The sequence below is a fragment of the Triturus cristatus genome, chromosome 7, assembly GCF_964204655.1.
Source record: "Triturus cristatus chromosome 7, aTriCri1.1, whole genome shotgun sequence".
Taxonomy (NCBI): domain Eukaryota; kingdom Metazoa; phylum Chordata; class Amphibia; order Caudata; family Salamandridae; genus Triturus; species Triturus cristatus.
Genome location: NC_140590.1, coordinates 1,873,476,750 through 1,874,630,182, shown reverse-complemented (window position 1 = coordinate 1,874,630,182; position 1,153,433 = coordinate 1,873,476,750). Strand labels below are relative to the sequence as shown.

General features: G+C 48.6%; 2 protein-coding genes, 1 long non-coding RNA gene and 3 pseudogenes across 4 annotated transcripts in view; 5 read left to right on the top strand and 1 right to left on the bottom strand.

The window, feature by feature from the left end:
* Window positions 1–205,341: 205,341 nt before the first annotated feature.
* LOC146813565 (uncharacterized) lies at window positions 205,342–689,567 on the bottom strand. The gene is made up of 3 exons (XR_014966997.1): window positions 689,477–689,567; window positions 578,397–578,441; window positions 205,342–206,016 (listed from the first exon to the last, which is right to left on the bottom strand). It is a non-coding gene; the product is annotated as an uncharacterized LOC146813565 (long non-coding RNA).
* LOC146813568 (18S ribosomal RNA) lies at window positions 467,729–469,503 on the top strand (annotated as a pseudogene).
* Window positions 470,586–472,303, top strand: LOC146813567 (28S ribosomal RNA; annotated as a pseudogene).
* Window positions 474,337–684,956, top strand: LOC146813566 (zinc-binding protein A33-like). The gene is made up of 5 exons (XM_085620340.1): window positions 474,337–474,422; window positions 483,496–483,591; window positions 514,378–514,509; window positions 518,579–518,722; window positions 684,258–684,956. The coding sequence occupies exons 1-5, from the start codon at window positions 474,365–474,367 to the stop codon at window positions 684,755–684,757; spliced, it is 930 nt and encodes a 309-aa protein (XP_085476466.1). The 5' UTR covers window positions 474,337–474,364; the 3' UTR covers window positions 684,758–684,956.
* A 128-nt stretch (window positions 689,568–689,695) lies between the features above and the next one.
* On the top strand, window positions 689,696–1,053,366 carry LOC146813564 (butyrophilin subfamily 2 member A2-like; annotated as a pseudogene). The gene is made up of 7 exons (XR_014966043.1): window positions 689,696–689,784; window positions 972,825–972,920; window positions 973,145–973,298; window positions 976,872–976,967; window positions 991,056–991,187; window positions 994,036–994,179; window positions 1,052,853–1,053,366. The product of XR_014966043.1 is annotated as a butyrophilin subfamily 2 member A2-like (transcript).
* Window positions 1,053,367–1,115,853: 62,487 nt separating this feature from the next.
* LOC146813561 (uncharacterized) overlaps window positions 1,115,854–1,153,433 on the top strand; it is a 467,883-nt gene continuing 430,303 nt past the window's right edge. Inside the window, exons 1-2 of the mRNA XM_085615444.1 lie at window positions 1,115,854–1,115,907; window positions 1,116,812–1,116,863. Coding sequence (XP_085471570.1) covers window positions 1,115,854–1,115,907; window positions 1,116,812–1,116,863 — 106 coding nt within the window. The remainder of the gene's footprint in view (window positions 1,115,908–1,116,811; window positions 1,116,864–1,153,433) is intronic.

Genomic DNA, 1,153,433 nt, shown 5'->3' with positions numbered 1-1,153,433 from the left:
TGTCCTGGGGATGGGATCTGTAATATTTGTTTTTTAAGCTAATTTCTATGTTTTTTTTAACTAGTAGTAACGTTTGAAGAGTGATGGACAAAGTGGGTGGGGCCTCTGACCATCTTTCAGGAATCCTACTGTATCGGACTTCCTGGAGGTAATAGGGGTGAGTGACTGGTTGTGTGAATGTCTGTATCAGTCTGACAGTCGGTGTCTAAGTGGCTGTATGGGTGTGTGATTGAGTACATAACTGGCTATATGGGTGAGTGATTGGTTGTCTGAGTAGCTGTGTGGGTGGGTGAGGGGGTATGTGATTGCTTGTATGGATGAGTGAGTAAGTCAGTGGCTGTATGGGTTAGTAAGGGTGTATGTGAGGGGCTGTATGGGTGAACGAGTGTATGTATGGCTGTGTGTTTAAGTGAGTGGATGTGTCATATGGGTCAGTAACTGGGTATGTGAAAGGCAGTATAGGTGAGTGATGTGGAATATTAGTGACTGTATGGTTGAGTGAGTGAATATGAGAGTGGAGGTATGGGTGAGTGTGTGCCTGTGTCAGTGACAGTATAGGTGTGTGAATACATGTTAGTATGAGTGAGTAGGTGAGTGTGTATCTGTATGGGTGAGTAAGTGGTTGTGTGATTGACTGTATGGGTGAGTGACTAGGTGTGTGAGCAGCTCTATGGGTGACTGACTCAGTGTATGAGTGCCTGTCTGGGTAAGTGAGTGGATGTGTGTGTAGATCCATGAATCAGTGAGTAGGTGTGTTAGTATTGGTATGGGTCTGTGAATGGTTGTTTGGGAGTGTGTGTATGAAAGGTTCTATGGGGTGTGAGTGGGTATTTCAGTGATTCTGCGGATTTTATCATGTGTAATGTCATTAGTGATATCATATGAGATGTCATGAATGATATCACTAACCATATCATGAGTGATATAATATGTGAAGTCATAGGCAGTGCATTGTGGGGGCACGAGTTATATGCTGAATATCACTGGCTTTGTACGAGTGTAACCTGAGCCTAACTTTATTGTCACCTTTAGCCTTTGTTTTTTGCAGTGAATTTCTACTTTTTTTATTCCATTTCCTAACTACCACGTCCCTGTAATCTTTGTTTTTTTCATTGAATTTCTAAGGTTTTTTTAATGCTAATTCCTAACTATAACGTCCCTGTAAGTTTTCAGTGAATTTCTATGGTTTTTTAACTAGTAGTCATGTTTGCAGAGTGGTAGAGAAAGGGGGCAGGACCTCGGACCAGCTCTCAGCAATCCCACTGTCTGTGACTTTTAAGAGGTAACAGAAGGGATTCCTGGCCCCCAAGGACCCTCAGCATCCAAGGGGGCTTCATCCTCCAACTAGCAGGGCACCAGGAGGCATGTTTGCAGAGTGGTGGAGAAAGGGGGCGTGGCCCCTGAAAACCTTTCAGCAACCCCTCAGTGTGGGACTTACTGGAGGTAACAGGAGAGGTAGTTGGGCCCCGAAGGACCCTTGAGAGCCAGGGGGACTGCATCCCCCAACCATCAGTGCACCAGTAGCAGCATTTGCAGAGTGGTGGAGAAAGGTGGCCTTTGAAGTCCTCTCAGCAATCCCGCTGTAAGGGTCTTGTTGGCCCCCGAGAAACCTCAGCATTAAAAGGAACTTCATCTCTCAACTAGTTGTGTGTCTTGCCTGTAGCTTTTTCTTTTTTTTTATTATTATAGAGGAAGGGGGGCTTTGTATTTCCCCCCTTCCCTGGGCTGATTTTTTGCCCCAGGAACCCCATCCCTCGGGGTCAGGTATTTTTAGAATGGGGAGAGGGCTCTGCGGCCTCCCTCCTTGGGCCAATTACGACTCCGGGGACCCCGTCCCCTGGGACCTTGTGTCATGCCTGCGCTGGCCCCAAAGCAAGATGCAGCAGGAACGAAGCAGGGAATGTATGAAAAGGACTTGAGGCATTAAACGAACACTTCACATTCTAGTGTGTGGGAGACTCTACTACGTCCGGTGTCATAACTCACCACTTCCGGGTCATTGATTTTGGGAATCTTGGCGTTCTGTGTCAGTTGGTATTTTTCTGCTTATCTCTGCTTACGATATCCATTTTTGTGTTGTGTCCTCGGCCACACTCCTGAACACCTGGATGAAGCAAACAGGAAAGGAATTATTACTTGTTTGCTATGGTAACTGAGTGTTATGCACTGAGATGTAAAGATATTGGTTATTTGTTGTACTGAATGTTGTTCTCACGCTGTTAGAGATACAATTTCCTGATAGTGCCTGTGCCTAACCTGTAAATCACTGGAAAAGCATGTCAGTATCTCTTGCAATTAAGGAGGCATTACATAGCCTGCATATTGTTTGCATGCCCATTGTTTTAATGTAAAGAATCAACCAAGAAGTTAGTTGCACTACAGTAGGACTCTTTGGATTTTTTTGTTGTTGTTTACTTTTTGGGCTATTATATTTTTCTAGTTAGTTCCGAGATAGGTGGGTGCTATACAGTACGTTTCTTTCATTTCTCTGACTACCTGGTACTCTGTATGGACAAGTTTTCCAATATTTTGTCTTCTATAGATGATGCCCAAGTTCCTTTTTTTCACGGTGATTAACTGCAAAGTGGAAGAGTGGAGTTTAACAGGTAAGTAAGGTTCTAACCTACAGTAGTAGATGTACTGGCAAATAGATCACTGTGTAAGCATTATTCACATAATCAACATTTGTTATTATTTCTTTTCCACACAGGGAACACATCTAATTGCTTGTTCATTACCTTCTGAGCTGCGCAGTGGGCCCGAAACCCCATTTACAGTGTGGAAGATGTGTGAAATGTGATGAAAGAGTATGAGCCTTTTGTACAACAGCATGCCCTTAAGCATATGTCTGCTACTCTGATTAGTATTTGGGAGCAATGTTTCAAAGATGCGGCACCACAGATTTTATTTGATATTTAATATCATGTGTATGTTAGTAATATGGAGCCTGACCACGTTTTTAGCAGTATTACAACACTGATTGCTTATCGGTGTAGGCTACTTGAGAAGAGCCCTACGTCGGTATCTCAGTTTCCAATGCAGGAGGTTCATCCCATATATCATCCCAAAATACCAGTGCTAACGGATCATCACGGTGTTATCACTAGGCCAGGTGTGGCGGCTCATTTTCAGGAACAATGGGTTTATAATCCATGGAAAAGGAGTGAAGTCTGGTCTCTTAGCAATCAGTTGCCTGATCCTAGGAAAGATCCTACTGCGTATATTAAAGTATTGACTGAAGCTGCCTCTTCAACGGTAATGGCTCTTGTGGATATTGAAATGTTCTCTGGTTTGCTGGTTCCAGTTAATATTTGGAGGCAAGTGCACACACAAAATCATGTTACGGAACTGGGTGGTACATGGGATCAAATAAAAGTATGGGATCAGGAAGGAAGCCCGGTGATAAGCCTAGAGCAGAGATACTTGCTTTGCCAGGCCGCACTATCACGTATATGCATTCTCTTATTCCACCGAGGAATGTTGATTGGGACAAGTTAGCGGCTTGTCACCAGAAGAAAGATGAGAGTGTGTCTGATTTTTATTTTTTCACTCGGTTTGAAGATGTGTTCCTGGATTATACTGGGCAGGATTTGTCTGTTGAGGGAGGTGTCCGGTGGTTTCGAATTTGCTTCCTGAGGTTGTGACTTGATTGCAGGCTTTCAAAAGCACTTGGTCCACCTCTGCCCTTCAGTTATTCTGAATATGGCACAGTATTATGAGCATAGGAAGAATGAGGACAAGGAGAGGACAGAGAAGAAGCAAAAGGATTTGAAGACAAAGGTGTTGTTAAAGTAGGCTTCCAGAGAGAATGGTAGAGGGTGGGGTGGTTCGGCCTGACAGCTTCCACGCACTATTAGGCAGTCTGGCACTGCACCTCTGGGTCCGAATCAGTGTGCATACTGTAAAGAGGAGGGACACTGGCGTAGCGAGTGTCCCATGTTATTGCAGAAGGTAGCGGTCCCCAGCGGATGAGACTGCTGTGGGTGTGGTCATGGAGCTGGTGGGGCTGATAGGTCTCAGAACACGTCAGATTTGCAGGGTCATTCTGATAATAATTACTTTGATGACCCTGGGGGCGGACAATATTACCATGATGATTTTGACACAGATGAGGTGACAGGAATGTCTTACAGCTAGGATAGCCCAGGACAGAGTGAGAGACCAGTTCCGATACCTGTAGATCAGCAAGGTCCTTATGTTACTGTGGATTTGCATGGTTCGGCTAAGGAATGTTTGGTGGAGCCAGGTGCAACAAACAGTTCTATTTCTCGTTCTTTGGTCCCTGGGGTGGCTCTGTCTGTCCATAATAATTTTTCTGTGGGCTTCTCTGGTGTACTGGTTGTAAGCCCCATCTCAAGACTTTGACTATTGGTCCTTTCACTGTGGATTTGCCATTCTGTTTGACATCTAATTGCAGAGAAAATTTGATGGGTTTGGATTTGTTAAAGAAATTGCATGCTACAATTTATTGTTCCCCAGCAGGTGTTTACATGACAATGGCTCCGGATGTGGTACACGCTAAACAGTGTCTGTCCAAAGATGATCCCCCTTCCTGTTGAATTTAAAGCTGTGCCAAACATTCTGTGGGCAACAGACAACACAGATGTGGGACTATTACAGATGTCGCCGGTTTCGACCCAAGTTAAAGACAATGCTATTTTGCCTCACATTCCTCAGTATAAAACACCGCAGGCAGGAGAGCGAGTCTTATTGCAAATTGTACAGGATTTGATTGAGAAAAGAGTTGTTGAGGAGACGACTGCTAATATTTGTAATAGTCCTATTATCCCCATTCTTAAACGGGCACCTTCGGGTTCCTCTGATGATCATGCAGATGTTTATCGTTTTGTGATTGATTTGCGCGAAGTTAATAACATTGTGGTTCCCGTGTTTCCTGAGGTCCCGGACATTACTACTCTTTTGACAATGATTCATTCCACTGATAAATTCTTTTCTGTCATTGACTTTAAAAATGCATTCTTCAGTGTTCCTATCCATCCCGGCAGTAGGTATTTGTTTGGTTTTACACTAGCTGGCAGAAGTTTTAGATTCGGTTGAGCTCTTCAGGGCTTTACTAAGAGTCCAAGCACCTATAGTCGAGCTCTAAAGAGCCAATTGAATTCCCTTTTGCTTCCTACAGGTAATGTACTGGTTCAGTTCGTGATGACCTCCTTATCGCCTCTGACACAGAACAAGGTTGCAGGGATAGTACAATTAAATTAATGTTGCATTTGGCACAGCACGTACATAAAGTGTCCCTTTGCAAATTTCAGTATTGTTAACAGGAGGTCAACTATTTAGGTCACCTACTGTCAAAGGAGGGTAGGAAATTGACCCCTGAGAGCATCACTACCATTGTCCCGCAGACTCAGAAAGATGTGCGTCCTACTGTAGGCAGTAGATACCGAACTACTCCTTACTAATCAAACCCTTGCTTGCACTAACCACTAAAGATGTGCATGAGCCCTTGTCTTGGACGCCTGTGTGTCAGCAGTCTTTTGAGAAATTAAACGTTGCACTTTGTTTAGCTCCTGTGTTTGGCACACCCAATATGACAAGCCATTTGTGTTGTACGTCCATGAGTCGGCTGGTTGTGCGCTTTCTGTTTTGTTTCAAATTCTGTTTATTGATTTTTATGATTGAACAGAAATGCATCACATAAGCAACAATTGTCAAAAAAGGCCAAGAGTTACAGATATCCCATGTGAGTTACAGCTTGGTCGCAAGTTCTGTGGCGAGAAAACATTTTGATATTGACATTTGCAATTTGTTGCAGTTAGCGGTTCACAAGTTGCTATCAATTCACCCTCTAGAGCGAGGAACTTATAAAGGAAACTTACTGTACCTAACATAAAAACTCAACAGCACTTTGGTGTCATGGTGTAAAGAATAGTAGGGTGCACATGAGGGTTGAGCGCCTAAGTCCCTGATAGGGCATCATTCCAGCTGCCCGCATTCACCTATAATTCTGTAGTCTTATATATGGAACAGGTTAAGGCCCTTAGCCTTGGGGAGCATTCCGACAACGGAAGACCTTCCGATAAGTAACTCAACAGCAGGGACCATATGTATTCGAAACCTTTCCTGGTATCATCCATTATATCTGCCATGAGCTCGAGCACCAGTGCCCTCCACAACCTCGCATGCCTTTGAGTCAGCGATGGTGCCTCTTGCTTTTTCCATGCGGCAGCGACTGCCAATTTAGCTGCCCCCAAGCATAGCCACATAACAGATCGATCACTCTGCATCTGGTGTTTCAGAGTTGGGTCTCTTGCCCCCAGCAAAGTATGTTCCAGGGTTTGGGAAATTGGGTAGCCTAAAATGAGCTTGATTTGGGACAGGATCTTCTTCCAAAAGGGTTGAATGAATGGGCAGTCCCACCAGATATGCCAGAAGTCACCCAGTAAACCGCATCCCCGCCAACATCCATCTAATGTGTTGGGGACGATCTGGTTATATAAGTAACAGTTGTACATAATTTTATAATGCTCCTCCCTTAAATGCATCGAGCAGTTGAATTTCATTATGTTGTTATATACACACTCCCATTGTTTGCCCCTAGCGGAGTGCCCATCAGTGCATCCCAAAAGGCTTTATATTGTGGGGTGGACCGGGGGCTTAGAGCTTGTATGAGAGCGTATAGAAAGGAAATGCATCCGTTGGTGGTAGATCCCGACTGGGCAAACTTCTCTATGGGGAGCAAGTCTCTGGTAGCGGCCCGCCGCACCAGAGGTTGTATCACCCAATGTTTAAGCTGCAGGTAATGGAACTTCTCTTTAGCGGTCAGTGCAAATTGTTTCACGCAGTCTTGAAAGGTGAGGATCTCTCCCTTATGAAATAGATGGGAAATCATAAGACACCCTCCCTTCCGCCAAGCCTCGAAGGGTCCCTCGTGAAGTGCAGGGGGGAATGCAGCATTAAAATGTATGGGTGTGTGTGGGGATGGGAAGGTGGTCAACTGTAGCTTCTTAGTGAGAGTGTCCCAGACCCTTAGTGAGGTGGAGGTGGGTGTGCTGATATATGCATTGGGTGGTCTGTCATGTTTGGGCTTACATAATAGATCCCATATGGTGCGGCCGGTGATCTGCCTGTCCTTATGCAGCCAATGTTTCTCAGAGGCGCGCAGTGACCATTCTGTGATTACTAGTAACTGAGCCGCCTTATAATATCCCTGGAAGTCTGGCGAGGCCAGACCTCCCTCCCGGCGTGGCCAAGTGAGCAGGCAATAGGGCAAGCGGGCCCTCTTACCCTGCCAGATAGTGATTCCTTGTCGCAGCTCTCTGAAGAGACCTTGTTCTAATGGAATGGGTAGCCCCGGGAAGAGATAAAGCAGGTGAGGGAGCGCGTTCATCTTAATGGCATTTATCCTGCCCAGCTAGGAGATATGTGCAGCGCTCCATCTGCCCAAGTCACTCTTTGAATGTTGCATAAGTGGAGGAAAGTTGGCCTTGTAGAGTTCTGAAATGTAGGGGGTGAGCTTAACTCCCAGAGAGGTAATCTCTTTAGTTGTGCAGGAGAAAGGTGAAGCTCTCTCCACCTGCTGCCACTGCCACGCAGACAGGGTCAGATTAAGTAACAAGGATTTGACCAGGTTAATTTTAAATCCAGCGGCCCGTTCTCACAGGGCAAGTTCCCCCTGGATAGCCGGAAGGGTGGACGTTGGCTCTGTAATCGGAAGAAGTACGTCATCAGCGAAGAGCGTTATCTTGTGCTCATCAGAGCCAAATCTTACCCCTGTTATGTCTGGGTTATTCCTAACTTTATGCGCTAATGGTTCTATACTTGAAGCAAAAAGGAGGGGGGACAACGGGCACACCTGCCTCGTCCCACGAGCCAAGTTAAAAAAGTGGGAAGCAACACCATCGACCAAGACCCGGGATCTAGGGGAGTGATAACTGACATGTATCATCCCTACGAAAGTCTCAGGAAAACCAAAGAGTCGAAGGACTCAGAACAAGAAGGTCCACTCAACGCGGTCAAATGCTTTCTCCATGTCAAGTGAGAGAAGAGCCGCCGGGATGTTCTTCCTCCGAGCCTTCTCTATTATGTGGATGATGCGTTGCAGGTTATCATGGGTCTGCTGCCCCTTGATGAAGCCTTATTGATCTGGGTCAATAAGGCCTGGGAGCACTGATTCGAGGCACGTGGCCAAGATTTTTGCGTAGAGATTCAGAAGCACGATCGGGCAGTACGAGGAACAGGCTGTAGGATCCTTGCCCGGTTTGGGAATCACTGCCACAATCGCCTCCCCCATAGAAGGGGTGACCTGTTGTCTAGAAGCGATGATATTAAATAAGGTAGTTAAAAAGGGGGCAAGTTATGGCGCAAAGGTACGGTAAAAATGTGCTGTGAACCCAGCTGGCCCGTTGCTTTCTGTAATTTAAGTGCGTCAATCGCCTTTTGTACCTCCTCAGGGGTAATGGATTGGGCCAGTTCCTCATTAGCGGTCTCCGGAACCTGGGGGAGATCTAAGGAGTCAAGGTAACTCGTTTGCTCCTGCACCTGTGGGTGTTCCGAGGTGTAGAGATTATGGTAGAAGTTTTCAAAGGCATACGCTTTCCCCTCTTCTGTTTTGTGGGAGACGGCCTCGTCATCTACAATAGGTTTTATGTATTCCCTTTCCTGTTTGGCCCATAGTTGGCATGCAATAAGGGATCCCACTTGGTTTTCTCCCTTGTAGCCCCTGGCTTGTAAGCGTAAAATAGTTTTTTACGCCCTTTTGGTGTAAATGGCCTCCAGTTTTCCTTTAAGGGACGTAACTTTCCACTGCGCTGGGGCCGATGGGCTAGTCTTGTGTGTAAGTTCTGCAGACTGCAGTTCCCTTTCTAACATGAGACGCTCCTCTCATAGCTGAATTTTCAGGGTAGTAGCCAATTCAATGCATTTCCCCCAGACTACCGCTTTAAAAGCGTCCCAGTTGGTGGCATAGGAGGTAAGCGCGGGATCATTCTGCTCAAAAAAATTCTTAATGGTTTGCCTAAGTTCATCGCGCAGCAGTCGATCCCTACATAGAAAGTTGGGAAGTACCAGCGCACATGCCTGGGGCGAGGGTTCGGCCAGGTAAGGGTCATCTCTAGAGGGGCATGATCGGACAGACAGATTGAATGCAAGTGTGTTTGCAGTATCATGGGGAGCAGAGATTGGCTTACAAATATGTAATCAATGCGGGAGTATGTTCTATGTGAGTGGGAGAAGAAGGAGTAGTCGCGCACAGTGGGATTACTGTCCCTCCTCACTACTACCAGACCCAGGAGTTGGAGCTGCGCTCTAAGTGCCTTGCCGAAGATCCCACCTGCCGCCCTATGTGGGTTAGACGTGTCCAGCCCCTGATCCCATATGAGGTTAAAATCCCCTAAGATAAGAATGTCCCCCCTTGCAAAGTTCTCTAAGGTCATAAGAAAGGAGAATATAAAATCCTGTTGTCCCATGTTGGGTGCCTAAATGACTGCAAATGTACATAGCCGGCCCCTCAGTACCCCTTTGCCCATAATGTATCTCCCTGTTTTGTCAGTTTTGGTATCCTGCACCTGAAACGGAACCCCCGAGTGGAAAAGCACTGCCACCCCGTTCTGTTTGGAAGCGTGGGAGGATCTAAAGATAAGAGGGTATGCCGTATGCTTCAGACGGCGTTTCCCAGTTTTTTTGAGGTGCGTCTCTTGAAGGGCCGCCACTTGGACATTAATAATCAATTAAATATTTCGAGAGGCATTGACGCTTATTAGGGGAGTTGAGACCCCGGACGTTCCATGTTAGAGCCCTGACTGCCATGTGTAATTTGTAGTGACTCTGCCCCCATCCACGGGCCTTCTGCGCTGACTGTGTCCCCGTGTGTCCCCCCTACCCTCCAAGAAAAAATGTTAAAAAAGCACCATGACATCGAACTAACTTAACAAAAAAAAGAAACAATAAGAACGAGTGTAGAGGATCCCCAACATAGAGGGAAGCCTCTGTATTTGAACACATTCAAGGAACGTAACCAATTCCGTTCTGCCAGCCCCTAGAACATCAACTGTTAAGGCATCTGCATAGGAAAATTCTATAATCCATTGTGACTGCCACAATTCAGAGCACCCCAAATATAGTTACATAGAACCATCAGTTTCGGCTACTCCATAGGTGTCCAGGTGCGTGCAAATCGTTTGCTTCATTCACCCTCCCAAGATGCTCTCTTTACCGTAATACTGGAGGTCAACGAATCACTCTATGTAGACCCCGTTCCGCCCTTACACTTGGTTCTCAAAGACTTAAGTACCTGACTCAGGGCCACCTAGAGTGAAAACAAAATAAGCAGGCCATAAAATCCCCATAGTCTCTTAGAATGCAAGTCTTCCGCTCCATCCAACTCTCCATCTACGCCTCAAGCCCTCCAAAATGAAAGCCATCGCCCTTTGGGATCCACTGTACACGGGAATCAGTCCAGAGTTTTCATGTTCTGTTTGCCCACTCTTCGCCACTGGCCTCCTCCATGTCGGTCCGGCTGTCGATCACCCCCAGAGTCCCTTGAAGATGCTGCGAGCTCCAGGCCTAGCAGGTCTCCTCCGACAACTCCTCACAATGGTGATGCTTGTTGTTCCATTGGAAAGGTGGGTGCCTGAAGTTACCATGTTTGAGGACACGCTTGAGAATGTGAAATAGATACAACGTGAGGCTACAATAGAAGAATTAGCAATATAGCAAGAAACTATAGCATGCTTGGACAATGAGGGGTGTTGAACTGATAAGTCAGGGAAACAGATGGATGTTGCCAGATGCATATGTTCTTCCTCTGGTTATGATGGCCCATGGCGGTACAAAGGGGGTGGTGATGGACGGAGCATCAGAACCAATCAAACACTCACACCCAGTCAACAGATCTGGGTATGATCCATCACCTTTCTTTAGCCCACTCTGCCACCCCAGTTCAGACATGGCCATATGCAAATCAGTCTGACCCTGTGCCTCATGGGAACAGTCCAGCCCGAACTGCCAAGCCATGCCTTCCCTGGACCGGAAACAAGCTTCCTAGGACCGTTTTCTGGCACTTCAGCCGTCTTCAGCCAGGCTTGCTTGAATCCAGTGGCAAAGTGAGCAAGGGACTCACGTCTGAGCATACCCTGCCAACTTAAGGTGAACAAAGCGGTACAAAAGGGGGTGGTGATGGACGGAGCATCAGAACCAATCAAACACTCACACCCAGTCAACAGATCTGGATATGATCCATCACCGTTCGTTAGCCCACTCTGCCACCCCAGTTCAGACATGGCCATATGCAAATCAGTCTAACCCTGTGCCTCATTGGAACAGTCCAGCCCGAACTGCCAAGCCATGCCTTCCCTGGACCGGAAACAAGCTTCCTAGGACCGGTTTCTGGCATTTCAGCCGTCTTCAGCCAGGCTTGCTTGAATCCAGTGGCAAAGTGAGCAAGGGACTCACGTCTGAGCATACCCTGCCAACTTATGGCGAACAAAGCGGTACAAAAGGGGGTGGTGATGGACGGAGCATCAGAACCAATCAAACACTCACACCCAGTCAACAGATCTGGGTATGATCCATCACCGTTCTTTAGCCCACTCTGCCACCCCAGTTCAGACATGGCCATATGCAAATCAGTCTGACCGTGTGCCTCATGGGAACAGTCCAGCCCGAACTGCCAAGCCATGCCTTCCCTGGACCGGAAACAAGCTTCCTAGGCTAGGACCGGTTTCTGGCATTTCAGCCGTCTTCATCCAGGCTTGCTTGAATCCAGTGGCAAAGTGAGCAAGGGACTCACGTCTGAGCAGGACTGTTCCCATGAGGCACAGGGTCAGACTGATTTGCATATGGCCATGTCTGAACTGGGGTGGCAGAGTGGGCTAAAGAACGGTGATGGATCATACCCAGATCTGTTGACTGGGTGTGAGTGTTTGATTGGTTCTGATGCTCCGTCCTATGAACAATGGGTGAGGGATGGCATTGGGGACTATGAGTGTGAGAAGGTGCCTCGTTTTGTCTCCTTCAGCGATGCCAGGCTCACTTGGACCCAAACGTATGCAGAAAACGATGAAGTATTGAATGCAGCAGTTCCACCAGAAATATGAGCTCTTCAGGAGCCCCTTTTCACTGACCAGGTACAATGTGCATCCTCGGTTGAGGAACGTGCACAAAGGGAGAAGGCAGATTAGATAGGGATGGACTGTGTAAGTCAGGTGTACTTTGCCATAGTGCCAACGGAATTAGTCTAGGGTGATGTGAGACTTGTGCACTGTTTTGAACATTGCACATTATCCTGACCGATGTGGGACAGAGCTCCACCGCCGGTGCTCAAGAGCACCAACATATTGACGAACAACAGGAGCTTGTACCAGTGAGACTCTGACGGACACTGGGAACACTTACCTTTACTATTACATTCCTCCCTCGCTTAATTATGCATCCCTTTGGTCAGCCTGTTGATGAGGAGGAACAACTATTTGCACCACCGCGTTTAACAAGGGGTTGCTCAACAAACAGCAAAATAATTTGTATATAAATTATTTTGATTGCAATAGCAGCAGTATTTGGAATATCCTAGTTCCTAGAGGAGAAATTTCCTGTATATTCCTTGGTGGGTACAACTCCTACTCCACTTGAACACGTTTTTGTTACTCTAGCCCCACACAAAGAAGCACATAGGCAGTCCTACGCAGGCAATGTATTTGTACAAATGTTGCATCATGCTCATAATTAACCCTGGGCGTAGTTCGCGAAGTAGCACTTCGCGAAGCTACGCAAAGTGCAGTTCACACTACGAGAGCTACGCGTAGCACTTCGCGAACTGCGTAGTACCTTGTTCGCACTGTGCCAGATGTCGTTTTCAATGATTGCACAGTGCGGACAAGCAACCGGCACTGTGCAATCATTGAAAATGGCATCTTGCACAGTGCGAGCTGTAGTTTTCTGCTGCTCGAGTAGACTTTTACTCGAGCGGAAGCTTTCTCAACGCGAACTGGTAGTTTCTCATCGCGAGCGGTCGCGAGCATACGCGACCACTCGCAATGAGAAACCTGACCTCCTCGCGTTGGGAATCTCACCAGGAGGTTTATTTTCCATGCTCGCGATCGCCAACTTGATGTTGCTGATCGCGAACAAGGAAAAAGTCTCGCCGGGATGTCATTTTGCTTGCTCGCGGTTGCCAACTTGACGTTGAGGACCGCGAGCAAGCAAAAAATGACCGCAGCACTACGCAACACTACGCTACGCGTGCTCGCACTGTGCTACGTACAGTTCGCTTAGTGTGAAGTAGCGCAAACTTCGCAAACTACGCGAGCGTAGCGTAGTGCTTTGCCCAGGCTTACTCATAATGTGTCCAATACAATGTATTTTGGGGTTTGTGGGTTGCTCCTGTCAGTCACTCATAACAGCGACAACCTGTTGTCTATGCCACTGTCATATATTGGCAGCTGCAAGGGTTGGTTTGAATTGTTTCGGCTGGTGTATTTCCAATCCCAACTTCCTACTTGGAGTCTGACAATCACTGATTCTGTCACTGCGAATGAATATTTACGCATCTACCAAGGGTTTAACCCCATAGGACCGGCAGGACAAGGGACTCTAGGGACACAGTCCTCAAAGTCATGTTGGAAAATGTATCATAAAGTAAAGGATAATGATTTGTTTTGAATGGAAATGTCTGATTTCCAGTGGTTTAACATTTCTGAATATTTTCAAGCCTTTTGAGGTAGAAATATTACCAAAGATAAACCAAAACCTGTGCCAGTGGTTAATACGACAGCTGGGTTTTGTGTCCAGGGGACAGGGGGAAAAAGGGTGAAGGAGAGTAAGTGTAATTTCACCTACAAACTAAATACGACTAATAGTCCGCTTTTGATCCTACCATATGTCACAAGTTCAGGTCTGTCTCCCGAGAGGATGGTCAATCACATGTTATCTCTCTTTCCTTTGCCCCCTGTATATGTTGGCCCGTCTAATTATCACAAAACTCATCGGGTGCTACATAGAAGTACATTCATGACCCGTGTCAAAAGGGTTGTTGACACAAAGGATATAGATCAGACAGACACCACCGCACAGCAATTTGGGGATGCTCTGAATGGCCTACTACCTTTTTTTGGCCCCATGGATAATAACCTCCAAATTTTTCACTTGACTAGAGTTGGTCAAGCCGTTATCAATACAACAGCTGGAATACTGACAAATGTTACTGCTGAGCTCCAGGCTTCGAGATTAGTCACTTTGCAGAACCGGATGGTGTTAGACGTCATCCTTGAGGACCGGGGAGGGGCATGTCGTATCATAGGCAGCAGCTGTTGTGTTTACATACCTGATAACGCTCCCAATGTTTATTCAGCCATACAAAAGCTACAAAGATTGTCAGCTGAAATACACCAAGAGACAGGTGATTGGACAATGTCGGGGTGGTTTTGGAACACGTGAACATCCTGGGGTTGGAAGATTCTCACTTTCTTTGCTGTGACTGCCGGTATCTTCTTTACATGTTGTCTCTGCATACAATGTCTTCCAGCTTGTTGCTCCTATTGTGTTAATATTCTCACCCCCAAACAGAGAACGTTGATTAATGATACTAATGCTGCGATTATGATGCAAAAGGACATTGATGCATTGATGCAGATTGATGAAAGTATTTTTGAGACTACATATTTCCTTGCAGCCTCCATTCCTGATACTGAATATAAGTAGAGCTCCTAACACTGATGTTCCTTTGTTCTTGAAATGCTATATTTTCTTTGATCACTACACAAAATAGTTAGCTCCTGCTAAAAGGAGGATCTGTTGAAATGAAAATGCTTTATTCTCTTTGCTTGCACACTATTCTATGTAAAATTAACATTCGCTGCACCATTTTATGTTTGGCCGCCATTTTGAACCATGATCGAAACTAATCTTTGCTTTTTGAGAAACGGCTTCTGGTTTTGTTTCTCCAAGGTTGGGCCTTGCTTTGCTAATGAATACACTATTCTTATTAACACATACCTTTCCCACTAGATAGAGGCCTTCTCCCACTAGTCTAGTGGTGGGCACGGACTGAGTAACCTTCAGTAGGAGATAGCGTGTGCCCAGCCACAGAATCAAAACCTATCCTTCTGTACTTCTTTGTTTAGCTGCATCTGCCTGGAAAATTCCATTGTGGCCGTGGCTTCATTGGTTCTGAATTATACATAATTTATCTCTATGTTTGCTGAGGCCAGCCCTCTGTAGCACCCCTAAGAGACTGGGCAAACTGGGCTCTGCTCGAGTATACCTGAATAAATATATCTTGGTTTGGATTCTCTAGTGTCTGACCGACTCATCATTTGGTATGGAAGGCTAAGAGGTGGTCATGAGTGATCCGGATGACCCTAAGTGGGTCACTCCCTCCGTGTGACTGTGTATCCAAGTATGATTAGGTGTCTGAGTTGCACTACGGATGTTTAAGTGGTTCTGTGGGTGAGTGAGTGGGTTTGTGAGTGGCTGTATTGGTGTATTTGTAGGTGTGTGAGTGGCTCTATGGGTGAGTGAGTGTGTGTATGGGTGTATGAGTGAATGAGCGATTGAGTCAGAGCTGTATGGGTGAGTGAGTGGGTATTTGAGAGGCTGCATAGGTGAGTGATGGGATGTGAGTGGGTGTATGGGTGAATGATCACATGCATAAGTGGTATATGGGTGAGTGAGTGGGTGTTTGAGTGACTGTATAAGTGTGTCAGAGAATGTCACTGTGCCTCAATGTGTGTGTGTGTGCTTGTGTCAGTGACTGTACAGGGGAGTGAGTACATGAGTTAGTATCAGTGTGAGTAAGTGAGTGTGTGTTTGAGTAACTGTATGGGTGAGTGAGCTGCTGTGTAAGTGACTGTATTGGTGAGTCAGTAGGCATGTGAGTAGCTATATGTGTGAGTGACTGACTCATTATGTGATTGGATGTGTGGTTGTATGAGGGGGTATATAAGGGTCTATATGTATGTATGACTGGATGTATGAGTGGCTGTATGGGTCCGTGATTAGTTGTGTGATTAGCACTATGGGTCTGTGAGTGGGTATGTGACTTATTTTATGGGTCTCTGAATGCGTATGTGAGTGGTTGTGTGGGAGTGGGAGTGGGTATATGAGAGGGTTTATGGGGCTATGAGTAGATATGTGAGTGGCACTATGGGTCTTTGAGAGGGTGTGTGAGTACTGTTATGGGTCTCTGAATGGGTATGTGAGTGGTTGAGCAGAAGTGGGTATATGAGAGGTTTCGAGGGGTTGTGAATGGGTGGGTGAGTGATTCTGTAGATGATGATGTCATCGATGATGCCATCAGTGATACCATTTCAGATGTTATCAGTGATGTCACTGACTATGTCATCAGTTGTATAATATGTGAGGTCATAAGCAGTGCATTGCTGGGGCATAGGTTATAGTTAGCTTAGGTAACTATAACTACTGAAATTCAATTGTTGTGTATGAGTGAAATCTGAGGCAATCTATAACATCCTTGTAACTTTTGTTTTTTTCAGTGAATTTCTATGTTTTAATTTTTTTTTATTTCCTAACTGTAACCTGTAAACTTTGAAAATGGATGTGTGAGTGGCTGTATAGGTCAGTGACTGGGTGTATGAGAAGCTGTATGGGTCTATGAGTGAGTGTGGGGGTGGCTATATGGGTGTGTGTGGGTCTGTGAGAGGTGCTATGGGTATGTGAGTGGGTGTGTGAGTACCTATGTGGGTCTGTGACTAGGACTGTGAGCGGCAGTGTGGACCTGTGAATGGGTATATGAGTGGCTGTGTGGATCTGTGAGTAGTTGTGAGAGTGCCTGTGTATGTCTATCAGTAGCTATGTGAGTGCTGCTATGGGTCTGTGGATGTGTGGGTGTCTGTATGGGTCTGTGAGTGCATGTGTTTGAGTGGTGGTGTAGATTTTGGGCATTTCCATACTTTGGCCTTTTAAAAGGGAAAAACATTCACTCTGCTCTTGCAAGGATCACAGTTACCCAAGTTCAGATTGCTTTGCAAATGATTAACGATGCATTCACCTCTAATAATAATTTCAGATAATTTTTTAATGTTGAGTATTATAGCAAACGTATTTGCTTTGCATTCCCAAGGTCAAGAAGTTAAGATCATGTGTCCTTTACTCAAGAGGAAGTTCACCTGCTATGTTTTTATGTGTAAGTGCTTCTCGCTGAGGTTTAATTGATCCGAATTGAGGATCACGGCTATAATGGAACTTTTTTTGAAGAAGAAGAATAGTCAAATTTTTGCCAAAAAGATGTCCACCCAACTGCGGTATTTTCTACTGGCAAATTAGCAAATGCTTTCCCATTCTGTAAATGCCAAGTGCATAGTGCACTCTCCAGCTGCGTGATAGGCCCCCCATTTGCGTATTTCTCTGTGCCTCTTCTTGCTATTTGTGTCAGTGGGTTATTAACTTAACCCCTTCAGTGCCCGCCCCTTTCCCCGCCCTGTGCCGGCCGTTGCATTAGCGGGCGGGGTCTATGACGAGCTGGACTCGTCATGGGCACAGCGCTACCGCGGCCCATGACGAGTCCAGCTCGTCATGGGCACTGAAGAGGTTAATGCAGCACAGATAGAAGTTGCAAAATGTCATTTTTTTATTGATTGTTCATGTGCAGGAAAGTCACCTTCCTGAACATAAACAATCAATGGCCTTTGCTGTCTCTATGTGTGCTGCACAAGGCAACACACATGAAAACAGCAAAAAAGGGGAGAAATGTAACATTTCTTCTCGCTGCGCCGGTTTAAGACCAGGTTTCCCCTGGTGTTCATTCTGGCGCTGCCCCATATTTACGCGACACTTGTAAATATGGGACAGCAGCAAAATCAATGGGTGTTGCGGTGGAACGCCCACCACACCACCCATTGCCCTCCCCTTTCATGCTCAGTGTAGCGTGAAAGGGTGCCTTATTTACAAGGAAGCGTTCAGCCACGTTAAGTGGCCTAACGCTGCCTTGTAAATAAGGTGAAGCCCATATCGCCAGCACAACGTGCAAAAATGTGACGTTTTGGTGGCGATAGGGGTTTGTAATTATGCCCCAAACTGTGTGAATGTCTGTATGGGTAAGTAAGATCATGTAGTAGTAGATGTATTTGTAAGTGAGACGGTGTGTAAGTAACTGTGTCAATGGCTTAGTGAGTGGTTGAAGGGAGGAGTCTCTGGGTGTATGAGTTGTGTAATCTGTGTATGTGTGAATGTGTCAGTGGCGGCACAAGACTCTACCGTGGTGTATAGTTCTACAGTGTAAATTTGCTGAACTACACTGCAAGTTATAATTACAAAATTAATTAAACAAAGTGGTGGCAAACAGTACCAAGTGCTTTTTATGTATAAAAACACTCTCTACTGGTATATCTAAGGAATATCTCTGTTGTTGAACAAGTCTTTTGAGACTTCTAAACACGTACAACTACAGCCACTACTGAAAAATAGAAAGAACATAAATATATGGTAGTATTTTATTTTTAAAATTACAGAAACATAACAATACACATTTCTTATACTGTAACAATAAATCACAATATAGTAAAACATTTCATTTTCCCTTTTTTATACTGTTCTCAGCTTTCATAATTCTCCACCATAAACAAGGGTTTGTATGAAACATCATCTTTGAGCAGAGGGGAAAAAAAACAATAGATTGTAAAAGAAAAAAACTGCACAGTATTTCAATCAATCAGGGATTCTATAGTGCGCTACTCACCCGTGAGGGACTTAAGGTGCTGGTTGCAATTTGAGCAGATCCGTGGACATCCGAAGAGGCAGGTTTCGAGATCCTTTCTGAATAGGTGCGGTGTCGGGCTTCGTCAGAAGCGTTGGGAGGAGTTTGTTCCAGGTCTTGGCTGCGAGGTAACAGAAGGATCTGCCACCTGCTCTGGTCCTGTGGATGCGGAGGACCGTGGCTAGGGCCAGGTCAGCAGAGAGGAGGTTTATCTTGGAGGCATGGAAGGAGATTCGTTCGTTGAGGTATTGGGGTCCGGTTTGTGGAAGGCTTTGTAGGCGTGTTTGAGCAGTTTGAAGGGTATTCTTTTTTCGACAGAGAGCCAGTTTCAATATGCAGCTTGTTGTCATGAAGTTCCAGCCTTCAGTTCTTGTCATGAAGTGTCAGTGTTCAGTTCTTGTGGCGCAGATGATACTGGCGCCCTTGGGGGTTCTGTTCCTTGGGGGTAGGGAATGAGTTGGCGACTAGGTCCTTCCTAGTCAGGTTGGGCAGAGATTCCCTGTGTCCTCCTACTGCTGGGCAAGATCAGTGGGTTTCACAGGATCCCTCACTCACTTAAGAGGCAGCACCTAAGCCCTGTCACTCTCAGAGGCATAAGTCCCTGGCTAGGCCCTACTGCCTAAAACTCCTGCGTGGATTCTCCAGCTCTGCTTTACCCCACTGGCCAACTAACTAGAAAAAGTTCCCTCCCTCACTTAAGTAGCCCTAGGTCAGGTGACCTCTAGCCAAGGCAGCAAAAGTAAAACCACACCTCCCTTCTAGAAGGTTCCAGCACATTCCAGGAGCTTCCCCATTCTACCTATGGGACAAAAAGGCGGGCTGGTGTCGCAACATTGTTGTGGGGTTCCAGCCAGCTCCTGGCAGCTAGGGTGCTACTAATAAAGACCACTCTGCAGTAGCAGGGGTCTGTAGCAGCCATCTTGGGAGAAATAAAAAAACGAAAAAATTCAGGGAAAAAGGGCCAAGTCCAACACAACCCCCTTCCAGCCAAAAGCCAGGGTAGACCGATCAATGCCTTGATGGGCTTCCCTGCTTGGGGCGAGAAAAGGTGGACGCAGGCCCGCAACGGCAGGAGCACTCGCAGGTTCTCCTCCGCTCTGGAACCCGATGGTTCCCTCTCAATCCTCCCTGGACCAACGAAACCACCCCACTGGGGCTCCCTAGCTGGTTGTGGCCAGGACCGGCCCCTAGGCCATCCAGATGTCTCTGGCCCTAGTGGTCTCGCAGAGTGGGGGGCAGTAGCCCCAGGCCTGTAGTGCCCTTTGACCACTCCTGTCCTCCTCCTTGCAGTCCCAAACTGCCACTGGTCCTTCCACCTGGGGTCCGCACCCTTGGCTGACCAGCCTTCAGGGGCGAGGCTCTCCTCCCCCTGCCTCTCCTTCTGGGGTTCCTCACCCTCCTCCTCAGTCCAGGGCCTTGACCCTCCAACTGGTTCCCCAACCTAGGGTCTAAACCCTTAGGCTGAGCCGGTGCCCGAGGCGAGACCTTCCTCCCTCTGCACCCCCTCCCAGAGTTCCACACCCTCCCAACGGGAAAAGTACCCCTGGAAGTCACTTCTGGGGGGACACTGTTAACAGGTGCCCCACCCGCCAGGTCAGGCAACCCCTGAGCCCGGCACCCCAGCCCAGGATCTAAACCCTGAAACTGGGCCAACCCCAGAACCTCAGGAGCTCTGATGTTAGATGCCCCGGGTCCTCCTGACACTAGGGGCTCCCCTTCCCCGGGCGGCACATCGGGACAGCCTAGGCTCCCAACCTGGGGCTCACTTACGGAACTCTCCAGGCCCTGAGACTGTGGTTGGGGCACCTCGGGAAACCTCCCCGTCTCACTCCTTCCTATGGATAGGTCATGAGTCCCTACAACCCTCTCTCCCTGGGACCTAGCTGGGCTATCTGCCACCTCTCCCACCTCGCTGGGTTGGAAGAGCCCTGCACCACCCCCTTCAGGGTCACCCACCAATGCCTCCTCAGACACCCTGGTGATGCCTTCATGGGGTAAATAAAATTTTAGCTCCTGTGGAGCTTTTGGTATGCTGTCACCATTGTCTTCACTGGACACATTCATCTGGAGGGCATGCAGCTCCAACTCCTTCAGCCGAAGCTCTTGCGCCATCCTCTTTTCCTCCATTGCCCATCTCTTGTTTTCCCTTTCTCTCTCTCTCTCATGTTCCAATTTGGCCAGTTCCCATTTTTTCTCTTGTTCCAACTTGGCCAGCTCCCACTTTAACTGCTTCTCCTCCCTCCTGTCCTCGTACTCTTCTAGAGACGCGCTCCTCCTAGACACTGTCCTACTACTGGCCCCAGAACATCTCCCTGGGGGCACATTTTCAGACACATCTACATTTAGTATGTCTAGTACTTCTTGGGCGCTCTCCTCCTGAGGTGCATCTGGCGCCTCCTGTCCCTCATCCTCTCTCCCTTCTGTGTGGGCCTCTACCCATGCCCTTAAGGCGGTACGGAGTTCCGTTCCTTTGGCCTTCCGCACCCCAGGCACCCCCATCCCCTGCCCGAATTCTCTCAGTTGCTTTACAGTGTACCCCTCGAGGTCGGCTAACCGGAATTCCATCATGACAGGTGGGGACCTAGATACTAAGGAAGAAATATTCTTGGATATGGGTGACAGTTACCAGCTAACCAGGATTCTTTTACACTCTCAGCCTGGACAGTGGAATCAATACATGCAGCAATAAATGGTTTCAGAGCTTTCAAAACAATAGGCGTTTAATTGTGGCGCCCTCCGCCTCACGGAAGGGTGCTGTATGGTCACAGGTCCTAATATCCCACCGCTCGCCAACAATGTAAGACCTGGGGTCTCCAGGCCCTAAGGGGGTAACGTGACACGAGCGGCTGGGCAACCAAAGGCTTATGTGTTAAGCGACCATACAACACACACATCCTCTGAGGCAGTAAACGCACACAATAAGAGACGCCACACAGTAACGTGAATGCAAATTAATCAGATTTATCTAATCAAAGGAGCACGCACAGTATCTTATAGGGCAATGTATCCTAACTTGTACACATTTAACATTATAGGCGATGCCTCTTAACTTGTACCCATTAACATTTGTATTTCCGCATCTTATTACGATTACCTCAGCAACCCCTGAGGAATGACCTTTACTAGTGCTGCGGGATACCCTATGACGCTAAGGCGTCGCTCTTACACGGAGCGCCTTGCGCTTGAGGCCTCAACTGGAGAATGGAGCGCTCGAGAGCACAAACTGAGGGTACACGCTATTTGGACTTAGCACTCATTGGGCACTTGTGAATACACATTAAGGATCAGCGCTACTTAAACATAGAACGCATTGAGCACTTGTGAATACACATTTAAGGATCAGCGCTACTTAAACATAGAACGCATTGAGTACTTGTGAATACACATTAGGGATCAGCGCTACTTAAACATAGAACACATTGAGCACTTGTGAATACAAATGCAGGCTCAGCGCTACTTAGGCATAGAAGGCATTGAGCACCGGTGAATACAAATGCAGGCTCAGAGCTACTTAGGCATAGAAGGCATTGAGCACCGGTGAATACAAATGCAGGCTCAGCTCTACTTAGGCATAGAATGCATTGAGCACCGGTGAATACAAATGCAGGCTCAGCGGTACTTAGGCATAGAAGGCATTGAGCACCGGTGAATACAAATGCAGGCTCAGCGCTACTTAGGCATAGAAGGCATTGAGCACCGGTGAATACAAATGCAGGCTCAGCGCTACTTAGGCATAGAAGGCATTGAGCACCGGTGAATACAAATGCAGGCTCAGCGCTACTTAGGCATAGAAGGCATTGAGCACCGGTGAATACAAATGCAGGCTCAGCTCTACTTAGGCATAGAATGCATTGAGCACCGGTGAATACAAATGCAGGCTCAGCGCTACTTAGGCATAGAACGCATTGAGCACCGGTGAATACAAAGGAAGGCTCAGCGCTACTTAGACTTAGAACGCATTGAGCACTGGGAGTCACACGGACGGCAGTCCTCAGTTACAGGCAATCCCACGGAGGGGGGACTCATCAGTACGGAGGGAAATCCCACGGAGGGGGAACTCACAGTACGGAGGGAAATCCCACGGAGGGGGAACTCACAGTACGAAGGGAAATCCCACGGAGGGGGTACTCACAGTTTCTGCATGCGGTGTCGCTCCCACTTGGCAGGGGGCGCACCGGGCCTTCCCAAGACTTCCGGGGAGCGGGGGGGGCGAGTCTCAGGCTGCCACACGGCCGCGCTACCTCCCAGCCCCCGGGGGTTACCTTTTTCTCGTCACTCGGCTCCGCTCCGGGCCCTTCGGCAGATACGCGCAACGGCGCGGGAAACGTCACGAATCCTCTCTCCTCCTCCTCACGCTGCGACGGCAGCGGCGGGGCCCCGGGCTTCTCCGCGGGCCCCGATTCGGCCCTGACACGTCCCTGAGGCCTACGGGCCGCGGCGGTGATCACGCTGCTGGTCCTCGCACCAGGGGGGTCACAAATTAAGCGGGAGCTCGGCCAGCTCCGCGCTCGACGACAGATCAATACAGGGGATTCCAGGCCAGGTTGGGAAGCACGGGAAACACAACGCTAGTACTTGGTTGATCCCCAGCAGTCAGGCAATCAATCTTCACAGAACGTTTCAATATGCAGCTTGTTGTCATGAAGTTCCAGCCTTCAGTTCTTGTCATGAAGTGTCAGTATTCAGTTCTTGTGGCGCAGATGATACTGGCGCCCTTGGGGGTTCTGTTCCTTGGGGGTAGGGAATGAGTTGGCGACTAGGTCCTTCCTAGTCAGGCTGGGCAGAGATTCCCTGGGTCCTCCTACTGCTGGGCCAGATCAGTGGGTTTCACAGGATCCCTCACTCACTTAAGAGGCAGCACCTAAGCCCTGTCACTCTCAGAGGCATAAGTCCCTGGCTAGGCCCTACCGCCTAAAACTCCTGCGTGGATTCTTCCAGCTCTGCTTTAACCCAACTGGCCAACTAACTAGAAAAAGTTCCCTCCCTCACTTAAGTAGCCCTAGGTCAGGTGACCTCTAGCCAAGGCGGCAAAAGTAAAACCACACCTCCCTTCTAGAAGGTTCCAGCACATTCCAGGAGCTTCCCCATTCTACCTATGGGACAAAAAGGCGGGCTGGTGTCGCAACATTGTTGTGGGGTTCCAGCCAGCTCCTGGCAGCTAGGGTGCTACTAATAAAGACCACTCTGCAGTAGCAGGGGTCTGTAGCAGCCATCTTGGGAGAAATAAAAAAACGAAAAAATTCAGGGAAAAGGGGCCAAGTCCAACAATGTCTAAAAAACAAATTAACCAATTTCAAGAAACACTGTACACCCCCTTTGTATGCAGAATTCTTCCTTAGAACTTTGGTTGAATAAAGAAAACATAGGTGTTTGGTAGTTTGAAAGAAAGTTTTGGTTTGATTTTCAGGTTCCTGCCATTGCATTCTGTCCGTCCAGTTTCGCTGTTTAAATAGACAATGTAGTGTCCAGAGATTTTATTCATTCTGTTGGGCCTGTTCCATGCCCGGCCGCATGTGCAGCAGGGGTGGACCAGCACCAGAATAAAGCTGGCTGATGCGGGCATAATAAGGCCTCGTCTTCTAGTGGTCACGTGCGTTTCTTCCGACCACATCCAATTTCTGTCTGAGCGATATGATAAAACACCAGATAACCCTAGCCAACTTAGCCCATATGACAGGGAATTTACAGAAAGAGACTCAAACCCTTACTCTTAGGGTAGATACTATACAGCAGAGCACCGTTACCAATACTACTGCAGGGAGTAATACGCGGGATCCGCTTCTGGGGGGGGAGGTCCACTTATCCAAGTTGCCACCCCTCCTGCTGTACCCATAGCCCCTCCTGAACGATTTACGAGGATCCCACAAAATTTGCTACGTTTATCAATCAAGGCCAGTTGCATTTCATATGCAAGGCCACGTGCTTCCCTACAGAGCGGACTAAAATGGCATTTGTTTTATCCTACCTGGGTGGTACTGCTGCCATGTGGTCAATTCCTGCGGTAAAATATAAACAAGGCACTAAATACCTTAAAACAAATGTATGACATTACAAAGCGTACTAATACTACACGTGCCATTGCAACGCGGATATTACAACGCCAATGCCATTACAACTAACTACCATCACAACTCAAACTTTTACCACCTATATGCCTTTACCACGCATGCCATTGCAAAGGCTTACGTAGTAAAGGCATACATTTGGTAAAAGTGGTGAAGGTAGGAAAATAACTAAATATAAATATATAGTAACGGTCAGTAATTTCAGGCAGCGGGGAGAGGAGAAGGGGATTAAAAAACCCATCGGAGTATGCTGAGCAGGCAAAGGGTGTATTCAGCGTAAATATTTCTTTAACAAGCGGACGCATTTGTAAAAGACGAGTGCTCGAGAATGGATACCTTGATACAGCAACGTGAGGAAACCGCTGACTCCGTATTTAGCGAAAGGAGTGATACAGCGGCTATTCCAAAATCTGGAGTGGATTCAGCAGTGAAAGAGTCAAACGACAATATTCAAGCGCTGAAGAAAAAGATAGAGAAACTACATCGCAATGAGATCTCAAAGTGGTGGGAGGTAAAGTCATTAAACAGATACCTGGATGTGGGGAGAGTTCCTCGAGGACTGCGAGTATTGACAGCCCCCACGTATGAAAACCCTGACCCGGAGATGCTCAAGGAGTGGGCGGCGAATAACGCGCATGCATCAGAAAACATGATGAAAATTTTGATTAAATACGCAGTAAAAGATCGGGAAAAGATATTAATAGAAATTGTTACCTTGGAAGCGGACTTACTCAAATGCATGGGAGAGGAGGACGTAAATAAATTTAAGTCTGACCTCAATATTCGCCTTACAAAATATGAGCAACTAATAACAGCACGAAAAGCCACTAAATTTCGACGGGATAGACAAGATTATTTGCTTGGTCAAATCTATACATTTGCTCGTCGTTTTGACACTATTCGACTGTCTAAGGTGAATACATCAGTGAACAGGTGGGTGTCTCCACATTGTATTCCACATGTTTGGCAGTTGTTTGTCTTCCTACCCTCCAGTGGGTATACAAACAACTGCCAAACATGTGGAATGCAATACAATGTGGAGACACCCACCGAGGGTAGAAATCAATATGTCTCAACATAAAAATGAAATACTCACTAAAAGGCTTGACATTAAAGGACAGACAAAATTTGTGACTGTTGGGGTCAAAACACTGAAGATGGAGTTTACAATGCCCACCAGAGGACTCAACACCAATCACTGGCCGGAATAGTGATAACACTTTCACAATCGCCCACCAGAGGGCTTTACTTGAAAGACTGTTGAAATGGATCAACACATCGATGGTGGATCGTAAAGACAATGAAGCCACAAAATTAAGAATGGATTTTGCAAAATCGACTAAACATATCATTTACAAAGATAACGGAAAATTATTCTGAGTTTAATGATAATTTTGAAAACACGAACATTGTGGACTACATGTCCCATAATTCAGAGGGCAAAAGCTTGGGCGGCACCAGGAAATGTTGTCAGAGGACTTCCTTCAATTAACTTTATTTAAAAACAATGTTTGTTCTAACATTGTGAAATGACAACCGTGAGCAAGGTATAGGAGTATACCGAAACGCGTCGGTGATTACTTTGTTGGATTAATGGTTTTGCGAATCTTTGAAAGACGAAAGAATAAACGAACAAGCATCTAAAAGCTGTTGGAGTGCGACCTTTCTTCCCAATCGGGAGTTGTGTGGTGAATATTGGCGGTTTGGTTCGACCGCGAGGTAACGCACCCGCCGAGTAGCGCCCGAGGCAAGGCACAAAGGAACCACCTTGGATGATATATATATATATAATTAACTTGTATATATACATATTAACATATATGTATGCATGTAAAGATATATGTTCAAATTTTATTAACATGAATTTTCTTTCTGTACTCTTCACTGTGTGTCTGAACCGTACATCCCTTTTCTCTGAAATGCATTGACTCTATGCAAAGAAATGAATGGATTCATTGCTAGTCCCATTCCCCTGTAAATCTTATATGAATTTCCTCACGTCCAGGCTTAGTTTTCGGTCCTTGGTGATCTGCCCATTTAGGGCGCGATTTTGTATAGTTTACAGTACTTTCGTTGGTTCTCTTGCCTAAAGGCTATACTTAAGTCAGCAGGTTATCATTTGGTATAGATACCAAGCGGGAAGATGAATCGTCATCTAGATAGAATATAGGTATTTAACCTTGCTACAAACCGCTAAGCTATATAGAACTGATTTAGTAGATGGGAGTAACTTCTAGGAATTTTCCTAAGAGTATATATCGTAAGATAAACCCATCGTTATAAAAGTATATAGATGTACATACAGAGTATATGTATTTTTTTGACCACTTGTAAATATTTGTATTTAACGACATTCAAATTTTAAGTACTGATAAAAGGACAGTGATTGTATTTGGAGCGAGTTTTAAGATGGCCGCCATGTATTCTGCATTATGCAGTAACTTCACGAGCCCTTCTTCTGTTTTGATGTATTTTCTTTTAACCTATCGAATCACGTTTATCACTTTAAATATGTGTCATGCACTTGGGGTCACTGACATCGAAAAAGGCAGATTGACGGGCAGATTTACGAAACGCGTCTGTCAGTGCGGGGGCTTCTGTGCACCGAAGAAAACAACTTGCAACAAGGACCTGCAAGTGCTCCTCTATCTATGCCGTGAAAACTGCTGTGCGTGTGGACTTATATATATACAAATATGTATATATATAATATATTCACTGAAAAATCCATAGGTTTCAGGGGTGTTATAGTTAGCTGGACATTTCCCTTGTACAAAACCCTAGAAATTCCCCTGTTATAGTTAGTTCACCTAACTATAACTCGTGCCCCCGCAATGCACTGCTGATGACGTCACATATTACATCACTCATGACATGGTCAGTGACATCACTGATGACATCACTGATGACATCTCAAATGACATCACTGATGACGTCATCGATGTGATAAATTAGTGCATCTTCTCACACCCTAATAAAACCTTTGATACACCGACTCAAAATTTCAGATGGCCATTTTGACAACCATAGATACTCCAATACCAATAACAACTCACCCACTCATTGACTATTAGGTCTACATACATGTCCACTCACTCACCTCTACAGTCACTCATACTTACAGTCACTCTGTGCATTTATACACCTATATAGACACTCACACACCGCCAATCATCAATTGAGGTACTGACACATCTAGTCAGTCATGCAAATAATTAATCACAGTCCAATTTACTCACATATACAGTTAAACACGCTCAAGTTCACTTACTCATAAAAATACTAACAAATTCTGTGTCTTCCTGCAGAAAAAACAAACAGCACATGACACAGATATCCTTGCACTATGGCGCATACAGCCACTCCCGCAATCACACACTCTCACATATAGATAGTTATATACTCTTACACATATATACACCGCGTTTCACATATGTAGTTAGTGACACATGTATAACTGAGATATACATTCAATCACTAACACACCCATACATACACTCACCCAACCATACAGTCCATCACAGATGCACTTTTAAAACCATGCACCCAGTGAATCACCCACTCACACATCTAGTCACAGAGTCACACACACCCTACCCACACAAACACTCAGGCACCCATACAGATACTCAGACAACCAATCAATAACCCATATAGACACTCATATAGCTATTCACAAAACCATGCAGCCACTTATACACCAACACACAGACACATACAGACATTCACACAGTTTAGTCACTAGTCTGCAGTAAGATACATTTAATGACTCACTTATAGAGTCAGTTACGCACCTAGAAAATCATCCATTCACACACTTGTACACCCACTTATTCTTCAACAGGCCTTTCCCTATATCTATTAAACATATTAAAACTGTTCAGAAACACATACTCAATGGATGATGTCATCAGTGATGTCATTTGAGATGTCATCAGTGATGTCATCAGTGATGTCACTGACCATGTCATGAGTGATGTAATATGTGACGTCATCAGCAGTGCATTGCGGGGGCGCGAGTTATAGTTAGCTGAACTAACTATAACAGGGGAATTTCTAGGGTTTTGTATGAGGGAAATGTCCAGTTAACTGTAACACCCCTGAAACCTATGGTTTTTTCATTAAAAAAAATATATATATATATATATATATATATTGTCCAACAAAGTGCCCGTGAGCTTCTAAGAAGGCACTCGACAACGCCCCAGCCATCCGGCTTGAAGTACAGCACGCCTTGGATTCTCCGAGTTTTCTTTACTTTCGCCGACGCGTTTCAAGGCACTGAGGCCCCTTCTTCCTGGGCAACTAACAAACGGTACTGACGCTCACACAGATGATTTTCCGGTTTTTAATACCCACATGACCCTGCAGAGGCACATTACATCACATGTCCCTGCAATGCCTGATGGTACATGTAGTTACCGCTGTGCGAGAAACATTTTTCCTTGTAGTAAGTTCAGTGATCGTTTGTAATTAATAGCATTATCAATCCTTTAGTAGGAAACAGATCATCTTTGACGGGCTGAATAACGGAGCGATGTGCTGAATGGAATTGAGCAGTTCCTTTCCATAGCCTCTCTAAATTGCGAGATGGTGCCTCCTCCACGGCAAGGGCCAGCCGTGACTTAATTGTCCAACAAAGTGCCCGTGAGCTTCTAAGAAGGCACTCGACAACGCCCCAGCCATCCGGCTTGAAGTACAGCACGCCTTGGATTCTCCGAGTTTTCTTTACTTTCGCCGACGCGTTTCAAGGCACTGAGGCCCCTTCTTCCTGGGCAGCTAACAAACGGTACTGACGCTCACACAGATGATTTTCCGGTTTTTAATACCCACATGACCCTGCAGAGGCACATTACATCACATGTCCCTGCAATGCCTGATGGTACATGTAGTTACCGCTGTGCGAGAAACATTTTTCCTTGTAGTAAGTTCAGTGATCGTTTGTAATTAATAGCATTATCAATCCTTTAGTAGGAAACAGATCATCTTTGACGGGCTGAATAACGGAGCGATGTGCTGAATGGAATTGAGCAGTTCCTTTCCATAGCCTCTCTAAATTGCGAGATGGTGCCTCCTCCACGGCAATCACGCACTGAATGCAACGCCCACTGAGGGTTGAAATTGAGGCTGGATCAGCGCCATCTGCTTAACGTGCAAACAGATCCATGATTAAGAGGCAGGGGCCTTGAAACGCGTCGGATCAAGAAACAAACATGAATGTTGCAGTTTGCTTTCCATATGAATAAATCGGAGGATTTCATTTGAAGTGAGTGCGTTCTTAATGCTGTGGGCAATTTGAGTTAACATTTAATGCACGGCGGCCCGGCCGTGGAGAACTGCACCATCCCCAGAGTCACGAGTGGGAGGCTGTAAATAGGAACTGTGCCTATTTGCTTAGTGCTTCAAATGAGGATTTAATAACGCTGCAAACACATGGCCTACTACGAGGTTTTTTTAAAACATACACGGAAAGCAGAGCCCACTGGAGGGTGAAATTAACTAACTGAGCTTGACTTCAAGTACCAGCCTGCTCTGTCTGCAATCAAGCACTGAATGCAACGCCCACTGAGGGTTGAAATTGAGGCTGGATCAGCGCCATCTGCTTAACGTGCAAACAGATCCATGATTAAGAGGCAGGGGCCTTGAAACGCGTCGGATCAAGAAACAAACATGAATGTTGCAGTTTGCTTTCCATATGAATAAATCGGAGGATTTCATTTGAAGTGAGTGCGTTCTTAATGCTGTGGGCAATTTGAGTTAACATTTAATGCACGGCGGCCCGGCCGTGGAGAACTGCACCATCCCCAGAGTCACGAGTGGGAGGCTGTAAATAGGAACTGTGCCTATTTGCTTAGTGCTTCAAATGAGGATTTAATAACGCTGCAAACACATGGCCTACTACGAGGTTTTTTTAAAACATACACGGAAAGCAGAGCCCACTGGAGGGTGAAATTAACTAACTGAGCTTGACTTCAAGTACCAGCCTGCTCTGTCTGCAATCACGCACTGAATGCAACGCCCACTGAGGGTTGAAATTGAGGCTGGATCAGCGCCATCTGCTTAACATGCAAACAGATCCATGATTAAGAGGCAGGGGCCTTGAAACGCGTCGGATCAAGAAACAAACATGAATGTTGCAGTTTGCTTTCCATATGAATAAATCGGAGGATTTCATTTGAAGTGAGTGCGTTCTTAATGCTGTGGGCAATTTGAGTTAACATTTAATGCACGGCGGCCCGGCCGTGGAGAACTGCACCATCCCCAGAGTCACGAGTGGGAGGCTGTAAATAGGAACTGTGCCTATTTGCTTAGTGCTTCAAATGAGGATTTAATAACGCTGCAAACACATGGCCTACTACGAGGTTTTTTTAAAACATACACGGAAAGCAGAGCCCACTGGAGGGTGAAATTAACTAACTGAGCTTGACTTCAAGTACCAGCCTGCTCTGTCTGCAATCACGCACTGAATGCAACGCCCACTGAGGGTTGAAATTGAGGCTGGATCAGCGCCATCTGCTTAACGTGCAAACAGATCCATGATTAAGAGGCAGGGGCCTTGAAACGCGTCGGATCAAGAAACAAACATGAATGTTGCAGTTTGCTTTCCATATGAATAAATCGGAGGATTTCATTTGAAGTGAGTGCGTTCTTAATGCTGTGGGCAATTTGAGTTAACATTTAATGCACGGCGGCCCGGCCGTGGAGAACTGCACCATCCCCAGAGTCACGAGTGGGAGGCTGTAAATAGGAACTGTGCCTATTTGCTTAGTGCTTCAAATGAGGATTTAATAACGCTGCAAACACATGGCCTACTACGAGGTTTTTTTAAAACATACACGGAAAGCAGAGCCCACTGGAGGGTGAAATTAACTAACTGAGCTTGACTTCAAGTACCAGCCTGCTCTGTCTGCAATCACGCACTGAATGCAACGCCCACTGAGGGTTGAAATTGAGGCTGGATCAGCGCCATCTGCTTAACGTGCAAACAGATCCATGATTAAGAGGCAGGGGCCTTGAAACGCGTCGGATCAAGAAACAAACATGAATGTTGCAGTTTGCTTTCCATATGAATAAATCGGAGGATTTCATTTGAAGTGAGTGCGTTCTTAATGCTGTGGGCAATTTGAGTTAACATTTAATGCACGGCGGCCCGGCCGTGGAGAACTGCACCATCCCCAGAGTCACGAGTGGGAGGCTGTAAATAGGAACTGTGCCTATTTGCTTAGTGCTTCAAATGAGGATTTAATAACGCTGCAAACACATGGCCTACTACGAGGTTTTTTTAAAACATACACGGAAAGCAGAGCCCACTGGAGGGTGAAATTAACTAACTGAGCTTGACTTCAAGTACCAGCCTGCTCTGTCTGCAATCACGCACTGAATGCAACGCCCACTGAGGGTTGAAATTGAGGCTGGATCAGCGCCATCTGCTTAACGTGCAAACAGATCCATGATTAAGAGGCAGGGGCCTTGAAACGCGTCGGATCAAGAAACAAACATGAATGTTGCAGTTTGCTTTCCATATGAATAAATCGGAGGATTTCATTTGAAGTGAGTGCGTTCTTAATGCTGTGGGCAATTTGAGTTAACATTTAATGCACGGCGGCCCGGCCGTGGAGAACTGCACCATCCCCAGAGTCACGAGTGGGAGGCTGTAAATAGGAACTGTGCCTATTTGCTTAGTGCTTCAAATGAGGATTTAATAACGCTGCAAACACATGGCCTACTACGAGGTTTTTTTAAAACATACACGGAAAGCAGAGCCCACTGGAGGGTGAAATTAACTAACTGAGCTTGACTTCAAGTACCAGCCTGCTCTGTCTGCAATCACGCACTGAATGCAACGCCCACTGAGGGTTGAAATTGAGGCTGGATCAGCGCCATCTGCTTAACGTGCAAACAGATCCATGATTAAGAGGCAGGGGCCTTGAAACGCGTCGGATCAAGAAACAAACATGAATGTTGCAGTTTGCTTTCCATATGAATAAATCGGAGGATTTCATTTGAAGTGAGTGCGTTCTTAATGCTGTGGGCAATTTGAGTTAACATTTAATGCACGGCGGCCCGGCCGTGGAGAACTGCACCATCCCCAGAGTCACGAGTGGGAGGCTGTAAATAGGAACTGTGCCTATTTGCTTAGTGCTTCAAATGAGGATTTAATAACGCTGCAAACACATGGCCTACTACGAGGTTTTTTTAAAACATACACGGAAAGCAGAGCCCACTGGAGGGTGAAATTAACTAACTGAGCTTGACTTCAAGTACCAGCCTGCTCTGTCTGCAATCACGCACTGAATGCAACGCCCACTGAGGGTTGAAATTGAGGCTGGATCAGCGCCATCTGCTTAACGTGCAAACAGATCCATGATTAAGAGGCAGGGGCCTTGAAACGCGTCGGATCAAGAAACAAACATGAATGTTGCAGTTTGCTTTCCATATGAATAAATCGGAGGATTTCATTTGAAGTGAGTGCGTTCTTAATGCTGTGGGCAATTTGAGTTAACATTTAATGCACGGCGGCCCGGCCGTGGAGAACTGCACCATCCCCAGAGTCACGAGTGGGAGGCTGTAAATAGGAACTGTGCCTATTTGCTTAGTGCTTCAAATGAGGATTTAATAACGCTGCAAACACATGGCCTACTACGAGGTTTTTTTAAAACATACACGGAAAGCAGAGCCCACTGGAGGGTGAAATTAACTAACTGAGCTTGACTTCAAGTACCAGCCTGCTCTGTCTGCAATCACGCACTGAATGCAACGCCCACTGAGGGTTGAAATTGAGGCTGGATCAGCGCCATCTGCTTAACGTGCAAACAGATCCATGATTAAGAGGCAGGGGCCTTGAAACGCGTCGGATCAAGAAACAAACATGAATGTTGCAGTTTGCTTTCCATATGAATAAATCGGAGGATTTCATTTGAAGTGAGTGCGTTCTTAATGCTGTGGGCAATTTGAGTTAACATTTAATGCACGGCGGCCCGGCCGTGGAGAACTGCACCATCCCCAGAGTCACGAGTGGGAGGCTGTAAATAGGAACTGTGCCTATTTGCTTAGTGCTTCAAATGAGGATTTAATAACGCTGCAAACACATGGCCTACTACGAGGTTTTTTTAAAACATACACGGAAAGCAGAGCCCACTGGAGGGTGAAATTAACTAACTGAGCTTGACTTCAAGTACCAGCCTGCTCTGTCTGCAATCACGCACTGAATGCAACGCCCACTGAGGGTTGAAATTGAGGCTGGATCAGCGCCATCTGCTTAACGTGCAAACAGATCCATGATTAAGAGGCAGGGGCCTTGAAACGCGTCGGATCAAGAAACAAACATGAATGTTGCAGTTTGCTTTCCATATGAATAAATCGGAGGATTTCATTTGAAGTGAGTGCGTTCTTAATGCTGTGGGCAATTTGAGTTAACATTTAATGCACGGCGGCCCGGCCGTGGAGAACTGCACCATCCCCAGAGTCACGAGTGGGAGGCTGTAAATAGGAACTGTGCCTATTTGCTTAGTGCTTCAAATGAGGATTTAATAACGCTGCAAACACATGGCCTACTACGAGGTTTTTTTAAAACATACACGGAAAGCAGAGCCCACTGGAGGGTGAAATTAACTAACTGAGCTTGACTTCAAGTACCAGCCTGCTCTGTCTGCAATCACGCACTGAATGCAACGCCCACTGAGGGTTGAAATTGAGGCTGGATCAGCGCCATCTGCTTAACGTGCAAACAGATCCATGATTAAGAGGCAGGGGCCTTGAAACGCGTCGGATCAAGAAACAAACATGAATGTTGCAGTTTGCTTTCCATATGAATAAATCGGAGGATTTCATTTGAAGTGAGTGCGTTCTTAATGCTGTGGGCAATTTGAGTTAACATTTAATGCACGGCGGCCCGGCCGTGGAGAACTGCACCATCCCCAGAGTCACGAGTGGGAGGCTGTAAATAGGAACTGTGCCTATTTGCTTAGTGCTTCAAATGAGGATTTAATAACGCTGCAAACACATGGCCTACTACGAGGTTTTTTTAAAACATACACGGAAAGCAGAGCCCACTGGAGGGTGAAATTAACTAACTGAGCTTGACTTCAAGTACCAGCCTGCTCTGTCTGCAATCACGCACTGAATGCAACGCCCACTGAGGGTTGAAATTGAGGCTGGATCAGCGCCATCTGCTTAACGTGCAAACAGATCCATGATTAAGAGGCAGGGGCCTTGAAACGCGTCGGATCAAGAAACAAACATGAATGTTGCAGTTTGCTTTCCATATGAATAAATCGGAGGATTTCATTTGAAGTGAGTGCGTTCTTAATGCTGTGGGCAATTTGAGTTAACATTTAATGCACGGCGGCCCGGCCGTGGAGAACTGCACCATCCCCAGAGTCACGAGTGGGAGGCTGTAAATAGGAACTGTGCCTATTTGCTTAGTGCTTCAAATGAGGATTTAATAACGCTGCAAACACATGGCCTACTACGAGGTTTTTTTAAAACATACACGGAAAGCAGAGCCCACTGGAGGGTGAAATTAACTAACTGAGCTTGACTTCAAGTACCAGCCTGCTCTGTCTGCAATCACGCACTGAATGCAACGCCCACTGAGGGTTGAAATTGAGGCTGGATCAGCGCCATCTGCTTAACGTGCAAACAGATCCATGATTAAGAGGCAGGGGCCTTGAAACGCGTCGGATCAAGAAACAAACATGAATGTTGCAGTTTGCTTTCCATATGAATAAATCGGAGGATTTCATTTGAAGTGAGTGCGTTCTTAATGCTGTGGGCAATTTGAGTTAACATTTAATGCACGGCGGCCCGGCCGTGGAGAACTGCACCATCCCCAGAGTCACGAGTGGGAGGCTGTAAATAGGAACTGTGCCTATTTGCTTAGTGCTTCAAATGAGGATTTAATAACGCTGCAAACACATGGCCTACTACGAGGTTTTTTTAAAACATACACGGAAAGCAGAGCCCACTGGAGGGTGAAATTAACTAACTGAGCTTGACTTCAAGTACCAGCCTGCTCTGTCTGCAATCACGCACTGAATGCAATGCCCACTGAGGGTTGAAATTGAGGCTGGATCAGCGCCATCTGCTTAACGTGCAAACAGATCCATGATTAAGAGGCAGGGGCCTTGAAACGCGTCGGATCAAGAAACAAACATGAATGTTGCAGTTTGCTTTCCATATGAATAAATCGGAGGATTTCATTTGAAGTGAGTGCGTTCTTAATGCTGTGGGCAATTTGAGTTAACATTTAATGCACGGCGGCCCGGCCGTGGAGAACTGCACCATCCCCAGAGTCACGAGTGGGAGGCTGTAAATAGGAACTGTGCCTATTTGCTTAGTGCTTCAAATGAGGATTTAATAACGCTGCAAACACATGGCCTACTACGAGGTTTTTTGAAAACATACACGGAAAGCAGAGCCCACTGGAGGGTGAAATTAACTAACTGAGCTTGACTTCAAGTACCAGCCTGCTCTGTCTGCAATCACGCACTGAATGCAACGCCCACTGAGGGTTGAAATTGAGGCTGGATCAGCGCCATCTGCTTAACGTGCAAACAGATCTATGATTAAGAGGCAGGGGCCTTGAAACGCGTCGGATCAAGAAACAAACATGAATGTTGCAGTTTGCTTTCCATATGAATAAATCGGAGGATTTCATTTGAAGTGAGTGCGTTCTTAATGCTGTGGGCAATTTGAGTTAACATATATATATATATATATATATATATATATATATTCAATGAAAAAACCAAAGGTTTCACACATGTTATAGTTAGCTGGACATTTCACTCGTAAAAACACCAATGATATTCCCCCGTTATAGTTAGTTCAGCTAACTATAACTCGCGCACCTGCAATGCACTGCTGATGACGTCACATATTACATCACTCATGACATGGTCAGTGACATCACTCATGACATCACTGATGACATCTCAAATGACATCACTGATGACATCATCCAGTGAATGTGTGTTTTTCTGAAAATTAAATATGTTTTATATATGTATATCTCAAGGTCGATGGAAGAATAAATGGTTATATAAGTGTCTAAATGGATGATTTGTTTTTGAAAAATTGATTGTGTAACTGACTGATTAAGTGTATCTTAGTGAATACATGGCTTAGTGAGTAATGTTTAAATATGTAAATATCTGTATTAGTTTCTCACTTTGTGTATAAGTGGCTGCATGGGTTGGTGAGTAGCTACATGGGTGTCTGTAAAGGTGTTAGTTGGTTTTTTGAGTATCAGTCTGAGTGTCTGCATGGTTCGGTGGGGGGTATTACGTAGTGCATAGGTGCATGAATGAGTGACTCACTGTTTGTATGTGTTGAAGACAGCATGTGTGCAGGACTCTATGGGTGGATGAGTGTGTGTACGGGTGTGTTAGTGAGTGAATGACTGTCTCAATAGTGTCTTTATGAGTAACTACATATGTTTTAAACTAGTATATGTGACTATTGGTGTATATAAGTGAGTATATGTGAGAGAGAGAGATTGAAAGAGTTCCTGTATGAATAAGTATGTGGTTCTATAAGTGATTGTTTAATAGTCTAAGTATGTGTAAGTTTCCGTAGAAGTAAGTGTGGTGGTGTGTGTATAACTGTATATGCAAGTAAATGTATGTTTGATTCTTTATTAGCATGAGTGACTATGTGAGTGAGTAACTCTATGGATGAGTGGCATTGTGTAACAGGATGTATAGGTGCATGAGTACAGATGATGAGTGAGTACATGTATGAGTGACTGTATAGGACTGTTGGTGAAGGAGTGGATGTGTATGTGGATCTTAGAATTACTGAAGAGGTTGTTGTAACTGGTATTGGTATGTCCATTGTTTTGAACATTTTAGTCTCTATTTTTGAATGTGTGTATCAAAGGATATATTAGGGTGAGAGGAGGTCTGCCACTCTATCACAAGGATGATGTCATCAGTGATGTCATCAGTGATGTCATTTGAGATGTCATCAGTGATGTCTTGAGTGATGTCACTGACCATGTCATGAGTGATGTAATATGTGACGTCATCAGCAGTGCATTGCGGGCGCGCGAGTTATAGTTAGCTGAACTAACTATAACGGGGGAATTTCATTTGTTTTTTACGAGTGAAATGTCCAGCTAACTATAACATGTGTGAAACCTTTGGTTTTTTCATTGAATTTCTAAGGTTTTGTAAATGCTAATTCCTAACTATAACATGTGTGAAACCCATGGTTTTTTCAGTGAATTTGCAAGGTTTTTTAAATGCTAATTCTTATATTTACCTTTTTTTTTTTTGCAATGTTTTTTACATATTTGTTTAAAAAATGTATATCCTCTTTAAAGACTATGGTTAAATTTTAAAAATTCTACAATATATTTTTTATTTTTACCTTTTTTTTAAACTAAACAGGTAAGATTTAGTAGTATAACATAGTGAATCTTTTTTTCCCTTTTTTTTTTTATTAGTATTTTTTTAACGTGCGCGTACGGTAAGCGTACATCTTGCTTTTAGTACGTTAGATTTCTACGCTGTTTGCGTTCAGTTACGCAATTTGCGTAGACGTGCGTTACGCGCACTCGGCGCGTAACGCGTACGCTGCACGCGCATGTGACGCGGAAGTGAAGGGGCGTGCCTGTTTTGCGCATGCGCGCGTGCGCGTGTCTTTTTTACGCGCATGCGTACTTTTACTGTAAGCGCTCCGTAAGCGCACCGTAAGCGTAACGTACGCGCACGTTGGGTCATGTGATCAAGAAACAACACTTTTGATTGGTTTTTACTACTTTCAGTTCTAGAACTCTCCTACACCACACCCATTCCCCTCATTTCTGCTGGTGATGCCTTTGGAGAAGGAGCTGAGTTGTCTTTGTGATACGATGGCAGAACAGCAGACCTCTTCAGAGAGTGAGGCTAGCAGCACTACCTTGAGGCAGAGAAGGAGGAAACAAAAGAGCTCTTTCATATGGGAGTATTTTTCTTTTCCAGAGGGCAAGAAAAAGGTAAATGCACCTTTAGTGACTTGTAAGCTGTGTGACCGTGTACTTTCAAGAGGGAATCCTAACAAGAAGTATTCCTTTGGGAATCACACTATGTTGAGACACCTTCATGATGTACACGGTAGGACATATGCTCGACATACTGGAGGAAACCCTTCAGTAAGTCAACCAAGCACATCCACAGCAGCTCAGCCTAGTCCATCATCTGCAAGGCCGAGTCCATCTTCGGCAGGTCAGCTGAGCCCTTCATCTGTGGGGGGAGCATCTCCTTTTTCTGGTCCTCTGGAAACTAACCCTCGGTTTGCGAGGGTTACAATGCCGTGTGCCCATTGTCATGGTCTAATTTGTCATAGGGAGACCAGTGTTGCCCTAGTTAACAATAAAATAGACCAGCACATTTGTCCTACCGACTAATATTCCCATTCTTTCTTTCCTCTGTCCCTGTACGAACACAACGGCTCTTTTAAGAGCCAACCTTACCTTTCAACTTTTTTGTATATATTTTTTTAAACTTTTTACGGTACACGTATTTTTTTTTTTTTTTTTTTTTTTAAAAACACTAAAAATCAATTATCACATTACAAGGTCCTTGAGAGATTACAATGAAAAACTGAAAATGTGATTTTGGAGAAGTGGAAAAAAGGGACCATGAAATTTCTGACTTACCATACCCACTCAAAAAATTATTTATTAATTAAAATTTAATTTTAATTGCTATAAAAATGGTTCAAGTTTTCGAAAATTTTCTTTCTCAATCTGAAAAAAACGAAAAAAGTATTAATATTTAATAAAACATTTTATAATACAGTACACATATTTACATATTTTCCAAAAACAATTTTTTGCCTTTTTTTTGCTGTTTTTTCAGAATATATTGCATTTCACTATAAATCGTGAAAGCAATTGCATTCATCACTTAATAGCGGGCAAAAAATAAATGACAATCTCAAAGATTGTTTAAAAAAAGCCCAGAATCTCTTCTCATTTAAACATAACATTATCGAAATGCAAAATATTATTCATTAAAAATATCATCTAATAACAAAAACTATTTCTAAAAAATACCGTCTGACAATTTTCTTACAGAAGCATAATCTCAAAAATAATATATCTCAAATAAATCCACAATACATCTAGTTTCCTTTCTTTTAGGCCAAATGTTAATTTTTGAAATTATTTTTTGATTAAATTTCCAACGATAATCCAATTTGAAAGCACACTTACTACTCTTTTTTTTGGCCAAGTGATAAGTACTTTTACATTTTTTCCACAGGATAAGCAGCTGGCTGTGTGCTAAGAGTCTGCTTCTGCAGAAAAAAATAGCTCCCCCTTTCCATCTAATGCAAATGTAAAATCACCAGAGCAATACGCAATAAATCTCTGCCTGTAATTCCTCTTTCCACACAGAGTCATGTTTTCATATTAGTCAGAAAACGAAATTTCTTTGCCAATTTGAAAGCACACTAACTACTCTTTTTTTTTGGCAAGTGATAACTACTTTTACAGTCTGTCACATTTTGAATCCACTTTTCAGATTCTTAAAAAAGCACATGTCCAAACAGCTTTTTCAGACCAGCAACATGTGTAACCTGGGTGACTGACTACACTCCAGCAAGGGCAACCAGCCTTAGTGATGCTAAATGTATTTGCATTACTGACTGCAACCTCAAACCCCACTCGGTTGTGAATACTGTGCATGATACCACAGGATAAGCAGCTGGCTGTGTGCTAAGAGTCTGCTTCTGCATAAAAAAATAGCTCCCCCTTTCCATCTAATGCAAATGTAAAATCACCAGAGCAATACGCAATAAATCTCTGCCTGTAATTCCTCTTTCCACACAGAGTCATGTTTTCATATTAGTCAGAAAACGAAATTTCTTTGCCAATTTGAAAGCACACTAACTACTCTTTTTTTTTGGCAAGTGATAACTACTTTTACAGTCTGTCACATTTTGAATCCACTTTTCAGATTCTTAAAAAAGCACATGTCCAAACAGCTTTTTCAGACCAGCAACATGTGTAACCTGGGTGACTGACTACACTCCAGCAAGGGCAACCAGCCTTAGTGATGCTAAATGTATTTGCATTACTGACTGCAACCTCAAACCCCACTCGGTTGTGAATACTGTGTATGATACCACAGGATAAGCAGCTGGCTGTGTGCTAAGAGTCTGCTTCTGCATAAAAAAATAGCTCCCCCTTTCCATCTAATGCAAATGTAAAATCACCAGAGCAATACGCAATAAATATCAGCCTGTAATTCCTCTTTCCACACAGACTCATGTTTTCATATTAGTCAGAAAACAAAATTTCTTTGCCAATTTAAAAGCACACTTACTACTCTTTTTTTTTGCCAAGTGATAAGTACTTTTACAGTCTGACACATTTTGAATCCACTTTTCAGATTCTTATAAAAGCACATGTCCAAACAGCTTTCTGAGACCAGCAACATGTGTAACCTGGGTGACTGACTACACTCCAGCAAGGGCAACCAGCCTTAGTGATGCTAAATGTATTTGCATTACTGACTGCAACCTCAAACCCCACTCGGTTGTGAATACTGTGCATGATACCACAGGATAAGCAGCTGGCTGTGTGCTAAGAGTCTGCTTCTGCAGAAAAAATAGCTCCCCCTTTCCATCTAATGCAAATGTAAAATCACCAGAGCAATACGCAATAAATCTCTGTCTATAATTCCTCTTTGCACACAGAGTCATGTTTTCATATTAGTCAGAAAACGAAATTTCTTTGCCAATTGGAAAGCACACCTACTACTCTTTTTTTTGGCCAAGTGATAAGTACTTTTACAGTCTGTCACATTTTGAATCCACTTTTCAGATTCTGAAAACAGCACATGTCCAAACAGCTTTCTGAGACCAGCAACATGTGTAACCTGGGTGACTGACTACACTCCAGCAAGGGCAACCAGCCTTAGTGATGCTAAATGTATTTCCATTACTGACTGGAACCTCAAACCCTAAAAGTATTCCTTATTTATACCAGTACACCTTAATTTATCGTAAAAACATAGTCCATATTATTTTACATGTTCCTCACATTTAAATTTCTCCCAAAACACAAAATAATAAACACAACTTCAACAAAAGGAATTCCAATTCTATTATTCATTTCTTAATTTACCATATACATCCCCTCTCAAACTCTTAACTCACCTTTAAAATTAGTTAGTTGTGAAAGAAATGTGGCACTCAAACAGCAGATTATCAGAGCCAGGATCTCTGTTCTGTACACCTCTCTCCTCTCAGCAGAACCAGATAATGGCAAAGTTTCCCTCTCTTTTTCCACACATATACATGTAAGTTTCAAATCTCAGTGCTTCCCCCTTTTTTTCAAATGTAATCACACATTTCTATTGGTTGAAAACCAACCCTTTTCCAAAAGTACCCTTCCCCCAACTTGACTTCTGCCTAGTACCCTTCCCCCAACTTGACTTCTGCCTGCTACCATAGCAACAGCTCTTGAAACACTGCTGTGTAGAGTTAGGTCAGAAGTTCACCAAACAATGTTTCATTTCCAAAGAGCAGGAGTGCTTGACTTTTCAAACCTAACAGCAAATTCATAGTACTGTTCTTTGGTAACACATTTTTCTGTACCAATACAAAACATGCTTCTATAAATTTACACATACAGCCTAGTTTTTATTGTAGAATGGTATGAAACAGCCAATCAGTTCTTTTTTTAAAAAAAAAATATGTATGCCTCCATTTCCAAACTGTCTTTCATTTCTTTTTCCCATTCTACTGAAATACACCTCCTGAGTGCATCCAGATCTCCTTAGAAGATGTTCACAGTGTGGATTGTAGGACACAGCTATGTCTTCTGGAGTGAAAAGTATGCAGAGAAAACAGGTATGGTGAGAGACCTTGCTTTGCCAAATGTAGACATTAAATGGATTGGTCAGAGAGGGTTAAAGTGGCACCAATTGATGCCATTGGTGAAATCCTTCATGCAAATCCAACACCCTGACCTCATAATAGTGCACTGTGGTGGCAATGACCTAGGCACTTTGACTGGGGTAGGTCTGGAAATGCTTATGAAGGAGACCTTTGCACAACTGTTTTCACTTTTTCCTAAAACTGCCTTTGTGTATTCTAACATATGCCAAAGGCAAAAATGGAACTGGTCCAATCATTTTTGTCCGGTGATTGACAAAGCAAGGAAGCACGTCAACAAATCTGTTTCTGCTTTCCTCCGTGACTATGGTATGGGTTCCATTTACCACAACAACTTGTGTTACGACATGCAAGACATTTATAGAGGAGATGGTGTACACTTCAATGATGAAGGGAACAGAGTCTTCCTCTTGAACCTTAGACTCTGCATTGGTACTTACTTGTAGGTACCACTAAAAAATCACTTAATAAACACAACGGCTCTTTTTAGAGCCCCCTAATATCTAAACACTTAAATCTGCATTTCATTTCATTTTTTATTTTTTTTTTCTACAGTACGCGTACGGTAAGCTTACCGTACGCGTACCCCGCGATTTTTTTTAAAATTAATAAATGTTTTTTTTGTACTTTTCTGTCCTTCTTTGACCCCCTTTCAAATGTTATGGGGTCTGTAACTCTATTCCTTGCCCCCTTTTCAAGTTATCACCCTTTTTTTTCTGAGTAAAACACACAAAATGGCGGCCGCCGCTTCCTGGTTTCGACCGATTCGAATGTTTACTAAGATCTAACAGCCAATCAGAATCGCGCTCGCGCACGTCACCGTACGCGTACGGTAAGCGCACCGTAAGCGCACCGTAAGCTGGCTCAGATATATATATTGATTTAAAGGCTATTTTCTCAGAATCTACTGAACAGATTTACACCAAACCTACAAAAGGCACTTCCTTGACCTGAGGACTACCTCTCTGCCAAATTTCATTTAACTCTGTTCAGCCGTTCGGGCTGTAGCTGTGTCTAAAGGTCCTATGGAAAAATGCATGGGAAAAACGCGTTTTGGGACCCCCCTTTTATCTCAGCCCCCGCTTGACGAATCCCCCCGAGACTTTCAGGGTAGGAGCGGAGCGCAGCGCCCCACCTATTTTGAAAATTTGGCGAGGATTCGTCGACCGGCGCCAAAGTTATTCAAAATAGAATGTTGCGGTTTTCCTATGGAAACAGGGTCCTAACTATAACTACCTACTGGCGACCGCCAGTAGGTAATATATTTATTTATTTATTTAAAATATATTTTTTTTAAACCCCCATCACACCCAAAAACCCAAACCAACCTTAATCCCTAAAATTACCCTTGCCACCCCAAAATCCAAACCCACCTAAACCCTAAAAATAACTTTCCCACCCTAAACCCACCCTAAACCCTAAAATTGCCCTTCCCACCCAAAAACCCAAACCCACACTAAACTCTAAAATTACACGTCCTACCCAAAAACCCAAACCACTGTAAACCCTAAAATTACCCTTCCCACCCAAAAGCCCAAACCCACACTAATCCCTAAAATTACCCTTCCCATCCAAAAACCCCAACTCACCCTAAACCCTAAAATTAACCTTCCCACCCAAACCTACCCTCAACCCTAAAATTACCCTTCCAACCCCAAAACCCAAACCCACCCTAAACCCTAAAATTAACCTTCCTACCCAAAAACCCAAACCCACCCTAAACCCTAAAATTGCCCTTCCTACCCAAAAACCCAAACCCAACTAAACCCTAAAATTATCTTTCTCACCCAAAAAACCTGACCAAGCCTAAACGTTAAAATAACCCTTCCCAACCAAAAACTCAGACTCACCCTAAACCCTAAAATTTCCCTCTCGCCCAAAAACCCAAACCCACCCAGACCCTTAAATGACTCTTCTTACCCAAAAACCCAAACCCACCCTAAACCCTCAAATTACTCTTCCCACCCAAAAACCCAACCCACCCTAAACCTTCAAATTACTCTTCCCACCCTAAAACCCAAACCTGCCCTAAACCCTAAAATTACCCTTCCTACTCAAAAACCCAAACCCATCCTAAACCCTAAAATTACCAGGTAAGCAAGGAGAAGAGGCCACTACGGGGAAAACAAGGAATCCTTCATTAAAAACAGCATGTGCATAATGCATTTCGGCCAGAATGGCCTTCCTCAGATGCGGCTGCTCCTTGAATGTAGCTCCGCCCCCACCTTAATATGTCCTGCAACAACCTCATTGGAGGAAAAATTAATGACCCCTAGTCACCTGGTCACACTGCCACTGCAATCCATAGTGGACTCCATTACCCAGAAATCAGTGTTTCTGGCTCGATGTTGCGTGGGGAAAAGTAGCAGTAAAAAGGTGCGTTCCTACCCAAAAACCCAAACCCAACTAAACCCTAAAATTATCTTTCCCACCCAAAAACCCTGACCAAGCCTAAACGTTAAAATAACCCTTCCCAACCAAAAACTCAGACTCACCCTAAACCCTAAACTTACCCTCTCGCCCAACAACCCAAACCCACCCAGACCCTTAAATGACTCTTCTTACCCAAAAACCCAAACCCACCCTAAACCCTCAAATTACTCTTCCCACCCAAAAACCCAACCCACCCTAAACCTTCAAATTACTCTTCCCACCCTAAAACCCAAACCTGCCCTAAACCCTAAAATTACCCTTCCTACTCAAAAACCCAAACCCATCCTAAACCCTAAAATGACCATATATATATACATACATATATATATATTATCTACTGGCGGTCGCCAGTAGATAGTTATAGTTAGGACAGAGTTTCCATAGGAAATCTCAAAATTCTATTTTGAATACCTTTGGCGCCGGTTGACGAATCCTCACAAAATTTTCAAAACTGATGGGGCGCTCCGCTCCGCTCGTACCCTGAAAGTCTCGGGGTGATTCGTCAAGCGGGGGGCGAGAAAAAGGGGGGTCCCAAAACGCCTTTTCCCCATGGATTTTTCCATAGGGACTTTAGTCGCAGCTACAGCCCGAACGGCTGAACAGAATTACGTGAAATTTGGCAGAGAGGTAGCCATAAGGTCAAGGAAGTGCCTTTTGCAGGTCTGGTGTAAATATGTTCAGTATTTTCTGAGAAAATAGCATTTAAATCAATATAAATATCTATACGCGCGCACCGTGCGCGCTGGGTGCGCGCACCCTGCCGTGCGCGGGCGCAATTCTGATTGGTTGTCAGATCTTAGTAAACATTCGAATCGGTCGAAACCAGGAAGTGGCGTCCGCCATTTTGTCTCTCGCACTCTGAGGGGGTGAAAAACAAAGGTGGAGAACGTGAAAAGGGGGCAGGCTGGACAGTTCCTGACCCCCTAGCATTTGTCAGGGGATCCCAGAAGGACCCCCAAGGGCCAAAAAAAGATTTTATTTTTTTTGCGAAAAATCGCGGAGTGCACGCAACGTGCGCGCACGGAGTAAACGGAAAAAATTCCGCGAACTTCGCACACCGTGCTAGCACAGTACGAACTGTGCAAAGTGGGCGCGGGGTGCGAGAAGCGCACCGTGCGCACACGGTGCGCGCACGGGAACATTTTTTGGGAAAAAAAAAATATTAATAAATACATAACTTAGCATTTAAAAAACCGTACAAATTCACTGAAAAAACCATAGGTTTCACACACGTTATAGTTAGGAATTAGCATTTCAAAAACCTTGCAAATTCACTTAAAAAACCATAGGTTTCACACATGTTATAGTTAGCAGGACATTTCACTCGTGAAAAACCAATAAAATTCCCCCGTTATAGTTAGTGCAGGCAACTATAACTCACGCGACCGCAATCCTCTGCTGATGACGTCAGATATTACATCACTGATGACATATGTGTCTTTCTGAAAAAAAAAAAATTGTAATATATGTATAGCTAAAAACTAATGGAAGAAGACATGGGTAAATAAGTCTCTAAATACAGTGATGTAATATCTGACGTCATCAGCAGAGGATTGCGGTCGCGTGAGTTATAGTTGCCTGCACTAACTATAACGGGGGAATTTCATTGGTTTTTCACGAGTGAAATGTCCTGCTAACTATAACATGTGTGAAACCTATGGTTTTTTAAGTGAATATATATATATATATTATCTACTGGCGGTCACCAGTAGATAGTTATAGTTAGGACCGAGTTTCCATAGGAAATCTCAAAATTCTATTTTGAATAACTTTGGCGCCGGTTGACGAATCCTCGCAAAATTTTCAAAACTAATGGGGCGCTCCGCTCCGCTCATACCCTGAAAGTCTCGGGGTGATTCGTCAAGCGGGGGCCGAGAAAAAGGGGGGTCCCAAAACGCGTTTTCTCCATGGATTTTTCCATAGGATCTTTAGTCGCAGCTATAGCCCGAACGGCTGAACAGAAGTATGTGAAATTTGGCAGAGAGATAGCCATAGGGTCAAGGAAGTGCCTTTTGCAGGTCTGGTGTAAATCTGTTCAGTATTTTCTGAGAAAATAGCATTTAAAAGCATATCAATATCTATAAGCGCGCAGCGTGCGCGCACTCTGCAAGCCCTGTACGCGCACCCTGCCGTGCGCGAGCGTAATTTTGATTGGTGGATAGATGTCAGTAAACATTCGAATCGGTCGAAATCAGGAAGTGTCGGCTGCCATTTTGTCTCTCGCAGTCTGAGGGGGTGAAAAACAAAAGTGGAGAATGTGAAAAGGGGGCAGAGTAGGGAGTTCTTGACCCCCTAGCCATTGTCAGGGGGTCACAGTAGGACCTCGAAGGGCAAACAAAAAAATTTTAATTTAAAAAAAATATCGCGGGGTGCGCGCACTCTGCGCGCACCCGAAAAAAAAACCTTTAAAAAAAAGTTTTTAAAAACAAGTTTAAGTGTTTAGATATTAGGTGGCTCTAAAAAGATTCCTTGTGTTTATTGAGTGTTTTTCGGTATCTACAAGTAAGTACCGATGCATAGTCTAAAGTTCTAGAGGAAGACTCTGTTCCCTTCATCATTGAAGTGTACACCGTCTCCTCTATAAATGTCTTGTATGTTGTAACGCAAGTTGTTGTGGTATATAGAACCCATACCATAGTCTCTGAGGAAAGCAGAAACAGACTTATTGACGTGCTTCCTTGCTTTGTCAATCTGTGGACAAAATTGGTTGGACCAGTTCCACTTTTGCCTTTGGCATATATTAGAAAATACAAAGGCAGTTTGTGGAAAAAGTGACATCAATTGCACAAAGGTGTCCTTAATAGGCATTTCCAGACCTACCCCAGTTAAAGTGCCTAGGTCATTTCCACCACAGTGCACAATAATAAGGTTAGGCTGTGGGAGATGTAGAAAGGATTTTACCAAGGGCATTAATTGGTGCCACTTTAACCCTCTCTGACCAATCCATTTAGTGTCTACATTTGGCAAAGCAAGGTCACTCACCATACCTCTTTTTTCTGCATACTTTTCACTCCAGAAGACATAGCTATGACCTACAATCCACACTGTGAACATCTTCCAAGGAGATCTGGATGCACTCAGGAGGTGTCTTTCAGTAGAATGGCAATATGAAAAGAAAGAAAGTTGAAAAATGGAGGCAAACATACTTTTTTTTAATTAAAAGAACTCATTGGTTGATTCAAACCATTTTACAGTTAAAACTAGGCTGCATGTTTACATTTTTACAAGCATGTTTTGTATTGGTTCAAAACAAAAAAAATGTGTACCCACAGAACATTAGTTTGGATTTGCTGTTAGGTTTGAAAAGTCAAGCACTCTTGCTCTTTGGATCTGAAACATTGTGTGCTGAACTTCTGACCTCTCTGCTCACACCAGTGTTCCATGACCTGTTGAAATGCTAGGAGGTAGAAGTTATGTTGGGGGTAGGGATCATTTGGAAAGGGTTAAAATTTTCAACCAATAGAAATGTGTGTTTCCATTTGAAAAAATGTGGGAAGGAATTTGACTTGAAGTTAACATGTATATGTGTGAAAAAAGAGAGGGAAACGGTGCCATTTACTGGTTCTGGTGAGAGGAGAGAGGTGTACAGCTCAGAGATTCTGGTCTGCTAAACTGCTGTGTATGTGCCACATTTCTTTCTCAACTAACTAATTTTAAAGGTGAGTTTTGAGTTTGAGAGGGGATGTATGTGGTGAATTTTGATATAAATAATAGAAATTTGATTCTTCTTTTAAAGTTGTGTTTTACTTTTTATGTTTTGGGAGATATTTAACTGTCTTGAACATGTAAAATATTATGGAGTATGTCTTCACCATAAGTTAAGGTGTACTGGTATCACTGAGGAATACTGTTTTGTGCCTAGAATCAAACCATGAGTCTGTGTACAGACAGAAATTGTTGTCAGAGATTTAATTTGTGTTGCTGTTGAAAAGTAAGACTTGCAGTTGTAGAAAAAGGACAGCTTCTTTTTAACTGTGATGGTTAGCATTCAGTAGAAATCCTTCTTGAACTGTGATGGTTAGCATTTAGCAGAAATCACTTTCAAAGAAATGAGAGGCAAATGCAAACACATTTGAAATTACCATGGTAGATTTTCATTCTACTTTAAAAGTTGAGTATTACATTTTATGTTGTGGAAGATATGTATCTGCCTTGAACTTGTAAGATATTGTGGAGTATGTTTTCCCCATAATTTAAGGTGTGCTGGTATTACCAAGGAACACTGTTTTGTGCCTAAAATCACACCATGAGTCTGTGTGCACACAGGAATTGTTGTCTGAGATTTAATTTGTGAAGTTGTTGTTGCACTCCCAGGAAAGGGGCAGCCTGTTTTCTTCAACTGTGATGGATAGCAGTCAGCACAAATCAATATTGCACAAATGAGAGGCAAATGCTAACACGTTTGAAATCAACAGGGTAGATTTTCCTTCCAACCTTGCAATTGCAGAGGTAGTTGTCACATGTTCAAAACTCAAATTAACCCTTACCACACATGCACTGTTACATACATCTCTGCAGTCTTCATGCAGTTGTGGAAGTCTCCTTGCTCATCTCTCTTGCACCAGACAATACACAGTCTCCAGAAACACACTCTTTGCACACACGCAGCAGCTTCTCCTACACTCCCATGTGTACTACTCAGGTCTGTGTTGTGTGTCAGATAGCAGTGTGTAACGCAAACATATTGAACGTCACCAAGGCTCATTTCCTTTGCTCTAGTCTAATCACTCACCCAGGTTCCACATGCTCATGGTATGAAGTAGCTGTTAGGACATGTGCTCTTTTCTGCCTCTCTAAACTATAAGGAAAATGTGTCAGGCTGTTACAGTAATTATCACTTGCTCTACCACAGTAGTAAATGTGCTTTGAAATTGCCAATCAAATACTGTTTTCTGCCTAGAATCACACCATGAAGCTGTGTGCACACAGGAATTGTTGCCAGAGATTTAATTTGTGTTGCAGTTGTTCTGTAAAACTTGCACTTGCAGGAAAGGGGCAGCTTGTTTTCTTCAACTGTGATGGTTAGCACTCAGCAGAAATCACTATCTCACAAATGAGAGGCAAATGCAAACACATTTGAAATTATCATGGTAGATATTCATTCTACTTTAAAAGTGGTGTATTACATTTTATGTTGTGGAAGATATGTATCTGCCTTGAACTTGTAAGATATTATGGAGTATGTCTTCCCCATAATTTAGGTGTGCTGGTATTACCCAGGAACACTGTTTTGTGCCTAAAATCACACCATGAGTCTGTGTGCACACAGGAATTGTTGTCTGAGATTTATTTTGTGAAGTTGTTGTTCTGTAAGACTTGCACTCCCAGGAAAGGGGCAGCCTGGTTTCTTAAACTGTGATGGATAGCAGTCAGCAGAAATCAGTATTGCACAAATGAGAGGCAAATGCTAACACGTTTGAAATCAACAGGGTAGATTTTCCTTCCAATCTTGCAATTGCAGAGGTAGTTGTCACATGTTCAAAACTCAAATTAACCCTTACCACACATGCACTGTTACATACATCTCTGCAGTCTTCATGCAGTTGTGGAAGTCTCCTTGCTCATCTCTCTTGCACCAGACAATACACAGTCTCCAGAAACACACTCTTTGCACACACGCAGCAGCTTCTCCTACACTCCCATGTGTGCTACTCAGGTCTGTGTTGTGTTTCAGATAGCAGTGTGTAACGCAAACATATTGAACGTCACCAAGGCTCATTTCCTTTGCTCTAGTTTAATCACTCACCCAGGTTCCCCATGCTCATGGTATGAAGTAGCTGTTAGGACATGTGCTCTTTTCTGCCTCTGTAAACTATAAGGAAAATGTGTCAGGCTGTTACAGAAATTATCACTTGCTCTACCACAGTAGTAAATGTGCTTTGAAATTGCCAATCAAATACTGTTTTCTGCCTAGAATCACACCATGAGGCTGCGTGCACACAGGAATTGTTGCCAGAGATTTAATTTGTGTTGCAGTTGTTCTGTAAAACTTGCACTTGCAGGAAAGGGACAGCTTGTTTTCTTCAACTGTGATGGTTAGCACTCAGCAGAAATCACTATCTCACAAATGAGAGGCAAATGCAAACACATTTGAAATTATCATGGTAGATATTCATTGTACTTTAAAAGTGGTGTCTTACATTTTATGTTGTGGAAGATATGTATCTGCCTTGAACTTGTAAGATATTATGGAGTATGTCTTCCCCATAATTTAAGGTGTGCTGGTATTACCCAGGAACACTGTTTTGTGCCTAAAATCACACCATGAGTCTGTGAGCACACAGGATTTGTTGTCTGAGATTTAATTTGTGAAGTTGTTGTTCTGTAAGACTTGCACTCCCAGGAAAGGGGCAGCCTGTTTTCTTCAACTGTGATGGATAGCAGTCAGCAGAAATCAGTATTGCACAAATGAGAGGCAAATGCTAACACGTTTGAAATCAACAGGGTAGATTTTCCTTCCAATCTTGCAAATGCTGAGGTAGTCACCAAGGCTGATTTCCTTTGCTCTAGTCTAATCACTCACCCTGTAACACATGCTGATAGTCTCAAGAAGCTGTTAGGACATGTGCTCTTTTCTGCCTCTCTAAATGATAAGGAACATGTGTCAGGCTGTCACAGTAATTATCATTTGATCCACCACAGTAGTAAATGTGCATAGAAATTGCCAAAGAAAATATCGCTTTCTGCCTAGAATCACACCATGAGTCTGTGTGCACAAAGGAATTGTTGCCAGAGATTTAATTTGTGTTGCAGTTGTTCTGTAAAACTTGCACTTGCAGGAAAGGGGCAGCTTGTTTTCTTCAACTGTGATGGTTAGCACTGAGCAGAAATCACTATCTCACAAATGAGAGGCAAATGCTAGCACATTTGAAACCAACAGGGTAGATTTTCCTTTCAAACTTGCAATGGGAGAGGTAGTTGTCACATGTTCAAAACTCAAATTAACCCTTACCATAAATGCACTGTTACATACATCTCTGCAGTCTTCATGCAGTTGTACAAGTCTCCATGCAGATCTCTCTTGCAACAGACAATACACAGTCTCCACAAACACACTCTTTGCACACACGCAGCAGCTTCTCCTACACTCCTATGCGTAGTACTCAGCTCTGTGTGGTGTTTCAGATAGCAGTGTGTAACGCAAACATACTGAACGTCACCAAGGCTTATTTCCTTTGCTCTAGTCTAATCACTCACCCTGTAACACATGCTTATAGTCTCAAGAAGCTGTTAGGACATGTGCTCTTTTCTTCCTCTCTAAATGATAAGGAAAATGTGTCAGGCTGTCACGGTAATTATCACTTGCTCCACCACAGTAGTAAATGTGCATTGAAACTGCCAAAGAAAATATCGCTTTCTGCCTAGAATCACACCATGAGTCTGTGTGCACACAGGAATTGTTGTCAGGGATTTAATTAATGTTTCTCTTGTTTTGTAAGACATGCACTCATAGGAAAGGGTCAGCTCATATGATAGGATTTGAAAAGCTGAAAAAAAAATTATAATGAATTATAATTACAAAAAGTTATTTTTTTTTTTAGTTTCTTGCAGGTATTGCTGAGCAACAGTGAAAAAATAAAAAAATGCCTTTAAAGACAAGAAAGAGAAAAGAAAAGCAACAACAACTATATTTGAACACAACTGGTAAAAAAAAAAAATAGGAGGAGAAGCCTGTGATTGCAAAAAGAAAAAGTCTTCTGGTAAGCAAACTAAGGATTTTTTTAAAAATATCTTCAAAAAACAAAAAATGCTAAAAATATATGCACTTCAAACAGTGTTTCAAGTACAAAGCAACAACAGAGTCGACAGCAAAAACAAAAAGCTAATGTACAATCAGAAGTAAGTAAGAGTGACTTAACACGAAAATTTGATTTTAAAAACATTCTTTGGAAAATGTTTCAGAGAAGAGTGATGTTAAATTTGCTAAAGGATGTGAAACAATATAAGAAGAAAACCAAACTTATTAAGAAAAAGAAATTTATTGAAACCATTGTTACTAAGGCTTTGGAAATAAAAGGAAAACTTTTCATTTTAATTTTGAACAGGGTGCGTAGATTAGATAAATCAGTCAATGCAATGAAGTCACAAAGCAAAAGGAAAAGAGAAGTGAAAAACAGTAACTTTTGTAAACTGTTCTTAGGAGAATGGAAGCATAGTTCAAGTACTGAGCCACTTTTTAATGAAGAGAGTTATCTTCAAAGTAATAGTTTGTTGCATGCAGTTGACACCAATGGTAGAGCATATGAAGTTAGAGATGGTTGTGTGATGGAAAAGGAGAAAATGGTTCCAAGAAATGAGGAAGAAGTGATGGCTGCTGAGGTTATGGGGAGACGTCCTAAAGCCCCAGTGTACACTTGGAATTGTAGTAGTATTTGTACTGTGCGTCAGGAATCTATTGATAAATTACGTGACTTTCTAAGAGAATATAGTAAAAAGAGTGTTAAACAGAAGATTAAGGTGCTTCAAAGACTAGATCCATGCAGAGTGAGAGAAAATACTGGTTTGCAAGGACATTCTCTGGCTTGTCTATCTAGGAAAGTTTGTCAAAGTGTTTTTCACCATTTTAGGATGCTGGCAGTACATCATACTGAAATGAGAAAGTTGGTGAGAACATTGTATTTTGCTAAAAGTCCTGCAGTAAAGTTAAATGAGTTGAATAATGCTCTGTTCCGTGGATCTGTATCAGATGTAGTGAAGGTTACTGATGAGATTCAGTTTTGTTACTTTGGTCCAGAACAAGAAAGTGCAGAAAAGGACACAGTTATTGAGGAAAATGTGGAAGAGAATGTAGAACTCACTGTTAGTAAAAATTTTGAAGATGAAATGACAAAATTTACTATCATCTCTAATGAAAGACCAAATATTACTTGTATTTGTTGCCGGAGAAGCCATTATAAAATTCAAACAAGTTATGTTGATCTGTATAAAAAAAGTGAAAATGAAGATAATTATAAGTGGAAGGATTTTGCAACATATATATTTCTTGAAAATTGTTTTGAATTGGGTGAAGATCAGCATATTTGTAAATACTGTTATAATAAGTTAGAAGAAAATAGAATGCCGGCTAGAGCTGTACATAATAATTTAGAATTGGTTGCTATTCCTGCCGAACTTTCTGATTTAAATGCGAATGAGTCTATACTCATTCAATGTGTTAATCCGTTCCAGACTATAGTACGTATGGAGCCCAAAACCGGTAAATTACCTCCTTCAGATTTACTGAGAGGTTTAAAAGGAAGAGTTGTGTATTTGCCATTGGATTTGAAAAAAAATATGGAAACTATTGATGCAGATACTTTGGAAACTGAACCATTAGTTATTCTGGTTAATGGTGTACCTACAAAGAATAAGAAAATTTGGCAGGAGCTGGTAGATGTACGGAAAGTACAAAGAGCAAATTTATATTTGAAAAGGAATAATAAATGGTATGAATTAATTTATATAGGTGAAGATGAAGAAGATTTACAAGAAGACACAGAAAAACCAACTGGGCAAATTGAAAAAGTGGACAAGTCAAAAGAAGAAGAAATTTATGAACATTTCAGCATACATCCTCTTCATTCAAAAGAAGTTATGGCAAACACTATTGATCTGTTTCAGATGAAGAAAGCAAAAGGAACTCCCGTGAGTGTATGGGAGGAGAGCTTGGAAGCTCGATGTTTTCCCCAGCTGTTTCCTACAGGAAAAGGTGGACGATACGATGAACTACCAGTACAGATTCCAGCTTCTGAGTATCGGACTACAAGATTATATGCAGAAGATTCAAGATTTCGTCAAAGTATTCCTTATTTGTTCCATCTTTTATTTGAAAGCGACTTGTCTGCACTATCTTATGCAGTAAATCACATTTTAAAAAGTGGAGTACATCTACATAATGGTGCCAATTACGATCCGGCAAAAAAAATTCCCGTACGACTCGTATCCGGTCTTTTTACCGTACGAATCGTACAAGTGCCATACAAACTGGCAATCACGATTCGCATGGGAAAAAGTCCATACGAACCGCATTGGGAATGATTCCCCACATGTCCTCGGGTCGGAAAATGTGTCCGACACGTCCTCGGACGATTTACCATACAAATGTGAAAAGTCAAGTCCGACCGAGGAATCACGATCCATCCCGTGCGTCCGATGTGACAACCGTATGGAAAAAACACCGTCCGCACCGAACTCCCATAGCAACCATGGAGACATGTGCCCGCATACGCGCCCAACACTCCCCCCAGCCCCCGTACGTCTGAGACGTACCCCCGTGTATGTACACCCCCACCCGTGTATGTACACCCCTGTACGTTTGAGTCATACCCCCACCCGTGTACGTGTCCTACCCCCGTGTATGTACACCCCCACCCGTGTATGTACACCCCTGTACGTTCGAGTCGTACCCCCACCCGTGTATGTGTTGTACCCCGTGTATGTACACCCCTGTACGTTCGAGTCGTACCCCCACCCGTGTACGTGTCATACCCCTGTGTATGTACACCCCTGTACGTTCGAATCGTACCCCCACCCCTGTACCTGTCGTACCCCCATGTATGTACACCCCTGTACGTTCGAGTCGTACCCCCACCCCTGTACGTGTCCTACCCCTGTGTATGTACACCCCTGTACGTTCGAATCGTACCCCCACCCCTGTACGTGTCCTACCCCGTGTATGTACACCCCTGTACGTGTCCTACCCCCGTGTATGTACACCCCTGTACGTTCGAGTCGTACCCCCACCCGTGTACGTGTCCTACCCCCGTGTATGTACACCCCTGTACGTTCGAGTCGTATCCCCACCCCTGTACGTGTCGTGCCCCCGTGAATGTACACCCCTGTACGTTCGAGTCGTACCCCCACACCTGTACGTGTCGTAGCCCCGTGTATGTACACCCCTGTACGTTTGAGTCGTACCCCCACCCCTGTACATGTCATACCACTGTGTATGTACACCCCTGTACATTCGAGTCATACCCCCACCTCTGTACGTGTCCTACCCCCGTGTATGTACACCCCTGTACGTGTCGTACCACCGTGTATGTACACCCCTGTATGTTCGAGTCGTACCCCCACCCGTGTACGTGTCCTACCCCCGTGTATGTACACCCCTGTACGTTCGAGTCGTACCCCCACCCCTGTACGTGTCGTACCACCGTGTATGTACACCCCTGTACATTCGAGTCGTACCCCCACCCCTGTACGTGTCCTACCCCCGTGTATGTACACCCCTGTACGTGTCGTACCACCGTGTATGTACACCCCTGTACGTTCGAGTTGTACCCCCACCCCTGTACGTGTCCTACCCCCGTGTATGTACACCCCTGTACGTGCCGTACCACCGTGTATGTACACCCCTGTACGTTCGAGTCGTACCCCCACCCCTGTACGTGTCGTACCCCTGTGTATGTACACCCCTGTACGTTCGAGTCCTACCCCCACCCCTGGACGTGTCGTACCACCATGTATGTACACCCGTGTATGTGTCGTACCCCCCGTGTATGTACACCCGTGTACGTCAGAGTCGCACCCCCACCACAACCTCCTAAGTACGGAGCGCACCCCAGGCCCCAACATCACAACCGCATGTACGAGTCGTACCAAGCCACACACAAGGACAGCACTGTACAACCAAATGGCCCATGTACACACCGTACACACGCTAAAAACGCACGTACACAACCAGGACAAAACAAAACAACACAAGAATACACCATTCGAATGGCACAAAGCCACTAAACATGTCCGACAACCACTAAAACAACACATTCACTGACCTGCAACTGCCAAAAACAAACAGAGGCCCAAAACACCACCACTCCTTATAACACACCCACCCAAACTTCAAACACAGCCACACCCACCAATGGACCAATAAAAAGGGCCCACACACACAAACCATGAGCCTTTGCAACAGACTCACTGCTGCCAGACCCCACAGACAACCTACAGCACCATACTACAAGCTTCACCACACCTTACACTTGCACACCTTCACACAACCACCTTCACAAACAACCCCCTCATCACATTCACACACACACACACACACCTGCACAACCACACCCACACACCCACAACCATCCACACACACCCCCCACCATCAACACCCACACCCCTTACCATGCCCACTAACAAGAATCCAAAGTTCAGTAACCGAGAGTTGGAGGTCCTTGTCGATGAAATCCTCAGAGTCGAGCCACACCTCTTTGGAACATTGGTCAGACAGACCAGCATTTCAGAAAAAACAGCCATGTGGCAGACCATCGTCGATGCTGTCAATGCTGTCAATGCTGTTGCGGACACCAGAAGGAACAAGCAGGAATGCCAAGCCAGGTGGTACGATTTGCGGAGGAGGGTCCGAGTCAAGATGACGGACGAACACAACCAGGCCAACGTCACTGGAGGAGGGCCGTCCCGCAGACCCGTACACTACCATCCCTGGGAGGAGAGGGTGATGGCCATACTGCCGGTGGAGGCAGTCGAAGGATTAGGAGGACTCCGAGACCCGGGTGAGTACACAAACAACGCACCTCACATGGGGGGAACGTCATCCACAACCAAACCCACAAACAGGCACGCAACCACCCCAAGCTATCGCATGACTCAACCACACTCCATGAACACGCACATGCCACTGGCGCCACCATGCCCCATGCACCCAGCTGGACAATGTCAAGTCACAGGCCACAGAAGACACCAACACATGACACGATAAGCCGGATGGCGGGAGGGTGGGCCTAAAAAATCACATAGTGCAACTCAGAAGCAGACAACAATGCCCTCTACCCATATGGCCTAGGTCACAGCCAGACTAACACTGTGTCCCCACACAGGAAAGACTCGCCAGCAAATGGCGGACGCCTTGCATTAACACATGGGGGTGAAGGCACGTTTTTGCACATTACAGCAGCTAATGAACAGCCAACACTGTGAAAGAGTGGCAGCACACACCACCACTGCAGCAGCGCAGACACACACACTACACCCAATGGGTGCCTGGAGATCACAAACAAACTCACAGCAACAAGCCAAGGGCCATTCAAACATCTGCTAACAGTCTGTGCCCAGGAAGCTGGCCTTAGGTGACAGAGGGTGACACACAGAGGGAGGGACAGGGGGACACAGAGGGAGGGAGACACAGGGAGACGGACAGAGGGAGGAGGCTGACACACAGAGGGAGGGACAGGGGGACAGAGAGGGAGGGAGAGGGGGACAGAGAGGGAGGGAGACACAGGGAGAGCAAATCAGCCTTGTGGTGTGTGGGAATGTTCGCTCGTCAGCAGGTGGACTGCGTGCATGTAGACAAGGGTGGCCAGTGCCAGAACCCCCCCTCTTCGCCATGGCAAAACACAGGGCCATGCCACAACCTGTGCACGAGCACAACGACAGCTACCTGCATTATATAAGTGTGTGGATCCATTCCATGTGCACATGTACAGTGCTACACGGACGGCGCCAATGCATGGCTCGCCACACCTGCCCACTCCACTGCTGACTGCAGTCACACTTGACGCAGCAAGTAAGACTGTGCCACACATAGTTAAAGGCGCCAAAGTGGTGCCCAAGGGACACACCCATGCACAAGTGCACTGTGAGTGGAATGCAAGACAGATCCTAATTCCACGAGGAAATGTTCCAACTTTGACACTGATGAAACATGGATGTTGCAGGGACCAAAATTAACATTGTCTCTCTCACACATAGGTCAACCTCGTGGTTCACCCCCCAACACTGGGGGGGAAGACTCACAGGACCCGGCTCTGCGGGAGGCCGATCCCACCGGCAGCGACGACTCTCACCACTCTGTGGACGACCCCGACCAACCTGGCCCCTCTGGTGTCCAACGACCTGCAGCACCTGCGTCAGGTACAACGGGGCCAACCACCACCCCCACTCCTGCCACATCCCAGGAGACACCCAGGATCCCTGCCCCACCACCACAAAGCAGCCAGGCTGGCCAGGAGGGACACGGTGTCCCGGGCACCCAGGAGGAGGCAGGCAACAACGCCAAGGCGACCCCTCAGGGGTCCCGGAGACCCGATGTGCCCACAACGGCAGGCCAGGTGCAAGTGGGCAGGGGTGGTGGGAGTGGAGGACGGCGGAGGCGCCAGCCTGACCAGTTGGCTGCGGAACCGGTATATTCCCATGTAAGAAACATCCTGGACGCATACCGGCAGGATACCACGGGCCTGGCCCAGGTTGTGTCCGTCCTCGAGGGGATCAAGACCCAGCAGGCCCAGCAACATGCAGAGCTACATGCCTGTCTACTGCAACACCAACGGAGGATGGAGGACGGACAGGCTGAGCTCGTGACGGTGTACACGGGAATTCACGATACACTCCGTCGGATGGCCGACAACATGGGCAACCCTCCCTGTGCCAGAAGGCGTAGAACATCACCACCCACAGGGAGGGATCAGGAGGAGGAGGAGGAAACATCCGATGGAGCATCCCAAACATCGTCACGGCCTGCTTCTGAGGGTCCCCGCAGGAGGGCGGGTCATCCACGGAAAAGACCGTGAGGGTCGGCGCTACAGCACCATCTCCCAGGACACCTGGCCTGGCACCTGGCCCACTGGAGCAACAGCAGCACAGCATCAAAAGACATTCTCTGCCACATGGCCTTGCTGGTCTGACCAATGTTGACAAAGACTGTGGCATGGACTCTGAGGATTTACAATGGCAAGGACACCAACTCCCCTACTGAACTTTGGATTCCAAACAGCCGGAAAGCCCCTCATACCCCCCCCCCACTAAAATAAAAAGTCACACCATGAAGAGAAGATGCCTGCTGGTTGCATTATTACCTTACATGTGTCTTGTAAAGTCTAAACATGCCTGAGTTCTCTTTTGACTTCAACCATCCACACCCTGGGGCCTGAGTCTGCCACAGGACACACGGGTCACAGTGTATTAGGCAAGACAGACATGGAGCACCATACACACCCGTGATGGGCCCAACCAGCTGAGGGGGTGGCCGCACAACCGTGCTGACAGACATATTGAGTACAGCAACAGTCATGCGCAGAGGTCAGGGATCATGTCCAGTGTCCTGGGGGGCACCCAGGTATGTGTAGACAGGTGGCAGAACCATGTCCTGCAAGCTTGAGTCCGGTGGATGCAGATAATGGGTGCCTGGCCAACGTTGGATGCATGGGGATGGCACATGTCACAATACCCACACACTCATGGACATCATGCACAATACACAGTCTCATCCAACACACAGCTTGCATCTTGCTACTCGACACATAGACACATAGCCACTATCAGTGAAAACCATGCCAGACATGCTGGATGCACTGTGGCAACACACCAGCATTGACTGACAAGAGGCACCTTGGAGGCATAGGGACACCTTTATTAGTCATGTTTTCGGGATTGCAGAGGTAACTTGAAGTACACATGAACACTTCATGTGGAGTAACATGTGGGTCCAACACTGGCACCCCCCTTCTGCAGCACAAATGCGTGATAGCCATGGAACTGGCACACAAGTGTTGGCTAACAGCTAAACACCCACAGCTGCTCACGGAGAGCCTGCCACACACCATTGATCCGCTGATGTGGAAGTCCCACAGCATGTCAAGCCAATGCAAACCGTATGTGTCAGAGGGCAGTGTTACACACATTGATGCCATCATCACAATCCACTATCCCATCACTGATGATTGTCAACCGGTCAGACCATCTATTCAGGTGTACCCAGCTGCATGTCATGTGTACCATGGTGATGCAACATGGCTGCAGAGGAACCAAACTTCGACAGGGGCAGTGTGCATACATCTTGAACAACTGCCACACCCAATACACCCCTGATGCATCCCTTACCCTAAGGAGACTTCCAAACGTGTCCGTGCCTGTAATGCTGAGTCAGCACACGATGACGTGTCCATGAGGAATAGCAGTGCCACAACAATGCAACCAGCAGACGGCATGCGCAAGTACCTGGGGTAGAGAAACACACAAGAAGTCAGCCAGAAAAATCACAGCCACTTGCATGTTCATTTACTCGACACATGTATGGATGACAACATGCTAGGTCACAATTATGACTGGGGAAATACAACCATCACTGGCACCATCACTCCAGTGACACACCCACACACACCTCTGACTCACGTGCCATACATGCAGGTGGAGACACACACCACAACACATGCCACACGGGGACCAATGCGTGCACACTCAGACACTGGTACACACCACTAAGTAAAGAAGTCACGTATGAGCCGAGTCCGAATGTCCCCTTGCGGCCCCACATCCTCCACATCACTAGCCCCATTGCCAAGCCCTTTGTGGAAATGTGGATTTTCCTGATCAGTTATGTCCCCTATCTTGGACCCCAACGGTTCTATGTGCATGTCACAAGTACATGTATGTTCCCTCCAGTTCCAGTTTCGAAGACGCAAATACATGTGCGTCCACCATCAACATGTCCTCTGTCAGATCCGCCATCAATGGGCTGGATATTCGATTCCTAAGTATGAAAGGCCACCGACTTTATATGGCTAAGTTACTCCATTTTTACAGTTCAGGCAGAATAGGCCCGATTCTGTCCTCAAAGCCTTTCCCTGTCTCTGTCTCTGACAGCTTCAGCTTGAGCTCGCATCTGTATCCATGAACTTTGTCCTACTCCCTGTGCAGCTAACGGTGCCTGCCTCGGCCGGTTTCGCCTGCCTGCCAAGAAGCTGTATTTCACCTTCGAATTATCTACTTTGCTCTTCAGCCGATGCATTCCTGTCTAGTAGTTTGAGTAAACATTTCCTTTAGCTCCCAAGCGAAGGGCTCGGCCTTTCCTGACTCATGCAAGTAATTCATAGCCCTGTTGCCATGGAAAGTTTTCTGCCCCTCGCATCTCATATAGACACTTAGACGCTTGAACACGCACTCACAGTCAGTATAGAATAGATTCTGTCCGAGAGTCCTTCCTTGTGGATAACATAGTTCTTTAAACATAAGATGTTAGATATGATTTGGGATTAGGTTGACTTGACCCCCCAGACTTTTTGTCTCCACATGTAGAGCTAAATGTCAAGCCCCCTTCACCCCCTAGTTGCACGTCACTTACACGTCATGCTGCTGCGAGCGCATCTATGTCAAGTATTATCTTATAGATCCACCTATGTATAATAATCATAGCCAATCATGTTTCTTTTTGCTCCCTATTACGCCCAGTTTCGGTTACGTATTTACTGTATCTTTTCTCTTATCAATTGTTACGCCTTCTATATTGGTTTCATTGTAATGTATGACCTATAAAAGTTACTTCTTGTCAATAAAGTATCGTACTTCACTTCCTGAACCCCCGTGGTGACGGAACCTGAAGGCCGCGACTCGAGTCGGCCATTTTGGAATAAAGCCCATTCAGAAACCTCTTATACCACGGATTCTGCCTCTTATTATTCTGAGCTATTTTATTTTATTTTAGATTCCGTATGAAATTCAGTCTAGGTAAAAGAATATTTACCACATAATGGCGCCCGAACAGGGACACTTTCTCATCTCACGCGCCGGCGGTGCGTTGCAGGCCCGGTCTCCTGCCACAGCTGGACGGACCATAACGCGTACCAGCAGGATTTTCCTGTAGCTCCCTCCGGTCAAGCGGGGGCGACTGAGGCTGCGATCAACCCAGACGAGGCGGTGAGAAGCGCGAAGTATCCCGACCAGAGCCTAGCTGAGAGAGCAAGATCCGAGGTATACAGAGGCCCACCAGGTTTTCGAAGTCCCGATGTCCAGAGGGTCCGCTGTCCGCAGTCATCGAGTCCAGTCCATTCTCCGAGGCCTTCCGTTTCAAGGAGCTACTCGGTGAGTACCATCGCCGGGGAGGCGTGTTGACGCGCACATAGGTTGTGCCGGTCAAGACGGATTTGGGTACACAAATCCGGTCTGCACTGTTTAGCAGTGTATATGTACTGTTTAGCAGTATATCAAGTATTCCGAAGTATCTAGTTGTTGTCAAGAATTCTGCTTGGTGATTAGTTATGCAGACTGTCATCATTGTTGGTCATTTTTTAATAATGTTTTACGTTCAATGTTTAATGTGTTAAAATGTCCTGCATATTGTGGTATGAATGATTGTTCATTATTGTGTTTTTCGTATTAAGTGTGTTCAAGACCAGGTATCAGATCAATTGTCAATATGCCGCTCTTTTCGAAGTTAAGACAGATTACTACTAGAAAAGGGGTGCTTGAAGAAGCAGTTCCTATTCCTCCTAGGGACACTCCAGGGCATTTTATGTATCACAAGCATGGCTTAGATGCCATATTATTTCTTGATTTATGGGTAGATTATACCAAGGGATTGCCAGAAAGTCAAAGGTGGCCCGCAGCGGGAACCTGGGATGCAGAGTGCATCATGAAAGTCGAGGAGGAGTTATGGAAAAGAAAAGTCAGACAGTCACAGAAAGACGCTGTTGAGTTATGGCGTAAAGAATCTCATAGACGTACAGAAAAGGCACGTAGACAAGAAGAGAGGAGTAAAGAAAGTTCAAATAAAGTTCAAGAAAATCTATTAATTGAGGAAGGTATCCGAGTACAAGCAGAACAAACAGAGAGACAAAGAAACGCCCTTATAAAAGGAATGTATCCCCTCTTGGCCGAAGGATTGCCTAAAGCTACTACGGCCATACCAAAAGACTTGCCACCCCCATTATTTCCAATTAAGGTACATCCTAAAGGACATCCCAGAACCGCAGAAGATGTTTTTCTTTCCTCATATCTAGATGACGCAGCTCCCGAGTATGCTAACCCCGCACCACATAGACCGTCTGGCGGAGCGGTTCAACGTCAGGATCAGGTATCTGTCCCCGTGCAACAGCAAGTCCCGACACAAGCTTCGGCAAGCACATCTGTTTCCGCATCTGTCTCCGCAATAGATTCTACAGTGGTGTCCACACCTATAGTTGCTGTGTCACGTTCGACGAATCCATTCACACCCGACGCCCCAGACGGGGCCACGGGAGGTGCTAGCAATACTTCTACGCCACCTAGAATAAATAAACTTGTTTTTCAAGAGTCAGCGCATTCACGTACACCCAAATTCGTAAGTGAACGTGTGCTTAAGGAACTTCTTATAGATTGTAGATATGACCCGGTGGTCGGTAAAGAGGACGAAATGGTCCTGGCATCATTACGCATCAGACGAGCCGCAGGGTATTTAGCGAAGTTACCAGGAATGACTACGCATCTAGATAAGATATATCATTTTGTTCAAACAGGGCGAGATCCAGAATGTATTAATAGAGCTATGGAATTCCAGAAAGTAGAGATACAGGGGGAACTGTTACGTTTCCTCATAAACTGTGTGATCAGAAATCAAGACCGACCGGGGGTAGACCCGAATGCAATGCTTATTCTTACAAGATGGAGCCAGAATATATCAGAAGGGAGACACGATAAGCAAAACTGTATAATAGCCATGTGCCGAAAAATCCGTAAAGAAATAGAACGTATTCATGAAGAAAGATTGGAAACAGACGAGTTCGAGCAAGATGAAGTGTCCGAATCAGGGGATTCCGTAAGACAGTCAGAGACCATAGCCTATGTAGGTAGAGGAAGATCCTGTAATAATACTAGATGCTTTTCTGATCCCATACACTCTGTATGTCCAAATAATAGCAGAACGTATCCGACGCCTATAATAAATCTGAAGTCTCCTGAACATTTGTTTCAAGCCGCAGATAAAATACTCCGAGAACGAAGGGGTTACCACCTCCTCGATTCCATGGATGAGCAAGAATTAGCCAGATCAGCCGTCCACTGGATTGACAGTCCTGAAAAATACGGTGATGAGACCGTAGCACACACGTTTTTTAACCTCAGTCCAGATGAACAACGCTTAGCTGGAATCTATATGATTCAGCAGCTCCTTATATTATATAAGAGCCAACATGCTGATCCTGGTCCTTTACCTGATATATTAACGGAACTACTCGCGAACAGATGGAGAGGTTCTAGTAACAAGTTAATTAAAGAAATATTAGTGTCACGTAAACAGTACGTCCTTTTTGTAAGTCCGGATTCTTTCTCGCTGCCCAGCAAGGAAAGAACGCCGTATTATATGGATAGACAAAATCCCTTACGAGAAGTGCACCCAATAAAAGGCGAAGACAATCGGTTTCACCGTGTATTTGTATACACACCCATAACAAAAATTGAATTGTTAGAAATGAAGAAAGTAGTACCCAGTCATGACAAAGACCCAGCGGGTTTTCACCGAGAAATTAAAGACATGTTACTGATGGGAGAGTATACCTATCCTGATATTATGACGATATTAAAGGTACTAATGCCTGCTGGCATTTATGAAAAACTGAAAGAAAAAGAGTGGGAAGTGGGAGACCAAAAGATAGATTGGACAGCATTAGAAGCAGAAGAAAAGGCCCGAACTGCAGGTTCAGGGCTCGGGGATAAAGTTAAAGCATTACCAGGTTTACTAGTACAAGTACTGCCACGTTTATTAACTACGAAAAAGGAAGATTGGGGTGCAATCTCAGCCTGTAAACAAAAGCATGATGAAGACACAAGTGATTATTATGCCCGATTTGAAAAATGTTTTGGTATAAATAGTGGTATAAAAACAAGTAGTGAGTCGTATCCACATTTATTTGTGACAAAATTAGTAGAAAATGCATTGCCTCCAGTGAAGAATAGAATATTGAAATTCGAGAGTACCTGGCAAAGTAACACTCCGTCACAAATGCTACAAATGTTACAGTATCATCACAATAGAATTAGAGATGAACAAGAACACGAACAAAGACGTATGAAAGATACAAAAATGAAAATGCTAGTTTCTCAGACAGTACCAGCGGATGGTCACAAAAAGGGTGTGACGCATTCCGGAGAATCAGCAGTTCCTGTAAAAGGAACGTGCAATTACTGTAAACAACTAGGCCATTATGTACACGATTGTCAAGTCCTGAAGCGTAATATAGCTATAGGTATTGCAAAGGAAAGACCACGACCACTCAGACAGGATCAGAATGAACAAGGAGCTATGCAACATGGACAGTCCATGCCAGCTCAGCAACAGTCTATGCCAGCCTCACAACAACCCATACAGTTTGTGCCAGCTGCACCACCGTTGCCTGCTACTGCCACACAAACCACAACACGACAAATGTATCAGACTGCACAGTATGAATATCCTGAGTATCAGCGTTACGCATGAACTAGCCTAGAGAGGGAAGTTGACTTACCCCTTATTGAGATTCCTGTAGATCAAGAAGGACCTTATGTACATAGTGAATTATTAGGTCAAGATAGAAAATTCTTACTTGATACAGGGGCAAGTCGAACAACAATAAAGCGTAGTGAAGTTCCAGGGGCACCCCTCTCAGGCTCTCAAAATGTTTCCCTTGGTTTTTCAGGAAAGCCTATCGTTAATGAGGTATCACAGCCACTTCCACTTACGATTGGTCCCCTGACACGAACTACTGATTTATTACTTACCAAATCCTGTCCAGAAAACTTGTTAGGTATCAAGACTTTAAAAGCCCTAGGGGCTATTATCTGTTGTTCTCCGGAAGGAGTAAGATTGTTTTTACGTGATTTTAAAGGTCATTATGTATCCAGAGACATGGATCACCGATTACAGACTTTACCAGCACATCTATGGGCACAAGGCCCTACTGATGTTGGTTGCATGAACATTACACCATACCGAGTCACATTAAAGGCAGGGGTGGTACTACCACGAATGCGACAATACAAGTTACCGCAAGATGCTGTAGTGGCTTTGCTGAAAATCATTGATGAGCTAATTGCCCAAGGAGTAGTTGTAGAAACAGACTCCAATGTATGTAATTCACCGATAATTCCGATTCTTAAACGAACTGATCCTACTGCTCCGCCAGTATATCGATTGGTTATTGATTTGCGTGAACTAAACAAGTGCATTGTGCCACAATTTCCTGTGGTCCCCGATATCTCATCATTATTGACAGCAATTGATTCCGAAGCAACATTCTTTACTGTAATTGATCTCAAGAATGCCTTTTTCAGCGTCCCCATAGATCCGGAAAGCCAATATTTGTTCGGATTCAGTTTAAATGGGCGCACTTTTAAATTCTCACGCGCTCCCCAAGGATTCACAGAAAGCCCCATCATCTACAGCCAAGCACTGAAACGAGAACTTGACAGTATCCACATGCCAGTCAATACTGCACTGCTTCAATACGTCGATGATCTGCTGATCACCGCCCGAAGCGAACCCGAATGTGAAAAGGCTTCTCTGACAGTTTTACATTTTCTAGCCGATAAGGGGCACAAGGTGTCTCCTTCTAAGCTGCAATTCTGTGTCCAGCGAGTTATTTATCTTGGTCACTCGCTGTCCAAGGAGGGAAGGCAGCTTACACCAGATCGCATCCAGTTAATTGCTAACATGTCAATACCCCAGACACAAAAGGAGGTACGGGCTTTCATAGGCCTCACCTCATATTGTAGGCAGTGGATCCCTCAATATGCATTCCTAGCAAAACCACTCATTCAGTTGACAACACAGGAGGCGGCCACATCGACTGTCCTCCCTTGGACTCAAGAACATACACAAGCTTTTGAAAGCTTAAAGAAAGCTTTATGTCAAGCACCTGTTTTAGCAACACCATGTTACAGCAAACATTTTACACTTTTTGTTACAGAACGCGAAGGTACTGCCTTGTCAGTACTCACTCAGGAACAAGCAGGATCACGCAAGCCATGTGCTTATTTCTCCAGTACATTAGATCCCGTAGCTCAGGCTTTGCCTGCGTGCCTGAAATCAGTGGCAGCAACAGCTTTAGCAATCAGACAAAGCGATGCCATAGTGTTAGGACATCCATTGACAGTACAAGTACCACATGCAGTAGAAGTTCTTGTGAACCGAACGCAAACACAACACCTGACCATAGCAAGACTTACCGGTTATGAACTGACATTGTTTCAGCCACACATAGAGATCCGACGTTGTAATACATTGAATCCTGCTACACTGTTACCTGTAATTGGAACAGACCCACTAGCTCATGATTGTGTTGAAATTATTGAAATAAAGACGAAACCTAGACAAGACTTGACAGACGTTCCATTGTTAGATCCAGACCTGACGTTGTATGTAGACGGATCGTGCATGAGAACAAGTACAGGAGGTTTAGTGGCCGCGTATGCAGTCACAACAGACACTGAAGTTATTGAAACAAACTGTATAGATACTTTGTCAGCCCAAGCAGCAGAACTTATTGCTCTAACACAAGCCTGTATTCAAGCCACAAATAAGAAAGTTAACATATACACTGATTCACGTTATGCATTTGGAGTCGTACATGACTTCGGGGTGCTTTGGCGAGAGAGGGGTTATTTAACTTCTCATGGGACCCATATTCAGCATGGGTCTCTCATTCATGCTTTGTTAGACGCAATCCATCTGCCCACTGCTATATCGATTATGAAATGTAAAGCACACACGAAGGTTACTGATATCATTTCTCAAGGCAATGATTTAGCTGACAGAACAGCTAAACAGACTGCTCAGACTCGCACATCCGACATGACAAAGCCAATAGTTCAGACACCAACACAGTGTATGACAATTAAGGATCCCGCACTTGACGTAATTGACATACAGTCACATGCCACAGCAGAAGAAATAAAGAAATGGACTGAACTAGGAGGGATCCAGACAGATCAGGGATGGATGACGAAGGAGAAATCTGTATGGTTTCTTCCTGACTCCATGGTCCAAGCCATTATAGCTACAATTCACAGTCCGGCGCATTTAGGAGAGAAAGCTATGCTAGATAGCATTCAACACATTTGGTTCAATAAACATTTACGAGCAGCAGCTAAACAAAAAGTCCGTACCTGTATGATATGTTGTCAGTTCAACCCAGGAAAAAGTGTTCCCGTAGAGCAGGGTGGATTTCAGACTCCTGATCATCCTTTTGAAGCCCTCCAGATGGATTATATCCAGATGGAACGATGTCGAGGATTCAAATATGTTCTTGTAGTTGTCTGCGCTCTCTCCCGATGGACTGAGGCGTACCCAGTATCAGATTACACTGCCCCGACCACTGCCAAGCAGTTAGTTCGAGAATTCTTCCCACGGTACGGTTTACCACGTGTTGTATATTCAGATAACGGCCAGCCTTTCTCATCTGAATTAATGAAACATGTTTCACTTTTGTTGGGATATCAGTGGAAGTTCCACTGTGTCCGACACCCCGAGGCAGCAGGTCTCGTGGAGCGACATAATCAAATTTTGAAAATCAGATTGTCTAAAATATGTCAGGAGAAAGGTGTTGACTGGATAGTAGCCTTACCAGTTGCACTATTTTACATGAGAATGGTAGCACACTCTCGAACAGGGCTATCCCCGTATGAGGTGATCTTCGGCAGACCACCGAATATGTGGGGGACGCCTATACCACGTAAAATAACTGATGTTGATTGTAATATGCTGACAGATTACTTGGCTTCCTTGATGTCTGCACTACAATCTTGTCGTTCACAGGTAGCTGCAGCCTTTCCTGACAACACTGAGGTGAAACCACATGACGTAATCCCGGGTGATTATGTCTTCGTAAGGAACTTTGACAGAAAGACTCAACTGGAGCCCAGGTGGAGGACACCCAAGCTAGTCCTGTTGACCACAAGAACAGCCGTGAAGATCGAGGGCCGCAAGGGATGGATTCATTCAAGCCACATCAAGAAATTTCATGGACTATCCTCGGATATAGACACTGTGCCCTGCACTCCCTCACAGACTGATTCAAAACTTCCCTTTGTTGAACCGAATGACTCTCAGAACTATAAATTAAAGCTTAGGCCCAAACAGTCGAGCAATTTGATTGTTTAAGTCCTCTCCAAGGTGAAGCGGTTGAATTGTCTCTGACATGTATCCCTTGGACCTGAGTAGAGAAAATACCCGGAAAATGTTGAAACGACAGGCGTATTGTAAATCACTGCGTAGCTACTGTATGGGGACATTATTAATTCTGTTTTTATTGAGTCTTTTAATAATTATTACGAGTATGATTTTGCACATATATTACCCTATTTCTAGACATGTTTATAATGTTGCTGCTGAACATTCTTTTAGTGACCTACCGCCACATGAATTATCCTATAGACTTGCGCTGCGTAATAACACTTTCATTAGTATGTTACATCATTCCCATCAGACTAGTAATGCCACCAATTGTTGGGTGTGTGGCCGACTCCCTCCCTATCAGAATAACCAAGGAGTTCTGCCTTTCTTCCCCCACCCATTCACACATAATGGCTCCTGTGGAGCATGGTTTAGTTTACTAAATTCCATAGACTCAGACACAGCAGTTTATCAACAACATTGGATATGGGGAAATCTGAATCTAGTTTTACTCAAAGTCTGTTACCCAGATAAGGAGGGTCACCCCAGTAGAACAGGAACTGATCTAGAAAATGAAGTGTATAGATTAGGTAATTTTACACCTAATCTTATGATTCTGAATGTCAAATCCGAAGTTGAACTAATTCTGCCCACTATGTCAGTATTTCCAGTTAAGGGTGAATTATGTGTAAGGAAAGTTGGTTCCATACATATGGGCCATAGCAAATGCGTTACTACAGTAGAATATAGTGATCAAGGTAAATCTTCATTTAGAGCTTCTCGCCATTCCTACTTTATATGTGGTCAGACCGCATATATGCGTCTGCCTCTAGATTGGGATGGTACCTGTTACATAGCATTCCTTTTGCCACCTGTTTTCCTAGCTCCTCCTGATTATTATCGAAATGTTCATTTAGTACACACTAGAGAGCGAAGAGATCTCCCAGTTGTCGATTATACTGAGACGGCATGGGACAAGTATGTAGATTTCAATAAAGGTATCTTTCCCTATATAGGTACAATATCAAATAGTAAGCTGATACGTAGACTAACCAAGACTCTTGAAGCTGTAGTGAATGAGACTATAGCCGCCCTAGGCAATCTGACAGAGGAGCAATCGGTGATGAGAATTGTTGTTCTTCAGAATCGTCTTGTCCTTGACGTCATCCTGGCCGATAGGGGCGGAGCTTGTAGGGTCATCGGATCCAGCTGCTGCATATTCATACCAGAAAATTCGCCATCTGTATATAAAGCTATAACACGCCTTCATAAGATTGTGAGCCAGATACACGAGAATCCAGGCACTTGGACGTGGTCCGGGTGGTTTTGGAGTGTGATATCAGCCTGGGGATGGAGTGTTCTGTCCTTCCTAGGTATTGGCCTTCTTATACTATTCAGTTGCTGCTTATGCCTGCAATGTGGACCAGCGATTTGTGGTCTGTGTGCCACATCGTGTATTCCATATCAAGGTTTTCGTTCAAAATCCCGGAAGAAGAAAGAAGAAGAAATGATGCTCCATGAGCAAATCGATGGAATAATGAAGATCGATATCTCTTGAAGGGCAAGTAGGGGACAAGGAGGGAATGTGGAAATGTGGATTTTCCTGATCAGTTATGTCCCCTATCTTGGACCCCAACGGTTCTATGTGCATGTCACAAGTACATGTATGTTCCCTCCAGTTCCAGTTTCGAAGACGCAAATACATGTGCGTCCACCATCAACATGTCCTCTGTCAGATCCGCCATCAATGGGCTGGATATTCGATTCCTAAGTATGAAAGGCCACCGACTTTATATGGCTAAGTTACTCCATTTTTACAGTTCAGGCAGAATAGGCCCGATTCTGTCCTCAAAGCCTTTCCCTGTCTCTGTCTCTGACAGCTTCAGCTTGAGCTCGCATCTGTATCCATGAACTTTGTCCTACTCCCTGTGCAGCTAACGGTGCCTGCCTCGGCCGGTTTCGCCTGCCTGCCAAGAAGCTGTATTTCACCTTCGAATTATCTACTTTGCTCTTCAGCCGATGCATTCTTGTCTAGTAGTTTGAGTAAACATTTCCTTTAGCTCCCAAGCGAAGGGCTCGGCCTTTCCTGACTCATGCAAGTAATTCATAGCCCTGTTGCCATGGAAAGTTTTCTGCCCCTCGCATCTCATATAGACACTTAGACGCTTGAACACGCACTCACAGTCAGTATAGAATAGATTCTGTCCGAGAGTCCTTCCTTGTGGATAACATAGTTCTTTAAACATAAGATGTTAGATATGATTTGGGATTAGGTTGACTTGACCCCCCAGACTTTTTGTCTCCACATGTAGAGCTAAATGTCAAGCCCCCTTCACCCCCTAGTTGCACGTCACTTACACGTCATGCTGCTGCGCGCGCATCTATGTCAAGTATTATCTTATAGATCCACCTATGTATAATAATCATAGCCAATCATGTTTCTTTTTGCTCCCTATTACGCCCAGTTTCGGTTACGTATTTACTGTATCTTTTCTCTTATCAATTGTTACGCCTTCTATATTGGTTTCATTGTAATGTATGACCTATAAAAGTTACTTCCTGTCAATAAAGTATCGTACTTCACTTCCTGAACCCCCGTGGTGACGGAACCTGAAGGCCGCGACTCGAGTCGGCCATTTTGGAATAAAGCCCATTCAGAAACCTCTTATACCACGGATTCTGCCTCTTATTATTCTGAGCTATTTTATTTTATTTTAGATTCCGTATGAAATTCAGTCTAGGTAAAAGAATATTTACCACACCTTCATCCTCCACGGGTGGATGGTCCTGGTCATCTTGATCCAGGATGAGTGGCACAGCTTTCTCAACTGCCATGTTGTGCAGCATGCAGCAGACCATGAAGATTTTGCAGTCCTTCGCCGGGGCATATGGGAGGGCGCCGCCGGTCTTGTGGAGGCACCTGAATCGGCTCTTCAGCAGGCCAAACGTCCTCTCTATCACTCGCCTTGTCCGGCCATGGGCGGTGTTGTAGCGGAGCTGGGCCGGCGTGATGGGGTTGCGGAGAGGTGTGATCAGCCATGGCATGTTGGGATAGCCAGCGTCCCCTACATGGGAAGCACATGGACATCGTTAGAACAGGAGAAACGGTCGTGCTGTAAGTCTACGCTAAATACAGGACAGACAGAATGTACCCACCAACAACACATGCTCGTTCGTTGCGCAGCTGCGTCATCATTTCGGGCATCCTGCTACGCCTCATGATGTAGGCATCGTGTGCTGATCCTGGAAAACGAGCACAGACATGTGAAATCACCATGTTGGACAGACACACCACAAGGGCATTGATGGAGTGGTAGTGCTTGCGATTCCTGTACGCTACCTCCTGTGCCTGTGGTGGTACCAAAGCCACATGTGTCCCATCTATGGACCCAATGACATGGAGCATCCCTCCCAGGGCATAGAATCCACGCTTGACCACTGTCAACATTTCTGGGGTTGGGAAATGGATGAAGTCATCCAGGTGAATCAACATGGCCTCTAAGAAATCATGCAGCACACGGCAGAACATGCTCTGGGACATGCCACCAACATGAGCTATGGTATATTGAAAGGTACCCGTGGCAAGAAAATGTAGGGCTGCCATTACCTTCAGCTTGGGTGTCAGTGCCGTAGGATACCTGTGCAGCGGTTGCAGGTGTGGTGCCAGTCTCGCCGTCAACTCCAGAATCAACGGTTGGGGGAAGCGGTAGCACCGGATACTGTCATTCTCCCGCATGGCAGCTAAGTCCGGAATTGGTCGGGCAAGAGGTGGCGCTCTTCAGTAATTTGGAAGTGACAAGGAAGAGTGAGTGCACCACAACAACAATTAATTTGTACTGTGCACATGTTAATCTGTCAATACACATATGCCACATACAGAGTCAGGTATGTGCTACATGCCCTGGACGCATATGGCTGCCAGGTGACACTCCTACCAAGACCCAGCTACACACGGAGATTGTGCACCTTCACATGCCATGGCATGGGAATAGCTGTGTCCCAGTGCAAGTGAACAGCCAGACGCAAGACAGGAGTGACATACACCCACACATCAGCAGAAGTAGGATGCCGATTGCAGAGACTGGTAGCGGAACACTAGAGCCACAGGTCACATGACATTACACTAGGACAGCCCACACACCTTGCCATGAAGGTGCACATGTCATGACTCACCACACATTCATTGAGAGGATGCAGACATGTCCTTGTTTCGCTACTCCGTGTCACATGCATACATACGCACCTCACATCCGATACCACATGTGGCATGGTGTGTGGAACAGTGTGCAATGTCTATCTACACACAGACACATGTTGGTTGCTGCAACAGCTGCAGCTTTTGAGGGTGCTCCAACATCAACCTAATGGGAACCCCCCCACACATACATGACATAGTCACATCGTGCACCGTGGGTAGTGACATGTCAGGTGTGGTAACCCCTGTACTGGGCCTCAGGGGACACTTGCGTGTGTTGTTGTCCGTGCCATGCCAGTGACGCTCATCCCAAGTATGCAATACGACATGCACACATGTCAAAGGAGTCAAGGGCATGCCTGGCACACATTGCACCGTCACACATTACATCTGTACACATCTCATCATACATCTGGTGCCTTCTCGACTCAGGAGTAGTGTTCCACATCACAGCCTGTCACACCTGTGCCCCACACATGTAGTACTGCACAGACAATGCCTTGATGTCCATCCATGGACAAGTATGTCCGCCCTATTCCTTCCTGTGTGCTGCGTGTCACCACTGTGATGTGTGAAAACCGCCGTACTGCTGCTAAGAGGGCCTGTGTACGTTCCCATATCACTATGGGAGTGCTGCCGTATGTGTACCCATCGTGATGGTGAGCGTACAGGCATGTGTACGGTCCGTACCACTACGAGTACGCATAAGCAAGAACACCCATAGTGGTACGGGCCGTACACGCGCCTGTACGCTCCCTATCACTATGGGTGTCCTCGCGTATGCGTACTCGTAGTGGTACGGGCCGTACATGCGCCTGTACGCTCCCTATCACTATGGGTGTCCTCGCGTATGCGTACTCGTAGTGGTACGGGCCGTACGCGCGCCTGTACGGTCCCTATCACTATGGGTGTCCTCGCGTATGCGTACACGTAGTGGTACGGCCCGTACACGCGCCTGTACGCTCACTACCACTACGTATTTGGGATGCCCTAGGGCCCCGGAACGCACCGTACCTGTGTGTAAAGCTCCAAATTACATAGGGGACACATGAGGGACGAGTATTAAGGCCTACATGCATGCTGGTTGTCATGGAGACCAAGTTAAAATTGTGAATTTTTTCTGGAAGGTGCACAGCAGAAGTCAGTTGGAATGAATCTACTTTGTTGCAATGTGTTTGTGGGGCTGACATCATGCAGGAGAAAAAAACAGATTAAGAACCCACAGACTGCTAGGTTTGAAGGGATTGGAGGAAACATAGGATGCAAATGTGAGTGACCAATCACTCTGTACTCCTGTGCATGAGATGGGCCAGCAAGGCAGATATAAGGCAGCCAGGTCCCATGAGGGAGCACTTGCCTGCACATCTCTGTATTCCACGACCCAGCTGCTGCTACTGATTCCCTGGAACCATGTCAAGGGCTGTGGAGAGGTCACAGCCATTCACCATGGAGGAGAACATGGCTTTGCTGGATGTGATCCTCCCACGGTACCCCATGCTGTATGGGCGACCAGGTTATCAGGTGAGTGCAGTGTCCACTGGCACAGACTGTGTCCCTTTTTTGTGACTGTGACTTCTGCCATTGTGTCCAGGTGTGACACACATGCTATGTACTGTGGGGGGGGCCCAGGGGGGGGGGGGATGCCTGATGTCTCCCAGCAGTGCCCAGAGACAGGAGGGGTGGGTGCCTATCACTCCCAGCAGTGCCCAGAGACAGGATGGGTGTGTGCAGAGTCCTCCCAGCAGTGCCCAGGCATGAGAGGGGTGTGTGCAGAGTCCTCCCAGCAGTGCCCAGAGACAGGAGGGGTGTGTGCCTATCACTCCCAGCAGTGCCCAGAGACAGGAGGGGTGGGTGCCTATCACTCCCAGCAGTGCCCAGAGACAGGAGGGGTGTGTGCAGAGTCCTCCCAGCAGTGCCCAGACACAGGAGGGGTGGGTGCAGAGTCCTCCCAGCTGTGCCCAGGCATGAGAGGGGTGTGTGCAGAGTCCTCCCAGCAGTGCCCAGGCATGAGAGGGGTGTGTGCAGAGTCCTCCCAGCAGTGCCCAGAGACAGGAGGGGTGGGTGCCTATCACTCCCAGCAGTGCCCAGAGACAGGAGGGGTGGGTGCCTATCACTCCCAGCAGTGCCCAGAGACAGGAGGGGTGTGTGCAGAGTCCTCCCAGCAGTGCCCAGGCATGAGAGGGGTGTGTGCAGAGTCCTCCCAGCAGTGCCCAGAGACAGGAGGGGTGTGTGCCTATCACTCCCAGCAGTGCCCAGAGACAGGAGGGGTGGGTGCCTATCACTCCCAGCAGTGCCCAGAGACAGGAGGGGTGTGTGCAGAGTCCTCCCAGCAGTGCCCAGACACAGGAGGGGTGGGTGCAGAGTCCTCCCAGCAGTGCCCAGACACAGGAGGGGTGTGTGCAGAGTCCTCCCAGCAGTGCCCAGAGAAAGGAGAGGTGTGTGCAGAGTCCTCCCAGCAGTGCCCAGACACAGGAGGGGTGGGTGCAGAGTCCTCCCAGCAGTGCCCAGAGACAGGAGGGGTGGGTGTGATGCACAGTGTGAGCCTGGATCATTGATTGTGTAGTTGCCCTCATTCCACCTGTTCCTTTCAATGGCACGTACTGCTTTTGGCCTTCCCCAGAGGATCATGTCCCTATGACAAAGGTGCAATGCGTTGGATGCATACTATGCCTTGTTGTAAACAGCAAATGTGTTCTGTTGGAAGGCGGACCCCGAGGAGTCGGCGAGACCACCAAGGGGGGGCCCTCACACTGTACGAAGTAGCCGAGCGCTGCCGAGAAGTCTCATGAGAGATCCTTCTCCTATCACGTACTAGCACAGTAACACCACCACACAGGACTCAAGGAGGTTGTCTTACGACAAGCAATTCTTTATCGGCAATAAAAAGGTTACGAGGTCAATATTTACACGAAGGGATCGAGAGATCCACCAAAAGTCTCAGAGTCTCTTTGGAAGGGTAGGGGTAGCGGGACAGTCTTTGGCAGGAGTGCGGTACGAGGGTACCTGGGGCCCAGTTCTTATCCTCAAGCTGGAGGACCTCCGGATCTCGGAGGGGTCGAGCCGCGACAGCGTCAGCAGGGCTCCGGCTTACAGTTCGGGGAGAGCCGCGATCCAATCAGCAGGGCTCTCAAGATGGTTTCTGCTCAGCTCGAGCCGCGACGTCGTCAGCAGGGCTCCGAGGGAGGTTTCAGCGATGTTGGGCCGCGACAGCGTCAGCAGGGCTCCGATGTTCCAGGTGGTTCAAAGTGTTCACAAGAAGGAGCCGCGACGCAGTCAGCAGGGCTCGTGATGGTTCCGACAAGAGTTCTTCTCCGTAGGGTCAGCCGCGATTCAATCAGCAGAGCTCTCGACTCCGGGATACAACTGCCGATCTGTGGCGGGGTCGCCCCAGATATAGGTCTGGAGCCCTTTGATGTCCGGACCCAGGCGCCCGGGGGGGGGCGGAGAGGCCGGGTGGAGGTGGCCAGACGCCCAGCAGGAGAGGCGCCAGGCCCAAGGGAGTTGCAGGGCGATCACACCTCGAGAGGGGAGGACAGTTGGGGGTCCCATCGATACTGTCCTCCGCCGGGGGCGATGAATGGTTCCTGCGGCACCCCCTGGCCAGTTCGTGGTGCCTCGATGTCGGGGCTTCGCTGGGGTCGAGGCCGGGTTTAGCGGGGTCGCACTGGCTGGTGCACAGAGTCACGTGGATGCCAACAAGATGGCGGAGCCACAAGGGGTATGCGACTTCGTGCAGCTCTGGATGAAGGGCCTCGGTGCAGTTCAGAAGGGTGGCCCGTGAAGGCCGGGGCGGGGAACGGGCACAATCCACGGGGTTAAGGACCACGCCACGAGGCCGGGTCCAACAGGCGTCCCCCCCAGCCGAAGGCATGGAGAGTCACCCATCTCCTTGGGGATTCTCCTCGTCAAGGCGGAAGAAGCGGGACAGGCCGTCGGCGTTGGCGTGGTCATTGCCGGGCCGGTGTTCAACGTCAAAGTCCATCCCTTGTAGCGAGATGGACCACCGCAGCAGCTTGGGGTTCTCGCCCCGCATTTGCATTAACCACCGCAGGGGCCGGTGGTCGGTCTGGACCCGGAAGTGGGTACCAAAGAGGTAGGGCCGGAGCTTCTTGAGGGCCCACACTACAGCGAAGGCCTCACGCTCAATGGTGCTCCATCGTTGCTCTCGGGGCAGTAGCCGTCGGCTGATGAAGGCCACTGGTCGGTCGAGCCCCTTTTCATCGGCTTGGGACAGGACGGCCCCGATCCCATACTCGGAGGCGTCCGTCTGCACCACGAACTCCTTATTGTAGTCAGGGGCCTGCAGCACCGGGGCAGTACACATTGCTGTCTTTAGGGTGTCGAAGGCTGCTTGGCAGCGGGGTGTCCAGTGCACCTTCTTGGGTTGCTTTTTGGACGTTAGCTCTGTGAGGGGGCCAACAATGCTCCCATAGTCCCGGATAAACCGCCGGTAGTATCCGGTGAGACCCAGGAAGGCCCGGACAGCGGTCTGGGTAGTGGGGGGTTCCCAGGCCTGGATGGCATCTATTTTCGGTTGGAGAGGGGCCACCTGCCCGCTCCCCACTTGATGGCCCAGGTAGGTCACGGATCCGTGGCCGATCTGGCATTTGCTGGCCTTGATTGTGAGCCCGGCCCGCTGGAGGGCGGCCAGGACGGCTTTAATGTGAAGGAGGTGCTCTGCCCAGTGGTTGCTGTACACGGCAATGTCATCTAGGTAGGCCGCGCTGAAGGCCTCAAGCCCGGCCAAAACCTTGTTCACCAGTCTTTGGAAGGTGGCCGGGGCGTTCTTCATTCCGAAGGGCATCACCCGAAAGTGGTAATGCCCATCCGGGGTCGAAAAGGCGGATCTTTCTTGGGCGCCGGGGGTGAGCTGGATTTGCCAGTACCCGGCGGTGAGGTCCAGCGTGCTCAAGTAGCGAGCGGCCCCTAGGCGGTCGATGAGTTCGTCGGCCCGGGGTATAGGGTGGGCGTCCGTCTTGGTCACTGCATTCAGGGCTCGGTAGTCCACGCAGAATCGCAACTCTGGGGGGTGGCCGGGAGCTGCGGCCTTGGGCACCAGGACGACAGGGCTGGCCCACGGGCTGTCGGAGGGTTCGATGACCCCCAGGGCCAGCATCTTCGTTACTTCGGCCTGGATGCAGGCCCGCACTCGGTCGGGTACCCGGTAGGCTCTGTGTCGCACGGGGGGGCTCTCCCCGGTGTCGACGTCGTGGACGCACCACTGGGTCACCCCCGGGGTGAGGGAGAAGAGGGCTGCGTAGTCCCGCAGCAGTTGCTGGCAGTCGTTGCGCTGTTCCGGAGTCAGGGAAGAGGCGAGTTGGACACCTTCGATCGATCCATCATGGACGTTGGACTGCAAGAGGTCGGGCAGGGGCTCGGAGTCGTCCTCGCCCCCCTCGTCGGTCGCCAGTAGCAGGCTCAGTTCGGTCCGGGCAAAGTGGGGTTTTAGCCTGTTAGCATGCAGGACCCGGAGGGGGTTCCGGGGGGACTCCAGGTCGACCAGGTAGGTGACGGGACTTTTCTTCTCCACTACCTTGAAGGGCCCGGTCCACTTGTCCTGGAGGGCGCCGGGTTCAACCGGGGCCATGACCCATACTTTCTGACCTGGCTCGAATTCTATGGTAGAGGAGTTCCGATCGTACCACCGCTTCATGTCCTCCTGGCTGGCCTCGAGGTTGGCTTCGGCCATGGCTCGGAACTTGCGGGTCTGGTTTCGGAGGGTCAGGAGGTATCGGTAGACGTCAGGAGGGGCGCCTTGGGGCTTCATCTCCCAGCCCTCCTTGACCAGGCTGAGCGGTCCGCGGACCGGGTGTCCATACAATAGTTCAAATGGGCTGAACCCCAGGGACTTCTGCGGGACCTCCCGATAGGCAAACAGGAGGCAGGACATCCCATCTCCGCCTGAGGGGCTCTTCCAGGCCCTGGATTATTCCCTTTAATGTTCTGTTGAACCGCTCAACCAGTCCGTTCCCCTGAGGGTGATAGGGGGTCGTGAACTTGTATGTGACCCCGCACTGCTGCCACAGGGACCGCATGTATCTTGAAATAAAGTTCATGCCTCGGTCGCTCACCACTTCGCGGGGAAATCCCACTCGGGAGAAGATCCCCATTAAGGCCTGGCCTACCACGGGGGCCGTTATAGTTCTTAGCGGGACCGCCTCCGGGTACCTGGTGGCGTGGTCCACGAGGACCAGGATGAAGCGGTGGCCCAGGGCGGTCCGGGGGTCCAGGGGCCCCACAATATCGATTCCGACCCGTTCGAACGGGGTGCTGACGGCTGGAAAGGGCTGGAGGGGGGCCTTGATCCGACCCCCCGTCTTCCCGCTGGCTTGGCAGGTCTGGCAGGACCGGCAGTGGTTGTCCACGTCTCTCCGCATCCGGGGCCAGTAGAAGTGGGTCACCAGATGGCTGTACGTTTTGTCTTGCCCCAAGTGTCCGGCGAGGGGCACATCATGTGCCAGGTTGAGCAGGAACTCCCGGAAGCGGAGGGGGACCACCAACACTCGGCTGGCCCCGAGTTCTGCCACTTTTTGCTCACTGTATAGCAGGCCCTCGGCCCAGTAGACCCAGTGGGTGCCGGTCTGGTCCCCGTTGGTTTGGGCGGACGCTTGTTGGCGGACCCCTTCGAGAGTGGGGCAGGACTGCTGCTCTTGTTGGAACTGCTCCCGGGTGGGGCCCCCTTCGTGTCGCCATTGTGTCAGCTCTGGTAGGGCGCACGGGGAAGCCATCTCTTCGGGGGAGGATTCACTAGGTCCAGGGTCGGTGTCCGCCTCCTCCTCGCTGCTGGCGGGAGGGGGTGTGAGCCCCTCGGGCTGGGCGGCCCCGGAGGCCAAGGATGAGCGGGGGGGCCCGGGCAGTCATGGACCGGGTGATGGCGCAGGCCCAGTCAGCCAGTCCCAGCATTCGGAGGTGCTCTCGTCGCTCTACTTGAGCCCAGGGGGAACTCTCCAAGTCGTTCCCCAGGAGGCAGTCGACAGGGGCGTCGTCTCGTACTGTCACCTTCAGCAGGCCCGTCACCCCTCCCCACTCGAAGGGGACCAGGGCCATCTGGCACAGGCTTTCACTGTTGTCGGCCGTCCGGACGGGGCACAGCACATTCGGTAGAATCTGTTCCGGGGTCACCAGGTGGCAGCGGACATCGGTGACACTGGCGCCGGTGTCACGAAGGGCTTCGGCCCGTTGTCCATTGACCGTGACCTGCTGCCGGTACTTCTGGGTGTTGCTTGGGATGGGGGTGCAGGGTACCATTTCTCGGCTACCCAGGTAGACCAGGGACATGGCTGCCGGCTCCCATTCAGTGGTCCCTCGGTCGAGGGTCTCCTCTTCCTCTTCTCCTTCTCCCAGGGCGGCGGCCGCCAGCTGTCGGGGTGGGGGCCCGCTGGCCCCGTTTCTTCGGTTCAGGGGGCAGACCGGATCGCTGGCATAGTGTCCGGTTTGTTGGCAGCCGTAGCACGTTACTGGTGGCCGTGGTCCGGGTCTGGCCGGGGGCGCCCCCCTTCGGGCTAGGCTCGGGGAGAGTTGTTGCTGTGGTGGCCCTCGAGGGGGGCTCCTGGGGGCCCCGGCGGGAGGGTCTCGGTTCCTGTTCGGCCCTCCCCCTCCACCGCGCTGGCGGGGGGGTCCGGTGGGGTTCCTCTGGTACTCCCCCATTGAGTTCCGGGGGACCCGGGAGTTGACCCATCGATCGGCCTCGACGGCGAGTTTTCGCGGGTCGGTCATTTTGCTGTCGAGGAGGTGCTGTCTCAGTTCCACGAAGCAATTGTTGGAGAGATGTTCCCACACGATGAGGTCGACCAGCTGCCCGTAGGTGGTTACTTTGCTCCCTTTGATCCACCCTTCTAGGGCCCGACTGAAAAAGTCCACATATTCCACCCATGTGGTACCCGGGATTTTCTTGCAGTCTCTGAACCGCTGGCGGTACATTTCCGCGGTTAGCCCGTAGCGGGTGAGCAGGGCCTCCTTCATGTGATCGTAGGAGGTCATCACCTCCTCCGGCAGCTGGAGCAGCATGTCTCGACCCTCACGCAGGAACCGCCCCCACAGGCCCGCGCCCCAGTCTTTTCGGGGCACCCAATGAGAGGTCATGACCACCTCGTAGGCCTTGAACCATTGTTGGATGTCGTCATTCTTGTAATACTCCTTGACGACCTCTTTCGGGATATGTACCTTGGTCTCGGAAGGCGGTAGAGTGTCTCTAGTACTGGGGGTGTTGGTCCCTCCATTCTTGGCCTTGATCTCGAGCTCCTTGAGACTGCGCTCGTGCTCAAGGGTCAGTTTCTTTTCCTCCAACTCCCGGTGTCGTCTCTTCTCCTCTATCTCCTCTTGAAGCCGTAGCTGCTCTAGGGCCAGTTTCTTTTCTGCCAGCTGGAGTTCGCCGTCCAGCCGCAGTCGTGCGAGCTCTAGCTCGTGGTTCCGGACCTTCTCCCGCTCTCGTATTTCTTCTTCGGAGAGGCCGGTTTCTAGGCTCTTTCTTCCTCCGGTTGCCGGAGTCAGTGCGGTTGATGTGGTCTCAGTCAGGGGCAAGGGACCTTCTTCCTGGGAGGGGCCTGCCCCGGCCTCCAGCCATGACCTCAGAGCTTTCTGCATCTCCTCTTTGGTACCTAGGCCGGTGGTTGCAATGCCTTTGTCTTTGCAGAACTGTTTTAACTCTTTCTGCGTATATTCCTCCAGCCGTTCGGGCTGGAACTCCATTGTCGCGTTGTTTTCCTGGCTGCTCATGATACTGTTCGTTTGGATGGGTAGTTAGTGGGTACTGGCTGGTACGTACTGCGTTCGGCTCTGATCCCGTCGCTGGCCACCAAATGTTGGAAGGCGGACCCCGAGGAGTCGGCGAGACCACCAAGGGGGGGCCCTCACACTGTACGAAGTAGCCGAGCGCTGCTGAGAAGTCTCATGAGAGATCCTTCTCCTATCACGTACTAGCACAGTAACACCACCACACAGGACTCAAGGAGGTTGTCTTACGACAAGCAATTCTTTATCGGCAATAAAAAGGTTACGAGGTCAATATTTACACGAAGGGATCGAGGTATCCACCAAAAGTCTCAGAGTCTCTTTGGAAGGGTAGGGGTAGCGGGACAGTCTTTGGCAGGAGTGCGGTACGAGGGTACCTGGGGCCCAGTTCTTATCCTCAAGCTGGAGGACCTCCGGATCTCGGAGGGGTCGAGCCGCGACAGCGTCAGCAGGGCTCCGGCGTACAGTTCGGGGAGAGCCGCGATCCAATCAGCAGGGCTCTCAAGATGGTTTCTGCTCAGCTCGAGCCGTGACGTCGTCAGCAGGGCTCCGAGGGAGGTTTCAGCGAGGTTGGGCCGCGACAGCGTCAGCAGGGCTCCGATGTTCCAGGTGGTTCAAAGTGTTCACAAGAAGGAGCCGCGACGCAGTCAGCAGGGCTCGTGATGGTTCCGACAAGAGTTCTTCTCCGTAGGGTCAGCCGCAATTCAATCAGCAGGGCTCTCGACTCCGGGATACAACTGCCGATCTGTGGCGGGGTCGCCCCAGATATAGGTCTGGAGCCCTTTGATGTCCGGACCCAGGCGCCCGGGGGGGGCGGAGAGGCCGGGTGGAGGTGGCCAGACGCCCAGCAGGAGAGGCGCCAGGCCCAAGGGAGTTGCAGGGCGATCACACCTCGAGAGGGGAGGACAGTTGGGGGTCTCATCGATACTGTCCTCCGCCGGGGGCGATGAATGGTTCCTGCGGCACCCCCTGGCCAGTTCGTGGTGCCTCGATGTCGGGGCTTCGCTGGGTCGAGGCCGGGTTGAGCGGGGTCGCACTGGCTGGTGCACAGAGTCACGTGGATGCCAACAAGATGGCGGAGCCACGAGGGGTATGCGACTTCGTGCAGCTCTGGATGAAGGGCCTCGGTGCAGTTCAGAAGGGTGGCCCGTGAAGGCCGGGGCGGGGAACGGGCACAATCCACGGGGTTAAGGACCACGCCACGAGGCCGGGTCCAACATGTTCTAATCTGTGTCCCCGTGACATGTGCAAGGTGTATTGATGTAGTGTCACTTGTTCATCCTCACAGGTAGACGCCTCTGCCAAGGAGCAGATATGGCTGGACGCCGTCAGCGCCGTGAGGAGTGCGGATGGATGGAGGCGGCGCCTGTCCCAGGTGAGGAAACGCTGGCAGGATATCCGGTGCTGGACGCAGAGGATCGCACGGGTCCTGCTGGGGGACTCACCTGAGAGCCATAAGAACCGCGGGCGCCGCCGTCTCTCCCACATCCACAAGCGTGTGCTGGCGGTGGTCTTTCCAGACTTGGACAGGCGCCTACAGGAGATGCAGCAGCCGGAAGGGGGTAGGTACGTGTGTGTTTGTTGTGTTTCACCAGCATTTGTAAGTGCACTGTTCCATGGATACACTGCCAGGGTTTATGGTGTTGTGCAGATCCTGTTACCCACAGTATTGCAGTGCTCTCCTGCCTCCCTTCCCCTCCTTGCAATGTGTTCCCTGGTCTGTGTGTAGCCACTCCATCACAAGGTTATGTAGCCTGACACCTTCTCCACGTGTACTATGCCTGCAGCATCATGTGTGGGGGTGGTGTGTAACAGGTTTTGGGACCTTGCCTGTGCCCTGTCCAGTTCTGGACTTGTGGGTTCCATGTCAGTTGGCACTAATGCTGAGTCCAGACATGGGAGTTAATCTCTCAAGTGCGAGGCCTTCCAGCAGGCATGTCCCATGTGGTGGCCTGTGACATGATGTGCATGAGTGTGCGTTACGCATAGTGCAGGGATGTTAGCGTGTGTTGCAGTCATTCCCATTCAGGAGCATGGAGTTGTGTGGCCACTACTGTCCCCAGGGGCATCTTTTCCTAGGTATCATGTGTGTAATCCGAGAATGTCGACAATCTCTGTGTCTACAGCATAGGTTGTGCTCTGTGCCATTGTCCCCTGTCACCATGTATATTGACGTGAGATGTATTACAAGTGTCCACTGTCCAGCCTGACCTGATTTTCCAAGTACATACTCACGGTGGCCATTGCCTGTGTGTCTTGTTACAATCATCTGATGATGCCCATTTGTACATGATTATTTGGACAGGCGCACCTTGGGTATTTTGTGTGCACTATTGAAATTTTGCATCCCATGTGTATTTCACCCAGACTAAGAGATGTAAGTGCTTCCTGTGTCTCCACAGATTTGTCTCATGTAGGGGGTGGGTGGTGCGGGCATGGCCTACATGTCAAGACCTGTAATCTCCTTGCTAGGACTGGCCAGTGTGTGATGTTTGTCTGGACATACACTCAAGGTGCAGTGTGCCAGTCAGGGTGGGCATGTTATCAGTATTACCTATGCTGCATGTGCCTCTAGTTCCTGGATGTGGTCCCTGCTCATCCCTATTGCCTGCCACGCTGTGTGGTGCAGATGCAGTGCTGGATTGTCCCCAGGGCCTTGCTCCTGAGTCAAAATTCCATGTCATCTCATTTGCTATTGTGTCATGCTCTCCATAGTTTTTCAGTGGCATGGTGGGTCAAACAACTGTGTCTTGCATGCCCTACATATGTACCTTGTTTTGTAGATGTAACTCTTCTTTTGTTTCAGGCTATGCACTGTAACCTAAGTAGATTGGACTCATGTGACATATGTATACAGGTGTATGATTTATTCTGTCTCTTCACCCTGCCCACAGCATCGTCGGGGGACACGGAGGGAGACATGGACACAGACGGCGCGGAGGGACCGAGCACCAGTGCCAGCGGTGACATCGTGGCTGGCACATCGAGTGGGACAGAGGCGGAGGAGAGTGAAGCCGGGGACCTGTCGACTGGCACAACAGAGTATGAAGCTGACGGGTCCGAGGATGATCTCTCCGAGTGGGCGGTGGCTGCACCACCATCTGACTGCAGCACTACATCTCGCACTGCCCCCTCCATTGGCATCAGCTGCCTCCCACGTGCTCGTGTCCCTTCCCAGCGTGCCCAGTCACCGCATGTCTCCTTCATGCCAGGCACCGCACCCCCTGCCCCTGTCTCCACTGCTGCCGCCAATGCAGAGTCTGTGGACATCCAGCGGCAGTTGCAGATTGGTCAGGCTGCGATCCTTAATGTCCTCCATAGCCACAGCCAGGTCCTCAACAACATGGAGGCATACTTGGAGGGCATTCATTCATCGCAGGCTGACCAACGCAACTTGCTGAGGTCCATAGACTCTACACTGACTGCAGCAGTGGGTCTCCTGCAGCGCTGCGTCCCACCCCCTACCCCTGCCCCTTCCACACCTCCCACTCCCATGCCTGTCCCACATACACCCAGACGTAAGCATGCACCCACCACAACAGACACAGGCACTACACCAGCAGGGAAGGTCCGCCGCACACCTCCTGACACGCACACACAGGGTGCAGTAGGCACACCCACTGGGTCGGGGGGCAAACGTGTGACACGCAGCCAGAGTGGGAGTCCGCATTCCACCAAATCCACTCCCTCCAAATCCCCTCCCCTCAGCTGGCCAGGTCTCCCCCAAAGACTCCTTCATGGCCGCTCTGTCCCTGAGCCCCACAGTGACACCACCCCGCAAGCGGTCAAGGAAGTCCCCGGTCATGGTGGTTCAGTCCCCCCCTGTCCACACCCTCCCCCAGTGGCACTGCGACCCATCCCTCTGACCCCCCCCCCCCCCCCTCCTTGGGGCCTGTGGTCCCTTCGGGTGCAGGGGAGTCCCTGGAGGACCTTGCTAAGGTGTGCAGCGAGATCCTGGCCTCCGCCTTTGGCCCTGCCCCACCCCCTGTGGTGGAGTCCTCCATCCCTGCACCCACGTCGCCTACCCTTCGCCCTCCTGTCCCTGCGGTGCCTGTCCCTTCCCCCCCACATGATGCCCTCACCCCTGTGGAAGTCGACGGAGTCTAACTGTGCAGGCAAGCTAGGGGACACGCATCCCACTGTGTCCCCCATCCAGCTGTGACTCATGGACTGCCCTATGGGCTTTGTAAATATTGAACTTTCTACGAACGCACTATTTAGGATCATGCTGATTAAAGCCATTTTTGTTTCCTTTGAACACTACTGCTTTTCTGATGTTGATGTTGGTGGGGCTGCTATATGATTTGGGGTGGTAATCATGTGTTGGGTGTGTGGGAAATGTAGTAGTGTGCTGGTCATAGGGGGGAGCCTGGTATCTGTGTGCCATGCCACGGTGTTAGCTATGTTTCTCTGTTCATGTAAGCAGTTACTGCATGGTGAAATTGTCCCAAGGTGTATTCCTTCCTCTGTGTACCCTGCCATCTTCCCTGCAGGGTGTTCCCAATATGTGGTGCTGAGCTGTGTCTACATCAGCTGGGGGTGTGACGGACTCCTTCAACTTTGCACATGCATGCTGAGCGATGTCTCCACCTGCATCATTCGTGGCATCCCTGGTAGTCATTGTACTTGTGTATGTGGACTATTGACATGACTTCATGTGGACATGTTTTCTTTTCGGCGCTATGCATGCGTATACTCCCAGCCTCGCACACATGTGGTACATGTACTGCAGGGTCTTTGTGCACCTGACTGACATTTGTGGGCATGGTATCTGTGGCTACTCCACCCTTTGCGTTCCATGGGCACTGCTGGGAGTGTTAGGCACCCACCCCTCCTGTCTCTGGGCACTGCTGGGAGGACTCTGCACACACCCCTCCTGCGTCTGGGCACTGCTGGGAGGACTCTGCACCCACCCCTCCTGTGTCTGGGCACTGCTGGGAGGACCCTGCACCCACCCCTCATATGTCTGGGCACTGCTTGTAGTGATAGGCACCCACCCCTCATATGTCTGGGCACTGCTGGGAGGACTCTGCACCCACCCTTCCTGCGTCTGGGGACTTCTGGGAGTGATAGGCACCCACCCCTCCTGTCTCTGGGCACTGCTGGGAGGACTCTGCACCCACCCCTCCTGTCTCTGGGCACTGCTGGGAGTGATAGGCACCCACCCCTCCTGTGTCTGGGCACTGCTGGGAGGACTCTGCACACACCCCTCTTATGACTGGGCACTGCTGGGAGGACTCTGCACACACCCCTCCTGTCTCTGGGCACTGCTGGGAGGACTCTGCACACACCCCTCCTGCGTCTGGGCACTGCTGGGAGGACTCTGCACACACCCCTCCTGTCTCTGGGCACTGCTGGGAGGACTCTGCACACACCCCTCCTGCGTCTGGGCACTGCTGGGAGGACTCTGCACACACCCCTCCTGTGTCTGGGCACTGCTGGGAGGACTCTGCACCCACCCTTCCTGTGTCTGGGCACTGCTGGGAGGACTCTGCATCCACCCCTCCTATGTCTGGGCACTGCTGGGAGGACTCTGCACCCACCCTTCCTGCGTCTGGGGACTTCTGGGAGTGATAGGCACCCACCCCTCCTGTCTCTGGGCACTGCTGGGAGGACTCTGCACCCACCCCTCCTGTCTCTGGGCACTGCTGGGAGTGATAGGCACCCACCCCTCCTGTGTCTGGGCACTGCTGGGAGGACTCTGCACACACCCCTCTTATGACTGGGCACTGCTGGGAGGACTCTGCACACACCCCTCCTGTCTCTGGGCACTGCTGGGAGGACTCTGCACACTCCCCTCCCATGCCTGGCCACTGCTGTGAGGACTCTGCACCCACCCCTCCTGTCTCTGGGCACTGCTGGGAGGACTCTGCACCCACCTCTCCTATTTCACAATATGTACGCTCATCACATACACGGATGTGGGTTCGCTCTATGCATACGCGGGTGAGGGTACGGGTCGTACATACATGGTTGGGGTGGGGGGTACGCTCCTTGCATACGCGGGTGGGGGTACGTGTCGTACTTACACTGTTGGCATGGGGGGTACGCTCCATACGTACGCGGGTGGGGGTACGTGTCGTACTTACACTGTTGGGGTGGGGGGTACGCTCCATACGTACGCTGGTGGGGGTACGTGTCGTACTTACACTGTTGGCATGGGGGTACGCTCCATACGTACGCGGGTGGGGGTACGTGTCATACTTACACTGTTGGGGTGGGGGGTACGCTCCATGCATTCGAGGTGGGGGTACGTGTCGTACTTACACTGTTGGCATGGGGGTACGCTCCTTGCATACGCGGGTGGGGGTACGTGTCGTACTTACACTGTTGGGGTGGGGGGTACGCTCCTTGCATACGCGGGTGGGGGTACGGGTCATACATACACGGTTGGGGTGGGGGGTACGCTCCTTGCATATGCGGGTGGGGGTACGTGTCGTACTTACACTGTTGGCATGGGGGGTACGCTCCTTGCATACGCGGGTGGGGGTACGTGTCATACTTACACTGTTGGCATGGGGGTACGCTCCTTGCATACGCGGGTGGGGGTACGTGTCGTACTTACACTGTTGGGGGGGGTACGCTCCTTGCATACGCGGGTGGGGGTACGGGTCGTACATACACGGTTGGGGTGGGGGGTACGCTCCTTGCATACGCGGGTGGGGGTACGTGTTGTACTTACACTGTTGGCATGGGGGTACGCTCCTTGCATACGTGGGTGGGGGTACGTGTCGTACTTACACTGTTGGGGTGGGGGTACGCTCCAGACGTGCGCGGGTGGGGGTACGTGTCGTACTTACACTGTTGGGGTGGGGGGTACGCTCCATACGTATGCAGGTGAGGGTACGGGTCGTACTTACACTGTTGGGGTGGGGGGTAGGCTCTGTACGTACGCGGATGGGGGTACGATCCGTACGTACACTGTTGGGGTGGGGGTACGCTCCATGCATACGCGGGTGAGGGTACGGGTCGTACTTACACTGTTGGGGTGGGGGTACGCTCCATACGTACGTGGGTGTGGGTACGGTCCGTACATACACTGTTGGGGTGGGGGTACGCTCCATGCATATGCGGGTGGGGGTACGATCCGTACATGTCCGTACCCACGCTCTGGAATGCTTGTGCGGGCCGTCCCCAGGCCTTTGCCACGTGGGTACGAGCCGTCCCGCCATTGTTGGGGTGACGTAGGTGTGGACGTGGTACGACTCATACCCACGCTCTTAAGGTGTGGGTACGGGACGTACCTGTATGGTTGTGTTGCCGGTTCGCGTCATGTAGAACTTCCGTTGTGGCGGTCGCTGGCTTGGCTGGACATGCCCCAACCCCCTCGTAGTGACCAGGGCCTGAGGGTCAGGTATGTCCAGGGCATGTGTGCTGTGTGACTTGGGTGGGGGTTATGTGTCCTGCCCCTGCCCCCCCACCTTTGCCCATGGGTGTTGTTCTGACCTTCTGCGGCGTCTGCGTCGTAACCTGTAGAGGAGGTCAACTGCTATGAGGGCTGGGATGACACGTAGGTTCGGGTCCATGTCTGTCCGTCGCGTACGGGTACTCCTTGTTCGCGTCGTTCTGTCTGTCTGTCGCGTACTGGTACTCCTTGTTCGCGTCGTCCTGATTTCCCGGCAGTTTTTGGCAGCCGGAAAATATTCACTGTGCGGGATAACGTCGGTGCGAATCGTAATTCCTGGTTCGTGAATGGCAGGCTGCGTGCGTCCCGACGTCAGGTCGGCGCTTTCCCGGATCACATTTTTATGTTTATTTTGGTCGGTCGGGGTTCTGTACGATTCGTACGGAAATTGTATTTCCGTGCGAATCGTAATTCCATGTTGGTATATTTTGACGGCCGGGTACGCGTCGGACGGAGAATATGCTCCGTCCGACGGTTCGTACCCAGTTTTTACAGGATCGTGATCGGCATAAATGTGTCTGCTAAGGACTTTATGAACAAAGTACAGCAGCGAGATGATCATTTGGAATCACAATTGATCAATCTGATGGCTTGTCAGCGTGGGACAAATGAATATTGGTACCGACGCCATGGAGAATTGAAATGTATGTTGCGGAATTTAGGAACTCCTACATGGTTCCTTACCCTAAGCTGTGCCGAGTACGCTTGGGATGATTTACTGGATTTTCTGCGAGAGGCAAATTCCAACATTAAAAACATCCAATACAAGACAGCAAGTGAATTGTGCTCATTGGATCCGGTTAATGTTTGCAGATATTTCAATCATAGATTTGAGGCTATGATGTCCTTCATCTGCAATAAAAAAAAAACACCTCTTGGAGAAGTTGTGGATTTCTTTTGGAGAAAAGAGTACCAAGCAAGAGGTGCTCCTCATATTCATATGCTGCTGTGGATCAAGGATGCCCCAAAATTTGGAACAGATTCTGATGATGCAGTTTTAAGTTTCATTGAAGAATATGCAACATGTGCTATACCTTAAAGCACAGAAGAGAAAAAGTTAAAAGAGCAAGTTTTACGTTTCCAAAGTCATCGGTGTGGAAAATACTGTCGGCGAAAGTACAAGAGCAAAGATAAATTCTACACAAAATGTCGATTTGGATTTCCAAGACCTGTTCTTTCAAAAGGAAGAGTCAATAGTTTTATGTCAGCTGTGCGACATACTATTACAAGAAAATCTCCCAAAAATACGTACAACCTAAGAAGAAAAGAAGAGTCAAAATATATAAATGACTACAACCCAGTCATTTTATCCATGTGGAATGCTAACATGGATACTCAGTATGTGGCGGACAATTCTATTGCTGTTGCTCGGTATGTCACATCGTACATCACTAAATCTGAGAAAACGGAATTGAAGGAAATGTGGAAGAGATTTCTCATGAGAAGACTGTCAGTAAGAAGCTATACAGTTTCAGTTTAAAGATGTTATCGCATTGAGAAATTGGATCCTACGAATGCTCAGATAGGTTATCATCTGCAAGTCTGTACTCGAAATCCAGAAGAATAATTTGGGTATGTTAGACCTGGCACCTTGGCGTGAGTCTCCCTTCCTCTTTTTGTCGCTGTGCCTCATGTGTTTTTATGGTGTTGGCCGCTCAGCGCGCCGTGCCACTGCCAACCAGTGTCGCGGTGCGAGTGCTCCCTATGTAAATTGTATATGTTGGTTGGATTCCATGATTGGATTGTTTGATTTACTGTCAGACCCCAGTAAAGTGCGCCGGGGGCGCCAGGGCATGTAAATGCGAACACCGCTGGTGGGCTTGCAGCACTGGTTGTGCCACCCACAGAAGCGGCCGGTAAAATATGTCTGAGGTCTGCCATCGCAGAACCTGCGTGCAGTCTGGTACTGACATGCTGACCGGCAAGTGCCCACACTTGCCAGTCCCTAAAACCTTCCCTTAGCTGCATGTTAGTCACCCCTCTGGTAGGCCCACGGGCAGGGTGCGTTGTAAGCCTAAGGTAGGACAAGCCTGGATGCGTGGCATGTCCTAGTAGTGAATTACCGCCATCTTGTTGTTCACTACTGCAAGGCTACCCTGTTCTCATAGGCCAGTATGGGCGGCCTGGATTATTACACCCTATGATCCTAACCGACCCAGGGAACATGGTAGAAGATCGAGTTTAGTATGCCTGAACTCGGAATAATAAGGTACATCTTTTCACAAGGTTTATTTTAATATTCCGGGTTTGCAAATGCCGCTTTTAGAAAGTTGGCCTTTGCTTGCCTAAACCTTTCAGCCGCCTCTGCGTGATGTGTATCTGATGTCTGGCTGGTATGAGTGACAGGGCTGGGGGAACCCAGATGGGCAGGGCTAGGTAGCCTGGTAATGAATAGGACGATCGACAGGTAGATGGGTGGGAGGAGTGCTCCTAGGCTCTGAATAGGACAGTGCTCTGCTACCTCAATGCCGGCTCCGCCCCCTGTGGAGCGTCTGATGACTCTGCCCTGCACTCTGAAAGAAGAAGCCTGCATCGCGTAAACAAAGTGCTCAGAAACCGGACTGAACTAGGCAAGGGCCCCCCTGGCCTGGGAGAACAAAAGATTTGCTGTATAAATGGAGGAGCCCTGCTCCTGAGAAACTAGATCCGCTTTTGACCAAGAAGAATCTCTGCCTGAGGAGGAGGCACCGGGAAAGCTGTAGGAGGAAGACTGTCCCTATCCTGGGGGATTGGCCTGCAGTGGTGACCTTGCTGCCAAAGGAGAGAAGAGAAACTGTTGCTGAAGACTTTCACTTTACTTTTACTTTCAAGACTTGTGCTTTTCCAAAACGATCTCCAAGGGCTTGGAACTGAGCTTGCCCCCTGAACTGAGCCCCGGGACCATTGGGCTCTACCTGATCTTCACTCGCCTGCTGCTGGACTATGGTGTCCTTTCCCTCGCCGGAGCTGTGACCCTCGTGCCCCAGTCCCTCCTTGAGCCGTGACCAGGACTGCTTAGCCGCCCCCGCCTTGGGAAGAGCCTCGCTCGATTGGAGCCGCTCCCCCTACGCTGTGCTGGGCTGCCCCGTCACCTCGCTCGTTGGAGGCTCGCTGTGCACCTTCACCCTCCCGCCGGAATCGGCGTTTGTGAGCATCTCCAAGCCTCGGACGGCCCGGACGTATCTGCGTGCCCGGCTGCCCCGCTTTGTTCACCCGCCACCTGCAACACCCCGCTCTTGTCGTGAGCCTGAAGATCAGACACCCTCGTGAAGTGTGGGAGCCCCGGACGCCGCCTCGCTCTTCTGTCGAAGAGCCGCTGAAATCCCGCACCCGCCTTTGCATCAAGAAACAAGGTACTGTACTTACGAACTCGACCGCGAGCTCGCATCGGATCCAGGGTCCGCAACGTTCTTATTTCCCTGTCATCTGCTATGTGCTCCCTGGGCGCTGCCTCAGCACGAAGTGCGCTGAGGCCTACAGTTACCTTGTGCCCGCCTAAAGAACTTTCCGTAAAACAAAGAGAACTTGACCGTATTTCCAAGAATTGTGGCCCCATCAGTTCAACGTTACTGGGCCTTGTATTTGAATCTGCTGAATCTACATAAAAGCTTATTTTTATATACTTCCTGATTGGTGTCCGTTTGTGGTGCATGCAGGGGGTTTACTGTATGTGTAATTGCATTTGCTTAACCGTGTACGCCTGAGACTTAGCCTAGACTGCTCGCGCCACGCACCTAGAGGGTGAGCAGGGGTTATTCTGGGGAGTCATCCTTCGCCCTGACAAGAAGTAAAGGGTCCCTGCTTGTTGTGGGTTCACACCTGCGTCAACCAGAGCCCCCTCATTTCTAACATTGGTGGCAGCGGTGGGATTTACGGATTTGCATTTGTGGTTTGCGTATAGTGAATCACTGATCACCACGTAGTGAGAGCAGACCAGTAACACAGCCACAAGACTAGAATTTGTTTTTGTTTTGCCAAGAATCTCCGTTGTTAGAACCATGCCTGGTTCACTTCCCGCCGAAAGGGCAGCTTCTATAATCTCTGGATTTGAGGACATAGATTGGGAAGAAAGCGCACTTCGGAATTATAGCAATGAAGAATTGAAAGGTTTTTGCTCCAAGTTCAGAATTGCCCAAACTGGATTGAAAAACAAGACCCAATTCGTGAAGGCGCTGAGGGCCTGGTATGAGTCAAAGGCACCAGAGAATCAGGTGGAAGTGGTGCCACCAGAAAGTGTCCATGAGTTTGGCAGAGGCCTGTCGCCAGAAGAATTGGCAGACAGGGCAGCAACCCTGGCACACGAGGTGGAGATGGCAAAACTTCATGGGCAGATGGATATGGAAAAACAAAGACTAGCCATGGAAGAAAAGAAACTACAATTAGAGCATGACATGAAGCTGAGGGAGCTGGAGCTGAAAGCAAAAAGTTTGGAGCTTAATCCCTCTGGTGGCAGCACACCGCCAGTACCGGCGGAACCAAGAGTTTATATTCCCAAGGATGTAGTGAAGGAGTTCTTCAAGAATGACGACATCGGGCAGTGGTTCAGAGCCTACGAGGTAGCCATGTCTTCCCACCGGGTCCCTGAGAAAGATTGGGGAGCGGGGTTGTGGGGACAGTTCCTGAGTGAAGGGCGGGACACACTGTTAGATTTACCTGCTGAGGTTCATAATTCTTATGCCCATTTGAAGGAAGCATTGATGGCTAGGTATGGGTTGATCCCTGAGTTATATAGACAGAGGTTTAGGGGTTGCACTAAGATTCCCAATAGTACGTATGTGGAATATGTGACTTTCTTTTGCAGAGCGCTGGATGGTTGGGTAAAGGGTAGTAAGGTGAATGATTATCAAGGGCTTCTTGATTTAATGGCATGGGAGCACTTGTCCAGTAATTGTTTTCCTGAGCTACGCCAGCACCTGATCGATAGTAGGCTGACTAACCCTAGGAAGCTTGCTGAGGAGGCGGACCGCTGGGTCAGTACCAGGGTCCACAAGGGTACCGTGGGAGATTCCGCCAAAGGTGGGCAGGGTCCCCAGCAGAAGAGTGGGGGGGACAGGGGTAAACAGAAGCAGTTCCAAAAAGGGCCCCAAAATAGTCCCCAAGGGAACCAAGGGAAGGGTTCTCAGCCTCCCCCACCCCAGAAACCGACCGGGGCCCCGACAGGTCCTCCTGTTCAAAAGGGGCCCGTAAGATGTTACAGGTGTAACAATTTGGGGCATTTTGCCTCTGATGTAAAGTGTCCATTGTTTGGTAAACCAGCACCCACTGGTGCTCCATCCCGGCAGGTGACTAGTGTAGCCTTGGGGGAGGAGAGGGATGTCCAAGGTGGGTGGGGTCCCGCAGAGATGTCCCTGGTCTCGCTAGGAGACCGTGAAGTGGTCCCTCCAACCCAGCTGCCTGAGAACACTAAGAAGTACAGGCAGTGGGTGACCATAAATGGCCATAGAGTGGAAGCTCTTAGAGATACAGGAGCCAGTGTGACAGCTGTCAGGTGTCACCTGGTGTCTCAGGAGCAGGTGGTCCCCAATGCATTCTATCCCGTTGTTGCCGCTGACAACACAGAGAGACACTGCAAGGTGGCTCAGGTTCCCTTTGAGTGGGGGGGGTCTCTGGTACTCTTCAGGTAGCTGTGAGGCCCGCCATGCCTGTAGACTGTTTGTTAGGGAACGATTTGGAGAGCTCACCTTGGGCTAAGGTGGAGCGGAGTGCTCACCTGGAGATGTTGGGTATGCCGGATTGGGCGTGTGTCACCACACGGTCCATGGCAGCCAGTAGAGGTACTCAAGAGGTCCTGGAGCCTGAGAGGGAGGCCCAGGAACCGGCCTCAGAGAGAAGGAGCAAGGGGCGCGGGAAGCTGGCCCCTGAAGTTCCCACGGTCCAGGAGGAAGCAGACCTTGAGGGGGATGCCCTGGAGCCTACAGGGGAGCAGATAGCTGAACTGGGAGACCTGCCGGAGCTGACCCATTGGCAGCAGGAAGGGGGTCCCACCAGGGAGGACTTTTGCAAGGCACAGAAGGAGTGCCCTTCTCTCGTGGGTATGCGGCAGCAGGCTGCAGACCAGGCCGCAGGTGATCAGTCAGGATCACATTTCGTTTACTGGGAGAACGACCTCCTATATACAGAGCCTAAGGTTGCTGAGCCTGGGTCAGCCCGTGCGCTGGTGGTACCCCAGGACTTCAGAGCCTTCCTACTGGGGCTGGCTCACGATGTGCCATTGGCAGGGCATTTGGGGCAGGACAAGACCTTTGAAAGGCTTGTCACCCACTTTTATTGGCCTCAAATGCGCAGGAGTTCAGATACTCACTGCAGGACATGCCAGACTTGCCAGGCAAGTGGAAAGAGTGGAAGGAAGCAGAAGGCTCCACTCCAGCCATTCCCTGTGGTCGGTACCCCATTCCAGCGAGTGGGGATTGACATTGTAGGGCCACTGGACCCCAGGACAGCGATGGGCAATAGGTTCATCCTGGTCCTGGTGGACCATGCCACCCGGTACCCGGAAGCTATTCCTCTAAGGACAGTGACGGCCCCCGTGGTGGGACGGGCACTGATGGGAATTTTCTCCCGAGTGGGATTCCCTCTAGAAGTGGTGTCTGACCGAGGTACCAATTTCATGTCCAAGTACATGAAATCTCTTTGGCAAGAGTGTGGTGTAACCTACAAGTTCACCACCCCTTACCACCCCCAAGGAAACGGGTTGGTTGAGAGATTCAACCGAACCCTCAAAGGCATGATAATGGGCCTAGAAGGAGCCATGAGGCGTAAGTGGGACGTCCTCTTACCATGCCTTCTCTTCGCTTACCGTGAGGTGCCACAGAAGTCTCTGGGGTTCAGTCCCTTTGAGCTTCTGTATGGCCACCCAGTCAGAGGACCTCTAAGTCTGGTCAAAGAAGGCTGGGAGCAATCTCCCAGGAAGCCTCCCCAGAATGTATATAGTTACATGCTGGCCTTCAGGAATCAGACTAGGCGATTCAGGCAACTTGCTGAGGCAAATCTGGAAGCCAGCCAGGAGGAGATGAAGCGGTGGTACGACCAGAATGCCACTCTGGTAGAGCTTCAGCCTGGACAGAAAGTATGGGTCTTGGCCCCCGTGGAGCCGTGTGCGCTCCAGGATAAGTGGACCGGTCCCTTTGAGGTGGTGGAGCGCAAGAGTCCTGTTACCTACGTGGTGGACCTGAAGTCTCCTAGGAACCCCTTAAGGGTCCTACACGTCAACCGCCTCAAGCCCCACTTGGAGAGGTCCCAAGTGGGCATGCTCTTGGCAACAGATGCTGGAATGGAAGAGGAGACAGAACCTCTTCCTGACCTCCTGTCAGCCAAGGAGCAAGATGGGTCAGTGGATGGTGTCATCCTCTCTTCCACCCTGACCCCTGAGCAACAGAATGATTGTCGCCAGTTGCTGGGACAGTTTTCTGACCTGTTTTCCCTGGTCCCTGGTGTCACTGATTGGTGCGTCCATGATGTGGACACTGGGGATAGTCCACCTGTGCGGCACAAGGCCTACAGGGTGACTGACAGGGTGAGGACATGCATCAAGGAGGAGGTCTCCAAGATGTTTGCACTCGGGGTAATTGAGTCTTCTAGCAGTCCTTGGGACAGCCCCGTGGTCTTGGTCCCAAAGGCTGCAGCGCCGGGAGCCACACCCGAACTCCGGTTCTGTGTGGACTACAGAGGACTCAATTCGGTCACTAGGACTGACGCCCACCCCATCCCCAGAGCTGATGAGCTCATCGATCGGCTAGGGGCTGCCAACTACCTCAGCACGTTTGATTTAACGTCTGGGTATTGGCAGATCGCCTTGACCGAGGGGGCCAAAGAGAGGTCAGCATTTTCCACCCCAGATGGGCACTACCAGTTCCGGGTTATGCCATTTGGGATGAAGAATGCCCCTGCCACCTTCCAGAGATTGGTCAACCAGGTGTTGGCTGGGCTGGATTCGTTCAGTGCAGCCTACCTGGATGACATCGCAGTGTTCAGCTCCACTTGGGAGGAACACTTGCGTCACCTCTGGGAAGTGTTGATGGCGCTGCGCAAGGCAGGCCTCACGATCAAGGCGAGTAAGTGCCAGATCGGGCAGGGTTCCGTGGTGTACTTGGGACACCAAGTTGGGAGTGGCCAGGTGGCACCCCTTCAGCCCAAGATAGAAACCATCCTGAATTGGGAGGCGCCCAAAACCCAGACGGAGGTGAGAGCCTTCCTAGGTCTCACCGGGTACTACAGGAGGTTTGTCAAGGGGTATGGCAACATGGTTGCCCCCTTGACAGCGCTGACTTCGAAGAAGCAGCCCAGGAAAGTGATTTGGACTGACACCTGTCAGAAAGCTTTTGAGGCCTTGAAAACTGCTATGTGCACGGCGCCCGTGCTCTTGGCTCCCAACTTCTCCAAAGAGTTTATCGTGCAGACAGACGCTTCAGAGCATGGTGTGGGGGCTGTTCTTTCACAGATTAATGAGGAGGGCCTAGATCAACCCGTAGCCTTTCTTAGCAGGAGGTTACTTCCACGGGAACAAAGGTGGAGTGCTATTGAGCGTGAGGCATTTGCTGTGGTCTGGGCGCTGAAGAAGCTAAGACCCTACTTGTTTGGGTCTCACTTCCGGGTTCAGACGGACCACAGGCCCCTCAGATGGTTGATGCATATGAGGGGTGAGAATCCAAAGCTGTTGAGGTGGTCCATTTCCCTACAGGATATGGATTTCACGGTGGAACATCGCCGTGGTACAGATCACGCCAATGCTGACGGTCTGTCCAGATTTTTCCGCCTTAGTGATGAGGAACTCCCTGGGGTAGGGTAGTTCTCCCCACTTTTCAGCTGGAGGGGACACGTGTTAGACCTGGCACCTTGGCGTGAGTCTCCCTTCCTCTTTTTGTCGCTGTGCCTCATGTGTTTTTATGGTGTTGGCCGCTCAGCGCGCTGTGCCACTGCCAACCAGTGTCGCGGTGCGAGTGCTCCCTATGTAAATTGTATATGTTGGTTGGATTCCATGATTGGATTGTTTGATTTACTGTCAGACCCCAGTAAAGTGCGCCGGGGGCGCCAGGGCATGTAAATGCGAACACCGCTGGTGGGCTTGCAGCACTGGTTGTGCCACCCACAGAAGCGGCCGGTAAAATATGTCTGAGGTCTCCCATCGCAGAACCTGCGTGCAGTCTGGTACTGACATGCTGACCGGCAAGTGCCCACACTTGCCAGTCCCTAAAACCTTCCCTTAGCTGCATGTTAGTCACCCCTCTGGTAGGCCCACGGGCAGGGTGCGTTGTAAGCCTAAGGTAGGACAAGCCTGGATGCGTGGCATGTCCTAGTAGTGAATTACCGCCATCTTGTTGTTCACTACTGCAAGGCTACCCTGTTCTCATAGGCCAGTATGGGCGGCCTGGATTATTACACCCTATGATCCTAACCGACCCAGGGAACATGGTAGAAGATCGAGTTTAGTATGCCTGAACTCGGAATAATAAGGTACATCTTTTCGCAAGGTTTATTTTAATATTCCGGGTTTGCAAATGCCGCTTTTAGAAAGTTGGCCTTTGCTTGCCTAAACCTTTCAGCCGCCTCTGCGTGATGTGTATCTGATGTCTGGCTGGTATGAGTGACAGGGCTGGGGGAACCCAGATGGGCAGGGCTAGGTAGCCTGGTAATGAATAGGACGATCGACAGGTAGATGGGTGGGAGGAGTGCTCCTAGGCTCTGAATAGGACAGTGCTCTGCTACCTCAATGCCGGCTCCGCCCCCTGTGGAGCGTCTGATGACTCTGCCCTGCACTCTGAAAGAAGAAGCCTGCATCGCGTAAACAAAGTGCTCAGAAACCGGACTGAACTAGGCAAGGGCCCCCCTGGCCTGGGAGAACAAAAGATCTGCTGTATAAATGGAGGAGCCCTGCTCCTGAGAAACTAGATCCGCTTTTGACCAAGAAGAATCTCTGCCTGAGGAGGAGGCACCGGGGAAGCTGTAGGAGGAAGACTGTCCCTATCCTGGGGGATTGGCCTGCAGTGGTGACCTTGCTGCCAAAGGAGAGAAGAGAAACTGTTGCTGAAGACTTTCACTTTACTTTTACTTTCAAGACTTGTGCTTTTCCAAAACGATCTCCAAGGGCTTGGAACTGAGCTTGCCCCCTGAACTGAGCCCCGGGACCATTGGGCTCTACCTGATCTTCACTCGGCTGCTGCTGGACTGTGGTGTCCTTTCCCTCGCCGGAGCTGTGACCCTCGTGCCCCAGTCCCTCCTTGAGCCGTGACCAGGACTGCTTAGCCGCCCCCGCCTTGGGAAGAGCCTCGCTCGATTGGAGCCGCTCCCCCTACGCTGTGCTGGGCTGCCCCGACACCTCGCTCGTTGGAGGCTCGCTGTGCACCTTCACCCTCCCGCCGGAATCGGCGTTTGTGAGCATCTCCAAGCCTCGGACGGCCCGGACGTATCTGCGTGCCCGGCTGCCCCGCTTTGTTCACCCGCCACCTGCAACACCCCGCTCTTGTCGTGAGCCTGAAGATCAGACACCCTCGTGAAGTGTGGGAGCCCCGGACGCCGCCTCGCTCTTCTGTCGAAGAGCCGCTGAAATCCCGCACCCGCCTTTGCGTCAAGAAACAAGGTACTGTACTTACGAACTCGACCGCGAGCTCGCATCGGATCCAGGGTCCGCAACGTTCTTATTTCCCTGTCATCTGCTGTGTGCTCCCTGGGCGCTGCCTCAGCACGAAGTGCGCTGAGGCCTACCGTTACCTTGTGCCCGCCTAAAGAACTTTCCGTAAAACAAAGAGAACTTGACCGTATTTCCAAGAATTGTGGCCCCATCAGTTCAACGTTACTGGGCCTTGTATTTGAATCTGCTGAATCTACATAAAAGCTTATTTTTATATACTTCCTGATTGGTGTCCGTTTGTGGTGCATGCAGGGGGTTTACTGTATGTGTAATTGCATTTGCTTAACCGTGTACGCCTGAGACTTAGCCTAGACTGCTCGCGCCACGCACCTAGAGGGTGAGCAGGGGTTATTCTGGGGAGTCATCCTTCGCCCTGACAAGAAGTAAAGGGTCCCTGCTTGTTGTGGGTTCACACCTGCGTCAACCAGAGCCCCCTCATTTCTAACAGGGTAAGTTTAGGCCTTGCAGAAATGCGAAATCGAGTACTGAAATCTGTTGGAGAAATTGAATATTTGGCAGAGAACGACCCGGAAAGTTCAGATATTTTGAAATCAAACATGTTGGACACGGAGGAGGAGCCTAGCGCGCAACCAAGATGGCCGCGTAGGTGCGAGGCTCCCGAGGACCTCCGCGACCTCCTACGACTATCCTTCAATTATCCTGTCTTAGATGAGGGGACTGTGTTGGTGAGCCTGAGCTGAGGTGGCATCCGTTCTCCGCTTCCAAATCGGACCTCGGACACCGGCGTGAGCACCGACCAAGGTTTGCGGCCTTCTCCTTGCCGAACCCCGGATTTGCGCTGTGGGGCGATCCAGGGACAAAGTGAACAACAGCGGCGGGCAGGGCTTGGCGACTCGCGTGCCCTGCACTTTCACTTTCGCTTTCGCACCCCCCTTGCTGTTCCGGCGAGGTTGGGTCGCGGGGCTTTGTGTGTTGGTGTGGCCTCGCTGGGAGAACCTGCCTGCCTGCCGGCTGTGATCTGTCCCGCAGCCTTGTGGTGCCCCCCCCGGGTCCTGTGAACCGGCTTGCCTGCCCCTCACACCGTGGCTGGTGCGACCGGGGGACTGGGACCATGTCCACGAAGCAAGATGGCGATCGGGCAAAGATAAAATCGACCCGGCGTGGCACAGCCCAGCAGTCCAACAGCATGGACCGCTATACCCCCCAGAAGGGGTCTCCCGAGGTGCCACGCAGATCCCCTGAGAGCCCTGCTGATGCTCCTGATCTACCCACGGACCTGACTCTGCGGGATGTCATGGGCGCCATTGCTGAGATGAAGGCCTCGGTGGGCCAGCGTTTTGATACACTGGCGCAGAAGATTGACTCGGTCCTCGTGGATGTTGGCCTGGTGAGGGCCGATCTTTCCAAGACCAATGACCGAGTAGATTCTTTGGCCCACACCGCATCGGGCCTTGTGACGGATGTGGCGGCCTTACAAACGGAGGTGCGCCGGCTTACTCAGGCAAGCGCGCTGATGGATCGTCGCCTGGAGGACTCCGAGAGTCGGGCCCGGAGGAACAACATTCGCATCATCGGGGTGCCTGAGGGACGTGAGGAGGCGGCGGCGGACCTCTTCGTGGAAGACCTGATCGTCACCCATCTCCAGCCAAAGGGGCTGAGTAAATTTTTCGCGGTGGAGAGGGCCCACAGGGTTCCCGGGGGAAGGCCTAAGGTCGGTGCCCCTCCGAGACCTCTCATTGCCCGGATTTTCAATTTTCGGGACAGAGACGCTATCCTGCAATCCTCCAGGCTGCAGGGACCGGTTAGACTTGACAATATGGATGTTAATTTTTATCCTGATTTCACCCCAGCGGTCCAAAAACAGAGATTGAGCTTTCTCGGTGTCAAACGCCGTCTTCGGGACCTTAACCTCAAATACGCCATGCTTTTCCCAGCTAAGCTGCGAGTGGAGGTAGAGGGTCGCACGCACTTTTTTGATCGTCCCGAAGCGGCCGGGGACTGGCTGGACACTCTGTCTGGGGATCGGGATCGGGGGGGCGGGGGGGGAGCGGTTGGGGGAGAGGGCACGCCGGGACTGAGGGACTCATATTAGGCCTCGCTCGGGACGATAATGATGCCATGTTTGACCATGCGTTTGTTTGTGTAAGGTCCCCTCTTATGGAGGTTGAGTAGGGTCTCTTGGGGGTTCTCCCTCCTCCTCTGGGGGTTTAGTTAGTTTAACTATCTATGGGGCGACAGGCACACTGCACGTTGGGGGGCTGTTCGGGCTCATGCAGGGGTGCAGGGAGGGGGGAGTTTTGTTGGGGTGGGTGGGTAGGGATGGGGTGTTGTTCGTTTTTCTCACAAGGCAAACTTATTTTTGTGCTGGTTCTCAGGTGCTCTCGGGGGGACGAATCATGGCTTCGGTGTATGATGGGGGTAGGGAATTAACTTTGTTATCTTGGAACGTAAATGGACTGGGGGACAGGATCAAACGAGGTGTGGTCCTGCAGTTTCTGAAGCGACTTTCGCCTGATGTAGTCTTTCTGCAGGAGACACACCTTATAGGTAATTCCTTTTGTGCCATGAATCGGCGTGGCTACCGCCTAGTGGCCCATTCGGGCTTCACGTCGGGCTCTAGGGGTGTGGGCATCATGGTGAAGAATTCACTCCCGTTGGAAATTGATGAGGTGCTCCACGATGATAGGGGACGCTACACTGTCTTGGTGGGGAGAATGGAGGGCAAAGTGATCGTCTTAATGTCAGTGTACGTCCCACCGGGGCTGCAGTCGACCACCTATGCAGACCTGGGGCGCCTCCTCCTTGGCCTTCCGGGGGGGCTCCTGATAGTGGGGGGAGATTTCAATGCGGTGGTTTCGGGGACTGTAGATCGTCACCCTCCTAGGGACCTCCCCCGGGCACAGGCATGGCTCTCCGGCCTCTTGGACACACTGGGATTGGTGGACTGCTGGCGCTTAAAACATCCCACGCAGCTGCAGTACACTTTCCACTCCGGGGCCCATGGTAGTCTCTCACGGCTTGATTATGTCCTTGTCCCGGCGGCCCATGTTGGGAGGGTGGGAGAGGTTCGCCACTGGGCACAGGGTATCTCGGACCACTCCCCGCTCCTGCTACATTTTGATGTCTTTCCGAGGGGTGAGGGTAGGATAGCCCCGATCAATTCCTGGTATCTGCGTGACCCCACCATTCGTGCTGACTTGATTAAATCCCTGCAGCGATACTTTGATGAGAATGTGGGGTCTGTGCCTTCGGCTGTCTCCCTGTGGGAGGCCTTCAAGACGGTACTTAGAGGGGAGGCCCTATCCCTTATTTCCCATGCCCGGAGGCGCGAGCGGGAGGAGGTGACCCGGGTGGAGGCGGAAATAGCCGAGTTGGAGGGTGATCTAGACGGTGGGGTGACGGATGCTGCACTGCATGTCCTCCAACTCAAGCAAGCGGCCTATAGAGCCCTCGTCACGGAGGCGGCCAAGGGCCTCAGTAGAGAACAACAGGGGCAACTGTATGATGTGGGTGATAAGGCTGGTAAATTGATAGCGTGGTTGGACAAAAAGAAGAGAGCGAATCGTGTGGTCCCGCTGATTGAGAGAGAGGATGGTGTGTGTGTAACTGAGCCAGAAGAAATTGTCTCCTGTTTCGCGGATTATTTCCGCGAGGTGTATTCCCCGGTCTCTTCCTGTTCAGAAGAGGATTCCCGTGCTCTGCTCAGAGATATCGCGCTGCCATCCCTTTCCGGGGAGGACAGGGTGTCGCTGGACGCTGCCCCCACCTCCGACGAAATCGCCCTCGCCATACGCTCGGTCGCTTCTGGCAAGGCCATGGGCCCGAATGGTATCCCTATCGAGTTGTACAAGTTGCGACCAGATACCCTGGCGCCCCACCTTCGTGCAATGTTCCTGGTGGCCCACTCGTTGGGCTCCCTCCCGCTGGACCAGCGTCTGGCTACAATCGTGGTGATCCACAAGGAAGGGAGACCTCGGGACCGGGTGACATCCTATCGTCCCATCTCGCTACTGAATGCGGAGCCCAAAATTCTCGCCAAGGTACTGGCCAATCGACTGGTCGGCGTGGTGGGCGATTTGGTTCATCAGGACCAGTCCGGCTTTATTCCCCATCGCAATACGGCCCTTAATTTGCGGCGTTTGCATGGGGTGCTCGCACGTGTCCCATTCATACGCGAGCCGGCCATTTTGGCGTCCTTAGACGCCACCATGGCGTTTGATACGCTTGAGTGGCCATACATTTGGGCGATGCTAGAGAAGTTTGGATTTGGCCCGGGGTTCATCAGTTGGGTCAAATTGTTATATTCGGGCCCATTGGCGCAGGTGGTGGTGAACGGGAGAGTGTCGGCCCCGTTCGAGCTGGGCCGGGGCACGCGACAGGGCTGTCCCTTGTCGCCGCTCCTGTTCGCGCTGGCCTTGGAGCCCCTGGCGGAGTGGCTGCGGTGGCACCCTTCTATCCGGGGTCTCCGCTGGACCCCCGAGTATGATGACCGCGTGTCCCTGTACGCTGACGACATCCTCTTGTACCTAGCCTCCCCGCGTAAATCACTGATAGTCCTGGTTGATGTTTTACGCTCATTCGGTCGCAACTCTGGCCTTGTCATCAACTGGGCTAAATCATGTGTGTATGTGCTCTCTGGGGAGGCTCCCGTTCTCCCGCGGGGCTGTCCGATTCAGATCGCCTCGCGGGGGTTCAGGTACTTGGGCGTCTTCATTACTCTGGACCCGGAGGCCCGCTACGAACGGAACTTGCTTCCCCCCCTCCAGCGCCTGAAGGAGGACGTCGCGCGCTGGCGGCGCCTGCCGCTCTCGCCGCTCGGCCGGGCGGCATTGTTCAAGATGATGTCGTTGCCACGCTTCCTGTATGCTTTGCAGAACACAATGGACTTAGTCCCGGCGCGCTACTTTCGTGAGGTGGAGAGTCTGCAACGCCGTCTGTTCTGGGACGGGAGGCCGCGTATTGCCCTGGCGAAGTTGACGCTCCCGTGGTATGACGGGGGGATTGCCCTCCCGGACATTAAACGGTACTATTGGGCCTCCCAGCTAGCTGCAATTAACCATGGCTTATATGGGCCCGCCTTGAACCCGGCATTCGAAATGGACAAGACGCTCCTGCCAGGTGGTGACTATAATCGAGCGCTTTATTCTAGCGCGCCCGACGCCCGTCTGACGGGGCCTACGCGTGTCATGGTGCAAGTGTGGCACGCGGCCAATGCTGCGATGGGGTGGAAAGACCGTCTGACCCGGGCGTCACCACTATACGCGTCTGAGCGGTTGGGCTCCTTATGGACCTCAAAGGGCTTTGAGAAATGGGACCTCATAGGCATTAGTAAAGTGGGGGATCTCTGGACGAAGGGAGGATTTAAAACGTTTGCAACGCTGCAGACGGAGTTTAAGTTGCAGGGCAGCGAATACTTTCGGTATTTGCAGGTCCGTCATGCGCTGGGCTCCGTCTTTTCGGAAGTTGCCTCCATCCCGGAATCTTCCCCCCTAGAGGATAGAATGCTGGATGGACACGTCCCGGACAGTACGATCTCCCTGATATACAAAAAGCTGATTAACGACCGCTCGGGCCTGTTGACTCCCCTTCGTGCGGCTTGGGTTGCCGACGGGCTGGAGTTGGACGACGAGGACTGGACCTACGCGGTAGCCTCCCCGAAGGAGGTGGCCATACCGGCTCGCCTCCGATTCGTCCAACTCAAGATACTCCACCGGGTTTACATGACGGGGCCGAAGCTTCTGCGTATGGGCTATGCTGAAGATGGGTTGTGTAAGCGTGGGTGTGGTGCTTTGGGGACCTTTCTGCATATCTTGTGGGAATGCCCGGAGGTGGAGCGATTCTGGCGTGGTGTGCATGAGGTCCTGCGAGTGGTTACGCATGTGGCGCTGCTGCCTGAAGCGAGGAGATGCCTGTTGAATGTGTGGGAACCGACTGATTATTCGGTGCCGCAGACGTGGTGGGTGACTCTGGGATATATGATAGCCAAGCGTGATATTGCTCAACTGTGGGGATCCCAGAGACCCCCGACGGTCTCGGCCTGGAAAGAACACATGGACTGGTGTATGTTTCGAGAAAAGGTGGTGTATATGGCGAGGGGTAAGCCTGGGACATGGGTGAAAGTATGGGGCCCTTGGAACGCCTACCGCGGGGGCATCTGTGCACCACCGTTGCTGCCTGCTGCCTCCCCAGCCCCGTCCCCTTAACCGACTCATCCCCCTGGTGCCGGGTATTGGGTTCCCCCAGTCCTTGTTCTGCTCTCTTCCCCCTCTTTAGACGCTGCTGGATAGCTGGGGTCCCCCCGCCAGGGGAGCACGTGCTGCTATTTTCGATTGTGGGTTGCCTTGTGGGTGTGGTGTTCTTTGTTGTTCGTACTTAAAAATGAAACCGTATAGTGGGGTCTGGCTGATGCGGCATTTGACGTTGTTCCCTCCTGAGCATGTTCCACTACAGCATCACGTTTATTATAATTGTATGTCGTATGCTCATGTCACTCCTAGCGGCCGGCCGGAAGGTTGTAGGCCCATACTTTTATATTCTTGAGATCTGTAATAAACGGTTTCAAAAAAAAAAAAAAAAAAAAAAAACCATGTTGGACACGTATTACCCAAAAAGAAGTCGTCATCTTGAGAACGTGTGTCTCTATGAAGTGCTGCAGAACTACATTTTTTCACGGAAAGCCACAGAAGACATCAACAATGGAAAATATAAAGTCATTGGTGAGGAAGGATGTTTGGTGAAGCAAACAAAAGGAAGTTTGATTAATCACAGGAAGCTGAGTTGTGACACTACTGAGAAAAAGGAATTTTACTACTTGGCACTTTTACAGCTGTTTAAACCATGGCGTTAAGAGGACGAACTACTTGGAGAATTTCATAGCTATGAAGATTCCTTTAATGCATGTAAAGATACGATTGAATGCAGTACTTTCACAAATTACGTACAAATGTTAAATGAAGACATTGAACAGGAAACTACAATTGCAGCTGAAGTAGCTAGAGACAGTTCTCAAGACAGCCAAATTTCTGGAACGCTCAGTCAAGATCCCCTAGGACAACCAATCGTAGAAAATGAAGCTGCAATAGCCATGACTGAAGTTGAAACAGCTATGAATCAAGCTCAGGAAGATTTAATAGACTTAATAAATTTGGAACAACAACTGAATGAAGAACAAAAACAAATTTATGAAGACGTCACAAAAGAAATTGATCATGGATTACTACATGAAAATAAAGAGTGCACATGCACATCATTTGAACCAATCAGGATGTATGTGAGTGGACAAGCTGGAACTGGAAAAAGTTTCTTAATAAAAGTCATAAGAAGCTACCTACAGCAAAAAACAGATTCAACTTTGTCTTGTGTTGTTACTGCTCCAACTGGGTTAGCGGCATATAACATAAAAGGAATTACCTTACATCGCTTGCTAATGTTACCAGTGGAGCATGAGAACAAAATAGAATATCACAAGCTAACAGGTGAAGCATGCTTTGAAGTTTTAAGAGTGTTGAAGAAGATGCAACTTCTTAATATTGATGAGGTAAGCATGGTATCAAACTTAATGCTTGCCTTTGTGCATTTAAGAATGCAGCAAATTCTAAAGAGAGACTATGACGTATTATTTGGAGGAAAACACGTCATAGTTTTTGAGGCTCTTCTACAGCTTACTCCAGTTAAAGGACAACCAGTGTTTAATACTGTGACACATGAAGACACGAAGAAGTCATTAGCAAGCATTCGTAATGCGAATATTTGGTCGTTCTTTGAGTACAAAGAACTTACTGCCAATATGAGGCAAGCAAACAATGAAGATTATGCAAGTATTCTGAAAGATATCAGAATTGGACTACTCACAGAAGTTGGCAGAAAAGCATTACAGAGTCGGTTGCTGGAGGAAGGTCCTACCCAAGTCTATGGGTTTAGAACTACAGGAAACGCTCCCTCTACTCACGGGAGACTCCGATCAAGATGCATCAGCCTTTGATAATTGGATTACCACAGCTTTCGATAAAGTAGCCCCCTTGAACACCGTGAAATCGGTTAGAAATAAACCGACAGCTCCCTGGTTTTCGCTAGAACTCCGTCAGGAGAAAAGCCTCTGTAAACGTCTAGAGCGGCTATGGCGGAAAAAGTATGACGCCAAGGCTAAAGGCACATACAGAATGGCACTAAAAAGATTCCACAAACTAAAACGTAATGCCCTGAAGGAATACTTCGCGTATCAAATTAAAGCTTCTGACAATTCGTCAAGAGACGTTTTCAAGATCGTGAAGGGCTTCTTGAAGCCACAAGCCTTAAAAAGTACGATTGCTCCTTCAGTTAGCCTATGTGAAGATCTTGCTACTTTTTTTCAGACAAAAATCCAAACCATTTATGCCACGTTCCCTAAAACAACTATCCCGCGGCCATTGGTGGAGACCTCTCCGACAGATCAGCATGTGGAGTGCTGGTCGGAGTTCCGCCCTTTGAGCCCAGGTATTTCTCTGTCAGAGCTGTGCAAAGTTAAGTCTGGCTCCCCAGCGGCCCTTGTCCTCCTAAGTTTTTTTAAATCCTTGCCCCCAGGCTGAACCCCTTACTTAACCCTATCTGGAATTCCTCCTTGAAAACAGGCACCTACCCTACCAAGTGCAGACCCAGCAGACTTAAAGAATTTCAGGCCGATCTCGCTTCTCTCAGTACAAGCTAAAGTACTCGAGAAGGAAGTTCAAATACAGCTGGGAGAATTCTTGGAGTCTCATAAACTTCTATACGATTCACAATCAGGTTTCAGATCGGGCTATAGTACCGAGACGGCCTTGCTGGAAGTGGAAGAAACTGTAAGGGAGGCGGTGGATCAAGGTAACTGTGCGATGCTAGTACTGCTGGACCTGTCCGCAGCATTTGATACGGTGTCGCACCAGATCCTTATAGAAAGATTAGCTGCATTGGGAGTGACCGGAACCACCTTAGAATGGTTCCGCTCCTTTTTGGAGGGACGATCCCAGAAAGTGCTCCTTCACCCGTATGTGTCCTCCTCTAGCCCTTTGATATCCGGAGTTCCGCAAGGCTCAGCCCTGAGTCCCTCCCTTTTTAATGTTTGTTTGGCTACTCTGGCCCCTATAATTGAACAACTAGGGGTAAAGGTTATCTCCTATGCTGATGATACTCAGCTTGTGTTTTCCTTTAGGGAACACTCAGAGGTTTCATTCATTAACTTCAAGCGATGTCTACTGAAAGTGGCCTCTTGGATGACTGACAACTGTATGAAGTTAAATGCAGAAAAAACGGAGATACTCTTTTTTAATCAACCATCTCCCCCCAGGTCAGAACTCTGGTGGCCTCCTGAACTGAACCCCCCCCCCGTGCCGGCAACCTCAGCCAGAAATCTGGGATTTAAATTTGATGCCAATCTGTCAGGCAAATCCCAGATAGGCCAGGTCTCCTCCGCGTGTTTTTGGAAGCTAAAAGCCCGGAGACGATTTTTGAAGCTAATGCCGATCGGCTGTAGAAAGTCAGTAGTCCATGCATTAGTCATCTCTCAGCTGGACTATGCAAACAGTCTATAGCTTGGTCTGCCAGTGTATCTTATTAGAAAGTTGCAGATCTTAAAAAATGCGGCAGCAAGATTCATTAGGAATGTCCCTTTTCGCCAGCACATCACTCCGCATCTTCGGAGCCTACATTGGCTGCAGGTAAAAAGGCGGATAGAGTTTAAGGCACTAACCCTGGCCTACAGAGCTTCTCGAGGCTCGGGTCCAATATACCTTAAGAAAAGACTCCAGAAATATCACCAAACTAGGGCACTTCGGTCAAATCATCAAGAGCTACTGGTAATTCCACACTTTAAGAAAGCTAGGATTGGTGGCCGGGCTTTCTCGGTAAGAACAACAGCATTGTGGAACTCTATGCCTGAACATCTGCGGAAGTCCACATCAGAACGTGTTTTCAGGAAAGCCCTGAAAACATGGTTGTTCGACCGGAGCTAGCACTCTCCAGTGCCTCGACTATACTTCTGCTCATGCTGCTAGCGCCGGGACAACTCAGTTGGAGGTAGCTGTGCGCTCTACAAATAACAGTAATAATAATAATAATATACACACACTCACCCACCCATACAGCCCCTCACATATGCACTCTTGAACCCATGTACCCAGTGAATCACCCACTCACACATTCATGCAAGGAGTCACACACACCCCACTCACCCACACAGACACTGAGGCGCCCATTCAGGTACTCAGACAACCAATCAAAAACCCAGATGTAGACACTCATATAGCTACTCACCAACCCAAGCAGCCACTTACACACCAACTGACAGACTGATACAGACATTCATATATATATGATATAACAACAAAGCAACCAACAGCTGACCTTGGTCAAGCACTTAAATTCCATTAATCATATATATCAAAGCGAGTGCAACGTCTCCCAGTATCTGCTGTTGGAAGATACTAGTTTAACATAAAAGTCCACAAAGAAAGGAAGGTGCACTCTATCAAAAGTCATACAAGACCGAAACTTGTGCTTCAGATAAATTTTCTTCTTTTTATTTGAAGATGCTTGATAAAACACAGGCACACAGCCAACGCGTTTCGTTCCCTAGTGCCTTGGGAACTTCATCAGGGCTGTAATAATTATTTAAAAACTCACATAAATACACATGTATAATACATATATATATCACAATACACAATAAGCAAATAAATAGACACCAACAACAAAAAACTGAAAAAAATCAAAAAAAGTCAAATAGAGAGATTAGCCCAGAGTCAATACAAAAAACAACAAGGAATAAACATGTGACCACAAAATCAAAATCTTGTTAAGATCAAAATATATATACAATATACCACATGTAAAGACAAACACATAAATATTACTTTTTATAAAAGGATGTAGCACATAGCCACAGGGAGAGAAAAGAAAAGAGAGAAAAAGAAGAGAAAAAGAAAGAGGCCTTGTTACAAAGTCATCCTGTGCCCCCAACTTTTTGCTGACTGGTACTGGTGGTAACTGACTGACTAACCAGGCCCAGAGCCGGTGCTATGCTGAAAAACACTTAGAATACAGTGATAACACCTACATACACTAGGGTACACTATGGGTTGGGGTATCCCTGTGATTGGCATGACCCCCCTGTAAGGCTCTAGTACATATTAGGGCAGGGGGATTAAAACTACCTCTAACTCAGTTGTGCAGAAAGAGGCAAGAGTAGTGCAGAAAGAAGCAACAGAGGTGCAGAAAGAGGCAAGAGAGGTGTAGAAAGAAACAAGTGAAGTGCAAAAAGAGGCAAGAGAGGTAAAGAAAGAGGCAAGAGAGGTACAGAAAGAGGCAGGAGGGTTGCAGAAAGAGGTAGGAGAGGTACACAAAGAGGCAAGAGAGGTACAGAAAGAGGCAGAAGGGGTGCACAAAGGAGGAAGAGAAGTGCAGAAAGAGGTAAGAGAATTGCTGAAAGAAGCAACAGAGATTTAGAAAGAAGCAAGAGAAGTCCAGAACGAACCAACACAGGTGCTGAAAGAGGCACGAAGGGTACAGAAAGAGCAAGGGAAGTGCAGAAAGAGGCAGAGGTACAGAAAGAGGCAAGAGAGGTGTAGAAAGAGAAAAGATGGGTGAATAAAGAGGCAATACAAGTGCAGAAAGAAGCAACAGAGGTGCAGAAAGAAGCAAGAGCAGTGCAGAAAGAACCAACATATGTGCTGAAAGAGGCGCAAAAGGTCCAGAAAGAGCAAGAGAAGTGCAGAAAGAGGCAACAGAGGTACATAAAGAGGCAAGAGAGGTGCAGAGAGAGAAAAGAGGGGTACAGAAAGGGGCAAGAGATCTGTGGGAAAAAGCAATAGAGGTGCTGAAAGAGGCAAGTGAGATGCAGAAAAAGGCAAGAGATTTGCAGAAAAAAGTAACAGAGGTGCTGATCGAGGCCAGTGATGTGCAGAAAGAAGCAAGAGAGGTACAGAAAGAGGCAAGAAGGGTGCAGAAAAAGGAGAGAGAAGTGCAGAAAGAAGCAAAAGAGATGCTCAAAGAGGCAAGAGGGATGCAGAAAGAGCTAAGAGCAGTGAGGAAAGAAGCAACAGAGGTGCAGAAGGATGCACGAGGGGTGCAGAAAGAAGGAAGAGAAGTGCAGAAAGAAGCAACAGAGGTGCTGAAAGAGGCACAAAGGGGGCAGAAAGAGGCAAGAGAAGTGCAGAAAGAAGCACCAGAGGTACAGAAAGAGGCAGGAGTGGTGCAGAAAGAAGTAAGAGAAGTGCAGAAAGAGAAAAGAGAATTGCTGAAAGAAGCAATACAGGTGTAAAAAGAAGCAAGAGAAGTCCAGAAAGAGGCAAGTAAGGAGCACAAAGAAGGAAGAGCAGTGGAGAAAGAACCAACAGAGGTTCAAAAAGAGGCACGAGGGGTGCAGAAAAAGATAGGAGGGGTGCACAAAGAGGCAAGAGAAGTACAGAAAGAGACAGTAGGGGTGCAGAAAGAAGGAAGAGAAGGGCAGAATGAAGTAACAGATGTGCTGAAAGAGGTGCGAAGGGTGTAGAAAGAGCAAGAGAAGGGTAGAAAGAGACAACAGAGGTACAGAAAGAGGCAAGAGAGGTGCAGAAAGAGGTAACAGAGGTACATAAAGAGGCAAGAGAGATGCAGAAACAGGCAGGAAAGGTGCAGAAAGAGGGAACAGTGTGCAGAAAGAAGCAAGAGAGGTGCAGAAAGAGGCAAGAGAGGTGCAGAAAGAGAAAAGAGGGGTGCTGAAAGAGGCGCTAAGGATGCAGAAAGAGACAATATAAGTGCAGAAAGAAGCAACAGTGGTGCAGAAAGAGGCAAGAGGGGTACAGAAAGAACCAAGAGAAGTGCAGAAAGAAGCAACAGAGGTGCAGAAGGAAGCATGAGGGGTGCAGAAAGAAGGAAGAGAAGTGCAGAAAGAATCAACAGAGGTGCTGAAAGAGGTGCAAAGGGTGCTGAAAGAGCAAGAGAAGGGTAGAAAGAGACAACAGAGGTACAGAAAGAGGCAAGAGAGGTGCAGACAGAGGCACAAAGGGTGTAGGAAGAGACAAAACAGTTGAAGAAAGAAGGAACAGAGGTACAGATCAGGCAAGAGTGGTGCAGAAAAAGGGAAGAGAAGTGCAGATAGAGGCACGAGAGTTGCAGAAAGAGGGAAGAAGGGTGCAGAAACATACAAAAGGGATGCAGAAAGAGGCAAGAAAAGAGCAGAAAGAAGCAAATGAGGTGTAGAAAGAGGCAACAGACGTTCAGAAAGAGGCAAGAGAGGTACAGAAAGTACAAGAGATTTACAAAAAGAGGCAAGAGAAGTGCAGAGAAGGAAAGAAATGTGCAGAAAGAAGCAACAGAAATGCAGAAAGAGGCAAGAGAGGAGCAGAAGAAAGCAAGAGTGGCTTGCACACCATTAGCACCAATTTAACACCCACATTTAGAAATACATAACAGGTGACCATTCTAGGTTTGCAAAGGGCCTTCCACCACGCTGTAACAGTTGTCGCTCTATTTTTGGTAACGTTTGAGCCGTTTGAGCTAGAAACAAGGCTTTTTTTTGTTTAAATCTGCAGATTAGGGAGCAGATGATGAATTATGTGGCTAATGCAGAAAATGTATATTTGTGTGAAAGTCGGTGCAGCCAAACAGTCACATAATTCCAGTGGCCCTGCTCATACCTCTGACTAGGTCCACAAGTGCTCCTCAGTGATTCCTTCTTTTTTTTGTCTCACTGAGTTCATAGTTGAGCTTCTATGGAAATGAGGAAGATTAAACCTGAGGCTACCACTCCACAACACAGACTAACATACCACATAATTACTCTCCATAACACATAATCCCACTCTACATAATTCCTATACACTAAATACCACATACTTTCTATCCACATAATTTCACTGTACAACATACTACATAATTCCACTACACACAACATACATCCACTCCACTCCAAAAAACATTAGTAAAAAACTTTTGCATTTACAATGCCAATAGCTCTAATTCTCGCGAATGAAAAATCTATTACATTGCAAACACTTCTTTAACTAATAGTCGCGTTTGCAGAGTGGTGGAGAAAGTGTGCTGGGCCTCCAACCAGCGCTCAGGAATTCTGCTGCATATGACTTACAGGAGGTGCCAGGAGGGCTTCTTGGCCCCCAAAGTCCCACAGGAGTAAATTGGACTTCATCCCCATCCCGTAGTCTGCCAGGAGGCGCGTTTGCAGAGTGGTGGAGAAAGAAGGGCATGGCCTCCAAAGACGTCTTAGCAATACCACTGTGTGGGTCTTACTGGAGGTAACAAGAGGGGTAGTGGGCCCCCAAGGACATCCTTGGGGACCAACTACCCCTCCTATCACCTCCAGTAAGTCCCACACAGCAGGGTTGCTAAATTCTCATAGCAGGACATGCCCCCTTTGCCCACCACTCTTGGATTGGGATGAAAGTCCCCTTCACTGCTGGGGGTCCTTTAGGGGCCAACTAGCCTACCTCTTACCTCCAGTAAGCCCCACACAGTGGGATTGCTGAGAGGTGGACAAAGGCCACGCCCCCTTTTCCCACCACTCTGCAAACGTGCCCCCTGGTGTCGTCTAGTTGGGGAATTAAGTCCCCTTGATATTGAGGGTCCCTGGGGGCCAACTAGCCCACCAGGTTCCTCCAGTAAGCCCCACACAGTAGGATTGCTGAGAGGTGGACAAAAGCCACGCCCCCTTTTCCCACCACTCTGCAAACGTGCCCCCTGGTATCTTCTAGTTGGGGAATTAAGTCCCCTTGATATTGAAGGTCCCTGGGGGCCAACTAGCCCACCAGGTACCTCCAGTAAGTGCCACATACCTGGATTGCTGAGAGTGGTCTGTGGCCATGCCCCTTTTTACACCACTCTGCAAACACTGCTTCTGGCGCACTGCTGTTCGAGGATGAAGTCCACTTGTGTCCTCAGGTCCTCAGGACACAAGAGGACCTCATCGCCCCACCGGCAGTGCGCAAAGAAGCGTATTTGCAGAGTTGTGTAAAAAGGGCCTTGGCCTCTGATCATCTCTCTGCAATCCAGCTGTTTGACGCTTACTGGAAGTACCTGGTGGGCTAGTTGGCCTCCAGGGACCCTCAGTATTCAAGAGGACTTAATTCCCCAACTTAGAACGTGACAGGGGTGTGTTAGCAGAGACATGCAGAGAGGGGGCAGGGCCTCCGGCGAGTTGCCGTTTAAATTTTTTTTTTATTTTCTTCAAGTGGCCCCTTTTCCTGGGCCACTTTTGGCCTGGCAGCCTTGTTTTTTTTTTAATTTTGGGGCAAGGGGTCACGTGGCCCTCCTCCAGAGACCAACTATGGCCCCAGGGACCTCATCCCCGGGGCCTGGCCAGTCTTTTTAAAAAAAAAAATTTGGGAGGGGGCCTCATGGCATTCAATAAACTAAGCTCCAGGGGTGCGGGTGCCCCCACGTGCCCCTGCTAATTAATTAGGCATTCAAACAATCAATCATAGCATTTGTAAAGCGCACTACTTACCCGTGAGGGTCTCAAGGCGCTGGGGGGTGGGGGGTGGGGAAAGCTGCTACTGCTTGAAAGGCCAGGTCTTGAGGAGTCTTCTGAAGATCAGCAGGTCTTGGGTCTGCGTAGGTGGATGGGGAGGGTGTTCCAGGTCTTGGCGATGAGGTGGGAGAACAATCTGCCGCCGGAGGTCACTCTTGTGGTGCGGGGGACTGTGGCGAGGGCGAGGTCGGTGGAGCGGAGCTGGCGGGTGGGGGTGTAGAAGCTGAGTCGTCTGTTGAGGTATGCTGGTCCGGTGTTGTGGAGTGCCTTGTGTGCGTGGGTGAGGAGCTTGAAGGTTATCCTCTTGTTGACGGGGAGCAAGTGCAGGTCTCTCAGGTGGGGTGCGATGTAACTGTGGCGAGGGATGTCGAGGATCAGGCGTGCAGAGGCATTCTGGATGCGTTGAAACCGTTTCAGGAGTTTGGCCGAGGCGCCTGCGTAGAGGGCGTTTCCGTAGTCCAACCTGCTGCTGACAAGGGCATTGGTGACCGTTCTTCTCGTTTCGGTGGCGATCCACTTGTAGATCTTGCAGAGCATGCAGAGGTTGTTGAAGCAGGAGGATGAGACGGCGTTGACTTGCTTAGTCATGGAGAGGGTGGATAAGAGGATGACCCCTAGGTTGCGTGCATGGTCAGTGGGTGTTGGAGCTGTTCCCAGTGCAGTCAGCCACCAGGAGTTGTTCCAGGCCCAAGGGGTGGATCAGAGGATGAGGACCTCCATTTTGTCCGAGTTCAGCTTCAGTCAGCTGTTCCTCATCCATTCGGCGATACCTTCATTCCTTTGTGGAGGTTGGTTTAGGTGGTATGGGGGTCCTTGGTGAGGGAGAAGATCAGCTGGGTGTCATCGGCATAGGAGATGATGTTGAGGTCGTGCAGTCAGGCGACGTGGGCGATCGGTGCCATGTAGATGTTGAACAGCGTTGGGAGGGATGAGCCCTGGGGGACGCCGCAGATGATCTCGGTGGCTTCGGAGCGGAAGGGGGAGACGCGGACGCTCTGTGTTCTGCCGGAGAGGAAGGATGTCGTCCAGTCCAGGGCCATCTCTTGGATCCCGGCGTCATGGAGGTATGTGCGTAGTGTGCAGTGGCAGACCGTGTCGAAGGCGGCTGACAGGTCCAGGAGGATGAGGGCCGCAGTTTCTCCGTTGTCTAGTAGGGTCCTGATGTCATCGGTGGCGGCGATGAGGGCAGTTTCGGTGCTGTGGTTGATGCGGAACCCGGACTGAGATGGGTCCAAGATGCTGTTCTCCTCGAGGTAGTGGGTCAGTTGTTTGTTGACGGTCTTCTCGAAGACCTTCGCCGGGAATGGAAGCAGGGAGATGGGCCGGAAGTTCTTGAGGTTCTTGGGTTCCGCCTTGGGTTTCTTGAGTAAGGCGCTGATCTCGGCATGCTTCCAGCTCTCCAGGAAGGTCGCTGTCTCGAAGGAGATGTTGATGGCTTTCCAGAGATGGGGTGCGATGGCGGTGCTGGCTTTGTTGAAGATGTGGTGGGGGCATAAGTCTGATGGATATCCGGAGAGGATGGTGTTCATGATCTTGATGGTGTCGTCATCGTTGATGTTGGTCCAGGAGAGCAGGTGGTTGGTGCGGATGGTGGTCGTGGGGGTGGAGGTCTCAGTGGTTGTCGGTGCGGTCGTGGTGTTGAAGCTGTCGTGGGTGTCCGTGATCTTGCGATGGAAGAAGGTGGCCAGTGAGTCGCACAGGTCTTGCGAAGGTGGGAATTCCTTGGTGTTGGAGCTGTTTTTTTTTTTAAATCGCGTTAAGCGCTTAGGATCCACGCAGCCCTGGGGACCGCCACCCCCGGGGCCTTAATATACATAGGTGGGGGGACCGCCACCCCCGGGGCTTTGTGATAATATATGCTGGGGGGCTCACTGCCCCCCCCCCGCAGCCCCGGGGACAGCCACCCCCCGGGGGCTTGAGCCCCTCCCACATGCCCCAGAGCTGCGTTGCAGAGTATTGTAAAAAGGGGCGTGGCCTCTGAACACCTCTGCAACGCAGCTCTCTGGCGCATACTGGAGGTACCAGGTGGGCTAGTTGGCCCCCAGGTACCCTCAGTATTAAGGAGGAATTAATCCCCCAAATTCAAATGCGCCACAGGGCGTGTTTGCAGACATGTCACCTCAGGCCACGCCCCCTTCCTTCACCATTGTGCAAACACGCCCGTGGGGAGTTGTACGTTGGGGAATTAATTCTCTTTCAATACTGAGGGTCCCTGAGGGCCAACTAGCCCACCAGGTACCTCCAGTATGCGCCACGGAGCTGCGTTGCAGACAGGTGTTCAGAGACCATGCCCCTTTTTACACCTCTCTGCAACACAGCTCTGTGGCGCTTACTGCAGGTACCTAGTGGGCTAGTTGGACCCAAGGGACACTCGGGATTCAAGGGGACTTAATCTCCCAAATTAAAATGGACACAGGGCACGTTTACACAGTGGTGAAGGGAGGGGATGGGGCCCGAGGTGACGATGTGAAAACACACCCTGTGGCGCGTTTTAAGTTTGGGAAATAATTCCCCTTCAATCCTGAGGGCCCCTGAGGGCCAACTAGCCCACCAGGTGCTTCCAGTAAGCACCACTGCGCTGTGTTTCAGAGATGTGGCCCAGGTCGTGCCCCTTTTTACACCTCTCTGCAACGCAGCTGTGTGGCGCTTACTGGAGGTACCTAGTGGGCTAGTTTGCTAGTTGGACCCAAGGGACACTCAGGATTCAAGGGGACTTAATCTCCCAAATTAAAACGGACACAGGGCACGTTCACACAGTGGTGAAGGCAGGGGATGGGGCCCGAGGTGACATGTGAAAACACGCCCTGTGGTGCATTTTAAGATGGGGAAATAATTTGCCTTCAATCCTGATGGCCCCTGGGGGCCAACTAGTCCACCAGGTGCTTCCAGTAAGCGCCATTGCGCTGCGTTACAGAGAGGTGGTCCAGGACGTGCCACTTTTTACACCTTTCTGCAACGCAGCTCTGTGGGGCTAACTGGAGATACCTGGTGAGCTAGTTGGACCCAAGGGACACTCAGGATTCAAGGGGACTTTATGCCCCAAATTAAAACAGCCACAGGGCGTGTTTGCACATGTCAGGTTAGCCCCCCCCCTCCCTTCAACAGTGTGCAAACGCGCCCTGTGGCACGTTTTAAGAGGTAGTTTTAATCCCCCTGCCCTATTATGCACTAGGGGATTACAGAGGAGGTCATTCTAATCCCAGGGATACCCCAATGCATAGCGTTCCCTAGTGTATGTAGGTGTTTTAATTGTATTATAAGTGTCTTTTAGCATAGCACTGGCTCTAGGACTGGTTAGTCATAGTCAGTTACCACCAGTACCCTTCTGAAAAAATTGAAAAAACTGCACCAAAACCCAACCACTTATAAATTAACCCCTTAGCACATGGCCTGCTTCAAATGCCTATCCACTATGCATGCAGTCCTCTAACCACCTACACACTTGTTTTTCACACCTTCAATTCCCCAGTCAGTATACATACACTGTAGCAGACACCCTGTCACTCCCCTTGCACTCCTCCAGTGACCCATTCAGCACCATGTACTAATCGATTCACTGCGCCAAAACCCAAACACTTATAAATTCACCCGAGCACTCTCCTTGCAGTACTCTAATCATTCAGTCAGTACCCAAATAATCATCTAGTGACCCTGACAAAAAACAAAATTTCAGTTTCAATATTTTAAAAAACATTTTTATTTCCATTTATATTAAAAATATATAATGTAATTTAAAAAATAAAATATGTAAAAATAAACAGTTAAAAAACTGTAGAAAATCAGTATAAAAAATACATATAACTATTATTACATTTAAAAAATATCAATTAAAAAACCTTTGGAATCTACTGAAAAAAACATGGGTTTCAGGGCTGTTATAGTTACCTGGACATTTCACTCGCACAAAACCATTGAAATTCCTCCATTACAGTTAGTTCAGCTAACTATAACTCGCGCACCCACAATCCACTGCTGATGATGTCACATATTACATCATTCATGACACGGTCAGTGACTGTCGCGTACCCGCGGGTTTCCTCTCCTCGGAATGACGCTGATGCTATATGGGTTCCACCTCCCATCTGCCCCTCGTCCGGAGGACGTGTTACACACGCGGACGGAGGAGGCAGGTGAGTGAGGGAAGTGAGACAGGAACGGTGGGACGGAAACCTAAAAGGAAACAAACACACAATGAGTGATAGTCGACTGACTCGAACTCCCCTACCGTGTTTCCCCCTAAGTGTGAGTCGCTTACCTGCTGTCTCCTCCCACCTACTGAGGTGCGGGCGGTGAAGTGACTGGGCGTTTGTTTAGGCTAAGTATCTCCAATACTGGAGTCCGGTAAGTTCCGCTTAGCGGGGACAAACCCCAGGGGGGATGAGTGCTCGGTGAGTGAGGTGAGCTGGACCAAGAGGCCTCTGGTAGTTCCCAAGAGCCTGTCTTCCAGCTCACTGAACGACGCCCAATTGGCGCGGTGAGATGTGAAGGTAGGTGAAGGCGCTTCTACTGCCAAGCTCCGAATCCTTGAGCCGAGGAGCGCAACACCTACCGACCGTGAAAGCCCGGAAATCCTTGGGCAGGTCTGCGAACAAGAATTACCTCTTTGGCTGCTTCGCCGGAAATCCTTGGGCGTGGTGGTCTCTTGGCGCTATGCCTCTTCTCTCGGAGGATCCGAGAGGCGTGGAGAGCCAAGGCGGAAGTACCCGTTCCGGTACTCCACTGGTGACGAAGGGCACCGTAGGGAGGTGCCTCCACTCCGGTCTCTCAGGGGAGATGGGAGCCAGGAACAGGAAACCTTTCCCCGGCCGGTTCCGAGGGACGTTGGCGGTCGCCGGGAAAGGCGGAGATTCAACAGGGGTCGAGAGGTCGTATCTCTGTAGACGGGTGACAGTACGGGTTCGCCGTGAACTCTTCCTGTCGTAGCTCTTCAGGATACGTCCGGGAATAATCGGCCAGGACGTGAAGGAGAGGACGTGTAGTTATACTCTCGGGACACGCCCACAACGTGACTCGTGGACTGCCGGGGTACCTGGGACTTGTAGTTCTTCCAGGTTTCTGGCGGGATCGCCACTCGTGCAGATATCCAGCCGGATCGTGACAGCACATCCCCTCTCACCCCTGAAGGGGTGCGACGAGTGGAGGGCCAGGTCTGTCCGGACACCGGCGATGGAAGGCCGCCACCAGACGGTCTGCGTGGAGTGCCGTCGCGGGCTCCCAGGAATTTTCTTCCGGCCCATACCCCTTCCAGGCCAGGAGATACCAGAGTTGTCCTCGCACCTTCTTGGAGTCCAACACCCATTGAACCACGTACTCCCGCTCGTGGCGGACCCACACAGGGGCCGGGCGCCGCCTGCTGGGGCCAAGGGAGGGTTTGAGCAAGGAGACGTGGAACACCGGGTGGATGCGCAAACGCGCCGGGAGTTTTAGTTGGACGGCCACAGGGTTCACGTGCCGGACAACCGGGTAAGGTCCTATAAATTTAGGGTTAAAGACGCTAGGGCGTCTGAAGCGGATGTGTTTTGTGGACAGCCATACTCTCTCTCCCTTGTGATACACTGGGTTGGGTCTACGATGTTTATCTGCCTGGTGTTTGTATCTGGCCTTGGCTACCAAAAGTGTTTTGCGGGCCTGGGTGAGAGATGCACGTATAGTGGATAGTCTGTCTTGTACGTCAGGGACGCTGAGGTTGGTGTGGGGGAGCACGAAGGGTGTGAACCTAGGATGGAACCCCGCAGAAAGAAAGAACGGGGTGTGTTGTGTAGAGGTATGCATGGAATCGTTATAGGCCACCTCCGCGACCCACAACCAGTCTACCCAAGCGTTGGATGCCTGGTCCACATAACACCGGAGGTACTGCTTAAGTGTCTGGTTGAGCCTCTCGGTCTGTCCATCGGTTTGGGGATGGAAGCTGGTGGATAAGGAGGATTGGATTCCCAGTTCGGCACACCATACCTTCCAAAACCGTGCTGTAAACTGAGATCCCCTCTCCGACACGATACCAAGCGGCAGGCCGTGTAGCCGGACGACATTGAGCAACAGAAGTTTCGCAAGGGCTCCAGCGGTTGGGAGTTGTTCACAGGCCAGGAAGTGACCCATCTTGGTCAGGTAGTCGACCACTACCACGATGGCGGTGCAGTTCTGGTCTTTAGGCAAACCCACGATGAAATCCACCGAAATCCTCTCCCAGGGGTTACAGGGGGTAGGTAGCGGATGCAAGAGACCCTGCTGTTTGCGATGATCGGCCTTCATCTGGGAGCACACGGTGCAATGGCTGACCCAGCGCAAAATGTCCGGCCTGACCGAGGGCCACCAGAAGTGTCGAAGAACTTTCTCGAGAGTCTTTGTTCCTCCCATGTGCCCGGCGCTAGGAAGCTCGTGACACCAACGAAAAACGAGCTGTCGCAACTTGAGAGAGGGAACCAGAACCTGTGTGCCTCGCATGGGGATACCGCCTTGTAGGCGCCAGTCCTGGTGCCTCTTCATCCAGGCTACCCAGGTAAACGTGGAGATCCCTCGTTTGACGTCGTGTAGGAAGGACTCAGTTACCGTTAGTCCTATGACTTGTCCGGGAGACAGGATCGCTTGCTTGGGCTCCACCGCCGGGAGCCGGTGCACTTCTTGACGTGACAAGGCGTCCGCCTTCAGGTTTTGCGAACCGGGGAGGTAGGTCACGAGGAAATGATATTCGGCAAAAAAGAGCATCCATCGTCTCTGCCGTGGAGTAAGGTGTCTCGCTGATCGCAGAAACTGGAGATTTCTTTGGTCGGTGAAGACGGTGACTTGGTGTTGTGCCCCCAGTAGCCAGTGTCGCCATTCTAGGAACGCTTTTCGTATGGCGAGGAGTTCTTTTTCGGAAACCGCGTAGTTCTGTTCGGCGGTGCTCAGCTTCCGGGACATGTAGGCCACTGGGTGAAGAATGCCTGTCTCTGGATGTCGCTGAGAAAGAACCGCCCCTACGGCGATGTCAGAGGCGTCGGTTTCCACTGAGAAGGGAAGGTCGGGGTTGGCGTGTCGCAGGATGGGAGCGGACGTGAAGGCATCCTTAAGTTGGTCGAAGGACCTTTGGGCTTCGTTCGTCCAGAGGAACGGTACGTTCTTTCGTGTCAACCTGGTGAGCGGTGACACCATCTGGGAAAAGTGGTGTATGAACCGGCGGTAAAAGTTCGCAAAGCCAAGGAAGCTCTGGATCTCCTTGATGGTTCGAGGGGGTGGCCACTGTTGTACCGCCTGGACCTTTCGGGTGGACATCACCTGTCCGGTGGGAGTTAGATGGACTCCGAGGAACTCCACGGTGGTCACATGGAACTCACACTTTGTGAGTTTGCAGTACAGTCTGTGGTTCCGCAAGGCTTGTAACACTCGCCTCACATGGACGACATGGTCTTCTTGGTTGTTGGAGAAGATCAGGATGTCGTCGATGTAAACCACGACGAACCTATCCAGAAAGTCTCGTAGAACCTCATTGAGGAAGAACTGGAAGGCCGCCGGGGCGTTACAAAGACCAAAGGGCATCACCAAGTATTCATAAAGCCCGAACCGGGTTCTAAATGCGGTCTTCCACTCGTCGCCCTCCTTCATTCTGACCAGGTGGTATGCCCCTCGGAGGTCCAACTTAGTATACAAACGGGCCTCTCGCACTTGTTCCAACAAGACCGGGATCAAGGGCAACGGGTACCTGTTTTTGATCGTCAAGGCGTTGAGGGCGCGATAGTCAATACAACAGCGTAGTTCGCCACTAGTCTTTGGTACGAAGAAGAGGGGCGACGCGGCCGGGGACCGTGAGGGACGTATGTACCCCAACTTCAAGTATGTGTCCAGATACTCTCGCAGGTGGGTGGTCTCCGGCCCGGTGAGGGCGTAGATGCGTCCACACGGGATCACCGCACCAGGTACCAGGTCAATGCGGCAGTCGTACTCTCGATGCGGGGGTAGTTCTTCTGCCTTTTGGACGCTGAACACATCTTGATAGGACGTGTACCAGGTGGGAAGCGTAACATCCTTCTCTGCGGCGGTGGCGATGTGTTGGGCCAGAGACGGACCCGCGAGTTGTGGATGGGCCGTTTGGATACAGTGGAGGTTACAGAAAGTAGAGTTGAACGATATGGTATTGGTGGACCATTCTATGGTTGGTTCGTGTTTCCGTAACCAGGGTAACCCTAGAATGAGTCGGCATCGCGGGGCTTGAATGATGTTGAACTGCAGCCACTCTCCATGGTCGTTTCCTATGGATACCCAAAGAGACGGGGTCTCATATCTTATGGGCCCCGACTCCAGTTCTTTTCCATCCACCGCGTATACTAACTCCGGAGGCTCCTTGCGTGTAAGCGGGATTCCGAGCCGGTCGGCTTCATCTTTATCCATAAAACACCCCGTGGCTCCGGAGTCGATCATAGCTCGTATGGATCTGTTCCGTTGGTTGATGACAGCAGTTAGCGAGATGAAGAAGTGATCCGGTTCTTGGCCTAGGGTGGATTCCATTGAAGGGATGAAGTGTGGGCTTGAAGGCTTCCCTCCTTGGTCCGTCAAGCTCTGTCGTTTCCCGGTACCTTTTCTTCGATGGCGAGGGCGGTTTGTCCGGACCGCGGTCTGTTCGTTTTGGGCCTGACTGGGCATTCACGGAGGAAGTGTCCTTTCTTGCCGCAGTACAGACAGAGTCCCTGTTTGCGGCGATGGTCGCGTTCACTTAGGGTCAACGAGGCCCTCACGGTCCCAATTTCCATGGGTTCCGATTTGGAACTCGCGTGGTCAGGAGGTCGGGTGTTGTCATAGGAGCCGGGCGTCTTCTCTCTTCCTCTGTGATCCCCTTTTCGTTCACGGAGACGATGCTCCAACCTGGAGGCCAGTTCCATCATCGCAACACAGGTCTGGGGTTGTGGGTCGATCTGGGCAATGACATCTTTCAGCTCATCGGTGAGCCCTTGATAAAAGATAGCCGACTGCTTGGTTTCCGGCCAGTCGGTTTCTGCCACCAACCAACGAAAGCTGTTCCTATAGCCCAGAAAGTCATTTGGTTTTTGCCGGAGGGTCAGCAGGTCGCGATCCGCCGCAAAGGTGTCGGCTCTGCGATCGAAGGTGTCTTCGAATGCGTTGCGGAAAGCGTCCCAATCATATAGGAGGGCTTCGTCCCTGCGGACGATGGGCACGGCCCATTGAGCCGCGTCTCCTGCCAGGTAAGAAATTAAGAAGGCCACCCGGGCCTGATTGGTAAGAAACAGCTTCGGTTTACAGTGGAAGAGTAGCATTACTTGAGTCATGAACACTTGGACCTTATGTACGTCTCCATGAAACCTTTCAGGGGGGGCCAACGGGACCTGGACGGGCATTTCTACCACTACCTGAGGGGATTGTGAGGGAAACGGGGCCCCGGCATCGAAGGGGTTTCGTTGGAATCTATCCATACGTGTATGCAAGGCGGCCGTTTCCGACCGGGAAGCGGCTAAGTCCGCCTGCATCAGGGCTAGTGAGGCTAACACTTCTTCTAACGTAGCCATGATCAGCGTGATCGGGAGGAGATATTTTCGTGGGCCGATTATTCTGTCGCGTACCCGCGGGTTTCCTCTCCTCGGAATGACGCTGATGCTATATGGGTTCCACCTCCCATCTGCCCCTCGTCCGGAGGACGTGTTACACACGCGGACGGAGGAGGCAGGTGAGTGAGGGAAGTGAGACAGGAACGGTGGGACGGAAACCTAAAAGGAAACAAACACACAATGAGTGATAGTCGACTGACTCGAACTCCCCTACCGTGTTTCCCCCTAAGTGTGAGTCGCTTACCTGCTGTCTCCTCCCACCTACTGAGGTGCGGGCGGTGAAGTGACTGGGCGTTTGTTTAGGCTAAGTATCTCCAATACTGGAGTCCGGTAAGTTCCGCTTAGCGGGGACAAACCCCAGGGGGGATGAGTGCTCGGTGAGTGAGGTGAGCTGGACCAAGAGGCCTCTGGTAGTTCCCAAGAGCCTGTCTTCCAGCTCACTGAACGACGCCCAATTGGCGCGGTGAGATGTGAAGGTAGGTGAAGGCGCTTCTACTGCCAAGCTCCGAATCCTTGAGCCGAGGAGCGCAACACCTACCGACCGTGAAAGCCCGGAAATCCTTGGGCAGGTCTGCGAACAAGAATTACCTCTTTGGCTGCTTCGCCGGAAATCCTTGGGCGTGGTGGTCTCTTGGCGCTATGCCTCTTCTCTCGGAGGATCCGAGAGGCGTGGAGAGCCAAGGCGGAAGTACCCGTTCCGGTACTCCACTGGTGACGAAGGGCACCGTAGGGAGGTGCCTCCACTCCGGTCTCTCAGGGGAGACGGGAGCCAGGAACAGGAAACCTTTCCCCGGCCGGTTCCGAGGGACGTTGGCGGTCGCCGGGAAAGGCGGAGATTCAACAGGGGTCGAGAGGTCGTATCTCTGTAGACGGGTGACAGTACGGGTTCGCCGTGAACTCTTCCTGTCGTAGCTCTTCAGGATACGTCCGGGAATAATCGGCCAGGACGTGAAGGAGAGGACGTGTAGTTATACTCTCGGGACACGCCCACAACGTGACTCGTGGACTGCCGGGGTACCTGGGACTTGTAGTTCTTCCAGGTTTCTGGCGGGATCGCCACTCGTGCAGATATCCAGCCGGATCGTGACAGTGACATCACTGATGACATCTCAAATGACATCACTGATGACATCATCCACGTGACAATCAGATACACCTCATCATACACTAGTATAACCTTTCATCACTCACTGTAAAATACAGAGTACCATATTTGAATCCATTGACACACGAATAAAAGTTTCTAAAAACCCACTCAGTGATTCCTAGATCTACACACACATCTAATCACTTACCTATAGATTCACTCATACATGCTGTCAATGATCAATAGAACACTATCAAATTTACTTATACAATTATAGACATTACACACCAGCACACATACTATTCACTTATGCAGTCATCCTACTCACTTATGCAAACAATGGTTCATACTTACATTTAGTCAGCTACACACTTATACAAACACCACTTCATTTATTCATATAGATACTAACTAATATGTAGTGTGTTATAAAATCACTATTAGAAGTATACAGTTATCCATACAGTCACTCACACAATCACTGAGTCTTATGTATACTTATTTATATGCAACAACTGTCACACACACTGCCTTTCATTTTTCTAGTTTGTTGGACATGTACCATTGAGAGATATATTTCCTCATCACCACACCCATTAAGATATTCACTCACCCAAACAACTGTTAGAACATGCAGTCTTAACCTCATATACCTACTGAATCAACTATTCACACATCTTTGGGCAGTCACACACCCTCCACCGAACCACACACACATTCACGCTCCCATACAAATACTCAGTTAACTAATCAATAACTAATATAGACTTTCACGTAGCTAGTAACCAACTGGTGCAGCAGTTTACACAACAACTGACAAAGTGATACAAATATTCACACAGTTTAGTCACTATCCAATATATTTAGTGAGACACTATAAATTAGTCAAGTAAACAGTCATTCACACTGCTACTAAATCCTCCATCCAGATATTTATATATCCGCTCATTCTTCCATGCAGATTGCTATATATATAAAACATATTTAAATAACGAACCAAACCACATTCACTGGATGATGTCATCAGTGATGTCATCAGTGATGTCATCAGAGATGTCATTGACCATGTCATGAATGATGTAATATGTGACTTCATCAGCAGGGGATTGCGGGCGCGCGAGTTATGGTTAGCAGAACTAACTATAACGGAGGAATTTCAATTGTTTGTACGAGTGAAATGTCCAGCTAAGTACAACAGCCCTGAAACCTATGTTTTTTTCAGTGAATTTCTATGGTTTTTTAAATGCTAATTCCTAACTATAACATGTCTGAAACCTATGCTTTTTTCAGTGAAAAAAAAAAAAATATATATATATATATATATATATATATTCACTTAAAAAACCATAGGTTTCACACATGTTATAGTTAGCTGGACATTTCACTCGTAAAAAACCAATGAAATTCCCCCGTTATAGTTAGTGCAGGCAACTATAACTCACGCGACCGCAATCCTCTGCTGATGACGTCAGATATTACATCACTGTATTTAGACACTTATTTACCCATGTATTCTTCCATTAATCTTTAGCTATACATATTTTACAAATATTTATTTTACAGAAAGACACATATGTCATCAGTGAAGCAATATCTGACGTCATCAGCAGAGGATTGCGGTCGCGTGAGTTATAATTGCCTGCACTAACTATAACGGGGGAATTTCATTGGTTTTTTACGAGTGAAATGTCCAGCTAACTATAACATGTGTGAAACCTATGGTTTTTTTAAGTGAATTTGCAAGGTTTTTTAAATGCTAATTCGTAACTATAACGTGTGTGAAACCTATGGTTTTTTCAGTGAATTTCAAAGGTTTTTTGAATGCTAATTTATGTATGTATTTTTTATTTTTTTTATGGGATTTTTAGCGTGTGCGCAACGTGCGCGCACCGTGCGCTTGCGCGCACAGTGCGCTAACCTCGCGATTTTTTTTCCGTTAAAATTTTTTTTTACAAATTTTTACGTGTTTTTTAGCGTGCGCGCACGGTGCGCGCACCCCGCGATTTTTTGACAAAGAAATAAAATCTTTTTTTGGCCCTTGGGGGTCCTTCTGGGACCCCCTGAGAAAGGCTAGGGGGTCAGGAACTGTCCACCCTGCCCCCTTTTCAAGTTCTCCACCTTTGTTTTTCACCCCCTCAGACTGCGAGAGACAAAATGGCGTCCGACACTTCCTGGTTTCGACCGATTCGAATGTTTACCGACATCTAACAACCAATCAGAATTGCGCTCGCGCACGTCACAGTGCGCGCACGGTGCACGCGTATAGATATTGATATGGTTTTAAATGCTATTTTCTCAGGAAATACTGAACAGATTTAAATGAGACCTTCAAAAGGCACTTCCTTGACCTGAGGACTACTTCTCTGCCAAATTTCAAGTAATTCTGTTCAGCTGTTCGGGCTGTTCCTTCGACTAAAGGTCCTATGGAAAAATGCATGGGGAAAACACGTTTTGGGACCCCCCTTTTTTCTCGGCCCCTGCTTGACGAATCACCCCGAGACTTTCAGGGTAGGAGCTGAACGGAGCGCCCCATTTGTTTTGAAAATTTCGCGAAGATTCGTCAACCGGCGTTAAAGTTATTCAAAATAGAATTTTGAGATTTCCTATGGAAACTAGGTTGTAACTATAACTATCTACTGGCGACCGCCAGTAGATAATATATATATATATTCACTGAAAAATCCATAGGTTTCAGGGGTGTTATAGTTAGCTGGACTTTTCACTCGTACAAAACCATTGAAATTCCCCCGTTATGGTTAGTTCAGCTAACTATAACTCGCGCGCCCGCAATGCACTGCTGATGACGTCACTTATTACATCACTCATGACATGGTCAGTGACATCACTCATGACATCACTGATGACATCTCAAATGACATCACTGATGACATCTTCTTTGTGATAAAGTGGCAGACCTCCTCTCCCCCTAATATAACCTTTGATACACACATTCAAAAATAGAAACTAAAATTTTCAAAACAATGGACATACCAATATCAGTTACAACAACCTATTCAGTAATTCTAAGATCCACATACACATCCACTCATTCACCAACAGCCCTATACAGTCACTCATACATGTACTCACTCATCATATGTACTCATACACCTATACATCCTGTTACACTCATCCATAGAGTTACTCACACACATAGTCACTCATGCTAATAAAGAATCAAACATCCATTTACTTGCATCTACAGTTATACACACACCACCACACTTACTTCTACAGAAACGTACACATACTATGGTGCCAATTACGATCCGGTAAAAAAATTCCCCGTGCGACTCGTATCCGGTCTTTTTACCGTACGAATCGTACAAGTGCCGTATGAACTGGCAATCACGATTCGCATGGTAAAAAGTCCATACGAACCGCATCGGGAATGATTTCCCACACGTCCTCGGGTCGGAAAATGTGTCCGACACGTCCTCGGACGATTTACCGTACAAATGTGAAAGGTGAAGTCCGACCGAGGAATCACGATCCATCCCGTGCGTCCGATGTCACAACCGTATGGAAAAAACACCGTCCGCACCGAACACCCATAGCAACCATGGAGACATGTGCCCGCATACGCGCCCAACACACCCCCCGCCCCCGTTGTTGTAAATTGAAACAGCGATGTGATTAAGCATTTACTAAATACATTAATTCCTCTGTTATAGATCGTGTTTTCTCTGTTATGTTGACCGAAGCTTGGACTCCATTTTGTATTGTCATGCTTCCACGTGTTCCCCACGAGAAGAGTCCAACCTCTGTGTTAGTTGCTCTTGCAATCTGCCTAGTAACAGTCTATAAATAGCTCCTTTGTCTATCTGGCGCATGCCCAGACTTGACCACATCTGTTATCAGTTAGCCTTGCTTGACCATGTTTTCACGGGCTCAAGGAGTGCGTTGGCTCCGCCCATATATTGATTCAGTATCGAAAATGACCATAAATGGTAATGTTCTTCGTCTTCATGTTGTATCCACCCACTCATGAGCCCCTCTACTGTGTATAAAAGGGGACCATGTACGAAAGTTCTTTGTGCTACTCTATGCAATACTGAAGAGTGTTGTGTGGATTGTAGGACCACCCTTAAGGGTTAATAAATGCTGTCTTTGTACTTTGCAGTTTCCGTGCCAACTTCCTTATAGATTCCATTACAGGAGAGCGAACCCTTGTGTCCTGCGGGCCTAGCTGGGGCCTGTATTCATCAATTGGCGCCCGTCACGTGGGGCTCATCGGCGACTCGGATGCTCGAAGGACTGGTCGCGACGAAGGTGAGGAATTGGGCCGGGGACGTGATCACTGCCAGCGGCGTCTTAGCCCTGGCATCCCAAGGTTTTTCTTCCTTCCCTTCCGAGCTGACCGTCTGGGTGGCGCCGGTCCTCGACTGAGACCTCTTCTGTCGGTCTTGCCGTGAAAGCCGTTTGGGCGATTGTGGAGCTTGGCAGTTGGAATCTGGACTCTTGATTGGTAAGAACCGGTGTACGGTACTTGCTCCGAGTTTTTGAAGCCTGATCTGGCTATTTGAGTTTGATTTGTGATGACTAGTCATATTTGGAATTTGTCTTTGTGAATATATATGCGTTGCAACACATATAGGCAGGTAATGTGGAGAGATTTCTCCAGAGCTGTGTAACTTTGAACGGCGCAACGATTAAGTGCCATTTTTTCTATAATATTGCATATTTTGCATTATTTCTGAGCATGCCTGCTTTCAGCGCACTCCGTAAGTGGTGCTGCTGTTTCGGAAACCGGTTGAACCTCGAGGAATCTGCTCCAGCTCCCCCAGAGGGGACTCCTAATAGGGATATGTATGTGAAGCATGGTCTTTCTTCCATAATGTACAGCACAGTATGGAGGAAATATACAAAAAAGGATCCTGAGTTGCGATGGCCTTTGTATGGATCGTTTGATATACGTAAGATTGAGTATGTGGAACAGTGTATGTGTAAGCGGCGTGCTCGTCAGGATATGTTTGAGTGTGTGCGGTTGTGGGTGAAGGAGGTGCGTGAGCGAGAGAAACGTGAGAAAGCGCTGTTTGATAAAGAGCAACGGAAGAATGATCATGTGCGAGCACAGGAAGCGAAGCGACGGGAGGATAGAGAGCAGACGGACAGGCAAGAGAAGGAGCGTAGGCTACAAGTTTCGGGTCAATACGTCGTTCGGCAGCCACTTTATCCTGTCCTTAATAATCTTGATGATGATTTTTCTTTACTAGATCGCCCTCCGCCCCCTTATGTCGGCGCATCTGCTCCGAGGCCGCAAGATTCTGGCCCGGGTCCGGGTAAGGTAGATACGCGGTCCATGTTATCAGCCGACCAAATGGCTGAGCTTCGGCAAATTTCCTTCCGTGCACTTAACGGCAAGATATCCATGGAGGACTTATTCCATACTTGGGGGCCGTGGCAGGAGAGAGATAAATTGTATTTTCTGGGTCATTTCGCGGATGAAGTGATTGATGCTTTCCGGAAACGTTCTGGTGTTTTTGAGCCCGACGAAATATCATCGGATGCTAAAGCATTGCGTAATGGTGTTTTCTCTTTTTCTAAGGCTCCAGATACGGTTCGGCGGCTGTTCGCCTTGCGGGACGAGGTGCTGGTCTATAAAGAGAAAGCGCGCCAGCGAGCAGGGAAGGAGAAGCAGTCGGATTCGTGCACAACAGAGGGCCACTCATCCACCTCCCAGTCATATAAGGATGACATAGTGCATGTTAAACCAATGCGAGAGGCAGCGCCTTTGTATGTTCCTCCTAAAGGAGCGGGGACTAGCTCGGACATTACCTCCGCCGATGCTAAGGGATATTTCGTGTATAATTGGGTTTACACTCCGTGGCATAGGGCTGATGTTATGGCATTGAAGAATGCGCTGCCCGACCCCCGTAAGAATCCAGCGGCCTTCTATGAAGAAGTCGAGGGGGCCTTGAATTCTTGCGTCATGACGTTAGCAGACATAGATTTGTTCTTTGGGCTTATTCTACCACCAGACATGTGGCGATCTGTGCGGAAGGTAGATGATGTTACCACTTTTAAGGCTCGATGGTCTGAACTGGAGGATGAGGATAGGGAGAGGAAGCCTGCGCAGAAACCGCCCCAGAATATTTTAGATCTCCCTGCTGCTATTGTGACTAAGTTGAAGACAATTATCCCCCCTAAAAAGATTGACTGGAATATGTTAGCTGCATGTAAACAGAAAGTTGATGAGTCAGTTGCGGACTTCTTTACGTGCTTTGAGGAGACGTTTCATGATTTTAGTGGCCAGTCGCTTACCGACGATACGGGACGCCACCTTTTTGCGGATAAATATGTAGCTAATCTGCTGCCGGCAGTTGCGGCCCGTCTAAAAGCGAGTGAAAGTTCTTGGTCCTCCGCTACACCGACGGCCCTCCTGACTATCGCCCAGTATTATGAGCGTCAGGAGCAAGAAGCAAAGGGCCAGGAGGAAAAGAAATCGAAAGATTTGAAAACAAAGGTGATGTTGGCGCAAGTCTATGGCCCGCCTCGACGGGGTAGTAATAGAGGTAGGGGAGGATCTTATGGTCCTCCCTCGGGCCGGTCTGATTTGAATAGGAATCAATGTGCGTATTGTAAGCAATCGGGTCATTGGGCTAGGGACTGCCCGGTGTTGCATGCATCGCGCCAGGGGCATACCCACGGTGGCCCGCGAGGTAGAGGGGGTTTCTCGAACTTTCGAGGGAATTCTAACGAACAGGCTCGTCTTGAGTCTGCTGGGCAGCACCGAGATAGATCAAATGTTTTCGATCGCCAGCATCAGTATCAAGCATCAGGAATTGACCGGTCGGGGTACCATGATTCTCAGCATGCATAGGATTGCGTTGGATGGGGGTTAGAATCAGTTGAGGTGCCGGTCGATCAGAAGGGCCCTTATGTATCGGCTGAGGTTTTGGGCTCTACTGATCAGTTTCTAGTGGATACTGGAGCGACACGTAGTGCGCTATCTAAGCAATTGGTTCCGGGGGCTCCCCCATCCGGCTTAATGGTCACATCGGTAGGGTTTGACGGTACACTCTCCCGAAGCCCTCTTTCACAGCCCCTCATGTTTAAGGTTGATTCTTTTTCTGCACCCTGTCCATTTCTGCTTGCCCCGTACACACCAGACAATATTATGGGTCTTGATATGTTAAAACACTTTAGGGCTACTATCCGCTGTTCCCCTGCTGGTGTGCGAGTAATATTGAATGACAATTACCCTCGATCTGAACGTATGTGTACGATGTCAGAGGATGCGCTGTTAGCTACCCTCCCTCATGCTTTGTGGGCAACTTCGGACACTGATGTGGGACAAATGGTGATTCCGCCGGTCCACATTAGCGTCCAGGAAGGGGCGGTGTTACCACGCCTCCCACAGTACCGTATTTCCCAGGAGGGCGAGGAGGCTCTCATACAGATAGTGCAGGATTTGATAACGGTTGGGGTAGTTGAGGAAGTCCCCTACAACATTTGTAACAGTCCGATTCTTCCCATACTGAAAAAGGATACGGATGCCAGAGTTTATCGGTTTATAATTGATTTGAGAGAAGTGAACAAGATCGTGATACCTCAATACCCAGTGGTTTCCGATATCACGACGTTGCTTACCTTGGTCCCGCCTACGGCGACCATGTTCTCAGTGATTGATTTGAAAAATGCCTTCTTTTCCATTCCCATTCACCCTGATAGCCGATATCTTTTTGGGTTTACATTGAATAATAGATCTTATCGTTTCTGTAGGATTCCCCAGGGCTATACAGAAAGCCCTAGCATTTACAGTCAGGCTTTGAAACGGCAATTGGATTCCTTTGTCCTGCTCGAGGGTGTCGCCCTCATTCAATATGTCGATGATATCTTACTGGCGGCTGACACCCTGGAGTTATGTGAAAAAAGTACGTTATCCTTACTTTCCTTTCTAGCGTCCCGTAATCATAAGGTATCTAGGAAGAAATTACAATTCTGTAGACCAAAGGTGACTTATCTGGGTCACCTTTTGTCTAAGGAGGGACGTGCACTCACACCGGATCGTATCCAAGTAATTTTGGATACACCGAGACCGTCCACACAGAAGGATGTGCGTGCATTTTTGGGCCTTGTTTCTTTTTGTAGACAGTGGATATTGGGGTTTTCGCACATAGCTAAGCCATTGTTAGCCCTCTTGACAAAGGACACGCCTATCCCAATCCCTTGGTCAGATGAGTGCGATACTGCTTTTCAGCAACTACGACAGGCCCTTTGTTCAGCACCAGTGTTAGGTACCCCTGATTATGCAAAACCCTTTTCGTTGTATGTGCATGAGAAAGATGGATGTGCATTGTCAGTTTTAGTGCAGATGCACGGTGATAAGCAGCGCCCTTGTGCATATTTTTCGGCTGTACTTGATCCTGTCGCCCGAGCATTACCAGGGTGTTTTCGCTCGGTTGCGGCGACAGCTGTGTCAATACGCCAAAGCGAGGGAATTGTGTTATCTCATAAGCTGTTGGTATTAGTTCCCCATGCTGTTGATGCCCTGCTTAATCAAACAAAGACGCAGCATTTGACCAGTGCCCGTTTAACGGGATATGAGTTGACGCTTTTGGCTCCTCATATTACGTTGAAAAGGTGTGTAACGTTGAACCCGGCAACATTGTTGCCATACCCCGAAACCCAGCCGGAGGCGCGGAAAGTGCATGATTGTATTCTTGTGACTGAGGAACAAACAAAGGGTCGTATTGACCTCCAGGATACGCCCTTTCCAGATGTAGATGGAGAACTGTGGGTGGATGGATCCTGTCTGAAGCTACCAGATGGTACGGCTTCAGCAGCATATGCAATTACCACATTACAAACGATAGTGGAGACAGCACGCATACCACAGAAATCAGCCCAAGCAGCGGAACTGATAGCATTAACACGAGCATGTGAGCTCAGTACAGGACTATGTGTGAATGTTTATACAGATAGTCGCTATGCCTTCGGAGTAGCGCATGACTTCGGCCTACTCTGGAAGGAGAGAGGGTTTTTAACGTCACATGGAGTGCAGATAATGCATGGAGAGTTAGTTCATAACCTTTTAACTGCATTGACATACCCAAAGAAAATTGCCATCGTTAAGTGTAGCGCCCATAGGAAAGTGGTTGATAAAGTTGGAGAAGGGAATGCGTTAGCGGATCGAGTAGCACGGGAGACTGCGATGCAGCCCGGTACTACCGCCATGTATGTAGTGAAGTCACAGGTGGAGAGATGGCATGATGCGAAGGAGGAAGTGCGAGAAATGCAAAGGACCGCTTCTGACAAAGAGCGGGAACAATGGGCTAGCGAGGGAGAACTGGATGACGAGGGTTGCTGGAGAAATAAGCAGATGGATAGATGGAAATTACCCACGGCCTTTGTACAACCTATGGTTCAGATGGCACATGGGCTAGCACATGTTGGAGCTTCCGCAATTGTGAAATTGCTTACCCAAGTCTGGGAGCATCCAGAGATTGCTAGCACAGCAAAGAGGGTGGTGCAGACCTGTATGATCTGCCTGAGGTATAACCCAGGAAAGGGTACTCGAACTCCAGCAGGAGGATTTGTGACACCCACTGCACCCTTTGAGGTTCTGCAGATGGATTACATCCAGCTGGAGCGCTGTAACAATCTGAAGTATGTTCTAGTAGTGGTTTGCGCCTTCAGCAAATGGGTTGAGGCGTACCCTACGAAAGACAATACTGCGATGACTACTGCGAAGCTGCTGCTGAAGGAGTTTTTCCCCCGATATGGCGTTTGTAGACTTCTGTGGAGTGATAATGGCCCTCACTTTGTAGCGGATGTTATGAAGTATGTCTTGAAGGGTCTAGGCATCACTCAGAAGTTCCACGCCGTGTTTCACCCTCAGTCTGCAGGCCTAGTTGAGAAGTATAATGGTACACTGAAGCTTAAGATCGCCAAAATTCAAGCTTCGACGTCTTTGACTTGGCCAGACGCTCTGCCACTGGCGTTATTGTCAATCAGATCAGTACCGCACTCTCGAACTGGCCTTACGCCATACGAGGTCGTCTTTGGACGCCCAATGAATATTTGGGGTCCACCAAGACCTAAGGCTGTGTATGATGTACCTTGTGTAATGATGAGCGATTATCTGGCACAGTTAACGGATAACTTGGTTTCTATCCATCAACAGGTCCGAGAGGCGCTCCCTGATCGGTCTACCGGCGAAGGACATGGTCTCCGGCCCGGTGACCATGTCATGGTGAAAGTCTTCGACAGAACGAACAGTTTGGAGCCGAGATGGGTGGGCCCTGAGCAGGTCCTCCTCGCAACGAGGACGGCTGTGCGAGTCTCCAACAGAAAGAATTGGATCCACTCCCTGCACTGTAGGAAGGTGCCGCCCGGATTGGTGGAACCTGCCGTGCTGACCGATCAACGAGAAATTTTGGCTGCAGAGACAGGCCCTGCTGCGGAGCCAAACGCCATTGAGGAGCTCTTTCCGGACCACGCGACTCCTGGAGGAAGGCGATATCATCTTCGACCAAGGAAGTGAGTTTTCCAGTAGCGGGACATACTGTCAGAACGGCCCTTGGGTTAGTGAAACGGAGAGCCGATGAGGCAAGGGGGGGGATCAGCCCTGCATTAGTGTAGCGACACCCGTCTTGGCCCGCTGGTGAAGAAATCAACCGCTGCCCAAGGGGAAGAGTTCTGACAGACTTTTAGTTTCAGGAAGATATTGGGTTTTATTTTTACTTTGATATGGAGAAAAAGAAAATCCTTTGTGCATTAGGGTTCATGTTGACAGTAGCCATTGTTGGGATAACCACATGGTTCGTGGAGGATGTAACTCCCGCTCGGAAGATTCTTGTGTTGAGAACTCCGGTGCCTGAGGAGCACTACTTTTATACATTACCGTATCAAGAGTTGAAGCATCGACAATCTTACTTGAATAACACTTTCATCCAGATGCTGCATCATACCCACGTTGCTACGAACGCTACGAACTGTTGGATATGTGGGATGATGCCAGCTCATCAGAAGAGAGGAGGAACGCCATTTATACCACTTCCTTTCTCTCATAATGGCTCTTGTAGAGCATGGTATACTTTGCTTTTTGCCACTCGGAAACCGACAGTGGGACGATTGCTGTTTAGACTTAATAAAGAATGCCATCAAGACAAGAATGGGTATCCACATTCGAATGGGACAATTTGGGAGTGGGAAGAGTACCGACCTGACAATGAATCCATTCCCTACATCTTTACGAACACAAGAGACACTGTGGGAAAAGATAAATTTGTGATTCAAGTAGCACAAGCTCAAGCGGATCTGTGTGTTCAGAGTGTGGGTTTCATCCCTGTTGGTGTCAGTGATTGCATCACTGTTTTGAATATTGATGGGTTGAACAATAGTACCTTCTTAGCATCCCATAATACGTACTTTGTGTGTGGAAATAAAGGTTATTACCGTCTGCCAGCTGGGTGGTCTGGGGTATGTTATGTATCATTTCTATTACCTCCTGTATTCCTAGCTCCCGCATCTTATCATAAGGATTTGAAATTATTAAATAATGTGACTGTAAATAGGTATAAACGTACTTTATCGATTGATGATGTAGATCAGACTGACACCAGTCTGCAACAGTATATTGATTTTAACTTAGGACTGTTTTTCTTTGTTGGAGCTGCCCTGAACAGTAGGAAAATCCGAAGATTAACAAGAGTGGTAGAAGCTGTGACAAATCAGACTGCTGCTGCTCTTGGGAATCTTACGGAGGAATTGCAGATCACTAGAATTGTTACATTGCAGAATCGCATGGTATTAGACGTTATGCTAGCTGACAGAGGAGGAGCATGTAAAATTATTGGAAGTAGCTGTTGTGTGTTTATTCCTGATCATACGCCGTCAGTTTATAATGCCATCAATAAACTGCATAAACTTGCAGCTGAGATCCATACAGAAAACGGCACTTGGTCTTTTTCTGGATGGTTTTGGGCGTTAATTACCGCCTGGGGATGGAAGGTTCTAACTGGTCTCTGCATTATTGTAGCGGTTCTGTTTTCATGCTGTATTTGTATCCAATGTGGTCCCTTGCTCTGCTCATTATGTGTATCATTCTGTATCCCTGATAAGAAAGTTATTGCTGATGTTGCCCACCAAAAACGTTTAACTAAAGAAGTTGAAGAAATGATGACAATTGACATATATGATGATTATCCTAACAAACCGGATGTCTTCAGTAAATGCTGAAAGGGTCGTCTGTTGTAAATTGAAACAGCGATGTGATTAAGCATTTACTAAAGACATTAATTCCTCTGTTATAGATCGTGTTTTCTCTGTTATGTTGACCGAAGCTTGGACTCCATTTTGTATTGTCATGCTTCCACGTGTTCCCCACGAGAAGAGTCCAACCTCTGTGTTAGTTGCTCTTGCAATCTGCCTAGTAACAGTCTATAAATAGCTCCTTTGTCTATCTGGCGCATGCCCAGACTTGACCACATCTGTTATCAGTTAGCCTTGCTTGACCATGTTTTCACGGGCTCAAGGAGTGCGTTGGCTCTGCCCATATATTGATTCAGTATCGAAAATGACCATAAATGGTAATGTTCTTCGTCTTCATGTTGTATCCACCCACTCATGAGCCCCTCTACTGTGTATAAAAGGGGACCATGTACGAAAGTTCTTTGTGCTACTCTATGCAATACTGAAGAGTGTTGTGTGGATTGTAGGACCACCCTTAAGGGTTAATAAATGCTGTCTTTGTACTTTGCAGTTTCCGTGCCAACTTCCTTATAGATTCCATTACAGGAGAGCGAACCCTTGTGTCCTGCGGGCCTAGCTGGGGCCTGTATTCATCACCGTACGTCCGAGACGTACCCCCCGTGTATGTACACCCCCACCCGTGTATGTACACCCCAGTACGTTCGAGTCGTACCCCTACCCCTGTACGTGTCGTACCACTGTCTATGTACACCCCAGTACGTTCGATTCGTACCCCCACCCCTGTACGTGTCCGACCCCCATGTATGTACACCCCAGTACGTTCGAGTCGAACCCCCACCCCTGTACGTGTCGTACCACCGTCTATGTACACCCCAGTACGTTCGATTCGTACCCCCACCCCTGTACGTGTCCGACCCCCATGTATGTACACCCCAGTACGTTCGAGTCGTACCCCCACCCCTGTACATGTCCGACCCCCATGTATGTACACCCCAGTACGTTCGAGTCGAACCCCCACCCCTGTACGTGTCGTACCACCGTCTATGTACACCCCAGTACGTTCGAGTCGTACCCCCACCCCTGTACGTGTCGTACCACCGTCAATGTACACCCCAGTACGTTCGAGTCGTACCCCCACCCCTGTACGTGTCGTACCACTGTCTATGTACACCCCAGTACGTTCGATTCGTACCCCCACCCCTGTACGTGTCCGACCCCCATGTATGTACACCCCAGTACGTTCGAGTCGAACCCCCACCCCTGTACGTGTCGTACCACCATCTATGTACACCCCAGTACGTTCGATTCGTACCCCCACCCCTGTACGTGTCGTACCAATGTCTATGTACACCCCAGTACGTTCGAGTCGTACCCCCACCCCTGTACGTGTCGTACCACCGTCTATGTACACCCCAGTACGTTCCTGTCGCACCCCCAACACAACCTCCTAAGTACGGAGCGCACCCCAGGCCCCAACATCACAACAGCATGTACGAGTCGTACCAAACCACACACAAGGACAGCACCGTACAACCAAATGGCCCATGTACACACCGTACACACGCTCAAAACGCACGTACACAACCAGGACAAAACAAAACAACACAAGAATACACTATTCGAATGGCACATAGCCACTAAACATGGCCAACAAACACTAAAAAAACACATTCACTGACCTGCAACTGCCAAAAACAAACAGAGGCCCAAAACACCACCACTCCTTATAACACACCCACCCAAACTTCAAACACAGCCACACTCACCCATGGACCAATAAAAAGGGCCCACACACACACACCATGAGCCTTTGCAACAGACTCACTGCTGCCAGACACCACAGAACCATACTACAAGCCTCACCACACCTTACACTTGCACACCTTCACACAACCACCTCCACAAACACCCCCTCATCACATTCACACACACACACACCTGCACAACCACACCCACACACCCACAACCATCCACACACACCCCCCACCATCCACACCCACACCTCTCACCATGCCCACTAACAAGAATCCAAAGTTCAGTAACCGAGAGTTGGAGGTCCTTGTTGATGAAATCCTCAGAGTCGAGCCACAGCTCTTTGGAACATTGGTCAGACAGACCAGCATTGCAGCAAAAACAGCCATGTGGCAGACCATCGTCGATGCTGTGAATGCTGTTGCGGACACCAGAAGGACCAGGCAGGAATGCCAAGCCAGGTGGTACGATCTGCGGAGGAGGGTCCGAGCCAAGATGCTGGAGGAACACAACCAGGCCAACGCCACTGGAGGAGGGCCCTCCCGCAGACCCGTACACTACCAGCCCTGGGAGGAGAGGGTGATGGCCATACAGCCGGTGGAGGCAGTCAAAGGATTAGGAGGACTCCGAGACCCGGGTGAGTACACGAACAACGCACCTCACATGGGGGGGACCTCATCCACAACCAAAATCACTAACAGGCACGCAACCACCCCAACCTATCGCATGACTCAACCACACTCCATGAACACGCACATGCCACTGGCACCACCATGCCCCATGCACCCAGCTGGACAATGTCAAGTCACAGGCCGCAGAAGACACCAACACATGACACGGTAACCCGGATGGCGGGAGGGTGGGCCCCAAAAATCACATAGTGCAACTCAGAAGCAGACAACAATGCCCTCTGCCCATATGGCCCAGGACACAGCCAGACAAACAGTGTGTCCCCACACAGGAAAGACTCGCCAGCAAATGGCGGACGCCTTGCATCAACACATGGGGGTGAAGGCACTGTTTTGCACATGACAGCAGCTAATGAACAGCCAACACTGTGAAAGAGTGGCAGCACACACAACCACAGCAGCAGCGCACACACAGACACTACACCCAATGGGTGCCTGGAGATCAGAAACAAACTCACAGCAACAAGCCAAGGGCCATTCAAAGGACTGGAAAAAGTGTGTGTCTAGGAAGCTGGGCTGAGGTGACAGAGGGTGACACACAGAGGGAGGGAGAGGGGGACAGAGAGGGAGGGAGAGGGGGACAGAGAGGGAGGGAGAGGGGGACAGAGAGGGAGGGAGACACAGGGACACGGACAGAAGGAGGAGGCTGACACACGGAGGGAGGGAGAGGGGGACAGAGAGGGAGGGAGACACAGGAAGACGGACAGAGGGAGGAGGCTGACACACAGAGGGAGGGAGAGGGGGACAGAGAGGGAGGGAGAGGGGGACAGAGAGGGAGGGAGACACAGGGACACGGACAGAGGGAGGAGGCTGACACACGGAGGGAGGGAGAGGGGGACAGAGAGGGAGGGAGACACAGGAAGACGGACAGAGGGAGGAGGCTGACACACAGAGGGAGGCAGAGGGGGACAGAGAGGGAGGGAGAGGGGGACAGAGAGGGAGGGAGACACAGGGAGAGCAAATCAGCCGTGTGGTGTGTGGGAATGTCTGCTCGTCAGCAGGTAGACTGCGTGCATGTAGCCAAGGGTGGCCAGTGCCAGAACCCCCCCTCTTCACCATGGCAAAACACAGGGCCATGTCACAACCTGTTCACGAGCACAACGACAGCTACCTGCATTATATAAGTGTGTGGATCCACTCCATGTGCACATGTACAGTGCTACACGGAAGGCGCCAATGCATGGCTCGCCACACCTGCCCACTCCACTGCTGACTGCAGTCACACTTGACGCAGCAAGTAAGACTGTGCCACACATAGTTAAAGGGGCCAAAGTGGTGCCCAAGGGACACACCCATGCACAAGTGCACTGTGAGTGGAATGCAAGACAGATCCTAATTCCAAGAGGAAAAGTGCCAACTTTGAAACTGATGAAACATGGATGTTGCATGGACCAAAATTAACATTGTCTCTCTCACACACAGGTCAACGTCGTGGTTCACCCCCCAACACTGGGGGGGGAAGACTCACAGGACCGGATCTGCGGGAGCCCGATCCCACCGGCAGCGACGACTCTCACCACTCTGTGGACGACCCCGACCGACCTGGCCCCTCTGGTGTCCAACCACCTGCAGCACCTGCGTCAGGTACAACTGTGCCAACCACCACCCCCACTCCTGCCACATCCCAGGAGACACCCAGGATCCCTGCCCCACCACCACAATGCAGCCAGGCCGGCCAGGAGGGACACGGTGTCCCGGGCACCCAGGAGGAGGCAGGCGACAACGCCAATGCCACCCCTCAGGGGTCCCGGAGACCCGATGTACCCACAAGGGCAGGCCAGGTGCAAGTGGGCAGGGGTGGTGGGAGTGGAGGACGGCGGAGGCGCGAGCCTGACCAGTTGGCTGGGGAACCGGTATTTGCCCATGTCCGTAACATCATGGACACATACCGACAGGACACCACGGGCATGGCCCAGGTTGTGTCCATCCTCGAGGGGATCAAGACCCAGCAGGCCCAGCAACATGCCTGTCTACTGCAACACCAACGGAGGATGGAGGACAGACAGGCTGAGCAAGTGACGGTGTTCCAGGGGATTCACGATACACTCCGTCGGATGGCCGACAACATGGGCAACCCTCCCTGTGCCAGACGGCGTAGAACATCACCACCCACAGGGAGGGATCAGGAGGAGGAGGAGACATCCGACGGAGCATCCCAAACATCGTCACGGCCTGCTGCTAAGGGTCCCCGCAGGAGGCCGGGTCGTCCACAGAAAGGACCGTGAGGGTCGGTGCTACATCACCATCTCCCAGGACACCTGGCCTGGCACCTGGCCCACTGGAGCAACAGCATCACAGCATCAAGTGACATTCTCTGCCACATGGCCCTGCTGGTCACTGTCTGACCAATGTTGACAAAGACTGTGGCATGGACTATGAGGATTTCCAATGGCAAGGACACCAACTCCCCTACTGAACTTTGGATTCCAAACTCCCGGAAAGCCCCTCACTTTATCCCCCCCCCCCAAAATAAAAATTCACACCATGAAGAGAAGATGCCTGCTGGTTGCATTATTACCTTACATGTGTGTTGTAAAGTCTAAACATGCCTGAGCTCTCTTTTGACTCCAACCATCCACACCCTGGGGCCTGAGTCTTGCACAGGACACACGGGTCACAGTGTATTAGGCAAGACAGACATGGAGCACCATACACACCCGTGATGGGCCCAACCAGCTGAGGGGGTGGCCACACAACCGTGCTGACAGACACATTGAGTACAGCAACAGTCATGCGCAGAGGTCAAGGATCATGTCCAGTGTCCTGGGGGACACCCAGGTATGTGTAGACAGGTGGCAGAACCATATCCTGCAAGCTTGAGTCCGGTGGATGCAGAGAATGGGGGCCTGGCCAACGTTGGATGCATGGGGATGGCACATGTCACAATACCCACACAGTCATGGACATCATGCCCAATACACAGTCTCAGCCCACACACACAGCTTGCATCTTGCTACTCGACACATCGACACATAGCCACTATCAGGGAAAACCATGCCAGACATGCTGGATGCACCGTGGCAACACACCAGCATTGACTGAGAAGAGGCACCTTGGAGGCATAGGGACACCTTTATTAGACATGTTTTCGGGATTGCAGAGGCAACTTGAAGTACACATGAACACATCTTGTGGAGTAACATGTGGGTCCAACACTGGCACCCCCCTTCTGCAGCACAAATGCGTGTTAGCCATGGAACTGGCACACAATTGTCGGCTAACAGCTAAACACCCACAGCTGCTCACAGAGAGACTGCCATACACCATTGATCCGCTGATGTGGAAGTCCCACACCATGTCAAGCCAATGCTAACCGTATGTGTCCGAGGGCAGTGTCACACACATTGATGCCATCATCACAATCCACTATCCCATCACTGATGACTGTCAACCAGGCAGACCATCTATTCAGGTGTACACAGCTGCATGTCGTGTCCCATGGTGATGCTACATGGCTGCAGAGGAACCAAACATCGGCAGGGGCAGTGTGCATACATCGTGAACAACTGCCACACCCAATACACCCCTGATGCATCCCTTACCCTATGGAGACTTCCAAACGTGTCCGTGCCTGTAACGCTGAGTCAGCCCACGATGACGTGTCCATGAGGAATAGCAGTGCCACAACAATGCAACCAGCAGACGGCATGCGCAAGTACCTGGGGAAGAGAGACACACAAGAAGTCAGCCACAAAAAGCACAGCCACTTGCATGTGCATTTACTCGACACATGTATGGATGACAACATGCTAGGTCACAATTATGACTGGGGAAATACAACTATCACTGCCACCATCACTCCAGTGACACACCCACACACACCTCTGACTCACGTGCCATACATGCAGGTGGAGACACACATCACAACACATGCCACACGGGGACCAATGCGTGCACACTCAGACACTGGTACTCACCACTAAGCAAAGAAGTCGCGTATGAGCCAAGTCCGGATGTCCTCTTGCGGCTCCACATCCTCCACATCACTAGCCCCATTGCCAAGCCCTTCATCCTCCACGGGTGGATGGTCCTCGTCATGTTGATCCAGGATGAGTGGCACAGCTTTCTCAACTGCCATGTTGTGCAGCATGCAGCAGACCATGAAGATTTTGCAGACCTTCGCAGGGGCATATGGGAGCGCGCCGCCGGTCTTGTGGAGGCACCGAAATCGGCTCTTCAGCAGGCCAAACGTCCTCTCTATCACTCACCTTGTCCGGCCATGTGCGGTGTTGTAGCGGAGCTGGGCCGGCGTGATGGGGTTGCGGAGAGGTGTGAGCAGCCATGGCATGTTGGGATAGCCAGCGTCCCCTACATGGGAAGCACATGGACATCGTTAGAAGTGGTGAAGCGGTCGTGCTGGTAGGCTATGCAAAATACAGGACAGACAGACTGTACCCACCAACAACACATGCTCTTTCGTTGCGCAGCTGCATCATCATTTCAGGCATCCTGCTATGCCTCATGATGTAGGCATCGTGTGCTGATCCTGGAAAACGAGCACAGACATGTGAAATCACCATGTTGGACTGACACACCACAAGGGCATTGATGGAGTGGTAGTGGTTCCGATTGCGGTATGCCACCTCCCGTGCGTGTGGTGGTACCAAAGCTACATGTGTCCCATCTATGGACCCAATGACATGGGGCATCCCTCCCAGGGCATAGAATCCACGCTTGACCGCAGTCAACTGTTCAGGGGTTGGGAACTTGATGAAGTCATCCAGGTGAATCAACATGGCCTCTAAGAAATCATGCAGCACACGGCAGAACATGCTCTGGGACATGCCACCAACATGAGCTATGGTATATTGAAAGGTACCCGTGGCAAGAAAATGTAGGGCAGCCATTACCTTCAGCTGGGGTGTCAGTGCCGTAGGATACCTGTGCTGCGGTTGCAGGTGTGGTGCCAGTCTCGCCGTCAACTCCAGAATCAACGGTTGGGGGAAGCGGTAGCACCGGATGCTGTCATTCTCCCGCGTGGCAGCCAATTCCGGAATTGGTCGGGCAAGAGGCGGCGCTCTGCAGTAATTTGGAAGTGAAAAGGAAGAGTGAGTGCACTACGACAACAATTCATATGTACTGAGCACATGTTAATCTGTCAATACACATATGCTACATATGGAGTCAGGTATGTGCTACATGCCCAGGACACGTATGGATGCAAGGTGACACTCCTACCAAGACCCAGCTACACACTGAGATTGAGAACCTCCCCATGCCATGCCATGGGAATAGCTGTGTCCCAGTGCAAGTGAACAGCCAGACGCAAGACAGGAGTGACATACGCCCACACATCAGCAGAAGTAGGATGCCGATTGCAGAGGCTGGTAGCGGAACACTAGAGCCACAGGTCACATGACATTACACTAGGACAGCCCACACACCTTGCCATGAAGGTGCACATGTCATGACTCACCACACATTCATTGTGAGGATGCAGACCTCATGTGGCATGGTGTGCGGAACAGTGTGCAATGTCAATCTACACACAGACACATGTTGGTTGCTGCAACAGCTGCAGCTTTTGAGGGTGCTCCAACATCAACCTGATGGGAAGCCCCCACACATACATGACATAGTCACTTTGTGCACCGTGGGTAGTGACAAGTCAGGTGTGGTAACCCCTGTACCGGGCATCAGGGGACACTTCCGTGTGTTGGTGTCCGTGCCATGCCAGTGACGCTCACCCCAAGTGTGCAGTACGACATGCACACATGTCAAAGGAGTCAAGGGCATGCCTGGCACACATTGCACCGTCACACAGTACATCTGTACACATCTCATCATACATCTGGTGCCTTCTCGACTCAGGAGTAATGTTCCACATCACAGCCCGTCACACCTGTGCCCCACACATGTAGTAATGCACAGACTATGCCTTGATGTCCATTCATGGACAAGTATGTCCATCCATGGACAAGTATGTCCGCCCTATCCCTACCTGTGTGCCGCCTGTCACCACTGTGATGTGTGAAAACCGCCGTACTGCTACTAAGAGGGCCTGTGTACATTCCCATATCACTATGGAGTGCTGCCGTATGTGTACCCATCGTGATGGCGAGCGTACAGGCATGTGTACGGCCCGTACCACTACGAGTACGCATACGCAAGAACACCCATAGTGGTAGGGAGCGTACAGGCATGTGTACGGCCCGTACCACTATGAGTACGCATACGCGTGGACACCCATAGTGATAGGGAGCGTACAGGCATGTGTACGGCCCGTACCACTACGAGTACGCATACGCAAGAACTCCCATAGTGGTAGGGCCGTACGCACGCCTGTACGCTCCCTATCACTATGGGTGTCCTCGCGTATGCGTACTCGTAGTGGTACGGGCCGTACACACGCCTGTACGCTCCCTATCACTATGGGTGTCCTCGCGTATGCGTACTCGTAGTGGTACGGGCCGTACACACGCCTGTACGCTCACTATCACTATGGGTGTCCTCGCGTATGCGTACTCGTAGTGGTACGGGCCGTACACACGCCTGTACGCTCACTATCACTACGTGTACGCATACGCGAGGACACCCATAGTGATAGTGAACGTAGGCACGCGTGTACGGGCCGTTGCAATGCATTTGGGGTGCCCTAGGGCCCCGGAACGCACCGTACCTGTGTGTGAAGCTCCAAATTACATAGGGGACACATGAGGGACAAGTATTAAGGCCTACATGCATGCTGGTTGTCATGGAGACCAAGTTCAAATTTTGAATTTGTTCTGGAAGGTGCACAGCAGAAGTCAGTTGGAATTAATCTACTTTGTTGCAATGTGTTTGTGGGGCTGACATCATGCAGGAGAATAAAACCGATAGAGAACCCACAGACTGCTATGTTTGAAGGGATTGGAGGAAACATAGGATGCAAATGTGAGTGACCAATCACTCTGTACTCCTGTGCATGAGATGGGCCAGCAAGGCAGATATAAGGCAGCCAGGTCCCATGAGGGAGCACTTGCCTGCACATCTTTGTATTCCACGACCCAGCTGCTGCTACTGATTCCCTGGAACCATGTCAAGGGCTGTGGAGAGGTCACAGCCATTCACCCTGGAGGAGAACATGGCTTTGGTGGATATGATCCTCCCACGGTACCCCATGCTGTATGGGCGACCAGGTTATCAGGTGAGTGCAGTGTCCACTGGCACAGACTGTGTCCCTTTTTAGTGACTGTGAATTCTGCCATTGTGTCCAGGTGTGACACACATGCCATGTACTGTAGGGGGGGTCCCAGGGGGGGGGGAATGCCTGATGTCTCCCAGCAGTGCCCTGAGACAGGAGGGGTGGGGGCCTATCACTCCCAGCAGTGCCCTGAGAGAGGAGGGGTGGGTGCCTATCACTCCCAGCAGTGCCCTGAGACAGGAGGGGTGGGTGCCTATCACTCCCAGCAGTGCCCTGAGACAGGAGGGGTGGGGGCCTATCACTCCCAGCAGTGCCCAGAGACAGGAGGGGTGTGTGCAGAGTCCTCCCAGCAGTGCCCTGAGACAGGAGGGGTGGGTGCAGAGTCCTCCCAGCAGTGCCCTGAGACAGGAGGGGTGGGGGCCTATCACTCCCAGCAGTGCCCTGAGACAGGAGGGGTGGGTGCCTATCACTCCCAGCAGTGCCCTGAGACAGGAGGGGTGGGGTCCTATCACTCCCAGCAGTGCCCTGAGACAGGAGGGGTGGGTGCAGAGTCCTCCCAGCAGTGCCCTGAGACAGGAGGGGTGGGTGCAGAGTCCTCCCAGCAGTGCCCTGAGACAGGAGGGGTGGGTGCAGAGTCCTCCCAGCAGTGCCCTGAGACAGGAGGGGTGGGTGTGATGCACAGTGTGAGCCTGGCTCATTGATTGTGTAGTTGCCCTCATTCCACCTGTGTCCTTTCAATGGCACGTACTGCTTTTGTCCTTCCCCCACAGGATCATGTCCCTATGACAAAGTTGCAATGCGTTGGATGCACACTATGCCTTGTTGTAAACAGCAAATGTGTTCTAATCTGTGTCCCCGTGACATGTGCAAGGTGTATTGATGTAGTGTCACTTGTTCATCCTCACAGGTAGACGCCTCTGCCAAGGAGCAGATATGGCTGGACGCCGTCAGCGCCGTGAGGAGTGCGGATGGTCGGAGGCGGCACCTGTCCCAGGTGAGGAAACGCTGGCAGGATATCCGGTGCTGGACGCGGAGGATCGCACGGGTCCTGCTGGGGGACTCACCTGAGAGCCACAAGAACCGCGGGCGCCGCCGTCTCTCCCACATCCAGAAACGTGTGCTGGCGGTGGTCTTTCTTGACTGTTGGAAAGGCGTTCGCCGGAGGGGGGTTCGATACACGTCTTGCCCACCCCTTTGACCCACCTCTCCCAAGTAGGCCGAACCAGGCGCGCACACCCTGAGCTTACACTACGAACAGAGTGACACCACACGTATTCTTTGTAGGACGATAGGTTCTTTTATCGAAGGTTTCAAGGGATCTTTATGATCCAAGGTGCAAGTAGTACATCAGCGGCACAAGATACTACAAATCGGTGGTAAGGGAATGGGGGTAGCGGGACAGTCTTTGAAGGTAGTGTCTCTGCAAAGTACCCTGCGGATAGCTCACAATCCTCGAGCTGGAGGGTGTTGTTTCTCTGGGCGATCTCTTGCCAATTCGTCCTCGAGGGGAGCGCCGCGAGTCACTCAGCAGGCACAGGTAGTCGGAGTTCGGGAGCCGCGATCTCGTCAGCAGGGCTCATATGGTTCAAGGGTTGGGGGCCGCGAGTCACTCAGCAGGCCCAGGTGGTTCAGAGTTCGGGAGCCGCGATCTCGTCAGCAGGGCTCAGATGGTTCAATGGCTGGGGGCCGCGAGTCACTCAGCAGGCCCAGGTGGTTCGGTATTCGGGAGCCGCGACAGCGTCAGCAGGCTTCGATGGTTCCAGGTCTTCTCTCCCATTCGTTCCTCCGGCACCCCCTATTATACTCCCCCTGCCCTTTGAAGTCCGGGGTCCTCGCAGAGAGGGGCCTTTGGTGACTGCGGGGGTTCGGCGGGATTTCCTGCCGCTCGTGTCTTTAGTCTTTTCAGGTGGGTCTGGGAGGGTCCCCAGACGCTCGACAGGCGAGGCGCCTGCTCCCCAGGGGCCTGGTGGCCGATCGAGTCCTCCCGGGGGAAGGCGATCCGAGGTGTGACTGGGCTGGCGCCTCTTGGTCTGGCTCGGGGGTTCCCGCTCCCTCGGTTGGACATGCGTGGTAGGGTGTCGAGTCTGTCGGGGACTCGGGCCGGCCCTCGGGTCTGTGTGGCTGGGGCGGCCGGAGTCGGAGATGCCGTGTCTTGGTGGTGGTTGCAGGTGGCGGGATGTTTGGGAGGGCATACGCCGTGAGGCCGGTCTCACACGCGTCCCCCCCAGCTGAAAGGCATGGAGAACTACCCATCCACTGGGGGGTTCTCCTCGCTGAAGCGGAAGAACCGGGACAGGCCGTCGGCGTTGGCATGATCCGCCCCGGGGCGATGCTCGACAGTGAAGTCCATCCCTTGGAGGGAGATTGACCATCGTAATAGCTTGGGGTTCTCTCCCCTCATCTGCATCAGCCACCGCAAGGGCCGGTGGTCCGTCTGCACTCGGAAGTGGGTTCCGAACAAGTAGGGCCGTCGTTTCTTGAGGGCCCAGACTACGGCGAAGGTCTCTCGTTCTATGGTACTCCAACGCTGTTCTCGAGGCAGCAGCCTTCAGCTGATGAAGGCTATGGGCTGATCTATGCCCTTGTCGTTGAACGGCGAGAGGACGGCTCCGATGCCGTGTTCGGATGCGTCGGTCTGGACCACAAACTCTTGGTAGTAGTCGGGGGCCTTGAGTACTGGGGCGGTGCACATGGCGGTTTTCAAGGCGTCGAACGCCTGTTGGCACGGGGGGGTCCACTGCACCTTCTTCAGGAGATTTTTGGAGGTCAACTCCGTGAGAGGCCCTGCGAGGCTACCATAGTCTTTAATGAACCTCCGGTAGTATCCTGTGAGGCCCAGGAAGGCCCGGACTTCCGTCTGAGTGGTGGGGGGCTCCCAGGACTTGATGGCGTCGATCTTTGGTTGGAGGGGGGGCGACCTGCCCACTGCCCACCTGATGCCCCAGGTAGACCACGGAGCCTTGCCCGAGCTGGCATTTGCTGGCCTTCACTGTTAGGCTGGCTTGGCGCAGGGCCAGCAGTACTTGCCGGAGGTGTTGGAGATGCTCGTGCCATTGAGAGCTGAATACGGCTATGTCGTCAAGGTACGCTGCACTGAACTCCTCGAGTCCGGCCAGGACCTTGTTTACCAACCGCTGGAAAGTGGCCGGGGCATTTTTCATCCCGAACGGCATGACCCTGAAGCGGTAGTGTCCATCTGGTGTTGAGAAGGCGGAGCGCTCTTTCGCTCCCTCCGTGAGCGCAATCTGCCAGTAACCGCAGGTCAGGTCGAAGGTGCTGAGGAAACGTGCGGCCCCAAGGCGGTCGATGAGCTCGTCTGCGCGGGGAATAGGGTGAGCGTCCGCTCGGGTGACCGCATTGAGCCCCCGGTAGTCCACACAGAATCTTAGTTCGGGGGCGACCCCAGGGGCGGCCGCTTTCGGGACCAGGACTACCGGGCTGGCCCAGGGGCTATCGGAGGGTTCGATCACCCCAAGGGTTAACATCTTCTGTACCTCGGTCTTGATGCAGGTGCGGACCCGGTCAAGCACCCGGTAGGCTCGGTGTCTCACAGGTGGGCTGTCGCCGGTGTTCACGTCGTGGACACACCAGTCCGTGACCCTTGGGATGAGGGAGAAGAGGTCTGCGAATTGTCTGAGCAGCTGGCGACAGTCGTCGGACTGTTGGGGAGTGAGGGTGGTCGACAGTTTCACTCCCTCCACGGATCCATCCAGGTCTTTAGCGCACAGGGGGTCGGGCAGGGGTTCAGTGTCTTCTTCCGCCCCATCATCGGTGGCCAGTAGCAAACTCAACTCCGTTCTCACAAAGTGGGGCTTGAGACGGTTCACGTGGAGAACCCGGAGGGGGTTCCGTGGGGACGGTACATTGATCAGGTACGTGACCTGACTCTTCCGCTCGATCACCGTGAAGGGGCCAGTCCATTTGTCCTGTAGGGCGCAGGGTTTCACCGGGGCCATGACCCAAACCTGCTGGCCCGGCTGGAACTCGACCAGAGTTGCGTTCTGGTCATACCAGCGCTTCATTTCTTCTTGGCTGGCCTCGAGGTTAGCCTCCGCGAGTTCTCTGAACTTCCGGGTCTGGTTGCGGAGCGCCAGGATGTAGCGGAACACATCAGGGGGGGTCCCCCGGGGGCTTGTCTCCCAGCCCTCTTTGACCAGGCTCAGGGGCCCCTGGACGGGGTGTCCGTATAGTAGTTCGAATGGGCTGAACCCCAGGGACTTTTGGGGAACTTCCCGGTACGCGAACAGGAGGCAAGGGAGGAGGACGTCCCATCTTCGGCGCAGGGGCTCCTCGAGGCCCAGGATCATCCCCTTCAGGGTTCGGTTGAAGCGTTCCACCAGGCCGTTGCCCTGGGGGTGGTAGGGGGTCGTGAACTTATATGTTACTCCGCACTGCTGCCACAGGGACTTCATGTAGCGGGATATGAAGTTAGTGCCGCGATCACTCACAACCTCGCGAGGGAATCCGACACGGGAGAAGATCCCCATGAGAGCCCGGCCCACCACGGGAGCCGTCACGGTGCGGAGGGGAATGGCCTCGGGGTAGCGGGTGGCATGGTCCACCAGGACGAGGATGAATCTGTGGCCCTGGGCGGTCTTCGGATCCAGGGGTCCCACGATGTCGATGCCGACCTGCTCAAACGGGGTACTCACAACGGGAAAGGGTTGTAATGGGGCCTTGCGCTTTCCGCCACTTTTCCCACTGCCCTGGCACGTGAGGCAGGACTTACAGTGGATTTCTACATTCGCTCGCATCTTGGGCCAATAGAAGTGGGTAACTAATCGCTGATATGTCTTGTCTTGGCCTAAGTGTCCTGCCAAGGGTACATCGTGGGCCAGGCCCAGGAGGAGGCTTCGGAAGCGCAGGGGTACCACCAGTACTCGGGCTGCGCCTAGCTCGGCTGACTTTTGTTCGCTGTATAGGAGGCCATTGTCCCAATAGACCCAGTGGGTTCCGGTCCGGTCACAGGCGGTCTGGGCTTCGGCTTGTTGTCGGAGTCCCACGAGGGAAGGGCAGGTGGCCTGTTCCTGGCAGAACTCTTCACGGGAGGGACCTCCCTCACAGCGCCACTGGGCCATCTCGGGCAGTTCTCCGAGCTCAGTCAGTGCCTCAGGGGCGGAAGGTCCCGGCCCTTCTCCCGGGTTAGTGTCTTCTTCTCCCTCCGAAGGAGGGTTGTCCGTTTCTGGTAGGGTGTCCCGGTTCTCGGGGACAGTGTTCGGTGGGAGGGCCTCACCGCCCTCGGAGAGAGGCAATCACGCAGTCATGGAGCGCGTGGTGGAGCAGACCCATTCGGGTAGGCCCATCATCCCGAGATGGGCTCTTCGTTCCACTTGCCCCCACGGGGAACTCTCAAGGTCGTTGCCCAGGAGGCAGTCTACGGGCTGTGATGTTCGGACGGCTACCTTCAATTCTCCGGAGACTCCTCCCCACTCGAAAGGCACCAGAGCCATCTGGCAGAGGCTCTCGGAATTGTCGGAGGATATGACCGGACAGAGGGCACCGGGTAGGATCTGGTCTTCAGAGATTAGGTTGCGGTGGACTGCGGTGACACTTGCCCCGGTATCGCGGAGGCCCTCGACTCGGTGGCCGTTGATGGTCACCTGCTGTCGGTACTTCTTTGTGTTGGCGGGCAAGGGTGTCCCGGGGACCATTTCTCGATCACCAAGGGAGACCAGGGCCATGGCAGCTGGTTCCCACTCTTCGGAGTCTTCTATCTCTTCCCCTATGGCCACGGAGGCCATCTGCCGGGCCGGGGGGTTGGTCGTTGCGGTTCGTTGATACTGGGGACACTGGGGGTCATTGCCGTAGTGTCCGGGCTATTGGCAGCGGAAGCAGGTGATCCTGGTTTGAGGCCCTAGCCGCCCCGGGGCTCCGGTGCTGGCCGGGGACGGGGCTGGACCTGCCGCTGGTGGGCTGCTGGGAGGGCTGTGCGGGGGCCCCCCTGGGAAGTCTCTCGGTCGGCTGTGGTTTCCTCCGCCCCTCTGGCGGGGGGGTCCTTGACTGTGGCGACCGTAGTCCCCCACGGGGCCTCGGGCGGCCCGGGTGTTCACCCAACGGTCAGCCTCGGCGGCCAGCTTTCGAGGGTCGGTGAGCTTACTGTCCAAGAGATATTGGCGCAGTTCTACAAAGCAATTGGCCGCTAAATGTTCCCAGGCGATCAGATCAAACATCTCTTCGAAGGTGGAGACCTTGCTGCCCTTGATCCACCAGTCCAAGGCCCGGCTGTAAAAGTTCACGTATTCTACCCATGGGGTGCCCGGTATCTTTTTGCAATCTCGGAACCGTTGCCGGTACATCTCGGGGGTGAGTCCATACCGGCCCACGAGGGCTTCTTTCATATGGCTGTAGGAGTTCATGACCGTGGAGGGCAGATCCAGCAGGGTATCTCTTCCTTCGCTTAAGAACCGGCCCCGTAGGCCAGCCCCCCAATCCTTCTGCGGGACTCGGTGAGAGGTCATGGCGACCTCGTAGGCCTTAAACCACTGCTGGATATCGTCGTTTTTGTAATACTCTTTTACCACATCCTTGGGGATGTGGACTTTGGCTTCCACGGTGGGAGCGGATGATAGATTCCCGGAAGGTTGTGACTTTTCGCTTTTAGCCCTCAACTCGATCTCTTTCAGGCTGCGTTCATGTTCCAGCTGGAGTTTATTTTCGTCGTGCTCTCTTTGGCGTCTTTTTTCCTCGAGTTCCCCTTGTAGCCGTAACTGCTCGACGGCTAACTTTTTCTCGGCCAGTTTTATTTCTCCCTCGATTTTCAGCTTGGCCAGTTCAAGTTCGTGGTTGCGGCTTCTCTCTCGGTCTGCCAGTTCCTCGGGGGACAGGTTCCCCTCTGGCCCGTTGTTTCTCACCGGGATGCTTTGTGGTTCATGGGCGGAGTCTCCTTCCGTTTGGGTCGGGGGCGCCCCCGTCTCGACCCAGGTCTTCAATACTTTCTGGAAGTCTTCCTTTGTGCTTAATCCGTTGGTAGCGATTCCAAGGTCTTTGCAAAATTGTTTTAATTCTCTATGCATATAATAGTCCAATTGATCCTCTCGGAACGGTGAGCTCATTTCGGTACCTGCGGCACCCAGGGAGGTTTCTCCTTCCATCTCTGTTTGGTAGTGCGTCAGTCGTTCACTGCACGCTCTCTTTCGGTGTCGGCTCGGATCCCGTCGTCTGCCACCAAATGTTGGAAAGGCGTTCGCCGGAGGGGGGTTCGATACACGTCTTGCCCACCCCTTTGACCCACCTCTCCCAAGTAGGCCGAACCAGGCGCGCACCCCCTGAGCTTACACTACGAACAGAGTGACACCACACGTATTCTTTGTAGGACGATAGGTTCTTTTATCGAAGGTTTCAAGGGATCTTTATGATCCAAGGTGCAAGTAGTACATCAGCGGCACAAGATACTACAAATCGGTGGTAAGGGAATGGGGGTAGCGGGACAGTCTTTGAAGGTAGTGTCTCTGCAAAGTACCCTGCGGATAGCTCACAATCCTCGAGCTGGAGGGTGTTGTTTCTCTGGGCGATCTCTTGCCAATTCGTCCTCGAGGGGAGCGCCGCGAGTCACTCAGCAGGCACAGGTAGTCAGAGTTCGGGAGCCGCGATCTCGTCAGCAGGGCTCAGATGGTTCAAGGGTTGGGGGCCGCGAGTCACTCAGCAGGCCCAGGTGGTTCAGAGTTCGGGAGCCGCGATCTCGTCAGCAGGGCTCAGATGGTTCAATGGCTGGGGGCCGCGAGTCACTCAGCAGGCCCAGGTGGTTCGGTATTCGGGAGCCGCGACAGCGTCAGCAGGCTTCGATGGTTCCAGGTCTTCTCTCCCATTCGTTCCTCCGGCACCCCCTATTATACTCCCCTGCCCTTTGAAGTCCGGGGTCCTCGCAGAGAGGGGCCTTTGGTGACTGCTGGGGTTCGGAGGGATTTCCTGCCGCTCGTGTCTTTAGTCTTTTCAGGTGGGTCTGGGAGCGTCCCCAGACGCTCGGCAGGCGAGGCGCCTGCTCCCCAGGGGCCTGGTGGCCGATCGAGTCCTCCCGGGGGAAGGCGATCAGAGGTGTGACTGGGCTGGCGCCTCTTGGTCTGGCTCGGGGGTTCCCGCTCCCTCGGTTGGACATGCGTGGTAGGGTGTCGAGTCTGTCGGGGACTCGGGCCGGCCCTCGGGTCTGTGTGGCTGGGGCGGCCGGAGTCGGAGATGCCGTGTCTTGGTGGTGGTTGCAGGTGGCGGGATGTTCGGGAGGGCATACGCCGTGAGGCCGGTCTCACACTGACTTGGACAGGCGTCTACAGGACATGCAGCAGCCGGAAGGGGGTAGGTACATGTGTGTGTTTGTTGTGTTTCACCAGCATTTGTAAGTGCACTGTTCCATGGATACACTTCCAGGGTTTATGGTGCTGTGCAGATCCTGTTCCCCACAGTATTGCAGTGCTCTCCTGCCTCCCTTCCCCTCCTTGCAATGTGTTCCCTGGTCTGTGTGTAGTCACTCCATCACAAGGTTATGTAGCCTGACACCTTCTCCAAGTGTACAATGCCTGCAGCATCATGTGTGGGGGTGGTGTGTAACAGGTTTTGTGACCTTGCCTGTGCCCTGTCCAGTTCTGGACTTGTGGGTTCCATGTCAGTTGGCACTAATGCTGAGTCCAGACATGGGAGTTAATCTCTCGAGTGCCAGGCCTTCCAGCAGGCATGTCCCATGTGGTGGCCTGTGACATGATGTGCATGAGTGTGCGTTAGGCATAGTGCAGGGATGTTAGCGTGTGTTGCAGTCATTCCCATTCAGGAGCATGGAGTTGTGTGGCCACTACTGTCCCCAGGGGCATCTTTTCCTAGGTATCATGTGTGTAATCCGAGAATGTCGACAATCTCTGTGTCTACAGCATAGGTTGTGCTCTGTGCCATTGTCCCCTGGCACCATGTTTCTTGACGTGAGATGTATTACAAGTGTCCACTGTCCAGCCTGACCTGATTTTCAAAGTACATACTCACGGTGGCCATTGCCTGTGTGTCTTGTTGCAATCATCTGATGATGCCCATTTGTAGATTATTATTAGGACAGGCGCACCTTGGGTATTTGGTGTGCAATCTTGAATTGTTGCATCCCATGTGTATTTCACCCAGACTAAGAGATGTAAGTGCTTCCTGTGTCTCCACAGATTTGTCTCATGTAGGGGGTGGGTGGGCGGGCATGGCCTACATGTCAAGAACTGTCATCTCCTGGCTCGGACTGGCCAGTGTGTGATGTTTGTCTGGACATACACTCAAGGTGCAACGTGCCAGTCAGGGTGGGCATGTTCTCAGTATTACCTATGCTGCATGTGCCTCTAGTTCCTGGCTTTGGTCCCTGCTCATCCCAATTTCCTGCCACGCTGTGTGGTGCAGATGCAGTGCTGTATTGTCCCCAGGGCCTTGCTCCTCAGTCAGAATACAGTGTAATCTAATTTGCTATTGTGTCATGCTCTCCATAGTTTTTCCATGGCATGGTGGGTCACACAACTGTGTCTTGCAGGGCCTACGTATGTACCTTGTTTTGTAGTTGTAACTCATCCTTTGTTTCAGGCTATGCACTGTAACCTACGTAGATTTGACTCATGTGACATATGTATACAGGTGTATGATTAATTTCTGTCTCTTCACCCTGCCCACAGCATCGTCGGGGGACACGGAGGGAGACATGGACACAGACGGCGCGGAGGGACCGAGCACCAGTGCCAGCGGTGACATCGGGGCTGGCACTTCGAGTGGGACTGAGGCGGAGGAGAGTGAACCCGGGGACCTGTCGACTGGCACAACAGAGTATGAAGCTGACGGGTCCGAGGATGATCTCTCCGAGTGGGCGGTGGCTGCACCACCATCTGACAGCAGCCCTACATCTGGCACCGCCCCCTCCATTGGCATCAGCCGCCTCCCACGTGCTCGTGTCCCTTCCCAACGTGCCCGGTCACCACATGTCTCCTTCCTGCCAGGCACCGCACCCCCTGCCCCTGTCTCCACTGCTGCCGCCAATGCTGAGTCTGGACTCTGTGGACATCCAGCGGCAGTTGCAGATTGGTCAGGCTGCGATCCTTAATGTCCTTCATGCCCACAGCCAGGTCCTCAACAACATGGAGGCATACTTGGAGGGCATTCATTCATCGCAGGCTGACCAACGCAACTTGCTGAGGTCCATAGACTCCACACTGACTGCAGCAGTGGGTCTCCTGCAGCGCTACGTCCCACCCCCTACCCCTGCTCCTTCCACAATTCCCACTCCCATGCCTGTCCCACATACACCCAGACGTAAGCATGCACCCACCACAACAGACACAGGCACTACACCAGCAGGGAAGGTCCGCCGCACACCTCCTGACACGCACACACAGGGTGCAGTAGGCACACCCACTGGGTCGGGGGGCAAACATGTGACACGCAGCCAGAGTGGGAGTCCGCATTCCACCCAATCCACTCCCTCCAAATCCCCTCCCCTCAGCTCTCCTGGCCACATCTCCCCCAAAGACTCCTTCATGGCCGCTCTGTCCCTGAGCCCCACAGTGACGCCACCACGCAAGCGGTCAAGGAAGTCCTCGGTCAGGGTGGTTGAGTCCCCCCCTGTCCACACCCTCCCCCAGTGGCGCTGCGACCCATCCCTCTGACCCCCCCCCCCTCCTTGGGGCCTGTGGTTCCTTCGGGTGCAGGGGAGTCCCTGGAGGACCTTGCTAAGGTGTGCAGCGAGATCCTGGCCTCCGCCTTTGGCCCTGCCCCACCCCCTGTGGTGGAGTCCTCCATCCCTGCACCCACAACGCCTACCCTTCACCCTCCTGTCCCTGCGGTGCCTGTTTCTTCCCCCCCCACATGATGCCCTCACCCCTGTGGAAGACAACGGATTGTAACTGTGCAGGCAAGCTAGGGGACACGCATCCCACTGTGTCCCCCATCCAGCTGGGTCTCCTGGACTGCCCTATGGCCTTTGTTAATATTGGACTTACGTCATACTAGTTTTTTGCTCATGCTGAATAAAGCTATTTATTTTTTGCCCTTGGAACACTCCTGCATTGCTGGCATTGCTGTTGGTGGGGCTGCTACATGGTTGTGGGTGTTGGTCATGTGTTGGTTGTGTGGGAAATGTAGTAGTGTGCTGCTCATAGGGGGGACCCTGGGATCTGTGTGCCATCACACGGTGTTAGCTACCTTTCTCCATTCATGTAAGCAGTTGCTGCATGTTGCAATTGTCCCAAGGTGTATTCCTTCCTCTGTGTACCCTGACTTCTTCCCTGCAGGGTGTCCCCTGACTTTGGCACAGAGCTGTGTGTCCATTAGCTGGGTGTGTGACGTAGTCCTTCACCTTTGCACATGCATGCTGCGCGATGTCTCCACCTGCATCATTCGTGGCATCCTTGCTAGTCATTGTACTTGTGTATGTGGCCTATTGACATGACTTCCTGTGTACATGTTTTCTTTTCTGCGCTATGCATGCGTATACTCCCAGCCTCGCACACATGTGGTACATGTACTGCAGGGTCTTTGTGCACCTGACTGACATTTGTGGGCATGGTATCTGTGACTACTCCACCCTTTGCGTTCCATGGGCACTGCTGGGAGTGATGGGCACCCACCCCTCCTGTCTCTGGGCACTGCTGGGAGTGATAGGCCCCCACCCCTCCTGTCTCAGGGCACTGCTGGGAGGACTCTGCACCCACCCCTCCTGTCTCAGGGCACTGCTGGGAGGACTCTGCACACACCCCTCCTGTGTCTGGGCACTGCTGGGAGGACTCTGCACACACCACTCTTGTGACTGGGCACTGCTGGGAGGACTCTGCACCCACCCCTCCTGTGTCTGGGCACTGCTGGGAGTGATAGGCCCCCACCCCTACTGTCTCAGGGCACTGCTGGGAGTGATAGGCACCCACCCCTCCTGTCTCAGGGCACTGCTGGGAGTGATAGGCCCCCACCCCTCCTGTCTCAGGACACTGCTGGGAGGACTCTGCACCCACCCCTCCTGTCTCAGGGCACTGCTGGGAGGACTCTGCACACACCCCTCCTGCCTCTGGGCACTGCTGGGAGGACTCTGCACCCACCCCTCCTGTCTCTGGGAACTGCTGGGAGGACTCTGCACACACCCCTCCTGCCTCTGGGCACTGCTGGGAGGACTCTGCACACACCCCTCCTGTCTCTGGGCACTGCTGGGAGTGATAGGCCCCCACCCCTACTGTCTCAGGGCACTGCTGGGAGTGATAGGCACCCACCCCTCCTGTCTCAGGGCACTGCTGGGAGTGATAGGCCCCCACCCCTCCTGTCTCAGGGCACTGCAGGGAGGACTCTGCACCCACCCCTCCTGTCTCAGGGCACTGCTGGGAGGACTCTGCACACACCCCTCTTGCCTCTGGGCACTGCTGGGAGGACTCTGCACACACCCCTCCTGTGTCTGGGCACTGCTGGGAGGACTCTGCACACACCCCTCCTGCCTCTGGGCACTGCTGGGAGGACTCTGCACACACCCCTCCTGTGTCTGGGCACTGCTGGGAGGACTCTGCACACACCCCTCCTGCCTCTGGGCACTGCTGGGAGGACTCTGCACACACCCCTCCTGTGTCTGGGCACTGCTGGGAGGACTCTGCACACACAACTCTTGTGACTGGGAACTGCTGGGAGGACTCTGCACCCACCCCTCCTGTCTCTGGCACTGCTGGGAGTGATAGGCCCCCACCCCTACTGTCTCAGGGCACTGCTGGGAGTGATAGGCACCCACCCCTCCTGTCTCAGGGCACTGCTGGGAGTGATAGGCCCCCACCCCTCCTGTCTCAGGGCACTGCTGGGAGGACTCTGCACCCACCCCTCCTGTCTCAGGGCACTGCTGGGAGGACTCTGCACACACCCCTCCTGCCTCTGGGCACTGCTGGGAGGACTCTGCACACACCCCTCCTGTGTCTGGGCACTGCTGGGAGGACTCTGCACACACCCCTCCTGTCTCTGGGCACTGCTGGGAGTGATAGGCCCCCACCCCTACTGTCTCAGGGCACTGCTGGGAGTGATAGGCACCCACCCCTCCTGTCTCAGGGCACTGCTGGGAGTGATAGGCCCCCACCCCTCCTGTCTCAGGGCACTGCTGGGCGGACTCTGCACCCACCCCTTCTGTCTCAGGGCACTGCTGGGAGGACTCTGCACACACCCCTCCTGCCTCTGGGCACTGCTCGGAGGACTCTGCACACACCCCTCCTGTGTCTGGGCACTGCTGGGAGGACTCTGCACACACCCCTCCTGCCTCTGGGCACTGCTGGGAGGACTCTGCACACACCCCTCCTGTGTCTGGGCACTGCTGGGAGGACTCTGCACACACCCCTCCTGCCTCTGGGCACTGCTGGGAGGACTCTGCACACACCCCTCCTGTGTCTGGGCACTGCTGGGAGGACTCTGCACACACCCCTCCTGCCTCTGGGCACTGTTGGGAGGACTCTGCACACACCCCTCCTGTGTCTGGGCACTGCTGGGAGTGATAGGCCCCCACCCCTCCTGTGTCTGGGCACTGCTGGGAGGACTCTGCACCCACCCCTCCTGTGTCTGGGCACTGCTGGGGGTGATAGGCCCCCACCCCTCCTGTGTCTGGGCACTGCTGGGAGGACTCTGCACCCACCCCTCCTGTCTCAGGGCACTGCTGGGAGGACTCTGCACCCACCTCTCCAATTTCACAATATGTACGCTCATGACATACACGGATGTGGGTACGCTCCATGCATTCGAGGTGGGGGTACGTGTCGTACTTACACTGTTGGGGTGGGGCTACGCTCCATGCATTCGAGGTGAGGGTACGTGTCTTACATACACTGTTGGGGTGGGGGTACGCTCCATACGTACGCGGGTGGGGGTACGGGTCGTACTTACAATGTTGGGGTGGGGGTACGCTCCATACGTATGCGGGTGGGGGTACGTGTCGTACTTACACTGTTGGGGTGGGGGTACGCTCCATACATACGCGGGTGTGGGTACGGGTCGTACTTACACTGTTGGGGTGGGGGTACGCTCCATACGTACGCGGGTGGGGGTACGGGTCGTACTTCCACTGTTGGGGTGGGGGTACGCTCCATACGTACGCGGGTGGGGGTACGGGTCGTACTTACACTGTTGGGGTGGGGGTACGCTCCATACGTACGCGGGTGTGGGTACGGGTCGTACTTACACTGTTGGGGTGGGTGTACGCTCCATGCATTAGGGGTGGGGGTAGGGTCCGTACATATCCGTCCCCACGCTATGTGATGCTTGTGCGGCCCGTACCCAGGCCTTTGCCACGTGGGTACGAGCCGTCCCGCCATTGTTGGGGTGACGTGGGTGTGGCCGTGGTACGACTCGTACCCACGCTCTTCAGGCGTGGGTACGGGACGTACCTGTCTGGTTGTGTTGCCGGTTCGCGTCGTGACGGACTTCCGTTGTGGCGGTCGCTGGCTTAGCTGGACACGCCCCAACCCCCTCGTAGTGACCAGGGCATGGGAGTCAGGTATGTCCAGGGCATGTGTGCTGTGTGACTTTGGTGGGGGGTTTGTGGCCTGCCCTGGTCCTGCCACCCCCACCCCACCCCACTTTCCCCCCTCCCTTAGTTGTTCTGACCTTCTGCGGCGTCTGCGTCCGAACCTGTAGAGGAGGTCGACTGCTATGAGGGCCGGGATGACACGTAGGTTCGGGTCCATGTCTGTCCGTTGCGTACGGGTCCTCCTTGTTCGCGTCGTCCTGTCTGTCCGTCGCGTACTGGTCCTCCTTGATCGCGTCGTCCTGTCTGTCCATCGCGTACTGGTACTCCTTGTTCGCGTCGTCCTGTCTGTCCGTCGCGTAAAGGTCCTCCTTGTTTGCGTCGTCTTGTCTGTCCGTCGCGTACTGGTAGTCCTTGTTCGCGTCGTCCTGATTTCCCGGCAGTTTTTGGCAGCCGGAAAATATTCACCGTGCGGGATGACGTCGGTGCGAATCGTAATTCCTGGTTCGTGAATGGCAGGCTGCGAGCGTCCCGACGTCAGGTCGGCGCTTTCCCGGATCGCATTTGTAGGTTTATTTTGTTCGGTCGGGGTTTTTTACGATTCATACGGAAATGGTGTTCCCGTGCGAATCGTAATTCCATGTTTGTAAATTTTGACGACCGGGTACGCGTCGGACGGAGAATATGCTCCGTCCGACGGTTCGTACCCGGTTTTTACAGGATCGTAATTGGCACCTTAGTCTTTTAAACAATCACTTATAGAAACACATACTTATTCATACAGGAACTCTTTCAATCTCTCACTCTCACATATACTCACTTATATACACCAATAGTCACATATACTAGTTTAAAACATATGTAGTTACTCATAAAGACACTATTGAGACAGTCATTCACTCACTAACACACCCATGCACACACTCATCCACACATACAGTCCTGCACACATGCTGTCTTCAACACATACAAACAGTGTCACTCATTCATGCACTTATGCACTACGTAATACCCCCCACCGAACCATACAGACACTCAGACACTCATACTGATACTCAAAATCCCAACTAATAACCTATATAGACACTCATGTAGCTACTCACCAACCCATGCAGCCACTTATACACAAAGTGAGAGACTGATACAGATATTTACATATTTAAACATCACTCACTAAGCCATGTATTCTCTAAGATACACTTAATCAGTCAGTTTTACAATCAATTTTTCAAAAACAAATCATCCATTTAGACACTTATATACCCATTTATTCTTCCATCGACCTTGAGATATACATATATAAAACATATGTAATTTTCAGAAAAACACACATTCACTGGATGATGTCATCAGTGATGTCATCAGTGATGTCACTGACCATGTCATGAGTGATGTAATATGTGACGTCATCAGCAGTGCATTGCGGGCGCGCGAGTTATAGTTAGCTGAACTAACTATAACGGGGGAATTTCAATGGTTTTGTACGAGTGAAAAGTCCAGCTAACTATATCGCCCCTGAAACCTATGGTTTTTTCAGTGACTTTCTAAGGTTTTTTAAATGCTAATTCCTAGCTATAACGTGCCTGAAACCTCTGTTTTTTCCAGTGAATATATATATATGCAGGAACTTCGTCACACCATCAAAACTTTCAGAAAGGACGAAGCGGACCCAATATTTCAGTGCAAACGTGTTTTAATCCAAGAGTGTGTCATGCACCGCCATGACACGTTTCAGCCTCAGAAAGGCCTTGATCACAATATATATATATTCACAATGATCTCCTTCTTTACTAAGTAGAACAGGGGACACTGCGGGGTTACCAGGACACCAATTATATAAATGACGGCATAACGCGTTTCGGCGAAAAAGCCGTTATCAAATGCCTAGCACCTAAGGTTACTGGCCACTGTCATTTTAAGTGTGTTCCTTCATTCCCATTGGTGGGAGGATAACTGACCCCAATTCTCTACGAGACCATTGACGTATAATTTGCGTTGGTTAACATGTGTTATTTTCATTACATTGGTGAGCTAATGGGGAATGTCAAGCTTCGAATAAAAGTTCCTGTCTCACCAATAACAGATTACCACCAAATTCACATTACCACCAATATCACATTACCACCAATATGAATAGCACCACCAATATCACCAACATGAATGCCACCACCAATATCACCAACATGAATACCACCACCAATATCACAAACATGAATACCACCACCAATATCACATTACCACCAATATCACATTACCACCTGTTAGACCTGGCACCTTGGCGTGAGTCTCCCTTCCTCTTTTTTGTCGCTGTGCCTCATGTGTTTTTACGGTGTTGGCCGCTCAGAGCGCTGTGCCACTGCCAACCAGTGCCACAGTGCAAGTGCTCCCTATGTAAAATGTATATGTTGGTTGGATTCCATGATTGGCTTAGTTTGGTTTACTGTTGGACCCCAGTAACGCGCACCAGGAGTGCCGGGGCGTGTAAATACAAACACCGCTGGTGGGCTCGCAGCACTGGTTGTGCCACCCACAGAAGCGGCCTGGTAAAATGTAGCTAGGTCTGCCACTGCAGAACCTGCGTGCAGTCCGGCACTGTCATGCTGACTGCGCAAGTGCCCACACTTGCAAGTCCCTAAAACCTTCCCTTAACTCCATGTTAGCCACCCCATTGGCAAGCCCACGGGCAGGGTGCATTGTAGTATAAGGAGGACAAGCCCTGATGTGTGTGGCATGTCCTGATAGTGAATTACCGCCCTTATCGTTTTCACTATTGCAAGGCTACCCTGTTCTCATAGGCCAGAATGGGCGGTTGGGATTGTTACATCCTATGATCCTAACCGACCCAGGGAACATGGTAGAAGATCGAGTTTAGTATGCCTGAACTCGGGATAAGGTACATCTTTTCGTAAGGTTTATTTTAATATCCTGCGTTTGCAAATGCCACTTTTAGAAAGTTGGCCTTTGCTTGCCTAAACCAATTCAGCCCGCCTCTGCGTGATGTGTATCTGCTGTCTGGCTTGCGTGAGTGACAGGGCTAGGGAAACCCAGATGGGCAGGGCCAGGTGCCTGGTGGTGAATGGAGAGATCGACAGGTAGATGGGTGGGAGGAGTACTCCTGGACTCAGAATAGGACAGTGCTCTGCCACCACAGTGCCGGCTCCGCCCCCTGTGGAGCGTCTGATGGCTCTGCCCTGCACCCTGAAAGAAGCAGCCCACATCACGTCAACAAAGTGCTCTAGAACTGGACTGAACTAGGCAAGGGCCCCCCTGGCCTGGGAGAACAAAAGATTTGTGGTAAAAATGTAGGAGCCCTGCTCCTAAGAAACTAGATCCGCTTTTGACCAAGAAAAATCTCTGCTTGAGGAAGAGGCACCGGGAAAGCTGTAAGGAGGAAGACTGTCCCTATCCTGGGGGACTGGCCTGCAGTGGTGACCTTGCTGCCAAAGGAGAGAAGAGGAACCTTTGCTGAGAACTTTGCTTATTTTACTTTCAAGAAACTTGTGCTTTTTCAAAACGATCTCCAAGGGCTTGGAAGCGAGCTTGCCGCCTGAACTGAGCTCCAGGACCATTGGGTTCAACCTGACCTTCACTCGCCTGCCGCTGGACTGTGGTGTTCCTTCCCTCGCCGGAGCCGTGACTCTTGTGCTCCCCCCAGCCCCTTCTTGAGCCGTGACCTGACTGCTTAACCGCTCCTGCCTTGGGAAAAGCCTCGCTCGATCTGAGCCGCTCTCCCGACGCCGTGCTGGGCTGCCCGTCACTTCACTCGCCGGAGGCTCGCTGTGCACTGTCACCCCTCCTGTCGGAATCGGCGTTGTGAGCATCTTCCAGCCTCGGACGGCCCGGACGCAGACTGCGTGCCCGGCTGCCCCGCTTTGCTCACTTGCCACCTGCAAACACCCCGCTCTTGCCGTGAGCCTGAAGGACCAGACCCCCAACGTGAAGTGTAGGAGCCCCGGACGCCGCCTCACCCTTCTGATGAAGAGCCGCTGAAATCCCACACCCGCCTTCACGTCAAGACATAAGGTACTGTACCTACGAACTCAACCGCGAGCTCGCATCCGATCCAGGGTCCGCAACGTTCTGATTTCCCTGTCGTCTGCCGCGTGCTTCCCGGTTGCCGTCTCAGCGCGGAGTGCGCTGAGGCCCACAGTACACCTGTGTAACCGCCTAAGAACTTTCCGTAACAAAGAGAACTTTACCGTATTTATAGAAATTGTGGCCCCACCGTGTTCCGTTACTGGGCCTTGTACTGAATGTGCTGAAACTACATAAAGAACCGTATTTTTATATTCAACCTGATTGGTGTCCGTTTGTGGTGCATGCAAGAGGTTTACTGTATGTGTAATTGCATTTGCTTAACCGTGTACGCCTAAGGTTTAGCCTGGACTGCTCGCGCCACGCACCTAGAGGGTGAGCAGGGGTTATTCTGGGGAGTCATCCTTCGCCCTGACAAGAAGTAAAGGGTCCCTGCTTGTCGCTGGCACTTGCCTGCGCCAACCAGAGCCCCCTCATTTCTAACACCACCAATATGAATAGCACCTCCAATATACATTACCACCAATATCACATTACCACCAATATGAATAGCACCACCCATGCCACATTACTACTAACATGAATACCACCACAAGTGGGGAATCTGTTACCGTCAACACTAGGCACTGACAAAGCAAATTGTCTGTTTTATCTTTAATGTTCTATTTCATGAACCATCATTTCTGCATGGGCGTGTTGTCGTGCATTTATCTGGTAAACATTGACTTACTGGCTTTGCCAATGCTTGTTTTAAAGGTCACTGTTTAAGTGAAGCCACTCCTTATAAGGTAGAAGTTGCCAAATCAGTGGAGAGTTTGAATATCCAGTTTCAATGTTTTAGGGGCTTTCAGAATAGTTGGAAGGATGTAGTGAGCTCCAACATCCCACGAGCAGCCTTTTGTGGTATCAGCTAAGGGCCTGAGTTTAATCTTATAAAAAGGTGCGATAATTCCTCACTGAATGACTGAAACCCTTGCACCTTCTCAAGCTCCCTCCCCCTCCCTCCTTCCTCCCTCCCCACTCCCTTCCCCTCTCGCCCCTCGGTGCTGAAAGGCCATATCCTGGACCTCACCCACATTCAGAGCACATGATCTTCCACTGAGATAGAAGCATCCGGAGATGGCTTCTGCAAAGATATTCATCAGAACACCAGTAAATAAAGACCACAAGCTTCCTGATGACAATCACACATGAACCTCCTGAAGCCTCAGCACATTCCACGCAGTGCCATCTGCACATCTCTGGCTGTGGGCACAGGGTGGAGGGAGGAGAACAGCAGACCCTGAGGATGGCAGCAGGAGAGACGAGTGAAGCCTCCCCTTGTGATCTCTCAGTCACTCCATCCCTCCTTCACACCTCACTCCCTTCCTCCATCAGCACATTTCACCCAGTGCCACCTGCACATCTCTGGCTGTGGTGGGCACAGGGTGGAGGGAGGAGAAATCCAGACCCTGAGGGTGGCACCAGGAGAGGCTTGAGTGAAGCCTCCCCTCGTGATCTGTCAGTCACTCCCTCCCTCCTTCATCCCTCACACCCTCCCTCTCTGCACATCTCTGGCTGAGGGCACAGGGTGGAGGGAGGAGAACAGCAGACCCAGAGGCTGGCACCAGGAGAGGCTTGAGTGAAGCCTCCCCTCGTGATATGACAGTCACCTTTGAAGGTGGAGTCTTTACCTCTATAAAGGACCGCCCCCCTCCAGGGGTGAAGGTCTGTGACAGTACCAGTTCTCAGACCATGACAAATACAGTCTGGGGTGCAGGCTGTACCCGCCCTTCTGAAAAGCACCCGAGCCCCAGCTCTGCAGGAGACCTTCCAGAGACCTGTGTTGTGCTTCAGGGGCTCACACTGGTGCCTGACTCCCCTCCTCTCTCTTGGCAGTGCCATGGGGTTCAAGGGATATGTGCGTGCACAAGATCACACACTGTCATGTGTATCCCAATGCTCACCTGTTATGGCACACAGTCTCATCTGCAGGAACAAATCTCAGGGGTCGTCTGTATCATCTCCAACAGAGCACAACAGAAGTGCAGACAATGAACAATGATGAACCAACCACCTGCTTTTCCTGTTATAAAACTTTAAAAAAAACAATAGGGCAACAATCAACCTCTAACCAAATATCCCCAAAAGTGAACAGTTCACATGCCACGTTCCTCTCCATGTCATCAATGAACAAGAACTGACCACCTTCCTCTCACTGGGCATGAACAATGAACAGAACAAGGGCCCCTTTCCTCTCAGCATGATGAATGCAGGGCCGGCTTTAGGTTGGTGTGACCTGTGCAGCCACAATGGGCACTGACCTGGGGGGGGCACTGACCTCATGGGGGGTGCTGTGTTTAGCAATAACTTATGATTTAAAAGCACCTGCTGTAGAGTTCCCTGTGTATTGAGCTTTCAGGCAGCAATTAAAATGTCAAGATAGCTCTTGTGATTAATGTTCCTGCTAGAGAGAGGGATGGGAGTTTTGTCTAGTGGCAGTTTTGACTCACCATAAAGTAGTGCAGAGGGTTAATATTAGGCTTGGGTGGAGAACTCCGCTCCGCTCGCAGTTTCCCGAACTCCGTGTTATGCGGAGCTCACGGGGTTCCCAAAAACTCTGCTTCGCGTTGAGGAGAGGAGGTTTTTTTCCCCTCTCGTGTTCGTCAACGTCAAGTTGGCGAGCGCGAGCGAGGAAAATCCATCTCCGTGAGTTTCCTCATTCGCAATTGTCAACATCAAGTTGGCGAGCGCGAGCGTGGAAAATAAACATCCTGGCAAGATTTCTCAATGCGGGGTGGTCAGATTTCTCATTGCCAGTGGCCGAGTATGCTTGCAACAGCTCGCAATGAGAAACTTCTTGTTCACGTTGGAAAAGCTGCCGCTCGAGTAAAAAGCTACTCAAGTGGCAGAAAAGGGAAAGAAGGGACCACTGGTACTGTGCAAGGTTCCGTTTGCGATGATTGCACAGTGCGGACAAGCATCCGCACTGTGCAATCACTGCGAACGGCATTTTTCTATGGAACTCCGCTGCTTATCGAGCTACGCGTAGTGCGGTGGAGGTTTTTTGCCGCGTAGTGCAACTCCGCGAACTCCGCCCAGGGTTAGTAATTATGCCTGCTGCTAGGAACAGATCTGTATTTTCTGTGGATGGCTGAGTGGATTAGTAAACCAAGCCTTTACCAGCGATTTAAAGTAAATGAAATGTATGTGAGAAAGGGGCTGTGGAGAGTTGAGGGGCACTTATGCCAGGTGTTAGTGAGGGAATCTGAGGAGGAGGTCATGGGGAGAAAGGGGGGACAAAAAAGATTGTTGCATCGGGCACCACCAGCACTAACACCAGCCCTGGATGAATAAATAGTGCACAAGCTGCCTTCTGCTCACTCAGTGTAAACTATGAACAGTGCACAGACCACTTTCCTGTTCAAGTGAACAACAAACAATGTGAAGGCCACTTTCCATCCAACATTAAGAATAAAAAGAGCCCAGACCACCTTCCTCTCAGTGTGTGACTACGCCCTCCGCTCTACGCTCTTGACGCTCTATGTCAGCCCTCCAACACAAAGGACCACAAGGTGCTCTCGCTCCTGCTGTCACTCCGTCCATTCTCCGCGCACTGGCGGGTCGGATTTCACTACCTGCCACTTCCTACTGAGTGGACCAGATCTTTTACCAGCATTGCCATGGCTCTGGCTCCACTGCTGCCTGAACCGACTGAACAGAGAAAGAGCCGCGGGTACAGATGAGGTGGAGTAAGCAGCGTGGAGTGCGCTGCATCGAGTGTGGTGTGGTGTGCAGCAGGTAGCATGATGCACACAGGAGATAAGGCTTAGCACCGGGGAGGTCTCCAGGTTGAGCAGAAGCGGCCAGCGGTAGGTTGGTGCTGCTTTCTCTCTCTGTGGAGGCCCTGCCCTGCCCTATTCTGCCCTATGGTTTTACTGCCCCCAAGCCAAATTATCTTGCAGTGCTAGACCGGGACCAGGTCTTACATTTGTCATCTAAAGCTGCGTCCTCTTGTTAGTCCTCCACTTCCCGCTTCCTGCATCAGGGATATTTAGGGGGCCCAGTGGCCTTGGGAGCCTTGGCCATTTGCCAGCTACCCCAGCTCCCTTAACCCCCTTAATCTCAGGCTAGTCACTGTACCCTTGGCAGCGTCAGAAGGAGACCAGAAGGACTGGGGAAGGAAGTAGAAAAGAAAAGCAAAGAAAAGCAGAGAAGTGCAGGTCTATTGCCAAGCTGGTCCTGGCCCCCGGTAACAGCCAGGCCAGCCTATAGAGCTGCTGTTGACCTTTTGATATTTGCATTTGGAACTTGGCTGTGGCCACAGCAGCAAATGCAATGATTCTAGTCCTTACCGTAGCCGTGGCCCGTGCAGGTAAGAGCAGAGGGGCCAGGTTGGGGGGGGGGGGGATTTGACGGATGACCACGAGGGAAAATTAGATAAAAAAATAATTAATTTTCCCTTGTCATTGTCTGTCGAAATCCCCTCTCACCCAACCTCACCATTCTTACCTGCACGGGCCGTGTCTGTCTTAACCTTACATTTCTCACTGGGATAGTTACGCTGCTGCAGGTACAGCCTTGCGGGCAGGCAGCAGTTTTTTCCCGTAAGCCCCTGCTACGCATTTTTACCCGTTCTTAGCTCTATTTATACTCACAGCAGGACCATAGCAGGAGCAAAGCTGTGGTGTGGCTCGCTTTCCTGTTGCTACGGTATTTGTTCCAGGCTTCACAGCGGCACGGAAAAGGCAAGCAGTCTACCATGTTTGCGACCTTATGTTGTCGTGTAGTTCCTATAACCTTATATAGGATCTGCATGTTTAGACAACATACACTGCGGGCTTGGTGTCCAAACTGATTCTGGACACCCCCAGTTCTTGGCAACTATTCGAACATGACAGCCCTGTCCCATCAGAGATCATGGACACAATACTATTTTTTGCTCAGTAACTCATGTTCACTTTGTCTCGGAGAGATTGATACACAGAATAAACAGTGGGGACATTCTTCAATGAGTATTTATTGAACCAGCGTCATTCTAGTGTAAAATAGGTCTGCTGAAAAACCATTAGACAGTAACAGATATAAATTATTATAAGCACGAAGAGCGAAAGGATGGTAGATTCCTACCAAAGTGCTAAAACGATAAATACAGGCAAGTATAAAATACATGACAGTAATAAAAGCGTACTCCTACGATGCGACCCAAACTAGATTCACCTACGTGTACCTGGCATGTATGTAGGTGTGGAGCCAAGAATCCCTCTAGGATAAAGGCAACCCCATTACCTAAAGTGAGAGACTGTGGGACCCCATCTTGGTCTCGAGATAGACACCCCACAAAGGATGTCAGACCACTGAGAGCTGGAGTCTCTGCAGGCGGGAACCTCAGCGTCTCACGTCAGTGTGTCGACATGGAAGCCCTTTTCTGCTCTCTTCACCTTAGCAAGGGATAGTGTATATTTACCCAAAGTAATACCCCCTGGGAATATACCTTGTTGTGTCATGTTGGACTGGGATGACGGAAGGAATGACCCTTATACATATAGTTATTATGCAGGAGAAGGCAGGCCAGGTGTCCAGCTGTGATTCCAAGAATCCTCATGCATAATGAATGAGGCTTAAGCTTTTCAGTGAAAACCCCATGTCCTCTAGTCATTACCGTAACTAGGTAAAAGGTCAGTCCTAAGAACCGTTATGTAGTGTAATATCAGGGGAATGTAGGTGAAAGGTGCATTCAGTACCTGGGCCGATATTGCTGTACCTTTAAAGAACATAACAATGTAAGGCCCTGTGACCACTGCGACTAGTGCCACCAACCGAACCATCATGTCCCCCTAGAGCCTAGAAAAGGGGGCCAACTCGTTGTTTGCGACCCAAACAACTAATTGGGTAAGTAAATCATTATACCATGAGGTCAGGTTGTCCAAGGGGTTCTTTACAGCCACAGTCACAGTCACAAAAAAGGCAGAAAACTCAAGCCCAAAAGGATACATCACTCGGTAAGGAGATGGAACTTGAGGAAACGCTGGCCCATACTGAGGCAACGTCAAGTACGGAACATGGGAAAATGGTACCGAATCAAGCGTCTATGACTGTTCCCGACATTGGGGCACAGAATTCCCAGTCCCGTATTATGGATTATTTTAAATAATCAGATAAAGTTCATTGTGAGGGTGGGATGTCTTTATCCACACCTGCCCTAGTAACTTAATGCTCACCGCCATTAGTTCAGGCTGTATGTGATGGTGCATTATTTCGAGGAGATGAGACGAGAGATTGTTTGCAACAGTCTGCCGATAATGCTATCTCATGTTTAAAAGCTACTGCTGTAAAAGATATTCCATAAAAGAGGGTACCCTCAAGTAACAGTGGTTAAAGCACAAGTTCATTTCGAGCCAGTTCTTGAAGTTCGTCAATTAAACAAGTCAAGAGTTTCAATAATGTTGTCGACTGAAAAGATCCGTCCCCTATAGGCAGAAGGCAAAGCTCAGGTTGCAACTGATCATTATAGGGATACAAGTGAATGCGACGACTGTCCTGAGTTTGGACGATATGCAATTAAATCATAGTTTTTCCATATCTCCTATATCTAAGAACGTGAGAGTCTGCGAGAATCTTGCAGAGTCTAGAAATCAGTCACTTACCCAAAAAACTGGTATGAATCCATTTAGTCCTGTAATATGATTGTAATCAATTTTCTGATTCACAACTAACTTTAATTCCTCAAAAATTCAAACTTAGAAGCTCTGACCAGGTACTTAAGAAGACTGATCGAGTCGATAACTCTTTGAGATCTGCAGATCTTTTGTTTTTGGATAAATATGATGTACCCACACTAGCGGAAGAGTGTCCCCCCAAACATCAAAGTTCGGAAGATAACGGAGTAGGTCAAAATTTGCCAGGTATAATGGATGCAATAACAACAGCGTTAAATTTTCATTCTAACTAGCTTGATATACCGGTGGATCTAGTAAATACCCTCTTAGTATATGTGGTGGGATAGATGCAAAGTTACACAATCTAACCAACCTGGTGGTGAGCGCCCAGTCTGATGTTGATAGCCAACTAATTAAATGTAGGTGTTTGCATATTTTAGATTACGTGTTGGAACACACGATTATAGCAGGGTCTCTTACTGAAGAAGTTTAGAAACTGGCTGTGCAACCAAATTCACAATTACCTTAAGCTCCCCATACTGGTTTTGGGTTTCATCAATGTAATCTCCCCGCCAGAGGCACTGATAAACCAGGCCGAGCAAAGGGCGGCCTCTTACGCATTATTTCTACCGAATGAAGACGAAGAGTGGAAGCAATTGATTTGCAGGTGGAATGGTTGAATGGTTGAATGTGCTCGATGACATTACAGCTGCTGTACGATGAGAATATTGAAAGTTTATTTAAGTGCGAGGAAAAATAAGATGATCCAGCTGTTTATCCTGAGAAACATCATAAGGTCATTAGCAATTCAGTATCCACATGCCGGTGTGATCACGTCAGGTGACTTTAACTTACATCTGGTCGCTTTTAACTCATGAGGTCGGATGAGGAAGAGTATTGCTAAGATGTGCTGCACCGTCTCGGGCTAACCTTCTTAAAGGAAAAATCTTTGTGCAAATCAAGGCTACTTCCATCTCCTAAACTCTTCAAGCACGGTTCAAAAATCGATTAAACTTTTATCTCAGATAAACTGGGCTCAACAATTGTTGAATATAAAGTGACTCCTTGACTCAAAAGTGACCATAACCCTCAGATATTAACACTACAACTGCCAAATGTAATGAGCTTCTAAGTATGGTTCATTCTTCATATAACTTGAAAAGGCTGGTATGGCACTCAGATAAACAAGTCGAAGTAATGAAGTTTGCTGAAGCCGTAATTAAGGATAGAGACCGGGGCCAGGCGGGGTAGGTTCAGTGCTAGATAGGTGGAACTATATCACCTCATCCTTGGTGGGAACATTTCCAGCACAAAATCGAAGAAAAACGAATCCAACACTAACCTCCCCTAATAAATGGTATTAATTTCAGTTACTCAAAGTAAAACGATCCCTTAATACAGCTGTATGGGAAGTTTTTCCCATAGACACCGGCAATCTTACTATGGTCTTAAGGATAATTTGGTGTCACTAAAAAGGTCATATAGACGAGAAACATGGTTGGCCACATCGCGTTATCAAATGGGGCTCTGGCATAGATTATTACATGCCTCTGAACTAAATAATATAAAAAGAATTTGGGAGATCATGAATGATCTCCAAAGGGGAGGCGATAGGGCTTACCATATAAATATTATGGAGGATGATTGGGTAAGGTTTGTTACCAGCTTGTATGGTGCGTGCGATTCAGATGCAAATACCATTGCGCGAAAATCAGTCCCTCAAATATAGAGAAAGTGATCTGACCCGGCGATTGATTTGGATTCTATAAGCAGTACTGAAATAACCACTCTCTTGTCCCGCATTCGATCAAATGGGACTCCTTGTCCAAACGGGAATCCTAAAGCCATATTCCGTGCCAATATTGACATGTGGAACAAAGTGTTGACTCCAGTGTCTGAGGAGGTGTTGGCGTTGAATACCGCTCTGTGTCCTGGCCAGGTAGCATTGTGCAGCCAATTTTCAAAAGCGGCCCAGTCGATAACCCTGCCAATTACCGGCTAATTGTCCTAGCTGATGTAGATGCTAAGGTCTTTGCCTTCCATCTACTTATCGACTTGGAAAAATGGCAGCGTTGCAATGTAAAATTCCAATTAACCTCACAGGTTTTCATAAAGGCCAATCTACCACTACCAATGTGCTGGCCCTCACTTTACTTGCTGCGGGCACTGTTTTCAAAAAGCCAAACCCATAAATTTGTTTTAAAGATTTAAAAGCTGCTGATTGTTTGATTCAGTTCCTCGAGCTCTGCTATGGAAACAACGGGTTGGATTGGCCATTCCACGAAAACCGTGGGGTGCTTTAATTCTCCTCTATACCAACACTTGGGGCCAGGTCGAGTTAAGTGACGGTCTTACTCGGTCTCAAAACATTAACACTTATAACAGTTTTTAACAAAGCTGTGTACTTGCACCTTTTCTTTTCAATCTTTTTATGTCAGACCTCCTACAGCACCTTGAACCGGTCAATGCCCATCCTCCGAAACCTGCTGAGGTGCATCTTATTTACAATATGATGATACCATTTTGTTGAGTCAAACCCCCATAGGCCTACAAAGATTGGTTAATGGATTCAATGATTATATTTTAGTTCATGGCCTGGAGTTGAAGGCTAAAAAAACCTGAAATCATGAAAATCAGCCCAGCGGAAACTAAGACTGGTTCATGGAGGGCTAGAGGTGGCCAATTGAAGTAGTGAAGACATATAAATATCTGGGTATTTTATTTGACAACGGAGTCTCGTTTAAAGTCATTTTAAAGATTTAGGGGGAAAATCGTCAACTCTAAGCTACGCCTTTAAATGCTCACATAAATCACTGAGGTGCCAATCGTACAGCCGTCTCCTTAAAGCCATGAGAGCAAAATGCAGCCAACTATTACATATGGCTCGCCTATTTATTACCAGGGGGGAAGATGCAAAATGATAGGCCCTACTAGTAATTAAGGCCTATAAATCTATCTTTAGGATCCCCAGGTCAATTGGCCAAGCCGACATTAGATTGGAGTTTGGCCTCCAAAGACAGTCCATACTGTGCCAAGGGTCATTTTTGTAAAGTATGGACTCCCTGTTTTTATCTGACCCAGACTCTTTAGCTAACACCTGCTTGCCTGAAATGATTCGTTCTGTCTATACAGATGCCTGGCGATCCCGTATTTGAACATGCTCTCAGAGGTTTGAATTGCAGACATGGCTTTCAGGAATGACAATGTCCAGTTTTACACAAATAAAAAAAAAGAGATTAAAACCAACTCATTTAATGAAGATAAGACAGCTTTAGTGACAAAAACCCATGCATGGTTCCGGGTTAATTCACACCAGTCTCTGCGAACCCAACCTTATCTGAATGTCCATTTCTCAGCTCAAATGACGGAAACATGTTTTAAATTAAGACTGGGCTTAAATCCAACCAAGGAGGGCACGCCGACTTGGACACAACAATGTTCAAGTACAAAATGTAGACTGTATGGGTGGCCACGTGAAACCTTATTGCACATAGCATATGCGTGCCCTAAATTGCTTAAAACACACGGCACACCTTTAAATACTTTATTCCTTAAGGCTGGGGTGAGATTAGCTCATCAGGACCTTATTTTATGTCTATCGGGTGAGTCGATTCCATTTTTATGTCACATGATAACATTTTTAACAAATGCTGAAAAATTGCTGGTGTCTGCAACCCAAGGGTAATTTTAAAGGATTGGAAATTAAAGTACTGGGGCCTCATTTATGAAAAGTGACGCATCACTGCGTGAAAACAGTGATGCGTCACTTTTCACTGCGCCCTCCCTGCTACTCCAATGATGCATCATATTTACAGTATGACACATCATGTCGCAAGGAGTCACAGATACATCAGTATTTCTGACGTATCTGTAGGCGCAAAAGTGACGCATTGCTGGAGTGTGTCACGAAAGTGACGCAACTCCAGCAATGTGTCTTTCACATGGGGCAAGCCCCATGTGAAAGGGCCTGCATCAGTCTTACGCCTGCTGTGAGGCAGGCGCAAGATATTGACGCATTTGCACCCTAGAAGTGGCGCAGTGAACTCTCGTAGATTTCACTGCGTTACTTCTACGATGCTTACTTACGTGGGAATGCCCACCCTGCATACATTATACCTGACGCAGGAATAATGTAGCGCAGGGGTTTACAAAGTGACGCATCTACTTAGATGCGTCACTTTGTAAATATGGTGCAACAAGGTCCCGTTTTTACGCCGCTGATGCGTCACAAAAAGTGATGCACCGGCGGCGCAAAAGTGACGCAAGGACTCATAAATTAGCCCCTTTGTTTTTAAGTTACTGACGCCTTGAATGATCATGTTTTTAAGTTACTATGGTAATCAGGTCTAAAGAATAAATGAAAACACAGAAACACTTTTATTGCTAATTTGCACACAGGCGGCCTTCTCACCCAGTGTGAACAATGAACAGTGTAAAGGCTGCTTTCGTCTCAACCCGTGTGTGAGAAGTTGGCCTGGCATATGCTGTCCACTAGTTCTAGTGGGCACCTTGCACCAATCCAAACAACCCTTATTGGTGATAGGTTAAATACAACCTTTATTGAAAGCTATCCTAGTGGTAGCTATGGAGAGCAGCCTTCAGGCTAAGTCTTGAAGGAATGTAAAGCAGCTTGGTTTACCAGATTACAACCTGATGAACAACTAAATGAAAGGAGAACCACACAAGGTATATATAAAATATATGTATGTATTACTAAACACTCACTACTAATCTCTTTTTGAGATTAGAGTGCAAGATACACAAAGTTAAAGCACCAAACGACAATAATATAGCACAATATACAATGGGCCCCGGGGGGGACCAAACTATATATTAAGAAAGTGGTATAAGAACCATGACTTGACTAAACACAAGGCTTAGAGCCTGTAGAATTGCTGGGACCCCAAGGAACCACCCAAGGGAGTGACACAGGGGACCCACGGGGAACGTGTGCAGTGTGAGAACACAGCCGCAAGCTCCTTTAGCTTCTATGGGGAAATTCGCGGTTGAAATTTTAAAGTTAAAGGACACTTAGGAGAGGACTTTGAGCAAACCCCTTTAGACTTAGGGGGTCTAGGGCCAACATCCACGGGAGCACTGGAGTACTCAAGTTACCTCACCCAGGGAAGCCGGGTGCATAGGTGTCAAATGATGTCGGGAATCGCTGTTGATTTCAATGGCGATGTGCTGCAAAGTGCTGCTGCCGTGCAAAGCAAAAGTGTTCGGTGTGATCCAAGCCAGGATCGAAGATGTGAAGAACCTGAAAGCAGAGGGGGCAGAGTCTGGGTCACTTGCCAGTGACCAGGGGCAGGATAGACGAATGCCCAGCGATGTCGGCTGTTTCAGGGATGAAGAGATGAAGCTTGACTCTACAGCCACGAGAACCAGGAGGCATCGACAATGACCAGGAGCTGGATTTGAGCTGTCCCAGAAAGGATGTGGAGTGCTGCGGTGTCGGCGTTTGGATTGAGCCCAACAAGCCTTAGCAACAGCAACCCAAGCAGGAAGAGAAAATATGCTTTGGTGCGGACCAGCAAGGTCCAGGGGACTCCCCAAGCAATGTAGAGTCAGAGCACGTCTGGAAAAACCAAGTAAGCCCAATCAGAGTTATTGTTGCCTTCACAGGGACCCACCAGTCGACGGACTAGGGATCGTGAAGGGATCTCAAGTGAAACACAAAGATCCAGCTCACGGGAAAACATGTGGAGTGTAGGTGGGCAATCTTCAGTGCAAATGGTGCTCGGGGTTAGGGCTACAAGTAACCCAAAGCTCAGCCTCAGAGGTTGCCTCAAAGCTGATGCTTCTGCAAATGGTTGCGGTGTCCAGGGGTTCGGATTGCACGGTCTTCCATGAGGGATACGGGCCTCGGAGTTGCTGAGTGCACAGATCCACCTCAGAGACCACAGAAACCCACCTCCTGCGTTGCAAAAAAGAGTCCGGCGGGAGCTTCGGAGATGCAATCCAGTCAGATGCGTCTTAGGTGCCTGACAAGCAGGGGAGTAACTCCTTTACTCCAAGGGGGATTGTTCAGGCATCTAGCACCTTGTAGATCATCGAAGTTCCAGGATTATGTATCAGAGTTTCATCCAGGTAAATCTAAACTTCTGTAGTCAGGGGTTCCTATCTTATACCCAAGGAAGGGGTGGGGATCCACCTATGGGAGGGTCAGGAAAGAGGGGGTGGCTACACCTATTTCCTTTGTCCAGTTTCATTAAAGAGCAGGGGCTGGTAGCCCCTGCAACCGGTTTGAGCTGGACTATGCACAGGGACACCAAATGTGCCCCCAGTGCTGACTTCAAAGCACGCTTGGAGTCAATCAATCAATCAATCAATGCATTTGTAAAGCGCGCTACTCACCCAGAAGGGTCTCAAGGCGCTGGGGGGGAGGGGTCCGCTACTGCTCGAATAGCCAGGTCTTGAGTTGCTTTCTGAAGGAGAGATGGTCCTGGGTCGTTCGAAGGCGGATGGGGCGGGAATTCCATGTCTTGGCGGCCAGGTAGGAGAAGGATCTTCCTCCGGCGGTGGCTCTGTGAATGCGTGGTACGGCGGCGAGGGCGAGGCTGGACGAACGAAGCTGGCGAGTGGGTGTGTAGAAAGTCAGGCGGTTGTTGAGGTACTTGGGGCCCAAGTCGTGGAGGGCCTTGTGTGCGTGGGTGAGGAGTCTGAACGTGATCCTCTTGCTGATGGGGAGCCAGTGTAGGTCTCTCAGGTGGCCGGAGATGTGGTTGTGTCGGGGGATGTCCAGGATGAGTCGTGCGGAGGCGTTCTGTATACGCTGGAGTCTTTTCTGTAGTTTGGCTGTGGTTCCGGCATAGAGGGTGTTTCCGTAGTCCAGGCGGCTGGTGACGAGTGCCTGGGTGACCGTTTTCCTGGTGTCGGTGGGGATCCAGCGGAAGATCTTACGGAGCATGCGCAGGGTGTTAAAGCATGATGAAGAGACGGCGTTGACTTGTCTGGTCATCGAGAGGGAGGAGTCCAGGATGAAGCCCAGGTTGCATGCGTGGTCCGTTGGCTTGGGAGTGGTGCCCAGGGCAGGGGGCCACCAGGAGTCGTCCCAGGCGGAGGGGGCTGATCCTAGGATGAGGACTTCCGTCTTGTCTGAGTTCAGTTTCAGGCGGCTGTTCTTCATCCACTCAATGACATCTTTCATCCCTTCATGTAGGCTGGCTCTGGCAGTGGCGGGGTCGTTGGTGAGGGAGAGGATCAGCTGAGTGTCGTCGGCGTAGGAGATGATGTTGAGGTTGTGTTGGCGTGCGATGGCACTCATGTAGACGTTGAAGAGGGTCGGGCTGAGTGATGATCCTTGTGGTAAGCCGCAGATGACTTCAGAGGCCTTCGATCTGAACGGGGGGAGGCGGACTCTCTGGGTTCTGCCGGCGAGGAACGAGATGATCCACTCCAGTGCCTTCTCTCGGATGCCGGCGTCGCTGAGGCGCTGTACTAGGGTGCGGTGGCAGACAGTGTCAAATGCCGCGGAGAGGTCCAGGAGGATGAGGGCCGCTGTTTCCCCGTTGTCGAGCAGGGATCTGATGTCATCGGTGGCTGCGATTAGGGCGGTCTCGGTGCTGTGGTTGGCCCGGAAACCGGACTGCGAGGGGTCGAGGGAGCCGTTTGTCTTGAGGAAGGCGGTGAGCTGTCTGTTGACTGTCTTCTCAATGACTTTGGCAGGGAAAGGGAGGAGCGAGATGGGGCGGAAGTTCTTGAGGTCGATGGGGTCCGCTGTTGGTTTCTTCAGTAGGGCGCTGAGCTCTGCGTGCTTCCAGCTCTCCGGCAAGGTGGCTGAGGTGAAGGAGACGTTGATGATGTCCCGGAGTTGGGGTGTGATGATGGAGTCGGCCTTGTTGAATACGTGGTGGGGGCAGGGGTCGGTTGGTGATCCAGAGTGGATGGTGTTCATCATGCGGGTGGTGTCTTCGGTGCTGACCGGGGTCCAGTTGCAGATGGTGGTGGTTGGTGGTGTATGTTCGGTGGTTGGTTGCATGGTTGGTGCGCCGAAGCTGTTGTGAATGTCGGCGATCTTGCGGTGGAAGAATGTGGCGAGTGAGTCGCAGAGGTCTTGCCAGGGGGTGACGTCGTTGTTTCCGGAGCTGGGGTTGGAGAGCTCTTTGACGATGCTGAAGAGCTCCTTGCTGTTGTGGGTGTTGTTTTCCAGTCATTCTTTGAATGTTGATCTTTTGGTGGCGCGGATCAGCTGGTGGTGTATGCGGGTGGCGTTCTTGAAGGCCGTCGTGTTTTCTGTGGTTTGGTCGTGGCGCCAGGCTTTCTCAAGGGTGCGGCAGATCGTTTTTGAGTTCGTCTGTAAACCAAGAGGTTTTCTTGCTGCCAGGTCTGCAGGGGAGAGTCTTCAGTGGTGCGAGGTCATCGGCGCAGTCGGTGAGCCACTGTGTGAAGCTGCGGGCTGCTGCGTCAGGGTCCGTTGCGCTGGCGGGAGTGTTCCGTCTGAGGAAGGTGGTGAGCTGGTCAGCGGTGATCTTGCTCCAGCTTCTGCGGGGAACCTGTTGAGGGTGGTTGTGGGTCGTGGTTCTCTCGAAGTTGAAGTGGACGCAGCTGTGGTCTGTCCAGTGCAGTCCGGTGGAGTGGCTGAAGGAGATGTGTATGCTGGAGGAGAAGATGGGGCCAAGCGTGTGGCCGGCGTTGTGGGTGGGGGTGTTCACCAGTTGCTTGAGTCCGAGGTTGGCGACGTTGCCCAGCAGGGAGGTGGTGTTGCTGTCGTTCTTGTTCTCCAGGTGGAAGTTGAGGTCCCCTAGAAGGATGTAGTCTGAGGAGGAGAGGGCGTGCCGGCTGACGAAGTCTGCGATGGTTTCGCTGAATTGTGTGCGTGGTCCCAGGGGTCTGTAAACGAGGGTGCCTCTGAGGGTGGTCTTGGGGTCGGTGTGTATCTGGAAGTGAAGGTGTTCGGCGGTGGTGAGGGTGTCGTCGGAGTTGGTCGTGATTCGGATGGTGTTTCTGTGGACGATGGCGATGCCTCCTCCTACTCGGTTGGCGCGGTCCTTCTGGGTGATCTTGTAGCCCTTCGGAATGGCTATGGCGATGTCGGGAGCTGAGGAGGCGTTTGTCCAGGTTTCTGTGAGGAAGGCGACGTCTGGTGTTGTTGTGTTGAGAAGGTTCCAGAGTTCAACAGCGTGCCTGTGGATGGAGCGGGTGTTGAGCAGGATGCACTTAAGGTGATCGTTGCTGAAGCCTGGCTTGGTGGATCCGGTGTCGGAACGGGTGCAGGTGAAGTTGCAGGCGTGGCAGGTGAATGCTCCATGGGTGCGTTTCGGGTTGGCTTGGTAGCAGGCTGGCCGTCGGCCGGTGTTGAGTACACGGAGGGTGGCAGCGTCGTATCTCTGTCGGGTAGGCTAGCTCCGGCGAGGTCCAGGGGTCCTGGCGCTGGGCGCGGGCCGGCTGCGGACGGGACCAGACGAGCTTGCCTTAGGCGCCCCTTTGGCGCGCCGGTGGTGCGTCCGCTGCGCGCGCCAGCGGCGCGCCCGCTGCGCGCGGCCACTGCGCGGCCTCCATTTGAGGGGGAGAGGGAGGGAGGAGCAGCTGGGAGGTGGGAGCGGGGCGGGCAATGGGGTGTAAGGGGGCGGAGCTACCGGGACGCGGCAGCGGGAAACGGGCGTGAGGAGGGTAACGCGGCGAAACGAGGGAACAAAAGTAAAAGGGGGCACAAATCAGGGCAAACAATACCAAAGGACACAGGCACTCGGGGCACAAAATGAAATAAGGACACAGGCACTCGGGGCACAAAATGAAATACGGACACAGGCACTCGGGGCACAAAATGAAACAAAGGACATTGGCACTCGGCTCACAGAAGGTGTGCACCCACCCAGCCCCAATACACTAAAGCCTGCCTGGGAGGTGGTCACACCTCTCTGTGACAGGAAACCTATTGTCCATCCTCCCCTGCCGGGGTTTCGTCCAGCAGCAGGGAGGCAGACTCATGTCTGTGTCTGGCAGCATCCATTTTGTGATGCCAGGGCTACGCAAGTTGGTACCGGGTATACCGGTTGTGCCATGTTGCTCCCTCTAGAAGAGTGGGATCATACTCCCATACCAGTTACTGGTGTGGGGGAATGATTCCAAGGTGTTTGACACAAACATAACATGTTTCCATGCAGCCATCCCAAAGTTAGCATTTACCGTGAGGTTATAGTGTACTTAAGAGTATATGGTTTGGCTGCATCACAAACAACCCCGGAATAAAGATTCCGAAAGCTAAAGAGGGGCTCTGCACATGCATGGGCATCCTCTCACATAAAACCCAGCACCCTTCCTTCAGGATTGTTAAGGCCTGCCATAGGGGTGACTGATAGGTATATATGTGCAGTGATATGGAGAGACCTAGGGAACCTATATCTCAGTAAGGGGTGCATACACCACCTTACCCAGGCTGCAGTAGCAGACCTGTTGTTTCATTTTAAAAGGCTTCCCAGGGGTGGCATAATACATGCTGCAGCACCTGGTAGGCCTCGGGGGTACCTAAGCCCTGGGTACATAGTATACCATATACTAGGGACTCGCAAGGGTACGCCAGAATCAAATGTGGAGTGTACCTAAAGTACATGAATCAATTTAGACTAGAAAGCAGATAGACTGGGGTCCTGAATAGCAGGGCCACAGTCTGGCTAAGTCGAAAAACAGTGAAGCAGATCCTACTCTCCTACACAGCCCTCGCCCAAATGCAGGGACATTAAACTAACCTTGACCAGTTGAGTCTTCATGTTCTAAGTGGAAATACCTAGAGAGTCCATCTGCATTGGCATGGTTACTCCCAGGTCTATGTTCCACTGTAAAGTCCATCCCCATTACCATTGTGTAGGGACCTCCCCCAGCAAGTCTCTGTTGGGCAAAGGCAAACATGGGACCCAAAGGTTCCAAACGTGCCTAGCCCCTCCAGTGTTCCAACCAAAGGGACCCAACCCCCAGATGTAGGCAGCCAGAGGTTGACCCTTAGAGCAAAGTACAACTCAGTCATGGAAAGTAAGGCATCCATGGTGACAGGTAATCTGAGGAAGCTGAGGCCAACTTTATTAATACCTCACTTCTCTACTCAGACACCTCACCAGCCTTCTACTTTGTCAAAACACACCACAGGTAGTAATTCCCCATGGTGGAGATCCTCTAATGCCCTTAGGGTGAGGAATAGCTTAGTGGACCATTAGACAGGGGGCAACCATGCTAGTGCAGGTACTTCCTTATATGGCCACTTAGTCAATAAAGGCTCAACTGGCCAAGGTTAGCCTTATCTCCTTTCGTTTTTTTGGGGGAGGGGGGTTATGTAGGAAGGTGGGATCTGACTATATGGTTGCCCCCACTTTTTGCCTGGTGTTTTGCTGGTTTATGACTTAGTTGGACTGGGATCCTGCTATTCAGGGCCCCAGTCTATCTGCTTTCTCTGTAAAATGGTTTCCATGTACATTAGGTACATTTCTAATTGGATTCTGGAGTGCCTTATAAGCCCATAGTATATGGTATACTATGTACCTAGGGCATAGATACCTCAGAGGCCTACCAGGGGCTGCAGCATGTATAGTGCCACCTCTGAGAAGCACTCCAAAATGACACCACAGGTCTGCTACTGCAAACTGGGTAAGGGTGTGCTTGCACCCCTTACTGTGGTATAGGCTACCTATATCACTACCTTGTACGGACAAATATAAACCTATAAGCCACTCCTATGGCAGGCCTTGACAACCCTGAACCCCTCTGCAGCTTTCGGAAATACTTCCTTATGGCTGTTCTGTGATACAGCCATACCATATACTCTTAAGTGCCTTATAACCTCGCGGTAAATGCTAACTTTGGAATGGATGCATCAAAACATATCGTGTTTGGTGTCAAATGCTTTGGAATACTACCCCCCGCCAGTCCTGGCGGCGGGGGTAGCATTCCACCCGTCTAGAGGGAAAGACACGTTCACACTGGCTTAACCCGGTTGAATCCTTTCAAAGTCCTGGCATCACAAAATGGATGCCACTGCCACAGACACAGGTCTGGCCTCCTGCTGCTAGGGGAAACTCCGGCAGGGGAGGCCTGGACAATAGGTTTCCTGTCACAGGGAGGTGTAACCACCTCCCCAGACAGGCAGATGTGTATTGGGGCAGGGTGGGTGCATTCAGAGAATGCTTTTGAGACACTGCCTGGGACACACAAGGTGTCCCTGTGCATAGCCCAGTTCAAACCAGTTGCAGGGGCACTCAGACCCTGCTCTGGCACAAAACTGGACAATGGGGAAGGGGTGTAACCACCCCCACCCCAGGCCCACCCATAGATGGAGCCTTAGAGTTAGTCCATCCCCTAAACTTAGTATAAGTATAGGAATCCAGTCCCTAGGACTTTAGATTACCCTGGACGAACCTCTGAAACATATATCCTGGACCTTCGACTTTCTATCCCGACTAGAAGACAAAAGAAATCTCCCTTGGGGTCAAGGAGTGACTCCCCTGCTTGGCAGGCACCAAAGAAGCAACTGACCAGTCTGCATTACTGAAGCTCCCGCCGGATGCCAAAGTCTGTGCATCCCCAGAGGTGGATTTTCCGACTTCCCTGAGGCTCCCCTGAGTCCACAGCAAAGCTGAGGCCTGTGGCTATCATGTGTGTTGTGGAACTGTGACCCCTGGACACAGTGAACTTTTGCAGCAACACTACCTTCCTAGTCATCCTAGAAGGTGTGCTTTTGGCTCCGAGTAGCCCCAGTCTTGAGCACCTTCTGCTCCAAAGATTGTAGGCCTCCACTCCACGAGTGACCCGTGGGCCAGCTTCCAGTGCGACCGCTCGAGGCTCCTTCGCGATCACTAGCCTGTTAGCTAGCAGGTCCCTACGAAGGCAATTCCACTTCTGTTAGGGCTTTTCTGGTTGCTCCAGACATGCTCTTACTTAGCCTCACTGGGTGAGTCCATCAGACCTTGCTGGTCTGCACCGCAGTCCTTTCTCTGATTTCCTGTGACTTGCCGTTGCCAAGGCTTGTTGGTTCTTTCCTGGTCACCAACACTGCAGCACTCGACAGGATTTGTGGGACAGCTCGAAACCAGCTCATGGACTTCGTTGACACCTCCTGGACCTCGTGGCTGAAGGGTCAAGACACCAGTGAACTCACCTGAAGCACCCGACATCTGTGGGCATTGGTCCATCCTGCCCTAGGTCACTGGCAAGTGACCCAGACTCTGTCCCCTCTGCTTTCAGGTTCCTTACATCCCAGATTCAGGATTGGATCTCTCTGGACACTTATTCTCTTCACGGCAGCAGCAGTTCTTTGCAGGCTTCCATTGAAATCGACGACGCGACGCGACCCGACACCAAAAGACACCTATGCACCCGGCTTCCCTGAGTGAGGTAACTCGAGTACTCCGGTACTCTCGTGGGTGCTAGCCTTAGAACTTCCTAAGTCCAAGAGGGTTTGGTCCTGACTCGATTAGAAGTGTCCCTAATCTTTAAAATTCCAACCGCGACATTCCCCGTAGAAAGTAATAGGAACCCGCGGTTGTGTTTCCACACTGCATACAGTTCCCGTGGGTCCACTGTGTTCCTACCTTGGGTGGTTCCGTGGGGTCCCAGCGATTCTAGAGGCAATAGGCCTAGTGCCTATTCTAGTTGTGGTTCTTATACCACTTTTTTAGTATATGGTTTGGTACCCCCCTAGGGCTCAAACGTGTATTTGTCCTTTTACTGAAGCTTAATCACTTGTATCTTTAGTACTTCGAACTCCAGTGTCATAAAGAGACTAGAGGGGTGTGATTAACCTTAAATACATATATTTTGAATATATACCTGGTGTGGTTGTCCTTTCATTTGATCATTCAAGAGATTTTAGACTGGTAAAACAAGCTGCTTTACAATTCCTTCAAGACTTAGCCTGAAGGCTGCTCTCCATAGCTACCACTAGGATAGCTTTGAATAAAGGTTGTCTTTAACCTATCACCATAAGGGGTTGTTTGGACTGATACAAGGTGCCCACCAGAACTAGTGGACAGCAAATATCAGGCCACCTTCTCACATTGAGAACGAAAGAATTTGAAGCAGATCTCATAAGCTTCCTGTCATCAGCTATTCTGCCTTATTATTAAGAACACAACAATTAAAAAGCAATCAAATACCGCCTAACTTTATCATTAGTCCAGTGCCCTTCACAATCAAGAGTTTTTAACAGTCAAGAGTTTATTCCAATCTAGACTTACCTAACTACACACCTCCAATGTGCAAAAGGGTCCGCTGTCTCACTGCGCCTCTGAAAACACCTTCTACCGTTCAGTCAAGCTACGCTCCTGTGTGGGCTGTGAATTAAAGAACATGTAGCAGTGACTTTTGAAATGCGCGCTAGGTCCTGTTTAAGTGCATTATAATTGTAGGAAAAAATCCCACCTAAGTGTAGCAATGGCGGCCTGTACTGCTTGGTATTTCCTTCCACTTTTACTTATCGATTCTTTAGTTCTGATCTGTGAACAAAATTGAAAAGGGCAATGTTACTACGCCTAACCCTCACAGGTGGGAACCTATTGACTGCCCATTATGTTTCGTTTATCTGGCTGATTCTTTTTATTTAAATTATTATTTTTTATATTTTTCTATTGTATCAAGTACTTGAAACCCCTTACACGCACGATCCAGCGTTTAAGGCCATCAGTGACTCCCTCTTTACTTATAGAACCTCAACATTTGTAGTATCTCACTATTCAGATGTGAAAACGCCACTCACCAATAGACCGATTCGTTCGTGTTTGTCCTTAATTCGGTTTGCTGATAAATTCTCCCCTGACATGTATTCTAAAATCAAAGCCCAAGTGTCAGCAAATGATCTGTACTTTGAATGTTCACTCTCCGCCTCGTTCCATTCAAATTAAAAAGCACCACTCACCATTATTTAAAAGAAATGTTCACCTCTCTGTCTCATTTCAGCTTGATTTCGTTATGCACTGCAAAAAGAAATTAAAATACAAAATTACTGTGTAATGCCCCCTCAAACCATTTCTCATTATTTCCAAGATGTGGCGCAGCCCTTGCAGACGCTCCTGTCAGAGCATCTCTTGTGTTCACACTCAGCGCGCCCGCTAAACCCCGCCTTCCTATAACTGTGGCTCCACCAATCATCCTCCTGGTGCTATTATCATATCAACCAATCACCAAATAAAGTTTCAAGTCTGTTGACAGGCTGTCGCATGTCCCCTCAGTGGTCCGCTCTCACAGCCAGCCAATAGAAAGCTCGCCTTCCGTTTATGTACTTTTCACAGTATTCCGCCAATCAGCATTCCTGACGCTTAGCTCCCTCTCTGGTCCGAGGCCTTCCTTGAAAAACACCAATGCATATCAGCCAATCGCTGCTCGTTTCTGTCTCCAACCAACTCCCAACTCGAATCATTATTAAAACAAACGCCGATACCACCAACACTCCCCTCTAGAGGGCGCGCTGATCCAAGTTTAAACTTAATAAAGCGAGAAAGGATGGGTCAAATGGACCTGACTCTTACATCATCAGCTTGAATATAGAAAAGGGGTTCTCCCCTCTGATATGTCCCGATCCTAAGCTGGCATTCTTTAATGAATGACCCCCCCTTGCTCAACCTGACCTCTGAATTCTGTGTGCGGTCATAGATCATTATTGATGCGTAGGAATGTCATAAGTGATGAACCATAACTGTAAACTATACCGTGGACCCTCTAAGCGCGCTTTACAAATGCAGTGATTGATTGATTGATTGATTAGATGTCCCCATTGTGCCTATTACACACCCTTGCACGGTACCCAACCCCAACCAAAGCCCCGCCTGCTATTCAGAAAAAGTAATTCCACTATTAAGTATTTGTTGCTCTCGACTGCTAAATACAACAAGCATTTCTAAGCATGGCCTATTGTTATGTTGCCGTCCTCGAGACTGTATCTATGCGTCAATATAAACCAATATAAAGACGCCGTTCCTGCATCTTGGGCTCAGTTAAATTCCACCATTCCAATGGTAAAACAAACTTAAACAAGCACTGGCAATGCAATAGGTCTCGCTTTTGCAAACGTTTGAGCCATTGGCATTGTAAATGACAAACCCTTCATCCATGTGTTGGTTTTAAAAACAGATAAATAAATGGCATTGTCATTTACAATGCCAATAGTTTAAACTCTGGCATTGTAAATGACAATGCCTTTTAACCATGTTTTTAAAAAAGAAACATAAATATAACGCATTGGCATTTACAATACCAATACCGATAGCTCAAACTTGTGTAAATACTCGTGTAAATACCAAAAATACTCGATCTCTGATCAGCAATCGATGATTCAGCTTTTGAAACTTAAAAACATATGTTGTATTAGAAACACCTTAAACAAATCTAATGCAAAAATTTCCCTTTTGAAAATATGTCGTCCATACATAAATAGTATTTTATAGGATAAGCAATTAATGCACACATATATGCACAGTCAGTGAAGCACTAGATATACAGGGGCTTCCAGTGCAGAGAAAAACACACAGTCCTGTTTCCCCAGTTCGCAACCTCTAACAACCACCAACAACAGACATAGTAGAATTATTTGTTATGTCTGCTGCGGCTTTGAACTGCTCAGTGAAATATCTCACTCGATTATGTAGGTCACTAAACCTACAACAAGTGCTCCTTTAAATGTCCAGTAATTTATATGCATGGATACAGCTGAAGTACACTGTCCCGTCCTACACAACCACTGCCCCTCAAGCTGTGGCAAGTAGAATTTGTGCATTTTTATATAGCACCAACTTTAAATGGGCACGCATAAAAGATTATGAGTGACACTATCTTACGAGCAAAATCAAGCAATATAGACAAGGGAAACATATATAAATAATAGAAATTACACCTATTTGAGCAACAAGAAACTCTAAGATATTAAAACTGCTGTAAGCAAGCACCAGGAATGCAAGGGCACTAACCTTGGCTGCTGCCTGCAACCAGAAACACCCCTGGACACAGAGTTTCACGTTCCCGCTTCCATTCATGAACTCCTTGCCTCGGAAGATTTAAGTGATTCCCTCTGACAAATGCGACCAAATAAATGCTCTGTTAAAAACCAAATCTGTTTAGGGGCGGGAAGGGCCAAAGGCGTGGAATCTATGCACGTGGTGGTGGAAGCATCGGCTAAAAAAGCAAAAAGAATTGCGAACTGATTATTAAGAAATGTCCCGGGAGGACGTCCTGTTATTAGTCCACATTATAATAACTGCATCATAATCGTCAATTTTTGTCCCATCTACAGAATCACAGGAATTCTGCAGCTGAGGAGGACTAAATTATGAGGCAGGGTAGACTAAATACTGTGTGACGATAAAAGCCTGTTTATGCAGCGTTATGCGGCATCTTTTGTGATAAAACTGCTTCATTGTTTTGCACTTTTTACACTGTCTGTGGAAAGTGTTCACCCCATTATGCAGAAAATGGCAGAATTCCTTAATTCCAGAGTCCCTACCGAACTCGCACTACTGGGGAAGCTGAGCTTGATTTTAGAGTGTTTGGGCAAGGCCACTCCTTGATTCTTATGCTAGGAAGATAGTGATTTCAGGGTGCTTTGACTGGACCTCTTTCGTGGACCTGCATGAGAAATTTTTGCAATTCTAGGGCCCTCTGGTAAGCCACAGGGTGGTGAGTGGGCCTATGCTAGCCATAGGAAGGGTTGCTTGGGTCTGTAGTTTCTGTTCGGGCCCAGTGTGACAGTAGGGTGTATGAGGCCTGTGCCCAGTGGGGAAGGGGTGAGGAGTATGGGGATGTGCCACCCCTCCCCGGCTCTGTACCTTTATAGTGCACCCGCAGGTTGTTCTGAGAGAGGCCGATGTAGTTGAAATTGTCCTTGGGGCTCCAGGCTCGGGGCAGCGGCATATCCTGTTCATCCACGGCCGGGTAGAGGCGTAGGAGCCTGCGCTGCAGTTCCTTCTCCTGCTAGTTCAGGGCCGAGTCTCCGTGCAGGTGTGCGGGCAGCGGGGGGTCCGGTGGCTGTCGGGGCGGGGGGCTCTGGGCCCACGGCCGGGGGAGGCGGTGGAGGCGGGGGTGGAGTGGGGTGCAGCAGCAGCCGAGCTCGGGGATGAGAGCAGCGAAGAGGAAGAGGACGAGGACGACGAGAAGACGGTGCCCGCAACCGGCGGCGGGGGCTGAGGCCCGGACAAGCTGCGCTGGGCCCGGGGTGTGGTTTCACGAAAGAGCCGAGGCTGCGTGAGGAGAGCAGGGCCCTGGCTGGCTGTTGTGCCGAGAGGAGGCGTACGCTGATCCCGGCTCAGGTGCCGCAAGCGTACTGCACTGCGGCCTCTACTGCCTCTGCCAGCCTCGCACTGTCAGGTTGCAGAACTCCTCAGGATCCGGGTGATGTTATATAGGTCCACCTCCTGATCTCCCCGGACTCCAACCAAGGGTTACAGAGCCCAGAGGTGATCAGGTGAGGGAAAGGATAGGGGGAAGGGTCAGCAGGGACAAGATTCTGAAACGACAAAACATACATAAAGCAGACAGTAACAGTCTACACTCATTAGGTCTCACTAGTCAATGTGGTACTTCTATTGCTGCGGGCATTGCCCTCTCTTTCTGAGAGCCCACTCTCCATGGTACACCAAACCAGACTCCCCACAGTTAATCATAGAGCCTTCACTGTATCATAAACTTAGACCTTAGTGCACGTCCCCCTCCTTACTATTCAAGCTTAGATCTTACATCAGACCTTAGTTACTAGAGGAATTGTTCCCTTCCCTAGGTTATTGGTGAAAATCATGTCAACCTAAAAGGCTTCCACGGTGGAGTCACCGCCGCCTGGATTCCCTACGGTGTAGCGCTCCTTCACCCTGTGAGTCTCAACACGCTAGGTTTCTGTTCCAGGCTTTCCTTAGCAAAGTGCCTCTTTATACCAGCTCCAATGTCTCGCTCCTCTAGGAGTATAATAACCAAAAAGTCACGCTCCCTCAGCGCTGCCACTCACGATAAGCTCCTCCGAGCTAGAAACCACCAACGCGTTATCTCACGCGCCGTCAGCCTAGTTAAGCTCCTCTGAGCTTTGAAATATTAACGCGCTCCTTCAAGCGCGAACAGAACTGTTAGGATTCTCCGAGCTTTTACCTGTCCATGCGCTCTCCCCAACGCGCTTCGTAAAAGCTCGTCCGAGCCTCGTCACAGGTTGGAAGGGAAGGCGGTTAAGGATATCCCCGATGGACGAACAGGCGTAGGGAAGATGAGATCAGCCGAGCTCCGCTACTACCTTTCCTCTGCTTCCTCCCTTGTACTACGTCGACTCTGACTACTCTCCCTGCCTGGTCGCCAAGCTCCGAGGGACAGGGAAAGATAGAGTCCTCCAATACGATATCTTAATTACACAGCTCCTGCAGTCTGCTCCGTTCCCGCCTGGACGCCTCGCTCCAAATGACGGCGAACGGATTCAAGGTTTCAAAATAACACACGCCTTCTGCCGTGCTCGACGCCCTCTTATAGACGCCCACTTCCTGGTTCTAGGGAGGCTGGGGCTTGTAGTTCTTTAGACGTTAGGTAGGCGCCTTTGATCTTGAATCCTCACACGCACAGCGCAGACCCGCCGGTCCCACAGCGTCGCAGGCAGGCTCAGTGCAGGCAGCACATGTAGCAGCGTCTCCAGCACAGGCACAAACTACTGCCTCTGGCAGAGTGACTCCAGCACGCAGGCCGCTCCCCCACTTCCCGTACCACAGTCACCATGCAGCCGTGTCTGTTAGCTATCACAACATACAATGAGTGATGTCGGCTGCCCTGTGACGGGCAGCTGAGAAAGGCGAACCCAGGGCTGCTCAGCTGCTCCCTGGGCCCGGCTCTTGTTTTCCTCCTCTGAATCTCTCTAGTTCTCCTCCTCCTGGCTGGATCCGGTGTTGTTGTTATACAATTACCCTCCCCACACTGCCTATGCTCTGTTTTTACCCCCACCCTTCACATCATTTCCTCATGATTCGCCATCCCCCAACTGGGGTCAACTGAAACGCATTTGTATGCTTTCCACCAAGCTAGTTTTTCATTTCCTACTTTACTTTCTTTGTATGTTTTTTTCATGCCATTACAGTACCTCCCCTTTCTAACAAGCGCACGACGTATTCGCTGGGCTTTTTCTGCCGTTCCACTTGGACGGCCTCGCCTGCGAAAAGGTTTCTTGTCTTTATGGGGCCATGTGTTTTTTGCCCCATAAAGATAAGAAACCTTTTGCGACGAACGCAAAGCAGGCCAGGCCGTCCAAATGGGGCGGCTCAGAAAGACAAACAAATACGTCACCGGCACCTCTTTTCCAATGGCTGGCCACCGTTTAGCATAAATGGTGACACCAGCCAATGGAAAAAAGGGGCGGGGCTTAATTCCCCTTACAGAAAATACCCACATCTCATTAAATCTTGCCAGCGAGACTGCACATGCACGTGGCCTACGCTAGGCGAGACCTAAAAAGGGACCCCTATTCATGATTATTTTAGTCCGCACTATTGAATCCACCCTCATTTTAAAACCCTTCCTGTTAGAATCCGGGGTCTCTGGTTGGCGCAGGTATGCATTTGCGACAAGCAGGGACCCTTTCCTCTAAGTCAGGGCAAAGGATCACCTCTTTAAAAATAACCCATGCTCACCCTCTAGGTAACGTGGCACGAGCAGTCAGGCTAGATTTCCAGAGGGCATAAGGTTAAGCGTTCAAGTTGTCCCACACAATAATCACCACCCCCCCACACAAAAGACACAAGGCTGTATTTATCAAAAATAGAAGTCTTTATATAAAAGGTTTTCTTTCAGGCAGGTTGCACAAATACAGTTCTCTTGGTGAATCTTAATCCAGTTACTCTTTAAATGCTTAAGGGCATTCCACAGGTTTCAAAATGGCACAGTTCTCTTTAAAATCAGGTTCTTAGGGTTTCTGGGCACTTCGTAGCGCCTTTGTGATGCTCTGGGTAAGGTTTTTACAGTACCTTGCCGTTTCTTACGCTTTCCGCGTGAGCCGGAGTACGCTTGCCGAGTCTCACGCTTCTCGCGTGAGCACCGGCAATATCTTCCACCGCTTTACGGTCCGTACAGTCTCAGGGACGCGCCGCACCCGGACGGAAGCACCGGTACGGTACGCACCAGCCCAGTACGGTTCCTCACAGTACGTCGGCAGGTAGGTACAGTTCCAAAGCAAGTACGTTGCAAGGCCAGTACGTGTCACAGGCAGTACGGGTCGGACCCAGTATGTTTAACAGGCAGTACGGTTTGAACCCAGTGTGGTCAATGGCACGTACGACTCAAACTAAGTACGTTCGAAGGCAGTACGTTTCAAGGTAATTACGGTTCAGATACCGTACGTTCCAAAGGCGGTACGTTTCAAGGCCAGTACGTGTCACAGGCAGTACATTTTGAACCCAGCATGTACAAAGAAAGTACGGCCCAAAGCAAGTACGGCTCGTACTTTTACCGCGATCGGCACAGTACCTTTCAGCTTCACGGGGAAGGTTCGTGGCGGCCTCGCGGTCCAGTCCAGGGGTGTCCCACGTCGCGCCGGCGTCCCAAGTGTCCAGGGGACGGCGGAGCTTTGGGGGGCGCTGGAGCAGGATGCAGGTTGCCACGAAGGGGGACAAAAACAGGAGGGCAGCCTCGGGGTGAGATCACAGCGCCGCACACTGTTAGCTTCGGCCGGGGACGTGAACCAGGGCACTTTAGTCCTGGGCAGCAGCCTCTACAACCCGGCGGGGGTCACAAGGGCTCGGCGCTCAAGCACGGAGATCTCCACCTTACTTTGCGAGCTACGGCTTGAGGGGGCAGCTGCTTACTTTGCTCGGGCTGACAGGCCTTTACGTTGCTCACAGCCACTCCAGAAGCAGAAGTCGCGTTGCTCAGTGAGATCAGGGGATGCACAGGTTCTCCGGGGTCAGCTGGCAGAATCACTCCTAGGCACTTCTCCCCTTCTTCAGGAAAGGTAGCGCCCACTGTTCCTGGGGCGCAGATCAGGAGGCAAGTTCACCAGCAAGCCCTTGGAGATTGTTTAAAAGCACAAGTTGATGCAAAGTCTTTTCCTTAAGTCTTTTCCTCTCCTTCTTGCAGCAAGGCACCCACTGCAGGCCAGTCTCTCAGGCAGTGGGACAGTATTCCTCCTTCAGCTTCTCCAGGTCCTTCTCTTCAGGCAGAGTTTCTTCTTGGCGCAAACAGGATCTGATTTCTTAGGAGCCAGGCTCCTACTTTTATAGCACAATTCTTTTGTTCTTGAGCGCCAGGGGGCCTGGGCCTGGCTCAGTCCAGTTCTGGAGCACTTTGTTATGGTGACTCTGGTCTTTCCTTTCAGCAGCAGGGCAGAGACATCAGCCGCTACACAGGGGGCGGAGCCTGCTTTGTGGTGGCAGAGCACAGGTCTATTCAAGAGTCAAGGTGTACTCCTCCCACCCATCCTGGTGTAATTTCTCTACCCACCACCTGGCAGCCAGCCTGTCTCTTGGAATTCCCCAGCCCTGCTCCTTCCCTGTTACTAGGCAGAACACACACACCCAGCGCAGAGGCGGACTGAATGGCCAGATCAGTAAATACTAACTTTCTAAAAGTAGTATTTACAAACGCAGGATATTAAAATAAACTTTACTAAAAGAAGTATTTTATTATTCTGAGTTCAGGCATACTAAACATGACTTTCTACCATGCTCTATGAGTCCACTGGGATTACAGCGTGTAGTAATTCCAGCAGCCCATTCTGGCCTATGGAGAGCAGGTAGCTTTCAATAGTGAAAAACGAAAATGGCTGTAATTCACTATTAAGACATGCCACACACATCAGGGCTTGTCCTACCTTATGCCTACAATGCACCCTGCCCTTGGGCCTACCAGAGGGGTGACTAATATGTAGTTAAGGGAAGGTTTAGGGACTGGCAAGTGGGTGCACTTGCGCAGTCAGCGCTACAGTACCAGACTGCACGCAGGTTCTGCAGTGGCAGACCTTAGACACATTTTACTAGGCCGCTTCTGTGGGTGGCACAACCAGTGCTGCAAGCCCACCAGCGGTATTTGTATTTACAAGCCCTGGCACTCCTGGTGCACTTTACTAGGGGCTGAGAGTAAACCAAATAAACCAATCATGGACACCAATCAATGTATACATTTTACCATAGGGAGAGCATATGCACCTTAGCACTGGTCAGCAGTGGTAAGGTGCCCAGAGTCATAAAACAGCCAACAACAGGTCAGAAAATATACCGGAGGAAGGCAAAAAGTTCAGGGATGACCCCACAAAAAAGGCCAGGTCCAACACAACCCCCTTCCAGCCAAAACGCAGGGCAGACCAATCACCACCGTGATGGTCTTCCCTGCTTGGGGCGAAAGAACAAGGACCTGGCCCGCAACTGCAGGGGCAGACTCCAGTTCTACGCCAATCTGATCCAATTGGACTCCCTCTGTCCATACTCTCAGGGCCCACCAAGCCAATCCATGGGGAACCCTTCTCCTCACCTGTGGACACCACCTGTGCAGCACCTAACCCTAACTGGCTCCCAGGTGTGTCCCAACAGACAGACAGCAAAATGCTACAGCGGCCACTGACAGTAGTCAGGGATGAGACCCAGGCCGTATGCCTTTCAGGGCTCTCAAACCTCTGTGGCGCCAGGGAGCGGGGGGCAGTAGCCCCAGGTGTTTGGCACCCTTTGTCAATTCTCCCCCTTGTCAGGTCGGGTATGACATCCTGGCACTGACCCACCAGCCCCAGGACTTTACCCGGCGTCTGGACCAAAGACTGGGGTGGCCTCTTCCACACCCGGTCCTCCTCCTTGGGGCTCTGTACCCTCCCACATGGAGTGGTACCCCCTTCCAGAATTGCCAGGGCACCTGAGTCAGGGTTTTGGGCACCTGGGGGCACGCAGCCCCACACTCACTCCATCTCCACTGAGACAGGACGTGATCCCCTACACCCCTCCCACTACCATGGGACCTAGCTGGGCTACTCTGCACCACTTCCACCACTCTGGGTTGGAAGATACCTGAGCCACTCCCCACGGGGTCACTCCCCAATGCCTCTCCAGACCCTCTGGAATCCACCAAAAGGTCTGCCTCCAATGTGAGTTCCCTGCTGTCAGAGAACTCACCCTCCAACAGGTGTTGGCCTAGCTCTGGAAAACAGGGACTTAAAATATGCTCTCCCACAATTGGATCACACAGCCCCCTAGCAGGGTTAACCAAACTATCCTTCACCTGACCATCCAGTGCCTCACACACATACTCCACACCACTCTCCTGAGACTGGCAAGACAGTATCTGACTGTCTCTGTCACACAACCCACACTCTTCCGGGTGGTCTTCACACTCACCCACCAGGACTTCAATTTTGGGGGAACCCCTCTCCCTGCGCCTCTCATCTAGAGTCAGTAGAGTGTCCCTCCCGCCACTAGGACCATGAACCCCTACGCCAGTTACCATATTCCCTTCAGGGATACTGCGCACTACTGGAGCTACCTCATGCCCTTGAACCTCCTGGTGTATGTTAACCCCCTCCTTCAAGTAAGGTGCCACATCTCTGGGTGTGCGTACTACTCTCTCAGCACTAGAAAATTCAATACTGATGCCACCATCTGAGCTGGAATCCTCCTCCCACTCAGAAAAGCTCAATCTCTGAGCTACGCACATTTCTGGCTGCTGGGCTGAGACACTCGTGGCCTCAAGCCTCTCGAGCTCCATATCATATTTCTTCATTAGGAAGTCATGCTCCATTTGCATTTTTCTTTCTTCAAGGGCCATTTTCTTTTCTTCCAGAGCCAGCTTCTTGCTTTCTAGCTCCAATTGGCTTTTTATTTCCAGCTCTGCCAACAACACTTCTTGATCCCTAGTGGCCTGTCTGTCTGCCAGCTCCTCTGGCGACAGGCCTCTGCCAAAACTGCGAACGCTTTCCGCTGGTTTCAATGGTGTAACTTCCTTAGTTGCACCCCTTGATTCAATCCAGGCTCTCAGCGCCTTGTAGAGATCTGATCTGTTCTTGCATCCTGCATGTGGAACCTTGAGCTTCCTGCAGAAGTACTTGAGTTCAGTTCTCTTGTAGCTATCCAGTTTTGACGCATCCCATTTAACCTCTCCAGCCTCAGCAGCTTCAGACGCGGTCTTCTCTATGCTGTTTGGGCCAGGCATGACTCCAAGCACAAGGGATCTTCTTTACTTGGCAAGAGAAATTAAATCATAAAAAGTTCTGTGGCTTAAGCTTCTGGACTGTCCACTGCGCAATGGTTAGTAATCACTGCGCAGACACCAAGAATGCAAATCCGTAAATCCCACCGCTGCCACCAATGTTAGAATCCAGGGTCTCTGGTTGGCGCAGGTATGCACTTGCGACAAGCAGGGACCCTTTCCTCTAAGTCAGGGCAAAGGATCACCTCTTCAAAAATAACCCCTGCTCACCCTCTAGGTAACGTGGCGCGAGCAGTCAGGCTAGATTTCAAGAGGGCATAAGGTTAAGCGTTCAAGTTGTCCCACACAATAATCACCACCCCACCACACAAAAGACACAAGGCTGTATTTATCAAAAATAGAAGTCTTTATATAAAAGGTTTTCTTTCAGGCAGGTTGCACAAATACAGTTCTCTTGGTGAATCTTAATCCAGTTACTCTTTAAATGCTTAAGGGCAGTCCACAGGTTTCAAAATGGCACAGTTCTCTTTAAAATCAGGTTCTTAGGGTTTCTGGGCACTTCGTTGCGCCTTTGTGATGCTCTGGGTAAGGTTTTTACAGTACCTTGCCGTTTCTTACGCTTCCCGCGTGAGCCGGAGTACGCTTGCCGAGTCTCACGCTTCTCGCGTGAGCACCGGCAATTTCTTCCACCGCTGTACGGTCCGTACAGTCTCAGGGACGCGCCGCACTCGGACGGAAGCACCGGTACGGTGCGCACCAGCCCAGTACGGTTCCTCACAGTACGTCGGCAGGCAGGTACAGTTCCAAAGCAAGTACGTTGCAAGGCCAGTACGTGTCACAGGCAGTACGGGTCGGACCCAGTATGTTTAACAGGCAGTACGGTTCGAACCCAGTGTGGTCAATGGTACGTACGACTCAGACTAAGTATGTTCGAAGGCAGTACGTTTCAAGGTAATTACGGTTCAGATACCATACGTTCCAAAGGCGGTACGTTTCAAGGCCAGTACGTGTCACAGGCAGTACGTTTCGAACCCAGCATGTACAAAGAAAGTACGGCCCAAAGCAAGTACGGCTCGTACTTTTACCGCGATCGGCACAGTACCTTTCAGCTTCACGGGGAAGGTTTGTGGCGGCCTCGCGGTCCAGTCCAGGGGTGTCCCACGTCACGCCGGCGTCCCAAGTGTCCAGGGGACGGCGGAGCTTCGGGGGGCGCTCGGGCAGGATGCAGGTTGCCACGAAGGGGGACAAAAGCAGGAGGGCAGCCTCGGGGTGAGATCACAGCGCCGCACGCTGTTAGCTTCGGCCAGGGACGTGAACCAGGGCACTTTAGTCCTGGGCAGCAGCCTCTACAACCCGGCGGGGGTCACAGGGACTCGGCGCTCAGGCACGGAGATCTCCATCTTACTTTGCGAGCTACGGCTCGAGGGGGCAGCTGCTTACTTTGCTCAGGCTGACAGGCCTTTACGTTGCTCACAGCCACTCCAGAAGCAGAAGTCGCGTTGCTCAGTGAGTTCAGGGGATGCACAGGTTCTCCGGGGTCAGCTTGCAGAATCACTCCTAGGCACTTCTCCTCTTCTTCAGGAAAGGTAGCGCCCACTGTTCCTGGGGCGCAGATCAGGAGGCAAGTTCACCAGCAAGCCCTTGGAAATTGTTTAAAAGCACAAGTTGATGCAAAGTCTTTTCCTTAAGTCTTTTCCTCTCCTTCTTGCAGCAAGGTACCCACTGCAGGCCAGTCTCTCAGGCAGTGGGACAGTATTCCTCCTTCAGCTTCTCCAGGTCCTTCTCTTCAGGCAGAGTTTCTTCTTGGCGCAAACAGGATCTGATTTCTTAGGAGCCAGGCTCCTACTTTTATAGCACAATTCTTTTGTTCTTGAGCGCCAGGGGGCCTGGGCCTGGCTCAGTCCAGTTCTGGAGCACTTTGTTATGGTGACTCTGGTCTTTCCTTTCAGCAGCAGGGCAGAGACATCAGCCGCTACACAGGGGGCGGAGCCTGCTTTGTGGTGGCAGAGCACAGGTCTATTCAAGAGTCAAGGTGTACTCCTCCCACCCATCCTGGTGTAATTTCTCTACCCACCACCTGGCAGCCAGCCTGTCTCCTGGAATTCCCCAGCCCTGCTCCTTCCCTGTTACTAGGCAGAACACACACACACAGCGCAGAGGCGGACTGAAATGGCCAGATCAGTAAATACTAACTTTCTAAAAGTAGTATTTACAAACGCAGGATATTAAAATAAACTTTACTAAAAGAAGTATTTTATTATTCTGAGTTCAGGCATACTAAACATGACTTTCTACCATGCTCTATGAGTCCACTGGGATTACAGCGTGTAGTAATTCCAGGAGCCCATTCTGGCCTATGGAGAGCAGGTAGCCTTCAATAGTGAAAAACGAAAATGGCTGTAATTCACTATTAAGACATGCCACACACATGAGGGCATGTCCTACCTTATGCCTACAATGCACCCTGCCCTTGGGCCTACCAGAGGGGTGACTAATATGTAGTTAAGGGAAGGTGTAGGGACTGGAAAGTGGGTGCACTTGCGCAGTCAGCGCGACAGTACCAGACTGCACGCAGGTTCTACAGTGGCAGACCCTAGACACATTTTACTAGGCCGCTTCTGTGGGTGGCACAACCAGTGCTGCAAGCCCACCAGCGGTATTTGTATTTACAAGCCCTGGCACTCCTGGTGCACTTTACTAGGGGCTGACAGTAAACCAAATAAACCAATCATGGACACCAATCAATGTATACATTTTACCATAGGGAGAGCATATGCACCTTAGCACTGGTCAGCAGTGGTAAGGTGCCCAGGGTCATAAAACAGCCAACAACAGGTCAGAAAAAATACAGGAGGAAGGCAAAAAGTTTAGGGAGGACCCCACAAAAGGGGCCAGGTCCAACACTTACATTCACTTCATACACATTAGTGTGTGCAGCCTCCATCGCTACCTATACTTATTCTCTGTCTTTCACAACAGGAGATGTTTCATCCAGGCTACTTGGAATCTGTCCCCAGATCACTATTATTTGCCACTATCCAACAGGCATCAGTCGCAATCTAGGTCCCACCTAAAGAAAGTAATGTAATTCATTCTTGCTATTCAGTCCCTCTGTTACTGTCCTCCATCTACTGATTTTAGCCTCTTGTTGTCTCAGTACACGTTCCCAGTCACCTCCACTAACTTGCGGCATATTTCTTTGCAAATCGTGAAACCTGAAACATGTTCTCTTGCTATTGGCTGATACTGACCCTCATCATTCAATTGTGATAACACAACCCTGCCCCCAACTCAGATGCATCTGTTTGGACCTTTAATTGCTTGGAGTAATCAGTACTTTGCAGAATGGGAGCAGTGCACATGGCCTGCTTCAGGAAATCAAATGCCTTTTGACAGCTAACTGTCCACTGAACTTTCTTTGGCATTCTTTTAGAAGTGAGGTCATTTAAAGGGGTCACTATGGATCCACATACTTTCAAAAACCTCATATAGTACCCAGTCAGGCCTAAAAAGGCTCTCACCTGTGTCTGGGTGGTTGGAGCAACCCTTTCCATGATGGTCTGGATCTTGCTCTGCAATGGTTGAACCTGGCCTCCACTTACAAGGTGGCCCAGGTACACAATCTGACTCTGCCCTATCTGGCACTTAGTAGCCTTGATAGTTAGGCCTGCTTTTTGCAGGGCCTCCAAAACATTCCTCAGATGGACCAGTTGATCCTCCCAGGTAGAGCTAAAGACAGCAATATCATCTAGATATGCTGTACTGTAGGTTTCCAGACCTGTAAGGACTTTTTTCAACAACCTTTGAAAAGTGGCAGGTGCATTTTTCAAACCAAAGGGCATCACCACAAATTGGTAGTGCCCACCTGGAGTAGAAAATGCTGTCTTTGGCTTTGCATCATCAGCTAGTCTGATCTGCCCGTAGCCAGCTGTCAAGTCAAATGTGCTCAGAAACTTGGCTGAGGTCAAAGTATCTATTAGCTCATCTGCCTTTGGAACTGGATGGGCATCAGTCCCAGTGACTGCATTGAGACCCCCGTAGTTCAAACAAAACCTCATTCCTCTCTTTCCATCTTTGGTGTGAGGTTTTGGTACAAGGACTACTGGATTAGCCTAAGGGCTATCTGAGGGTTCAATAACTCCCAAATCCAACATCTTCTGGACTTCATGATCGGGTTGCCTGTAAACCTTATTTTCAACAGGGAGACTGTCCCCAGTGTCCACTTTATGAGTGCACCAGGTAGTCAGTCTGACTTGGAGTCAGTGAGAACATATGTCTGTAATGGCTTAGAACTTTTCTGCAGTCAGTTTGTTGCTGGACAGTGAGGCTGCCTGACAAGGCTACACCATCTACTGATCCATCATCAGGGTTCTGTGAGAGGAGGTCAGGGAGTGAAGAACCAGACCTTATGGGCCTGGCGGCGAAGGACACGCCTTAATCTCCTGGGTTCACCTGCTTTGTCGAACAGAGACATGGGACACTCCGTTAGGTGTAGAAGATCAGGTTTATTAGCTGCAGCTAAGTACAGTGGTCCCAGAAGTACACTCGGTATGTTCTTAGGAGACTGCCACTTTACTTTGTGGCGCACAATCTGTTATATCACACATATTCACCAAGAACACTCCCAATGCATACAGGGTTAACCAATGAGAAGAATGTGAAAACAAGATATTAAGTAACTCAAAGTCTCTCTTCCAACTGTGTTTGTCACCCTTCCCCACAAGTTAAGCAGTGGTAGTGTTTATAATTCGACTTGCAGGTGGCAGGACACATTTGTATGCCTAGGAGGACAGTGGTGAAATGAGAGAATATGAGTAAAGAATAGCGAAGGCCAGAAGATAAGATAAAGTCAGAAAAGAATGGTGCGAACCAACAGATAGTTGAGACAGGGATCAGTCAAACCAGACGAGGATTAGTGGAGTAGGCCAGACCCTGACACCAGTTACATAAACAGAGGCAGGAGGATTTTCGACACGTCGCAGTTGGAAAGGCAAAAACACTTCGTTCGCCGTGCTGCCTGAGTGAGGGCAACACAAAATTGCGGCGGGACACACAATGGTGGCTGAATACAAATGAAATCGGAAAACTGAATTACCTCAGACCCTCCTTTTGCCATTACTCAGGCAAAACGCACAGACTCATTTTAATCTGAGTCGACGTCAATGGCCATGAGGTCATTAAGCTATTGCTGCAACATCATTTTAATGTTCTCCGTTTTCCATGACACAGGCCTTGGGACACACATAGTGGCACAAAGACCACAGATGGCGGGGCCACACTGCATACAGAGACAACAGGAAAAAATGATGGCCAAAACCACTCCAAGGAAGGTTAATACCTTCCATCCCCATTTGGACAGTAATCCCCAAAACCATTCCAATAAAGACTAATCTCCTTCGTCCTGATAAATCGACTCGGAGATCACATGTAATTTGGAGATGGCTTGGTATACCGTAGGGGCATCGTCAGGTATATAAATGCAACGGCTAGATCCGATCAATTTACAGACTCCACCACGATCTGCAAGAATAACATCCAGAGCAATCCGGTTCTGCAATATCATGAGACGATCCGCCTGAAGTTCAGCTGTGAGATTACTCAAGGCTCCCACAGTGAAATCTATGGTAGTCTCAACAACACGAACCAATTGTCTCATGTTTCTACTGTTGGCCATTGGGCCCCAGAAAGGGAGAAATCCTTTAAGGAAATCACCTCCCTCTTGTCTTGCCGTGTCTTTAGAATCAATAATCCCTCTGCCATATCTGTTTCTGTGATGACCTGAAGAAGCAGTGTATGTAGGCGGGAGAAGAAAGGCTATATAGCACGTTCCTGAAAAATCCATCGGTAGCCACGTGTAGGCTCTATTGTGGCAGACAAAATACGTGCCCTGGGATGGCACTAACGGTGGCGAATTCTGAGATGTGTAAATGTATGTATGGGAACAAAAACTCTTTCCTTGTCTAGTGTCAGTAGTCTGGCCATTCATTTGTAAACAAAAGTTGGCACAGTCCAAATTGGTGGAGATTTTCCCTGTTTAACCCTATCTGTAAGGCTAGTAGCGTAGCGAGTTACGTTCCAACCATCGTATGTCCGTTTCTCATCAACAGGAACCATTCTATTCTCCACAATTCTAGCCATAGCCACTATTCATTTTATCAGAGAACTATGACTAAAATCTGGTCCACTACCATATGAACCAACAGGACGTCTAAATCGGGTCTGATATGCATTTGAAAACATCACAAAATAGGCCCAAGCAGAACCTTCATAAGAAAATTAAAGGGCTAAATATGGCATCCCTTTGTCTGTGGTATGAGGCATAAGTCCACACACCCAACAGTCGGTTGTGTTGACTACCAATTGGTGTTGGTGCAACAACTGGACAAATGAATTGTTAAAATATTCTGTTCTCCTGATTAGTTCATGTTGGGGAAGCGTATATAATTGATGTGGGGAGATAGTAGAATGAAGAGGCAAGGAAATAGAAGTAGGGACAGATTTGTGCTGCATAGTATGAACAATCCTACCTACACAAGCCAATAAGGTACTCAAAAACATAAAAACACACAATGTTATGCCACATCGACTGTACAATAAATTACAATATTTCTTTCTCATCTTTTACTTCTTATTGTTCTTTCCCAATGTGACATCCATCCTCTAAAATTGTTGCTCACGGCAATCTTCCTTACTCACTCGGCTGTGATTATTAGCCGTCCTATGACACTGCAAGTCCTGGGGGCCTAGCCACTATACAGGTCACGAACCAAGACTCCTACCGTGACCCTGCAACCTGGACAGATGATACATGTCACAAAAGAGATGAAAAAGCTCAGGTGTCCTTGACCAGTCTAGGCCTTAAATTATATTGAGTTCTGTTCAGTACAGTTTGGTCCTGAAATAGGGTCTGTGGATCTGTAGTGTTCAGTCGGAGATGTGCCGGTACGGCTTCTTGTAAAACGTCGTCATCTTCTTTCTCTGACCGAGCTCCATCCCGGTGTGCACTACTGAAAGGTACAAACTGGGGGACCCTTTCACCTTCAAAATCACCTACACCCTTACGGACCCACTGGTCAAAAGGCAAGGGCAAGGGCACCTTTTTGCAGTGCACGCCATGGATCCAGTTATTTTTCCCTTCGACTTTCACTGCTGTACGTGTCACCAGAAGAACTTGTTGAGGCGTCTTCCAACGAGGTTCCAAATTTCTCGTCCTCTGAAAATTTTTCACACAGACCCAGTCTCCAGGTTGGATAGAATGACCTGGGTCTGTGGAGGCTTCTGGTAGAGCGTTTTGAACCTGTTGGTGGAGAACACGCAATTTAGTGGTGAGGTCATGTAAGTAGTCAATCAGCATTGGATACTGTATGTCAGAATACTTTTTAGGGCGAGGGACTCCCCAAACATTAGCCGGGCGCCCAAAAACAACCTCGTATGGGCTGAGTCCCAAACGAGAATGTACAGCTGTTCTAGTGGATAGGAGAGCCAAGGGTAAAGCATTGGGCCAGGCAAGACTCGTGCTGGCCTGTACCTTTGCAAGCTTAAGTTTGAGAGTGCCGTTATAGCACTCTACCAAACCCACTGATTGAGGATGGTTTGCCGCATGGAATTTCTGCCTAATACCAAGACCGGCACACAACTTTTTCATAATTTGGCCCACAAATTCACTTCCATTGTCACTCCAGACAATGCGTGGCAAACCAATCCTGGGGTAGAACACTTTCAGAATAACTTTGGCAGTGGACAAAGCAGTGTTGTCTTTCATGGGGTAGGCCTCTATCCATCTGGAGAAGGCACACACCACCACCAGAACATATTTGAGATTGTTGCATCGTTCCATGTGAATATAGTCAATTTGCAACACCTCAAAAGGGTATGTTGGGGGAGCAAAATGACCTGCTGGAGTTGGGGTTCCCTTTCCTGGATTATGCATCAAGCAAACGATACAATGCTTCACTAAATTATCTGCACATTTTGGAATCCCTTCGTTCAGCCACACTGGAGCCAGAAGCTTACATATTCCTTTCACACTGATGTGGGCTGGACCATGCGCCATAGCAATTACAGGCAGTACATAGGCATCTGGTAACAGCCAACGCTGATGTTCTGACAATTCTATCCAACATTCCATCGCATCTAACATTCCTGTACTCTCTTTCCACTTACTCAACTCCTTCTCTGTAGCCTCTCCTTGAATCAATCTCACACTTTCTATTGTGTCCTCACACATCCCTCTTTCCCTGACCCAATTCGCAGGGCCCGCAACATACATGCGACTTGTAGCATCCCTGGCTGTTTCTTTTGCTACCTCATCCGCAAAGGCATTCCCGCGACCAACATCATCAGTAATCCTCTTATGCGCACTACACTTTACGATTGATATCTGGGTAGGCAAAACAAGTGACTCAAGAAGGTCAGTTACCAATTGACCATGCTGTATTTTAGTACCGTGGGAGGTAAAGAATCCTCTTTCCCTCCACAAACGACAGAAACTATGTGCCACACCAAACGTATACTTGCTGTCGGTATACACATTCACTCTCTTTCCCTTAGATAACACACACGCTCTGGTCAAAGCTATCAGGTCAGCTGCCTGAGCTGAATTATGTCTGATGCGTGCTGTCTCCACGATTGTATGCAAGGTGGTAACAGCATAAGCTGAAGTTGTCTCACCATTAGGGAGTTTAAAACAAGAACCATGCACCCATAGGATCCCATCCGGGTCCACTAGTGGTGTATCTTTCAAATCAATTCTACCTTTTGTCTCCTCCTCAGTACGGAGAAAACAATTATGTTGTTCCTGAATACCTTTCTCCTCTGGAAGAGGTAACAATGTAGCTGGATTTAAAGTGTTACATCGTTTGATGTGCACATGACTAGCCAAGAGCGTCAGCTCATACCCAGACAAGCGAGCACTTGTAAGATGCTGCGTTTTCGTCCTATTTAGCAAGGTATCCACTGCATGTGGTACCATAACAACGAGAGTGTTATCTAGCACCACTCTAGCAGACTGACGAATAGAAATTGCTGCTGCTGCTGTAGCTTTAAGACAACGAGGCAATGCCTTGGCTACTGGGTCTAACGTAGCCGAAAAATAGGCACATGGCCGCTGTTTGTCTCCAAATCGTTGTGTTAAGACTGACAACGCACAACCCTCTCTTTCATGGACATAGAGCGTGAAGGGCTTACTGTAATCCGGAGTACCCAACACAGGAGCAGAGCACAGAGCAGTATGTAAATCAGTAAAACTCTTCTGACATTCGTCAGTTCAAGGAAGGGGTTGGGGTGTGTCTTTCAAAGTGAGTGCCAACAAAGGTTTGGCCAACAAAGACAAATTTGGAATCCACTGTCTACAATAAGAGGTAAAGCCCAGAAAGGCACGCACTTCTCTTTGTGTGGATGGCACAGACATTTGTGCAATTGCTTGGATACGTTCCGGGGTCAATCGCCTTCCCTCCTTCGACAAGAGATGACCTAAATAGGTAACCTCTTGGCGGGCATATTGTAGTTTAGAAGGTGAAACCTTATGATGAAGATCAGATAAGTGACGCAACAGTGCAACAGTCACATTCTTGCAAATATCCTCTGAATCAGCAGCAATCAATAAATCATCCACATACTGAATAAGGGTAGCGCCTGGCGGCAAAGGAAAAGCATCAAGCTGACATTTCAGAGCTTGACTATAAATGGAGGGGCTTTCACAATAGCCTTGGGGTGCGCGCTTGAACCGGAAGCTTCGGCCTCCTAAAGAGAAGCCAAAAATATCCCTACTCACTTCAGAAATGGGGATGCTGAAGAAAGCATTTTTCAGATCAATAACAGAAAACCACGCTGCCGAGGCAGGTATCATGGTTAACAGGGCAGTTATATCTGGAACAACAGGAAACTGTGGTACAACAATTTTATTAACCTCCCGAAGATCAATCACAAAGAGATAAACAGGAGGCTGAGAAAGATCAGTGTGTTTAAGAACAGGAAGAACAGGACTATTGCATACATTTCCTCTTGTCTACTCAACAACACCCTTCTGAACCAAATCATAAATAATAGCCAAAAGCGCGCTTTCACCATCATTGGAAATTTTGTATTGAGGGATGCGTTGCAATTTAGCATTGGGCTTGAGGGTAACAACATAGGGTGGGCTCTCAAGACAACCAACATCATTTGGACCCGTAGCCCAAAGTGTTGCAGGGAGAGAGAGCAATTCAGGTGGAAATTGATCTTTAGCCAAATACATTAGAGAAGTCAGTTTCTGCCCCAAAGCGAGATGTACACCAGAAGGAGAACAATATACCGTGGCATGCATTCTTTTCAATAAATCCAAACCCAATAGATTTTCGCCGCAACCAGTCGTTAAAAGAAGCGGAGCCTCCAAATCATAAGAACCAATTGAAATAGGCAGAGGACAAGAGACCGGGCTACGAACTGGGGCACCAGAAAATCCTACGGATACATTCGTTAAGCCAGACAAAGGTGCCCCAGGGAGTTTGGAATGAATGATAGAACTTCTCATCGCACCAGTATCTAAAAGAAATGGCTCTGAAACACCCATTGTAGTGACATTAACATAAGGCCCTTTCTGATCTACTGGAATCAATACAACTCCCTCACTTTGTCTATGGCTGTCCTAGTTAGCGTGAAGATCTTCATTCTCACCTTCAACATAGTAGTCATCATTGTAATACTGTGTGGACTGAGTATTTTGCTGATCAAAGTAGTTCATAGAATTTGGAGGTGGAGGGGAACGCTGTGTTTGAGGCAACATACCTCGACCTCTACCCCTGGGCACTAACTGGAAACCACCACGACCTCGTGGAGTGGATGGTCCTCCATTACGCTGTAATAAAACCGGGCAGCCATTCTTAAAATGACCTTCCTCCCTACAATAGGCACATTGGTTAGGGCCTAACATAGGCCCCTGAATAAAGGGCTCAGGCTTTTGAAACACCCTCTGAAACTCGGGAGGCTGTGGAAACTGGCGCTGAGCAGAGCGAGGAGGATAAGCTTGTTGCAGAAGAACCTTTGTTTTTAATTCTTTAGTCTTTTTCTCTTGCTTATCTTTTTCCTCTTTGTCCCTGTTTTCGTAATATTGAGCAGTAGCCAATATCTGAGCAGAAGAAGAAACAGCCCATGAGCTTTCAGAGTCTTTCAATTTATGTGACAACTCGGGAAGTAAATTAAATACGAATTTATCTACAAATAATCGCTGTCCACCCTCCGTAGTCATATCCTGACCACTGTGATCAATAAACGTCTCCTCAAAACGAGTGAAGAAATCGGAGACCCTCTCATCTTTCTTTTGTTTACACGCAGATAATTTATCCCAATTAACTCGTAAGGCGGGCATCATTGTTTTCATTAAAGTAATAATCCTACCAGGGATGTTTTAAAAACAAAACATCAGGCTTAGCACCACCCACTTGGGCTCTATCCGCGGCAATTATAACAGCCCAGGTACCACCCAATTCTTGAGCGTGATCCTCTCTACGAATCCGAGCCCATAACGCTTGTGGGACTACGTTTCCCATCAACATGTCAATATCGGCTAAATTCATAATACAGGCATCAACAGTCTGGGACAATTCCTTATAGTAGCCAGCAGGATTTTTACGGGGATCCGGTAAAGACTGTTTGAGAGCTAAAACATCAGATCTCTTCCAGGGGACATGTACCCATATACGCTGGAAGTGAGCGGGAATAGCTGGATTATTACCTGCTTGTGCAACCTCTTCCCTCCATATCGGAGGAACCTCTCTCATTGGTTAATGTTTCAATGTCAGCCGAACAGCAGGATCAGAATCAAGAAAAATTTGTGAAGGAAATAAGGACCTAGTAACAAGTGTCCTTACGGCGTCCTTAACCTTAGAACCCACAATGAGTCCTTTATCGAAATTAGCCTGAACATCTAACAGACCCTGGGGGACTATACCCAAATCCATATCCTCCCATCCTTTAACAAGAGTGTCACACATAACATTAAAAACATATCTCTGCGTGGGCACATCCCACTGATGAAAGGTGGTCATGATATCATTCACACTATACTTGGGACCCTTCTGGATCCATTTGCGAGCGAGAGAGTCCAACGCCACCCGTTCGTCGGAACCTGGAAGTTGACTACGAGACTGTCTTCAAGAAAAAGCCAGAGACATGTTCAAAGTCCCAAGAAAAGGGGACAAAAAACCAGAGACAGTATCTGTGATTCGTTTGCGCACAGTAGGAGAATTGGACATAAGGACAGGGGACAAGGTATTAGGCGATACAGGAGAAGAACTGGCAGTTATAAGGGGAGCCGAAGGCAAAGGGGATTGAGGTTCAGGAGATGGAGGCAAAGGAATCAGTGGCAGAGGAGGTGGGAGGGGCAATACTGGAAGGGGCAAATGTGGAAGAACCGGAACAGGTGGGGGGACAACAGGCAACTGAACAGGTCGTAACAACGGGGGTGCATTAGCACCTTGTACATAGGGTGGAGGCAATCTCAATAGGTGAGACATCAAAGGGTCTTCCTTCAGATCCTTACTTTCATCAGAAGGGGGAGTAGGCAACACCGGATAGCATCTATCTATCGCCATACGATGCTGTCTCTCTGAAATTTCCATTGCATGATCAATCTCATTATCTTTAAACTGCTGGGCAGCCTGTATAATCGACATACTTTGTGCTTTCTTCTCTCGTTTTGCCTGCTTAATTTCTTTTTGTTTAGCTTCCTTACGCCAGAGGCGGAAAGAGTCAAACATTGCCGGCCGGGCTTTTCTTTTGAACAATATCGCTTCCAAATTGTCTAATATGTCAGGCTCAAAGCTACCATTCTGTGGCCACTGCAGAACACCATCATTTTTCGTGTATCGGATCCATGCCTCGTTAAAGGCAATGGGGCCAACACCATGTTTTGAATAGAGCTCCAACCGGAGGAATCGGACAAGAGTCCTCCAGCCGGGAATCCCTATCACAACCAAAGCAACAGAACTTCCTAAACTTACTCAGACCAGGCATCATTATTTCACTGGACTGTTCACAAACATCAAGGGGTTAAATCAAATAATACAGCACAAACGTACTCACCCCTTGGCTTCGGCTTTTGCAATAGCCGAATCAAAGACCCAAATCAAAACAAAATAGTGGGAGCTACCCACCAATACTTAACTAAGTGTCTTCTTACGCCAACAGAGGCCCGTCTAACGTCTCGCGATACCAAACATTATCAAAGGGAACAAAGCAGGGTGCAGTCAGGGCAGCAGTCGTCAGCAGCTGTCAGAAAGGAGAAACCGCTCTGAAAAAGACATTCGGACCATTTCGACATACAGGGGTCGCTTGACGTGGTTCGCGATTCCTCCGGAATTTTCTTTGCGGGGCTCCTCACGACCCTCGGGCAGAACTGCTACCTCTGAAGAAGCCCCACGTTGGGCTCCAAATTGAAGAACCAGACCTTATGGGCCTGGTGGCACAGGGCACGCCTTCATCTCCTGGGTTCACCTGCTTTGTCGAACAGAGACACGGGACACTCCGTTAGGCGTAGTGTGGTAAATATTTCGTTACCGGTACTATTTTTTATGCGGTAAAGTCTATTAAGAACAACTCAGTAAAATGAGAGGCAGAATCCGTGGTATTAGAGGTTTTAAAAGGGCTTTATTCCTATACAAAGGAATACAATTCGAATTGTAGGCATTCTATTCCATCACCACGAAAGTTCAGGAAGGAAGGGCATATATTATTGACAGGTAATCATTTTTATAGAAAAGGCATTACAGTAAAACAAATGCAGTAGGCGTATCAACTGATAAGACAAAATAAAATATGCATGCGTAACTAGAATAGGCGTAACTAGAAAACGTCATTATACATGATGTCACAAGTGGGTGGATCCATAAGAGAATCCTGCAATGTCAGCAGAAATATTTTGGCAGAGATGCGTGCGCAGCCGCATGACGTGTGATTGACGTGCAACTAGAGGGAGAAGGGGACTTGACATTTAGCTCTACATGTGGAGACAGAAGTCTGGGGTTATGTCAACCTAATCCCAAATCATATCTAATATCCTATGTTTAAAGAACTGTGTTATCCAAAAAGAGAGGTCTCTTAGGATAGAATCTTATTCTATACTGACTATACTGACTGTTAGTGCGTGTACAAGCGTCTAAGTGTCTACACTAAATGCGAGGGGGTAGGAATATTCCATGGTAACAGGGCTATGAATTACTTGCATGAGGACAGCGAGGCCTGGCCCTTTGCACGGTAGCTGGAGGAATGTTTACCTAAACAGCTAGACAGGAATGCATCGGATGAGGGGCGGAGGAGATAATCTTGAAGGTGAAATATAGTTTTTGGCAGGCAACGGGCTGGATCAGGCACTGTTAGCCGCGCAGGGAGTAAGACAAAGTTCATGGTCACAGATGCAGGCTCAGACTGGAGCTTTCAGAGGCAGAAGGCAGGAAAAGGCTTGATGACAGAATTCGGGCCTACTCGCCTGAATCTGTAAAATGTGGAAAGTGAACCACATAAAGTCGGTGGCCTTTCATACTTAAAAAAGGAATATCTGACCCATTCATGGTGGATCTGAAAGAGGACATGTTGACGGTGGACGCACATATACTTGCGTCTTCAAAACTGGAGCAGGAGGGAACATACATGTACTTATAGCATGCACATGGAGCCGTTGGGGTCTACGATAGGGGACATAACTGATCACAAAATTCATATTTCCTCATTCCCTCCTTGTCCCCTTCGGACCCTTAGGAGATATCGATCTTCATCAATCCATCGATCTGTTCATATAGCATCATTTGTTCTTCTTTCTTCTTCCGGGATCTTGAACGAAAACTTGGATGTGGGATACACGAGGTGGCACACAGACCACAAATCGCTGGCCCACATTGTAGACATAAGCAGCAACTGAATAGTATGAGAAAGCCAATACCTAGGAAGGAGAGCATTCTCCATCCCCAGGCTGACAACACGCCCCAGAACCAACCGGACCAAGTCCAGGTGCCTGGACTCTGGTGTATCTGGCTTACGATCTTATGAAGGCGGGTTATGGCTTTATATACTGACGGCGAATTTTCTGGTATGAAAATGCAACAACTTGATCCGATGACCCTACAAGCTCCGCCCCTATCGGCCAGGATGACGTCAAGGACAAGACGATTTTGAAGCACAACAATCCGCATAGCAGACTGCTCTTCTGTTAAATTGCCTAAGGCGGAAATAGTTTCATTCACTACTGCTTCAAGGGTTCTGGTTAATCTACGTATCAGCTTACTATAAGTGACTGTACCTATATAGGGAAAGAAACCTTTATTGAAATCTGTGTATTTTTCCCATGCTGTTTCAGTGTAATCGACAATTGGGAGATCTCTCTGCTGTCTATTGTGTACTAAATGGGTATTTCTATGATAATCAGGAGGAGCTAGGAAAACAGGTGGTAGAAGGAATGCTATGTAACAGGTACCATCCCAATCTAAAGGTAGGCGTATATATGCGGTCTGGCCACATATAAAGTAGGAATGACGAGAAGCTCTAAATGTAGACTTGCCTTGATCACTGAATTTTATTAGAGTGGTGCATTTATTATGGCCCATGTGTATGGAGCCATTCTTTCTTATACATAGTTCCCCTTTTACTGGGAATACGGACATGGCGGGCAAGATTGGTGTAGCCTCTGATTCAACGTTCAGGATCATAAGGTTAAGTGTAAAATTACCTAATCCATATACTTCATTTTCTAGATCAGTTCCTGTTCTTTTGGGAAGTCCCTCCTTGTTAGGGTAGCAGACTTTAAGCAAAACTAAGTTCAGGTTTCCCCATACCCAGTTGTCTTGATAAACTGCGGAATCCGAATCTAGGGAATTAATCAAACTAAACCATGCTCCACAGGAGCCATTGTGTGTGAACGGATAGGGAAAGAGGGGCAAAACTCCCTTATAGTTCTGATAGGGAGGGAGTCGGCCACATATCCAACAATTTGTGGCATTGCTGGTTTGATGGGAATGATGTAGCATACTAATGAATGTGTTGTTGCGCAGCGCAAATCTATAGGACAATTCATGTGGAGGTAATTCACTAAAAGAATGTTCTGCAGTTATATTGTAAGCACGCTTAGGAATAGGGTAATACATGTGCAATAGGATGCTGACAATGATGATTAGAAGACTTAGAAAAAACAAAATTAATAATGTTACTGTGCAGTGACTACGAAATGATTTACAATACGCATGCTTCTTGAGCTGTATTTGATGATTTTTTTCTCTATTCCGGTCTAGAGGATACATGTCAGAGACAAATTCAACCGATTCACCTTGGAGAGGACTTAAACAATCAAATTGTCTGACTTACTAGACCTCAATTTTAGTTTATACAGTTCTGGTTTTGTTAATTCAGCCAAGGGGAGCTTTGAGTCTGTCTGTGAGGGAATACAGGGTTGAGTCTCTACGCTGGATGGTAGTCCATAAAATTTCTTGATATGACTCGAGTGCAACCACCCTTTCCTTCCCTCGATCTTCACAGCTGTCCTTGTGGTGAGTAGAACCAACTTCGGTGACTTCCACCTAGGATCCAGTTGGGTCTTCCGGTCAAAATTCCTGACCAACACCAAGTCCCCAGGAACCACGTCATGGGGTTTTACCTCAGTATTGTCGGGAAAAGCTGCGGATACCTGTGAACGACAAGATTGTAGTGCAGACATCAAGGAAGCCAGATAATCTATCAGCATATTACAGTCAACATCAGTGATTTTACGAGGTATAGGCGTCCCCCACATATTTGGTGGTCTACCGAAGATCCCCTCATACGGGGATAGCCCTGTTCGAGAATGTGCTACCATTCTCATGTAAAAGAGCGCAACTGGTAAGGCTACTATCCAATCGACTCCTTTCTCTCTACATATTTTGGACAATCTAATTTTCAGAGTTTGATTATGACGTTCCACGAGACCTGCCGCCTCAGGATGTCGGACACAATGGAATTTCCATTTGTAGCCTAATAGAAGGGAAACGTGTTTCATTAGTTCGGACGAGAACGGCTGGCCGTTATCTGAGTAGACAACACGTGGTAAACCGTACCGTGGGAAGAATTCTCGAACTAACTGTTTGGCAGTAGTCGGGGCAGTGTAATCTGAAACCGGGTAGGCTTCGGTCCAACGGGAAAGAGCACAGACAACTACGAGAACATATTTGAATCCTCGACATCGTTCCATCTGGATATAATCCATCTGGAGGACTTCAAAAGGGTGATCAGGAGGCTGAAATCCACCCTGTTCTACGGGAATGCTTTTACCTGGGTTAAACTGACAACATATCATACAGGTACGAACTTTTTGTTTAGCTGCGGCTCGCAAGTGTTTGTTGAACCAAATGTGTTGAATGCTGTCTAGCATAGCTTTTTCTCCTAGGTGCGCTGGACTATGTATAGTGTTAATGATGACTTGGACCATTGAGTCGGGAAGAAACCATATAGATTTTTCCTTCGTCATCCATCCTTGATCTGTTTGGATCCCTCCTAATTCAGTCCATTTCTTTATTTCGTCTGGTGTAGCATGTGTCTGTATGTCAATTACATCAAGGGCGGGATCCTTAACTGTCATGCAATGTGTTGGTGTCGGGACTATTGTCGTTGTCATGTCAGTTGTGTGAGTCTGATTCTGAGCAGTCTGTTTAGCTGTTCTGTCAGCTAGGTCATTACCCTGAGAAATGATATCGGTAACCTTTGTGTGGGCTTTGCATTTCATAATCGATATTGCAGTAGGTAGATGAATCGCGTCTAATAGGGCTTGAATGAGGGGTCCGTGTTGGATGTGGGCACCGTGAGACGTTAGATAACCTCTCTCTCGCCACAGTACGCCGAAGTCATGGACGACTCCGAATGCATAACGTGAATCTGTGTATATGTTAACTTTTTTATTTGTGGCTTGAATACAGGCTTGTGTCAGAGCGGTGAGCTCTGCTGCTTGAGCTGACAAAGTGTTAATACAATTTGTTTCAATGACTTCAGTGTCTGTTGTGACTGCGTAAGCGGCCACTAACTCTCCTGTACTTGTTCTCATACATGACCCTTCTACATATAATGTCAAGTCTGGATCTGACAAAGGGATGTCTGTCAAGTCTTGTCTGGGTTTCGTCGTGATAGTAATAACTTCGACACAATCATGTGCCAATGGATCTGTTCCGCCTACTGGTAACAGTGTGGCAGGATTTAACGTATTACAACGTCTGATTTCTATGTGTGGCTGAAACAATGTTAATTCGTAACCGGTGAGTCTTGCTATAGTCAAGTGTTGTGTTTGTGTGCGGTTCAAGAGGACCTCTACTGCGTGTGGTACTTGTACTGTCAATTGATGTCCTAACACTATGGCATCGCTTTGTCTGATTGCTAAAGCTGTTGCTGCCACTGATTTCAGGCACGCTGGAAGAGCCTGAGCTACTGGATCTAATGTACTAGAGAAATAAGCACATGGTTTGTGTGATCCTGCTTGTTCCTGAGTGAGTACTGACAAAGCAGTACCTTCGCGTTCTGTAACAAAGAGTGTAAACTGTTTGCTGTAACATGGTGTTGCTAGGACAGGTGCTTGGCATAAAGCTTTCTTTAAGCTTTCAAAGGCATGTGTATGTTCTGGAGTCCAAGGGAGGACAGTCGATGTGGCTGCCTCCTGTGTTGTCAACTGGATGAGTGGTTTTGCTAGAAATGCATATTGAGGGATCCACTGCCTACAGTATGAAGTGAGGCCTATAAAAGCCCGCACCTCCTTTTGTGTCTTGGGTGGTGGCATGTTAGCAATTAACTGGATGCGATCGGGTGTAAGCTGCCTTCCCTCCTTGGACAGCGAGTGCCCAAGGTAGACAACTCGCGGGACACAAAATTGCAGCTTAGAAGGGGACACCTTGTGCCCCTTGTCAGCCAGAAATTTCAAAACCGTCAGTGACGCTATTTCACATTCAGGTTCGCTTCGGGCGGTGATCAGCAGATCATCGACATATTGAAGCAAGGCAGTGTTAGCTGGCATGTGTATACTGTCAAGTTCTCGTTTCAGTGCTTGGCTATAGATGCTGGGGCTTTCTGTAAATCCTTGAGGTGCGCGTGTGAATTTAAAACTTCGTCCATTTAAACTAAAACCGAACAAATATTGACTTTCCGGATCGATTGGGACACTAAAGAAAGCATTCTTGAGATCAATTACAGTGAAAAACGTTGCTTCTGAGTCAATAGCTGTGAGTAATGAGGAGATATCTGGGACCACAGGGTATTGTGGTACAATACATTTATTTAATTCGCGCAGATCAATAACTAATCGATATACTGGTGGTGCTTTTGGATCCGTTCTTTTAAGGATCGGAATTATCGGGGAATTACATACATTGGAGTCAGTTTCCACAACCACTCCTTGGGCAATAAGCTCGTCAATGATTTGCAGTAAAGCCACTACAGCATCTGGAGGTAACTTGTATTGTCGCATTCGTGGTAGTACCACTCCTGTCTTAAGTGTGACTCGATATGGTGTAATGTTCATGCAACCAACATCAGTGGGGCCTTGTGCCCATAAATGTGTAGGTAAATTCTGCAGTCGGTGATCCATGTCTCTGGATACGTAGTGACCTTTAAAGTCACGTAAAAATAGTCGTACTCCTTCCGGAGAACAACATATTATGGCTCCTAGAGCTTTCAATGTTTTTATACCTAACAGGTTTTCTGGACATGATTTAGTAAGCAATAAATCTGTAGTACGTGTTAATGGACCGACTGTAAGTGGAAGAGGTTGTGTTACGTCATTTATTATAGGTTTTCCTGAGAATCCAAGGGAAATATTTTGTGAGCCTGAGAGGGGTGCCCCTGGAACTTCACTGCGTCTTATAGTTGTTCTGCTTGCCCCTGTATCAAGTAAAAACTTTCTGTCTTCCCCTAATAGTTCACTATGTACATAAGGTCCCTCTTGGTCTACAGGAACCTCTATAAGGGGTAAGCCAACTTCCCTCTCTAGGCTATCTCATGAGTATCGCTGATAATCGGGATAATCTGTTTGTGCGTACTGATACATCTGTTGTGTTGTTGCTTGAGTTGCAGCAATAGGCTGCGCTTGTGGTGGTGCTACGATCTGTTGTGGAGCTGCCTGTTGCGGAGCTAATTGTTGCGGAGCTAACCTAGGTTGTGCCTGCTGAGGCATTAGTTGTTGATTCTGATCCTGTCTAGGTGGACGTGGTCTCTCATGCGTTCTACCTGTGGCAATATTATGTTTCAGGACTGGACAATCGTGTATATAATGACCTGGTTGTTTACAATAGTTGCATGTCCCTTTCGCAGGACTTGCGGAATCACCCTTTTGATGACTATCGGCTGGAACTGACTGTGCAACAAGCATTTTCATTTTTGTATCTTTCATACGTCTTTGTTCGTGTTCTTGTTCTTCTCTAATTCTATTGTGGTGATATTGCAACATCTGTAGCATCTGTGATGGGGTATTACCTTGCCAGGTACTTTCGAATTTCAATACTCTATTCTTGACTTGTAGCAGAGAATATTCAACTAATTTTGTCACAAACAGATGTGGATATGACTCACTACTGGCTTTTATGCCACTATTTATACTAAAACATTTTTCAAATCGGGAATAGAAATCACTAGTGTCTTCATCTGGTTTTTGTTTACAGGCTGAGATTGCACCCCAGTCTTCCTTTTTCGTAGTTAATAAACGTGGCAGTACCTGTATTAGTAATCCTGCTAGTGCTGTAGTCTTTTCCCCAAGCCCTGCTCCTGCAGCTCGGGCCTTTTCTTCGTTTTCTAATGCTGTCCAATCTATCTTTTGGTCTCCCACCTCCCATTCTTTTTCTTTGAGTTTCTCATAAACACCGGCGGGTAATAGGACTTTCAATATTTTCATAATATCGGGGTAGGTATACTCTCCCATGAGTAACATGTCTTTTATCTCACGGTGGAAACCTGCTGGGTCCTTGTCATGGCTGGGTACTACTTTCTTCATTTCTAATAATTCCAGTTTGGTTATAGGCGTGTACACAAACACGCGTGTAAAATTATCACCGGCACCTCTAATTGGGTGTACTTCGCGTAACGGATTCTGTCTATCTATGTGATACATTTTTCTTCCCATGATGGGAACTGGAACGTGTTCTGGGCATACGAAATTTAAATATTGGTTTCGGGATTCTAGAATTTCCTTAATCAAATCAGTACCTGACCCTCTCCATATATTCGTGAGTAGTTCTGTCAATATGTCAGGTAAGGGTCCTGGATCGGAGTGTTGGCTTTTATATAATATAAGGAGGTGTTGAATCATGTATATACTAGCTAAACGCTGTTCATATGGGTCTAGATTCAGAAACGTGTGTGCAAGTACATCATCATTGTATTCGCCGGGACTGTCAGCCCATTGTACTGCTGACCTGGCTAATTCTTGTTCGTCCATGGAATCAAGCACGTGGTATCCCCTTCGATCTCGGAGTAATTTATCAGCGGCTTGGAATAAGTGTTCAGGGGATTTTGTATTTAGCATAGGGTTTGGAAGATGTCTATTACATTCTGGACGTATTGGACGTATTGGGTCGTTAAAACCTCTGGTATTATTATGGGATCTTCCTCTACCTACATAAGCTATTGTATCTACTTGGTCTGATTCTTGCTCCCCCTCCTCTCTGTTTAGGTCAGTGGCGTCTACCTCTAATCTTTCTTCGTGCATTCGTTCTACTTCTTTGCGGATCTTTCGGTACATAGCTACTATACATAACTGTTTATCATGTCTCCCTTCTGATATATTCTGGCCCCAAGTGACAAGTTTTTGCATTTCTTCCGGATTTACCCCAGGCCGGTCTTGATTTCTGATTACACAGTTTATGAGGAAACGTAACAGTTGTCCCTGTACCTCCGCTTTCTGGTACTCCATGGCTCTGCTAATACTTTCAGGACCTCGTCCTGACTGGACAAAGTGATATATATTTTCTAAATGTGTAGCCATTCCTGGTAGCTTCGTTAAATATATTGCAGCTCGTCGAATACGTAATGATGACAGCAGCATTTCGTCCCGTTTACCGGGCACAGGATCATATCTACAATCTACTAGAAGTTCCTTAAGCATGTCGGGAGTTGCTAGTTTGGGCGTACGTTGGTGTGCTAATTCTCTAAGGGAAAATTTATTTCCTCTGGGTGGCGTAGAAAAAATGTCTGTCGTACCTCCTGTAGCACCGTCTGGGGTGCTGGACGTGAAAGGATTTGTTGAAGGTGAGACAGCAACCGTCGTTGCGGGAAAAGCTGTAGAAACAGATGTGTTTGTCGGAATGTGTGTCGGAGCTTGTTATTGTGGAGGTACAGACGGAGAATCTTGGCGATGAGCATCATCGGTAAGCGGTCTATGTGGTGCGGTATTTGCATACTCGGGAGCTGCGTCATCTAAATAAGAGGAAAGGAAAACATCTTCTGCGGTTCTGGGATGCCCCTTGGGATGTGCTTTTATCGGAAACAATGGAGGTGGCAAGTCTTTTGGTATTTCCGGAGTAGCCTTAGGTAACCCTTCGGCCAGAAGTGGATACATACAATTCATAAGGGCGTTTCTTTGTCTGTCTACTTGTTCTGATTTTACTCGGGTACCTTCCTCAAGTAATAGATTTTCTCGGGTTTTATTTGAATTCTCTCTACCTTTCTCTTCCTGTCTGAGTGCTTTTTCTGTACGTCTATATGATTCTTTACGCCATAATTCAATGGCATCTTTCTGTGACTGTCTGGCTTTCTTTTTCCATAATTCTTCTTCTACTCTCATGATGCAATCTGCATCCCAGGTCCCCGCTGCGGGCCATCTCTGACTCTCTGGTAATTCTTTGGTGTAGTCCACCCATAAATCAAGAAATAATACGGCATCTAGGCCATGCTTATGATACATAAAGTACCCTGGAGTGTCCCTAGGTGGGATGGGAACAGCTTCTTCGAGTACACCTTTTCTAGTTTTGATCTGTCTTAGTTTCGAAAAGAGCGGCATTTTTAGACCTTATTACTAGAACACACTTTATACAAAAAAAACACAATAATGAACAGTCATTCACACCACAGTATATAGAACGTATTTCAAAACATTTAACACTTAACAGTTTTACGAACAATGATAACTAATAGAAAACTAGTTACTGACATAATACTGACACTAGATAATACTTATTTATATTAATTTATATGCAAAACATACTATATATACTGCTAAACAGTACAGATACACTGCTAAAACAGTGCAGACCGGATTTGTGTACCCAAACCCGTCTTGACCGGCACAGACTATGTGCACGTTAAATGCCTCCCCGGTAATGGTACTCACCGGGTAGCTCGGAACGGAAGGCCTCGGAACGGAACTGAAACTGGACCGGACTGGACTCGACTCGACTGGACTCGGAACTTCGGAACCTGGTGGGTCTCTGTATACCTCGGATCTTGCTCTCTCAGCTAGGCTCTGGTCGGGATACTTCGCACTTCTCACCGCCTCGTCTGGGTGTTGATCGCAGCCTCAGTCGTCCCCGCTTGGCCGGAGGGAGATACAGGAAATCCTGCGGGTACGCGTTTTTGTCCGTTCAGCTGTGGCAGGAGACCGGGCCTGCAACGCACCGCCGGCGCGTGAGATGAGAAAGTGTCCCTATTCGGGCGCCAATTTATGTGGTAAATATTTCGTTACCGGTACTATTTTTTATGCGGTAAAGTCTATTAAGAACAACTCAGTAAAATGAGAGGCAGAATCCGTGGTATTAGAGGTTTTAAAAGGGCTTTATTCCTATACAAAGGAATACAATTCGAATTGTAGGCATTCTATTCCATCACCACGAAAGTTCAGGAAGGAAGGGCATATATTATTGACAGGTAATCATTTTTATAGAAAAGGCATTACAGTAAAACAAATGCAGTAGGCGTATCAACTGATAAGACAAAATAAAATATGCATGCGTAACTAGAATAGGCGTAACTAGAAAACGTCATTATACATGATGTCACAAGTGGGTGGATCCATAAGAGAATCCTGCAATGTCAGCAGAAATATTTTGGCAGAGATGCGTGCGCAGCCGCATGACGTGTGATTGACGTGCAACTAGAGGGAGAAGGGGACTTGACATTTAGCTCTACATGTGGAGACAGAAGTCTGGGGTTATGTCAACCTAATCCCAAATCATATCTAATATCCTATGTTTAAAGAACTGTGTTATCCAAAAAGAGAGGTCTCTTAGGATAGAATCTTATTCTATACTGACTATACTGACTGTTAGTGCGTGTACAAGCGTCTAAGTGTCTACACTAAATGCGAGGGGGTAGGAATATTCCATGGTAACAGGGCTATGAATTACTTGCATGAGGACAGCGAGGCCTGGCCCTTTGCACGGTAGCTGGAGGAATGTTTACCTAAACAGCTAGACAGGAATGCATCGGATGAGGGGCGGAGGAGATAATCTTGAAGGTGAAATATAGTTTTTGGCAGGCAACGGGCTGGATCAGGCACCGTTAGCCGCGCAGGGAGTAAGACAAAGTTCATGGTCACAGATGCAGGCTCAGACTGGAGCTTTCAGAGGCAGAAGGCAGGAAAAGGCTTGATGACAGAATTCGGGCCTACTCGCCTGAATCTGTAAAATGTGGAAAGTGAACCACATAAAGTCGGTGGCCTTTCATACTTAGAAAAGGAATATCTGACCCATTCATGGTGGATCTGAAAGAGGACATGTTGACGGTGGACGCACATATACTTGCGTGTTCAAAACTGGAGCAGGAGGGAACATACATGTACTTATAGCATGCACATGGAGCCGTTGGGGTCTACGATAGGGGACATAACTGATCACAAAATTCATATTTCCTCAGTAGAAGATCAGGTTTATTAGCTGCAGCTAAGTACAGTGGTCCCAGAAGTACACTCTGTATGTTCTTAAGAGACTGACACTTTACTTCGTGGCGCACAATCTTTTATAACACACATATTCACCAAGAACACTCCCAATGTATACAGGGTTAACCAATGAGAAGAATGTGAAAACATGATATTAAGTAACTCAACTAAGTCTCTCTTCCAACTGTGTTTGTCACCCTTCCCCTCAAGTTAATCAGTGGTAGTGTTTATAATTCGACTTGCAGGTGGCAGGACACATTTGTATGCCTCAGAGGACAGTGGTGAAATGAGAGAATACGAGTAAAGAATAGCGAAGGCCAGAGGATAAGATAAAGTCAGAAAAGAATGGTGCGAACCAACAGATAGTTGAGACAGGGATCAGTCAAACCAGACGAGGATTAGTGGAGTCGGCCAGACCCTGACACCAGTTACATAAACAGAGGCAGGAGGTTTTTCGACACGTCGCAGTGGGAAAGGCAAAAAGACTTTGTTCGCCGTGCTGCCTGAGTGAGGGCAACACAAAATGGTGGCGGGACACAAAATGGTGGCTGAATACGAATGAAATCGGAAAACTGAATTACCTCAGGAGTGGGTCACTCTCTTCCTCCTGTCCCTCATCAGTTGCCATGAGCAAGCCCATGTCTGCCCTGTCCACATATGGCTTGAGCCTGTTTACATGGAGCACCCTACGGGGGCTCCTGGCAGTTCCAAGGTCCACCAGGTAGGTAACCGCTCTCTTCTGCTCAAGTATTGTATAGGGGCCACTCCACTTGTCTTGGAGGGCTGCTGGGGCCAAAGGCTCAAACACCTATACTTTCTGCCCAGGCTGGTAAACAGTCAGTACAGCCTTTTGGTCATGCCAGGCCTTTTGCAATTCCTGGCTAGCCTCAAGGTTTTTAGTTGCCTTCTTCATGTACTCAGCCATCCGGGAACGGAGACCAAGTACATAGTCCACAATATCATGTTTAGGGGGTTTGAGAGGTAACTCCCATCCCTCCTTCACTAGACACAATGGACCCCTAACTGGATGTCCAAACAGAAGTTCAAATGGGCTGTAACCAACCCCCTTCTGTGGAACCTCTCTGTCGGCAAAGAGAAGGCAGGGCAAAAGTATGTCCCATCTGTGCCCAAGCTTTTCTGGGAGACCTTTGATCATGCCCATGAGGGTTGTGTTGAACCTTTCAACTAACCCATTGCATTGTGGGTGATATGGGGTGGAAAATGTATAATTTACTCCACACTCCTTCCACATTGCTGTTAAGTAACTAGACATGAAGTTTGCACATCTGTCTGATACCATTTCCTTAGGGAAATCCACTCTGTAAAAGATTTGAAGTAGGGCTCTGTAGGAGAGTAGGATCTGCACTTATGTTGCCCCCACTTTTTTCCTGATGTTAACACTGGTTTCTGACTATAGTCTGGCTGGGTTCCTGCTAATCAGGGCCCCAGTCTCTCTGTTCTCTCTAAACAACTTGGAGTGCATATTAGATGCACTAGTGATTGAATACTGTGGTACCTTATGAGCCCCTAGTATATGGTACCTTAGGTACCAAGGGCATAGGTACTTCACAGGCCTACCAGGGGCTGAGGCGTGTATTGTGCCACCCCTGGGAAGCAGACTAAATCTGACACCACAGGCCTGCTACTGCAGTCTGGGTGAGGTAGTGTTAGCTCTCCTCACTGAGGTATAGGTTCCCTATATCTCACCTTACACACACATAGAAACCTATCAGTCACCCCTAAGGCAGGCCCTGTCAATCTTGAGGGCAGGGTGATTGGTTTACAATGTGAGGGGGTGCCTCTGCATAAGCAGGGCCCCTCTGCAGCTGGCAGAGTCTATTTTCTGTGGCTTTTTGTGAATGCGGTTAAACCATATACTCTTAAGTGCATTATAACCTAGCGGTGAATGCTATCTTTGGGATGGCTGCATCAAAACATGTTGTGTTTGGTGTCAAATGCCTTGGAATCATACCCCCACACCAGTTACTGGCGTGGGAGTATGATCCCACCCTTCTAGAGGGATAGACTGTGGAAACATGGTAGAAATCTGAAAGAGCCTGGCATCACAAAATGGATGGAGCTTAATTTTCACCTATAAAATGTATGCATTATTATATGACAAAAAAGCAGCAGACATGATTTTTATAATGGCACGCAGATTGTGGAAAAGCAAGATTGAAAACATAGGGCTTCAGTTTGGAGGTGTTTTTATGTGAAAACATGCTTAATTAATTGAAGAGCCATGCTTATATGTGATTAATCCATATGTAATCTCACTATAGAATGCACATTAATTTAGAAAATGTATTTGTACTTTCAAAATGGCATCATGTATTTTTGCAAGAGTCGAAATGTGCTGAATTGTGTTTCACAGTGTAGAAAACCACGTGATTTTAGTTTGCCTTAGTGGACTAAAACTGAAACAGTTTGGAATGTGCTACTTTTTCCCTAGCAACTTTCAATGAACGGGCTCTGAGCTTCCTCCGACCTTCAAAATGTTGAATATTTTTGTAGCCTGTTTAAACGTGGAGAGAAGAACACACTTTTTCAATAAATCACAAGATTGAAATTTGAACAGGAACAAGCCTGATTAATGACGTATCCAGTCAGCCCATGGGGAGATGATATGTCTTGAATTTCTGATTGGACCAGCTATTAGGACTGAGCACGTGAACTTTTCCTAGAAATATGGCTTACAAGTGGGAGGAGTGCCTCCTTTTTGCCTTGCTTTTCGTCTCTCTCCAGGCCCAGTTTCTGTGCTGGACACAGAGAAAGGGAGGGGCTGCATTCTGTGAGGGCTATGGTGCAGCTTGAGACACTGACTAGCACAGCGAAGCAGAGGGAAAAAGCTGTAATGATCAGGACAGATTTAGATTTTAGGTGCTAAACTGCATTTATTTCTCTTCATGGGATATTTTTGCCATTATTAATTATTGATAAACCTTGTAAGACTTACTCTTTTTCTTAGAAACTCTTTAAGAGTTTTGACTGACAATTTGCGACACATTTCCCTTCCTATATGTGATGCTTATATGCAGACTGTAATATGTTCTGTATTAATGCTATTTTTCCTATTTTTCAATTCTGTAACCTGATTAATATTTGACTAATGAATAAAGAGTCAGAGAACCTTAATTTTTGACTTAAATAAAACCGTTTAAAATAACTCACCACTCTCATTATTGCCTCTAATATTGTTTGCATTTAATTTTTATATATATGAAAAGTCTCCTGTTTGGTGAAATACGGTCATCAAAAGATCCATAATTTTTCACCCTTTACAGCGGTAAACCCTAGGTGATGTGGTTTTGAATAGGGAAATTACCAGGTAATTACTGCGGGATCAGTTTTTGGTAGCAGAGTTAAGGTTAGTGCCTTCACCAAAAGGAGCATAAATAGTTTAATGCCTGGCGCTAGGAAATAATTGCCCAAGTTAGATAAAGTCCTGATTCCTGTGCTCAGAACCTGAAGACTGGCAAAGCAGTACTGGAAAGGTGATACAAGAAGGAGATTGCTGGAGTGGTGTGAGTATTAATAGGGTTCTGAAATGTTAATGTGCCTGCAGGTATATTTTTGAGGTATATCTTTGAGGTATGTTTTTGAGGTGTTGAAAAATAGTAAGGGTTTTGGCTGCGGATGAAAGTTTGCTCATTTTGACTTGATGTTTTTTATTTTGTTTTATTGATTGAATTGGTAATTCCATAGGACAGATTTATTGATTATTGGTTTATGTACTAACATTCTATGTGAGTCGGGTTGAGTTATATGTTGTTTGCACGGCTTCTGGGATGTAGGAAGTCGGTAAACAGTTCCGTAGTAGGGCAGAGGGAAGCGCTGCTCTCGGGAAAGACGGAATTGTTGTTGCCCTGTATGTACACAGGGAAAACGTGTAACAATTGAAGTTGCGCATCGCATTGTTTGGGTTCGATTCGGTGACATCGCCGTGTGTTGCCATTAGAGACATTTTCTGTGTGAGAGAAGTGTGTATGATAGCAAAAGTTATCTGTGAAATTCTGGTCTTAGGTACCAGGGATCCAACTAGCATTCCGATAACGTTTATCACTGGAAAGGTAATAGGTATTCTCTGAGCTTGCTAGAAGGACAAAGTAGAGGTAAGCGCTGCTTTGTTAACGTATGTCATAATTCTGTAGTAGGACAGACTGTTCGCTGTTCTCGGGAAAGACAGGATTCTGTGTGAATGTACTACATTTTCTTGTGTGAAAGTGCGTGAATGAAAAGGCATTTCGGTTAATTGCGAAACTCTGGTTTTATTTCTCAGGAGCATTGCGTTTCCAACTATGTGTCTTAATTCTGGAGAAACAGTTAATTGATGCTTGATAGAAGGGTGAAGTAGAGGGATGTGCTACTTTATCAACGGAAGTAACAATTCCGTAGTAGGGCAGACGTAAGCACTGCTCTTGGGAAAGGCGGAATTCTCGTGAGAAAGGTCTATTGCTATTCTTTGGTTAGCGAAGCGGACAATGGTGGTGTTTTTATGTTGTTACTAACAGATTTTGAGTAAAAGAGAACGTAAGAAAACGATTGTCGTAAGATTTTGTAAAGGGAGGGCTAGTAGCAGGAGGAAAACTGACTTCCCAAAGGGCCACGCTGGCACTGGACGAGACAGTGGGTGTGAAGTGAGCCCTGTTTAAAAAGAAGGGGTCTGTAGCACGAGTTAAACAGACTGAAACTGTCAATTGTGGCAGGATTGGAGAAAGTAAATTGCATTAAAATATTGCAGAAATGGAATTGTTTAAAGGTTTAAAGAAGCTGTTTGGAGGTAAAGTGAAAAATTCATTTTTTGTTGGTGATGCTCCTGAAGGAACACCTGTGCATTTTATGTCTACCAATTTGGGACAAAATTCATGTATGTGGGTTCACCAATGGTGCAAGATTACTGAAAAAGAGGGTCCTTTGAGGTTTCCAAAAGATGGTACTTTTGAATTGCAAGTTATTGACAAATTAAGGGAAGTGTTATGTGAAAGAAAGACACCATCTAGAGCTGCACAATTTGAGGCCTTAAGCATGTGGGAAAAAGCAGCAAGAGACAAAGCAAGTGAGGATAAAAAGGTAAAGCTCCAGATGCAGGAGAAGGGAATTAATGATGATAAAAAGCTTCAAATAAATAATGATTCAGGGGATGAAATAATGGATGCATTGTTAACTGAGTGTCCGCCACTTTATGTGGTTCCCATTAAAAATACTGAAAATAGTGTACCAGTAAGTACTACAGTGGCTACTGCTTCTGTTGAAAAGAGAGAAATACAGAATGAAAGAAATGTGCAGACATTTCTGATTGACCCACTACCTGTTGATTCAGCACTGACAGTGATACCTCCAGGTGTTACAGCTTTAAATGTGACTGATTCAGTGAAAAATCTACAAGCTGCAGATGTACAGATAGTGCCTAGACAAATTATGACTGTCCTAATTAATATGGTCCCTACTCAAAAGGTTCAAAGAGTTGTAGAAGGAGTAAATATGCCAGGGTTTATTTCAGAAACTCAGAATGCACAGATTATTGAACAGAAAATACCCCAGACAGTCCAAGCATTGAAAGATGGGGAAACAATGGTGTTTACAGCACCCACGGCCCAGGATAAAATGAATATATTTGAAGATGGGGTTTTTCAAACCTATTTGAGGAAGCAGCAGTAATTAAAAAGATAGAAAGCATGGGGGCACAAATTAACCCAGACCCCGAAAAAGAGAAACAGCTTAGTGTTTTAAATTCAACATTTGAGCATGAAGAAATTAACAGTCCTTGATATATAAATCATGAAAATGTGAACCAGTGTCAAGAAAAATAATTAATTTCCCTGAGTAAAGAAACAAATACATGTGCAGTAACTACACATGGTAGAGTGACCGATTTGGCTCAAAAATATGAAATTAATGTTTCAGGAAGTTTTCCATTTCAGAAAAGCTTCAGGGTACACATAAATGAAGAGGAAAATGAGACAATATGTTCTTCAGAAATGCAATTGCACATTGCAAAAACAAAATATATTTTAAATGCAATGGGTTTGAGAAATTAGGAGACAAGTGCACAAGAAAACATGAGAAGAAAAAGAAACCACCAGACATAGCAAGGAAACTGGATAAAAAAAAGAAACCACCAGATTTAGTTGAGGAAAATAATAATCAGAATGAGGGAGAAGCTTTTGCTTGCTCATTGAGAGAAATGGTGGGAGAAGTGCATGTTCATGTGCCACGGAACAAAAGTGAACTTGCAGAATTTCTGAACACATTCCCGAAATTGAGAGACAAACTTATGCTGTGGTACCCACAAGTTGATGGATTTATCGAAATTTTAAAGGAGTTGTGTATTAATTTGGAAATGATTTTTGACACTGCCATGCAAACTGAATTATGGTTTGAATCTAAAGTTGCGATGCAAAGGCCAGGTGAGGAGACAGTGAAAAATGTTTGCATGAATGCACCATTATTTTCTCTTGTTGTTGAGAAAAATGAAGCAGTGATTACTTTTCTGAAGGGCAGAGTGCCAGGTAAATATGTTAATTGGGTACAGATTAAAAGAACAAAACGGGAGCTAAAATTGGTTCATGAGTTTTGTGAAAGTGTGTGTTTAATGATTCAGCAAAACAGTGGTAGAGTATGTCCTGATGCCACTAGCATAAGATTCTTTGCGACTCAGTTGGTTATTGGTTTAATATTTTCTGATCAGATCAGTGTGCACATACAGCAAAAGCTGATAGAATGGCATCTGAAGGATGAAGGTTACTATTGTGCTGGACAGGGAATGAAGCCAAAAGAGTTTGAAGAAACACCTATGATGGTACAGAGAAGGTTTGCACAGAAACGTTTTCAGAATAAGCTGTTTGCAGAGAATAAAATTGTGGTACAGGGTGATGTTTCACAAGCAGTGGTAAAAAGTGCTCAAGGAAGATTTGGTGTTCCACAGGATGGAAATAAAGATGGTTTGGTTTGTGCAAATTCAGGTATGGCTGTTGTACTGCTGGAAAAAGTGTCCTTTTGCCATCTTTGTGACAGATTTAGCACTGGAAGAAGAAATTTAAATGTAAACGTGATGCAGGAATAGGAAATGTGCAAAAACAGAGAGAAATGCAGGTGCAAGAGGTGCCAGCTCAGCAAATGCAAATGCCAGTTCAGAAACAGGTACCAATGGCAGAAATTTTTCAAGCCCAAATGGTCCCACAGAATATGGAAAATGCTAACATTAATTTAAATAAGTTGTGCAGAGCAAATGTGAATTATTAGAAACAAGGACTGACAGAAAAACAATTGTTTTGCAAATTAAACAGCACAGATTACTATACACCAGATAATGTTAATTTTCAGATTCTTGATGAGGGTGTACATTTTAAAATGGCCCAACAAGAGACAGCTGTAGCATTGTTTTCAGAAAAGACAGCTGAAAAATTACCTTCTGATTTGAAAGCAACAATAAACACAGAAATAAGAGAGTTCACAGAGAAAAATGTCAGATTAATAAAATGTGCAGAGCATGTCTCATTCAAATTAGAATTAGATGACATGTATTCAAGAACAGCGTCAGTTGCAGGAATGTTACCAATAAAAGGATTTTTGATGGAATTGATTGGAAGTTTATGTAACTTTCTGATCACAGGTTCGCAGAAACTAAATGAAAAGAACAGATTAGAGCAGGAGATTTATAGCATAATTTTTCCATGTTGTCCTGTGGTACCGAATCCAGCCAATATATTTTGTCACATTCCATGTGCTGAAGAATGGCTTACCGTTATTGATTTTTGCCAAGTTCATGTCACAGTGCCATTGCATGAAAGCTAGTGAGGAGTACTGTCAGAAAGAAAATGAATGTCTGGGACACATAATTGGAAAGGGAGGTAGAAAGGTGTCACCACAGAGAGTGGAAATAATTTACCAGATGAATCCACCTCAAATTCAGAAAGAAGTCAGGAAGTTTTTGGGAATGGTTAGATGCTGTAGTGAGTGGTTACTAAACCTTTCCCTAGTGGCTAAGCCTTTACTGAGGCTGACACACAAGGATGTGTCTGATCCGCTTCCATTGGACAACAATTGCACAAAAATATTCCTAGAGTTGAAAGAGAAAAGGTGTCGCGCCCCGGCACTAGGAATGCAAGTTTATTTAAAAGAAAATACACGGATGTGCAGTGAGAGGGAGGGCTGCGCTCTCTCAGTGCCTGTTCAAAAACATGAAAGCGTTCAAAGGTCTGTGGCAGATTTCCCAATGACCCTTGACCCCGACGTCACAGAAATGCCCAGCTGCCTTAATTTAGTAGCTGTGGTAGGTGTCAGTCATAAAAAGAGTGAGTTCATAATAATGGCATTTCCAATTATTGTAATGGTTGCTTCCTTTGTGGAGTTATTTTGGGAAAATACTGTGACCAAGAAATGTCTAAATTCAAATGTATTTAGCTTACTGCCAGCAAATGAAATTGTTTGTGATCAAATTGAACCTAAATGTTTAAATGTCCTGAATTTCTGCCTGAAACCAAAGTTAGACTTTAATGATGAACGTCTGATTCAGCCCAACCATTTTGTAGATGGCCCATATTTGAAAGGTAACAATGACACATTAAGAGCAGCACATGCTGTGCTTCCTATACATTATGTTGTCAAAGTTTCATGGCTGTCAGCAGTTACCTCAGCCCAAAATTCGAGATTGATTGCCCTTATCATAACATGCAATATAATTTCTCAATTGAGCGTCACTGTTTTACTGGGAAAGAGAAATGCTAATTCAGTTGCACAATATTGTATCCTGTTAGTCTCAAATGTTTTATTGCAAAAGCTGATGCCCAGGTATAGATTGCCAGTTTCTCTGAAATCAGATCATAATGAGGTCTCAAAGATGATGAGTGCAGAACCACAGACTGGACAAGGAGTGGATTGTAGCTATCTGCCTGAAGTGTCAAGCATAATAAAGCAACACAAAGGCAGCACAGAGTTACACTTTGCAAAAGACTGTGTTTCAGCATCACCAAAGTTGCTTGAGTATTTACATACAAATACACTTGTGAAAACGACTAATGAAAAGACTAGCCATTGCCGTGAAGGTCTGAGTGATGTGGAGCGTGCAGTTTCTCACCAGATTGCAGCTGCTACACAAGATCTACATAATGAATGGTGCCAAAACTTTGATCTGAGAGATGCGGTGAAATGGAAAGGCCTGTTCCAAATGATCCTGGCAAAGAATGTTGTGAAATGTGGTGCCCTTCCAAATTGGGTGCTTGCCTCTCACACACGTACGGTCCTGTGTCCCCCTGATAAAACAGCTCCTCTTCAAGAAAAAATGCCAGCAGTGGTCAAAAGTCCATAGAAGAGGGTCAGTCAAGCTGTAAGGGAACACACAGAGTTTAAAGCAGCACTAGAGAAAACTGAGTTGGCACTGGAAAAGCAAAAAGTGGAAACTGACTCAGATGAAAGCAGTATCCAAAGGGTGAAAGAGTCAGATGCAGCCTCTGAAGAAGAAATTAGTGCTGTGGGCCTACGAGTGGAGGTAGGAAAAAGCTGGCTGAAAGGGAAACCACAAAGTTTACAGTGGTCCCTTGAAAAATCATTTGCACCCATAGCTGAAACATCTGAATCTGATCAAAGTGAAAATAAAAGTGAAAGGCTTGGATTGGAAAAGTGCAAGGAATTGATGGTGCTCTGTCAGAGTTTTTCAGCACCTGAGTGGTCAAAATGCATGGAAAAAGTAAAGGATGCCACACTGTTTGAGCCACCCTGAAGGCAAGCAGGTGACACGGAGCCAAAATTTGCTGAAACAATAAATGAGAACTGGCAAACTGTTCCAAGAAGCTACTTACAGAAATCTGCACAACAACATTTGAGCTTGGCCATATATGATCTGCTTACAGACCAAATTTGTGTGGCCTTAGAAATAGAGGTAACATTGTTATATGCTCAGCTTTTGTAATAACCAGTGATAAACAACATACTAATTTAGTAGGGTTTTCTTTTAGACACCTGTGTACTAAAGATGAGTAGTAATATTTTAGGTAGAGAAAAATATATATTTGACTCAACTAATGATGTGTTGTTTTTTTAAAACAAATGTAACATGTGAAATTTAGTGTGATAAATTTCAAAATCATTTAAGGTACAATGATTTGATATTCATCAAAAGGTGAATTGATGGATGTGAGAAGTTGGCCTGATGTATTATGTCACTAGTTCTAGTGTACACCTTATATCAGTCCAAATACCCTTATGGTGATTGGTTGTAAAGTCAACCTTATAGACCAGCTATCCTAGTGGTAGCATGGACAAGAGCAGTCTTAGGCTAAACTCTGAATGGCATGTGAAGCCACCTGTGATACCATATATAATCCCTTGAATACCAAATGAAAGGACACCACAACAGATATATATATAAAATAAAGTGTATTTATTCTAGTCAAACCCTCAGCACTCTTTATGAGATTAGAGGTAAGTACAACACAGTCTTATTTAAGCATACATTAAGTCACACAGGTAAGTAATACAGTTAGGCCCTAGGGGCCACGCAAACCATATACTAAGTAAGTGGTATAAGAACCACTGTCACGGAAATAGAGTAGGCCTAGGCCTAGGGAATCGCTGGGGCTACACTACACTAGCGTTAGGTATGAAGTGCGAGGCCCACGGGATTCGGGTGCAGAGTGGAGACACTCACGCGTAATGCGTAAAAGTCAATAGCAATAGTACAGTTTAGAAAACGGTAGATTTAGGACACTTCTGGAGTAGCTAGGAAGTTGAGACTTGAAAACTAGACACTAGGATAGTCACTATCCTGATGAGCACCGGAGTACCCAAGTTACCTAGCCCACAGGCTGCGGGTGCATAGGGGTGAAGATGCGTCGTTTTCGTCGTCGACTCCTATGGATGCCTGAAGAAAGATGCTGACAGGCAGTCAGTGAAGAGTGTCCGGTGGATGCCAAGGCTGGGATCAAGAAGAGAGGAAACCTGCAAGCAGAAGGGACAGAGTCAAGGTCACTAGCCAGTGACCACGTGGAACCAGGAAGGAACCAGGCGATGTCGTGAAGATTTGCAGGTGAAGGTGAAGCTTGTCGCTGCAGCCAGGAGGACCAGGAAGCGTCGAGGACGACCAGGACCAGGAGGCGAGCTGTCCCACGAAGGCTCTTGCTGTCGGTGGCGTCGAAGTTGGACTAGGACTCACCAAGCCTTGGCAAGCGGAACCCACGAAGAACGAAGGACTTGCTTCTGGTGCAGACCAGGAAGGTCTGGGGTGCTTCTTCTTTGCAGAGAAGCGGGAGCCAGTCTGGAGGAGCCAAACCAGCGCAGAAGATTTCAGGGTGCGTCATCACAGAGGCCACTAGCCAGCGGGCAAGCAACCGGACAGACGCGGCAAGCAGGAAAATGCTGAAGGGCCCCACGCAGGACTCGTGGAGTGTGGGGGGCTGATCTTCGGTGCAGATGGTGCTTGGGGTTGGGGCTTCTCAATCCCCGGTGCACAACTTCGAGGGTACCTCAGAAGCTGCGCTGTAAGTTACTAGCCACTTTTTCCAGGTAGCCGGTCCCACGTCGCTCGTCGCCTCCACGGATCTCAGCTCTGCTGCAGATGTGGATGAGGGTCGGAGAAGTCTGGAAGTCAAGGCTCTGGTCGGGCTCTGCAGTCGGTTCCTCGTAGAACGGTCGCAAAGCAAAGGGTAGTCTCTTGATGGTGCCTGTTTGCACAGGGTAGCCACTCCTTGGCTACAAGGGAGATTCTTCAGTCTTCTTCTTTCGTCGAATGTCGAAGGTCCAGAGTTTCTGTTCAGTTTTGCAGGTTCAGGATAATCTAAAGTCTTGAGGCCCAACTCCCACTCTTATACTAATCTGGGGGGCTGGGATACCTGCTAGGTCACGCCTTATGGGTGGGACCTGGGAGGGGGTGGTTACACCCACTTCCCTTTGTCCAGTTTCGCGCCAGAGCTGGGGCTGGAGTGCCCCAGCGCCGGTTTGAACTGGACTATGCAAGGAACACCTTGTGTGCCCCAGGCATGTCTCATTCCTTTCAGCCCACCCTGCCCCAATACACTAAAGGCTGTCTGGGGAGGTGCTAGCACCTCCCCAAGCAGGAAACCTATTGTCCAGGCCTCCCTGGCTGGGATCACTCCCAGCTGCAGGAGGTCAGACTTGTGTCGTGGCAGCAGCATCCATTTTGTGATGCTGAGGCTTTGGTCAGAGGCTAACAGTGAAGTATGATTTTAACATGTCTTTCCCTCTAGAAGGGGGGGATAATATCCTCATGTCCAGAAATGGCATGGGGGTATTATTCCACAGTGTTAGACACCTTACACGACATGTTTCGATAAAGCCAAACCATAGTTACCATAACCGTCTAAGATTATAAGGCACTTTAAGAGTATATGGTAGGCTATATCATAGAACAGCTATAAGGACATGGTTCCGAAAGCTGCAGACAGGCTCAGCTCATGCTAGAGCACCATCTCACATGTTACCAAGCACTCTGCCTCCAGGATTGTTAAGGCCTGCCATAGGAGTGACTGATAGGTACCCATGTGTCTATATATGAGGGTAGATATAGGCACACTATATCCAAGCAAGGGGTGATTACACGACCTTGCCCCAGCTGAGTGATCAGCCAGTTGTGTCTGATTGGAAGGCCAGACCAGGGGTGGCATAATACATGCTGCAGCCCCTGGGAGGCCTAGGGTACACCTATGCCCTGGGTACCTAGGGTACACTGTACAGGGTCCAATAAGGTGATCCTTACCAATTGGTTATGTACCTAGGGTACATGGAGTCCATTTTAAAGAGAGAGCAGACAGCCTGAGACCCTGAATGGCAGGATCTCAGGCCAACTAAGTCGAAAAACCAGCTAGACACTAGGCAAAAAGTTGGGGGTAACCATAGTCAGATATCCACCTTCCTACACAACCCCCCCCCCCCAAACGAAAGGAGATAAGGCTGGCCTTGACAAGGTAAGCCTCTATTGCCTAAGTGGCCATATAAGGAAGAACCAGCACTGGCATGGTTACCCCCTGTCTCATGGTCCACTAAGCAATCCCTTATCCTAAAGGTATCATAGGGTCTCCACCATAGGGAATCTCTACCTTTGGGGTGTCTTTGCAAAGTAAAAGGCTGGTGTTGAGATGGAGTACTGAAGTGAGTGTCCTCAAAGTGAGGCCTCAGCTTCCTCCAATCATCCTCCACCATGGATGCCTTTCTTTCTCTAACTGAGTTGCACTGTGCTCTCAGGGTCAGCCTCTGGCTACCTAAAGCTGGAGGCTGGGTCCCTTTTGTGGGCTTACTGGAGGGACAGGTCAGGTTTGGGGCCCTAAGGTCCCAGGTTTGCCTGTGCCCAACAGAATCCCTCTGGGGGAGGTCCCTAACTACCTGTAAAGGGGATCCCTCAGGAATGTTTTTACCCATCACCTGGCTAGGGCTACTAGCCAGGCAATCCTCATTCTTTTGATGGGGGGGTTCTTGTGGACAGGGGCCCTCTTGGGGTCCACTGGCCTCCCTGACCTCTGCAGCCCTGGGCTGACTGAGGCAGGGTAGAGAGAGGCAGGCTACCTGCACCAGACTGGGTCCCACCTTGGAAGGGGCCACTGACATCAGAGGCTCTGCCAGGCCAGGCCTGGCTACCTCTGGGGCAGTTCCTTCACAAGGGGTGAGGTCAGATCCCTGAGGAGGCTGACCTTTTCCTAATGTCTGGGGAGAGGGAGACTTTTCTTCCTCCCCACTACTCTCTGTTTGTGTGGAGTGATCCATAGTTTCAGGCTTCACTACACCTATGTCAGTCTGAGTATGGGCTGAGACCATTACAGCCTTGCCAACCTTTTCAGGGAGGCACTCAGTTTGGGTTTGAGCTGTGACTGTCACAGCTCTGCCAATCTCTACAGGGAAGTCTGTCTTTGCCTGGGCTGTGGCTACCACTGCCCTTCCAACCTTTCCAGGGAGGAAATCTACTTGGACAGGGGTTGTGGCTGGCACAACCCCACTACCCTTTTGTGAAAGGCCTACCATTTTAGAATGGGTGTCTTGTTCAACTTCAGCCCAAGCTGAGAGTTCTAAGTCATTCCCCAGTAAGCAGTCCACAGGCAAGGTTGGAGACACTGCCACCCTTTTAGGGCCAGTGACCCCTCCCCAGCTGAGACATACCTCTGCCATGGGATGACTGTTCTGTTTGCCATCAATGTTAGTTACCTGGTATGAGAAACCAGGCAAAAGCTGCTCAGAGGGAACTAGCCTATGGGCCACCATAGTGATGCTAGCTCCAGTGTCTCTGTAGGCCTCAGCTTTTCTACCATTGATGTAGGGCTCCTGTCTGTACCTACCCAATGTGTTGGGACAGGCAGTGAAGTTGGCAAACCCCATGCCACCATCACAGACAAGAGTAGCTGCTGTAGGGGAATTGGCTAAGCCAGGATCCCACTGTGTTCCCCAAGAAAACCCAACCAAATTTTGGGGGGCACTCCCACCACCTGGGGGATTACTGCTGACAGTAATAGGTGGTGTGACAGGAGTAGTTGGAGGAACAGTTTTGTTTTTAGCCCTTGGGCAACTGCTGTCAGTTTTCCAATGCCCAGGAGTTTTACACTCATGGCAGTAAGGCTTTTTAACTGTGGTAGAGGAGGGAGCTTGGGACCCACCACCCTGTGTGGAGTTTTGGGGCCCTGAGGAAGATTTCTCTTTTGCTTTATCCCCACCCTTCTCTTGAGGCTTGGTGGTATCTTTCTTTTGGTCACCACCCTGATTTTTAGGCCTAATCCTGGTCCTGACCCATTTATCTGCCCTCTTTCCCAATTCTTGGGGAGAGGTCAAATCTGAGTCTACCAGGTGTTGATGGAGAAGCTGGTTCTGACAATTACTAAGGATCTGCTCCCTCATAATCAAGTTGTACAATCCTGTATAGTCCTGCACCTTGCTGCCATTTAACCAACCTTCCAAAGCCTTAGTGGCACAATCCACAAAATCAGACCAGTCCTGTGTCTGTGTCTTCTGGGTGTCTCTGAACAACAACCTATATTGCTCAGTGGTTAAGCCAAACCCATCTATCAGAGCACTCTTCAGGACTTTGTAATTGTTTGCATCCTCATCACTGACTGTGAGGAGCTTGTCTCTGCCTTTGTCAGAAAAGGAGAGCCACAAGATAGCTGCCCACTGACTTTGGGGTACCTGCTGTACTTTGCAGGCCCTCTCCAAAGCAGTCATCCATTTGTGGATGTCATCCCCATTCTGATATGGGGGGACTATCTTGCTTAGGTTTCTATGGTCATAAGACCTATCCCTATCTCTAGGGATGTTGCTGCCACCAGTGGGTTCTAACCCACTTAACTTTTGTTCTCTAGCCAGAGCAAGCTTCTCTTTGGCAAGGGCAAGTTCTTCCCTCTGAATCCTCAGATTAGCTTCCCTCATTCTGGCTTCATGCTCCTTTCTCTCATGGGAAGTCATTCCCCTGTGAGAGGAAGCATTAGAGATGCTAGAGACATGGGAGTGGATGGATTCCCTTGAAGGGGATCTGTCCCTCCTGTTTCTCTCTGTAAGCCTACTTGTGGGTCTGTATGGGGGGACCCCATGCAAACTCCCATGTAAACTTAGGTTAGCCTGGCTAAGTCTTCCTACTTGGCCCTGGCTGTCTACCTCTCCATCTGAAGCCCCATCTGACTCCTCTGTGGTGGGTAGACCCTCCTCTGTACCTAGGGTACCTGCCTGAGATGCCCTAAGAGTATCATACTCCTCTAGGAGTTGTCTTAACTGAAGGAGGGTAGGGTTTGCACCCTGTTTTATTCCTCTGGAGGTACACAAGTGTCTCATCTCCTGGAATGTTAAGGTATCATATCTAGAGGGGGTCTTTTGCAGACCTGACCCTCCTGAGAGAGCATCTACTTGATCTCCTCTCAGAGACATGATCTAGTGAGGGTGTGGTGTGTGCACCTACCTACACTAGTTGTTTCTACTAAACCTCTCTAGTAGTTGTAGTCAGGGTGTGTTACTCCCTTCAACCTACAACTACTAAGTCCAGTAGGACTTAAGTATTATAATCTTATGTTATATGTACCTAGACAATATCTGTGTGATCTTTCAATTTAGTATCCCAAGATTACAATGGTATTACAACAGCAAGCTCAGATCCCAACCGCTGCTCACCAATGTGAGAAGTTGGCCTGATGTATGATGTCACTAGTTCTAGTGTACACCTTATATCAGTCCAAATACCCTTATGGTGATTGGTTGTAAAGTCAACCTTATAGACCAGCTATCCTAGTGGTAGCATGGACAAGAGCAGTCTTAGGCTAATCTCTGAATGGCATGTGAAGCCAGCTGTGATACCATATATAATCCCTTGAATACCAAATGAAAGGACACCACAACAGATATATATATAAAATAAAGTGTATTTATTCTAGTCAAACCCTCAGCACTCTTTATGAGATTAGAGGTAAGTACAACACAGTCTTATTTAAGCATACATTAAGTCACACAGGTAAGTAATACAGTTAGGCCCTAGGGGCCACGCAAACCATATACTAAGTAAGTGGTATAAGAACCACTGTCACGGAAATAGAGTAGGCCTAGGCCTAGGGAATCGCTGGGGCTACACTACACTAGCGTTAGTTAGGAAGTGGGAGGCCCACGGGATTCGGGTGCAGAGTGGAGACACTCACGCGTAACGCGTAAAAGTCAATAGCAATAGTACAGTTTAGAAAACGGTAGATTTAGGACACTTCCGGAGTAGCTAGGAAGTTGAGACTTGAAAACTAGACACTAGGATAGTCACTATCCTGATGAGCACCGGAGTACCCAAGTTACCTAGCCCACAGGCTGCGGGTGCATAGGGGTGAAGATGCGTCGTTTTCGTCGTCGACTCCTATGGATGCCTGAAGAAAGATGCTGACAGGCAGTCAGTGAAGAGTGTCCGGTGGATCCCAAGGCTGGAATCAAGAAGAGAGGAAACCTGCAAGCAGAAGGGACAGAGTCAAGGTCACTAGCCAGTGACCACGTGGAACCAGGAAGGAACCAGGCGATGTCGTGAAGATTTGCAGGTGAAGGTGAAGCTTGTCGCTGCAGCCAGGAGGACCAGGAAGCGTCGAGGACGACCAGGACCAGGAGGCGAGCTGTCCCACGAAGGCTCTTGCTGTCGGCGGCGTCGAAGTTGGACTAGGACTCACCAAGCCTTGGCAAGCGGAACCCACGAAGAACGAAGGACTTGCTTCTGGTGCAGACCAGGAAGGTCTGGGGTGCTTCTTCTTTGCAGAGAAGCGAGAGCCAGTCTGGAGGAGCCAAACCAGCGCAGAAGATTTCAGGGTGCGTCGTCACAGAGGCCACTAGCCAGCGGGCAAGCAACCAGACAGACGCGGCAAGCAGGAAAATGCTGAAGGGCCCCACGCAGGACTCGTGGAGTGTGGGGGGCTGATCTTCGGTGCAGATGGTGCTTGGGGTTGGGGCTTCTCAATCCCCGGTGCACAACTTCGAGGGTACCTCAGAAGCTGCGCTGTAAGTTACTAGCCACTTTTTCCAGGTAGCCGGTCCCACGTCGCTCGTTGCCTCCACGGATCTCAGCTCTGCTGCAGATGTGGATGAGGGTCGGAGAAGTCTGGAAGTCAAGGCTCTGGTCGGGCTCTGCAGTCGGTTCCTCGTAGAACGGTCGCAAAGCAAAGGGTAGTCTCTTGATGGTGCCTGTTTGCACAGGGTAGCCACTCCTTGGCTACAAGGGAGATTCTTCAGTCTTCTTCTTTCGTCGAATGTCGAAGGTCCAGAGTTTCTGTTCAGTTTTGCAGGTTCAGGATAATCTAAAGTCTTGAGGCCCAACTCCCACTCTTATACTAATCTGGGGGGCTGGGATACCTGCTAGGTCACGCCTTATGGGTGGGACCTGGGAGGGGGTGGTTACACCCACTTCCCTTTGTCCAGTTTCGCGCCAGAGCTGGGGCTGGAGTGCCCCAGCGCCGGTTTGAACTGGACTATGCAAGGAACACCTTGTGTGCCCCAGGCATGTCTCATTCCTTTCAGCCCACCCTGCCCCAATACACTAAAGGCTGTCTGGGGAGGTGCTAGCACCTCCCCAAGCAGGAAACCTATTGTCCAGGCCTCCCTGGCTGGGATCACTCCCAGCTGCAGGAGGTCAGACTTGTGTCGTGGCAGCAACATCCATTTTGTGATGCTGAGGCTTTGGTCATAGGCTAACAGTGAAGTATGATTTTAACATGTCTTTCCCTCTAGAAGGGGGGGATAATATCCTCATGTCCAGAAATGGCATGGGGGTATTATTCCACAGTGTTAGACACCTTACACGACATGTTTCGATAAAGCCAAACCATAGTTACCATAACCGTCTAAGATTATAAGGCACTTTAAGAGTATATGGTAGGCTATATCATAGAACAGCTATAAGGACATGGTTCCGAAAGCTGCAGACAGGCTCAGCTCATGCTAGAGCACCATCTCACATGTTACCAAGCACTCTGCCTCCAGGATTGTTAAGGCCTGCCATAGGAGTGACTGATAGGTACCCATGTGTCTATATATAAGGGTAGATATAGGCACACTATATCCAAGCAAGGGGTGATTACACGACCTTGCCCCAGCTGAGTGATCAGCCAGTTGTGTCTGATTGGAAGGCCAGACCAGGGGTGGCATAATACATGCTGCAGCCCCTGGGAGGCCTAGGGTACACCTATGCCCTGGGTACCTAGGGTACACTGTACAGGGTCCAATAAGGTGATCCTTACCAATTGGTTATGTACCTAGGGTACATGGAGTCCATTTTAAAGAGAGAACAGACAGCCTGAGACCCTGAATGGCAGGATCTCAGGCCAACTAAGTCGAAAAACCAGCTAGACACTAGGCAAAAAGTTGGGGGTAACCATTGTCAGATATCCACCTTCCTACACAACCCCCCCCCCAAACGAAAGGAGATAAGGCTGGCCTTGACAAGGTAAGCCTCTATTGCCTAAGTGGCCATATAAGGAAAAACCAGCACTGGCATGGTTACCCCCTGTCTCATGGTCCACTAAGCAATCCCTCATCCTAAAGGTATCATAGGGTCTCCACCATAGGGAATCTCTACCTTTGGGGTGTCTTTGCAAAGTAAAAGGCTGGTGTTGAGATGGAGTACTGAAGTGAGTGTCCTCAAAGTGAGGCCTCAGCTTCCTCCAATCATCCTCCACCATGGATGCCTTTCTTTCTTTCACTGAGTTGCACTGTGCTCTCAGGGTCAGCCTCTGGCTACCTAAAGCTGGAGGCTGGGTCCCTTTTGTGGGCTTACTGGAGGGACAGGTCAGGTTTGGGGCCCTAAGGTCCCAGGTTTGCCTGTGCCCAACAGAATCCCTCTGGGGGAGGTCCCTAACTACCTGTAAAGGGGATCCCTCAGGAATGTTTTTACTCATCACCTGGCTAGGGCTGCTAGCCAGGCAATCCTCATTCTTTTGATGGGGGGGTTCTTGTGGACAGGGGCCCTCTTGGGGTCCACTGGCCTCCCTGACCTCTGCAGCCCTGGGCTGACTGAGGCAGGGTAGAGAGAGGCAGGCTACCTGCACCAGACTGGGTCCCACCTTGGAAGGGGCCACTGACATCAGAGGCTCTGCCAGGCCAGGCCTGGCTACCTCTGGGGCAGTTCCTTCACAAGGGGTGAGGTCAGATCCCTGAGGAGGCTGACATTTTCCTAGTGTCTGGGGAGAGGGAGACTTTTCTTCCTCCCCACTACTCTCTGTTTGTGTGGAGTGATCCATAGTTTCAGGCTTCACTACACCTATGTCAGTCTGAGTATGGGCTGAGACCATTACAGTCTTGCCAACCTTTTCAGGGGGGCACTCAGTTTGGGTTTGAGCTGTGACTGTCACAGCTCTGCCAATCTCTACAGGGAAGTCTGTCTTTGCCTGGGCTGTGGCTACCACTGCCCTTCCAACCTTTCCAGGGAGGAAATCTACTTGGACAGGGGTTGTGGCTGGCACAACCCCACTACCCTTTTGTGAAAGGCCTACCATTTTAGAATGGGTGTCTTGTTCAACTTCAGCCCAAGCTGAGAGTTCTAAGTCATTCCCCAGTAAGCAGTCCACAGGCAAGGTTGGAGACACTGCCACCCTTTTAGGGCCAGTGACCCCTCCCCAGCTGAGACATACCTCTGCCATGGGATGACTGTTCTGTTTGCCATCAATGTTAGTTACCTGGTATGAGAAACCAGGCAAAAGCTGCTCAGAGGGAACTAGCCTATGGGCCACCATAGTGATGCTAGCTCCAGTGTCTCTGTAGGCCTCAGCTTTTCTACCATTGATGTAGGGCTCCTGTCTGTACCTACCCAATGTGTTGGGACAGGCAGTGAAGTTGGCAAACCCCATGCCACCATCACAGACAAGAGTAGCTGCTGTAGGGGAATTGGCTAAGCCAGGATCCCACTGTGTTCCCCAAGAAAACCCAACCAAATTTTGGGGGGCACTCCCACCACCTGGGGGATTACTGCTGACAGTAATAGGTGGTGTGACAGGAGTAGTTGGAGGAACAGTTTTGTTTTTAGCCCTTGGGCAACTGCTGTCAGTTTTCCAATGCCCAGGAGTTTTACACTCATGGCAGTAAGGCTTTTTAACTGTGGTAGAGGAGGGAGCTTGGGACCCACCACCCTGTGTGGAGTTTTGGGGCCCTGAGGAAGATTTCTCTTTTGCTTTATCCCCACCCTTCTCTTGAGGCTTGGTGGTATCTTTCTTTTGGTCACCACCCTGATTTTTAGGTCTAATCCTGGTCCTGACCCATTTATCTGCCCTCTTTCCCAATTCTTGGGGAGAGGTCAAATCTGAGTCTACCAGGTGTTGATGGAGAAGCTGGTTCTGACAATTACTAAGGATCTGCTCCCTCATAATCAAGTTGTACAAACCTGTATAGTCCTGCACCTTGCTGCCATTTAACCAACCTTCCAAAGCCTTAGTGGCACAATCCACAAAATCAGACCAGTCCTGTGTCTGTGTCTTCTGGGTGTCTCTGAACAACAACCTATATTGCTCAGTGGTTAAGCCAAACCCATCTATCAGAGCACTCTTCAGGACTTTGTAATTGTTTGCATTCTCATCACTGACTGTGAGGAGCTTGTCTCTGCCTTTGTCAGAAAAGGAGAGCCACAAGATAGCTGCCCACTGACTTTGGGGTACCTGCTGTACTTTGCAGGCCCTCTCCAAAGCAGTCATCCATTTGTGGATGTCATCCCCATTCTGATATGGGGGGACTATCTTGCTTAGGTTTCTATGGTCATAAGACCTATCCCTATCTTTAGGAATGTTGCTGCCACCAGTGGGTTCTAACCCACTTAACTTTTGTTCTCTAGCCAGAGCAAGCTTCTCTTTGGCAAGGGCAAGTTCTTCCCTCTGAATCCTCAGATTAGCTTCCCTCATTCTGGCTTCATGCTCCTTTCTCTCATGGGAAGTCATTCCCCTGTGAGAGGAAGCATTAGAGATGCTAGAGACATGGGAGTGGATGGATTCCCTTGAAGGGGATCTGTCCCTCCTGTTTCTCTCTGTAAGCCTACTTGTGGGTCTGTATGGGGGGACCCCATGCAAACTCCCATGTAAACTTAGGTTAGCCTGGCTAAGTCTTCCTACTTGGCCCTGGCTGTCTACCTCTCCATCTGAAGCCCCATCTGACTCCTCTGTGGTGGGTAGACCCTCCTCTGTACCTAGGGTACCTGCCTGAGATGCCCTAAGAGTATCATACTCCTCTAGGAGTTGTCTTAACTGAAGGAGGGTAGGGTTTGCACCCTGTTTTATTCCTCTGGAGGTACACAAGTGTCTCATCTCCTGGAATGTTAAGGTATCATATCTAGAGGGGGTCTTTTGCAGACCTGACCCTCCTGAGAGAGCATCTACTTGATCTCCTCTCAGAGACATGATCTAGTGAGGGTGTGGTGTGTGCACCTACCTACACTAGTTGTTTCTACTAAACCTCTCTAGTAGTTGTAGTCAGGGTGTGTTACTCCCTTCAACCTACAACTACTAAGTCCAGTAGGACTTAAGTATTATAATCTTATGTTATATGTACCTAGACAATATCTGTGTGATCTTTCAATTTAGTATCCCAAGATTACAATGGTATTACAACAGCAAGCTCAGATCCCAACCGCTGCTCACCAATGTGAGAAGTTGGCCTGATGTATAATGTCACTAGTTCTAGTGTACACCTTATATCAGTCCAAATACCCTTATGGTGATTGGTTGTAAAGTCAACCTTATAGACCAGCTATCCTAGTGTTAGCATGGACAAGAGCAGTCTTAGGCTAAACTCTGAATGGCATGTGAAGCCAGCTGTGATACCATATATAATCCCTTGAATACCAAATGAAAGGACACCACAACAGATATATATATATAAAATAAAGTGTATTTATTCTAGTCAAACTCTCAGCACTCTTTATGAGATTAGAGGTAAGTACAACACAGTCTTATTTAAGCATACATTAAGTCACACAGGTAAGTAATACAGTTAGGCCCTAGGGGCCACGCAAACCATATACTAAGTAAGTGGTATAAGAACCACTGTCACGGAAATAGAGTAGGCCTAGGCCTAGGGAATCGCTGGGGCTACACTACACTAGCGTTAGTTAGGAAGTGGGAGGCCCACGGGATTCGGGTGCAGAGTGGAGACACTCACGCGTAATGCGTAAAAGTCAATAGCAATAGTACAGTTTAGAAAACGGTAGATTTAGGACACTTCCGGAGTAGGTAGGAAGTTGAGACTTGAAAACTAGACACTAGGATAGTCACTATCCTGATGAGCACCGGAGTACCCAAGTTACCTAGCCCACAGGCTGCGGGTGCATAGGGGTGAAGATGCGTCGTTTTCGTCGTCGACTCCTATGGATGCCTGAAGAAAGATGCTGACAGGCAGTCAGTGAAGAGTGTCCGGTGGATCCCAAGGCTGGGATCAAGAAGAGAGGAAACCTGCAAGCAGAAGGGACAGAGTCAAGGTCACTAGCCAGTGACCACGTGGAACCAGGAAGGAACCAGGCGATGTCGTGAAGATTTGCAGGTGAAGGTGAAGCTTGTTGCTGCAGCCAGGAGGACCAGGAAGCGTCGAGGATGACCAGGACCAGGAGGCGAGCTGTCCCACGAAGGCTCTTGCTGTCGGCGGCGTCGAAGTTGGACTAGGACTCACCAAGCCTTGGCAAGCGGAACCCACGAAGAACGAAGGACTTGCTTCTGGTGCAGACCAGGAAGGTCTGGGGTGCTTCTTCTTTGCAGAGAAGCGGGAGCCAGTCTGGAGGAGCCAAACCAGCGCAGAAGATTTCAGGGTGCGTCGTCACAGAGGCCACTAGCCAGCGGGCAAGCAACCGGACAGACGCGGCAAGCAGGAAAATGCTGAAGGGCCCCACGCAGGACTCGTGGAGTGTGGGGGGCTGATCTTCGGTGCAGATGGTGCTTGGGGTTGGGGCTTCTCAATCCCCGGTGCACAACTTCGAGGGTACCTCAGAAGCTGCGCTGTAAGTTACTAGCCACTTTTTCCAGGTAGCCGGTCCCACGTCGCTCGTCGCCTCCACGGATCTCAGCTCTGCTGCAGATGTGGATGAGGGTCGGAGAAGTCTGGAAGTCAAGGCTCTGGTCGGGCTCTGCAGTCGGTTCCTCGTAGAACGGTCACAAAGCAAAGGGTAGTCTCTTGATGGTGCCTGTTTGCACAGGGTAGCCACTCCTTGGCTACAAGGGAGATTCTTCAGTCTTCTTCTTTCGTCGAATGTCGAAGGTCCAGAGTTTCTGTTCAGTTTTGCAGGTTCAGGATAATCTAAAGTCTTGAGGCCCAACTCCCACTCTTATACTAATCTGGGGGGCTGGGATACCTGCTAGGTCACGCCTTATGGGTGGGACCTGGGAGGGGGTGGTTACACCCACTTCCCTTTGTCCAGTTTCGCGCCAGAGCTGGGGCTGGAGTGCCCCAGCGCCGGTTTGAACTGGACTATGCAAGGAACACCTTGTGTGCCCCAGGCATGTCTCATTCCTTTCAGCCCACCCTGCCCCAATACACTAAAGGCTGTCTGGGGAGGTGCTAGCACCTCCCCAAGCAGGAAACCTATTGTCCAGGCCTCCCTGGCTGGGATCACTCCCAGCTGCAGGAGGTCAGACTTGTGTCGTGGCAGCAACATCCATTTTGTGATGCTGAGGCTTTGGTCAGAGGCTAACAGTGAAGTATGATTTTAACATGTCTTTCCCTCTAGAAGGGGGGGATAATATCCTCATGTCCAGAAATGGCATGGGGGTATTATTCCACAGTGTTAGACACCTTACACGACATGTTTCGATAAAGCCAAACCATAGTTACCATAACCGTCTAAGATTATAAGGCACTTTAAGAGTATATGGTAGGCTATATCATAGAACAGCTATAAGGACATGGTTCCGAAAGCTGCAGACAGGCTCAGCTCATGCTAGAGCACCATCTCACATGTTACCAAGCACTCTGCCTCCAGGATTGTTAAGGCCTGCCATAGGAGTGACTGATAGGTACCCATGTGTCTATATATAAGGGTAGATATAGGCACACTATATCTAAGCAAGGGGTGATTACACGACCTTGCCCCAGCTGAGTGATCAGCCAGTTGTGTCTGATTGGAAGGCCAGACCAGGGGTGGCATAATACATGCTGCAGCCCCTGGGAGGCCTAGGGTACACCTATGCCCTGGGTACCTAGGGTACACTGTACAGGGTCCAATAAGGTGATCCTTACCAATTGGTTATGTACCTAGGGTACATGGAGTCCATTTTAAAGAGAGAGCAGACAGCCTGAGACCCTGAATGGCAGGATCTCAGGCCAACTAAGTCGAAAAACCAGCTAGACACTAGGCAAAAAGTTGGGGGTAACCATAGTCAGATATCCACCTTCCTACAATGGAGCTTAGATTTCACCTATAAAATGTATGCATTATTATATGACAAAAAAGCAGCAGACATGATTTTTATAATGGCACACAGATTGCGGAAAAGCAAGATTGAAAACATAGGGCTTCAGTTTGGAGGTGTTTTTTTTTTTTTTAAACATTTTATTAACGCATACAAAAACAAAAATGCACCTTTCATCATTACATAATATTCCAACGCAGTTCCTCTGGCAGCATAGTGGCCGTGCCAGACATGCCACAAAAATCAATATTCATACACACCCCTCCCATGATAGCCACCCCCGTCTCCCCCCGCCCGCACATCCACCCCTCATCACGTCCCTCCCCAGGCCGCGAGAATGGCGCATCTTCAGTTTCAGTCACTCAGCTCGGACTCCGAGTCCGCCACAGGGGGTTCACAGATAATGCCTCTAAACGTGTTCCTTTTCCCACAGATTCGTTGCCATCGCCTGGGGCAGCCTCTGTTCGCACACACCACCCGCTCCGCTGTCATGGCACTGTCCATGTCGCAGGCCCATCTCCCGTATGAGGGGGTTGCCTGCGCCCCCCAGTATTGTGCAATGGACCTCTTCGCTAGCGCTAGCCCGATAGTCACCCAGGTTTGATCAGCCTGGGTAAGGTCAGTAGCATCCCACACATTCAATAAACACATTCGGGGTTCCAGTGTGATCACGTGACCGGTAACCTGCGAGATCGTCCCCATGACCTCCCCCCAATATGCAGCTATGTTCGGGCAATCCCATAGAGTGTGGTAGAAGGTGCCCGGCAGTCCACACCCCCGCAGGCATAGCGGGCTGCAAGCCCTCCCTATTTTGTGGAGTGTAGTTCTGGTGTAATATATCCGGTGCAGTATTTTCAGCTGCACCAGCTTTAGTTTGGACGGGATGGCCACCTCCCGGGGAGACGCTAGCGCTTCAAACCATTCTAGTTCGTCCATGGGCCCCACTGCCGCCTCCCAGTGTTGTTTGAGGAGCTCCGTGGGGTCTTTTTGATGATTCACCAGTTTACGGTAGGTCAGTGAGATAGCTTTCTTGTTGAGGTGGTCTGCAAGTAGCCGGTCCTCTAGCGGGGAGGACTCTGGTGGTGTGGTCCCTTTGGGTATAGCTTTCTGTAGTGCATGCCTGATTTGTAAGAATTTAAAGTACTCGGTCTGTCTCATCTGGTAGTCTGTTTGCAAAGTCTCAAACAGGACCACCTCGCCCCTCCTCCAGAGATCTCTGACCTTGGAGATGCCTATGCGATCCCACCCCTCAAAGTCTTTACGCAGATGACCTACACCTATCTTAGGGGAGATGCATAACTGTGTTTGTCTCGTGATCACCCCCTCCCATCCCAGCCTTCGCTGTGCCGTGCGCCAGATCTGTACTGTGTGCGCCGTAGGGCCATGCAGCCTGTTCGTCCCTGACTTAACATAGAGGGCTTGGAGGACTCCGTGGAGGCCCAGCTGCGCCCTGTCCATTCTCAAAGCGGGTTCATCTTGCGCTGCGTGCATCCAGTGATTAACTATGATAAGTTGGGACGCCCAATAATATAGACGGATGTTGGGCAGCGCGATCCCCCCATCGTACCAACTCCGCATGAGCTTGCAGAGCGCTACTCTATGAGGTTTAACCTCCCACAGCAGATAACCCACCTCTGCGTTAATAGATCGAAAGTAGGAGTCTGGGACTAGAGCGGGCGCATTTTGTAGCGCGTATAGGAAGCGAGGGAGAGCCATCATTTTGAATAACGCCGCTCTCCCCAGCAAAGTCAACGGCAGGGAGTGCCAATATTTGACATCACTTTTCAATCGTTTGAGGGGTGGCAGCAAGTTGCGTTCCAGGAAAAGCGCTGGGTCCGACGCTATGTGAATACCTAGATATTTGAAACCATCCTCCGCCCGTGGTATTAATACTCCTTCAGGGAGTTGCGGCGAAGGCCCTTGTAAGACGTAGAGCACAGACTTCGCCCAGTTAATCGAGTAGCCCGAGAAGCGACCATAGGAATCACAGATATCTAGCAATGCAGCTATGGACCGCTTTGGTTGCATCAGATAGACCAAGATATCATCCGCATAGAGGGAGATACGATCATCCCAGCTCTCTGTCCAGCGAAGCCCGGAGATAACTGGATCTTGCCGGATCCAGGCCGCCAAGGGCTCCAGAACCAGAGCGAAGAGTAGTGGGGAGAGAGGACTCCCCTGCCTAGTGCCTCGTCCCAGCGCGAAGTCTCTCGACAGTCAGCCATTCACCGTCACCTGTGCCAGAGGGTCTGTATAGAGTAGCCGTACCCACGCGCAGAACTTGGGCCCAAAACCAAAATGCACTAGTACCGCAAACAGGAAGGGCCACTCCACTCGGTCGAAAGCCATAATCGCATCCAGCGAGAGTATAACTGCATCCTCCTGGATGTGCGGTCCACTGGCCAGTATGCCGTGCAACCTTCTGATGTTCATTGCCGTGTTACGCGCCGGCATAAAACCGGACTGATCAGGATGAATAAGTGTGTGCAGATGCGACTGGATACGGTTTGCCAATAGCTTCGCCAATATCTTGGCTTCCACATTCAAGAGTGAGATAGGCCTGTAGGAGGTGCACTCGGTGGGGGGCTTACCAGGTTTCAGTATTGCGACCAGCGTCGCTACCCTGACATCTTGTGGAAGCATCCCCTCCGCCAGACTGGCCTCGTACATCTGCAGCAAGTGCGGCACTATCGTGTTTGCCTCACGTTTGAACAGCTCCACTGGGATCCCATTCGGTCCCAGTGCCTTTCCCGACTGAAGGTCGCGAATAGCGAGGGCAATCTCCTCCGCCGAGAGACTCTCTTCTAGCGTAAGCGCGTCATCCGGGGCCAGTTTCGGAAGTCGGATGTCTGCAAGGAATTTTAGATTATCCTCTACAGTGGTCGTCACTGCGGAGGTATAGACCTGCTCATAGTGGGCCGCGAAGGCCGACGCTATGTCGTCCGGGTTTGTCACCTCCTCCCCCGATGGTAGGCGCAGCCGCGCCACCCAGCGGTTGGCCTTCTCTTTTTTATCAAGCCACGCGAGCAGGCGACCCGCCTTGTCCCCCAGCTCGTATATTGTGTGTTCGCCAGGCGCAATCTGGCCGCCTCCCACTGATGGTCTCTATACGCTTGTTTCGCTAGATTGAGTGTATGAGCATTCGCCTCAGTGGGGTCTTTGGTGTGCTCTTCTTCCGCCACCCCTACTGCCACCTCCAGGGTAGCCACCTGCCGTGACGCCTCCCGCTTATGAGCTGTGATTACTGTGATTACTGCAATGGCCTGCCTGGCGTGCAACATTCCGTCCATCATCTTGTGTGTTTTTCTGTTCAAGCTATCCTGGCTGATGACGGCTGATAGCCAGAAACCGGTCCTAGGATGCTTGATTCTGGTCCAAGGAAGACATGGCTTGGCAGTTCGGGCTGGACTGTTCCCATGAGGCACAGGGTCAAGACTGATTTGCATTTGGCCATGTCTGAACTGGGGTGGTGTGGTGAGCAAAATAACGATGGATTAAACCCAGATCTGTGACTGGGCGTGAATGTTTTGCCATTGTGCAACATTCCGTCCATCATCTTGTGTGTTTTGCTGTTCACCCTATGTGGGAAGGGTATGCCCAGACGTGGGTCCCTTGCTCACTACGCCACTGGAATCAAGCTATTCTGGCTGATGACGGCTGATAGCCAGAAACCGGTCCTAGGATGCTTGATTCTGGTCCAAGGAAGACATGGCTTGGCAGTTTGGGCTGGACTGTTCCCATGAGGCACAGGGTCAAGACTGATTTGCATATGGCCATGTCTGAACTGGGGTGGTGTGGTGAGCAAAATAACGATGGATTAAACCCAGATCTGTGACTGGGGGTGAATGTTTTGCCATTGTGCAACATTCCGTCCATCATCTTGTGTGTTTTGCTGTTCACCCTATGTGGGAAGGGTATGCCCAGACGTGGGTCCCTTGCTCACTACGCCACTGGAATCAAGCTATCCTGGCTGATGACGGCTGATAGCCGGAAACCGGTCCTAGGATGCTTGATTCTGGTCCAAGAAAGACATGGCTTGGCAGTTCGGGCTGGACTGTTCCCATGAGGCACAGGGTCAAGACTGATTTGCATATGGCCGTGTCTGAACTGGGGTGGTGTGGTGAGCAAAATAACGATGGATTAAACCCAGATCTGTGACTGGGGGTGAATGTTTTGCCATTGTGCAACATTCCGTCCATCATCTTGTGTGTTTTGCTGTGCACCCTATGTGGGAAGGGTATGCCCAGATGTGGGTCCCTTGCTCACTACGCCACTGGAATCAAGCTATCCTGGCTGATGACGGCTGATAGCCAGAAACCGGTCCTAGGATGCTTGATTCTGGTCCAAGGAAGACATGGCTTGGCAGTTCGGGCTGGACTGTTCCCATGAGGCACAGGGTCAAGACTGATTTGCATATGGCCATGTCTGAACTGGGGTGGTGTGGTGAGCAAAATAACGATGGATTAAACCCAGATCTGTGACTGGGGGTGAATGTTTTGCCATTGTGCAACATTCCGTCCATCATCTTGTGTGTTTTGCTGTTCACCCTATGTGGGAAGGGTATGCCCAGACGTGGGTCCCTTGCTCACTACGCCACTGGAATCAAGCTATCCTGGCTGATGACGGCTGATAGCCGGAAACCGGTCCTAGGATGCTTGATTCTGGTCCAAGAAAGACATGGCTTGGCAGTTCGGGCTGGACTGTTCCCATGAGGCACAGGGTCAAGACTGATTTGCATATGGCCGTGTCTGAACTGGGGTGGTGTGGTGAGCAAAATAACGATGGATTAAACCCAGATCTGTGACTGGGGGTGAATGTTTTGCCATTGTGCAACATTCCGTCCATCATCTTGTGTGTTTTGCTGTGCACCCTATGTGGGAAGGGTATGCCCAGATGTGGGTCCCTTGCTCACTACGCCACTGGAATCAAGCTATCCTGGCTGATGACGGCTGATAGCCAGAAACCGGTCCTAGGATGCTTGATTCTGGTCCAAGGAAGACATGGCTTGGCAGTTCGGGCTGGACTGTTCCCATGAGGCACAGGGTCAAGACTGATTTGCATATGGCCATGTCTGAACTGGGGTGGTGTGGTGAGCAAAATAACGATGGATTAAACCCAGATCTGTGACTGGGGGTGAATGTTTTGCCATTGTGCAACATTCCGTCCATCATCTTGTGTGTTTTGCTGTTCACCCTATGTGGGAAGGGTATGCCCAGACGTGGGTCCCTTGCTCACTACGCCACTGGAATCAAGCTATCCTGGCTGATGACGGCTGATAGCCAGAAACCGGTCCTAGGATGCTTGATTCTGGTCCAAGGAAGACATGGCTTGGCAGTTCGGGCTGGACTGTTCCCATGAGGCACAGGGTCAAGACTGATTTGCATATGGCCATGTCTGAACTGGGGTGGTGTGGTGAGCAAAATAACGATGGATTAAACCCAGATCTGTGACTGGGGGTGAATGTTTTGCCATTGTGCAACATTCCGTCCATCATCTTGTGTGTTTTGCTGTTCACCCTATGTGGGAAGGGTATGCCCAGACGTGGGTCCCTTGCTCACTACGCCACTGGAATCAAGCTATCCTGGCTGATGACGGCTGATAGCCAGAAACCGGTCCTAGGATGCTTGATTCTGGTCCAAGGAAGACATGGCTTGGCAGTTCGGGCTGGACTGTTCCCATGAGGCACAGGGTCAAGACTGATTTGCATATGGCCATGTCTGAACTGGGGTGGTGTGGTGAGCAAAATAACGATGGATTAAACCCAGATCTGTGACTGGGGGTGAATGTTTTGCCATTGTGCAACATTCCGTCCATCATCTTGTGTGTTTTGCTGTTCACCCTATGTGGGAAGGGTATGCCCAGACGTGGGTCCCTTGCTCACTACGCCACTGGAATCAAGCTATCCTGGCTGATGACGGCTGATAGCCAGAAACCGGTCCTAGGATGCTTGATTCTGGTCCAAGGAAGACATGGCTTGGCAGTTCGGGCTGGACTGTTCCCATGAGGCACAGGGTCAAGACTGATTTGCATATGGCCATGTCTGAACTGGGGTGGTGTGGTGAGCAAAATAACGATGGATTAAACCCAGATCTGTGACTGGGGGTGAATGTTTTGCCATTGTGCAACATTCCGTCCATCATCTTGTGTGTTTTGCTGTTCACCCTATGTGGGAAGGGTATGCCCAGACGTGGGTCCCTTGCTCACTACGCCACTGGAATCAAGCTATCCTGGCTGATGACGGCTGATAGCCAGAAACCGGTCCTAGGATGCTTGATTCTGGTCCAAGGAAGACATGGCTTGGCAGTTCGGGCTGGACTGTTCCCATGAGGCACAGGGTCAAGACTGATTTGCATATGGCCATGTCTGAACTGGGGTGGTGTGGTGAGCAAAATAACGATGGATTAAACCCAGATCTGTGACTGGGGGTGAATGTTTTGCCATTGTGCAACATTCCGTCCATCATCTTGTGTGTTTTGCTGTTCACCCTATGTGGGAAGGGTATGCCCAGACGTGGGTCCCTTGCTCACTACGCCACTGGAATCAAGCTATCCTGGCTGATGACGGCTGATAGCCAGAAACCGGTCCTAGGATGCTTGATTCTGGTCCAAGGAAGACATGGCTTGGCAGTTCGGGCTGGACTGTTCCCATGAGGCACAGGGTCAAGACTGATTTGCATATGGCCATGTCTGAACTGGGGTGGTGTGCTGAGCAAAATAACGATGGATTAAACCCAGATCTGTGACTGGGGGTAAATGTTTTGCCATTGTACAACATTCCGTCCATCATCTTGTGTGTTTTGCTGCCCACGCAGCACTGTTTTGTAGGCCTCCCAGAGGACAATCGGCGAGGCGACCGAGTGCAAGTTTTCCGGAAAGTACCGTTTCGTAGTTGTATGCAACGTCTTTCGCACGCCAGGGACCTTAAGGTAGCCAGGCTGTATCGGTAAGGTGCGCGTCCTACCCGAGAGGCCCGAGGAATAAGTTAGCAGCATCGGGAATGGTCGGAGATGCCATTGGGGAGGTGCTTAACCTCCTGTATGCGGGTGATACACGTAGGAGAGGCAAGGAGGTAATCAATACGCGAGAGACTGTTGTGCGCGCTAGCATGATGTGTAAATTGACGGTCAGTGGGATGTCACATGCGCCAACAATCAATCAGCCCCATGGCGTCCAGGAAGCCTCGCATGGGTGTAGGGGTCACGCCAGGGCCTCTTGGGGGATGCTTATCCCAGTCCGAATCCACTATGGCGTTAAAGTCGCCCCCCACTATTAGTTCTCCTTGGGGTAGGCCCAGTATGAATTTTCTGAGGGCTGGAAAGGCTAGTGAGTGAAGCGCAGGGGGGAGGTAAACCGTGACGAAATTAAAATTACAGCCCTCCCATTGGCCCGACAGCGCTGCAAAGCGTCCCTGGTCATCTGCCCAGGTCCCAGTCACCACCAAGGGACCGCTTTCTCGGAGGAGGATCCCCACCCCTCTGGAGCCGGAGGTAAACTCGGAGTGCGCTGCCATTTTGAACCCCCATCTATCCAGCGCCTTCACGGCCGTGCCAGCCAAATGAGTCTCCTGTAGGAGAGCCACCGATGGCGTGTGTCTCTTAATATGTTGCAGGACCAGACCCCTCTTAATCTTAGTACCCAGGCCATTTACATTCCAGGACATCACTGTCAGCGGGGCGCCCGGGCCCTGACTATCACTCACTGAGACATTCGCCATTATTGCGTTGCGGTGCACGCCGTTGGTGTGTGCAAATATGTGGCAGGAGTAAACCCTGTGGTGGACACTGGATCATCAATACATTGGTGGTACGCAATCGGGCTGCGAGTGGGTTTACCCTCTTTCCAAACCTCAGGTGCATAAGAAAGAACATCAAAGCAGGGAACAATACAACAGCTCGCAAACCAGTAAAACAAATCCCCCCCCAATCACCGCCCCCCTCCCTGCTTCCCTGCTAGACTGATCCCCAACTACCCGCCTCCCCAAACGAGCAGAGTGCTTTGATCCCATAAACAGTACTTGCGTGCCGGGGGATAATGGTCCGAGAGTCCATACTGTAGTCCCCCAACCTCCAACACAGCCGTCCATCCGGCCTGCCCCAGCGAGAGGCCCTATTGATCCCGCTAGGCAGACCCCGTGTCCGTGGCACAGGCAAGGGCGGGCGAGGGCCAGCAGTTGATCGCCCCATATTTTCAGACCACCAGTCGTGTGTGACTCCCCTCAGCACCACTCCGCCTGTTCATCCACTACTCGGAGCCGTGCAGGTCCCCATTGTCTTCATTCGCGGAGGGCGAGCCCTGGCGCTCCGGCGCTGTGCCCGTGCTGTCCCCCTGCGCTGCTGTCATTTGTCGGCGATGTCGTCACGAGGCCTCATCACCCCCTGCCCGTTGCCATCCCTCAAGCCAATCGTGGGCCTCCTCCGGCGTTTCAAAGAAGCGTGTCTTACCATCCGCCACCACCCGGAGTTTCGCGGGGAAGAGCATTGCGTACGGCAGCTCCCGCTTGGGAAGTTCCTTCTTGACCTCCAGAAAGCTTCTGCGGCGCTGAACAACCGCCGCCGTGTAATCCGGAAAGAAGGAGACCTGAGAGTTCTGGACCCGCACCGGCGGTGCCACTCTTGCCGCCTGGAGGATAACATCCCGATCCCGAAAGTTAAAGATACGGGCCAGGATGGGTCTTGGCGGCGCCCCGGGTTTGGGCTTACCGCCCGGCACACGGTGCGCTCTCTCCACTGCAAAGAGGGCAGATAGTCCCCGAGGTCGTAGCTCGGACTGAATGAGGTTCTCGACGTACAGGTCCATTGCATGGGTCCCCTCACCTTCCGGGACCCCAGTAATTTGCACGTTGTTCCTTCGAGAACGACCCTCCTGATCATCGAGCTTCGCTGCCATGAGTTTGTTGTCAGTCTCCAGCTGCCCAACTCGCTGAAGCAGGGAAGCAGTGTCTTTGGTGAGAGATTTGGTCACTTGCTCCACTTCCGTCACTCTGGCGTTCATTTTTTGGAAATCCGCTCGAAGGAAGAAGACATCAGCAGAGATTGAACCCACCGTGTATTGTACACCAGCAAGAGCTGCCATAATATCCTCCAATGTCACCTTGGCCGCTCCCCCGGAGTCCGGCTTTGCGCCCTGGTGGGCTTTTCGAGTCTTTGGCAAAGGCATATTTGTCGAGTTTGGCCTGCGCGGACCCGCGTTGGCCCTTTCCCCCCATCTCCACCTAGGTCGGCTTGCAGTGCCAGGTAATCCCCGCCGCCTGCCGCCAGTCACGTACACCACCGCGGCCTGTTGGCTTTCCCCGGTCCTGGAGTGGTAAGGGAGATCGAGGCGTCCGGGTCCGCGGCTGTGCCCACACGGATATCTGTGAGCACGTGGGAAAGTGTCCTCACCAAGCCCGGCGGCGCTCCGGGTCTCTCGCCGTAGCCACTGGCGCTGTAGGGCCTGCACTTTGGGAGCCGCCCTGGACTCTCTGGGCCCGAGGGGGCACTGGGCACCCCCATGCCAACAGCAGTCAATCCTGCCCCGAATCACCGGATGAAGCTCCGCGGCACTAGGCCGTAGGGCCTGGCCCTCATCTCGCACCCGCGGCGCCCCGGGCCGTGTTGTGGAGCCCGCCCGCTCCCACTCCAGTCTCTGCCGCCAGGGGGGGGGGACGCGCCGCTCCCCGGTTCTCACTTCTGGCGTGTTTGTCTGTATGATCCTCCCTGGTCGCTCTGGTTGCTCTCCGGGTCTCGCTCACGTCCGTTGGAGCTGCCCAAATCTAGTCCCTGGCTGCCAGCGCAGGTCCAGGTCCCAGGGTCCCCCTCGCCGGCCAACACCGCTCCGGCTCCACCCACACCTCAGGCGCCCGAGCCACTGGGCCGCTCAGCTCACTGCTCGCTCCGATGGTTCTGGGGGGGTCCGCCGCTCGCACCCGCTCACCGCAATGCCGGAGTTTGGGCAGCTTCCGAGGGAGCCGGCTCCACTGCCCCCGCCAGCTCCGCCTCTAGTCACCGCACGGGCAGCGCTGCTCTCCCTGCACGCCCGCACCTCCGAGTCACCGTTGCGGACCCTCTGGTCAGGCCCCCTGATGATGTGTCGTATCACTGGCACCTCTTCCCGCACGGCAGCGGGTGCAGTCACGCCTCCCCACCGGTCTCTCGTGCACGCCTTAGGGCCGTCGGCCGGGACCTGTAAATTTAGTCCGCGGCCGCCGGCGCCGAGCCAGGCTGTCACTTGTCACCCAGCCTCCGCCTTCTCCCGGGACCCTTCGCGGACCAGGGCCAGCCCTATCGGCGCTTTCAGTCTTCCGATGCCTTTCGCTGTCTTGGGGGCCGGATAAGTGGTCGGATAAAGGGTCGGATTGCCAGGGGAAACTACGTCGCCCTCAGAGCCTCGCTAGCGCGCGGCCATTGCTGTCGGCTGCAGGCCACGCCTCCCTTGGAGGTGTTTTTATGTGAAAACATGCTTAACCCCTTCAGTGCCACACCCTTTTCCCCTCCTGTGCCCGGCGTTTTATTAGTGGGTGGGGTTCATGACGAGATAGTTTCGTCATGGGCACAGCGCAACCGTGCTCCATGACGGGACTATCTCGTCATGGGCACTGAAGAGGTTAATTAATTGAACAGCCATGCTTATATGTGATTTATCCATATGTAATCTCACTATAGAATGCACATTAATTTACAAAATGTATTTGTACTTTGAGGAAATATGAATTTTGTGATCAGTTATGTCCCCTATCGTAGACCCCAACGGCTCCATGTACATGCTATACGTACATGTATGTTCCCTCCTGCTCCAGTTTTGAAGACGCAAATATATGTGCGTCCACCGTCAACATGTCCTCTTTCAGATCCACTATGAATGGGTCAGATATTCCTTTCCTAAGTATGAAAGGCCACCGACTTTATGTGGTTCACTTTCCACATTTTACAGATTCAGGCGAGTAGGCCCGAATTCTGTCATCAAGCCTTTTCCTGCCTTCTGCCTCTGAAAGCTCCAGTCTGAGCCTGCATCTGTGACCATGAACTTTGTCTCACTCCCTGCGCGGCTAACGGTGCCTGATCCAGCCCGTCGCTTGCCAAAAACTGTATTTCACCTTCAAGATTATCTCCTCCGCCCCTCATCCGATGCATTCCTGTCTAGCAGTTTAGGTAAACATTCCTCCAGCTACCGTGCAAAGGGCCAGGCCTCGTTGTCCTCATGCAAGTAATTCATAGCCCTGTTACCATGGAATATTCCTACCCCCTCGCATCTACTGTAGACACTTAGACGCTTGTACACGCACTAACAGTCAGTATAGTCAGTATAGAATAAGATTCTATCCTAAGAGACCTCTCTTTTTGGATAACACAGTTCTTTAAACATAGGATATTAGATATGATTTGGGATTAGGTTGACATAACCCCAGACTTCTGTCTCCACATGTAGAGCTAAATGTCAAGTCCCTTTCTCCCTCTAGTTGCACGTCAATCACACGTCATGCGGCTGCGCACGCATCTCTGCCAAATATTTCTGCTGACATTGCAGGATTCTCTTATGGATCCACCCACTTATGACATCATGTATAATGACGTTTTCTAGTTACGCCTATTCTAGTTACGCATGCATATTCTATTTTGTCTTATCAGTTGATACGCCTACTGCATCTGTTTTACTGTAATGCCTTTTCTATAAAAATGATTACCTGTCAATAATATATGCCCTTCCTTCCTGAACTTTCGTGGTGATGGAATAGAACGCCTACAATTCGAATTGTATTCCTTTGTATAGGAATAAAGCCTTTTTAAACCTCTAATACCACGGATTCTGCCTCTCATTTTACTGAGTTATTCTTAATAGACTTTACCGCATAAAAAATAGTACCGGTAACGAAATATTTACCACATAAATTGGCGCCCGAACAGGGACACTTTCTCATCTCACGCGCCGGCTGTGCGTTGCAGGCCCGGTCTCCTGCCACAGCTGAACGGACAAAAACGCGTATCTGCAGGATTTCCTGTATCTCCCTCTGGCCAAGCGGGGACGACTGAGGCTGCGATCAACACCCAGACGAGGCGGTGAGAAGTGCGAAGTATCCCGACCAGAGCCTAGCTGAGAGAGCAAGATCCGAGGTATACAGAGACCCGCCAGGTTCCGAAGTTCCGAGTCCAGTCCGGTCCAGTCCAGTCCAGTTTCAGTTCCGTTCCGAGGCCTTCCGTTCCGAGCTACCCGGTGAGTACCATTACCGGGGAGGCATTTAACGTGCACATAGTCTGTGCCGGTCAAGACGGGTTTGGGTACACAAATCCGGTCTGCACTGTTTTAGCAGTGTATCTGTACTGTTTAGCAGTATATATAGTATGTTTTGCATATAAATAAATATAAATAAGTATTATCTAGTGTCAGTATTATGTCAGTAACTAGTTTTCTATTAGTTATCATTGTTCGTAAAACTGTTAAGTGTTAAATGTTTTAAATACGTTCTATATATTGTGGTGTGAATGACTGTTCATTATTGTGTTTCTATAAAGTGTGTTCCAGTAATAAGGTTTAAAAATGCCGCTCTTCTCGAAACTAAGACAGATCAAAACTAGAAAAGGTGTACTCGAAGAAGCTGTTCCCATCCCACCTAGGGACACTCCAGGGTACTTTATGTATCATAAGCATGGCCTAGATGCCGTATTATTTCTTGATTTATGGGTAGACTACACCAAAGAATTACCAGAGAGTCAGAGATGGCCCGCAGCGGGGACCTGGGATGCAGATTGCATCATGAGAGTAGAAGAAGAATTATGGAAAAAGAAAGCCAGACAGTCACAGAAAGACGCCATTGAATTATGGCGTAAAGAATCATATAGACGTACGGAAAAAGCACTCAGACAGGAAGAGAAAGGTAGGGAGAATTCAAATAAAACCCGAGAAAATCTATTACTTGAGGAAGGTACCCGAGTAAAATCAGAACAAGTAGACAGACAAAGAAACGCCCTTATGAATGGTATGTATCCACTTCTGGCCGAAGGGTTACCTAAGGCTACTCCGGAAATACCAAAAGACTTGCCACCTCCATTGTTTCCGATAAAAGCACATCCCAAGGGGCATCCTAGAACCGCAGAAGATGTTTTCCTTTACTCTTATTTAGATGACGCAGCTCCCGAGTATGCTAATACCGCACCACATAGACCGCTTGCCGATGATGCGCATCGCCAAGATTCTCCGTCTGTCCCTCCACAACAACAAGCTCTGACACACATTCCGACAAGCACATCTGTTTCTAACGCTTTTCCCGCAACGACGGTTGCTGTCTCACCTTCAACAAATCCTTTCACGTCCAGCACCCCAGACGGTGCTACAGGAGGTACGACAGACATTTTTTCTACGCCACCCAGAGGAAATAAATTTTCCCTTAGAGAATTAGCACACCAACGTACGCCCAAACTAGCAACTCCCGACATGCTCAAGGAACTTCTAGTAGATTGTAGATATGATCCTGTACCCGGTAAACGGGACGAAATGCTGCTGTCATCATTACGTATTCGACGAGCTGCAATATATTTAACGAAGCTACCAGGAATGGCTACACATTTAGAAAATATATATCACTTTGTCCAGTCAGGACGAGGTCCTGAAAGTATTAGCAGAGCTATGGAGTACCAGAAAGCGGAGGTACAGGGACAACTGTTACGTTTCCTCATAAACTGTGTAATCAGAAATCAAGACCGGCCTGGGGTAAATCCGGAAGAAATGCAAAAACTTGTCACTTGGGGCCAGAATATATCAGAAGGGAGACATGATAAACAGTTATGTATAGTAGCTATGTACCGAAAGATCCGCAAAGAAGTAGAACGAATACACGAAGAAAGATTAGAGATAGACGCCGCTGACCTAAACAGAGAGGAGGAGGAGCAAGAATCAGACCAAGTAGATACAATAGCTTATGTAGGTAGAGGAAGATCCCATAATAATACCAGAGGTTTTAACGACCCAATACGTCCAATACGTCCAGAATGTAATAGACATCTTCCAAACCCTATGCTAAATACAAAATCCCCTGAACACTTATTCCAAGCCGCTGATAAATTACTCCGAGATCGAAGGGGATACCACGTGCTTGATTCCATGGATGAACAAGAATTAGCCAGGTCAGCAGTACAATGGGCTGACAGTCCCGGCGAATACAATGACGATGTACTTGCACACACGTTTCTGAATCTAGACCCATATGAACAGCGTTTAGCTAGTATATACATGATTCAACACCTCCTTATATATATAAAAACCAACACTCCGATCCAGGACCCTTACCTGACATATTGACAGAACTACTCACGAATATATGGAGAGGGTCAGTTACTGATTTGATTAAGGAAATTCTAGAATCCCGAAACCAATATTTAAATTTCATATGCCCAGAACACGTTCCAGTTCCCATTATGGGAAGAAAGATGTATCACATAGATAGACAAATTTGTTACGCGAAGTGCACCCAATCAGAGGTGCCGGTGATAATTTTACACGCGTGTTTGTGTACACGCCTATAACTAAACTGGAATTATTAGAAATGAAGAAAGTAGTACCCAGCCATGACAAGGACCCAGCAGGTTTCCACCGTGAGATAAAAGACATGTTACTCATGGGAGAGTATACCTACCCCGACATTATGAAAATATTAAAGGTCTTATTACCTGCCGGTGTTTATGAGAAACTCAAAGAAAAGGAATGGGAGGTGGGAGACCAAAAGATAGATTGGACAGCATTAGAAAACGAAGAAAAGGCCCGAGCTGCAGGAGCAGGGCTTGGGGAAAAGACTACAGCACTAGCAGGATTACTAATACAGGTACTGCCACGTTTATTAACTACGAAAAAGGAAGACTGGGGTGCAATATCAGCCTGTAAACAAAAACCAGATGAAGACACTAGTGATTTCTATTCCCGATTTGAAAAATGTTTTAGTATAAATAGTGGCATAAAAGCCAGTAGTGAGTCATATCCACATCTGTTCGTGACAAAATTAGTTGAAAATTCTCTGCTACAAGTCAAGAATAGAGTATTGAAATTCGAAAGTACCTGGCAAGGTAATACCCCATCACAGATGCTACAGATGTTACAATATCACCACAATAGAATTAGAGAAGAACAAGAACACGAACAAAGACGTATGAAAGATACGAAAATGAAAATGCTTGTTGCACAGTCAGTTCCAGCCGATAGTCACCAAAAGGGTGATTCCGCCAGTCCTGCGAAAGGGACATGCAACTATTGTAAACAACCAGGTCATTATATACACGATTGTCCAGTCCTGAAACATAATATTGCCACAGGTAGAACACATGAGAGACCACGTCCACCTAGACAGGATCAGAATCAACAACAAATCCCTCAGCATGCACAACCTAGGTTAGCTCCGCAACAACTAGCTCCGCAACAGGCAGCCCCACAACAGATCGTAGCACCACCGCAAGCGCAGCCTGTTGCTGCAACACAAGCAACAACACAACAGATGTATCAGTACGCACAAACAGATTATCCCGATTATCAGCGATACTCATGAGATAGCCTAGAGAGGGAAGTTGGCTTACCCCTTATAGAGGTTCCTGTAGACCAAGAGGGACCTTATGTACATAGTGAACTATTAGGGGAAGACAGAAAGTTTTTACTTGATACAGGGGCAAGCAGAACAACTATAAGACGCAGTGAAGTTCCAGGGGCACCCCTCTCAGGCTCACAAAATATTTCCCTTGGATTCTCAGGAAAACCTATAATAAATGACGTAACACAACCTCTTCCACTTACAGTCGGTCCATTAACACGTACTACAGATTTATTGCTTACTAAATCATGTCCAGAAAACTTGTTAGGTATAAAAACATTGAAAGCTCTAGGAGCCATAATATGTTGTTCTCCGGAAGGAGTACGACTATTTTTACGTGACTTTAAAGGTCACTACGTATCCAGAGACATGGATCACCGACTGCAGAATTTACCTACACATTTATGGGCACAAGGCCCCACTGATGTTGGTTGCATGAACATTACACCATATCGAGTCACACTAAAGACAGGAGTGGTACTACCACGAATGCGACAATACAAGTTACCTCCAGATGCTGTAACGGCTTTACTGCAAATCATTGACGAGCTCATTGCACAAGGAGTGGTTGTCGAAACTGACTCCAATGTATGTAATTCCCCGATAATTCCGATTCTTAAAAGAACGGATCCAAAAGCTCCGCCAGTATACCGATTAGTTATTGATCTGCGCGAATTAAATAAATGTATTATACCACAATACCCTGTGGTCCCAGATATCTCCTCATTACTCACAGCTATTGACTCAGAAGCAACGTTTTTCACTGTAATTGATCTCAAGAATGCTTTCTTTAGTGTCCCAATTGATCCAGAAAGTCAATATTTATTCGGTTTTAGTTTAAATGGACGAAGTTTTAAATTCACACGCGCACCTCAAGGATTTACAGAAAGCCCCAGCATCTATAGCCAAGCACTGAAACGAGAACTTGACAGTATCCACATGCCAGTTAACACTGCCTTGCTTCAATATGTCGATGATCTGTTGATCACCGCCCGAAGCGAACATGAATGTGAAAAAGCGTCACTGACGGTTTTAAAATTTCTGGCCGACAAGGGGCACAAGGTGTCCCCTTCTAAGCTGCAATTCTGTGTCCCGCGAGTTGTTTATCTTGGGCACTCGCTGTCCAAGGAGGGAAGGCAGCTTACACCCGATCGCATCCAGTTAATTGCTAACATGCCACCACCCAAGACACAAAAGGAGGTGCGGGCTTTTATAGGCCTCACTTCATACTGTAGGCAGTGGATCCCTCAATATGCATTTCTAGCAAAACCACTCATCCAGTTGACAACACAGGAGGCAGCCACATCGACTGTCCTCCCTTGGACTCCAGAACATACACATGCCTTTGAAAGCTTAAAGAAAGCTTTATGTCAAGCACCTGTCCTAGCAACACCATGTTACAATAAACAGTTTACACTCTTTGTTACAGAACGCGAAGGTACTGCTTTGTCAGTACTCACTCAGGAACAAGCAGGATCACACAAACCATGTGCTTATTTCTCTAGTACATTAGATCCAGTAGCTCAGGCACTTCCAGCGTGCCTGAAATCAGTGGCAGCAGCAGCTTTAGCAATCAGACAAAGCGATGCCATAGTGTTAGGACATCAATTGACAGTACAAGTACCACACGCAGTAGAGGTTCTCTTGAACCGCACACAAACACAACACTTGACCATAGCGAGACTCACCGGTTACGAATTGACATTGTTTCAGCCACACATAGAAATCAGACGTTGTAATACGTTAAATCCTGCCACACTGTTACCAGTAGGCGGAACAGATCCATTGGCACATGATTGTGTCGAAGTCATTACTATCACGACGAAACCCAGACAAGACTTGACAGATATCCCTTTGACAGATCCAGACTTGACATTATATGTAGATGGGTCATGTATGAGAACAAGTACAGGAGAGTTAGTGGCCGCTTACGCAGTCACAACAGACACTGAAGTCATTGAAACAAATTGTATTAACACGTTGTCAGCTCAAGCAAGAGAGCTCATCGCTCTGACACAAGCCTGTATTCAAGCCACAAATAAAAAAGTCAACATATACACAGATTCACGTTATGCATTCGGAGTCGTCCATGATTTCGGCGTACTGTGGCGAGAGAGAGGTTATTTAACTTCTCACGGTGCCCACATCCAACACGGACCCCTCATTCAAGCCCTATTAGACGCGATTCATCTACCTACTGCAATATCGATTATGAAATGCAAAGCCCACACAAAAGTTACCGATATCATTTCTCAGGGTAATGACCTAGCTGACAGAACAGCTAAACAGACTGCTCAGAATCAGACTCACACAACTGACATGACAAAGACAATAGTCCTGACACCAACACATTGCATGACAGTTAAGGATCCCGCCCTTGATGTAATTGACATACAGACACATGCTACACCAGAGGAAATAAAGAAATGGACTGAATTAGGAGGGATCCAAACAGATCAAGGATGGATGACGAAGGAAAAATCTATATGGTTTCTTCCCGACTCAATGGTCCAAGTCATCATTAACACAATACATAGTCCAGCGCACCTAGGAGAAAAAGCTATGCTAGACAGCATTCAACACATTTGGTTCAACAAACATTTGCGAGCCGCAGCGAAACAAAAAGTTCGTACCTGTATGATATGTTGTCAGTTTAATCCAGGTAAAAGCATCCCCGTAGAACAGGGTGGATTCCAAACTCCCGATCATGCTTTTGAAGTCCTCCAGATGGATTATATCCAGATGGAACGATGTCGAGGATTCAAATATGTTCTCTTAGTTGTCTGTGCTCTTTCCCGTTGGACAGAAGCATACCCGGTTTCAGATTACACTGCCCCGACTACTGCCAAACAGTTAGTTCGAGAATTCTTCCCACGGTACGGTTTACCACGTGTTGTCTACTCAGATAACGGCCAGCCGTTCTCATCCGAACTAATGAAACACGTTTCCCTTCTATTAGGATACCAATGGAAATTCCACTGTGTCCGACATCCCGAGGCGGCAGGTCTCGTGGAACGCCATAATCAAACTCTGAAAATTAGATTGTCCAAAATATGTAGAGAGAAAGGAGTCGATTGGATAGTAGCCTTACCAGTTGCGCTCTTTTACATGAGAATGGTAGCACATTCTCGAACAGGGCTATCCCCGTATGAGGTGATCTTCGGTAGACCACCAAATATGTGGGGGACGCCTATACCTCGTAAAATCACTGATGTTGACTGTAATATGCTGACAGATTACCTGGCTTCCTTGATGTCTGCACTACAATCTTGTCGTTCACAGGTATCCGCAGCTTTTCCCGACAATACTGAGGTGAAGCCCCATGACGTGGTTCCTGGTGACCTGGTTTTGGTCAGGAATTTCGACCGGAAGACCCAACTGGATCCTAGGTGGAAGTCACCGAAGTTGGTTCTACTTACCACAAGGACCGCTGTGAAAATCGAGGGAAGGAAAGGGTGGTTGCACTCGAGTCATATCAAGAAATTTTATGGACTACCATCCAGCGTAGAGACTCAACCCTGTATTCCCTCACAAACAGACTCAAAGCTCCCTTTGGCTGAATTAACGAAACCAGAACTGTATAAACTAAAATTGAGGTCCAATAAGTCAGACAATTTGATTGTTTAAGTCCTCTCCAAGGTGAATCGGTTGAATTTGTCTCTGACATGTATCCTCTGGACCGGGATAGAGAAAGAAATAATCAAATGCTGCTCAAGAAGCATGCGTATTGTAAATCATTTCGTAGTCACTGCACAGTAACATTATTAATTTTGTTTTTTCTAAGTCTTATGATCATCATTGTCAGCATCCTATTGCACATGTATTATCCTATTCCTAAGCGTGCTTATAATATAACTGCAGAACATTCTTTTAGTGAATTACCTCCACATGAATTGTCCTATAGATTTGCGCTGCGCAATAACACTTTCATTAGTATGCTACATCATTCCCATCAAACCAGCAATGCCACAAATTGTTGGATATGTGGCCGACTCCCTCCCTATCAGAACTATAAGGGAGTTTTGCCCCTCTTTCCCTATCCGTTCACACACAATGGCTCCTGTGGAGCATGGTTTAGTTTGATCAATTCCCTAGATTCAAATTCCGCAGTTTATCAAGACAACTGGGTATGGGGAAACCTGAACTTAGTTTTGCTTAAAGTCTGCTACCCTAACAAGGAGGGACTTCCCAAAAGAACAGGAACTGATCTAGAAAATGAAGTATATGGATTAGGTAATTTTACACTTAACCTCATGATCCTGAACGTTGAATCTGAAGCTACACCAATCTTGCCTGCCATGTCAGTATTCCCAGTAAAAGGGGAATTATGTATAAGAAAGAATGGTTCCATACACATGGGCCATAGTAAATGCACCACTGTAATAAAATTCAGTGATCAAGGCAAGTCTACATTTAGAGCTTCTCGTCATTCCTACTTTATATGTGGCCAGACCGCATATATACGCCTACCTTTAGATTGGGATGGTACCTGTTACATAGCTTTCCTTCTACCACCTGTTTTCCTAGCTCCTCCTGATTATTATAGAAATACCCATTTAGTACACAATAGACAGCAGAGAGATCTCCCAATTGTTGATTACACTGAAACAGCATGGGAAAAATACACAGATTTCAATAAAGGTTTCTTTCCCTATATAGGTACAGTCACTAATAGTAAGCTGATACGTAGATTAACCAGAACCCTTGAAGCAGTAGTGAACGAAACTATTTCCGCCTTAGGCAATTTAACAGAAGAGCAGTCTGCTATGCGGATTGTTGTGCTTCAAAATCGTCTTGTCCTTGACGTCATCCTGGCCGATAGGGGCGGAGCTTGTAGGGTCATCGGATCAAGTTGTTGCATTTTCATACCAGAAAATTCGCCGTCAGTATATAAAGCCATAACCCGCCTTCATAAGATTGTAAGCCAGATACACCAGAGTCCAGGCACCTGGACTTGGTCCGGTTGGTTCTGGGGCGTGTTGTCAGCCTGGGGATGGAGAATGCTCTCCTTCCTAGGTATTGGCTTTCTCATACTATTCAGTTGCTGCTTATGTCTACAATGTGGGCCAGCGATTTGTGGTCTGTGTGCCACCTCGTGTATCCCACATCCAAGTTTTCGTTCGAGATCCCGGAAGAAGAAAGAAGAACAAATGATGCTATATGAACAGATCGATGGATTGATGAAGATCGATATCTCCTAAGGGTCCGAAGGGGACAAGGAGGGAATGAGGAAATATGAATTTTGTGATCAGTTATGTCCCCTATCGTAGACCCCAACGGCTCCATGTACATGCTATACGTACATGTATGTTCCCTCCTGCTCCAGTTTTGAAGACGCAAATATATGTGCGTCCACCGTCAACATGTCCTCTTTCAGATCCACTATGAATGGGTCAGATATTCCTTTCCTAAGTATGAAAGGCCACCGACTTTATGTGGTTCACTTTCCACATTTTACAGATTCAGGCGAGTAGGCCCGAATTCTGTCATCAAGCCTTTTCCTGCCTTCTGCCTCTGAAAGCTCCAGTCTGAGCCTGCATCTGTGACCATGAACTTTGTCTCACTCCCTGCGCGGCTAACGGTGCCTGATCCAGCCCGTCGCTTGCCAAAAACTGTATTTCACTTTCAAGATTATCTCCTCCGCCCCTCATCCGATGCATTCCTGTCTAGCAGTTTAGGTAAACATTCCTCCAGCTACCGTGCAAAGGGCCAGGCCTCGTTGTCCTCATGCAAGTAATTCATAGCCCTGTTACCATGGAATATTCCTACCCCCTCGCATCTAGTGTAGACACTTAGACGCTTGTACACGCACTAACAGTCAGTATAGTCAGTATAGAATAAGATTCTATCCTAAGAGACCTCTCTTTTTGGATAACACAGTTCTTTAAACATAGGATATTAGATATGATTTGGGATTAGGTTGACATAACCCCAGACTTCTGTCTCCACATGTAGAGCTAAATGTCAAGTCCCCTTCTCCCTCTAGTTGCACGTCAATCACACGTCATGCGGCTGCGCACGCATCTCTGCCAAATATTTCTGCTGACATTGCAGGATTCTCTTATGGATCCACCCACTTATGACATCATGTATAATGACGTTTTCTAGTTACGCCTATTCTAGTTACGCATGCATATTCTATTTTGTCTTATCAGTTGATACGCCTACTGCATCTGTTTTACTGTAATGCCTTTTCTATAAAAATGATTACCTGTCAATAATATATGCCCTTCCTTCCTGAACTTTCGTGGTGATGGAATAGAACGCCTACAATTCGAATTGTATTCCTTTGTATAGGAATAAAGCCTTTTTAAACCTCTAATACCACGGATTCTGCCTCTCATTTTACTGAGTTATTCTTAATAGACTTTACCGCATAAAAAATAGTACCGGTAACGAAATATTTACCACAACTTTCAAAATGGCATCATGTATTTTTGCAAGAGTCGAAATGTGCTGAATTGTGTTTCACAGTGTAGAAAACCACGTGATTTTAGTTTGCCTTAGTGGACTAAAACTGAAACAGTTTGGAATGTGCTACTTTTTCCCTAGCAACTTTCAATGAACGGGCTCTGAGCTTCCTCCGACCTTCAAAATGTTGAATATTTTTGTAGCCTGTTTAAACGTGGAGAGAAGAACACACTTTTTCAATAAATCACAAGATTGAAATTTGAACAGGAACAAGCCTGATTAATGACGTATCCAGTCAGCCCATGGGGAGATGATATGTCTTGAAGTTCTGATTGGACCAGCTATTAGGACTGAGCACGTGAACTTTTCCTAGAAATATGGCTTACAAGTGGGAGGAGTGCCTCCTTTTTGCCTTGCTTTTCGTCTCTCTCCAGGCCCAGTTTCTGTGCTGGACACAGAGAAAGGGAGGGGCTGCATTCTGTGGGGGCTATGGTGCAGCTTGAGACACTGACTAGCACAGCGAAGCAGAGGGAAAAAGCTGTAATGATCAGGACAGATTTAGATTTTAGGTGCTAAACTGCATTTATTTCTCTTTATGGGATATTTTTGCCATTATTAATTATTGATTAACCTTGTAAGACTTACTCTTTTTCTTAGAAACTCTTTAAGAGTTTTGACTGACAATTTGCGCCACATTTCCCTTCCTATATGTGATGCTTATATGCAGACTGTAATATGTTCTGTATTAATGCTATTTTTCCTATTTTTCAATTCTGTAACCTGATTAATATTTGACTAATGAATAAAGAGTCAGAGAACCTTAACTTTTGACTTATATAAAACCCTTTAAAATAACTCACCACTCTCATTATTGCCTCTAATATTGTTTGCATTTCATTTTTATATATATGTAAAGTCTCCTGTTTGGTGAAACACGGTCATCAAAAGATCCATCATTTTTACCCTTTACAGCGGTAAACCATAGGTGATGTGGTTTTGAATAGGGAAATTACCAGGTAATTACCGCTGGATCACTATCTTTGGGATGGCTGCATCAAAACATGTTGTGTTTGGTGTCAAATTCCTTGGAATCATACCCCCACACCAGTAACTGATGTGGGAGTATGATCCCACCCTTCTAGAGGGATAGACTGCGGAAACATGGTAGAAATCTGAAAGAGCCTGGCATCACAAAATGGATGCCACCAGCACAGACACTGGGCTGCCCTCCTGCTGCTGACTGAAACTCGCAGTGGAAGAGGCTCAACAATAGGCATCCTGTCACAGGGAGGTCTCACCACCTTCCAGACAGGATTTAGTGTATTGGGGCTGGGTGGTCGCACTCCTAGAGTGCTTTGAAGTCCTGCACTGGGGGAGCAGTAGGCTCCCTTGTGCATATGCCAGCTCAAACCGGTTCAGGGGCTACCTGCCCCTGCTCTGGCATGAAACTGTACAAAGGGAAGTGGGTGTAACCACCCACTCCCCTGACCCTCCCAGAGGAGTGGTCATAGAGCTAGTCCTGCCCTTTCCTTTAGTATAAGATAGGGAACCCTTGCCATTGCAAACTAGATATCCCTGGATGACGCTCTACAAGAAGAATCCTGGACCTTTGATGTTCCACTACCTTTGGAAGACTGAAGAATCTCCCTTGGAGTCAAGGAATTACTCCCCTGCTTGGCAGGCACCAAAACTTTGAATCAATAGTCGCAAACTTTCCTGCTCCCGCCAGAGTCCAAAGTCCCTGCAGCCCCGGAAGTGGATTTCCTGACTTCCTGACGGCCATTGTGAGTCCCCAGCAAAGCTGACGTGAGTGGATCCCACGAGTGACGAGGAACAGCAATACCCGGGTAGCGTGCACTATTGTCAAGTGCAACCCCTTCACGATGCTTTACAAACTTGTGTCTTCGGCTCCAATTTGGATTTGACGGCTACTACACAACCAACTGAGCCTCGTAGCCAAAAAGTTTATTTTTGAGAAATCCCATTGGATGAGTGATTCGGCTCTACAATGTGCGAATATTAGGCCTTCCTAGACTAACTGCTAGGTTGCCATTGTCAATTTTAAGTCCTGATGAAGACCCGCATGACGATTTAAGATCGCATATATAGGGTTGAAACGTCGACAGCACCTAGGTCCAGTTCAAGACCCGGTTTCGTAAAGATCTTGAGTTATCCTTGGAAACTGTGGCATTTTGTCTCTCTCTAATACTGGCCCGTTTTTACTTTGCATATAGAATTTCTGTATTCACTTTGTATATATTATGCACTAACTGTGTCACTTATGTCACTATGTCACTGATTCACGAATTCACTTTAATGTTTACAACTTTGGTAGCCTTGCTTCACTAAAAAGAATTATATGGGTGTCAATATAAATGATGCAATTTATATATAAAGAGTATTCTGCCACCCAACAATTCTGATTTCATCGTGATTTGTGTATTGTCACTGTTTATTTTTTCATGTGGTCCTCTTAAATATAATTTCCTTTATGATTAATTTCTTGTTGATTGATATATCTAGCTTCTTTTGATTCAATCGTAAAACAAAGTAATTGCTTGGTCATTCCCGACAGAACCATTGTACTTTATGTCATTTATACCCAGGTTCTGAGGGACACAGGGTCACCCCATTATTTATGAAACACTAGTTATAGTGGCCACCTTGCACCAGTCCATTTCGACTCTTATGGTAGATAGGTTTAAGACAACCTTTTAAAGAAAGCTATCCTAGTGGTAGCTGCGGAGAGCAGCCTTCAGGCTAAGTCTCTGAGGAATGTAAAGCAGCTTGTTTTACCTTATAATCTCTTGAATTACCAAATGAAAGGACACCACACAGGTATAGATATAAAATATATATGTATTTATTTCTAGACACACTCTACTAATCTCTTTATGAGATTAGAAGTCAGGAGCATATGCACAAATCATTGTTTCACAACAAATTAAGCACTTATATGGCTGGGGCCCTAGGGGCGTACCAGACCATATACTAAAAAAGAGGTATAAGAATGTCGACTTGCAAGGGGAAAAGGCCTAGGGCCTTTAGAATCACTGGGGTCTCACTAATCCACCCAAGGCAGGTAAGTAAAGGACCCACGGGAGACGCGTGCAGTTTGAGAACACAGCCGCGGGTTCCCCATTGATTTCAATGGAGCAAGTCGCAGTTGGATTTTTAAAGTTTTAGGGTACTTCGGGAGAGTCTACAAGCAAGCCACTTACAAGGTAAGTACTTTGAGGGCCAACACATACAGGAGCACCGGAGTGCACGAGTTACGTCACCCAGGGAAGCCGGGTGAATAGGTGTCTTTTGGTGTCGGGTCGCAGCGTCGTTTTCAATGGAAGCCGAAGAAGATTTGCTGCTTGTGAAGACTGGAGAAGTGTCAGGTGGAATCCAAGGCTGGATTCTGAAGAAGGAAGACCTGAAAGCAGAAGGGACATTGTTCACATTCATTTGCCTGTGACCCGGGGCCAGGAAGATGGATGCCCACGGTAGTCTGGTGATTTCAGGTGATTCATGGGTGTCTTGACTCTTCAGCCACGAGGTCCAGGATGTATTGACGACAAACAGGAACTGGATTGGGAGTGTACCACAATGTCTGCAGCTTACTGAGGTGTCAACAGCCGGATTGGAGCCAACAAGCCTTGGCAACAGCAAGTCTTGTGGAAAGTGAAGAAAGTCAGCGGTGCAGACCAGCAAGGTCTGAGGGACTCACCCAGCAAGGGTAAGTCAGGGCAGGGCTAGAGCAACCTCTGGAGATCTTTGGTTTGATAAGAAAGTCTTCAGGGCACCCACAAGCCAATAGGTAAGGGATCGCAAAGACACCTCATGAGGATTCACTTTACATGAGCCCACGGTCACTCGGGACAAGGTAGGCCACTGATCTTCAGTGGAAATCCTGCTGGAGCCTTGTACCATACGTGGTCCAATGCACAAATTTGTAGAACATCGTGAAGGGGTTGCACTTGACAATAGTGCACACTACCCAGGTATTGCTGTTCCTCGTCACTCGTGGGGTCCGCTCACCTCAGCTTTGCTGGGGACTCACAATGGCCATCAAGAAGTCAGGAAATCCACTTCCAGGGCTGCAGGGACTTCGGACTCTGGCAGGAGCAGGAAAGTTTGCGACTGTTGATTCAAAGTTTTGGTGCCTGCCAAGCAGGGGAGTAATTCCTTGACTCCAAGGGAGATTCTTCAGTCTTCCAAAGGTAGTGGAACATCGAAGGTCCAGGATTCTTCTTGTAAAGCATCGTCCAGGGATGTCTAGTTTGCAATGGCAAGGGTTTCCTATCTTATACTAACGGAAAGGGCGGGACTAGCTCTATGACCACTTCTCTGGGAGGGTCAGGGGAGTGGGTGGTTACACCCACTTCCCTTTGTCCAGTTTCACACCAGAGCAGGGGCAGGTAGCCCCTGAACCGGTTTGACCTGGCATATGCACAGAGGAGCCTACTGCTCCCCCAGTGCAGGACTTCAAAGCACTCTAGGAGTGCACCCACCCAGCCCCAATACACTAAATCCTGTCTGGAAGGTAGTGACACCTCCCTGTGACAGGATGCCTATTGTTGAGCCTCTTCCACTGCGAGTTTCAGTCAGCAGCAGGAGGGCAGCCCAGTGTCTGTGCTGGTGGCATCCATTGTGTGATGCCAGGCTCTTTCAGATTTCTACCATGTTTCCACAGTCTATCCCTCTAGAAGGGTGGGATCATACTCCCACACCAGTTACTGGTAAGGGGGTATGATTCCAAGGCATTTGACGCCAAACACAACATGTTTTGATGCAGCCATCCCAAAGATAGCATTCACCGCTAGGTTATAATGCACGTAAGAGTATATGGTTTAACCGCATTCACAAAAAGCCACAGAGAATAGACTCTGCCAGCTGCAGAGGGGCCCTGCTCATGCAGAGGCACCCCCTCACATTGTAAACCAATCACCCTGCCCTCAAGATTGACAGGGCCTGCCTTAGGGGTGACTGTGTGTGTGTAAGGTGAGATATAGGGAACCTATACCTCAGTGAGGAGAGCTAACACTACCTCACCCAGGCTGCAGTAGCAGGCCTGTGGTGTCAGATGTAGTCTGCTTCCCAGGGGTGGCATAATACACGCCTCAGCCCCTGGTAGGCCTGTGAAGTACCTATGCCCTTGGTACCTAAGGTACCATATACTAGGGACTCATAAGGTACCACAGTATCCAATCGCTAGTGCATCTAATATGCACTCCAAGTTGTTTAGATAAAACAGAGAGACTGGGGCCCTGATTAGCAGGGACCCAGCCAGACTATAGTCAGAAACCAGTGTTAACATCAGGAAAAAAGTGGGGGCAACATAAGTGCAGATCCTACTCTCCGACAGAGCCCTACTTCGAATCTTTTCCAGAGTGGATTTCCCTAAGGAAATGGTATCAGACAGATGTGCAAACTTCATGTCTAGTTACTTAACAGCAATGTGGAAGGAGTGTGGAGTAAATTTTACATTTTCCACCCCTTATCACCCACAATGCAATGGATTAGTTGAAAGCTTCAACAAAACCCTCATGGGCATGATCAAAGGTCTCCCAGAAAAGCTTGGGCACAGATGGGACATACTTTTGCCCTGCCTTCTCTTTGCCTACAGAGAGGTTCCACAGAAGGGTTTGGTTACAGCCCATTTGAACTTCTGTTCGGACATCCAGTTAGGGGTCCATTGTGTCTAGTGAAGGAGGGATGGGAGTTACCTCTCAAACCCCCTTACCAGGATTTTGTGGACTATGTACTTGGTCTCCGTTCCTGGATGGCTGAGTACATGAAGAAGGCAACTAAAAACCTTCAGGCTAGCCAGGAATTGCAAAAGGCCTGGCATGACCAAAAGGCTGTACTGACTGTTTACCAGCCAGGGCAGAAAGTATGGGTGTTGGAGCCTTTGGCCCCAGCAGCCCTCCAAAACAAGTGGAGTGGCCCCTATACAATACTTGAGCAGAAGGGAGCGGTTAACTACCTAGTGGGCCTTGGAACTGCCAGGAGCCCCCGTAGGGTGCTCCATGTAAACACGCTCAAGCCATATGTGGACAGGGCAGACATGGGCTTGCTCATGGCAACTGATGAGGGACAGGAGGAAGAGAGTGACCCACTCCCTGACCTCCTCTCACAGAACCCTGATGATGGATCTGTAGATGGTGTAGCCTTGGCAGGCAGCCTCACTGTCCAACAACAAACTGACTGCAGAAAAGTTCTAAGCCATTACAGACATATGTTCTCACTGACTCCAAGTCAGACTGACTACCTGGTGCACTCATAAAGTGGACACTGGGGACAGTCTCCCTGTTACAAATAAGATTTACAGGCAACCTGATCATGAAGTCCAGAAGATGTTGGATTTGGGAGTCACTGAACCCTCAGATAGCCCTTGGGCTTGTCCAGTAGTCCTTGTACCTAAACCTCACACCAAAGATGGAAAGAGAGGAATGAGGTTTTGTTTGAACTACAGGGGTCTCAATGCAGTCACTGGGACTGATGCCCATCCAGTTCCAAAGGCAGATGAGCTAATAGATACTTTGACCTCAGCCAAGTTTCTGAGCACATTTGACTTGACAGCTGGCTACGGGCAGATCAGACTAGCTGATGATGCAAAGCCAAAGACAGCCTTTTCTACTCCTAGTGGGCACTATCAATTTGTGGTAATGCCCTTTGGTTTGAAAAATGCACCTGCCACTTTTCAAAGGTTGTTGAAAAAGTCCTTACAGGTCTGGAAACCTACAGTGCAGCATATCTAGATGATATTGCTGTCTTTAGCTCTACCTAGGAGGATCAACTGGTCCACCTGAGGAATGTTTTGGAGGCCCTGCAAAAAGCTGGCCTAACTATCAAGGCTGCTAAGTGCCAGATATGGCAGAGTCAGGTTGTGTACCTGGGCCACCTTGTAAGTGGAGGCCAGGTTCAGCCTTTACAGAGCAAAATCCAAACCATCATGGAAAGGGTTGCTCCAACCACCCAGACACAGGTGAGAGCCTTTTTAGGCCTGACTGGGTACTATAAGAGGTTTTTGAAAGTATGTGGATCCATAGTGACCCCTTTAAATGACTTCACTTCTAAAAAAATGCCAAAGAAAGTTCAGTGGACAGTTAGCTGTCAAAAGGCATTTGATGACCTGAAGCAGGCCATGTGCACTGCTCCCATTCTGCAAAGTCCTGATTACTCCAAGCAATTAATAGTCCAAACAGATGCATTTGAGTTGGGGGCAGGGGCTGTGTTATCACAATTGAATGATGAGGGTCAGGATCAGCCAATAGCAAAAGAACATGTTTCAGGTTTCACGATTTGCAAAGAAATATGCCGCAAGTTAGTGGAGGTGACTGGGAACATGTACTGAGACAACAAGAGGCTAAAATCAGTAGATGGAGGACAGTAACAGAGGGACTGAATAGCAAGAATGAATTACATTACTTTCTTTAGGTGGGACCTAGATTGCGACTGATGCCTGTTGGATAGTGGGAAATAATAGTGATCTGGGGACAGATTCCAAGTAGCCTGGATGAAACATCTCCTGTTGTGAAAGACAGAGAATAAGTATAGGTAGCGATGGAGGCTGCACACGCTAATGTGTATGAAGTGAATGGAAGGGTTTGAAAATGAGGGTGGATTCAATAGTGCGGACTAAAATAATCATGAATAGGGGTCCCTTTTTAGGTCTCGCCTAGCGTTGGCCACGTGCATGTGCAGTCTCGCTGGCGAGATTTAATGAGATGTGGGTATTTTCTGTAAGGGGCATTAAGACCCGCCCCTCTTTTCCATTGGCTGGCGTCACCGTTTGTGCTAAACGGTGGCCAGCCATTGGAAAAGAGGTGCCGGTGACGTATTTGCTTGGCTTTCTGAGCCGTCCCATTTGGACGGCCTGGCCTGCTTTGCGTTCGTCGCAAAAGGTTTCTTATCTTTATGGGGCCAAACACATGGCCCCATAAACACAAGTAACCTTTTCGCAGGCGAGGCTGATGAATACAGGCCCCAGCTAGGCCCGCAGGACACAAGGGTTCGCTCTCCTGTAATGGAATCTATAAGGAAGTTGGCACGGAAACTGCAAAGTACAAAGACAGCATTTATTAACCCTTAAGGGTGGTCCTACAATCCACACAACACTCTTCAGTATTGCATAGAGTAGCACAAAGAACCTTCGTACATGGTCCCCTTTTATACACAACAGAGGGGCTCATAAGTGGGTGGATACAACATGAAGACGAAGAACATTACCATTTATGGTCATTTTCGATACTGAATCAATATGCGGGCGGAGCTAACGCACTCCTTGAGCCCGCGAAAACATGGTCAAGCAAGGCTAACTGATAACAGATGTGGTCAAGTCTGGGCATGCGCCAGATGGACAAAGGAGCTATTTATAGACTGTTACTGGGCAGATTACAAGAGCAACTAACACAGAGGTTGGACTCTTCTCGTGGGGAACACGCGGAGGCAGGACAATACAAAATGGAGTCCAAGCTTCGGTCAACATAACAGAGAAAACACGATCTATAACAGAGGAACTAATGTCTTTAGTAAATGCTTAATCACATCGTTGTTTCAATTTACAACAGACGACCCTTTCAGCATTTACTGAAGACATCCGGCTTGTTAGGATAATCATCATATATGTCAATTGTCATCATTCCTTCAACTTCTTTAGCTAAACGTTTTTGGTGGGCAACATCAGCAATAGCTTTCTTTTCAGGGATACAGAATGATACACATAATGAGCAGAGCAAGGGACCACATTGAACGCAGATACAGCACAAAAACAGAACCGCCACAATAATGCAGAGACCAGTTAGAACCTTCCATCCCCAGGCAGTAATTAACGCCCAAAACCATCCAGAAAAGGACCAAGTGCCATTTTCTGTATGGATCTCAGCTGCAATTTTGTGCAGTTTATTGATGGCATTATAAACTGATGGCGTATGATCAGGAATAAACACACAGCAGCTACTTCCAATAATTTTACATGCTCCTCCTCTGTCAGCTAGCATAACGTCTAATACCATACGATTCTGCAATGTAACAATTCTTGTGATCTGCAATTCCTCCGTAAGATTCCCAAGAGCAGCAGCAGTCTGATTTGTCACAGCTTCTACCACTCTTGTTAATCTTCGGATCTTCCTACTGTTCAGGGCAGCTCCAACAAAGAAAAACAGTCCTAAGTTAAAATCAATATACTGTTGCAGACTGGTGTCAGTCTGATCTACATCATCAATTGATAGAGTACGTTTATACCTGTTTACAGTCACATTATTCAATAATTTCAAATCCTTATGATAAGATGCAGGAGCTAGGAATACAGGAGGTAGTAGGAATGATACATAGCATACCCCAGACCACCCAGCCGGCAGACGGTAATAACCTTTATTTCCACACACAAAGTACGTATTATGGGAGGCTAAGAAGGTACTATTGTTCAACCCATCAATGTTCAAAACAGTAATGCAATCACTGACACCAACAGGGATGAAACCCACACTCTGGACACACAGGTCCGCTTGAGCTTGTGCTACTTGAATTACAAATGTATCTCTTCCCACAGTGTCTCTTGTGTTCGTAAAGATGTAGGGAATGGATTCATTGTCTGGTCGGTACTCTTCCCACTCCCAAATTGTCCCATTCGCTTGTGGATACCCATTCTTGTCTTGATGGCATTCTTTATTAAGTCTAAAAAGCAATCGTCCCACTGTCGGTTTCCGAGTGGCAAAAAGCAAAGTATAACATGCTCTACAAGAGCCATTATGAGAGAAAGGAAGTGGTATAAATGGCGTTCCTCCTTTCTTCTGATGTGCTGGCATCATCCCACATATCCAACAGTTCGTAGCATTCGTAGCAACGTGGGTATGATGCAGCATCTGGATGAAAGTGTTATTCAAGTAGGATTGTCGATGCTTCAACTCTTGATACGGTAATGTATAAAAATAGTGCTCCTCAGGCACCGGAGTTGTCAACACAAGAATCTTCCGAGCGGGAGTTACATCCTCCACGAACCATGTGGTTATCCCAACAATGGCTACTGTCAACATGAACCCTAAGGCACAAAATATTTTCTTTTTCTCCATATCAACGTGAAAAGAAAATAAAATCCAATATCTTCCTGAAACTAAAAAGTCTGTCAGAACTCTTCCCCTTGGGCAGCGGTTGATTTCTTCACCAGCGGGCCAAGACGGGTGTCGCTACACTAATGCAGGGCTGATCCCCCCCCCCTTGCCTCATTGGCTCTCCGTTTCACTAACCCAAGGGCCGTTCTGACAGTATGTCCCGGTACTGGGAAACTCACTTCCTTGGTCGAAGATGATATCGCCTTCCTCCGGGAGTCGTGTGGTCCGGAAAGAGCTCCTCAGTGGCGTTTGGCTCCGCAGCACGGCCTGTCTCTGCAGCCAAAATTTCTCGTTGATCGGTCAGCACGGCAGGTTCCACCAATCCGGGCGGCACCTTCCTACAGTGCAGAGAGTGGATCCAATTCTTTCGGTTGGAGACTCGCACAGCCGTTCTCGTGGCGAGGAGGACCTGCTCAGGGCCCACCCATCTCGGCTCCAAGCTGTTCGTTCTGTCGAAAACTTTCACCATCACGTGGTCCCCAGGCCAGAGACCATGTCCTTCACCGGTAGACCGATCAGGGAGCGCCTCTCGGACCTGTTGATGGATAGAAACCAAGTTATCCGTTAACTGTGCCAGATAATCGCTCATCATTACACAAGGTACATCATACACAGCCTTAGGTCTTGGTGGACCCCAAATATTCATTGGGCGTCCGAAAACGATTTCATAAGGCGTAAGGCCAGTTCGAGAGTGTGGTACCGATCTAATTGACAATAACGCCAGTGGCAGAGCGTCAGGCCAAGTCAAAGACGTTGAAGCTTGAATTTTAGCGATCTTAAGCTTCAGTGTACCATTATACTTCTCAACTAGGCCTGCAGACTGAGGGTGAAACACGGCGTGGAACTTCTGAGTGACGCCTAGGCCCTTCAAGACATACTTTATAACATCCGCTACAAAGTGAGGGCCATTATCACTCCACAGAAGTCTACAAACGCCATATCGGGGGAAAAACTCCTTCAGCAGCAGCTTCGCAGTAGTCATCGCAGTATTGTCTTTCGTAGGGTACGCTTCAACCCATTTGCTGAAAGCGCAGACCACTACTAGAACATACTTCAAATTATTACAGCGCTCAAGCTGGATGTAATCCATCTGCAGAACCTCAAAGGGTGCAGTGGGTGTCACAAACCCTCCTGCTGGAGTTCGAGTCCCCTTTCCTGGGTTGTACCTCAGGCAGATCATACAGGTCTGCACCACCCTCTTTGCCGTGCTAGCAATCTCTGGATGCTCCCAGACTTGGGTAAGCAATTTCACAATTGCGGAAGCTCCAACATGTGCTAGCCCATGTGCCATCTGAACCATAGGTTGTACAAAGGCCGTGGGTAATTTCCATCTATCCATCTGCTTATTTCTCCAGCAACCCTCGTCATCCAGTTCTCCCTCGCTAGCCCATTGTTCCCGCTCTTTATCAGAAGCGGTCCTTTGCATTTCCCGCACTTCCTCCTTCGCATCATGCCATCTTTCTACTTGCGACTTTACTACATACATGGCAGTAGTACCGGGTTGCATCGCAGTTTCCCGTGCTACTCGATCCGCTAACGCATTCCCTTCTCCAACTTTATCAACCACTTTCCTATGGGCGCTACACTTAACAATGGCAATTTTCTTTGGGTATGTCAATGCAGTTAAAAGATTATGAACTAACTCTCCATGCATTATCTGTACTCCATGTGACGTTAAAAACCCTCTCTCCTTCCAGAGTAGGCCAAAGTCATGCGCTACTCCGAAGGCATAGCGGCTATCTGTATAAACATTCACACATAATCCTGTACTGAGCTCACATGCTCGTGTTAATGCTATCAGTTCCGCTGCTTGAGCTGATTTCTGTGGTATGCGTGCTGTCTCCACTATCGTTTGCAATGTGGTAATCGCATATGCTGCTGAAGCCGTACCATCTGGTAGCTTCAGACAGGATCCATCCACCCACAGTTCTCCATCTACATCTGGAAAGGGCGTATCCTGGAGATCAATACGACCCTTTGTTTGTTCCTCAGTCACGAGAATACAATCATGCGCTTTCCGCGCCTCAGGCTGGGTTTCGGGGTATGGCAGCAATGTTGCCGGGTTTAGCGTTACGCACCTTTTCAACGTAATATGAGGAGCCAAAAGCGTCAGCTCATATCCCGTTAAACGGGCACTGGTCAAATGCTGCGTCTTTGTTTGATTAAGCAGGGCATCAACAGCATGGGGGACTAATACCAACAGCTTATGAGATAACACAATTCCCTCGCTTTGGCGTATTGACACAGCTGTCGCCGCAACCGAGCGAAAACACCCTGGTAATGCTCGGGCGACAGGATCAAGTACAGCCGAAAAATATGCACAAGGGCGCTGCTTATCGCCGTGCATCTGCACTAAAACTGACAATGCACATCCATCTTTCTCATGCACATACAACGAAAAGGGTTTTGCATAATCAGGGGTCCCTAACACTGGTGCTGAACAAAGGGCCTGTCGTAGTTGCTGAAAGGCAGTATCACACTCGTCTGACCAAGGGATTGGGATAGGCGTGTCCTTTGTCAAGAGGGCTAACAATGGCTTAGCTATGTGCGAAAACCCCAATATCCACTGTCTACAAAAAGAAACAAGGCCCAAAAATGCACGCACATCCTTCTGTGTGGACGGCCTCGGTGTATCCAGAATTACTTGGATACGATCCGGTGTGAGTGCACGTCCCTCCTTAGACAAAAGGTGACCCAGATAAGTCACCTTTGGTCTACAGAATTGCAATTTCTTCCTAGATACCTTATGATTGCGGGACGCTAGAAAGGAAAGTAAGGATAACGTACTTTTTTCACATAACTCCAGGGTGTCAGCCGCCAGTAAGATGTCATCAACATATTGAATGAGGGCGACACCCTCGAGCAGGACAAAGGAATCCAATTGTCGTTTCAAAGCCTGACTGTAAATGCTAGGGCTTTCTGTATAGCCCTGGGGAATCCTACAGAAACGATAAGATCTATTATTCAGTGTAAACCCAAAAAGATATCGGCTATCAGGGTGAATGGGAATGGAAAAGAAGGCATTTTTCAAATCAATCACTGAGAACATGGTCGCCGTAGGCGGGACCAAGGTAAGCAACGTCGTGATATCGGAAACCACTGGGTATTGAGGTATCACGATCTTGTTCACTTCCCTCAAATCAATTATAAACCGATAAACTCTGGCATCCGTATCCTTTTTCAGTATGGGAAGAATCGGGCTGTTACAAACGTTGTAGGGGACTTCCTCGACTACCCCAACCGTTATCAAATCCTGCACTATCTGTATGAGAGCCTCCTCGCCCTCCTGGGAAATACGGTACTGCGGGAGGCGTGGTAACACCGCCCCCTCCTGGACGCTAATGCGGACCGGCGGAATCCCCATTTGTCCCACATCAGTATCCGAAGTTGCCCACAAAGCATGAGGGAGGGTAGCTAACAGCGCATCCTCCGACATCGTACACATCCGTTCAGATCGAGGGTAATTGTCATTCAATATTACTCGCACACCAGCAGGGGAGCAGCGGATAGTAGCCCTAAAGTGCTTTAACATATCAAGACCCATACTATTGTCCGGTGTGTACGGGGCAAGCAGAAACGGACAGGCTGTGAAAGAGGGCTTCGGGAGAGTGTACCATCGAACCCTACCGATGTGACCATTAAGCCGGATGGGGGAGCCCCCGGAACCAATTGCTTAAATAGCGCACTACGTGTCGCTCCTGTATCCACTAGGAACTGATCAGTAGAGCCCAAAACCTCAGCCGGTACATAAGGGCCCTTCTGATCGACCGGCACCTCAACTGATTCTAACCCCCATCCAACGCATTCCTATGCATGCTGAGAGTCATGGTACCCCGACCGGTCAATCCCTGATGCTTGATACTGATGCTGGCGATCGAAAACATTCGATCTATCTCGGTGCTGCCCAGCAGAGTCAAAACGAGCCTGTTCATTAGAATTCCCTCGTAAGGTGGAGAAACCCCCTCTACCTCGCGGGCCACCGGGGGTATGCCCCTGACGCGATGCATGCAACACCGGGCAGTCCCTAACCCAATGACCCGATTGCTTACAATACGCACATTGATTCCTATTCAAATCAGACCGGCCCGAGGGAGGACCATAAGATCCTCCCCTACCTCGATTACTACCCCGTCGAGGCGGGCCATAGACTTGTGCCAGCATCACCTTCGTTTTCAAATCTTTCGACTTCTTTTCCTCCTGGCCCTTTGCTTCTTGCTCCTGACGCTCATAATACTGAGCGATAGTCAGGAGGGCCGTCGGTGTAGCGGCAGACCAAGAACTTTCACTCGCTTTTAGATGGGCCGCAACTGCCGGCAGCAGATTAGCTACATATTTATCCGCAAAAAGGTGGCGCCCCGTATCGTCGGTAAGCGACTGTCCACTAAAATCATGAAACGTCTCCTCAAAGCGCGTAAAGAAGTCCGCAACTGACTCATCAACTTTCTGTTTACATGCAGCTAACATATTCCAGTCAATCTTTTTAGGGGGGATAATTGTCTTCAACTTAGCCACAATAGCAGCAGGGAGATCTAAAATACTCTGCGGCGGTTTCTGCGCGGGCTTCCGCTCCCTATCCTCATCCTCCAGTTCAGACCATCGAGCCTTAAAAGTGGCAACATCATCTACCTTCCGCACAGATCGCCACATGTCTGGTGGTAGAATAAGCCCAAAGAACAAATCTATATCTGCTAAAGTCATAACGCAAGAATTCAAGGCCCCCTCAACCTCTTCATAGAAGGCCGCTGGATTCTTGCGGGGGTCGGGCAGCGCATTCTTCAATGCCATAACATCAGCCCTATGCCACGGAGTGTAAACCCAATTATACACGAAATATCCCTTAGCATCGGCGGAGGTAATGTCCGAGCTAGTCCCTGCTCCTTTAGGAGGAACATACAAAGGCGCTGCCTCTCGCATTGGTTTAACATGCACTATGTCATCCTTATCTGACTGGGAGGTGGATGAGTGGCCCTCTGCTGTGCACGAATCCGACTGCTTCTCCTTCCCTGCTCGCTGGCGCGCTTTCTCTTTATAGACCAGCACCTCGTCCCGCAAGGCGAACAGCCGCCGAATCGTATCTGGAGCCTTAGAAAAAGAAAAAACACCATTACGCAATGCTTTAGCATCCGATGATACTTCGTCGGGCTCAAAAACACCAGAACGTTTCCGGAAAGCATCAATCACTTCATCCGCGAAATGACCCAGAAAATACAATTTATCTCTCTCCTGCCACGACCCCCAAGTATGAAATAATTCCTCTATAGATATCTTGCCGTTAAGTGCACGGAAGGAAATTTGCCGAAGCTCAGCCATTTGGTCGGCTGATAACATGGACCGCGTATCTACCTTACCTGGACCCGGGCCAGAATCTTGCGGCCTCGGAGCAGATGCGCCGACATAAGGGGGCGGAGGGCGATCTAGTAAAGAAAAATCATCATCAAGATTATTAAGGACAGGATAAAGTGGCTGCCGAACAACGTATTGACCCGAAACTTGTAGCCTACGCTCCTTCTCTTGCCTGTCCGTCTGCTCTCTGTCCTCCCGACGCTTCGCTTCCTGTGCTCGCACATGATCATTTTTCCGTTGTTCTTTATCAAACAGCGCTTTCTCACGCTTCTCTCGCTCACGCACCTCCTTCACCCACAACCGCACACACTCAAGCATATCCTGACGAGCACGCCGCTTACACATACACTGTTCCACATACTCAATCTTACGTATATCAAACGATCCATACAAAGGCCATCGCAACTCAGGGTCTTTTTTAGTATATTTCCTCCATACTGTGCTGTACATTATGGAAGAAAGACCATGCTTCACGTACATATCCCTATTAGGAGTCCCCTCTGGGGGAGCTGGAGCAGATTCCTCGAGGTTCAACCGGTTTCCAAAACAGCAGCACCACTTACGGAGTGTGCTGAAAGCAGGCATGCTCAGAAATAATGCAAAATATGCAATATTATAGAAAAAATGGCACTTAATCGTTGCGCCGTTCAAAGTTACACAGCTCCGGAGAAATCTCTCCACATTACCTGCCTATATGTGTTGCAACGCATATATATTCACAAAGACAAACCCAAAATATGACTAGTCATCACAAATCAAACGCAAGTAGCCAGATCAGGCTTCAAAAACTCGGAGCAAGTACCGTACACCGGTTCTTACCAATCAAGAGTCCAGATTCCAACTGCCAAGCTCCACAATCGCCCAAACGGCTTTCACGGCAAGACCGACAGAAGAGGTCTCAGTCGAGGACCGGCGCCACCCAGACGGTCAGCTCGGAAGGGAAGGAAGAAAAACCTTGGGATGCCAGGGCTAAGACGCCGCTGGCAGTGATCACGTCCCTGGCCCAATTCCTCACCTTCGTCGCGACCAGTCCTTCGAGCATCCGAGTCGCCGATGAGCCCAACGTGGGCGCCAATTGATGAATACAGGCCCCAGCTAGGCCCGCAGGACACAAGGGTTCGCTCTCCTGTAATGGAATCTATAAGGAAGTTGGCACGGAAACTGCAAAGTACAAAGACAGCATTTATTAACCCTTAAGGGTGGTCCTACAATCCACACAACACTCTTCAGTATTGCATAGAGTAGCACAAAGAACCTTCGTACATGGTCCCCTTTTATACACAACAGAGGGGCTCATAAGTGGGTGGATACAACATGAAGACGAAGAACATTACCATTTATGGTCATTTTCGATACTGAATCAATATGCGGGCGGAGCTAACGCACTCCTTGAGCCCGCGAAAACATGGTCAAGCAAGGCTAACTGATAACAGATGTGGTCAAGTCTGGGCATGCGCCAGATGGACAAAGGAGCTATTTATAGACTGTTACTGGGCAGATTACAAGAGCAACTAACACAGAGGTTGGACTCTTCTCGTGGGGAACACGTGGAGGCAGGACAATACAAAATGGAGTCCAAGCTTCGGTCAACATAACAGAGAAAACACGATCTATAACAGAGGAACTAATGTCTTTAGTAAATGCTTAATCACATCGTTGTTTCAATTTACAACAAGGCCGTCCAAGTGGAACGGCAGAAAAAGCCCAGCGAATACGTCATGCTGTGCGCTTGTTAGAAAGGGGAGGTACTGTAATGGCATGAAAAAAACATACAAAGAAAGTAAAGTAGGAGATGAAAAACTAGCTTGGTGGAAAGCATACAAATGCGTTTCAGTTGACCCCAGTTGGGGGATGGCGAATCATGAGGAAATGATGTGAAGGGTGGGGGTAAAAACAGAGCATAGGCAGTGTGGGGAGGGTAATTGTATAACAACAACACCGGATCCAGCCAGGAGGAGGAGAACTAGAGAGATTCAGAGGAGGAAAACAAGAGCCGGGCCCAGGGAGCAGCTGAGCAGCCCCGGGTTCGCCTTTCTCAGCTGCCCGTCACAGGACAGCCGACATCACTCATTGTATGTTGTGATAGCTAACAGACACTGCTGCGTGGTGACTGTGGTACGGGAAGTGGGGGAGCAGCGGAGCAGCCTGCGCGCTGGAGTCACTCTGCCAGAGGCAGTAGTTTGTGCCTGTGCTGGAAACGCTGCTACCTGTACTGCCTGCGCTGAGCCTGCGTGCGCCGCTGTGGGGCCGGCGGGTCTGCGCTGTGCGAGGCTGGCAGTGGCAGTAGAGGCCGCAGTGCAGTACGCTTGCGGCGCCTGAGCCGGGATCAGCGTACGCCTCCTCTCGGCACAACAGCCAGCCAGGGCCCTGCTCTCCTCACGCAGCCTCGGCTCTCTCGTGAAACCACACCCCGGGCCCAGCGCAGCATGTCCGGGCCTCAGCCCCCGCCGCCGGTTGCGGGCACCGTCTTCTCGTCGTCCTCGTCCTCTTCCTCTTCGCTGCTCTCATCCCCGAGCTCGGCTGCTGCTGCACCCCACTCCACCCCCGCCTCCACAGCCTCCCCCGGCCGTGGGCCCAGAGCCCCCCGCCCCGACAGCCCCCGGACCCCCCGCTGCCCGCACACCTGCACGGAGACTCGGCCCTGAACTAGCAGGAGAAGGAACTGCAGCGCAGGCTCCAACGCCTCCACCCGGCCGTGGATGAACAGGAGATGCCGCTGCCCCGAGCCTGGAGCCCCAAGGACAATTTCAACTACATCGGCCTCTCTCAGAACAACCTGCGGGTGCACTATAAAGGTACAGAGGGGTGGCACATCCCCATACTCCTCACCCCTTCCCCACTGGGCACAGGCCTCATACACCCTACTGTCACACTGGGCCCGAACAGAAACTACAGACTCAAGTAACCCTTCCTATGGCTAGCATAGGCCCACTCACCACCCTGTGGCTTACCAGTGGGCCCTAGAATTGCAAAGATTTCTCATGCAGGTCCACGAAAGAGGTCCAGTCAAAGCACCCTGAAATCACTATCTTCCTAGCATAAGAATCAAGGAGTGGCCTTGCCCAAACACTCTAAAATCAAGCTCAGCTTCCCCAGTAGTGCGAGTTCGGTAGGGACTCTTTAATTAAGGAATTCTGCCATTTTCTGCATAATGGGGTGAACACTTTCCACAGACAGTGTAAAAAGTGCAAAACAATGAAGCAGTTTTATCACAAAAGATGCCGCATAACGCTGCATAAACAGGCTTTTATCGTCACACATTATTTAGTCTACCCTGCCTCATAATTTAGTCCTCCTCAGCTGCACAATTCCTGTGATTCTGTAGATGGGACAAAAATTGACGATTATGATGCAGTTATTATAATGTGGACTAATAACAGGACGTCCACCCGGGACATTTCTTAATAATCAGTTTGCAATTCTTTTTGCTTTTTTAGCCGATGCTTCCACCACCACGTGCATAGATTCCACGCCTTTGGCCCTTCCCGCCCCTAAACAGATTTGGTTTTTAACAGAGCATTTATTTGGTCGCATTTGTCAGAGGGAATCACTTAAATCCTCCGAGGCAAGGAGTTCATGAATGGAAGCGGGAACGTGAAACTCTGTGTCCAGGGGCATTTCTGGTTGCAGGCAGCAGCCAAGGTTAGTGCCCTTGCATTCCTGGTGCTTGCTTACAGCAGTTTTAATATCTTAGAGTTTCTTGTTGCTCAAATAGGTGTAATTTCTATTATTTATATATGTTTCCCTTGTCTATATTGCTTGATTTTGCTCGTAAGATAGTGTCACTCATAATCTTTTATGCGTGCCCATTTAAAGTTGGTGCTATATAAAAATGCACAAATTCTACTTGCCACAGCTTGAGGGACAGTGGTTGTGTAGGACGGGACAGTGTACTTCAGCTGTATCCACGCATATAAATTACAGGACATTTAAAGGAGCACTTGTTGTAGGTTTAGTGACCTACATAATCGAGTGAGATATTTCACTGAGCAGTTCAAAGCTGCAGCAGACATCACAAAATAATTCTACTATGTCTGTTGTTGGTGGTTGTTAGAGGTTGCGAACTGGGGAAACAGGACTGTGTGTTTTTCTCTGCACTGGAAGCCCCTGTATATCTAGTGCTTCACAGACTGTGCATATATGTGTGCATTAATTGCTTATCCTATAAAATACTATTTATGTATGGACGACATATTTTCAAAAGGGAAATTTTTGCATTAGATTTGTTTAAGGTGTTTCTAATACAACATATGTTTTTAAGTTTCAAAAGCTGAATCATCGATTGCTGATCAGAGATCGAGTATTTTTGGTATTTACACGAGTATTTACACAAGTTTGAGCTATCGGTATTGGTATGGTAAATGCCAATGCGTTATATTTATGTTTCTTTTTTAAAAACATGGTTAAAAGGCATTGTCATTTACAATGCCAGAGTTTAAACTATTGGCATTGTAAATGACAATGCCATTTATTTATCTGTTTTCAAAACCAACACATGGATGAAGGGTTTGTCATTTACAATGCCAATGGCTCAAACTTTTGCAAATGCGAGACCTATTGCATTGCCAGTGCTTGTTTAAGTTTGTTTTACCATTGGAATGGTGGAATTTAACTGAGCCCAAGATGCAGGAACGGCGTCTTTATATTGGTTTATATTGACGCATAGATACAGTCTCGAGGACGGCAACATAACAATAGGCCATGCTTAGAAATGCTTGTTGTATTTAGCAGTCGAGAGCAACAAATACTTAATAGTGGAATTACTTTTTCTGAATAGCAGGCGGGGCTTTGGTTGGGGTTGGGTACCGTGCAAGGGTGTGTAATAGGCACAATGGGGACATCTAATCAATCAATCAATCAATCACTGCATTTGTAAAGCGCGCTAAGAGGGTCCACGGTATAGTTTACAGTTATGGTTCATCACTTATGACATTCCTACGCATCAATAATGATCTATGACCGCACACAGAATTCAGAGGTCAGGTTGAGCAAGGGGGGGTCATTCATTAAAGAATGCCAGCTTAGGATCGGGACATATCAGAGGGGAGAACCCCTTTTCTATATTCAAGCTGATGATGTAAGAGTCAGGTCCATTTGACCCATCCTTTCTCGCTTTATTAAGTTTAAACTTGGATCAGCGCGCCCTCTAGAGGGGAGTGTTGGTGGTATCGGCGTTTGTTTTAATAATGATTCGAGTTGGGAGTTGGTTGGAGACAGAAACGAGCAGCGATTGGCTGATATGCATTGGTGTTTTTCAAGGAAGGCCTCGGACCAGAGAGGGAGCTAAGCGTCAGGAATGCTGATTGGCGGAATACTGTGAAAAGTACATAAACGGAAGGCGAGCTTTCTATTGGCTGGCTGTGAGAGCGGACCACTGAGGGGACATGCGACAGCCTGTCAACAGACTTGAAACTTTATTTGGTGATTGGTTGATATGATAATAGCACCAGGAGGATGATTGGTGGAGCCACAGTTATAGGAAGGTGGGGTTTAGCGGTCCGCGCTGAGTGTGAACACAAGAGATGCTCTGACAGGAGCGTCTGCAAGGGCTGCGCCACATCTTGGAAATAATGAGAAATGGTTTGAGGGGGCATTACACAGTAATTTTGTATTTTAATTTCTTTTTGCAGTGCATAACGAAATCAAGCTGAAATGAGACAGAGAGGTGAACATTTCTTTTAAATAATGGTGAGTGGTGCTTTTTAATTTGAATGGAACGAGGCGGAGAGTGAACATTCAAAGTACAGATCATTTGCTGACACTTGGGCTTTGATTTTAGAATACATGTCAGGGGAGAATTTATCAGCAAACCGAATTAAGGACAAACACGAACGAATCGGTCTATTGGTGAGTGGCGTTTTCACATCTGAATAGTGAGATACTACAAATGTTGAGGTTCTATAAGTAAAGAGGGAGTCACTGATGGCCTTAAACGCTGGATCGTGCGTGTAAGGGGTTTCAAGTACTTGATACAATAGAAAAATATAAAAAATAATAATTTAAATAAAAAGAATCAGCCAGATAAACGAAACATAATGGGCAGTCAATAGGTTCCCACCTGTGAGGGTTAGGCGTAGTAACATTGCCCTTTTCAATTTTGTTCACAGATCAGAACTAAAGAATCGATAAGTAAAAGTGGAAGGAAATACCAAGCAGTACAGGCCGCCATTGCTACACTTAGGTGGGATTTTTTCCTACAATTATAATGCACTTAAACAGGACCTAGCGCGCATTTCAAAAGTCACTGCTACATGTTCTTTAATTCACAGCCCACACAGGAGCGTAGCTTGACTGAACGGTAGAAGGTGTTTTCAGAGGCGCAGTGAGACAGCGGACCCTTTTGCACATTGGAGGTGTGTAGTTAGTTAAGTCTAGATTGGAATAAACTCTTGACTGTTAAAAACTCTTGATTGTGAAGAGCACTGGACTAATGATAAAGTTAGGCGGTATTTGATTGCTTTTTAATTGTTGTGTTCTTAAGAATAAGGCAGAATAGCTGATGACAGGAAGCTTATGAGATCTGCTTCAAATTCTTTCGTTCTCAATGTGAGAAGGTGGCCTGATATTTGCTGTCCACTAGTTCTGGTGGGCACCTTGTATCAGTCCAAACAACCCCTTATGGTGATAGGTTAAAGACAACCTTTATTCAAAGCTATCCTAGTGGTAGCTATGGAAAGCAGCCTTCAGGCTAAGTCTTGAAGGAATTGTAAAGCAGCTTGTTTCACCAGTCTATAATCTCTTGAATGATCAAATGAAAGGACAACCACACCAGGTATATATTCAAAATATATGTATTTAAGGTTAAACACACCCCTCTAGTCTCTTTCTGACCCTGGAGTTCGAAGTACTAAAGTTACAAGTGATTAAGCATCAGTAAAAAGACAAATACACGTTTGAGCCCTAGGGGCGTACCAAACCATATACTAACAAAGTGGTATAAGAACCACGACTAGAATAGGCACTAGACCTATTGCCTCTAGAATCGCTGGGACCCCACGGAACCACCCAAGGTAGGAACACAGTGGACCCACGGGAACTGTATGCAGTGTGGAAACACAACCGCAGGTTCCTATTACTTTCTACGGAGAATGTTGCGGTTGGAATTTTAAAGATTAGGGACACTTAGAATCGAGTCAGGACCAAACCCTCTTGGACTTAAGAAGTTCTAAGGCTAGCACCCACGAGAGTACCGGAGTACTCGAGTTACCTCACTCAGGGAAGCCGGGTGCATAGGTGTCTTTTGGTGTCGGGTCGCGTCATCGATTTCAATGCAAGCCTGCAAAGAACTGCTGCTGCCGTGAAGAGGAGAAGTGTCTGGAGAGATCCAAGCCTGGATCTAGGATGGAAGGAACCTGAAAGCAGAGGGGACAGAGTCTGGGTCACTTGCCAGTGACCTAGGGCAGGATGGACCAATGCCCACAGATGTAGGGTGCTTCAGGTGAGTTGACAGGTGTCTTGACCCTTCAGGCACAAGGTCCAGGAGGTGTCAACGAAGTTCATGAGCTGGATTAGAGCTGTTCCGCGAAGCCTGTCGAGTGGTGCGGTGTTGGTGACCAGGAAGGACCCAACAAGCCTTGGCAACGGCAAGTCACAGGAAATCAGAGAAAGGACTGCGGTGCAGACCAGCAAGGTCTGATGGACTCACCCAGTGAGGCTAAGTAAGAGCACGTCTGGAGCAACCAGAAAAGCCCCAACAGAAGTGGAATTGCCTTCGTAGGGACCTGCTAGCTAATGGGCTAGTGATCGCAAAGGAGCCTCAAGTGGTCGCACTGGAAGCTGGCCCACGGGTCACTCGTGGAGTGGAGGCCTACAATCTTCGGTGCAGAAGGTGCTCAAGACTGGGGCTACTCGAAGCCCAAAGCACACCTTCAAGGATGACTAGGAAGGTAGTGTTGCTGCAAAAGTTCACGGCGTACAGAGGTCACAGTTCCACATTACACATGATAGCCACGGGCCTCACTTTTGCTGTGGACTCAGGGTAGCCTCGGGGAAGTCGGGAAATTTACCTCTGGGGATGCACAGACTTTGGCATCCGGCGGGAGCTTCAGTAATGCAGACTGGTCAGTTGCTTCTTTGGTGCCTGCCAAGCAGGTGAGTTTCAGAGGTTCGTCCAGGGTAATCTAAAGTCCTAGGGACTGTATTCCTATACTTATACTAAGTTTAGGGGATCGACTAACTCTAAGGCTCCAGCTATGGGTGGTCCTGGGGTTGGGGTGGTTCACCCCTTCCCCTTTGTCCAGTTTCGTGCTAGATCAGGGTCTGAGTGCCCCTGCAACCGGTTTGAACTGGGCAATGCACAGGGACACCTTGTGTGTCCCAGGCAGTGTCTCAAAAGCATTCTCTGAATGCACCCACCCTGCCCCAATACACATCTGCCTGTCTGGGGAGGTGGTTACACCTCCCTGTGACAGGAAACCTATTGTCCAGGCCTCCCCTGCTGGAGTGTCGGTCAGCAGCAGGAGGCCAGACCCGTGTCTGTGGCAGTGGCATCCATTTTGTGATGCCAGGACTTTGAAAGGATTTAACCGGGTTAAGCCAGTGTGAACATGTCTTTCCCTCTAGACGGGTGGAATGCTACCCCCGCTGCCAGGACTGGTGGGGTAGTATTCCAAAGCATTTGACACCAAACACAATATGTTTTGATGCAGCCATTCCAAAGTTAGCATTTACCGCAAGGTTATAAGGCACTTAAGAGTATATGGTATGGTTGTATCACAGAACAGCCATAAGGAAGTATTTCCGAAAGCTGCAGAGGGGCTCAGCTCATGCTTGGGCACCCTCTCACATAAAACCAAGCACTCTGCCTTCAGGGTTGTCATCACCTGCCATAGGAGTGGCTTATAGGTTTATATTTGTCCGTATAAGGTAGTGATATAGGTAGCCTATACCACAGTAAGGGGTGCAAGCACACCCTTACCCAGTTTGCAGTAGCAGACCTGTGGTGTCATTTTGGAGTGCTTCCCAGGAGTGGCATAATACATGCTGCAGCCCCTGGTAGGCCTCTGAGGTATCTATGCCCTAGGTACATAGTATACCATATACTATGGGCTTATAAGGCACTCCAGAATCCAATTAGAAATGTACCTAATGTACAAGGAAACCATTTTACAGAGAAAGCAGATAGACCGGGGCCCTGAATAGCAGGATCCCAGTCCAACTAAGTCATAAACCAGCAAAACACCAGGTAAAAGTGGGGGCAACCATATAGTCAGATTCCACCTTCCTACACTCAAGTGTTTATATTTATGTTCTTCATATATATGTCTTCTCTCCATCATGATGCTCCAAATATAATAGAATGGATATAGGCAGGCTATGTCGTTTGCATCAGAATGTTCAATGTGCCGGCCATATTGGATGTCTGACTATTTGGAAGATGTAAGGAGAAACAATTTTTGATGTATATGTTTTATTTTTATAATTTCAGCCCTGATGTCCGTTTAGGATGAAACGCATTGGCTGATTTTAAATGAGATTTGAGCAGCTTGAAAAGAAAGTTTGTTGACATTTAATAAAGAAGAAGAACTTTGCATTGAATCTACTGCCTGAGGACTTTTTATTCGAAGGATTTCAATAATTGATTGGGATACAAATTGACATTTGTGGCGCTCCTTCTCTTTATAGTCTAGTTTTTTGGAAAGGTGGTTGTTGTGCGGTGGACCACGAGGAGTGAGCACCAATATTATTTGAATATACTTTACATCTTTAAATTACTAAATCAACTTGTGCGCTGGTGTGTGAAGCCCTCACCGCTGGAACTGGATAATCAGGCCCAGCCAGTAGCTTTTTTAAAATTTTTTAAAAAAAATATTTTATTTGAAATTTTAAGACAAAAAACATACAGCTGTAGTTCAAGGAGCGACATTTTGTATACGTATCAACATGGGCGATATATAGAAGGCTGGACAGAGGCATATAGAACACAGTCCTTGCAGGGGTGACCTGGACAGCGACAGACCCAGTGTAGAGCAGTATCTATAAATCGGAACCGAAGAGGCTCCCGCAGGGGGGACCGACCCTTGGGGGGGGGGGGGGTGGACCTCTCACTCCATACTCCCCACATCAACACGCTCCCATGCCAGGCCGAATGGAGACCCACAACCGAAGCGCAAACAGTACCAGCCCACCCCGGAAACATCCCCGGGCAGCTACCTTCCAGGCGACATAGTTCCCCAGCACGAGCTCACTCAGCAGCCTGACAGCCATCCGGGGCCGTCGTACCAGCAAGGAGGTAACATTGTAGTGGGGCCCATTTATCAGCGGGCCGCGACGTGGGTGGCATAAGCTCAGAGTACGTACGGATCTGATCTTGACAATAAACTAGATCTCGCATCCAGTCCTTGAATTTTGGGGCCCTGCCCCTGCCCCAGCGGCACGCCACTCTCCTTTTCGCAAGCAGAAAGGCAAGTGCGATGAATTTGCGGTGCGCCGCCTGTATAGGCTCTACATAGCCCAGCAGGGCCAGGAGAGGGGAGGGCAACAATACTGTGTTGATCATCTCTGAGAGCGCTTCAAACACCTGGCACCAATAGCGGTGAACTGCATCACACGTCCACGGCAGGTGAAGGAAGTCCGCACCTGGAGCCCGGCATCTGTCGCATCTATCATCCTCACGAAGTTGGTATCTGTAAAGTCTGGCCGGCGTGTAATAAAGCCTATGCAGGTATTTGTAATGTATAATCCTAAGGCGGCTACTGGAGGAGACGCGGCCCGTCTGCATCAAGCAGAATTGCCACTGTTTATCCGTCAACGGGGCCTGCAGCTCACAGTCCCATTTCTCCCTGGCCGCCAACTGCGGCGCCTGTGTGGAGGAGTGGACCGATCGGTATATTTTGGAGACGAGCTTAGCTGGAGAGTCTTCGCTCAGCATACGATGCAGTGGAGCCAGTTGCAGGGGTTCCCGGGGGAAGCAGGGCATGAGGGCTCTCAGCCCCTGCCGAAGGCGGAGGTACAGAAAAACATCGAGGGGAGTAGGCTGGATGTTGGAATACATGTGCTCCATGGACCGGAATATGCCGTTGTGGTATAGGTCACCCCATGTCGTCACGTGGATAGTGTGAAGTAATTTCCGGAAGCCCGTCTCCTGCAGCAGGGGCAGGCTCGGGTGGTAAACCAGAGGCAGGCGCGGTGCGTACACCATGTCCAGCCCTAGGGTGGCAGCAATTCTAGTCCACGCAGTCACCGTACTGATCAATGTTGTGGGCGTCCTATCTCTGCCCGTCACTGGGATGTACAACGCGCCTTCTATGGGAATGGGGTGTGCCAGCCAGTGTTCAGCCGCCAGCTGCGGCATATATCGAGGCTGCCGCATCCAAAAGTAGGCATAGTGCGCCTGGGCTGCCTGATAATAGAGCTCAAAGTCGGGAATGCCGAAACCTCCCTGGTCAAAGGGCTTAATCAGGATGTCCCACTGGAGCCGAGGTGCCTTACCGCCCCAGACTAATCTGATAAGTTCCGAGCGGAGTCGTCGAAAGAAAAAGGCACCGGGATAAAAGGGAATATTCAAAAAAAGGTACAGCAGCTGCGGTAAGATTACCATCTTAATCAATGAGGACCTACCAGCCAGTGAGAGAGGTAAAGTAATCCATCGAGTGATGGAATCTGTAATGCGGGACAGTGCCGTCCCATAGTTAGCCCGCATGAGTTTGTCTCTGTCTTTGTCCACACGGATGCCCAGATATTTAAAGTCCCCCTCACACCAGGCAAGGGGGAAATCAGGCACAAATCGCCCAGTGGAGTCCGTCAGGGGAAACAAACAAGACTTGCTCCAGTTGATCTGGATACCGGAAATCATGCCAAACCGAATGAATTCCCGGAGGAGCGGGTTAAGATTTTCCTTCGGGTCCCGCACGTAGAGGGTGATATCGTCGGCATTCATGGAGATTAGTATCTGCCTCTGGAAGCACCTTAACGCTTTGTCACGATGGTGTTGCCGCAGTTTGGCCGCCAGAGGCTCCATGGCCAGAGCAAATAAAAGGGGCGAAAGGGGGCAACCTTGGCTGGTGCCCCTGGTAATAGGGAAGGCAGGAGCCACCCGACCATTCACTAAAACTCTGGCCATAGGGGCGGCGTATAATAACTTAATCCACGAGATAAATACGGTCGGGAATCCCATGCGCCCCAAAACCTGGAACAGATAATCCCATTCAAGGGAGTCGAAGGCTTTCGTGGCGTCTAGGAACACGGCGGCCATGGGCAGATCTTCATGTACAGAGTTAAGGATGGAAAAGAAAGTGCGCAGATTATGGGACGTAGCCCTACCTGGCACAAAGCCGGCCTGGTCGGGCAGTATCAGGTTGGGGAGTAACAGCTTGATGCGATTGGCGATGAGCTTGGCTAAAATTTTCACATCACAATTAAGGAGGGAGAGAGGCCGGTAGGAGTTCGCAGTAACTGGCCTCCTTCCCCGGTTTGAGGAGCGACGTGATGAGGGCCATGCGCATTGAGGGGGGGAGATGACCCACCTCCAGCGCATCCTCGTAGACTTCTCTCAGCGCCGGGGCCCTAAAGTCAATATAAGTTTTGTAAAATTCAATGGGTATCCCGTCTATTCCGGCGGTCTTGCCCGACCTCATCTGCATAATGGCCTCCCTCACCTCGTCTAGCTCAAAGGGGGAGCTCAGAAATTCACTTTGCGCGTCGCCAAGCCACCCCAGGGACACATCTTCAAGGTAGTCATGTAGTTGGAGCTCTCCAACCCTAGTTGACGCATACAGCACACTATAGTGGGCCACAAACGCGTTGAGGATATGCGCGGTATCACTGTATCGAGTGCCGTCCGCCCCGACAATCTCCATGATCGTATTAGGCGGTCGTGCAAGCCTCATTGTCGCAGCCAGGGCTTTCCCTGGCCTCTCGCCCTCACCATAACTCCGTGCAACCCAGTACTTGCCTCGAAAGTTTGCCTCCCGGACGGCCTCCGCAGTATACTCCGAGATTTTTCCCCGAATACTCGCCAACGTGGCATCATCAGGACCGTCCGCCAAAGACGTCTCCAGCGTCTTAAGGTCAGCCTCCAAGGTGTGCAGGCGCGCCATAATACTCTTAAGGACCCCTGACCCCTTGGCAATGCACAGACCCCGCAGGGTCACCTTGAAAGCATCCCAAATGGTCTCAACGTCCTGCACGGAGTCCTTGTTACGCTTAAAGAAAGCCAAGCATTCCTCCCGCAGCTCCTCTTGAAAAAGGGTATCAAGGAGCATCATGGGCTGCAGTCTCCAGGCCGCCAGAGGGGGGCCGAGCTCTGCCGCCCTCAATGTGACCCGCACCGGCGCGTGGTCCGAGAAGGTTCTCGGAAGGTGTCTCGCTCCAACCAGTGCCACATGAAAGTGTGGGGTCAGGAGGACATAGTCGAGCCTGGCCCAGGAACGCGCCTGCGCCGTGAAGTGAGTACCCTCATGGCCGTCCGCGTGGAGGTGCCTCCATGCGTCAATCAGCCTGTGCTCCGCTATGAGTTCCAGAAGTGCCTCCCGGGACCGCGTATAATGATGCGAGGCCGGGTGGGACCTGTCCAACGTCGGGGCAAGCGTGACATTGAAATCTCCCCCCCATATGAGGTGCTGCGTACCCACACCGATTATATCCGCACCGAGGTCAACGAAGGAGGCAGGGTCGTCCACGTTGGGACCGTAGCAGCAGGCCAAAGTAACCATTCTATGTCCTAGTCTACCCCACATCAAGCAGTATCAGCCTTGGGCATCACTTTTCGTACCCGCTAGAACGAAGGGGGTGTTTCTTTTGGATCCCTGACATATTATCGACAGACACATTATCGAACTACCCAAATATCGCATCAAATATATCGACATCAAAAATATCGACATTGTATACTTATTTAAAAAACTACACTAATATTGACACTACAATATCGTAATACAATTATATCGATCACACAAATATCGCACACATAAATATCGCAATACTAAATATCGACATGAGTTAATAAATATGACACATGTCACAAATATCGATAACCAAAATATAGACATCAATAATATCGTTTTTTTAAAATATATCGACAATTCTAATACTAATAAAACCAATACTTTCAACAACATAAAGACAATATTTTCCCAAAACATACATTTTCAAATGAGATTCTACTTAAACATAAACATAACATTTATAGCGATCTCAATATTAAACAACATAATAAAAAAACACTGAAATAATTATCACATTGGCATTTCGAACACATTTAAATAAAATTACTACACATTATAAACAATCTTTTTATATATAATGATTTAAAACTCTCCTCCTTTAAAACTAAATATACTCTTACTTAGCATTTTCCATAAAAGGAAACCAATTAACTAAAAAAAATTCAAACCATCCAATAGAAAGGCCACATACAGAAAACAACCAATAACATTCAAGAAACAATTTGAAACCACTATATAAACCAATTAAAACAAGTCTTCTACTGTGCCTTAAACCAAAGCATTGAACGAAGAAGAAACTCTACTAAACAGAAGAAACCTACATCCTACTACTATTCTAAAAACGTAAGTAAATATTCTTTTCTAACTAAACTGCCAAATTAAACTAAAACACTAGTTTATCTTTACTCAAATAAATAACTAACTTATATATTCCATCTCTTTATGTTTCCACTACAGATATTACTCCAAACAGCGAAAGAAAATATTGAAGATTGCCAGAAAAGACTCACTAAAAAGTAAGTATACTATCAAAATACTTTATAAAATATTAATTAAATCCTACTCAAACCCCAAAACATCCTAAACCCCTAAACAAATCCATGTTCTCTTTATTAAATTTTTAAAAACCTGTATAAATTAACACCTATAGTCTATACCACTGGGCATGAGGGTAGGCTCTGTTTGCTTAGGGAGAGGTTAGGCTACTGCATCTTATTTATTAGGGAGGAGGGGCACATAGTAAGAGGGGTAGGGAACGGGGGTACATTGACATGTGGTGGGGGAGGGGGGGTAGAGAACTGGGTGGGAAGGTTGTTCATTCTCCTGAATAATTGGTCTTGATGATAAATGTGTGGTACTTCCGGGACAGGTGAAGGCGGGGGAATGTTTTTTGAGTTGTTGATTTGTAAAACAATAAAATACGTTTCAACAAAAAAAATATAGTCTATACCAAACAGCAATACCACCCCACTTAAAAAACTAAACCAACCACAACAATATATTTTCTTTAACTTTCAGAGACTACATCAACTAAACAGCATTTTGTCTACAAACAACATCTTCATTCAAATACAACCAAAAACACTTGGTAAGTATATATAAAAATAATGCTTTTTTGCTATTTTCATTAAAATATATAAAGTACTATTGCATATATTTTAATATACATTTTTTCCAGATTTCTAACACATCACGATGACAGAAGAAGCTCAATTTATAACTTCGCAGAAAGGAAAATTCCTCTTGTGTTACATGGGTTACACATACACCCAAGAAAAGCAGACGGACCGAAAAGTGAACTGGAAGTGTACTAAATATTATTCTAACAAATGCTACGGACGAGCAACAACAAGAAAAACAACTGTACTATATACAAGAGAGCATAACCATCCACCCAATCTCTCTGAAATAGAAGTCAGATCAACCCTTGAAAATATCAAAGAATTAAGCACTGGTTCACAAACTGCTACAAGTGTAATCCTAAAAGAACTATTACCTAGAGTGCCCAAAGAAGCAAGAGGCCAATTACCATCAATTGCTTCTATAAAAAGAACTATTGCTAGGACAAAAAAGCAACCACGACAACTATACCATCCCCTAAAACTTTTCAAGAGATCATCATTCCACCAGAATTAAGTATCACCCACAATAATGAACCTTTTATTTTTTTTGATAACAAAAGCACAGAAAAAAGAATCATAATGTTTGCTACTGCAAACAATATAACTAAACTGCAACAATGCCAAACATGGATGATGGATGGCACCTTTACAATATGCCCAAAACCATTCTACCAGCTTTACACAATACACGGTCAATATCACAACACTTCCATACCTTTAATTTATGCACTATTACCTAACAAACAAAACACAACATATAATGAAATGCTAGGAAAACTAAAACAAGAATCAAATGATTTTTACCCTCAAAGAATTATCATAGACTTTGAGCAAGCCATGATAAATTCCATTCTCAAACTGTACCCCCATACAGCTATCCAAGGATGTTACTTCCATCTAAACCAATGTATATGGAGACATTTACAAAAATCTTCACTAAGTGTAGAATATGCCACTAACATAAGTTTTGCACATCAAATAAAACTTCTAACAGCCCTAGCTTATGTACCAACTACAGATGTTGCAGAACATTACAATCTTTTATTAGAAAGTCCATTCTACAAACAAAATGAAGTAAAGTTATCTCCCCTCTTAGATTATTTTGAGGATACCTGGGTGGGGAGACTACACAGATCAGGCCATAGACGTCAGCCCAAGTTCCAAATACCTTGGTGGAATGTATATGTAAGTACACTCAACCAACAAGCCAAAACTAACAACGCCGTCGAAGGCTGGCATAATGCATTCCTAACTTCTACTGGGAGAACAACTCCAACACTACAAAAACTCCTAATCGCCATACAAAAGGAACAAAGTTTCCAAGAATTAAGAATGCAACAATCTGTCCTACAATTAAAACCAAAACAGTCTAGACAAACTACTCAAATGTATAATTACCTACAACAACAGGTACAGCTATACCCATCCACAAGAGGACTTGAGTACTTAAATATAATAGCTCAAACTCTCTTCTAAACCCTTTCCTAAATATTAACCCACAATTCTACTAAAACAACTATCACAACATAAATAAATCACTTTATGATATCACATATTTAATTATGTGGTCTAAAATATATAAATCAATTATATGGACATATATTTAGACAACATAATTAAACAAACCAAGTACACAACAACAATATTAAACATATAAGTTTTGGCCACCAACAATAAAAATATTTAAATGAACTTACCTGTGTAGTTGCTCCATTGGGATAATAACATTCCTTCCAAATAAATGCAGGTAGTTCAAAATCCATAGGTATCCAAAAAAAATCCCAATAAAATGTAAAAATACAACTGTTTATCGAAAACAACGTCTACGGAAATAAACGACTATCCATTAACCATAAAAATCCCGAATAATATTAAAAAGGTAAATAACCGCTCCTGGAAACCCGAACAATAAAGGAAGTGTAAAATAAACAATAGTAAACACAACTAATACACACTTCCTTTAAAACAAATAAGTTGTTTGAAACCGACGAAAATATCTTCTCCGTAAAACCTACAAAAGAGAAACAAACATTCCCACCCACCCACAAACACACAAAACGCACCTAAAAACATCACTACAAACGTTATTTAAACACTATAAAACTTTAACACACCGAAATAACAAAACACTAACAAAGCCACAAACACGGAACACAACGTAAATTATAAAACCGTATACAAACTATTACTAACACCCTAACTTCTAAAACATCAATCAATACACACTTATTACAACATTACTAGTTCCACAAAACACTTAAAACTATTTAATAATAAAGAAAATAACTCTTACCTTCTCAAACGCGAAACAGCTCCCGACCGCTACCTGGATTCGACCAAAATAACCCAAAACAACAGCGAGCGGTTACAAAATAAAAGACCCAAACAAACATAACAACTAAAAAAATACCAATAAATGCCCTAACTATTTATTTAACATTACACATTACTTTAAAAATTAGTAAAACATTAGATTAAAATACTCAAAAATAATACCTATTTTTTTTTATCAATGTGAAAATTATTTAACGTATAAAAATAAATATAATAAATAAAATATTTTTATTAATATCAATAAAACAGTAAATATTACCAAAATAAATAGATGAACATGATATAATTAATATATTGTATCTACAACATACCAAATAAAATTTTTAAAAATACATATTCTAAAATGTAAACAATTTCAATATTAAATATGTAATATAAATATTAATAATTAAAATATATTAGTCATATATTTCAAAACATACAATTTCTTATAAATTCTAATAGTCTAAACATTTTGAGAGTACACAATATAAATTTATAAATATTATACAGCTATATAAATCTGATTTTTTTATTTTTAATTATTTTGTGTGTTCATATATTCATGTCCAAAATATACATTAAACAAATATATATCCATTATAAAAAAAATTATAACTATAATACAAATGTTAAATCTTAATTATTTTATTACATGTTTATTTCAATGATTTAATTATTAGAATATGCGTAATAATCAACAAAATGTTCTCTCTAATGAATATACATTCCAACAACTATAAAATACATCTTATTTTCCTTTCTACTATTTAAAAAAAATTGGAATTTGCATTCTGATATAACTTCTATCTTTTATCCAACCAAAACTAAAATCTACAGATTTTGTGTAAATTAAATCCAATTAATGTAACTGTTCCTATTCAACTCTATATTTAATTCTAATATTTGCTATTTACCAAACTTAATTAACATACTACTCCCACTACATACTGAACTTAATTAATTTACTATTCTCACTCCAACCTATATTAAATTAGAGTATGTGCTGGACACTGAACTAAATTAATTTAGTATTCCCACTCCAGTCTATATTAAATAAAGATAAATGCTGGACACTGAACTTAATACATTAACTATTCTCACTCCAACCTATATTTAATTAGAGTATGTGCTGGACACTGAACTAAATTAATTTACTATTCCCACTCCAGTCTATATTTAATTAAGATAAGTGCTGGACACTAAACTTAATTAATTTACTATTCTCACTCCAACCTATTTTACATTAGAGTAGGTGCTGGACACTGAACTTAATTAATTAACTATTCCCACTCCAGTCTATATTTAAATAAGATAAGTGCTGGACACTGAACTTAATTAATTTACTATTCTCACTCCAACCTATATTTAATTAGAGTATTGCTGGACACAGAACTTAATTAATTTACTATTCTCACTCCAAACTATATTAAATTACAGTAGGTGCTGGACAATGAACTTAATTAATTTACTATTCCCACTCCAGTCTATATTTAATTAAGATAAGTGCTGGACACTGAACTTAATTAATTTACTATTCTCACTCCAACCTATATTACATTAGAGTAGGTGCTGGACACTGAACTAAAATAATTTACTATTCCCACTCCAGTCTATATTAAATTAAGATAAGTGCTGGACACTGAACTTAATAAATGTACTATTCTCACTCCAACCTATATTTAATTAGAGTAGGTGCTGGACACTGAACTTAATTAATTTACTATTCCCACTCCAGTCTATATTTAATTAAGATAACTGCTGGACACTGAACTTAATTAATTTACTATTCTCACTCCAACCTATATTTAATTAGAGTAGGTGCTGGACACTGAACTTAATTAATTATCTATTCCCACTCCAGTCTATATTTAATTAAGATAAGTGCTGGACACTGAACTTAATTAATTTACTATTCTCACTCCAACCTATATTTAATTAGAGTATGTGCTGGACACTGAACAGAATCAATTTACTATTCCCACTCCAGTCTATATTTACTTAAGATAAGTGCTGGACACTGAACTTAATTAATTTACTATTCTCACTCCAACCTATATTACATTAGAGTAGGTGCTGGACACTGAACTTAATTAATTAACTATTCCCACTCCAGTCTATATTTAATTAAGATAAGTGCTGGACACTGAACTGAATTAATTTACTATTCTCACTCCAACCTATATTTTATTACAGTATGTGCTGGACACAGAACTTAATTAATGTACTATTCCCACTCCAATCTATATTTAATTAGATAAGTGCTGGACACTGAACTTAATTAATTTACTATTCTCAGTCCAATCTATATTTAATTAGGGTAGATGCTGGACACTGAACTTAAATAATTTACTATTCCCACTCTAGTCTATATTTAATTAAGATAAGTGCTGGACACTGAACATAATTAATTTACTATTCTCACTCCAAACTATATTAAATTAGAGTAGGTGCTGGATACTGAACTTAATTAATTTACTATTCCCACTCCACTCTATATTTAATTAACAAAACTGCTGGACACTGTACTTAATTAATTTACTATTCTCACTCCAACCTATATTAAATTAGGGTAGGTGCTGGACACTGAACTAAATTAATTTACTATTCCCACTTCATTCTATATTAAATTAAAATAAGTGCTGGACACTGAACTTAATTAATTTCCTATTCTCACTCCAACCTATATTTAATTATAGTATGTGCTGGACACTGAACTGAATTAATTTACTATTCCCACTCCAATCTATATTTAATTAATATAAGTGCTGGACACTGAACTTAATTAATTTACTATTCTCACTCCAAACTATATTAAATTACAGTAGGTGCTGGACAATGAACTTAATTAATTTACTATTCCCACTCCACTCTATATTTAATTAAGATAAGTGCTGGACACTGAACTTAATTAATTTACTATTCTCACTCCAACCTATATTAAAATAGGGTAGGTGCTGGACACTGAACTAAATTAATTTACTATTCCCACTCCAGTCTATATAAAATTAAAATAAGTGCTGGACACTGAACTTAATTAATTTCCTATTCTCACTCCAACCTATATTTAATTATAGTATGTGCTGGACACTGAACTGAATTAATTTACTATTCCCACTCCAATCTATATTTAATTAAGATAAGTGCTGGACACTGAACTTAATTAATTTACTATTCTTACTCCAAACTATATTAAATTACAGTAGGTGCTGGACAATGAATTAATGAATTGACTATTCCCACTCCAGTCTATATTTAATTAAGATAAGTGCTGGACACTGAACTTAATTAATTTACTATTCTCACTCCAACCTATATTAAATTAGGGTAGGTGCTGGACACTGAACTAAAATAATTTACTATTCCCACTCCAGTCTATATTAAATTAAGATAAGTGCTGGACACTGAACTTAATAAATTTACTATTCTCACTCCAACCTATATTTAATTAGAGTATGTGCTGGACACTGAACTGAATTAATTTACTATTCCCACTCCAGTCTATATTTAATTAAGATAAGTGCTGGACACTGAACTTAATTAATTTACTATTCTCACTCCAACCTATATTACATTAGAGTAGGTGCTGGACAGTGAACTTAATTTATTTACTATTCCCACTCCAATCTATATTTAATTAAGATAAGTGCTGGACACTGAACTAAATTAATTTACTATTCTCACTCCAAACTATATAAAATTACAGTAAATGCTGGACAATGAACTTAATTAATTTACTATTCCCACTCCAGTCTATATTTAATTAAGATAAGTGCTGGACAGTGAACTTAATTAATTTACTATCCTGACTGAAATCTATATTTTATTATGGTATTTGTTAAATTCTAAAATATATTAAAATTTTCAAAAAATTTTTTTTTTTAAATTAAAAAATATATAAACATTTTAAATTAACTTCCCACCCTTATCCCCTATAACCCAACATTCCGCTCCTAAAATTATTTGTAAAATTCTAAATTAAAGTTACAATTTCTAAATTATTTTAATAAAAAATTAACAAATATATAAACAATTTTTAAAACACTTCCCACCCTTATCCCCTATTAACCAACATCCCACTCCTAAAATTATTAGTAAAAATCTTAATTTATTTTACAATTTCAAATTATTTTTTTTTGTTTAAATTAACAAATATATAAACATTTTTAAAACACTTCCCACCCTTATCCCCTATCAACCAACATCCCGCTCCGAAATATATTAGTAAAATTCGAAATTTAATTTACAATTTATACATATTTTTAATAAAAAATTTACAAATATATAAACATTGTTAAAACACTTCCCACCCTTATCCCCTATAAACCAACATCCCGCTCCTAAATTTTTTTCTAAAATTCTAAATTTAATTTACAATTTCTAAATTAATTAAAAAAAATTTAAAACAATATATAAACATTTTTAAAACACTTCCCACCCTTATCCCCTATAAACCAACATCCCACTCCTAACATTTTTTGTAAAATTCTAAATTGAATTTACAATTTCAAAATAAATATTTTTAAAAATTAACAAATATATAAACATTTTTAAAACACTTCCCACCTTTATCCCCTATAAACCAACATCCCGCTACTAAAATTATTTGTAAAATTCTACATTTAATTTACAATTTCTCAATTAATTTATTTTTATAATTAAACAATATATAAACATTTTTAAAACACTTCCCACCCTTATCCCCTATAAACCAACATCCCGCTCCTAAAATTATTTCTAAAATTCTAAATTTAATTTACAATTTCTAAATAAATTTTTTAAAAATTTAAATAATATATAAACAATTTTAATACACTTCCCACCCTTATCCCCTATAAACCAATATCCCGCTCCTAAAAATGTATTTTAAATTCTAAATTTAATTTACAATTTCTAAAAATGTTTTTAAAAAATTAACAAATATATAAACTTTTTAAAAACACTTCCCACCCTTATCCCCTATAAACCAACATCCCGCTCCTAAAATTATTTTTAAAATTCTACATTTAATTTACAATTTCTAAATTCTTTTTTTTTTTTTAATTAAACAATATATAAACATTTTTAAAACACTTCCCACCCTTATCCCCTATAAACCAACATCCCGCTCCTAAAATTAAATATACATTTCACATTTTAAATAAAATTTACTAATTAAATTTTACAATATATTAAAAAAATAAATTAACTTTTTTAAAACACTCCCCACCCTTATCCCCTATAACCCAACATCCCGCCCCTAAAACAATATAAATATTTCTCATATTATATAAATTTTAACTATTTATACAAACAACTTCAAAATATTTACTAAACACACAATGACGATATTTTCACATGTCGATATTATTACTAACGATATTACTTACATCGACATTTAAGTAAAAAAAAATACGATATTTTTCACATCGATATTATCTATTTCGATATTTTGTACATTCGATATTTTTGACTCGATATTTATGTCCCTCGATATTAAAAAGTCGATATATAGACTGCTCACCGTTTCTTTTAACTAACATGGCTACACCTCGAGAGTATGAGGAGTAAGAAGAAAAGGCAGAGGTGCCGATTACGATCCGGTAAAAACCGCGTACGAACCGTCGGTCGGAGCGAATTCCCCGTCCGACTCGTACCCGGTCGTAAAACTTCACAAACATGGAATTACGATTCGCACGGAAACACCATTTCCGTACGAATCGTAAAAAACACCGACCGACGAAAATACACATACGAATGTGATCCGGGAATGCTGCGACGTGACGTCGGGACGCTTTCAGGCAGCGTTTCACGAACCAGGAATTACGATTCGAACCGACAGCAGTCCGGACGGCAATATTTTCACGGCACCCAAAAAGTGCCGCAAAAGCGAAGTACGGCGCGAATCGACCAGAGTAGGTGGCCCGGTACGCGCCGACCCCCCCCCAGCCCCCGTAGGTACGCGCCGACCCCCCCCCAGCCCCGTAGGTACGCGCCGACCCCCCCTGTGTGTACACCCGTGTACGGTGCGTACCCCCCCGTGTACGTTCGAGTCGAACCCCCCCTGTGTACGTTCGAGTCGAACCCCCCCGTGTACGTTCGAGTCGTACCCCCACCCGTGTATGTACGGTGCGTACCCCCAGCGCGCACCGTACATACACGGGTGGGGGTACGACTCGAACGTACACGGGGGGTTCGACTCGAACGTACACGGGGGGGTTCGACTCGAACGTACATGGGGGGGGTACGCACCGTACATACACGGGGGGGTACGCACCGTACATACACGGGGGGGTACGCACCGTACATACACGGGTGGGGGTACGACTCGAACGTACACGGGGGGTTCGACTCAAACGTACACGGGGGGGTTCGACTCGAACGTACATGGGGGGGTTCGACTCGAACGTACACGGGGGGGTACGCACCGTACATACACGGGGGGGTACGCACCGTACATACACGGGTGGGGGTACGACTCGAACGTACACGGGGGGTTCGACTCGAACGTACACGGGGGGTTCGACTCGAACGTACATGGGGGGGGGTTCGACTCGAACGTACACGGGGGGGTACGCACCGTACATACACGGGGGGGTACGCACCGTACATACACGGGTGGGGGTACGACTCGAACGTACACGGGGGGTTCGACTCGAACGTACACGGGGGGGTTCGACTCGAACGTACACGGGGGGGCGTTCGACTCGAACGTACACGGGGGGGTACGCACCGTACATACACGGGGGGTACGCACCGTACATACACGGGTGGGGGTACGACTCGAACGTACACGGGGGGTTCGACTCGAACGTACACGGGGGGGTTCGACTCGAACGTACACGGGGGGGGGTTCGACTCGAACGTACACGGGGGGGTACGCACCGTACATACACAGGGGGGTACGCACCGTACATACACGGGTGGGGGTACGACTCAAACGTACACGGGGGTATGACTCGAACGTACACGGGGGGGTTCGACTCGAACGTACACGGGGGGGTTCGACTCGAACGTACACGGGGGGTACACACCGTACACGGGTGTACACACAGGGGGGGTCGGTGCGTACCTACGGGGGCTGGGGGGGGTCAGCGCGTACCTATGGGGGCTGGGGGGGGTCGGCGCGTACCTACGGGGGCTGGGGCGGGTCGGCGCGTACCTACGGGGGCTGGGGGGGTACGGCACGTACCGGGCACCTGTTTGGACGTCTCCATGGTTGTTATGGGAGTTCGGTGCGGACGGTCTTTTCACCATACGGTTGTACATTCGGACGCCCGGGATGGATCGTGATTCCCCGGTCGGACTTCACCTTTCACGTTTGTACGGTGAATCGTACGAGGACGTGTCGGACACATTTTCCGACCCGAGGACGTGTGGGGAAATATTCCCAGTGCGGTTCGTATGGACTTTTTACCATGCGAATCGTGATTGCCAGTTCGTACGGCACTTGTACGATTCGTACGGTAAAAAGACCCGATACGAGTCGTACGGGGACATTTTTTACCGGATCGTGATCGGCACCAGAGTACTTCGCCCATCTATTAGCAAAGGTAGGGGCAGCCCGCGCCCGGAAGTGGGTTTCCTGAAGAAACGCAATGTGTATGGCGTGGCGATCTAAGTAGGACAGGATGTGTCTACGTTTTCTAGGGTCTCCCAGTCCTCTGACATTCCACGTGAGTACGTTCAAATCAGCGTCCCCCATAACCAGGTCAACACAAAACAGGCAGGAAGTGCATCGGCCAAGGGGCTTCTCCCAGGTATCCCATATCCGCCGCGCCCGCCATATACTCCACCCACCCCGCGCCAAACCACCCCCGTTCCACAGTCTCCAACATCGGCCAGGCCAAGGCAATATCCACCTCCAACAAGTGTGCACACTTCACGTCCCACAAGGGGACCTGTACGCGACCGCACAGCAAGAGCTTGAGACATTTTCAAGTACGACAGTATCCTGAACACAGCTGCATTAAACATAACAACAACATTAAGAAACATCCCCGGACTCCCACCCACCCAGGCTGCCTGCACTAGCATAACCCCCGCACCTAGCTCAATTAACGAGCCAGGGGGAGAAGCGAAACCCCTAGTCCCACAGAACTTTGAACTGGGGCCCCACCCTATCGCCCCGAAACCAGTCCTACAACGCCCCAGAGCTAAGGAACTCCGCAGAGCCCCGAGTCCCACCACACCCCCCCCACCCACTGAAGCAACCCCAACTCGCCAGTAATGTCTACCCACCCCCCACCCATCATTGCCATCAGAAAGCTCAACTGGAGCAACTCAGTCATTGAAGTCAATGGGGTACACCCTACGGGGGTCATCCAGAGGGCACACAGATCCACCCATTACTGCCCACATCCCACCGCAGTCACAGAGGGAGGGAGAAGGGTGGTGCCTGGCATACATTACCGATCCCCGACCGGCACACGACCAGCACAGCTCGCTCAGTCTTGACGCCGCCCATCAAGAGGGCCTGCAGTGGCGGGCAACCAGGGAAAACACAGAGAAGCAGCACATTGATGTAAGGGAATAATCAAGGCGACCCACAGGCTAGCAGTCAATGTTCGTTCTCTTGGGCCGCATCTCCCTCATCAAGTCGTTCGTTTCGTATCCTCCGCAGGGATTTCAAAAAGTCCTCCACCTGCTGCGGGTTTGTGAAGAAATGTTGCTTCGCTTGATGGGTGACCCGCAGCTTCGCCGGATAAAGCAACGCATAGTCAATTTGGAGAGCTCGCAGCTTTTTTTTAACATCAACGAATTTACAACGCTGTTCCTGAACAACAGGCGTGAAGTCTGGGAAGACGGTGAAGCTGACACCTTCGCATGACAGGTTCTGGTTCATACGTGCAGCCCGCAGCGCAGCATCTCGGTCGCGGTAGTTTAGAAGCCGCGCGATGATGGGCCTAGGTGGGGCACCAGGACGCGGTCGCGGTCCGAGTGAGCGGTGCGCCCTCTCCACGATAAACTGTTTAGAGAAGGCTTCCGAGCCAATGGTGGTAATGAGAATCTTCTCCACGTATTCCTCCATGCGCCCTGTATTGGTGGACTCTGGCACACCTACCACGCGAATATTATTACGCCGGCTGCGGGCTTCTAACTCCTCATTCTTAGCAGCTATAATCCGCAGGACACTGTCCATTTTTGTTAACTGCGTAGAGTGGGAAGCAGTCGTATCCTCGTTCTCCGAGATCCGCCGCTCGGCCTCAGTGAGGCGCTCCTCATGGGCATCGATTTTCTGTGCGAATGCATCCATGCGTGAAGAAAGACGGTCCACCTTATCCACAACGGTGGCAAAGCCCTGCCTCATCTCCCGCAACATCTGTTGCATATCCATTGGCGGTGAGGCCGCGTCCACGACGGGCACCGGGGGGGGGCCGTGCGTCCCCAGCATCCTGCGCACTCCGCAGCCCGGCCTTTGCAACCGGGGCAGCAAAAGACAGCTTTGACTGTTTATTATCCTGCTTGCCCATTGCAGGCTCGTTGGAGGGGGCCGCTCCACACCCCAGAGGAGCCAAGGTCGCCCCCGCCGCAGGCAAGACAGGAACAGGAGCTCACAACGGGCAGTTCCGCCCCCGTCGGTACCGGAGCAGATGACGGGCCCACCCGGCAGCGCAGGAGCAGTCCAGGGAGGGAGCCTCTCGCCAGTCCACACCCTCACAAGAGCAGAACCGGCCAGCGCTCTGTTGCAGACCTCGGCCTCACACACTCAAGAAGGAGGCAATCCCACGACGATTCACCCCCGCAGCAGGAAGTCCAGCAGGCTAACAGCAGGGGGGCCCTCAGGCAAAAGCAAGGAACTGTGTGGGGGGTGTTAGGAGCAATCCCTGGGGGCCCCATCAGCGGTGGAGTCCTGGTCAATGCCGCACTTGGGCACCGCTACGCATCTTTCCTCAGGCACCAGTCCCACTGAAATCGCGGCCCAGCGCCACCTCCGCCAGGTCTCAGGGCCTTGTCGCAGCGTGTGTAGCAGGAGGGTCACCCACATGCCAGGGGGCCGCAGATTCGCGGGCAGCGAGTGGTCCGAAGCTCCACCGGCGGCGAGTCAGCCAGGGCACAGGTACAGCGTCGGGGGGGGAGGGGGGGCAGCCATCCAATGCTACCCCAAACAGCGCAGTCCGTCCAGGATGGGGGGGGGCGGCTCACCCCCCACGCCACGCAAAGAGACCCCTCCGACCACCAGCACAGTCCGTTCAAAGAGCACAGGACCCACGACTAGTCAGGAGCCTCACCGCCGCCTGCCGCCTCCTTCTCGCCGGCTGCCTCCTCGCTCCCCGCTCCGGAGATCTCCGCGACGTCAAGGGACAGGCCGTGGCCCAGCCGCCTCGCGGTCAGCACCGGGATCGCGTAGTTCTATATCCCGGCCGCCGCCACCACCACGCAGCAGCCGTTGTCCCGGCGTAACTTGCGGCGCCCCTCGCTAAGTCCTCGAGAGTCTCCCGGCTCCCAAACCGCTGTCGGAGCCGCCAGGGAACAGCAGCTATCTGTACATCTGGTCGCGGTCCGGCGGGCGATCAGTTACTGAGGATAATTGCAGGATATTAGGCCAGGCAGCAGGAGCCTCACGCGAGTGCGGCCATACTGTGTGCGCGCCCTCTAGCGCCCCCCCCCCAGCCAGTAGCTTTCATAAGCAGAAGGCTGACCCCTACAGAGAAACGTTGGTCAGCCATTGAGAGGGAGGCCTTTGCTGTGGTTTGGGCTCTAAAGAAGTTGAGGCCATACTTGTTTGGTACTCACTTCCTTGTTCAGACAGACCATAAGCCCCTCTTATGGCTAAAACAAATGAAGGGTGAAAACCCCAAACTGCTTAGGTGGTCCATTTCCCTCCAGGGGATGGACTTTACAGTGGAACATAGACCTGGGAGTAACCATGCCAATGCAGATGGAGTCTCTAGGTATTTCCACTTAGAACATGAAGACTCAACTGGTCAAGGTTAGTTTAATGTCCCTGCATTTGGGGGAGGGCTGTGTAGGAGAGTAGGATCTGCTTCACATGGGTACCCCCACTTTTTGCTGATGTTTCACTGTTTTTGGACTTAGCCAGACTGTGGCCCTGCTATTCAGGACCCCAGTCTATCTGCTTTCTACTCTAAATTGATTCCATGTACTTTAGGTACACTCCACATTTGATTCCGGCGTACCCTTGTGAGTCCCTAGTATATGGTATACTATGTACCCAGGGCATAGGTACCCCAGAGGCCCACCAGGGGCTGCAGCATGTATTATGCCACCCCTGGGAAGCCTTTTAAAATGACACAACAGGTCTGCTACTGCAGCCTGGGTAAGGTGGTGTATGCACCCCTTACTGAGATATAGATCCCTACGTCTCTCGATTTCACTGCACATATATACCAGGCTTTAACAATCCTGAAGGCAGGATGCTGGGTTTTATGTGAGAGGATGCCCATGCATGTGCAGAGCCCCTCTTTAGCTTTCGGAATCTTTATTCCGGGGTTGTTTGTGATGCAGCCAAACCATATACTCTTAAGTACTTTATAACCTCACGGTAAATGCTAACTTTGGGATGGCTGCATGGAAGCATGTTATGTTTGGTGTCAAACACCTTGGAATCATTCCCCCACACCAGTAACTGGTGTGGGAGTATGATCCCACCCTTCTAGAGGGAGCAACATGGCACAACCGGTATACCCGGTACCAGCTTGCGAAGCCCTGGCATCACAAAATAGAAGCTGCCAGACACAGACACGAGTCTGCCTCCCTACTGCTGGACGAAACCCCGGCAGGGGAGGATGGACAATAGGTTTCCTGTCACAGAGAGGTGTGACCACCTCCCAGACAGGCTTTAGTGTATTGGGGCTGGGTGGGTGCACTCCAAGAGTGCTTTGAAGTCAGCACTGGGGGCACATTTGGTGTCCCTGTGCATAGTCCAGCTCAAACCGGTTGCAGGGGCTACCAACCCCTGCTCTTTCATGAAACTGGACAAAGGAAATAGGTGTAGCCACCCTCTCTTTCCTGACCCTCCCATAGGTGGATCCCCACCCCTTCCTTGGGTATAAGATAGGAACCCCTGACTACAGGAGTTTAGATTTACCTGGACGAAACTCTGATACATGATCCTGGAACTTTGATGATCTACAAGGCGCTAGATGCCTGAACAATCCCCCTTGGAGTAAAGGAGTTACTCCCCTGCTTGTCAGGCACCTAAGATGCATCTGACTGGTTTGCATCTCCGAAGCTCCAGCCGCACTCTTTTTTGCAACACAGGAGGTGGGTTTCTGTGGTCTCTGAGGTGGATCTGTGCACTCAGCAACTCCGAGGCCCGTATCCCTCATATAAGACAGTGCAATCCGAACCCCTGGACACCGCAACCATTTGCAGAAGCATCAACTTTGAGGCAACCTCTGAGGCTGAGCTTTGGGTTACTTGTAGCCCTAACCCCGAGCACCATTTGCACTGAAGATTGCCCACCTACACTCCACTAGTGTTCCGTGAGCTGGCTCTTTGTGTTTTCACTCGAGATCCCTTCACGATCCCTAGTCCGTCGACTGGTGGGTCCCTGTGAAGGCAACACTAACTCTGATTGGGCTTACTTGGTTTTTACAGACGTGCCCTGACTCTCCATTGCTTGGGGAGTCCCCTGGACCTTGCTGGTCCGCACCAAAGCATATTTTCTCTTCCTGCTTGGGTTGCTGTTGCCAAGGCTTGTTGGGTTCAATCCAAACACCGACACCGCAGCACTCAACATCCTTTCTGGGACAGCTCAAATCCATCTCCTGGTCATTGTCGATGCCTCCTGGTTCTCGTGGCTGTAGAGTCAAGCTTCATCTCTTCATCCCTGAAACAGCCGACATCGCTGGGCATTCGTCTATCCTGCCCCTGGTCACTGGCAAGTGACCCAGACTCTGCCCCCTCTACTTTCAGGTTCTTCACATCTTCGATCCTGGCTTGGATCACACCAAACACTTTTGCTTTGCACGGCAGCAGCACTTTGCAGCACATCGCCATTGAAATCAACAGCGATTCCCGACATCATTTGACACCTTTGCACCCGGCTTCCCTGGGTGAGGTAACTTGAGTACTCCAGTGCTCCCGTGGGTGTTGGCCCTAGACCCCCCTAAGTCTAAAGGGGTTTGCTCAAAGTCCTCTCCTAAGTGTCCTTTAACTTTAAAATTTCAAACGCGAATTTCCCCATAGAAGCTAATGGAGCCTGCGGCTGTGTTCTCACACTGCACACGTCCCCCGTGGGTTCCCTGTGTCACTACCTTGGGTGGTTCCTTGGGGTCCTGGCGATTCTACAGGCTCTAGGCCTTGTGTTTAGCCAAGTCATGGTTCTTATACCACTTTCTTAATATGTGGTTTGGCCCCCCTGGGGCCCATTCTATATTGTGCTATATTATTGTTGTTTGGTGCTTTAACTTTGTGTATCTTGCACTCTAATCTCAAAAAGAGATTAGTAGTGAGTGTTTAGTAATAAATACATATATTTTATATACACCTTGTGTGGTTCTCCTTTCATTTAGTTATTCAAGATGTTGTAATCTGGTAAAACAAGCTGCTTTACATTCCTTCAAGACTTAGCCTGAAGGCTGCTCTCCATAGCTACCACTAGGATAGCTTTCAATAAAGGTTGTATTTAACCTATCATCAATAAGGGTTGTTTGGACTGGTGCAAGGTGCCCACTATAACTTGTGGACAGCATATGCCAGGCCAACTTCTCACACACGGGTTGAGACGAAAGCAGCCTGTACACTGTTCATTGTTCACACTGGGTGAGAAGGCCGCCTGTGTGCAAATTAGCAATAAAAGTGTTTCTGTGTTTTCATTTATTCTTTAGACCTGATTACCATAGTAACTTAAAAACATTATCATTCAAGGCGTCAGTAACCTAAAAACAAAGGGGCTCATTTATGAGTCCTTGCGTCACTTTTGCGCCGCCGGTGCATCACTTTTTGTAACGCATCAGCGGCGTAAAAACGGGACCTTGTTGCACCATATTTACAAAGTGACGCATCTAAGTAGATGCGTCACTTTGTAAACCCCTGCGCTACATTATTCCTGCGTCAGGTATAATGTATGCAGGGTGGGCATTCCCACGTAAGTAAGCATCGTAGAAGTAACGCAGTGAAATCTACGAGAGTTCACTGCGCCACTTCTAGGGTGCAAATGCGTCAATATCTTGCGCCTGCCTCACAGCAGGCGTAAGACTGATGCAGGCCCTTTCACATGGGGCTTGCCCCATGTGAAAGACACATTGCTGGAGTTGCGTCACTTTCGTGACACACTCCAGCAATGCGTCACTTTTGCGCCTACAGATACGTCAGAAATACTGATGTATCTGTGACTCCTTGCGACATGATGTGTCATACTGTAAATATGACGCATCATTGGAGTAGCAGGGAGGGCGCAGTGAAAAGTGACGCATCACTGTTTTCACGCAGTGATGCGTCACTTTTCATAAATGAGGCCCCAGTACTTTAATTTCCAATCCTTTAAAATGACCCTTGGGTTGCAGACACCAGCAATTTTTCAGCATTTGTTAAAAATGTTATCATGTGACATAAAAATGGAATCGACTCACCCGATAGACATAAAATAAGGTCCTGATGGGCTAATCTCACCCCAGCCTTAAGGAATAAAGTATTTAAAGGTGTGCCGTGTGTTTTAAGCAATTTAGGGCACGCATATGCTATGTGCAATAAGGTTTCACGTGGCCACCCATACAGTCTACATTTTGTACTTGAACATTGTTGTGTCCAAGTCGGCGTGCCCTCCTTGGTTGGATTTAAGCCCAGTCTTAATTTAAAACATGTTTCCGTCATTTGAGCTGAGAAATGGACATTCAGATAAGGTTGGGTTCGCAGAGACTGGTGTGAATTAACCCGGAACCATGCATGGGTTTTTGTCACTAAAGCTGTCTTATCTTCATTAAATGAGTTGGTTTTAATCTCTTTTTTTTTATTTGTGTAAAACTGGACATTGTCATTCCTGAAAGCCATGTCTGCAATTCAAACTTCTGAGAGCATGTTCAAATACGGGATCGCCAGGCATCTGTATAGACAGAACGAATCATTTCAGGCAAGCAGGTGTTAGCTAAAGAGTCTGGGTCAGATAAAAACAGGGAGTCCATACTTTACAAAAATGACCCTTGGCACAGTATGGACTGTCTTTGGAGGCCAAACTCCAATCTAATGTCGGCTTGGCCAATTGACCTGGGGATCCTAAAGATAGATTTATAGGCCTTAATTACTAGTAGGGCCTATCATTTTGCATCTTCCCCCCTGGTAATAAATAGGCGAGCCATATGTAATAGTTGGCTGCATTTTGCTCTCATGGCTTTAAGGAGACGGCTGTACGATTGGCACCTCAGTGATTTATGTGAGCATTTAAAGGCGTAGCTTAGAGTTGACGATTTTCCCCCTAAATCTTTAAAATGACTTTAAACGAGACTCCGTTGTCAAATAAAATACCCAGATATTTATATGTCTTCACTACTTCAATTGGCCACCTCTAGCCCTCCATGAACCAGTCTTAGTTTCCGCTGGGCTGATTTTCATGATTTCAGTTTTATTTAGCCTTCAACTCCAGGCCATGAACTAAAATATAATCATTGAATCCATTAACCAATCTTTGTAGGCCTATGGGGGTTTGACTCAACAAAATGGTATCATCATATTGTAAATAAGATGCACCTCAGCAGGTTTCGGAGGATGGGCATTGACCGGTTCAAGGTGCTGTAGGAGGTCTGACATAAAAAGATTGAAAAGAAAAGGTGCAAGTACACAGCTTTGTTAAAAACTGTTATAAGTGTTAATGTTTTGAGACCGAGTAAGACCGTCACTTAACTCGACCTGGCCCCAAGTGTTGGTATAGAGGAGAATTAAAGCACCCCACGGTTTTCGTGGAATGGCCAATCCAACCCGTTGTTTCCATAGCAGAGCTCGAGGAACTGAATCAAACAATCAGCAGCTTTTAAATCTTTAAAACAAATTTATGGGTTTGGCTTTTTGAAAACAGTGCCCGCAGCAAGTAAAGTGAGGGCCAGCACATTGGTAGTGGTAGATTGGCCTTTATGAAAACCTGTTAGGTTAATTGGAATTATACCTTGCAACGCTGCCATTTTTCCAAGTCGATAAGTAGATGGAAGGCAAAGACCTTAGCATCTACATCAGCTAGGACAATTAGCCGCTAATTGGCACGGTTATCGACTGGGCCGCTTTTGAAAATTGGCTGCACAATGCTACCTGGCCAGGACACAGAGCGGTATTCAATGCCAACACCTCATCAGACACTGGAGTCAACACTTTGTTCCATATGTCAATATTGGCACGGAATATGGCTTTAGGATTCCCGTTTGGACAAGGAGTCCCATTTGATCGAATGCGGGACAAGAGAGTGGTTATTTCAGTACTGCTTATAGAATCCAAATCAATCGCCGGGTCAGATCACTTTCTCTATATTTGAGGGACTGATTTTCGCAGAATGGTATTTGCATCTGAATCGCACGCACCATACAAGCTGGTAACAAACCTTACCCAATCATCCTCCATAATATTTATATGGTAAGCCCTATCGCCTCCCCTTTGGAGATCATTCATGATCTCCCAAATTCTTTTTATATTATTTAGTTCAGAGGCATGTAATAATCTATGCCAGAGCCCCATTTGATAACGCGATGTGGCCAACCATGTTTCTCGTCTATATGACCTTTTTAGTGACACCAAATTATCCTTAAGACCATAGTAAGATTGCCGGTATCTATGAGAAAAATTTCCCATACAGCTGTATTAAGGGATCGTTTTACTTTGAGTAACTGAAATTAATACCATTTATTAGGGGAGGTTAGTGTTGGATTCGTTTTTCTTCGATTTTGTGCTGGAAATGTTCCCACCAAGGATGAGGTGATATAGTTCCACCTATCTAGCACTGAACCTACCCCGCCTGGCCCCGGTCTCTATCCTTAATTACGGCTTCAGCAAACTTCATTATTTCGACTTGTTTATCTGAGTGCCATACCCGCCTTTTCAAGTTATATGAAGAATGAACCATACTTAGAAGCTCATTAGATTTGGGGTTACAACCTATTGGCAGTTGTAGTGTTAATATCTGAGGGTTATGGTCACTTTTGAGTCAAGGAGTCACTTTATATTCAACAATTGTTGAGCCCAGTTTATCTGAGATAAAAGTTCTTAGCAATACTCTTCCTCATCCGACCTCATGAGTTAAAAACGACCAGATGTAAGTTAAAGTCACCTGACGTGATCACACCGGCATGTGGATACTGAATTGCTAATGACCTTATGATGTTTCTCAGGATAAACAGCTGGATCATCTTATTTTTCGTCGCACTTAAATAAACTTTCAATATTCTCATCGTACAGCAGCTGTAATGTCATCGAGCACATTCAACCATTCCACCTGCAAATCAATTGCTTCCACTGTTCGTCTTCATTCGGTAGAAATAATGCGTAAGAGGCCGCCCTTTGCTTGGCCTGGTTTATCAGTGCCTCTGGCGGGGAGATTAAATTGATGAAACCCGAGCAATGGCGTGACTTGCTCTCTCCATGTATCTTGAAACATTAAAATTTCAAAAGTGATTAAAAATGAGAGTATCAGGGTTGGCCAGCAATGGGCAACCCCGTGACGTTCCAAGAACATCTTCTCAGCTGTATGTCATTTCCACTGGCCGCAGGCAAAATTCAGTCCTTCTGCCCTGAAGGCACATTTGCCAGGGTTGCTGGAAGCCGTGTCCAATCATCAAATGGCGTCACAGGTGCACACTCCTTTTAATGCGTTGCTAACTAGCAAACCTGTATGGCAAAGTGATGTATTCAATGGGCCGTCGCACCTCTGAGTAAAGGGATCGACTTTTTAATATGAACCGTGTTTTTTCTTTTTCCGCTCTTGGAACTAGTGTCTCTAAAATAGAAGGATATTTTGAAGGGGTACTTTTCTTAACCGTGATGCCCCATTCGATTAAATAAAAGCTTGAATCTAGGATTTTATTTGCTATTTCATTGGTTGTCCAAGATGCTAAAGTGGACTCACGAGATGAATTAACATTTATTTTTTTAAACTGTACCGAAAGGAGATTAGTAGATTTAATAAATGATAAATCAGAAATGGTTGAAATAAGTTTTAGGATTGATCTCCGATTCAAACTATCACATATGCTCTCAGATTCATATGAGGGGTGAAAAACTAATTTTGCGGTATTAGAAGATTGATTTTCCGGCATGACCCTTGTAAGTATCGCTGGGCCTGGTTCACTGTTGTTGGCTAGATCGTTGGTTTGATGTCCTCCAGAAGGTGGTGGTCTCTGGGTGACACCGGACCTGGTCCCATCAGCCTGGCAGGCCCCATCCATGCTCCGAATAGCGCGACCTTGCGACAAGGACATGGCTTCATTATTTATAATTGGTTCAGTTTGTATTTATAAATGACAGTCTGTATCTCTATTAATGGTGCCGTGACTCTGCTTGCTCTTTCGCCGATACTGAGTACCGCTATCGTTTTGCATAAACACAGTCTCACTTTTATCACCCACAACATCAATAATGGTTGCAGACTCTTTTTTACTGCCCCTTGGAAGGCTCTGTACCTGTCTCTTCAATAGGGAGTTCAGATGACTTGACTGAGTGGAATCAAAGGGAGTTTCTGCACCCTTGTGGGAATGATCCTGCCTTTGTAATTTCTGACCAGTCGATTTGAAGATAGAATAACAATCCCTGGGTTTGGCCAGTAAGTCTATAGTTTTCTTCGTTTTGTTCCGAGCCTTCTACAGCATTTCCTGGCCCTTTTTGCTAACGGGGGATCCCCACTAGTGCTATCACCTAAGGCTGTGGAATTTAAAACTTGACTTCTCTCTATATTAGCGTTCTGAATAAAATAGGACTTTCATCTGTTGCAGTGTCGAGGCCCCAACCTGCTTTTGACTTCCTAACTTCCAGCCTAAATCCCTAGTTATATGAAAGGGAACATCTTACGGAACGTGTTGGAGCTTTGTGCACACTAGTTACCCCTAACCCTAAACCAGTATGGGGAGCTTAAGGTAATTGTGAATTTGGTTGCACAGCCAGTTTCTTAACTTCTTCAGAAAGAGACCATGCTATAATCCTGAGTTCCAACACGTAATCTAAAATATGCAAACACCTACATTTAATTAGTTGGCTATCAACATCAGACTGGGCGCTCACCACCAGGTTGGTTAGATTGTGTAACTTTGCATCTATCCCACCACATATACTACAAGGGTATTTACTAGATCCACCGGTATATCAAGCTAGTTAGAATGAAAATTTAACGCTGTTGTTATTGCATCCATTATACCTGGCAAATTTTGACCTACTCCGTTATCTTCCGAACTTTGATGTTTGGGGGTACACTCTTCCGCTAGTGTGGGTACATCATATTTATCCAAAAACAAAAGATCTGCAGATCTCAAAGAGTTATCGACTCGATCAGTCTTCTTAAGTACCTGGTCAGAGCTTCTAAGTTTGAATTTTTGAGGAATTAAAGTTAGTTATGAATCAGTAAATTGATTACAATCACATTATAGGACTAAATGGATTCGTACCAGTGTTTTGGGTAAGTGACTGATTTCTAGACTCTGCAAGATTCTCACAGATTCTCACGTTCTTAGATATAGGAGATATGGAAAAACTATGACTTAATTGCATATCGTCCAAACTCAGGACAGTCGTCACATTCACTTGTATCCCTATAATAATCAGTTACAACCTGAGCTTTGCCTTGTGCCTATAGGGGACGGATCTTTTCAGTCTGCAACATTATTGAAACTCTTGACTTGTTTAATTGACGAACTTCAAGAACTGTCTCGAAATGAACTTGTGCTTTAACCACTGTTACTTGAGGGTACCCTCTTTCAGATGGAATATCTTTTACAGCAGTAGCTTTTAAACCTGAGATAGCATTACCGGCAGACTGTTGCAAACAATCTCTCGTCTCATCTCCTCGAAATAATGCACCATCACATACAGCCTGAACTAATGGCGGTAAGCATTAAGTTACTAGTGCAGGTGTGGATAAAGACATCCCACCCTCACATTGAACTTTATCTGATCGTTTAAAATAATCCATAATACGGGACTGGAAAATCTGTGCCCCAATGTCGGTAACAGTCATAGACGCTTGATTCGGTACCATTTTCACATGTTCCGTACTTGACGTTGCCTCAGTATGGGCCAGCGTTTCCTCAAGTTCCATCTCATTACCAAGCTTGAGTTTTCTGCCTTTTTTGTGACTGTGACTATAAAGAACCACTTGGACAACCTGACCTCATGGTATAATGATTTACTTACCCAATTAGTTGTTTGGGTCGCAAACAACGAGTTGGCCCCCTTTTCTAGGCTCTAGGGGGACATGATGGTTCGGTTGGTGGCACTAGTCGCAGTGGTCACAGGGCCTTACATTGTTATGTTCTTTAAAGGTACAGCAATATCGGCTCAGGTACTGAATGCACCTTTCACCTACATTCCCCTGATATTGCACTGCATAACGGTTCTTAGGACTGACCTTTTACCTAGTTACGGTAATGACTAGAGGACATGGGGTTTTCACTGAAAAGCTTAAGCCTCATTCATTATGCATGAGGATTCTTGGAATCACAGCTAGACACCTGGCCTACCTTCTCCTGCATAATAACTATATGTATAAGGTCATTCCTTCCGTCATCCCAGTCCAACATGACACAACAAGGTATATTCCCTGGGGGTATTACCTTGGGTATATATACACCATCCCTTGCTAAGGTGAAGAGAGCAGAAAAGGGCTTCCATGTCGAAACACTGACGTGAGACGCTGAGGTTCCCGCCTGCAGACACTCCAGCTCTCCGTGGTCTGGCATCCTTTGTGGGGTGTGGTACTGTACATGGTCCTACCCTGTCGATTTTGGTATCAGCGAACCGCAAATGACTAATGCGGTATGTATGAGGGTTTTCATCATATGTCACCGATAAATTCACCGTGTATACGATACAACATGTCGAACCCTCGGGTTCCATTTTAAAAGGGTAACCATTTTGTGGTTGCCCTCACATAGGCTGCGCTTTGAGGCCATGCCTAGGCCTAAAGGACACGCAATCTTTCTTTGACTTCTTTGTGACCTATGCAAACTGACTCTGCTGCCCGAGGTCAATCCTGCCCGGCCGGGTCCTTTTACTGCGGCCTTATGGGATTAGCATCAGGGCCCGACACATCATAAAGTCGTGTATCCCACGCGACTTCTGACTAATCCCTTTCACACCTGACTCTGTTTCCTACTTTATGGCTTGTTTTATGAGGAAGAGGTGTCCGTTTTATTGGGGTCTGCTGATATCTGATGAGGGTTCTGAGCCTCGCTGGGTAAATAATTATGTGCTGACCGAGCTGAAATGTGGGATTATCATCATGACTGTGCTCTTTCTTTGAAGCGAAAACATGTGAACGACCACTTGTAAAAGAGGGACGGTGTCCCCCAGAGCGTAATATTCTGTATATAAGAAAAGACTGGTTTTTGGTTGGGAGCAGTCTCCTGAGAACATACATCGTGTTGTACTTCTCGGACACCTGTGATTGGTCTGCAGCCAATAAATACGATCTTTGACTTCACCTAGAAGACTCTGTGTTTCTGTGGTCCAAAACAGGAAGAACTCGAAGTCTTCGGGTGTGTCCCCTGGCACCGCTGGGTTGGTTCTGAAAAACCCAGTACTTCAGGGGTCCCACAGTCTCTCACTTTAGGTAATGGGGTTGCCTTTATCCTAGAGGGATTCTTGGCTCCACACCTACATACATGCCAGGAACATGTAGGTGAATCTAGTTACGGTCGCATCGTAAGAGTACGCTTTTATTACTGTCATGTATTTTATACTTGCCTGTATTTATCCTTTTAGCACTTTGGTAGGAATCTGCCATCCTTTCGCTCTTCGTGCTTATAATAATTTATATCTGTTACTGTCTAATGGTTTTCAGCAGACGAATTTTACACTAGAATGACGCTGGTTCAATAAATACTCATTGAAAAATGTCCCCACTGTTTATTCCGTGTATCAATCTCTCCGAGACAAAGTGAACATGAGTTACTGAGCAAAAAATAGCATTGTTTCCATGATCCCTGATGGGACAGGGCTGTCATGTTCGATAGTTGCCAAGAACTATTCTCTCCCTGGTAAGAGGGGTTTCTAGTGGCACTGTGAGCTAGCAGGTATAAAGATTGACATACTCGGTGGGGGTGTCGGGAATCAGTTTGGACACCAAGCCCGCTGCGTATGTTGTCTAAACATGCAGATCCTATATAAGGTTATAGGAACTACACGACAACATAAGGTCGCAAACATGGTAGACTGCTTGCCTTTTCCGTGCCGCTGTGAAGCCTGGAACAAATACCGGATGTTAGATCTGGGGGTCTCTAGTTGGCAGAGGTATTCACCTTAGACCAAATAGGGACCCTTGCTTCTAGTCAGGGTACAGGGACACACACGGTAGATAACCCCTGCTCACCCTCTAGGTAGCTTGGCTCGAGCAGACAGGCTTATCCCCAAGGCAATGTGTAAGGTATTTGCACGTAGACACCACAATGACCCCTCCTCCGCACACCACAAACTTAGACCACACAGGTGAGTTATATCAAAAAATAATATATCTTTATCTAGTTTCCGCAGTTGAAATCAAGCATCACAGGTTTACACAATAATCGCTTTCTTGGTTGGTCGGGATCGTCGGACGATAGTCTCTAGTCTCTTGAGTGATTCGATACTCACTGAGAATGAATCAGTTTGTAGGCTCTCGATGTTTTAGGCAGCCACGTTGCTCCGGCGGTGTCACTGCGCTCGTTGCACGAGCGCTCCTCGGGCTGTTCGATGCAAGGATTCCACAACTCCCTCGACGAGCCCCCAGTGACGATGTCGACGTCACCGGCGTCAGCCACTCACTGCGCGGCTTCGTAGAGCAGGGAAATACGACTCTCGGTCGGCTTCAGGCCTCCGGGTCGCGGCAAGGCACGTGCCGATGAGCACGTCGATCTTCTTGATGCGGCAACCGGTGTCAGGCCCGGCTCGGTGCGGTACTCTCCAGCAAGACAGAGAGCAGCCAGCCCACCTCACAGGCAGATGTCGAGAAGCTTGGTAGAACAGTCCCCGATCTCGGCGGCACACAGCAGCGCAGGTGGGACACAGCAGAGTCTTGAGTTCTTGGCAACCTTTCTATCCCTGGGTTGCGAAACAGGAGGCCAGCTCTTCTCAGGCCCTTGGAGATTCAGTTGAAGACACAGCACACAGCAAAGTCTTGTTTGGTCAAGTGGATAGGGTCAGCACACAGCAAGACCCCTTCTCCTCCTCAGCTTCAGTTGCACAGCAGAACAGGTCAGCCTTTAGAGCACACAGCACGGCAATCTTCCTTTAGTTCTTCAGCGGTCCGTCTTTCAGCAGAGGTTCCTCTTGATGGTCGAATCTAAAAATCTGTTGTCAGGGGTCTTGTACTTATACCCCTAAAAGTCTTTGAAGTCTTTGTGCAAGTGGGTCCTGAGCCCGGTCTGATCCAGTTCTGGGTGTTGTTGGAGCACTTTGTTTTCCTGGTCTCTACATTCTTTTCAGAGTGAGGGGCAGAGTCGTCAGCCGCCCAGCAGGAGGTGGAGCCAGCGGAGTGGCAGGCAGGCACAGCCCTATTCAATCCCAGGTGCTATCTCCTCCCTCCACTCTCCTTGCGATTGTCGCCATTCAGCAGAGGGCTGACTCGGTCAACCTCCCGGGGGATCCCCAGCCCCTGTCACTCTCAAACCAGACAGTCAATCCACAAGCGCGCCCAGGCACGCAGAAGGGTCAGACAAGAGAACAGCTACTCTCTAAAAAGTACTGTTCTCCAACTCAGGATTTAAAAACAATCTCTCCTAAAAGATGTGTTATCAAATGCTGAGCTCAGGGATATCAAACACTCATGTCTTATCTTGTTCGTATGAGAAGATAGGCGGATAGCCATCGGCACCCGCCTCCCTCATGTTAGCCTATGGAACAAGATAGCCTTGCAGTAGTGAACACACAAAATGGCCGGTGTTCACTACCAGAACATGTTACCTGCACTAGTACATGCTCTACCTTCTACATACACTGCACCCTGCCCAGGGGGGTACCTTGGGCCTTCCATAGGGATGACTGACGTGTATGAAAAGGGAAGGGTTAGGCCCGGCCAGTGTGGACACTGGCCAGGGGGACATGGCAGTCCGGGGACTGCAGGCAGGCCTGCGGCGGCAGGCCTGAGACACTGTTTTAGGGCTACACAGGTGGGTGGCGCAATCAGCGCTGCAGACCCCCTAGTAGCATCCGTCATCACCAGCCCTGGCACACACAGTGCACTTTACTAGGGACTTCATGGTGATACAGATGTGCCAATCAGGTATATCCAATCAATGCGATATTTTACACAGGGAGCACTTACACTCTGGCACTGATTAGCAGTGACAGAGTGTCCAAAGCATCTAAACCAGCATATCGAAATCCAGCACAGCATCAAAAATCCAGGTAACAGAGGCAAAAGATAGGGGAAAAACCCACGCCAAGGATGTCAGGTCTAACACGTGTCCCCTCCAGCTGAAAGCGGGGAGAACTACCCACCCTCTTGGGAGTTCTCATCGCTAAGGCGGAAAAACCTGGACAGACCATCAGCATTGGCGTGCTCTGTACCGGGACGGTGTTCCACCGTAAAGTCCATTCCCTGTAGGGAGATGGACCACCTCAACAGTTTTGGATTCTCACCCCTCATCTGCATTAACCATCTGAGGGGCCTGTGGTCGGTCTGAACACGGAAGTGAGTCCCAAACAGGTAGGGCCTCAGCTTCTTCAGGGCCCAGACCACAGCAAAGGCTTCCCTTTCAATAGCGCTCCACCTCTGTTCCCTGGGAAGTAGCCTCCTACTAATGAAAGCTACGGGTTGGTCCCCACCCTCGTCGTCCATCTGTGAGAGTACTGCTCCCACGCCTTGCTCTGAAGCGTCTGTCTGCACTACGAACTCACTCGAAAAGTCAGGCGCTTTAAGCACCGGTGCTGTGCACATTGCAGTTTTCAGGGCATCAAAAGCAGTTTGACAGGCCTCGGTCCAATTCACTTTCCTGGGCTGATTCCTAGAGGTTAGTTCCGTTAAGGGGGCAACAATGGTGCCGTATCCCTTGATGAACCGTCTGTAATACCCGGTGAGTCCTAGAAAGGCCCTCACCTCTGTCTGCGTCTTGGGGGGTTCCCAAGCCAGAATGGTATCGATCTTCGCCTGTAGGGGCGCCACCTGGCCGCTCCCCACCTGGTGTCCCAAATACACCACTGATCCTTGCCCTATCTGGCACTTACTAGCCTTGATAGTGAGGCCTGCCTTCTGCAGCGCCCTCAACACTTCACAGAGGTGTTGCAAGTGTTCCTCCCAAGTGGAGCTGAACACAGCAATGTCATCCAGGTATGCGGCGCTGAATTGCTCCAGCTCGGTCAGTACCCGGTTGACCAGTCTCTGGAAGGTGGCAGGGGCATTTTTCAATCCAAAGGGCATGACTCGAAACTGGAAGTGCCCCTCTGGCGTTGAAAATGCCGACCTCTCCTTTGCCCCGTCAGTTAAGGCAATCTGCCAGTACCCCGAAGTCAAATCGAAGGTGCTGAGGTACCGGGCAGCTCCTAACCGATCCACGAGCTCATCAGCTCTGGGGATGGGGTGCGCGTCAGTCTTGGTGACCGCATTGAGCCCGCGGTAGTCCACGCAAAACCGAAGTTCTGACGGGCCACCGGGTGTAGCAGATTTCTTGGGAACGAGGACCACTGGGCTAGCCCAGGGACTGCTAGAGGGCTCAATTACCCCTAACGCCAACATCCTGGAAACTTCTTCCTTGATGCTGGCCCTGACCTTGTCAGCTACTCTGTAAAACTTCTGTTTCACAGGCAGGCTATCTCCAGTGTCCACATCATGGACGCACCAATTGGTGACACCTGGTGTCAGGGAGAACAGGGAGGCAAACTGACCCAACACCTGGCGACAGTCGCTCTGCTGCTCTGGGGTCAGGGTGGGCGAGAGGACCACACCATCCACTGACCCGTCTTGCTCCTTGGTTGCCAGGAGGTCTCTCTTCCCCACCGTCGTCGGTAGCCATGAGCATCGTCACTTCAGACCTCTCGAAGTGGGGTTTGAGGCGGTTTACATGCAAGACTCTAAGGGGCTGCCTAGGAGTCTTCATGTTGATCAGGTAGGTCACCTCACTCTTGCGCTCTACCACCTCATATGGCCCGGTCCACTTGTCACGGAGCGCACAGGGCTCCACCGGCGCCATTACCCACACTTTCTGCCCGGGATGAAATTCTACCAGAGTGGTATTCTGGTCGTACCATCTTTTCATCTCCTCCTGGCTGGCTTCTAGGTTCTCCTGAGCGAGCTTCCTGAAGCGCTGCGTTTGGTTGCGGATGGCCAGCACATAGCTGAACACATCCTGGGGGGTCTTCCCACGGGATTTCTCCCACCCCTCCTTCACCAGTGTGAGAGGTCCTCTAACAGGGTGGCCATACAGCAGTTACAAAAGGTACCGACGTGCTTCTTCATCTGGGGCCAGTAGAAGTGGGTGACAAGCCTGTGATAGGTCTTGTCTTGCCCCAGATGTCCTGCGAGCGGCACGTCGTGAGCCAGACCCAGTAAGAAGTTCCTGAAGCGCTCGGGTACCACCAGCACACGGGCTGCACCGGGCTCAGCCAACTTAGGCTCACTATACAGTAAGTCATCTTCCCAGTAAATCAAATGTTCCTTGGACCCTAGGCCTGCTGCCTGGTCTGCAGCCTGCTGCCGCACACCAATGAGAGAAGGGCACTCCTTCTGAGCCTGGCAGAATTCCTCCCTGGAGGGGCCACCCTCTTGCTGCCAATGGGTCAGCTCAGGCAACTCCCCCAGTTCGGCCACCTGCTCCCCTGTAGGTTCCAGGGCATCCCCCTCAGGTTCCGCTTCCTCCTGGACCGTGGGAACAGTGGGGGCCGGTTTCCCGCGCCCTCTGCCCCTTCCCCTCCTGGCAGGTTCCTGGGCCATCGTTCCAGGCTCCAGTTCTACCAATCCACCCTTACTGGCTGTCATGGCACGTGTGGATACACAGATCCACGCTGGCAGTCCTAACATCTCCAAGTGAGTTCTGTGCTCTACGTCCTTCCATGGAGAACTCTCCAGGTCGTTACCCAACAGACAATCTACCGGCAAGGCATCACTGACACAGACTTCCAAGGTACCAGAGACTCCCCCCCATGTAAAGGGAACACGCGCCATCTTGCAGAGGCGAACTGAAGTGTCAGCTGCCACTACTGGGCGGAGCACATTGGGAATTACTTGCTCTTCAGACACCCACTGACACCTGACAGATGTCACACTAGCCCCGGTGTCTCTCAGAGCCTCTATCTCCCTCCTATTGATGGTCACCTTTTGCCCGTATTTCTTAGTGTTAGCGGGTATCAAGGTATCCTGGACCATCTCTTGGTCTCCTAAAGAGACAAGGGTCATCATAGCTAATCCCGCTTCCCCACTGGAAATCAAATCCCCTCCCAAAGCTACACTAGCTAACCCTGGGACTGGAGCAGCAGCTGGTGCTGGGGGTTTATTGGGACATTTAGGGGCGATGTGCCCCACTTCCCTACAAGCATAGCAAGTAGGCGGTGGTCTGTTGCCCTTAGGGGGCCAAGACCTCTTCGGCTTGGGGGCTTGGGACTCCTTCTCCTGGGAACTGTTTTGGGGCCCTTTAGAGAACTCCTTACTGTTACCCTTGTCCTCCCCACCTTTCTGCTGGGGACCCTGTCCACCCTTGGCTGGCATACTTACCACCCCTTTGTTGACCCTGGTGCTAGTCCAGCGGTCTGCCTCTTTAGCAAGCTCGCTGGGATCAGTTAACTTGCTGTCTAAAAGATGCTGGCGCAGCTCTGGAACACATAGACTACTCAAGTGCTCCCAACTAATCAAGTGACACAACCCCACATAATCAGTAACTTTGCTGCCCTTTATCCAACCTTCCAGTGCACGCGTGTACATACTCACACACTCCACCCACGTACTCGAATCAAGTTTCTTGAAGTTCCTAAACTTCTGTCGGTACTGTTCTGGTGTAAGCCCATACCTGAGGCATAAGGCCTCCTTCATCGTGGGGTAGGTTAAGGTCCCTGCTGCTTCTAAGGGTGCTAAGACATCCCTCCCAGAGGCCTCAAAATGCTTCCACAAACCCGCTCCCCAACTTTTCTCAGGCACTTCATTCATCTTCAAGGCAAGCTCATAGGATCTAAACCACGCATAGATATCCTCACCCCTCTGATAATTCTGCACCAAATCTTTCGGTATGTATACTTTACCCGCCTGTACTGGTTGTGCGCTGCCACCATTCGGACTGGACGCCACCTGTTTGGCTTTAATGTCCAGCTCCCTCATGCTCAACTCATGAGCCAACTGGAGTTTCTTCTCTTCTAACGCAAGAGCATTCCTCCTCTCCTCCGCCTCTTTCTCACTGTCAAGGCGCAGTTTCCTTTCTTCCGCTTGAGCTTTGAGTTTAAAAAGTTCAATCTCATGGGCTCTAACCCTCTGGTTTTCCTCCAGCTCCTCTGGAGAGAGGCTCCTACTGGAATGGGTGCTGCCAGCCCTCGACGCTGGCCTATTCACTGGCAGATCATCGGATCCAAATCCGTTCTCCGGTGTGCCATCCCCTTCCGTAGTTTCCTCGGTTGCGCCATTCTTGGCCTCCCACCAGGCCCTTAGAGCTTTCTGTAGCTCCGTCCTGTTGGCGCTGCCCTTCGCTGGGCATCCAAGCTGCTTGCAGAATTGCTTTAGGTGCTCCTTCTTGTACGTGAGCAACTTTTCTACTTCAAATTGCAATTCCGACTCCTCACCTACTCCATTCAGAGACATGATGCTTCGTCGATCCTCCAAGAATAGTCTTCGCAAAAAACTTCGTGCGATGCAACTGCTTACTAGATTAGTGATGTACGAAGAATCACTGCAGGTCAAGTGCAAATACTGGTTCTAATCCGCACCGCTGACCACCAATGTTAGATCTGGGGGTCTCTAGTTGGCAGAGGTATTCACCTTAGACCAAATAGGGACCCTTGCTTCTAGTCAGGGTACAGGGACACACACGGTAGATAACCCCTGCTCACCCTCTAGGTAGCTTGGCTCGAGCAGACAGGCTTATCCCCAAGGCAATGTGTAAGGTATTTGCACGTAGACACCACAATGACCCCTCCTCCGCACACCACAAACTTAGACCACACAGGTGAGTTATATCAAAAAATAATATATCTTTATCTAGTTTCCGCAGTTGAAATCAAGCATCACAGGTTTACACAATAATCGCTTTCTTGGTTGGTCGGGATCGTCGGACGATAGTCTCTAGTCTCTTGAGTGATTCGATACTCACTGAGAATGAATCAGTTTGTAGGCTCTCGATGTTTTAGGCAGCCACGTTGCTCCGGCGGTGTCACTGCGCTCGTTGCACGAGCGCTCCTCGGGCTGTTCGATGCAAGGATTCCACAACTCCCTCGACGAGCCCCCAGTGACGATGTCGACGTCACCGGCGTCAGCCACTCACTGCGCGGCTTCGTAGAGCAGGGAAATACGACTCTCGGTCGGCTTCAGGCCTCCGGGTCGCGGCAAGGCACGTGCCGATGAGCACGTCGATCTTCTTGATGCGGCAACCGGTGTCAGGCCCGGCTCGGTGCGGTACTCTCCAGCAAGACAGAGAGCAGCCAGCCCACCTCACAGGCAGATGTCGAGAAGCTTGGTAGAACAGTCCCCGATCCCGGCGGCACACAGCAGCGCAGGTGGGACACAGCAGAGTCTTGAGTTCTTGGCAACCTTTCTATCCCTGGGTTGCGAAACAGGAGGCCAGCTCTTCTCAGGCCCTTGGAGATTCAGTTGAAGACACAGCACACAGCAAAGTCTTGTTTGGTCAAGTGGATAGGGTCAGCACACAGCAAGACCCCTTCTCCTCAGCTTCAGTTGCACAGCAGAACAGGTCAGCCTTTAGAGCACACAGCACGGCAATCTTCCTTTAGTTCTTCAGCGGTCCGTCTTTCAGCAGAGGTTCCTCTTGATGGTCGAATCTAAAAATCTGTTGTCAGGGGTCTTGTACTTATACCCCTAAAAGTCTTTGAAGTCTTTGTGCAAGTGGGTCCTGAGCCCGGTCTGATCCAGTTCTGGGTGTTGTTGGAGCACTTTGTTTTCCTGGTCTCTACATTCTTTTCAGAGTGAGGGGCAGAGTCGTCAGCCGCCCAGCAGGAGGTGGAGCCAGCGGAGTGGCAGGCAGGCACAGCCCTATTCAATCCCAGGTGCTATCTCCTCCCTCCACTCTCCTTGCGATTGTCGCCATTCAGCAGAGGGCTGACTCGGTCAACCTCCCGGGGGATCCCCAGCCCCTGTCACTCTCAAACCAGACAGTCAATCCACAAGCGCGCCCAGGCACACAGAAGGGTCAGTCAAGAGAACAGCTACTCTCTAAAAAGTACTGTTCTCCAACTCAGGATTTAAAAACAATCTCTCCTAAAAGATGTGTTATCAAATGCTGAGCTCAGGGATCTCAAACACTCATGTCTTATCTTGTTCGTATGAGAAGATAGGCGGATAGCCATCGGCACCCGCCTCCCTCATGTTAGCCTATGGAACAAGATAGCCTTGCAGTAGTGAACACACAAAATGGCCGGTGTTCACTACCAGAACATGTTACCTGCACTAGTACATGCTCTACCTTCTACATACACTGCACCCTGCCCAGGGGGGTACCTTGGGCCTTCCATAGGGATGACTGACGTGTATGAAAAGGGAAGGGTTAGGCCCGGCCAGTGTGGACACTGGCCAGGGGGACATGGCAGTCCGGGGACTGCAGGCAGGCCTGCGGCGGCAGGCCTGAGACACTGTTTTAGGGCTACACAGGTGGGTGGCGCAATCAGCGCTGCAGACCCCCTAGTAGCATCCGTCATCACCAGCCCTGGCACACACAGTGCACTTTACTAGGGACTTCATGGTGATACAGATGTGCCAATCAGGTATATCCAATCAATGCGATATTTTACACAGGGAGCACTTACACTCTGGCACTGATTAGCAGTGACAGAGTGTCCAAAGCATCTAAACCAGCATATCGAAATCCAGCACAGCATCAAAAATCCAGGTAACAGAGGCAAAAGATAGGGGAAAAACCCACGCCAAGGATGTCAGGTCTAACACCGGAGCAACAGGAAAGCGAGCCACACCACAGCTTTGCTCCTGCTATGGTCCTGCTGTGAGTATAAATAGAGCCAAGAACGGGTAAAAATGGGTAGCAGGGGCATACGGGAAAAAATTTAAAATACTGCTGCCTGCCAGCAAGGCTGTACCTGCAGCAGCGTAACTACCCCAACGAGAAATGTAAGGTTAAGGCAGCCACGGCCCGTGTAGGTAAGAATGGTGGGGCTGGATGAGGGGGGATTTCGACAGACAATGACGAGGGAAAATTCATTATTTATTTATCTAATTTTCCCTCGTGGTCATCCGTCAAATCCCCCCCCCCAACCTGGCCCCGCTGCTCTTACCTGCACGGGCCGTGGCTACGGTGAGGACTAGAATCATTACAGTTGCTGCTGTGGCCACAGCCAAGTTCCAAATGCAAATATCAAAAGGTCAACAGCAGCTCTATAGGCTGGCCTGGCTGTTACCGGGGGCCAGGGCCAGCTTGGCAATAGACCTGCACTTCTCTGCTTTTCTTTGCTTTTCTTTTCTACTTCCTTCCCCAGTCCTTCTGGTCTCCTTCTGATGCTGCCAAGGGTACAGTGACTAGCCTGAGATTAAGGGGGTTAAGGGAGCTGGGGTAGCTGGCAAATGGCCAAGGCTCCCAAGGCCACTGGGCCCCCTAAATATCCCTGATGCAGGAAGCGGGAAGTGGTGGACTAACAAGAGGATGCAGCTTTAGATGACAAATGTAAGACCTGGTCCCGGTCTAGCACTGCAAGATAATTTGGCTTGGGGGCAGTAAAACCATAGGGCAGAATAGGGCAGGGCAGGGCCTCCACAGAGAGAGAAAGCAGCACCAACCTACCGCTGGCCGCTTCTGCTCAACCTGGAGACCTCCCCGGTGCTAAGCCTTATCTCCTGTGTGCATCATGCTACCTGCTGCACACCACACCACACTCGATGCAGCGCACTCCACGCTGCTTACTCCACCTCATCTGTACCCGTGGCTCTTTCTCTGTTCAGTCGGTTCAGGCAGCAGTGGAGCCAGAGCCATGGCAATGCTGGTAAAAGATCTGGTCCACTCAGTAGGAAGTGGCAGGTAGTGAAATCCGACCCGCCAGTGCGGGGAGAATGGACGGAGTGACAGCAGGAGCGAGAGCACCTTGTGGTCCTTTGTGTTGGAGGGCTGACGTAGAGCGTCAAGAGCGTAGAGCGGAGGGCGTAGTCACACACTGAGAGGAAGGTGGTCTGGGCCCTTTTTATATTCTTAATGTTGGGTGGAAAGTGGCCTTCACATTGTTTGTTGTTCACTTGAACAGGAAAGTGGTCTGTGCACTGTTCATAGTTTACACTGAGTGAGCAGAAGGCAGCTTGTGCACTATTTATTCATCCAGGGCTGGTGTTAGCGCTGGTGGTGCCCGATGCAACAATCTTTTTTGTCGCCCCTTTCTCCCCATGACCTCCTCTTCAGATTCCCTCACTAACACCTGGCAAAAGTGCCTCTCAACTCTCCACACCCACTTTCTCACATACATTTCATTTACTTTAAAGCACTGGTAAAGGCTTGGTTTACTAATCCACTCAGCCATCCAAATAAAATTCAGATCTGTTCCTAGCAGCAGGCATATTAACTAACCCTGGGCGGAGTTTGCAGAGTTGCACTACGCGGCAAAAAACCTCCACCGCACTACACGGAGCTCCATAAGCAGCGGAGTTCTATAGAAAAATGCCGTTCGCAGTGATTGCACAGTGCGGATGCTTGTCCGCACTGTGCAATCATCGCAAACAGCACCTTGCACAGTACCAGTGGTCCCTTCTTTCCCTTTTCTGCCGCTTGAGTAGATTTTTACTTGAGCGGCACCTTTCCCAACGTGAACAAGAAGTTTCTCATGGCGAGCTGTTGCAAGCATTCTCGACCACTCGCAATGAGAAATCTGACCACCCCGCATTGAGAAATCTTGCCAGGGTGTTTATTTTCCACGCTCGAGCTCGACAACTTAATGTTGACAATTGCGAATGAGGAAATATCTCGCACGGAGATGGATTTTCCTCGCTCGCGCTCGCCAACTTGACGTTGACGAACACGAGAGGGGGAAAAAACCTCTACTCCTCAACGCGAAGCGGAGTTTTTGGGAACCCCTTGAGCTTCGCATAACACGGAGTTCGGGAAAAACTCTGCAAGTGGAGCGGAGTTCTCCACCCAGGCCTACTATTAACCCTCTGAACTACTTTATGGTGAGTCAAAACTGCTACTAGGCAAAACTCCCATCCCTCTCTCTAGCATGAACATGAATCACAAGAGCTATCTTGATGTTTTAATTGCTGTCTGAAAGCTCGATACACAGGGAACGAATGGGGGGAGAGGGGCAAGCGGGAGCAAAGGGTGGGAGGGTGGGCTCAGCAGGGGGTCGGGAGGGGGGCAGGGTGGGGTCACAGGGTGGTGTTGTGGTGGTGGGCGGAAGAGGTGACTAGACTTATTGACATAGATCTCAGTAGGAGTATCTCAAATGTATTCAAGATGTTATCAACTTGTTTTTTTTCTTTTCTTTAAGATGAATTGTAGGAACATATCTTATAAAATGCCCAAATTCTCTGTTAGACGTATTCCTCTTTATTATAATCAATGGCTGGTCCTAGATTGACATGCGCAACCTGGAATATTTGTGGATTGAACGACCCTAAGAAGCGAATATTTTTTCATAAGATGCTACAGCTGATGCAAGTGGACCTAATTTGTTTGCAGGAAACCCATATTCCCTGGAGTAGCCGTCGCCATCTCAGATTTTTGGGTTATGATCTAGTGGCTTCTACTCGACAAACCTCTACCATCAGGGGTGTCGCTATTATTCTCAAAGTCGGGGTCGGGTGGGTTAAAAGGATTAAGCAGGATAATTCAGGTAGATGGCTAATCGTAGAGTTGCTAGTTAATAATTGTCCGCTCTCTGTATGCTCGATATATGCATCTAACTTAGATGACCCGCAGGTCCTGATGGATCTAAATTTAGAATTAGCCATATGGTCACACCCATTGATTTTCTGTGGGGATCTTAATATTAATATCCCTAGTCAGTTAGACATCATAAAGCACAGTGCCTATATCGGGCGGAAGCCCAAAGTATATAAGGAGCTCCGCACTTTACTCTCTGAACATGGGTTGGTAGACCTATGGCATTTCAATCACCCAACTCAAGATGGATTTACTTTTTATTCAATACCCCACAAAAAGATGGTCCGCATTCATTTTGTGTTTATGACTACTGAAGTCTTGGGGTCTACTAAGATTCAAACCAATCCCCGGACCATATCCGATCACAATCCTATTATCTTTAGTTTTCCATGAGATCGCTTCGTTAATCAAATCAGATAATGGACCTTCGATTGGAAGCTATTACTTGATAAATCATATCAGGAACGGATGTCGGTCTGGATCCCAGAGTTCTTTGAAATCAATAGCTCCACTGCACCGGTTGGCATAGTCTGGGATACTTTTAAAGCTGCCTTGCGCGGCAAAACTAAGAGAATTGCATCCTATCGTTGGCAAACAGAACAACAGACTGTCAAAAGCAGAGTAGCAACGCTCCAACAAGCAGAGCTGGATTTAAGTACTAATATCCGCAGGGGCGAAGACGTAACAATCAGCCAGAAAGCGGTTGCCTTAGCCAAGGCTAATCTTTTGGATCCTCTCTATGAGGACATAGCAGCCAAATATTTTCAATTTCGATCTTCAATGTATGAGGTGGGTGAAAGTGCTGGAAAGGTCCTAGCAAAACGTCTACAGCAAAAGGCAGTAGCTAGCAAAATTATTAGGGTTAAGGATCAGTCAGGTACAATTCAAGACTCACCTAGGGGGGTTGTAGATACTTTTGTTGATTTTTACCGATTCTTTACACCGAGGAGTCGAATATAGTTGAGCAGCAGCAAACCCGGCTGGTGCAACTTTTTGAATCACTTGACACTCAGAAGGTCACTGCTGATCAGAACCGAATTCTTGCAGAACCCATTAGCTGGGAAGAAATTGCGGATGCTATAAAATCTCTTTCTAACGGTAAAGCAGCGGGGCCTGATCTTATTCATCTCGAATTCTATAAGACTTTCTCACATTTATTTAAGCGGCAGCTGCTAGAAGTTTTTCAACTCGCCCAGACGGGGGTTATCCCTGATTCTTGGCGGCAGTCGACAATTGTATTGTTTAAGAAGAAGGGTAAGGATGAATTAAACCCTGCATCATATCGGCCTATAGCATTAATAAACACCGATAGTAAAATTTATTCAAGGATTTTAGCTTTATGACTAGCGCAAATAATTTCTTCCTTAGTTTCCATCCGTCAGCATGGGTTCATCCCTGGCAGAGATACGACCGATCATATTAGGCAGGTTATTGCCCTCCTAGATTTTGTCACCTTGGCCCATTCTCCCCTCGGGGTGATCCTGTTAGACGCCGAGAAAGCATTCGACAGGGTCTCCTGGGAGTACCTTTGGGCCGTTCTGCATTGGAAGGGTATAGCGTCTGAATTTATTCAGGCTTTACAAACTCTGTACATATCTCCAATTGCTAAAATACGTATCTCAGGAAATGAATCTCGTTATTTTTCTATTAGCAGGGGCACCAGACAAGGATGCCCCTGCTCTCCCCTTCTATTTGCTTTATTCATTGATCCTTTTCTGTCTCTGATAGAAAAATCCCAAAATATCTCTCCAATGACTGTTCGTGGTATCGAATACAAGGCATTGGCATATGCCGATGACATAGTGGTATTAACAGACAATGTTGCTGGCTCCTTTGCGGCATTGGAGACTTTAGCAGCCCAATTTGGTTCAATCTCGGGCTATAAGTTAAATATCGCAAAGACGCAAATTTTACAAACATCGGCTGTGCCAATATCCCAGGTCCCTATTAGCGCACAGGCAACATATTTGGGCATTCAGATTTCGGCTGAAATCGAACAGATTTCCGATTTGAATTACCTTCCTGTCATTGATCTGCTTCACAATAAGTTAGAAAGACTAGACCATCTCCATCTTTCTTTATTTGGGCGCTGCAATGTCCTTAAAATGTTTGTCCTTCCTAAATTTTTATATTTATTTAGATCTATTCCACTCTTAATTTCTAATTCTACTTTAACATGAGCTCAAAGGATCTGTCAAAGGTTTTTATGGGCATATCGTAAGCCAAGAAGGGCCACCAAATGGACTTGCCTCCCGCAGGACCGTGGAGGGTGGTCAGTCCCGAATTTAGCATATTATTATTGGGCAGCTATGATACAGCAATTTGCTTTTCCACTATCAGGGGAGACTGCCGAGATATCGCCACATCTGGCGCCATCAGTAAATTCAATTGCACTAGGAGACACCACAAAAGGAATACTAACACGCATTCTCGAGCCAAGTTATTTAAAAAAAACAGATTCAAGGTGGCGTGGGCAGTTTTTACGATTTGGCAAAAAGTACAGCGCCATTTTTCTATCCCTAAGCTTAATTATTATACGCCATTAAACGCCTCTGGATTACTTCCAGTAATATTTCAAGAGGGTGTAGTCTCCATCTGGGCTTCTCAGAGTTTGAGGGATATCGGAGATTTGGCTGATTCCGGCCTGATGGCCTCTTTTCTGTCTTTAAAATATAAGTTTCAATTACAGTCCAATCATTTCTTCAAATATTTACAAATTAGAAGTTTCCTTGATAAAAAATTCTTGTTGAACCCAATCTTGTTTGATAAAATTCTAATTGTGGAATTAGTAAGAAGCAAAGCAAAAATTGGGATTTTATACCAATCTCTTTTGTCTCAACTCCCAGATGACTTACTCGATCACAATAATAACTGGGCTATTAAATTTGGCGTACCCTGTATTGATTTAAAACTCCCATTGATGCTAGCTAGGACTGCTTTGGTCTCTGGTACCCTTCGTACTCAAAGCTATATGGCCATTTTCAATCTCTATTATACGCCAGCAAAATTGGTCAGATGGGGGACCGTTAGTGGGGGTAAAGTTCATTCTGTGCAACATGTAAATTCCCATCTGCAGATTCCATTCATATGTTTTATGACTGTCCTGAGTTGTCGCTTTTTAATAATCAAATTGAAACCTTTCTTATACAGATCACTCAGTCCTCAATTAAAATCTCTGCAGAAATGGTAATTACTGGCTACCAATGTTCTACGGCCCCTGAGAGATCAAGATATATGCAGGCTTTCTTGTTTATTGCAATGGCAATGGTTAGACTCTGTATTACCTCCCTCTGGATAAATCCTGAACCTCCTACTTTTTGTCACTGGCAGGCCAGGATGTTGGCTTGGTTCAAATTAGAGACAGCTGTACAAAAGTTCAGAGGAAAGACACAACGTTTAATTGCTTCTAAGAACTGGGCTCCCTTTCAAGAATGGTTGGGAAATTAATAATCTACCTCAGTCTATGTGTTGTTTTCTATGTATATATTTGTGTATGATTCTGCTTTCAGTTTTTAATCAATAATGTATTTCAGTTGTACAATTTTCTACGGACATATGTTTGTATGATTTTTGTTTCATTGCTAATCTCTCTCCCACCACCACGGGGTGAATGTAATCAAAAAATCAAAATAAAATAAAAAAATAAATTAAAAAACACAGCAAACTCTACAGCAGGTGCTTTTAAACCATAAGTTATTGCTAAACACAGCACCCCCCATGAGGTCAGTGCCCCCCCCCCAGGTCAGTGCCCATTGTGGCTGCACAGGTCACACCAACCTAAAGCCGGCCCTGCATTCATCATGCTGAGAGGAAAGGGGCCCTTGTTCTGTTCATTGTTCATGCCCAGTGAGAGGAAGGTGGTCAGTTCTTGTTCATTGATGACATGGAGAGGAACGTGGCGTGTGAACTGTTCACCTTTGGGGATATTTCGTTAGAAGTTGATTGTTGCCCTATTGTTTTTTTAAAGTTTTATAACAGGAAAAGCAGGTGGTCGGTTCATCATTGTTCATTGTCTGTACTTCTCTTGTGCTCTGTTGGAAATGATACAGACGACCCCTGAGGTTTGTTCCTGCAGATGAGACTGTGTGCCATAACAGGTGAACATTGGGATACACATGACAGTGTGTGATCTGGTGCACCCACATATCCCTTGAACCCCATGGCACTGCCAAGAGAGAGGAGGAGAGTCAGGAACCAGTGTGAGCCCCTGAAGCACAACACAGGTCTCTGGAAGGTCTCCTGCAGAGCTGGGGCTCGGGTGCTTTTCAGAAGGGCGGGTACAAGCCGCACCCCAGACTGTGTTTGTCATGGTCTGGGAACTGGCACTGTCACAGACCTTCACCCCTGGAGGGGGGCGGTCCTTTATAGAGGTAAAGACTCCACCTTCAAAGGTGACTGTCATATCACGAGGGGAGGCTTCACTCAAGCCTCTCCTGGTGTCAGCCTCTGGGTCTGCTGTTCTCCTCCCTCCACCCTGTGCCCTCAGCCAGAGATGTGCAGAGAGGGAGGGTGTGAGGGATGAAGGAGGGAGGGAGTGACTGACAGACCACGAGGGGAGGCTTCACTCAAGCCTCTCCTGGTGCCAGCCTCCGGGTCTGCTGTTCTCCTCCTTCCACCCTGTGCCCTCAGTCAGAGATGTGCAGATGGCACTGGATGAAATGTGCTGATGGAGGGAGGGAGTGAGGGATGAAGGAGGGAGGGAGTGACTGACAAACCAGGAGGGGAGGCTTCACTCAAGCCTCTCCAGGTGCCAGCCTCCGGGTCTGCTGTTCTCCTCCTTCCACCCTGTGCCCTCAGCCAGAGATGTGCAGAGGGGGAGGAAGTGAGGGAAGAAAGAAGGAGGGAGTGACTGACAGACCACGAGGGGAGGCTTCACTCAAGCCTCTCCAGGTGCCAGCCTCTGGGTCTGCTGTTCTCCTCCCTCCACCCTGTGCCCACCACAGCCAGAGATGTGCAGGTGGCACTAGGTGAAATGTGCTGATGGAATGAGTGAGGTGTGAAGGAGGGATGGAGTGACTGACAGATCACAAGGGGAGGCTTCACTTGTCTCTCCTGCTGCCATCCTCAGGGTCTGCTGTTCTCCTCCCTTCACCCTGTGCCCACAGCCAGAGATGTGCAGATGGCACTGGGTGGAATATGCTGAGGCTGCAGAAGGTTTGTGTGTGATTGTCATCAGGAAGCTTGTGGTCTTTATTTACTGGTGTTCTGATGGATATCTTTGCAGAAGCCATCTCCGGATACTTCTATCTCATCGGAAGATCATGTTCTCTGAATGTGGGTGAGGTCCAGGATATGGCCTTTCAGCACTGCGGGGCGAGAGGGGAAGGGAGGGAGGAAGGAGGGAGGGGGAGGGAGCTCAAGAATGTGCAAGGGTTTCAGTCATTCAGTGAGGAATTATTGCACCTTTTTATGAGTTAACCTCAGGCCCTTAGCTGATACCACAAAAGGCTTCAAACTATTTTGAAAGCTCCTAAAACATTGAAACTGGATATTCAAAATCTCCACTGACTTGGCGACTTCTACCTTATAAGGAGTGGCTTCACTAAAACAGTGACCTTTAAAACAAGCATTGGCAAAGCCAGTAAGTCAATGTTTACCAGAAAAATGCACGACAACACACCCATGCAGAAATGATGATTCATGAAATAGAACATTAAAGACAAAACAGACAATTTGCTTTGTCAGTGCATAGTGTTGACGGTAACAGATTCCCCACTTGTGGTGGTATTCATGTTGGTAGAAATGTGGCATGGGTGGTGATATTCATATTTGTGGTAATTTGATAATGGTGGTGCTATTCATATTGGTGGTAATGTGATATTGGTGGTAATCTGTTATTGGTGAGACAGGAATTTTTATTCGAAGCTTGACATTCCCCATTAGCTCACCAATGTAATGAAAATAACACAAATTATACGTCAATGGTCTCTTAGAGAATTGGGGTCAGTTATCCTCCCACCAATGGGAATGAAGGAACACACTTAAAATGACAGTGGCCAGTAACCTCAGGTGCTAGGCATTTGATAGCGGCTTTTTTGCTGAAAAGCATTATGCCGTCATTTAAATAAATGGTGTCCTGGTAATCCCGCTGTCTCCCCTGTTCTACTTGGTAAAGGAGGAGATCATTGGGAATATATATATATTGTGATCAATGCCATTCTGAGGCCGAAATGCGTCATGGCGGTGCACAACACACTCTTGGATTAAAACACGTTTGCACTGAATTTATTGGGTCCGCTTCTGAAAGATTTGATGGTGTGATGAAGTTCCTGCATATATATAGATATATACATATATATATTACCTACTGGCGGTCGCCAGTAGGTAGTTATAGTTAGGACCTATTTTCCATAGGAAATCCGCAACATTCTATTTGGAATAACGTTGGCGCCGATTGACAAATCTTCGCGAAATTTTCCAAACTTTTGGCCAGCTCTGGTCTGCTCCTATCCTGAAAATTTCACGGTGATTCGTCAAGCGGGGGCCAAGAAAAAAGGGGGGTCCCAAAACGCGTTTTCCCCATGCATTTTCCCATAGGGCCTGTTGACGCAGCTACAGCCCGAACTGCTGAACGGAATTACACCAAATTTGGCAAAGAGGTAGTCCTCAGTTCAGACTCGTGCCTTTTGCTTAAATGGTGTAAATACGTTCAGTAGTTCCTGAGAAAATTAGAGTCAAAAAGATAGATATATCTGGGCTGAGCCTAACCACTCATCGTGAGATCTGATTGGATGTCATTGCTTCATCCAAGTAGTGTTGGCAGCCATCTTGGGACCAATATACATGATAGCACCTCATTAAAAAGTATTGCAGTTAATAGAAGGTTTAAAGACTTTAGTTACATTATAAATCATTTGTTGATGGTACCATACTCATTTTAGAAATTGTGGTGTGTTCTAAGGTGATTTTACCATGTGAAAAAGCCTTCTGCTGGGATATCATGAATCATGTTTGAGAGAAAACTATTTTCTCATGCTTTTCCGACAGAGGTTTGGAGGGTGATCTATAAGCTAAACTGAGAGCTTATTTTCTGTAAATTCACATCTTTCTCAGTCTTGTGAGAATGAAGTCTGACATTCTCAGCAAAACATGTACATCCAACAAGGGCAGAGACTGTCAGTTGATTCCTTTGTGTTCTACTGCAGCTTCCCAGAGTGTTAAACTAGAGCGCTAACAGTCCTACTTATGACAAACGTATTGCACACCTGAAGCCATCTTGATTGAAATAAAGTGGTAACACTTAAAACATTTAATGTAAAAAGGAACACAATGAGGGGGTTCATTTTGCCATAGAAATTATGATTAGTGCTGAAGAAAGAAAAATTAGGGCACATTTTGAGTGAATCCTCAAATCCTCTTCTATTTCATTAAAAAATTCTGATATGCAGACTGAAACATGCACTTTTAATACCAGCAGCAGACTTCCGTGGTGAGCAGCAGCTTTACTACAGTGATCTAATGAGCAACTAGAGTGCTAACATTCAGAATTTATGGCAAATATGTGACATATCTGAATACCTTCTTGATGGAATCAAAGTAAAAAACTGAAAGCATTTCCTATTGAGGAGACTGCAGGAAATGAGGAATCTTCATAACAAATAAATCTCCCAAGATGGCCACCAGAGACAAAAGAGCCCAAATGCAGCACAAATATCACCCAGATGTAGCCCACATGTAGCCCAATGACAGAAGTGTGCAAAACACTTATTTGTTGTGTATTTGCAGTTTTATATAATGCAGACTTGTCAGGTATTGGAGTGCTTTACATGAGTATTGGTTACATCACACAAGATCAAATTCATTTTGGTTGTAGACATGGGGAGATTAAGTGATTTGACCAGAATCACAGAATGTTGAGCTGAAGCAGAAACTCCAACCTCGTTCCCCAGTTGCAAAGTCTGCAGCTCTGGAAGTAACACCACATCCTCTCCCCTAGGTGAACATTTAATCAAGTGGTCAACTGGATAAAAAAACATAAAAATTACAAATAATTTAAAAGTTCTTTGTCACTATTTGAAAACTCAGAAAATATGTCCTCATTTTAGTTTTTTAGAGCTCTAACCATAATTTTGATGCAAATAAGACCCTCTCATATATGTAATTTCTAAAGGAAATGCTCTACGTATTACAGTTTTGATTACATCAAGATGACGTCAGGCGTTCCACACTTTTGTAATAAATATAGAATGTTAGCAATCTAGTTGTTCATTGGGATACTGTTGAGAGGCAGAGACCAGGGGCACGGACTCTGAAAATTGAAGGCAGGTAGGAGAGTGCAGAGGCAACAATTTGACCACACTGGGAAGGCAGGAAGGGCAGTGGCAGCACAACAGACTATGGAGGGCAGTGGAAAGGGGGGCAGGGGCAACAAACCAACAATAGAGGACTGGCAAGAGAGGCTGTGACAATATAATAGACCATTGTGGGCAGAAGGAAGAGGCAATGGTAGTACAACCATACATGCCAACAGACCCGATTCAGCCAGGAAACGTCCAATGTTTTTAAGCTCAAATGGGCTTTATTTGATCTGTCTCCTGTCTACAATCTCCTCTTTTTCAATGTAACTCAAAGGGGAAAATCAATACCCCAGTTTTATTTCAAAATCTCCCTCTTACCAAGTTCAAAATGTTCGCAAGTATGGTACATTGAATCATGGTAGGCAGGAGGAATTGGGGAAGGGACATAGACTCGGATAACAGAGGACAGGAGGGACATGGAGAGGTGCACCAAACTGACCCTACAGGGCAGGCATTGAGGTTTGCAGCAGCACAATACACCACACAGGGCATGCGGGACGGGAGTGCAGCACAACAATCCATAGAAAGCAATAGGGAGGGGACAGGACCATGCACATGGACAACAGACAACAGAGGGGAAAGAGGCAATGGTAGCTAGCTGACCATAATGGACAGACAGGAGAGAAAGCTGCAGCATAACAGACCATAAAGGGCAGGAGGGACGGATCAGGGGCATTACAATGGAACCGACAAGCCAGGAGGGAGGGAATATGGGTCTGCACATGGAAACAGAGGGCTCTGGGCAAGGGGGCAGGGCAGGAGCAGCAAGATGACCATGGAGGTCAGGCAGGATGGGCACTAGAAACAAGACACACCATGGAGAGCAACAGTGAGACTATGATGGCATACACACAGACCATGGAGGGAAGGTGGGAGGGGGTCAGGGGCAACTAGCTGACCACACAGGGAAGGTGGGAGGGGCCATGGCAGCACAGAAGACCATGCATGGCAAGCGGGAGGGTTAGTGGCAGCACAATGGCTATGATGGGCAAGAAGGAGGGTGCAGGGGCATGCACAAAGGACCATGGAGGATAGAAGGGAGGGTCAGGACCTGGGCACAGACAAGAGAGTTCAGGGGAAGGGGCCTCACAACAGACCGCGCGGGGCAGGCAGGAGGAGCAGTTGCAGCACAACAGACCAGGGAGGGCAGAAGGGTGTGGCAGTAAAATGGACCTTGGAGGACAGGAGGAAGGGGATAGGGGCATGGCATGTGGACAGGCAGGGTGGAGGTGGCAGGGACAGGTTACAGTCATCTGACAATGCTAGGCAGGTGGGAGGGGAGGAGAGTGGAAGCTCAACAGAACACTCAGAGTAGTTATGAGTGGCAGGTCCATGGAACATGGTGGGCAAAAAAATGGAGCAGGGGCATGCACAAAGACATCAAAGGGCAGGGGGAAGGAGAATAGGGGCAGCAAGCTAAGCACAGAGGCTAAGCAGGAGGTCAATGATGGGCCATAGAATTGGGCAATGGAGGGCAGGAAGAGTGGACTGGTACATCATGCTAAATGGAGGGCAGTGGCAGCACATCAGACCATGCAGAGCAGGAGGCAGGAGGCTAGTCCATGGATTCAGACAACAGAGGATAGGGAGGAGGTGGATGGGGCAGCAAGCTAACTGTTCAGAGAAGGTGGGTATTAGGAACTTTATTGTTTTTAAAATGTGTGTCTGTGTGAACTAATTAAAATATGAACAAGTATGCAGCATAATCTCACTTTTATTCAGGAAGAAGAGGACGTTTGTGACTGTGACTCCGGGCTCACTTGGCAGAAACACCCCCTGACCCTCCACCCCCCATCACAAAATGTAACGCCCGTGAAAAGGGTAGGTGGACGCAGAGTTATATAGAACATAGTCCTGAGAGCACGATTGAAAATGAAAACTAGATATAGTATAAGGTATAAACTATGCACCAAAAAGTGTGATATAAGATTAACTGGGGCGTGAAATATAATATGCAATACATTGTGCGCAATGACAGATTCATTGGAGAGCGCGAGATAGCACAAGCACTAGCGCGTGCTATGCGATATGCGCCTTGGAGTGTAATATGCACAGGGCAGTGTTGTGTAACCTAACTAGTCTCTAAAGTTGTAATATAAAATATGTGCTGGGGAGTGTAACGTTGCATATGCACTGTGACAAAGATATGGATCCCAGATTGTAATATGTATGGCATAGCGCTGTGCTTTATAACATAGGCATCGAGGAAGGCACGTTAGATGGGGCAATATAACCCGTGCGAAGGCAAGTGTGGCATGACATATTCACGGGGTGGTGTTACAGTGCACATGGGCTAGAGAGTGACATAGCATACGCACTAGCTGGTGGAATACAACACAGAGGTGTGTGGCACTCGGCAGGCACTGGTGGGTGTAACACAGCATTTGGGCTCAGCCAGGAGCACGCTGTGACTCTCAAGTGAGGTTTGTCTCCTTTCCAGAGAGTAAAATAAAAAGTATTACACATCCGTCGGTGGATGTGTGTTTTATTAACTGTGAGTGGGGTTTCTTGCATAGTTTGGTCGAATTTTTGTCGAATCCCCTTTGAATGGCTTGGTGTGCGTGTGTATTAAATGTGCCCGTCAATAGCTACCCATGTTTGTATAAATAAACGACAAGGGTGTCTACTTGGAGAGTACCCACCGGCGGGGGCGCCGGGATTAGGCACGGTAGAGCGTCAGACACATCAGAGCTTCACTAGCCGTGTAAATACATTCCACGTGGATTCATTGTATGCATAGTTGCCTTTTAATGAATATCACACAAATCTTCATGGTGATAGGTACATACGGTTTGTCCAGCATGTCCTATGTGTTTCTATAAATATATATATTTTTTTAAATAATAAAAAACAAAGGCCGGCCCCGGGGGATGGGGTCCCCGAGGCCATAAGTGGCCTGAGGAGGTGGGCAACGCAGCCCCCCTCCTAGGGCCAATAAATTAGAAAAAGAAGGGGGGCCACACAGCCCTCCCTCTTAAAAAAATAAAATAAGTAAAAGACCGGCATCGCGCCGGAGGCCGCGCCCCCTCCTTGAAGCACTCTGCAAACGCGCCCCCTGGCCAGTTGTAAGTTGGGGAATTAATTCCCCTTCAATACTGAGGGTCCCTGAGGGCCAACTAGCCCAACAGGTATCTCCAGTATGCGCCAGAGAGCTGCGTTGCAGACAGGTGTTCTGAGGCCACGCCCCTTTTTACACCTCTATGCAATGCAGCTCTGTGGCGCTTACTGGATGTACCTGGTGGGCTTCTTTGATCCTAGGGACCCTTAGGATTCAAGGGGACTTAATCTCTCAACTTAGAACGGCCACAGGGCGCGTTTACACAGTGGTGAAGGGAGGGGACGGGCCTGAGGTGACGTGTGCGAACACGCCCTATGGCACGTTTTAAGTTGGGGAAATAATTCCCCTTCAATCCTGAGGGCCCCTGGGGGCTAAATAGCCCACCAGGTGCTTCCAGTAAGTGCCAATGAGCTGCGTTGCAGAGAGGTGGTCCAGGCCATGCCACTTTTTACACCTCTCTGCAACGCAGCTCTGTGGCGCTTACTAGAGGTACCTAGTGGGCTAGTTGGACCCTAGGGATCCTCAGGATTCAAATGAACTTAATCTCCCAAATAAAAACGGCCACAGGGCGAGTTTACACAGTGGTGAAGGGAGGGGACGGGGCCTGAGTTAACGTGTGCAAACACGCCCTGTGGCGCGTTTTAAGTTGGGGAAATAATTCCCCTTCAATCCTGAGGGACCCTGGGGGCCAACTATCCCACTAGGTGCTTCCAGTAAGCGCCACTGCTCTGCGTTGCAGAGAGGTGGTCTAGGCCGTGCCCCTTTTTACATCTCTCTGCAACGCAGCTCTGTGGCGCTTACTGGAGGTACCTAGTGGTCCAGTTGGACCCTAGGGACCCTCAGGATTCATAGGGGACTTAATCTCCCATGGATGAGTGGCTTAATCTCCCAACTTAAAATGGCCACAGGGCATGTTTACACAGTGGGGAAGGGAGGGGACGGGGCCTGAGGTGACGTGTGCAAACACGCCCTGTGGAGTGTTTTAAGAGGTAGTTTTAATCCCCTGCCCTATTATATACTAGGGGCTTATAGAGGAGGTCATGCTAATCACAGGGGGACCCCAACGCATAGTGTTCCCTAGTGTATGTAGGTGTTTTCACTGTATTCTGAGTGTCTTTTAACATAGCACTGGCTCTAGGACTGGTTAGTCAGACTCAGTTACCACCAGTATCTGTCTGAAAAAGTTGAGGGTACAGGATGATTTTGCAACAAGGCTTCTTTCTGCTCTTCTGTTTGTTCTTTCTGCACGTTATCCTTCTTCCTGCACTTTTCTTCATCTTTGAGGACTGCTGTTGCTTCTTTCTGCATTTCATTTTTTTCTTTCTGTGCGTTTTTTCTTCTTTCTTCACATGCCCTATCTCTGTAGGCATATTTAGAAATTAGCATTTAAAAAACCTTCGAAACTCACTGAAAAAACCATAGGTTTCAGGCACGTTATAGTTAGGAATTAGCATTCAAAAAACCTTAGAAATTCACTGAAAAAACCATAGGTTTCAGGGGCGTTATAGTTAGCTGGACTTTTCACTCGTACAAAACCATTGAAATTCCCCCGTTATAGTTAGTTCAGCTAACTATAACTTGCACGCCGGCAATGCACTGCTGATGATGTCACATATTACATCACTCATGACATGGTCAGTGACATCACTCATGACATCACTGATGACATCTCAAATGACATCACTGATGACATCACTGATGACATCATCCTTGTGAGAGAGTGGCAGACCTCCTCTCCCCCTATTATAACCTTTGGTACACACATTCAAAAATAGAAACTAAAATTTTCAAAACAATGGACATACCAATACCAGTTACAACAACCTATTCAGTAATTCTAAGATCCACATACACATCCACTCATTCACCAACAGTCCTATACGGTCACTCATACATGTACTCATACACCTATACATCCTGTTACACAACGCCACTCATCCATAGAGTTACTCACACACATAGTCACTCATGCTAATAAAGAATCAAACATACATTTACTTGCATATACAGTTATACGCACACCACCACACTTACTTTTACAGAAACTTACACATACTTAGTCTTTTAAACAATCACTTATAGAAACACATACTTATTCATACAGGAACTCTTTCAATCTCTCACTCTCACATATACTCACTTATATACACCAATAGTCACATATACTAGTTTAAAACATATGTAGTTACTCATAAAGACACTATTGAGACAGTCATTCACTCACTAACACACCCATGCACACACTCATCCACCCACTCAAGTCCTGCACACATGCTGTCTTCAACACATACAAACAGTGAGTCACTCATTCATGCACCTATGCACTACGTAATACCCCCCACCGAACCATACAGACACTGAGACACTCATACTGATACTCAAAAAACCAACTAATAACCTATATAGACACTCATGTAGCTACTCACCAACCCATGCAGCCACTTATACACAAAGTGAGACACTGATAAAGATATTTACATATTTAAACATTACTTACTAAGCCATGATTGCAGATCTCCCGAGGCTTCGCCGGGAGCAACGGTGTTTCCTTTACTTCCCTGACGTCTTGTTTTAATTGACTTGTGCCTACCTGCGCATTTCGCTCAGCGCTCAGGAACCAGCGCCAGCAACTTCCTGGCTGCCCCTTCGCCTGCTTCACGACCCAGACAGCCAGACCGCCTCCGCTGATCGCCCCCTCCTTGCCTCGCGTGGGGAGTGGGACGGGCGGCCAGTACACCTTGGGCGGGTCTGGGCTGGGCGTGCACTACTCTGGCTCCTCCCCCCCTGGCTAACGGCTCAAAAGGCTGACAGTGGGCTACCTGCAGTGATTGCAGATCTCCCGAGGCTTCGCCGGGAGCAACGGTGTTTCCTTTACTTCCCTGACGTCTTGTTTTAATTGACTTGTGCCTACCTGCGCATTTCGCTCAGCGCTCAGGAACCAGCGCCAGCAACTTCCTGGCTGCCCCTTCGCCTGCTTCACGACCCAGACAGCCAGACCGCCTCCGCTGATCTCCCCCTCCTTGCCTCGCGTGGGGAGTGGGACGGGCGGCCAGTACACCTTGGGCGGGTCTGGGCTGGGCGTGCACTACTCTGGCTCCTCCCCCCCTGGCTAACGGCTCAAAAGGCTGACAGTGGGCTACCTGCAGTGATTGCAGATCTCCCGAGGCTTCGCCGGGAGCAACGGTGTTTCCTTTACTTCCCTGACGTCTTGTTTTAATTGACTTGTGCCTACCTGCGCATTTCGCTCAGCGCTCAGGAACCAGCGCCAGCAACTTCCTGGCTGCCCCTTCGCCTGCTTCACGACCCAGACAGCCAGACCGCCTCCGCTGATCGCCCCCTCCTTGCCTCGCGTGGGGAGTGGGACGGGCGGCCAGTACACCTTGGGCGGGTCTGGGCTGGGCGTGCACTACTCTGGCTCCTCCACCCCCTGCCACGCCCCACTCAAAACTCCCCCCATATGTGTCCCTATATAATCACTTCCCCTCACCGACGGCGCAGCGGGCGCGACGAAGGCGCGCCGAAGTTGCGCCTAAGTTAAGCCCGTCTACGCCCGTCCGCGGCCGACCGGGGCCAGGGGCACAATACCCTGCCCAAATCATTTCTTACACTCCTTCCCAGCTTCACAGGCTACAGGGTCCGTGGGTTCTATCTGCCTCCACACACTCACGGATATCCCAGCTAGATTTATCCCCTCCTTCTCACTGTTCCTGTTCATTCACTTCTCCTATCTCGGTCCCCCCTTCCACAGAAGCCGTCAATACTGCCCCAGTTAAGACCCTTAAGGCGTATTATCTGAATACCAGATCGGCGGTGGCTCATTCACATGAACTATCAGTGTTGTTAGATCATCATGCACCAGATCTTCTCCTTTTAACCGAGACATGGTTCTGTGATGACTCCCTACCCACCTTGCTAGCTACATTGCCCGCCCCCTACTATGCACTTCGGGCTGATCGTTCATCCGGCAGAACGGGGGGTGGCGTCGCGGTCATTGCCCGTTCTGATCTTCCATTTCAACTGCTCTCTCTCCCCGATATTGCCACCACAGAGTATCTTGCTATTCGAACCACGTCCACATCCCCCCCTCTCACCTGTCTTCTCATTTATCGACCTCCCCAGTCGCCTCTACGATTTCTCCCTGATTTCCAGGAGGTGTTAGCCACCCTCTCTGTCAATAACTCTTCAGTGTTATTACTGGGTGATTTTAATTTTTGGCCCTCCGACCCAGCAGAGTGTTCATCTTCTAGAGAGTTTTCAGACACACTTTTATCTCTTAATTTTGTTTCCCACGTATCTTCCCCAACTCACGTCAAGGGGCATATCTTGGACCAGATTTGGTCCTTGAACTGCCCTGTCGACTCCCTTCTTATCTCTCCTTGCACTTGGTCTGATCATCACCTGATTTCTTTTGTTCTTCCTATCAGTTCTCCAGTTAGGGCCCCCCTTCCTAATAATGTCTGGGTCCGCTCGTGGAGTAGAGTTGACCCGGCGAACTTATCAGCTCTTTTAAGTGCTTCCTATCCCGTCTTACACGGGCTTTCCACTTCGGCTCAGGTTAATAGCATTGAACAATGGCTCTCCTCAGCCAGTAAGTCCATTGCCCCCTTGAAACGTCTGACTTCCAAGCGAGAGAAAGATGCCAACCTGTGGTTTACCGATGACTTGAAAACCATCAAATTATCGGTACGCCGTGCTGAGAGGGCCTGGAGGAGAAACTATTGTCCCATCTTAAGAGCTGATTTTACCACCCTTTTAGCTCAATATAAGAATGCCATCTTGCCCGCTAAAACGGCCTATTTCTCCTCCAAGATCCTCACAGCCGAGAACCAATCTAGGGAAATTTTCTCGATTGTTCAGAACCTAGCCTTTTCAGATCGTACCACTCTTAAGCCCTCTCCTTCCCTTGCCCTTTGTCACTCTCTGAACAGCTTTTTCATTGATAAAATTGCTGCCATTAAAGCTAATATCCCTGCACCTTCCCCGTCTTTTGTTGATCCTCAGTGCCCTCCTTCCCAAGGACAATTAAACTCTCTCCCTCTTCTGACCAAGGAATCCTTCACATCCTTAATCCCCTTTGTAAAATCTGGCTCTCCCCTTGACACCTGTCCCACTCAAATACTTTGTCACATTTACATTTCTTGCCCTGATCCTCCCCTTCACTTACTAAACAGTTCACTCTCTCAGGGGGTTGTTCCCAACCCCTTGAAATCAGCTATCATTTTACCCATTTTAAAAAAACCTGGCGCAGACCCCTCGATCCCAGCCAACTTTTGCCCCATTTCTCTCCTACCATTTTTGGCTAAGGTGCTCGAGCGCCATGTCACCAGGTCTCTGAGCACCTTTGTGGAAGAAAATGGGGTATTGGCTGCCCGCCAGGCTGGTTTTCGCCCCGCACACTCTACGGAGTCCGTAGTTCTTTCGGTCCTTGACAACCTCAGGGAGGGGAGGGACACCAATCAATTCCAGGCACTGGTCCTCCTCGATCTCTCTGCCGCCTTCGACACGGTGGATCATACCATCTTACTTTCCCGTGTCGCGGCGGCGGGGATCGGGGGTACGGCCCTGGTTTGGTTGTCCTCCTTCCTGAGGGACCGCACCCAGGCAGTTCGCCTGGGTGACTTCACTGCGGACTTTCGGAAAGTTCTGGGCGGGGTCCCCCAAGGCTCCTCACTTTCACCTCTTCTGTTTAATCTTTACATTTCTCCCCTCATTTTTTCTTTACAACAAATGGAGGTCTCCGTATACAACTATGCGGATGACCTCCAACTTGTCTTTAATCTGTCCTCTTCTTCTGCCTCTATCTCTAATTTCCAGTCCACTATGATTTTCATCAGGGACTGGATGGATTTCAACCACCTGAAACTCAACCCTGATAAGACCGAGTTGGTGTTGACGGGTGGTTGTTCCAGTCCCTGGTCTTCACTCTTTTGGCCCCCTTCCCTTGGTCCCTCTCCGGTCCCCTCTACTTCGGTCAAAACCCTTGGTATTAAACTCAACTCTCACCTTACCCTTCACTCCCAGGTTAGTTTTGTGGTTTCTTCCTCTTTTCTGTCTCTTCGCACCATCCGCAGGGTCTCTCGATTTTTCACCTTTGAGGCCTTGAAGTTGATCGTCCTTGCGATGGTCATCTCCCGCCTGGATTATGGCAACACCCTATATGCAGGTATACCTGCATATAGTCTCAGGCGGTTGCAGATGATCCAAAACCAGGCGGCTCGGCTGGTCTTTAACCTTCCTAAACCTTCACATGTCACCCCCCTTCTGAAACTTTTACATTGGCTTCCGGTTCGGGAACGTATCCAATTCAAGCTTGCATCTATCACTTACCAGGCTCGATTGGGTACGGCCCCTGCATTCATTTCTTCGGAGATTATCCCCTACTTGCCAACTAGGGAGCTCCGATCTTCTTCCCAATCCCTCCTGATAGTTCCCCGGTTTCGCCGGAAAAAGTGGGGGGGCTCAAAATTTGCGACCCTTGCCCCAACCCTTTGGAACTCATTACCCCTTGATCTCAGATCCCTAACCCCATATTCCCAGTTTCGAAAGAAACTTAAAGCCTACTTCTTCAGCAAAATTTTCATCTAATCCTCTGTTACCCGACCTCCCTTCCTTGCCTATTGAGGAGATCTGCCAGTTACAGCGCCATGAAACCGCTGGTGTAAGAGCGCTATATAAGAATTTTTAAACTCAAACTCAAACTCATGTATTCACTAAGATACACTTAATCGGTCAGTTATACAATCAATTTTTCAAAAACAAATCATCCATTTAGACACTTATATACCCATTTATTCTTCCATCGACCTTGAGATATACATATATAAAACATATGTAATGAAAAACACACATTCACTGGATGATGTCATCAGTGATGTCCTTTGAGATGTCATCAGTGAGGTCATGAGTGATGTCACTGACCATGTCATGAGTGATGTAATATGTGATGTCATCAGCAGTGCACTGCGGGCGCACGTGTTATAGTTAGCTGAACTAACTATAACGGGGGAATTTCGATGGTTTTGTACGAATGAAAAGTCCAGCTAACTATAACGCCCCTGAAACCTATGGTTTTTTAGTGAATCTTTAAGGTTTTTTAAATGCTAATATTTTTAATGTGTATGCACGAGGCCTACTGGGGGGCAAAAAATCTTTAGTCGTAAAGGAACTGGAAGACATATTAGACTCTCTGCCCTTGAACACTTTACCCCTAGTAGCAGGTGACTTTAATACCTCCTTTGAGCCTTTGGGCCATGATATATCCCAGCTTACAACAGAGGAAGACGCCAGTTGGGGAATTCCAGCCCTCGAGATTGCTCCTGTGAAAAGGTGGACAGAGGCAGCAATCCAGTTAAAAGGATTGTGCATAGGCAACCACTTGAGGGCAGCCAATGGTAGAAGTGTGTCAGACAAACTCGGAATCAACACTTTTGACAATGGCCGTAGGGCGAGTCGAATAGATTACTTGCTTGTTCACGTGAAGCTCTGGCCCCATCTTAGAGATATGAAGGTCATCAATCGAACTGAGAGTGATCACCATCCACTTGCCTCACTATTTAATTTGTCCTTCTCTGGTAATTTAGCATCCCAGCAAGGCAACCTTGAGCCCGAACAATCTGTGTCTAATAACATGCGCCATTTAAAATGGGACAGGATTGTAGAAGACCCAAAAATCATGACAGCGATTAATGAAGAAGTAACTGGTGCATTACAAGTACCTGGTATAGCTGCAGAGGGCTGGAGCTCCTGCCAGACTGTGGTGGAAGTCCACAACAGGCTTTTTGAGGGCTTGAGGAAATATTTTGTTAAACCTATCTCAAAAAGAACCTCCAAGCATCATAACAAAGAGAGATGGTATAATTTTGACTGCAGGAAAGCCCGGGCTAAACTCGGCAGTGCCCTTAAGATGAAAGATCCAACACTGGTAAGATCTGCCAGGCTATATTTTAGGAAGACATTGAAAGAGGCAAAGGAAATGTGGGACAATGAAAAGTTGAAGGATCTCCTTGATGCCTGTAGGCGCAAGAATGGTAAGCAATTCTGGGATATCTATAAATGGGATAAGGGTGGCATTCCAGAGCGCCCGCAGAATAACGTGGCCCAGAATGCGTGGGTTGATAATTTTAAACCACAGTATGCCGCAACCTGTGAAGAAAATCCCTGTGATACTTTTACCCATGTTTATTACGATAAGGCAATATTTTTACCAATAGACGTAGGAAGGGCTCTAGATAAAGTGACCGGGGGTAAAGCACCTGGCATGGACGGAATTCCAGCAGATGTGTTTACTAGTGAGAGACACCTCTGGTGTAGATATATTACTCGCCTTGCTAATGCAATTGCCCAGGGAGCTGATATCCCCTCCTCGTGGAAGGGAGCAGAAATTGTCCCGGTATTCAAAAAGGGGGTGTTAGAAATGAGGGGGCCCTGGTTGACGCAGGTGTGAACCCACAACAAGCAGGGACCCTTTACTTCTTGTCAGGGCGAAGGATGACTCCCCAGAATAACCCCTGCTCACCCTCTAGGTGCGTGGCGCGAGCAGTTTAGGCTAAGTCTCAGGTGTACACGGTTAAGCAAATGCAATTACACATACAGTAAACCCCTTGCATGCACCACAAACGGACACCAGTTAGGTAGTATACAAAATAAGCTTTTATGTAGATTCAGCAGATTCAAATACAAGGCCCAGTTAAACTGATGGGGCCACAATTCTTAGGAATACGGTAAAGTTCTCTTTGTTACGGAAAGTTCTTTAGGCGGGCACAAGGTAACTGTAGGCCTCAGCGCACTTCGTGCTGAGGCGGCACCCGGGAAGCACACAGCAGATGACAGGGAAATCAGAACGTTGCGGACCCTGGATCCGATGCGAGCTCGCGGTCGAGTTCGTAAGTACAGTACCTTGTTTCTTGACGCAAAGGCGGGTGCGGGATTTCAGCGGCTCTTTGACAGAAGGGCGAGGCGGCGTCCGAGGCTCCCACACTTCACGATGGGGGTCTGATCTTCAGGCTCACGGCAAGAGCAGGGGTGTTGCAGGTGGTGGGTGAACAAAGCGGGGCAGCCGTGCATGCAGATTACGTACGGGCCGTCCGAGGCTTGGAGATGCTCACAAACGCCGATTCCGGCGGGAGGGTGAAGGTGCACAGCGTGCCTGTAACGAGCGAGGTGACAGGGGCAGCCCAGCACCGCATAGGGGGAGCGGCTCCGATCGAGCGAGGCTCTTCCCAAGGCGGGGGCGGCTAAGCAGTCCTGATCACGGCTCAGGGAGGGACTGGGGCACGAGGGTCACAGCTCCGGCGAGGGAAAGGACACCACAGTCCAGCGGCAGGCGAGTGAAGATCAGGTAGAGCCCAATGGTCCTGGGGCTCAGTTCAGGGGGCAAGCTCAGTTCCAAGCCCTTGGAGATCGTTTTGGAAAAGCACAAGTCTTGAAAGTAAAAGTAAAGTAAAGTCTTCAGCAACAGTTTCTCTTCTCCCCTTTGGCAGCAAGGTCACCACTGCAGGCCAATCCCCCAGGATAGGGACAGTCTTCCTCCTACAGCTTTCCCGGTGCCTCCTCCTCAGGCAGAGATTCTTCTTGGTCAAAAGCGGATCTAGTTTCTTAGGAGCAGGGCTCCTCCATTTATACAGCAAATCTTTTGTTCTCCCAGGCCAGGGGGTCCTTTGCCTAGTCCAGTCCGGTTTCTGAGCACTTTGTTTACGCGATGCAGGCTTCTTCTTTCAGAGTGCAGGGCAGAGTCCTCAGACGCTCCACAGGGGGCGGAGCCGGCATTGAGGGGGCAGAGCACTGTCCTATTCAGAGCCTAGGAGTACTCCTCCCACCCATCTACCTGTCGATCGTCCTATTCACCACCAGGCTACCTAGCCCTGCCCACCTGGGTTCCCCCAGCCCTGTCACTCATACCAGCCAGACATCAGATACACATCACGCAGAGGCGGGCTGAATTGTTTAGGCAAGCAAAGGCCAGCTTTCTAAAAGCGGCATTTGCAAACTCGGAATATTAAAATAAACCTTGCGAAAAGATGTACCTTATTATTCCGAGTTCAGGCATACTAAACTCGATCTTCTACCATGTTCCCTGGGTCGGTTAGGATCATAGGGTGTAACAATCCAGGCCGCCCATACTGGCCTATGAGAACAGGGTAGCCTTGCAGTAGTGAACAACAAGATGGCGGTAATTCACTACTAGGACATGCCACGCATCTAGGCTTGTCCTACCTTAGGCTCACAACGCACCCTGCCCGTGGGCCTACCAGAGGGGTGACTAACATGCAGCTAAGGGAAGGTTTCAGGGACCGGCAAGTGTGGGCACCTGCCAGTCAGCATGTCAGTACCAGACTGCACGCAGGTTCTGCGATGGCAGACCTTAGACGTATTTTACCGGCCGCTTCTGTGGGTGGCACAACCAGTGCTGCAAGTCCACCAGCGGTGTTTGCATTTACATGCCCTGGCGCTCCTGGCGCACTTTACTGGGGTCTGATAGTAAATCAAACAATCCAATCATGGAATCCAACCAACATATACAATTTACATAGGGAGCACTCGCACCGCGACACTGGTTGGCAGTGGCACAGCGCGCTGAGCGGCCAACACCATAAAAACACATGAGGCACAGCGACAAAAGAGGAAGGGAGACTCACGCCAAGGTGCCAGGTCTAACACGTGTCCCCTCCAGCTGATAAGTGGGGAGAACTACCCTACCCCAGGGAGTTCCTCATCACTAAGGCGGAAAAATCTGGACAGACCGTCAGCATTGGCGTGATCTGTACCAGGGCGATGTTCCACCGTGAAATCCATACCCTGTAGGGAAATGGACCACCTCAACAGCTTTGGATTCTCACCCCTCATATGCATCAACCATCTGAGGGGCCTGTGGTCCGTCTGAACCCGGAAGTGAGACCCAAACAAGTAGGGTCTTAGCTTCTTCAGCGCCCAGACCACAGCAAATGCCTCACGCCAAATAGCACTCCACCTCTGTTCCCGTGGAAGTAACCTCCTGCTAAGAAAGGCTACGGGTTGATCTAGGCCCTCCTCATTAATCTGTGAAAGAACAGCCCCCACACCATGCTCTGAAGCGTCTGTCTGAACGATAAACTCTTTGGAGAAGTTGGGAGGCAAGAGCACGGGCGCCGTGCACATAGCAGTTTTCAAGGCCTCAAAAGCTTTCTGACAGGTGTCAGTCCAAATCACTTTCCTGGGCTGCTTCTTCGAAGTCAGCGCTGTCAAGGGGGCAACCATGTTGCCATACCCCTTGACAAACCTCCTGTAGTACCCGGTGAGACCTAGGAAGGCTCTCACCTCCGTCTGGGGTTTGGGCGCCTCCCAATTCAGGATGGTTTCTATCTTGGGCTGAAGGGGTGCCACCTGGCCACTCCCAACTTGGTGTCCCAAGTACACCACGGAACCCTGCCCGATCTGGCACTTACTCGCCTTGATCGTGAGGCCTGCCTTGCGCAGCGCCATCAACACTTCCCAGAGGTGACGCAGGTGTTCCTCCCAAGTGGAGCTGAACACTGCGATGTCATGCAGGTAGGCTGCACTGAACGAATCCAGCCCAGCCAACACCTGGTTGACCAATCTCTGGAAGGTGGCAGGGGCATTCTTCATCCCAAAGGGCATAACCCGGAACTGGTAGTGCCCATCTGGGGTGGAAAATGCTGACCTCTCTTTGGCCCCCTCGGTCAAGGCGATCTGCCAATACCCAGACGTTAAATCAAACGTGCTGAGGTAGTTGGCAGCCCCTAGCCGATCGATGAGCTCATCAGCTCTGGGGATGGGGTGTGCGTCAGTCCTAGTGACTGAATTGAGTCCTCTGTAGTCCACACAGAACCGGAGTTCGGGTGTGGCTCCCGGCGCTGCAGCCTTTGGGACCAAGACCACGGGGCTGGCCCAAGGACTGCTAGAAGACTCAATTACCCCGAGTGCAAACATCTTGGAGACCTCCTCCTTGATGCATGTCCTCACCCTGTCAGTCACCCTGTAGGCCTTGTGCCGCACAGGTGGACTATTCCCACTGTCCACATCATGGACGCACCAATCAGTGACACCAGGGACCAGGGAAAACAGGTCAGAAAATTGTCCCAGCAACTGGCGACAATCATTCTGTTGTTCAGGGGTCAGGGTGGAAGAGAGGATGACACCATCCACTGACCCATCTTGCTCCTTGGCCGACAGGAGGTCAGGAAGAGGTTCTGTCTCCTCTTCCATTCCAGCATCTGTTGCCAAGAGCATGCCCACTTGGGACCTCTCCAAGTGGGGCTTGAGGCGGTTGACATGTAGGACCCTTAAGGGGTTCCTAGGAGACTTCAGGTCCACCACGTAGGTAACAGGACTCTTGCGCTCCACCACCTCAAAGGGACCGGTCCACTTATCCTGGAGCGCACACGGCTCCACGGGGGCCAAGACCCATACTTTCTGTCCAGGCTGAAGCTCTACCAGAGTGGCATTCTGGTCGTACCACCGCTTCATCTCCTCCTGGCTGGCTTCCAGATTTGCCTCAGCAAGTTGCCGGAATCGCCTAGTCTGATTCCTGAAGGCCAGCATGTAGCTATATACATTCTGGGGAGGTTTCCTGGGAGATTGCTCCCAGCCTTCCTTGACCAGACTTAGAGGTCCTCTGACTGGGTGACCATACAGAAGCTCAAAGGGACTGAACCCCAGAGACTTCTGTGGCACCTCACGGTAAGCAAAGAGAAGGCATGGTAAGAGGACGTCCCACTTACGCCTCATGGGTCCTTCTAGGCCCATTATCATGCCTTTGAGGGTTCGGTTGAATCTCTCAACCAACCCGTTTCCTTGGGGGTGGTAAGGTGTGGTGAACTTGTAGGTTACACCACACTCTTGCCAAAGAGATTTCATGTACTTGGACATGAAATTGGTACCTCGGTCAGACACCACCTCTAGAGGGAATCCCACTCGGGAGAAAATTCCCATCAGTGCACGTCCCACCACGGGGGCTGTCACTGTCCTCAGAGGAATAGCTTCCGGGTACCGGGTGGCGTGGTCCACCAGGACCAGGATGAACCTATTGCCCATCGCTGTCCTGGGGTCCAGTGGCCCTACAATGTCAATCCCCACTCGCTGGAATGGGGTACCGACCACAGGGAATGGCTGGAGTGGAGCCTTCTGCTTCCTTCCACTCTTTCCACTTGCCTGGCAAGTCTGGCATGTCCTGCAGTGAGTATCCGAACTCCTGCGCATTTGAGGCCAATAAAAGTGGGTGACAAGCCTTTCAAAGGTCTTGTCCTGCCCCAAATGCCCTGCCAATGGCACATCGTGAGCCAGCCCCAGTAGGAAGGCTCTGAAGTCCTGGGGTACCACCAGCGCACGGGCTGACCCAGGCTCAGCAACCTTAGGCTCTGTATATAGGAGGTCGTTCTCCCAGTAAACGAAATGTGATCCTGACTGATCACCTGCGGCCTGGTCTGCAGCCTGCTGCCGCATACCCACGAGAGAAGGGCACTCCTTCTGTGCCTTTCAAAAGTCCTCCCTGGTGGGACCCCCTTCCTGCTGCCAATGGGTCAGCTCCGGCAGGTCTCCCAGTTCAGCTATCTGTTCCCCTGTAGGCACCAGGGCATCCCCCTCAAGGTCTGCTTCCTCCTGGACCGTGGGAACTTCAGGGGCCGGCTTCCCGCGCCCCTTGCTCCTTCTCTCTGAGGCCGGTTCCTGGGCCTCCCACTCAGGCTCCAGAACCTCTTGAGTACCTCTACTGGCTGCCATGGACTGTGTGGTGACACACGCCCAATCCGGCATACCCAACATCTCCAGGTGAGCACTCCGCTCCACCTTAGCCCAAGGTGAGCTCTCCAAATCGTTCCCTAACAAACAGTCTACAGGCATGGCGGGCCTCACAGCTACCTGAAGAGTACCAGAGACCCCCCCCCACTCAAAGGGAACCTGAGCCACTTTGCAGTGTCTCTCTGTGTTGTCAGCGGCAACCACGGGGTAGAATGCATTGGGGACTGTTAGAAATGGGATTTCTGGTTGGCTAAGGCTTGCGCCAAAGTCAGGCAGAAACCACCACTCTAGTCAGGGCAAGGAAGTTACACGCCAAAGATAACCCCTGCTCACCCCCTTGGTAGCTTGGCACGAGCAGTCAGGCTTATCTCTGAGGCGATGTGTAAAGCGTTTGCGCGCGCACCCAGCAACAACACCCAAGGCCCACCACAAAGGAAACTCCACACAAGGTATTCTATAAAAATAACCTTTGTATTATACACAACACATTAGATAACAACACACACTCTACAATGTGCCAACAGGCACGGGCAGAATTTACAAGGGATTATATGTACAGGGGACAGGGCCACATGGACCACTGTCCGGAATTAGCACTTTTAGAACTTAGGAACAATACTTTAGAACATAGCACACAATCACTGTAGCACTAAAATAGAACATGTAGCGCACAACCAGTAGCTACTGGTATCAGGTAAGTACCACCTACGCAACCCTAACCACCTTAGGACAATATTGCGCAGGGAATCAGGACCTCACTAGCACCACCTGTACTAGGAGAAAACAACCACCTAAGTATCACAATACCTGTAGGGGTCTAAGCACATAAACACATGATGCATAACATTCAGAGGTGTAAAGCAAAGCACATGACGCATAACCACATTCAGAGGTGCAGGAAAGGTACAATAGCGCAAAAACTCACATTAGCCACTATCTGTGGCAGTCCCTGGGCCAACTGGCCTTGTCGGGGCAAGGACGCCCTGCGTCCCAGCAAAGTCAGGGGCAAGACTGCGCAGGAGGCGCAGTCCAGAACTCCGAGTCAGGGCGCGCCGGCGCAGGCTGCGCAAACCAGGCGCAAAAAGCACAACCTACACGTAGCAGTTGCCCACTAAGTGCTGGGCAACTGGAGAAATGCTGGGGCCAACGTTGGAGCCTCCCAGGGCTCTGAAACACTGAAATGCCCCCTGAGCCTCGTGGGCTCTGCACAGCAGGAACTGCCCCCTAGAGCCTTCTAGGCTCGAGAACGATGTGCCGCCGTCGTGGGAGTCCCCCTGGACTCTAAGCAGATGTGGGCGGCAAAGTTGGAGCGGCCCGCTGCCTTCCGGGGCCGCTCGTGTTACAAGGCAACTGCCCCTCTGGTCAATGTGGGAGCCCTTGAGGCTCTGACCTAATATTGGCCCCGTAACGTTGGAGCCTCGCTCGGGCTCTAGAACAAATGTCCCTCCTTTGTGGAAGCGCCCCCCCTTTAGTAGGTGGAGTGGGGGGGGCTGCTCAGGCGATCGACACCGGCACTAACAACACGCGTACGGAGTCCCCCAGCCCTGCTCAACTTACCGGGCTGTTGCTCTGGGGACTCCCGCGTCGTCTCCGCTTCCGCTCTCTCTGGTGCCGGCCGCACTTCGGCCGGGCCGCGTCGCGCTGCCTCGCTCTACGGTTTACCCCGGCACCACGGAGCTCTCTCCGCTCCGGTGCTGGGGCGGTCACGGCGCTGTTCCTTCCTTTTTCTCGGCGCGGGGCTTCCCTCGACCTCACGGGAGCCCCGCGTCAGTCACCACAGGTTTCCGGCTTCAGTGCAGGAGCGCGGGGTAGGCTCCCGTCCGCTTCCTGCTTGCAAGTCCCGCCCCCGTCCCAACGAAGGCTGTCTGACTTCCGGGCTTCCCCGGACCGGGCTGCAGCGGTGATCTTCCTCGTCACAAGAGGGGTGGGCTCCCTCGTAGCGGCGGTATCCGGCGGGGTGGGCACCCGCCGCACGAACAAATAAACCAGCGGGGTGGGCACCCGCAATCAAAGTCACAGCGCTTACAGCGCTATAAGGCACATCAGCGCCCCCAGTGCTATACAAAGCCCAGAAAGCGCTCCCAGGCGCTATAAGCAAAGGAAAGTCCAGTAACAAAGTCTTGCAAGGGCAGGGGGCAAGGACTGGGCCCAGGGGCCAGCTCACAGGGCCCTCCAACAGGGAGGCAGTCCCCAGTGGCGGTCTCTCCTGGCGCCCAGCAGCAGAAGGCCCCCCTCAAGTGGATCCTGGAAGAGAACAGTTTCTGTGGGGACACAGCCCCATTTTTATACAGCAAACCCCTTTGTTCTGGGTTCAGGGTGAGGGGGAAAACCAGTCGCAGCTGGTTGGGGAGCACCCTTGATGTGCTCAGCCCCTCACTCTATTCATTGGCAGGGCTAGGGTCGTCAGTCGCACCGCAGGGGGCGGGGCCAGCATTGTGTGTGGAAAACCCTGTCCTATTCAGGACCCAGGTGTACTCCTCCCACCCATCTAGCTGCTGATCTCCCCATTCACCACTGGGTGACTCATCCTGACTCTGGGGAATCCCTAGCCCGTCACATGACATGACCAGCCAATCACGCGACAGACACACTGCACACAGAAGTGCCCACTTCTAGAAGTGGCACTTCCACACTAGGTACATGCACGCCGCACACATCATCGCGCAGCATTCACTTCCACGAGTCCGCACATACCAAACTCGGGCCTGCACACCCCACGCATCAGGAACTACTAGGGACACATACATTCCCCATGCATTCCTATGTGAGGGCAGGCCTATCTCACCACATGCACTCAGAGCGCGCACGCACTTTACCCTGGGACACAGGGAAAGTGCGCAGAAACCAAAAAATCACCACACCAAGTCACCAGTAAAAAGCAAAAAAAATTCAGGGGTGAACCTGCCAGAAGGGCCAAGTCCAACACAACCCCCTTCCAGCCAAAACGCAGGGCAGACCAATCACCACCGTGATGGACTTCCCTGCTTGGGGCGATAGAACACGGACGCGGGCCCGCAACTGCAGGGACACCCTCCGGTTCTACGCCACGGTGAACCCATGGAATTCTTTCTAACACCACTGTCTGGACCAACTGGGCTACCCCACTGGTACTCCCAAGCTGTCCGCGGCCAAGACCAGGCCCTAGGCCACCCAGGTGCCACTGGTCTTTGCCTAACCATAGAGTGGGGGGTAGGAACCCCTGGCACATAGCGTCCATTCTCCACTCTTCCTGTCTGCAAGACAGGACTAGATTGCCACTGGTTCTCCAGCCTAGGGTCTACACCCTCAGGCGGACCAGGAGTCTCAGGGAAGGCTCTCCTCCCCCTACCTCTTCTCCTAGGGTTCCTCCTCCTCTGGCGAGGGGTACACCTAGAACGCCATTCCAACCCAGGGTTTAACCCCTCAGGTTGTACCGGGGGCAGAGGTGGGCTCTCCCACCCTCTGCACCCCCTTCCAGAGCCCTGCTCCCTACCAACTGGGGCGGTACCTCTGGAAGAAGAACTGGTCGGGACGCTGGTTACAGACGTCCCACCTTTCAGGTCAGGCTGATCCTGAACCTGGCCTCCCAACCTCCGGCCTAGAACCTTTGGTGGAATAATTGCCTGGCACTCCAGGACTTCTGGGGATTTCCACTCCATCCCTCTGAGGCTATCAAATGACACATATGTCGAGCGACTGTCTGTCTGGCGCTGATCTCCCGTCCCCTGTCCACCTGACAGTGCGCGGAGATCCCCCAGAACAGAAGTGGTGCCACCCTGGTCACTACACGGGATCCTAGCCCAACTGGGTAGTCCCTGACCCACAGGCTCTTCCACTGGGAAACTCATCCCCCAATCACTCCTCACACTGGACTCCTGTACCCTCCCTACCGGAGCGGTACTGCCAGACTCTAGAACCACAGGAGCCCTGGTTACAGGTGCTCCAGGTCCTCTACTCACCAGGAGATCTTCCTCAAATGGGCTAACAGGACAGCCTAGGTCCCCAACTTGGTGTTCCCTCATGGAACCATCCAAGTCCTGAGGCAGGGTTTCGTACGTCCGGGGACCCTCGGTCACCCTCTCACTCCTGCTCCACTGAGCCAGGCAGTGAGCCCCTACACCCTCCTCGCTATCCTGGGACCTAGCTGGGCTACACTGAGCCTCTTCCACCATGCTGGGCTGGAAGATACCTGACCCACTACTTTTGGAGTCACTCCCTAATGACTCTAGAGAACCTCTAGCCCTTTCCCAGCGCTCTGCTTCCTCCGCAAGCTCAAGGGGCTCAGACAATCCACACCCCAACAGGTGTTGGCGCAACCCTGGCACACAACAACTGAGCAGGTGTTCTTTGAGAACCAGATTACACAGTATATCAAAACAACTTGCTGTGGAAATCCAATCAAACATTGCATCCTCACATCCATCCACAAACTCCTCCCAAGTCTGGTGAGACAGTTTCCTACTGCCCCTGAATTTCAACCTTAACTCCTCCTCCTGGGAAACAGGTACCAGACTGGGGGAACTGGGACTGGGATTTCCTACACTGGAATCTATCTGGCTGCTACCACTGGACTCAACCCTCCCTGGGGAGTCCAGAAAATTAAAACTGCGCGCAGGGGATAGTCTACCCTCCAGAGCTACTTTGCCTCTGGTGGAGGCCCTCTCAGCCTCCTCTACCCTCTCCCGCGCCAAGACCCCCTCAGTCTCTCGCTGTTGCTTCCTGGCCTCCAGCTGCGCCATAGCCTGAGCATGCTCTAACCTGAGCTTCTCTAACGCCAGCTGGTGCTCCCTTTCTTTCCTCCTATCTTCCCACTCCTCTGGGGACAGGGAAAGGGATGAGGCGCTGCCTCCTACGCTGGACCCAGCAAGGGACGCCCTACCTATGGGGTCCTCACTCTCTACTGGCGTCCAGGTATTGTCATGCTCTACCTCCTCTTCTGAATCTTCAGGGCTCCCCACAGACCCACCACCCTCCAGGTGTGAGGCCCGGGCCCTTTCCATACTGTGCTCAAGATCCCATGGACCCTTTTGCCATAGGACCAGGTGGTCCTGAAGTTCGTACCGAGTGTCGGACTCTCTCCCTGTACAGGACCTTTCTAACTCCTGCCTCTGGCGCCAAGCTAGCTCATAGGGATCACAAGCAGGCTCCATTCTGGCGGACGTTATGGTAAAAAGATTATACAGGGGACCTAGGGGTCTGAGTTTCACACAGGAGCACACAATTCACAAAAAGATTCAGCAAGCTCTCTAACCCAGAGAACTCACACTCACTTGCCTAGTGCCACACACCATTCATCCACACACACAACCCTCCCCTCGGACTGGTAAGGCAGTTTCTACCACCCCTGATTCGTCAACCTGACCACCACGTGACACAGGTACCAACTCTGGGCGCAGGGCGGGGGACAAATGTACAGGACACTATTACGCTGCCACCACTGGATCCCACCCTCTGGTGAATCCAGAAACACAATGCACTAAGGGGGATGATCTACCCTCCCGAGCTAGGGACACCTAACTCACAGTGCACAAAACCACATTTCCAAAGAAATGACAATTAAAAACAAACTTAGAACAATAATCCCTATACCATGTGATTTATCTAAATGCAGAGTTTTGTAGTGCGGCCAGTTGCCGCTGCGGTACAGCGCAATCGCAAGTCCAAATCCCACCGCTGATCACCAATGTTAGAAATGGGATTTCTGGTTGGCTAAGGCTTGCGCCAAAGTCAGGCAGAAACCACCACTCTAGTCAGGGCAAGGAAGTTACACGCCAAAGATAACCCCTGCTCACCCCCTTGGTAGCTTGGCACGAGCAGTCAGGCTTATCTCTGAGGCGATGTGTAAAGCGTTTGCGCGCACACCCAGCAACAACACCCAAGGCCCACCACAAAGGAAACTCCACACAAGGTATTCTATAAAAATAACCTTTGTATTATACACAACACATTAGATAACAACACACACTCTACAATGTGCCAACAGGCACGGGCAGAATTTACAAGGGATTATATGTACAGGGGACAGGGCCACATGGACCACTGTCCGGAATTAGCACTTTTAGAACTTAGGAACAATACTTTAGAACATAGCACACAATCACTGTAGCACTAAAATAGAACATGTAGCGCACAACCAGTAGCTACTGGTATCAGGTAAGTACCACCTACGCAACCCTAACCACCTTAGGACAATATTGCGCAGGGAATCAGGACCTCACTAGCACCACCTGTACTAGGAGAAAACAACCACCTAAGTATCACAATACCTGTAGGGGTCTAAGCACATAAACACATGATGCATAACATTCAGAGGTGCAAAGCACATGACGCATAACCACATTCAGAGGTGCAGGAAAGGTACAATAGCGCAAAAACTCACATTAGCCACTATCTGTGGCAGTCCCTGGGCCAACTGGCCTTGTCGGGGCAAGGACGCCCTGCGTCCCAGCAAAGTCAGGGGCAAGACTGCGCAGGAGGCGCAGTCCAGAACTCCGAGTCAGGGCGCGCCGGCGCAGGCTGCGCAAACCAGGCGCACAAAGCACAACCTACACGTAGCAGTTGCCCACTAAGTGCTGGGCAACTGGAGAAATGCTGGGGCCAACGTTGGAGCCTCCCAGGGCTCTGAAACACTGAAATGCCCCCTGAGCCTCGTGGGCTCTGCACAGCAGGAACTGCCCCTAGAGCCTTCTAGGCTCGAGAACGATGTGCCGCCGTCGTGGGAGTCCCCCTGGACTCTAAGCAGATGTGGGCGGCAAAGTTGGAGCGGCCCGCTGCCTTCCGGGGCCGCTCGTGTTACAAGGCAACTGCCCCTCTGGTCAATGTGGGAGCCCTTGAGGCTCTGACCTAATATTGGCCCCGTAACGGTGGAGCCTCGCTCGGGCTCTAGAACAAATGTCCCTCCTTTGTGAAAGTGCCCCCCCTTTAGTAGGCGGAGTGGGGGGGGCTGCTCAGGCGATCGACACCGGCACTCACAACACGCGTGCGGAGTCCCCCAGCCCTGCTCAACTTACCGGGCTGTTGCTCTGGGGACTCCCGCGTCGTCTCCGCTTCCGCTCTCTCTGGTGCCGGCCGCACTTCGGCCGGGCCACGTCGCGCTGCCTCGCTCTCCGGTTTACCCCGGCACCACGGAGCTCTCTCCGCTCCGGTGCTGGGGCGGTCACGGCGCTGTTCCTTCCTTTTTCTCGGCGCGGGGCTTCCCTCGACCTCACGGGAGCCCCGCGTCAGTCAACACAGGTTTCCGGCTTCAGTGCAGGAGCGCGGGGTAGGCTCCCATCCGCTTCCTGCTTGCAAGTCCCGCCCCCGTCCCAACGAAGGCTGCCTGACTTCCGGGCTTCCCCGGACCGGGCTGCAGCGGTGATCTTCCTCGTCACAAGAGGGGTGGGCTCCCTCGTAGCGGCGGTATCCGGCGGGGTGGGCACCCGCCGCACGAACAAATAAACCAGCGGGGTGGGCACCCGCAATCAAAGTCACAGCGCTTACAGCGCTATAAGGCACATCAGCGCCCCCAGCGCTATACAAAGCCCAGAAAGCGCTCCCAGGCGCTATAAGCAAAGGAAAGTCCAGTAACAAAGTCTTGCAAGGGCAGGGGGCAAGGACTGGGCCCAGGGGCCAGCTCACAGGGCCCTCCAACAGGGAGGCAGTCCCCAGTGGCGGTCTCTCCTGGCGCCCAGCAGCAGAAGGCCCCCCTCAAGTGGATCCTGGAAGAGAACAGTTTCTGTGGGGACACAGCCCCATTTTTATACAGCAAACCCCTTTGTTCTGGGTTCAGGGTGAGGGGGAAAACCAGTCGCAGCTGGTTGGGGAGCACCCTTGATATGCTCAGCCCCTCACTCTATTCATTGGCAGGGCTAGGGTCGTCAGTCGCACCGCAGGGGGTGGGGCCAGCATTGTGTGTGGAAAACCCTGTCCTATTCAGGACCCAGGTGTACTCCTCCCACCCATCTAGCTGCTGATCTCCCCATTCACCACTGGGTGACTCATCCTGACTCTGGGGAATCCCTAGCCCGTCACATGACATGACCAGCCAATCACGCGACAGACACACTGCACACAGAAGTGCCCACTTCTAGAAGTGGCACTTCCATACTAGGTACATGCACGCCACACACATCATCGCGCAGCATTCACTCCCACGAGTCCGCACATACCAAACTCGGGCCTGCACACCCCACGCATCAGGAACTACTAGGGACACATACATTCCCCATGCATTCCTATGGGAGGGCAGGCCTATCTCACCACATGCACTCAGAGCGCGCACGCACTTTACCCTGGGACACAGGGAAAGTGCGCAGAAACCAAAAAATCACCACACCAAGTCACCAGTAAAAAGCAAAAAAAATTCAGGGGTGAACCTGCCAGAAGGGCCAAGTCCAACAGGGACCACCTGCTCTTGAGACACCAGGTGACACCTGACAGCTGTCACACTGGCTCCTGTATCTCTAAGAGCTTCCACCCTATGGCCATTTATGGTCACCCACTGTCTGTACTTCTTAGTGTTCTCAGGCAGCTGGGTTGGAGGGACCACTTCACGGTCTCCTAGCGAGACCAGGGACATTTCTGCGGGACCCCACCCACCTTGGACATCCCTCTCCTCCCCCAAGGCTACACTAGTCACCTGCCGGGGTGGAGCACCAGTGGGTGCGGGTTTACCAAACAATGGACACTTTACATCAGAGGCAAAATGCCCCAAATTGTTACACCTGTAACATCTGACGGGCCCCTTCTGAACAGGAGGACCTGTCGGGGCCCCGGTCGGTTTCTGGGGTGGGGGAGGCTGAGAACCCTTCCCGTGGTTCCCTTGGGGACTATCTTGGGGCCCTTTTTGGAACTGCTTCTGTTTACCCCTGTCCCCCCCACTCTTCTGCTGGGGACCCTGCCCACCTTTGGCGGAATCTCCCACGGTACCCTTGTGGGCCCTGGTACTGACCCAGCGGTCCGCCTCCTCAGCAAGCTTCCTCGGGTTAGTCAGCCTACAATTCTTAGGAATACGGTAAAGTTCTCTTTGTTACGGAAAGTTCTTTAGGCGGGCACAAGGTAACTGTAGGCCTCAGCGCACTTCGTGCTGAGGCGGCACCCGGGAAGCACACAGCAGATGACAGGGAAATCAGAACGTTGCGGACCCTGGATCCGATGCGAGCTCGCGGTCGAGTTCGTAAGTACAGTACCTTGTTTCTTAACGCAAAGGCGGGTGCGGGATTTCAGCGGCTCTTCGACAGAAGGGCGAGGCGGCGTCCGAGGCTCCCACACTTCACGATGGGGGTCTGATCTTCAGGCTCACGGCAAGAGCAGGGGTGTTGCAGGTGGCGGGTGAACAAAGCGGGGCAGCCGGGCACGCAGATTACGTCCGGGCCGTCCGAGGCTTGGAGATGCTCACAAACGCCGATTCCGGCGGGAGGGTGAAGGTGCACAGCGAGCCTGTAACGAGCGAGGTGACAGGGGCAGCCCAGCACAGCGTAGGGGGAGCGGCTCCGATCGAGCGAGGCTCTTCCCAAGGCGGGGGCGGCTAAGCAGTCCTGATCACGGCTCAGGGAGGGACTGGGGCACGAGGGTCACAGCTCCGGCGAGGGAAAGGACACCACAGTCCAGCGGCAGGCGAGTGAAGATCAGGTAGAGCCCAATGGTCCTGGGGCTCAGTTCAGGGGGCAAGCTCAGTTCCAAGCCCTTGGAGATCGTTTTGGAAAAGCACAAGTCTTGAAAGTAAAAGTAAAGTAAAGTCTTCAGCAACAGTTTCTCTTCTCCCCTTTGGCAGCAAGGTCACCACTGCAGGCCAATCCCCCAGGATAGGGACAGTCTTCCTCCTACAGCTTTCCCGGTGCCTCCTCCTCAGGCAGAGATTCTTCTTGGTCAAAAGCGGATCTAGTTTCTTAGGAGCAGGGCTCCTCCATTTATACAGCAAATCTTTTGTTCTCCCAGGCCAGGGGGTCCTTTGCCTAGTCCAGTCCGGTTTCTGAGCACTTTGTTTACGCGATGCAGGCTTCTTCTTTCAGAGTGCAGGGCAGAGTCCTCAGACGCTCCACAGGGGGTGGAGCCGGTTTTGAGGGGGCAGAGCACTGTCCTATTCAGAGCCTAGGAGTACTCCTCCCACCCATCTACCTGTCGATCGTCCTATTCACCACCAGGCTACCTAGCCCTGCCTACCTGGGTTTCCCCAGCCCTGTCACTCATACCAGCCAGACATCAGATACACATCACGCAGAGGCGGGCTGAATTGTTTAGGCAAGCAAAGGCCAGCTTTCTAAAAGCGGCATTTGCAAACTCGGAATATTAAAATAAACCTTGCGAAAAGATGTACCTTATTATTCCGAGTTCAGGCATACTAAACTCGATCTTCTACCATGTTCCCTGGGTCGGTTAGGATCATAGGGTGTAACAATCCAGGCCGCCCATACTGGCCTATGAGAACAGGGTAGCCTTGCAGTAGTGAACAACAAGATGGCGGTAATTCACTATTTGGACATGCCACGCATCTAGGCTTGTCCTACCTTAGGCTCACAACGCACCCTGCCCGTGGGCCTACCAGAGGGGTGACTAACATGCAGCTAAGGGAAGGTTTCAGGGACCGGCAAGTGTGGGCACCTGCCAGTCAGCATGTCAGTACCAGACTGCACGCAGGTTCTGCGATGGCAGACCTTAGACGTATTTTACCGGCCGCTTCTGTGGGTGGCACAACCAGTGCTGCAAGCCCACCAGCGGTGTTTGCATTTACATGCCCTGGCGCTCCTGGCGCACTTTACTGGGGTCTGATAGTAAATCAAACAATCCAATCATGGAATCCAACCAACATATACAATTTACATAGGGAGCACTCGCACCGCGACACTGGTTGGCAGTGGCACAGCGCGCTGAGCGGCCAACACCATAAAAACACATGAGGCACAGCGACAAAAGAGGAAGGGAGACTCACGCCAAGGTGCCAGGTCTAACAGGGGGATACATCTGTTGCGGGTAATTACAGGCCAATCAGCCTAATAGACTCGATACAGAAGATCATTGGTCGTATGTTTCTACATGAGATCTTAACATGGATAGAAGACCCGGAAATCCTTAGCCCAATGCAGGCTGGATTCCGACGTCGGACAAGTACAATTGACCAAGTTTTCCGTTTTGTTATTTTATATTTGAAGACGGTGGTCCTAGGAAAGGGTGCCCTATATGCGGTATTCGTGGACCTAAAAGCGGCTTTCGATCTGGACCCACGTAGAAAGCTCTGGCAGGTCTTGAGAGAAATGGGAATTGCACCTGAACTCCTCTCCGTAGTCATCCGTTTACATGAGGGTAATGTCGCTCGGGTCCGTTGGGGGGGTGTGGGAGAGGTGACGGTGGACTTTCCGGTTGGCAGGGGCATGCGGCAGGGGTGCGTTTTGGCGCCGACCCTGTTCTCACTCTTCGTCAACGGGGTGGCCGACTTCCTCTCGCTGACCCCCACTGACTCACCGGTATTGGCAGGGTCACGCGTCCCCATCCTCATGTTTGCGGATGACACGTTGATTATCTCCAAGACCCCAAGTGGTCTACAAAAAGCACTTGGGTGCTTTGAAGAGTTTTGCAAAGAGAGGGGCCTGGAAGTTAATACCAAAAAAACCAAGTTCATGACCTTTAATGAACATAAATCATATAAGGGAAGGATTTATATGAATAATTTACCCTTGGAGCGGGTAACTTCATTTACATACTTGGGTATTAAATTGCAGAAAGACATGCGCTGGGGTTGTCAACTAGATCGTGCCGCATTGATACATAAACAAAAATCAGGTGTTCTTCTCTCCAGATTGAAAACCTCATTCACAAAACCAATCTCCCCAGTATTAGAAGTCTATGGGATGATGGTTTTGAGTTCATGCTTATATGGGGCTGAGCTCTGGGGTTTTGGCAATCTGAACAGCCTGACGGTGCTTGAAAATGCGTTTTTACGCAAGATTGCAAATCTTCCTTCAAGCACGCCATTGCGACCTCTATTATTGGACCTTGGTAAAAAGCCACTTGAATATCTCGTGAAGCTTCGCCCAATACTTTATTGGCGCCGGCTCTGGTGTACAGGAGAACTTATCCATTACAGGAGTGGCTTTATGGATGTAATAAAATCTGATTTGTTTCACAAAATACATTGGCTGCGTGGGATCAAATCTCTCCTGGGTATCATAGGCCTGATTGAACTTTGGAATGACCCATTAAATGCTGTTTTCCATTCAAAGGAAAAGCTGAAAACAATATATTGGGAATGGGTATTCAAGGTAGAAACTACACAAGGTCTCTCTACCCATCTAACATGTCGAGTTCTCGATTTAAAAGTTCGCCCATCCCTAGAGAGGTATTGGGACATAATCGAAAAAACCCTCGATCGTAAGTTGTATTTTCAACTACGGGTGGGTACTCTACCCGTTGCTGAATTTACCTCCGGATGGGGGGGCCAACACAACAAAAACGATTAGTGCTATAGATGTGTAGAGGCATGTGAATCTGTAGGACATGTACTATTCTTTTGTCCAATGTACGTAGTACCTCGAAACATTTGGATACAGCCCATCTGCAGACTTTTCGGCATTAGGAGATATGCTATAGCTCTCCGTATTCTATGCACAGATTCTGCTCCCCCAATTTGTATAGCTGTGGCCAAGTTTTTGGGCTGGGCTTGGGGTATACGGGCAAAAGCCTTGAGGCATGATGCAAATTCCTCATAAAACATTTGCATTTTGTAGTATCTACTTTGATGTAGTTAATCCTGGTTGGTAATTAAAACAGTATGACCATCAAATTGCGCAACATTGATATACGAGTAAAATGGATTGGTTTTAGATTGGCTTAATAGCTTTTTAATTATTGCATTCGATGGTTGTCTAGTGATTTAATTGTAATTTTAATTTTTTAGATAATTTATTAACTGTTTTATGTTATGATTGTAATGTGCTTTTATGACTCAACTGTCGAATAAAGCTTGATTGAATTGAATTGAAATGCTAATTCCTAACTACAACGTGCCTGAAACCTATGGTTTTTTCAGTGAATATAAATATAAATATCTGGAAGGAGGATTTAGTAGCAGTCTGATTGACTTTTTACCTGACTATTTTATAGTGTCTCACTAAATATATTGGATAGTGACTAAACTGTGTGAAAATCTGTAAACTTTGTCAGTTGTTGTGTAAACTGCTGTACCAGTTGGTTACTAGCTATGTGAAAGTCTATATTAGTTGTTGATTAGTTAACTGAGTATTTGTATGGGAGAGTAAATGTGTGTGTGGTTCGGTAGGGGGTGTGTGACTGCCGAAAGATGTTTGAATAGTTGATTCAGTAGGTATATGAGGTTAAGACTACATGTTATAACAGTTGTTTGGGTGAGTGAATATCTTTATGGGTGTGCTGATGAGCAAATATATCTCTGAATGGTACATGTCCAACAAACTAGAAAAATAAAAGGCAGTGTATGTGACAGTTGTTGTATATAAATGAGTATACATAAGACTTAGTGATTGTATGAGTGACTGTATGGATAACTGTATGCGTGTAAAAGTGATTTTATAACACACCAAGTATGAGTTGCTATCTATATGAATAAATGAAGTGGTGTTTGTATATGTGTGTAGCTGAGTAAATGTAAGTAGGATTTGTTGTTTGCATACATGAGTAGGATGACTGCATAAGTGAATAGGATGTGTGCTGGTGTGTAATGTTGATATAGGTGTATAAGTATATTTGATAGTGTTCTATTGATCATTGACAGCATGTATGAGTGAATCTATAGGGAAGTGATTAGATGTGTGTGTAGATCTAGGAATCACTGAGTTGGTTTTTAGAAACTTGTATTGGTGTGTCAATGGATTCAAATATGGTACTCTGTATTTTACAGTGAGTGATGAAAGGTTATATTAGTGTATGATGAGGTGTATCTGATTGTCACATGGATGATTTTCAGAAAAACACATCTTCACTGGATGATGTCATCAGTGATGTCATCAGTGATGTCATTTGAGATGTCATCAGTGATGTCATTAGTGATGTCACTGACCATGTCATGAGTGATGTAATATGTGACGTCATCAGCAGTGCATTTCGGGCGCGCGAGTAATTTCAATAGTTTTGTACGAGTGAAAAGTCCAGCTAACTATAACGCCCCTGAAACCTATGGTTTTTTCAGTGAATATATATATATATATATATTGATGAGGAAATTCTGGTCAGCATGCTAGAAAGGAAACATGGAGTGATATCATTCTTATATATATATATATATATATATATATATATATATATATATATATATATATATATATTCACTGAAAAAACCATAGGTTTCACACACGTTATAGTTAGGAATTAGCATTTAAAAAACCTTGCAAATTCACTTAAAAAACCATAGGTTTCACACATGTTATAGTTAGGTGGGCATTTTCCTCATGAAAAACCAATGAAATTCCCCCGTTATAGTTAGTGCAGGCAACTATAACTCATGCGACCGTAATCCGCTGCTGATGACGTCAGATATTACATCACTGTATTTACACATTTATATACCCATGTCTTCTTCCTTTTTTTTTTAGCTATACATATATATATTTTTTTTTTTCAGAAAGACACATATGTCATCAGTGATGTAATATCTGACGTTATCAGCAGCGGATTACGGTCGCGTGAGTTATAGTTGCCTGCACTAACTATAACGGGGGAATTTCATTGGTTTTTCATGAGGAAAATGCCCACCTAACTATAACATGTGTGAAACCTATGGTTTTTTAAGTGAATTTGCAAGGTTTTTTAAATGCTAATTCCTAACTATAACGTGTGTGAAACCTATGGTTTTTTCAGTGAATTTGTACGTTTTTTTAAATGCTAAGTTACTTTACGCCGTTCGTGCCGTGCGCGCACGGTGCGCGCACGGTGGGCACGCGGTGCGCTTTGCGCACCGTGCGCCAACTTCACGCAGTTCGTACCGTGCGTGCACGGAGAACACGCGGTGCGCTTTGCGCACCTCGCGCCCACTTTACGCAGTTAGTGCCGTGCACGCACGGTGCACTTTGCGAACCGTGCACGCACTGTGGGCACGCAGTGCGCTACGCGCACCGCACGCCCATGTTACGCTTAATGGGCCATGTACGCACGGTGCACTTCACGCACCGTCCGCACAAGGAGGACACATGATACGCTTTGTTGTTAAGGGTTTTGGTATAACCTGTTATTCTTTTTGTAAGCCATGCAAACACACTGTGCTATGCGCATGGGGTGCACACGGGGGAATTGACATTGCGATTTTATTTTAAAGTATTTACACCGTGCGCGCACGCTGCGCGAACCTCGCGGGAATATTTTTTTCATTAATATAGTGTGCGCACGCTTCGCGCACTCGGCAAATTACCGAAAAAAATTACATTTTTTAAATTGCCCTTGGGGGACCTCCTGGGACCCCTTGACCCCTGCTAGGGGGTCAGGAACTGTCCAGCATGCCCCCTTTACATGTTTTTCTCCTTTGTGTTTCACCCCCCTCTCAGTGCGAGAGACAAAATGGCGGCCGACACTTCCTGGTTTCGACCGATTCGAATGTTTACTAAGATGTAACAACCAATCAGAAGTGCGCTCGCGGACGGCCGAGTGCGCGCACCCTGCGCGCACGCTGCGCGCGTATAGATATATATATTGATTTAAATGCTATTTTCTCAGAAAATACTGAACAGATTTACACCAAACCTGCAAAAGGCACCAAACGGACCTTATTGCTACCTCTCTGCCAAATTTCACGTAATTCTGTTCAGCCGTTCGGGCTGTAGCTGCGACTAAAGTCCCTATGGAAAAATCCATGGGAAAAACGTGTTTTGGGACCCCCCCTTTTTCTCGGCCCCCGCTTGACGAACCACCCCGAGACTTTCAGGGTAGGAGCGGAGTGCCCCATTAGTTTTGAAAATTTCGCGAAGATTCGTCAATCGGCGCCAAAGTTATTCAAAAGAGAATTTTGAGATTTCCTATGGAAACTCGGTCCTAACTATAACTATCTACTGGCGACCGCCAGTAGATAGTTATAGTTAGGACCGTGTTTCCATAGGAAATCCGCAACATTCTATTTGGAATAACTTTGGCGCCGGTTGACGAATCCTCGCGAAATTTTCAAAATAGGTGGAGCGCTCTGCTCCGCTCCTACCCTGAAAGTCTTGGGGGGATTCGTCAAGCGGGGGCTGAGAAAAAAGAGGGGTTCCAAAACGCGTTTTCCCCATGCAATTTTCCATAGGGACCTTTAGTCCAAGGTACAGCCCGAACGGCTGAACAGAATTACTTTAAATTTGGCAGAGAGGTAGTCCTCAGGTCAGGGATGTGCCTTTTGCAGGTCTGGTGTCAATCTGTTCAGTAGTTCCTGAGAAAATCAAAAGTAAAATCATATATATATGTGGGCGGAGCCTAACCACTCATCTCATCCTGAGATCTGATTGGCTGTCAGCACTTCATCCAAGAAGTGTTGGCAGCCATCTTGGGACCAATATACATGATAGCACCTCATTAAAAAGCATTGCAGTTAATAGAAGGTTTTAAGACTTTAGTTACATTATAAATCATTTGTTGATGGTACCATACTCATTTTAGGAACTGTGGTATGTTCTAAGGTGATTTCACCATGTGAAAAAGCCTTCTGCTGGGATATCATGATTGAGAGAAAAATATTTTCTCATGCTTTTCCCACAGAGGTTTGGAAGGTGATCTATAAGCTAAACTGAGAGCTTATTTTCTGTAAATTCACATTATCTTTCTCAGTCATGTGAGAATGAAGTCTGATATTCTCAGTAAAACATGTACATCCAACAAGGGCAGAGACTGTCAGTTGATTCCTTTGTGTTCTACTGCAGCTTCCCAGAGTGTTCCAAAGAACAACTAGAGCGCTAACAGTCCTACTTATGATAAACGTATGGCACACCTGAAGCCATCTTGCTTGGATTAAAGTGGTAACTCTTAAAACATTTAATTTAAAAAGGAATAAAATGAGGGGGTTCATTTTTCCATAAAAAGTATGATTAGTGCCGCAGAAAGAAAAATTAGGGCACATTTTGAGTGACTTCTCAAATCCTCTTCTATTTCATTAAAAAATTCTGACATGCAGACTGAAACATGCACTTTCAATACCAGCAGCAGTTTTCCCTGGTGAGCAGTAGCTTTACTACAGTGATCTAATGAGCAAAAAGAGTGCTAACATTCTAAATTTATGGCAAATGTGTGACACATCTGAATGCCTTTGGTATCAAAGTAAAAAACTGAAAGTATTTCCTACTGAGGAGACTGCAGTAAATGAGGAAATTAGGAAACTTCATAACAAATAAGTCTGCCAAGATGGCCACCGGAGACAAAAGAGTCCAAATGTAGCCCAAATATCACCCAGATGTAGCCCAAGTATAGCCCAATGACAGAATGCCCCAGAGTGTTCTCTAAAACAACTAGAGCGCTTACTGTCTTCATTATGACACAAGTATGGCACACCTGAAGCCCTCTTGATTGGAATAAACTGGTAACACTTAAAACATTTAATTTAAAAAGGAACACAATGAGGGGGTTCATTTTGCCATAGAAATTATGATTAATGCTGAAGAAAGAAAATGAGAGCACATTTTGAGTGACTTCTCAAATCCTCTTCTATTTCATTAAAAAATTCTGACATGCAGACTGAAACATGCACTTTTAATACCAGGAGCAGACTTCCATGGTGAACAGTAGTTTCACTACAGTGATCTAATGAGCAACTAGAGTGCTAACATTCAGAATTTATGGCAAATGTGTGACATATCTGAATACCTTCATGATGGAATCAAAGTAAAAAAAAATGAAAGCATTTCCTACTGAGGAGACTGCACTACATGAGGAAATTAGGAAACTTCATAACAAATAAATCTCCCAAGATGGCCACCGGAGACAAAAGAGCCCAAATGTAGCCCAAAATCACCCAGATGTAGCCCACATATAGCCCAATGACAGAAGTGTGCAAACACTTATTATTTTGTGTTTTTGCAGTGTTATATAGTGCAGACTTATCAGGTATTGGAGTGCTTTACATGAGCATTGGTTACATCACACAAGAACAAATTCATTTTGGTTGTAGACATGGGAAGACTAAGTGATTTGACCAGAATCACAGAATGTCGAGCTGAAGCAGAAACTCCAACCTGGTTCCCCAGTTGCAAAGTCTGCAGTTCTGGAAGTAACACCACATCCTCTCCCCTAAGTGCAACATTTAATCAAGTGGTCAACTGGATAAAAAAACATAAAGGTAACAAATAATTTAAAAGTGCTTTCTCGCTATTTGAAAACTCAGAAAATATGTCCTTATTTTAGTCTTTTAGAGCACTAACCATAACTTTGATGCCAATAAAACCCTCTCATATATATAATTTCTAAAGGAAATGCTCTAGGTATTACAGTTTTGATTACATCAAGATGACGTCAGGCGTTCCACACTTTTGTAATAAATATAGAATGTTAGCAATCTAGTTGTTCATTAGGATACTGTTGAGAGGCTGAGGCCAGGGGCACGGACTCTGAAAATTGAAGGCAGGTAGGAGGGTGCAAAGGCAACAATTTAACCACACTGAGCAGGCAGGAAGAGCCGTGGCAGCACAACAGACTATGGAGGGCAGTGGAAAGGGGGGCAGGGGCAACAAACCAACAATACAGGACTTGCAAGAGAGGCTGTGGCAATGTAATAGACCATTGTGGGCAGAAGGAAGAGGCAATGGTAGTACAACCATACATGCCAACAGACCCGATTCAGCCAGGAAACGTCCAATGTTTTTAAGCTCAAATGGGCTTTATTTGATCTGTCTCCTGTCTACAATCTCCTCTTTTTCAATGTAACCCAAAGGGGAAAATCAATACCCCAGTTTTTTTTCAAAATCTCCCTCTTACCAAGTTCAAAATGTTCGCAAGTATGGTACATTGGATCATGGAAGGAAATGGGGTAGGGACATGGACTTGGATAACAGAGGACAGGAGGGACATGGAGAGGTGCACCAAACTGACCCTGCAGGGCAGGCATCAGGGTTTGCAGCAGCACAATACACCACACAGGGCATGCGGGACGGGAGTGCAGCACAACAATCCATTGAAAGCAAGAGGGAGGGGACAGGACCATGCACATGGACAACAGAGAACAGAGGGGCAAGAGGCAGGACCATAAAGGACAGACAGGAGAGAAAGCTGCAGCATAACAGACCATAAAGGGCAGGAGGGATTGATCAGGGGCATTACAATGGAACAGACAAGCCAGGAGGGAGGGAGTAGTGGTCTGCACATGTAAACAGAGGGCTGGGGGCAAGGGGGCAGGGCAGGAGAAGCAATATAGCCATGGAGGTCAGGCAGGATGGGCACTAGAAGCAAGACACACCATGAAGAGCAGCAGTGAGACTGTGATGGCATACACACAGACCATGGAGGGAAGATGGGAGGGGTTCAGGGGCAGCTAACTGACCACACAGTGAAGGTGGGAGGGGCCATGGCAGCACAGAAGACTATGCATGGCAAGTGGGAGGGTTAGTGGTAGCACAATGGCTATGATGGGCAAGAAGGAGGGTGCAGGGGCATGCACAAAGGACGATGGAGGATAGAAGGGAGGGTTAGGACCTGTGCACAGACAAGAAAGTTCAGGGGAAGGGGCCTCACAACAGACCGCACGGGGCAGGCAGGAGGAGCAGTTGCAGCACAACAGACCAGGGAGGGCAGAAGGGTGTGGCAGTACAATGGACCATGTAGGACAGGAGGAAGAGGATAGGGGCATGGCATGTGGACAGGCAGGGTGGAGGTGGCAGGGAGAGGTTACAGTCATCTGGCAGGTGGGAGGGGAGTAGCAGCTCAACAGAACACTCAGAGTAGATAGGAGTGGCAGGTCCATGGAACATGGTGGGCAAAAAGGATGGAGCAGGGGCATGCACAAAGACATCGGAGGGCAGGGGGAAGGAGAATAGGGGCAGCAAGCTAAGCACAGAGTTTAAGCAGGAGGTCAATGATGGGGCATAGAATTGGGCAATGGAGGGCAGGAGGAGGGGACTTTTACATCATACTAAATTGAGGGCAGTGGCAGCACATCAGACCATGCATGGCAGGAGGGAGGAGGCTAGTCCATGGATTCACACAACAGAGGATAGGGAGGAGGGGGATGGGGCAGCAAGCTAACTTCAGAGAAGGCGGGTATTAGGAACTTTATTGTTTTTAAAACGTGTGTCTGTGCGAACTACTTAAAATATGAACAAGTATGCAGCATAATCTCACTTTTATTCAGGAAGAAGAGGACGTTTGTGACTGTGACTCCGGGCTCACTTGGCAGAAACACCCCCTGACCCTCCACCCCCTATCGCAAAATGTAATGCCCGTAAAAGGTTAGGTGAACACAGTGTTATATAGAACATAGTCCTGAGAGCACGATTGAAAATGAAAACTAGATATAGTGTATGGTATAAACTATGCACCAAAAAGTGTGATATAAGATGAACCGGGCGTGAAATATAATATGCAATACATTGTGCGCAATGACAGATTCACAGGCACTAGCGCGTGCTATGCGATGTGCGCCTTGGAGTGTAATATGCACAGGGCAGTGTTGTGTAACCTAACTAGTCTCTAAAGTTGTAATATAAAATATGTGCTGGGGAGTGGAACGTTGCATATGCACTGTGACAAAGATATGGATCCCAGATTGTAATATGTATGGCATAGCACTGTGCGTTATAACATAGACATCGAGGAAGGCACGTTAGATGGGGCAATATAACCCGTGCGAAGACAAGTGTGGCATGACATATTCACGGGGTGGTGTTACAGTGCACATGGGCTAGAGAGTGTCATAGCATATGCACTAGCTGGTGGCATACAACACAGACGTGTGTGGCACTCGGCAGGCAATGGTGGGTGTAACACAGCATTGGGCTCTGCCAGGAGCGCGCTGTGACTCTCAAGTGATGTTCGTCCCCTTTCCAGAGAGTAAAATAAAAAGTATTACACATCCGGCAGTGGATGTGTGTTTTATTAACCGTGAGGGGGGTTTCTTACATAGTTTTGGTCGAATTTTTGTCGAATCCCCTTTGAATGGCTTGGTGTGCATGTGTATTAAATGTGCCCGTCAATAGCTACCCATGTTTGTATATATAAACGACAAGGGTGTCTACCGGGATTAGGCACGGTAGGGCATCAGACATGTCAGAGCTTCACTAGTGGTGTAAATACATTCCACGTGGATTCATTGTATGCATAGTCGCCTTTTAATGAATATCACGCAAATCGTCATGGTGATAGGTACGTACGGTTTGTCCAGCATGTCCTAGGTGTGTCTATAAATATATATTTTTTAAAAATAATAAAAAACAGTGGCCGGCCCTGGGGATTGGGGTCAAAAAAATATAATTAGAGGACAGGCCCTGGGGGATGGGGTCATCAGGGCCAATAAATTAGAATAGGAAGGGGAACCACACAGCCCCCTTTCTTAAAAAATTAAAATAAATAAAAGACTGGCATCGTGCCGGAGGCCACGCCCCCTCCTTGCAGCACTCTGCAAACGCGCCCCCTGGCGAGTTGTAAGTTGGGGAATTAATTCCTCTTCAATACTGAGGGTCCCTGAGGGCCAACTAGCCCAACAGGCATCTCCAGTATGCGCCAGGGAGCTGCGCTGCAGACAGGTGTTCTGAGGCCAAGCCCCTTTTTACACCTCTCCAAAACGCAGCTCTGTGGCGCTTACTGGAGGTACCTAGTGGTCTAGTTTGACCCTAGGGACCCTTAGGATTCAAGGGGACTTAATCTCTCAACTTAGAACAGCCACAGGGCGCGTTTACACAGTGGTGAAGGGAGGGGACGGGGCCTGAGGTGACGTGTGCAAACACGCACTATCAGAAGATGAGATATCACGCACACCAATTGTTAATCAGAGTATCGTTGGATCTTTAACGGCTAATGGCGTGCTGCTAGAGGAGCGACCCCTGAACCAAGGTCGATAGATAATGTTAGTTGCACTGCCCCATCCGGGGTGGTGTCCCTCTATGCGCACAGCGCTATGGGGTAACAAAGTTACCAGTCTTATCAAACGAAAATTTGAATCAAAAGTTCATTTATTCATGATGAAAATATGTTTGCCATGTTGTAAACTTCATATATTGTATCACAACGGTATCAACGGATATCCTCTATGCATTTCGGGTGGAAACCCTTCATCAGGAGGAATCCTATAACAAAAATAGGAGATCATGTGGCTTACCCCCTTAAACAATTATGCAATTTAACAAACCATACAAATGAGTGTGTGACATGTCCCATCCAAGATATCAAAAATTGAAAAAGTAGTCGGAGTATGAAAACACGCAATTGTGAGGAGTCAGAGTATGAAAACACGCAATTGTGAGGAGTCACCCAAAGGTGTTCGCTAATGTGAATAATACGACGAAGTAACGCATAGTAATGGTGACTTTAGAAATGGTGCACGAGTGAAAATTAATAGTAAAAAACACCGCGAGTGAAATTGTACCATATGTGATGCTAAAGTCGGTTCAACACATAGGAAGAAAGCTCAGACGCTGTAATGGTAATAGTGAGTGAAAATAAAGTCAAACACCAAAGTTAGAAAGAGACGTTACCTCGGTTCGTTGGTTAATGGTGACTTTAGAAATGGTGCACGAGTGAAATTTAATAGTAAAAAACACCGCGAGTGAAGTTGTACCATATGTGATGCTGAAGTCGGTTCAACACATAGGAAGGAAGCTCAGACGCTGTAATGGTAATAGTGAGTGAAAATAAAGTCAAACACCAAAGTTGGAAAGAGACGTTACCTCGGTTCGTTGGTTAAACGGGCATAGCGAAAATGGCGTTTTTGCACACGTTAACTCAGACCCCGTCCCCTCCCTTCACCACTGTGTAAACACGCCCTGTGTCCATTTTTAGTTGGGAAATTAAGTTCATTTGAATCCTGAGGGTCCCTAGGGTCCAACTAGCACACTAGGTACCTCCAGTAAGTGCCACAGAGCTGCGTTGCAGAGAGGTGTAAAAAGTGGCACGGCCTGGACCACGTCTCTGCAATGCAGCTCGGTGGCGCTTACTGGAAGCACTTGGTGGGCTAATTAGCCCCCAGGGGCCCTCAGTATTGAAGGAAAATTATATCCCCAATTTAAAACGTGCCATAGTGCGTGTTTGCACACGTCACCTCAGGCCCCGTCCCCTCCCTTCACCACTGTGTAAACGCGCCCTGTGGCTGTTCTAAGTTGAGAGATTAAGTCCCCTTGAATCCTAAGGGTCCCTAGGGTCAAACTAGACCACTAGGTACCTCCAGTAAGCACCACAGAGCTGCGTTGCAGAGAGGTGTAAAAAGGGGCTTGGCCTCAGAACACCTGTCTGCAGCGCAGCTCCCTGGCGCATACTGGAGATGCCTGTTGGGCTAGTTGGCCCTCAGGGACCCTCAGTATTGAAGAGGAATTAATTCTCCAACTTACAACTCACCAGGGGGCGCGTTTGCAGAGTGCTGCAAGGAGGGGGCCTGGCCTCCGGCACGATGGCAGTCTTTTATTTATTTTAATTTTTTTAAGAAGGGGGGCTGTGTGGTTCTCCTTCTTATTCTAATTTATTGGCCCTGATGACCCCATCCCCCAGGGCCTGTCTCCTAATGATATTTTTTTGACCCCAATCCCCAGGGCCGGCCACTGTTTTTTATTATTTTAAAAAAATATATATTTATAGACACACCTAGGACATGCTGGACAAACCGTACGTACCTATCACCATGACGATTTGTGTGATATTCATTAAAAGGCGACTATGCATACAATGAATCCACGTGGAATGTATTTACACCACTAGTGAAGCTCTGACATGTCTGATGCCCTACCGTGCCTAATCCCGGTAGACACCCTTGTCTTTTATTTATACAAACATGGGTAGCTATTGACGGGCACATTTAACATGCACACCAAGCCATTCAAAGGGGATTCGACAAAAATTCAACCGAAACTATGCAAGAAACCCCCCTCACGGTTAATAAAACACACATCCACTGCCAGATGTGTAATACTTTTTATTTTACTCTCTGGAAAGGGGACGAACATCACTTGAGAGTCATAGCGCGCTCCTGGCAGAGCCCAATGCTGTGTTAAACCCACCATTGCCTGCCGAGTGCCACACACCTCTGTGTTGTATTCCACTAGCTAGTGCATATGCTATGACACTCTCTAGCCCATGTGCACTGTAACACCACCCCGTGAATATGTCATGCCACACTTTTCTTCGCACGGGTTATATTGCCCCATCTAACGTGCCTTCCTCGATGCCTATGTTATAACGCACAGTGCTATGCCATACATATTACAATCTGGGATCCATATCTTTGTCACAGTGCATATGCAACGTTACACTCCCCAGCACATATTTTATATTACAACTTTAGAGACTAGTTAGGTTACACAACACTGCCCTGTGCATATTACACTCCAAGGCGCATATCGCATAGCACGCGCTAGTGCCTGTGCTATCTCGCGCTCTCCAATGAACCTGTCATTGCGCACAATGTATTGCATATTATATTTCACGCCCGGTTCATCTTATATCACACTTTTTGGTGCATAGTTTATACCATACACTATATCTAGTTTTCATTTTCAATCGTGCTCTCAGGACTATGTTCTATATAACACTGTGTTCACCTACCCTTTTCACAGGCATTACATTTTGCAATAGGGGGTGGAGGGTCAGGGGGTGTTTCTGCCAAGTGAGCCTGGAGTCACAGTTACAAACGTCCTCTTCTTCCTGAATAAAAGTGAGATTATGCTGCATACTTGTTCATATTTTAAGTAGTTCGCACAGACACACGTTTTAAAAATAATAAAGTTCCTAATACCCGCCTTCTCTGAACAGTTAGCTTGCTGCCCCATCCCCCTCCTCCATATCCTCTGTTGTGTGAATCCATGGACTAGCCTCCTCCCTCCTGCCATGCATGGTCTGATGTGCTGCCACTGCCCTCAATTTAGTATGATGTACCAGTCCACTCCTCCTGCCCTCCATTGCCCAATTCTATGCCCCATCATTGACCTCCTGCTTAAACTCTGTGCTTAGCTTGCTGCCCCTATTCTCCTTCCCCCTGCCCTCCGATGTCTTTGTGCATGCCCCTGCTCCATCCTTTTTGCCCACCATGTTCCATGGACCTGCCACTCCTATCTACTCTGAGTGTTCTGTTGAGCTGCCACTCCCCTCCCACCTGCCAGATGACTGTAACCTCTCCCTGCCACCTCCACCCTGCCTGTCCACATGCCATGCCCCTATCCTCTTCCTCCTGTCCTACATGGTCCATTGTACTGCCACACCCTTCTGCCCTCCCTGGTCTGTTGTGCTGCAACTGCTCCTCCTGCCTGCCCCGTGCGGTCTGTTGTGAGGCCCCTTCCCCTGAACTTTCTTGTCTGTGCACAGGTCCTAACCCTCCCTTCTATCCTCCATCGTCCTTTGTGCATGCCCCTGCACCCTCCTTCTTGCCCATCATAGCCATTGTGCTACCACTAACCCTCCCACTTGCCATGCATAGTCTTCTGTGCTGCCATGGCCCCTCCCACCTTCACTGTGTGGTCAGTTAGCTGCCCCTGAACCCCTCCCATCTTCCCTCCATGGTCTGTGTGTATGCCATCACAGTCTCACTGTTGCTCTTCATGGTGTGTCTTGCTTCTAGTGCCCATCCTGCCTGACCTCCATGGCTATCTTGCTTCTCCTGCCCTGCCCCCTTGCCCCCAGCCCTCTGTTTACATGTGCAGACCCCTACTCCCTCCCTCCTGGCTTGTCTGTTCCATTGTAATGCCCCTGATCAATCCCTCCTGCCCTTTATGGTCTGTTATGCTGCAGCTTTCTCTCCTGTCTGTCCATTATGGTCCTGCCTCTTGCCCCTCTGTTCTCTGTTGTCCATGTGCATGGTCCTGTCCCCTCCCTCTTGCTTTCAATGGATTGTTGTGCTGCACTCCCGTCCCGCATGCCCTGTGTGGTGTATTGTGCTGCTGCAAACCCTGATGCCTGCCCTGCAGGGTCAGTTTGGTGCACCTCTCCATGTCCCTCCTGTCCTCTGTTATCCAAGTCCATGTCCCTACCCCATTTCCTTCCATGATCCAATGTACCATACTTGCGAACATTTTGAACTTGGTAAGAGGGAGATTTTGAAAAAAAACTGGGGTATTGATTTTCCCCTTTGAGTTACATTGAAAAAGAGGAGATTGTAGACAGGAGACAGATCAAATAAAGCCCATTTGAGCTTAAAAACATTGGACGTTTCCTGGCTGAATCGGGTCTGTTGGCATGTATGGTTGTACTACCATTGCCTCTTCCTTCTGCCCACAATGGTCTATTACATTGCCACAGCCTCTCTTGCAAGTCCTGTATTGTTGGTCTGTTGCCCCTGCCCCCCTTTCCACTGCCCTCCATAGTCTGTTGTGCTGCCACGGCCCTTCCTGCCTGCTCAGTGTGGTTAAATTGTTGCCTTTGCACCCTCCTACCTGCCTTCAATTTTCAGAGTCCGTGCCCCTGGCCTTTGCCTCTCAACAGTATCCTAATGAACAACTAGATTGCTAACATTCTATATTTATTACAAAAGTGTGGAACGCCTGACGTCATCTTGATGTAATCAAAACTGTAATACCTAGAGCATTTCCTTTAGAAATTACATATGTGAGAGGGTCTTATTGGCATCAAAATTATGGTTAGTGCTCTAAAAGACTAAAATAAGGACATATTTTCTGAGTTTTCAAATAGCGAGAAAGCACTTTTAAATTATTTATTACCTTTATGTTTTTTTATCCAGTTGACCACTTGATTAAATGTTGCACTTAGGGGAGAGGATGTGGTGTTGCTTCCAGAACTGCAGACTTTGCAACTGGGGAACCAGGTTGGAGTTTCTGCTTCAGCTCGACATTCTGTGATTCTGGTCAAATCACTTAGTCTCCCCATGTCTACAACCAAAATGAATTTGTTCTTGTGTGATGTAACCAATGCTCATGTAAAGCACTCCAATACCTGACAAGTCTGCACTATATAACACTGCAAAAACACAAAATAATAAGTGTTTTGCACACTTCTGTCATTGGGCTATATTTGGGCTACATCTGGGTGATTTTGGGCTACATTTGGGCTCTTTTGTCTCCGGTGGCCATCTTGGGAGATTTATTTGTTATGAAGTTTCCTAATTTCCTCATGTACTGCAGTCTCCACAGTAGGAAATGCTTTCAGTTTTTTACTTTGATTCCATCATGAAGGTATTCAGATATGTCACACATTTGCCATAAATTCTGAATGTTAGCACTCTAGTTGCTCATTAGATCACTGTAGTAAAACTACTGTTCACCATGGAAGTCTGCTCCTGGTATTAAAAGTGCATGTTTCAGTCTGCATGTCAGAATTTTTTAATGAAAAAGAAGAGGATTTGAGAAGTCACTCAAAATGTGCCCTCATTTTCTTTCTTCAGCATTAATCATAATTTCTATGGCAAAATGAACCCCCTCATTGTGTTCCTTTTTAAATTAAATGTTTTAAGTGTTACCAGTTTATTCCAATCAAGATGGCTTCAGGTGTGCCATACTTTTGTCATAATGAAGACAGTAAGCGCTGTAGTTGTTTTTAAGGACACTCTGGGACATTCTGTCATTGGGCTATACTTGGGCTACATCAGGGTGATATTTGGGCTACATTTGGGCTCTTTTGTCTCTGGTGGCCATCTTGGGAGACTTATTTGTTATGAAGTTTCCTAATTTCCTCATTTACTGCAGTCTCCTCAGTAGGAAATACTTTCAGTTTTTTACTTTGATTCCAAAGGCATTCAGATGTGTCACACATTTGCCATAAATTCAGAATGTTAGCACTCTTTTTGCTCATTAGATCACTGTAGTAAAGCTACTGCTCACCAGGGAAAACTGCTGCTGGTATTGAAAGTGCATGTTTCAGTCTGCATGTCAGAAGTTTTTAATGAAATAGAAGAGGATTTGAGAAGTCACTCAAAATGTGCCCTAAATTTTCTTTCTGCAGCACTAATCTTACTTTTTATGTTAAAATGAACCCCCTCATTTTGTTCCTTTTTTAAATTAAATGTTTTAAGAGTTACCACTTTAATCCAAGCAAGATGGCTTCAGGTGTGCCATACGTTTATCATAAGTAGGACTGTTAGCGCTCTAGTTGTTCTTTGGAACACTCTGGGAAGCTGCAGTAGAACACAAAGGAATCAACTGACAGTCTCTGCCCTTGTTGGATGTACATGTTTTACTGAGAATGTCAGACTTCATTCTCACATGACTGAGAAAGATAATGTGAATTTACAGAAAATAAGCTCTCAGCTTATAGATCACCTTCCAAACCTCTGTGGGAAAAGCATGAGAAAATACTTTTCTCTCAATCATGATATCCCAGCAGAAGGCTTTTTCACATAGTGAAATCACCTTAGAACATACCACAATTTCTAAAATGAGTATGGTACCATCAACAAATGATTTATAATGTAACTAAAGTCTTAAAACCTTCTATTAACTGCAATGCTTTTTAATGAGGTGCTATCATGTATATTGGTCCCAAGATGGCTGCCAACACTTCTTGGATGAAGTGCTGACAGCCAATCAGATCTCAGGATGAGATGAGTGGTTAGGCTCCGCCCACATATATATATGATTTTACTTTTGATTTTCTCAGGAACTACTGAACAGATTGACACCAGACCTGCAAAAGGCACATCCCTGACCTGAGGACTACCTCTCTGCCAAATTTCAAGTAATTATGTTCAGCCGTTCGGGCTCTACCTTGGACTAAAGGTCCCTATGGAAAATTGCATGGGGAAAACGCGTTTTGGGACCCCCCTTTTTTCTCAGCCCCCGCTTGACAAATCCCCCCGAGACTTTCAGGGTAGGAGCGGAGCGGAGCGCCCCACCTATTTTGCGAGGATTCGTCAACCGGCGCCAAAGTTATTCCAAATAGAATGTTGCGGATTTCCTATGGAAACACGGTCCTAACTATAACTATCTACTGGTGACCGCCAGTAGATAATATATATATATATATATATATATCATCTACTGGCGGTCGCCAGTAGATAGTTACCAGCATGCAGTAGACTGGGAAGAGCTGCGCGTGGTGCCGCCGTGTCATTGAGGCGGAAGGAGGGGCAAGTGATCAGCTGACTGGTTGTGGTCGCCATTTAAAGATCGTAGTAGCTGACCCCCAGAGATGGAAGGAGAACATGGAAACGGGCACTGAGGAAAGCTATTGAAGGCTGAAACGCGTCTGCCAGCGTTTCATGGACTCGCAATGCCAGCGCTTTTTAACAAATAAAGCCACTTTTTCTGCACTCCGGAGCTGTCCCGCAATCTTTCTTAGTGAGAGGGAGTATTGGCTTGATATATATATATATATATTACCTACTGGCGGTCGCCAGTAGGTAGTTATAGTTAGGACCACGTTTCCATAGGAAAACCTCAACATTCTATTTTGAATAACTTTGGCGCCGGTCGACGAATCCTCGCGAATTTCTCAAAATAGGTGGGGCGCTACGCTCCGCTCCTACCCTGAAAGTCTCGGGGGGATCCGTCAAGCGGGGGCTGAGATAAAAGGGGGGTCCCAAAACGCGTTTTTCCCATGCATTTTTCCATAGGAACATTAGAACGAGCTACAGCCCGAACGGCTGAACAGAATTACTCAAAATTTGGCAGAGAGGTAGTCCCTAGGTCAAGGAAGTGCCTTTTGTAGGTTTGGTGTAAATCTGTTCAGTAGATTCTGAGAAAATAGCCTTTAAATCAATATATATATCTGAGCCCGCTTACGGTACGCTTACCGTACGCTTACGGTAAGCGTACGGTGGCGTGCGCGAGCGCGATTCTGATTGGCTCTTAGATCTTAGTAAACATTCGAATCGGCCGAAACCAGGAAGCGGCGGCCGCCATTTTGTGTATTTCACTCTGAAAAAAAAGAGTGAAAACAAGGAAAGGGGGCAATGAGGAGAGTTACAGACCCCCTAACATTTGTAAGGGGGTCAAAGAAGGACAGAAAAGTACAAAGAAAACATTTATTGATTTTAAAAAAAATCACGGGGTACGCGTACGGTAAGCTTACGGTAAGCGTACGGTAGGAAAAAAAAAAAAAAAAAATGAAAATCAGATTTAAGTGTTTAGATATTAGGGGGCTCTAAAAAGAGCCGTTGTGTTTATGAAATGATTTTTTAGTGGTACCTACAAGTAAGTACCGATGCAGAGTCTAAGGTTCAAGAGGAAGACTCTGTTCCCTTCATCATTGAAGTGCACACCATCTCCTCTATAAATGTCTTGCATGTCATAACGCAAGTTGTTGTGGTAAATGGCACCCATACCATAGTCACGGAGGAAAGCAGAAACAGATTTGTTGACGTGCTTTCTTGCTTTGTCATCGCACCGCGTGCCCACCGTGCGTGCACGGCACTAACTGCGTAAAGTGGGCGCGCGGTGCGCGAAGCGCACCGCGTGCTCACTGTGCACGCACGGTGCGCGAAGCGCACCGTGCGCGCACGGAACGAACTGCGTTAAGTGGGCGCGCACGCCACGAATGGCGTAAAGTAACTTAGCATTTAAAAAACCGTACAAATTCACTGAAAAAACCATAGGTTTCACACACGTTATAGTTAGGAATTAGCATTTAAAAAACCTTGCAAATTCACTGAAAAAACCATAGGTTTCACACATGTTATAGTTAGCGGAAATTTTACTGATAAAAAACCAATGAAATTCCCCCGTTATAGTTAGTGCAGGCAACTATAACTCACGCGACCGCAATCTTCTGCTGATGACATATGTGTCTTTATGAAAAAAAAATATTTGTAATATATGTATAGCTAAAAATGTATGGAAGAAGACATGGGCAAATAAGTGTCTAAATACAGTATTAGCATCAGCAGAGGATTGCGGTCGCGTGAGTTATAGTTGCCTGCACTAACTATAACGGGGGAATTTCATTGGTTTTTTATCAGTAAAATTTCCGCTAACTATAACATGTGTGAAACCTATGGTTTTTTCAGTGAATATATATATATATATATATATATATATATTCACTTAAAAAACCATAGGTTTCACACATGTTATAGTTAGCTGGACATTTCACTCGTAAAAAACCAATGAAATTCCCCCGTTATAGTTACTGCAGGCAACTATAACTCACGCGACCGCAATCCTCTGCTGATGACGTTAGATATTACATCACTGTATTTAGACACTTATTTACCCATGTCTTCTTCCATTAATCTTTAGCTATACATATATTACAAATATTTATTTTTCATAAAGACACATATGTCATCAGTGATGTAATATCTGACGTCATCAGCAGAGGATTGCGGTCGCGTGAGTTATAATTGCCTGCAGTAACTATAACGGGGGAATTTCATTGGTTTTTTACGAGTGAAATGTCCAGCTAACTATAACATGTGTGAAACCTATGGTTTTTTAAGTGAATTTGCAAGGTTTTTTAAATGCTAATTCGTAACTATAACATGTGTGAAACCTATGGTTTTTTCAGTGAATTTGTACGGTTTTTTAAATGCTAAGTTATGTATTTATCAATTTTTTTTTTCTGGTTTTTCACCGAGCGCACACCGTGAATTATTATTTTTTTTTTAAAAACGCAGGGTGCGCACACCTCGCAATTTAAAAAATGTTTTTTTCTCCCTTGGGGGTCCTTCTGTGACCCCCTGACCAAGGCTAGGGGGTCAGGAACTGTCCACTCTGCCCCCTTTTCACGTTCTCCACCTTTTTTTTTCACCCCCTCAGACTGCGAGAGACAAAATGGCGGTGACACTTCCTGGTTTCGACCGATTCGAATGTTTACCGACATCTAACAACCAATCAGAATTGCGCTCGCGCACGGCAGGGTGCACGCACGGTGCGCGCGTATAGATATTGATATGCTTTTAAATGCTATTTTCTCAGGAAATACTGAACAGATTTACACCAGACCTGTAAAAGGCACTTCCTTGACCTTATGGCTACCTCTCTGCCAAATTTCAAGTAATTCTGTTCAGCCGTTCAGGCTGTAGCTGTGTCTAAAGGTACTATGGAAAAATGCATGGGGAAAACGCGTTTTGGGACCCCCCTTTTTTCTCGGCCCCCGCTTGACGAATCACCCCGAGACTTTCAGGGTAGGAGCTGAACGGAGCGCCCCATTAGTTTTGAAAATTTCGCGAGGATTCGTCAACCGGCGCCAAAGTTATTCAAAATAGAATTTTGAGATTTCCTATGGAAACTAGGTTGTAACTATAACTGCGACCGCCAGTAGATAATATATATATATATATATATATATATATATATATATATATATATACATATATATATATATATATATATATATATATAACCACTGAAAAATCACTTCATAAACACAACGGCTCTTTTTAGAGCCCCCTAATATCTAAACACTTAAATCTGAATTTTATTTCTTTTTTTATTGTTTTTTTCTACCGTACGCGTACGGTAAGCTTACCGTACGCGTACTCCGCGATTTTTTTTTTAAATTAATAAATGTTTTTTTCGTACTGTTGTGTCCTTCTTTGACCCCCTTCAAATGTTAGGGGGTCTGTAACTCTCTTCCTTGCCCCCTTTTCACAATATCTCCCTTTTTTTTTCTGTGTGAAACACACGAAATGGCGGCCGACACTTCCTGATTTCGTCCGATTCGAATGTTTACAGTCATGTGACAACCAATCAGATTTGAGCTCGCGCACGGCACCGTACGCGTACGGTAAGCTTACCGTAAGCACACGGAGCGCGCTTACAGATATATATATTGATTTAAATGCTATTTTCTCAGGAACTACTGAACAGATTTACACCAGACCTACAAAAGGCACACCCTTGACCTCATGGCTACCTCTCTGCCAAATTACAAGTAATTCTGTTCAGCCGTTCGGGCTGTAGCTCGGACTAAAGGTCCTATGGAAAAATGTATGGGGAAAACGCGTTTTGGGACCCCCCTTTTTTCTCAGCCCCCCCTTGACGAATCACCCCGAGACTTTCAGGGTAGGAGCGGAGCGTAGCGCCTCATTAGTTTTGAAAATTTCGCGAGGATTCGTCAACCGGTGCCAAAGTTATTCAAAGTAGAATTTTGAGATTTCCTATGGAAACACGGTCCTAACTATAACTACCTACTGGCGACCGCCAGTAGGTAATATATATATATTCACTGAAAAAACCATAGGTTTCACACATGTTATAGTTACCTGTACATTTCACTCGTAAAAAACCAATGAAATTCCACGTTATAGTTAGTGCAGGCAACTATAACTCATGCGACCGCAATCCTCTGCTGATGATGTCAGATATTACATCACTGATGACATATGTGTCTTTATGAAAAATAAATATTTGTAATATATGTATAGCTAAAGATACAGTATTAGCATCAACAGAGGATTGCGGTCGCGTGAGTTATAGTTGCCTGCACTAACTATAACGTGGAATTTCATTGGTTTTTTACGAGTGAAATGTACAGGTAACTATAACATGTGTGAAACCTATGGTTTTTTCAGTGAATTTGCAAGGTTTTTTAAATGCTAATTCCTAACTATAACGTGTGTGAAACCTATGGTTTTTTCAGTGAATTTGTACGGTTTTTTAAATGCTAAGTTATGTATTTATTTTTAATTTTTGCGCGCACGTCTGAGCTCTGTCTGAGCGATATGATAAAACACCAGATAACCCTAGCCAACTTAGCCCATATGACAGGGAATTTACAGAAAGAGACTCAAACCCTTACTCTTAGGGTAGATACTATACAGCAGAGCACCGTTACCAATACTACTGCAGGGAGCAATACGCGGGCTCCGCTTCTGTGGGTTTCACCTGGGCAAAGCCTGGGCAAGGGCGTGCCCGTTAGTGCCCTTTTCTAGAGACCTGAGGAGGCTGGGCTTGGCCACCCCTAGCATTCAATTCTCAAGGTACTGTTTTATTTCAACCCAGTTCTTCTTATGTACATTGCATACCAGCAAAGCCTACTTTTGACTTTGAGAAATTGGTTTTCATCTGATTGTGGTGTACTGCTTTTCTTACAGCTCTTTGGTGCCCTTTATTGCCTATCACGATTGTCTGCTGATAGCAGAGTATGGCAAAATGAAAAGCCATGGAGGGGGATTCAGAGGCTGCAAAAAACAAAAAATCCAAGAAAACTTGGAAACCAGCAGGGGACAATTGTGTAATAGACAGGAGCCATACCTTTTGGTAGAATGCAAACAGATCCTGGCGCAGGAGCCATCTTGGTTCCCCAAGTCCTGCCAACTGTCGCACAGTGGAAAATCAGCAAAGATTCCCTGGGGTCATTTTCAGGTCAAGGGAGCAGGGTCTTGATGTGATCGCCGATGCTCAGATGGAACCACGCCCGGCCTCTTCCAAGGCCCCCCCATCCCTTCTCTTTCCCCGGATGTATCCAGGGCAGAGGCACGTGCTGAGGCTTTCCCTTGCATCAATCGGTTTGCACCCTTGAGTGAGCTGCAGGTAGAGCAGAGCCCCACAGTGTCGCGGTTTTTGTGGGCAATAATGCGTATTTAATGCCACCTGGGCGCCCTGCTCCCAATAAGGCCATTGCAACCTCCCTTGTAAAGTCCCAGAAGGACGAGGTGGCTGTTTGAAAATCTCTAGTTGCCTCCTTTGTCTTCTGCAGTAAATTTGCTACTCGCTTTAAATAAGCCTCTCGTAGTTTCTTTCTCTCAGCAACAACCCATAGCTCTTCCTGGCCACCATCTACGGCACAGGCGGCGCCCATGATGTAATGAAGCTGGTACCCCCCAATGATGTGCTGGAGGCTGGACTAGTATAAATGTGCCTTTAATACAGTTTGGGTGTCACACATCCGAGAGAGCGCCGGGCAACAGGCTCCGATCACTTCTCTCGCGTCGCGCTGACTCGCGCATGCACAGTAGCGTCCAATATGGCCGCCACGCGCATTCCTGCCGTAACGTAGTGCGCGTCAACTAGACCGCGACACTACATATCTCCCCCTTTTATACCACATAACACAATGTACCTGACTGGATAGTTAGTCCATTTCATAGTCTCTAAACTTGGATGGTCTCACCACCGCTCGCCCAACCCGGGTGTGTCTTACCGGGGTAGTATGTCCTTCTTGACCTCCTTCTGCGACAGGGCTTCCCCTTCTTCCTTTCAGAGTGCCCTGGCCTTCTCTCTCTCCGTTCTCACCCCCTTCCCGGGTCCTTTCCTCCGTGGCCAGTCCTTCATGTAAATCTCTCTCACCGTTTTGCTCTTCATGAATGTTCTCTCCGCACTCTCCCTTTGGAGCTCCTGCTTCCCTTGTCACCTCTTCTGGTGGTGTTGCCCCTTCCGTGTCCTCCCGGGGCCATTGTAAGATTTTGTTGCATTTGGCCATACGGTCGTGGGACCACACGTTTCCATCGCTGAGCAATGCTGTTCGGTCATACACTTCTTCCACTCTTAGGGGTGGGGAGTACTTGCTTTCTCCCTTTCGCTTTAGAACAGCCAGCTTCACTCTGACCCACTCCCCTTTTTCCAACGCTGTCTCCTTCACCTTTCTGTTGCGGTTGTAGTATTCAGTGTAAATACGTTGTGCCTTCTCCAGGTTGTGTTGTACCACCGCTGGAGACCACTTGCTGGTGATTGTCTTCTCTTGCCAAGCAACATTGTCTCTGGTGAAGGGTTGCCTTCCTCGTAGGATTTGGAAGGGGCTGTACCCCGTACAGGTGGGGGTGATGCAATATGCCCAGACTGTACTTTGCACTTCTTTTTCCCAGTCTTTGCCCCTAGTGATGGCAGCCTGTATGGAGCCCATGAGCACCCTGTTGAACCTTTCTACTTGTCCATTACTGGCCGGGTGATATATCGACGTGTGTCTGAGTAGAATGCCGTTCCTTTCCGCGAATCTGGACCATTTGTCCAAGGTAAATTGGGGACCATTGTCACTGATTATGGTTCTGGGGATGCCCTCCCTAAGGAATACCGCCTTGAGAAAACGCAGTATTGTGTCAGTGTCCATTACCTCTTGGATGTGTACCTCTGGCCACTTTGAGTACTTGTCCACCAACACGCATAGGTATTTGGGTATCCCCTGATGGTCAAGTACAGGTCCCAAGATGTCCACTGCCACTTCTTCCCACGGGTTACTGGGATTCGTGAACTTTCCTAGAGCAGGCCTCATCGGTTTTAGTATCTTGTCAGCTCCTTGGCACTGCACGCAGTCTCTTACGTGCCTCTCCACCTGCAGACCCATCCCCGGCCACCAATACGTTTGTTTGGTTCTGGCTTTCGTCTTCACGATTCCCAGGTGTCCTTCGTGTATTATAGACAGCAGATCCGGTATTATGTTCTCCGGTGGAACCACTCTATTTCCGCTGTATACGAAAACCCCGTCGTTCCCCACCGACAGCTCCTCTCTAACCTCGTAGAACTGTCGAACCTTGGGCCTCTGTTGTCTCCTCTCCGGCCACCCTCGTACGATGTACTTCTTGATGTCTTCCAGGTCTCTATCAGCTGCATACGCATCCTTCCACTCCTGTCTGCTGATGGCCTTTTCCGGATCGTCTGTCAGGGCTACCATCTCGTCTTCTTCATCGGTGCCGCTGGTGGCGCTTTCCATTGCTGACGCCCTGCTGAGGTAATCCGCTATCTTGTTTCTCGAGCCCGGTATGTAGTCCACATCGTACCGATACTCCAAGAGTTTTAGCGTCATCTTCGCTATCCGGGGTGTTGCACTGGCATGGCCACTTGACGTCAAAACCTTTACTAGGGGTTTGTGGTCCGTTTTCACTTGAAATCGCGTGCCCCACAGGAACTGGCGGTACCTTCCCATGGCCCATACCACAGCCAACATCTCTTTCTCGATCACACTGAACTTTTGTTCAGATGCAGTCAGTGTCCTGGACGCGAAGCTGATCGTCTCCGTCCCGCCTCCTTGTCTCTCTTGCATGAGCACCGCTCCTAACCCTTTTTCGCTTGCGTCTGTCATCAATATCGATCTACCCAGGGGATCGTACCCATGCAGCGGGATCGCCTGGCTGATTTCTCGTTTCACAGTGTCAAACTCTTCTTGCGCCTCTTCCGTCCATGCAAACGCCGTCTTGTCCCTCGTGAGTTGTCTCATGTTGTGTGTTTTCGTGGCGAAGTGGTGGACAAACTTGCTATAGTATTCCGCCATCCCTAGAAAGGACCTTACTTCTTCTTTGGATGTAGGCGGGGGCGCGTCACAGATAGCCTTCACGTTCCCTTTCTTCGGTGTTATCCCGTGTTCTCCAATCTCATGCCCCAGGTATGTGACTGATGTCATTCCGAAATGAAATTTCTCCCACTCTGCCGTCAGTCCGTTTTCCTCCAAGATCTTTAATACCGCTTCCAGCTTCTCATTGTGATCTTCTAGCTCCTTCCCCATTACTAGGATATCATCTTGGAAGTATTGCACCCCCTCTATACCCTTGAATAGGCGGACCATTAGCTTTTGGAACACTGCCGCTGCGGATGCTAGTCCAAAGGGCATGTGGCAGAATTGATAGCATCCAAACGGAGTTATGAATGACGTCAGTTTCTTGCTCGTGGGATGCAGCACTACCTGGTGGTATGCCGATTTTAGGTCGATGGTGGAGAACCATTTCACGCCTTTCGTGCGGGCCAGCATTTCCTCTATGCGTGGTAACGGGAATTTTTCTACCATGATGCACTTGTTTAGTTCTCGGAGGTCCACAAATAAGCACACCTTGCCTGACGGTTTCATGGCCACTACCAGTGGCGCCAACCACTCTGCGCTGTCGATCGGTTCAATGATTCCTCCGTCCTCCAGTCTGTGTAGCTCCTGTTGCACTGCCTCTCTCACATCGATCGGTATGTTCCTTACTTTGTGTGTAACGGGGCTGACGTTCTCCTTGAGGACGATCTTGTGGGTAAATTTCTCTAGTTTACCGATTTTGCCGCCAAATATTTTTGGGTGTTCACACCGCCATCTCGCTGCCGTCGACTCTTCTCCATCCAACGTCACCAGCACTTGGGTGTCTCCTCCTGGATTCAGTTGTATGCCCAACTCTCCTTGGTCCATCCACCCGAGGACTGATGGTCCCTTCTCCGCGACGTATAGTTTGCACTGGGCGCTGCGTTCTTTGAACTGGAACAGCAGTCTCCTGAATCCTACCATTGGAATGGGTTCCCCCGTGTAGGTGACCGGTCGTATGTCGGGCGGTTCTAGACGTGAGCCAAGTGTGGGTTTGAATCTCTCGTTCCACACGGATCTTTGGACGATCGTGTAGGGAGACCCTGAATCCGCCACTATGGTGATTCCTACTCCTCCAATGTGCATGTCGCACTGGGGCTTGCGTGCTCTTCTCCCGTCGATGCCCAGTACTTGGTCTTCCACACATAGGACTTCATCGTCTTCCTCCTGACCTTCTTCTTCCTCTCCTATGTCCTGCGTCACGAATTTCACCACGCGTTGTTTCCCTTTCCTTCGACACACCTTCTCGTAGTGGCGGACCAGGCCACAGAATGCGCACTTGGCTCTGAAGGCGGGGCACCGTTTGTCGTGCGCCGCGTGGTTCGGGCTTCCGCACCTGTAGCACCTCGACGTTCCTTCCTTTTCTTGCTTCCACGGTTGTCACAGTTTTCCTTTCCCCTTGTATGTTCCTTTGTACTCTCCTGGCGCCGTTTTTCCTCTTCCATACTGGTCCGCGTCGTCCATCTTATTTATCGTGAGTCTCGGGGCTTGGTCTCTCTTTGCTGCTTCTGCGCAGCGCTTAGTTAGTTCTGCCCTTTTCACTATGGCTATCACGTCTTTCAGCGTCGCATCTCCACTCGCCCACAATTTATCTTGCACTGTCTTGCTTGTCGTATGCATTACTATTTGGTCCTTAATGAATTCGTCCTGTAATGCCCCATATTTACATGTTATCGCAAGTTTCCTCAGCGCCGCCACGTAGTCGTCTATCATTTCCCCCGCTTCTTGCTTCCTCTGCTGGAAATTGTAGCGGTCGATGGACGTGCAAACTGCGGGACGATAGTGGTTGTCCAAATCTTCAATGGCTTGTTTGAACACGTCGCTGTCCGCTGCCGGTCTGTTGACCGGTGTTAGGTTTTGGAACACCCGTATGCCTTCTGGTCCCAGTTTATGTAAGAGTATCCTCTTCCTCCTGGCGCTGGAGAACGCCTCCTCGTTCTCGTCTTCCAGTGCTTCGAGGTAATGTTTGAAGTACTCCCTCCAGTCTTCCCATTTCATTTGGGGTTCTCCTGGCCTTGGAAGGAGCGGGACTGGCGTCGTTAATGCTGATGCCTGCGCACTCATCTTGGCTTCCGCCTGTTTCCTCGGGCTGCCTGGCGCTTACGTCCTCTCCCCCCTTCTTCGGTTCGTCGGGTTCTCGTCGGAGCTGCCTGCGCTGTCTCCACCCGCTTCTGCCAGGGTCTCTGCTGCGCCTCGCTACGGTTCGCCCACTTACGTTCCTCTGCCTCTTGGTCGGCACACTTGCTTCTCACGTGCCTCCCTCTGGTGTCCGTCTGCCACTGCCGCGCTCTCCCTGTGTGCTGGTGTCCGTCCTCTACCTCCCTGGTCTGCTCTCCTTGTGGGACGGCGTCCCCTCCGGTTTTCCTGCAGGTTGGGGGCTCTTCCCTCACTGGGGTTCAACAGGGTCCGCTCTGTCCCATCCTCGTCGCCACTGTAATGAAGCTGGTACCCCCCAATGATGTGCTGGAGGCAGGACTAGTATAAATGTGCCTTTATTACAGTTTGGGTGTCACACATCCGAGAGAGCGCCGGGCAACAGGCTCCGATCGCTTCTCTCGCATCGCGCTGACTCGCGCATGCGCAGTAGCGTCCAATATGGCCGCTACGCGCATTCCTGCTGTAACGTAGTGCGCGTCAACTAGACCGCGACACTACACATGAAACCCAAATCTTGCCCCTTGCAGAGTCCTTTGCTGAGAACAAAAGCTATGAGGTCGATACATTAACCAATCACATCACTGGCACCCTTGCCACTAAGCCCTCCCCCCTAGGAGGATATGCACCCGATGCCGTCTATGCACCTGCTTATAGGGCCATAGGGAAGGGATCTGAAAAGCAATCCACGCTTAAGTGAGAGTAGCCTTGTAACTCTTGGCTATATTACGATGAGCAACGCCCCAAAGCTGACTAAACATTAGCTGTAGAGACAGAAGACCCCTGAAAAATAAGGCTAAACACTGGAGTTGCCATGTTCGGGGTCGCCGCTCACTAATTCGAGATGATATCGTGAGTGCAACAAGAATGGCAAACACCAGCCCTCGGCTTGACAATGTAGAGCTCATTTTGTCTACTCCCGATTTGGCAAATCATTTGGTTGGGCAAGATGCAAGGTCATCCCTGCCAGGCCACTCTCACATAGAGTTTAACTGCACCAGATCCCATGCCCATAGAACCATAGAGGGCCCCACTTCACCCCTTAAACCTATTGATTGATTGTAAAGGTTCGTTGCCTTGGTTGGGGGGTTAGTCTGCAGAGTGGAGCGGGCCGGTGGTGAGCAGCGTAAAATATGATTTGTCGATATCTCATTATTGTAAACAGGAGTAGACAATTTGCACTAAATAACCTCACGTGATACCAGGAGATTGTATGTGTGGGGATCGGTGCGTGTGTGATGCGCCCAATATCTTTCACCTGTGGTTAATTTATGCTCTGTAACTCAGGAGCCTGTGAGAGCAACGGGAGCACAATTTTTTCAATATAAGTTAAGTTGCTGGGAGTGCCCGGGTGGGGTTGCATAACGCTGTACAACACACACAGAGGCAGTTTTTAGCATGTTTATATGTATGCAAGGAATGGATATTCTCACAGTTTGCGTGCAGTGCAGGGATAGGGGGGCTGTTTTGGGAAATGGTCATTTCATTGCACGCGTTTGTTTCCTTGTTTGAGGATTGCCGGTATTTTGTCTTAGTACCGATGTGGGTAGGGAATTACCTGCGGCCCGCCGTGGTTTACTATTCTTCCATGAAGGATCGCATAGGAGTTACTCTCTTTTCTGCTGTCTGCTTTCGCGCGGAGGGAACGTAAAAAAAAAAACCCCTCCTAAATCTTATCCATGTTCTAAAGTAGTACCGATGGGAATTTTGGGGGATTTGAGCGGGAGTGTAGAGTCGTTTAATTATGGAAGGCTGCAATTTCGGTTCTTTCGCATGTGTGCATTCATCACAGCGATATTGAAAGGTTACTTTCACTGCATGTTTTTACATTGCTGGTGTCTCCTTTGGGGGCATTAAGAGCGTCTACAGCCCCTCGAGGAGCTTACCAGTGATTTGATTAAGTACCGATGTGGGCAGGGAATCACCCCGTGACTGAATGTGTAAGATACGGTGCTCAGGCAAGCTCTTCAATACCCTTGGGGCGATTTCGCGCTATATAAATATGCAATCTTTTCGAAGAGTTTGCTAAACTGCAATTCCTGTATTAGTGGTTTTATAATGCTGCGGCGACTTCTGAGCAAGGCACCGAGGCTGAGCTCCACCTTACACCCTTAATTTTAGCACACATCGGTCCAGTCATTATTTCCTTCTCTGGGGCAGATATAATGTATTAGAATTCGAGAACACTAGGGGAGTCAAAATTAATTTCTATAATAATCACGTAAACATCGCAGGAAGATATCTTGTGCGGTTCCATCAGACCTCAACCTGCTTCTTCCCTTATCCGCTCCTGACAGCTGTGCGAGGGGCCGGGCGTTTCGAGGCAAAGGTGGCAGGGCGCCTGGGCATCTAGTCGATGGTGGGCTGATGCGGCAGGCCTGTGACTAGATGCAGGACATAGCATGAGGGGACTGCGAAGGAATAAACGTGGAAATATTTTCAAAGGAGTTGTTAATCATGTTTCCCCTTTGTAATTTGTAAATCTGGCATTATGGTTATAGCCAGCCCCTCGTGCATTCTTCAGCAAGATAACAGCGTGATAGCTTGATCGTAGACGGAGAGGAGTTACATTAGGGAGACTGTCATTCCAGCTGATCCGGCCATTAGTAATTTTGATTACATTAATGAGAGAAATAGCCCAGCAGCACACATGCATTTACCTTCATGTTATGTGGCATGCTGTTCTCATAAATCCGTGTAACAAGGGCATCTCTATTATGAGATTGCATGTAACTCACTGGTTACAATAATTGTATTGAAACAGGGAAATATCTGCACTAATAGAGGCGCTTCACTTTTCTAGCATGGTATACACCATATACGCATTTCGCAGTGAATAATGATAGTTATAGTTATTATCAATGTGGTGGGCGGGATCCGTGAACGCGCCATAAAGTTCCCTCCATGCATTCAGCAATGGGAACTGTGCAAGCTTCATGTAATCTGCCAGTCTTGTGGCCAGTTGAAATTGACCGATTAACGTGATTGCGCTCACAGCGCTTTTGTAGTGTATACCTCTGGGCTCTGTAAGCCAAAAGGGGGGTGCCTTCGCAGCCACACATGGTTTTTTACGGGACTTTTCAGGGGGGATGCGGTCTGTTAACTCCTTCCTCACTGTTCCCGGAAGTCATTCACTATTTGTGGCACTGATAATACGTTGGTTTTGCAGGGTATTTGGCAAGTGTCTGTTTTCCGGTATGCTCCCTATTAAGAAGTGCACAGAAAATATACCCGGCCAAGCCCCAACAGCCCTTTTGGCATGCCCAAGGAAGTGAGGTACCAGGAAAGGGTAAGGGTTGGGGGGATAAAAAGGCGTATGTTGGGATTGCAACAAACGGTCCTGCACTAGAACAGCGGGCACATGTAAGTTCAAACACGCCTGTTCCTTGTGTGGGCACCCCTCACACCCCGAGACCTCCTGCAGATTTAAGGGTGGCAACCAGGGCTCCAGGGTGAGAAGGAAACCTGAATAGACAAGAGGGTGGTTTAGTATCACACACTCCCATTGACGTCGTGGCAATGATTCCCTGGCTGAACAGATACCCAGATCACGCAGCGGCTAAATTACTTCAGGAGGGATTCTCTTGGGGTTTCAGGATACCGGCAGAAGGGTACACAGGTGAGATTGAGTGCAGGAACCAACTGTCTGTAAAGCATAACCCAGGGGTAGTGGCTGCAAAAAAAAAATTTGAAAAAGAATTACGCTTGGGTAGGATAGAGGACCCTATGATGAGGTGCCGGTGCCCAACTTTGTTTGTTCCCCACTTGGTGTTGTCCCCAAAAAAAGGGAAAGGCGAATATAGACTCATTCTTAATCTCCCAGCCCCAAGTTGGCATCCTTGAATGATGCTATAGATGAGAATGTCTGCAGTGTTAAATATGCCTCTTTTGACCAAGCGGTGGAGTTGCTTAGGGGACTGGGTTCAGGGGCATTGATGGCCAAGTCTGACATAGAGTCTGCATTTCGTCTTCTCCCTGTACATCAGGGGGATCACCACCTTTTGGGGTCCAAGTTTGATGGGAAATATTACATGGGCAAATGCATGCCTATGGGTTGTTCAATTTCTTGTGCCTATTTCGAGACGTTCAGTTCCTTCTTGGAATGGGTAATGAGGCAGGCAACCGGGCATGCACTACCTGGATGACTTTCTCTCCCTTGGCGCGGCTGGGTCTCAGGAGTGTGCGCGGGCATTGCAGGAATTTTGCGTGCTTATGCGGGCTCTTGGGGTCCCGCTGGCACCGGGGAAGACCGTGGGGCCAGCTACTTGCTTAGAATTTCTGGGCATTGAAATAGACTCTGTGGAGGGTTGTTTCAGGCTCCCAAATGAGAGGGTGTCAAAATTCAACGCGGCACTACGCGCGTGCTTGGCCAAAGAGAAGATCTCTTTACAACAGCTTCAGGACACAGTGGGCCAGTTGAATTTCGCGTTGAGGGTGATACCAATGGCTCGCCCCTTTTCTCGCTCAATTGCGCAGGCTATGAAAGGTCTGCGAGAAAAACACCACCGCACTAGACTGTCACTTGAGGTACGCCAGGACATGCAGATATGGATGGCATTCCTGGAGGGCTTCAATGGCAGCGTTGTGTGGTCCGGCCCCCCCACTACTTCAGCGGAGTTAGGTTTATGGACTGACGCTGCTGGGAGTGTTGGGTTTGGTGCCATCCTGGGAACCAAGTGGGTCACCCACAGGTGGCCGGACGAATGGGTGTACAGCGATTTGACAACCAACATTGGCTATCTGGAGCTGTTCCCCATTTGGGTTGCATCAATGGTCTGGCCAGAACATCTGCGTAACAAATCAGTGATATTCTGGTCAGACAACATGACGGTGGTGGAGTGTATCAATCAGCAAGCGGCACGCTGTAGGTTCATACTCCGCCTCTTATTATTATTATTATTATTAATGGCATTTGTTAAGCGCATGGTTGCACACGGAACAGTGCGTCCCCGCGCTGACAGTTCCACTAACATCACACAAGCAACGTTCATGGCGGTGGAGTAAAGTGCAGGAGAAACTATACTAAATTATGTTTTGGGAAAAAGATGGGTTTTCAACCTTTGTCTAAACCTAGTTTCGGACGGTTCCATTCTCAATTCGATGGGAAGGTCATTCCAGCTTTTACTGGCAAGGTATCTGAAGGACCGTCCTCCCATCCTTGCTCTGTGAATCCGTGGAGCAACTAATAACATATTGCCCATCGACCTAAGAGGGCGTGAAGGTCGATAGACTGGAAGCAGTGCCTGTAGATAAGAAGGTGCTTTTAAATGAGCAATGCGATGGGTAATGCACATCGTTTTGAATGTAATTCGTTCTCTTATCGGAAGCCAATGTAAGGAACGCAGGGCATTTTTCCCAGAGGCCCTTCTTAGGAGGTTCAGGACAAGCCTAGCAGCTGCATTTTGGACGCGTTGCAACTGCATTAGACCTTTTTTACTTAGTCCGCATAGGAGGGAGTTCCTATAGTCTAAATGGGAGGTAACCAAGACATGTATCATTGTTTTTCTGGCGCTAGGAGGCAGTAGGTCCAGGACCTTCCTCGGGACCTTCAGGATACCATAGCATTTACCAGCCACATTACCCACATGATTAGTGTAGGCTAGATTAGAATCAAGGAGTATGCCGAGGTTCTTGACTGTTTCAACCGGGACAGGGACAGAGCCCAGTTCTAAGGGCCACCAAGCGGATGTCCAGATGGAGGGACAGGGGCCAACAATAAGAACTTCCGTCTTATTGCCGTTGAGGCGGAGGTAGTTCGGCTTCATCCACCCATCAATCTCTTGAAGGAGATTGTGTTGAGATGCTTGAAATTGAATGTTATATTCAGGGCAAAACACGTACCAGGCGTCCTTAATAATGTCCTTAATAATGCGGCCGATGCACTCGTGCCTGCTTTGCATGACGTCTGTTTAAAGCAGCTTTCACATGAGCCTTTTATGGAGCGTTGAGGCTGAGCGAGTTGCTGGCAGCCTCCAAGGCAGATAGGCAGGGGGGTATCCAATTCCTGAACACAACATTACAGGGAGACACATTGTGGGTGACAATTTGGAGATCAAAAACTGATCAGGAGTCGCGGGGGGAGACTGTGGTCCTTCACAGGGCGAGGGCTAATCCTTGCTGCCCGGTACACCATGTGGAGACTTTCATCAGGCAGCGAGGTGGACTGTTGGGTGGGTCGCTCCTACTACACGCTGACGGCACCCCTTTAACCAAATACCAGTTCAGAAGAGTCATGGAGTTGACTATTGCCAGGGAGGGCCTTGGCCCGAAGGAATTTGGCACACACTCCTTTAGGATAGGCGCAGCCACGGAGGTAATCACAAGGGGTCTGCATGTGAACAGTGTTAGAAGAATTGGGAGATGGTCACCCAATTCCAATTGCTACAAACAGTATGTGCGGGTACACATGTTGTAAAGTACCTAGAGTTTTGCTGACATTGGGTTGTTTTTTCTGGTTTTGCAGTTCCTTCGCTCTGTGACGCAGGCGGAGAGCTTGCTTCGGGTCATCATCAGGATTCATCGGCGACTCATCGTGGCGTGAACAGTCAGGAACACAGGACGCGGTCAGGCAGGGTTTGGATTGTTGGTCATTCATATGTTAATCGTGCAAAAAATGTCTTTTTTACAGGCAAGGGCAGAAGGGAGCTAGATCACAAAGGTTGGTTCATCTCCTTCTTTGGGAGGGGGGGTCTCTGTCTCAGTCAGTTTCGGGGATTCTTTGCGGAGTTGGTCGTCCAACATGCAGCACCACCGGCGGTGGTGATTCCTCATCTGGGGGGGAATGACCTTGCTAGACTGGGTAGGAGGGTCCTCTTGGAAGAGATCATCTCAGCAGCGGGGTGGGTACGGAGGGTGTGCCCTGACTGCACTGTAGTCTGGTCCCAGCTGATACCGCGGCTGCAGTGGCGTGGGGGTGATTCCGTCAGGGCATTGAATCACTCGGTAAAGAGGATCAATACCAAGTTAGAAAAACTTTTCCGAACCACGCACTTACAGACCATCCCACACGGGACTATTTGGGGGGAGGCATTGTACCTACAAGATGGGGTCCATTTGACTGAGGCAGGGAATACAATATGGTGTGATAATATCCTAGCTTGGTTGAAGGGCTTTTTGAGGTAGGGATGACCTTCAGGCAGGAGTTGTGGGGGGGCCAGATCGTCGGGAAACAATGCTGGCCTGTGGCGGTAAGGTCATGATCAGTGAGCAGCAATTTAAAGTCCTAGGGGGGGGCGTCACCATCCACGGAGGGGACGGCCCAGGGGGAGGGGCCAGTGGTCCCTCCTAGAACTTCAGGGGCAGGAAAATCCGCTAGCTGCTAAAGATGCGGGGGAGGGAGTCACGCTTTCCTTAGGCTGGTAGCCACCCCGCACATACATCATGACGTCAGCAAATGACGCAGAGTGTAAGGGCCCTCCTTGTTGGTTAAATGGAGTTCACGATGCCGACGGGGTAGGCGGTCCCCTGTCGCGCATGCGCACCTGTAGGTAAGGGCGTGGCTAGTAGGACTTGACACCGGTTAGCGACCTTGCCGTCGGGCCAGAAATGTTAGAATGCAAAATTCAGGCAGGATGTTAGATTCGGATAGGAAACACGCTGTATTAGACTTTTGTTAAGGTTAGCTTGTGATATTTCTCTTCAATACTGTAGATCTAATGTGATGCATTTTGTGTTTCTTAACATATTGATGTAATGTTGATATTTCACCCTTTATTGTTTTTGTATAATAAATACGGCCGGAGGGGTCCCTGACCCCCCGCCTTCCAAAGACAACCTGCTGATGTCAATCCTTCAAGGTGTGGTGTGGGAAGCTGGGAGGGGAGGGTAGCCAGTCACGGACCATGTGAGAAGGCATCGATCGCACATACACAAGTAACCCAGCCACTGCCATCTCGCAAACATCGCGATCTTATCGGCAAGGGTAGCGGAGAGTCAGTGTCTTCTGCTAGCATCTGCCCAAGCAACACCTTTAATAATACAATTCCCAAAGCAGCAGGAGGTGCCACGCCAAGCACCCACGTGCTCCCGCTTGGCATTCTTGAAATCCTAACTCACACCTCTGTTCCCATCAAGCATGGGCCCGCATGCATTGGGTTCTAGAAGTGGGTCCTATGAATTCTTCAGTTTGTCCCATACGCAGAATGCGGGTGACTCTGAAGGTTCCAGTAGAGATGGCCCTGTGACATCAGAAGGCCCACTTGAGCCTGGTTGCCCTCTCCAAGAGGCCACATCATATGGGACATTGCCCTGGGCTTCCCTCTACTTACTTCATGGAAAGTCGCCGGGATAGGACTCAGCTGCAGGACGTGGACAGGGGAATGTCTAATGTTTATAGGCAAGGATTTAATTCATGCAATATTCATGCCACTCACTCAATGGTGCGCAGTCCTGCGGGGGGGCTTATTATATGGTCTAAGATTTCCCTGGGCGGCAATATAAAAGGGATATACATCGATTCACCTGACATACCAGCCCCAAGTAGAACATCTAAGAATAGCCGCCCCTACTTGGTGATAACTATTTGCAACAGAACCGCACCCTTTTCTAGGGCATCTATTACCTTAAAAATCTTAAATGCATTTTTGGTCGACCTGTCCCCGTCCCATCGATTAATCATTGCTGAAGATTTCAACTCCTGCTTTGAGCCCTCTGCACCCTACTTGGACCTCATTAAGGAAGGGAAACATTCTTGGGTAAGCCCATCTCTTAGTCCCTCTTGCAAATCACCCAAAATAAGTGCAGTGGGACTTCACATTGTAGATGTTAAGGTCACGCATGGCTTAAGACCTGGAAATGGGCGATTCCCTTCAGATCGTAAAGTGAAGACCACCTTTACTAGAAGGAATAGAAGCAGTAACATTGACTACATCCTTCTGGACAAAAGAATTCAGCAGGAGATATCAGAACTGGGAGTAAATGATCGCTATGATAGAGACCTTTTTCCCATTCTATTACTCTGGGACAGGATGGTGAATAAGGTGAGGGGGCCCCAGAAGAGTCAGATGTTGCCAATTTTGTAGTGTAGTTCCTATTTCTCTTATAGGCTCTGCGCTTTGGAATAATATACACTATCGTGTTTGCATAGGACAAAGGTCAGTATGTCTCTATCGAGTACATTAAACTTAATTACTTTGTGTGCCAGCTAACGCAGAGGTCACTAGAAGCTTCTCGAATGAACAAGAAGGGATTAGTCTCTGACAACCGCATGAACATGACAACTTTGCTTCCCTTAGAATCGGAACGCGGCTCAAAATTGTGTAATCAATAGGTTACAGTTTCACTCAGTCAATCGTGCATGCTTAGTTTCTTCAGAGTTACACAGAAATAGATAGACGGGTGTTTCAATAAAAGGTTTTATTGAACAGTCTTGTTTCTCGTGTAAGAGATATGAGCTGTTACGATCATTAGACAGTAAGCAAGATGTAATACGCATAGCGTAAGCAGTAAGAAGAAATAATACTGCAGTAGCATTGTCTTTTAGTTATGACATATATTCAAATATACATACTTAAATAACACAGGCTAAAATGTGAATACTTGTCTGATGCTTCTAAATAGTCCTACCCCGGTGTACCTAACCTAAGTGTAGTGTGAGCTAAAAGTAGGTGCTGTTTTCTATAGTATGGTATATACTAAGTTTAGTATGCCAAGAGTCCCTCTAGGTTCTAGTCGGCTCTATACCTTTAGAATGTGCGAGGTGGGAATCTCTATCCGGGTCTCTAACACCCTGTGAAGGGAGTCAGAACACTGTAAGCTGGATTCTCTACGAGCAGGGATGACAACGTCTGGTCAGTGCGTAAGGCCGGGATATGGTCTCTTCCGAACCTGCTGTGGTTTGACCTGGTAAGGGAAGGTATATTTGTACCTGGAAGGTGCTTAGGAATGCTAGCATTGATTTAAAGTCGGGTCTGAGAAGACGTCATGGATGAACCCCTAAGGAATAGTGGTTCATGCATAATAGATGAGTTCTTGGAATAATCAATAATCCTAGCTTGGGAAAGTCCCGTTCGGCTTAAGGGTCTGGTTTCTAAGAACTCGTTGTGATGTGGGATGGACGAATGTAGGTGACCATGCCTGTATTTGGTTAGCATGGCTCATGCCTAAATAAGGGCTGGGATTCTATGCCTAAATAATGGCAAAGCGATTTGTGCCTATATAAGGACATGATTCAGGGAAACCTATATACGGGTATCTAAATCGAAACACAACAATTTGATGGTGGTCACTAGCATGCTGTCAAATGGGAGGCCTTCCTCACTCTGAGGAGTTATTAGCTAAGCTATATCAATTCAAATTGAATAAATGTACTGTATGGCTGTAAAAATAACTTACCCCAGGCCATATAGTGGCTGCCCAGAACAACCTTTCAGCAGACTGCGCCTCTTATTTGTAAGAACCTGCAGGGAGAATCGGGCTCCTAAACCAGCGAGCTCTAATGAATGGTATGATCATAGCTGTAGAAGTGCAAAGGGTGCTCTTATCTGCACCTTCAAAGGCAAGGACAGATCTCAGATTGCTTTGGCTCGGAGGGAGTACGCCAGTACTATAAAGGCATGTAAGATGCTGTAGCAAGAGAGAGTTTGGGAAAACGTATCGATGGCAACTAGAGCGAAAGATAGCAAGCATTTTTGGCAGCTGGTATCCCAGAACGGGCACACCGACAAGTCGATGCTGGACTGCCACATACCCCCTGAGGAATGGATTTCATATTTTGGGGACCTCTACAAGGCAATGACCGCATCAGCTGAAAGGAAAATGTATTTATCAATATCTCCTGCAGATTGTGGGAATAAAGAGTAAACTGAATTTACACTCAAAGAAAGCACCCTAGCTATCCTAGCTCAGAAATCTGTGAAAGCCCCAGACTTAGAAAAAAATCTTTGTCGGCCTCTACCAAAATAAATCGCAGATATGGGGCCCATATATTAACACCGTTTCCAATGCCCTGATGGCAGGGGACCACATTCCAGATTCCTGGAAGGGGGCCATAATAGTACTGACCCACAAGAATGGAGACAGAGCTACCCCGAGTAACTACAGACCCATAAGTCTTATTGATGGGAGGCTGTGCAAAATAGGGTTCACAAGAGGCCTGTTGATCCTAATCTAGGAACTGTATACTGACAACGAAGACAGGGCAACATGGGGATCTGCCGGTGAACTGACAGACAAAATACCAATACAAAGAGGAGTGTTCCAAGGGTGTGTACTGGCTCACATGCTTTTCCTTTTATTTATCAACGAGTGCTTACCGTATCTTTTTAATTGTGAGAATAAGTTCCCCAAAATTACAGATTCGAAGACATACTGCATTTTTCCTTTTTTTAGTTTTATATAGCGCGAACTAGACCTGAGACATCGGGTATCAGAGCTCTTTACATGAGCACCACTTTCGTTACATGAGGACACATTCATTTTTGTTAGACATGGGTAGATTAAGTGATTTGCCCAGAATCACAGGATGTTGAGCGTCGTTGCCGAGACTCGTACCCGGTTCTCCAGCTTCGAGGTCTACCTCTCTAGCATCAAGGCAACATCCTCTCCCCATGTTATTTGCCAATGACACCTTTTTTGCTATCTAAAAGCCCCTGAGGTTTGTCCATACTGCTCGAGAAGTTCTCGGTATATTGCAGAGATCATGTGCTGGAATTAACAACAACAAAACAAAGCATATGGTGTTTGGGAATCGCAAGGGCAAAATAAAAAGAACTCTACTATTAGAAGGGGAGTCCCTCGAGGGACTGGAAAACTCCCATCGATGGGCAGCTCAGCTGAGGAAGAGCTCTTTGTCCTTAAAACAATGTGCTGGATCTATAATAAGATTTGCGAATGGGGCGCCTTCTTTTCGCATTTCTCCCCTATCAAAATGTACAGAAGTCAAGCATGCAGGCGGCCCTTTATGGGGCAGATATTTGGGGCCATTGCAACTTTGAGATGCTAGAAAGCGCAGAGAATATTTTCCTCGAGTCACTATTAACAATTCCTCAAAGTACCCCCACACTTCCTTTCCGTATGGACCTGAATCTGAGATCCATTCCCGATACTGCAGCTTTGAGACTGATCCAATATTGGTCTAGAGTGTGGGCAACGGAGGACTTAGAGCCCTACAGGGAATGGCCTCGAGGCTTGATAGAGAGTTTGTGTGCCGATAGGATCCCTTGGTGTGCTTTCATAAAGACCTGGGGGCAGATTTATGTCGGACTTGAGCCACTTTTACGCCGCCGTTGCGTCACTTTTGTGACGCAGCAGCAGCGTAAACCCTGCGCCTGGCTGCAGGGTATTTACAACCTGACGCATCTGGGAGATGCGTCACGTTGTAAAGCCTTGCGCCAGAAGTAGGCGTTCCTGCGCAGGGGGGACGCGTTCCAACGCCTCCTAAAAGTGGCTGAGTGAAATCTACAAGATTTCACTCAGTCACTTTTGAGCCCATGCTGCGTCAAAACCCTGCGCCTGCTTGAAGCAGGCGTAAGGATTGACGCAGCATTGTAACGATAGGGCACCCCAGAGCCTTACTGGAGCTGCGTCGCGCTTGCGACGCAACTCCATCAATGCGCCGCCTTTACGGCACAAATGCGTCACGCATCTGCTTGTCCTTGCGCCACGATGCACCGCATTGTAAATGCGGCGCAACTGCGGTGGCGCAAGGGCAAACTTGTGTGACGCATCTTCCCTGGCGCTTCCCTGCTGATTTGCAGGGATGCGCCAGGGAACATAAATCTGCCCCCTGGTGTTATACGTTAGTCTTAGGGGGCTTCCGGTCAAACCCTCTAGATCTCCCACGCAATGCAGTGGAAAGCTCAAAGCGGCCTATTGGAATTTTGTGTTCGGAGAGCAACTTTCAAGGACAACCTCGGATAGTCTGATTGATGCTTTTCTTTCATTTAAATGCGCTTTTGGGTTTGGTATAAATCTAGACATTGTAAATAAACCCTCTGTAGGAGCACGTTTTGTGAGGTTCAGACTGGCACATCACCATTAGTGACTTTTACTTGTCATTGGAAAAAGGAGCTAGACAGATCCAACACATGCTGTGTGGCTGCAGAGTCCATTGAGCATGTTTTACTTTTCTGCATAGGCTACACAAAGCAACGATCCCGTTGGATTAATCCACTCTGTAAATTGATGGTTTTAGGAATCGCAACGCAGCGCTGAGAGTATGCAGAACAAGCAATATGACATAGGAGGTCTAAGAAGATCCGTGCATAAGGGAGGGTGATTGCTTCTCCCCAGCGTTGCCCCAGATTTTCATGTATCTGGGTTGAGACTGTCGCAACTTATTTTTACACTTTTTAATAACTTTTGATTGTTTTTAAATGCGCGTTTATGTAATTGATTTTATGTATTTTATTCATGTATGACTGTGTTGCTGCCGTTTATGTTTTTTTAATGAAAGGGAAAAAGGATGATGGTGACATATTCCAATGGCAGCAGCCTTAAGTTCAAACAAAAACTGCCTTTGAAACTATGAAATTCTCCCCTTTTGTTTCTCCAACCAAACTTCTATGCACTATTTGTGGAATCCAAACTACTGAATGGGATTCTGCAGTCGGGGTGATGTTTTCAAGAAGATCTCCAAAACTAAACAGTGGTTTAAATGTAATTGTAGTATTCTACAAGATATAATAATTTAAAAAAAACATTTCTTACATAGGTGTGTTTACACTAGTGTAGTAACTCCAGATAAAACAATTGATTCATGAATTTTAGTGAGTGCAATGCATAGTGTCACCTATCCCTCTGCATGAGACAACACCTGGTGGCGCCCCGCTCTGGGTAACCCGCCCACCCCTACGGACCACACTCGAAACCTCGGCGTTATACTCGACTATTAACTCACCATGAACCAGCAGATCAACGCAGTCTCCTCCACATGCTTCAACAACCTCTGCATACTCCACAAGACCTTCAAATGGATCACCCCGAATCCAGGAAGACCGTCCCCCATGCACTCATCACCAGTAGACTGGACTACAGAAACGCGCTCTACGCGGGAATCAATAAAACACTGCTCTGCAAACTCCAGACCGTCCAGAACACCGCAGCCAGACTCGTCCTCAACATCCCACAATATGACCACATCACCCAACACCTCCGCGACCTCTACTGGCTCTCTGTCGAAAAAAAGAATACCCTTCAAACTGCTCAAACACGCCTACAAAGCCCTCCATGACACCGGACCCCAATACCTCAACGAACGAATCTCCTTCCATGCCTCCAAAATAAACCTCCTCTCTGCTGACCTAGCCCTAGCCACGGTCCTCCGCATCCACAGGACCAGAGCAGGTGGCAGATCCTTTTGTTACCTCGCAACCAAGACCTGGAACAAACTCCTCCTAACGCTTCTGACGAAGCCCGACACTGCACCTATTCAGAAAGGATCTCGAAACCTGCCTCTTCAGATGTCCAAGGAGCTGCTCAAATTGCAACCAGCACCTTAAGACCCTCACGGGTGAGTAGCGCACTTTAGACTCCTTGATTGATTGAAATACAGTGCAATTTTTTCTTTTACAATCTATTGTTTTTTTTCCCCCTCTGCTCAAAGATGATGTTTCATACAAACCCTTGTTTATGGAGGAGAATTATGAAAGCTCAGAACAGTAAAAAAAAAATGGGAAAATGAAATGTTTTACTATATTGTGATTTATTGCTACAGTATAAGCAATGTGTATTGTTATGTTTCTGTAATTTTAAAAATAAAATACTACCATATATGTATGTTCTTTCTATTTTTCAATAGTGGCTGTAGTTGTACGTGTTTAGAAGTCTCAAAAGACTTGTTCGACAACAGAGATATTCCTTAGACATACCCGTAGAGAGTGTTTTTATACATAAAAAGCACTTGGTACTGTTTGCCACCACTTTGTTTAATTAATTTTGTAATTATAACTTGCAGTGTAGTTCAGCAAATTTACACTGTAGAACTATACACCATGGTAGAGTCTTGTGCCGCCACTGACGCATTCACACATACACAGATTACACAACTCATGCACCCAGAGACTCCTCCCTTCAACCACTCACTAAGCCACTACCTCATTGACACAGTTACTAACACACCATCTCACTTACAAATACATCTACTACTACATGATCTTACTTACCCATACAGACATTCACACAGTTTGGGGCATAATTACAAGCCCCTATCGCCACCAAAACGTCAAATTTTTGCACGTTGTGCTGGCGATATGGACTTCACCTTATTTACAAGGCAGCGTTAGGCCACTTAACGTGGCTGAACGCTTCCTTGTAAATAAGGCACCCTTTCACGCTATCAAAACTGCCACCTGGGTAAAGGGTCTGAGGGAAAAATATTTAAAGACCTGCCCAAATTCTAATCCCCATAACAAGACTATATAAACACAACAGAATAGGGGGTCTATTGGTCGACAGCACAAGATTAGAGAAAAGGAAAAGTAGTGTGTCAGAGCAGAGCACGGAAAACCATCAAACCGACTCAACCAAAGAGACCAAAGTTGAGAGCAAAGTCACCTCTCACGATCAGTTTATATCATGTGGTCTCCACCAAGAGCCGAGGTATGCCTCTTGATCGTAGAGACTTCCTCGTTAGTGTAAGGCTCTATTGCTCATTTGGGTTGATAAAGAGAAGTCCAAAAGTCACGTGACAGACTGTGACCACCAGACAGAAGAAGTGCAGTGCAAAGAAAAATGTGAAATTTAAAAGGAGATTGTGTGAAGAGTACGATATAATTCACTCATTTCTACACATCTCAATTAAAAAGGTGTGTGAACAAAAAATATATACCAAGCAGTGCCAACTAGTCACTGTTGAATGAGGGTCAACATGTTTCAGCCTTCACGGGATTATAGCCCACGGCTTTCTTCAGGACCTATATAAATTAATGCTACTGCATTCAAATGATGGATTCCAAATAGTGCATATATAAAATGTGAAAACTTAGCATAAGAAGAAGTAATCAATACAACCTCACTTTGTCCTAATCCTCTATATCACAGGGTGCTAGCATCACCTGAGGAGAAAGGACAGTTAACACACATAGTAGACCAATTCAGAAAAAATGTGCCGTCTACACACAAGCAAATTTAACTTAAAAGTGCCTGGTTAATTGCTGTGAAAGAGACAACGCAATGCTTACCCAACGTGATCAGGGATTGCACCTCACCTACCCTGGAACCTGGCTCAGGTTAAGGAGGCCCCGCTCTAAATCATGGGTAAAAAGAAACAAAAACATCTTTTTTTTTATATTATTTATTTTATAATTATTTAATGCCACATTGGAACAACAAAGAGCCAAAATGTACTCCTAGTTGTTCAAACGCGTTAAGTTAAACGCAACAAACTCCTAACACCCTCAAAGTGCTCTCCCATACAGTGCAGATAACCCCTCCCAGTGAATCAACTCTTTGAAGTGATATTGTTATTACAAGTACAAAGTATAGGCTGGCTAGTATCCCTGGCTAGTAAGAGACCAGAACAAATCATCATCTGTCTCTTTAACAACTACCGAAAAATGACAGCCATTCTACCTAGTTGTGCTATTCAGGTGTCTTAGTTCTAAAGAGTGAGGCGCGCTTGTAAGCATGCCTCATACGAACTCTACTAAAGACTAGTGAGTGAAAAAGAAAACAGAAAAGACCGAGATTTGGGCGCTCGGTTAACAGCACAACTCACCTGTCCGTCGTTGCCCCTGGCTTTCCTAAGCAGGGTGGGAGGCAACGTACCGGAACCGGGAGTGTGTTCAAATACTGTCACCACACAGAGCACGCCTTACGCTGCGTAGCAGGAGACTACGGTGGGCGCCGTGTCCAAATGGATAGAACTACAGAAAAAACTACAGAAAAAACGGCATGCCTAATGGGAGATGTAGTTAAACGCTATCAGTGTGCTTCAAGAATCACGCCTTCCGCTGCGTAGCTAGAGACTGCGGTCAGCAACATGTCCAAATTAGTAGAACTACAAAAAACGGCATGCCTCATGGGAGATGTAGTTAATCGCTGTCGGTACGCTTCAAGATTAACTACGCGCAAAGCCTGAAAAAATACAGACCACTGTAGATACAGGGTTGCCGTTGCATATAACCCTCGATAAACTTGCCAAACTGCAGTTTTGCTCTATGTCTATTCCAATCTCGAACAGACCCGAGAGTCCCAAATCAATACCATCTACTGGTCAGGTGTCATATACTATTCTGACTGGGCAAAGTCAATTATAGCGTTATAGTGGGAGGAGAGCTCATTATGTATACTCTGCTTTCTGGGTAATGTACTTAGTGCACGTCGTGTATTGTAAACCGCTTATTTGCATGCTGGTATACCGCAAAGGTTTAATAATTGGTAAGCTCATCTCTATTAGTTTAAATTTCGTTGCAGTAGTTAACATCTAGTGTTCCTATTGTCTGCTTGATGGGTAATATGGTGTATTGTAAAAAGCTCATTTGCATGCTGATGTCCCGCAAAAATCAATAGTTGATAAGCTCTCCTCTGTTAGTTTCTATTCTGTTGCAGTAGTTCACAACTAGTGTTCCCTCTCGAAGTCCTAAAAGTAAACACAGTATTGTAACGAAGGGCCGAGGTTAGTTCATCGTCCATAGTATCAATAAACAGCATATGTGATCAACTTAAGACCCGGAGTACCACGATGCCTCATACTGCTGCCCCGCACAGTTGTGCAACGCCACTCCTTAATATTGGATGCTCGTCCAGGGAATATCATCGTTTAATCCCAAAGTGTCACAACATAGCCTATGGACCCATTTTTGTTCTTTGGTGAACAAAAACCTGGAGATATCACTGATGTGTTGTGGAATGATCGGTTTCTCCAGTATTGTCCAATGGAACTCATCTGCAGTGTGATTGGCTTCTGTATAATGCCTGGTGAGTTTTGTGTTGGCTTTTCCACCACCCATGACAGCATACCAACCAGAATTTGACAACCAGTCTTTTTTAGGGTATGGCCCCCCAAGAACGCGAGGCAGGCGAAGAAACGCACAAGCCCAAGTTCATTGGGATCTAACCTCAGGTCCTCATGCCGGGACGCGGAGCAACACGAGGAAGAACTCGGCTCCACCCGCGGGCAGTGCCAACCAAACCTCGTAGTGAATCTGAGCAAGCGTATCCTGTCAACAGACGAGCTGTCTGTTCTCAACAGGGGCCTTGGCTTCGTCACCACTTCCACAGGGGACTCTTTTCAGATCCAATGCGAATTGGCACAGTTTTTTAGAAAATTGAGGCTTCATCACTTTTTCAGGGACAAAACAATAACTGATCCTGAAGAGAATGAACAAAACACGGGGCTCAGAGTAAAGTCAACATTCAACCCTCCTACACACCTGGTTCCTCCACAAGTTCTCACTTTCGAAAAAGCGGTCACGTGCGAGATCAGCGCCATGTGTAACACAAGGAGGGAGAGGTTTAGTAACTTACCACGAGATGAGAGGCAGGCACTTACTTCCTTGTCTAGAGCAGAAGAAATTACCATCAAACCTGCAGACAAGGGGGGTTCCATCGTTATCCTGGATACCGTTGAATACAGAGCAGAATGCCTCCGCCAATTGGGCGATGAGCGTTCTTACAGGGCTCTAAGTCATGATCCTACTGATAGACTGCTTAAATCTATCGGTGAAATCACCGAAGATGCTCTTTGTGAAGGTTGGATCACCAACCACGAAGCACAGTTCCTTCAGACCAAATTTCCCGTCATTCCCTATTTCTATGTACTGCCAAAGGTACATAAGGCCCAGAGACCTCCACCTGGGCGACCAATCATCTCGGGACAGGGTTCCCTTTTGGAACCACTGTCTATGTTTGTGGACCACTTCCTAAGACCGATCGTCCAGAAGATGCCGACGTATCTGCAGGATACCAAGGATGTCCTGCGTTTGCTTCCCACGGTAGAGTTCGACCCGGAGCGAGACTTTTTAGTCTCCTTCGATGTCGAATCTCTATATACATCCATTCCCCAAGATGAGACACTGGATACAATACGATCCATCCTAGAGGGTACCGACTTACAGTCTATTACACCTGTACCCTTAATTATGACGCTGGCCAGAATGGCGATGAAGGAGAACTTTTTTAAATTTGAGAACACCATCTATCTGCAAACGTCAGGGACCAGCATGGGCAGCGTTTTCGCGCCCAGCTTAGCGAATCTATATGTCCATGCGTTCGAGCAGGAACACGTCTTGGCCCCCACCAACCCCTTTTTTTCATCAATCCGCTTATGGAAGCGGTATATTGATGATGTTTTGGTGGTATGGAGAGGAGATCAACAGTCCATTGGCCATTTTCATCAGTGGCTTAACTCACGGAATGACTATCTGAAGTTCACGGTTGAAGTGAACAAGAGCCGTTTGGCATTTCTGGACCTATCGATTTTTGTAATCCCTGAGGGCTTAGGCAGTGAATTATACCGCAAGCCCATGGCACGCAATTCGCTTTTGCGTTATGACAGTCAGCACCCAAAGGCCCTTAGGGATAATTTACCCTACGGCCAGTTTCTGAGGGTGCGTAGGAACTGTTCGACAACAGATGGCTTTACCAAACATGCTAATTTACTATCAGAGCAACTTATGGAGAGACACTATCCCCGCAAGTTGGTCAAACGGTCTCTCAAAAGGGCCTCGAATAACAATCGGGAAGCACTGTTGGAACCGCCTGTACCAAAGCCACCATTGGAACGTCTCACGATGGTCAGTACTTTCTGCACACTATCCAATGATGTAAAGAAAAGCATCAAAAAACACTGGCGGATATTAAACAGTTGCCAGGAGAAAATAGCGATGCCACTCTTTGGTTTTAAAAGATCAGGCAACATCAAGGACAGATTGGTCCATACACGACCACCAACTGGGCCCAGTAGACCACTAGGTACTTTATGGGACCTGCCAGCAGTGACAGGACACCATCCCTTTGGGGTTTGTTCGGTGTGTCCACAAACCACCCACAGTTCTTCGGTGGATATTGGGACTGATAGACCTTGGATGCAGACCCACTTCACAAACTGCAACAGCAGTAATGTTATTTATTTACTCACATGCCCGTGTAAGACGAGATATGTGGGTATGACCACCCGAAAGGTGAGGCTGCGCATGTCAGAGCATAAGAGCACCTTCAGGTGCCGCAAATCCAACACAAAACTCACCAGGCATTATACAGAAGCCAATCACACTGCAGATGAGTTTCATTGGACAATACTGGAGAAACCGATCATTCCACAACACATCAGTGATATCTCCAGGTTTTTGTTCACCAAAGAACAAAAATGGGTCCATAGGCTATGTTGTGACACTTTGGGATTAAACGATGATATTCCCTGGACGAGCATCCAATATTAAGGAGTGGCGTTGCACAACTGTGCGGGGCAGCAGTATGAGGCATCGTGGTACTCCGGGTCTTAAGTTGATCACATATGCTGTTTATTGATACTATGGACGATGAACTAACCTCGGCCCTTCGTTACAATACTGTGTTTACTTTTAGGACTTCGAGAGGGAACACTAGTTGTGAACTACTGCAACAGAATAGAAACTAACAGAGGAGAGCTTATCAACTATTGATTTTTGCGGGACATCAGCATGCAAATGAGCTTTTTACAATACACCATATTACCCATCAAGCAGACAATAGGAACACTAGATGTTAACTACTGCAACGAAATTTAAACTAATAGAGATGAGCTTACCAATTATTAAACCTTTGCGGTATACCAGCATGCAAATAAGCGGTTTACAATACACGACGTGCACTAAGTACATTACCCAGAAAGCAGAGTATACATAATGAGCTCTCCTCCCACTATAACGCTATAATTGACTTTGCCCAGTCAGAATAGTATATGACACCTGACCAGTAGATGGTATTGATTTGGGACTCTCGGGTCTGTTCGAGATTGGAATAGACATAGAGCAAAACTGCAGTTTGGCAAGTTTATCGAGGGTTAAATGCAACGGCAACCCTGTATCTACAGTGGTCTGTATTTTTTCAGGCTTTGCGCGTAGTTAATCTTGAAGCGTACCGACAGCGATTAACTACATCTCCCATGAGGCATGCCGTTTTTTGTAGTTCTACTAATTTGGACATGTTGCTGACCGCAGTCTCTAGCTACGCAGCGGAAGGCGTGATTCTTGAAGCACACTGATAGCGTTTAACTACATCTCCCATTAGGCATGCCGTTTTTTCTGTAGTTTTTTCTGTAGTTCTATCCATTTGGACACGGCGCCCACCGTAGTCTCCTGCTACGCAGCGTAAGGCGTGCTCTGTGTGGTGACAGTATTTGAACACACTCCCGGTTCCGGTACGTTGCCTCCCACCCTGCTTAGGAAAGCCAGGGGCAACGACGGACAGGTGAGTTGTGCTGTTAACCGAGCGCCCAAATCTCGGTCTTTTCTGTTTTCTTTTTCACTCACTAGTCTTTAGTAGAGTTCGTATGAGGCATGCTTACAAGCGCGCCTCACTCTTTAGAACTAAGACACCTGAATAGCACAACTAGGTAGAATGGCTGTCATTTTTCGGTAGTTGTTAAAGAGACAGATGATGATTTGTTCTGGTCTCTTACTAGCCAGGGATACTAGCCAGCCTATACTTTGTACTTGTAATAACAATATCACTTCAAAGAGTTGATTCACTGGGAGGGGTTATCTGCACTGTATGGGAGAGCACTTTGAGGGTGTTAGGAGTTTGTTGCGTTTAACTTAACGCGTTTGAACAACTAGGAGTACATTTTGGCTCTTTGTTGTTCCAATGTGGCATTAAATAATTATAAAATAAATAATATTAAAAAAAGATGTTTTTGTTTCTTTTTACCCATGATTTAGAGCGGGGCCTCCTTAACCTGAGCCAGGTTCCAGGGTAGGTGAGGTGCAATCCCTGATCACGTTGGGTAAGCATTGCGTTGTCTCTTTCACAGCAATTAACCAGGCACTTTTAAGTTAAATTTGCTTGTGTGTAGACGGCACATTTTTTCTGAATTGGTCTACTATGTGTGTTAACTGTCCTTTCTCCTCAGGTGATGCTAGCATCCTGTGATATAGAGGATTAGGACAAAGTGAGGTTGTATTGATTACTTCTTCTTATGCTAAGTTTTCACATGTTATATATGCACTATTTGGAATCCATCATTTGAATGCAGTAGCATTAATTTATATAGGTCCTGAAGAAAGCCGTGGGCTATAATCCCGTGAAGGCTGAAACATGTTGACCCTCATTCAACAGTGACTAGTTGGCACTGCTTGGTATATATTTTTTGTTCACACACCTTTTTAATTGAGATGTGTAGAAATGAGTGAATTATATCGTACTCTTCACACAATCTCCTTTTAAATTTCACATTTTTCTTTGCACTGCACTTCTTCTGTCTGGTGGTCACAGTCTGTCACGTGACTTTTGGACTTCTCTTTATCAACCCAAATGAGCAATAGAGCCTTACACTAACGAGGAAGTCTCTACGATCAAGAGGCATACCTCGGGTCTTGGTGGAGACCACATGATATAAACTGATCGTGAGAGGTGACTTTGCTCTCAACTTTGGTCTCTTTGGTTGAGTCGGTTTGATGGTTTTCCGTGCTCTGCTCTGACTATGTATGGGTTCGATATTTCACACACTACTTTTCCTTTTCTCTAATCTTGTGCTGTCGACCAATAGACCCCCTATTCTGTTGTGTTTATATACCCTTTCACGCTACACTTAGCGTGAAAGGGGAGGGCAATGGGTGGTGTGGTGGGTGTTCCACCGCAACACCCATTGATTTTGCTGCTGTCCCATATTTACAAGTGTCGCGTAAATATGGGGCAGCGCCAGAATGAAAACCCGGGAAAACCTGGACTTAAACCGGCGCAGCGAGAAGAAATGTTTCATTTCTCCCCATTCTTGCTGTTTTCATGTGTGTTGCCTTGTGCGGCCCACATAGAGACAGCAAAGGCCTTTGATTGTTTATGTTCAGGAAGGTGACTTTCCTGCACATGAACAATCAATAAAAAAATGACATTTTGCAACTTCTATCCGTGCTGCATTAAGTTAATAACCCACTGAAACCAATAGCAAGAAGAGGCACAGAGAAATACGCAAATAGGTGGCCTATCACGCAGCTGGAGAGTGCACTATGCACTAGGCATTTACAGAATGGGAAAGCATTTGCTAATTTGCCAGTAGAAAATACCGCAGTTGGGTGGACATCTTTTTGGCAAAAATGTGATTATTCTTTTTCTTCAAAAATAAGTTCTATTCTAGCCGTGATCTTCAATTCGGATCAATTAAACCTTAGCGAGAAGCGCTTACACATAAAAACATAGCAGGTGAACTTCCTCTTGAGTAAAGGACAAATGATCTTAACTTCTTGACCTTGGGAATACAAAGCAAATACGTTTGCTATAATACTCTACATTAAAAAATGATCTGAAATTATTATTAGAAGTGAATGCATCGTTAATCATTTGCAGTGCAATCTGAACTTGGGTAACTGTGATCCTTGCAAGAGCAGAGTGAATGTTTTTCCCTTTTAAAAGGCCAAAGTATGGAAATGCCCAAAATCTACACCACCACTCAAACACATGCACTCACAGACCCATACAGACACCCACACATCCACAGACCCATAGCAGCACTCACATAGCTACTCATAGACATACACAGGCACTCTCACAACTACTCACAGATCCACACAGCCACTCATATACCCATTCACAGGTCCACACTGCCACTCACAGTCCTAGTCACAGACCCACAAAGGTACTCACACACCTACTCACATACCCATAGCACCTCTCACAGACCCACACACACCCATACAGCCAGCCCCACACTCACTCATAGACCCATACAGCTTCTCATACACTCAGTCACTGACCTACACAGCCACTCACACATCCATTTTCAAAGTTTACAGGTTACAGTTAGGAACTAAAAAAAAATGAAAACATAGAAATTCACTGAAAAAAACTAAAGTTACAAGGACGTTATAGATTGCCTCAGATTTCACTCATACAAAACAATTGAATTTCAGTAGTTATAGTTACCTAAGCTAACTATAACCTATGCCCCAGCAATGCACTGCTTATGACCTCACATATTATACAACTGATGACATAGTCAGTGACATCACTGATGACATCTGAAATGGTATCACTGATGGCATCATCGATGACATCATCATCTACAGAATCACTCAACCACCCATTCACAACCCCTCGAAACCTCTCATATACCCACTTCTGCTCAACCACTCACATACCCATTCAGAGACCCATAACAGTACTCACACACCCTCTCAAAGACCCATAGTGCCACTCACATATCTACTCATAGCCCCATCAACCCTCTCATATACCCCCTCCCACTCCCACACAACCACACACATACCCATTCAGAGACCCATAAAATAAGTCACATACCCACTCACAGACCCATAGTGCTAATCACACAACTAATCATGGACCCATACAGCCACTCATACATCCAGTCATACATACATATAGACACTTATATACCCCCTCATACAACCACACATCCAATCACATAATGAGTCAGTCACTCACACATATAGCTACTCACGTGCCTACTGACTCACCAATACAGTCACTTACACAGCAGCTCATTCACCCATACAGTTACTCAAACACACACTCACTTACTCACACTGATACTAACTCATGTACTCACTCCCCTGTACAGTCACTGACACAAGCACACACACACACATTAAGGCACAGCGACATTCTCCGACACACTTATACAGTCACTCAAACAACCACTCACTCACCCATATACCACTTATGCATGTGATCATTCACCCATACACCGACTCACATCACATCACTCACCTATGCAGCCTCTCAAATACCCACTCACTCACCCATACAACTCTGACTCAATCTCTCATTCACTCATACACCCATACACACACTCACTCACCCATAGAGCCACTCACACACCTACAAATACACCAATACAGTCACTCACAAACCCACTCACTCACTCACTCACAGAACCACTTAAACATCCGTAGTGCAACTCAGACACCTAATCATACTTGGATACACAGTCACACGGAAGGAAGTGACCCACTTAGGGTCATCCGGATCACTCATGACCACCTCTTAGCCTTCCATACCAAATGATGAGTCGGTCAGACACTAAAGAATCCAAACCAAGATATATTTATTCAGGTATACTCGAGCAGAGACCAGTTTGCCCAGTCTCTTAGGGGTGCTACAGAGGGCTGGCCTCAGCAAACATAGAGATAAATTATGTATAATTCAGAACCAATGAAGGCACGGCCACAATGGAATTTTCCAGGCAGATGCAGCTAAACAAAGAAGTACAGAAGGATAGGTTTTGATTCTGTGGCTGGGCACACGCTATCTCCTACTGAAGGTTACTCAGTTCGTGCCCACCACTAGACTAGTGGGAGAAGGCCTCTATCTAGTGGGAAAGGTATGCATTAATAAGAATAGTGTATTCATTAGCAAAGCAAGGCCCAACCTTGGAGAAACAAAACCAGAAGCCGTTTCTCAAAAGGCAAAGATTAGTTTCGATCATGGTTCAAAATGGCGGCCAATCATAAAATGGTGCAGCGAATGTTAATTTTACATAGAATAGTGCGCAAGCAAAGAGAATAAAGCATTTTCATTTCAACAGATCCTCCTTTTAGCAGGAGCTAAATATTTTGTGTAGTGATCAAAGAAAATATAGCATTTCAAGAACAAAGGAACATCAGTATTAGGAGCTCTACATATATTCAGTATCAGGAATGGAGCCTGCAAGGAAATATGTAGTCTCATAAATACTTTCATCAATCTGCATCAATGCATCAATGTCCTTTTGCATCATAATCGCAGCATTAGTATCATTAATCAACGTTCTCTGTTTGGGGGTGAGAATATTAACACAATAGGAGCAACAAGCTGGAAGACATTGTATGCAGAGACAACATGTAAAGAAGATACCGGCAGTCACAGTTAAGAAAGTGAGAATCTTCCAACCCCAGGATGTTCACGTGTTTCAAAACCACCCCAACATTGTCCAATCACCTGTCTCTTGGTGTATTTCAGCTGACAATCTTTGTAGCTTTTGTATGGCTGAATAAACATTGGGAGCGTTATCAGGTATGTAAACACAACAGCTGCTGCCTATGATACGACAGGCCCCTCCCCGGTCCTCAAGGATGACTGTGAATACAGAAAGTCTTAGAGTTAGGATTTTTCTCAGTTTAGTAGTAGTACAGTTAGGACTCCTAACTTTACTACTCCTAAACTGAGAAAAATCCTAATTTTAAGACTTTTGTTATTCACAGAAGGCATTTAGGAGTCCTAAAGTTAGGAGTCCTAACTGTACTACTACTAAACTGAGAAAAATCCTAATTTTAAGACTTTCGGTATTCACAGAAGGCATTTAGGAGTCCTAAAGTTAGGAGTCCTAACTTCTGTGAATACCGAAATGAGTAAGTGCCTTCTGTGAATACCAAAATGAGTAAGTGCCTTCTGTGAATACCAAAATGGTAGTAAGTTTAGGATGTTGTCTTAAGTTAGTTCTGTGAATCGGGCCCAATGGGTAGGATCAAAAACGGACTATTAGTCGTATTCAGTTTGTAGGTGAAATTACACTTACTCTCCTTCACCCTTTTTCCCCCTGTCCCCTGGACACAAAACACAGCTGTCGTATTAACCACTGGCACAGGTTTTGGTTTATCTTTGGTATAATTTCTACCTCAAAAGGCTTGAAAATACTCCGAAATGTTAAACCACTGGAAATCAGACATTTCCATTCAAAACAAATCATTATCCTTTACTTTATGGTACATTTTCCAACATGACTTTAAGGACAGTGTCCCTAGAGTCCCTTGTCCTGCCGGTCCTATGGGGGTAAACCCTTGGTAGATGCGTAAATATTCATTCGCAGTGACAGAATCAGTGATTGTCAGACTCCAAGTAGGAAGTTGGGATTGGAAATACACCAGCCGAAACAGTTCGAACCAACCCTTGCAGCTGCCAATATATGACAGCGGCATAGACAACAGGTTGTCGCTGTTATGAGTGACTGACAGGAGCAACCCACAAACCCCAAAATTAATTGTATTGGACACATTATGAGCATGATGCAACATTTGTACAAATACATTGCCTGCGTAGGACTGACTATGTGCTTCTTTGTGTGGGGCTAGAGTAACAAAAACGTGTTCAAGTGGAGTAGGAGTTGTACCCACCAAGGAATATACAGGAAATTTCTCCTCTAGGAACTAGGATATTCCAAATACTGCTGCTATTGCAATCAAAATAATTTATAAACTAATTATTTTGCTGTTTGTTGAGCAACCCCTTGTTAAACGTGGTGGTGCAAATGGTTGTTCCTCCTCATCAACAGGCTGACCAAAGGGATGCATAATTAAGCGAGGGAGGAAAGTAATAGTAAAGGTAAGTGTTCCCAGTGTCCGTCAGAGTCTCACTGGTACAAGCTCCTGTTGTTCGTCAATACGTTGGCGCTCTTGAGCACCGGAGGTGGAGCTCTGTCCCATATCGGTCAGGATAATGTGCAATGTTCAAAACAGTGCACAAGTCTCACATCACCCTAGACTAATTTCGTTGGCACTATGGCAAAGTACACCTGACTTATACAGTCCATCCCTATCTAATCTGCCTTCTCCCTTTGTGCACGTTCCTCAACCGAGGATGCACATTGTACCTGGTCAGTGAAAAGGGGCTCCTGAAGAGCTCATATTTCTGGTGGAACTGCTGCATTCAGTACTTCGTTATTTTCTGCATACGTTTGGGTCCAAGTGAGCCTGGCATCGCTGAAGGGGACAAAACGAGGCACCTTCTCACACTCATAGTCCCCAATGCCATCCCTCACCCATTGGTCATAGGGCAAGGGCAGAGATATCCTGCGGCAGTGGGTGGCATGTACCAGTTCTCTTCGCCACTGACTTTAACAGCAGTCCGTGTGGATAAGAGCATCTGCTCGGGTCCCTTCTAGCGCGGCTCCAAACTCTTCTTCAGCTAGAAATTTCTAATTAGTACATAATCGCCAGGCTGGATATCGTGTCCGGGCCCATCTGGTGTAGCCGGCAGGGCTTGCCGGATCTGTTGGTGAATAGAACGTAAACTTTCAGTTAAGGGGCAAAGATAATCTATTAACAGCAGGTACTCAATATCAGAGAACCACCGAGGGCGCAGGACGCCCCAGACATTTGCCAGGCGTCCAAACCCGAGCTTGTGACAATCCTGTCCTAGAATGTGCTGTTATTCTTGTTGACAAAAGAGCGAATGGTAAAGCATCAGGCCACTGTAACCCTGTTGTCTTTTGAATCTTAGCCAATTTTAACTTGGGCGTACCATTGTACTTCTCAACCAATCCTGCTGACTGTGGGTGATTGGCAGCTTGAAATTTCTGTTTGATACTCAAACCATCACATATTAACTGAATTACCCTGGCATGAAAATGACTTCCGTTGTCACTCCAGATCAAACGAGGCGAGCCAAAACGAGGAAAGAACTCCTTCAGGAGTACCTTTGCAGTTGAAACAGCTGTATTGTCTTTAGTGGGATAAGCCTCAACCATTTACTGAATACACAGACAACCACCAACAAGTACTTCAAATTGTTATACTTGTCTAGCTCTATGTAGTCCAGCTGAAGGACCTCAAAGGGGAAAGTAGGTGGTGCTAAATTACCGGGTGATGTAGGGGTACCTTTTCCAGGATTGTGCATCATGCACACACACAGTATTTCACTAAATGTGCAGCTGTTTTAGAAATGTTATCATTCTGCCATACAGGGTCTAACAATTTGCAAATACCCTTAGCGGTGATATGGGCTGGACCATGGGCCATCATAACCAGAGGAAGAACATATGCATCTGGCAAAATCCATCTGTTTCCCTGACTTATCAGTTCAACACCCCTCATTGTCCAAGCATGCTATAGTTTCTTGCCATATTGCTAATTCTTCTATTGTAGCCTCACGTTGTATCTCCTTCACATTCTCAAGCGTGTTCTCAAACATGGTAACTTCAGGCACCCACCTTTCCAATGGAACAACAAGCATCACCATTGTGAGGAGTTGTCGGAGGCGGGAGACCTGCTAGGCCTGGAGCTCGCAGCATCTTCAAGGGACTCTGGAGGTGATCGACAGCCGGACCGACATGAAGGAGGCCAGTTGTGAAGAGTGGGCAAACAGAACATGAAAACTCTGGACTGATTCCCGTGTACAGTGGATCCCAAAGGGCGATGGCTTTCATTTTGGAGGGCTTGAGGCGTAGATGGAGAGTTGGATGGAGCGGAAGACTTGCATTCTATGAGACGATGGAGATTTAATGGCTGGCCTGCTTATTTTTTTTTTCCTCTAGGTGGCCCTGAGTCAGGTACTTAAGTCTTTGAGAACCAAGTGTAAGGTGCGGAAGGGCTCTACATAGAGTGATTCGCTGCCCTCCAGTATTACGGTAAAGAGAGCATATTGGGAGGGTGGATGAAGCGGACGATTTGCACGCACCTGGACACCTATGGAGTAGCCGAAACTGATGGTTCTACGTAACTATATTTGGGGTGCTCTGAATTGTGACAGTCACAATGGATTATAGAATTTTGCTACGCAGATGCCTTAACAGTTGATGTTCTAGGGGCTGGGAGAACGGAATTGGTTACGTTCCTCGAATGTGTTCAAATACAGAGGCTTCCCTCTATGTTGGGGATCCTCTACACTCGTTCTTATTGTTTCTTTTTTTTGTTAGGTTAGTTCGATGTCATGGTGCTTTTTTAACATTTTTTCTTGGAGGGTTGGGGGGACACACGAGGACACAGTCAGTGCCGAAGGCCCGTGGATGGGGGCAGAGTCACTACAAATTACACATGGCAGTCAGGGCTCTAACATGGTACGTCCGGGGTCTCAACTCCCCTAATAAGCGTCAATGCCTCTGGAAATATTTAATTGATTATTAATGTCCAAGTGGCGGCCCTTCAAGAGACGCACCTCAAAAAAACTGGGAAACGCCGTCTGAAGCATAAGGCATACCCTCTTATCTTTAGATCCTCCCACGCTTCCAAACAGAGCGGGGTGGCAGTGCTTTTCCACTCGGGGTTCCGTTTCAGGCGAGGATACCAAAACTGACAAAGCAGGGAGATACATTATGGGCAAAGGGGTACTGAGGGGCCGGCTATGTACATTTGCAGTCATTTAGGCACCCAACATGGGACAACAGGATTTTATATTCTCCTTTCTTATGACCTTAGAGAACTTTGCAAGGGGGGACATTCTTATCTTAGGGGATTTTAACCTCATATGGGATCAGGGGCTGGACACGTCTAACCCACATAGGGCGGCAGGGGGGATCTTCGGCAAGGCACTTAGAGCGCAGCTCCAACTCCTGGGTCTGGTAGTAGTGAGGAGGGACAGTAATCCCACTGTGCGCGACTACTCCTTCTTCTCCCACTCACATAGAACATACTCCCGCATTGATTACATATTTGTAAGCCAATCTCTGCTCCCCATGATACTGCAAACACACTTGCATTCAATCTGTCTGTCCGATCATGACCCTCTAGAGATGACCCTTACCTGGCCGAACCCTCGCCCCAGGCATGTGCGCTGGTACTTCCCAACTTTCTATGTAGGGATCGACTGCTGCGCGATTAACTTAGGCAAACCATTAAGAATTTTTTTGAGCAGAATGATCCCGCGCTTACCTCTCATGCCAACACCTGGGACGCTTTTAAAGCGGTAGTCTGTGGGAAATGCATTGAATTGGCTACTACCCTGAAAACTCAGCAACAAGAGGAGCGTCTCATGTTAGAAAGGGAACTGCAGTCTGCAGAACTTACACACAAGACTAGCCCATCGGCCCCAGCGCAGAGGAAAGTTACGGCCCTTAAAGGAAAACTGCAGGCCATTAACACCAAAAGGGCGTAAAAACTATTTTACGCTTACAAGCCAGGGGCTACGAGGGAGAAAACAAAGTGGGATCCCTTATTGCATGCCAACTATGGGCCAAATAGGAAAGGGAATACATAAAACTTATTGTAGATGACGAGGCCGTCTCTCACAAAACAGAAGAGGGGAAAGCGTATGCCTTTGAAAATTTCTACCATAATCTCTACACCTCGGAACACCCACAGGTGCAGGAGCAAACGAGTTACCTAGACTCCTTAGATCTCCCCCAGGTCCTGGAGATCGCTAATGAGGAACTGGCCCAATCCATTACCCCTGAGGAGGTACAAAAGGCGATTGACGCACTTAAATTACAGAAAGCACCGGGTCAGCTGGGATCACGGCACATTTTTACCGTACCGTTGCGCCAGAACTTGCCCCCTTTTTAACTACCTTATTTAATATCATCGCTTCGATACAACAGGTCACCCCTTCTATGGGGGAGACGATTGTGGCAGTGATTCCCAAACCGGGCAAGGATCCTAGAGCCTGTTCCTCGTACTGCCCGATCACGCTTCTGAATCTCTACGCAAAAATCTTGGCCACATGCCTCAAATCAGTGCTCCCAGGCCTTATTGACCCAGATCAATAAGGCTTCATCAAGGGGCGGCAGACCCATGATAACCTGCAACGCATCATCCACATAATAGAGAAGGCTCGGAGGAAGAACATCCCGGCGGCTCTTCTCTCACTTGACATGGAGAAAGCATTTGACCACATTGAGTGGACCTTCTTGTTCTGAGTCCTTTGACGCTTTGGTTTTCCTGAGACTTTCGTAGGGATGATACATGTCAATTATCACACCCCTAGATCCCGGGTCTTGGTCCATGGTGTTGCTTCCCCCTTTTTTAACTTGGCTCGTGGGACGAGGCAGGTGTGCCCGTTGTCCCCCCTCCTTTTTGCTTCAAGTATAGAACCATTAGCGCATAAAGTTAGGAATAACCTAGACATAACAGGGGTAAGATTTGGCTCTGATGAGCACAAGATAGCGCTCTTTGCTGATGACGTACTTCTTCCGATTACAGAGCCAATGTCCACCCTTCCGGCTATCCAGGGGGAACTTGCCCTGTTTGAACGGGCCGCTGGATTTAAAATTAACCTGGTCAAATCCTTCTTACTTAATTTGACCCTGTCTGTGTGGGAGTGGCAGCAGGTGGAGAGAGCTTCACCTTTCTCCTGCACAACTAAAGAGATTACCTCTCTGGAAGTTAAGCTCACCCCTACATTTCAGAACTCTACAAGGCCAACTTTCCTCCACTTATGCAACAATCAAAGAGTGACTTGGGTAGATGGAGCGCTGCACATATCTCCTAGCTGGGCAGGATAAATGCCATTAAGATGAACGCGCTCCCTCACCTGCTTTATCTCTTCCCGGGGCTACCCATTCCATTAGAACAAGGTCTCTTCAGAGAGCTGCGACAAGGGATCACTATCTGGAAGGGTAAGAGGGCCCTCTTGCCCTATCGCCTGCTCACTTGGCCATGCCGGGAGGGAGGTCTGTCCTTGCCAGACTTCCAGGGATATTATAAGGCGGCTCAGTTACTAGTAATCACAGAATGGTCACTGCGCGCCTCTGAGAAACATTGGCTGCATATGGACAGGCAGATCACCGGCCGCACCATATGGGATCTATTATGTAAGCCCAAACATGACAGACCGCCCAATGCATATATCAGCACACCCACCTCCACCTCACTAAGGATCTGGGACACTCTCATTAAGAAGCTACAGTTGACCACCTTCCCATCCCCACACACACCCATACATTTTAATGCTGCATTTCCACCTGCGCTTCACGAGGGACCCTTCGAGGCTTGGCGGAAGGGAGGGTGTCTTATGATTTCCCATCTATTTCATAAGGGAGAGATCCTCACCTTTCAAGACTGAGTGAAACAATTTGCACTGACCGCTAAAGAGAAGTTCCATTACCTGTAGCTTAAACATTGGTTGATACAACCTCTGGTGCGGCGGGCCGCTACCAGAGACTTGCTCCCCATAGAGAAGTTTGCCCAGTCGGGATCTACCACCAACGGATGCATTTCCTTTCTATACGCTCTCATACAAGCTCTAAGCCGCCGGTCCACCCCACAATATAAAGCCTTTTGGGATGCACTGATGGGCACTCCGCTAGGGGCAAACAATGGGAGTGTGTATATAACAACATAATGAAATTCAACTGCTCGATGCATTTAAGGGAGGAGCATTATAAAATTATGTACAACTGTTACTTATATAACCAGAAACGACACAGGATCGTCCCCAACACATTAGATAGATGTTGGCGGGGATGCGGTTTACTGGGTGACTTCTGGCATATCTGGTGGGACTGCCCCTTCACTCAACCCTTTTGGAAGGATATCCTGTCCCAATTCAAGCTCATTTTAGGCTACCCAATTCCCCAAACCCTGGAACATACTTTGCTGGGGGCAAGAGACCCAACTCTGAAACACCAGACGCAGAGTGATCGATCTGTTATGTGGCTATGCTAAGGGGCAGCTAAATTGACAGTCGCTGCCGCATGGAAAAAGCAAGAGGCACCATCGCTGTCTCAAAGGCATGCGAGGTTGTGGAGGGCACTGGTGCTCGAGCTCATGGCAGATATAATGGATGATACCTGGAAAGGTTTCGAATACATATGGTCCCGGCTGTTGAGTTACTTATCGGAAGGTCTTCCGTTGTCGGCATGCTCCCCAAGGCTAAGGGCCTTAACCTGTTCCATATATAAGACTACAGAATTATAGCTGAATGCGGGCAGCTGGAATGATGCCCTATCAGGGACTTAGGCGCTCAACCCTCATGTCCACCCTACTATTCTTTGCACCATGACACTAAAGTGCTGTTGAGTTTTTATGTTAGGTACAGTAAGTTTCCTTTATAAGTTCCTCGCTCTAGAGGGTGAATTGATAGCAACTTGTGAACCGCTAACTGCAACAAATTGCAAATGTCAATATCAAAATGTTTTCTCGCCACAGAACTAGCGACCCAGCTGTAACTCACATGGGATATCTGTAACTCTTGGCCTTTTTTGACAATTTTTGCTTATGTGATGCATTTCTGTTCAATCATAAAAATCAACAAACAGAATTTGAAACAAAACAGAAAGCGCACAACCAGCCGACTCATGGACGTACAACACAAACGGCTTGTCATATTGGGTGTGTCAAGCACAGGAGCTAAACAAAGTGCAACCTTTAATTTCTCAAAAGACTGCTGACACACAGGCAAGTCAGTGCAAGCAAGGGTTTGATTAGTAAGGAGTAGATAGGTATCTACTGCCTACAGTAGGAAGTGATACCCATGAAACCACGCACATCTTTCTGAGTCTGCGGGACAATGGTAGTGATGCTCTCAGGGGTCAATTTCCTACCCTCCTTTTACAGTAGGTGACCTAAATAGTTGACCTCCTGTTAACAATAGTGACATTTGCAAAGGGACACTTTATGTACGTGCTGTGCCAAATGCAACATTAATTTAATTGTACTATCCCTGCAACCTTGTTCTGTGTCAGAGGCGATAAGGAGGTCATCACGTACTGAACCAATACATTACCTGTAGGAAGCAAAAGGGAATTCATTTGGCTCTTTAGAGCTCGACTATAGGTGCTCGGACTCTCAGTAAAGCCCTGAAGAGCTCAACAGAATCTAAAACTTCTGCCAGCTAGTGTAAAACCAAACAAATACCTGCTATCAGGATGGATAGGAACACTGAAGAATGCATTTTTAAAGTCAATGACGGAAAAGAATTTAGCAGTGGAAGGAATCATTGTCAAAAGTGTAGTAATGTCCGGGACCACAGGAAACAGGGGAACCACGATTGTATTAACTTCACGCAAATCAATCACAAAACGATAAACATCTGCATGATCATCAGAGGAACCGGAAGGAGCCCGTTTAAGAATGGGGACAATAGGACTATTACAAATATTAGCAGTCGTCTCCTCAACAAATCCTGTACAATTTGCAATAAGGCTCGCTCTCCTGCCTACTGAGGAATGCGACGCAAAATAGCATTGTCTTTAACTTGGATCGAAACCGGCGAAATCTGTAATAGTCCCACATCTGTGTTGTCTGTTGCCCACAGAATGGTTGGCACATCTTTAAATTCAACAGGAAGGGTGTTCATCTTTGGACAGACACTGTTTAGCGCGTGCCACATCCGGACCCATTGTCATGTAAACATCTGCTGGGGAACAATAAATCGTAGCGTGCAATTTCTTTAACAAATCCAAACCCATCAGATTTTCTCTGCAATTAGATGTCAACAAGAATGGCAAATCCACAGTGAAAGGACCAATAGTCAAAGTCTTGAGATGGGGCTTACAACCAGTACACCAGAGAAGCCTACAGAAATTTTTTTATGGCCAGACAGTGCCACCCTAGGGACCAAAGATCGAGAAACAGAACTCTTTGTTGCACCTGTGTCCACCAAAAAATCCTTAGCCGAGCCATGCAAATCCACAGTAACATAAGGACCGTGCTGATCTACAGGTATCTGAAGTGGTCTCTCAATCAGTCCTGGGCTGTCCTAGCTGTAAGACATTCCTGTCACCTCATCTGTGTCAAAATCATCATGGTAATATTGTCCGCCCCCAGGGTCATCAAAGTTATTTATCAGAATGACCCTGCAAGTCTGCCGTGTTGTGAGACCTATCAGCCCCACCAGCTCCACGACCACACCCACAGCAGTCTCATCCGCTGGGGACCGCTACCTTCTGCAATAACATGGGACACTCGCTACGCCAGTGTCCCTCCTCTTTACAGTATGCACACTGATTCGGACCCAGAGGCGCAGTGCCAGACTGCCTAATAGTGCGTGGAAGCTGTCGGGCCGAACCACCCCGCCCTCTACCATTCTCTCTGGAAGCCTACTTTAACAACACCTTTGTCTTCAAATCCTTATGCTTCTTCTCTGTCCTCTCCTTGTCCTCATTCTTCCTATGCTCATAATACTGCGCTATATTCAGAATAACAGAAGGGGCAGAGGTGGACCAAGTGCTTTTGAAAGCCTGCAATCGAGTCACAACCTCAGGCAGCAAATTCGAAACGACCGGACACCTCCCTCAACAGACAAATCCTGCCCACTATAATCCAGGAACACATCTTCAAACCAAGTGAAAAAATAAAAATCCGACACACTCATCTTTCTTCTGGTGACAAGCCGCTAAACGGTCCCAATCAACATTCCTCGGTGGAATAAGAGAATGCATATACGTGATAGTGCGGCCTGGCAAAGCAAGTATCTCTGCCCTAGGCTTATCACCGGGCTTCCTTCCTGATCCCATACTTTTATTTGATCCCATGTACCACCCAGTTCCGAAACATGATCTTGTGTGTGCACTTGCCTCCAAATATTAACTGGAACCAGCAAACCAGAGAACATTTCAATATCCACAAGAGCCATTACCGTTGAAGAGGCAGCTTCAGTCAATTCTTTAATATACGCAGTAGGATCTTTCCTAGGATCAGGCAACTGATTGCTAAGAGACCAGACTTCACTCCTTTTCCATGGATTATAAACCCATTGTTCCTGAAAATGAGCCGCCACACCTGGCCTAGTGATAACACCGTGCTGATCCGTTAGCACTGGTATTTTGGGATGATATATGGGATGAACCTCCTGCATTGTAAACTGAGATACCGACGTAGGGCTCTTCTCAAGTAGCCTACACCGATAAGCAATCAGTGTTGTAATACTGCTAAAAACGTGGTCAGGCTCCGTATTACTGACATACACACGATCTTAAATATCAAATAAAATCTGTGGTGCCGCATCTTTGAAACACTGCTCCCAAATACTAATCAGAGTAGCAGACATATGCCTAAGGGCACGCTGTTGTACAAAAGGCTCATACTCTTTCATCACATTTCACACATCTTCCACACTTAAATGGGGTTTCGGGCACACTGCCCAGCTCAGAAGGTAATGAACAAGCAATTCGATGTGTTCCCCGTGTGGAAAAGAAATAATAACAAATGTTGATTATGTGAATAATGCTTACACAGTGATCTATCTGCCAGTACATCTACTACTGTAGGTTAGAACCTTACTTACCTGTTAAACTCCACTCTTCCACTTTGTAGTTAATCACTGTGAAAAAAAGGAACTCGGGCATCATCTATAGAAGATAAAACATTGGAAAACGTGTCCATACAGAATACCAGGTAGTCAGAGAAATGAAAGAAGCGTACTGTAAAGCACCCACCTATCTCGGAACTAACTAGAAAAATATAATAGCCCAAAAAGTAAACAACAACAAAAAAATCCAAAGAGGCCTACTGTAGCGCAACTAACTTCTTGGTTGATTCTTTACATTAAAACAATAGGCATGCAAACAATATGCAGGCTATGTAATGCCTCCTTAATTGCAAGAGATGCTGACATGCTTTTCCAGTGATTTACAGGGTAGGCACAGGCACTATCAGGAAATTGTATCTCTTACAGCGTGAGAACAACATTCAGTACAACAAATAACCAATATCTTCACATATCAGTGCATAACACTCAGTTACCATAGCAAACAAGTAATAATTCCTTTCCTGTTTGCTTCATCCAGGTGTTCAGGAGTGTGGCCGAGGACACAACACAAAAATGGATATCGTAAGCAGAGATAAGCAGAAAAATACGGACGTAGTATAGTCTCCCACACACTAGAATGCGAAGTGTTCTTTTAATGGCTCAAGTCCTTTTCATACATTCCCTGCTTCATTCCTGCTGCATTTTGCTTTGGGGCCAGTGCAGGCATGACACAAGGTCCCAGGGGACGGGGTCCCCGGAGTCGTAATTGGCCCAAGGAGGGAGGCCGCACAGCCCCCTCCCCATTCTCAAAATACCTGACCCCGAGGGATGGGGTTCCTGGGGCAAAAAATCAGCCCAGGGAAGGGGGGAAATACAAAGCCCCCCTTCCTCTATAATAAAAAAAAAAAAAAAGCTACAGGCAAGACACACAACTAGTTGGGATATGAAGTTCCTTTGAATGCTGAGGTTCCTTGGGGGCCAACAAGACCCATACAGCGGGATTGCTGAAAGGACTTCAAAGACCACTTCCCCTTTCTCCACCACTCTGCAAATGCTGCTTCTGGTGCACTGATGGTTGGGGGATGCAGTCCCCCTGGCTCTCAAGGGTCCTTGGGGGCCCAACTACCTCTCCTGTTACCTCCAGTAAATCCCACATTGTGGGGTTGCTGAGAGGTCTTCAGGGGCCACGCCCCCTTTCTCCACCACTCTGCAAACATGCCTCCTGGTGCACTGCTAGTTGGAGGATGAAGTCCCCTTGGATGCTGAGGGTCCTTGGGGGCCAGGAATCCCTTCTGTTACCTCTTAAAAGTCACAGACAGTGGGATTGCTGATAGCTGGTCTGAGGTCCTGCCCCCTTTCTCTACCACTCTGCAACATGACTACTAGTTAAAGAACCATAGAAATTAACTGAAAAGTTACAGGGACGTTATAGTTGTGAATTAGCATTTAAATACCCTTAGAAATGAACTGAAAAAAACAAAGATTACAGGGACGTGGTAGTGTGGTAAATAAAATATTACGCTGTCAGACTTTTAAAATATAAATAAGATCATGCATAAAGCAAGAGGCTGAGTCTGTGGTATCAGGTTCATAAAGGGATTTATTCCATTAACTCGAGTCAAAGGGAGAATATTTCCATCACCAAAATTGGATCTGGAAAGGGGCTCAAAAGTATTCTCAATATTCTCAAAACATTATTCACAGAGTACAGTATATATACATTTCTCAATTGTACGTAAGCAAAAGAGCAAGAGAGAATGAGATAAGAGCATGTGGGCGTGTAAGTAGGCGTGAAGGTGGGCGTCCATGTGGGCGTCCACTTGATGATAATGGGTAATTTGTCATGTGTGGGTGGATACCTGGAGAATCCTGCAATGTCAGCAGAAATATTTGGCAGAGATGCGTGCGCAGTCGCATGACGTGTGATAGACGTGCAACTAGAGGGAGAAAGGGACTTGACATTTAGCTCTACATGTGGAGACAAAAGTCTGGGGTTATGTCAACCTAATCCCAAATCATATCTAACATCCTATGTTTAAAGAACTGTGTTATCCAAAAAGAAAGGTCTCTTAGGATAGAACCTTATTCTATACTGACTATACTGACTAGTGCGTGTACAAGCGTCTAAGTGTCTACACTAAATGCGGGGGGGTAGGAATATTCCATGGTAACAGGGCTATGAATTACTTGCATAAAGACAGAGAAGCCGAGCCTTTGCTCGGTAGCTTGAAGAATGTTTACTTAAACTGCTAGACAGGAATGCATTGGGCAGGGAACGGAGCAGATAATTTCGAAGGTGAAATACAGTTTTTGGCAGAGAATAGGCTGATGTCAGGCTTCGTGAGCCGCGCAGAGAATGAGACAAAGTTCATGGTCACAGATGCAGGCTCAGACTGGAGCTTTCAGAGGCAGAAGGCAAGAAGAGTTTGATGACAGAATCAGGGCCTACTTGCCTGGACTGTAAAATGGCATAAGTGAACCATATAAAGCCGGTGGCCTTTCATACTTAGGAATGGAGTATCCGGCCCATTCATGGCGGATCAACAGAGGACATGTTAACGGTGGACGCACATGTATTTGCGTCTTCATAACTGGAACTGGAGGGAACATACATGTACTTGTAACATGCACATAGAACCGTTGGGGTCCAAGATAGGGGACATAACTGACCAGAAAAATCCATATTTCCACAGTAGTTAGGAAATGGAATAAAAAAAAGTAGAAATTCACTGCAAAAAACAAAGGCTAAAGGTGACAATAAAGCTAGGCTCAGGTTTCACTCGTACAAAGCCAGTGAAATTCAGCATATAACTCGTGCCCCCACAATGCACTGCCTATGACTTCACATATTATATCACTCATTATATGGTTAGTGATATCATTCATGACATCACTCATGACATCTAATATGAAATCACTAATGACATTACACATGATATCATCCGCAGAATCACTGAAATACCCACTCACACCCCATAGAACCTTTCATACAGACACTCCCAAACAACCATTCACAGACCCATACCAATACTAACACACCTACTCACTGATTCATGGATCTACACACACATCCACTCACTTACCCAGACAGCCACTCATACACTGAGTCAGTCACCCATAGAGCTGCTCACACACCTAGTCACTCACCCATACAGTCAATCACACAACAACTTACTCACCCATACAGATACACACTCACCCACTCACTCATACTAACATGTATTCACTCACCTATACTGTCACTGACACAGGCACACACTCACCCATACCTCCACTCTCATATTCACTCACTCAACCATACAGTCACTAATATTCCACATCACTCACCTATACTGCCTTTCACATACCCAGTTACTCACCCATATGACACATCCACTCACTTAAACACACAGCCATACATACACTCGTTCACCCATACAGCCCCTCACATACACCCTTACTAACCCATACAGCCACTTACTTACTCACTCATCCATACAAGCAATCACATACACCCTCACCCACCCACACAGATACTCAGATAACCATACCGGTACTCAGACAACCAATAACTCACCCATATAGCCAGTTATGTATTCACTCACACACCCATACAGTCACTTAGACACCGACTGTCAGACTGATACAGGCATTCACACAACCAGTCACTCACCCCTATTACCTCCAGGAAGTCCGATACAGTAGGATTCCTGAAAGATGGTCAGAGGCCCCACCCACTTTGTCCATCACTCCTCAAACGTGACTACTAGTTACAAAAACCATAGAAATTACCTCTGGGATCCCTAAGATATGAATGTTCCATCTTTGCGCCAGTTCTTCTGGGCTCTCACAATGGTTGTGTCTTATTTTCTATGTCTCACTTCTGTTTCACCTGTTTCAGGTTCAACCTCAAATATTTATGCCCAGCGCATAATTTGTAAAATTATAAGTACCAGGGTTGTTGTCAGTGGGCCACAGCAGCTTGAACCACCCACTGCCCCTGCCAGTTCTGAATCTGCCCCTAAGTGTGTCTGCTCTATATGACTCTTGTTGGTATTCGTATTGCCTGTGTTATTTTTTGATGCTATTTGTGACTGTACTGAGTCCCCTCCTGTCCCCTGCAGCTCTCCTGCTACTCCAGAAGCCTCAAAGTTCTTCCGTCCTCCAACATGTGCTGGGTTGTTACTCATCTCTGTTACTGGACCAACGCAAATCATGAGACCACTTATCTACTCACTTAAGCAGCAAAGGAAGAGCAGTAAAATAAAACAATTTTACATCAGTTCTACCTTCCCCGCTCATGACATCTCATTCATGACATCACTGCAGGAGCCCTGTCCTCTGGTCATATTCAAATCCCCCACCCCAACCTGTGCCCAGCTTCAGTGACACTAACATCTATTCAAGGCATAAGTTGCTAGTGTAGAGAACTGGTTTTAGCATGTGCTGATTTGGTTAAACTTTACGAGATCTCGCCACAAAAGTCACCCTGAACATCTCCCTTGGACAAGGAGGCAGAGCACACTTTCATTTAATTACAATCTGTCCTCTCTCCAGTACTGGGACTGACAGACTACTTCATATTTCTCACTCTATTTTGACACAAAGAAATGGGGATGTCATTTAAGTACACTATGACATGAAAAATGGGTGTGTGGTTCAAACACACGATGACAAGAAAAGCCCACTGCCTCTCAAGATCTGCCCTGGGTCCCACGGCTCTGGCGCATGCACCGAGGGGTACCCACTGCACAAATTGCATCCTCACATCAATTTTTGGACGCACAAGTGCATTTGCACTAAGAAAATAGCACCAAAAGCCCACTCTGCCCCTTCGTGGAATTCCGAGGAATTAATCTCCACCAATTCTACCCACCCCTACTAAATAGGTCTTCTCAAAGATAAGATCACAAAACACTCTCGAATGCTGCTGCGCCTTTATGTACTGAATCCCGCACAGTGATAATGGTCGTCTGTCCACTATGAGGGCACACGTGGTGTGCTCCTCAAGGTCTCAGGACAGATCCTGGACCTTATATTGTCATGGACAGACCTAGGCCTTGTCAGACATGCCTGACACTAGGCCAAAATAAAATTCAGACCACAAGATACACAGAAGGCTGGGCACTGATGTTGTGTGAGGCTCATGTCATCTCTTGTTGTCCTTATGTCAGTCATCCTTGAGTCCATGTAAGGTTCATGTCAGTTACAAGTCAAGTGCCCTGAAGCCTCGTGTGAGGGTCATGTCAGTCTCTTGCTGGCCTCATGTCAGCAGTACCGGAGCCTCGTGTGAGGCTCATGTCTGCCACATGTTGGCTTCATCCTGTTATGAGATGCGGCTTCTCCTTAACTACAGCCACAGTCGAAGATCCCCCTCGGTGAGATGTGCTGATGCTGCTAAATGTTTTCTGTGTGAATGTCATCAGGAGATCTGTGGAGCTGATTCCTTTTCTGCTGATCAGTCACATTTGCAGAAACAACTCCCTGGCTCTTTATAAAGTGCGAACCCACCTCGCTAATTAGCACCTTGTAAGCATGTATGTATGTTTGCATGCATGTATGTATTCAGGCATTTATATATGTATGCATGTGTACATATATATGTAGGTATGTATGTACGTTTGTTTAGTGAGTCAGTCACTCAAAATGGGTTGAGGGATGCTTGCAGTAAGTCTAACCTCTGACAATCAATACAGGGATGTCTCATTGGTGGTGTCCCATCACACAACTGATAGTGTTACATTAGTCGTGGCCATTGGTAGTATTTCATTGGTAGTGTTGCATTAGTAGTGGCCATTGGTAGTATCTCATTGGCAGCGTTGCATTAATATTATCCTAGTGTCCCACTGGTAGTGTTACATTAGTAGTGGCCATTGGTAGTATCTCATTGGTAGTGTTACATTAGTCGTGGCCATTGGTAGTATCTCATTGGTAGCGTTGCATTAGAAGTGGCCATTGGTAGTATCTTATTGGTAGTGTTACATTAGTAGTGGCCATTGGTAGTATCTTATTGGTAGTGTTGCATTAGAAGTGGCCATTGGTCGTATCTCATTGGTAGTGTTGCATTAGAAGTGGCCATTGGTAGTATCTTATTGGTAGTGTTACATTAGTAGTGGCCATTGGTAGTATCTCATTGGTAGTGTTGCATTAGAAGTGGCCATTGGTCGTATCTCATTGGTAGTGTTGCATTAGAAGTGGCCATTGGTAGTATCTCATTGGTTGTGTTGCATTAGTAGTGGCCATTAGTAGTATCTCATTGGTAGTGTTACATTAGAAGTGGCCATTGGTAGTATCTCATTGGTAGTGTTACATTAGTAGTGGCCATTGGTAGTATCTTATTGGTAGTGTTGCATTAGTAGTGGCCATTGGTAGTATCTCATTGGTAGTGTTACATTAGTAGTGGCCATTGGTAGTATCTCATTGGTAGCGTTGCATTAATATTATCCTAGTGTCCCACTGGTAGTGTCACATTAGTATTGTCATAGGTAAGGCGAAACTCGGTGAATTTTACTCCGCGGAATTCTAAGGAGTTACATAAAAACTCAGGGCCTCATTTATGAAATGTGTTGCATCACTGGGGGTAACCAGCGATGCAACACTGTTCATAGCGCCATCCTTGCGACACCATGGATGCGCTGCATTTACTATACGGTGCTCCATGTCACAAGGATTTAGAAATACGTCAGCATTTCTGACGTATCTGTAGGTACAAAATTGATGCATTGCTGGGGAGTGTCTGAAAACAGATGTAAATCCAGCAATGTGTCCTTTCACTTGGGGCAAGTCCCATGTGTAAGGGCCAGCATCAGTATTACTCCTGCTATGAGGCAGGTGTAAGGATTTGAAGCAGTGGTGTCCTAGAAGTGCCATAGTGAAATCTGATAGATTTCACTGCACAACTTCTATGACCCTTCTTTACGTGGGAACGCCCACCCTGCATACATCATAGCTGACGCAGGTATAATGTAGCACATGGGTTTACAAAGTGACGCATCTGCTTAGATGCATCACTTTGTAAATATTTTGTACTGTGGCGCATATTTTACGCCGCTGGTGCATCACAAAAAGTTCATTTCCACCTCAATAAAGCCAGTTCTCAACACAGAATCTCTAAATCACTCAGAATTAAATCTCTGCTCAAGCGACAATCTTACAGAAAAAAACACTCCCTCTCAAACAATCGTTCTGTGGGAACAAGCTCTAGACATGGATGTTCTCCAGAATCTGAACTTTTGGGTGAGACATGTTATGACTGAGTTCCTAAAAGCTAATATTTGTTTCCAAGAGCTCCATGGAGAGATCAAGAGTCAAACCAGCTCTTTTCACCCACATGAGAAACAAAAATAAGGAAGAAACTCTTTACAGCAGAAGATGATCTGTACTGAATCAAAACGATGATGATGATGACACTGAAAAGGCACAACACTGTGCTCTCACTGTCCTCTGTTCCATGCTCTCACTGTCCTCTGTTCCATGTTCTTACTGTCCGCTGTTCCATATTCCCACTGTCCTCTGTACCAAGTTCTCTCTGTCCTCTGTTCCATGGTGTTAGTGTCCTCTGTTCCATGTTCTCAGTCTCCTCTGTTCCATGTTCTAACTGTCGTTTGTTCCATGCTCCCACTCTCCTCTGTTCCATGTTCCCACTCTCCTCTGTTCCATTTTCTGACTGTCCTCTGTTCCATTTTCTCACTGTCCTTTGTTCTGTGTTCTAACTGTCCACTATTCCAAGTTCTCACTGTCCTCTGTTCCATGGTCTTAGTGTCCTTTGTTCCATGTTCTCAGTGTCCTCTGTTCCATGTTCTCACTGTCCTTTGTTGCATGTACTAACTATCCTCTGTTCCAAGTTCTCACTGTCTGCTGTTCCATGGTCTTAGTGTACTCTGTTCCATGTTCTAACTGTCATTTGTTACATGCTCCCACTCTCCTCTGTTCCATGTTCTCAGTCTTCTCTGTTTGATGTTCTAACTGTCCTTTGTTCCATGTTCTCACTGTCCTCTGCGCCATGTTCTCACTGTCCTTTGTTCCATGTTCTAACTGTCCTCTGTTCCATGTTGTCACTGACCTCCATTCCATGTTCTAACTGACCTCTGTTCCATGTTCTCACTGTCCTCTATTCAATGTTCTAACTGTCCTCTGTACCAAGTTCTCTCTGTCCTCTGTTCCATGGTCTTAGTGTCCTCTGTTCCATGTTCTCAGTTTCCTCTGTTCCATGTTCTAACTGCCCTTTGTTCCATGCTCCAACTCTCCTCTGTTCCATGTTCTCAGTCTCCTCTGTTCCATATTCTAACTGTCCTTTGTTCCATGTTCACACTGTCCTCTGTTCCAAGTTCTCACTGTCCACTGTTCCATGTTCTAACTGTCCTCTGTTCCATGTTCTAACTGTCCTCCTTTCCAAGTTCTCACTGTCCTCTGCTCCATGTTCTCACTGTCCTCTTTTCCAAGTTCTCACTGTCCTCTGTTCCATGTTCGTACTGTCCTCTGTTCCATGCTCTAACTGTCCTCTGTTCCATGTCCTAACTGTCCTATGCTCTTAGTGTCCTCTGTTCCATGTTCTCACTGTCCTCTGTTCCATTTTCTAACTGTCCTGTGTTCCATGTTCTAACTGTCCTTTGTTCCATGTTCTCACTGTCCTCTGTTCCAAGTTCTCACTGTCCACTGATCCATGTTCTAACTGTCCTCTGTTCCATGTTCTAACTGTCCTCCTTTCCAAGTTCTCACTGTCCTCTGCTCCATGTTCTCACTGTCCTCTTTTCCAAGTTCTCACTGTCCTCTGTTCCATGTTCTCACTGTCCTCTGTTCCATGTTCTCACTGTACTCTGTTACATATTCTCAGTCTCCTCTGTTCCATATTCTCAGTCTCCTCTGTTCCATGTTCTCACTCTCCTCTGTTCTATGTTCTTATTGTTCTCTGTTCCATGTAATAACTGTCCTCTGTTCCAAGGTCTCACAATCCTCTGTTCCAAGTTCTCACTGTCCTTTGTTCCATGCTTCCACTCTCCTCTGTTCCGTGTTCTCAGTCTTCTCTGTTCCATATTCTCACTGTTCTCATTGTTCTAATTTTCCTCTGTTACAAGTTCTCACTGTCTGCTGTTCCATGGTCTTAGTGTCCTCTGTTCCATGTTTTCAGTCTCCTCTGTTCAATGTTCTAACTGTCCCTTGTTCCATGCTCCCACTCTCCTCTGTTCAATGTTCTCAGTCTTCTCTGTTCGATGTTCTAACTGTCCGTTGTTCGATGTTTTCACTGTCCTCTGCTCCATGTTCTCACTGTCCTCTGTTCCATGTGTCGTACTTTAGAATTTGGGACCGCGTAGGAGGCAGGGCCCTACCCCTGTCTATCCCGGTATTAGTGAACCGCAAATGGTTAATGCGGTATGTACAAGTGCTTTGTGTAACGTTTTAGCTATGAATGCACTGTGTATACGTTATTATACATCACTACGTGGGTTCCATCTTGGAGCGGTGGCCATCTTATGGTTGCCCTCACATAGGCTACATAGCATGAAGCAAATACGGGCCTTTTAGAGCACATGCGCCTTCCTTTGACTTTTCTGTGACCTGGGCAGCTTGGCTCCGCTGCCCCAGGTCAGTCCGGTCCCACGAGCTCCCCATCCTTCGGCCACCTGTGATTAGCATCAAGGCTTGACACACCATAAAGCCTTTACATTAAACACGAGCCTCCAGCTAATCTCTTTCACACCTGACTGTTCCTGCTTTATGGCTTGTTTTCCAAACAGGAGATGCTCATGTTTATTGGGGCCTATCGATATCTGATGTGGGATCTGAGCCTTGCTGGGTAAATAATTGTGGGCTGGTTTGACTGGAATGTGGGATGGTCATCATGACTCTGCCTTTTCGTTTGAAATGTATACATCCAAATGACCATGCCATAAAACTAGGAATGTATGCCTGAAGCAGGATATTTTGTATTTAAGGAGAAGCCCGTTTCTGTGATTTTTAGCAGTCTCCTGAGAACATACACGCTGTTGTACTTCTAGGATACCTGTAATTGGTCTGCAGCCAATAAACTGATCTTTGACTTCACCCAGAAGACTCTGCGTTTCTGTAGGTCTGAAACAGGAAGAACCCGAAGTCATAGGGTGTGTTCCCCTGCACCGCTGGGCTTAAAATTCCCAGTACTTCAGTTGGCGCCCAACTCGGCGCGATTTCAGCGGTACCGGTCCAAGCCAGAGGTTTGTGAGGAGCTTTGTGTGGAAATTCTGGAGGAAGGCCGCCACTTCATCGACCCCTGCATGTCGACGTGGTCCAAAAGTCTTTTCTGCGAGGTTCTTCGCGTCCCGACGGCTACGAAGGACTGCTGCCCTGATTAATTGCCCTGTTTTGGACCCTTGACGATTTTTGGTAGAGCGAAACAATCGAGAGAGTCTTCTGGTGACGCCATTGATCATCGATATTCAGTTAAGTATAAGTGGAGCGTCTCCCAGTTTGAATTTGGTATCCTTCGGGATTATTTTGATTTGGAGTTTGCAAACCCCAAAGCCAGAGGACTCGTGTATTCACGAGACTATCGTAATCGATAATCCTTTGAAGTTGGGAACTAGACTAGTGAGCGAAGATGCCTGGTGCTAGTATATTTGGTAATTGGTTTTGTTTAAGTTGTAGAAGGGATTTCCAGTTAGAGGATTCATGTCCGGTTCCTCCAATTGGTACTCCAACTTATGAGCTTTATGTAAAACATGGTGTGGGCCCCATTGCATATAATGAAGTATGGATCCGATACACCAGAAAGGACGGTGTTTTAAAATGGCCCCAAAATGGTAGTTTCGATACAGATATCTTAGATAATTTGGAAGTTAAATTGTTTAAAAAGAAAGCCCGGCCGGCGATGTTTGATTCTTTCCGCCTATGGCGAAAGGAAGCCAAACAGAAGGAAATTAAGCTAGCGAAAAGAAATAAGAGAGAAAGAGGTATGTCAGTGATGCAAGCAGCTGTGCAATTTAAAGATAATGAGGAGGAACAAATGAAGGAACAGTTACATAGACAGCGCAAACTAGGGATTGATAAATGTTACCCTGTTTTGTCACCCCTTGTGCAAGATGAGACAAAAGAGAAAGAGAAAGATTCCCTAATGTCCCATTTGTTAAGTTCACCACCCCCATATGCGCAAAATGCCACAGCACCTCCACAGCTTGTAAATGTGCAGCCCCCAGTGAATATGCCGCAAGCCTTCCCACAGCCGCCAGCTCCTCTTCAGCTGTCTTCTATCCCTGCAGTGCAGCCCTCTCAAGGGCCGCCAGTTTTGCTACCTGTTACCCCCGCGCTTCCTGCGACTTTGCCTAGCACGCCAGCGGCTTCCCCTGGCCCTCCTTCTTACACTACTCAGGTACCTGTATCTGAATCTGTTTTTCTTCCCTCTGTTTATCCCCCCGTTTTCGCCTCAACCTCTCCTTCAGCACGACAACGACTAGCTAATGTAGTTACTAGTCTAATGTCGCCTCTCTTTGGGTCATCTAGTGTGACTCCTGCCTTACAGCGTAAGCAATTGCGCAGTCAGCTGCCTGGTCCTGACGAGAAAGAGGTGTTAGATCATCTGGCGCGTAGGTGGATTGGTTTCACTTTACTCTATAATGTGGAATCAGTTGTTACCGTTTTTCACCAATGGGATGCCCCAACACAGAGGTATGTCTTTGACAAAATGTGTGAATTCCTCTGTGAGGAATTGGAGGATAATGGTGCAAACCCAAACCCACGGGAATTGTGTCGAGTGCGATTTGATTTTGAAAAAGGTACAATTGTGGGTCCCAATGTAGATAAAGCAGTTGCGACTTTACTGTCCTTCAGAAATGGCGATTGTCAGCAATCATTGTTCGAACAGGAACTCCCTGAGGGGAAAAAGGTAAAAGCGCGCCAATATCCGATGCGTGAGGTTCCTCCAGTGTGGAGACCTGCTGATTTAAATGCTAATCCAGCTGTCCCAGCTCATTTTCAGCGTGTTTGGGTACATGTTCCATGGAAGCGATCTGAGGTGTTAGCACTTAAGCAGACATTGCCTGACCCCCGTAAAAACCCTACCGGTTATTATAAGGAGTTATCACAAACTGCAGAATCATGTGTAATGAATTTGGCTGACATAGATATGTTGTTTGGGAATGTTGTTCCACAGCCTTTATGGGGATCCATTCGTAATGTAGATCACGCTGCAGAACTAGGGGACACATGGGCTAATATCATTGCTGCAGATGTTGGCCAAGTTGTTGGCGCGAAACCTGATCCTTTGGTAGCAGAACTCCCTGGTCGAATTATTACCTACATGAAAACTATAATGCCTGCGATGCGCGTAAATTGGGATAAACTATCCGCATGTAAGCAGAAGAAAGATGAGACAGTGTCTGATTTCTTTACCAGGTTTGAAGAAACGTTTATCGACCACAGTGGTCAAGACATGAGCACTGAAGGTGGTTAACGGTTATTTGTTGATAAATTTGTGCAGAATCTACTTCTCGAGTTGTGTAAGAAATTAAAAGACTCAGAAAGTTCTTGGGCTGTTTCCTCTTCAGCGCAAATACTGGCTACTGCACAGTATTATGAGAATAGAGACAAAGATGAGAAGGATAGAACAGATAAGAAAACGAAAGAACTGAAGACAAAGTTCCTCTTGCAGCAGGCTTATCCACCACGTGGAGGACAGAATAATTATAGGCAAACACAAGGTATCTATCAGCAACCCCAACAGTTTCAGAATAACCAGCATATGAATGGGTATTATCAACCACAAATCCCTGTAGGTCCCAACCAATGTTCATATTGCAAAGAGGAAGGTCATTTTAAATATAGTTGCCATAAATTAATGCAGCGTAACAGTAATGCGTATGGCGCAAGAGGTAGAGGTGGTCAGCAAGCTCCTAGAGACAGAGGGCGTGGAAATGTTCCCCAGAACGCGCGTCCTCTTCCTCCTCAAAATACCATAAATAGCTTTGATCAGCAAGCCAACGCGACTGGTAATACAGCTCAGTACTACAATAATGATTATTATGCGGAAGACGACAATGTAGAAGATGATGATTACTAGGACAGCCGTAGACAGAGAGAGGGAGTTGTTTCAGTGCCAGTGGATCAGAGCGGACCCTATGTTAAAGTAACTACAGCAAATGTAACGGAGCCCTTTCTGCTGGATACTGGTGCTGCAAAGAGTTCAATCATGCATTCAAAACTCCCTGGCGCGCCTTTGTCTGGCGAAATGAATGTCTCAGTAGGTTTTTCTGGCGCCCCAGTTAGGAACCCGATTTCTAGTCCTATGTCACTTTCTGTTGGACCTTGTGAGCTAAAAGCACCCCTCATCCTAACGACAGGTTGTGGTGAAAATTTGCTAGGCTTAGATTTGCTAAAAAGATTGCATGCAACACTGTATTGTTCCCCCTCAGGAGTACAACTTACATTAGGCAAGAAAGTGATTTCCCCGATGTATTTGTCTAAAAATGCAATGCCGCCTGAATTGTCATCCCTTCCGGATGTCCTTTGGGCTACTGGTCCCAATGATGTGGGTCTTTTGGAAATACCGCCATACGAGGTCACTTTAAAAGCCAATGTCAGATTGCCACGTATTTCCCAGTACAAGATCTCCAATGAAGGTCAGAAAGCATTGTTAGCAATTGTCAGTGATTTGATTAAAAAGGGTGTAATTGAAGAGACAAGAGGCAACGTTTGCAATAGTCCTGTTTTACCTGTCTTAAAACGAACGGACCCTTAACAGCCACCTGTTTACAGATTTGTGATTGATCTTAGAGAGGTTAATAAGATTGTTGTGCCACAGTTTCCAGTTGTCCCAGATATAACTGCCTTGTTAACCATGATTCCAGCCTCCGCTGCATGGTTCTCAGTGATCGATCTAAAGAATGCCTTCTTTAGCATCCCGATGGCAGAGGAGAGCAGAGACATTTTTGGCTTTAGTTTAGGAGGTCGCAGCTTTCGCTTTAAACGCGCTCCCCAGGGCTATTGTGAAAGTCCATCAATATACAGTCAGGCTTTAAAAGCGCAGCTTGATGCACTTGTTTTACCAAGTGGCGCTATCCTCATTCAGTACGTCGACGATTTACTAATCGCCGCGGATACTGAAAAGATTTGCAAAAACGCTACCTTGTCATTGTTGCGTCATTTGTCTGCCTTTCATCACAAAGTGTCTCTCTCAAAATTGCAATATTGTCGACAAGAAGTGACCTACTTAGGTCATCTCTTATCGAAGGAGGGAAGGAAACTGACCCCAGAACGAATTCAAGCCATTGCACAGTTGAGTGTGCCAAGAACACAGAGAGAAGTGCGTGCTTTCTTGGGCATTACTTTATACTGTAGGCATTGGATTCCTAATTTTTCCTTGTTGGCAAAACCTTTGTTAGCATTAACATGCAAAGACACACCGAATCCTATCCCATGGTCTGAAGAGTGTCAGAAAAGTTTTGTGGAATTGCGTAATGCATTGTGTTCAGCTCCTGTGTTGGGTACCCCTGACTACAGCAAGCCTTTTACATTGTATGTTCATGAGAAAGATGGTTGCGCATTATCAGTGTTAACACAGCCCTTTGGCGATAGACCGCGTCCATGCGCATATTTTTCGTCAACCTTGGACCCGGTAGCGAGGGCATTGCCAAGTTGTCTGAGAGCCACAGCCGCCGCAGCTATGTCTATTCCACAGTCTGCTGGCCTAGTAATGGATCATACATTGATTGTTATGGTTCCACATGCTGTGGACACATTGTTAAACAGGACCAAGACACAACACTTAACTAGTGCGCGATTATCTGGTTATGAGCTGACACTGTTAGCAAATCATATACACATAAAGAGATGCAACACCTTGAATCCAGCTACACTATTACCAATTCCAGCAGACCTAGATGAGATTGAGCAACATGATTGTCTGTTCAGAACAGAAGAAGAGATGAAAGGAAGAGTAGATCTTAAAGATACTCCCCTGACTGAGTGTGATGGTACCTTATGGGTGGATGGTTCGTGTTTCAAGCTTCCAAATGGTGAAACGACTGCTGCATATGCTATCACGACTTTGCACACGATTGTGGAAACTGCGGGTGTGCCACAAAATTCGTCTCAAGCAGCAGAATTGATTGCCCTTACGAGAGCATGCGTGTTGTCTGAAGGAATGTAAGTGAACATATATACCGATAGCCAATACGCCTTTGGCGTGGCTCATAGTTTTGGGCGATTGTGGAAGGAACGTGGGTTCCTGACTTCGCATGGAGCTAAGATTCAGAATGGCAAGTTGGTGAATGATCTCCTTGAGTCACTGACCCTACCGTTGCAAGTTGCGATTATGAAATGCAGTGCGCACAAGAAAATCACTGATGATATTGGTCGTGGTAATGCGTTTGCTGATGAAGTCGCGAAAGAAACAGCAAAAGATGTGAAGACTCGAATGTATGTTGCAGGCCCTGCAAGATGGGTTGGTGATGTTGGAATGTGTGAAAACACAATAGAGAGTGTAAAGTCCCTTCAAGCTGAAGCCACAGAGAAAGAGTTGAGCAAGTGGAGAGAAAGTATGGGTAAGTTGGATGAGAATGGTTGTTGGATTGATTTGTCAGAACATAGGCGATGGTTGTTACCTGATGCATATGTGCTTCCAGTGGTTACTATGGCACATGGAATGGCACATATCAGTATGAAAGGAATTTGTAAGTTGTTGGCTCCAGTATGGCAGAATGCTGGAATTCCTAAGTGTGCAGAGAATGTGGTCAAGAATTGTATGGTATGCTTGAAGTACAACCCTGGTAGGGGAACCCCAACTCCAGCTGGTCATTTTGCGCCTCCATCATATCCATTTGAAGTTTTGCAGCTAGATTTTATCCACATGGAAAGATGCAACAACCTGAAATATGTATTGGTGGTTGTTTGCGCTTTCTCAAAATGGATAGAGGCCTATCCCCTAAAAGACAACACTGCTCTATCCACAGCCAAAGCCCTTGTGAAGGAATTTTTCCCTAGGTTTGGAATGCCAAGAAGGGTGTGGAGTGATAATGGGAGTGAGTTCGTGGGTCAAGTGATGAAGAATGTATGTGAGGGATTAGGGGTTAAGCAGAAATTCCACGCTGCAAATCACCCCCAATCAGCTGGATTAGTAGAGCGCTATAATGGCGCTCTAAAACTCAAGCTGGCCAAAATCCAAGCGAGCTCAGGTCTTAAATGGCCTGACGCTCTGCCTCTAGCACTCCTGTCCACCAGAATGACTGTGCATTCACGAGTGGGACTTAGTCCCTACGAGGTCGTTTTTGGCCGCCCGGCCAATGTATGGGGTGTGCCAAGACCGACAAAATTCAGTGAAATCGAACATCCAGTACTGCTTGATTACTTGTACGAATTGACGGCTAAATTACGTGTTTTACACCAACAGGTGCACGATACTCTTCCCCAGGCCTCTGAGGCTCCAGGACACCCTATCGACCCAGGCACGTGGGTTTTGGTAAAAAATTTCCAGCACAAAAGCAACAATGAGCCTCGTTGGATCGGCCCTCATCTCGTACTTCTGTCTACAAGATCAGCTGTTCGAGTAAAGGGGAAGAAGAACTGGATCCACGGCGCCCACGTGAAAAGGATCCCTTTGCCTCTGCCGTATGACCAGTGGGTCCAGGAGGGTATCGCAGACTCTGAAACAGACACTGTACCTCGTTTTGTGCCGTTCAGTGATGCACGCATAAAAGGCACAACTTCAGCACAACAGAGTGACGATATTTTGCAAGAAGCTGTGCCACCGTCAATTCGATTGGACACCACAGAGCCTGAACTCTTGTTTCAAGATCAAACAGTACCTGGCCGTCTCCACTATAATCTAAGACCAAGGCTTATGGACAAATAAATATTCTTTTTCTTTTACCTTTTTATTTTTTGATAACCAGAGCTCTCCCATCTGAAGGACTTTCTTGATTTTTGTTTTTCGAACCACCATCCGGGTTCAGCCGCAGGGTCGCGGTGCCAAGACTTCGGGGTACAGGCCGAAGTCGTTAGGTCAACGGTTCTGGTTGGTCTAGGGCGTTCCCTGGACTGACAGGCGTACTCCTTAGCAGAAGATACTCACCCGCCACGAGCGGCACGATTAGAGAATGGAGTTTTTTAAGATGGAGAGACCCGCTGAGGAAATGAACTTTAAAGCAAGAATGTGTAAAATAATGAAGAGCAAACGTTTTGTATTATTATGCCTGTTTATATTATGTAGTATGATCGTGTTTACTGTAGGATTTGTATTCTTCTCCTCTCAAGAGCCCATTGCACCCACTATACAGCCTATACCTCCTCCTACTGTCTCCTCACACTCTTTTCACCCTCTGCCTGAACACGAACAAGCTAGACGGTCTGAGTTTGTAAACAACTCGTTTATTCAGCTCCTGCACCAGCACCAACTAGTCATGAATACAACCAATTGCTGGGTGTGTGGTTTAATGCCACATACCACTAATAAGGGTATTCCTTATCTAGTGCTGCCGTTTAGTTACAATGGATCGTCATGGGCATTCCAGACCATGTTTCTCTTTGCTCTAGATGCGTACTCCCCGCGACAACCGCGTTCCATCAGACCTAGCACAAACAATAAAGCTTTAATGAAAGGAGTTGCCGATATGAGCAGAGATATCGATGCATACTCATCTATTCCCAAAGAAGAGTTGAGAGCTTATGTACGGTGGAACGCGACGGGGTATAGTATTAGTCTGGGTGAAAGACAGCGAAAAATCTCATCCCCAATCTGGGTCATACCCCACATAGGTCAGTTCTGTTTGCAAGGTAATGGTCAGAATCCTAGAGCTCAACTGGGAAGAAGTGACTGTACTGAAACGTACACTTTTCCGTCACAGTTTTCCTCTGCGTTTTTGGCTGCCAAGGGTACATATTTTATCTGCAATGCCTGAGCATATACATGGTTGCCCCCTGACTTCTCGGGCACATGTTATATTGCAAATCTGCTACCGCCAACATTTACTGCTGCCTCTGACTATCACAAGACCAGAGTTGTGAGAGGCGTGATTAATAAGGAGGATACTGCCGGTCAGGAAGCGGGAGATTTCTTTTTGGGTTTCCTGCCGTTTTGGGGACCTATGGTCAATAGTAGGAACCTGAGACAACTGACTCGTGTGGTTGAATCCACTGTTAATGTTACGGCTGGTGCCCTTGGTAATTTGACAACTGAGCTCCAAGCGGATCGCCTCATGACTTTGCAGAACCGCATGGTTCTAGACGTCATACTTGCAGACCGCGGTGGGGTATGTAAGGTTATCCAATCTAGTTGTTGCATTTTCATACCAGACACCGCTCCAACAGTTTATCAAGCCATCTCCAAACTGCATAAAATATCTGAGTCCATACACGTGGATAAAGGAGATTGGTCACTGGTGGGGTGGTTCTGGGAGCTGATATCTGCCTGGGGTTGGAAAGTTCTGATGGTCATTGGAATGATCTTAGCCATCCTTTTCTTGTTCTGTCTGTGCATACAGTGTGCTCCTGCGATATGTGGCCTCTGTGCTACATTATGTGTAAGGAAACCTGTATCGAGGGACGAGCTAAGTAATAGGATGATGCTACAGCAACATCTCCATGACTTCATGAATATTGACCTAGACTTGGATTGAAATGAGTATAGTTATTGCCTATGTAAGGGCAAAAGGAGGGTCTGTCGTACTTTAGAATTTGGGACCGCGTAGGAGGCAGGGCCCTACCCCTGTCTATCCCGGTATTAGTGAACCGCGAATGGTTAATGCGGTATGTACAAGTGCTTTTGTAACGTTTTAGCTATGAATGCACTGTGTATACGTTATTATACATCACTACGTGGGTTCCATCTTGGAGCGGTGGCCATCTTATGGTTGCCCTCACATAGGCTACATAGCATGAAGCAAATACGGGCCTTTTAGAGCACATGTGCCTTCCTTTGACTTTTCTGTGACCTGGGCAGCTTGGCTCCACTGCCCCAGGTCAGTCCGGTCCCACGAGCTCCCCGTCCTTCGTCCACCTGTGATTAGCATCAAGGCTTGACACACCATGAAGCCTTTACATTAAACACGAGCCTCCAGCTAATCTCTTTCACACCTGACTGTTCCTGATTTATGGCTTGTTTTCCAAACAGGAGATGCTCATGTTTATTGGGGCCTATCGATATCTGATGTGGGATCTAAACCTTGCTGGGTAAATAATTGTGGGCTGGTTTGACTGGAATGTGGGATGGTCATCATGACTCTGCCTTTTCGTTTGAAATGTATATATCCAAATGACCATGCCATAAAACTAGGAATGTATGCCTGAAGCAGGATATTTTGTATTTAAGGAGAAGCCAGTTTCTGTGATTTTTAGCAGTCTCCTGAGAACATACACGCTGTTGTACTTCTAGGATACCTGTAATTGGTCTGCAGCCAATAAACTGATCTTTGACTTCACCCAGAAGACTCTGTGTTTCTGTAGGTCTGAAACAGGAAGAACCCGAAGTCATAGGGTGTGTTCCCCTGCACCGCTGGGCTTAAAATTCCCAGTACTTCACATGTTCTCACTGTCCTCTGTTCCAAGTTCTCACTGCCCTATGTTCCAAGTTCTCGCTGTCCTCTGTTCCATGGTCTTAGGTTCCCCTGTTCCATGTTCTCAGTCTCCTCTGTTCCTTGTTCTAACTGTCCTCTGTTCCATGTTCTCACTGTCCTCTGTTCCATGTTCTTACTGTCCTCTGTTCCATATTCTAACTGTCCTCTGTTCCATGTTCTCACTGTCCTCAGTTCCATGGTCTTAGTGTCCTCTTTTCCATGTTCTCACTGTCCTCTCTTCCATAGTCTTATTGTCCTCTGTTCCATGTTCTCACTCTCCTCTGTTCCATGCTGTCACTGTCCTCTGTTCCATGTTCTGATTGTCCTCTGTTCCATTTTCTCAGTCTCTTCTGTTCCATGTTCTCACTCTCCTCTGTTCCATGTAATAACTGTTCTCTGTTCCATATTCTCAGTCTCCTCTGTTCCATGTTCTCACTCTCCTCTGTTCCATGTTCTCACTCTCATCTGTTCCTAGTTCTCACTGTCCTCTGTATCATGTTCTCACTGTCCTCTGTTACATGTTCTAACTGTCCTCTGTTCCATGTTGTAACTGTCCTCTGTTCCATCTTCTCACTCTCCTCTGTTCCATGTTCTTATTGTCCTCTGTTCCATGTTCTCACTGTCCTCTGTTCCATATTCTCAGTCTCCTCTGTTCCATGTTCTCATTGTCCTCTGTTCCACGTAATACCTGTCCTTTGTTCATGTTCTCACTTTCTTGTGTTCCAAGTTCTCACTGTCCTCCGTTTCATGTTTTCACTGTCCTCTTTCCCATGTTCTAACAGTCCTCTGTTCCATGTTCTCAGTCTCCTCTGTTCCATTTTCTGACTGTCCTCTGTTCCATGTTGTCACTTTCCTCTGTTGCATGTTGTCACCACCGTATGTTGCATATTCTCACTGTCCTCTGTTGCATGTTCTCACTGTCCTCTGTTCCATGTTCTCACTGTCCTCTGTGCGAAGTTCTCACTGTCCTTTGTTCCATGGTCTTAGTGTCCTCTGTTCCTTGTTCTAACTGTAATTTGTTCCATGTTCTCAGTCTCCTCTGTTCCATGTTCTCACTGTCCTCTGTTCCATGTTAATGTTAATGTTGTTAATGTTATGGTGATTTGTATAGCGCACGGCTGCCCCAGCCAAGGGGCGTCCCGGCGCTGCGAAAAAACCAAATGCAGAGAGAAAGGGACGCAAAGAAAGAAAAGCAATTATTGAAAAAGGTAAGTTTTGATAGCCTTTCTAAAGGTCAAAAGGTCCTGCATGCCACGGATAGATTCCGGAAGACTATTCCATAACTTGGCAGCTAAGAAGCTAAAGGATCGGCCGCCTACTCTGGCCAGTCTGGTGCGAGGGATGATCGCAAGATGTTGTCCCTCTGATCGAAGCGACCTCCTAGGAGTGTACTCCGACAAGAGGGGGCATAGCATTGGGGGAGAGGCGGTTTTAAGGATTTTAAAGGCTAAACATAGTGCCTTAAACTGGATCCTTTTACCCACCGGGAGCCAGTGTAATTTTTTCAAGGCTCCAGTCGTCGAGGATTGGCGAGGAAGACCTACCAGCACCCTGGCAGCTGCGTTCTGAACTCTCTGTAGTCTGGAGGTTTCGGCAAGGTTCGCCCCTAATAAAAGAGAACTGGCATAATCCAGTCTCGAAAGGATAGTCGCCTGAACAATTATCTGGCGAGTGTGGCAGTCGAAGAACCTCAAAATAGGTCTGAGGTTACGTAGAATGCCGAAGCAGGTGGCCGCCACCTTTTTAGTATGGTGCGTAAACCTCAGTGCCGAGTCCACCCAGACTCCCAGATTTTTAACGCATTCTTTAGGCTTAGGAGGTTGGCCCAAGACATCAGGCCACCAGCTATCACCCCAGGACGCGGTATTCTTCCCCAGGAGCAGTATCTCTGTTTTCCCGGCGTTAAGTTGGAGAAAATTCGCCGTCATCCAGTTGGTGATGTCAGTGAGTGTCTGCTTAAAGCGAAAAGCCTCCAGACCACTGTTGTCATTAAGAGCCACCACCAGCTGGGTATCGTCAGCGTAGGATACCAATGCCAGTCCGCTCCTTCTAGCCACCTCTGCAAGGGGGCGGACATAGACATTGAACAGGGTAGGGCTCAGGGAAGAACCCTGCGGCACTCTCTGTCCGATGTTATGCTCCTTCGAGATGTAAGGGTGGTAGAGACTCTGAAAGACCTGTTGGAAAGAAAGTCTCTAAACCATCCTAAGGCTACCCCTGTAATACCAATTTCCTCCAATCTCATCAGAAGGACCTCGTGTGACACCGTATCGAAGGCAGCACTGAGGTCCAACAGGACCAGTGCTGCCGTTCCGCCGCTGTCAAGGATGGTACGGAGGTCCTCTGTAACACTGAGCAGGGCTGTCTCGGTGCTGTGACCAGCTCTAAATCCGTGTTGGGAGTCATCCAGAATGTTATTGGATAGGAGGAAATTGGTCAGAATGTTATTGACGTGTGCCTCGATGATTTTGGCTGGCCAGGGAAGCAGGGAGATGGGCCTGAAATTTTCAGGAAGCATGGGATCTAAAGTGGGTTTTTTTAAGATGGGAGATACCCATGCCTGCTTCCATTTAGAAGGAATGCTGGCAGTAGAGAGAGACAAGTTAATAGTGCCTCGAATATGTTCTGTAATGAGTTCATGGGCATCACGGAAAGTCTCCGGTTTTAAGGGATCCGCCGGGGAGCCAGATTTAATTTTCCTACAGATTTTTTGGAAACTCTCTTGCTCAAGGGTAGGAAAGGAGGAAAGAGAAGGTCTGGTAAAATCCAGAGTAACCGAAAGCTGTGGACATTTAGGGAAAGTGTCATAGATTGCCCTAATCTTATTGGTGAAAAAATTAGCCATATTATTGCAAAGGTCAGGGGAGACAGTGGTAGTGATAGCAATTTTTTTCGCCGTAAGGTCTTTCAGAATTTTAAAAACAGATTTAGAGGTGTTGGAACTACTGTTGATTTCATCGGCATAATATGCCGCTCTTGTTCTGCACACCTTTCGGTGATAGGTTTTCTGGAGTAGGGCATAATTCTGTTTGAGGTTGGCATCGTAGTTTTTTCTCCAGCCCCTCTCCGCCTTTTTGCATTCCTTTTTCAAAATGGCTAGTTCAGAGTTGTACCAGGGACTAGCCGTATGGGTACGGGCCTTGATCCACCTGACAGGGATCAGGGTGTCTAGTGCCTGGGTGATCCAGAGGCAAAACTGATCATACCTTACGTCAGGGTCCTCACTTAAGGGAGGAGGGTTTAACACCAGGAGTTTCTGCAGATCTTCTAAGCGGAGTTTTCTCCAAGGACGTTTTTGGACTAGCGGAGTGGGCACCAGAACAGGGCTAGAGTTGCAGGAAATAGACAGTGTGACCAGATAGTGATCCGTCCAAATCATAGGAATAGACGGGTATGCGGATCCACTCGTAATATTAGTAAAGATGGGATCAAGGAGGTGTCCCGCTCTATGTGTGGGACCACTTACGAGTTGATTAAGCTGAAAAGCAGCGAGATCCGCAAGAAAGGTGGCAACTTTAGGCTCGGTGACTCAGTCTAGATGTATGTTGAGGTCGCCTATGATCGTGAAATTAGCCGTTTTAGTGATGTTAGTGCCCAGATACTGTAGGAGTGCGTTAATGAAGGGTGCGTCGGCGCCAGGGGGTCTATAAATCACGAGGCCAGTTGCGCAGAACTGTGAGTTGGCTTTAATTGAAAAGCGAGCGCTTTCGCTGCCCTTAATGTCCACTTTAGTTAGTTGGCAGGCAAGGTGGGATTTGACTATAAGCGTCCCTACGTCCTTACGTCTTACTGTCCTCTGTTCCATGTTCTTAATGTCCTCTGTTCCATGTCCTCACTGTCCTCTGTTCCATGTTCTCACTGTCCTCTGTTCCATTTTCTTACTGTCCTCTGTACCAAGTTTTCACTGTCCTCTGTTCTTGTTCTCACTGTCCTCTGTTCCATATTCTCAGTCTCCTCTGTTCCATGTTCTCAGTCTTCTCTGTTCCATGTTCTCACTGTCTTCTGTTCATTGTTCTAATTATCCTCTGTTCCACATTTTGACTGTCCGCTGTTCTGTGGTCTTAGTGTCCTCTGTTCCAAGTTCCTGTATGAGACGTGCTGCAGCGTGTAGGTTGCCCTTAAGAGTGCCAGTGTGGGGCCCAGGAGGACATGAAGCAGGGAGCTACCACCATCCTGATGTGATGGTACAGGGCCTTGAACAGCAGTTCTGAAGTCACTTTCTAGACTTACACGGGGCACATACACAACTCACCAATAACCTTGATGTAGACACTAACAATGAACAACTGATCAGAACAGAAGCGTACTACCGTGACGTTGAGCGATCACCCTGATGAAGGTGTCATAAAATTGGCAAACTGCCTTTCATAGCGTCTAATAACTGTCTTCACTACCCCTCCGGTTCAGTATTTATCCCCTCACCCAATCCTGATATCGAACAGAGCAAATTAGAACTAGGCCAGGGCATAAAATTCTACTTGGCCCGCGGAGTTTGCAGAGTTTTTGCCACTAGCGCGTGGAGCTCTAAAAAACTCCGCTCTATGTAGGGAAGCAGAGTTTTTTCCTCACTCGCAAATGTTAATATGCAAAAGCAGAAAGTGGCAGGGTGAAACTTTGCTCAAGAACGTGTGCTATAGTGTCCCAAAAGATGTGTTCATGTTAAGTTCGAGAGCGCGAGCATAGAAAATCTTCCTCTAGACCACCTTCCAGCGAGAGTTCCCAAAGCGGGCGGCCGCGGATGGCCACTATCGCTCACATTGAGAAACCTTCTGTTCGTGTTGAGGAAGCTGCCGCTCGAGTAGAACATCTACTCGAGCAGCAGAAAGATGCAGCACCCTCTTGTGCTGTGCATGGTGCTGTTTGCGTTGATTATCTAGTGCGGGACTAACACACGGTGTTAAAAATCAGTGCAAACTGCGCAACCTAGCGCACTCCGCCGCTTGTAGAACTCCGTGTAGTGTGGTGTAGCATTTGGGTCACTTCACAGAGTTCCCACTTTGCCCAGCCCTAATTATATCTAAATAGGGGGATTACCCTACTGCAAGGGATGGCCCTAAACCCTCCTCCAACCTAGACTCTGAATGACGCGTCACTCGCGCACTGCATGGATTATATTAATCAGAAACTGTTAGAGGCCAGTAACAACAAGAACAGATTCTAGAAGAGACCATACCACAGGACTTCATCAGGCTACATAAAGGATGATCTGTGTACAAACAGAGTCTAGCGCACACACGTTGTTATCGAATACCGTGAGGCTGTTACTTTTCTAAAGGACAACCTCAAGGAGCCTTGACAGTGCGAGTGAAAGCAACCAGTCTTCATCAACAGAAGCAATTGCCCCTACCTCTAGTCTCATCCTTGACACTCTAATGGCAGAACTATACAATATTGGCACATACGTATGGAAAATGGACACCTAGCTTGCAAAAGTCTTAGACAAGGTAAAATAAATGTAGACAGAGCTGACCTCCTTTCACCACTGTCTTGACACCACAGAAAATGGAATAACAGATGTGGAAACAACTGACTTGTCTTCCTGAAAGGGGGCCAAACATATGGACAATGAGAAGCAAGATTGCTGACCTGGAAGATAGGTCCTGCTGGTAAAGTGTCTGGTGTTAAGGTGTAGCGGAGAAGTCAGAGGGAGATGATCTTATTGACTCTGCAGAACATGATGCCCAAACACCTGCCAGCTGTTTTCAATGGGCTGCAGGAGTTCCTGAGAGCACACAGACTCCAGCAGCAAAATGCATCCACTGCAAACTCACCCGACCAATAATTACCTGATTCGTGCAATACCAGCAAGCAAGAGCCATACAACAAGCAGCAAATAAAACCAAATGGGCCATTCATGCTCGACGATCTGATTTATGTTTTAGCAGATTCTTTGCTTGAAATAAATGTCATTAAAAGGTGTTTTCTTTCTCATTACACATGACTTAAGCAAGGGTACAATAAATATGGTCTCCTGGAGCCCCCATTAATGGTGATCACAAGAGACAGCAAGAAATAAGGGTACACGAACCAAGAAGACCTTGATAAATTCTTGGAGACTTTGGGCTGGACTCTCATAGGAACCCAACCATTCATTACACAACCAACCTCGAATATAGAGCAACCAAGAAGACTAACCCTGGGCAGTGCCACTATGCGGAGTTCCAAAAAATCAGTGGAACAGGAGCCCACGTCCTGCGGCCAGCCAAGGGTCTGTGTGCCTGTGACGGGGGTCCCTCATGCCTGGTCAGGCTCCCAGACCTTCCTGGCCTGGCTGGGTTGAAAAGCAGAGACCGGGCCCGGGGCCTGGGCTTTGGGCAGGGCCTGGGGTGTGGGAACCCCGTCCTGTGGCATGCCAGGGGTCCATCTGCCTGGGACAGGGGTTCCTTGTGCCCAGGGAGGCTCCCCCCTCCCTGGCCTGGCTGGGTTCACCAGAAGCGGGGACCACTTCCAGGGCCTGGGCTCCAGTGGGCCCTGGGGTGCGGGAGCCCATGTCCTTTGGCCAGCCAAGGGTCCGGGTGCCCGTCATGGGGTTCCATCGGGCCAGGGCAGGTCTCCCCCACTTCACCTGCATGTCAAGGTGCCTGCTGGCCCTGGATCAGAGTTTCGTCGGGGCCCTCCTCTCACCCCCGTGCCCGAGACACAGCTAAGGGCTTTGATGAGCCCCCGGGAAGCAAAGCCCCTGAGCCTTCCAAAAGGCAGGCAGGAGCCCACCCTTGAAAGCTCAGACAGGCAGATTGGCATCCTTCGGGCCCGGCCATCTTGTCACGCCTTTCCCCTCTGCCATCTGGTCGCGCGCAATGCTTTCCAATGGGGCGACCAGATGGCTGGGCTGCCCTGGAAGTCCCGATGAGGGCTTGGTTGCCTCCCCGATCCCAGCCAGGGCTCCAGGAGGTTGGGCACATCTGAGCCTTGGGTCCCCTCAGTCTCGCGGTGCGCATGGGTTACCAGAAAAGGGGGTACTCTTCCTCCGTATTACTAGGTACAGGGTATGCCGTAAACCCTCGCGGGTTGGGAACTCTCAGCCGGCAACCAGATGGGCTAGGGCTAGGCAAAAACCTCTCCTCCCTGTCCAGGCCTCTGTCCTCCGGCTAGCCACATGGCAAAGTGCCTGGGACAGGCTTCATCGGGCCTGGGAAGTCCACCCTTTGGCATCCGGGCCCGAGAGCTCTGGCCTGGCGCTCCCTACACTGGGCTCCATCCTCCGCTCTGCCATTGGACCGGGGCCCGTCAGGTGTTCCCCAGCTCAGCTTGGGTTCAAGAGCTCTGGCAGAGGCCCTTCCTCAGGCCTGCACAGAATCTCCAGACGGGCCCCGTCCTCCTGCTCCACCATAGTCCCATTACGGGGGTCCGCTGGGCCCGGGCAGGTCTTCCTCCTGCTTCGCCCGCCTGTCAAGGTGCCTGGGGGACGTTGGGGAGCCTCGTCCTCAGCCCTGGGCCCGAGGTCGAGCTGGGGTCTCCGAGCCCCCGGGTCTCAGAGCCCCTGAGCTCTCCAAAAGGCAGGCTGGAGCCCTCCCGCAAAGGCTCAAGAGGGCAGATTGGCATCCTTTGGGCCTGGCCATCTGGTCGCGCCTTCCCCCTTGTTGATCTGGTTGCATGCAATGCTTTCCAATGGGGCGACCAGATGGCTGGGCTGCCCTGGAAGTCCGGATGAGGGCTTGTTTGCCTCCCCGATCCCAGCCAGGACTCCAGGAGGTCGGGCGTGCCTTGGGTCCCCTCAGTCTTGCAGTGTGCACAGGTTGCCAGAAAGGGGGGTGCCCTTGCTCCAGATTTCTAGGGACAGGGTACTTCAAAACCCCTCTCAGCCTAGCGGTCCTCAGCCGGCAGCCAGACGGGCCAGGACGACCACCCAGCCTCTGTCCCCTGTCCCAAAGTGTGGTGTTATGCCCAGAATGGGGGCCCGCAGGCTCGGGGAGGCCTCACCTCTGCTTGGGAGCCCCGATGGGGTCTAGGGGACCCAGGCTCAGTCTCCTGGCCTGCCGCTCTGTCACGGGCCCGAGACGGGGTACCGCCCGGCCCGTGGAGCCTGCCCCTGCTTGGCTGGATACAAGAGCTCTGAAGGGCCCCGCTGAGGGCCCTGGGGAGGGCGCCCTCCCCACCCTGGGCTCCGTCCTTGGGCCTGCTGTTTAGGGTACCTGGGATGGGGTCCCACTGGCCCAGGGAGGATTCCCCTGAGCCTCTGGGCCAGGGAGACACGATGGGGTCCAGAGGTCCCGCCAGGCCTTGGGTCGGGTGCTCCAGCCCTGGGCTCAGTCCCCTGGCCTGCCTCTCTGCCAAGGGCAAGGCACTGGGTTTGTCAGTCCGGTGCAGACCTCCCCCGCTTCACCTGCTTGTCAAGGTGTCTGTGGGCCCGGGTCGGAGGGCCCATCATCTCCCCCCTCACAGCCCCTGCTGAGGCCAAGCTGGGGCCCTGGGCCTCTGGTCCATTTCATTAGGGCACAGAGCGACCAGATGGCGACCCTTGCCGGGCTCGAAGGGTCGCCATCTGGTCGCACCTTTCCCCTCGGCCATCTGGTTGCACCTATCCCCTCGGCCTTCTAGTCACATGCAATGCTTTCCAATGGGGCAACCAGATGGTCGGGCTTCCCTGGAAATCCTGATGAGGTCTCATTTGCCTCCTCGATCCCAGCGAGGGCTCCAGGAGTTTGGGCACGTTTGCGCCTTGGGTCCCCTCCATCACCCAGTTCGCACGGATTACAAGAAAGGGGGGTATTTTTCCTCCAGATTACTGGGAAGAGGGTCAGTCAGACCTCCGTATGGTCCGGCGATTACGAGACAGGGGAAGGAAGGACCCGGGCCCGCCCGCCGGGGCCCCCAGGGGCCCAGGTCAGCACCAACCTCCCAGCCCCTTCTCGATGGGCCTTTTCTCTGAGCCTGCTCCCCCCGGGAGCAGGCTGGGATGCATAGCCGGAATCCCTAATACAGGGCAGCCTGCCAAGGGAAGCCCAGGCCATACTCCGATCGATTGGCCACTCTAGGTCTGTTTAGGGATGGACTGCTTGGCCAGCCTTGGCTGTTGTTTCAAGCAAAGAGCTTCCACCCCACATAGACCGTCTGACTCCAGGGTTTACCGCCTGGTGGGAGGCCCTTCACCCTACTCAGCAGAGCGAAGGCCGGGCAGCCCCGGCAGCTTGTGCCCCCCAGTGGTCCGTCCCGAGCAGAAGAGGTCAGGTAGTGCCAGGCCCTTGGATGCTGCCACCCTGCAGGTCCCACACTGTCACCCCTCTCCACCCAGCGCATTTCTGAAGAAACTCTGAACAACCGTTCCTAGGGGTGGAACAGCCGCCAGGCTTCGGCACCGCTGCGTCTCGCTCAGGCTCCACCTCGGCCCACCTCTCCCTTCCGGGGGACACAGCTGGGCCTGCAAGTGCCCGTGCGACCGCACCTCTCTGCCCCTCCAGCGAGCACTCCCGCCCAGGTGGGCGGGCTACTTCCCCTAGCAGGCTCCAGAGAGGGAGGGGTGTGCGAAGGTTGCCGGTCGGGGAGACGGGCACACGGCTCCCGAACCCACCCCGTCAGCAAGTGCCGCTACCTGGTTGATCCTGCCAGTAGCATATGCTTGTCTCTAAGATTAAGCCATGCATGTGTAAGTACACACGGCCGGTACGGTGAAACTGCAAATGGCTCATTAAATCAGTTATGGTTCCTTTGATCACTCCATCTGTTACTTGGATAACTGGTAATTCTAGAGCTAATACATGTTGACGAGCCCTGACCTCCCAGGATGCGTGCATTTATCAGACCAAGACCAATCCGGGCTCGCCCGGCCGCTTTGGTGAGTCTAGATAACCTCGGGCCGATCGCACGTCCCTGTGATGATACATTCGGATGTCTGCCCTATCAACTTTTGATGGTCCTTTATGTCCCTACCATGGTGACCACGAGTAACGGGGAATCAGGGTTTGATTACGGAGAGGGAGCCTGAGAAATGGCTAAAACATCCAAGGAAGGCAGCAGGCATTCAGATTACCCACTCCCGATTCAGGGAGGTAGTGACGAAAAATAACAACACTTTTGAGACTCTGTAATTGGAATGACTACACTTTAAACCCTTTAACGAGGATCCATTGGCGGGCAAGTCTGGTGCCAGAAGCCGCGGTAATTCCAGCTCCAATAGCATATATTAAAATTGCTACAGTTAAAAAGCTCGTAGATGGATCTTGGGATCGAGCTGGCGGTCTGCAGTGAGGCGAGCTACCGCCTGTCCTAGCCCTCCCTCTCAGCGCCCCCTTGATGCTCTTGACTGAGTGTCCTGGGGGTCCGAAGCCTGAGTGTTCAAAGCAGGCCGGTCACCTGAATACTTTAGCTAGGAATACTGGAATAGGACTCTGGTTCTGTTTTATTGGTTTTCGGAATTGGGGCCATGATTAAGAGGGACTGCTGGGGCCATTTGTATTGTGCCACTAGAGGTGACATTCTTGGACCGGCACAAGACGAACCAAAGCAAAAGCATTTGCAAAGAATGTTTTCATTATTCAAGAACGAAAGTCGGAGGTTCGAAGACGATCAGATTCCGTTGTAGTTCCGACCATAAACGATACCGACTAGGGATCTGGCGGAGTTATTCCCATGACCCACTGAGCAGCTTTCGGGAAACCAAAGCCTTTGGGTTTCGGGGAGAGTATGGTAGAAAAGCCGAAACTTAAAGGAATTGACGGAAGGGCACCACCAGGAGTGGAGCCCGTGGCTTAATTTGCCTCAACACAGGAAACCTCCCCCGGCCCGGACACAGAAAGGAGTGACAGATTGATAGCTATTTCTCGATTCTATGGTTGGTGGTGCATGGCCGTTCTTAGTTGGTGGAGTGATTTGTCTGGATAATTCCGATAACGAATGAGACTCCTCCATGCTAACTAGTTACGCGATCCCCAGCGGTCAGTGGCCAACTACTTAGAGGGACAAGTGGCATTCAGCCGCATGAGATCAAGCAATAACAGGTCTGTGATGCCCTTAGATGTCCGTGGCTGCACGAGTGCTACACTGAATGGATCAACGTGTGTCTACCCTTCGCCAACAGGTGCGGGTAACCTTCTATACCCCGTTCGTTATAGGTATTGGGGATTGCAATTAATTCCCATGAACGAGAAATTCCCAGTAAGTGTGGGTCATTAGCTCGCGTTGATTAAGTCCCTGCCCTTTGTACACACCCCCGTCACTACTACCGATTGGATGATTTAGTGAGGTCATCGGATTGGCCCCGCCGGGGTAGGCAATGGCCCTGGCGGGGCGCCGAGAAGTTGATCAAACTTGAATATCTACAAAAGTAACAAGGTTTCCGTAGTTGAACCTGTGGCCCGAGCGACTGATGGTGTTAGCCCAAAGCCCTTGGCTGCCTCCTGCAAGTACACCCTAGGCACAGGGCCCAGCACTCACTTGCTCCAGCCGGCGTAGCGGTCCGTGGCCACATAGGGGGCTTGGTTGAGGACCAGTCCTCGGCAGGTCTCCCTCTGCTGGGGAAGGACCTGACTGACTGGCGCATTAGGGACTGGGGAAAGGGGGCGGCCCCAGGTACCTGTCCCTCTCAATGGTAGGGGCACTGCAGTGGGTCCTCCCGAGACAGAACCCTCGCTCACCCAGCACGATCCCCGTGGTGGGGGGAAACTGAATGGCAGTGCCTCCCCGGGCAGGGATCACCCCCCCTGAAAGACCCTGCAGCCCGGGCCCTCAGGCGTCCAAGTCCCGGCCTGACCGGGCCTCGGGTGACCGAGGAGCAGACCTTCTCAGGAGACAGGGTGGCCTGGAAGAGAAGGAGCCGAGTGCCTGCGAGGGGACCCCGGCTGCTTTCGGTGGGAGACTTGCAGGATGGGGAGCCACCTGGCTCTTCTCTTCCGGCGCCTTTGACCCATGCAAGGGTGCGGTGGGCTACTCACCAGCCTGCCGACATGGCTTGGGCTGCCCGGTGATGAACGGCTGACGTGCAGGTGAGGCGCCCTCCCTCGTTGCCAGGTACCCGGTTCAACCCGGTCCGGTGAGGCCAGACTGAGGGGTTTGAAGACTCATGCGGTCTCTCCTGGTTACTCCACAGGGACCCGCTGTGGTGGGGCTGCCTGCTTCCATTGCACCGGGAGCCCCCTTTCCTGCGGGTTGGTCGGGGGGGACTCCTGGGCCAAGTGGCTGGTAACTCTTTTTTTCTCCCAACAATGCAGTCTGACTCCCAGAGGGATAGCCTTGAACGGAGTGCCCGGGCCATCTTGTCACACGCGCCATCGCCATCGCCTTCCTCCCACCTCTCCTGCACCCGCAGGTAGGTGAACATTTTCAAAAAGTTGCCTGTGACTCTTGGCGTTGGATCACTCGGCTCGCGCATCAATGAAGAAAGCAGCTAGCTATGAGAATTAGTATGAATTGCAGGACACATTGACCATCAACACTTCAAAAGCACTTTGCGGCCTCGAATCAGATGCGGCAACCCGCTGAATTTAAGCATATGACTAAGCGGAGGAAAATAAACTAACCAGGATTCCCCCAGCAACGGTGAGTGAAGAGGGAGCAGCCCAGCGCCAAATCCCCACCTTGCGGGAAATGTGGCGTACAGAAGACCGACTCCCCGGATTCGCTCAGGGGACCCAAGTCCTTCTGATCCAGGCTCACCCTGCGGACGGTGTTAAGACAGCAGTGGCTCCCGGGATGCTGGGATCGGGTCCTCTCAGAGTTGGGTTGCTTGGGAATGCAGCCCAAAGTGAGTGGTAAACGCCATCTAAGGCTAAATATGGGTGCAAGACCGATAGCCAACTAGTACCGTAAGGCTAAGTTGAAAAGAACTTTGAAGAGAGAGTTCAAGAGGGCGTAAAACTGCCGAGAGGTAAATGGGTGGGGTCCGTGCAGTCCGCCTGGCGGATTCAACACGGCGGGAAGGTCAGTGGCCTGGTAGTTCTAGATCCCCCCAACGGGACCGGTGCCCGGATTCTATCCGGCCCCCTCAGGCTGCATTTCCTACGCGGTGGTGCGGTGCGTCGTTACCGGAACCGAGTCGGCTGGGAAGGATTCGGGTGACAGGTGACGGGTGCCCCTCCGCACCAGCAGAGGGTGTTACAGCCCCCCTGGCAGCAGCTTTACCATGTCTGTGGGGCTGATGTAGATTCGACCACCTCCGTGCCCTCCCCTGGGCATCCGTTCCTGCCGCCCTTCGGGGCATGCCGGGAGGGGAAGGGGGATGGGGTCCCCTGCTCCCGGTGCGTCCCGACCGGGTCAAGCCGCCAGCAGGTGAGGCCGGGGGGCGAGCCCCGTGGGGCTCTCGCTTCTGGATCCAAGCGCCTGGCGCCTGCCGGGCGCGACCCGCTCCGGGGACAGTGGCAGGTGGGGAGTTTGACTGGGGCGGTACACCTGTCAAACGATAACGCAGGTGTCCTAAGGCGAGCTCAGGGAGGACAGAAACCTCCCGCGGAGCAGAAGGGCAAAAGCTCGCTTGATCTTGATTTTCAGTATGAATACAGACCGTGAAAGCGGGGCCTCACGATCCTTCTGACTTTTTGGGTTTCAAGCAGTAGGTTTCAGAAAAGTTACCACAGGGATAACTGGCTTGTGGCAGCCAAGAGTTCATAGCGACGTCGCTTTTTGATCCTTCGATGTCGGCTCCTCCTATCAGTGTGAAGCAGAATTCACCAAGCGTTGGATTGTTCACCCACTAATAGGGAACGTGAGCTGGGTTTAGACAGTCGTGAGACAGGTTAGTTTTACCCTACTGATTATGTGTTGTTGCAATAGTAATCCTGCTCAGTACGAGAGGAACCGCAGGTTCAGACGTTTGGTGTATGTGCTTGGCTGAGGAGCCAATGGGACAAAGCTACCATCTGTGGGATTAAGACTGAACACCTCTAAGTCAAAATCCCCACTAAACCGTAACGATACCACGGTGCCGTGGAGCCTCGGTTGGCCTGGGATAGCTGGCCCCTTTTGGGGGGCCGGTGCGTAGACCCGCTCGCTTGAGGACCGGAACACTGATGTAAGGGGGCGCCTCCATCGCCCTTAGTGCACCACATGTTCATGGGGCACCCGGTGCTAAATCATTCATAGGTGACCTGATTCTGGGTCAGGGTTTTGTAAGTAGCAGAGCAGCTACCTTGCTGCAATCTATTGAAAGTCATCCTCTGAGTCAAGCTTTTGTCTCTCCGTGCGTGGGAGCCCGCGGACACCCTCCTCCACCACACCCGGGGGTGGGTTCCTCTGCCGCAGAGGATGCAGAGGGGGCGAGTCAGGCCTGTGGGAGGCTGCCCCCACCATTTGCCTTCCAGCATGGGCGCTTCCCCCTTCCGTCCCTGCCCCACCAGGGTGTGAGAACGGGGGCCACCATCCCTTGCGGGTCAGCAGGGTGACCAGTTGGACTGGGCCGGTGGGAAGCAGGGAGGCAAGCAACCCCGGGGAATGAGCAGTGGCCTCAGAGTGCCTTGCCACCCTCGCCGTCATCGGACTGCAAGGGTGACTGGGTCCGGCTGTCTCAGGCCATCTGGGAGCTGGGTCGTCCTGGGCTATCTGGTCACCTGACTAAGCGACCAGATGGCCCTGCGGGCTGGGTGACAAGATGGGCCTGGCTAACTCCAACTTTTGTCCTTCCCTAGGGTTCTGTAAGCCCCCACTTAATAGTCGAAGAAAATGGGATCCCTGGGCAGGCCGGAGAGGAAAGCCCTGCACGAAAGGGGGCCGAGCCGGTGATGGAGCCCCTGGAGAGCTTCGAGAAGCCCTGAGCAGGGGATGTCTGGGTCCAGCCTGGGATGGCAGCGACTTGCAGATGTCCCGCGCCGCCCAGGGGGCTCCACCGGGGCCCGGAGAGGCTCTCCCCGGCCTGGCTGGGTTTAGAAGCAGGGACTGGGCCCGGGACTTGACCTCCATCCGACAGGCCCTGGCGTGCAGGAGATCCCCAGTCCTGCAAGCCAGCCGAGGGTCTGGGTGCTGGGTGCTGGGGACAAGGGGGTCCACCGGGGCACGGGGAGGCTCTCCCCAGCCCGGCTAGGGTTCAGAAGCTGGGACCAGGCCCGGGGCTTCCATCCCGCAAGCCAGCCGAGGTCTGGGTACTGGGGACGGGGGTCCATCGGGGCCCAAGGAGGCTCTCCCCAGCCTGGCTAGGTTTGGAAGCTGGGACTGGGCCCGGGGCTTGAGCTCTGTCCGGCAGGCCCTGGGGTGCAGGAGCCCCCCTGTCCTGCAAGCCAGCCAAGAGTCCGGGTACTGGGGATGGGGTTCCATCGGGGCCCGGGGAGGCTCTCCCCAGCCTGGCTATGGTTTGGAAGATGGGACCAGGCCCGGGGCTTGAGCTCTGTCCGGCGGGCCTCAGGGTGCAGGAACCCCTGTCCTGCAAGCCCGCCGAGGGTCCAGGCACTGGGGTCCATGGGGCCTGGGGAGGCTCTCCCCGGCCAGGCTAGGGTTTGGAAGCTGGGATCAGGCCTGGAACTTGAGCTCCATCTGGCGGGCCCCAGGCTGCGGGAACCCATGTCCTGCAAGCCAGCCGAGGGTCCGGGTGCTGTTGTGGACGGGGGTCCATCGGGGCCCAGGGAGGCTCTCCCCAGCCTGGCCTAGGATTCAGAAGTTGAGACCAGGCCCAGGGTTTTTGAGCTCTGTCCAGTGGGCCCCAAGGTGTGGGAGCCCCCATTCTGCAAGCCAGTCGAGGGTCTCGGTGCTGGGGACAGGGGGTCCATCGGGGCCCAGGGAGGCTCTCCCCGGCCTGGCCTAGGGTTCGGAAGTTTGGACCGGGCCTGGGGCTTGAGCTCCGTTCGGCGGGCCCTGCGGTGTGGGAGCCCCCTGTTCCTGCAAGCCATCCGAGGGTCTAGGTGCTGGGGACCGGGTCCATCGGGCCAGGGCAGGCTCACCCGACCTGGCTGTGGTTCAGAAGCAGAGACGGGGCCAGGGTGCAGAGGTGGCTGGCTAACTCCGCTCCGCTGGTGGAGCAAAGTTCTCTGCCCACCCCAAAAGAAGACACATAACCCTGCAAGAGACACATAAATGCACACACATAGATACACACATATGGTGCACAGTGACATGTAGATCTGCACCCCCATCATTCACCTCCCCTCACACACAGATTGCAGAATGCTGCCATCAGCACTTTCTAAGTGGAGTTTCCTGTATCTGTTTTATAGATCCCTCCCTAGCGGCTCAAGAGACGCACTCATACCTGAGTACCTCTCACTGCTTCCTGCTCCTCTGAGTATCCTGATCATCAGTGAAGGCTCCGATGGCATCGAGGAGGGCTCCGAGAAGGAATCAGAGAAGGAATCAGATCTCTTCTACAGGTAATTCTGATGCATTCTCCTAGGACGGAGGGGATTAAACATCATCTGAAGGCAATGGTTAGTGTTATACAGTCTGGACAGGGGAGCTGAAGACCCCCTCTTTTATCTAGTAGTGTGCTTGATGCAGTCCGAAGAGGGGAGCTGAAGACCCCCTCTTTTATCTAGTAGTGTGTCTGATGCAGTCTGAAGAGGAGAGCTGAAGACCCCCTCTTTTATCTAGTAGTGTGCTTGATGCAGTCTGAAGAGGTAGAGCTGAAGACCCCCTCTTTTATCTAGTAGTGTGCTTGATGCAGTCTGAAGAGGGGAGCTGAAGACCCCCTCTTTTATCTAGTAGTGTGTCTGATGCAGTGTGAAGAGGAGAGCTGAAGACCCCCTCTTTTATCTAGTAGTGTGCTTGATGCAGTCTAAAGAGGGGAGCTGAAGACCCCCTCTTTTATCTAGTAGTGTGTCTGATGCAGTGTGAAGAGGAGAGCTGAAGACCCCCTCTTTTATCTAGTAGTGTGCTTGATGCAGTCTGAAGAGGGGAGCTGAAGACCCCCCTCTTTTATCTAGTAGTGTGCTTGATGCAGTTTGTCCAGAGTAAATTAATTATAGTCAGTGCACGGTCTGTGTAGGGCAAATGTAGAAATCACACCTAATCGCAGCATACACAATGTAGCAGTCACATTTACTGCTATGTTGCACAGGTGAGAAGGAATAAAACAGTGCAGTGTTGTATCTGCTAAGACTGACCTGCTGTTGTTGTCGTATCCGCTCTGGTGCTCTCATTAAGCTGCCTTGCACAATGCACAGATGTGCACTATGCTGCAGAGGTGAGTTTGTGCTGTATAGAGGATTTGTTCTGGAAGCAGACCCTTCCAGTGTGAAGTCCTGAACTGAAACAAACTCAGAAGGATCCCAATCATTAGGACCCGTGCTGAGCCCCCCACACACATGCAATCTGTATGTTGGTAGTTGATATTTTGTGCAGGTCAAGATTTCTATATTTGATATTTTAATGCACATCCACTGACAATTAGTCACTAGTCTTGATGCACAATGAGACAGCGACTCATTCTTGGCACACACTGACAATCAGTGGTCAGCAATGGCACTCACTGAGAGGGACTGGTCACCATTGGTGCACACGGACACACACTAAGAGGCAATGGCCAGCACTGACACACTATGAGAGCCTCTGGTGGACACTGGCACTCACAGAGGAAATGGCCAGCATTGATGCACACTATGAGGGCATGGTGAACACTGGCACACACTGAGAGGCGATGGAAAGCACTGGCATAAACTGAGAGGCTAAGATGGACACTGGAATATACTGAGAAGCGATGGTCAGCATTAATGCACACTGAGAGGGCATGGTGTACACTGGCATAAACTGAGTGACGATGCCCAGCATTGGTACACACTGGGAGGCAATGGCCAGCATTGGCACACACTGAGAGGGCATGGTGAACACTGGCATAAACTGAGTGACGATGCCCAGCATTGGTACACACTGAGAGGCGATGGCCAGCATTGGCACACACTGAGAGGCGATGGCCAGCATTGGCACACACTAAGAGGCTATACCCAGGAGTAGTGCCCAGACATGCACACCAGCACAGATTGTCCAGCTTTGTAAAACACCAAATCTCTCTGGTCAGCCTTAACACGAATTGAGTGTCCGTGGTAACATTTTACACACATTGACAGACAGTTCAGCTTTTGCATGCACAATAAGCAACCGTCAACAAATGGTACATAGAAAGAGCCACAGTCCAGCCTTATATACGCTGTAAGTGGCAGCTGGATAAGGATCATGCAATGCGGCACAATACAGACTTGGTACATACAGTAAGTTTCAGTCCAGATGTGGAACTGTTAGAAGGCGACCTCAGAGGGGCCCGGAGGGGGCCCTGACTGCCCTGAGACCCACCCTCGAAGTATCGTAGCCGGGCACTGGCGGGAGATTCCTCCGGGAGGAACCTCGTATCTAGGATCGCACACTCGGCACCACACGACAGAGGGACACCACACGAGGAGTTCTTACGAGCAAATCTTTATCAAGTTAGAGTAGTAGGATCTTTATGATCCGCACGGCAAATATATACAAGCAGAGCGTGGGCTCTCAGAGTCTTGGAGGGGGGTAGGAGGTAGCGGGACAGTCTTTGGGGATATGGATCAAATGCAGGAGCGTACCCGGCGCACAGCTCACAATCCTCGAGCTGGGGGATACGCTTGTCGTCGTGGGGTCCGGCGGGACCAAGAGAGTCTGCAGGAGCCGCGAGTCACTCAGCAGGGCTCGGATACAAGTTCGGTGGTCTTACGATCTTCGAGGAGCCGCGAGTCACTCAGCAGGGCTCAAGCACAAGTTCGGAGGTCTTACGATCTTCCGGGAGCCGCAAGTCACTCAGCAGGGCTCAAGCACAAGTTCGGAGGTCTTACGATCTTCAGGGAGCCGCGAGTCACTCAGCAGGGCTCAGGTACCAGTTCGGAGGTCTTTACGATCTTCAGGGAGCCGCGAGTCACTCAGCAGGGCTCAGGTGTTCCAAGGCGAATCTGCCGGACAGTCCCCGAGCACCCCTTGTTATAGGGCGACTCCTCTTTGATGTCCGGAGTCTGTGCAGGCAGGGGTCTTGTCACCTGGGGGGTTGCTTGTTGGGGTTTCCTGCCATTGTCTTTTGATCCTTCCAGGGCCGGGTCGGGAGGAGTCCCAGACACCCAGCAGGCGTGGAGCAGGCGGGGAGGCCGGCAGGTCGATCGAAACCCACCGTTCCAGGGAAGCGCAGAGGTGTGATAGAAACTGCTCTTCCCTCTCTCATCCCAAGGGGAGCGCGATGTCCTCCAGCCGGAGTGGCGCCTCTAGGCCAGGGTCGTGCTGGGGCCGGGCGGCCATCTTGGTGCATGAAGTGGGCACGCGGGCCCGGTGTGGCCGAAGGGAGGAAGGCCATGGACGGGGAAGTCCGGGTTGGGTGCGTGTGAGTTCTGGTGGGGAGGATCGGCTAGGCTGTGGGTTTGGGGGCTGGTGTGAGGTGCAGGGGTCAGGTCTAGCTATGTTACGAGGGCCGGGTCTAACATGCGTCCCCCCCAGCTGAAAGCCGGAGAGAACTACCCATCTTCTTGGGGGTTCTCTTCGCTGAGGCGGAGGAACCGGGGGAGGCCATCGGCGTTGGCGTGGTCATTCCAGGGCAATGTTCTACGGTGAAATCCATCCCCTGGAGGGAGATTGACCACCGCAGTAGCTTGGGGTTTTCTCCTTGCATCTGCATGAGCCATCGCAAGGGGCGATGGTCGGTTTGGACCTTGAAATGGGTGCCGAACAGGTAAGGGCGTAGTTTTTTGAGGGCCCAGACTACGGCGAATGCCTCTCGCTCGATGGTGCTCCATCTTTGTTCCCTGGGCAATAGCCTTCGGCTGAGGAAGGTCACGGGCTGGTCTAGGCCTTGGTCATTCGCCTGGGAGAGGACTGCCCCGATGCCATGCTCGGAGGCATCAGTCTGTACCACAAACTCCTTGGAGTAGTCGGGGGCCTGGAGGACGGGGGCAGTACACATGGCCGCTTTCAGGGCCTCGAACGCCTCTCGGCAGGCAGGGGACCATTGCACCTTCTTGGGCTGTTTTTTGGACGTGAGTCCCGTGAGGGGACCGACCAGGCTGCCGTAATTCCGGATGAATCTCCGGTAGTAGCCCGTGAGGCCCAGGAAGGCTCGAACCTCCGTTTGGGTAGTGGGTGGTTCCCAGGTTAGGATGCCGTCGATTTTGGGCTGTCGGGGGGCGACCTGGCCGCTTCCGACCTGGTGCCCCAGGTAGGTTACCGAACCTTGCCCAATCTGGCACTTGCTGGCTTTCACGGTGAGGCCTGCCTGGCGCAGGGCAGTCAGCACCCTCCGAAGGTGCTGGAGGTGCTCACTCCACTCAGAACTAAAAACTGCGATATCGTCGAGATATGCGGCACTGAATTTTTCCAGCCCGGCCAGGACTCTATTTACCAGTCGCTGAAAGGTGGCCGGGGCATTTTTCATCACTGGGGCCATGACCCATACCAGCTGGCCCGGTTGAAACTCGACCAGAGTGGCGTTCTGGTCGTACCAGTGCTTCATCTCTTCCTGACTCGCCTCCAGGTTGGCCTCGGCCATCTCTCAGAACCTTCTAGTCTGATTTCGGAGGGTCAGGACATACCAGAACACATCTCGGGGGGGGCCTCGAGGCGCCGCCTCCCAGCCTTCCTTGACCAGGCTGAGGGGCCCCCGGACGGGGTGCCCGTAGAGTAACTCAAAGGGGCTGAACCCTAAGGATTTCTGGGGAACTTCGCGGTATGCGAATAGGAGGCAGGGGAGCAGGATGTCCCACTTACACCGGAGGGGCTCTTCCAGGCCCGCGATCATCCCCTTCAGAGTCCGGTTAAACCGCTCTACCAGGCCATTTCCCTGGGGGTGGTACGGGGTGGTGAACTTATAGGACACCCCGCATTGTTGCCATAAGGACTTCATGTATCGGGAGATAAAGTTGGTACCACGATCGCTCACGAACTCGCGGGGGAAACCCATGCGGGAGAAGATTCCCATCAACGCCCGGCCCACCACGGGGGCCGTGACAGTGCGCAGGGGGATGGCCTCAGGGTAACGGGTGGCATGGTCCACCAGGACGAGGATGAACCGGTGCCCTTGGGAAGTTGGGGGGTCCAGGGGCCCTACAATGTCGATCCCGACCCGCTCAAAAGGGGTACTGACGACAGGGAAGGGTTGGAGGGGAGCCTTGCTCTTCCCTCCGCTCTTCCCACTGGCCTGGCACGTGGGACAGGACTTGCAGTGGGATCCTACATCGGCTTTCATCCGGGGCCAGTAGAAGTGGGTCACGAGGCGACTGTACGTTTTGTCCTGGCCCAAGTGGCCTGCGAGGGGGACATCGTGGGCCAAGCCCAGGAGGTGGTTTCGGAAGCGTAGGGGTACCACCAGCACCCGGCCGGACCCTAGCTCCACCGACTTCTGTTCACTGTACAGGAGGTCATTCTCCCAGTACATCCGGTGCGTCCCCGTCTGGTCGCCCGCGGCCTGGGCCTCTGCCTGTTGCCGGGGCCCATCCATGGAGGGACAGGAAGCCTGCTCTCGGCAGAACTCTTCTCGGGAGGGGCCCCCCTCGTGGCGCCACTGGGCTAATTCGGGCAGATCGCTGAACTCGGTGACTGGGGTGGAGTCGGAAGGCGGGGGTTCGTCACTGGCGATCGACTCCTCTGGTGGGGTAATGGGGGGACCCTCGGCTGGGACCATCCTATCTTCAGGGGTCGGGGCGTCGTCGACTTCCCTCAGGGGGGTCAGTCGGGCTGCCATGGATCGAGTGGTGGCGCACACCCACTCAGGGAGGCCCATCATCCCTAGATGGGTCTTGCGCTCAACTTGTCCCCAGGGGGAACTTTCCAGGTCGTTCCCCAGGAGACAGTCGACGGGCTGGGAGGTTCTTACTGCAACCTTCAGTTTACCGACCACCCCTCCCCACTCAAAGGGCACCAGGGCTACTTTACATAGGCTTTCTGTGTTGTCGGCTGAGATGACAGGGCAAAAGACGTTGGGGAGGGCCTGGTCTTCGTGTACTAAATGGCTAAGGACACCGGTGATGCTGGCCCCGGTGTCACGGAGGGCTTCTACTTGGTGGCCATTGATCGTTACGAGCTGCCCATATTTCTTTGTGTTAGAGGGCAGGAGGCTCCCAGGGACCATCTCTCTATCTCCTAAGGATACTAGGGCCATAGCGGCGGGTTCCCACTCCTCGGCCTCCTCAACCTCCTCCCCCAGGGCTACATTGGCGATCTGTCTAGCAGGGGGTGCTGTCTGGGTGGTGCGTGGGGCCATGGGGCATTCAGGGTCGTTGGCGTAATGCCCGGGCTTCTGGCAACAGAAACAAGTGATGGTTACCCGGTGCCCCTGTCTAAGGGTGGGGCCGGATACAGCAGGTGGGGGTGCCGGGAAGGGTGGAGGTTGGGACTTCGGGGGACTAGCCTGGGACTCTCTCTGCCCTCCCTGGTTTCCCCCCCCTCTCTGGCGGGGTGGTCCCTGACTGGCTCGGGGGTACTCTCCTACAGGGCTCTGGGAGACCCGGGTGTTGGTCCAGCGATCCGCCTCGACAGCCAGCTTCCTTGGGTCCGTGAGCTTGCTGTCGAGCAGATGCTGGAGGAGTTCTACAAAGCAGTTGGCCGCCAGGTGTTCCCACAACATGATGTCGGTTAGTTCTTCCAGGGTGGTTACCTTGCTGCCCTTGATCCAACCATCGAAGGCGCGGCTGAAGAAATTCACATATTCCACCCAGGTGGTACCCGGGATCTTCCGGCGGTCCCGGAACCGCTGGCGGTACATCTCCGGGGTGAGGCCGTACCTTGTGAGGAGGGCCGCTTTCATGTGTTCATAGGACGTTAGCATGGAGGTGGGTAGGTCGAGCAGGGTGTCTCTCCCTTCGCTCAGGAATCGTCCCCATAACCCAGCCCCCCAACCTTCTGTGGGACCTGATGGGAGGTCATGGCGACCTCGTAGGCCCGGAACCACTGCTGAATGTCATCATTTTTATAATATTCTTTGACCACATCCTTGGGGATGTGGACCTTCTGTTCCGTTGGGGCGGCCGCCTCCCGGTTCCCCGGGGGCCGCGTTTCTCCGTTTTTTGCTTTCAGTTCTATCTCCTTCAGGCTGCGTTCATGCTCCAGTTGAAGTCTCTTTCCCTCGTGTTCTCGTTGGAGTTTCTTCTCTTCCAGCTCTCCTTGTACTCGCAACTGTTCTACTGCTAGCTTTTTCTCGGCTAATTTCAGCTCGCCCTCAATTTTGAGTTTCGCTAATTCGAGCTCGTGATGGCGACTTTTTTCTCTGTCTGCGAGTTCCTCCGGGGATAGTCCCCCGTCTGGTATGAAGCCTCGCACCTGGTTGTTGCTGCGTTCTCCTTGGGAGGGTCCAGCTTCGTCGTGGGGTTCCCCCGCTCCTTCTGGCCGGGAGACCCCTGAATCCACCCAAGCTTTCAGTGCCTTTTGCATATCTTCTTTAGTGTTGAGACCAGTGGTAGCGATTCTGAGTTCCTTACAGAATTGTTTTAGTTCTTTGTGAGTGTACGCTTCCAGCTGTTCCACCTGGAACACGTTACTGGCGTCGTCTTCTATGAGAACCACGGCGTTTCCTTCCGCCATCTTTGTCGGTAGTGCATCAGCCGTTCGATCTCTAGATTATGGGCCAGAATCCCACCGCTGCCACCAATGTTAGAAGGCGACCTCAGAGGGGCCCGGAGGGGGCCCTGACTGCCCTGAGACCCACCCTCGAAGTATCGTAGCCGGGCACTGGCGGGAGATTCCTCCGGGAGGAACCTCGTATCTAGGATCGCACACTCGGCACCACACGACAGAGGGACACCACACGAGGAGTTCTTACGAGCAAATCTTTATCAAATTAGAGTAGTAGGATCTTTATGATCCGCATGGCAAATATATACAAGCAGAGCGTGGGCTCTCAGAGTCTTGGAGGGGGGTAGGAGGTAGCAGGACAGTCTTTGGGGATATGGATCAAATGCAGGAGCGTACCTGGCGCACAGCTCACAATCCTCGAGCTGGGGGATACGCTTGTCGTCGTGGGGTCCGGCAGGACCAAGAGAGTCTGCAGGAGCCGCGAGTCACTCAGCAGGGCTCGGATACAAGTTCGGTGGTCTTACGATCTTCGAGGAGCCGCGAGTCACTCAGCAGGGCTCAAGCACAAGTTCGGAGGTCTTACGATCTTCCGGGAGCCGCGAGTCACTCAGCAGGGCTCAAGCACAAGTTCGGAGGTCTTACGATCTTCAGGGAGCCGTGAGTCACTCAGCAGGGCTCAGGTACCAGTTCGGAGGTCTTTACGATCTTCAGGGAGCCGCGAGTCACTCAGCAGGGCTCAGGTGTTCCAAGGCGAATCTGCCGGACAGTCCCCGAGCACCCCTTGTTATAGGGCGACTCCTCTTTGATGTCCGGAGTCTGTGCAGGCAGGGGTCTTGTCACCTGGGGGGTTGCTTGTTGGGGTTTCCTGCCATTGTCTTTTGATCCTTCCAGGGCCGGGTCGGGAGGAGTCCCAGACACCCAGCAGGCGTGGAGCCAGCTCTCGGGGAGGCCGGCAGGTCGATCGAAACCCACCGTTCCAGGAAAGCGCAGAGGTGTGATAGAAACTGCTCCTCCCTCTCTCATCCCAAGGGGAGCGCGATGTCCTCCAGCCGGAGTGGCGCCTCTAGGCCAGGGTCACGCTGGGGCCGGGCGGCCATCTTGGTGCATGAAGTGGGCACGCGGGCCCGGTGTGGCCGAAGGGAGGAAGGCCATGGACGGGTAAGTCCGGGTTGGGTGCGTGTGAGTTCTGGTGGGGAGGATCGGCTAGGCCGTGGGTTTGGGGGCTGGTGTGAGGTGCAGGGGTCAGGTCTAGCTATGTTACGAGGGCCGGGTCTAACAGGCACACACTGAGGGTCTCTAGCCAGTCTCCGGAGCCACACAGAGTCACTGACATGTCTTGCATCAAACAGAGACTTACTTCCAGCCTTAGCACATACACTAAGGGTCACTCTCCTTTCCTCACAGATTTTTTGCGTGGAGCAAATGCACACTGATCAGTCTTGGTGCACACTCAGAATCATTGTTTAAGCTTGGAATATCCTGAGAGCAACTGGTTGATCTTGGCAAATAAGTAGAGCCACTTACCATCTTGGCACACACTGAGAGTCAGTGATCAGTCTAGACTCACACTGAGAGTCAGTGATCAGTCTTGCCACACTGAAACTCAGTGATCAGTCTTGTCACACACTGAGACTCATTGACCACTCTTGTCAAACACTGAGACTCATTGACCAGACTTGGCAAACACTGAGACTCAGTGACCAGTCTTGGCACATACTGAGACTCAGTGACCAGCCTTGGCACACACGGAGACTCAATGACCAGTCTTGGCACACACTGAAACTCAGGGACCAGTCATGGTACCCACTGATACTCAGTGAACGGTCCTCATGCACACTAACATTCATGGGAGTAACTTCTCACACTAACTGAGGATATTACGAGCCATCCTTTGATATGATATGTAAAATTAAACAAAGGATTCTGTGATTTCTTCTCCAGGTGGTGAGGAGATCCCTCGTCTAAGGAGGCAGGCGATAACCTTGGGAGTGATGATTGTAGTCAACACATTCATAAACATCGTGCTCTATCGTCTGGGTAAGAAGTGTGGAGTTGACTTTCAGACACCCTAAGACCCCCCATGACATGTGAAAGGGCCTCTCTGCCTCAGACATGATTAGAAAAACTACAGATGAAAAGAAATAGAGGCCCTGACTCTACATTGTAACCACAGAATTGCAGTGAGGAGGTGGTCGTCGGCCTCAGCAGTAATGTCTGATTCAAAGTTTTGTCTTAAACATTGTTTCATATGTGCATTCTGCTGGATGATGAAGATGATGATTGTTAGTATTAAGTGTTCTGAGGGGTGACAGTTGCGGACGGCTCCTGCAGGGGGCGCTGTGGTCAGTGATGATGATGATGAGTCAGAGAGGTTTGCTGTGAAGTGTTGTGGAGGCTCCTGAAGGGGGCGCTGTGGTCAGTGACGATGATGATGGTGATTATTCGTATTAAGTGTTCCGAGTGCTGAGAGTTGCAGGGATGGTGATCTGGGGTCATGAGGGCACACGCAGGAGCAGTTCATAACATGCAAAGACAATCCTTGTCAGGGGCCTCGTCATAGGGCCACTGCAGCTTGCACCGCCCATTGCCCCTGCGAGTGACAGCACCAACACGCTACTAACCAGCACACTCCTACACGCGTGACCAGACAGACTATTCCAGCCCCAGAGCTATCAGAATGGCTTGGCAGTCTTTTATAATGTATACTGAATTAATAAATAACTGTTCTTCTCATCTCTGACTTAGACAAACAGCGCCACCATGTGGCAGCCTGTCATAGGTGCAGACAATTCAATGCCAGTGCTGAGCACCAGGAACCACTGGCTCAAATTAGGTCCTAGGCAGGAGTAAGTACACATTCTTGATAGTGTCTCTCTGGGGTGGATCAAGCGACACTGTTGAAGGCAGAGGCCTGTGAAGGACATTATGCAGCAGAGGTAAAGTGAGAGAGAGAGACAGTGAGAGAGACAGTGACATGAGGTGTGTGATCTGAAGTGAGGTGAAGTGAAGGAGGCATATTTAAAGCTGATATTTGAGAGATAAGTCATGATGATGCCTCCAGTGGACTCACAGATAAACAGAAATCAGGGGAAAGTCCAGAAAATGTAAGAAACAAGCAAGATGGCACAGTGGGCATTGCAATACCCACACAAGGGCCACAGAACCCTGACATGAGCCCCTGTGAGTCTGACATGATGAGCACTTCAGACTGACAAGAGCCAGGCATGGGCTGATATGACATGGATGAGGCATACAAGGTGCTTACAAGGGTCTAAAATGAGGCTAACATGAGGTTCACGTGATGCCCTGAGTTAGGTCACGTGGCCTCACCTGAAAACTAAGTAAAATGCTGAGATAATGCTTACATGAGGCTAACATGAGGCTAACATGTGCTCCCTTATGCCAATATACATGACAAATGCGTTTAACATGAAGCTACGCAAAGCCCACAAAAAGCCCCCCAAGGATCCCGCGAGTCTCTTCATGGGGTTTGTATGGAGGTCGGAAAGGGGCTGACCTGAGGTGACCAGGAAGCTAATGTAAGGTCACACGAGCCTCACATGGGCAGCATGAGACTCCCACCGGGCCGTTATGAGGGTCATAAGGCCCTCACACATTCATTGCATCGGTGTAGCTGACGGATAGCCGTGGGGGGCAAAGGCGACAGTCTGCTCCCCACTCACAAGGGGGCTGGAGCACTTTGAGGAGACAGGGCAGTGCTGTTGTGAAGAAAAACTGGGAATAGTATGTTTTTATTACTTAAATTAAAAGCTGACATTCGGGACTATAATCTGTACTTTTCAAGAAATGCCAATCTGGTGTTTGGGGATAAAATGATTTTGAAAGGTAATTTGTCCTGAGATGGGGACATGCATTGCTGCTGGGGTTTGCTTGGTGCCAGAGGGCAGTTGCTGCTATGGTGATTCTTTATGATTTATTTGGCCCCATCGCATCATCTATATCGATGAAGTTTTAAGGCCATAAATACAAGTTTCTGTCCAAGTCCATAGCCCGGAAGAACTGTTTAACCTTACAGATGCGCCAACATCTGTATCTGTTAGATCTCTGTAACCCGAGCTGTAGCTCCAGTGTCTGAACCTGTGTAATCTCTCTATGCTGAGGGATAGATCTGCTGACGAGTGACTGATATTTTGAGTCACGTGTAACTTGCAATGGCGGCAGAACGTAGCCGGGTAGCAACGGAGGGCAAACCTAGCTGCGAAATAACTTCAAACATTGTGAGAGCAGCACCTGTAATACTGAATCGTAAAGGTTCAGTCACTCTCTCCAAGGACCTATCCCAAGAGAGAAGTAACACAGGATGGGGTGACTGAGCTATCCCAAGAGAGTACTCACGCAGGATTGGGTGAATGACCTATCCCAAGAGAGTACTCACACAGGATGGGGTGACTGAGCTATCCCAAGAGAGTACTCACGCATGATGGGGTGACTGAGCTATCCCAAGAGAGTACTCACACAGGATGGGGTGACTGAGCTATCCCAAGAGAGTACTCACACAGGATGGGGTGACTGAGCTATCCCAAGAGAGTACTCACACAGGATGGGGTGACTGAGCTATCCCAAGAGAGTACTCATGCAGGATTGGGTGACTGAGCTATCTCAAGAGAGTACTCACACAGGATGGGGTGACTGAGCTATCCCAAGAGAGTACTAACACAGGCATGGGTGACTGAGCTATCCCAAGACAGTACTCATGCATGATGGGGTGACTGAGCTATCCCAAGAGAGTACTAACACAGGCATGGGTGACTGAGCTATCCCAAGACAGTACTCATGCATGATGGGGTGACTGAGCTATCCCAAGACAGTACTCATGCATGATGGGGTGACTGAGCTATCCCAAGAGAGTACTCACACAGGATGGGGTGACTGAGCTAACCCAAGAGAATAGTAACACAGGATAGGGTGAGAGAGCTATCCCAAGAGAGTACAAACACAGGATGGGCCAACTTAGCTATCCGGAGAGAGTACTAACACAGGCACAGGTGACTGAACTATCCCAAGATAGTACTAACACAGCATGAGCCAACTGAGCTATCCGAAGAGAGTACTAACATAGGCATGGGTGACTCAGCAACCCAAGAGAGTACTAAACAGGATAGTGTGACTGAGCTATCCAAAGACAATATGAACCCAGGATATGGTGAGTGAGCTATCTCCAAAAAGTACTAACACAAGATGGGGCATTTGAGCTATTCCAAGAGAGTACTAAACAGGATAGTGTGACTGAGCTATCCAAAGACAATATTAACAAAGGATATGGTGAGTGAGCTATCCCCAAAAAGTACTGACACAGGATGGGGCATTTGAACTATTCTAAGAGAGTACTAGCACAGGATGGGGCACCTGAGCAATCCCAAGCGAGCACTATCAAGGTATGAGCGAATGAGCCATCCTAAGAGAGTACAAATACAGGATAGGCCAACTGAGGTATCCAGAGATAGTACTAACACAGGCATGGGTGACTGAGCTATCCCAAGAGAGTACTAACCAGGAGAGAATGACTGAGCTAGCTGGACACAGTACTATCACAGGCACGGGTGACTGAGCTATCCTAAGAGCGTACTAACCCAGGGTAGGATGACTGAGCTATCTCAGTAAGTCAATCAACTGATCAGGAGTCTTGTAGTGCGTGACTACTCACCTGTAAGGTTCTCAAGGTGCTGGCTTCTCGAGAGAGGACTAACTCAGGATAGAGTGACTGAGCTATCCCAAGAGAGTTCTAACACAGGTATGGGTGACTGAGCAATCTCAAGAGAGTGCTCACAAAGAATGGGCACCTGAACTATCCCAAGAAAGTGCTAACACAGGATAGAGCAACTGAGCTATCCCAAGCGAGTACTATCACAGAATGAGGTGACTGAGCTATCTCAAGCAAGCACTATCTAGGCATGGGCGATTGAGCTATCTCAAGAGAGACTTATCACAGGCATGGGTGACCGAGCTATCCCAAGAGCATAGTAACCCAGGGTAGGGTGACTGATCTATCTCACTCAATCAGGAGTCATGTAGACCATGACTACTTGCCCGTGAGGGTCTCAAGGCGCTGGCCTCTCAAGACAAGACTAACTCAGGATAGAGTGACTGAGCTATCCCAAGAGACTACTATCACAGGAATGGGTGACTGAGCTATCCCAAGAAAGTATTAATACAGGATGAGACAAATGAGCTATCCCGAGAGAATACTAACACAGGATAGGGTGACAGAGCTATCCCAAGAGAGTACTAACACAGGATGGGGTGACTGAGCTATCCCCAGAGAGTACTAACACAGGATGGGGTGACAGAGCCAACCTCAACAGAGTACTAACACCGGATTGGGCAACTGAGCTATCCCAAGAGAATACTAACACAGGATGGCGTGACAGAGCCATCCCAAAAGAGTACTAACACTGGATGGGGTGACTGAGCTATCCCAAGAGAATACTAACACTGGATGGGGCAACTGAGCAATCCCAAGAGAGTACTAACACAGGATGGGGTGACAGAGCCATCCCAAGAGAGTACTAATACAGCATGGGGTGACTGAGCTATCCCAAGAGAACACTAACACAGGATGGGGCAACAGAGCTATCCCAAGGGAGTACTAACACAGGCACAGATGACTGAGCTATCGCAAGTACTAACACAGACATGGGTGACTGGTCTATCCCAAAACAGTACTTTCACAGTCGGGCTGTGCTTAGTGCTGACTATATATGAATTAGTTTTAAATGTATGAAGCAGCAGGAGTCATCGTGCTGTGGCAAGATTTGTATTGTACTCCAACCTTTCATGAATTTGTATATTCGTCAATGAAAAGCACAGTAGTGCGATATTGATTGTCATCACAGAATCTGAAAATTGAATGCAGTCCTGGCTACAATATGCCCAGGGTCACACATCCACAGCTCAGTGGGTCTGGCTTCACTGCGCATGTGTGACACGGAGGCCACCGTGTGCCGCTGCCACCACACAAACAGACACAGTCAGTACCTCACACAGACCCTGCCTAAGAAGGCTACCAACAGTCCCCAAACTTCCCTCTTCCTACTTCCGGTTTGGGTGTTGGCCCGCTCTCTCCTGCCTAGATTAGTTCCCTTCTTGAGTCTCTGGCTTTCAGTGTCCTGAGTGTGTGTGGACATTACACCTCAGTTGTGGACGGACTCTGGCCTGCTTTGGTTCTCACTAGCCCCTCTGCCTGGTTTCAAACTCCAGCCACCTTCTCATCTGGCCTGGGGCGAGACTTTAGTTCTGCTGACCAGGTGATAGTGACCATGTGAAATAGAACAAGTGCAGTCAGTAGAAATAAGGGAAAAGCTGCCCCTCTCTAGGGCTGCTCATATATTTAATGTACCAATGACTTAACATATGCCACTACACAGGCGACACTCCATACATCATGAATTACAGATACACAAGCAATAACTGCCTTTGAATGACACCACCAATGGCTGAGGGCAGCTGACCTACCACACCTCTTTATTTGTAATAATCAGTGGTTAATTGGTAAAGAAATAAGTGCTGGGGCTTTCATCAGGAGGCAGCTTGCACCAGCCCATTTCTCCTGTTAGCGCCGCCTAAAACAGAACCAACTACTAACCATGAACGTTGGGTGAGGATGTGGCATAATGGCTAGAGCTGCTGACTTCATAGCTGGGGAACCAGCTTTGAGTCTTGGGGTGGGCTCAACATCCTGTGATTCTGGGCAATCCCCGTAAATTAATGTGTCCTAACTGGTGCTCATGAAAAGCACCGGTGTTGATGATTAATTGCCGGTACTGAGCACCGGAAGCCACTTCCTCAAATTAAGCACTGGTATTAATGGTTCACGTTCTGCTAGAAAGTTAGATTAGTCTCAAGCTAAACAAAAACATGGAAAAAAGAAGTCATCACCCGCACCAAAAAACACTGCATTCAACAAGCATTAGCAATGCCAAAACGTCTATCTTTATATTTACTTAGGATTAGGCTACAAATATGAATGTCTTAACTGACTACTAAACCCTGCAGCAGTTTAACCTTTTGAGGATTATAAACAAGTGCAACAGTTGTAACCCGCTGACAAGGTTGGGGGTACAAAAAGGAGCGCGCCTATGCACAGGTGACACCTACTGATGCCAGAGACACAATAGATCAGAACTAATCGCGACTGCAATAAACAAAACGGTCGTGTACGCACAATATGTGACAGAGGTAGTGATGAAGCAACTTTGATCAAACCAGCGTGTACCCGGGGTTACGTATAGAAAATGCTGCAGTCAGACAGGGGCCCTGTCACCAGCTGAGGGCGCTGTGCAATAGGGGCAGAGCCCACAGGGATTACTGGGAGGCTTGTTCTTCAGGTTTTAGACCTTCACGGAGTTTCTCCAGGAGAGCATCCATTCCCAGCTATCAGGGATGGGGTGTTTGCGGAGACCTCTTGTTTCCTCATATGTAAGGCTTGAGTCGAACTTCTACTCGAGCGGCAGAAAGAAGCAGCGCCCTCCTGCATTGCACATGATGCCGTCTATGCTGATTTTACAGCGCAGACGCTAAAAACCAACGCGAACGGTGCAAGGTAATGTACTCAGTCGCTTGCAGAACTCCGCCTAGATTGGCAGAGTTTTTTTGTCACTTCACGGAGTTCTGCGTAGCGGAAGTCCACGAACTCCAGCCAGTCCTAATCAGTACACTGGCCGGCTTTCCTATACATTGTCATTGCATTAACTTTAGTAACATTCACTTACATGCTTCTTCTAAGTACGGCATTAAAGTAAGTTCACAGAATAGGAATCTCTGAGATCCTCGAGGGTGAACTCTAAATACTGATTGGAGCCTGTGACACGCCCAGGGTAACACTCGGAACATGAGTTGGAGTTACTGGTACTCCCAAGCTTACACTCAAAACATGGCTTGGAGTTTTCTGGCACTCCCAAGGTTACACTCGAAACATGATTAGGAGTTACTGGCACTTCCGGGTTTACACTCAAAACATGGCTGGGAGTTTTCTGGCACTCCTAAGGTTACACTCGAAACATAGGTTGGAGTTACTGGCACTCCCAAGGTTACAGTCGAAACATGGCTTGGAGTTACTGGTACTCCCAAGGTTACACTCGAAACATGTCTTGGAGTTTTCTGGCACTCCCAAGGTTACACTCGAAACATATGTTGGAGTTTTCTGGCACTGCCAAGGTTACAGTCGAAACATGATTAGGAGTTACCGGTACTCCCGAGGTTACACTCAAAACATGGCTTGGAGTTACTGGCACTCCCGAGGTTACACTCAAAACATGGCTTGGAGTTTTCTGGCACTCCCAAGGTTACAGTCGAAACATGATTAGGAGTTACTGGTACTCCCGAGGTTACACTCAAAACATGGCTTGGAGTTACTGGCACTCCCGAGGTTACACTCAAAACATGGCTTGGAGATTTCTGGCACTCCCAAGGTTACAGTCGAAACATGATTAGGAGTTACTGGTACTCCCGAGGTTACACTCGAATCATGGGTTGGAGTTACTGGCACTCCTAAGGTGACAGTCGAAACATGATTAGGAGTTACTGGCACTTCCGGGGTTACACTCAAAACATGGCTTGGAGTTTTCTGGCACTCCTAAGGTTACACTCGAAACATAGGTTGGAGTTTTCTGGCAATGCCAAGGTTACAGTCGAAACATGGGTTGGAGTTACTGGTACTCCCAAGGTTACACTCAAAACATGTCTTGGAGTTTTCTGGCACTCCCAAGGTTACACTCGAAACATAGGTTGGAGTTTTCTGGCACTGCCAAGGTTACAGTCGAAACATGATTAGGAGTTACTGGTACTCCCGAGGTTACACTCAAAGTATGGCTTGGAGTTACTGGCACTCCCGAGGTTACACTCGCAAAATAGGTTGGAGTTTCTGGCACTGCCAAGGTTTACCAAATCAAAAGCCTTAGCGGCATCGAGAAACACAGCAGCCGCTCTGCACTCCGGATCCAGTTGATGCAAGACCGCAAATAGTGTGCTCAAATTGTGAGACGTTGAACTAGCGCACGAAACCTGATTGACCCCATAACACCATGACCGGCAATAGAGGGCGTAATTTAGTGGCAATAATTTTGGCGATAATTTTAGTGTCAATGTTCAGCAATGAGAGGGGGCGGTACGACTCACATCTGCTTGCCAGTTTCCCGGGCTTCAGCAGCGTAACAATTAATGATTCTCGAAGCGTGAGTGGGAGCACCCCAGTCTCATGCGCTTCCCTATACATATTTAGCAGATGCTCAGCCAAGAGATCAGCATATTCTTTATAAAATTCTCCGGCCAGTCCATCTAGGCCCGCTGCCTTACTAGAGGGAAGCGACTGCATGGCTTCCTTGACATTTTCTACTGTAATTGGTTGCGTTAAGTACTCCTGATGAGCATCGGAGAGCCAGACCAAGGCTATTTCTTAAAAAAATGCACCAATTTCTTCATTATCTGCATCTTCTCCTGGGCCATAAAATTACACATAATAGTCTCTAAAGCAGTCCAAGATATCTGAAAAGTGATGAGACATTGTTCCATTGGTCCCACTACTTCGATGACATAGGACTGAGATCTCCCCTCTTGAGTTTTGCCGCTAGCGTACAGCCTGGACGGCCACCTTCACCATACGAACGAGCCCTCCATCGCCGTGACGTGCTGTATCTCCTGCTCCGCTGTTTCATTATATTCAGTTACAAGCGGACTAATCGCTGCCAGGGCTTGTGCGTCCAACGTGCGCTCATATTCCCTCTCATGGCGCCCTATCTCACCCTCAAGGAGTTTCATACCTGGGCGTAGGGCCTTTAAAACCCCGGCCTAAAGGCCTATACAAGTCCATCTGATGGTTGCCTTGAAGGCTTCCCAAAGCGTACCTGCGCTTCAATTGTACCGACATTCTCCACAAAGAACAGTTCTATGGCTTGATGGACCACCTCCCGAAAGATTGGATCCACCAAGGACGATGGCTGCGAGCGCCACTGGATGGTTGATGATGCCTCATTGGAATGTTGATATCTAACACTACCGGAGCGTGATCGGAGAGTGCTCGAGGCATATGTTTCACCCCCGTCACCCAAGTTGTTAACGACTCCGAGAGGATCCAATAACCCAGTTGGGACCATGATTTGTGTACTGCCGATGTATATGTGCCTTCCCTCACACCTGGATGTCTATCTCTCCAAATATCCCTCATGTGGAATGTATGCATAATGTCATGTATTACTTTGCTTGAACATTTCCCCTGCCAGGATGTGTCTGCGCTTCTGGTAATGTCCAGATCGAGGTATGTATTCATGTCACCCCCCCATATCACTAGATCAGATTTCTTTTGGAATAATGTAGTTTTGAGGCCATGAAAAAAGTCGGGGTCATCGACACTGGAGACATAGGTGTTTATAATCATGAGAACGGTACCCGCCAAGTTCACCCGCACCAGGGTAAATCACCCTAGATGGTCCAAATCCATCGACAGTAACTTTTTTAACCAAGATGATCACCCTCCTATCATAGCTAGGATAGTAAGCAGCCGCTTTTACCATGGCCCACCTGTCTCCCAACCATATCTCCCCCACCCGTGTCGAGTGCGTCTCCTGTAACAACAGCAACTGGACATGTTGTCTGTCCAGATAGGCAAACACCTGTCGAATTTTTGGGGGATTATTCAGTCCCCTGATGTTCCAAGTCATCAGACGAATGTCATTATCTGTCATCCCCAGTTGTTGTGGAGCAGTGATGTTGCACGTGGACTGTCGTGCTTGCCATGCACTACCAAAACAGCTGTTCCTGGTATATCTATTGCGCCACACTGTAAAACCAGATAAACCAACCACCCACACCCCCACCCACTTCAGCATCCCTATCACGCCAAACACATGTCCCCAGCAACATTCGTAACAAACAAATAACCAACTTGGGTAATACCCACATGGGGGACATCCAGGATCCCTTTCCCACCTGCAAGCAGGCGTGGTCAGGCAGGAGAACCATGAACCCACCGTGCACATGTATGTAGTAACATTAAAACTGTTTCTACCCAGTAGCAGTGATAGCCCCCCTTAATATTTACTTCCCAGCGAGAATTTTGAACTCTAATGCAGAATTCTCCACCACAGCGTATCTTAAAGTTCTAGAGATACACTAGTCATATGCAATACCATCCCCTACACATGTTCTGCCCTGCGGTATAGTCGAGGTCTCAAACAACTACTGTTCAGATTCCCAGTATGCGCCCTGAGCTTTCCCCGTGCAAAACAGCCCCCAAGAAAAGGATGCAGGGAGACATGGGGCAAAGGCCGCTCTCTAGTCTTCTGTGTCAGATCTTGCTGAGCGTCTCGGAGATGTCGTTCTTGGATGCTTTCCATTGCTACGAAATCTGTTTTACGAAATCCTGAGCTCCCTTGAGACTGGAACACTTTTACCTTGCCATCCACCGTGACCTTCAGCCGGGCTGGGTACAGCATTGCATATGGTATCTCCAGAGCACATAGTCTCCTCTTCACCTCCGTGTACTCCCTGCGAACCGTTTGCACTGCGATAGTGAAGTCAGGGAAATAAGACACCACGTTGCCCTGATAACACATGGTCTGCTTCTCCCGTGCCATCCGAAGGACCGAGTCACCGTCTCTATAGTTTAGGATCTTTGCAACAATAGGGTATGGTAGAGCTCCCGGAGGAGGCCTGGGCGCCAATGAGCGATACGCGCGCTCCATAATAAGCACCTGCGAGAGGTTCTCAACTCCAAAAAGTTATTTTAGCATTACCTCCACATAGTCCTCGAGGCGGCCTTTGTTCGTACTCTCGGGAACCCCAGTTATTCGTAGATTGCACCTCCGAGAGCAAGCCTCCAGGTCTTCTGATTTAGCTCTGAAAACCTCCACAAGCTTCTCCATTTCTCGGCATTGACCCAACGTGGCATGCGATTCATCTTCCACCGCTGATTTTAGCTGCGCAGCCGTTGTGCGTCGCTCCCCCTATTTATCCTAAGTGGCCTGCATTTTGTCCATCCGCATGGATAGTCCATCTGTCTTACTATTGATGGCTTGCAAGCTCTGCTTGATAGCCTGCAGGGAGGCATCCAAGGAGGAAGGCTGTGGTTGCGGCTGCTCCAGCTCCGTGTCAGAGTGTGTACCAGTCGGACGGGTCGACCGCTGAGAGTCGAAGGACAGTTTAGTTTGCTGTTTGTCTGTCCATTTGTAATGGGTCTGTAGTTGTCAGGTATCAGCGGGTCCAAGTTTGTTTACTTCAGTAAAGGGCATTTATATGACTTTTTGAGTTTTTCGGGAAATATTCCGGTAGTTAAGGAATTGTTGATGATTCTTCTTACTGGAGTGGCAGCAGAGATTGTTAGAAGAATTGTCTTGAAAGTTTGCAGTGGACACGGGGCAGAAGGGCTGCCGGCAGGCCTGCTTGCTTTGACCAGGTCCATAAATTCATCGGGTTAGAGTATTCTTGGATTGTTGTTTTGTAAAAGGGTTAGGGCTGGTGCTTTGTCTCTGTTTTAAGTATGTGTCCAATATGTCTGCTTTGTCCGTGTAATGGTTTGCCAGGTTGTCTGTGAAATTTTGAATAACGGGATGAGTTCCTTCTAGGCAATTTGGTTTACGAAATTCATTGTGTATTTTTTAGAATGCTTTATTTGCACATTTAACATTTTGAATTCTGTCCGAATAGTAACTTTTCTTTGCCTTTTTGATAGCTGACGTGTATAATCTGTTAATTTTCTGTAGGGGAAGTTTGTCTTGTTTGGCGTTTGTTGTGAGCCAGGCATGTTGCAGCTTTCTAATTTGTTGTTTTATGTCTTTTATCTCTGTATTTCGCCACAGTGCTTTTTTTCTTTTGTTCTGTTGTGTGGTTTTGAGTGGTATCAGGATGTTAAAAGCTTCCTGTAGCCACTCATATAGTTTAACAGAATGTATTGTTTCCAGATCCGTACTGGATGTTAGTTGTGTTCTAAGTGTTCCACATTGAGTTTGTTCCACGGTTAATAGGTGGATGCATGTAAGGTGATTTTGGGTGAGTCGCTTAGTGTTGTTTTTATGTTGGAACGCAAGCAAATGGTGATCTGACCTGGAGTTATAGTTTATCTAGCATGTGTCCCGTCATGAGTGTCGTTTTGTGGATGATCTGATGCAGGTTCAATGCCTCTAGGCCACTGATGATTGTTTGCAAATGGGGCATATTGGGTATGTCAAGCCAAATGTTGAGATCACCCAGAACGCATAAGTTCAAGTGTATTGTTATCAGGTTTGAAACTGTGTCTACAAGTGTGTCTGGTAATGTCACCTTGCTAGGTGGAGGTCTGTAAAGGAGCAGGAAGTTACAAGAGGAAGACGGTGTAGGATTGCATCTTGTTAGAAGAGCCTCACAATTCTTTATGGCGATGCGTCAACTTTGGTGATATGTAATCTTTGCCTGAACTCAACAGCTAGACCACCTCCTTTTTTGCCTCTACGATTTTGGGTGATCGTTTGATAGCCTAGAGGAACTGCTTCATGCAGGACTGGAGCAATATCCACTCCCAACCATGATTCAGTTATGAATAGTATGTCTGGTTTTGCATCAGTGAGAAGGCCGTAGATGTGATTTTTTTTTAGAGTGCGATCGAGCATTTATTAGTAGAAAGTTTAGAGAATGTGCTTGGGCAATAGTGTGACTTTGTTTCGTAGAAGAGTGAGTAGTATTTTGTTCGCTTGTAGCAGGAGTGTCCTAAGTGCTGGTATTAGCTGTGTGAGGATAGCGATAGTGTAGCTGTTTTGTATCATGTTCCTCGTCCAGCAGGCTAAGAAGGCATTTTGATGAGTCTGCATGTGTAGGTGGTGGATTCGGTGTTTGAGAGTGAGGTGGTGCGCTGTGTTGTTTTTGTGGTGTAACCTTGTTGTTCATTAGACAGGGAGAAGTGAAGTTGTGAGGTGTGGCACGTTGCTTATATTGTTTGCGTGTGTTTAGGGTGGAAGGTGTATGAGTCAGGGGTGGTGATGCAGCATGTGGGTCATGTAGTAAGGTTCTAAATTGTCCAATGGATGAGAGGGGGTTGGAAGAGAGTTGCTGTGTTATTGTATGTGTGTTAGGTGTAGTGGAAGAGAGAAAGCTTGTCATTGGAGTGTGTTTCTTTTTGTAGTTTTAAAGGTGGGTGTATGTTTGTATTTTGTGATGGTAAGTATAATGAGGTGTTGCACTTGAGACATTTTGTTGTGCTGGTATGGGTGCTATGTTTTGTTTTTGAGGAGTAGTGAAAAGAGGTGCTGGTGAATTTGTTTCATGAGATGGATTTGATTGTATAGTATTGTTTGCAAGTGGAATTTGTAAGGTAGAGGGGTGGTGATGTGTTTCTGAGTAGAGTGTATGTTGTGTGTAGGAGGGGATGAAGTAGAGGTAAGAGTGTTTGTCTTAGATTGGTTTGCTGCAAGAGTTAAAATGCGTGGTGCTGTGCAATGTATGTGTTGTGCGGTTGTGTTATTTTGGTAGAAAGAAGAGGAGGGTGTTAGTTCTAGGCCTGGGCTAAAATTTTGTTCCGGTCGCGGAAATTGTGATAATTTGACATTTTCGCGTTCCACGAAAAGCGCGAAAATGTCAACATTTTCGCATTCCGCATCTTAGCGATAATTTGTTTCTTGCTCACGCTATAAAATAATACATTCTCGCGTGCGCACGATCGCCTTACCTGAATCCTGCATTGTTGGTAGCCATTTGCGCTGTCTCGCGACAGTTCGCGCCCGCAGTGACGTCATGCGTCGTGCGATCACGTCTTTCTTCTCGCGATCATGCACCGCGAGACAACTGAAAACAAGATGGCTGCGCCCGCGAGCAACCACATGGGTAAGTTGGCGAGCCGCGACCATGCAGAAAATACCGCGAACGGGCGGGAAAAAAACTTCCGCATCTTCGCGATATTTCCGCATGTTTGCGGAGATTTTTAACATTTTCGCGATAATTTGCGAAAGTGAATTTCGCAAATTCCGCCCACCCCTAGTTAGTTCGACAAATGATGGAAGGCTGAGTATATGTTTGTTAGTGATAAAAGGGGATCTGTTACGAGTAATTTGAGTGTGGAGTGTGTGTCTGGATCGGTTCTAGTTAATTATGAGTGGATTGGTTAGTAGTATAGGATAGAGTTGTGTACTGTTAGTAGGTGATGGTGGAAATGTGTGGTAGCTGGGATAGAAGGGTGGTTAGGTGTGGTTTGTGTGGTTTTCTAGTGGGTGCTGAGACATTGAATTGTGCATAGGGTTAGTTTGTAGTAAATGTGTGGTGTACATGTGGTGCCCAGCAGCGGAAGCGCAAGGGCGTAAGGTGTCACCAATCGGGTAAGAAAGAGGGCCCTAAGGAAGCAAAAACAGGCAACCTGAAGCAGGATCGCATATGGCAGTAGCGCCTTAGGGTAAAAAAGTGTAGAGCAATCATTCCAGAACCCCTCTGAGGGAGGACAGTCACAGTAATCTCCATATTGGCATCCAGCAAACCAGTGTGCCTCCCATTGTAGTTGCGTGGCAATGTAGTAGTGTTCAATGTTGGACACGCCCAGTTCACAGCTGTCCGCTGGGAGATGGAGTTTAGGTAGGGCCACCCTACAGTGAGTATTGTGCCATATAAAGTCACGCATTAAGTGTTCTAGAGAGCAAAATAAGGGCTTGGTATATATAAGGGCAGCTGGCAAAGTAAAACAGAAGACGCGACAGCATAATCATCTTTGTGAGGGCCCCTCGGCCCGCAACTGAGAGCAGCAGGGTCTGCTAGAAAGTTATTTGAACAGGTAAAGCAGACACAGCGTGGACCAAGTGTTGCAGGGATTCTGCGCTGTTGGACAGGCCACACGAAGGGCTTGCTCCCTCCCCGCACGACAGGGCCCGAGCTCCGGCCCACCAGGCATAATCCACGAGAAGCACCTGTACCCCGTCTCCCGACGGATCTTCTGCCCTCGGACCTCTACTCATCACGGGGCCCAGCCCCACCGGCTCCCCCGGCCGGTTCAGGCCGCCATCTTGGGCCCTGCACCACGAGGCCGCGTGGCCTCGCCCCGACCCTAACCCCGGGCCTGGCCGGCCCCGACATCCCGGCACCACCATCCACCCGGGAGGTGAGCGGACCACTTGGCAGGTCAATAGGAGGACGAAGTGTCAAGAGCTCTTCCCCCGCCAGGTGCCGATCGCCTCCAGCCCCCCCAGGCGCTGGCTCCACCCCCTGCTGGGTGTCTGGACACCTTCATCCCGGGCCCTCCGACCTCCAAGTGCGAGGGTCCGGACATCAAAGGGCGCCTGCCCTATAACTGGGGCAACTCCGGAGCAGGAAGGCAGTTGTATCCTGGAGTCGAGAGACACCGAGAGAACTCAGCCTTGACGGACTACTGGCGCTGCCGTAGCCCGCTCTTGTGAACCATCGTCCTGCCTGCTGGCGCTGCCGCGGCCCTCTACAACCTCCATCCTCGTCGGGACCTGCTGGCGCTGCCGCGGCCCGTTGTAACGACCATCCTCACCGGGACCTGCTGGCGCTGCCGCGGACCGTACATCGACCATCTTTCCGGGACCTGCTGGCGCTGCCGCGGCCCGTACCAACTAAGCTCGAGGATTGTGAGCTAATCATCATCTCATCCAACCTACCTGACTGGTAGACAGACTGTCCCGCTACCCCTTACCCTGCTTTGAGAGACTTGAATCGAGGGGACCCCTGAGTCCAGACCTCCTTGTACCATTCAACCGTACCTTAAGAAGTGCTTATAAAGAACACTGAACCTTATCCGTGTGTGGTATCTGTCTGTGGGGGGGAAGTTACTTGTCTGTACGATCGCTGGAGACGGCTCTCCCCGGAGACCTCTCCTCCTGACCCCGGCCGACCCTCCCGGTCCGTCTATCTTTTCTAACATTGGTGGCCAGCGGCGCGATCCGAATCAACGCGTAATCGTACAGAGAGTAGCTCACCCCACGACAACAACACGATGTCAGCCAAAGATAGCAACTCCACCGAGAAATTCCAAATGGATAAATTAGAAGAATACAACCACCGCGAACTGAGACAATTCTGCATAGAACTTGGCATTGCTACCACCGGCCTGAGTACCAAAGAGGATCTAAAGCACGCCCTAGAGTCGTGGACAGAAACTGGGGTCGCCGGACCCTCCGACCAAAGCAGCATCACACCAGAGGGGAACGCCACGGCTCCCGAGGAGCGGGGAACGGGCCTCTCGCAGGAGGAGATCCGAGAAAGAGAAAGAACCAGATTGCACGAGTTGGAAATGGCACGACTCAAGATGGATGGGGAACTCAAGTTAGCTGAACAGAAACTCAACCTCGAGCACATGCGGCTCCGAGATGAACGAGAAGAGAAGCAGAGACAGAGAGAGCTGGAGGAAAAAAAAATAACGCTCGAGCACGAGCGCAAACTGGCGGAAATAGAACTTCGGAAACAGAATAAAGAACTGGGGGTGCCCGAGCGACCACACACCCCGGGGCCGATCGAGAAAAAAGTCCACATCCCCAAGGATGTTGTCCGCGAGTATGTCCGAGAAGACGACATACAACAGTGGTTTAAAGCCTACGAGATCGCCATGACCTCCCACCGGATCGACCGGAGTGATTGGGGAGCCGGACTCTGGGGGAGGTTTATCAACGAGGGGCGCGATGCCCTACTGCAGCTCCCAGATCACCAAATGTCGTCCTACGACCACATGAAGGCTGCCCTCCTCACCCGCTACGGCCTCACACCCGAGATGTACCGCCAGAGGTTCAGAGATTGCACCCGGATCCCAGGTACAACTTGGGTAGAATACGTGAACTATTTCAGCCGTGCCTTCGAGGGGTGGATAAAGGGGAGCCAGGTCACCACCTACGAACAACTCTTTAACCTGATGGTATGGGAGCACCTGTCGAACAACTGCTTCGTCGAGCTCAGGCAGCACCTCCTCGACAGTAAGCTGACTGACCCCCGGCAGCTCGCCGCCGAAGCTGACCGATGGGAAAGCACCCGAGTGGGCCGGAGGGGGCCACACGAACAGAACAGAAACAACCAAGGCCAGCACCGTCCTCGGGGAGGAGGAGGGGGCCAGGGGCGAGGGAGAGACGCCTTGCCCGCAACACCCGTGGCCAGCACCCTGGCTCCGGCCGGTCGGGGCAACCCCCCGTGGCGTCCTGGGGTCCGAGCCAACGTCACGTGCCACCGATGCCAACGAGTCGGCCACTACGCCAATGACCCGAGCTGCCCGCAGAACCAAACACCCAAGCCCCGCCAGGTAGCTGCCGCCGCCCTGGGGGAAGAGCGATCATTGGAGGAACCAGAGGAGTATGAGCCGGCCCAGCCAGAGTGGGAACCGGCCGCCATGGTCCTGGCGTGCTTAGGGGGAAGAGACATGGTCCCGCGGGCTCCCCTACCCGCTAACACCAGGAAATACGGTCAGTGGGTGACCATTAATGGACAGCGAGCCGAGGCCTTGCGTGACACAGGCGCCAGTGTGACGGCCGTCCGCTGTCACCTGGTGAAGCCCGAGCAGATCCTGCCGAACATTCTCTGCCCCGTCCGCTCGGCAGACAACTCTGAAAGTATGTGTCAAATGGCCTGCGTTCCATTCGAATGGGGAGGGGTCTCCGGCCTGTTGAAGGTGACGGTCCGGGACGATGCCCCCGTGGACTGCCTCCTGGGGAATGACCTCGAGAGTTCCCCGTGGGCCACCGTTGAGAGAAGAGAGCACCTGGGGATGCTGGGCCTCCCGGACTGGGCCTGCATAACCACCCGGTCCATGGCCGCCCGTGCCGTCCCTCGATCAGAAGAACCAGAGTGGCCAGCACCTCCGCCCCCAGTCGCCCCAGTAGAAGACAACGACGAGGCCAGCCTCCCAGACCCGACGGCCGAAGGGGACGCGCAACCCCAGGACCTTCCTGACCTGGCTCAGTGGCGTCAAGAGGGGGGGCCCACCCAAGCACAGTTCCGCCAGGAACAAAAGACCTGTCCCTCCCTCGAGGGACTCCGCCAACAAGCCAGCGCCCAGAACGCAGGGGACTCCACCGGAACTCATTGGGTCTACTGGGATAACGACCTGCTATACAGCGAGCAAAGAATCGCCGAGCTGGGGGCCGGTCGAGTACTGGTGGTACCTCTCCGCTTCAGAGACTTTCTGCTCAACCTGGCCCACGATGTCCCCCTGGCTGGACACCTGGGCCAAGATAAAACGTACAGCCGCCTAGTGACCCACTTTTTCTGGCCGAAGATGAGGAACGACGTCCTGAACCACTGCCGATCTTGCCCCACATGCCAAGCCAGCGGGAAGAGTGGTCGGAAGCTGAAAGCCCCTCTGCAACCCTTCCCGGTGGTCACCACCCCGCTCAAGAGGGTGGGGATAGACATCGTGGGGCCTCTGGACCCCCGCACGGCACAAGGACACAGGTTCATCTTAGTACTGGTGGACCATGCCACCCGCTACCCCGAGGCGGTGCCCCTACGGACCGTGACAGCTCCGGTGGTTGGCCGGGCCCTAATGGGGATCTTCTCCCGGGTAGGCTTCCCCCGAGAAGTCGTCAGCGACCAAGGCACAAACTTTATATCCAAATACATGAAGTCCCTCTGGCAACAATGCGGGGTCACCTACAGATTCACGACCCCCTATCACCCCCAAGGGAACGGACTAGTGGAGCGTTTTAACCGCACCCTCAAGGGGATGATTGGGGGATTGGAAGAGCCCCTCCGTCGCCAGTGGGATGTACTACTCCCGTGCCTCCTCTTCGCCTACCGCGAAGTTCCCCAGAAGTCCCTCGGTTTTAGCCCTTTCGAACTCCTGTACGGGCACCCTGTGCGAGGGCCCCTCAGCCTAGTAAAAGAAGGTTGGGAGATGGCCCCCCTAAAGACCCCTCCAGACGTCTTCAAATACCTCCTGGCCCTACGCAATCAGACCCGGCGCTTCAGAGAGATGGCCAAGGCGAACCTCGAGGCCAGCCAGGAGGACATGAAGAAGTGGTATGATCACAATGCCTCCTCCGTTGAGTTCGAGCCTGGACAACAAGTATGGGTGATGTCCCCCACCGAACCATGTGCCTTGCAAGATAAGTGGACGGGGCCCTTCAAAGTGGTCGAGCGCAAAAGCCCCGTCACTTACCTCATCGACCTGGGGACCTCCCGGAACCCCCTTCGGGTCCTCCACACCAACCGACTCAAACCACACTTTGTGCGCTCAGAACTCAGCCTCCTGATGGCTACGGACAGTGGGGCAGAGGAAGACTCCGAACCCCTCCCGGATCTTCTGAAGACTCGGGAGAATGACGGCTCCGTGGACGGGGTCCGGCTCTCTGACGCCCTCACTTCGGAGCAACGCCAGGGCTGCCAGAACCTCCTGCTGCAGTTCGCTACCCTGTTCTCCCTCACCCCCGGGGTCACCCCTTGGTGTTTGCACGACGTGGACACCGGGGACAGTCCCCCTGTCCGACACCGGGCCTACCGCGTACCAGATCGGGTACGGGCCTGCATACAGGAGGAGGTGGCCAAGATGCTCACAATCGGGGTCATCGAGCCCTCGGACAGTCCCTGGGCCAGTCCGGTTGTATTGGTCCCCAAAGCCGCTGCCCCCGGCACCGCACCTGAACTAAGATTCTGCGTCGACTACCGGGGCTTGAACGCTGTCACCCGGACCGACGCTCATCCGATCCCCCGAGCAGACGAGCTGATCGACCGGCTGGGGGCCGCCCGCTACCTCAGTATCTTCGACCTAACAGCGGGCTACTGGCAGATCGGCCTCACACCCAGGGCTCAGGAACGGTCAGCCTTCTCTACCCCCGATGGCCACTACCAATTCAAGGTCATGCCCTTCGGCATGAAGAATGCCCCCGCCACGTTTCAACGCCTCGTGAACCAGGTCTTGGCGGGGCTCGAAGAGTTCAGCGCTGCCTACCTGGACGATATCGCTGTATACAGCCGCCACTGGCCGGACCACCTCCGTCACCTCCAAGAGGTCCTGCAGGCCCTCCAGCGGGCCGGCCTCACAATTAAGGCCGGCAAGTGCCAAATTGGCCAAGGGTCTGTGACCTACCTTGGGCACCAAGTGGGAAGCGGGCTGGTGGCCCCGCTACAACTTAAGATTGCTGCCATCCAGTCCTGGCAGCCCCCCGTCACCCAGACCGAGGTCCGAGCCTTCTTGGGGCTCACCGGCTACTACCGGCGGTTAGTGAAGGACTACGGCAGCATCGTGGGGCCCCTCACGGGTCTCACGTCCAAGAACCAACCGAAGCGGATTAACTGGACCCCCGATTGTCAAGCGGCCTTCGAGAAGCTGAAGGCCGCCCTGTGCACCGCCCCTGTGCTCCAGGCCCCCGATTACGGTCGGGAATTCGTGGTACAGACCGATGCCTCCGACCACGGCATCGGAGCCGTCCTTTCTCAGTTAAACCCCGAAGGTCATGACCAGCCGGTGGCCTTCATCAGTCGACGTCTCCTGGCCCGAGAACAGCGCTGGAGCACCATCGAGAGGGAGGCCTTCGCAGTGGTGTGGGCCCTCAAAAAGCTCCGGCCCTATCTCTTCGGCACCCACTTCCGGGTACAGACCGACCATCGACCCCTGCAGTGGCTGATGCAGATGCGGGGGGAGAACCCAAAACTCTTGCGCTGGTCCATTTCCCTGCAGGGAATGGACTTCACTGTAGAGCACCGACCAGGCCAAGACCACGCCAACGCGGATGGCCTGTCCCGCTTTTTCCGCCTCGACGAAGAGAGTCCCCAAGGAGATGGGTGACTCTCCCCGCCTTCAGCTGGGGGGGACGCATGTTGGACAGGCCACACGAAGGGCTTGCTCCCTCCCCGCACGACAGGGCCCGAGCTCCGGCCCACCAGGCATAATCCACGAGAAGCACCTGTACCCCGTCTCCCGACGGATCTTCTGCCCTCGGACCTCTACTCATCACGGGGCCCAGCCCCACCGGCTCCCCCGGCCGGTTCAAGCCGCCATCTTGGGCCCTGCACCACGAGGCCGCGTGGCCTCGCCCCGACCCTAACCCCGGGCCTGGCCGGCCCCGACATCCCGGCACCACCATCCACCCGGGAGGTGAGCGGACCACTTGGCAGGTCAATAGGAGGACGAAGTGTCAAGAGCTCTTCCCCCGCCAGGTGCCGATCGCCTCCAGCCCCCCCAGGCGCTGGCTCCACCCCCTGCTGGGTGTCTGGACACCTTCATCCCGGGCCCTCCGACCTCCAAGTGCGAGGGTCCGGACATCAAAGGGCGCCTGCCCTATAACTGGGGCAACTCCGGAGCAGGAAGGCAGTTGTATCCTGGAGTCGAGAGACACCGAGAGAACTCAGCCTTGACGGACTACTGGCGCTGCCGTAGCCCGCTCTTGTGAACCATCGTCCTGCCTGCTGGCGCTGCCGCGGCCCTCTACAACCTCCATCCTCGTCGGGACCTGCTGGCGCTGCCGCGGCCCGTTGTAACGACCATCCTCACCGGGACCTGCTGGCGCTGCCGCGGACCGTACATCGACCATCTTTCCGGGACCTGCTGGCGCTGCCGCGGCCCGTACCAACTAAGCTCGAGGATTGTGAGCTAATCATCATCTCATCCAACCTACCTGACTGGTAGACCTTACCCTGCTTTGAGAGACTTGAATCGAGGGGACCCCTGAGTCCAGACCTCCTTGTACCATTCAACCGTACCTTAAGAAGTGCTTATAAAGAACACTGAACCTTATCCGTGTGTGGTATCTGTCTGTGGGGGGGAAGTTACTTGTCTGTACGATCGCTGGAGACGGCTCTCCCCGGAGACCTCTCCTCCTGACCCCGGCCGACCCTCCCGGTCCGTCTATCTTTTCTAACATGCGCATACACAGAACTATGCGCAGAAAAACAGGACCTCACTGTATAGGGGTGTACCAGCCTACCACATTAGTACCCAAAATTGCAAAACCGACAAGCTGTAGTGTCTCATTCGTTCTCCTCCATATATCATGAAGCTACAAATGATTGGACAACCCAGAACACAACACTCCCGACTCGCTCAGGAATTGCGGGAGCAAGACATACTCTTTGGCTCACTCACCCCTATTTGTCCACAATAAGAATTGGCAGAGTCACTGAAATAGTTCAAAATTTTTATTTTAACTATCGTGCTCTATAATGCAGTATACGAGCCACCACCAGCAGCACAATGCATAAACTCAACACAATTAGCATTGTTACAATCCCATGAGTACAAAGGGGGAAGTCATTATATAAAGACTGTGGAAATAAGGGGTTTTAGGCCTAACCACCCTCCCCTTGACTAGAAGAAGTTTATTTTATACAAAAAGGAAGATCTCTGGGCTTTGACCGCAGACCCCATACCTTAAAGCCTGGATGGAAGGTTTACATCATAGGAACAGAGGAGCTCTTCTCCATGGAACGGAATTCTCCAAGTGTGTTAAAACAACATGCATTCCCAAAATATCAAAGCACGAGTTTCCAGCAATAGCAGCTGTGTTAGCATGTTTTGTCTAGGTGCTAGGGACTGACCAGAGCAGAATAACACGGGGCATGTTTATCGACCTTGCACATCGTGTTCAGACTAAACTCCAGGAAAAGCAGAGAACGTGAAAAGCAGCCCGTTTTCATGTGAAAGGCAGAAACAGATTCTTGCAAAAACAAAGTCATGTAGTAACGTGCGCAAAAGCAGCATCATGGCAGCAAAGCTCATGCTAACTTAGCAATGTCGACAATGTCCCTAAGGGCCATATAACACAAGTTAACATCCAGAAGGTCCAGGGATGGATGATGAATATGTATATACATGTATAGGAACATGTGTGGTTGCCAGTCTAATTGGACACCGCTTATGTAGAGTTCTGGCTCAGGCGTGTTAGCCTTAGGTGGGAAAAGGCAAGACGTTGCCCAATTTTCTTTGAGGACAGACACCGTAGCACATCAGGTAAGCAGTTGTTCAATGGTTGGCGGTATTACTTGTATGTTGTGAAGGTAGAGGAGCATGTCATCAGTGTAGAGAGGAACCAGAGTATGTGCCATCTCCAAGGGATGTACCTCATTGTTGGCCTCTGCACACAGAAGGTGGGCTAAAGACTCCATCACCAGGGAGAACAGGAGCAGGGACGATGGGCAACCCTGTTGAGTGCCTCTCTGTATCTTTATTGGGCTTGATATATGGCAACCTATCTTAACCTTAGCTGTTGGGTTGGTGTACAGTAGTTTGACCAATCGGATAAAACTGGCTCTGAGGCCATATATGGAGAGTATCTTGAATAAATAGGACCATTATAGGATTGCAGTTTCATTGCGTCCCTCCCCGGCTTGGGGAGCGAGATGAGTAAGGCATCATTTAACTTGGGCTGTAAATGGGCCGCTGACAAGGCGTCATCATATATTGGCGAGTGAATGCATAGCCTCCTCTATCTTGAAGATCGTAACGTCTCCTTTGAGTACCTCTCTGTGTTCAATCAGAGCCTGAGGAAGAACATTGTCGGTAAGGAAGTCCTTAATCTCCCCCGGTGTGTGCTGTATAATTGAGGCAACGCAACCTCTTTAGCAATGCAGCGTGGTTGCGCCAAGCCTTGTCTAGTCGTACACATCCTTTGTCTGAGGATCTAGCCAGATCCTCAAGCTTGAGCATCCACCGCTCCAAGTGGGAGATTTCAACATCAAGATGACAGCACATATTTATTGTGTTGCCCAGGCAATGTCCCCTATTGGACCCTTTGAAGACGTCCCATTCTATCAGCTTAGAGGTAGCGGTATTGGTGTTTAGGTCAAAGTATTCCGATATACTAGCACTGATAGATGTTCTGAATGGACGATCATTCAGTGCCAACATCTGTAATCGCCATGTGGCTATCCAGGGTGTGGGGGGGACGAATTCCCAGTTAAACGGCAACTATAATAGGTTATGATCAGAGTGTGTTCTACCCGTGTAGTGTATGTGTTTGAAGAGTGTGGGACTAAGTCTGAGGTGCTGACAAAACAATCTATTTGAACATGTAATCTGTGTGTGTGTTTGTGAAAAAGATTGGTATATCCGCAGGTGAGCATTTGAGGTGGCAATGGTGCGGGGTTGGAGCGGAAAGGAACAATCTAATGCCACGTTGAGGACACTATTGAAACTACCCCCCAGCAGCCGGGCGAGTCCACTCCATTGTGCCAGTATCCCGGACAGCTCATTTAAGAATGGCATCTCCCAAGGAGCACCTGGCGGCCATGCAAGCGGCCTTTCACTAAAAAGTATCGGCCTTGCAGATCTTTGACTTTTGTGTGGCAGTAAATGGGACCACCTCCTCAATCCCCACAAGCACCCCCGAGGCAGAGGGAGAGTAGTTAGTGGAATACATTTGTCCCCTCCAGCACTTCTGCAAACACATACCCTCTAGTTCTGTAATATGAGATTCCTGTGAAAACTCTACATGTCGGTCTGTGGCGTAAGTAGGATTACACAGCATACTGCTGAGTGGGGGGGGCGTATGCCCCGTACATTCCACTTTATGATATTTGTTGCAGTCATCGTGTGGAGTTTTGAAGAATGGGAGCCTGGCCGACCCCAGTGGGGTAACTCCAGCCCCACTCAGAGAGACATTAACAAAGTGAGTACAGCTCATAACAGTAAATAAAAGAAACCACAAGGAATACATAGAAAATACAGTACCATCAGGAGCAGGGATACAAAGGGTACCTGCCCAAGCATGTAGAAAGAGAAGACTGGCAAGAAGGAGCCGGATCTAGGGGGGTGGGCAGTGGTGGGAGAGTCCTGTGCGCGGTGGAGGTGCAAACAGCCCTGGCGGCCACCAGACTTCCCATGCAATGTGTTCGGGTTTACAGGGTTTTCTATGTCTAAACGCTTAAACAACAAGCATGCAAGTGCATAGCATACTAACAATTAAGTTAAAGGATATTGTCCGCTGTTTGGTGAGGCACAGGGGGCAGTATATCAGAGCCTGGGGGAAGAGGTCCGCGGTCAAAGAATCCTCATCTCGTTAGGATTTGGAATCATCGTCGTCTGTGTTAGAAGGAAGGCGAGGTCGCAGAACACCACCACTATCAGCAACACCATTCATCGCTCCTGGAGGATCTCCTCCAGCTCTTGAAAGCAGGTCATGTGAAGAGCAGCCGATGATTCCCTCTTTTTGTGTCCGTGTACGCCAGTTAACGGCACTCCCCTAGTACACCAAGGCCATGATCAATTCCTGCCGGCCCCTGACTTTCCACTCAAGTCCCCACATCAATGGTGTCAGTAAAGAAATGTGTTTTGACATCTGCTTGGATACAGAGAATGGCCGAGAAGAGGAGTGAATATTGGATGTTGACTTCTCTCAGCTTGTGTTTGACTCCAAGAAAAGTGTGACGTTTACATTCGACCCCCAGTGTATAGTCTGGGAAAATCATCACTTTGGCATTGTCAATTGGCAAATTTTTCTGCTTGCTGTCCTCACTCAAGATCACGTCTCAGTCTTTATAGTGGATAAGGCACGTCACCAGTGGTCTATGCAGGACGCCCGGCAGGGGTCTCCTCGACAGGACCCTTTGATCTTGCTCCACTGAGAAGAATGATGAAAGTGCCTCAACGGGAACAAAGCTGCGAATTCAGGTTTCAAGATATGACTCTACTTTTCAGCCCTCCAAGTTTTCAGGCAGGCCCATCAATCTTATGTTATTTTACCGCGACCTGCCCTCAACATCTTCCGCACACTCCTCAAGGGTGCAAACCTGCCCATGCAGTGTATGCAGGCGGACCTGCATGTCTTGTGTCTGCAGTTGGATAGTTGCCAGCTATTGTTACGTTAAGTGAACCCTGATGGAGAGTTTCCGATGATCATCTCTCAGTAGCTGAGATCTGTTGCTACTACGTCTATTTTACACAGTCAGTATGCCCAAGAGAGGGACCATTGAATGGGGGAATGTAGGTTTCAAAATAATCATAGGGCTATGCCCCTTATGTTACGTTATTTAGATTAGCCTTATAATGCTAAATAATAATGATGGTTGTTGGGTTTGTAGACAACCCACTGAGCTGTAATGTTGATTATACAGTAGTATGGCATTGGACTGCTGGCAGCCATTTTGTATGACGGTTTAGGTATATTAGTAAATGTGCTCCAAACTGTGAATATGCTAGGCCCAAGTGATTGTGCAATATTGTGCTGTTCACTGAGTGTTGCTCATACGTCAGAGGGAGCCGAGACTGTGCAGAAGGAGCTTGGTTGGAGACAAGAATGTACACTCCTTCCAGATGGCGGCACAGCCCTAAAATCACTCCCTTATTCTTTGTCCAAGTTTGTAACTTTGCCATGTGGGCGTGGTTTGGAGGACTTCTGATGAATCTGTATTGTGTACTGTGCTGGTGGGGGTCAGTCCCTCAGCTCTCAGTGTCTGATGCAGGCTACAATGGACTCTCTGCAGAGATTAATAATAAACTGCTTGTTTGCATTCTCTACTGGCTGCCCGACTCTCCATTGATATAGGTAAGGCCGAGAGGTGGTTTAGTAACCCGAGTGACCCTATTTGGGTCATTTCTTTCAGGAATAGGAATCCCAGGGGTCTCCAGGCATCTCCTGCACAGTGAAAGGTGGACCAGCGGCTTCTAGACAGGCCTGTCCAGGGACAGCACATTTTCAGTGATAGGACGCACACAGGCAAAGTGCGCACTATTTGTAATACGGGTCCAGAATGTAATTCATTCCAGTTGCTTTTCAGACACAGTGTCTACCCTCTTTCATTGGTGCGGATTTACACGTTTCACAAATTCTGAAAGTTTTCCAACAGTACTACTGGAAAAGTTTTGTCAATTTCGAATTACGACCATAGAAAGGCATTTCAGCGTGCGTAAATGTAATTAGCATACAATCCTGCATAGAAATATGCCCTGGCATGAGAACAGTTGGTCTCTGTTTATTTTCCTTTAAAGGATTTTTTCCCCTTGGTAAAGCCCCTTCACCCCACCAGTTTTGGATGTTTTCCCTTCCGTCACTGTGCAGGGAATGGATTTACTCCTGTCTGAACCATGGGGCAAATTTAATGTGTTTGACAGATGGTATTCTGCCCGTCATGATGGCGGAGGACAATACGCGACCATCCTGATAGAGCACTGTCTGTCAAATTTAGAGATGACCACCGGCCCAGCAGTCAAGCATCACAGCCTTTCCGTTCAAGGTCAAAAGGTCTGGTGGACGGCTGCTGTGAGACTGAGCTGCCGTCCACCAAACTTTTAACACTATTTTGTATTACAAAAAGAAACTTGTAAACTGGGAGTTTGTTTTTGAAAACACAAAAACTAAGGACCCCCATACCTTGGGAGTTTTGTCCTGGAGTGTGGGGGACATTATTGTTTTTTTTCCATTCCTCGCTGCCAGGTTGTTCCTGGTGGCAACAGACTGGAAAAAGGACATTACGTTCTCCACCCTCAATAGTGCAGAAAGCCGAATGCCCTTCCTCTGATGCTCTCTACACCGTAGGGCCCTCGAGGAACTTTTCTAACAACTGAGCCAACAGAGGCTTCATCCACGGACAACCTCTGGCCCGCACATCTGTAAACGAGGCGCGCAGAAGGAGAGCCTACGATAGAGGCCATGTGTGTGTATTTGAGCAAGTGTACTGTTGCTGCTGACTTAGTCTCCTGTGATCATCACCAACAAATGTTTCACATTTTATTTGAAAGCAGAGAAAGGCGGCTAAATTCAGAAATACTCATTTTGCATCTTGTGATGGACAGCAAAGACACATTGGGGAATAGTTACGACATTTTGGTGTAGGGCAGCGCCGCGAGCCTTCGAGCTGTGCTGCCGTACGTCAAAAGAAAAGGGCAGGGATGAGCCATATCTGCAACATACGGTGCATTCCTGTCCTTTCTGCCAGCGCCGGCACACGGCCTGCAGCCGAGCACCAACGGAGGCACCCTGCAGGTGTCTGAGCACCAACGGAGGCACCCTGCAGGTGTCTGAGCACCCACGGAGGCACCTTGCAGGTGTCTGTGTTGGCATAATTGTTTTTTTTGTTCTTTTTTTTTATTATTATTTTATCAAACAAAGAACAATACAAAACATCTCCCTACATGTTTTCAGCCAATATGCAATGCTACAAGATTCTCAAAAAATAAAATAAAAAGGAAATCCCCACATCCATCAACATTTTCTAATCCGACAATGCATCACCCTGCTGAATTAGCTTACATTTTCTCAGTCAGCGTAAAGGCCACGCCCCCCCATTTCCCCGCATCCTCAATCATCACCCTCTGCCCCACGCAACAGAAACAATCGCAGTGGCTCCCAAATGTCCCTTGGTCGCGACCGTTTGGTAGCTCCTCCGCATATGTCTCCAAATTTTCCCTACAGTAGGCCAAGTCCTTCAACCAGTGTTCTACTTTCGGCCGGAGCCTTCCCCCCCACGTGATCGCCACCCTGCGTGCCGCCATCAACAGAGCCAACCGGACACATTTCCCTTTTGCTCCCCTAATCTGCGGCACACAGCAGACAGACAAGCGGATTGCATTGTATCTCCACAGCCAACATGACTCTAACCTTTTCTACCACCTCTTCCCAGAACTCATACACCTTTCCACAACTCCAGGCTAGATGCAAAAAGTCTGCCCTCGCCTGTCCACAGCACACGCATCTATCAGTCTCTCACAGTCCAAACCTGTGCAGGCGTGCTGGAGTGTAATACACTTGATGTAAAAACTTAAAGTGTATGATACGGAGGTTCCCATTCATACTAAGAGTCCCCGTCAAACCACACACATATTGCCAATCTTTTTCCACAATGGGCTCAGTTAGACACGCATTCCATCTCTTTAGACTTCCATCCGGTGCAGACACGCTCTCGGTTTTTATCATTTTATATAATCTAGATATCATTCTTTTGTTAGTGGGAGTAGTAAGCGCATACTGTAAGGCCAACAGTGTAGGTGGTTCCTGTGGGTAAGTGGTATAGTGTTCCCTTATCGCATACTGCAATCTATGCATAGCAAACCGAAATAACAGAGTTTGATTACTAATGAATTGTAGATCTTCCGGCGTGACAAACGACCCATTCGGATATACATCCTGCATTATGCTAAAACCCGCCTCACGAAACAGTCTCATCAACGGCTCTTCATGGGTGACTGACAGCGCGGCATGGTGCTCTATGGCCATAGCTGGCGCATATAAAGGCACTTTCCGTGCCAGATGCCCTATCGCGTGCCAGGCTGCTATAGTGGCGTCCACTGCATTTATTTCAGTTTTCGGGGTAGCCCGCGCGCGATGAGTAAGTACGCTACACAGCGGCACAGGAGCAGCATCTCCCTCCTCCACTGCCACATGCGGGGTAAACGCATGTGGTCTCTGCCAATAATATATATATTGAGCCTGTGCGCTCAGGTAGTAAACATAGAAATCCGGCGCGCCCAACCCTCCTCTGTTATACCCATTAGTGAGAGTTGTCCATTTTACGCGAGCGTGTCTGCCACCCCAAACCAACCGCAACAGGACCCTGCGAACAGCCAGAACAAAACACCGCGTTAGCACCTCCGGGATATTGATAAATAGATAGAGAAACCGCGGCAAAACCACCCTCTTAATGAGCGCTATGCGGTCAGCAAGCGACAGTGGCAAGGAAATCCACCTGTCCACCTGCTTCTCCAATCTAGTGTATGCCATCCCGTAATTTTCTCTTATCACTGTGCATGGATTCCTATGGATCCAAACCCCAAGGTTCTTAACCGGCTCCGTAGACCACACTAGTGAGAACTCCACATCAGGCCTCTCGGTAAATTCCGTCAATGGAATAATAACAGACTTATCCCAGTTCGCGCAGAGACCCGACAAACAACCAAATCTAACATATTCCCGAAGCAGTTGCGACAGATACCGAGACGGGTCACGCACGAACAGCACCATATCAGCCGCGTGAAGCCAAATGGCCACCGGGCGATAATTAAAATTAAGAGCTGTCTCCCTATGTCTTTGCCGAACTACACACGCCAATGGTTCTAGTGGGATTGCAAATGATAACGGAGACAAGGGACACCCCTCTCGGGTGCCTCTCTCTATGCTAAAAGGTTCAGATGTCAGCCCTCCAACACGTACCCTAGCCGTCGGTTCCGCATGGAGCACAGCTCTCCACTGTAAGAACAAGGGTGGGAATCCCATTCGTCGTAAAATAAATCTCATGTAAGTCCATTCCACAGAATCAAATGCTTTAGCTGCATCCAGTAGCACTGCCGCAGCAGGCAACGTCGGCTCCAGTACATGACGGCATCATTGTTTTTGTGCAGGAAGGAACACCTTCCTGCACAAAAACAATCAAAGGAGGTGTTTTCCTTGTTCTAAGTGTGCTGGCAAGAGGAAAAAACGAGGAGAAGTGTAGACATTTCTCCTCGTTACGCCTGCTTTGGGAAGGCGTTAGTTGTGGCACTGCGCCAGATACACTATGTGTAAATCTGAGGCTGTGTCAAAAAGCATCGGTGTTGCCTGGGAACACCCACCGCAACACCCATGGAGCACCCCTTCCGCGCAGAGTAGGGCATTGCCTTACTCCATATTTACAAGGCGATAAAAGCCATGCAGGGTGGCTTTGCGTGGCCTTGTAGATATGGGCCGGCCTACGGAGTGTCACAAAAGTGACGCTCTGGTGGTGTAAAAGTGCTGCAGGGGAATTGTTAATATGCCCCATAGTATTATTAACGCATTGAAGCTACATATGTTTAACACTCAGTGACTGCTCTACTCCAGGGTGTAAAGTGCTGAAGGGCTTTGTTATTGTGACTGGAAGAAAAGTAGGGCCCTGAAGTTTGGACCGGAAAAGAAATTCACCCTTCCTTCCTCACTTAATCTCTCCTCTTTGTTTTCTCTCCCTCACCCTCTCCTTCTCCCTCACCCTCTCTCTCTCTCTCTCCCTCCACCTCCCCTCTCTTCTGGTTCTCCCCCCCTGCAGTGGAGAGAGCAGTATTCTACAGCCCCAGGGTGCAGAGCTCTGCTGGGCTCAGAGACGAGGCTGGAGATGGTCCAGGGTCTTCCCAGAATCCTCCGCGCTCTCTTCTGAAAACCTCTCTCTGCCTCCCTCCAGGTAAACACCCTTTCGCCTCTTGTTTCTGCATGTTGTGGTACATGCCATGTTCATGTGTGTTAGGGTTCAGCCATGTTAGTGAGCGTCACTCTGGGACAGTAGATGCTGAAAGTGAGGGCGGGGGTTGTAGACGCAGGGATTGTTCAGTCCTGGGTAGTAAAGGGGAAATGCCGGCTTCTTACTACTACCGAGTGCAGCTCGAGGGACATATCTGCCTCATGCCACTCGTGTAGCAAGGAAGCCAAGAGCTCTCAAGCAGCTACAATAGTGGTGCAGAGGGCCTCTCACAGCCCTGGGCCCCAGTGTCACTGCACCTGCTGCACGCTTGTTAGATACACCCCTGCCTCACACCCATTCCACCTCACACTCTGACATGTAAATATGTTCCTAACATGTCATGTTGTGTGTACTAGACTGTTCAAGCTCACACCCCTCACAGTCCTACATCCCTCACAGTCCTTCATCCCTGGTCTGTGGTACCTCCACCACTGCTGATGCTCTTGTGTTACTGTAGACAGCACTTCTATCTCCAGCTGTGCAAAGACACACAAACACACAGAGCTTTGTGTGTCAGTGTCATTGACAGAAATAATGCCTGGTTTTCATATAGTGTCTAAAATATCATTTACAAAAAGTGAATCTCTATGAGTGTTGATTTTCTAACTCTAATGTGTGATACTTACAGTAGCGGCTGCTACTGGACCCGGGTGGTGAGGCAGGGTGGGGGAAGGGGGACAAAAAAGTTTGAAAAAACACTTACCTGTGATGGCCGGCCACCGCCTCTCCTCTGTCCTCTTCTTCCTGTCTCCGGTCCGGCAGCAGGAAGCAGAAGGAAGCACCTGGGCTCCCAGGCTCCACTGAGCCAATCACAAGGCTGCAATGCACCGTTGTGATTGGTCTGAGCGCCGTGGATCAGCTCTCAGACGGGGACAGGGAGCCTTTGCATGTTCCTCACCAGACTGGTCAAAGAGTCCTGCTCACTTAAGGAGTGCAAACCCCTCCTCTCCCTGCCGTGGCCAGCCCCGCTCCGCGAGTCACTGAAAACGAAAATGATAATTTCGATATGTTATTATCATTTTAGTTTTCCTTTTGGGTAGTGGGGCAACGCTCCTCCACCTTAGCGGAGGAGCTGCCACTGGATACTTAAGGTAGAAAATCTTTGTCAGACTATATTGATTCCACAATATTCTGCTGCCAGACCCACAAAGAGGAGTCACTCTCGGATCCCATCAAACATGTCAACGCTCTCTCCTCTCTCTTTCTCTATTACTGTTTCTCTCCCTCCTTCTGTTTCTCCTTCCTCCCTTTATCTATCTGAACCTGTTAATCCCTCCTTCCTCCCTCCATCGCTCTGTATCTGTCTCTCCCTCCTCCCTTCCTCCATCTCTCTGTACCTGTCTCTCCCTCCTCCCTCCCTCCATTTCTCTGTATCTATCTCTCCCTCCTCCCTCTCTCTGTCTCTATGTACTTGTCTCTCCCTCTATCTCTCTGTACCTGTCTCTCCCGCCCTCTATCTCTCTGTACATGTCTCTCCCTCCATCCATCTCTCTGTACCTGTCTCGCCCTCCTCCCTCTCTCTGTCTCTCTGTACCTGTCTGTACCTCTATCTCTCTGGACCTTTCTCTCCCTCCATCTATCTCTCTGTACCTGTCTCTCCCTCCATCCATCTCTCTTTACCTGTCTCTCCCTTCTCCCTCCCTCCATCTCTTTGTATCTGTCCCTCCCTCCTCCCTCTCTCTGTACCTGTCGCTCCCTCTATCCCTCTGTCTCTCTCTCTATCTCTCTGTACCTGTCTCTCCCTACCTCTATCTCTCTGTACCTGTCTCTCCCTCCCCCTCTCGCTGTACCTGTCTCTCCCTCTATCTCTCTGCACATGTCTCTCCCTCCCTCTCTCTTTACCTGTCTCTCCCTCCCCCTCTCTCTGTACCTGTCTCTCCCTCTATCTCTCTGTACAAGTCTCTCCCTCCCTCTCTCTTTACCTGTCTCTCCCTCCCCCTCTCTCTGTACCTGTCTCTCCCTCCATCCATCTCTCTTTACCTGTCTCTCCCTTCTCCCTCCCTCCATCTCTTTGTATCTGTCTCTCCCTCCTCCCTCTCTCTGTACCTGTCTCTCCCTCTATCCCTCTGTCTCTCTCTCTATCTCTCTGTACCTGTCTCTCCCTACCTCTATCTCTCTGTACCTGTCTCTCCCTCCCCCTCTCGCTGTACCTGTCTCTCCCTCTATCTCTCTGCACATGTCTCTCCCTCCCTCTCCCTTTACCTGTCTCTCCCTCCCCCTCTCTCTGTACCTGTCTCTCCCTCTATCTCTCTGTACAAGTCTCTCCCTCCCTCTCTCTTTACCTGTCTCTCCCTCCCCCTCTCTCTGTACCTGTCTCTCCCTCTATCTCTCTGTACCTGTCTCTCCCTCCCTCCAACTCTCTGTACCTGTCTCTCCCTCCTCCCTCCCTTGATCTCTCTGTACCTGTCTCTCCCTCCGTCTTTCTGTGCCTGTCTCTCCCTCTATCTCTCTTGTACCTGTCTCTCTCTAACTCTTTCTGTACCCTTCTCTCCCTCCTCTCTCCCTCTATATCTCTATACCTGTCTCTCCCTCGCTCCATCTCTCTGTACCTGCCTCTCCCTCCTCCCTGGCTCCTCTCTGATCTGTCTCTCTCTTGTTCTCCCTCCCTCCATCTCTCTGTGCCTGTCACTTCCTCCTCCCTCCATCTCTCTGTACGTGTCTCTTCCTCCCTCCATCTCTCTGTACCTGTCTCTCCCTCCCCCTCTCTCTGTACCTGTCTCTCCCTCTATCTCTCTGTACATGTCTCTCCCTTCCTCTCTCTTTACCTGTCTCTCCCTCCCCACTCTCTGTACCTGTCTCTCCCTCTATCTCTCTGTACCTGTCTCTCCCTCCCTCCATCTCTCTGTACCTGTCTCTCCCTCCTCCCTCCCTCTATCTCTCTGTACCTGTCTCTCCCTCCATCTTTCTGTGCCTGTCTCTCCCTCTATCTCATGGTACCTGTCTCTCTCACCCTCTCTCTGTACCCTTCTCTCCCTCCTCCCCCCTCATTATCTCTATACCTGTCTCTCCCTCCCTCCATCTCTCTGTACCTGTTTCTCCCACCCTCCATCTCTCTGTACCTGTCTCTCCCTCCTCCCTGGCTCCTCTCTGATCTGTCTCTCTCTTGTTCTCCCTCCCTCCATCTCTCTGTGCCTGTCGCTTCCTCCTCCCTCCATCTCTCTGTACGTGTCTCTTCCTCCCTCCATCTCTCTGTACCTGTCTCTCCCTCCTCCTCTCTCTGTACCTGTCTCTCCCTCTATGTCTCTGTACATGTCTCTCCCTCCCTCTCTCTTTACCTGTCTCTCCCTCCCCCTCTCTCTGTACCTGTCTCTCCCTCTATCTCTCCCTCCCTCCATCTCTCTGTACCTGTCTCTCCCTCCTCCCTCCCTCTATCTCTCTGTACCTGTCTCTCCCTCCGTCTTTCTGTGCCTGTCTCTCCCTTTATCTCTCTGTACCTGTCTCTCTCTCCCTTTCTCTGTACCCTTCTCCCCCTCCTCCCTCCCTCTATATCTCTATACCTGTCTCTCCCTCCCTCCATCTCTCTGTACCTGTTTCTCCCTCCCTCCATCTCTCTGTACCTGCCTCTCCCTCCTCCCTGGCTCCTCTCTGATCTGTCTCTCTCTTGTTCTCCCTCCCTCCATCTCTCTGTGCCTGTCGCTTCCTCCTCCCTCCATCTCTCTGTACATGTCTCTTCCTCCCTCCATCTCTCTGTACCCGTCTCTCCCTCCTATCTCTCTGTACCTGTCTTTCCCTCCTTCCTGGCTCCTCTCTGACCTGTCTCCATCTCTCTGTACCTGTCTCTCTCTCTCTCTCTCTCTCTCTCTCTCTCCCTCGCTCCATCTCTCTGTACGTTTCTCTCCCTCCATCTTGCTGTACTTGTCTCTCTTTCCCTCCCTCCCTTCATCTCTCTGTACCTGTCTATCCCTCCTCCCTGGCTCCTCTCTGACATGTCTCTCTCTCCCTCCCTCCATCTCTCTCTCTCTCTCTCTCTCCCTCCATCTCTCTGTACCTGTCTCTCCCTTCTCTGTACCAGTTTCCCAGTACAACCTTCATGACAGACAAGGACATCTTCCTGGACAGAGCTGCCCCAGGGTGAGGAATGAGCCTGGAACAGAAGATTCCTCTCCATGGAGAGATTTGCAGCCTCATCTGAGAGAGACTCTGTGTCTCCACAGAGGTGAGAGAAATTTTACTTTTAACTTTCTAAACTAACATTTGTTTTTTGAATAAAATACAGACTGTTCTGGACATTTACATTTAATTTCAAGACTTGCACAGAGCAGTGCTTGTTTTGAATGTGCCCCCACCTTTCATATATTCAAATTCACCTCTGCTCTTGGACAGACCAGAACAAACTCTGAAAGTAGTTCAGGTTTGCCAGAGCCTGCACCGCTTGTGGAAAACTTGCACTTGTGGTTCTAAAAAGACAAAGTAAGATGGAGGCAGAGCCTGGGAGGGGCTGAGAGAGGAAGGAGAGAGAGGGCAGATGCCCCCGGTCCTTTGACTCCAGTGGGCAGCTGCACTCAGCGCATTGCACATACTTGGTGTCTGGGTTTGGCACTGGGTCAATGTTGCACATAACACAAGCTTGCTTCACCTCTGGGGGTTGTTTGTATGACAGCAGTAATGATGCTTCGTGTATTCTGAGCTAATCTGCATTTACTTTCAGAGCTCTAATGCTATGCTATGTACGTTTATAAGCAATGTGTAAAAAGGAAACTTGGATGATGTCATCAGTGATGTCTTCAGTGATGTCATCAATGATGTCATGGGAGTTGTCATCAGTGAAGTCATAAATGATGCCATAGAACATGTCATGAGAGATGTAATGTGTGAGCTCATAAGCAGTGCATGGTGGGGGCTCAAGGTAACTGGTGAATTTCTGTGATTTTTTAAGTTCAAAACAAGAATGTCACTGACAAATTCTTGTAACTATAACGTTACTTTAACTTTTGTTTTTTTCAATTAATTTCTAGAGGTTTTTTTTAATGTGAAGTCATATTTTATTACCATACGGAAGGCCAACCCGGCAGGTGGGTTGGCCACGGGACCTAATGTGTTTTAAAGGGGAGGATTCCATGGCCCCCCTCACAAGGGATAGGAACCCCATCCCCTAGGTATCATTCTTTTAAGAGGAGGGGGGGCAAGTGCCCCCCATCCTTGAGCCTTTTTAGGCCCTGGGGACCACATCCCCTAAGTCTTTTTCTTAAAGGGGGGGGGGGGGCAAGTGGCCCCTCTCCCTGAGCCTTATTAGCCCCTGGGACCCCATAATCCGGGGCATTTTTCTTATGAAAGGGGATGGGGGCCACATGGCTCCCCCTCTCTGAGTCTTATTAGGCCTTGGGCACCTCATACCCTGGGCTGTTTCTTTTTAATTAATGAGGAGGGGGCAGTGTGGCTCACCTCCCTGAGCCTTATAAGGCCGTCCCAGGGCCATTGTTTTTAAATTAAAGGGGAGGTGGGCCTCTTGGCCCCTCCTCCCAAAGCCTTATTAAGCCCCGGGGACCCCACCCCTAAGGGCCATTTGTTTTTAGAAAAGGGAAGGTGGGCACGTAGTTCCCCTCCCTGACCCTTATTAGGCCCAGGGGAACCCTTGGCCCAGAGCTGTGTTTTTTAATTAAAGGGGAGGTAGGGTGTGTGGATCCCCTCGCCGACCCTTGTTAGGCCCAGGGGACCCCATCCCCAGGGTTTTTCTTTTAATTAAAGGGGAGGGGGCCGTGTGGCCCACCTCCCGAGCCTTATTAGACCCTGAGGACCCCATTCCCCAGGGCCATTTTTTTTAATTACTGGGGAGGTGGGCTGAGTGTCCCCTCTTCCCCAAGCCTTATTAGGCTAAAACCCATCCCACAGGGCCCCCTCCCCGATCCTTTTTAGGTACTGGGAAACCCATCCCCTGGGACAATTTATTTTAATTAAAGGGGAGGGGGCTGCGCGACCCCCCTCCCAGTGCCTTCTTAGGCCCTGGGGATCCATCCTCTAGGGCATTTCTTTTAAAGAATGGGCTGGAGGGTGAGCCACTTCCCAGGGCCCTTTTTTAAATATTAATTGGAAGGGTGGCCGCTCTTCCTGATCCTTGTGAGGCCCTGGGGACCCGATCCCCCAGTGCCTATTTTTTAACAAAAGGGCGGGGGGCCACAAAGCCCCCCTTTCTGATCCCCATAGCCTATGGGACCCCCATCCCCAAGGGCCCTGTTTTTTTTTATTAAAGGGGAGGGGGGCCACGTGGCTTCCCTCCCAACCCTTACATACTTGCATGCATTACACGGGCATAGGCGTACTCGCCGACGCTGACCTCAGGGACCATTTTTCATTGGGGTAACACACTTGGTAGGTGGAGCAGTGTGCGACCAATTAGACTTAACTTTATTTCAGGCTCCCTTGAGCCGTTGGAGCCGACGGGCTCATGGTTACGCACCTGCGCGCTACGAGAGGTACTTGACCTGATAACGATTTTAGCAGCTTACACAGCAACAATACACACTTTCCTACTCCTTGCTGACGAGAGGCAACTACCTCGAAACACGTGTCCAGGGATGGCTAACGCTACTCATACTTGCATGCATTACACGGGCATAGGCGTACTCGCCGACGCTGACCTCAGGGACCATTTTTCATTGGGGTAACACGCTTGGTAGGTGGAGCAGTGTGCGACCAATTAGACTTAACTTTATTTCAGGCTCCCTTGAGCCGTTGGAGCCGACGGGCTCATGGTTACGCACCTGCGCGCTACGAGAGGTACTTGACCTGATAACGATTTTAGCAGCTTACACAGCAACCCTACACACTTTCCTACTCCCTGCTGACGAGAGGCAACTACCTCGAAACACGTGTCCAGGGATGGCTAACGCTACTCATACTTGCATGCATTACACGGGCATAGGCGTACTCGCCGACGCTGACCTCAGGGTCCATTTTTCATTGGGGTAACACGCTTGGTAGGTGGAGCATGTGCGACCAATTAGACTTAACTTTATTTTAGGCTCCCTTGAGCCGTTGGAGCCGACGGGCTCATGGTTACGCACCTGCGCGCTACGAGAGGTACTTGACCTGATAACGATTTTAGCAGCTTACACAGCAACCCTACACACTTTCCTACTCCCTGCTGACGAGAGGCAACTACCTCGAAACACGTTTCCAGGGATGGCTAACGCTACTCATACTTGCATGCATTACACGGGCATAGGCGTGCTCGCCGACGCTGACCTCAGGGACCATTTTTCATTGGGGTAACACGCTTGGTAGGTGGAGCAGTGTGCGACCAATTAGACTTAACTTCCCTCCCAACCCTTGTTTGGCCCTGGGGACCCCATCTCCCTCGACCACAATTTTTCAAAATGGGAAGTTTGGGGCCACGCAGCCTCCCTGCCCGAGCATCTACAGGCTACAGGAAGCTCACCCCTGGGGCCAAAATAATTCAAAATGGGAAAGGGGGGCACACAGCCTTTTCGGGACCCCATAAATCGAACCTGCAATGTCAAAGGTGGGTGCGCCGGGTGCCCATCCACCACTATATACTTGTGAGGGCCACAGGGGCAGCCCCAAGGCCCCTGCGACTCCATCCAGTTCCCCGCATGCAGAAGGAGCCGGCATTGCTCCCACTGAGAGGGAGCAGCAACTAACACTGCTCCCTCTGGGCAGGAACAATATTTTGATGTGTGTGAGGGTTTGGGTATACTATATGATATGATTGTGGGGCCTTATCATGCAGTACATTCACAAATACCCGTTTTGGGTCCAGTCAGGCTTGTTTACTCAACCTTAAGCTCAACCCTGGGTAGCTGTGGCTGTGAGCAGTAACGCTTAGAAACGAACTGTGTGTAAAGCATTTAACAGCAAAACAATGAAATAGGGAAGTCACAACATACAAAAGAAAGCAATTTATAAAAAAATATTATTTTTCTATGAATTTCGAGAGACCTTGATAAACAAAATCAACCGAGACTTTTGAAATGTTTGAAACAGTTACTTCGGCTACTACGGCACCTGTTGGGTGACCACTTCTGGCAGGACAGGGATCTGGGGGGCCAGAGACAACACTTTGGACTGTTACCTAGGCACCAGAACCTTTTTAAAGCAAGATTCAAATTTTACAAGTCAACTGCTATAGAAATTAACGGAGTGGTCCAGATGCTGAGAGATGCAGGCAAAGGATGCTCAAAGGATGCTCTGTTTGTTTCTCACGCATGCATTACAGCGCATGCACTGTAACCATGCGTAGACATTACCACGCATTGTTTTAAAACGCATATGCATTTACCATGCATGCCTTTACAATGAGTTAACATTGTAAATATATGAATGGGAAAGGCATGTACCTTGCACTGGTGGTAAGGGCATATGCTGGTAACGGTGATTAAGGAGTCGGCGTGGTCAAGGCTTTCGGCATTGTTAGAAGAAATGGTGATACCCTTCCGCTTCCTCTTGTTGACCTGTGCCACACCGCGCCTCTGAAGAGCTGCATCGTTATCCTGTAGAGATAAGGGGGATTGGACTTGGGGCAGGGGGTACAGATTTAGGGCTTTATACTGGATTGTCTTTCTTTTTTTCATTTTTTGGGGACGGGTGTCCGGTTTTAGGTCGGATATTTTTAAAAAAGGGGGAGGAGGGGAGGGGGGCGGGGGAGTCATGCTGGGGTCTATTTTTAGGGATCAAGGCAGCGGTTGGGTATATTTAAAAAGTGCCGGGGGCTGGAGTCGTGCTGGTATATACTTTTAGGGTTCAGGGCAGGGGTTGGGTATTTAAACAAGGGCTGGGGGCTAAGGAAGGGTCATCATATCGAGGCTTCTTTTAACCCCAAAATCAGCGGCGACAGCCTTTACTGCGATTGCAGATACTTTTAATCCGTCATCATCTTTGATTAATTTTTCTCCTTTTATACCATGTTTTTCTACTTCTGTTAAATTTAGACATACATCATTCCATGCGAGGAAATGCAATTTTCCAACTTTTCTCATATCCCAGTGGGCCATCCGAACCTCTTCAAAGAATACGTAATAAAGCAACGTTCGTTGAAAGCAGTTTATTATAACCCAATGCATTTCGGGCCCCTCAGGGCCCTTCGTCAGGGGTAACTGTGAATGAATAATAGAACATATATTTAAAATCTCAAAAGCACACAGCTACGTATATGCCTTAACAATACTCATTGTCAATCCAATTAAATTAACACAATTCTTTTCCCCATGTAACTACAAATGTTTAATAACTTTCAATTTATGTCGCCCATTCTTTCTATGGCCTCTTATTTTCTACACAATTCCCTCAGTTGATAGTTCCCGTCAAAAACCTTCTTTTTTGACGGGAAGGAAGGGTGCCAGGGACCGAAAACCTTTACCACGCATAGGCCTTAACCATACATGCCTTAACAATGACATTTGTTGTAAAGGCTATGCGTGGTAAAGGCATGTGCATTGAAACGCATGCGTGGTACCGTCATACATTCCTATTTTAGAGCATTGGTGGTAGTGGCAAAGTGGAACTGGCAGTGACAGACTGAGAGCAGTTCTGTGCTTTGCCACACACAGGGTGGCACAAACCGTGCTTCTGCCCGGAGTGGACACTCTGCCTTACATGCCTGGGTATCATATCCCTCTGTATATAATCATTTATTTTTACTATAGATATGTACCTATCTTTGTATAAAGATATAAAATAATTATGTTAAAAAAATCATCTTTGGTCTACATGTACTTGCTTCCATTGTGCATCTATGTACCTCCATGTACTTGGATCTGTGTGTAGAAATTCACTGAAAAAGACGAAGGTTACAGTGACATTATATTTAGGAAATAGAATTTAAAAAAACAAAGGTTACAGTGACATTATATTTGGGAAATAGAATTTTAAAAAAAAGGTTACAGGGACATTATGGTTAGGATCAGATTTTACACGCAGTTATAGTTACCTGAGCTAACATTAACTTATGCCCCCTCAACGCACTGCTTATGACCTCACATATTACATCACTCATACTGACATGGTCAGTGACATCACTGGTGATATTACTGATGACATATCAAATGACATCACTGATGACATAATCCACCAATGTAAACTTCAATATATTTACTAAAATACCATTACCTCTTTTTTTAAATAATGAATGACGAAGGATGACTGACCTACAGCACAGGGCTCGCTGTACGCTTAACAACTGCTACACTCAGCTATTACTCAGGAGAGAGTCGTTTGTGGAAAATCCGGCCTCTTAAACTTCATTGCTCTGACAGCTAATCAGCAAAGTAACAAATCAAAGCATACAGGTAACTCTATCGGAAACCAGAACACCACCATTCGCCAACATGGAAAGAGGTTTTAATGGATATTGTAATTGTAATTGTAATTGTAACTGGGTTTTGTATCGCGCCAACTCACCGACAGGTCTCAAAGCGCTACTGACCAAGTACAGAACAAAGATGGAATGAGAATATATGGGTATCAGGTCTAGCAACCGACTATTGAAACGGGAATGCGTCTTTAAAGAGTAAGGTCTTCAAAGACTTCCTAAAGTGGAGAAGGTTGGGCTCTCTACGAAGCACCTCCGGTAGCTTATTCCAAATGATAGGAGCCTGCACTGAAAAAGATCTGCCTCCTTTAGTTGTTAACTTGAAGCGTGGTCGAGACAGCAAAAAAGATCCGGACGATCGCAAGGCGCGTTTAGGTTCGTGTATTTCGAGCCTTTCTTTTATATAAGCTGGCGCCTGTCCGTGGATTGCTTTGTGGCAGATACACATACTTTTAAACTCCACTCTCTGCACCACGGGCAACCAATGTAGCCCGTGGAGCAGGGGGGAAGCATGGGTCCTCCTCGGCACTCCAAAAATCAGACGTGCTGCGTCATTTAGAATAACCTGAAGACGGTTGATGGAGTTCTTTGGAAGGCCGAGATACAGCGCATTGCCATAGTCTATTCTAGACACTATTGTGGCTGAAACAATGGTTCGCAGCATATGCCTCGAGAGCAAAGGGGCGAGTTTACGTAGTTGCCTGATCAGATTGGTACAGGAGCCAACTACAGCGGATACTTGGTTGGCCATCGAGAGTTCCTGATCAATTTTCATCCCAAGACTCTTGACATTGGGGCATGGTTTTGGAGTAGGTCCTAGTTCTTGTGGCCAGAACAAGTCGCTCCAGGGGGAAGCAGAGGTTGAAATGACAAGGACTTCCGTTTTGTCTGGATTGATTTTCAGCAAATTGGATGACATCCAATTCACTGTAAATCGTAGGATGTCTTGGGCCATTGATTGTGCCGATGATGTATTATCGATACTCAGCAACAGCTGAGTGTCGTCGGCATAGTTGAAAACTTTACACTTCATGTTTGCCAGGGACTCTATCAGTGGTTGTAAATAGAGATTAAATAGGAGCGGCGAGAGCGCTGACCCCTGCGGGACCCCACAGACTAACATGCCCACCTCTGACACCTGGTCTGCCAACTGGATCTTCTGCGTCCTTCTTGTTAAGAAGGCTGTGAGCCATTTAAGAGCTTGCCCTCCTATCCCAAACCTAGCCAATCTGTCAGTTTTACACATAACACAACAACACACAACCAGAACAGAGGTCTCAGTGGACAAGGCACTATGGGCCTGATGTATCAAAAGATATTACCCATTCTGTGTCTATGGGGAAATGTGTTAATGCATAAGGGCCTACGTCACAAGCCACTAGTAAAATCATCCTTCATCCTGGAGAAAGCTATGAGCAGGGAGGTCAGTGTGTTGTAGATGTCTATGACACGGAGTCATCACACAGGAGAAAGGTCTTAGTGAACAGATGAAGTTATTGTAATGTATACTACAGTCATTCATGGTGAAGGGCAGGGGTCTAAGGAAACTGGTCAATATGTGGCAAAACAGAACTATACTCAGCCATCACTGTGGAGCGACGTCTCAATGAACAGCGTAGACTGTCGCAAAGCACTACCATACACATACATCGTCAGGAGACCTGTGCCAGTGTAGAGCCTGAGAAATATTACATCCGCTTTAATTACAGGATTATAGAACAGATGACATATGTTACAAATAGTATCACTAATTAGTAGTACAGAAAGAATAGTAATTTAACTTATGCAATAGTTTGGTAAATATCTTTCAGTCTCAAAATCGTTTCCAAAATGCTAACACTCACTGGATGATGACATCAGTGATGCCATCAGTGATGTAATTTGAGATGTCATCAGTGATGTCACTGACCATGTTATATGTCATGCAGTATGTGAGGTCATAAGCAGTGCACTGCAGAAGCGTATGTCATACTTAGCTCAGGTACCTATAACTGCTGAATTTCTATGGTTTTGTGTGTGTGAGATCCGAGTCTAATTATAATGCCCCTGTAACCTTTTTTTTTCCAGTGAATTTCCACGTTTTTTAAAGTTCTATTTCCTAACTAAACGGCCTTATAACCTTTGTTTATTATTGTGAATATATATATATATATATAAGCACACAGCGTCTTCTTCACAGATGGACTCGCACTCGGGAGGGAGAATTGACTGTTTATTTAGTCACTCGTAACGCGTTTCGTCAGTGAAACTTGAGATGTCATCAGTGATGTCATGAGGGATGTCACTGACCATGTCATGAGTGATGTAATATGTGACGTCATCAGCAGTGCATTGCGGGCGCGCGAGTTATAGTTAGCTGAACTAACTATAACGGGGGAATTTCAATGGTTTTGTACGAGTGAAAAGTCCAGCTAACTATAACGTCCCTGAAACCTATGGTTTTTTCAGTGAATTTCTAAGGTTTTTTAAATGCTAATTCCTAACTATAACGTGCCTGAAACCTTTGGTTTTTTCAGTGAATTTCAAAGGTTTTTAAATGCTAATTTCTAACTATGGCTACAGAGATAGGACATGTGAAGAAAGAAGAAAAAACGGACAGAAAGGATATAAAAGAAATGCAGAAAGAAGCAATAGAAGTCCTCAAAGAAGAAGAAAAGTGCAGTAAGAAGGATAACGTGCAGAAAGAATGAACAGAAGAACAGAAAGAAGCCTTGTTGCAAAATCATCCTGTACCCTCAACTTTTTCAGACGGATACTGGTGTTAACTGAGTCCGACTAACCAGTCCTAGAGCCAGTGCTATGTTAAAAGACACTCAGAATACAGTGAAAACACCTACATACACTAGAGAACACTATGTGTTGGGGTCCCCCTGTGATCAGCATGACCTCCTCTGTAAGCCCCTAGTATATTATAGGGCAGGTGATTAAAACTACCTCTTAAAACGCGTCACAGGGCGTGTTTGCACACGTCATCTCAGGCCCCGTCCCCTCACTTCCCCACTGTGTAAACACGCCCTGTGGCCGTTTTAAGTTGGGAGATTAAGTCCCCTTGAATCCTGAGGGTCCCTAGGGTCCAACTAGACCACTAGGTACCTCCAGTAAGCGCCACAGAGCTGCGTTGCAGAGAGATGTAAAAAGGGGCACGGCCTGGACCACCTCTCTGTAACGCAGTGCAGTGGCGCTTACTGGAAGCACCTGGTGGGCTTGTTGGCACCCAGGGTCCCTCAGGATTGAAGGGGAATTATTTCCCCAACTTAAAACACGCCACAGGGCTTGTTTGCACACGTTAACTCAGGACCCGTCCCCTCCCTTCACCACTGTGTAAACACGCCCTGTGGCCGTTTTTAGTTGGGAGATTAAGTTCATTTGAATCCTGAGTGTCCCTAGGGTCCAACTAGCCCACTAGGTACCTCCAGTAAGCGCCACAGAGCTGCATTGCAGAGAGGTGTAAAAAGAGGCACGGCCTGGACCACCTCTCTGCAACGCAGCTCATTGGCGCTTACTGGAAGCACCTGGTGGGCTAGTTAGCCCCCAGGGGCCCTCAGAATTGAAGGGGAATTATTTCCCCAACTTAAAACGCACCATAGGGCGTGTTTGCACACGTCACCTCAGGCCCCGTCCCCTCCCTTCCCCACTGTGTAAACACGCCCTGTGGCCGTTTTTTAAGTTGGGAGATTAAGTCCCCTTGAATCCTGAGGATCCCTAGGGGCAAAATAGCCCACTAGGTACGTCCAGTAAGCGCCATTGCAGAGAGGTGTAAAAAGGGGCACGCCCTGCACCACCTCTCTGCAACGCAGAGCAGTGGCGCTTACTGGAAGCCCCTGGTGGGCTAGTTGGCCCCCAGGGTCCCTCAGGATTGAAAAGGAATTATTTCCCCAACTTAAAATGTGCCACAGGGCGTGTTTGCACATGTCACCTCAGGCCCCGTCCCCTCCCTTCACCACTGTGTAAACGCGCCCTGTGGCCCTTCTAAGTTGAGAGATTAAGTCCCCTTGAATCCTAAGGGTCCCTAGGGTCAATCTAGCCCACTAGGTACCTCCAGTAAGCGCCACAGAGCTGCGTTGCATAAAGGTGTAAAAAGGGGCATGGCCTCAGAACACCTGTCTGCAACGCAGCTCCCTGGCGCATACTGGAGATACCTGTTGGGCTAGTTGGCCCTCAGGGACCCTCAGTATTGAAGGGGAATTAATTCCCCAACTTACAACTGGCCAGGGGGTGCGTTTGCAGAGTGCTGCTAGGAGGTGGCGTGGCCTCCGGCGCGATGCCGGTCTTTTATTTATTTTATTTTTTTAAGAAGGAGGGCTGTGTGGCCCCCCTTCTTTTTCTAATTTACTGGCCCTGGGGACCCCATCCTCCAGGGCCTGCACCCTAATTTTTTTGTTTAAAAAAAATGTGGCCCTCCCAAGGCCTTAATCGGCCCCGGTGACCCCAACCCCCGGGTCATGGCCTTTTTTTTTTTTATTATTCTTTAGGAGGGGGCTGCGTTGCCCCCCTCCTCAGGCCACTTATGGTCCCGGGGACCCCATCCCCAGGGGCCGGCCTTTGTTTTTTATTATTTAAAAAAAATATATATTTATAGAAACACTTAGGACATGCTGGACAAACCGAATGTACCTATCACCATGACGACTTGCGTGATAATCATTAAAAGGCAACTGTGCATATAATGAATCCACATGTAATGTATTTACACCGCTAGTGAAGCTCTGACGTGTCTGACGCCCTACCGTGCCTAATCCCGGCGCCCCCGCTGGTGGGTACTCTCCAAGTAGACACCCTTGTTGTTTGTTTATACACACATGGGTAGCTATTGACGGGCACATTTAAGATACACGCACACCAAGCCATTCAAAGGGGATTCAACAAAAACTCGACCAAACTATGCAAGAAACCCCACTCACGGTTAATAAAACACATATCCACCGCCGGATGTGTAATTCTTTTTATTTTACTCTCTGGAAAGGAGACGAACCTCACTTGAGAGTCACAGCGTGCTCCTGGCTGAGCCCAATGCTGTGTTACACCCACCAGTGCCCGCCGGGTGCCTCACACCTCTGTGTTGTATTCCACCAGCTAGTGCGTATGCTATGACACTCTCTAGCCCATGTGCACTGTAACACCACCCCGTGAATATGTCGTGCCACACTTGCCTTCGCACGGGTTATATTGCCCCATCTAACGTGCCTTCCTCGATGCCTATGTTATAACGCACAGCGCTATGCCATACATATTACAATCTGGGATCCATATCTTTGTCACAGTGCATATGCAACGTTACACTCCCCAGCACATATTTTATATTACAACTTTAGAGACTAGTTAGGTTACACAACACTGCCCTTTGCATATTACACTCCAAGGCGCATATCGCATAGCACGAGCTGGGGCCTGTGCTATATCGCGCTCTCCAATGAATCTCTCATTACGCACAATGTATTGCATATTATATTTCACGCCCCGGTTCATCTTATATCACACTTTTTGGTGCATAGTTTATACCATATACTGTATCTAGTTTTCATTTTCAATCGTGCTCTCAGGTCTATGTTCTATATAACACTGCGTCCACCTACCCTTTTCACGGACATTACATTTTGCGATGGGGGATGGAGGGTCATGGGGTGTTTCTGCCAAGTGAGCCCGGAGTCACAGTCACAAACGTCCTCTTCTTCCTGAATAAAAGTGAGATTATGCTGCATACTTGTTCATATTTTAAGTAGTTCGCACAGACACACATTTTAAAAACAATAAAGTTCCTAATACCCACCTTCTCTGAACAGTTAGCTTGCTGCCCCATCCACCTCCTCCCTATCCTCTGTTGTCTGAATCCATGGACTAGCCTCCTCCCTCCTGCCATGCATGGTCTGATGTGCTGCCACTGCCCTCCATTTAGCATGATGTACCAGTCCACTCCTCCTGCCCTCCATTGCCCAATTCTATGGTCCATCATTGACCTCCTGCTTAGCCTCTGTGCTTAGCTTGCTGCCCCTATTGTCCCTCCCCCTGCCCTCCGATGTCTTTGTGCATGCCCCTGCTCCATCCTTTTTGCCCACCATGTTCCATGGACCTGCCACTCATATCTTCTCTGAGTGTTCTGTTGAGCTGCCACTTCCCTCCCACCTGCCTAGCATTGGCAGATGACTGTAACCTGTCCCTGCCACCTCCACCCTGCCTGTCCACATGCCATGCCCCTATCCCCTTCCTCCTGTCCTCCATGGTCCATTTTACTACCACACCCTTCTGCCCTCCCTGGTCTGTTGTGCTGCAACTGCTCCTCCTGCCTGCCCCTTGCGGTCTGTTGTGAGGCCCCTTCCCCTGAACTCTCTTGTCTGTGCCCAGGTCCTGACCCTCCCTTCTATCCTCCATGGTCCTTTGTGCATGTCCCTGCACCCTCCTTCTTGCCCATCATAGCCATTGTGCTGCCACTAACCCTCCTGCTTGCCATGCATGGTCTTCTGTGGTGCCATGGCCCCTCCCACCTTCCCTGTGTGGTCAGCTCGCTGCCCCTGACCCCCTCCCACCTTCCCTCCATGGTCTTTGTGTATGACATCATAGTCTCATTGTTGCTCTCCATGGTGTGTCTTGTTTTTAGTGCAAATCCTGCCTGACCTCCATGGTCATCTTGCTGCTCCTGCCCTGCCCCCTTGCCCCCAGCCCTCTGTTTCCATGTGCAGATCCATATTCCCTCCCTCCTGGCTTGTCGGTTCCATTGTAATGCCCCTGATCCGTCCCTCCTGCCCTTTATGGTCTGTTATGCTGCAGCTTTCTCTCCTGTCTGTCCATTATGGTCAGCTAGCTACCATTGCCTCTTTCCCCTCTGTTCTCTGTTGTCCATGTGCATGGTCCTGTCCCCTGGATGTATGACGTAACAACGCGTGTGTTTACAACGCGTGCAGTTACATCGCGGTTTTTACAACGAACCGATGTAACCACACGATGCCATTACAACGCAAGTCTTTACATCGACTTGCGCTAGATGGTGTGCTAACATTAGAAAAGCGTAATCTACTGTTCCAACTCCAGTCCACTTAACAGTGGGGAAGGTGTTGGGATAGTAAACTACACTATTTTTAATGTTAGCACGCCATCTAGCGCAAGTCGGTATAAAGACTTGCGTTGTAATGGCATCGCGTGGTTACATCGCGTTCGTTGTAAAATCCGCGATATAACTGCACGTGTTGTAAAAGTTTAGTTGTAAAGGTTGTTCCCCTGTCCCCTCCCTATTGCTTTCTATGGATTGTTGTGCTGCACTCCTGTCCCGCATGCCCTGTGTGGTGTATTGTGCTGCTGCACTCCCTGATGCCTGCCCTGTAGGGTCAGTTTGGTGCACCTCTCCATGTCCCTCCTGTCCTCTGTTATCCGAGTCCATGTCCCTACCCCAATTCCTCCTGCCTACCATGATCCAATGTACCATACTTGCAAACATTTTGAACTTGGTAAGAGGGAGATTTTGAAAAAAAACTGGGGTATTGATTTTCCCCTTTGAGTTACATTAAAAAAGAGGAGATTGTAGACAGGAGACAGATCAAGTAAAGCCCATTTGAGCTTAAAAACATTGGACGTTTCCTGGCTGAAACGGGTCTGTTGGCATGTATGGTTGTACTACCACTGCCTCTTCCTTCTGCCCACAATGGTCTATTATATTGCCACAGCCTCTCTTGCCAGTCCTGTATTGTTGGTTTGTTGCCCCTGCCCCCCTTTCCACTGCCCTCCATAGTCTGTTGTGCTGCCACTGCCCTTCCTGCCTACCCAGTGTGGTCAAATTGTTGCCTCTGCACTCTCCTACCTGCCTTCAATTTTCAGAGTCCGTGCCCCTGGCCTCTGCCTCTCAACAGTATCCCAATGAACAACTAGATTGCTAACATTCTATATTTATTACAAAAGTGTGGAACGCCTGACGTCATCTTGATGTAATCAAAACTGAATTTCCTTTAGAAATTACATATATGAGAAGGTCTTATTTGCATCAAAATTATGGTTAGTGCTCTAAAAAACTAAAATGAGGACATATTTTCTGAGTTTTCAAATAGCGACAAAGAACTTTTAAATTAGTTGTAATCTTTATGTTTTTTTATCCAGTTGACCACTTGATTAAATGTTGCACCTAGGGGAGAGGATGTGGTGTTACTTCCAGAGCTGCAGACTTTGCAACTGGGGAACCAGGTTGGAGTTTCTGCTTCAGCTCAAAATTCTGTGATTCTGGTCAAATCACTTAATCTCCCCATGTCTACAACCAAAATGAATTTGATCTTGTGTGATGTAACCAATGCTCAAGTAAAGCACTCCAATACCTGACAAGTCTGCACTATATAAAACTGCAAATACACAAAAAATAAGTGTTTTGCACACTTCTGTCATTGGGCTACATGTGGGCTACATCTGGGTGATATTTGTGCTGCATTTGGGCTCTTTTGTCTCTGGTGGCCATCTTGGGAAATGTATTTGTTATGAAGTTTCCTAATTTCCTCATTTACTGCAGTCTCCTCAGTAGGAAATGCTTTCAGTTTTTTACTTTGATTCCATCAAGAAGGTATTCAGATATGTCACACATTTGCCGTAAATTCTGAATGTTAGCACTCCAGTTGCTCATTAGATCACTGTAGTAAAGCTACTGCTCACCACGGAAGTCTACTGCTGGTATTAAAAGTGTATATTTCAGTCTGCATGTCAGAATATTTTTATGAAATAGAAGAGAATTTGAGAAATCAAAATGTGCCCTAATTTTTCTTTCTGCAGAACTATTCATAATTTCTATGGGAAAATGAACCCCCTCATTTTGTTCCATTGTAAATTAAATGTTTTAAGTGTTACCACTTTATTCCAATCAAGATGGCTTCAGGTGTGCCATACTTTTGTCATAGGTAAGACTGTTAGCGCTCTAGTTGTTCGTTAGAACACTCTGGGACATTCTGTCATTGGGCTATACTTGGGCTACATCTGGGTGATATTTGGGCTACATTTGGGCTATTTTGTCTCTGGTGGCCATCTTGGGAGATTTATTTGTTATGAAGTTTACTAATTTCCTCATTTACTGCAGTCTCCTCAGTAGGAAATACTTTCAGTTTTTTAGTTTGATTCCATCAAGAAGGCATTCAGATGTGTCACACATTTGCCATAAATTCTGAATGTTAGCACTCTAGTTGCTCATTAGATCACTGTAGTAAAGCTACTGCTCACCAGGGAAGTCTGCTGCTGGTATTCAAAGTGCATGTTTCAGTCTGCATGTCAGAATTTTTTTATGAAATAGAAGAGGATTTGAGAAGTCAAAATGTGCCCTAATTTTTCTTTCTGCAGCACTAATCATAATTGCTATGGCAAAATGAACCCCCTCAGTTTGTTCCTTTGTAAATTAAATGTTTTAAGTGTTACCACTTTATTCCAATCAAGATGGCTTCAGGTGTGCCATACTTTTGTCATAAGTAAGACTGTTAGCGCTCTAGTTGTTCGTTAGAACACTCTGGGACATTCTGTCATTTGGCTATACTTGGGCTACATCTCGGAGATATTTGGGCTACATTTGGGCTCTTTTATCTCTGGTGGCCATTTTGGGAGACTTATTTGTTATGATGTTTCCTAATTTCCTCATTTACTACAGTCTCCTCAGTAGGAAAAACTTTCAGTTTTTTAGTTTGATTCCATCAAGAAGGCATTCAGATGTGTCACACATTTGCCATAAATTCAGAATGTTAGCACTCTAGTTGCTTATTAGATCACTGTAGTAAAGCTACTGCTCACCAGGGAAGTCTGCTGCTGGTATTGAAAGTGCATGTTTCAGTCTGCATGTCAGAATTTTTTAATGAAATAGAATAGGATTTGAGAAGTCACTCAAAATGTGCCCTAATTTTTCTTTCTGCAGCACTAATCATACTTTCTATGGCAAAATGAACCCCCTCATTTTGATCCTTTTTAAATTAAATATTTTAAGAGTTACCACTTTATGTCAACCAAGATGGCTTCAGGTGTGCCATACTTTTGTCATAAGTAGGACTGTTAGCGCTCTAGTTGTTCTTTAGAACACTCTGGGAAGCTGCAGTAGAACACAAAGGAATCAACTGACAGTCTCTGCCCTTGTTGGATGTACATGTTTTACTGAGAATGTCAGACTTCATTCTCCCATGACTGAGAAAGATAATGTGAATTTACAGAAAATATGCTCTCAGTTTAGCTTATAGATCACCTTCCAAACCTCTGTGGGAAAAGCATGAAAAAATAGTTTTCTCTCAAACATGATTCATGATATCACAGCAGAAGGCTTTTTCACATGGTAAAATCACCTTAGAACACACCACAATTCCTAAAATGAGTATGGTACCATCAACAAATGATTTATAATGTAACTTAAGTCTTAAAACCTTCTATTAACTGTAAGGCTTTTTAATGAGGTGCTATCATGTATGTTGGTCCCAAGATGGCTGTCAACACTTCTTGGATGAAGTGCTGACAGCCAATCAGATCTCACGATGAGATGTGTGGTTAGGCTCCGCCCAGATATATATATGAGTTTACTTTTGATTTTCTCAGGAACTACTGAACAGATTGACTCCAGATATGCAAAAGGCACATCCCTGACCTGAGGACTACCTCTTTGCCAAATTTAAAGTAATTCTGTTCAGCCGTTTCGGCTGTACCTTGGAGTAAAGGTCCCTATGGAAAATTGCATGGGAAAAACACGTTTTGGGACCCCCCTTTTTTCTCAGCCCCCGCTTGACGAATCCCCCCGAGACTTTCAGGGTACGAGCGGAGCGGAGCGCCCCACCTATTTTGAAAACATCACGGGGTGCGCACACTCAGCGCGCACCCGAAAAAAAACCCTTAAAAAAAATAGAATTTTAAATCAAGTTTAAGTGTTTAGATATTAGGTGGCTCTAAAAAGAGCCCTTGTGTTTATTGAGTATTTTTCGGTACCTACAAGTAAGTACCGATGCAGAGTCTAAAGTTCAAGAGGAAGACTCTGTTCCCTTCATCATTGAAATGTACACTGTCTCCTCTATAAATGTCTTGCATGTTGTGACGCAAGTTGTTGTGGTATATAGAACCCATACCATAGTCTCTGAGGAAAGCAGAAACAGACTTATTGACGGGCTTTCTTGCTTTGTCAATCTGCGGACAATGTTGGTTGGACCAGTTCCACTTTTGCCTTTGGCATATATTAGTATATACAAAGGCAGTTTGTGGAAAAATTGACATCAATTGCACAAAGGTGTCCTTTACAAGCATTTCCAGACCTACCCCAGTTAAAGTGCCTAGGTCATTTCCACCACAGTGTACAATAATAAGGTTAGGCTGTGGGAGATGTAGAAAGGATTTCACCAAAGGCAATAATTGATGCCACTTTAACCCTCTCTGACCAATCCATTTAATGTCTACATTTGGCAAAGCAAGGTCTTTCACAATACCTCTTTTTTCTGCATACTTTTCACTCCAGAAGACATAGCTGTGACCTATAATCCACACTGTGAACATCTTCCAAGGAGACCTGGATGCACTCATAAGGTGTCTTTCAGTAGAATGGCAATATGAAATGAAAGATAGTTGTAAAATGGAGGCAAACATAATTTTTTAAAATAAAAAGAACTCATTGGCTAATTCAGACCACTCAACACTAAAAACTAGGCTGCATGTTTACATTTTTAAAAGCATGTTTTGTATTGGTTCAGAAAAATGTGTTCCCTCTGAACATTACTTTGGATTTGCTGTTAGGTTTGAAAAATCAAGCACTCTTTCTCTTTGGATTAGAAACATTGTGTGCTGAACTTCTGACCTCTCTGCTCACACCAGTGTTCCATGACCTGTTGCTATGGTAGGAGGCAGAAGTCATGTTGGGGGAAGGGATCATTTGGAAAAGGGTTGAAATTTGCAACCAATAGAAATGGGTGATTCCATTTGAAAAAATGTGGGAAGCACTGTGATTTGGAGTTAACATGTATATGTGTGAAAAAAGAGAGGGAAACATTGCCATTTACTGGTTCTGGTGAGAGGAGAGAGGTGTACAGCTCAGAGATTCTGGCTCTGATAATCTGCTGTTTGAGTGCCACATTTGTTTCTCAACTAACTAATTTTAAAGGTGAGTTATGAGTTTGAGAGGGGATGTATGTGGTGAATTTTGATATAAATATTAGAATTGTGATTCTTCTTTTAAAGTTGTGTTTTACATTTTGTGTTTTGGGAGATATTTAACTGTCTTGAACTTCTAAGATATTATGGAGTATGTCTTCACCATAAGTTAAGGTGTACTGGTATCACTGAGGAATACTGTTTTGTGCCTAGAATCAAACCATGAGTCTGTGTACACACAGAAATTGTTGTCAGAGATTTAATTTGTGTTGCTGTTGATCTGTAAGACTTGCAGTTGTAGGAAAAGGACAGCTTCTTTTTAACGGTGATGGTTAGCAATCAGTAGAAATCAGTCTTGAACTGTGATGGTTAGCATTTAGCAGAAATCACTATCTCACAAATGAGAGGCAAATGCAAACACATTTGAATTTATCATGGTAGATTTTCATTCTACTTTAAAAGTTGTGTATTACATTTTATGTTGTGGAAGATATGTATCTGCCTTGAACTTGTAAGATATTATGGAGTATGTCTTCACCATAATTTAAGGTGTACTGGTATTACCCAGGAACACTGTTTTGTGCATAGAATCACACCATGAGTCTGTGTGTTCACAGGAATTGTTGTCTGAAATTTTATTTGTGAAGTTGTTGTTCTGTAAGACATGCACTCCCAGGAAAGGGGCAGTCTGTTTTCTTCAACTGTGATGGATAGCACTCAGCACAAATCAGTATTTCACAAATGAGAGGCAAATGCTAACACGTTTGAAATCAACAGGGTAGATTTTCCTTCCAACCTTGCAATTGGTGAGGTAGTTGTTACATGTTCAAAACTCAAATTAGCCCTTACCACACATGTACTGTTTCATACATCTCTGCAGTCTTCATGCAGTTGTGCAAATCTCCATGCTCATCTCTCTTGCACCAGACAATACACAGTCTCCAGAAACACACTCTTTGCACACACGCAGCAGCTTCTCCTACACTCCCATGTGTACTACTCAGCTCTGTGTTGTGTTTCAGATAGCAGTGTGTAACGCAAACATATTGAACGTCACCAAGGCTCATTTCCTTTGCTCTAGTCTAATCACTCACCCTGTAACACATGCTCATAGTCTCAAGAAGCTGTTAGGAAATGTGCTCTTTTCTGCCTCTCTAAATGATAAGGAAAATGTGTCAGGCTGTCACAGTAATTATCACTTGCTCCACCACAGTACTAAATGTGCATTGAAATTGCCCAAAAAAAATATCGCTTTCTGCCTAGAATCACACCATGAGTCTGTGTGCACACAGGAATTGTTGTCAGAGATTTAATTTGTGTTGCTGTTGTTCTGTAAAACTTGCACTTGTAGGAAAGGGGCAGCTTGTTTTCTTAAACTGTGATGGTTAGCACTCAGAAGAAATCACTATCTCACAAATGAGAGGCAAATGCTAACACATTTGAAATCAACAGGGTAGATTTTCCTTCCAATCTTGCAATGGGTGAGGTAGTTCTTACATGTTCAAAACTATAATTAACACTTACCACACATGTACTGTTACATACATCTCTGCAGTCTTCATGCAGTTGTGCAAGTCTCCATGCTCATCTCTCTTGCACCAGACAATACACAGTTTCCAGAAACACACTCTTTGCGCACACGCAGCAGCTTCTCCTACACTCCCATGCGTACTACTCAGCTCTGTGTTGTGTTTCAGATAGCAGTGTGTAACGCAAACATATTCAACGTCACCAAGGCTCATTTCCTTTGCCCTAGTCTAATCACTCAACCAGGTTCCACATGCTCATGGTCTCAAGTAGCTGTTAGGACATGTGCTCTTTTCTGCTTCTCTAAAATCTAAGGAAAATGTGTCGGGCTGTCACAGTAATTATCACTTGCTCCACCACAGTAGTAAATGTGCATAGAAATGGCCAAAGAAAAAATCGCTTTCTGCCTAGAATCACACCATGAGTCTGTGTGCACACAGGAATTGTTGTCAGAGATTTAATTTGTGTTGCTGTTGTTCTGTAAAACTTGCACTTGCAGGAAAGGGGCAGCTTGTTTTCTTCAACTGTGATGGTTAGCACTCAGCAGAAATCACTATCTCACAAATGAGAGGCAAATGGCAACACATTTGAAATCAACAGGGTAGATTTTCCTTCCAATCTAGTAATGGGTGAGGTTGTTCCTACATGTTCAAAACTCCAATTAACCCTTACCACACATGTACTCTTACACACATCTCTGCAGTCTTCATGCAGTTGTGCAAGTCTCCATGCAGATCTCTCTTGCACCTGACAATACACAGTCTCCAGAAACACACTTTTTGCACACACGCAGCAGCTTTTCCTACACTCCCATGTGTACTACTCAGCTCTGTGTTGTGTTTCAGATAGCAGTGTGTAACGCAAACACATTCAACGACACCAAGGCTCATTTCCTTTGCTCTAGTCTAATCACTCACCCTGTAACACATGCTCATAGTCTCAAGAAGCTGTTAGGACATGTGCTCTTTTCTGCTTCTCTAAAATATAAGGAAAATGTGTCAGGCTGTCACAGTAATTATCACTTGCTCCACCACAGTAGTAAATGTGCTTTGAAATTGCCAAAGAAAATATTGTTTTCTGCCTAGAATCACACCATGAGTCTGTCTGCACACAGGAATTGTTGTCAGGGATTTAATTCATGTTTCTCTTGTTTTGTAAGACTTGCACTCGTAGGAAAGGGTCAGCTCATATGATAGGATTTGAAAAGCTCAAAAAAAATTGTAATGAATTAAAATTACATAAAGGTATTTTTTTTTAGTTTCTTGCAGGTATTGCTGAGCAACAGTGAAAAAATTTAAAGATGCCTGTAAAGTCAAGAAAGAGAAAAGAAAAGCAACAACAACTATATTTGAAGACAACTGGTAAACAAAAAATAGTAGGGGAAGCTTGTGTTGGAAAAAAGAAAAAGTCTTCTGGTAAGCAGACTAAGGATTTTTTTAAAAATATCTTCAAAAAAACAAAAAATGTTAAAAATATATGCACTTCAAACAGTGTTTCAAGTACAAAACAACATCAGAGTCGACAGCAAAAACAAAAAGCTAATGTACAATCAGAAGTAAGAAAGAGTGACTTAACACGAAAAATAGATTTTAAAAACATTTGTTGAAAAATGTTTCAGAGAAGAGTGATGTTAAATTTGCTAAAGGATGTGAAAAAATGTAAGAAGAAAACCAAATTTTATAAGAAAAAGAAATTTATTGAAACCATTGTAACGAAGGCTTTGGAAATAAACAGAAAACTTTTCATTTAAATTTTGAACAGGATGCGTAGATTAGATAAATTAGTCAATGCAATGAAGTCACAAAGCAAAAGGAAAAGAGTAATGAAAAAAAATAACTTTTGTAAAGTGTTCTTAGGAGAATGGAAGCATAGTTCAAGTACTGAGCCATTTTTTAATGTAGAGAGTTATCTTCAAAGTAATAGTTTGTTGCATGCAGTTGACACCAATGGTCGAGCTTATGAAGTTAAAGATGGTTGTGTAATGGAAAAGGAGAAAATGGTTCCAAGAAATGAGGAAGAAGTGATGGCTGCTGAGGTTATGGGGAGACGTCCTAAAGCCCCAGTGTACACTTGGAATTGTAGTAGTATTTGTACGGTGCGTCAGGAATCTATTGATAAATTACGTGACTTTCTAAGAGAATATAGTAAAAAGAGTGTTAAACAGAAGATTAAGGTGCTTTAAAGACTAGATCCATGCAGAGTGAGAGAGAATACTGGTTTGCAAGGACATTCTCTGGCTTGTCTATCTAGGAAAGTTTGTCAAAGTGTTTTTCACCCTTTTAGGATGCTGTCAGTACATCATACTGAAATGAGAAAGTTTGTAAGAAGATTGTATTTTGCTAAAAGTCCAGCACTAAAGTTAAATGAGTTGAATAATGCTCTGTTCCGTGGATCTGTATCAGATGTAGTGAAGGTTACTGATGAGATTCAGTTTTGTTACTTTGGTCCAGAACAAGAAAGTGCAGAAAATGACACAGTTATTGAGGAAAATGTGGAAGAGAATGTAGAACTCACTGTTAGTAAAAATTTTGAAGATGAAATGACAAAATGTACTATCATCTCTAATGAAACACCAAATATTACTTGTATTTGTTGCCGGAGAAGCCATTATAAAATTCAAACAAGGAATGTTGATCTGTATAAAAAAAGTGAAAATTAAGATAATTATATGTGGAAAGATTTTGCAACATATATATTTCTGGAAAATTGTTTTGAATTGGGTGAAGTGTGGTAAATATTTCGTTACCGGTACTATTTTTTATGCGGTAAAGTCTATTAAAAATAACTCAGTAAAATGAGAGGCAGAATCCGTGGTATTAGAGGTTTAAAAAGGCTTTTATTCCTATACAAAGGAATACAATTTAAATTGTAGGCGTTCTATTCCATCACCACGAAAGTTCAGGAAGGAAGGGCATATATTATTGACAGGTAATCATTTTTATAGAAAAGGCATTACAGTAAAACAGATGCAGTAGGCGTATCAACTGATAAGAAAAATAAACTATGCATGCGTAACTAGAATAGGCGTAACTAGACAACGTCAGCATACATGATGTCATAAGTGGGTGGATCCATAAGAGAATCCTGCAATGTCAGCAGAAATATTTGGTAGAGATGCGTGCGCAGCCGCATGACGTGTGATTGACGTGTAACTAGAGGGAGAAAGGACTTGACATTTAGCTCTACATGTGGAGACAGAAGTCTGGGGTTATGTCAACCTAATCCCAAATCATATCTAATATCCTATGTTTAAAGAACTGTGTTATCCAAAAAGAGAGGTCTCTTAGGATAGAATCTTATTCTATACTGACTATACTGACTATTAGTGCGTGTACAAGCGTCTAAGTGTCTACACTAGATGCGAGGGGATAGGAATATTCCATGGTAACAGGGCTATGAATTACTTGCATGAGGACAGCGAGGCCTGGCCCCTTTGCACGGTAGCTGGAGGAATGTTTACCTAAACTGCTAGACAGGAATGCATCGGATGAGGGGCGGAGGAGATAATCTTGAAGGTGAAATACAGTTCTTGGCAGGCGACGGGCTGGATCAGGCACCGTTAGCCGCGCAGGGAGTGAGACAAAGTTCATGGTCACAGATGCAGGCTCAGACTGGAGCTTTCAGAGGCAGAAGGCAGGAAAAGGCTTGATGACAGAATTCAGGCCTACTCGCCTGAATCTGTAAAATGTGGAAAGTGAACCACATAAAGTCGGTGGCCTTTCATACTTAGGAAAGGAATATCTGACCCATTCATGGTGGATCTGAAAGAGGACATGTTGACGGTGGACGCACATATATTTGCGTCTTCAAAACTGGAGCAGGAGGGAACATACATGTACGTATAGCATGTACATGGAGCCGTTGGGGTCTACGATAGGGGACATAACTGATCACAAAATTCATATTTCCTCATTCCCTCCTTGTCCCCTTCGGACCCTTAGGAGATATCGATCTTCATCAATCCATCGATCTGTTCATATAACATCATTTGTTCTTCTTTCTTCTTCCGGGATCTCGAACGAAAACTTGGATGTGGGATACACGAGGTGGCACACAGACCACAAATCGCTGGCCCACATTGTAGACATAAGCAGCAACTGAATAGTATGAGAAAGCCAATACCTAGGAAGGAGAGCATTCTCCATCCCCAGGCTGACAACACGCCCCAGAACCAACCGGACCAAGTCCAGGTGCCTGGACTCTGGTGTATCTGGCTTACAATCTTATGAAGGCGGGTTATGGCTTTATTAACTGACGGCGAATTTTCTGGTATGAAAATGCAACAACTTGATCCGATGACCCTACAAGCTCCGCCCCTATCAGCTAGGATGACGTCAAGGACAAGACGATTTTGAAGCACAACAATCCGCATAGCAGACTGCTCTTCTGTTAAATTGCCTAAGGCGGAAATAGTTTCGTTCACTACTGCTTCAAGGGTTCTAGTTAATCTACGTATCAGCTTACTATTAGTGACTGTACCTATATAGGGAAAGAAACCTTTATTGAAATCTGTGTATTTTTCCCATGCTGTTTCAGTGTAATCGACAATTGGGAGATCTCTCTGCTGTCTATTGTGTACTAAATGAGTATTTCTATGATAATCAGGAGGAGCTAGGAAAACAGGTGGTAGAAGGAATGCTATGTAACAGGTACCATCCCAATCTAAAGGTAGGCGTATATATGCGGTCTGGCCACATATAAAGTAGGAATGACGAGAAGCTCTAAATGTAGATTTGCCTTGATCACTGAATTTTATTACAGTGGTGCATTTACTATGGCCCATGTGTATGGAGCCATTTTTTCTTATACATAGTTCCCCTTTTACTGGGAATACGGACATGGCGGGCAAGATTGGTGTAGCTTCAGATTCAACGTTCAGGATCATGGGGTTAAGTGTAAAATTACCTAATCCATATACTTCATTTTCTAGATCAGTTCCTGTTCTTTTGGGAAGTCCCTCCTTGTTAGGGTAGCAGACTTTAAGCAAAACTAAGTTCAGGTTTCCCCATACCCAGTTGTCTTGATAAACTGCGGAGTTCGAATCTAGGGAATTAATCAAACTAAACCATGCTCCACAGGAGCCATTGTGTGTGAACGGATAGGGAAAGAGGGGCAAAACTCCCTTATAGTTCTGATAGGGAGGGAGTCGGCCACATATCCAACAATTTGTGGCATTGCTGGTTTGATGGGAATGATGTAGCATACTAATGAAAGTGTTGTTGCGCAGCGCAAATCGATAAGACAATTCATGTGGAGGTAATTCACTAAAAGAATGTTCTGCAGTTATATTATAAGCATGCTTAGGAATAGGGTAATACATGTGCAATAGGATGCTGATAATGATGATCAAAAGACTTAGAAAAAACAAAATTAATAATGTTACTGTACAATGACTTCGAAATGATTTACAATACGCATGCTTTTTGAGCAGCATTTCATTATTTCTTTCTCTATTCCGGTCCAGAGGATACATGTCAGAGACAAATTCAACCGATTCACCTTGGAGAGGACTTAAACAATCAAATTGTCTGACTTACTGGACCTCAATTTTAGTTTATACAGTTCTGAGTTCGATTGCTCAACCAAGGGGATCTTTGAGTCTGTTTGTGAGGGAATACAGGGTTGAGTCTCTACGCTGGATGGTAGTCCATAAAATTTCTTGATATGACTCGAGTGCAACCACCCTTTTCTTCCCTCGATTTTCACAGCTGTCCTTGTGGTAAGTAAAACCAACTTCGGTGACTTCCACCTAGGATCCAGTTGGGTCTTCCGGTCGAAATTCCTGACTAAAACCAGATCCCCAGGAACCACGTCATGGGGTTTCACCTCAGTATTGGCGGGAAAGGCTGCGGATACCTGTGAACGACAAGATTGTAGTGCAGACATCAAAGAAGCCAGATAATCTGTCAGCATATTACAGTCAACGTCAGTTATTTTACGAGGTATAGGCGTCCCCCACATATTTGGTGGTCTACCGAAGATCACCTCATACGGGGATAGCCCTGTTCGAGAATGTGCTACCATTCTCATGTAAAAGAGCGCAACTGGTAAGGCTACTATCCAATCGACTCCTTTATCTCTACATATTTTGGACAATCTAATTTTCAGAGTTTGATTATGGCGTTCCACGAGACCTGCCGCCTCGGGATGTCGGACACAGTGAAATTTCCATTGATATCCTAATAGAAGGGAAACGTGTTTCATTAGTTCGGATGAGAACGGCTGGCCGTTATCTGAGTAGACAACACGTGGTAAACCGTACCGTGGGAAGAATTCTCGAACTAACTGTTTGGCAGTAGTCGGGGCAGTGTAATCTGAAACCGGGTATGCTTCTGTCCAACGGGAAAGAGCACAGACAACTACGAGAACATATTTGAATCCTCGACATCGTTCCATCTGGATATAATCCATCTGGAGGACTTCAAAAGCATGATCGGGAGTTTGGAATCCACCCTGTTCTACGGGGATGCTTTTACCTGGATTAAACTGACAACATATCATACAGGTACGAACCTTTTGTTTAGCTGCGGCTCGCAAATGTTTGTTGAACCAAATGTGTTGAATGCTGTCTAGCATAGCTTTTTCTCCTAGGTGCGCTGGACTATGTACAGTGTTAATGATGACTTGGACCATTGAGTCGGGAAGAAACCATATAGATTTTTCCTTCGTCATCCATCCTTGATCTGTTTGGATCCCTCCTAATTCAGTCCATTTCTTTATTTCTTCTGGTGTAGCATGTGTCTGTATGTCAATTACATCAAGGGCGGGATCCTTAACTGTCATGCAATGTGTTGGTGTCGGGACTATTGTCTTTGTCATGTCAGTTGTGAGAGTCTGATTCTGAGCAGTCTGTTTAGCTGTTCTGTCAGCTAGGTCATTACCCTGGGAAATAATATCGGTAACTTTTGTGTGGGCTTTGCATTTCATAATCGATATTGCAGTAGGTAGATGAATCGCGTCTAATAGGGCTTGAATGAGGGGTCCGTGTTGGATGTGGGCACCGTGAGAAGTTAAATAACCTCTCTCTCGCCACAGTACGCCGAAGTCATGGACGACTCCGAATGCATAACGTGAATCTGTGTATATGTTGGCTTTTTTATTTGTGGCTTGAATACAGGCTTGTGTCCGAGCGATGAGCTCTGCTGCTTGAGCTGACAAAGTGTTAATACAGTTTGTTTCAATGACGTCAGTGTCTGTTGTGACTGCGTAAGCAGCCACTAACTCTCCTGTACTAGTTCTCATACATGACCCATCTACATATAATGTCAAGTCTGGATCTGTCAAAGGGATATCTGTCAAGTCTTGTCTGGGTTTCGTCGTGATAGTAATGACTTCGACACAATCATGTGCCAATGGATCTGTTCCGCCTACTGGTAACAGTGTGGCAGGATTTAACGTATTACAACGTCTGATTTCTATGTGTGGCTGAAACAATGTTAATTCGTAACCGGTGAGTCTTGCTATAGTCAAGTGTTGTGTTTGTGTGCGGTTCAAGAGAACCTCTACTGCATGTGGTACTTGTACTGTCAGTTGATGTCCTAACACTATGGCATCGCTTTGTCGGATTGCTAAAGCTGTTGCTGCCACTGATTTTAGGCACGCTGGAAGTGCCTGCGCTACTGGATCTAATGTACTAGAGAAATAAGCACATGGTTTGTGTGATCCTGCTTGTTCCTGAGTGAGTACTGACAAAGCAGCACCTTCGCGTTCTGTAACAAAGAGTGTAAACTGTTTACTGTAACATGGTGTTGCTAGGACAGGTGCTTGACATAAAGCTTTCTTTAAGCTTTCAAAGGCATGTGTATGTTCTGGAGTCCAAGGGAGGACAGTCAATGTGATTGCCTCCTGTGTTGTCAACTGGATGAGTGGTTTTGCTAGAAATGCATATTGAGGGATCCACTGCCTACAGTATGAAGTGAGGCCTATAAAAGCCCGCACCTCCTTTTGTGTCTTGGGTGGTGGCATGTTAGCAATTAACTGGATGCGGTCGGGTGTAAGCTGCCTTCCCTCCTTGGACAGCGAGTGCCCAAGATAAACAACTCGCTGGACACAGAATTGCAGCTTGGAAGGGGACACCTTGTGCCCCTTGTCGGCCAGAAATTTTAAAACCGTCAGTGACGCTTTTTCACATTCATGTTCGCTTCGGGCGGTGATCAGCAGATCATCGACATATTGAAGCAAGGCAGTGTTAACTGGCATGTGAATACTGTCAAGTTCTTGTTTCAGTGCTTGGCTATAGATGCTGGGGCTTTCTGTAAATCCTTGAGGTGCGCGTGTGAATTTAAAACTTCGTCCATTTAAACTAAAACCGAATAAGTATTGACTTTCTGGATCAATTGGGACACTAAAGAAAGCATTCTTGAGATCAATTACGGTAAAAAACGTTGCTTCTGAGTCAATAGCTGTGAGTAATGAGGAGATATCTGGGACCACTGGGTATTGTGGTACAATACATTTATTTAATTCGCGCAGATCAATAACCAATCGATATACTGGTGGAGCTTTTGGATCCGTTCTTTTAAGAATCGGAATTATCGGGGAATTACATACATTGGAGTCAGTTTCGACAACCACTCCTTGGGCAATAAGCTCGTCAATGATTTTCAGTAAAGCCACTACAGCATCTGGTGGTAACTTGTATTGTCGCATTCGTGGTAGTACCACTCCTGATTTCAGTGTAACTCTATATGGTGTAATGTGCATGCAACCAACATCAGTGGGGCCTTGTGCCCATAAATGTGTAGGTAAATTCTGCAGTCGGTGATCCATGTCTCTGGATACGTAGTGACCTTTAAAGTCACGTAAAAATAGTCGTACTCCTTCCGGGGAGCAACATATTATGGCTCCTAGAGCTTTCAATGTTTTTATACCTAACAAGTTTTCTGGACATGATTTAGTAAGCAATAAATCTGTAGTACGTGTTAATGGACCGACTGTAAGTGGAAGAGGTTGTGTTACGTCATTAATTATAGGTTTTCCTGAGAATCCAAGGGAAATATTTTGTGAGCCTGAGAGGGGTGCCCCTGGAACTTCACTGCGTCTTATAGTTGTTCTGCTTGCCCCTGTATCAAGTAAAAACTTTCTGTCTTCCCCTAATAGTTCACTATGTACATAAGGTCCCTCTTGGTCTACAGGAACCTCTATAAGGGGTAATCCAACTTCCCTCTCTAGGCTATCTCATGAGTATCGTTGATAATCGGGATAATCTGTTTGTGCATACTGATACATCTGTTGTGTTGTTGCTTGTGTTGCAGCAACAGGCTGCGCTTGTGGTGGTGCTACGATCTGTTGTGGAGCTGCCTGTTGCGGAGCTAACCTAGGTTGTGCCTGCTGAGGCAGTTGCTGTTGATTCTGATCCTGTCTAGGTGGACGTGGTCTCTCATGTGTTCTACCTGTGGCAATATTATGTTTCAGGACTGGACAATCGTGTATATAATGACCTGGTTGTTTACAGTGGTTGCATGTCCCATTCGCAGGACTTGCGGAATCACCCTTTTGATGACTATCGGCTGGAACTGATTGTGCAACAAGCATTTTCATTTTCGTATCTTTCATACGTCTTTGTTCATGTTCTTGTTCTTCTCTAATTCTATTGTGGTGATATTGTAACATCTGTAGCATCTGTGATGGGGTATTACCTTGCCAGGTACTTTCGAATTTCAATACTCTATTCTTGACTTGTAGCAGAGAATTTTCGACTAATTTTGTCACAAACAGATGTGGGTATGACTCACTACTGGCTTTTATACCACTATTTATACTAAAACATTTCTCAAATCGGGAATAGAAATCACTAGTGTCTTCATCTGGTTTTTGTTTACAGGCTGAGATTGCACCCCAGTCTTCCTTTTTCGTAGTCAATAAACGTGGCAGTACCTGTATTAGTAATCCTGCTAATGCTGTAGTCTTATCCCCAAGCCCTGCTCCTGCAGCTCGGGCCTTTTCTTCGTTTTCTAATGCTGTCCAATCTATCTTTTGGTCTCCCACCTCCCATTCCTTTTCTTTGAGTTTCTCATAGACACCGGCAGGTAATAGGACTTTCAATATTTTCATAATGTCGGGGTAGGTATACTCTCCCATGAGTAACATGTCTTTTATCTCACGGTGGAAACCTGCTGGGTCCTTGTCATGACTAGGTACTACTTTCTTCATTTCTAATAATTCCAGTTTAGTTATAGGCGTGTATACAAACACGCGTGTAAAATTATCATCGGCACCTCTAATTGGGTGTACTTCGCGTAACGGATTCTGTCTATCTATGTGATACATTCTTCTCCCCATGATGGGAACTGGAACGTGTTCTGGGCATACAAAATTTAGATATTGGTTTCGGGATTCTAGAATTTCCTTAATCAAATCAGTACCTGACCCTCTCCATATATTCGTGAGTAGTTCTGTCAATATGTCAGGTAAGGGTCCTGGATCGGAGTGTTGGTTTTTATATAATATAAGGAGGTGTTGAATCATGTATATACTAGCTAAACGTTGTTCATATGGGTCTAGATTCAGAAACGTGTGTGCAAGTACATCGTCATTGTATTCGCCGGGACTGTCAGCCCATTGTACTGCTGACCTGACTAATTCTTGTTCGTCCATGGAATCGAGCACGTGATATCCCCTTCGATCTCGGAGTAATTTATCAGCGGTTTGGAATAAGTGTTCAGGGGATTTTGTATTTAGCATAGGGTTTGGAAGATGTCTATTACATTCTGGACGTATTGGACGTATTGGGTCGTTAAAACCTCTGGTATTATTATGGGATCTTCCTCTACCTACATAAGCTATTGTATCTACTTGGTCTGATTCTTGCTCCTCCTCCTCTCTGTTTAGGTCAGCGGCGTCTACCTCTAATCTTTCTTCGTGTATTCGTTCTATTTCTTTGCGGATCTTTCGGTACATAGCTACTATACATAACAGTTTATCATGTCTCCCTTCTGATATATTCTTACCCCAAGTGACAAGTTTTTGCATTTCTTCCGGATTTACCCCTGGCCGGTCTTGATTTCTGATTACACAGTTTATGAGGAAACGTAACAGTTGTCCCTGTACCTCCACTTTCTGGTACTCCATGGCTCTGCTAATACTTTCAGGACCTCGTCCTGACTGGACAAAGTGATATATATTTTCTAAATGTGTAGCCATTCCTGGTAGCTTCGTTAAATATATTGCAGCTCGTCTAATACGTAATGATGACAGCAGCATTTCGTCCCGTTTACCGGGTACAGGATCATATCTACAATCTACTAGAAGTTCCTTGAGCATGTCGGGGGTTGCTAGTTTGGGCGTACGTTGGTGTGCTAATTCTCTAAGGGAAAATTTATTTCCTCGGGGTGGCGTAGAAAAAATGTCTGTCGTACCTCCTGTAGCACCGTCTGGGGTGCTGAACGTGAAAGGATTTGTTGAAGGTGAGACAGCAACAGTCGTTGCGGGAAAAGCTGTAGAAACAGATGTGCTTGTCGGAATGTGTGTCGAAGCTTGTTGTTGTGGAAGTACAGACGGAGAGTCTTGGCGATGAGCATCATCGGCAAGAGGTCTATGTGGTGCAGTATTAGCATACTCGGGAGCTGCGTCATCTAAATAGGAGGAAAGGAAAACATCTTGTGCGGTTCTAGGATGCCCCTTGGGATGTGCTTTTATCGGAAACAATGGAGGTGGCAAGTCTTTTGGTATTTCCGGAGTAGCCTTAGGTAACCCTTCGGCCAGAAGTGGATACATACCGTTCATAAGGGCGTTTCTTTGTCTGTCTATTTGTTCTGATTTTACTCGGGTACCTTCCTCAAGTAATAGATTTTCTCGGGTTTTATTTGAATTCTCTCTACCTTTCTCTTCCTGTCTGAGTGCTTTTTCCGTGCGTCTATATGATTCTTTACGCCATAATTCAATGGCATCTTTCTGTGACTGTCTGGCTTTCTTTTTCCATAATTCCTCTTCTACTCTCATGATGCAATCTGCATCCCAGGTCCCCGCTGCGGGCCATCTCTGACTCTCTGGTAATTCTTTGGTGTAGTCCACCCATAAATCAAGAAATAATACGGCATCTAGGCCATGTTTATGATACATAAAGTACCCTGGAGTGTCCCTAGGTGGGATGGGAACGGCTTCTTCGAGTACACCTTTTCTAGTTTTGATCTGTCTTAGTTTCGAAAAGAGCGGCATTATTAGACCTTATTACTAGAACACACTTTACAAAAACACAATAATGAACAGTCATTCACACCACAGTATATAGAACGTATTTAAAACATTTAACACTTAACAGTTTTACGAATAATGATAACTAATAGAAAACTAGTTACTGACATAATACTGACACTAGATAATACTTATTTATCTTATTTATATGCAAAACATACTATATATACTGCTAAACAGTACAGATACACTGCTAAAACAGTGCAGACCGGATTTGTGTACCCAAACCCGTCTTGACCGGCACAGACTATGTGCACGTTAAATGCCTCCCCGGTAATGGTACTCACCGGGTAGCTCGGAACGGAACTGAAACTGGACTGGACCGGACTGGACTCGGAACTTCGGAACCTGGCGGGTCTCTGTATACCTCGGATCTTGCTCTCTCAGCTAGGCTCTGGTCGGGATACTTCGCACTTCTCACCGCCTCGTCTGGGTGTTGATCGCAGCCTCAGTCGTCCCCGCTTGGCCGGAGGGAGATACAGGAAATCCTGCAGATACGCGTTTTTTTTGTCCGTTCAGCTGTGGCAGGGGACCGGGCCTGCAACGCACCGCCGGCGCGTGAGATGAGAAAGTGTCCCTGTTCGGGCGCCAATTTATGTGGTAAATATTTCGTTACCGGTACTATTTTTTATGCGGTAAAGTCTTAAAAATAACTCAGTAAAATGAGAGGCAGAATCCGTGGTATTAGAGGTTTAAAAAGGCTTTTATTCCTATACAAAGGAATACAATTTAAATTGTAGGCGTTCTATTACATCACCACGAAAGTTCAGGAAGGAAGGGCATATATTATTGACAGGTAATCATTTTTATAGAAAAGGCATTACAGTAAAACAGATGCAGTAGGCGTATCAACTGATAAGAAAAATAAACTATGCATGCGTAACTAGAATAGGCGTAACTAGACAACGTCAGCATACATGATGTCATAAGTGGGTGGATCCATAAGAGAATCCTGCAATGTCAGCAGAAATATTTGGCAGAGATGCGTGCGCAGCCGCATGACGTGTGATTGACGTGTAACTAGAGGGAGAAAGGACTTGACATTTAGCTCTACATGTGGAGACAGAAGTCTGGGGTTATGTCAACCTAATCCCAAATCATATCTAATATCCTATGTTAAAGAACTGTGTTATCCAAAAAGAGAGGTCTCTTAGGATAGAATCTTATTCTATACTGACTATACTGACTATTAGTGCGTGTACAAGCGTCTAAGTGTCTACACTAGATGCGAGGGGGTAGGAATATTCCATGGTAACAGGGCTATGAATTACTTGCATGAGGACAGCGAGGCCTGGCCCCTTTGCACGGTAGCTGGAGGAATGTTTACCTAAACTGCTAGACAGGAATGCATCGGATGAGGGGCGGAGGAGATAATCTTGAAGGTGAAATACAGTTCTTGGCAGGCGACGGGCTGGATCAGGCACCGTTAGCCGCGCAGGGAGTGAGACAAAGTTCATGGTCACAGATGCAGGCTCAGACTGGAGCTTTCAGAGGCAGAAGGCAGGAAAAGGCTTGATGACAGAATTCAGGCCTACTCGCCTGAATCTGTAAAATGTGGAAAGTGAACCACATAAAGTCGGTGGCCTTTCATACTTAAGAAAGGAATATCTGACCCATTCATGGTGGATCTGAAAGAGGACATGTTGACGGTGGACGCACATATATTTGCGTCTTCAAAACTGGAGCAGGAGGGAACATACATGTACGTATAGCATGTACATGGAGCCGTTGGGGTCTACGATAGGGGACATAACTGATCACAAAATTCATATTTCCTCAGAAGATCAGCGTATTTGTGAATACTGTTACAACAAGTTAGAAGAAAATAGAATGCCGGCTAGAGCTGTACATAATAATTTAGAATTGGTTGATATTCCTCCAGAACTTTCTGATTTAAATACGTATGAGTCTATACTCATTCAATGTGTCCATCCGTTTCACACCATAGTGCGTATGGAGCCCAAAACAGGTAAATTACCTCCTTCAGATTTACAAAGAGGGTTAAAAGGAAGAGTTGTCTATTTGCCATTGGATTTGAAAAAAAATATGAAAACAATTGATGCAGATACTTTGGAAACTGAACCATTAGTTATTCTGGTTAATGGTGTACCTACAAAGAATAAGAAAATTTGGCAGGAGCTGGTAGATGTACGAAAAGTACAAAGAGCAAATTTGTATTTGAAAAGAAATAATAAATGGTATGAAGCAATTTATATGGATGAAGATGAAGAAGTTTTACTAGAAGACACAGGAATACCAACTGGGCAAATTGAAAAAGTGGATAAGTCAAAAGAAGAAATTTATGAACATTTCAGCATACATCCTCTTCATTCTAAAGAAGTTATGGGAAATGCTATTGATATGTTTCAGATGAAGTAAGCAAAAGGAACTCCCATGAGTGTATGGGAGGAGAGCTTGGAAGCTCGTTGTTTTCCCCAGCTGTTTCCTACAGGAGAAGGTGGACGATATGATGAACGTCCAGTACAGATTCCTGCTTCGGAGTATCGGACTACAAGATTATATGCAGAAGATCCAAGATTTCGTCAAAGTATTCCTTATTTGTTCCATCTTTTATTTGAAAGTGACTTGTCTGCACTATCTTATGCAGTAAATCACATTTTAAAAACTGGAGTACATCTACATAATGTGTCAGCAAAAGACTTTATCAACAAAGTGCAACAGCGAGATGATCATTTGGAATCTCAATTGATCAATCTGATGGCTTGTCAGCGTGGGACTAATGAATATTGGTACCGATGCCATGGAGAATTGAAGTGTATGTTACAGAATTTAGGAACTCCTACATGGTTCCTTACCCTAAGCTGTGCTGAGTACGCTTGGGATGATTTACTGGATTTTCTGCGAGAGGCAAATTCAAACATTAAAAACATCCAATATAAGACAGCAGGAGAATTGTGCTCATTGGATCCGGTTAATGTTTGCAGATATTTTAATCATAGATTTGAGGCTATGATGTCCTTCATCTGTAATAAAAAAAATCCACCTCTTGGAGAAGTTGTGGATTTCTTTTGGAGAAAAGAGTACCAAGCAAGAGGTGCTCCTCATATTCATATGCTTTTGTGGATCAAGGATGCCCCAAAATTTGGAACAGATGCTGATGAAGCACTTTTATCTTTCATTGAAGAATATGCAACATGTGCTATACCTAAAAGCACAGAAGAAAAAAACTTAAAAGAGCAAGTTTTACGTTTCCAAAGTCATCGGTGTGGAAAATACTGTCGACAAAAGTACAAGAGTAAAGATAAGTTCTACACAAAATGTCGATTTGGATTTCCACGACCTGTCCTTTCAAAAGGAAGAGTAAGCAGTTTTATGTCAGCTGTGCGACATACTATTACAAGAAAATCGCCGAAAAATACCTACAACCTAAGAAGAAAAGAAGAGTCGAAATACATAAATGACTACAGCCCAGTCATTTTATCCATGTGGAATGCTAACATGGATATTCAATATGTAGCTGACAATTCTATTGCTGTTGCTCGGTATGTCACATCTTACATCACAAAATCTGAGAAAACGGAATTGAAAGAAATGTGGGAAGAGATTTCTCACAAGAAGACTGTCAGTAAAAAGCTATACAGCTTTAGTTTAAAGATGTTATCGCATCGAGAAATTGGATCATACGAATGTTCAGATAGGGTATCATCTGCAAGTCTGTACTCCAAATCCAGAAGAATAATTTGGGTAAGTTTAGGCCTTGCAGGAATGCGAAATCGGGTACTGAAATCTATTCGAGAAATTGAGTATTTAGCTGAGTATGAACCAGAAAGTACAGACATTTTAAGAACAAACATGTTGGACACATATTACCCACAAAGAAGTCATCACCTTGAGAACATGTGTCTCTATGAAGTGCTGCAGAACTACATTTTCAAACGGAATGCCACAGAAGACATCAACAATGAAAAATATAAAGTCAGTGGTGAGGAAGGATGTTTGGTGAAGCAAACAAAAGGAAGTTTGATAAATCACCGGAAGCTGAGTTGCGACACTACTGACAAAAAGGAATTTTACTACTTGGCACTTTTGCAGCTGTTTAAACCATGGCGTTCAGAGGACGAACTACTTGGAGAATTCCAGAGTTATGAAGATTCCTTTAATGCTAGCAAAGACAGCATAGAATGCAGTACTTTCACAACTTATGTTCAAATGTTAAATGAAGAAATTGAACAAGAAGCAACAATTGCAGCTGAAGTAGCTAGAGACAGTTCTCAAGACAGTCAAAGTTCTGGGACGTTCAGTCAAGATCCTCTAGGACAACCAATCGTAGAAAATGAAGCAGCAATAGCCATGACTGAAGTGGAAACAGCTATGAATCAAGCTCAGGAAGATTTAATAAACTTACCAAATTTGGAACAACAACTGAATGATGAACAACAACAAATTTATGAGGGAGTCAGGAAAAAAATTGATCACGGATTACTACATGAAAATAAAGAGTGCTCATGCACATCTTTTGAATTTGAACCAATGAGAATGTATGTGAGTGGACAAGCAGGAACTGGAAAAAAGTTTCTTAATTAATATAATTAGAAGCTACCTACAGAACAAAACAGATTCAACTTTTTCTTGTGTTGTTACTGCTCCAACTGGGTTAGCAGCGTATAACATACAAGGAGTTACCTTACATCGTTTGCTAATGTTACCAGTAGAGCATGAGAACAAAATACAATTCCACAAACTAGCAGGAGAAGTATGCTTTGAAGTTTCAAGAGTATTGAAGAAAATGAAAGTACTCATTATTGATGAGGTAAGCATGGTATCAAACTTAATGCTTGCCTTTGTGCATTTAAGAATGAAGCAAATACTAAAGACAGACTATGACGTGTTATTTAGAGGAAAACACGTCATAGTTTTTGGGGATCTTTTGCAACTTACTCAAGTTAAAGGACAACCAGTATTCCATGCACTTACAGGTGAAGACACAAAAAAGTCGTTAGGAAGTATAGGCAATGTAAATATTTGGACATACTTTGAGTATAAAGAACTCATTACCAATATGAGGCAAGCCAATGATGAGGATTATGCAAGTATTCTGAAAGATATAAGAATTGGACTACTTACAGAACATGGCAGAAAAGCATTACAGAGTCGATTGCTGAGTAATTTGTTTACAACAGAACAAATAGTTCCAGAGAAAATATACAAGGAAATTGCTGAAAAAAATACTGTAATCTGCTTAATGCCAACACTACATGAATGCTCTATATTCAATCAAGAACTTTTGAAATTGGAAAATGAAGAGATCATAAAACTGGAAGCTGTGGATAAAATTCAACATGAAGGAATAACTATTATATTGACAGGCAAATTGGCAACTAAATTGGATTCTCTAGAGATAAAAATTTCAAAAACAGCTGGTTTGGAAAATAATCTTTATGTATGTATGAACTGTAGAGTAATTTTAAGACGTAATTTGGATGTAGAAAAAGGTTTAGTGAATGGAGCTATGGGTAAAGTTGTGGGTTTTGTAAAGTACCAGAAAAAAGATGGAATTGAATTTTTAAAAATAAAATTTCATCAGATTGAAGAGGTTAAAGACATTAGTTGTTGTTCAGTTAGTTTTTTGCTAGTGAAAGACTTATATGTACGTAGGAAGCGGTTTCCGTTTTCTCTAGCCTATGCTGTTCACAAGTCTCAAGGATTAACTGTAGATAGTGCTTTTGTAAACATTGGATCTAGTGTGTTTAAAGAAGGTGTGGCATATGTTGCTTTGTCACGCGTGAAAAAATTATCTGGTTTATTCATGATAGACTTTGATGACTCAAAAGGTAGTGCTGATGCAAACTGTGTAAAGGAATATAATAGATTAAGAAGAAGCTATGCTCCTCATTTAGGTCAGTATCCTGTGTTTGAAAAACGTGTTGTTTGTCGGAAAAGGAGATTTGAGAATATCTGTAATGAGGATGTACAGAAGAGAAAACAAAAAGACAGTGATGTGACTGCAAGCAAAAAGAAAAAGGACAGTGTTGAAGAGGTTGTTGGTTGTCATTTTGAAAATAGCTCTGGTGTCAACTGCTACGCAAATGTAGTGCTGAATGTTGTATTTTATCTTGAATTTTTGCAAGAGCAGATAATAGTAAATCAGGGAAAAAGATTCTGTTCTTTGCTGAGTCTCCTTTATGAGAAGCTGAGTAATGCTAAAACTAAAATAGAAAGTGCTTCTGATGTTAGAAATCTTTTAGATGTATGTTCTGGATGTACACAGTTTACACAAAATGTCCAGCAAGATGCACAGGAATTCTTAATGTATATGCTGATGGTACTGGAAGATGAAGGGGTAGAAGTAGAAAATGTATTTGGTGTCTCTTGTAAATGGGAACATTGTCGTGAAAACTGTATGAACACATGCAGTAGTAATGCTGATTCTGAAAGGTTCATATATTTACCATTACCAGAAAGTAAATCAGTGACTTTTAGTAAATTACTTAAAGATGCTAATCACAACATGGAAGTTCTAAATGTAAATCAGAAATGTTCTCAACGTTATTTTTTAAGAAATATGGACAGTATGTAATTTTAATGGTACAACGTTGTAGAGCTGAAGGAACAAAATTGGAAACTTTATTAAAGAAGTTTGTTGCTAATCAATTATCTATATCTGGAAAAACTTTTGTAGCACTTGCACTAATTTTTCATGACGGTCCTTCCATAACTTCTGGTCAAGCAACGTTTGCCTTATGATTTACCCAATTGTTACTTAATTTTTCTGAAACCCAAATTTTAAATACTAAATTCAGCATCTGAAGAAGGCATTATTTAAATTTTAAAGGATTAAAATTGAATATTTCACTGAAAAAGGATTTTAAAATTACCATTTGGCCTCAAGTAAAGGTAAAAGAAACAATTGTGGAATTCTTTGACAGATATTATTTTGGCATATGTTCTTTTGCAACAAGGTTTACAGACGTTATTTCTTGAAAATTGTTATTGTTCTTAAAAGGTATTTTTAATATATATGTGACATTTCTATCAAGGTATGTTTTAGTGAGGATACATTTGGGGCTTTTTTGCCCGCTGTTAAATGATGAATACAATTGATTTCACTATTTTCAGTGAAAATCAAAACATTCTGAAAACAGCAAAAAAAGGGCAAAAATTGCTTTGTTAAATATGAAAAAACATGTACTGTTTAATAAAATGTATTGTTGAATATTAATACTTTTTTCTTTTTTTCAGAACTAGAAAGAACATTTAGAAAATGTAATTCAGTTTACTTGCAATTAAATAAAAAACATTTATTTCTAAATAAGTTATTTTGATGGTCAGGTAAGTTTAAAATATCAGTATTTATCACTCCTTCCATTTCATGCTTCCTGTTCTTCACCTCTCCTCACTCTGCTTTTCTCATTTCTCTTCCCTCTCTCTCTTCCTGCTTTACTACTCTTTCGTAACTCCCTCACTCCTTCTCTACTACTCCCCTACCTTTACTACCTCCATCACTAATTTTTCATCCATGTTTCTTTCTCTGTATCCATATGTCTTAGTCTTTTTAACTGCCTTACTCCTTCTCAGTTGCTTGCTCTCTGTCTCTGTATCTGTCACTCTCCCTTTGTCTGTTTTACCATTAATTTCCTTAACATCTCTGGGGCAGATTTACAAGCCCCCTGCGCAACCACTACGTCACTTTTCTTGACGTACTAGTGGCGCAGGGTGCTCCTCCATATTTACAAGGAGAGGATAAGCCACTCTATGTGTCTTTTCCTCTCCTCGTAAATACAGCCAATTCAAACGCAGCACTGTGTGTTGAAGGGGTATTCTATGGGTGTTGTTGTTTGTGTTCCCACACAACACTTATAGAACTACACCAATCTCCTGATTTACGAGAAATCATAAGTCTGAAGTTGTGTGTGAATGCTACGCCACCCTAGAGGTGGCATAGCGAAGCACAACAAGGAGAAATGTTTTCATTTCTCTTCATTTTTTCCTCTTTCAGTGCGTGCTGCATGCTACAGCATTTATTGAAAGAGGAAAAAGCCTCTTGTGATTGTTTTTATGGGAGGAAGGTGTCTCATCCTGCACAAGGACAGTTTCCCCACCACGCAGGCATCCTTCCACCATGGTGCAAGGGAGCCTGCGTCGGCGTATGGCTGCAGTTTTGGCGCCAGTGCAAGGGAAGCATAGAGATGCGACATTTTCTTGTAAATATATCGCATCTCTGTGCTTTGAAAGTAACCCAGCATGGCGCAGCATTATGACTTCCTGCACAATGTTGCGTAAGTTTGTAAAAAATCTGCCCCTTTGTTTCTACCACTCCTCCTCTCTGCATCACTCATTTTCAATCTATGTTAATTTTTTAACCTTGTCCGTCATTCTCCTTACCTCACCTTGCCTAACTGTCACTATCCTTTACTCATAGTCACTCCTATTCTCCTACTTCTCTTCCTTCTGTATGTATCTCACACTCCTCCTTTTTGCATTCTTTCCTTCAATCTCCTTCACTCTGTTTTGCTCATTGACATCCTGACTCCCTTTCTCTCAGTGCAGTTTCCTAAATCCCTCCATCTCCTCACTCTCCATTTCTCATTTTCCCTTACCCCCTTTTCTAATCCTCATGCCCTTTTTAAAAAAAATAAGAATTAAAAAACAAATTGAACTGTTTTGATGGTGGTTGTCTCTAAAATGAGCCGTTATCTTTTTTGATAGGCTTAGGGTACCTATACGTAAGTACCGATGCAGAGTTTAAAGTTTAATAGGAAGACTCTCTTCCCTTCATCTGTGAAATGTACACCGTCTCTTTTTTAATTGCTTTGCCACTCCCCTCACTATTTCTTCTTATTTCCTGGGACAAAGAGCTGAAAAGGTATCAATTTTACTTGTAAATGTCAGAACAGCAGACTACTTCAGGGAGTGAGGAGGAGACCTGGATGCAGTCAGAAGGTGTCTTTCAGTAGAATGTCAATATGAAATGAAAGATAGTTGTAAAATGCAGGCTTACATATTTTTCTTTTTTTTTAAAAAGAACTCATTGGCTGTTGCAGACTATTCTACACTAAAAACTAGGCTGTATGTTTACATTTTTAAAAGCATGTTTTGTATTGGTTCAGAAAAATGTGTTCCCACTGAACATTACTTTGGATTTGCTGTTAGGTTTGAAAAGTTAAGCACTCTTGCTCTTTGGATTATAAATATTTGGGCAGATTTACAAGCCCCTTAAGCCACTTTTGCATCTGTTTTTCCATGTTAAAAGTGATGCAAAGGTGGTGCAAGGGGCTTGTAAATCTGCCCCATTGTGTGCTGAAGTTTTGACCTCTCTGCTCACACCAGTATTCCATGATCTGTTGCTATGCTAACAGGGAGAAGTCGTGTTAGAAGTAGGAATCATTTGGAATGGGTTGAAATTTGCAAGCAATAGAAATGTGTTTCCATTTAAAACAAAGGTGAAGAACATGGAAAGGGGGCAGGGTAGAGACTTCCCGACCCCCTAGTCTTTGTCAGGGAGTCCCTGAAGGTTCACTAAAGTTGAAAAAAAAGATTATTTTTTTAAAAAACATCATAGGGTGCGCACAGCGTGCACGCACCCTAAAAAAAAATTAACAAATAGATACAAAAAACAAGTTTTTGTGTTTAGATTTTAGGTGGCTCTAAAAAGAGCCCTTGAGTTAATGTAGGGACAGAGGAAGAGAAAAACGAAAAAAAGAAAAAAAAACTATGGCCTAGTGCAAGAGTGCTGCTCAAATCTTCTCTGAATGAGATCAATACTGGCCTCACCCATAGAAATAAGAGCACCGCAATCCATGCACCGTGTACACATCCTCGCAAAACAAGGACGTATATCCAGAGGTGTGGAAGAAGATGAAGGCACCATCGCAGAAGAAGTGCTCGGCTGAGCTGCCGAAGATGTGCTCGGCTGAGCTGCTGCAGATGTGGTCGGCTGAGCAGGTGGAGGGTTTGCTCCAGAAGCTCGACGGATGCACTTTTTCAACGTGCCTTAACATTGTGTGAATACTAAAAGAGTACTTCTTATTAGGATTCCCACGTGATATGGTCCGGTGACAAAGTGTGCAGGTGACTTTCGGTGCATTCACCTTCTTTTGCCCCTCAGGAAAAGTAAAAAACTGCCATATAAAGGAGTCTTTCTGCTTCCTCTGCCTCTGTCTCTCAAGAGTGTCCTGTTCACTCTCAGAAGATGGCTGCTGCTCTGCCATTGTCTCACAAAAACAGATTAGCGCCTTCTCCCAGGGAATCAGAACTAATAATGAGGGGAGTGGGTGTGGTGTTGGAAGAATCTGGAACTGAAAGTACTTTGAACCAATGAAAAGTGATCTTTCTTGATCACATGACTTGCCATGAGGGGATTGGGTGTGGTGTTGGAAGAATATGAAACTGAAAGTACTAAGAACCAATTAAAAGTGTTGTTTTATTAATCACATAACTTGAGGTGCGCGCACGGAGCGAGCTCAGAGCGCGCACGGTGCAATTACGCATGCGCGAATGTGTACGTGCGCATGCGCATAAGTATTACGTGCGTACGTAGCGTGCATACGCAGCACACGTGCATGCACGAACGTCAGCGTGCGTACTCCGTGCGCATGCGCGAATTTAGCGCGCGTACTCCGCGCGCATGCGCGAGTTTAGCGTGCGGAGCACGTATGACGCACGCATGCGTACGTGGAGAACGTACGCATGCGCACACCACGTACATACGCATGCGTACTGGGTGCGCGCTGCGAGCGCGCACTAAAACGTACGTATGCATACGTAGATAACGTACGCATGCATACATGAAAAACGTACACATGCGTACTGGGTGTGCGCTCTGAGCGCGCACCCTAAAAAATTTTGAGAAAAAAAAAAAGATTGAATTAAACTGTACATACGTTAATAGAAGATATTAACTATGCTGTTCAACTTTATCCAAATTCAAATAAAAAAAAAATGAGCCACACCAAATTAAAGGATACAGATAATCTATAAATATATACATAGGTAACTTTTTGTAAAAGAAATATATAAAAAATTTAATAAAACATTCATAAATTAGCATTTAAAAAACCTTTGAAATTCACAGAAAAAAACCATAGGTTTCACACACGTTATAGTTAGGAATTAGCATTTAAAAAACCTTGCAAATTCACTGAAAAAACCATAGGTTTCACACGTTATAGTTAGCTGGCTATTTCACTCATACAAAACCATTGAAATTCCACCGTTATAGTTAGTTCAGCTAACTATAACTCGCGCGCCCGAAATCCACTGCTGATGATGTCACATATTACATCACTCATGACATGGTCAGTGACATCACTGATGACATCACTGATGACATTTCAAATGACATCACTGATGACATCATTGATGACGTCATATATGTGATACAATAGTACATCTTCTCCCACCCTAAAATAAATTTAGAAACACCAACTCAAACTTTCAGACGGCCAATTTGAAAACCATAGATACTCCAATACCAATAACTACATACCCACACATTGACTCTTAGATCTACATGCACCTCCACTCACTCACCTGTACAGTCACTTATACTTACAGTCACTCCGTACAAGACTATCATATGCATTTATACACATACATAGACACTCACACACTACCAATCAACCATTGAGGTACTGACACACCTAGTCAGTTGTGCAAATAAATAAACACAGTCCAATTAACTCACCTATACAGTTAAACACACTCAAGATCACTTACACATTTTGACACTCTTACTCAATTTCTAGTACAAGCACACACTCATCCATACAGCTAGTTCCGCAATCACACACTCTCAGATATAGATAGTTATATACTCTTACACATATACACTGTGTTTCATATATGTAGTTACTGTCACATCTACAACTGAGATGTACATTCAATCCCTAACACACCCAAACATACACTCACTCAACCATACAGTCCATCACAGTTGCACTCTTAAAACCATGCACCCATAGAATCACCCACTCATATATCTATGCACAGAGTCACACACACCTCTCCCACTCATACACTCAGGCACCCATACAGATACTCAGACAACAAATACATAACCCATATAAATACTCATATAGCTATTCACAAAACCATGCAGCCACTTATACACCAACACAAAGACACATACAGACATTCACACAGTTTAGTCACTAGTCTGCAGTAATATACATTTAATGACTCACATATAGACTCAGTCACGCACCCAGAAAATCATCCATTCACAAACTTGTACATCCACTCATTCTTCAACATACCTTTCCCTATATATATTAAACATATTAAAAATGTTCAGAAACACATAGTCAATGGATGATGTCATCAGTGATGTCATTTGAGATGTCATCAGTGATTTCATCAGTGATGTCACTGACCATGTCATGAGTGATGTAATATGTGACACCATCAGCAGTGGATTTTGGGCGCGCGAGTTATAGTTAGCTGAACTAACTATAACGGTGGAATTTCAATGGTTTTGTACGAGTGAAATGTCCAGCTAACTATAACATGTGTGAAACCTATGTTTTTTTCAGTGAATATATATATATATATATATATATATATATATATATATATATATATATATATGTATATATTACCCAATTACCCAGTGACAGTCGCCACTGGATGGTTATAGTTAGGTCTGCTTTTTCATAACCATGCCCGCTTTTGGTTTGCTAATAACTTTGGCACCGTTTGACAAATCTTTCTCAAATCTTTCACAGAAAAAACAAAGTCACTTCAGCTTCTTCCTGGAAAGTTGAAAGAGTAATCAGCCAAGCGGGGGCCAAGAAAAAGATGGGGACAAAAAAGAGAATGTCCCCATACATTTTACATAGACTTCTTTAGGCAGTGCTACTGCAAAAACGTCTGAACGGAATTACACCAAAATCAGAAGGAAGCTAGATCTTGGTTTGCAGAGTGTGCTTTTTGTGATTTGGTGTAAATCCGTTAGGTCGTTTTTCTAAAAATGAAGGTTACAATTTTTTTGTATATCTGGATGGCAGGGTTTAAGGAGCTCTTACGAGAGTCCCTTGGACGCAATCTAAAAAGAAATGAGCATTCTGATTGGCCCAGGGCCATCTCGGTCCTACCGGAGACACACTCCTGCAGGAGTGTGCTCTTTGATTGTTTGCCAGCAGCATGAGAAAAATATTGCTGGCAGCCATTGAAGTCCCCTATCCTGAAGATAAAAAAATAATAACATCAGGGGAAAAGGTAGGGATACCGTGCCATCCTAGGCCCTGTGAAGGGGACCCTGAGGAATAATCCCATCCCTGGCCAAAATACAACGCAATTCATCAATCTTTGCTGTGCACCCATTGGAGTCCCGTGGGATTGCAACAAAAAAAGGATAAGAAAATGGAGACAATTATTTTTATATATATCTAAAAAGGGAGGGGGGCATATGTAGGGCTCCCCTCCCTGAGCCTATTTTGGACCCCAAGAGAGCACATCCCCCAGGGCCTAGTATATTACTGAAGTGGATAGGGCAGCATGGCCCCCCTCCTTGACCCATTTTCGACCACTGGGAACCCCATCCCCCAGGAACACTGTTTTAATTACACTGGAGGGGGCACATGCCCCCAAGCCTAAGGAGGCCCCCAGGACCATACACAACAATAAATTGAAGGCGGGCTGCATGTACCCACTCATTGATCCATAAACAGGTCCTGGGGACCCAATCCCCCAGGGCAGTCACTTCAAAGAAAAGAGAGGAGGCGAGTGGCCCACCTCGCTGAGCCTTTATTGGCCCCAGGGACCTCAACTCCGGGGCCCGCTGATTTACTGTGTCCCAGGGAGCCCACCCCTGGGGCACAGTGAAGGAAGAGACCCGTCTAGGGTCATTCGGGTCCCCACCGACCCCCTCTCAGCCTTCCTTACCAAATGAAGAGTCGGAGAGTCAGTGGAGAATATATGCCAATAATCGTTTATGCATGTACACTCAGAGCGGAGCCCCATCTGCATAGTCTGTAGGAGTGGTACAGAGGGAACTGAGGAATCACACGTATGGGTACATTATACATAGCATGGTCAGCAAAGAACACGTTCATTATGGAATTTTCCAGGCAGCTGCAGCTAAACAAAGAAGAACACAACAAAAAGGTTTCTACTCTATTATCGTACCCAAGCCGGCCCAGTCCAAGGACGTTGCACCCTGTGCTACATTCAAAGGTACCAGACAAGTGGGAGAGAACCTCCATCTAGTTAGAAAGCTATGCGCTGGCACAAACTGCTCATTATTACAGAAACAAAACTTAGCTATAGACATTTCTCGGAATAGGCAAGGGCCGGTTTCGATCAGCTTACAAAATGAACGACAGAAAAGCAAATGGTGTCGCGAATGCTAACTTATACATGGGATTAAACACGTAGCAATGGACCTAATCTAACAAACCCTCCTTTTAGCATGAGCTAAAAATATTTGCTTATCAAACAAAGTCAATACAATGTGAGTATATATGAAATCATAACGATACAATCAAGACAAAAATCAATAAAGCATCAGAGGCAAAAACATAAGAATACAGTAAATATGGACATGCTTGACATTCAACATCAGGCAAAGAAAGAGCAAGGAGAGATGACTCCTCAAATATCCCTTCATCTATATTCAATCGATCATCAATATCAGACTGGGTCTTCATAGCCGCGTGCGGTGGCACAATATGAACAACATAGGGGAAGACGTTGTATAGGAATACAGCAGAGCACCAACACCGCTGTAAGATAAATTATTTCCTCAAGAATCCAACCCCAGCCACCAAAGAGGGACCAACTCCAATTGCCACTTTCCATTCCCTTAACATTCTCGAGGACACCCATAATATGCTTCGGAATATTTGTGGTCCGGACCACACACTGATCGCCAACGACCGCACAGACACCACCACTCTTGGCTAAACTAAAAACCACTGCATATCTAGTCTCTTCGGAATATATTCGCAAACTTTCTAACTGAGTAGTGATGTCGTGCAAAGCTGCTACTGTAGGGTTGGATAGAATTGAATTTGCAACTTGCATCCAAAATATTCTCTAGCTTTCACACCCCGGGCCATGGAAGTACCACAAATGGAAGAAAGGATGTATCCAAAGGTGATTCCGTTACTGTAATTATTGACCTCTGTGTCTGTTACTCCCTCACAGAATTCTTTCGTTAAGGTCCTCTTTACCCATCGTGTTCTGGGGTAAGCACAATTCCATGGCACAACCCAAGGCAGTACCATTCAAAGAGCAACATCATCCGTACCATTATACAAATATGAATAAGTCCCGTTAGACAAAAATAAAAACCCTGGGTGTGCATATATCGGCCCCTCGTATGTCACTGCAGCGTATCTGGAGTTCATTCCAAAAGTACTTGAATATTCTTTATTCACCAAAGGGACCGCATTTGTGTACAATATTATCCCTGAACAATTCATGTATAGAGAAGTTTCACTGCTGTTTATTTTAGGACAACAAGCAGGGTAATAACCAGCTTCTTGAGGCACTGTCAACTCCTTATAATGCCAACCCACCAACGTAACATTCTGCTCTTCCATATAGAAGTTATCACAATATGTATTGTTATCATAACCTGGGTATCCCGCTCCTAGTGGCTTCGTATGGTATAGGCAAGGTCCCGGATAACCAAAACCAAACACTCCCTTTACCTCGGCAAACTGAGGTGGCCTTGTATACATGTAATTGACAAGTGACAATGTATATGCAGTCCACAAACTAGTGACATCTCGGGTGGGGTAACAAGTGGTCCCATCCCCAAAGAACCTATTATGCATTTCCAAAAATACATTACTCGGGGCAGTTCTTTTATTGCGTCTCAGGGAGATGACCTCACCCTCACGGCGTATGGGCACACTTTGCGTATCCTCTAAACCCCATAATACCCCACATAGTATTATTATAAACGTTATCAGGAAAAGCACACATGCAATTTTTGTTCCGAGCGCCCATGCCACACTACGTTGCATAATAACAATTGGCTGCTTCTCCACATTAACTTTTCTGCCAAAAGGATGCATGATGAGTTGAAAGAAGAAAATACAAAGAATAATTGTTAGAATCCAGATTCTCTTGTTGGCACAGGTAGGTACTTGTACCAAGCAGGGGACCTTTCCTCCAGTCAGGGTAAGGGGTTACACTCTAACAATAACCCCTGCTCACCCTCTAGGTAGCTTGGCGCGAGCAGACAAGGCGTTATCTCAGGCAAAATGGTTAAGCATTTGTGACTACATACAACAATTCAATGACACCCCCCACAAATGGACTCCACACTGGGTTATCAAAAATATACTTCTTTATGTAAGCAGACTTATCACAAGACCCAATAACGTGTAAACCGGGCCCACAATACTATTTAGATAAAGAGTTCTTGGTTAAAGCTTAGTTCAGGAGGTCTGAGCGCTTTGTGCGTGTCGGCCGGTTCGTGTGGTGATAAGAGGCTGTGAGCGGGGCTCACAAGCATCGGCAGACACTCCGGGTGACTCGTGCACCTTACGGTGTGAAGGGGGCACAGTACCTTGGTCTTTGTAGAAGTTCATCAGGGACGGCGCAGTAAATCCTCAGCGCGCGTGTACGGCGCGATGTCCTTTCAATCGCGGTGTGAGCTCCGTCTCGAAGGGGGCCTCAGTCGCGGTGCTCAGGGGGACGGTGCAGACGTACGGTGCGCTGGCTCTTCGTTGCGGCATTCGAGCCGTACCTTTGAGGACGGCGCCTTTGTTCTCGGCGTGATGCAAAGCCGGTAACACGCTCTGGTGGGGAGCCACGTACCAACCACTCTATGAGCCACAGCCTGCCCTCAGCAAGGGTAGGGGGGCCCGCAAAGTGGCACGATGCAGAGAGGCAAATCAAGTGTCACGAAGTCCTTCCTTTGCGTTGCGAGCTACGGCTCGAGGGCCTTAGTCATGGTGCTTGGGTCGGGCAGGGGGGCACAGGCTTGCGAAAGTACGCGCCGGGTTGGGAGGCGCACACTTCTCTCGGCGTCAGCTTCACGGGGAGAACGGCAGTTCTCAAAGGAGGTGAAGTCCACTGGTCCTGGGACTTCGTTCAGGGGGCAAGCTCAGCACAAGCCCATGGAGACCTTAACCAGCACAAGTTGAAGCAAAGTTTATCAGCAATCTTTCTCCTCTCCTTCAGCAGCAAGGCAACCACTGCAGGCCAATCCCCCAGGTCAGGGACAGTACTCCTCCTACAGCTTTCCCGGTTCCTTCTCCTCAGGCAGTGGTTCGTCTTGTAGCTGGATCTCATTTCTTAGGAGCAGGGCTCCTACATTTATACTACATTTCTTTTGTTCTCCCAGGCCCTTGCCTAGTTCATTCCAGTTCTGGAGCACTTTGTTTATGCGATGCAGGCTTCTTTATTCAGGGAGCAGGGCAGAGTCATCAGACGCTCCACAGGGGGCGGAGCCGGCATTGTGGTGGCAGAGCACAGTCCTATTCAGAGTCCAGGTGCGCTCCTCCCACCCATCTACCTGTCAATCGTCCTATTCACCACCAGGCTACCTAGCCCTGCCCATCTGGGTTTCCCCAGCCCTGTCAGTCACGCAAGCCAGACAGCAGATACACATCACGCAGAGGTGGGCTGAAATGGTTAGGCAAGCAAAGGCCAGCTTTCTAAAAGCGGTATTTGCAAACGTGGAATATTAAAATCAACCTTACTAAAAGGTGTACCTTGTTATTCTGAGTTCAGGCATACTAAACTCAATCTTCTACCATGTTCCCTGGGCCTGTTAGGATCATAGGATGTAACAATCTTAACAGCCCATTCTGGCCTATGAGAACAGGGTAGCCTTGCAATAGGGAAAAACGAAAATGGCTGCAATTCACTATTAGGACAGGCCACACACATCAGGGCTTGTCCTACCTTATGCTTACAATGCACCCTGCCCTGGGGCCTACCATAGGGGTGACTAATATGAAGTTAAGGGAAGGTTTTAGGGACTGGCAAGTGTGTGCACTTGCCCAGTCAGCATGTCAGTCCCAGACTGCATGCAGGTTCTGCTATGGCAGACCTTAGATACATTTTACCAGGCCGCTTCTGTGGGTGGCACAACCAGTGCTGCGAGCCCACCAGCGGTATTTGTATTTACACGCCCTGGCACTCCTGGTGCACTTTACTGGGGTCTGATAGTAAACCAAATAAGCCAATCATGGAATCCAACCAACATATATATTTTACATAGGGAGCACTTGCACTGTGGCACTGGTTGGCAGTGGCACAGTGCTCTGAGCGGCCAACACCATAAAAACACATGAGGCACAGCGACAAAAAGTGGAAGGGAGACTCACGCCAAGGTGCCAGGTCTAACAATAATATTAATGTTACCAGTGTCCATCTGAGCCTCACTGGCACAGGCTCCTATTGTCCATCAATTTGTTGGTGTACTTAAGCACCGGTGGTGGTGCTTGCTCTGTCCTAAGTTCTCGACCTAAGCTATCCCATGCCAACATAAGTAGTATACTCCTAGAGTACACTCTATCCAACTAATGTTCGAACAACAAAAGGCAAAACAAATACAGAATTCCACTTATTCCAATCTCACGTTGGTACTGCTAACCAGTATGTTCCCTATCTTACGCAGTCCATCCCTAATTTTTTTCTCCTTAGGCTCCGTAGTCCTCATCTGAGGACGTAAATTGTACCCAACAGCTCCAGGCACTGGAATCATTGAACACTTTAACAGCCGTTCGGGTAACCAACAAAACCTGTTCAGGACTAGGGCTGGGTGGAATTTGCGTAGTCGCGCTACGCAAAGCTCCGCGAAACAGCAAAAAATCTCCGCGAGCACGCAGAAATTCTGCCAACACGTGGAATTGCTTGTTCCGCCCATTCGCGATGCTTTTTTCCTGTTCGAGAACGCTGTTTGCGTGCTCGGGGGGAAATATCTCGCGAACACACATTTTGAAAGCGCAAACAAGCAAAAAACTCCGCAAGGCCACGGATCGCGGAATTTTTGGCAATTCCGCATTCTCCACGGAACGCGGAATTACCCAAATTCCACAAATTCCACAAGCGGAACCGAATTTACTGCCCAGGCCTATTCAGGTCCTTTCCACCTCGGCTCCAAGATTTTCTTCCTCTAGAAGTTACAAATCAAAATGCATTCCCCAGCCTGGATGTTGTTCCCAGGCCTCTCTGGTTTAGGAGGCAAGGAATCCTGCACCTGTTGGTGAATAGAACGTAAACTCTCTGTTAACTGTCCAAGATAATCAAGCAATCCAGGATATTTAATGTCAGAAAATCATCTAAGACGGGGGACGCCCCAAACATTTGCTGGACACCAGAACACCACCTCATAGGGTGATAGTCCCGTTCTAGAATGTGCTGTTGTTCTAGTAGACAAAAGTGCTAGTGGAAGAGCACCTGGCCATTTCAACCCTGCCGTCTCTTGGATTTTTGCCAATTTCAGTTTGAGCGTACCATTGTACTTCTCAACCAATTACGCTGACTGCAGTTGATTGGCAGCATGAAATTTCTGTTTAATGTGTAAACCTTCACATACTAATTTAATCACTTCCCCATTAAAATGTCTTCGGTTGTCACTCCAGATACTTCGGGGCATGCTGAAACAAGGAAAAAACTCTTTAAGGAGTACTTTAGCAGTTGTAGTGGCCGTATTGTCCTTAGTGGAGTAAGCCTCCATCCATTTTCTGAACGTGCATATAACCACTAGGATATACATATGGGTATTACATCGTTCTAGTTCGAGGAAGTCCATCTGAAGGACCCCAAAAGGAAATGTAGGTGGTGCAAAATTACCAGATGGTGTGGGGGTGCCCTTCCCTGGATTGTGCCTCATGCAAAATACAGCATTTCACCAAATGCACAGCGGTCTTAGAAATGTTATTTTTGCACCAAACAGGGGCCAAAAATTAGATAATGCCTTTTGCACTAATATGAGCCGGACCATGGGCCATAGTAACTACAGGAAGTACATATTCATTGGGTAACATCCATTTCTGTTCTCCAGACTTGTCAATTCAACACCCTTCCTCATCTAATTGTGCTGTGCTTTCCTGCCATTTTGCTAATTCTTCTATTGTGGCCTCACTTTGTATTTCCTTTACACTCTCAACTGTGTTTTCAAACATTGTCTTCTCTGGAACCCATCTAGCTAGACCTACGACAAACATTCTTTTGATCTGGCTTCGAGCAGTCTCTTTAGTTGTCTGATCTGCAAATGCATTTCCTTTGCCTACGTCATCAGTTACACTTTATGATCGCCATCCTCTTAGGGAGTGTCAGTGCAGATAGCAGTCGCAAAATCAGCTGCCCATGTTGTATTTTCGTGCCATGCAATGTTCAGAACCTTCTATCAGCATACAATCGTCCAAAGTTATGCGCAACCTTAAAAGATTACTGGTTGTCTGTATAAATATAGACAATTAGTCCTTCACTTAATTCGCAAGCTTGAATAAGGGCAACAAGCTCTGCAGCCTGTGGTGACTGTGATGTCTCTACTACTGTCTATAATGTGGTAATAGCATAAGCTACTGTAGTGGTGCCATCTGGTAACTTGAAACAAGAGCCATCGACATATAGTTCTCCTTGAGGGTCAGTTAGGGGAACATCAGTCAAGTCTACCCGTCCTTTCGTCTCTTCCTCTGTTTGGAAAATACAGTCATCTTTATCAACTGTATCATCCTCGGAAGGAGGGGCAGTAGCGTGGCTGGATTCGGAGTGGCACATCTTTTGATCGGAATATGCTTAGCAAACAATGTCAATTCATAACTAGTTAGGTGCTTTGTCTTTTTCTTATTCAAAAGTGTATCCACAGCATGGGGTACCATAACTGTGAAATCTGTATAAAGTACGAGTCCAGCCGATTGTCTAATTGAAGTGGTAACAGCCGCGACTGCTCGGAGACAGCTCCGGAGGGCCCTTGCGACAGGATCAAGCACAGCAGAGAAATAAGTGCAAGGTCTATGTATTTTACCAAACTTTTGAGTCAGAAGGATAGAACTATTACATACATTACCTGTTGTTTCTTCGACAACTCCCTTACCAATTAAATCCTGAACAATTTTAAGAAGGGCCCGTTCTCCTTCCTTTGGTATTTTATACTGAGGAATACGAGGCAATATGGCATTATCCTTTACTTTTTTGGAAACTGGAGATATATGCAATAGGCTGACATCAGTAGCACCAGTGGCCCACAAAGTGGGGATATTGGATCAAATTCACGTGGAAGAGGGGCATCCTTAGATAAACATTGTCTAGTACCTACGTCCGGGCCCATGGTATATAAAACTGTCTGGGGAACAATAAATAGTAGCATGCAATTTCTTCAATAAATCCGAACCCATCAAGTTCTCACCACAATCGGAAGTTAAAGGAAACCGAGAGTCCACAGTAAAGGAACCAATAGAACGGGCAAGGGGACGCAAAATGGGGCTTTCAACCGGTACTCCTGTAAAACCCACCACAACATTATTATGGCCAGACAGGGCTGCCCCAGGGACCATGTGTCTGGAACTCTTTGCAGCACCTGTATCCACCAAAACGTCATTTAATCAATCCTTGCAAATCCGCCTTGACATATGGACCATGCTGATCTACAGGTATGTGTACTGGTCCCGTACCCTGTCCCTGGCTGTTCTAGCTACTATAAGACATACTGGTTGCATCATCAAAATCATATTCGTCATTATAATACTGACCTGCTTTGCAATTATCAAAATAATTGTGAGAATGGCCTGCAGAGGCTGTATTATTTGGCTGTCTGCGTGTCTCACGACCGCTATTGGCATTACCCCGTCCCTGCGTGGCTGAAACTTTCTGCTGAAGTACGGGGCACTCGCTGCGCCAATGACCCTCCTCCTTACAATGAGAACACTGATTCTGCCCAGAGGTGTGCCCGGAGGCTGTCTAGTACGCTGGAGCTGTCGCTGAGGTCCCCGTCCCCTGGTATTACCCCGATATGCTTGTTGCAACAATACCTTTGTCTTCAAATCCTTATGTTTCTTATCAGTTTTATCCTTTTCCTCATTATCTCTATGTTCATAATACTGGGCCATATTTAAAATCACGGAAGGTGAAGATGTAGACCAAGTACTTTCAGACGCCTGAAGTCTAGACATTATTTCAGGAAGGAGATTAATAACAAACCTGTCAACAAATAAACAAACGCGCTTCCCCCTCCGTAGACATATCCTGCCCACTATAATCCAACAACGTCTCTTTGAACCTGTTGAAAAAATCACACACACTTTCATCTTTCTTCTTCTTCTTTCCCAACTAACTTTCTTAGGCGGGATGAATGTATGCATGTATGCCATGATACGACCTGGCAAGGCAAGCAATTCAGTATGTGGTTTATCACCTGACTTCCTCTCCCGATCCCAACCCCTGATCACATCCCAAGTTCCCCCCAGCTCGGCAGCATGGCCTTGGGTACACACCTGTCGCCAGATATCAACTGGAACTAGGAGACCAAAATACAATTCAATATCAGCAAGAGTAATCACAGTAGAAGAGGCCGCCTCCATCAATTCTTCATAGTAAGCAGTTGGATTTTTCCTAGGATCGGGTAAAGCAGTCTTAAGGGCCAACACTTCACTGCTTTTCCATGGAGAATAAACCCACTGTTCATGAAAACAGGCAGCCACACCCGGTCTGGTAATTACTCCATCCCGATCCTTCACTTCAGGTTTTTCCGGACGGTAAATATGGTGAACCTCTCGCACTGGGAACTGAGTTATCTGAGTGGGGCTCCGATCATGTAATCTACCTCTATAAGCAATTAAAGTTGCAAGATTCCCAAACACTTGTCCTGGCTCCAAATTAGTGACATAAACACGGTCTTTAATATCAAACAAAATGTGAGGGGTTTCCGTCCCAATGTGTGTTTGCCAAAGATCAATCAATGTGGCAGACATATATTTAAGAGCATGCCGCTGAATTAAGGGTTCAAGACCCTGCACAACTTCCCACATATCCTCGACACTATAAATCACATTACAAGCCCACCGCACCGCACGGCTTGATCATTTATTACCTGTTTCTCTTCATCCCCTACCTCAGATCGCACTAACGGGCCTATTCGCTCCCTAAATGTGGCCAGATCTCTATCTCCGACCCACGTACTGGGGTATCAACAATCGAAGACAATGGAAGATGAATGACTGGGGTCGAAGTGACAGGCACTGTAGTAGTCAGAGATTGTGGTTGGGGAGAAGGAGTAGGAGGTACGCTAGCTGGTGCAGTAGGCATAACAACTGTAGAACCAGGAGCACCCTGGGCAGGTTGTTGTGGCTGATGGGGAACAACAGGATATATTTGCTCCGGAATATATGGTGGTGGGGGTCGGCTATCTAACAAAGCCTCCTTGAAAGCATCATCCTCCTCCCGAACCACATAGTACTTATCAATATGCACCCTAAATCTACTACCTTCATGCGCTATTCCTGCCTCCTGCTTCTCTTTATCGTAAGCTACCGCCTTTTGCATTTTCCCTTTCCTAGCGTCTCACTTTGATTTCAAACGCCTCTCTCCAGCCTCCTTCTGCCAAGTATGAACAGAGCCAAACATAGACTGTCTGCTACGTCTTTTGAACAACTGTTCCTTAAGAAATCGAATCTTCTGTTCATCAAAAGAGCCTGTCAAAGGCCACTGTAATTCTGATGGTCCCTCGTATATTTGTGCCATATCGTACTAAACATAATAGGGCCAAGGCCATGTTTTATATACATATAATAGTTAGGAGTGCCCTCTGGAGGCGTAGGTTGGGATTCTGCCAACTGCACATCCGTAGATCAACAACTACAAAACAAACCCCGAATTTTACTGAAACCGGGCATTGCAAAGGAAAGAAAAAAATCGTTATTTTACCTGGCAGAGTATTTGCAAACACTTTTCACCAAATCAGCCATCAGACCAAAACTAAAACAAATTACAGTGGTACCACATTCGCATAGAACCAAAACAGACTCACCTGATATCGAAGACACAGATAGACCAGTTCTCCACTGCTGACTCTTTGGACCAAACAGTCAGATCATGGGTTCGCCATTCAGGACCCCAGTCAGGATGACCAAAGGGCGAGGCACCCTTCGTGGCACAGAGGCAGCAGCTGCCAGTACCAAACTATTCGTGCAGAGATCCCTGAGCCTTTAGTCCGACCTGATGATGCTCCCGTCCTCCCCTCTGGTTACGGACAAGAGGTGGGGCACAACCCGAAGGGGTCCCTGTTCAGGCGCCGTCTAGGGTCACTTTGGTCACCACCGACCACCTCTCAGCCTTCCTTACCAATTGAAGAGTCAGTGAGTCAGTGGAGAATATATACCAATAATTGTTTGTTCATATACCCTCAGAGCTGAGCCACGTCTGTAGAGTCTCTAGAAGTGGTACAGAGGGATCTGAGGAATCACACGTATGAATACAATATACATAGCACGGTCAGCAAAGAACAGACCCATTATTGAGTTTTCCAGGCAGCTGCAGCTAAACAAAGAAGAACACATAAAAAAAGGTTTCTACACCCTTATCGTACCCAAGACGACCCAGTCCAAGGCCGTTGCACATTGTGCTAAGTTCAAAGTACCAGACAGGTGGAAGAGGGCCTCTATCTAGTTAGAAAGCTATACGTTGGCACCAACTGCTCATGATTGCTGAAACGAAACTTCGCAATAGACATTTCTCGGAATAAGCTAGGGACGGTTTTGATCAGCTTACAAAATGGACGACAGAAAAGCAAATGGCGTCGCAAATGCTAACTTATACATGGGATTATACATGTAGCAATGGACCTAATCTAACAACAGTAGTTTCTCTGCCTGCACTACAGTGTTTGCTCCCGTCTGGCGGAATAATTTTCAAATCTTCTGCCAAACGGGAGCAAAATCGATGTCTGCTGCCAGTCGGCGGCAAATTTAAAAATGCTCCTGCCCGCTATGAGCAGAGTTGTCTCCTGTTTCCCTGCCGGAGGCAGGCCCAATATTCTATTTAAGGGGAGGGGGCACACGGCACCCCCTGAGCCTAATACGGCACCTGGGGACCCCATCTCCGGGGCCATATTAAAAAATAAAGTGAAGGATGGCCATATTCAAACATGAAGTGAATGAAGGATGCATGACCCCACTCCCAGAGCCTGTAAAAAGCCCAGGGGAACCCATCCCCCAAGGCTGTCACTTCACAGAAAAGAGAGGGAGGCTTCGCTGCCCACTTCCCTGAGCCTTTAATCGACCTGGGGACCCATCTCCTGGTGCTGGCTCACTTACTAATCTCAGAGAGCCCACCACTATGGCACAGTAGTTTCCCTGCCTACACTACCGTGTTTGCTGCTATCTGGAATGATCATTTTAAAAAACCCACCAAACTGGAGCAAACCCTATGTCTGCTCACAGCCAGCGGCATATTTAAAAATGCTCCCACCGCTGGGAGCAGACTTGTGTTCTGTTTCCTGCCTACATTGTTGCAGGCAGGGAAACAAAAAGCATATTGCCCCAATCCAGAGAGATCATGTAAAAAGCAGCTGCTCCCCCAGGGTAGGAGCAATGCCGGTTCCCACACCATTCAGGGAGCTGGCTGCGGCCACAGGGGCTCCCCCCGAAGGCCCAAATATGTGCTTGGTGGGTGCCCTTGGTGGGAATCTGAACACCTACCTATTTGTAACGCAGGCCCCAGGGATGGGGTCCCCTAGATAAAAATAGGTTTCAGATGGGGGCCGAGGCCACCCCTTCTTCTTTTTAAAAAAGACTGGCCTCAGAGGACGTGCCCCCCTGGGCCTACTATGGCTCAGAAAGGGGGAAACCACATCCCCTCCCCTTTGTTATATTTTGTCCCAGGGATGGGGTCCCTGGGGCTTACTATGGCTCGGAGAGGGGGGCCACATGGCCCCCTTCCCTTTTTAAATTGTTGTTGGCACTGGGCTTATTATGGCTCATGGAGCGAGGTTGCACACCACCCACCCCTTAGCCTTTATCCCAGGAGATGGGGATCCCAGGGTCTAAATAGACTCGGGAGGAGGGTCGCATGCCCACCTCCCAATTTTAAGTGCAATGGGTGCCACGGATGGTGTCCCGTGGACCGATTAAGGCTCGAGGAAGGGAGCTGCATGCCTCCTCCCATTAGGTTTTGGCACTGGGAAATGGGTTCACCGGGGCCCAAGTAGGCTCGAGGAGGAGGCTGCTCTGCCCCCTATCCTTTTTAATCGTATTTGACCCCAGGGGATGGGTCACCATGGCCTTTTAAGGCTCAGAGAAGGGTGGGTGCATGCCCACTTCCCTTTAAAATATACTTTTATACCCTGGAGGATGGGGTCCCTGGGGCCAGAAGGGCAACCCTACTCTGCTCATGCCTAAGGCTGTGCATGATGTGGGCTTCATTACCTGCAGGAGTGTTGGCTGCCTCCGGGTGGGTTGTCAACAGGGATGTTGCCAATCCCCTGCTACGCATGGGTTAAGGACGTGCACAGCAGGGGTTGACTTTATGTATGGTAATAAAATATTACTTTACATTAAAAAAAGCTAGAAATTCACGGAAAACACTAAAGGTTAAAGTAACATTATAGTTAGGTGTGATAAAAAGATCTATTTTGTTTTTTTACAAAAACATAGCAATTCACTCAAAAAAACAAAGGTTGACTGACGTTATCGTTAGGTGAATATCTCGGTGACAACATTAACGTTTTGATCTCAACAAAATCACAGAAATTCACCAGTTATAGTTAGCACCACTAACTATAACTTACGCCCTGCCATCCACTACTTATGGCCTCACATATTACATCACTCATGACATGTTCTATGACATCATTTATGACATCACTAATGACAACTTAAATGACAAAAATAAGTTTGGCATTATATCTAGGAAAGTAAGTGCAAAATAGCTCAGTATAATATAACACATCATTAATCCCTAGAGGTGAAGCTTCTGTTATGTGCGTAATTGACCCTACACTATACACTCCATGGGTAGCCGAGTTCATGTTGACTATGAGCCACAGATAAAAGGGTAACCTCTACTGCACACGGCGTTCAATCTGTCGAACAACCAAGTTCCCGCAGATACTCAAGCCCTGTTACATAACTAATGCCGTACTACGGACACTCTTTACCTGTTTCAAATCCCTGACAGCCTGTCAGGATTGTCAAATCACCTCACAGAAAAAGACTAAAGACTAGCACAGTGGCGCAAAAATCGAACAGTAGAATCAAAGAGTTTCAGGAGCGGAATACATCTAGTTCAAGTTTCAACCACAAAATGGCCGCCAAGAGTCTATCGCGGAATCAGCAGGTTAGCGCGCTAGTGTTTCAAGAAAGAAATCCAGACCCAGGTGCAGCGCCCGTTCTGTGGTGCACTTCACCTGAACTCGCGGAGAGGAAGGACGTCTAGTGAAGATTCACCGCGAAGTTAGTCAGAGAGAATATTTTGCCGCGTTACGATTTGGAGTCGGAGAATTTCAGTATTTAGAGTCACACCAGTTCGCAGTAAGATTGTTCCGAGTATAAACGTTTGTTGAGCAAGCGCGTGTATATTTGAACTAACGCGCATTATCGGCATGCACAAATGAACTAATAATAATATTGAGCATGCGCGACATGAAAACGCTTCTTGCCGTAGTTAGTTAGAGTCAGCACAAGTCAGAGCAGAGATAAGACTAGCGAAATAGTTGAAAGTTCGCACTGATTCTAATTGTAAATATTACCGTGCCAGTCTTGGAAGAGTGACAAACGTATTAGCAGCAGTATCAAGGGTGCCAGTTAACCCTAAGAGTTTCCTGCAAGCTGAATATAATTTGGAAATACATAACTACTAATTGAATTGAGTTAAGGTGAAAGTAAAAGAAGAATTGCATAGAAGTATAAGGAGATAGCACAAAAATACTTACCAGACCTGTTACTCTTCACACTGTATACAAGATTAGGTGAGAGTCCTGAAAAGAAGAAAAAGCAAAAGTTATTAAGGAAAGAGTTTAGAAAAGAAAAAACGAATATAAACATTATTTTAGTTACAGCACATAGAAGTACAGAGCTAATACCCAATAGAAGAGAGGCAAAGGTCACACCAAAACGGGGTAGGTAAATAGGAGTGGATACAATTAGGCACAAGGGGAGTTGAGGAAATGTTAATTTGTAATTTGTAATTTGTAACTGGGTTTTGTATCGCGCCAACTCACCGACAGGTCTCAAAGCGCTACTGACCAAGTACAGCAACAAAGATGAAATAAGAATATAGAGGTGTCTGATCTAGTAACCGACTATTGAGATGGGAATGCGTCTTTAAAGAGTAAGGTTTTCAAGGACTTCCTAAATTGGAGAAGATTGGGGTCTCTGCGAAGTGCCTCCGGTAGCTTATTCCAGATGGTAGGAGCCTGAACTGAAAGAGATCTGCCTCCTTTTGTTGTTAACTTGAAACGTGGACAGGATAGCAGAAAGGATCCGGACGATCGCAGGGCGCGCTTAGGTTCGTATATTTCGAGCCTTTCTTTTATGTAGGCTGGCGCCTGTCCGTGGATTGCTTTGTGGCAGATACACATACTCTTAAATTCGACTCTCTGCACCATAGGCAGCCAATGTAGCCTATAGAGCAGAGGGGAGGCATGAGTCCTCCTCGGCATTCCAAAAATCAGACGTGCTGCGTCATTTAGGATAATCTGAAGACGGTTGATGGAGTTCTTTGGAAGGCCGAGTGTAGGAGAGTAGGGTCTGCAATCCTATGATCACCCAGATTTTTTGCTTTTGCTTCATTGGTTTACGACTTTCCCCGGCTGTGGGCCTGCCGATCAGACCCACAGCCTAGCTGTTCTCTCTCTAAATTAACACACATGTACATTAGGTGCATCCACTAATTGGAACTGGGCCGCCTTGTCAGTCCCTGTCTCAGCATACCACAGGTATCCAGGGCATCGGTGTACCCAGGGCCTACCAGGGGCTGCAGCATGTATTATGCCACCCCTGGGATGGCCGCCCAAATCTGACACAACTGGCTGCGCGACAGCTGGGGCCACGTGGTGTAATCACCCGTTGCTGTAAGGGTAGTATTCCTACACCTAACCCTAACATGGACACATGGATTCCTATCAGTCACTCCTATGGCAGGCCTTATCAATCCTGAAGGCAGAGTGCGGGGAGTCATGTGGGATGGTGCCCTGGCGCGAGCTGAGCCCGTCGACGGCTTGCGGAACCAAGTCCTAATAGCCGTTCCATGGTGACGCGGGCCAACTATTTGCTAACTTTGGCATCGCATCACCTGCACATGTCGAGTAAGGTGTCATACGAATTGGAATACGAACCCCTCGCTAGTTCTGGCGACAGGGTTAGCATTCCCCCCTTCTAGAGGGGCACGACATGGAAGTAACCCTGAACCCCGGTTAAAGTTGACTCAAGCCTCAGCATCACAAAATGGATGCTGCCACCAGACACAAGTCTGACCTCCTGCTGCTGGGAGACCTTCCAGCGAGGGGAGCTTGGACAAAGGGTTTCCTGTCAAGGGCGGTGTTAGCACCGTCCCAGACAGGGTTTGTGTATTCCAGGTAGGCAGGGCTGAAAGGAAGGTGATTGCAAGTGGCACCCCGGTGCTCACGGTGCATAGCCCGGCTCAGACCAGTTTCGGGGGGCCTACCAGCCCCTGAGCTGGCGCAAAGCCGGACAAAGGATAGGGGTGTAACCACCCCCCTCCTGGCTCCACCCATAGGTAGAACCTAGTCACGGGCCAACCCCTTTTTCTTAGAATAAAGGTAGGAGCGAGTCCCCTTCCCAAATTGGATAATCAGATAATCGGATAACTCCGAATCACGAACCACTTTCCACGAAAGGAACTCTTGACTATTTCTGAAGACTCTCCCTTGTGGCTAAGGAGTAGCCACCCTGCACCAGCAGGCACCACCTAAGCGCTTGCGGTTTGCTGTACGTCTCTCCTACGGATCAAGACTGCCCAGCTCGACGAGACCCGAGTCCCTGCCATCTCTGACCTTTTACCTGCCTCATCAGCCCAGCTGAGAGTCGTAGGTGTGACGAGACTGCGGGACCGGCCATCTTCAGAACCTGCACGACGCTTATCTAGCACGCCCACCGAGGGACCCTCGAGTGAGTGCACCTAGGGTTTGAGAAGCCCTAACCCCGAGCAGCTCCAGCATCGAAGTCTGCCTCCCCAGCATCTCCGAGATCTGCGTGGGGGCCCTTCCGCTCCTTGCTGTTCACCGCGTTGTCCGACCACTTGCCGACCGGCTTGTGGCCCTCTACACGACGCGCCAAGATTGTTTTCATCACCGGTCTGGTTGCTCCAGACTGGCTCTTGCTTCCCTCCAACAGAGGAGTACCACGGACCCTCCTGGTCCACTCCCGACGCCATCGTGACTTCCCCGCTTGGGTTGCCACTGCCAAGATCCGCTGCCCCTTCCTGGGCTCAGCATCATCGACAGCAGACACCTTCGTGGGACAGCTCGCCCTCCATCCTGGTCGCCGCCGCGCCTCCTGGTCCGAGGAACAGCCGAGTCCGACGTCAACCACTCACCTGGTCGAGGTGACTTCAGCCGGTACCCTCCTGGTACCCACACGATCGCTGGCTAGCGGTTAAGAACTGAGTCCCCTCTGCTTTCAGGTTTCCTTCATCACCGATCCAGGCTTGGATCTCGCTGAATATCGACACTGGTCGCCTGCCAGCAACTTCTTCTTTCAGGCTCCTGAGACTACACGAGGACTCCCGACATCTTGCCGAACTTCACGCAGCCGCAGCCGCTGGGCTAGGTAACTTGAGCATTTCAGTGCTCCATCGCAGGTTCGCTCTACAAGTGTCTAGTTCCTTTTTCGTTTAGTCCCACTGATCGGAACACTCCGGAATCAGTACCTCCAGACTCTATCCATTCGCATTTCCCTGTAAGTGTAGATGGTTTCCCGTGCCCCTCGGGCATTTGTGTAAATTGTGCAACCAGTAGTATTTTCCTAAGAGTTTTGTATTGTGCTTAGCTCCCTGACTCATAAAGAGCCAGGGTAGTCTTGTTATAAATAAATATCCTTTATTTTCATAACAACTTGTGTGGTGTCCTTTCACTTGATGTTCAAGGGGTATATGTGATGGTAAACAGCTGGCTTAACACGCCCTCTAGAGTTTAGCCTAAGACTGCTCGTATCCACGCTACTAGGATAGCTGGTCTATAAGGTTGACTTACAACCAATCATCAATAAGGGTCGTTTGGAATGATACACAGTGATCACTAGAATAGTGCGCACTACATATCAGGCCAACTTCTCACATTGGTGAGCAGCGGTTGGGATTTGAGCTTGCTGTTGTTTACCACACACGTATCCTAAGAATATCGCAGTGAAAGATCACATAAGTACCCAGGCACATATAACTTAACTTAGAATACTCCGAGTTCTACTGAACCGGCTGTTGTAGTGTAACAGGGCTTAGCACACCCTGACTACAACTCTTAGCAAGGGACCAGTAGGTAAACACATAGTGTAGGTAGGTGCATCACTTACACCTCACTAGACAAGCATGTCGGTCCACGGAGAGTCCTCGCAGACTCCCTTAGTGGTCAGTGACCCTCCACAGGTCGTGTCACGATATGCAACTCTTAGCTTCAAGGAGATGAGACAACTGTGTGCCTCCAGGAAGCTAAACCAGGGTTCTAACCCCACCATCGCAATTCTGATAGGTCTCTTAGAGGCGTACGATGCTAGGAGGTCCTCTAACACAGGTCCCCCCAGTGCAGATGGGAACATGCCTCCCTTAGAGGGAACCCTCGGTGACCCCGACCTCGACCTCCACACAGAGGAGGAGGACGAGGACGAGTTATCGGGAGACGAGGCAGACAAAGGTCCAGTGGTAGTCGGCAGGCTTACAAGGACCAACTTAAGCAGGCATGAGAATGGAACTGGGGGAACACCGGGCCCACGCTCAAGCAGGCTTAACCTTGGGAACGGACGAGCTAGGTCTCTCTCCAGAGGCTCCGGCAGATCGGTTCATACACATGTCTCTCAGGCATCTTCTCAGAGAGGAATGACGTCCCCTCAGAGAAGGGAGCATGAAGCGAAGATGAGGGAGGTCAATCTGAGGATCGAGCGGGAAGAACTTGCCCTCGCCAAAGAAAGACTTGCCCTGGCCCGAGAGCAGAAATTAAGTGGGTTAGATCCCACTGGTGGCAGCAGTCTCAATAGAGAGAAAGACAGGGGTATAGACACTAGACACCTGAGTAAAATAGTGCCCCCCTTTAAACAAGGGGACGACATCCACAAGTGGATAACTGCCTTGGAGAGGGCCTGCACTGTCCAGTGCGTCCCCCCAAGTCAGTGGGCAGCTATACTGTGGCTTTCCTTTGAGGGTAAAGGAAGGGACAAGCTCCTCACTACAAGAGCTGAGGATGCTAACAACTACCAGGTCCTGAAGAACACACTGATTGATGGGTTCGGCTTAACTACGGAACAGTACCGGGTGCTGTTCCGGGACACCCAGAAAATTCAGTCTCAGGATTGGACTGACTTTGTTGATTGTGCCACTAAGGCTTTGGAAGGCTGGTTACTGGGTAGCAAGGTTACTGATTACACAGGATTGTACAATCTTATCATGCGAGAACAGATTTTAAACAACTGTCAGAACCAATTGTTGCATCAGCACCTTGTCGACTCGGATCTGACCTCTCCCCAAGAATTGGGAAAGAAGGCAGACAGATGGGTCAGAACAAGGGTCAAGCAGAACCAGAATCAGAACCAGGGTGGTCAGAAGAAAGCAGACCAAAAGGGTAACAAGAACGAACAAAATGACCAGAAGTCTTCGACAGGTCCCCAACAAACCAAAGAGGGTGGGGGTCAGGCTTCACAGAAGAAGAAGACTCAAGAAGGCCAGTCAAAAAGGTGGTGCCAATACTGTAAAAGTAAGACTCACTGGTTTAGTGAGTGCACCAAGAAAGGAGGGCAAACTCCTACCACTGCAGCCCCTAAGGCACCTGCACCCCCTAGTACAGTCAGCAGTGGTAGTGCGCCTCCCAAGGCATTAGTTGGGTTAACCTTGGGAACCGAGGGGAGTGACGACTTAGTCGGCACGCTCACTCAGGCCGTCCTTGTCTGTACAGGGGATATGGATATGACCCCTGATGCCAGTCCCAATACTTTGGGCAAATACAGACAGACACCTTTGATCAATGGAAAAGTGGCTCAGGCCTACAGGGACACTTGTGCCAGTGTCACCATGGTGACGCCTAACTTTGTGGACCCTGGACAGATCATGCTAGGTACCAGTTACCTAGTGACCAATGCCAGCAACGTCACTACCAATCACAGTATGGCAGTTGTTGATTTCTCCTGGGCAGGGGTAAGTGGCCCGAAAAAGGTTGTGGTTAGTTCAGACCTCCCCGTAGAATGTCTGTTGGGCAATGATTTGGAAACGTCACAATGGTCAGAAGTGGAGCAGAGGACTCACATGGAAATGTTAGGCTTGCCAGCACATGTCCTTGCTGTGACCAGGTCACAGGCCAAAAGATGCCCCACTGAACAGGTGCTGGATCCTGGAAGAACGGACCAGACACCTTCCAAGAAAAGGAGCAGTAAGGGTAAGGCTTCGGCTTCCCCCTTGCCCCAGGTCATGGATCAAGTCTCCGAGGAGGCTGACCTTAAAGAACTGAGGGAAACTGAGCCGCAAGAGCTTGAACCTGGTCAGGTTGAGTTTCTGGGCTCAGGGGGACCCTCCAGGGAAGACCTGGGGAAGGCACAGTTAGACTGCCCCTCACTTGAACCCCTCAGACAGCAGGCTGCTGCTGAGGCTGCAGGGAACGCCACAGGTACCCACAAAGTGTACTGGGACGATGGACTCCTGTACTCTGAGGCAAGAGACCCCAAACCTGGTGCGACCAGGAGGTTGGTCATCCCCTTGTCTCTGAGAGGTTTCCTTCTCACCTTGGCCCACGAGATTCCCCTTGCAGGTCACTTAGGCCAGAATAAGACTTGGGACAGAATTGTTCCACACTTTCACTGGCCTCACATGTCCGAAGATACGAAGGAGTTTTGCCGCTCCTGTGTCACTTGCCAAGCCAGTGGTAAGTCAGGTGGCACGACAAAGGCCCCCCTCATACCACTACCAGTGGTGGGGGTACCCTTTGAACGAGTGGGGATCGACATTGTCGGACCAATGGAACCCCAGACAGCATCAGGGCACAAGTTTATACTGGTGGTGGTGGACCACGCCACCAGGTATCCTGAAGCTATTCCCCTTCGGACCACTACAGCACCTGTGGTGGCACGGGCCCTACTTGGAGTGTTCTCCAGAGTGGGCTTCCCGAAGGAGGTCGTCTCAGACAGAGGTGCAAACTTCATGTCGGGATATCTGACTGCTATGTGGAAGGAATGTGGTGTCAACTACAAATTCACCACACCCTATCACCCACAATGCAATGGGCTTGTTGAGAGATTCAACAGGACCCTAAAAGGGATGATTCACGGACTACCTGAAAAGCTTCGGCGAAGATGGGACGTCCTGATCCCCTGCCTCTTGTTCGCCTACAGGGAGGTCCCGCAGAAGGGGGTTGGCTACAGCCCTTTTGAGCTTCTGTTCGGACATCCTGTAAGGGGACCCCTTTGTTTGGTAAAGGAAGGATGGGAGAGACCTCTCAGAAAGCCGGCATCGAACATTGTGGACTATGTACTCGGTCTCCGCTCGCGGATGGCGGAGTACATGGAAAAGGCGTCTAAAAACCTTGAGGCGAGCCAAGAATTACAGAAGGCTTGGCACGACCAAAAGGCTGTCCTGACTGTGTACCAGCCTGGACAGAAGGTGTGGGTGCTGGAGCCAGTGGCCCCGGCAGCACTCAAAGACAAATGGTCTGGGCCCCACACGATCATTGAGCAAAAGGGAGAGGTCACCTACCTGGTAGACCTGGGAACTCCCCGGAGCCCCCACAGGGTGCTCCATGTAAACAGGCTCAAGGCATATGTCGACAGGGAGGGCATGGGCTTGCTCATGGCCACAGATGAGGGACAGGAAGAGGAGAGTGACCCTCTCCCGGACCTGCTCTCTCAGAACCCTGACGATGGGTCAGTAGATGGTGTTGTCTTTTGTGGCAGCCTCTCTGGACATCAACAAAAGGATTGCAAACAGGTTCTTCAATCCTTTCGACATATGTTCTCTCTGACACCCAGTCAGACCAATTGGTGTACCCATGAGGTCGACACTGGGGACAGTCTACCCGTGAAGAGTAAAATCTATCGGCAACCTGATCACGTCAGAGACTGCATCAAGACGGAGGTGCAGAAAATGTTGGAGCTGGGAGTCATTGAACCCTCGGACAGCCCCTGGGCTAGTCCCGTAGTGCTCGTGCCAAAACCTCACACCCAGGGCGGTAAGAAAGAGATGAGGTTTTGCGTGGACTACAGAGGCCTCAATGCAGTCACTAAGACTGACGCCCACCCGATACCGAGAGCAGACGAACTTATCGACCGGTTGGCCTCGGCCAACTACTTAAGTACGTTTGACCTGACAGCTGGGTATTGGCAAATCAGGTTAGCTGAGGAGGCCAAGCCCAAAACAGCATTTTCTACCCCGGGTGGGCATTATCAGTTCGTGGTAATGCCCTTTGGTTTGAAAAATGCACCTGCCACCTTCCAAAGGCTGGTGAATCGAGTTCTCACTGGGTTGGACGACTTCTGTGCGGCGTATCTGGACGATATCGCTGTCTTTAGCTCCACCTGGGAGGATCACCTGGTCCACCTGAGGAAAGTGTTAGAGGCCCTGCAGAAGGCAGGCCTCACTATCAAGGCCACCAAGTGCCAGATAGGGCAGACACAGGTTGTATACCTGGGCCACCTTGTAGGAGGAGGTCAGGTTCAACCGTTGGAGAGCAAAATACAGGCCATCCAGGACTGGGCTCCTCCAACCACCCAGACTCAGGTTCGAGCTTTCTTGGGCCTGACTGGTTATTACCGGAAATTTGTCAGAAACTATGGATCCATTGTGACCCCGCTAAACGACCTGACAAGTAAAAAAATGCCAAAAAAAGTTCAGTGGACAGCAAGCTGTCAGAAGGCATTCGATGACCTAAAGCAGGCCATGTGCACAGCACCTATCCTAAAGAGTCCAGACTACTCCAAACCATTCATTGTCCAAACAGACGCTTCGGAGCTGGGTGTGGGAGCTGTTCTATCGCAACTGAATTTTGATGGACATGACCAGCCCATAGCTTTTATTAGCAGGAGGCTGACCCCCAGAGAGAAGAATTGGTCAGCTATTGAGAGGGAGGCCTTTGCTGTGGTTTGGGCCCTGAAGAAGTTGAGGCCATACTTGTTTGGCACTCACTTCAAGATTCAGACCGACCATAAGCCCCTCTTGTGGCTAAATCAAATGAAGGGTGAAAACCCCAAACTACTTAGGTGGTCCATTTCCCTACAGGGGATGGACTTCACAGTGGAGCATAGACCTGGCACTGATCATGGCAATGCAGATGGGCTCTCCAGGTATTTCCACTTAGAGCAAGAAGACTCACCTGGTCAAGGTTAGCTTATTGTCCCAAAGTTTGGGGGGGGTCATGTAGGAGAGTAGGGTCTGCAATCCTATGATCACCCAGATTTTTTGCTTTTGCTTCATTGGTTTACGACTTTCCCCGGCTGTGGGCCTGCCGATCAGACCCACAGCCTAGCTGTTCTCTCTCTAAATTAACACACATGTACATTAGGTGCATCCACTAATTGGAACTGGGCCGCCTTGTCAGTCCCTGTCTCAGCATACCACAGGTATCCAGGGCATCGGTGTACCCAGGGCCTACCAGGGGCTGCAGCATGTATTATGCCACCCCTGGGATGGCCGCCCAAATCTGACACAACTGGCTGCGCGACAGCTGGGGCCACGTGGTGTAATCACCCGTTGCTGTAAGGGTAGTATTCCTACACCTAACCCTAACATGGACACATGGATTCCTATCAGTCACTCCTATGGCAGGCCTTATCAATCCTGAAGGCAGAGTGCGGGGAGTCATGTGGGATGGTGCCCTGGCGCGAGCTGAGCCCGTCGACGGCTTGCGGAACCAAGTCCTAATAGCCGTTCCATGGTGACGCGGGCCAACTATTTGCTAACTTTGGCATCGCATCACCTGCACATGTCGAGTAAGGTGTCATACGAATTGGAATACGAACCCCTCGCTAGTTCTGGCGACGGGGTTAGCATTCCCCCCTTCTAGAGGGGCACGACATGGAAGTAACCCTGAACCCCGGTTAAAGTTGACTCAAGCCTCAGCATCACAAAATGGATGCTGCCACCAGACACAAGTCTGACCTCCTGCTGCTGGGAGACCTTCCAGCGAGGGGAGCTTGGACAAAGGGTTTCCTGTCAAGGGCGGTGTTAGCACCGTCCCAGACAGGGTTTGTGTATTCCAGGTAGGCAGGGCTGAAAGGAAGGTGATTGCAAGTGGCACCCCGGTGCTCACGGTGCATAGCCCGGCTCAGACCAGTTTCGGGGGGCCTACCAGCCCCTGAGCTGGCGCGAAGCCGGACAAAGGATAGGGGTGTAACCACCCCCCTCCTGGCTCCACCCATAGGTAGAACCTAGTCACGGGCCAACCCCTTTTTCTTAGAATAAAGGTAGGAGCGAGTCCCCTTCCCAAATTGGATAATCAGATAATCGGATAACTCCGAATCACGAACCACTTTCCACGAAAGGAACTCTTGACTATTTCTGAAGACTCTCCCTTGTGGCTAAGGAGTAGCCACCCTGCACCAGCAGGCACCACCTAAGCGCTTGCGGTTTGCTGTACGTCTCTCCTACGGATCAAGACTGCCCAGCTCGACGAGACCCGAGTCCCTGCCATCTCTGACCTTTTACCTGCCTCATCAGCCCAGCTGAGAGTCGTAGGTGTGACGAGACTGCGGGACCGGCCATCTTCAGAACCTGCACGACGCTTATCTAGCACGCCCACCGAGGGACCCTCGAGTGAGTGCACCTAGGGTTTGAGAAGCCCTAACCCCGAGCAGCTCCAGCATCGAAGTCTGCCTCCCCAGCATCTCCGAGATCTGCGTGGGGGCCCTTCCGCTCCTTGCTGTTCACCGCGTTGTCCGACCACTTGCCGACCGGCTTGTGGCCCTCTACACGACGCGCCAAGATTGTTTTCATCACCGGTCTGGTTGCTCCAGACTGGCTCTTGCTTCCCTCCAACAGAGGAGTACCACGGACCCTCCTGGTCCACTCCCGACGCCATCGTGACTTCCCCGCTTGGGTTGCCACTGCCAAGATCCGCTGCCCCTTCCTGGGCTCAGCATCATCGACAGCAGACACCTTCGTGGGACAGCTCGCCCTCCATCCTGGTCGCCGCCGCGCCTCCTGGTCCGAGGAACAGCCGAGTCCGACGTCAACCACTCACCTGGTCGAGGTGACTTCAGCCGGTACCCTCCTGGTACCCACACGATCGCTGGCTAGCGGTTAAGAACTGAGTCCCCTCTGCTTTCAGGTTTCCTTCATCACCGATCCAGGCTTGGATCTCGCTGAATATCGACACTGGTCGCCTGCCAGCAACTTCTTCTTTCAGGCTCCTGAGACTACACGAGGACTCCCGACATCTTGCCGAACTTCACGCAGCCGCAGCCGCTGGGCTAGGTAACTTGAGCATTTCAGTGCTCCATCGCAGGTTCGCTCTACAAGTGTCTAGTTCCTTTTTCGTTTAGTCCCACTGATCGGAACACTCCGGAATCAGTACCTCCAGACTCTATCCATTCGCATTTCCCTGTAAGTGTAGATGGTTTCCCGTGCCCCTCGGGCATTTGTGTAAATTGTGCAACCAGTAGTATTTTCCTAAGAGTTTTGTATTGTGCTTAGCTCCCTGACTCATAAAGAGCCAGGGTAGTCTTGTTATAAATAAATATCCTTTATTTTCATAACAACTTGTGTGGTGTCCTTTCACTTGATGTTCAAGGGGTATATGTGATGGTAAACAGCTGGCTTAACACGCCCTCTAGAGTTTAGCCTAAGACTGCTCGTATCCACGCTACTAGGATAGCTGGTCTATAAGGTTGACTTACAACCAATCATCAATAAGGGTCGTTTGGAATGATACACAGTGATCACTAGAATAGTGCGCACTACATATCAGGCCAACTTCTCACACCGAGGTACAACGCATTGCCATAGTCTATTCTAGACACTATTGTGGCTGAGACAATGGTTCGCAGCATATTCCTCGAGAGCAGGGGGGCGAGTTTACGTAGTTGCCTGATCAGATTGGTGCAGGAACCAACTACAGCGGATACTTGGTTGGCCATCGAGAGTTCCTGATCGATTTTCATCCCAAGACTCTTGACACTAGGGCACGGTTTTGGAGTAGGTCCTAGTTCTTGTGGCCAAAACAAATCATTCCAGGGGGAAGTAGAGGTTGAGATTACGAGGACTTCCGTTTTGTCTGGATTGATTTTCAGCAAATTGGACGACATCCAGTTCACTGTAAATCGTAGTATGTCTTGGCCCATGGACTGAGCCGATGGTGTATTATCGATACTCAGCAACAGCTGAGTATCGTCGGCATAGTTAAAAACTTTACAATTCATGTTTGCCAGGGACTCTATCAATGGTTGTAGGTAAAGATTAAATAGGAGCGGAGAGAGCGCTGATCCCTGCGGGACTCCACAGGCTAAGATGCCCACGTCTGAAACCTGGTCTGCCAACTGGATCTTCTGCGTCCTTCTTGTTAAGAAGGCTGTTAATCATTTGAGGGCTTGCTCTCCTATCCCAAACCTAGCCAGTCTGTCCAGGAGCAGTGCATGGCTGACAGTATCAAACGCCGCTGAAAGGTCTAATAATATCAGGGCGCTTGGCTTTTTACTGTCAGCCATGCATCTTAGCTCATCCAGTACCGACAGCATTACTAGTTCTGTGCTATGGTGGGCACGAAAACCAGCTTGCCGCTCCTGGAGAAGGTGGTGAGATTCCAGGAGGGATGACAGGGATTTTAGTACGTGCTGTTCTAGTACCTTTGACAGAAATGGCAGCTGGGAGATTGGCCTGTAGTTCTTCAGGCTAGTTGGATCAGCTCCAGGCTTTTTTATCAGGGGTCTGACGCGTGCCTCTTTGAAGGTAGATGGTAATGATCCAGTGGCTAGTGAGGTGTTTAACAGATCTAAAATCTGGTCTTCTAGAATCGGTATTGCTAGCCGAAGGATGTCGGGCGGGCAGGGATCAGCGGGGGAACCTGATTTGGTGGATACTACAAGTTGTCTCAGAATGGTGGAATCAATTTCGGGGAAGCTGGTAAAGACAGGGATTGAAGAGTTTGAAAGAGGCAATTGTTCGATGTAGGGGACTGGGTTATCCTTCTTGATATCAGACAAGATGGTCGCTACTTTTTCGAGGAAATATCCTTGAAAGGTATCGCAGTCAATCACGATATCTGCCTTTTCCTCCTTCTTACTCAGCTCTTTCAGGATTTGGAAGGTCTCTCTCTGAATGTTAGTAGCGTTGTTAATGCGTGTCTCATAATAATCCTTCTTGGCTGATATAATAAGCTTTTTGTATAATTGAAACGATGTTCTATATGATTCCCTGACGGTATCCTTTTTGGATTTCCTCCAGCATCTTTCGAGGTAGCGAAGCTTTCTTTTTTGTTCACGTAGACCTTCGGTGAACCATGAGTGTTATATTTTCTTGCAGTTAGTTACATTCCCGTCTTAGTCAGAAGAGGCTAGAAGAAGATACGTCTGAAGCTGAAGGAAGAATCAGGCGTGGTGCGGCTGTCTCTTCTCTGTCCCATCCCCTTTCCTCCCTGGGGTTTCATAAGCTTACATGGAACATTCGTGTGGCTGAGAAATCCTAGGAAGGCATTGGGAACTTGCGGCATTCTGCTCTTGTGTATTGGAAGAACATTGGGCCTTGACAGAGTGAAGTGCCCACGTTTAATTAACACCTGAGCAGAATGGCGGAAGGTTTGGATTTAAATAAATTAGGAGAAATCTTAGAAGGAATACAAAGGGAATTAATTTCAGTCAGAGAAGAGAATAGGGAACTCAAAAAAGAAACCACTGAGTTGACCTTAAAAGTGAGTAATTTAGTAGCCAGTCCCAGTTTTAAATATTCGGCCTCATCTGAAGGGAATCTAAATGATGCATCAGATTCACAACCTAAGATTACAACACAAGTTATTCATTCTCTTTCCCCAGTAATTCCCTTGGCACCACCTGAGCGCTTTAATGGAGACCCACAGAAGGCTCAGGTGTTCTTGACACAATGTACTTTGCATTTTATGTGGCGCCCAGCTGTATTCCCAGATGCGCAATCTCGAGTGGCATTCATTCTGTCTCATTTAAGTGGGGACGCAGCATCTTGGTCAATGCCTTTGGTAACCAGAAACGATCCTATTTCATATGATTTAGATGAATTCAAAAAATAATTTCTTAGAATATTTGACAGAAGAAGGGTCTCTCAAGCAACAGATAATGAGTTACTGGAAATCAAACAAGGAAATCGTGATTTAATTGCCTATCTGGCCCAATTTAACAAGTTGGTGTTGGAGCCCGAATGGCCAGAGAGCAAGCGAGCTGCAGTGTTTTATCGAGGCGTAAAAGATGAATTAAAAGATGCCTTGGCTCAAGTGCCTAATAGACCTACTGAGGTCTCAGCATTAATTGATCTAGTTTTAGAAATTGACTTTCGTTACAGTGAAAGAAGAGGAGAGAGAAAGAGAGATTATCGTCCCGGTGTGCCTAGGTTTGATCGAGCCAGGACAGACAGTAGTAAAGAATCAGATTCCGCTCGTGGAGGAGAACCTATGCAAATAGGAGCCATCCCGGGGGCCTCTCTCTAAGGAAGAAAAAGGGAAACGAAGAGCAAACAAGCAATGCCTCTATTGTGGAGGCAGTGGGCATTTTGTTCGGAACTGAAAGAAGAAACCTAAACAAACATCGTCGGAAAACGCCTTGCACCCCCCGTAGAAGGAGTTGAACTTGGTAACAGTTATGATAGATTCAGGAGCTACGGGCAACTTTTGTGATTTAAAGTTTGCAGATAGGATTGGTCTAAGAGCAATCAAAAAGGAGAAAAGCGAAGCCGTCCGAGCTGTTGATGGAACCAATCTATCGTCAGGACCCATTGTAAGTCACACTGAACCAGTGGAATTGGAATCTGATGATGGCTACCTCGAAACCTTACAGTTTAACTTAATAGATGCCCCGCAATTTCAACTGATACTAGGATTACCGTGGCTTACAGAACATAATCCTACGATAGATTGGGCAGCACGATCTATAACCTTGGATTCAAGCTACTGTAAGGAGAATTGTCGAAGAGAATGTGAGAGGGGCCATGAAAAAACATCAGCTTATCATTTGAGTGAGAAAGAGACTACGATTTGCGTGATTGATACCACAGAACTTCCTGAGCAGTACAAAGAATTCCAAGATGTGTTTAATGAGGCAGAGGCTGAAAGGCTTCCTCCTCATAGGGAATATGATTGTAAAAAAAACTTGGAGCCCGGATCCAATCTCCCATGTAGCAGAATGTATGCTTTGACTGAACGAGAAGATGAACATCTGAAGGAATATCTACAAAAGTATTTAGGAAATGGATTCATTAGACCCTCTTAATCCCCTGTATCTTCACCACTTTTCTTTATTCCAAAAAAAGTGGAGAATTGAGAACTTGCATCGATTATAGGGCAATCAATCGAATAACCATAAAGAATAGGTATCCTTTGCCCTTAATATCAGTATTATTAGACCAAGTAAAGGAAGCAAAAGTCTACACGAAATTGGATTTGAGAGGGGCCTATCATCTTGTCCGTATTCGAGAAGGTGATGAATGGAAAACAGCCTTTCAAACCAAGCATGGGCTATTTGAGTATCAAGTAATGCCATATAGTTTATGTAATGCCCCCGCCGCCTTTCAACATTTTAGTAATGATGTATTGAAGGAGTTCATTGATCGAAATGCGATAGTATACATTGATGACATTTTAATTTATTCTGACACTGAAGAAGAACACAAAGAACATGTAAAAAAGGTTTTGCAAAAATTGCGAGAAAACAATCTGTTTGTTAAGCTAGAGAAATGTGCATTTAATGTCTCTACAGTTGAATTTTTGGGGTTCGTGCTTGCACCCAGTGGAATAACCATGGATGAAAACAAGATCAATGCGGTGGTCGAATGGAAATCGCCTCAATCTGTGAAAGAAATTCAAAGTTTCATAGGGTTTGCTAATTTTTATAGGAGGTTCATTCAAAACTTCTCCAAGAAATTGATTCCTTTAACCAAATGACTGAAGAAAGGAGCTCGATTTGAATGGACGAATGAAGCTGAAGATGCATTTACTCAGTTGAAAACAGATTTCACTACAGCACCGATACTACTTCATCCAGATCCTTCTGAACCCTTCTTTGTGGAAACCGACGCCTCAAATCTGGCTTTGGGAGGTGTGTTGTCCCAAAGACATAAGACTACAGGGCAATTGCATCCAGTGGCGTTTCGTTCTAGGAAACTGACGGCGGCAGAGATCAACTATACAATAACTGAAAAGGAGTTATTAGCCATCAAAGATGCATTTAAAGATTGGAGACACTATTTGATGGGAGAAATACATGTGGTCACCGTCTATACAGATCATAGGAATTTAAAATTGTTGAAGTCAGCCAGAACTTTAACACCTAGACAATTACGTTGGTCTTTATACTTCGCAGACTATGAATTTGTCATTACTTTGCGACCTGGGTCACAGAATGGTAAGGCAGATGCCATGTCCAGGTTGGGAACAGACGGAGTAGTAGAAGAGGTCGAGAGTCAGACGATCATACCAGCAGAAAATGTGATTGGAGTGGTCTTGCAAGAGACACATGAAGAAAGGGAGCAAGATTCTATAGCTCTGGAAGAAATGAGAGAATGGGTGCAAGAAGATTCGAGGCGAGAAATTCGAGGAGGGTTACCGTACCACAATGGAGCTCTCTATTTGCCCACATCAGAAATGCAGCGAAACGCCTTACAAGAAAGTCATGATAGCATATTGGCAGGGCATAAAGGCATTACCAAGACTGCAGAATTGATGAAACGACGTTTTTGGTGGCCGGGTATGATCAAAGATGTGCGTCAATATGTAGCCACTTGTGAGATCTGCGCAAGGGGAAAATCAGAGAGGCAAGCTCCTAAAGGATTATTGAAACCCTTACCAACCCCACCCTGCCCCTGGCATACAGTCACATTAGATCTAATTGTTGATTTGCCATCAAGCCAAGGGTTTGAAACCATCTTGGTGTGCGTATATGCCTTTACTAAGATGGCCCATTTTGTACCTTTAAAAGGTGTGCCCCGGGGCGTGGCCAAGGTGGCGAGGTAAGCGGTCGTACTCTCCGCGAGCTCCCGAGACCCTAGGCCCCTAGACCGCACTTTCTTGCAGAATCTCCCCCCGTTCTGCCGGGAGATCGCTGTAGAGGTGGTGGAGTATCGGCGGATTCCCTTTGGAGCTCGGAGCAGCCCCCGAAAAGCACTGCCGGAGCCCAGAAGGGCGGGTGAGGGCAGGAGCGGCGAGGAGGCGGGGCCGAGAGCCGGGGCCTGACGGCATGGATCGTGGTGTGTGGCCGGAGTACGGGCTAGGACCGAGCTGCACGGGTCGACTCCGCACGAAGGCGAAGCCTGGAGGAGGGTTGCTGGAGGAAACCCTTACCAACCCCACCCTGCCCCTGGCATACAGTCACATTAGATCTAATTGTTGATTTGCCATCGAGCCAAGGGTTTGATACCATCTTGGTGTGCGTATATGCCTTTACTAAGATGGCCCATTTTGTACCTTTAAAAGGTGTGCCCCGGGGCGTGGCCAAGGTGGCGAGGTAAGCGGTTGTACTCTCCGCGAGCTCCCGAGACCCTAGGCCCCTAGACCGCACTTTCTTGCAGAATCTCCCCCCGTTCTGCCGGGAAATCGCTGTAGAGGTGGTGGAGTATCGGCGGATTCCCTTTGGAGCTCGGAGCAGCCCCCGAAAAGCACTGTCGGAGCCCAGAAGGGCGGGCGAGGGCAGGAGCGGCGAGGAGGCGGGGCCGAGAGCCGGGGCCTGACGGCGTGGATCGTGGTGTGTGGCCGGAGTACGGGCTAGGACCGAGCTGCACGGGTCGACTCCGCACGTAGGCGAAGCCTGGAGGAGGGTTGCTGGAGGAGCCACACAGTGAGGAGACATTTGGAGGCAGCCGGAGGCAGGACCAGGCCCGGGAACCAGCGCCGTTCCTCTGCGCTTGGCCGGGGGCGCGGCCTATCAACGAGGCAATTCTGAGCCCGGGTGTGGGACGAAGCGGATGGGGGCCTAGCGGCTGCCGGTCTGATGTGGGGGACCGACGGCCGGGAGGTGCCCGGCGGAGGATCCGGCACGCTGCAGGAGGAGGGACTCGAGACAGGCGGAGCTTGTCCCGAGCAGCACGGCCTCCTTGGTAGGCAGACGGAGGGACGGCCGACCTGTGAGGAGGAGGACCCGGGGGAGAATCGGGCCCTCGAGGAGCTGAGGTGCGTCGGCGACGCCGGAGGTGGAGCTCGACGTCGAAAGGGCCACAAGCCAGTGGCGCCGGTGAGGTGTAGCGGCAGGGGGAGCGGGCAAGAGCGGTGGGACCCCCCGGTGTACCGCGTGGAGAAGACCTGGCCGCAGAGACTCGTGGCCTGAATCCGGAGGGTGAGCTTGTGGGAGAGGCAGCCAGTCCGGCAGCGGAGGGGCTTGGGGTCGGCCAGGGCCCCCGTGGACGTCCCCCCGATCGCCTGACACCAGAAGGAGAGCAGCGGAGAGGCCGCAGGCCCTGTAACACATGAGGAAGATCGGGCCTGGTGTGCGTGGGGGGCGTAGGGGCCGGTGTGCATCCCTGCAGCCGGGCCTGGGCCCCGGCAGACATCCGCCTGGTGGCACCAACCATGTGAGGTCCAGAGACTGGCCGATCGCGCAATGGAGAAGCCTGCAGGCCCCCTGGGGATTGCGGTGGCGGAGCGGGGCTCAGACCGGGGGCCCGGCGATCCTTGAAGGGACACGTTACTCAACACGCGGAACTGCTGAGAGCCTGCGGAGGGAGCCACCGGAGGCGGTAGGAGCTGGACACTGCCAGTGTGGCCTGGGGATGGCAGGTGGGGTCCGGGGGCCTTGCGGTGCCCCGGGAGTGAATGGGGCGGTCACCCCCTTGGTTGGAGGAGCGGGATCCCGGAGAGGAGGTGGGCCCCATGGCCTTGCGCTGACCCCCAGAGGTGAGGGGGAGTGGTGGCCAACGGTGGCAGCGACGGGGCTGAAGTCCCGGGAGTGGTGCGGACTGTGGTGACCCTCCCGCAGTGGGTAGTGGAGACGGGCCTGAGGAGCGTGGCGTGGGCCTAGCGGGGCCCTGGTGATTGGGAGTGGGCTGCACCCGATTGAACTGCATGAAAAGAAGACGGGTGCCTGGTGGGGTGCAGGGAGAACCCCCGGGGCACTGTGCTAGAGGTTGGCGCGCAGCAGCACGATGGGCCGAGCGCCAGTGATGCAGGAAGGGCTGGCTGACTTCCGTCCCCACAATAATGGCAGGCAACAGAGGCGGTAAGAGGGGGGACCGCACTCTCCCCGAGATGCTTAGCAAGAACCAACAGAGAGCGGACAGGGGGTAGCCGTCGCCGGGCTCCTCCAGGGGTTCGCAGGAGGCAAGCGAGGGGGAGCCACCGGTCACGAGACCCTTCCTGGAGTCCCTCTTCAGCTCCCTCAGGGACGACTTCCAAACGTTGAAACAAGAGGTCGCCGGTGAGGTGCGGGAGGTACGAAGAGCGGTGGATGGCCTGGGAGAACGTGTGGCCACAGTGGAGAGTGCAAGCCAATGGAGAGACAAAGAAATCGAACAGCTGCAGCAGGAGGTGCTGCACCTCCGGGACCAGCAGCTAGATCTTCAGGCACATAACGAGGACCTTGAAAACAGATCCCGGCGGAATAACATTCGGGTCCGGGGAGTTCCGTCCACGGAAGAAGGTTCCAACGTGGCCGGTTACTTACAGGCCCTGTTCAGGGAGATCTTGGGAGAGTCGGCGGACTTCCCCATTCGGATCGATAGAGCACACAGGGTGGGGCCGCCGAGAAGGGCATCAGCACCACCGCCGGATATTCTGGCCTTTCTTCCGGACTTCCCGCTCAAGGAGCGCATCCTGGCTGAAGCGCGGAGGCGGCAATCTCTGACCTTTCGAGGTCACCCGGTCGCTTTATACCAGGACTTATCTGCCATTACACTTCAGAAACGCAAATGCCTGGGGTCACCCTTTCCGTCTTATCTTTCGGTGGAATGGCACTATGCACCAACTACGCTCACTGCAGGAGACATGCGGGGTCCTGAGCATCACCGCGACGGAGGAAGAAACGACTACGCCGCGCCGGAGGCGCTCGACTAGGGATGGCTGGTAGCGGGTGTCAAGGCAGCGCTCCCCTGAACGCTCCGTGAGGCCGGACTCGCCCACCATCAGCGCCGGCATGGAAAGCGCAGTGCTCGGGGTAGCCAGGGACACTGCCTCCAGCGACGTAGCGTTGACGGCGTAAGAACACTCCGGGGGAAGATCATCACAGCCTACTTCATACGGCAGGTTTGGGGGCTCGGGGGGGGGGGCTGCGGGGAGGGTACAGTGGCTCGACGTCCACTCAAGTAACTTACCACAGACTTGTCCCCTTTGGGACTCGACTGGGACTATGGTTTGCTGGGGTCTGGGGTTGGGAGAGGGAGGGGGAAGAGGGGGTCAGGGGTTGTTGGCATACTGCCGGTGGGTTGGTTTGTTGGAAGTTCGGGGGTTTTGCACAGGCTGTATGGGAGGGGAAGGGAGGGGGGTAGTTTGGGGGTTGGGTTGGAGAGTTGGGAGGAACCGGGAGGGGAGGGGGGGTCGTCCAGTGCACCACAGGGGTTTCGGCCGCCGCGGCGGCATCCATGAGATGGACTCCGCGTATGCGGAGACTCTGCGCTATCTCTTCTGTCATCCCATATGCCACCCACTACTCTTAAGATCGTGACACTTAATATCAGGGGCCTCAACAACCCGGTTAAACGGCGTGCTGTGTTGTCCCTATTAGAAAGCACCCAAGCGGACATTTGCCTCCTTCAGGAAACCCACCTGTTGCCTCGGGGCTGCCACAGACTATGCTCACACAAATTCCTGACACAATTTTTTTCTTCCAGCAATACTAAGACGGCGGGGGTGGCGATCCTGGTAGCCAGGCATTTTAGGGGAGAGGTCCTCCACAAACACACAGAACAGAAAGGCAGGCTGTTGGCCTACAGGTTTAAAGTTGGGGGTCTCCCCTTCACGGTAGGGTCCCTGTATAGCCCCAACGAACAACAGGAGCGCTTCTTCCGCTCAGCGCTGGTGGACGTCAGTGCCACGCAGGACAGGCACATTATCCTCGGAGGCGACTTTAATATGGTCTTTGATTCGGCCTTAGACAGATCCGCAAATCGCTCTCCGCAAACTGGGGAATTCTCGACCGGGTGTAAGGCGCGGCTGGCGGAGTTGGACCTCCATGATCTCTGGCGTCGCATGCACCCTACTGATAGGGACTATTCATATTACTCCCATGCACATAAAACCTATGCGAGGCTGGACCATCTCCTGGTCACAGCGCCGGTGTGTGCACTAGCCACCGCGACGGAGATGGGGGTGGTCTCCCTGTCTGATCACGCCCCGGTGGCCGCCACGCTCTGTCTGCCGCCGATCTCATGCCCGCCAAGGGTTTGGCGTCTACGGGACACCTTACTGCACAGGAAAGCGGTTGTCACGCGCGTAACGGATACGATTCGGGACTATTTGTCCCATAATGACGACTCCGATACATCCCGGGCGACCCAGTGGGCTGCTCTGAAGGCCGTACTTCGGGGGGAATTGATAGCTATCTCTTCGGCTGACAATAAGGAGCGGCAGCACAAGAGGGAGGAGCTCACCCAGCGGGTCCGTGAACTTGAACACATGCACTGCAGGACAGGGGCTCCCCGAATCTGGCGGCAGCTCAAGGAGGCGAGGAAGCTCCTGACGGCTTTGAACATGGACCGCGCGGAGTACGCAGCTTTGCACCTGCGCCACGCTTATTACATGGGCGGGGACAGATGTGGCCGGCTGCTGGCGAACAGGCTCAGGGTGGCACGACAACAGCAGCTGGTTAGGGCGATCTCCGACTCCACGGGGTTGACAGTTATGGAGGATGCCAGTATAGCCGAGACCTTCCGCAGGTTTTATGCTGACCTCTACTCTGGAGACCCCCCGGATGAACCTGCGACGGCGGCGTACCTGGACTCGGTCTCTCTCCCCTCCTTGGCGCCTTCGCAGGCGGAGTACCTGGACAGGGATATACGAGTCGAGGAAGTGATTTCCGCCATTGCCAACCTTAAGCATGGCAAAGCCCCGGGGCCAGATGGCTATACGTCCCTCTTCTATAAAACGTTTTGTGCGACGTTGGCCCCGCTCCTCACGCACCTCAACTCGTTCTCTACTCCTGGCGCCATTCCGCCGGACCTGTTGCGAGCCTCTCTCACGGTTATCCCCAAGCCGGGGAAGGACCGGACGCAATGCGGTTCCTACAGGCCGATATCACTTTTAAATATAGACCTCAAGCTGTACACCGGGATCCTGGCGGCACGGTTGGCCCCCCACCTTCCGGGACTTATAGACCCGGATCAGGCGGGCTTTGTTCCGGGAAGGCAGACGGTGGACAACACCAAGAGGATAGTTCACCTCATAGAAAAGGCATCACGGATTCCTGGGGAGAGAATGATGCTCTCAGTGGACGGTGAATGGCTATAGCTCCAAGAGTTTTGACATCGAGAGGGGCACGAGGCAGGGATGCCCGTTGTCACCTCTGCTCTTCGCCCTGTATATGGAGCCCTTTGCCCAGAGGATACGTAACAACTCAGCTGTGAAGGGGATGAGGTTTGGCGGCTTTACTCATGCCGTTAGCCTTTATGCAGACGACGTCATACTGTCGCTGGATGATCCACTCTCTGCCCTTCCGGCATGCATCGAGGAGTTGAACTCCTTTGCTGTGGTTGCGGGCTTCAAAATGAACATGGGGAAATCGGTGTCCTTGGATGTGTCTCTCATGCCAGCTACCAGGACCTACTTACAAGGCCGGTTCCCGATGCTCTGGTCGACGGATTTGGTGCCCTATTTAGGGATTCAGTTAGCTCCCACCTTACCAGCTATGGTGACCGCTAATTATGCTGTCTTGGGCAGGAAGATTCGGGAGGAAATAGGCCGGTGAGACCGCAGCACCCTTTCGTGGCTGGGCAGAATAGCTGCCGTTAAAATGACGGTCTTACCCCAGATTCTGTATCTGTTTAGGGTGCTGCCGCTGCAGCCGCCGGCTGGCTGGATCCAGCGGACGCAGTTGGACCTGAGGCATTTCATATGGCGGGGCAAGAAGCCCAGGATGAGGAGGGCGCTCTCTATGCTGGCACCGGAGGCCGGGGGACTGGGGATTCCAGGCCTCCGCAAGTACTTTCAAGCGGCGCAGCTGCGCTACCTGGTGGAGTGGAGCAGGTGGGAATCCGACAAGCACTGGCTCTTTCAGGATCAGGAGGTGGCGGGCAGGCCCCTGCAGGAGGTGCCTTTCCTGCATAGGGCTCACCGCCCTGCGAATCTATACGCCTCCTTCATCACGATGGTACCCCTGCGGGTCTGGGATGCCACCAACGCCACGCACGGCCTGACAACATTCCCTTCGCCACTCACGCCTCTGATTGATAACCCTGACTTTACCCCGGGATTGAAGGGGGGCCTTCGCTCACTGGCGTGCGGTGGGGTGCCGGGCCCTGTGCCATATGTACGACCTGGAGGGGGTCATCCCCTTCCCATGCTTCCGACAGGTATACACGCTCCCGGAGACCGAGAGGTTGCGTTACTTGCAGGTTCGCCATTGGGCGTTGCACCCACAGGTGCGAGAGACGGCCGACAGGAGACTCCTCCCTTATGAACGCTGGCTTCTATCTCGCTCGTCCGACGCAAAGCTAATAACTGACCTTTTTCAGCTTCTACAACCACCGTCCTCACACTTCTATAATCCAGGAAGGGAGCACTGGGAGAGAGAATTGGGCAGGTCCCTGAGTCACAAAGAATGGGAACAGGTAGCATATAGGGCCAGGCACTCGGCATACCATATGGGACTCACTGAAACATTAACCAAAGTGTCAACATACTGGTACTACACCCCGGAGCGGGTACACGACATGGACCACAGCAAAGATAGCGCCTGCTGGAGGGGGTGCGGGCGGGTGGGCACGCTGACACATATACTGTGGGACTGTCCGCTCCTCGACTCCTACTGGAAAGAGGTGATAGACGATATCGACTCCCATTTTGACACTGAACTGCCACGCCTCCCAGCATACATATTACTAGGCCTCCCGAACAGGTTGATGTATCCCTTAAGATCTCGCAGGGGTAGGCAGATAGCTTTTGCGCTGGGATCGGCGATGCAGAACATCCTCGCACACTGGCGCTCCACTACACTCCCCACTGTCACGGGCTGGCTTCATAGATTGTGGCATGTGCTGGGAATGGAGAAACTGTTGCTTACAGTAGCAGGGAATGCGGAGCAGTTCAATGACCTCTGGCAGCCGTTTCGGTCCCTGCTGGTTACTGAATTTAGGGAACTGACCTGCCCGAGATATCTTCGCCTCTTGCGACTTACGACACTAGAGGAATCGACCTCTTGAATGGAAACCTGACGGGGGCCCTTCCTGGGGAGGTGGCGGGGGAGGGTGGGGATGATCAGATCCATGCACTGGACGAGGGGAGGGCAGGGGGAGGGAGGGATTTTTGAAGGTTGGGGTTCGGGGAGGGTGGCCTGGGAGGGGGCTTTTTATGATTTCGCAACACCGCTTATCTTTGAGTGTCATAGCGGACTAACGTTTTGTTGGAATGTTCTTTGAAGGGCCTCCTGCCCGGTATATGGCCTTTGCCGCTATGCTTTGACACTGTCTATGATTTGTATTTTTTGTTTCTATGTGTTACACCAATAAAATACCTTAAACCTAAAAGGTGTGCCCCCGGCTAAAACACTGGCGAGTGCCTTTAGTCAAAATGTTGTTCGAGCACACGGAATTCCCAAGATCACAATATCAGATAGGAGAACCCAATTCTTGTCCCATTTTTGGAGAGCCTTTACTAGAAAATTGAACATAGAAACTAGATACACGACAAGTTATCATCCAGAGACTGATGGTCAAACAGAGCGGACCAATCAAGAATTAGAACAATACCTTAGATTGTGTTTATTAGATCAAGAGGAAGATTGGTCAGATTACCTGTGGGCAGCAGAGTTTGCACATAACAATGCAGAAAATGTTTCCAGAGGTTATTCCCCCTTTTATTTAAATACCGGTAGGCATCCACATCAATCATTAAATTTTTAGGAGGTGGATATTCCAGCAATTACTGATCTTGTAGAACACATGACACGAGTGCATAGTTTAGCCAACAAGAATTTAAATCAGGCTAAGGAAAGTTACAAACATTATGCAGAAAGGAAACGAAGGAAAGAACCAGAATTACATGTAGGAGATAAGGTTTGGTTGAATACAAAAAATCTTCGATTAAAAGGGATTAGGAAGTTTCACCCGAGGTTTATTGGTCCCTACCTAATTGAGAAAAGATTGAGGGCTTTAAACTTTCGGTTGAGGTTGCCTAAGGGGTTACGAGTTCATCCAGTTTTTCACGTTTCTTTGTTAAAGAAGGTGTCCAAAAACTTATGAATCAATAGGCCCCCAAAATCAATCCAAACGGAGAAAGGAAAGTAGTTTGAAGTACAACAGATTTTGGATTCAAGGGTCCAGAAAGGGCATTTGTACTACTTATTGGATTGGAAGGATTATGGACCTGAGGAAAGATCTTGGGTAAGGTCTACAGAAGTTCATGCCCCACGTTTGATCAGGGAATTTCATGGTAGGTTTCCAAACAAACCTAAGCAGAAAGGAAGCACTTTGAGGGAGGATACTGTCAGGATTGTCAAATCACCTCACAGAAAAAGACTAAAGACTAGCACAGTGGCCCAAAAATCTAAGAGTAGAATCAAAGAGTTTCAGGAGCGGAATACATCTAGTTCAAGTTTCAACCACAAAATGGCCGCCAAGAGTCTATCGCGGAGTCAGCAGGTTAGGGCGCCAGTGTTTCAAGAAATAAATCCAGACCCAGGTGCAGCGCCCGTTCTGTGGCGCACTTCACCTGAACTCGCGGAGAGGAAGGACGTCTAGTGAAGATTCGCCGCAAAGTTAGTCAGAGAGAATACCCAAAGCCCAAAGGGAGGTGTGGTGGACTAAATATCTTCAAATGGTAGTACCCGCGGGGCTCAATGACAAACTTGAAATGCAATGTTTTTTATAAATTATTTAGATTGTATGTACGGTTTTCTCCACATAATTGTCAACCTTGTTTTTATTTGCTTTAATTTTTCGTGTCTCACTTTATTTCTAGTGTCTCACTTTTTTTATTTCCCACAGTCATTTACATCAACTGTTGGCATCCAGATTGGTTTTCACATCACATTTGCTCACTGTTTTATCTAGCACTATTTTGTGTTTTTATCTCCTTTACTTCCTAGTCTTACTAGTGTGTGTATTTCTGGTACAGATTTGGTTTTTGGTGTAGATCACCAGTGTCTTCTCCTTGACGATGGCTCCATTTCAATTTGATGACGTTTGGTGAAACTTAACTGTTATTGTGGTTCATTGCATTGTTTAAGCGTTAATTATACATTTTTGTCAGAGGTGCAAGTTAGGGTCTAATAATCAGTTGAAGCTTTCACTTACTTAGATTTATATGCTTTTTCTTGCTTTAGCCGCTTTAATATATTTTTTCCTCGCTACTTTGTCGTGTTCGTGTGAGCATGATTTGGCATCTATTGGCATCTATTGACAACGTTCGCTGGCACATCACAGTGAGATATTTTTTATAATAACCATTGGATCGTTCAGGCAATATTAGAGTTTTTTCTGCACAACATTCTGTTTACATATGGCGAGTAGTTTTAAGCAACCTAAGTCCTCTTTCGTTGTTTATTCCAATTCCGCGTTCTAGCACGTTCGACGCTTGCAAGCGTCGTTTATAAATCTGTGTGGTGCACTCTGGTGACTATGAACAACAGTTATCGAGACTTTGTTTCGCGTTGTCATGGTGCGGACTTCAGGCAACAGAATAGGTATGTGGGCAGATATTTGGAAACTTATGCACGGTCCGAATTCTTAAAACGTGTTGAGAGCAATGTTTTTTTTTTACTACACCGTAGTTATTTCATTGTTTCAGGTTGCCGGATTTGAAAGACAGCATTGTCCGGACATTTTTTGAACCGCAGTTTCGACAGATTGATTCAACAGGACATAGCCAGCCATCCTCACGGCTAACTATTCATCATTGGCAATCACTTTGATATATGGGGTAATCTAGTTTCACCTTTCTCAGTTTTCATCTTTATTCATTTTGGGCCAGGTAGACGTTTGAGTTTCATGCTTCTCACTTTTGCATATTAACAGATGTTGCTGAACATTGAGTAGTTTTTCGAGGAGTTTGTATGCGTCTATAGTGAGTATACACACGCACATTTGGGAGGCAGGTTTTGGGCTAATAACAAATCAACATTTATACGTTCTTTGTCGTATTTTTAGAAGTAAAGTGAACGCACATTTTTGGGCCAGCATCAATACAACAGACATGTTTGTTTATCAGTAAGTGCTGTTTATCCAGCACCATTCTTTGTTGACTAGCATTATGTTTGTTTTTCACAGCGGTGTGGGACCCAATCGGTGCTTTCACTCTTTATTTTTCTTTTCACTTGACACATGATTTCGGTCATAGCTTCTTTGGGGCTTTGCGGTTTACACATCTTCAACATGGTGCAGACAATTATTTGGAGTTTTACACGTACAGGTGTGTGAACCACTTTGGCTTTGCACGTTGCATCTGTTGGTGAACATCTCTTTGCAGATACCAAACGCTGTACAACCATGTTGTTTTGTTTTTGTATTTTTTCAAACAGAGGCCCCTGAAGAAGGGATTTTTGGTTATCCCGAAATGCATTGGGCATTGGCCACAACAATGTCAACTATTTATGTGTTTTATGTATTTTGCCGATGATTTTTCTTCTTTTTCTAAAACGAATATTGATGAATGTTCAACATGTTCTTTTGAAATGTATGAGCATAATGTCTATATGCAGTTTTTTTGCAGCAACTTTGATTCTATGTCAGTCTAATAATTAAATGATTATGAATATTGTTCATTAGCATTTTGGTTGACAAAATTGTTTTCCACATTGAGAACTGTTTTCTTTCAGAGTACATAGTTTAACACTTTCCAATACTCTACACTGCTGTGCATCCGGTACACGGGTGATGGTTCACCTGCTTCTTTGTTTGTTGCTTCAGGCTGGCTACCTTTCCGGTTTGCACGCTACACTTTCTTTACAATTGTAGTGAGTTTTGATTTCAACTTTCATATTAGTGTTCATTAGTGCTTCATAATGTAGTGCGCTGACTATTTCAATTTTTTTTGTATCACAGAACAGCCATAAGGAAGTATTTCTGAATGCTGCAGAGGGGCTCAGCTCATGCTTGGGCACCCTCTCACATAAAACCAAGCACTCTGCCATCAGGATTGTCAAGGCCTGCCATAGGAGTGGCTTATAGGTTTATATGTGTCTGTATAAGGTAGTGATATAGATAGTCTATACCACTGTAAGGGGTGCAAGCAAACCCTTACCCAAGCTGCAGTAGCAGACTTGTGGTGCCATTTTGGAGTGCTTCACAGGGGTGGCATAATACATGCTTCAGCCCCTGGTAGGCCTCTGAGGTACCTATGCCCTAGGTACATAGTATACATATAGTAGGGGCTTATAAGGTACTCCAGAATCCAATTAGATATGTACCTAATGTACATGGAAACCATTTTAGAGAGGAATCAGCTAGGCTGGCGTCCTGATTAGCAGGGCCACAGCCAGACTAAGGTTGAAAAACAGTGAAACACCAGCAAAAAAGTGGGGGTACCCATGTGAAGCAGATTCTACTCTCCTACATATAGCAGCATAGAGTAAACAAGAGTGCTGTCCATTTGCATAGAGTAGAGTAAAATGTTGTAAAGTGGAGTGCTATAGAGTGGATTATTGATTGGTACATAGGAGGGGCGGAGATTGTCACTTAGTAAAGTAGATTTGAGGTTCATGGAGTGGAGTTGGGTAGAGTGAAGAGTCATAGACTTGAATAGCATAGAGTGGAGTAAAAAGGAGTGGCATACCGTGAAATAGTGTTGAGTTCAGTAGCGTACAGTGGAGTGGGGTACACTGCAGTGGGTACAGTGGAGTGGGCTAGAGTGGAATAACATACAATGGAGTTGCGCAGAGTGACGTCCAATGGGATAGTGTAGAATGGAGGGTTGTAGGGTGGAGTGGGGTACACTAGAATGGCTCAGAATTGAGTAGTGTACAGTGGAGTGAAAAACAATGGAATAGCGCGCAGTGGAGTGTCGTAGAGTGTTGTCGCATACAGTGGAATATTGTTCAGTATAGTGATTTGCAATGGAGTGGCGTGAAATGGAATACTGTATAGTAGAGCAGCACACAGTAGAGTGGCGTATATTGTGGTGGCGCAGAGTGGAGAGGCATTCAGTGGAGTGCTGTTGAGTTGAATACCATATAGTGGAGTGGCATAGAGTGTAGTTGCAAACAGTGTAATAGTTAGGAGTTGAGTGCCGTAGAGTGCAATGGCATAAAGCGTAGCAGCGAATAGTGGAGACAGTAAAGTGGCATAGAGTGGAATAGCGCACAGTGCAGTGTGGTGCAGTGGAATGGCATACAGTGGAGTGGTGTACAGTCTATTGGCGCACAGTGGAGTAGGGTAGAGTGGAATGCCACACACTGTAGTGTTGTGAGGATATGGACTCACCTGCAGACATTACTAAGTTAGCATAAGCTAGTATATGCTTGGTCGCCATTTTGCCGCTTTTGCTCACGTTACTACATGGCACATTTCTCGTAAACACTTTGCTTGCTCGCTTTCACATGAGAACTGTCCGCCTTTCACATATCTATCTGTGCACTGTGCTCTAAGTCTGCACAGCGTGTTCAAGGTAAAAAAACAATGAGCTCTGTTGAATTGTTTTGGTCAGTCTCACGTCCATACCATAACATAGAACACAGCTGCAAACCTGGACATCTGGTGCTTTTAATATTGCTGTGCATGCATGTTAAACACACTTGGAGAAACGCTTTCCAGGATAGAAGAGCTGTGCTCGTCCAAAGATGTAAATTCCTGCATCTGAACTCGGAGGAATGGGGTCCCCTGACAAAGCCTGGAGGTCTTCTATATTAATAATAAACTAGCTTCTAGCACAGGGAGGGTGTCAAGGCGCTATAGTCCTGTTTACCCTATCATTATAATATGATTTCTCCTTTTGTTCTATATGGAATTGTAAGACTGCTGATTTGTTTGATCTTATGCATTTTGCTGCTAATATTGGCCTGTGTACTGCATTATAGAGCACGTTAGTTAAAATGAACTTTTTAAACTATTCCTTGACTCTATGTACTCATGTTGTGGACAAGTACGAGAGTTTGAACGAAAGAGTGTTCTTGTTCCCACGTATCCTGAGAGGGACGGAGTAGCCTGTTCTATGATGTCTAATCACTGGTAGCTTTGCTGTAGCACGGAGAATGAATGAGACACTATAGCTAGTCAGGTTGGTGTTCTGGGCACCGAGGTGGATATTTTGGTACACCACTACACACTGAGGTCCTGGTTGCGCATAGTTCTCTGTATGTACAGAATCCCTGCAACAGTAGTGGCGTACAGGTGAGTGGAGTGCAATGAAATAGCGTAAAATGGAGTGATGTAGAGTGGAGTCATGTAAACTGGAGTGGCATAGAGTGTAGTAGCTTTCAGTGTACTGGAATTCAGTGGAATAGGGTACAGTGGAGTGTTGTAGACGTAGTGGCAGATAGTGGAATCACGTTTAGTGTAGTATCATAGAGTGGAGTGGCATAAAATGGAATAGCATGTAGTAGAGTAGCGTACAGTGGAGTGGCATGTAGAGGAGTAAACTTATCGTGCAGTACAGTAGAGTGGGGTATAGTGGAATAACATACAGTAGAGTGGCATAGAGTGGCGCTGCATACACTGTAAGAGTGGAGTGGCATAAACTGGATTAGCATAGAATGCAATAACGTAGAGCGCCTTGAGACCCTCACGGGTAAGTAGTGAGCTTTACAAATGTTCTGATTGATTGATTGATAGAGTGGAGTACAGTACAGTGTCAAGGAGTAGAATTGCGTAGAGCGGAGTACCATAAGGTGGAGTGGAGTACAGTGGGTTTGCATACAGTGTAGTGATGAAAAGTGGAGTGGCGTACAGTGGGATAGTGTAGAGTGGAGTCATGTAAACTGGAGTGGCATAGAGTGTAGTAGTTTTCAGTGTACTGGAATTCAGTGGAATAGGGTACAGTGGAGTGTTGTAGACGTAGTGGCAGATAGTGGAATCACGTTTAGTGTAGTAGCATAGAGTGGAGTGGCATAAAATGGAATAGCATGTAGTAGAGTAGCGTACAGTGGAGTGGCATGTAGTGGAGTAAACTTATCGTGCAGTACAGTAGAGTGGGGTATAGTGGAATAACATACAGTAGAGTGGCATAGAGTGGCGCTGCATACACTGTAAGAGTGGAGTGGCATAAACTGGATTAGCATAGAATGCAATAAAGTAGAGCGCCTTGAGACCCTCACGGGTAAGTAGTGAGCTTTACAAATGTTCTGATTGATTGATTGATAGAGTGGAGTACAGTACAGTGTCAAGGAGTAGAATTGCGTAGAGCGGAGTACCATAAGGTGGAGTGGAGTACAGTGGGTTTGCATACAGTGTAGTGATGAAAAGTGGAGTGGCGTACAGTGGGATAGTATAGAGTGGAGTCATGTAAACTGGAGTGGCATAGAGTGTAGTAGCTTTCAGTGTACTGGAATTCAGTGGAATAGGGTACAGTGGAGTGTTGTAGACGTAGTGGCAGATAGTGGAATCACGTTTAGTGTAGTAGCATAGAGTGGAGTGGCATAAAATGGAATAGCATGTAGTAGAGTAGCGTACAGTGGAGTGGCATGTAGTGGAGTAAACTTATCGTGCAGTACAGTAGAGTGGGGTATAGTGGAATAACATACAGTAGAGTGGCATAGAGTGGCACTGCATACACTGTAAGAGTGGAGTGGCATACACTGGATTAGCATAGAATGCAATGACGTAGAGCGCCTTGAGACCCTCACGGGTAAGTAGTGAGCTTTACAAATGTTCTGATTGATTGATTGATATAGTGGAGTACAGTACAGTGTCAAGGAGTGGAATTGCATAGAGCGGAGTACCATAAGGTGGAGTGGAGTACAATGGGTTTGCATACAGTGTAGTGATGTAGAGTGGAGTGGCGTACAGTGGGATAGTGTATAGTGGAGTCGGGTACAGTAGAGTGGTGTACAATGGAGTGGTGTAGACTGAAGTGTCATATTGTTAGGCTATCCTGTTTTAGGTTTATACCTAAAATAACTGATAAAAACCAACTGAAAGGGAAATAGCCCTCCCCATATCAACACTGATAAACACCTGAACAACCACAAAATAAATGCCATACAGAGAAAGGAAAAGGAGAGTGAAAGAGTCATTTTTATTTCTTCCTGAAGGGGCCAATGCAATGTAACGTTATACATGCTAGCGGTAAGAAAGACTGGGCTAGCATTATTCTGCTTGAGTTTTGTTGTTTAGGGATGCCACTAAAATATTGTTACTTCTTCCTCTTGCTTTTATCAGTTTTGTGGTCTTTGGTCTAATGATGCAGGGTTCAGAAGCATGTTTTAGGTCTTATTTATTCATTTTATAAACTGTAAAGAATGAGGAAATATCAAAATCATATTTGAACTTTTAGCTCGGTTTGATTCTTTCACTGATAGGTGAAATGGCTGGTTTCATAAGAATCTTTTCCAGTATGTACCATCACATTTACCCACTGACAGAGAATGGGTGAAACCCTTAATAAATCCGCCCCCTTTTCTAGGGAGTCAGTATTGATAGTAGGTGGAGTGTCAAACGCCCCCGGCTTTAAACATTCAATGCAAGCTGTAGTGAGAGGTATACGTATATGTCGCAGAACATGTCCCAGAGAATCACAATCTTCAGGTGCACCAGAATTGGCATGGAAAACTATGCCAGTGGCCAGAGTTAGCAAATGGCGCACTGGCTGTTTTGGCGTTGCCCTTCTCAAGTGCCAATGTTGAGAGGGCCTTTTCACAGAGAAAAGTTTACTTGGGAAGGAAAGAGCGGGCGCATGTCCAAAGATTCACTGAAAAAGCATTGTACGGTGTACTACAATAAGTTTGATTTGAAATAATGTATTTGGACCTCATATACACTGTACGTACACAGTCAATACACCATGCGCTATCAGTGCAGAAAGCAAGCAATAATAAAAGCAAAACATTCCATAAACACCGGAAAACACTCTTTCTAGGTTTTTAATCGCGTACAAATGTGTAACCACTGATAACCACTGTTTTTAAGGTATTGAAATCACTGGTAAAACCCCACCAGAATTTACCAAAAATAGAAATTGAAAACAGGAAAGCCTACATATAGTGTAGTGTGGTAGATTAGAATAGCATTCAGTGGAGTGGTGTACAGTGGAGTGGTGTAGAGTGTAATGGGGTAGAGTGGAGAGGCGTAGAGTGCAGTGGCAAAGAGTGGAGCATAGAGTAGAGTAGAATGTAATGGTGAACAGTGGAACAGCTTAGGATATAGCACCATACAGTAGAGTGCCATACAGTGCAGGGGCGTGGACCGAAGTGGAGTACAGCGGATAGGGTAGAATGGAATAGCATACAGTGGAGTAGAATCCAATGCAATAGTGTATAACCGAGTGGCGATGAATGGAGTATCGTACACTGGAGTGGTGTAGAGTGGAGTATTGTACAGTTGAGTGTCATACAGTGGAATAACGTACTGTGTTCTTGCGTACAGTGGTGTGAAGCAGAGTGGAATAGCGCATAGTAAAGTAGCGTATAGTTGAGTATAGTGGACGGAAGTAGACTGCAGTGGTGTACAGAGGAGTGTTGTAGAGTGGAATACCATACAGTAGTGTGGCATAGAGTGGAGTTGAATACAGTCTAATAGCGTAGAGTGTACTGGTGTACAGTGGCATAGCATAAAGTAGATTAAAATGTAGTGGAGTACAGTGGAATAGCATAGAATGTATTGGCATACAGTGGAGTGGCATGGACTGCAGTGGCATACAGTGAAGGGAAGGTAGAGTAGAATACCATACAGTTGAGTGGCACACAGTGGAATGGCATCCAATGGAATAGAGTAAAATGTAGCAGAAGTGTGCAGATGCATACATTGAAGTGGCTTAGGGAGGAGAGGTGTACAGTGAGGTGGCATACAGTGGTTAGGTGTAGCGTGGAGTTTCATACAGTGGAGTAGCATACCGTGGAATCAAGTAGAGTGTAGTGGAATACAGTGGAGTGGCGACAGTGGAGTAGCTCACTGTGTGGAATAATTTAGAGAGGGGTAGACTGGAGTGGAGTGCAGCGTAGTGGGCTATACTGGAATAACATACATTGTAGTGGTGTAGAATGGAGGTGCGTATAGTGTAGTAGCATAGAGTGAAGTGGCATACAGTAAAGTGGCGTAGATTGGATTGGCATAGAGTGCGATAGCGTATAGTGGGTGGACTGGAGTGATGCACATTGCAGTGCGGGATCAATCAATCAAACATTTATAGAGTGTAGCAAATCACCAGTGATGGTCTCGAGGTTCTGAAGATGTTGGCTGCTGTGTGGTGGGTTGTTCATTCGAACTTCCAGGTCTTGAGTTCTCTCCTGAATTTTTGTAGTGACGGTGCGGTCCTGCAGTACAAGGGAAGTGTTATAAACCCCAATGTACCCCAATATAGGCCGATGTAGATTGCGCAGCATTTTACCTACATTTGTCCAACCATTGTTCTACATAACAGTTCTGGTGCTGACCTTTTACCCAGTTAGGTGCTGAAAAAATTTTGTGTGGTTTTCTTCAAAAACAAGATTTATTTATTATGCATGAGGATTCTTAGTATACCAGCAGGATTACCAATTTCTGCATAATAACTCTGTACAAGGGTCACAACTACCATCATCCTTGGCTGACATGCCCACAGTACCATGACACATCTAGGTGGCACCCCTAAGGGTACCTTTCGGGTATATAAATACCACATCTTTGCTGGGCAAGGCAGAGGAGAAAACATCCATGCTGACAGAGGACGCTGAAGTCCCTGCATGCAGACACTCCAGCTCGCAGTGGTCTGACATTCCTCGCGGGGTGTCCAACTAGAGACCAATATAGGGTCCTTCATTCTCTCACATCAGGTACTGGGTTGGGTCTTTCCTAGGGGGATTCTTGGCTATACACCAACATACATTCTAGGTACGCTTAGATACATCTAGTTAGGGTTTCCACTGTAAGAGTACTCGTGGCTGTAGGAGAGTAGGATCTGCTTCACATGGGTATCCCCACGTTTTGCTGGTGTTTCTCTGTTTTTCGACCTTAGTCTGGCTGTGGCCCTGCTAATCAGGCCCACAGCCTAGCTGTTTCCTCTCTAAAATGGTTTGCATGTACATTAGGTACATCTCTAATTAGATTATCGAGTGCCTTATAAGCCCCTAGTATATGGTATACTATGTACCTAGGGCATAGGTACCTCAGAGGCCTACCAGGGGCTGAAGCATGTATTATGCCACCCCTGGGAAGCACTCCAAAATGGCACCACAGGTCTGCTACTGCAGCTTGGGTAAGGGTGTTCTTGCACCCCTTACAGTGGTATATGCTACCTATATCCACCTATATATACAGACACATATAAACCTATAAGTCACTCCTATGGCAGGCCTTGACAATCCTAAAGGCAGAGTGCTTGATTTTGTGTGAGAGGGTGCCCAAGCATGAGCTGAAACCCCTCTGCAGCTTTCGGAAATACTTCCTTATGGCTGTTCTGTGATACAGCCATACCATATACTCTTAAGTGCATTATAACCTCGTGGTAAATGCTAACTTTGGAATGGCTGCATCAAAACATGTTGTGTTTAGTGTCAAACATCTTGGAATACTACCCCCCCCCCCCCCCCCGCCAGTTCTGGCAGCAGGGGTAGCTTTCCACCCTTCTAGAGGGATAGACATGTTCACACAGGTCTAACCCAGTAGGACTTTCTTGAGCCCTGGCATCACAAAATGGATGCCTCTGCCACAGACATGGGTCTGGCCTCCTGCTGCTGACCGAAACTACGGCAGGGGAGGCCTGGACAATAGGTTTCCTGTCGAAGGGAGGTGTAACCACCTCCCCAGACAGGCAGATATGTATTGGGGCTGGGCGGGAGCACTCTCTGGTGCTTTGAAGTCCTGCACTGGGGGCACATTTGGTGTCCCTGTGCATAGTCCAGTTCAAACCAGTTGCAGGGGCTACCTGCCCCTGCTCTGGCGTGAAACTGGACAAAGTAAATGGGTGTAACCACCCCTCTTTCCAAACCCTCCCATAGGTGGGTCCCTAGAGTATGTCCAACCCCCAAACTTAGTATAAGTATGAGAACCCAGTCCTTGCGACTTTAGATTACCCTGGACGAAACTCTGCAACATATATCCTGGACCTTCAACTTTCTATCTCGACTAGAAGATGGAATAAATCTCCCTTTGGGTCAAGGAGTGACTCCTCTGCTTGGCAGGCACCAAAGAAGCAACTGACTGGTCTGCAATTCTGAAGCTCCTGCTGGACGCTGAAGTCTCTGCATCCCCAGAGGTGGATTTCCAGACTACCCCGAGGCTACCCTGAGTCCATAGCAAAGCTGAGGCCCGTGGCTAATGTGGGTGACATGGAACCGTGACCCCTGGACAATGTAATCTTTTGCAGCAACAGCATCTTCCTGGGCCTCCTCAAAGTTGTGCTTTGGGCTCCAAGTAGCCCCTCCCTTGAGCACCTCCTGCACCAAAGATTGCTGGCCTCCACTCCACGAGTGACCCGTGGGCCAGTTTCAAGTGCGACCGCTTGAGGCTCCTTCGCGATCGCTAGTCTGTTGGCTAGTAGGTCCCCATGAAGGCAACTCCTCTTCTACTTCGGCTTTCCTGGTTGCGCCAGATGTGCCCTGACTTACCCTTGCTGGGTGAGTCCCTCAGACCTTGCTGGTCTGCACCGCAGTCCCTTCCCTGAATTCCTGTGACTTGCCGTTGCTAAGGCTTGTTTGGTCCAATCTGGTCGCCGATACTGCAGCACTTGACAGACTTCGTGGTACAGCTCGAATCCAGCTCGTGGACTTTGTCAACACCTCCTGGACCTCGTGGCGCAAGAGTCAAGACACCCATCAACTCACCTGAAGCACCCGACATCTGTGGGCATTGGTCCATCCTGCCCTCGGTCACTGGCTAATGACCCAGACTCTGTCCCCTCTGCTTTCAGGTTCCTTCCATCCTAGATCCAGGCTTGCATCTCTTCGGACACTTCTCCTCTTCACGACAGCAGCAGTTCTTTGCCAGCTTCCATTGTAATCGACGACGCGACCCGACACCAAAAGACACCTATGCACCCGGCTTTCCTGGGTGAGGTAACACGAGTACTCTGGTGCTCCCGTGGGTGCTAGCCCTAGAACTTCTTAAGTCCAAAAGAGTTTGGTCCTGACTCGATTCTAAGTGTCCCTAATCTTTAAATTTCCAACCGCGACATTGCCCATAGAAGCGAACGGGAAACCGCGGTTGTGTTAACACACTGCACACGGCCCCCGTGGGTCCTCTGTGTCACTACCTTGGGTGGTTCCTTGGGGTCCCAGCGATTCTACAGGCTCTAGGCCTTGTGTCTAGTTCAGTCGTTGTTCTTATACCACTTTCTTGGTATATGGTTTGGTACGCCCCTAGGGCCCAGACATGTATTTGTGCTATTACTGTTGATTGCTAACTTGTAAATTAAGTACTTCGAACTCCAGTCTCATACAGAGACTAGAGGGGTGTGTTTTATCCTAAATACATATATTTTAAATATATACCTCATGTGTTTGTCCTTTCATTTGATCATTCAAGAGATCATAGACTGGTAAAACAAACTGCTTTACAATCCTTCAAGACTTAGCCTGAAGGCTGCTCTCCATAGCTACGACTAGGATAGCTTTCAATAAAGGTTGTCTTTAACCAATTCACCATAAGGGGTTGTTTGGACTGATACAAGGTGCCCACTAGAACTAGTGTACGGCATATATCAGGCCACCTTCTCACATTGACTGTCCTGCAGTCTGGCCATTCACATCTCACTCGGTCTGAGAGCTCTCTCGACTCTGTTTCCCCTGTACCACTTATAAGCTCTGATGAATCCCCACAAGCAAACCACACAAACCACAACAATGATGAGGGGTTTTAACACAAAGCCTAGGAACCCTTTCCCCAAATTGGCAAACCAACTTCCCACGTGACCATTTCCTTTACTGATCTTTCCCACACACCCTCTTCGGTCAGATCCTCTGTCCCATGATGGATCGTGGTAATGTTGTCTATATATTTCTCCAGATCCTTGCTGTTATCTGGAATATACGTACAACATTCCTGAACTTTCAATAACTTACAGACTCTGCCCTCTTTTGCTAATAATACATCTAAAGCAAGGCGGTTCTGCAAAACCATCGTCCTTCTTAATAACATCTCTCCATCCACAAATATCAATGACTTTGCTGTATTCATTGGCAACTCATCAGCCACAGTCGCTAATCTTCTGATCTTCACATCATTCAAGACCACACCCAAACTCGGTATCATTGCTCCAAAGATGTCTCCAATCACAATCCCTGCACTCGCAGCTCTCTTTGCTCTCGAATGCTGTTCAGTCTCCAAAAGCTCCAAATCTTCTGCATGGTAGATTTTCGGAAAGATAATTCCCAAATAGCATGTACCATACCAATTTGCAGGTAACCTGACATAGGCATTCTTTCCACACACATAATAAACAGTTGGAATCACTTGCACTGAGCCTTGCAGAAAGTTCTTCTTCCATGGTGAAGACATGGTCGCACGTACTCTGGCTTACTTGAACCTTTTCATAATAGGTCTGATAACGTCTCACACACAGCTTCCCTCTCTGCTTCTTGTCCAATGCTATGGGACCATAATTCCCTTTGGATCTGTGTAATCTTTCCTCATCAGTCCAATCTACTGGACTGTCTCCTGTATCTTGTGTTTGTGTTAGTTCTCTATATCTATCTTCTACCTGATCTACAAATTTCTTCTGACTTGTAATAATCATACTTATTCAAATGCTTGTATGGTGGAACTTCAGGAAGCACTGCATTGTAATTGGAAAAGAAATACTCAAACTGACCTCTGTCATAGAAGATACTAAGCAACAAGCTACAAGAAATTCCATACGTCAGTGGAAGATGATGATATCTGATACCCTCGTCCACTGAGGCAGGTAACTGCATGCACACGTAACAGTCTTTCGCATCCATCGCATCCACATATTCACATAGCAGCTTCGCATACGCATTAAAATAAAAATCACTTCTAGACAAATCTATGTGAAATCTACGACTCTCTTCGATTAGCAAAGCTCTTTTAGCTCCTATAGTGACCTCCTTTTGGCTAGAAGTGGTAGGTGTAGGTGTAGGTGTTCCCTGTACTCCGCTTCCTGCTCATGTGAAACGGTATATGAGGCGACAACTAACTAACCGTACAAGTCTACTTACTACTAATTTGGATCTACGATGAGTATTTCCAGCATCCATGGTCTTGCAAAGATCTCAAAGTTCTTGGTCTCAGCAGCAACAATTAAGGGTCTCCTTTCTCCTCCAGATGTCGCTTGCTAACCACTTCGAACGATACTTCAAGAGCTCGAAATCCCCCTGCAATTTCAGTTCCTTATTTACACAGTCCACGCAAGACTTCCCTAGCCCTCTTTCGACGTCCTGAAGGAAAACCCCTAAATTTCTTCTTCTTCCACTCGGGCCTAGGTTATCTTCTTTTAGACTTTTATTTACAAAAAAGTTCACCTTTAGTCCAAGATAAGATCAGCTCCCAGAATCTCTAAAACATGCTGCAAAAGTTCAAGACGAAGCCACACTAATTCCTGATGTGGTGGCACATACCCAAATGTTGGAAAAACCAGCTTCTCCAAAATTAGTTCACGAATTCTGCTTAGACGTGGAGGATTCGGAATAGTGAGAGTCAGTATTCCTTCGATCTCCACTCCCGGAACCAACAGCAGAACATCCACTTTCAGGTTCGGAAATTCGTTGACCAGCGTCAAGGACTTCAGCCTCCCCGAGCTCACCACTCCTGGCATCAGTCACAGCGTATGTCCACTCCGGTGAGGCGTATCTTTGACACAGCACTCTTGTTCTTCGAGATCTTCTCAGATCTCCTCGAGTTTGCTCTTTGTCACTCTGTTGAGATTCAGACATTTCAGAGACTAGGGCAAGATCTCTTTCAGGTGCCAACCTCAGGTTCAGCCGCCTCTGGCTCACGGGCTAAACCTCTTCTGCTCTCGTGGCACTTCTGCTCCCCCTCTGGGTGCCCTGTGCACTACTTCCTTCTTCAGCTGAATTTGACTCTACTCCACCCACAACAATGCTTTCTCCGTCCGAGTCAAATTCGGGGCTTTGATTGACACCACCCCTTTCAGCCCGATCCAGTGCACAACCAACTGCGTCAGCAACCCTCACAGCTTGACTTGCCCTCTCAGATGGCCCTGCCACCTCAGCTGGATTTTCATTTACGAGAGGGGCTGTTTCTTCCAAGGATGCTGGACCTCTGTGGGTATGGGAGGCGTGCACCCAGTTCGGCAATCCTCCACACTTCACTGCTGTGTTCGTGACCAGTATTACCTGGTACGGGCCACACCAACGAACATCCAGGCAGCTCTTCCTCATGTGTTTCCGAACTAGCACCCAATCTCCCGGGCACTGGTCATGGCAAAGGTCACTTGCAGCTGGAACAGTTGGTGCTTGTACCTGCTGAGACACAGAACGGACTACGTCAGCCAGTCCCTTACAGTAGTCGAGAATTAAGTCATCAGTGGTGCTAATTAGAGCAGTAGCAGGTATCGCTGGTAATCGCATTGCCCTCCCCATCAGGATCTCGTGAGGTGACAACCCCGTTCTCCTATCTGGAATGCTACGAAGGCTCATGAGGACCAAGGGCAGTGCATCAGGCCATTTCAGAGATGTTGAAGTGCACACTTTTGCCATCCGTGCTTTCAAGGTTCCATTAACCTGCTCTACAATCTCTGGTCGGTAGCTGCAATGTAACCTCTGATCCACATTCAAGGCAGCACAGAGCAATTTCATGATCTCACTGTGGAAATGTGTCCCTCTATCCGATTCCAAAGAGGTCGGGAAGCCGAACATCGGGATAAGCTCCCTCAACAATAGCTTAGCTACAGTGAGTGTGTCACATCTACGTGTTGGGTAAGCCTCCACCCACCTTGAGAAAACACATACCACTCTCATGCTCTTTGGTGCTGCCCCCACTCTGGGCTCTCATGCTCTGAGGTGCTGTCTCCACTCTGGGCTCTCATGCTCTGGGGTGCTGCCCCCACTCTGGGCTCTCATGCTCTGAGGTGCTGTCTCCACTCTGGGCTCTCAGGCTCTTTGGTGCTGCCCCCACTCTGGGCTCTCATGCTCTTTGGTGCTGCCCCCACTCTGGGCTCTCATGCTCTGAGGTGCTGTCTCCACTCTGGGCTCTCATGCTCTGGGGTGCTGCCCCCACTCTGGGCTCTCATGCTCTTTGGTGCTGCCTCCACTCTGGGCTCTCATGCTCTGAGGTGCTGTCTCCACTCTGGGCTCTCATGCTCTTTGGTGCTGCCTCCAATCTGGGCTCTCATGCTCTGAGGTGCTGCCTCCACTCTGGGCTCTCATGCTCTGGGTTGCTGCCCCCACTCTGGGCTCTCATGCTCTTTGGTGCTGCCTCCACTCTGGGCTCTCATGCTCTGAGGTGCTGTCTCCACTCTGGGCTCTCATGCTCTTTGGTGCTGCCTCCAATCTGGGCTCTCATGCTCTGGGGTGCTGCCCCCACTCTGGGCTCTCATGCTCTTTGGTGCTGCCCCAACTCTGGGCTCTCATGCTCTTTGGTGCTGCCTCCACTCTGGGCTCTCATGCTCTTTGGTGCTGCCCCCACTCTGGTCTCTCATGCTCTTTGGTGCTGCCCCCACTCTGGGCTCTCATGCTCTTTGGTGTTGCCCCCACTCTGGGCTCTCATGCTCTTTGGTGCTGCCCCAACTCTGGGCTCTCATGCTCTGAAGGGCTGCCCCCACTCTTGGCTCTCATGCTCTTTGGTGCTGCCCCCACTCTGGGCTCTCATGCTCTGAGGTGCTGTTTCCACTCTGGGGGTTCATGCTCTGGGGTGCTGCCCCCACTCTGGGCTCTCATGGGCTGGGGTGCTGCCCCCACTCTGGGCTCTCATGCTCTGGGTTCCTGCCCCCATTCTGGGCTCTCATGCTCTGGGATGCTGCCCCAACTCTGGGCTCTCATGGGCTGGGGTGCTGCCTCCACTCTGGGCTCTCATGCTCTGGGGTGCTGCCCCCACTCTGGGCTCTCATGCTCTGGGTTGCTGCCCCCATTCTGGGCTCTCATGCTCTTTGGTGCTGCCCCCACTCTGGGCTCTCATGCGCTGGGTTGCTGCCCCCACTCTGGGCTCTCATGCTCTGGGTTGCTGCCCCCACTCTGGGCTCTCATGCTCTTTGGTGCTGCCCCCACTCTGGGCTTTCATGCTCTTTGGTGCTGCCCCCACTCTGGGCTCTCATGCTCTTTGGTGCTGCCCCCACTCTGGGCTCTCATGCTCTGAGGTGCTGCCCCCACTCTGGGCTCTCATGCTCTTTGGTGCTGCCCCCACTCTGGGCTCTCATGCTCTGGGATGCTGCCCCCACTCTGGGCTCTCATGGGCTGGGGTGCTGCCCCCACTCTGGGCTCTCATGCTCTGGGATGCTGCCCCCACTCTGGGCTCTCATGCTCTGGGTTGCTGCCCCCATTCTGGGCTCTCATGCTCTTTGGTGCTGCCTCCACTCTGGGCTCTCATGCTCTGGGGTGCTGCCTCCACTCTGGGCTCTCATGCTCTGGGATGCTGCCCCCACTCTGGGCTCTCATGCTCTGGGTTGCTGCCCCCATTCTGGGCTCTCATGCTCTTTGGTGCTGCCCCCACTCTGGGCTCTCATGCGCTGGGGTGCTGCCCCCACTCTGGGCTCTCATGCTCTGGGTTGCTGCCCCCACTCTGGGCTCTCATGCTCTTTGGTGCTGCCCCCACTCTGGGCTTTCATGCTCTTTGGTGCTGTCTCCACTCTGGGCTCTCATGCTCTGGGGTGCTGCCCCCACTCTGGGCTCTCATGCTCTGGGGTGCTGTCTCCACTCTGGGCTCTCATGCTCTTTGGTGCTGCCCCTACTCTGTGCTCTCATGCGCTGGGGTGCTGCCCCCACTCTGGGCTCTCATGCTCTGGGGTGCTGCCCCCACTCTGGGCTCTCAAGCTCTGAGGTGCTCCCCCCGCTCTGACCTCATGCCCTGGGGTGCTGCCCCCACTCTGGGCTCTCATGCTCTGGGGTGCTGCCCCCACTATGGGCTCTCATGCCCTGGGGTGCTGCCCCCACTCTGGGCTCTCATGCTCTGGGTTGCTGCCCCCACTCTGGGCTCTCATGCTCTTTGGTGCTGCCCCCACTCTGGGCTTTCATGCTCTTTGGTGCTGCCCCCACTCTGGGCTCTCATGCTCTAGGGTGCTGCCCCCACTCAGGGCTCCCCTGGCACACATTTAACTTCCTCAATTACTCACTCCTGATGCACAAAATAAGTAAGTAGCTGAGGAAACGGCAGAGAAGCACATGAAGCCTGGGCCGCCATCCACCATTCTAAAAACTGAAGGGACTGCTGTGGCAGAGATGGAGTGAGCGAGACCATGGGCAAAAAGTGATGAGCGAAAAGAGTTCTGCCAAAAGAACAGAAGAGCAATGCAAGCGTAAGAACAGTAGTTGGCCGGTGCTCCCGCGAGGAAAAACGGAAATGGCGTATCGCTGTCTGAACCAGTGAGGTGACAGCAAATAAGAGCCACACTGGACTGAACCAGTCAGGAGCGGGAGGCGGGAGTAAAGTCCTTTATTGACCACAGCAGGTCTTGCAGACAGTGCATGCGCTGTAGGCTCGACCTAAAGGCGGGTGTAAAGTCGTTTATTGACCACAGCAGGTCTTGAAGTCAGTGCATGCGCTGTAGGCTCGACCTAAAGACGGGAGTAAAGTCCTTTATTGACCACAGCAGGTCTTGCAGACAGTGCATGCACTGTAGTCTTGACCTAAAGACGGGAGTAAAGTCCTTTATTGACCACAGCAGGTCTTGAAGTCAGTGCATGCGCTGTAGGCTCCACCTAAAGATGGGAGTAAAGTCTTATACTGACCACAGCAGGTCTTGCTGACAGTGCATGCGCTACAGGCTTGATCTAAAAGCGGGAGTAAAGTCCTTTATTAACCACTGCAGGTCTTGCAGACAGCGCATGCGCTGTAGACTCGACCTAAAAGCGGGAGTATAGTCCTTTATTGACCACTGCAGGTCTTGCTGACAGCGCATGCGCTGTAGGCTCGACCTAAAGGTGGGAGTATAGTCCTTTATTGACCACAGCAGGTCTTGCAGACAGCGCATGCGCTGTAGGCTCAACCTAAAAGCAGGAGTATAGTCCTTTATTGACCACAGCAGGTCTTGCAGACAGCGCATGCGCTGTAGGCTCGACCAAAAGGTGGGAGTATAGTCCTTTATTGACCACAGCAGGTCTTGCTGACAGTGCATGCGCTGTAGGCTCGACCTAAAAGCGGGAGTAAAGTCCTTTATTGACCACAGCAGGTCTTGCAGACAGTGCATGCGCTGTAGGCTCTACCTAACAGCAGGAGTATAGTCCTTTATTGACCACAGCAGATCTTGCAGACAGCGCATGCGCTGTAGGCTCGACCTAAAGGTGGGAGTATGGTCCTTTAGTGACCACAAATGGTCTTGCCGACAGCGCATGCGCTGTAGGCTCTACCTAACAGCAGGAGTATAGTCCTTTATTGACCACAGCAGGTCTTGCAGACAGCGCATGCGCTGTAGGCTCGACCTAAAATAGAACTAGAAGAGAATGTGGGATGGCACAAAAGAGAAGCAATTCCGTGAATGTTGAAGGACCCTCGAGATGGAGCGGTCTTACAAGTATCACATTTAACTGCCTTGTACCGGGAATTAAGAGGGTATTTGGGGTTGAGAGCAGAAAATGGGGAGGGGGTAATTGGAGATTCAGTGCAAAGAATGAATTGTATACAAAGCAAAATCGTGAGTTTGGAATACATTCAGGCAAAACATTTGAAATGATATGTTTGTGTCCTGGTAACAGCGCCTCACTTCTTCTACGCGAGAATCTTGCTTTTTCCATCCCCTTCTTGTACACAATGGGCCCCATTAAAAGAAGTTTTGTTTGTTTCCGATCGAGCAACAACTGAGAGGGCGCTTTGATGGGATAGTTGTGCGGAAAGATTGCAAGTCCGATGTGTGCCTGAGCGCACAGCATGGCTCCTACAGCGTTGTAGGGAATTATTCAGTCCTAAAATGTTTCCATCTTCTCCCTTGAGCTGACAGGTGAAAGCAGCGAGACTCCAAATAGCACTCACTGCCTAGCACCCCCCTGTGGCGGCAGACTGACACTGCATACAGCGCCTCTCTGACGTCACTCTAGCTCCATGCTAAATGTACACTTGAGAAAACCTTTTAATTGCATTCATCTCTGTGAGCTCAGAGATCTGTACAAATATGTTATTATATGCAGATTTACAGAACTGATGAGGGATTGGAGTAATACATGTAAGCACAATATATTACAATTATTTTATGTGGCCTCGTCTGCCTCCCGCCCAGTTTAGTTTCAATGTACACAGGACTCCTTCGGCACTTTCCCTTTGAGTGGCAAACCTGTGGTGTTAGTGCGGGTGACACTCAACTTCATTTAAAGGTCTTTGACTTCAACTATATATGGGCCTCCACAGCACTGCCTAAAGAAATGAGTCTTCCGGATGCAGCAGAATTATTCCCAGGTTAAGAGGTAAAAGACAGAAGCCCTTATTACCATCTGCCTGGTAAAGTCTGACGGGTGTGTAAACTCTCTTTACTCACTCCATTATATTAATATTAATAAGAGTGCTTTTAATTTAAACCATGTCAACATAGCAGGGTTATATCAAGATAAGTTAAGGCAATATTATAAAAATGTAAGCACCACCTATGGAGGAGAGCACACCTGGGACTGAGCATATATCAGCACCTGGGGAGGAGAGCACACCTGGGACTGAGCATATATCAGCACCTGGGGAGGAGAGCACATCTGGGACTGAGCATATATCAGCACCTGGGGAGGAGAGCACACCTGGGACTGAGGGTACATCAGCACCTGGGAAGAAGAGCACACCTGGGACTGAGGATACATCAGCACCTGGGGAGGAGAGCACACCTGGGACTGAGCATATATCAGCACCTGGGGAGGAGAGCACACGTGGGACTGAGAGTACATCAGCACCTGGGGAGGAGAGCACACCTGGGACTGAGGGTACATCAGCTCCTGGGGAGGAGAGCACACCTGGGACTGAGGGTACATCAGCACCTGGGAGGAGAGCACACCTGGGACTGAGGGTACATCAGCACCTGGGCAGGAGAGCACACCTGGGACTGAGGGTACATCAGCACCTGGGAGGAGAGCACACCTGTGACTGAGGGTACATCAGCACCTGGGAGGAGAGCACACCTGGGACTAGGGGTACATCAGCACCTGTGAGGAGAGCACACCTGGGACTGAAGGTACAGCAGCACCTGGCGAGGAGAGCACACCTGGGACTGAGGGTACATCAGCACCTGGGGGGGGAGAGCACACCTGGGACTGAGGGTACATCAGCACCTGGGAGGAGAGCACACCTGGGACTGAGGGTGCATCAGCACCTGGGGAGAAGAGCACACCTGGGACTGAGGGTACATCAGCACCTGGGGAGGAGAGCACACCTGGGACTGAGGGTACATCACCACCTGGGAGGAGAGCACACCTGGGACTAGGGGACATTAGCACCTGGGGAGAACACACCTGGGACTGAGGGTACATCAGCACCTGGGAGGAGAGCACACCTGGGACTGAGGGTACATCAGCACCTGGGGAGAAGAGCACACCTGGGACTGAGGCTACATCAGCACCTGGGGAGGAGATCACACCTGGGACTTAGGGTACATCAGCAATGGAGGAGAGCACACCTGGGACTGAGGGTACATCAGCACCTGGGGAGAAGAGCACACCTGAGACTGAGGGTACATCAGCACCTGGGGAGGAGAGCACACCTGGGACTGAGGGTACATCAGCACCTATGGAGGAGAGCACACCTGGGACTGAGGGTACATCAGTACCTGGGGAGGAGAGCACATCTGGGACTTGGGGTACATCAGCACCCTGGGAGGAGAGCACGTCTGGGACTTGGGGTACATCAGCACCTGGGAGGAGAGCACACCTGGGATTGATGGCACATCACCACCTGTGGAGGGGAGCACACCTGGTACTGAGGGTGCATCAGCACCTGGGGAGGAGAGGACACCTGGGACTGAGGGTACATCAGTACCTGGGGACGAGAGGACACCTGGGACTGAGGGTACATCAGCACCTGGGGACGAGAGGACACCTGGGACTGAGGGTACATCAGCACCTGGGGACGAGAGGACACCTGGGACTGAGGGTACATCAGCACCTGGGGACGAGAGGACACCTGGGACTGAGAGTACATAAGTACCGGGGGAGTAGAGCGCACTTGTGTGTGAGGGAATGTCATCACCTGGGAGGAGAGCATATCAGCACTGATTGAGAAGGGAAAATCTGTACCTTAGGAGAAAGGAACATCAGTGCCTTGGATGGAGGTCACATCAGCATCTTAGGTGGAGGTAACATCATCCCCTGGGTTAGAGGGCACATAAGCTCCTGTGATGGAGGTCACAGCAGCACATTGGCTTGAGGGCATATCAGTACCTGGAGCACGTGGGGACCAGTGTTAACCCCTTTGCTGCGGCGGGAATTCCACCGCAGCGCTGGGGGGGTTTGGGGGCAGTGCGGTGGCGCTGTGCTCATGACGGAGCCACTCCGTCATGAGCCACGGTTGAGCTGTGCTCATGAAGGAGTGGTTCCGTCATGACTCCGCCCACTGCGCTAATCGCTCGTACAGGCGGGGAATCAGCGCAGCGTGGGCGGAGCGGCGGCCAACGGCCGCAGCATGACGGAACCACTCTGTCATGAGCACACGGCACCTGTGGCTCATGACGGAGTGGTTCCGTCATGAGCAGGGGAGGGGTTAATGGGCACGTAAGCACTAGGGGTGTCTGGTACATCAGATTGAGGGCTGGAGGCACATGGGTTGAAGGACACATCATTGTGTGAGTTAGAGGGCGCACCAGGCGCAAGGAGATAAGCACAACATCCAGGAAGGAAGGAACATGGGCATCTGGAGAGAAGGGAACATCATCAACAGAGCTGGAGGGCATATCACCACCAGAGGTGAAGGGAGCTTCAGCACCAGGGTTGGAGGAAACATCAGCACCTGGGGCGTAGGGAGTATCAGCACCTGGGGTGGATGGAGCATCGGCCATTGTGCTGGAGGGCACATCAATGCCAGGGTCTGAGAGCTCATCAATGCCAGGGTCTGAGGGCACATCAATGCTAGGGTCTGAGGGCTCATCAGTGCCAGGGTCTGAGGGCACAACCATGCCAGGGTCTGAGGGCTCATCAGCACCTGGTATGAAGGGCATATCAACCCTGTTGGACCTGGCCCTTTTTGCAGGGTCATCCCTAAACTTTTTGCCTTCCTCCTGTATTTTTTCTGACCTGTTGTTGGCTGTTTTATGACTCTGGGCACCTTACCACTGCTGATCAGTGCTAAGGTGCATATGCTCTCCCTATGGTAAAATGTTGATATTGATTGGCGTCCATGTTTGGCTTATTTGGTTTACTGTCAGCCCCTAGTAAAGTGCACCAGGAGTTCCAGGGCTTGTAAATACAAATGCTGCTGGTGGGCTTGCAGCACTGGTTGTGCCACCCACAGAAGCGGCCTGGTAAAATGTGTCTAAGGTCTGCCACTGCAGAGCCTGCGTGCAGTCTGGTACTGTCGCGCTGACTGTGCAAGTGCACCCACTTGCCAGTCCCTAACGCTTCCCTTAACTACATATTAGTCACCCCTCTGGTAGGCCCAAGGGCAGGGTGCATTGTAGGCATAAGGTAGGACATGCCCTGATGTGTGTGGCATGTCTTAATAGTGAATTACAGCCATTTTCGTTTTTCACTATTGAAGGCTACCTGCTCTCCATAGGCCAGAATGGGCTGCTGGAATTACTACACCCTGTAATCCCAGTGGACTCATAGAGCATGGTAGAAAGTCAAGTTTAGTATACCTGAACTCAGAATAATAAAATACTTCTTTAAGTAAAGTTTATTTTAATATCCTGCGTTTGTAAATACTACTTTTAGAAAGCTAGTATTTACTGACCTGGCCATTTCAGTCCGCCTCTGCTGTGTGTGTGTGAGTTCTGCCTAGTTACAGTAAGGAGCAGGGCTGGGGAATTCCAGGAGACAGGCTCGCTGCCAGGTGGTGGGTAGAGAAATTACACCAGGATGGGTGGGAGGAGTACACCTTGACTCTGAATAGACCTGTGCTCTGCCACCACAATGCTGGCTCCGCCCCCTGTGGAGCGGCTGATGTCTCTGCCCTGCTGCTGAAAGGAAAGAGCAGAGTCACCACAACAAAGTGCTCCAAAACCGGACTGAGCCAGGCCCAGGACCCCTGGCGCTAAAGAACAAAAGAATCGCACTATAAAAGAAGGAGCCCTGCTCCTAAGAAATTAGATCCTGTTTACGCAACGACAAACCTCTGCCTGAAGGAGAAGGACCTGGAGAAGCTGAAGGAGGAGTACTGTCTCTCTGCCTGAGAGACTGGCCTGCAGTGGGTGCCTGTCTGCTGGAAGGAGAGGAAAAGACTACAGAAAAGACTTTTGATCAACTTGTGCCTGAAACAATCTCCAAGGGCTTGCTAGTGAACTTGCCCCTTTATCTGCGCCCCAGGAACAGTGGGCGCTACCCCCCCTGGAAGGAGAAGAAGCTGCCGTGGATGATTCTGCAAGCTGACCCCGGAGAACCTGCGCACCCCCTGATCTCGCTGAGCAACGCGACTTCTGCTGCTGGAGCGGCTGTGAGCAACGTAAAGGCCTGTCAGCCTTAGCAACGTAAGCAACTGCCCCCTCGAGCCCTAGCTCGCAACGTAAGGAGGAGATCTCTGTGTCGGAGAGCTGAGCCCCTGTGACCCCCGCCGGGTCGTGGAGACTACTGTAACGACCTGAAGTGCCCTGGTTCGCCGCATCCGGACGAAGCTAACAGCGCGCTGCGCTGTGACATCACCCCGAGGCTGCCCTCCTGCTTCTACCCCCTTCGTGGTGAGCTGTGACCTGCCCGAGCGCCCCACAAAACTTCGCCGTCCCCTGGACATCTGGGACTGCAGCGGGACGTGGGACGCCCTTTTACGGGACTGCGAGGCCACCACAAACTTCCCCCTTGAAGACTAAAAGGTATTGTGACTCTGCGCGTCTAGTACAGCCCGTACTTGCCTTTGTACGAGCCGTACCTGTGCTGCCGTCCGTGTACGGCGCGTCCCTGCAACTGTACGGTCCATACAGTATCCAAAGCATTGTCGGCGCTCACGCGGGAAGCGTGGGATTTGGCAAGCGAAGCCTTGAGCGAGTTTGACGCGTACCTACGTAGGTACGGCCCGTCTGGTTCACGGCCGGCATACACGTACTCACGCGAGAAGCGTGAGAAACGGCACGACGTACCCAAATAGCGGTACGAAGCGTACCTGAGGCGCTACGAAGCATACAATGTCCCCAAGATGCTTATTTTTAACCGAACTGTGCCATTTTTACAACTGTGGACTGCCTTTAAACCTTTAAGAGTAACTGGATCAGTATTTGAACAAGAGAACTGTATTTTCACAACCTGCCTAAAAGAGATCTTATATATAAAGAGATTTTATTTTAATATAAATACAGCCTTGGGTCTTTGTGTGGTGGGGAGGTGATTATTGTGTGGGACAACTTGAAACGCTTAACCTAATGCCCTCTGGAATCTAGCCTGACTGCTCGCGCCACGTTACCTAGAGGGTGAGCAGGGGTTATTTTCAAAGAGGTGATCCTACGCCCTGACTTAGAGGAAAGGGTCCCTGCTTGTCCAAGTGCATACCTGCGCCAACCAGAGACCCCGGATTCTAACAAACCCCTTTAAGAGGTCACATCTAGACATGGGGTGGAGCGAACATTAGCACCAAGACTGGAGAGCACATCATTACAAGAGATAGAGGGTGAACCAGTGGAAGGGTTGGAGCACTGTGTGTTGAGGGCAGAGCAGTCCATAGGTGGGACTTTGGGTGGGACAGTGGCTTGTCTGAGGTCACACAGGTTGTCAGTAACTCTCTCTGCAGTGCTGGGGTCTCTGGGTGACAAATGCAAAAAGAACAATTGATGGACAGAATGCAGAGCAATGTCATACATTCACCCCAGAACAGAGATCTGGGCCTAAATCCATCCTTGTTTTTCTCACCATGCCATTCCAGTTTAGACGAGGAACATTGACTTGTCTGAGGACACACAGTGTGTCAGTAACTCTTTCTCCCCTCAGAATTCCTGGGGTCTCTGGGTGGGACAGTGACTTGTCTGAGGTCACACTGTGTCAGTCACTCTCTCTCTTCTCTCTGCAGTGCTGGGATCTCTGATTGGGACAGTGACTTGTCTGAGGTTACACAGTGTGTCATTAACCCTCTCCCATCTCTCTGCAGTGCTTGGTCTCTTGGTGGGACAGTGGCTTGTCTGAGGTCACTCAGTGTGTCATTAACAATCTCCTCTCTCTTCAGTGCTTGGTCTCTTGGTGGGAAGTGACTTGTCTGAAGTCACACAGTGTGTCATTGACCCTCTTCCATCTCTATGCACTTCTGGGGTCTCTGCGGATGGGACAGTGACTTGTCTGAGGACACACAGTGTGTCATTAACCCTCTCTCATCTCTCTGCAGTGCTTGGTCACTTGGTGGGACAGTGGCTTGTCTGAGGTCACACAGTGTGTCATTAACCCTGAGAGAGTGGATGAGACCCCTCCACCCCAGGAGAAAGTAAGGGGAGTGAAGCCTGAAACTATGGCTCACTCCACACAAACAGAGAGCATAGGGGGTGAGGAACAGTCCCCCCCCACCAGACTAAAGGTAAGGGTCAGCTTTCTAAGGGAAATGACCCTGCCCCTTGTGAAGTAACTGCCCCAGAAGTGGTCAGGCCTGTCCTGGCCACAACTCTGATGGCAGAGGATCCTTCCAAGGTGGCACCCAGTCTGGAGCAGGTGTGTCATTGACCCTCTCTCATCTTTCTGCAGTGCTGGGGTCTCTGAGGGCGGGACAGTGACTTGTCTGAGTTCACACAGTGTGTCATTAACCCTCTCTCATCTCTCTGCCGTGCTGGGGTCTCTGAGGGCGGTACAGTGACTTGTCTGTGTTCACACAGTGTGTCATTAACCCTCTCTCATCTCTCTGCCGTGCTGGGGTCTCTGAGGGCGGTACAGTGACTTGTCTGAGGTCACACAGTGTGTCATTGACCCTCTCCCATCTCTCTGCACTTCTGGGGTCTCTGAGGATGGGACAGTGACTTGTCTGAGGTCACACAGTGTGTCATTAACCCTCTCTCATCTCTCTGCAGTGCTTGGTCTCTTGATGGGACAGTGGCTTGTCTGAGGTCACACAGTGTGTCATTAACCCTCTCTCATCTCTCTGCAGTGCTGGGGTCTCTGGGTAGGAAAGTGACTTGTCTGAGGTCACACAGTGTGTCATTGACCATCTCTCATCTCTCTGCAGTTCTGGGGTCTCTGGGGATGGGAGAGTGACTTGTATGAGGTCACACAGTGTGTCATTAACCCTCATTCATCTCTGCAGTGCTGGGTTCTCTGAGGGTGGGACAGTGACTTGTCTGAGGTCACACAGTGTGTCATTGACCCTCTCTCATCTCTCTGCAGTGCTGGGGCCTCTGAGGGTGGGACAGTGACTTGTCTGAGGTCACACAGTGTGTCATTAACCCTCTCTTATATCTCTGCAGTGCTGGGGTCTCTGATGGTGGAATAGTGACTTGTCTGAGGTCACATGGTGTGTCATTAACCCTCTTTCATCTCTCTGCAGTGCTGGGGTATCTGGTTGGGACAGTGACTTGTCTGAGGTCACACAGTGTGTCATTGACCCTCTCTCATCTCTCTGCAGTGCAGGGGTCTCTGAGGGTGGGACAGTGACTTGTCTGAGGTCACACAGTGTGTCATTAACCCTCACTCATCTCTCTGCAGTGCTTGATCTCTGAGTGGGACAGTGACTTGTCTGAGATCACACAGTGTGTCATTAACCCTCTCTCATCTCTCTGCAGTGCTGCGGTCTCTGAGGGTGGGACAGTGACTTGTCTGAGGTCACACTGTGTCAGTCACTCTCTCTGTTCTCTCTGCAGTGCTGGGATCTCTGTATGGGACAGTGACTTGTCTGAGGTTACACAGTGTGTCATTAACCCTCTCCCATCTCTCTGCAGTGCTTGGTCTCTTGGTGGGACAGTGGCTTGTCTGAGGTCACACAGTGTGTCATTAACCCTGAGAGAGTGGATGAGACCCCTCCACCCCAGGAGAAAGTAAGGGGAGTGAAGCCTGGAACTATGGCTCACTCCACACAAACAGAGAGCATAGGGGGTGAGGAACAGTCCCCCCCCCCCACCAGATTAAAGGTAAGGGTCAGCTTTCTAAGGGAAATGACCCTGCCCCTTGTGAAGTAACTGCCCCAGAAGTGGTCAGGCCTGTCCTGGCCACAACTCAGATGGCAGAGGATCCTTCCAAGGAGGCACCCAGTCTGGAGCAGGTGTGTCATTGACCCTCTCTCATCTTTCTGCAGAGCTTGGTCTCTTGGTGGGACAGTGGCTTGTCTGAGGTCACACAGTGTGTCATTAACCCTCTCTCATCTCTCTGCAGTGCTGGGGTCTCTGGGTAGGAAAGTGACTTGTCTGTGGTCACACAGTGTGTCATTGACCATCTCTCATCTCTCTGCAGTTCTGGGGTCTCTGGGGATGGGAGAGTGACTTGTATGAGGTCACACAGTGTGTCATTAACCCTCATTCATCTCTGCAGTGCTGGGTTCTCTGAGGGTGGGACAGTGACTTGTCTGTGGTCACACAGTGTGTCATTGACCCTCTCTCATCTCTCTGCAGTGCTGGGGCCTCTGAGGGTGGGACAGTGACTTGTCTGAGGTCACACAGTGTGTCATTAACCCTCTCTTATATCTCTGCAGTGCTGGGGTCTCTGATGGTGGAATAGTGACTTGTCTGAGGTCACACGGTGTGTCATTAACCCTCTTTCATCTCTCTGCAGTGCTGGGGTATCTGGTTGGGACAGTGACTTGTCTGAGGTCACACAGTGTGTCATTGACCCTCTCTCATCTCTCTGCAGTGCAGGGGTCTCTGAGGGTGGGACAGTGACTTGTCTGAGGTCACACAGTGTGTCATTAACCCTCACTCATCTCTCTGCAGTGCTTGATCTCTGGGTGGGACAGTGACTTGTCTGAGGTCACACAGTGTGTCATTAACCCTCTCTCAACTCTCTGCAGTGCTGGGGTCTCTGAAGGTGGGACAGTGACTTGTCTGAGGTCACACAGTGTGTGATTAACCCTCTCTCATCTCTCTGCAGTGCTGGGGTCTCTGAGGGTGGGACAGTGACTTGTCTGAGGTCACACAGTGTGTGATTAACCCTCTCTCATCTCTCTACAGTGCTGGGGTCTCTGATGGTGGGACAGTGACTTTTCTGAGGTCACACAGTGTGTCATTAACCATCTTTCATCTCTCTGCAGTGCTGGGGTCTCTGAGGATGGGACAGTGACTTGTCTGAGGTCACACAGTGTGTCATAAACCCTCTCTCATCTCTCTGCAGTGCGGGGGTCTCTGAGGGCGGGACAGTGACTTGTCTGAGGTCACACAGTGTCTCATTAACCCTCTTTCATCTCTCTGCACTTCTGGCGTCTCTGAGGATGGGACAGTGACTTGTCTGAGGTCACACAGTGTGTCATTAACCCTCTCTTATATCTCTGCAGTGCTGGGGTCTCTGATGGTGGGACAGTGACTTGTCTGACTTCACACAGTGTGTCATTAACCCTCTTTCATCTCTCTGCAGTGCTGGGGTCTCTGAGGATGGGACAGTGACTTGTCTGAGGTCACACAGTGTGTCATTAACCCTCTCTCATCTCTCTGCAGTGCGGGGGTCTCTGAGGGCGGGACAGTGACTTGTCTGAGGTCACACAGTGTGTCATTAACCCTCTTTCATCTCTCTGCACTTCTGGCGTCTCTGAGGGTGGGACAGTGACTTGTCTAAGGTCACACAGTGTGTCATTAACCCTCTTATATCTCTGCAGTGCTGGGGTCTCTGATGGTGGGATTGTGACTTGTCTGAGGTCACACGGTGTGTCATTAACCCTCTTTCATCTCTCTGCAGTGCAGGGGTCTCTGAGGGTGGGACAGTGACTTGTCTGAGGTCACACAGTGTGTCATTACCCTCACTCATCTCTCTGCAGTGCTGGGGCCTCTGAGGGTGGGACAGTGACTTGTCTGAGGTCACACTGTGTGTCATTAACCCTCTCTTAATTCTCTGCAGTGCTGGGGTCTCTGATGGTGGGACAGTGACTTGTCTGAGGTCACACAGTGTGTCATTAACCCTCTCTCATCTCTCTGTAGTGCTGAGGTCTCTAGGTGGGACAGTGACTTGTCTGAGGTCACACAGTGTGTCATTAACCCTCTCTCATCTGTCTGCAGTGCTTGATCTCTGGGTGGGACAGTGACTTGTCTGAGGTCACACAGTGTGTCATTAACCCTCTTTCATCTCTCTGCAGTGCTGGGGTCTCTGAGGATGGGACAGTGACTTTTCTGAGGTCACACAGTGTGTCATTAACCCTCTCTCATCTCTCTGCAGTGCTGGGGTCTCTGAGGGTGGGACAGTGACTTGTCTGAGATCACACAGTGTGTCATTAACCCTCTCTCATCTCTCTGCAGTGCTGGGGTCTCTGAGGGTGGGACAGTGACTTGTCTGAGGTCACACAGTGTGTCATTAACCCTCTCTCATCTCTCTGCAGTGCTGGGGTCTCTGAGGGTGGGACAGTGACTTGTCTGAGGTCACACAGTGTGTCATTGACCCTCTCTTATATCTCTGCAGTGCTGGGGTCTCTGATGGTGGGACAGTGATTTGTCTGAGGTCACACAGTGTGTCATTAACCCTCTTTCATCTCTCTGCAGTGCTGGGGTCTCTGAGGATGGGACAGTGACTTGTCTGAGGTCACACAGTGTGTCATTAACCCTCTCTCATCTCTCTGCAGTGCGGGGGTCTCTGAGGGCGGGACAGTGACTTATCTGAGGTCACACAGTGTGTCATTAACCCTCTTTCATCTCTCTGCACTTCAGGTGTCTCTGAGGATGGGACAGTGACTTGTCTGAGGTCACACAGTGTGTCATTAACCCTCTCTTATATCTCTGCAGTGCTGGGGTCTCTGATGGTGGCACAGTGACTTGTCTGACTTCACACAGTGTGTCATTAACCCTCTTTCATCTCTCTGCAGTGCTGGGGTCTCTGAGGATGGGACAGTGACTTGTCTGAGGTCACACAGTGTGTCATTAACCCTCTCTTATATCTCTGCAGTGCTGGGGTCTCTGATGGTGGGACAGTGACTTGTCTGAGGTCACACAGTGTGTCATTAACCCTCTCTCATCTCTCTGCAGTGCTTGATCTCTGGGTGGGACAGTGTCTTGTCTGAGATCACACAGTGTGTCATTAACCCTCTCTCATCTCTCTTCAGTGCTGGGGTCTCAGAGGGTGGGACAGTGACTTGTCTGAGATCACACAGTGTGTCATTAACCCTCTCTCATCTCTCTGCAGTGCTGGGGTCTCTGAGGGTGGGACAGTGACTTGTCTGAGGTCACACAGTGTGTCATTAACCCTCTCTTATATCTCTGCAGTGCTGGGGTCTCTGGTGGTGGGACAGTGACTTGTCTGAGGTCACACAGTGTGTCATTAACCCTCTTTCATCTCTCTGCAGTGCTGGGGTCTCTGAGGATGGGACAGTGACTTGTCTGAGGACACACAGTGTGTCATTAACCCTCTCTCATCTCTCTGCAGTGCGGGGGTCTCTGAGGGCGGGACAGTGACTTGTCTGAGGTCACACAGTGTGTCATTAACCCTCTTTCATCTCTCTGCACTTCTGGCGTCTCTGAGGATGGGAAAGTGACTTGTCTGAGGTCACACAGTATGTCATTAACCCTCTCTTATATCTCTGCAGTGCTGGGGTCTCTGATGGTGGGACAGTGACTTGTCTGACTTCACACAGTGTGTCATTAACCCTCTTTCATCTCTCTGCAGTGCTGGGGTCTCTGAGGATGGGACAGTGACTTGTCTGAGGTCACACAGTGTGTCAATAACCCTCTTTCATCTCTCTGCACTTCTGGCGTCTCTGAGGGTGGGACAGTGACTTGTCTGAGGTCACACGGCGTGTCATTAACCCTCTCCCATCTCTCTGCAGTGCTGGGGCCTCTGAGGGTGGGACAGTGACTTGTCTGAGGTCACACAGTGTGTCATTAACCCTCTCTTATATCTCTGCAGTGCTGGGGTCTCTGAGGGTGGGACAGTGACTTGTCTGTGATCACACGGTGTGTCATTGACCCTCTCTCATCTCCCTGCAGTGCTGGGGCCTCTGAGGGTTGGACGGTGACTTGTCTGAGGTCACACAGTGTGTCATTAACCCTCTCTTATATCTCTGCAGTGCTGGGGTCTCTGATGGTGGAATAGTGACTTGTCTGAGGTCACACGGTGTGTCATTAACCCTCTTTCATCTCTTTGCAGTGCTGGGGTATCTGGTTGGGACAGTGACTTGTCTGAGGTCACACAGGGTGTCATTTACCCTCTCTCATCTCTCTGCAGTGCAGGGGTCTCAGAGGGTGGGACAGTGACTTGTCTGAGGTCACACAGTGTGTGATTAACCCTCACTCATCTCTCTGCAGTGCTTGATCTCTGGGTGGGACAGTGACTTGTCTGAGGTCACACAGTGTGTCATTAACCCTCTTTCATCTCTCTGCAGTGCGTGGGTCTCTGAGGATGGGACAGTGAATTGTCTGAGGTCACACAGTGTGTCATTAACCCTCTCTTATTTCTCTGCAGTGCTGGGGTCTATGATAGTGGGACAGTGACTTGTCTGAGGTCACCCAGTGTGTCATTAACCCTCTCTCATCTCTCTGTAGTGCTGAGGTTTCTGGGTGGGACAGTGACTTGTCTGAGGTCACACAGTGTGTCATTAACCCTCTCTCATCTCTCTGCAGTGCTTGATCTCTGGGTGGGACAGTGACTTGTCTGAGGTCACGGAGTGTGTCATTAACCCTCTTTCATCTCTCTGCTGTGCTGGGGTCTCTGAGGATGGGACAGTGACTTGTCTGAGGTCACACAGTGTGTCATTAACCCTCTCTCATCTCTCTGCAGTGCTGGGGTCTCTGAGGGTGGGACAGTGACTTGTCTGAGATCACACAGTGTGTCATTAACCCTCTCTCATCTCTCTGCAGTGCTGGGGTCTCTGAGGGTGGGACAGTGACTTGTCTGAGGTCACACAGTGTGTGATTAACCCTCTCTCATCTCTCTGCAGTGCTGGGGTCTCTGAGGGTGGGACAGTGACTTGTCTGAGGTCACACAGTGTGTCATTAACCCTCTCTCATCTCTCTGCAGTGCTTGATCTCTGGGTGGGACAGTGACTTGTCTGAGATCACACAGTGTGTCATTAACCTTCTCTCATCTCTCTGCAGTGCTGGGGTCTCTGAGGGTGGGACAGTGACTTGTCTGAGATCACACAGTGTGTCATTAACCCTCTCTCATCTCTCTGCAGTGCTGGGGTCTCTGAGGGTTGGACAGTGACTTGTCTGAGGTCACACAGTGTGTCATTAACCCTCTCTCATCTCTCTGCAGTGCTTGATCTCTGGGTGGGACAGTGACTTGTCTGAGGTCACAGAGTGTGTCATTAACCCACTTTCATCTCTCTGCTGTGCTGGGGTCTCTGAGGATGGGACAGTGACTTGTCTGAGATCACACAGTGTGTCATTAGCCCTCTCTCATCTCTCTGCAGTGCGGCGGTCTCTGAGGGCGGGACAGTGACTTGTCTGAGGTCACACAGTGTGTCATTAACCCTCTTTCATCTCTCTGCAGTGCTGGGGTCTCTGAGGATGGGACAGTGACTTGTCTGAGGTCACACAGTGTGTCATTAACCCTCTCTCATCTCTCTGCAGTGCAGGTGTCTCTGAGGGCGGGACAGTGACTTGTCTGAGGTCACACAGTGTGTGATTAACCCTCTCTCATCTCTCTGCAGTGCTGGGGTCTCTGAGGGTGGGACAGTGACTTGTCTGAGGTCACACAGTGTGTCATTAACCCTCTCTTATATCTCTGCAGTGCTTGGGTCTCTGATGGTGGGACAGTGACTTTTCTGAGGTCACACAGTGTGTCATTAACCATCTTTCATCTCTCTGCAGTGCTGGGGTCTCTGAGGATGGGACAGTGACTTGTCTGAGGTCACACAGTGTGTCATTAACCCTCTCTCATCTCTCTGCAGTGCGGGGGCCTCTGAGGGCGGGACAGTGACTTGTCTGAGGTCACACAGTGTGTCATTAACCCTCTTTCATCTCTCTGCACTTCTGGCGTCTCTGAGGATGGGAAAGTGACTTGTCTGAGGTCACACAGTGTGTCATTAACCCTCTCTTATATCTCTGCAGTGCTGGGGTCTCTGATGGTAGGACAGTGACTTGTCTGAGGTCACACAGTGTGTCATTAACCCTCTTTCATCTCTCTGCAGTGCTGGGGTCTCTGAGGATGGGACAGTGACTTGTCTGAGGTCACACAGTGTGTCATTAACCCTCTCTCATCTCTCTGCAGTGTGAAGTACCGGGGAATTTAGGACCCCAGCGGTGCCAGGGATAGCACCCTATGACTTCGGGTTATCCTGTTGCTGTAGTATTATAAAAGACGCTCTCATGGTAATGTAACAAAGAAACTGGCAGAAGAAGCTGAAATATGAAAAAGACATCTTTATTAAACATTAAATGAGTGAGACTACGTCGCACAGAAGCCTTAGCAACTGAATGAGGCAGTCTGCAGAACAGAAACCAGTTTCCTTTTTTATACAGAATCTGGGCAACACCGCCCTTCTCTTGCAGTTGGTCATTCACATATTTTACTTCAAAGAACAAGCAGAGTCATGATTGCAATCTCACATTTCAGTTCAGCCAGCCCGCAATTATTTACCCAGCAAGGCTCAGATCCCACATCAGATATCAACTGACCCCAATAAACATGAGCATCTCCTGTTTTGAGAAACAGGCCATAAAGCAGGAACAAGCAGGTGCGAAAGTGATTAGCCGGAGGCTTGTGTGTGATGAAAGGACTTTATGGTGTGTCAAGCCCTGATGCTAATCACAGGTGGCCGGAGGAAGGGGAGCTCGTGAGACCGGACTGACCTGGGGCAGCGGAGACCAGCTGCCCAGGTCATGGAGAAGTCAAGCAGAAAGCACATGTATTCTAAAGGCCCGTACTTGCTTATAATGTGTTTGTCTATGTGAGGGCAATGACAAGATGGCCACCGCTCCAAGATGGAACCCACGGAGTCAATGTATAATAACGTATACATAGTGCATTTGGCAATGGAACGTTATGCAAAGCGCTTGTAAATACCGCATTGACCAATCGCGGTTTGCTAATACATGAATAAACAGGGGTAGGGCCCTGTCTCCTACGCGGTCCCAAATATTCAAAGTACGACAGACCCTCCTTTTGCCCTTACATAGGCAATCACCATACTCATACTGATCTTAGTCCAGGTCTATATTCACCAGATCACCATGATGTTGCTGATGGAGCAAAATCCTAGTACTTGGACTCTCTCTCTGGACAGGTCTCCTTGAACACGAAGGAGCACAAAGGCCACATATGGCGGGACAAAATAAGGAATACCTCTATCTAGGTGGCATAAGATCACACCCCCAACAATTAGTGATGTTCACTACTAACTAGTGTCGATGCAGGAGCTGTATAGAAGAATTGCTTACGAATTCTAATCTTTTAACCTGCTCATGTTCAGGAAAAGGGTAAAAAAAAGTGCAAAGAAATAGTAGTGGGAAAAGACATAGGTTGAGAAGCGGGTGCAGAAGTCAATTGGGTAGAGAAAAACAATCCCACCCATAAATGACAACGTCATGTTTAAAAAACATTAGAAAACTCGTTATTAAGAATATAGAGACAACGGGAGAAAGTAGTAACCACTATTACACATGAAATATTTAGTAACATTTTAGGGCTCCTATACATTTTTTTATGTTCAGGTGAAACAGTGGTGACCCTCATCAATGCTCTGAGGTGAAAAGGGGGCACCCTTCCACAGAAAATGGATTTTATTCTGCTTATACTAGACAATGCCAGCAAAACAAACAGTCTTCTAACACCTAGTCTATACAATCACACGGAAACCTCTTGTGAAACCACCTATGCCCAGAGTCCGTTCAAAAAGCCTCTCTGGCAGGCTTCTATTGTCCATCAAATCTTCTTCTGTTGTTTTCTTTTGCCTGGGCCTCTTCATTCAAGCCTCACATGAGAAAAGAAAGTACTGCTTAGTTGGAGTGCCCTCATAGCTCACTCGAAAGTCTCAAGGCAGTGCGCCAGTGTCTTTCCTTTGCGGCAGGCACTACAGGTAGTGTGCTCTCCATTGATCAAGGGCACAGGTCATCTCTTGCAGATTCGGGACCATTCTCAGACTCCAACACTCGTCACTCAGTGTCAGAGGACGCTCAGGCTGCTCTTCCATGGGCACTGGAATGTAGTGCCTTCTGTCAATCTTGGATCCGCCGGTGCACTGCACTTCCATTGAAACAAAGGAAAAGAGGGGGGGTGTGTGGCCAAAAACTCAGGCCAAGGGACTCAAGGGACTGCACACTGTCAGAGGTTACCAGCACATGACAGGCGCTCTTTTGTACTGAAATTCTAGTTCTTGGCAAAACCAGCTCCTCCTTCTTTTCTGATGTTGAACGCCTTCTGATGAAGCAAGTGCGATGCTTTAAACAGTTCGTTGTATAACAAGGGGACTGTAAACAGGTGGCCTGCGGTCCCTCAAGGGAGTGGCCACACGCCATGGGACAATTTTCGTCTAGAATACACTGTCTTTCTCAGGAAGCAACACAAATAAAAAGGCAGTAGGCAAAACAGTGCCTCTAAGCTTTTCAATTGGGTTTCCGTGTGAGGGCCTCCATCATCTAAGGGTAGATAACTACACGAGAATTCTATCTAAAATGGATGTCTTCACATATGGTGGCATTGTCTAATAGGGCAAACACATTTTTTTCCTGAATGATTACATATAAGTGTTTCTAAATTCCTTATCTAGGACATTTCAATAGAAAAATCACATGGTACAGTTTATCATGCGCATGTAGAAACCTTTCATATCAGGTGCACTAGGCAATACACAGGCTAATAGTCAGATATGAAACAAAAAGACAAGGACTAGAGGGTCCTGATATTTGCATGATTAGAAACTTCTGATCCCACCGAAAATTAAAGCAGCAGGAACAAAAGAGTAAAAGCCACATTAAAAAATAGACATTGAAAATTCGTCATGTTCAAAAGGGTAAACGTAAGATATCTCCTATTGGTATGGAAAACTTGTCTTACTATAATATTGAGTCAGTTAGCCAGGCTATCGCTACCCTGACAGTCAGGCTGGAAAACATTGCAGCAGGCCTAAGGAAAATTCTTGGAATCCAGTCTGGTCATGCAAAAGGGAATTGTACATAATATGGGGGTTTTTGGTGCATCACTGCAGTCTGGAAGTGTGTACCTGAACAATACACCTACAATAATAAATGGGCTGACTGGTGAAAGGAATACGGAAAAGGGAATTGGAACTAGGACACAACTAAAATCCCCAATCACTAAGCATAATGTGACATTGGGCAGGGAAGAAACAAAAGCAATAAAAAAATAAAAATCTATAGGAAGGACAAGAATTACTTGGGTGGTAGTCAGGCATGTGACATCACCAAGAGTACGGGTGATACACAAAAGGCCAAAGTCACATACGTTTTAACTCTACCGCTGGCGACTACATCATATACGGTAATCTTAGGTAATGTTCAAGTTCCTTCTGCAGGGAAAAATGAAAACCTAGTTTCCTTTTAAGAAGCAAAGGCCATATGCTACTTAGGAGACAGGACACCATTACCTAATGTAATATAGAAATTAAGCCACCTTGAGTCACAGATCTATAATTTCATCCTTAGGTCCAATCAAGGATACATAAATGTAGGACTGCCTGTTCCTTTAAGGGAAGGGCAGTAACGTGACAGGTGACAGGTGACACACTTTGATCCTGTAGATCTCTTTTAGTTTTCTGTAATACCATTATAGCCAATTTAGACATGCACTGGTGAAGTGTTGCCTCTCATGTTCACAGCATGAAATATCATTAGCTGTGGAATTTAGTAACCAGAACAAGTTCAACCAACTGTTGCGTAGCGATGGGCATCGTCATGATCATCCCCATGCAATATAGGTAAACTTGTAATAGTATAAAAAGCAGCAACAAAAACAACGAAAACATGCAAAAAAATAATAAAAACGCACAAAACAGCAATCCATCAGATATACTTGCTGTATATCAAGCACAAAAAGCATAGACAAAACAATAGCATATGTAATAAGCGGTGACACACAACGCCATGTCATGTACTTTATGCACTGTAAAACTGCAGCCCAAAACCCAATATTTGGGCCTGCTTAATTTGTCAGGTTTAAAATACTTACCCTCCTTTTTGACAGTAGATTACCATGCAATGGAAATCTGCTGTCAAATATAACGTTACTGTCTCTCTTCTAACATACAGGACCAGCAAGAACAATTCATGATAGGACCAAATACACAAAAATAAATTTCCATTATTTAACTGTTACCCTTGTCAGTCTTTGCAACATCCAGCCACTTTAGTTTTACCTGTCTAAAAAATAAAATTCGTTACACTGACACTCCATATTAATTTGGCACCTACAATTTCCACTGTGAAAAATAAGTCTTAATTGTCAATTTGTTCACACTTAGCATGTAGCCTTAAAAAAATTAGAATCTCATTTTCTGATGCTCTGGAGAAACCAGAAACCCCACCTTTAGAGGCCCGTGTAGCAAGGGCATTCTGCATTCCACAGAGGCAAGGCCCTAATTTAAAAGGTCATAAATGTCAACTCCATTGTTTATGGGAAAGATAGCATCCCAGCAGCGTGACCGAGCCAGCCTCTGCAGCTTCCAACCCCCAGCTTCTGACACTCTGAATTCGTCAAGCCAGAAGGCCTTCCTAATTCCTCTCAATTCGCAATAATTTACTCTATTTTGAAAAATAATTTCTCCTTTTTAGGCGCTAAAAAATTATCCCTATTCCCAGATTGTTAAACTACATGTACTGTGAAAAATTCACAAAACTTAATAACACACATACCAGTTTTTAAAATAAATGCTTGTTGCAATCCTATGCAATGGTACACATTTCATCAACCTTAAGTGAATTGTATTCACAATGAGTTTTGATATTTTCTTCATCATTTAGTCATTTGCCTTTATTCAAGCTCTGTTCGTCCCTTTCATATTAGCATATAAAACTCAGTGCCTCCCGCCAGGTAATTACAATATTTTCACCCCTACTGCTAGAACCTGCAATCTCATCTTTCCCCTCCTACTTACTCAAACCAATACCACATTCCTTTTCATTCCCTTCGTCAATACAACCTTCCTCACGCTACTCTTCATGTCTTTATTACTCCCCTTCATCATCTCTCTTCCCTCCACGGCATTCTATTTTCCCAATTGTTCTTCTCCTTCCTACATATTACCTAGTTCCTATAACCGTAGTTTCTCCACCCCTCTATCATTACTGACTTCATCACGTACCTGCTCACAAACATCCTCTTTTTCCTTCATCAAACAAAAAATTCTCCATTTCTCTTTCTCTATGTGGGTGCTAACTCCATTAAGGCCGTTTTTTATTAACATCAAATAGTTGCGGGTTGCGACACCATATTTTATTTAATTTCCCCAAGTTTTGTAAAAAGGTCTTGTTTTTCATAGCGTGTTCAGTAATATCGTGACAGACACAGCTAAAGTTAGAACCTTCAACCCTGATATTGAAACAAGCCTTTGTACTGGCACATTGACTCATTGAATCATAAGGAGGCACAACCTGTAAATATATATCAAAACCTAAACGTATGCATTTACTGAAGCCTGGGACACTTTAAACAGTACTCTGAATGAAAGAAAATGCAATTGAAACAGTCCTTTTTACCCAAATTCGACTTTGATATTTTAAGCCTTAAAAAATGAATATCCTACAATTTTCTTGCATAATATGCATTACCAGAATGTCTATTACATAACCCATGAGTCAGGCATTGGAAATAATAACTTATACTTTATAAAAATGAGCTTGTTTGCGCCTGCGCCAAGGGAAAATTCTACGCGCGAATGTTTTTCATTTTAGTGATGCAACACAACTTAAATCAAATTTTAATGCTAGGAGGTCATAGTATGAGTATTAAGCTTTATAAATATCAAAAAACGATTTTGAAAAGCACTTATTTTTTTTAAAATAATTTTTCCCATGATTAATAATTTTCTTTTAAAAAATCCCAATTATTCGTTTTTGTGATAATTCCATGTATAAAAAACAAGCTGCATCCCTTGCCTATTATTTTGGACACATTTAACTCACAAGCCTAAGCGCATAAGCCCAATTTGAAACGCATCACATTTTTGCGCCACTTTCATTTAAAAGGACTGTCATGCAAAATTCCACCCGTGTTTAACTGGGAAGGTGCTGGCTGAATGAACATTCCTATCAAATATACTGCAGCTGAAAAGTTTGCCTGTGAACATCTAATATAATGCATCTAAGGAAAATGCTGTAAATTTATTTACTTTTGCAAAAATGGATAATTTCGTTTTTGGGGCCTGATTTATATCTATTGAATGTGTTTCTAATTTTATCCTTTAAGCATTTAACGGCAGTTTTGTATATGTGCACAATTGCTCATTCTATAAATTAAAGAGCACCATATAGCTATTTTAGCACATCACACCGTTCATTTCTGGATTCCTTTTCTAAGTTTGTACTTGATATTAATTAACCAACAATTTACTTAACAGACTGGAAACATCAGAAGACCCACAAACACAGATTGAGCTCATTTCAGACATAAACAGAAAGGGGTTAAACAGGCAATACAGCGCGCTTTAGCCATTTTTCATAAATAGCGCCGTCGCAATTTACTTACAGAAGTTGCATTAATGAAAAAAAACCACAGACATTTAAACACACAGTTGACTTACAAATCAATACGCATGACAGAAAGAAAGAACAGCTCACAGACTATACTTGAAACAAACCATTTGCAAATACTGGTTGTAGGTCATATTTACAAGCAACGCTTTTCAATAGTGTTCCAAAAGGCTGCATGAACAGCCCCACAGACAGATGCATGTCCAAGAAGTAGTGAATGCGCTCAATTCACTAGCTCTGCCTAGCAGAACACCACAAAAAATCGTTGTGCATATCTTCATTCGTGAAACTGCGCAGAACGAAGGATCCTTGTTTTGTATTATGTCATATTTTAATTCCCTGGGGATACAAAATCACCAAGGAAGAAATATGTTTTCAAATCTAACCGATTTTAACTATGGTACCTTCCAAAAAAGCAACACATTTTTCCATGTGAGCTTAAAAACAGGCATGCCAAAAATACTGCGTAAAACGCAAGTATTATAATCAAAATGGTGCTTAAGGTACTTTTCGTACGTGCACCGTTCAACTAAACCAAATGGAGAAATCTCTCCTCATTACCTGCCTACACAAATTGCAATTCGCATATCCAAACCTATACAAACCAAAAGCTACATTTCCAAATTTGCTAAGATCAGGCATCTTATAGCTCACTAATCTAGCTTCAAACTTCAAAGGTTTATCTCCACCAATAAACTCGCAAATATGCGAGACCCTCGGTTTTGGTAATTGCAATGACCAAATCAGAAACCAAGAAACCAACCCCTCGGCTTTGGTAATTGCGATAACCAAATTAAAGACCCAAAGAACCAAAGGACTGGGAGCGACCCACTTATACTTAATTCTTATTCTTAATAATCAAAAGGTTATCCAGATTCTAATTGTCAAGTTCTACATGCCCAAACGTCTTTTATAATACTCACGCCAAAAGGGTTCTAATCGGGAGTGACATCTTTTGGAGAGTCAAAGTCAGAAAGATCAGAGACATACTGGGCTGCAGAGACAAAGAATCCCCCAGAACCTCGGTACCTGCTTAGTGGATTTCTGTCCTGTTCTTCCCAGTAAATTTCTGTCCTCTGACAAGATCGCTCCTCCAGATAGTCACTTGTATTGATATCACGCTGTCGGGCGCCAACTGAAGTACCGGGGAATTTAGGACCCCAGCGGTGCCAGGGATAGCACCCTATGACTTCGGGTTATCCTGTTGCTGTAGTATTATAAAAGACGCTCTCATGGTAATGTAACAAAGAAACTGGCAGAAGAAGCTGAAATATGAAAAAGACATCTTTATTAAACATTAAATGAGTGAGACTACGTCGCACAGAAGCCTTAGCAACTGAATGAGGCAGTCTGCAGAACAGAAACCAGTTTCCTTTTTTATACAGAATCTGGGCAACACCGCCCTTCTCTTGCAGTTGGTCATTCACATATTTTACTTCAAAGAACAAGCAGAGTCATGATTGCAATCTCACATTTCAGTTCAGCCAGCCCGCAATTATTTACCCAGCAAGGCTCAGATCCCACATCAGATATCAACTGACCCCAATAAACATGAGCATCTCCTGTTTTGAGAAACAGGCCATAAAGCAGGAACAAGCAGGTGCGAAAGTGATTAGCCGGAGGCTTGTGTGTGATGAAAGGACTTTATGGTGTGTCAAGCCCTGATGCTAATCACAGGTGGCCGGAGGAAGGGGAGCTCGTGAGACCGGACTGACCTGGGGCAGCGGAGACCAGCTGCCCAGGTCATGGAGAAGTCAAGCAGAAAGCACATGTATTCTAAAGGCCCGTACTTGCTTATAATGTGTTTGTCTATGTGAGGGCAATGACAAGATGGCCACCGCTCCAAGATGGAACCCACGGAGTCAATGTATAATAACGTATACATAGTGCATTTGGCAATGGGACGTTATGCAAAGCGCTTGTAAATACCGCATTGACCAATCGCGGTTTGCTAATACATGAATAAACAGGGGTAGGGCCCTGTCTCCTACGCGGTCCCAAATATTCAAAGTACGACAAGTGCAGGGGTCTCTGAGGGTGGGACAGTGACTTGTCTGAGGTCACACAGTGTGTCATTAACCCTCTTTCATCTCTCTGCACTTCTCGCGTCTCTGAGGGTGGGACAGTGACTTGTCTGAGGTCACACAGTGTGTCATTAACCCTCTCTCATCTCTCTGTAGTGCTGAGGTCTCTGGGTGGGACAGTGACTTGTCTGAGGTCACACAGTGTGTCATTAACCCTCTCTCATCTCTCTGCAGTGCTTGATCTCTGGGTGGGACAGTGACTTGTCTGAGATCACACAGTGTGTCATTAACCTTCTCTCATCTCTCTGCAGTGCTGGGGTCTCTGAGGGTGGGACAGTGACTTGTCTGATTTCACACAGTGTGTCATTAACCCTCTCTCATCTCTCTGCAGTGCTTGATCTCTGGGTGGGACAGTGACTTGTCTGAGGTCACAGAGTGTGTCATTAACCCACTTTCATCTCTCTGCTGTGCTGGGGTCTCTGAGGATGGGACAGTGACTTGTCTGAGGTCACACAGTGTGTCATTAACCCTCTCTCATCTCTCTGCAGTGCGGCGGTCTCTGAGGGCGGGACAGTGACTTGTCTGAGGTCACACAGTGTGTCATTAACCCTCTTTCATCTCTCTGCACTTGTGGCGTCTCTGAGGGTGGGACAGCGACTTGTCTGAGGTCACACGGTGTGTCATTAACCCTCTCCCATCCCTCTGCAGTGCTGGGGCCTCTGAGGGAGGGACAGTGACTTGTCTGAGGTCACACAGTGTGTCATTAACCCTCTCTTATATTTCTGCAGTGCTGGGGTCTCTGATGGTGGGATAGTGACTTGTCTGAGGTCACACGGTGTGTCATTAACCCTCTTTCATCTCTCTGCAGTGCTGGGGTATCTGGTTGGGACAGTGACTTGTCTGAGGTCACACAGAGTGACATTGACCCTCTCTCATCTCTCTGCAGTGCTGGGGCCTCTGAGGGTGGGACTGTGACTTGTCTGAGGTCACACTGTGTGTGATTAACCCTCTCTTAATTCTCTGCAGTGCTGGGGTCTCTGATGGTGGGACAGTGACTTGTCTGAGGTCACACAGTGTGTCATTAACCCTCTCTCATCTCTCTGTAGTGCTGAGGTCTCTGGGTGGGACAGTGACTTGTCTGAGGTCACACAGTGTGTCATTAACCCTCTCTCATCTCTCTGCAGTGCTTGATCTCTGGGTGGGACAGTGACTTGTCTGAGGTCACACAGTGTGTCATTAACCCTCTTTCATCTCTCCGCAGTGCTGGGGTCTCTGAGGATGGGACAGTGACTTTTCTGAGGTCCCACAGTGTGTCATTAACCCTCTCTCATTTCTCTGCAATGCTGGGGTCTCTGAGGGTGGGACAGTGACTTGTCTGAGATCACACAGTGTGTCATTAACCCTCTCTCATCTCTCTGCAGTGCTGGGGTCTCTGAGGGTGGGACAGTGACTTGTCTGAGGTGGCACAGTGTGTCATTAACCCTCTCTCATCTCTCTGCAGTGCTGGGGTCTCTGAGGGTGGGACAGTGACTTGTCTGAGGTCACACAGTGTGTCATTAACCCTCTCTTATATCTCTGCAGTGCTGGGGTCTATGATGGTGGGACAGTGACTTGTCTGAGGTCACACAGTGTGTCATTAACCCTCTTGCATCTCTCTGCAGTGCTGGGGTCTCTGAGGATGGGACAGTGAGTTGTCTGAGGTCACACAGTGTGTCATTAACCCTCTCTCATCTCTCTGCAGTGCTGGGGTCTCTGAGGATGGGACAGTGACTTGTCTGAGGTCACACAGTGTGTCATTAACCCTCTCTCATCTCTCTGCAGTGCGGGGGTCTCTGAGGGCGGGACAGTGACTTGTCTGAGGTCACACAGTGTGTCATTAACCCTCTTTCATCTCTCTGCACTTCTGGCGTCTCTGAGGATGGGACAGTGACTTGTCTGAGGTCACACAGTGTGTCATTAACCCTCTCCTATATCTCTGCAGTGCTGGGGTCTCTGATGGTGGGATAGTGACTTGTCTGAGGTCACACAGTGTGTCATTGACCATCTATCATCTCTCTGCAGTGCTGGGGTCTCTGATGGTGGGATAGTGACTTGTATGAGGTCACACAGTGTGTCATTTACCCTCATTCATCTCTGCAGTGCTGGGGTCTCTGAGGGTGGGACAGTGACTTGTCTGTGATCACACAGTGTGTCATTGACCCTCTCCCATCTCTCTGCAGTGCTGGGGCCTCTGAGGGTGGGACATTGGCTTGTCTGAGGTCACACGGTGTGTCATTAACCCGCTCTTATATCTCGGCAGTGCTGGGGTCTCTGATGGTGGAATAGTGACTTGTCTGAGGTCACACAGTGTGTCATTAACCCTCTCTTATATCTCGGCAGTGCTGGGGTCTCTGATGGTGGAATAGTGACTTGTCTGAGGTCACACAGTGTGTCATTAACCCTCTTTATCTGAGGTCACACAGTGTGTCATTAACCCTCTCTTATATCTCTGCAGTGCTGGGGTCTCTGAGGGTGGGACAGTGACTTGTCTGAGGTCACACAGTGTGTCATTAACCCTCTCTCATCTCTCTGCAGTGCTGGGGTCTCTGAGGGTGGGACAGTGACTTGTCTGAGGTCACACGGTGTGTCATTGACCCTCTCTCATCTGTCTGCAGTGCAGGGGTCTCTGAGGGTGGGACAGTGACTTGTCTGAGGTCACACAGTGTGTCATTAACCCTCACTCATCTCTCTGCAGTGCTGGGGCCTCTGAGGGTGGGACTGTGACTTGTCTGAGGTCACACTGTGTGTCATTGACCCTCTCTCATCTGTCTGCAGTGCAGGGGTCTCTGAGGGTGGGACAGTGACTTGTCTGAGGTCACACAGTGTGTCATTAACCCTCACTCATCTCTCTGCAGTGCTGGGGCCTCTGAGGGTGGGACTGTGACTTGTCTGAGGTCACACTGTGTGTCATTAACCCTCTCTTAATTCTCTGCAGTGCTGGGGTCTCTGATGGTGGGACAGTGACTTGTCTGAGGTCACACAGTGTGTCATTAACCCTCTCTCATCTCTCTGTAGTGCTGAGGTCTCTGGGTGGGACAGTGACTTGTCTGAGGTCACACAGTGTGTCATTAACCCTCTCACATCTCTCTGCAGTGCTTGATCTCTGGGTGGGACAGTGACTTGTCTGAGGTCACACAGTGTGTCATTAACCCTCTTTCATCTCTCTGCAGTGCTGGGGTCTCTGAGGGTGGGACAGTGACTTGTCTGAGGTCACACAGTGTGTCATTAACCCTCTTTCATCTCTCTGCAGTGCTGGGGTCTCTGAGGGTGGGACAGTGACTTGTCTGAGGTCACACAGTGTGTCATTAACCCTCTTTCATCTCTCTGCAGTGCTGGGGTCTCTGAGGGTGGGACAGTGACTTGTCTGAGATCACACAGTGTGTCATTAACCCTCTCTCATCTCTCTGCAGTGCTGGGGTCTCTGAGGGTGGGACAGTGACTTGTCTGAGGTCACACAGTGTGTCATTAACCCTCTCTCATCTCTCTGCAGTGCTGGTGTCTCTGAGGGTGGGACAGTGACTTGTCTGAGGTCACACAGTGTGTCATTAACCCTCTCTTATATCTCTGCAGTGCTGGGGTCTCTGATGGTGGGACAGTGACTTGTCTGAGTTCACTCGGTGTGTCATTCACCCTCTCATATCTCTTTGCAGTGCTGGGGCCTCTGAGGGTGGGACAGTGACTTGTATGAGGTCACGCTGTGTGTCATTAACCTCTCTCATCTCTCTGCAGTGCTGGGGTCTCTGAGGGTGGGGCAGTGACTTGTCTGAGATCACACAGTGTGTCATTAACCCTCTCTCATCTCTCTGCAGTGCGGGGGTCTCTGTGGGCGGGACAGTGACTTGTCTGAGGTCACACAGTGTGTCATTAACCCTCTTTCATCTCTCTGCACTTCTGGCGTCTCTGAGGGTGGGACAGTGACTTGTCTGAGGTCACACAGTGTGTCATTAACCCTCTCTTATATCTCTGCAGTGCTGGGGTCTCTGATGGTGGGACAGTGACTTGTCTGAGGTCACACAGTGTGTCATTAATCCTCTTTCATCTCTCTGCACTTCTGGCGTCTCTGAGGGTGGGACAGTGACTTGTCTGAGGTCACACAGTGTGTCATTAACCCTCTCTTATATCTCTGCAGTGCTGGGGTCTCTGATGGTGGGACTGTGACTTGCCTGAGGTCACACGGTGTGTCATTAACCCTCTTTCATCTCTCTGCAGTGCTGGGGTATCTGGTTGGGGCAGTGACTTGTCTGAGGTCACACAGTGTGTCATTAACCCTCTCTCATCACTCTGCAGTGCGGGGGTCTCTGAGGGCGAGACAGTGACTTGTCTGAGGTCACACAGTGTGTCATTAACCCTCTTTCATCTCTCTGCACTTCTGGCGTCTCTGAGGATGGGACAGTGACTTGTCTGAGGTCACACAGTGTGCCATTAACCCTCTCTTATATCTCTGCAGTGCTGGGGTCTCTGATGGTGGGACAGTGACTTGTCTGACTTCACACAGTGTGTCATTAACCCTCTTTCATCTCTCTGCAGTGCTGGGGTCTCTGAGGATGGGACAGTGACTTGTCTGAGGTCACACAGTGTGTCATTAACTGTGGGAGCCGGCCTCGTGGCGTGGTCCTGTTTCCCCGCGCCAAGCCGCACGAGGTCCCATGCACATCGGGACTCCTCCATCTTGGATTGCACGTCACTCCACGTGACCATCTGTATGACCCTGCTCTACCCGGCCTTGGTCCCAGCGAGGCCCGACATCGAGACGCCAACCCCTGGCCCGGGGGATACCACGTGAGCCCTCCCCACTCCCGGCGGAGGGCAGTATCGATGTGACCCCCAACCGTCTCTCCACACCTGAGTGTGACCGCCCCACAGCTCTCGGGGGCCTGGCGCCTCTCCTGCTGGGCGTCTGGCCGCTCCCTACCCGGCCTCTCCGCCCCCTCCGGGCGCAAGGGTCCGGACATCAAAGGGCTCCCGTCCTATATCTGGGGCGACCCGACAACAGGGCAGTAGTTGTATCCTGGAGTCAAGAGCCCTGCTGATCGGATCGCGGCTGACCCTCCGTAAGAAGACTCACCCTGAACCACCACTTGAGCCCTGCTGACGACGTCGCGGCTCCACCGTGCTTAAAGACCTTCACGAACCTTTGGGGCCCTGCTGACGCTGTCGCGGCCCGACCTTGTTGAACCTTACCACCTGAGCCCAGCTGACCTCGTCGCGGCTCGACCGAAGCGGACCTACCACCAGAGCCCTGCTGACCGTGTCGCAGCTCGACCTAAGCGGAACTACCATCCGAGCCCTGCAGACGTCGTCGCAGCTCTCCACGTCCGAGCCGCTCTGAGACCAGCATCCAAGGTCTGGCGCAGAGCCCTCCCGTACCTGGTTGGTACTAAGACTGTCCTGCTACCCTATCCTCTTAACGAACATTGAGACTCTGATAGGATCCCTCGATCCCTCTGTAAATATTGCCCGTATTACTGCCGATAAAGAATCTAATCTTGCAACTGCTCTTGAGTCCTGTGTGGTGGTGTTACTGGGCCTAGTACGATCATAGGGGAAGGACCTCCCCGAGGGGGCTTCTCAGCGGCGCTCGTCTATAACTTTGCGGTAGGAAGGTGCCCGGAATAGTCTCCCCGACTACCCGGTGGGACTCCCTCCAACATTTGGTGGCCAGCGACGGGATCCGAGCCAGACGCAATCGTACAAGCAAGTAACGCAACCACTGCCGGACCAGACGGGAAAAGAAAACCATGGATGGCCAAGAAGCAACCGTGGCCGCAACCTTCCAGGTGGGGAAACTGGAGGAATACACCCACAAAGAACTCAAACAGTTCTGCAAGGACAAAGGGATCCCAACCACAGGATTGGGCACCAAGGAAGATATGCAGAGAGCCCTGAAAGCCTGGGCAGAACTCGAGACCCCTCCACCCCGAGCCGAAGGGACCTCGGCCCGGGACGGAAACCTGCCGACCACGACCCCGACAAACGGGGAGCGAACCGTCCCAGACACCAGCCTTTCCCACGAAGAGATACGAGAACGGGAAAGGGCACGGACACACGAAATGGACCATGCCCGACTCCGGCTGGACGGTGAGCTCCTACTGGCGGAGAAAAAGATAGCCCTGGAGCAACTACGGCTGCAAGAGGAAATCGAGGAGAAGAAAAGGCATCGGGAGCTAGAGGAGGGACGGCTAACCCTCGAGCACGAGAAGAGCCTTAAAGAACTTGAACTAAAAGCTAAAACTGGGGAGACCAGCAACCCCGGAGCCCGGGACGCTCTGCCCCTGACCGAGCCAAAGGTCCACATCCCCAAGGATGTCGTCAAGGAGTACTATAAAAATGACGACATCCAGCAATGGTTCCGAGCGTACGAGGTAGCCATGACCTCCCATCGGGTACCACGGAAGGATTGGGGTGCCGGCCTATGGGGGAGGTTCCTCAGCGAGGGGCGGGATACCCTGCTGCAACTCCCCGACGCCGTGATGACCTCGTACGACCACATGAAGGAAGCCCTACTCACACGCTACGGACTATCGCCCGAGATGTACCGGCAACGCTTCCGGGACTGCAAAAAGATCCCCGGTACCACATGGGTCGAATACGTGGACTTCTTCAGCCGAGCGTTGGAAGGATGGATAAAAGGGAGCAAGGTCACCTCCTATAATGAACTGTTCGACCTCATTGTCTGGGAGCACCTCGCCAACAACTGCTTTGTGGAACTAAGGCAACACCTCCTGGACAGTAAACTGACCGAGCCCCGGAAGCTCGCCGCCGAAGCGGACCGATGGGTCAACACCCGGGTCCCCCGGAACCCTGTGGGGGACTACACCCGGAGTACCACGGGACCTCCCCGCCAGCGAGGCGGAGGAGGGGGGTCCCACCGCAGTCGAGAATTCCCAGCCGGGCCGCCCAGAAGTCCGCCACGAGGGCAAGCAACCAACCCCGCTTCCCCGACCCAGGGCTGAAGAGGGACCCTATCGCCCGGTCTGGACCACGACCAACAGTGACCTGCTTCGGATGTCAGCAGACCGGCCATTATGCAAGCGACCCGGCTTGCCCCGTGAACCGACGGAACGGGACCACGGGGCCACCTCCCCGACAAATAGCCGCCGCAGCCCTGGGGGAGAGAGAGGACGAGGAGGAAAACCACGACGACGGGTCCCCCGAGTGGGAAGCAGCCGCCATGTCGCTTGTATGCCTAGGCTCCAGAGAAATGGTGCCCCGAGCCACCATCCCAAGCAACACCCAGAAGTACCAACAGTGGGTCACCATCAACGGGCGACGGGCCGAGGCCCTCCGGGACACTGGGGCCAGTGTGACCGCTGTCCGCTGCCATCTGGTGACCCCCGAACAGATCCTGCCACATGTCCTCTGCCCTGTCCGGACCGCAGACAACACCGAGAGCATGTGCCGATTGGCCCGAATTCCCTTCGAGTGGGGAGGAGTGTCCGGCACCCTAAAAGTAACTGTCCGCGACGACGCCCCGGTGGACTGCCTCTTGGGGAACGACCTAGAGAGCTCCCCCTGGGCCCAGGTGGAGCGCCGAGAGCATCTGGGGATGCTAGGACTACCCGAGTGGGCCTGCGCCACAACTCGGTCCATGACCACCCAGCCAGCCGCGGCCCCGGCCCCCGACAAGCCGGCGGGCCCCGAACAATCCACCTCCTCCGGGCCGGAGGAACCTGACGAGGAGGCCGGGCCGTCCGAACTTTCTTCCAACAAAGCCGCTCCCCTCAGCGAGATCCCCGAGCTGGCCCAGTGGCGCCACGACGGGGGCCCCACCCGCGAACAATTCCAGCAAGAGCAGAAGGGCTGCCCGTCCCTCGAGGGGGCCCGACAGCAGGCGGCCGCGCAGGCTGCGGGGGACCCCACGGGAACCCACTGGGTCTATTGGGACAATGACTTATTGTATAGCGAGCAGAAAGTCGCCGAACTAGGGGCCGGCCGGGTGCTGGTGGTCCCCCTCCGATTTCGAGAGTTCCTCTTGAACCTGGCACATGATGTGCCCCTCGCCGGACATCTAGGGCGGGACAAGACTTACAGCCGCCTCGTGACCCATTTCTATTGGCCCCGAATGAGACGAGACGTGGACCAGCACTGCCGGTCCTGCCCGACCTGCCAAGCTAGCGGGAAGACTGGGGGACGAGTGAAAGCCCCCCTGCAATCATTTCCAGCCGTCCACACCCCGTTCGAACGAGTGGGGATCGACATCGTGGGGCCCCTCGACCCCCGAACCGCCCTGGGCCACCGCTTCATCCTGGTACTGGTCGACCACGCCACCCGATACCCAGAGGCTGTCCCCCTCCGAACTGTGACAGCTCCAGTGGTGGGCCGGGCCCTGATGGGCATCTTCTCCAGGGTGGGGTTCCCCCGAGAAGTAGTGAGCGACAGGGGGACGAACTTTATCTCGAAGTACATGAGATCCCTCTGGCAACAATGTGGGGTCACCTATAAATTCACTACCCCTTACCACCCCCAGGGGAACGGACTAGTCGAGCGGTTCAACCGAACCCTGAAGGGGATGATCAAGGGCCTGGAAGAGCCCCTCAGGAGGAGATGGGATGTCCTGTTGCCCTGCCTCCTGTTCGCCTACCGGGAGGTACCACAGAAGTCCCTGGGCTTCAGCCCCTTCGAACTGTTGTATGGGCACCCCGTCCGAGGGCCCCTCAGCCTGGTCAAGGAGGGTTGGGAGGCGAACGTCCAAAGTGCCCCACCCGACGTCTACCGGTACCTCCTGACCCTGCGGAACCAGACTCGGAAGTTCCGGGCCCTGGCAGAAGCCAACCTTGAAGCCAGCCAAGAAGACATGAAACGCTGGTATGACGAGAATGCCTCAGCCGTCGAGTTTGAGCCGGGCCAGCAAGTCTGGGTCATGTCACCCGTGGACCCCTGCGCCCTGCAGGACAAGTGGACCGGGCCCTTCAAGGTAGTTGAGAGGAAGAGCCCCGTCACATACCTGGTCGACATGGAGTCTCCGAGGAACCCCCTCCGGGTCCTGCACGCCAACCGGCTCAAGCCCCACTTTGCCCGAACTGAACCAAGCTTACTGCTGGCTACTGACGATGGGGGTGAAAGTGACTCCGAGCCCCTACCAGACCTCCTGGGGTCCTCGAGCCAAGACGGCTCCTTGGAGGGCGTCCGCCTCTCCGCCACCCTGACACCAGAACAGCACCATGACTGCCAGAAGCTGCTGCAACCCTTCGCTGCCCTCTTCTCTCTCACGCCCGGGGTGACCCCCTGGTGCGTCCACGACGTGGAATCGGGGGATAGCCCCCCTGTACGACACCGCGCTTATAGAGTGCCTGACCGAGTCCGAGCCTGCATAAAGACCGAGGTCGCCAAGATGCTCGCCCTCGGAGTCATCGAGCCTTCCGACAACCCGTGGGCCAGCCCGGTAGTCTTGGTACCAAAGGCCGCCGCCCCCGGCACGGCCCCCGAACTCAGATTTTGTGTCGACTACCGGGGCCTGAACGCAGTTACCAAGACCGATGCCCACCCTTTGCCACGAGCCGATGAGCTGATTGATCGCTTAGGGGCCGCCCGCTACCTAAGCACCTTTGATCTCACCGCTGGGTACTGGCAGATCAAGCTCACTCCCGGCGCACAAGAACGATCAGCTTTCTCTACTCCCGATGGCCACTACCACTTCCGGGTGATGCCCTTCGGCATGAAGAATGCCCCAGAGACCTTTCAGAGGCTGGTAAACAAGGTCCTGGCTGGTCTCGAAGCCTTCAGCGCGGCCTACCTCAATGACATTGCTATCTTCAGCGACCACTGGGCCGCGCACCTAGGACACCTTGGGGAAGTCCTGGCCGCTCTCCAAAGAGCCGGGCTCACCATTAAAGCCAGTAAATGCCAGATCGGTCAAGGCTCTGTGACCTATCTGGGCCACCAGGTGGGGAGTGGCCAGGTGGCCCCCCTCCAGTTAAAAGTCAACGCCATCCAGGCGTGGGAGCCTCCCGCCACCCAAACCGCTGTCCGGGCCTTCTTAGGCCTCACAGGTTACTACCGACGCTTCATAAAGGATTATGGCAGCATTGTGGGCCCCCTTACGGAACTCACTTCAAAGAGGCAGCCCAAGACGGTGCACTGGACGCCCCGCTGCCAGACCGCGTTTGATGCTCTCAAGGCGGCCATGTGCGCTGCCCCTGTGCTACAGGCCCCGACTACAGCAAGGAATTTGTAGTCCAGACCGATGCATCGGAGTACGGGGTCGGGGCAGTCCTCTCCCAGCTGGACGCCAAGGGCCTCGACCGACCGGTGGCCTTTATCAGCCGCCGACTGCTGCCGCGAGAACAGAGGTGGAGCACCATCGAGCGGGAGGCCTTCGCTGTGGTATGGGCTCTCAAGAAGCTCCGGCCCTACCTTTTCGGTACCCACTTCAGGGTCCAGACTGACCACCGGCCCTTGCGGTGGCTCATGCAAATGCAGGGCGAGAACCCCAAGCTGTTGCGCTGGTCCATCTCACTGCAAGGGATGGACTTCACTGTAGAACACCGGCCTGGCAACGACCACGCCAATGCTGACGGCCTGCCCGATTCTTCCGCCTCGGCGAGGAGAACCCCCAAGAAGATGGGTGACTCTCCCTGCCTTCAGCTGGGGGGGACGCGTGTGGGAGCGGGCCTCGTGGCGTGGTCCTGTTTCCCCGCGCCAAGCCGCACGAGGTCCCATGCACATCGGGACTCCTCCATCTTGGATTGCACGTCACTCCACGTGACCATCTGTATGACCCTGCTCTACCCGGCCTCGGTCCCAGCGAGGCCCGACATCGAGACGCCAACCCCTGGCCCGGGGGATACCATGTGAGCCCTCCCCACTCCCGGTGGAGGGCAGTATCGATGGGACCCCCAACCGTCTCTCCACACCTGAGTGTGACCGCCCCACAGCTCTCTGGGGCCTGGCGCCTCTCCTGCTGGGCGTCTGGCCGCTCCCTACCCGGCCTCTCCACCCCCTCCGGGCGCAAGGGTCCGGACATCAAAGGGCTCCCGTCCTATATCTGGGGCGACCCGACAACACGGCAGTAGTTGTATCCTGGAGTCAAGAGCCCTGCTGGTCGGATCGCGGCTGACCCTCCGGAAGAAGACTCACCCTGAACCACCACTTGAGCCCTGCTGACGACGTCGCGGCTCCACCGTGCTTAAAGACCTTTACGAACCTTTGGGGCCCTGCTGACGCTGTCGCGGCCTGACCTTGTTGAACCTTACCACCTGAGCCCAGCTGACCTCGTCGCGGCTCGACCGAAGCGGACCTACCACCAGAGCCCTGCTGACCGTGTCGCGGCTCGACCTAAGCGGAACTACCATCCGAGCCCTGCAGACGCCGTCGCGGCTCTCCACGTCCGAGCCGCTCTGAGACCAGCATCCAAGGTCTGGCGCAGAGCCCTCCCGTACCTGGTTGGTACTAAGACTGTCCCGCTACCCTATCCTCTTAACGAACATTGAGACTCTGATAGGATCCCTCGATCCCTCTGTAAATATTGCCCGTATTACTGCCGATAAAGAATCTAATCTTGCAACTGCTCTTGAGTCCTGTGTGGTGGTGTTACTGGGCCTAGTACGATCATAGGGGAAGGACCTCCCCGAGGGGGCTTCTCAGCGGCACTCGGCTATAACTTTGCGGTAGGAAGGTGCCCGGAATAGTCTCCCCGACTACCCTGTGGGCCTCCCTCCAACATTAACCCTCTCTTATATCTCTGCAGTGCTGGGGTCTCTGATGGTGGGACAGTGACTTGTCTGAGGTCACACAGTGTGTCATTAACCCTCTTTCATCTCTCTGCACTTCTGGCGTCTCTGAGGGTGGGACAGTGACTTGTCTGAGGTCACACGGTGTGTCATTAACCCTCTCCCATCTCTCTGCAGTGCTGGGGCCTCTGAGGGTGGGACAGTGACTTGTCTGAGGTCACACAGTGTGTCATTAACCCTCTCTTATATCTCTGCAGTGCTGGGGTCTCTGAGGGTGGGACAGTGACTTGTCTGAGGTCACACAGTGTGTCATTAACCCTTTCTCATCTCTCTGCAGTGCTGGGGTCTCTGAGGGTGGGACAGTGACTTGTCTGAGGTCACACAGTGTGTCATTAACCCTCTCTTATATCTCTGCAGTGCTGGGGTCTCTGATGGTGGGACAGTGACTTGTCTGAGGTCACACAGTGTGTCATTAACCCTCTTTCATCTCTCTGCAGTGCTGGGGTCTCTGAGGATGGGACAGTGACTTGTCTGAGGTCACACAGTGTGTCATTGACCATCTCTCATCTCTCTGCAGTTCTGGGGTCTCTGGGGATGGGAGAGTGACTTGTATGAGGTCACACAGTGTGTCATTAACCCTCTTTCATCTCTGCAGTGCTGGGGTCTCTGAGGGTGGGACAGTGACTTGTATGTGATCACACAGTGTGTCATTGACCCTCTCTCATCTCTCTGCAGTGCTGGGGCCTCTGAGGGTGGGACAGTGACTTGTCTGAGGTCACACAGTGTGTCATTAACTCTCTCTTATATCTCTGCAGTGCTGGGGTCTCTGATGGTGGAATAGTGACTTGTCTGAGGTCACACGGGGTGTCATTAACCCTTTTTCATCTCTCTGCAGTGCTGGGGTATCTGGTTGGGACAGTGACTTGTCTGAGGTCACACAGTGTGTCATTAACCCTCTTTCATCTCTCTGCAGTGCTTGGGTCTCTGAGGATGGGACAGTGAATTGTCTGAGGTCACACAGTGTGTCATTAACCCTCTCTTATTTCTCTGCAGTGCTGGGGTCTCTGATAGTGGGACAGTGACTTGTCTGAGGTCACACAGTGTGTCATTAACCCTCTCTCATCTCTCTGTAGTGCTGAGGTTTCTGGGTGGGACAGTGACTTGTCTGAGGTCACACAGTGTGTCATTAACCCTCTCTCATCTCTCTGCAGTGCTTGATCTCTGGGTGGGACAGTGACTTGTCTGAGGTCACAGAGTGTGTCATTAACCCTCTTTCATCTCTCTGCAGTGCTGGGGTCTCTGAAGGTGGGACAGTGACTTGTCTGAGATCACACAGTGTGTCATTAACCCTCTCTCATCTCTCTGCAGTGCTGGGGTCTCTGAGGGTGGGACAGTGACTTGTCTGAGGTCACACAGTGTGTGATTAACCCTCTCTCATCTCTCTGCAGTTCTGGGGTCTCTGAGGGTGGGACAGTGACTTGTCTGAGGTCACACAGTGTGTCATTAACCCTCTCTTATATCTCTGCAGTGCTTGGGTCTCTGATGGTGGGACAGTGACTTTTCTGAGGTCACACAGTGTGTCATTAACCATCTTTCATCTCTCTGCAGTGCTGGGGTCTCTGAGGATGGGACAGTGACTTGTCTGAGATCAAACAGTGAGTCATTAACCCTCTCTCATCTCTCTGCAGTGCGGGGGCCTCTGAGGGCGGGACAGTGACTTGTCTGAGGTCACACAGTGTGTCATTAACCCTCTTTCATCTCTCTGCACTTCTGGCGTCTCTGAGGATGGGACAGTGACTTGTCTGAGGTCACACAGTGTGTCATTAACCCTCTCTTATATCTCTGCAGTGCTGGGGTCTCTGATGGTGGGAAAGTGACTTGTCTGAGGTCACACTGTGTGTCATTAACCCTCTTTCATCTCTCTGCAGTGCTGGGGTCTCTGAGGATGGGACAGTGACTTGTCTGAGGTCACACAGTGTGTCATTAACCCCCTCTCATCTCTCTGCAGTGCGGGGGTCTCTGAGGGCGGGACAGTGACTTGTCTGAGGTCACACAGTGTGTCATTAACCCTCTTTCATCTCTCTGCAGTGCTGGGGTCTCTGGGTGGGACAGTGACTTGTCTGAGGTCACACAGTGTGTAATTAACCTGCTCTCATCTCTCTGCAGTGCTGGGGTCTCTGCGTGGGACAGTGACTTGTCTGAGGTCACACAGTGTGTCATTGACCCTCTCTCATCTCCCTGCAGTTCTGCGGTCTCTGAGCGTGGGACAGTGACTTGTCTGAGGTCACACAGTGTGTCATTAACCCTCTCTCATCTCCCTGCAGTTCTGCGGTCTCTGAGGGTGGGATAGCGACTTGTCTGAGGTCACACGGTGTGTCATTAACCCTCTTTCATCTCTCTGCAGTGCTGGAGTATCTGGTTGGGACAGTGACTTGTCTGAGGTCACACACTGTGTCATTGACCCTCTCTTATCTGTCTGCAGTGCAGGGGTCTCTGAGGGTGGGACAGTGACTTGTCTGAGGTCACACAGTGTGTCATTAACCCTCACTCATCTCTCTGCAGTGCTGGGGCCTTTGAGGGTGGGACTGTGACTTGTCTGAGGTCACACTGTGTGTCATTAACCCTCTCTTAATTCTCTGCAGTGCTGGGGTCTCTGATGGTGGGACAGTGACTTGTCTGAGGTCACACAGTGTGTCATTAACCCTCTCTCATCTCTCTGTAGTGCTGAGGTCTCTGGGTGGGACAGTGACTTGTCTGAGGTCACACAGTGTGTCATTAACCCTCTCTCATCGCTCTGCAATGCTTGATCTCTGGGTGGGACAGTGACATGTCTGAGGTCACACAGTGTGTCATTAACCCTCTTTCATCTCTCTGCAGTGCTGGGGTCTCTGATGGTGGGATAGTGACTTGTCTGAGGTCACACGGTGTGTCATTAACCCTCTTTCATCTCTCTGCAGTGCTGGGGTATCTGGTTCGGACAGTGACTTGTCTGAGGTCACACAGTGTGCCATTGACCCTCTCTCATCTCTTTGCAGTGCAGGGGTCTCTGAGGGTGGGACAGTAACTTGTCTGAGGTCACACAGTGTGTCATTAACCCTGTCTCATCTCTCTGCAGTGCTTGGTCTCTTGGTGGGGCAGTGACTTGTCTAAGGTCACACAGTGTGTCATTAACCCTCTTTCATCTCTCTGCAGTGCTGGGGTCTCTGGGTGGGACAGTGACTTGTCTGAGGTCACACAGTGTGTAATTAACCTGCTCTCATCTCTCTGCAGTGCTGGGGTCTCTGCGTGGGACAGTGACTTGTCTGAGGTCACACAGTGTGTCATTGACCCTCTCTCATCTCCCTGCAGTTCTGCGGTCTCTGAGCGTGGGACAGTGACTTGTCTGAGGTCACACAGTGTGTCATTAACCCTCTCTCATCTCCCTGCAGTTCTGCGGTCTCTGAGGGTGGGATAGTGACTTGTCTGAGGTCACACGGTGTGTCATTAACCCTCTTTCATCTCTCTGCAGTGCTGGGGTATCTGGTTGGGACAGTGACTTGTCTGAGGTCACACACTGTGTCATTGACCCTCTCTTATCTGTCTGCAGTGCAGGGGTCTCTGAGGGTGGGACAGTGACTTGTCTGAGGTCACACAGTGTGTCATTAACCCTCTCTTATATCTCTGCTGTGCTGGGGTCTCTGATGGTGGGACAGTGACTTGTCTGAGGTCACACAGTGTGTCATTAACCCTCTTTCATCTCTCTGCAGTGCTGGGGTCTCTGAGGATGGGACAGTGACTTGTCTGAGGTCACACAGTGTGTCATTAACCCTCTCTCATCTCTCTGCAGTGCGGGGGTCTCTGAGGGCGGGACAGTGACTTGTCTGAGGTCACACAGTGTGTCATTAACCCTCTTTCATCTCTCTGCACTTCTGGCGTCTCTGAGGATGGGACAGTGACTTGTCTGAGGTCACACAGTGTGTCATTAACCCTCTCTTATATCTCTGCAGTGCTGGGGTCTCTGATGGTGAGACAGTGACTTGTCTGACTTCACACAGTGTGTCATTAACCCTCTTTCATCTCTCTGCAGTGCTGGGGTCTCTGAGGATGGGACATTGACTTGTCTGAGGTCACACAGTGTGTCATTAACCCTCTCTCATCTCTCTGCAGTGCGGCGGTCTCTGAGGGCGGGACAGTGACTTGTCTGAGGTCACACAGTGTGTCATTAACCCTCTTTCATCTCTCTGCACTTCTGGCGTCTCTGAGGGTGGGACAGTGACTTGTCTGAGGTCACACGGTGTGTCATTAACCCTCTCTCATCTCTCTGCAGTGCTGGGGCCTCTGAGGGTGGGACAGTGACTTGTCTGAGGTCACACAGTGTGTCATTAACCCTCTCTTATATCTCTGCAGTGCTGGGGTCTCTGATGGTGGGATAGTGACTTGTCTGAGGTCACACGGTGTGTCATTAACCCTCTTTCATCTCTCTGCAGTGCTGGGGTATCTGGTTGGGACAGTGACTTGTCTGAGGTCACACAGTGTGCCATTGACCCTCTCTCATCTCTTTGCAGTGCAGGGGTCTCTGAGGGTGGGACAGTAACTTGTCTGAGGTCACACAGTGTGTCATTAACCCTGTCTCATCTCTCTGCAGTGCTTGGTCTCTTGGTGGGGCAGTGACTTGTCTAAGGTCACACAGTGTGTCATTAACCCTCTTTCATCTCTCTGCAGTGCTGGGGTCTCTGGGTGGGACAGTGACTTGTCTGAGGTCACACAGTGTGTAATTAACCTGCTCTCATCTCTCTGCAGTGCTGGGGTCTCTGCGTGGGACAGTGACTTGTCTGAGGTCACACAGTGTGTCATTGACCCTCTCTCATCTCCCTGCAGTTCTGCGGTCTCTGAGCGTGGGACAGTGACTTGTCTGAGGTCACACAGTGTGTCATTAACCCTCTCTCATCTCCCTGCAGTTCTGCGGTCTCTGAGGGTGGGATAGTGACTTGTCTGAGGTCACACGGTGTGTCATTAACCCTCTTTCATCTCTCTGCAGTGCTGGGGTATCTGGTTGGGACAGTGACTTGTCTGAGGTCACACACTGTGTCATTGACCCTCTCTTATCTGTCTGCAGTGCAGGGGTCTCTGAGGGTGGGACAGTGACTTGTCTGAGGTCACACAGTGTGTCATTAACCCTCACTCATCTCTCTGCAGTGCTGGGGCCTTTGAGGGTGGGACTGTGACTTGTCTGAGGTCACACTGTGTGTCATTAACCCTCTCTTAATTCTCTGCAGTGCTGGGGTCTCTGATGGTGGGACAGTGACTTGTCTGAGGTCACACAGTGTGTCATTAACCCTCTCTCATCTCTCTGTAGTGCTGAGGTCTCTGGGTGGGACAGTGACTTGTCTGAGGTCACACAGTGTGTCATTAACCCTCTCTCATCGCTCTGCAATGCTTGATCTCTGGGTGGGACAGTGACATGTCTGAGGTCACACAGTGTGTCATTAACCCTCTTTCATCTCTCTGCAGTGCTGGGGTCTCTGAGGGTGGGACAGTGACTTCTCTGAGATCACACAATGTGTCATTAACCCTCTCTCATCTCTCTGCAGTGAGGGGGTCTCTGTGGGCAGGACAGTGACTTGTCTGAGGTCACACAGTGTGTCCTTAACCCTCTTTCATCTCTCTGCACTTCTGGCGTGTCTGAGGGTGGGACAGTGACTTGTCTGAGGTCACACGGTGTGTCATTAACCCTCTTTCATCTCTCTGCAGTGCTGGGGTATCTGGTTGGGACAGTGACTTGTCTGAGGTCATACAGTGTGTCATTGACCCTCTCTCATCTCTCTGCAGTGCTGGGGTCTCTGAGGGTGGGACAATGACTTGTCTGAGGTCACACAGTGTGTCATTAACCCTCACTCATCTCTCTGCAGTGCTGGGGCCTCTGAGGGTGGGACAGTGACTTGTCTGAGGTCACACTGTGTGTCATTAACCCTCTCTTAATTCTCTGCAGTGCGGCGGTCTCTGAGGGCGGGACAGTGACTTGTCTGAGGACACACAGTGTGTCATTAACCCTCTTTCATCTCTCTGCACTTCTGGCGTCGCTGAGGGTGGGACAGTGACTTGTCTGAGGTCACACGGTGTGTCATTAACCCTCTCTCATCTCTCTGCAGTGCTGGGGTCTCTGAGGGTGGGACAGTGACTTGTCTGAGGTCACACAGTGTGTCATTAACCCTCTCTTATATCTCTGCAGTGCTGGGGTCTCTGATGGTGGGATAGTGACTTGTCTGAGGTCACACGGTGTGTCATTAACCCTCTTTCATCTCTCTGCAGTGCTGGGGTATCTGGTTGGGACAGTGACTTGTCTGAGGTCACACAGTGTGCCATTGACCCTCTCTCATCTCTTTGCAGTGCAGGGGTCTCTGAGGGTGGGACAGTAACTTGTCTGAGGTCACACAGTGTGTCATTAACCCTGTCTCATCTCTCTGCAGTGCTTGGTCTCTTGGTGGGGCAGTGACTTGTCTAAGGTCACACAGTGTGTCATTAACCCTCTTTCATCTCTCTGCAGTGCTGGGGTCTCTGGGTGGGACAGTGACTTGTCTGAGGTCACACAGTGTGTAATTAACCTGCTCTCATCTCTCTGCAGTGCTGGGGTCTCTGCGTGGGACAGTGACTTGTCCGAGGTCACACAGTCTGTCATTAAACCTCTCTCATCTCCCTGCAGTTCTGCGGTCTCTGAGCGTGGGACAGTGACTTGTCTGAGGTCACACAGTGTGTCATTAAACCTCTCTCATCTCCCTGCAGTTCTGCGGTCTCCGAGGGTGGGATAGTGACTTGTCTAAGGTCACACGGTGTGTCATTAACCCTCTTTCATCTCTCTGCAGTGCTGGGGTATCTGGTTGGGACAGTGATTTGTCTGAGGTCACACACTGTGTCATTGACCCTCTCTTATCTGTCTGCAGTGCAGGGGTCTCTGAGGGTGGGACAGTGACTTGTCTGAGGTCACACAGTGTGTCATTAACCCTCACTCATCTCTCTGCAGTGCTGGGGCCTTTGAGGGTGGGACTGTGACTTGTCTGAGGTCACACTGTGTGTCATTAACCCTCTCTTAATTCTCTGCAGTGCTGGGGTCTCTGATGGTGGGACAGTGACTTGTCTGAGGTCACACAGAGTGTCATTAACCCTCTCTCATCTCTCTGTAGTGCTGAGGTCTCTGGGTGGGACAGTGACTTGTCTGAGGTCACACAGTGTGTCATTAACCCTCACTCATCTCTCTGCAGTGCTGGGGCCTCTGAGGGTGGGACAGTGACTTGTCTGAGGTCACACTGTGTGTCATTAACCCTCTCTTAATTCTCTGCAGTGCTGGGGTCTCTGATGGTGGGACAGTGACTTGTCTGAGGTCACACAGTGTGTCATTAACCCTCTCTCATCTCTCTGTAGTGCTGAGGTCTCTGGGTGGGACAGTGACTTGTCTGAGGTCACACAGTGTGTCATTAACCCTCTCTCTTCTCTCTGCAGTGCTTGATCTCTGGGTGGGACAGTGACTTGTCTGAGGTCACACAGTGTGTCATTAACCCTCTTTCATCTCTCTGCAGTGCTGGGGTCTCTGAGGGTGGTACAGTGACTTGTCTGAGTTCACACAGTGTGTCATTAACCCTCTTTTATCTCTCTGCAGTGCTGGGGTCTCTGAGGGTGGGACAGTGACTTGTCTGAGGTCACACAGTGTGTCATTAACCCTCTTTCATCTCTCTGCAGTGCTGGGGTCTCTGAGGGTGGGACAGTGACTTGTCTGAGATCACACAGTGTGTCATTAACCCTCTCTCATCTCTCTGCAGTGAGGGGGTCTCTGTGGGCAGGACAGTGACTTGTCTGAGGTCACACAGTGTGTCATTAACCCTCTCTCATCTCTCTGCAATGCTTGATCTCTGGGTGGGACAGTGACATGTCTGAGGTCACACAGTGTGTCATTAACCCTCTTTCATCTCTCTGCAGTGCTGGGGTCTCTGAGGGTGGGACAGTGACTTGTCTGAGGTCACACAGTGTGTCATTAACCCTCTCTCATCTCTCTGCAGTGCTGGGGTCTCTGAGGGTGGGACAGTGACTTGTCTGAGATCACACAATGTGTCATTAACCCTCTCTCATCTCTCTGCAGTGAGGGGGTCTCTGTGGGCAGGACAGTGACTTGTCTGAGGTCACACAGTGTGTCATTAACCCTCTTTCATCTCTCTGCACTTCTGGCGTCTCTGAGGGTGGGACAGTGACTTGTCTGAGGTCACACGGTGTGTCATTAACCCTCTTTCATCTCTCTGCAGTGCTGGGGTATCTGGTTGGGACAGTGACTTGTCTGAGGTCATACAGTGTGTCATTAACCCTCTCTCATCTCTCTGCAGTGCTGGGGTCTCTGAAGGTGGGACAATGACTTGTCTGAGGTCACACAGTGTGTCATTAACCCTCACTCATCTCTCTGCAGAGCTGGGGCCTCTGAGGGTGGGACAGTGACTTGTCTGAGGTCACACTGTGTGTCATTAACCCTCTCTTAATTCTCTGCAGTGCTGGGGTCTCTGATGGTGGGACAGTGACTTGTCTGAGGTCACACAGTGTGTCATTAACCCTCTCTCATCTCTCTGTAGTGCTGAGGTCTCTGGGTGGGACAGTGACTTGTCTGAGGTCACACAGTGTGTCATTAACCCTCTCTCTTCTCTCTGCAGTGCTTGATCTCTGGGTGGGACAGTGACTTGTCTGAGGTCACACAGTGTGTCATTAACCCTCTTTCATCTCTCTGCAGTGCTGGGGTCTCTGAGGGTGGTACAGTGACTTGTCTGAGTTCACACAGTGTGTCATTAACCCTCTTTTATCTCTCTGCAGTGCTGGGGTCTCTGAGGGTGGGACAGTGACTTGTCTGAGGTCACACAGTGTGTCATTAACCCTCTTTCATCTCTCTGCAGTGCTGGGGTCTCTGAGGGTGGGACAGTGACTTGTCTGAGATCACACAGTGTGTCATTAACCCTCTCTCATCTCTCTGCAGTGCTGGGGTCTCTGAGGGTGGGGCAGTGACTTGTCTGAGGTCACACAGTGTGTCATTAACCCTCTCTCATCTCTCTGCAGTGCTGGGGTCTCTGAGGGTGGGACAGTGACTTGTCTGAGGTCACACAGTGTGTCATTAACCCTCTATTATATCTCTGCAGTGCTGGGGTCTCTGATGGTGGGACAGTGACTTGTCTGAGGTCACACAGTGTGTCATTAACCCTCTTTCATCTCTCTTCAGTGCTGGGGTCTCTGAGGATGGGACAGTGACTTGTCTGAGGTCACACAGTGTGTCATTAACCCTCTCTCATCTCTATGCAGTGCGGGGGTCTCTGAGGGCGGGACAGTGACTTGTCTGAGGTCACGCAGTGTGTCATTAACACTCTTTCATCTCTCTGCACTTCTGGCGTCTCTGAGGATGGGACAGTGACTTGTCTGAGGTCACACAGTGTGTCATTAACCCTTACTTATATCTCTGCAGTGCTGGGGTCTCTGATGGTGGGACGGTGACTTGTCTGAGGTCACACAGTGTGTCATTAACCCTCTCTCATCTCTCTGCAGTGCTGGGGTCTCTGAGGGTGGGGCAGTGACTTGTCTGAGGTCACACAGTGTGTCATTAACCCTCTCTCATCTCTCTGCTGTGCTGGGGTCTCTGAGGGTGGGACAGTGACTTGTCTGAGGTCACACGGTGTGTCATTAACCCTCTTTCATCTCTCTGCAGTGCTGGGGTATCTGGTTGGGACAGTGACTTGTCTGAGGTCACACAGTGTGTCATTGACCCTCTCTCATCTGTCTGCAGTGCAGGGGTCTCTGAGGGTGGGACAGTGACTTGTCTGAGGTCACACAGTGTGTCATTAACCCTCACTCATCTCTCTGCAGTGCTGGGGCCTCTGAGGGTGGGACTGTGACTTGTCTGAGGTCACACTGTGTGTCATTAACCCTCTCTTAATTCTCTGCAGTGCTGGGGTCTCTGATGGTGGGACAGTGACTTGTCTGAGGTCACACAGTGTGTCATTAACCCTCTCTCATCTCTCTGTAGTGCTGAGGTCTCTGGGTGGGACAGTGACTTGTCTGAGGTCACACAGTGTGTCATTAACCCTCTCTCATCTCTCTGCAGTGCTTGATCTCTGGGTTGGACAGTGACTTGTCTGAGGTCACACAGTGTGTCATTAACCCTCTTTCATCTCTCTGCAGTGCTGGGGTCTCTGAGGGTGGGACAGTGACTTGTCTGAGGTCACACAGTGTGTCATTAACCCTCTTTCATCTCTCTGCAGTGCTGGGGTCTCTGAGGGTGGGACAGTGACTTGTCTGAGGTCACACAGTGTGTCATTAACCCTCCTTCATCTCTCTGCAGTGCTGGGGTCTCTGAGGGTGGGACAGTGACTTGTCTGAGATCACACAGTGTGTCATTAACCCTCTCTCATCTCTCTGCAGTGCTGGGGTCTCTGAGGGTGGGACAGTGACTTGTCTGAGGTCACACAGTGTATCATTAACCCTCTCTCATCTCTCTGCAGTGCTGGGGTCTCTGAGGGTGGGACAGTGACTTGTCTGAGGTCACACAGTGTGTCATTAACCCTCTCTTATATCTCTGCAGTGCTGGGGTCTCTGATGGTGGGACAGTGACTTGTCTGAGGTCACACGGTGTGTCATTCACCCTCTCATATCTCTTTGCAGTGCTGGGGCCTCTGAGGGTGGGACAGTGACTTGTATGAGGTCACGCTGTGTGTCATTAACCTCTCTCATCTCTCTGCAGTGCTGGGGTCTCTGAGGGTGGGACAGTGACTTGTCTGAGATCACACAGTGTGTCATTAACCCTCTCTCATCTCTCTGCAGTGCGGCGGTCTCTGTGGGCGGGACAGTGACTTGTCTGAGGTCACACAGTGTGTCATTAACCCTCTTTCATCTCTCTGCACTTCTGGCGTCTCTGAGGGTGGGACAGTGACTTGTCTGAGGTCATGCAGTGTGTCATTAACCCTCTCTTATATCTCTGCAGTGCTGGGGTCTCTGATGGTGGGACAGTGACTTGTCTGAGGTCACACAGTGTGTCATTAATCCTCTTTCATCTCTCTGCACTTCTGGCATCTCTGAGGGTGGGACAGTGATTTGTCTGAGGTCACACAGTGTGTCATTAACCCTTTCTTATATCTCTGTAGTGCTGGGGTCTCTGATGGTGGGATAGTGACTTGTCTGAGGTCACACGGTGTGTCATTAACCCTCTTTCATCTCTCTGCAGTGCTGGGGTATCTGGTTGGGACAGTGACTTGTCTGAGGTCACACAGTGTGTCATTAACCCTCACTCATCTCTCTGCAGTGCTGGGGCCTCTGAGGGTGGGACAGTGACTTGTCTGAGGTCACACTGTGTGTCATTAACCCTCTCTTAATTCTCTGCAGTGCTGGGGTCTCTGATGGTGGGACAGTGACTTGTCTGAGGTCACACAGTGTGTCATTAACCCTCTCTCATCTCTCTGTAGTGCTGAGGTCTCTGGGTGGGACAGTGACTTGTCTGAGGTCACACAGTGTGTCATTAACCCTCTCTCATCTCTCTGCAGTGCTTGATCTCTGGGTGGGACAGTGACTTGTCTGAGGTCACACAGTGTGTCATTAACCCTCTTTCATCTCTCTGCAGTGCTGGGGTCTCTGAGGGTGGAACAGTGACTTGTCTGAGGTCACACAGTGTGTCATTAACCCTCTTTTATCTCTCTGCAGTGCTGGGGTCTCTGAGGGTTGGACAGTGACTTGTCTGAGGTCACACAGTGTGTCATTAACCCTCTTTCATCTCTCTGCAGTGCTGGGGTCTCTGAGGGTGGGACAGTGACTTGTCTGAGATCACACAGTGTGTCATTAACCCTCTCTCATCTCTCTGCAGTGCTGGGGTCTCTGAGGGTGGGGCAGTGACTTGTCTGAGGTCACACAGTGTGTCATTAACCCTCTCTCATCTCTCTGCAGTGCTGGGGTCTCTGAGGGTGGGACAGTGACTTGTCTGAGGTCACACAGTGTGTCATTAACCCTCTCTTATATCTCTGCAGTGCTGGGGTCTCTGATGGTGGGACAGTGACTTGTCTGAGGTCACACAGTGTGTCATTAACCCTCTTTCATCTCTCTGCAGTGCTGGGGTCTCTGAGGATGGGACAGTGACTTGTCTGAGGTCACACAGTGTGTCATTAACCCTCTCTCATCTCTCTGCAGTGCGGGGGTCTCTGAGGGCGGGTCAGTGACTTGTCTGAGGTCACAGAGTGTGTCATTAACCCTCTTTCATCTCTCTGCACTTCTGGCGTCTCTGAGGATGGGACAGTGACTTGTCTGAGGTCACACAGTGTGCCATTAACCCGCTCTTATATCTCTGCAGTTCTGGGGTCTCTGATGGTGGGACAGTGACTTTTCTGACTTCACACAGTGTGTCATTAACCCTCTTTCATCTCTCTGCAGTGCTGGGGTCTCTGAGGATGGGACAGTGACTTGTCTGAGGTCACACAGTGTGTCATTAACCCTCTCTTATATCTCTGCAGTGCTGGGGTCTCTGATGGTGGGACAGTGACTTGTCTGAGGTCACACAGTGTGTCATTAACCCTCTTTCATCTCTCTGCACTTCTGGCGTCTCTGAGGGTGGGACAGTGACTTGTCTGAGGTCACACGGTGTGTCATTAACCCTCTCCCATCTCTCTGCAGTGCTGGGGCCTCTGAGGGTGGGACAGTGACTTGTCTGAGGTCACACAGTGTGTCATTAACCCTCTCTTATATCTCTGCAGTGCTGGGGTCTCTGAGGGTGGGACAGTGACTTGTCTGAGGTCACACAGTGTGTCATTAACCCTTTCTCATCTCTCTGCAGTGCTGGGGTCTCTGAGGGTGGGACAGTGACTTGTCTGAGGTCACACAGTGTGTCATTAACCCTATCTTATATCTCTGCAGTGCTGGGGTCTCTGATGGTGGGACAGTGACTTGTCTGAGGTCACACAGTGTGTCATTAACCCTCTTTCATCTCTCTGCAGTGCTGGGGTCTCTGAGGATGGGACAGTGACTTGTCTGAGGTCACACAGTGTGTCATTGACCATCTCTCATCTCTCTGCAGTTCTGGGGTCTCTGGGGATGGGAGAGTGACTTGTATGAGGTCACACAGTGTGTCATTATCCCTCATTCATATCTGCAGTGCTGGGGTCTCTGAGGGTGGGACAGTGACTTGTATGTGATCACACAGTGTGTCATTGACCCTCTCCCATCTCTCTGCAGTGCTGGGGCCTCTGAGGGTGGGACAGTGATTTGTCTGAGGTCACACGGTGTGTCATTAACCCTTTTTCATCTCTCTGCAGTCCTGGGGTATCTGGTTGGGACAGTGACTTGTCTGAGGTCACACAGTGTGTCATTTACCCTCTCTCATCTCTCTGCAGTGCAGGGGTCTCTGAGGGTGGGACAGTGACTTGTTTGAGGTCACACAGTGTGTGATTAACCCTCACTCATCTCTCTGCAGTGCTCGATCTCTGGGTGGGACAGTGACTTGTCTGAGGTCACACAGTGTGTCATTAACCCTCTTTCATCTCTCTGCAGTGCTTGGGTCTCTGAGGATGGGACAGTGAATTGTCTGAGGTCACACAGTGTGTCATTAACCCTCTCTTATTTCTCTGCAGTGCTGGGGTCTCTGATAGTGGGACAGTGACTTGTCTGAGGTCACACAGTGTGTCATTAACCCTCTCTCATCTCTCTGTAGTGCTGAGGTTTCTGGGTGGGACAGTGACTTGTCTGAGGTCACACAGTGTGTCATTAACCCTCTCTCATCTCTCTGCAGTGCTTGATCTCTGGGTGGGACAGTGACTTGTCTGAGGTCACAGAGTGTGTCATTAACCCACTTTCATCTCTCTGCTGTGCTGGGGTCTCTGAGGATGGGACAGTGACTTGTCTGAGTTCACACAGTGTGTCATTAACCCTCTCTCATCTCTATGCAGTGCTGGGGTCTCTGAGGGTGGGACAGTGACTTGTCTGAGATCACACAGTGTGTCATTAACCCTCTCTCATCTCTCTGCAGTGCTGGGGTCTCTGAGGGTGGGACAGTGACTTGTCTGAGGTCACACAGTGTGTGATTAACCCTCTCTCATCTCTCTGCAGTGCTGGGGTCTCTGAGGGTGGGACAGTGACTTGTCTGAGGTCGCACAGTGTGTCATTAACCCTCTCTTATATCTCTGCAGTGCTTGGGTCTCTGATGGTGGGACAGTGACTTATCTGAGGTCACACAGTGTGTCATTAACCCTCTTTCATCTCTCTGCACTTCTGGCGTCTCTGAGGATGGGACAGTGACTTGTCTGAGGTCACACAGTGTGTCATTAACCCTCTCTTATATCTCTGCAGTGCTGGGGTCTCTGATGGTGGGACAGTGACTTGTCTGAGGTCACACAGTGTGTCATTAACCCTCTTTCATCTCTCTGCAGTGCTGGGGTCTCTGAGGATGGGACAGTGACTTGTCTGAGGTCACACAGTGTGTCATTAACCCTCTCTCATCTCTCTGCAGTGCGGGGGTCTCTGAGGGCGGGACAGTGACTTGTCTGAGGTCACACAGTGTGTCATTAACCCTCTTCCATCTTTCTGCACTTCTGGCGTCTCTGAGGGTGGGACAGTGACTTGTCTGAGGTCACACAGTTTGTCATTAACCCTCTCTCATCTCTCTGTAGTGCTGAGGTCTCTGGGTGGGACAGTGACTTGTCTGAGGTCACACAGTGTGTCATTAACCCTCTCTCATCTCTTTGCAGTGCTTGATCTCTGGGTGGGACAGTGACTTGTCTGAGATCACACAGTGTGTCATTAACCCTCTTTCATCTCTCTGCAGTGCTGGGGTCTCTGAGGGTGGGACAGTGACTTGTCTGAGATCACACAGTGTGTCATTAACCCTCTCTCATCTCTCTGCAGTGCTGGGGTCTCTGAGGGTGGGACAGTGACTTGTCTGAGGTCACACAGTGTGTCATTAACCCTCTCTCATCTCTCTGCAGTGCTGGGGTCTCTGAGGGTGGGACAGTGACTTGTCTGAGGTCACACAGTGTGTCATTAACCCTCTCATATCTCTGCAGTGCTGGGGTCTCTGATGGTGGGACAGTGACTTGTCTGAGGTCACACAGTGTGTCATTAACCCTCTTTCATCTCTCTGCAGTGCTGGGGTCTCTGAGGATGGGACAGTGACTTGTCTGAGGTCACACAGTGTGTCATTAACCCTCTCTCATCTCTCTGCAGTGCGGGGGTTTCTGAGGGCGGGACAGTGACTTGTCTGAGGTCACACAGTGTGTCATTAACCCTCTTTCATCTCTCTGCAGTGCTGGGGTCTCCGAGGGTGGGACAGTGACTTGTCTGAGGTCACACAGTGTGTCATTAACCCTCTCTTATATCTCTGCAGTGCTGGGGTCTCTGATGGTGGGACAGTGACTTGTCTGAGGTCACACAGTGTGTCATTAACCCTCTTTCATCTCTCTGCAGTGCTGTGGTCTCTGAGGATGGGACAGTGACTTGTCTGAGGTCACACAGTGTGTCATTAACCCTCTCTCATCTCTCTGCAGTGCTGGGGTCTCTGAGGGCGGGACAGTGACTTGTCTGAGGTCACACAGTGTGTCATTAACCCTCTCTTATATCTCTGCAGTGCTGGGGTCTCTGATGGTGGGACAGTGACTTGTCTGAGGTCACACAGTGTGTCATTAACCCTCTTTCATCTCTCTGCAGTGCTGGGGTCTCTGAGGATGGGACAGTGACTTGTCTGAGGTCACACAGTGTGTCATTAACCCTCTCTCATCTCTCTGCACTTCTGGGGTCTCCGAGGGTGGGACAGTGACTTGTCTGAGGTCACACGGTGTGTCATTAACCCTCTCCCATCTCTCTGCAGTGCTGGGGCCTCTGAGGGTGGGACAGTGACTTGTCTGAGGTCACACAGTGTGTCATTAACCCTCTCTTATATCTCTGCAGTGCTGAGGTCTCTGAGGGTGGGACAGTGACTTGTCTGAGGTCACACAGTGTGTCATTAACCCGTTCTCATCTCTCTGCAGTGCTGGGGTCTCTGAGGGTGGGACAGTGACTTGTCTGAGGTCACACAGTGTGTCATTAACCATCTCTTATATCTCTGCAGTGCTGGGGTCTCTGATGGTGGGACAGTGACTTGTCTGAGGTCACACAGTGTGTCATTAACCCTCTTTCATCTCTCTGCAGTGCTGGGGTCTCTGGGGATGGGAGAGTGACTTGTATGAGGTCACACAGTGCGTCATTAACCCTCATTAATCTCTGCAGTGCTGGGGTCTCTGACGGTGGGACAGTGACTTGAATGTGATCACACAGTGTGTCATTGACCCTCTCTCATCTCTCTGCAGTGCTGGGGCCTCTGAGGGTGGGACAGTGACTTGTCTGAGGTCACACAGTGTGTCATTAACCCTCTTTCATCTCTCTGCAGTGCTGGGGTCTCTGAGGATGGGACAGTGACTTGTCTGAGGTCACACAGTGTGTCATTAACCCTCTCTCATCTCTCTGCACTTCTGGCGTCTCCGAGGGTGGGACAGTGACTTGTCTGAGGTCACACGGTGTGTCATTAACCCTCTCCCATCTCTCTGCTTTGCTGGGGCCTCTGAGGGTGGGACAGTGACTTGTCTGAGGTCACACAGTGTGTCATTAACCCTCTCTTATATCTCTGCAGTGCTGAGGTCTCTGAGGGTGGGACAGTGACTTGTCTGAGGTCACACAGTGTGTCATTAACCCTTTCTCATCTCTCTGCAGTGCTGGGGTCTCTGAGGGTGGGACAGTGACTTGTCTGAGGTCACACAGTGTGTCATTAACCCTCTCTTATATCTCTGCAGTGCTGGGGTCTCTGATGGTGGGACAGTGACTTGTCTGAGGTCACACAGTGTGTCATTAACCCTCTTTCATCTCTCTGCAGTGCTGGGGTCTCTGAGGATGGGACAGTGACTTGTCTGAGGTCACACAGTGTGTCATTGACCATCTCTCATCTCTCTGCAGTTCTGGGGTCTCTGGGGATGGGAGAGTGACTTGTATGAGGTCACACAGTGTGTCATTAACCCTCATTAATCTCTGCAGTGCTGGGGTCTCTGACGGTGGGACAGTGACTTGTATGTGATCACACAGTGTGTCATTGACCCTCTCTCATCTCTCTGCAGTGCTGGGGCCTCTGAGGGTGGGACAGTGACTTGTCTGAGGTCACACAGTGTGTCATTGACCCTCTCTCATCTCTCTGCAGTGCGGGGGTCTCTGATGGTGGAATAGTGACTTGTCTGAGGTCACACGGTGTGTCATTAACCCTCTCTTATATCTCTGCAGTGCAGGGGTCTCTGAGGGTGGGACAGTGACTTGTCTGAGGTCACACAGTGTGTCATTAACCCTTTTTCATCTCTCTGCAGTGCTGGGGTATCTGGTTGGGACAGTGACTTGTCTGAGGTCACACAGTGTGTCATTTACCCTCTCTCATCTCTCTGCAGTGCAGGGGTCTCTGAGGGTGGGACAGTGACTTGTCTGAGGTCACACAGTGTGTCATTAACCCTCTTTCATCTCTCTGCAGTGCTTGGGTCTCTGAGGATGGGACAGTGAATTGTCTGAGGTCACACAGTGTGTCATTAACCCTCTCTTATTTCTCTGCAGTGCTGGGGTCTCTGATAGTGGGACAGTGACTTGTCTGAGGTCACACAGTGTGTCATTAACCCTCTCTCATCTCTCTGTAGTGCTGAGGTTTCTGGGTGGGACAGTGACTTTTCTGAGGTCACACAGTGTGTCATTAACCCTCTCTCATCTCTCTGCAGTGCTTGATCTCTGGGTGGGACAGTGACTTGTCTGAGGTCACAGAGTGTGTCATTAACCCTCTTTCATCTCTCTGCTGTGCTGGGGTCTCTGAGGATGGGACAGTGACTTGTCTTTGGTCACACAGTGTGTCATTAACCCTCTCTCATCTCTCTGCAGTGCTGGGGTCTCTGAGGGTGGGACAGTGACTTGTCTGAGGTCACACAGTGTGTGATTAACCCTCTCTCATCTCTCTGCAGTGCTGGGGTCTCTGAGGGTGGGACAGTGACTTGTCTGAGGTCACACAGTGTGTCATTAACCCTCTCTTATATCTCTGCAGTGCTTGGGTCTCTGATGGTGGGACAGTGACTTTTCTGAGGTCACACAGTGTGTCATTAACCATCTTTCATCTCTCTGCAGTGCTGGGGTCTCTGAGGATGGGACAGTGACTTGTCTGAGGTCACACAGTGTGTCATTAACCCTTTCTCATCTCTCTGCAGTGCAGGGGCGTCTGAGGGCGGGACAGTGACTTGTCTGAGGTCACACAGTGTGTCATTAACCCTCTTTCATTTCTCTGCACTTCTGGCGTCTCTGAGGATGGGACAGTGACTTGTCTGAGGTCACACAGTGTGTCATTAACCCTCTCTTATATCTCTGCAGTGCTGGGGTCTCTGATGGTGGGACAGTGACTTGTCTGAGGTCACACAGTGTGTCATTAACCCTCTTTCATCTCTCTGCAGTGCTGGGGTCTCTGAGGATGGGACAGTGACTTGTCTGAGGTCACACAGTGTGTCATTAACCCTCTCTCATCTCTCTGCAGTGTGGGGGTCTCTGAGGGCGGGACAGTGACTTGTCTGAGGTCACACAGTGTGTCATTAACCCTCTTCCATCTCTCTGCACTTTTGGCGTCTCTGAGGGTGGGACAGTGACTTGTCTGAGGTCACACAGTGTGTCATTAACCCTCTCTCATCTCTCTGTAGTGCTGAGGTCTCTGGGTGGGACAGTGACTTGTCTGAGGTCACACAGTGTGTCATTAACCCTCTCTCATCTCTCTGCAGTGCTTGATCTCTGGGTGGGACAGTGACTTGTCTGGGATCACACAGTGTGTCATTAACCCTCTTTCATCTCTCTGCAGTGCTGAGGTCTCTAAGGGTGGGACAGTGACTTGTCTGAGATCACACAGTGTGTCATTAACCCTCTCTCATCTCTCTGCAGTGCTGGGGTCTCTGAGGGTGGGACAGTGACTTGTCTGTGGTCACACAGTGTGTCATTAACCCTCTCTCATCTCTCTGCAGTGCTGGGGTCTCTGAGGGTGGGACAGTGACTTGTCTGAGGTCACACAGTGTGTCATTAACCCTCTCTCATCTCTCTGTAGTGCTGAGGTTTCTGGGTGGGACAGTGACTTGTCTGAGGTCACACAGTGTGTCATTAACCCTCTCTCATCTCTCTGCAGTGCTTGATCTCTGGGTGGGACAGTGACTTGTCTGAGGTCACAGAGTGTGTCATTAACCCTCTTTCATCTCTCTGCTGTGCTGGGGTCTCTGAGGATGGGACAGTGACTTGTCTGAGGTCACACAGTGTGTCATTAACCCTCTCTCATCTCTCTGCAGTGCTGGGGTCTCTGAGGGTGGGACAGTGACTTGTCTGAGATCACACGGTGTGTCATTAACCCTCTTTCATCTCTCTGCAGTGCTGGGGTATCTGGTTGGGACAGTGACTTGTCTGAGGTCACACAGTGTGTCATGAACCCTCACTCATCTCTCTGCAGTGCAGGGGCCTCTGAGGGTAGGACAGTGACTTGTCTGAGGTCACACTGTGTGTCATTAACCCTCTCTTAATTCTCTGCAGTGCTGGGGTCTCTGATGGTGGGACAGTGACTTGTCTGAGGTCACACAGTGTGTCATTAACCCTCTCTCATCTCTCTGTAGTGCTGAGGTCTCTGGGTGGGACAGTGACTTGTCTGAAGTCACACAGTGTGTCATTAACCCTCTCTCATCTCTCTGCAGTGCTTGATCTCTGGGTGGGACAGTGACTTGTCTGAGGTCACACAGTGTGTCATTAACCCTCTTTCATCTCTCTGCAGTGCTGGGGTCTCTGAGGGTGGGACAGTGACTTGTCTGAGGTCACACAGTGTGTCATTAACCCTCTTTCATCTCTCTGCAGTGCTGGGGTCTCTGAGGGTGGGACAGTGACTTGTCTGAGATCACACAGTGTGTCATTAACCCTCTCTCATCTCTCTGCAGTGCTGGGGTTTCTGAGGGTGGGGCAGTGACTTGTCTGAGGTCACACAGTGTGTCATTAACCCTCTCTCATCTCTCTGCAGTGCTGGGGTCTCTGAGGGTGGGACAGTGACTTTTCTGAGGTCACACAGTGTGTCATTAACCCTCTCTTATATCTCTGCAGTGCTGGGGTCTCTGATGGTGGGACAGTGACTTGTCTGAGGTCACACAGTGTGTCATTAACCCTCTTTCATCTCTCTGCAGTGCTGGGGTCTCTGAGGATGGGACAGTGACTTGTCTGAGGTCACACAGTGTGTCATTAACCCTCTCTCATCTCTCTGCAGTGCGGGGGTCTCTGAGGGCGGGACAGTGACTTGTCTGAGGTCACACAGTGTGTCATTAACCCTCTTTCATCTCTCTGCACTTCTGGCGTCTCTGAGGATGGGACAGTGACTTGTCTGAGGTCACACAGTGTGCCATTAACCCTCTCTTATATCTCTGCAGTGCTGGGGTCTCTGATGGTGGGACAGTGACTTGTCTGACTTCACACAGTGTGTCATTAACCCTCTTTCATCTCTCTGCAGTGCTGGGGTCTCTGAGGATGGGACCATGACTTGTCTGAGGTCACACAGTGTGTCATTAACCCTCTCTTATATCTCTGCAGTGCTGGGGTCTCTGATGGTGGGACAGTGACTTGTCTGAGGTCACACAGTGTGTCATTAACCCTCTTTAATCTCTCTGCACTTCTGGCGTCTCTGAGGGTGGGACAGTGACTTGTCTGAGGTCACACGGTGTGTCATTAACCCTCTCCCATCTCTCTGCAGTGCTGGGGCCTCTGAGGGTGGGACAGTGACTTGTCTGAGGTCACACAGTGTGTCATTAACCCTCTCTTATATCTCTGCAGTGCTGAGGTCTCTGAGGGTGGGACAGTGACTTGTCTGAGGTCACACAGTGTGTCATTAACCCTCTTTCATCTCTCTGCAGTGCTGGGGTCTCTGAGGATGGGACAGTGACTTGTCTGAGGTCACACAGTATGTCATTGACCATCTCTTATCTCTCTGCAGTTCTGGGGTCTCTGGGGATGGGAGAGTGACTTGTATGAGGTCACACAGTGTGTCATTAACCCTCATTCATCTCTGCAGTGCTGGGGTCTCTGACGGTGGGACAGTGACTTGTATGTGATCACACAGTGTGTCATTGACCCTCTCTCATCTCTCTGCAGTGCTGGGGCCTCTGAGGGTGGGACAGTGACTTGTCTGAGGTCACACGGTGTGTCATTAACCCTTTTTCATCTCTCTGCAGTGCTGGGGTATCTGGTTGGGACAGTGACTTGTCTGAGGTCACACAGTGTGTCATTTACCCTCTCTCATCTCTCTGCAGTGCAGGGGTCTCTGAGGGTGGGACAGTGACTTGTCTGAGGTCACACAGTGTGTGATTAACCCTCACTCATCTCTCTGCAGTGCTTGATCTCTGGGTGGGACAGTGACTTGTCTGAGGTCACACAGTGTGTCATTAACCCTCTTTCATCTCTCTGCAGTGCTTGGGTCTCTGAGGATGGGACAGTGAATTGTCTGAGGTCACACAGTGTGTCATTAACCCTCTCTTATTTCTCTGCAGTGCTGGGGTCTCTGATAGTGGGACAGTGACTTGTCGGAGGTCACACAGTGTGTCATTAACCCTCTCTCATCTCTCTGTAGTGCTGAGGTTTCTGGGTGGGAGAGTGACTTGTCTGAGGTCACACAGTGTGTCATTAACCCTCTCTCATCTCTCTGCAGTGCTTGATCTCTGGGTGGGACAGTGACTTGTCTGAGGTCACAGAGTGTGTCATTTACCCTCTTTCATCTCTCTGCTGTGCTGGGGTCTCTGAGGATGGGACAGTGACTTGTCTGAGGTCACACAGTGTGTCATTAACCCTCTCTCATCTCTCTGCAGTGCTGGGGTCTCTGAGGGTGGGACAGTGACTTGTCTGAGGTCACACAGTGTGTGATTAACCCTCTCTCATCTCTCTGCAGTGCTGGGGTCTCTGAGGGTGGGACAGTGACTTGTCTGAGGTCACACAGTGTGTCATTAACCCTCTCTTATATCTCTGCAGTGCTTGGGTCTCTGATGGTGGGACAGTGACTTTTCTGAGGTCACACAGTGTGTCATTAACCATCTTTCATCTCTCTGCAGTGCTGGGGTCTCTGAGGATGGGACAGTGACTTGTCTGAGGTCACACAGTGTGTCATTAACCCTTTCTCATCTCTCTGCAGTGCAGGGGCCTCTGAGGGCGGGACAGTGACTTGTCTGAGGTCACACAGTGTGTCATTAACCCTCTTTCATCTCTCTGCACTTCTGGCGTCTCTGAGGATGGGACAGTGACTTGTCTGAGGTCACACAGTGTGTCATTAACCCTCTCTTATATCTCTGCAGTGCTGGGGTCTCTGATGGTGGGACAGTGACTTGTCTGAGGTCACACAGTGTGTCATTAACCCTCTTTCATCTCTCTGCAGTGCTGGGGTCTCTGAGGATGGGACAGTGACTTGTCTGAGGTCACACAGTGTGTCATTAACCCTCTCTCATCTCTCTGCAGTGTGGGGGTCTCTGAGGGCGGGACAGTGACTTGTCTGAGGTCACACAGTGTGTCATTAACCCTCTTCCATCTCTCTGCACTTCTGGCGTCTCTGAGGGTGGGACAGTGACTTGTCTGAGGTCACACAGTGTGTCATTAACCCTCTCTCATCTCTCTGTAGTGCTGAGGTCTCTGGGTGGGACAGTGACTTGTCTGAGGTCACACAGTGTGTCATTAACCCTCTCTCATCTCTCTGCAGTGCTTGATCTCTGGGTGGGACAGTGACTTGTCTGGGATCACACAGTGTGTCATTAACCCTCTTTCATCTCTCTGCAGTGCTGGGGTCTCTGAGGGTGGGACAGTGACTTGTCTGAGATCACACAGTGTGTCATTAACCCTCTCTCATCTCTCTGCAGTGCTGGGGTCTCTGAGGGTGGGACAGTGACTTGTCTGTGGTCACACAGTGTGTCATTAACCCTCTCTCATCTCTCTGCAGTGCTGGGGTCTCTGAGGGTGGAACAGTGACTTGTCTGAGGTCACACAGTGTGTCATTAACCCTCTCTTATATCTCTGCAGTGCTGGGGTCTCTGATGGTGGGACAGTGACTTGTCTGAGATCACACAGTGTGTCATTAACCCTCTTTCATCTCTCTGCAGTGCTGGGGTCTCTGAGGATGGGACAGTGACTTGTCTGAGGTCACACAGTGTGTCATTAACCCTCTCTCATCTCTCTGCAGTGCGGGGGTCTCTGAGGGCGGGACAGTGACTTGTCTGAGGTCACACAGTGTGTCATTAACCCTCTTTCATCTCTCTGCACTTCTGGCGTCTCTGAGAATGGGACAGTGACTTGTCTGAGGTCACACAGTGTGTCATTAACCCTCTCTTATATCTCTGCAGTGCTGGGTTCTCTGATGGTGGGACAGTGACTTGTCTGACTTCACACAGTGTGTCATTAACCCTCTTTCATCTATCTCTCTGCAGTGCTGGGGTCTCTGAGGATGGGACAGTGACTTGTCTGAGGTCACACAGTGTGTCATTAACCCTCTCTCATCTCTCTGCAGTGCGGCGGTCTCTGAGGGCGGGACAGTGACTTGTCTGAGGTCACACAGTGTGTCATTAACCCTCTTTCATCTCTCTGCACTTCTGGCATCTCTGAGGGTGGGACAGTGACTTGTCTGAGGTCACACGGTGTGTCATTAACCCTCTCTCATCTCTCTGCAGTGCTGGGGCCTCTGAGGGTGGGACAGTGACTTGTCTGAGGTCACACAGTGTGTCATTAACCCTCTCCTATATCTCTGCAGTGCTGGGGTCTCTGATGGTGGGATAGTGACTTGTCTGAGGTCACACGGTGTGTCATTAACCCTCTTTCATCTCTCTGCAGTGCTGGGGTATCTGGTTGGGACAGTGACTTGTCTGAGGTCACACAGTGTGCCATTGACCCTCTCTCATCTCTCTGCAGTGCAGGGGTCTCTGAGGGTGGGACAGTGACTTGTCTGAGGTCACTCAGTGTATCATTAAACCTCACTCATCTCTCTGCAGTGCTGGGGCCTCTGAGGGTGGGACAGTGACTTGTCTGAGGTCACACTGTGTGTCATTAACCCTCTCTTAATTCTCTGCAGTGCTGGGGTCTCTGATGGTGGGACAGTGACTTGTCTGAGGTCACACAGTGTGTCATTAACCCTCTCTCATCTCTCTGCAGTGCTTGATCTCTGGGTGGGACAGTGACTTGTCTGAGGTCACACAGTGTGTCATTAACCCTCTCTCATCTCTCTGCAGTGCTGGGGTCTCTGAGGGTGGGACAGTGACTTGTCTGAGGTCACACAGTGTGTCATTAACCCTCTCTTATATCTCTGCAGTGCGGGGGTCTCTGAGGGCGGGACAGTGACTTGTCTGAGGTCACACAGTGATTCATTAACCCTCTTTCATCTCTCTGCAGTGCTGGGGTCTCTGAGGATGGGACAGTGACTTGTCTGAGGTCACACAGTGTGTCATTAACCCTCTCTCATCTCTCTGCAGTGCTGTGGTCTCTGAGGATGGGACAGTGACTTGTCTGAGGTCACACAGTGTGTCATTAACCCTCTCTCATCTCTCTGCAGTGCGGGGGTCTCTGATGTCGGGACAGTGACTTGTCTGAGGTCACACAGTGTGTCATTAACCGTCTTTCATCTCTCTGCACTTCTGGCGTCTCTGAGGATGGGACAGTGACTTGTCTGAGGTCACACAGTGTGTCATTAACCCTCTCTTATATCTCTGCAGTGCTGGGGTCTCTGATGGTGGGACAGTGACTTGTCTGAGGTCACACAGTGTGTCATTGACCATCTCTCATCTCTCTGCAGTTCTGGGGTCTCTGGGGATGGGAGAGTGACTTGTCTGAGGTCACACAGTGTGTCATTAACCCTCTCTCATCTCTCTGCAGTGCGGGGGTCTCTGATGTCGGGACAGTGACTTGTCTGAGGTCACACAGTGTGTCATTAACCGTCTTTCATCTCTCTGCACTTCTGGCGTCTCTGAGGATGGGACAGTGACTTGTCTGAGGTCACACAGTGTGTCATTAACCCTCTCTTATATCTCTGCAGTGCTGGGGTCTCTGAGGGTGGGACAGTGACTTGTCTGTGATCACACAGTGTGTCATTGACCCTCTCTCATCTCTCTGCAGTGCTGGGGCCTCTGAGGGTGGGACAGTGACTTGGCTGAGGTCACACAGTGTGTCATTGACCCTCTCTCATCTCTCTGCAGTGCAAGGGTCTCTGAGGGTGGGACAGTGACTTGTCTGAGGTCACACAGTGTGTGATTAACCCTCACTCATCTCTCTGCAGTGCTTGATCTCTGGGTGGGACAGTGACTTGTCTGAGATCACACAGTGTGTCATTAACCCTCTCTCATCTCTCTGCAGTGCTGGGGTCTCTGAGGATGGGACAGTGACTTGTCTGAGGTCACAGTGTGTGATTAACCCTCTCTCATCTCCCTGCAGTGCTGGGGTCTCTGAGGGTGGGACAGTGACTTGTCTGAGGTCACACAGTGTGTCATTAACCATCTTTCATCTCTCTGCAGTGCTGGGGTCTCTGAGGATGGGACAGTGACTTGTCTGAGGTCACACAGTGTGTCATTAACCCTCTCTCGTCTCTCTGCAGTGCTGGGGTCTCTGAGGATGGGACAGTGACTTGTCTGAGGGCACACAGTGTGTCATTAACCCTCTCTCATCTCTCTGCAGTGCGGGGGTCTCTGAGGGCGGGACAGTGACTTGTCTGAGGTCACACAGTGTGTCATTAACCCTCTTTCATCTCTCTGCACTTCTGGCGTCTCTGAGGGTGGGACAGTGACTTGTCTGAGGTCACACAGTGTGTCATTAACCCTCTTTCATCTCTCTGCACTTCTGGTGTCTCTGAGGGTGGGACAGTGACTTGTCTGAGGTCACACAGTGTGTCATTAACCCTCTCTCATCTCTCTGCACTTCTGGCGTCTCTGAGGGTGAGACAGTGACTTGTCTGAGGTCACACAGTGTGTCATTAACCCTCTTTCATCTCTCTGAACTTCTGGTGTCTCTGAGGGTGGGACAGTGACTTGTATGAGGTCACACAGTGTGTCATTATCCCTCATTCATATCTGCAGTGCTGGGGTCTCTGAGGGTGGGACAGTGACTTGTATGTGATCACACAGTGTGTCATTGACCCTCTCCCATCTCTCTGCAGTGCTGGGGCCTCTGAGGGTGGGACAGTGACTTGTCTGAGGTCACTCAGTGTGTCATTAACCCTCTCTCATTTCTCTGTAGTGCTGAGGTCTCTGGGTGGGACAGTGACTTGTCTGAGGTCACACAGTGTGTCAATAACCCTCTTTCATCTCTCTGCAGTGCTGGGGTCTCTGAGGGTGGGACAATGACTTGTCTGAGGTCACACAGTGTGTCATTAACCCTCTCTCATTTCTCTGTAGTGCTGAGGTCTCTGGGCGGGACAGTGACTTGTCTGAGGTCACACAGTGCGTCATTACCTCTCTGTTCTCTCTCTGCAGTGCTGTGGTCTCTGGGTGGGACAGTGACTTGTCTGAGGTCACACAGTGCGTCATTAACTCTCTCTCCTCTCTCTGCAGTGCTGGGGTCTCTGGGTGGGACAGTGACTTGTCTGAGGTCACACAGTGTGTCATTAACCCTCTCTGCTCTCTCTGCAGCGCTGGTGACTCTGGATCCAGACACGGCTCATGAATACCTGATCCTGTCTGAGGACGGGAGACGTGTTACACGGACAGACAGACCGCAGCCCCGGCCGGACAATCCCAAAAGAAACACTGGCTGGTCATCTGTGCTGGGGCGGGAGGGGTTCACCTCAGGGAGGCATTACTGGGAGGTGCAGCTGCTGCAGGGGTCGATGAGGGTGGGGTTCACAGGAGAGGCTCTGAGAGAGGGGAGGGTAACTGTAAGCTTCCCTGATTGCGGGCCTTCAGGTGGGCCTCATTATGGTCGGAACTGGTATTTCACCTTCCCTGCCGACCCCCTGTCCCCTCGTCCACACCCCCTAAAGCTGGGGCTCTACCTGGACTACGAGGGGGGGCGGGTCTCCTTGTACAACGCAGACACCTTGAAGCATTTCTGCACTTTCAATGGCACCTTCACCGGGGCGCTGCACCCCTACTTCGAGCTCGAGGCTCAGTCAGAGCTGCGCCTGGTGTAACAGAGCCCCCCTCGCCCCCCTAGCCCCCCTCAGACTACCCCCCCCCCACGTCACTAACAGGACAGAGGCAGACAGGAGCCCTCTTTGATCTCCTGGAATTAACCCCCCTTAACTGGGGGCTGCCCCCCTATTCCTTCCACTGCCCCGGGACAGACAACTACTTTCACCTGGGGGGGTGCAGCGCTGCCCTGTTATTCCGCAATACCATGTGGACGCACGAAGGAGGGGGAAGTGGAAGAAGTCCCCAGGGAGGGAGGGGGGAGCTGGAGATGTCCCGAGGGAGGGGGGAGAGGGAGATGACCCAGAGGGAAGGGGAGAGATGACCCCGAGGGAAGGGGGAGAGGGAGATGTCCTCGAGGAGGGAGGGGGAGCAGGAGATGTCCCGAGGGAGGGGGGGAGAGATGACCCAGAGGGAGGGGGATGATAGAGATGTCCTCGAGGAGGGAGGGGGGGCAGGAGATGTCCCGAGGGAGGGGGGAGGGGGAGATGACCCAGAGGGAGGGGGGTGATAGAGATGTCCTCGAGGAAGGAAGGGGGGGCAGGAGATGTCCCGAGGGAGGGGGTAGGGGGAGATGACCCAGAGGGAGGGGGGTGATAGAGATGTCCTCGAGGAGGGAGGGGGGCAGGAGATGTCCCAATGAGGGAGGGGGGGTGGGAGATGGCCCCAAGAGAGGGGAGGCGGGAGATGTTCCTGAGGCAGGAGGAGCGGGAGAAGTCCCAGAGGAAAGGAGAAGAGGGAGATGTCCCTGGGGGAGGGGAGCGGGGATTTCCCAGTCAGAGCGAAAGGGGGAGCAGCAGATGTCCCCAATGGTGGGGGGAGCTGCAGATTTCCCTGAGGAGGAGGAGAGAGAGATGTCCTCCAGGAAGGGGGAGCGGGAAATGTCCCTGAGGTAGGGGGTAGCAGGCAATTTCCCCGTTAAGGGAGAGGGAACAGGAGATGTGTCTGGGGAAAGGGAAACGAGAGATGTCCCTGAAGGAGGGGGTAGCGTAGATGCCCGGAGGAGGGAGGGGAACCAGGAGATGTCCCTGAGGGAGGGGGAGCAAGAGATGTCCCCCAAGGAAGGGTGGGAGATGTCCCTGAGGGGGGGGGCAGGAGATGTCCCAAAGAGAGGGGGAGCAGGAGATGTCTGGCAGGGGCGGGAGATGTCCCTGAGGGAGGGGGGAGTGGGAGATGTCTCCAAGTGAGGGGAGAGTGGGATATGCCCCCCACCCAGTGAGGGAGAAGAGGGAGATATCTCATGGGGAGGTGGGAATGGGCGGTGTCCCCGAGGACAGAGGGTGGAGTGTGAGATGTCCCCAAGGGAGGGGAGCTGGAGAAGTCCCAGAGGGAGGGGGAGCAGGATATGTCCTTTAGAGAGGGGAAAGCAGGAGATGTCCCTGCGGGAGGGGGGGTGTGAGATGTCACCCAGGGAAGGGGGAGCAGGATATGTCACCAATGCAGGCGGGGGAGTGGAAGATGTCCTCCAGGGAGGGGGAGCAGGAGATGTCCCTGAGGAGGGAGGGGAAGTGGGAGATGTCCCGAGGAGGGAATGGAGAGGTGGAGAGGTAGATGGCCCCTGGAAGGGGGGGCGGGAGATGTCTCTGAGGCAGGGGGAGCGGCAGAAGTCCCAGGGGGAGGGGGGTGGGAGATGTCCCTGAGGGAGGTGGTAGCTGGAGATGGCCCAGAGAGAGGGAGGAGTGGGAAAAGTCCCTGAGGGAGGGGAAGCGGGAGAAGTCCCAGACGGAGTGGGGGAGCAGCAGATGTCGCCAAGGGAGGTGGGGAGCGGCAAATGTTCCTGAGGTAGGGAGGAGCGAGAGATGTCCCTGAGGAGGGAGGGTGTGCGGGAGATGTTCTCCAGGAAGGGGGGAGCCGGAGATGTCCCCCAGGAAGGGGGTAGCGGGAGATGTCCCTGAGAAGGGTGGGGGAGCAGGAGATGTGTGTAGGGGAGAGGGAGATGTCCCCATGGGAGGGGCTAGCGTGAGATGTTCCCGAGGAGGGAGGGGGAGCAGGCGATGTGTCTGTGGGAGGGGAGCGAGAGATGTCCCTAAAGGAGGGGGTAGCAAGAGATGCCCGGAGGAGTGAGGAGGAGATGTGTCTGAGGGAGGGGGAGCAAGAGATGTCCCCCAAGGAGGCAGGGTGGGATATGTCCCTGAGGGAGGGGGGAGCAGGAGATGTCCCAGAGAGGAGAGGAGCAGGAGATGTCCCTGGTGGGGGCGGGAGATGTCCCTGAGGGAGGGGGGAGCAGGAGATGTCTCCAAGTGTGGGGTTGTGGGATATGTCCCCCCAGTGAGGGAGATGTCTCCAAGGGAGGTGGGAATGGGAGGTGTCCCCAGGGACAGAGAGGGGAGTGTGAGATGTCCCCAAGGGAGGGGGAGCAGGAGATGTCCCAGAGGGAGGGGAAGCAGGAGATGTTCCCAAGGGAGGGGGAGCAGGATATGTCCTTTAGAGAGGGGGAAGCAGGAGATTTCCCAGAGGGACGGGGGCGTGAGATGTCCCCCAGGGAGGGGCGAGCAGCAGACGACACCAAGGAGAGAGGGGGAGTGGAAGATGTCCTCCAGGGAGGGGGATCAGGAGATGTCCCTGTGGGGGAGGGGAGAGGGAGATGGCCCCCGTTAGGGGGGGGTGGAAGATGTCTCTGAGGCAGGGGGAGCAGGAGAAGTCCCAGGGGCAGGGGTGGGAGATGTCCCTGAGGGAGGTGGGAGCTGGAGATGTCCCAGAGAGAGGGAGGAGTTGGAGATGTCCCTGAGGGAGGGAGGAGCGGGAGTTGTCCCTGAGGGAGGGGGAGCGGGAGATGGCCCTGAGGGAGTGGGGTAATGGTAGATGTCTCCAAGGGAAGGGGAGCAACAGATTTCCCAGAGGGAGGGGGAGCAGGAGAAGTCCCAGGGGCAGGGGTGGGAGATGTCCCTGAGGGAGGTGGGAGCTGGAGATGTCCCAGAGAGAGGGAGGAGTTGGAGATGTCCTCCAGGAATGGGGGAACGGGAGATGTCCCTGTTATATCCTCTGCATAATCTTTCATTTTAGTGTTGTCTGTTTCTTTTAATGTTATTAGAATTCTCTGTAATTCTAGATTGTTCTACTGTTGGGGATTCTGGATTCTGGTCACTAGACCTGTAACTTCTGACCTCTGAGCTTCGGATTTTCATATCTCCCAATTAAATGATTTTTCTAAAAAAATACTTTCCTGGATTTCATTGGAATTCAACAGTTCCCCAGGGAGGGGGTTTCGGGAGATGACCCTGAGGAGAGAGGGGGAGCAGGAGATGAGTCTAGGGTAGGGGGAGAGGTGAGATGTCCCCATGGGAGGGGCTAGCGGGAGATGCCCCTGAGGAGAGAGGGGGAGCAGGAGATGTGTATTGGGGAGGGTGTGCGGGAGATGCCCCTGAGGGAGGTAGCAGCTGGACATGTCCCAGAGAGAGGGAGAAGTGGGAGATGTTCCTGATGGAGGGAGGCATGAGTGGGAGATGTCCCTAAGGGAGGGGGGAATGGGAGATCTCCCTGAGGACGGAGGAGGGAGCAGGAGATGTCCCCGAGGAGGGAAGGGGGAGCGGGAGATGTCCCTAAGGAGGGGAGTGCAGGAGATGCTCCAGAGGGAGGGGGGAATGGGAGATGTCCCAAGGGAGGAGGGAGCTGGAGATGTACCCGAGGAAGGGAGGGCAGATGATGTCCTTAAGGAGGGGGGGCAGGACATGTCCCAAGGGAGGGGGGGGGGGAAGATGTGCCCAAGGGAGGGGGGAGCAGGAGATGTCCTGGGGGAGGGAGAGTTGTCCCAAGGATGGATGGGTGAGCGTGAGATGTCTCGGTGCCAGGGGGAGGGGGAGACGTCCCAGAGGGACTGGGACGTGGGTGATGTCCCCGAGGGAGGTGGGAACTGGAGATGTCCCAGAGAGAGGGAGGAGTTGGAAATGTCCCTGAGGGAGGGAGGAGCGGGAGTTGTCCCTGAGGGAGGGGGAGCGGGAGATGGCCCTGAGGGAGTGGGGGAATGGTAGATGTCTCCAAGGGAGGGGGAGCAACAGATTTCCCAGAGGGAGGGGGAGCAGGAGAAGTCCCAGGGGGAGGGGGGTGGGAGATGTCCCTGAGGGAGGTGGGAGCTGGAGATGTCCCAGAGAGAGGGATGAGTGGGAAATGTCCCTGAGGGAGGGGAAGCAAGAGAAGTCCCAGAGGGAGTGGGGGAGCCGCAGATGTCCCCAAGGGAGGGGGGAGCGGCATATGTCCCCGAGGGAGGGAGGAGCGACGGATGTCCCTGAGGAGGGAGGATGTGCGGGAGATGTCCTCCAGGAAGGGTGGAGCGGGAGATGTCCCTGTTATAGCCTCTGCATAATCTTTCATTTTAGTGTAGTCTGTTTCTTTTAATGTTATTAGAATTCTCTGTAATTCTAGATTGTTCTAATGTTGGGGATTCTGGATTCTGGTCACTAGACCTGTAACTTCTGACCTCTGAGCTTCGGATTTTCATATTTCCCAATTAAATGATTTTTCTAAAAAATACTTTCCTGGACTTCATTGGAATTCAACATAATTTTTGGCAACGAGTTGATGGACATTTTTTTTGTTTTGCTTCTGGGAAGATACCTGAACTTGCTTCATTGTTTTTGATTGGCGATTTTTAATATTAATTCATATTGGCCTTCTCGACTTGTTTTAAAAAAAAAATATTCTTCACTACTACCTTGGCGACACGTCGAAGTCTGGATTTTTACTCGTTTCGTCTAGCTACAGCAAAGTAACTCAAACGGATTTACCTTGACCGTTGGAGTTTGTGTTGCTTCGATTTCTTGAGGGATTCTGTCTCGTGCCTCTCGGAGCTGATTCTGGAGCCGATGCCTGTGTTCCCTGGGATTCGTCTCCGCTCTTCCGCATTCATTATTACGTGTTCCTCCAATGCGCCACGCAAGTCACGTTGCGTACGGAGGCCATTTTGGAAATTGGTCTCTTAGCAACGTCACACTGAACAAGATGCGGACACGAAGGAGGCTCACTTTCCCGAACAGACTAACGAAACGCGGACACGAAGGAGGATCACTTTCCCGAACAGACTAATCCAACGGCGGTATTTATTTACTTATTTCCATCCTTTGAAAAAAAAAACAGTTATGGATCATCCAGCATATCAAATTTGCCCTTTGTGACATTTGGACACTATGTACTCCAACTACATAATTCATCACGGTTATTTTTACTCATCTGCATATTAATGCACACGGTGATGTGCACACCTTGTTTAACAATTTGCACACAGTGATGTGCACACTAAACAATTTGTTCTATTTTATCTCTCTGAATTAATTGACATTATTTCACTCACTCTCATTATTTTTTTTTCTCTTTTCCTCTTCTTTCTTTGTTTTATTACTAAATTGCAGTTTGACCCTCCCGCAAAATTCCTTCAAGTGAAAGGGGACCCTCCTATCCCCTGGTCCAGGTGGAAGGAGGAATTTCTTACTTACCTCAAAGCTATAGATGGTGACAGACTTTCTGCTGAGAGAAAAAAAAAAAATTCTTACATTGTTTGGGATCAGAAGGGCAACTTGTATATAGGACTCTTCCAGAAACTGATGGGGGTGGAGACAGAAATGTTTTTGAGGAGGCTTTACATAGAATAGAATTTAGATTTAAGCCTACTTTTAGCATTGCGTTAAACAGGTATACATTTTATACTAAGGCACAACAAGACAATGAAACTTTTGATGATTTTCTCACAGGTTTACGCGGATTATCTGTACATTGTAATTTTGGTCCCATGACCGATGAGATGATCCGTGATCAAATCATCGTACACATCAAAAGCAAAAAAAACCAACAACATTTATGGATTTTGGGAGATCCTGATTTAAATGAAGTCATTAAAACTTCTAAGGCACTGGAACAATCCGACAAATGGATTAAATGTTTGCATAGAGATGATAAAGGAACGAGTGATGAAGTTTGTGTGATAAAAACAGATCCACAACGGGTTAGTTCAGGTACCACATCAACACGTAATAGTGTTGAGTCTTATCAGAAGAGCCAATTTGGTCAGATGTTTGTCAGAAGACCTGAAAGTAGTTTTTGTTGTTTTAGATGTGGAAGCCCAAATCACGGTGCCTCCTTTCCCAAATGCCCTGCCCTTAACAGAGAATGCAACAAGTGTGGAAGATGTGGGCATTTTGCTTCGTTCTGTAAGGATTCTAGAAGCCGTGAGAATAGTAGTGTTAAAAATAAAGTCTCCAGTGTCAATATAGAAACTAGTGAAAGTAATAATGAAGGATATGTTGGGGGAATGTTGTTATCCATAGGAGATGAAAATGTAAATACAGATACAAATGAAGAGAGCCTCTAGAATGTGTAGTGCATGTGCAGGATGTGGAATTGGAGCTTATGGCGGATTCTGGTTCCCCTTGGACCATTATCACCAGAGAAATATTCTTAGATCGTTTTAAAGGAAAGTTTTAATTTGAGGATCTTAAAAAATCAGAGATTGTAGCTAAAGCTTTTGATGGATCTGTTATTGAAATGGATGGTTTTGTTGAAGCGGTAATTGAATTCAAAGGACGCACAGCTTTTATTAAAATGTATGTTGCCGTGAAGGGGGTGAATGTGCTAGGCTGGAGGGATGAATGCTCTCTTGGCATTATGCTCAATCCCAGGAGCAGTGATCCTGTTCTGTTAGTGTCTCAAGTGAGTGAAAGTGTAGATTTTAGAAATGAAATTTACACCATTGTTTTCCTAGGGTATTCTCTGATAAATTAGGAAAACTTAACACATATTCACACAAGATTAGAGTCAAAGAAGGAGCATCTCCAGTTAAACAAAAACTTAGGTCTGTACCAATATGTGTGAGAGAAGATCTTAAAAAACTTTTGCAAGCACTCATTGATGATGATATAATAGAGGAAGTGGAATCCTCTGAATGGGTTTCTCCCATTGTTCTTGCCAGAAAATCAGATAAAAGTTTGAGGTTGTGTGTAGATTTGAGAGCGCTAAATGCTAACCTGATTGTGGACTGCCACCCTTTGCCCAATATAAATGAAGTAGTTTCCATGCTTGAGGGGGCTAAGATATTTTCTACATTTGATTTGCGGTCAGCTGATCATCAGATTGTTCTCACTGAAGATTCAAAGAGTTGTACCGCTTTTCCAACACCCCAAGGGTTATTTCAATAAAAAAGAATGCCATTTGGTTTGGCCTCTGCGGCATCTGTTTTTCAGAGAGCTATGCACCATATTTTTAAAGATGTGGAAAGTTTTGTGAGGTGCTTACAGGATGATATTCTTGTGTTCTCCCTTAACTCTCAAAAACATACTGAACACATAAAGGAAGTTTGTAAACGCTTCAAGCAGAATGGGTTAACCTTAAAACAAGAGAAATGTAAAATGTTTCGTGAGAGTGTGGATTATTTAGGACATACTCTAACTGGTAACGGAGTAATTACAAAAAAATCTTTGGTGGAAGCAATTGTAAAGGCACCGGCCCCTGATAACAAAGAGAAACCTTTATCCTTTGCAGGACTCTGTGAATACTACAGCAAGTTTATAAAAGACTTTGCTACCAAAATGGAGCCCTTGAGAGAGCTTACGAGGCAGGGTGTGGAATTTTGTTGGACATCTAGACGAGAAAAAGCTTTTCAATTGATCAAAAATGAAATTGTTGAGGCTCCAACTTTAAAACCATTTTGTGTAAATAAGACTTGTATTGTCACAGTGGATGCTAGCATGTATGGGTTGGGAGGAGTTCTTTCACAAAAAGCTGCCAGGGATGAGTGGTGTGTAGCGTTTGCCTCTCGCACTCTTAACGAAACAGAAAGGAGATATTCTGTGATTGAGAAAGAGTTATTAGGATGTGCGTGGGGTATTGAGCACTTTCGGAATTTCATCTGGGGTAACAGGTTTACACTCAGGACTGATCACAAACCACTTGTGTCTATCTTATCTCCTGGTGGTGGGTGGAATGCCACTGCAAGGATTAGTAGATTTATGTCCAGGTTACAGGAGTACAATTTTTATGTGGAATATGTCCCTGGGAGGCATAATGCTACGGCAGACTGTCTTTCTCGACTTCCTAGCTCTCAAATGAGTGAAAAAACAAATTCTAATGATTTTGAGATTATTTCCACCATTTCTGATTTTGTTTCACAAGAATTTTCTGCTATTTCAGAAAGTCTGTGGAATCAAAGTGTAATTTCTGACAAAACTTGGAACCTTCTTAAGAGTTTCATTCTTACAGGATGGCCCAATAGTGGAAGTGTCCCTCCTGAACTTCTGTCATTTTTGCAAGTTTCTTCTGAACTTACGGTAGAGAATGATCTAATTTTCAAAAACAGGAAATGTGTTCCTCCCGAGTCAATGCGAGATGTTATCCTTAAACTTGCACATGAGGGGCATCCCGGGATGTCGTCCATGAAGAGGTTGATAAGATCTAGTTTTTGGTGGCCAGGTTTGGACAAAACTGTGGATAGAACTGTAAGGGAATGTTTCCAATGTGTCAATAGTGATAAAATCATGTGAACTTTTCCTGCTCCCCTTAAACCAGTACCATGGCCAGATTCTCCATGGCAGAAGATTGCGTTTGACATATCTGGACCATTCAATTCTCTGCCTCAAGACTCCCGCTTTGCTTTGGTAATCGTTGATTATCATTCGAAGTGGCCAGAGGTTAAATTTGTTCATCATGCTACCACTCCAACCATCATTGATTTTTTTAGAGAATTTTTTTCTAGCGAAGGTGTACCAGAAGTTCTTGTAACCGACAATGGTGTGCAACTCAAATCTCATGAGATGCAAAACTTTTTAGCATTGCATAACATTAAGCACAAAACTACAGCCCTCCATGAACCTCAGGGTAATGGTCAGGTTGAAAGGTTCAACCGAGTGCTTAAAGATGGTGTTGAAATGGCTAAGAATTCAGGTAGAGAATGGAAAATTGCTCTGAGGGAAAAATTGTGGGCGTATCGCATAACTCCACATACTACAACTAATTTGAGTCCTTTCCGTTTACTTAGGGGTAGAGAACCAGTTTCTAAGCTGTGTCCTTGGTGGATAAAAAACAAAATGTCAAAAGAATTTGTTTATGATGATTTGGAGGAAGTAAAGTTCAAAGTTCAACAAAAACAGGAAAGAATGAAGGAATCTTATGATAGGAAGATGAATGTGAAAATGCCTTCATTTGTGATTGGTGATTGGGTCAAAGTAAGAAAACCCGGATTCAATATTAAAGGGTCTGCCAAGTTCGGACCTCCTATTAGAGTTATTAAAGTACATTTTAACACTGTTATGACACAGGATGGGAGAATTTGGAATGTTAGACGGGTTGCTAAATGCCGCTTGCCTCCTGTTCCTTTTTTTCTAAATACCACCTTTTTAAGGAACCTGACTCCATTTCTTCAAGAATAAAAACTGACCGTCGGAAGACCAAGCCTCCCAGCAGAATGAAGGACTATGGTTAATTGTTAAGGGAGATGTCCCTGTTATATCCTCTGCATAATCTTTCATTTTAGTGTTGTCTGTTTCTTTTAATGTTATTAGAATTCTCTGTAATTCTAGATTGTTCTAATGTTGGGGATTCTGGATTCTGGTCACTAGACCTGTAACTTCTGACCTATGAGCTTCGGATTTTCATATCTCCCAATTAAATGATTTTTCTAAAAAATACTTTCCTGGATTTCATTGGAATTCAACAGTCCCCCCAGGGAGGGGGTTTCGGGAGATGACCCTGAGAAGGGAGGGGGAGCAGGAGATGTGTCTAGGGTAGGGAGAGAGGGAGATGTCCCCATGGGAGGGGCTAGCGGGAGATGTCCCTGAGGAGAGAGGGGGAGCAGGAGATGTGTCTGGGGGAGGGGGAGTGGGAGATGTCCCCATAGGAGGGGGTAGCTGGAGATGTACCTCAGGAGGGAGGGGAAGTAGTCAATGTCTCCCAGGAAGTGAGGAGCGGGAGACGTTCTCAAGCGAAGGGTCTGCGGGAGATACCCCTGAGGGAGGTAGCAGCTGGACATGTCCCAGAGAGAGAGGGAGATGTCCCCATGGGAGGGGCTAGCGGGAGATGTCCCTGAGGAGAGAGGGGGAGCAGGAGATGTGTCTGGGGGAGGGGGAGAGGGAGATGTCCCCATAGGAGGGGGTAGCTGGAGATGTACCTCAGGAGGGAGGGGAAGCAGTCAATGTCTCCCAGGAAGTGAGGAGCGGGAGACGTTCTCAAGCGAAGGGTGTGCGGGAGATGCCCCTGAGGGAGGTAGCAGCTGGACATGTCCCAGAGAGAGGGAGAAGTGGGAGATGTCCCTGATGGAGGGAGGCATGAGTGGGAGATGTCCCTAAGGGAGGGGGGACTGGGAGATCTCCCTGAGGACGGAGGAGGGAGCAGGAGATGTCCCCGAGGAGGGAAGGGGGAGCGGGAGATGTCCCTAAGGAGGGAAGTGCAGGAGATGTTCCAGAGGGAGGGGGGAATGGGAGAAGTCCCAAGGGAGGAGGGAGCTGGAGATGTACCCGAGGAAGGGAGGGCAGATGATGTCCTTAAGGAGGGGGGTGCAGGAGATGACCCAAGGGAGAGGGAGATGTGCCCAAGGGAGGGGGGAGCAGAAGATGTCCTGAGAGAGGGGGAGGGAGAGTTGTCCCAAGGATGGATGGGTGAGCGTGAGATGTCCCGGTGCCAGGGGGAGGGTGGGTGATGTCCCCGAGGGAGGTGGGAACTGGAGATGTCCCAGAGAGAGGGAGGAGTTGGAGATGTCCCTGAGGGAGGGAGGAGCGGGAGTTGTCCCTGAGGGTGGGGGAGCGGGAGATGGCCCTAAGGGAGTGGGGGAATGGTAGATGTCTCCAAGGGAGGGGGAGCAACAGATTTCCCAGAGGGAGGGGGAGCGGGAGATGTCCCCAGGAAGGGAGGAGCGGGAGATGTCCAAGAGGGATGTGGGAGCAGGAGATGTCCTCAAGTGAATGGTGTGTGGGAGATGTCCCTGAGGGAGGGGGAGCAGGAGATATCAGCAAGGGAGGGGGGAGCGGGAGATATCCTTGAGAGAGGGGGGAGCGGGAGATGTCCCTGAGAGAGGGGGAGCGGGAGATGTCCCCGGGGAGGGGGAGCAGAGATGTCCCCAAAGAGGGAGGGTGGAGAGGGAGATGTCCCTGAGGGAGGGGGGGCAGGAGATGTCCCCGGAGAGGGGGAGGAGAGATGTCCCCAAAGAGGGAGTGTGGAGAGGGAGATGTCCCCGAGGGAGGGGGGAAGGGGAGATGTCCCCAGGGTTGGGGGAGCCGGGGATGTGTTTGAGGGAGGGAGGGATGGAGGCGGGAGATGTCCCCGAGGACCTCAGTCTGTGAATAAAATGCACCACGAAGCTGAATTATTCATTGAACTCACTGTGTTGTCTCTTTATTTCTGCCTCACGTGCATTCTACAAGTGGAAGCTGCAGCCCCAGCCCCTCATAACAGGCTGCACCTCTTACTTCAGCTTCAGCGAGACCCCGACCTGATCTTGGCATGGAGGGGTGGGACCGTGGGAAGGGTGGGAGGCTCTTTAGCGCAGAGTGGGTGGGTGGTGGGCAGTGTGGGGAACTCACATGGGGGGTGTTAGAAATGGGCTTTCTGGCTAGCTAAGGGGCATGCGCCAAAGCCAGGCAGAAACAACCACTCTAGTCAGGGCAAGGAAGTTACACGCCAAAGATAACCCCTGCTCACCCCCTTGGTAGCTTGGCACGAGCAGTCAGGCTTATCCCGGAGGCAATGTGTAAAGCGTTTGCGCACGCACCCAGCAACAACATCCCAGGTCCACCACAAAAGAAACCCCACACAAGGTTATATATAAAAATAGCCTTTGTATTATCATAACAACTTAGAATAGTACGCACATATTATACACTGTGCCACCTGGCACTGGGCAATATTTACAAGGGATTATTTACACCTGACAGGGCCCACTGGACCACTGTCAGTACCATCACAAAGTGAACTTAGTAAATGTAGAATTTTGCATAAACCTAGAACACAACCAGTAACTACTGGTAATCACTGTACTTAGCATCAGCCTGTAACATAAACCACATTATTGCACAGTATCACATTAGTCGCCAAACGCATTGTACGCCAACCTCATCAGCATAAACACATTATGCACTTCTCTCACAAGTCTAAACACATTAGACCCTAACCTCCTAAGCATAACTACCTCAGGGAATAATTCTCACTAGCATAAACCATCATATGCGAACCAACCTCATAATCATGAATCACATTTAGAGGCATCAACACAGGGTGCGTAAAACATACTACACACATTACATTTCTAAGCACCAAAATCACATTAGGGCCTGGCGCCCTACAAACCTAACAATCCCAACAACCCCCCTGGCCAACTGGCCATCTCAAAAAGGGGCTCAAATGCCCCATGTCCCCAAAGTCAAGGCGCGCTGCCAAGGCAGCGAAGGTCAAGGTGCGCACTTCAGCGCAGACCTAACCGTTACAGCTGCCCACTACTTGCTGGGCAGCTGGGAATATTAGAATGAGGGCCTAAACGGTGCAGCTGGCACTAATTGCTGCGCAGCTGTAAATACTCAAATGCGGACTGGGCTTTCAGTAGCCCTTAAAACAAATTTACCAAACGTTGGAGCCACTTAGGCTCTAAAAAGGATGGGGGCAAATGTGGGAAAGAATGCGGGCTCCTCTGGCCCCTTTTAAGGTAGATATGCCCCCAGCGTTGGAGCCATCTGGCTCTGAAAAGAAGCATGTCCCCTTCGTAGGAGCCACACGGGGCTCTGAAAACAATTAGCCAAACGTTGGAGCCACGTAGGCTCAGGAAGCAACTGTGCCCCCTTGGAGCGCACTGGCTCCGTAAATGAATATCTCCCCCAAGCGTTGGAGCGGCCTGCTAGGGCGGGCCCGCTCTGGCGACACAGCATACCCCCACAAAGGAACTGGAGGGCATGGGCCCCTCTGGGCCCTCTCTCGATCGCTGCGTCCGTCATAGGGGGCGGCCCGCTATCTCTCGGGGCTGCCCAGACTGCCTCGGTGCCTCGCGGGCACCACAACAAAGAATAGAGGACGGCCTAAGGGCCCCACTCACCGGCTCTCTTCTTCACCCGGTCCCTCTTCTGGGATCGGGACTTCTCCGGACACAGAAGGAGGCAGGCGGGTCTTTCTCTTGCTCATGAGAGCCTCGCCGATGATCCGGCTGCACCATTCTTCACCCAGGCCCCCTCCTGGGACCCGGGACTCCTCAGGGGTGTTTCTCGTCGCTGGCTGGCACCCGTGGGGCTCTCCCTCACTCACAGGAGCCCCGCACGGGCAGGCGCCGTCAGCCATTACTTCCTGCTTTGGTCCCGCCCGGGGTCAGGCGGAGTCTGCCTGGCTTCCGGGTCAGGAATGCCGATCGGGCCGCGGCGGTGCTCTTCAAAAGGCGGAGAACGCGGGGTGGGCACCCGCAGTCAATAATAATCATAACGCGGGGTGGGGACCCGCAAAGGCTCACAAAGAATGCGGGGTGGGCACCCGCATTAGAGACAACCACGAAAACGGCAATGAGGGGTAGGCTCCCTCCCAATTAAAAGTATAAAGCGGGGTGGGCACCCGCTTCGGCCGGCATCACGAGGGAATCCCTACGATGGGGATTCCCTCTTAAAGGGGCTGCAGCTCGGTGCTGCGCAGCCCCTAGGCTCTCTCTCTCCTGGGGAAAATCAAGAAATAAAGCAAAGCGCTCACAGGGCGCTAGGGCAGCCTAAAATCCATAAGGCTAGTAAAAATGAAGCAAAAAGGTCCAAGAAGTCCTCCAGGTATCCAGGGGCTGGGCAGAGCCCAGGGAGGCAAGCCTTCACCTGGGCCCCAGCAGCAACACGCCCCTGGTAGTTTCAAGCCAAGAACAAGAACATTTACTTGGGGTCACAGCCCCTTATTTATACAGCTAAATCCTTTGTTGTACAACTGTAGGGCAAGGGGAGAACCAGATACAACTGGTTCAGGAGCACTTGAGCACTTTGTTTTGCTCAGCCCCTCTCTTCTATTCACAGGACAGGCCAGGGACATCAGACGCACCACGGGGGGTCGAGCCAGCATTGTGGCGGGAAGGCAGAGCCCTATTCAGGTCCCAGGTGCAACTCCTCCCTCCCATCTACATGCAGATCTCTCCATTCACCACCGGGCTGACTCACCCTGGCTCCTGGAATTCCCCAACCCTGTCATTCAAACTCCAGACAGGCAATTCACAACATTCAGCACACAGACATGCCAACCTCTAGAAGTGGTACTTCTCCTATAGTTATAATAAATCCGCGCACATCATTGCGCAGCATTTATTCTTGCGAGTTCGCGCATACTAAACTTGACCCTGCACTCCTCTCACATCAGGAACTACCATGGACACACATATCCCCCATACATTCCTATGGGAGGGCAGGCCTATCTCACCACATGCACTCAGAGAGCACATGCACTTTACACTGGGCCGCAGTGGTAAAGTGCGCAGAGGCCAAAAATCACTACCAATATGTCAGAGCTTAATGCAAAAAGTTCAGCGGTGAACCTGCCAGAAGAGCCAAGTCCAACAGGGGGGCATCCTGGATGGTTTGGGGTGCAGCTCGGCTTAGTCATGTGATCTGGGACTTGGAAACGTAACCCTTACCTTTCTGCGGGGAGCTGTGACGTCCTGACATGAGGGGGGTGAATGGGGTGGGGGGGGGGGGGGTGATGGAAAACCAGCACAGAGGGGTCAGAATACAAATAAATGTGATGGGTGTGTGTGTGTGCATGCGGGCATGTGTGTGGCTAGCGCCAAGAGGCCACGGATGCTCTTGTGCGTTTCACCAATAATACAGGCTCAACAAAAGCCCAAGTATTAGGTCTTGCTGATATTTTGCTTAGCGCTGTGTTGCTGCGCCTCACCTTCTTAGCGCTCTGTTGCTGCGCCTCACCTTCTTAGCGCTGTGTTGCTGCGCCTCACCTTCTTAGCGCTGTGCTGCTGAGCCTCACCTTCTTAGCGCTGTGTTGCTGCGCCTCACCTTCTTAACGCTGTGTTGCTGCGCTTCACCTTCTTAGCGCTGTGTTGCTGCGCCTCACTTTCTTAGCGCTGTGTTGCTGCGCCTCACCTTCTTAGCGCTCTGTTGCTGCGCCTCACCTTCTTAGCGCTGTGTTGCTGCGCCTCACCTTCTTAACGCTGTGTTGCTGCGCTTCACCTTCTTAGCGCTGTGTTGCTGCGCCTCACTTTCTTAGCGCTGTGTTGCTGCGCCTCACCTTCTTAGCGCTCTGTTGCTGCGCCTCACCTTCTTAGCGCTGTGTTGCTGCGCCTCACCTTCTTAGCGCTGTGTTGCTGCGCCTCACCTTCTTAGCGCTGTGTTGCTGCGCCTCACCTTCTTAGCGCTGTGTTGCTGAGCCTCACCTTCATAGCGCTGTACTCTGTTGCAGATAGGTTTGTGATCTTTGTCACATGTGGCCAGATTCTAGCCTTGTCATTGGTGGCCTCATGTCCGTGAGACAGTGACGTCTGCTGCCCTCTCCTTACAGTCACAGGTGAATAAAGTAAACTTCACACTGAGCTGCGCCTCCTGCTGGCACCGCCAGGTAGAGTCAAAGGACAGACCCACATGGGGACAGACGGACCAGACTTTTCATCTCACCCTGAGGCCTTTCTACCATCACCAGCCCATGGGGACCGTGAAATGAAATGATATACCAGCATTTGTAAAGCACACAGCTACCTGCGAGAGGTGTCCCGTCGCTGGGGTCCATCGGGAAGATTAAGTGAGCTATTGCCCAGAGTCACATGGTGCTGGGCTAACCTGCCGCTGGTGTCTGGGATCAAACCTTGAACCCTGTGGTCCGGAGTCAGACATCCTAGCCACTGCACCACACCTCTTCCAGACTTGTAAAGCCAAGCTCTGGTGCCAATCTTAGACATAGAAGAAGGACTATCACAGGGCAGTGTCTGTGGTCTGTAGGTACAAGGAAAGGACACAGTGCCCTGGCAGGATACAGTAACACAGACCACACAAAGCTTCACATCACAAACACCGCCCACAACCTCCTGTTATATACACACAAATACGAACCTGCAAGGCAATGTGCAATCCAGACACTGCACACAGCATGTAAACATCACAGCAAGTGAACTTTGTACCTACATAACACCCAGTATACCAGATAAATCCATGCCATCAGTGATACCGTGTGTCACCCCTGTCTTTACTTTAACAATATAAAGCATTCTGGGAGTTGTAGTCTTGTCCATTACAGCTGAACCATCAGGACTATCGCACCTGAAACCAGTGGTTTGTGAAAGGAAAACCATTGAGCTGGTCCTCCGTGGCCGGCACAAGTTAAGGGTCCTGGTACAAGTACTGCAGCTGTCCCTGGAGATACAGAGCCCAGATACTGCTGCGAGCTCGCGGAACAGCCAAGGGGCTCCTTTTAATGCTAAGAACTTGATGGGTCAGCGGGAGCTTAGGGGCAACACTTACTCCTGCACGTGCGGGTGAGGTGTGAACATCTCATTCAAGGAGCACGCGTGTCACTCACATGAATCATGACTGGACATTTGCACAAGCTCAGGACGTTGCACCACCTTCTATGGCTCCTCTCGCAGAGTCAGACTTTGCCCTCACACCTGCAGAGTGCAGCGGCTCACAGCGGTGACTGGCCACTGTGCCCAGTTCTTCTCGGAGTGTCCAACACTGGTCTCCAGCGCTTTGTTGAAGAGGCCACACGGGTGGTAATTTGGATTCAGGATGAGCCGTTTATTAGGTCTCGCTGAGCCCAGCGCATGCGCCTGGTCGGAGAGACATTTTGGAGGTGAGTTTTCAAAGTGCTGCTGGCTGGCCTAGCACTTGCGTTCACGCGAGCGTGCACACGCGAACCACCACCCTTCAGCAGCACTTTGAAAACTCGTGCTTTAGCGCGTCATCGCGATCACTTTCGCTTTCAGAGCGATCACGATGACTTTCACTTTTACGGCCGCGCGGCGTTACTTTTACTGCCGTGCGGCCAATGCTTATTAGGTCTCTGGTCGATTTGTATTATTTTAAAATCGTGTGCCTGGCAGTGACCACCGCTTGCCACTGAAAAGCTGCTTCGTAATTAGCGCACATTGCCACTTCATTTTATGATTTTCCCCGATCCGTCGTGACAGACTTCCTCCGACTACATTACAGGCGGAGCTGCAAGTGGGTCAGCCTGTGGTGTTATTTGAAACATCTTGTACCAATGCTGGTAAGTGTACGTGATAAAATGCAAAACAGTGACGTGCCATGCCCAGGATCACACACTATGGCCAAGTGGAAGTGCTGGGACCAGAATGCAACCCTCTTTGTTCCATAGTCGGCAATTCACCTAAAAATCTATTCCCTACGCCATTCAAAATGTCTGCAAGACTTTGTAAATACTGGTCAACAACACCAGCTATGGAACCTATGGCGAAAGAGTTATTTTGAGATAAGGAAACCTATTTTTAAATACGCAACTTTGTTAGAAGCAATGTTAGCGAGATACAATATTCCCTTTTAAACTAAACACGAACACACTAAATTACTGTTCCAAAACGCAGGGTTCAAATATCTCGGAAAAAGTGTCAATAAAACCGAAAATACTGCAACAACCGAACAGCTGCTGCATAATCATAAAACATTTCCCCCTTCATTTTTGGGCGTTCCCGATCCTTCGTGATCAGACTTCCTCCAACTGCATTACACGCATGCCTGCAAATGGGTCAGCCGGACGCTCGAGGCAGGCAGACAAACAAGGTTTGGTTTTAGTGACACCGTCCCAACCCTACTGGCCTTGGGAGAGGCGCCTGTATGGTCAACATTGTATTGGTACCTTTCATTGTGTCCACCGAGGCATTACAATAAATGTTGCATAGCTCATTTGTTTTGGGTTTCTTTAGTAAAACACGTGCAGCGTTAAGGGGTTTTGTTACCCACCTAATATTTGTACAGTCGCGCTGACGCCGCACCCACTCTGAATACAGTTACCAGGCGGACCCCACTCTCTAAACCTGAGCTTTAAACAGACAGCAGGGGACATTTTTAGGTCTCGTCTGAGACAGCGCTTTAGCGCTGCTCTGGCGAGACTTATAGTAACCGAGTTTTGGAAGTGCAAACAGTGGCTTTTCAGGCCTCCAAATACAGTGCATGTGCCCTGGGCGCGCGCACCATTTGGCAGCCTGAAAAGCACTGCCTGATCACTTCGCAGCCCCTTTGATGTCCTCAGTGAGCCGCGGCCACTGAGGACATCAAAGCGGCCGCGAAAGTGATCACCATTTGCCACCCCCTCCCTTATCCCACTTCCTGCTTGTTGGGAAAGATCTTTTCTATAGCGTTGAGATCCATTTATATGTAAACGGCTATTAAAATGTATATATTACCATACAGTAATGCAACAGAACGTGCCATATAATCTGCCTTTGATCACAGGGGCTGCATAAATTGCTTTTCTTCACCGTATCATTTACCTCGTATTTCCCGCATGATTCGGCAAATCATTCTATCACATACTTTGGTTTTCCTTTTTTGTGTAAAATGGGAAGAACCTCGCTAAACCCATCTCGATCCTTAAACAGCATTAAGATGTTCCCTCCCTGGCACGCCTGGCTCTAGAACACGGTGTCTGTGCCCATCCCCACTTTATTTCTGCCATTACTTACTCCTTCCGCGGCCTCACCTCTCGCCGCCCGTTATTTCCTCCTGTGACTCTGTCGGGTTCTTTTCTCAATATCAGTGACCCTGAGCACGTGCGTGTCATAAAGATAGCGACCTCCAGCTCTTCACACCTACTTTTTCCGCACCTCTCCGGGGCTCACGCGTCTCTGATAACAATGGAGCTAACACCGAGCGTTTTAAGAGAGCTAGCCTTTCACACCCAACCCTATCATTTACAAAGGAGCACAGTGAGCCGTAGAAAAGGAAATAATTCAGTACTGCTCCGTTGAAACAATGCATCGTCATTAAGTGAGATTAATCCAACCTCCTTTCCTCCGAGTCTATCCCAACAGCCCTAGACAATGCGTTCCATGCGTTTTATTGCTATCCAGCCGTTTACCCTCATTTTAATGTTTATTTACATGTTCATATAAGCCGCATTCCTCGGGTACTTTGCAAAAAAATACAAGTAAATAGTTACATGCAAAAATCTTTATAGCTGCACAATGCGTGTCTGCAGGCCATACAGGAACTTTGCACCAAAAAACAGGCTTTCACAGATTGAATGGGGCACCATTCACAAAGAAATAAGCCATATGGGTAAACATCAAGGATTTGGGGCTGCAATGAAAACTATCTAACTATTCACGTTTGTTCTATATATAATTCACTTTACTTGACACTCGTCATGTGTCACACTCAAGCTATGGTATTTATGTCATCTGCACCCAGTAGTATAGCGCACGTTCTGCTCTTGGTATGACCTTGTAGTGCCTCCCTGGGAGTAAGGACCCGTTACCATTGAGGGGTTCCCATCGCAGGACGCACTGTGCTCTTGGGCTGTGTTTGAGCTCTGGGGCCACATGGTGCTGAGCTGGTTCAGTGCAGAGCCCAGCGCCTGTTTTTTTGCATCTAAGGCATATAATATTCATCACTATGACCTGGAATTTCTCCGAGTTAAAGAATGAACTTTAGAGAGAACAAGAGGCATTATCTACTCACTGTTTCTGACTTTCATAAGCAGACTGGAAGAAACCTCTGCCTGCCCACGCCAGCAACTTTACTATCCAGCAAAAATCAATTCAAAACCTGCTATCGAGGGAGCATATTTTCCGAGCTGTGATTACAAATACAGGTTTAAACTCCCCTGCCCCAACCACCTCAATATGCATCTCTGAGGCTCTTTTTATGGAGCGGTGTTTGATTATGTTTGTTTACTTTATCACTAGTTACCACGAAGAACAGCAGATGATAGGGTTGTTTGTTGACGGGGTGTCTGCTCTTTTGAGAGCCACAGGTCGCTCCTTTGAGTAATGCCCATAGCTGCCACTTCAAGGAAACACTATATGTGACTATATGCTACTACATTACCCAATCGGAGAAGGACACATTTCATTTGCACACTGCTGCACGCCTCACACTGCTACACGAAACACTGCTGCATGCCACACACTGCTGCACGCCACACACTGCTGGATGCCACACACTGCTGCACGCCTCACACTGCTGCACGCCGCACACTGCTGCACGCCTCACACTGCTGCACGCCTCACACTGCTGCACGCTGCACACTGCTGCACTCCACACGCTGCTTTTATGCGAGTTTATGCTACTGACATTGTAAATGACAATGCCTTTTATTTGTTTTAAAACCAAAACATAAATAAAAGGCATTGTAATTTTACAATGCCAATAGTTCAAACTCTTATAAATGCGAGACCTATTGCATTGCAAATGCTTGTTGCTTATTTGACTCCATTCCGACTCATTACTTTTCAATACTTTGAATAACGCAAGCGCATTCATTTGTCGGTACTGACCGCGCTTACGTTTGCAGAAAATAAAAATGAGCTGCTTTTACTAAAATTCTTCTACATCCATAGACGGTAGAGCTGCATTACCTGAGTGAGTCTCATGGGTAATCACACACTGACACTGCAACAGCAGGGAGCTTGCTGCAGAAACGTTCAGGTTTAAAAACAAAATGATGCGGTGAGTGTCTTTCACCTCCCCACCTCTTTCGGGGACAAGGCTGCTAAGTCCAGCCATTGCCGTCGCTGCGGCCGCCTTGGGGGAGGGGGGCACAACAGCTCCAGGAGGGCTTTGGTCAGCGGCCCCTTCCCCTGGACGCTTCGCTTTCTGCAGACCGGAGAGGGGTGTATGGGGGTCGGAGGCTCCAGGCAGTCTAATGCGGCTTACCCGACTCCGGGGGCCCAGCCCTCGCTCGCCAGTTGCAGCATGGGGGATAAGGGGGGGTGAGCGCCGCAAGGCCCCCCGGCCTTCTTCTGTCCAGGCCGTGGCCTGGGCCTTCGCCTGCGGGGGCCTGTTGCTGCCTAGTGATGCAAGTGTGTGGTGCGGCGTTCCCACGCACTCAAGGACAACTCCTGGCCGCACAGTACACGGGTGGGTTTTAGAGCAGGCCATGGTAAATATGCGGGGGGAGGGGGTGGAAGTGCTGGGTGCGCCCCCCCTTACCAGGCGTGTTGCGTCCCTTGGTCTGGGGATACAGCTTGCGTCGCTCTTGTTGCGGTGAGTGCTGGCCAATTTCAGCCCCCCCCCACACCCCTCCTCTTTCCCTTATTTTTAATAAAAGAATCCGGTGGCTCCAACCTCCTGCTTGATCCAAGCCTGGGGGCTCAGGCTGTACCAGGTCCTGACTTGGTTGTGAGGGGGTGTATCTGCGGCATTTTTTCAGCACGGGCCGGTCATCCCATCGAGTGGGGCCGAGCTGGTGGCTATGGCCACTGGGTTAGTGCCAATATCGGCCACACTCACCAGCCCTCACGCAGCAACATACAGGTAACATAAATAACCAGCCAAGACAACTTTTTGGTGGAGAAAATTGCTGCAGGTTTATTAGCATACCAAATATGCCAACATGGTGGGTTATCTTACAGGCGATCCAAAGGCAAGCCGCCCCTAGCGGCCTACCACCTGATGGGCCAACTTGTATCGTGGCCTGAGCCAATCGGTGCTTAGCGGTTGTGGTGAGGGGATAGCCCCTCCCTCTTCCGGTGACCCGTCGGTCCACCTCTTTACTCACGCCCCCCCCTACGAGGGGCGGAGCGTTCAAGCGATCTCCGGTTGTACAAGTTTCCATCCGCCCATAGGACAGACAGGGGGCCGTCACACCTCAGGGTCCACCGCAAAGACTTCCTGGGGATATTAGGCCTCAGCACCCTTTGTGCTCCTCAAGAGGGTACTCCTGAGTACCTTTCCACCTCTGGATCACCCTGTAACTCCGGCACAGCCCTGGGTGTGGCGACCGTCACAGCCAGGGACCCCCACCAAGGCCGGCATTCCTACTTACATCCTGCTATTTCTAGGGCCTCTCCCCTATCCAGCAAGAACAGGTCCATCCTTATACTGGACAAATGTACCCCATCGTCCTCAAAGCACCCTGTGAATTTGGTGTGTAGCACCCATATCTAATGAAGCCAAATCCCCTCTGCTCAGTGATTTTACGCATAGCGCAGATAAACCTCTTGTGCGCAGGCTTCATCGCCTCCCCCGACCGAGTTCCTTGCCACGGGAGCCGGGGGGTGAATTCAGACCACTAAAGTTCACCTGTCCCCAACTGATTGCTAATAGGCACCTTGTGGTCTTATTCTAGGGCGCATTACTTCGCCACATTGACCAGACAATTTCATAGTTCTTTTCGATTGATCCCTGGCGAACATAGTAACGGCGTCAGGGTGAGGGACAAAGAGGCCACCAGGTGGGCGGGGGAGGAACTTATACCTCTCCCCTACCCCCACCTCGGCCGGAAGTGACGAGCGTGACCCCCGAAGGGGTCTCTGGACACTAGGCTGTCCAGTGTGCCATCCTGTGGCACTAAAGGGGCATCCCTCTTATGAGGGTCCCCCACGGGGACGTCGTCGGTCAGCCCACAAAGCGTCTGGGAAAATCTGAGCCCACACAGGGCTGAAAACTCATGGCCCAGAACAGTTGAGGTGCATGTGTGGTAGGCGTTCGGGTTTCACTGCTCAGGTTTTCAGCAGCAGTGGCATCGTATGTTTAGCGGCCTGCTTGCAAACTGTGCCCCAGCGTTTGAAGGGATGTCCCTTGTTTTGTTTCTGTTGGAAAGTGGATTATAAATGTAAATAATTTCTAAACGGTGCATTGCATGTGTTAGCGAGGGTACTCCATGCCAATTGGATGCCATTAGAGAGGAGTTTCATATGTGATCCCAGAGGCCTAATGGGTCAGACTCTGGCCTCCCGTGGCTAGGGGCTATGACATCACAGCACATCTGAGGTGGAAGAATGGCATTTGCATGTTCTAGCCTTTGAATTGATGAATCAGAGAACCTGCGTCTCAGGGTGTCTGCATAGCCTTGCTTGGTGTTGGTAGTGGGCATTGTGCAATGACCATCAGTGTATTGGGCTGTAGGGATTTTGGGGCACAACCCCAACGGTGTGGTGGGCTGTTCTCGAGCGGCTCTGGGGTTGGTGTCAGGCGGGGAATCATTCACGTGGCTTTACCGCACAGGGGTCATTCAGTTCACCATCGGTTATCTTCTGCGTTGCAGTGCCTGCTGCCCAAGCCATTCTTACAGCTTTGGGGGCCTGGTTTAGAGAAGTGTCGCACTTGCGCATGACTAAACCTACTCAAGCCTCGCTGGCACCTTCCGAGGCATCAGTGCCAAGGGTGACCACCTGCATCGCAGGGAGCGTTGGGTCAGAGACATATAGGCATCGGCAAAGTGGACCATGGCCCAGGGCCCCAGCCTCCGAAGGGGCCCCTGATAGCTTATATACTTTTAGCGGATTGTGTTAATTGCCGTTTGCCTCAAGTGCAATTTTAACGCGGGCGGTGTGTGAGAAATATTAGTTAATTTGCTGAAATGTTTGCGTTGGTTCCACGCAACATCCATATAAAGTATCTCTTAGATCAAAACAGGACCTCAAGAATGAGAATTGGTGGGTGTCACAGATATTATTTGCAGTAATGTTAGTGAGCTGCTGCTGTGTTCCTAAGTGGACAACACAAGTCACTATCAGTTCTTGGTTCATTGCGGGCCAGTTATTGTTTTCATTTCTTAAAGACACCAATCTGCACAGACCTTTGAGCCTGATTAGCCACACATATACCTCCTACATTCTGGCCGACGCAAAGACCATTCTGCTCGGACTCCACTTTTGGTCTGGCTGACACAATAAAGCCTTTTACTTGTTTAATCTCAAAGGACACATGGTGGCACGTTTATGGCCATGTGTTTTTCGGTCTTAGTCCAGCCTGTTTAGTTGAAATCCCTCGGTGAGAAAGTAAACCCTGGACTTCCAAAAGTGACATAATGGCCCACCTATGCCAACTCGCAGGACCACTTGGTGGCACGTTCAAGGCTATGTAGTGTTTCTTCCTTAGCATGAGGGCTGGCGATTGGTCCGTCTGGTTTCTACTTGAAGGATCCGGATGTGGACAGTGCGGACTTCTTCAATATACATAAATCTTTTGTAAGCGGGACAGGTTTAAAATTCATTTGAGAGCCACTTCAGGGGTGTTCAGGGGCTACAAGTAGCTCACGCGTTACCTGTTTGGGATTTGTTATTGAGAATAATGTGCTCTTCACACAATGTGAGGGCCAAGTCGCACCAATCACAGATGCGAGGGAAGTTTGAAACATCTGGAAAAGTCCTTGCTCCTTGCTGGTGGCTAACGGAAGGATTGTTGAAAGTGGGTTGCCCTTCCATGAGTGAGGTTGGATTTAACATCATAGTTAACGCTACAAGAGGTAGGTTCATATAAGGTATTCACGAATAATCATGAATTGCCATACGAGGGAGGTTTAGGTTCAGAGAAAGATATGGGCACGGATCATCGGAAAGGGCAGGGCTATTCGGAAAACTTCCTGTGGAGGGTTAGCAATGCCGGGGGATACAAAGCGAACCAGGGCTATTGTTGGTTCAGCACCAAGGGTCACTGTTGGTCAGCAGGTAGGGTTACTGTGATAGGACTACAGCAAGGAAGCAGGATGGGCTGTGTAAGAGTCTCCCCACATGGGGTGCAGTGACTGCAATAGTGGGCACTTTACGAACCTTCCCTTAATCCAGATTGACTCCATTCATGTGTTCACCATGTTACAGGATGCTTCAGTTAAACAACATTCCCTGCCCGGACAACCATAGAGATAGGTGGGGGAGGAATCTGACTTCCAGCAGGGGGGCTGCAGCCCCCAGTGGGGGAAACCAGGTGTTTAAAGCACTAATGGCTACAATGTTGAAGAAATGGTGGCATGGCCATTATTCCAGCAAAGTTAGGTAGCTGGAAGTATAGTGCCCCCTGTCCCCACCTACTGGTCCGCGACAGGGCTCTCACTGGCAGAAGTTTTAAAGTGCATGACTTGCACGAGGAAGGGATATCCACCTGGAATCACAGCAGTTATATTTGCAGGCAGAAGGAGAGGGGGTAGCACGCATTATGGCCATGTTATGTAGCAGGTCTATAGGTATATACATCTATAGGTCTCAGATTTGAATACAAGAACATTTCTTAGGGTGTTTTTGCATTTGGCATAGAGATCGAGGTGTAATCCCCAGGTCGAAGATCCTTTCTAAACAAGGTAGCTCACTAGAGTATGTGCCTGCTGCTAACCCGATCTGTAATGTGCAGTGCATGAGTAGCTAGCTCATTCTTTCACTCTCTGAGTGTGATAAAATTAGTAACAGTAAGTTGCATTGCAATTAACAGCTTTACTAAATATCAAGAAATAATTACAATTGTACGGGGTGTGCTATGCACAGTTATTATTCTTGGAGAAACAGGGCAGTAGAGCACTAAAAGGCTTCAAGGGATTAAGAAACGTTGGCATGCCCATTAGTCTAGCTGTCTTATTGTGCCCCTCCTCCATCCACTTGACTGCGCCATGGTTTAACTCTGGCAGACGTTTTTTATGTGAATGACTTGCGCTAGGTGGAGACAGCAGCCTGGAATCCCAGCACTTCTATCCGCAGGCAGAAGGTGTGGGACTAGCGTGCAGTGGCCATGTTATGAAGTGGCCAGTAACGGGGATGTCCCTCAGCATAAGCAGTGGGTACCACAGGACACTTCACTTATGGTTATGTGACTGCCTGCCCCAAAGATGGCCCAGCCAGGAGGGTAGGAATGGTTGTGCTTAGAGGGGGGCTCAAGGTATGGGGTGCACTTGTTGGAGGACTCTGGCTGACTAAGTGTATTAAAGATCCTACATGTCCTCTCCTGCATCCCAGCGATAGTACAACCCGGGGGCTGGGTAATCCACACCAGGGTGGGTGCACCGGCACGGCTACACAACATCCGTCAAAGTCCGCAGTCAGATTGGGTTTGGATTCGGGGCAGACTGTCCTCCCTTTCTCATCATCCACTTGTCTGTTTCCTGGTTTACATTACCAGAAGTTTGGCACAGGACTACTCACGCCAGGGTGGGGACAGTAGCAAGGTGACTTCACATCTTTAGATCGCTTTCAGGCGGTGATAGACTTGCAGGCAATCAAACAAATAGGGCAGGCAAGTAATGCGTATGATTTACTCCAGGGCTCCACTAGCCGAGAGCACTGGCCCTGAGGGACACACTTGTATATGTCTAGCGAACGCTGGCTTATGGGCTTCATTCGTTAGATCCACCGTCAGCCAGGGGGGTTGCTTAGATTGTCACGCCAAAGATAGGTGCCGTTGCTGCAAGTGTTGAAAATATGGGTTTGAAGCACCAAGAACGCTACTCGCAGAACACATTTGCCGTCATAGTTAGATGGGGCGAGTACATTTGCTTTATGTTCTCCATCCTCAAATCCACAGCATTTGCTTCCTCCCCCGGCGCTCTGGTAACAAGGGGTACAAGCACAGAGGGGCTACAAGGGATTAAGAATACTTGGCATGTCCCTTTCCTATTTTCAGGTTGTACAGGTAACGCAGGCATGCTTAAATATGTCAGGCAATGCGTGTCCAGGCAAGCGCTGGTGCAGTCACTCGGTTAGGATAGGGACAGCAACCACAGCGGGCAGGGCTGGCTTGTCAGCGGATCGCAGCTTACAGATGGGACGATGGGAATCCCATGTTTTAAAAGGTACATCCGACCGTAAGCACCCAGGGGAGTGGCCGGAAGACAGGTTAAGCGTATTAGGTACAGGCGAATTGTGAGTATACCGAAGGCACCCAGGTGTGGCACCGGATGTTTGGTGGGGTGCAGTGTTATGGTGGTTTATGTGCTAGCTTGGTTAGTCGTATAGAAGGGTGTGCAGTGCTCTACAATTGTGTTTAGCGTCCTTGCATTGCTTTACTTTAAGAAGCTGCAGCATAGACTAGGGGGGGGGGGGGGTTCTCCTCTCCCTACATTCTGGTCATACACCTGGGAGGCAATGATTTGACTTTCATGGGTAGGAAGGCACTGCTGCTAAAAATGAAATCTCCATGTGGAAGTTAAGCAACCAATTGGGGGCAGGTGAGTTATGGTGATCGGACATAACCCCACGTTTAGAGGCCACCGGTCAGGGGAGGCCGTAGAAGCCTCTCCCAGGAGGGTTAACAGCGCCAAGCGTAAATTCCCCGAGCAAAGGGGATTTGGCTTCATCAGGCATGGTTTGCTGCATGCAAAGTCCATAGGGTGTTTGATGAAGATGGGGTACACCTATCCAGAGTGGGAACGGACCTGTTCTTGCTTGATCTGGGGGGGTCGTGGTGGGGGACCTGGGGTGATGGTGGCCGCACCCAGTGCTGTGTCAGAGTTACAGGGCGATCCAGAGGCTGTAAGGTACAGAGGGGTGCAGGAGCACAGTAAGGGTGCTAAAGCCAAATATCCCCAGGGAGGTCCTTGCGTCGTACCCTGGAGGAGCGACGGCGCCCCGTTAGTCCTACGGGCGGTTGTGGACCTGAGCAACTGGGGGTTGCCTGCAACGCTCCGCCCCACACTTCTGGGGGGCGTGAGTAATGGGATGGACTGGGGGTCCACCGGTGGGAGGGGTTATCCCCTCCCCCAAATCTGACAAACACCGATTGGATTGGCCATGGTGTAATTTGGCTCATCAGGTGGCAGGCGGCGAGGGGCTGTCTGCCTTGGGATCGCTTGTAAGATAACCCACCATGTTGGCATATTTGTTATGCAAATAAACCTGCAGAAATTTTCTCCACGAAAAAGGTGTCTTGTCTGTATATTTCTCTATGATATTCCTGTGGGGGGATGGGGAGTGTTGGCGATATTGGCACTATTCAGGCTGCCCCGGGTCAACGAAGGGGGCCCTCCTAAGAGGGCGGTCCCCCTTAGTGCCACAGGATGGCACACGAGGCAGCCGCCCTGTGATTGAGACCCCCAAGGGTCCACATGCCCGCATCACTCCCGGGCAGGAGTGGGCGGGTGTCGAGGTACATATACCTCTTCTGCCGACTGGGTGCCCTCTTTTCCTGCTGCCCTGACGCCGCTTCCCTCCCTACCGCTTACCCGGCATTCAGGCAGGGGGCAGGGGGCAGGGGGGTGAGTTTATCTAACTTATTATTTTGTGTTACAGGCAGAGTTACAGGGTGATCTAGAGGCTGTAAGGTACAGAGGGGTGCAGGAGCACAGTAAGGGTGCTAAAGCCAAATATCCCCAGGGAGGTCCACGACTTGGACCCTGGAGGAGCGGCGGCGCCCCGTTAGTCCTACGGGCGGTTGTGGCCCTGAGCAACCGGGGGTTGCCTGCAACGCTCCACCCCCCCCCTTCTGGGAGGCGTGAGTAATGGTGTGGACTGGTTGTCCACCGGTGGGAGGGGTTAGCCCCTCCCCCAAATCTGACAAACACCGATTGGATTGACCACGGTGTAATTTGGCTCATCAGGTAGGCAGGAGGCAAGAAAGGCTCTGGAGAACTCAGCCTGATGCGGAAGGTCGAATCAAGCACAGAAATCTCCTTAAGAACTATAAAGCGGCGGTGCTGGTTGAAAAGCAATCCTATTTCTCTAACCTCACCTCCTCTCTTACTTCCTCTGGAGACCTGTTTAAAATTGTAGACACCTTATCCCTTATTCATCACTCTGATCCCATAGTCCATTCAGAAGAACTTTGTGATCAGATTTCTTCCTTTTTTCACGCCAAAATTTTAAATATTTACACAGCCCTCCAGGCGGATAATCTTACTCGGCCTTCCTCTTCTGACTCGGGGAATACTACTCTCCCTATTGAAACCTACCCCAGTTTCCCTCTTCTTACGACCAAGGACCTCGAGAGACTTTTGGATTCCCTTAGGTCAGGCTCTCCTCTTGACCCCTGCCCGCTCAAAGTCCTAAAAAACTGTAGGGCTACTTTAATCCCTCCTCTGTTGGCAGTTATGAACAGTGCGATATCCAGTGGGGTCTTCCCAGCCTCCTGGAAAACAGCTATTGTAAAGCCCCTCCTAAAAAAGGCAACTTTGGACCCTGGGAATTTAAAGAACTTCCATCCCATCTCCCTTCTTCCTGCCCCGGCCAAGATGTTGGAGGCTCATCTGAATTTCCATCTCAGCGCCTTTCTTGACAAAACCCGCCTGCTTGATCCATCTCAGCATGGTTTCAGAAAGGCGCATAGTACTGAGTCAGCCCTTACAGTAGTGGTCAATAACATCCGCGCTAAGGTCGACAGGGGTCAGACCACGCTTCTGATCCTGCTCGACCTTACAGCCGCGTTTGACACCCTATCCCCTACTATCTTGGCCTCTCGTCTCAGTGAGATGGGAGTGGAGGGTTTGGCCCTCAGCCTCCTTACCTCCTTCCTTAACAACAGGGAGCAAAGGGTTAAATTGGGTGACTTCCTCTCCACCGCCAAGCCTTTGCAGTGTGGGGTCCCTCAGGGCTCTTCTTTGAGCCCTACTCTTTTTATCGTTTATGTGGCCCCACTCGCTAGCCTTGTCAGGTCTTTTGGATTGGAAGTGCTCTCGTATGCCGATGACACCCAAGTCATGGTCTCCCTGTCACAATCTGTCGGGTCCACGGCCTCAAACTTTAGGAATTGTATGGAGGCCGTGGCAGGTTGGATGACGTCAAACTTCCTAAAGATGAATGGGGAGAAGACGGAGATACTTGTGTTTGGGGGAAACAAGGAGGTCTGGTCAGCCGATTGGTGGCCATCGATCCTGGGAGTATGCCCCCAGCCATCCACCGTTGCCCGTAATCTGGGAGTCCTTTTCGACACCTCACTTGCCTTTGATAAGCAAGTGAACAGGACCGTCTCCACCTGCTGTGGGGTTCTAAGGGTGCTGAGAAAGCTCACCCAATACCTCACCCCTGATGCCCGGAAACAAGTCTCGGTTGCCCTTCTATCTTCGCGCTTGGACTATTGTAACGCTCTCTATCTTGAGATGAGCAATAAATTGGTTCACCGGCTGCAAGTGGTCCAGAACGCGGCAGCAAGGTTTGTTGTTAATGCCCCTAGACGCTCCTCTGGAACCACGATCAGGAAACATCTTCACTGGCTCCCGGTGTATGCCAGGATAAAATTCAAAACCCTGATTATTCTCCATCGGGCTCTTCGTGATGCAGGGGCCGAGGGCATTAGGTCTCTGGTGTCGTACTACACCCCAGGTAGGGCCCTGCGATCCGCCAGTCAGAAGTTGTTAGCCGTTCCACGCGTTGCGAAAGCAAAGTGGGGAGGCAAGGCTTTCTTTGCCCTTGCACCCAGACTCTGGAACGAGCTTCCCCCTGATCTTAAGAATCAGGAATCTCTTACTTTGTTCCGTAGAGACCTGAAAACTTTGCTCTTCTCTGAAGCTTACCCTTAATGTTCTTTTCTTCTCTTTCTTGGATTGGGCTGATTGTTTTCCATCGGTTGCGCCTTGACGCCTTCGGGCAAAGTAGTGCATTATAAATTCCCTATCAATCAATCAATCAATCAGGTGGCAGGCGGTGAGGGGCTGTCTGCCCTGGGATCGCCCGTAAGATAACCCACCATGTTGGCATATTTGCTATGCAAATAAACCTTCAGAATTTCTCCACAAAAAAGGTGTCTGGTCTGTTTATTTCTCCAGGATATTGCTTTGGGGGGATGGGGAGTGTTGCACATATTGGCACTAAGTTCCTGCTACTTCGTTGCTGCCTCTCGGGCTCTGTGGCGTGGCCATTGGAGGAGGGGGCAGGGGTGGAGCCGGGGTCGCTGTATCTCCTAATCTCTTCATTTACTTTCCAGAGGCTTCAGGGGCAGACCGGCTGGCTGAGACACTCTTGGTTACTCAGGGAGTCCCTTTCATTTTGCAACATTTCTTCTGTCAGCCTGTTAATTCATAAATGCATTTAAGAATTAACAGGCTGACAAAAGAAATGTTGCAGAATGAAACGGACTCGGTTATCAGCCAGCCGGTCTGCCTCTGGAAAGTTTTTGAGGTAGCTCTAATCACCGGGCCTCCGGCAGAGCCGGGAACTTCCTAACTAATTATCTGCTGAGTGCAGGAAGCCTGAGTCATCCACAGAGCACCGTCAGGGCAGCCGTCAACAGCAGTTAACAAAAAGAAACATTCGGGACTAAAAGTAACAATACCACCTCACCTCACATGCAGGCTTTAATCAAATCTGTTAGAAATTATTCAGTTGCACCGCACACTGTCTTCTAAACCTCTTTAGAGGTTCCTTTCCAGACTGACCAGTTTACCTCCCGTTTCCTGCCAATTGTATCCGAACACTATCATACGAGTGGTAAATGTAAACTCTTATATCTTCAGTGTTAGTTTTTTTACTTAGAAGGTCCCAAAGGTGAGACCTATTGGCTATAACAGTGCTTTTTAGGTCTCGCTGAGCCAGCGTGCATGCGCTGCTTGGAGAGCATTTAGTATACAGGTTTTCAAAGTGCTACCCAGGCTTAAAGCTTGAGTGCACGATGGCGTGCACGTGCACAGCTGCTGCTCGCACTCCCTCCTCCCTTCTCCCCCTCCCTTTTTGTCAGCTTTAATCAGGCTCCTCTGCTGCTGGCATTCCCCCCTCCCTTCTCGTCCAGCCCTTCTTGTCACCTCGGCTTGCACTCACCCCTCCTTTCTCCCCTTTCGGCCGCTTTGATGTTCTCAGTGAGCCGCGCGGCCAATGCTTGTTTGCATGTGGTTTACTCTCGAACCCCTGACCTCTCCGTAAAAGCTTCCTTAATGACATCTTACAATTTGTTGCAATTAAGAAAAAAAACAACGGTCATCTAGATTCAAAGTCGCAAGCATAATGGTTTTTAAATCCAATCGTGAGAAAAATAGTGCATCTATTTTGTCCGTTCAAGGAAGAGGGGAATACTCTGACAATTCCGTTGGTTCCCAAAATATACCAGATTGCTTCCCAATTGTCTCTGGCCTTTAACGTTTGCCTTATAACATGCACATATTTGTACTCACTTTTTATTTAACTGGGAAAGAAATGACAGTACCTTACTGTCAGAAGTATATCTTATTTACCAGCCTCGGAAATGTTCCTCTTGTATCTATTACAAGGGATATGTGTAGCCTCAGAGTTACAATTACTGGCTAGTGGTTTGAATGCAGACATCTCTGCTTAACTCTCATCAAAACGAATGTAACCACAATCACACAGAACCACAACCACACACAACCACAACCACACACACACACACACACCCACAAACCCACAACCACACACACACAACCAGACACACAATAACATAAACACACAACCACACACAACCACAACTACAACACACAACCACACCCACAACCACAAGCACACACAACCACACACACAACCACATACACTACCACATACACACACAACCACACACACCCACAACTACACACACAACCACAACATCACACAACCACAACAACCCACACAACCACAACAACCCACAACCACACCCACAATCACACACACAACCACAAGCACACACAAGGAGACAACCACTCACACAATCACACACACACAACCACACACACACAACCACAATCACACACAACCACACACACCCACAACCACAAGCACACACAACCACACACACAACCACATACACAACCACACACCCACACACACACACACACACACACAAACACACAACCACACACACACAACCACACACACACTAACACAAACACACAACCACACACACAACCACAACACACAGCTACACCCACAACCACACACACAACCACAAGCACACACAACCACACACACAATCACCCCCACGCACACAACCACACAAGCAACCACAACCACACACACACAAACACACAACCACACACACAACCACAACTACACACACAACCACAACATCACACAACCACAACAACCCACACAACCACAACAACCCACAACCACACCCACAATCACACACACAACCACAAGCACACACAAGGAGACAACCCCTCACACAATCACACACACACAACCACACACACACAACCACAATCACACACAACCACAACCACACACAACCACAACCACACACACACACAACCACACACACACAGCCACAACCACACACATACAACCACACGCACAAACAGATACACACAATCACACACACACCCACAATCACACACACACACAACCACAAGCACACACAGCCACACACATAACCACACACAACCACACACACACACACACAACCACACACACAATAACACAAACACACAACCACACACAACCACACACAACCACAACTACACACACAACCACACACACAACCACAACAACACACAACCATACACACACACACACACAGAACCACACACACACACACACACACACACACAACCACACACACACACAATAACACAAAAACACATCCACACACACAACCACACACAACCACAACTACATACACAACCACAACAACACACAAACACACACAACCACACCCACACACACACCCCCACACACACACACAACCACACACACACCCACACACACAACCACAAATGCACACACAACCAACCACACAAACAAACACAACCACACTCACACAACCACACACACACAACCACACAACCACACATGCACAAAACCACACTGTTAGTATTGGGGGTCTCTAGTTGGCACAGGTAGGTACTTGTGACAAATAGGGGCCCTCTCCTCTAGTCAGGGTAAGGGGGTACACTCCTAAAATAACCCCTGCTCACCCCCTTGGTAGCTTGGCATGAGCAGACAGGCTTATCTCAGAGGCAGTGTGTAAAGCATTTGTGAACACATACAGTAATCAAGTGACAACACTACAAATGGACACCACACAGGTTGTATATTTATAAAAATAAGTATCTTTTATATAGAGTTACCACAAGACCATACACAACAGAAATAATCCACAATACTATTAGAAATCAAGAGTTCTTGTTAAAAAGGCTTAAATCAAAGTTCTGTGCGAGTCAGTAGCGCTGTCCGGCTACAGCGTCGGTCCGGGCCCACTCAAATGTCGACACACTCAGTCATAGTACCTTTTACTTGAGGCGTTCGTCTCGGTGCAGAAAAGAAAGCGTTGCAGGACGCGTTGTCCCTCGATGCGGTGCAGGCAACGGCCTGTTGACGGAGTCAGTGGGTCCGAGGCGTACTTTGCAGGGCGAAACGGTGCTTTGATGAGGTGCTTGCAGCTTGCGGTGCGGCGACAGAGCCGGATGGCGGGAGCTGGCGTCGATCAGTCTGGGCAGCAGTACGAGTCAGGCGGTGCATCGCGAAGGGTGCGAGCGGTGCCCAACTCCGAAGCGTTCACAGACTCGAAATCAGCAACAGTGATCGTGTTGGTCAGACCAGTTCGATTTGGAATAGCTAGGCGTTGCACGTTGCGGTGTCCACAAGTCACGGTGCAGGCAATGGCTCGGTGACGGCGTCAGGACGGAGTCGGTGAGCTCAGAGCTTGCGTTGTTCTATGTGGACGCTGTTTGATGCAGTGCCTACAGGACACCGGGCCGGTTGTGAGAGTCGGTCACAGCTCCCTGCCTCTGTAGCCACTTAAACAGCGTTTCCAGCAGCAATCCACAAAGGCTGGTGAAGTCTACTGGTCGTGAGACTTCGGTCAGGGGCAAGCCCTTTTCCAAGCCCTTCACAAGTTGAAATAAAGCACACAAAGTTCCTTTCTCCTTCCTTTGGCAGTCAGGTAACCACTGCAGGCCAATCCCCCAAGCAGCACTTCAGCTTAGGGATAGTCTCTCCTCCGTTTCTTCACGTTCCTCTCCTCAGCAAAGGTTTCTTCTTGTAGTCCAAAAGTGATCTAATTTCTTGGGATCAGGGTCCCAATATTTATACCCCAAAATCCTTTGTCCTCTGAGGGCAGAGGGGCCTTTGCGCAGTCCAAACCAGTTCTGGAGCACTCTGTTGACATGATTCCTTCTCTCCTTTCACAGTGCAGGGCAGAGACATCAGACGCACCACAGGGGGTGGAGCCAGCACTGATGGGGCAGGCACTGTCCTATTCAGGTCCCAGGTGCAACTCCTCCCTCCCTTCTAGATGCAGATCTCTCTATTCAGCCCTGTGCTGACTCACCCTGTCTCCGGGAATTTCCCAGCCCCCTGGAATTCCCCAGCCCCTGTCACTCAAACTCTAAACAAGGAATAGACAGCCTAGCAAAGGCAGGCCTGGATAGTTAGACAATAAAATACCTTCTTTCTAAAAGAGGTATTTTCAAATACAGAATGTTAAAACCAACTTCACTAAAAGATGTATTTTATCACTCTGAGTTCAGGCATACTAAACTAGTATTTCTACCATGTTCCCTGAGTCAGTTAGGATTATAAAATGTAATAATCTAACTGCCCATTCTGGCCTATGGAGAACAGGTAGCCTTGCAATAGTGAAAAACGAAAATGGCTGTAATTCACTGTTAGGACATGCCACACACACCAAGGCATATCCACCTTATACTTACAATGCACCCTGCCCTTTGGCCTACCATAGGGGTGTCTGATATGAAGAAAAGGGAAGGTTTAGGGACTGGCAAGTGGGTGCACTTGCCCAGTCAACATGGCAGTAGCCGACTGCACACAGGCTCTGCAATGGCAGGCCTTAGACACATTTTACAAGGCTGCTTCTGTGGGTGGCACAACCAGTGCTGAAAGCCCACCAGCAGCATTTGGATTTACAAGCCCTGGGCACACTCAGTGCACTGTACTAGGGTCTGACAAGTAAATCAAACAAGCCAATCATGGAATCACTAATCCATACATCAATTTACAATAGGGAACACTTGCACTGTGGCACTGTGTGGAAATTTAGCTTGCAAACTGAACATTATCTGCGCCATCTTGCCTCTCCCCAGCGCCACGCACAGCGAATACACGGCCGCCATTTTAGGCACCCCACTCTCTCCCCGCTCATTGTCAATCGCCAGCGCGTTCCCCGTGGCGCTGCGAGCATCCCCCGCGCGCTGGCCACCCCCGCTCTCTCATACAGGCCATAAACCCTCTCTTTCTGCGCGACCCTGCTACGGAACCACATCCGACCGACATCCCATACATGGTCATGCCTCTCCTTTGATAACCCCCTTCCTCTGCGCCCCATTGTCTGAACTGGTCCCAGGCCATCACCTAGCCCTGCGGATGCAGTTTATTGCCCCTACTGTAAGGGAAACACCCCACATCAAAGGGATTACAGTAGATCAAAGCCCCTACCCCCTGAGACCCGACCGGTCACACACACCCCCAGGAATTGGCGGAATACCCTGCTGCGCAATAGCCATCTCCTACTGTGGGTGGGGTGGGAACTTCTACTGTATCTATGTGTGGGATCGGATCTGAACCGGGGCTTCAGGGGATATTCTCCCATACATCAAGGGAACCTCAAGAATGTACTATGTGTAATAAAGCAATAAACCAGTGTATAAGAGACCAGGTCTCAGAGATGCAGTTAGAGCACCTCGTGACGATACCTTGCTGTCTGATCTGATGTGTTCTGCTCCGACGGAATAAAACTTTGTTTCCTGCCTTCCAGTCTCCGGCGCCTGCCTCTTTCATTGGTAAATTATCGAGTGGTATGAGAGGCGATTACCGCCGGGCAAATACTTGAAAGGTTATCGACTGAAACTGCCGCTACCATTTAACAATTGGCGTCCCAAACGTGGGGCCCATCAGCGACACGTGGATCCAGTGGGAGAGGTCCCGACGACAGAGTGAACGACTGCAACGATCGGGAGAGCTCCTGCCCAATAGACCCTCGTCTGGCAGCCGATCATCCGAACTTCACTGGTTCCGAGCAGACCTCTCTCGAGTGATCTACGGTCCTGACTGGGAACCATCAGGAGTGCCGCGGCAAATACGGAGAGTAGAGGACGATCGGGCGCTGGAGGCGGAAGACGAGAAACTGTCCACGCGGTCCGGGTAAGGTCGTGATACACGACAAATTGCGTAATAATTGATTGATTGTTTGAAGCTTTGGAAATACTAGTATTGCTCATTGATTGTTCTCTTTGAGATATTCGCTGTCTACAAACGGGGAGGAGTAGAAATACTCCCTCTCTCTTTGCAGATAGTGAAGGGTAGGTAACGCAGACTTTTGTCCCCGTTGAAACCCGTCGTGCCTATCTTTATCTCCCCATTGATTGATTGTCCGAACATTGATTGTTTTGAAGAATAGTGCTTTTTGAGATATTCTCTGTTTGCAAATAACGTAGAATAGGAATATTCTGTCTAGTCTTTGCAAATAGTGAAGGGTAGGTAACGCAGACTTTTGTCCCCGTTGAAACCCGTCGTGCCTATCTTTATCTCCCCATTGATTGATTGATTGATTGTCCGAACACCAGTTGTTCGATATTGGTTCTTTGGAGGTATTCTCTGCTTACAAATAACGAAGAATAGAGATATTCTGTCTAGTCTTTGCAAGCAGTGAAAAGATAGGTAGTGCTGACTTTTGTCCCCGTTGAAACCCGTCATGCCTATCTTCTCCCCACTGATTGGTAGTTGGTTCTGCCCGGACCGCTTATTAGAGGTGAACCATCCGGCTCCACTGGAAAGCACCCCTAATAAGGACATGTTCACTAAATATGGACTAGTCGCCATAGCTTATAGCAAACTGTGGCATAAATATACCAAGAAGGACCCCGAGAGTCAGTGGCCACTGATGGGATCCTTCAACGACCATAAGATAGAAGCGCTAGAAATAGCTCTGCGTAGCAATAAAACGACGCCTACTATGCTTGACAGTATCGGCATGTGGCGCAAAGAAGCAACGCAACGGAAAAAGAGGGAAGAAGTAAAAGCAGAAAAGGAATTACGAAAGGCAGCTCACCTTGCTGCTAGAAGGTTAGAAGAAGACATAAAGGAGAGAAGGGAAACTAAACTAAGACAGGAGCCCGAAACCTCAGGCCAGTACGCTGTTAGGACCCCTTCTTTGCTCTACCCTGAGTTGTCCTCCAAGCAGCGAACGAATGACGAATTACTGTTAGGTCCCCCGATCATTTACATGCCCCCTCCGTATGCACCCTCCCAATCAGTAGTACAACACCCACAACCCCCGAACACGAGCGAAAGCAGTACAGGGGCCTCGGCCCTCACGGCCTCCGCGCCGGCTGAGCCTCTTGTGCCGAACCCAACGTCGGCTATAACGCTAGATGACCATGAGATGAGAAAGAAAGATTCCACCAGAATGAATCGATTAACTAAGGATGAACGAGCAGGAATTGATAAGATAGTAGGGACGCTGGTGGAGCAAAAAGAAAGTGAGGAGTATATAACAGGCGTGTATAACTCGTATGCCGACAGCCGCAGACGACACTTCGTCGTACGGCTCTGTTATCACGCCCTGAATGCATATGAGGACAGATACCACGATAAAGGTCCCGAGGGCTTAGCGGCCCTATATAGGAAGGTAGACATTGGGGAAGAAAGAGAGGGCGATGTAACGAACCTCTTCACTCGTACACTCGAGGTCTACCAACACCTTAAAGAACATGGACAGACCACCAAAGCAGAAACCCCCATAGCAACTAAACCCCAGGGAGGAAGGGCTGATGCCATGATGCCCATTAAAGAAGCTGCCCCCTACTGGGTCCCCCCACGGGGTCAGGGAACACACGACGACATCAACCACCAAGATGCGAAGGGAAGGGTTGTATATAACTGGGTCTATCAGCCGTGGGACCGGCAAGATATTTTGACTTTTAGAAAGACTCTACCCGACTTGAGAAAGAACCCGACTGCCTTCTACACAGAATTGGGTACAGCCTTAGGCTCAACGATAATGACATTAGCAGATATCGACTTGTTCTTTGGGCTATGCCTGCCGGCTGATGTGTGGAAACAAATCCGGAAAGTTGACCACGCTGAGCCGTTCGGATATACCTGGGTACAACTCGATACCATAGATAAACAGCGAGAACCAGGACAGAAACCCCCGAAAGCCATCTTAGAGCTCCCAGACAAGATTGTACAAAAGCTGAAGACTCTAATCCCAGAAAGAAAGGTAGACTGGTCGATAGTGACGGCTTGCCGCCAGAAACCCCAGGAAGATGTGTCTGAATACTTCTCCCGATTCGAGACTGTGTTTTCCGATTACAGTGGCCAAGACATGACCACCGCAACCGGACACCACCTCTTTGTCCAGAATTATGTAAAGGGTCTGTCACAAGAAGTTTCCCAGAAGCTACAGACCAGCGAGAGTAGTTGGGCAGCCTCCAAGCCCGCAGCAATTCTCCAGATGGCCCAATACTACGAAAACCAGAAGAACGAGAACGATAGGGCGTCAGAGAAGAAGAAAAAGGAATTAAAGGAGAGGGTGATGATAGCACAGTTGCAAGGGGTGACAATAGGAAGGGAACCCCCGAAAGAGAATTACCAACCAACCGCCCCTAGAAAGCTACCCCCTAGAGACCATACACCTACACCCTACAACGGACGGAGAGACTTAGATGGGAATCAATGTGCGTTCTGTAGAGGGTTCGGACACTGGAAATCCCAGTGCCCGGTCCTTCTGGAAATGAACAAAAATAGGGACCCCAGAGACACAGCATATGACCCCAGAAATAGAGGACGGGGACGAGGGCACACGAACGACGCCATCAACGACAGGCCAGGCAGACCAAACACCTTTGATCGCCCCCGACAAAACCAGTGTCAGCAGTCCGACTACGAAAGCACTCATGACTTCGCATAGGACCGCCAGGGGCTAGGGAGGGATCCAGTCGAACTCCGTGTTGACCAGCAAGGTCCTTACGTCACCGCTAAGGTCTTGGGCACAAAATCTCCATTCCTGGTAGATACTGGGGCGACACGTAGTGCGTTATCTAAACGACTGATTCCTAGGGCACCCTTGTCTGGCTCACACGTAACCTCAATAGGCTTTGACGGAACGCCCTCCACTAACCCCTTATCAGCACCTATCCCCTTTGACTTAGAAGATAACACCACCGACACGACCTTTCTGCTCTCCTCCAACACCCCCGATGCTATTATGGGACTTGATTTGCTAAAACATTTTCGAGCTACCATCAGATGCTCCCCAGACGGAGTTCGAGTCATCCTACACGATAACCCAGATCTGTCCAGACCCTGTCACACACGGCCTATGCTCTCTATAACCGATGCTGATATGTCCCTACTCGACACATTACCTTCACATCTATGGGCTAAAACCGACTCAGACGTAGGGCGCATGGTGATCGACCCGGTACACGTAACCGTCCGACCGGATGCAGTGCTCCCAAAGCTTCCACAGTATCGGATATCACCCGAAGGCGAGAAGGCATTGGTGGAAATCATCGAGTCCCTAGTCGAGGCAGGAGTGGTAGAAGAAGTAGTCAGTAATGTTTGCAACAGCCCTATCCTACCCATTATAAAAAAGCAAGGCGAGGGGGATGAGAAAGCCTACCGTTTCATTGTTGACTTGCGAGAGGTTAACAAAGTAGTCGTACCCCAGTACCCCGTGGTCTCAGACATCACCACCATCCTCACCCTGATTCCATCCACTGCCACCATCTTTACCGTTATTGATCTCAAGAACGCATTCTTTTCCATCCCCATCCACCCAGACAGCCGCTACCTGTTCGGCTTCACTTTAAAAGCCCGTTCGTACAGATTCTGCAGGGCACCCCAAGGCTACACTGAGAGTCCTAGTATTTATAGCCAAGCCCTCAAGAGGCAACTAGATGCAGTCCAACTACCCGATGGAGTGGTGTTGATACAGTACGTCGATGACATTCTTTTGGCGGCCGACACCACTCCACTTGCCGTCACAGCCACCATTCACCTCCTCCGCTTCCTTGCGGAGAACGGTCACAAGGTCTCCAGAAAGAAATTGCAATTCTGCCAGCCCCAAGTAACGTATCTAGGCCACCTACTATCCAAAGACGGGAGGAAACTTACCCCTGACCGAATTCAAACCATCCTAGAAACCCCTGTTCCCAAAACTCAGAAGCAAGTGCGGTCCCTAGTGGGCCTCACCTCCTTTTGTCGTCAGTGGTTGCCAAATTTCAGTCTTATCGTAAAACCTCTGCTTTCCCTGCTGGCTAAAGATACCCCCTTCCCCCTCCCCTGGACACCCGAATGTCAATCCTCCTTCCAAGAATTACGAGACGCCCTCTGCTCGGCCCCAGTCCTAGGAACCCCAGACTACACTAAACCTTTCTCCCTCTACACCCACGAAAGGGAGGGATGTGCGTTGTCTGTCCTAACCCAGTCCATAGGCCCTAAGCAACGCCCTTGTGCCTACTTCTCTGCCACTCTTGACCCCGTAGCCAGAGCTTTGCCCGCCTGCCTTCGAGCAGTAGCCGCCGCTGCTGTCTCTATCCGGCAAAGTGAGGGGATCGTGCTCTCGAACCCCCTCACAGTATTGGTACCCCATGCTGTTGATACCCTCCTGAACCAAACCAAGACTCAACACCTGACTAGCGCACGACTGACTGGTTATGAACTGACCCTGCTTGCACCCCACATCACATTGAAACGATGCACCACTCTGAATCCAGCTACACTACTGCCTCTCCCTGACGCTGACCCCAATGCATCCCCTATACATGATTGCGTGACCCTCACCGACGAACAAACCAAGAGTAGGGTTGACCTCCGGGATACTGCCTTCCCGGACCCTGACGGAGAACTGTGGGTGGATGGCTCATGCATCAAGCTCCCCGATGGCACCACCTCAGCTGCCTATGCAGTCACCACAGCTCGAACAGTTGTTGAGACAGCCCGCATCACACAGCGATCCGCACAAGCGGCGGAACTAATTGCCCTCACATGAGCCTGCATCCTGGCAGCAGGGACAACCGCAAACATTTACACAGACAGTCAGTACGCCTTTGGGGTAGTTCACCACTTTGGGCTCTTATGGAAAGAGAGGGGATTCTTGACTTCTCATGGCACACCCATCCTGCATGGAGATCTAGTCTCTGCCCTAACCGAAGCAGTCCTCCTCCCCACACGGTTAGCTGTGATCAAATGCCAGGCACACAAGAAGGTGACAGACATTATAGGACAGGGAAATGCACTAGCTGACATTACTGCCCGAACCACAGCCGAGAATAGGTCCATGACCCGTATGTACGTGACCAGGTCACAAACTGAGAAATGGAAGGATGCTAGGGAAACAATTAGGGATATCCAACTAGCCAGCACACCACACGAATTAACTGAATGGGCCCGGGTGGGATTGAAGGACGATGACGGTTGTTGGCGAACTAAAGACTCGAACAAATGGTTGCTACCCGACTCATACTTGATCCCCATGCTGACCATGGCACACTCCCCCGCACACATAGGGTCTGCCCCCATGATCGAACTCATCTCCAAAGTCTGGCACAACGACAGAATACCAGACTCAGCCAAACGTCTGGTCCAACAATGCCTAGTATGCCTCCAACACAACCCTGGGAAAGGAACTGCTGTACCCCGGGGAGGGTTTGGGGTCCCCAATCACCCCTTTGAAGTCCTACAAATGGACTATGTCCAGCTAGAAAGGTGCCAAGGTTTAAAGTATGTACTTGTCGTTGTGTGTGCCTTCAGCAAGTGGGTGGAAGCCTACCCAACCCATGACAACACCGCTATGACTACCGCAAAAGTACTGCTGAAGGAATTCTTCCCCCGATACGGCCTTTGTCGAATTTTGTGGAGCGACAACGGCCCCCACTTCGTAGCCGAAGTTATCCAACTCATCTTAAAAGGGTTGGGTGTAAAACAGAAATTCCATGCGGTCTTCCATCCCCAATCTGCAGGCCTGGTTGAGCGACACAATGCCACATTGAAGCTTAAGATAGCAAAAATAGTCGCCACCACAGGGCTAAGATGGCCAGACGCTCTCCCACTAGCATTGCTATCAATGCGTTCCACCCCCACCAAACACCACTTAACCCCCTACGAGGTCGTCTTCGGGCGGCCCATGAACCTTTGGACTGCACCAAAACCGACATCCATCCACGACGTCCCGGACGTCCTCATGTCTGATTATCTGTACAATCTAACTAAAACGTTGTCTATCATCCATCAGCAGGTGCTGCACGCCATTCCCGATGTTTCCAGGGGCCCCGGGCACGACATCCAACCTGGTGACTTCGTCTTAGTGCGTAACTTCCAGCGCACCAAGAGTCTGGAGCCCCGGTGGACGGGCCCCCTGCAAGTCCTGATCACCACCCGAACAGCTCTTCGAGTGGAGGGGAAACGCAATTGGCTGCATGCACACCACTGCAAGAAGGTATCACCGACCCTGACAACCACGGACAACGTCACCGCCCAAGAGGAACTTCTGGACAAAGACCGACCATCCCTGAGCCGCTGCCCGGATACAGAGACACTTGAATTGATTGAATATCCCGATCCCACTGTGCCATCCAAAGAAGGGTATAACTTGCGACGAAAGGAGAGAACTTCGGCTAAGCAGACCACAGGCTAAGTGGAAATGTCAGAGCGGTAGCCTAGTCACCTCAAAGGCCACCAGGAGAGAAACTAAACAAAGTCTGTGGTTCTGCCCGCAACCGAGTCTCTTGAAGGTGATGGAAGCGCCCAACATGAAGATGATGGAAGCAACCGGACGTCCGAAGATCCACTACAGAAACCCAAAGACTGACCGAATGCATAGCTTAAAGACTATTACACTTTTCATTACCCTTCTCTTTTGCCTTCTCCTCATGGTCACCTTCTGGATCATGGAGGAGAACACACCCGCTCATAAGACATTGCTGACCACCGTTCAACCTACCACCACGAAGGAACACCATCTGATCTCACTTTCACCCCAACTCCGAGAAAGGCGTAAGGAGTTCTGGAATAACTCTTTTGTGCAGTTGCTCCACCAACACAATCTTGCCACCAACGCCACTAACTGCTGGATCTGTGGATTGCTACCACATGCCACTGGGCACTCAATCCCTTTCATCCCTTCACCTTTTTCTGTCCATGGTTCCTGCCTCGCCTGGCTGATCCTCCTGCAGGAGAGCTACAAGGACAATGCCACTTCCGGCAGAACCATGTCACACTTCTACCATGGGTTCTGGCTGAACAAAACTGGTAGAACTTCCGCCCTCTTCTGCCCTCTGAGATCGAACACTTCCTTTCACATGGACATCCCTGCCAAAGAACGAGTTGAAATGCAAGTGTTCAACAATCCAGCCAGACCCACCTTCTCTTACCTCCGAAAACGGACGGCCGCCACCCTAACAGTGGCCCTGTCCGTCATCAACATCACTGGATCTGTATGCCTCGAAGGCCTGGGGGCACAGCTGGTGGGCCACAGCTCCTGCCTCATCACCTGAACATTGGACTCAGTTGACCCACCCTCCTTTGTTGCCTCCCCGAATATGTACTTCGTCTGTGGTACTAAGGCCTACACCTGGCTCCCGAAAGGTTGGGGAGGCACCTGCTACATCGCCTTTGTCCTTCCCCCGACATATGTGGCTCCAGCAAACCATCACCGACAGAAACGTGCCAAAGACATTGTACAAGCCGACTCCACCGGAGCGCAGTTCATGGACGCAGTAAAAGGCCTTGTTCCACTCTGGGGTCCAATGGCAAACAGCCGTGCCATCCGCCACTTAACCCAGGCAGTCGAAACGGCAATGAACATTACGGCTGGCGCCCTCGCCAACAACACCGCCGAGCTCCAGGCCGTCCGCTTAGTGGCTCTTCAGAACCGCCTCGTTCTAGACGTGGTTCTGGCAGATCGTGGAGGAGCATGCCGCATCATTGGGTCCAGCTGTTGTACCTACGTACCAGATAACTCACCCTCAGTCTACAAAGCAATTGAACACCTCCACAGACTGTCCACAGAGGTCCATCAAGAGCAAGAAGAATGGTCGCTGGGGAGTTGGTTTTGGGACGCTATTAAAAGTTGGGGATGGAGGCTGTTTTCATTTATCCTAATACCGATTGTGGTACTATGTGGATGTTGTTTGGGGATTCAGTGTCTGCCACCTTTATGTTCGCTTTTTATGAGCTGCATCTGCCCTAAGACTTTGAACTTTGAAACAGAACGGATGAAAGCCCTTTATGAGGTGGAAGTCCGTAGTATTATGGGGATAAATCCGAACTAGACAAGCTGGCGAGATATGTTAAAAGGGAGGACTGTGGAAATTTAGCTTGCAAACTGAACATTATCTGCGCCATCTTGCCTCTCCCCAGCGCCACGCACAGCGAATACACGGCCGCCATTTTAGGCACCCCACTCTCTCCCCGCTCATTGTCAATCGCCAGCGCGTTCCCCTTGGCGCTGCGAGCATCCCCCGCGCGCTGGCCACCCCCGCTCTCTCATACAGGCCATAAACCCTCTCTTTCTGCGCGACCCTGCTACGGAACCACATCCGACCGACATCCCATACATGGTCATGCCTCTCCTTTGATAACCCCCTTCCTCTGCGCCCCATTGTCTGAACTGGTCCCAGGCCATCACCTAGCCCTGCGGATGCAGTTTATTGCCCCTACTGTAAGGGAAACATCCCACATCAAAGGGATTACAGTAGATCAAAGCCCCTACCCCCTGAGACCCGACCGGTCACACACACCCCCAGGAATTGGCGGAATACCCTGCTGCGCAATAGCCATCTCCTACTGTGGGTGGGGTGGGCACTTCTACTGTATCTATGTGTGGGATCGGATCTGAACCGGGGCTTCAGGGGATATTCTCCCATACATCAAGGGAACCTCAAGAATGTACTATGTGTAATAAAGCAATAAACCAGTGTATAAGAGACCAGGTCTCAGAGATGCAGTTAGAGCACCTCGTGACGATACCTTGCTGTCTGATCTGATGTGTTCTGCTCCGACGGAATAAAACTTTGTTTCCTGCCTTCCAGTCTCCGGCGCCTGCCTCTTTCATTGGTAAATTATCGAGTGGTATGAGAGGCGATTACCGCCGGGCAAATACTTGAAAGGTTATCGACTGAAACTGCCGCTACCATTTAACAACTGGACAGCAGTGGCACAGTGCCCAAAGCATCTAACACCAGCAATAACACACGAGGCAACAGCAAAAAATGGAAGGGAGACCCACGCCAATGGTGCCAGGTCTAACACACACACACAACCACACACACACACACACACAACACACACACACACAACCACAAACAGTTTTTTGGGCTGTCAGCATAAATACACTGTCACCAAACACTATGAACACCTCGGGAAAGTTTGGGAAGTCACCCCCAACTTTGAAACCACTTGCTGTTGCAGAGTGTGTGTTGTACCCATGGCAATACCTTGACACAGCGGACTGTTGCAAGGAATGCTATGAGCCTCGGAGGCTGACAGACCTCAGTCTGTGCATTAGTTCACCCCGTCTTGGCGCTGCATGAAAACAGGGTGCCCACTGTCCAGCATGAAGTGAGACATTGTGATCGGGGCTGGAGATGCTATTTAGCAATCTGCTTAGAACATTCTGTTTCATTTAGGGCATTAAACATAAAGGCGCACTGGCAACGCTGATAAAATGGATTTCATTTTGAGTACTGACTAAAACTTTAAAAAAGGCTGCAGTACTGAAACAAGCATTTGCAATGCAATAGGTATCGCATTTGCAAAAGTTGAAGCTATTGGCATTGTTCATGACAATGCCTTTTTTATCTATTTTATAAAAACAAACACATAAATAAATGCCATTATCATTTACAATGCCAATAGCTAGTGTTGCATTATTATTAGCAATGCCAACTGCTCACACTTTTATAATGCGAGACCTATTGCATTGCAAATGCTTGTTATTCTGTGCTGCAGAAGGATACCTGACCTTGCTGAAGGCCGGGCCGCTCCCCTGCTGCCGCACAGCTCCACCAGTACGCCACTGCCTCCTTCGCTGCCGCTGCCAATCGGGAGTTCGATCCCGCTGTGCCCCCGAGCTGTTGACTGTTGCAGACTTTACTTTTGCCTCCATTGTTTGTATTGTTTGCTCCTCCCAATCTGTGGGTAAGTGTCAGTGTTTTGTGATTTGTTTACTGCTCCCTGTGCGTTCCCTCCCCTTCTCCCCCCCTTTTTTTCTGTACCCTCGGCCATTTAATTTTCCCGCCGCTGCTCTCCTGCGGCCCCGGCCTCTCGCCTCCCCACTCCCGCCTCCCAGCTGCTCCTCCCTCCCTCACAGCCTTAAATGGCGGCTGCTGCGCGGCAGTAGGAGCGACCCCATACCTTGCTGAAGGCCGGGCCGCTCCCCTGTTGCCGCACAGCTCCACCAGTGCGCCACTGCCTCCTTCGCTGCCGCTGCCAATCTGGAGTTCGATCCCGCTGTGCCCCCGAGCTGTTGACTGTTGCATATTTTACTTTTGCCTCCACTGTTTGTATTGTGTGCTCCTCCCAATCTGTGGGTAAGTGTCAGTCTTTTGTGATTTGCTTACTGCTCCCTGTGCGTACCTCCCTCCCCCCCTTTTTTTCTGTACCCTCCGCCATTTAATTTTCCAGCCGTAGCTCTCCTGCGGCCCCGCCCCCACGCTGCCCCGCTCCCGCCTCCCAACTGCTCCTCCCTCCCTCACAGCCTTAAATGGCGGCCGCTGCGCATTCACCCAGCGGACACGCTGCTGGGAGGCGCGCCAGAGGCAAGCCCGTCTGCGCCCGTCCGCGCCTGGACCGCACCCAGCGCCAGAACCCCTGGACCCCGCAACCTCCACGACACCAGACTCCGCTACGATGCCAGCACCCTGCACGCTCTCAACGCCGGCCGAAACCACCTCTGCTTCCAGGCTGCCCCAAAGCGCACACACGGACCCTTCTCCTGCCACACCTGCAACTTCACCTGCGACAGAACCACCAAACCTCCAAGGTCCGGACCCAACCACCCAACCACCTTCACTGCATACTCCTCAACACCCGCTCTGCACGCAAACACGCCGTCGACCTGATCGACACCTCCACCCCAGACGTGGCCTTCCTGACCGAGACCTGGTGGAACGACTCCTCGGCGCCCGACATCGCCATAGCCATCCCAGACGGCTACAAGATCACCCGCAAGGATTGCGCCAACGGAGCCGGAGGAGGAATAGCCATCTTTCCACAAGTCCACCCTCAAGGTCGCCACCCACGCAGACGACACCCTCAACATCGCCAAACACCTGCACTTCCGGATCCACACCGACCCCAACACCACCTTCAGAGGCACACTCATCTACAGCCCCCCCCCGGATCCCGGGCTCAGTTCAGCGACTCCATCGCCGACCTCGCCAGCACCCACACACTCACCTCCACGGACTACATCCTCCTCAGGATCTCCGTCAGACCCGTGCCCACACCACATATTCAACAAAGCAGATGCAGACATCGCACCACAACTACAGAAGGTCATCAGCATCTCCTTCGAAGCAGCGACATTCCCGGAAAGCTGGAAGCACGCCAAACTCAACACCCTCCTCAAAAAGCCCAAAGCGGACCCCAAGAACCTCAAGAACTTCCAGCCCATCTCCCTGCTCCCGTTCCCGCCGTTCCCGGCTAAGATCATCGAGAAAATCGTCAACATGCAATTGGCCCGATACCTGGAAGACAACAACATCTTAGACCCATCCCATGTTAGGTTCCACTGCGACTCCTTAAGATCCGAGCGATGCACAAAGGGGTCCACCCCCCGATGTCCCCGACCCGACACAGAGTACTAGGGCAATCAGGCGAGGGAAAGGAATTAGGGAGGGGACAGCGGGGAGGGGGATACGTGTAACGAAAGAATGCAAGATTATAAACAGCACAACAAGACTGCTACTCTCATAAGGTCTCACTACAACCGCCTAATACCTGTGTTTCTCTCTTAGCACTCCACTGTGTTTCAATATGTCCACATAGAGATGCGTCTCCCCATGAATGGCACAGCGTACCCTGTACAAGAAAGCAAAATCAAATCAGACTATCCATTCATTTCCCCCTATCTGGCCAAAAGTAAGCACAGACACCACTGCCTACCCAGTTGCTCCCTTCATTCGTAACAGAACACAAAGGTTGCCAGAAAGTCAACGTTCCTTGTAAGCCCTTGACTTGCAGCTATATCAGGACGTGGTTCAATTAAGGGCGGCTCAAAAAAAACGGAAGTTTTTCCTTTCCCCCAAAGTCGCAAACAAAACATAAGGATTATTCCATGGGCGTCCTGAAGTCCTGCTCTCCTTGAAACAAAGAAGCAAAGAAGCAAAGAGTCTCAAACAAAGAAGCTCACACAGTGCCTGCCTGGCAGTCCGCCTGCGTGGGTTTCCGTCCTCTCCGTAGCGCAGCTCGAGCCTGAGTAGCGCTGAAGAACTAACCTCTATGAGGAGCGGGAGTCTACTTCTCCTGCAAATGCGGGACTCGGCAAACACCGATGGCGCTTCCTTCAACGCCACCTCGAAACCGGAATTCGCCGACTTGCGAGACGTTCCGCCACATCCAGGTGGTGCAAAAGGGTTCCTCTGTGTTCTCGCAGCCGCGCGGAACAAACCAGGGCCAAGTTCGGCAGCGCTTACGTCAGCGCCCCAAAGCGGTCTCACCAGTCGCGGGAACCGCGAAGAGTTCTCAATGGAAGCCGAGCATCCTCACGGCTTCCAACTTCAACAAACAGTATAACGCGCACCTGCTTGGTCGCGTCACCGGGATTTAAGGTATTGGCCCCGCCTTTCCAGCAGCCAGGTGTTCTGGGGACTATAGCTTCTTGTCCTTCCAGAGTCCTGGTAGGCGCCCATGCTCAGCGCCTGACAGTATGCCCCCCTCCTGTGCGCCTCCTAGAACCAGGCTTGCCCGGAAAGCGGGTGTGGAACAAGCGCACCACAGCAGGAGCGTGGACATTCGACGATGGTTCCCAAGAGTCATCCTCCGCAGCATAACCCTTCCAAGCAATGAGATACCACAGGCGGCCCCGTCGGTACTTCGAATCCAACACCTTCCGAACCTCGTATTCCAGCTAGCCGTTGCGGCACACAGTGGGGACCGCCACCCTCCGGGCCCCGACCGCCGGCTCCAACAAACTGCAGTGAAACACAGGATGGATGCGCAGAGAGGCGGGTAACTTCAGCCGATACGCAACCGGCCCAATGCGGCGCACCACAACATAAGGACCGATGAATCTGGGATGGAAGATGCTGCGCAGTCTGAAGCGGATGTACTTCGTGGACAACCACACCCGATCACCTGGACGATAGGAGGGCCCATCCTGACGGTGAGGGTCATCCCAGGATTTGTAGAGCTGCTTCGCCCGTTCCAGGTTCTTCTGTACTTTACCATGCATTGCCCGAAGGACCCTCATCTGAGAGGCAATTGTAGGTTGGTTTATCACCTCGCCGGAGAATGATAACGGAAGGACTTTGGCATGAAACCCGTGGTTGGCCCGAAAGGGGGATTCCTTTATGGAGCTGTGCCACGAATTATTATAGGACAGTTCTGCCAACCACAGCAGCGACACCCATGAGGTGCTTGCCTCTTTCGAGTAACACCGCAGATAGGATTTGAGGGTTTGATTCAACCGCTCTGTTTGGCCATCCGTCTGCGGGTGGCAGCTAGTGGACGTGGCAACCTCCACTTGCAAAGCCTTACACCATGTTTTCCAGAAACGTGCAATGAACTGCGGGCCTCTGTCAGACACGATCACTCCCGGAAATCCATGCAACCTCACCACATGAGATAGCAATAACTGAGCGGTTTGACTTGCGGTGGGTAGGTTTTTGCACGGAACGAAATGTACCATTTAAGTGAGGCTGTCCACCACCACCATGATAGCATTGCATCCCTGGTCAAGCGGCAGTCCCAGTACGAAATCTATGCTTATGTTTTGCCAGGACCTAGCGGGTGTAGGCATGGTGACCAGTTTGCCTTTGGCTTTAGAGTGGTCTCCTTTGGCACGGGCACAGGTGTCACAACGTTTTACCCATAGACCGACGTCCTTGTCCATGCATTCCCATCAGAACTGTCGTTGCAGTAGTTGTAGGGTCTGACCGGCTAACATTGAGTCATGCCACCATTTGAAAGCCTTGCGCCGGAGAACCAGCGAAGGCAAGAACAATTTGTCCCGAAAGAAAGGCAATCCTTCTTTGACCCTTCGATGCGGCTCCTGATCCGCCCATCTCTGCCATTGAGCCAGCGTGTGATGTGTTTTTATTGTGTCCAAGAATGTGTCCAACGTGATCGAACATAACACTTTCTCCGGAGGGATAATGGCTTCGGTAACGCCTTGTCTGGACCCAGGCCCTTTTTCTTGTCGGGATAGTGAATTTGCCATTCTGTTTTCTGAACCTGGACGAAAGGTGATTATAAAGTCAAGGTCTGCAAAAACAGCATCCACTGCATCTGTCTTTGTGTGAGTTGCCTGGCCGTTTTCAGGTACTGAAGATTCCGGTGGTCAGTGTACACCGTGACCGGATGTTTAGCCCCCCACAGATAATGCCTCCACTCTTGGAACGCCTTTTTTATAGCCAACAACTCCTTTTCTGCTGTCGTGTAGTTCATTTCGGCTGCAGTTAGCTTCCGTGACAGGAAGGCAATGGGGTGCAGTTGTCCCGAGAGCCTCTCACGTTGCGACAAAACGGCTCCCACAGCTATGTCTGAGGCGTCTGCTTCGACGATGAACGGCACGTCTGGTTGTGGATGCTGCAGAATAGGGGCGGTGGTGAATGCCTTCTTTAGGTAGACAAAGGCTTCCATGGCCTCTGGGGTCCAACAAAAAGGGTTTCCCTTTCGTAACAAACGAGTGAGAGGAGAGACTAGCCGCGAGAAATGCAAGATGAATCTCCGATAGTAGTTGGAAAAACCCAAGAAACACTGCACATCTCTCACAGTCTTCGGAATCGGCCATTCCTGCACTGCCACCATCTTTCTATCCGCCATGCACAACCCTGAGGGACTTAAGACCACCCCCAAGAATTCAACCCTCTCCACGTGGAACTCACATTTGCTCAGCTTACAAAACAAACTGTGCTCCCTAAACCTGTGTAATATCTGTGACACGTGTTTGATGTGTGCTCCCTGATCGTTCTAATAAATCAGCATGTCGTCTATGTAAACAAACGCGATCTTATCTACGTACTCCTTTAGGACATCATTGAGGAAGTATTGGAATGCCGCCGGGGCGTTGCAAAGCCCGAACTGCATAACCAAATACTCAAATAAGCCATGGCGTGTTTTAAACGCCGTCTTCCACTCATCTCCCTCCCTTATCCGGACCAGGTGATAGGCCCCCCTCAAATCCAGTCTAGTGTAGATGGCTGCCTCCCTCACCTGATCCAGCAAGACAGGGATGAGCGGAAGAGGGTATCGGTTGCGGACTGTATTTTTGTTCAACACGCGGTAGTCTATGCATGTCCTTAATTCGCCGTTGGCTTTCTTGATAAAACAAAGAGGCGAAGCGGCAGGTGAACGAGAGGGCCTAATGAACCCTATGTCTACATAATGGTCCAGGTAGTTATGCAGATGAGCGGTCTCTGGTTCTGATAAGGCATACACTCTACATGAAGGCATGAGTGCCCCGGGAATCAAGTCAATCTGGCAATCATAGACACGGTGTGGCGGCAGATACTCAGCCTTGAGTTCACTAAACACGTCCCTATACCCTTCATACGGATGTATGACGTTACAACGCATACTATTACAACGCATACCTTTACAACGCATTTTTTACAACGCACAATCCATTACAACGCATGACATTACAACGCAGGACACTACAACGCATTTTTAAAAACTACCTTTACAACGCATATCCATTACAACGCATACTACCTTTACAACGCATACCATTACAACGCATAATATTAAATTGCATTTAAGGTAAGTATTAGATAGTATAGGGTAAAAAATTACTATTCTAACTCCAGGGGGTGCAACAGTAGGGTAAATGTTGGATAGTATAGGGGTAAAAATTACTATTCTAACTCCAGGGGGTGCAACAGTAGGGTAAATGTTGGATAGTCTAGGGGTAAAAATTACTATTCTAACTCCAGGGGGTGCAACAGTAGGATAAGTGTTGGATAGTATAGGGGTAAAAATTACTATTCTAACTCCAGGGGGTGCAACAGTAGGGTAAATGTTGATAGTATAGGGGTAAAAATTACTATTCTAACTCCAGGGGGTGCAACAGTAGGGTAAGTGTTGGATAGTATAGGGGTAAAAATTACTATTCTAACTCCAGGGGGTGCAACAGTAGGGTAAGTGTTGGATAGTATAGGGGTAAAAATTACTATTCTAACTCCAGGGGGTGCAACAGTAGGGTAAGTGTTGGATAGTATAGGGGTAAAAATTACTATTCTAACTCCAGGGGGTGCAACAGTAGGGTAAGTGTTGGATAGTATAGGGGTAAAAATTACTATTCTAACTCCAGGGGGTGCAACAGTAGGGTAAGTGTTGGATAGTATAGGGGTAAAAATTACTATTCTAACTCCAGGGGGTGCAACAGTAGGGTAAGTGTTGGATAGTATAGGGGTAAAAATTACTATTCTAACTCCAGGGGGTGCAACAGTAGGGTAAGTGTTGGATAGTATAGGGGTAAAAATTACTATTCTAACTCCAGGGGGTGCAACAGTAGGGTAAGTGTTGGATAGTATAGGGGTAAAAATTACTATTCTAACTCCAGGGGGTGCAACAGTAGGGTAAGTGTTGGATAGTATAGGGGTAAAAATTACTATTCTAACTCCAGGGGGTGCAACAGTAGGGTAAGTGTTGGATAGTATAGGGGTAAAAATTACTATTCTAACTCCAGGGGGTGCAACAGTAGGGTAAGTGTTGGATAGTATAGGGGTAAAAATTACTATTCTAACTCCAGGGGGTGCAACAGTAGGGTAAGTGTTGGATAGTATATTACTATATTATGCGTTGTAATGGTATGCGTTGTAATGGTAGTATGCGTTGTAATGGAATGCATTGTAAAGGTAGTTTTTAAAAATGCGTTGTAGTGTCCTGCGTTGTAATGTCATGCGTTGTAATGGATTGTGCGTTGTAAAAAATGCGTTGTAAGTGTAGTGCGTTGTAAAAGTTGCGTTGTAAAGGTTGTTCCCCCTTCATACACCGAGGGAAGGATCGTCTCCTTCTCTGCGGTGGTAGCAATGTGATACCCCTGTGAGACAGTAGGTGGGAATGGTGGTCTTGGACACAGTTCAATCTACACTCCTCTGATCCAAACTCCCCTGTCTTTCGTTTCCAATCGATCGTGAGATTGTGATTCCCTAACCAGGGCATACCCAGGATGATTTCGTACTGAGGTGCCTCGATTATGTTCAACGCTATCTCCTCTACGTGATCCTAGTTATTCCCTTTTTTGATCAGGGTTAGCTGCTCTGTGACTTCGGTGATGGGCCCTGATTTCAATGGCTTCCCATCTACTGCTAACACTCTTTCCGGTATCTACCTAGGGATGCGTAGAAGTCCCAAGCGCTGCACCAACCCGCTATCAATAAAGTTCCCGGTGGCTCCTGAATCAACCATTACCCCCACCTTATGGGTGTGTGAACCAACAGACAGAAGCATGGACAGCACGATATGGGATTCAGAGGCAACCAACTCCATTGCAGCCAATGAGGACAGCTGCAAGACCCGTGGTCGGGGTTGGTCAGCCCCCTCTCCGGGATTCGGCTTGTCAGGAAGGGGTGTATTTACCGTGGTGACCGCCACCTTCTTACTTGAGTAATACCCACCCTGTTTCTTGGGTTTAGTGGGACAGTCTCTCACATAATGGCCTTTCTTCCCGCAATACATGCATAAGCCGGATACCCTACGAGTCTCTCTTTCTGCTCTGGACAACGGAGCTCTGATAGCACCCACCTGCATGGGTTCAGCCTGGGAATTAGGGGAGTACCCCGTTGTTCTGATCCCCCTCTCTGTTTTCTCGACGTGAGCGTTCGCCCGCTCTCCCTTCCTTTCGGCCAGCCTATGATCTAAACGTAACGTGAGATTCATTAAATCTGTGTATGTGGCGGGTTGAGGATCGATTTGGGCAATCACGTCATTCATATCGTCCCTTAGTCCCTGGTAGTATAGAGACATTCTCTTCTCTTCCGGCCACGCCGTCTCCGCTATCAGGCGATTGAACTGGGTGAGGTATGTCACTAAATCCTGTCTTCCCTGCCTGAGCTCCAACAGCTCTCGGTCTGCCGAGAAGGTGGTGGCTCTACGGTCAAACACCCATTCGAACTCCCTGCGAAACAAGTTCCAATCAGTCAGCAGGGGGTCATCATATTTGACTAAGGGTACAGCTCAGTTAGCAGCGTCTCCAGTTATGTACGAGATGGCAAAGGCCACCCGAGAATGATTAGTGGGAAAGGATGCAGGTTTACACGAAAAGTGTAACATGATCTGTGTTATGAACGTTTGAATCTTGTGGGGATCCCCAGAAAACCTCTTAGGACTAGCCAATGGAATGGGAGGAGATACGTTCACCTGTATTGGCGACGTTGACTGAGTTGCGTCAAACGGGTTCCTGCCCTGTCGATCCACCCTCTCCCTGAGGGCAGCTGTTTCTGCTTTAGAGGCAGCCAATTCCTGCTGCACTAACAGTAGAGCCTGCAATACATCGTCTAATGACGCCATATTTGTGTTTCGCCCAAACCTTAAGGAGTTATTTTCGTGGGTGCATTATACTGCGACTCCTTAAGATCCGAGCGATGCACAAAGGGGTCCACCTCCAGATGTCCCCGACTCTGGATTAAACCAACACAGAGTACTAGGGAAATCAGGCAAAGGAAAGGAATTAGGGAGGGGACAGCGGGGAGGAGGATACCTGTAACGAAAGAATACAAGATTATAAACAGCACAACAAGACTGCTACTCTCATAAGGTCTCACTACAACCGCCTAATACCTGTGTTTCTCTCTTAGCACTCCACTGTGTTTCAATATGTCCACAGAGAGATGCGTCTCCCTATGAATGGCACAGCGTACCCTGTACAAGAAAGCAAAATCAAATCATTCATTTCCCCCTATCTGGCCAAAAGTAAGCACAGACACCACGGCCTACCTGGTTGCTCCCTTCATTCGTAACAGAACAAAAAGGTTGCCAGAAAGTCAACGTTCCTTGTAAGCCCTTGACTTGCAGCTATATCAGGACGTGGTTCAATTAAGGGCGGCTCAAAAAAAACTGACGTTTTTCCTTTCCCCCAAAGTCGCAAACAAAACATAAGGATTATTCCATGGGCATCCTGAAGTCCTGGTTCCCTTGAAACAAAGAAGCAAAGAAGCAAAGAGTCTCGAACAAAGATGCTCACACAGTACCTGCCTGGCAGTCCGCCTGCGTGGGTTTCCGTCCTCTCCGTAGCGCAGCTCGAGCCTGAGTAGTGATGAAGAACTAACCTCTATGAGGAGCGGGAGTCTACTTCTCCCGCAAACGCTGGACTCGGCAAACACCGATGGCGCTTCCTTCAACGCCACCTCGAAACCGGAGTCCGCTGCCTTGCGAGTCGTTCCGCCACATCCAGGTGGTGCAAAAGGGCTCCTCTGTGTTCTTGCAGCCGCGCGGAACAAACCAGGGCCAAGTTCGGCGGCGTTTACGTCAGCGCCCCAAAGCGGTCTCACCAGTCGCGGGAACCGCGAAGAGTTCTCAATGGAAGCCGAGCATCCTCACGGCTTCCAACTTCAACAAACAGTATAACGCGCACCTGCTTGGTCGCGTCACCTGGATTTAAGGCATTGGCCCCGCCTTTCCAGCAGCCGGGTGTTCTGGAGACTGTAGTTTCTTGTCCTTCCAGAGTCCCGGTAAGCGCCCATGCTCAGCGCCTGACAGTGACATCCCAGTCCGGAATCGGATGCAACCACAGCACCGAGACAGCCCTCATCGCCGCCACAGACGACATCAGGCGCCAACTAGACAACGGCGAAACAACAGCCCTCATCCTCCTGGACCTGTCAGCTGCCTTCGACACAGTCTGCCATCGCACTCTAAAGACACGCCTCCTAGAAGCTGGAATCTGCGGCGTCCCCCAGGGCTCATCCCTCAGCCCGACACTGATCAACGTCTACATGGCCCCGCTCGCACGAGTGGCTCGCCATCACGACCTCAACATCATCTCGTACGCCGACGACACCCAGCTCATCCTCTCCCTCACAAAGGACCCACAGACTGCCAAAACCATCCTCCACGAGGGAATAAAGGCCGTCGCCGACTGGATGAGGAGCAGCCATCTGAAGCTGAACTCGGACAAGACGGAAGTCCTCATCCTCGGACCCACCCTGAAGTACTGGGAATTTTAAGCCCAGCGGTGCAGGGGAACACACCCTAAGACTTCGGGTTCTTTCCTGTTTCAGACCTACAGAAACACAGAGTCTTCTTTGTGAAGTCAAAGATCAGTTTATTGGCTGCAGACCAATTACAGGTATCCGAGAAGTACACCAGCATGTATGTTCTCAGGAGACTGCTTAAAATTACAGAAACGGGCTTCTCCTTAAATACAAAATATCATGCTTCAGGCACACATTCCTTGTTTTACGATATGGTCATTCAAATGTATACATTACAAACGAAAAGGCAGAGTCATGATGACCATCCCACATTCCAGTTAGGCCAGCCCACAATTATTTACCCAGCAAGGCTCAGATCCCACATCAGATATCAACAGACCCCAATAAACACGGGCAGCTCCTGTTGATAAAACAAGCCATAAAGCAGGAACAGTCAGGTGTGAAAGAGATTAGCCGGAGGCTTGTGTGGGATGAAAAGGTTTTATGGTGTGTCAACCCTGATGCTAATCACAGGTGGCCGTAGGAAGGGCAGCTCGTAAAACTGGACTGACCGGGGGCGGTGGAGCCAAGTCGCACAGGTCACAGAGAAGTCAAAGGAAGGCACATGTGTTCTAAAGGCCTGTATTTGTTCGTAATGTGTAGCCTATGTGAGGGCAACCATAAGATGGCCACCGCTCCAAGATGGAACCCACGAAGTCAATGTATAATGTCGTATACACAGTACTTTTGAAGTACCCACGAAGTTAATGTAAAATCGTATATTGAAGTGTATTTATCGCTAAAATGTAATGTAAAGTACTTGTACATACCGCATTGGCCATTCGCGGTTCGCTAATACCTGAATAGACAAGGGTAGGGCCCTGCCTCCTACGCGGTCCCAAATTTCAAAGTACCACAACCCACTCCTGAGACGACTCTTGGTGGCCGACCACAATGGGAACAGCACCAACACCTACCGACCATGCACGCAACCTAGGATTCATCCTTGACTCCTCCCTCTCCATGGCTAAACAGGTCAACGCCGTCTCCTCCTCCTGCTACAACACCCTCCGCATGCTCCGCAGGATCTACAAGTGGATCCCGACCGAAACAAGAAGCACGGTGACACATGCCCTCGTCAGCAGCAGACTGGACTATGGCAACGCACTCTACGCAGGAATCCCAGCCAAACACCTACGACGACTACAACGCATCCAAAACGCCTCCACCCAACTGATCGTCAACGTCCCCCGCTGCAGCCACATCACCCCCCACCTGAGAGACCTACAATGGCTCCCCGTCGACAAGAGGATCACCTTCAAGCTCCTCACCCACGCACACAAGGCACTCCACAACACCGGACCAGCCTACCTGAACAGAGGACTCAGCTTCCACACCCCTACCTGCCAGCTCCGCTCCGCCAGCCTCGCCCTCGCCGCTGTGCCCCGCATCCAACGTACGACCAGCGGCGGCAGATCCTTCTCCTACCTTACCGCCAAGACCTGGAACACCCTCCCTACCCACATACGGCAGACCCAAGACATACTCACCTTCAGAAGAGTCCTCAAGACTTGGCTCTTCGAACAGTAGCAGTCCCCCCTCTCCCCTCAGCGCCTTGAGACCCTCACGGGTAAGTAGCGCACTTTACAAGTACTCTGATTGATTGAATGATTGAAGTCAGAGGTAAGTTTTGCACGCATTATGTGTTACTGTTGTTTTCCTTATCGGACTTGCACGAGCAGTTTTGTTATCTCTTAGGGGACCTTACGGCTCTGCTCAGAGGGCGTTGGTCCAGAAATGGGACTGTGTAATCTCTCTCACATTGATTTTTGCCCCGCACGGCTGTCGCTTTGCATGTTCGTCGCTTTTGGCCTCGGGTGGCCCGTGGTTACATGACGGCTCTTCGGAGGCACTGAGCGTCCACTTTGGCTTCTTGTTTTCTCTTCTTACAAAATCCACAACAGCCCGTGTTCAGAGGCAGTGTTTTATGCTCAAGGATGCTTCCTGCATCTCGCGGGTCCCACAAGGTTTCGGGGGCCCACAAGAGTTGGTTGCCTAGAAACGGGAGAGATGCAGGAAGCAACCATATTGTGGATTTTCATGCCGGCAATGGGGTCCACGTCTGACAGCTCTGTGGGGTTGTCAACTTTGGCAGCGCTACGCCTGCTGATTAATGAGGTGGCTGAGGCTGCTTTTCAAGCCAGGGAATCCGAGGGGCCTCCTGCAAAGGTTCTACAGCCAAATACCATTGTGGGCATAGACGACCCTGATGAGGAGGAGGGGAGATGGGGTTGCTTTGTGCAGGGAACTGAGCTCTCTGGCCTTTCATCTCATGTCCGGTACAATCTGGGTTTTCTATGCCTGTGGGGTCAGAGTTGGGGGATGATTTTCTTACACAAAACCAGCGCCCTGACCCTGCCTCTTGACTCTTTCACACTGCAGTTCGCAAAGTGCTTTCCCATGAGTGGAAGGAGATTGACAAGGCTGCGTTCCCTCGATTTCTCATCAAGCAGTAAGTTTTGGAGGAATTTTGCCAGGAATTCCCGCAATCAGTCAAGGTGGATAACCCAATGGTTGGCCTGTCTTCACAGGGCATGATGCTTTCACAGGGCATGATGCTTTCACAGGGCATGGGGCTTTCACAGGGCATGGGGCTTTCACAGGGCGCCCTTCCTTCTGACCCGGTGGATAAGAAGATGGAAGTGCAGTGAAGAGGTCTTAGGCCGCTTCCAATTTTTCCATCAGGGCAACGGTCTTTACGAATTATATGATTCAATCACCATTGAAGGATTTCCAGTTTCTGGTGCAGCAGATGATGAGGGAGGGGATACATCCTCTCTGCTGGCTCTGATGGAACTCCAGGTCTGCTAAACCTCATTCGATAAGTTGTATTCAATGGAAGCAGCCTCAGGGGCTTCCATTGCTGCACGTCACCATATAAGGATGAGGGCGTGGAAGACGGATGCCTCAGAGAAGTCTGTTCTCTTAAAGCAGCCATTTGAGCATTCAACAGTGTTTGGACCACAGCTCGAGGAGATGGTGAAGCAGCAGCTAAGCACAGGAAGTTGGTGGCACCCGTTCGCCCTCCCTCCAGGGGAAGAGGTTTCGGGGCAGGGGTCATGGCTTGGGGGCACCTGGTGGGGACAAATCCTGGCCTCAGTCAGCTGTTGCCTCCTCCACTCCTTCTCCAAAGCAGCGACTATCCACCATTTTTGCTTGGAGGTTGGCTTTGCTTCTTTTGTGGCGGGGAATTTCAGATACCTGGGCAGTACAGACGGTGACCTTCGTTTACCGGATTGAATCTTCATCTCGCCCAGCCCAGGTGTTCAAGGAGACTCCTCTGCCCCAGAATCCCGTGAAGCCAGCAGCATTACTGGAAGGTTTACAGCTTCTTTTGGAGAAGGCAGCGATTGTAAGAGAGTAGGATCTGCTTCACATGGGTACCCCCACTTTTTGCTGGTGTTTCACTGTTTCTAGGCCTTAGTCTGGCTGTGGCCCTGCTAATCAGGCCCACAGCCTAGCTGCTTCCTCTCTAAAATGGTTTCCATGTACATTAGGTACATATCTAATTGGATTCTGGAGTGCCTTATAAGCCCCTAGTATATGGTATACTATGTACCTAGGGCATAGGTACCTCAGAGGGCTACCAGGGGCTGCAGCCTGTATTATGCCACCCCTGGGAAGCACTCCAAAATGACACCACAGGTCTGCTACTGCAACCTGGGTAAGGGTGTGCTTGCACCCCTTACTGTGGTATAGGCTACCTATATCACTACCTTATACAGACACATATAAACCTATACGCCACTCCTATGGCAGGCTTTGACAATCCTGAAGGCAGAGTGCTTGGTTTTATCTGAGAGGGTGCCCAAGCATGAGCTGAGCCCCTCTGCAGCTTTCGGCAATACTTCCTTATGGCTGTAAATGCTAACTTTGGAATGGCTGCATCAAACATGTCGTGTTTGGTGTCAAACGCTTTGGAATACTACGCCCCCGCCAGTTCTGGTGGCGGGGTAGCATTCCACCCTTCTAGACTAGGCAGTACGTTCTTCTCACCCTCCTGAGGCGGATGCCGGGAGGTCTCTCTTTCACTTTTTCTTGTATTTTAGAAATGTTCGTGTTATTCTGACTATTGCGTGATTTAATAAGCTTTTTAACTGGTGACATCTGCTGAGACTTCGTAGAGACCTTTACCCCCCCCCCCCTCGCTGCCCGGCCACTCTCAGTCGAGTACCGAGAGTCCGGTTCCGGGTAGGCGAGTGTAAGACAGCGGCCATATTGGGTGTGGGCTATTGCTGGGACGCGCTCTAGCTGCGCATAAAAGGGGACGGTCATGTCTCCGCGCAGCGGACGCGAACAGCGGACGCGCCGGATCTGTGCCGGAGTCGTGCCAGAGTCCTGCCCGTCTGCGCCCGTCAGCGCTAAGGATGCGCCATATGCCAGGGATAATGTGCCTCACAAACCCGCTGGAGGTCTGTACATGAGGGAGGAGCTACTCATGATCCGGCAGTTGTCCCTACTCTGTGAGCACTCCTCTCTTGATCCGTTGTGTGGCCCTTTTCTGTGTCCATGTGGTAATTTTTTACTTAATCCCCCAACCCCTATTAGAGCTTTTATTGTGCCCTCTCCCACGGTATCCCCGCCCATCGAGCCTTCGGCTCCCCGGGATCTTAAAATCTGGAATCTCAATGTTAGGTCGCTGGTTAAACACCATTCCGTAATCCACGACCTTATCTTGGAGGAGGCCCCTGATATTTTCTTTATGACCGAAGCTTGGCTTCATGATGAGGCCGTGGTTGAACTGAATTTAGCACTCCCTCCAGAATACTCCATTTACACTCATAATCGTAACTCTAGGGGTGGGGGTATTGCAGTGGTAGTTAAATCATGCTACCCTTGTATTTGGAAGAAACTAGCTATGGATGGATGCGAGAGTGCGCATTTCTGTATTACGGTTAATCATCACGTTACCTTTTCCGGGCTTCTGATTTATAGACCCCCTGGTAACGACACCGCTTTTAGAAAGGCTCTTCCAGAAACAGTGAGCTCTCTTGCGATAGGATCGGCTAACTTTATTGTCCTTGGTGATCTCAACCTCCATTTTGACCTTTGTCACACCTCAGCTATTAGTAGTACACTTGCAGATTTAGAGGCATTGCAGTTAAGTCAGGTGGTTACCCACCCCACGCATGTGGGTGGACACATCCTGGACCCCATTTTTACTAACTTGACAGTGGCAAATGCCTTGCCACCGACTCCGGTAGCTTGGTCAGACCATTTTTTAGTGGAATTGCACCTCGCGATCAGAAACCCTCCTTTTAAAAACATAGACAGATTCGTTCTTAAACGCCCATGGAAGAAATGAAAGCTTGAGGATTTTCATCGGGTGCTTAGCGAACACCCGCTTGGCCCTTTTAATGATGTTGAGTCTGGCTATTATCTCTTTTGTGAATGGGTCTCCCGGGCACTTGACTCTCTGATCCCTGCTACATGGAGTAAATGTCGTTCTTTAGAACCCAGTCCATGGTATGATAGCGCCTTATTGCTCCTGAAAAAATCATGCAAACAAGCGGAAAGAGACTGGCGTAAAACCTATGATGCCGAGAAAAAAATGCAGTACCTGGCTAAAACCAAAATTTACCATAGAGCCATATGTAGGGCTCGTGCGGCCTACTATTCCCAGGAGTTCAAACGCAGTCCTAATCCTACGAAGCTGATCTTTAAAGTTCTCAAAGACCTGACTGCTAATAGAGCCCCTGCAGCTGAGATATGCTCAGTGTCCCACTGTGAGGAGCTTGCTACCTTTTTTCTGGAAAAGGTGCATACTATCTATCGCTCCTTTCCTAGTATCATCCCTCAGAGTGAGGACCAGAGGCCTAATTCTACTACTAATGGGCCTGAAGGGGTAGGCAGAGTGGGTGGGCAGCAGCTGAGGGTGGATCTGGGGGTGGAACTCCCCCTGGCCCAAACTCTGCTGCTGACCAGACTGATGACAATGACCATGATCTGGTGACCACAGCTCAACAGGATGAGGACTCTTTGTCCCTCCAGGAAGAGTTGAAAGTAGGGTTAAAAGGAATAGATCTCTCTCAAGAGAGTCTGTTCAGTTTACCTCATCTAAAGGGTCCTCTATTTCTTCTCACAGAGGGAGGGAAACCTCACAGGAGAGGAGTGAGAGACTGCTGAAGTAGCAAGATACTTTCAACCTCAGAATGCAGCAGATGGCCTTAGATAGGCAAGCCCTAGAGCTCTACAGAGCTAGTAAAAAGGAGGGACTAGAGTCCCTTGGTGGCAGCAATTTCCCTAGAGATAGGGAGAGGTCTTATGATGACCATAGAAACCTAAGTAAGATTGTCCCTCCCTACCAGTGATGTCATGAGTGATGTCACTGACCATGTCATGAGTGATGTAATATGTGATGTCATCAGCAGTGCATTGCGGGCGTGCAAGTTATAGTTAGCTGAACACCCATGGCAACACCGATGGAACACCCCTTCACGCAGTGTTCTGCATGAAAGGGACACATTTGCAAGGCCACGAAAAGCCAAATAAAGTGGCTTTACATGGCCTTGTAAATATGTCGCGGCATATTGCAACACTGAAACTTCAAAAAAGTGTCACTCCGGAGGCACAAAAGTGTTGAAAAGGGGCCTCATAAATGAAGCCCCAAGTTGTTTATCAGATGTTCCTTTGTGTTGTACGTACTCTCAGCACTGCTTGATTGGTTACACAGCGGGGTGATGCTGCTCCTTCCGTCCCCTACATGGGTCGTCGCTAGTGAGACAGCTGACTGAAATTGGTGATGCGCAATAGACTCACTTAGGTTTTTTCTTCTGAGTTTTATATAGCACAAACTTGATTCGAAGGAATCAGAGCACTTTACATAAGCACCAGTTCCGTTACACAAGGACACATTCATTTTTTTAGGCAAGGGGAGATTAAATGATTTGCCCAGAATCATAGGATGTTGAGCGTCATTGCCACAGATTTGAGGTTGACCTCCCTAGCCATTAGACCACATCCTCTCCCCCTTTTACTCACTGAAGAATTGTTTATCTTTGCAACCCAGGCTATAGCTGGGCTCCTTGCATTACTGCAGACACATTCTACATCAAGGACTCCTTGTAACATCTGTCCAGCAAAGACTATAGCTGGGCTCCTTACATGGCTGCTTACCCTTTCTACATCAAAGATTCCTTGTAACATCTGTCAGCACAGACTATAGCTGGGCTCCTTGCATTACTGCTGACCCGTTCTACATCAAAGACTCCTAGTAACATCTGTCCAGCACTGTCTATAGCTGGGCCCCTTACATGGCTACAGACCCTTGATACATCAAAGACTCCTTGTAACATCTGTCCAGCACAGACTACGTCTGGGCTCCTTGCATTACTGCAGACCCTTTCTACATCAAACCCTCCTAGTAACATCTGTCCAGCACCGTCTATAGCTGGGCTCCTTGCATGGCTACAGACTCTTTCTACATCAAAGACTCGTAGTAACATCTGCACAGCACAGACTACGGCTGGGCTCCTTGCATTACTGCAGACCCTTTCTACATCAAAGACTCCTAGTAACATCTGTCCAGCACCATCTATAGCTGGGCTCCCTACATGGCTGCAGACCCTTTCTACATCAAAGACTCCTTGTAACATCTGTCCATCACCGACTATACCTGGACTCCTTACTTGGCTTCAGACCCTTTGTACTTCAAAGACTCCTTGTAACATCTGTCCAGCACAGACTATAGCTGGGCTCCATGCATGGCTGCAGACCCTTTACACATTAAAGACTCCTTGTAACATCTGTCCATCACCGACTATACCTGGGCTCCTTACTTGGCTTCAGACCCTTTGTACTTCAAAGACTCCTTGTAACATCTGTCCAGCACAGACTATAGCTGGGCTCCTTACATGGCTGCGAACTCTTTACACATCAAAGACTCCTTGTAACATCTGTCCAGCACAGACTGTAGCGGGGCTCCTTGCATTACTGCAGACTCTTTCTACATCAGACTCCTGTAACATCTGTACAGCACAGACTTTAGCTGGGCACCTTACATAGCTGCAGACCCTTTCCACATCAAAGACTCCCTGTAACATCCATCCATCACCTACTATAGCTGGGCTCCTTACATGGCTTCAGAACCATTCTACATCAAAGATCCTTGTAACGTCTGTTCAGCACAGACTATAACTGGGCTCCTTGCATTAATGCAGACCCTTTACACATCAAAGACTATATGTAACATCTGTCCAGCACCGACTATAGCTGGGCTCCTTGCATGACTGCTGACCCTTTACACATCAAAGACTCCTTGTAACATCTGTTCAGCATAGACTATAGCTGGGCTCCTTACATGGCTGCAGACTCTTTACACATCAAAGACGCCTTGTAACATCTGTCCAGCATAGACTGTAGCTGGGATCCTTGCATGGCTGCAGACCCTTTCTACATCAAAGACTCCTTGTAACATCTGTCCATCACCGACTATACCTGGGCTCCTTACTTGGCTTCAGACCCTTTGTACTTCAAAGACTCCTTGTAACATCTGTCCAGCACAGACTATAGCTGGGCTCCTTGCATGGCTGCAGACCCTTTACACATTAAAGACTCCTTGTAACATCTGTCCAGCACAGACTGTAGCTGGGCTCCTTGCATTACTGCAGACCCTTTCTACATCAAATACTCCTTGTAAAATCTGTCCAGCACAGACTGTAGCTGGGCCCCTTGCAATACTGCAGACTCTTCGTACATCAAAGACTCCTTGTAACATCTGTACAGAACAGAGTATAGCTGGGCCCCTTGCATTACTGCAGACTCTTTTTACATCATATACTCCTTCTAACATCTGTACAGCACAGACTATAGCTGGGCTCCTTACATGGCTTCAGACCCTTTCTACATCAAATACTCCTTGTAAAATCTATCCAGCACAGACTGTAGCTGGGCTCCTTACATGACTGCTGACCCTTTACACATCAAAGACTCCTTGTAACATCTGTCCAGCATGGACTGTAGCTGGGATCCTTGCATTACTGCAGACCCTTTCTACATCAAAGACTCCTTGTAACATCTGTCCAGCACAGACTATAGCTGGGCTCCTTACATGGCTGCGGACTCTTTACACATCAAAGACTCCTTGTAACATCTGTCTAGCACAGACTGTAGCGGGGCTCCTGGCATTACTGCAGATTCTTTCTACATCAGACTCCTGTAACATCTGTACAGCACAGACTTTAGCTGGGCACCTTACATGGCTTCAGAACCATTCTACATCAAAGACTCCTTGTAACGTCTGTTCAGCACAGACTATAGCTGGGCTCCTTGCATTAATGCAGACCCTTTACACATCAAAGAATACATGTAACATCTGTCCAGCACCGACTATAGCTGGGCTCCTTACATGGCTTCAGACCCTTTCTACATCAAATACTCCTTGTAAAATCTATCCAGCACAGACTGTAGCTGGGCTCCTTACATGACTGCTGACCCTTTACACATCAAAGACGCCTTGTAACATCTGTCCAGCATAGACTGTAGCTGGGATCCTTGCATGGCTGCAGACCCTTTCTACATCAAAGACTCCTTGTAACATCTGTCCATCACCGACTATACCTGGGCTCCTTACTTGGCTTCAGACCCTTTGTACTTCAAAGACTCCTTGTAACATCTGTCCAGCACAGACTATAGCTGGGCTCCTTGCATGGCTGCGGACCCTTTACACATTAAAGACTCCTTGTAACATCTGTCCAGCACAGACTGTAGCTGGGCTCCTTGCATTACTGCAGACCCTTTCTACATCAAATACTCCTTGTAAAATCTGTCCAGCACAGACTGTAGCTGGGCCCCTTGCAATACTGCAGACTCTTCGTACATCAAAGACTCCTTGTAACATCTGTACAGAACAGAGTATAGCTGGGCCCCTTGCATTACTGCAGACTCTTTTTACATCATATACTCCTTCTAACATCTGTACAGCACAGACTGTAGCTGGGCTCCTTACATGACTGCTGACCCTTTACACATCAAAGACTCCTTGTAACATCTGTCCAGCACAGACTATAGCTGGGCTCCTTACATGGCTGCGGACTCTTTACACATCAAAGACTCCTTGTAACATCTGTCTAGCACAGACTGTAGCGGGGCTCCTGACATTACTGCAGACTCTTTCTACATCAGACTCCTGTAACATCTGTACAGCACAGACTTTAGCTGGGCACCTTACATGGCTTCAGAACCATTCTACATCAAAGACTCCTTGTAACATCCATCCATCACCTACTGTAGCTGGGCTCCTTACATGACTGCTGACCCTTTACACATCAAAGACTACATGTAACATCTGTCCAGCACCGACTATAGCTGGGCTCCTTGCATGACTGCTGACCCTTTACACATCAAAGACTCCTTGTAACATCTGTTCAGCACAGACTATAGCTGGGCTCCTTACATGGCTGCGGACTCTTTACACATCAAAGACGCCTTGTAAGATCTGTCCAGCATAGACTGTAGCTGGGATCCTTGCATTACTGCAGACTCTTTCTACATCAGACTCCTTGTAACATCTGTACAGCACAGACTATAGCTGAGCACCTTACATGGCTGCAGACCGTTTCCACATCAAAGACTCCTTGCAACATCCATCCATCACCGACTAAAGCTGGGCTCCTTACATGGCTTCAGATCCTTTCTGCATCCAAGATTCTTTGTAACATCAGTACAGCAAAGACTATACCTGGGCTCCTTGCTTTACTGCTGACCCATTCTACATCAAAGACTCCTTGTAACATCCATCCATCACCGACTATAGCTGGGCTCCTTACATGACTTCAGACCCTTTCTACATCAAAGACTCCTTGTAACATCTGTCCAGCACAGACTATAGCTGGGCTCCTTGCATTACTGCAGACCCTTCACATATCAAAGACTCCATGTAACATCTGTCCAGCACAGACTATAGCTGGGCTCCTTGAATTGCTGCAGACCCTTTCTACATCAAGGACTCCTTGTGACATCTGTCCAGCTGGGCTCCTTGCATTACTGCAGACCCTTTACACATCAAAGAATCTTGTAACATCTGTCCAGCACCGACTATAGTTGGGCTCCTTGCATTACTGCAGACCCTTTCTACATCAAAGACTCCTTGTAACGTCTATCCTGCACAGACTATAGCTGGGCTTCTTACATAGCTGCAGACCCTTTCTACATCAATGTCACCTTGTAACATTAGTCCAGCACAGAGTATATCTGGGCTCCTTGCATGGCTGCAGACCCTTTACACATCAAAGACTCCTTGCAACATCTGTCCAGCACCGACTATAGCTGGGCTCCTTGCATTACTGCAGACCCTTTCTACATCAAAGACTCCTTGTAACATCTGTCCAGCACCGACTATAGCTGGGCTCCTTACTTGGCTTCAGACCCTTTGTACTTCAAAGACTCCTTGTAACATCTATCCAGCACAGACTACAGCTGGGCTCCTTGCATGGCTGCAGACCCTTTACACATTAAAGACTCCTTGTAACATCTGTCCAGCACAGACTGTAGCTGGGCTCCTTGCAATACTGCAGACTCTTCGTACATCAAAGACTCCTTGTAACATCTGCACAGAACAGAGTATAGCTGGGCCCCTTGCATTACTGCAGACTCTTTCTACATCATAGACTCCTTCTAACATCTGTACAGCACAGACTATAGCTGGGCTCCTTACATGGCTTCAGACCCTTTCTGCATCAAATACTCCTTGTAACATCTGTCCAGCACAGACTATAGCTAGGCTCCTTACATGGCTGCGGACTCTTTACACATCAAAGACTCCTTGTAACATCTGTCCAGCACAGACTGTAGCGGGGCTCCTTGCATTACTGCAGACTCTTTCTACATCAGACTCCTGTAACATCTGTACAGCACAGACTTTAGCTGGGCACCTTACATAGCTGCAGACCCTTTCCACATCAAAGACTCCTTGTAACATCCATCCATCACCTACTATAGCTGGGCTCCTTACAGGGCTTCAGAACCATTCTACATCAAAGATCCTTGTAACGTCTGTTCAGCACAGACTATAGCTGGGCTAATTGTATTAATGCAGACCCTTTACACATCAAAGACTACATGTAACATCTGTCCAGCACCGACTATAGCTGGGCTCCTTGCATGACTGCTGACCCTTTACACATCAAAGACTCCTTGTAACATCTGTTCAGCATAGACTATAGCTGGGCTCCTTACATGGCTGCAGACTCTTTACACATCAAAGACGCCTTGTAACATCTGTCCAGCATAGACTGTAGCTGGGATCCTTGCATGGCTGCAGACCCTTTCTACATCAAATACTCCTTGTAAATCTGTCCAGCACAGACTGTAGCTGGGCCCCTTGCAATACTGCAGACTCTTCGTACATCAAAGACTCCTTGTAACATCTGTACAGAACAGAGTATAGCTGGGCCCCTTGCATTACTGCAGACTCTTTCTACATCATATACTCCTTCTAACATCTGTACAGCACAGACTATAGCTGGGCTCCTTACATGGCTTCAGACCCTTTCTACATCAAATACTCCTTGTAAAATCTATCCAGCACAGACTGTAGCTGGGCTCCTTACATGACTGCTGACCCTTTACACATCAAAAACTCCTTGTAACATCTGTCCAGCACAGACTATAGCTGGGCTCCTTATATGGCTGCGGACTCTTTACACATCAAAGACTCCTTGTAACATCTGTCTAGCACAGACTGTAGCGGGGCTCCTGGCATTACTGCAGACTCTTTCTACATCAGACTCCTGTAACATCTGTACAGCACAGACTTTAGCTGGGCACCTTACATGGCTTCAGAACCATTCTACATCAAAGACTCCTTGTAACGTCTGTTCAGCACAGACTATAGCTGGGCTCCTTGCATTAATGCAGACCCTTTACACATCAAAGACTACATGTAACATCTGTCCAGCACCGACTATAGCTGGGCTCCTTGCATGACTGCTGACCCTTTACACATCAAAGACTCCTTGTAACATCTGTTCAGCACAGACTATAGCTGGGCTCCTTACATGGCTGCGGACTCTTTACACATCAAAGACGCCTTGTAACATCTGTCCAGCATAGACTGTAGCTGGGATCCTTGCATTACTGCAGACTCTTTCTACATCAGACTCCTTGTAACATCTGTACAGCACAGACTATAGCTGAGCACCTTACATGGCTGCAGACAATTTCCACATCAAAGACTCCTTGTAACATCCATCCATCACCGACTAAAGCTGGGCTCCTTACATGGCTTAAGACCCTTTCTGCATCCAAGATTCTTTGTAACATCAGTACAGCAAAGACTATAGCTGGGCTCCTTGCTTTACTGCTGACCCATTCTACATCAAAGACTCCTTGTAACATCCATCCATCACCGACTATAGCTGGGCTCCTTACATGACTTCAGACCCTTTCTACATCAAAGACTCCTTGTAACATCTGTCCAGCACAGACTATAGCTGGGCTCCTTGCATTACTGCAGACCCTTTACATATCAAAGACTCCATGTAACATCTGTCCAGCACAGACTATAGCTGGGCTCCTTGAATTGCTGCAGACCCTTTCTACATCAAGGACTCCTTGTGACATCTGTCCAGCTGGGCTCCTTGCATTACTGCAGACCCTTTACACATCAAAGAATCTTGTAACATCTGTCCAGCACCGACTATAGTTGGGCTCCTTGCATTACTGCAGACCCTTTCTACATCAAAGACTCCTTGTAACGTCTATCCAGCACAGACTATAGCTGGGCTTCTTACATGGCTGCAGACCCTTTCTACATCAACGTCTCCTTGTAACATTAGTCCAGCACAGAGTATAGCTGGGCTCCTTGCATGGCTGCGGACCCTTTACACATCAAAGACTCCTTGCAACATCTGTCCAGCACCGACTATAGCTGGGCTCCTTGCATTACTGCAGACCCTTTCTACATCAAAGACTCCTTGTAACATTTGTCCAGCACCGACTATAGCTGGGCTCCTTACTTGGCTTCAGACCCTTTGTACTTCAAAGACTCCTTGTAACATCTATCCAGCACAGACTACAGCTGGGCTCCTTGCATGGCTGCAGACCCTTTACACATTAAAGACTCCTTGTAACATCTGTCCAGCACAGACTGTAGCTGGGCTCCTTGCAATACTGCAGACTCTTCGTACATCAAAGACTCCTTGTAACATCTGCACAGAACAGAGTATAGCTGGGCCCCTTGCATTACTGCAGACTCTTTCTACATCATAGACTCCTTCTAACATCTGTACAGCACAGACTATAGCTGGGCTCATTACATGGCTTCAGACCCTTTCTACATCAAATACTCCTTGTAAAATATATCCAGCACAGACTGTAGCTGGGCTCCTTACATGACTGCTGACCCTTTACACATCAAAGACTCCTTGTAACATCTGTCCAGCACAGACTATAGCTAGGCTCCTTACATGGCTGCGGACTCTTTACACATCAAAGACTCCTTGTAACATCTGTCCAGCACAGACTGTAGCGGGGCTCCTTGCATTACTGCAGACTCGTTCTACATCAGACTCCTGTAACATCTGTACAGCACAGACTTTAGCTGGGCACCTTACATAGCTGCAGACCCTTTCCACATCAAAGACTCCTTGTAACATCCATCCATCACCTACTATAGCTGGGCTCCTCACAGGGCTTCAGAACCATTCTACATCAAAGATCCTTGTAACGTCTGTTCAGCACAGACTATAGCTGGGCTCCTTGCATTAATGCAGACCCTTTACACATCAAAGACTACATGTAACATCTGTCCAGCACCGACTATAGCTGGGCTCCTTGCATGACTGCTGACCCTTTACACATCAAAGACTCCTTGTAACATCTGTTCAGCATAGACTATAGCTGGGCTCCTTACATGGCTGCAGACTCTTTACACATCAAAGACGCCTTGTAACATCTGTCCAGCATAGACTGTAGCTGGGATCCTTGCATGGCTGCAGACCCTTTCTACATCAAAGACTCCTTGTAACATCTGTCCATCACCGACTATACCTGGGCTCCTTACTTGGCTTCAGACCCTTTGTACTTCAAAGACTCCTTGTAACATCTGTCCAGCACAGACTATAGCTGGGCTCCTTGCATGGCTGCAGACCCTTTACACATTAAAGACTCCTTGTAACATCTGTCCAGCACAGACTGTAGCTGGGCTCCTTGCATTACTGCAGACCCTTTCTACATCAAATACTCCTTGTAAAATCTGTCCAGCACAGACTGTAGCTGGGCCCCTTGCAATACTGCAGACTCTTCGTACATCAAAGACTCCTTGTAACATCTGTACAGAACAGAGTATAGCTGGGCCCCTTGCATTACTGCAGACTCTTTCTACATCATATACTCCTTCTAACATCTGTACAGCACAGACTATAGCTGGGCTCCTTACATGGCTTCAGACCCTTTCTACATCAAATACTCCTTGTAAAATCTATCCAGCACAGACTGTAGCTGGGCTCCTTACATGACTGCTGACCCTTTACACATCAAAGACTCCTTGTAACATCTGTCCAGCACAGACTATAGCTGGGCTCCTTACATGGCTGCGGACACTTTACACATCAAAGACTCCTTGTAACATCTGTCTAGCACAGACTGTAGCGGGGCTCCTTGCATTACTGCAGACTCTTTCTACATCAGACTCCTGTAACATCTGTACAGCACAGACTTTAGCTGGGCACCTTACATGACTTCAGACCCTTTCTACATCAAAGACTCCTTGTAACATCTGTCCAGCACAGACTATAGCTGGGCTCCTTGCATTACTGCAGACCCTTTACATATCAAAGACTCCATGTAACATCTGTCCAGCACAGACTATAGCTGGGCTCCTTGAATTGCTGCAGACCCTTTCTACATCAAGGACTCCTTGTGACATCTGTCCAGCTGGGCTCCTTGCATTACTGCAGACCCTTTACACATCAAAGAATCTTGTAACATCTGTCCAGCACGGACTATAGTTGGGCTCCTTGCATTACTGCAGACCCTTTCTACATCAAAGACACCTTGTAACGTCTATCCAGCACAGACTATAGCTGGGCTTCTTACATGGCTGCAGACCCTTTCTACATCAACGTCTCCTTGTAACATTAGTCCAGCACAGAGTATAGCTGGGCTCCTTGCATGGCTGCGGACCCTTTACACATCAAAGACTCCTTGCAACATCTGTCCAGCACCGACTATAGCTGGGCTCCTTGCATTACTGCAGACCCTTTCTATATCAAAGACTCCTTGTAACATCTGTCCAGCACCAACTATAGCTGGGCTCCTTGCATTACTGCAGACCCGTTCTCCATCAACGACTCCTTGTAACATCTGTCCAGCACCGACTATAGCTGGGCTCCTTACATGGCTGTGGACCCTTTACACATCAAAGACTCCTTGTAACATCTGTCCAGCACCGACTATAGCTGGGCTCCTTACATGGCTGCAGACCCTTTCTACATCAAGGACTCCTTGTAACATCTGTCCAGCACAGACTATAGCTGGGCTCCTTGCATTACTGCAGACCCTTTACATATCAAAGACTCCTTGTAGCATCTGTCCAGCACAGACTAGAGCTGGGCTCCTTGCATTACTGCAGACCCTTTCTACATCAAAGACTCCTTGTAGCATCTGTCCAGCACAGACTATAGCTGGGATCCTTACATGGCTGCAGACCCTTTCCACATCAAAGACTCCTTGTAACATCCATCCATCACCTACTATAGCCGGGCTCCTTACATGGCTTCAGAACCTTTCTACATCAAAGACTCCTTGTAACGTCTGTTCAGCACAGACTATAGCTGGGCTCCTTGCATTAATGCAGACCCTTTACACATCAAAGACTACATGTAACATTTGTCCAGCACCGACTATAGCTGGGCTCCTTGCATGACTGCTGACCCTTTACACATCAAAGACTCCTTGTAACATCTGTTCAGCACAGACTATAGCTGGGCTCCTTACATGGCTGCGGACTCTTTACACATCAAAGACGCCTTGTAACATCTGTCCAGCATAGACTGTAGCTGGGATCCTTGCATTACTGCAGACTCTTTCTACATCAGACTCCTTGTAACATCTGTACAGCACAGACTATAGCTGAGCACCTTACATGGCTGCAGACCGTTTCCACATCAAAGACTCCTTGTAACATCCATCCATCACCGACTAAAGCTGGGCTCCTTACATGGCTTCAGACCCTTTCTGCATCCAAGATTCTTTGTAACATCAGTACAGCAAAGACTAGCTGGGCTCCTTGCTTTACTGCTGACCCATTGTACATCAAAGACTCCTTGTAATATCCATCCATCACCGACTATAGCTGGGCTCCTTACATGACTTCAGACCCTTTCTACATCAAAGACTCCTTGTAACATCTGTCCAGCACAGACTATAGCTGGGCTCCTTGCATTACTGCAGACCCTTTACATATCAAAGACTCCATGTAACATCTGTCCAGCACAGACTATAGCTGGGCTCCTTGAATTGCTGCAGACCCTTTCTACATCAAGGACTCCTTGTGACATCTGTCCAGCTGGGCTCCTTGCATTACTGCAGACCCTTTACACATCAAAGAATCTTGTAACATCTGTCCAGCACGGACTATAGTTGGGCTCCTTGCATTACTGCAGACCCTTTCTACATCAAAGACACCTTGTAACGTCTATCCAGCACAGACTATAGCTGGGCTTCTTACATGGCTGCAGACCCTTTCTACATCAACGTCTCCTTGTAACATTAGTCCAGCACAGAGTATAGCTGGGCTCCTTGCATGGCTGCGGACCCTTTACACATCAAAGACTCCTTGCAACATCTGTCCAGCACCGACTATAGCTGGGCTCCTTGCATTACTGCAGACCCTTTCTATATCAAAGACTCCTTGTAACATCTGTCCAGCACCAACTATAGCTGGGCTCCTTGCATTACTGCAGACCCGTTCTCCATCAATGACTCCTTGTAACATCTGTCCAGCACCGACTATAGCTGGGCTCCTTACATGGCTGTGGACCCTTTACACATCAAAGACTCCTTGTAACATCTGTCCAGCACCGACTATAGCTGGGCTCCTTACATGGCTGCAGACCCTTTCTACATCAAGGACTCCTTGTAACATCTGTCCAGCACAGACTATAGCTGGGCTCCTTGCATTACTGCAGACCCTTTACATATCAAAGACTCCTTGTAGCATCTGTCCAGCACAGACTAGAGCTGGGCTCCTTGCATTACTGCAGACCCTTTCTACATCAAAGACTCCTTGTAGCATCTGTCCAGCACAGACTATAGCTGGGATCCTTACATGGCTGCAGACCCTTTCTACATCAAGGACTCGTTGTAATATCGGTCCAGCACAGACTATAGCTGGGCTCCTTGCATTACTGCTGACCATTTCTACATCAAGGACTCCTTGTAACATTCATTACTGCGGACTCCTTCAACATCAAGGACACCTTGTAACATCCATCCATCACCGACTATAGCTGGGCTCCTTACATGGCTGCAGACCCTTTCTACATCAAGGACTCCTTGTAATATCTGTCCAGCACCATCTATAGCTGGGTTCCTTACATGGCTGTGGACCCTTTCTACATCAAAGACTCCTTGTAACATCTGGCCAGCACAGACTATAGCTGGGCTCCTTCTATTACTTCAAACCCTTTCTACATCAAAGACTCCTGGTAACATCTGTCCAGCACCATCTATAACTGGGCTCCTTACATGGCTGCGGACCCTTTCTACATCAAAGACTCCTTGTAACATCTGTCCAGCACAGACTATAGCTGGGTTCCTTGCATGGCTGTGGACCATTTACACATCAAATACTCCTAGTAACATCTGTCCAGCACCGTCTATAGCTGGGTTCCTTACATGGCTGCGGACCCTTTCTACATCAAAGACTCCTTGTAACATCTGTCCAGCACAGACATTATCTGGGCTCCTTGCATGGCTGCGGACCCTTTACACATCAATGACTCCTTGTAACATCTGTCCAGCACATACTATAGCTGGGCTTCTTGCATTACTGCTGACCATTTCTACATCAAGGACTCCTTGTAACATCTGTCCAGCACTGACTATAGCTGGGCTCATTGCATTACTGCTGACCCTTCCTACATCAAGGACTCCTTGTAACATCTGTCCAACACAGACTATAGCTGGGCTCCTTGCACGGCTGTGGACCCTTTCTACATCAAAGACTCCTTGTAACATCTGGTCAGCACAGACTACGGCTGGCCTCCTTGCATTACTGTAAACCCTTTCTACATCAAAGTCTCCTTGTAACATCTCTCCAGCACCGTCTATAGCTGGGCTCCTTACATGGCTGCGGACCCTTTCTACTTCAAAGACTCCCTGTAACATCTGTCCAGCACAGACTATAGCTAGGCTCCTTGCATTACTGCCGACCCTTTCTACATCAAGGACTCCTTGTAACATCTGGCCAGAACAGACTATAGCTGGGCTCCTTGCATTGCTGCGGGCCCTTTCTACATCAAAGACTCCTTGTAAAATCTGTCCAGTACAGACGATAGCTGGGCTCCTTGTATGTCTCCGGACCCTTTCTACATCAAAGACTCCTTGTAACATCTGTCCAGCACTGTCTATAGCTGGGCTCCTTACATGACTACAGACCCTTTCTACATCAAAGACTCCTTGCAACATCTGTCCAGCACCGACTATAGCTGGGCTCCTTGCATAACTGCTCACCATTTCTACAACAAAGACTCCTTGTAACATCTGTCCAGCACGGACTATAGCTGGGCACCTTGCATTGCTGCGGGCCCTTTCTACATCAAAGACTCCTTGTAAAATCTGTCCAGCACAGACGATAGCTGGGCTCCTTGTATGTCTCCGGACCCTTTCTGCATCAAAGACTCCTTGTAACATCTGTCCAGCACAGACTATATCTGGGCTCCTTGCAATATTGCAGACCCTTTCTACATCAAGGAATCCTTGTAACATCTGTCCAGAACGGACTGTAGCTGGGCTGCTTACATTACTGCAGACCCTTTCTACATTAAGGACTCCTTGTAACATCAGTCCAGCACGGACTGTAGCTGGGCTCCTTGCATGGCTGCGGACAGTTTACACATCAACGACTCCTTGTAACATCTGTCCAGCACAGACTATAGCTGGGCCCCTTGCATGGCTGCAGACCCTTTCTACATCAATGACTCCTTGTAACATCTGTCCAGCACAGACTATAGCTGGGCTCCTTGCATTACTGCTGACCATTTCTACATCAAGGACTCCTTGTAACATTCATCCATCACCGACTATAGCTGGGCTCCTTACATTACTGCGGACTCTTTCTACATCAAGGACACCTTGTAATATCCATCCATCACCGACTATTGCTGGGCTCCTTACATGGCTGCAGACCCTTTCTACATCAAGGACTCCTTGTAATATCTGTCCAGCACAGACTATAGCTGGGCTCCTTGATTACTAAAGACTCTTTCTACATCAAAGACTCCTTGTAACATCTGTCCAGCACCGTCTATAGCTGGGTTCCTTACATGGCTGTGGACCCTTTCTACATCAAAGACTCCTTGTAACATCTGGCCAGCACAGACTGCGTCTGGCCTCCTTGTATTACTTCAAACCCTTTCTACATAAAAGACTCCTAGTAACATCTGTCCAGCACCGTCTATAGCTGGGCTCCTTCCTTGGCTGCGGACCCTTTCTACATCAAAGACTCCTTGTAACATCTGTCCAGCACAGACTATAGCTGGGATCCTTGCATGGCTGCGGACCATTTACACATCAAAGACTCCTAGTAACATCCGTCCAACACCGTCTATAGCTGGGCTCCTTACATGGCTTCGGACCCTTTCTACATCAAAGACTCCTTGTAACATCTGTCCAGCACAGACATTAGCTGGGCTCCTTGCATGGCTGCGGACCCTTTCTACATCAAGGACTCCTTGTTACATCTGTCCAGCACTGACTATAGCTGGACTCCTTGCATTACTGCTGACCCTTCCTACATCAAGGACTCCTTGTAACATCTGTTCAACACAGACTATAGCTGGGCTCCTTACATGGCTGCGGATCCTTTCTACATCAAAGACTCCCTGTAACATCTGTCCAGCACAGACTATAGCTGGGCTCCTTGCATGACTGCGGACCCTTTACACATCAAAGACTCCTTGTAACATCTGTCCAGCACAGACTATAGCTGGGCTCCTTGCATTACTGCAGACCCTTTCTACATCAAAGACGCCTTGTAACATCTATCCAGCAGAGACTATAGCTGGGCTCCTTACATGGATGCAGACCCTTTCTACATCAAGGACTCATTGTAACACCTGTCCAGCACAGACTATAGCTGTTCTCCTTACATTACTGCAGACCCTTTCTACATCAAAGACTCCTTGTAACATCTGTCCAGCACAGACTATAGCTGGGCTCCTTGAATTGCTGCAGACCCTTTCTACATCAAGGACTCCTTGTGACATCTGTCCAGCTGGGCTCCTTGCATTACTGCAGACCCTTTACACATCAAAGACTCTTGTAACATCTGTCCAGCACCGACTATAGTTGGGCTCCTTGCATTACTGCAGACCCTTTCTACATCAAAGACTCCTTGTAACGTCTATCCAGCACAGATTATAGCTGGGCTTCTTACATGGCTGCAGACCCTTTCTACATCAACGTCTCCTTGTAACATTAGTCCAGCACAGAGTATAGCTGGGCTCCGTGCATGGCTGCGGACCCTTTACACATCAAAGACTCCTTGCAACATCTGTCCAGCACCGACTATAGCTGAGCTCCTTGCATTACTGCAGACCCTTTCTACATCAAAGACTCCTTGTAACATCTGTCCAGCACTGACTACAGCTGGGCTCCTTGCATTACTGCAGACCCTTTCTACATCAAAGACTCCTTGTAACATCTGTCCAGCACCGACTATAGCTGGGCTCCTTACATGGCTGCAGACCCTTTCTACATCAAGGACTCCTTGTAACATCTGTCCAGCACCGACTATAGCTGGGCTCCTTGCATTGCTGCAGACCCTTTACATATCAAAGACTCCTTGTAGCATCTGTCCAGCACAGACTAGAGCTGGGCTCCTTGCATTACTGCAGACCCTTTCTACATCAAAGACTCCTTGTAGCATCTGTCCAGCACAGACTATAGCTGGGATCCTTACATGGCTGTGGACCCTTTCTACATCAAAGACTCCTTGTAACATCTGGCCAGCACAGACTATAGCTGGGCTCCTTGTATTACTTCAAACCCTTTCTACATCAAAGACTCCTAGTAACATCTGTCCAGCACCATCTATAGCTGGGCTCCTTACATGGCTGCGGACCCTTTCTACATCAAAGACTCCTTGTAACATCTGTCCAGCACAGACTATAGCTGGGCTCCTTGCATGGCTGTGGACCATTTACACATCAAAGACTCCTAGTAACATCTGTCCAGCACCGTCTATAGCTGGGTTCCTTACATGGCTGCGGACCCTTTCTACATCAAAGACTCCTTGTAACATCTGTCCAGCACAGACATTACCTGGGCTCCTTGCATGGCTGCGGACCCTTTACACATCAATGACTCCTTCTAACATCTGTCCACCACATACTATAGCTGGGCTTCTTGCATTACTGCTGACCCTTTCTACATCAAGGACTCCTTGTAACATCTGTCCAGCACTGACTATAGCTGGGCTCCTTGCACGGCTGCGGACCCTTTCTACATCAAAGACTCCTTGTAACATCTGGCCAGCACAGACTACGGCTGGCCTCCTTGCATTACTGTAAACCCTTTCTACATCAAAGTCTCCTTGTAACATCTCTCCAGCACCGTCTATAGCTGGGCTCCTTACATGGCTGCGGACCCTTTCTACATCAACGACTCCTTGTAACATCTGTCCAGCACAGACTATAGCTGGGCCCCTTGCATGGCTGCAGACCCTTTCTACATCAATGACTCCTTGTAACATCTGTCCAGCACAGACTATAGCTGGGCTCCTTGCATTACTGCTGACCATTTCTACATCAAGGACTCCTTGTAACATTCATCCATCACCGACTATAGCTGGGCTCCTTACATTACTGCGGACTCTTTCTACATCAAGGACACCTTGTAATATCCATCCATCACCGACTATTGCTGGGCTCCTTACATGGCTGCAGACCCTTTCTACATCAAGGACTCCTTGTAATATCTGTCCAGCACAGACTATAGCTGGGCTCCTTGATTACTAAAGACTCTTTCTACATCAAAGACTCCTTGTAACATCTGTCCAGCACCGTCTATAGCTGGGTTCCTTACATGGCTGTGGACCCTTTCTACATCAAAGACTCCTTGTAACATCTGGCCAGCACAGACTGCGTCTGGCCTCCTTGTATTACTTCAAACCCTTTCTACATAAAAGACTCCTAGTAACATCTGTCCAGCACCGTCTATAGCTGGGCTCCTTCCTTGGCTGCGGACCCTTTCTACATCAAAGACTCCTTGTAACATCTGTCCAGCACAGACTATAGCTGGGATCCTTGCATGGCTGCGGACCATTTACACATCAAAGACTCCTAGTAACATCCGTCCAACACCGTCTATAGCTGGGCTCCTTACATGGCTTCGGACCCTTTCTACATCAAAGACTCCTTGTAACATCTGTCCAGCACAGACATTAGCTGGGCTCCTTGCATGGCTGCGGACCCTTTCTACATCAAGGACTCCTTGTAACATCTGTCCAGCACTGACTATAGCTGGACTCCTTGCATTACTGCTGACCCTTCCTACATCAAGGACTCCTTGTAACATCTGTTCAACACAGACTATAGCTGGGCTCCTTACATGGCTGCGGATCCTTTCTACATCAAAGACTCCCTGTAACATCTGTCCAGCACAGACTATAGCTGGGCTCCTTGCATGACTGCGGACCCTTTACACATCAAAGACTCCTTGTAACATCTGTCCAGCACAGACTATAGCTGGGCTCCTTGCATTACTGCAGACCCTTTCTACATCAAAGACGCCTTGTAACATCTATCCAGCAGAGACTATAGCTGGGCTCCTTACATGGATGCAGACCCTTTCTACATCAAGGACTCATTGTAACACCTGTCCAGCACAGACTATAGCTGTTCTCCTTACATTACTGCAGACCCTTTCTACATCAAAGACTCCTTGTAACATCTGTCCAGCACAGACTATAGCTGGGCTCCTTGAATTGCTGCAGACCCTTTCTACATCAAGGACTCCTTGTGACATCTGTCCAGCTGGGCTCCTTGCATTACTGCAGACCCTTTACACATCAAAGACTCTTGTAACATCTGTCCAGCACCGACTATAGTTGGGCTCCTTGCATTACTGCAGACCCTTTCTACATCAAAGACTCCTTGTAACGTCTATCCAGCACAGATTATAGCTGGGCTTCTTACATGGCTGCAGACCCTTTCTACATCAACGTCTCCTTGTAACATTAGTCCAGCACAGAGTATAGCTGGGCTCCGTGCATGGCTGCGGACCCTTTACACATCAAAGACTCCTTGCAACATCTGTCCAGCACCGACTATAGCTGAGCTCCTTGCATTACTGCAGACCCTTTCTACATCAAAGACTCCTTGTAACATCTGTCCAGCACTGACTACAGCTGGGCTCCTTGCATTACTGCAGACCCTTTCTACATCAAAGACTCCTTGTAACATCTGTCCAGCACCGACTATAGCTGGGCTCCTTACATGGCTGCAGACCCTTTCTACATCAAGGACTCCTTGTAACATCTGTCCAGCACCGACTATAGCTGGGCTCCTTGCATTGCTGCAGACCCTTTACATATCAAAGACTCCTTGTAGCATCTGTCCAGCACAGACTAGAGCTGGGCTCCTTGCATTACTGCAGACCCTTTCTACATCAAAGACTCCTTGTAGCATCTGTCCAGCACAGACTATAGCTGGGATCCTTACATGGCTGTGGACCCTTTCTACATCAAAGACTCCTTGTAACATCTGGCCAGCACAGACTATAGCTGGGCTCCTTGTATTACTTCAAACCCTTTCTACATCAAAGACTCCTAGTAACATCTGTCCAGCACCATCTATAGCTGGGCTCCTTACATGGCTGCGGACCCTTTCTACATCAAAGACTCCTTGTAACATCTGTCCAGCACAGACTATAGCTGGGCTCCTTGCATGGCTGTGGACCATTTACACATCAAAGACTCCTAGTAACATCTGTCCAGCACCGTCTATAGCTGGGTTCCTTACATGGCTGCGGACCCTTTCTACATCAAAGACTCCTTGTAACATCTGTCCAGCACAGACATTACCTGGGCTCCTTGCATGGCTGCGGACCCTTTACACATCAATGACTCCTTCTAACATCTGTCCACCACATACTATAGCTGGGCTTCTTGCATTACTGCTGACCCTTTCTACATCAAGGACTCCTTGTAACATCTGTCCAGCACTGACTATAGCTGGGCTCATTGCATTACTGCTGACCCCTCCTACATCAAGGACTCCTTGTAACATCTGTCCAACACAGACTATAGCTGGGCTCCTTGCACGGCTGCGGACCCTTTCTACATCAAAGACTCCTTGTAACATCTGGCCAGCACAGACTACGGCTGGCCTCCTTGCATTACTGTAAACCCTTTCTACATCAAAGTCTCCTTGTAACATCTCTCCAGCACCGTCTATAGCTGGGCTCCTTACATGGCTGCGGACCCTTTCTACATCAACGACTCCTTGTAACATCTGTCCAGCACAGACTATAGCTGGGCCCCTTGCATGGCTGCAGACCCTTTCTACATCAATGACTCCTTGTAACATCTGTCCAGCACAGACTATAGCTGGGCTCCTTGCATTACTGCTGACCATTTCTACATCAAGGACTCCTTGTAACATTCATCCATCACCGACTATAGCTGGGCTCCTTACATTACTGCGGACTCTTTCTACATCAAGGACACCTTGTAATATCCATCCATCACCGACTATTGCTGGGCTCCTTACATGGCTGCAGACCCTTTCTACATCAAGGACTCCTTGTAATATCTGTCCAGCACAGACTATAGCTGGGCTCCTTGATTACTAAAGACTCTTTCTACATCAAAGACTCCTTGTAACATCTGTCCAGCACCGTCTATAGCTGGGTTCCTTACATGGCTGTGGACCCTTTCTACATCAAAGACTCCTTGTAACATCTGGCCAGCACAGACTGCGTCTGGCCTCCTTGTATTACTTCAAACCCTTTCTACATAAAAGACTCCTAGTAACATCTGTCCAGCACCGTCTATAGCTGGGCTCCTTCCTTGGCTGCGGACCCTTTCTACATCAAAGACTCCTTGTAACATCTGTCCAGCACAGACTATAGCTGGGATCCTTGCATGGCTGCGGACCATTTACACATCAAAGACTCCTAGTAACATCCGTCCAACACCGTCTATAGCTGGGCTCCTTACATGGCTTCGGACCCTTTCTACATCAAAGACTCCTTGTAACATCTGTCCAGCACAGACATTAGCTGGGCTCCTTGCATGGCTGCGGACCCTTTCTACATCAAGGACTCCTTGTAACATCTGTCCAGCACTGACTATAGCTGGACTCCTTGCATTACTGCTGACCCTTCCTACATCAAGGACTCCTTGTAACATCTGTTCAACACAGACTATAGCTGGGCTCCTTACATGGCTGCGGATCCTTTCTACATCAAAGACTCCCTGTAACATCTGTCCAGCACAGACTATAGCTGGGCTCCTTGCATGACTGCGGACCCTTTACACATCAAAGACTCCTTGTAACATCTGTCCAGCACAGACTATAGCTGGGCTCCTTGCATTACTGCAGACCCTTTCTACATCAAAGACGCCTTGTAACATCTATCCAGCAGAGACTATAGCTGGGCTCCTTACATGGATGCAGACCCTTTCTACATCAAGGACTCATTGTAACACCTGTCCAGCACAGACTATAGCTGTTCTCCTTACATTACTGCAGACCCTTTCTACATCAAAGACTCCTTGTAACATCTGTCCAGCACAGACTATAGCTGGGCTCCTTGAATTGCTGCAGACCCTTTCTACATCAAGGACTCCTTGTGACATCTGTCCAGCTGGGCTCCTTGCATTACTGCAGACCCTTTACACATCAAAGACTCTTGTAACATCTGTCCAGCACCGACTATAGTTGGGCTCCTTGCATTACTGCAGACCCTTTCTACATCAAAGACTCCTTGTAACGTCTATCCAGCACAGATTATAGCTGGGCTTCTTACATGGCTGCAGACCCTTTCTACATCAACGTCTCCTTGTAACATTAGTCCAGCACAGAGTATAGCTGGGCTCCGTGCATGGCTGCGGACCCTTTACACATCAAAGACTCCTTGCAACATCTGTCCAGCACCGACTATAGCTGAGCTCCTTGCATTACTGCAGACCCTTTCTACATCAAAGACTCCTTGTAACATCTGTCCAGCACTGACTACAGCTGGGCTCCTTGCATTACTGCAGACCCTTTCTACATCAAAGACTCCTTGTAACATCTGTCCAGCACCGACTATAGCTGGGCTCCTTACATGGCTGCAGACCCTTTCTACATCAAGGACTCCTTGTAACATCTGTCCAGCACCGACTATAGCTGGGCTCCTTGCATTGCTGCAGACCCTTTACATATCAAAGACTCCTTGTAGCATCTGTCCAGCACAGACTAGAGCTGGGCTCCTTGCATTACTGCAGACCCTTTCTACATCAAAGACTCCTTGTAGCATCTGTCCAGCACAGACTATAGCTGGGATCCTTACATGGCTGTGGACCCTTTCTACATCAAAGACTCCTTGTAACATCTGGCCAGCACAGACTATAGCTGGGCTCCTTGTATTACTTCAAACCCTTTCTACATCAAAGACTCCTAGTAACATCTGTCCAGCACCATCTATAGCTGGGCTCCTTACATGGCTGCGGACCCTTTCTACATCAAAGACTCCTTGTAACATCTGTCCAGCACAGACTATAGCTGGGCTCCTTGCATGGCTGTGGACCATTTACACATCAAAGACTCCTAGTAACATCTGTCCAGCACCGTCTATAGCTGGGTTCCTTACATGGCTGCGGACCCTTTCTACATCAAAGACTCCTTGTAACATCTGTCCAGCACAGACATTACCTGGGCTCCTTGCATGGCTGCGGACCCTTTACACATCAATGACTCCTTCTAACATCTGTCCACCACATACTATAGCTGGGCTTCTTGCATTACTGCTGACCCTTTCTACATCAAGGACTCCTTGTAACATCTGTCCAGCACTGACTATAGCTGGGCTCATTGCATTACTGCTGACCCTTCCTACATCAAGGACTCCTTGTAACATCTGTCCAACACAGACTATAGCTGGGCTCCTTGCACGGCTGCGGACCCTTTCTACATCAAAGACTCCTTGTAACATCTGGCCAGCACAGACTACGGCTGGCCTCCTTGCATTACTGTAAACCCTTTCTACATCAAAGTCTCCTTGTAACATCTCTCCAGCACCGTCTATAGCTGGGCTCCTTACATGGCTGCGGACCCTTTCTACATCAACGACTCCTTGTAACATCTGTCCAGCACAGACTATAGCTGGGCCCCTTGCATGGCTGCAGACCCTTTCTACATCAATGACTCCTTGTAACATCTGTCCAGCACAGACTATAGCTGGGCTCCTTGCATTACTGCTGACCATTTCTACATCAAGGACTCCTTGTAACATTCATCCATCACCGACTATAGCTGGGCTCCTTACATTACTGCGGACTCTTTCTACATCAAGGACACCTTGTAATATCCATCCATCACCGACTATTGCTGGGCTCCTTACATGGCTGCAGACCCTTTCTACATCAAGGACTCCTTGTAATATCTGTCCAGCACAGACTATAGCTGGGCTCCTTGATTACTAAAGACTCTTTCTACATCAAAGACTCCTTGTAACATCTGTCCAGCACCGTCTATAGCTGGGTTCCTTACATGGCTGTGGACCCTTTCTACATCAAAGACTCCTTGTAACATCTGGCCAGCACAGACTGCGTCTGGCCTCCTTGTATTACTTCAAACCCTTTCTACATAAAAGACTCCTAGTAACATCTGTCCAGCACCGTCTATAGCTGGGCTCCTTCCTTGGCTGCGGACCCTTTCTACATCAAAGACTCCTTGTAACATCTGTCCAGCACAGACTATAGCTGGAATCCTTGCATGGCTGCGGACCATTTACACATCAAAGACTCCTAGTAACATCCGTCCAACACCGTCTATAGCTGGGCTCCTTACATGGCTTCGGACCCTTTCTACATCAAAGACTCCTTGTAACATCTGTCCAGCACAGACATTAGCTGGGCTCCTTGCATGGCTGCGGACCCTTTCTACATCAAGGACTCCTTGTAACATCTGTCCAGCACTGACTATAGCTGGACTCCTTGCATTACTGCTGACCCTTCCTACATCAAGGACTCCTTGTAACATCTGTTCAACACAGACTATAGCTGGGCTCCTTACATGGCTGCGGATCCTTTCTACATCAAAGACTCCCTGTAACATCTGTCCAGCACAGACTATAGCTGGGCTCCTTGCATGACTGCGGACCCTTTACACATCAAAGACTCCTTGTAACATCTGTCCAGCACAGACTATAGCTGGGCTCCTTGCATTACTGCAGACCCTTTCTACATCAAAGACGCCTTGTAACATCTATCCAGCAGAGACTATAGCTGGGCTCCTTACATGGATGCAGACCCTTTCTACATCAAGGACTCATTGTAACACCTGTCCAGCACAGACTATAGCTGTTCTCCTTACATTACTGCAGACCCTTTCTACATCAAAGACTCCTTGTAACATCTGTCCAGCACAGACTATAGCTGGGCTCCTTGAATTGCTGCAGACCCTTTCTACATCAAGGACTCCTTGTGACATCTGTCCAGCTGGGCTCCTTGCATTACTGCAGACCCTTTACACATCAAAGACTCTTGTAACATCTGTCCAGCACCGACTATAGTTGGGCTCCTTGCATTACTGCAGACCCTTTCTACATCAAAGACTCCTTGTAACGTCTATCCAGCACAGATTATAGCTGGGCTTCTTACATGGCTGCAGACCCTTTCTACATCAACGTCTCCTTGTAACATTAGTCCAGCACAGAGTATAGCTGGGCTCCGTGCATGGCTGCGGACCCTTTACACATCAAAGACTCCTTGCAACATCTGTCCAGCACCGACTATAGCTGAGCTCCTTGCATTACTGCAGACCCTTTCTACATCAAAGACTCCTTGTAACATCTGTCCAGCACTGACTACAGCTGGGCTCCTTGCATTACTGCAGACCCTTTCTACATCAAAGACTCCTTGTAACATCTGTCCAGCACCGACTATAGCTGGGCTCCTTACATGGCTGCAGACCCTTTCTACATCAAGGACTCCTTGTAACATCTGTCCAGCACCGACTATAGCTGGGCTCCTTGCATTGCTGCAGACCCTTTACATATCAAAGACTCCTTGTAGCATCTGTCCAGCACAGACTAGAGCTGGGCTCCTTGCATTACTGCAGACCCTTTCTACATCAAAGACTCCTTGTAGCATCTGTCCAGCACAGACTATAGCTGGGATCCTTACATGGCTGTGGACCCTTTCTACATCAAAGACTCCTTGTAACATCTGGCCAGCACAGACTATAGCTGGGCTCCTTGTATTACTTCAAACCCTTTCTACATCAAAGACTCCTAGTAACATCTGTCCAGCACCATCTATAGCTGGGCTCCTTACATGGCTGCGGACCCTTTCTACATCAAAGACTCCTTGTAACATCTGTCCAGCACAGACTATAGCTGGGCTCCTTGCATGGCTGTGGACCATTTACACATCAAAGACTCCTAGTAACATCTGTCCAGCACCGTCTATAGCTGGGTTCCTTACATGGCTGCGGACCCTTTCTACATCAAAGACTCCTTGTAACATCTGTCCAGCACAGACATTACCTGGGCTCCTTGCATGGCTGCGGACCCTTTACACATCAATGACTCCTTCTAACATCTGTCCACCACATACTATAGCTGGGCTTCTTGCATTACTGCTGACCCTTTCTACATCAAGGACTCCTTGTAACATCTGTCCAGCACTGACTATAGCTGGGCTCATTGCATTACTGCTGACCCCTCCTACATCAAGGACTCCTTGTAACATCTGTCCAACACAGACTATAGCTGGGCTCCTTGCACGGCTGCGGACCCTTTCTACATCAAAGACTCCTTGTAACATCTGGCCAGCACAGACTACGGCTGGCCTCCTTGCATTACTGTAAACCCTTTCTACATCAAAGTCTCCTTGTAACATCTCTCCAGCACCGTCTATAGCTGGGCTCCTTACATGGCTGCGGACCCTTTCTACATCAACGACTCCTTGTAACATCTGTCCAGCACAGACTATAGCTGGGCCCCTTGCATGGCTGCAGACCCTTTCTACATCAATGACTCCTTGTAACATCTGTCCAGCACAGACTATAGCTGGGCTCCTTGCATTACTGCTGACCATTTCTACATCAAGGACTCCTTGTAACATTCATCCATCACCGACTATAGCTGGGCTCCTTACATTACTGCGGACTCTTTCTACATCAAGGACACCTTGTAATATCCATCCATCACCGACTATTGCTGGGCTCCTTACATGGCTGCAGACCCTTTCTACATCAAGGACTCCTTGTAATATCTGTCCAGCACAGACTATAGCTGGGCTCCTTGATTACTAAAGACTCTTTCTACATCAAAGACTCCTTGTAACATCTGTCCAGCACCGTCTATAGCTGGGTTCCTTACATGGCTGTGGACCCTTTCTACATCAAAGACTCCTTGTAACATCTGGCCAGCACAGACTGCGTCTGGCCTCCTTGTATTACTTCAAACCCTTTCTACATAAAAGACTCCTAGTAACATCTGTCCAGCACCGTCTATAGCTGGGCTCCTTCCTTGGCTGCGGACCCTTTCTACATCAAAGACTCCTTGTAACATCTGTCCAGCACAGACTATAGCTGGGATCCTTGCATGGCTGCGGACCATTTACACATCAAAGACTCCTAGTAACATCCGTCCAACACCGTCTATAGCTGGGCTCCTTACATGGCTTCGGACCCTTTCTACATCAAAGACTCCTTGTAACATCTGTCCAGCACAGACATTAGCTGGGCTCCTTGCATGGCTGCGGACCCTTTCTACATCAAGGACTCCTTGTAACATCTGTCCAGCACTGACTATAGCTGGACTCCTTGCATTACTGCTGACCCTTCCTACATCAAGGACTCCTTGTAACATCTGTTCAACACAGACTATAGCTGGGCTCCTTACATGGCTGCGGATCCTTTCTACATCAAAGACTCCCTGTAACATCTGTCCAGCACAGACTATAGCTGGGCTCCTTGCATGACTGCGGACCCTTTACACATCAAAGACTCCTTGTAACATCTGTCCAGCACAGACTATAGCTGGGCTCCTTGCATTACTGCAGACCCTTTCTACATCAAAGACGCCTTGTAACATCTATCCAGCAGAGACTATAGCTGGGCTCCTTACATGGATGCAGACCCTTTCTACATCAAGGACTCATTGTAACACCTGTCCAGCACAGACTATAGCTGTTCTCCTTACATTACTGCAGACCCTTTCTACATCAAAGACTCCTTGTAACATCTGTCCAGCACAGACTATAGCTGGGCTCCTTGAATTGCTGCAGACCCTTTCTACATCAAGGACTCCTTGTGACATCTGTCCAGCTGGGCTCCTTGCATTACTGCAGACCCTTTACACATCAAAGACTCTTGTAACATCTGTCCAGCACCGACTATAGTTGGGCTCCTTGCATTACTGCAGACCCTTTCTACATCAAAGACTCCTTGTAACGTCTATCCAGCACAGATTATAGCTGGGCTTCTTACATGGCTGCAGACCCTTTCTACATCAACGTCTCCTTGTAACATTAGTCCAGCACAGAGTATAGCTGGGCTCCGTGCATGGCTGCGGACCCTTTACACATCAAAGACTCCTTGCAACATCTGTCCAGCACCGACTATAGCTGAGCTCCTTGCATTACTGCAGACCCTTTCTACATCAAAGACTCCTTGTAACATCTGTCCAGCACTGACTACAGCTGGGCTCCTTGCATTACTGCAGACCCTTTCTACATCAAAGACTCCTTGTAACATCTGTCCAGCACCGACTATAGCTGGGCTCCTTACATGGCTGCAGACCCTTTCTACATCAAGGACTCCTTGTAACATCTGTCCAGCACCGACTATAGCTGGGCTCCTTGCATTGCTGCAGACCCTTTACATATCAAAGACTCCTTGTAGCATCTGTCCAGCACAGACTAGAGCTGGGCTCCTTGCATTACTGCAGACCCTTTCTACATCAAAGACTCCTTGTAGCATCTGTCCAGCACAGACTATAGCTGGGATCCTTACATGGCTGTGGACCCTTTCTACATCAAAGACTCCTTGTAACATCTGGCCAGCACAGACTATAGCTGGGCTCCTTGTATTACTTCAAACCCTTTCTACATCAAAGACTCCTAGTAACATCTGTCCAGCACCATCTATAGCTGGGCTCCTTACATGGCTGCGGACCCTTTCTACATCAAAGACTCCTTGTAACATCTGTCCAGCACAGACTATAGCTGGGCTCCTTGCATGGCTGTGGACCATTTACACATCAAAGACTCCTAGTAACATCTGTCCAGCACCGTCTATAGCTGGGTTCCTTACATGGCTGCGGACCCTTTCTACATCAAAGACTCCTTGTAACATCTGTCCAGCACAGACATTACCTGGGCTCCTTGCATGGCTGCGGACCCTTTACACATCAATGACTCCTTCTAACATCTGTCCACCACATACTATAGCTGGGCTTCTTGCATTACTGCTGACCCTTTCTACATCAAGGACTCCTTGTAACATCTGTCCAGCACTGACTATAGCTGGGCTCATTGCATTACTGCTGACCCTTCCTACATCAAGGACTCCTTGTAACATCTGTCCAACACAGACTATAGCTGGGCTCCTTGCACGGCTGCGGACCCTTTCTACATCAAAGACTCCTTGTAACATCTGGCCAGCACAGACTACGGCTGGCCTCCTTGCATTACTGTAAACCCTTTCTACATCAAAGTCTCCTTGTAACATCTCTCCAGCACCGTCTATAGCTGGGCTCCTTACATGGCTGCGGACCCTTTCTACATCAACGACTCCTTGTAACATCTGTCCAGCACAGACTATAGCTGGGCCCCTTGCATGGCTGCAGACCCTTTCTACATCAATGACTCCTTGTAACATCTGTCCAGCACAGACTATAGCTGGGCTCCTTGCATTACTGCTGACCATTTCTACATCAAGGACTCCTTGTAACATTCATCCATCACCGACTATAGCTGGGCTCCTTACATTACTGCGGACTCTTTCTACATCAAGGACACCTTGTAATATCCATCCATCACCGACTATTGCTGGGCTCCTTACATGGCTGCAGACCCTTTCTACATCAAGGACTCCTTGTAATATCTGTCCAGCACAGACTATAGCTGGGCTCCTTGATTACTAAAGACTCTTTCTACATCAAAGACTCCTTGTAACATCTGTCCAGCACCGTCTATAGCTGGGTTCCTTACATGGCTGTGGACCCTTTCTACATCAAAGACTCCTTGTAACATCTGGCCAGCACAGACTGCGTCTGGCCTCCTTGTATTACTTCAAACCCTTTCTACATAAAAGACTCCTAGTAACATCTGTCCAGCACCGTCTATAGCTGGGCTCCTTCCTTGGCTGCGGACCCTTTCTACATCAAAGACTCCTTGTAACATCTGTCCAGCACAGACTATAGCTGGAATCCTTGCATGGCTGCGGACCATTTACACATCAAAGACTCCTAGTAACATCCGTCCAACACCGTCTATAGCTGGGCTCCTTACATGGCTTCGGACCCTTTCTACATCAAAGACTCCTTGTAACATCTGTCCAGCACAGACATTAGCTGGGCTCCTTGCATGGCTGCGGACCCTTTCTACATCAAGGACTCCTTGTAACATCTGTCCAGCACTGACTATAGCTGGACTCCTTGCATTACTGCTGACCCTTCCTACATCAAGGACTCCTTGTAACATCTGTTCAACACAGACTATAGCTGGGCTCCTTACATGGCTGCGGATCCTTTCTACATCAAAGACTCCCTGTAACATCTGTCCAGCACAGACTATAGCTGGGCTCCTTGCATGACTGCGGACCCTTTACACATCAAAGACTCCTTGTAACATCTGTCCAGCACAGACTATAGCTGGGCTCCTTGCATTACTGCAGACCCTTTCTACATCAAAGACGCCTTGTAACATCTATCCAGCAGAGACTATAGCTGGGCTCCTTACATGGATGCAGACCCTTTCTACATCAAGGACTCATTGTAACACCTGTCCAGCACAGACTATAGCTGTTCTCCTTACATTACTGCAGACCCTTTCTACATCAAAGACTCCTTGTAACATCTGTCCAGCACAGACTATAGCTGGGCTCCTTGAATTGCTGCAGACCCTTTCTACATCAAGGACTCCTTGTGACATCTGTCCAGCTGGGCTCCTTGCATTACTGCAGACCCTTTACACATCAAAGACTCTTGTAACATCTGTCCAGCACCGACTATAGTTGGGCTCCTTGCATTACTGCAGACCCTTTCTACATCAAAGACTCCTTGTAACGTCTATCCAGCACAGATTATAGCTGGGCTTCTTACATGGCTGCAGACCCTTTCTACATCAACGTCTCCTTGTAACATTAGTCCAGCACAGAGTATAGCTGGGCTCCGTGCATGGCTGCGGACCCTTTACACATCAAAGACTCCTTGCAACATCTGTCCAGCACCGACTATAGCTGAGCTCCTTGCATTACTGCAGACCCTTTCTACATCAAAGACTCCTTGTAACATCTGTCCAGCACTGACTACAGCTGGGCTCCTTGCATTACTGCAGACCCTTTCTACATCAAAGACTCCTTGTAACATCTGTCCAGCACCGACTATAGCTGGGCTCCTTACATGGCTGCAGACCCTTTCTACATCAAGGACTCCTTGTAACATCTGTCCAGCACCGACTATAGCTGGGCTCCTTGCATTGCTGCAGACCCTTTACATATCAAAGACTCCTTGTAGCATCTGTCCAGCACAGACTAGAGCTGGGCTCCTTGCATTACTGCAGACCCTTTCTACATCAAAGACTCCTTGTAGCATCTGTCCAGCACAGACTATAGCTGGGATCCTTACATGGCTGTGGACCCTTTCTACATCAAAGACTCCTTGTAACTAGGCCTGGGCAAAAATTTCGTTCCGTTCGCGGAAATTGCGATATTTTGACATTTTTGCGTTCCGCGGAGAGCGCGAAAATGTCAAAAATTCCGGTTTCCGCAGCTTGGCGATAATTTGTTTCTTGCTCGCGCTGTAAAATGATACATTCTCGCGCGCGCGCGATCGCCTTACCTGAATCCCTGCGTTCGCCGACAAGTTTTCTTGATCCGGTCGCGTTCTCCATGAGATGTTGTATTGTTTTTAGCCATTTGCGCTGTCTCGCGACAGTTCGCGCCCGCAGTGACATCATGCGTCGCGCGATCACGTCTTTCTTCTCGCGATCATGCACCGCGAGAACAACTCAAAACAAGATGGCCGCGCCCGCAAGCAGCCACATGGGTAAGTTGGCGACCCGCAACCATGCAGAAAATCGCGCGAACATGCCGGAAAAAAACTTCCGCATCTTCGCGATATTTCTGCTTGTTTGCGATAATTTTAAACATTCTCGCGATAATTTGCGAAGGTTAATTCCGCAAATTCCGCCCACCCCTACTTGTAACATCTGGCCAGCACAGACTATAGCTGGGCTCCTTGTATTACTTCAAACCCTTTCTACATCAAAGACTCCTAGTAACATCTGTCCAGCACCATCTATAGCTGGGCTCCTTACATGGCTGCGGACCCTTTCTACATCAAAGACTCCTTGTAACATCTGTCCAGCACAGACTATAGCTGGGCTCCTTGCATGGCTGTGGACCATTTACACATCAAAGACTCCTAGTAACATCTGTCCAGCACCGTCTATAGCTGGGTTCCTTACATGGCTGCGGACCCTTTCTACATCAAAGACTCCTTGTAACATCTGTCCAGCACAGACATTACCTGGGCTCCTTGCATGGCTGCGGACCCTTTACACATCAATGACTCCTTCTAACATCTGTCCACCACATACTATAGCTGGGCTTCTTGCATTACTGCTGACCCTTTCTACATCAAGGACTCCTTGTAACATCTGTCCAGCACTGACTATAGCTGGGCTCATTGCATTACTGCTGACCCTTCCTACATCAAGGACTCCTTGTAACATCTGTCCAACACAGACTATAGCTGGGCTCCTTGCACGGCTGCGGACCCTTTCTACATCAAAGACTCCTTGTAACATCTGGCCAGCACAGACTACGGCTGGCCTCCTTGCATTACTGTAAACCCTTTCTACATCAAAGTCTCCTTGTAACATCTCTCCAGCACCGTCTATAGCTGGGCTCCTTACATGGCTGCGGACCCTTTCTACTTCAAAGACTCCCTGTAACATCTGTCCAGCACACACTATAGCTGGGCTCCTTGCATTGCTGCGGGCCCTTTCTACATCAAAGACTCCTTGTAAAATCTGTCCAGTGCAGACGATAGCTGGGCTCCTTGCATAACTGCTCACCATTTCTACAACAAAGACTCCTTGTAACATCTGTCCAGCACCGACTATAGCTGGGCACCTTGCATTGCTGCGGGCCCTTTCTACATCAAAGACTCCTTGTAAAATCTGTCCAGCACAGACGATAGCTGGGCTCCTTGTATGTCTCCGGACCCTTTCTACATCAAAGACTCCTTGTAACATCTGTCCAGCACAGACTATATCTGGGCTCCTTGCAATATTGCAGACCCTTTCTACATCAAGGAATCCTTGTAAGATCTGTCCAGAACGGACTGTAGCTGGACTGCTTACATTACTGCAGACCCTTTCTACATTAAGGACTCCTTGTAACATCTGTCCAGCATGGACTGTAGCTGGGCTCCTTGCATGGCTGCGGACAGTTTACACATCAACGACTCCTTGTAACATCTGTCCAGCACAGACTATAGCTGGGCCCCTTGCATGGCTGCAGACCCTTTCTACATCAATGACTCCTTGTAACATCTGTCCAGCACAGACTATAGCTGGGCTCCTTGCATTACTGCTGACCATTTCTACATCAAGGACTCCTTGTAACATTCATCCATCACCGACTATAGCTGGGCTCCTTACATTACTGCGGACTCTTTCTACATCAAGGACACCTTGTGACATCCATCCATCACCGACTATTGCTGGGCTCCTTACATGGCTGCAGACCCTTTCTACATCAAGGACTCCTTGTAATATCTGTCCAGCACAGACTATAGCTGGGCTCCTTGATTACTGAAGACTCTTTCTACATCAAAGACTCCTTGTAACATCCGTCCAGCACCGTCTATAGCTGGGTTCCTTACATGGCTGTGGACCCTTTCTACATCAAAGACTCCTTGTAACATCTGGCCAGCACAGACTGCGTCTGGCCTCCTTGTATTACTTCAAACCCTTTCTACATAAAAGACTCCTAGTAACATCTGTCCAGCACCGTCTATAGCTGGGCTCCTTCCTTGGCTGCGGACCCTTTCTACATCAAAGACTCCTTGTAACATCTGTCCAGCACAGACTATAGCTGGGATCCTTGCATGGCTGCGGACCATTTACACATCAAAGACTCCTAGTAACATCTGTCCAACACCGTCTATAGCTGGGCTCCTTACATGGCTTCGGACCCTTTCTACATCAAAGACTCCTTGTAACATCTGTCCAGCACAGACATTAGCTGGGCTCCTTGCATGGCTGCGGACCCTTTCTACATCAAGGACTCCTTGTAACATCTGTCCAGCACTGACTATAGCTGGACTCCTTGCATTACTGCTGACCCTTCCTACATCAAGGACTCCTTGTAACATCTGTTCAACACAGACTATAGATGGGCTCCTTACATGGCTGCGGATCCTTTCTACATCAAAGACTCCCTGTAACATCTGTCCAGCACAGACTATAGCTGGGCTCCTTGCATGCCTGCGGACCCTTTACACATCAAAGACTCCTTGTAACATCTGTCCAGCACAGACTATAGCTGGGCTCCTTGTATTACTGCAGACCCTTTCTACATCAAAGACGCCTTGTAACATCTATCCAGCAGAGACTATAGCTGGGCTCCTTACATGGATGCAGACTAGGCCTGGGCAGTAAATTCCGTTCCGCTCACGGAATTTGCGGAATTTGCATAATTTCGCGTTCCGCGGAGAACGCGAAATTGCTCAAAAGTGTGCTTTCCGCGATTTCGCGAAATATTTGCTTGTTCGCGTTCTCAAAATGCGTGTTCGCGAGATATTTCTCCCCGAGCACGCAAACAGCAATTGTGAACAGGAAAAAAGCATCGCGAACAAGCAATTCCGCGTGTTCGCGGAATTTCTGCGTGTTCGCGGAGATTTTTTACCGTTTCGCGGAGATTTGCGTAACGCATTTACGCAAATTCCGCCCACCCCTAATGCAGACCCTTTCTACATCAAGGACTCATTGTAACACCTGTCCAGCACAGACTATAGCTGTTCTCCTTACATTACTGCAGACCCTTTCTACATCAAAGACTCCTTGTAACATCTGTCCAGCACAGACTATAGCTGGGCTCCTTGAATTGCCGCAGACCCTTTCTACATCAAGGACTCCTTGTGACATCTGTCCAGCTGGGCTCCTTGCATTACTGCAGACCCTTTACACATCAAAGACTCTTGTAACATCTGTCCAGCACCGACTATAGTTGGGCTCCTTGCATTACTGCAGACCCTTTCTACATCAAAGACTCCTTGTAACATCTGTCCAGCACCGACTATAGCTGGGCTCCTTGCATTACTGCAGACCCTTTCTACATCAAAGACTCCTTGTAACATCTGTCCAGCACCGACTATAGCTGGGCTCCTTACATGGCTGCAGACCCTTTCTACATCAAGGACTCCTTGTAACATCTGTCCAGCACAGACTATAGCTGGGCTCCTTGCATTACTGAGGACCCTTTACATATCAAAGACTCCTTGTAGCATCTGTCCAGCACAGACTATAGCTGGGCTCCTTGCATTACTGCAGACCCTTTTTACATCAAGGACTCCTTGTAACATCTGTCCAGCACAGACTATAGCTGGGCTCCTTGCATTACTGCAGACCCTTTACATATCAAAGACTCCTTGTAACGTCTATCCAGCACAGACTATAGCTGGGCTTCTTACATGGCTGCAGACCCTTTCTACATCAACGTCTCCTTGTAACATTAGTCCAGCACAGAGTATAGCTGGGCTCCTTGCATGGCTGCGGACCCTTTACACATCAAAGACTCCTTGCAACATATGTCCAGCACCGACTATAGCTGGGCTCCTTGCATTACTGCAGACCCTTTCTACATCAAAGACTCCTTGTAACATCTGTCCAGCACCGACTATAGCTGGGCTCCTTGCATTACTGCAGACCCTTTCTACATCAAAGACTCCTTGTAACATCTGTCCAGCACCGACTATAGCTGGGCTCCTTACATGGCTGCAGACCCTTTCTACATCAAGGACTCCTTGTAACATCTGTCCAGCACAGACTATAGCTGGGCTCCTTGCATTACTGCAGACCCTTTACATATCAAAGACTCCTTGTAGCATCTGTCCACCACATACTATAGCTGGGCTTCTTGCATTACTGCTGACCCTTTCTACATCAAGGACTCCTTGTAACATCTGTCCAGCACTGACTATAGCTGGGCTCATTGCATTACTGCTGACCCTTCCTACATCAAGGACTCCTTGTAACATCTGTCCAACACAGACTATAGCTGGGCTCCTTGCACGGCTGCGGACCCTTTCTACATCAAAGACTCCTTGTAGCATCTGTCCAGCACAGACTAGAGCTGGGCTCCTTGCATTACTGCAGACCCTTTCTACATCAAAGACTCCTTGTAGCATCTGTCCAGCACAGTCTATAGCTGGGATCCTTACATGGCTGCAGACCCTTTCTACATCAAGGACTCGTTGTAATATCGGTCCAGCACAGACTAGAGCTGGGCTCCTTGCATTACTGCTGACCATTTCTACATCAAGGACTCCTTGTAACATTCATTACTGCGGACTCTTTCAACATCAAAGACACCTTGTAACATCCATCCATCACTTACTATAACTGGGCTCCTTACATGGCTGCAGACCCTTTCTACATCAAGGACTCCTTGTAATATCTGTCCAGCACCATCTATAGCTGGGTTCCTTACATGGCTGTGGACCCTTTCTACATCAAAGACTCCTTGTAATATCTGTCCAGCACAGACTATAGCTGGGCTCCTTGCATGGCTGTGGACCATTTACACATCAAAGACTCCTAGTAACATCTGTCCAGCACCGTCTATAGCTGGGTTCCTTACATGGCTGCGGACCCTTTCTACATCAAAGACTCCTTGTAACATCTGTCCAGCACAGACATTATCTGGGCTCCTTGCATGGCTACGGTCCCTTTACACATCAATGACTCCTTGTAACATCTGTCCAGCACATACTATAGCTGGGCTTCTTGCATTACTGCTGACCCTTTCTACATCAAGGACTCCTTGTAACATCTGTCCAGCACTGACTATAGCTGGGCTCATTGCATTACTGCTGACCCATCCTACATCAAGGACTCCTTGTAACATCTGTCCAACACAGACTATAGCTGGGTTCCTTGCACGGCTGCGCCCCTTTCTACATCAAAGACTCCTTGTAACATCTGGCCAGCACAGAATACGGCTGGCCTCCTTGCATTACTGTAAACCCTTTCTACATCAAAGACGCCTTGTAACATCTATCCAGCAGAGACTATAGCTGGGCTCCTTACATGGATGCGGACCCTTTCTACATCAAGGACTCATTGTAACACCTGTCCAGCACAGACTATAGCTGGGCTCCTTGAATTGCTGCAGACCCTTTCTACATCAAGGACTCCTTGTGACATCTGTCCAGCTGGGCTCCTTGCATTACTGCAGACCCTTTACACATCAAAGACTCTTGTAACATCTGTCCAGCACCGACTATAGTTGGGCTCCTTGCATTACTGCAGACCCTTTCTACATTAAAGACTCCTTGTAACGTCTATCCAGCACAGACTATAGCTGGGCTTCTTACATGGCTGCAGACCCTTTCTACATCAACGTCTCCTTGTAACATTAGTCCAGCACAGAGTATAGCTGGGCTCCTTGCATGGCTGCGGACCCTTTACACATCAAAGACTCCTTGCAACATCTGTCCAGCACCGACTATAGCTGGGCTCCTTGCATTACTGCAGACCCTTTCTACATCAAAGACTCCTTGTAACATCTGTCCAGCACCGACTATAGCTGGGCTCCTTGCATTACTGCAGACCCTTTCTACATCAAACACTCCTTGTAACATCTGTCCAGCACCGACTATAGCTGGGCTCCTTACATGGCTGCAGACCCTTTCTACATCAAGGACTCCTTGTAACATCTGTCCAGCACAGACTATAGCTGGGCTCCTTGCATTGCTGCAGACCCTTTACATATCAAAGACTCCTTGTAGCATCTGTCCAGCACAGACTAGAGCTGGGCTCCTTGCATTACTGCAGACCCTTTCTACATCAAAGACTCCTTGTAGCATCTGTCCAGCACAGACTATAGCTGGGATCCTTACATGGCTGTGGACCCTTTCTACATCAAAGACTCCTTGTAACATCTGGCCAGCACAGACTATAGCTGGGCTCCTTGTATTACTTCAAACCCTTTCTACATCAAAGACTCCTAGTAACATCTGTCCAGCACCATCTATAGCTGGGCTCCTTACATGGCTGCGGACCCTTTCTACATCAAAGACTCCTTGTAACATCTGTCCAGCACAGATTATAGCTGGGCTCCTTGCATGGCTGTGGACCATTTACACATCAAAGACTCCTAGTAACATCTGTCCAGCACCGTCTATAGCTGGGTTCCTTACATGGCTGCGGACCCTTTCTACATCAAAGACTCCTTGTAACATCTGTCCAGCACAGACATTACCTGGGCTCCTTGCATGGCTGCGGACCCTTTACACATCAATGACTCCTTCTAACATCTGTCCACCACATACTATAGCTGGGCTTCTTGCATTACTGCTGACCCTTTCTACATCAAGGACTCCTTGTAACATCTGTCCAGCACTGACTATAGCTGGGCTCATTGCATTACTGCTGACCCTTCCTACATCAAGGACTCCTTGTAACATCTGTCCAACACAGACTATAGCTGGGCTCCTTGCACGGCTGCGGACCCTTTCTACATCAAAGACTCCTTGTAACATCTGGCCAGCACAGACTACGGCTGGCCTCCTTGCATTACTGTAAACCCTTTCTACATCAAAGTCTCCTTGTAACATCTCTCCAGCACCGTCTATAGCTGGGCTCCTTACATGGCTGCGGACCCTTTCTACTTCAAAGACTCCCTGTAACATCTGTCCAGCACACACTATAGCTGGGCTCCTTGCATTGCTGCGGGCCCTTTCTACATCAAAGACTCCTTGTAAAATCTGTCCAGTACAGACGATAGCTGGGCTCCTTGCATAACTGCTCACCATTTCTACAACAAAGACTCCTTGTAACATCTGTCCAGCACCGACTATAGCTGGGCACCTTGCATTGCTGCGGGCCCTTTCTACATCAAAGACTCCTTGTAAAATCTGTCCAGCACAGACGATAGCTGGGCTCCTTGTATGTCTCCGGACCCTTTCTACATCAAAGACTCCTTGTAACATCTGTCCAGCACAGACTATATCTGGGCTCCTTGCAATATTGCAGACCCTTTCTACATCAAGGAATCCTTGTAAGATCTGTCCAGAACGGACTGTAGCTGGGCTGCTTACATTACTGCAGACCCTTTCTACATTAAGGACTCCTTGTAACATCTGTCCAGCACGGACTGTAGCTGGGCTCCTTGCATGGCTGCGGACAGTTTACACATCAACGACTCCTTGTAACATCTGTCCAGCACAGACTATAGCTGGGCCCCTTGCATGGCTGCAGACCCTTTCTACATCAATGACTCCTTGTAACATCTGTCCAGCACAGACTATAGCTGGGCTCCTTGCATTACTGCTGACCATTTCTACATCAAGGACTCCTTGTAACATTCATCCATCACCGACTATAGCTGGGCTCCTTACATTACTGCGGACTCTTTCTACATCAAGGACACCTTGTAACATCCATCCATCACCGACTATTGCTGGGCTCCTTACATGGCTGCAGACCCTTTCTACATCAAGGACTCCTTGTAATATCTGTCCAGCACAGACTATAGCTGGGCTCCTTGATTACTGAAGACTCTTTCTACATCAAAGACTCCTTGTAACATCTGTCCAGCACCGTCTATAGCTGGGTTCCTTACATGGCTGTGGACCCTTTCTACATCAAAGACTCCTTGTAACATCTGGCCAGCACAGACTGCGTCTGGCCTCCTTGTATTACTTCAAACCCTTTCTACATAAAAGACTCCTAGTAACATCTGTCCAGCACCGTCTATAGCTGGGCTCCTTCCTTGGCTGCGGACCCTTTCTACATCAAAGACTCCTTGTAACATCTGTCCAGCACAGACTATAGCTGGGATCCTTGCATGGCTGCGGACCATTTACACATCAAAGACTCCTAGTAACATCTGTCCAACACCGTCTATAGCTGGGCTCCTTACATGGCTTCGGACCCTTTCTACATCAAAGACTCCTTGTAACATCTGTCCAGCACAGACATTAGCTGGGCTCCTTGCATGGCTGCGGACCCTTTCTACATCAAGGACTCCTTGTAACATCTGTCCAGCCCTGACTATAGCTGGACTCCTTGCATTACTGCTGACCCTTCCTACATCAAGGACTCCTTGTAACATCTGTTCAACACAGACTATAGCTGGGCTCCTTACATGGCTGCGGATCCTTTCTACATCAAAGACTCCCTGTAACATCTGTCCAGCACAGACTATAGCTGGGCTCCTTGCATGCCTGCGGACCCTTTACACATCAAAGACTCCTTGTAACATCTGTCCAGCACAGACTATAGCTGGGCTCCTTGTATTACTGCAGACCCTTTCTACATCAAAGACGCCTTGTAACATCTATCCAGCAGAGACTATAGCTGGGCTCCTTACATGGATGCAGACCCTTTCTACATCAAGGACTCATTGTAACACCTGTCCAGCACAGACTATAGCTGTTCTCCTTACATTACTGCAGACCCTTTCTACATCAAAGACTCCTTGTAACATCTGTCCAGCACAGACTATAGCTGGGCTCCTTGAATTGCCGCAGACCCTTTCTACATCAAGGACTCCTTGTGACATCTGTCCAGCTGGGCTCCTTGCATTACTGCAGACCCTTTGCACATCAAAGACTCTTGTAACATCTGTCCAGCACCGACTATAGTTGGGCTCCTTGCATTACTGCAGACCCTTTCTACATCAAAGACTCCTTGTAACATCTGTCCAGCACCGACTATAGCTGGGCTCCTTGCATTACTGCAGACCCTTTCTACATCAAAGACTCCTTGTAACATCTGTCCAGCACCGACTATAGCTGGGCTCCTTACATGGCTGCAGACCCTTTCTACATCAAGGACTCCTTGTAACATCTGTCCAGCACAGACTATAGCTGGGCTCCTTGCATTACTGAGGACCCTTTACATATCAAAGACTCCTTGTAGCATCTGTCCAGCACAGACTATAGCTGGGCTCCTTGCATTACTGCAGACCCTTTCTACATCAAGGACTCCTTGTAACATCTGTCCAGCACAGACTATAGCTGGGCTCCTTGCATTACTGCAGACCCTTTACATATCAAAGACTCCTTGTAACGTCTATCCAGCACAGACTATAGCTGGGCTTCTTACATGGCTGCAGACCCTTTCTACATCAACGTCTCCTTGTAACATTAGTCCAGCACAGAGTATAGCTGGGCTCCTTGCATGGCTGCGGACCCTTTACACATCAAAGACTCCTTGCAACATATGTCCAGCACCGACTATAGCTGGGCTCCTTGCATTACTGCAGACCCTTTCTACATCAAAGACTCCTTGTAACATCTGTCCAGCACCGACTATAGCTGGGCTCCTTGCATTACTGCAGACCCTTTCTACATCAAAGACTCCTTGTAACATCTGTCCAGCACCGACTATAGCTGGGCTCCTTACATGGCTGCAGACCCTTTCTACATCAAGGACTCCTTGTAACATCTGTCCAGCACAGACTATAGCTGGGCTCCTTGCATTACTGCAGACCCTTTACATATCAAAGACTCCTTGTAGCATCTGTCCAGCACAGACTAGAGCTGGGCTCCTTGCATTACTGCAGACCCTTTCTACATCAAAGACTCCTTGTAGCACCTGTCCAGCACAGTCTATAGCTGGGATCCTTACATGGCTGCAGACCCTTTCTACATCAAGGACTCGTTGTAATATCGGTCCAGCACAGACTATAGCTGGGCTCCTTGCATTACTGCTGACCATTTCTACATCAAGGACTCCTTGTAACATTCATTACTGCGGACTCTTTCAACATCAAAGACACCTTGTAACATCCATCCATCACCGACTATAGCTGGGCTCCTTACATGGCTGCAGACCCTTTCTACATCAAGGACTCCTTGTAATATCTGTCCAGCACCATCTATAGCTGGGTTCCTTACATGGCTGTGGACCCTTTCTACATCAAAGACTCCTTGTAACATCTCTCCAGCACAGACTATAGCTGGGCTCCTTGCATGGCTGTGGACCATTTACACATCAAAGACTCCTAGTAACATCTGTCCAGCACCGTCTATAGCTGGGTTCCTTACATGGCTGCGGACCCTTTCTACATCAAAGACTCCTTGTAACATCTGTCCAGCACAGACATTATCTGGGCTCCTTGCATGGCTACGGTCCCTTTACACATCAATGACTCCTTGTAACATCTGTCCAGCACATACTATAGCTGGGCTTCTTGCATTACTGCTGACCCTTTCTACATCAAGGACTCCTTGTAACATCTGTCCAGCACTGACTATAGCTGGGCTCATTGCATTACTGCTGACCCATCCTACATCAAGGACTCCTTGTAACATCTGTCCAACACAGACTATAGCTGGGCTCCTTGCACGGCTGCGCCCCTTTCTACATCAAAGACTCCTTGTAACATCTGGCCAGCACAGACTACGGCTGGCCTCCTTGCATTACTGTAAACCCTTTCTACATCAAAGACGCCTTGTAACATCTATCCAGCAGAGACTATAGCTGGGCTCCTTACATGGATGCGGACCCTTTCTACATCAAGGACTCATTGTAACACCTGTCCAGCACAGACTATAGCTGGGCTCCTTGAATTGCTGCAGACCCTTTCTAAATCAAGGACTCCTTGTGACATCTGTCCAGCTGGGCTCCTTGCATTACTGCAGACCCTTTCTACATCAAAGACTCCTTGTAACGTCTATCCAGCACAGACTATAGCTGGGCTTCTTACATGGCTGCAGACCCTTTCTACATCAACGTCTCCTTGTAACATTAGTCCAGCACAGAGTATAGCTGGGCTCCTTGCTTGGCTGCGGACCCTTTACACATCAAAGACTCCTTGCAACATCTGTCCAGCACCGACTATAGCTGGGCTCCTTGCATTACTGCAGACCCTTTCTACATCAAAGACTCCTTGTAACATCTGTCCAGCACCGACTATAGCTGGGCTCCTTGCATTACTACAGACCCTTTCTACATCAAAGACTCCTTGTAACATCTGTCCAGCACCGACTATAGCTGGGCTCCTTACATGGCTGCAGACCCTTTCTACATCAAGGACTCCTTGTAACATCTGTCCAGCACAGACTGTAGCTGGGCTCCTTGCATTGCTGCAGACCCTTTACATATCAAAGACTCCTTGTAGCATCTGTCCAGCACAGACTAGAGCTGGGCTCCTTGCATTACTGCAGACCCTTTCTACATCAAAGACTCCTTGTAGCATCTGTCCAGCACAGACTATAGCTGGGATCCTTACATGGCTGTGGACCCTTTCTACATCAAAGACTCCTTGTAACATCTGGCCAGCACAGACTATAGCTGGGCTCCTTGTATTACTTCAAACCCTTTCTACGTCAAAGACTCCTAGTAACATCTGTCCAGCACCATCTATAGCTGGGCTCCTTACATGGCTGCGGACCCTTTCTACATCAAAGACTCCTTGTAACATCTGTCCAGCACAGACTATAGCTGGGCTCCTTGCATGGCTGTGGACCATTTACACATCAAAGACTCCTAGTAACATCTGTCCAGCACCGTCTATAGCTGGGTTCCTTACATGGCTGAGGACCCTTTCTACATCAAAGACTCCTTGTAACATCTGTCCAGCACAGACATTACCTGGGCTCCTTGCATGGCTGCGGACCCTTTACACATCAATGACTCCTTGTAACATCTGTCCACCACATACTATAGCTGGGCTTCTTGCATTACTGCTGACCCTTTCTACATCAAGGACTCCTTGTAACATCTGTCCAGCACTGACTATAGCTGGGCTCATTGCATTACTGCTGACCCTTCCTACATCAAGGACTCCTTGTAACATCTGTCCAACACAGACTATAGCTGGGCTCCTTGCACGGCTGCGGACCCTTTCTACATCAAAGACTCCTTGTAACATCTGGCCAGCACAGACTACGGCTGGCCTCCTTGCATTACTGTAAACCCTTTCTACATCAAAGTCTCCTTGTAACGTCTCTCCAGCACCGTCTATAGCTGGGCTCCTTACATGGCTGCAGACCCTTTCTACTTCAAAGACTCCCTGTAACATCTGTCCAGCACAGACTATAGCTGGGCTCCTTGCATTGCTGCGGGCCCTTTCTACATCAAAGACTCCTTGTAAAATCTGTCCAGTACAGACGATAGCTGGGCTCCTTGCATAACTGCTCACCATTTCTACAACAAAGACTCCTTGTAACATCTGTCCAGCACCGACTATAGCTGGGCACCTTGCATTGCTGCGGGCCCTTTCTACATCAAAGACTCCTTGTAAAATCTGTCCAGCACAGACGATAGCTGGGCTCCTTGTATGTCTCCGGACCCTTTCTACATCAAAGACTCCTTGTAACATCTGTCCAGCACAGACTATATCTGGGCTCCTTGCAATATTGCAGTCCCTTTCTACATCAAGGAATCCTTGTAACATCTGTCCAGCACAGACTATAGCTGGGCTCCTTGCATTACTGCTGACCATTTCTACATCAAGGACTCCTTGTAACATTCATCCATCACCGACTATATCTAGGCTCCTTACATTACTGCGGACTCTTTCTACATCAAGGACACCTTGTAACATCCATCCATCACCGACTATTGCTGGGCTCCTTACATGGCTGCAGACCCTTTCTACATCAAGGACTCCTTGTAATATCTGTCCAGCACAGACTATAGCTGGGCTCCTTGATTACTGAAGACTCTTTCTACATCAAAGACTCCTTGTAACATCTGTCCAGCACCGTCTATAGCTGGGTTCCTTACATGGCTGTGGACCCTTCCTACATCAAAGACTCCTTGTAACATCTGGCCAGCACAGACTGCGTCTGGCCTCCTTCTATTACTTCAAACCCTTTCTACATAAAAGACTCCTAGTAACATCTGTCCAGCACCGTCTATAGCTGGGCTCCTTCCTTGGCTGCGGACCCTTTCTACATCAAAGACTCCTTGTAACATCTGTCCAGCACAGACTATAGCTGGGATCCTTGCATGGCTGCGGACCATTTACACATCAAAGACTCCTAGTAACATCGGTCCAACACCGTCTATAGCTGGGCTCCTGACATGGCTTCGGACCCTTTCTACATCAAAGACTCCTTGTAACATCTGTCCAGCACAGACATTAGCTGGGCTCCTTGCATGGCTGCGGACCCTTTCTACATCAAGGACTCCTTGTAACATCTGTCCAGCACTGACTATAGCTGGACTCCTTGCATTACTGCTGACCCTTCCTACATCAAGGACTCCTTGTAACATCTGTTCAACACAGACTATAGCTGGGCTCCTTACATGGCTGCGGATCCTTTCTACATCAAAGACTCCCTGTAACATCTGTCCATCACAGACTATAGCTGGGCTCCTTGCATGCCTGCGGACCCTTTACACATCAAAGACTCCTTGTAACATCTGTCCAGCACAGACTATAGCTGGGCTCCTTGCATTACTGCAGACCCTTTCTACATCAAAGACGCCTTGTAACATCTATCCAGCAGAGACTATAGCTGGGCTCCTTACATGGATGCAGACCCTTTCTACATCAAGGACTCATTGTAACACCTGTCCAGCACAGACTATAGCTGTTCTCCTTACATTACTGCAGACCCTTTCTACATCAAAGACTCCTTGTAACATCTGTCCAGCACAGACTATAGCTGGGCTCCTTGAATTGCTGCAGACCCTTTCTACATCAAGGACTCCTTGTGACATCTGTCCAGCTGGGCTCCTTGCATTACTGCAGACCCTTTACAAATCAAAGACTCTTGTAACATCTGTCCAGCACCGACTATAGTTGGGCTCCTTGCATTACTGCAGACCCTTTCTACATCAAAGACTCCTTGTAACATCTGTCCAGCACCGACTATAGCTGGGCTCCTTGCATTACTGCAGACCCTTTCTACATCAAAGACTCCTTGTAACATCTGTCCAGCACTGACTATAGCTGGGCTCCTTACATGGCTGCAGACCCTTTCTACATCAAGGACTCCTTGTAACATCTGTCCAGCACAGACTATAGCTGGGCTCCTTGCATTACTGAGGACCCTTTACATATCAAAGACTCCTTGTAGCATCTGTCCAGCACAGACTATAGCTGGGCTCCTTGCATTACTGCAGACCCTTTCTACATCAAGGACTCCTTGTAACATCTGTCCAGCACAGACTATAGCTGGGCTCCTTGCATTACTGCAGACCCTTTACATATCAAAGACTCCTTGTAACGTCTATCCAGCACAGACTATAGCTGGGCTTCTTACATGGCTGCAGACCCTTTCTACATCAACGTCTCCTTGTAACATTAGTCCAGCACAGAGTATAGCTGGGCTCCTTGCATGGCTGCGGACCCTTTACACATCAAAGACTCCTTGCAACATATGTCCAGCACCGACTATAGCTGGGCTCCTTGCATTAATGCAGACCCTTTCTACATCAAAGACTCCTTGTAACATCTGTCCAGCACCGACTATAGCTGTGCTCCTTGCATTACTGCAGACCCTTTCTACATCAAAGACTCCTTGTAACATCTGTCCAGCACCGACTATAGCTGGGCTCCTTACATGGCTGCAGACCCTTTCTACATCAAGGACTCCTTGTAACATCTGTCCAGCACAGACTATAGCTGGGCTCCTTGCATTACTGCAGACCCTTTACATATCAAAGACTCCTTGTAGCATCTGTCCAGCACAGACTAGAGCTGGGCTCCTTGCATTACTGCAGACCCTTTCTACATCAAAGACTCCTTGTAGCATCTGTCCAGCACAGACTATAGCTGGGATCCTTACAAGGCTGCAGACCCTTTCTACATCAAGGACTCGTTGTAATATCGGTCCAGCACAGACTATAGCTGGGCTCCTTGCATTACTGCTGACCATTTCTACATCAAGGACTCCTTGTAACATTCATTACTGCGGACTCTTTCAACATCAAAGACACCTTGTAACATCCATCCATCACCGACTATAGCTGGGCTCCTTACATGGCTGCAGACCCTTTCTACATCAAGGACTCCTTGTAATATCTGTCCAGCACCATCTATAGCTGGGTTCCTTACATGGCTGTGGACCCTTTCTACATCAAAGACTCCTTGTAACATCTGTCCAGCACAGACTATAGCTGGGCTCCTTGCATGGCTGTGGACCATTTACACATCAAAGACTCCTAGTAACATCTGTCCAGCACCGTCTATAGCTGGGTTCCTTACATGGCTGCGGACCCTTTCTACATCAAAGACTCCTTGTAACATCTGTCCAGCACAGACATTATCTGGGCTCCTTGCATGGCTACGGTCCCTTTACACATCAATGACTCCTTGTAACATCTGTCCAGCACATGCTATAGCTGGGCTTCTTGCATTACTGCTGACCCTTTCTACATCAAGGACTCCTTGTAACATCTGTCCAGCACTGACTATAGCTGGGCTCATTGCATTACTGCTGACCCATCCTACATCAAGGACTCCTTGTAACATCTGTCCAACACAGACTATAGCTGGGCTCCTTGCACGGCTGCGCCCCTTTCTACATCTTAGACTCCTTGTAACATCTGGCCAGCACAGACTACGGCTGGCCTCCTTGCATTACTGTAAACCCTTTCTACATCAAAGACGCCTTTTAACATCTATCCAGCAGAGACTATAGCTGGGCCCCTCCATGGATGCGGACCCTTTCTACATCAAGGACTCATTGTAACACCTGTCCAGCACAGACTATAGCTGTTCTCCTTACATTACTGCAGACCCTTTCTACATCAAAGACTCCTTGTAAGATCTGTCCAGCACAGACTATAGCTGGGCTCCGTGAATTGCTGCAGACCCTTTCTACATCAAGGACTCCTTGTGACATCTGTCCAGCTGGGCTCCTTGCATTACTGCAGACCCTTTACACATCAAAGACTCTTGTAACATCTGTCCAGCACCGACTATAGTTGGGCTCCTTGCATTACTGCAGACCCTTTCTACATCAAAGACTCCTTGTAACGTCTATCCAGCACAGACTATAGCTGGGCTTCTTACATGGCTGCAGACCCTTTCTACATCAACGTCTCCTTGTAACATTAGTCCAGCACAGAGTATAGCTGGGCTCCTTGCATGGCTGCGGACCCTTTACACATCAAAGACTCCTTGCAACATCTGTCCAGCACCGACTATAGCTGGGCTCCTTGCATTACTGCAGACCCTTTCTACATCAAGGACTCCTTGTAACATCTGTCCAGCACTGACTATAGCTGGGCTCATTGCATTACTGCTGACCCTTCCTACATCAAGGACTCCTTGTAACATCTGTCCAGCACAGACTATAGCTGGGCTCCTTGCATTACTGCAGACCCTTTCTACATCAAAGACGCCTTGTAACATCTATCCAGCAGAGACTATAGCTGGGCTCCTTACATGGATGCAGACCCTTTCTACATCAAGGACTCCTTGTAACATCTGTCCAGCACAGACTATAGCTGGGCTCCTTGCATTGCTGCAGACCCTTTACATATCAAAGACTCCTTGTAGCATCTGTCCAGCACAGACTAGAGCTGGGCTCCTTGCATTACTGCAGACCCTTTCTACATCAAAGACTCCTTGTAGCATCTGTCCAGCACAGACTATAGCTGGGATCCTTACATGGCTGTGGACCCTTTCTACATCAAAGACTCCTTGTAACATCTGGCCAGCACAGACTATAGCTGGGCTCCTTGTATTACTTCAAACCCTTTCTACATCAAAGACTCCTAGTAACATCTGTCCAGCACCATCTATAGCTGGGCTCCTTACATGGCTGCGGACCCTTTCTACATCAAAGACTCCTTGTAACATCTGTCCAGCACAGACTATAGCTGGGCTCCTTGCACGGCTGTGGACCATTTACACATCAAAGACTCCTAGTAACATCTGTCCAGCACCGTCTATAGCTGGGTTCCTTACATGGCTGCGGACCCTTTCTACATCAAAGACTCCTTGTAACATCTGTCCAGCACAGACATTACCTGGGCTCCTTGCATGGCTGCGGACCCTTTACACATCAATGACTCCTTGTAACATCTGTCCACCACATACTATAGCTGGGCTTCTTGCATTACTGCTGACCCTTTCTACATCAAGGACTCCTTGTAACATCTGTCCAGCACTGACTATAGCTGGGCTCATTGCATTACTGCTGACCCTTCCTACATCAAGGACTCCTTGTAACATCTGTCCAACACAGACTATAGCTGGGCTCCTTGCACGGCTGCGGACCCTTTCTACATCAAAGACTCCTTGTAACATCTGGCCAGCACAGACTACGGCTGGCCTCCTTGCATTACTGTAAACCCTTTCTACATCAAAGTCTCCTTGTAACATCTCTCCAGCACCGTCTATAGCTGGGCTCCTTACATGGCTGCGGACCCTTTCTACTTCAAAGACTCCCTGTAACATCTGTCCAGCACAGACTATAGCTGGGCTCCTTGCATTGCTGCGGGCCCTTTCTACATCAAAGACTCCTTGTAAAATCTGTCCAGTACAGACGATAGCTGGGCTCCTTGCATAACTGCTCACCATTTCTACAACAAAGACTCCTTGTAACATCTGTCCAGCACCGACTATAGCTGGGCACCTTGCATTGCTGCGGGCCCTTTCTACATCAAAGACTCCTTGTAAAATCTGTCCAGCACAGACGATAGCTGGGCTCCTTGTATGTCTCCGGACCCTTTCTACATCAAAGACTCCTTGTAACATCTGTCCAGAACGGACTGTAGCTGGGCTGCTTACATTACTGCAGACCCTTTCTACATTAAGGACTCCTTGTAACATCTGTCCAGCACGGACTGTAGCTGGGCTCCTTGCATGGCTGCGGACAGTTTACACATCAACGACTCCTTGTAACATCTGTCCAGCACAGACTATAGCTGGGCTCCTTGCATTACTGCTGACCATTTCTACATCAAGGACTCCTTGTAACATTCATCCATCACCGACTATAGCTGGGCTCCTTACATTACTGCGGACTCTTTCTACATCAAGGACACCTTGTAACATCCATCCATCACCGACTATTGCTGGGCTCCTTACATGGCTGCAGACCCTTTCTACATCAAGGACTCCTTGTAATATCTGTCCGGCACAGACTATAGCTGGGCTCCTTGATTACTGAAGACTCTTTCTACATCAAAGACTCCTTGTAACATCTGTCCAGCACCGTCTATAGCTGGGTTCCTTACATGGCTGTGGACCCTTTCTACATCAAAGACTCCTTGTAACATCTGGCCAGCACAGACTGCGTCTGGCCTCCTTGTATTACTTCAAACCCTTTCTACATAAAAGACTCCTAGTAACATCTGTCCAGCACCGTCTATAGCTGGGCTCCTTCCTTGGCTGCGGACCCTTTCTACATCAAAGACTCCTTGTAACATCTGTCCAGCACAGACTATAGCTGGGATCCTTGCATGGCTGCGGACCATTTACACATCAAAGACTCCTAGTAACATCTGTCCAACACCGTCTATAGCTGGGATCCTTACATGGCTTCGGACCCTTTCTACATCAAAGACTCCTTGTAACATCTGTCCAGCACAGACTATAGCTGGGCTCCTTGCATGCCTGCGGACCCTTTACACATCAAAGACTCCTTGTAACATCTGTCCAGCACAGACTATAGCTGGGCTCCTTGCATTACTGCAGACCCTTTCTACATCAAAGACGCCTTGTAACATCTATCCAGCAGAGACTATAGCTGGGCTCCTTACATGGATGCAGACCCTTTCTACATCAAGGACTCATTGTAACACCTGTCCAGCACAGACTCTATCTGTTCTCCTTACATTACTGCAGACCCTTTCTACATCAAAGACTCCTTGTAACTTCTGTCCATCACAGACTATAGCTGGGCTCCTTGAATTGCTGCAGACCCTTTCTACATCAAGGACTCCTTGTGACATCTGTCCAGCTGGGCTCCTTGCATTACTGCAGACCCTTTACACATCAAAGACTCTTGTAACATCTGTCCAGCACCGACTATAGTTGGGCTCCTTACATGGCTGCAGAACCTTTCTACATCAAGGACTCCTTGTAACATCTGTCCAGCACAGACTATAGCTGGGCTCCTTGCATTACTGCAGACCCTTTCTACATCAAAGACTCCTTGTAACATCTGTCCAGCACCGACTATAGCTGGGCTCCTTACATGGCTGCAGACCCTTTCTACATCAAGGACTCCTTGTAACCTCTGTCCAGCACAGACTATAGCTGGGCTCCTTGCATTACTGAGGACCCTTTACATATCAAAGACTCCTTGTAGCATCTGTCCAGCACAGACTATAGCTGGGCTCCTTGCATTACTGCAGACCCTTTCTACATCAAGGACTCCTTGTAACATCTGTCCAGCACAGACTATAGCTGGGCTCCTTGCATTACTGCAGACCCTTTACATATCAAAGACTCCTTGTAACGTCTATCCAGCACAGACTATAGCTGGGCTTCTTACATGGCTGCAGACCCTTTCTACATCAACGTCTCCTTGTAACATTAGTCCAGCACAGAGTATAGCTGGGCTCCTTGCATGGCTGCGGACCCTTTACACATCAAAGACTCCTTGCAACATATGTCCAGCACCGACTATAGCTGGGCTCCTTGCATTACTGCAGACCCTTTCTACATCAAAGACTCCTTGTAACATCTGTCCAGCACCGACTATAGCTGGGCTCCTTGCATTACTGCAGACCCTTTCTACATCAAAGACTCCTTGTAACATCTGTCCAGCACCGACTATAGCTGGGCTCCTTACATGGCTGCAGACCCTTTCTACATCAAGGACTCCTTGTAACATCTGTCCAGCACAGACTATAGCTGGGCTCCTTGCATTACTGCAGACCCTTTACATATCAAAAGACTCCTTGTAGCATCTGTCCAGCACAGACTAGAGGTGGGCTCCTGGCATTACTGCAGACCCTTTCTACATCAAAGACTCCTTGTAGCATCTGTCCAGCACAGACTATAGCTGGGATCCTTACAAGGCTGCAGACCCTTTCTACATCAAGGACTCGTTGTAATATCGGTCCAGCACAGACTATAGCTGGGCTCCTTGCATTACTGCTGACCATTTCTACATCAAGGACTCCTTGTAACATTCATTACTGCGGACTCTTTCAACATCAAAGACACCTTGTAACATCCATCCATCACCGACTATAGCTGGGCTCCTTACATGGCTGCAGACCCTTTCTACATCAAGGACTCCTTGTAATATCTGTCCAGCACCATCTATAGCTGGGTTCCTTACATGGCTGTGGACCCTTTCTACATCAAAGACTCCTTGTAACATCTGTCCAGCACAGACTATAGCTGGGCTCCTTGCATGGCTGTGGACCATTTACACATCAAAGACTCCTAGTAACATCTGTCCAGCACCGTCTATAGCTGGGTTCCTTACATGGCTGCGGACCCTTTCTACATCAAAGACTCCTTGTAACATCTGTCCAGCACAGACATTATCTGGGCTCCTTGCATGGCTATGGTCCCTTTACACATCAATGACTCCTTGTAACATCTGTACAGCACATGCTATAGCTGGGCTTCTTGCATTACTGCTGACCCTTTCTACATCAAGGACTCCTTGTAACATCTGTCCAGCACTGACTATAGCTGGGCTCATTGCATTACTGCTGACCCATCCTACATCAAGGACTCCTTGTAACATCTGTCCAACACAGACTATAGCTGGGCTCCTTGCACGGCTGCGCCCCTTTCTACATCAAAGACTCCTTGTAACATCTGGCCAGCACAGACTACGGCTGGCCTCCTTGCATTACTGTAAACCCTTTCTACATCAAAGACGCCTTTTAACATCTATCCAGCAGAGACTATAGCTGGGCCCCTCCATGGATGCGGACCCTTTCTACATCAAGGACTCATTGTAACACCTGTCTAGCACAGACTATAGCTGTTCTCCTTACATTACTGCAGACCCTTTCTACATCAAAGACTCCTTGTAACATCTGTCCAGCACAGACTATAGCTGGGCTCCGTGAATTGCTGCAGACCCTTTCTACATCAAGGACTCCTTCTGACATCTGTCCAGCTGGGCTCCTTGCATTACTGCAGACCCTTTACACATCAAAGACTCTTGTAACATCTGTCCAGCAATGACTATAGTTGGGCTCCTTGCATTACTGCAGACCCTTTCTACATCAAAGACTCCTTGTAACGTCTATCCAGCACAGACTATAGCTGGGCTTCTTACATGGCTGCAGACCCTTTCTACATCAACGTCTCCTTGTAACATTAGTCCAGCACAGAGTATAGCTGGGCTCCTTGCATGGCTGCGGACCCTTTACACATCAAAGACTCCTTGCAACATCTGTCCAGCACCGACTATAGCTGGGCTCCTTGCATTACTGCAGACCCTTTCTACATCAAGGACTCCTTGTAACATCTGTCCAGCACTGACTATAGCTGGGCTCATTGCATTACTGCTGACCCTTCCTACATCAAGGACTCCTTGTAACATCTGTCCAGCACAGACTATAGCTGGGCTCCTTGCATTACTGCAGACCCTTTCTACATCAAAGACGCCTTGTAACATCTATCCAGCAGAGACTATAGCTGGGCTCCTTACATGGATGCAGACCCTTTCTACATCAAGGACTCCTTGTAACATCTGTCCAGCACAGACTATAGCTGGGCTCCTTGCATTGCTGCAGACCCTTTACATATCAAAGACTCCTTGTAGCATCTGTCCAGCACAGACTAGAGCTGGGCTCCTTGCATTACTGCAGACCCTTTCTACATCAAAGACTCCTTGTAGCATCTGTCCAGCACAGACTATAGCTGGGATCCTTACATGGCTGTGGACCCTTTCTACATCAAAGACTCCTTGTAACATCTGGCCAGCACAGACTATAGCTGGGCTCCTTGTATTACTTCAAACCCTTTCTACGTCAAAGACTCCTAGTAACATCTGTCCAGCACCATCTATAGCTGGGCTCCTTACATGGCTGCGGACCCTTTCTACATCAAAGACTCCTTGTAACATCTGTCCAGCACAGACTATAGCTGGGCTCCTTGCATGGCTGTGGACCATTTACACATCAAAGACTCCTAGTAACATCTGTCCAGCACCGTCTATAGCTGGGTTCCTTACATGGCTGCGGACCCTTTCTACATCAAAGACTCCTTGTAACATCTGTCCAGCACAGACATTACCTGGGCTCCTTGCATGGCTGCGGACCCTTTACACATCAATGACTCCTTGTAACATCTGTCCACCACATACTATAGCTGGGCTTCTTGCATTACTGCTGACCCTTTCTACATCAAGGACTCCTTGTAACATCTGTCCAGCACTGACTATAGCTGGGCTCATTGCATTACTGCTGACCCTTCCTACATCAAGGACTCCTTGTAACATCTGTCCAACACAGACTATAGCTGGGCTCCTTGCACGGCTGCGGACCCTTTCTACATCAAAGACTCCTTGTAACATCTGGCCAGCACAGACTACGGCTGGCCTCCTTGCATTACTGTAAACCCTTTCTACATCAAAGTCTCCTTGTAACATCTCTCCAGCACCGTCTATAGCTGGGCTCCTTACATGGCTGCGGACCCTTTCTACTTCAAAGACTCCCTGTAACATCTGTCCAGCACAGACTATAGCTGGGCTCCTTGCATTGCTGCGGGCCCTTTCTACATCAAAGACTCCTTGTAAAATCTGTCCAGTACAGACGATAGCTGGGCTCCTTGCATAACTGCTCACCATTTCTACAACAAAGACTCCTTGTAACATCTGTCCAGCACCGACTATAGCTGGGCACCTTGCATTGCTGCGGGCCCTTTCTACATCAAAGACTCCTTGTAAAATCTGTCCAGCACAGACGATAGCTGGGCTCCTTGTATGTCTCCGGACCCTTTCTACATCAAAGACTCCTTGTAACATCTGTCCAGAACGGACTGTAGCTGGGCTGCTTACATTACTGCAGACCCTTTCTACATTAAGGACTCCTTGTAACATCTGTCCAGCACGGACTGTAGCTGGGCTCCTTGCATGGCTGCGGACAGTTTACACATCAACGACTCCTTGTAACATCTGTCCAGCACAGACTATAGCTGGGCTCCTTGCATTACTGCTGACCATTTCTACATCAAGGACTCCTTGTAACATTCATCCATCACCGACTATAGCTGGGCTCCTTACATTACTGCGGACTCTTTCTACATCAAGGACACCTTGTAACATCCATCCATCACCGACTATTGCTGGGCTCCTTACATGGCTGCAGACCCTTTCTACATCAAGGACTCCTTGTAATATCTGTCCAGCACAGACTATAGCTGGGCTCCTTGATTACTGAAGACTCTTTCTACATCAAAGACTCCTTGTAACATCTGTCCAGCACCGTCTATAGCTGGGTTCCTTACATGGCTGTGGACCCTTTCTACATCAAAGACTCCTTGTAACATCTGGCCAGCACAGACTGCGTCTGGCCTCCTTGTATTACTTCAAACCCTTTCTACATAAAAGACTTCTAGTAACATCTGTCCAGCACCGTCTATAGCTGGGCTCCTTCCTTGGCTGCGGACCCTTTCTACATCAAAGACTCCTTGTAACATCTGTCCAGCACAGACTATAGCTGGGATCCTTGCATGGCTGCGGACCATTTACAAATCAAAGACTCCTAGTAACATCTGTCCAACACCGTCTATAGCTGGGCTCCTTACATGGCTTCGGACCCTTTCTACATCAAAGACTCCTTGTAACATCTGTCCAGCACAGACTATAGCTGGGCTCCTTGCATGCCTGCGGACCCTTTACACATCAAAGACTCCTTGTAACATCTGTCCAGCACAGACTATAGCTGGGCTCCTTGCATTACTGCAGACCCTTTCTACATCAAAGACGCCTTGTAACATCTATCCAGCAGAGACTATAGCTGGGCTCCTTACATGGATGCAGACCCTTTCTACATCAAGGACTCATTGTAACACCTGTCCAGCACAGACTATAGCTGTTCTCCTTACATTACTGCAGACCCTTTCTACATCAAAGACTACTTGTAACATCTGTCCAGCACAGACTATAGCTGGGCTCCTTGAATTGCTGCAGACCCTTTCTACATCAAGGACTCCTTGTGACATCTGTCCAGCTGGGCTCCTTGCATTACTGCAGACCCTTTACACATCAAAGACTCTTGTAACATCTGTCCAGCACCGACTATAGTTGGGCTCCTTGCATTACTGCAGACCCTTTCTACATCAAAGACTCCTTGTAACATCTGTCCAGCACCGACTATAGCTGGGCTCCTTGCATTACTGCAGACCCTTTCTACATCAAAGACTCCTTGTAACATCTGCCCAGCACCGACTATAGCTGGGCTCCTTACATGGCTGCAGACCCTTTCTACATCAAGGACTCCTTGTAACATCTGTCCAGCACAGACTATAGCTGGGCTCCTTGCATTACTGTAGACCCTTTACATATCAAAGACTCCTTGTAGCATCTGTCCAGCACAGACTATAGCTGGGCTCCTTGCATTACTGCAGACCCTTTCTACATCAAGGACTCCTTGTAACATCTGACCAGCACAGACTATAGCTGGGCTCCTTGCATTACTGCAGACCCTTTACATATCAAAGACTCCTTGTAGCATCTGTCCAGCACAGACTATAGCTGGGCTCCTTGCATTACTGCTGACCATTTCTACATCAAGGACTCCTTGTAACATTCATCCATCACCGACTATAGCTGGGCTCCTTACATTACTGCGGACTCTTTCTACATCAAGGACACCTTGTAACATCCTTCCATCACCGACTATTGCTGGGCTCCTTACATGGCTGCAGACCCTTTTTACATCAAGGACTCCTTGTAATATCTGTCCAGCACAGACTATAGCTGGGCTCCTTGATTACTGAAGACTCTTTCTACATCAAAGACTCCTTGTAACATCTGTCCAGCGCCGTCTATAGCTGGGTTCCTTACATGGCTGTGGACCCTTTCTACATCAAAGACTCCTTGTAACATCTGGCCAGCACAGACTGCGTCTGGCCTCCTTGTATTACTTCAAACCCTTTCTACATAAAAGACTCCTAGTAACATCTGTCCAGCACCGTCTATAGCTGGGCTCCTTCCTTGGCTGCGGACCCTTTCTACATCAAAGACTCCTTGTAACATCTGTCCAGCACAGACTATAGCTGGGATCCTTGCATGGCTGCGGACCATTTACAAATCAAAGACTCCTAGTAACATCTGTCCAACACCGTCTATAGCTGGGCTCCTTACATGGCTTCGGACCCTTTCTACATCAAAGACTCCTTGTAACATCTGTCCAGCACAGACTATAGCTGGGCTCCTTGCATGCCTGGGGACCCTTTACACATCAAAGTCTCCTTGTAACATCTGTCCAGCACAGACTATAGCTGGGCTCCTTGCATTACTGCAGACCCTTTCTACATCAAAGACACCTTGTAACATCTATCCAGCAGAGACTATAGCTGGGCTCCTTACATGGATGCAGACCCTTTCTACATCAAGGACTCATTGTAACACCTGTCCAGCACAGACTATAGCTGTTCTCCTTACATTACTGCAGACCCTTTCTACATCAAAGACTCCTTGTAACATCTGTCCAGCACAGACTATAGCTGGGCTCCTTGAATTGCTGCAGACCCTTTCTACATCAAGGACTCCTTGTGACATCTGTCCAGCTGGGCTCCTTGCATTACTGCAGACCCTTTACACATTAAAGACTCTTGTAACATCTGTCCAGCACCGACTATAGTTGGGCTCCTTGCATTACTGCAGACCCTTTCTACATCAAAGACTCCTTGTAACATCTGTCCAGCACCGACTATAGCTGGGCTCCTTGCATTACTGCAGACCCTTTCTACATCAAAGACTCCTTGTAACATCTGTCCAGCACCGACTATAGCTGGGCTCCTTACATGGCTGCAGACCCTTTCTACATCAAGGACTCCTTGTAACATCTGTCCAGCACAGACTATAGCTGGGCTCCTTGCATTACTGCAGACCCTTTACATATCAAAGACTCCTTGTAGCATCTGTCCAGCACAGACTATAGCTGGGCTCCTTGCATTACTGCAGACCCGTTCTACATCAAGGACTCCTTGTAACATCTGTCCAGCACAGACTATAGCTGGGCTCCTTGCATTACTGCAGACCCTTTACATATCAAAGACTCCTTGTAACGTCTATCCAGCACAGACTATAGCTGGGCTTCTTACATGGCTGCAGACCCTTTCTACATCAACGTCTCCTTGTAACATTAGTCCAGCACAGAGTATAGCTGGGCTCCTTACATGGCTGCAGACCCTTTCTACATCAAGGACTCCTTGTAATATCTGTCCAGCACAGACTATAGCTGGGCTCCTTGATTACTGAAGACTCTTTCTACATCAAAGACTCCTTGTAACATCTGTCCAGCACCGTCTATAGCTGGGTTCCTTACATGGCTCTGGACCCTTTCTACATCAAAGACTCCTTGTAACATCTGGCCAGCACAGACTGCGTCTGGCCTCCTTGTATTACTTCAAACCCTTTCTACATAAAAGACTCCTAGTAACATCTGTCCAGCACCGTCTATAGCTGGGCTCCTTCCTTGGCTGCGGACCCTTTCTACATCAAAGACTCCTTGTAACATCTGTCCAGCACAGACTATAGCTGGGATCCTTGCATGGCTGCGGACCATTTACAAATCAAAGACTCCTAGTAACATCTGTCCAACACCGTCTATAGCTGGGCTCCTTACATGGCTTCGGACCCTTTCTACATCAAAGACTCCTTGTAACATCTGTCCAGCACAGACTATAGCTGGGCTCCTTGCATGCCTGCGGACCCTTTACACATCAAAGACTCCTTGTAACATCTGTCCAGCACAGACTATAGCTGGGCTCCTTGCATTACTGCAGACCCTTTCTACATCAAAGACGCCTTGTAACATCTATCCAGCAGAGACTATAGCTGGGCTCCTTACATGGATGCAGACCCTTTCTACATCAAGGACTCATTGTAACACCTGTCCAGCACAGACTATAGCTGTTCTCCTTACATTACTGCAGACCCTTTCTACATCAAAGACTCCTTGTAACATCTGTCCAGCACAGAATATAGCTGGGCTCCTTGAATTGCTGCAGACCCTTTCTACATCAAGGACTCCTTGTGACATCTGTCCAGCTGGGCTCCTTGCATTACTGCAGACCCTTTACACATCAAAGACTCTTGTAACATCTGTCCAGCACCGACTATAGTTGGGCTCCTTGCATTACTGCAGACCCTTTCTACATCAAAGACTCCTTGTAACATCTGTCCAGCACCGACTATAGCTGGGCTCCTTACATGGCTGCAGACCCTTTCTACATCAAGGACTCCTTGTAACATCTGTCCAGCACAGACTATAGCTGGGCTCCTTGCATTACTGCAGACCCTTTACATATCAAAGACTCCTTGTAGCATCTGTCCAGCACAGACTATAGCTGGGCTCCTTGCATTACTGCAGACCCTTTCTACATCAAGGACTCCTTGTTACATCTGTCCAGCACAGACTATAGCTGGGCTCCTTGCATTACTGCAGACCCTTTACATATCAAAGACTCCTTGTAACGTCTATCCAGCACAGACTATAGCTGGGCTTCTTACATGGCTGCAGACCCTTTCTACATCAACGTCTCCTTGTAACATTAGTCCAGCACAGAGTATAGCTGGGCTCCTTGCATGGCTGCGGAGCCTTTACACATCAAAGACTCCTTGCAACATATGTCCAGCACCGACTATAGCTGGGCTCCTTGCATTACTGCAGACCCTTTCTACATCAAAGACTCCTTGTAACATCTGTCCAGCACCGACTATAGCTGGGCTCCTTGCATTTCTGCAGACCCTTTCTACATCAAAGACTCCTTGTAACATCTGTCCAGCACCGACTATAGCTGGGCTCCTTACATGGCTGCAGACCCTTTCTACATCAAGGACTCCTTGTAACATCTGTCCAGCACAGACTATAGCTGGGCTCCTTGCATTACTGCAGACCCTTTACATATCAAAGACTCCTTGTAGCATCTGTCCAGCACAGACTAGAGCTGGGCTCCTTGCATTACTGCAGACCCTTTCTACATCAAAGACTCCTTGTAACATCTGTCCAGCATCGAATATAGCTGGGCTCCTTACATGGCTGCAGACCCTTTCTACATCAAGGACTCCTTGTAACATCTGTCCAGCACAGACTATAGCTGGGCTCCTTGCATTACTGCAGACCCTTTACATATCAAAGACTCCTTGTAGCATCTGTCCAGCACAGACTAGAGCTGGGCTCCTTGCATTACTGCAGACCCTTTCTACATCAAAGACTCCTTGTAGCATCTGTCCAGCACAGACTATAGCTGGGATCCTTACATGGCTGCAAACCCTTTCTACATCAAGGACTCGTTGTAATATCGGTCCAGCACAGACTATAGCTGGGCTCCTTGCATTACTGCTGACCATTTCTACATCAAGGACTCCTTGTAACATTCCTTACTGCGGACTCTTTCAACATCAAAGACACCTTGTAACATCCATCCATCACCGACTATAGCTGGGCTCCTTACATGGCTGCAGACCCTTTCTACATCAAGGACTCCTTGTAATATCTGTCCAGCACCATCTATAGCTGGGTTCCTTACATGGCTGTGGACCCTTTCTACATCAAAGACTCCTTGTAACATCTGTCCAGCACAGACTATAGCTGGGCTCCTTGCATGGCTGTGGACCATTTACACATCAAAGACTCCTAGTAACATCTGTCCAGCACCGTCTATAGCTGGGTTCCTTACATGGCTGCGGACCCTTTCTACATCAAAGACTCCTTGTAACATCTGTCCAGCACAGACATTATCTGGGCTCCTTGTATGTCTCCGGACCCTTTCTACATCAAAGACTCCTTGTAACATCTGTCCAGCACTGTCTATAGCTGGGCTCCTTACATGACTACAGACCCTTTCTACATCAAAGACTCCTTGCAACATCTGTCCAGCACCGACTATAGCTGGGCTCCTTGCATAACTGCTCACCATTTCTACAACAAAGACTCCTTGTAACATCTGTCCAGCACCGACTATAGCTGGGCACCTTGCATTGCTGCGGGCCCTTTCTACATCAAAGACTCCTTGTAAAATCTGTCCAGCACAGACGATAGCTGGGCTCCTTGTATGTCTCCGGACCCTTTCTATATCAAAGACTCCTTGTAACATCTGTCCAGCACAGACTATATCTGGGCTCCTTGCAATATTGCAGACCCTTTCTACATCAAGGAATCCTTGTAACATCTGTCCAGAACGGACTGTAGCTGGGCTGCTTACATTACTGCAGACCCTTTCTACATTAAGGACTCCTTGTAACATCTGTCCAGCACGGACTGTAGCTGGGCTCCTTGCATGGCTGCGGACAGTTTACACATCAACGACTCCTTGTAACATCTGTCCAGCACAGACTATAGCTGGGCCCCTTGCATGGCTGCAGACCCTTTCTACATCAATGACTCCTTGTAACATCTGTTCAGCACAGACTATAGCTGGGCTCCTTACATGGCTGCGGACTCTTTTCACATCAAAGACGCCTTGTAACATCTGTCCAGCATAGACTGTAGCTGGGATCCTTGCATTACTGCAGACTCGTTCTACATCAGACTCCTTGTAACATCTGTACAGCACAGACTATAGCTGAGCACCTTACATGGCTGCAGACCGTTTCCACATCAAAGACTCCTTGTAACATCCATCCATCACCGACTAAAGCTAGGCTCCTTACATGGCTTCAGACCCTTTCTGCATCCACGATTCTTTGTAACGTCAGTACAGCAAAGACTATAGCTGGGCTCCTTGCTTTACTGCTGACCCATTCTACATCAAAGACTCCTTGTAACATCCATCCATCACCGACTATAGCTGGGCTCCTTACATGACTTCAGACCCTTTCTTCATCAAAGACTCCTTGTAACATCTGTCCAGCACAGACTATAGCTGGGCTCCTTGCATTACTGCAGACCCTTTACATATCAAAGACTCCATGTAACATCTGTCCAGCACAGACTATAGCTGGGCTCCTTGAATTGCTGCATACCCTTTCTACATCAAGGACTCCTTGTGACATCTGTCCAGCTGGGCTCCTTGCATTACTGCAGACCCTTTACACATCAAAGAATCTTGTAACATCTGTCCAGCACCGACTATAGTTGGGCTCCTTGCATTACTGCAGACCCTTTCTACATCAAAGACTCCTTGTAACGTCTATCCAGCACAGACTATAGCTGGGCTTCTTACATGGCTGCATACCCTTTCTACATCAAGGACTCCTTGTGACATCTGTCCAGCTGGGCTCCTTGCATTACTGCAGACCCTTTACACATCAAAGAATCTTGTAACATCTGTCCAGCACCGACTATAGCTGGGCTCCTTGCATGGCTGCGGACCCTTTACACATCAAAGACTCCTTGCAACATCTGTCCAGCACCGACTATAGCTCGGCTCCTTGCATTACTGCAGACCCTTTCTATATCAAAGACTCCTTGTAACATCTGTCCAGCACCGACTATAGCTGGGCTCCTTGCATTACTGCAGACCCTTTCTACATCAAAGACTCCTTGTAACATCTGTCCAGCACCGACTATAGCTGGGCTCCTTACATGGCTGTGGACCCTTTACACATCAAAGACTCCTTGTAACATCTGTCCAGCACCGACTATAGCTGGGCTCCTTACATGGCTGCAGACCCTTTCTACATCAAAGACTCCTTGTAACATCTGTCCAGCACCGACTATAGCTGGGCTCCTTGCATTACTGCAGACCCTTTCTAAATCAAAGACTCCTTGTAACATCTGTCCAGCACCGACTATAGCTGGGCTCCTTACATGGCTGCAGACCCTTTCTACATCAAGGACTCCTTGTAACATCTGTCCAGCACAGACTATAGCTGGGCTCCTTGCATTGCTGCAGACCCTTTCCATATCAAAGACTCCTTGTAGCATCTGTCCAGCACAGACTAGAGCTGGGCTCATTGCATTACTGCAGACCCTTTCTACATCAAAGACTCCTTGTAGCATCTGTCCAGCACAGACTATAGCTGGGATCCTTACATGGCTGTGGACCCTTTCTACATCAAAGACTCCTTGTAACATCTGGCCAGCACAGACTATAGCTGGGCTCCTTGTATTACTTCAAACCCTTTCTACATCAAAGACTCCTAGTAACATCTGTCCAGCACCGTCTATAGCTGGGTTCCTTACATGGCTGCGGACCCTTTCTACATCAAAGACTCCTTGTAACATCTGTCCAGCACAGACATTATCTGGGCTCCTTGCATGGCTACGGTCCCTTTACACATCAATGACTCCTTGTAACATCTGTCCAGCACATACTATAGCTGGGCTTCTTGCATTACTGCTGACCCTTTCTACATCAAGGACTCCTTGTAACATCTGTCCAGCACTGACTATAGCTGGGCTCATTGCATTACTGCTGACCCATCCTACATCAAGGACTCCTTGTAACATCTGTCCAACACAGACTATAGCTGGGCTCCTTGCACGGCTGCGCCCCTTTCTACATCAAAGACTCCTTGTAACATCTGGCCAGCACAGACTACGGCTGGCCTCCTTGCATTACTGTAAACCCTTTCTACATCAAAGACGCCTTGTAACATCTATCCAGCAGAGACTATAGCTGGGCTCCTTACATGGATGCGGACCCTTTCTACATCAAGGACTCATTGTAACACCTGTCCAGCACAGACTATAGCTGTTCTCCTTACATTACTGCAGACCCTTTCTACATCAAAGACTCCTTGTAACATCTGTCCAGCACAGACTATAGCTGGGCTCCTTGAATTGCTGCAGACCCTTTCTACATCAAGGACTCCTTGTGACATCTGTCCAGCTGGGCTCCTTGCATTACTGCAGACCCTTTACACATCAAAGACTCTTGTAACATCTGTCCAGCACCGACTATAGTTGGGCTCCTTGCATTACTGCAGACCCTTTCTACATCAAAGACTCCTTGTAACGTCTATCCAGCACAGACTATAGCTGGGCTTCTTACATGGCTGCAGACCCTTTCTACATCAACGTCTCCTTGTAACATTAGTCCAGCACAGAGTATAGCTGGGCTCCTTGCATGGCTGCGGACCCTTTACACATCAAAGACTCCTTGCAACATCTGTCCAGCACCGACTATAGCTGGGCTCCTTGCATTACTGCAGACCCTTTCTACATCAAAGACTCCTTGTAACATCTGTCCAGCACCGACTATAGCTGGGCTCCTTGCATTACTGCAGACCCTTTCTACATCAAAGACTCCTTGTAACATCTGTCCAGCACCGACTATAGCTGGGCTCCTTACATGGCTGCAGACCCTTTCTACATCAAGGACTCCTTGTAACATCTGTCCAGCACAGACTATAGCTGGGCTCCTTGCATTACTGCTGACCATTTCTACATCAAGGACTCCTTGTAACATTCATTACTGCGGACTCTTTCAACATCAAAGACACCTTGTAACATCCATCCATCACCGACTATAGCTGGGCTCCTTACATGGCTGCAGACCCTTTCTACATCAAGGACTCCTTGTAATATCTGTCCAGCACCATCTATAGCTGGGTGCCTTACATGGCTGTGGACCCTTTCTACATCAAAGACTCCTTGTAACATCTGTCCAGCACAGACTATAGCTGGGCTCCTTGCATGGCTGTGGACCATTTACACATCAAAGACTCCTAGTAACATCTGTCCAGCACCGTCTATAGCTGGGTTCCTTACATGGCTGCGGACCCTTTCTACATCAAAGACTCCTTGTAACATCTGTCCAGCACAGACATTATCTGGGCTCCTTGCATGGCTACGGTCCCTTTACACATCAATGACTCCTTGTAACATCTGTCCACCACATACTATAGCTGGGCTTCTTGCATTACTGCTGACCCTTTCTACATCAAGGACTCCTTGTAACATCTGTCCAGCACTGACTATAGCTGGGCTCCTTGCATTACTGCTGACCCTTCCTACATCAAGGACTCCTTGTAACATCTGGCCAGCACAGACTACGGCTGGCCTCCTTGCATTACTGTAAACCCTTTCTACATCAAAGTCTCCTTGTAACATCTCTCCAGCACCGTCTATAGCTGGGCTCCTTACATGGCTGCGGACCCTTTCTACTCCAAAGACTCCCTGTAACATCTGTCCAGCACACACTATAGCTGGGCTCCTTGCATTGCTGCGGGCCCTTTCTACATCAAAGACTCCTTGTAAAATCTGTCCAGTACAGACGATAGCTGGGCTCCTTGCATAACTGCTCACCATTTCTACAACAAAGACTCCTTGTAACATCTGTCCAGCACCGACTATAGCTGGGCACCTTGCATTGCTGCGGGCCCTTTCTACATCAAAGACTCCTTGTAAAATCTGTCCAGCACAGACGATAGCTGGGCTCCTTGTATGTCTCCGGACCCTTTCTACATCAAAGACTCCTTGTAACATCTGTCCAGCATGGACTATATCTGGGCTCCTTGCAATATTGCAGACCCTTTCTACATCAAGGAATCCTTGTAACATCTGTCCAGAACGGACTGTAGCTGGGCTGCTTACATTACTGCAGACCCTTTCTACATTAAGGACTCCTTGTAACATCTGCCCAGCACGGACTGTAGCTGGGCTCCTTGCATGGCTGCGGACAGTTTACACATCAACGACTCCTTGTAACATCTGTCCAGCACAGACTATAGCTGGGCCCCTTGCATGGCTGCAGACCCTTTCTACACCAATGACTGGGGATACTAATCTGTCATCGAAAATTAATTTTACTGAGGCTGAAGTTCAGGACGCCATTGAATCAATGGCAAAGGGCAAAGCACCCGGCCCCGATGGTGTCCCTGCGGATTTGTACAAGGCAGATTCAAATTACTGGGCGAAACTTCTAACCTTAGTTTTTAATGCGGTAGCAAAGGAGGGTGTCCCCCGTTCTTGGGGTAAGGCCGTGATAGTACCAATATTTAAAAAAGGTGCAAGAGAGGATCCGGCATGTTATCGGCCTATTTCTCTTCTCGATTCCGCAATGAAAATAATGGGTAAAGTTGTCCTAGCACGGTTAACATCATGGCTGGAGGACAACTCCATTATTTCGGACCTACAGTATGGTTTCAGAAAGGGAAGGAGCACGGTAGGTCAATGCCTTAATTTGCATCTCATCATTGGGAAGTATACGATTGCGAAGCAGGGGGTCTTACATTTAGCATTCATGGACCTATCTACTGCTTTTGATTTGGTTAATCGTCAAAAACTATGGGCATCCCTGGCAACTATGGGTCTTGACCCTGTGCTGATTTCCTTTTTGGCACTTATACATGAAGACACTACTGCGGCGGTCCGTTATAATAAGGACGGGAATCTAACTGATGCCTGGCAGGTGAAGCGTGGGGTGAGACAGGGGTGCATTCTCGCCCCCCTGCTTTTCTCACTCTATATTAATAACCTGGGGAAAGTTTTGTCCTCATCTTGTAAAGACATCCCAAGAGTAGGTACTAAGTTGATTCCCGCTTTGTTGTATGCGGATGACACGGTCTTATTGGCTAGAACTGCAAGAGGCCTTCAAGCCCTTTTAAATGGTTTTAACGATTTTATGGTCTCTTTGGACTTAGTAATAAATTTTAAAAAATCCCATTCTATGACAATAGGAGATGGAGCTGCAAAAAAGGTTAAATTCTTCTGCAATAAGCAGGTGCTAACAAAAGTCCAGACCTTTCCATATTTGGGGGTCACTTTTGATGACCGAGGATCATGGGTCGCGCAACGCGCACAGAAACAGAATATCCTCGCCAGGGCAACTGGAGCATTGTTGGGTTTTGCAAAACGGCTGGGATGCAAGCCCTTGCCCGCGATTTTGAAAATATATAACGCTAAGTGCGTGCCTATGGCCCTGTATGGTAGTGAGGTCTGGGGCTATGCATCGGCAGTGGAGATTCAATTAATTGAGAATGCCTTTTTTCGGAAACTTTTGTCATTGCCTGTTTCTACTTCAATCTTTAATATTCATGAAGATTTGGGGGCTGAGTATCTAGTGGATCAGATTTCCGTTGCCCCATTAATGGGTTGGTTAAGGGTTTGGGCGCAGCATCCACCAACCCTAAACCAGCTCATTATACAAGACTGTCTGGTCCTTGATAAAGCCATGTGTATTCCCTGGCTACGATATATTAAATCTGAGATGGAGACTCTTGGCTGCTTAGAATTATTTGAGAGACCATGTGAGCTGTCCAAATTGAAAATAAAAGACTTAAAGTCTCAGTTCATGTGTAGGGCAAAGTTGCAGAGAGAAGGCGAGGAAGTGTGTAAACCGTCTGTTAGGAGATTTGTCATGTTAAGTATGGGCAATGAGATTCAGCCATACTTGACTTATATAAATAACCCTTTTCATCTGTTTTTATTGATTAGGTTTAAACATGACATGTTACCTTGGCTCCTAGCACACCCGAAGGGCTTTTTTAAAGAGGGCACTTTTGGGCCCCTGTCCCTGTGATAACGCCTCCGAACAAAATACGCTGCATATGATTTTTTACTGCAAATTTTACACTCTGTTACGTAAGAAATTTATTTGCCCAATTTTTAAGAACTGTCACTTTGACCAAGTAAGGCCCGCCTTGGTATTTCTGCAAATGTTGGGCTCTCCTTTTGTCTGTTTTGGAGTTGCCAGCTATCTTTCAGGGGCAATTAGAAGTAGAAATCGAATGTAGTTTAATATATTTTAGCTCTATTCTTTTTATAACGTTTGAGAGTCCGAGACCAGGCCTTTTTTATCCTTTTTCTTTTGAAATCATGAAATAGTCTTTTAAATTTTGGCCTGTTTTACTTTTTAATGTTCTCATTCGCCAATCATTTGTTTAAACACATTTTTATGTATATTTGTGCATTGTGTATTGTTTGAAATTCCTTTGTTAATTATTTCTACATGTAACTATTTGCAAATGAAATTTTCTGTATGCTTTGATGGTTTTAATTATTAACCGAATAAAGCTATTGTTGACACACTGACACACAATGACTCCTTGTAACATCTGTCCAGCACAGACTATAGCTGGGCTCCTTGCATTACTGCGGACTCTTTCTACATCAAGGACACCTTGTAACATCCATCCATCACCGACTATTGCTGGGCTCCTTACATGGCTGCAGACCCTTTCTACATCAAGGACTCCTTGTAATATCTGTCCAGCACAGACTATAGCTGGGCTCCTTGATTACTGAAGACTCTTTCTACATCAAAGACTCCTTGTAACATCTGTCCAGCACCGTCTATAGCTGGGTTCCTTACATGGCTGTGGACCCTTTCTACATCAAAGACTCCTTGTAACATCTGGCCAGCACAGACTGCGTCTGGCCTCCTTGTATTACTTCAAACCCTTTCTACATAAAAGACTCCTAGTAACATCTGTCCAGCACCGTCTATAGCTGGGCTCCTTCCTTGGCTGCGGACCCTTTCTACATCAAAGACTCCTTGTAACATCTGTCCAGCACAGACTATAGCTGGGATCCTTGCATGGCTGCGGACCATTTACACATCAAAGACTCCTAGTAACATCTGTCCAACACCGTCTACAGCTGGGCTCCTTACATGGCTTCGGACCCTTTCTACATCAAAGACTCCTTGTAACATCTGTCCAGCACAGACATTAGCTGGGCTCCTTGCATGGCTGCGGACCCTTTCTACATCAATGACTCCTTGTAACATCTGTCCAGCACTGACTATAGCTGGACTCCTTGCATTACTGCTGACCCTTCCTACATCAAGGACTCCTTGTAACATCTGTTCAACACAGACTATAGCTGGGCTCCTTACATGGCTGCGGATCCTTTCTACATCAAAGACTCCCTGTAACATCTGTCCAGCACAGACTATAGCTGGGCTCCTTGCATGCCTGCGGACCCTTTACACATCAAAGACTCCTTGTAACATCTGTCCAGCACAGATTATAGCTGGGCTCCTTGCATTACTGCAGACCCTTTCTACATCAAAGACGCCTTGTAACATCTATCCAGCAGAGACTATAGCTGGGCTCCTTTCATGGATGCAGACCCTTTCTACATCAAGGACTCATTGTAACACCTGTCCAGCACAGACTATAGCTGTTCTCCTTACATTACTGCAGACCCTTTCTACATCAAAGACTCCTTGTAACATCTGTCCAGCACAGACTATAGCTGGGCTCCTTGAATTGCTGCAGACCCTTTCTACATCAAGGACTCCTTGTGACATCTGTCCAGCTGGGCTCCTTGCATTACTGCAGACCCTTTACACATCAAAGACTCTTGTAACATCTGTCCAGCACCGACTATAGTTGGGCTCCTTGCATTACTGCAGACCCTTTCTACATCAAAGACTCCTTGTAACATCTGTCCAGCACCGACTATAGCTGGGCTCCTTGCATTACTGCAGACCCTTTCTACATCAAAGACTCCTTGTAACATCTGTCCAGCACCGACTATAGCTGGGCTCCTTACATGGCTGCAGACCCTTTCTACATCAAGGACTCCTTGTAACATCTGTCCAGCACAGACTATAGCTGGGCTCCTTGCATTACTGCAGACCCTTTACATATCAAAGACTCCTTGTAGCATCTGTCCAGCACAGACTATAGCTGGGCTCCTTGCATTACTGCAGACCCTTTCTACATCAAGGACTCCTTGTAACATCTGTCCAGCACAGACTATAGCTGGGCTCCTTGCATTACTGCAGACCCTTTACATATCAAAGACTCCTTGTAACGTCTATCCAGCACAGACTATAGCTGGGCTTCTTACATGGCTGCAGACCCTTTCTACATCAACGTCTCCTTGTAACATTAGTCCAGCACAGAGTATAGCTGGGATCCTTGCATGGCTGCGGACCCTTTACACATCAAAGACTCCTTGCAACATATGTCCAGCACCGACTATAGCTGGGCTCCTTGCATTACTGCAGACCCTTTCTACATCAAAGACTCCTTGTAACATCTGTCCAGCACCGACTATAGCTGGGCTCCTTGCATTACTGCAGACCCTTTCTACATCAAAGACTCCTTGTAACATCTGTCCAGCATCGAATATAGCTGGGCTCCTTACATGGCTGCAGACCCTTTCTACATCAAGGACTCCTTGTAACATCTGTCCAGCACAGACTATAGCTGGGCTCCTTGCATTACTGCAGACCCTTTACATATCAAAGACTCCTTGTAGCATCTGTCCAGCACAGACTAGAGCTGGGCTCCTTGCATTACTGCAGACCCTTTCTACATCAAAGACTCCTTGTAGCATCTGTCCAGCACAGACTATAGCTGGGATCCTTACATGGCTGCAAACCCTTTCTACATCAAGGACTCGTTGTAATATCGGTCCAGCACAGACTATAGCTGGGCTCCTTGCATTACTGCTGACCATTTCTACATCAAGGACTCCTTGTAACATTCCTTACTGCGGACTCTTTCAACATCAAAGACACCTTGTAACATCCATCCATCACCGACTATAGCTGGGCTCCTTACATGGCTGCAGACCCTTTCTACATCAAGGACTCCTTGTAATATCTTTCCAGCACCATCTATAGCTGGGTTCCTTACATGGCTGTGGACCCTTTCTACATCAAAGACTCCTTGTAACATCTGTCCAGCACAGACTATAGCTGGGCTCCTTGCATGGCTGTGGACCATTTACACATCAAAGACTCCTAGTAACATCTGTCCAGCACCGTCTATAGCTGGGTTCCTTACATGGCTGCGGACCCTTTCTACATCAAAGACTCCTTGTAACATCTGTCCAGCACAGACATTATCTGGGCTCCTTGCATGGCTACGGTCCCTTTACACATCAATGACTCCTTGTAACATCTGTCCAGCACATACTATAGCTGGGCTTCTTGCATTACTGCTGACCCTTTCTACATCAAGGACTCCTTGTAACATCTGTCCAGCACTGACTATAGCTGGGCTCATTGCATTACTGCTGACCCATCCTACATCAAGGACTCCTTGTAACATCTGTCCAACACAGACTATAGCTGGGCTCCTTGCACGGCTGCGCCCCTTTCTACATCAAAGACTCCTTGTAACATCTGGCCAGCACAGACTACGGCTGGCCTCCTTGCATTACTGTAAACCCTTTCTACATCAAAGTCTCCTTGTAACATCTCTCCAGCACCGTCTATAGCTGGGCTCCTTACATGGCTGCGGACCCTTTCTACTTCAAAGACTCCCTGTAACATCTGTCCAGCACAGACTATAGCTGGGCTCCTTGCATTACTGCCGACCCTTTCTACATCAAGGACTCCTTGTAACATCTGGCCAGAACAGACTATAGCTGGGCTCCTTGCATTGCTGCGGGCCCTTTCTACATCAAAGACTCCTTGTAAAACCTGTCCAGCACAGACGATAGCTGGGCTCCTTGTATGTCTCCGGACCCTTTCTACATCAAAGACTCCTTGTAACATCTGTCCAGCACTGTCTATAGCTGGGCTCCTTACATGACTACAGACCCTTTCTACATCAAAGACTCCTTGCAACATCTGTCCAGCACCGACTATAGCTGGGCTCCTTGCATAACTGCTCACCATTTCTACAACAAAGACTCCTTGTAACATCTGTCCAGCACCGACTATAGCTGGGCACCTTGCATTGCTGCGGGCCCTTTCTACATCAAAGACTCCTTGTAAAATCTGTCCAGCACAGACGATAGCTGGGCTCCTTGTATGTCTCCGGACCCTTTCTATATCAAAGACTCCTTGTAACATCTGTCCAGCACAGACTATATCTGGGCTCCTTGCAATATTGCAGACCCTTTCTACATCAAGGAATCCTTGTAACATCTGTCCAGAACGGACTGTAGCTGGGCTGCTTACATTACTGCTGACCCTTTCTACATTAAGGACTCCTTGTAACATCTGTCCAGCACGGACTGTAGCTGGGCTCCTTGCATGGCTGCGGACAGTTTACACATCAACGACTCCTTGTAACATCTGTCCTGCACAGACTATAGCTGGGCCCCTTGCATGGCTGCAGACCCTTTCTACATCAATGACTCCTTGTAACATCTGTTCAGCACAGACTATAGCTGGGCTCCTTACATGGCTGCGGACTCTTTACACATAAAATACGCCTTGTAACATCTGTCCAGCATAGACTGTAGCTGGGATCCTTGCATTACTGCAGACTCGTTCTACATCAGACTCCTTGTAACATCTGTACAGCACAGACTATAGCTGAGCACCTTACATGGCTGCAGACCGTTTCCACATCAAAGACTCCTTGTAACATCCATCCATCACCGACTAAAGCTGGGCTCCTTACATGGCTTCAGACCCTTTCTGCATCCACGATTCTTTGTAACGTCAGTACAGCAAAGACTATAGCTGGGCTCCTTGCTTTACTGCTGACCCATTCTACATCAAAGACTCCTTGTAACATCCATCCATCACCGACTATAGCTGGGCTCCTTACATGACTTCAGACCCTTTCTTCATCAAAGACTCCTTGTAACATCTGTCCAGCACAGACTATAGCTGGGCTCCTTGCATTACTGCAGACCCTTTACATATCAAAGACTCCATGTAACATCTGTCCAGCACAGACTATAGCTGGGCTCCTTGAATTGCTGCATACCCTTTCTACATCAAGGACTCCTTGTGACATCTGTCCAGCTGGGCTCCTTGCATTACTGCAGACCCTTTACACATCAAAGAATCTTGTAACATCTGTCCAGCACCGACTATAGTTGGGCTCCTTGCATTACTGCAGACCCTTTCTACATCAAAGACTCCTTGTAACGTCTATCCAGCACAGACTATAGCTGGGCTTCTTACATGGCTGCATACCCTTTCTACATCAAGGACTCCTTGTGACATCTGTCCAGCTGGGCTCCTTGCATTACTGCAGACCCTTTACACATCAAAGAATCTTGTAACATCTGTCCAGCACCGACTATAGCTGGGCTCCTTGCATGGCTGCGGACCCTTTACACATCAAAGACTCCTTGCAACATCTGTCCAGCACCGACTATAGCTGGGCTCCTTGCATTACTGCAGACCCTTTCTATATCAAAGACTCCTTGTAACATCTGTCCAGCACCGACTATAGCTGGGCTCCTTGCATTACTGCAGACCCTTTCTACATCAAAGACTCCTTGTAACATCTGTCCAGCACCGACTATAGCTGGGCTCCTTACATGGCTGTGGACCCTTTACACATCAAAGACTCCTTGTAACATCTGTCCAGCACCGACTATAGCTGGGCTCCTTACATGGCTGCAGACCCTTTCTACATCAAAAACTCCTTGTAACATCTGTCCAGCACCGACTATAGCTGGGCTCCTTGCATTACTGCAGACCCTTTCTAAATCAAAGACTCCTTGTAACATCTGTCCAGCACCGACTATAGCTGGGCTCCTTACATGGCTGCAGACCCTTTCTACATCAAGGACTCCTTGTAACATCTGTCCAGCACAGACTATAGCTGGGCTCCTTGCATTGCTGCAGACCCTTTACATATCAAAGACTCCTTGTAGCATCTGTCCAGCACAGACTAGAGCTGGGCTCCTTGCATTACTGCAGACCCTTTCTACATCAAAGACTCCTTGTAGCATCTGTCCAGCACAGACTATAGCTGGGATCCTTACATGGCTGTGGACCCTTTCTACATCAAAGACTCCTTGTAACATCTGGCCAGCACAGACTATAGCTGGGCTCCTTGTATTACTTCAAACCCTTTCTACATCAAAGACTCCTAGTAACATCTGTCCAGCACCATCTATAGCTGGGCTCCTTACATGGCTGCGGACCCTTTCTACATCAAAGACTCCTTGTAACATCTGTCCAGCACAGACTATAGCTGGGCTCCTTGCATGGCTGTGGACCATTTACACATCAAATACTCCTAGTAACATCTGTCCAGCACCGTCTATAGCTGGGTTCCTTACATGGCTGCGGACCCTTTCTACATCAAAGACTCCTTGTAACATCTGTCCAGCACAGACATTACCTGGGCTCCTTGCATGGCTGCGGACCCTTTACACATCAATGACTCCTTGTAACATCTGTCCACCACATACTATAGCTGGGCTTCTTGCATTACTGCTGACCCTTTCTACATCAAGGACTCCTTGTAACATCTGTCCAGCACTGACTATAGCTGGGCTCATTGCATTACTGCTGACCCTTCCTACATCAAGGACTCCTTGTAACATCTGTCCAGCACCGTCTATAGCTGGGCTCCTTACATGGCTGCGGACCCTTTCTACTTCAAAGACTCCCTGTAACATCTGTCCAGCACAGACTATAGCTGGGCTCCTTGCATTGCTGCGGGCCCTTTCTACATCAAAGACTCCTTGTAAAATCTGTCCAGTACAAACGATAGCTGGGCTCCTTGCATAACTGCTCACCATTTCTACAACAAAGACTCCTTGTAACATCTGTCCAGCACCGACTATCGCTGGGCACCTTGCATTGCTGCGGGCCCTTTCTACATCAAAGACTCCTTGTAAAATCTGTCCAGCACAGACGATAGCTGGGCTCCTTGTATGTCTCCGGACCCTTTCTACATCAAAGACTCCTTGTAACATCTGTCCAGCAAAGACTATATCTGGGCTCCTTGCAATATTGCAGACCCTTTCTACATCAAGGAATCCTTGTAACATCTTTCCAGAACGGACTGTAGCTGGGCTGCTTACATTACTGCAGACCCTTTCTACATTAAGGACTCCTTGTAACATCTGTCCAGCACGGACTGTAGCTGGGCTCCTTGCATGGCTGCGGACAGTTTACACATCAACGACTCCTTGTAACATCTGTCCAGCACAGACTATAGCTGGGCCCCTTGCATGGCTGCAGACCCTTTCTACATCAATGACTCCTTGTAACATCTGTCCAGCACAGACTATAGCTGGGCTCCTTGCATTACTGCTGACCATTTCTACATCAAGGACTCCTTGTAACATTCATCCATCACCGACTATAGCTGGGCTCCTTACATTACTGCGGACTCTTTCTACATCAAGGACACCTTGTAACATCCATCCATCACCGACTATTGCTGGGCTCCTTACATGGCTGCAGACCCTTTCTACATCAAGGACTCCTTGTAATATCTGTCCAGCACAGACTATAGCTGGGCTCCTTGATTACTGAAGACTCTTTCTACATCAAAGACTCCTTGTAACATCTGTCCAGCACCGTCTATAGCTGGGTTCCTTACATGGCTGTGGACCCTTTCTACATCAAAGACTCCTTGTAACATCTGGCCAGCTCAGACTGCGTCTGGCCTCCTTGTATTACTTCAAACCCTTTCTACATAAAAGACTCCTAGTAACATCTGTCCAGCACCGTCTATAGCTGGGCTCCTTCCTTGGCTGCGGACCCTTTCTACATCAAAGACTCCTTGTAACATCTGTCCAGCACAGACTATAGCTGGGATCCTTGCATGGCTGCGGACGATTTACCCATCAAAGACTCCTAGTAACATCTGTCCAACACCGTCTATAGCTGGGCTCCTTACATGGCTTCGGACCCTTTCTACATCAAAGACTCCTTGTAACATCTGTCCAGCACAGACATTAGCTGGGCTCCTTGCATGGCTGCGGACCCTTTCTACATCAAGGACTCCTTGTAACATCTGTCCAGCACTGACTATAGCTGGACTCCTTGCATTACTGCTGACCCTTCCTACATCAAGGACTCCTTGTAACATCTGTTCAACACAGACTATAGCTGGGCTCCTTACATGGCTGCGGATCCTTTCTACATCAAAGACTCCCTGTAACATCTGTCCAGCACCGACTATAGCTGGGCTCCTTGCATGCCTGCGGACCCTTTACACATCAAAGACTCCTTGTAACATCTGTCCAGCACAGACTATAGCTGGGCTCCTTGCATTACTGCAGACCCTTTCTACATCAAAGACGCCTTGTAACATCTATCCAGCAGAGACTATAGCTGGGCTCCTTACATGGATGCAGACCCTTTCTACATCAAGGACTCATTGTAACACCTGTCCAGCACAGACTATAGCTGTTCTCCTTACATTACTGCAGACCCTTTCTACATCAAAGACTCCTTGTAACATCTGTCCAGCACAGATTATAGCTGGGCTCCTTGAATTGCTGCAGACCCTTTCTACATCAAGGACTCCTTGTGACATCTGTCCAGCTGGGCTCCTTGCATTACTGCAGACCCTTTACACATCAAAGACTCTAGTAACATCTGTCCAGCACCGACTATAGTTGGGCTCCTTGCATTACTGCAGACCCTTTCTACATCAAAGACTCCTTGTAACATCTGTCCAGCACCGACTATAGCTGGGCTCCTTGCATTACTGCAGACCCTTTCTACATCAAAGACTCCTTGTAACATCTGTCCAGCACCGACTATAGCTGGGCTCCTTACATGGCTGCAGACCCTTTCTACATCAAGGACTCCTTGTAACATCTGTCCAGCACAGACTATAGCTGGGCTCCTTGCATTACTGCAGACCCTTTACATATCAAAGACTCCTTGTAGCATCTGTCCAGCACAGACTATAGCTGGGCTCCTTGCATTACTGCAGACCCTTTCTACATCAAGGACTCCTTGTAACATCTGTCCAGCACAGACTATAGCTGGGCTCCTTGCATTACTGCAGACCCTTTACATATCAAAGACTCCTTGTAATGTCTATCCAGCACAGACTATAGCTGGGCTTCTTACATGGCTGCAGACCCTTTCTACATCAACGTCTCCTTGTAACATTAGTCCAGCACAGAGTATAGCTGGGCTCCTTGCATGGCTGCGGACCCTTTACACATCAAAGACTCCTTGCAACATATGTCCAGCACAGACTATAGCTGGGCTCCTTACATGGCTGCAGACCCTTTCTACATCAAGGACTCCTTGTAACATCTGTCCAGCACAGACTATAGCTGGGCTCCTTGCATTACTGCAGACCCTTTACATATCAAAGACTCCTTGTAGCATCTGTCCAGCACAGACTAGAGCTGGGCTCCTTGCATTACTGCAGACCCTTTCTACATCAAAGACTCCTTGTAGCATCTGTCCAGCACAGACTATAGCTGGGATCCTTACATGGCTGCAGACCCTTTCTACATCAAGGACTCGTTGTAATATCGGTCCAGCACAGACTATAGCTGGGCTCCTTGCATTACTGCTGACCATTTCTACATCAAGGACTCCTTGTAACATTCATTACTGCGGACTCTTTCAACATCAAAGACTCTTGTAACATCTGTCCATCACCGACTATAGCTGGGCTCCTTACATGGCTGCAGACCCTTTCTACATCAAGGACTCCTTGTAATATCTGTCCAGCACCATCTATAGCTGGGTTCCTTACATGGCTGTGGATCCTTTCTACATCAAAGACTCCTTGTAACATCTGTCCAGCACAGACTATAGCTGGGCTCCTTGCATGGCTGTGGACCATTTACACATCAAAGACTCCTAGTAACATCTGTCCAGCACCGTCTATAGCTGGGTTCCTTACATGGCTGCGGACCCTTTCTACATCAAAGACTCCTTGTAACATCTGTCCAGCACAGACATTATCTGGGCTCCTTGCATGGCTACGGTCCCTTTACACATCAATGACTCCTTGTAACATCTGTCCAGCACATACTATAGCTGGGCTTCTTGCATTACTGCTGACCCTTTCTACATCATCGACTCCTTGTAACATCTGTCCAGCACTGACTATAGCTGGGCTCATTGCATTACTGCTGACCCATCCTACATCAAGGACTCCTTGTAACATCTGTCCAACACAGACTATAGCTGGGCTCCTTGCACGGCTGCGCCCCTTTCTACATCAAAGACTCCTTGTAACATCTGGCCAGCACAGACTACGGCTGCCCTCCTTGCATTACTGTAAACCCTTTCTACATCAAAGTCTCCTTGTAACATCTCTCCAGCACCGTCTATAGCTGGGCTCCTTACATGGCTGCGGACCCTTTCTACTTCAAAGACTCCCTGTAACATCTGTCCAGCACAGACTATAGCTGGGCTCCTTGCATTACTGCCGACCCTTTCTACATCAAGGACACCTTGTAACATCTGGCCAGAACAGACTATAGCTGGGCTCCTTGCATTGCTGCGGGCCCTTTCTACATCAAAGACTCCTTGTAAAACCTGTCCAGCACAGACGATAGCTGGGCTCCTTGTATGTCTCCGGACCCTTTCTACATCAAAGACTCCTTGTAACATCTGTCCAGCACTGTCTATAGCTGGGCTCCTTACATGACTACAGACCCTTTCTACATCAAAGACTCCTTGCAACATCTGTCCAGCACCGACTATAGCTGGGCTCCTTGCATAACTGCTCACCATTTCTACAACAAAGACTCCTTGTAACATCTGTCCAGCACCGACTATAGCTGGGCACCTTGCATTGCTGCGGGCCCTTTCTACATCAAAGACTCCTTGTAAAATCTGTCCAGCACAGACGATAGCTTGGCTCCTTGTATGTCTCCGGACCCTTTCTATATCAAAGACTCCTTGTAACATCTGTCCAGCACAGACTATATCTGGGCTCCTTGCAATATTGCAGACCCTTTCTACATCAAGGAATCCTTGTAACATCTGTCCAGAACGGACTGTAGCTGGGCTGCTTACATTACTGCAGACCCTTTCTACATTAAGGACTCCTTGTAACATCTGTCCAGCACGGACTGTAGCTGGGCTCCTTGCATGGCTGCGGACAGTTTACACATCAACGACTCCTTGTAACATCTGTCCAGCACAGACTATAGCTGGGCCCCTTGCATGGCTGCAGACCCTTTCTACTTCAATGACTCCTTGTAACATCTGTTCAGCACAGACTATAGCTGGGCTCCTTACATGGCTGCGGACTCTTTACACATCAAAGACGCCTTGTAACATCTGTCCAGCATAGACTGTAGCTGGAATCCTTGCATTACTGCAGACTCTTTCTACATCAGACTCCTTGTAACATCTGTACAGCACAGACTATAGCTGAGCACCTTACATGGCTGCAGACCGTTTCCACATCAAAGACTCCTTGTAACATCCATCCATCACCGACTAAAGCTGGGCTCCTTGCATTACTGCAGACCCTTTCTACATCAAAGACTCCTTGTAACATCTGTCCAGCACCAACTATAGCTGGGCTCCTTACATGGCTGCAGACCCTTTCTACATCAAGGACTCCTTGTAACATCTGTCCAGCACAGACTATAGCTGGGCTCCTTGCATTACTGCAGACCCTTTCTACATCAAAGACTCCTTGTAGCATCTGTCCAGCACAGACTATAGCTGGGATCCTTACATGGCTGTGGACCCTTTCTACATCAAAGACTCCTTGTAACATCTGGCCAGCACAGACTATAGCTGGGCTCCTTGTATTACTTCAAACCCTATCTACATCAAAGACTCCTAGTAACATCTGTCCAGCACCATCTATAGCTGGGCTCCTTACATGGCTGCGGACCCTTTCTACATCAAAGACTCCTTGTAACATCTGTCCAGCACAGACTATAGCTGGGCTCCTTGCATGGCTGTGGACCATTTACACATCAAAGACTCCTAGTAACATCTGTCCAGCACCGTCTATAGCTGGGTTCCTTACATGGCTGCGGACCCTTTCTACATCAAAGACTCCTTGTAACATCTGTCCAGCACAGACATTATCTGGGCTCCTTGCATGGCTGCGGACCCTTTACACATCAATGACTCCTTGTAACATCTGTCCACCACATACTATAGCTGGGCTTCTTGCATTACTGCTGACCCTTTCTACATCAAGGACTCCTTGTAACATCTGTTCAGCACTGACTATAGCTGGGCTTATTGCATTACTGCTGACCCTTCCTACATCAAGGACTCCTTGTAACATCTGTCCAACACAGACTATAGCTGGGCTCCTTGCACGGCTGCGGACCCTTTCTACATCAAAGACTCCTTGTAACATCTGGCCAGCACAGACTACGGCTGGCTTCCTTGCATTACTGTAAACCCTTTCTACATCAAAGTCTCCTTGTAACATCTCTCCAGCACCGTCTATAGCTGGGCTCCTTACATGGCTGCGGACCCTTTCTACTTCAAAGACTCCCTGTAACATCTGTCCAGCACAGACTATAGCTGGGCTCCTTGCATTACTGCCGACCCTTTCTACATCAAGGACTCCTTGTAACATCTGGCCAGAACAGACTATAGCTGGGCTCCTTGCATTGCTGCGGGCCCTTTCTACATCAAAGACTCCTTGTAAAATCTGTCCAGTACAGACGATAGCTGGGCTCCTTGCATAACTGCTCACCATTTCTACAACAAAGACTCCTTGTAACATCTGTCCAGCACCGACTATAGCTGGGCACCTTGCATTGCTGCGGGCCCTTTCTACATCAAAGACTCCTTGTAAAATCTGTCCAGCACAGACGATAGCTGGGCTCCTTGTATGTCTCCGGACCCTTTCTACATCAAAGACTCCTTGTAACATCTGTCCAGCACAGACTATATCTGGGCTCCTTGCAATATTGCAGACCCTTTCTACATCAAGGAATCCTTGTAACATCTGTCCAGAACGGACTGTAGCTGGGCTGCTTACATTACTGCAGACCCTTTCTACATTAAGGGCTCCTTGTAACATCTGTCCAGCACGGACTGTAGCTGGGCTCCTTGCATGGCTGCGGACAGTTTACACATCAACGACTCCTTGTAACATCTGTCCAGCACAGACTATAGCTGGGCCCCTTGCAAGGCTGCAGACCCTTTCTACATCAATGACTCCTTGTAACATCTGTCCAGCACAGACTATAGCTGGGCTCCTTGCATTACTGCTGACCATTTCTACATCAAGGACTCCTTGTAACATTCATCCATCACCGACTATAGCTGGGCTCCTTACATTACTGCGGACTCTTTCTACATCAAGGACACCTTGTAACATCCATCCATCACAGACTATTGCTGGGCTCCTTACATGGCTGCAGACCCTTTCTACATCAAGGACTCCTTGTAATATCTGTCCAGCACAGACTATAGCTGGGCTCCTTGATTACTGAAGACTCTTTCTACATCAAAGACTCCTTGTAACATCTGTCCAGCACCGTCTATAGCTGGGTTCCTTACATGGCTGTGGACCCTTACTACATCAAAGACTCCTTGTAACATCTGGCCAGCACAGACTGCGTCTGGCCTCCTTGTATTACTTCAAACCCTTTCTACATGCAAGACTCCTAGTAACATCTGTCCAGCACCGTCTATAGCTGGGCTCCTTCCTTGGCTGCGGACCCTTTCTACATCAAAGACTCCTTGTAACATCTGTCCAGCACAGACTATAGCTGGGATCCTTGCATGGCTGCGGACCATTTACACATCAAAGACTCCTAGTAACATCTGTCCAACACCGTCTATAGCTGGGCTCCTTACATGGCTTCGGACCATTTCTACATCAAAGACTCCTTGTAACATCTGTCCAGCACAGACATTAGCTGGGCTCCTTGCATGGCTGCGGACCCTTTCTACATCAAGGACTCCTTGTAACATCTGTCCAGCACTGACTATAGCTGGACTCCTTGCATTACTGCTGACCCTTCCTACATCAAGGACTCCTTGTAACATCTGTTCAACACAGACTATAGCTGGGCTCCTTACATGGCTGCGGATCCTTTCTACATCAAAGACTCCCTGTAACATCTGTCCAGCACAGACTATAGCTGGGTTCCTTGCATGACTGCGGACCCTTTACACATCAAAGACTCCTTGTAACATCTGTCCAGCACAGACTATAGCTGGGCTCCTTGCATTACTGCAGAACCTTTCTACATCAAAGACGCCTTGTAACATCTATCCAGCAGAGACTATAGCTGGGCTCCTTACATGGATGCAGACCCTTTCTACATCAAGGACTCATTGTAACACCTGTCCAGCACAGACTATAGCTGTTCTCCTTACATTACTGCAGACCCTTTCTACATCAAAGACTCCTTGTAACATCTGTCCAGCACAGACTATAGCTGGGCTCCTTGAATTGCTGCAGACCCTTTCTACATCAAGGACTCCTTGTGACATCTGTCCAGCTGGGCTCCTTGCATTACTGCAGACCCTTTACACATCAAAGACTCTTGTAACATCTGTCCAGCAGCGACTATAGTTGGGCTCCTTGCATTACTGCAGACCCTTTCTACATCAAAGACTCCTTGTAACGTCTATCCAGCACAGACTATAGCTGGGCTTCTTACATGGCTGCAGACCCTTTCTACATCAACGTCTCCTTGTAACATTAGTCCAGCACAGAGTATAGCTGAGCTCCTTGCATGGCTGCGGACCCTTTACACATCAAAGACTCCTTGCAACATCTGTCCAGCACAGACATTATCTGGGCTCCTTGCATGGCTGCGGACCCTTTACACATCAATGACTCCTTGTAACATCTGTCCACCACATACTATAGCTGGGCTTCTTGCATTACTGCTGACCCTTTCTACATCAAGGACTCCTTGTAACATCTGTTCAGCACTGACTATAGCTGGGCTTATTGCATTACTGCTGACCCTTCCTACATCAAGGACTCCTTGTAACATCTGCCCAACACAGACTATAGCTGGGCTCCTTGCACGGCTGCAGACCCTTTCTACATCAAAGACTCCTTGTAACATCTGGCCAGCACAGACTACGGCTGGCCTCCTTGCATTACTGTAAACCCTTTCTACATCAAAGTCTCCTTGTAACATCTCTCCAGCACCGTCTATAGCTGGGCTCCTTGCATGGCTGCGGACCCTTTCTACTTCAAAGACTCCCTGTAACATCTGTCCAGCACAGACTATAGCTGGGCTCCTTGCATTACTGCCGACCCTTTCTACATCAAGGACTCCTTGTAACATCTGGCCAGAACAGACTATAGCTGGGCTCCTTGCATTGCTGTGGGCCCTTTCTACATCAAAGACTCCTTGTAAAATCTGTCCAGTACAGACGATAGCTGGGCTCCTTGCATAACTGCTCACCATTTCTACAACAAAGACTCCTTGTAACATCTGTCCAGCACCGACTATAGCTGGGCACCTTGCATTGCTGAGGGCCCTTTCTACATCAAAGACTCCTTGTAAAATCTGTCCAGCACAGACGATAGCTGGGCTCCTTGTATGTCTCCGGACCCTTTCTACATCAAAGACTCCTTGTAACATCTGTCCAGCACAGACTATATCTGGGCTCCTTGCAATATTGCAGACCCTTTCTACATCAAGGAATCCTTGTAACATCTGTCCAGAACGGACTGTAGCTGGGCTGCTTACATTACTGCAGACCCTTTCTACATTAAGGACTCCTTGTAACATCTGTCCAGCACGGACTGTAGCTGGGCTCCTTGCATGGCTGCGGACAGTTTACACATCAACGACTCCTTGTAACATCTGTCCAGCACAGACTATAGCTGGACCCCTTGCAAGGCTGCAGACCCTTTCTACATCAATGACTCCTTGTAACATCTGTCCAGCACAGACTACGGCTGGCCTCCTTGCATTACTGTAAACCCTTTCTACATCAACGTCTCCTTGTAACATTAGTCCAGCACAGAGTATAGCTGGGCTCCTTGCATGGCTGCGGACCCTTTACACATCAAAGACTCCTTGCAACATATGTCCAGCACAGACTATAGCTGGGCTCCTTACATGGCTGCAGACCCTTTCTACATCAAGGACTCCTTGTAACATCTGTCCAGCACAGACTATAGCTGGGCTCCTTGCATTACTGCAGACCCTTTACATATCAAAGACTCCTTGTAGCATCTGTCCAGCACAGACTAGAGCTGGGCTCCTTGCATTACTGCAGACCCTTTCTACATCAAAGACTCCTTGTAGCATCTGTCCAGCACAGACTATAGCTGGGATCCTTACATGGCTGCAGACCCTTTCTACATCAAGGACTCGTTGTAATATTGGTCCAGCACAGACTATAGCTGGGCTCCTTGCATTACTGCTGACCATTTCTACATCAAGGACTCCTTGTAACATTCAATACTGCGGACTCTTTCAACATCAAAGACTCTTGTAACATCTGTCCATCACCGACTATAGCTGGGCTCCTTACATGGCTGCAGACCCTTTCTACATCAAGGACTCCTTGTAATATCTGTCCAGCACCATCTATAGCTGGGTTCCTTACATGGCTGTGGATCCTTTCTACATCAAAGACTCCTTGTAACATCTGTCCAGCACAGACTATAGCTGGGCTCCTTGCATGGCTGTGGACCATTTACACATCAAAGACTCCTAGTAACATCTGTCCAGCACCGTCTATAGCTGGGTTCCTTACATGGCTGCGGACCCTTTCTACATCAAAGACTCCTTGTAACATCTGTCCAGCACAGACATTATCTGGGCTCCTTGCATGGCTACGGTCCCTTTACACATCAATGACTCCTTGTAACATCTGTCCAGCACATACTATAGCTGGGCTTCTTGCATTACTGCTGACCCTTTCTACATCAAGGACTCCTTGTAACATCTGTCCAGCACTGACTATAGCTGGGCTCATTGCATTACTGCTGACCCATCCTACATCAAGGACTCCTTGTAACATCTGTCCAACACAGACTATAGCTGGGCTCCTTGCACGGCTGCGCCCCTTTCTACATCAAAGACTCCTTGTAACATCTGGCCAGCACAGACTACGGCTGCCCTCCTTGCATTACTGTAAACCCTTTCTACATCAAAGTCTCCTTGTAACATCTCTCCAGCACCGTCTATAGCTGGGCTCCTTACATGGCTGCGGACCCTTTCTACTTCAAAGACTCCCTGTAACATCTGTCCAGCACAGACTATAGCTGGGCTCCTTGCATTACTGCCGACCCTTTCTACATCAAGGACACCTTGTAACATCTGGCCAGAACAGACTATAGCTGGGCTCCTTGCATTGCTGCGGGCCCTTTCTACATCAAAGACTCCTTGTAAAACCTGTCCAGCACAGACGATAGCTGGGCTCCTTGTATGTCTCCGGACCCTTTCTACATCAAAGACTCCTTGTAACATCTGTCCAGCACTGTCTATAGCTGGGCTCCTTACATGACTACAGACCCTTTCTACATCAAAGACTCCTTGCAACATCTGTCCAGCACCGACTATAGCTGGGCTCCTTGCATAACTGCTCACCATTTCTACAACAAAGACTCCTTGTAACATCTGTCCAGCACCGACTATAGCTGGGCACCTTGCATTGCTGCGGGCCCTTTCTACATCAAAGACTCCTTGTAAAATCTGTCCAGCACAGACGATAGCTGGGCTCCTTGTATGTCTCCGGACCCTTTCTATATCAAAGACTCCTTGTAACATCTGTCCAGCACAGACTATATCTGGGCTCCTTGCAATATTGCAGACCCTTTCTACATCAAGGAATCCTTGTAACATCTGTCCAGAACGGACTGTAGCTGGGCTGCTTACATTACTGCAGACCCTTTCTACATTAAGGACTCCTTGTAACATCTGTCCAGCACGGACTGTAGCTGGGCTCCTTGCATGGCTGCGGACAGTTTACACATCAACGACTCCTTGTAACATCTGTCCAGCACAGACTATAGCTGGGCCCCTTGCATGGCTGCAGACCCTTTCTACTTCAATGACTCCTTGTAACATCTGTTCAGCACAGACTATAGCTGGGCTCCTTACATGGCTGCGGACTCTTTACACATCAAAGACGCCTTGTAACATCTGTCCAGCATAGACTGTAGCTGGAATCCTTGCATTACTGCAGACTCTTTCTACATCAGACTCCTTGTAACATCTGTACAGCACAGACTATAGCTGAGCACCTTACATGGCTGCAGACCGTTTCCACATCAAAGACTCCTTGTAACATCCATCCATCACCGACTAAAGCTGGGCTCCTTGCATTACTGCAGACCCTTTCTACATCAAAGACTCCTTGTAACATCTGTCCAGCACCAACTATAGCTGGGCTCCTTACATGGCTGCAGACCCTTTCTACATCAAGGACTCCTTGTAACATCTGTCCAGCACAGACTATAGCTGGGCTCCTTGCATTACTGCAGACCCTTTCTACATCAAAGACTCCTTGTAGCATCTGTCCAGCACAGACTATAGCTGGGATCCTTACATGGCTGTGGACCCTTTCTACATCAAAGACTCCTTGTAACATCTGGCCAGCACAGACTATAGCTGGGCTCCTTGTATTACTTCAAACCCTATCTACATCAAAGACTCCTAGTAACATCTGTCCAGCACCATCTATAGCTGGGCTCCTTACATGGCTGCGGACCCTTTCTACATCAAAGACTCCTTGTAACATCTGTCGGGCACAGACTATAGCTGGGCTCCTTGCATGGCTGTGGACCATTTACACATCAAAGACTCCTAGTAACATCTGTCCAGCACCGTCTATAGCTGGGTTCCTTACATGGCTGCGGACCCTTTCTACATCAAAGACTCCTTGTAACATCTGTCCAGCACAGACATTATCTGGGCTCCTTGCATGGCTGCGGACCCTTTACACATCAATGACTCCTTGTATCATCTGTCCACCACATACTATAGCTGGGCTTCTTGCATTACTGCTGACCCTTTCTACATCAAGGACTCCTTGTAACATCTGTTCAGCACTGACTATAGCTGGGCTTATTGCATTACTGCTGACCCTTCCTACATCAAGGACTCCTTGTAACATCTGTCCAACACAGACTATAGCTGGGCTCCTTGCACGGCTGCGGACCCTTTCTACATCAAAGACTCCTTGTAACATCTGGCCAGCACAGACTACGGCTGGCTTCCTTGCATTACTGTAAACCCTTTCTACATCAAAGTCTCCTTGTAACATCTCTCCAGCACCGTCTATAGCTAGGCTCCTTACATGGCTGCGGACCCTTTCTACTTCAAAGACTCCCTGTAACATCTGTCCAGCACAGACTATAGCTGGGCTCCTTGCATTACTGCCGACCCTTTCTACATCAAGGACTCCTTGTAACATCTGGCCAGAACAGACTATAGCTGGGCTCCTTGCATTGCTGCGGGCCCTTTCTACATCAAAGACTCCTTGTAAAATCTGTCCAGTACAGACGATAGCTGGGCTCCTTGCATAACTGCTCACCATTTCTACAACAAAGACTCCTTGTAACATCTGTCCAGCACCGACTATAGCTGGGCACCTTGCATTGCTGCGGGCCCTTTCTACATCAAAGACTCCTTGTAAAATCTGTCCAGCACAGACGATAGCTGGGCTCCTTGTATGTCTCCGGACCCTTTCTACATCAAAGACTCCTTGTAACATCTGTCCAGCACAGACTATATCTGGGCTCCTTGCAATATTGCAGACCCTTTCTACATCAAGGAATCCTTGTAACATCTGTCCAGAACGGACTGTAGCTGGGCTGCTTACATTACTGCAGACCCTTTCTACATTAAGGGCTCCTTGTAACATCTGTCCAGCACGGACTGTAGCTGGGCTCCTTGCATGGCTGCGGACAGTTTACACATCAACGACTCCTTGTAACATCTGTCCAGCACAGACTATAGCTGGGCCCCTTGCAAGGCTGCAGACCCTTTCTACATCAATGACTCCTTGTAACATCTGTCCAGCACAGACTATAGCTGGGCTCCTTGCATTACTGCTGACCATTTCTACATCAAGGACTCCTTGTAACATTCATCCATCACCGACTATAGCTGGGCTCCTTACATTACTGCGGACTCTTTCTACATCAAGGACACCTTGTAACATCCATCCATCACAGACTATTGCTGGGCTCCTTACATGGCTGCAGACCCTTTCTACATCAAGGACTCCTTGTAATATCTGTCCAGCACAGACTATAGCTGGGCTCCTTGATTACTGAAGACTCTTTCTACATCAAAGACTCCTTGTAACATCTGTCCAGCACCGTCTATAGCTGGGTTCCTTACATGGCTGTGGACCCTTACTACATCAAAGACTCCTTGTAACATCTGGCCAGCACAGACTGCGTCTGGCCTCCTTGTATTACTTCAAACCCTTTCTACATGCAAGACTCCTAGTAACATCTGTCCAGCACCGTCTATAGCTGGGCTCCTTCCTTGGCTGCGGACCCTTTCTACATCAAAGACTCCTTGTAACATCTGTCCAGCACAGACTATAGCTGGGATCCTTGCATGGCTGCGGACCATTTACACATCAAAGACTCCTAGTAACATCTGTCCAACACCGTCTATAGCTGGGCTACTTACATGGCTTCGGACCATTTCTACATCAAAGACTCCTTGTAACATCTGTCCAGCACAGACATTAGCTGGGCTCCTTGCATGGCTGCGGACCCTTTCTACATCAAGGACTCCTTGTAACATCTGTCCAGCACTGACTATAGCTGGACTCCTTGCATTACTGCTGACCCTTCCTACATCAAGGACTCCTTGTAACATCTGTTCAACACAGACTATAGCTGGGCTCCTTACATGGCTGCGGATCCTTTCTACATCAAAGACTCCCTGTAACATCTGTCCAGCACAGACTATAGCTGGGTTCCTTGCATGACTGCGGACCCTTTACACATCAAAGACTCCTTGTAACATCTGTCCAGCACAGACTATAGCTGGGCTCCTTGCATTACTGAAGAACCTTTCTACATCAAAGACGCCTTGTAACATCTATCCAGCAGAGACTATAGCTGGGCTCCTTACATGGATGCAGACCCTTTCTACATCAAGGACTCATTGTAACACCTGTCCAGCACAGACTATAGCTGTTCTCCTTACATTACTGCAGACCCTTTCTACATCAAAGACTCCTTGTAACATCTGTCCAGCACAGACTATAGCTGGGCTCCTTGAATTGCTGCAGACCCTTTCTACATCAAGGACTCCTTGTGACATCTGTCCAGCTGGGCTCCTTGCATTACTGCAGACCCTTTACACATCAAAGACTCTTGTAACATCTGTCCAGCACCGACTATAGTTGGGCTCCTTGCATTACTGCAGACCCTTTCTACATCAAAGACTCCTTGTAACGTCTATCCAGCACAGACTATAGCTGGGCTTCTTACATGGCTGCAGACCCTTTCTACATCAACGTCTCCTTGTAACATTAGTCCAGCACAGAGTATAGCTGAGCTCCTTGCATGGCTGCGGACCCTTTACACATCAAAGACTCCTTGCAACATCTGTCCAGCACAGACATTATCTGGGCTCCTTGCATGGCTGCGGACCCTTTACACATCAATGACTCCTTGTAACATCTGTCCACCACATACTATAGCTGGGCTTCTTGCATTACTGCTGACCCTTTCTACATCAAGGACTCCTTGTAACATCTGTTCAGCACTGACTATAGCTGGGCTTATTGCATTACTGCTGACCCTTCCTACATCAAGGACTCCTTGTAACATCTGCCCAACACAGACTATAGCTGGGCTCCTTGCACGGCTGCAGACCCTTTCTACATCAAAGACTCCTTGTAACATCTGGCCAGCACAGACTACGGCTGGCCTCCTTGCATAACTGTAAACCCTTTCTACATCAAAGTCTCCTTGTAACATCTCTCCAGCACCGTCTATAGCTGGGCTCCTTGCATGGCTGCGGACCCTTTCTACTTCAAAGACTCCCTGTAACATCTGTCCAGCACAGACTATAGCTGGGCTCCTTGCATTACTGCCGACCCTTTCTACATCAAGGACTCCTTGTAACATCTGGCCAGAACAGACTATAGCTGGGCTCCTTGCCTTGCTGTGGGCCCTTTCTACATCAAAGACTCCTTGTAAAATCTGTCCAGTACAGACGATAGCTGGGCTCCTTGCATAACTGCTCACCATTTCTACAACAAAGACTCCTTGTAACATCTGTCCAGCACCGACTATAGCTGGGCACCTTGCATTGCTGCGGGCCCTTTCTACATCAAAGACTCCTTGTAAAATCTGTCCAGCACAGACGATAGCTGGGCTCCTTGTATGTCTCCGGACCCTTTCTACATCAAAGACTCCTTGTAACATCTGTCCAGCACAGACTATATCTGGGCTCCTTGCAATATTGCAGACCCTTTCTACATCAAGGAATCCTTGTAACATCTGTCCAGAACGGACTGTAGCTGGGCTGCTTACATTACTGCAGACCCTTTCTACATTAAGGACTCCTTGTAACATCTGTCCAGCACGGACTGTAGCTGGGCTCCTTGCATGGCTGCGGACAGTTTACACATCAACGACTCCTTGTAACATCTGTCTAGCACAGACTATAGCTGGACCCCTTGCAAGGCTGCAGACCCTTTCTACATCAATGACTCCTTGTAACATCTGTCCAGCACAGACTACGGCTGGCCTCCTTGCATTACTGTAAACCCTTTCTACATCAACGTCTCCTTGTAACATTAGTCCAGCACAGAGTATAGCTGGGCTCCTTGCATGGCTGCGGACCCTTTACACATCAAAGACTCCTTGCAACATATGTCCAGCACAGACTATAGCTGGGCTCCTTACATGGCTGCAGACCCTTTCTACATCAAGGACTCCTTGTAACATCTGTCCAGCACAGACTATAGCTGGGCTCCTTGCATTACTGCAGACCCTTTACATATCAAAGACTCCTTGTAGCATCTGTCCAGCACAGACTAGAGCTGGGCTCCTTGCATTACTGCAGACCCTTTCTACATCAAAGACTCCTTGTAGCATCTGTCCAGCACAGACTATAGCTGGGATCCTTACATGGCTGCAGACCCTTTCTACATCAAGGACTCGTTGTAATATTGGTCCAGCACAGACTATAGCTGGGCTCCTTGCATTACTGCTGACCATTTCTACATCAAGGACTCCTTGTAACATTCATTACTGCGGACTCTTTCAACATCAAAGACTCTTGTAACATCTGTCCATCACCGACTATAGCTGGGCTCCTTACATGGCTGCAGACCCTTTCTACATCAAGGACTCCTTGTAATATCTGTCCAGCACCATCTATAGCTGGGTTCCTTACATGGCTGTGGATCCTTTCTACATCAAAGACTCCTTGTAACATCTGTCCAGCACAGACTATAGCTGGGCTCCTTGCATGGCTGTGGACCATTTACACATCAAAGACTCCTAGTAACATCTGTCCAGCACCGTCTATAGCTGGGTTCCTTACATGGCTGCGGACCCTTTCTACATCAAAGACTCCTTGTAACATCTGTCCAGCACAGACATTATCTGGGCTCCTTGCATGGCTACGGTCCCTTTACACATCAATGACTCCTTGTAACATCTGTCCAGCACATACTATAGCTGGGCTTCTTGCATTACTGCTGACCCTTTCTACATCAAGGACTCCTTGTAACATCTGTCCAGCACTGACTATAGCTGGGCTCATTGCATTACTGCTGACCCATCCTACATCAAGGACTCCTTGTAACATCTGTCCAACACAGACTATAGCTGGGCTCCTTGCACGGCTGCGCCCCTTTCTACATCAAAGACTCCTTGTAACATCTGGCCAGCACAGACTACGGCTGCCCTCCTTGCATTACTGTAAACCCTTTCTACATCAAAGTCTCCTTGTAACATCTCTCCAGCACCGTCTATAGCTGGGCTCCTTACATGGCTGCGGACCCTTTCTACTTCAAAGACTCCCTGTAACATCTGTCCAGCACAGACTATAGCTGGGCTCCTTGCATTACTGCCGACCCTTTCTACATCAAGGACACCTTGTAACATCTGGCCAGAACAGACTATAGCTGGGCTCCTTGCATTGCTGCGGGCCCTTTCTACATCAAAGACTCCTTGTAAAACCTGTCCAGCACAGACGATAGCTGGGCTCCTTGTATGTCTCCGGACCATTTCTACAACAAAGACTCCTTGTAAAATCTGTCCAGCACAGACGATAGCTGGGCTCCTTGTATGTCTCCGGACCCTTTCTATATCAAAGACTCCTTGTAACATCTGTCCAGCACAGACTATATCTGGGCTCCTTGCAATATTGCAGACCCTTTCTACATCAAGGAATCCTTGTAACATCTGTCCAGAACGGACTGTAGCTGGGCTGCTTACATTACTGCAGACCCTTTCTACATTAAGGACTCCTTGTAACATCTGTCCAGCACGGACTGTAGCTGGGCTCCTTGCATGGCTGCGGACAGTTTACACATCAACGACTCCTTGTAACATCTGTCCAGCACAGACTATAGCTGGGCCCCTTGCATGGCTGCAGACCCTTTCTACTTCAATGACTCCTTGTAACATCTGTTCAGCACAGACTATAGCTGGGCTCCTTACATGGCTGCGGACTCTTTACACATCAAAGACGCCTTGTAACATCTGTCCAGCATAGACTGTAGCTGGAATCCTTGCATTACTGCAGACTCTTTCTACATCAGACTCCTTGTAACATCTGTACAGCACAGACTATAGCTGAGCACCTTACATGGCTGCAGACCGTTTCCACATCAAAGACTCCTTGTAACATCCATCCATCACCGACTAAAGCTGGGCTCCTTGCATTACTGCAGACCCTTTCTACATCAAAGACTCCTTGTAACATCTGTCCAGCACCAACTATAGCTGGGCTCCTTACATGGCTGCAGACCCTTTCTACATCAAGGACTCCTTGTAACATCTGTCCAGCACAGACTATATCTGGGCTCCTTGCAATATTGCAGACCCTTTCTACATCAAGGAATCCTTGTAACATCTGTCCAGAACGGACTGTAGCTGGGCTGCTTACATTACTGCAGACCCTTTCTACATTAAGGACTCCTTGTAACATCTGTCCAGCACGGACTGTAGCTGGGCTCCTTGCATGGCTGCGGACAGTTTACACATCAACGACTCCTTGTAACATCTGTCTAGCACAGACTATAGCTGGACCCCTTGCAAGGCTGCAGACCCTTTCTACATCAATGACTCCTTGTAACATCTGTCCAGCACAGACTACGGCTGGCCTCCTTGCATTACTGTAAACCCTTTCTACATCAACGTCTCCTTGTAACATTAGTCCAGCACAGAGTATAGCTGGGCTCCTTGCATGGCTGCGGACCCTTTACACATCAAAGACTCCTTGCAACATATGTCCAGCACAGACTATAGCTGGGCTCCTTACATGGCTGCAGACCCTTTCTACATCAAGGACTCCTTGTAACATCTGTCCAGCACAGACTATAGCTGGGCTCCTTGCATTACTGCAGACCCTTTACATATCAAAGACTCCTTGTAGCATCTGTCCAGCACAGACTAGAGCTGGGCTCCTTGCATTACTGCAGACCCTTTCTACATCAAAGACTCCTTGTAGCATCTGTCCAGCACAGACTATAGCTGGGATCCTTACATGGCTGCAGACCCTTTCTACATCAAGGACTCGTTGTAATATTGGTCCAGCACAGACTATAGCTGGGCTCCTTGCATTACTGCTGACCATTTCTACATCAAGGACTCCTTGTAACATTCATTACTGCGGACTCTTTCAACATCAAAGACTCTTGTAACATCTGTCCATCACCGACTATAGCTGGGCTCCTTACATGGCTGCAGACCCTTTCTACATCAAGGACTCCTTGTAATATCTGTCCAGCACCATCTATAGCTGGGTTCCTTACATGGCTGTGGATCCTTTCTACATCAAAGACTCCTTGTAACATCTGTCCAGCACAGACTATAGCTGGGCTCCTTGCATGGCTGTGGACCATTTACACATCAAAGACTCCTAGTAACATCTGTCCAGCACCGTCTATAGCTGGGTTCCTTACATGGCTGCGGACCCTTTCTACATCAAAGACTCCTTGTAACATCTGTCCAGCACAGACATTATCTGGGCTCCTTGCATGGCTACGGTCCCTTTACACATCAATGACTCCTTGTAACATCTGTCCAGCACATACTATAGCTGGGCTTCTTGCATTACTGCTGACCCTTTCTACATCAAGGACTCCTTGTAACATCTGTCCAGCACTGACTATAGCTGGGCTCATTGCATTACTGCTGACCCATCCTACATCAAGGACTCCTTGTAACATCTGTCCAACACAGACTATAGCTGGGCTCCTTGCACGGCTGCGCCCCTTTCTACATCAAAGACTCCTTGTAACATCTGGCCAGCACAGACTACGGCTGCCCTCCTTGCATTACTGTAAACCCTTTCTACATCAAAGTCTCCTTGTAACATCTCTCCAGCACCGTCTATAGCTGGGCTCCTTACATGGCTGCGGACCCTTTCTACTTCAAAGACTCCCTGTAACATCTGTCCAGCACAGACTATAGCTGGGCTCCTTGCATTACTGCCGACCCTTTCTACATCAAGGACACCTTGTAACATCTGGCCAGAACAGACTATAGCTGGGCTCCTTGCATTGCTGCGGGCCCTTTCTACATCAAAGACTCCTTGTAAAACCTGTCCAGCACAGACGATAGCTGGGCTCCTTGTATGTCTCCGGACCATTTCTACAACAAAGACTCCTTGTAAAATCTGTCCAGCACAGACGATAGCTGGGCTCCTTGTATGTCTCCGGACCCTTTCTATATCAAAGACTCCTTGTAACATCTGTCCAGCACAGACTATATCTGGGCTCCTTGCAATATTGCAGACCCTTTCTACATCAAGGAATCCTTGTAACATCTGTCCAGAACGGACTGTAGCTGGGCTGCTTACATTACTGCAGACCCTTTCTACATTAAGGACTCCTTGTAACATCTGTCCAGCACGGACTGTAGCTGGGCTCCTTGCATGGCTGCGGACAGTTTACACATCAACGACTCCTTGTAACATCTGTCCAGCACAGACTATAGCTGGGCCCCTTGCATGGCTGCAGACCCTTTCTACTTCAATGACTCCTTGTAACATCTGTTCAGCACAGACTATAGCTGGGCTCCTTACATGGCTGCGGACTCTTTACACATCAAAGACGCCTTGTAACATCTGTCCAGCATAGACTGTAGCTGGAATCCTTGCATTACTGCAGACTCTTTCTACATCAGACTCCTTGTAACATCTGTACAGCACAGACTATAGCTGAGCACCTTACATGGCTGCAGACCGTTTCCACATCAAAGACTCCTTGTAACATCCATCCATCACCGACTAAAGCTGGGCTCCTTGCATTACTGCAGACCCTTTCTACATCAAAGACTCCTTGTAACATCTGTCCAGCACCAACTATAGCTGGGCTCCTTACATGGCTGCAGACCCTTTCTACATCAAGGACTCCTTGTAACATCTGTCCAGCACAGACTATAGCTGGGCTCCTTGCATTACTGCAGACCCTTTCTACATCAAAGACTCCTTGTAGCATCTGTCCAGCACAGACTATAGCTGGGATCCTTACATGGCTGTGGACCCTTTCTACATCAAAGACTCCTTGTAACATCTGGCCAGCACAGACTATAGCTGGGCTCCTTGTATTACTTCAAACCCTATCTACATCAAAGACTCCTAGTAACATCTGTCCAGCACCATCTATAGCTGGGCTCCTTACATGGCTGCGGACCCTTTCTACATCAAAGACTCCTTGTAACATCTGTCGGGCACAGACTATAGCTGGGCTCCTTGCATGGCTGTGGACCATTTACACATCAAAGACTCCTAGTAACATCTGTCCAGCACCGTCTATAGCTGGGTTCCTTACATGGCTGCGGACCCTTTCTACATCAAAGACTCCTTGTAACATCTGTCCAGCACAGACATTATCTGGGCTCCTTGCATGGCTGCGGACCCTTTACACATCAATGACTCCTTGTAACATCTGTCCACCACATACTATAGCTGGGCTTCTTGCATTACTGCTGACCCTTTCTACATCAAGGACTCCTTGTAACATCTGTTCAGCACTGACTATAGCTGGGCTTATTGCATTACTGCTGACCCTTCCTACATCAAGGACTCCTTGTAACATCTGTCCAACACAGACTATAGCTGGGCTCCTTGCACGGCTGCGGACCCTTTCTACATCAAAGACTCCTTGTAACATCTGGCCAGCACAGACTACGGCTGGCTTCCTTGCATTACTGTAAACCCTTTCTACATCAAAGTCTCCTTGTAACATCTCTCCAGCACCGTCTATAGCTGGGCTCCTTACATGGCTGCGGACCCTTTCTACTTCAAAGACTCCCTGTAACATCTGTCCAGCACAGACTATAGCTGGGCTCCTTGCATTACTGCCGACCCTTTCTACATCAAGGACTCCTTGTAACATCTGGCCAGAACAGACTATAGCTGGGCTCCTTGCATTGCTGCGGGCCCTTTCTACATCAAAGACTCCTTGTAAAATCTGTCCAGTACAGACGATAGCTGGGCTCCTTGCATAACTGCTCACCATTTCTACAACAAAGACTCCTTGTAACATCTGTCCAGCACCGACTATAGCTGGGCACCTTGCATTGCTGCGGGCCCTTTCTACATCAAAGACTCCTTGTAAAATATGTCCAGCACAGACGATAGCTGGGCTCCTTGTATGTCTCCGGACCCTTTCTACATCAAAGACTCCTTGTAACATCTGTCCAGCACAGACTATATCTGGGCTCCTTGCAATATTGCAGACCCTTTCTACATCAAGGAATCCTTGTAACATCTGTCCAGAACGGACTGTAGCTGGGCTGCTTACATTACTGCAGACCCTTTCTACATTAAGGACTCCTTGTAACATCTGTCCAGCACGGACTGTAGCTGGGCTCCTTGCATGGCTGCGGACAGTTTACACATCAACGACTCCTTGTAACATCTGTCCAGCACAGACTATAGCTGGGCCCCTTGCAAGGCTGCAGACCCTTTCTACATCAATGACTCCTTGTAACATCTGTCCAGCACAGACTATAGCTGGGCTCCTTGCATTACTGCTGACCATTTCTACATCAAGGACTCCTTGTAACATTCATCCATCACCGACTATAGCTGGGCTCCTTACATTACTGCGGACTCTTTCTACATCAAGGACACCTTGTAACATCCATCCATCACAGACTATTGCTGGGCTCCTTACATGGCTGCAGACCCTTTCTACATCAAGGACTCCTTGTAATATCTGTCCAGCACAGACTATAGCTGGGCTCCTTGATTACTGAAGACTCTTTCTACATCAAAGACTCCTTGTAACATCTGTCCAGCACCGTCTATAGCTGGGTTCCTTACATGGCTGTGGACCCTTACTACATCAAAGACTCCTTGTAACATCTGGCCAGCACAGACTGCGTCTGGCCTCCTTGTATTACTTCAAACCCTTTCAACATGCAAGACTCCTAGTAACATCTGTCCAGCACCGTCTATAGCTGGGCTCCTTCCTTGGCTGCGGACCCTTTCTACATCAAAGACTCCTTGTAACATCTGTCCAGCACAGACTATAGCTGGGATCCTTGCATGGCTGCGGACCATTTACACATCAAAGACTCCTAGTAACATCTGTCCAACACCGTCTATAGCTGGGCTCCTTACATGGCTTCGGACCCTTTCTACATCAAAGACTCCTTGTAACATCTGTCCAGCACAGACATTAGCTGGGCTCCTTGCATGGCTGCGGACCCTTTCTACATCAAGGACTCCTTGTAACATCTGTCCAGCACTGACTATAGCTGGACTCCTTGCATTACTGCTGACCCTTCCTACATCAAGGACTCCTTGTAACATCAGTTCAACACAGACTATAGCTGGGCTCCTTACATGGCTGCGGATCCTTTCTACATCAAAGACTCCCTGTAACATCTGTCCAGCACAGACTATAGCTGGGTTCCTTGCATGACTGCGGACCCTTTACACATCAAAGACTCCTTGTAACATCTGTCCAGCACAGACTATAGCTGGGCTCCTTGCATTACTGCAGAACCTTTCTACATCAAAGACGCCTTGTAACATCTATCCAGCAGAGACTATAGCTGGGCTCCTTACATGGATGCAGAACCTTTCTACATCAAAGACGCCTTGTAACATCTATCCAGCAGAGACTATAGCTGGGCTCCTTACATGGATGCAGACCCTTTCTACATCAAGGACTCATTGTAACACCTGTCCAGCACAGACTATAGCTGTTCTCCTTACATTACTGCAGACCCTTTCTACATCAAAGACTCCTTGTAACATCTGTCCAGCACAGACTATAGCTGGGCTCCTTGAATTGCTGCAGACCCTTTCTACATCAAGGACTCCTTGTGACATCTGTCCAGCTGGGCTCCTTGCATTACTGCAGACCCTTTACACATCAAAGACTCTTGTAACATCTGTCCAGCACCGACTATAGTTGGGCTCCTTGCATTACTGCAGACCCTTTCTACATCAAAGACTCCTTGTAACGTCTATCCAGCACAGACTATAGCTGGGCTTCTTACATGGCTGCAGACCCTTTCTACATCAACGTCTCCTTGTAACATTAGTCCAGCACAGAGTATAGCTGAGCTCCTTGCATGGCTGCGGACCCTTTACACATCAAAGACTCCTTGCAACATCTGTCCAGCACAGACATTATCTGGGCTCCTTGCATGGCTGCGGACCCTTTACACATCAATGACTCCTTGTAACATCTGTCCACCACATACTATAGCTGGGCTTCTTGCATTACTGCTGACCCTTTCTACATCAAGGACTCCTTGTAACATCTGTTCAGCACTGACTATAGCTGGGTGTAGGAGAGTAGGGTCTGCAATCCTATGATCACCCAGATTTTTTGCTTTTGCTTCATTGGTTTACGACTTTCTCCGGCTGTGGGCCTGCCAATCAGACCCCCAGCCTAGCTGTTCTCTCTCGAAATTAACACACATGTACGTTAGGTGCATCCACTAATTGGAACTGGGCCGCCTTGTCAGTCCCTGTCTCAGCATACCACAGGTATCCAGGGCATCGGTGTACCCAGGGCCTACCAGGGGCTGCAGCATGTATTATGCCACCCCTGGAATGGCCGCCCAAATCTGACACAACTGGCTGCACGACAGCTGGGGCCACGTGGTGTAATCACCCGTTGCTGTAGGTGTGGTATTCCTACACCTAACCCTAAAATGGACACATGGACTCCTATCAGTCACTCCTATGGCAGGCCTTATCAATCCTGAAGGCAGAGTGCGGGGAGTCATGTGGGATGGTGCTCTGGCGCGAGCCGAGCCCGTCGACGGCTTGCGGAACCAAGTCCTAATAGCCGTTCCATGGTGACGCGGGCCAACTATTTGCTAACTTTGGTATCGCATCACCTACACATGTCGCGTAAGGTGTCATACGAATTGGAATACGAACCCCTCGCTAGTTCTGGCGACGGGGTTAGCATTCCCCCCTTCTAGAGGGGCACGACATGGAAGTAACCCTGAACCCCGGTTAAAGTTGACTCAAGCCTCAGCATCACAAAATGGATGCTGCCACCAGACACAAGTCTGACCTCCTGCTGCTGGGGGACCTTCCAGCGAAGGGAGTTTGGACAAAGGGTTTCCTGTCGAGGGCGGTGTTAGCACCGTCCCAGACAGGGTTTGTGTATCCCAGGTAGGCAGGGCTGAAAGGAAGGTGATTGCCAGTGGCACCCCGGTGCTCACTGTGCATAGCCCGGCTCAAACCAGTTTCGGGGGCACACCAGCCCCTGAGCTGGCGCGAAGCCGGACAAAGGATAGGGGTGTAACCACCCCCTCCTGGCTCCACCCATAGGTAGAACCTAGTCACGGGCCAACCCCTTTTTCTTAGAATAAAGGTAGGAGCGAGTCCCCTTCCCAAATTGGATAATCAGATAATCGGATACCTCCGAATCACGAACCACTTTCCACGAAAGGAACTCTTGACTATTTCTGAAGACTCTCCCTTGTGGCTAAGGAGTAGCCACCCTGCACCAGCAGGCACCAACTAAGCGCTTGCGGTTTGCTGTAAGTCTCTCCTCCGGATCAAGACTGCCCAGCTCGACGAGACCCGAGTTCCCTGCCATCTCTGACCTTTTACCTCCCTCATCAGCTCAGCTGAGAGTTGTAGGTGTGACGAGACCTGCGGGACCGGCTATCTTCAGAACCTGCACGACGCTTATCTAGCACGCCCACCGAGGGACCCTCGAGTGAGTGCACCTAGGGTTTGAGAAGCCCTAAACCCGGAGCAGCTCCAGCATCGAAGTCTGTCTCCCCAGCATCCGCGAGATCTGCGTGGGGGGCCCTTCCGCTCCTTGCTGTTCACCGCGTTGTCCGACCACTTGCCGACCGGCTTGTGGCCCTCTTCACGACGCTCCAAGATTATTTTTCATCACTAGTCTGGTTGCTCCAGACTGGCACTTGCTCCCCTTCAACAGAGGAGTACCCCGGACCCTCCTGGTCCACTCCCGACGCCATCTTGACTCCCCCGCTTGGGTGGCCACTGCCAAGATCCGCTGCCCTTCCTGGGCCCAGCATCATCGACAGCAGACACCTTCGTGGGACAGCTCGCCCTCCATCCTGGTCGCCGCCGCGCCTCCTGGTCCGAGGAACAGCCGAGTCCGACGTCACCCACTCACCTGGTCGAGGTGACTTCAGCCGGTACCCTCCTGGTACCCACACGATCGCTGGCTAGCGGTTGAGAACTGAGTCCCCTCTGCTTTCAGGTTTTCCTTCATCACCGATCCAGGCTTGGATCGCTCTGAACATCGTCACTGGTCGCCTGCCAGCAACTTCTTCTTTCAGGCTCCTGAGACTACACGAGGACTCCCGACATCTTGACGAACTTCACGCAGCCGCAGCCTCCGGGCTAGGTAACTCGAGCATCTCGGTGCTCCATCGCAGGTTCGCTCTACAAGTGTCCAGTTCCTTTTTCGTTTAGTCCCACTGATCGGAACACTCCGGAATCAGTACCTCCAGACTCTAACCATTCGCATTTCACTGTTAGTGTAGATGGTTTCTCGTGCCCCTCGGGCATTTGTGTAAATTGTGCAACTGAAGTATTTTCCTAAGAGTTTTGTAGTGTGCTTAGCTCCCTGACTCATAAAGAGCCAGGGTAGTCTTGTTATAAATAAATACCCTTTTATTTTCATAACAACTTGTGTGGTGTCCTTTCACTTGGTGTTCAAGGGGTATATGTGATGGTAAACAGCTGGCTTAACACGCCCTCTAGAGTTTAGCCTAAGACTGCTCGTATCCACGCTACTAGGATAGCTGGTCTAAAAGGTTGACTTACAACCAATCATCAATAAGGGTCGTTTGGAATGATACACAGTGATCACTAGAATAGTGAGCACTACATATCAGGCCAACTTCTCACATTGGTGAGCAGCGGTTGGGATTTGAGCTTGCTGTTGTTTTACCACACACGTATCCTAAGAATATCGCAGTGAAAGATCACATAAGTACCCAGGTACATATAACTTAACTTAGAATACTCCGAGTTCTACTGAACCGGCTGTTGTAGTGTAACAGGGCTTAGCACACCCTGACTACAACTCCTAGCAAGGGATCAGTAGGTAAACACATAGTGTAGGTAGGTGCAACACTTACACCGCACTAGACAAGCATGTCGGTCCACGGAGAGTCCTCGCAGACTCCCTTAGTGGTCAGTGACCCTCCACAGGTCGTGTCACGATATGCAACCCTTAGCTTCAAGGAGATGCGACAACTATGTGCCTCCCGGAAGCTAAACCAGGGTTCTAACCCTACCATCGCAATTCTGATAGGTCTCTTAGAGGCGTACGATGCTAGGAGGTCCTCTAACACAGGTCCCCCCAGTGCAGATGGGAACATGCCTCCCTTAGAGGGAACCCTCGGTGACCCCGACCTCGACCTCCACACAGAGGAGGAGGACGAGGACGAGTTATCGGGAGACGAGGCAGACAAAGGTCCAGTGGTAGTCAGCAGGCTTACAAGGACCAACTTAAGCAGGCATGAGAATGGAACTGGGGGAGCCCCGGGCCCACGCTCAAGCAGGCTTAACCTTGGGAACGGACGAGCTAGGTCTCTCTCCAGAGGCTCCGGCAGATCGGTTCATACACATGTCTCTCAGGCATCCTCTCAGAGAGGAATGACTTCCCCTCAGAGGAGGGAGCATGAAGCGAAGATGCGGGAAGTCAATCTGAGGATCGAGCGGGAAGAACTTGCCCTCGCCAAAGAAAGACTTGCCCTGGCCCGAGAGCAGAAATTAAGTGGGTTAGATCCCACTGGTGGCAGCAGTCTCAATAGAGAGAAAGACAGGGGTATAGACACTAGACACCTGAGTAAAATAGTGCCCCCCTTTAAACAAGGGGACGACATCCACAAGTGGATAACTGCTTTGGAGAGGGCCTGCACTGTCCAGTGCGTCCCCCCAAGTCAGTGGGCAGCTATACTGTGGCTTTCCTTTGAAGGTAAAGGAAGGGACAAGCTCCTCACTACTAGAGCTGAGGATGCTAACAACTACCAAGTCCTGAAGAACACACTGATTGATGGGTTCGGCTTAACCACGGAACAGTACCGGGTGCTGTTCCGGGACACCCAGAAAATTCAGTCTCAGGATTGGACTGACTTTGTTGATTGTGCCACTAAGGCTTTGGAAGGCTGGTTGCTGGGTAGCAAGGTTACTGATTACACAGGATTGTACAATCTTATCATGCGAGAACAGATTTTAAACAACTGTCAGAACCAATTGTTGCATCAGCACCTTGTCGACTCGGATCTGACCTCTCCCCAAGAATTGGGAAAGAAGGCAGACAGATGGGTCAGAACAAGGGTCAAGCAGAACCAGAATCAGAACCAGGGTGGTCAGAAGAAAGCAGACCAAAAGGGTAACAAGAACGAACAAAATGACCAGAAGTCTTCGACAGGTCCCCAACAAACCAAAGAGGGTGGGGGTCAGGCTTCACAGAAGAAGAAGACTCAAGAAGGCCAGTCAAAAAGGTGGTGCCAATACTGTAAAAGTAAGACTCACTGGTTTAGTGAGTGCACCAAGAAAGGAGGGCAAACTCCTACCACTGCAGCCCCTAAGGCACCTGCGCCCCCTAGTACAGTCAGCAGTGGTAGTGCGCCTCCCAAGGCATTAGTTGGGTTAACCTTGGGAACCGAGGGGAGTGACGACTTAGTCGGCACGCTCACTCAGGCCGTCCTTGTCTGTACAGGGGATATGGATATGTCCCCTGATGCCAGTCCCAATACTTTGGGCAAATACAGACAGACACCTTTGATCAATGGAAAAGTGGCTCAGGCCTACAGGGACACGTGTGCCAGTGTCACCATGGTGACGCCTAACTTCGTGGACCCTGGACAGATCATGCTAGGTACCAATTACCTAGTGACCAATGCCAGCAACGTCACTACCAATCACAGTATGGCAGTTGTTGATTTCTCCTGGGGAGGGGTAAGTGGCCCGAAAAAGGTTGTGGTTAGTTCAGACCTCCCCGTAGAATGTCTGTTGGGCAATGATTTGGAAACGTCACAATGGTCAGAAGTGGAGCAGAGGACTCACATGGAGATGTTAGGCTTGCCAGCACATGTCCTTGCTGTGACCAGGTCACAGGCCAAAAGATGCCCCACTGAACAGGTGCTGGATCCTGGAAGAACGGACCAGACACCTTCCAAGAAAAGGAGCAGTAAGGGTAAGGCTTCGCCTTCCCCCTTGCCCCAGGTTGTGGATCAAGTCTCCGAGGAGGCTGACCTTAAGGAACTGAGGGAAACTGAGCCGCAAGAGCTTGAACCTGGTCAGGTTGAGTTTCTGGGCTCAGGGGGACCCTCCAGGGAAGACCTGGGGAAGGCACAGTTAGACTGCCCCTCACTTGAACCCCTCAGACAGCAGGCTGCTGCTGAGGCTGCAGGGAACGCCACAGGTACCCACAAAGTGTACTGGGACGATGGACTCCTGTACTCTGAGGCAAGAGACCCCAAACCTGGTGCGACCAGGAGGCTGGTCATCCCCTTGTCTCTGAGAGGTTTCCTTCTCACCTTGGCCCACGAGATTCCCCTTGCAGGTCACTTAGGCCAGAATAAGACTTGGGACAGAATTGTCCCACACTTTCACTGGCCCCACATGTCCGAGGATACGAAGGAGTTTTGCCGCTCCTGTGTCACTTGCCAAGCCAGTGGTAAGTCAGGTGGCACGACAAAGGCCCCCCTCATACCGCTACCAGTGGTGGGGGTACCCTTTGAGCGAGTGGGGATCGACATTGTCGGACCAATGGAACCCCAGACAGCATCAGGGCACAAGTTTATACTGGTGGTGGTGGACCACGCCACCAGGTATCCTGAAGCTATTCCCCTTAGGACCACTACAGCACCTGTGGTGGCACGGGCCCTACTTGGAGTGTTCTCCAGAGTGGGCTTCCCTAAGGAGGTCGTCTCAGACAGAGGTGCAAACTTCATGTCGGGATATCTGACTGCTATGTGGAAGGAATGTGGTGTCAACTACAAGTTCACCACACCCTATCACCCACAATGCAATGGGCTGGTTGAGAGATTCAACCGGACCCTAAAAGGGATGATTCACGGACTACCTGAAAAGCTTCGGCGGAGATGGGATGTCCTGATACCCTGCCTCTTGTTCGCCTACAGAGAGGTCCCGCAGAAGGGGGTTGGCTACAGCCCTTTCGAGCTTCTGTTCGGACACCCTGTAAGGGGACCCCTTTGTTTGGTAAAGGAAGGATGGGAGAGACCTCTCAGAAAGCCGGCATCAAACATTGTGGACTATGTGCTCGGTCTCCGCTCGCGGATGGCGGAGTACATGGAAAAGGCGTCTAAAAACCTTGAGGCGAGCCAAGAATTACAGAAAGCTTGGCACGACCAAAAGGCTGTCCTGACTGTGTACCAGCCTGGACAGAAGGTGTGGGTGCTGGAGCCAGTGGCCCCAGCAGCACTCAAAGACAAATGGTCTGGGCCCCACACGATCATTGAGCAAAAGGGAGAGGTCACCTACCTGGTAGACCTGGGAACTCCCCGGAGCCCCCACAGGGTGCTCCATGTAAACAGGCTCAAGGCATATGTCGACAGGGAGGGCATGGGCTTGCTCATGGCCACAGATGAGGGACAGGAGGAGGAGAGTGACCCTCTCCCGGACCTGCTCTCGCAGAACCCTGACGATGGATCAGTAGATGGTGTTGTCTTTTGTGGCAGCCTCTCTGGACATCAACAAAAGGATTGTAAACAGGTTCTTCAATCCTTTCGACATATGTTCTCTCTGACACCCAGTCAGACCAATTGGTGTACCCATGAGGTCGACACTGGGGACAGTCTACCCGTAAAGAGTAAAATCTATCGGCAACCTGATCACGTCAGAGACTGCATCAAGACAGAGGTGCAGAAAATGTTGGAGCTGGGAGTCATTGAACCCTCGGACAGCCCCTGGGCTAGTCCCGTAGTGCTCGTGCCGAAACCTCACACCCAGGGCGGTAAGAAAGAGATGAGGTTCTGCGTGGACTACAGAGGTCTCAATGCAGTCACTAAGACTGACGCCCACCCGATACCAAGAGCAGACGAACTTATCGACCGGTTGGCCTCGGCCAACTACTTAAGTACGTTTGACCTGACAGCTGGGTATTGGCAAATCAGGTTAGCTGAGGAGGCCAAGCCCAAAACAGCATTTTCTACCCCGGGTGGGCATTATCAGTTCGTGGTAATGCCCTTTGGTTTGAAAAATGCACCTGCCACCTTCCAAAGGCTGGTGAATCAAGTTCTCACTGGGTTGGACGACTTCTGTGCGGCGTATCTGGACGATATCGCTGTCTTTAGCTCCACCTGGGAGGATCACCTGGTCCACCTGAGGAAAGTGTTAGAGGCCCTGCAGAAGGCAGGCCTCACTATCAAGGCCACCAAGTGCCAGATAGGGCAGACACAGGTTGTATACCTGGGCCACCTTGTAGGAGGGGGTCAGGTTCAACCGTTGGAGAGCAAAATACAGGCCATACAGGACTGGGCTCCTCCAACCACCCAGACTCAGGTTCGAGCTTTCTTGGGCCTGACTGGTTATTACCGGAAATTTGTCAGAAATTATGGATCCATTGTGACCCCGCTAAACGACCTGACAAGTAAAAAGATGCCAAAAAAAGTTCAGTGGACAGCAAGCTGTCAGAAGGCATTCGATGACCTAAAGCAGGCCATGTGCACAGCACCTATCCTAAAGAGTCCAGACTACTCCAAACCATTCATTGTCCAAACAGACGCTTCGGAGCTGGGTGTGGGAGCTGTTCTATCGCAACTGAATTTTGATGGTCATGACCAGCCCATAGCTTTTATTAGCAGGAGGCTGACCCCCAGAGAGAAGAATTGGTCAGCTATTGAGAGGGAGGCCTTTGCTGTGGTTTGGGCCCTGAAGAAGTTGAGGCCATACTTGTTTGGCACTCACTTCAAGATTCAGACCGACCATAAGCCCCTCTTGTGGCTAAATCAAATGAAGGGTGAAAACCCCAAACTACTTAGGTGGTCCATTTCCCTACAGGGGATGGACTTCACAGTGGAGCATAGACCTGGCACTGATCATGGCAATGCAGATGGGCTCTCCAGGTATTTCCACTTAGAGCAAGAAGACTCACCTGGTCAAGGTTAGCTTATTGTCCCAAAGTTTGGGGGGGGGTCATGTAGGAGAGTAGGGTCTGCAATCCTATGATCACCCAGATTTTTTGCTTTTGCTTCATTGGTTTACGACTTTCTCCGGCTGTGGGCCTGCCAATCAGACCCCCAGCCTAGCTGTTCTCTCTCGAAATTAACACACATGTACGTTAGGTGCATCCACTAATTGGAACTGGGCCGCCTTGTCAGTCCCTGTCTCAGCATACCACAGGTATCCAGGGCATCGGTGTACCCAGGGCCTACCAGGGGCTGCAGCATGTATTATGCCACCCCTGGAATGGCCGCCCAAATCTGACACAACTGGCTGCACGACAGCTGGGGCCACGTGGTGTAATCACCCGTTGCTGTAGGTGTGGTATTCCTACACCTAACCCTAAAATGGACACATGGACTCCTATCAGTCACTCCTATGGCAGGCCTTATCAATCCTGAAGGCAGAGTGCGGGGAGTCATGTGGGATGGTGCTCTGGCGCGAGCCGAGCCCGTCGACGGCTTGCGGAACCAAGTCCTAATAGCCGTTCCATGGTGACGCGGGCCAACTATTTGCTAACTTTGGTATCGCATCACCTACACATGTCGCGTAAGGTGTCATACGAATTGGAATACGAACCCCTCGCTAGTTCTGGCGACGGGGTTAGCATTCCCCCCTTCTAGAGGGGCACGACATGGAAGTAACCCTGAACCCCGGTTAAAGTTGACTCAAGCCTCAGCATCACAAAATGGATGCTGCCACCAGACACAAGTCTGACCTCCTGCTGCTGGGGGACCTTCCAGCGAAGGGAGTTTGGACAAAGGGTTTCCTGTCGAGGGCGGTGTTAGCACCGTCCCAGACAGGGTTTGTGTATCCCAGGTAGGCAGGGCTGAAAGGAAGGTGATTGCCAGTGGCACCCCGGTGCTCACTGTGCATAGCCCGGCTCAAACCAGTTTCGGGGGCACACCAGCCCCTGAGCTGGCGCGAAGCCGGACAAAGGATAGGGGTGTAACCACCCCCCTCCTGGCTCCACCCATAGGTAGAACCTAGTCACGGGCCAACCCCTTTTTCTTAGAATAAAGGTAGGAGCGAGTCCCCTTCCCAAATTGGATAATCAGATAATCGGATACCTCCGAATCACGAACCACTTTCCACGAAAGGAACTCTTGACTATTTCTGAAGACTCTCCCTTGTGGCTAAGGAGTAGCCACCCTGCACCAGCAGGCACCAACTAAGCGCTTGCGGTTTGCTGTAAGTCTCTCCTCCGGATCAAGACTGCCCAGCTCGACGAGACCCGAGTTCCCTGCCATCTCTGACCTTTTACCTCCCTCATCAGCTCAGCTGAGAGTCGTAGGTGTGACGAGACCTGCGGGACCGGCTATCTTCAGAACCTGCACGACGCTTATCTAGCACGCCCACCGAGGGACCCTCGAGTGAGTGCACCTAGGGTTTGAGAAGCCCTAAACCCGGAGCAGCTCCAGCATCGAAGTCTGTCTCCCCAGCATCCGCGAGATCTGCGTGGGGGGCCCTTCCGCTCCTTGCTGTTCACCGCGTTGTCCGACCACTTGCCGACCGGCTTGTGGCCCTCTTCACGACGCTCCAAGATTATTTTTCATCACTAGTCTGGTTGCTCCAGACTGGCACTTGCTCCCCTTCAACAGAGGAGTACCCCGGACCCTCCTGGTCCACTCCCGACGCCATCTTGACTCCCCCGCTTGGGTGGCCACTGCCAAGATCCGCTGCCCTTCCTGGGCCCAGCATCATCGACAGCAGACACCTTCGTGGGACAGCTCGCCCTCCATCCTGGTCGCCGCCGCGCCTCCTGGTCCGAGGAACAGCCGAGTCCGACGTCACCCACTCACCTGGTCGAGGTGACTTCAGCCGGTACCCTCCTGGTACCCACACGATCGCTGGCTAGCGGTTGAGAACTGAGTCCCCTCTGCTTTCAGGTTTTCCTTCATCACCGATCCAGGCTTGGATCGCTCTGAACATCGTCACTGGTCGCCTGCCAGCAACTTCTTCTTTCAGGCTCCTGAGACTACACGAGGACTCCCGACATCTTGACGAACTTCACGCAGCCGCAGCCTCCGGGCTAGGTAACTCGAGCATCTCGGTGCTCCATCGCAGGTTCGCTCTACAAGTGTCCAGTTCCTTTTTCGTTTAGTCCCACTGATCGGAACACTCCGGAATCAGTACCTCCAGACTCTAACCATTCGCATTTCACTGTTAGTGTAGATGGTTTCTCGTGCCCCTCGGGCATTTGTGTAAATTGTGCAACTGAAGTATTTTCCTAAGAGTTTTGTAGTGTGCTTAGCTCCCTGACTCATAAAGAGCCAGGGTAGTCTTGTTATAAATAAATACCCTTTTATTTTCATAACAACTTGTGTGGTGTCCTTTCACTTGGTGTTCAAGGGGTATATGTGATGGTAAATAGCTGGCTTAACACGCCCTCTAGAGTTTAGCCTAAGACTGCTCGTATCCACGCTACTAGGATAGCTGGTCTAAAAGGTTGACTTACAACCAATCATCAATAAGGGTCGTTTGGAATGATACACAGTGATCACTAGAATAGTGAGCACTACATATCAGGCCAACTTCTCACATTGGTGAGCAGCGGTTGGGATTTGAGCTTGCTGTTGTTTTACCACACACGTATCCTAAGAATATCGCAGTGAAAGATCACATAAGTACCCAGGTACATATAACTTAACTTAGAATACTCCGAGTTCTACTGAACCGGCTGTTGTAGTGTAACAGGGCTTAGCACACCCTGACTACAACTCCTAGCAAGGGATCAGTAGGTAAACACATAGTGTAGGTAGGTGCAACACTTACACCGCACTAGACAAGCATGTCGGTCCACGGAGAGTCCTCGCAGACTCCCTTAGTGGTCAGTGACCCTCCACAGGTCGTGTCACGATATGCAACCCTTAGCTTCAAGGAGATGCGACAACTATGTGCCTCCCGGAAGCTAAACCAGGGTTCTAACCCTACCATCGCAATTCTGATAGGTCTCTTAGAGGCGTACGATGCTAGGAGGTCCTCTAACACAGGTCCCCCCAGTGCAGATGGGAACATGCCTCCCTTAGAGGGAACCCTCGGTGACCCCGACCTCGACCTCCACACAGAGGAGGAGGACGAGGACGAGTTATCGGGAGACGAGGCAGACAAAGGTCCAGTGGTAGTCAGCAGGCTTACAAGGACCAACTTAAGCAGGCATGAGAATGGAACTGGGGGAGCCCCGGGCCCACGCTCAAGCAGGCTTAACCTTGGGAACGGACGAGCTAGGTCTCTCTCCAGAGGCTCCGGCAGATCGGTTCATACACATGTCTCTCAGGCATCCTCTCAGAGAGGAATGACTTCCCCTCAGAGGAGGGAGCATGAAGCGAAGATGCGGGAAGTCAATCTGAGGATCGAGCGGGAAGAACTTGCCCTCGCCAAAGAAAGACTTGCCCTGGCCCGAGAGCAGAAATTAAGTGGGTTAGATCCCACTGGTGGCAGCAGTCTCAATAGAGAGAAAGACAGGGGTATAGACACTAGACACCTGAGTAAAATAGTGCCCCCCTTTAAACAAGGGGACGACATCCACAAGTGGATAACTGCTTTGGAGAGGGCCTGCACTGTCCAGTGCGTCCCCCCAAGTCAGTGGGCAGCTATACTGTGGCTTTCCTTTGAAGGTAAAGGAAGGGACAAGCTCCTCACTACTAGAGCTGAGGATGCTAACAACTACCAAGTCCTGAAGAACACACTGATTGATGGGTTCGGCTTAACCACGGAACAGTACCGGGTGCTGTTCCGGGACACCCAGAAAATTCAGTCTCAGGATTGGACTGACTTTGTTGATTGTGCCACTAAGGCTTTGGAAGGCTGGTTGCTGGGTAGCAAGGTTACTGATTACACAGGATTGTACAATCTTATCATGCGAGAACAGATTTTAAACAACTGTCAGAACCAATTGTTGCATCAGCACCTTGTCGACTCGGATCTGACCTCTCCCCAAGAATTGGGAAAGAAGGCAGACAGATGGGTCAGAACAAGGGTCAAGCAGAACCAGAATCAGAACCAGGGTGGTCAGAAGAAAGCAGACCAAAAGGGTAACAAGAACGAACAAAATGACCAGAAGTCTTCGACAGGTCCCCAACAAACCAAAGAGGGTGGGGGTCAGGCTTCACAGAAGAAGAAGACTCAAGAAGGCCAGTCAAAAAGGTGGTGCCAATACTGTAAAAGTAAGACTCACTGGTTTAGTGAGTGCACCAAGAAAGGAGGGCAAACTCCTACCACTGCAGCCCCTAAGGCACCTGCGCCCCCTAGTACAGTCAGCAGTGGTAGTGCGCCTCCCAAGGCATTAGTTGGGTTAACCTTGGGAACCGAGGGGAGTGACGACTTAGTCGGCACGCTCACTCAGGCCGTCCTTGTCTGTACAGGGGATATGGATATGTCCCCTGATGCCAGTCCCAATACTTTGGGCAAATACAGACAGACACCTTTGATCAATGGAAAAGTGGCTCAGGCCTACAGGGACACGTGTGCCAGTGTCACCATGGTGACGCCTAACTTCGTGGACCCTGGACAGATCATGCTAGGTACCAATTACCTAGTGACCAATGCCAGCAACGTCACTACCAATCACAGTATGGCAGTTGTTGATTTCTCCTGGGGAGGGGTAAGTGGCCCGAAAAAGGTTGTGGTTAGTTCAGACCTCCCCGTAGAATGTCTGTTGGGCAATGATTTGGAAACGTCACAATGGTCAGAAGTGGAGCAGAGGACTCACATGGAGATGTTAGGCTTGCCAGCACATGTCCTTGCTGTGACCAGGTCACAGGCCAAAAGATGCCCCACTGAACAGGTGCTGGATCCTGGAAGAACGGACCAGACACCTTCCAAGAAAAGGAGCAGTAAGGGTAAGGCTTCGCCTTCCCCCTTGCCCCAGGTTGTGGATCAAGTCTCCGAGGAGGCTGACCTTAAGGAACTGAGGGAAACTGAGCCGCAAGAGCTTGAACCTGGTCAGGTTGAGTTTCTGGGCTCAGGGGGACCCTCCAGGGAAGACCTGGGGAAGGCACAGTTAGACTGCCCCTCACTTGAACCCCTCAGACAGCAGGCTGCTGCTGAGGCTGCAGGGAACGCCACAGGTACCCACAAAGTGTACTGGGACGATGGACTCCTGTACTCTGAGGCAAGAGACCCCAAACCTGGTGCGACCAGGAGGCTGGTCATCCCCTTGTCTCTGAGAGGTTTCCTTCTCACCTTGGCCCACGAGATTCCCCTTGCAGGTCACTTAGGCCAGAATAAGACTTGGGACAGAATTGTCCCACACTTTCACTGGCCCCACATGTCCGAGGATACGAAGGAGTTTTGCCGCTCCTGTGTCACTTGCCAAGCCAGTGGTAAGTCAGGTGGCACGACAAAGGCCCCCCTCATACCGCTACCAGTGGTGGGGGTACCCTTTGAGCGAGTGGGGATCGACATTGTCGGACCAATGGAACCCCAGACAGCATCAGGGCACAAGTTTATACTGGTGGTGGTGGACCACGCCACCAGGTATCCTGAAGCTATTCCCCTTAGGACCACTACAGCACCTGTGGTGGCACGGGCCCTACTTGGAGTGTTCTCCAGAGTGGGCTTCCCTAAGGAGGTCGTCTCAGACAGAGGTGCAAACTTCATGTCGGGATATCTGACTGCTATGTGGAAGGAATGTGGTGTCAACTACAAGTTCACCACACCCTATCACCCACAATGCAATGGGCTGGTTGAGAGATTCAACCGGACCCTAAAAGGGATGATTCACGGACTACCTGAAAAGCTTCGGCGGAGATGGGATGTCCTGATACCCTGCCTCTTGTTCGCCTACAGAGAGGTCCCGCAGAAGGGGGTTGGCTACAGCCCTTTCGAGCTTCTGTTCGGACACCCTGTAAGGGGACCCCTTTGTTTGGTAAAGGAAGGATGGGAGAGACCTCTCAGAAAGCCGGCATCAAACATTGTGGACTATGTGCTCGGTCTCCGCTCGCGGATGGCGGAGTACATGGAAAAGGCGTCTAAAAACCTTGAGGCGAGCCAAGAATTACAGAAAGCTTGGCACGACCAAAAGGCTGTCCTGACTGTGTACCAGCCTGGACAGAAGGTGTGGGTGCTGGAGCCAGTGGCCCCAGCAGCACTCAAAGACAAATGGTCTGGGCCCCACACGATCATTGAGCAAAAGGGAGAGGTCACCTACCTGGTAGACCTGGGAACTCCCCGGAGCCCCCACAGGGTGCTCCATGTAAACAGGCTCAAGGCATATGTCGACAGGGAGGGCATGGGCTTGCTCATGGCCACAGATGAGGGACAGGAGGAGGAGAGTGACCCTCTCCCGGACCTGCTCTCGCAGAACCCTGACGATGGATCAGTAGATGGTGTTGTCTTTTGTGGCAGCCTCTCTGGACATCAACAAAAGGATTGTAAACAGGTTCTTCAATCCTTTCGACATATGTTCTCTCTGACACCCAGTCAGACCAATTGGTGTACCCATGAGGTCGACACTGGGGACAGTCTACCCGTAAAGAGTAAAATCTATCGGCAACCTGATCACGTCAGAGACTGCATCAAGACAGAGGTGCAGAAAATGTTGGAGCTGGGAGTCATTGAACCCTCGGACAGCCCCTGGGCTAGTCCCGTAGTGCTCGTGCCGAAACCTCACACCCAGGGCGGTAAGAAAGAGATGAGGTTCTGCGTGGACTACAGAGGTCTCAATGCAGTCACTAAGACTGACGCCCACCCGATACCAAGAGCAGACGAACTTATCGACCGGTTGGCCTCGGCCAACTACTTAAGTACGTTTGACCTGACAGCTGGGTATTGGCAAATCAGGTTAGCTGAGGAGGCCAAGCCCAAAACAGCATTTTCTACCCCGGGTGGGCATTATCAGTTCGTGGTAATGCCCTTTGGTTTGAAAAATGCACCTGCCACCTTCCAAAGGCTGGTGAATCAAGTTCTCACTGGGTTGGACGACTTCTGTGCGGCGTATCTGGACGATATCGCTGTCTTTAGCTCCACCTGGGAGGATCACCTGGTCCACCTGAGGAAAGTGTTAGAGGCCCTGCAGAAGGCAGGCCTCACTATCAAGGCCACCAAGTGCCAGATAGGGCAGACACAGGTTGTATACCTGGGCCACCTTGTAGGAGGGGGTCAGGTTCAACCGTTGGAGAGCAAAATACAGGCCATACAGGACTGGGCTCCTCCAACCACCCAGACTCAGGTTCGAGCTTTCTTGGGCCTGACTGGTTATTACCGGAAATTTGTCAGAAATTATGGATCCATTGTGACCCCGCTAAACGACCTGACAAGTAAAAAGATGCCAAAAAAAGTTCAGTGGACAGCAAGCTGTCAGAAGGCATTCGATGACCTAAAGCAGGCCATGTGCACAGCACCTATCCTAAAGAGTCCAGACTACTCCAAACCATTCATTGTCCAAACAGACGCTTCGGAGCTGGGTGTGGGAGCTGTTCTATCGCAACTGAATTTTGATGGTCATGACCAGCCCATAGCTTTTATTAGCAGGAGGCTGACCCCCAGAGAGAAGAATTGGTCAGCTATTGAGAGGGAGGCCTTTGCTGTGGTTTGGGCCCTGAAGAAGTTGAGGCCATACTTGTTTGGCACTCACTTCAAGATTCAGACCGACCATAAGCCCCTCTTGTGGCTAAATCAAATGAAGGGTGAAAACCCCAAACTACTTAGGTGGTCCATTTCCCTACAGGGGATGGACTTCACAGTGGAGCATAGACCTGGCACTGATCATGGCAATGCAGATGGGCTCTCCAGGTATTTCCACTTAGAGCAAGAAGACTCACCTGGTCAAGGTTAGCTTATTGTCCCAAAGTTTGGGGGGGGGTCATGTAGGAGAGTAGGGTCTGCAATCCTATGATCACCCAGATTTTTTGCTTTTGCTTCATTGGTTTACGACTTTCTCCGGCTGTGGGCCTGCCAATCAGACCCCCAGCCTAGCTGTTCTCTCTCGAAATTAACACACATGTACGTTAGGTGCATCCACTAATTGGAACTGGGCCGCCTTGTCAGTCCCTGTCTCAGCATACCACAGGTATCCAGGGCATCGGTGTACCCAGGGCCTACCAGGGGCTGCAGCATGTATTATGCCACCCCTGGAATGGCCGCCCAAATCTGACACAACTGGCTGCACGACAGCTGGGGCCACGTGGTGTAATCACCCGTTGCTGTAGGTGTGGTATTCCTACACCTAACCCTAAAATGGACACATGGACTCCTATCAGTCACTCCTATGGCAGGCCTTATCAATCCTGAAGGCAGAGTGCGGGGAGTCATGTGGGATGGTGCTCTGGCGCGAGCCGAGCCCGTCGACGGCTTGCGGAACCAAGTCCTAATAGCCGTTCCATGGTGACGCGGGCCAACTATTTGCTAACTTTGGTATCGCATCACCTACACATGTCGCGTAAGGTGTCATACGAATTGGAATACGAACCCCTCGCTAGTTCTGGCGACGGGGTTAGCATTCCCCCCTTCTAGAGGGGCACGACATGGAAGTAACCCTGAACCCCGGTTAAAGTTGACTCAAGCCTCAGCATCACAAAATGGATGCTGCCACCAGACACAAGTCTGACCTCCTGCTGCTGGGGGACCTTCCAGCGAAGGGAGTTTGGACAAAGGGTTTCCTGTCGAGGGCGGTGTTAGCACCGTCCCAGACAGGGTTTGTGTATCCCAGGTAGGCAGGGCTGAAAGGAAGGTGATTGCCAGTGGCACCCCGGTGCTCACTGTGCATAGCCCGGCTCAAACCAGTTTCGGGGGCACACCAGCCCCTGAGCTGGCGCGAAGCCGGACAAAGGATAGGGGTGTAACCACCCCCCTCCTGGCTCCACCCATAGGTAGAACCTAGTCACGGGCCAACCCCTTTTTCTTAGAATAAAGGTAGGAGCGAGTCCCCTTCCCAAATTGGATAATCAGATAATCGGATACCTCCGAATCACGAACCACTTTCCACGAAAGGAACTCTTGACTATTTCTGAAGACTCTCCCTTGTGGCTAAGGAGTAGCCACCCTGCACCAGCAGGCACCAACTAAGCGCTTGCGGTTTGCTGTAAGTCTCTCCTCCGGATCAAGACTGCCCAGCTCGACGAGACCCGAGTTCCCTGCCATCTCTGACCTTTTACCTCCCTCATCAGCTCAGCTGAGAGTCGTAGGTGTGACGAGACCTGCGGGACCGGCTATCTTCAGAACCTGCACGACGCTTATCTAGCACGCCCACCGAGGGACCCTCGAGTGAGTGCACCTAGGGTTTGAGAAGCCCTAAACCCGGAGCAGCTCCAGCATCGAAGTCTGTCTCCCCAGCATCCGCGAGATCTGCGTGGGGGGCCCTTACGCTCCTTGCTGTTCACCGCGTTGTCCGACCACTTGCCGACCGGCTTGTGGCCCTCTTCACGACGCTCCAAGATTATTTTTCATCACTAGTCTGGTTGCTCCAGACTGGCACTTGCTCCCCTTCAACAGAGGAGTACCCCGGACCCTCCTGGTCCACTCCCGACGCCATCTTGACTCCCCCGCTTGGGTGGCCACTGCCAAGATCCGCTGCCCTTCCTGGGCCCAGCATCATCGACAGCAGACACCTTCGTGGGACAGCTCGCCCTCCATCCTGGTCGCCGCCGCGCCTCCTGGCAAAGGAACAGCCGAGTCCGACGTCACCCACTCACCTGGTCGAGGTGACTTCAGCCGGTACCCTCCTGGTACCCACACGATCGCTGGCTAGCGGTTGAGAACTGAGTCCCCTCTGCTTTCAGGTTTTCCTTCATCACCGATCCAGGCTTGGATCGCTCTGAACATCGTCACTGGTCGCCTGCCAGCAACTTCTTCTTTCAGGCTCCTGAGACTACACGAGGACTCCCGACATCTTGACGAACTTCACGCAGCCGCAGCCTCCGGGCTAGGTAACTCGAGCATCTCGGTGCTCCATCGCAGGTTCGCTCTACAAGTGTCCAGTTCCTTTTTCGTTTAGTCCCACTGATCGGAACACTCCGGAATCAGTACCTCCAGACTCTAACCATTCGCATTTCACTGTTAGTGTAGATGGTTTCTCGTGCCCCTCGGGCATTTGTGTAAATTGTGCAACTGAAGTATTTTCCTAAGAGTTTTGTAGTGTGCTTAGCTCCCTGACTCATAAAGAGCCAGGGTAGTCTTGTTATAAATAAATACCCTTTTATTTTCATAACAACTTGTGTGGTGTCCTTTCACTTGGTGTTCAAGGGGTATATGTGATGGTAAACAGCTGGCTTAACACGCCCTCTAGAGTTTAGCCTAAGACTGCTCGTATCCACGCTACTAGGATAGCTGGTCTAAAAGGTTGACTTACAACCCATCATCAATAAGGGTCGTTTGGAATGATACACAGTGATCACTAGAATAGTGAGCACTACATATCAGGCCAACTTCTCACACTGGGCTTATTGCAGTACTGCTGACCCTTCCTACATCAAGGACTCCTTGTAACATCTGCCCAACACAGACTATAGCTGGGCTCCTTGCATGGCTGCGGACCCTTTCTACTTCAAAGACTCCCTGTAACATCTGTCCAGCACAGACTATAGCTGGGCTCCTTGCATTACTGCCGACCCTTTCTACATCAAGGACTCCTTGTAACATCTGGCCAGAACAGACTATAGCTGGGCTCCTTGCATTGCTGCGGGCCCTTTCTACATCAAAGACTCCTTGTAAAATCTGTCCAGTACAGACGATAGCTGGGCTCCTTGCATAACTGCTCACCATTTCTACAACAAAGACTCCTTGTAACATCTGTCCAGCACCGACTATAGCTGGGCACCTTGCATTGCTGCGGGCCCTTTCTACATCAAAGACTCCTTGTAAAATCTGTCCAGCACAGACGATAGCTGGGCTCCTTGTATGTCTCCGGACCCTTTCTACATCAAAGACTCCTTGTAACATCTGTCCAGCACAGACTATATCTGGGCTCCTTGCAATATTGCAGACCCTTTCTACATCAAGGAATCCTTGTAACATCTGTCCAGAACGGACTGTAGCTGGGCTGCTTACATTACTGCAGACCCTTTCTACATTAAGGACTCCTTGTAACATCTGTCCAGCACGGACTGTAGCTGGGCTCCTTGCATGGCTGCGGACAGTTTACACATCAACGACTCCTTGTAACATCTGTCCAGCACAGACTATAGCTGGACCCCTTGCAAGGCTGCAGACCCTTTCTACATCAATGACTCCTTGTAACATCTGTCCAGCACAGACTACGGCTGGCCTCCTTGCATTACTGTAAACCCTTTCTACATCAAAGTCTCCTTGTAACATCTCTCCAGCACCGTCTATAGCAGGGCTCCTTACATGGCTGCGGACCCTTTCTACTTCAAAGACTCCCTGTAACATCTGTCCAGCACAGACTATAGCTGGGCTCCTTGCATTACTGCCGACCCTTTCTACATCAAGGACTCCTTGTAACATCTGGCCAGAACAGACTATAGCTGGGCTCCTTGCATTGCTGCGGGCCCTTTCTACATCAAAGACTCCTTGTAAAACCTGTCCAGCACAGACGATAGCTGGGCTCCTTGTATGTCTCCGGACCCTTTCTACAGCAAAGACTCCTTGTAACATCTGTCCAGCACTGTCTATAGCTGGGCTCCTTACATGACTACAGACCCTTTCTACATCAAAGACTCCTTGCAACATCTGTCCAGCACCGACTATAGCTGGGCTCCTTGCATAACTGCTCACCATTTCTACAACAAAGACTCCTTGTAACATCTGTCCAGCACCGACTATAGCTGGGAACCTTGCATTGCTGCGGGCCCTTTCTACATCAAAGACTCCTTGTAAAATCTGTCCAGCACAGACGAAAGCTGGGCTCCTTGTATGTCTCCGGACCCTTTCTATATCAAAGACTCCTTGTAACATCTGTCCAGCACAGACTATATCTGGGCTCCTTGCAATATTGCAGACCCTTTCTACATCAAGGAATCCTTGTAACATCTGTCCAGAACGGACTGTAGCTGGGCTGCTTACATTACTGTAGACCCTTTCTACATTAAGGACTCCTTGTAACATCTGTCCAGCACGGACTGTAGCTGGGCTCCTTGCATGGCTGCGGACAGTTTACACATCAACGACTCCTTGTAACATCTGTCCAGCACAGACTATAGCTGGGCCCCTTGCATGGCTGCAGACCCTTTCTACATCAATGACTCCTTGTAACATCTGTTCAGCACAGACTATAGCTGGGCTCCTTACATGGCTGCGGACTCTTTCTACATCAGACTCCTTGTAACATCTGTCCATCACCGACTATAGCTGGGCTCCTTACATTACTGCGGACTCTTTCTACATCAAGGACACCTTGTAACATCCATCCATCACCGACTATTGCTGGGCTCCTTACATGGCTGCAGACCCTTTCTACATCAAGGACTCCTTGTGATATCTGTCCAGCACAGACTATAGCTGGGATCCTTGATTACTGAAGACTCTTTCTACATCAAAGACTCCTTGTAACATCTGTCCAGCACCGTCTATAGCTGGGTTCCTTACATGGCTGTGGACCCTTTCTACATCAAAGACTCCTTGTAACATCTGGCCAGCACAGACTGCGTCTGGCCTCCTTGTATTACTTCAAACCCTTTCTACATGCAAGACTCCTAGTAACATCTGTCCAGCACCGTCTATAGCTGGGCTCCTTCCTTGGCTGCGGACCCTTTCTACATCAAAGACTCCTTGTAACATCTGTCCAGCACAGACTATAGCTGGGATCCTTGCATGGCTGCGGACCATTTACACATCAAAGACTCCTAGTAACATCTGTCCAACACCGTCTATAGCTGGGCTCCTTACATGGCTTCGGACCCTTTCTACATCAAAGACTCCTTGTAACATCTGTCCAGCACAGACATTAGCTGGGCTCCTTGCATGGCTGCGGACCCTTTCTACATCAAGGACTCCTTGTAACATCTGTCCAGCACTGACTATAGCTGGACTCCTTGCATTACTGCTGACCCTTCCTACATCAAGGACTCCTTGTAACATCTGTTCAACACAGACTATAGCTGGGCTCCTTACATGGCTGCGGATCCTTTCTACATCAAAGACTCCCTGTAACATCTGTCCAGCACAGACTATAGCTGGGCTCCTTGCATGACTGCGGACCCTTTACACATCAAAGACTCCTTGTAACATCTGTCCAGCACAGACTATAGCTGGGCTCCTTGCATTACTGCAGAACCTTTCTACATCAAAGACGCCTTGTAACATCTATCCAGCAGAGACTATAGCTGGGCTCCTTACATGGATGCAGACCCTTTCTACATCAAGGACTCATTGTAACACCTGTCCAGCACAGACTATAGCTGTTCTCCTTACATTACTGCAGACCCTTTCTACATCAAAGACTCCTTGTAACATCTGTCCAGCACAGACTATAGCTGGGCTCCTTGAATTGCTGCAGACCCTTTCTACATCAAGGACTCCTTGTGACATCTGTCCAGCTGGGCTCCTTGCATTACTGCAGACCCTTTACACATCAAAGACTCTTGTAACATCTGTCCAGCACCGACTATAGTTGGGCTCCTTGCATTACTGCAGACCCTTTCTACATCAAAGACTCCTTGTAACGTCTATCCAGCACAGACTATAGCTGGGCTTCTTACATGGCTGCAGACCCTTTCTACATCAACGTCTCCTTGTAACATTAGTCCAGCACAGAGTATAGCTGAGCTCCTTGCATGGCTGCGGACCCTTTACACATCAAAGACTCCTTGCAACATCTGTCCAGCACAGACATTATCTGGGCTCCTTGCATGGCTGCGGACCCTTTACACATCAATGACTCCTTGTAACATCTGTCCACCACATACTATAGCTGGGCTTCTTGCATTACTGCTGACCCTTTCTACATCAAGGACTCCTTGTAACATCCATCCATCACCGACTAAAGCTGGGCTCCTTACATGGCTTCAGACCCTTTCTGCATCCACGATTCTTTGTAACATCAGTACAGCAAAGACTATAGCTGGGCTCCTTGCTTTACTGCTGACAGATTCTACATCAAAGACTCCTTGTAACATCCATCCATCACCGACTATAGCTGGGCTCCTTACATGACTTCAGACCCTTTCTTCATCAAAGACTCCTTGTAACATCTGTCCAGCACAGACTATAGCTGGGCTCCTTGCATTACTGCAGACCCTTTACATATCAAAGACTCCATGTAACATCTGTCCAGCACAGACTATAGCTGGGCTCCTTGAATTGCTGCATACCCTTTCTACATCAAGGACTCCTTGTGACATCTGTCCAGCTGGGCTCCTTGCATTACTGCAGACCCTTTACACATCAAAGAATCTTGTAACATCTGTCCAGCACCGACTATAGTTGGGCTCCTTGCATTACTGCAGACCCTTTCTACATCAAAGACTCCTTGTAACGTCTATCCAGCACAGACTATAGCTGGGCTTCTTACATGGCTGCATACCCTTTCTACATCAAGGACTCCTTGTGACATCTGTCCAGCTGGGCTCCTTGCATTACTGCAGACCCTTTACACATCAAAGAATCTTGTAACATCTGTCCAGCACCGACTATAGCTGGGCTCCTTGCATGGCTGTGGACCCTTTACACATCAAAGACTCCTTGCAACATCTGTCCAGCACCGACTATAGCTGGGCTCCTTGCATTACTGCAGACCCTTTCTATATCAAAGACTCCTTGTAACATCTGTCCAGCACCGACTATAGCTGGGCTCTTTGCATTACTGCAGACCCTTTCTACATCAAAGACTCCTTGTAACATCTGTCCAGCACCGACTATAGCTGGGCTCCTTACATGGCTGTGGACCCTTTACACATCAAAGACTCCTTGTAACATCTGTCCAGCACCGACTATAGCTGGGCTCCTTACATGGCTGCAGACCCTTTCTACATCAAAGACTCCTTGTAACATCTGTCCAGCACCGACTATAGCTGGGCTCCTTGCATTACTGCAGACCCTTTCTACATCAAAGACTCCTTGTAACATCTGTCCAGCACCAACTATAGCTGGGCTCCTTACATGGCTGCAGACCCTTTCTACATCAAGGACTCCTTGTAACATCTGTCCAGCACAGACTATAGCTGGGCTCCTTGCATTACTGCAGACCCTTTCTACATCAAAGACTCCTTGTAGCATCTGTCCAGCACAGACTATAGCTGGGATCCTTACATGGCTGTGGACCCTTTCTACATCAAAGACTCCTTGTAACATCTGGCCAGCACAGACTATAGCTGGGCTCCTTGTATTACTTCAAACCCTATCTACATCAAAGACTCCTAGTAACATCTGTCCAGCACCATCTATAGCTAGGCTCCTTACATGGCTGTGGACCCTTTCTACATCAAGGACTCCTTGTAACATCTGTCCAGCACAGACTATAGCTGGGCTCCTTGCATGGCTGTGGACCATTTACACATCAAAGACTCCTAGTAACATCTGTCCAGCACCGTCTATAGCTGGGTTCCTTACATGGCTGCGGACCCTTTCTACATCAAAGACTCCTTGTAACATCTGTCCAGCACAGACATTATCTGGGCTCCTTGCATGGCTGCGGACCCTTTACACATCAATGACTCCTTGTAACATCTGTCCACCACATACTATAGCTGGGCTTCTTGCATTACTGCTGACCCTTTCTACATCAAGGACTCCTTGTAACATCTGTTCAGCACTGACTATAGCTGGGCTTATTGCATTACTGCTGACCCTTCCTACATCAAGGACTCCTTGTAACATCTGTCCAACACAGACTATAGCTGGGCTCCTTGCACGGCTGCGGACCCTTTCTACATCAAAGACTCCTTGTAACATCTGGCCAGCACAGACTACGGCTGGCCTCCTTGCATTACTGTAAACCCTTTCTACATCAAAGTCTCCTTGTAACATCTCTCCAGCACCGTCTATAGCTGGGCTCCTTACATGGCTGCGGACCCTTTCTACTTCAAAGACTCCCTGTAACATCTGTCCAGCACAGACTATAGCTGGGCTCCTTGCATTACTGCCGACCCTTTCTACATCAAGGACTCCTTGTAACATCTGGCCAGAACAGACTATAGCTGGGCTCCTTGCATTGCTGCGGGCCCTTTCTACATCAAAGACTCCTTGTAAAATCTGTCCAGTACAGACGATAGCTGGGCTCCTTGCATAACTGCTCACCATTTCTACAACAAAGACTCCTTGTAACATCTGTCCAGCACCGACTATAGCTGGGCACCTTGCATTGCTGCGGGCCCTTTCTACATCAAAGACTCCTTCTAAAATCTGTCCAGCACAGACGATAGCTGGGCTCCTTGTATGTCTCCGGACCCTTTCTACATCAAAGACTCCTTGTAACATCTGTCCAGCACAGACTATATCTGGGCTCCTTGCAATATTGCAGACCCTTTCTACATCAAGGAATCCTTGTAACATCTGTCCAGAACGGACTGTAGCTGGGCTGCTTACATTACTGCAGACCCTTTCTACATTAAGGACTCCTTGTAACATCTGTCCAGCATGGACTGTTGCTGGGCTCCTTGCATGGCTGTGGACAGTTTACACATCAACGACTCCTTGTAACATCTGTCCAGCACAGACTATAGCTGGGCCCCTTGCAAGGCTGCAGACCCTTTCTACATCAATGACTCCTTGTAACATCTGTCCAGCACAGACTATAGCTGGGCTCCTTGCATTACTGCTGACCATTTCTACATCAAGGACTCCTTGTAACATTCATCCATCACCGACTATAGCTGGGCTCCTTACATTACTGCGGACTCTTTCTACATCAAGGACACCTTGTAACATCCATCCATCACCGACTATTGCTGGGCTCCTTACATGGCTGCAGACCCTTTCTACATCAAGGACTCCTTGTAATATCTGTCCAGCACAGACTATAGCTGGGCTCCTTGATTACTGAAGACTCTTTCTACATCAAAGACTCCTTGTAACATCTGTCCAGCACCGTCTATAGCTGGGTTCCTTACATGGCTGTGGACCCTTTCTACATCAAAGACTCCTTGTAACATCTGGCCAGCACAGACTGCGTCTGGCCTCCTTGTATTACTTCAAACCCTTTCTACATGCAAGACTCCTAGTAACATCTGTCCAGCACCGTCTATAGCTGGGCTCCTTCCTTGGCTGCGGACCCTTTCTACATCAAAGACTCCTTGTAACATCTGTCCAGCACAGACTATAGCTGGGATCCTTGCATGGCTGCGGACCATTTACACATCAAAGACTCCTAGTAACATCTGTCCAACACCGTCTATAGCTGGGCTCCTTACATGGCTTCGGACCCTTTCTACATCAAAGACTCCTTGTAACATCTGTCCAGCACAGACATTAGCTGGGCTCCTTGCATGGCTGCGGACCCTTTCTACATCAAGGACTCCTTGTAACATCTGTCCAGCACTGACTATAGCTGGACTCCTTGCATTACTGCTGACCCTTCCTACATCAAGGACTCCTTGTAACATCTGTTCAACACAGACTATAGCTGGGCTCCTTACATGGCTGCGGATCCTTTCTACATCAAAGACTCCCTGTAACATCTGTCCAGCACAGACTATAGCTGGGCTCCTTGCATGACTGCGGACCCTTTACACATCAAAGACTCCTTGTAACATCTGTCCAGCACAGACTATAGCTGGGCTCCTTGCATTACTGCAGAACCTTTCTACATCAAAGACGCCTTGTAACATCTATCCAGCAGAGACTATAGCTGGGCTCCTTACATGGATGCAGACCCTTTCTACATCAAGGACTCATTGTAACACCTGTCCAGCACAGACTATAGCTGTTCTCCTTACATTACTGCAGACCCTTTCTACATCAAAGACTCCTTGTAACATCTGTCCAGCACAGACTATAGCTGGGCTCCTTGAATTGCTGCAGACCCTTTCTACATCAAGGACTCCTTGTGACATCTGTCCAGCTGGGCTCCTTGCATTACTGCAGACCCTTTACACATCAAAGACTCTTGTAACATCTGTCCAGCACCGACTATAGTTGGGCTCCTTGCATTACTGCAGACCCTTTCTACATCAAAGACTCCTTGTAATGTCTATCCAGCACAGACTATAGCTGGGCTTCTTACATGGCTGCGGACCCTTTACACATCAATGACTCCTTGCAACATCTGTCCAGCACAGACATTATCTGGGCTCCTTGCATGGCTGCGGACCCTTTACACATCAATGACTCCTTGTAACATCTGTCCACCACATACTATAGCTGGGCTTCTTGCATTACTGCTGACCCTTTCCACATCAAGGACTCCTTGTAACATCTGTTCAGCACTGACTATAGCTGGGCTTATTGCATTACTGCTGACCCTTCCTACATCAAGGACTCCTTGTAACATCTGTCCAACACAGACTATAGCTGGGCTCCTTGCACGGCTGCGGACCCTTTCTACATCAAAGACTCCTTGTAACATCTGGCCAGCACAGACTACGGCTGGCCTCCTTGCATTACTGTAAACCCTTTCTACATCAAAGTCTCCTTGTAACATCTCTCCAGCACCGTCTATAGCTGGGCTCCTTGCATGGCTGCGGACCCTTTCTACTTCAAAGACTCCCTGTAACATCTGTCCAGCACAGACTATAGCTGGGCTCCTTGCATTACTGCCGACCCTTTCTACATCAAGGACTCCTTGTAACATCTGGCCAGAACAGACTATAGCTGGGCTCCTTGCATTGCTGCGGGCCCTCTCTACATCAAAGACTCCTTGTAAAATCTGTCCAGTACAGACGATAGCTGGGCTCCTTGCATAACTGCTCACCATTTCTACAACAAAGACTCCTTGTAACATCTGTCCAGCACCGACTATAGCTGGGCACCTTGCATTGCTGCGGGCCCTTTCTACATCAAAGACTCCTTGTAAAATCTGTCCAGCACAGACGATAGCTGGGCTCCTTGTATGTCTCCGGACCCTTTCTACATCAAAGACTCCTTGTAACATCTGTCCAGCACAGACTATATCTGGGCTCCTTGCAATATTGCAGACCCTTTCTACATCAAGGAATCCTTGTAACATCTGTCCAGAACGGACTGTAGCTGGGCTGCTTACATTACTGCAGACCCTTTCTACATTAAGGACTCCTTGTAACATCTGTCCAGCACGGACTGTAGCTGGGCTCCTTGCATGGCTGCGGACAGTTTACACATCAACGACTCCTTGTAACATCTGTCCAGCACAGACTATAGCTGGACCCCTTGCAAGGCTGCAGACCCTTTCTACATCAATGACTCCTTGTAACATCTGTCCAGCACCGTCTATAGCTGGGTTCCTTACATGGCTGCGGACCCTTTCTACATCAAAGACTCCTTGTAACATCTGTCCAGCACAGACATTATCTGGGCTCCTTGCATGGCTGCGGACCCTTTACACATCAATGACTCCTTGTAACATCTGTCCACCACATACTATAGCTGGGCTTCATGCATTACTGCTGACCCTTTCTACATCAAGGACTCCTTGTAACATCTGTTCAGCACTGACTATAGCTGGGCTTATTGCATTACTGCTGACCCTTCCTACATCAAGGACTCCTTGTAACATCTGTCCAACACAGACTATAGCTGGGCTCCTTGCACGGCTGCGGACCCTTTCTACATCAAAGACTCCTTGTAACATCTGGCCAGTGTTAGAAATGAGGGGGCTCTGGTTGACGCAGGTGTGAACCCACAACAAGCAGGGACCCTTTACTTCTCGTCAGGGCGAAGGATGACTCCCCAGAATAACCCCTGCTCACCCTCTAGGTGCGTGGCGCGAGCAGTCTAGGCTAAGTCTCAGGCGTACACGGTTAAGCAAATGCAATTACACATACAGTAAACCCCTTGCATGCACCACAAACGGACACCAATCAGGAAGTATATAAAAATAAGCTTTTATGTAGATTCAGCAGATTCAAATACAAGGCCCAGTAACGTTGAACTGATGGGGCCACAATTCTTGGAAATACGATAAAGTTCTCTTTGTTTACGGAAAGTTCTTGGGGCGGGCACAAGGTAACTGTAGGCCTCAGCGCACTTCGTGCTGAGGCAGCGCCCAGGGAGCACACAACAGATGACAGGGAAATAAGAACGTTGCGGACCCTGGATCCGATGCGAGCTCGCGGTCGAGTTCGGGAGTACAGTACCTTGTTTCTTGACGCAAAGGCGGGTGCGGGATTTCAGCGGCTCTTCGACAGAAGAGCGAGGCGGCGTCCGGGGCTCCCACACTTCACGAGGGGTGTCTGATCTTCAGGCTCACGACAAGAGCGGGGTGTTGCAGGTGGCGGGTGAGCAAAGCGGAGCAGCCGGGCACGCAGATACGTCCGGGCCGTCCGAGGCTTGGAGATGCTCACATACGCCGATTCCGGCGGGAGGGTGAAGGTGCGCAGCGAGCCTCCGACGAGCGAGGTAACAGGGGCAGCCCAGCACAGCGTAGGGGGAGCGGCTCAGATCGAGCGAGGCTCTTCCCAAGGCGGGGGCGGCTAAGCAGTCCGGGTCACGGCTCAAGGAGGGACTGGGGCACGAGGGTCACAGCTCCGGCGAGGGAAAGGACACCACAGTCCAGCGGCAGGCGAGTGAAGATCAGGTAGAGCCCAATGGTCCTGGGGCTCAGTTCAGGGGACAAGCTCAGTTCCAAGCCCTTGGAGATCGTTTTGGAAAAGCACAAGTCTTGAAAGTAAAAGTAAAGTAAAAGTCTTCAGCAACAGTTTCTCTTCCCTCCTTTGGCAGCAAGGTCACCACTGCAGGCCAATCCCCCAGGATAGGGACAGTCTTCCTCCTACAGCTTTCCCGGTGCCTCCTCCTCAGGCAGAGATTCTTCTTGGTCAAAAGCGGATCTAGTTTCTCAGGAGCAGGGCTCCTCCATTTATACAGCAAATCTTTTGTTCTCCCAGGCCAGGGGGGCCCTTGCCTAGTTCAGTCCGGTTTCTGAGCACTTTGTTTACGCGATGCAGGCTTCTCCTTTCAGAGTGCAGGGCAGAGTCCTCAGACGCTCCACAGGGGGTGGAGCCGGCATTGAGGTGGTAGAGTACTGTCCTATTCAGAGCCTAGGAGCACTCCTCCCACCCATCTACCTGTCGATCGTCCTATTCACCACCAGGCTACCTAGCCCTGCCCATCTGGGTTCCCCCAGCCCTGTCACTCACACCAGCCAGACATCAGATACACATCACGCAGAGGCGGGCTGAAATGTTTAGGCAAGCAAAGGCCAGCTTTCTAAAAGCGGCATTTGCAAACCCGGAATATTAAAATAAACCTTGCGAGAAGATGTACCTTATTATTCCGAGTTCAGGCATACTAAACTCGATCTTCTACCATGTTCCCTGGGTCGGTTAGGATCATAGGGTGTAACAATCCAGGCCGCCCATACTGGCCTATGAGAACAGGGTAGCCTTGCAGTAGTGAACAACAAGATGGCGGTCATTCACTACTAGGACATGCCATGCATCCCGGCTTGTCCTACCTTAGGCTTACAACGCACCCTGCCCGTGGGCCTACCAGAGGGGTGACTAACATGCAGCTGAGGGAGGGTTTTAGGGACCGGCAAGTGTGGGCACTTGCCAGTCAGCATGTCAGTACCAGACTGCACGCAGGTTCTGCGGTGGCAGACCTTAGACATATTTTACCGGCCGCTTCTGTGGGTGGCACAACCAGTGCTGCAAGCCCACCAGCGGTGCTCGCATTTACATGCCCTGGCGCCCCTGGCGCACTTTACTGGGGTCTGACAGTAAATCAAACAATCCAATCATGGAATCCAACCAACATATACAATTTACATAGGGAGCACTCGCACCGCGACACTGGTTGGCAGTGGCACAGCGCGCTGAGCGGCCAACACCATAAAAACACATGAGGCACAGCGACAAAAAGAGGAAGGGAGACTCACGCCAAGGTGCCAGGTCTAACACGTGTCCCCTCCAGCTGAAAAGTGGGGAGAACTACCCTACCCCAGGGAGTTCCTCCTCACTAAGGCGGAAAAATCTGGACAGACCGTCAGCATTGGCGTGATCTGTACCAGGGCGATGTTCCACCGTGAAATCCATACCCTGTAGGGAAATGGACCACCTCAACAGCTTTGGATTCTCACCCCTCATATGCATCAACCATCTGAGGGGCCTGTGGTCCGTCTGAACCCGGAAGTGAGACCCAAACAAGTAGGGTCTTAGCTTCTTCAGCGCCCAGACCACAGCAAATGCCTCACGCTCAATAGCACTCCACCTTTGTTCCCGTGGAAGTAACCTCCTGCTAAGAAAGGCTACGGGTTGATCTAGGCCCTCCTCATTAATCTGTGAAAGAACAGCCCCCACACCATGCTCTGAAGCGTCTGTCTGAACGATAAACTCTTTGGAGAAGTTGGGAGCCAAGAGCACGGGCGCCGTGCACATAGCAGTTTTCAAGGCCTCAAAAGCTTTCTGACAGGTGTCAGTCCAAATCACTTTCCTGGGCTGCTTCTTCGAAGTCAGCGCTGTCAAGGGGGCAACCATGTTGCCATACCCCTTGACAAACCTCCTGTAGTACCCGGTGAGACCTAGGAAGGCTCTCACCTCCGTCTGGGTTTTGGGCGCCTCCCAGTTCAGGATGGTTTCTATCTTGGGCTGAAGGGGTGCCACCTGGCCACTCCCAACTTGGTGTCCCAAGTACACCACGGAACCCTGCCCGATCTGGCACTTACTCGCCTTGATCGTGAGGCCTGCCTTGCGCAGTGCCATCAACACTTCCCAGAGGTGACGCAAGTGTTCCTCCCAAGTGGAGCTGAACACCGCGATGTCATGCAGGTAGGCTGCACTGAACGAATCCAGCCCAGCCAACACCTGGTTGACCAATCTCTGGAAGGTGGCAGGGGCATTCTTCATCCCAAATGGCATAACCCGGAACTGGTAGTGCCCATCTGGGGTGGAAAATGCTGACCTCTCTTTGGCCCCCTCGGTCAAGGTGATCTGCCAATACCCAGACGTTAAATCAAACGTGCTGAGGTAGTTGGCAGCCCCTAGCCGATCGATGAGCTCGTCAGCTCTGGGGATGGGGTGTGCGTCGGTCCTAGTGACCGAATTGAGTCCTCTGTAGTCCACACAGAACCGGAGTTCGGGTGTGGCTCCCGGCGCTGCAGCCTTTGGGACCAAGACCACGGGGCTGGCCCAAGGACTGCTAGAAGACTCAATTACCCCGAGTGCAAACATCTTGGAGACCTCCTCCTTGATGCATGTCCTCACCCTGTCAGTCACCCTGTAGGCCTTGTGCCGCACAGGTGGACTATCCCCAGTGTCCACATCATGGACGCACCAATCACTGACACCAGGGACCAGGGAAAACAGGTCAGAAAATTGTCCCAGCAACTGGCGACAATCATTCTGTTGCTCAGGGGTCAGGGTGGAAGAGAGGAGGACACCATCCACTCACCCATCTTGCTCCTTGGCTGACAGGAGGTCAGGAAGAGGTTCTGTCTCCTCTTCCATTCCAGCATCTGTTGCCAAGAGCATGCCCACTTGGGACCTCTCCAAGTGGGGCTTGAGGCGGTTGACGTGTAGGACCCTTAAGGGGTTCCTAGGAGACTTTAGGTCCACCACGTAGGTAACAGGACTCTTGCGCTCCACCACCTCAAAGGGACCGGTCCACTTATCCTGGAGCGCACACGGCTCCACGGGGGCCAAGACCCATACTTTCTGCCCAGGCTGAAGCTCTACCAGAGTGGCGTTCTGGTCGTACCACCGCTTCATCTCCTCCTGGCTGGCTTCCAGATTTGCCTCAGCAAGTTGCCTGAATCGCCTAGTCTGATTCCTGAAGGCCAGCATGTAACTATATACATTCTGGGGAGGTTTCCTGGGAGATTGCTCCCAGCCTTCTTTGACCAGACTTAGAGGTCCTCTGACTGGGTGACCATACAGAAGCTCAAAGGGACTGAACCCCAGAGACTTCTGTGGCACCTCACGGTAAGCGAAGAGAAGGCATGGTAAGAGGACGTCCCACTTACGCCTCATGGGTCCTTCTAGGCCCATTATCATGCCTTTGAGGGTTCGGTTGAATCTCTCAACCAACCCGTTTCCTTGGGGGTGGTAAGGGGTGGTGAACTTGTAGGTTACACCACACTCTTGCCAAAGAGATTTCATGTACTTGGACATGAAATTGGTACCTCGGTCTGACACCACTTCTAGAGGGAATCCCACTCGGGAGAAAATTCCCATCAGTGCCCGTCCCACCACGGGGGCCGTCACTGTCCTTAGAGGAATGGCTTCCGGGTACCGGGTGGCATGGTCCACCAGGACCAGGATGAACTTATTGCCCATCGCTGTCCTGGGGTCCAGTGGCCCTACAATGTCAATCCCCACTCGCTGGAAGGGGGTACCGACCACAGGGAATGGCTGGAGTGGAGCCTTCTGCTTCCTTCCACTCTTTCCACTTGCCTGGCAAGTCTGGCATGTCCTGCAGTGAGTATCTGAACTCCTGCGCATTTGAGGCCAATAAAAGTGGGTGACAAGCCTTTCAAAGGTCTTGTCCTGCCCCAAATGCCCTGCCAATGGCACATCGTGAGCCAGCCCCAGTAGGAAGGCTCTGAAGTCCTGGGGTACCACCAGCGCACGGGCTGACCCAGGCTCAGCAACCTTAGGCTCTGTATATAGGAGGTCGTTCTCCCAGTAAACGAAATGTGATCCTGACTGATCACCTGCGGCCTGGTCTGCAGCCTGCTGCCGCATACCCACGAGAGAAGGGCACTCCTTCTGTGCCTTGCAAAAGTCCTCCCTGGTGGGACCCCCTTCCTGCTGCCAATGGGTCAGCTCCGGCAGGTCTCCCAGTTCAGCTATCTGCTCCCCTGTAGGCTCCAGGGCATCCCCCTCAAGGTCTGCTTCCTCCTGGACCGTGGGAACTTCAGGGGCCGGCTTCCCGCGCCCCTTGCTCCTTCTCTCTGAGGCCGGTTCCTGGGCCTCCCTCTCAGGCTCCAGGACCTCTTGAGTACCTCTACTGGCTGCCATGGACCGTGTGGTGACACACGCCCAATCCGGCATACCCAACATCTCCAGGTGAGCACTCCGCTCCACCTTAGCCCAAGGTGAGCTCTCCAAATCGTTCCCTAACAAACAGTCTACAGGCATGGCGGGCCTCACAGCTACCTGAAGAGTACCAGAGACCCCCCCCCCACTCAAAGGGAACCTGAGCCACCTTGCAGTGTCTCTCTGTGTTGTCAGCGGCAACATCGGGATAGAATGCATTGGGGACCACCTGCTCCTGAGACACCAGGTGACACCTGACAGCTGTCACACTGGCTCCTGTATCTCTAAGAGCTTCCACTCTATGGCCATTTATGGTCACCCACTGCCTGTACTTCTTAGTGTTCTCAGGCAGCTGGGTTGGAGGGACCACTTCACGGTCTCCTAGCGAGACCAGGGACATCTCTGCGGGACCCCACCCACCTTGGACATCCCTCTCCTCCCCCAAGGCTACACTAGTCACCTGCCGGGATGGAGCACCAGTGGGTGCTGGTTTACCAAACAATGGACACTTTACATCAGAGGCAAAATGCCCCAAATTGTTACACCTGTAACATCTTACGGGCCCCTTTTGAACAGGAGGACCTGTCGGGGCCCCGGTCGGTTTCTGGGGTGGGGGAGGCTGAGAACCCTTCCCTTGGTTCCCTTGGGGACTATTTTGGGGCCCTTTTTGGAACTGCTTCTGTTTACCCCTGTCCCCCCCACTCTTCTGCTGGGGACCCTGCCCACCTTTGGCGGAATCTCCCACGGTACCCTTGTGGACCCTGGTACTGACCCAGCGGTCCGCCTCCTCAGCAAGCTTCCTAGGGTTAGTCAGCCTACTATCGATCAGGTGCTGGCGTAGCTCAGGAAAACAATTACTGGACAAGTGCTCCCATGCCATTAAATCAAGAAGCCCTTGATAATCATTTACCTTACTACCCTTTACCCAACCATCCAGCGCTCTGCAAAAGAAAGTCACATACTCCACATACGTACTATTGGAAATCTTAGTGCAACCCCTAAACCTCTGTCTATATAACTCAGGGGTCAACCCATACCTAGCCATCAATACTTCCTTCATATGGGCATAAGAATTATGAACATCAGCAGGTAAATCTAACAGTGTGTCCCGCCCTTCACTCAGGAACCGTCCCCACAACCCCGCTCCCCAATCTTTCTCAGGGACCCGGTGGGAAGACATGGCTACCTCGTAGGCTCTGAACCACTGCCCGATGTCGTCATTCTTGAAGAACTCCTTCACTACATCCTTGGGAATATAAACTCTTGGTTCCGCCGGTACTGGCGGTGTGCTGCCACCAGAGGGATTAAGCTCCAAACTTTTTGCTTTCAGCTCCAGCTCCCTCAGCTTCATGTCATGCTCTAATTGTAGTTTCTTTTCTTCCATGGCTAGTCTTTGTTTTTCCATATCCATCTGCCCATGAAGTTTTGCCATCTCCACCTCGTGTGCCCGGGTTGCTGCCCTGTCTGCCAACTCTTCTGGCGACAGGCCTCTGCCAAACTCATGGACACTTTCTGGTGGAACCACTTCCACCTGATTCTCTGGTGCCTTTGACTCATACCAGGCCCTCAGCACCTTCACGAATTGGGTCTTGTTTTTCAATCCAGTTTGGGCAATTCTGAACTTGGAGCAAAAACCTTTCAATTCTTCATTGCTATAATTCCGAAGTGCGCTTTCTTCCCAATCTATGTCCTCAAATCCAGAGATTATAGAAGCTGCCCTTCCGGCGGGAAGTGAACCAGGCATGGTTCTATCAACGGAGATTCTTGGCAAAACAAAAACAAATTCTAGTCTTGTGGCTGTGTTACTGGTCTGCTCTCACTACGTGGTGATCAGTGATTCACTATACGCAACCCACAAATGCAAATCCGTAAATCCTCACCGCTGCCACCAATGTTAGAAATGAGGGGGCTCTGGTTGACGCAGGTGTGAACCCACAACAAGCAGGGACCCTTTACTTCTCGTCAGGGCGAAGGATGACTCCCCAGAATAACCCCTGCTCACCCTCTAGGTGCGTGGCGCGAGCAGTCTAGGCTAAGTCTCAGGCGTACACGGTTAAGCAAATGCAATTACACATACAGTAAACCCCTTGCATGCACCACAAACGGACACCAATCAGGAAGTATATAAAAATAAGCTTTTATGTAGATTCAGCAGATTCAAATACAAGGCCCAGTAACGTTGAACTGATGGGGCCACAATTCTTGGAAATACGATAAAGTTCTCTTTGTTTACGGAAAGTTCTTGGGGCGGGCACAAGGTAACTGTAGGCCTCAGCGCACTTCGTGCTGAGGCAGCGCCCAGGGAGCACACAGCAGATGACAGGGAAATAAGAACGTTGCGGACCCTGGATCCGATGCGAGCTCGCGGTCGAGTTCGGGAGTACAGTACCTTGTTTCTTGACGCAAAGGCGGGTGCGGGATTTCAGCGGCTCTTCGACAGAAGAGCGAGGCGGCGTCCGGGGCTCCCACACTTCACGAGGGGTGTCTGATCTTCAGGCTCACGACAAGAGCGGGGTGTTGCAGGTGGCGGGTGAGCAAAGCGGGGCAGCCGGGCACGCAGATACGTCCGGGCCGTCCGAGGCTTGGAGATGCTCACATACGCCGATTCCGGCGGGAGGGTGAAGGTGCGCAGCGAGCCTCCGACGAGCGAGGTGACAGGGGCAGCCCAGCACAGCGTAGGGGGAGCGGCTCAGATCGAGCGAGGCTCTTCCCAAGGCGGGGGCGGCTAAGCAGTCTGGGTCACGGCTCAAGGAGGGACTGGGGCACGAGGGTCACAGCTCCGGCGAGGGAAAGGACACCACAGTCCAGCGGCAGGCGAGTGAAGATCAGGTAGAGCCCAATGGTCCTGGGGCTCAGTTCAGGGGGCAAGCTCAGTTCCAAGCCCTTGGAGATCGTTTTGGAAAAGCACAAGTCTTGAAAGTAAAAGTAAAGTAAAAGTCTTCAGCAACAGTTTCTCTTCCCTCCTTTGGCAGCAAGGTCACCACTGCAGGCCAATCCCCCAGGATAGGGACAGTCTTCCTCCTACAGCTTTCCCGGTGCCTCCTCCTCAGGCAGAGATTCTTCTTGGTCAAAAGCGGATCTAGTTTCTCAGGAGCAGGGCTCCTCCATTTATACAGCAAATCTTTTGTTCTCCCAGGCCAGGGGGGCCCTTGCCTAGTTCAGTCCGGTTTCTGAGCACTTTGTTTACGCGATGCAGGCTTCTCCTTTCAGAGTGCAGGGCAGAGTCCTCAGACGCTCCACAGGGGGCGGAGCCGGCATTGAGGTGGTAGAGTACTGTCCTATTCAGAGCCTAGGAGCACTCCTCCCACCCATCTACCTGTCGATCGTCCTATTCACCACCAGGCTACCTAGCCCTGCCCATCTGGGTTCCCCCAGCCCTGTCACTCACACCAGCCAGACATCAGATACACATCACGCAGAGGCGGGCTGAAATGTTTAGGCAAGCAAAGGCCAGCTTTCTAAAAGCGGCATTTGCAAACCCGGAATATTAAAATAAACCTTGCGAGAAGATGTACCTTATTATTCCGAGTTCAGGCATACTAAACTCGATCTTCTACCATGTTCCCTGGGTCGGTTAGGATCATAGGGTGTAACAATCCAGGCCGCCCATACTGGCCTATGAGAACAGGGTAGCCTTGCAGTAGTGAACAACAAGATGGCGGTCATTCACTACTAGGACATGCCATGCATCCCGGCTTGTCCTACCTTAGGCTTACAACGCACCCTGCCCGTGGGCCTACCAGAGGGGTGACTAACATGCAGCTGAGGGAGGGTTTTAGGGACCGGCAAGTGTGGGCACTTGCCAGTCAGCATGTCAGTACCAGACTGCACGCAGGTTCTGCGGTGGCAGACCTTAGACATATTTTACCGGCCGCTTCTGTGGGTGGCACAACCAGTGCTGCAAGCCCACCAGCGGTGCTCGCATTTACATGCCCTGGCGCCCCTGGCGCACTTTACTGGGGTCTGACAGTAAATCAAACAATCCAATCATGGAATCCAACCAACATATACAATTTACATAGGGAGCACTCGCACCGCGACACTGGTTGGCAGTGGCACAGCGCGCTGAGCGGCCAACACCATAAAAACACATGAGGCACAGCGACAAAAAGAGGAAGGGAGACTCACGCCAAGGTGCCAGGTCTAACAGCCAGCACAGACTACGGCTGGCCTCCTTGCATTACTGTAAACCCTTTCTACATCAAAGTCTCCTTGTAACATCTCTCCAGCACCGTCTATAGCTGGGCTCCTTACATGGCTGCGGACCCTTTCTACTTCAAAGACTCCCTGTAACATCTGTCCAGCACAGACTATAGCTGGGCTCCTTGCATTACTGCCGACCCTTTCTACATCAAGGACTCCTTGTAACATCTGGCCAGAACAGACTATAGCTGGGCTCCTTGCATTGCTGCGGGCCCTTTCTACATCAAAGACTCCTTGTAAAATCTGTCCAGTACAGACGATAGCTAGGCTCCTTGCATAACTGCTCACCATTTCTACAACAAAGACTCCTTGTAACATCTGTCCAGCACCGACTATAGCTGGGCACCTTGCATTGCTGCGGGCCCTTTCTACATCAAAGACTCCTTGTAAAACCTGTCCAGCACAGACGATAGCTGGGCTCCTTGTATGTCTCCGGACCCTTTCTACATCAAAGACTCCTTGTAACATCTGTCCAGCACAGACTATATCTGGGCTCCTTGCAATATTGCAGACCCTTTCTACATCAAGGAATCCTTGTAACATCTGTCCAGAACGGACTGTAGCTGGGCTGCTTACATTACTGCAGACCCTTTCTACATTAAGGACTCCTTGTAACATCTGTATAGCACAGACTATAGCTGGGCCCCTTGCAAGGCTGCAGACCCTTTCTACATCAATGACTCCTTGTAACATCTGTCCAGCACAGACTATAGCTGGGCTCCTTGCATTACTGCTGACCATTTCTACATCAAGGACTCCTTGTAACATTCATCCATCACCGACTATAGCTGGGCTCCTTACATTACTGCGGACTCTTTCTACATCAAGGACACCTTGTAACATCCATCCATCACCGACTATTGCTGGGCTCCTTACATGGCTGCAGACCCTTTCTACATCAAGGACTCCTTGTAATATCTGTCCAGCACAGACTATAGCTGGGCTCCTTGATTACTGAAGACACTTTCTACATCAAAGACTCCTTGTAACATCTGTCCAGCACCGTCTATAGCTGGGTTCCTTACATGGCTGTGGACCCTTTCTACATCAAAGACTCCTTGTAACATCTGGCCAGCACAGACTGCGTCTGGCCTCCTTGTATTACTTCAAACCCTTTCTACATGCAAGACTCCTAGTAACATCTGTCCAGCACCGTCTATAGCTGGGCTCCTTCCTTGGCTGCGGACCCTTTCTACATCAAAGACTCCTTGTAACATCTGTCCAGCACAGACTATAGCTGGGATCCTTGCATGGCTGCGGACCATTTACACATCAAAGACTCCTAGTAACATCTGTCCAACACCGTCTATAGCTGGGCTCATTACATGGCTTCGGACCCTTTCTACATCAAAGACTCCTTGTAACATCTGTCCAGCACAGACATTAGCTGGGCTCCTTGCATGGCTGCGGACCCTTTCTACATCAAGGACTCCTTGTAACATCTGTCCAGCACTGACTATAGCTGGACTCCTTGCATTACTGCTGACCCTTCCTACATCAAGGACTCCTTGTAACATCTGTTCAACACAGACTATAGCTGGGCTCCTTACATGGCTGCGGATCCATTCTACATCAAAGACTCCCTGTAACATCTGTCCAGCACAGACTATAGCTGGGCTCCTTGCATGACTGCGGACCCTTTACACATCAAAGACTCCTTGTAACATCTGTCCAGCACAGACTATAGCTGGGCTCCTTGCATTACTGCAGAACCTTTCTACATCAAAGACGCCTTGTAACATCTATCCAGCAGAGACTATAGCTGGGCTCCTTACATGGATGCAGACCCTTTCTACATCAAGGACTCATTGTAACACCTGTCCAGCACAGACTATAGCTGTTCTCCTTACATTACTGCAGACCCTTTCTACATCAAAGACTCCTTGTAACATCTGTCCAGCACAGACTATAGCTGGGCTCCTTGAATTGCTGCAGACCCTTTCTACATCAAGGACTCCTTGTGACATCTGTCCAGCTGGGCTCCTTGCATTACTGCAGACCCTTTACACATCAAAGACTCTTGTAACATCTGTCCAGCACCGACTGTAGTTGGGCTCCTTGCATTACTGCAGATCCTTTCTACATCAAAGACTCCTTGTAACGTCTATCCAGCACAGACTATAGCTGGGCTTCTTACATGGCTGCAGACCCTTTCTACATCAACGTCTCCTTGTAACATTAGTCCAGCACAGAGTATAGCTGAGCTCCTTGCATGGCTGCGGACCCTTTACACATCAAAGACTCCTTGCAACATCTGTCCAGCACAGACATTATCTGGGCTCCTTGCATGGCTGCGGACCCTTTACACATCAATGACTCCTTGTAACATCTGTCCACCACATACTATAGCTGGGCTTCTTGCATTACTGCTGACCCTTTCTACATCAAGGACTCCTTGTAACATCTGTTCAGCACTGACTATAGCTGGGCTTATTGCATTACTGCTGACCCTTCCTACATCAAGGACTCCTTGTAACATCTGTCCAACACAGACTATAGCTGGGCTCCTTGCACTGCTGCGGACCCTTTCTACATCAAAGACTCCTTGTAACATCTGGCCAGCACAGACTACGGCTGGCCTCCTTGCATTACTGTAAACCCTTTCTACATCAAAGTCTCCTTGTAACATCTCTCCAGCACCGTCTATAGCTGGGCTCCTTGCATGGCTGCGGACCCTTTCTACTTCAAAGACTCCCTGTAACATCTGTCCAGCACAGACTATAGCTGGGCTCCTTGCATTACTGCCGACCCTTTCTACATCAAGGACTCCTCGTAACATCTGGCCAGAACAGACTATAGCTGGGCTCCTTGCATTGCTGCGGGCCCTTTCTACATCAAAGACTCCTTGTAAAATCTGTCCAGTACAGACGATAGCTGGGCTCCTTGCATAACTCCTCACCATTTCTACAACAAAGACTCCTTGTAACATCTGTCCAGCACCGACTATAGCTGGGCACCTTGCATTGCTGCGGGCCCTTTCTACATCAAAGACTCCTTGTAAAATCTGTCCAGCACAGACGATAGCTGGGCTCCTTGTATGTCTCCGGACCCTTTCTACATCAAAGACTCCTTGTAACATCTGTCCAGCACAGACTATATCTGGGCTCCTTGCAATATTGCAGACCCTTTCTACATCAAGGAATCCTTGTAAAATCTGTCCAGCACAGACGATAGCTGGGCTCCTTGCATAACTGCTCACCATTTCTACAACAAAGACTCCTTGTAACATCTGTCCAGCACCGACTATAGCTGGGACCCTTGCATTGCTGCGGGCCCTTTCTACATCAAAGACTCCTTGTAAAATCTGTCCAGCACAGACGATAGCTGGGCTCCTTGTATGTCTCCGGACCCTTTCTACATCAAAGACTCCTTGTAACATCTGTCCAGCACAGACTATATCTGGGCTCCTTGCAATATTGCAGACCCTTTCTACATCAAGGAATCCTTGTAACATCTGTCCAGAACGGACTGTAGCTGGGCTGCTTACATTACTGCAGACCCTTTCTACATTAAGGACTCCTTGTAACATCTGTCCAGCACGGACTGTAGCTGGGCTCCTTGCATGGCTGCGGACAGTTTACACATCAACGACTCCTTGTAACATCTGTCCAGCACAGACTATAGCTGGACCCCTTGCAAGGCTGCAGACCCTTTCTACATCAATGACTCCTTGTAACATCTGTCCAGCACAGACTATAGCTGGGCTCCTTGCATTACTGCTGACCATTTCTACATCAAGGACTCCTTGTAACATTCATCCATCATCGACTATAGCTGGGCTCCTTACATTACTGCGGACTCTTTCTACATCAAGGACACCTTGTAACATCCATCCATCACCGACTATTGCTGGGCTCCTTACATGGCTGCAGACCCTTTCTACATCAAGGACTCCTTGTAATATCTGTCCAGCACAGACTATAGCTGGGCTCCTTGATTACTGAAGACTCTTTCTACATCAAAGACTCCTTGTAACATCTGTCCAGCACCGTCTATAGCTGGGTTCCTTACATGGATGTGGACCCTTTCTACATCAAAGACTCCTTGTAACATCTGGCCAGCACAGACTGCGTCTGGCCTCCTTGTATTACTTCAAACCCTTTCTACATAAAAGACTCCTAGTAACATCTGTCCAGCACCGTCTATAGCTGGGCTCCTTCCTTGGCTGCGGACCCTTTCTACATCAAAGACTCCTTGTAACATCTGTCCAGCACAGACTATAGCTGGGATCCTTGCATGGCTGCGGACCATTTACACATCAAAGACTCCTAGTAACATCTGTCCAACACCGTCTATAGCTGGGCTCCTTACATGGCTTCGGACCCTTTCTACATCAAAGACTCCTTGTAACATCTGTCCAGCACAGACATTAGCTGGGCTCCTTGCATGGCTGCGGACCCTTTCTACATCAAGGACTCCTTGTAACATCTGTCCAGCACTGACTATAGCTGGACTCCTTGCATTACTGCTGACCCTTCCTACATCAAGGACTCCTTGTAACATCTGTTCAACACAGACTATAGCTGGGCTCCTTACATGGCTGCGGATCCTTTCTACATCAAAGACTCCCTGTAACATCTGTCCAGCACAGACTATAGCTGGGCTCCTTGCATGACTGCGGACCCTTTACACATCAAAGACTCCTTGTAACATCTGTCCAGCACAGACTATAGCTGGGCTCCTTGCATTACTGCAGAACCTTTCTACATCAAAGACGCCTTGTAACATCTATCCAGCAGAGACTATAGCTGGGCTCCTTACATGGATGCAGACCCTTTCTACATCAAGGACTCATTGTAACACCTGTCCAGCACAGACTATAGCTGTTCTCCTTACATTACTGCAGACCCTTTCTACATCAAAGACTCCTTGTAACATCTGTCCAGCACAGACTATAGCTGGGCTCCTTGAATTGCTGCAGACCCTTTCTACATCAAGGACTCCTTGTGACATCTGTCCAGCTGGGCTCCTTGCATTACTGCAGACCCTTTACACATCAAAGACTCTTGTAACATCTGTCCAGCACCGACTATAGTTGGGCTCCTTGCATTACTGCAGACCCTTTCTACATCAAAGACTCCTTGTAACGTCTATCCAGCACAGACTATAGCTGGGCTTCTTACATGGCTGCAGACCCTTTCTACATCAACGTCTCCTTGTAACATTAGTCCAGCACAGAGTATAGCTGAGCTCCTTGCATGGCTGCGGACCCTTTACACATCAAAGACTCCTTGCAACATCTGTCCAGCACAGACATTATCTGGGCTCCTTGCATGGCTGCGGACCCTTTACACATCAATGACTCCTTGTAACATCTGTCCACCACATACTATAGCTGGGCTTCTTGCATTACTGCTGACCCTTTCTACATCAAGGACTCCTTGTAACATCTGTTCAGCACTGACTATAGCTGGGCTTATTGCATTACTGCTGACCCTTCCTACATCAAGGACTCCTTGTAACATCTGTCCAACACAGACTATAGCTGGGCTCCTTGCACGGCTGCGGACCCTTTCTACCTCAAAGACTCCTTGTAACATCTGGCCAGCACAGACTACGGCTGGCCTCCTTGCATTACTGTAAACCCTTTCTACATCAAAGTCTCCTTGTAACATCTCTCCAGCACCGTCTATAGCTGGGCTCCTTGCATGGCTGCGGACCCTTTCTACTTCAAAGACTCCCTGTAACATCTGTCCAGCACAGACTATAGCTGGGCTCCTTGCATTACTGCCAACCCTTTCTACATCAAGGACTCCTTGTAACATCTGGCCAGAACAGACTATAGCTGGGCTCCTTGCATTGCTGCGGGCCCTTTCTACATCAAAGACTCCTTGTAAAATCTGTCCAGTACAGACGATAGCTGGGCTCCTTGCATAACTGCTCACCATTTCTACAACAAAGACTCCTTGTAACATCTGTCCAGCACCGACTATAGCTGGGCACCTTGCATTGCTGCGGGCCCTTTCTACTTCAAAGACTCCTTGTAAAATCTGTCCAGCACAGACGATAGCTGGGCTCCTTGTATGTCTCCGGACCCTTTCTACATCAAAGACTCCTTGTAACATCTGTCCAGCACAGACTATATCTGGGCTCCTTGCAATATTGCAGACCCTTTCTACATCAAGGAATCCTTGTAACATCTGTCCAGAACGGACTGTAGCTGGGCTGCTTACATTACTGCAGACCCTTTCTACATTAAGGACTCCTTGTAACATCTGTCCAGCACGGACTGTAGCTGGGCTCCTTGCATGGCTGCGGACAGTTTACACATCAACGACTCCTTGTAACATCTGTCCAGCACAGACTATAGCTGGACCCCTTGCAAGGCTGCAGACCCTTTCTACATCAATGACTCCTTGTAACATCTGTCCAGCACAGACTATAGCTGGGCTCCTTGCATTACTGCTGACCATTTCTACATCAAGGACTCCTTGTAACATTCATCCATCACCGACTATAGCTGGGCTCCTTACATTACTGCGGACTCTTTCTACATCAAGGACACCTTGTAACATCCATCCATCACCGACTATTGCTGGGCTCCTTACATGGCTGCAGACCCTTTCTACATCAAGGACTCCTTGTAATATCTGTCCAGCACAGACTATAGCTGGGCTCCTTGATTACTGAAGACTCTTTCTACATCAAAGACTCCTTGTAACATCTGTCCAGCACCGTCTATAGCTGGGTTCCTTACATGGCTGTGGACCCTTTCTACATCAAAGACTCCTTGTAACATCTGGCCAGCACAGACTGCGTCTGGCCTCCTTGTATTACTTCAAACCCTTTCTACATAAAAGACTCCTAGTAACATCTGTCCAGCACCGTCTATAGCTGGGCTCCTTCCTTGGCTGCGGACCCTTTCTACATCAAAGACTCCTTGTAACATCTGTCCAGCACAGACTATAGCTGGGATCCTTGCATGGCTGCGGACCATTTACACATCAAAGACTCCTAGTAACATCTGTCCAACACCGTCTATAGCTGGGCTCCTTACATGGCTTCGGATCCTTTCTACATCAAAGACTCCTTGTAACATCTGTCCAGCACAGACATTAGCTGGGCTCCTTGCATGGCTGCGGACCCTTTCTACATCAAGGACTCCTTGTAACATCTGTCCAGCACTGACTATAGCTGGACTCCTTGCATTACTGCTGACCCTTCCTACATCAAGGACTCCTTGTAACATCTGTTCAACACAGACTATAGCTGGGCTCCTTACATGGCTGCAGATCCTTTCTACATCAAAGACTCCCTGTAACATCTGTCCAGCACAGACTATAGCTGGGCTCCTTGCATGACTGCGGACCCTTTACACATCAAAGACTCCTTGTAACATCTGTCCAGCACAGACTATAGCTGGGCTCCTTGAATTGCTGCAGACCCTTTCTACATCAAGGACTCCTTGTGACATCTGTCCAGCTGGGCTCCTTGCATTACTGCAGACCCTTTACACATCAAAGACTCTTGTAACATCTGTCCAGCACCGACTATAGTTGGGCTCCTTGCATTACTGCAGACCCTTTCTACATCAAAGACTCCTTGTAACGTCTATCCAGCACAGACTATAGCTGGGCTTCTTACATGGCTGCAGACCCTTTCTACATCAACGTCTCCTTGTAACATTAGTCCAGCACAGAGTATAGCTGAGCTCCTTGCATGGCTGCGGACCCTTTACACATCAAAGACTCCTTGCAACATCTGTCCAGCACAGACATTATCTGGGCTCCTTGCATGGCTGCGGACCCTTTACACATCAATGACTCCTTGTAACATCTGTCCACCACATACTATAGCTGGGCTTCTTGCATTACTGCTGACCCTTTCTACATCAAGGACTCCTTGTAACATCTGTTCAGCACTGACTATAGCTGGGCTTATTGCATTACTGCTGACCCTTCCTACATCAAGGACTCCTTGTAACATCTGTCCAACACAGACTATAGCTGGGCTCCTTGCACGGCTGCGGACCCTTTCTACCTCAAAGACTCCTTGTAACATCTGGCCAGCACAGACTACGGCTGGCCTCCTTGCATTACTGTAAACCCTTTCTACATCAAAGTCTCCTTGTAACATCTCTCCAGCACCGTCTATAGCTGGGCTCCTTGCATGGCTGCGGAGCCTTTCTACTTCAAAGACTCCCTGTAACATCTGTCCAGCACAGACTATAGCTGGGCTCCTTGCATTACTGCCAACCCTTTCTACATCAAGGACTCCATGTAACATCTGGCCAGAACAGACTATAGCTGGGCTCCTTGCATTGCTGCGGGCCCTTTCTACATCAAAGACTCCTTGTAAAATCTGTCCAGTACAGACGATAGCTGGGCTCCTTGCATAACTGCTCACCATTTCTACAACAAAGACTCCTTGTAACATCTGTCCAGCACCGACTATAGCTGGGCACCTTGCATTGCTGCGGGCCCTTTCTACATCAAAGACTCCTTGTAAAATCTGTCCAGCACAGACGATAGCTGGGCTCCTTGTATGTCTCCGGACCCTTTCTACATCAAAGACTCCTTGTAACATCTGTCCAGCACAGACTATATCTGGGCTCCTTGCAATATTGCAGACCCTTTCTACATCAAGGAATCCTTGTAACATCTGTCCAGAACGGACTGTAGCTGGGCTGCTTACATTACTGCAGACCCTTTCTACATTAAGGACTCCTTGTAACATCTGTCCAGCACGGACTGTAGCTGGGCTCCTTGCATGGCTGCGGACAGTTTACACATCAACGACTCCTTGTAACATCTGTCCAGCACAGACTATAGCTGGACCCCTTGCAAGGCTGCAGACCCTTTCTACATCAATGACTCCTTGTAACATCTGTCCAGCACAGACTATAGCTGGGCTCCTTGCATTACTGCTGACCATTTCTACATCAAGGACTCCTTGTAACATTCATCCATCACCGACTATAGCTGGGCTCCTTACATTACTGCGGACTCTTTCTACATCAAGGACACCTTGTAACATCCATCCATCACCGACTATTGCTGGGCTCCTTACATGGCTGCAGACCCTTTCTACATCAAGGACTCCTTGTAATATCTGTCCAGCACAGACTATAGCTGGGCTCCTTGATTACTGAAGACTCTTTCTACATCAAAGACTCCTTGTAACATCTGTCCAGCACCGTCTATAGCTGGGTTCCTTACATGGCTGTGGACCCTTTCGACATCAAAGACTCCTTGTAACATCTGGCCAGCACAGACTGCGTCTGGCCTCCTTGTATTACTTCAAACCCTTTCTACATAAAAGACTCCTAGTAACATCTGTCCAGCACCGTCTATAGCTGGGCTCCTTCCTTGGCTGCGGACCCTTTCTACATCAAAGACTCCTTGTAACATCTGTCCAGCACAGACTATAGCTGGGATCCTTGCATGGCTGCGGACCATTTACACATCAAAGACTCCTAGTAACATCTGTCCAACACCGTCTATAGCTGGGCTCCTTACATGGCTTCGGATCCTTTCTACATCAAAGACTCCTTGTAACATCTGTCCAGCACAGACATTAGCTGGGCTCCTTGCATGGCTGCGGACCCTTTCTACATCAAGGACTCCTTGTAACATCTGTCCAGCACTGACTATAGCTGGACTCCTTGCATTACTGCTGACCCTTCCTACATCAAGGACTCCTTGTAACATCTGTTCAACACAGACTATAGCTGGGCTCCTTACATGGCTGCGGATCCTTTCTACATCAAAGACTCCCTGTAACATCTGTCCAGCACAGACTATAGCTGGGCTCCTTGCATGATTGCGGACCCTTTCTACATCAAGGACTCATTGTAACACCTGTCCAGCACAGACTATAGCTGTTCTCCTTACATTACTGCAGACCCTTTCTACATCAAAGACTCCTTGTAACATCTGTCCAGCACAGACTATAGCTGGGCTCCTTGAATTGCTGCAGACCCTTTCTACATCAAGGACTCCTTGTGACATCTGTCCAGCTGTGCTCCTTGCATTACTGCAGACCCTTTACACATCAAAGACTCTTGTAACATCTGTCCAGCACCGACTATAGTTGGGCTCCTTGCATTACTGCAGACCCTTTCTACATCAAAGACTCCTTGTAACGTCTATCCAGCACAGACTATAGCTGGGCTTCTTACATGGCTGCAGACCCTTTCTACATCAACGTCTCCTTGTAACATTAGTCCAGCACAGAGTATAGCTGGGCTCCTCGCATGGCTGCGGACCCTTTACACATCAAAGACTCCTTGCAACATATGTCCAGCACCGACTATAGCTGGGCTCCTTGCATTACTGCAGACCCTTTCTACATCAAAGACTCCTTGTAACATCTGTCCAGCACCGACTATAGCTGGGCTCCTTGCATTACTGCAGACCCTTTCTACATCAAAGACTCCTTGTAACATCTGTCCAGCACCGACTATAGCTGGGCTCCTTACATGGCTGCAGACCCTTTCTACATCAAGGACTCCTTGTAACATCTGTCCAGCACAGACTATAGCTGGGCTCCTTGCATTACTGCAGACCCTTTACATATCAAAGACTCCTTGTAGCATCTGTCCAGCACAGACTAGAGCTGGGCTCCTTGCATTACTGCAGACCCTTTCTACATCAAAGACTCCTTGTAGCATCTGTCCAGCACAGACTATAGCTGGGATCCTTATATGGCTGCAGACCCTTTCTACATCAAGGACTCGTTGTAATATCGGTCCAGCACAGACTATAGCTGGGCTCCTTGCATTACTGCTGACCATTTCTACATCAAGGACTCCTTGTAACATTCATTACTGCGGACTCTTTCAACATCAAAGACACCTTGTAATATCCATCCATCACCGACTATAGCTGGGCTCCTTACATGGCTGCAGACCCTTTCTACATCAAGGACTCCTTGTAATATCTGTCCAGCACCATCTATAGCTGGGTTCCTTACATGGCTGTGGACCCTTTCTACATCAAAGACTCCTTGTAACATCCGTCCAGCACAGACTATAGCTGGGCTCCTTCTATTACTTCAAACCCTTTCTACATCAAAGACTCCTTGTAACATCTGTCCAGCACAGACATTATCTGGGCTCCTTGCATGGCTACGGACCCTATACACATCAATGACTCCTTGTAACATCTGTCCAGCACATACTATAGCTGGGCTTCTTGCATTACTGCTGACCCTTTCTACATCAAGGACTCCTTGTAACATCTGTCCAGGACTGACTATAGCTGGGCTCATTGCATTACTGCTGACCCATCCTACATCAAGGACTCCTTGTAACATCTGTCCAACACAGACTATAGCTGGGCTCCTTGCACGGCTGCGGACCCTTTCTACATCAGAGACTCCTTGTAACATCTGGCCAGCACAGACTACGGCTGGCCTCCTTGCATTACTGTAAACCCTTTCTACATCAAAGTCTCCTTGTAACATCTCTCCAGCACCGTCTATAGCTGGGCTCCTTACATGGCTGCGGACCCTTTCTACTTCAAAGACTCCCTGTAACATCTGTCCAGCACAGACTATAGCTGGGCTCCTTGCATTACTGCCGACCCTTTCTACATCAAGGACTCCTTGTAACATCTGGCCAGAACAGACTATAGCTGGGCTCCTTGCATTGCTGCGGGCCCTTTCTACATCAAAGACTCCTTGTAAAACCTGTCCAGCACAGACGATAGCTGGGCTCCTTGTATGTCTCCAGACCCTTTCTACATCAAAGACTCCTTGTAACATCTGTCCAGCACTGTCTATAGCTGGGCTCCTTACATGACTACAGACCCTTTCTACATCAAAGGCTCCTTGCAACATCTGTCCAGCACCGACTATAGCTGGGCTCCTTGCAATATTGCAGACCCTTTCTACATCAAGGAATCCTTGTAACATCTGTCCAGAACGGACTGTAGCTGGGCTGCTTACATTACTGCAGACCCTTTCTACATTAAGGACTCCTTGTAACATCTGTCCAGCACGGACTGTAGCTGGGCCCCTTGCATGGCTGCAGACCCTTTCTACATCAATGACTCCTTGTAACATCTGTTCAGCACAGACTATAGCTGAGCTCCTTACATGGCTGCGGACTCTTTACACATCAAAGACGCCTTGTAACATCTGTCCAGCATAGACTGTAGCTGGTATCCTTGCATTACTGCAGACTCTTTCTACATCAGACTCCTTGTAACATCTGTACAGCACAGACTATAGCTGAGCACCTTAGATGGCTGCAGACCGTTTCCACATCAAGGACTCCTTGTAACATCCATCCATCACCGACTAAAGCTGTGCTCCTTACATGGCTTCAGACCCTTTCTGCATCCACGATTCTTTGTAACATCAGTACAGCAAAGACTATAGCTGGGCTCCTTGCTTTACTGCTGACCCATTCTACATCAAAGACTCCTTGTAACATCCATCCATCACCGACTATAGCTGGGCTCCTTACATGACTTCAGACCCTTTCTACATCAAAGACTCCTTGTAACATCTGTCCAGCACAGACTATAGCTGGGCTCCTTGCATTGCTGCAGACCCTTTACATATCAAAGACTCCATGTAACATCTGTCCAGCACAGACTATAGCTGGGCTCCTTGAATTGCTGCATACCCTTTCTACATCAAGGACTCCTTGTGACATCTGTCCAGCTGGGCTCCTTGCATTACTGCAGACCCTTTACACATCAAAGAATCTTGTAACATCTGTCCAGCACCGACTATAGTTGGGCTCCTTGCATTACTGCTAGACCCTTTCTACATCAAAGACTCCTTGTAAAGTCTATCCAGCACAGACTATAGCTGGGCTTCTTACATGGCTGCAGACCCTTTCTACATCAACGTCTCCTTGTAACATTAGTCCAGCACAGAGTATAGCTGGGCTCCTTGCATGGCTGCGGACCCTTTACACATCAAAGACTCTTTGCAACATCTGTCCAGCACCGACTATAGCTGGGCTCCTTGCATTACTGCAGACCCTTTCCATATCAAAGACTCCTTGTAACATCTGTCCAGCACCGACTATAGCTGGGCTCCTTGCATTACTGCAGACCCAGTTCAGTTCAGTTCATAAGGCTTTATTCGGAGCTTAAAACAAGTCCATAAAAGCAAAAAAAAAAAAAAAAAAATACACATCAAATACATCAAACAATACATGGTTAAAATGTAGACAGGTTACATGATTTAAGAATATAAATAATTAAAAAAGCATACCAGGCCTTGCTTTGATAGCTAATAAGAGGTAGGTTGCGGTAAAAAAGCATACATCAGGATAAGGTTTAAAAAGCAACTTCATAGCATCTTTCCTGTTCCTTACTCCATACTTTAAAAGGATGGGTTTAAGATAGGCTCGACGGTAATTATCATAAAGATTACAATCCAAGAGAAAGTGCATAGTGCTTTGATCTGATACGTTATCGCATGGGCATGGGCCTACCGGGTATTTTTTTATATATGGGTAGGCCACCAGATGATGAACTATCCCAAACCTTAATCTGGTGATAACGTACCTATGGGAGGGCCGGGTGACTAAACTCAGATATAGCTGGAAACCCTCACCTTCGCAAAAGCTACTATAAAAAACACATGTACTTAAATTTCTGCTAGTTTTTTCCCTTTGATTTTGTACAAAATTCATAAAAACAGATTTCATCACATTTTTAGACAGACTGGAGGAGGCGTTACAGTCATTTTTAAGACTAATACCATAAATCTCGAGGTAACAATTAATGACATATTTAATCCAAGGAATTTTCATATGGCCATCAATGGAGAGACAATCACCAATAATTGCTCTGCTTAGGGAGGTTTCTTCTTTTACTGCAGACCCTTTCTACATCAAAGACGCCTTGTAACATCTGTCCAGCACCGACTATAGCTGGGCTCCTTACATGGCTGTGGACCCTTTACACATCAAAGACTCCTTGTAACATCTGTCCAGCACCGACTATAGCTGGGCTCCTTACATGGCTGCAGACCCTTTCTACATCAAGGACTCCTTGTAACATCTGTCCAGCACAGACTATAGCTGGGCTCCTTGCATTACTGCAGACCCTTTACATATCAAAGACTCCTTGTAGCATCTGTCCAGCACAGACTAGAGCTGGGATCCTTACATGGCTGCAGACCCTTTCTACATCAAGGACTCGTTGTAATATCGGTCCAGCACAGACTATAGCTGGGCTCCTTGCATTACTGCTGACCATTTCTACATCAAGGACTCCTTGTAACATTCATTACTGCGGACTCTTTCAACATCAAGGACACCTTGTAACATCCATCCATCACCGACTATAGCTGGGCTCCTTACATGGCTGCAGACCCTTTCTACATCAAGGACTCCTTGTAATATCTGTCCAGCACATCTATAGCTGTGGACCCTTTCTACATCAAAGACTCCTTGTAACATCTGGCCAGCACAGACTATAGCTGGGCTCCTTGTATTACTTCAAACCCTTTCTACATCAAAGACTCCTAGTAACATCTGTCCAGCACCATCTATAGCTGGGCTCCTTACATGGCTGCGGACCCTTTCTACATCAAAGACTCCTTGTAACATCTGTCCAGCACAGACTATAGCTGGGCTCCTTGCATGGCTGTGGACCATTTACACATCAAAGACTCCTAGTAACATCTGTCCAGCACCGTCTATAGCTGGGTTCCTTACATGGCTGCGGACCCTTTCTACATCAAAGACTCCTTGTAACATCTGTCCAGCACAGACATTATCTGGGCTCCTTGCATGGCTGCGGACCCTTTACACATCAATGACTCCTTGTAACATCTGTCCAGCACATACTATAGCTGGGCTTCTTGCATTACTGCTGACCCTTTCTACATCAAGGACTCCTTGTAACATCTGTCCAGCACTGACTATAGCTGGGCTCATTGCATTACTGCTGACCCTTCCTACATCAAGGACTCCTTGTAGCATCTGTCCAACACAGACTATAGCTGGGCTCCTTGCACGGCTGCGGACCCTTTCTACATCAAAGACTCCTTGTAACATCTGGCCAGCACAGACTACGGCTGGCCTCCTTGCATTACTGTAAACCCTTTCTACATCAAAGTCTCCTTGTAACATCTCCCCAGCACCGTCTATAGCTGGGCTCCTTACATGGCTGCGGACCCTTTCTACTTCAAAGACTCCCTGTAACACCTGTCCAGCACAGACTATAGCTGTTCTCCTTACATTACTGCAGACCCTTTCTACATCAAAGACTCCTTGTAACATCTGTCCAGCACAGACTATAGCTGGGCTCCTTGAATTGCTGCAGACCCTTTCTACATCAAGGACTCCTTGTGACATCTGTCCAGCTGGGCTCCTTGCATTACTGCAGACCCTTTACACATCAAAGACTCTTGTAACATCTGTCCAGCACCGACTATAGTTAGGTTCCTTGCATTACTGCAGACCCTTTCTACATCAAAGACTCCTTGTAACGTCTATCCAGCACAGACTATAGCTGGGCTTCTTACATGGCTGCAGACCCTTTCTACATCAACGTCTCCTTGTAACATTAGTCCAGCACAGAGTATAGCTGGGCTCCTCGCATGGCTGCCGACCCTTTACACATCAAAGACTCCTTGCAACATATGTCCAGCACCGACTATAGCTGGGCTCCTTGCATTACTGCAGACCCTTTCTACATCAAAGACTCCTTGTAACATCTGTCCAGCACCGACTATAGCTGGGCTCCTTGCATTACTGCAGACCCTTTCTACATCAAAGACTCCTTGTAACATCTGTCCAGCACCGACTATAGCTGGGCTCCTTACATGGCTGCAGACCCTTTCTACATCAAGGACTCCCTGTAACATCTGTCCAGCACAGACTATAGCTGGGCTCCTTGCATTACTGCAGACCCTTTACATATCAAAGACTCCTTGTAGCATCTGTCCAGCACAGACTAGAGCTGGGCTCCTTGCATTACTGCAGACCCTTTCTACATCAAAGACTCCTTGTAGCATCTGTCCAGCACAGACTATAGCTGCGATCCTTATATGGCTGCAGACCCTTTCTACATCAAGGACTCGTTGTAATATCGGTCCAGCACAGACTATGGCTGGGCTCCTTGCATTACTGCTGACCATTTCTACATCAAGGACTCCTTGTAACATTCATTACTGCGGACTCTTTCAACATCAAAGACACCTTGTAATATCCATCCATCACCGACTATAGCTGGGCTCCTTACATGGCTGCAGACCCTTTCTACATCAAGGACTCCTTGTAATATCTGTCCAGCACCATCTATAGCTGGGTTCCTTACATGGCTGTGGACCCTTTCTACATCAAAGACTCCTTGTAACATCCGTCCAGCACAGACTATAGCTGGGCTCCTTCTATTACTTCAAACCCTTTCTACATCAAAGACTCCTTGTAACATCTGTCCAGCACAGACATTATCTGGGCTCCTTGCATGGCTGCGGACCCTTTACACATCAATGACTCCTTGTAACATCTGTCCAGCACATACTATAGCTGGGCTTCTTGCATTACTGCTGACCCTTTCTACATCAAGGACTCCTTGTAACATCTGTTCAGCACTGACTATAGCTGGGCTCATTGCATTACTGCTGACCCTTCCTACATCAAGGACTCCTTGTAACATCTGTCCAACACAGACTATAGCTGGGCTCCTTGCACGGCTGCGGACCCTTTCTACATCAAAGACTCCTTGTAACATCTGGCCAGCACAGACTACGGCTGGCCTCCTTGCATTACTGTAAACCCTTTCTACATCAAAGTCTCCTTGTAACATCTCTCCAGCACCGTCTATAGCTGGGCTCCTTACATGGCTGCGGACCCTCTCTACTTCAAAGACTCCCTGTAACATCTGTCCAGCACAGACTATAGCTGGGCTCCTTGCATTACTGCCGACCCTTTCTACATCAAGGACTCCTTGTAACATCTGGCCAGAACAGACTATAGCTGGGCTCCTTGCATTGCTGCGGGCCCTTTCTACATCAAAGACTCCTTGTAAAATCTGTCCAGCACAGACGATAGCTGGGCTCCTTGTATGTCTCCGGACCCTTTCTACATCAAAGACTCCTTGTAACATCTGTCCAGCACTGTCTATAGCTGTTCTCCTTACATGACTACAGACCCTTTCTACATCAAAGACTCCTTGCAACATCTGTCCAGCACCGACTATAGCTGGGCTCCTTGCATAACTGCTCACCATTTCTACAACAAAGACTCCTTGTAACATCTGTCCAGCACCGACTATAGCTGGGCACCTTGCATTGCTGCGGGCCTTTCTACATCAAAGACTCCTTGTAAAATCTGTCCAGCACAGACGATAGCTGGGCTCCTTGTATGTCTCCGGACCCTTTCTACATCAAAGACTCCTTGTAACATCTGTCCAGCACAGACTATAGCTGGGCTCCTTGCAATATTGCAGACCCTTTCTACATCAAGGAATCCTTGTAACATCTGTCCAGAACGGACTGTAGCTGGGCTGCTTACATTACTGCAGACCCTTTCTACATTAAGGACTCCTTGTAACATCTGTCCAGCACGGACTGTAGCTGGGCTCCTTGCATGGCTGCGGACAGTTTACACATCAACGACTCCTTGTAACATCTGTCCAGCACAGACTATAGCTGGGCCCCTTGCATGGCTGCAGACCATTTCTACATCAATGACTCCTTGTAACATCTGTCCAGCACAGACTATAGCTGGGCTCCTTGCATTACTGCTGACCATTTCTACATCAAGGACTCCTTGTAACATTCATTCATCACCAACTATAGCTGGGCTCCTTACATGGCTGCAGACCCTTTCTACATCAAGGACTCCTTGTAATATCTGTCCAGCACAGACTATAGCTGGGCTCCTTGATTACTGAAGACTCTTTCTACATCAATTGCTCCTTGTAACATCTGTCCAGCACCGTCTATAGCTGGGTTCCTTACATGGCTGTGAACCCTTTCTACATCAAAGACTCCTTGTAACATCTGGCCAGCACAGACTGCGTCTGGCCTCCTTGTAATACTTCAAACCCTTTCTACATAAAAGACTCTTAGTAACATCTGTCCAGCACCGTCTATAGCTGGGCTCCTTACATGGCTTCGGACCCTTTCTACATCAAAGACTCCTTGTAACATCTGTCCAGCACAGACATTAGCTGGGCTCCTTGCATGGCTGCGGACCCTTTCTACATCAAGGACTCCTTGTAACATCTGTCCAGCACTGACTATAGCTGGACTCCTTGCATTACTGCTGACCCTTCCTACATCAAGGACTCCTTGTAACATCTGTTCAACACAGACTAGCTGGGCTCCTTACATGGCTGCGGACCCTTTACACATCAAAGACTCCTTGTAACATCTGTCCAGCACGGACTGTAGCTGGGCTCCTTACATGGCTGCAGACCCTTTCTACATCAAGGACTCCTAGTAACATCTGTCCAGCACCATCTATAGCTGGGTTCCTTACATGGCTGCGGACCCTTTCTACATCAAAGTCTCCTTGTAACATCTCTCCAGCACCGTCTATAGCTGGGCTCCTTGCATGGCTGCGGAGCCTTTCTACTTCAAAGACTCCCTGTAACATCTGTCCAGCACAGACTATAGCTGGGCTCCTTGCATTACTGCCAACCCTTTCTACATCAAGGACTCCTTGTAACATCTGGCCAGAACAGACTATAGCTGGGCTCCTTGCATTGCTGCGGGCCCTTTCTACATCAAAGACTCCTTGTAAAATCTGTCCAGTACAGACGATAGCTGGGCTCCTTGCATAACTGCTCACCATTTCTACAACAAAGACTCCTTGTAACATCTGTCCAGCACCGACTATAGCTGGGCACCTTGCATTGCTGCGGGCCCTTTCTACATCAAAGACTCCTTGTAAAATCTGTCCAGCACAGACGATAGCTGGGCTCCTTGTATGTCTCCGGACCCTTTCTACATCAAAGACTCCTTGTAACATCTGTCCAGCACAGACTATATCTGGGCTCCTTGCAATATTGCAGACCCTTTCTACATCAAGGAATCCTTGTAACATCTGTCCAGAACGGACTGTAGCTGGGCTGCTTACATTACTGCAGACCCTTTCTACATTAAGGACTCCTTGTAACATCTGTCCAGCACGGACTGTAGCTGGGCTCCTTGCATGGCTGCGGACAGTTTACACATCAACGACTCCTTGTAACATCTGTCCAGCACAGACTATAGCTGGACCCCTTGCAAGGCTGCAGACCCTTTCTACATCAATGACTCCTTGTAACATCTGTCCAGCACAGACTATAGCTGGGCTCCTTGCATTACTGCTGACCATTTCTACATCAAGGACTCCTTGTAACATTCATCCATCACCGACTATAGCTGGGCTCCTTACATTACTGCGGACTCTTTCTACATCAAGGACACCTTGTAACATCCATCCATCACCGACTATTGCTGGGCTCCTTACATGGCTGCAGACCCTTTCTACATCAAGGACTCCTTGTAATATCTGTCCAGCACAGACTATAGCTGGGCTCCTTGATTACTGAAGACTCTTTCTACATCAAAGACTCCTTGTAACATCTGTCCAGCACCGTCTATAGCTGGGTTCCTTACATGGCTGTGGACCCTTTCTACATCAAAGACTCCTTGTAACATCTGGCCAGCACAGACTGCGTCTGGCCTCCTTGTATTACTTCAAACCCTTTCTACATAAAAGACTCCTAGTAACATCTGTCCAGCACCGTCTATAGCTGGGCTCCTTCCTTGGCTGCGGACCCTTTCTACATCAAAGACTCCTTGTAACATCTGTCCAGCACAGACTATAGCTGGGATCCTTGCATGGCTGCGGACCATTTACACATCAAAGACTCCTAGTAACATCTGTCCAACACCGTCTATAGCTGGGCTCCTTACATGGCTTCGGATCCTTTCTACATCAAAGACTCCTTGTAACATCTGTCCAGCACAGACATTAGCTGGGCTCCTTGCATGGCTGCGGACCCTTTCTACATCAAGGACTCCTTGTAACATCTGTCCAGCACTGACTATAGCTGGACTCCTTGCATTACTGCTGACCCTTCCTACATCAAGGACTCCTTGTAACATCTGTTCAACACAGACTATAGCTGGGCTCCTTACATGGCTGCGGATCCTTTCTACATCAAAGACTCCCTGTAACATCTGTCCAGCACAGACTATAGCTGGGCTCCTTGCATGATTGCGGACCCTTTCTACATCAAGGACTCATTGTAACACCTGTCCAGCACAGACTATAGCTGTTCTCCTTACATTACTGCAGACCCTTTCTACATCAAAGACTCCTTGTAACATCTGTCCAGCACAGACTATAGCTGGGCTCCTTGAATTGCTGCAGACCCTTTCTACATCAAGGACTCCTTGTGACATCTGTCCAGCTGTGCTCCTTGCATTACTGCAGACCCTTTACACATCAAAGACTCTTGTAACATCTGTCCAGCACCGACTATAGTTGGGCTCCTTGCATTACTGCAGACCCTTTCTACATCAAAGACTCCTTGTAACGTCTATCCAGCACAGACTATAGCTGGGCTTCTTACATGGCTGCAGACCCTTTCTACATCAACGTCTCCTTGTAACATTAGTCCAGCACAGAGTATAGCTGGGCTCCTCGCATGGCTGCGGACCCTTTACACATCAAAGACTCCTTGCAACATATGTCCAGCACCGACTATAGCTGGGCTCCTTGCATTACTGCAGACCCTTTCTACATCAAAGACTCCTTGTAACATCTGTCCAGCACCGACTATAGCTGGGCTCCTTGCATTACTGCAGACCCTTTCTACATCAAAGACTCCTTGTAACATCTGTCCAGCACCGACTATAGCTGGGCTCCTTACATGGCTGCAGACCCTTTCTACATCAAGGACTCCTTGTAACATCTGTCCAGCACAGACTATAGCTGGGCTCCTTGCATTACTGCAGACCCTTTACATATCAAAGACTCCTTGTAGCATCTGTCCAGCACAGACTAGAGCTGGGCTCCTTGCATTACTGCAGACCCTTTCTACATCAAAGACTCCTTGTAGCATCTGTCCAGCACAGACTATAGCTGGGATCCTTATATGGCTGCAGACCCTTTCTACATCAAGGACTCGTTGTAATATCGGTCCAGCACAGACTATAGCTGGGCTCCTTGCATTACTGCTGACCATTTCTACATCAAGGACTCCTTGTAACATTCATTACTGCGGACTCTTTCAACATCAAAGACACCTTGTAATATCCATCCATCACCGACTATAGCTGGGCTCCTTACATGGCTGCAGACCCTTTCTACATCAAGGACTCCTTGTAATATCTGTCCAGCACCATCTATAGCTGGGTTCCTTACATGGCTGTGGACCCTTTCTACATCAAAGACTCCTTGTAACATCCGTCCAGCACAGACTATAGCTGGGCTCCTTCTATTACTTCAAACCCTTTCTACATCAAAGACTCCTTGTAACATCTGTCCAGCACAGACATTATCTGGGCTCCTTGCATGGCTACGGACCCTATACACATCAATGACTCCTTGTAACATCTGTCCAGCACATACTATAGCTGGGCTTCTTGCATTACTGCTGACCCTTTCTACATCAAGGACTCCTTGTAACATCTGTCCAGGACTGACTATAGCTGGGCTCATTGCATTACTGCTGACCCATCCTACATCAAGGACTCCTTGTAACATCTGTCCAACACAGACTATAGCTGGGCTCCTTGCACGGCTGCGGACCCTTTCTACATCAGAGACTCCTTGTAACATCTGGCCAGCACAGACTACGGCTGGCCTCCTTGCATTACTGTAAACCCTTTCTACATCAAAGTCTCCTTGTAACATCTCTCCAGCACCGTCTATAGCTGGGCTCCTTACATGGCTGCGGACCCTTTCTACTTCAAAGACTCCCTGTAACATCTGTCCAGCACAGACTATAGCTGGGCTCCTTGCATTACTGCCGACCCTTTCTACATCAAGGACTCCTTGTAACATCTGGCCAGAACAGACTATAGCTGGTCTCCTTGCATTGCTGCGGGCCCTTTCTACATCAAAGACTCCTTGTAAAACCTGTCCAGCACAGACGATAGCTGGGCTCCTTGTATGTCTCCAGACCCTTTCTACATCAAAGACTCCTTGTAACATCTGTCCAGCACTGTCTATAGCTGGGCTCCTTACATGACTACAGACCCTTTCTACATCAAAGACTCCTTGCAACATCTGTCCAGCACCGACTATAGCTGGGCTCCTTGCATTACTGCTCACCATTTCTACAACAAAGACTCCTTGTAACATCTGTCCAGCACCGACTATAGCTGGGCACCTTGCATTGCTGCGGGCCCTTTCTACATCAAAGACTCCTTGTAACATCTGTCCAGCACAGACTATATCTGGGCTCCTTGCAATATTGCAGACCCTTTCTACATCAAGGAATCCTTGTAACATCTGTCCAGAACGGACTGTAGCTGGGCTGCTTACATTACTGCAGACCCTTTCTACATTAAGGACTCCTTGTAACATCTGTCCAGCACGGACTGTAGCTGGGCCCCTTGCATGGCTGCAGACCCTTTCTACATCAATGACTCCTTGTAACATCTGTTCAGCACAGACTATAGCTGAGCTCCTTACATGGCTGCGGACTCTTTACACATCAAAGACGCCTTGTAACATCTGTCCAGCATAGACTGTAGCTGGTATCCTTGCATTACTGCAGACTCTTTCTACATCAGACTCCTTGTAACATCTGTGCAGCACAGACTATAGCTGAGCACCTTAGATGGCTGCAGACCGTTTCCACATCAAGGACTCCTTGTAACATCCATCCATCACCGACTAAAGCTGGGCTCCTTACATGGCTTCAGACCCTTTCTGCATCCACGATTCTTTGTAACATCAGTACAGCAAAGACTATAGCTGGGCTCCTTGCTTTACTGCTGACCCATTCTACATCAAAGACTCCTTGTAACATCCATCCATCACCGACTATAGCTGGGCTCCTTACATGACTTCAGACCCTTTCTACATCAAAGACTCCTTGTAACATCTGTCCAGCACAGACTATAGCTGGGCTCCTTGCATTGCTGCAGACCCTTTACATATCAAAGACTCCATGTAACATCTGTCCAGCACAGACTATAGCTGGGCTCCTTGAATTGCTGCATACCCTTTCTACATCAAGGACTCCTTGTGACATCTGTCCAGCTGGGCTCCTTGCATTACTGCAGACCCTTTACACATCAAAGAATCTTGTAACATCTGTCCAGCACCGACTATAGTTGGGCTCCTTGCATTACTGCAGACCCTTTCTACATCAAAGACTCCTTGTAAAGTCTATCCAGCACAGACTATAGCTGGGCTTCTTACATGGCTTCAGACCCTTTCTACATCAACGTCTCCTTGTAACATTAGTCCAGCACAGAGTATAGCTGGGCTCCTTGCATGGCTGCGGACCCTTTACACATCAAAGACTCTTTGCAACATCTGTCCAGCACCGACTATAGCTGGGCTCCTTGCATTACTGCAGACCCTTTCCATATCAAAGACTCCTTGTAACATCTGTCCAGCACCGACTATAGCTGGGCTCCTTGCATTACTGCAGACCCAGTTCAGTTCAGTTCATAAGGCTTTATTCGGAGCTTAAAACAAGTCCATAAAAGCAAAAAAAAAAAAAAAAAAAATACACATCAAATACATCAAACAATACATGGTTAAAATGTAGACAGGTTACATGATTTAAGAATATAAATAATTAAAAAAGCATACCAGGCCTTGCTTTGATAGCTAATAAGAGGTAGGTTGCGGTAAAAAAGCATACATCAGGATAAGGTTTAAAAAGCAACTTCATAGCATCTTTCCTGTTCCTTACTCCATATTTTAAAAGGATGGGTTTAAGATAGGCTCGACGGTAATTATCATAAAGATTACAATCCAAGAGAAAGTGCATAGTGCTTTGATCTGATACGTTATCGCATGGGCATGGGCCTACCGGGTATTTTTTTATATATGGGTAGGCCACCAGATGATGAACTATCCCAAACCTTAATCTGGTGATAACGTACCTATGGGAGGGCCGGGTGACTAAACTCAGATATAGCTGGAAACCCTCACCTTCGCAAAAGCTACTATAAAAAACACATGTACTTAAATTTCTGCTAGTTTTTTCCCTTTGATTTTGTACAAAATTCATAAAAACAGATTTCATCACATTTTTAGACAGACTGGAGGAGGCGTTACAGTCATTTTTAAGACTAATACCATAAATCTCGAGGTAACAATTAATGACATATTTAATCCAAGGAATTTTCATATGGCCATCAATGGAGAGACAATCACCAATAATTGCTCTGCTTAGGGAGGTTTCTTCTTTTACTGCAGACCCTTTCTACATCAAAGACGCCTTGTAACATCTGTCCAGCACCGACTATAGCTGGGCTCCTTACATGGCTGTGGACCCTTTACACATCAAAGACTCCTTGTAACATCTGTCCAGCACCGACTATAGCTGGGCTCCTTACATGGCTGCAGACCCTTTCTACATCAAGGACTCCTTGTAACATCTGTCCAGCACAGACTATAGCTGGGCTCCTTGCATTACTGCAGACCCTTTACATATCAAAGACTCCTTGTGGCATCTGTCCAGCACAGACTAGAGCTGGGATCCTTACATGGCTGCAGACCCTTTCTACATCAAGGACTCGTTGTAATATCGGTCCAGCACAGACTATAGCTGGGCTCCTTGCATTACTGCTGACCATTTCTACATCAAGGACTCCTTGTAACATTCATTACTGCGGACTCTTTCAACATCAAGGACACCTTGTAACATCCATCCATCACCGACTATAGCTGGGCTCCTTACATGGCTGCAGACCCTTTCTACATCAAGGACTCCTTGTAATATCTGTCCAGCACATCTATAGCTGTGGACCCTTTCTACATCAAAGACTCCTTGTAACATCTGGCCAGCACAGACTATAGCTGGGCTCCTTGTATTACTTCAAACCCTTTCTACATCAAAGACTCCTAGTAACATCTGTCCAGCACCATCTATAGCTGGGCTCCTTACATGGCTGCGGACCCTTTCTACATCAAAGACTCCTTGTAACATCTGTCCAGCACAGACTATAGCTGGGCTCCTTGCATGGCTGTGGACCATTTACACATCAAAGACTCCTAGTAACATCTGTCCAGCACCGTCTATAGCTGGGTTCCTTACATGGCTGCGGACCCTTTCTACATCAAAGACTCCTTGTAACATCTGTCCAGCACAGACATTATCTGGGCTCCTTGCATGGCTGCGGACCCTTTACACATCAATGACTCCTTGTAACATCTGTCCAGCACATACTATAGCTGGGCTTCTTGCATTACTGCTGACCCTTTCTACATCAAGGACTCCTTGTAACATCTGTCCAGCACTGACTATAGCTGGGCTCATTGCATTACTGCTGACCCTTCCTACATCAAGGACTCCTTGTAGCATCTGTCCAACACAGACTATAGCTGGGCTCCTTGCACGGCTGCGGACCCTTTCTACATCAAAGACTCCTTGTAACATCTGGCCAGCACAGACTACGGCTGGCCTCCTTGCATTACTGTAAACCCTTTCTACATCAAAGTCTCCTTGTAACATCTCCCCAGCACCGTCTATAGCTGGGCTCCTTACATGGCTGCGGACCCTTTCTACTTCAAAGACTCCCTGTAACACCTGTCCAGCACAGACTATAGCTGTTCTCCTTACATTACTGCAGACCCTTTCTACATCAAAGACTCCTTGTAACATCTGTCCAGCACAGACTATAGCTGGGCTCCTTGAATTGCTGCAGACCCTTTCTACATCAAGGACTCCTTGTGACATCTGTCCAGCTGGGCTCCTTGCATTACTGCAGACCCTTTACACATCAAAGACTCTTGTAACATCTGTCCAGCACCGACTATAGTTGGGCTCCTTGCATTACTGCAGACCCTTTCTACATCAAAGACTCCTTGTAACGTCTATCCAGCACAGACTATAGCTGGGCTTCTTACATGGCTGCAGACCCTTTCTACATCAACGTCTCCTTGTAACATTAGTCCAGCACAGAGTATAGCTGGGCTCCTCGCATGGCTGCCGACCCTTTACACATCAAAGACTCCTTGCAACATATGTCCAGCACCGACTATAGCTGGGCTCCTTGCATTACTGCAGACCCTTTCTACATCAAAGACTCCTTGTAACATCTGTCCAGCACCGACTATAGCTGGGCTCCTTGCATTACTGCAGACCCTTTCTACATCAAAGACTCCTTGTAACATCTGTCCAGCACCGACTATAGCTGGGCTCCTTACATGGCTGCAGACCCTTTCTACATCAAGGACTCCTTGTAACATCTGTCCAGCACAGACTATAGCTGGGCTCCTTGCATTACTGCAGACCCTTTACATATCAAAGACTCCTTGTAGCATCTGTCCAGCACAGACTAGAGCTGGGCTCCTTGCATTACTACAGACCCTTTCTACATCAAAGACTCCTTGTAGCATCTGTCCAGCACAGACTATAGCTGCGATCCTTATATGGCTGCAGACCCTTTCTACATCAAGGACTCGTTGTAATATCGGTCCAGCACAGACTATGGCTGGGCTCCTTGCATTACTGCTGACCATTTCTACATCAAGGACTCCTTGTAACATTCATTACTGCGGACTCTTTCAACATCAAAGACACCTTGTAATATCCATCCATCACCGACTATAGCTGGGCTCCTTACATGGCTGCAGACCCTTTCTACATCAAGGACTCCTTGTAATATCTGTCCAGCACCATCTATAGCTGGGTTCCTTACATGGCTGTGGACCCTTTCTACATCAAAGACTCCTTGTAACATCCGTCCAGCACAGACTATAGCTGGGCTCCTTCTATTACTTCAAACCCTTTCTACATCAAAGACTCCTTGTAACATCTGTCCAGCACAGACATTATCTGGGCTCCTTGCATGGCTGCGGACCCTTTACACATCAATGACTCCTTGTAACATCTGTCCAGCACATACTATAGCTGGGCTTCTTGCATTACTGCTGACCCTTTCTACATCAAGGACTCCTTGTAACATCTGTTCAGCACTGACTATAGCTGGGCTCATTGCATTACTGCTGACCCTTCCTACATCAAGGACTCCTTGTAACATCTGTCCAACACAGACTATAGCTGGGCTCCTTGCACGGCTGCGGACCCTTTCTACATCAAAGACTCCTTGTAACATCTGGCCAGCACAGACTACGGCTGGCCTCCTTGCATTACTGTAAACCCTTTCTACATCAAAGTCTCCTTGTAACATCTCTCCAGCACCGTCTATAGCTGGGCTCCTTACATGGCTGCGGACCCTCTCTACTTCAAAGACTCCCTGTAACATCTGTCCAGCACAGACTATAGCTGGGCTCCTTGCATTACTGCCGACCCTTTCTACATCAAGGACTCCTTGTAACATCTGGCCAGAACAGACTATAGCTGGGCTCCTTGCATTGCTGCGGGCCCTTTCTACATCAAAGACTCCTTGTAAAATCTGTCCAGCACAGACGATAGCTGGGCTCCTTGTATGTCTCCGGACCCTTTCTACATCAAAGACTCCTTGTAACATCTGTCCAGCACTGTCTATAGCTGTTCTCCTTACATGACTACAGACCCTTTCTACATCAAAGACTCCTTGCAACATCTGTCCAGCACCGACTATAGCTGGGCTCCTTGCATAACTGCTCACCATTTCTACAACAAAGACTCCTTGTAACATCTGTCCAGCACCGACTATAGCTGGGCACCTTGCATTGCTGCGGGCCTTTCTACATCAAAGACTCCTTGTAAAATCTGTCCAGCACAGACGATAGCTGGGCTCCTTGTATGTCTCCGGACCCTTTCTACATCAAAGACTCCTTGTAACATCTGTCCAGCACAGACTATAGCTGGGCTCCTTGCAATATTGCAGACCCTTTCTACATCAAGGAATCCTTGTAACATCTGTCCAGAACAGACTGTAGCTGGGCTGCTTACATTACTGCAGACCCTTTCTACATTAAGGACTCCTTGTAACATCTGTCCAGCACGGACTGTAGCTGGGCTCCTTGCATGGCTGCGGACAGTTTACACATCAACGACTCCTTGTAACATCTGTCCAGCACAGACTATAGCTGGGCCCCTTGCATGGCTGCAGACCATTTCTACATCAATGACTCCTTGTAACATCTGTCCAGCACAGACTATAGCTGGGCTCCTTGCATTACTGCTGACCATTTCTACATCAAGGACTCCTTGTAACATTCATTCATCACCAACTATAGCTGGGCTCCTTACATGGCTGCAGACCCTTTCTACATCAAGGACTCCTTGTAATATCTGTCCAGCACAGACTATAGCTGGGCTCCTTGATTACTGAAGACTCTTTCTACATCAATTGCTCCTTGTAACATCTGTCCAGCACCGTCTATAGCTGGGTTCCTTACATGGCTGTGAACCCTTTCTACATCAAAGACTCCTTGTAACATCTGGCCAGCACAGACTGCGTCTGGCCTCCTTGTAATACTTCAAACCCTTTCTACATAAAAGACTCTTAGTAACATCTGTCCAGCACCGTCTATAGCTGGGCTCCTTACATGGCTTCGGACCCTTTCTACATCAAAGACTCCTTGTAACATCTGTCCAGCACAGACTATGGCTGGGCTCCTTGCATTACTGCTGACCATTTCTACATCAAGGACTCCTTGTAACATTCATTACTGCGGACTCTTTCAACATCAAAGACACCTTGTAATATCCATCCATCACCGACTATAGCTGGGCTCCTTACATGGCTGCAGACCCTTTCTACATCAAGGACTCCTTGTAATATCTGTCCAGCACCATCTATAGCTGGGTTCCTTACATGGCTGTGGACCCTTTCTACATCAAAGACTCCTTGTAACATCCGTCCAGCACAGACTATAGCTGGGCTCCTTCTATTACTTCAAACCCTTTCTACATCAAAGACTCCTTGTAACATCTGTCCAGCACAGACATTATCTGGGCTCCTTGCATGGCTGCGGACCCTTTACACATCAATGACTCCTTGTAACATCTGTCCAGCACATACTATAGCTGGGCTTCTTGCATTACTGCTGACCCTTTCTACATCAAGGACTCCTTGTAACATCTGTTCAGCACTGACTATAGCTGGGCTCATTGCATTACTGCTGACCCTTCCTACATCAAGGACTCCTTGTAACATCTGTCCAACACAGACTATAGCTGGGCTCCTTGCACGGCTGCGGACCCTTTCTACATCAAAGACTCCTTGTAACATCTGGCCAGCACAGACTACGGCTGGCCTCCTTGCATTACTGTAAACCCTTTCTACATCAAAGTCTCCTTGTAACATCTCTCCAGCACCGTCTATAGCTGGGCTCCTTACATGGCTGCGGACCCTCTCTACTTCAAAGACTCCCTGTAACATCTGTCCAGCACAGACTATAGCTGGGCTCCTTGCATTACTGCCGACCCTTTCTACATCAAGGACTCCTTGTAACATCTGGCCAGAACAGACTATAGCTGGGCTCCTTGCATTGCTGCGGGCCCTTTCTACATCAAAGACTCCTTGTAAAATCTGTCCAGCACAGACGATAGCTGGGCTCCTTGTATGTCTCCGGACCCTTTCTACATCAAAGACTCCTTGTAACATCTGTCCAGCACTGTCTATAGCTGTTCTCCTTACATGACTACAGACCCTTTCTACATCAAAGACTCCTTGCAACATCTGTCCAGCACCGACTATAGCTGGGCTCCTTGCATAACTGCTCACCATTTCTACAACAAAGACTCCTTGTAACATCTGTCCAGCACCGACTATAGCTGGGCACCTTGCATTGCTGCGGGCCTTTCTACATCAAAGACTCCTTGTAAAATCTGTCCAGCACAGACGATAGCTGGGCTCCTTGTATGTCTCCGGACCCTTTCTACATCAAAGACTCCTTGTAACATCTGTCCAGCACAGACTATAGCTGGGCTCCTTGCAATATTGCAGACCCTTTCTACATCAAGGAATCCTTGTAACATCTGTCCAGAACAGACTGTAGCTGGGCTGCTTACATTACTGCAGACCCTTTCTACATTAAGGACTCCTTGTAACATCTGTCCAGCACGGACTGTAGCTGGGCTCCTTGCATGGCTGCGGACAGTTTACACATCAACGACTCCTTGTAACATCTGTCCAGCACAGACTATAGCTGGGCCCCTTGCATGGCTGCAGACCATTTCTACATCAATGACTCCTTGTAACATCTGTCCAGCACAGACTATAGCTGGGCTCCTTGCATTACTGCTGACCATTTCTACATCAAGGACTCCTTGTAACATTCATTCATCACCAACTATAGCTGGGCTCCTTACATGGCTGCAGACCCTTTCTACATCAAGGACTCCTTGTAATATCTGTCCAGCACAGACTATAGCTGGGCTCCTTGATTACTGAAGACTCTTTCTACATCAATTGCTCCTTGTAACATCTGTCCAGCACCGTCTATAGCTGGGTTCCTTACATGGCTGTGAACCCTTTCTACATCAAAGACTCCTTGTAACATCTGGCCAGCACAGACTGCGTCTGGCCTCCTTGTAATACTTCAAACCCTTTCTACATAAAAGACTCTTAGTAACATCTGTCCAGCACCGTCTATAGCTGGGCTCCTTACATGGCTTCGGACCCTTTCTACATCAAAGACTCCTTGTAACATCTGTCCAGCACAGACATTAGCTGGGCTCCTTGCATGGCTGCGGACCCTTTCTACATCAAGGACTCCTTGTAACATCTGTCCAGCACTGACTATAGCTGGACTCCTTGCATTACTGCTGACCCTTCCTACATCAAGGACTCCTTGTAACATCTGTTCAACACAGACTAGCTGGGCTCCTTACATGGCTGCGGACCCTTTACACATCAAAGACTCCTTGTAACATCTGTCCAGCACGGACTGTAGCTGGGCTCCTTACATGGCTGCAGACCCTTTCTACATCAAGGACTCCTTGTAACATCTGTCCAGCACAGACTATAGCTGGGCTCCTTGCTTTACTGCAGACCCTTTCTACATCAAAGACGCCTTGTAACATCTATCCAGCAGAGACTGTAGCTGGGCTCCTTACATGGATGCAGACCCTTTCTACATCAAGGACTCATTGTAACACCTGTCCAGCACAGACTATAGCTGTTCTCCTTACATTACTGCAGACCCTTTCTACATCAAAGACTCCTTGTAAAATCTGTCCAGCACCGACTATAGCTGGGCCCCTTACATGGCTGCAGTCCCTTTCTACATCAAAGACTCCTTGTAACATCTGTCCAGCACAGACTATATCTCGGCTTCTTGCATGGCTCCGGAACCTTTCTAGATCAAAGACTCCTTGTAACATCTGTCCAGCACAGACTATAGCTGGGCTCCTTGCATTGCTATGTACCCTTTCTACATCAAATGCTCCTTGTAACATCTGTCCAGCACTGACTATAGCTGGGCTCCATGCATTGCTGCGGACCCTTTCTACATCAAAGACTCCTTGTAACATCTGTCCAGCACAGACTATATCTCGGCTCCTTGCATGGCTCCGGAACCTTTCTAGATCAAAGACTCCTTGTAACATCTGTCCAGCACAGACTATAGCTGGGCTCCTTGCATTGCTATGTACCCTTTCTACATCAAATGCTCCTTGTAACATCTGTCCAGCACGGACTGTAGCTGGGCTCCTTGCATTACTGCAGACCTTTGCTACATCAAAGACTCCTTGTAACATCCATCCATCACCGACTATAGCTGTTCTCCTTAAATGGCAGCAGACCCTTTGTACATCAAGGACTCCTTGTAACATCTGTCCAGCACAGACTATAGCTGGGCTCCTTGCATTACTGCAGACCCTTTCTACATCAATGACTCCTTGTAACATCCATCCATCACCAAATATAGCTGGGCTCCTGTCTTGGCTGCTGACCCTTTCTACATCAAGGACTCCTTGTAACATCTGTCCAGCACAGACTACGGCTGGCCTCCTTGCATTACTGCAAACCATTTCTACATCAAAGACTCCTAGTAACATCTGTCCAACACAGACTATAGCTGGGCTCCTTGCATGGCTGTGGACCCTTTACACATCAAAGACTCCTTGTAACATCTGTCCAGCACCGACTATAGCTGGGCTCCCTACATGGCTGCGGACCCTTTCTACATCAAGGACTCCTTGTAACATCAGTCCAGCACAGACTATAGCTTTGCTCCTTGCATTACTGCAGACCCTTTACTACATCAAGGACTCCTTGTAACATCTGTCCAGTACAGACTATAGCTGGGCTCCTTACATGGATGCGGACCCGTTACACATCAAAGACTCCTTGTAACATCTGTCCAGCACAGACTATAGCTGGGCTCCTTGCATTGCTGCGGACCCTTTCTACATCAAAGACTCCTTGTAACATTTGTCCAGCACAGACTATAGCTCAGCTCCTTACATGGCTGCGGACCCTTTCTACATCAAAGACTCCTTTTAACATCTGGCCAGCACAGACTACGGCTGGCCTCCTTGCATTGCTGCAAACCCTTTCTACATCAAAGACTCCTAGTAACATCTATTCAGCACAGACTATAGCTGGGCTCCTTGCATTGGTGCTGACCCTTTCTACATCAAAGACTCCTTGTAACATCTGTCCATCACCGAATATAGGTGGGCTCCTTGCATTACTGCAGACTCTTTCTACATCAAAGACTCCTTGTAACATCTGGCCAGCACTGACTATAGCTGGACTCCTTGCATTACTGCTGACCCTTCCTACATCAAGGACTCCTTGTAACATCTGTTCAACACAGACTATAGCTGGGCTCCTTACATGGCTGCGGACCCTTTACACATCAAAGACTCCTTGTAACATCTGTCCAGCACGGACTGTAGCTGGGCTCCTTACATGGCTGCAGACCCTTTCTACATCAAAGACGCCTTGTAACATCTATCCAGCAGAGACTATAGCTGGGCTCCTTACATGGATGCAGACCCTTTCTACATCAAGGACTCATTGTAACATATGGCCAGAACAGACTATAGCTGGGCTCCTTGCATTGCTGCGGGCCCTTTCTACATCAAAGACTCCTTGTAAAATCTGTCCAGTACAGACGATAGCTGGGCTCCTTGCATAACTGCTCACCATTTCTACAACAAAGACTCCTTGTAACATCTGTCCAGCACCGACTATAGCTGGGCACCTTGCATTGCTGCCGGCCCTTTCTACATCAAAGACTCCTTGTAAAATCTGTCCAGCACAGACGATAGCTGGGCTCCTTGTCTGTCTCCGGACACTTTCTACATCAAAGACTCCTTGTAACATCTGTCCAGCACAGACTATATCTGGGCTCCTTGCAATATTGCAGACCCTTTCTACATCAAGGAATCCTTGTAACATCTGTCCAGAACGGACTGTAGCTGGGCTGCTTACATTACTGCAGACCCTTTCTACATTAAGGACTCCTTGTAACATCTGTCCAGCACGGACTGTAGCTGGGCTCCTTGCATGGCTGCGGACAGTTTACACATCAATGACTCCTCGTAACATCTGTCCAGCACAGACTATAGCTGGACCCCTTGCAAGGCTGCAGACCCTTTCTACATCAATGACTCCTTGTAACATCTGTCCAGCACAGACTATAGCTGGGCTCCTTGCATTACTGCTGACCATTTCTACATCAAGGACTCCTTGTAACATTCATCCATCACCGACTATAGCTGGGCTCCTTACATTACTGCGGACTCTTTCTACATCAAGGACACCTTGTAACATCCATCCATCACCGACTATTGCTGGGCTCCTTACATGGCTGCAGACCCTTTCTACATCAAGGACTCCTTGTAATATCTGTCCAGCACAGACTATAGCTGGGCTCCTTGATTACTGAAGACTCTTTCTACATCAAAGACTCCTTGTAACATCTGTCCAGCACCGTCTATAGCTGGGTTCCTTACATGGCTGTGGACCCTTTCTACATCAAAGACTCCTTGTAACATCTGGCCAGCACAGACTGCGTCTGGCCTCCTTGTATTACTTCAAACCCTTTCTACATAAAAGACTCCTAGTAACATCTGTCCAGCACCGTCTATAGCTGGGCTCCTTCCTTGGCTACGGACCCTTTCTACATCAAAGACTCCTTGTAACATCTGTCCAGCACAGACTATAGCTGGGATCCTTGCATGGCTGCGGACCATTTACACATCAAAGACTCCTAGTAACATCTGTCCAACACCGTCTATAGCTGGGCTCCTTACATGGCTTCGGATCCTTTCTACATCAAAGACTCCTTGTAACATCTGTCCAGCACAGACATTAGCTGGGCTCCTTGCATGGCTGCGGACCCTTTCTACATCAAGGACTCCTTGTAACATCTGTCCAGCACTGACTATAGCTGGACTCCTTGCATTACTGCTGACCCTTCCTACATCAAGGACTCCTTGTAACATCTGTTCAACACAGACTAGAGCTGGGCTCCTTGCATTACTGCAGACCCTTTCTACATCAAAGACTCCTTGTAGCATCTGTCCAGCACAGACTATAGCTGGGATCCTTATATGGCTGCAGACCCTTTCTACATCAAGGACTCGTTGTAATATCGGTCCAGCACAGACTATAGCTGGGCTCCTTGCATTACTGCTGACCATTTCTACATCAAGGACTCCTTGTAACATTCATTACTGCGGACTCTTTCAACATCAAAGACACCTTGTAATATCCATCCATCACCGACTATAGCTGGGCTCCTTACATGGCTGCAGACCCTTTCTACATCAAGGACTCCTTGTAATATCTGTCCAGCACCATCTATAGCTGGGTTCCTTACATGGCTGTGGACCCTTTCTACATCAAAGACTCCTTGTAAAACCTGTCCAGCACAGACGATAGCTGGGCTCCTTGTATGTCTCCAGACCCTTTCTACATCAAAGACTCCTTGTAACATCTGTCCAGCACTGTCTATAGCTGGGCTCCTTACATGACTACAGACCCTTTCTACATCAAAGACTCCTTGCAACATCTGTCCAGCACCGACTATAGCTGGGCTCCTTGCATAACTGCTCACCATTTCTACAACAAAGACTCCTTGTAACATCTGTCCAGCACCGACTATAGCTGGGCACCTTGCATTGCTGCGGGCCCTTCCTACATCAAAGACTCCTTGTAACATCTGTCCAGCACAGACTATATCTGGGCTCCTTGCAATATTGCAGACCCTTTCTACATCAAGGAATCCTTGTAACATCTGTCCAGAATGGACTGTAGCTGGGCTGCTTACATTACTGCAGACCCTTTCTACATTAAGGACTCCTTGTAACATCTGTCCAGCACGGACTGTAGCTGGGCCCCTTGCATGGCTGCAGACCCTTTCTACATCAATGACTCCTTGTAACATCTGTTCAGCACAGACTATAGCTGAGCTCCTTACATGGCTGCGGACTCTTTACACATCAAAGACGCCTTGTAACATCTGTCCAGCATAGACTGTAGCTGGGATCCTTGCATTACTGCAGACTCTTTCTACATCAGACTCCTTGTAACATCTGTACAGCACAGACTATAGCTGAGCACCTTACATGGCTGCAGACCGTTTCCACATCAAAGACTCCTTGTAACATCCATCCATCACCGACTAAAGCTGGGCTCCTTACATGGCTTCAGACCCTTTCTGCATCCACGATTCTTTGTAACATCAGTACAGCAAAGACTATAGCTGGGCTCCTTGCTTTACTGCTGACCCATTCTACATCAAAGACTCCTTGTAACATCCATCCATCACCGACTATAGCTGGGCTCCTTACATGACTTCAGACCCTTTCTACATCAAAGACTCCTTGTAACATCTGTCCAGCACAGACTATAGCTGGGCTCCTTGCATTACTGCAGACCCTTTACATATCAAAGACTCCATGTAACATCTGTCCAGCACAGACTATAGCTGGGCTCCTTGAATTGCTGCATACCCTTTCTACATCAAGGACTCCTTGTGACATCTGTCCAGCTGGGCTCCTTGCATTACTGCAGACCCTTTACACATCAAAGAATCTTGTAACATCTGTCCAGCACCGACTATAGTTGGGCTCCTTGCATTACTGCAGACCCTTTCTACATCAAAGACTCCTTGTAACGTCTATCCAGCACAGACTATAGCTGGGCTTCTTACATGGCTGCAGACCCTTTCTACATCAACGTCTCCTTGTAACATTAGTCCAGCACAGAGTATAGCTGGGCTCCTTGCATGGCTGCGGACCCTTTACACATCAAAGACTCTTTGCAACATCTGTCCAGCACCGACTATAGCTGGGCTCCTTGCATTACTGCAGACCCTTTCCATATCAAAGACTCCTTGTAACATCTGTCCAGCACCGACTATAGCTGGGCTCCTTGCATTACTGCAGACCCTTTCTACATCAAAGACGCCTTGTAACATCTGTCCAGCACCGACTATAGCTGGGCTCCTTACATGGCTGTAGACCCTTTACACATCAAAGACTCCTTGTAACATCTGTCCAGCACCGACTATAGCTGGGCTCCTTACATGGCTGCAGACCCTTTCTACATCAAGGACTCCTTGTAACATCTGTCCAGCACAGACTATAGCTGGGCTCCTTGCATTACTGCAGACCCTTTACATATCAAAGACTCCTTGTAGCATCTGTCCAGCACAGACTAGAGCTGGGCTCCTTGCATTACTGCAGACCCTTTCTACATCAAAGACTCCTTGTAGCATCTGTCCAGCACAGACTATAGCTGGGATCCTTACATGGCTGCAGACCCTTTCTACATCAAGGACTCGTTGTAATATCGGTCCAGCACAGACTATAGCTGGGCTCCTTGCATTACTGCTGACCATTTCTACATCAAGGACTCCTTGTAACATTCATTACTGCGGACTCTTTCAACATCAAGGACACCTTGTAACATCCATCCATCACCGACTATAGCTGGGCTCCTTACATGGCTGCAGACCCTTTCTACATCAAGGACTCCTTGTAATATCTGTCCAGCACCATCTATAGCTGGGTTCCTTACATGGCTGTGGACCCTTTCTACATCAAAGACTCCTTGTAACATCTGGCCAGCACAGACTATAGCTGGGCTCCTTGTATTACTTCAAACCCTTTCTACATCAAAGACTCCTAGTAACATCTGTCCAGCACCATCTATAGCTGGGCTCCTTACATGGCTGCGGACCCTTTCTACATCAAAGACTCCTTGTAACATCTGTCCAGCACAGACTATAGCTGGGCTCCTTGCATGGCTGTGGACCATTTACACATCAAAGACTCCTAGTAACATCTGTCCAGCACCGTCTATAGCTGGGTTCCTTACATGGCTGCGGACCCTTTCTACATCAAAGACTCCTTGTAACATCTGTCCAGCACAGACATTATCTGGGCTCCTTGCATGGCTGCGGACCCTTTACACATCAATGACTCCTTGTAACATCTGTCCAGCACATACTATAGCTGGGCTTCTTGCATTACTGCTGACCCTTTCTACATCAAGGACTCCTTGTAACATCTGTCCAGCACTGACTATAGCTGGGCTCATTGCATTACTGCTGACCCTTCCTACATCAAGGACTCCTTGTAGCATCTGTCCAACACAGACTATAGCTGGGCTCCTTGCACGGCTGCGGACCCTTTCTACATCAAAGACTCCTTGTAACATCTGGCCAGCACAGACTACGGCTGGCCTCCTTGCATTACTGTAAACCCTTTCTACATCAAAGTCTCCTTGTAACATCTCTCCAGCACCGTCTATAGCTGGGCTCCTTACATGGCTGCGGACCCTTTCTACTTCAAAGACTCCCTGTAACATCTGTCCAGCACAGACTATAGCTGGGCTCCTTGCATTACTGCCGACCCTTTCTACATCAAGGACTCCTTGTAACATCTGGCCAGAACAGACTATAGCTGGGCTCCTTGCATCTGCGGGCCCTTTCTACATCAAAGACTCCTTGTAAAATCTGTCCAGCACAGACGATAGCTGGGCTCCTTGTATGTCTCCGGACCCTTTCTACATCAAAGACTCCTTGTAACATCTGTCCAGCACTGTCTATAGCTGTTCTCCTTACATGACTACAGACCCTTTCTACATCAAAGACTCCTTGCAACATCTGTCCAGCACCGACTATAGCTGGGCTCCTTGCATAACTGCTCACCATTTCTACAACAAAGACTCCTTGTAACATCTGTCCAGCACCGACTATAGCTGGGCACCTTGCATTGCTGCGGGCCCTTTCTACATCAAAGACTCCTAGTAACATCTGTCCAGCACAGACTATATCTGGGCTCCTTGCAATATTGCAGACCCTTTCTACATCAAGGAATCCTTGTAACATCTGTCCAGAACGGACTGTAGCTGGGCTGCTTACATTACTGCAGACCCTTTCTACATTAGGGACTCCTTGTAACATCTGTCCAGCACGGACTGTAGCTGGGCTCCTTGCATGGCTGCGGACAGTTTACACATCAACGACTCCTTGTAACATATGTCCAGCACAGACTATAGCTGGGCCCCTTGCATGGCTGCAGACCCTTTCTACATCAATGACTCCTTGTAACATCTGTCCAGCACAGACTATAGCTGGGCTCCTTGCATTACTGCTGACCATTTCTACATCAAGGACTCCTTGTAACATTCATTCATCACCAACTTTAGCTGTGCTCCTTACATGGCTGCAGACCCTTTCTACATCAAGGACTCCTTGTAATATCTGTCCAGCACAGACTATAGCTGGGCTCCTTGATTACTGAAGACTCTTTCTACATCAATTGCTCCTTGTAACATCTGTCCAGCACCGTTTATAGCTGGGTTCCTTACATGGCTGTGGACCCTTTCTACATCAAAGACTCCTTGTAACATCTGGCCAGCACAGACTGCGTCTGGCCTCCTTGTAATACTTCAAACCCTTTCTACATAAAAGACTCTTAGTAACATCTGTCCAGCACCGTCTATAGCTGGGCTCCTTACATGGCTTCGGACCCTTTCTAAATCAAAGACTCCTTGTAACATCTGTCCAGCACAGACATTAGCTGGGCTCCTTGCATGGCTGCGGACCCTTTCTACATCAAGGACTCCATGTAACATCTGTCCAGCACTGACTATAGCTGGACTCCTTGCATTACTGCTGACCCTTCCTACATCAAGGACTCCTTGTAACATCTGTTCAACACAGACTATAGCTGGGCTCCTTACATGGCTGCGGACCCTTTACACATCAAAGACTCCTTGTAACATCTGTCCAGCACGGACTGTAGCTGGGCTCCTTACATGGCTGCAGACCCTTTCTACATCAAGGACTCCTTGTAACATCTGTCCAGCACAGACTATAGCTGGGCTCCTTGCTTTACTGCAGACCCTTTCTACATCAAAGACGCCTTGTAACATCTATCCAGCAGAGACTGTAGCTGGGCTCCTTACATGGATGCAGACCCTTTCTACATCAAGGACTCATTGTAACACCTGTCCAGCACAGACTATAGCTGTTCTCCTTACATTACTGCAGACCCTTTCTACATCAAAGACTCCTTGTAAAATCTGTCCAGCACCGACTATAGCTGGGCCCCTTACATGGCTGCAGTCCCTTTCTACATCAAAGACTCCTTGTAACATCTGTCCAGCACAGACTATATCTCGGCTTCTTGCATGGCTCCGGAACCTTTCTAGATCAAAGACTCCTTGTAACATCTGTCCAGCGCAGACTATAGCTGGGCTCCTTGCATTGCTATGTACCCTTTCTACATCAAATGCTCCTTGTAACATCTGTCCAGCACTGACTATAGCTGGGCTCCATGCATTGCTGCGGACCCTTTCTACATCAAAGACTCCTTGTAACATCTGTCCAGCAGAGACTATATCTCGGCTCCTTGCATGGCTCCGGAACCTTTCTAGATCAAAGACTCCTTCTAACATCTGTCCAGCACATACTATAGCTGGGCTCCTTGCATTGCTATGTACCCTTTCTACATCAAATGCTCCTTGTAACATCTGTCCAGCACGGACTGTAGCTGGGCTCCTTGCATTACTGCAGACCTTTGCTACATCAAAGACTCCTTGTAACATCCATCCATCACCGACTATAGCTGTTCTCCTTACATGGCAGCAGACCCTTTGTACATCAAGGACTCCTTGTAACATCTGTCCAGCACAGACTATAGCTGGGCTCCTTGCATTACTGCGGACCCTTTCTACATCAATGACTCCTTGTAACATCCATCCATCACCAAATATAGCTGGGCTCCTGTCTTGGCTGCTGACCCTTTCTACATCAAGGACTCCTTGTAACATCTGTCCAGCACAGACTACGGCTGGCCTCCTTGCATTACTGCAAACCATTTCTACATCAAAGACTCCTAGTAACATCTGTCCAACACAGACTATAGCTGGGCTCCTTGCATGGCTGTGGACCCTTTACACATCAAAGACTCCTTGTAACATCTGTCCAGCACCGACTATAGCTGGGCTCCCTACATGGCTGCGGACCCTTTCTACATCAAGGACTCCTTGTAACATCAGTCCAGCACAGACTATAGCTTTGCTCCTTGCATTACTGCAGACCCTTTACTACATCAAGGACTCCTTGTAACATCTGTCCAGTACAGACTATAGCTGGGCTCCTTACATGGATTCGGACCCGTTACACATCAAAGACTCCTTGTAACATCTGTCCAGCACAGACTATAGCTGGGCTCCTTGCATTGCTGCGGACCCTTTCTACATCAAAGACTCCTTGTAACATTTGTCCAGCACAGACTATAGCTCAGCTCCTTACATGGCTGCGGACCCTTTCTACATCAAAGACTCCTTTTAACATCTGGCCAGCACAGACTACGGCTGGCCTCCTTGCATTGCTGCAAACCCTTTCCACATCAAAGACTCCTAGTAACATCTATTCAGCACAGACTATAGCTGGGCTCCTTGCATTGGTGCTGACCCTTTCTACATCAAAGACTCCTTGTAACATCTGTCCATCACCGAATATAGGTGGGCTCCTTGCATTACTGCAGACTCTTTCTACATCAAAGACTCCTTGTAACATCTGGCCAGCACTGACTATAGCTGGCCCGCTTGCATTACTGCAGACCCTTTCTACATCAAAGACTCCTTGTAACATCTGTCCAGCACAGACTACAGCTGGGCTCCTTGCATTACTGCGGACCCTTTCTACATCAAAGACACCTTGTAACACCTGTCCAGTACAGACTATAGCTGGGCTCCTTGCATTACTGCTCACCCTTTTTATATCAAGGATTCCTTCTAATATCTGTCCAACACAGTCTATAGCTGGGCTCCTTGCATGGCTGCGGATCCTTTCTACATCAAGGACTCCTTGTAACATTCATCCATCACAACTATAGCTGGGCTCCTTACATTACTGCAGACCCTTTCTACATCAAGGACTCCTTGTAATATCTGTCCAGCACCGTCTATAGCTGGGTTCCTTACATGGCTGTGGACCCTTTCTACATCAATCACTCCTTGTAACATCTGGCCAGCACAGACTGCGTCTGGCCTCCTTGTATTACTTCAAACCCTTTCTACATCAAAGACTCCTAGTAACATCTGTCCAGTGCCGTCTATAGCTGGGCTCCTTCCATGGCTGCGGACCCTTTCTTCATCAAAGACTCCTTGTAACATCTGTCCAGCACAGACTATAGCTGGGCTCCTTGTATTGCTGCGGACCATTTACACATCAAAGACTCCTAGTAAAATCTGCCCAGCACCGTCTATAGCTGGGCTCCTTCCATGGCTGCGGACCCTTTCTTCATCAAAGACTCCTTGTAACATCTGTCCAGCACAGACATTAGCTACGCTCCTTGCATGGCAGTGGACCCTTTACACATCAAAGACTCCTTTTAACATCTGTCCAGCACAGATTATAGCTGGGCTTCTTGCATTACTGCTGACCCTTTCTATATCAAGGACTCCTTGTAACATCTGTCCAGCACTGACTATAGCTGGACTCCTTGCATTACTGCTGACCCTTCCTACTTCAAGGACTCCTTGTAACATCTGTCCAACACAGACTATAGCTGGGCTCCTTGCATGGCTGCGGACCCTTTCTACATCAAAGACTCCTTGTAACATCTGGCCAGCACAGACTACAGCTGGTCTCCTTGCATTACTGCAAACCCTTTCTACATCAAAGACTCCTTGTAACATCTCTCCAGCACCGTCTATAGCTGGGCTCCTTACATGGCTGTGGATCCTTTCTACATCAAAGACTCCCTGTAACATCTGTCCAGCACAGACTATAGCTGGGATCCTTGCATTGGTGCTGACCCTTTCTACATCAAAGACTCCTTGTAACATCTGTCCATCACCGAATATAGGTGGGCTCCTTGCATTACTGCAGATTCTTTCTACATCAAAGACTCCTTGTAACATCTGTCCAGCACTGACGATAGCTGGCCCGCTTGCATTACTGCTGACCCTTTCTATATCAAAGACTCCTTGTAACATCTGGCCAGCACAGACTACGGCTTTCCTCCTTGCATTAGTACAGACCCTTTCTACATCAAAGACTCCTTGTAACACCTGTCCAGCACAGACTGTAGCTGGGCCCCTTGAATTACTGCGGACCCTTTCTATATCAAAGACTCCTAGTAACACCTGTCCAGCACAGACTGTAGCTGGGCACCTTGCATTGCTGCGGACCCTTTGTAGTTCAAGGACTCCTTGTAACATCTGTCCAGCACAGACTATACCTGTGCTCCTTGCATTACTGTTGACTCTTTACACATCAAATACTCCTTGTACCATATGTCCAGCACAGACTATAGCTGGGCTCCTTGCATGGCTGCAGACCCTTTCTACATCAAAGACTTCTTATAACATCTGTCCAGCAGGGACTGTAGCTGGGCCCCTTGCATTACTGCTGATCCTTTCTGCATCAAGGATTCCTTGTAACATCTGTCCAGCACTGACTATAGCTGGGTTCCTTGCATTACTGCTGACCCTTTCAACATCAAGGACTCCTTGTAACATCTGTCCAGCACAGACTATAGCTGGGCTCATTACATTACTGCTGACACTTTCTACATCAAGGACTCCTTGTAACAGCTGTCCAGCACAGAGTATAGGTGGGCTCCTTACATGGCTGCAGTCCCTTTCTACATCAAAGACTCCTTGTAACATCTGTCCAGCACCGACTATAGCTGGGCCCCTTACATGGCTGCAGTCCCTTTCTACATCAAAGACTCCTTGTAACATCTGTCCAGCACAGACTATATCTCGGCTTCTTGCATGGCTCCGGAACCTTTCTAGATCAAAGACTCCTTGTAACATCTGTCCAGCGCAGACTATAGCTGGGCTCCTTGCATTGCTATGTACCCTTTCTACATCAAATGCTCCTTGTAACATCTGTCCAGCACTGACTATAGCTGGGCTCCATGCATTGCTGCGGACCCTTTCTACATCAAAGACTCCTTGTAACATCTGTCCAGCACAGACTATATCTCGGCTCCTTGCATGGCTCCGGAACCTTTCTAGATCAAAGACTCCTTCTAACATCTGTCCAGCACAGACTATAGCTGGGCTCCTTGCATTGCTATGTACCCTTTCTACATCAAATGCTCCTTGTAACATCTGTCCAGCACGGACTGTAGCTGGGCTCCTTGCATTACTGCAGACCTTTGCTACATCAAAGACTCCTTGTAACATCCATCCATCACCGACTATAGCTGTTCTCCTTACATGGCAGCAGACCCTTTGTACATCAAGGACTCCTTGTAGCATCTGTCCAGCACAGACTATAGCTGGGCTCCTTGCATTACTGCGGACCCTTTCTACATCAATGACTCCTTGTAACATCCATCCATCACCAAATATAGCTGGGCTCCTGTCTTGGCTGCTGACCCTTTCTACATCAAGGACTCCTTGTAACATCTGTCCAGCACAGACTACGGCTGGCCTCCTTGCATTACTGCAAACCATTTCTACATCAAAGACTCCTAGTAACATCTGTCCAGCACAGACATTATCTGGGCTCCTTGCATGGCTGCGGACCCTTTACACATCAATGACTCCTTGTAACATCTGTCCAGCACATACTATAGCTGGGCTTCTTGCATTACTGCTGACCCTTTCTACATCAAGGACTCCTTGTAACATCTGTCCAGCACTGACTATAGCTGGGCTCATTGCATTACTGCTGACCCTTCCTACATCAAGGACTCCTTGTAGCATCTGTCCAACACAGACTATAGCTGGGCTCCTTGCACGGCTGCGGACCCTTTCTACATCAAAGACTCCTTGTAACATCTGGCCAGCACAGACTACGGCTGGCCTCCTTGCATTACTGTAAACCCTTTCTACATCAAAGTCTCCTTGTAACATCTCTCCAGCACCGTCTATAGCTGGGCTCCTTACATGGCTGCGGACCCTTTCTACTTCAAAGACTCCCTGTAACATCTGTCCAGCACAGACTATAGCTGGGCTCCTTGCATTACGGCCGACCCTTTCTACATCAAGGACTCCTTGTAACATCTGGCCAGAACAGACTATAGCTGGGCTCCTTGCATCTGCGGGCCCTTTCTACATCAAAGACTCCTTGTAAAATCTGTCCAGCACAGACGATAGCTGGGCTCCTTGTATGTCTCCGGACCCTTTCTACATCAAAGACTCCTTGTAACATCTGTCCAGCACTGTCTATAGCTGTTCTCCTTACATGACTACAGACCCTTTCTACATCAAAGACTCCTTGCAACATCTGTCCAGCACCGACTATAGCTGGGCTCCTTGCATAACTGCTCACCATTTCTACAACAAAGACTCCTTGTAACATCTGTCCAGCACCGACTATAGCTGGGCACCTTGCATTGCTGCGGGCCCTTTCTACATCAAAGACTCCTTGTAAAATCTGTCCAGCACAGACGATAGCTGGGCTCCTTGTATGTCTCCGGACCCTTTCTACATCAAAGACTCCTTGTAACATCTGTCCAGCACAGACTATAGCTGGGCTCCTTGCAATATTGCAGACCCTTTCTACATCAAGGAATCCTTGTAACATCTGTCCAGAACAGACTGTAGCTGGGCTGCTTACATTACTGCAGACCCTTTCTACATTAAGGACTCCTTGTAACATCTGTCCAGCACGGACTGTAGCTGGGCTCCTTGCATGGCTGCGGACAGTTTACACATCAACGACTCCTTGTAACATATGTCCAGCACAGACTATAGCTGGGCCCCTTGCATGGCTGCAGACCCTTTCTACATCAATGACTCCTTGTAACATCTGTCCAGCACAGACTATAGCTGGGCTCCTTGCATTACTGCTGACCATTTCTACATCAAGGACTCCTTGTAACATTCATTCATCACCAACTATAGCTGGGCTCCTTACATGGCTGCAGACCCTTTCTACATCAAGGACTCCTTGTAATATCTGTCCAGCACAGACTATAGCTGGGCTCCTTGATTACTGAAGACTCTTTCTACATCAATTGCTCCTTGTAACATCTGTCCAGCACCGTCTATAGCTGGGTTCCTTACATGGCTGTGGACCCTTTCTACATCAAAGACTCCTTGTAACATCTGGCCAGCACAGACTGCGTCTGGCCTCCTTGTAATACTTCAAACCCTTTCTACATAAAAGACTCTTAGTAACATCTGTCCAGCACCGTCTATAGCTGGGCTCCTTACATGGCTTCGGACCCTTTCTAAATCAAAGACTCCTTGTAACATCTGTCCAGCACAGACATTAGCTGGGCTCCTTGCATGGCTGCGGACCCTTTCTACATCAAGGACTCCTTGTAACATCTGTCCAGCACTGACTATAGCTGGACTCCTTGCATTACTGCTGACCCTTCCTACATCAAGGACTCCTTGTAACATCTGTTCAACACAGACTATAGCTGGGCTCCTTACATGGCTGCGGACCCTTTACACATCAAAGACTCCTTGTAACATCTGTCCAGCACGGACTGTAGCTGGGCTCCTTACATGGCTGCAGACCCTTTCTACATCAAGGACTCCTTGTAACATCTGTCCAGCACAGACTATAGCTGGGCTCCTTGCTTTACTGCAGACCCTTTCTACATCAAAGACGCCTTGTAACATCTATCCAGCAGAGACTGTAGCTGGGCTCCTTACATGGATGCAGACCCTTTCTACATCAAGGACTCATTGTAACACCTGTCCAGCACAGACTATAGCTGTTCTCCTTACATTACTGCAGACCCTTTCTACATCAAAGACTCCTTGTAAAATCTGTCCAGCACCGACTATAGCTGGGCCCCTTACATGGCTGCAGTCCCTTTCTACATCAAAGACTCCTTGTAACATCTGTCCAGCACAGACTATATCTCGGCTTCTTGCATGGCTCCGGAACCTTTCTAGATCAAAGACTCCTTGTAACATCTGTCCAGCGCAGACTATAGCTGGGCTCCTTGCATTGCTATGTACCCTTTCTACATCAAATGCTCCTTGTAACATCTGTCCAGCACTGACTATAGCTGGGCTCCATGCATTGCTGCGGACCCTTTCTACATCAAAGACTCCTTGTAACATCTGTCCAGCACAGACTATATCTCGGCTCCTTGCATGGCTCCGGAACCTTTCTAGATCAAAGACTCCTTCTAACATCTGTCCAGCACAGACTATAGCTGGGCTCCTTGCATTGCTATGTACCCTTTCTACATCAAATGCTCCTTGTAACATCTGTCCAGCACGGACTGTAGCTGGGCTCCTTGCATTACTGCAGACCTTTGCTACATCAAAGACTCCTTGTAACATCCATCCATCACCGACTATAGCTGTTCTCCTTACATGGCAGCAGACCCTTTGTACATCAAGGACTCCTTGTAACATCTGTCCAGCACAGACTATAGCTGGGCTCCTTGCATTACTGCGGACCCTTTCTACATCAATGACTCCTTGTAACATCCATCCATCACCAAATATAGCTGGGCTCCTGTCTTGGCTGCTGACCCTTTCTACATCAAGGACTCCTTGTAACATCTGTCCAGCACAGACTACGGCTGGCCTCCTTGCATTACTGCAAACCATTTCTACATCAAAGACTCCTAGTAACATCTGTCCAACACAGACTATAGCTGGGCTCCTTGCATGGCTGTGGACCCTTTACACATCAAAGACTCCTTGTAACATCTGTCCAGCACTGACTATAGCTGGGCTCCCTACATGGCTGCGGACCCTTTCTACATCAAGGACTCCTTGTAACATCAGTCCAGCACAGACTATAGCTTTGCTCCTTGCATTACTGCAGACCCTTTACTACATCAAGGACTCCTTGTAACATCTGTCCAGTACAGACTATAGCTGGGCTCCTTACATGGATGCGGACCCGTTACACATCAAAGACTCCTTGTAACATCTGTCCAGCACAGACTATAGCTGGGCTCCTTGCATTGCTGCGGACCCTTTCTACATCAAAGACTCCTTGTAACATTTGTCCAGCACAGACTATAGCTCAGCTCCTTACATGGCTGCGGACCCTTTCTACATCAAAGACTCCTTTTAACATCTGGCCAGCACAGACTACGGCTGGCCTCCTTGCATTGCTGCAAACCCTTTCCACATCAAAGACTCCTAGTAACATCTATTCAGCACAGACTATAGCTGGGCTCCTTGCATTGGTGCTGACGCTTTCTACATCAAAGACTCCTTGTAACATCTGTCCATCACCGAATATAGGTGGGCTCCTTGCATTACTGCAGACTCTTTCTACATCAAAGACTCCTTGTAACATCTGGCCAGCACTGACTAGAGCTGGCCCGCTTGCATTACTGCAGACCCTTTCTACATCAAAGACTCCTTGTAACATCTGTCCAGCACAGACTACAGCTGGGCTCCTTGCATTACTGCGGACCCTTTCTACATCAAAGACACCTTGTAACACCTGTCCAGTACAGACTATAGCTGGGCTCCTTGCATTACTGCTGACCCTTTTTATATCAAGGATTCCTTCTAATATCTGTCCAACACAGTCTATAGCTGGGCTCCTTGCATGGCTGCGGATCCTTTCTACATCAAGGACTCCTTGTAACATTCATCCATCACAACTATAGCTGGGCTCCTTACATTACTGCAGACCCTTTCTACATCAAGGACTCCTTGTAATATCTGTCCAGCACCGGCTATAGCTGGGTTCCTTACATGGCTGTGGACGCTTTCTACATCAATCACTCCTTGTAACATCTGGCCAGCACAGACTGCGTCTGGCCTCCTTGTATTACTTCAAACCCTTTCTACATCAAAGACTCCTAGTAACATCTGTCCAGCGCCGTCTATAGCTGGGCTCCTTCCATGGCTGCGGACCCTTTCTTCATCAAAGACTCCTTGTAACATCTGTCCAGCACAGACTATAGCTGGGCTCCTTGCATTACTGCGGACCATTTACACATCAAAGACTCCTAGTAAAATCTGCCCAGCACCGTCTATAGCTGGGCTCCTTCCATGGCTGCGGACCCTTTCTTCATCAAAGACTCCTTGTAACATCTGTCCAGCACAGACATTAGCTACGCTCCTTGCATGGCAGTGGACCCTTTACACATCAAAGACTCCTTTTAACATCTGTCCAGCACAGATTATAGCTGGGCTTCTTGCATTACTGCTGACCCTTTCTATATCAAGGACTCCTTGTAACATCTGTCCAGCACTGACTATAGCTGGACTCCTTGCATTACTGCTGACCCTTCCTACTTCAAGGACTCCTTGTAACATCTGTCCAACACAGACTATAGCTGGGCTCCTTGCATGGCTGCGGACCCTTTCTACATCAAAGACTCCTTGTAACATCTGGCCAGCACAGACTACAGCTGGTCTCCTTGCATTACTGCAAACCCTTTCTACATCAAAGACTCCTTGTAACATCTCTCCAGCACCGTCTATAGCTGGGCTCCTTACATGGCTGTGGATCCTTTCTACATCAAAGACTCCCTGTAACATCTGTCCAGCACAGACTATAGCTGGGATCCTTGCATTGGTGCTGACCCTTTCTACATCAAAGACTCCTTGTAACATCTGTCCATCACCGAATATAGGTGGGCTCCTTGCATTACTGCAGATTCTTTCTACATCAAAGACTCCTTGTAACATCTGTCCAGCACTGACGATAGCTGGCCCGCTTGCATTACTGCTGACCCTTTCTATATCAAAGACTCCTTGTAACATCTGGCCAGCACAGACTACGGCTTTCCTCCTTGCATTAGTACAGACCCTTTCTTCATCAAAGACTCCTTGTAACACCTGTCCAGCACAGACTGTAGCTGGGCCCCTTGAATTACTGCGGACCCTTTCTATATCAAAGACTCCTAGTAACACCTGTCCAGCACAGACTGTAGCTGGGCACCTTGCATTGCTGCGGACCCTTTGTAGTTCAAGGACTCCTTGTAACATCTGTCCAGCACAGACTATACCTGTGCTCCTTGCATTACTGTTGACTCTTTACACATCAAATACTCCTTGTACCATATGTCCAGCACAGACTATAGCTGGGCTCCTTGCATGGCTGCAGACCCTTTCTACATCAAAGACTCCTTATAACATCTGTCCAGCACGGACTGTAGCTGGGCCCCTTGCATTACTGCTGATCCTTTCTGCATCAAGGATTCCTTGTAACATCTGTCCAGCACTGACTATAGCTGGGTTCCTTGCATTACTGCTGACCCTTTCAACATCAAGGACTCCTTGTAACATCTGTCCAGCACAGACTATAGCTGGGCTCATTACATTACTGCTGACACTTTCTACATCAAGGACTCCTTGTAACAGCTGTCCAGCACAGAGTATAGGTGGGCTCCTTGCATTACTGCTGAACCTTTCTACATCAAGGACTCCTTGTAACATCTGTCCAGCACAGACAATAGCTGGGATCCTTGCGTGGCTGCGGAGCCTTTTTACATCAAGGACTCCTTGTAACATCTGTCCAACACAGACTATAGCTGGGCTTCTTGCATTGCTGCAGACCCTTTCCACATCAAAGACTCCTAGTAACATCTGGCCAGCACAGACTACGGCTGGCCTCCTTGCATTACTGCAAACCCTTTCTACATCAAAGACTCCTAGTAACATCTATTCAGCACAGACTATAGCTGGGCTCCTTGCATTGGTGCTGACCCTTTCTACATAAAAAGACTCCTTGTAACATCTGTCCATCACCGAATATAGGTGGGCTCCTTGCACTACTGCAGACTCTTTCTACATCAAAGACTCCTTGTAACATCTGTCCAGCACTGACGATAGCTGGCCTGCTTGCATTACTGCAGACCCTTTCTATATCAAAGACTCCTTGTAACATCTGTCCAGCATAGACTACAGCTGGGCTCCTTGCATTACTGCGGACCCTTTCTACATCAAAGACACCTTGTAACACCTGTCCAACACAGTCTATAGCTGGGCTCCTTGCATGGCTGTGGATCCTTTCTACATCAAAGACTCCTTGTAACATCTGTCCAGCACAGACTATAGCTGGGCTCCTTACATTACTGCGGACTCTTTCTACATCAAGGACACATTGTAACATCGATCCATCACCCACTATAGCTGGGCTCCTTACATGGCTGCAGACCCTTTCTACATCAAGGACTCCTTGTAATATCTGTCCAACACAGACTATAGCTGGGCTCCTTGCATTACTGCAGACGCTTTCTCATCAAAGACTTCTTGTAACATCTGTCCAGCACCGTCTATAGCTGGGTTCCTTACATGGCTGTGGACCCTTTCTACATCAATCACTCCTTGTAACATCTGGCCAGCACAGACTGCATCTGGCCTCCTTGTATTACTTCAAACCCTTTCTACATCAAAGACTCCTTGTAACATCTGTCCAGCACAGACTATAGCTGGGCTCCTTGCATGGCTGCGGACCATTTACACATCAAAGACTCCTAGTAACATCTGTCCAGCACCGTCTATAGCTGGGCTCCTTACATGGCTGCGAACCCTTTCTACATCAAAGACTTCTTGTAACATCTGTCCAGCACAGACATTAGCTGCGCTCCTTGCATGGCAGTGGACCCTTTACACATCAAAGACTCCTTGTAACATCTGTCCAGCACAGATTATAGCTGGGCTTCTTGCATTACTGCTGACACTTTCTATATCAAGGACTCCTTGTAACATCTGTCCAGCACTGACTAGAGCTGGACTCCTTGCATTACTGCTGACCCTTCCTACTTCAAGGACTCCTTGTAACATCTGTCCAACACAGACTATAGCTGGGCTCCTTGCATGGCTGCGGACCCTTTCTACATCAAAGACTCCTTGTAACATCTGGCCAGCGCAGGCTACAGCTGGCCTCCTTGCATTACTGCAAACCCTTTCTACATCAAAGACTCCTTGTAACATCTCTCCAGCACCGTCTATAGCTGGGCTCCTTACATGGCTGCGGATCCTTTCTACATCAAAGACTCCCTGTAACATCTGTCCAGCACAGACTATAGCTGGGCTCCTTGCATGACTGCGGACCCTTTACACATCAAAGACTCCTTGTAACATCTGTCCAGCAGAGAAAATAGCTGGGCTCCTTGCATTACTGCAGACCCTTTCTACATCAAAGACGCCTTGTTACATCTATCCAGCAGAGACTATAGCTGGGCTCCTTACATGGATGCAGACCCTTTCTACATCAAGGACTCCTTGTAACAGCTGTCCAGCACAGACTATAGCTGGGCTCCTTGCATGGCTCCGGAACCTTTCAAGATGAAAGACTCCTTGTAACATCTGTCCAGCACAGACTATAGCTGGGCTCCTTGCATGGCTACGTACCCCTTCTACATCAAAGGCTCCTTGTAACATCTGTGCAGCACAGACTATAGCTGGGCTCCTTGCATTACTGCAGACCCTTTCTAAAGGAAGGACTCCTTGTAACATCTGTCCAGCACGGACTGTAGCTGGGCTCCTTGCATTACTGCAGACCTTTGCTACATCAAAGACTCCTTGTAACATCCATCCATCACCGACTATAGCTGTTCTCCTTACATGGCTGCAGACCCTTTCTACATCAAGGACTCCTTGTGACATCTGTCCAGCACAGACTATAGCTGGGCTTCTTGCATTACTGCTGACCCTTTCTACATCAAGGACTCCTTGCAACATCTGTCCAACTCAGACTATAGCTGGGCTCCTTGCATTACTGCAAACCCTTTCTACATCAAAGAATCCTAGTAACATCTGTCCAGAACCGTCTATTGCTGGGCTCCTTACATGGCTATGGACCCTTTATACATCAAAGACTCCTTGTAACATCTGGCCAGCACAGACTATAGCCGGGCTCCTTGTATTACTTCAAACCCTTTCTACATCAAAGACTCCTAGTAACATCTGTCCAGCACCGTCTATAGCTGGGCTCCTTACATGGCTATGGACCCTTTCTACATCAAAGACTCCTTGTAACATCTATCCAGCACAGACTATAGCTGGGCTCCTTGCATTACTGCAGACTCTTTCTACATCAAAGACTCCTAGTAACATCTGTCCAACACAGACTATTGCTGGGCTCCTTGCATGGCTGTGGACCCTTTCTACATCAAAGACTCCTTGTAACATCAGTCCAGCACAGACTATAGCCGGGCTCCTTCAATTGCTGCAGACCCTTTCTGCATGAAAGACTCCTTGTAACATCTGTCCAGCACAGACTATAGCTGGGCTCCTTGCATGGCTGCGGACCCTTTCTACATCAAGGACTCCTTGTAACATCTGTCCAGCACAGACTAAAGCTGGGCTCCTTACATGGCTGCGAACCCTTTGCTACATCAAAGACTCATTGTAACATCTGTCCAGCACAGACTGTAGCTGGGCTCCTTGCATTACTGCAGACTATTTCAACATCAAGGACTCCTTGTAACATCTGTCCAGCACAGACTATAGCTGGGCTCCTTGAATTACTGCTGAACCTTTCTGCATCAAGGAGTCCTTGTAACATCTGTCTAGCACTGACTATAACTGGGCTCCTCGCATTACTGCTGACCCTTTCTACATCAAGGACTCCTTGTAACATCTGTCCAGCACAGACTATAGCTGGGCTCATTACATTACTGCTGACCCTTTCTACCTCAAGGACTCCTTGTAACATCTGTCTAGCACTGACTTTAGCTGGGCTCCTTGCATTACTGCTGAACCTTTCTACATCAAGGACTCCTTGTAACATCTGTCCAGCACAGACAATAGCTGGACTCCTGGCGTGGCTGCGGACCCTTTTTACATCAAGGACTCCTTGTAACATCTGTCCAACACAGACTATAGCTCGGCTGCTTGCATTGCTACAGACCCTTTCCACATCAAAGACTCCTTGTAACATCTGTCCAGCACAGACTGTAGCTGGGCTCCTTTCATTGCTGCAGACCCTTTCTACATCAAAGACTCCTTGTAACATCTGTCCAGCACCATCTATTGCTGTACTCCTTACATGGCTGCAGACCCTTTCACCATCATAGACTCCTTGTAACATGTGTCCAGCATAGACTACAGCTGGCCTCCTTGCATTACTGCAAACCCTTTCTACATCAAAGACTCCTAGTAACACCTATTCAGCACATACTATAGCTGGGCTCCTTGCATTGGTGCTGACCCTTTCTACATCAAAGACTCCTTGTAACATCTGTCCATCACCGAATATAGGTGGGCTCCTTTCATTACTGTAGACTCTTTCTACATCAAAGACTCCTTGTAACATCTGTCCAGCACTGACTATAGCTGGCCTGCTTGCATTACTGCAGACCCTTTCTACATTAAAGACTCCTTGTAACATCTGGCCAGCACAGACTACGGCTTTCCTCCTTGCATTAGTACAGACCCTTTCTACATCAAAGACTCCTTGTAACATCTGTCCAGCACAGACTATAGTTGGGCTCCTTGCATTACTGCGGACCCTTTCTACATCAAAGACACCTTGTAACACCTGTCCAGCACAAACTATAGCTGGGCTCCTTGCATTACTGCTGACCCTTTTTATATCAAGGACTCCTTCTAATATCTGTCCAACACAGTCTATAGCTGGGCTCCTTGCATTACTGCAAACCCTTTCTACATCAAAGAATCCTAGTAACATCTGTCCAGCACCATCTATAGCTGGGCTCCTTACATGGCTATGGACCCTTTCTACATCAAAGACTCCTTGTAACATCTATCCAGCACAGACTATAGCAGGGCTCCTTGCATTACTGCAGACTCTTTCTACATCAAAGAATCCTTGTAACATCTGGCCAGCACAGACTATAGCTGGGCTCCTTGTATTACTTCAAACCCTTTCTACATCAAAGACTCCTAGTAACATCTGTCCAGCACCGTCTATTGCTGGGCTCCTTACATGGCTATGGACCCTTTCTACATCAAAGACTCCTTGTAACATCTGTCCAGCACAGACTATAGCTGGGCTCCTTGCATGGCTGCGGACCATTTACACATCAAAGACTCCTAGTAACATCTGTCCAACACCGTCTATAGCTGGGCTCCTTACATGGCTTCGGACCCTTTCTACATTAAGGACCCCTTGTAACATCTGTCCAGCACAGACTATAGCTGGGCTCCTTGCATTACTGCAGACTCTTTCTACATCAAAGACTCCTAGTATCATCTGTCCAACACAGACTATTGCTGGGCTCCTTGCATGGCTGTGGACCCTTTCTACATCAAAGACTCCTTGTGACATCAGTCCAGCACGGACTGTAGATGGGCTCCTTGCATTACTGCTGACCCTTTACACATCAAAGACTCCTTGTAACATCTGTCCAGCACACACTAAAGCTGGGCTCCTTGCATTGCTGCGGACCCTTTCTACATCAAAGACTCCTTGTAACATTTGTCCAGCACAGACTATAGCTGGGCTCCTTGCATGGCTGCGCACCCTTTACACATCAAAGACTCCTTGTAACATCTGTCCAGCACAGACTATAGCCGGGCTCCTTCAATTGATGCAGACCCTTTCTGCATGAAAGACTCCTTGTAACATCTGTCCAGCACAGACTATAGCTGGGCTTCTTGCATGGCTGCGGACCCTTTCTACATCAAGGACTCCTTGTAACATCTGTCCAGCACAGACTAAAGCTGGGCTCCTTACATGGCTGCGAACCCTTTGCTACATCAAAGACTCATTGTAACATCTGTCCAGCACAGACTGTAGCTGGGCTCCTTGCATTACTGCAGACTATTTCAACATCAAGGACTCCTTGTAACATCTGTCCAGCACAGACTATAGCTGGGCTCCTTGAATTACTGCTGAACATTTCTCCATCAAGGAGTCCTTGTAACATCTGTCTAGCACTGACTATAACTGGGCTCCTCGCATTACTGCTGACCCTTTCTACATCAAGGACTCCTTGTAACATCTGTCCAGCACAGACTATAGCTGGGCTCATTACATTACTGCTGACCCTTTCTACCTCAAGGACTCCTTGTAACATCTGTCTAGCACTGACTATAGCTGGGCTCCTTGCATTACTGCTGAACCTTTCTACATCAAGGACTCCTTGTAACATCTGTCCAGCACAGACAATAGCTGGGCTCCTTGCGTGGCTGCGGACCCTTTTTACATCAAGGACTCTTTGTAACATCTGTCCAACACAGACTATAGCTCGGCTGCTTGCATTGCTACAGACCCTTTCCACATCAAAGACTCCTTGTAACATATGTCCAGCACAGACTGTAGCTGGGCTCCTTTCATTGCTGCAGACCCTTTCTACATCAAAGATTCCTTGTAACATCTGTCCAGCATCATCTATTGCTGTACTCCTTACATGGCTGCAGACCCTTTCACCATCAAAGACTCCTTGTAACATCTGTCCAGCACAGACTACGGCTGGCCTCCTTGCATTACTGCAAACCCTTTCTACATCAAAGACTCCTAGTAACAACTATTCAGCACATACTATAGCTGGGCTCCTTGCATTGGTGCTGACCCTTTCTACATCAAAGACTCCTTGTAACATCTGTCCATCAATGAATATAGGTGGGCTCCTTTCATTACTGTAGACTCTTTCTACATCAAAGACTCCTTGTAACATCTGTCCAGCACTGACTATAGCTGGCCTGCTTGCATTACTGCAGACCCTTTCTACATTAAAGACTCCTTGTAACATCTGGCCAGCACAGACTACGGCTTTCCTCCTTGCATTAGTACAGACCCTTTCTACATCAAAGACTCCTTGTAACATCTGTCCAGCACAGACTATAGTTGGGCTCCTTGCATTACTGCGGACCCTTTCTACATCAAAGACACCTTGTAACACCTGTCCAGCACAAACTATAGCTGGGCTTCTTGCATTACTGCTGACCCTTTTTATATCAAGGACTCCTTCTAATATCTGTCCAACACAGTCTATAGCTGGGCTCCTTGCATGGCTGCGGACCCTTTCTACATCAAAGACTCCTTGTAACATCTGGCCAGCACAGACTACAGCTGGTCTCCTTGCATTACTGCGGACCCTTTACACATCAAAGACTCCTTGTAACATCTGTCCAGCACAGACTATAGCTGGGCTCCTTACATGGCTGCCGACCCGTTACACATCAAAGACTCCTTGTAACATCTGTCCAGCACCAACTATAGCTGGGCCCCTTACATGGCTGCAGACCCTTTCTACATCAAAGACTCCTTGTAACATCTGTCCAGCACCAACTATAACTGGGCCCATTGCATTACTGCAGACCCATTCTACATCAAAGACACCTTGTAACATCTGGGCAGCACAGATTACGGCTGGCCTCCTTGCATTACTGCAGACCGTTTCTACATCAAAGACTCCTAGTAACACCTGTCCAGCACAGACTGTAGCTGGGCCCCTTGCACTGCTGTGGACCCTTTGTAGTTCAAGGACTCCTTGTAACATCTGTCCAGCACTGACTATAGCTGGACTCATTCCATTACTGTTGACTCTTTACAAATCAAATACTCCTTGTACCATCTGTCCAGCACCGACTATAGCTGGGCTCCTTGCATTACTGCAGACCCTTTCTACATCAAAGACTCCTTGTAACGTCTATCCAGCACAGACTATAGCTGGGCTTCTTACATGGCTGCAGACCCTTTCTACATCAACGTCTCCTTGTAACATTAGTCCAGCACAGAGTATAGCTTTGCTCCTTGCATGGCTGCGGACCCTTAACACATCAAAGACTCCTTGCAACATCTGTCCAGCACCGACTATAGCTGGGCTCCTTGCATTACTGCAGACCCTTTCTACATCAAAGACTCCTTGTAACATCTGTCCAGCACCGACTATAGCTGGGCTCCTTACATGGCTGCAGACCCTTTTTACATCAAGGACTCCTTGTAACATCTGTCCAGCACAGACTATAGCTGGGCTCCTTGCATTACTGCAGACCCTTTCTACATCAAAGACTCCTTGTAGCATCTGTCCAGCACATACTATAGCTGGGATCCTTACATGGCTGCAGACCCTTTCTACATCAAGGACTCGTTGTAATATCGGTCCAGCACAGACTATAGCTGGGCTCCTTGCATTACTGCTGACCATTTCTACATCAAGGACTCCTTGTAACATTCATTACTGCGGACTCTTTCAACATCAAGGACACCTTGTAACATCCATCCATCACCTACTATAGCTGGGCTCCTTACATGGCTGCAGACCCTTTCTACATCAAGGACTCCTTGTAATATCTGTCCAGCGCCATCTATAGCTGGGTTCCTTACATGGCTGTGGACCCTTTCTACATCAAAGACTCCTTGTAACATCTGGCCAGCACAGACTATAGCTGGGCTCCTTGTATTACTTCAAACCCTTTCTACATCAAAGACTCCTAGTAACATCTGTCCAGCACCATCTATAGCTGGGCTCCTTACATGGCTGCGGACCCTTTCTACATCAAAGACTCCTTGTAACATCTGTCCAGCACAGACTATAGCTGGGCTCCTTGCATGGCTGCGGACCATTTACACATCAAAGACTCCTAGTAACATCTGTCCAGCACCGTCTATAGCTGGGTTCCTTATATGGCTGCGGACCCTTTCTACATCAAAGACTCCTTGTAACATCTGTCCAGCACAGACATTATCTGGGCTCCTTGCATGGCTGCGGACCCTTTACACATCAATGACTCCTTGTAACATCTGTCCAGCACATACTATAGCTGGGCTTCTTGCATTACTGCTGACCCTTTCTACATCAAGGACTCCTTGTAACATCTGTTCAGCACTGACTATAGCTGGGCTCATTGCATTACTGCTGACCCTTCCTACATCAAGGACTCCTTGTAACATCTGTCCAACACAGACTATAGCTGGGCTCCTTGCACGGCTGCGGACCCTTTCTACATCAAAGACTCCTTGTAACATCTGGCCAGCACAGACTACGGCTGGCCTCCTTGCATTACTGTAAACCCTTTCTACATCAAAGTCTCCTTGTAACATCTCTCCAGCACCGTCTATAGCTGGGCTCCTTACATGGCTGCGGACCCTCTCTACTTCAAAGACTCCCTGTAACATCTGTCCAGCACAGACTATAGCTGGGCTCCTTGCATTACTGCCGACCCTTTCTACATCAAGGACTCCTTGTAACATCTGGCCAGAACAGACTATAGCTGGGCTCCTTGCATTGCTGCGGGCCCTTTCTACATCAAAGACTCCTTGTAAAATCTGTCCAGCACAGACAATAGCTGGGCTCCTTGTATGTCTCCGGACCCTTTCTACATCAAAGACTCCTTGTAACATCTGTCCAGCACTGTCTATAGCTGGGCTCCTTACATGACTACTGACCCTTTCTACATCAAAGACTCCTTGCAACATCTGTCCAGCACCGACTATAGCTGGGCTCCTTGCATAACTGCTCACCATTTCTACAACAAAGACTCCTTGTAACATCTGTCCAGCACCGACTATAGCTGGGCACCTTGCATTGCTGCGGGCCCTTTCTACATCAAAGACTCCTTGTAAAATCTGTCCACCACAGACGATAGCTGGGCTCCTTGTATGTCTCCGGACCCTTTCTACATCAAAGACTCCTTGTAACATCTGTCCAGCACAGACTATATCTGGGCTCCTTGCAATATTGCAGACCCTTTCTACATCAAGGAATCCTTGTAACATCTGTCCAGAACGGACTATAGCTGGGCTGCTTACATTACTGCAGACCCTTTCTACATTAAGGACTCCTTATAACATCTGTCCAGCACGGACTGTAGCTGGGCTCCTTGCATCGCTGCGGACAGTTTACACATCAACGACTCCTTGTAACATCTGTCCAGCACAGACTATAGCTGGGCCCCTTGCATGGCTGCAGACCCTTTCTACATCAATGACTCCTTGTAACATCTGTCCAGCACAGACTATAGCTGGGCTCCTTGCATTACTGCTGACCATTTCTACATCAAGGACTCCTTGTAACATTCATCCATCACCGACTATAGCTGGGCTCCTTACATTACTGCGGACTCTTTCTACATCAAGGACACCTTGTAACATCCATCCATCACCGACTATTGCTGGGCTCCTTACATGGCTGCAGACCCTTTCTACATCAAGGACTCCTTGTAATATCTGTCCACCACAGACTATAGCTGGGCTCCTTGATTACTGAAGACTCTTTCTACATCAAAGACTCCTTGTAACATCTGTCCAGCACCGTCTATAGCTGGGTTCCTTACATGGCTGTGGACCCTTTCTACATCAAAGACTCCTTGTAACATCTGGCCAGCACAGACTGCGTCTGGCCTCCTTGTATTACTTCAAACCCTTTCTACATAAAAGACTCCAAGTAACATCTGTCCAGCACCGTCTATAGCTGGGCTCCTTCCTTGGCTGCGGACCCTTTCTACATCAAAGACTTCTTGTAAAATCTGTCCAGCACAGACTATAGCTGGGATCCTTGCATGGCTGCGGACCATTTACACATCAAAGACTCCTAGTAACATCTGTCCAACACCGTCTATAGCTGGGCTCCTTACATGGCTTCGGACCCTTTCTACATCCAAGACTACTTGTAACATCTGTCCAGCACAGACATTAGCTGGGCTCCTTGCATGGCTGCGGACCCTTTCTACATCAAGGACTCCTTGTAACATCTGTCCAGCACTGACTATAGCTGGGCTCCTTGCATTACTGCCGACCCTTTCAACATCAAGGACCCCTTGTAACATCTGGCCAGAACAGACTATAGCTGGTCTCCTTGCATTGCTGCGGGCCCTTTCTACATCAAAGACTCCTTGTAAAATCTGTCCAGCACAGACGATAGCTGGGCTCCTTGTACGTCTCCAGACCCTTTCTACATCAAAGACTCCTTGTAACATCTGTCCAGCACTGTCTATAGCTGGGCTCCTTACATGACTTCAGACCCTTTCTACATCAAAGACTCCTTGCAACATCTGTCCAGCACCGACTATAGCTGGGCTCCTTGCATAACTGCTCACCATTTCTACAACAAAGACTCCTTGTAACATCTGTCCAGCACCGACTATAGCTGGGCACCTTGCATTGCTGCGGGCCCTTTCTACATCAAAGACTCCTTGTAAAATCTGTCCAGCACAGACGATAGCTGGGCTCCTTGTATGTCTCCGGACCCTTTCTACATCAAAGACTCCTTGTAACATCTGTCCAGCACAGACTATATCTGGGCTCCTTGCAATATTGCAGACCCTTTCTACATCAAGGAATCCTTGTAACATCTGTCCAGAACGGACTATAGCTGGGCTGCTTACATTACTGCAGACCCTTTCTACATTAAGGACTCCTTGTAACATCTGTCCAGCACAGACTGTAGCTGGGCTCCTTGCATCGCTGCGGACAGTTTACACATCAACGACTCCTTGTAACATCTGTCCAGCACAGACTATAGCTGGGCCCCTTGCATGTCTGCAGACCCTTTCTACATCAATGACTCCTTGTAACATCTGTCCAGCACAGACTATAGCTGGGCTCCTTGCATTACTGCTGACCATTTCTACATCAAGGACTCCTTGTAACATTCATCCATCACCGACTATAGCTGGGCTCCTTACATTACTGCGGACTCTTTCTACATCAAGGACACCTTGTAACATCCATCCATCACCGACTATTGCTGGGCTCCTTACATGGCTGCAGACCCTTTCTACATCAAGGACTCCTTGTAATATCTGTCCAGCACAGACTATAGCTGGGCTCCTTGATTACTGAAGACTCTTTCTACATCAAAGACTCCTTGTAACATCTGTCCAGCACCGTCTATAGCTGGGTTCCTTACATGGCTGTGGACCCTTTCTACATCAAAGACTCCTTGTAACATCTGGCCAGCACAGACTGCGTCTGGCCTCCTTGTATTACTTCAAACCTTTTCTACATAAAAGACTCCTACTAACATCTGTCCAGCACCGTCTATAGCTGGGCTCCTTCCTTGGCTGCGGACCCTTTCTACATCAAAGACTCCTTGTAAAATCTGTCCAGCACAGACTATAGCTGGGATCCTTGCATGGCTGCAGACCATTTACACATCAAAGACTCCTAGTAACATCTGTCCAACACCGTCTATAGCTGGGCTCCTTACATGGCTTCGGACCCTTTCTACATCAAAGATTCCTTGTAACATCTCTCCAGCACAGACATTAGCTGGGCTCCTTGCATGGCTGCGGACCCTTTCTACATCAAGGACTCCTTGTAACATCTGTCCAGCACTGACTATAGCTGGACTCCTTGCATTACTGCTGACCCTTCCTACATCAAGGACTCCTTGTAACATCTGTTCAACACAGACTATAGCTGGGCTCCTTACATGGCTGCGGATGCTTTCTACATCAAAGACTCCCTATAACATCTGTCCAGCACAGACTATAGCTGGGCTCCTTGCATGACTGCGGAACCTTAACACATCAAAGACTCCTTGTAACATCTGTCCAGCACAGACTAAAGCTGGGCTCCTTGCATTACTGCAGACCCTTTTATACATCAAAGACGCATTGTAACATCTATCCAGCAGAGACTATAGCTGGGCTCCTTACATGGATGCAGACCTTTTCTACATCAAGGACTCCTTGTAACACCTGTCCAGCACAGACTATAGCTGTTCTCCTTACATTACTGCAGACCCTTTCTACATCAAAGAATCCTTGTAACATCTGTCCAGCACCGTCTATAGCTGGGCCCCTTACATGGCTGCAGTCCCTTTCTACATCAAAGACTCCTTGTAACATCTATCCAGCACAGACTATAGCTGGGCTCCATGCATTGCTGCGGACCCTTTCTACATCAAAGACTCCTTGTAACATCTGTCCAGCACAGACTATATCTCGGCTCCTTGCATGGCTCCGGAACCTTTCTAGATCAAAGACTCCTTGTAACATCTGTCCAGCACAGACTATAGCTGGGCTCCTTGCATTACTGCAGACCTTTGCTACATCAAAGACTCCTTGTAACATCCATCCATCACCGACTATAGCTGTTCTCCTTACATGGCAGCAGACCCTTTGTACATCAAAGACTCCTTGTAACATCTGTCCAGCACAGACTATAGCTGGGCTCCTTGCATTACTGCGGACCCTTTCTACATCAATGACTCCTTGTAACATCCATCCATCACCAAATATAGCTGGGCTCCTGTCTTGGCTGCTGACCTTTTCTACATCAAGGACTCCTTGTAACATCTGTCCAGCACAGACTACGGCTGGCCTCCTTGCATTACTGCAAACCATTTCTACATCAAAGACTCCTAGTAACATCTGTCCAACACAGACTATAGCTGGGCTCCTTGCATGGCTGTGGACCCTTTACACATCAAAGACTCCTTGTAACATCTGTCCAGCACCGACTATAGCTGGGCTCCCTACATGGCTGCGGACACTTTCTACATCAAGGACTCCTTGTAACATCAGTCCAGCACAGACTATAGCTTTGCTCCTTGCATTACTGCAGACCCTTTACTACATCAAGGACTCATTGTAACATCTGTCCAGTACAGACTATAGCTGGGCTCCTTACATGGATGCGGACCCGTTACACATCAATGACTCCTTGTAACATCTGTCCAGCACCGACTATAGCTGGGCTCCTTGCATTGCTGCGGACCCTTTCTACATCAAAGATTTCTTGTAACATTTGTCCAGCACAGACTATAGCTCGGCTCCTTACATGGCTGCGGACCCTTTCTACATCAAAGACTCCTTTTAACATCTGGCCAGCACAGACTACGGCTGGCCTCCTTGCATTACTGCAAACCCTTTCTACATCAAAGACTCCTAGTAACATCTATTCAGCACAGACTATAGCTGGGCTCTTTGCATTGGTGCTGACCCTTTCTACATCAAAGCCTCCTTGTAACATCTGTCCATCACCGAATATAGGTGGGCTCCTTGCATTACTGCAGACTCTTTCTACATCAAAGACTCCTTGCAACATCTGGCCAGCACTGACTATAGCTGGCCCGCTTGCATTACTGCAGACCCTTTCTACATCAAAGACTCCTTGTAACATCTGGCCAGCACAGACTACGGCTTTCCTCCTTGCATTAGTACAGACCCTTTCTACATCAAAGACTCCTTGTAACACCTGTCCAGCACAGACTGTAGCTGGGCCCCTTGCATTACTGCGGACCCTTTCTATATCAAAGACTCCTAGTAACACCTGTCCAGCACAGACTGTAGCTGGGCCCCTTGCATTGCTGCGGACCCTTTGTAGTTCAAGGACTCCTTGTAACATCTGTCCAGCACAGACCATACCTGGGCTACTTGCATTACTGTTGACTCTTTACACATCAAATACTCCTTGTACCATCTGTCCAGTACAGATTATAGCTGGGCTCCTTGCATGGCTGCAGACCCTTTCTACATCAAAGACTCCTTGTAACATCTGTCCAGCAGGGACTGTAGCTGGGCCCCTTGCATTACTGCTGAAACTTTCTGCATCAAGGATTCCTTGTAACATCTGTCCAGCACTGACTATAGCTGGGCTCCTTGCATCACTGCTGACCCTTTCTACATCAAGGACTCCTTGTAACAGCTGTCCAGCACAGAGTATAGGTGGGCTCCTTGCATTACTGCTGAACCTTTCTACATCAAGGACTTCTTGTAACATCTGTCCAGCACAGACAATAGCTGGGATCCTTGCGTGGCTGCGGACCCTTTTTACATCAAGGACTCCTTGTAACATCTGTCCAACACAGACTATAGCTGGGCTGCTTGCATTGCTGCAGACCCTTTCCACATCAAAGACTCCTTGTAACATCTGTCCAGCACCGTCGATAGCTGGGCTCCTTGCATGGCTGCGGACCCTTTTTACATCAAGGACTCCTTGTAACATCTGTCCAACACAGACTATAGCTGGGCTGCTTGCATTGCTGCAGACCCTTTCTACATCAAAGACTCCTTTTAACATCTGGCCAGCACAGACTACGGCTGGCCTCCTTGCATTACTGCAAACCCTTTCTACATCAAAGACTCCTAGTAACATCTATTCAGCACAGACTATAGCTGGGCTCCTTGCATTGGTGCTGACCCTTTCTACATAAAAAGACTCCTTGTAACATCTGTCCAACACAGACTATAGCTGGGCTCCTTGCATTACTGCAGACTTTTTCTACATCAAAGACTCCTTGTAACGTCTGTCCAGCACTGACTATAGCTGGCCCGCTTGCATTACTGCAGACCCTTTCTACATCAAAGACTCCTTGTAACATCTGTCCAGCACAGACTACAGCTGGGCTCCTTGCATTACTGCTGACCATTTCTACATCAAGGACTCCTTGTAACATTCATCCATCACCGACTATAGCTGGGCTCCTTACATTACTGCGGACTCTTTCTACATCAAGGACACCTTGTAACATCCATCCATCACCGACTATTGCTGGGCTCCTTACATGGCTGCAGACCCTTTCTTCATCAAGGATTCCTTCTAATATCTGTCCAACACAGTCTATAGCTGGGCTCCTTACATGGCTTCAGAACCATTCTACATCAAAGATCCTTGTAACATCTGTCCAGCACGGACTGTAGCTGGGCTCCTTGCATTACTGCTGACCCTTTACACATCAAAGACTCCTTGTAACATCTGTCCAGCACAGACTATAGCTGGGCTCCTTGCATTGCTGCGGACCCTTTCTACATCAAAGACTCCTTGTAACATTTGTCCAGCACAGACTATAGCTGGGCTCCTTGCATGGCTGCGGACCCTTTCTACATCAAGGACTCCTTTTAACATCTGGCCAGCACAGACTACGGCTGGCCTCCTTGCATTACTGCAAACCCTTCCTACATCAAAGACTCCTAGTAACATCTATTCAGCACAGACTATAGCTGGGCTCCTTGCATTGGTGCTGACCCTTTCTACATAAAAAGACTCCTTGTAACATCTGTCCATCACCGAATATAGGTGGGCTCCTTGCATTACTGCAGATTCTTTCTACATCAAAGACTCCTTGTAACATCTGTCCAGCACTGACTATAGCTGGCCCGCTTGCATTACTGCAGACCCTTTCTACATCAAAGACTCCCTGTAACATCTGTCCAGCACAGACTATAGCTGGGCTCCTTGCATGACTGCGGACCCTTTACACATCAAAGACTCCTTGTAACATCTGTCCAGCACAGATAATAGCTGGGCTCCTTGCATTACTGCAGACCCTTTCTACATCAAGGACTCCTTGTAACACCTGTCCAGCACAGACTATAGCTGGGCCCCTTACATGGCTGCAGTCCCTTTCTACATCAAAGACACCTTGTAACATCTGTCCAGCACAGACTATAGCTGGGCTCATTGCATGGCTGCGGACCCTTTACACATCAAAGACTCCTTGTAACATCTGTCCAGCACAGACTATATCTCGGCTCCTTGCATGGCTCCGGAACCTTTCAAGATCAAAGACTCCTTGTAACATCTGTCCAGCACAGATTATAGCTGGGCTCCTTGCATGGCTACGTACCCCTTCTACATCAAAGGCTTCTTGTAACATCTGTCCAGCACAGACTATAGCTGGGCTCCTTGCATTACTGCAGACCCTTTCTAAAGCAAGGACTCCTTGTAACATCTGTCCAGCACGGACTGTAGCTGGGCTCCTTGCATTACTGCAGACCTTTGCTATATCAAAGACTCCTTGTAACATCCATCCATCACCGACTATAGCTGTTCTCCTTACATGGCTGCAGACCCTTTCTACATCAAGGACTCCATGTAACATCCATCCATCACCGAATATAGCTGGGCTCCTGTCTTGGCTGCAGACCCTTTGTACATCAAGGACTCCTTGTGACATCTGTCCAGCACAGACTATAGCTGGGCTTCTTGCATTACTGCTGACCCTTTCTACATCAAGGACTCCTTGTAACATCTGTCCAACACAGACCATAGCTGGGCTCCTTGCATTACTGCAAACCCTTTCTACATCAAAGAATCCTAGTAACATCTGTCCAGCACCGTCTATAGCTGGGCTCCTTACATGGCTATGGACCCTTTCTACATCAAAGACTCCTTGTAACATCTATCCAGCACAGACTATAGCTGGGCTCCTTGCATTACTGCAGACTCTTTCTACATCAAAGGCTCCTAGTAACATCTGTCCAACACAGACTATTGCTGGGCTCCTTGCATGGCTGTGGACCCTTTCTACATCAAAGACTCCTTGTAACATCAGTCCAGCACAGACTATAGCTGGGCTCCTTGCATTGCTGCGGACCCTTTCTACATCAAAGACTCCTTGTAACATTTGTCCAGCACAGACTATAGCTAGGCTCCTTGCATGGCTGCGGACCCTTTCTACATCAAAGACTACTTTTAACATCTGGCCAGCACAGACTACGGCTGGCCTCCTTGCATTACTGCAAACCCTTTCTACATCAAAGACTCCTAGTAACATCTATTCAGCACAGACTATAGCTGGGCTCCTTGCATTGGTGCTGACCGTTTCTACATAAAAAGACTCCTTGTAACATCTGTCCATCACCGAATATAGGTGGGATCCTTGCATTACTGCAGACTCTTTCTACATCAAAGACTCCTTGTAACATCTGTCCAGCACTGACTATAGCTGGCCCGCTTGCATTACTGCAGACCCTTTCTACATCAAAGACTCCTTGTAACATCTGTCCAGCACAGACTACAGCTGGGCTCCTTGCATTACTGCGGACCCTTTCTACATCAAAGACGCCTTGTAACACCTGTCCAGCACAGACTATAGCTGGGCTCCTTGCATTACTGCTGACCCTTTTTATATCAAGGATTCCTTCTAATATCTGTCCAACACAGACTACACCTGGGCTCCTTGCATTACTGCGGACCCTTTCTACATCAAAGACTCCTTGTAACATCTGTCCAGCACAGACTATAGCTGGGCTCCTCGCATTACTGCTGACCATTCCTACATCAAGGACTCCTTGTAACATTCATCCATCACGACTATAGCTGGGCTCCTTACATTACTGCAGACGCTTTCTCATCAAAGACTCCTTGTAACATCTGTCCAGCACCGTCTATAGCTGGGTTCCTTACATGGCTGTGGACCCTTTCTACATCAATCACTCCTTGTAACATCTGGCCAGCACAGACTGCGTCTGGCCTCCTTGTATTACTTCAAACCCTTTCTACATCAAAGACTCCTAGTAACATCTGTCCAGCACCGTCTATAGCTGGGCTCCTTCCATGGCTGCGGACCCTTTCTACATCAAAGACTCCTTGTAACATCTGTCCAGCACAGACTATAGCTGGGCTCCTTGCATGGCTGCGGACCATTTACACATCAAAGACTCCTAGTAACATCTGTCGAACACAGACTATTGCTGGGCTCCTTGCATGGCTGTGGACCATTTCTACATCAAGGACTCCTTGTAACATCTGTCCGGCACGGACTGTAGCTGGGCTCCTTGCATTACTGCTGACCCTTTCTACATCAAAGACTTCTTGTAAGATCTGTCCAGCACAGACATTAGCAGCGCTCCTTGCATGGCAGTGGACCCTTTACACATCAAAGACTCCTTGTAACATCTGTCCAGCACAGATTATAGCTGGGCTTCTTGCATTACTGCTGACCCTTTCTATATCAAGGACTCCTTGTAACATCCATCCATCACCGACTATTGCTGGGCTCCTTACATGGCTGCAGACCCTTTCTACATCAAGGACTCCTTGTAATATCTGTCCAGCACAGACTATAACTGGGCTCCTTGATTACTGAAGACTCTTTCTACATCAAAGACTCCTTGTAACATCTGTCCAGCACCGACTATAGCTGGGTTCCTTACTTGGCTGTGGACCCTTTCTACCTCAAAGACTCCTTGTAACATCTGGCCAGCACAGACTGCGTCAGGCCTCCTTGTATTACTTCAAACCCTTTCTACATAAAAGACTCCTAGTAACATCTGTCCAGCACCGTCTATAGCTGGGCTCCTTCCTTGGCTGCGGTCCTTTTCTACATCAAAGACTCCTTTTAACATCTGTCCAGCACAGACTATAGCTGGGATCCTTGCATGGCTGCGGACCATTTACACATCAAAGACTCCTAGCAACATCTGTCAAACACCGTCTATAGCTGGGCTCCTTACATGGCTTCGGACCCTTTCTACATGAAAGACTCCTTGTAACATCTGTCCAGCACAGACATTAGCTGGGCTCCTCGCATGGCTGCGGACCCTTTCTACATCAAGGACTCCTTGTAACATCTGTCCAGCACTGACTATAGCTGGACTCCTTGCATTACTGCTGACCCTTCCTACATCAAGGACTCCTTGTAACATCTGTTCAACACAGACTATAGCTGGGCTCCTTACATGGCTGCGGATGCTTTCTACATCAAAGACTCCCTGTAACATCTGTCCAGCACAGACTATAGCTGGGCTCCTTGCATTTCTGCAGACCCTTTCTACATCAAAGACGCCTTGTAAGATCTATCCAGCAGAGACTATAGCTGGGCTCCTTACATGGATGCAGACCCTTTCTACATCAAGGACTCCTTGTAACACCTGTCCCGCACAGACTATAGCTGTTCTCCTTACATTACTGCAGACCCTTTCTACATCAAAGAATCCTTGTAACATCTGTCCAGCACCGACTATAGCTGGGCCCCTTACATGGCTGCAGTCCCTTTCTACATCAAAGACTCCTTGTAACATCTATCCAGCACAGACTATAGCTGGGCTCCATGCATTGCTGCGGACCCTTTCTACATCAAATACTCCTTGTAACATCTGTCCAGCACAGACTATAGCTGGGCTCCTTGCATTGCTATGTACCCTTTCTACATCAAATGCTCCTTGTAACATCTGTCCAGCATGGACTGTAGCTGGGCTCCTTGCATTACTGCAGACCTTTGCTACATCAAAGACTCCTTGTAACATCCATCCATCACCGACTATAGCTGTTCTCCTTACATAGCAGCAGACCCTTTGTACATCAAGGACTCCTTGTAACATCTGTCCAGCACAGGCTATAGCTGGGCTCCTTGCATTACTGCGGACCCTTTCTACATCAATGACTCCTTGTAACATCCATCCATCACCAAATATAGCTGAGCTCCTGTCTTGGCTGCTGACCCTTTCTACATCAAGGACTCCTTGTAACATCTGTCCAGCACAGACTACGGCTGGCCTCCTTGCATTACGGCAGACCATTTCTACATCAAAGACTCCTAGTAACATCTGTCCAACACAGACTATAGCTGGGCTCCTTGCATGTCTGTGGACCCTTTACACATCAAAGACTCCTTGTAACATCTGTCCAGCACCGACTATAGCTGGGCTCCCTACATGGCTGCGGACCCTTTCTACATCAAGGACTCCTTGTAACATCAGTCCAGCACAGACTATAGCTTTGCTCCTTGCATTACTGCAGACCCTTTACTACATCAAGGACTCCTTGTAACATCTGTCCAGTACAGACTATAGCTGGGCTCCTTACATGGATGCGGACCCGTTACACATCTGAGACTCCTTGTAACATCTGTCCAGCACCGACTATAGCTGGGCTCCTTGCATTGCTGCGGACCCTTTCTACATCAAAGACTCCTTCTAACATTTGTCCAGCACAGACTATAGCTCGGCTCCTTACATGGCTGCGGACCCTTTCTACATCAAAGACTCCTTTTAACATCTGGCCAGCACAGACTACGGCTGGCCTCCTTGCATTACTGCAAACCCTTTCTACATCAAAGACTCCTAGTAACATCTATTCAGCACAGACTATAGCTGGGCTCCATGCATTGCTGCGGACCCTTTCTACATCAAAGACTCCTTGTAACATCTGTCCAGCACAGACTATAGCTGGGCTCCTTGCATTGCTATGTACCCTTTCTACATCAAATGCTCCTTGTAACATCTGTCCAGCACGGACTGTAGCTGGGCTCCTTGCATTACTGCAGACCTTTGCTACATCAAAGACTCCTTGTAACATCCATCCATCACCGACTATAGCTGTTCTCCTTACATAGCAGCAGACCCTTTGTACATCAAGGACTCCTTGTAACATCTGTCCAGCACAGGCTATAGCTGGGCTCCTTGCATTACTGCGGACCCTTTCTACATCAATGACTCCTTGTAACATCCATCCATCACCAAATATAGCTGAGCTCCTGTCTTGGCTGCTGACCCTTTCTACATCAAGGACTCCTTGTAACATCTGTCCAGCACAGACTACGGCTGGCCTCCTTGCATTACTGCAGACCATTTCTACATCAAAGACTCCTAGTAACATCTGTCCAACACAGACTATAGCTGGGCTCCTTGCATGTCTGTGGACCCTTTCCACATCAAAGACTCCTTGTAACATCTGTCCAGCACCGACTATAGCTGGGCTCCCTACATGGCTGCGGACCCTTTCTACATCAAGGACTCCTTGTAACATCAGTCCAGCACAGACTATAGCTTTGCTCCTTGCATTACTGCAGACCCTTTACTACATCAAGGACTCCTTGTAACATCTGTCCAGTACAGACTATAGCTGGGCTCCTTACATGGATGCGGACCCGTTACACATCTAAGACTCCTTGTAACATCTGTCCAGCACCGACTATAGCTGGGCTCCTTGCATTGCTGCGGACCCTTTCTACATCAAAGACTCCTTCTAACATTTGTCCAGCACAGACTATAGCTCGGCTCCTTACATGGCTGCGGACCCTTTCTACATCAAAGACTCCTTTTAACATCTGGCCAGCACAGACTACGGCTGGCCTCCTTGCATTACTGCAAACCCTTTCTACATCAAAGACTCCTAGTAACATCTATTCAGCACAGACTATAGCTGGGCTCCTTGCATTGGTGCTGACCCTTTCTACATCAAGGACTCCTTGTAACATCTGTCCATCACCGAATATAGGTGGGCTCCTTGCATTACTGCAGACTCTTTCTACATCAAAGACTCCTTGTAACATCTGGCCAGCACTGACTATAGCTGGCCCGTTGCATTACTGCAGACCCTTTCTACATCAAAGACTCCTTGTAACATCTGGCCAGCACAGACTACGGCTTTCCTCCTTGCATTAGTACAGACCCTTTCTACATCAAAGACTCCTTGTAACACCTGTCCAGCACAGACTGTAGCTGGGCCCCTTGCATTACTGCGGACCCTTTCTATATCAAAGACTCCTTGTAACATCTGTCCAGCACAGACTATACCTGGGCTCCTTGCATTACTGTTGACTCTTTACACACCAAATACTCCTTGTAACATCTGTCCAGCAGGGACTGTAGCTGGGTCCCTTGCATTACTGCTGAACCTTTCTGCATCAAGCATTCCTTGTAACATCTGTCCAGCACTGACTATAGCTGGGCTCCTTGCATTACTGCTGACCCTTTCTACATCAAGGACTCCTTGTAACATCTGTCCAGCACAGACTATAGCTGGGCTCATTACATTACTGCTGACACTTTCTACATCAAGGACTCCTTGTAACAGCTGTCCAGCACAGAGTATAGGTGGGCTGAATACAAAGGGAAAAGTTACATTAGTATCTTACCAAATAGCTACACTAAAACTTTATGTCAGATATGTCTCTATATATGTGTTTTACACTTTGTCAAAAACACCCGGTATACGCAGTCTGTCCTTGGCAATGGCACTCGTGGAATCACACAGGCACTACCTGTGCAATCATCAAGGATGTTCTTTCTGCATCAAGCTGCAAACATTTCTCCTGGCATTGTACTAGTTGGGAGATGAAGTCCCCTTGGCTATTGAGTGTATTTGGGGGCCAGGGTTCCCTCTTGGTATCTCAAGCATGTTCCACACAGTCAGTTTGCTAAGAGGTGTTCTGATGCCACACCCCTTTCTGCACTACTCTGCAAACACGTCTCCTGACACACTAGTGGGTGGGTAATAAAGGTTTCTTGGATGCTAAAGGACCTTGGGGACAAAGAAGCCCTCCTGATACTTTCTATAAGTCCTACTCTGCAGGATTTCTAAGAGCTGGTCAGAGGCCCACCCCCTTTCCAGCCCATTCTGCAAAGATAATTGCTACTGGACATGGAAATTCACTGGAAAAAAACAAAGGATATAGGGCTATTATAGTTAGGAAATAGGATTAAAAAAACCCTTAGATATTCACTGAAATAAACAAAGGTTTTCAGGGACATTATAGTTAGGCTGACATTTCACTCGTATCAGACTGGAGAAATACAGCAGTTGTAGTTACATCACTCATGACATGATCAATGACATCACTGATGACATCTCAAATGACATCACTGATGACATCACTGATATATATATATATATATATATTCACTGAAAAAACCATAGGTTTCACACATGTTATAGTTAGCGGAAATTTTACTGATAAAAAACCAATGAAATTCCCCCGTTATAGTTAGTGCAGGCAACTATAACTCACGCGACCGCAATCCTCTGCTGATGCTAATACTGTATTTAGACACTTATTTGCCCATGTCTTCTTCCATAAATTTTTAGCTATACATAGATTACAAATATTTTTTTTTCATAAAGACACATATGTCATCAGCAGAAGATTGCGGTCGCGTGAGTTATAGTTGCCTGCACTAACTATAACGGGGGAATTTCATTGGTTTTTTATCAGTAAAATTTCCGCTAACTATAACATGTGTGAAACCTATGGTTTTTTCAGTGAATTTGCAAGGTTTTTTAAATGGTAATTCCTAACTATAACGTGTGTGAAACCTATGGTTTTTTCAGTGAATTTGCAAGGTTTTTTAAATGCTAAGTTACTTTACGCCATTCGTGGCGTGCGCGCCCACTTAACGCAGTTCGTTCCGTGCGCGCACAGTGCGCTTCGCGCACCGTGCGCGCACAGTGAGCACGCGGTGCGCTTCGCGCACCGCGCGCCCACTTTACGCAGTTAGTGCCGTGCACGCACGGTGGGCACGCGGTGCGATGACAAAGCAAGAAAGCACGTCAACAAATCTGTTTCTGCTTTCCTCCGTGACTATGGTATGGGTGCCATTTACCACAACAACTTGCGTTTCAATGATGAAGGGAACAGAGTCTTCCTCTTGAACCTTAGACTCTGCATCGGTACTTACTTGTAGGTACCACTAAAAAATCATTTCATAAACACAACGGCTCTTTTTAGAGCCCCCTAATATCTAAACACTTAAATCTGATTTTCATTTTTTTTTTTTTTTTTTCTACCGTACGCTTACCGTAAGCTTACCGTACGCGTACCCCGTGATTTTTTTTAAAATCAATAAATGTTTTCTTTGTACTTTACAGTCCTTCTTTGACCCCCTCACAAATGTAAGGGGGTCTGTAACTCTCCTCATTGCCCCCTTTCCTTGTTTTCACTCTTTTTTTTCTGAGTGAAATACACAAAATGGCGGCCGCCGCTTCCTGGTTTCGGCCGATTCGAATGTTTACTAAGATCTAAGAGCCAATCAGAATCGCGCTCGCGCACGCCACCGTACGCTTACCGTAAGCGTACGGTAAGCGTACCGTAAGCGGGCTCAGATATATATATTGATTTAAAGGCTATTTTCTCAGAATCTACTGAACAGATTTACACCAAACCTACAAAAGGCACTTCCTTGACCTAGGGACTACCTCTCTGCCAAATTTTGAGTAATTCTGTTCAGCCGTTCGGGCTGTAGCTCGTTCTAAAGGTCCTATGGAAAAATGCATGGGAAAAACGCGTTTTGGGACCCCCCTTTTATCTCAGCCCCCGCTTGACGGATCCCCCCGAGACTTTCAGGGTAGGAGCGGAGCGTAGCGCCCCACCTATTTTGAGAAATTCGCGAGGATTCGTCGACCGGCGCCAAAGTTATTCAAAATAGAATGTTGAGGTTTTCCTATGGAAACGTGGTCCTAACTATAACTACCTACTGGCGACCGCCAGTAGGTAATAGATATATATATATATATATATATTTTTTCACTGAAAAACCAAAGGTTGCAGGAATGTTATAGTTAGGCTCAGGTTTCACTAGTACAAAACCAGTGAAATTCAGCAGTTATAGTGAAGTAAGAGGTCCCCTTGGCCTGTGCACTGTACATTGCTCGCACTCAGAGGATGGTAGCCTACACACTATACGTTGTTCACACTCAAAGGAAGGTGACCAGTGCACAGTGCACTGTATGTTTTTCACACTCAGAGAAGGTGGTCGGTGCACTGTGTATTGTTCACACTCAGAGGAAGGTGGTCTGTGCGCTCTACATTGTTTACACTCAGGTGGTCTGTGCACTGTACATTGTTTACACTCAATAAAGGTGGTCTGTGCACTGTACAGTGTTCACCCTCAGAGGTAGGTGGTAAGAGGAAGGTGGCCTGTGCACTGTTCATTGTTCACACTGGTTGGGAAAAAGGCAGCCTGTACACTGTTCATTGTTCAAACGTTGGTGAAATTTGGTTAGAAGTTGATTGTTGTCCTATTGTTTTTTTCAAGTTTTATAACAGGAAAAGCAGTTGGTCGGTTCATTATTGTTCATTGTCTGTACTTCTCTTGTGCTCTGTTGGACATGGCATAGACGAGGCCCGAGGTTTGTTCCTGCAGATGAGACTGTGTAATATAACAGGTAAGCATTGGGATACACATGATGCAGTGTGTGGTCTTGTGCACCCACATATCCCTTGAACCACAGGGCACTGCCAAGAGAGAGGAGGGGGGTCAGGCACCAGTGTGAGCCCCTGAAGCACAACACAGGCCTCAGGAAGGTCTCTTGCAGAGACAGGGCTCTGGTGCCTTTCAGAAGGGCAGGTACAACCTGCACCCCAGACTGTGTTTGTCATGGTCTGGAAACTGGCACTGTTACAGACCTTCACCCTGGAGGGGGAGGTGGTACTTTATAGAAGTAAAGACTTCACCTTCAAGGGTGACTGACAGATCAAGAAGGCAGGCTTCACTCAAGCCTCTCCTGGTGCCAGCCTCTGGGTCTGCTGTTCTCCTCCCTCCACACTGTGCCCACAGCCAGAGATGTGCAGATGGCTCTGGGTGGAATGTGCTGATGCTGCAGGAGATTCATTTGTGATTGTCATCAGGAAGCGTATTGTGTTTATTTCATCGTGTTCTTATTGAATATCATTGCAGAGATAGGCCCGGATGCTTCTATCTCATTGGACGATTGTGTGCTCTGAATGTGGGTACTGTGTGCCTTTCACCACAAAGGGGCGTGTAAGGGAGGGAGGAAGGGGTGAGGGAGAGAGCGTGAGAAGGCACAAGGAAGGAATTATTGCACGTTTTTATTGGATCAAAATCAGGGCCTTGGCTGATACCACAAAAGGCTGCTCGTGGGATGTTGGTGCTCGCTACATCCTTTCAACTATTTTGAAAGCTCCTAAAAAATGTGAACTGGATATTCAATATATCCAATAATTTGGCAACTTCTGAATAAAATGGAGTGGATCCACTCAAACAGTGACCTTTAAAACAAGCATTGGCAAATCCAGTAGGTCAAGGATTACCAGAACAATGCACGACGACACACCCATGCAGAAATGATGGTTTCATGAAATAGCACATAAAAGCCAAAACTATTTGCTTTGCTAGCACATAGTGTTTGTGGTGACAGTATCCCTATTTGTGGAGATATTCATATTGGTGGTAATGTGATATGGGTGGTAGTATAGGTATTTCCACTTAGAACATGAAGACTCAACTGGTCAAGGTTAGTTTAATGTCCCTACATTTAGGGGGGGTTGTGTAGGAGAGTAGGATCTGCTTCACATGAGTACCCCCACTTTTTGCTGGTGTTTCACTGTTTTTCGACCTTAGTCTGGCTGTGGCCCTGCTAATCAGGACCACAGCCTAGCTGCTTCCTCTCTAAAATGGTTTCCATGTACATTAGGTACATATCTAATTGGATTCTGGAGTGCCTTATAAGCCCCTAGTATATGGTATACTATGTACCTAGGACATAGGTACCTCAGAGGCCTAGCAGGGGCTGCAGCATATATTATGTCACCCCTGGGAAGCATTCCAAAATGCCACCGCATGTCTGCTACTGCAGCCTGGGTAAGGGTGTGCTTGCACCCCTTACTGTGGTATAGGCTACCTATATCACTACCCTATACAGACACATATAAACCTATAAGCCACTCCTATGGCAGGCCTTGACAATCCTGAAGGCAGAGTGCTTGGTTTTATGTGAGAGGGTGCCCAAGCATGAGCTGAGCCCCTCTGCAGCTTTCGAAAATACTTCCTTATGGCTGTTCTGTGATACAGCCATGCCATATACTCTTAAGTGCATTATAAACTTGTTGTAAATGCTAACTTTGGGATGGCTGCATCAAAACATGTTGTGTTTGGTTTCAAACGCTTTGGAATACTACCCCCCGCCAGCTCTGGCGGCGGGGTAGCATTCCACCCTACTAGAGGGAGAGACATGTTCACACTGGCTAAACCCGGTAGTACTTTCCTGAGCCCTGGCATCACAAAATGGATGCCTCTGCCACAGACACGGGTCTGACCTCCTGCTGCTGACCGAAACTCTGGCAGGGGAGGCCTGGACAATAGGTTTCCTGTTGAAGGGAGATGTGACCACCTCCCCAGACAGGCTGATGTATATTGGGGCTGGACGGGAGCACTCTCTGGTGCTTTGAAGTCCTGCACTGGGGGCACGTTTGCTGTCCCTGTGCATAGCCCAGTTCAAACCGGTTGCAGGGGCTACCTGCCTCTGCTCTGGCGCGAAACTGGACAAAGGAAATGGGTGTAACCACCACTCTTTCCAGGCCCACCCATAGGTGGGGCCTTAGAGTTAGTCCATCCACTAAACTTACTATAAGTATAGGAATCCAGTCCCTAGGACTTTAGATTACCCTGGATGAAACTCTGCAACGTACATCCTGGACCTTTGGCGTTCTATCCCAACTAGAATACTGAAGAAATCTCCCTTGGGATCAAGGAGTGACTCCCCTGCTTGGCAGGCACCAAAGAAGCAACTGATCGGTCTGCATCGCTGAATCTCCCGCCGGATGCCGAAGTCTTTGCATCACCAGAGGTAGATTTCCAGACTTCTCCAAGGCTACCCTGAGTCCACAGCAAAGCTGAGGCCCGTGGCTATCATGGGCGACGTGGAACCATGACCCCTGGACACCATAAACTTTTGCAGCAACACTATCTTTCTGGTCCTCCTCAAAGTTGTGCTTTGGGCTCCAAGTAGCCCCAGCCTTGAGCACCTCCTGCACCAAAGATTGTTGGTCTCCACTCCACGAGTGACCCGTGGGCCAGCTCCAAGTGCGACAGCTCAAGGTTCCTTTGTGATCACTAGCCCGTTGGCGAGCAGGTCCCCATGAAGGCAACTCCTTTTCTGCTTGCGCTTTCCTGGTTGCTCCAGATGTGCCTTGACTTACCCTTGATGGGTGAGTCCCTCAGACCTTGCTGGTCTGCACCGCAGTCCTTTCTATGAATTCCAGTGACTCGCCATTGCCAAGGCTTGTTGGGTCCATTCTGGTCACCGACACCGCAGCATTCAAAAAACTTTGAGGAACAACTAGAATCCAGCTTGTGGACTTTGTCAATACCTCCTGGACCTCGTGGCTGAAGAGTCAAGTGACCCATCAACTCACCTGAAGCACCCGACATCTGTGGGCATTGATCCATCCTGCCCTAGATCACTGGCAAGTGACCCAGACTCTGTCCCCTCTGCTTTCAGGTTCCTTACATCCTAGATCCAGGCTTGGATCTCTCTGGACACTTCTCCTGGCCACGGCAACAGCAGTTATTTGCAGACTCCCATTGAAATCGACGACGCGACCCGACACCAAAAGACACCTATGCACCCGGCTTCCCTGGGTGAGGTAACTCGAGTACTCCGGTGCTCATGTGGGTGCTATCCCTAGATGTTCATAAGTGCAAAAGGGTTTGGTCCTGACTCGATTAGAAGTGTCCCTAATCTTTAAATTTCCAACCGCGACATTGCCCATTGAAGATAACGGGAACCCGCGGTTGTGTTTACACACTGCATACAGTCCCCGTGGGTCTCCTGTGTCACTACCTTGGGTGGTTCCTTGGGGCCCGAGCGATTCTAGAGGCTATAGGCCTAGTGTCTATCCCAGTCGTGGTTCTTATACCACTTTTTTCGTATATGGTTTGGTACGCCCCTAGGGCCCAAACGTGTATTTGTGCTATTACTGATAATTGCTGCCTTGTAAACTATGTACTTCGAACTCCAGTCTCATAAAGAGACTAGAGGGGTATGTTTTATACTTAATACATATATTTTAAATATATACCTGGTGTGGTTGTCTTTTCATTTGATCATTCAAAAGATTATTGACTGGTAAAACAAGCTGCTTTACATTCCTTCAAGACTTAGTCTGAAGGCTGCTCTTCATAGCTACCACTAGGATAGCTTTCAATAAAGGTTGTCTTTAACCATTCACCATAAGGGGTTGTTTGGACTGATACAAGGTGCCCACTAGAACTAGTGGACAGCATATATCAGGCCACCTTCCCACAGTATTTATATTGGAGGTAATGTGACATTGGTATTCATATTGGTGATTATGTGATATTGGTGGTAATGTGATATTGGTGGTAATGTGACATTGGTGGGGGTATTCATACTTGTGGTAATGTGATACTGGTGGTAATGTGACATTGGTGGTGGTATTTATATTGGTGGTAATGTGATATTGGTATCCATATTGGTGATAATGTGATATTGGTGGTAATGTGATATTGGTATTCATATTCATGATAATGTGATATTGGTGGCTATGCAAACGCTATTACCACTTAAAAAAACATAACAATTCACTGAAAAAAAATAAAGGTTACAGGGACGTTATAGTTAGTAATTGGCATTTAAAAAACCTTTGAAATTCACTGACAAAAGCAAAGGTTACATGGACGTTATAGTTAGGCTCAAGTTTCACTTGTCAAAAACAGTGAAATTCAGCAGTTATAGTTAGCTGAGGTAACTAACTTGCGCCCCTGCAATGCACTACTTATGACCTCATATATTTGTTACTTAAACTAAGGGATGGTGGCATATTGCTGTACAAATCTGAAAATTGTTTGTTTTATACTTGATTTTAAAGATATTGGCTCATTTAACATGTATAGAGCTTAATCATGTTTTAGTTATTTATATAAATCTGTAATGATTTTTTTTATTTTAGTTTGCATTTTTGTAAATGATTTTTATATATTACTTTTATGACTTAATTGTCGAATAAAGTTTTTGGATGGATGGACCTCATATATTACATCACTCATGACATGGTCAGTGACATCACTGATGACATCTCAAATGACATCAGTCATGCCTCTCATTAACTACATGTAGCCAGGGACTAGAGGGTGCACTACTCAAAATGGCACCCAGCGATGTCCCGAAAGAGGAAAAATGGCTGATAACAAACAATAAATTCCCCTCAAGTTTTTAGCTGCTCCCTGGAGCCCTTCAAATTCAGTTCAGATACGTTTGATGTGCAAATATTAGCATAAAGTGGCCATCATTATAGTTTTCACAGTTTATAGTGATAGTTATAGTTTAAAAACTATGTTTTACAAATGTGTGTGTGTATATATATATATATATATATATATATATATATATATATATATATATATATATATTTATATATATATATATATATATATATATTACCTACTGGCGGTCGCCAGTAGGTAGTTATAGTTAGGACCACGTTTCCATAGGAAAACCTCAACATTCTATTTTGAATAACTTTGGCGCCGGTTGACGAATCCTCGCGAATTTCTCAAAATAGGTGGGGCGCTACGCTCCGCTCCTACCCTGAAAGTCTCGGGGGGATCCGTCAAGCGGGGGCTGAGATAAAAGGGGGGTCCCAAAACGCGTTTTTCCCATGCATTTTTCCATAGGACCTTTAGAACGAGCTACAGCCCGAACGGCTGAACAGAATTACTCAAAATTTGGCAGAGAGGTAGTCCCTAGGTCAAGGAAGTGCCTTTTGTAGGTTTGGTGTAAATCTGTTCAGTAGATTCTGAGAAAATAGCCTTTAAATCAATATATATATCTGAGCCCGCTTACGGTACGCTTACCGTACGCTTACGGTAAGCGTACCTGGCGTGCGCGAGCGCGATTCTGATTGGCTCTTAGATCTTAGTAAACATTCGAATCGGCCGAAACCAGGAAGCGGCGGCCGCCATTTTGTGTATTTCACTCAGAAAAAAAAGAGTGAAAACAAGGAAAGGGGGCAATGAGGAGAGTTACAGACCCCCTTACATTTGTGAGGGGGTCAAAGAAGGACTGTAAAGTACAAAGAAAACATTTATTGATTTTAAAAAAAATCACGGGGTACGCGTACGGTAAGCTTACGGTAAGCGTACGGTAGAAAAAAAAAAAAAAAAAAAATGAAAATCAGATTTAAGTGTTTAGATATTAGGGGGCTCTAAAAAGAGCCGTTGTGTTTATGAAATGATTTTTTAGTGGTACCTACAAGTAAGTACCGATGCAGAGTCTAAGGTTCAAGAGGAAGACTCTGTTCCCTTCATCATTGAAACGCAAGTTGTTGTGGTAAATGGCACCCATACCATAGTCACGGAGGAAAGCAGAAACAGATTTGTTGACGTGCTTTCTTGCTTTGTCATCGCACCGCGTGCCCACCGTGCGTGCACGGCACTAACTGCGTAAAGTGGGCGCGCGGTGCGCGAAGCGCACCGCGTGCTCACTGTGCGCGCACGGTGCGCGCACGGAACGAACTGCGTTAAGTGGGCGCGCACGCCACGAATGGCGTAAAGTAACTTAGCATTTAAAAAAACGTACAAATTCACTGAAAAAACCATAGGTTTCACACACGTTATAGTTAGAAATTAGCATTTAAAAAACCTTGCAAATTCACTGAAAAAACCATAGGTTTCACACATGTTATAGTTAGCGGAAATTTTACTGATAAAAAACCAATGAAATTCCCCCGTTATAGTTAGTGCAGGCAACTATAACTCACGCGACCGCAATCTTCTGCTGATGACATATGTGTCTTTATGAAAAAAAAATATTTGTAATATATGTATAGCTAAAAATGTATGGAAGAAGACATGGGCAAATAAGTGTCTAAATACAGTATTAGCATCAGCAGAGGATTGCGGTCGCGTGAGTTATAGTTGCCTGCACTAACTATAACGGGGGAATTTCATTGGTTTTTTATCAGTAAAATTTCCGCTAACTATAACATGTGTGAAACCTATGGTTTTTTCAGTGAATATATATATATATATATATTACCTACTGGCAGTCGCTCGCAGCAGTAGGACTTGTCTGGTGTTTGTGGATCGTTGAAGCTCACGGGACTGCGAGGACCAGCAGCCCAGTTTCCAGCACAGCTGTGTCCTCTTCCCTCTGTCTCCGCCCTTTGCCTGCTGCTTAATACTGCTCGCGGCCCCCACTTCGCGGGAGCCGCTCGCAACAGTAGGACTTGTCTGGTGTTTGTGGATCGTTGAAGCTCACGGGACTGCGAGGACCAGCAGCCCGGTTGCCAGCACAGCTGTGTCCTCTTCCCTCTGTCTCCGCCCTTTGCCTGCTGCTTAATACTGCTCGCGGCCCCCACTTCGCGGGAGCCGCTCGCAACAGTAGGACTTGTCTGGTGTTTGTGGATCGTTGAAGCTCACGGGACTGCGAGGACCAGCAGCCCAGTTTCCAGTACAGCTGTGTCCTCTTCCCTTTGTCTCCGCCCACTGCCTACGGGTATTATACCCTCTCTTCCCCCGCTTCGCGGGACGCGCGCGGGCATGCGCTGGGCGAAGCCCGGGCCAAGGGTAGGCCCGTTTTAGCCCGTTCTAGACCGAGAAGGACCGGACCGGGCCATTCCTCTTTTGTTTGCTGTAAGTACGTACTCTATATTCTGCAGAGTCTAAAAACCAAGCGAGCGAAAACTTCTCACTAGTATTACCATGGCTCGCAATTTGAGGAACAAAACTTCAGCTGCTAGAGGCCAATTAACAGGAACTTTGGACAACTTCATTACTAGGGCCAATTCAGTGATTGATCAGGGGATAACCCTTATGGAGAGACGAGTGTCGCAAGATCTTGTTATGGCCAAACGCTGTTCAATGGGTCATTTAGCCGCTCGCGCACACCGGAGCACGACGGCTGCACTAATCTGACTCTTGCCCAGGCGTTTGTTCAAACCCCCCTCTCTTCACAAGACAATGAGATTACAGTATCAATCCTGAGCTCAAAAACAAGGGAGCCCTCAACGGATAATGATGCCCCTACTCTGGCCAGCTCCTCGGAGAACCTAGGAATCCGGAACCCTAGGGAGAGACATACAGGTGCCAAGCCAAAATCTAAGAGGAAGTATATAGCCACAAATTCATCTCGTATTAGGAAGTTGAAATTGGTCAAAGGGTCGGGCGATAGTGTTGTAACACCACCCACTAATGGGTGCAAGGTCCTCAGTGATCCGACTAGGCATGGCCTGTTAACATCAATCGTATTGAGTTCAGGGTCGAAGGAGGCAGATGTCGCTCAGCCCACCAGTGGAATATTAACGACAGAGGATCTTTTGTTTACAAAACTGGGCGCCCTATGGAGATCTACACTTGGACCACTAGAAGAGAGACTTGGCCAAATTGAGTATCAGCTTTCTCAACTAGAACTTGCTTTAAGTGGTATTCTGGCCGACACAAAGTCAACTGGTCTGAGAGTGGATAATATTGTAACTAATCCTGTGCTCGAAGGAGCTAGATTAGATCATATCCAGTACCAATTAGAGCTGCACCCCCCAAATGTCAATAAAGTCCAATTTCCAACAAGGGCCGATCCCACGCCCCCATTACCCCAACACTTAGCTAGGCAGACACTGGCTCAGGTGGGATCTCAGGGGGCCACTATAATTGATTTACCGCCGGAAACCAGTCCATATCTGGTTGTACTGGCGGGGATCCCCGAGATAACTAATCCAACCCAGGAATCGTTTGCATCACTAAAAAATAAAGTAACTCATTGGCTTAATATTAATAGACCATTACCCCTCCACATTACTAGTGAAATTCTGATGGCACGTAGGGTTTCTTGGGTGGGCCGCAGCCCCAAAACTATCACAGGTGACTGCGTGCTGATCAACTTCAGGGATCCCCGTACTGTGGAGCATATTTGTAGTTGGAGTCACAATATCAGTGGGTCAACCATCCATTCCCTTCCTCTGTCATTCTTCTATCCTGAATCACTAGATTGTGGAGGTGGATGGTCTTGGGTAACACATCCAGGTAGAAGAAAGTCAGAGAGGGGCTGGCAGGGGCAATAAGTCGATCAGTGTAATGTACCCACGCATAACCGGTTTAGCAACTTGGAAATGGTGGATTGACTACGGCACACTAAGTTGAACACCTCCTGCCCCAACCTATTTAGGAGTTTTTCAAACTCAGATGGAATACCAGAGCTCTTTAGCACCGGTTCATTTACCATTTCCAAGGATCTTGCTATCCAATTGCAGGCGTCCGACATGTTGCTGGCACCAGAGGTACCGTGGAGTAAAGTGTTGCCTTCCATAGTACAGACCCCAGAACTGAATATTCTGGGAGAAGCACATGTGGGCAGCATTGCAATTGGTAGTGATGTAACTGGCAGTGATCCAATCGTTAACAATGTTATTCCTCTGAAGCCTCTAAAAATTTTATCATGGAACGTGGCAGGTCTGACGAATAAATTACACTGCACAGAGTGGGGGGCCCTGGTGGACCAACACGATATATGTCTTTTTCAGGAGACCTGGGCCAGGGAAGAACATTTCAGAGTGGGATTTGCCACTTACCATGTCCCTGCTAGGTGGAGAGGGAAAGGAAGAACCTCGGGCGGTCTCACTATTTGGGTCGCACTCCATCTGGGTTGTACGGCGGAGAATCTGCTTACATACTCCGATGATGTTCAATGCATAATCATCAAATGGCCCAATTCTTTCAAGTTAGCCATTGTGAACATGTATTCACGCCCTGTAAGTCTGGCTTCTGAGTCGCCTACTATAGATGTACTATCTAATTTTCTTAGTTCACTGTTGGGCGACCGCCACCTCTTGGTAGCTGGTGATGAGAATTGCCACTATGAGCCCCACCTGGGAATTAACGAAGTTTCTCTCATGGGAGAGGACGACTATTGGGCTATTCCACCTTGCCAATTCCCCCGACCAAATATATGGTCTCCGTTGGCGACCCAGATCTTGGCCCTTACTTTAAATAACTCTTTAAGGGCTTTCAACGGGCGTACACCGTCCGACATCCCGTCGATCTGTACCTTTAACAAGAGGGGCCAAGAATCTCGCCTGGACTATATTATGGTCGAAACAAGGTTGTGGTCTAGAGTTGTTGACTTCAGGGTAATCCCAAGGTCAGATAGCGATCACAATGCATTATGCTTGGAAATGAAACCCTTAGGTCCAACTGAAATTTTAAGCTTGGACCCGAATGACCCAGATGAAGGGCTGTTGCTCTCTAATAACAGACGTAGGGTAAAATGGGGTAAACTATTGCAATCACGAGATGATTTAGGCAAACTATATGATATTGTCCTCCTTAGACTAATGGAGGTCGAGGTCCTAATCACTATAGTCCCTATCCCAGATTATAATGAAAAGCTAAGGTCTATTCATTCGGCCTTAGTTTCCAATTAAGCTGAAGTTCTTAATCCCCTGGCTTCAGCAAAGAAGAAAACAACTCCAGCTGCGTCCTGGTACAACTCCACCTGCAGGAAGGCTAAGTCGGAGTTGATTTTGGCAGTTAAATCGGCAACATGCAAATCACAGCTCAGGGACTTGCGATTACATTATAAGGGGGTAATGGCCAATGCAAGAAAAGACTGGGACATGGACAGGTGGACTAACCTAACCACTGCTCTGGAAGCTAGGGACGCCCGTAGATTCTGGTCATTAGTTAGTACAGGCTCGGGGGATCTCAGATCAGCAATAGAACCTAACATTGCTCCAAAGGCATGGGAAGCATACTTTGAAACCCTATATTCAGACAATCAGCCAAAGGATGTTGTGTTGGCACCTTTAGTTTCATCCACTTGCCCAGAGGTACTAGAATTCTCCCTGGAGGTGGTAACTCGTGTGACTGGCAAACTTGCTGGGGATAAGGCTCCGGGGCTGGACAAACTCCCGGGGGACCTATTCAGGCACCAACCAGGGATTTGGGGCCCTTATTTTTTCATTCTCTTTAATGCAATCCTTAGAGGCATGCAAGTCCCAGATACTTGGCTGGGAGCAGAGATTGCCCCGATTTTTAAGAAGAGCTCTCCCCTGCTCCCAGCCAATTATAGGCCTATTAGCCTCATAGATGTCTCGCAAAAAATGTTTGCACGGTTGGTCCTGGATCGTTTGCTGGTGTGGACAGAGGAAAATGATATTCTAACTCCTCTCCAAGCAGGGTTCAGGAGGAACACGTCCACCATGGACCAGATCTTTCGCCTGATACTATTATACTGGAAAACGGCAAAGATTGAGGGTGTCAGCCTCTACATGGTGTTCGTGGACCTCCGGTCCGCATTTGACCTAGTCCAACGGGACAAACTTTGGGGGGTCCTCAACAATCTTGGTGTTCCGCAACAAATTCTGCAGGTACTGATGAGATTACACGAGGGGATCTTTGCCCAGGTTAGATGCGGTAGGAATGGGGCGTTGTCATCAAGGTTCCTGGTTGGCAGAGGTGTGAGACAGGGTTGTGTCTTGGCACCAACCCTGTTCTCCCTCTATGTCAACGGTGTAATCGCTCATCTGGAAAATGTACCAAACAATGATGCCCCAAGGTTGGCAGGTAGGAGGGTTCCGGCGATCATGTTCGCCGATGAAACGCTCCTCCTTTCTAAGTCCCCCATGGGAATCCAACGTATACTGAATGGCTTTGAAGATTTTTGTCGAAGTCGTGGTCTGGACATAAATGTCAATAAAACAAAATCCATGATATTTAATCCTCCGGCTTCCACCCGTGCTAGTCCGACCCTAGGAAGTGTAAGGCTGGAAAGGGTCACAACATTTCAATATTTGGGGGTTACTATTGAAGAGAATCTCTCCTGGGGTCCGCAACAGGTCAAATCACAATTGAAATTGTCACAGCTGGCGGGGGGTATCCTTAAGGTCTCAAACTCATCGACATACAAGCCAGTGAGCCCAGCCCTGGAGATTTATATGACCCAAGCAAGGGCTGCAGCCCTCTATGGTGGGGAGTTGTGGGGGCATTTAAGTGGTTCAGCCATTGCGAAAATAGAAACCAAATTTATTAGGCAGCTGCTGACACTCCCTCAGGGCACTCCGCTCCTCCCCCTCAGGTTAGACCTGGGACTAGGACCAATAGAAGACGAGCTAGCACTAAAGCCCTTAAGGTTTTGGTGCAGGCTATGGGCAACATCAGATTTGTCATATTACAGGCACAGCTGAAGCAGATATTAACTTATAGTAGCTCTGGGAAAATCCCCTGGTTGGTATTTATTAAATATGAATTCTTAAGATTGGGATTATCGCCCTTATGGGATAGCCCGGAAAGCTCCTGTTGCCAAGTCTTGAGTAAGTCGCTTACTCGGATTTTTAAGGAAAAACAGTATTTGTGCTTCTAATACTGGTACCCTGACTAAATTATTTCTAATTGTTAAAAACGTCTATTTCTTTGAGAATTTCATGGATATTGTTTTTCTGCTCCAGGCAAGGAAACTCTTTTTACAATGGAGATATGGCACTTTAGCTTGAAAAGCCTTTACTAGCAACGGGTCAGTTACAGCAAATAAGTCCTACCCTGGGTGTAGTTGTGATGAGAGGATGAACGTCATGTTCTCTTCTTCTGCCCTGCATACATCAAATCCAGGAGGCACTGGCTGGTTCCTCTTTGTAAAAACCTTGGCTTTAAAAACTGTTTATCTGAATTCTCATGTCCGACTCATCAAGTCCTATTGTCTTTGCACTTTCCAAGTTCTTGCTAGCTATGTGGTCGAAGCAGCGCCAATTAATTGACATTGAATGTTAATGATTAAATACATTTATTTTTATCTTTTTATAAAGACGTTCAATGTTTCTATGAAATTTATCCTTTAAAATGCAAATGGTTTTTAACCATGTTTTTATTAAGTTTTATCTTGTGTTCTTTTATGGCCAACATGGCTGAAATAAAGAACTCTTGAATTGAATTATAGTTAGGACCTATTTTCCATAGGAAATCCGCAACATTCTATTTGGAATAACTTTGGCGCCCGTTGACGAATCTTCGTGAAATGTTCAAAACTTTTGGCCAGCTCTGGTCCGCTCCTATCCTGAAAGAAAAAAGGGGGGTCTCAAAACGTGTTTTCCCCATGCAATTTCCCATAGGACCTTTAGCCGCAGCTACAGCCAGAACTGCTGAACGGAATTACACCAAATAAGGCAGAAAGGTAGACCTTGGTTCCAAGTCGTGCCTTTTGCTTAAATGGTGTAAATCCGTTCAGTAGTTCCTGAGAAAATCAAAATCACATATATATCTGGGCGGAGCCCAACCACACATCTCATCGTGAGATCTGATTGGCTGTCGGCACTTCATCCAAGAAGTGTTGGCAGCCATCTTGGGACCAATATACATGATAGCACCTCATTAAAAAGCATTGCAGTTAATAGAAGGTTTTAAGACTTTAGTTACATTATAAATCATGTGTTGATGGTACCATACTCATTTTAGGTATTGTGGTGTGTTCTAAGGTGATTTTATCATGTGAAAAAGCTTTCTGCTGTGATATCATGAATCATGTTTGAGAGAAAACTTTTTTCTCATGCTTTTCCCACAGAGGTTTGGAAGGTGATCTATAAGCTAAACTGAGAGCATATTTTCTATAAATTCACATTATCTTTCTCAGTCATGTGAGAATGAAGTCTGACATTCTCAGTAAAACATGTACATCCAACAAGGGCAGAGATTGTCAGTTGATTCCTTTGTGTTCTACTGCAGCTTCCCAGAGTGTTCTAAAGAACAAATAGAGCGCTAAAAGTCCTACTTATGACAAATGTATTGCACACCTGAAGCCATCTTGATTGGAATAAAGTGGTAACTCCTAAAACATTTAATTTAAAAAGGAACAAAATTAGGGGGTTCATTTTGCCATAGAAAGTATGATTAGTGCTGCAGAAAGAAAAATGAGGGCACATTTTGAGTGACTTCTCAAATCCTCTTCAATTTCATTAAAAAAGTCTGACATGCAGACTGAAACATGCACTTTCAATACCAGCAGCAGACTTCCCTGGTGAGCAGTAGCTTTACTACAGTGATCTAATGAGCAACTAGAGTGCTAACATTCAGAATTTATGGCAAATGTGTGACACATCGGAATGCCTTCTTGATGGAACCAAAGTAAAAAACTGAAAGTATTTCCTACTGAGGAGACTGCAGAAAATGAGGAAATTAGGAAACTTTATAACAAATAAGTCTCCCAAGATGGCCTCCAGAGACAAAAGAGCCCAAATGTAGCCCAAATATCATCCAGATGTCGCCCAAGTATAGCCCAATGACAGAATGTCCCAGAGTGTTCTTAAAAACAACTAGAGCGCTTACTGTCTTCATTATGACAAAAGTATGGCACACCTGAAGCCATCTTGATTGGAATAAACTGGTAACACTTAAAACATTTAATTTAAAAAGGAACACAATGAGGGGGTTCATTTTACCATAGAAATTATGATTAGTGCTGAAGAAAGAAAAATTAGGGCACATTTTGAGTGACTTCTCAAATCCTTTTCTATTTCATTAAAAAATTCTGACATGCAGACTGAAACATGCACTTTTAATTAGGGGTGGGCGGAATTTGCGAAATTAACTTTCGCAAATTATCGCGAAAATGCAAAAAATCTCCTCAAACACGCCGGAAATATCGCGAAGACGCAGAAGTTTTTTTCCCGCCTGTTCGCGGTATTTTTTGTGTGATCGCGTGTCGCCAACTTACCCATGCGGTTGTTCACGGGCGCGGCCATCTTGTTTTCACTTGTCCCGCCCTCTCGCGATGCTTACTTCCTGTTCCGGGTCGCGCAATGCATGTTCGCGCCCATTCGCAGTAGATATTTCCTGCTCGCGATCACTTTTACTTGATCGCGTTGCTTTTTGCTTGCTCGGGAAGAAAATATCACGCGAACTTGCGCACGTGGTCACGATGGGTGCGGCCATCTTGTTTTTCACTCTATTGCATGGTTCTGGGGCCTGATTTTCAATCCTCTCCAAATCTTATCAATCCTTTGTTTCAACCCACTTTTTTTTTATCTTTCTTATTTATTATTTCTCTTACTATTTTCCAGCTTCTATATTTTTTGTTTTTGTCTCCTTTTTTTTGTTTTTTAGCTACTTTTTCTCTTTCTTTTGCCTGCTATTATTTATTTCCTTTACTTCTGTAATTTTATTACCTTTTCTTACCCCAGAACCATGTCTAAGGGTAGGGCTGGTCGCCGTCACAGCCAGAGCCGCGACCGCCTTCCTTGCGGAAGGCGGCGCCCACAAGGGGTGCAGGCACGGGCCTTATTTGGGGAGGTGGAGTTGGCTGCAATAATTTTCTTTGTGCAGTGCCACCTCCCCTCAACCCTGGTAGCAGGTGGCAGGCCTGGGTCCAGGTACGGCCTCCGGGAGCGTCGGCAGCGGTGGGGGAAGGTGCGCCGGGCAGTGTCGCGCTCCTCTGGGGTCCGGCACTCCCAGGCGCAGCTGATGCACCGGTGGTCCGACATCCTGGCCCGTGAGCAGGACCTGCTGGACCTGCTAGGAGTGGAGGTCCCGGGGCTTGCTGAGTACCTATTTAATTATTACTACTTTGTGTCTGTTCTTCTGCTCTGTGTTATATATTGCAAATATCTTTTTTTTCTTCCAACCAGCTAGAATGCTGCTGCTTACATTCCAGGTTAATTACATTTAAAAGTCTTCTGTGATTTTTTATGACACATGTGCTCTTCTGCACTACTACTAATCTTACTTGTTTGCAACTTTGCGTTTGCGCTCGCTTAGCGTGATTCTGTACGAGTTTATTTCAGACCAATTAAGTTACGTAATGCTACAGTGACTCTAGTCCACTCCTTACTTTGTCCTGTCACTAATAGATAGGGGCGGATTGATACTTAGGTTTAGGTACTTTGTAAGTATGAGTTTCTAATTTGTTAGTGGTATGCGTGATGCTCCCTCAGTTACGTGACGTGCTGCTAGTACATCAGTCTTTATTAGAAGTTTGGAACCTTTTCTAGTTTGTTCAATGAGTGGTGGTAATTGGCTTAGCACTAGCAGAACATCAGCATCAATCAATCAACCCAAAATTTGGTGTATACAAAAATGTAGTCATGTGTCCTCCATTTGACCATATGCATTGCTGAGGAATAAAAGAAGTGGAAATGCATACTTAATGTACAATTGGCATGCCTGGAATAGGTGGGCTAGGTTGGGTGGTACGTCGTACTTAGGCTTAGTTGTAACTCAGTATTCTGGAATCAGAATGGAAGACAGGATTACTGTTGATAAATAGTAATTTAAGTAGTCGATCCGCGAATCCCCCAATACTACTTGTTGACCAGATGAGATCGGTCAATTTAGTTATTGCAATTGTTGTTTACATAAGTGTTTTTTGACCGTTGTTGAAAAATATTGTATTTGTTTGACACCATCCATCAATGTCTGTCTGTTTCTAATATCTTTCCTGTTCATCAGCACCCAGGGGCAGACAGACAGGGAGTGGGGGTCCGGCGGGACAACAGTCCGAACAGCACCAGGAGGACACTAATGAGGGCTCCTCTGCTGGCCCCAGTAAGTCTTCTTGTTTTTAATAATATTTCTTATTCCATAACTTTTACTGCGTGTGGGGAATTGTCTGGAGTCTCACCATATGCACACCCTCTTTATCAGTGAGGCATGGAGATTATTATAGACTGTTATGTGCACCCCATCATTTCCCACTCATACACAGATTGCACAATGCTGCTGTCAGCAATTTCTAAGTGGAGTTTCCTGCATCTGTATCTGTTATATAGATCCCTCCCTAGCGGCTCAAGACAAGCAGCTCATACCCGAGTACCTCTCACTGCTTCCTGCTCCTCTGAGTATCCTGAGCATCAGTGGAGGCTGTGATGGCAACAAGGAGGGCTCCAAGGAGAATGCCGAGAAGGAATCAGGTTTCATCTACAGGTAATTCTGATGCATTATCCCAGGACACAGGGGATTAAACATCATCTTAAGGCAATGGTTAGTGTTATACAGTCTGGACAGGGGAGCAGAAGACCCCCTCTTTTATCTAGTAGTGTGTCTGATGCAGTCTGAAGAGGGTACTGAGTTACTGTGACACACACAGGGAGTGACTGGCCAGTCTTTGTAGACACTGAGAGTCACTGACTTGTCATGGCACTGACTGATATTGACATGGTACCAAAATATAGAGATGTTTGTAATATTAATCTGCTCATAGATCAACCCACAATAATGTCTAGAAAATTATTGTCAAGGTAAGTAGATGTGGGTTAGAGTAGTAAATATATACTTCCCTGTGTATGTTTACCTTGTATGTCGGTAGTTGACATTTCATGCAGGTCAATAATTCTATATTTGATATTTTAATATACATCCACTGACAATCAGTGACTAGTCTTGACACACAATAATACAGCAACTCATGGCACACACTGACAATCAATGGTCAGCATTTGCACTCACTGAGAGGCAATGGTCTGCATTGGTATTTACAGAGGAAATGGTCAGCATTAGTGCACACTGTGAGGGCATGATCAGCACTGACACACACTGATAGCCGATGGTCAGCATTGACACACACTGAGAGGGTACGGTCAGCACTGACACACACCCAGAGGCTATGGTCAGCACTGACACACACCCAGAGGCTATGGTCAGCACTGACACACACCCAGAGGCTATGGTCAGCACAGATACACACCCATAGGCTATGGTCAGCACTAACACACAGAGAGGCTATGGTCAGCACAAACACACAGAGAGGCTATGGTCAGCACTGACACACACCAAGAGGCAATGGTCAGCACTGACACACACCGAGACGCTATCGGCAGCACTGACACACATCGAGAGGCTATGGTCAGCACTGACACACACCGAGAGGCTATGGTCAGCACTGACACACACCGAGACGCTATGGTCAACACTGACACACACCAGGAGGCTATGGTCAGCACTGACACACACAGAGGCTATGGTCAGCACTGACACACACCGAGAGGCTATGGTCAGCACTGACACACACCGAGAGACTATGGTCAGCACTGACACACATCGATAGGCTATGGTCAACACTGAAACACACTGAAAGGTGACGGTCAGCACTCAAATACACCAAGAGGTGATGGTCAGCACTGACACACACCCAGAGGCTATGATCAGCACAGACATACACCAAGAGTCAATGGTCAGCACTGACACACACCCAGAGGCTATGGTCAGCACTGACATACACCAAGAGGCTATGGTCAGCACTGACACACACCCAGAGGCTATGGTCAGCACTGACACACACCCAGAGGCTATGGTCAGCACTGACATACACCAAGAGGCTATGGTCAGCACTGACACACACCGAGAGGCTATGGTCAGCACTGACACATTCTGAGAGGCAATGGTCAGCACTGACACACACTGAGAGGCTATGGTTAACACTGACACACACCGAGAGGCTATGGTCAGCACTGAAACACATCGATAGGCTATGGTCAACACTGACACATTCTGAGAGGCTATGGTCAGCACTGACACACATCGATAGGCTATGGTCAACACTGAAACACACTGAAAGGTGATGGTCAGCACTGAAATACACCGAGAGGCGATGGTCAGCACTGACACATTCTGAGAGGCTATGGTGAGCTCTGGCATACACTAAGAGGCTGTACTCAGCATTGGTGCCCAGACATGCACACCAACACAGATTGTCCAGTTTTGAAAAACACCAAATCTCTCTGTTCAGCCTGGACACAAACTGAGTATCCGCATTAACATTTGACACACATTGACAAACACAGTTCAGCGTTTGCACGCACAATGAGCCACAGACCACAAATAATATATAGAGTGAGCCACAGTCCACACATGGTACATAGAGTGAGTCACATTCCACAAATGGCACATAGAGTAAATAACAGTCCACACATCGTACATAGAGTGAGCCACAGTCTACAAATGTTACATAGAGTGAATAACAGTCCACACATTGTACATAGAGTGAGCCACAGTCCACAAATGGTACACAGAGTGAGTCACAGTCCACATATGGTACATAGAGTGAGTCACAGTCCACGCATGGTACATAGAGTGACTCACAGTCCACGCATGGTACATAGAGTGAGTTACAGTCCACACATGGTACATAGAGTGAGTCACAGTCCACAAATGGTACATAGAGTCACAGTCCACAAATGGTACATAGAGTGAGCCACAGTCCACACATGGTACATATAGTGAATAACAGTACACACATGGTACATAGAGTGAGTCACAGTCCACACATGGTACATAGAGTGAATAACAGTCCACACATCATACATAGAGTGAGCCACAGTCCACACATCGTACAGAGAGTGAGCCATAGTCCACAAATGGTACATAGAGTGAGCCACAGTCCACACATGATACATAGAGTGAGCCATAGTCCACAAATGGTACATAGAGTGAGCCACAGTCCACAAATGGTACATATAGCGAGTAACAGTCCACACATGGTACATAGAGTGAGCCACAGTCCACAAATAGTACATAGAGTGAATAACAGTCCACACATCGCACATAGAGTGAGCCACAGTCCACAAATGGTACATAGAGTGAGCGACAGTCCACCAATGGTACATAGAGAGAACCATAGTCCGCAAATGGTACATAGAGTGAACCATGGTCTACAAATGGTACATAGAGTGAGCCACGGTCCAAACATGGTACATAGAGTGAGCAACTGTCCACAAATGGTACGTAGAGTGAGCCACAGTCCAGCCTTACATATGATGTAAGAGGCAGCTGGATAAGGCTCATGCAGTGAGGCACAATACAGACTTGGCACATGCAGGAAGTTTCAGTCCAGATGTGGCATGCACTGAGGGTCACTAGCCAGCCTCTCCACCCACACAGAGTCACTGACATGTCTTGCATCAAACTGAGACTTACTTCCAGCCTTGGCAAACACACTAAGTGTCACTCTCATTTCCTCACAGATTTTTGGCTGGAGCCAGTACATGCTGATTAGTCTTGGTGCACACTCAGATTCATTGTTTAATCTTGGCACACACTGAGAGCCACTGGTCAATCTTGGCAAATAAGTAGAGCTATTTACCATCTTGCCATACATTGAGAGTCAGTGATCAGTCTTGGCACACGCTGAGAGTCAGTGATCAGTCTTGCCACACACTGAAACTCAGTGACCAGTCTTGGCACACACTGAAACTCAGTTACAAGTCTTGGCAAACATGGAGAGTCAAGGGCCAATTGTGGCACACACTGGGACTCAGTGACCCATCTTGGCACAAACCAAGATTTGGTGACCAGTCTTGGCACACACTGAGACTCAGTGACCAGTCTTGGAAAACACTGAGACTCAGTGACCAGTCTTCGTACCAACAAAGACTCAGTGGCCAGTCCTCATGCACACTGACACTCGTTGGAGTGACTTGACACACTAACTGAGGATATTACAAGCCATCTTATGATATGATATGTAAAGTTAAATGCAGGATTCTGTGATTTCCTCTCCAGGTGGCCGGGAGATCCCTCGTCTAAGGAGGCAGGCGATAACCCTGGGAGTGATGATTGCAGTCAACGTATTCATAAACATCGTGCTCTACCGTCTGGGTAAGAAGTGGAGTTGACTTTCAGACACCCTAAGACCCCCCAAGGCATGAGGAAGGGCCTCTCTGCGTCAGACATGATTAGAAAAACTACAGATTAAAAGAAATAGAGGTTCCTGATCCTACATTGTAACCACAGAATTACAGTTAGTTGGTGGCCGTCAGCCTCAGCAGTAATGTCTGATTCAAAGTTTTGTCTTAAACATTGTTTAAAATATACATTCTGCTGGATGATGAAGATGGAGATGGTGATGAAAATGATGATGATTAAGTGTTCTGAGTGCTGAGAGTTACGGAAGGCTCCTGAAGGGGGCGCCCCGCTCACTGATGTCTGTTGACTGTCACTGGTGTGTCAGAAAGGTTTGCTGTGAAGAGCTGTGGCCGATGAGATGTACAAGTACTGTAAATAACTGCACTGACTCCGACTGACTGAAATAAGAGCTCCCACATTCTGTGGGGCCGGGCACAAATAATTCATCTTAGAACATACTTGATAAACTAAATTGTCTGACCAGCCAAAGGTTCTGGATTGGCTCTTATGAAATAGTGCAAAACATTTGTTGAGTGTCAAATAAGCCCTCTCCAAGGATGTCTGGGGTTCACCAACCCCAAGAAAACAGTGGGGAAAGTGTGACAATGCAGAGAATGTTCAGCACAACTACCCTAAAATGATGCTGAGCTGCCTCAACATGTCATGAAATAACAGCCTTAGCAGCAAGTGCTCTCTGGCACCAAGGAGCAATGGTCAGCCCACTTGGGCAGAGGGCAGAAGGGGCAGTGGTCCCCACTGGGGCAGAGGGCGAAAGGGGCAGTAGTCAGCCCACTGGGGCAGAGGGAGGAAGGGGCAGTAGTCAGTCCACTGGGGCAGAGGGCGGAAGGGGCAGTGGTCCACACTGGGGCAGAGGGCGGAAGGGGCAGTGGTCCCCACTGGGGCAGAGGGCGGAAGGGGCAGTGGTCCCCACTGGGGCAGAGGGCGGAAGGGGCAGTGGTCCCCACTGGGGCAGAGGGCGGAAGGGGCAGTGGTCCACACTGGCTTCAGTTCCAGAGTGGCCCTACTCCTGATCCTTAATGGGTGGATTTGCAAGAGAAATTGAACAAGATGATGTCCTTTTGTGTAGCAAACCTCTGAGAGATCTGAGCACCTGTGAAGGTAAGTCGATCTGGGGTCATGAGGGTACAGCCGGGGGCAGTTCTTAATTTGCAAAACAAATAAGAGCCAAAGACCTCTCCATAAGGGCACTGCAGATTGCCCCACCTATTGCCCCTGAAAACACTGCCAATGACAGTACTAACCGAGCTACTAACCAGCAAACTCCTACAAGCGTGACAATTCAGACTATTCCAGGCCCCAGAGCTAAAAGAATGGCTTGGGCGGCAGGAATTAGTCATTTATAATGTATGTTGATTTAATAAATATCTGTTCTTCTCATCTCTAACTTAGCAAACATCGCCACCATGTGGCAGCCTGTCATAAGTGCCCGTGTGGGCAATTAAGTGCCAGTGCTGAGCACCAGAACCCCCTGGCTCAAATTAGGCCCTTGGCAGGAGTAAGTACACATTCTTGATACGCTTTCTCTGGGGCGGCTCAAGTGACACTGCTGGAGGCAGAGGCCTGAGAAGGACATTATGCAGCAGAGGGAAAGAGAGGGAAAGAGAGGGACAGAGACAGAGACATGAGGTGAGTGAGCTGAAGTGAGATGAAGTGACGGAGGCAGATTTAAAGCTGACATTTGAGAGATAAGTCACATTGACACCTCCAGCGGACTCACGGATTGATTGTCACGCAGATAAGCAGAAATCAGGGGGAAAGTCCAGAAACTGTAAGATACAAGCAAGATGGCACAGTGGGCATTGCAGGGCCCACACAAGGGCCACAGAAGCCTGACATGAGCCCCTGTGAGGCTGACATGATGAGCACATCAGACTGACAAGAGCCAGGCATGAGTCTGATATGACATGGATGAGGTATACATGGTGCTTACAAGAGTATCAAACAAGGCTAACATGAGTTTAGTCACGCGGCCTCATCTGAAAACCAAGTAAGAGGCTGAGATAATGCTTACATGAGGCTAACATGAGGCTAACATGGGGATTACACAAAGCCATCATATGTTCCCCTGATGCCAACATACACTTCTAGACCCAGTGGTACCTAAAGTCAGACACATGGATGTGGACCATGTCTCCAAGTGCAGAACAGTTCACCGGTGCTTCCCATTGTCTTAAAAGGGTGACAGTAAGTTGACGAGAGGGAGAAATCAGGGGGGGTTCTATGTCAGAAAGCTTAATCAACAAGCACACAGGTGCATAGCATACCAACAATTACGTTAAAGGATATTATCCGCTGTTTGGTGAGTCACCTTGGGAAGCATGTCAGAGCCTGGGGAAAGAGTTCCGAGGTCACAGAATCCACATCTCCTGAGGGTTTGGAGTCATCTGTGTTAGAAGGAGGGCGGGGTCCTGGAACGCCACCACTGTCAGCAACACCATACATTGCTCCTGGATGACCTCCGCCAAGCTCGGAGAGCGGGCATGTGAAGAGCAGCTTATTAGTCCCTCTTTTTGTGTCTCTGTAGGTGTCCCCCAGAGAGCGTACTCCCCCTACTACACCAAGGCCATGATCAATTGTTGCCGGCCCCTGAATTTTAACCCAGGGCCCGATCAAGGAGATCAGTAAAGAAATGTATTTTACTATCTGCTTCCATACAGAAACGTGCCAGGAAGAGGAATCAATATTGAATGTTGACTTCTCTCAGCTTGCGTTTGACTGCAAGTAAAGCGGGACATTTACATTGGACCACCAGTGTATAGTCTGGGAAGATCATCACTTTGGCATTGTCAACTGGCAAATTGTGCTGCTTGTGGTCCTCACTCAAGACCACGCGTCTGTCTTTATAGTGGATAAGGCGAGCCACCAGTGGTCTAGGCAGGACACCCGGTGGGGTTCTCCTCGAATGGACCCTGTGAACCCGCTCCATTGAGAAGAATGATGAAAGTGCCTCAAAGGGAACAAAGGGAACAAAGCTGATAATTCAGGTTTAAAGATATGACTCTACTTCTCGTCCCTTCACGTTTTCAGGTAGGCCCATCAATCTTATGTTATTTCGCCGCGACCTGCCCTCAGCATCCTCCACAAGCCCCTCAAGGGTGCAAACCTGCTCATGCAGTGTATGCAGGTGGACCTGCATGTCTTGGGTCTGCGGTTGGATAGTTGCCAGCTATTGTTACATTAAGTGGAGCCTGATGAAGAGTTTCCGATGATCGTCTCTCAGTAGCTGAGATCTGTTGCTACTGCGTCTATTTTACACAGTCAGTATGCCCAAGAGAGGGACCATTGAATGGGGGAATAGGAACCCTAGGGGTCTCCAGGCGTCCCCTGCCCAGCGGTTTCTAGAAAGGTCTTCCCTGGAACAGCACATTTTCAGTGATAGGACACACAGCACAGTGTGCACTGTTTGTAATACGGGTCCAGAATGTCATTGGTTCAAGTTGCTTTTCAGACACCTATGATCTTCAAGAAAGAAAGCTGTAGAGTGTCTTCACTCTTTCATTGGTGCGGATTTACATGTTTCACAAATTCTCAAAGTTTTCCAACAGTACTACTGGAAAGGTTTTGTCAATTTTTAATTACGACCATGGAAGGGCATTTCAGCGTGTGTAATTGTACTTAGCATACAGTCCTGCATAGAAATATGCCCTGGCATGAGAACAGTTGGTCTCTCTTTATTTTCCTTTAAAGGATTTTTTTCCCTTTGGAAAAGCCCCTTCACCCCACCAGTTTTGGATCTTTTCCCCTCCGTTACTGTGCAGGGAATGGATTTACTCCTGTCTGAAGCATGGGGCAAATTTAATGTGTTTGACGGATGGTATTCTGCCCGTCAGTGTGGCGGAGGACAATACGTCCGCCATCCTCATAGAGCACTGTCTGTCAAACTTAGAGATGGACACCGACCCAGCAGTCCAGCATCACAGCCTTTCCATTCAAGGTCAAAAGGTCTGGTGGACGGCTGCAGTGAGACTGAACTGCCGTCCACCAAACTTTTAACACTATTTTCTATTACAAAAAGAAACTTCTAAACTGGGAGTTTGTTTTTGAAAACACAAAAACTAAGGACCCCCATAGCTTGGGAGTTTTGTCCTGGAGTGTGGGGGACATTATTGTTTTGTTCCATTCCTCACTGCCAGGTTGTTCCTGGTGGCAACAGACTGGAAAAAGGACATTACGTTCTCCACCCTCAATAGTGCAGAAAGCCGAATGCCCTCCCTCTGATGCTCCCTACACCGTAGGGCCCTCAGAGGAACTTTCCTATCAACTGAGCCAGCAGAGGTTTCATCCACGGACAACCTACGGTCCGCACATCTCTAAATTAGGCGCGCGGAAGGAGAGTTTGGCCTACGATAGAGGCCATGTGTGTGTATTTGAACAAGTGTACTGTTGCTGCCTGACTTAGTCTCCTGTGATCATCACCAACAAATGATTCATATCTTATTTAAAAGCAGAAAAAGACAGCTAAATTGAGAAATACTAATTCTTGTGATGGACAGGAAATTGACATAGGGTAATATTTACAATATTTTTGGCATAGGGCAGCGCCGCGAGCCTTCTAGCTGTGCTGCCCTACGTCAAAAGAAAAGGGCAGGAATGCGCCATGTCTCCAAGATACGGGCATTCTTGTCCTGTCTGCCAGCGCGGGCGTACAACCGTCAGCCGAGCACCAACGGAGGCACCTTTGCACCCTGGTACAAGGGTGTCCGTGTTGTTGGCATCATTGTTTTTGTGCAGGAAGGAACCTCTAACTGCACAAAAACAATCAAAGGAGGTGTTTTCCTCGTTCTATGTGTGCTGGTAAGAGGAAACAAGCATTTGCAATGCAATCGGTCTTGCCTTTGGGACCTTATATGCATTTAGCTATGCAGCACATTAGCCTGGGTGCTGATACATCTAGGGGTCATGCATGGATTCCTATGAAGCCCTAAGGCCAATCAAACCAGCCCTTGGAAAGAGACAAATAGGAATTAGAGTCCTTTGCTTCTAGGGTCAGAGACTTGATAGAAAAGTATCGCATTTACAGCCTACCTTCGCGAGGCCTCGAGCGAGACATGGTCTAACAGATGCTATCAATGTTTCAGAAGCAAAGGCTTGACTTGTGAGGAACACTATTGCAGTCAACTCTACAGCAGTCACACAGTCCGATCAGAGGCAGGGGCCTGACTTTTGACTCAGTCGTTCCTGGTCCTACCACGATATCAGGAGCATGACTTTTGACTGCCACTGCACAAGCCCTAACAGGAAGCTGGTCAAGCATGTCCTGCAACTGTCTCTTCCCAAGATCTGATGGTCTTTCAGATCTACTTGTCAGACATACAAAGCCTTATGTAACAGCCCTATTAGAGGTGCTAGAATATTCACCTCTTACCACACAAGTCCACTTATGTAGCCACACTAGAGTTGGGCTGTCCAGCCGCACTAGAGTTGGGCTGTCCACGGCCACACTAGAGTTGGGCTGTCCGGCCGCACTAGAGTTGGGGTGTCCGGCCGCACTAGAGTTGGGCTGTCCGCGGCCACACTAGAGTTGGGCTGTCCGGCCGCACTAGAGTTGGGGTGTCCGGCCGCACTAGAGTTGGGCTGTCCGCGGCCGCACTAGAGTTGGGCTGTCCGGCCGCACTAGAGTTGGGGTGTCCGGCCGCACTAGAGTTGGGGTGTCCGGCCGCACTAGAGTTGGGCTGTCCGGCCGCACTAGAGTTGGGCTGTCCGGCCGCACTAGAGTTGGGCTGTCCACGGCCACACTAGAGTTGGGCTGTCCGGCCGCACTAGAGTTGGGCTGTCCGCGGCCACACTAGAGTTGTGCTGTCCGCGGCCACACTAGAGTTGGGCGGTCTGGCCGCACTAGAGTTGGGGTGTCCGGCCACACTAGAGTTGGGCTGTCCGGCCGCACTAGAGTTGGGCAGACAGTGAACGGGGAAAGTGCTGTGCACACAGCGGTCGGTGTAGAATGGCTGGACAGACAGTGAACGGGGAAAGTGCTGTGCACACAGCGGTCGGTGTAGAATGGCTGGACAGAGAGTTGGGTAATTTGTCGAGAGAAAGTAGGGTAAGTGTACATGGGTAGACAGTGCCCCTTCCTTCCCATGACATTCAACTTCTCAGAAGAACCCGGGGCGGGAGCTCACGGTACCAATTACAAAACCGACCATGGTATAATTCTAACCTACCCTGGTTGTCGGAAATTCCGTTCCTTATTGCACAGTTTGCTAGGCGTGGACTGTGTCGTCACTGACGTTCAAAAAGTAATGACCTCTTTGGGGGGTGGGGAGGGGGCTGCAAAGCTCCTGCATACTGCGGTTAGCCAGGAGCCTCCGAAGCATTCGGTGATAAAAAATGGCGCTGGAATCTTTTAATTCTGCGGCTTCTGTATTTTCTGCGTAATTCTGAATTGACTGCAGCGCCTACAAAACCCACCACACGTTATACAACTTGTAGATTGCAACACAATGAAAGCTTTGTTTCTGGTTGAAAGAGACCAAAGGTTACTACAATGTACCCCCCCTGGAGCAGCCTCGGGAGATCTTGTCGCATTCCCCCCTGCAGTGAAAGTGCCGATTGCTGTGGTTTTGTAAAGTGCTTTCACACACTCAGGTTGTGTCTACCCAAAGGTGCATCAACGGCTGGACATGTCCACTTTAGAAGCAGGGACCTCTGTGCGGCAGAGTCGACATCTCACAGTCCCCGTTTCTCCGGGTATTTAGAAGTAAAAGTCCAACCAACCCGCAGAACAGTTGGTTTTGCATTTAAAGGATTACAATGCGTGAGGATTTACTTCTGTGCAAATCTGCTCGTGGGGGCTGGAGGCAGGGGGGAGGGGGTGCTTCAGGGCTGGAGCTCCCTTGAGTGTGTGCACACATCCAAACTTACATGTTTAAGAGTGTTCACCGATTCCTTTCCAACTCCTTCCCTGTCTGGAAAAGGTCAACAACATACTCCAGGCAGTGCAGGAGTAAAGCTGTTTCCAGGTCGGGATGGACCGCACCCTTCTATAAAGCAAAATAGAGGGGTGCAGGAAGGGGCTTCCTCACAGGGAAAACAATGTCCTCCGCTGTGGAAAGACAGCACTGGATTCTAACCGGTACATTTGCACTTTTCCACTAGTTGTTCGCAGGAGCAAACACACCTCAGTGCAGCACAGAAAGCCCCAAAGGTGGAAGACTTCCAGGCCCACTTCTGTAGAATATTGTGAAATTCTGACACTTGTGAACCTCCTCTGCGGATGCCCTCTTGTGGTTTTCTTTGAGGATGGGACCCTTGTTTTTTTACATGTTGTCCATAATTCATTTGGCCGCTTCTTCATGGTATTAATTTTAATATTGGCAGGCAAAAAACATGTTTATTAAACTATGCCTTACAGAAATGGGAAATAAAGTTGCGCCGTAGTTTAGCAAAACTATCTGTAGCCTTCATTTTTCCAAGTTGCAAATATTTTTGGAAACATTTTATTTGCAAAGAACACTCAATGCAGAATAGTTCAGCAGGTCTGTATGGACCTTCACCCATGGTTTCAAGTTGCAGAATCTTTGGGGTATATTTTATTCTGAATGCAATAACCTGTCGGGTTTTCCTTCTTCTGCACTTCCTTGGATACTATCAAGGTGTGCTGTGGGAGGCATTAAACATCCTAATAGTTATATTTTGCAAGCATGGCTAATATTTCTATTCTGGAGCTGCTCTTAGCAAAGCAAGCCGAACTTCCGCATTAGTGTATTTTCAAAGAACACCTGCAGTAAAGTTTAGATGAATGGTCTATACAAGTTTGACCATCTTGCACATTCAGGCACTTACATCTGTCATTCCAGCAGCAGAAAATCCTTTTTCCCACAACTGTACTGTGGTGCTGTACATTGGCAGCCAAAGGGCTTGTGCCACAGGGGGGGGGGGGGGCGCATCTGCTGGTCCAACAATAGACATGGAGACGTCATGTCCCTGGCCCCAAACGCTGCATCCTGGGCATCGGAAGAGAGGGTCCCTGCCAGCTCTGCGGCTTTGCCACGGATGCCCATCAACGGATAATGAGGAGGGAAAGCCACTGAGAGCCGAGGCTTCGGTTTACTTGGCGACTGAGGGTGGGGGGCACCGGGAGTCAGTTTTAGGGACCTGGTCTACACTCTCATCATCAGACTTTGACCCAGAGCAAGTGATAAAGGCAGAAAAAGCAGGAAGAGAAAGACAGGAAGCAAAACAGAGCGGGTTTGAAAAACAAACCGCGAGAGGGACATCCAGGGACTGGCAGTCCTGCAAACAGAAAGATGTCACTCCTGGGTCCTGTAAACTGGAGGTCAGTGAGAGGCAGCAAAAAGGGGCGGAGTCACAAAGAGCAGAGAGAGACAATTATGTATTTGGAAAAAAGCTGCCCAAAGAAACTGGTCACAGGGACAAATGTAAAAGTAAATCCTTTCTGACTTACTTAATTGCAATTTAAAATATCTAATGGGGTTAAGACCTACTGCAGAGACCTGTAAGTTGGTTAATGAGTCCAAATGAAGCGGCCCGAAGACTGCAAAGGGACACATTGAGAGCCACAGCGCTTTTTCCTCAAACTTTCATTATTCTAAGGTTGCTGAAAAGGGTTCTTTTGATTAATAATTAACATATTAGTAAGTGATATATAAATAGTCCTTAGTGCCTTTACTCATTTAGATAAGTGCACCTGACATTCCTATAGAAAATAAATATCTCTCGCATACCAAGCTCAGAACTTTCAAAAACTGTAGCCTGATCAGTTTATCTCTCAATGATAATGACTGAAAAGCAAAAAGCTGAAGGTCTTTGGTGACATTGGCACCAAGGTGCAGCTCTGGCTAGAGCCCGGCAAGGTAAAGACTCAAACACAATAATTGGTAATGGCCCTTTAAGTGTGGCATTTGAGTTGGGTTCGACTAGAACTCAACACAAGAGACTTCCCTCACTTCTCGTAGGTTGCTGCTCTCAGCACAAAGCAAGCAAAGTGCAGGCACTGCCAGACCTGTCTAGGAGTCAAGAAATTGCACAGGAACAAAGTCAGCACATTACACTATGGCAGGCACAAAACCAGCGCAATGAAAGTGTGGTACTGTAAATTTCGGAACCACGTATTTAACATGGTTCCACCATGACGAATTTGGTATCAGCAAACCGATAATGATTTGAATAATATGCACAAGCATTTGCGTCGTATTCGAGTGACAGAATCGCCCGAAACCAGAGTTTCCGTCCTGAACCCTCGGGTTCCATTTTAGAACGGCAGCCATTTTAGTGATTGCCCTCACATGGGCTAAGCATTAAGGCCAAGCATGGGTCTGAAGGACACGCACACCTTCGCTGACTCTTCGGTGACCTGGGCGAACTGACTCCATCGCCTGGGGCCAAACCTGTTCGGCCGGTTCATTTCCCAGCGGCCGAATGAGATTGGTATCAAGGCCCAACGCATCACAAAACCTTTTCATCTCACACAAACCATGCCTAATCTTCTACACACCTGTCCCTGTTTCCTTCTTTATGACTTGCTTTACGCAGTGTGCCTCGGAGTACCCCAGACAGTACACACTTAGGGGGTGGTAGACCTTGCATGGGGGTTCCGGACTCCGTGAGAATAGAAATCCCACAGGCCAGCAGGGAGGTACTTAGTCTACCACCGGCATCATGTCCTGGTCCCGGCAGGGATACCCCTATCAGGAAAAACAAACTAGAAACATGGGACCAACTGCACAATAAAAGTGCCGATTGGTTGTCAAAACATAAGGGGTTCAGGGTGTCGAACATAAATGATATCATCATGGTGCGTAGAATAGGTTGGCTAGGGCCGTCTCCTAGGAATATTGAGGGGGACTGTATAGTCATTCATTTTCTAAATCCGTCAACAGTGAGAACTTTATTGATGGCACAGGAGGTAAACACTACCAACTTAACCCATTTCTGGTCACTGCCTCTTGGTTATTTTTACAGATCAACTATGGGGTTAAAAACCAATTATGTTTTCTCCCTAACTATGCACAATGGTTTCTACCTTTGTCTGGCTCAAGTAATCAGGATTGACTGCCCTCCCCGCCGGTTCTTAATGAGCCGCGTTCCGTGTTAAATGAGCTCCTGTCTGGTGGGCACTGTGCCTCAGTCATGTCTGTTAATGCTCCAAATCTAAATATATTGAGCTGGAATGTTGCCGGCCTGGCATCTAAACTAAGTCTTCCAGACTGGATAGAGTTGGCTCAAAAACAGGACAACCTCATGTTACTGGAAACCTGGGCTACGCGGGATCTATACTTAGAAGGGTTCGAATGCTTTAACATTGTTGTCTCCATTCCTAAGGCAGGCCGTCTGTCTGGTGGGCTCTCAATTTGGGTATATATCTCTGCAGGAGGTAGTGTAAGGGCTTTTGATACAAATGATCAGTTCCAGGCATTGATCTACACAAGGGGAATTTTAATTTGTTTAATCAATTTTTATAACAATGATTTTTACACCAAACCAAACATGAATTCCTCTAACCTGTTTAAATGTACTTCAACTTTAAACAATCATACGAGTTATGATAATTTGGCTGGTATTTGTCTGGGGGGTGATTTTAATGTTAGGATCTCCAGTGGAAACACCTTAGACATGGACTCTCTTAATATCGCCGCCCCTTGTAATAGGGGGATGGAACTATTGGATCACCTGTGCGCTCACAATTTACTCAATACAAGGGAAATAGCCGCAGTACCCAACAAGGATAAGTATGTTGAGCCAACATACAGAGGCAGGGGCAGCGCGTCTACTATTGATTATGTTTTCATTTCCTCTTCTCTAGAAGATTGCCTGTTAAAAGCTGAGGTCAATACCACCTGTTCAAGGTGACCACAACTCTATCCAAATAACATTGAGAATCGCCCCTAAGCCAACTTATGCAAGTGAAAGTGGCGCTAGGAACCTATCACCCTCTACTGATAATCTGGGACTAGTCTGGCGAGGGATTGATAACAACGATTTGTTCCTTAATATGGTAAAAACACACTGGCCTCTTATTGATACGTGTCTGATACTAAAAGATCGTAACCCTGAGGCAATCAGTGCCTTTGTTCAACTCTGTGAAGGCATTAAACGTATGCTATCGAGGCCCGCAGCAGAGACACATTCTGGCCCAAGCTGGTTTAATAGAGATTGCTCTTCAGCAAACTGAGAACTTCGCAAGGCACTCATAATGAACCCCAGAGACCAGGTTCTTATTAAATCCTCGAGACAGCAATACAAAGTAGTCATTAGTCAACGAAAGGATGAAATTATAAAAGACCATGGGGATAACCTTGCATGCGCCACCATATTAAAGATTGGGAATGGCTTTTGGGCTGCAGTTAAAGACATGAGGTCGATGGGACACTCACTGACCCCCATAAGCTGTAACATAACCAGCGATGCATGGGAGGCCCATTTTTCCAAGATCTATTTAGCCCCTACTCAAAACGATGTCTGTTATGAATACAAAGCCGCCACTCGGACTTCAATATCCTTGTCAGAAGTGGAGGGCGCCATTCAACAGAGTTTGGGCCATAAAGCTCCTGGCCCTGACGGGCGGCCCATTGATCTCATCAAGAATGAACCTGAGTTCTAGGCGCCCCTTTTAATAAATATTTTTAATAACTTAACTAATGCTACAATTGCTAGCACACGGTCTTCTAGTGTCATCGTATCTATTTTTTTAAAAAGGTGATCGATCGAATCCAAGTTGTTACAGACCGATCTCCCTGATTGACAAAACATTGAACCTTTTAGGGAGGATCTTGTACAACAAGAAAAGGTTATGGGCTGAGGAGGAGCACATTTTACGACCTTCTCAGTTAGGGTTGAGAAGCAAAATACGCACAGTTGAGCAGCGTCGAAACCTTAATTTGATTATTGACAAATATACTATAGCCCAAAAATCTCCTTTTTATATGGCTTTTATGGATCTTACCTCAGCCTTCGACCACGATAATAGGTCACGATTATGGTCCATTCTTTAAAATATGGCTTGGATGAGGTTTTAGTTCATTTTTTAGCCTATTTGCATAGGGACTTGAAGGCCCGGGTGAGGATCGGTAAGGGTGGGGAGTGTTCAAAAGACATCAAAATTGGTAGAGGGGTCAGGCAGGGGTGTGTCTTGGCCCCTCTCCTTTTTATCTTGTATATTAATGATTTGCACAAATCTTTGGCAAAGCTTTCTAATGATGTCCCTCGAATTAATGGTAATATACTCCCCGCCCTACTGTATGCTGATGATGCGTCCCGATGGGCCGCACACCGAACGCACTACGTGTTCTTGTACGGGATTTTGTAGATTTTATGGCTGTTTTAGTTAACGCACTAATTTTAAAAAAATCGTTTTTAATGGCTTGTGGACTGAAAAAGTATGTTATTAATACAATCACTATGGACTCTCTGACAGTTTACACCGCACTTGCACTTTTCCCTATGTGGGATTGGTATTCGCAGCAAATGGCTCTTGGGTTGACCATGTGGCGCATAGCAGGAGCAAGTTCTCAAAAGCCATTAATTCGATACTTGGCCTCCCGCAACCCAAAAAGATCGAGGTGGTTTTGGCTATTAATAACATTTTTAAATCTCAGTGTATCCCGACTGCCACACATGGCGCAGAAGTTTGGGGTTTCACAAAGTGTAACAGCATCCAGGGTGAAGTAAATTGATTTTGCCGGAGACTCCTCGGAGCTCCGATCTCCTCATCACAGTATATTTGTCACAAAGAATTGAAATTGCCATATATCGAAGATTACATTAGGGCTCGCCCGGCTATATTCTGGCTTTCAATCTGGAAAAACCTGGCAGCGACCCTCACCAGAGACATATTAAAGGATTGCCTTAAGTGTGGGCAGGGCAGGGACATATCCTGGCTTGTTGCTGTAAGGGAGAGCCTCAACCGTGTGAATCTTGAGCATATTTTCCAATACCCCACCGATTTAGAGGGTATAAATAAAAAAGCCCTTCGGGAGGCTTTATATGCTCAGTATAGCAAAGCAAGATATGAAAAGGAGTCACAGAAACATCCGTTGCCAGGTGTATGTCCATAGACGATGCCACTCATTCGCCATCCAGCGATCTCTTAAAACCCATAGGGCGGCGGGAAAGAGGATTGCTCTCTCGCCTAAGGGCCGGTACATTGAGATAGTTACTTTGTTTTCCTTTGGGATATAATGCTAACCTTGATCAATTGCTATGCCCTTGTGATGATCGAAGTAATCAAACGATGTTACACTTTCTATTTTTTTGTAATTTTTATTCAAAATATACAAAATGGTTGTTGATGCCATTTTTTTTAAAGCCATTACTCGCCGTAAAGTAGCTTGCGCGGACATACTCAAATTGCAAGAGGATGAATTCCTTTTCCATGTAGGCTCATTTTTAAAAGCAGCAGTGTGTGCACGCAGAACAATGAGCACCGCATGACGGAGGCTCTTGATGTTAGTTTACTGATATTGTATTCTTGACTAACGTTTAATTATTTGGATCCGTGCCTATTGATGTATCTTATTTAACTTTTTAAGATAGTAGACACATATAACCTACCAGGTCTTATTCAGAGAAGGTTTTTATCCTCTCCGGTGTTCATGACGAGACCAGCGCGTCATGAGTCACGGTGCAGCTGTGCTCATGACGAGCTGGTCTCATCATAACAGCTGCGCTCCGCCCATGCACGATTGATTCCCCGCCTGTGCGGGAGAATTAATCAGTGAGCGGGGTCGTAACGAGACCAGCTCGTCACGAGCACCGTGGCGCCGCGCTCACCTCCCTGCCCACCCCCCCGCACCACGGGGGAATTACCCCCACAGGGAAGGGGTTAAATCGCTGTATTTTTATTGATCACATCTTTTATTGACCAATGTATTACTATGCTGCTATTTGATCTGTGCTTTTATGGATATTTGTATTCGAATAAAGATTCTTTGACTCTTGACTCTTGACTCTGACTCTCTATCTGTCTGTCTCCCTCTCCCTCTCTCTCTCTCTCTCTCCCTCTCCCTCTCCCTCTCTCTCTCTCCCTCCTCTCCCTCTCTCCCTCCTCTCCCTCTCTTCTGGCTCTCCCCCCCCCCCCTGCAGTGGAGAGAGCAGTATTCTACAGCCCCAGGGTGCAGAGCTCTGCTGGACTCCGAGACGAGGCCGGAGATTGTCCAGGGTCTTCCCAGAATCCTCCGCGCTCTCTTCTGAAAACCTCTCTCTGCCTCCCTCCAGGTAAACACCCTTTCGCCTCTTGTTTCTGCATGTTGTGGTACATGATATGTTCATGTGTGTTAGGGTTCAGCCATGTTAGTGAGCGTCACTCTGGGACAGGAGATGCTGAAAGTGAGGGCGGTGGTTGAGACGCAGGGATGATTCAGTCTTGGGTAGTGGTGGTAAATGCAGGCTTCTTACTACTACCGACTGCAGCTCGGAGGACATATCTGCCTCATGCCAGTGGTGTAGCAAGGATGCCAAGAGCTCTCAAGCAGCTACATTTGTAGTGCGGTGGGCCCCGCACAGCCCTGGGGCCCCTCACAGCCCTGGGGCCCCTCGCCACTACGCCTGCTGCACGCTTGGTATGTACGCCCCTGCCTCACAGCCTTCCACCTCACACTCTCACATGTAAATATGTTCCTAACATGTCATGTTGTATTGTACTCGACTGTTCAAGCTCACATCGCTCACAGCCCTGGGCCCCAGTGTCACTGCACCTGCTGCACACTTGGCCCCTCAGTGCTATGGGCCCAGTGCCACTACACCTGCTGCACGCTTGGTAGGTACACCCCTGCCTCAAACCCTTCCACCTCACACTCTGACATGTAAATATGTTCTTAACATGTCATGTTGTAGTGTACTGGTCTGTTCAAGCTCACATCCCTCACAGCCCCAGAACCCAGTGTCACTGCACCTGCTGCACGCTTGGTCGGTACGCCCCTGCCTCCCACCCCTCCCACCTCACACTCACACATGTAAATATGTTCCTAGCATGTCATGCTGTGTTGTACTAGACGGTTCAAGCTCACATCACTCACAGCCCTGGGCCCTGGTGCCACTGCACCTGCTGGACATTTAGTAGGTACGCCCCTGCCTCAAACCCTTCCACCTCGCACTCAGATATGTAAATATGTTCTTAACATGTCATGTTGTAGTGTACTAGACTGTTCAAACTCACATCCCTCACAGCCCCAGGCCCCAGTTCCACTGCACCTGCTGCACGCTTGGTTGGTACGCCCCTGCATCATACCCTTCCACCTCACACCCTCACATGTGCATTTGTTCCTAGCATGTCATGTTGTGTTGTACTAGACTGGTCAGGCTCACATCCCTCACAGTCCTTCATCCCCTGGTCTGTGGTACCACCACCACTGCTAATGCTCTTGTGTTACTGTAGACAGCACTTCTATCTCCAGCTGTGCAAAGACACACAAACACACAGAGGGTTGTGTATAAGAGTTTCATTGGCAAAATTAATGCCTGGTTTTCATATAGTGTCTAAAATATCAGTTACAAAAAGTGAATCTCTTTGAGTGTTGATGTTCTAACTCTAATGTTTGATACTTACGTGGTGGGTAGGGTGGGGGAAGGGGGACAAAAAAAGTTTTAAAAAACCACTTACCTGTGATGGTCGGCCACCGCCTCTCCTCCGTGCTCTTCTTCCTGTCCCGGGTCCGGCAGCAGGAAGCAGAAGGAAGCACCTGGGCTCCCAGGCTCCCCTGAGCCAATCACAAAGCTGCAATGCAGTGTTGTGATTGGTCTGAGCGCCGTGGATCAGCTCTCAGACCGGGACAGGGAGCCTTTGCATGTTCCTCATCAGGCTGTGTAATGCAGCCTGGTGGGAAAGATGTAAAGTGCGCATGACTGTTCGGCCGGCCCAAGAGGGCCACCCAACCAGTCCAGCGCACTTAGGGAGTGCAAACCACTCCTCTCCCTGCTGTGGCCAGCCCCGCCCGAGAGTCTCTGAAAACTTAAATGATAAAAATGATATGTTATCATTTTAGTTTCCTTTTGAGTAGTGGGGCGACGCTCCTCCACCTTAGCGGAGGAGCCGCCACTGGATACTTATGGCACAGTATCTTTGTCAGACAATATTTATTCCACAATATTCTGCCGCCAGACCCACAAAGAGGAGTCACTCTCGGATCCCATCAAACATTTCAACACTTTGTTGCATGAACCACTTTATCAGGTTGATCTCGACTCCTCTCATTTCCTCTTTCTCTTCCTCTCGGACACCCATTCTCTCTATATTCCACTGTCTCTCGGCCAACTCTCTTCCTCTTTTCTTTCCTTCCTCTATCCCCCTCTTTCTCTGTTTCTCTACCTCTTTCTATTTCTCTTTCTCCTTCCTCCCTTTATCTCTCTGTACTTGTCTCTCCCTCCTCCCTCCCTCTCTCTGTCTCTCCCTCCCCCTCTCTCTATCTCTCTGTACCTGTCTCTCACTCCTCCCTCTCTCCATCTCTCTGTGCCTGTCTCTCCCTCCTCCCTTGCTCCATCTCTCTGAACCTGTCTCTCCCTCCCTCCATCTCTCTGTACCTGTCTTTCCCTCCTTCCTCCCTCCATCGCTCTGTACATGTCACTCCCTCGCTTTATACCTGTCTCTCCCTCCTCCCTTCCTCCATCTCTCAGTGCTTGTCTCTCCCTCCTCCGTCCTTCTATCTCTCTGTACCTAACTCTCTCTCTCTCTGTTCCTGTCTCTTCTTCCTCCCTCCCTTCATCTCTCTGTACTTGTCTCTCCCTCCTCCCTCCCTCTTTCTGTCTCTCCCTCTCCCTCTCTCTATCTCTCTGTACCTGTCTCTCCCTCCTCCCTGGCTCCTCTCTGACCTGTCTCTCTCTCCCCCGTCCCTCCATCTTTCTGTACCTGTCTCTACCTCCATCTCTCTGTACCTGTATCTCTCTCTCTCACCCTCCCTCCCACCATTTCTCTGTACCTGTCTCATCCATCTCTCTCTCTCCCTCCCGCTCTCCATCTCTCTGTACCTGTCTCTCTCTCCCTCCCTCCCTCTCTCTGTCTCTCTCTCTCTCTGTCTCCTTCCCCCCTCTCTCTGTCTCTCTGTAACTGTTTGTCCCTCCTCTGTACCAGTTTCCCAGTGCAACCTTCATGACAGACAAGGACGTCTCCCTGGACAGAGCTGCCCCAGGGTGAGGGATGAGCCTGGAACAGAAGATTCCTCTCCATGGAGAGATTTGCAGCCTCATCTGAGAGAGACTCTGTGTCTCCACAGAGGTGAGAGAAATTTACCTTTTAACTTTCTTCACACACATTTGATTTTTGAATTAAAATATAGATTGTTCTGGACATTTAAATTTAATTACAAGACTTGCACAGAGCAGCGCTTGTTTTTAATGTGTTTTTGCAGACCCCACCTTCCATATATTCAAATTCACCAATGCTCTAGGACAGACCAGAACAAACTCTGAAAGTAGCTCAGGTTTGCCAGAGCCTGCACCGCTTGTGAACAACTTGCACTTGTGCCTCTAAAAATACAAAGTAAGAGCCCAGGGAGGGACTGAGGGCCCGATTCACAGAACTAATTTAAGACAAAATCCTAAACTTACTACCATTTTGGAATTCACAGAAGGCACTTACTCATTTCGGTATTCACAAAAGTTAGGACTCCTAACTTTACTACTCCTAAACTGAGAAAAATCCTAACTTTAAGACTTTGGGTGTTCACAGAAGGCATTTAGGAGTCCTAAAGTTAGGAGTCCTAACTTTACTACTACTAAACTGAGAAAAATCCTAATTTTAAGACTTTCTGTATTCACAGAAGGCATTTAGGAGTCCTAAAGTTGGGACTCCTAACTTCTGTGATTACCGAAATGAGTAAGTACCTTCAGTGAATACCAAAATGGTAGCAAGTTTAGGATTTTGTCTGAAGTTAGTTCTGTGAATTTGGCCCTGAGAGAGGAAGTGGAGAGAGAGGACAGATGCACCCGGTCCTTTGACTCCAGTGGGCAGCTGCACTCAGCACATTGCACATACTTGGTGTCTGGGTTTGGCACTGGGTCAATGTTGCACATAACACAAGCTTGCTTCACCTCTGGGGGTTGTTTGTAGGACAGCTGTAAAGATGCTTCGTGTTATTCTGAGTTATTCTGCATTTACTTTCAGAGCTCTAATGCTATAGCCGTTTATAGAGCAATGTGTACAAAGGAAGCTTGGATGATGTCATCAGTGATGTCATAAATGATGCTATAGAACATGTCATGAGTGAAGTAATATGTGAGGTCATAAGCAGTGCATGGCGGGGGCTTAAGGTAACTGGTGCATTTCTGTGATTTTTTACGTTCAAAACAAGACTGTCACTGACAAATTCACCTAACTATAACGTTACTTCAACCTTTGTTTTTTTCAGTGAACTTCTAGAGTTTCGTTTTTTAATGTAAAGTAATATTTTATTACCATATGTAAGGTCAACCCGGCAGGTGGGTTGGCCACGGGACTCTATGTGTTTTAAAGGGGAGTCATCCATGTGCCCCCTTCCTGAGCCTTATTAGCCCCTGGGGACCCCATACTCCGGGGCTTTTTTCTATGAAAGGGGATGGGGGCCGCGTGGCTTAAAAAGGCCTTGACCACCTCATTCTCAGGGCTGTTTTTTTTTTTTTTTAAATTAAAGGCAGAGGGGGGGGGGGGCGTGTGGCCCACCTCCCTGAGCCTTATAAGGCCATGAGGGCCACATTTTCCAGGGCCATTACTTTTTAATTAAAGAGGAGGTGGGTGCGTGGCCCCTACTCCCGAAGCCTTATTAGGCCCAGAGACGTTTGAAAAGTTTGAAACAGTTAGTTTGGCAACCACAGCCCGGTTTGGGTGACCACTTCTGGCAGGACAGAGGTCTAGGGTGCCAGAGACAACCCTTTAGACAATTTCCTGGGCACCAGAAGATGTTTAAAGCAAGATCCAAATGTTACTAGTCAACGGCCATAGAAATCAACTGAGTGGAACAGATGCTGACTGATGCAGGAAAAGGAAAGGAATGATCCAGTTGTGTTGCAGTCGACGGGGGTGTCTTTGTGGGTACTTCTCCGCCAACGGGTAAAGTGAGGCAAACTTGGCCAGAGAGATCGGGGTCCCTCAAAGGACATTGAAGAAGCAGGCCAACCGATGATGGGCTACTGGTCCGTCTCCACTGCGGTTGGGGCAAAAACATTAGGTGTGGGCTCGTGTCCCTTGGGTGCAAAGAATCCAGACTTGGATCGGACTCCCGGACCAGGCAGACTCAGGTGCAACCTTTGGCTCTCCCAGATTCATCCTCTTAGGTACCCAGCGACTGGTAGCGGCAAAACGTCTGCGGTGGCTACCAACTTGTCGATTTGGGTTTCTTCAGTTCTTGTGTCCCTAGAGCTGGTTCCAGGAGATCAGCGGACTGATCTTTGGAGTCAATGCTGTAGGCTGGGGCTGAGAGTCAACTTTTTACTGAGCCAGGAGCTGCAGGCACAGTCCAAACTTTGCTATCATGAAGTGAGGCAGGTACAGACCTTCCGACGGTGCAGCCTCGCTTAGTACGGTTCCAAGGGCAGCTGGGCAGTCCTTCTTTGGTCCTCTCTCTGATTTCAGAGTGGTCTGAGGGTTAGAGTGACAGGGGTGCCTTATTTATCCCAGGAAAGTGCCCTGAGGGGATCATATGGTCACTAGCCAATGGGCTACTGGGTCCCTTTCTACCTAGTGATGAAGGCATTGTGATGTTTGGCATCTGGCTATTCCAGAGTGCTATATTCTTGCCCCTTTCAAGATAACACAACCCTTCCACGGCATCAGTTGCTTGGTAGCCCACCCCAGAGATGTGGCTGCCACAGGGCTACACGCCCAGGGTAAAACCAGTTTGAGGTGGAGTTTTCCCTCCTTGAACCTGCCTCCAGAATCCTGCTCTGTGTATTAGAGTAGGATCTGCTTCACATGGGTACCCCCACTTTTTAGTGGTGTTTCACTGTTTTTCGACCTTAGTCTGGCTGTGGCCCTGCTAATCAGGACCACAGCCTAGCTGCTTACTCTCTAAAATGGTTTCCATGTACATTAGGTACATATCTAATTGGATTCTGGAGTGCCTTATAAGCCCCTCGCATATGGTATACTATGTACCTAGGGAAAGGTACCTCAGAGGCCTACCAGGGGCTGAAGCATGTATTATGCCACCCCTGGGAAGCACACCAAAATGGCACCACAGGTGTGCTACTGCAGCCTCGGTAAGGGTGTGCTTGCACCCCTTACAGTGGTATAGGCTACCTATATCCACATATATATATACAGACACATATAAACCTATAAGTCACTCCTATGGCAGGCCTTGACAATCCTGAAGGCAGATTGATTGGTTTTGTGTGAGAGGGTGCCCAAGCATGAGCTGAGCCCCTCTGCAGCTTTCAGAAATACTTCCTTATGGCTGTTCTGTGATACAGCCATACCATAAACTCTTAAGTGCATTATAACCTCGCGGTAAATGCTAACCTTGGAATGGCTGCATCAAAACATGTCGTGTTTGGTGTCAAACGCTTTGGAATACTACCTCTCCCCTGCCAATTCTGCAGCTAGGATAGCATTCCACCCTTCTAGAGGGAGAGATGTTCACACTGGTCAAACCCGGTAGGACTTTCCTGAGCCCTGGCATCACAAAATGGATGCCTCTGCCACAGACACGGGTCTGGCCTCTTGCTGCTGACTGAAACTCCGGCAGGGAATATATGTTTCCTGTCAAAGGGAGGTGTGACCACCTCCCCAGACAGGCAGATGTGTATTGGGGCTGGGCGGGAGCACTCTCTGGTGCTTTGAAGTCCTGCACTGGGGGCACATTTGGTGTCCCTGTGCATAGTCCAGTTCAAACCAGTTGCAGGGCCTACTTGCCCCTGCTCTGGCGTGAAACCGGACAAAGGAAATGGGTGTAACCACCCCTCTTTCCAAGCCCACCCATAGGTGGGGCCTTAGAGTTAGTCCATCCCCTAAACTTAATATAAGTATAGGAATCCAGTCCCTAGGACTTTAGACTACCCTGGATGAAACTCTGCAACATATATCCTGGACCTTCGACGTTCTATCCTGACCAGAAGACAATACATGTTCCCCCAGGCCCTTAGCAGTGGCCTGCAGTGGACGGGGGCCCTGCTAGGGGCCCCCAAAGTCCCTTTCTAGCTGCCTGTTGATGGAGGTGGGACCGCCATATAAAGGCAGCGGAAAGAGATATCCTAATCCCTACAGCACTGCCTGCGCAGGCGCCGCCCCAATGTAGGGTTAGAAATCTGACTGCCTCCCAGACGGGATCTTTGATTCTGTTGGAGGCTACGGTCCTACCCCCAAAACCCCTGTGTCCCTACTGTCGACATTGTAATCCGGCTGTCAGACCGATTCCAAGAATCTCGGACAGACCTCCACCGACGGCCTGTCAGCCTGCCCGACATCATGATGACCCCCAATGCTGGTTCTCCCCTCAGGTCGGTAGTGGTGGGCCTCTAACTGGTAAGCAGTTGCTGACCGCATTAAGAGGATGCCCTGACAAGGTTGGGGCTGGAGATGGCAAATTTGACCTTGCCAGTGGATGTATGACGTTACAACACATGCTTTTACAACGCATGCCGTTACAACGCATTTTTTACAACACAAGATCTGTTACAACGCAAGTCTTTACAACGCATGCTTTTACAACGACATACACTAGATGGCGTGCTGACATTAGAAATGTATAATTTACTATTCTAACTCCAGTCCACGTTGCAGTAGGGAAGGTGTTTGGATAGTAAAACTACACTATTTCTAATGTTAGCACGCCATCTAGTGCATTTCGTTGTAATGTCTTGCGTTGTAATGGCATGCGTTGTAACAGATTTTGCGTTGTAATAGTTTCGTTGTAATGGTAGTGCGTTGTAAAAGTTGCATTGTAAAGGTTGTTCACCCTTGCCAGTAAGGTATATTAAGAGAGTCCCTTGTGATTGCAATAAGTTGCTACGCGCACTACACTTTATAATACTTTACTTGGGCAAAATGAGTCGCACGCTTCTAGTAATCTGTCACTCTCTTTCTTTTTAAAATGTTTTTTTTTTTTGTTTTTTTTTTTTAAAAACCTTTATTTGTGCATATTAAAAGAACAAATACGGGCCTACAACCACCAGGCCAGCCACAATACGGTTAAGCACTGAGACAAACATTACATCCCCTGTGCATCAATGGTCAAGATTAGCAACGATTCAGGAGTTATACACTGGAGAGACCCGTGACACCAGGGGAAGGAGAAGTGAAGGTTAATTTTAAGGTTTTCAAAATAATTTTATCAAGGAAAAAGTCAGTAGAGGATAGAACCAAGGAGATTCGAGTCCGCAAGATGGCTTCACCACACGGGAGAGCAGCAGCATCATTAAAACGGCCATATAAAATCGCAGACAGTGAGGCGATGCAGTTATATAACAGGATAGTCACATGAGTAAATACGCATCCCTCCAAAGCCGCCCCCACTCAATCCACCCCACACCCGGACCCCGAATCGAAACAAGTATAGCGCAGAGACATAAAAGAAAAAGGCCCATAGAACTAAAAGAAACAGTAAATTACCCCCCCACCCTACACCAATGCGGAGGCTACGGCCTGCCCCCCCCCCCAGCATAGTGCCTGTCGCCCAATGAACCCGAAATATAGACAAGAGAGAAAGTAGGAATAGAGTAAAGAAAATAAGAAAACAAAGAAGAAGGCGGGGAGGAGCCCACGTAACCTCGGAGCGCCCGAAACCACCGGCCAGCTACGCCTCCACACACTGAGAGCCCACTACACCCAAAAGCGGTCGTGTGGAGATAACGTGTCATAACAATTTAAATGAAGGCAGACAAATCGCGACGAGTGCGCACAACATATGCAAACAGTTCCAGTCCCAGTTCAGCCCATCCGTGAAGCCATGGTGATAGAAATCAATCTAGCCCTGGCCCGATCGCGGGCTTAAGATTAGACCAGCCCCCACATGAAGGCCCCACATCCCGTGCAGACAAAGACAATATGGCCGCTTGGGAGAAGATGGAGAAGTAGAGTCACAAAATGGCCGCCGATCATCTGTTGAGGTCCCCTTGTGCACCATATAAAATCTAGACCTGGCCTGTAAAGTACAGGAGTTCCACATAAAAGAGGCCGTAGGCCACCGTGAACGGTTCCTCGAGGACGTCAGGTGTCGCTCAGCTGGATACTCTCGCGGACGCGATGAGGCAGGCAACAACAAAGCAGGCAGCAATGGACAGGGAAACAAAGTATCCGCAATTGAGCAGGAGATCGATTGATCCTGGGTGCCGGGAAAGCCAGATGCAGACACCAGTGTAGCACGGTTATACACAGTCGTTGCGTCCCCGCAAGAGGACAGAAGCACTGGCAGACCCACGTCTTGTTGATAACAAACGGGGCGCTCACGACCCGCAGCCGACAGTATGGAGTCGAACCGCTCACTCAGCGTTTGCAAGCCAACACACAATTGCAGACGAAGGTCCCGCAGGGCAGCCAGAACGGAGCCGCCTGTCGGCGGAAGCTGCGCCCCCACATCGGCAGCAATCCGGGACGGCACTGTGGAGCTGGAGTCTGGTAGAGGGAGGGTGAAGCGGGCAGCGGGCGAGACCGGAGCATCACCCCCCAGCAGCGAGCAGGCAATCAACGCCATGTTTTACCGCTGAACGGTACAGTGGCCAGGGGGGGGTCGTAACAAGGAGGCAATTCCCCTCAGGTCTGCGCCGCAACAGGTGAAAGCCAACAGTCGCTTCCCCTCCCTCGGACTCTCTTTGCAGCCGACTAGGCAATAGAAGAAGGGGGTCTGCAGCCTTCCACAGCGCGGTCCACAGAGCGGGGCAGGAGACCCGCCACACCGGGGCTTACCCTATAGCTCCAGCCCGTCAGGTGCAAGGTGCAGGAGGTGTCCGGGCATCTCTCCCCCGGTTCATCCGGCGACAGTCCGTGGTGTGAGGCGGGATCGGGGCCGCGGGGCTCAGGTTTGCGCCGGCGGGTCCAGTGACTGCGGAGCTTCCAGGGGGCCGGCCAAGGCCACAATAGAGCAGGGGTCCCGTGCGGAGAACAAAGGCACCAAGAACTCCGGCATCCGGGCGGGCTCAGACTCCGGGAAAGCGGCGGCGCGGTCAGCGCGTCGTCGCACACGTTGCACCTCGAAAATCAGCGAGGATAGGAATCAGGATGATAGTCCGAGGCCAAGGGCCGACGGAGCCGGGCGCTCAGGCGTCTGCTCCGGTCGCCATCTTGGCTCCTCCCCCCCTTTTTAAAATGTTTTTAATATATGTGTGACTTTGGTCGTTGACCTTCTATTGGGTTTTAGTGTGGAGAAATTTGAAATGCTCATATTGTTATATCCTCATAAGCCGAAGTCATGTGTTGGCTGAATTGATTGCTTATATTTATGTATTGGATAATGTGCAATATTTCTGTAACAATTTATTTCTTAGAAATTAAGAATTTTGACTTGACTGGACCCATACAGTCACTCACACACCCACTCTCAGACCCATACAGTCACTTGCACACCCACTCACAGACACATAAAGCCACTCAAACACCCATTCACCGACCCATACAGACACTCACACACCCATTCACAGACACATAAAGCCACTCACACACCCACTCACAGACCCACAAAAGCTCTTACACACACTCATATACACATATACAGATTACCCTGAATTGTGATTCTTTGCTTTTAAAATGTATATTAATAATAATTGTGAAAATAAAATGCATTTATATAGTTGTAAAAAATAGTATTACTAGATTAAACTTATAGGTGGAATTTTGGGAAATTATATATAAAAAACAGTGAAATTCACTAAAAAACAAAAGGTTACAGACACGTTATAGTTAGAAATTCATTTTTAAAAATTTAGAAATTCACTGAAAAAAACGAAGGTTACAGTAACGTTATATTTAGGAAATAGAATTTAAAAAACTTTAGAAATTCACTGAAAAAAACAAAGGTTACAGGGACATTATGGTTAGGATCAGATTTTACATGCAGAAAGTCAGCAGTTATAAAGACCTCACATATTACATCACTCATGACATGGTCAGTGACATCACTGATGACATCAGTCATGACATCTCAAATTACATCACTCATAACATAATCCACCAATGTAAACTTCAATATATTTGATAAAATACCATTAAATCCTTTTAAAAATAATGAAAGAAGAAGGATGACTGACATATAGCACAGGGCTCGCTGTACGCTCAACAACTACTACACTCAGCTATTGCTCAGTAGAGGGCTGGTTGTGGATAATCGTGCCTCTTGAAATTCATTGCTCTAATGACTAACCACCAAAGTAACAATCAAACCATATCGGTAACTCTATCAGAAACCATGAACCACTATTCGTCAGCATGGAAAGAGGTTTTAATTGATATGTCAGTTTTACTCACAACACAACAACACACACACAGAACAAAGGTCACAGTGGACAAGGCAATATGGGCCTGATGTATCAAAATATATTATCCATTCTGTGTCTATGGGGAAATGTGTTGATGCACAAGGTCCTATGTCACAAGCCACTAGTAAAATCATCCTTCATCCTGGAGAAAGGTATGAGCAGGGAGGTCAGTGTGTTGTAGAGTCATCACCCAGGAGAAAGGTCTTAGTGAACAGATGAAGTTATTGTAATGTATACTACAGTCATTCATGTTCAAGGGCAGGAGTCTAAGGAAACTGGTCAATATGTGGCAAAACAGAACTTTACTCAGCCATCACTGTGGAGTGACGTCTCAATGAACAGCTTAGACTGTCGCAAAGCACTACCATACACATACATCATCAGGAGACCTGTGCCAGTGTAGAGCCTGAAAAATATTACATCCGCTTTAACTACAGGATTATAGATCAGATGACATATGTTACAAATAGTATCACTAATTAGTAGTACAGAAAGAATAGTAATTTAACTTATGTAGTAGTTCGGTAAATATCTTTAAGTCTCAAAATCGTTTACAAAATGCTAACACTCAATGGATGATGACATCAGTGATGCCATCTGTGATGTAATTTGAGACGTCATCAGTGATGTCACTGACCATGTCATGAGTCTTGCAATATGTGAGGTCATAAGCAGTGCATTGCAGAAGCATATGTTATAGTTAGCTCAGGTAACTATAACTGCTGAATTTCTATGGTTTTGTGCGTGTAAACTCTGAGCCTAACTATAACACCCCTGTAACCTTTTTTCTTTTCCCAGTGAATTTCTACACTTTTTAAAGTTCTATTTCCTAACTATAACGCCCCTATAACCTTTGTTTATTACAGTGAATAAATATATATATATATATATCCAGTACTCGTCCTACAATCCCGAATGTTGGAAAGGACGAAGCGAACCCAAGTTAAGTGCTTTTAGAGTTTATTCCGTGCCCTGCACCGCCGCCATTGCGCGTTTCAGCCCTCTAGGGGCCTAGGTCACATATATATATTACCTAGTGGCAGTCGCCACTGAGTGGTTATAGTTAGGTCTGCTTTTCCATAAACATGCCCGCTTTTGGTTTGCTAATAATGTTGGCACTGTTTGACAAATCTTCCTCAAATTTTTCACAGAAAAAACAAATTCACTTCAGCTCCTTCCTGGAAAGTTGCAGGAGTGATCAGTCAAGCAGGGCCAAGAAAAAAGATGGGGTCAAAAAAGAGAATGTTCCCATACATTTTCCGTAGACTTCTTTAGGCAGGGCTACAGCAAAAAACTTTTGAACGGAATTACACCAAATTCAGCAGGAAGCCAGATCTTGGTCTGCAGAGTGTGCTTTTTGTGATCTGGTGTAAATCTGTTAGGTAGTTTTTTTGTTTTTTTTAAATGAAGGTTAAAAACAAATTGTATATCTGGATGTCTGGGTTTGAGGGGCTCTCACGAGAGTCCCTTGGACACAATTTAAAAAAAAATGAGCATTCTGATTGGCCCAGGGCCACCTCGGTCCTACTGGAGACACACTCCTGCAGGAGTGTGCTCTTTGATTGGTTGCCAGCAACATGATAAAAATATTGCTGGCAGCCGGTACAGGACTCAGAGACTTAGTCCCCTGTCCTGAAGATTAAAAAAAAAATAACATAAGGGTAGAGTGTAGGGATATCCTGCCATCCTAGACTCTGTGAAGGGGACCTAGAGGAATCCCCTCCCTGGCCAAAATACAAAAAAAGTAGCAATCTATGCTGTGCACCCATGGGAGTCCCATGGGATTGCAACAAAAAAAGATAAAATGGAGACTGAATTATTTTTATATATATCTAAAAAGGGAGGGGGCATATGAGAGCTCATCCCCCAGGGCCAAGTATATTACTGAAGTGGAGAGGGCAGCATGACCCCCCTCCTTGACCCATTTTCGACCACTGGGAACCCCATCCCCCGGGAACAATGTTTTAATTACAGTGGAGGGGCACAGCCCCCCCTGAGCCTAAGGAGGCCCCCAGGACCATAGTCAAAAATAAAGTGAAGGGGGGCTGCATGGACCCACTTCATGAGCCTTAAAAAGGTCCTGGGGACCACATTCCCAGGGCTGTCACTTCAAAGAAAAGAGAGGGGGCGAGTGGCCCATCTCGCTGAGCCTTAAATGGCCTGGGACCTCAACCCCCTGGGCTGGCTGACTTACTGTGTCCCAGGGAGCCCTCCCCTGGGGCACAGTGAAGGAAGTGACTCGTCTAGGTACCAGACAAGTGGGAGAGAACCTCCATCTAGTTAGAAAGCTATGCGCTGGCACTAACTGCTCATTATTGCAGAAACAAAATTTAGCAATAGACATTTCTCGGAATAAGCAAGGGCCAGTTTCGATCAGCTTACAAAATGAACAACAGAAAAGCAAATGGTGTACCGAATGCTAACTTATACATGGGATTAAACACGTAGCAATGGACCTAATCTAACAGATCCTCCTTTTAGCATGAGCTAAAAATATTTGCTTTTCAAACAAAGTCAATACAATGTGAGTATATATGAAATCATGAGAATAACGATACAATCAAGACAAAAATCAATAAAGCATCGGAGGCAAAAACATTAGAATCCAGTAAATATGGACATGCTTGAAATTCAACATCAGGCAAAGAAAGAGCAAGGAGAGATGACTCCTCAAATATCCCTTCATCTATATTCAATCGATCATCAATATCAGACTGGGTCTTCATAGCAGCGTGTGGTGGCACAATATGAACAACATAGGGGAAGACGTTGTATAGGAATACAGCAGAGCACCAACACCGCTGTAAGATAAATTATTTCCCCAAGAATCCAACCCCAGCCACCAAAGAGGGACCAACTCCAATTGCCACTTTCCATTCCCTTAACATTCTCGAGGACACCCATAATATGCTTCGGAATATTTGTGATTCGGACCACACACTGATCGCCAACTACCGCACAAACACCACCACTCGTGGCTAAACTAAAAACCACTGCATATCTAGTCTGTTTTGAATATATTCGCAAACTTTCTAACTGAGTAGTGATGTCGTGCAAAGCTGCTACTGTAGGGTTGGATAGAATATGCAACTTGCATCCGAAATATTCGCTTGCTTTGTCACCCTGGGCCATGGAATACCACCCAATGTGAAAATCAAAAAAAGGATGTGTCCAAAGGTGATACCATTACTGTAATTATTGACCTCTGTGTCTGTTACTCCCTCACAGAATTCTTTTGTTAAGGTCCTCTTTACCCATCGTGTTCTAGGCTTAGCACATTTACATGGCACACCCCAAGGCAGTACCATTCCAAGAGCCACATCATTATACAAATTTGAATAAGTCCCATTAGACAAAAAGAAAAACCCTGGGTGTGCATATATCGGCCCCTCGTATGTCACTGCAGCGTATCTGGAGTTCATTCCACAAGTGCTCGAATCTTCTTTATTCACCAAAGGGACCGTATTTGTGTATAATATTATCCCTGAACAATTCATGTATAGAGAAGTGTCAGTGCTGTTTATTATAGGACAACAAGCAGGGTAATAACCAGCTTCTTGAGGCACTGTCAACTCCTTATAATGCCAACCCACCAACGTAACATTCTGCTCTTCCATATAGAAGTTATCACAATATGTATTGTTATCATAACCTGGGTATCCCGCTCCTAGTGGCTTTTTATGGTATAGGCAAGGTCCCGGATAACCAAAACCAAACACTCCCTTTACCTCGGCAAACTGAGGTGGCCTTGTACTCGTGTAATTGACAAGTGACAATGGCTATGCAGTCCACAAACTAGTGACATCTCGGGTGGGGTAACAAGCGGTCCCTTCCCCAAAGAACCTTTTATGCATTTCCAAAAACATATTACTTGGGGCAGATCTTTTATTTCGTCATGGGAAAATGACCTTACCCTTACTACGTAGGGGCACACTTTGCGTATCCTCTGGAACCCACGATACCCCACATAGTATTATTATAACCGTTATCAGGAAAAGCACCCATGCCACAGCGGTCTTAGAAATTTTATCATTGCACCAAACAGGGGCCAAAAATTAGATAATGCCTTTTGCACTAATATGAGCCGGACCATGGGCCATAGTAACTACAGGAAGTACATATTCATCGGTTAACATCCATTTCCGTTCTGCAGACTTGTCAATCCAACACCCTTCCTCATCTAATTGTGCTGTGCTTTCCTGCCAGGTTGCTAATTCTTCTATTGTGGCCTCACTTTGTATTTCCTTTACACTCTCAACTGTGTCTTCAAACATGATGTTCTCTGGAACCCATCTAGCTGGACCTACGGCAAACATTCTTTTGATCTTGCTTCGAGCAGTCTCTTTAGTTGTCTGATCTGCAAATGCATTACCTTTGCCTAAGTCATCAGTTACCTTCTTGTGGGCGCTACACTTTACAATCGCCATCCTCTTAGGGCGTGTCAGTGCAGACAGCATTCACAAAATCAGCTGCCCATGTTGTATTTTCATGCCATGGGATGTTAAAAACCCTCTCTCAGCCCACAATCGTCCAAAGTTATGCAAAACCCCAAAAGCATACCGGTTGTCTGAATAAATATTGACAATTAGTCCTTCACTGAATTCGCAAGCTCGAATGAGGGAAAGAAGCTCTGCGGCCTGTGGTGACTGATAGGGGACTCGTGATGTCTATACTACTGTATGTACTGTGGTAATAGCATAAGCTGCTGTAGTGGTGCCATCTGGTAATGTTTCAGGGATTCTGCACATACACAGAACTATGCACAGGAAACCAGGACCTCAGTGTATTCTGGTGTACCAAAAACACGCCTCAGTGCCCAGAACCCCTATCCGGCTAGCTATAGTATCCATTCGTGCTCCGTACTACAGCGGAGCTACCAATGATTAGATATCCTAGAACAAGCGAATCAGTTCCTCTCAGTATTCGCGGGAACAAGTCACTCTTTTGCTTAGACACTCATACATGTTCACAATGTGAGTAATCAGAGACACTGTATAGTTTAAAATGTTTATTTCAACTAACGAGCTCTGAAATGCAGGACACGTGCTAATACTAGCAAGGAAATGCATAAAAACAATGTAATCAGCATCGTTACAAGTCCATATAATACAAACGGGATAGCATAGTATAATGACAGTGGATTTAGCTATATAGTGCCTACCACCATCCCCGTGCTAAGAGCAATGTTTATTATATTAGTGGAAGACCTCTGGGCTTGGACAGCGGAACCCCCTACCTCAAGTCTTAGATGATAGGATTTACATCACTAGACAAGCACAGCTCTTCCTTCTGGAAAGGTTTCCTCCAAGTGTCCTTTACCTGCCTCCTGTGCAATATCAAAAGGCACTTGAAAAACTCTGAAGAGCAGCTGTATTCCATGTTATGTCTATATGTGCGTGGGACGGACCAAAGCTTATTAACCAGTGGAGTTGTTTTTCTGGCCTTGAACACAATGTACAGAAGAGAACTCAGAACACAGCAGAATATTGAAATGCAGACAGGTCTCATGTGAAGCAGCGAAAACAAAAGTGTTTATGAGAACCAAGTCATGTAGTGTCGTGTGCAAAAGCGGCTCAATGGCAGTGATGCAAGGTACGAACTCATGCTAACTTAGCAACGTCCGCTGGTACCCCCAAACCCTCACCACACCCTCCCCTTGGGCAGTCCTACGCACAGCGATCGAAATAGAACACAGAGTTCAAAAAGTCTGAGCAACAAGAGTATATATCCAATATAGGAACGATCTGTACGCGAAGAATGTCAATTGCGTGAAAAAAGAGGAAAGTTCTTTCAATCCATCAGTGTGTAAGCACAATAAGTTGCGACAGCTTCCAACAGGAAATCATTGTTATCATCTGAAAAAGCAGACGCCATCCAGTTCAGTAGTTCAAAGGATCACACATGCTTGTTAATGATGGGTGCTTCCAGCACCATCGTTGGGCAACTTGCGTGGTGCTCGATGTTACTCATCTGTAGGAAATCATGCGCAGCCGCACAGATATGCCACTGAGCTAGCACTCTCAGCGCAGCTGCACAGGCCATCAAGCCAATCCCGGAAAACTCCTGCTCATGAGACACTAGGGGGCTCATCAGTAAGACAAAGTCCGGGTCAGGAGACGCTGTGTTGGTGAGGCAGAGATCCAAAGTCCATTGAAAAGGACACTCCAAGCATGAGAAAAATGGTTGCACGCAAGTGTACCATGGAAAGCGGAAAGATAGATGGTAAGCCACGCTTATAGTGGCCAGTGGCAAGGTACCGTAGCACTGAAGCATGCGGTTACGAAGCAGCTGTAGCTGGGCCGGGTTGTGAACGACCACCAGAGGAGCAGCCATTTCTGAGCAGGCAAATGAACAGGAAAACCCCGGCAGCTAAGGCCAGTATTAGTGGCAACCCACCGAAGACGCTGGAAAAATTAAAATGAATGAAAGCTGGGATCACACCAAAAATAGTTTGAAAAGATGTTACAAGGCCAGAGCCCACAACTTTAAAAAAATGAGCCAAACCTGTTGTATGGGAAGCATTGAAAATAGAATGAATAATCTCACTAAAATGTTGTGGGAGGTCAGGGTTTAAAAGTGCTTGAACTTCAGCTCTTGTATTAGCCACCTGCAGGACATAGGTCTCACGGGAAGAAGTGAGAGATACTTCTTTTTGGGACAATACGGCTCTTATTCTGCTAAGCTTGTCAAACTCTGCTTCAAGGTCGGAATGAAGGCCAAATTGAGGTAGCGAGACTCCCATGTGGAGGAGGAAACAGCACAGTTTTGCAGCAAACCACACGTTGCGAGACAGTCACAATGTACGATCTGCCTTCCAACATTCCACAGCATTTTTCATTATTCAGAAGTAAATAACTTCCATTTGACAACAGTGTGAAAGTTGGCTTAATATAGGGGACAGGTTTACCTTTTAAAATGCACGCCAAATTTGACGCCTCTACATTGGAAGAGCCATGCAATGTATGTTTTTACACACGAGGGAGTGTCCAATGGAGGAATCAAAAGATTCACCAGTTAGATACACCTCTGTGTCATCCAGCATGCATCTAAATTTAAATGGTAGTGACCAAACTTCGTGAAGGAATGAATTCCCTAATGGTTCAAAGCAGCCTAGGGGAAAATGCTTCATGCATGATGTAAATTTAAATAAAGAAAAAGGGAGTGTTATCACACCGTAAATCAGCCAATCCGCAGAATTTGTTTCCGCTACAGAGAACGGCAAGGGGTCTAATTTCTCGATTTGTAATTTTGACAGAATTTACCAACAGAATAAGTTGCATTAGAAAATCTTGGATCAGGCCTATCCCGTGTGTACCCAGGAGCCCTGTTATGGAAACACATTTGACATGCATCTGCACTAGCCTGCCAAACCAACCATCCCATAGAGTCAAAATTTGAGATATTGAATGTAGCATTTACAAATAAAGACCGCAACTCCTCAATGGTGTAATTGGTAGTACTATTCCAGTTTGGATATTCCGCAAGGGATGGAATGGCTGGAGCATTAAGCTGGTTAGCAGTAGCTATAACTAAACATGTAGTTTGATAGATAGAAGCATTTAAAAATAATATTGGAGTTGATATAAGACAGGCACGATACAACGCTTCTGTGCCCTGCACCTGCCAGTCTTTAGAACCCCAGACTGTTTTCAAATCAACTGTCAATCAATCAATCATTTGTAAAGCGCACTACATACCCGCGAGGGTCTCAAGACGCTGGGGAGGGGGCGCTACTGATCGAACAGCCAGGTCTTGAGTATCCTCCTGAAGGTCAGCAGGTCCTGGGTCTGTCGTAGGCTCAGTGGGAGGGTGATCCAGGTCTTGGCGGCGTGGTGGGAGAAGGATCTCCCGCCCATGGTTGTTCTTCGGATGCGTGGGACGGTGGCGAGTGAGAGGTCAGCGGAGCGTAGCTGGCGGTTGGGGATGTAGAAGGAGAGCCGTCTGTTGAGGTCGGCTGGGCCGGTCTTGTTGAGTGCTTTGTGTGCGTGGATGAGGAGCTTGAAGGATATCCTCTTGTTGACGGGGAGCCAGTGCAGGTTTCTCAAGTGGGGGGTGATGTGGCTGTGTCATGGTACGTCGAGGATCAGTTGTGCCAAGGCGTTTTGGATGCATTGTAGTAGTTTGATGAGCTTGGTTGGGGCTCCCGCCTAGAGGGCGTTTCTGTAGTCGAGTCTGCTGCTGACGAGGGATTGGGTGACTGTCTTTCTTGTATCTGTCGGGATCCATCTGTAGATCTTGCGGACCATGCGGAGGGTGTTGAAGCAGGAGGAGGAGACGGCGTTGACTTGCTTGGTCATTGAGAGCGTTGAGTCGAGGATGACTCCCAGGTTGCGTGCGTGATCGGTGGGTGTTGGGGCTGCCCCCAGTGCCGTCAGCCACCAGGAGTCGTCCCAGGCTCCAGGGTTGAAGCTGAGGATGAGGACCTCCATCTTGTCCGAGTTCAGCTTCAGACGGCTGATCTTCATCCAGTCAGCGACGGCCTTCATTCCTTCATGGAGGTTGGCTTTGGCGGTGATGGGGTCCTTGGTGAGGGAGAGTATCTCTCCAATGATCATAGCCACCCACTACCAATTTAAGGTTGAATGAATCAGAGTACACTAATTTAGTGTGGATTAGCATAACTTTTGCATTTGATTTAGAATTTAATCTGAAATAGAATGAATTAGGATTTGATTTTTCAAAACTCAAAAAATATGTAAATGTATCCACCAGGATTTTTGAACTGCCTATCGGTGGGGCTGGACAATGTTCCCATTGCGTGTAATTAAAAACAGACCTAAAAGTACCAGCCTTATGTAAATAGTGGTGGCCATAATGCTGGTAACAGAACAGGTCAGCATAGTTTGCAGAATTTAAATACAAATCCTCAGCATCAAACGCAGCATAATATTTTAAATCTGAAAATAGAGATTGTATAGCCCACACATCCCAGTCGTCAGATCGTATGTTATATTTAACCACATCACCCATTGAAACACGAAGTACATTCGGTATATTAATAATCTCGGTGGGGCAATGAATATGAAACGATACTTTATCCCAAACTATGCCATCCGCAATGGGCCGGGCTGTAATGTTGACAAAAGTCAGGTCTCTTTTCATAATGTGTGATGAGGAGTGCGGTGCCAAAGTTCCATCAACGAGTTTAACAGCAGAGAGTTCTTTAAGGTAGTGGCCATTGATCAAAAGAAAAAACACTGTCACAAATCCGATGGACATGAACAAAAATAATAAAATGACCACCAGCCAAATATATATCCAAAGTGGGAACAAATAAGCGTGTTTAAACCAGGAGACAAAAATTGCAAAGTGTGATATGGACAAAGTAGATGTGGGATGTGAGTCGAAGGAAAAACGTGACAGGTTCCTGGTTGTTGCATTCAAACCTGGCACCGACTCACTTGTAGGGTACACATATTCTGTTTCATCATTGGCTGTCAACGACTGTGGGATCAGCAAAGGATTGGCACCAGAGTTCCTCTCCATGGACATGTCTGGTAGAGTGTTGTTCAAGGAGCACAACACAGGATTTCCAGAAATGGATGCATAAGATGATGCTGGAGGCAAACTATTCAGATTCATACAGATGTTGTAGCTTGACATTGTCAATGGAAAACGTATTGGTTGTCTTTGCGACCAGGAAGTGGTGGTAAAATGACAGTTTGGGTTTCCTGCACGCCTACCACAGGAACCGGAGCTCGATATGATGGACCACGTTTTTTTGTGTTCTTCAACTTTTCTCGGACCAGTTCAACAACTCTGGGTAGCCAGCTGATCACAGGAATCTGCAGTGCACCATCAGCGGCTGCGGGTAAATGTTCTTTTGCAAGACAGTCTCTTGTTTCTTGTAGATTCTGTAATACAGCAGAATGTTTATCTACATCAAATGGAACGGCTTGAGCCATCAAGTCTAGACCATCAAGGTCTGGCACAAACATTTTCATGCCAAAGAGCATTTTGTAAGGGGTACGCCCACCCAGAGGTCTTCTCGGGAGATTATCAAGTGCACGTTGTACGCTATACAAATGGGCTAACCAGCTCCTGCCAGTGCCTAGGACTCTGGCTGTTAAGGATTGCTTTAAGTCATGGTTCATTCGCTCCACAACTGAGTTGCCCTCAGGCCTGTATGGAGATGAAAATTTGACTTCCACCCCCCAAAGACCACATGGATTCTTTGTACGCCTTAGAGGTGAACGCCGGACCCTGATCTGAATGTAAGGTGCCCACAAAGACACACAAATCCCTGATAACAGTTCGAGCGTCAGTGCTGCGTTGTGGCCAAACCCATAGAAAACGTGTGCACGAATCAACTGCAACTAAGATGAACCTATAGGCAGTAACAGAGGAAAATGGACCACAGCGATCCAAATAAACACAAGTAAATGGCCCACTGGATATGCATAACGGTGTTGGCGGTGGGCGGGTCACAGTATCTGTTGGCAGATGTCACAAGACAGCAAATAAGTACGTGTTTGTTGATATTAGCTGCACCACCAGTAATGTTGTTGCAAGATAGTAACTGTGGCAGACAAACCAGCATGCGCCGAGGCCATGCCCTTGTGGGCTGCTATTATCAGTGTAAGCCTGCGGTCCGCGTTGGGAATCAACCTTTCACCAATGTTGTTAATTTTCACATAAGGAACGTTATCGGGACTTCAATGATAAGAGTATTTGGCAGGGAATCCTTCACTGTAGCAGCAATGGCTGACAAAATGTCATCATCAATCTTACTCATGGATCTTGTGACTGCTGCCACTAAGCCACTCGCCACTGCTGACTTAACTGCTTCATCAGCCAAGCTGTTACCAACCGCGTGTACTCCTACACGTTGGTGGCCAAGAGTATGAATCACATGTGTGAGCGGTAGGCGGTCTTTAAGTTCCGCCACTCTAACCCATAGCATTTTATGCATAATTGTCTTGCCTTTGGAATCACTGTAGTAATTTTGAGACAAAAAGAATAAGTTGTCATTAAAGGACTGTACACAGTAGTAAGAATCGCTTATAATCAAAGTAGTCACATTGTGATCTGCATACTCAAGTGCGAGCACCAAAGCACGCAGCTCCGCCAATTACGCTGTACAGTCGCCGAGCACCTGTGTATGTATTATACTCAATTTAAATTCGTCATTGACCCTAGAACCAGTCACAATCGCACAGGCTGCAGTATAAGAATGTTTAGACCCAATCGCTGGTTGCGCCGAACCATCAGTGTATATAATACAGTGGTACTCCTCGAGCGGCCGCATAGACAGAGGAGCAGGATGAACAAACTCATACTGTAAACACTCCTGAGTCCGCAACGAAGAATAATAGCTAAACGTGACATCCGGGGATGTCAACGATGTTGCCTATTGTATCCATTGAGGATGTAAAGCTTTGGAATTTGGAAGACTTGCCTTTGTTACTGCTTCTAGAGCAGGATATGGCTTCCCGACTACAATGACTTGTGCCAGGGCCCATTCTTTCAGAATGGCCATCTGGACTGCCGTTAAGCATTTTTTGGGTGAGGAAAACCGCAGTTCAGCAGAAGTGTACAAATGTGACTTATAAGCAATGGGTACTGTATCACCTTCATTAAAGGTTAAGTAAGTGAAACCAACTGTGCCTGGGACTGTTCTTATCACCCGGTTAGTATGGTTATCACTTGTCAACAAGTATTTAGATTCAAGAAGTCAGACTGCAAAGACTGCAGTATATTTGTGTGTTCCGGAAGCCAACATGATTTCGCAACGGTGGGTTGTATCAAAGCATAGAGAGGCTTCATACGCTGGGCATACTGTGGTATGTAGGTTCGACCAAAGTTTTAAAAAAACAGCAAGGATTATAACTTTTTCAGGGTTGTCGGAGGACGCAAACATGTGCACTTCTCTAGAAAGTGAGGGGCCAAACATCTTCCTTCATTATTGAGCTCGTAGCCCATAACAACACTGTGTACTCTGCAATGTGTGACTTTGCAAAGTTAAATTTGTAACCGTAGTCCGCAAACAATACTATGATGCGGTCCACGCGACACAGATGCGCCCATATTTCGTCATCCGTAAGATAAATATCATCCACGTGCGAATACGCATCTGGGTCTATTGTATCTAACAATGAGACCACACACGCGACGAAAACACCCAGGCTTTTGTTTGCCGCCGTAGGTAAATGCCATCCACTGACTCGAAAGTGGGGACAGGTTGTGGCTAAAAAAGCCATTGGATATATCTCGTGCTGTTTTATATTTTTTCTGAACTAGACTGTCAAGTAGGGCAGAACTATGTGTATTCTGTACCACATTTGTCCGACAATGTGAGTTCAAATGAGGTAATCCAACACTATGCGGTACGAACCATCGGGCTTGGTCACGGTAAAGGGAGGGTTATTCATAGGTGACACACATATTTCAATGACTCCCTGATACTCTAATTGGTCGAGTATTTCTGCCACGGGAGCCTTTGCCTCACGTCGGATGGGATATTGTGGTTGTGCCTGTGGCGTAGACCGCAATGGTATTTCGTGGAGGGGCGACGTTTTATCCCAGCCCACTTGAGTACGGTACAAAGCCAGCGCAAGCACTAAAGCCCACAGTTCTTCAAATATTTGCGCATGCTCTTTCAAGACACTGTGTGCAAAACTAGGGAGGATCACATCCTCCCCTTTTGGAGTAGCCAGAAAAAAAGGCGGGGGCCAGTCTGCCTCCGCTAGCAGTATTTCATACGAAGAAGTCAGATTTTCCCAAAAGACCCCCTTGATTATGCGTTTTATGTCACCTTCTATGAGTATAGTAATGTCATATAGTCAGTCAGGGGGAGCCACCCGTGTGTCAGCCGTTTCAATTGTAATGAAAGTATCAGTTGCTCTCGCCTCCAGAAATGGCGCAGCGCTTGCCGCACTACTGTAACCTCTGCTGCGCTGTCTAGCAGTGTTACTGCCCATGTTAGATTCTGGAGTAGGGATCTCACCGTCCGTGGCATATCTCGCAGTTAAAGTGGCCACCTTCTTCTTCTGAAACGGAGGGCGTTGACAAGGAAAGTAATCCTGTTTTCCTTTTCCGTCTCCTGATCACGTCTCTGCGGGGCACCTCGACCTCTGCCTCGCTCCTGGCGTTCACCTCCACCAGCTTGTGAGCCTGATGCTTCCTGTGAAGAATGAGGAGAACGTGTATCAGGAACCTGAAATCTATCAGGAGATCTAATTCTGGAGCGGTCACGCAATTCATATGTGCATCCAGTACCCAAAGGTGCAGGGGACGCTGCATGCCCCCCTTGCTTCTGCTGTGACTTTCTCTGTTTTTTATTCTTCCAATTCTTTTTAGGGAATGTCGGACGGTCTCCTTGATCAGATTGAGAAGTGTGGCTCAATGGTTAGAGCGGCAGACCCTGATGCAGAGTTCTGGCCTGGGACCAGAGTTCAATCCCCCGCCTCGGCGGGTCTTGGATTCAATTTCCTCGGACCTGATAATTCTCGCCACGGTGCCTATTCTAATCATGGGTCCCACGCTGCAACTCTGGGCAATAGCTTGCTTAATCTCCACAATGGCCCCAGCAGCGCTGGGATGCCTGTCTTCACCATGGGGGTGCCCAGGAGTGGACATTTCACAGGGAAAGGCCAGGAAGGGTTCTACAGCGGTATGAGTAAAAGCGCCAGGATACCCCCGTTGGGGGTGGCAGTGCGCTGTACAAACACATTTACATTTACATTCAGACGTCCGTTGAGCCTGCGGTTGTGCAGGAACTCTGGCAAAATGCTTAACACCCAAACTATTACGCCCAACTGTTTAATAAGCCTGGGCTATAATCTTAGGTAATTTGTGTGGCTTGTCTGCATCTGGGACCAGAGCCGAGGCATTAGACACCTGAAAGTTGACTGCATCTCCCTTAACATTAGCAAGGATTAGATCAGCAGCAACCACGTCACACGTTCCAACTAACTGAATTCCGAATTCATCCTGAACACGTCATACCACAGAGGGGAGTACTGTCATTGACGGTGTGCCGAAACACTTTGCATAAACAGCCGCTAATATTTTACCCCAACTCTCACAATCAGCGACTTCGAGCACTAAGTCTTTCTGCAAACTAATTATCACAATCTGGTGCTTTTCCACAGGAGTGGCATGCGGAAACACCGCTTCCAGCTTGCCAAACTTCTCAGCAAGCCAATAAGGTAAATCTTCCTTATTTTGGGGAGGCTTGCCCATGACCGAATTAACCATGACGGGGCTAATTGTAAACCCGCCAGCCCCAGCTGGTTGCTATGCAACCCCAAGTGCTCCCACCTGGACGTTGCGGTTAACATACTGAACCAGCGCTCTATACACACGGACTATGGAAGTGTGCATGACGCGGAGAGCCTGTACATCACACGTTAAATACCGTGGATGCAGCGTGTAACCCGCCAACACAGGCCAAGTGGCCCCATCAATCGATAATGGGCCTAACATGACAGGTGTCAGGAGTACGGGAAGGGCACCATCAAACCAAATGCGATGTTGCCATGCAGACAACGGAACTTCAAGAGTTCTATATGGCCAGTACACAGCAGGAAGAGCGGTAGGACTATATTTATGCCACAAATTATCCGCCCGCTCCACTGCAGGAAAGGTCACCCAGGAATAAAACACTTCATATGTGTATACTGGGTCTGGTTGGACCACAAAGATCAGATTGACACCAGCGTCCGGCACTCCAAATGCTTGCAAGTGTTGCCGGAGCGCCGCGCGGCTGTGCGCCGCAAAGTCCACCTCAGCCATATAGAAATGTGAAAGGAAAAAAAACAACTTAAAAGGCGGCAAGACAATGTTGGGTTGTAATTCAAAAAATTAACGTAAACCTTTTTCTGAAATCAAGCTTGAATAACCTATAAAAACAACAATATAGGCAGGTCATACCGTCACCAATGTTTTCCGAAAACAGAAGTGAGAGGATTGTGAACAAGTACTAAGTACCACTAAAGTGCCTAGTATATAAATACCAGACCAAACGTTAGGTGCGCCATTTTGCAGGCATTCTGCACATATACAGAGCTATGCACAGGAAACCAGGACCTTGTTTGGCTCCCTGTTTGCCCCCGCTGGAACCCGTACTCACTGTGAGGTCTTCCCCGTGTGGCGCCATTGTTGCTGCTTCTGCTGTCTCCTCCCTCCCGCCGCAGCGTTTGAGATCTTCGTGGCCGCAGTGAGGAGGGAGGGCGAGAGTGGACTACCTTACCCAGACTCCCCGGATCCTCAACCCCGGAAGCAGCGTCACCACCTCCCGCGCCCGGAGGCGCTCTAAATTCAGCTCCACACCCCGCGTCGCGGGCTCGCGCGCGGGCTGCGCCGGGCTAAGCCCGGGCAAAGGGCAGGCCGTCTGTGGCCGTCAGGGGCTGACAGAGGCTGGGCTGGGCCATTCCCTTAACGACCAGAGACACAGTAAGACGTGATTGTACTTTATGCCACACACCTCTGGTTGCGCGAAACACCTCAGGTTGCTCATATTGTGTTAACCTGTGTATGTGGAAAATGGCAGGGAAAGGGAAGCGAATTGGGGGTTCTGCTTCAGTATCTGGTACCTTGGACCAATTTATTACCAGAGCCGTCTCGGTACTTGAGCATGAGATAGCCATTACCGAGAGGCGCCTCTCTACAGAGCCAATGTACGCCAGGCGTTCATCTATTGGCTCATTGGCTCTGGCGAAATCTCCAAATATGTTGGGGGTCATGCCTGCGGTGATTTGCCTTTGGTCGGTGGTATTGAAGTGATCCCCATTACTTCTCCAGCTACAGCTAGTACTAAGGAGACCAGTGGCGCTATAAATAGTGCTTCAATCGTGGTTGATGTGGTTCCATTAATCCCTAGAGCCACCTGCCCTCTAACTAGGGCTGGTGGCAAGTCATCTAGACCAGTCATCCCAAAGAGGAAACGTGGGGGGGCTGTCGAAGGCGCTAGACAGGCGAAAATGGCTAAAACAGTAAAAAACTCGGCTAAGCCAGACGCTGTATCTCTTGATGATTGCCTGACTACGGGCGACGCTATTAATAGTGTTCCTGCTCTGTCTGTGAGCGGCGACATGTTTTCTCAGATTGAACAGATGGTCCGATCCTTAATTCTCCCTCTTATAGAGAGGGTTAAGTTAGTCACTGATAAAATTGACCGTTTGGAGCAAACGATTCTTGACAATTTCTGTTCATTAAAAAATGTTGTTAAATTGTCATGCAAAAGATATCGTAAAACCTATTTGCCCACACCTCGAAAAGCCCATGTCCTCTGTATCGGTACCCGTTGACACATCCTCTGCCACGGAAAACACAGGTACAGGTCCCGGCTCATCAAGATCCACAGCGAACACTCGGCAGTCTTCGGGGAGGGTGGGAGGGACAAGTAATGTACCCAGGGGGAATTACAACAAGGAAGCAATGGGAGAGAGGGAAATCGTTAATCTAGATACTCCCGCAAATCCCCCTAGACTTCCCCTGGCTCATATCCATCTTCCACCCGAATCCCTCCCCTATGTAGTGGTACTAACTGGTGTCCCCGAACTACTAGGTGACAAATCTGAATCCTTCCAGGAACTAAAAAACAAAGTGAGCCATTGGTTAAACAAGAACAGACCAATCCCTGATAATATGAATGGGAGGAACATATTTGTCAGAAGAGTCAACTGGGTGGGATCTAGACCCAAAGATGTACCGGGCGACTCTATTATTGTAAATTTTGTGGATAGGCGTATCCCGAGGTTCATCTGTGACCATGCATTCCTTGGGCCCAGATCAGGGATCGAGGCCCATGACTTACACTACTTTTACAATCAGCCCTCTAACTATGAGGGTTCCACTAGACAGGACTGGGCGATGAGTGGTTTGTACCCTGGTCCTATCCATTTTTCTCATAATCACGGTGTCCGCTGTAATGACCCAAGTAACCTTGATGCCCAGTACTGACCAGCAAAGAGCGAGTGGAAACCATTATCTTTTAACAATGTCACAGTGTCTGTAAGCGAGCTCTCTGACGAGCCTGATGTTGTTTCCATGGTATTTCCTGGGACGCCCACCCCGCACAGGGATGCATCACCGGGTCTGTACAGGGCGAACGTGAGGTCATGCGAGGATATTTCGATCACCGCCAACCGTGGTACTAGCGCGGGCCATAGGCCAGGTACGCTGATATCTTGGAATTTGGCTGGACTGAAGGCTAAGTTGGATTCTCTAGAATGGGTGGAATTCATTAATAATTATGATGTCTGCCTTTTTCAGGAAACATGGTCTAGTGAGCCCCAATTTTTACCGGGATATTTGAATTTCCATGCCCCAGCTATTAGGGGTCCCAAAGGCCGTCCTATGGGCGGATTAACCATCTGGGCCCGTCAGGATTTATTCTCCAGGGCTAGCGTGATACCCACGGGGTCTCCCGACATACAACTAATCAGGTTATCCGTTGGTCCCACGGGCGAAAAAGACATCTACAATTTATACCTTAGAGGGACAAAGGGGAAAAGGTCGCGGGTACTGGATATCCTGGTTAGTCTCATAGAAGCAAACTCAAGTGACAGGGATGTGATCATTGCGGGCGACTTCAATGTTACGTTTGAACCCCTTCTTGATCCAGACTCCGATTGGGGCCTTGATCCCGAAGAGGACCGGCTCTGGGGTGTATCTGGTCTGTCGCTCGCCCCAATAAAAAGATAGTCTGAGGTCGTAGTGCAGGTAAATGCACTTTGTTATGAGAAAGGACTAAGGGCCTTGAACAGTAGGACTCTAGGGGATAAGTTGGGTGCCAGTACTTTTGACAATGGCCGTTCTAAAAGCAGGATTGATTATGTACTCTGCTGTATGAGGCTCTGGTAGTACATTCATGACATGGTGGTCGAACCAAGAGCTGAGAGTGACCATAACCCTATTTGTGTAATGCACCGTTGGTGGGGGGATGCACACAAGATAGGTGAGGCACCGAAACTAGTGACCCCTGATAGTATCCCCACTAATGACATGCGCAGACTCAAGTGGTGCCAGGTCAAGACCAATGCCAAGGTTATTGCTGGCATTGACATCGAGCTTGCCCAAGCCACGCTGAAACTAGAGGGTGTATTGCCCACCAAAGAAGGTAGAGACCAAGTCTCTAGATTACACGAGTCCTTTTTTGAGGGACTACGTGGGTACTTCCTTAAGCCAATGTGCAGGGGTAATAAGCCCCCACCCAAGCGCTTGCGTTGGTACGACGGGGAGTGCAGACGTGCCAGAGGTAATCTGGCGCAAGCCCTTTCTAGTGGGAACAAGATATGTATTCAAAAGGCCAGACACTCTTATAAGAAATGTCTTGTCCGGGCAAAAAAGAATTGGGACGATCAATACTGGCTAGATCTGAAGGAAGCATGTCATGCCAGAGATTCTAGATTGTTCTGGAATGTTATTAAATGGAACAGAGGTGGCCTACCGGACAGACCATCAAATCACGTTACGCAAGAGGAGTGGTTAAGGTACTTCAAACCCCAATATACATGCAACTCTTTATTTAACCACCTGGGGGTGACATCCCACGTTTTTTACGTGCAAGGTCCTTTTAGTCCTAAGGATGTCTTAGCTGTATTAGGCTCTGTAGCCACAGGGCGGGCACCAGGATTAGATGGGGTTCCATCTGATCTCTTTCTCCACAATAAAACCTGTTGGAGCAAGTACATTGCACTGGTGGCTAATGCCGTGGCTGAAGGCGCCCCAGTACCTAAATCATGGGGGGGCGCCGTTATAGTCCCCATTTTTAAAAAGGGAGACAAGACACTCCCAGGGAATTACAGACCTATTAGCTTAATCGACACAATCTAGAAGATTATCGGGAGGATGGTCCTAAACGTGATAATGGACTGGATCGAAGACAACAGGATTTTGTCTTCTTTCCAGGCTGGTTTTCGCAAATTTACCAGCACTGTGGACCAGGTTTTTTGCTTTGTCCAATTATACTGGAAGGTAGTAACCTTGGGTAAGGGCAGTCTCTACGTCGCTTTTGTGGACCTTAGAGCTGCCTTTGACCTTGTGCCCCGTCCGCGGTTGTGGTCTGTTCTTGAAAAGTTGGGCCTTCCCTTGGAACTTTTGACTCTAGTTATGCGGCTCCATGAGTCTAATTTTGCTAAAATCCAATGGGGAGGACCCGGGGAAGTCACCTCCGAGTTTCCAGTTAAGCGTGGTGTGCGCCAAGGTTGCACCATGGCCCCCACACTCTTTTCCCTCTATATTAACGAAGTTGTAGACCGAATGCTAGGTGTTAACACTGATGCTCCAAAGCTGGCTGGGATTCTTACCCCAATATTAATGTTTGCAGACGATACTCTTATCGTATCGAAAACTCCGAGTGGTCTGCAAAAGGCTTTGACAGTGTTTGACGATTTTTGTCATGACTATGGTTTAGAGGTAAACGTGGCCAAGACCAAACTCATGGTTTTTAATCCTCACTCTAACTATAAAGCGGGAACGTTTTTTATGAATGGGCAGCCGCTTGAAGAGGATAATAGCTTCGTCTACCTAGGAATACATGTGACTAATGACATCAAGTGGAGGAGGCACATAGACATGTCTACAATGAAATTTAGACAGATATCGGGAGCCCTGACTAGTGAGCACAAAAAATCTTTTAGTAAACCTATTAAACCTGTGCTCCAAGTTTATGAGGCCAAGGCCTTAAGCTCTGTGTTGTATGGGGCCGAGCTATGGGGTTTCGACGCGTTAACCTCTTTAACAGTTGTCGAAAATAAATTCTTCCGTAGCATAACTGGTCTCCCACAGAGCACGCCCCTGGTACCACTGCGGTATGATCTAGGCAGGAAGGCCATTAAGGACTTAGCCAGACTTCGTCCGGTTCTTTACTGGCAGAGGCTTTGGACCACTCCGGAGCTTTCTTCTTACGCTACGGGCCTTATGGACGTAATAAAATCTGATACGTTCCACAAGATCGGGTGGCTGAGGAACCTCCGTGTGTCTCTGATAAACTTACGATTGGAGGGGCTCTGGAATGACCCGGTGGCTGCTTTGTTCCCCCCTAAGAATTTGCTGAAAACAATCTATTGGGAAAAGGTTGATCACCGCGCCTGGAGTGATATTAATTGCTCCAGGCTGACCAGCCGGTATCTCGAGGCTAAGGTTACACCTGCCCTAGAGCCCTATTGGGATTTGATTACTCACCCGAGAGATAGGAAACTTTATTTCCAACTCAGAGCAGGTTCTCTTCCACTTAGGTCTTTTACTAGGGGGTGGTCAGGCACAAGCCCAGATACATGTCCTGCTTGTAGTTCCTATGACGAAACAGTTGCCCACTTTTTGTTTGTCTGTCCCCTATTTACTATTCCTAGACGAGTGTGGTTATCTCCCATGTGTAAAACTTTGGCCACAAGGAGTTGTGCTGTTGCTTTAAGAATCATATGTACAAGTACCTCTCCGATTGTTTCTATTGCTTCAGCTAAATATTTGGGGTGGGCTTGGTCTTTGAGGCATAGGGCTCTTATGAAAATCTTGGGAGCAGCTCCGTGAGGGTTCATGCTGATGGGATGCTGGTTGATTTTATCCTTGTTCTAACGGATATATTATTTATTTCTGTACAGTATTTCTACACATTGTAACTCATCTTTAGTCTATTGACATGTTTAATGCTTTTTTAACTAGGCAATTTTTAATTATTTATTGAATGATTGTATGTATTGTACAGGGGATTTTTTATTGTTGTCTATTGTTGTATATGTTTGTGTCTTACATTAATTTTTTTCAAATTCGAATAAAGACTATGATGATGGCCAGGACCTTGGTGTATTGTGGTGTACCAAAAACACGCCTCAGTGCCCAGAACCCCTATCCGGCTAGCTATAGTATCTCATTTGTTTTCCGTCTACAGCAGAGCTACCAATGATTAGATATCCTAGAACAAGCGACTCAGTTCCTCTCAGTATTCGCGGGAACAAGTCACTCTTTCGCTTAGACACTCATACATGTTCACAATGTGAGTAATCAGACACACTGTATAGTTTAAAATGTTTATTTCAACTAACTGCAGGAAACGTGCTAACACTAGCAAAGAGTATTCCATGTTATCTCTATATGTGCGTGGGACGGACCACAGCCGGTTAACAAGTAGAGTTGTTTTTCTGGCCTTGAACACAATGTACAGACGAGAACTCAGAGCACAGCAGAATATTGAAATGCAGACAGTTCTCATGTGAAGCAGCGAAAACAAAAGTGTGTATGAGAACCAATTCATGTAGTGTCGTGTGCAAAAGCGGCTCAATGGCGGTGATGCAAAGTACGAACTCATGCTAATTTTGCAACGTCCGCTGGTACCCCCAAACCCTCACCACACTAACTTGAAACAAGAGCCATCAACCTATAGTTCTCCTTGAGGTTCAGACAGCGGAACATCAGTCAAGTCTATCCGTCCTTTCTTCTCTTCCTCTGTTTGGAAAAGATAGTCATGTTTATCAACTGTATAATCCACTGAATGGAGGGGCAGTAATGTGGCTGGATTCAGAGTGGCACATCTTTTGATCGTAATATGCTCAGCAAACAAAGCGCAGCTTTTAATTGTTGAAAAGATTGCTGACAATCTGGCATCCAAGGAAAAGGCTTGTGCACTGTTTTAGTCATTAGTGCAAGCAAAGGTTTAATTAGTAACGAATAGTTTGGGATCGACTAGCGACAATACGAAGTAATACCTATAAAAGCATGCACATTTTGTTGCTTGGAGGGAGGGTTCATTTTTGTGATAGTACTAATTCGTTCTGGAGTGTGCTTCCTACCCTCCTTCGACAGCAGGTGACCTAAATAGGTAACCTCCTGTCGACAGTACTGACATTTAAAAAGGGAAACCTTATGACCATGGTGTGCCAGATGTAACAACAACTTCACTGTACTGTCCCTACAACCTTGTTCCGTATCCGAGGCAATTAACAAATCATCCACATATTGCACCAATACGTTACCTGCGGACAACAAAAAGTGTATCCAACAGACCCTTCAATGCTTGGCTACAGATACTAGGACTCTCAGTATAGCCCTGAGGAGCTCGACAGAATCTGAAACTTTTGCCGGTCAGTGTAAATCCAAATAAATACCTGCTAGCTGTATGTATGTGAATACTAAAAAATGCATTCTTCAAATTAATAATGGTGAAAAACTGAGCAGTACAAGGAATCATAGTCAAAAGCGAAGGGATATCAGGAACTACTAAGAATTGGGGAACCACTAATTTATCAATTTCTCACAAATCAATCACAAAGCGACATACATCTTCATTCCCATCAGTAGAACCTAACATTGTCCGTTTGAGGACCGGAAGGATAGGACTATTACATACATTACCTTTTGTTTCTTCGACAATTCCCTTACCAATCAAATCCTGAACAATTTTAAGAAGGGCTCGTTCTCCTTTCTGTGGTATTTTATACTGAGGAATACGAGGCAATATGGCATTATCCTTTACTTGTTTAGAAACTGGAGATATATGCAATAGGCCAACATCAGTAGCACCAGTGGCCCACAAAGTGGAGGGTATTGGATCGAATTCAGGTGGATGAGGGGCATCCTTAGATAAACATTGTCTAGTACCTACATCCGGGCCCATGGTTATATAAACACTGAGGAACAATAAATATTAGCATGCAATTTCTTCAATAAATCCAAACCCATCAAGTTCTCACCACAATCAGAAGTTAAAGAAAAGGGAGAGTCCACAGTAAAAGGACCAATAGTATGTGCAAGGGGGCGCCAAATGGATCTTTCAACCGGTATTTCTGAAACACCCACCAAAACATTATTATGGCCAGACAGGGCTGTCCCAGGGACCATGTGTCGGGAAACAGAACTCTTTGCAGCACCTGTATACACAAAAAATTCATCAATTGATCATTGCAAATCCACCTTGACATATGGACCACGCTGATCTACAGGTATGTCTACTGGTCCCATACCCTGTCCCTGGCTGTCCTAGCTACAATAAAACATACTGGTCGCATCATCAAAATCATAGTCGTCATTATAATACTGCCCATCTTTGTAATTATCAAAATAATTGTCAGAATGGCCCGCGGAGGCTGTATTATTTGTATGTCCCACGACCTCTATTGCCAGAACCCCGTCCCCGCGTGGCTGAAACTTTCTGCTGAAGTACGGGGCACTCGCTGCGCCAATGACCCTCCTCCTTACAATAAGCACACTGATTCTGCCCAGAGGTGTGCTCGGAGGCTGTCTAGTACGCTGGAGCTGTCGCTGAGATCCCCGTCCCCTGGTATTACCCCGATATGCTTGTTGCAACATTGCCTTCGACTTCGAATCCTTATGTTTCTTATCAGTTTTATCCTTTTCCTCATTATCTCTATGTTCATATTACTGGGCCATATTTAAAATCACGGAAGGTGAAGATGTAGACCAAGTACTTTCAGACGCCTGAAGTCTAGACATTATTTCAGGAAGGAGATTAATAACAAACCTGTCAACAAATAAACAAACGCGCTTCCCCCTCTGTAGACAGATCCCAACCCCTGATCACATCCCAAGTTCCCCCCAGCTCGGCAGCATGGTCTTGGGAATGCACCTGTCGCCAGATATCAACTGGAACTAGTAGACCAAAATACAATTCAATGTCAGCAAGAGTCATCACAGTAGAAGAGGCCGCCTCTGTCAATTCTTTATAGTAACCAGTTGGATTTTTCCTAGGATGGGGTAAAGTAATCTTAAGGGCCAACACTTCGCTGCTTTTCCATGGAGAATAAACCCACTGTTCCTGAAAACGGGCAGCCACACCCGGTCTGGTAATTACTCATCCCGATCCTTCACTTCAGGTATTTCCGGACGGTAAATAGGGTGAACCTCTCGCGTTGGGAACGGAGTTATCTGAGTGGGGCTCCGATCATGTAATCTACCTCTATCAGCAATTAAAGTTGCAAGATTCCCAAACACTTAGCCTGGCTCCAAATTAGTGACATATACACGGTCTTTAATAGCAAACAAAATGTGAGGGGTTTCCGTCCCAATGTGTGTTTGCCAAAGATCAATCAATGTGGCAGACATACATTTAAGAGCATGCCGCTGAATAAAGGGTTCAAAACCCTGCACAACTTGCCAAATATCCTTAAACACTATAAATCACATTACAAGCCCACCGCACAGCTTGATCAGTTATTACCTGTTTCTCTTCATCCTCTACCTCAGATCGCACTAACGGGCCTATTCGCTCCCTACATCTGGCCAGATCTCCATTTCCGACCCACGTACTGGGGTACCAACAATTGAAGACAATGGAGGATGAATGACTGGGGTCGAAGTGACAGGCACTGAAGTAGTCAGTGCCTGTCACTGTGGTTGGGAAGAAGGGGTAGGAGGTACGCTAGCTGGTGCAGTAGGCATAACAACTGTAGAATCAGGAGCACCCTGGGCAGGATGTTGTGGCTGATGGGGAACAACGGGATATATTCATTCCGGAATATATGGTGGTGGGGGTCGGGTATCTAACAAAGCCTCCTTGAAAGCATCATCTTTTTCCTGAACCACATAGTACTTATCAATATGCACCCTAAATCTACTACCTTCATGCTCTATTCCTGCCTCCTGCTTCTCTTTATCGTAAGCTACCGCCTTTCGCATTTTCCCTTTCCTAGCGTCTCTCTTCGATTTCAAACGCCTCTGTCGAGCTTCCTTCTGCCAAGTATGAACAGAGCCAAACATAGACTGTCTGCTACGTCTTTTGAACAACTGTTCCTGAAGAAATCCAATCTTCTGTTCATCAAAAGAGCCTATCAAAGGCCACTGTAATTCTGATGGTCCCTCGTATATTTGTGCCATATCGTACTAAACATAATAGGGCCAAGGCCATGTTTTATATACATATAATAGTTAGGAGTGTCCTCTGGAGGCGTAGGTTGGGATTCTGCCAACTGCACATCCGTAGATCAACAACCACAAAACAAACCCCGAATTTTACTGAAACCGGGCATTGCTAAGGAAAGAAACAAAATCGTTATTTTACATGGCAGAGTATTTGCAAACACTTTTCACCAAATCAGCCATCAGACTAAAACAAAACCAAATTACAGTGGTACCACATTCGCATAGAACCAAAACAGACTCACCTGATATCGAAGACACAGATAGACCAGTTCTCCACTGCTGACTCTTTGGACCAAACAGTCAGATCATGGGTTCGCCATTCAGGACCCCAGTCAGGTTGACCAAAGGGCGAAGCACCCTTCGGTGGCACAGACGCAGCAGCTGCCAGTACCAAACTATTCATGCAGGGATCCCTGAGCCTTTAGTCTGACCTGATGATGCTCCCGTCCTCCCATCCGGTTACGGACAAGGGATGGGGCACAACCCGAAGGGGTCCCTGTTCGGGTGCCGTCTAGGGTTCTTGGGTCACCACCGACCACCTCTCAGCCTTCCTTACCAAATGAAGAGTCAGAGAGTCAGTGAAGAATATATAGCAATAATTGTTTGTTCATATACGCTCAGAGCTGAGCCACGTCTGTAGAGTCTCTAGAAGTGGTACAGAGGGAACTGAGGAATCACACATATGGATACCTTATACATAGCACGGTCAGCAAAGAACAGACCCATTATGGAGTTTTCCTGGCAGCTGCAGCTAAACAAAGAAGAACACATAAAAAAAGGTTTCTACTCCCTTATCGTACCCAAGACGGCCCAGTCCAAGGCCGTTGCACATTGTGCTACGTTCAAAGTACCAGACAGGTGGGAGAGAACCTCTATCTAGTTAGAAAGCTATGCACTGGCACAAACTGCTCATGATGCTGAAACAAAACTTAGCAATAGACATTTCTCGGAATAAGCAAGGGCCGGTTTCATCAGCTTACAAAATGGACAACAGAAAAGCAAATGGTGTCGTGAATGCTAACTTATACATAGGATTATACATGTAGCAATGGACCTAATCAAACAACAGTAGTTTACCTGCCTGCACTACAGTGTTTGCTCCCGTCTGGCGGAATAATTTTCAAATCTCCTGCCAAACGGGAGCAAAATCGATGTCTGCTGCCAGTTGGCGGCAAATTTAAAAATGCTCCTGCCAGCTATGAGCAGACTTGTGTTCTGTTTATCTGTCGGAGGCAGGCCCAATATTCTAATTAAGGGTAGGGGGCACACGGCTCCCCCTGAGCCTAATAGGGCACCTGGGGACCCCATCTCCGGGGCCATACTAAAAAATGAAGTGAAGGATGGCCATATTCAAACATGAAGTCAATGGAGGATGCATGACCCCACTCCCAGAGCCTGTAAAAAGCCCAGGGGAACCCACCCCCCAGGGCTGTCACTTCACAGAAAAGAGAGGGAGGCTTCGCTGCCCACTTCCCTGAGCCTTTAATCGACCTGGGGGCCCATCTCCTGGTGCTGGCTCACTTACTGATCTCAGAGAGCCCACCACTGTGGCACAATAGTTTCCCTGCCTACACTACCGTGTTTGCTGCTATCTGACGTGATCATTTTAAAAAACCCATCAAACTGGAGCAAACCCTATGTCTGCTCACAGCCAGCGGCAGATTTAAAAATGCTCCCACCGCTGGAAGCAGACTTGTGTTCTGTTTCCTGCCTACATTGTTGCGGGCAGGGAAACAAAAAGCATATTGCCCCCATCCAGAGAGATCATGTAAAAAGCAGCTACTCCCCCAGGGCAGGAGCAATGCCGGTTCCCACACCATTCAGGGAGCTGGCTGCTGCCACAGGGGCTCCCCCCGCAGACCCAAATATGTGCTTGGTGGGTGCCCTTGGTGGGAATCTGGACACCTACCTATTTGTAGCGCAGGCCCCAGGGATGGGGTCCCCTAGATAAAAATAGGTTTTAGATGGGGGCCGCGGAGGCCCCCTCTTCTTTTAAAAAAAAAGACCGGCTTAAGGGGAATGGCCGCCTGGGCCTACTATGGCTCAGAAAGGGGATACCACATCCCCTCCCCTTTGTTATATTTGGTCCCAGGGATGATGTCCCTGGGGCTTACTATGGCTCGGAGAGGGGGTCACATGGCCCCCTTCCCTTTTTAAATTGTTTTTGGCACTGGGCTTATTATGGCTCATGGAGCGAGGTTGCACACCACCCACCCCTTAGATTTTATCCCAGGAGATGGGCATCCTAGGGTCTAAGTAGACTCGGGAGGAGGGTCGCATGGGCACCTCCCAATTTTAAGTGCAATGGGTGCCACTGATGGTGTCCCGTGGACCGATTAAGGCTAGAGGAAGGGAGCTGCATGCCTCCTCCCATTAGATTTTGGCACTGGGAAATGGGGAAATGGGGTCACCAAGTAGGTTCGAGGAGGAGGCTGCTCTGCCCCCTATCCTTTTTAATCGTATTTGACCCCAGGGGATGGGTCACCATGGCATTTTAAGGCTCTGAGAAGGGTGGGTGCATGCCCACTTCCCTTTAAAATATATTTTTGGGCCCTGGAGGATGGGGTCCCTGGGGCCTGAAGGGCAACCCTACTCTGCTCATGCCTAAGGCTGTGCATGATGTGGGCTTCATTACCTGCAGGAGTGTTGGCTGCCTCCGGATGGGTTGTCACCAGGGATGTTGCAATCCCCTGCTACGCATGGCTTAAGGACGTGCACAGCAGGGGTTGACTTTACGCATGGTAATAAAATATTACTTTACATTAAAAAAAGCTAGAAATTCACGGAAAACACTAAAGGTTAAAGTAACATTATAGTTAGGTGTGATAAAAAAGATCTATTTAGTTTTTTTACAAAAACGTAGCAATTCACTGAAAAACCCAAAGGTTAATTGACGTTATCATTAGGTGAATATCTAGGTGACAACATTAACGTTTTGATCTCAACAAAAACACAGAAATTCACCAGTTATAGTTAGCACCACTAACTATTACTTACGCCCCGCCATCCACTGCTTATGGCCTCACATATGAAATCACTCATGACATGTTTTATGACATCATTTATGACATCACTAATGACAACTTAAATGACAAAAACAAGTTTGGCATTATATCTAGGAAAGTAAGTGCAAAATAGCTCAGAATAATATAACGCATCATTAATGCATCACACGACAATCCCGAGAGGTGAAGCTTCTGTTATGTGCGTCATTGACCCTACACCATACACTCCATGGGTAGCCGAGTTCATGTTGACTATGAGCCACAGATAAAAGGGTAACCTCTACTGTAAACTGTGTTCAATCTGTCGAACAACCAAGTTCCCGCAGATACTCAAGCCCTTTTACATAACTAATGCCGTACTACGGACACTCTTTACCTGTCTCAAACCCCTGACAGCCACTGAACCTACAGGGAGACATGAAGTGGATATCAGTAGAAACGTGGGCACTGTAAACAGTGTTTACATCACGGACACAGTTTTCTCTGTACCACACTGTTTTCAGACAGGGAAAATCTCATGAGAAATACAGCACAGAGTATTAAAAAGTATCTACTAAGAACAGTGAACACTCAACGCAAAACGTGTCCAAAGAGAGAGTATTCATTAAAATAACCAAAGTCTGAAGGTGCTAAAGATCATGCCACCAGCAGGCTTCATACTGTGGGGAAAACTCTACCGGTGCCATCTTCTGAAGCAAATCAAGCACATGTACATAGGTCACTAACTGGGGCACACGGTCTTCTATGTTATGTAGACATTGTCATGCTGAGGCGATTCTCTTCAATAACTCAAGGCTGCCTACAATACTTAGGGCCTCATTTACAAGCTTTTGTCGTCGGGCAGCGCTACAAGTATTCTTGCAGCGCTGTCCTATGTCAAAAGAAAAGGGCAGAAATGAGTCGTATCTCTGAGATATGGCACATTCCTCTCCTTGTCTCCAGCGCTGACGCACAATTGGCTGCCATGCGCCAACGCAGGCACCCTTGCACCATGGTGCAAGGATTTCTGTGTTGTGAAAATGATTGTTTTTGTGCAGAAAGGAACAGTTTCCTGGACGAGAACAATCACTGGAGGCAGTTTGCTCCTTCTATGTGAGCTGGTGAATGTAGCACACACAGAAAGAGGAAAAAAAAAATGAGATGAAATAAATGTATTTCTCCTCGTTGCTCCTCCCCGACGCCTCCCCTTGGGAGGCGTAGGCTTTTGACGCATTCCCAGATTTACATAACATTGTAAATCTGGGACTGTGGCAAATGCCATGGATGTAAAATGGGAACCCCCACTGTAACGCCCCTGGTACGCCTCCCCATCGCAGTGTGAGACAACGCAGCGCTGCATTGCCTCACACCATATCTACAAAGCTGTGAAGAGCCACGCAGGGTGACTTCACGTGGCCTTGTAGATATGGCACTGCACTGCATGCTGCAGGAACATCAGTAAGAGTCAATAAGAGTGACATTCCGGCAGCACACAAGGGCTTGCAAATGAGGCCCTTAGTTTTTAGTATATAGGATCTTTCTTTAACCTGTTGGAAACTTTCTGCAGAACCAAAACATTTGTGTGGAACATTCCGTTATAAGTTGTCAACTATCACCTGCACACAGAGCTGCTCTTCAATACAAAGATGTATAACTTATTCAATATCTCTGCACACCCCTGACGCATTAAGCAGCACATGCATTTTCTAAACCCTTGCACCCTTCGCTAGACACAAGCTGTACACAATTAGGTAGAGAAGTAATATGGAAGTTCTCTACCACGATGTAAACTATAAAACAAACGATCACCCTATAGTTAGGATTGTCTGGCAAGCGAGCTGAAAGGAGTGTGTCTGGAGGTGTGCTACTTGCAATATTTTGAAGGTGGTGGAGAAATTGTAATTGAAGGTTATAACTATAACGCTATCAATTCTAATGTTTGTGTATTTTAATTTTCTTTTTTTATAGAGAAAAATAAAGCTTCCCTAACTTTAACTAAGCTTTAAAGATTTTTTTTTATTTTAAGGATTTTTAAAAATTATTAACAAAAATGTGTTTCAAGTCATTGAGTTCAGTGTAGTTGATAAGAGTGTTGATATGTAGAGGGTTCTACAGTACAGTGGAGGACTGTGTCGTACAGTGCATTGTTGTAGAGTACGGTTTTGCAAAGTGAAAAACAGAGGAGGAGAATAGAGTAGAGTGTGGTAGTGTACAGTGAAGTGAAGTGTGATAGAGTGGAGTGGCGTCTCGTACAGTAGACTCGTGTATAACAGTTCAGTGGTGTAGCATGCAGTTGAGTAAAGTGTCACAAAATTGAAGTGTGTTGTCATACAGTACGGTGGAGTGTGCTTGGAAAATCTTGTAGAGTGGAGTAGAGTGTTGTACAGTGGAGTGTTGCAGGATAGAGTTCAGTATAGGGTTGTAAAGTGAAATTTGCGCGGGTGAATTGGAGTACAGTGTCGTAGAGCGGCATAGAGTGTAGTAGAGTTTTGTAGATTATAGTTGAAAAGAGTGCAGTAGAGTTGAGCGGTGTAGAGAGAAGCGTTGAACAGTGGTGCAGAGTATGTGAAGTGTAGTGATGCGTAGTCATGTGGAGTCATGTAGGATAAATCGGATTAAAGAGTCAGAGTGTAGTGTTATGTTGTAGAGTGGCGTGGAGTAGATTGGGCTGTTGTAGCATACAGCGTGGTAAAGTGTCAAAGAGAGGAGCAGTGTAGCATACAGTGAAGTGAACGGCCGTTTGTCAAACTGTTGGAAAGTGTTGTGCAGTAGAGTACATTGTAGTGGCATACAGTGGATTAGAATGCTGCAGAGTGCAGGGGAGTTGAGTAAAGTACAGTGTGGGAGACAGGAGTGGCATTGAGTGTCGTAGAGTTGATTGTCTTAGAGTTTGGTAGAGTGAAGTGGTATAAAGTGGAGTAGTGGAGTACAGTAGAGTAGAGAGTGGAGTAGTACTTGATAGAGTTGGGTGGAGTAAAGTGGGGTGGAGTGGCATAGAGGGAGTTGCGTAGAGTGTGGTAGAATGTAGCAGACGGTTGTATAGTGTGAGAAGGTGGCCTGATATATGCTGTCCACTAGTTCTAGTGGGCACCTTGTATCAGTCCAAACAACCCCTTATGGTGAATGGTTAAAGACAACCTTGATTGAAAGCTATCCTAGTGGTAGCTATGGAGAGCAGCCTTCAGGCTAAGTCTTGAAGGAATGTAAAGCAGCTTGTTTTACCAGTCTATAATCTCTTGAATGATCAAATTAAAAGACAACCACGCCAAGTATATATTCAAAATTTATATATTTAAGATTAATCACACCCCTCTAGTCTCTTTATGAGACTGGAGTTCGAAGTACTTTAGTTACAAGTGTTTAAGCATCAGTAAAAGCACAAATACACGCTTGGGCCCTAGGGGCGTACCAAACCATATACTAAAAAAGTGGTATAAGAACCATGACTGGAATAGGCACTAGGCCTATTGCCTCTAGAATGGCTGGGACCCCAAGGAACCACTCAAGGTAGTGACACAGGGGACCCACAGGAGCCGTATGCAGAGTGGAAACACAACCGCGGGTTCCTATTATCTTCTATGGGGAATGTCACGGTTGGAATTTTAAAGATTAGGGACACTTCCAATCGAGTCAGGACCAAACCCTTTTGGACTTAGGCAGTTCTAGGGCTAGCACCCACGAGACCACCGGAGTACTCAAGTTACCTCACCCAGGGAAGCCGGGTGCATAGGCGTCTTTTGGTGACGGGTTGCGTCGTCGATTTCAATGGAAGCCTGCAAAGAACTGCTGCTGCCGTGAAGAGGTGAAGTGTCCGGAGAGATCCAAGCCTGGATCTAGGATGTAAGGAACCTGAAAGCAGAGGAGACAGAGTCTGGGTCACTTGCCAGTGACCTAGGGCAGGATGGACCAATGCCCACAGATGTTGGGTGCTTCAGGTGAGTTGATGGGTGTCTTTACTCTTCAGCCACGAGGTCCAGGAGGTGTCAACAAGGTCCACAAGCTGGACTCGAGCTGTCCCACGAAGTCTGTCGAGTGCTGCAGTGTCGGCGACCAGATTTGACCAAACAAGCCTTGGCAGCAGCAAGTCACTGGAAATCAGAGAAAGGACTGCGGTGCATACCAGTAAGGTCTGATGGACTCACCCAGCAAGGGTAAGTAAGGGCATGTCTGGAGCAACCAGGAAAATGCAAGCAGAAGAGGAGTTGCCTTCGTGGGGACCTGCTAGCCAACAGGCTAGTGATCTCAAAGGAGCCTCAAGCGGTCGCACTTGAAGCTGGCCCACGGGTCACTCGTGGAGTGGAGGCCAACAATATTTGGTGCAGGAGGTGCTCTAGCCTGGGGCTACTCAGATTCCAAAGCACAACTTTTAGGAGGACCAGTAATATAGTGTTGCTGCAAAAGTTCATGATGTCCAGGGTTAATGGTTCCACGTCACCCACGATAGCCACGGGCCTCAGCTTTGCAGTGGACTCAGGGTAGCCTCGGCGAAGTCTGAAAATCTACCTCTGGGGATGCAGAGACATTGGCATCTGGCAGGAGCTTCAGAATTGCACACCGGTCAGTTGCTTCTTTGGTGCCTGCCAAGCAGGGGAGTCACTCCTTGACCCCAAGGGAGATTTCTTCCATCTTCTAGTCCTGATAGAAAGTCGAAGGTCCAGGATATATGTTTCAGAGGTTTGTCCAGGGTAATCTAAAGTCCTAGGGACTGGATTCTTATACTTATACTAAGTTTAGGGGATGGACTAACTCTAAGGCCCCACCTATGGGTGGACCTGGGGTGGGGGTTGTTACACCCCTTCCCCTTTGTCCACTTTCACACCAGAGCAGGGGCTGAGTGCCCCTGCAACTGGTTTGAACTGGGCTATGCACAGGGACACCTTGTGTGCCCCAGGCAGTGTCTCAGAAGCATTCTCTGAATGCACCCACCCTGCCCTTTCCTTTACCTTTCCCACCCTGCCCCAATACACATCTGCCTGTCTGGGTGACAGGAAACCTATTGTCCAGGCCTCCCCTGCTGGAGTTTCGGTCAGCAGCAGGAGGCCAGAGACGTGTCTGTGGCAGTGGCATACGTTTTGTGATGCCAGGGTTTTGGAAAGTTTTAACCGGGTTCAGCCAGTGTGAACATGTCTCTCCCTCTAGAAGGGTGGTGCAACCCCCGCCGCCAGGACTGGCGGGGGGTAGTATTCCAAACCGTTTGACACCAAACACGACATGTTTTGATGCAGCCATTCCAAAGTTAGCATTTACGGCGAGGTTATAATGCACTTAAGAGTATATGGTATGGCTGTATCACAGAACAGCCATAAGGAAGTATTTCCGAAAGCTGCAGAGGGGCTCAGCTCATGTTTGGGCACCCTCTCACACAAAACCAAGCACTCTTCCTTCAGGATTGTCAAGGCCTGCCATAGCAGTGGCTTATAGGTTTATATCTGTCTGTATAAGGTAGTGATATAGGTAGCCTATACCACAGTAAGGGGTGCAAGCACACCCTTACCCAGGCGGCAGTAGCAGACCTGCGGTGTCATTTTGGAGTGCTTCCCAGGGGTGGCATAGGATATGCTGCAGCCCCTGGTAAGCCTCTGAGGTACCTATGCCCTAGGTACATAGTATACCATATACTATGGGCTTATAAGGCACTCCAGAATCCAATTAGATATGTACCTAATGTACATGGAAACCATTTTAGAGAGGAATCAGCTAGGCTGTGGTCCTGATTAGCAGGGCCACAGCCAGACTAAGGTCGAAAAACTGTAAAACACCAGCAAAAAAGTGGGGGTACCCATGTGAAGCAGATCCTACTCTCCTACATATAGAAGCAAAGAGTAAACAAGAGTGTTGTCCATTTGCATAGAGTAGAGTAAAAGTTGTAAAGTGGAGTGCTATAGAATGGATTATTGATTGGTACATAGGAGGGGCGGAGATTGTCGCTGAATGAAGTAGATTTGAGGTTCATGGAGTGGATTTGGGTAGAGTGACGTGTCATAGACTTGAATAGCATAGAGTGGAGTAAAAAGGAGTGGCATACCGTGAAAAAGTGTTGAGTTCAGTAGCGTACAGTGGAGTGGGGTACACTGCAGTGGGGTACAGTGGAGAGGGCTAGAGTGGAATAACATACAATGGTGTTTCGCAGAGTGGCGTCCAATGGAATAGTGTAGAATGGAGGGTTGTAGGGTGGAGTGGGGTACACTCGAATGGCTCAGAATTGAGTAGCGTACAGTGGAGTGGAAAACAATGGAATAGCATAGAGGGGAGTGTCGTAGAGTGTTGTCACATACAGTGGAATATTGTTCAGTATAGTGGTGTGCAATGGAGTCGCGTGAAGTGGAATACTGTATAGTAGAGCAGCACACAGTAGAGTGGCGTATATTGTGGTGGCGCAGAGTGGAGAGGCATTCAGTGGAGTACTGTCGTGTTGAATACCATATAGTGGAGTGGCATAGAGTGTAGTTGCAAACAGTGTAATATTTAGGAGTTGAGTGCCGTAGAGTGCAATGGCAAAAAGCGTAGTAGCGAATAGTGCAGTACAGTAAAGTGGCATAGAGTGGAATAGAGCACAGTGCAGTGTGGTGCAGTTGAATGGCATACAGTGGAGTGGTGTACAGTCTATTGGCGCACAGTGGAGTAGGGTAGAGTGGAATGCCACACGCTGTAGTGTACTGAGGATATGGACTCACCTGCGGACATAACTAAGTTAGCATAAGCTAGTATATGCTTGGTCGCCATTTTGCCGCTTTTGCTCATGTTACTACATGGCACATTTCTCGTAAACACTTTGCTTGCTCGCTTTCACATGAGAACTGTCCGCCTTTCACATATCTATCTGTACACTGTGCTCTTAGTCTGCACAGCGTGTTCAAGGTAAAAGAACAATGAGCTCTGTTGAATTGTTTTGGTCAGTCTCACGTCCATAGCCATAACATAGAACACAGCTGCAAACCTGGAAATCTGGTGCTTGTAAAATTGCATGGCATGCATGTTAAACACACTTGGAGAAACGCTTTCCAGGATAGAAGAGCTGTGCTCGTCCAAAGATGTAAATTCCTGCATCTGAACTCGGAGAAATGGGGTCCCCCTGACAAAGCCTGGAGGCCTTCTATAACAATAATAATAAACTAGCTTCTAGCACAGGGAGGGTGGCAAGGCGCTATAGTCCTGTTTACCCTATCATTATAATATGATTTCTCCTTTTGTTCTATATGGAATTGTAACAATGCTGATTTGTTTGATCTTATGCATTTTGCTGCTAGTATTGGCTCGTGTGCTGCATTATAGAGCACGTTAGTTAAAATGAACATTTTAAACTACACTTTGTCTCTTTTTACTCATGTTGTGGACAAGTACGAGAGTTTGAACGAAAGAGTGTTCTTGTTCCCACGTATCCTGAGAGGAACGGAGTAACCTGTTCTAGGCTGTCTAATCACTGGTAGCTTTGCTGTAGCACAGAGAACGAATGAGACACTATAGCTAGTCGGATTTGGGTTCTGGGCACAGAGGTGGGCATTTTGGTACACCACTACACACTGAGGTCCTGGTTTCCTCTGCATAGTTCTGTGTATATGCAGAATCCCTGCAACATGGCGCACCTAACGTTTGGTCTGCTTCTTAATTACGAGGCACTTTAGTAGTACTTGTGATTGTCCACGATACCCTTGCTTCTGTTTTCCGGTAAACAGCTGTGACGGCATAACCTACCTATATTGATGTTTTTATAGGTTTCTTTTCAAGCTTGATACATTAAATGGTTTAATAGTTCTTTTGAATTACTACCTTATTGCACTGCCACACATTTAGTTGTTCTTCTTTCTTAGTCCTTATGGCTGAAGTCGATATTGCAGCGCATAGCCGTGCTCCACTTCGTCGTCATTTGACTGCGTATGGGGTGCACAATTCAGGTATCGCACTTATTTTTGTGGTTGTAGCAAGCCCAGCACACCACTTCGAGCTGTTTTATTCTTGGGTTACCTTTCTAGCACTGAATGGAGATGATAACTTATTCCATGTGTACACTCCCACTCCAACACCTATAGCGTATCGGCCATATACAACTCTTGAAGTTCCAATTTCGGCATGGCAACACCGTATTTGGTTTGATGGTGCCCTACCCCACACCGTGACTCTGGTCTGGTTAGGCCCTTTATCAATTCCAGGGGCCCCTTGGCCAGTTTTGGCCGGGTACACACCACATCCACGTTATCTAGCAGTGACTGTAGACAAGTTACGCGTCTTACACACCCTCCATGATTGAGGCACACAGGGTTCTAGTACAATACGTCTCACGTAATCTCAAGGTGGGAGCACCTGAGGTTGCTGCGCAACCAGCTGCCGCTATAGGACTGATTATAACTCCTGTTATGGTTAATTCGGTTATGTGCAAGCTTTCCCAGAATAAGGAAGATTTACCTTACTGGGTTGCTGAGAAATTTGACCAGCTGGAAGCAGTATTTCCGAATACAACTCCTGTGGAGAAACACAGGATTCTTACTATTAGTTTTCAGAAACACTTAATACCCGAAGTAACTGAGTGTGAAAATTGGGGAAAAGTGTTCACGGCGGTGTATGCGAAATGCTTTGGAACACCATCTATGACTGTTCTCCCCTCCGTGACTAAACATGTTTAGGATGAACACGGACTGGAGGTGGCTGTAGAGTTAGGGATGAGGTTAGTTGGACTGTTCGACGTACTTGGTGATCTGATCCTTGCCAATGTCAATGGAGATGCGGTTAACTTTCAAGTGTCTAATGCTTTGCGCCTTGTCCGGGATGAAGAGAAGCCCCGCGATTTACCAAACATTATTGCAGAAGCTTATAGGACAATTGGGCACAATAGTTTTGGTGTTAAGCCTTTTGCTAGAATACCAGCACAACAGCAAACACCGACGGCGCTGTCTGTTAAAGACGACCATCCACTCTTTCAAAAAAAGAATTGGAAAAATAAGAAACAGGGGAAACAGTAACAGAAACAGGAGCAGCGTGCAGCGTCACCGGTACCCAAGTCTTCTCTGCAAACTTATGATTTGTGCTACCGCTCGAGAATTAGGTATCCTGACAGGTTTCAGGTTCCTGATCGTCATTCTCCTCTTTCTTCACAGGAAACATCAGGTTCACAAGCCAGTGGAGGGGAACGCCAGAGGTTGAGGTGTCCCACAAGGACGAGAGCAGCCTTGACAGACTGACGGCAAAGGGAAACAAGACGATTTTCCTCATCAGCGTCCACAGTTTCAGAAAATGAAGGTTGCTGCTTTAACAGCGAGATATGCCACAGACGGTGAGAACCCGGCTCCGGAACCTAACATGGGCAGTAACTCTGCTAGATAGCTCAGCAGAGGTTACAATAGTGCGGCAAGCACTGCGTCCATTTCTGGAGGCGACAGCAACTGAAACTTTTATCACAGTTGAAACGCCTGATACCCGAGTGGCTCCGCATGTTAGACTATATGACATAGTTCTTCAAATTGAAGGTGACATTCAACGTGTAATAAAAGGGATTTTGGGGGAAAATTTGACTTCTTCTTATGACATACTGTTGGCAGAGGCAGATTGGCCCCCGCCTTTTGTTCTAGCTGCTCTCCTGGGAGAGGAGGTTATACTACCAAGTTTTTCACAGAACGTCTCCAAGGAGCAGGCAAAGGCTTTTGCTGAAGAGTGGGCTTTGGTGCATGCACTGGCTTTGTACCAAAATCAGGTGGGCTAGGATAAAGATTCTCCTCTGTATGAGATACCATTACGGTCTATGCCACAGCCACAACCCCAATATCCCCTCCGGCGGGAGGCAAAAGCTCCAGTTTCTGAAATTCTGGAGCAACTAGAATATCAAGGAGTAATTTAGTCGTGTGTGTCACCGATGAATAACCCTCTTTTTACAGTAGCAAAATCCGATGGGTCGTACCGCTTAGTTTTGGATTACTGACATTTCAATTACGCGTTTGGCAATGGGCTACAAAAATAGCCCGGGTGTTCTCGCCACCCATGTTATCTCTTTGTTAGACAACATAGACGAAGATGCATACTCGTACGTTGATGATATCTATCTAACTGACTACGAGTTATGGCCGCATCTTTGTCGCGTGGATCCCATCATAGTATTGTTTGCGGACTATCGTTACAAATTTAACTTTGCAAAATCACACATTGCAAAGTATACAGTGTTGTTTTGGGGCTATGAGCTCAACAATGAAGGTAGAGGCTTGGCGACTCACTTCTTGGAAAAATGCGCACTTTTGTGCCCTCCGACTACACTGAAAAAATTACAGTCTTTGATGGGTTTTTTGAATTTCGGTCAAACTTATATTCCAGATTATGCTCAGCGTATCAAGCCTTTGTATGCTTTGATACAACCTACTTTTTCAAAAGCCTGCTGGCTTCCGGAACATTCTACTATTCTGCAATCTTTGCAGTCTGATCTTATTGAATCTAAATTTTTGTTGACCCGTGATAACCATACAAACCTGCTGATACGAATCGTCCCAGGCCATGTAGTGTTTCACTTACTAGACGTTTAATGAAGGTGACACAGTACCTATTGCTTACAAATCACATTTGTATACTTCAACAGAATTGCGGTTTTCCTCTATTGAAAAGGTCTTAACAGCTGTCCAGATGGCTATCCTAAAGGAAATCACACTGGCGCAGGGGAAACAAATTTTGGTTGTAACAACATGCCCCGCTCTTAAAGCAGTAACAAAGTCGAGTGTACCAAACTCAATGGCTTTGCATCCCGGTTGGATACAATGGGCCACATCGTTGACCTCTCCGGATGTCACGTTTATTTTTGACTCGTCATAGCATACACAGGAGTTCTTGCAGCATGAATTTGTACATCCTCCTCCTCTGTCAATGCGCCCCCTTGAGCAGTACCAATGTATCATTTACACCAACGGTTCAGCGCAACCAACGACCAGGTCAAAGCATTCTTACTCGGTGGCCTGTGCTATAGTGGCTGGTACCATTCTGAACGGAGAGTTCAAATCCAATATTGTCCATACGCAGGCACTAGGTGACTGTACTGCCCAATTAGCGGAGCTGCGCGGCTTGGTACTAGCACTGGAGTTTGCAGATCCAAAGGTGACTACTTTAATTATAAGCGATTCTTACTACTGTGTTCATTCTTTCAATTACAGCTTATTCTTTTGGTCTCCGAATGACTATTGTGAAAAAAAAAATGAATTCTAATGTAATCTTTCCAGTGTTCTTGTCTTTTAACCCGTTTTATACTTTTATGATGTTTTTTTCTACATCGAATAAAGTTATTCAAACCAGACTATTGTGATTCTAAAGGCGGTGCAATTAAACATAAAATGCTTTGGGTGTGAGTCACAGATCTTAAAGACCGTCTGCCTGTCACACAGGTAATTCATACTCATGGTCACCAGCGTGTAGGAGTACACGCAGTTGGCAACAGTTTGGCAGATGAAGCTGCCAAATCAGCAGTAGCCACGTGTTCAGTTGCAGCAGTTACAAGATCCATGAATAAGATTGATAATGACATTTTTGCAGCAATAGCTGCTACTGCAAAGGGTGATAATAACCCGCAGGGTTTCCCTTCCAAATGCTCTTATCAAGTCCCGATAAAGTTCCTTATGTGAGAATTAACGACGTTGGTGACAGGTTGATTCCCGACGTGGACCGTAGACCTTCACTGATAACAGCTGCACACGAAGGCATGGCTTCGGCACATGCTGGAGTGTCTGCAACTGCCGCAGCGTCGATTTCCTTCATTGTTAGACATGTTGGTCTAACAATGAAGGAAATCGACGCTGCGGCGCGTTTTTGAAACATGTTGAGAAGCTTGGCTTTTCGAATGAGCTTGCAGCATTTTAAATATGAGATTATTCAAGTGTCACGATACCCCTGACGAAGGGATTTTATTCCCGAAATGCATTGGGTGATTTTAATAAATAAGTGGCATTTGGAAACCAGAACGCCTCCTATGTTCCTTTGGAATGAGTAAAATGGATTGAATGAAAAGCGAAGAAAAAAAGACAAGGAGTAAATTATGGACAAACTGAAAAGTAAAGAATAAGAGTATTTGATTGATTGGATTCATTCCAGAATGTGGCTGTGCATCTTGAAGTAGCACCGAAGGAGGTGTTAAAAGTGTTCTGTTATGTTGTGTCGCGCAACGGGCGGAGCGCGAATCATGTTTGCACGCCAAAACAATTTAAAAGAGTACATGACTTTAAAGTTTTGAGTACGCCGGTGTGCATCTCACTACCTCACTGATGTTCTTTGATACAGCCATACCATATACTCTTAAGTGCATTGTAACCTCGCGGTAAATGCTAACTTTGGAATGGCTGCATCAAAACATGTTGTGTTTGGTGTCAAACATCTTGGAATACTCCCCCCCCCCTGCCAGTTCTGGCGGCAGGGGTAGCTTTCCACTTTTCTAGAGGGAGAAACATGTTCACACTGGTATAACCCAGTAGGACCTTCTTGAGCCCTGGCATCACAAAATGTATGCCTCTGCCACAGACATGGGTCTGGTCTCCTGCTGCTGACCGAAACTCCGGCAGGGGAGGCCTGGACAATAGGTTTCCTGTCGAAGGGTTTTAGTTCCCAGTCCGGTCCTGCAGAGATCAAGACATGGGGTGGAGGGAACATTAGCACCAGGACAGAAGAGCACATCATTACCAGTGATGAAGGGTGAACCAGTGGAAGGGTTGGAGCACTGTGTATTAAGTGCAGAGCAGTGCATAGGTGGGACTTTGGGTGGGACAGTGGCTTGTCTGAGGTCACACAGGTTGTCAGTAACTCTCTCTGCAGTGCTGGGGTCTCTGGGTGACAAATGCAAAAAGAACAATTGATGGACAGAATGCAGAGCAATGTCATACATTCACCCCAGTACAGAGATCTGGGCCTAAATCCATCATTTTTTAGCTCAACATGCCATTCCAGTTTAGACCTAGCCATATGCAAATCAGTCTTGACCCTGCGAGGAACAGTGACTTGTCTGAGGTCACATATGGAGGGCCCGATTCACAGAATTAACTTAAGACAAAATCCTAAACTTACTACTTTTGGTATTCACGGAAGTTAGGATTTTGTCTTAAGTTTGTCTTAAGACAGACTTAAGACAAACTTAAGACAGACTTAAGACAGACTTAAGACAGACTTAAGTTAGGATTTTGTCTTAAGTCTGTCTTAAGTCTGTCTTAAGTCTGTCTTAAGTCTGTCTTAAGTTTGTCTTAAGTTTGTCTTAAGACTGTCTTAAGTCTGTCTTAAGACTGTCTTAAGTCTGTCTTAAGTTTGTCTTAAGACAAACTTAAGACAAAATCCTAACTTCTGTGAATACCAAAAGTAGTAAGTTTAGGATTTTGTCTTAAGTTAGTTCTGTGAATGGGCCCCAGAGTGATTACCTCTCTCTGCAGTGCTGGGTTCTCTGGGTGGGACAGTGACTTGTCTGAGGTCACACAGTGTGTCAGTAACTCTTTCTCCCCTCAGCAGTCCTGGGGTCTCTGGGTGGGACAGTGACTTGTCTGAGGTCACACGGTGTGTCATTAACCCTCTTTCATCTCTCTGCAGTGCTGGGGTCTCTGGGTGGGACAGTGACTTGTCTGAGGTCACACAGTGTGTCAATAACCCTCTCTCATCTCTCTGCAGTGTTGGGGTGTCTGGGTGGGACAGTGACTTGTCTGAGGTCACACAGTGTGTCATTGACCCTCACACATCTCTCTGCAGTGCTGGGGTCTCTGAGGGTGGACAGTCACTTGTCTGAGGTCACACAGTGTGTCATTGACCCTCTCTCATCTCTCTGCAGTGCGGGGGTCTCTGGGTGGGACAGTGACTTGTCAGACGTCACTCAGTGTGCCACTAGCTCTCTCTCATCTCTCTGCAGTGCCGGGGTCCTTGGTCGGGACAGTGACTTGTCTGAGGTCACACAGTGTGTCATTGACCCTCTCTCATCTCCCTGCAGTTCTGGGGTCTCTGAGGGTGGGACAGTGACTTGTCTGAGGTCACACAGTGTGTCATTAACCCTCTCTCATCTCTCTGCAGTGCTGGGGCCTCTGAGGGTGGGACAGTGACTTGTCTGAGGTCACACAGTGTGTCATTAACCCTCTCTTATATCTCTGCAGTGCTGGGGTCTCTGATGGTGGGACAGTGACTTGTCTGAGGTCACACGGTGTGTCATTAACCCTCTCTCATCTCTCTACAGTGCTGTGGTCTCTGAGGGTGGGACAGTGACTTGTCTGAGGTCACACAGTGTGTCATTAACCCTCTCTTATATCTCTGCAGTGCCGGGGTCTCTGAGGGTGGGACAGTAACTTGTCTGAGGTCCCACAGTGTGTCATTAACCCTCTCTCATCTCTCTGCAGTGCTTGGTCTCTTGGTGGGGCAGTGACTTGTCTGAGGTCACACAGTGCGTCATTAACCCTCTTTCATCTCTCTGCAGTGCTGGGGTCTCTGGGTGGGACAGTCACTCTTCTGAGGTCACACAGTGTGTCATTAACCCGCTCTCATCTCTCTGCAGTGCTGGGGTCTCTGGGTGGGACAGTGACTTGTCTGAGGTCACACAGTGTGCCATTAACCCTCTTTCATCTCGCTGCAGTGCTGGGGTCTCTGGGTGGGACAGTGACTTGTCTGAGGTCACACAGTGTGTCATTGACCCTCTCTCATCTCCCTGCAGTTCTGGGGTCTCTGAGGGTGGGACAGTGACTTGTCTGAGGTCACACAGTGTGTCATTAACCCTTTCTCATCTCTCTGCAGTGCTGGGGCCTCTGAGGGTGGGACAGTGACTTGTCTGAGGTCACACAGTGTGTCATTAACCCTCTCTTATATCTCTGCAGTGCCGGGGTCTCTGAGGGTGGGACAGTAACTTGTCTGAGGTCACACAGTGTGTCATTAACCCTCTCTCATCTCTCTGCAGTGCTTGGTCTCTTGGTGGGGCAGTGACTTGTCTGAGGTCACACAGTGCGTCATTAACCCTCTTTCATCTCTCTGCAGTGCTGGGGTCTCTGGGTGGGACATTCACTCTTCTGAGGTCACACAGTGTGTCATTAACCCGCTCTCATCTCTCTGCAGTGCTGGGGTCTCTGGGTGGGACAGTGACTTGTCTGATGTCACACAGTGTGCCATTAACCCTCTTTCATCTCTCTGCAGTGCTGGGGTCTCTGGGTGGGACAGTGACTTGTCTGAGGTCACACAGTGTGTCATTGACCCTCTCTCATCTCCCTGCAGTTCTGGGGTCTCTGAGGGTGGGACAGTGACTTGTCTGAGGTCACACAGTGTGTCATTAACCCTCTCTCATCTCTCTGCAGTGCTGGGGCCTCTGAGGGTTGGACAGTGACTTGTCTGAGGTCACACAGTGTGTCATTAACCCTCTCTTATATCTCTGCAGTGCTGGGGTCTCTGATGGTGGGACAGTGACTTGTCTGAGGTCACACAGTGTGTCATTAACCCCCTTTCATCTCTCTGCAGTGCTGGGGTCTCTTAGGGTGGGACAGTAACTTGTCTGAGGTCACACAGTGTGTCATTAACCCTCTCTCATCTCTCTGCAGTGCTGGGGTCTCTGAGTGGGACAGTGACATGTCTGATGTCACACAGTGTGTCATTAACCCTCTTTCATCTCTCTGCAGTGCTGGGGTCTCTTAGGGTGGTACAGTAACTTGTCTGAGGTCACACAGTGTGTCATTAACCCTCTCTCATCTCTCTGCAGTGCTGGGGCCTCTGAGGGTGGGACAGTGACTTGTCTGAGGTCACACAGTGTGTCATTAACCCTCTCTCATCTCTTTGCAGTGCTGGGGCCTCTAAGGGTGGGACAGTGACTTGTCTGAGGTCACACAGTGTGGCGTTAACCCTCTTTCATCTCTCTGCAGTGCTGGGGTCTCTGGGTGGGACAGTGACTTGTCTGAGGTCACACAGTGTGTCATTAACCCGCTCTCATCTCTCTGCAGTGCTGGGGTCTCTGGGTGGGATAGTGACTTGTCTGAGGTCACACAGTGTGTCATTAACCCTCTTTCATCTCTCTGTAGTGCTGGGGTCTCTGGGTGGGACAGTGAAGTAGCATACCGTGGAATCGAGTAGAGTGTAGTGGAATACAGTGAAGTGGCGACAGTGGAGTAGCTCACTGTGTGGAATAATGTAGAGAGGGGTAGACTGGAGTGGAGTGCAGCGTAGTGGGCTATACTGGAATAACATACATTGTAGTGGTGTAGAATGGAGGTGCGTATAGTGTAGTAGCATAGAGTGAAGTGGCATACAGTGAAGTGGCGTAGATTGGATTGGTATAGAGTGCGATAGCGTATAGTGGGTGGACTGGAGTGATGCACATTGCAGTGCGGGATCAATCAATCAAACATTTATAGAGTGTAGCAAATCACCAGTGATGCTTTCGAGGTTCTGAAGATGTTGGCTGCTGTGCGGTGGGTTGTTCATTCGAACTTCCAGGTCTTGAGTTCTCTCCTGAATTTTTGTAGTGACGGTGCGGTCCTGCAGTACAAGGGAAGTGTTATAAACCCCAATGTACCCCAATATAGGCCGATGTAGATTGCGCAGCATTTTACCTACATTTGTCCAACCATTGTTCTACATAACAGTTCTGGTGCTGACCTTTTACCTAGTTAGGTGCTGAAAAAATGTTGTGTTGTTTTTCTTCGAAAACAAGTGTTAGAATCCGGGTTCTCTGGTTAGCACAGTTAGGTACCTGGGACAAGCAGGGAACCTTTCCTCTAGTCAGGGTAAGGGGGTACACTCCTAAAATAACCCCTGCTCACCCTCTAGGTAGCTTGGCGCGAGCAGACAGAGCGTTATAGGTTAAGCATTTGTGAACACATACAGTAACCAAGTGACAACACTACAAATGGACACCACACAGGTTTTTATATTAAAAATAAGGATTCTTTATATAGAGTGACCACAAGACCATTAAACCACAAAAATACACAATACTGTTACTTTAGATGTTAGAAGTTTGCTTAGTTCTCTTTAGTTCTTAAATGCGACACTTTAAGTAAATGTACCTTTTATATGTGACACGCAGGGCAACAAAAGTGTTGCAACGATGCTGATGCGATTAAGTTTTTGGTGCAAAGAAATAAAGACTTGAAGATCTTCCAGATGCGTTACGCTTCTCCGATGTTGCGAGAAGACTCGACTCGATGCGTCAGCTACAGCGGCGTCACCCTTTACGCGATGCGACGACAGCGGCCTTGGCAGCGGCACTCTTCTCTGACGTTTGCGAGACGCTTCGCTCGATGCGATGTTGCAGCGGCGACACCCCTTTACGCGATGCGACGACAGCAGCTCCGACGGCGGCACGCTTCTCCGTGGATGCGAGGCGCTTTTCTTGATGCGGTGCAATGCGACAGCTACGATGGCTGCGATGGCGACACGCTTCTTCCTCGATGCGAGACTCTTCTCTTGATGCGGTGCGATGCGTCAGCTACGATGGCTGTGATGGCGACACGCTTCTTCGGCGTTGTGAGACACTTCTTGGATGATGCGAGACGCTTCCACTCGATGCGATGCTGCAGCGGCGACACCCTTTACGTGATGGGATGACAGCAGTTCCGACGGCGGCACGCTTCTTCTTGAGTCGCGCTTCCAGCTCCTTGCGACACGCAGTCCCTCAGAAGGCCCAACAACAGCAGCAGGCACTTCCATAGAACTCTGGGGAGCTGGGGGGTGAAGTCCACTGGTCCTGGGACTTCTTTCAGGGGGCAAGCTCAGCACAAGCCCTTGGAGATCTTTTAAGCAAAAGTTGAAATAAAGTCTTTTGTAGTCTTTCTCCTCTCCTTTCAGCAGCAAGGCAACCACTGCAGGCCAATCCCCCAGGTCAGGGACAGTGCTCCTCCTTACAGCTTTCCGGGTTCCTTCTCCTCAGGCAGAGGTTCTTCTTGTCAAGCAGGATCTAATTTCTTGGGAACAGGGTCCCAATACTTATACCCCTAATTCCTTTGTTCCTCTGGGGTAGAGGGGCCTTTGCCCAGTCCAAACACTTTGTTGACATGACTCTGCCTTTTTATTCAGGGTGCAGGGCAGAGACATCAGACGCTCCACAGGAGGTGGAGCCAGCATTGTGGTGGCAGAGCACAGCCCTATTCAGAGTCCAGGTGCACTCCTCCCACCCATCTGGAGGTAAATCTCTCTATTCACCACCAGGCTACCTAGCCCTGCCCTCTGGGATCCCCCAGCCCTGTCACTCACAGAAACCAGACAGCAGATACACATCATAGCAGAGGCGGGCTGAAATGGTTAGGCAAGAAAATACCAACTTTCTAAAAGTGGTATTTGCAAACACAGAATATTAAAATAAACTTTACTAAAAGATGTGTTTTATTATTCTGAGTTCAGGCATACTAAACTCGAATTTCTACCATGTTCCCTGGGTCTGTTAGGATCATAGGATGTAACACTTCTAACCGCCCATTCTGGCCTGTGGGAACAGGTAGCCTTGCAATAGTGAAAAACGAAAATGGCTGTAATTCACTAGTAGGATATGCCACACACATCAGGGCTTGTCCTACCTTATGCTTACAATGCACCCTGCCCTTGTGCCTACCAGAGGGGTGACTAATATGTAGTTAAGGGAAGGTTTAGGGACTGGCAAGTGGGGGCACTTGCGCAGTCACCGCGACAGTACCAGACTGCACGCAGGTTCTGCAGTGGCAGACCCTAGACACATTTTACCAGGCCGCTTCTGTGGGTGGCACAACCAGTGCTGCAAGCCCACCAGCAGCATTTGCATTTACAAGCCCTGGCACTCCTGGTGCACTTTACTGGGGTCTGACAGTAAACCAAATAAGCCAATCATGGAATCCAACCAACATATACATTTTACAGTAGGGAGAGCATATGCACTTTAGCACTGATCAGCAGTGGTAAAGTGCCCAGAGTCATAAAACAGCCAACAACAGGTCAGAAAAAATGCAGGAGGGAGGCAAAAAGTTTAGGCATGACCCTGCAAAAAGGGCCAAGTCCAACAACAAGCTTTATTTATTATGCATGAGGATTTAAGTATACCAGCAGGATTACCAATTTCTGCATAATAACTCTGTACAAGGGTCACAACTACCGTCATCCTTGGCTGACATGCCCACAGTACCATGACACATCTAGGTGGCACTCCTAAGGGTACCTTTCGAGTATATAAATACCACATCTTCGCTGGGCAAGCCAGAGGAGAAAACATCCATGCTGACAGAGGACGCTGAAGTCCCTGCACGCAGACACTCCAGCTCGCAGTGGGCTGACATTCCTCGCGGGGTGTCCAACTAGAGACCCAATATAGGGTCCTTCATTCTCTCACATCAGGTACTGGGTTGGGACTTTCCTAGGGGGATTCTTGGCTATACACCAACATACATGCTTGTGTACTCGTGGCTGTAGGAGAGTAGGATCTGCTTCATATGGGTACCCCCACTTTTTGCTGGTGTTTCTCTGTTTTTCGACCTTAGTCTGGCTGTGGCCCTCTAATTAGGTTCCCAGCCTAGCTGCTTCCCCTCTAAAATGGTTTGCATGTACTTTAGGTACATATCTAATTGGATTCTGGAGTGCCTTATAAGCCCCTAGTATACGGTATACTATGTACCTAGGGCATAGGTACCTCAGAGGCCTACCAGGGGCTGAAGCATGTATTATGCCACCCCTGGGAAGCACTCCAAAATGACACCACAAGTCTGCTACAGCAACCTGGGTAAGGGTGTGCTTGCACCTCTTACAGTGGTATAGGCTACCTATATCCAAATATATATGCAGACACATATAAACCTATAAGCCACTCCTATGGCAGGCCTTGACAATCCTGAAGGCAGAGTGTTTTTTTATGTGAGAGGGTGCCCAAGCATGAGTTGAACCCCTCTGCAGCTTTCAGAAATACTTCCTTATAGCTGTTTTGAGATACAACCATACCATATACTCTTAAGTGCATTATAAGATCACGGTAAATGCTAACTTTGGGATGGCTGCTTTAAAACATGTCGTGTTTGGTGTCATACGCTTTGGAATACTACCCCCCTACCAGTTCTGGCGGGGGTGGTAGCATTCCACCCTTCTAGAGGGAAAGACATGTTCACACTGGTCAAACCCGGTAGGACTTTCCTGAGCCCTGGCATCACAAAATGGATGCCTCTGCCACAGACACGGGTCTGGCCTCCTGCTGCTGACCGAAACTCCGCAGGGGAGGCCTGCACAATAGGTTTCCTGTCGAAGGGAGGTGTAACCACCTCCCCAGACAGACAGATGTGTACTGGGGCTCGGCGGGAGCACTCTCTGGTGCTTTGAAGTGCTGCACTGGGGGCACGTTTGCTGTCCCTGTGCATAGTCCAGTTCAAACCGGTTGCAGGGGCTACCTGCCCCTGCTCTGGCACAAAACTGGACAAAGGAAATGGGTGTAATCACCCCTCTTTCTAAGCCCACCCATAGGTGGGGCCTTAGAGTTTGTCCATCCCTTAAACTTAGTATAAGTATAGGAATCCAGTCCCTAGGACTTTAGATTACCCTGGACGAAACTCTGCAACATATATCCTGGACCTTCGACGTTCTATCCTGACTAGAAGAAGAAATCTCCCTTGGGGTCAAGGAGTGACTCCCCTGCTTGGCAGGCATCAATGAAGCAACTGACCGGTCTGCATTGCTGAAGCTCCCGCTGGACGCCGAAGTCTTTGCATCACCAGAGGTGGATTTCCAGACTTCCCCAAGGCTACCCTGAGTCCACAGCAAAGCTGAGGCCCGTGGCTATCATGGGTGACGTGGAACCGTGACCCTTGGACACCATGATCTTTTGCAGCAACAGCATCTTCCTGGTCCTCCTCAAAGTTGTGCTTTGGGCTCCCAGTAGCCCCAACCTTGAGCACCTCCTGCACCGAAGATTGCTGGCCTCCACTCCACGAGTGACCCGTGGGCCAGTTTCAAGCACGACCGCTCGAGGCTCCTTCGCGATCACTAGCCCGTTGGCTAGCTGGTCCCCACGAAGGCAACTCCTCTTCTACTTGGGCTTTCCTGGTTGCACCAGACGTGCCCTGACTTACCCTTGCTGGATAAGTCCCTCAGACCTTGCTGGTCTGCACCGCAGTCCTTTCTCTGAATTCCAGTGACTTGCCGTACCCAAGGCTTGTAGTGTCCAATCTGGTCGCCGACACCGCAGCACTTGACAGACTTCGTGGGACAGCTCAAATCCGGCTCGTGGACTCCGTTGACGCCTCCTGGACCTCGTGGCTGAAGAGTCAAGACATCAATCAACTCACCTGAAGCACCCGACATCTGTGGGCATTGGTCCATCCTGCCCTTGGTCACTGGCTAGTGACCCAGACTCTGTCCCCTCTGCTTTCAGGTTCCTTCCATCCTAGATCCAGGCTTGGATCTCTTCGGACACTTCTCCTCTTCAAGGCAGCAGCAGTTCTTTGCAGGCTCCCATTGAAATCGACGACGCGACCCTACACCAAAAGAGACCTATGCACCCGGCTTCCACTGGTGAGGTAACTTGAGTTCTACAGTGCTCCCGTGGGTGCTAGCCCTAGAACTTCTTAAATCTAAAAGGGGTTGGACCTGACTCGATTCTAAGTGTCCCTAATCTTTAAATTTCCAACCGCGACATTGCCCATAGAAGCAAACGGGAATCCGGGGTTGTTTTTACACACTGCATACAGTCCCCGTGGGTCCCCTGTGTTACTACCTTGGGTGGTTCCTTGGGGTCCCAGCGATTCTACAGGCTCTAGGCCACTTTTTTGGTATATGGTTTGGTACGCCCCTAGGGCCCAAACATGTATTTGTACCATTACTGATACTTGCTAACTTGTAAACAAAGTACTTCGAACTCTAGTCTCATAAAGAGACTAGAGGGGTGTGTTTTAACCTAAATACATATATTTTAAATATATACCTGGTGTGATTGTCTTTTCATTTGGTTATTCAAGGGATTATAGACTGGTAAAACAAGCTGCTTTACATTCCTTCAAGACTTAGTCTGAAGGCTGCTCTCCATAGCTGCCACTAGGATAGCTTTCAATAAAGGTTGTCTTTAACCTATCAAAATAAGGGGTTCTTTGGACTGATACAAGGTGCCCACTAGAACTAGTGGACAGCATATATCAGGCCACATACTCACATGAGGTCACTCAGTGTGTCAATAACTCTCTCTCCTCTCTCTGCAGTGTTGGGTTCTCTGGGTGGGACAGTGACTTGTCTGAGGTCACACAGTGTGTCATTAACCCTCTCTCTTCTCTCTGCAGCGCTGGTGACTCTGGGCTGGACAGTGACATGTCTAAGGTCACACAGTGCGTCATTAACTCTCTCTTCTCTCTCTGCAGTGCTGGGGTCTCTGGGTGGGGCAGTGACTTGTCTGAGGTCACACAGTGTGTCATTAACTCTCTCATCTCTCTGCAGTGCTGGGGTGTCTGGGTGGGACAGTGACTTGTCTGAGGTCACACAGTGCGTCATTAACTCTCTCTTCTCTCTCTGCAGTGCTGGGGTCTCTGGGTGGGGCAGTGACTTGTCTGAGGTCACACAGTGCGTCATTAACTCTCTCTTCTCTCTCTGCAGTGCTGGGGTCTCTGGGTGGGACAGTGACTTGTCTGAGGTCACACAGTGTGTCATTAACCCTCTCTCTTCTCTCTCTGCAGTGCTGGGGTCTCTGAGGGTGGGACAGTGACTTGTCTGAGGTCACACAGTGTGTCATTAACTCTCTCCTCTCTCTGCAGTGCTGGGTCTCTGGGTGGGACAGTGATTTGCCTGAGGTCACACAGTGTGTCATTAACCCTCTCTTCTCTCTCTGCAGCGCTGGTGAGTCTGGATCCATTCCAGACACGGCTCATGAAGCTCTGATCCTGTCTGAGGACGGGAGACGCATGACATGGACAGACAGACGGCAGCCCCAACCGGAGAATCCCAAGAGAGTCACTTGCGGTCGCTGTGTGTGGGGGCGGGAGGGGTTCACCTCAGGGAGGCATTACTGGGAGGTGCAGCAGCTGCAGGGGTGGGTGGATGTGGGGGTCGCAAGAGAGGCTCTGAGAGTGGTGAGGGTAACTTTTCCGTTCCCTCATTGCGAGTTCGGGGCTGTGCCTTATAATGGTCGGAACTGGTATCTCACCTTCTCTCCCTCCCCCCTGTGCCCCCGTCCGCTCCCCCAGAAGCTGGGGCTCTACCTGGACTACGAGGGGGGGCGGGTCTCCTTGTACAACGCAGACACCTGGGAGCATCTCTGCACTTTGAAGGCCACCTTCACCGGGGGGCTGCACCCCTACTTCGAGCTCGGGGCTCAGACAGAGCTGCGCCTGGTGTAACAGAGCCCCCCTCGCCCCCCTCAGACTACCCCCCCCCCCCCCACACACCCCCTCAGTAACAGGGCAGAGGCTGACAGGAGCCCTTTTTGATTTCCTGCTTCTCCTGGTATTAACTCCCCTTAACTGGGGGCAGCCCACCTATTTCTTCCACTGCCCCGGGACAGACCCCCCCCCTTGGGGGTTCCACAACTACATTCACCTGGGGGGTGCAGCGCTGCCCTGTTATTCCGCAATACCATGCGGACAGTGACACACGAAGGAGGGGGAAGTGGAAGACGACCCCAGCAGGCGCGCAACACCCATTGGACTCACAGGGCTTCAGCCCCCCCCCCCCCTCCCCGCCGTGTGTGGCAGCCCGGGCTGAGACGGCTTCCCGGGCACACACAGAGCCGCACCCGAGCACTTCACAGGTCTTTAAAAGACTATTTGCTTGTTAATGAGGCCTCGCTGTTGTTTCACCCCTTCCAAGAGCCCCTGCAGCTCCACTCTGCCTATGGCTTAAAAAATTCAGCCCCCCCCCCCCCGAAATGTTTTCTTAGCCCCCCGAAATCTGGCTCTAGTTGCGCCTCTGATCCCCAGGGAGGGAGGGAGGGGGGAGCTGGAGATGTCCCGAGGGAGGGGGGAGGGGTAGATGACCCCGAGGGAAGGGGGAGAGGGAGATGTCCCGAGGGAGGGGGGAGAGGGAGATGTCCCGAGGGAGGGGGGAGATGACCCAGAGGGAGGGGGGTGATAGAGATGTCCTGGGGAGGGGGGGCAGGAGATGTCCCGAGGAAGGAGGGGGAGCTGGAGATGTCCCGAGGGAGGGGGGAGGGGTAGATGACCCCGAGGGAAGGGGGAGAGGGAGATGTCCCGAGGGAGGGGGGAGGGGGAGCAGGAGATGTCCCGAGGGAGGGGGGAGATGACCCAGAGGGAGGGGGGTGATAGAGATGTCCTGGGGAGGGGGGGCAGGAGATGTCCCGAGGAAGGAGGGGGAGCAGGAGATGTCCCGAGGGAGGGGGGAGCTGGAGACGTCCCGAGGGAGGGGGGAGCTGGAGATGTCCCAGAGGGAGGAGGGAGGGGGAGATGACCCCTAGGGAAGGGGGAGAGGGAGATGTCCTCGAGGAGGGAGGGGGAGCAGGAGATGTCCCGAGGAAGGGGGGAGCTGGAGATGTCCCGAGGGAGGGGGAGATGACCCAGAGGGAGGGGGTGATAGAGATGTCCTCGAGGAGGGAGGGGGGCACGATATGTCCCAAGGAGGGAGGGGAGGAGTGGGAGATGGCCCCAAGAGAGGGGAGGCGGGAGATGTTCACAAGGCAGGAGGAGCGGGAGAAGTCCCAGAGGGACAGGGGAGTGGGAAATGCCCATGAGGGAGATGGGAGCTGGACATGTACCTGGCGTCTGGGATCAAACCATGAACCCTGTGGTCCGGAGTCAGGCAACCTAGCCGCTGCACCACACCTCTTCCAGACATGTAAAGCCAAACTCTGGTGCCAATCTTAGACATAGAAGAAGGACTATCACAGGGCAGTGTCTGTGGTCTGTAGGTACAAGGAAAGGACACAGTGCCCTGGCAGGATACAGTAACACAGACCACACAAAGCTTCACATCACAAACACCGCCCACAACCTCCTGTTAAATACACACCTGCAAGGCAATGTGCAATCCAGACACTGCACACAGCATGTAAACATCACAGCAAGTGCACTTTGTACCTACGTAACACCCAGTATACCAGATAAATCCATGTCATCAGTGATACCATGTGCCACCCCTGGCTTTACTTTAACAATATAAAGCATTCTGGGAGTTGTAGTCTTGTCCATTACAGCTGAACCATCAGGATTATCGCACCTGAAACCAGTGGTTTGTGAAAGGAAAATCATTGAGCTGGTCTTCCGGGGCGGCACAAGTCAAGTGTCCTGGTACAAGTTCTGCAGCTGTCCCTGGAGATACTGAGCCCAGATACTGCTGCGAGCTCGCTGAACAGCCAAGGGGTTCCTTTTAAAGCTAAGAACTTCATGGGTCAGCGGGAGCTTAGGGGCAACACTTACTCCTGCATGTGCACATTTGTACAAGCTCAGGACGTTGCACCACCTTCTATGGCTCCTCTCGCAGAGTCAGACTTTGCCCTCACACCTGCAGAGTGCAGCGGCTCACAGCGGTGACTGGCCACTGTGCCCAGTTCTTCTCGGAGTGTCCAACACTGGTCTCCAGCGCATTGTTGAACAGGCCACACGGGTGGTAATTTGTATTCAGGATGAGCCGTTTATTAGGTCTCGCTGAGCCCAGCGCATGCGCTGGCTCGGAGAGACATTTTGGAGGTGAGTTTTCAAAATGCTGCTGGCTGGCCTAGCGCTTGCGTTCACGCGAGCGTGCACGCGCAAACCACTACACTTCAGCAGCACTTTGAAAACTCGTGCTTTAGCGCGTCATCGCGATCACTTTTGCTTTCAGAGCGATCGCGATGACTTCCGCTTTTACGGCAGCGCGGCGTTACTTTTAATAATAATAATAATAATACGGCATTTTGTAAAGTGCGAACAGCTACCTCACACGGAGGTGTCCCGGCGCTAGGAAAAAATACAGTTAACCCAGAGGACTGAAGTGGGGGAGCTTAGCGTGGTTGGGTAAAGAGCCAGGTCTTTAGCAACCGCTTGAAGCAGTATTCAGAGGGGGCTTGCTGAATTGCTGGGGGCAGGGTGTTCCACAATGTCGCAACATTAGCTGAAAAAGTACGACCCCCCAACCAAACCCTTTTTGCTTGTGGGACGGCAAGTCGAACACGGCAATTGGAGCGAAGCGCACGGGCCTGGGAGTATCTCGGGAGCCGGGATTTCAAATACCTAGGGCAGGTGCCAAACAGAGATCTAAAGGCCAACGTGAGTGCCTTAAATTTGATTCTGCTATCAACTGATAGCCAGTGCAGTGATCGAAGATACGGAGAGACTGAGTGCTTAAAAGGAATCCGCATTAGCAGTCTCGCAGCCGCATTTTGGACCAGCTGAAGTTTTTGAATAAGGTATTTAGGTAAGCCCAGATAGAGGCCGTTGGCATAATCCAGCCTAGATGTCACTGTAGCATGGATTACTGTTTTCCGACAACTATCAGGGAGAAGTCTCAGAATCTTGCGGAGATTCCTCAGCTTACTCAAGCAGCAGCCGACTACTTGTTGAATATGCGAGGTAAAGGACAGACTGTCATCCCACTGCACTCCCAGATTTTTTGCCGTTAGCTGGGTGAGGGGGCTTGTCCCATCTCCGCTGGCCACCATAGCTCTGAGGGTGGAGGGGGGCCTTTACCAAAAAAGATCACTTCCGTTTTATTAGCATTTAGTTTTAATTTATTCGTATTCATCCAACAGGCCACATCTTGGAGACAGCCCTTGAAGCTCGACACCTCTGAATACGGAAATACCAATTGGGTGTCATCGGCGTATGAGATTGCCTTGACTCCCCAATTGGCAATCAGCGTAAAAAGTGGAGCGAGGTAGATGTTGAACAAGAGGGGGCTGAGTGCCGACCCTTGCGGGACGCCACAATTGAGGACTTTGGGTTTTGAGGATACAGTCCCAAGTGCCACCTTCTGTGTTCTCTGGGACAGATACGAGTGTATCCACCCCAGAGCCTGGTCACGGATGCCTATCTCAGCCTGTCGCATCAAGAGTCTAGCATGATCAACCGTGTCGAAGGCGGCCGACAGATCCAGGAGTACCAGCATCGCTGAGCTTCCCGAATCCATCGACCACCTTACTGACTCTGCCACCTCAATTAGTGCTGTCTCCGTATTAAAGCCAGGACGAAAGCCTGATTGCGTCTCGTGCAGTATCTTGTTATCTTCAATGAATTTGCTCAATTGGCGCTGTATTATTTTCTCGACCATTTTTCCTGGTGCTGCTAGCAGAGAGATCGGGCGTAGATTGCTGAGGTCTTTTGGATCTCCATTAGGTTTTTTTTTAAGCGGGAGGAGGGTTGCATGTTTCCAGATGTTCGGGAATATCCCCGAAACAATGGACGTATTCCAGATCTGTTGTAATGTGGCGGCCACAAAATCAGCTATGGTGCACCAGAGTTTAGATGGACATGGGTCGTCCGGTGAACCAGATTTGCAGTGGTTTAGTTCTTGTCTAACCGCACTCAGGGGTATCGCCTGGAATTGAGCTAAGGTTTCACCCCTCACATCTTTGATAGCTAGATCCGTTTTCACCGTTTTTTTCTCTGGCCCAAAGGACTCATAGACTTGTTTGATTTTTTGATCAAAGAACTCAGAGATGTTTTCGCACAGAGTAGTTGACGGGGGGACCTCCCTCTCAATACATTTAGGTTTGAAAAAGGACTGTACCACCTTAAAGATCTGTTTGCTCGACTGCTCTGCGTGCTGGATAGAATCCGCGTAAAACTGTTTTTTTGCCTTTCTAATAGCCTTCTGTAGTTTTTTGGATGCTTCCTTATATCTGGTTTTTTCTGAGGGCCCATAATTTACCCTCCACAGTCTCTCCAGCCTCTTACAGGCTGCTTTTCCCGCCCTGAGGTCCAGAGAGAACCAGGGAGCGGAGGGGGAGTCCCGTTTAGATATTGCGCGTGAGGCTGGTGCAATGGAGGAAACCATATTCCCGATCCAATCATTGAGTAGCTGTGCGTCCATGTTAGCATTTGAGGTGAGAGATGGGATATTTTGAGCCAGAATAGGGCCCATGATATCAGGGACTAGTTTTTTCCACTGTCTCTTCAAAAAAGAGCATTTGCTTGAAGCAGGACTATCCGTAGCTATATTTAATTTAAATGGGATCAATGCGTGGTCTGACCAGGTTAACGGTAGTGGTGCCTCCGCCTTCACATGTACGCCCGGAGAAGTCGCTGTACACACTGCTGGATACGCTGAGGAAAAATAGACTATTTAAATCAAGAGGAAGACATGCACCTTTGAACAATGTCAAGGTTCCAACCCCTCCATTTCCTTTCTAACAATTCTAAGTATGGGGATGAATACCTAACTGCACGCCTGAGTATTTATCAGACATTCAAAAAAATAACACGTCGATGTGCAGGATTCTGCAAACTAGAGCCATACAAACTGAATAGACGTCTCTTTTTCATATTAGAATTTAACTTTACATCTGCGTATCACGAATATTGTAAATAAAGCCTGCTGATTTCTGGCTTTGGAGTGCTTACCTCTCAATGCCAAATAGTACTCCTACTCTGTTAGTTGTTGACACTGTATCCTTATTGGGCGAGGTCTTGATGAAGGTGGTCCCTGTTTGTCCAAATCCACCGAAACGCGCGTAGACCACGTGCACCCGGATCTGTTTAGATTGTTACCATCTATAAACCTTGTACCCTCTAAGTACATGTGTTATGTATGAGTGTGCATAAGTAAGAGTGGTTAGTATGTCTGAGAATTGATTGTGTCATGCCGAGTAGGTTGTAGCTGTTCTGTTTTTTATATATAAATTGTTTAAAAAAATATAATCCTCTAAAAAATATATATGTCTGTTAAAGTGAAATGATTTGTATTAGTTGTGAGGAAAATTATGAAGACTAATGCTCAATGATCATGTTAAAAGTATAATCTATGATCAATTTACAAAATAAAAGGAAGATTTTTTAATAAAGTAAAGACTATGCATTTGTGTATTTAACTATATATATGAACCAATAGAAGTGATTAACCCATGCCTAGATTAATTCTTGGAAAAAAGCAATATAGGTCCACGAGGAGTTCTTTGTTCTATTCAGCCTCCGCCTTCCCATCCTTAATATTAGAGAAAATTAGATCGAGCGTGTGACCCGCTCTGTGCGTGGGGCCGTCATTAATCTGTCTCAGCTTGGCAGTATTTAGCGTGGGTCTCAGCAGCTCTGCAGGAGCGCAGTCTTCTTTGTCCATATGAATGTTAAAATCCACGACCACGATGAATTGAGGGTGGAGGAGGGAGCTCTGGACAATCGTCTGCAGCAGAGTTAACAAATTGGGATCCTCACTGCCAGGTGGGCGGCAGATCACTAATCCCGCTAAAGATAGCTGAGGACTCACCCGAAAACAAAAGTGTAGCCCCTCGATTCCCTGAATCGTGGTAGGGGACAAGGATGTTAATACAAGCTGTTCTTTAAATATGATAGCCACGCCTCCACCTCTTTTAGTGCCTGTGCGGTTCGAGCAACATATTTTATATCCCAGGGGTACTGCCAGCGCAATGGCGGTCATATTATCCTCATTGATCCATGTTTCTGTTAAAAACAGAACGTCCCACTCGTGCTCTTCTAGTAGTAGCCAGATATCATCTGTATGTTTAACAAGGGATCTGCAGTTCAGAAGGCCTGCTCTAAGACCTTTGTTAATCAGCGGCTTAGGTTTGGAAAGCCTCACAGTGTCTCTTGGTGCCAGTGATAGCCCACAAGTCCCACAAATCTGAGGAGGAGCGAAAGTCTGAAAATCTAACCCATGAATGCAGCACTCAGATGTAGTATTGAGAGCCCATAGGTCATCCCTTGACCACACGATCCTTCCCCTGCGCGCCCACTTACTGGCAGCATGCCTGGCCCCGGCCACTGTCTGGTCGCGGACGGGCGCAGACGGGCTTGCCTTAGGCACGTCTTAGGCGCGCAAACGGCGCGACCGCTGCGCTCGTCCGCTGCGCGTCCGGTGGAAGCACATATTAAATAATAGGTGGGGACAGGGGCGTGGCCAGAATGGTGGTGGGCGTGGCCTGTGTGTCCCAGCGGGTTGGCGGCAACACAAGGAAGTATCCCGCGGCAGCGTTCCAAACAGCTGCGCGGGAGGGCCCAGGGGGGAGAGGTAGGTCTTGTTGTAAAATCACAATAATACACTCAAATAGTTTTAAAAAACTGTCTTAAAATCACAGTATTACAGTCAATAATTATAAAGGTCTAGGATCGACTCTCCCGGCTTCCGCCTCAGGAGGTCAAAGTGCGGCCAATGCTTATTAGGTCTCTGGTCGATTTGTATTATTTTAAAATCGTGTGCCTGGCAGTGACCACCGCTTGCCACTGAAAAGCTGCTTCGTAATTAGCGCACATTGCCAATTCACTTTATGCTTTTCCCCGATCCGTCGTGACAGACTTCCTCCGGCTACATTACAGGCGGGGCTGCAAGTGGGTCAGCCTGTGGTGTTATTTGAAACATCTTGTACCAATGCTGGTAAGTGTACATGATAAAATGCAAAACAGTGACGTGCGATGCCCAGGATCACACACTATGTGGGGACATGCCCCCCACCCCAGTGAGGGAGAAGAGGGAATGGAGAGGTGGAGAGGTAGATGGCCCCTGGGAGGGGGGGGGCGGGAGATGTCTCTGAGGCAGGCGGAGCGGCAGAAGTCCCAGGGGGAGGGGGGTGGGAGATGTCCCTGAGGGAGGTGGTAGCTGGAGATGGCCCAGAGTGAGGGAGGAGTGGGAAATGTCCCTGAGGGAGGGGAAGCGGGAGAAGTCCCAGACGGAGTGGGGGAGCAGCAGATGTCGCCAAGGGAGGTGGGGAGCGGCAAAAGTTCCTGAGGGAGGGAGGAGCGAGAGATGTCCCTGAAGAGGGAGGGTGTGCGGGAGATGTCCTCCAGGAAGGGGGGAGCGGGAGATGTCCCCCAGGTAGGGGGGAGCGGGAGATGCCCCCATGGGAGGGACTAGCGGGAGATGTCCCTGAGGAGAGAGGGGGAGCAGGAGATGTGTCTGGGGGAGGGGGAGAGGGAGATGTACCCATAGGAGGGGGTAGCTGAAGATGTCCCTCAGGAGGGAGGGGAAACAGTCAATGTCTCCCAGGAAGTGAGGAGCGGGAGATGTTCTAAAGCGAAGGGTATGCGGAAGATGCCCCTGAGGGAGGTAGCAGCGGGACATTTCCCAGAGAGAGGGAGAAGTGGGAGATGTCCTTGATGGAGGGAGGCATGAGTGGGAGATGTCCCTAAGGGAGGGGGGTATGGGAGATCTCCCTGAGGACGGAGGAGGGAGCAGGAGATGTCCCCGAGGAGTGAAGGGGGAGCGGAAGATGTCCCTAAGGATGGAAGGGGGAGCGGGAGATGTCCCTAAGGAGGGGAGTGCAGGAGATGTTCCAGAGGGAGGGGGGAATGGGAGATGTCCCAAGGGAGGAGGGAGCTGGAGATGTACCTGAGGAAGGGGGGGGGCGGATAATGTCCTTAAGGAGGGGAGGCAGGAGATGTCCCAATGGAGGGGGGAGGGGGAGATGTGCCTAAGGGAGGGGGGAGCAGGAGATGTTCTGAGAGAGGGGGAGGGTGTTGAGATGCTTGCTTGGAATAAATCTCAGGAACAGATGAAGATATATAAGATTTGTTCAAGAACGCAACCTGGCATCCGACCACCTCGACGATCCAGCAGCAACTGTCATCTATCGAGTGCCGTCAGCCTTACACTCTAAGAATCTACACGACTGAGTACTCCAGAACAGGTAGGAGAACTCCAGAAACCAGAATACACAGGTAAATTACACTACAACACATCCTCCTCCTTAATAAAATAACAAAAGAAACCCCAATTATAACTTCATGAAACACACACAGAACATGCAAGTTAACAGGTGACAAAATCTTGCAAATGTGAAGGTGGCCTGCGTGTTCTAACACTGCACCTTAATTGGGACCCTTCTACTTCATCTTCCACCCCCTGAGCATCTGTACGCACCTCTGGAAGAGAACCCCTCTCCCTTTCCTCTTGTTCCAGATAAGACGCCTTATCAGACGCCTTATCAGGGATAAACATCATACCTGAACACCCGTCATCACCACGAACTCGTTCCACAACAGAACCGCCTCTCTGATATAAAGCTACCTTGCGCAAATTCCACTTATGTCCTCCTTCAACCACCACACAATGTTTCCCCACAGCAATCACCTTGCAAGGACTAGAAAATGTGTTTAACCCCGCTTTGACTCTACCAAGCTTCAATTTTACCCAATCTCCCACATTAAACTTTGAGCCAACAAACACTTCAGGATGTTCACCACCCGAAACTATCCATTCCCTGAGCCAGCCTGGAACTAACCGAGAGCCTGGAACACGTCCTCTCATGCTTTGGAACGGAGAAACCTGGGTCACACTATGTGTGGTGAACCCGATATGCCCACAGCATCTCATCCACCAGACGTCTAGGAGACTGTCCATTTGCCAAAGCAAGTTGGATGGTCCCTTTCACTAACCTGTTTGCACGCTCAACCATCCCATTACCCATGGGATTGTATAAGGAAGTGCACGCATGTTTGACACCACTCTTCTCCAAGAAACAACGCATTTCCCCAGAAGTTAATTGCGTACCATTATCCGTCAACATCACGTGAGGTACCCCTTCATCCACAAACAATTTTCCCAACACACCAATTGTCGACTGAGTAGTAATATTCTTCAAAAACTTCACCACCAACCATCTTGAATGAACATCAATAATCACCACAGCAAAACGCATGTCCAATGCTAGTTCAGACATGAGACCGCTAAAGTCCAAGCAAATAGTATGCCATGCTTTCCCTGGGTCAGTAATGTGTCCCATGACTTTCTGATTCCCAACTTTTAGTCTTTTTTCACTCTCCTTGCAGAGTGTGCAACTTTCAACCCATCTGCGAATTTGATCGTCCATTCCTGGCCACCAATATTCTTGTTTTACTCTCCTAATCGTCATCCCCTGACCAATATGACCCTCATGAGCCAGTTTAAAAATGTGCAAACGCAATCCATCCGGAGGCACAAATCTATCCCCTCTCATCACTACATTGGAGCTACTCACTGAAAGTTCATCTAGAAGTTTCCAAAAAGGTCTAACCCCAACCGAAACCATGTTCTCACGAGGAGCACCTTTCTTGATTAAAGCTATAACTTCTAATAATGTTTTATCATTCTCCATTTCTTGCGTCCACTGAACTTTGGAAAACGTTCCTAAACTACATTCACCTACCTCACAAACCAAGGCTACTGCTTCTTCAGACCCAGATTTCTTCACCAAATCCTTGTCTACCAACTCCCAATCTAAGGACATCCGAGATAATAAATCCGCTTGCAAATTCCTCCACCCCTGTATGAATTCAACTTCATACAAGTACTCTTGCAACCTTCAGCCAATCTCGCTAAGCGAGCAGATCCTTTACCAGCTCCTCCTGCCGACAGAATTTTCAAGAGCGGCTTATGATCCGTCCTGAGAACGAATCTTGCACCCCACAAATACACCCTGAAGTGCTCAACTCCCCATGCCGCTGCAAGTGCCTCACGCTCAATTACTGAATAATTCCTTTCAGCTGGAGTTAAGGTTCTAGATGCGAATGCTATGGTTCTCTCCACCCCACGTTGGTTTTGTGAAAAAACCACACCAATCCCCGTGAGGCTTGCATCCACAGTGAGAAAAGATCTACTCTTGGGCATAAAGGGAGCTAGAATTCCAGCATTACAAACTCCATGCTTGATGTTTACTAAAGCTTCTTGCTGTTCACCACCCTAAAAAACTTGGCACCCTTACGGAGAAGGCATCTTAGTGGCTCGGACAAATCCGCAAAACCCCGGACAAACTTGGAATAGTACTCGACAAGGCCCAAAAATGACCTAAGTTGGTCCCTGTCTTTGGGAGGAGGCGCATCCTTTATAGCCTCCAACAAGTCACGTTTAGGGGCTAATCCCTTGTCCGAAATGGTATACCCCAGATATTCAACCTGCTCCGTCAAAAACTTACATTTGTCCCTGTTGACTGTAAGCCCTGCATTTTCCAATTTCCACAGTACCTGTCTCAAAAGAGCATTATGTTCTCTCACAGTCTTTCCCGAAACCAATATGTCATCCTGGAAATATACTACTCCCATCAAACCCTTCAACATATTGGACATCATCCTTTGAAAAACACTCGCAGCCGAGGCTAAACCAAACGGCATGCGGGTGAATTGAAACGTTCCCTCCGTGGTAATAAACGCTGTGAGTGGCATGGAATCAGGGTGTAACTTAATCTGATGGTACGCGCTTCTCAAATCTATTTTTGAAAAATACTTTCCCCCTCCCACAGATTGTAACAATTCATTGATGTTAGGTAGAGGAAACGTATCCATAACTATGTCTTTATTGAGAGACCTCAAGTCAATGCAGAACCTGAGACGGCCATCAGATTTGAGCGTCAAGACTACAGGTGAAATCCATGGGGATGCCTCTACAGGTTCAATAACTCCTGATTTTAATAGATCTTCCAAAAGATCTTTCAACCCCTGTCTCACAGACAAGGGCACCTTTCTCAATTTGTGTTGCACTGGACTAGCATTCGATTTAAGGATGATCTTATGGAGATACCCTTCTACACAGCCCAATCTGTCTTCAAAAACCTTGTGTGCACCTTGCAAGATGTGATCAATTTGCACGTCATCATCAACCACCATTATTTGATTTGGAGCCCTCGGATTGATTATAATGTGCAAATCATACTGATGCATACAACCAAGAATTGGTGGACCATCTTTAGCTATGTACACTTTACCTGGAGTACTCCTTGTACCAAATTTAATTTCACCAAACATATAACCTAAAATGTCGATCAATTCCCCTTGATAACTTACTGGACTGATGTCTTTATCCAATAAAGTGACACCCTTCCACAACATGAGGAAAAGAGATTCAGGAATAATCGTGAACATGGAACCAGAGTCCACCATAAGAGTAACATTCACTCCACACACATTAAACTCTGCAGTTGGTCTAGTGACATAACTCCTCACGCACACTGTTGGTCTCCTCTTCCAAAACTAACACACGATTAATAGATTGTTTCACCCCTGCACCTGGTTGAACTACATTTACTTTATACTTGGATTTTTCTAACGTATCTGACGACTTACACATGCGTGCATAATGACCTTTGCGGCCACACTTTTTACACACCTGATCCAGTGCATAACACTTCTTATAGTCAGCCAAATGATATTGACTACCACACCTTAAGCATTCTCTATTCCTTGTTCTAGAAGTGGAGGCATGCACATTTTTCACGCTACTTTTCGAGACCGCCCCAACCTCCACTTCGACATCTTTGGTATTATCAATATTAGCAATATCATTGTTAGGTCTGTCTCTCTTGTTTAACTCTTTTATCCATTTTTGTGAATCTTCAATCACCTTAGCCAAATCAATTACTTCATTTAGTGATGGATCTTTAGCAGCCCATAATCTCTCTTGAATTTTCCTCTCTCGACATTGCACGATGAGCTGGTCACGAATCATTTCTTCTGCCATAGTACCAAACCGACATTTTACTGATAGTTCACGTAACCTGGCCACGAAGTTGTCAATGCTTTCACCTTCTACTTGAGGTTGCGTATAAAATTTATACCTCGTCATGACAAGATTTATAGACTTGGCAAATCTAGTCTCAAGCCGTTTAATCGCCTCCTTGTATTCATCATCCATGGGTTGCCCATTAGCACCCATGGTGTGAGAAGTTGGCCTGATGTATGATGTCACTAGTTCTAGTGTACACCTTATATCAGTCCAAATACCCTTATGGTGATTGGTTGTAAAGTCAACCTTATAGACCAGCTATCCTAGTGGTAGCATGGACAAGAGCAGTCTTAGGCTAAACTCTGAATGGCATGTGAAGCCAGCTGTGATACCATATATAATCCCTTGAATACCAAATGAAAGGACACCACAACAGATATATATATAAAATAAAGTGTATTTATTCTAGTCAAACCCTCAGCACTCTTTATGATATTAGAGGTAAGTACAACACAGTCTTATTTAAGCATACATTAAGTCACACAGGTAAGTAATACAGTTAGGCCCTAGGGGCCACGCAAACCATATACTAAGTAAGTGGTATAAGAACCACTGTCACGGAAATAAAATAGGCCTAGGCCTAGGGAATCGCTGGGGCTACACTACACTAGCGTTAGTTAGGAAGTGGGAGGCCCACGGGATTCGTGTGCAGAGTGGAAACACTCACGCGTAATGCGTAAAAGTCAATAGCAATAGTACAGTTTAGAAAACGGTAGATTTAGGACACTTCCGGAGTAGCTAGGAAGTTGAGACTTGAAAACTAGACACTAGGATAGTCACTATCCTGATGAGCACCGGAGTACCCAAGTTACCTAGCCCACAGGCTGCGGGTGCATAGGGGTGAAGATGCGTCGTTTTCGTCGTCGACTCCTATGGATGCCTGAAGAAAGATGCTGACAGGCAGTCAGTGAAGAGTGTCCGGTGGATCCCAAGGCTGGGATCAAGAAGAGAAGAAACCTGCAAGCAGAAGGGACAGAGTCAAGGTCACTAGCCAGTGACCACGTGGAACCAGGAAGGAACCAGGCGATGTTGTGAAGATTGCAGGTGAAGGTGAAGCTTGTCGCTGCAGCCAGGAGGACCAGGAAGCGTCGAGGACGACCATGACCAGGAGGCGAGCTGTCCCACGAAGGCTCTTGCTGTCGGCGGCGTCGAAGTTGGACTAGGACTCACCAAGCCTTGGCAAGCGGAACCCACGAAGAACGAAGGACTTGCTTCTGGTGCAGACCAGGAAGGTCTGGGGTGCTTCTTCCTTGCAGAGAAGCGGGAGCCAGTCTGGAGGAGCCAAACCAGCGCAGAAGATTTCAGGGTGCGTCATCACCAAGGCCACTAGCCAGCGGGCAAGCAACCCGACAGACGCGGCAAGCAGGAAAATGCTGAAGGGCCCCACGCAGGACTCGTGGAGTGTGGGGGCTGATCTTTGGTGCTGATGGTGCTTGGGGTTGGGGCTTCTCAATCCCCGGTGCACAACTTCGAGGGTACCTCAGAAGCTGCGCTTTAAGTTACTAGCCACTTTTTCCAGGTAGCCGGTCCCACGTCGCTCGTCGCCTCCACGGATCTCAGCTCTGCTCTAGATGTGGATCAGGGTCGGAGAAGTCTGGAAGTCAAGGCTCTGGTCAGGCTCTGCAGTCGGTTCCTCGTAGAACGTGGGCAAAGCAAAGGGTAGTCTCTTGATGGTGCCTGTTTGCACAGGGTAGCCACTCCTTGGCTACAAGGGAGATTCTTCAGTCTTCTTCTTTCGTCGAATGTCGAAGGTCCAGAGTTTCTGTTCAGTTTTGCAGGTTCAGGATAATCTCAAGTCTTGAGGCCCAACTCCCACTCTTATACTAATCTGGGGGGCTGGGATACCTGCTAGGTCACGCCTTATGGGTGGGACCTGGGAGGGGGTGGTTACACCCACTTCCCTTTGTCCAGTTTCGCGCCAGAGCTGGGGCTGGAGTGCCCCAGCGCCGGTTTGAACTGGACTATGCAAGGAACACCTTGTGTGCCCCAGGCATGTCTCATTCCTTTCAGCCCACCCTGCCCCAATACACTAAAGGCTGTCTGGGGAGGTGCTAGCACCTCCCCAAGCAGGAAACCTATTGTCCAGGCCTCCCTGGCTGGGATCACTCCCAGCAGCAGGAGGTCAGACTTGTGTCTGTGGCAGCAGCATCCATTTTGTGATGCTGAGGCTTTGGTTAGAGTTAAACAGCAAAGTAGGATTTTAACATGTCTCTCTCTCTAGAAGGGAGGAATAATATCCTCATCACCAGAAATGGTATGGGGGTATTATTCCAAAGTGTTAGACACCTTACACGACATGTTTTGATAAAGCCAAACCATAGTTACCATAACCGTTTAAGATTATAAGGCACTTTAAGAGTATATGGTAGGCTATATCATAGAACAGCTATAAGGACATGGTTCCGAAAGCTGCAGACAGGCTCAGCTCATGCTAGAGCACCATCTCACATGTTACCAAGCACTCTGCCTCCAGGATTGTTAAGGCCTGCCATAGGAGTGACTGATAGGTACACCTGTGTCTATATATAAGGGTAGATATAGGCATACTATATCTAAGCAAGGGGTGATTACACGGCCTTGCCCCAGCTGAGTGATCAGCCAGTTGTGTCTGATTGGAAGGCCAGACCAGGGGTGGCATAATACATGCTGCAGCCCCTGGGAGGCCTAGGGTACACCTATGCCCTGGGTACCTAGGGTACACTGTACAGGGTCCAATAAGGTGATCCTTACCAATTGGTTATGTACCTAGGGTACATGGAGTCCATTTTAAAGAGAGAGCAGACAGCCTGAGACCCTGAATGGCAGGATCTCAGGCCAACTAAGTCGAAAAACCAGCTAGACACTAGGCAAAAAAGTTGGGGGTAACCATAGTCAGATATCCACCTTCCTACACAACCCCCCCCCCCCAAACGAAAGGAGATAAGGCTGGCCTTGACAAGGTAAGCCTCTATTGCCTAAGTGGCCATATAAGGAAGAACCAGCACTGGCATGGTTACCCCCTGTCTCATGGTCCACTAAGCAATCCCTCATCCTAAAGGTATCATAGGGTCTCCACCATAGGGAATCTCTACCTTGGGTGTGTCCTTGCAAAGTAAAAGGCTGGTGTTGAGATGGAGTACTGAAGTGAGTGTCCTCAAAGTGAGGCCTCAGCTTCCTCCAATCATCCTCCACCATGGAGGCCTTTCTTTCCTTAACTGAGTTGCACTGTGCTCTCAGGGTCAGCCTCTGGCTACCTAAAGCTGTAGGCTGGGTCCCTTTTGTGGGCTTACTGGAGGGACAGGTCAGGTTTGGGGCCCTAAGGTCCCAGGTTTGCCTGTGCCCAACAGAATCCCTCTGGGGGAGGTCCCTAACTACCTGTAAAGGGGATCCCTCAGGAATGTTTTTACCCATCACCTGGCTAGGGCTACTAGCCAGGCAATCCTCATTCTTTTGATGGGGGGGTTCTTGTGGACAGGGGCCCTCTTGGGGTCCACTGGCCTCCCTGACCTCTGCAGCCCTAGGCTGACTGAGGCAGGGTAGAGAGAGGCAGGCTACCTGCACCAGACTGGGTCCCACCTTGGAAGGGGCCACTGACATCAGAGGCTCTGCCAGGCCAGGCCTGGCTACCTCTGGGGCAGTTCCTTCTCAAGGGGTGAGGTCAGATCCCTGAGGAGGCTGACCTTTTCCTAATGTCTGGGGAGAGGGATACTTTTCTTCCTCCCCACTACTCTCTGTTTGTGTGGAGTGATCCATAGTTTCAGGCTTCACTACACCTATGTCAGTCTGAGTATGGGCTGAGACCATTACAGCCTTGCCAACCTTTTCAGGGAGGCACTCAGTTTGTGTTTGAGCTGTGACTGTCACAGCTCTGCCAATCTCTACAGGGAAGTCTGTCTTTGCCTGGGCTGTGGCTACCACTGCCCTTCCAACCTTTTCAGGGAGGAAATCTACTTGGACAGGGGTTGTGGCTGGCACAACCCCACTACCCTTTTTTGAAAGGCCTACCATTTTAGAATGGGTGTCTTGTTCAACTTCAGCCCAAGCTGAGAGTTCTAAGTCATTTCCCAGTAAGCAGTCCACAGGCAAGGTTGGAGACACTGCCACCCTTTTAGGGCCAGTGACCCCTCCCCAGCTGAGACATACCTCTGCCATGGGATGACTGTTCTGTTTGCCATCAATGTTAGTGACCTGGTATGAGAAACCAGGCAAAAGCTGCTCAGAGGGAACTAGCCTATGGGCCACCATAGTGATGCTAGCTCCAGTGTCTCTGTAGGCCTCAGCTTTTCTACCATTGATGTAGGGTTCCTGTCTGTACCTACCCAATGTGTTGGGACAGGCAGTGAAGTTGGCAAACCCCATGCCACCATCACAGACAAGAGTAGCTGCTGTAGGGGAATTGGCTAAGCCAGAGTCCCCCTGTGTTCCCCAAGAAAACCCAACCAAATTTTTGGAGGCACTCCCACCACCTGGGGGATTACTGCTGACAGTAATAGGTGGTGTGACAGGAGTAGTTGGAGGAACAGTTTTGTTTTTAGCCTGTGGGCAACTGCTGTCAGTTTTCCAATGCCCAGGTGTTTTACACACATGGCAGTAAGGCTTTTTAACTGTGGTAGAGGAGGGAGCTTGGGACCCACCACCCTGTGTGGAGTTTTGGGGCCCTGAGGAAGATTTCTCTTTTTTTTTATCCCCACCCTTCTCTTGAGGCTTGGTGGTATCTTTCTTTTTGTCACCACCCTGATTTTTAGGCCTAATCCTGGTCCTGACCCATTTATCTGCCCTCCTTCCCAATTCTTGGGGAGAGGTCAAATCTGAGTCTACCAGGTGTTGATGGAGAAGCTGGTTCTGACAATTACTAAGGATCTGCTCCCTCATAATCAAGTTGTACAATCCTGTATAGTCCTGCACCTTGCTGCCATTTAACCAACCTTCCAAAGCCTTAGTGGCACAATCCACAAAATCAGACCAGTCCTGTGTCTGTGTCTTCTGGGTGTCTCTGAACAACAACCTATATTGCTCAGTGGTTAAGCCAAACCCATCTATCAGAGCACTCTTCAGGACTTTGTAATTGTTTGCATCCTCATCACTGACTGTGAGGAGCTTGTCTCTGCCTTTGTCAGAAAAGGAGAGCCACAAGATAGCTGCCCACTGACTCTGGGGAACCTGCTGTACTTTGCAGGCCCTCTCCAAAGCAGTCATCCACTTGTGGATGTCATCCCCATTCTGATATGGGGGGACTATCTTGCTTAGGTTTCTATGGTCATAAGACCTATCCCTATCTCTAGGAATGTTGCTGCCACCAGTGGGTTCTAACCCACTTAACTTTTGTTCTCTAGCCAGAGCAAGCTTCTCTTTGGCAAGGGCAAGTTCTTCCCTCTGAATCCTCAGATTAGCTTCCCTCATTCTGGCTTCATGCTCCTTTCTCTCAGGGGAAGTCATTCCCCTGTGAGAGGAAGCATTAGAGATGTTAGAGACATGGGAGTGGATGGATTCCCTTGAAGGGGATCTGTCCCTCCTGCTTCTCTGTGTAAGCCTACTTGGGGGTCTGTAAGGGGGGACCCCATTCAAACTCCCATGTAAGCTTAGGTTAGCCTGGCTAAGTCTTCCTACTTGGCCCTGGCTGTCTACCTCTTCATCTGTAGTCTCCTCTGACTCCACTGTGGTGGGTAGACCCTCCTCTGTACCTAGGGTACCTGCCTGAGATGCCCTAATAATGTCATACTCCTCTAGGAGTTGTCTTAACTGAAGGAGGGTAGGGTTTGCACCCTGTTTTATTCCTCTGGAGGTACACAAGTGTCTCATCTCCTGGAATGTTAAGGTATCATATCTAGAGGGGGTCTTTTGCAGACCTGATCCTCCTGAGGGAGCATCCACTTGATCTCCTCTCAGAGACATGATCTAGTGAGGGTGTGGTGTGTGCACCTACCTACACTAGTTGTATCTACTAAACCTCTCTAGTAGTTGTAGTCAGGGTGTGTTACTCCCTTCAACCTACAACTACAAAGTCCAGTAGGACTTAAGTATTATAATCTATGTTATATGTTCCTAGACCATATCTGTGTGATCTTTCAATTTAGTATCTCAAGATTACAATGGTATTACAACAGCAAGCTCAGATCCCAACAGCTGCTCACCAATGTGAGAAGTTGGCCTGATGTATGATGTCACTAGTTCTAGTGTACACCTTATATCAGTCCAAATACCCTTATGGTGATTGGTTGTAAAGTCAAACTTATAGACCAGCTATCCTAGTGGTAGCATGGACAAGAGCAGTCTTAGGCTAAACTCTGAATGGCATGTGAAGCCAGCTGTGATACCATATATAATCCCTTGAATACCAAATGAAAGGACACCACAACAGATATATATATAAAATAAAGTGTATTTATTCTAGTCAAACCCTCAGCACTCTTTATGAGATTAGAGGTAAGTACAACACAGTCTTATTTAAGCATACATTAAGTCACACAGGTAAGTAATACAGTTAGGCCCTAGGGGCCACGCAAACCATATACTAAGTAAGTGGTATAAGAACCACTGTCACGGAAATAGAATAGGCCTAGGCCTAGGGAATCGCTGGGGCTACACTACACTAGCGTTAGTTAGGAAGTGGGAGGCCCACGGGATTCGTGTGCAGAGTGGAAACACTCACGCGTAATGCGTAAAAGTCAATAGCAATAGTACAGTTTAGAAAACGGTAGATTTAGGACACTTCCGGAAAGCTAGGAAGTTGAGACTTGAAAACTAGACACTAGGATAGTCACTATCCTGATGAGCACCGGAGTACCCAAGTTACCTAGCCCACAGGCTGCGGGTGCATAGGGGTGAAGATGCCTCGTTTTCGTCGTCGACTCCTATGGATGCCTGAAGAAAGATGCTGACAGGCAGTCAGTGAAGAGTGTCCGGTGGATCCCAAGGCTGGGATCAAGAAGAGAAGAAACCTGCAAGCAGAAGGGACAGAGTCAAGGTCACTAGCCAGTGACCACGTGGAACCAGGAAGGAACCAGGCGATGTCGTGAAGATTGCAGGTGAAGGTGAAGCTTGTCGCTGCAGCCAGGAGGACCAGGAAGCGTCGAGGACGACCAGGACCAGGAGGCGAGCTGTCCCACGAAGGATCTTGCTGTCGGCGGCGTCGAAGTTGGACTAGGACTCACCAAGCCTTGGCAAGCGGAACCCACGAAGAACGAAGGACTTGCTTCTGGTGCAGACCAGGAAGGTCTGGGGTGCTTCTTCCTTGCAGAGAAGCGGGAGCCAGTCTGGAGGAGCCAAACCAGCGCAGAAGATTTCAGGGTGCGTCGTCACCAAGGCCACTAGCCAGCGGGCAAGCAACCGGACAGACGCGGCAAGCAGGAAAATGCTGAAGGGCCCCACGCAGGACTCGTGGAGTGTGGGGGGCTGATCTTCGGTGCAGATGGTGCTTGGGGTTGGGGCTTCTCAATCCCCGGTGCACAACTTCGAGGGTACCTCAGAAGCTGCGCTTTAAGTTACTAGCCACTTTTTCCAGGTAGCCGGTCCCACGTCGCTCGTCGCCTCCACGGATCTCAGCTCTGCTGTAGATGTGGATCAGGGTCGGAGAAGTCTGGAAGTCAAGGCTCTGGTCAGGCTCTGCAGTCGGTTCCTCGTAGAACGTGGGCAAAGCAAAGGGTAGTCTCTTGATGGTGCCTGTTTGCACAGGGTAGCCACTCCTTGGCTACAAGGGAGATTCTTCAGTCTTCTTCTTTCGTCGAATGTCGAAGGTCCAGAGTTTCTATTCAGTTTTGCAGGTTCAGGATAATCTCAAGTCTTGAGGCCCAACTCCCACTCTTATTCTAATCTGGGGGGCTGGGATACCTGCTAGGTCACGCCTTATGGGTGGGACCTGGGAGGGGGTGGTTACACCCACTTCCCTTTGTCCAGTTTCGTGCCAGAGCTGGGGCTGGAGTGCCCCAGCGCCGGTTTGAACTGGACTATGCAAGGAACACCTTGTGTGCCCCAGGCATGTCTCATTCCTTTCAGCCCACCCTGCCCCAATACACTAAAGGCTGTCTGGGGAGGTGCTAGCACCTCCCCAAGCAGGAAACTTATTGTCCAGGCCTCCCTGGCTGGGATCACTCCCAGCAGCAGGAGGTCAGACTTGTGTCTGTGGCAGCAGCATCCATTTTGTGATGCTGAGGCTTTGGTTAGAGTTAAACAGCAAAGTAGGATTTTAACATGTCTCTCCCTCTAGAAGGGAGGAATAATATCCTCATCACCAGAAATGGTATGAGGGTATTATTCCAAAGTGTTAGACACCTTACACGACATGTTTTGATAAAGCCAAACCATAGTTACCATAACCGTTTAAGATTATAAGGCACTTTAAGAGTATATGGTAGGCTATATCATAGAACAGCTATAAGGACATGGTTCCGAAAGCTGCAGACAGGCTCAGCTCATGCTAGAGCACCATCTCACATGTTACCAAGCACTCTGCCTCCAGGATTGTTAAGGCCTGCCATAGGAGTGACTGATAGGTACACCTGTGTCTATATATAAGGGTAGATATAGGCATACTATATCTAAGCAAGGGGTGATTACACGGCCTTGCCCCAGCTGAGTGATCAGCCAGTTGTGTCTGATTGGAAGGCCAGACCAGGGGTGGCATAATACATGCTGCAGCCCCTGGGAGGCCTAGGGTACACCTATGCCCTGGGTACCTAGGGTACACTGTACAGGGTCCAATAAGGTGATCCTTACCAATTGGTTATGTACCTAGGGTACATGGAGTCCATTTTAAAGAGAGAGCAGACAGCCTGAGACCCTGAATGGCAGGATCTCAGGCCAACTAAGTCGAAAAACCAGCTAGACACTAGGCAAAAAAGTTGGGGGTAACCATAGTCAGATATCCACCTTCCTACACATGGCAACCGGCAAGTATTTAAAAACACGTTGATCCTCACTCCCTAAGGCACGAAGTAGTAAAGCTTTCTTTCTCTGTGGAGAGAAATTAACACCATCAAGGGCTATGATGTAATTCTCTAGCATTCCCACCCAATCTTCCCATATAATACTGGGTGAACCTGGGGTAGGTAAAAATGAAGGAGGCATAATGACATTTGAGTGTGACTCAGCAATATCTAAATTAATTATGCACTAAAAAAAACGTAGGTTGATCAAGATGAATTCACACACAAATAAGGCTTTCCCTAGTTGCCTAAAAACGAAAGTAGACTGTATTCTCCCAGTCGTCACTCGGAAGAATTAGAACGTGCACATCACGTAAAGTCACATTTCACTATCGCCCAACAAAGAAAACGAAGTCCGTAGCAGTTCTCAACTCACCAAGCAATACTAAAGGTCACCGCTGAGAAATAACAGTTCCGCTACTTTTGGTGGTGGAGATTACGGCTGACCTCTTGAGGTAACGCGAAAGAGTTAATGAACTGAAAGAAAACCAAGATGGCGGCACGTAGCTTTTGTCATACGTTGCGCACAGCGTTACTCACGCACGCATTCAAACGCGCGTCCTCCGTAGGTTGTGCGTTTCACCCAATGTGACGTAGGAAAACACTTTGCCGTTGAGCGTGCGCTGAGTCTCGAGCGAGCTCCGCAATCCCACTTCACCGGGAAACTAGTGAAAGTGTGCCAAAATATCAGAAAACAGTACCTTGAGGCACGTAAACTCCTTTCAATAAACTGGTTCCGGTCACACTTTCCAAACGATGACAGCACAACTGGAAATCCAAATACAGCAGAGGGCGAAACAACCAAGTGGATCACCAGGTCGCGTTGAAGAACGTCGAGGACAACGAGGATATCGTCGCCAAAATTGTTGAGATGCTTGCTTGGAATAAATCTCAGGAACAGATGAAGATATATAAGATTTATTCAAGAACGCAACCTGGCATCCGACCACCTCGACGATCCAGCAGCAACTGTCATCTATCGAGTGCCGTCAGCCTTACACTCTAAGAATCTACACGACTGAGTACTCCAGAACAGGTAGGAGAACTCCAAAAACCAGAATACACAGGTAAGTTACACTACAACAGAGGGAAAGTTGTCCCAAGGATGGATGGGTGAGCGTGAGATGTCTCGGTTGCCAGGGGGAGGGGGGAAGTCCCAGAGGGAGGTGGGAACTGGAGATGTCCCAGAGAGAGGGAGGAGTTGGAGATGTCCCTGAGGGAGGGAGGAGCGGGAGTTGTCCCTGAGGGAGGGGGAGCGGGAGATGGCCCTGAGGGAGTGGGGGAATGGTAGATGTCTCCAAGGATGGGGGAGCAACAGATTTCCCAGAGGGAGGGGGGAGCGGCAGATGTCCCAGAGGGAGGGGGAGCGGGAGATGTCCCTGAGGAGGGAGGATGTGCGGGAGATGTCCTCCAGGAAGGGGGCGGGAGATGTCCCCCAGGGAGGGGGTTTCAGGAGATGACCCTGAGGAGAGAGGGGGAGCAGGAGATGTGTCTGGGGGAGGGGGAGAGGGAGATGTCCCCCAGGATGTGAGGAGCGGGAGATGTCCCTGAGGGAGGGGGGAGCAGGAGATGTCCCTGAGAGACGGGGGAGCGGGAGATGTCCTTGAGAAAGGGGGGAGCGGGAGATGTCCCCGAGGGAGGGAGGAGCGGGAGTTGTCCCTGAGGGAGGGGGAGCGGGAGATGTCCCCGAGGGAGGGGGGAGCAGGAGTTGTCCCTGAGGGAGAGGGAGATGTCCCCCAGGAAGTGAGGAGCGGGAGATGTCCAAGAGGGATGTGGGAGCAGGAAATGTCCTCAAGCGAATGGTGTGTGGGAGATGTCCCTAAGGGAGGGGGAAGCAGGAGATATTAGCAAGGGAGGGGGGAGTGAGAGATGTCCTTGAGAAAGGGGGAGAGGGAGATGTCCTTGAGAGAGGGGGGAGCGGGAGAAGTGCCAGGGGGAGGGGGGAACGGGAGATGTCCCCGGGGAGGGGGAGCAGAGATGTCTCCAAAGAGGGAGTGTGGAGAGGGAGATGTCCCCGAGGGAGGGGGAGGGGGAGATGTCCCCAGGGTTGGGGGAGCCGGAGATGTCTTTGAGGGAGGGAGGGAGGCGGGAGATGTCCCGAGGACCTCAGTCTGTGAATAAAATGCACTATGAAGCTGAATTATTCATTGAACTCACTGTGTTGTCTCTTTATTGCTGCCTCACGTGCATTCTACAAGTGGAAGCTGCAGCCCCAGCCCCCCATAACAGGCTGCACCCCCTTACTTCAGCATCAGCGAGACCCCGACCTGATCTTGGCATGGAGGGGTGGGACCGTAGGAAGGGTGGGAGGCTCTTTAGCGCAGAGTGGGTGGGTGGTGGGCGGTGTGGTGAGTTCATTTGGGGGGCATCCTGGATGGTTTGGGGTGCAGCTCGGCTGAATCATGTGATCTGGGACTTGGAAACGTAACCCTTACCTTTCTGCGGGGAGCTGTGACGTCCTGACATGAGGGGGGTCAATGGGGTGGGGGGGTGATGAGAAAACCAGCACAGAGGGGTCAGAATACAAATAAATGTGATGGGTGTGCGTGTGTGGGGGTGCATGCGGGCGTGTGTGTGTGCATGCGGGCGTGTGTCTAGCGCCAAGAGGCCGCGGATGCTGTCATGCGTTTCACCAATAATGCAGGCTCAACAAAAGCCCAAGTATTAGGTCTTGCTGATATTTTGCTTAGCGCTGTGTTGCTGCGCCTCACCTTCTTAGCGCTGTGTTGCTGAGCCTCACCTTCATAGCGCTGTACTCTGTTGCAGATAGGTTTGTGATCTCTGTCACATGTGGCCAGATTCTAGCCTCGTCATTGGTGGCCTCATGTCAGTGACGTCTGCTGCCCTCTCCTTACAGTCACAGGTGAATAAAGTAAAGTTCTTCACACTGAGCTGCGCCCCCTGCTGCACCCCCAGGTAGAGTCAAAGGACAGACCCACATGGGGACAGATGGGCCAGACCTTTCATCTCACCCCGAGGCCTTAGTGCCAATATCGGCAACACTCCCCATCCCTCCCACAGCAATATCTTAGAGAAATAATCAGACAAGACACATTCTTAGTGGAGAAAATTGCTGCAGGTTTATTTGCATAACATATATGCCAACATGGTGGGTTATCTTACGGGCGATCCCAGGGCAGGCAGCCCCTCGCCGCCTGCCCACCTGATGAGCCAAAATTCACCGTGGCCCTAGCCAACCGGTGTTTGTTAGATTTGTGGGAGGGGATAGCCCCTCCCACCGGTGGACCACCAGCCCACCCCCTTACTCACCCCCCCCCTAAGAGGGGCGGAGCGTTGAGGCAACCCCCGGTTGCTCAGGTCCACAACCGCCCGTAGGACTAATGGGGCGCCGTCGCTCCTCCAGGGTCCAACGCGAGGACCTCCCTGGGGATATTTGGCTTTAGCACCCTTACTGTGCTCGTGCAGAGAGTACGCTTCTGTACCTTACTGTTGGAAACAGCCCACTCCCACTCCGCAGGGTGGTGGTGGACTCCTCGAACACACTGTGGTAGCTTGGCTCGAGTGGTCAGGAAACAGGCTCAGTGCTAAGCATACAATATACCCATACAATAACCATGCGTGCATCCGTTCCAAAAACGACTCTACACCGTAAAAATTATGAAAATATTCTTTCTTTATCTTTTTCTCTTAGTTGCTGATTGGGAAAATAAATAAGTCAATCACAATATACAAATTTTAAATAGTGCAGGTCAAATAAATATCATCTGAAGATTCAATAAATAGGGGTGATCATAAATACAAGGGACATAAATATCAGGGCAGGTAATACAGGCAATTAAATATTTTGAGGCAATAAATACTGTACCAATAAATATTGTACACCATCAAGTCCTGTGGACCTATAAATATAGTGAAGCAATAAATAGGTAAAAACTCAATAAATACAGTGCCCCCAATAAATAATTAAAAGTATACAGCAACACTCATGTAATCAGATGACTTTTCAATTCCTAAGGGCTGATTTGGCCCAGGCACAGCTTGTAGGGTTGTGGAAGGCTTGAGGGGGGCTACTCCCTGGCTGGGACAAGGCTGAGGCCTAAACTGAGGTAGATCAAAGGGGGGAATACCAGTGCCCTGGCTTTCTCTCTCCACACAACCTCTCTAGGTTAGTCCCAATTCACCCCTGGCACAGTCAGGTTGGTTTCAGCACCTCCCTAGCCCCTTAGAGCAGTCTCTCAGGTCTCCACAGGGCCTTAGGCGCCCTCTACTCCACTTACTGCCCTTTTTCTGATGTTCCGACGCCGCTGGAGTCGTGTCGACGCCGTGAGGCGGTTCCGGCTCGGTCTCGGCGGCCTCGGCACAATGTCAGTTCTTTGACGGCGCCGGTAGGCGGTTCCGGTCCGATGTCGGCGGCCTCGGTTCGATCTCGACCTCCGATTCGACGGCGTCGGGCAGTCTCTACTCGGTGTCGACTTCGGGCGGCTCCGGTCCGATGGCGCTCTCGGCTCCGATGACGTCGGCCGGCCTGGCCTCGATGTCGACTTCCGGCGACTCCGGGGTGCGATCCTCACCCCCGACCTCCGGTGCTCCTCCTCTCAGGTTCCGGGCGACTCCGGAGTGCGATCCTCACTCCCGACCTCCGGTTCACCTCTACCTCGGTCTCCGACGACTCCGGAGGGCGGACTTCACTCCTCCGATGACGCCGCTCACTCGACCTCGGTTCACTTCCTCCTCGACCTCTGGTATTCCTCACGACCCCCGTCGGCGCCCTCTCACGACCTCAGGCGGCTCCGGGTACGACGTCTGCTACTTCAGTCAGCGCCGCTTCTCCACCTCGGGCTCCAGGTCTCAGGCTACTCGACGCCGGACTCCAGGGAAACCAGTTTCCAGGTCAGGATCTTGCTGCTTTCTGCTTCTAAGGCCTGTTCCTGCTGTCCAGGTCCTTAGGATGAGTTTTTCTGTCTTCTTCCCACACAGGGCTATAGGCTGGGATCCATCAGTAGGGACAAGTATCAAGGGTGGGTTTATGGACCCCACTCCAGGCACAAGTTTCCACCCCTGCTGCTTCACTCCTTCCTCCTTCACTGTTGTGCTGCTCTCTCTTCACCAGTCAGGTGCCAACTGCCAGCTCCAACTGCCAACACTCTGTCTTAACTCCCCAACATTCCAAACCGCCTCCAACTGTAACAGGGTTCTGGAATGTTCTGGAAGGTGCTGGTAGGTTCCAGTGGATGCTGGTGATGTCACAGGTGGCCACCATTTTGTGCTTCAGGCCCTCAGACAGAAGTTTCAGGGGTAGCTAAAATGGCTCCCTGAATCTGCAGCAACACTAAAAAGTCTGGTGGTTCCCAAAAAGGAAAAATTCAAACAGGGTTTGAGGCAAAAGTGGGACAAAATAAATAATGATGAGGAGGGACCACCCAAAGGGCTGACAGGTCTAACACGCGTCCCCCCCAGCTGAAAGTGGGGAGAGCTACCCAACCCCTTGGGAGTTCTCATCACTAAGGCGGAAATACCTTGAGAGACCGTCTGCATTGGCGTGGTCCACTCCAGGCCGATGTTCCACCTGAAAGTCCATCCCCTGTAGGGAAATAGACCACCTCAACAACTTGGGATTCTTCCCCTTCATTTGCATCAGCCAACGAAGGGGTCTGTGGTCGGTCTGAACCAGGAAGTGCGAGCCAAACAGGTATGGCCGCAACTTCTTCAGAGCCCATACCACTGCAAAGGCTTCACGCTCTATTGCACTCCACTTCTGTTCCCTGGGAAGTAGTCTCCGGGATAGGAAGACCACGGGTTGATCCAGACCCTCTTCGTTGAGTTGCGATAACACTGCCCCAATGCCATGTTCTGATGCATCTGTCTGGACAATGAACTTCTTGGAAAAGTCTGGGGCCCTTAAGACCGGGGCCTCGCACATGGCTTTCTTCAATCTCACAAAGGCCTGCTGACAGGCCTCCGTCCAGACTACCCGTCGAGGTTGTTTCTTGGACGTGAGCTCCGTGAGGGGGGCTACGATGGTACCGTACCCCTTCACGAAGCGGCGGTAATATCCCGTGAGGCCCAAAAATGCTCGGACCTCAGTCTGAGTCTTGGGGGGTTCCCAGGCCATGATGGCCTCGATCTTCGCCTGGAGGGGTTGCACCGCTCCCCTACCCACCAAGTGTCCAAGGTACACTACCGACCCCTGCCCGATCTGGCACTTGCTGGCCTTGATCGTCAATCCAGCTTGTCTCAGGGCCTGGAGAACAGCTTGCAGGTGACGCAAGTGATCCTCCCAGCTGTTACTGAAGACGGCTATGTCATCCAGATAAGCAGCAGAGAAACTCTCCATTCCGGTGAGGATCTGGTTTACCAGGCGCTGAAACGTGGCAGGTGCGTTCTTGAGCCCAAAGGGCATCACACAGAACTGGTAGTGGCCATTGGGCGTGGAGAAGGCTGACCTTTCCCTTGCTCCATCAGTCAAAGAGATCTGCCAGTACCCTGAAGTAAGGTCAAAGGTACTTAGATATTGGGCAGCTCCCAGCCGGTCAATCAATTCATCCGCCCTAGGGATCGGATGAGCATCAGTTTTTGTCACTGAATTCAGTCCCCGGTAGTCCACACAGAACCTCAGTTCTGGTTGGGCACCCGGTGGTGCAGCTTTCGGTACTAACACCACCGGACTAGACCAGGGGCTGCTAGAAGGTTCAATCACTCCTAGCTCCAGCATCTTAGTGACTTCACTATGAATGCTGGCCTTCACCTTGTCTGACATCCGGTAGATCTTGGACTTCACAGGTGGGCTGTCTCCTGTGTCCACGTCATGGACGCACAGGTGAGTCCTACCCGGGACAAGGGAGAACAACGAAGAGTACTGCCCCAGGACCTGGCGACAGTCCTCCTGCTGTTCCGGAGTTAGAGATGGGGAGAGAATCACTCCCTCCACCGACCCATCCTTTTCTTGAGACGCAAACAGATCAGGGAGAGGCTCGCTTTCCACGTCCTCTCCTCCGTCAGTCACCATCATCAAGATGACTTCGGGCCTCTCGTGGTGGGGTTTGAGGCGGTTGGCATGCAGCACCCGCAGGGGCTGACGAGGGGTCTTCAGGTCCACCAAGTAGGTAGCCTTACCCTTCTTCTCCAACACCTCAAAGGGTCCTGACCAGCGATCCTGGAGGGCACTAAGCTCTCCGGGTTCGATCACCCACACCTTCTGGCCAGGCTCCAACTCCACCGGGTGAGCATTGTGGTCATACCACGCCTTCATCACTGCTTGGCTGGCTTCCAAGTTGTCAGAAGCTTGCTTCCACAACTTAGCCATTTGGCTCCGGAAGGCCAGCATGTAGCTCACCACATCCTGGGGAAGCTTTCTGGGAGTTCTTTCCCATCCGTCTCTCACCAGGTTGAGAGGTCCACGTACAGGGTGCCCATACAGAAGCTCGAAGGGGCTGAAGCCCACTCCCTTCTGTGGCACTTCCCTGTAGGAAAAAAGTAAACAGGGTAGGAGGACGTCCCATTTCCTCCGCAGGCTTTCAGGCAGACTTCTGATCATGCCCTTCAAGGTTTTGTTAAACCTCTCCACCAGACCATTTGTCTGGGGGTGGTAAGGAGTTGTGAACCGGTAGGTCACTCCACACTCCTTCCACATCGCCCGCATGTACGCTGACATGAAGTTGGTCCCCCTGTCGGACACAACTTCCTTGGGAAAACCCACTCGGGTAAAGATTCCCATCAGGGCCCTAGCCACAACAGGTGCTGTTATGGTCCTCAGAGGTATTGCCTCTGGGTACCGTGTGGCATGATCCACCAGGACCAGGATAAACCTGTGACCAGCTGATGTTGGCGGATCTAACGGACCCACAATGTCGATGCCCACCCTTTCAAAGGGGGTGCTAACGACAGGAAGTGGTTCCAGGGGAGCTTTCAGCTTCACCCCTGTTTTCCCACTAGCTTGGCAAGACACACATGTCCGGCAGTAGGTATCGGACGACACTTTCATCTGAGGCCAATAAAAGTGTGGGACAAGACGAGCGAAGGTCTTGTCTTGCCCCAGGTGTCCTGCCAATGGTATCTCGTGAGCCAACTCCAGAAGGAAGGCTCGATAACGTTGAGGAACTAACAAGGCTCGTGACGATCCGTGTAGGGGTGCCTTGGGTTCACTGTAGAGGAGGCCATCCTCCCAGTAAACACTGTAGTTCCCTTCAACGTTCCCTGCTGCCTGGGCTTCGGCCTGTCGCCTCAGCCCCTCAAGGGTAGGGCACTCCCTCTGGCCCTGGCAGAATTCCTCCCTGGACGGGCCTCCCTCCACGTGCCACTCGGCTGGGATGGGTAGGTCCTCCAGGTTGGTAACGTCCCCCTCCGCAGACTCCTGGTCCACCACCTCCGGTGGCCTATCCGTCCTATGGGGTGGAGACGCCGAGGCAGGCTCCTCCTGTCCTCGGTTCTTCCCTTGACTGGCAGCTGGCTGGGCCTTTGTTCCAGGCTCCAGCCGAAATGAACTCCCTCTTCGGGTAGTCGCGGACCTTGTGCTAACACAGGCCCAGTCAGGTGTACCCAGCATCTCGGTGTGAGTCCGGTATTCCACCTCCTTCCAAGCGTTGTGCTCCATATCATTCCCCAGCAGACAATCGACTGGCACGGCAGGGCTTACGGCAACTCGAAGTGAACCTGCAACCCCCCCCCATTCAAAGGGAACCTCGGCCACGGGATAGTGACCTGTTCTGCCGTCAGCCATCGCGGCTGGGTGGAGTACATCGGGAATTACCTGCTCTGGAGACACCAGTTGACTACGCACCATAGTCATACTGGCTCCTGTGTCTCTCAGAGCCTCCCCTCTTTGGCCGTTGATGGTGACCCACTGCCCATACTTTGCGGTATTCGCGGGCACCTGGATCTTAGGAACCATCTCCCGTTCTCCCAGGGACACTAAAGTGACACCCGCCCACTCCCTTCCCTTATTTAAGGGCATCTCCTCCCCGAGCACTGCACTAGCTACTCCGGGGGTCTTTCCTCCAGTGGGAGGGGGTGGTCGTTTCTGACACTTCGGATCTCCTTTATAGTGTCCAACGCCACCGCACTCGTAGCAATGGACAACCCTTGGCTGCTGACTCTGGCCAGGATTAGGGTTTCTGGGCGGGTTAGCCTTAGGGGTGAATCCTGTTCCCTTCCCTTGGAAGTTATTTTGGGGGCCTTTGGAGAACTCCTTTTTCTTTTCCCCTCCCTCTTTCTTCTGGGGGGCGCCCTGTCCGGCCTTTTGAGTATCCCCTCCAGTCCCCCTTGTGGACACCCGGGTACTAGCCCAAATGTCCACCTCCTCAGCAAGCTTCCGGGGACTGGTCAGCTTGCTATCCACCAGGTGTTGCCGCAGTTCAGGGAAACATTTCTCGAGCAGGTGTTCCTTCAGTACTAGGTCAAACAACTCCTCGTAGTTCCTCACTTCACTGCCCTGAATCCAACCTTCCATTGCCTTCTTCGCATAGTCCAGGAAGTCCACCCAATTCTGTGTGCCCAGTTTGTGACTACCCCTGAACTTCTGTCTGTACTTTTCAGGTGTTAGTCCAAACTTTCTGATGAGCGCCAGTTTCATGGTGGGGTAGTGGGTTTGCTCATCCTCTTCGAGGGCTAATAAAGCATCCCTACCAGCTGGAGGCATGTACTTGTACAATCCCCCTCCCCAGTACTTCTCTGGAACCCCATGGGCCCTCAGTGAGACCTCATAGGCCGCTAGCCACTTGGCGATATCGTCGCCCACTCCATAGCTAGCTACTATGTCCTTTGGCAGGTATGGTTTAGGTTCCCTGGTGATCTCTTGGGTTTGGCTGCCACCATTAGGAACAGGTTGTGCCCCGATTCTCAAGATCTGAAGATCTATTTCTTTCAGTCGTAATTCATGGGCCATCCTCTGCTCCTCCTTCTCCTTTTCCAGCCTTGCTAAGTCCCATGTGAGCTGTCTTTTCTCCCTCCGGTCTGTTAAATCCACCTCAGACAAGCCACCGCTAGAGGCACTGCTGCCCTTCCTAGAAATGGTTCTGGGCCCTGCTGACAGGTTCCCCACCTCAGGTTGGTACATCTCAGCCCCCTCGGGGTCAGGCTCTCCATCCCTGTCTTCCTCCTCAGCCTTGCTTTCCCTGCGTGCCTCCCCCCAAGCCCTTAAGCTGGTTTGGAGTGCACCCTTCTTTGCTCCTGGGGGACAGTACACCCCCTCCCGCTGGCAAAACTCCCTGAGTTGGGCCACAGTGTACGTTTCTAGATTTTCTAGTACAAACTCCATCTTGCCCACTCAGGTTAGAGGACAGGTTTTGTGCAGTAACAATGCAGGGGGGTACCTTTAATAATACCTCCTCCCACCACCAGAGTAAATTTGGAAAAAACAAAAACCCACAATTAGGAAGGCCGCTTTGAGAAAACTCCCGGTGTAGGCCTATGGACTACCCACAGTTATTGTTGAGTATACGTAGGCACAGCTCTATCCCACCGCTGAACACCAATTTATGTTGGAAACAGCCCACTCCCACTCCGCAGGGTGGTGGTGGACTCCTCGAACACACTGTGGTAGCTTGGCTCGAGTGGTCAGGAAACAGGCTCAGTGCTAAGCATACAATATACCCATACAATAACCATGCGTGCATCCGTTCCAAAAACGACTCTACACCGTAAAAATTATGAAAATATTCTTTCTTTATCTTTTTCTCTTAGTTGCTGATTGGGAAAATAAATAAGTCAATCACAATATACAAATTTTAAATAGTGCAGGTCAAATAAATATCATCTGAAGATTCAATAAATAGGGGTGATCATAAATACAAGGGACATAAATATCAGGGCAGGTAATACAGGCAATTAAATATTTTGAGGCAATAAATACTGTACCAATAAATATTGTACACCATCAAGTCCTGTGGACCTATAAATATAGTGAAGCAATAAATAGGTAAAAACTCAATAAATACAGTGCCCCCAATAAATAATTAAAAGTATACAGCAACACTCATGTAATCAGATGACTTTTCAATTCCTAAGGGCTGATTTGGCCCAGGCACAGCTTGTAGGGTTGTGGAAGGCTTGAGGGGGGCTACTCCCTGGCTGGGACAAGGCTGAGGCCTAAACTGAGGTAGATCAAAGGGGGGAATACCAGTGCCCTGGCTTTCTCTCTCCACACAACCTCTCTAGGTTAGTCCCAATTCACCCCTGGCACAGTCAGGTTGGTTTCAGCACCTCCCTAGCCCCTTAGAGCAGTCTCTCAGGTCTCCACAGGGCCTTAGGCGCCCTCTACTCCACTTACTGCCCTTTTTCTGATGTTCCGACGCCGCTGGAGTCGTGTCGACGCCGTGAGGCGGTTCCGGCTCGGTCTCGGCGGCCTCGGCACAATGTCAGTTCTTTGACGGCGCCAGTAGGCGGTTCCGGTCCGATGTCGGCGGCCTCGGTTCGATCTCGACCTCCGATTCGACGGCGTCGGGCAGTCTCTACTCGGTGTCGACTTCGGGCGGCTCCGGTCCGATGGCGCTCTCGGCTCCGATGACGTCGGCCGGCCTGGCCTCGATGTCGACTTCCGGCGACTCCGGGGTGCGATCCTCACCCCCGACCTCCGGTGCTCCTCCTCTCAGGTTCCGGGCGACTCCGGAGTGCGATCCTCACTCCCGACCTCCGGTTCACCTCTACCTCGGTCTCCGACGACTCCGGAGGGCGGACTTCACTCCTCCGATGACGCCGCTCACTCGACCTCGGTTCACTTCCTCCTCGACCTCTGGTATTCCTCACGACCCCCGTCGGCGCCCTCTCACGACCTCAGGCGGCTCCGGGTACGACGTCTGCTACTTCAGTCAGCGCCGCTTCTCCACCTCGGGCTCCAGGTCTCAGGCTACTCGACGCCGGACTCCAGGGAAACCAGTTTCCAGGTCAGGATCTTGCTGCTTTCTGCTTCTAAGGCCTGTTCCTGCTGTCCAGGTCCTTAGGATGAGTTTTTCTGTCTTCTTCCCACACAGGGCTATAGGCTGGGATCCATCAGTAGGGACAAGTATCAAGGGTGGGTTTATGGACCCCGCTCCAGGCACAAGTTTCCACCCCTGCTGCTTCACTCCTTCCTCCTTCACTGTTGTGCTGCTCTCTCTTCACCAGTCAGGTGCCAACTGCCAGCTCCAACTGCCAACACTCTGTCTTAACTCCCCAACATTCCAAACCGCCTCCAACTGTCACAGGGTTCTGGAATGTTCTGGAAGGTGCTGGTAGGTTCCAGTGGATGCTGGTGATGTCACAGGTGGCCACCATTTTGTGCTTCAGGCCCTCAGACAAAAGTTTCAGGGGTAGCTAAAATGGCTCCCTGAATCTGCAGCAACACTAAAAAGTCTGGTGGTTCCCAAAAAGGAAAAATTCAAACAGGGTTTGAGGCAAAAGTGGGACAAAATAAATAATGATGAGGAGGGACCACCCAAAGGGCTGACAGGTCTAACACTTACAGTCTCTGGATCACCCTGTAACTCCGCCACAGCACTGGGTGTGGCCACCGTCACAACCAGGGCCCCCCACCAAGGTAGGCCTCTTCACCTCGCTGTTGCATCCTCTAGAAACTCCCAGTGGACTTAACTGCAAAACGTCCAGAGATTGGAAGACCAATCACGTTGTTAAAACTAAAATGCAAGCAGACTGATCCAGGGACATAGCCTCACATTCAAACCCCCGTCATAGAAGCGCAGCAAGTCCAATACAGAGATAAAAGCCAAATCATTCTTGAGCTTAGATGCACCGGTACTAACTGCTCCTATTACCTGGAAATGTGTGGTGCGTCCCCAGCCTGGAAACTTATGGGTGTGCACAGACAACGACTGGACACATGTAAAGCCCAAGCTGTTAGCAGATCCACCTGCATAACCCAGACAAGAAGTCCTGCCAGAACTCTGTGTCCCTTTACCTTGGTTCCGAGTAGCCCTGCCACTTTCTGATAATCAGTGGCCATGTCTGTCTCTGAACCTAACCCATTCTGCACGGGCTTAGGTGCGGGCCCTAAACCACTTCTCACTCTAAGGGCAGACCTCGGTGCCCAAAACAAGGCACTGGTGGGTGCCGCCTACCCTTTCTAAACAAGAGGTCGAACCCAAGCTCCTTACTTTTCTGCTGCTCCACAGGCCTGAAATTGTAGCCCTGGGCCGACTTCTGGCACCTAACCCTTACTTGGACATGCCCGAGATAAAAACCTACATCTAGAAGGCCTGCCAACCGACTGACCACCTCCCACTCCAGAGTGTTACGCCACCACTCAGTAGCTCGGAACGAAACCAGGTATAGATGTATCGGAAGATCCATCTCTAGGTGCATGCCTGCCACACATATCACTGCGTATCGTAATCTGTCAAAAACCAGGGCGCCAGGTATCCTGCAGGGCTAAGCCCCCAAAGAAATCGCCTGCCCCTGAGTGCAGCCCAAGCATCCTTTATTCGCCCCGCCACAGAGACTTACATGTTATATGTAGCTGTTATGCACTAGCCCACCCTGATGTGGCCGAAATTACAGCCACGGAATAATAGACCATGGCGTGCCCGCACTAGGCCCCTCTTAATGATACATTCTATATCATAACCCTAAATTCAACTTGCCGGAAGCTAGAATACCCGTGCCAGGGTGACTAGGGGTTGCATTGTCCCTGCTGACACATTTTTACTCCTATGACCCATCCCTGAAAAGATCCTAGCTGAAAGAGATTGTGCGGGCTGTCCTGGTCGACCAAAGGGTGTGGACAGACCCGAGTCTCCCTGCCCAGAACTTACCATAGACACCACAACACCCAAAGTTATTGCTCACCAACCTGAGTGCAGGAAGATACACTGGCCGGCCCATAGACCAGCGGACCTCTAACCCCAAATAAGGTGAATTGCCACAAACAACTACAAATTGCCAATATGGTCAACCCGATTTCAGGAAACAGTACTGCTGGGAACACAGGCCACCAACTTCGCCGCCCCTCAGCGAAAAGACAGGCCACGCTCATGCCCAAACCAAACAACAAGCTACCCACCACACGTGGCACAGTCCCCTTGCCAGGTTGCTACGACCTTATTACGCACTGTTAGACCTGGCACCATTGGCGCGAGTCTCCCTTCCATTTTTTCGCTGTGTCTCCTCTGTTTTTGCTGGTTATAGATGCTCTGGGCGCCGTGTCACTGCCATTCAGTGCCACAGCGCGAATGCTCCCTTTGTAAAGATGACATGTGAATTGGTACCTCCATGATTGTCTTATTTGGTTTACCTGTTAGTCCCTAGTAGCGTGGCCCGTGTGTGCCCAGGGCTGGTAAACCGAATGCTGCTGGTGGGCCTGCAGCACTGGTTTGTGCCACCCACAGAAGCGGCTTGTAAAGTGTGTCTCTGACCTGCCACTGCAGTGTCTGCGTGCAGTCCAGAACTGCCATCTTGGCTGAGAAGTGCACCCACTTCCCAGCCCCTAAACCTTCCCTTGGCATCCTGTAAGTCCCCTTTATGATAGGGCGCATGGTATGTGTAAGGTAGGACATGCCCTGATGTGTGTAGCATGTCCTAGTAGTGAATTACACCCAATTTCGTTTTTCACTACTGTAAGGCTACCTGTTCTCCATAGGCCAGAATGGGAGGTCTGGGCTATTACATTCTATAGTCCTAACTGACCCACAGAACATGGTAGAAAAACGAATTTAGTATGCCTGAGCTCAGAATATCAAAATACATCTTTTAGTGAAGGGTATTTTTATATCCTGTGTTTGAAACTACCACTTTTAGAGTATAGGTACTTTCTTGCCTAAGCCTTCCAGTTTGCTCTGCTATTATGTGTATTGGCTGTCTGGTTTTGGAGGGACAGGGTAGACTGAGTCAGACCTGGGTTGAATAGAGCGTCCTACCTTGGTGTGAGGGGAGGGGTAGCTCCTGCACTTGAATAGGGCTGTGCCTGGCAAGGTGAATACTGGCTCCACCTCCCACTGTGCGTCTGAGGCAGACCCCCTCTTTCTGAAAGGAAGAATGCAGCCTGATCAACAAAGTGCTCCAGGGCTGGGCAGAACTGGTTCTGGCTGGGTTCAGAGACTTGGGACCCCTAAGAACAAAGATTTTGGGGGTATAAATATTTGTGCCCAAACCCCTACAATTTGTATTGCTCCTGGATAACAAGAACAACCTCTGTCCGTGTGACTACAAGAGTCTGCAGGAGAAGGACTGTCCTTGTGCTTGTGTGCTGTTTCTGGGACTGGCCTGCAGCTGTTACCACTGGACTTCAAGAAGAGGAAAATAACTTTTATTGGACTTTTATTTTTTTGCTACAGCAATTACCCAAGGGCTAGAAGAGAGCTAGCCTCCTGCTGGAGTCTCAGGCCCATCAGACTCCACCATCAGCCTCCTGTTTCCTCCCAGCGAGGATTACTATCTGCAGGTGAGGCTCCTGTGTGTTCCAGGGTCTCTAGTTCTACTGCTGAGAAGAGAGCGCTGGAAATCGTCGCTAACCTCCGTTAGCGAGCCGCTGCAGCTGGTGAGCATGAGAAAAATCGTCGCTCAGCTGTCGCCGAGCGCTCGCTAACCCGAAGAAGATCGCATCATTTGTCGGTGGGTCTGAAAACGCCGGTTATCCGAAGATCGTCGCATCGCTTGTTGGCGGGCCCCAAAACGCTCGCTAACACCCCACATCATCGCCACAGGATCAGCGCGGACGCAGTGCATTCGCCATTTTCCCCGCATCGCATCCAGATCGTCGCTCCCTCGCGGAGCGCCATTTGCCTTTCATCGCAGCGAAGTCGCACACGCACCAGGCTCGGTGCATCTTCCTCCCTCGCGGCAAGGATTTCGTCGCATCACCGGCCTAGCGTGGAGAAGTTTGTCGCTTTGTCCTGCCCGCAACCCAGCACATCATCCTCCCTCGCGGTAAGGATTCAACGCATCGCTGGTTAGCGTGAGGAAATTTATCGCTACAACTCCCTAGCGACATTTTTGTTGCTTTGCTCCAGGAACCCGATACTTTGTGAGTAAAAGGGTCGCAGAGACCACTGCATTGAACTGAACCTCATTTTGTGCACCCTGAACTATTTTTTTCCTTGCAGCATTTCTAAAGTAATTATATTTTTATAGTATTGTGGATTTCTACTGTTATTGGTCTTGTGATTAAGTCTATATAAAAATACCTATTTTTCATAACTACTTGAGTGGTGTCCATTTGTAGTGTTCCTCATTATATTACTGTGTATGGTCATAAATGCTTCACACACTGCCTCTGAGATAAGCCTAGCTGCTCGTGCTACGTTACCACAGGGTTGAGCAGGGCTTGTCAAAGGGTGTAGGCTGCTTACTCTGACTTAGGAAGAAGGGTCCCTACTTGGACAGTGGCCAGCCATTGCCAACTAGAGACCCCCATTTCTAACATTGGTGGTCAGCGGTGAGGATCTGGACTTGCATTTATGATTGCATACAGTAATTATAGTGTACACTACTAGTGAGTGCAGACCATAACATAACCACGTACGTTTTTGAGATTTTTGATTCTATTTTGATCGTTATTGCCAGTTATTACTACAATGGGCAAGCCCAGATCCAATGCCTCTGAGGATCTCTCCTGGGAAGAAGAGAAATTAGACACCTACAATGCCAAGCAGCTCAAATATTTTTGCAAACGCTTCACAGTCCCTATCACAGGTCTCACTAAAAGGGAAGAGTATTACAAGGCGCTGAAGGCCTGGCTAGAAGCCAGGGATGCCCCTAGGAATGTGGAAGAGCCTGTGGAGGGGGGAGAGAATGCAGGAGAGCGGCAGGAAGAAATTGTAGATTTGGTAGGGGATAAAGCAGTTTCCAGCCCGGGCACTAGTGTGTCCTCAAGGGGCCTGGCTCCAGAAGAGATGGAGGAAAGGAAGAGAGATAGGCGGCATAATATGGAGATGGCTAAGCTCAAATTGGATGGTCAGAAAGACCTAGAGAATAAGAAGTTAGAAGTTGAGATAATGAAGATGAAATTTGAACATGAGAGAATTTTGAGGGAGTTGGAGATTAAGGTCAAGAGTATTGAGATCTCCCCCTCTGGTGGCAGCATACCAGTAGTGCATACTGAGAGTAGAGTGTATATCCCTAAAGAGGTGATTAAGGATTTTCATAAAAGTGAAGATATTGGGCAATGGTTTGCCGCGTATGAATTAGCTATGGTGTCCCACCGGGTCCCTGAGAAGGATTGGGGAGCGGGGTTGTGGGGACGCTTTGTGAGTGAGGGGAGGGATACCTTGTTGGACCTACCCCCCGAAAGTAGGATGATTTATGCCCACATGAAGGAAGCTTTGATTACCCACTATGGTTTGACCCCTGAAATGTATAGGCAGAGATTTAGAACCTGCAAGAAGATAGAGGGTACCACGTGGGTTGAATATGTGTCTTTTTTTGGCAGAGCAATGGAGCGCTGGGTAAAAGGCAGCAAAGTAGAAACTTTTGAGCAACTGTATGACTTGATTGCATGGGAGCATTTTTCTAGTAACTGTTTTCCTGAGCTACGCCAGCACCTGATAGATTCCAAGCTGACTAACCCTAGGAAGCTTGCTGAGGAGGCGGACCGCTGGGTGAGCACCCGGGTTCACAAGGGTCCAGTGGGAGACTTTGCCAAAGGTGGGCAGGGTCCCCAGCAGAGAGGTGGGGGGGACCGGGGTAAAACAAGGGAGTTCCACCGAGGGCCCCAAGATAATTCCCAAGGGAACCAGGCAGTGGTATCCCAGCCTCCCCCAGATAAGAAGCCAATGCCTCCAACAGGTAATCCTGTTCCAAGGAGGCCCCCTACTTGTTTTAAGTGTGGCCAGGTGGGCCACAGATACTTTGACCCCCAGTGTCCCCAAAAGGATACTCCTGCACCACCCCGTGCACCGCCCCGCCAGCTTGCTAGTGTAGCCCTGGGGGAGGAGGAGATGAGTGCCCCAGGTGGGTGGGACCCCGTAGAGTTGACCCTTGTCTCCCTAGGAGACTTTGAAATGGTTCCTAAGCCTGCACTGCCTGATAACACTAAAAAGTACAGGCAGTGGGTAACCATCAATGGCCATAGAGTGGAGGCTCTGAGGGACACAGGAGCCAATGTAGCTGCTGTCAGCTCCCGGTTGGTGTCCAAAGAGCAGGTTGTGCCCCATGCATTCTACCCAGTAGTGTCCGCAGACAACACAGAGAGCCAATGTGAGGTGGCTCAGGTTCCCTTTGAGTGGGGGGGGGGGGTCTCAGGAACTCTTCAGGTGGCTGTGAGGCCCGCCATGCCGGTGGACTGTCTGTTGGGCAATGATTTAGAGAACTCACCGTGGGCTACGGTGGAGAGGAGAGCTCACTTGCAAATGTTGGGTCTGCCTGAGTGGGGGTGTGCTACCACTTGGTCCATGGCGGCCAAAGAGGGTATTGAGACAGACCTGGAGCCTGAGAGTATGACCCAGGTCCCTGCCTTAGAGAGGAGGGGCAGGGGGCACGGGAAACCGGCCCCCTTGGTTCCCACGGCCCAGGAGGGAGCAGACCCTGAGGAGGATGCCCTGGAGCCTACCGGGGAGCAGAGCACCGACCTGAGGGACTTGCCTGAGCTGACCCAGTGGCAGCAGGCAGGGGGGCCCACCAGGGAGGAATTTTGTGACCAGCAGAGAATTTGCCCCTCTCTTGAGGGTATGCGGCAACAGGCTGCAGCCCAAGCAGCAGGTGATATGTCCGGTTCACATCTGATTTATTGGGAGAACAATCTCCTGTATAGCGAGCCTAAGGCTGCTGAGCCGGGGTCAGCCCGTGTACTGGTGGTACCCGAGTGCTTCAGAGCCTTCCTACTGGGGTTGGCTCATGACATTCCATTGGCAGGGCATCTGGGGCAGACCAAGACCTTTGAGAGGCTGGTCACCCACTTTTATTGGCCCCAGATGCGCAAGAGTTCAGATACGTATTGTAGGACCTGTGAGACTTGCCAGGCAAGTGGGAAGAGTGGGGGGAAGATCAAAGCCCCACTCCAGCCCTTTGCAGTTGTGAGTACCCCATTCGAGCGAGTGGGCATTGACATTGTGGGGCCTCTGGACCCCAAGACAGCCATGGGCAACAGGTACATCCTGGTCTTGGTGGACCATGCCACCCGGTACCCTGAAGCCATCCCACTCAGGACAGTGACGGCCCCCGTGGTGGGACGGGCACTGATGGGGATCTTCTCCCGTGTGGGGTTCCCTAGAGAGGTGGTGAGCGACAGGGGGACCAACTTCATCTCCCAGTATATGAAGTCTCCGTGGAAGGAGTGTGGGGTGACTTACAAGTTCACCACTCCTTACCACCCCCAGGGGAACGGTCTGGTTGAGAGGTTCAACCGGACCTTGAAGGGCATGATCATGGGCCTAGAAGAGCCCCTGAGGCGTAAGTGGGACGTCCTCTTGCCATGCCTGTTGTTTGCATACCGTGAGGTGCCACAGAAGTCCTTAGGGTTCAGTCCCTTTGAACTGCTCTATGGCCATCCGGTACGAGGGCCTCTGAGTCTGGTCAAGGAAGGCTGGGAGCAATCTCCCAGGAAACCTCCCCAGGACGTATTTAGCTATGTCCTGGCCTTCAGGAACCAGACTCGGCGTTTCAGAAAATTTGCTGAGGCAAATCTGGAAGCCAGCCAGGAGGAGATGAAACGTTGGCACGACCAGAATGCCACTCTGGTCGAGTTTCTACCTGGTCAGAAGGTTTGGGTACTGGCCCCAGTGGAGCCTTGTGCGCTCCAAGATAAGTGGACCGGCCCATTTGAGGTGGTGGAGAGAAAAAGTCAGGTTACCTATGTGGTGGACTTCAAATCTCCCTGGAACCTCCTGCTGGTCCTGCATGTGAATCGCCTAAAGCCCCACTTTGAGAGGTCTGAAGTAGGCATGCTTCTTGCCACGGATGCTGGTATGGAGGAGGAGAGTGAGCCTCTTCCTGACCTCCTGTGTGCAGGAGGGAAGGATGGGTCAGTGGAGGGTGTGGTCCTCTCCACCACACTGACCCCAGAGCAGCAGAGAGATTGCCACCAGCTGTTGGGGCAATTTCTGGATTTATTTTCCCTGGTACCTGGTGTCACTGATTGGTGCGTCCATCAGGTAGACACCCGGGACAGTCCTCCTGTCAAGCACAAGGCTTACAGAGTGACTGACAGCGTAAGGGCCTGCATTAAGGAGGAGGTCTCCAAAATGTTTGCCCTGGGGGTGATTGAGTCCTCTAGCAGCCCTTGGTCCAGCCCCGTGGTCTTGGTACAAAAGGCTGCAGCGCCTGGTGACACTCCAGAACTTAGGTTCTGTGTGGACTACCGAGGTCTCAATTCGGTCACGAGGACCGACGCGCACCCCATCCCCAGAGCTGATGAGCTCATAGATCGGTTAGGGGCTGCCCGGTACCTCAGTACGTTTGATCTAACGTCTGGGTACTGGCAGATCGCCTTAACTGATGGGGCCAAGGAGAGGTCAGCAATCTCCACCCCAGATGGGCACTACCAGTTCCGTGTGATGCCCTTTGGAATGAAGAATGCCCCTGCCACCTTTCAGAGGTTGGTCAACCAGGTGTTGGCTGGGCTGGAGGATTTCAGTGCCGCCTACCTGGATGACATTGCGGTCTTTAGTTCCTCATGGGAGGACCACTTACACCACCTCTGGGAAGTGTTGATGGCGCTGCACAGAGCAGGCCTCACAATCAAGGCCAGTAAGTGCCAGATTGGGCAGGGTTCTGTGGTGTACTTAGGACACCAAGTAGGGAGTGGCCAGGTGGCCCCCCTACAGCCCACGATTGAAACCATCCTGGCTTGGGAGCCCCCAAGGACCCAGACCCAGGTGAGGGCCTTTTTAGGACTCACGGGTTATTACAGGAGGTTTGTCAAGGGGTATGGCAGCATCGTTGCCCCCTTGACTGAGCTGACTTCCAAGAAGCAGCCAAAGATTGTGAACTGGACTGACACCTGTCAGAAAGCTTTTGATGCCCTCAAGACTGCTATGTGTACAGCACCCGTACTCCAGGCGCCCAACTTTGCTAAGGAATTTATTGTCCAGACAGATGCTTCAGAGCATGGGGTGGGGGCTGTTTTGTCACAGATAAATGAAGGGGGACTAGACCAACCTGTAGCCTTCATCAGTAGGAGGTTACTTCCACGGGAACAGAGGTGAAGTGCGATCGAGCGAGAGGCCTTTGCTGTGGTCTGGGCACTGAAGAAGCTGAGACCATACCTGTTTGGGACTCACTTCCGGGTTCAGACAGACCACAGGCCCCTCAGGTGGTTGATGCAGATGAGGGGTGAGAATCGTAAGTTGTTAAGGTGGTCCATTTCCCTACGGGTAAGGAATTTACGGTGGAACATCGCCCTGGTACAGAGCACGCCAATGCTGATGGTCTGTCCAGATTTTTCCGCCTTAGTGAAGAGAACTTCCCAGGGGATGGGTAGTTCTCCCCACATTTCAGCTGGAGGGGACGTGTGTTAGACCTGGCACCATTGGCGCGAGTCTCCCTTCCATTTTCTCGCTGTGTCTCCTCTGTTTTTGCTGGTTATAGATGCTCTGGGCGCCGTACCACTGCCATTCAGTGCCACAGCGCGAATGCTCCCTTTGTAAAGATGACATGTGAATTGGTACCTCCATGATTGGCTTATTTGGTTTACCTGTTAGTCCCTAGTAGCGTGGCCCGTGTGTGCCCAGGGCTGGTAAACCGAATGCTGCTGGTGGTGATGAATACAGGCCCCAGCTAGGCCCGCAGGACACAAGGGTTCGCTCTCCTGTAATGGAATCTATAAGGAAGTTGGCACGGAAACTGCAAAGTACAAAGACAGCATTTATTAACCCTTAAGGGTGGTCCTACAATCCACACAACACTCTTCAGTATTGCATAGAGTAGCACAAAGAACTTTCGTACATGGTCCCCTTTTATACACAGTAGAGGGGCTCATAAGTGGGTGGTTACAACATGAAGACGAAGAACATTACCATTTATGGTCATTCTCGATACTGAATCAATATGTGGGCGGAGCTAACGCACTCCTTGAGCCCGCGAAAACATGGTCAAGCAAGGCTAACTGATAACAGATGTGGTCAAGTCTGGGCATGCGCCAGATAGACAAAGGAGCTATTTATAGACTGTTACTAGGCAGATTGCAAGAGCAACTAACACAGAGGCTGGACTCTTCTCGTGGGGAACACGTGGAAGCATGACAATACAAGATGGAGTCCAAGCTTCGGTCAACATAACAGAGAAAACACGATCTATAACAGAGGAATTAATGTCTTTAGTAAATGCTTAATCACATCGTTGTTTCAATTTACAACAGACGACCCTTTCAGCATTTACTGAAGACATCCGGTTTGTTAGGATAATCATCATATATGTCAATTGTCATCATTTCTTCAACTTCTTTAGCTAAACGTTTTTGGTGGGCAACATCAGCAATAACTTTCTTATCAGGGATACAGAATGATACACATAATGAGCAGAGCAAGGGACCACATTGGATACAAATACAGCATGAAAACAGAACCGCTACAATAATGCAGAGACCAGTTAGAACCTTCCATCCCCAGGTGGTAATTAACGCCCAAAACCATCCAGAAAAAGACCAAGTGCCGTTTTCTGTATGGATCTCAGCTGCAATTTTATGCAGTTTATTGATGGCATTATAAACTGACGGCGTATGATCAGGAATAAACACACAACAGCTACTTCCAATAATTTTACATGCTCCTCCTCTGTCAGCTAGCATAACGTCTAATACCATGCGATTCTGCAATGTAACAATTCTAGTGATCTGCAATTCCTCCGTAAGATTCCCAAGAGCAGCAGCAGTCGGATTTGTCACAGCTTCTACCACTCTTGTTAATCTTCGGATTTTCCTACTGTTCAGGGCAGCTCCAACAAAGGAAAACAGTCCTAAGTTAAAATCAATATACTGTTGCAGACTGGTGTCAGTCTGATCTATATCATCAATCGATAAAGTACGTTTATACCTATTTACAGTCACATTATTTAATAATTTCAAATCCTTATGATAAGATGCGGGAGCTAGGAATACAGGAGGTAATAGAAATGATACATAGCATACCCCAGACCACCCAGACGGCAGACGGTAATAACCTTTATTTCCACACACAAAGTACGTATTATGGGAGGCTAAGAAGGTACTATTGTTCAACCCATCAATATTCAAAACAGTGATGCAATCACTGACACCAACAGGGATGAAACCCACACTCTGAACACACAGATCCGCTTGAGCTTGTGCTACTTGAATCACAAATTTATCTTTTCCCACAGTGTCTCTTGTGTTCGTAAAGATGTAGGGAATGGATTCATTGTCAGGTCGGTACTCTTCCCACTCCCAAATTGTCCCATTCGCTTGTGGATACCCATTCTTGTCTTGATGGCATTCTTTATTAAGTCTAAACAGCAATCGTCCCACTGTCGGTTTCCGAGTGGCAAAAAGCAAAGTATACCATGCTCTACAAGAGCCATTATGAGAGAAAGGAAGTGGTATAAATGGCGTTCCTCCTCTCTTCTGATGAGCTGGCATCATCCCACATATCCAACAGTTCGTAGCATTCGTAGCAACGTGGGTATGATGCAGCATCTGGATGAAAGTGTTATTCAAGTAAGATTGTCGATGCTTCAACTCTTGATACGGTAATGTATAAAAGTAGTGCTCCTCAGGCACCGGAGTTGTCAACACAAGAATCTTCCGAGCGGGAGTTACATCCTCCACGAACCATGTGGTTATCCCAACAATGGCTACTGTCAACATGAACCCTAATGCACAAAGGATTTTCTTTTTCTCCATATCAAAGTAAAAATAAAACCCAATATCTTCCTGAAACTACAAGTCTGTCAGAACTCTTCCCCTTGGGCAGCGGTTGATTTCTTCACCAGCGGGCCAAGACGGGTGTCGCTACACTAATGCAGGGCTGATCCCCCCCCTTGCCTCATCGGCTCTCCGTTTCACTAACCCAAGGGCCGTTCTGACAGTATGTCCCGGTACTGGAAAACTCACTTCCTTGGTCGAAGATGATATCGCCTTCCTCCAGGAGTCGCGTGGTCCGGAAAGAGCTCCTCAGTGGCGTTTGGCTCCGCAGCACGGCCTGTCTCTGCAGCCAAAATTTCTCGTTGATCGGTCAGCACGGCAGGTTCCACCAATCCGGGCGGCACCTTCCTACAGTGCAGGGAGTGGATCCAATTCTTTCTGTTGGAGACTCGCACAGCCGTCCTCGTTGCGAGGAGGACCTGCTCAGGGCCCACCCATCTCGGCTCCAAACTGTCCGTTCTGTCGAAGACTTTCACCATGACATGGTCACCGGGCCGGAGACCATGTCCTTCACCGGTAGACCGATCAGGGAGCGCCTCTCGGACCTGTTGATGGATAGAAACCAAGTTATCCGTTAACTGTGCCAGATAATCGCTCATCATTACACAAGGTACATCATACACAGCCTTAGGTCTTGGTGGACCCCAAATATTCATTGGGCGTCCAAAGACGACCTCGTATGGCGTAAGGCCAGTTCGAGAATGCGGTACTGATCTGATTGACAATAACGCCAGTGGCAGAGCGTCTGGCCAAGTCAAAGACGTCGAAGCTTGAATTTTGGCGATCTTAAGCTTCAGTGTACCATTATACTTCTCAACTAGGCCTGCAGACTGAGGGTGAAACACGGCGTGGAACTTCTGAGTGATGCCTAGACCCTTCAAGACATACTTTATAACATCCGCTACAAAGTGAGGGCCATTATCACTCCACAGAAGTCTACAAACGCCATATCGGGGGAAAAACTCCTTCAGCAGCAGCTTCGCAGTAGTCATCGCAGTATTGTCTTTCGTAGGGTACGCTTCAACCCATTTGCTGAAGGCGCAAACCACTACTAGAACATACTTCAGATTGTTACAGTGCTCCAGCTGGATGTAATCCATCTGCAGAACCTCAAAGGGTGCAGTGGGTGTCACAAATCCTCCTGCTGGAGTTCGAGTACCCTTTCCTGGGTTATACCTCAGGCAGATCATACAGGTCTGCACCACCCTCTTTGCTGTGCTAGCAATCTCTGGATGCTCCCAGACTTGGGTAAGCAATTTCACAATTGCGGAAGCTCCAACATGTGCTAGCCCATGTGCCATCTGAACCATAGGTTGTACAAAGGCCGTGGGTAATTTCCATCTATCCATCTGCTTATTTCTCCAGCAACCCTCGTCATCCAGTTCTCCCTCGCTAGCCCATTGTTCCCGCTCTTTGTCAGAAGCGGTCCTTTGCATTTCTCGCACTTCCTCCTTCGCATCATGCCATCTCTCCACCTGTGACTTCACTACATACATGGCGGTAGTACCGGGCTGCATCGCAGTCTCCCGTGCTACTCGATCCGCTAACGCATTCCCTTCTCCAACTTTATCAACCACTTTCCTATGGGCGCTACACTTAACGATGGCAATTTTCTTTGGGTATGTCAATGCAGTTAAAAGGTTATGAACTAACTCTCCATGCATTATCTGCATTCCATGTGACGTTAAAAACCCTCTCTCCTTCCAGAGTAGGCCGAAGTCATGCGCTACTCCGAAGGCATAGCGGCTATCTGTATAAACATTCACACATAGTCCTGTACTGAGCTCACATGCTCGTGTTAATGCTATCAGTTCCGCTGCTTGGGCTGATTTCTGTGGTATGCGTGCTGTCTCCACTATCGTTTGTAATGTGGTAATTGCATATGCTGCTGAAGCCGTACCATCTGGTAGCTTCAGACAGGATCCATCCACCCACAGTTCTCCATCTACATCTGGAAAGGGCGTATCCTGGAGGTCAATACGACCCTTTGTTTGTTCCTCAGTCACAAGAATACAATCATGCGCTTTCCGCGCCTCCGGCTGGGTTTCGGGGTATGGCAACAATGTTGCCGGGTTCAACGTTACACACCTTTTCAACGTAATATGAGGAGCCAAAAGCGTCAACTCATATCCCGTTAAACGGGCACTGGTCAAATGCTGCGTCTTTGTTTGATTAAGCAAGGCATCAACAGCATGGGGAACTAATACCAACAGCTTATGAGATAACACAATTCCCTCGCTTTGGCGTATTGACACAGCTGTCGCCGCAACCGAGCGAAAACACCCTGGTAATGCTCGGGCGACAGGATCAAGTACAGCCGAAAAATATGCACAAGGGCGCTGCTTATCACCGTGCATCTGCACTAAAACTGACAATGCACATCCATCTTTCTCATGCACATACAACGAAAAGGGTTTTGCATAATCAGGGGTACCTAACACTGGTGCTGAACAAAGGGCCTGTCGTAGTTGCTGAAAAGCAGTATCGCACTCATCTGACCAAGGGATTGGGATAGGCGTGTCCTTTGTCAAGAGGGCTAACAATGGCTTAGCTATGTGCGAAAACCCCAATATCCACTGTCTACAAAAAGAAACAAGGCCCAAAAATGCACGACCATCCTTCTGTGTGGACGGTCTCGGTGTATCCAAAATTACTTGGATACGATCCGGTGTGAGTGCACGTCCCTCCTTAGACAAAAGGTGACCCAGATAAGTCACCTTTGGTCTACAGAATTGCAATTTCTTCCTAGATACCTTATGATTGCGGGACGCTAGAAAGGAAAGTAAGGATAACGTACTTTTTTCACATAACTCCAGGGTGTCAGCCGCCAGTAAGATATCATCGACATATTGAATGAGGGCGACACCCTCGAGCAGGACAAAGGAATCCAATTGTCGTTTCAAAGCCTGACTATAAATGCTAGGGCTTTCTGTATAGCCCTGGGGAATCCTACAGAAACGATAAGATCTATTATTCAATGTAAACCCAAAAAGATATCGGCTATCAGGGTGAATGGGAATGGAAAAGAAGGCATTTTTCAAATCAATCACTGAGAACATGGTCGCCGTAGGCGGGACCAAGGTAAGCAACGTCGTGATATCGGAAACCACTGGGTATTGAGGTATCACGATCTTGTTCACTTCTCTCAAATCAATTATAAACCGATAAACTCTGGCATCCGTATCCTTTTTCAGTATGGGAAGAATCGGACTGTTACAAATGTTGTAGGGGACTTCCTCAACTACCCCAACCGTTATCAAATCCTGCACTATCTGTATGAGAGCCTCCTCGCCCTCCTGGGAAATACGGTACTGTGGGAGGCGTGGTAACACCGCCCCCTCCTGGACGCTAATGTGGACCGGCGGAATCACCATTTGTCCCACATCAGTATCCGAAGTTGCCCACAAAGCATGAGGGAGGGTAGCTAACAGCGCATCCTCCGACATCGTACACATCCGTTCAGATCGAGGGTAATTGTCATTCAATATTACTCGCACACCAGCAGGGGAACAGCGGATAGTAGCCCTAAAGTGTTTTAACATATCAAGACCCATAATATTGTCTGGTGTGTACGGGGCAAGCAGAAACGGACAGGGTGCAGAAAAAGAATCAACCTTAAACATGAGGGGCTGTGAAAGAGGGCTTCGGGAGAGTGTACCGTCAAACCCTACCGATGTGACCATTAAGCCGGATGGGGGAGCCCCCGGAACCAATTGCTTAGATAGCGCACTACGTGTCGCTCCAGTATCCACTAGAAACTGATCAGTAGAGCCCAAAACCTCAGCCGATACATAAGGGCCCTTCTGATCGACCGGCACCTCAACTGATTCTAACCCCCATCCAACGCAATCCTATGCATGCTGAGAATCATGGTACCCCGACCGGTCAATTCCTGATGCTTGGTACTGATGCTGGCGATCGAAAACATTTGATCTATCTCGGTGCTGCCCAGCAGACTCAAGACGAGCCTGTTCGTTAGAATTCCCTCGAAAGTTCGAGAAACCCCCTCTACCTCGCGGGCCACCGTGGGTATGTCCCTGGCGCGATGCATGCAACACCGGGCAGTCCCTAGCCCAATGACCCGATTGCTTACAATACGCACATTGATTCCTATTCAAATCAGACCGGCCCGAGGGAGGACCATAAGATCCTCCCCTACCTCTACTACTACCCCGTCGAGGCGGGCCATAGACTTGCGCCAACATCACCTTTGTTTTCAAATCTTTCGATTTCTTTTCCTCCTGGCCCTTTGCTTCTTGCTCCCGACGCTCATAATACTGGGCGATAGTCAGGAGGGCCGTCGGTGTAGCGGAGGACCAAGAACTTTCACTCGCTTTTAGACGGGCCGCAACTGCCGGCAGCAGATTAGCTACATATTTATCCGCAAAAAGGTGGCGTCCCGTATCGTCGGTAAGCGACTGGCCACTAAAATCATGAAACGTCTCCTCAAAGCGCGTAAAGAAGTCCGCAACTGACTCATCAACTTTCTGTTTACATGCAGCTAACATATTCCAGTCAATCTTTTTAGGGGGGATAATTGTCTTCAACTTAGTCACAATAGCAGCAGGGAGATCTAAAATATTCTGGGGCGGTTTCTGCGCAGGCTTCCTCTCCCTATCCTCATCCTCCAGTTCAGACCATCGAGCCTTAAAAGTGGTAACATCATCTACCTTCCGCACAGATCGCCACATGTCTGGTGGTAGAATAAGCCCAAAGAACAAATCTATGTCTGCTAAAGTCATGACGCAAGAATTCAAGGCCCCCTCGACTTCTTCATAGAAGGCCGCTGGATTCTTACGGGGGTCGGGCAGCGCATTCTTCAATGCCATAACATCAGCCCTATGCCACGGAGTGTAAACCCAATTATACACGAAATATCCCTTAGCATCGGCGGAGGTAATGTCCGAGCTAGTCCCCGCTCCTTTAGGAGGAACATACAAAGGCGCTGCCTCTCGCATTGGTTTAACATGCACTATGTCATCCTTATCTGACTGGGAGGTGGATGAGTGGCCCTCTGTTGTGCACGAATCCGACTGCTTCTCCTTCCCTGCTCGCTGGCGCGCTTTCTCTTTATAGACCAGCACCTCGTCCCGCAAGGCGAACAGCCGCCGAACCGTATCTGGAGCCTTAGAAAAAGAGAAAACACCATTACGCAATGCTTTAGCATCCGATGATATTTCGTCGGGCTCAAAAACACCAGAACGTTTCCGGAAAGCATCAATCACTTCATCCGCGAAATGACCCAGAAAATACAATTTATCTCTCTCCTGCCACGGCCCCCAAATATGGAATAAGTCCTCCATGGATATCTTGCCGTTAAGTGCACGGAAGGAAATTTGCCGAAGCTCAGCCATTTGGTCGGCTGATAACATGGACCGCGTATCTACCTTACCCGGACCCGGGCCAGAATCTTGCGGCCTCGGAGCAGATGCGCCGACATAAGGGGGCGGAGGGCGATCTAGTAAAGAAAAATCATCATCAAGATTATTAAGGACAGGATAAAGTGGCTGCCGAACGACGTATTGACCCGAAACTTGTAGCCTACGCTCCTTCTCTTGCCTGTCCGTCTGCTCTCTATCCTCCCGTCGCTTCGCTTCCTGTGCTCGCACATGATCATTCTTCCGTTGCTCTTTATCAAACAGCGCTTTCTCACGTTTCTCTCGCTCACGCACCTCCTTCACCCACAACCGCACACACTCAAACATATCCTGACGAGCACGCCGCTTACACATACACTGTTCCACATACTCAATCTTACGTATATCAAACGATCCATACAAAGGCCATCGCAACTCAGGATCTTTTTTTGTATATTTCCTCCATACTGTGCTGTACATTATGGAAGAAAGACCATGCTTCACATACATATCCCTATTAGGAGTCCCCTCTGGGGGAACTGGAGCAGATTCCTCGAGGTTCAACCGGTTTCCGAAACAGCAGCACCACTTACGGAGTGCGCTGAAAGCAGGCATGCTCAGAAATAATGCAAAATATGCAATATTATAGAAAAAATGGCACTTAATCGTTGCGCCGTTCAAAGTTACACAGCTCTGGAGAAATCTCTCCACATTACCTGCCTATATGTGTTGCAACGCATATATATTCACAAAGACAAATTCCAAATATGACTAGTCATCACAAATCAAACTCAAATAGCCAGATCAGGCTTCAAAAACTCGGAGCAAGTACCGTACACCGGTTCTTACCAATCAAGAGTCCAGATTCCAACTGCCAAGCTCCACAATCGCCCAAACGGCTTTCACGGCAAGACCGACAGAAGAGGTCTCAGTCGAGGACCGGCGCCACCCAGACGGTCAGCTCGGAAGGGAAGGAAGAAAAACCTTGGGATGCCAGGGCTAAGACGCCGCTGGCAGTGATCACGTCCCCGGCCCAATTCCTCACCTTCGTCGTGACCAGTCCTTCGAGCATCCGAGTCGCCGATGAGCCCCACGTGACGGGCGCCAATTGATGAATACAGGCCCCAGCTAGGCCCGCAGGACACAAGGGTTCGCTCTCCTGTAATGGAATCTATAAGGAAGTTGGCACGGAAACTGCAAAGTACAAAGACAGCATTTATTAACCCTTAAGGGTGGTCCTACAATCCACACAACACTCTTCAGTATTGCATAGAGTAGCACAAAGAACTTTCGTACATGGTCCCCTTTTATACACAGTAGAGGGGCTCATAAGTGGGTGGATACAACATGAGACCGAAGAACATTACCATTTATGGTCATTCTCGATACTGAATCAATATGTGGGCGGAGCTAACGCACTCCTTGAGCCCGCGAAAACATGGTCAAGCAAGGCTAACTGATAACAGATGTGGTCAAGTCTGGGCATGCGCCAGATAGACAAAGGAGCTATTTATAGACTGTTACTAGGCAGATTACAAGAGCAACTAACACAGAGGTTGGACTCTTCTCGTGGGGAACACGTGGAAGCATGACAATACAAGATGGAGTCCAAGCTTCGGTCAACATAACAGAGAAAACACGATCTATAACAGAGGAATTAATGTCTTTAGTAAATGCTTAATCACATCGTTGTTTCAATTTACAACAGAGGGCCTGCAGCACTGGTTTGTGCCACCCACAGAAGCGGCTTGTAAAGTGTGTCTCAGACCTGCCACTGCAGTGTCTGCGTGCAGTCCAGAACTGCCATCTTGGCTGAGAAGTGCACCCACTTCCCAGCCCCTAAACCTTCCCTTGGCATCCTGTAAGTCCCCTTTATGATAGGGCGCATGGTATGTGTAAGGTAGGACATGCCCTGATGTGTGTAGCATGTCCTAGTAGTGAATTACACCCAATTTCGTTTTTCACTACTGTAAGGCTACCTGTTCTCCATAGGCCAGAATGGGAGGTCTGGGCTATTACATTCTATAGTCCTAACTGACCCACAGAACATGGTAGAAAAACGAATTTAGTATGCCTGAGCTCAGAATATTAAAATACATCTTTTAGTGAAGGTTATTTTTATATCCTGTGTTTGAAACTACCACTTTTAGAGTATAGGTACTTTCTTGCCTAAGCCTTCCAGTTTGCTCTGCTATTATGTGTATTGGCTGTCTGGTTTTGGAGGGACAGGGCAGGCTGAGTCAGACCTGGGTTGAATAGAGCGTCCTACCTTGGTGTGAGGGGATGGGTAGCTCCTGCACTTGAATAGGGCTGTGCCTGGCAAGGTGAATGCTGGCTCCACCTCCCACTGTGCGTCTGAGGCAGACCCCCTCTTTCTGAAAGGAAGGATGCAGCCTGATCAACAAAGTGCTCCAGGGCTGGGCAGAACTGGTTCTGGCTGGGTTCAGAGACTTGGGACCCCTAAGAACAAAGATTTTGAGGGTATAAATATTTGTGCCCAAACCCCTACAATTTGTACTGCTCCTGGATAACAAGAAGAACCTCTGTCCGTGTGACTACAAGAGTCTGCAGGAGAAGGACTGTCCTTGTGCTTGTGTGCTGTTTCTGGGACTGGCCTGCAGCTGTTACCACTGGACTTCAAGAAGAGGAAAATAACTTTTTTTGCTACAGCAATTACCCAAGGGCTAGAAGAGAGCTAGCCTCCTGCTGGAGTCTCAGGCCCATCAGACTCCACCATCAGCCTCCTGTTTCCTCCCAGCGAGGATTACTATCTGCAGGTGAGGCTACTGTGTGTTCCAGGGCCTCTAGTTCTACTGCTGAGAAGAGAGCGCTGGAAATCGTCGCTAACCTCCGTTAGCGAGCCGCTGCAGCCGGTGAGCGTGAGAAAAATCGTCGCTCAGCTGTCGCCGAGCGCTCGCTAACCCGAAGAAGATCGCATCATTTGTCGGCGGGTCAGAAAACGCCTGCTATCCGAAGATCGTCGCATCGCTTGTTGGCGGGCCCCAAAATGCTCGCTAACACCCCACATCATCGCCACAGGATCATCGCAGCGCGGACGCAGTGCGTTCGCCATTTTCACCGCATCGCATCCAGATCGTCGCTCCCTCGCGGAGCGCCATTTGCCTTTCATCGCAGCGAAGTCGCACACGCACCAGGCTCGGTGCATCTTCCTCCCTCGCGGAAAGGATTTCATCACCGGCCTAGCATGGAGAAGTTTGTCGCTTTGTCCTGCCCGCAACCCAGCGCATCATCCTCCCTCGCGGTAAGGATTCAGCGCATCGCTGGTTAGCGTGAGGAAATTTATCGCTACAACTCCCTAGCGACATTTTTGTTGCTTTGCTCCAGGAACCAGATACTTTGTGAGAAAAAGGGTCGCAGAGACCACTGCATTGAACTGAACCTCATTTTGTGCACCCTGAACTATTTTTTCCTTGCAGCATTTCTAAAGTAATTATATTTTTATAGTATTGTGGGTTTCTACTGTTATTGGTCTTGTGATTAAGTCTCTATAAAAATACCTATTTTTCATAACTACTTGAGTGGTGTCCATTTGTAATGTTCCTCATTATATTACTGTGTATGGTCATAAATGCTTCACACACTGCCTCTGAGATAAGCCTAGCTGCTCGTGCTACGTTACCACAGGGTTGAGCAGGGGTTGTCAAAGGGTGTAGGCTGCTTACTCTGACTTAGGAAGAAGGGTCCCTACTTGGACAGTGGCCAGCCATTGCCAACCAGAGACCCCCATTTCTAACACGCACCTACTGCAGGAGCCTGGAAATTGGTGCTTGTGCTCTGCATTGTATAAATTAGTAAAAGATGCACGTTTGAACTGGTACCGGATAGCGTTGATAAAGCCTGCAAATACTCCACTCAGAGCAACCCGCTAGCCAATGGCTTCCATTGAAACGGCGGTGGCAACAGACCTCAAAGCACTGGAGGCGGAACAATGGAGTACAGCTCTGATCTAACAGCTGCCCCTTGCATCAGATATCAACCATACCCTCTTGGCTGAAAGCTGCTCAGTGCTTCTGATGCATCGGCACTCCCAGCCAGCTCACCCTGATAAAATCAGCTCATGAGCGGGACTTAACCGTGCGATGAGAGCACAAGACCCACTGGTACGACGTCAACTCTAGAACCAGGCTCCACCACAAGAGCCCTTCACAAGCCATGTGGCCTAAAACAATCACCCTGTGGGGCGGTTGCAAATGGACTGCGAACAACTCCTAGGCATTCTCTACCAATGTAAAAAGTGGAGTTCTGGTTGGCTAAGGTCTGCACCTGAGCCTGGCCGAACCCTCCACTAGTCAGGAGAAGATAGTACACCTTACAGCTAACTCCTACTCACCCCCTAGGTAGCTAGTCAGAGCCTCAGGGCTTATCCAAGAGGCAGTGTAAATATACTATTCAAACCGCACACCCATACTAGCAAACTAGGCACCCCACAGCGGAGACTGCCTACACCTCTCACCTAGTTACCGTACTGTCACAGAACGCCACCACCAAGCCTGCTGGCACCAGTCCTCAACCTGTCTTGAGCCATGTTGCCGCGATGTGCCTCTTGCAGACATGTAAGGGACAAGAAAATCAAGCAAACAACGATTGTTCCTGCAATTTGTATAACATAATGCCCCGATAACGTGAAGTCAGCTACCGCTCAAAAGAAAACAATGACTGGCAAGCCTCGCTCATCACCCCTGTTGCGCGTTCAACACTGCGACGTGGTGACCCCGGGACCTGGTTGACGGCGTGATCGTCCCTGCACGCTCCAATAATCGCTCTGCATCGCCTGCCCAGTTCCAACACCGCCCCTCGCATTCCAGCGCTGACGTGCCCCCTTCTTACATTTTATTTACTTGCCTGGCTTCCCTTTCATCAATCCTACTGATGTCATCAAAACTAGCAACACCTCACGATTCATGGATGTAATTTGATATGACGCTAGTGTGAGAAGTTGGCCTGATATATGATGTCACTAATTCTAGTGTACACCTTGTATCAGTCCAAACAACCCTTATGGTGATTGGTTGTAAAGTCAACCTTATAGACCAGCTATCTTAGTGGTAGCATGGACAAGAGCAGTCTTAGGCTAAACTCTGAATGGCATGTGAGGCCAGCTGTTATACCATTTGTAAGCCCTTGAATATCAAATGAAAGGACACCACAACAGATATATAAAAATAGAATGTATTTATTCTAGTCAAACCCTCAGCACTCTTTATGAGATTCGAGGTAAGTACAACACAGTCTTAATTAAGCATACATTAAGTCACACAGGTAAGTAATACAGTTAGGCCCTAGGTGCCACGCAAACCATATACTAAGTAAGTGGTATAAGGACCACTGTCACGAACACAGGATAGGCCTAGGCCTAGGGAATCGTTGGGGCTACACTATACTACCAAAGGTTAGGAAGTGGGAGGCCCACGGGATTCAGGTGCAGAGTGGAAACACTCACGCGTAATGCGTAAAAGTCGATAGAAATAGTAGTTGTTAGAAATTAACAGTTTTAGGACACTTCCGGAGTAGCTAGGAAGTCGAGACTCGGAAACTAGACACTAGGATAGTCACTACCCTGATGAGCACCGGAGTACCCAAGTTACCTAGCCCACGGGCTGCGGGTGCATAGGTGTGAACTTGCGTCGGGTTTCGTCGTTGACTCCTATGGATGCCTGAAGGAAAGTTGCTGACGGCGGTCAGTGAAGAGTGTCCGGTGGATCCCAAGGATGGGATCAAGAAGGAAGGATACCTGCAAGCAGAAGGGACAGAGTCTAGGTCACCAGCCAGGAGCCGGGAAGGAACCAGGAAGGAACCAGGCGATGTCGTGCAGATGCAGGTGAAGAGGTGAAGCTTGTCGCAGCAGCCACGGGTACCAGGAGGCGTCAAGGACGACCAGGTCCAGGAGGTGAGCTGTCCCACGAAGGCTCATACTGACGGCGGCGTCGAAGTCGAGTCAGGACCCAACAAGCCTTGGCAAGCGGAACCCACGCAGGATGGAGGACTTGCTCCTGGTGCAGACCAGGAAGGTCTGGGGTGCTTCTCTTTCACAGAGGAGCGGTTGCCAGTCTGGAGAAGCCGGACCAGCAAGATGAAAACAAAGGTTCGTCGTCGCAGAGGTCACTAGCCAACGGGCCAGCAACCGGACAACACATCGAGCAACTCAGGTGCAGAAGGGCCCCACGCAGAACACGTGAAGTGTGGGGAGCTGGTCTTCTTTGCAGATGGTGCTCGGGATGGGGGCTTCTCAATTCCCCAAGCACAGCCTCGAGGGAGCCTCGGAAGTCGCGCTAGTCAGGTACTAGCCACTTTTCCCAAGTCGCCGGTCCCACATCCCTCGTCGCCTCCACGGGTCTCAGCTTCACTGTAGATGTGGATCTGGGTCAGAGGTGTCTGGAAGTCTTGGCGCTGGTCGGTCTCAGCAGTCGTCCCTCGTAGGATCAGTCGCAAAGCAAGCAGCAGTCGCTGGATGGTGCCTGGTTGCCCAGGGTGGTCACTCCTTGGCCACAAGGGAGATTTCTTCAGTCTTCTTCCTGAGGTCGAATTTCGAAGGTCCAGAGTTTCTGTACAAGTTGCATATTCAGGTTAAACTAATTTAGCAGGGCTCAGCTACCTACTGATATACTGGGCTAGTGGGCTGGGCTACCTGCAAGGTCCCTCCTATGGGTGGGACCAGGAAGGGGAGTGGCTACACCCCCTTTCCTTTGTCCAGTTTCGTGCCAGAGCTGGGGCTGGAGTGCCCCAGCGCCGGTTTGAACTGGACTATGCATGGGACACCTTGTGTGCCCCAGGCAATGTCTAGTTTCATTCATCCCTCCCTGCCCCAATACACTAACTCCGGTCTGTGGTGGTGCTAGCACCTCCCCAAGCAGGAAACCTATTGTCCAGGCCTCCCTGGCTCTGAGGGCTCCCAGCTGCAGGAGGTCAGACTCGTGTCTGTGGCAGCAGCATCCATTTTGTGATGCTGAGGCTTTGGTCAGAGTTAAACAGCAAAGTAGGATTTTAACATGTCTCTCCCTCTAGAAGGGGGGAATAATATCCTCATCACCAGAAATGGTATGGGGGTATTATTCCAAAGTGTTAGACACCTTACACAACATGTTTTGATAAAGCCAAACCATAGTTACCATAACCGTTTAAGATTATAAGGTACTTTAAGAGTATATGGTAGGCTATATCATAGAACAGCTATAAGGACATGGTTCCGAAAGCTGCAGACAGGCTCAGCTCATGCTAGAGCACCATCTCACATGTTACCAAGCACTCTGCCTCCAGGATTGTTAAGGCCTGCCATAGGAGTGGCTGATAGGTACACATGTGTCTATATATAAGGTAGGTATAGGAATACTACACCGAAGCAAAGGGTGATTACACGACCTTGCCCCAGCTGAGTGATCAGCCAGTTGTGTCTGATTGGAAGGCCAGACCAGGGGTGGCATAATACATGCTGCAGCCCCTGGGAGGCCTAGGGTACACCTATACCCTGGGTACCTAGGGTACACTGTACAGGGTCCAATAAGGTGATCCTTACCAATTGGGTATGTACCTAGGGTACATGGAATCCATTTTAAAGAGAGAGCAGACAGCCTGAGACCCTGAATGGAAGGATCTCAGGCCAACTAAGTCGAAAAACCAGCTAGACACTAGGCAAAAAAATTGGGGGTAACCATAGTCAGATATCCACCTTCCTACAGCTAGCATGCAGGTGACCAAATAACACCCGCAAAAATCCCTTTGCACGCTCATCCCTGCTCTATAATTCTACTCTTGATTGGAAAATACTTATACAGTCACGGAAATTGGACGGTATGTCACACACGCAGCCAAGCTCTTATGAAGGGAAGGGGACATCAGAAACAACCTTTCCTTATAAAACTAATATATCCCGCCTATCAACTGCACACCACATACTAATTGTGCTTTAATAAAAGAGCTGTAACGCAGAGACATGTGTAGCAACAGTACCCAAGGTAGAAATATACCCGGAAATAAGAAAACGTTGATTCAATTAAGCTCAAGACCATATCCAGGGGTTCAGTTCCCGAACCTGGCCTCCCTCACCATGTCGGAAAGATTCTCAGACATTCCCAACAGACCGCTGCTGAGTGGACAAATATTCATCTGTCTGACCAGTAGGCGAAGATTAGGCCCTATGGGATAACCGCATGCACGCGGCCGGGACCCAAATCACCAGACTCTCTGCATGATGTGACTGACGTTTCTCAACATACCCATAGAGGATCTGGTTCGAAAATGGATGGCACCAGACTGGGGTCAAAACACATTGAACAATACTGCCAAAGGTTTAGATTGCTATGTGTGACGTTTTCGCGAACAGTGTAAAGAGTGATAGTTACCCAACTATGAGTGACACTTATCGCGAGCATGATCAAGCCAAGGAGACATAAATATAAGAAATTGCACCAGTTCGAGCAACAAAACCCCAAAAGATCGTACCCCTGATGCAAAGCACCAGAAACGGAAGGGCCCTTATTGATGCCGTGTTGCAGTTTGGAAAAGACAGACGCGCCGAGCGGATCCACCCGCACACAGATGAGCTGTAAAATCACAGCGTTCCTATTAAACTATCAACCGCAACGCCATACACCTTTGCTTGGGTTGCCACAGAGCGCCGCGTCCTAATCCCCATAAATGAACCTCCCGTGCGAGGCGAGCACCTTTACTGTGAACGAGCACATCCGTTGAAGGATAAAAGAAAACATGGAACATAACTACTGGAATATAGGGCACAAATTAGGTGCTATCAATAAAATCTGCGCCCCGGACATCATAACCCTTTGCTTATGTTCGACCCTTCCCCCAAGCGCCACAATATTACACCTAAAAGACATCATGTGAGAGGTGGCCTAACCTACGGAGCACCAAGACGCCCGTGACCACTCCCGCCTGGCCACCTACCCCGCAGTACGGTGGAGGTTCCACAAGGCGGGGTGGCCTCACCTGCTGCCCATCGTGACCACTCCTAGGGCTCCCTAGGGATGTGCACGTGAGCCACGCAATATCATAGTTCATCTTGGTCCATAGAGAGGCCAATACCAACAGCGCAATGAAAGGGGTATATTGGGGATGTTTAGGATCCACAAAACACAGAAATCCTAGGGTCTAAAGACTACCTCTAAGTATTATTCGAACCTATGTGGTAGGGAACCTAACTGGTGAAAAGATAATGGATATAATATGTATAAGGGCAGATCCCTTTCAGGACGAAATCCCCCACTCACCAATGGTGACATGCTTCATCATAGGGACGCTCCTCCCAAGGGAAAAACCTAGTTCCCTTGAGGGCTACAACCCCCTCGCTGAGAGGGAGGAGCTCAGGGATGTTTTATCTCTAGTATTTAGGACTGACTAAGTCCAAGTATGATGAGCAAGAAGGTGTGAGCAAGGGTGCGGCGCAAAAAAAAAAAAAAATTAGTGAATGTGTGAAAAACGGTGATGAGTTAAAACTGGCTAGGAGGCACCAAAGCCAACTTTAATCAAAAGGTGCCTACTGTCAGAATTTAAAAGGCAGTACACCTGCAGTATGGATTTAAAACTGCTATGGTGTGGGTTTTAGATGGTCAACATGTTTCAGCCCACGAAGACCAAAGGTGAATCGGGCTTTCGTCAGGACCTGTTAGGAAAACGCTACTGCACATAAATGAAGTGAATAAACTATACAAAAAAGGATATCAGGCCAATGCAATGTCAGCGGCCTATATATGAACCTGCATGCACCCGCAAAAGCTGGGTACAGGATCTCACCTCTCGCCTGGCAACCGCTCAGGAAGGCAGCACCGCTCTATCCGTCGGTACCGCTATACCGGGAGAGCCTGCTGCCGGAGGTGTTTAGAATCCAGCAGAGTGATTAGACAATTACCAGTGTATACTACTGCCTCCCTATTCCAAATTTGCCTTATGTAATATTGAAATGTGCAAGAGAAATTAGAATGAAAAAGGACCCCCAAGGACCTCCCTGCCCGAGGGACTCACCGCGCACGACGCCCGTCTAGTACCATGTACACAACACCCGAGGCGCGCTGCCAACTCAGCGTGTACCACGGGTGCAAGGGAGACCACAACAACGCCAACCACCCATCCGGTGTGTGTGAGAAGGCTCCTCTCACTTAAAAGCCCCGCCCACCCAGAGTCCAAATTAATGACCACAGGCGGATGAAAGCATGCCCGGCGCCTAAGGTGAGCAACCCTCCACTGTGACCCGGAGGGTCAAAACTATAAGTTGGGGGATGAGCGGACATGGAGAACAAGTCGGCTGTTTAAGCCTGGGCAGACACAAAGTAGGTAATTCCCACCGCACCACGCCGCCTGCCTAACGCGGTGTAATCACTAACAAGGAAAACCTGAAACAATCCTCTCACCCCCAATACCCGATCGCCAGCCAACGCAATCCCTTGGTCGCATCGAAATCCATGGGGTAGACAATGGGTGGCATTCCTGGTAGATCAAAAGGATTAGTAATTCTAGACCAATGTCTAGAAATAGCTAGTGCACTACTAAATGCCCCAATGGGGCGTACTCACGTATTCGGAATTAACAGCAGCAGGTTTTCAAAACATTTATAAACAGTATAATATAAAATTCAAACCCAATTCTTTGACCAGTGAATCACAATAGGATGAAAACACAATAGTAGAAATAGTTCCAAAAATAAACTTCAGGATAACAAATGAAGTCTTCTGCCTTTATTCTTGGTGAATGCAGATAGCTTCTTATGTGAAATCAACAGAACGTTGCTTGTAGTCAGCAGTAATACATTATTTAAGTTTCGCCTGTTAACAGAAAATCCCAATGCATTTCGGGCTATCAAATGAGCCCTTCGTCAGGGGGATCTACAAGTATAAACAATAATAAAATATGATTTACAGATGAAAAAATTGCCTACAATGATATACTTTACTAGTTAGTGGACTCAACAGGAGCCAGGGGTTTGTGTGTTATGATGTTGCGACAGGCAAAGAAAGAATCAACCATGAGAAGTGCAAGTAAAGTCCCGCAGCCAAAAAGAGACAAAAAAATCATAAAAGTCAACACCCGTGGAAATATGGCAAGTCCGTACTAATATTGATCACCAGCTACTGGGAAGCGTACCTAACGTCCCACTGCCACAAAGACTGAAAATGAATATTGAAAATTAATAAAGGTACACCTGTGTATATAAATTTGTGCTAATCTAGATCAACAGCGACTGGGAAGCGTACCTTAAAGTACTGCAGTACGTGGATTCTAATATCAATACGCTGAATCAATCAGTCCACAATAAATGGGGTTATATCAAGACTGTTGTTGTCGTAAAATATCTGTAATCCAAAAGAGACTGCATCAATATGGGGTGCCTGTAATCAAGACTATACGTATCGATGACCAACAGGATCCGCTTACCAACCAACAGCCTAACGTCGCCTCAACAGTAAAAGTCCAACACCCATCTTTGTACCAATGCGAATTTTCAACACGGGTATCTGTAGCAGGAAATACATAAAATAGAAATAAAATGCTTGCCTTATGAACAAAATATCCATCCTCGGACCAACTAGATATAACGCTAAAGATTACGCGCTTACCAACAAGCTTTGAATACAGCGTCAACTCCACGACCAGACACGCCAAGTTTCTGGCTCGAGAAACATTGCGTGATCACGTTTTTAAAAAAAAACTGCGAAACTAACATAGAAACAGGACTCAGTTAGTAGTTCATCTAGCGGGCCACCCGCCCATGCTGAATATCATGCTGTGCAACAGTTGACCTCGAGAACAGGCTGTAAAAACAGCCGCCATATTGAAACGTGAAGCCCATCACCAAGTAAAAATGAATTAAAAAAATGAATAAAAAATGAGAAATGTCGAGAGACTACGTTCAACAGGAACAATAAAGTTAAAATGAAAGGAATAAAAAGAAATAAAATTAAGAGACCTTAGGGCAAATGGAAATACCTAATAAGAAAGCAATAAACATAAAATTTAACATAGAACAATATCACAGTTTCAACTTTGTTACAAAATGTGTCATCATAACAATCTCAGTTTTGTTACAGAATATGAGAACAATACAATGTCAACATAAAGTGAGCAAATAACAGCTACTCACTTAGTAATGTACATAATGCACACCAGGAACCAACTAGGAAAGAATTGTTTTAAAGGAAACATGCCAGTTCAAATTTATCATTTAACCCCTTTGGGAGTAAAGTTTGCAAAAACCAAATCCAATAGGATTCGCGTTGTGACAAAAGTTTCGTCATGTCCCTGTCTAAACGTGGTGAAACTTTCTCTAGAACGCAGAATCTCAATTGAGCAATGGAGTGCTTCTTCTCTAACCAGTGCAATGCTAGCGGTGAACTTATGGTTTTAGTACGTATTCTACTCTTATGCTCAGTTATACGAATACGTAGCACCCTCTCAGTTTTGCCAACATAATACAAATCACACGGACATTTGATCAAATAAATCACATGACGACTGTTGCAATTCGCATCAAAATTCAACATAATCTTTTTACCAGTCCACGGATGGGTAACATACCTGCCCATGATAACATTGTTGCAATGTGAGCAATTCATACATTTCGTCATACCTCTAAAGGCAATGTCAGAACTGACTGTGGTGCGACTCAAAATTTCTTTAAGATTGCTAGATATTTTATATGCAAGCAAAGGTCACTCAGAAAAGATTCCTTTAAAATCAGATTCTGTCTGAAACAAATCCCATCTTTGTAAAATGCTTTTTTTAACTGAATCAGAGTTAGTAGAAAAAGTCGATACAAATACTTCACGATTAGGTCCTGGTGGCTTGTCTTGCTTTTGTAATAAAGCCTATTGAGTAATTGATTATTTTGTTAAAACGAGTGCATACTTAGCTGCTATTTTTCTATAATTCCTGGTAGAGCGGCAGGCACCGTGGCACCCTAAAAGGGAGGGGGGTTGACTCGCCACCAAATGCCCACAGGCTACCACAAAAGCGACGCATGCAGCGTGGCTCCTGACGCAACCCCCCCTCACCGCGTGAGGAGATCGCTGCCTGTATCGCGGCAGTATGAGATCCCGTGGACCACTGGCCGACCGGCTCGGACCCACTGTAACCTGCACCCCACCCCTGCCGCTGGGATGAGGGAGTGCTTCAAGTGGCAGCAGAAAGTCCGGCGAAGACTGACTCCGTAGCGGAGGTCACGGGGACCGACCAGAAAGTTGCAGAGAGCGGTGGAGGCTCTCAGTAGAGAAACGGCCTGAACTTGCTGTAAATAGTGTTTGTTGCACAGATAGAGGGCACAGCAGCGCGTCTGAGGGACACCAGAGCGGTCGCTAACTCAGGTAAGGGCATAACTAACATTTTATTTTTCAAAGTGGAGACACAATGCAATTAACAGATAGTAGGCAGACATTCCGACACTCCCGATTCATGCGGGAGACTACTGATTTAAAGGCTAGTCTCCCGCCTCCAGATTACCGCAAGCAAAAACCCGATTCCTCGGGGTTTCAGCAGCCAGGGCTTGGTATTGTGTAACGTGCCAATTCTAACAGCAGTAGTCAGAGTGGCGATGCAAGGGCTCTAGACGGGGTGAAAAAAACGACAAAGCCTCATTAACATTCGATAGGTCTGTGAAGTACTGGGAGGTGGGGGCGGCGGCTGTGTGTGTGCCCGGAAGCTGTTTCAGCGCGGGCTGACGGGGAGGGGGGGGGGGTGTATGCACTGACCGCAACCTGCCAGGCCGGTGTACAACTCTTGCATCCCCCTCTCACTCTGCCTGCCATTGCGCTCCATGCTTCTAGTAGTTGGGATCGAGCCCCGGGTCTACCCGCTCACAGGGCCCTGCATGGCGAGGCCTGGCCCAACGCTATCAAGGATAGGCAGTCCACTCTCAAGGGGAGGCGGTCAAGCGAGACTCGTCGATCTGGCCCCCTCCCCCGCAAAGTTGCACTCCCCGCCACTCGGCGCAGTTGCTGGGGGCTCGTCTGTACATAAAGTGGGGGGGGCAAACGTGACTCTCCGCCCCCCCTACCTCACAACTCGCCGACTGCCCCCCTGGCCTGGCTCCGATAAGGAAATTCCCGACCCTCGGCGCTGATGCCGGAGTCGGCTGCTCTCTTCCCCCATGGGCTACCCACCGGGGGCTCCCATACGCCTTAAATCACGTCTGAAGCTAATTGGTGCCTAGTAGCCGGGAAGTATTGTCCCCGCATCCGAGGCCAAGCAACAGCGGATGCCAGCAGGCCTTCCCTGCTGCCGCCTCCTATGCCAAACACCCCATCACCCAAACCCCCGTCGCACCCCTGACCCCTGCCACACTGGTGTCGGCAGATAGCGGACATCTCGGGGGCCGGGGCATCTGTACATGGGGCAAGGTCCCGCGTGGCGGGGCCCTTGGGTGGAGGGGTGGCTGGGGTGATGGACTAACCTCGTGCAAGGAAGGTCGGCCTCTACCGCAGCACGACAGAAACGGCGTCAGGGCAGCGGGAAAAGAGGGTGACCAGTGGGCGGGAGAGGTATATGTACCTCTCCCCCCCCAACCCCTCTTGCCCGGAAGTGACGTGGGCATTGGGGACCCGCGAGGGTCCCAAACCCTGGGAGGTGGACTCGTGTGCCATCCTGTGGCACTAAGGGGGGCCGCCCTCTTAGGAGGGCCCCCTGCGTGGACCCGGGGCAGCCCTGCATTCTACCATCACCAGCCCATGGGGACCGTGAAATGATATACCAACATTTGTAAAGCACACAGCTACCTGCGGAGAGGTGGTTCGTCGCTGGGGTCCATCGGTAAGATTAAGTGAGCTATTGCCCAGAGTCACATGGTGCTGGGCTAACCTGCCGCTGGCGTCTGGGATCGAACCTTGAACCCTGTGGTCCGGAGTCAGGCACCCTAGCCGCTGCACCACACCTCTTCCAGACTTGTAAAGCCAAACTCTGGTGCCAATCTTAGACATACAAGAAGGACTATCAGAGGGCAGTGACTGTGGTCTGTAGGTACAAGGAAAGGACACAGTGCCCTGGCAGGATACAGTAACAGAGACCACACAAAGCTTCACATCACAAACACGGCCCACAACCTCCTGTTAAATACACACAAATACCAACCTGCAAGGCAATGTGCAATCCAGACACTGCACACAGCATGTAAACATCACAGCAAGTGCACTTTGTACCTACGTAACACCCAGTATACCAGATAAATCCATGCCATCAGTGGTACCATGTGTCACCCCTGGCTTTTCTTTAACAATATAATGCATTCTGGGAGTTGTAGTCCTGTCCATTACAGCTGAACCATCAGGACTATCGCACCTGAAACCAGTGGTTTGTGAAAGGGAAACCATTGAGCTGGTCCTCCGGGGCCGGCACAAGTCAAGTGTCCTGGTACAAGTACTGCAGCTGTCCCTGGCGATACAGAGCCCAGATACTGCTGCAAGCTCGCTGAAATGCCAAGGGGTTCCTTTTAAAGCTAAGAACTTCATGGGTCAGTGGGAGCTTAGGGGCAACACTTACTCCTGCATGTGCAGGTGAGGTGTGAATATCTCATTCAAGGAGCACACGTGTCACTCACATGAATCATGACTGGACATTTGTACAAGCTCAGGACGTTGCACCACCTTCTATGGCTCCTCTCGCAGAGTCAGTCTTTGCCCTCACACCTGCAGAGTGCAGCGGCTCACAGCAGTGACTGGCCACTGTGCCCAGTTCTTCTCTGAGTGTCCAACACTGGTCTCCAGTGCTTTGTTGAACAGGCCACACGGGTGGTAATTTGTATTCAGGATGAGCCGTTTATTAGGTCTCACTGAGCCCAGGGCATGCGCTGGCTCGGAGAGACATTTTGGAGGTGAGTTTTCAAAATGCTGCTGGCTGGCCTAGCGCTTGCGTTCACGAGAGCGTGCACGCGCGAACCACTAGCCTTCAGCAGCACTTTGAAAACTCGTGCTTTAGCGCGTCATCGTGATCGCGATGACTTTCGCTTTCAGAGCGATCGCGATGACTTTCGCTTTTACGGCCGCGCGGCGTTACTTTTACTGCCGTGCGGCCAATGCTTCTTAGGTCTCTGGTCTAGACGGCGCTCATGCGCTGTCTTGAACCGAGACATGCAGTATCTAAATCTGGACTTTTTTCCCCTCTCCACATATGTGAAGTGTTGGAAAACCACACTCCCACTCTGAAAGGGTGGTGGTGGTCTTCCGGACACACTGTGGTAGCTTGGCTCGAGTGGTCAGGAATCAGGCTCCGTGCTAAGCATACGACATACCCAAACAATAACCATGCGTGCATCCGTTCCAAAAACGACTCTACACCGTAAAAATTAGGAAAATATCTGTCTTTATCTTCTTTTTCTCTTAGTTGCTGATTGGATAAATAAATAACAATCACAATATACAAACTTTTTAAATAGTGCAGGTCAAATAAATACTGGCTTAATGATTCAATAAATAGGGGTGATCATAAATACTGAAGGCATAAATATAAGTGCAATACAGACAGGCAATTAAATATTCTGAGGCAATAAATACTGTAAACCAATAAATATTGTGCATCAATAAATACTGTGGACCAATAAATACAGTGAAGCAATAAATAGGTTAAATACAATAAATACAGTGCCCCTAATAAATACTTAAAAGCTGACAGTGACACTCATAGAATCAGATCACTTTTGAATTCCTAAGGGCTGATTTGGCCCAGGCACAGCTTGTGGGGATGTGGAAGGCTTGAGGGTGTCTACTCCCTGGCTTGGACAAGGCTGAGGCCTAAACTGAGGTAGATCAAGGGGGGAATACCAGAGACCTGGCTCTCTCCCTCCACACAACCTCTCTAGATTAGTCCCAGCTCACCCCTGGCACAGTAAGGTTGGTTCCAGCACCTCCCTAGCCCCTTAGAGCAGTCTCTCAGGTCTCCACAGGGCCTTAGGCGCCCTCTACTCCACTTACTGCCCTTTTTCTGATGCTCCGACACCGCTGGAGTCGTGTCGACGCCGTGAGGCGGTTCCGGTTCGATGTCGGCGGCCTCGGCACAATGTCAGTTCCTGACGACGCCGGTAGGCGGTTCCGGATCGATGTCGGCGGCCTCGGCTCGATCTCGACCTCCGATTCGATGGCGTCGGGCAGTCTTTACTCGATGTCGACTTCGGGCGGCTCCGGTCCGATGGCGACCTCGGATTCGATGACGTCGGCCGGCCTTGACTCGATGTCGACTTCCGGCGGCTCCGGAGTGCGATCCTCACTCCCGACCTCCGGTGCTCCTCTCCTTAGGTTTCCGGCGACTCCGGAGTGCGACCTCCACTCCCGACCTCCGGCACGATTCTCTCAGGTTCCGGCGACTCCGGAGTGCGATCCTCACTCCCGACCTCCGGTACACCTCACCTCGGTCTCCGACGACTCCGGAGGGCGGACTTCACTCCTCCGATGACGCCGCTCACTCGACCTCGGGTGACTTCCTCCTCGACCCCTGGTATTCCTCACGACCTCTGACGGCGCCCTCTCTCGACCTCTGGCGGCTCCGGGTACGACGTCCGCTTTCCAGTCGGCGCCGCTTCTCCACCTCGGGCTCCAGGTCTCAGGCTACTCGACGTCGGACTCCAGGGAAACCAGTTTCCAGGTCAGGATCTTGCTGTTCTCTGTTTCTAAGGCCTGTTCCTGCTGTCCAGGTCCTTAGGATGGTTTTTCTTGCTTCTTCCCACACAGGGCTCCAGGCTGGGCTCAGTCAGTAGGGACTAGTATCAAGGGTGGGTTTATGGACCCCACTCCAGGCACAAGTTTCCACCCCTGCTGCCTCACTCCTTCCTCCTTCAGGTTTCTGCTGCTCTTCCTTCACCAGTCAGGTGCCAACTGCCAGCTCCAACTGCCAACTCTCTGTCTTAGCTTCCCAACATTCTAAACCGCCTCCAACTGTCACAGGGTTCTGGAATGTTCTGGAAGGTGCTGGTAGGTTCCAGTGGATGCTGGTGATGTCACAGGTGGCCACCATTTTGTGCTCCAGGCCCTCAGACAGAAGTTTCAGGGGTAGGTAAAATGGCTCCCTGAATCTGCAGCAACACTAAAAAGTCTGGTGGTTCCCAAAAAGGAAAAATTCAAACAGGGTTTGAGGCAAACGTGGGACAAAATAAATAATGATGAGGAGGGACCACCCAAAGGGCTGACAGGTCTAACACGCGTCCCCCCCAGCTGAAAGTGGGGAGAGCTACCCAACCCCTTGGGAGTTCTCATCACTAAGGCGGAAATACCTTGAGAGACCGTCTGCATTGGCGTGGTCCACTCCAGGCCGATGTTCCACCTGAAAGTCCATTCCCTGTAGGGAAATAGACCACCTCAACAACTTGGGATTCTCCCCCTTCATTTGCATCAGCCAACGAAGGGGTCTGTGGTCGGTCTGAACCAGGAAGTGCGAGCCAAACAGGTATGGCCGCAACTTCTTCAGAGCCCATACCACTGCAAAGGCTTCACGCTCTATTGCACTCCACTTCTGTTCCCTGGGAAGTAGTCTCCGGGATAGGAAGACCACGGGTTGATCCAGACCCTCTTCGTTGAGTTGCGATAACACTGCCCCAATGCCATGTTCTGATGCATCTGTCTGGACAATGAACTCCTTGGAAAAGTCTGGGGCCCTTAAGACCGGGGCCTCGCACATGGCTTTCTTCAATCTCTCAAAGGCTTGCTGACAAGCCTCCGTCCAGACTACCCGTCGAGGTTGTTTCTTGGACGTGAGCTCCGTGAGGGGGGCTACGATGGTACCGTACCCCTTCACGAAGCGGCGGTAGTATCCCGTGAGGCCCAAAAATGCTCGGACCTCAGTCTGTGTCTTGGGGGGTTCCCAGGCCATGATGGCCTCGATCTTCGCCTGGAGGGGTTGCACCGCTCCCCTACCCACCAAGTGTCCAAGGTAAACTACCGACCCCTGCCCGATCTGGCACTTGCTGGCCTTGATCGTCAATCCAGCTTGTCTCAGGGCCTGGAGAACAGCTTGCAGGTGACGCAAGTGATCCTCCCAGCTGTTACTGAAGACGGCTATGTCATCCAGATAAGCAGCAGAGAAACTCTCCATTCCGGTGAGGATCTGGTTTACCAGGCGCTGAAACGTGGCAGGTGCGTTCTTGAGCCCAAAGGGCATCACACAGAACTGGTAGTGGCCGTTGGGCGTGGAGAAGGCTGACCTTTCCCTTGCTCCATCAGTCAAAGAGATCTGCCAGTACCCAGAAGTAAGGTCAAAGGTACTTAGATATTGGGCAGCTCCCAGCCGGTCAATCAATTCATCCGCCCTAGGGATCGGATGAGCATCAGTTTTGGTCACTGAATTCAGTCCCCGGTAGTCCACACAGAACCTCAGTTCCGGTTGGGCACCCGGTGGTGCAGCTTTTGGTACTAACACCACCGGACTGGACCAGGGGCTGCTAGAAGGTTCGATCACTCCTAGCTCCAGCATCTTAGTGACTTCACTGTGAATGCTGGCCTTCACCTTGTCTGACATCCGGTAGATCTTGGACTTCACAGGTGGGCTGTCTCCTGTGTCCACGTCATGGACGCACAGGTGAGTCCTACCCGGGACAAGGGAGAACAACGAAGAGTACTGCCCCAGGACCTGGCGACAGTCCTCCTGCTGTTCAGGAGTTAGAGATGGGGAGAGAATCACTCCCTCCACCGACCCATCCTTCTCTTGAGACGCAAACAAATCAGGGAGAGGCTCGCTTTCCACGTCCTCTCCTCCGTCAGTCACCATCATCAAGATGACTTCGGGCCTCTCGTGGTGGGGTTTGAGGCGGTTGGCATGCAGCACCCGCAGGGGCTGACGAGGGGTCTTCAGGTCCACCAAGTAGGTAGCCTTACCCTTCTTCTCCAACACCTCAAAGGGTCCTGACCAGCGATCCTGGAGGGCACTAAGCTCTCCGGGTTCGATCACCCACACCTTCTGGCCAGGCTCCAACTCCACCGGGTGAGCATTGTGGTCATACCACGCCTTCATCACTGCTTGGCTGGCTTCCAAGTTGTCAGAAGCTTGCTTCCACAACTTAGCCATTTGGCTCCGGAAGGCCAGCATGTAGCTCACCACATCCTGGGGAAGCTTTCTGGGAGTTCTTTCCCATCCGTCTCTCACCAGGTTGAGAGGTCCACGTACAGGGTGCCCATACAGAAGCTCGAAGGGGCTGAAGCCCACTCCCTTCTGTGGCACTTCCCTGTAGGAAAAAAGTAAACAGGGTAGGAGGACGTCCCATTTCCTCCGCAGGCTTTCAGGCAGACTTCTCATCATGCCCTTCAAGGTTTTGTTAAACCTCTCCACCAGACCATTGGTCTGGGGGTGGTAAGGAGTTGTGAACCGGTAGGTCACTCCACACTCCTTCCACATCGCCCGCATGTACGCTGACATGAAGTTGGTCCCCCTGTCGGACACAACTTCCTTGGGAAAACCCACTCGGGTAAAGATTCCCATCAGGGCCCTAGCCACAACAGGTGCTGTTATGGTCCTCAGAGGTATTGCCTCTGGGTACCGTGTGGCATGATCCACCAGAACCAGGATAAACCTGTGACCAGCTGACGTTGGCGGATCTAACGGACCCACAATGTCGATGCCCACCCTTTCAAAGGGGGTGCTAACGACAGGAAGTGGTTCCAGGGGAGCTTTCAGCTTCACCCCTGTTTTCCCACTGGCTTGGCAAGACACACATGTCCGGCAGTAGGTATCGGACAACACTTTCATCTGAGGCCAATAAAAGTGTGGGACAAGACGGGCGAAGGTCTTGTCTTGCCCCAGGTGTCCTGCCAATGGTATCTCGTGAGCCAACTCCAGAAGGAAGGCTCGATAACGTTGAGGAACTACCAAGGCTCGTGACGATCCATGTAGGGGTGCCTTGGGTTCACTGTAGAGGAGGCCATCCTCCCAGTAAACACTGTAGTTCCCTTCAACGTTCCCTGCTGCCTGGGCTTCGGCCTGTCGCCTCAGCCCCTCAAGGGTAGGGCACTCCCTCTGGCCCTGGCAGAATTCCTCCCTGGACGGGCCTCCCTCCACGTGCCACTCGGCCGGGATGGGTAGGTCCTCCAGTTTGGTAACGTCCCCCACCGCAGACTCCTGGTCCACCACCTCCGGTGGCCTATCCGTCCTACGGGGTGGGGACGCCGAGGCAGGCTCCTCCCGTCCTCGGTTCTTCCCTTGACTGGCAGCTGGCTGGGCCTTTGTTCCAGGCTCCAGCCGAAACGAACTCCCTCTTCGGGTAGTCGCGGACCTTGTGCTAACACAGGCCCAATCAGGTGTACCCAGCATCTCGGTGTGAGTCCGGTATTCCACCTCCTTCCAAGCGTTGTGCTCCATGTCATTCCCCAGCAGACAATCGACTGGCACGGCAGGGCTTACGGCAACTCGAAGTGAACCTGCAACCCCCCCCCCATTCAAAGGGAATCTCGGCCACTGGATAGTGGCCTGTTCTGCCGTCAGCCATCGCGGCTGGGTGGAGTACATCGGGAATTACCTGCTCTGGAGACACCAGTTGGCTACGCACCATAGTCATACTGGCTCCTGTGTCTCTCAGAGCCTCCCCTCTTTGGCCGTTGATGGTGACCCACTGCCCATACTTTGCGGTATTTGCGGGCACCTGGATCTTAGGAACCATCTCCCGTTCTCCCAGGGACACTAAAGTGACACCCGCCCACTCCCTTCCCTTAGTTAAGGGCATCTCCTCCCCGAGCACTACACTAGCTACTCCGGGGGTCTTTCCTCCAATGGGAGGGGGTGGTCGTTTCAAGCACTTCGGATCTCCTTTATACTGTCCAACGCCACCACACTCATAGCAATGGACAACCCTTGGCTGCTGACTCTGGCCAGGATTAGGGTTTCTGGGTGGGTTAGCCCTAGGGGTGAATCCTATTCCCTTCCCTTGGAAGTTATTTTGGGGGCCTTTGGAGAACTCCTTTTTCTTTTCCCCTCCCTCTTTCTTCTGGGGGGCGCCCTGTCCGGCCTTTTGAGTATCCCCTCCAGTCCCCCTTGTGGACACCCGGGTACTAGCCCAAATGTCCGCCTCCTCAGCAAGCTTCCGGGGACTGGTCAGCTTGCTATCCACCAGGTGTTGCCGCAGTTCAGGGAAACATTTCTCGAGCAGGTGTTCCTTCAGTACTAGGTCAAACAACCCCTCGTAGTTCCTCACTTCACTGCCCTGAATCCAACCTTCCAGTGCCTTCTTTGCATAGTCCAGGAAGTCCACCCAATTCTGTGTGCCCAGTTTGTGACTACCCCTGAACTTCTGTCTGTACTTTTCGGGTGTTAGTCCAAACTTTCTGATGAGCGCCAGTTTCATGGTGGGGTAGTGGGTCTGCTCATCCTCCTCGAGGGCCAATAAAGCATCCCTACCAGCTGGAGGCATGTACTTGTACAATCCCCCTCCCCAGTACTTCTCTGGAACCCCATGGGCCCTCAACGAGACCTCATAGGCCGCTAGCCACTTGGCGATATCGTCGCCCACTCCATAGCTAGCTACTATGTCCTTTGGCAGGTATGGTTTAGGTTCCCTGGTGATCTCTTGGGTTTGGCTGCCACCATTAGGAACAGGTTGTGCCCCGATTCTCAGGATCTGAAGATCTATTTCTTTCAGTCGTAATTCATGGGCCATCCTCTGCTCCTCCTTCTCTTTCTCCAGCCTTGCTAAGTCCCATGCGAGCTGTCTTTTCTCCCTCCGGTCTGTTAACTCCACTTCAGACAAGCCACCGCTAGAGGCACTGCTGCCCTTCCTGGAAATGGTTCTGGGCCCCGCTGACAGGTTCCCCACCTCAGGTTGGTACATCTCAGCCCCCTCGGGGTCAGGCTCTCCATCCCTGTCTTCCTCCTCAGCCTTGCTTTCCCGTCGTGCCTCCCCCCAAGCCCTTAAGCTGGTTTGGAGTGCACCCTTCTTTGCTCCTGGGGGACAGTACACCCCCTCCCGCTGGCAAAACTCCCTGAGTTGGGCCACAGTGTACGTTTCTAGATTTTCTAGTACAAACTCCATCTCGCCCACTCAGGTTAGAGGACAGGTTTTGTGCAGTAACTATGCAGGGGGGTACCTTTAATAATACCTCCTCCCACCACCAGAGTAAATTTGGAAAAAACAAAAACCCACAATTAGGAAGGCCGCTTTGAGAAAACTCCCGGTGTAGGCCTATGGAATACCCACAGTTATTGTTGAGTATACGTAGGCACAGCTCTATCCCACCGCTGCCACCAATTAATGTTGGAAAACCACACTCCCACTCTGAAAGGGTGGTGGTGGTCTTCCGGACACACTGTGGTAGCTTGGCTCGAGTGGTCAGGAATCAGGCTCCGTGCTAAGCATACAACATACCCAAACAATAACCATGCGTGCATCCATTCCAAAAACGACTCTACACCGTAAAAATTAGGAAAATATCTGTCTTTATCTTCTTTTTCTCTTAGTTGCTGATTGGATAAATAAATAACAATCACAATATACAAACCTTTTAAATAGTGCAGGTCAAATAAATACTGGCTTAATGATTCAATAAATAGGGGTGATCATAAATAATGAAGGCATAAATATAAGTGCAATACATACAGGCAATTAAATATTCTGAGGCAATAAATACTGTAAACCAATAAATATTGTGCATCAATAAATACTGTGGACCAATAAATACAGTGAAGCAATAAATAGGTTAAATACAATAAATACAGTGCCCCTAATAAATACTTAAAAGCTGACAGTGACACTCATAGAATCAGATCACTTTTGAATTCCTAAGGGCTGATTTGGCCCAGGCACAGCTTGTGGGGACGTGGAAGGCTTGAGGGTGTCTACTCCCTGGCTTGGACAAGGCTGAGGCCTAAACTGAGGTAGATCAAGGGGGGAATACCAGAGACCTGGCTCTCTCCCTCCACACAACCTCTCTAGATTAGTCCCAGCTCACCCCTGGCACAGTCAGGTTGGTTCCAGCACCTCCCTAGCCCCTTAGAGCAGTCTCTCAGGTCTCCACAGGGCCTTAGGCGCCCTCTACTCCACTTACTGCTCTTTTTCTGATGCTCCGACACCGCTGGAGTCGTGTCGACGCCGTGAGGCGGTTCCGGTTCGATGTCGGCGGCCTCGGCACAATGTCAGTTCCTGACGACGCCGGTAGGCGGTTCCGGATCGATGTCGGCGGCCTCGGCTCGATCTCGACCTCTGATTCGATGGCGTCGGGCAGTCTTTACTCGATGTCGACTTCGGGCGGCTCCGGTCCGATGGCGACCTCGGATTCGATGACGTCGGCCGGCCTTGACTCGATGTCGACTTCCGGCGGCTCCGGAGTGCGATCCTCACTCCCGACCTCCGGTGCTCCTCTCCTTAGGTTTCCGGCGACTCCGGAGTGCGACCTCCACTCCCGACCTCCGACACGATTCTCTCAGGTTCCGGCGACTCCGGAGTGCGATCCTCACTCCCGACCTCCGGTACACCTCACCTCGGTCTCCGACGACTCCGGAGGGCGGACTTCACTCCTCCGATGACGCCGCTCACTCGACCTCGGGTGACTTCCTCCTCGACCTCTGGTATTCCTCACGACCTCTGACGGCGCCCTCTCTCGACCTCTGGCGGCTCCGGGTACGACGTCCGCTTTCCAGTCGGCGCCGCTTCTCCACCTCGGGCTCCAGGTCTCAGGCTACTCGACGTCGGACTCCAGGGAAACCAGTTTCCAGGTCAGGATCTTGCTGTTCTCTGTTTCTAAGGCCTGTTCCTGCTGTCCAGGTCCTTAGGATGGTTTTTCTTGCTTCTTCCCACACAGGGCTCCAGGCTGGGCTCAGTCAGTAGGGACTAGTATCAAGGGTGGGTTTATGGACCCCACTCCAGGCACAAGTTTCCACCCCTGCTGCCTCACTCCTTCCTCCTTCAGGTTTCTGCTGCTCTTCCTTCACCAGTCAGGTGCCAACTGCCAGCTCCAACTGCCAACTCTCTGTCTTAGCTTCCCAACATTCTAAACCGCCTCCAACTGTCACAGGGTTCTGGAATGTTCTGGAAGGTGCTGGTAGGTTCCAGTGGATGCTGGTGATGTCACAGGTGGCCACCATTTTGTGCTCCAGGCCCTCAGACAGAAGTTTCAGGGGTAGGTAAAATGGCTCCCTGAATCTGCAGCAACACTAAAAAGTCTGGTGGTTCCCAAAAAGGAAAAATTCAAACAGGGTTTGAGGCAAAAGTGGGACAAAATAAATAATGATGAGGAGGGACCACCCAAAGGGCTGACAGGTCTAACATGAAGTACATGCATACTTCATGCCCTTTCCGGTATTTTGCCCTCCCCGAGTGCACAGTCCAACTACGATAAACCTCTGAAGCTATTTCTATTAATTGATTCAGGACTCATTAATTATTTTTTAAACAGGGTGACTTGTCCCCTAACATATTAGGAGGCTGTTGCAATTAACAACGTTGGGCGGCGGTTTGTATTATTTTAAAATCGTGTGCCTGGCAGTGACCACCGCTTGCCACTGAAAAGCTGCTTCGTAATTAGCGCACATTGCCACTTCATTTTATGGTTTTCCCCGATCCGTCGTGACAGTCTTCCTCCGGCTACATTACTGGCAGGGCTGCAAGTGGGTCAGCCTGTGGTGTTATTTGAAACATCTTGTACCAACGCTGGTAAGTGTACGTGATAAAATGCAAAACAGTGACGTGCGATGCCCAGGATCACACACTATGGCCAAGTGGAAGTGCCGGGACCAGAACGCAACCCTCTTTGTTCCATAGTCGTCAATTCACCTAAAAATCTATTCCCTACGCCGTTCAAAATGTCTGCAAGACTTTGTAAATACTGGTCAACAACACCAGCTATGGAACCTACGGCGAAAGAGTTATTTTGCAATAAGGAAACCTATTTTTAAATACACAACTTTGTTAGAAGCAATGTTAGCGAGATACAATATTCCCTTTTAAACTAAACACGAACACACTAAATTGCCGTTCCAAAACGCAGGGTTCAAATATCTCGGAAAAAGTTTCAATAAAACCGAAAATACTGCAACAACCGAACAGCTGCTGCATAATCATAAAACATTTCCCCCTTCTTGTTTTGGCGTTCCCGATCCTCCGTGATCAGACTTCCTCCAACTGCATTACATGCGTGCCTGCAAATGAGTCAGTCGGACGCTCGAGGCAGGCAGACAAACAAGGTTTGGTTTTAGTGACACCGTCCCAACCCTACCGGCCTTGGGAGAGGCGCCTGTATGTTCAACATTGTATTGGTACCTTTCATTGTGTCCTCCTAGGCATTACAATACATGTTGCATAGCTCATTTGTTTTGTGTTTCTTTAGTAAAACACGTGCAGCGTTAAGGGGTTTCTCTGCTGTTACCCACCTAATATTTGTACAGCCGCGCTGACGCCGCACCAACTCTGAATACAGTTACCAGGCGGACCCCACTCTCTAAACCTGAGCTTTAAACAGACAGCAGGGGACATTTTTGCTTATTTGACTCCATTCCGACTCATTACTTTTCAATACTTTGAATAACGCAAGCGCATTCATTTGTCGGTACTGACCGCGCTTACGTTTGCAGAAAATAACAAGCATTTGCAATGCATTAGGTCTCGCATTTACGCGAGTTTGAGCTATTGACATTGCAAATAACAATGCTTATTGGCATTGTCATTTACAATGCCAATAGCTTTAACTCGTGTAACTGCGAGACCTATTGCATTGCAAATGCTTGTTGAGAAGTTTACTGCCGCCTTTCTCGTGATGCCCGGGGAATTGTTTTCTGTACTGGGTCAATGAGCGCAGAGACCTTCGACTGGTGCCAGCGGCTCAAGGGTAGTCTTAAATTATGCGCAGCGGCAGAGTGCACGGAGACGGTCCTTCATGGCGGAAACAGCAAGTCCCTTCTCCTGCTCTTCACCTACGACGCACCGTCAGGGCCCCTCCACGCAGTATATCCGGCATTGACGCAGGGACATTAATATGTTAAAAAAAGAAAAAAATGTTTTGCAACATAGAAATAAAGCAAATCAATTGTGCATTATTGCTTCGTCTTTCATAAAGCGAAAAGAAGCGAGCGGGCTTTTCTCCAAAAATAAACCAGGGCCGTTACTTAAACATTTTGCACGCTGGTAAAAATGCAGAGCAAACTAGTTTGCTCTATTTTTGACTCATATGTACTATGGAACGGAGTAAACCAAATGCGTTCTGTATTTTTAAGTGGGAGCGATCAGTCTGCCTTTGAGGGAGGATTAGGTTTGCTAAATCAGTTCCTTGCTTAGGAAACAGAGTAAACAAGCAGGAAGTGGGTGGCAAATGGTGTGCACTTTTGCGGCCGCTTTGATGTCCTCAGTGGCCGCGCGGCTCACTGAGGACATCAAAGCGGCCGCGAAACTGATCAGGCAGTGCTTTTCAGGCTGCCAAATGGTGCGCGCGCCCTGCGCACATGCACTGTATTTGGAGGCCTGAAAAGCACTAGTTTGCACTTCCAGATCCCCCTTTTACAAAAGCTCTCGCGAGTGCAGCGCTAAAGCGCTGGCTCAGGCGAGACCTAAAAATGAGCAGCATTTACTAAAATTCTTCTACATCCATAGACTGTAGAGCTGCATGACCCGAGTGAGTCTCATGGGGACTCACACACTGACACTGCAACAGCAGGGAGCTTGCTGCAGAAACGTTCAGGTTTAAAAACAAAATGCAGCGGAAAACAACAAGAGCTAGCTCAGCATGCCAAACGAGCACAACTGGTTTCCAACCCATCATCTGAAACCTCAACACTTCAGGGCATGAGGCTGAAAGGTTAGTTAGATTAAAAACAAGCATTGGCATAGCCAATAGGGCTCGCATTTGGGACCTTATAAGTGTTTAGCCATGCAACAGTTGCATAACTAAATACTTATAAGGTCCTAAAAGCGAGACCTATTGGCTATGCCAATGCTTGTTTACATTGGGGCCGATTCACAGAACTAATCCGAGATAAAATCCTGAACTTACTACTTTTGGTATTCACAGAAGGCATTTAGTCGTAGTAATGTTAGGATTTCTAACTTCACTTCTACTAAATGCCTTGTGTGAATACCAAAAATAGTAAATTAAGGATTTTCTCTTGCTGCCCTGACGCCGTTTGGGACGTGGGATATGGGATCTCCTGGAGCTGTTCTGTGTAATGCGGTGAGTGTCTTTCACCTCCCCACCCTTTCGGGGACAAGGCTGCTAAGTCCGGCCATTGCCGTCGCTGCGGCCGCCTTGGGGGGGGGGGGGCACAACAGCTCCAGGAGGGCTTTGGTCAGCGGCCCCTTCCCCTGGGCGTTTCGCTTTCTGCAGACCGGAGAGGGGTGTATGGGGGTCGGAGGCTCCAGGCAGTCTAATGCGGCTTACCCGACTCCGGTGGCCCAGCCCTCGCTCGCCAGTTGCAGCATGGGGGATAAGGGGGGGTGAGTGCCACGAGGCCCCCCCGGCCTTCTTCTGTCCAGATAATGGCCTGGGCCTTCGCCTGCGGGGGCCTGTTGCTGCCTAGTGATGCAAGTGTGTGGTGCGGCGTTCCCACGCACTCAAGGACAGCTCTTGGCCGCACTGTACGCAGGCAGGTTTTAGAGCAGGCCATGGTAAATACACGGGGGAGGGGGCGGGAGTGCTGGGTGCGCCCCCCCTTACCAGGTGTGTTGCGTCCCTTGGTCTGGGGATACAGCTTGCGTCGCTCTTGTTGCGGTGAGTGCTGGCCATTTTCAGCCCCCCCGACACCCCTCCTCTTTCCCTTATTTTTAATAAAGGAAACCGGTGGCTCCAACCTCCTGCTTGATCCAAGCCTGGGGGCTCAGGCTGTACCAGGTCCTGACTTGGTTGTGAGGGGGTGTGTCTGTGGCATTTCTTCACCGCGGGCCGGTCATCCCGTCGAGTGGGGCCGAGCTGGTGGCTATGGCCACCGGGTTAGTGCCAATATCGGCCACACTCACCAGCCCTCACGCAGCAACATACAGGTAACATAAATAGACAGACAAGACATTGAAAATTTCTGCAGGTTTATTAGCATACCAAATATGCCAACATGGTGGGTTATCTTACAGGCGATCCAAAGGCAAGCCGGCCCTCGCGGCCTACCACCTGATGGGCCAACTTGCATCGTGGCCTTAGCCAATCGGTGCTTAGCGGTTGTGGTGAGGGGATAGCCCCTCCCACTTCCAGTGAACTGTCGGCCTACCTCCTTACTCACGCCCCCCCTGCAAGGGGCGGAGCATTCAAGCGACCCCCGGTTGTACAGGTTTCCATCCGGCCGTAGGACAGATGGGGGGCCGTCGCACCTCAGAGTCCACCGCAAAGACTTCCTGGCGATATTCGGCCTCAGCACCCTTAGTGCTCCTGAAGAGGGTACCCCTGAGTACCTTTCCACCTCTGGATTACCCTGTAACTCCGCCACAGCCCGGGGTGTGGCGACTGTCGCAGCCAGGGACCCCCACCAAGGCCGGCATTCCTACTTACATCCTGCTATTTCTCGGGCCTCTCCCCTATCCAGCAATAACAGGTCCATGCTTATACTGGACAAATGTACCCCATCGTCCTCAAAGCACCCTGTGAATTTGGCGTGTAGCACCCATGTCTAATGAAGCCAAATCCCCTCTGCTCAGTGATTTTACGCATAGTGCAGATATACCTTTTGTGCGCAGGCTTCATCGCCTCCCCCAGCCGAGCTCCATGCCCCGGGAGCCGGGGGGTGAATTCAGACCACTAAAGTTCACCTGTCCCCGACTGATTGCTAATAGGCACCTTGTGGTCTTATTCCAGGGTGCATTACTTCGCCACATTGACCAGACAATTTCATAGTTCTTTTCGATTGATCCCTGCCGAACATAGTATTGGCGTCAGGGTGAGGGACAAAGTGGCCACCAGGTGGGCAGGGGAGGAACTCATACCACTCCCCTACCCCCACCTCGGCCGGAAGTAACGAGTGTGACCCCGAAGGGGTCTCCGGACACTAGGCTGTCCAGTGTGCCATCCTGTGGCACTAAAGGGGCAGCCCTCTTATGAGGGCCCCCCGCAGGGACGTCGTCGGTCAGCCCACAAAGCGTCTGGGAAAACCTGAGCCCACACAGGCTTGAAAACTCATGGCCCAGAACAGTTGAGGTGCATGTGTGGTAGGCGTTCGGGTTTCACTGCTCAGGTTTTCAGCAGCAGTGGCATCGTATGTTTAGCGGCCTGCTTGCAAACTGTGCCCCAGCGTTTGAAGGGATGTCCCTTGTTTTGTTTTTGTTGGAAAGTGGATTATAAATGTAAATCATTTCTAAAAGGTGCATTGCATGTGTTACCGAGGGTACTCCATGCCAATTGGATGCCATTAGAGAGGAGTTTCATATGTGATCCCAGAGGCCTAATGGGTCAGACACTGGCCTCCCGTGGCTAGGGGTTATGACATCACGGCACATCTGGGGTGGAAGAATGGCATTTGCATGTTCTAGCCTTTGAATTGATGAATCAGAGAACCTGCGTCTCAGGGTGTCTGCATAGCCTTGCATTGTGCAATGACCCTCAGTGTATTGGGCTGTAGGGATTTTGGGGCACAACCCCAACGGTGTGGTGGGCTGTTCTGGAGTGGTGTGGTGTGGCTCACTGGTTAGAGGCGGCAGACCCGGAAGCAGAGGTCGGCCCGGGACCAGGGTTCGATTCCCGACGCGGCAGGGTCTTGGGCCAAGGTCAGCGGACTCGATAATTCTCGCCTCGGTGCCTACTCTAACCATGGATCCCACTCAGCAACTCTGGGCAATAGCTTGATTAATCTCCACTTACGGCCCCATCAGCGCCGGGGATGCTTGTCTTCACCTTGGAGATGCCCAGTAGGGACCATCTCACAGGGAAAGCCAGGATGGGTTCCCCAGTGGTATACAGCGCCGGGACGCCCCGTTGCTGGGGCAGCTGTGCGCTTTACAAGTATACAACATTTACATTTACATTTACATTCTCGAGCAGCTCTGGGGTTGGTGTCAGGCGGGGAATCAATCACGTGGCTTAACCGCACAGGCGTCATTCAGTTCACCATCGGTTATCTTCTGCGTTGCAGTGCCTGCTGCCCAAGCCATTCTTACAGCTTTGGGGGCCTGGTTTAGAGAAGTGTCGAACTTGCGCATGACTAAACCTACCCAAGCCTTGCTGGCACCTTCCGAGGCATCAGTGCCAAGGGTGACCACCTGCATCTCAGGAAGCGGTGGGTCAGAGCCATTGGGCTTGGGCAAAGTGGACCATGGCCCAGGGACCCAGCCTCCGAAGGGGCCCCCTGATAGCTTATATACTTTTAGCGGATTGTGTTAATTACCGTTTGCCTCAAGTGCAATTTTAACGCGGGCGGTGTGTGAGAAATATTAGTTAATTTGCAGAAATGTTTGTGTTGGTTCCACGCAACATCCATATAAAGTATCTCTTAGATCAAAACAGGACCTCAAGAATTAGAATTGGTGGGTGTCACAGATATTATTTGCAGTAATGTTAGTGAGCTGCTGCTGTGTTCCTAAGTGGACAACACAAGTCACTATCAGTTCTTGGTTCATTGCCGGCCAGTTATTGTTTTCTTTTCTTAAAGACACCAATCTGCTCAGACCTTTGAGCCTGCATTAGCCACACATATACCTCCTACATTCTGGCCGACGCTAAGACCATTCTGCTCTGACTCCACTTTTGGTCTGGCTGACGCAATAAAGCCTTTTATTTGTTTAATCTCAAAGGACACATGGTGGCACGTTTATGGGCATGTGTTTTTCGGTCTTAGTCCAGCCTGTTTAGTTGAAATCCCTAAGGTGAGAAAGTAAACCCTGGACTTCCAAAAGTGACGTAATGGCCCACCTATGTCAACTCGCAGGACCACTTGGTGGCACGTTCATGGCTATGTAGTGTTTCTGTCTTAGCATGAGGGCTGGCGATGGGTCCGTTTTGTTTCTACTTAAAGGGTCCGGATGTGGACAGTGCGGTCTTCTTCAATATACATAAATCTTTTGTAAGCGGGACAGGTTTAAAATTCATTTGAGAGCCACTTCAGGGGCGTTCAGGAGCCACAAGTAGCTCACGAGTTACCTGTTTGGGATTTGTTATTGAGAATAATGTGCTCTTCACACAATGTGAGGACCAAGTCGCACCAATCACGGATGCGAGGGAAGTTTTAAACATCTGGAAAAGTCCTTGCTTGTGGCTAACGGAAGGATTGTTGAAAGTGGGTTGCCCTTCCATGAGTGAGGTTGGATTTAACATCATAGTTAACTCTACAAGAGGTAGGTTCATATAAGGTATTCACGAATAATCATGAATTGGCATACTAGGGAGGTTTAGGTTCAGAGAAAGATATGGCCACGGATCATCGGAAAGGGCAGGGCTATTCGGAACACTTCCTGTGGAGGGCTAGCAATGCCGGGGGATACAAATCGAACCAGGGCTATTGATGGTTCAGCACCAAGAGTCACTGTTGGTCAGCAGGTAGGGTTACTGTGATAGGACTACAGCAAGTAAGCAGGATGGGCTGTGCAGGGGGGCTTCTGCCCCCAGTGGGAGAAACCATGTGTTTAAAGCACTAATGGCTACAATGTTGAAGAAATGGTGGCATGGCCATTATTCCAGCAAAGTTAGGTAGCTGGAATTATAGTGCCCCCTGTCCCCAGCTGCTGGTCCGCGACAGGGTTCTCGCAGAAGTTTTAAAGTGCATGACTTGCACGAGGAAGGGATATCAGCCTGTAATCACAGCAGTTATATTTGCAGGCAGAAGGAGAGGGGTAGCACGCATTATGGCCATGTTATGTAGCAGGTCTATAGGTATATACATCTATAGGTCTCAGATTTGAATACAAGTACATTTCTTAGGGTGTTTTTGCATTTGGCAGAGAGATCGAGGTGTAATCCCCAGGTCAAAGATCCTTTCTAAACAAGATAGCTCACTAGGGTATGTGCCTGCTGCTAACCCCATCTGTAATGTGCAGTGCATGAGTAGCTAGCTCATTCTTTCACTCTTTGAGTGTGATAAAATTAGTAACAGTAAGTTGCATTGCAATTAACAGCTTTACTAAATATCAAGAAATAATTACAATTGTACGGGGTGTGCCATGCACAGTTATTATTCTTGGAGAACCAGGGCAGTAGAGCTTTAAAAGGCTTCAAGGGATTAAGAAACGTTGGCATGCCCATTAGTCTAGCTGTCTTATTGTGCCCCTCCCCCATCCACTTGCCTGCGCCATGGTTTAACTCTGGCAGAGGTTTTTTTATGTGAATGACTTGCGCTAGGTGGAGACAGCAGCCTGGAATCCCAGCACTTATATTCGCAGGCAGAAGGTGTGGCGCTAGCGTGCAATGGCCATGTTATGAAGTGGCCAGTAACGGGGATGTCCCTCAGCATAAGCCGTGGGTACCACAGGACACTTCACTTATGGTTATGTGACTGCCTGCCCCAAAGCTGGCCCAGCCAGGAGGGTAGGAATGGTTGCTCTTCTTTGGGGGGGCCACAAGGTATGGGGTGCACTTGTTGGAGGACTCTGGCTGACTAAGTGTATTAAAGATCCTACATGTCCTCTCCTGCATCCCAGCGATAGTACAACCCGGGGCTGGGTAATCCACACCAGGGTGGGTGCACCTGCACGGCTACACAACATCCGTCAAAGTCCGCAGTCAGATTGGGTTTGGATTCGGGGCAGACTGTCCTCCCTTTCTCACCATCCACTTGTCTGTTTCCTGGTTTACATTACCAGAAGTTTGGCACAGGACTACTCACGCCAGGGTGGGGACAGTAGCAAGGTGACTTCGCATCTTTACATCGCTTTCAGGCGGTGATAGACTTGCAGGCAATCAAACAAATAGGGCAGGCAAGTAATGCGTATGATTTACTCCAGGGCTCCACTAGCCAAGAACACTGGCCCTGTGGGACACACTTGTATACCTCTAGCGAACGCTGGCTTATGGGCTACAGTTGTTAGATCCACCCTGTCATCCAAGGGGGTTGATTTAAATTGTCACGCCAAAGATCGGTGCCGTTGCTGCAAGTGTTGAAAATATGTGTTTGAAGCACCAAGAACACTACTAGCAGAACACATTTGCCGTCATAGTTAGATGGGGCGAGTACATTTGCTTTATGTTCTCCATCCTCAAATCCACAGCATTTGCTTCCTCCCCCGGCGCGCTGGTAACAAGCGGTAAAAGCACAGAGGGGCTACAATGGATTAAGAATACTTGGCATGTCCCTTTCCGATTTTCAGGTTGTACAGGTAACGCAGGCATGCTTAAATATGTCAGGCAATGCGTGTCCAGGCAAGCGCTGGTGCAGTCACTCGGTTAGGATAGGGACAGCAACCACAGCGGTCAGGGCTGGCTTGTCAGCGGATCACAGCTTACAGATGGGACGATGGGAATCCCATGGTTTTAAGAGGTACATCCGACCGTAAGCCACCCAGGGGAGTGGCCGGAAGACAGGTTAAACGTATTAGGTACAGGCGAATTGAGAGTATACCGAAGGCACCCAGGTGTGGCACCGGATGTTTGGTGGGGTGCAGTGTTATGGTGGTTTATGTACTAGCTTGGTTAGTTGTATAGAAGGGTGTGCAGTGCTCTACAATTGTGTTTAGCGTCCTTGCATTGCTTTACTTTAAGAAGCTGCAGCATAGACTAGGGGGGGTGGTGTTTCTCCTCTCCCTACATTTTGATCATACACCTGGGAGGCAATGATTTGACTTTCATGGGTAGGAAGGCACTGCTGCTAAAAATGAAATCTCCATGTGGAAGATAAGCAACCAATTGGGGGCAGGTGAGATATGGTGATCGGAGATAACCCCACGTTTAGAGGCCTCCGGTCAGGGGAGGCCGTAGAAGCCTCTCCCAGGAGGGTTAACAGCGCCAAGCGTAAATACCCCGAGCAAGGGGGATTTGGCTTCATCAGGCATGGTTCGCTGCATGCAAAGTCCATAGGGTGTTTGATGAAGATGGGGTACACCTATCCAGAGTGGGAATGGACCTGTTCTTGCTTGATCTGGGGGGGCCTTGGAATCAGCAGGGTGTATGTAACTAGGCCTATCATGGTGGGGGACCTGGGGTGATGGTGGCCGCACCCAGTGCTGTGTCAGAGTTACAGGGCGATCCAGAGGCTGTAAGGTACAGAGGGGTGCAGGAGCACAGTAAGGGTGCTAAAGCCAAATATGTCCAGGGAGGTCCTTGCGTCGTACCCTGGAGGAGCGGTGGCGCCCCGTTAGTCCTACGGGCGGTTGTGGCCCTGAGCAACCGGGGGTTGCCTGCAACGCTCCACCCCCCCCCCCCCCCCCCCCCCTTCTGGGGGGCGTAAGTAATGGTGTGGACTGGTGGTCCACCGGTGGGAGGGGTTAGCCCCTCCCCCAAATCTGACAAACACTGATTGGATTGGCCATGGTGTAATTTGGCTCATCAGGTGACAGGCGGTGAGGGGCTGCCTGCCCTGGGATCGCTTGTAAGATAACCCACCATGTTGGCATATTTGCTTTGCAAATAAACCTTCAGAAATTTCTCCACAAAAAAGGTGTCTGGTCTGTTTATTTCTCCAGGATATTGCTTTGGGGGGATGGGGAGTGTTGCAGATATTGGCACTAAGTTCCTGCTACTTCGTTGCTGCCTCTCGGGCTCTGTGGCGTGGCCATTGGAGGAGGGGGCAGGGGTGGAGCCGGGGTCGCTGTATCTCCTAATCCCTTCATTTTCTTTCCAGAGGCTTCAGGGGCAGACTGGCTGGCTGAGACACTCTTGGTTACTCAGCGAGTCCCTTTCATTTTGCCACATTTCTTCTGTCAGCCTGTTAATTCATAAATGCATTTAAGAATTAACAGGCTGACAAAAGAAATGTTGCAGAATGAAACGGACTCGGTTATCAGCCAGCCGGTCTGCCTCAGGAAAGTTTTTGAGGTAGCTCTAATCACCGGGCCTCCGGCAGAGCCGGGAACTTCCTAAGTAATTATCTGCTGAGTGCAGGAAGCCTGAGTCATCCACAGAGCACCGTCAGGGCAGCCGTCAACAGCAGTTAACAAAAAGAAACATTCGGGACTAAAAGTAACAATACCATCTCACCTCACATGCAGGCTTTAATCAAATCTGTTATAAATTATTCAGTTGCACCGCACACTGTCTTCTAAACCTCTTTAGAGGTTCCTTTCCACACTGACCAGTTTGCCTCCCTTTTCCTGCCAATTGCATCCGAACACTATCATACGAGTGGTAAATGTAAACTCTTATATCTTCAGTGTTAGTTTTTTTACTTAGAAGGTCCCAAAGGTGAGACCTATTGGCTATGCCAGTGCTTTTTAGGTCTCGCTGAGCCAGCGTGCATGCGCTGCTTGGAGAGCATTTAGTATACAGGTTTTCAAAGTGCCACCCAGGCCTAAAGCTTGAGTGCACGATGACGTGCACGTGCACAGCTGCTGCTCGCACTCCCTCCTCCCTTCTCCCCCTCCCTTTTCGTCAGCTTTAATCAGGCTCCTCTGCTGCTGGCATTCCCCCCTCCCTTCTCGCCCAGCCCTTCTTGTCACCTCGGCTTGCACTCACCCCTCCTTTCTCCCCTTTCGGCCGCTTTGATGTTCTCAGTGAGCCGCATGGCCAATGCTTGTTTGCATGTGGTTTACTCTCGAACCCCTGACCTCTGCGTAAAAGCTTCCTTAATGACATCTTACAATTTGTTGCAATTAAGAAAAAACCTGGGGTGATGGTGGCCGCACCCAGTGCTGTGTCAGAGTTACAGGGCGATCCAGAGGCTGTAAGGTACAGAGGGGTGCAGGAGCACAGTAAGGGTGCTAAAGCCAAATATGTCCAGGGAGGTCCTTGCGTCGTACCCTGGAGGAGCGGTGGCGCCCCGTTAGTCCTACGGGCGGTTGTGGCCCTGAGCAACCGGGGGTTGCCTGCAACGCTCCACCCCCCCCCCCCCCCCTTCTGGGGGGCGTAAGTAATGGTGTGGACTGGTGGTCCACTGGTGGGAGGGGTTAGCCCCTCCCCCAAATCTGACAAACACTGATTGGATTGGCCATGGTGTAATTTGGCTCATCAGGTGACAGGCGGTGAGGGGCTGCCTGCCCTGGGATCGCTTGTAAGATAACCCACCATGTTGGCATATTTGCTTTGCAAATAAACCTTCAGAAATCTCTCCACAAAAAAGGTGTCTGGTCTGTTTATTTCTCCAGGATATTGCTTTGGGGGGATGGGGAGTGTTGCAGATATTGGCACTAAGTTCCTGCTACTTCGTTGCTGCCTCTCGGGCTCTGTGGCGTGGCCATTGGAGGAGGGGGCAGGGGTGGAGCCGGGGTCGCTGTATCTCCTAATCCCTTCATTTTCTTTCCAGAGGCTTCAGGGGCAGACTGGCTGGCTGAGACACTCTTGGTTACTCAGCGAGTCCCTTTCATTTTGCAACATTTCTTCTGTCAGCCTGTTAATTCATAAATGCATTTAAGAATTAACAGGCTGACAAAAGAAATGTTGCAGAATGAAACGGACTCGGTTATCAGCCAGCCGGTCTGCCTCAGGAAAGTTTTTGAGGTAGCTCTAATCACCGGGCCTCCGGCAGAGCCGGGAGCTTCCTAAGTAATTATCTGCTGAGTGCAGGAAGCCTGAGTCATCCACAGAGCACCGTCAGGGCAGCCGTCAACAGCAGTTAACAAAAAGAAACATTCGGGACTAAAAGTAACAATACCATCTCACCTCACATGCAGGCTTTAATCAAATCTGTTATAAATTATTCAGTTGCACCGCACACTGTCATCTAAACCTCTTTAGAGGTTCCTTTCCACACTGACCAGTTTGCCTCCCTTTTCATGCCAATTGCATCCGAACACTATCATACGAGTGGTAAATGTAAACTCTTATATCTTCAGTGTTAGTTTTTTTACTTAGAAGGTCCCAAAGGTGAGACCTATTGGCTATGCCAGTGCTTTTTAGGTCTCGCTGAGCCAGCGTGCATGCGCTGCTTGGAGAGCATTTAGTATACAGGTTTTCAAAGTGCCACCCAGGCTTAAAGCTTGAGTGCACGATGGCGTGCACGTGCACAGCTGCTGCTCGCACTCCCTCCTCCCTTCTCCCCCTCCCTTTTCGTCAGCTTTAATCAGGCTCCTCTGCTGCTGGCATTCCCCCCTCCCTTCTCGTCCAGCCCTTCTTGTCACCTCGGCTTGCACTCACCCCTCCTCTCTCCCCTTTCGGCCGCTTTGATGTTCTCAGTGAGCCGCATGGCCAATGCTTGTTTGCATGTGGTTTACTCTCGAACCCCTGACCTCTGCGTAAAAGCTTCCTTAATGACATCTTACAATTTGTTGCAATTAAGAAAAAAAACAACGGTCATCTAGATTCAAAGTCGCAAGCGTAATGGTTTTTAAATCCAATCGTGAGAAAAATGGTGCATCTATTTTGTCCATTCAAGGAAGAGGGGAATACTCTGACAATTCCGTTGGTTCCCAAAATATACCAGATTGCTTCCCAATTGTCTCTGGCCTTTAACTTTTGCCTTATAACATGCACATATTTGTACTCACCTTTTATTTAACTGGGAAAGAAATGACAGTACCTTACTGTTGGAAGTATATCTTATTTACCAGCCTCGGAAATGTTCCTCTTGTATCTATTACAAGGGATATGTGTAGCCTCAGAGTTACAATTACTGGCTAGTGGTTTGAATGCAGACATCTCTGCTTAACTCTCATCAAAATGAATGTAACCACAATCACACAGAACCACAACCACACACAACCACAACCACACACACACACACACACCCACAAACCCACAACCACACACACACAACCAGACACACAATAACATAAACACACAACCACACACAACCACAACTACACACACACAACAACACACACCCACAACCACAAGCACACACAACCACACACACAACCACATACACAACCACACACCCACACCCACACACACAACCACACACAAACGCACAACCACACACACACACAACCACACACACACACTAACACAAACACACAACCACTTTCACAACCACAACAACACACAGCCACACCCACAACCACACACACAACCACAAGCACACACAACCACACACACAATCACCCCCCCACACACAACCACACAAACAACCACAACCACACACACAAACACACAACCACACAGACAACCACAACTACCCACACAACCACAACAACCCACAACCACACCCACAATCACACACACAAGCACACAACCACTCACACAATCACACACACACAACCACACACACACAACTACAACCACACACAACCACACACACAGCCACAACCACACACAACCACACACACAGCCACAACCACACACATACAACCACACACACAACCACACACACACAACCACATGCACAAACACACACAGACAATCACACACACACCCACAATCACGCACACACGCAACCACAAGCACACACAGCCACACACATAACCACACACAACCACACACACACAACAACACACACACAAACACACAACCACACACACACAATAACACAAACCCACAACCACACACAACCACAACCACACTCACAACCGCACACACAACCACAACAACACACACACACACACACACACAGAACCACACCCACACACACCCACACACACACACACAACCACACACACACAATAACACAAACACACATCCACACACACAACCACACACAACCACAACTACATACACAACCACAACACACAAACACACACAACCACAACAACACATACAACCACACCCACACACACACCCACACACACACACAACCACACACACAACCACACACACCCACACACACAACCACAAACACACACACAACCAACCACACAAACAACCACAACCACACGCACACAACCACACACACACACAACCACACAACCCCACATGCACAAAACCACACTGTTAGAATTGGGGGTCTCTAGTTGGCACAGGTAGGTACTTGTGACAAATAGGGACCCTCTCCTCTAGTCAGGGTAAGGGGGTACACTCCTAAAATAACCCCTGCTCACCCCCTTGGTAGCTTGGCATGAGCAGACAGGATTATCTCAGAGGCAGTGTGTAAAGCATTTGTGAACACATACAGTAATCAAGTGACAACACTACAAATGGACACCACACAGGTTGTATATTTATAAAAATAAGTATCTTTTATATAGAGTTACCACAAGACCATACACAACAGAAATATTCCACAATCTTATTAGAAATCAAGAGTTCTTGTTAAAAAGGCTTAAATCAAAGTTCTGTGCGAGTCAGTAGCCCTGTCCGGCTACAGCGTCGGTCCGGGCCAACTCAAATGTCGACAGACTCGGTCATAGTACCTTTTACTTGAGGCGTTCATCGCGGTGCAGAAAAGAAAGTGCTGCAGGACGCGTTGTCCCTCGATGCGGTGCAGGCAACGGCCCGTTGACGGAGTCAGTGGGTCCGAGGCGTACTTTGCAGGGCTAAACGGTGCATTGATGAGGTGCTTGCAGCTTGCGGTGCGGCGACAGAGCCGGATGGCGGGAGCTGGCGTCGATCAGTCTGGGCAGCAGTATGAGTCAGGCGGTGCGTCGCGAAGGGTGCGAGCGGTGCCCAACTCCAATGCATTCACAGGACTCGAAATCAGCAACAGTGATCGTGTCGGTCAGACCAGTTCGATTTGGAATAGCGAGGCGTTGCACGTTGCGGTGTCCACAAGTCACGGTGCACGCAATAGCTCGGTGATGGCGTCAGGACGGAGTCGGTGAGCTCAGAGCTTGCGTTGTTCGATGTGGACGCTGTCTGATGCAGCGCCTACAGGACACCGGGCCGGTTGTGAGAGTCAGCCACAGCTCCCTGCCTCTGTAGCCACTGAAACAGCATTTCCAGCAGCAATCCACAAAGGCTGGTGAAGTCTACTGATCCTGATACATCGGTCAGGGGGGAAGCTCTTTTCCAAGCTCTTGGAGATCCTTCACAAGTTGAAATAAAGCACACAAAGTTCATTTCTCCTTCCTTTGGCAGTCAGGTAACCACTGCAGGCCAATCCCCCAAGCAGCACTTCAGCTTAGGGATAGTCTCTCCTCCGTTTCTTCACGTTCCTCACCTCAGCAAAGGTTTCTTCTTGTAGTCCAAAAGTGATCTAATTTCTTGGGATCAGGGTCCCAATATTTATACCCCAAAATCCTTTGTCCTCTGAGGGCAGAGGGGCCTTTGCCCAGTCCAAACCAGTTCTGGAGCATTCTGTTGACATGATTCCTTCTCTCCTTTCACAGTGCAGGCCAGAGACATCAGACGCACCACAGGGGGTGGAGCCAGCACTGATGGGGGCAGGCACTGTCCTATTCAGGTCCCAGGTGCAACTCCTCCCTCCCATCTAGATGCAGATCTCTCTATTCAGCCCTGTGCTGACTCACCCTGTCTCCGGGAATTCCCCAGCCTCCTGGAATTCCCCAGCCCCTGTCACTTAAACTCTAAACAAGGAATACGCAGCCTAGCAAAGGCAGGCCTGGATAGTTAGACAAGAATGTTAAAACCAACTTCACTAAAAGATGTATCTTATCATTCTGAGTTTAGGCATACTAAACTCGAATTTCTATCATGTTCCCTGAGTCATTTCGGATTATAAAATGTAATAATCTAACTGCCCATTCTGGCCTATGGAGAATAGGTAGGCTTGCAATAGTGAAAAACGAAAATGGCTGTAATTCACTGTTAGGACATGCCACACACACCAAGGCATGGCCTACCTTATACTTACAATGTACCCTGCCCTTGGGCCTACCATGGGGGTGTCTGATATGAAGAAAAGGGAAGGTTTAGGGACTGGCAAGTGGGTGTACTTGCCCAGTCAACATGGCAGTAGCAGACTGCACACAGGCTCTGCAATGGCAGGCCTTCGACACATTTGAAAAGGCTGCTTCTGTGGGTGGCACAACTGGTGCTGCAAGCCCACCAGCAGCATTTGGATTTACAAGCCCTGGGCACACTCAAAGCACTGTACTAGGGTCTGACAAGTAAACCAAACAAGCCAATCATGGAATCACTAATCACTACATCAATTTACAATAAGGAGCACTTGCACTGTGGCACTGGACAGCAGTGGCACAGTGCCCAAAGCATCTAACACCAGCAAAAACACATGAGGCAACAGCAAAAAATGGAAGGGAGACCCACGCCAATGGTGCTAGGTCTAACACGTGTCCCCTCCAGCTGAAATGTGGGGAGAACCACCCTACCTCCTGGGAATTCTCATCACTAAGGCAGAAAAATCTGGACAGACCATCAGCGTTGGCGTGTTCTGTACCAGGGCGGTGTTCCACCGCAAAGTCCATACCCTGTAGGGAAATGGACCACCTCAACAGCTTTGGATTGTCACCCCTCATCTGCATCAACCATCTGAGGGGCCTGTGGTCTGTCTGAATCCGGAAGTGAGTCCCAAATAAGTATGGCCTCAGCTTCTTTAGTGCCCAGACCACAGCAAATGCCTCACGTTTAATAGCACTCCACCTCTGTTCCCGTGGAAGTAACCTCCTGCTGATGAAGGCTACGGGTTGATCTAGGCCCTTCTCATTCATCTGTGCCAGAACAGCCCCCACACCATGCTCTGAGGCGTCTGTCTGAACGATAAACTCTCTGGAGAAGTTGGGTGCAAGAAGCACGGGCGCCGTGCACATGACAGCTTTCAGGGCCTCAAAAGCTTTCTGACAGGTGTCAGTCCAAATCACTTTCTTGGGCTGCTTCCTGGAAGTCAGCTCTGTCAAGGGTGCAACAATGTTGCCATACCCCTTGACAAACCTCCTGCAGTACCCAGTGAGTCCTAAAAAGGGTCTCACCTCTGTGTGGGTTTTGGGGGGCTCCCAAGCCAGGATGGTTTCAATCTTGGGTTGTAGGGGCGCCACCTGGCCGCTCCCCACCTGGTGTCCCAAGTACACCACAGAACCCTGCCCGATCTGGCACTTACTCTCCTTGATCGTGAGGCCTGTCTTTCGTAGCGCCAACAACACTTCCCAGAGGTGGCACAGGTGTTCTTCCCAACTGGTGCTGAACACTGCGATGTCATCCAGGTAGGCGGCACTGAACTCATCCAGTCCAACCAACACCTGGTTGACCAACCTCTGAAAGATGGCTGGGGCATTCTTCATTCCAAAGGGCACAACCCAGAACTGGAAATGCCCATCTGGTTTGGAGAATGCTGACCTCTCCTTTGCCCCATCAGTTAAGGCAATCTGCCAGTACCCTGACGTCAAGTCAAAAGTGCTGAGGTACTGTGCAGCCCCTAGCCGATCAATGAGCTCATCAGCTCTGGGGATGGGGTGCGCGTCAGTCTTCGTGACAGAATTGAGCACTCGGATGTCCACGCAGAACCGGAGTTCGGGTGTGGCACCCGGCGCTGCAGCCTTTGGGACCAAGACCACTGGGCTGGCCCAAGGACGGCTAGAGGCCTCAATCACTTCTAGCGCAAGCATCTTTGAAACCTCCTCTTTGATGCAAGTCCTCACCCTGTCAGTTACCCTGTAATTTTTATGCTTCACAGGTAAGTTGTCTCCTGTGTCCACATCATGGACACACCAATCTGTGATACCAGGAACCAGGGAGAACAGATCAGAAAACTGTCCCAGCAACTGGCGGCAGTCATTCTGTTGCTCAGGGTGGAAGAGAGGTTTACACCATCAACTGACCCATCTTGCTCTGTTGCAGACAGGAGGTCAGGAAGAGGCTCGGTCCCCTACTCCATTCCAGCATCTGTCGCTAGAAGCATGCCCACGTCGGACCTCTCCAAGTGGAGCTTAAGGCGGTTGACATGCAGGACCCGCATGGGGTTCCTGGGAGACCACAAGTCCACCAAGAAGGTAACTGGACTCTTGCGCTCCACAACCTCAAATGGTCCGATCCACTTATCTTGGAGCGCGCAGGGCTCCACTGGGGCCATGACCCACACTTTCTGACCAGGCTGAAGCTCTACCAGAGTGGCATTTTGGTCATACCATCGCTTCATCTCCTCCTGGCTGGCTTCCAGATTCGCCTCAGTGAGTTGTCTGAAACGCCAAGTCTGGTTCCTGAAGGCCAGCATGTAGCTATATACATCCTGGGGAGGTTTTCTGGAAGATTGCTCCCAGCCTTCCTTGACCAGACTCAGAGGTCCTCTGACTGAGTGTTCAGAGAGAAGCTCAAAGGGACTGAAGCCTAGAGATTTCTGTGGCACCTCACTGTATGCAAACAACAGGCATGGTAAGAGGACGTCCCAACTACTCCTCAAAGGTTCCTCAAGACCCATAATCATGCCCTTTAGGGTTCGGTTGAATCTTTCAACCAACCCATTTCCTTGGGGGTGGTAAGAAGTGGTGAACTTGTAAGTTACCCCACACTCCTGCTACAGGGACTTCATATACTTGGAAATTAAGTTGGTTTCCTGGTCAGACACTACCTCGCGAGGGAATCCCACTCGAGAGAAAATTCCCATCAGTGCTCGTGCCACCACGGGGTCCGTCACTGTCCTCAGAGGTATAGCTTCCGGGTAACGGGTGGCATGGTCCACCAAGACCAGGATGAACCTGTTGCCCATGGCTGTCTTGGGGTCCAGTGGCCCCACAATGTCAATCCCCACCCGCTCAAAGGGGGTACTGACCACAGGGAATGGCTGGAGAGGAGCCTTCTGCTTCCTCCCACTCTTTCCACTTGCCTGGCAAGTCGGACATGTTATGCAATGAGTGTCTGAACTCTTGCGCATTTGGGGCCAATGAAAGTGGGTGACAAGCCTCTCAAAGGTCTTGTCCAGCCCCAAATGTCCTGCCAATGGCACATCATGAGCCAGCCCCAGTAGGAAGGCTCTGAAAGTCTGGGGTACCACCAGCACACGGGCTGACCCAGGCTCAACAACCTTAGGCTCACTATACAGGAGACCGTTCTCCCAGTAGATCTAATGTGATCCAGACTGATCACCTGCTGCCTTTCTTGCAGCCTGTTGATGCAAGCCCTCAAGAGAAGGGCATTCTCTCCGCTCCTAACAGAATTCTTCCCTGGAGGGGCCTCCTTCCTGCTGCCAATGGGTCAGCTCAGGCAAGTCCCCCAGTTCAGCTACCTGTTCCCCGGTAGGCTCCAGGGCATCTCCCTCAGGGTCTACCTGCTCCTGGGCCGTGGGCACTTCGGGGGCCGGTTTCCCGCACCCCCTGCCTCTCCTCTAAGGCAGGCTCCTGGGCCTCCCTCTCAGGCTCCAGGTCCTCTTGAGCACCACTACGGGCTGCCATTGACCGGGTGGTCACACACGCCCAGTCACGCAGACCCACCATCTCCGAGTGAGTACTCTTCTCCACCTTTCCCCAAGGTGAGCTCTCCAAATCGTTCCACAAAAAACAGTCAACAGGCATGGCGGGCCTCACAGCTACCTGAAGAGCACCAGAGACCCCCCCCCACTCAAAGGAAACCTGAGCCATTGGACAATGGCTCTCTGTGTCATCGGTGGCAACAACTCGGCAAAATGCATGAGGGACAATCTGCTCTTGAGACACCGGTGACACTTTACAGCTGTCACACTGGCTCCGGTATCTCTAAGAGCCTCCACCTTATGGCCATTGATGGTCACCCACTGCCCATATTTCTTTGTGTTATTGGGCAACTGGGTCCCTGGGACCACCTCACAGTCTCCTAAAGAGACAAGGGACATCTCTGCTGGACCCCATCCACCTTGAACACCAATCTCCTTCCCCAGGGCTACACTCGCCATCTGCCGGAGTGGAGCACCAGGGGGTGCTGCTTTTCCAAATAGGCGGCACCTGGGGTCATTCACCCTATGACCCAGGTCCCCACATTTGTAACATTTCAGGGGTCCCTGTTGAACAGGATTACCTGTCGGGACCCCTTGCTTTCTCTCAGGGGGAGGCTGGGAACCTTCCCCTTGGTTCCCTTGGGAATTACTTTGGGGCCGTTTACGGAACTCCTTCTGTTTACCCTTGTCCCCCCCACTCTTCTGATGGGGACCCTGCCCACCTTTGGCTGAGTCTCCCATGTGACCCTTGTGGACCCGGGAGCTCACCCAGCGGTCCGCCTCCTCAGCAAGCTTCTTAAGGTTAGTCAGCTTGTTATCAATCAGGTGCTTGCGCAGCTCTGGAAAACAATTATTGGACAAGTGCTCCCATGCAATCAAATCAAAGAGACCTTGAAAATCATTAACTTTGCTGCCCTTCACCCAACCATCCAATGCTCTGCAAAAGAAAGTGACATATTCTACCCAGGTACTGTTTTCTATCTTCTTGCAATTCCTGAACCTCTGCCTATAGGGTTCAGGGGTCAAACAATACTTAGTCATTAATGCACCCTTCATGTGGTTATAAGAACTATGGACTTCAGAAGGCAAGTCTAACAGTGTGTCCCGCCCCTCACTAAGGAACCGCCCCCACAACCCCGCTCCCCAATGTCTCTCAGGGACCCGGTGGGAAGACATGGCTACCTCATAGGCTCTGAACCATAGCCCAATATCATCATTCTTATAACATTCCTTTACCACATCCTTGGGGATATACACTCTAGCTTCCACAGGCACTGACGGTGTGCTGCCACCAGAGGGAGTAATCTCTAAGCTCCTGGTCTTTAAATCCAACTCCCTCAAAACCTTGTCATGTTCAAACTGCAATCTCTTTTCCTCTAGAGACAATTTCTTACTTTCTAACTCCAGTTGCCCATTCAGTTTGAGCTTGGCCAGCTCCAGCTCATGCATCCTGTTTTCCTTCCTGTCTGCCAACTCTTCTGGGGACAGGTCTCGCGCAGAAACACTGCTACCCAACGGGGAGGTTGCACCCCTCCCTTCTGGACCCAGTGGTCCTTCAAGCTGCCGCTCTGCATCCTCATCCTCATCCTCATTTCCAGGGGCTTTCCTTGCCTCGACCCAGGCCCTCAGCGCCTTTTGGAACTGCTCCTTTCTGGAGAGTCCGGTCATGGAAATTGTAAACTTTTTGCAGAAGCTCCTGAGCTGCTTGTTGGCGTAGCTTTCTATTTTCTCTTCCTCCCACTCACAGTCAACAGATGCAATGGATGCTGCCGTTTCCATGGTGGTTGAACCAGGCATTACTTTGCAGAAATAGAGATCCCTGGCAGAAACAAGTATCAGGAGCACGTGGCTGCGTTATGGTCTGCACTCACTAAGTAGTGTTCACCAATCACTGTATATGAGTCACAAATGCAAGTCCAGAATCCCACTGCTGCCACCAATGTTAGAATTGGGGGTCTCTAGTTGGCACAGGTAGGTACTTGTGACAAATAGGGACCCTCTCCTCTAGTCAGGGTAAGGGGGTACACTCCTAAAATAACCCCTGCTCACCCCCTTGGTAGCTTTGCATGAGTAGACAGGCTTATCTCAGAGGCAGTGTGTAAAGCATTTGTGAACACATACAGTAATCAAGTGACAACACTACAAATGGACACCACACAGGTTGTATATTTATAAAAATAAGTATCTTTTATATAGAGTTACCACAAGACCATAAACAACAGAAATAATCCACAATACTATTATAAATCAAGAGTTCTTGTTAAAAAGGCTTAAATCAAAGTTCTGTGTGAATCGGTAGCCCTGTCCATCGACAGCGTTGCTGAAATAACACAGAGTCTAACAAATCCAGCGGACCGGGCCCACTCAAATGTCGACAGACTCGGTCACAGTACCTTTTACTTGAGGTGTTCGTCGCGGTGCAGAAAAGAAAGCGTTGCAGGACGCGTTGTACCTTGATGCGGTGCAGGTAATGGCCCGTTGACGGAGTCGGTGGGTCCGAGACGTACGTTGCAGGGCGAAACGGTGCTTCGATGCGGTGCTTGCAGCTTGAGGTGCGGTGACAGAGCCGGATGGCCGAGCTGGCGTCGATCAGTCTGGACAGCGGTACGAGTCAGGCGGTGCTTCGCGAAGGGTGCGAGCACTGCCCAACTCCGATGCGTTCACAGGACTTGAAATCAGCAACAGTGATCGTGTTGGTCAGACCAGTTCAATTTGGTGTAGCGAGGCGTTGCACGTTGCAGTGTCCACAAGTCACGGTGCAGGCAACGGCTTGGTGACGGCGTCAGGACGGAGTCGGTGAGCTCAGAGCTTGCGTTGTTCGATGCAGACGTTGTTCGATGCGGTGCCTACAGGACACCGGGCCGGTTGTGAGAGTCGGCCACAGCTCCCTGCCTCTATAGCCACTGAAACAGCGTTTCCAGCAGCAATCCACAAAGGCTGGTGAAGTCTACTGGTCCTGAGACTGCGGTCAGGGGCAAGCCCTTTTCCAAGCCCTTCACAAGTTGAAATAAAGCACACAAAGTTCCTTTCTTCTTCCCTTGGCAGTCAGGCAACCCCTGCAGGCCAATACCACAAGCAGCACTTCAGCTTAGGGATAGTCTCTCCTCAGTTTCTTCTGGTTCCTCTCCTCAGCAAAGGTTTCTTCTTGTAGTCCAAAAGTGATATAATTTCTTGGGATCAGGGTCCCAATATTTATACCCCAAAATCCTTTGTCCTCTGAGGGCAGAGGGGCCTTTGCCCAGTCCAAACCAGTTCTGGAGCACTCTGTTGACATGATTCCTTCTCTCCTTTCACAGTGCAGGGCAGAGACATCAGGAGCACCACAGGGGGTGGAGCCAGCACTGATGGGGCAGGCACTGTCCTATTCAGGTCCCAGGTGCAACTCCTCCCTCCCATCTAGATGCAGATCTCTCTATTCAGCCCTGTGCTGACTCACCCTGTCTCTGGGTATTCCCCAGCCCCCTGAAATTCCACAGCCCCTGTCACTCAAACTCCAGACAAGGAATACACAGCCTAGCAAAGGCAGTCCTGGATAGTTAGACAAGAAAATACCTACTTTCTAAAAGTGGTATTTTCAAACAGAGATTGTTAAAACCAACTTCACTAAAAGATGTATTTTATCACTGTGAGTTCAGGCATACTAAACTCGTATTTCTACCATGTTCCCTGAGTAAATTAGGATTATAAAATGTAATAATCTAACTGCCCATTCTGGCCTATGGAGAACAGGTAGCCTTGCAATAGTGAAAAACGAAAATGTCTGTAATTCACTATTAGGACATGCCACACACACCAGGGCATGTCCACCTTATACTTACAATGCACCCTGCCCTTGGGCCTACCATAGGGGTGTCTGATATGAAGAAAAGGGAAGGTTTAGGGACTGGCAAGTGGGTGCACTTGCCCAGTCAACATGGCAGTAGCAGACTGCACACAGGCTCTGCAATGGCAGGCCTTAGACACATTTAGGCTGCTTCTGTGGGTGGCACAACCGGTGCTGCAAGCCCACCAGCAGCATTTGGATTTACAAGCCCTGGGCACACTCAGTGCACTGTACTAAGGTCTGACAAGTAAACCAAACAAGCCAATCATGGAATCACTAATCCATACAGCAATTTACAATAGGCAACACTTGCACTGTGGCACTGGACAGCAGTGGCACAGTGCCCAAAGCATCTAACACCAGCAAAAACACATGAGGCAACAGCAAAAAATGGAAGGGAGACCCACGCCAATGGTGTCAGGTCTAACGCACACACACACACACACACACACACACACACACAACCACACACACACACACACACAACACACACACACACAACCACAAACAGTTTTTTAGGCTGTCAGCATAAATACACTGTCACCAAACACTATGAACACCTCGGGAAAGTTTGGGAAGTCACCCCCAACTTTGAAACCACTTGCTCTTGCAGAGTGTATGCTGTACCCATGGCAATACCTTGACACAGCGGACTGTTGCAAGGAATGCTATGAGCCTCGGAGGCTGACAGACCTCAGTCTGTGCATTAGTTCACCCCGTCTAGGCGCTGCATGAAAACAGGGTGCCCACTGTCCAGCATGAAGTGAGAAATTGTGATCGGGGCTGGAGATGCTATTTAGCAATCTGCTTAGAACATTCTGTTTCATTTAGGGCATTAAACATAAAGGCGCACTAGCAACGCTGATAAAATGGATTTCATTTTGAGTACTGACTAAAACTTTAAAAAAGGCTGCAGTACTGAAACAAGCTAGTGTTGCATTATTATTAGCAATGCCAACTGCTCACACTTTTATAATGCGAGACCTATTGC

Bases quoted from the DNA above. Each gene is read 5' to 3' on its own strand.
- LOC146813566 (XM_085620340.1), top strand. From the start codon at position 474,365: ATGGCATCGAGGAGGGCTCCGAGAAGGAATCAGAGAAGGAATCAGATC. The intron at 483,592-514,377 runs GTAAGAAGTGTG...CCCCCCCTGCAG, and splicing joins CATCGTGCTCTATCGTCTGG to TGGAGAGAGCAGTATTCTAC. The intron at 518,723-684,257 runs GTGAGAGAAATT...CTCTCTCTGCAG, and splicing joins GACTCTGTGTCTCCACAGAG to CGCTGGTGACTCTGGATCCA.